The sequence below is a fragment of the Panthera tigris genome, chromosome D1 (genome assembly GCF_018350195.1).
Source record: "Panthera tigris isolate Pti1 chromosome D1, P.tigris_Pti1_mat1.1, whole genome shotgun sequence".
In the NCBI taxonomy this organism is placed as follows: domain Eukaryota; kingdom Metazoa; phylum Chordata; class Mammalia; order Carnivora; family Felidae; genus Panthera; species Panthera tigris.
The window spans coordinates 78,426,404-79,579,836 of NC_056669.1; the positions used below are offsets into that span (position 1 = coordinate 78,426,404).

Sequence of the window (1,153,433 nt, forward strand, 5' to 3'; positions counted from 1 at the left end):
TTCTGAATTCTTTTCATATGTCTCTGTATACTAAATGGTATTTTCTAGGTGCTAAGGTTCATTGGGTTTTCTCTGATTTTCTCTCCTTAGCAACCTCATTTGAGTGAAAACCAGCTATCAACAAGTACTGAGTAACCTTTAGTTTTGGAGTCACTCAAAAAGGAAGGGGCAAAGGTGAAGGGATTGTGCTGCTTACTGTGTGTGTGTGTGTGTGTGTGTGTGTGTGTGTGCGTGCACGCACGTGTGTGTGTGTGTTGGTATTTTTAGTAGATTCATGCCCAGTGAAGATCCCATAGTAGGGCTTGAACTCACACACCTAAGGTCAAGACCTGAGCTGAGATCAACAGTGTGTTGCTGACTGAGACACTCCCATGTGTGTGTGTGTGTGTGTGTGTGTGTGTGTGTGTGTGTGTGTTTTAAACAAGTCAAAAGACCCTTCTGATTTTGTTTTCTCATCAACAAAATAGGGCTTGTGCTGTGCCTGCTTCCCACAATTGTTTCATATTTTGATTAAGCATTAAGTATTTGGGAAGTTTGCCTTAAGGTACTAAGGTTACATGCTGAATAAGACAAACAAAATCCTCTGCCCTCATGAGCATATACTCGAGTTCAGTCAGTTCTAATAGACTGACAGGACACTGGGTAATAACTCAGACTATGGGCCCTAAGAAATTTTAAAGCCAAACCAAAAATTGGCTCAATGGCTCATTGGAATAGTGTTGTTATTGTTATTTATCCTCCCGAACATTTCAGAGAGATTGCAAACTAAGACTCTCTCTAGCAACACAGAATGCAGGTATTCAAAAAGAAATAGAAAAAAAAGTCTTGTCCCACACAGAGAGCCTGGTGGCTGACAGCTACTAAGGGAAGTTTACTGAACGGGGGAGGGAGGCATGTCTGTGGGCTGTATTAGAAATACCTGCCTTGGGGGGTGTCTGGGTGCCTCAGTCGGTTAAGCCACGGCCACTTGATTTCAGCTCAGGTTGTGATCTTACAGTTTGTGGCATCAAGCCCCACATCAGGCTTCACACTCACAGTGCAGAGCCTGCTTGGGATTCTCTTCCTCTCTCTCCCTGTCTCTCTCTGCCTTTGCTCTGCTCTCTCTCTCTCCTCTCTCTCTCTCTCTCTCTCTCTCATCTCTCTCTCTCTGCCTCTCAAAATAAATAAACAAACAAACAAACTTAAAAAGAGAAATCTCTGCCATGGACGTTAGGGAAAAGAATGGACCTGCTAGCCTGTTATTTCCCATCACTGCTCTAAAAAATCTGTTAATGCTTGAGATTGATGAGGCCAGTTTATTTCTGTGTTTTTCCTTTGTCTTTTGCATACATCTGTATAACCTTTCTGCATTGTTCCCTTAGCTCTTCACCCCCTGAGAGTTTTGTAACCCACCTTCCATATGCATGGGGACAAATAATATAAGAAAGACCAATTTGGAAACAAGTAACAAGGAAACAGCATCATTTAAATTCTCCTTAAGAAAAATATGATTCCCTTTAAAAGATTAATGAATAACAAAAAGATGTCCCAGAAACACATTCTTCTCTTACCATTCAAATTCAACCTTGTATTAGAATAATTAGGTAGTGGAATGAGAGATGAAAGAAAATCAGAGGCATGCATATTAGAAAGGAAGAAGTAAAACTGTGTTTTTTTGTAAATGTCATGATTGTCTACATAAAACATCCTAAGAAATCTATAAAAAGCTCTTAGAACTAGTAATGGTTTTATAAGATTATGAGATAAAAGATTTTATACTAAAGTCAATTTTCTTTCTATATACTAACTCATCACTGGTATTTGAATTATGTTTCAACTGATAATTAAAACAAAAAAATAAAACAGTACTATTAATAATAGTACCAAAAAATCCCAAATGACTGGATAGAAATCTAATTAAATATCTAAAGGATTTTTATGGTAAAAACTAAAAAATACTTACAGACAAATTAAGATGTTAAAAATGGAGAGATAGACCATGTTTATTTATGCATTGCAAGTATCAATATTAAGACATCAAATCTTCCCAAATTGATCCATAAATTCACCATAAAATTCTTTCAGAATTTTTTGTAAGTCAACAAGTTAATTTTAAAACTCATTACAAGATAAAGGAACTAGAATAGTCAAAATAACTTTGAAAAGAAAAATAATGTTAGAGGATTTGTACTGTTTGTTTCCAAGTCTTGCTATAGAGCTACAGTAATCAAGACAGTGTGGACATCATGCAAACACAGCCATAGAGAACAATGAAACAGAAGAGAAAGTCCAGAAATAGACCCACACACATAAATTGCCATAATGGTCATGTAATTTTGAGAAAATAAACAAAATTGCTAAGCAAAGTGTTACAAATGTAGCTTCAGTCAATTGATTGATCATAATCAACTTTCATCTCTCTGTACATTACTGGCCAGTTCCTGGCCATTAATTATCATATGTACTCCTTTGGAATAAACTTCTACCAATCATCTTTACTAAAATGATTAGCATTGCTGAGCCTTTCACATCAGTGACACATGGTGACATCCATTTCCAGCTTTGTGTCAGCTGTGTAACACTGCCTGGCCTAGAAAGAACTACACTTGTGACCTTTCCGATTATTGAGCTGGATAGAGTACCATGAAAGCAAAATTACACAGCCAGGAATCTAATCATGAAAGCACTCTTGCCAGAATAGATAGGTGTTTCATCAAGCAATTTCCAAGCCTCTCTAATGTGGTAAAAAAGAGTTACTAATGTAGAACAAGCAAGACAAATAACAAAGAAGGAACAGTGTTAAAGCCTCATTAATACCGTGAAAGACTCTTAGCTGCTCAGACAGCTTTGCGATGATTAGCTCACACTTCTCTACTTAAACTTCTTCACATTTCCTATCAATGCAACAGTCAAAAGTTTCCTTCCTTACATTAAGTGGATCATTTGCATGAGTGTCCTGGGTCTGGAGAGACACAGAGCCTTGGGATTGCTAGGGGCAAGAGAGCTCCGTAATGGCAGAAATGTCAAACATCTGACATCTACCACCTGAGGATTTGACTGTGATTGTTCAGATTTCCAGGGCTAATGTGCCATGCTCTTCAGCTCAATCACGTAAATGCATTTTAAGGGTATGCAATGTTCTTGGAGTATAGTTTTATGTTGGCAGATTTTAGTTCTTGCCTCAGGTCTGCCATTGAGCATCCATATAAACTTTAGTGGGCGATTTCATCTTTCGAGTCTCAGTTCCCTTTTCTTTAATACAATGCCTTTGACATTTATTTACAATAAAAAATATATGAAGACAATAGGCTTTAAAAGTAACCTGTAGGGGCGCCAGAGTGGCTCAGTCAGTTAAGCTTCTGACTCTTGGTTTTGGCTCAGGTCATGATCTCATGGTCATGAGATGGATCCCAGCCTCAGGCTCTGTGCTGACTGCAGGGAGCCTGTTTAGGCTTCTGTCTCTCCTTTCTCTCTGCCCCTCCCTCTGCTCTCTCTCATTCTCTCTTTCAAAATAAATAAATAAACTTTAAAAAAAGTAACCTATAGACATTTAATCATATGAAATGTATTATTATTCCTAAAAGAGTTTCGTGAGAGTTCTTAGGGAAACCAAGTTGAGAAACAGAGGAAAGGACACAGGGATCGATATTTTTGTTGCTCGAGAACAGAATACAGTTCAGGGGCAAATGTCCCCAGAAAATACAATATGACTCAGGGCAAATGGACTTTTGGTAGCTTCTCTATTAAATGAGAATTATATGCACATACATACACAGAACCAGAGGAAGGGTTGCTGGCATCTGCTGCAGGGAAGCCCCTGTGGGCTTAGTCCATGGATTGGTGGAGAATGAGCTCATGTTGAAAAAACAGAGAGGTACACCTCCCTTGTACGTATAGTGACCGTTTTCTCCTCAGATTTAACAGTCAGATAAATATGAATGGGAGATAAATATGTAAAGTGTTAGAGGCTTTCTTCTTCATACTTCCTAAAGAACGCAAGTTTCAATTTTTCGTTTCAACCAAGGTACAGATACAAGAAGAAAGAATCAAATGCCCTAAGCCCTGACCAAGGCTGTAGAACTTTGACTGTGATTTTAATGACATAAAAGTGATCAACCGTGTCAGTAAACAGAATTTCACAGAATACGATTAATTTTCTTTGAGGAGAAAAAAACTGACAAAAATTATAAACACAAACTCTAACAAAAGACAATTTAAATTTTTGTCTGTGATACTCTCTCTCTAGGAATCAGATTTCCTCATGAATTCAAAGAGTAACAAACTAGGTTAGTCTGAAAAAAAAGTTTTTAGTCTCAGAATCAAAAGTCAGAGAATAGAGAATGAATACTATAAAAGGAAAAGAAAGTAAACAAAGATGGAAGGAGTGTGCAGAGAGAAAGGAAGAAAGGAAGAAAGAATGAAGGCAATTGATCTAGAGAACCAATAAGCACTTTTTCCATTTTGTTTTATTTATTTTATTATTTTTAATTTTAATTCCACTGTCATTAATATATAGTGTTATATTAGTTTCAGGCGTACAACATATTGATTCAACAATTCCATATATTACCTAGTTTTCATCAAAATAAGTGTAAAATGCAAACATCTAGGAGGTTAAAGGAGTCAAAAATAAAGAGGAGAATGAGATATATTCAAAACTAACCACGATTCAAGATGGAACTAAGAATATGGAATCTAATTCAATTTTCACTAGGGTTAGTGGAAGCCAAAGTGATTATATGGAAGAAAATAAGTGAGACTTTCAAAAACAGATTACTTTCCTCCTGAGATAAAATCAGAAGCAAGAAGATATTGAAAGTTTGGCTCTTAAAGCTGTAACTAAGGAGTTAATAAGAATAATTGAGAAGTCTGGAACAGAAATATTCTATCGTCACATACAACCATGAGAAATTTGAAGGGGATGATTAGATGACACATATCAACCTTTATCAGATGAAATTCAAGGTCATAGTTGTTTCTGCTGGTGTGACAATTGCATGACGACCATCCCCAGCACATTGTATCAGATTGAATCTCTTCAGAAAAGATAAGCCATATGGAAGAACGTCTTGGGGAGGAATGGGAATATGGATGGAGGCACTTCCTGAGTGGAATTATCTGCTTAGGAATGTGGAGGTGAGCCAGATGTGTTGGAACATATGAACCCTCATTTACTTCATTTTTCTTGCTTTAGAGGATATCTGTAAATCCAAATATAGAGAAATACATAATCAGAACAAATAGCTTGGCCTTAAGGCAAACAAACAAAATGTAAAATAAACAATGGTCCACTACTCTGATCTAATCAACGGTGATAACACGGCACAAAAACAGCAAAGAAAGGCAACATAAAAAATAGTCTAAAATGTTGCAGACTTAGGAAAGATGACTAGATGTGGGGGTGCAAAACAGAGAGAAGTGAAAAATGAGGACCATAGCTGCAGGAAAATTCATGGTATAAAGCAATATACTTTTGATGACCTTGTGCAGCTAAAATGTAAGAACCTATTTCAGCTAATTCCTTTATAAAAGAACATACAGGATGTGGAAGAGGAATTTATAGGCTTCAAAGTTCGCCCAATGACAATGATAGTACATAGGGCTAAAAGTCTTATGGTATAATAACACATAATATATTAATTACATATAATATGATAATGTAAAAACAAAGGTGAAAGGCTAAGAATGTGGTGAATGCAAAGCTAAGAAATGAATTTGAAAAAATTTCCTTTCCAAATATATGTATTAATATATCAACACAATCAGGTGGAGTTGAAGTTATTAGAGAGAGCCCTCATTTAATTCATGATTAAATTGATTACCAGAGACACAAAGTTAAAATAGCCAAAGCAGTGCTCTAATCTTGTAGCAATTTATAGGTTCAGATAAATCACTTCTAATATGGCATTCTTGAAATGCCATATCCAGTAGAAAACATTGCTTTTTAAATGTATGCTTGAGGTGGTCTTTCATGAAAGGCAAACATTACAAAAAAATTTAATCCAGGGGTTTGAATTACAACTGGTTCCAGATTTTAACTTTGAGGACTCGGCTGATCCCAGAGCCTGAATCTTCACTACAGACACTTCAGCACATGGTGATGGGCACCAACTGAGGGTGGGTCACCCAACCCAGAGTATTTATGGTGCAAGGAAGAGAGCCTGTGCAATTGGATTAAAAGATACCAAAGCAGAGGCTAACAGTATGGTGGTTAGATCAGAGGCAACTGTATAAAGTAGAGACACCTAATAGGTGACACCTTTGGGGGTATAATGGCATCTCGAGAAGGAGATGCTACAGAAGACTCTTAAACTCAGGCTACCCCACATGTAGATTTGGGTCTAGAATTTATGCACATGGATGCTCTCTTTCAAAAAACAAAAACAAAAACAAAAACAAAAACAAAAACAAAACCAGAAAAATTAATTAACTTTTCTTTGATAGTTAAAGTTGCAGAAGCTTAATAGATACAAATGTAATTTCTCTTTAAGACACTGGACTCAAATAATTCCAGGGAAATGAGATTACAGAAAAGTATCATTACACCCCTAAAAAAAAAATAAGCCAAGGGAGATGGTTAGCAAAACTTTTTAAAAATACATACAATCAGACCCGCAAAATGGATGACCTCTCCCCTCTCATATATAAAAGTTAAATAAATTTAATAGAGCTAAGAAGTAAATAGACAGAGGTATTATAAAATAATCTGAGGCCATTGAAATTAAGGTGACATAATGGAAAAAGAACAAACAGTATAAATTAATAAAGCATATTATTAATTAGGACTCTAAACATTAGTACTGAAATTTAATAAAAAGATTAAATTAGCTGAACATAAGGAGGAGACATATAGACTATCAAGTGAAATATCTAACATATCACAAGAAATAACTCAGAATAAATTTCACAGACACAAAAATAAGAAAATATTTGAAATGAGGAATGAACAATATGGAGTATAGAGTGAGAAAATTCAAAATGAATCTAAGGAGAGAATTAAAAGTAGAAATGAAAGAAAACATACAAAGGGATATACAAAGAGAGAAAATGGCTGAAGATTTCCTAGAGTTAGTGAAATCTACCAGTTATTACATTTAGGAAGCCAATAAATTCCAAGCAGAATTAAAAAAAGAGAAAAGATATTGACATTTAGAGACTTCACAACATAATTAAAGAACAGCAAAGTTAAAGAGAGAGATGTATAAGCAGAGAATTACTAGGAGCAGTCAAAGGTACTGGGGAGAGCTATTCAAGATCAGCAATAGAACACAATAATAGAAACCAATAATAGAATACCAATATAGAGTAGAATCATATATTCAAAGCCTTGAGGAAAAACAACTGTCATTCAGGAATTTCATGTCTACATTTTCTCTAAAGTACAAGAATTACATAAGCATTTTCAACCAAAGAAAATCAGAGAGCCCACTGTCAACAAGCTATTCTTTACTAAAAATACTTCTAAGGATAGTATTCAGAAGGAAGAAAATGACCCAGGAAGAAAGGTTTTAGGTGAAATCTTGACAATAATATTTACTTGGGAAGCAGATTGCATCTGTGACATATTGCATTTTTTTATGTTTATTTTATTTTTGAGAAAGAGAAAGAGAGAGCAGGGGAGGGGCAGAGAGAAAGGGAGACAGAGGATCTGAAGCAGGCTCCATGCCAACAGCAGAGAGCCTGATGTGGGGCTTGAACTCATGAATCGCGAGATCATAACCTGAGCCCAAGGTGGACAGGTAACTGACTGAGCCACCCAGGTGCTTCCATGTTTTTTTTTAAAGGCCCAGAATAATTATGATTTCCTATGTTCTTCTAAAATTTTGAGATGATACGTTTTCCTCCTCCTTTTTAACTTGGGCAAGCCTTGTGATTGCTTCAATAAATAGAATGTGGTAAAGTTATTTTTAATGTCTTTTGATAACTAGGTTGTAAAGGTTGATGTGGTTTCTATCTAGCTCTGCAGAGATCATATGGAAAGATCGCAAAAAGAAAGAAATGCGCAAGCAGTCCCAATTATTCCTGTCCTCAACTGTTTTGAGTTTTCTAGTAAGGCGATTAATGTGTAACAGAGATTTCAGAAGACGCCAGCCCCAGCCACTATCTGACTACAACTTCCCCAAAGAATCTGAGTAAGAACCACCCACCTAACATAGCAAATCCCCTAAATCATGACAGATAATCACTAAATAGGTGGTTATTTGGAGTCACTAAGATTTGTGCTGGTACACCACACCACAATAATAACTGGAAGCTGTTTCAGCACCTGAAAGAGGAGAGATGCTAAAACACATGGAATTGGCTTTCAAGCCAGGTATTGGGAGAAAAAAAATAAAACTGCCTTAGAGAAACTTAGCAAAAGCCTGATGGGTCTCGAGGAGGCTGTCAATAAGAACCTAAAAGTGAGGACAGTGATCTCAGGACCTGTGGGAAATGGGCACTTGTCCTGTGGTGACAGAAAGCTTAACAATACTATCACCTGCAGTGACATGGAAAATAGAAAAGTACCAATTAAACCAGAGGATCTAGAGAAAGAGGTTTCTAAGCACACTGCTGAAGGTGCTGATTGCCTTCTGATTGACTATTAAAATATGAGAAGAGGGATAACCAGTGAGATAACTGGTAGATAGAAAGGCACCAGGATCTGCATGGACCTAAAATAAAATTGATTCTTATTCCTTTTTTTTTTCTTCCAAGTTTTTATTTAAATTCAAATTAGTTTACATGTAGTGTAGTATTGGTTTCAGGAGTAGAATTTAGTGATTCATCACTTACATGTAACACCCAATGCTCACCACTAGTGCCCTCCTTAATGCCCATCACCCATTTACGCATCCCCCACCCCCCACCCCTCCAGCAGCAACCCTCAGTTTGTTCGCTATAGTCAAGAGTCTCTTATGAAAACCGATTCTTACTCTGATTATCATACTCTCAATGTTAAAATTGAGAAATCGCTTCTGGGAAGACATAAAATCCAGGGTGCTGTCAAGGAGAATGGTTTAAATACAGAACTCCAGTTATGGAATGAGTAAGTTACAGTAATAAAAGGCACAGCGTAAGGAACACAGTCAATGATATTGTAATAGCATTACATGGTGAGTGATGATGGCTACACTTGTGGTGAGCATAGCATAATGTATAAAGTTGTGAAATCACTAAATTGCATACCTGAAACTAATGTAACATTGTGTGTCAACTATACTTAAATTTTAAAAAAGGGTATATGACAAGATATGATTTACAAGCTTTTGTTGACACCTCAGAAAGATTTAAGGAGGTGGCATAAACAGAATTCCATTCAAGGATCTTAACAGCATGTCTTACAGATATTTTCTGTTAAGCAATAGAATTTCTCTTTCTTTCTTTCTTTTGTTCTTTCTTTCTTTCTTTCTGAAGAGAGAGCATGAGTGGGAGAAAGAGCAGAGAAAAAAGAGGGAGAGAGAGAGAGAGAGAGAGAGAATCTCAAATGGGGCCCAGGCCTAGTGTAGAGTCTGACTCTGGGCTCAATCTCATGACTACGGACTATGAGATCAGGACCTGAGCCAAAATTAAGAGTTGGACGCTTAATCAACTGAGCCATACAGGTACCCCTAAGCAATAGAATTTCTAAAAGTCTTAAGATTGTTGTCACTTAACAACCTTGTAGGAAATCCAAGACAGAAAAGGCATATTTTGAAGAGATTTTGTCTATTAAAATGACAATAGCTTTTGTCTATTAAAATGAACCATAATAAGAATTATAGGAACTACCAATGCTTTAAAAAGAATTATGTTGGCAGAACACCATCAACTAGATCTAAATGGATAGAGACTGTACAAAATCAGCAAAGGTCTTTGGATCCTAGAATTATCATTGACAAAACTGACTCAATTTTAAATATTGTTATTTACCATGGCAAACAAAGGATGGCTTAGAAGAACTAAGAACCCAGAGGTTGAAGTTAAAAGTCATTGCAAATAGTTCCCAAATAGTCAGACTTACTCCTAATGAAAGAAATTCCAAAATGATGCATTTTGGAACTACTATGGATCAATGACTTCTGGTACCTTGTATTTTTCACTATTTTGAGTGGAATGGTCTATAATTCCTATCATGACTGTCCCACTATTGTATGTTGGTTGTGTATGTGGGGGTGGGGCAGTGCAGATTAATTATTTCTTTAGTTTACACAGGTCTTTATATCAATTAGCTGACTTAAAGTTATTGCAACAGAAGAGTCTCATCTACTTATAAACTTTACATATATTATGAGATCCTGGACCTCAAGCCTAAATCTGATGTAGTTAAGAGATGAGATATCATAGGGAAAGGCTGATTTCATTGTGCTTGTGAGGGGGATGCAAATTGTTTTGACCAGAAGATGAATTGCAGTGTATTACATTTTCCAAATTAGCTATGGCAATATATTCAGTCTCATGTGGTCTTCCTATCTACTCACCATCAATATGAAGAACCTACTTCTTCTCTTGAAGTTGAATGGAGCTTTGTGACTGACTGAACGAATACAATGTGGCAGAGTTGACATTGCTTGATTTCCAACACTACATTATAAAAGATAGTATGGTTTGGCCTGATGTTCTCTCTTCAGGGACAGATGTCTTTGGAGCCTAAGACATCATGAAGGAAATCTGGATCCCTTGATGTTGACATGATAGGGAGGACACGTGGAGTCATCACATGGAGATCAAAATAGAGTTCCTTCAGCAACAAGCTCTTTAAGTGTTCCCTTCTAAGGCATTAGATATGTAATCCAATGAACGTTCAAATGATTCTAGACCCAGCCTGTCTGAAATAGTATGTGTATCCGAGACTGCAATGACAGAACAACACAAAGAGAAAACAAACAAAAACCCTACCTGACTAAGTGATAATAACATATTAAGGTTTTTTAAGCCACTTAGTCTTTTAATGACTATTAACCAACAATAGATAACTAGAACAGAGTTAAAGTACAAACCGCTCTCTGGTTTAAAAATAAAATGAAAATATGAATTATCCACATACTTTTGTTAAGTCAAATAGATGGGGTAAAGTTCATATGTTAACATTTAAAAACATCAAAATAAAATGTATATGTAGGGTACATATATTTATTGATGGCAAAATCACAAATAAAAACAAGAAAATCATGAACACCAAATCAAAGAGAGTGGTTACCTTTTGGGAAGGTGGATACAGTCAGAGGAAGGCTTACAGAGGACATTAAAAGCATGATGGTGTTGGGGCTCCTGGGTGGCTTAGTCAGTTAAGTGTCTGATTTCAGCTCAGGTCATGATCTTGCCTTTTATGAGTTCGAGCCCCATGTTGGGCTCTGTGCTGACAGCTTGGAGCCTGGAGCCTGCTTTGGATTCTGTATCTTCCTCTCTCTCTCTCTGCTGCCCCCCACTCCTACTCACACTCTGTATCTCTCTCTCTCTGTCTCTCTGTCTCTGTCTCTCTCTCAAATAAGTAAACATTAAAAAACAAAAAGTATGATGGTGTTCAATTCATGAAGCTTGTTGAAGGGCACAGGCTTTTTAAACACTTTAAAAAATGTTTTATGTACTTTTTTGGGGGATCACATGATTCTACAATTAATATGTAAAGATATTAGAAATCTCCAGCAAAATAAAAATCTCAGTAAAAAAAATAAAATAATTGTGATGTACCACCTGGCTCTTTTCATCAGAGTAGGTTGGCCGTTGGTACAAGAGAGATCAATTCTCGTATATCATGGCAGGTAGTCAACAAATATTTAAATGTCCAAAGTTAATCATTTCAGAAATAACATTGTTATCATAGATCTACCAGAGGAAATAGTTAAGAACTGCAAAAAGGTGGCTGTTTTAGGAAATACAAATGGGATGGGGTAGTGAGATGTTGGGCAGGAATTTTCATAAACTTTTTTGCATATTTGAATCTTTAATATCCATTAAACTATGCTTAAAATACTATAAAAGTAAATGTTAACTTTACCAGTTAGTGTAAGTTCTAGCACAGAAAATTCTAAAATTTTAGAAAAATAAGATTGTTGCAAATGCTATTCTACAAGAGAGGAGACACTACGTGGTTTACCTAAACTCTGTAAACATACGGTATAAAAATTAGTCTCTAGTTGAAAGTTTTCTTTCAATTTTAATTTTAGAAGTTGAAATTCCAAAAGGTTGAAATTGTAAATCTATCAAAGACTAATTGTCTCATATCTTAGCTGAGCTGACCCAATAACTTTTATATTTGTTCTGATGATTTTTTTGAATACTTTTTACTGTCTGATACATTATGCCTATATATGTATATACACACACACACACACACACACATACACTAATTGCCCATCAAAAACAATAATGTGATTCTAAGTTACAGTGTGTTTTGAGGTTTGGAAACATCATTTTCATGGGATAACTATCGTGGGGGTTAATGATTTGCTTCTTTTTCCCCCAATTTTTCTTTTGATGAACACATGTCTCATCTTGATACTTTGGGCTCATTTAAAAAGTGAGAGCCACCTCAATGCACAATAAAAATTCCTAGACTAGAGCATATCATTTATGAGAGAGTTGCTTAAAATCTCTCTTGAAAATATTAAGATATTTCCCCCCTGTGTTGATTGAAAGTATTATATGAAATGTCTCCCTTATTCTATTCATATTGTATATAATATTAATGGATTTTCAGATCTCAAACATCCTTGAGATAAATCTCACTTGGTCCTAGTAAGACAGATGTAATATTGCTGTCTTTGAGATAAAGACAAAAGGTGACTAGCCATGGGATGTGGGCATCTTTTGGAAGATGGTAAAGTTGAGTAAATGGACTCTTTCCTTGAGCACACAAAAAGGAACTCAGCCCTGCTGGCATATGGATTTTATCCAGTGGGAATCATGCCAGACTGATACACAGAACTGTAAGATAATAAAAATGTGTTATTTTAAACCTCTAAGTTTGTGGTAATTTGTTACAGAAGCAGTAAAAAACTAAGACAACACTCCTAGCTGAACTATTTCCCAGGCAATGACAATGATATAAAATTATAACACCCCTATATAAGGGGAAATGAAATGATAGAACGTGCTATGACTGTGTGTAGCTTTTGCTCATGGCATTGCAGGCAAGTTCTCATTGAGAAATTGATTATGGTCTTTAAGCATAATCACCTTGAAAAGCATGATGGGGAACACAATGCTGTATATACCTTTTTATTTTCTGTGTGTACTCACTCAACATTAAATCTGTATTCCCAGTCTAAATACGAATCAAATTCAAACTTATCCTCAGCAATTTATAGAGTACTACAATTTAGGCATTTTAAACATGAGTTAGTATGACCCTACGTCAGCATTTATCTTACTTCTTTTTAAGCCTGTTACAATATTATTAAAAACTATTAGAAGAGGAGGTGCCAAATTTAAAGGATACATATTGTAGGGTACATTTCCAGATAATGTATTATTACAACCGAGTAAATCATACTAGTATGCTCGAATTTAAAAATGTTACCGAGCTCTTACTATTTGCTAACCTTGAGAGAACGAAGATGAATAAGATAAAGTCCTAGCCATTAGATAAATCATAGTCTCTCCTAGCAGGTGAGAGAAATATAGTCTAAATGCAATGCATTATGATAGTGTGTATAAAGCACATGCACATAGGCTGGGAATAACAAAGGGGGAGTGTAAACGGCAAGATGAAAAATGATAGGAACTGAAACAGGCAAAGTAGTCAAGTTATGAGACAAGGTTATGAATGGCCTTACAACCTGTACCACTAGGCTTGGACTTCACCTCTAAACCATATTTTTCAAATGTTATTAATTTGTATGCTATTTTTAGGATGTGTTTTCCACACATCAACTGAGGAAAAAGCTCTTATTCCATGATCTCTCTGTAGTATATATATATATATATATATATATATATATATATATATATATATATATATAAATGGATCCAGTTCTGTCTCATTATCTAAAACATAAAGTATAGGCTCAGGGACACCTGGGTGGCTCAGTCAGTTAAGTCACCAACTCTTGATTTCAACTCAGGTAATGCTCTCACCGTTCCTGAGATTGAGTCCCATGTTGGCCTCTGTGCTGAGCATAGAACCTATTCGGGATTTTCTCTCTCCCTCTCTCTCCGTCCCTCCCCTGCTTGTGTGTACTCGTGCACTCTCTTTCTCTAAAAAATAAAAGTAAAAATAAATAAATAAATAAATAAACAAACAAATGAATAATAAATAGATTATAGCTTCATGTATCATATACATTTATATCACACATGTCACATGTGTATATACATAAAGTAGGACTCTTATTGAGTGAAAGTTTTTACATGCTTTTATGTGTATAAATTACAATATAGACATTATTACTCTGGTTCTGTTTTGCCATTTTTCTAGATTATCATATTTTAAAAATATTATTGTATACAATATATCTAATATCTCCAAAAGTATTTTATGAAGATGGAAAAAGTGTTAGACTTAAGCCCTACTTCTTATTCTTCCCACTTACTACACTGCTTCCTAAACCCTCTGGTGAAGTAGTGAGGACTATGTAGGGCCTGAGGGTTGGGGTAACTGAAAGCCTGGGGTTGACCTTTCCTGAGCAAAGATAGCAGACAAAGACTGCCCTGAGATTACAGCTGGATGAAGGAGACAGAGTGGCCTAGACACAGAAGGCTAATAACCTATCCAGACAGAGGAGGAAGCCAATCAAATGCCTGTGTATAAGGCACAGATTGGAAAGTCCATGGTCAGGAGGAACATTCCTTTTAGGTGAATGAGAGTTCCATCACCCATAAATCCCCTTGTTCTGGCCCCTGAGAATGTTTGTAAAATTGTCTCACTGGAATTGAATACAAAAGGAGCCTAGTCAATATTCAGGATCATGGAAATAATTTACCAATGACCAGGTCAAAGTGGCCAATTGACCTGGAAATACTAGAGGACCATGGGAGAAACATCAGTGAGGGTGGTAAGGCTGGAAAACAGAAGCAGAAATAGGAAAGCTATCTGGGAAGATGTCGGGTAAGGACTTCTCAGGAGACTGAGAGCTGACCAAAGCACCAGACAATCAACAAAGTGGTACATGCTTAGCTTCAACAATGAACAGACATAACAACTTCATAAACATAACAGCTATAAATAGATCGGAGCACAGGGTAAATATAGATCCCATGGTAGAAAGCCCTGTAACTGGTTAAAAGTATGGATATAATCTGGATTCAAATTCTTATTTTTCCACTGTGGGATCACCCATCTTACATTGTTTAACCTCTCAAATCTCAAAATCTCATCTATTAAACTAAACCAGCATGTTAATAACATAGGTTGCAAATACAGCTGTGCAGATTCAATGAATTTGTACACTCACAGCAATTAGCAGAATGTTTGTGACATGGCAAATCCTGGATAAATGTTAAGGATGACAACTGATGATGATGATTAGAAACAACAGTCACAATGGCAGGGGAAGGGGTTAATTGACTTGGGGAAAGCGTGAAATATCAGAGTAATAATTATATCTAGTATATAATGAGTGTCTTCTAGATCTCAGGTATCATTCTAAGTCCTTTATGTTTTTTAATTCATTTAATCCATACAACGCCTCTGTAGTAACTGCTACTGTCTTTTCTATTTTACCAGTGACAGATGGAGGGTACAGGACAGTTGGAGTAGCCAAAACGAGAGAGCAAATAGTGGAGTTGGATTTCACATGCAAATGGCCTGTTTACTCTCCATGATGGTGAGTTGGCTTCATAGAAACCGTGTTGAGCAGAAACTTAAAGAAAAAATTCTAACAATTATCACTAAAGAAACTTGAGTATGATGACACCTGAGGAAAACAGGGATTTGAAACAGTTTCTAAAGAGAAGAGTCACTGGGGAGCCTAGATGTCTCAGTCAGTTAAGCATCTAACTTTGACTCAGGTCATGAGCTCACGGTTTGTGAGTTCCAGCCCTGTGCTGACAGCTGGAGCCTGAAGCCTGCTTCAGATTCTGTGTCTCCCTTTCTCTCTGCCCCTCCCCAGCTCATGCTTTCTCTCTCTCTATCCCTCTCTCAATCTCTCTCTCTCTCTCTCTCAAATAAATAAATGTTTTAAAAAAACATTTAAAAAAAGAGAAGAGTCACTGTAGAAATCTGGGCAAAGTTTTCAAAATCCAAACTTTGCCAACAGCAAAAAAAGAAAACTAGAAAAAAAAAACCAAAGAAATCCCAGAAGTTTCAAAAATTTCTCAACAATACCCAAAGGATCCATCTAACCACACTATACTGATTAAATAATTTATTATGCTGAAACACAGAAAATGACTGTACTAAAATGGAAATTAAATGAAAATTATTTTTTAAAAAATTCATTTTTAAGGAAATAAAATGAAGAAATCTTAGCTTTATCAAAAATCCAATATGTGTGTGCATTTTCATACATCGTTCTCAGAAAGCACAGCAATATCAAAATTACGGCAGAGGGTTAATTTTAGCAACAGCCTCTTCACAAAGGAAAACAAATGAATTGGATCTCCAGAGAACATTTCCTCTCACTTTCCATGAAGTGAATTTCAAGACTTGAAAAAACTTGTAAAAATTATGAGAGAGGCTTTAATTCGAACATTCATACCAAGAAATCTTAAATCACTGTATTTCTCTACATATCATCATTCTGAAAGTAATATTGCTTTAGTACTCTAGATTTACATTGGTTTTTAGAAATAAAACCCTATTGAAATAAAACTATATGAGAGTCTCCAGTGTAAAAAACAGCTCTAAGCAGGGCTCTCCTAGACAGTTAAAGTAGTGGTGTGGATCCCAAATCTGGCCCTCTTACATTTTCTTCTCAACCAGGAAGTCATAGAAAGGAAAAACATAGATGGATTTTCTGAAACAATCCAGCCCCAATTAAAATAAATACAGTGAATTTAGATATTCTAACATGGAAAACTGTCTCCAGCATATCAAGTCAAAATGCATTTTGCAGAGCAATATGTATAATATGATCTTTAAAAAAATAAAAATCGCAAATGGAAGGGTGTGCGTGTATGTGTGAGTGTGTCTAGAAAAATGTCTGATAGAACATTTATTACAATGTTAACAGTGGTTACCTCAGGGAAGTAAGCTACAGAATTTCAATGGCACACTTTTGTGTTGTTTCGACTGTTTACAATGGAAATGTATTATTTTATAATAAACACACAGTTTTAAAAGAAAACAGTGCTCCATGCTTTCACATTGATGACTTAAACATAGAGATTTACTTGTACTCTTGTTTAATATAAGTCAAATTCAAATAACCCAGCAGCAAGCTCTTGAAGTCCAAGTGGGGAATGTTATGTAAATCTCAGGCATATTTTTCGCCGGCCAAAATACCCTGCTCCTTTGAAAAAAAAAATTTTTTAACGTTTATTTATTTTTGAGACAGAGAGAGACAGAGCATGAATGGGGGAGGGTCAGAGAGAGGGAGACACAGAATCTGAAACAGGCTCCAGTCTCTGAGCTGTCAGCACACAGCCCCACGCGGGGCTCGAACTCACAGACCCCGAGATCATGACCGGAGCCAAAGTCGGATGCTCAACTGACTGAGCCACCCAGGCACCCCTATCCTGCTATTTTGAATGGTAGTGTTCAAAATCTAGGTTCAGCGCTCTTTGACCCCAAAGATGAGACGTTTAGTGAAGATAACAATTCTTGAGATCAATCATCATCTCTCTGCTCATGGTTAGAGTAGCATCCTCAAGAATTATATGAATTAATAGAGAACATATTCAAGTAAGGGTAGGAACATTCTTTAAACTGTGTTTTAAATGATAATTTCACTTTATAATTATCAGCTTATTAGAACTCAGGGTAAGAAATATAGGATCTGACAAAAAATTCCCTTTATTTCTGGAGGTTCACTCCTAGCTTCAAGCCACAGAATATAGTAGAGTAACTTAAAAAAGTGTTTGAGTACAGTCATCTTGCACTTAGAAAATCATGATATTTTACTTAGGTCACAGATAGAATGCTAAATTTTTCCTTGAAATATCTCTTAATTTACTTATGAACTTGCATCCCCTTTCTAGTCAGGTATAAATGATATCCTAGCAAAAGTAATATAAAGTAGGATGGAGGTGTCACAGCTGAATATTAAGATAGCTTTGGTATGGGGCACCTGGGTGGCTCAGTCAGGTAAGTGGCTGATTTTGCCTCAGGTCATGATCTTCTGGTATATGAGTTGGAGCCCCGCGTCAGGCTTTGTGCTGACAGCTCAGAGCCTGGAGCCTCATTCGGATTCTGTGTCTCCCTCTCTCTCTACCCCTCCCTGTCTTGCACTCTGTCTCTCTCTGAAAAAACAAATAAACATTTTTTTAAAAAAAAAGACAGCTGTGATATAAATCTGTGAAGGTAAAACAAATGGGCTGATACTTATTCAGAAATTCAAGTATTCATTTCTCATTATTTACCAACTAGATGTAATACACTTTGCTAGTTATTAAATTTACCTATGGTTCATGTCCAAATCTAAAAATAACCTGCCTTTTACTTTTGTCTTTGGTATCTAAACTTGAGGCCTGACATTTAGTATCTGATACAATAGCTTTTATTTGTTGTTGTTATACATAATTAAATTCAATAAAATTTATTCGAGTTAAATGCATACATTGTGGCTACAGGCCTCCAGTATCCCAAAACATAAAGATTCAAAAATATATTTAAAGTACAAATGAGAAGTCCTAAATAAGCAAGTGTGGTCACCAGATCTCAGAAAATCAGACAATGATACTGATGATGCCTATGCTGGTTAACTCTCTCCTACTCAAAATTACCAGAAGTAATTAGTCACACCTTTAACAAGGCTTCTACTTTGTTTCCCAGTCTCTAAAATTAGGTAATTATTTGAAGCCCAGTAACTGGGCTTATGAATTCATGCTTATGAACTCATAAGACTTCCTCTGTATCCAAAACCAATTCAAATTCTGTTTGCATGGCTGTACCTACCATAATTCCACTTGAAAAATTCATAGATATCATGATAGATTTGGGATTTGGAGGATGAAGGGAGAAGTTGGTAACTTTTCCATCAACATAAGAAGAAAGAATGAAGAAGGCAAATGATGAGGTTACACATTCCCAGACTTAGCCTAAGGGACCAGCTCCAAAACACACTGAAAAGGAAGGTCATGACTGGAAAGGCTAACAAACCTGAATGAATAAAAAGGTTTTTGAGACTCACTACAAGTTATGCTACCAATTCCAAATGGCTTTACCCTACAGAGTTACATTTCTACCTGACAATTTAGAGCAGAGACAGCAGTCTTTGGCATGGCTGATGAGTGGACACGAGTGGGGAAATATGAGCTGATATTTTTCTTGGCCTGGGTGATTCTGACTTCATAGATCTCCCTGGCATAACCAAAAAAGACTAAGGATTTTGGGACGGTGGGAAGGCTGAGGCCCAGCCTGAGTGGCTGAGAGCCAAATGCTAATGTGCTCTAATCCTGACAACAGGTTGGAGATGCAGATCATGAACATTTACATTACCCACAAGCTCCTGCTTTCCCTGTAGACTAGTTACTCCCTACGTCTTAGCTCATCTATCACACAGTGTTCAATTCCTGCTCATGCCTTCTGCACATTTATTTTGAGCAAAAATATCCCTCAGGGAAAATGGAATTTAGAGAGATTATTGAAAAAAAGATAAGTAAATTTTATCCCTTAATAGGTTTGAGGGTTTTTTTTTAAATAATTTGGGCTTTGCAATAAGGGAAAATATAGTGTCCTTGGGGTCTAGACAGACACAACTGTTTAGACCATTCCTAATAAACATCATTCTGCAGAATTTTGCAGTTTTAATAGATTGTAGCCAGATAATATCCAAATATTACAAGGGAAAGGACCATAATGAACATACAAGTAGTCTCCCAGTCCATTTATTTAGAGATTCTGTTTATTTTTATTGAAAAAGATATGTAAGTAGTCAATGAAAACAATATGGGATAAAATATATACACAAAGAAATAAGAATAAATCTTATCCTGAGAATAAAAACAGATTATCTCACCATTCTGTGAATTTGCTACATTTGGAACACTCAGATCTGCTACTATGCAACCTCTCCTGATGATTCACTCATGTATTTAAAAAAGAAAGGAAAATTGGGTGGTTATATTTCAATCATGCACCACTGTAGGAAGAACGAACAGATATTCTCCTATATGTGTGGACTTTATAATCCAAAAACAGAGCTAAACTTAAAAAATTTTTTGAACATTTATTCATTTTAGAGAGACAGAGCACGAGTAGGGGAGGGGCAGAGAGAGACACACAGAACCCAAAGCAGGCTCCAGGTTCTGAGCTGTCAGCACAGAGCCCAACACGGTCAAGCTGTGAGATCAAGACCTGAGCTGAAGTCAGATGCTTAACCAACTGAGCCACCCAGGTGCCCCAGAAACTTTAAAGAAATAACCACCCTTGAATTGTAAAATTAGAACTGTATTTGAAAAAGGTAAAATGCATAGCTCTATATTATAGTGGGGAAATTTGATTTCTTTAAAGAAATAGAGAAAGGGAAATAGAAGGAATGTAATAGTTGAGCTGAAATATGAAGGTATTGATTACTAACAGTTGAAGAAGAGAAAAGGAAATCATGCCTGGCAGAGGATCTGAATATTCAATTCCCTTATAGGTGTAATGAGCAAAACACCTGTGGATGCAACCAAGACAGCTGACAAAGAGAAGATTAGGGTGTGTCAGTGGAGACAATGATTCTAGAATCATTCTCCAGCCACTGATTGAGACTCTGATAGCTGGTCTTGCAAAGAAGTACAGAATATCAATATAGCTCTTTGAGACTCCTGGACACATTGTGACTTTGACAGCTTCAGTAATGCTTTTATAAACTGTCTTAATTTTACTCACAGCAAAATCTGCTTTATATTACAAACAGCAAAATAATCCAAGGAAGGAAGATGTGAAAAACATTGCCAACTTTATAAGAACTATATAAACAATGGATCTTCATTAGATTTCAGGAATTTGAGGCCATCTTCCTATATTTTTACTAGAATGATGATTAATTTTCTTACTCAGCTTGTAAACTTGCAAGCAGTGTGAGAAAGGTGACAATCAGGGCTGGTGCATCACCCGCACTGATTACATGCCATGATGGTCACCTCCACAGTAAACTGGGAAACTTTGTTTGGTGGTTACTCTCAATGCCACCAAACATGCTGTCTTGGTGAACATCTTTATGATATTGAAGCCCATATGGTACCCAGGCGAACTTTTGCTCAGAGCTTCATGCTGCATATTTCCAGATTTAACTTCAATCTGAACATATAATGGCATGGGTGACCTGGACTATTAGTCCCCTGGGAGGAAGGGCTTCCTCTGTTCATTCACTGCAGCATCCTTAGCCACTAGGACAAGGCCAGTACACAGTGGTTCTTAAATGACATTTGTGGGATGAATGACTAGCTTCCTTCAAAGAAACTTTGGTTATGTCAGTGCCATGGGAAACTGCCATATAGGAGAAGTGACATCTTTAGTGTAAATCTGCCTTTTATATGTTATTATATAAAAATGAATATAAATAGATGGGATGATATTGTGATCCTACACTCTACTTTGAAGACAAATTTTGTCTAAAGGGAAAACTAATTGAGGCTTCTCTTCCATTTACTTACTGATTTTACTCATAATTCTGTTTTTAACATTTCCCCCTACGTTGAAATTAGTTATGTCTATCCTTTCACAAATGTCCGTTATCACTGTAGAGTTTAGTTGATACGATTACCATATAAGAACTAACATAATACACCAACATAAATCATATACATAGAGCAAATGAGAGGTTTTATTGTTATATAAATGTCCCATGGTTTTTCCTACCATTGATGACCCTTACCTTTTTTATCACCTCTCTATAACATAAGCTGATTTGGAAATTTTTTTACCTACCTGTCAATGACTGATTTAGTTTTGTGTGCATGTAAGCAGATTTAAAGCCTCGAGCTAAAGGCATGTGACTCCTAACTTTGAAAATGGATTTCAAGCTTCTTTCAATCAAAGAAAAGGTATGTACAGCTTAGAAACTGTTGGCATACAAGTATCTAGATCTTCATATCTCTACATAGACCTGGTCTTGAATTGGAAAAAAAAAGAAAGAAAAGAAAGGAAACAAAGAATAACAATCATCTTCTGTAGTTAGGACAATCCTTTATTATGTTGTATTAAAGGCACTCAACAGAGAATGGCAGAGATACATGGACCTTTATAATTCAAATGTGGAAACTGAGGGACAAAAAGAAGGGACTTAACATAAAGTTTCATATCTAATGAGTAACAGCAAACAAAAAAGACTAGAACAGTTGTCTCTGGCACAGCCCTTGGAATTTTTCAGTATTCTTACAAAATCGAGTCTTAAATCTCAGGCTATCTTAAAACATGAAATATGAATTCAGTGGCAAGAAGTATGAATCTAAAAAATAATTCAGCACTACATGATCAGAGAGGCATGGAATAGATATAGATCCAAATAAAATAAAAATCAGTATTAATAAAAATTCACATTTTAAACCTTCTCTCTGTGAAGAAATAACCATGTTTCATTATAATTATTAGTATGTCATTGCAAAAAAGGTGTCATTTATGATTCTTATAATCATATCTGTAATTTTATATGGCTCATAAAAATGTGACATCCATGAAATAGAATATCAATTGTAAGATGCCTTTTATTTGCTTTACATTTTTGGAGAATCAATTCAATTAGCTTTCATGATTAGATCCAAATATTGAACCTGCAAGTTATAGCTCAATGTGTAATGGGTGACTTAATGGATATCTTAATAACTTAAACAAAATATGCCATTGACATGAAATATATTAGTAAGTAAATAGGTGATTATTTAAGTGAGTAAAAACAATAACAGAAAAGAGAGAAGAAATTAGATTATCAAGCTAGGGAGGTTTATTTTCAATATCTCTGTTCCATCTATCCCAAATTTCAAAGACCACTTTATTATCCTTTCTAGCTCCCCAGCTACCCTGGGCTCGAATATCGTCCTTAAATTCATCCTATATGATATAGCAATGAACCAAACGCATTTAATGTATTTTTTATTAACTTACAAGAGTTTTAGCAGCGTCCTGAAATACCCATATTGTGTGCTCAAATTTTTTAAGAGGATAGTGTTTAATCAAAACAAATATATATTGGTAGAATCTCAATTTTGTGCCAGGTTTTTGGAAGGGGGAAAGGAACTAAGAATTTTGAGCATTACAGTATATATGAATGACAATCTACAAGGTAATTTATGTCTAAAATTTTATTTAAATCTCAATTCTGTAATGTAGGTGTTAATTTTAATTTTAATAATTTTCAAACTGAAACTTTTTTCGAGATAAATAGAACTTAGTAAAATTTTCATGTTTATCTTACTAGGAAATGATTTTTTTTAATTTTTCAATGTTTATTTATTTTTGAGAGAGAGAAAGAGACAGAATGTGAGTGCAGGAGGGACAGAGAGAGGGGGAGACACAGAATCCAAAGCAGGCTCCAGTCTCTGAGCTGTCTTCACAGAGTCCCACACGGGACATGAACTCACAAACTTAGAGACCATGACCTGAGCCGAAGTCGGACGCTTAACCAACTGAGTCACCCAGGTGCCCCGGCAGGGAAATGATTTTGGACTGCTTGCATTGTTAGCATTTTACTTAGGATTTGCACTTCTAAATTCTTAATGACAGAGTTCTTATTTTGTGATTTCGTTGTCAGATTTCATGCCAGTATTTGTGTCTCTCAATAAATTTACATCAGTTTTCATAACTTGCCTAGGCTAAAATTTAACTGAAACTTTAGGAAACAATTTTCTTTATTCATTACATAGGCAATTATGCCTTACCATGATGGAACCGAAAGGTACAACATTTGAGAATTCAAAGAGTAATAAATTTTAGAAAATACAAACTAATCTATAGTGACAGAAAGGAGATCAGTTGTTGCCTAGGACCAAGGTGAGGAGGCAGAGAGGGATAGGGAGTGGAGATTATAAAGGTATTTGAGAAGGGGTGCCTGGGTGGTTCAGTCCTTAAGCATCCACTCTTGATTTCAGCTCAGGTCACGATGCCCAGGTTCGTGATTTCAAGCCCTGTTCCAGGCTCTGAGCTGACAGTGCGGGACCCTCTTGGGATTCTCTCTCCCATTATCTCTGCCCATCCCCTGTTCATTTTCTCTTTCTGAATGAATGAATGAATAAATAAATAAATAAATAAATAAATAAATAGATGTATATAGACACACACACACACACACACACACACACTAAAAGGTATTTGAGGAAACTTGGGAATCTGGATTATGTTCATTATCTTGTTTGGCTTAATGGGTTCACTGGTAAATACATATGTCAAAATGTATTAGATTGTGTACTTTAAATACTTGTAGTGTTTTTTTTTGTGTGTCAAGAACTCCTCAATAAAGGTGTTACAAAGAGAGAATTCAAAGAGCAGACATAAGGGAATTAGAGTTGTACTAATTCCATTTCTACTGCTTTGTTTGATGAGCTTTAAATTTTGTTTACCATAGCAATTAGCAATACAGTTGTAAAATTGATAAAAATGTGAGCAATGTTTAAAAAGGGCTTTACTCAACATAATACATATTGTAGTAGAAAACGAAAGTCCCATATTCTTGACTAAATGTGAAGAAATCAGATGTAGATATACTGAACGATACTTTAATTTTATTGCGATGTACAGAAAACTATTACAAAAGCCAACTTATTAGTAAAGTTCATGTAGGAAAAATATTGCTCCTCTAGAAAAATATCTGAATTTTAAAGCCCAGAGCCCTCTCTTTTCTCATTGAAATAGTTGTATTTAACAGCATATTTTAAAAATAAAATTCGATATCTTAGAGATAGAATTGTACCACTATAGCATATTGCTGTGATTTTTGCTTAGCTTTTGAATAGTTTATATACAGCATGTGAATTATATTCACTTTAAAAGTTTGACAGAAAACAGAATTAACGTCTCCTGGGTTTATAATTGATCATTATTGGAGATAATACTTTGATAAAGTTTTCAAACAATTCCATATTGCTTTTCCTGCAAATCATTTTATTTCTTCCTTTGGTGATTTTTTTTCCAGAAAATTCTGATTAAGATTTTTGTATGTATTTGCACAAAGATGTATATATTATTCTCATATCATTCATTGCCTCTGAATCTGGTTTTTATTTTTTCTTATTTTGAATATTATTTCTACTTCCTCCTATTCAGATCAAGAATGAAGTCACCATTAACATCCTTACTTCTGTTAGTCTCATTGATGGGTTTCTTGTATCATACTCATATAGACATTTTCAGATTAGTAATAGTAAAAACACTATTTTTTGTTAAACAGTAAAATGCTTTTTATTTTTGACATGATTTTTAAAACTCTGAGCCTTGTTTCTTTTCAAATCTATTTTTATTTTCTATGTTATATTCTGACTCAACATCCATATTTATTTAGTCTTCTTCTAGTCCAAAGATGGTGACATATTCAGGCTTATTATAGGTTCTTCAAGAGAATTTATAAATGGAATAATTTGTTATGTTTTATTGTTTCTCAAGTTTCTACTTAAATTCCAGTTAGTATACAGTGTAATATTAGTTTCAAATGTAGAATTTAATGATTCATCACTTACGTAACAACAGCTAGTGCTCATCACAAGTGCCCTCCTTAATACCCATCACCCATCTAAACCATTTCCCATCTATCTCTCTCCATTAACCCTCAGTTTGTCCTCGGTAGTTGAGTCTTTTATGATTTGCCTCCCTCTTTTTTTCCCTTTCTGCTATCTTCATGTTTTGTTTCTTAAATTGTATTTGTGAGTGAAAGTCATATCATATTTGTCTTTCTCTGACTTATTTTGCTTAGCATAAGATTCCCTAGCTCCATGCACATCATTACAAATGGCAAGATTTCATTCTTTTTATGGATGAGTAATTTCCATTACACACACACACACACACACACACACACACACACACTATATTTAATTTCACTAAGTCAAAACCATTCCCAGGAAATTCTTAGGATCTCACATGAATGCTCAAGCAAAATTGAAATAAACTTATGTGTTATGCCCTTTTCTAATTACAAAGTTTTGAAATCGAAAAAATGCATTTTTCTATCCTTCCTCTACCCATTTCCTTTCAATGGATCCTCTTATTTTACAGAAAGTAAAATGATACATGGTATCATATTGTCCTAAACTCAAATGACTCCCCTTCTGCCAGTCAACTTCTTGACTACTTCTTATCCATGAGCTGTTCATATACGCATGCTCATATCCATAGAAATATGAATAGATTTTATATATTTTAAAAAATATTTATATATGATATTTTTAATCCAAATTTACTCTCTCAACTTGGGTTATATATTATACACAGAGTATCCATTATATAAAAAAAAAACAAGCCTACGATATCTGAAATTTAAAAATTATATACAAATAGAAAAGAGGAAATATAGTTAAACATTTTTCAGACACATAGACCACAAGCATTTATTAATATGATACAATTAGTTTTGGTAGAGTAAAAAGGGAACAAAATTCAGATATAAATGTAACTTACTGAAAAACCCACACACTCATACTGAAAAATCAATATGGAAGTTCTATTTGCATAATTTATTTTCCAATCATAAGACTTACTATATTGCTGAGAATATTGTTTTAAAAATAAAAATCATTTTATGCCATATTTTTATATTATACAAATATAGACATTAAACTCAATTTGATAACAACATTGCCACCAAATCTGACATTTATTTGCTGACTTAGACTCAATATTAAATGGGAAAATAATGGTTTTATTGTTTATTGTCTTTGAGGTAACATGATTATCTTGAATTCTGAAGAAATCTAGTATTCCTAAGAAAAGTGCTGACCAGCTTTCAAACTACTCAATAAGTACTTATTCTGTACTAAACAGTTTTCTAAGTGCTTGATAAATTCTTGCTTGTTAAATTATTTCAGTTATCATTCATATGAGAGATAGGTATTATCAATGTGTTTCATAGATATCAAAGATCATATCTTTCATATTTTAATATCTCTAAAATCAGGATTTATCTCACAAGTAATGATATCTTACAAGCAATGATAGCTTGAAATTGATGTTGGCTGGGGGTTAGCTGTGATATGGTTGTTGATACCTAAGCATTAATAACCATCAAGAGTAGCAATATCAAAATTTGTAGATAGGATGTCAAGAGTTTGGAAGAATATCCAAGAGCCACTACTGAACCATTATTTTAACCTTGAGGGACCAAACCATTGTGGAAAGGGGAGGTAGTGTACCAAACATATTTATAAACATTGCTAAAACTGAAGCAAAAAATAGGCTGGGTTTACCTAATTTCAAAGTCAGTTTAAGAGCTCAGTACCATTTTTTTACAAAATATTTTATCAATTATCTTGAGATGCTATATCACCAATGCTATTTATGGCACAAAAGATGGCACTGTATGGAAAAACAAGGAGATTAATCACTCCGAGCTGAAAATTGAATTGGGATCATTAAAGTCTGAATGTGAAAATATTTAGAAAAGTCTTAATATTTTTCTTATGTTTTCCTTATTACATACAATAGTGTTATATTAATAAAATCTCTAATAAAGATTAAAAGAATTATTCTAATCAGTATAAAATAAAAATTACTAAAAATTAAGTTGAATTGGCAGATCTTTTTTTTCTTAAAGGTATATCAAAGAATGAAGTACCTTTTATAATCAAAGTTATTTCAAAATAAATAAAATATTATATTCCTGTTTTATTGATGGGAAGCTAATGTTTAGTGAGGCTAAAACCCCTTGGAAATTCTGAGATCCGAGCACGAATAGAGAATAATATAAACAAACTGTAAAAACCTAATTCTTGATCCATACCATAACATAATAAAGCTAACTTAGCATGAATATTTAGTTACCATAGCAGACAAATTAAAGCACCTGAGGTTTGCTCCTGGGGAAGGGATTTCTGATTCAGTTACACTGAAGCAGGAGGTAAAAGAAAAGATCAAAACCCTGGTCTAGAAGTGCATGCCCTGACCTTTGACCTTGGACATTAATCTCAACCTGTGGCTTTGGAAAAGTGCATGAAACTACCTCCAAATCATTTCCTGCCCTATGTTACCCCATTCCTTGTCGGCTGAAAAATGCGTACTAGATAGCCTGTATAAATGAACAAACTGACTCCACTTTGAAATACAAAATCTCATATTTAAGAAAGTTTTCAATTCCAATTATTTTCGAAGAATGCAATTCATCTTCACTGAGCCTTCACATTTTATAATCTACCTGTCAAGAACCCCTTATCTCTGATTCTCTCCCTTTAGCTCAAGCCTCAGCTCAAAAAATGTTTCTTCTTTCTTGAAGCTTTCCTTGGCATGCCCCTACTCACCTTGATAGGGTTATGTTCTCCTCTGTGTGTTTATAGAATACTAATGTAATGGTCATACAGATGTTGTATTTAAGCATGCTTTGCCCCTATGCTAATCCTGTGTACCTAGCATTTAGACCCTCTGTAAGTTAGCAGATAATGTTAACTGAAAATGAAATATTAAAGATAATTTGATCTCATAAACTTACTCTGAATTATTTTCCATTGTTGATCAAATTATCTAATACAAAACATAATACAAATTTTGAAACAAATTAGGAAAAATAAATCCTTGATGAAGCACTACAGAAGAGATTTTGTCTTATCTTTCCTAAAGAAAACATGCAGGGATTTAGCAGGGAGATCTGGACATGGGTTCATCCACTGGAGCAATTCCTGGTCTAAAATGAAAAGGTTTTTCATTTCTTTAAAAATATTAGACCAAGACTGCAACTCAGTCACCTTGGTTAACTTATCTTAGCAGAGGTGCCTGAGGGTCTACAATCCACTTGAGATTCTTACTGTAGCTTCATTAAAAATATACTAGAGAGCCAAGAGTGATAAAAATGTTTCATTTTCTTCATTTGCTATATAATAAATGTTTATTGGACAGATTGAGGTATTTCCTTCAGGAGAAAAGTGATGGAAGCAATCATTTGGCTTACTATAGTCCTTCCAATGGATTTCTGGTATTTGGCTCCATATTTTGTGGTGTTCTTTGTAAACAGTTTGTAAGAAATAGTGAGATGTTCCACTAAATAAAAAAAAAAAAAAATAGAGTTGACCTCTGAGATTTAAGCTAATCAAATCTGCAGACAATGGGATAAGATAGACAGTTTGCTAAAACCACTGGAACTACTGTCCAGATTGTAGGAATTGGATGGGAAATTGAAGGAAACATAGTATTGGAGCACCTGGGTGGCTCAGTTAAGCATCTGACTCTTGATTTCAGCTCAGGTCATGATGTCATAGTTAATGAGTTCCAGCCCCACATCGGATTCTGTGCTGAGAATGCAGAGCCTGCTTGGGAGTGTCTTTCCCTCTCTCTCCACCCCTCCCCTACTTGTGTGTTCTCTCTCTCTCAAATAAATAAATTAATTAAAAAAAACAACAACATAGTCTCAGAAGAAGGAAGTGACCAACTTAGAAAATTAAGTTTAGACTATCCCTGATCCCTAAATCTTTTCTAATCATTTACTCAACACAGCTATATCTTGCTATTTTGGCTTCCCAAAGGCTCCAATAAAATGTATGTGAGTGTGTGGGTGGAGAGGAGCCTTGTCATCTTTCTCCAATACAAGAATAAAGATCATCAGAGCCTTGCTAAGTCCTTCAAGTTAAAGTCCAGTATGAGGACTCCTTGAGCTGACATTTTGTGGGTCCAAACACCTCCTCTAACTTAACCAGTGCCGTCCTGCTTTACCAACATCAGTTGTTTCTTTGCTTTTCATCCTAAAAATGTATGTGATTGCATCCTGTATATTTGCCTCTTTTTCTTTCAAGGTACAAAAATCAGTATCTACACGCAGTGATTACAATGATCTTCCCTCCTAAAATCCATGGTAATCATGTGATATTACTAATGGGCTGAAATTTACCTTCTAACTGTGTTTCAAAGTATAATTTACCTCATTCCCCTTATGATCTGAGAGATTATATCTAACATGTTACAAATTGCCACATCATTCAATAAATTCACTTAACAGAACCATTGGGCGCCTAGGTGGCTCAGTCAGTTGAGTGTCCTGACTCCTGATTTCGGCTGTGGTCATGTCTCACGGTTCATGGGGCTCTGCACTAAGAGCACAGAGCCTGCTTGGGATTCCCTCTTTTCTCTCTCTCTCTGCCCCTCTCCTCACTCTCCCTCTTTCTCTCTCCCAGAATGAATAAATAAATAAACTTTAAGAAAAGTTAAACAGTTCACTGAACAGAATCATAGAACCAAGAGTCAAATGGGACAATATAGTTACCTAATTTAACCTTCTCCCTGAATATTTAATCTTGTATAAATTTCTTTAAACTGTAAAGTGAGGCCTGGATCTTGAGGCACTGGTTACTGAGACACTGATCTAACCTATTGCATCAAAACCTCTGGCTGTAAAAATGTGTATATCTAAAGCTTCCAACACCTGTTACCAGGTCATGGCATAAGTTATACAGAATGTTAAATGTTTTTCTGCAAATATACTTCCCCAGGCTGAACTTTACGCTAGTTTCTTAATTTGTTCCTTAAATAGTTTTGACACATCTCCAGACTAGCCGATTTCTTTTGAATACATTTCATTTCATCTATATGGTTCTTATAAAGAGCAGTTCTCTAATGATTGTATTATCTCAAAGATATTCTGATAACAGGTACAAAGAAAAGTGGTATCTATTTTTTAAAAAAATTGTTAATGAAATAAGCTCTATGCCCAACATGGGGCTTGAACTCATGACCCTGAGATCAAGAGTAGCATGCTCTACCAACTGAGACAGCCAGGCACTACCTCCACCCCTCACCCTGAGTGGTACCTATTTTTATGTAACACTCCCACTATCTATGCTGGCCTGGTTAGGGTGAGTGAGCAAGACTGGCACACTGTATCATTGACATATATTGCATTTATAGCCAGTTGAAACCCCTGAACACGATTCCTACTGTGAATTATGTGAGCCCTGTCTTCTGCATCCTATTGATACATGGCACTTAGATTGAGTGAGGGACCTTGTCTTTCCCCATCCAGTTTACTTAACCATAATGTGATAAGAGAAATTATATTTCTGACTATTCTGAAAATTACCCATAGTGTCTTTTGAGCTGTGTTAATTACCTTTGGTCTTAAGAGACCATCCAAATGTAATCCACTGAGACAATTCTAATTAAGGAGTATTTTTATGCTATTTGAGTTGTAGTCCTTGTGATCTCTGGGTTAGAGTACTACAATGACCAATTTTGGAATAATTCCTTGAAAAAGCTTAGTCTAGCAGTGGCCCTATTCTCAGGCTCTGCTCCTTAATGGAAATCTAACACTGGTGAAATCTTTCAGATCCTTGTTCCTGGTCACTGTGATCACCATGTTCTTCCCTTATGTCTAGAGGTTTAATTTCTCTGCAGAGGAAATTCAGTTCGGAGTCTATTTTTCAGGGGTTCCGCAATTTATCTTGACTTATTTGGCCTTCTAAGATAACTATGGACAATTAGAGTTGCATGATCATACGAATTCAAGGATCAGATGGATGACTTCTTGGTAGGTTTTGTGGTCTCTGCATGGTGCTTGTTATTTGGAGCAAAGAGAGGCAGTGTGACAGAAAGATTAAGTGCTCAGAGTCTGGAGGTAAACTGACCGGGATTTCAAATTCTAGTTGTGTCAGTTATTAACTTTCTGACCTTGGGGAATTTACTAAACTCACTGTGCCTTGGTATCTTTACCTTTGAAATGGTTTAGAAATCTCACTGTGTCCCAGTTTGCTCATCCACAATGCACAATGTGGCTAACGTTCACATTGTAGACTACGGATAGGTTTGTTTGGCAAAATAAATGAAAAAACATCCAAAAAGTGCTTAAAATTGCTTGTCACATCATGTGAATATATATATTTTTTGTTTTATCCCTGCTGTTCTATTTTTAGTATGGAGGCAAAACCTATCTTCTTTTAATTGTTCCATGTGTGACTGTGTATGCACAGACACACAAAAAGGAACGTGTTAAGTTGTGAATGGAAGCAAAGATGTCACTTGTGCAAATCAACAGAATTTTACAGCATGTTTGGGGATCTGAAAACACATATATACATATGCACAATATCGTGTATGGCTTTGGATAAAAAAAAAGAGGAAAATATAACTCCGCAACTTATTCTAAAACATTTTTGGATGTTTATCTTTAAAACAATGAGATATATATACATTTTTTTTTCCAGAAAGCAAGATCATTGTTCCTGTAATATAATCATACTGGGAAGAAAGTGTGGGCTTCATGATTTAAAAACTGAGGCAAGAATTCACTAGACAAATGTGAACGGGTAAGGAAGTCTCTGTTCAAGGGTGTTACATTGGAGGAGACAGACCAGACATGCTGACCTCATCTTCCCTGAAACAAAGAGTAGAAGTATTTCTAAGAGTTGGGGTATGAGCATTGCAGGCCATGTATGTTCACAAATTGACTTTAACCAAAGGAAAATTAAACTCTCTAGTATCTTCATGACAGGTGGTATAGTCTCACAACTTGGAGCAAGGCACCCACCCAAATTGGGCTCCTACCCTTCCATAGAGACTGGGAGATAGGGAGGAAACACTATCTTCCTGGATGATTACATTTCATTGTGATAACTTCCAGGGCCTTGAGAAAAATAGACCTGGGTTGTAAATGACAAAAGACCATAAAACAAAAATTTATATATCAAAGGCGCAAAGAAAGAATTTACAATGAAAGGTTTTTCTGAAGTAAATGCTTCAAGAAAAGGGAAATTAGAGGCCTAGAGACAGGAAGAAGCCTGCCCAAAGTTTCATCATGCTGAGGGAAATATTAAGGCACTCTTTTTCAACATTTAACTTGTAAATTGGATATAAATACACCAACAACAGGATCATCTTGGGAAAATTACTTAACCTTACTTACCTCAGCACTCTCATCTCTGAAATGGAGATTTTACTACCTGATGCACTGGATTAATTGTGAAGGTTTAAGGAAACACTGTAGGTAAAACACATAATGCATTGCCTAGAAGATTGTTACTCAACATAGCAGTTGCTATTTTATTACTGTCATTGTTTTTATTACAGAATACAATTGTATTTACTCCATACAACATCGACCTATCACTCTGAAATGTAACACTACAGGTATTTTTAAACAAAATTAAAAAAAATTTCAACCTAGTGTTTTGGCATTAAAAGCAACACAGCTATTATCTTCTTGCTAGTTAATTGCTGACACAGTTGAGGTTCCGTTCTGAAAAAACTTTTGAACTGCTTCAATAACATTAAAATCTGACATTATAAACATACTTCTCGCATTTAAATATGCTTTTTCATTCTAATGAATAATTTTATGTTTTAATACATCATTGCTATTTTCCCTATAATTATATGTTTTAGCACTGGGAAACATAGAATATCAAATCATAAAAATGTTAAGGAAAACTAGAAGTTTCTATATCACCATCTGCTGCTTGCAAGGTTCATAGTTCCAAAGTTAATAGTTAAATTCATTAAACAAAAAACAATTCATGAAAATGTGATGTTAAATTAATGGTCCCCATCTTATGAGGTAACTAGGTGAGTAAAATATGTTCTCTTTTTTAAGAATAGTTAGTACTAGCTTTTTGCTGTAAGTAACATCTTTCAAGAAGCCAGCTGGTAAGTGGGAAAAGTAATTGAATTATAAAAGTATAAAATTTAAACACAGAATTGGATCCAATGTGTGTGGCCCCAATGTACATATGATTGCACAATAAGGAGTTTTACAATATTTTTAAGTGAACAATTCATTGGAAGGAATCAATCAGGAAATATAATAGGAATCATCCAAACTATATAGATCTGCCTGTTTCCCAAGTCTAGAACTAGGACCAATTTTTCCCAGAGTATAGATCTATATGGACAAGCAAAAAAATCTTACTATGTCCAATTAGAAATCTTTATTCTTTGAAAATATTTTATATGCTCATTTTTACAGACCCTTCAAGAGATATCATTTCTCAGTATGTCAAATAGGATCAAAATATTCTCATATTGAATAGGTCATTGATGCCTACTCGTTTGATTCAAGGATTTGGTACTTAAGATTTGTCAAACATCAGTCCACTTGAGTGAATATTTTCTAAGTAGTTTCCAAGTACCCACTAGACTTTAAAGATGATCCCAATGAGCCAACAAATATATTCTGAGCACCTTATTTTCATTTAGAAGAATTTATTAATTGACTTAGGAGGAGTATGAAAGAAATTGTATACTTAGTGTGATAGGTAGATCAACAGCCTTCAAGTATGTCCATACCCTAATCTCCTGAACATGTGAATACAGTACTGTAAATTAAAAAAGGAATTTTCCAGATGTAATTAAGGATCTTGAAATGGGAAGATAATTCTTATCTGAGTGAGCTCAGTGTAATCATAAGGGTCCTTATAATGGGGAAGTCATGTAAGTCAGAATCAGAGAAAGACATGACAATGGAAGCAGAAGACAGAGTGATACAGAGAGTCGTGAGCCAAGGAATGAAGCTGGCCTCTAGAAGGTGGAAAAGACAAGGAAAGACATTTCCATTTAGAGCATCCAGAAGGAATAAAGTCCTGCTGACACCTTGACTTTAACCCAGTGACACTTTGACAGTTTTATAACTGAAAGATAATAAATTTTCATTGTTTCAAGCTGATAAGTTTGTGGTAATTTGCTACAGCAACAATAGGATGATAATACACGTTGTATTATCACCTATGTTTATATTTAATCATATAGATAGAAATCACAACCTAAAAGAATGTATAAAATTAATTTTAATGTAAAGGGAAAAAGAAAAGAATGTGTGTGATCAGAGGTCAGCAAGGTCTTTTGTAACATACAGCATAAATGAGACAGATTTTGAGTTGGAATTTCAAAAATTAAAATTAAAAATATATAAACATAATACCTCTTCATTTCACTGAATTTCACTAAACCATTCTACCTTCCATGCTATTTCATTTCCTACTAGACTGCTGGCATCCCAGATTGCATCTTTCAGGTACTAATAAACATTCTTATCATACATTTGTTCTCAGCATCTTCTTGGGTGCCTTCTGTCCAAAAAGCCACTGGAATTCTGAGTTATACTGCTACCATAGCTGCTGATACACTGCAGGACAACCCTGATGCCATTGCTAAGTATGTTGGTTCCCAGGACTACCTAAACTAAAGCAAGCAAACAAACAAACAAGACTCAAGTAGTAAAAGTGAAGTTGTCTTCTACTGAGACCTCATCATCCCAGGGCCATATAGATACTACAAAACATCTGTTTCCTAACTTCTGAACATTGCCAGTTGTCAAAAACTGAGTGAAAATATCTCATTCAACTTTTGGCCTTGATCTATATCTGTGCATGGTTAGGTTGGGAGTTTTTGGAGCCAGAAAGAGGAGGACCTATCTAACTCAGATACTATGTTGTTCAGCCCATTCTAACACAGCTCAAAATTCAACCCCCAAAATCAAGAAAAACTCAATTCATTTTTGAACCAATATTTTTCATGTACATTAAATCCTTGAGTCTCCCATTTCTAATTATGTTAGATATCCTTGCAGAAAATCAATATTTTCTGAGAAGAAAAAAAAATGCTGAATGCAAAAGAAAGCAATACAAAAGTATTGTGGCAGCAGGGACTCTTTAAAGGAAACAGGGACTTTTGAGACCATCAGAACTTGAGCCTAGAAGATCATAGAGATTATGGAGAAAAGGAAACTGGGAGAATGGATAATGAAATTCTGAAAGTTCAGGATTTGGCTGTTCTTAGGAAGAGGAGAGATAATAAAATTTCAGTGGGTGGATTTCAGCTAAGAAGCAGAGAAGTTAGCACAGCTTTGGGTTGTCTCACAGGCTGAAGAAGGACAAATTAGAGTGTGAAGCTATAAAGAGAGCAAATCTGAAGGGCCAAGATTCCCAAGAGAGTAGTGCAAGTAAATAGGCTGAACACTGTATTATCTTCCATTTGAGGCATTTGCTGATGTGTTACGCTGCATCCGGGCAAGGGGCCAAGACATTCTACAAAAGGCCACTAAAAACCAGAGGAAACTTCAATATTAGAGATGGAAGAAGTGAGATGGAGTATCCATCAAGAAAGAAAGTCCCTAGTAAATAAAATGAGTTCTAAGCTGGAGAGGGCAAAAGGAGACAATCACTGACTTTATAATAACTGTGGCCAAAAACAGCTTGTTTTGGTTTTGTTTCTTAATTGGAGTAAAGTGACTTGACTTCACTTATGTAGATGACCAGAGAACAGAATATACCTGAAAGAATAAAGTATCATACAGACCACCACAATTTTTATGAACATTTTCCATGCATAACAAGTTGAACCAAGAGAGAAAAACAAAAACAATACACACCCAGATGAAGTAGCTATCAGTTTTCAAAAATAAACATTAAAACATCTATCGTTACATGTTGCAAGAAAATAGATGACACAGATGAGGATATTTCCAAAGAAGAGCAGTTATGGTTTTGAATAATTGAAATTTTTAAAAACTGAATATCATAGTTGAAATAAAAGACTTAAAATGGGTGAGTTTAACATAAACTAGATGCAGCAGAGGAAAGGATCAGAAAACCATGGCCAGGCAAATACACAAAATGAGAAATGGGAAAAATTCAAACAGGTCTATGATCTTGTGGCAAAAGGTTTGACCAAGTGGAATTATAGTGCCATAGAGGAATGGAAAATTGAAGAAGCAACATTTGAAAAGATATTGAACAGTTTTCCCAAGAATATGTAATAATTTAAGCTAGGTATTTATAAAGCCACAACAAGCTCAAACAATGTAAAATAAACTAAATCTGGAGCCTGCTTCGGATTCTGTGTCTCCCTCTCTCTCTGACCCTCCCCTGTTCATGCTCTGTCTCTCTCTGTCTCAAAAATAAATAAACATTAAAAAAAATTAAAAAAAATAAATTAATACATCCAGCAATAACAGCTACTAAAGTCAGAGTTCTGTCTGCTTTAACACCCAGTACTTCCATTTCTATGTGTTACATATGTACAACATATGAAATACACACAGTTGTTTTTTTTTTAATTTTTTAATGTTTATTTTGTTTTTGAGAGAGAGAGAGAGAGAGACAGTGTGAGCAGGGGAAGGGCAGAGAGAGAAGGAGAGACAGAATTTGAAGCAGGCTCCAGGTTCCCAGTGTCAGCACAGAGCTTAACACAGGGCTCAAACCGACCAATTGTGAGATCATGGCCTGAGCCAAAATTGGACGCTTCACCAACTGAGCCACCCAGGTGCCCCAACACTCAGTTGTTAAGAGGAGTAGAACTTATTATTAGCCCAAACCATAAACTAACCAAATTCAAGGGATGTGTATTTCACCATTGGTTGAGAGCCAACAGTCTAGAGGTGTAATCTTGTTTCAGCTTTATCAAGGTATAACTGACAAAACCATAAAATATTTAAAGTATATATCAAAAAATGGCAAGTAAAGACAAGTTTATTTCTGACCCAAGTTGCAAAGATAAAAACATAAGAAGCTTCTCCTTCATGTGTCTAACAGGTCCATGAATTTAGCAGGACATCTACCCTGATACCCAAGGCCACAGTAACCAATGGGCATTGATAAGCAAGGTGGACAGCTATACACAGGTCATTTAGGAAGCTGAAAACAGAGGCACAGGAAGCAAAGGACTTTATTTTCATTTATAAGAGAGACTGGAACATGGAAAATAAAATTACCTATTTCCCTGAAATGAATTCTCAAAAGGCCAGTGTAGTTGTCACAAACGGAAAGATATGTAAAAAGAGAAGCATGAGGACAGGTGATATGTGAAAATATAGAATTAAATTAAGATGTTGACAAGATGGTATTCTTGCCTGTGGGGGAATTTTTCCCAGAGAAAACCATGCCAAGAGAATAATTAATTTAGTAAACATTTATAAAATTGATTCAATTCATATTCCTGTTCTTTCAGAACAGATGACATCAGGAAGGTCAATAGGTTACTACAAAAATTCTAAAACCGGGAAGACCAAGAAGAGAATGGTAGGCCTTACCCTAGAAGAATTCATGCAATCTCCATTAAAAAGTATATTTCAGTATGCACATGCATTTGAGAAATGTTTGTTGGCCTTGTCTACTGTAATAAATGAAACAGAATCTCTGTCTTCATGGAGCTTGATTTATAAATAAAGCTTATAAATAAGTAATAATAATAATAAATAAAGCTTACTTTCTGGGGCACCCAAGTGGCTCAGTCACTTCAGAGTCTTACTTTCTTTTAGGTCATGATCTTGAGGTTCGTGAATTCGAGCCCCACACTGGGCTCTGTGCTGACAGCTTGGAGCCTGGAGCCTGCTTCAGATTCTGTGTCTCCCTCTCTCTCTGTCCCTCCCCCACTCACACACTCTCTTTTTCTCTGTCTCTCAAAAATAAAACAAACATTAAAAAATTCTATAATAATACTTTTTTATGAATATAATTTATTGCCAAATTGGCTTACATACAACACCCAGTGCTCATCCCAACATGTACCCTCCTCAGTGCCCATCACCCATTTTCCCCTCTCCCCACCACACATTTCATATATATATATATATATATATATATATATATATATACACATATATGTATGTAATATATACATATTACATACACATAATATACATAATATTATGTATTATGTACATATTACATATACATATGTATATGGCAAATATTGCACTGAAGGCACATAAAGAACCTCTCAAAATTATACATGTCTTAGAGATCAAGGGAGCCTTCTTATAGAAGGTAGCTTGGTAATATTTACATGCAGGGGTTTAACAAAGAGTCCTAGAATGATAGAGTGTTTTTTATATTAATACTAATGATAATAATTGCCATCCAGTGCTATTTGTCATAGGCATCATGCAAGGAACATTTCACTCATTATTTCTTTATATCTTATATTATTAATGAGGAAATAAAGTATCAATATGGCCATAGCACTTCACATTTGCTGTAGAATATAACATAATCAAAGGACTAATATCCCATCATGTTCACAGTTACTCAAGGGAAGGGGATTACAGAGGGCCATGGGTTATTGGGAATCAGCTTAATATTCTGCCTAGCACACCACTCAAATCCTTTTGGCGTTAAAGTCACACACTATCTTTCCTATCATCGCTATGCTGAGGTTTATAAATCTGTCAGGATGTTTCCTTTGGTGGCACAAGGATCAGAAAGCTAAGAAGCAAGGGTCCCAGTTGTCTCCTAGAGTGATATTCTGCAAATGATCCTCTATTGGTAATGTAGTATATTATACTTACCATCCCTATTCCAGAACCATGTTTCTAGGCTCTGCTGTCTCTCTGGTCTCTAGCTGAAAATTTCATCAGCAGTTAGTTCTTGGAATGCTTTTATACATTAGTAGTGAAGACAATTTGGGGGAGTTTCTTATTGATATGGCTAAAGTTACATTGCTTTCAAATAGTATTTCACTAAGCTTGTCATTGGTTGTAGTTCTTTTCACCCATAAAAACAAATGAAAAAAAGCACAAACAGAATAGAAGAAAAGTAATCACTGCACATTAATGTGAAAATTCCAAAGATCCCTTGAACATACATACACCTCTTCTCTGTAAAGGTCAATTTTTGTTGCAAAACAGGATGCAACTTGAAGGGTGAAAAAGAAAAAAAAAATACACATACTTAACTCCAACCATGACAAAATTTGGTATTTTAAAAAATTCAACATTTCTAAAATTCTATAAGGAAATTAGTCTAAGGAAATAATCTGTTTTCTAAATAAGGACCGAGAGAGAGAGAGAGAGAGGTCCCTTTTCATGAATGAAATGTTATTTTCTAGTTTCATCCCAGGCACCAATCAGTAACATGAGTTGCTCTTGGGCTTCAAAGTAGAAAATAATCAGCTGCACATATGTTCAGAAAACAAACAAAACAAAACAAAACAAACAAAACAAAACCAAACCAACAGCACTCTTCAGGTTAATTTAAAGTCCTAGTAATATGGCAAGAAACATGTCCTTTGAAATGTATACAAAAACAATGCCTTATACTAGAACTTTTCATTTTTTTGAGTTAGAAACCATCAGACTCATGAGGTCTTCTAGTCCATTATTTCCATCATTTGAACGTGTTGTGGCACCTGGATGAGCATGAACTGATATTCGTACTCTCCAAAGATAGATCCCTTCATATACAGGAACTATGCACATTAAATATCCCAGTGTTATTTGAGAGTTACTTCCTCATACACAATTAGTGCAGCTGTCACATATAAAATGTATATGTAAATGCACATGTATGTAGTTCTAGGACCCACTTAATTTAGAGGAAAAAGCAATTTTGTAAGTATTTTTGAATGTTAAAAATCTCTGCAACATTATAAATTAGTGAATTAATCAATGTCTAAGCATATGGAATGGAAATTTACCTATGAAGTTGATGTAAAACTTTGACATTGAACTGTTTTATACTTCCCAAACTGGTCATTTTAAATGGTTTAAACTAATATAACACCTTATTATAGCATCAAGCTAATATTATTAATAGTATTTGCTACTTTTACTTCATCTTGAATAAAGGAAAATCTATTTCTCTTTGTGCATCCTGTGATTATTTATTAGGAAAAAATTAGCTTAACTTTCGTATAGAATGATTTGAAACACTGGTGTAAAATACGCAAAAGTGAATATTTATCTACCTTTCCAGTTGTATCTCCTGCCACTCTGTTTACACCTACTCTGAATTCATAGGAGACTTTCTGTCTTTCTTTAGCAACTCTGGCTAAAGCACATCCATGGTTTATTTCACTCTTGTAGTTTTCTCTGTGTCTAGTGCCCTTCCCCTATAACCTTTCCATGAGAGGCACAAGAGAGGTCGCCTAGAATTTCATCTCCTATTTGAAGCCTTCCTAGAATTGTTCACTCAGATCCCACACACAATGAGACTTGGTTTAACTGTGATTGAATATATATGTTATTTGTACCAATAGAGTGCAAGTTGCTTGAGGTGAGAGATCACATCCATTTGTTTGTTTGTGATTTGCAGTCAGTGTAAGGTCTGTATGCACACAAAATGTGTTCATTGAATTGAAGATTGCTACTAAATGCAGTGCATTCCAAACACTGGAAGTACTGTAGCAAATCTCCCAAAGGCATTTTCTTATACATGGAATGTTCAGTTATCTACTGGTGTTTTCTAATTGCCTTACCACACATTTCCTACTACATTACCAGGAGTCCTGCTGAGATAGTACTGCCAGCAGCTACATATCTTGCCAATTTGTGTCAGAAAATGTTGAAATGTTGCCTTTTCAGTGATGATCTAAACAGTAGGGGCTCTGAACAGTTACCATGGCAACAGAGACCAGGGAAAGTAAAAAGGGACTGACAAATTCCATTGGAGGGATGAGAGGGCTGGATCTCCCAACAAAGATGAACTGACAAAGTCCCCAAGGCCAAATACTTCTCTCTTCCAGTTTTGAATCCTCAGGGTCTTTGTAATCAGAAGACTATCCTGACTCTGCCCCAAAAGATGAGGCCAACCCTCAGCTCTAGCTGACTCAACCTGTGCTGACTCAATGTGTGACACATGTGGCTCCTTCCCAGACTACTTCCCTTGCTCCAGAAGATGAGATACTAAGACTTTGAATCATTTAAAATTTACTCTGAAATCAGTGACCTTTTTCACCAACTGCAAGGTGCTTTCAATTCCTCTTGAATTAATAAACAATTCAGGTAGCCAAGGTGACAAGATTTGAACCTATACTTCGTAGGAATTTCAATTCTAATACTTCCAAGATCAATAACAGTTCAGATCTCCTCATGTAGAACTGAACTGGAGTTCTCTGTCAGAATGCTTACAATATGGTGAAAAGAGGCACGACAATATTGGATCCCTGAGAAAATGCTTAAGGAAACTTAAAGATAGGAGTAAATATATTATTTTTTATTACATTATTATATTTCCCTGAAAGCTTGTTCTTCTCTTTACAAGATAACAACAACAAAGACATTTTATAAATGCTTGTCATGACTTCTGTTTTAGGTTTTTGAACTGGAGTTAATTCCAAAGGTTCAGTTATTTTGTGATAACATTGATCTGTACATTTATGATAGGTAAATTTTTGTGTACCCAGGGTATAAAATTTTTAGAGGCACTTGGGTAGCTCAGTCAGTTGAGTGTCTGACTTCGGTTCAGGTCATGATCTCACAGTTTGTGGTATCGAGCCCTGTGTTGAGTTCTGTGCTGACACTGGGAACCTGGAGCCTCATTCAGATTCTGTGTCTCCCTCTCTCTTTGCCCTTCCCCCGCTTGCACTCTGTCTCTACCTCAAACAAAAATAAATAAACATTTAAAAAAATAAGCAAAATAAAAAGAAATTAAAAAATAAAAATTTTAAAGGTAATATGTCATTTTAGGTATCAGTACATTTTTATATAGGTATAGACATGTAAATAGGTCATTTATGCTGACAAGGAATGCATATTATCTATAATAAATAGAAAGTAAGTTTGGTAATAAATATAAAATAATACATTCTTGAAAATAATATGTCATAATATCATATCATATATTCACCTGTATATACTCTTATCTACAAGGAAACACAGGAGCATTTAACAGTCACTTCTTGGAGTGGAATTGAAAGAATTCAGGTAGAAGAGGTCTTTATCTATTAAATTAATTAGATTAAGGGTGGATCTGAAATTATTACAAAATAAGCCCATGTTATTTTCTATGAAACATACATTTTTAAAGCAAAATTCTAAAACAAATTACATTGCACATCTTCTCTGTTCGATGTTTATGTAATTATTTTCTGTTCTTATTTTCATTATTTCTTTCATTCTTATATGTTGAGTTTGCTGTTGCCTTTTCTCGCTTTTTAGATGGCTACTTAGATCATTGATTTTTAGTCTTCTTTTATAAAGGAGGCATTTATAGCCATATGAATTTTAGTAAAGGATGGTGACAGCTGCATTATATAATTGTTTGTTTGCTTTGTTTTGTACATTTTACTTAAGCTTGTATACCAAAAAGTTCAGAAATCATCACGTTAGGGTCAAATATCTTTATCATAGTGAACACATCCATGTAGACAGCACCAATAGGAGGAAACATTATAAATAGGACACCAGAAGTCTCTGTGCTTCTTTTAGCAACATTTGCTCATGCCAAGGGCAATGCTATCATAATTTTTAAGTACTTGTATTAGTTTTGCCTAATGAAATTTTTTTACAAATAGAGTAATACAGCATGACCTGTTCATGTCTGCCTACTTTTGCTTAATATTATAGTTGTAAGTCCTCCATTTTGTTCTATGTATTTGAAGTTCATTCATTCTTGTTGATGTGTAGTATATCATTGCATGAATATGCCACAGTTTTTCATTCATTCTTTTCTAGATAAGCATTTGAGTATTTCCAGTTTGGACTATTACAAACAATTCTTCTGAGAGCATCTGTGTGTGTGTGTGTGTGCACATTTAAGACCATATGTATACATACATTTAGTGAATATATGTAGAAGTGGATCATACAGAGTTCGTAGACACTAAGAAACAACTTTTCAAAATATCTGTACCAATTTATAGTTCTACAATTAATTTAGGAGAGTTCCAGTTATTCTATATCCTTATCGAAATTTGGTAGCATTTTTAAATTTTTCGATTTTACCATTTTAGTAAGTGTATAGTGATATTCAGTTGTAACTTTAAATTGCATATTCCAAAGGCTAATGTGCTTGAGCAACATTTTCTATTTTTATTACACTTTCATATACCCTATTTTGTGAAATGCCAATTCATGTTTCTTGTACCTTTTCCTTTTAGTTTTTGCTATTTTCTTTTTTTTTTTGTAGGAATTTTTAATGGATTTGAATATAAATCCCTTGTTCAGTATGTGCATTGGAAATTTTTATTCTATTATGCAACTTGATTATAACTCACTTAATGATGCCATTTGATGTTCTGAAGTTTTTTATCTTAAAACTGTACAAGTTATTTTTTTCATTTATGGTTAGTTCTATTAGAAGCTTCTTTCAAAAAAAAAAAATATCCACTCCAAGGATATTCTACTAGGCAATTTTCTAAACTTTGCTGTATTACTTTTTGATAAACAATTCTGGGAGTAGTTTTGTGAATTGTGTAAAATAGTAGTGCACATATATTTTTTTCCTCTGTGAATGTCCAATCCTTCCATTTATGCAAAAATCGTCCTTTCCTCACTGCACTATCACCTAGACATCAAACAGGGGAGCATATGTGAATGGAAACATTTTCAGTGATTCTAAATGCTTCCACCAGATACTTATTCTACACCATCTTTATTACTGGATATTTATAATGTGTCTTATATCTGGAGTGTAGAGCTAACAAATTTTGTTTAACTCAGAATGTTGTCTGAACATTACCCTTTGCATTTACATATAAATTCCTGAAGTCAATTTGTTAATTGCCACAAAAACTAACAAACAAATCTGTTGGGATCTTAATTGAGATTGCTTGCAATCTCTAGATCAACTTAAAGGGTATTGCTATCATTTTAAAAATTAAGTCTTTCAACTCACAGTGGTATATTGCTTCATCTATTAAATCTTCCTTTAATTTTTCTCATTTTTTGGACTTTTTAGTATTAATGCCTTGTTCATTTTTTGTTAAATTAGTTTTCGGTTAATTGCTGAAGTTACTGTTACCATATGATAACTTTTACATTTTTTTCAGCCTATTCTTTTCCTCACGTAAAAACAAAATTAGTTATTAAAAAGAGAACTTGAGGGGCACCTGGGTGGCTCAGTTGGTTGAGTGGCTATCTTTGGCTCAGGTCATGATCTCGCTGCCCATGAGTTCGAGCCCCGCATGGGGCTCTGTGCTGACAGCTCAGAGCCTGGAGCCTGCTTTGGATTCTGTGTCTCTGCCTCTCTCTGCCCTCTCCCCTGCTCACGCTCTGTGTCTCTCTGTCTCTCAGTAATAAATAAACGTTAAAAAAATTAAGAAAAAAAAAGAGAACTTGTAACAAGTGATCTTGATAAGTAAACTTATTCATTTAAATATTTCTTTTCAGAATAATCTCCAACATTTATAACTTTATTATATGGGAATTTCTTTTACTATTTTTATTCCAGTTCTTATTCTTTGTATTTTTTTCTCCCTGTTTTAACACTGACTTAACAGAGCGGGAGCTAGAGGGCATTTGTGTTTTGCTTCCAGTTTTAGAGAGTATATTGAATACTTCCATTTATTTCACTGAGTTTTTATTTAGTTTTGTGTGTGAATTTGTGTGTGTGTGTAAAAGAAAGATGTTTGCCTTAATTCCAATTTTGCTGAATTTTATCATAAGAATTTTTTTCGCATGCTTGGTCCATATTTATTGCAATAATCATACAATTTTTTTTCAATTGTGGTGAATTATATTGTTTGATTTTTTTAATTATAAATTGTCCTTGCTTACCTAAAATAAATCCTGTTTGTTAATAATGTTCATTTCTATCATTATATTAGATTTGCTATTGTTTTATTAAGGAATTTTTCATCTACATTCAAGAGAAAATTTTATTTTGTCTCAGATTTTCTTTACTTGCTGTATCTTTTCAAAGCTTTAGAAGCAAGTTTTTATTGGTCTTATAAAAAAGAGTTGGGAATTTCTGCCTCTTTTGCATGTTCTAGAATGGTTTATTAAAGAGTTGCATTCCTCTGTTAAAATATTTGGAAAAAATAACTGGTAAAACCATCTGATCTGTCTTTATGGAAAAGTTTTTCAATGATGATTTAATTTACTCAGTTAACACCAGATTCTTCAGATTTTTTTTCTGATGTCATCTTTGTAAAGCATTTATCAAGAAATCAATTTGCTTTCTCCAAATTGTCAAATAATGCATGATAAAATAAAATGTTCGTAATACCTATTTAACTTTACTTCTATACATGTTTTCTTCCACTTATGATGGAGTTACATCCCAATAAAGCTGATGTAAGTTGAAAATATAAGTAAGTCAGAAATGCATTTAACACATCTAACCTACTGAATATCTTAAGTTTAGCCTAGCCTAACTTTAACATTCTCAGAACACTTACATTATCTTACAGCTGGGCAAAACCATCTAACACAAAATCTATTTTGTAATAAAGTGTTGAATATATCAAGAGAATGGTTGTATGAGTATGGAACAGTTATATCAGTTGTTATCCTTGTGATGGTGGGGCTGACTAGGAGCTGTGGTCACTGCCTCTGCCCAGAATCAAGACAGAGGATCTTATCATATCTTCAGTTTGGGAAAAGATCAAAATTCAAAATTCAAAATATGATTTATACCAAATGAGTATCACTTTTAAACTATCACCAAGTTGAAATATTATAAGTTGAGCCACTGTAAGTCAAGGACCATTTACATATTTTTTAATGATTCTATAATTTTAATTTTTGCTACTGATATTTTTTCTTTTATTACTGTTAATTGCTCTTTCAAGTACTTGATTTTTATATTTTTTTCAAAGAATCCATTAATTTTTGCTGATTTTCTGTTATTTCTTTAACATCTTATTGATTTTTTGTTGTTGTTCCTTCTAATTTATTTCATTTTTACTTGCTGATTTTCCTAGCCTTGGATATAAGGATTTAAGTAATTTCTTTTCTTTTTTTAAGTTTTTATTTATATTCCAGTTAGTCAACATACAGTGTAATATTAGTTCCAGGTGTAGAATTTAGTGCTTTGTCACTTACATACACTCTTTTTCCCTTTATACTGTATCCCTAAGTCTATGCATTAAGTCTATACATTACCTGAGTCACACATTTTTATCTGTACTTAATTACATTCATTTAAAATATTTGCTAATATCTTCTTTGACACACGTTCTTTATAAATATGTAGCTTAATTCCCGTTTAGTTGATATTTTTCTATTTATTATTTTTATTGATTTTTATTTAGCTTAGATCCATTGTGGTTAGAGATTTACCAAGAATATCCCCAAATGTTAAAATTTATTGAACTTTTCTTTATGGTATGTGTCTGGCCAATTTGGTGAATATTCAATATAAACTTCATACTATGGTTATTTGTCATTTACTGTTTACACTATTTTTATATGATAATTAGGTTAAATCTGTTACTTAGATTTTTTAAGCATTTAACCTTATAGAAATTTTGTTTGTTTTTTTCTCCCAGTTTATTAGATGTTTGCTAAAAATATGTCAACATTATTATGAGCCTATTTTCCTTTTTCTGCACTTAATTTTTTCTTTATATGTGTTATTTAGAGTATAGACTTAGAATTATGACGTCTTTTTCTTAAATTAAATTCCTTAATAATTATGAAATCCCTTTTATCTCTAAGGATATTTTCTGCATTAAAATCTACTTTATGTGATATTAATGAGTACCAAATTGCTTTTGATTTTCTATACAGCATTTTTTTTTAAAAGTTCTCATCCTTGGATTTAAAGTGTAACTCGTTTAGGCAGTATATAAGAGGAATTTGTACTTTTATTCAGTCCCCAAATGGAGTCATTTACTTGGAGTATAATATATATTTACATTTATTATCATCATTGATATGGTTCTGTTTTCTTTTACCTTCCTGTTATTCATTCCCGTATGTGTGATTCAGTTTTATGTTCCATTTTTCCCCTTCTCTTTTGAATTAATCATGCATTTATATCTTTGTAAACTCTATTAAATTATCATTTACACATTGTTTAATTCTTCTTTAAATTATTACTCAGAGGGTTGTAACATCAACCATTATCTTATTACAGTCCAATAAAAACAGTATTTACATTTTCCCAATTCTACTAGAGCCCTAAATCTATTAAATTATATCCACAATATGTATCTTTTATTTCCATGATTTCAGTTCTACATAGGGTTAACCTCATTAGACCAGTATAAATATTGTTCATTTTTATTTATTTAAGTTATTCATTTTTTGTAATGTTTATTTTTGAGAGGGAGAGAGAGAGCGAGCGCAAGCAGGGGAGAGGCAGAGATAGAGGGAGACACAGAATCCAAAGCAGGCTCCAGGCTCTGAGCTCAGCACAGAGCCCAAGGTGGGTCTTGAATCTACGAACAATGAGATTATGACCTGAGCCAAAGTGAAACGCTTAACCAACTGAGCCACCCAGGTGCCCTTAAGTTATTCATTTTTAATCAACACTTATTTATATTTGCCCACTTATTTGCTCTTTTTAGTCTGCTTCATTTTCTCCTACACATCCATGTTTCCACTGCTATCTCTTGACTATAATCTGCAATATTCCTTTCTTTACATGTCAGCCTGCTTGCTTCCAATTTCTGTCTTCTATTTCTTGTCTTTATTTTTAAGGATTTTCTTTCTGAGTATATATTACTAGGTTGGTTGCTATTTGTTCTTAGTACACTAATGCCATACCATTGCCACTAGTTTCCATTGTTTCTATTAAGAGGTCAACAAATATTTCTTTCTTTGATAGTAATGTATTTTTTTTCTTCCCTGTATATTTTCAAGATTTTCACTTTGTGTCACTTTTTAGCAGTTTTACTACTATGTATAGAAGAGAGTTGGTTATGTGCATGTGTCTGTGCCTGTCTGTATGTAAAGTTATACTGCTCTTCTTTGCTGCCCCTTTTGAGTCTGCGTATTCATGTCTTCCACTCATTTTTGAAAACCGCTCATTGTATTTTCATGTACTGCTTTTCCTCCATTTTCTCTCTCTTTTCTCCATGGAACTTGAATTGCCTGTATGCTAACACATTTGACTGTGTTGCATATGTCTCTCATACTTTTAAAATTTTTTAGTTTTCTTTTATGTTCCAAGTTGAGTGTTTATATCTGTATTTCTATATCCAGTTCATTGGTAGGTTTGTCTTTATTGCTTTATTTTCCTTTTACAGTTAGTCATATTTTATTATCTCAATCATATGATTTATCTAAATCATAAAAATTATCTATTAATGTTTAGAAAGATTCAGTCAGCAGCCAGTTTATCCCTATTTTACCTGATGATTCTTTCAAGGCTAAGGTTTCTTGTCTCTCAGTCCTATACTCTTGGGTTCCCAAATCTCAGCTATTCTTGGGTTCCCAAGTTAGCTCTTCAGCTTCCCAGCCAATGCAATTTTAAATTTTATAAATATCTCTAGGAGAGACTATATTTATCTTAAAGCAAGACCTCACCCCATGAATATCTTTTTCCCCCTAAACATTGAAGATGTTTATATATATATATAAAATATATAAAATATATATATATATATATAAACATATATATATATATATATATATATATATATATATATATATGTTTTTGGCTTAGTTTTCCAGCCCTGTATCCAATCCCAGAGCTAAGAATTAGCTTCAAATTTGAGACCACTGAAAGGTTCATGTGTTACTCTAGCCCTGAGTTTCTGCAAAATGCATTACTGGATTATCTTTCTGTCTTTGGAAAGTATCTTGTCTGGAACAAGCTTGATTTTAACCGACAGGCAGAAGCAGACAATGTCACAAGTAGAGCAAAAGTAGCTGGTCATCCTCAACTCATCACAATTCTTTTTTTTTTATGTTTACTTATTTATTTTGCATGAGCAGAGAAGGGGGAAAGATTGGGAGAAAGAGGGAATCCCAAGCAGGGTCCATGTTGTCAGCACAGAGCCGGACAGAGGGCTCGATCTCACAAATCGTGAGATCATGACCTGAGCCAAAAGCAAGAGTGGGTCACTTAACCAACTGAGCCACCCAGGCACCCCCCAACACAGTTTTTTTTCTCTGAATTTTAGCTCATGCAGGCCTTATTGCCTCCAAAGTCCCTTCCCTCAATGCCTTTAAAAGTATGGTTTTGTTATTTATTTGGCTAGGTGTGACAGGAGCATTACTCTGCTGCAAACTGCTGCATCTTACCTGGAAATGTTTCTGTGGAGTTGTTTGAGCAAATTGTAGATAAAAACTATATAGTTTATTTGGTATCTGTGTACATAACTTCTAGATAGGGTTTAATTTTCTTCTGGCAGGCAGCTTGGTTAGGAGTAGATTACCTTAATCTTCTCAGAAATTAGGTGCTTCAAATTTATTTTCAGTGACAACTGGTTTATCTCCAGTCTAGTTTATCTCCTTGGATAGAGTCTTTTGGAGTCTAGTAGAAAATTCTGGGTGTTTACAGAGCCTCTAATGTGACAGGAGCTCAACTCTAATTTTTATTCTACCAATCTCCTGATATGATGAGGGTAGTTTGGACTCTCAGATGTTCAGCCTCAGATTTCTGCTTAACTTCTCAGCTCAATACCCATTCCCACCTCCAACAATCCACCTACTCCTCCCCCTGGCAAATTCGAAAACTACTTCAATAGGAAAAGTGTTTCCAAATGTCTGGTTCATTTTGCTTAGGTTATTTTCTCTCTCAGAATTATAACTTAATAAGTCTTTGCTGTGGTATGCTCTCAAATATAATTTTTGTCTTTTTTTTTTACCCCAGCTTGGCTAGTTGTTCTCAGTGAATGGATTGGTCCACAACAAATTATGGTGCTGCTTCCAAATTAATTATCATGTATTTTAATTCTATTTCTACTTTTAACCACACAAGACGTTATAAGTATAGTCACCATGTATTTTTGGCCTATTCTACATATTTATTTTTTTTCTTTTTCCCCATTCCTTCTTTTAATCTCTTTTATTTGTTTCCTTAATAAACTTCTAAAATTCCCTTTAGTATAGCTATGCTGTTGACCTATTCTCTGCAAATAAAAGAGAACACATTTATAATTCTCTTCAATTATTCATAATAACCTATGGGAAAAAAATAGGTGCTGCTCGACCTAACATAACATGAAATTATATTTTTAATCAATAAAGCAACGTACTAAACTTTTATTCATGGATAATGTCAGATATTTATAATTATTAATTTATAGAATTGTTACATTTTAGGGTAATGAAATAAATTTATAATTCATTTGATTAACGGGACTTCTAGGGGCCTGTGAAACTGACTATATGATTTCTTTGACCCAAATAGGAAAAAAAATTAAAAGACATAAACCCAAAAAGAAATTGACTTACTTGAAAAGAAAAACACTGCATTCTGAGCATGGTGGATTTTACTATATATATATATATATATATATATATATATATATATATATATATATATATATATTCTTTTTTTATGAAATTTATTTTGAAGCCTAGCTCCATTATTCATGAGAAAGAAATCACTTCAAAATTTGCCCCACAAGGAGGAGTTCTGACCCTTCTCATTAACCTTCTTTTTCCTCTCCCCCAATCTCAGCCTTCACACATTTCAACAGATCTCTGATGTTATTGATGCATCTTAGTCCTCAAATTGAAATGTCATAATCCACTTAAAATTCTCCTCGATTCACATCAAACTCAGTCATCATCCCTGTGCAACAGAACTCTAAAAGAGTTAAAAATAGAATTTTGTAGTGCTCTATGCATTTTTAAAACAATCTAGTAAGTACAAGAAATATATAATACTTATACAGGACATAAAAATAAATTAAAATCAGTTGTCAAAAGTCCTCTTTAACCTAGTAATTTTCTGGAAACTTTCGTGGTTGCTATAGATATAATTTAATTGGCACTCTGTGCCTTCACAAAACAAGAGGAGATTTTTCGAGTCATGTGCATAACTAATTTCCTTCTAAATCAAGCATAATTTCCTTACATTAATGGTAGCGAAATAAGCCTGAATTTCCAGGTTATTTGTGACTGACTTTATAAGAGAATCTTATTTTCTTATTTCTTATTTCTTATTTCTAAACCACAGAACACAGAAGAAAAAGGTATTCCAAATGACTTTGGATCAAGCTGAGTCTTATGGACAAATAATTATCACTACTTAGTGGGCCGTCGACTCTGCAGGGCTGCCATGCATTTCATTTCAATGACCATGCAATTTTGGCATCAAAATGTATTTATCAATTAGTAAAGGATGAATAGTTTTTGATAATCTTTGATTTGTCAATGACATGAGAGAGGTGACTTAAAAAATGTAACACATGTAACAAAAGTCACTTAAAAGAGAAATAAGTATATATCTGATAAAAACAATTTAGCGCTGGCGGTGTCAGCATGCTTCTTTACTCCTTAAAAATGTTACATAAGACATGAATAGACACTTTTCCAAAGAAGACATCCAGATGGCTAACAGACACATGGAAAGATGCTCAGCGTTACTCATCATAAGAGAGATGCAAATCAAAACCACAATAGGTAACATCTCACACCTGTCAGAATGGCAAAAATTAACAACTCAAGAAACAACAGATGTTGATGGGGATGAGGAGAAATAGAGTCCCACTACTGGTGAGACTGCAAACTGGTGCAGCCACTCTGGAGAACAGTATGGAAGTTCCTCAAAAAATTAAAAATAGAACTACCCTACTACCCAGCAATTGCACAACTAGGTATTTAACCAAAAGATACAAAAATGCTGATTCAAAGGGGCACATGATCCCCAATGTTTATAGCGGCACTATCAACATTGCCAAATTATGGATAGAGCCCAAATGTTCATCAACTGATAAATGCATAAGATGTGTGTGTGTGTGTGTGTGTGTGTGTGTGTGTGTACACTCTGGAACCAAAACTACACTGTATGTTAACTAAATGGAATTTAAGTAAATACATTAAAAAATATTACATAGCTGTGGTAGAATGGGGATGAATTGCAAGGCCACAATTTGTACTGGAAAGCCACTGTAGGGTGGAGCAGGCCCTAGAGGACCACACCCACTTGGAGTATTGAAAGGAACTTTTGACAGCATGGGAGATAAAAGACTAGACATAAGGCAGACCCAAACCAGCTTAATCCTGAAAAAAGAACACAGAGTGAAATCATAGATAATTGTCAGCAGTCAGTACATAAGAAGACAGTAATCTGGAAATATGAGACAGAAATAAAATCTCAGGGGAAAATATAAGGGACATGGTATTGGCAGGACTGGAAAACATTACTAGTTCTAGAAAACCAAGTACTAGACCATGTTTGATAAGATGTATCTCAGACACAAGGTGATAAAAAGGAAACCTCAGTCTGAGACCTGGAATAAGAAGTTCAAGACTGGAGTAGCCACAAGACTGATTTAAAGTTGAGAGTGAAGATTTTCTGAGCTTTCCGGGGAGAGTCCATAGGGCATTCTTCTGTATTCTCATCATAAACTGAAGGGAAACTTTCACAGTGTCCAAAGCCCTTGATATCTTGCAAATGAAGGAGGAAGATATCCTCAAATTCCTTACAGCAGGAACTCACTCATGTTGCACCAACCTGACTTGCGAATGGAACAGTACATCTACAAAAGGATAAGTGCTGGTATTACATCATAAATCTGAAGAGAACCTGGGAGAATCTTCTGGCAGCTCATGCTATTGTTGCCATATAAAACCCAGATGATATCAGCATCATATCATCCAGGAGTACTGACCAGCGAGCTGTGATGAAGTTTGCTGTTGCTATTGGAGCCACTCCTATTGTTGGCTGTTTGATTCCTGGAACCTTCACTAATCAGATTCAGGCAGCCTTCCAGGAGCCAAGACTTCTGGTGGTTACTGATCCCGGGGCTGACTACCAGCCTCTCACAGAGGCATCTTATGTTAACCTGTCTACCATCATTCTGTGTAACACAGACTCTCCTCTGCATTATGTGGACGTTGCTAAACCTTGCAACAACAAGGGAGCTCACACAGTGTATCTGATGTGGTGATTGCTGGCCCAGAATTTCTGAGCAGCATGGCACCATTTCCCGTGAACACCCATGGGAGGTCATGATTGATCTGTACTTCTATAGAGATCCTGAAGAGACCAAAAAGGAAGGGCAGGTGAAAAGGCTGTGACCAGGGAGGAACTTCAGAGTGAATAGACTGCTCCAGCTCCTGAGTTCACTGCTACTCAACCTGAAGTCTCAGACTGGTCTGAACGCATGCGGGTGCCCTCTGTGCCTATTCAGGAGTTCCCTACTAAAGACTGAAGTGCTCAGCCTGTCACTGAAGACTGGTCCACGGTTCCCACTGCTCAGGTCACTGAATGGGTAGAAACAACCTTAAGCTACTCTTCCACAAAGGCAAACAAAATGGAAATAAGTTTGATGGGAAACAAATGGTTGCTTACCAAAAAAAAAAAAAAAAAAAAAAAGACCATAAAAATAAAACAAAAACATAAGATCACATGATGGAAGAAATCCTAATTTTCCAAGAATATCACTTTAATCACCTTAGATTCTTTTCATAAATGAAGAAATATCAATGAGCAGAACTAGTTTTAACAAATTAGAATAAGGGATAGTTATGTTTTTAATTATCTTGGTTTTTGCTTTTATTTTTAGGCATATAAATTTAGATGGGTTACTGATATAGAGAGATTATAAGGAGGACACATTATTCTCTAAGGACTTGAACAGACTGTGAAAATACATTCAAGAGTATATTGCAACAGAACAAAGAAAAGCGTAGACTTTTATCTCATATTCCAAAGACACAAATGAATAAAATATCAGGAAGAGAATGATTGGCAGGAAGAATTTTTTGCTAGGGAGGCATGAGTCTGAACTCTATTTATAAAAATCTAAATGTAGAGCTGTTTTCAAAAGCAGTCATAGTGCCTGAGGCACAAAAGAGTTAAATATTTCAGTAACTGGAAGAGCTTTTATCCATAATCACACATACCTACTCACTTACCTGTCTGGTATATTGATTGTTTTTAAATGGACATGGACAGGCAATTTTCCAAGGAACAAATGGAAGTGACCAATGCGCGCACACACACACACACACACACACTTTAACCTGTTCAGCAATTACATTATATTGAAATATTATTTTTTCATCTATGGAGATAACAGACTAAATGAATGGCAATATAAAATTGTAAGATGTGCACACCGAGGCATATTCTTGACAGTAGATATATAAATTGCTACAATCCCAAAGAAATCAAGTTGACAATTAAAGAACTGTCAGATGTTGCTGTTTTTTACTCAGCAATTCCTCAAAAAAAAAAAAAATAGATATACTGGCAAATATAAATTCATACAGATACTTACTGCAGCATATTTTAAACTGAAAAATACATACATATATACATATGTACCCCCAAATAGTATTGGAGAAATATTTAAGTTAATCATGATATACTCATCTAAAGTAACAGGGTATCTGTTTTATGTAGGCCTAGCATTCTTTAGCATCTTAGGAATTTACGGATGTCGACAAAATGGCACCTATTGTCAAAGGATGCAAAATAAAGTTAATTACTGGCAAAATAAATAGCAAAAGAATACCTAAAATTGAATGAATCAGGTCTGAACTGGACTGAAACAAGAGAAAAAGAGATGTTTCGGCTATACTGTGTATATATCCTAGGATAGATAGATGATAGATGGATAGGTAGATAGATAGATAGACAGATCGATAGATCTAGCAAAGAAGAAAAAAAGGCCAAGTTTTTGCCTCATTAAATTTATACTCTAGTGGGGGAGAGAAACAAGTAAACAAATAAATATATAATGCAATTTCAATTGCGTCAAGCATGAAAGATAATAAAGCATAGTAATAATTACAGCAGATTTTCTAGTTTTATATTTAAAAAATCAGACCTGGAATGTGTCAGTGACATTTGAGGAGGGATCTGAGTTAAGCTGGATAACCATGTAAAGGAAGGAGACCAAGGGAGTATCAAGCATCAAATTCTGAGGAAGAGATTTTCTTCTGGGAAGAACAGGAAACAGGAATGGCAGGACCAGTGATGGAGGTAAGATGCCTACAAAAGTAGATCTAGGAGGTAGCATGGACCAGGATGGTATGAAAGGATTCAGTGAATAATTTCCCTAGCCAATTAAAAGGAAAAATAAAAGGAGCAGTGGACACAGGAGTCATACAGATGGGGGATATTTGCACTAGTAAATGGTAGATTAGTAGAAATACTAAGCCTTGTAGCAAAAAGGGCTTGATAACTTCACCTTAGTGCTAAATTCGTACTAACTAGCCCATAGTTGGTGCAGGCCTCTGTTACCACACGGCAAAGAGCCAAATAAAATGCATTTTACCTGCAGTCAGGTAGAACTCAGCAGGAGGAAGAGAAAAGAAGACTTTCAAACTGCAAATTCACCAATCAGGGGGTAGGTAAGTCATTGCTTCCTGAATGGGAAAAAATAAGGGGAAAAATTAAGTCCCTTCCCTGGGCATGGAGAGAGAAGCAAGCAATATTACTTCATCAAATCCAGAGAGTCATGATGGTTGGTGGCTAAATGTTCTAACTGCAAAGTTTTTTAGTCCATAACAATAAAATTAAAAAACAAAAACAAAAACAAAAAATACCCTGGCTTACTCAGAGCTCTTGCATTTTCCTGACAGGTAGTGTCCACTTCTGATGGTAAAGATTAGCATTTATGAAAGTTTTCCTCAGCACAATCTGCCATGAACTACAGAGTTTGGAAGAGGAACTGCTCTTTAATTTTCATTCTTGTTGCAATGTGTATTTAAGATGAAAAACTAATATGATGTAGTTAGAAATAAAATAGTTTTCCAGGCACCTGGGTGGCTTCACCAGTTGGTTAAGCATCCAACTCAATTTCAGCTCAAGTCATGATCTCAGGGTTCATGATATTGAGCCCCACATGGGGCTCCATGCTGATATCGTGGAGCCTGCTTGGGATTCTCTCTCTCTCTTTCCCTCTCTCTCTGCCCCTCACCCTGCTTGCATGCAAGCTCTCTCAAAATAAATAAATAAAACTTTAAAAAAAGAAAGAAAGAAAATAGGTTTCAAGGAAGTTTGGGTTTAAAATTCAAGTTTGCTGGTCACTAGATTCAGGTTTACACAAATTATATAATTTGATATAATTTGATGTCATAGATCCTGTGTTTTTTCATTTGAAAAGTCAGAATGTTACTATCTATCTCATAGAGCTGCTGTTGAAATGGAAAGCCAAGTATTGTAAAGGAGCTTGGAAGATTTCTTTAACCTCTTTCTGCACCTATATTTAAAAACAAAACAAATAATTTCCAGATATTTTATATAAAAATCTATTGAGTGTACACACAAAGATAGGGGAAACACAAATTTAATTTTGTCTTTGAGTTTCCAAATGTCATGTTTTCCATCCTGAGGAAATGTCTTTAAAGGTGGAGCCAGAAGCCTTACAACACACCAGTGAGAGACGCTCCAATTTCCATGATTTATCATGAGCAGGGAAAACAAGTCCATGATCAAATTAATCCTAGTGGAAAGAAAAAACTCAGAGCAGAAATAATTTCCCAAAATAATTGACTATCAAGGAAAGAGTGAGACCGTCAAGGGGGTGATGTGGAATGAGAGTGAATACTCGACTGGCTTTCCATCTAGTATTGCAGGTACAATCTGAACTTGACATAGTGATTAACACCAGGCACTATCAGCTCAGGGAAATATGCAAAAGGAAACATCTAGCACTAATGAAATGGAGGGTAATTTTATGTTTTTTTTTCCAGGACAATTTTTTAAATGAGCCACTTACCATTAATGAGCCACTTACTCAGCAAGAAAAGTTGGAGTTTAAATTAGACTTATATTTGCACTGGAACTCACTGCTGTGCATAACTTCAGCTGCATTAATGCTAAACCTTAACTGTGCACAGAGGAATATGGCTTCTTTCTGTATTTTTCTTATAAACATAGCATCTAGAAAACATTTTCTAAAAACCCTATGCAAGATAGATAAATGACTATATAAATATATATTAGATATTTTGCAAACACTCATAAGGGAAATCATTAATATCTTCTTTCAATTATTTCTATTATCTATCATCTATCTGTCTATTTATCTATCTATCTATCTATCATGTATCCTCTTTCTATCTATCTATCCTCTTTACTTATACATACATACACATCTACAAAATGATTACTATTTATTACTTAATGATTTGGGGCTAATCCTGTAAGGACTAGATAGAAAACCTAATCAATAAAAGTCACTCAATTCTTTCATTTAATTAAATTTATTTGAAATCTTCTTTGTCAGGCATTAATATTTACATTTGCTTTCTTTTGGTTTGCATTTACACTTATCCTGTACATTTTTTCCAGCCTTAAAATTATTTTCAGTAAAATATATTATAAGAGTTTATCACTCTTGTATATTGTACCCTCCATTTCATTGGTAACCAGCGGTGACAATATTGCCCCTCTGTCTTCTGCCTTCTCTACTTGGGGGTAGCCTAAGCTCTAGATCACTCAGCCCTTATTTATCCATAGGATGAATACAATTGGTTCTATCTTTAAGAATCATTGAACACTTTCTCAATCATTCATCAATCTATTCCCCTTTGTAGTCATTTCCCTTTATCGTCATTTCCAATGTTCTTATGCGTGAGGTTAAGCCTTTTATCCTAAAGTAGAAGCCTCTCAATCTTTTTATTTCAGTGCTGTTATATCTGGCATATCTCTCATAAAGTGCATATTTTTAAATTGTAGATTTATCCCATTTTACTTCATGTCATAACAGATTGGCTGATGTTGTTTTATTCTACATTTTATAGTTTTTACTACTGCATTTTCTATGTATGTTTATATGTATATATACGCTATTAGACATGTATAATTTTCTTTAGTTTTTTGATCTATATGATCAATACCTTATAACTATTTTAAGTGCTTGTAATGGTATATATTTAAATAAGTATAACCTCTGACTTTAATTCAGAACATTCAGAAATAATATATCTTTTCTTATTCAAGATGGAAAATAAATAATATTTTTCATTTTCTCTACCTTATTACCCACCTCCACTTCAGTTTTAACTGATATGCAATAAAATTTTTAATTCTAGTAGGTTAAAGTTAAATTTTTATCTTTTACTTATGTATAATTTTTTATTTAGATTACTTGATTATTTAAATATAATTGACTAGGTTTTATTTCTTTTTTTTTTACTTTTTTTAATGCTTATTATTTATTTTTGAGAGAGATAGAGAGACAGAATGCAAGCAGGAGAGGGGCAGAGAAAGGGGGAGACACAGAATCCGAAGCAGGCTCCAGGCTCTGAGCTGTCAACACAGAGCCCACTGTGGGGCTCGAACCCATGAAACGTGAGATCATGACCTGAGCTGAAGTCTTACGCTTACCCAACTGAGCCACCCAGGTGCCCCAACTAGGTTTTCTTTTTAAAAATGTTTCCTCACACTTAAGATTTTATTCTAATTTATCTTTTATTAAAGTAAGATTTTCAGGAAAAATTAGTTGGACAGTGAAATTCATGAGACTTTGGATATTAAAAAATTATTTTTGTATTTGTTGCATAACAATGAATATATGTAACACTACAGAACTGTATTCTTCAAAATGATTAAGATTGTAAAATTTGTGTTATATGAACTATACCACAATTAAAAAAACTTTTGTGGCTTTAAATGTAGATAATATCTTGGGAGTTATATTTAGAACTCTAGTGTCACAAACTCTTTTTCCCCCCCTCAACATTTTATATATATGACTGATATATATATATATATATATATATATATATATATGAATGGTAAAATGCTCATGTAATTTTTTTCACACCCACAAAAGCCTTGGGTAGGTATACCACCTATAAGATTGTGAAAGCATGAAGACAAATATATATTGTATAAATATATATTATATTTATATATTTATATAATATATTTATATATTATATAAATATATATTTTTATATAAATACATATTATATATATTGTATATATAAATGTATTTTCTCCTTTGAAGGAGAAATAGTGGCTTGCCCACTTCTATCAATGTTTATTGTATTTTTTAAAACTTAAATTTGTTACTTTCACAATGTTTATCTTTGTTTCACTTATCATTGGATTAGCTCTGTCAACCTATAGACTAATACATATATCAGTACAATTTTCTTCTGGTATATCTAAGAGTATTGTTTCTGTCTCTTTTTTGTCTATGTTTTGGTTCTCTATTTCTAGCCATATATATCAATATGTGTCCTTCTCTAACAATATTATTTTTGGTCTCTTTTTGAATTTTGGATGATTTCTCTAACCTGCTGTCAACATCATTAGTTTCATTTTCTTTAGTTTTTACTGTACTTTTTAGTTTCTAATGTCATTTTAAGCTCTGTGATGATACAATTTTTTTCTACCATATATCTTTCAATTTCCTTTGCCCTCAGATTATAATTTTATCAATCATCTTTTGTTTCATAATGCACATGGTCAAACATTTAAATAATTTGAGAATATCAGAACAACTTATGTTCCCTTAGGAGGACATATATATAAAATTTTCACATACAAAGCTTTGTTTTTAATATTTACATTATTTTTGTTTCTGAATTTGTTTTCTTAATATTTGTCTTCATGATTTCACAATCTTATAGGTGGTATATCTACCCAAGGCTTTTGTGGGTGTGAAAAAAATTACATGAGCATTTTACCTATTCATGCACGAAAAATTCCCTTGTTGGAATTTAAATTGAGACAGTGAATGATAAATGGATATCCATCCTTTTCTTTTTTCTTTTTTTTCAACAGTGGCAGTCTTATGAGATATAAGTGGGATTGTTGGGGTTCTTAGCATTTGTAGTCAGAAAACTTGGCTTTTAATATGTTTGTTTTATGTCTCTCTTGCCCTCTTTGTTTAACTGTCTTATAACAGTAATCTGAAATCCATCTAGCTCTGTGGAATTCAAAGAGTGAACTGAGCTAATTGGGGTTTACCCATTCTAAACTGCTTAACAGATTAATAATAAGACATACCTAATGGAAATAAATTAAGTTAAAGACCCACAGACTACATAAAAGGTTTTTGTTTTTTGTTTTTCGTTTTTTTAATTTGTCAAGCCAAATGCAATTTCTTTCAAGTTTTTCATGACGTTTTGAATAACATGTTCAACATGTTCAACACGATGTTTCCTGTTTTGATCAGGAAGTGAGCTCTTAACTTGTGTACTAGCTTCCCTACCCTCCAAAATGCACTAGTCCCAATTAGGGAAAGTACTTCTATATAAGAATGATGTCATAACAATTGTAAAGTGGGATTTAAAAATGATATTGAATTATAATGTAATTTTCTTTCTTACCCAGGAAGTCAAGGCTTGTAATGCTCTTTATTTGAAAGAGAGAAAAGTGTTCTACATATAGTGATCTACATCAACCACATGAAGTGTCAACGTCTCTAGCCTTTGTTTCCCAAAAATAGAATACTAGGATTTTCAAAATGTCTTCCCACTTGCTAGCCATTATTCTAAATAAAAGAAAATATGTAAGGAATATTTGGTGCTCCCCAACTGGACTATATCCCTCAGGTATCACTTGAAGCTTACGTGATACAGTCATCACCATGACTACCAGTAGGTTAAATAGTGTCCCATCCCTTCCCAAAAATACTGTCTATCTAGAACCTCAGAATGTGACCTTATTTGGAAATAGTGTCTTTGTAGATGTAATTAAGGTAAAGATCTATGTGAGATTATACTGAATTAGGATGGACTTTAAACCCAGTGAGCATGTCTTGATAAGATATAGAAAAGAACACCCAGAGAAATAGGGGAGAAAGCAATGTGAACATCTCTATGAAGACTTAGGCAAAGATTAGAGTCTAAGGCAAGAAACACCTTGAACTATCAGAAGCTTAAAGAGGCAAGGAAGGATTCTCTCTTAGAGCCTTCTGACGGAGTGTGACTCTACTGATGCCTTGATTTTTGGACTTCTGACCTCAGAGTTATGAGAGCATAAATGCCTGTTGTTTTCAGCCAACAAGCTTGTGATAAGTTGCCTGACATCCCTAGGAAACTAAGACAATTCACTGATTTAAAATGTGCTGTTTTGGTCATTTCTATTTCTTTCCGAGAAGAGTTTGTAAGCTCATTCTTATGCTACCACCCTTCTCAAAAATTCTATTTTAATTTTAAAAAGTATTTAACTAAAGGTTCTGTTTTCAGGTCATATAATCAATGACAAAACTCATAAGTTGCTTTAACTAATGTAGATTTGCATAAAGTTTAATTAGTTTTGTTCTTTGTGTGGGGTTTGATAGAAGGATATTATCTAAGTTAATGATTTTTTTAATTTAAATGTTTAATTATTATTTTTGAGAAAGAGACAGAGCACAAGCAGGGGAGGGACAGAGAGAGAGGGAGACACAGAATCTTGAAACATGCTCCAGGCTCTGAGTTGTCAGCACAGAGCCCGATGCGGGGCTCGAACTCATGAACAACGAAATCATGACCTGAGCTGAAGTTAGATGTTTAACCAACGTTAGCTACCCAGGCGCACCAACTAAGTTAATGACTCTAATTTCTGTTTATAATTATAAACACACTTCTATCTATCAACAAAAGTAGTCTGCTCAAATGATGATTTTTCAACTCTGTTTAGAGGTCTTAAGACAGATATGGTGCTAAGATGGATATTGTACAATTTTAAAAATAAAATACCAAAAGTCATTTTGATAGGATACCAGAAAAAGGATTTCTTCTCCCCTATTTGATAATCCCTGGTCTATAATTAACTTCAGTTCTTTACTGATTGAACCATCCTTGGATGGTTCATATATGTGTGCGTGTGTGTGTGTGTGTGTGTGTGTGTGTTTTAATCAGAGAAGAACAAGGTGTGTGTATATGTGTGTGTGTGGATGGGTGGGTGGGTGTGTGTGTTTTAATCAGAGAAGACAAAACTCAGGAAGACCAAATACACATATGCAAACTTTGGAAAGTGACTCAGCCTCCTTATGTGTTGACTTTCTGATATAATGAAATGATTAGGAAGTAAAATCTTAAAAACAAAACAAAGAATTAGCATAAAGTTAATAAAAAAGGTTTTCTAGTGGTCAGAATTTTTTGATAATGGAAAGAATAGGGGCACCTGGGTGGCTCAGTTGGTTGAACATCTGACTTCGGCTCAGGTCATGATCTCGTGGTTCATGAGTTCGAGACCTGCATCAAGCTCACTGCTGTCAGCACAGAGCCCGCTTTGGATCATCTGTCTCCCCCTCTTTCTGCCCCTTCCCTGCTTGTGCTCTCTCAAAAATAAGAAAACATTTTTAAAAATGGAAAGAACAGGGAGTTGCAATAGGAAATCTGGTACTGGATAAACTCACTCCAACAGTGAGCTACTAGAATTCCATTCTGCGACTTAAAACAAGCCAAATGTACATCCTGGTAAGAGTTTAAAGATATGCTTGACTGTAACCTCAATAAATAAAAGAAAATAATAGAAGCAGAGACTAAGATGTATATAGTGCTTGGGGTATAGAAAATCTTGAATGGGAGATTAAAGAGTCCTGATTTATCTCTGAACAAGGGGGATGTGGAGTAATAGGAGAAGTATTTCTTAAAATTTCTGCATAATTACACAAAGTACATTTCATAAAAATAAACATGATGATGGAAATAAAACATAGTTTGAAACAAACCCCAAGTTTCTTATATTTAAAAGTTTTGGGGCTTTTTGTTTTTTGTTTTTTGTTTTTTTTTACATATTTGTTTTTATCAGAAAGATACATTCCCTCTCTAAAATTTTGTTATAGAACATTCTCACAGGAACTGAAAGAAGTGCAGATAAAGTTAAGAAAAACATCAGGGTTAAGAAAGAGAGACACAGAAGGAGAATAATAAACAGGCAAACTAAAATACATAGAAATGCAATCAAATGCACTAAGAAAAATTTCCATAGGAACTCAGTAGAATCTCATTTTCTTGATTCGCATATTCTATTGCTAAATCCTTTGAAGCATCAAGGAATAAGAATTTCTATTTCTCAGGGAGGTTAGAAATTTCCTTAGAAGTCTACAGAAACTCCCACGAGCACAGAATATAGCAATAAAGTACTGTATATGGCGGAATATGATGGCCCAGTTTGTGAGTTTACAACTATTAGTTTTAATTCATAACTTAATGAGAAAACTTGCTCACACAGTATAGGATAATTGCTGGGAGAAATACAGGGACTTAGACTCAATTTTCTATGCATGTTGAAGCTGATTTTGGCTGGGCTATAAGACTTTTTACCTGGAGGTTAGAGGATTGTGGAACATTCTGGCATAACCAGGCCTCATTTGGCTTTCTTATGCAGCATTGTCCTATTTCAGCCTCAGCTGGTCAAGACTAAGTTTGCAATTTATTTTATTTTATTTTTCAAATATCACCTGGCACTTTTCCTTCTTTCATTTTGAAATCAAGGAGTTTTTTCACACAGAATGGAAAAAACATAGAATAATCCTTCTGTGTTATGGCTTCTTGGTGTTTTAACACAGCCTAGTTAAGCAGCTGGGACTAGGGGTAAAGACAAGACTTCCTGGAAGATTGCAAAGGTTGAGAATATATCAGAGAAAATAGGCAGCACACGTGCCTTTGATACTCTGAAGAATAATTTATAAATTAATTAAATCAACTCTCCAAAGATTTTGTTTGTTTATTCAACATTACTAGGTGCCAAGAACTATGTTATTTAGATGCTAGAAATAAGAATTGTACAGCCTAACTGCACAGAGTTAATAGCTGACAAAAAAGTGCAAAAATGGAAATAAACATCAAAATATTAAAATAATATTAAAAATATTAAAACTCTAAATATTAAAATGGTAATGATAATATCACAAAAGGAAGGTCACTTCCACTAAGGGTTGGGATCATAGAAGGATTCAGTGATGTTCGAAAAAAAACTGGTGAGTCTTTGAAGAAGGACATTGAAATAGAGGGAAAGACATTCTGGAGAGTAAAAAAAACATGCATTAAGGCACACAGGTAGGAATTACCAGACTGGACGAATAACAATGAAGAAAGTCAGATTAGCTGGAGAGTAGGAACCATAGTAACAGAAAATATTATCTCAACTTGAAGCCTGGATTAAGTCATGAAATTGTGTCAAAAGTATTTCATTACAACTCCAGTGAACTTTTAAAAGGAAACTCACACACCAGCTCAAGATTTGCTTCTCTACAGAAGTAAGCCTAAGAGCTCTATAGCCTACATTCCTAGTGTCCATGTCTGAGTGCTTAGTTCTTTCACAGATGCTATTTGGCTCTTTTGCATTCAGTATTGTTCATGTCACTCAACCTCATTTCCTCACTGAGCATCTGAGATCCTTGAGGATAAGGATATCTTCTTTTGTTAACATTCATATATTGATCATGACACTTATTACAAAATAGTTAGTAACTCCCTAATAATGGGATTTGAACAACTAAGCTAGTTTCCTTCAGTAAGGAATGTATTCCTTACATGTATTCAAATGTGCTGGTTAAAGATAATAAAATTTTACATTGTATTTTGATGTAATTTTTTTATCTTTAAATGCTTCCTGAAAGGCATATCTTGCAGAGATCCTTTTTACAATTTTATAGAAAATATTATAATATAAATCCATATCAATGGTTGGTTCATTCCCTAATTTTGGAGCTCTAGACATTTCGCCAATCAACTTAACTGATGTGCCCAGATTTTTTATCTTCTCAAAATTGAGCTTTAATAATGGTAGCAGAAATACATGACTAAAATGTCAATATTAAGGTTTGATAAAACATAAGAAAACTGAAGTGACCAGGGAATCTGAGATCTGAAAAGTTTAACACTCTCAGTGTAAAGATAACCCAAGAGAATGTCTGTTTCCTATGCAAGACTCCTTTTTGAAATTACTTCCAGCATTACATGTCAGCCAAAGTGAGTCTCCTCATGTTATTGGTGGTTGGAAAAAGCACAGTTGTAACCATGATAAATTACAACCACAGCATTCTTTTACTAAAAAAAATGAAAAACAAAAACGAAAAACAGAAACACTTGGTCCTTCTGTGAGACAGACTACTGGTTTATTGCCAGTTATTTAAAAAAAAAATTTTTTAATGTTTATTTCTGAGACAGAGGAGAGAGAGAGAGAGAGAGAGAGGGAGGGAGGGAGAGAGAGAGAGAGAGAATGAGTGGGGAAGGGGCAGAGAGAGAGGGAAACGCAGAATCCAAAGCAGGCTCCAGGCTCTGAGCTGTCAGCACAGAGCCTGACGGCGGGGGGCGGGGGGGGGGGGGCTCAAACTCACAAACCGCGAGATCATGACCTGAGCCAAAGTCCGAGGCTCAACTGACTGAGCCACCCAGGCACCCTGCTAGTCATTTTTTATGTCTAAAATTTTAATTTCTTGAAATGTGCTTCTAATTTCTTAAAATGTCATTCTAATCTAGAAGAGATGATCTGTTATTTATATGTACATTTCCCAAAAATACTGCCCAAAGAACTGATAGTAAGTAGCAGAGATTTGCAGATAGATTATTTTGGATTTAAATCTTAGTCCTATCCATATGATCTTGGTAATATTACATAGTGTCTGTGAGCTTTAGTTTCTCCACCTAATACCTATCTGAGGCTCTTGTGAGAATTAAGTAAGATTATATAAGTAAAAAACCTGCTAAACTTTTAGCTAACCATTTTATTGAATAAGATGGCACAACATAGTTTTAATAATTTCACCCTTATTTACGTGAATATATCAAAAGCCTTTTTTACTGTAAAAAGGATACATATATATATATATAAATTTTTACTAATTTGTGAGAAAGAGAGAGAGTGTAAGTTGGGGGGGGGTGGTGGTGGTGTGTGAGGGGCAGGGAAAGAAGGAGACAGGATCGGAAGCAGGCTCCAGGCTCTGAACTGTCAGCACAGAGCTGGACGTTGGGCTCGAACCCATGAACTCCAAGATCATGACCTGAGCCGAAGTGGACACTTAACCCACTGAGCCACCCAAGCACCCCAAGGATATACATTTTTAATGCCAGAATTTGTTATATGATATTGCACAGACAACACACAGCCTGGTTATAAACCCCAAATAAAGTTTTAGAGTTATCTTGGGACTTGAAAAACTCCAATTTTGTGCCTGTCATGTAATTTCTATTTCTCCATTCAAAGGAATCAGGCACATAACGTATTTAAAGCTTTGCATTTTTGGTCCTTTATTCTAAATTTTTTTTAATGTTTATTTTTTGAGAGACAGAGACAGAGAATGAGCGGGGCAGGGGACAGAGAGAGAGAGACTGAGAATCACAGATTCTGAAGCAGGCTCCAGGCTCTAAGCTGTCAGCACAGAGCCCGACGTAGGGCTTGAACTCATGAACTGTGAGGTCATGACCTGAGCCCAAGACAGATTCTCAAACAACTGAGCCACCCAGGTGCCTCTGGATATATTAACTTTTAATTTCAGTAAATATCCAAGCATGGGTAGAAGATAGGTGTATATTTAACTTTATAAGAGACTTTCAAGTGGTTTTCCATGTAACTATTCCATTTTACATATCCAGCAACACATTATGAGAGCCTTCAGTTGCTTTTTATGCATGCCAAAATTTGTTGCTCTTTATCTTTTAAAATTCAACTCTTCTAGAGCATGTGAAATGATATTCTATTGTGATTTCTATTGTGATACAAATAAAATTTGCATTTTATTGATTAACTTAAGTAAATTTTTATGCACTTTTTGGCCATGGACATTATTTTATCTAGTAAAATGATTATCCATGTACTCTGTACATGTTTTTAACTGGTTATTGGCCTTTTGTTAATTTTTGAGTCAGGGTTCCCTATATATCCTAAATTTTAGTCATCTATCAGATATATTTTGATGTCTAATAAATTGCATTACCTAGATCTTTTGTATTTCTGGTTTTATTGTCTGTATTTCTTTTTTTTTTTTTTTCAGGTTATTGTCTTACCTTACCTATTTGTGTATTTGTTATTTATATTGGGTAATATATCATTTATATGATAAGGAAAGATAAAATGGAACTTTCGATGATGCTCTTCCTTTAGAGATGATTTACTTCTGATTCTGGAAGGCAGATATTCTTGGGAAATTACCTTAATTTAATAATATGCTTAGGCTGGGCACCAGTATACACATCTGACTCTCTTTTTCTGACCTAGCCTCAGAAGTCACAGAAGGTCATATCTATTGATTCAAACAAGCCATAAAGTCACCCAGATGCATAGCAGAGATCTCAGTTCTCAACTTAGTAGCAAAGTTCTATAAAACCACATGAGGCAGATGATATTGTTGGAACTTGTAAGCTATCACAGCACATCCTCTGGCCTCAACAAATTTTGTCCATTCCATATGCAAAATATACTCATCACCTCGCAAAGCACATGGCAGTGGGACAGACATAAGAAGATTTCAATAGGTAATTCCAAAGAAGAGAAAAATAAGAAGGCATATCATAAACTGATGCATACCATTTCTATATCCCAAATCTACATATATTGCCAGTTCCAATTATAGACCATTCCAACTCCCAATGAATTGTTTTCTATAGCTCTTGGCCTCACCTTGTAGACTCTAGTTGGTTTCCCTACAGGCCATCCGTCATGTAAGGAGTGAATTTGGGGCCCATGGGGGGGGTCAGTCTGTTAAGAATCCAACTCTGATTTCAGCTCAGGTCAAGATCTCAGTTTGTGAGATGGAGCCTTGCACTGAGCTCTGTGCAGAGAGCACAGAACCTGCTTGGGATTCTCTCTCTCCCTCTTTCTCTGTCCTTCCCCTGCTCTCTCTCTCTCAAAATAAATAAATTTAAAAAAATTAAAAAAAAAGAAGTGGCTTCAAAAAATAAATAAATATAATTTGTAAAAAATAAAAAGAAGCAGCTTCTCTGGAAAAACTTCTGCCAACTTCCACTCATAAAATATTTGGAGTTCAAAGGGCCCATTTCATTTGACCCTCTGTCTCATTCAGTTCAAGCTGTTATGATTTCTTTCCAACTGTTTTTTGTGTCGGGTATAATTTATTCCATTAGACAAAAGCTGTGCCTACAAATGTATTTGAGAGAAATCCATTACCCTAGGGTCCTAATAAAGTTGTTGTGGGATGGTTTCCTTAAATATATTAGAATCCTTACTGTTTAACAGACAAGATCTATAAGGCACAAATTTAAGATTCTTAGAAGGCCACTTGCCTCTCTGAAATGTTTTATGTGTCATTGCCTTAGATATTCTGAATTCTTAATAAAGGATACTATAGTCCAACCCTGGACTGGTTCTTAAATCTCAGATACTTTCTTACTTCAAAAGTGCTTTTCTGGCTGAAAAGATGGTGTGCGTGCCTTGTATATTCTTCAGGCCCATTCAAAAACCAGGTATTTTATTATTTTGTTTATCTCCCTCCTCTATCATTGTATAAGAGGTAGCCAGGCAATACCTTCACATTTGCATGGAAATCTCCTTATATAAGTCAAGTGTCATCAAGTTATGATTTTTAGGCTGAATCCAGTCCACTGTTAGCCAGATTTGGCCATGTCTATTTATTTTTATATTGTCTATGATTTATTTTATAATACAATACTTAAGTAGACGTGGCAGAGAAGATACGGCACTTAAAACCTTAAATATTTACTATCTCATCCTTTACAGAAAAGAAAAAAAAAATGCCAATCTTTAATTGAGGTCATAGTTTCTTAGATACATTTTCTATTTTCAGGGTTACCACAAGTGGTACTTTCATTGAACTTTTGCCACTATGTCACAAGTGTTTCCTTCCCTCCAGCTTCCAGCAACATTTTTCAGACTCTTCATTAAACCTGATTGTCAGCCATCTCCAGGCCTATCATGTTTTAGGAATAGTCTTTTCAACATCCTTCCTGCTTCTATCTACTGTTCCATCCCAAAGTCAATGAGACATGTGTCCGGAGTTCTGTTATCCACTCCCAGTACCAAATTTCATCCCAGTCATCTGTGTTGCATAAGTATTTACACCACCACTTAGTAACGTAAAGCAACAACAATTATTTCAACTCCCCTGATTTTTCTAAATCAGAAATTCAGGAACAGGAATGGCTGGCTGGGTTATTCTGCCTTTGGGGTCCCTCTCGTGGTAGCACGAGTCAGGCCAGGGGATGTGGCCTCATATATTTCTAGGGCTTCTCCTTCTAGCCTCTTCACATGGACAGGACTAGATCTTCTCAGACCCTGGGAGTCTCAAGGCATCTGAAATGTATACTTAAGGCTGAGGGCTTCTAGAATAACTATTGTGGTAAATGAGTTAGAAGTGGTCTTAGTTTTTTTCCTAGCTAGCTCAGAAATCACACATCATGACTTCTACTATACTCTGTTGGTTACAAACAAATCACAAAGTTGCCAGATTCAAAGGGAGAAAAAGTAAATACCACCTCTTAATGGGGAGTGGCAAGATGGGAGGTGTTATTGTAGCTCCATTTGGCTAGTAAATCTACCATATTTGGTATGCCCATCAATTCTAAAAAGAAAATAAGTATTTTCATCTAAAAACAAAGTCCCCTAACCCCTCTAATTTTACATTTAAAGTTGTTTTTTTTGTTTTGTTTTGTTTTGTTTTGTGGTTTTTTTTTTTTGGCACAAAGAGTGCCTACTTTATTAAGTTGCAAAGTATAAGTATTGTCTAATATTATTTACTGGTATAATATTAGATTTGCTTTCAAGGCTTACATCCCACTATTAAAGTTCTCAAAATTGGAATATCAGACCCCAATTTGGGGCACAAAAAGAAAGTAGCAGATTATGTGGAATCTCTCACATTAAATTACAGCTTTTACATCCCTGGTGGCAAAACATGACTTTTTTGGGAAAGGCTAATCTATTTGATGAAAACAATTGTAGAACTACAAATGTATTGGTGTTAAATGATGGAAACGCCAGCCTGAGAACTTAGATCAGCTAAATTAATAGCATCAATGGTGATGGCTATCACCACTTGCTTACCTTGAAATCCCATATATCATAACAAAAAGGTATATAATAAACATTAAAGTGACATATGCATGTAAATTATTTAATATAGTACCAAGGATATAAAAATCCATTAAATACATGTTGGCTAGGGTTATGATTATTAGTATGATAATGTTAGATGCAGTATCAGTAATAACACTAATAGCGGATGTAATAATTCCATGCCACTTGAGTAGATTAATATACAGTCAATCTAAATAAAGTCAGCTAATTTTAGATCATACTACCACAAACATCAATTATAGCTTATGAAATGTTAATTTTTAGAAAATGTTTTGAACATTTTAATGTGTCCCACTAAAAATAAATCCTAAACAAAAATAAAAACAAACAAAAGAAACTGCAGAACTTTTCCATTTTGACTTGTAGTTATAATTTTTTGCATACCCTTTGTTTTATGCACACAAATACACACATACATTCAATGTGTAATGAATTGTTTTGGGTATGACATTCTTTTGGGGACCTTCATGACCGATGAAGGCTATGTTAAAAATTTTGTAATCACAGAATACTACTATTTTTCACAATATCTAGGATAAAGATTTACACTGAAATTTTATTTATCCAGGAACACAATCTGGTACAGTTTTATGTTTCTTTTTTTATTGTCAATATGTATGGTTTAATTCAAGCTATATTAAATGTCTTTATTAATAATCTTTATTGTCTGCACACAACATAGATTTTAATATCTCCATAGAGCAAAGATTTTTAGTGCTCTTAAACAGAAAGTCTATTGGAATTTTCTGAATGAACTCAATTGTTGAAGTTTCAAAGTATGTGTGTATTTCACAAGAAAAATTATAGCTGAAAATGGAATATTTTTATAGTTTTCCAACAAAAGAACTAAATGATTTAAATTTGCATTTCTAAGAGGCAATCCACTGATCATTTCTCTAAAGTAAGATAGAAATCTGTGTAGAACACTTTTTAAAAAGCACTAAAGGGCTAACTACAGAGAATTAAATCAAATCATGTCTTAAAATAAAATCCATACTAGTAGCTAAAGAAATTTACAGGAGTTATTAAATTTAAAAAACCTGTGGGAAAGAGACAACAAAATCAAGATAAAACTAATTAAAATGATCTCACCGTGCATCCAGCTCCTATAAAGCTAAGCCAAGTTTGTAATTATAATGCAAAGCTCTATTATCAAAAGTGATTTCTCCTTAAATGTTCTGAGTAGATGTCATTTAAAAGTCATCAAAGCAGAGAATTTTCAACTAGATTCCCCAATAATAATAATAGCAACAATAATTAAAATAAATCTAATAAAAATGATAGGGTGAGATTTCTTCGGGTAAACTTATTTTTGATTTTAATTTGTTTCAGGTTGTTTTTTTTTTAATTCCAGTTAGTTAACATATAGTGTAATTTTGGTTTCAGGAGTAGAATTTAGTGACTCATCGCTTACATGTAAGAATGAAACTGGACCACCTTCTTACACCATACACAAAAACAAATTCAAAATAGATGAAAGACTAAGTGTGAGACAGGAAAGTATCAGAATCCTAGAGGGGAACACACACAGCCACCTCTTTGACATCAGCCATTGCCACTTCTTACTAGACACATCTCTGGAGGCAGGTGAATTTATTTTTGTTTGTTTTTTTGCTTATTTATTGATTTGACAAATGTGTGAAAGCTAAATGTCTGCCAAGGTTAGAAAGGCAGCAACTATTTACTCATATCACCTACAGCCATAATTGTAACAGACTTTTAGACATACAGATATGAAAGACCAATCCGTAGAGTTTTATGATAAACCTCTTTAATTGCAAACCTCTTTAAATTGTATCTTTTTTTTGCAAGCCTATTTTGGTTTATCTAATAAATTTTTGTTGCACTTCTACTCTGGACCAAGTACTGTGCCAGACTCTTGTGCTAAAATCGAATATAGTTCAACCTCTCGGAAAGCTCATAATTCAAGGACTTAGGACATGTTTTCCAAATTTTTATGGGCACTAGACAGAACTATAATAACATGGCTTTCATCCAGAGTGTAGGCCAAATACACAGCCAGAAGTTGGGAAGGTGTATAAAAGCTGTCACGTTGTTTAATTACAATTGTAATTTCTACAGTATTTTAAAAAATAGACTTTTAATTGAAGCACCAACTTCCTGTTTGGAAGCACAGTAAGATTATTACTCCCAAACACATTGGTACTTAGTGCACAGAGAAAGCAGAATAATGCTCAATGCCTTTTTTCTCTGGAAACATCTGCCTGCACATTTGTAGTTCTTATAGACTCCTTTTTTTACTCCTCTCTCTTTCCATTATAGATTATCTTCAGGGAATGTTAATTAAAGGAATGAAATTTCATTACAAATCCACACTGTTCTTACTTATTCTGATGAGAGCATTGTCAGGCTAAGGGGTCTCTGGCCAATTGCACAGGGCTGCTAATATAGTGTGCATGAATGTTGTTTTGCCACAAATAATGTGAAGTGTGGCATTCACCCAAAAATTCTTTCCAGTAAATATATTATGGTGAGGTCGGAGCCCCCCAGTTCACCAATTATGGGGACAATTGACACAATATAAAGGCTCTCTCAAAAGTAGAGTTTTTTTTTTTTTACCACTACTGATATTTTTTTAAATGTCTATTTATTTTTGAGAGAGAGTGAGAGAGAGAGAGAGGGAGAGAGAGGAGAGAAAGAGAGACTGCAAGTGAGGCAATGGCAGAGAGAGAGAGAGAGAGAGAGAGAGAGACATACGAAGTGAGATCTGCACTGACAACACAGAGCCAGATGCACGGCTCCAACTCATGAATTGCGAGATCATGACCTGAGCTGAAATTGGACACTTAACGGATTGAGACATCCAGGTCCCCCTCCACTACTAAGATTTTTAGCATATTTTTGGAATGAAGAGACTTACTTGCATGTAAATTATACTTTCTGATTCTGTGCTTCAGAGTGTTTTGAGAGACACAAGTATTAACAAGCATTTCTCTGAAACTGTAGCCTTTTTTTAGTTAAAAAAAATTAAGCATCTTCTTAGATAACATTTTTTCTTTATGTCACTTTTGTCATACAATATAGATATCTGTAGTGATAGCAAAATTTCAAGTTATTCACTTGATTGTAAAAATAACTCCATTTTTTTATCAGACCTTCTGTCTGCAGGACAACTGCCATAGCAGGTAAAATAAGACTTCAAATTATTTTGTCTGTATACTAAAGCTCATTCCAGTGCATTTCAGAAAGTTCCCGTTTTTCTTATTCCTGTTGAGATTTTAAATGAAAAAAAAAATCTCTGAAATGAATACTCTCTTAATGAATACATCTGTTTGCCATTCAGAGCATGAAATGCATCCCTAATAGTTGATGGTGGCACTTACTTACTCCAGATAGCCAAGGGGTGTGAAGAACCATGAGCCATAGGAAAGAAAAGTCAGATAGTGTTGACGAAACTACTAGATACACCTAGTAGAGCTCAAGAAGGTCAAGTATTGAGCTGTAGTTCTCTTGGTACTGATTCCTTTTGATGAACAAAATTAGTACTTCACTTTTATACGCAAGGTCCTCATTTTTATGCAAATGAATTGGTACCATCTGCTCTGTTTACTCCTAAACACATGAGAACAGGTTTTACTCTGTCACATAATGTGCTAGGGGATAACACAGAGCTGCTCTAACAACTAGACTGGTCAATAATAACCTAAAACATGTATTTGAATACTTTGTTTCTCACATACACACACAGAACTCAATTTGAATCATGGCATCATTGGATATATAAAGGATAAATGCCTTTTTATTTTATTTTTTTCATTAAAAAAGTGTTAATGTTTATTTGTTTTTGAGAGAGACACAGAGCATGAGCAGGGGAGGGGCAGAGAGAGAGGGAGACACAGAACCCGAAGCAGGCTCTGAGCTGTCAGCACAAAGTCCAAAGCGGGGTTTGAACCCAAGAACTGTGAGATCGTGAACTGAGCCAGAGTTGGACGCTTAACCCACTGAGCCACCTACACGCCCCATTAAATGCCCTTTTTAGATCATTAGACTGTGATTCCCTGAGTGATGGTTGGAATGGCTGAAAAGCAAGAGAGTCAATACGTGGGGAGCCCCCACACAGCAGGAGTGATGAAAGAAGACAGACCTGGGTTAGTAGTCTCTGGAAATATCATGTGATGCCCAAAACACAAGAAAGGGAACAGTGATCGTGATGATTTTGAACAACCAACAACATCCTAGCATTGTGAACACACAAGGAACACACAAGGAACACACAAAGCTCCTGGAAAGAATTATAAAAGGGCCTCTGTTGGACAGCTGGAGTGAAGAGAGAGAAGAAATCTGTGCCAAGGTAAGCACCAGGAGCAGAAATTTCAAAACTACCAGAAGGTAAGGGTAAACCCTTGAATGAGAATGAAAACACATAATGTCAGGAAGAGAATTTAAGCAGGAAGAATGGCATGATTCGCAAAAACAGCAAGGGGACAAATGGAAACACAATGACATTCTTCTCAAGCCTTCTTACTTGAAGTTAAGGAGTTAAATTACCTTGAGCAGTGACAGTGAGATTCAGTGGCCTCTAAATAAAATTGTCCATGGTTTTTAGCTGACCAGAAACCACATTGGGCCAGATAAAATGAGGAAGCTGTGTTGATTTCTCATGTAAATTAAATTTGTGCTCATTCATTTATTCAATATATCTTTTTGAAAGCCTACCAATATATCACTGAGATTCCAGTATTTGCATAGCACATCAGCCAGAATTATCATGATTAATGCAACCTTGAATGTACAGCCTCACCTCCTCATCTTCAATGTGGAACATCTAACTTTCCTTTCCTATAACACAGTTGCACTGAGAGTTCAAGTATTAAACCACAGGTTGAGTTGCAGTTAAAGGACCAAACCCTAATCACTTGAAACCTATCTTTCATTGGAGAAAAATAATTCAGTCATCAAATCACGATGGTAGAAATCATCACCCCCCAAAATTCATTAATTCCTAAATATTAATCATATGGCTTTCAATTGCACAGAATAGAATATATCTTACCATTCGATAGATGACAGAAAACTAAGTTGTTATGGCTTTGCAGAGGGCTGTAACAATTAAAATGTAATTTTTAAAAACTTACAGTGAAAGAAGAATGAAGTTTAATGTGCATAATTTAAACTAGCCCAAGCTTTGTGACACCAAATGCAATGACTTGTAAATATTTAGCTGGAGATGTGACAACGCTACAATATGGTAAAATTAGATTTATGAAGTTTTTCCTACTATGTGGATATAAAACAAAAGGTGCCTAATTACTTAGCTCATTAAAAGTCTCATAAACCATATTAACTAGTGTACAAAGAGATCAACGGCATATGAGCAAGTGCAGGTAAAATAAAATGAAGAGCTGTGCTAACAATTCTTTGCAATGAGACTAAATGAGTGTACAGTGAAGGTGAAGTTAGGGAAACAAATACTCATGGGCATTTGCATGGAAAAAAATATATATGGGATTGGTTATCTAGTTGAGAGAAATTTGATTCTTGGGATACAGAACACAGTTGGGTAAGGAAGGGTGCAGATGGCTGTGAAAACAGGTGACCAGCACAATTGGCGTCTTCGAATAGAGTTCTATGCACGACACCGCCATGCATTAAGTAAAGAAAGGATGAAAAGAAACTGAGAATCACTCTAATGCTGTGTTCCTATGATTCAATAAAATAAATCTTCATCAAATAATAAACTAATATCATTTTCTCAGGATGTATTATTGCATCCGGGTTAACATGTGTACCCTAAATTTATAACATCTCCTCTATTCTATCTATAATGAAGATAATCTGAAAAAAAGGCATATTATCAGACATTTAAAAGATATAATTTCTTACTTGACTTTTCCAGATAAATACATTTTGCATTTTTCTGCCCTTACTCAAATTTGCGAGTATCTTTTAAAAGGATATGCAGATATATAGGATATCAACTGTCAGAAATTAACACTCATTGAATATTTTGGTCTTTGTAAAGTAGAGGTTTTGTTCATCAGGCTGATGGCAAAAGATGATGCTTCATTAAAGAGAGGAATATGTCAGGATACTAAAAGGGCACTAAATTTTTATCTGGTTCTTTGGGACTTTGAATCCAATAGTCTTTTTTAATTATCTTCCAAAGAGAAATAAGAGATTTCAATAAAGTTACAGGCCTAGAATATTCTGAGTCTCTACTTTTTTTAGAAGACCTTTTTTCAAAAACTGTGAGGCACCTAGGTGACTCAGTTGGTTAGGCATCTGACTTTTGATTTCAGTTGAGGTCATGATTTCATAGATCTTAGGTTCAAGCTCTGCACTGGGCTACAAGCTGACAGTGCAGAGCCTGCTTGAGATTATCTCTCTTCCTCTCCTCTCTGCCCCTCCCTGCTTTCTCTCTCAAAAAAATAAACTTTAAAAATAAACAAAAAGACACAAAAAACAAAAACTATGCAAACAGAGTTTCTTGGGGAGCTTTCTGGGTGATATTTACCACATACAGAAAACAGAAACCCATCTTTCAAGTGTAGCCCATCTCTGATTTTTTCCCTCTTTAACTACATTATCATCGTTGTGAATATCTAAGTCACTACACTTCCCAATTTTTATAAATTATTCAAGAAAAATGTAGTCATTGACCAGGTAGAAACATAATTACTTAGCTATGCAAATAACGGGGTATTGATAAAAAAATAAAATGAGTTGTTTTTTAAGGTCCATGGTAACATGGTGGAAGTTCAGGATTTGATCCCAAAAGAAGGGCTTGTCTTGATCTACCATAATCTTCATGTTTTGTTTTGTTTTTTTAATGCTTTAATAGTAGCATTGGTAAAATCACGTTTTCTCTTGCTAGATAAATTCTGACATATCAATACCATAAATATGTTTTGAATCTTATTGTAACATCCTTCATGTTTGAGTTTTCTTCTTTAATTTATTAACTGCTTTATAACTATGATTACCCTTCCCCCTCTGTGTGTGCTTCTAGAAGCTTCCCTATTTATCTATGACACACCCAGTTCTATAAATTATTCCATAGGCTTTTTTTTTAAAAGAACATCATATAAAATATTTTTTGTATTTAGCTCAAAGTATGTTTCATTTTCTCCAGTAAACGTGTCCTTTCATATGTGGAAATAAATTTGCTTATAAACTATACCATTTTGGCCAAGGAAAATTATTCATTTAAAAGATTTCTATTTCCATGTCTCATTAGAAAAGAAGTGGACGTTTTAAACAAGAAACACTGAAAGATATTCCCAAAAGGAATAAATTCACATACTAGAACTGCATTCACACCTATTCAGAATGACTAAATGTTATTTTAATAAGCAAACCTGAAATCTTTGATTCAGAAGTGTGGTTACTATGGTTAATTCATTTTCCAAATGGCTGTTTTGATGAATTATGGATGTGCATTTTCACACCTGCACTACAGAAAAAATCTCTTACTAGCATCTTTCAACAAAATACATATGCACAGGGCAGTCACCAGTAGACAAGGTCAGAAATTTAGCAGGATCGTATAACAGCCTAATGCCTTATGGGTCTATTCTGCCTGAGTGGATAAACACAGTGTAAAGGTCACAGATTTTAGATTGTGAGGCATAGAATATTTGGTCTTGAAACATTTACAAGTTTGACCTTTCAGTGAAGTGTGTTTCCACATGGCTATACCATTAAAAACTCAAAATATATTTTCATCCATTTTCTAATTGCTAATAATCCTTAAATTCCTAATATACTATCATCCAAAAAGGTCAGTATTACTTTATAAGGTCTGTAGCCCCACCCAATGTAGTGAGAAAATGTCCCTTCCTGAATTTTTTAGCACTCCTTGTTTGTACAAACTGTTAATGCAACATTGGTCAAATAGGTTAAATTAGCAGGTAATATCAACAATACCTATTTGTTTCTCAGATTCTATATGTTACCAGAAGTCCTATAATGTCCAGTTTTGTTTTTGTTTTTTTTTTTTATGATGCCAGAAGTCTCCATCTTGTTATTACTTCTGAGTCCAGAGTAAACATTAAGAGAAACTAGTCACAGAGATTGAACAGGGTATTTAGTTCACGGTCCTGGGATGGAATAAAACAGTATGGGTTCAGAGAGAATGTGCTCATGGTTGACATATGAGGTGAAATATCTGATCTGGAGATGTATATCTGTGTAAAATGAGACAAGTCAAAAAAAATGGGAAGAGAAGAGAAGTCACTAAGATCAGATGTCAAGAAGATCATGAATTGATAAGAAAATGAAATAGAAGATGAATTATGGCAAGAAGCTGAAAGCTTTTTCACATGGTTTCATGATACAGATTGAGTCTGTATGTTCAGGAACCACCATATGGCCACTCACACTTGCCTAGGGGAGTTCAGAGAGACCTCCTATTCATAAGTCCCTGGGGTCTCTCTTCAATGCCCTTTGTATACCTGGTGCCTTCTTTGTAGTTGATCCATAAGAAATTCCATTTAAACACAATATTTTCTTGCCATGAGAAAACCCTATTTCTTCATAGACCCGTCACTGTCTTAAGAAATAACCTTGAAACTCCAAAAGCTCCCTGAACTATTAAGAGAAAAGTGTAATATACTCTTTAGGTGTTTACTTCACTTTTATTATCATTCATTAGATATGTACCCCTCTCTATCCAGGTGACACTCCTCTATTATTGTCTACCACTTAGACATGCTACCTCACCTCTTCAGATCTCCCCATTTAAGCAATTCTTGTGCTCAGTAGAATAATGTCTACCACACAGTAAGCCCTGGCATATAAGAAGTTTGCCCAAATGGCAATTCTTTCTTCTCCTTTCCATATGGCACTTCCTGTTAAGTTGACAGGAAAATAAGAAAAAAAAATTCTTTTAAAGAATTAGAAAGGAAATACAGAGAAAGATATATGAAAAAGAGAATTATAAAAAAATAAAGAATAAGATGTAAACAAAATATCGGTGTGAAAGAATATGATATTGTGAAAAAGGAAACATGGATACTGAAGAATAATTGATAAAAAAATACATAAAGTTAATTTACTTCTCCTAAAACTGAAATAAAGAAAAGCATAATATCTAAGCTTTTCTTGCCTAAAGAGTCTTTGGGGGAAATTATTTGATTCATGATACATTTTATATATTGATTCATGATATATTTCACATGCGAAAAAAAGCCTCAGCTTAAGATGTGCTCTTCCAAAACACAGTAGATACATCTGAGGAAACCTGAGTGTGAACACACAAAAGCACAGAGGGGAGACAGGACAAAGTTTAAGACCAGAAAAGTATTAAGGAACCAACTCCATGATTAAAATCAACTCTAATATTCATGATCTTGCAATGGCAGAAAAGACCTGTAAGACACGTTTTCAAGGAGATACACATGCAAAAATCTATGGAATTGGATAGGGATAGAATCTTTGAATCTAGCTCCTTTCATCAAAGTAAAGATGCCTTTCATAGCATCCAGAGGAAATCTACAACTTAGCCTTTGCAGGTTTCCAAATCCAAGGTCTAGTCCCAGTGACACATGTTCCTTCTTAATCTACTGCTAATCATAAATCACTAATTCAACATTTTTCTTGAAAATTCTTGCTAGAACCGTTAGCTGCCAGTTCCCTCCGTAATAACGGACCTTCAGTTTCCAAATCCTACTCATCTCACCACAGCACAGAAATATGCATAGTAGGGAAGTCTTATTAAAGGCTCATTAATAAAATAGTACCTTCCCTGGAATATCGCTTAGAAGGAGAAATTGCTTTCCCTCAAAACCCAGAAAACAGAAGTAGGAAGTGTGTCTGTGAAGAAGACTGAAATGGTAATGAGGAGGAGATAGTGAATACGATAGAAGTGATTCCTCCAGGACACACAAGGAGAATCTTAATGAGAGAATGGAATTCTTTCAATGTGCCAAATGTTAGGAAAAGTCATCCTACTTGTGTGCAGTTGAGCCAAGATATTTAATATTTTTATTTTATTAATGTTTTTTTTTTTTTTTCGAGAGAAAGAGAGACAGACAGACAGAGACAGAGAGCAAGCAGGGGAGGGTCAGAGGGAGGGGGGACACAGAATCTGAAGCAGGCTCCAGGCACTGAGCTGTCACCACAGAGCCTGACCCAGGGCTCAAACTCATGAACTGCAAGGTCATGACTTGAGCCAAAGTCGGACACTTAGCCGACGGAGCCACCCAGGTGCCCCAAGCCAAGATATTTATAATTGAGATATCTAGTAGTTTAATAATAAATGGAATATCCAACAAAAAATACTTTTCTCAAAGTCCCTGAAAATACAGCTTTTAATAATGCTGCAGATTAAGTCTAAATCTGCTCCACGTTGCTATCATTTGCTTGGATAACAAGATTTCTTCTTTTGCTCACAGCAGAATTCGAGAGGGTCTAAAGTACTATGTGATGCTTAAGGCCAGGCTTGGAGTTACCATTCCCTTCTGTCTATACTTGAAGTCATGTGACGAAGCCTAATAGAGCATGAACTGAAAAAGAAGTAAAGAATTGCACAATAATGCCATCGTCTACAATAACCTGTTATGTATGAGACATTATTGTAAGCATTGACAACACTCGAACAAATAGCATGAAGATCCTTCCTTCTTGGAGCTTGCATCCTTTTGGAAGATACAGATAATAAATATGAAAGGCATCAATGGGCACATTAAAAGTATTTTAAGGCATGTTAAGTGTGTAGAAGCAATAGATTAAGTGAATTGCCCAAAGGCCAACTTTGGCCTTCTCTCTGTTTTTTTTGTAAATAAAGTTTTATTGGAACACAGTCTGCCTGAATGTTTATGCTAGTACAGATAATCATTGGCTAATTGCTGGTAAGACTCTAACTTCTGCCTCTTGATGAAGATTATAATCAGCATCAAAAACAGGATTAGATGTTTTTAACAAAACACTCCGTGTCATTTCTTTCAGGAACAAAGTTTGAGGCTTTGTCAGCAGAAAGACAACTGTACAGCCTTATTTTAGGTTCACATTTCATATTGGAATAACCAAAATAAGAATTACATTTCTCATGTTATTTGTCAAAGGAGAAAAAAATAAAAAAAGAGCTTGATCCTACTGAGAAATTGATTGATTTTCTTACTTGGTTTTCACCTGTATAACATGTTGACAATTACCTTTTACTGACAGCTGAGAAAAGGTTAAACTTACAACATTTGACCCAGGAGCCATTTACCCAAAGGTTAGCATTTGAACACATCTCCAAGCAAGGTCTTAGATAACTGTATTTACCCTTCAAACACAATTCATAGGCTCTAGTCTTTTGCTATCTTTTGTAACTAAACAGAACTCTTCTTCCCTTCTATAGTTATGTCATGTAAAATAATCAACAGTTTTGTTTTTTTTTAACATAGGAACTCAAAATGTTTGAATTTCCTTAGGTATTTTCAATTCTTTTTTTTTTTTTATTTTTTTTTTAACGTTTATTTATTTTTGAGACAGAGAGAGACAGAGCATGAACGGGGGAGGAGCAGAGAGAGAGGGAGACACAGAATCGGGACCAGGCTCCAGGCTCTGGGCCATCAGCCCAGAGCCCGACGTGGGGCTCGAACTCACGGACCGCGAGATCATGACCTGAGCCGAAGTCGGACGCTTAACCGACTGAGCCGCCCAGGCGCCCCTTCAATTCTTTTTTACTGAAGCATTTCTTTTCATGCCTTTAAATTGACAAAAAAAAAAAAAAAAAAAAAAAAAAAAAGTAGGGCACCTGGGTGGCTCAGTTTGATTTTGGCTCAGGTCATAATCTCGTGGTTCCTGAGTTTGAGCTCCGCATCAGGCTCTGCGCTGACAGTGTGGAGCCTGCTTGGGATTCTCTCTCTCTCCTCTCTCTTTGCCCTTCCCCTACTCATGAACTCTCTCTCTCTTTCAAAATAAATAAATAAACTTTAAAAAAGTAAAATCAATTGCAAAAAAGAAAGAAAAAAGAAAAAATGATAATTAGTGCTTTTTCCCTATTTTTGTCCTTTTTTTCTTGCCCTGGGAACTGGGTGTTTTCCCAAATAAGTTAGTAAATGTTAAAGACTGAGTAAAGTGAATCATGCTGTCTGTCACTTAACAAAAGACAACCAGAAACTGAAATACAGATGTAGGACAATTGTCACTATCTCATTTCTATACCCTTTACTACAAATGCGGCAACTCTCTCACAGTAGACCACAGACCCATGGTATCTCTCTGATTCCCACTCTAGGAAATGCAAAGTAATTTGCTGACTTCTTATGCCCTGACTCTCTGCTCCTTCAGATCAGGTATTGACATTATATTGCTCCAGATTTGATGTGAATAGTAACTAAATAAAGCAAATCTAGCAATTATCCACCTACTCAGATGGCAAACATGGGGCCCAAACATAAGAGGAAATTAATGAACGGTTGCAAAGAAAACCAGTAAGAACATTTAGAAACCCAGTCAACAGCTCTATGATTCACTCTTCCCGAGTGGCCAAATGAATGGATCAGAGATACTGCTCCACACTATAATTTCTCTTAAATTTTTTAAACATTTATTTATTTTTGAGAGACAGAAAGAGACAGTGCAAGCGGGGAGGGAGAGAGACAGAGGGAGACACAGAATCCGAAGCAGGCTCCAGGCTCCAAGCTGTCAGCACAGAGCCTGAGGCGGTGCTGGAGCTCACAAACCATGAGATCATGACCAGAGCCGAAGTAGGAGGCGTAACCAACTGAGCCACCCAGATGCCCCTACACACTAATTTCCGATGTTAACGTTTACGGAAAAAAAAATGAGAAAATTAAGTGGGTCTATCAAGCCTAAAATGATTGAGGAAATTCAGAGAAATCAGGTATAACAACCATTATACTGTATTATACTACACCAATAAGTAAACTCCAAATTTTAGGGGTTTAAAAAAATAAAGGTTTATATTTCTCTCAAGCTACATGTCATTCCAAAGCATGTTGGGCTCTGATCCACCCCCTTATCATTTAGAGACTGAAGCTTGTCGGGGAGGCTCCAGCTCTGGAATACCATCAGTCTTCATGGAAGAGAAAAGGGAATATGGCATATTGCATTCCTGCTTCTAAAGATGTTTGTCCTGAAGTGATACTTATCACTTCTCATCTTTCATTGCTCAAAGAAAGTCATGTGTCTAACTATAAAGGGACAGATGATTCCATTTTACTATGGATCTAGAAAGATAAGATGAGAAATACTAATAAACAATACTAATGACTATCACACCATAAAGAATACCAAAGCACTGAGATATTTCCCAACTATTTTATCTCAGACATTATTCATGTCCTGTCATTCATAAAGATAAACTATTTATTGAGATAAAAGTAATTCAAACCCAAAGCTAACATTTTCTCAAGTGTCTGGGTATTTAGGAAAATGATGTTCAGCCTCTACCAGACCATTTCTTTTGAACATGTAGTCAAAATAAAGCTTATCTTCTATAGCTTCCAGGTCCCTTGGCATATAGTGCAGGATCCCACTATTTCCAAAGAGTCACTTTAGTCCATAGATGGATGCCAAGTTTTAGTTATTAAACAGAGAGGCATAAGATAGGGAGGTCTTATGCTGTCATCATGCTGACATCACTCAAAGCAAGCTGAGGTGACATTTTATAACATGAGCATACGCAGGAGATTGGGCTAACCAAATATGATAAAATCATTTCTAAAATATCCTTAATGTAATTTCTTTTTTTTTTCTTTTTTTTTTTACATTTATTTATTTTTGAGAAACAGAGTGAGACAAAGCGTGAACAGGGAGGGGCAGAGAGAGTAGGAGACACAGAATCTGAAGCAGGCTCCAGGCTCTGATCAAGCGGTCAGCACAGAGCCTGATGCGGGACTTGAACCCACGAACTGTGAGATCATGACCTGATCCGAAGTCGGACACTCAACCGACTGAGCCACCCAGGCACCCCTGTAATTTCTTTTTTTTTTATCTAAGTTTTACATATTCATAGTTTTTAAATTATCTTTTTTATGAATAAAGCAATCATTCACCTTATCCTCTTCACATTTTTGTGTGTATAAAAATATTCTTTTACTTCTTTCAAATTATTACTTTAGTATTTACCTCCATGTCTCTAAATTACAGATTTGTATAGATGACTTTGAAATTTTCCATTTAAGGCATTATTATTTTCCACTATTTCTTCCTATGGGAAGATGAGGATTAAATTTCTCTCTCTATTTTTTCTACCTCTGGCCAACGAATACACACACACACACACACACACACTCAGTGAATTGGCGTGCACACACAACTATACAATTCCCATTAAACTATTTTTCCAATAAAGTTACACCATGATTTTAGATTGAAATTCAATGTTTATATAAAGTTGACCAAAGACTTTTTATAGTTAAATTATGTAGCAAACTGGTTTTCTTCAAATGTTTTTGTTATTCTAAAACTAAAAATTCACTTTTTAATTTTTTCCTTATGTTCTATAGAAATAACAGTAACTGATTCAAATCCAAACTCTTAAATTCTCTAAATATTTTCTTGGCATATTGAGACACATCAAGTGCACTATCAGTTTTATCTTTCTGGATAATTCTTCCCTAGAGATTTCTGAGTTGCTCTAATGTAGACTGGTATCCACCTTACCTGATTCACAGCTGTTATCCTTAAATCCTATTACCAGCATTCTGAAATTTCTTTTTATTCTTTCCTGAATTGCACACCATTTCCTATTTCCCTTGAATTCTTCATTCATAGTTTCAATAGGCAATATTCTCCAGTATCTTCCTGTTTTTAAATGTTTATTTAATTATTTGAGAAAGAGAGAGAGAGAGAGAGAGAGAGAATCCCAAGCAGGCTCCACGCTGTCAGCACAGAGCCCAATGTGTGGCTCAGGCTCCACACAAACTGTGGAGATCTGATCTTCAAAACAGATCTCACAAACTGTGCTATCATGACCTGGGCCGAAATCAAGAGTTGGATGCTTAACAGACTGAAGTATCCCTCTCCAGTACCTTTCTATGGAAAATGGTAGAATGGCAAAATTTTGAGAGCATTTAGATATGAAGATGCCATTTTTCTATATTTAAATGATAGTTTGGCTAGAAATAAAATTATAAGTTTGAAACAATTTTCTCTCATAATTTTGACAATAATGTTCCAATATATTTTTGCTTTCAATGTTGCTGTTGAGAAGTCCAAAACCATTCTAATGTGTCTTTTGTTGCCTGGTTATTTGGTTCTTACTTATTTTGGTTTCATTACTAATTTACTTTTGGGGGGCATGTAGGATCTTTCAAACTAGAAATTAAAGTCATTGGGTGGCTCAGTAGGTTAAGCATTCAACTGTTGATTTCAGTTCAGGTCGTGATCTCATGGTTCATGAGTTCAAGTCCTTCATCAGGGCTTGGGATTCTCTTTCTCTTTGCCCCTCCCCTTCTTGTGCATGCTCTTTCTCTCTCTCAAATAAATAAACTTCAAAAAGTAAAGTTCTTCAGTGTGCAATTATTTTTTAAAAATTTTACTAATTATTTCCATGTCTGTTTTTTTTCTAGAATACCTATTATGTGAATATTAGTCATCCTAAAATATATTTTTAATTATCTTAATTATTTTGTACAATTTTATATCTTTGTCCTCCAGTATGTTTTTTGTTGTTGTCTATTTTTCATTATCTCTATTTTTGTGGATTTATGTCATTTCAAAAAAATTGCTTTCACTGTATAGTGAAAATATGGGAAAAATTACAGTGAGATATAGAATTTTAATCCAGTATTTTTACCCAGAAACCACCAAGTAAGTTTTCAAAACCAAAAAGTTAAGCTTTGTATTCAGCAGTTGTTTCTTTCTAATAGCACTCAGTGAGTAATTTTATAACCACTTTTTAAAACCTCTTTATCTACTTTTTTTAAAAGAACACAACATGAGATCTACTTTCTTAATAAATATGAAGATACATACACAATACAGTATTGTTATCTGTAGGTACAACGTAGTACATCAGATTTAAAGAACATATTCATTTTGCATAATAGAAATTTTATATATGATGAGTAGCAACTCCCCATTTCCTGTTCACCTCAGTCCCTGGAAACCACTATTCTACAGTTTGCTTCAACAAGACTGACTATTTTCGCTATCTTATAGAAGTGAAGTCATTCCATATTTGTTCTTACATGACTGGCTTAGTTTTTTGAATGGTTTTATTTTTTCATAATTAAATTTAACTCCTTAGCAATGCCTACAGCTGATTCATATTTGTTTATTGTATGTAAAAGTCTTTTAAGTGTTTGGAGAAAGCAAAGATGTACATTCAAAATCATACTTGTTCAAATAGCTAATCTTAACATCATTTCTTGTGACTTTTTTTCGTTTAGAGAGAGAGAAAGAGAGTGCACAAGGGTGGAGGATGGGGAGAGGGGCAGAAGGAGAGAGAGAGAGAATCACATGCAGGTTCCACACTCAGTGCAGAGCCTGATGCAGGGCTTTATCCCACGACTGTCAGATCATGACCTGAGCCGAAATCAAGAGTTGGCTGCTCAACCAACTGAGCCACGCAGCCCCCTTGTGACTGTTTCTTATACATCACAGCTTCTAGGGACTTTATTCTGTCCTAGACTAACTACTGATTGATAGCCTTCCACTAATAGTTTGCCGGCAACTACAAAAATCAATAATCTCAATGTGATTGACATATGGAAAACATTAAAATGATGAACTATTTTTGTAAATTATTGTTTTATCGTATAGATCTCCACTTTCCAAAAGGTTAGTTACTTAGTTCCTGAGTTTTATGCAATATAATTTTTACAGTTGTGTCATATCTAATAATTCTTTCATTTAGTTATAATCAAATTATTTTTAATGTTTATTTATTTAGAGAGGGGGGAGGGGCAGATAGGAATGGGGAGAGTGAATCCCAAACAGGCTCTGTGCTGTCAGCGTGGAGCTTGACATGGGGCTCGAACTCACGAACTGTGAGATCATGACCTGAACTGAAATCAAGAGTCAGACACTTAACTGGCAGAGCCATCCAGGTACCCCTCAAATTTTTCAATATCAGATGTATATTGCAATATGAAAATTTAATAAGCTTGCTTTCAAAACCTGAAATAAACATGAATAAAGCACATACTAATATAGTTAGCACTAAGCATGGTGCATAATTAGGTATTTTGAATAACTTGTTTTTTAAGGCCTTCTTTCTCTCATTCAACTGAAAAAACGACAACAGCCTTGCTTCAAGCAGGGCAGCCTATGTGGCAGAAGAGCCCCAACCTGGGGTAGGCCAGCCTGAAGTGCAGCTGTGTGAAACAGAACTGTTCTCAGGGGGCAAGGCCCATTTGCACCAAGGCTCCAGGCTGATCTTTAATCTGAGATGCGATGTCACAAGTAGTGACAGGTACTTTAGATCAAGAAATGTCACCAAGCAACAAACTCCTCATGTGCTTATGCGAGTAGAATGGACACTTAGCCCTATAAAGGCCAAAATAACTCACAAATATTTTGTCACATTTTATCAAAATTCTGTGGTGGTGGAGAACTCTCTTAGCACTGAAATAGAAGGGTAGAATGAAAATTAGGAATGACAAACCATTCGAAATTCTAGAAAGACATATACCAACACAAGATGAAAGCAATCAGAGTAGATTTGTACATATGTTTATTATCAAATAAAGGGAGGGAATATACCATGAGAAATAAAGACTCCGAGGGAATGAGATTGCTGCGTGTTTCTATATGCAGGACACACAAAAAGGAATAAATAAGCTGGTGGAGGATAAGAGAATAGAACAGTTGGAGCCATTTATGTCTTAGAAACAATTTTGTGCACCTTGACACTCCTTTATAACGTCCCTGCTCCGTCCTCATAGATGCACCAGTCTATTTGCAACATGCAGCCCTCAAAGTCAAGTTTTTACCAATAATTATGGTCAAGTCATAACAATCATGACAAATCATAATAATCATATAGCCCCAGTATGAAGAAATTGTATACTCTTGATATTAATAAGCTATAATGTCACATCTAATACCTCTAACACCAAGTCCTTAAAAAACAAATTCCAAATGTTTATAACATTGGGTTATAAGTTTTTGTTAATTTGTTTATTTTTACTTTATCAAGAGATATTGAACATACTGTTTGTCTTGGCCATATATGGAGATTTCCAAAAGAACATTCATTTATTTACAAAACAATGACAAAAACAAAATATGTTTTTTGTAGGTGGTTGTTGTAATGTTTAGAAAATAAGTATACTCAACACATAGAGGACTAGGAAATCATAGGCTAGAATAATAATACCTGAGTGTAAGAATGTAGGATGAGATAAAAGATTCATAATACATGGATGGGTGAATTGTCTATTATTACAAAAAAACCATTCTATTGTGATATAAAGATTTCTAGTTTATTGCAGTCAGATTTCCTCAATGGATATTATCAGAAAATAACTAAGATGTATCATATCTATTTTAAATGTTCTATAAATCATTGAATTACATTGTCATTAAAATATGTTAAAATAAAATTAAGAAAATTTTATCAGCAAGTAAACAAAGGAAAGTTAAGGGTTATTTTTCTCCCTGAATTCTTTTCATTGTGGTCTTCTCTTAAAAATCTCCAAGACACGGGACATTGTGTGGATTATAGATCTAAATGTGAAAGGTAAAACAGTAAAGAATTTACAAACTTCAAACAATAACAAAGGAGCTCTTCATGATCTTAATGTAGGCAATTATTTTATGTGTGTGTGTGTGATGTTAATTTTATTTAATTTTATTTTTTTAATATAACTTATTGTCAAATTAGCTTCCATACAACACCCAGTGCTCATCCCAACAAGTGCCCTCCTCAATACCATCACTCACTTTCCCCTCTCCCGCACCCCTCATCAACCCTCAGTTTGGGAAGATGGCAATGTAGGAGGACACTGGGCTCACCAAGTCCTGCTGATCGCTTAGATTCCACCCACATCTTCCTAAATAACCCATAAAACCACCAGAAGACTATCAGAATGGACTCTCTGGAGCCAAGTGTAGAAAAAAGGCCCACAGAAGCGGGTAGGAAGGGAGGAGAGGTGGTGCTTGCTACACGGACTGGCAGGAGGGAACCTGGGTGGTGGAGGAGCAGCCCGTGGGGCAAGGCAGAGCCTCTGAAGTCTGGCTTGCAAAAGTGGAGGGGCCGGACTCCATGAGTTCTGACAGCCAGAGGGACTTAACATCTGGAATGTTAAAAGTCAACAACTCTGCTCTGGGAGAGCAGGGAGGGCAAGAGGACGCTGGGAGGGAGAGTTGTTGAGCCCCAGAAGGACAGAGTTCAGCTCGACAGGGGGAACAAAGGTGCTGGGAAGCGCCATCTCCCTCTCCCATCTCCCAGGTGAAATTCCAAAGGGAACCAGTTCCCATCACTGAACTTGTTTGCACCGTGCAAACACCGAACACTGTGCTTCTGTGGATCCATCCCTGATGGACCTGCCTCCCTCTTGGTGCTGCAGGGTCCCTCCCACAGGGGACCATGGACAGCAAAGCTAGCTAAGCCTGCCCTTCCCACCCCTGTACACCTTGTGGATCCACCCAGTCTAATAACACCCTTGGCCAGGTCCCATCGAAGTAGCACCACAAGCCTGGCAGTGTGCAAGCAGCCCAGATAGGGACCACACCACTCCACAGTGAGTCCTGCCCCTGGGAGAGGGGAAGATAAAGTACATACCAGTCTGACTGTGGCCCCAGTGGTGGCCTGGGGACAGACATCAGGTCTGACTGCAGCCCCGCCCACCAACACAAGTTAAAATGGACACCACAGGGGAAGTGCCCTGCAGTTTGGAGCTACACACAGGGACTACCCAAAATGGTGAAACGGAAGAATTCTCCTCAAAAGAAACTCCAGGAAGTAGTGACAGCTAATGAACTGATCAACACTGATTTAAGCAATAAAACGAACAAGAATTTAGAATAATAGTCATAAAATTAATTGCTGGGCTTGAGAAAAGCCTAGAGGACAGCAGAGAATCTATTGCTACAGAGATCAAGGGACTAAAAAATAGTCATAAAGAATTAAAAAATACTATAAATGAGGTGCAAAATAAAATGGAGGTGGCCATAGCACTGATTGAAGAGGCAGAGGAGAGAATAGGTGAATTAGAAGATAAAATTATGGAAAAAGAGAAAGCTGAGAAAAAGAGAGATAAAAACATCCAGGAGTATGAGGGGAGAATTAGAGAACTAAGTGATGCAATCAAATGGAACAATATCCATATCACAGGAATTCCAGAAGAAGAAGAGAGAGAGAAAGGGGCTGAAGGTGTACTTGAACAAATCATAGCTGAGAATTTCCCTGATCTGGGGAAGGAAAAAGGCATTGAAATCCAAGAGGCACAGAGAACTCCCTTCAGACATAACTTGAATCAATCTTCTGCACAACATATCATAGTGAAACTGGCAAAATACAAGGATAAAGAGAGAATTCTGAAAACAGCTAGGGATAAACAGGCCCTAACTTACAAAGGTATACACATAAGAATAGTAGCAGACCTATCTACTGAAACTTGACAGGCCAGAAAGGAATGGCAGGAAATCTTCAATGTGATGAACAGAAAAATTATGCAGCCAAGAATCCATTATCCAGCAAGTCTGTCATTCAGAATAGAAGAGAGATAAAGGTTTTTCCCAAACAAACAAAAACTGAAGGAATTCATCACCACTAAACCAGCCCTACAAGAGATCCTAAAGGGGACTCTGTGAGTGAAATGTTGCAAGGATCACAAAGTACCAGGGACATCACTATAAGCATGAAACCTACAGACATCACAATGACTCTAAACCCATATCTTTCAATAATAACACTGAATGTAAGTGGACTACATGCTCCAACCAAAAGACATAGGGTGTCTGAATGGATAAAAAAAAAAAACAAGACCCATCTATTTGCTGTCTACAAGAGACTCATTTTAGACCTGAGGACACCTTCAGATTGAAAGTAAGAGGATGGAGAACTATCTATCATGCTACTGGAAGTCAAAAGAAAGCTAGACTTTAAATTAAAGGCTGTAACAAGAGATGAAGAAGGGCATTATATAATAATTACAGGGTCTATCCATCAGGAAGAGCTAACAATTATAAATGTCTATGCGCCAAATACCGGAGCCCCCAAATATATAAAATAATCACAAACATAAGCAACCTTATTGATAAGAATGTGGTAATTTCAGGGGACTTTAATACCCCACTTACAACACTGGATAGATCATCTAGACATAAAATCAATAAAGAAACAAGGGCCCTGAATGACATTGGATCAGATGGACTTGACAGATATATTTAGAACTCTGCATCCCAAAGCAACAGAATATACTTTCTTCTCAAGTGCACATGGAACATTCTCCAAGATAGATCACATACTGGGTCACAAAACAGCCCTTCCTAAGTATAAAAGAATTGAAATTATACCATGCATACTTTCAGACCACAATGCTATGAAGCTTGAAATCAACCACAGGAAAAAGTCTGGAAAACCTCCAAAAGCATGGAGGTTAAAGAACACCCTATTAAAGAATGAATGGGTCAACCAGGCAATTAGAAAATAAATTAAAAAATAAATGGAAACAAATGAAAATGAAAATGCAACAATCCAAACACTTTGGGATGCAGCAAAGGCAGTCCTGAGAGGAAAATACATTGCAATCCAGGCCTATCTCAAGAAGCAAGAAAAATCCCAAATATAAAATCTAACACCACACCTAAAGGAAATAGAAGAAGAACAGCAAAGACACCCCAAACCCAGCAGAAGAAGAGAAATAATAAAGATCAGAGCAGAAATAAACAATATAGAATCTAAAAAAAAAACCTGTAGAGCAGATCAATGAAACCAAGAGTTGGTTTTTTGAAAAAATAAACAAAATTGATAAACCTCTAGCCAGGCTTCTCAAAAAGAAAAGGGAGATGACCCAAATAGATAAAATCATGAATGAAAATGGAATTATTACAACCAATCCCTCAGAAATACAAACAATTATCAGGCAATACTATGAAAAATTATATGCCAACAAACTGGACAACCTGGAAGAAATGGACAAATTCCTAAGTACCCACCCACTTACAAAACTCAAACGGGAAGAAATTGAAAATTTGAACAGACCCATAACCAGCGGATAAATTGAATCAGTTATCAAAAATCTCCCAACAAATAAGAGTCCAGGACCAGATGGCTTCCCTGGGGAATTCTACCAGACATTTAAAGCAGAGATAATACCTATCCTTCTCAAGCTGTTCCAAAAAAATAGAAAGGGAAGGAAAACTTCCAGACTCATTCTATGAAGCCAGCATTACTTTGATTCTCAAGCCAGACAGAGACCCAGGAAAAAAAGAGAACTACAGGCCAATATCCCTGATGAATATGGATGCAAAAATTCTCAATAAGATACTAACAAATTGAATTCAACAGCATATAAAAAGAATTATTCACCATGATCAAGTGGGATTCATTCCTGGGTTGCAGGGCTGGTTCAGCATTTGCAAATCAACCAATGTGATACATCACATTAATAAAAGAGAAGATAAGAACCATAGGATTCTGTCAATCGATACAGAAAAAAGCATTTGACAAAATTCAGCATCCTTTCTTAATAAAAACCCTCGAGAAAGTCGGGATAGAAAGAACATACTTAAACATCATAAAAGCCATTTATGAAAAGCCCACAGCTAATATCATCCTCAGTGGGGAAAAACTGAGAGCTTTCTCCCTGAGATCAGGAACACAACAGGGATGTCCACTCTCACGGTTGTTGTTTAACATAGTGTTGGAAGTGTTAGCATCAGCAATCAGACAACAAAAGGAAATCAAAGGCATCAATATTGGCAAAGATGAAGTCAAGCTTTCACTTTTTTCAGATGACATGACATGATATTATACATATAAAACCCAATAGATTCCACCAAAAGTCTGCTAGAACTGATACATGAATTCATCAAAGTCGCAGGATACAAAATTAATGTACAGAAATCAGTTGCATTCTTATACACTAATAATGAAGCAACAGAAAGACATTTAAAGAAACTGATCCCATTCACAATGGCAACAAGAAGCATAAAATACCTAGGAATAAACCTAATCAAAGATGTAAAAGATCTATATGCTGAGAACTATAGAAAGCTTATGAAGGAAACTGAAGAAGATATAAAGAAATGGAAAAAATATTCCGTGTTCATGGATTGGAAGAATAAACATTGTTAAAATGTCAATACTACCCAAAGCTATCTACACATTCAACAAAATCCCAATCAAAATTGCACCAGCATTCTTCTCGAAGCTAGAACAAGCAATCCTAAAATTTGTATGGAACCCCAAAAGACCCCAAATAGCCAAAGTAATATTGAAGAAGACCAAAGCGGCAGGCATCAGAATCCCAGACTTTGGCCTCTACTACAAAGCTGTAATCATCAAGACAGCATGGTGTTGGCACAAAAACAGACACATAGACTAAATGAATAGAATAGAGACTTCAGAACTGGACCCACAAACGTATGGCCAACTAATCTTTGACAAAGCAGGAAAGAATATCCAATGGAAAAATGTCTCTTTAACAAATGGTGCTGGGAGAACTGGACATCAACATACAGAAGGATGAAACTAGACCACTTGCTTACACCATTCACAAAAATAAACTCAAAATGGATGAAGGACCTGAATGTGAGACAGGAAACCATCAAAACTCTAGAGAAGAAAGCAGGATAAAACTTCTCTGACCTCAGCCACAGCAATTTCTTACTTGATACATCTCTAAAGGCAAGGGAATGAAAAGCAAAAATGAACTGTTGGGACCTCATGAAGATAAAAGGCTACTGCACAGCAAAGGAAACAATCAACAAAACTAAAAGGCAACCGATGGAATGGGAAAAGATATTTGCAAATGACATATTGGACAAAGGGCTAGTATCCAAAAATCTATAAAGAACTCACCAAATTCCACACCTGAAAAACAAATAACCCAGTGAAGAAATGGGCAGAAGACATGAATAGACACTTCTCTAAAGAAGACATCCAGATGGCCAACAGGCACATGAAAAGATGCTCAACGTCACTCCTCATCAGGGAAATACAAATCAAAACCACACTGAGATACCACCTCATGCCAGTCAGAGTGGCCAAAATGAACAAATCAGGAGACTATAGATGCTGGAGAGGATGTGGAGAAACGGGAACCCTCTTGCACTGTTGGTGGGAATGCAAACTGGTGCAGCCACTCTGGAAAACAGTGTGAAGGTTCCTCAAAAAATTAAAAATAGATCTACCCTATGACCCAGCAATAGCACTGCTAGGAATTTACCCAAGGGATACAGGAGTGCTGATGCCTAGGGGCATTTGTACCCCAATGTTTCAACAATAGCCAAATTATGGAAAGAGCCTAAATGTCCATCAACTGATGAATGGATAAAGAACTTGTAGTTTATATACACAAAGTAGTACTACTTGGCAATGAGAAAGAATGAAATATGGCCTTTTGTAGCAATGTGAATGGAACTGGAGAGTGTTATGCTAAGTGAAATAAGTCATACAGAGAAAGACAGATACCATATGTTTTCACTCTTATGCTGATCTCGAGAAGCTTAACAGAAGACCATGGGAAAAAAAGTTACAGAGAAGGAAGGAGGCAAACCATAAGAGACTCTTAAATACTGAGAACAAACAGGGTGGATGGGGGGTAGGGGAGAGGGGAAAGTGCGTGATGTGCATTGAGGAGGGCACCTGTTGGGATGAGTACTGGGTGTTGTATGGAAACCAATTTGACAATAAATTTCGTATTAAAAAAAATAAAAATGAAAATGAAAAAAAATAAACAGGTAAGAGAGGCAGGCAGCTGACACCTCATCAGCAATTTTGTAACCCATGATAAAAGTCATGGATTCTATTTTAAAGGAGTTGGAAGCATTATGTAATTATAGGTGGTAGAGTGAGGTCGTCTGAATTATGAGGGTTTCTACTTTGTTAATTGAAGGAAGGGAGTGAGTTGAGGAGAAATGTAGATGATTTGCGAAAAAAAGATGCAAAGTGCTATTTAGAAATGAACATGCTCAAGCAATAATGGGGTCTAGTTGAGATCTGTATGGACAGAATTGAACCACTGTTATTTCATGTAGACTGAATCAGCCTGTAAAGAGTAACAGGCTTTATCCCTCTCTGCTGCCTCTTCTTTTCTATATCAATGGCTTGTTCTACTTCACATTAAAATTTATTAATGCATTCAAATATAAAAAAACTCAGTTTGTTCTCTGTATTTGAGAGTCTCTTATGGTTTGCTTCCCTCCCTTTGTTTGTAACTTTTTTTCCCCTTTCCCTCCCCCCATGGTCTTCTGTTAAGTTTCTCAAGATCCACAGATAAGTGAAAACGTGCTATTTGTCTTTCTCTGACTTATTTCACTTAGCATAATACCCTCCAGTTCCATCTACGTTGCTGCAAATGGCAGGATTTCATTCTTTCTCATTGTATAGGCAAATATTTCTTAACCATACAATCAAGTGATATAAAATTATTGACAAAGTATACTAAATTAAAATCAAGTACTTTTGTTTACCAAAAGATATTACTATAAGGTGAAAGTCAAATGACATATAGGCAGAAGATTTTTGGAACACATTTAAATGAAAAAGGCCCTGTATCCAGATCCAGAATATATAAAGAACACTTATAAATTGGTAAGAAAAAGGTAGTTAATGTAATTAGAAAAAAAAATTATCAATAGGCATGACCAGGCATTTGCAAAAGAGAATCAAAGGTCAATAAAAAGTTAAAAAGATGAATAATAGCAAAGAAATGTAATAAAAACAAAAAGGGATACCTTTAAATGTCAGTCAAAAAAACTAAAATTAAAAGCTAACAACTACAAATTTTGGTAATGTTTTCATGAGTTTTGGTGAAGTAGGAATCTTATAAACTTCTGATGAGATTATAAGTTCTTCAAGCATTATCTACCAGACAGGAACATACAAGTTCTTTGTCCCATTTACCCTTATCCCTTTTACTGGGTCACTGATAGAGATAGTACGTCTAGCATTCAGCTAGAGATTGTTCAGAACACAACAATTAAGCTACGTGAACGGCAGGTTCAGACCTCCATTTTCGTTAGCCCTTTTGCCCCAAAAGTTATCCCTCAGCTAATACTTGAGGGATAATGGGAGGTTTCCTTATGACCAGTTGAGAGAAGAGGGTCACAGTGCTGAGACTGTTTCACAGATTGATCAGCTCAACATGTGAAAGTTCAAATAGATGGCTGCTGCCCTAAAAACATGCTTAGGTTGATCCTGCAAAACAAAGGTGTAAGGAAGTTCTCCAAATGTACAGAACTTTAGGCAATATAAAGAGAAGTGGCCCAAGAAAAGCATGTACAGAGACTTATGATAAGTGGAAAACAGTTTAGCAGGTTAAAAGGTTATTCAGCCTCTCCATGGCTTGACCACAGTGGAGCTTGGCAAAGTGAGCTATGAATAGAGTACCCTTGATGTCAGAGATGAAGGCTACACATGAGTCTAACTACATGGAATCCCTCTCACCAAAGATAATTTAACTGTTGCTGCTGCTGGATAGCTGACAAGTCAACTGTGGAGATCAATGTGGAGGCACCAATAGGGAGTCATTTCTTAGAAGATTATCAGCTACCTACTGCAAGTTGATTTCTTCAGACTCCTTACATCTCACAAAGGTCAGTCATAATCCTGACCAGAATTGACACATATATCAGAAGTTGGTTTGCCTTTCTCGTCTTCAGGGCCTCATCGAAAACCACCATTTCACTTTCAAGAGTATCTGATTCACCTTCGTTGAATCCTGTGTAATATCATTATAGAAAAGGACTCTTTATGGAAAAGAAAGTACCAACCCTAACCATGGGATTCACTGGTCTTTCCACATACCACACCAACAACTAGGTGCTGGTCTATTACAGTAATGGGATAGCCTTATAAAGATGCAAGTGAAACACTAGCTTGACAATAACACCATCAAGAATAAGACAGTATTTTATTTATATTCTCTAAACTACCAGCCCTTAGAGGGCATTTGGACTCAATAGATAGAATTCATCATGAAGGAACCAAGGAGTGAAAGTAGTAGTGGCATGGCTTCCCATCACTTCCAGTGACTCAGGGAATGTGTGTGTGTGTGTTTGCATGTGCATGCACGTGTACACGTGTGTGCACTTTCTTAGCTAGAAAACTCTGGTTCTCATGAAGGAATTCTTCCACCAGAGGAAATAGTAAGATTTCAATTAAACTTAAGGTTATGGGGGCGCCTGGGTGGCTCAGTCAGTTAAGCGTCCGACTTCGGCTCAGGTCACGATCTCACGGTATGTGAGTTTGAGCCCCACGTCGGGCTCTGTGCTGACTGCTCAGAGCCTGGAGCCTGTTTCAGATTCTGTGTCTCCCTCTCTCTCTCTCTGACCCTCCCCCGTTCATGCTCTGTCTCTCTCTGTCTGAAAAATAAATAAATGTTAAAAAAAATTTAAAAAAATAAATAAACTTAAGGTTATGGATATTGCATAGTCACTAGAGAGAGAGAGAGAGAGAAGAAATTACCAATATAAAACAACAACAATTACCAATGACAAGGGTAATTAACCTTGATAATCATGAGATAAGACTGCTGCTATAGTGGAGGTGAGGAGGAATGTTTGTACCTGGGATCCACCAGGGCACCTCTTTTTACTCCCATGCCCAGTTTTAACTGTTAGTTGACAAGTATAGCAACATGATGTAATAAATGTATGGAAACTAAGGTCTCTAACACTTCAGAGATGAAGGGCTGGGTCACTCTCCCAGGCAAGCCCCATAGACCAGAAGTGCTAGCCGAGGGAGTGGCAAAGAGGAGTTAGGATCTTTAAGGAAGGAAGGAGAAAATAAGCAATAGTCAGAACCTTGGAAGCAACTAATGTACGGAGCTTGTGATTCATACCACTAACCTTTTTCTTGTAAAATTTTTGAGCAACTGTGATAAATCAGAATCAGATACTGTAATGGATGAAATGAATGTAAGGTGAGATTCATATGCAAAGGTGCACTGTGGTTAGTGTAGTTAATGCTTCCATCTACATCTCATCCCCAGTTAGTGTGAGTGTTGGTTCCTGTCAGTTCATAACCCCTCCTTACTTTGGAGAATTGCTCTCAACTGACAGCAGACGCCTCTGTAGAGAGGTATTCCCGTGATGCCCTGTCTTCTTCACTACAATCAGTTCAAGGAACAGCTCACAAATAGTGATCAATGGATATATAACAAAATGCCAGCTCCCTGGCTTTGAGGGGAAAACTACTCTGCTGTATGATTTATGCTTCTGATCCTCATATGGATGAGACCAATTAAGACTTCACTTTACCTGAGGTGACATTCTAAGTTGGCTTTTCCCCATCGCTATTCTGCTTCCCTCACTTTTCTGTAGATTCTTCTGAAAAGCATTCCTTCAAGAAATCAGATATATCTGAATATTTGTTCTAGTATCTGCTTTTTGAAAACACAACATGAAATATTCTTTGAACCAACAATATGTTTTCTAGGATATGCCTATAAAAAATACATGCATATTGCACCATATAACATGTACATGAATGTTAATAACAGTATTGCTCATAAAATCCCCAAAATGGAAATAACCCAGAAGTCCATCAGCTCTTTAATGGAAATGTATACTCTTCTATTTTCATCCTATTGCCATATATTTGAATATAGTGTGTGGCAGATTGTATTTTCCAAAGACAGCTGCAAAAATCTCTCCCATTTCAAATGTCCTTCTTAAAATATGACCTTAGCCTTCTTCCCATCTAGTAGTGCTTTCTGTAAGTTCTTCCCTTAGGCTGTTTTTTTCTTTATTGTTGGCCTTAACAATAGAATATGGATGAAGTGATGCTATGAGATTTCTGAGGCTAGATCATCAAAATGTCATGATTTCATCTTGATTTCTCTGGATACCCACTCTTGGAATTAAGCCATCCTGCCACACTGAAGTCCAACTAGACTATACAGAGAGATGGCATGTGATGTTTCAGCCAACTTCCCAGTGGCAGTCCTAGTGGACAACCAGAATCAACTGCTGGACATGTGTTAAGAAGCCTCCAGATGGCTCCAGCCCCCGTCACTGAATCATCCCCAGCCTTTAAGGATTCCCTGTTGAGCCATCACACATTGGCAGGGCATAAATAAATTCTTTACTGTGACCAGTCCACGTTCTTGCCCCATACAGAATCAATGAGAATAAGAAAATTTTTGCTCTATGTAACTGGGGTTTTGCTTTGTTTCTGTTTTTTGTTGTTGTTGTTTTTACACAGCACTAATAAATAGAATACAGTATAGTTACATGTAGTAAAAATTGGCAATGAAAATGAGTAGAAGCATATTGTTGGGTCTCATCTACATAATATTGAGTGAAAAATACATATAATGTTCAGTGAAAAAGACACAGAATATATGCAATATAAGATTCTATTACATATATTAAGAACAGGTGAGACTAATTTATGCTATTAGAAATCAGCATAGTAGTTACCTTTGGGGAAATGAGTAGTGATTTGAGCAGACACAAGGGGGACTGCTGGGCTATTGGTACAATTCTACTTCTTGACTTAAGCAGTGACTACACAAGTATGTTCCCTTTGAAACAATTCATCAAACTGTAAGAACTAATATATTTTTAAATTTTTGTATTAATTATACCAATTAAAATAAACATTATCTTACTAAAAGCAGGAATTGAACTTCAATTTCTTAACATTTTAGATTATTTACCTATGCTATTTTAGCCTTCAATTTTGTGTATATCATTTTCTTAGGTATTTTGAGCTTCGTACATTTTTTTCCAAAATAAATATTGACTAGTACATTTTTATCTGGTTTTATATGACACATTTCTTTGATAAGTATGAAATACAGGAAGTTATTTATAAATACTAAAATATTTAATATTTGTGATTCAATAGTTACCATTTTTAAATGTTTTGGCACTCCAGTTCTAGAATTCTAAAACAGGTTTCTAAAATGTATTATTTAAAATTGGTATATCATTTATTGTGCATTTCCTGAGTCCTGAGTTAAAACCAGGCACTAATTACTTATAGATAATTAACTATTACAAAATTTGTGTCAGGGACACCTGGGTGGCTCAGTCAGTTAGACATCCAACTCTTGACCTCAGCTTAGGTAATGATCTCACAGTTTATGGGATTGAGCCCCACGTCCGGCTCTGTGCTGACAATGCGGAGCCTACTTGGGATTCTCTCTCTCCCTCTCTCTGCCCCTCCCCCACGCACACTCACATTCTCTCCCCCTCGCAAAATAAAACCACATTTAATAAAAATAAAACAAAATCAACTATTGCATTAAAAGATAAATTGTGTTTTAGGAGCTCCATGAGAGGTCTAAGAATAAAACTGTGTAGTATATATCAAGCTTAAAGCAAGGAAAAAGATGTCCATACAAATCTTTTTTTTTTTTTTTTTTTTTTAACGAGGCAAAGAACTTTATTAATCTTGTTTCAAACTTTATTCCCAGGCTTCTTCAGCTTAATTAGCTGCAAAGAATGAATTGTGTATAAGCAAAAACTGAAAAGAGCTGCAGTGTCCAGGGGGTTTGAGCTTAAAAATATTAGAGATCTAGATTTTATCAGATCCATGAACAAAATTTTTAAAAAGCAGTGATAATATAAAATAGAAGCTCCCAGTAACTTCTTCAGGTTTTATCTTCTTCAGAAATTGACTCAATTCAGTGTGCTTCATTCTTGGAAGCTTCATCAAAATTCTCCACAAGATCTGGAACTTTATCATCATCATCCTCTCCGGTAGCAAGTGGTGCCTTTCCATCCACAGATTGTTTGGGCAGAGCTTCAGCCAGCCTTCTTAAACTAGTCACACTGTCTGCACCAAGTTGGTTTAAGATACTGGGTAGCATTTCTGTCAGCTGTCATGATAGTTTCTTTCATCTTGTTGGGGCAGAAATGGGACCACGCGGGGGACTAAGGTTTGGTGCTCAGGGGGTCTCGGGTGGACCAGCTGAGATTAGGCACACACACGTGGGGACACAAGATCTGTACAAATCATTTTTTTATATCTGCAAAATTCATGAAAGTTTTCTGGTGAATGTGATGTGACCTCTGATTAAGAAAAAATAATCCCACATGGTCTCCTGTGCCTCAGAGATAGTTATCTCTATGATTGTGTGTTTTCATTTGGCAAGAATCACCTCAGACCATTATCCATGCTATTCTTTTAAACAAGCAGTCATTTCAATTATCTTTTTAGAGATACCTGTTCATTTTAAATAAAACAGCCCCTTTTGATCAGATCAACTGAGTATAAACTTGAATAGCAAGACCTGACAAGATTAGGGTCATGACACATGAAACACTAAGTAACGAAATTAGAATCTGTTGAACTGAGACTGCAGACTTTCACCAAACTAAGACCATCTAAGCAGAAGTCACAGAAGTTAACAATAGATGAATTTGAAGATAAATATTTCCCAGACATAACACAGTTGATTAAATAGAAAACACCATCTTTCTTAAAGAGTTTGTTTGTTACACAATCCAATGTCTGATCTGATTTTTATAAAATATGCTTAGATGACACTCTAAAAATATTCATGAGGCAGACCAAAGAATTAATTAATTGAAATTAAACAAGTTGATTGCAAGTAAAGATTACTGAATGTTAAGAATTTGCATGCTTATTGTAAAATAAATTTCTGGATCTTAAAATGTACTAAGGAATAATGAAGGGAAGATTATATCTTTTAATATGGTGCTTCTTGGTGATGCATTTCATTAGAAACAACATGTCTTTTCTTTGGATCAATTGTTATTGTCATAGGATATTACAGGGCCATTGAAAACACTTATTTTACTATTTTATTTGTTTGTTTGTTTGCTTGTTTGTTTATTTATTTATTTTGAGAGAGAGAGAGCATGAGTGAGGGAGGGACAGAGAGGGACACAGAGAATCCTGAGCAGGCTCTGTGCAGTCAGCCACAAACCGTGAGAGCCACAAACTGTGAGGTCATAACCTGAGCTAAAATTAAGAATCTGACACTTAACTGACTTAGCCGCCCAGGTGCCCCACTGAGTATTTTTAAACACTCTTGGATAAGTTGTTAATCGACTTCTTAGGGATTTTGAGACTTATATACCAATTTTTTTAATCTTCACGTATTACATGTTAAGATATTTTTTTTAAAGCAGGCTTTTTGAGAGCCAGTTTGGAATAATGAGAAGACTTTAAGATCTGGAATCAATCATCTTAGGTTTGAATAGTAACTCTAAATTACCATCTAAGCAAACTTAAGAAATTTATTTAATCTCTCTGAAGTGTAATTCCTTCCTCTGAAAAATGTCATGTTTAGTATTTATTCCAAAACTTTGCTGTCAATGTCAAACAATACTATGAGTTTAAATTAATTACTTATGCACTGGTTAAAAAAAAAAAACTAAAAAAAGTCTATGATATACTTACTGCACTAAATTTCTAAATATGGAGGATATTATTAAATTGGATCAAAGTCCAATTCTGTTTCTGCAGAGTAGCATTCCTATACTGGAAAATAAAAGCCATATTCTTTGATTTCCAAAACAAAAAAAAAATTGTACTATTTTATTAATATACTTCTATATTATAATAAAGATAACAAAATTAATATTAAAGGTGTGCTTCTTCAGTGTCTCAAACCTTGTATAGTGTTTAGGAACTGAAGTATCAATAACTAGGTTGTATTATTGTCTCATTTGAAAAATGTCTAACCCATCGTTGTCATAGAATCAAGGAAACTGAGCTAGAAGAGACTTAACATTGATCAATTTCAGCCATTTTTCTTTGAAAATGTTAGCATGTCAGGGCACCTGGGTGGCTTAACTCGGTTAAGTGTCCGACTTCAGCTCAGGTCATGATCCAGTGGCTCGTGGGTTTGAGCCCCGTGTCAGGCTCTGTGTTGACAGCTTGGAACCTGGAGCCTGTTTCAGATTCTGTGTCTCCTTGTCTCTCTCTGCCCTCCCCTGCTCACACTCTATTTCTCTCTCTCTCAAAAATAAGCACTTAAAAATGCTAAATAAAATGTTAGAATGTCTCCAGAAATTTAAAATAAAACATATTAATGGATATTCTTTGGACAGTCAAATTCATATGCTTCCTGTTCCTTCTGTACTAAATACAGATCATGACATTATAATTATATTATCTGTATTCAGACATGTTGGTATAGCACACTTTTCTTACAGGGTGCTTTTCTAAAAATAGGAAAGATCAATGATATTCCTCAGAATTACAAAGAAACTTAAAGGCTTTTCTAATTTCAAAGACTGGACTCTTCCCGATAAAAGACTTAGTCATCAATTATAATAGAAACAAAGTATGTTGCTGCGTCTTTTTGCTTCTTTTTTAATTTTTTCCCTTAGAGTCTGGAATTATTGATGCGGAGATATTAAGCTTCTAGGGAATAGATAAGAACAAGTCACAATATATTTTAAAATATTTTTAGCCTGGGGATGCCTGGATAGCTCAATTGTTAAGCAGTCAACTCTTGATTTTGGCTGACGTCATGATCTCATGGTTCCTGGGATCAAGCCCTGCATCAGGCTCTGTGCTGGGCGTGGAGCCTGCCTGGAATTCTCTTTCTCCTTCTCTCTCTGCCCCTCCCCAGTTTGTGTGTGTGCACCCTCTCTCTTTCCCCCTCCTTCTCTCTCTGTCTCCCTCTTTCAAAATAAATAAGCTTAAAAAATTTTAGCCTATTTATATTGGCTTAAAGAGGGGATAAAAAGACAATCTGCGATCCTCACTCTTAACATAGTACAGGAGGACAACATCTACATAAATACAGAATGTCTTAGCTTCAGAATTCCATTTTGGAACATTCACATCATGATATGGGACTGATGGCATTTAAATCTAACTCAAACCTTAAGGTTAATAATAAAAAGTTTTCCTAGATGTGAAAAAAGAAAATAAAAAAGGAAAAGGTAAACGGAGGGATATTTTACAAGGATGTTATTCTTTTTCTATATTCCAAATTCTGAAATTGGTGAAGAGATGCTTCTGTTGCTAGATTTCCCCAAAGAAAAGCAAAGCTTGTAGTTCTTATTACCATTAGGTCATAAATACACAAGATTTATTTGAAATAATTTGAAAATTGATGTGGAGGGAGAGGCATATGTGTGTGTGAACATAACAATCTAGGTTTTATTTTGAATAGCATGTGATTGGGCACCATATCTTTACATGATTAGAAATCTTCAGTTCTATGTCAGTTATCCATTTACTGCCTCTCAGCTCCACATCTACCCTTTTTGCCTTGTTTTTTGGTACTGTAACTGGATCTTGTAAGCATTTCTGCTTTGTTGGTTACCATAATATTAGGGTTTTTTTAAGTTTATTTATTTTGAGAAATAGAGAGCAAGCAGGAGAAGGACAGAGAAAGGGAGAGAGAATCCCAAGCAGCATCTCTGCTGTCAGTGCAGAGCCAGATGCGGGGCTTGAACTCATCAACCATGAGGTCATGATGTGAGCCAAAATCATGAGCCAGATGATTAACTGAATGAGCCACCCTGACACCCCACCATAATATTAGGCTTTTGAAGGGTCATTGCAAGTAGAAGGATTTTTTTTACCTGGTTTGGAGCTTTTCTGCCAGTTTCCTGGCTAGTAGTGTGCAAGAGATCACGTGGTGCACAACCCCAGAAGGTTTTAACTGCAGCAAAGCAAGTACCTTTTCTGTGAGTTTTACGTGTACCACATGAGGTGGTTTTCCAGCTGCAGCCCGTGGCCTCTCAGAGAATTTCTCTACCACCCAGTGGGCCTCAGACACAACCTATCCAATGAAGTAAATATCTTAAGCTTGGTGTAGGGTCACTCCCCTTCATAACTGGCTATTTCCTTGGAGTCTCTCATTTTGCTTTAAATGTAGTAGCTGCTCCCTATTTCAGTCATTCCCATATTTTTTAGAGTTCTCTTTGTCTCTCCTACAAATGTATGTCCTCTTTACTGGTGATAATTCTTCATGTAAAAATTCTCCCACTTAAATTATTGGTGTGCTGCCTCCTGACTCTACTCCGATAGATATATGTCCCAGAAATCTTCTGTTTTTCAAAAGCTCTTTTTCCTTATTTCACAAAGGTTAAAATCAAAGGCATGGGAATCAGATTGCCTGAGTCTGTATTCTGGTCCTGCTACTGAACTTTTTGGTGATGTTTTGGAAAAGTTATTCCACCTCGGTGAGCCTCTGATTCCTTGTCTGCAAAATGGATGTGACAGGAACACTACTTGTCTGATAGGGTTGTTGTGAGGATGAAGTAAATTAATTCATGCAAGGCAAATAGGAGACACTCAATTAATGCCAACCATTGTTATTATCACTCCTTTACTCTCTCTTCATGGAGCTATAGACACAAAAAATATAATATACACATTCTTTCATAAATTTTGTGTAGTATATAAAAAGCAAAATAGAATGTCTGACTTAAATATTCCCTTTAACAGGTAGCCTTTCCTAACCATATTTCATCTTCCTACTCCTTTGTGTTATATACGACTTTATCCTTGCAATTATCATGCTGCACTGTAAACAGTTTCTTTGAAAATCTATCTTCTAGACTAAAATGAAAGTCAGACGCTACAGCTTGCTCGTGCCTCACATCTAATAAACACTTATGGAACACTTAAGGAAGGAATGCGTTTAGTTTTTTTCTATCATTCCCTTCAATTTTCAAGACACAAAACTAACCTGAAATATAAAACTGATCCCATCACCTTCAGTCCGAGAAACTATTTTATTTCGTGTGACACAGAAGGAAAAGAGAGAAGTACAAACCTAATAGGGTCAGGCGCCAAAGGAGATTCCGGAGAGACATGATAGGTGCTTAACAGTTAAAGACCTATGAGCTCTGCTAATGCATGCTGACTAGAGTAAGCAATACCCTCTATCCCAAACCACCTCTCTTTCCTTTTCCTTAATTAGTTTGTTAATGAGCTAATGCTTCCAATGGACTGTGAAATTAAAACAATGTGCTTTCTACTGTGATCGCTAAACATTTTCACTGGACATAAAATGTGTTTCACCCTCAATGGGATTTTCTTTTCTCTATTTATAAACAAATCAAAAAGACAGCATCAAAGAGGTGCAGGTGTCTGGTGGGTAAATAAATAAACACTCCCAGCATGTGGAACAATTAAATAATCTCAAACAAAATGGCATCAGAAGCAGATGCACTCACCACAGGAACAAGGTTTTATAGGCAAAGGGAATAAGTCCAAATGAATTTGCAACAGAGGCACTCGGCTCAGTGGGCCAGCCAATTTTGCATCTGTCCCTTTGGCGATGAAGAGTGCTCTGGACACTCTCAGGACACACTTGGGACAGATCTCTTCAGGCACTTCTGAGGCAAGAATGATGGAGTTTAACGTTGCCAAGTAATCAGATAAAGCTGAAGTGGACTCACAAACGCAGACTCTCCCAGCAAAACCAGAACACAATATTCCTTAAACAGGCACCATGCTTTCTTGTCTCTGTGCCCTGTTTCTGCTTCCTGGAATCTAGTTTTCTTGCTTATAATGCCCACCCCAAATTAAACATTTTGAGGTTAAGTAATATTCATTCTAGAATCTTTAAAGGTCATTTACTTCATGAAGCATCACCTAATCACTTTAGCCCTTTGTGCATTAAAATAGCACACTTGCTTTAAAAACAACAACAGCAGCAAAACTTTCTAACAAAACTTATTGTACAACTAAGTGAGCTGTTTGGGAAAATATTTGTTGAATTTAACTTGGAGGCAGAGCATCTAAAACAATTAGAGGTGACATAAAATGAGAGAAAGAGAAATAACACCAGTTTGGGAGGGGGACAATTCATAGCATGTTTTGGTGATGAGATAATTTACATGAAGAAAGTGATGTGAACCTTAAAGGATGGAAAGGATTTCAACAGACAAAATGGTGATCACATGACCCAGATAGGAATGGACCCTGCAAGACAGAGACAGACAAGGGAAATAATACTGGATTGAGGGCATTTGAATTAAACCATTTTGATTCTAGTGTGGGGTAGGCTTGAATAAATGGAATAAGTTAAGGCTACACAAGGAGGTTAAATCAGGAGAGGGAAGAAAATTAAATATTAAGCATGAGCTTTGGACTCAGTCTATTAAATATTTTAAGACCACTAAAGGTTTCTAAGATTTGAAGACATTAATTTGATTCTGCACTTACCTTTAAAGTTTCAAAAAAAGAAAAGTTTTACATTTTCCTGGAAAATATACATAGATTTTTTAAGAAAGAAGTGGTGAAAAGAAACATTCTTATAAATGTAGTTTAATAAGCAATTGGATGGCATTGTTGAACATTAGAAAAGATGTCTAAAATAGCTAATGCAAAGCAACCATTATGCATGTGGAAAAAGTGGCATTGCTCAGACTTCCACAAAATGCACTTAAGTGTAAAGAAATCTACAATGACTCATTTGGACAGCTGGGGAGAACTTGAAAACAACAGCTAAGTCATTGAAAAAATGAACTAACCTGATTCAGAAAAACAATAACAAAGATAGAAATCTGTGTGAACATCCTACTAAAACTTTTAAAGTTTTAAAAGTTCATTTGGGGGGTGCCTGGGTGGCTCAGTCGGTTGACCAACCGACTTCAGCTCAGGTCATGAACTTGCAGTTCATGAGTTCAAGCCCATCGTCGGGCTCTGTACTGACAGCTCAGAGCCTGGAGCCTGCTTTGGATTCTGTGTCTCCCTCTCTCTCTGTTCCTCCCCTACTTGCTCTCTCTCTCTCTCAAAAAATAAGTAAATATTAGAAAAATTAAAAAATAAAAGTTCATTTGGAAAAGCAGTTTTTATAATCCCATTGTCATATGGAACTTAAACTCTGTAAGATAAGACATTATATAGACCCTAGAACAGAAGAGATAATGTCCCACAGAGGAGAAATGATTTACAGCAGTTGAATGCATTCATGTAGCATGTATTGAGTGCTTACTGTGGGAAAAGACATAAACGGGATATATTCCCTAATTTAGAGTATATTGCAATTGTAGATGACAAGAACATAAAGATAGACCTTTGAAGTTTGTGACAGCTACCCTATGGTGAGAGATCATTTAGACATGTGCTGGGTTCTTGTGAGCCCTTGAAAACACAATGTCGGAAACCTCCCCTAATCAGATTGAGGATTCAGGGAAGCCTTTCTGGAGGGAATGGTTGATATACCCAGTTTCAGAGGACAAGTGGGAACTAATGGGGTAGAGGAGATTTAAAGTCATCCCAGGCTGAGAATGGTTAAATGCACAGAAGTAGGAAGTAGTATGGTGTGAGGTACAATAATCAAGGTGTAATCTTACAGTATCACCTGAAGGGCAGGACAGCCTAGTGGTTAAGATGGTAGAATCTAGAATGAAACAAATCTGAATTCACATCTGAGCTCTATTCTCTACATTTGAAACCAAAAATCATAGCAGTGCTGTCTAGGAAATGGCAATTGAGAGCCCACTCAGGTGTTGTTTTCTGTGGAGAACCTTAAAGAAATTTGTGCCCCTGGAGAGAGCCAGCTCTCTGAAAAGATGGTTGGGAGGGGTATTCATCTCAGAGAAAGCTGCAAAGATGACTGTTTACCAGGAAACCTACTTCTAGAAAACACTTAAAGGAACTGCATTTGAGAGGGAGGCAAAAAGAAAGCCAAACAAAAATGAAAACAAAATGAATAAATAAATAAAAGATTAAAAGGATGAGTATTTAAGTGATGATCTACTTAAGAGACAATGATATTCCTCTAAATCAGTATTTCTTTTGACAGAGTAATCGGTAATAACAACAGCACTTACTTATTTATTGATTTTATCTATAATTAAATGTGTTTGGGGTGGCTGGGTGGCTCAGTCGATTACACGTCTGACTTTTGATTTTGGCTCATGATCTCACGGTTTGTGAGTTCGAGCCCTATATCAGGCTTGATGCTGATGATGCAGAGTCTGCTTGGGATTCTTTCTCTTCCCATCTCTCTACTCCTCTGCCACTCAAGCTTGTGCTCTCTCTCTCACAATAAATAAATAAAAACTTAATATTTAAAAATATACAGTAATTAATTATATTTTACATATATTATTTTTAAACAATGCATTTGAATCATTCTATAAAGACCACATTGCAACCGCATTTTACAATGCAAAGGTTTAGATTATGATACACGATACAAAATTAGTATTATTACTTTATCAGGTCATTTTGACTTCCATGTAAAATTACATTTCTTGGATATATTATTTACTATATTTACATAATTATTTGCTTTTTGCATGTTAAAAGTAGTTATGCATTTTTTTTTTTGGATTTTTCTTTAAATGTATTTATCTCCCCTTAATAATCTGCATATAGAGACAGAGGAAAGAGAGAAATGAGGCAAGGAGATAAACCAGAAGAGGTAAAAACTAAAATAAGATAGTATTTACTAATTTACTATAGAAGGAAAACAAATTTAAGACAATTCCTAACTGAGATGATGTTGCTGATACATGTGATAATGACGCAGTTTGGGTGAGATCTTATCTCCTCTTTGTTAATATGTATTATCTTTCAGTGGAACCAGTCAGGTAAGATAACTAGCTATTATTACTCTGTATGTTATATTATTCTTGCCATTTCAAAGCCTGTTGACATTTATTTTTCTTCTCCCATAGCAATCCGAATAGATTACTCAGGATAGATAATTAGATAATTTTCTCAGTAGAAGGTGGAAAAAACCCAGAATCACAGAAAGTATAAAAGCATGACAAAGGTGATACAGCCAACTAGCACCAGAAAATCAACTTCATAAGCTGATCTTCCTACTACAAACATACAGAATTATTGTATACATTTTTTTCTCCCTTCTTTACTTTTTTTTCTTGTTGTCTAGGGTTTATCAAAGAGTCTGCCCATGGGTCTCTTTAATTTAATTTTGTATTGGGGCACCTGGGTTGTTCAGTTAGTTAAGTGTCTGACTTCGGCTCAGGTCATGATCTCGTGGTTTGTGGATTCAAGTCTTGTATCAGGCTCTCTGCTGACAGATCAGAGCCCGGACCTTTTTTGGACTCTGTGTCTCCCTCTCTCTCTCTTTGCCCCCCCCCCCCCCAACTACCCACGCTTTCTCTCTCTCTCTCTCTCTCTCTCTCTCAAAAATAAAATAAACATTAACAAAATTTTTTTAAATTTAACTTTGTATTTGTTTTTTATATTATCAGTCTGTTTACTCTCAGTTAATCATCTTCTTAATATTCATAGGATGTATGCATATAAATTGTATTAGGATTGCTTTTTAGCAACAGAACCAACTTTCAAGTGTTTTTACTAGTTACATGTATAAAAATAATTTTATTGTACTTTAATTAGTGAAGAGAGGTATACCTCATGCAATCCACCGCATATAAGATATCCTTGGCTGAGTGTTTTAGCTCCTGGACAGGTATAGCATTTATTCAACTTAGGGGTATGGTTCAAAGTGTGAGTCCAAGGCTACAGCTCAGTGGAGGGGTGCTCAGCCTGAAACTCAAAGGACCTCTTAGTAATGAGATTATTTTTCATCATTAAGGGAGAAGGGCTCTCTCATTTATCGGGACATGTGTACTGGAAGACGGATGCATTGGCAAATATTTGCAGCCTGAAATCAAAGCCAGTATGGGCCATTGGTCAGGATTATTCAATTCAATTCAAAGATAAGATATTACCTTCTGGAATGCACATAAAGAAAAAGGTAAAGTAAACTATATTTTGAGATAAGGCATCTACTATGTGATGACAACTGTTTTATAGTCACAAACCAGCCTCAAAAAACTGTCCTATTTTGGTCCTGGAAATATACTCAACCTCTTTAGCATTATTTTCCTCTGTCAGCATTTGAAATGGCGTGATCATTCATTTTCTCTTTAATCAGTCTCCTCCCCAGGCTCCTCCAGAATGGTCTCTACTCTTTTTGCCAAATGATAGGGTGTATTGTGTTTTTTCTATTATGTATGGTGACCAAAGGATTGGATTTGGATGTCACCATGTACTTCCAAATGTTTACCCATCTTTGAATTATGTTTATTACAACAGTCCGTCAATAATGTGTTTAAAATATTAGCAATGATTACTACTAATCAATAGATAGTTGAACAATAATATTGAGTGATGACTGCAGTTGTCTTGTGAGCAAGGGAGCTCTTATTCCAAAATTCCAAAGGAACTTAGCTTATGTTTAAAGCAAAGAGTATGTATTTTACTATTCTACCAAGGAGCTTTCATACTGAAGAACTGACAAACTGATCACATCAAAATGTTCTGTTTAATTTCTAGCATATCTTTTCATTATTATTAGCTAGATATTTTTGCTCCTACCATCTTTGTCAATTACCCATTACTGCATATCATACCAACCCAAAACGTAGTGGTTTACAACAATAATATTTTGCTCATAAATCTACAAATTGGGCAGGTCTCAGTAGAACAGCCTTTTTTTTTTTTCTCCCTGCAACTGAATATCAGCTAAGGTAGCTTGAATGTTGAGAATGAAATCACCTTGGGGCTTGGTCACTCATATGTCTGGTAGTTAATGCTTGTTGTTGACTGAAACTTCAACTGGGATTGCAAACAAAACATCTTGACGTGTCTTTTTGATGTACCTCCTTGCCTTCAAAACAGCTTAGTATCTGGATTCTTCCTGAGACATCTCAAGAAGCCAATCATAAATTTTATTACCCTTTTTTGGGCTTAACCTTAGCAGTTAATTTTATTTTAGTCACAGGCTTACCCATGTTAAAAGGAAAAAAAGAAACACCTCAACAATCAATGGAGGAATAACAATATCACATTTTAAGAAGCATATGTAGGATAAAATATATTTTCGTGGACTTTCCTGGGAAATATATTTGCTACAGGCTGACCTCTGGCCACAATAGTTTATCACCTCTACACATGCAAAATTCCCTCATCCTTTCTCCCCCAGATATCTCACAAAGTATCATATATGATGGTATTAGACTTAGGCTGGAGGTCCAACATCTTACCATCAAAATATGTTCAAGTGCAGTTGAAGGTCTTTGAATCTTATTCCTTGATTATGGCCCCTTTATTAGATTTGTTCCCTCATTCTGTTGTTCAAAAATGATAAGGTAGCTATTGAATTTACTTCGAAATAAAATATATTCTAGTATCTGAAAGTCACATCTATGTAAATTTTATACTGTCCTCGAAACACCCATTAATTCCAAGGTATTACTACATAATTGATTCACAGCCTGAAAAACTGAACACCCTAAACTGATGTGTGTAGCAACAAAAGAAGTTTTCACAGAACTGTCTGTCTTATTGAAATTTTTATGAGATTGATTGTGCTTATTTATTGAGGGATATTCCACTATGCCGTCAATATTCTCTGTATTTCCCACTACTATCTGTGCTCATGGTTATGGGAACACTTACATAATCCAGTGATGGAGAAAAAAGAGGCTTCCATAATTCAACACTGAACTACAGTGGTGTGCCTTCCAAAACATAAAATACCACAATTTTGAGCCTTTCAGGTATCAATTGTCACTAAATATTAACATGAGTAAATTTTTTTCCAACTAACGGCAGTATAGTTTTGTAAAGCAAGCTTTTATAAGACAGTCTGCCACACAGAATAATAAAGAGTTAGGAAGATTTATTGGACGTGCAGTTTCATTTCCACACTGATCATCTCAAGATATCTTAACACACATAGGCGCTCTTCTTGCCTACACTCTGACCAAAGACCATAAGTCACAATGTAACAATATTACGGTGACAATATCAGTTATCTTCAGAAATAAGGACACATTTGAGAGGGATAGGGCACTATTAGTAATTATATTAGGGCAAAAGTTGTAAAACAGAATAATCATGAGTACACTGGGACATGTGCATAAGCAAACATGGGTGTACTTTGTGTTTGAACAACAGTTGGAATCCCAATTCTGTCCCTTATCTCATGCAATTCACTTAACCTCTTAGACTCTCAGTTTTCTTACCTAAAGAAATAGAATAATCAGACATCTCACTATTTCTATTAAATTATATAAATAAAATACTCTTAGCACTATCTGGCACAATTAGGGTCCTCAGTGAATGGCAATTAGCTTTGTTATTATTGTATTCTGATTGTCTAGAATAGTATCTGGTACATGATATATCCATAATAAATATTTGTTTGGTGAACAATAAAAAGAATTAATACATACATAAATCAATGAAATGAAGAAGTACCATTAGTATTCAGTGAAGTCATATAATACTCCTGGTGATCCGACTACATGTCATAGTAGGATTGGAAAATAGACAAATGCATGTCCTGGGACACGGTCAACCTGGATTCAGAAAAACTATAACATATGGAATTAATTGACTTTTTATACTATTTACCAGAAAATTAATCTGTATGCATCTGGAGCATAAGAACACTTGTGATTTAGGTTTCTATCCATTTAATTTAATCATGTAAGATATCTTTATTGTTTTCAGTTTTAAAACACTTTCTCAATTTCCCTGTTGTGTTATTGGAGATTGTATTAGTGAGAAAAGGAGAGGTTACACTGCATTATAAGTAACAAGCTATAAGCACAATTCTTTTAATGCATTCACAAACATTGTTATGGTTATATATTATGTAACAATCAATTGTACCCCTTGGCAAATTTCTCAACAGAAACTTTTCAGGCCAGGAGAGAATGGGATGACATTTAAAATATTGAAAGTAAATTATTGTTGGGGGAGCCTGGAGGCCTTATTTGGTTAAGCATCTGACTCTTGATTTTGGGTTAGGTCATGATCTCATGGTCATGAGATTGGGCTCTGTACTGGGCCTGGGTGTTGGGCTCTGTACTGGGCCTGGAACCTGCTTGGGATTCTCTCCCTCCCTCTCTCCTTCTGTCCCTCCCCATTCCTGTGTTCTCTCTCTCAATCTCAATCTCTCTCTCTCTCTCTCTCTTAAAAAAAAAAGAGAGAAGGAAAGAAAGAAAGAAAGAAAGAAAGAAAGAAAGAAAGAAAGAAAGAAAAGAAAAGAAAGAAAATCATTGTTACCTACAGATTCTATACCCAGAAAAACTGTCCTTCAGAAACAAATGAGGGATAAAGACATTTGGGAACAAAACTGAGGCAGTTCATTACCACCAGACCTACCTTACAAGAGACACTAAAGGAAGTTTTTAAATAGAAGTAAAATATCCATACCGCAAGTTCATTGGCTGAACACGGCCACTGTCTTTGCTCTGCAAACTATCAGCTGTCTGTCCTTCTCTTCACTAGAGCCTCACTTAGCTGCACAAATTTCAAGTGTTTTCACCAGCCTTTCTGGTCAAAGGGGGCCAGAATATACTCTCCACCCCAGGTAAGGTAATGTCACAGTCCTCCCTGCCTGAATGGAAAGAGGAGAAAGCACTCTAAGCTACTTTTAATTTCCCAGTCTCTCTAGTTGGAAGGGGCTGGGAGCTACCCTCAGCCTTGGACCTCCTGCATGCATGTAATACAGGAAGCTTCTATGCCTAGTATTGACTTTGTTTGGTGGGTGATCAACTCTGCCTGCCCACTTCTTTGACCAGCTTGAGCACTGCTAGGTTGCACACAGGCATGGTCATGAGCCCCTCTGATCAGGTAGAGCTGGAAGACATTCTTGACAGGAGGGAAGGAGTGACTCAGCACCTTACCAAGGCATGAGCAAATAGAGCTCTAGGGCCAGCAAAACTCCTTGTTTCAGGATCTTAATCAGGTTATTCTGTACCTTGCTGAGTTCCCTGATTGGAGTCTGTCAGTTTTGCAGATGAGAAAAACTGCTGTTTGGGACTACTACTTAGATACTGCAGCTATCAGCCTGGTCTGCAGAGATCTATGTACTGGTTATTACAAGTCCCCCCTTGCTTTCTCTGTTGTAGTCAGATTCCCAATGAAATCTGCCCCACAGATTCCCTTGCAATTCCCATGGTGAAATATCAAAGTAGGGGTTCCCACAAAGTGACCCACAATGCTGAAAAGGGGTACCTGGATGTATCTCCTGAGTTCTATTTCCCCACTGAAGGTACTCGAAGTTCAGGGAGACCTCTCCACATGGTGCTGCACTGGAGAAATGTGGTCAATGTGTAACTGTTTCTCTTAGCTTTCTATTGTGACCTCTCTTGGTCTCTGAGGTATAAGGGGATGCTTCAGCCTCATCCCTAAGCTCTAGGATTCTCTCAGTGGTGCCTTGTTTTCGAATAGATGTCCATTGTTCTTGTGAGGAGGAACAAATTCAGGAACAACCTATGTCACCGTTTTGGTAATCACATTCAGCCTCATTATTCTTTAATATTATCCCATAACATTTGTTTCTGTTCTTTAGAATAATATATTTACTAATTGTACAATATTCTATTATGTTTAGGTAACTAAATTAGTTTCCCAGCATCACCATAACAAATTTTACCACAAAAACTTGGTGCTTTAAGACAAGAGAAATTTATTCCTCACAGTTCTGAAAGCCAGAAGTCTGATATCAAACTTTCATAGAACTTAAAGAGCAAAGTGGAATTATTTTTTACCACTCAATTCTAAGCTTTGAAAATTTAGGTCATGGAGTTTCTAGATCATTTCTTTAGCATGTTTCTATCCATCAAGTTCATCAGAAGCTGGCCATAGGGTGAGGACTCAAATGACAGTAATTTATTGAGGGAGTGCTCTCATAAGAAGAGTGCGGGAAGCAGAAGAGAGGAGAGGAACTTAACCAGAGGTGTTATTTCAAGCAAAAGCTTGAAAACAAAAGCTATTTCAAGCAAAAACTCAGCCTCAGCTTCATCATGCTTGGGATTTCTAGGGGTCAATTCTGTCATACCCTTGGTCTCTACTGGGGACATGTGAACTAAGTTTTATTCTTCACCAGAACCTCTCCAGGTTAGTATGAACTCAGGCACTTCTAGATCTTTGTATGTATAGAAAAATGTAACTGAAGAGCAGTCCTGTGAGGACAGTCACACCTGCTATCGTCCACCTTTAACATCTTTCCAATGCACGTACATCTCCCATCTCACGTTAGGTACACTGTGTCCTGCCAAGACATTTTTGAGATGACATGTACTCATAATTCCGGGGGCAAAATTTACAGTAGGTAGTTTAGAAAGATGAGCTATCTCTGACTACTGTAGTTTATCCTGAAATTGCAACTGATACTCATTATATACTTCTATCAACTATTCTGGATTCCACTCACCCTACCGTGGCTCTTCTGGTGTCAAAGAAGTTTTCCCAGTGAGAAGCATTTCAACTCCTGAGTATATTCCCAAATTAAAGTTGTAAAGAGGAGATATATTGAAGAATGTTTGGGGTGCCTGGGTGGCTCAGTTGGTTGAGCGACCGACTTCAGCTCAGGTCATGATCTCACAGTTTGTGGGTTCGAGCCGCATGTCGGGCTCTGTACTGACAGCTCAGAGCCTGAAGCCTGCTTTGGATTCTGTGTCTCCCTCTCTCTCTACCCCTCCCCCACTCATGCTTTAGCTCTCTCTGTCTCAGAAATAAATAAACATTAAAAAAAAGAATGTTCATAGTAGCACTACTTAGTAGGGGGAAAAAAGAAGATAGCAAGAAAATATTTAAAATTAAGAGAAAAGAAAATGAAATACCTTATGCCAGTGAAAATTAATTCCTATATGCATAACGTGAATGCATTTTAGTGATCTAATGAGTGAGGAAAATATAAAGAAATGTCTTTTTTTATATAGTTCAAAAGCACAGAAAAAAATTCATTGTTTACGCATAAAATGTATACATGTGTGACTAGTACATAAACAGAATAGTGCTTTCATCTGTGGAGGAGAAAGGGACTTAGGATAGGAAAGGCCTATATAAATATGTAGTAGTAAGTAAGGGATTGAATAGTGAGTTTAGTAATACTCATTATATTAGCAAAGTAAACACATAAATGTGGGCCAAAGATAACCGTGTATCTACTACCAAGGATATCACTAATCCATCTGCACACCTGAGTTCCAATTAAAAACAAAAACTTTCCAGATTGACTGATTCAAATGTACAGCTAAGATTGAAAGCTACCACCCTAGATGATCTGCAAAAGTTTCTTTTTTTAACAAACTGTGGCAAAAAAATATAGGGAAGATATTTCATTTATGAAAGTACACGTATGGGATATTTGAGGGAATGAGCTTTTTTTAAATAAACAAATGTTTTAAACATTTATCTTGATGTATAATAAAAGTCTGAAACAAAACATACCAAATTTAAATTTGATCTCATAATATGCATTCAAATACTAATAAACTCCTTCAATAGGAGTAGAATGATTTTAACAGTCCTGTGATGCAGAAATGGCTCCACAAAGCCATATAACCCAAGTAGGTCAATTATATACTGAAGGGAACGTATATAGAAATACAAAGTTTCACTGGAAAGAGTGAAAAACCAAGGGACTTCTTAACAAACTCTAAGCCCCATTTTAATCTCCTTATTTCAACAATGCAAGAACCTGTTTGTCTATTCACATGGACACTTTGACCACTTTAACACAAAGAAGAACCATAGTATAATAATGAACCTGACATGAAGATAAATGACTCCAATTAGCTTCCTCATTAGTTTTAACTAAGATTACTTCTTTAGTCATGACTGATTTATCTCCGTTTCACTTCGCTAGAGCCTCAGGAAGTTGCCTGCCAGATTAAAGCCAGGTAAAGAGAGTTCATTTAAAATCTAGACAGTTGTCTGCTATTTTCCCTTGGATCAATCTGTGACTGGCACTCAAGAGTGGATTCACATATGTGTGCTTTTGCCATTATTCCTATAGAGCAATGATCAGCAATTTTCAAACACAACATTCACAAAAATAGTAATAAGTGTGTAATGTATGTCTATATTGCATGTGATGAAGGAAAACCTACACAATTTCAACAAGTATCTGCAGAACTCTTGAAAAATCCTGGTTTGAATTTATGTTTTTCACAGTCTCACTCTGTTTCACTTTGTCATTAAACCACAGAGAGTGGGGACTGAGAATGGGGACAGGCACATTGGTGGAATAAACTAAAAGCATTAATCACATGCTTAGGATTCTTCCTAGGTGCCTGGAGTTGGCAAACTGTGAACAAATATGAAACTATGTTCTTGGGGTGCCTGGGTGGCTCAGTTGGTTAAGCATCTAACTCTTGATTTTGGCTCAGGTCAGGATCCTATGGTTCATGGATCTCTGTACTGAAAGCACAGAACCTGCTTGGGTTTCTCTTTCTCCCTGTCCCTCTGCCCTTTCCCCGCTTACACATGTGGGCTCGCTCTCTCTCTCAAAATAAATAAACACTAAAAAAAAAAAAAAAAAAAAAAAAGCAACTGTGTTCTTTAGGTTTACAAAAAAGGCAGACCAGCCACAGAGATTTGCCTTTCCTTAGGCAAAGGAAATCTTCCTTAGGTGAAGATTAACATTTTGTGCTTTCTTGATGGAGACTTAGCCTACAGAAGGCAGTAAGTCCCTTGTGAGAAACTATGTGTGCCTGTACCCAGAGTTTACTCCAGGGAGAAATTGCCCAATTTCCCTGCGTCATACTTCCCTCAGGGTCCATGTGGTATGGGATCCATGGGCTGAAGTCCTTTCAAACACTAACATTAGAAAAGAGACGGATGCTTTCAACAGGAAATTCGACATCCTGAAAGCTCTCTTTCTATACCTAAGTGGTGGAAAAATGATTTGCTCATCTGATTATTAACTGATTATTCATTCAAAAGCCATAAAGGCAGAAACTTGTGCACCATGCACCACCTGATTTTTTTGTCAGAACTCAAGATAATTTAGCACCTGACTCAGTTCTATAGTTAAGGAAACATTAAAACAGAGCAGGAAGACCATAAAAAACAAAAACAAAAACAAAAAAACAATAACAAAAAATCCACAGATACTTAGAGCTTAACGATATAAAATCAAGGTAAAGATTTACACTAGGAAGTCACCTTTGAAATAGAACTGAGGGAAGAGTCATGTATAAAATTGGACACATCTCTAAGAAATTCTGGTTTCTTTTAAGGTAAGGGATTAGAAGAGACAATTGTGAGGTTAGAGGCACTCATTTCTACTGGAACAATATTGTATCCAGACCGTCTCATTGAAAAGTGTTCGAAGAAATAAATGTTGAGTCTCAAGCGATATTTCCAATTAAATTTGGATACTGTAGGTTTTAATCTCAATTCTATAATTATGTTCTCTTTAGCTATGAAAATTGGTTCTGAAATCCATAACATAATTTATTTTTTACTTTATTTATTCTATTATGAAATATCATTCAAAATAATGATGCTTTCGAGAATATTAAGTGATTCATATAGTTGTATGTGATGTTTATTTGTACCATGCACAATGGTAGATTTAGTAGAAAATAAAGTCTATCAAGTTCTCTTAGCTATAATTATTAATAAGAAAAGGAAGAAAGGAAGGAGAAATGAAAGGCAGAAAAGGAAGAAGGCCATATTGCTATCTTAAAGTAACATACTTCCTAATGAGAAACACAGATTTATGCATGATTAAGTATTGCACAAGGCAGAATGCAGTAAGGGGATGGCAGAAATATAGCCACAGCCTATGGAAGTAATAAAGAAAAAACAGACGATTGTGGCTTGGGAGATGAGGAAAGTTTTCACAGCATAGGAGCTTAGCACTACACAATGAGAAGTATTTCAAAGGGCAATAATAACCAAGAAGTCGTTCTAGACTAAAAAGATTCATGTTACTATAACCTAAGCCAAACTAAAAAATTAAAAAACTAAATATAATGGGATAATATATCACTTTTAACTTGGTATCAAACATGAATTACAGTTAGATTATGTTAGCATCACCTTCACTTAATTGGATATCCAGATGATGATTGTACTTAATTTCCAATAACTGAGATGAGAGAATACATTTTGCACATAGAATTCTTAGAAATAATTTGATATTACTTCACTGATTTTTTTGTGTCTGTCACTCTACTGTTACCTCTAAAATTGTTGTTTAATTTTCTCTATTAAAAAATCTTATTTGGGGCATCTGGATGGCTCAGTTGGTTAAGCATCTGACTTCAACTCAGATCATGATCTCATGGCTTGTGAGTTCAAGCCCCACGTCGGGCTCTGTGCTGACAGCTCGGAGCCTGGAGCCTACTTTGGACTTCTGTGTCTCCCTCTCTCTCTCTGCCCCTTCCCTGCTCACTCTCTGTCTCTCAAAAATAAAGACATTAAAAATATTTTTAAAAAATCTTATTCAAGTTTGCAAAACCTAAAATTTATTTCTTAGAACCCAAATTTTGTAAGGGAAATTACATCTTACTTTGAAAGTATGAAGTAATAGACAGGATGCTGGGAAGGGTATAAAAGTGACTTCAGCATGTATCCAAAAGTGTAGAGCTAAGATTTACATATTATGAAAAAAATAAAGTATTGAATTTTAAGGCACAGATATTACTGATTTACAATGAACTCTATATTTACAGGACTCAATAATAGGTAGAAAACAGATGTGTGCTAGGTATATAATTTCTTCTTCCAAGGAATATAAGACCTATACATGAAAGTGATTCAACCAAAATGACAAATTAGACACCATTCCATTATCTCCAAAGTATAATGTAGTAATTTTCAATCATTTAATCTTTTTTAAAATTTTTCTTAATGTTTATTATTGAGAGACCGAGAGAGACAGAACATGAGCATGGGAGGCAGAGAGAGAGGAAGACACAGAATCTGAAGCAGGCTCCAGGCTCTGAGCTGTTAGCACAGAGCCAGATGTGAGGCTTGAACTCACAAACCACGAGATCATGACCTAGGTGAAGTCAGATGCTTAACCGTTTGAGCCAACCAGGCGCCCCTTTAATCATTAATCATTTAATCTTTAACAAAAATACATCTAGCACAAAAGGTATAAAACTTATGTATAACAACAGTACTCCTATTTACTTCACTAAAATTAAAGCAGCAGATATATGTTCTTTTTTTTCTTTCTTTCTTTTTAAAAGCTTATTTAGTTATTTATTTTGAGAGAGAGAGAGAGAGAGAGAGAGAGAGAGAGAGAGAGAGAGAGAGAATCCAGGAGAAGGAGAGGGGCAGAGGGAGAGAGAGAATCCCAAGCAGGTTCCACACTCAGTACAGAGCCCAATGAGGGGTTGGACTCACAAAGCAAGAGATCATGACCTTAGCTGAAATCAAGAGTTGGGGGGGGGTGGGCGGTGGTGCTCAACTGACAGAACTACCTAGATGTTCCTCTTCTTTTTTTCTAAATTACACTTCCATGAATAAGATATTTACACCTACTCTGGTATTGATTATAGAATGATGTTAGGCATTTATTCTTTTTTCTTTCTTCCACATATCTGTGAATGTACACCCGCTTCTGTAGAAATATTTTGGTTAATAAGTTACAGATTATCTTCCCACAAATACTCAGACAAATGGAGGTTTAGGGGCTTCATAAAGCAAAAATTAATAATACGGGAACTAACTTTCAGACAATGGCTTACTAATCTTATTGGAAACCCAGATTTTTTTAAATCTATTTTTTATTGTTTTAATGTTTATTTATTTTTGAGAAAAGGAGAGATAGTGACAGAGCATGAGGTGGGGAGGGGCAGAAAGAGAAGGAGACACAGAATCCGAAGAAGGCTCCAGGCTCTGACCTGTCAGCACAGAGCCCAATGCGGGGCTTAGACCCACGAACCGCGAGATCATGACCTGAGCTGAAGTCAGACACTCAACCAACTGAGCCACCCAGGCACACCCTTTTTACCATTTTTAATATGTTGACTTAATCTTCAAAATGTCATGTTAATTGGTAACAACCAAGCATTCAGTATTCTCACCAAGGGAAGGGAAGCAGATCCAGAAAGCAAAGAGGAAGAGGCCTGATGACTGCTTCTGTCCTATTCTTTCCCTTCTACTTCTTCTCCTTCTCTTCCTCCTCCTTTAAGTAGTAAAGCTAGAATTTTTCCAGAAGCCACACCTAGACACTAAATATATCCTTCTGACCAAAATTTTGCCAATTGGCTATAGCTGCTTATATAGGGGACTTGGAAATCAGGTCTTTAGTTGGGCACATTACTAACTGAAACAAAGTCCATGTAGTGTAAGCAACAAAGGAAAACAGGGATACTTGGTAGGCCAAAAACATAACACCCAAGCCAACAACCTGAGTATTACCAATGACTCCATCATGCTTTCATATATGGAGAGATATACCATATTTATGGATCAAAATAGTTCATGTCATTAATATGTGAATTTTTCTCAAGATGATCTATAAATATGACCCTAACCTAATTGAAATTTCAGTAGAAGTTTTTGTAGAAGTTATCAAGCTGATTCTAAAATTTATATGGAAAATAAAGGAATTCAAATTTCCCAAAATTATAACAATACAAAGCGAAACAAACAAGGTTGGATGACTCACACTACCTCATTTTAAGAACAATCAAGTAAGTGTGAGATTAGTGAAGAATGTGGTCATAAGTCAATAAAAAAATACAAAGTTCAACAATTAAACCTCAATATATTATGAATTGATTGTTGACAAAGATGTCAAGATTGACAAGAAATAGGAATGTTTTAAATAAATGACTACTGGACAATTGGACATGAACATTCAAAAAAGGAACAATCTATTTTGTATGAATTTTAAAAATTAACTAAATATGGATGAAAAACCTAAATATAAGAGCTAAAACTCAAACTTCTAGAAGTAAACACAGAAAAAAATTTCAAGATCTTCTTAGGGAAATATTTCTTAGATATGACACACAAAAAAAAAATCTACAAAAAAAAATTGATAAATTGAACTTCACCAAAATGTATAATTTCTGCTTTTTGAAAGTTTGAAGATAAGGCATCAACTGGGAGAAAGTATTTCTAAATCACATATTTAATAAAGGATTTATTTCCAGAACACAAAACAAAGTCTCACTTCCCTTCTCCAGCTTCTATCTCACCTGCGGGAGGTCTTTGGTGTCACTTTCTAGAAGAGATAGGTACAATGGGGTCAAAATTTCATTCAGAGAACTTGGACAATTGAGAAAAGCAGAATTCATTTAACCATTAGTTTAATAAACTACAATAAGTTATAACTTAGAAGACATTTCAAGTTGCTCCTACTCACTATTCCAACCTTATTTCTCACTATCCTTCCATCAGACTACATGTGAAGAATTGCCATACTAAAATGATTTCAACAGGAATTTTAATTCCGAATGCAAAATTCACCCATAAGACAGGCTTTTCAGTACTTAAATTCTTGATAGAGCTAGGTACCAATTTAATGTTATCTGAGGATCTTCCATCTCATTTAAGCCTCTTTAGTCCTTTTGATACCAAGCACATATCACCAAATTTAGCTAATTGTTGCAACAGCATCCTGCAGACAGACGTCTGACTGATTGTCTGAAATGACTAACAGTTTGGGATATTATATATGCAATTTACTGCCAAGAATAGGTAATAAGCTCAAAGAGCTATTAAGATGCAAAGAAGGGATGGATCAAAAAAAAAAAAATCAAAAGCTGTTCACAATCACAAGTGAAAGTATAATTACCATACATTATAAGGGAAAGAGAACTAACACTGAGTAAGCACCTACTACCTATTAACCATCTTGCTATTTAATTTGTGAATATTATCTCATCCACAGAACAGCTACTTAATGTAAACAGTACTATCTTCATTTTAGGTTAAAATTTTTATTGAAATAAAATATACTATATACTGTAACATTCACCCTTTTAAAGAGTGCAATTCAATGTCTTTTAATATATTTACCAAGTTATCCAACCATCATTACTATCTAATTTCAGAATAGTTCATCTCTCCCAAAAGAAACCCCATACCTATTATAGCAGTCACACCCCATTCCTCCCTCTCTTCCCACTGCAAGCTCATGATAATCACTAATCTACTTTCTTTCCCTCTGAACTTGCCCATTCTGGACTTTTCATATAAATGGAATAACGCAGTATGTGGCCTTTTGTGATAGACCTCTTTCACTTAGCACAATGTACAGAAGGTACATTCATTTTTACGTCATGAATCAATACATAGTTCTTTTTGTGACTGAATAATATTTCCCTGTGTGGCTATAATAGTTTGTTTACTCAATCATCAGTTGATGGACATTTGGTTGTTTCCATTCTTTGGCTATTGTGAATAATGTCACTATGAACACTCATGTTCAAGTTTTTTTGTGAATATGATGGGTTTTTTTTTCTCCTGGGTATATGTGTAGGAATGGAATTAGTGGGTTATAAGCAACATTTTACAAAAGTTTTTGTTTTTGTTTTAGTCTTCCTTTAATAGGTAGATACAGATATAGATATAGCTAGATACAGATAAAAATAATATCACATTCTTTTTTACAAATGTATTTATTTTGAGAGAGAGAGAGGGAGAGAGCACAAGTGCTGGAGGGGCAAAAAGAGAAGGAAAGAGAGAATCCAAGGCAGGTTCTGTCCCGCCTGCACAGAACCTGACGCAGGGCTTGAACTCACTAACCCATGAGATCATGACCTGGGCCAAAATCAAGAGTTGGATGTTTAATTGACTGAGCCACCCAGGTGCCCAACATCACATCCTTAGGTAAATGGTAGCATTGCACACATATACTTTTTTTTTTCATTTGCTTTTTTAATTTAAAATATATTCTGAAAAACAAAATGAAAAATATATATGCTGATTATCAATACATAGATATTCCTCACTTCTTTTTACAGCCAAATGATCAGGATGTGCCATGACTAATTTAACCAGTAAACTATCCATGGACACTGGGTTGCTTTATGGTCACTTGTTATTACAAATTGAACTAGAATAAATCATGTTATGTATATTTGTTTTCATATTTTTGAATATATATTTTTAAATAAGTTTTTAGAGATGAAGTTTCTGTGTCAAAGGACAAATGCAGTTATATATTATCAAATTCCCTTCCATCAAGTTAGCTCTATTTTTATATTCCCAGTCATTATCCCCATATGGTAAAATTTTAAGAAAAAGTTTTTTTTTTAATTTATTTATTTTAAGGGGGGTGAAGAGGAGGGACAGAGAGAGAGGAAGAGAGAAAATCCCAAGCAAGCTCCACACTGTCAGCATCAAACCCGATATGGTGCTTGATCTCACAAACTGTGAGATCATGACCTGAGCTGAAATCAAAAGTTGGAGTCTTCACTGACTGAGCTACCCAGGTGCCCCACTATATGGTTAGTTTTTATAATACCTTTCACAATATATACAAATATCAAATCATTATATTATTTGAAACTAGTATAATGCTATAGGTCAACTACATTTCAACAAAAAATATTTAAAGAATAGATGTATGGAAACATTAGAAGAAATTTACAAACTTGTAAACTTCAGTTAAGTTAAAAAATTAATAGTAATCTAGAATTTAAAATATAACTAACAATTTGATTAAAGGAACAAATAGAACTGGCATCAAAAACTAGAGAATACACATTATTATTTTCAATCATACATAGTACATTATAAAAAGCAAAATTCATTTTAAGTGTCTGGAAATGTAGGTTTTAGAGAATTAAAAGAACTTAACAAAGTCACACAGTCACACAGATCATTATTAAAGGAATGATCTTGGATTTGAACCCAAATATATATGGTTCCAAAGATTCTTATGTTTCTTATAAAAGTTGTTTCACAAGAAGAGAACTATGCATTATCTGAAAAAAGTCATTTCTGAGAAAGAAAAATAATGCAACTGGAGACAGCGTTCAGAATATAATACCTTAGACCATATCTTATTTTGAAAATATATCAATTGATATACTGATTCTTCATATTTTAGTAACTTCTAATATAATTTCCTAACCCTTCTATTTTGGTAAAGAATGTGTAGCTTTTGTTTACCAAAGAAAATGCAAATTTTTTTTATTGGCATATTTGCTGTGTATACAACTCATTGTGAAACAAGCTTTTTAAGTTGTATAATAATTTGTTCTCATGGAAAAGTTTTACAGAAAACTACATGTATAAAAATTTCATTATTTTCCATAGAAAAGTTTAAATGATGTATATTGTGAAGTGTTATTCTCTAAAAGACAAGTAAACACAAACAACTGATTTCTGTCTAAACATCATTAAGAAAATGTAGGTATCTGAGACATATGAGAAAGCCTAAAAAAAACAATTTCAGCATTAGCTAAATAAACTACATAGGAATAATACAGCACACTCCTCTAAATAATGCTCAGTATATGAAACCTTTTTTTCCCAAAGTTTTAACTAAAATCTGCTAAAGTTAATGGACATTATAAAGGTTATGAATAACATAAAAAGAAAAAAAAGTATGTAGCAACTATATAGCACACTGGAAGCTGTTCTATTTTCTGCATGTGTCCCATAACCATTTTTGAAGGGTTCAGCTCTAGATATGAACTACACGAGAGAAAAACAAAGCCAAAGTCATTAATGAGCAGCCCACTTCAACATGCCAGCAATTCTTAAAGAGCACAGAGTCTGCATCTCATACTGGGCTGGAAACCCTTCACACCTCTGTTGCCCCAGACAAAAACGTGTTTTTCTGCATACAGAATAAGCTGGTAAATAAAAATCTGCCTGTAACCTAATGCACCTGTATATCAAAGCAAATTTCCCCACAAAAAATAATGGAAACTCAGATAATTCATTCTACAACCCGAAAAATATTCATATAAAAATGATTACAATACTGTAATATAATAGAAAATAATAAAGAAAATACAAAATATAAGGAAATATAAACAAATTAACCTGCACTTACTTTTGAAAACCTTCATGACTGGTATAAGGGAGACAAGAGAGGAGGGTAATCATACAAGAAAACTCTCTAACGGAATCACTAGTAACTATTGGCTCAACGAAATCTTTTTCTTTTCATGCAACTTTAACAAAAAACCTATCTAAGACCTAGAATGAAGCAAAGCATTCCTAAGCTTACTCTTGTATGGAAAAGTAAAGGAGTGCCCATAGGTGCTTTGAAATGACAGAAAACACACTAATGCCAGTGGTGGGCATCTTCCAATGTTCTGAAAAAATCACTGATTTCTGCCAAACACCGTGGCCTGAGACTGAGCATCTGAGCATGGAAGATGATCAGCCACAACCCAGAGAGAGAGAGAGAGAGAGAGAGAGAGAGAGAGAGAGGAGAACCATTGGCTCAGGTGTGATCATGTGACATTTGGCTTCACATACCTAGTGTTGCAAGACATCCCTCGTTTATCAAGTTAAAATTTATTAGAAATGTTTGCTCTTCCTGTGGAACACTCACAGAACAAGTTACTCACAATCCAGGGTTTTACTGTATACATATTCAAGGCTTTAAGTGCTACTAACACTAACTTAAGTCGATATGAAATTTATTTGCCTTGAATTCTGCTCCAGAAGTTATCTGCACTTTTTATACTGACATTTACAGTTGTGGAATGTGTATATACAGAAGCTAGAAAACTATCATGATGAACAATAGAAGTATAAATAAAATGTGGTTTAATGGCTTTTCTAGTTGTTTCTCCTTCCTGCAGACAGCTACTTTGGGTTTTACTTTTCATATATAGAAGTAATTAATTTAAAATCATTTTGAAGTATAATTGGCATATTTCTTCCTATTTACCTGTTTTATTTGCCACTTAAAAAAATCAGGGGTTCCTGGGTGGTGAAGTCTGTTAAGAGTCCAACTTTTGACCTCAGCTCAGGTCAAGATCTCATGGTTCCTGAATTCAAGCCCTGCATTGGGCTCTGCATTATTGGTGTGGAGCCTGCTTAGAATTCTGTCTCTCCTTCTCTCTGGCCCTCCCTCCCTGCTTGTTCTCTCTCTCTCTCCCTCTCTCTCTCTCTCTCTCTCTCTCAAAATAAGTAAATAAACTTAAAATCTTTTTTTTAATCTGGCCTTAAGAAAATATGAGGTTTCAACATAAATAACAATTTAAGAGTAACTGTTGCATTTGCTTCTATTTTAAGGGCTAAGTGGTGTTCCAAGTTAGAAACCACTTGACAAACTCAATCATTTATACTATATTAAAAAAATGATCACCCTTATATTTTGAAAATGGTAGGACAAGACTGTTTTTTAGATTTTATTTTTTTTCGAGTCGTTTCAGGCTCATAGCAGAATTGAGGAGAAGGTACAGAGATTTCCCACATACACCTACCCCCATACATGCACAGCCTCCCCATTATCCATATTTTCCACCAGAGTGGTAATTTCGTTATAATTGATGAACCTACATTGACATATCACAATCACCCAAAGTCCATAGTCTACATTACAATTCACTCTTGGTATTGTACATTCTATGGGTTTGAACAAATGTATGAAAACATGTATCTGTCATTATGGTATCTAAGAGAATATTTGCACTGCCCAAAAAATTCTTTATTCTTCTCTCTCCATTCCTCAATTCCTGAAAACAACTTATTTTTTTAATATAATTTATTGTCAAATTGGTTTCCATACAACACCCAATGCTCATCCCAACAAGTGCCCTCCTCCCTGCCCACCACCCACTTTCCCCTCTCCTCCACCCCCCATCTACCCTTAGTTTGTTCTCAGTCCTTAAGAGTCTCTTATGTTTTAATGTTGCCATGGTTTTTCATGACTCTTCCAAGATGTCGTATAGGAATCATATACTACGTAGCCTTTTCAGATTAGCTTCTTTCCAGATTAGCATTCAAGTTTTTCTTGCAGATTGGCATTTGTGTTTTCTCCACAGTTTTTTATGGCTTGATGGCTCCTTTCTTAGCACCGAATAACATTCCATGGTCTGAATGTACCACCGGTTGTTTATCGATTTATCTACCAAAGGACATCTTAGTTTCCAAACTTTGGCGATCATGAATAAAAACCGCTATAAACAGCCATGTGCAGGTTTTTGTTGTACATAAGTCTTCAGCTTCTTTGGCCAAATACTGAGAGGTGTAATTGTCAGATCATACGGTAAGAGTATGTTTAGTTTTGTAAAAAACCACCAAACGGTCTGCCAAAGTGGCTGTGTGGTGCCATCAGCAGAGAATGAGAGTTCCTCTTGATCCGGATCTTTGTCAGCCAGCAGTGTTATCAGTATTCTGGATTTTGGCCACTCTAATAGGTGTGAAGTGCTATCTCCTTGTTTCAGTTTGCTCTTCCCTGCTGGCATATGACAGGGAGCATCTTTTTATATGCTAATATGTCATCTGTATATCTTCTCTGTTAAAGTGACTCAGGTATTTGGCCCATTTTTAGATCTGGGCATTCATTTTCTTATTGTTGAGTTTTAAGAATTTTTGTATATTTTGGATAACATTCATCAGATGCATCTGTTGCAGATATTTATTCCCAGTATGTGGCTAGTCTTCTCATTCCTTTTCATTTGTCTTTCACAGAGCAGAATTTTTTAAAATTTTAACTAAGTCTATTATCAATTGTTTCTTCCATGGATTGTGCCTTTGATGCTGTAATCTAAAAACTAATCGCCAAACCCATGGTTATCTGAGTTCTCCTATGGGAGCTTCTACGAGTTTTATAGTTTTGTGTTTTACTTTTGGTCTGTGATACATTTTAAGGTAGTTTTTTGTTTGTTTATTTGTTTTGTTTTGTTTTTGATGAGTGTAAAGTCTCTAAATATCTAAATTCATCTTTTTTTTTTTGCATGTAGATGTCTAGTTGGCCCAGCACCAATTGTTGAAAAGCCTATCTTTGCTCCATTGTATTGCCAGAGAAAACTTTTAAAATGTTGCTAAAATGTAGTAATAGGTTTTCATCAATTCTAATCAGACTGTGTCGTCTATGGCTACTGAACTGTCAAGCCTTATTGAATAATGACAAAATTCACAGTGTTTTCAATGACTTATAAAAACTAAAATACAAATTGTGCAGGCAGCAATTATGAATTAGAGTGCTAGAATAACAACAACAACAACAACAACAACAAAAATCTGGTTTCTGGGAATATAGAACACACAGCTAAAAATAAGAAAGTTTTCTAGCTCTGGCTGTGCCACTCCTTCACTCTAGTCATTTTAATAAATGATTTAATCATCCAGAGCTTCATTTTCCTTCTCTGTAAAATGAGAGAAGAGGCTTGACCAAAGGAGTCCTAAAATCTTTCTAAGTATCCAAGTTCTCCCAGTTTGAATATGTATTCCCTTCTCTCTCTTAGTCTCTGTCCCTCATCTCTTTCCCTTCCTCCTTTTTCTCATCTTATTCTTCTTTCTCTCTTATCCATTCTTTCTTCCAGAGAGAGAGAGAGAGAGAGAGAGAGAGAGAGAGAGAGAGAGAGAGATACACTATTTCTTATGTAATACAAGGGCTATTTACGTGAAACAGTTAAATTTTGAGGAATTTTGAGCTATAATAAATTTAAAGTAAAGTTCAATCTTTTCATGTAATTGAGGTTTGTTAAGGAAGCATTTCTCTTTAGTGTTTATAAATTATTTCATTACCATAAATTACATAGAAGAACTGATGAAAGACCCAAAACAGAATCTAGTAATTTTAAACACTTAGTGTGATAACTAGATAAAAAGATACACAATGAAACATACACCAACCCTAAAATATAAAAGCAGTTGTATTAGATTAAATGAGTAGCTTGTTTAAAATATCAGTGTTGATAAACCAGTGCTGAAAATGCATTTATTTTTTCATTTCTTTTCAAAATATCAAGATTTAATATATGCATTAGTAAAAGTGAACTGGGCTAACACCTGACACCAGTGGATGTCCTGGAAGGACCCTGTTACAACTACCTTTCTTATAGACAAGCTTTGTAGCTGCCATGTAGTCACCCATTTCCTTCAATTTGTATTAAAATTAACTACTTGTGCATTATGCACTTATCTGATACCTTAGACTCTGCCATTCTAAATCCTTACCTTTTTTGTTTGGGACATCTCAAGTGTTTGTCAGTTAAGTTAGAGTGGACACACTGGGGGAAGATGGAAATAGTTGTTGTGACACCAAGACAGACATAGGATAGCAACACATATTTCCTGAAATTTGTCTGCCTCTCATTCTATATTTAACCCTGGAGTCCTAGTCATTTGGCTGCTTTTTGATGGGTCTAATTCTATGTATAATGTATTTTTGTAAGCTAGTCACTATGATTGTTAATTCATTTAGAAGAACCAACAGGCAAGAATTACCATGAAAGGGCCCGTTAAAAGAAGAGAAATTAATGGGGAGCATGTTGGTAACATAGAAAAAATCCCAGTAACTAAAGCCAATTTAATATTATTATAGGAATGTCATAGACTCTGGGTCTGGAGTTCTCTCTTGTCCAGCATGAGAGCACATGCAGGATTTAAATGCAAAAGCAGCTAATATCTGGGAGGAGACAAGAGCCCTGAATAAGGGTCTTTGTTCCGTTTTTATTAAGATCAGAAGGCTTACAAGCATGGTGGATGTGCACACAGAGACACTGAAACCGTGAACATTAACTCATGGGCGTGAAGGAAGGGTGTTTTGAAGACATGTGGTGTTAGGAGTTTGGGTCAATACAAAACAAAATCCTGGCACTGGGCAGAAGGTTGTTTACAACACACATGAGGAGCCACCTTTGTTTACCTGAGCTGGGTTAGGGGACAAGAAAGACAGAGCATGCTACCTCAGGGTCAACAAGGCACTTTTCTTTTGCTAATTAGCTCTGCTCCGGCAACTTCATGCTGCTGAGGTGTAAAGTCCTGTTTTCCTATTTTTGTCCTTCCTTCCTGTGAAAGCAGCTATTTTACTAAATTGGAGGATGCTTCCACCCTGAATACCTAATCTTGTTTACCTAATCTTGGATGTTTTTTATCTTGAGATTTCCTATTCCTATCCCTTTGTCTTATACTGGCGGCCTTTTCCCTGTTTACCTATTCTTGTTTACCCAAACTTGGATATGTTCATCCTGTGGCTTTCTAATTCTTTATGCCTTGTTAACCCATTGGTGCAAGCTCAGGGAATTCCTGAGATTATTCCCCATATGTGAATAGCAAGACAAAGCAGTGGAACTTAATAATAATTTCACAGATAGACCAAATTGAATATGGACATTCCGTACAAAATAAATGTGCCACATGAAGTCAGTAGGAAAAAAGATACACAAGTTAACAATCGGGTTTAGAATAACTAGAGAGGCTTATGGAAGATGGATAAAATTTAATCAATTTTTTAAACCATACATGAGAATAAGGGCTAAAAAAGGAAATATATCTACTATAAGAATACAAAGACTAGATTTCTTTTTTTTTAATGTTTATTTATTTTTGAGAGAAAGAGCACAAGTCAGGGAGGGGCAGAAAGAGAGGGAGACACAGAATCTGAAGCAGGCTCCAGTCTCTGATTTGTCAGCACAGAGCCCAACATGAGGTTTGAACTCACAGACCACAAGACCATGACCTGAGCCAAAGTTGGATGCTTAACTGACTGAGCCACCCAGGTGCCCACTATATATACTTTTTAAAAGTTTTATTTAATTTGAGAGAGAGAGAGAGAGAGAGAGAGAGAGAGAGAGACAATAAGCAGGGGATAAGCAGATATAAAGAAGGAGAGAGATAATCCCAAGGAGGCTCCACACTGAGCCTGACACAGGGCTGGATCTCACAGACTTTGAGCTCATGCCCTGAGCCGAAATCAAAAGTCAGCCGCTTCACCAACTGAGCCCCCCAGGTGCCATTGGTAGAGATAGAGACAGCTGCCTCTATCTCTGTCTTGGTGTCACTACAACTATCTCCACTCCCCTCGATGTGTCCACTCTACTTTAGGTGACAATCATGTGAGATGTCACGCGCAAAAAAAGGTAAGGATTTGAAAAGGCAGAGTTTAAGCTATCAGATAAGTGCATAACGCACACATAGTCAACTTTAACACAAACATAATGAACATATTCTTGCAATTTAGGATGTTTCAGTAACAGGAAAACTATTCAAGCCTTTATTTAATCAGGTTAGATCTGAGGTCTAAGGTTGTCTCTTTGACAAGTAGTTAAGGTATTCTAAGGGGTACTAGAAGGTGAGAGAAATCTCAGAATAAACATGGGGCACCTCCCTGGTATTTTCATCTCAGATTTTATTGGAGGATATTGGTGGTAATGTATTTATAATGAACATACTTAAACCATCTTTTAAGCTCAAATAAACATCTATGCTATATAACAGAATGCAAATTCTCTTAATGATTAAACTTGAGAGTTCAAAAGGAGTCTGTACTTGAGATGGGTAACTTCAGGCTGTGCCCTAAGACTCACGGGAGGGTCTGTCTCCACTTCTGTCTGCTTGCTATTAGCAGTAGTTCAACAGAAAAAATTGGAAAGCACTGCCTTCAGTTCTTATTTCCTTTCCTTCATCTTCTTCTTTCCTCATTTCCATTTCAAAGCAGACCCTTCCAGTTTTTCGATCCCCGGTCTGCTGGAGAAGGGATTTGTACCCTCAGTGGATGAACTGCTGAGATGCTGAGACTTTTAACCAAAAAGGCTGTAAGAGCAGGAGTGAGTAGAATGTAACCACTGGAGGAGACACTCCAGCAGCAAAAAAAAAAAAAAAAAAAAAAAGAGAGAGAGAGAGAGAGATAAAGATCCTTAAATATTATATTGTGACATATTTATAGAGGGTTTAACTCCAGGTAGAAAGATCATAATCCCTTGTTGACTAATTTAGTTTATAATCAACTGTGACTTCAATGTGTTCAGTGACCTGGGGGCACCTGAGTGGCTCAGTTGGTTGAGAGTCCAACTTCGGCTCAGGTCATGATCTCACAATTCATGAGTTAGAGCCCTTGTCGTGTGGGCTCTGTGCTGACAGCTCAGAGCCTGGAGCCTGCTTCAGATCTGTGTCTCCCTCTCTCTCTTCCTCTCTCTCTCTCTCTTAAAAATAAATAAACATTAAAAAAAATTAAAGTTTCAGTGGTCTGATGTTTTTCCCTTGTCCCCTCAGTGCACTTTTCTCAAATGTACTCCAAGCCATAGAAAAGAGAAAGTTTAGATCTTCCCTCCTTTCCCCCCTCCCACAGTCATATCAGAACTTCAGGAAAACGGAGATTTCTTCAAACCACAGGAGTAGCAGATCATGGGTAATTTGGTTCATGGTGTTTTGGTTTAGAACATAGCAAAGGGAATATTTCCATAAAAAGTAAATCAATAAGTAAATAGCTACCCAAATCAGGTGAGTATTCTGTAAATTCAATAGATAAGAGTAAATTCAGTAAAGTGAGCCTTCTGGAAGGTACCTTGCATATGGGTAGGCATAGATTTCACTCGATTATAACACTTCTGTTTCTACACATTCTTGCCAATCCCTTCTCAATCCAATTTTCCTCCTTGATTGAGAGTAGTGAGGGAACACTGGCTCTCTGCTCATTGTGCTAATTATAGGAAGAAAGATTAAGACCACTGTAGAGCTTTGGAGAACAGTCAGTACAGCTGGAGCTTGTTAAGTGAATTGGAGAGTGGAGGGATATGGGCTGTGGTCAGATCATGGCGAGAGAGAAGCAGATGCATCAAGCAGATGTGTAGAAAATGGAATTTACAGTATTGGTAGAAAACGTACGTTTACTAATCCCTTTTTAAGAATATTTTTTATGTGATCTTCAGCATAAGAATATATGCCAACCTCTTTTAACTGTATAATTTTCATTTAAGTAATGCAAATACAGTTGATTCAGAAGAATAGGATCTTATTCTGTATACTTTGAATCTGAATGAGAAAGCAATTCTCTTCCTAACAATCCTACATACCACTCCAACACAAGGTTCTTAACTTTTTGGAAGATGATGTGTAGATTTACGCCATACAGAGACCCAGGGGCTAAATTTCATTTTGACTCTAATACACTGAGATGGACTCTGTAGTATTCTACTGTCATTATATAAATTATTTATAATACCATTATTGTTTATATAGTTTTCCTTTAAAAGAGGTCTCAACATAGAATATTTTTATATGTATATTTTTGTGTATGTGTATATCTACACATACATATACATGTTCTATACATATATAGAAATACGACCACATTTATCAGGGAGAAAAAGCTTATTTCTTCAGATAATGGACTGTTTTTATCTTTCTAGCTCTAGATCCCGGGAAAGGGCAGTTGGTTAATATATGCTGAATAAATATATGGCTTAGAGGCATAAAATCAAACAGAACATGTAACTGCTCTGTAATTTGCACACTAACACTGTTTGCAGCGCTCACTAAATGCTTTCTCTATCTCTTACTAGTAAGAATTTTGCAACTTTTTTTCTCTGCTAATCAATATTTTTCTTATTATTACTTATTATTATCTATTATAGTGAGAGAGGGCATGCAAGCAGGGGAGAGAGGCAGAGGGAGAAAGAAATTTATATATTACTAGTAAGACTTTTGCAACTTTTTTTCCCTTCTATTCAAAGTTTTTATTATTTTTTTAAAAAGAAGACATGGTACAAAGTTATGACAATCTTCAAAGTTAAGTATACACACTATTCAAGCTGGCTTTTGTTGAACTATCAAATCACAGAAAATAATAAATACAGTATAATCCAGTGTTACTTTTCTTTAATTATTCATTAAATGGATATTTAAGTGCTTACTGTGTCACTGATCCTGTGATAGTCATGAAAGGTGAAAAGACTAATTTACTTCAGTCAATTAGTTTATGGAATAGCAGAGAGAAAAATCATGCAAACAAGCCACTTCAGCAAAATATCCTGGGGGTGGAGATGTTACCTTACTGGGACTGATTCAAATATAATATAATATAACAAATATAATATAATATAATACAATACAATATAACGGTGAAAACTGACATCTTTGTAATATTTTGTTTTTCTGTTTATGGATGTTAATAAGTCTTCTCATTTGATGAATTCTTTTTCTGAGTACTTCAGGAATGTTTTATATAACTTTTCCATTTATGTTTTTAATATTTCTTGTTAAGCTATTTATATGTATTTTATTTTTATTTCTATTTTAAACTGAGCCTTCTCTTCCATTATATCTTCTGATATATGTACAGATTAATATATGTACACATGTATATAGGCTATTGATTTTGTATACTAATTTTACTATCATCTACCGTTATGAAAGGAGATTTAACAAAAAAAATGTTCTTCCTTTCATATTATTACACCTCTGATTATCTATTCCTGTGTTGGTAAATTCTTCCAACACAATGTTTAAAATATTGTGGAAATCGTGGGTATTCTTGAATTCAGTGAGAAATTCTTAATTGCTCATTTAAGTAAGATGCTGCATTTTTGGCAGAGGTATATGCAGTTTTCTTGTTAAATAATTATCCATAAACTCCCATTTTACTAATTATCCGATGAGTGTTTAATTTTGCTAACATCTTTTCTGAATATATAGAGATGATCATATATTTTTTTTCTTTTGGGTCTATTAATTTGAAAGAATTTATTAATTGGTATATTTATATCTCAATAGGCTTGTGCTCTGGAATTAAATATACTTGGTCATGATGTATAATTAAGTTGTTGCTGGGTTGTGTTCATTAATATTTAACATTTATCAATTTATTTGATATACTTCTGATTTTCTATTTATTATGTCATTTCTTTTAGTTTAACTCTTCTGTTACTTTAATGAGATTTTGTGAGTGCCTGGGTGGCTCAGTCAGTTAAGCATCGACTCTTGATTTCAGCTCAGGTCTTGATGTCACAGTTTGTGAGAAGAAGCCCCATGTCAGTTTCTGTGTTAAGAACATGGAGACTGCTTAGGATTCTCTCTCTCCCTCTCTCTGCCCTTACCTCTCTCTCTCTCTCTCTCTCTCAAAATAAATAAGTAAACATTCTTTTTTGAAAATGAGGTTTTGGAATTCACCTCATTTACTTTCATATCCATTAACATAGGTATTTTAATGCTATAAATTTTCCTCTGACAATGTTCTAGCTTTATACCACGACTCTGATGTATTTTGTTTCCATTATCACTATCTCAAGAAATTTTGAAATTTAATTTTATATGGATTCTTTGGCTCAACAGTTAATAGCAGGCTTTTATTTTAAATTTAATTTTAAACGGTAGGGAACTTTTACATTTTGTTATGAATTTTTAGTATTATGCTTAAGGTGCAGAGAATGGTGTTTTTATTACTCTGACCCTGGCAATTCATTGGCTTTTAGTGTGTGGTCTAACACGTACTCAGTTTTTATGCCTAGCCCAATTTTATTTCGAAGGTACATCCTGTATCATCACATTTTAGGGTTTGATCTGTGTAAGTTCTTTTTTTTTTTTTTTTAACGTTTATTCATTTTTGAGACAGAGAGAGAGAGAGCATGAACAGGGGAGGAGCAGAGAGAGAGGGAGACACAGAATCCGAAACAGGCTCCAGGCTCTGAGCTGTCAGCACAGAGCCCGACACGGGGCTCGAACTCACGGACCGTGAGATCATTACCTGAGCCGAAGTCGGAGGCTTAACCGACCAAGCCACCCAGGCGCCCCAATCTGTGTAAGTTCTTAAATACCTCGTCTGTCTTTGTGAGAGGTATGTTAAAGTTGGATATGATAAGTGTGTGTGGTCCTTCTCTTATTTCTCTTCTCAATAAACTACCCTGTATCTACCTGGCTGCCCATATCAAAAAATCCAGGAATCACCCTTAATGCATCTCCTCTCCTCGTCCCCTCTCCACAAGCAGCACATCATTAGATGGGTCACCAAATATGTCTCAAATCTACATCCATATCTTCATTTCCACATTTCTACTCCAGTTCCTGCACCCATCTTATCTTTCCTGGAACATTGCCTGCCAGCTGATACTAATGGATTCCCTCTTAGTCTACTCAAAACTGGCAGTGAGAACATGCATTGCCTGCCTGAAAATCATCCATGTTAGCTGGTTATGGTCAACTTGAAAAGAAAATTCCTTCCTAGGTTGCACAAGGATGTGCCTATTCACCATCCTCATCTTGCAGTGCTTTCTGCTTCACTCAGGACACATCAGTCCATACTGGCCTTCTAGTTTCTCCAACAAGTACAGGCCTCTTCAACCTCTAGGTCTTTGCAGGTACTTGTCTCTTTAGATGAAATAATCTACACATCACTTTTTACTTGATTAATACAAGTGCTTCCTTTATGCTTCAGCTTAGACATCACTTAGACAAACATGTCTTCCCCGTTACATCTCTCTTATTCTTCCTCAATCTTACCTAAATTCTTGAATTTTTCTATCACTGAAATTATCTAATTTTGTAATTGTACTTCCTTTTTTGTGTATTCATATGATGTCCTTTTCTCTACTGGACTATAAATTCCATGAAGGCAGGAAAAGTATCTGGCCGACTTTTGCCATGTTGTATCTAGCATTGTGCTAGTCTCATGATCTTCCATCTGTAAGCTGGACGATTCAAGAAAGCCAGTGGTATAGCTAGGAGGTGTGAGACCCAGAAAGCTGATGGTGTAGGTCCTAGTCCACGTCTGAAGGCCTGAGAACCATGAGTACTGAGCGCTTAAGGAGATTGATGTCCTAGTTCTAACAGTCAGTCAGAGAGCAAACTCCACTTTCCTCTGCCTTTTTGTTTTATTCAGGCCCTAGATAGATTCAGTGATGCTCAACCACAACAGAGAGAGCCATTGGTTTTACTCAGTCAACCAATTCTAACGCTAATCTCTTCTGGAAACACCCTGACAGACACACCCACAAAAAAAAAAAAAAAAATGTTTAGCTCCCAGGGCATCTCTTGGAATAGTCAAGTTGACACATAAAATGAACCATTATAATTGCTCAATAAATAATAAACACATAAAAAATATTTTCAGTCGTTTCACAATAACATAAGCATCTTGACTATAATGCTTTTGACCTTCTAATGAGAGGTGCATTGCAACACATTGAGAATCTAGAAATGGGCTGCATTTGCTTGCTAAGCTAGACTATGCCTTGGTTGAACATCTGGTAACAAAGTAGGACAAGAATCCCTACAGATGCATAATCAACCTCAACTGTGAAAAATATCTCTAGGAAAAACAAATTTTAGCATAATTATTTATATATTAAATCACAAAGGAGAAAACTATTGATTTGGCTTAAATTTATGGCCAAGATATGTCTCCTCAGGTTTTGTTTTGTTTTGTTATATCTTATATATCTATATGAGAAACATGGAAACATGTCTAAAAACATCTATGAATGAGTTTCAAATTGTGAACTACTGAACAAACCTAAAACAGTTCTTGTCAGCTAGACTCTAACTGAAAATGTTGTATGTGTCCAATTAAAAAAATCCAAAAAGGTCATTTTAGTGAAAATATGTCTCTATATGTTCACCATGGCTCTATGTAATCAACTAAACATTACCTCGGAGAACTGAAAATTGTCAAATCACTTAAAACTTCTGAAAGACCTATCAAAATATTCTCCACTTATTTCCTTAAAATATCTGAAGAAGAAGATCCCTAGATCTATCATACAATCATTAAGCTTCAAACAGATCTCATCTTGAACATTCAAGGTCTCCCTAAGCAATTGATTAATAATATTGTGTATAAGTTAGCCATGAAAATGACATGCCCAAGACCTAAATGAAAAGAAGCAGTTCCAGACAATATAGGACAGAAATATGCTTTTCCTCATTAGTTTTTTTCTTATATGGATACGTGTTTGAGCATCTTGGTTTCTTTCAGACTTCTGTCTTACATCTTTTTAATAAGCATGGTAAGTTTTTCCAGGTTTGGTAACCTTCTTATGAGAGTGTAACACTAAATTTTCTGTTATGATTTATGTTATATATGCAGATAAGGAAATAGAAAAGAGAAAGGGAATGAAAAGTCATTAAAATTAAATATTATCAGGATGCCTGGGTGGCTCAGTCAGTTAAGCATCCAACTTTGGCTCAGGTCATGATCTCATGGTTCCTGAGTTCAAACCCTGCGTCAGATTCTGTGCTGATAACTCAGAGCCTGGAGACTGTCTTGGATTCTGTGACTCCCTCTCTCTCTGCCCCTCCCCGACTAGTGCTCTGTCATCTCTGTCTCTCAAAAATAAATAAATATTAAAAAAATTTTTTTAAAAATTTTTCATTATACTGTTAATAGGCCAAAGCCTTTTTCCTTGGCCAAAGGCTTGTTATTTATTTTTTTTAACCAGCTCATAGATTCATTGATCTTTTCCATTGAGTTTTCTTCTGTTCTGTTTTATTTATTTCTGCTCTAATCCTTGTCATATCCTTTTTAGTGATAATTTTGGGCTTAGTTTTGTTCTATTTTCTATTGTCTTGAGATATGAAGTCAGGTTGTTTACTTGAGAAATTTCATTTTTCTTTCTTTCTTTTTTAATGTTTATTCATTTTTGAGAGAGGGAGAGAGAGAGAGAGAGAGAGAGAGAGAGAGAGAGAGAGACACGGAGACACAGAATGTGAAGCAGGCTCCAGGCTCTGAGCTGTCAGTGCAGAGCCTGAAGTAGGGCTTGAATGCAAGAACAATGAGATCATTACATGAGCCAAAGTTGGACACTCAATAGACTGAGCCACCCAGGCGCCCCTCATTTTTCTTAATGTTGGCATATATAGCTATAAATTTCCCTCTTAGAACTGCTGTAGCTGGACTGAAATAAAATCAGAAATGAAAGAGGGGACATTACAACTGATAGATACCACAAAAGCACAAAATATTGTTGAGAATTGTTACCATGAAAGAATGTTGAATTTTGTAAAAATCTGTTTTTCTGAATTTATTGAAATATCACATGGCTTTGTCCTTCATTTTATTCCCAAGGTATATCACATTTATTGATCTGTATATGCTGTACTATCCCGTATCACAGGGATAAATTCCATTTGTTCATGGTGTATGATGATTTTACTGTGTTGCTTAATTGGGTTGCAAATATTTTGTTGAGATTTTTCATCAAAGATATTGACCTGTAGTTTTCTTTTCTTGTGGTATCCTCATCTGGCTTTAATATAAAAGTAAGACTAGCCTTAAAAAATGAGTCTGGAATGCTCTGCTCTTCAACTTTTATTGTGAGAGTTAGAAAAAGATTAGTTAAGTTTTTAAATGTTTGCATAAAATCACCAGTGAAACCATTTGCTTTTTGGCTTTCTTTGTTGGGAAGTATTTGATAATTAATTCAATCCCCTTACTCATTATCAGTCTGTTCAGATTTTATATTTACATATGAGTCTTGATTAAGTTGTATGTTTCTGGAAATTTATCATATTTAATCTGAATTCCTACATCTTTATTGGTTTAAAGAAAGATGGATCACAAAAGAAAAATAAAAGGAAAATTGTTTAAAGGAAAACTAAAATGAAAATACAGTGAAACCTTGGGTTGCGAATAACTTAGTGCATAAGCGTTCTGCAAGAAGAGCAAACATTTCTAATAAATTTCAAGTTGATAAACAATGTCTTGCAATAAGAGTAGCAGGTATTGCCAAATGCCACATGATCATAACCGTGCCAGTGCTCACTTTCAGCAGCAATGTACTAAAACTGGAACGATACAGAGAAGGTTAGCCCCTGTGCAAGGATGACACACAAATTCATGAAGCTTCCATGTTAAAAAAAAAAAAAAGAATTAAGCCAATGGTTCTCTCTCTCTCTCTCTCTCTCTCTCTCTCTCTCTCTCTCTCTGGGGGATTGTGGGTGATCATCTCCCATGCTCAGATGCTCAATCTCAGGCCACAGTCTGGCAGAATCAGTGACTTGGAAGGTGCCCACAACTGGCACTGGTGTATTTTTTGTCACTTCAAAGCACCTATGGACAGTCCTTTGTTTTCCATACAAGAGTAAGCTTAGGAATGTTTGCTTCATTCTAGGTCAGGCTGTCTGCAGATATAGACCCTTTCCTCTGCTACCTTATTGCCAGGTACATTGAATACAGTATATGACAAGAGTTTAGTAATACTGCACTGCAGTCCACATCCATGCAAACGTATACAATGGCCCCCATGCAGAAAAGGTTGAAAAGAAAGGCAGTAAGAAGGAGAGGATTAGGATGGAAGTTAAGAAGGAAATTACTAAGGGGCGCCTGGGTGGCTCAGTTGGTTGAGCATCTGTCTTCGGCTCAGGTCATGATCTCACAGCTTGTGAGTTCGAGCCCCTGAGAGCTCGGAGCCTGGAGCCTGCTTCAGATTCTGTGTCTCTCTCTCTGCCCCTCCCTGGCTCATGCTTGCTCTTTCTCTCTCTCTCTCTCTCTCTCAAATAAATAACCTTAAAAAAATTTTAAAAAGAAGGAAATTGTGGAGAAGTATGAAGTAGGTATGCGCATGACTGAAATTGCAAGGCTTTATAAGAAGTCTACATTTGCATCTGGTCTGAAGAGGAGGAGGAGAAAAAGGCAGAGGAAGCCCTCACTTCAAATGAGATTAGGGAGATGTGTAAAATGTGGGAGACAGTGCAAAATTTTATAGAAAAGCACCACCCAAATAAGACTGTAGTGGTGCAAGCGATGAATCTGTTTAATGACAATGCAATGTCACATTTCTGTGAAATAATCAAAAGGAGGCAAAAGCAAGTGTCACTGGACAGATTCCAAAAGAAAAAGATTCCATTGAACCAGTAGATAGCAATGATTCTGTTAGCAATAGTGAATGTTGCCCTGCATAATAACCCTCCCCTCTCTTGTCTCCCTCATACCAGCCACAAAGGTTTTCAAAGGCAAGTGAAGGTTAATTTGTTTTTCTCTTTATATTTTGTATTTTCTTTATTATTTTGTATTATATTACAGTACTATAATCATTTTTATATGAAAATTTGGGGGTTATGGAACAAATCATCTCAATTTCCATTATTTCTTGTGGGGAGGTTCACTTTGATATACAAGTGCTTTGGATTACAAGCATGTTTCTGGAATGAATTATGCTCACAAACCAAGATTTTACTGTACTATAATCTTAAAATATGAATATTTTTAAAAAAATCCATATATGAGTCAGGTTATATTGTTGATATAAAGAAGTACTGGGATACCAGGAGTGAATAAGGACTTCAGTCTCTGCGTTGACACTTAATAGTGTGTTACCTGGGATATATCACTTATCCTGAGATTCTGTTTTTCACACACAGAATGGCAGGAAGGACTATATCACTCTTTTTCTTTGAGTATTAGGTGAGATAATCAATATGAAAATATATAGCATTATGAAATGTGATGCAAATATGTAACACCTCAAAGTATTATTTTTATTGTCATCAGATGCTATTTATCAAGATAATTTTATTTTGGATTCTAATAGCCATATTAATATATTATTTTATCTCTCCATGATATACTTGAGAGATTGTTAGTAATCACTTAAATCAATATTAAATATCCACTTTGCAATTTTAAAAGAAAACTTGGAGATAATAGCTTAACTTTTATCATTTTAAACAATTTCTATTAATGATAGTCATAATCAATAATGTCATAATGACAGCCCTACTAGTCATCCACATATATGAGGTGAAGGACTTAAAAATGCTAAGTAACTATTCACAGTATTCTTCTTCTGCACCACTTACTAAATATAAGGGAAGTGGGGGAAACAAAAGCAGACAATTCTACTGAAGCTTCTTTTTTAGAATTGAATTTGCTAACATTGAAATCACAGCCGTTGAACATGTTTTAAGTTTGTGTTAAAGTGAGAAAAGCATGTTGTATTTCCCCATCAGTCTTCAGTAGATTGAGAACAAGCTCTAGGCAAACGGCTGGACAGCTCTGTTCTTCTTTTGGTCTCCTTGAACTGACTCCTCCTTTCCTTCCCTTCTCCGGGTCAGACAGTACAGGTTTTCTATTACATGCTGTTTGCATCCATGCCCAGAAGCATGTCATATACTCAGGGCATTTTCCAAAATACTTTACCTGCATTCCCATCAGAATATCATGATCCTAACTTCTCCTTCTGGACTGTGCTATTCAATATTCTCTTTGTCATTTGGCTTACAGTTTCCTTTCCTGTGATCTCTGACACATTGCAACAGATTTCCTGCCTCAGCTGAGAATGTGCCTTTCCTTTACTTATAAATCTTCAACTACATCATTGACCAAAAGAATAAACTCCAGGGGCACCTGGGTGGCTCAGTTGCTTAAGCATTGGACTGCAGCTCAGGTCATGATCTCCCAGTTCGTGGGTTCAAGCCCCACGTCAGGCTCTGTGTTGACAGCTCAGAGCAGAGCCTGGAGCCTGCTTCAAATCCCGTGTCTCCCTCTCTTTCCCCCCTCCCCACTCATGCTCTGTCTCTCTGTCTCTCAAAAATAAATAAACATTAAAAAATAATAGAAAAAGAATAAACTTCAAACTGCCTAGGCCAGAATTTTAGGTTTTTTATAAGCTCTCCTCAGGAAAACTTTCTTCTCCTATAATTCAATATAGTAGACCCTTGATATTACTCACATATATTTTAATTCAATCATTTTAACATCATTCATTGTGCTAAGCAATCTAATTCAGCGAAAAAAAAAAAAGAGTCAAAGACAGTGAACCCACATTTTCTAATATTCTGATGTCAGCTAGTTAAATAAGCGTAAATACAAATTATCTTAGTGAGAATGCTTAAATAGCATAACTATATTTATATACAGATACTTGCTAGTTGCTATGTTTCTTCTTCAATCCAGTATCTCACATGTACCCACTAGATTCACAGAGCATGTGATTCATACTGAAATTCCAACAAATCACTAATCCTTACTTGTGATAACTTGCGGTATTATTTTAAAAGACAAAATTATGGGGCGCCTGGGTGGCTCAGTCGGTTAAGCGGCTGACTTCGGCTCAGGTCATGATCTTGCGGTCCGTGAGTTCGAGCCCCACGTCGGGCTCTGTGCTGACAGCTCAGAGCCTGGAGCCTGTTTCAGATTCTGTGTCTCCCTCTCTCTGACCCTCCCCCGTTCATGCTCTGTCTCTCTCTGTCTCAAAAATAAATAAACGTTAAAAAAAAAAAAAAAAAAAAAGACAAAATTAAAATAATACCGGGTTTTCCATGAATTACATTCACTATAATTGTCTCTCAGAATTTAAAAATTGTATTACCAATACTATTCTCAAGAGCTTTGTTTCATATTTATGTAACATCTTTCTCATTGTTACATGATACTTGTATTTATAACTATCTTATTTCAATCCCTTCCTCATTTACTATTGCCTTATTGTAAGCAATTGCAAAATATAATAACTTAGAGTGGGTTTGAAACAATGTTTATTGATTTTTCTAATATACACTTAAAGATTTTGAAATTGAATAAAAAATTGTCACCCATATACAAAACCGAGTCATTTCATAATGTGACTATATCAGTTGGCTAGGACTATTGCAACAAAGTGCCATTAAGTAGGCAGCTTTAACAAAAGAAATGTATTTTCTCACAGTTCTGAGGGCTAACAGTCTAAGGTCAATGTTTGGCAGGGTTGGTTTTTTCTAAGGGCTGGGGAGGAAGGTCTGTTTTAGGACTCTTCTTGACTTGCAGATGGCCATCTTCTGTGTTTTCATGTTTTCTTCCCTCTGGACATGTGTGTGTCCAAACTTCCTCTTCTTCTAGGGACACAGGTCACACAGAATTCAGGCCCATACCTGAATGATTCCATTTAACTTGATTACCTCTTAAAGACCTTATCTCCAAATACAGTCACATTATGGGGTTCAGGGGATTAGAACTTCAATATGTGGATTTTTTGAGAGATACAATTAAGTCTATACTAATGCCTGTTAGAATATTTTCCTATATGTGATCTTATCTTTTTCTTCATTTTGCCTTTTTAGAACATTTAGAATGTCCACTAATACCTTTTATAATCTTTTCCTAATCCTCCTACTTTTTTTTTTTAATTTATGTATTTATTTTGAGAGAGAAAGCACACAAGTGAACGGGGAGAGGCAGAGAGAGAGGGAGAAAGAGAAGTTTAGGTAGGCTCTGGGATGTCAGGGGACCCTGATGCAGGGCTGGAGCTCACATGAGACTACAACCTGAGCCAAAACCAAGAGTCAGACACATAACCAACTGAGTCACCCAGGTGTCCCGAATCCCCCTATTTCTTTCCCCACCACCCAATTTAAGGCATTCCTTCCTTCTCTAAATCCTTATAGAATATTAGTTGCATCTCCTCTTAGGGTTATTTGACAATAAAAGAGATGAATTGCTATAACACAAAGGAAAACATTTTGAAGGGAAATTTTGTATAACAAAGAAAATTATGTTCTTTATCCTTCATAGAACAGTGATCAGGGGTGCCTAGATGGATCAGTCAGTTGAGCATCCCACTTCGGCTCAGGTCATGATCTCACAGTCTGTGGGTTCGAGCCCCGCATCGAGCTTTGTCCTGACAGCCCGGAGCCTGGAGCCTGCTTTGGATTCTGTGTCTCCCTCTCTCTCTGCCCCTCCCTCACTCACACTATGTCTCTCTCTTTCAAAAATAAATAAACATTAAAAAAAAATAGTGATTAAAAAATAATGTTCCTAACAAACCATTGAGGGTAAGGGAAATAAAAAGAAGAAAAAAATGTAAGGGAATGGTAAGGAAAGAATAAGGAAAAGGAGACTTTAGAGGCATTTTCTTCCTCATTTTCTTTTGATGCCAGACAAATTTTCAGTACTAAACATCATACCCCAAACATACCAAGAATTAGAGTTGATAGAAGGAAAGGAAAAGTGGCTTCCACTATGCTGCAGACAGTGCCATGTTTTCACCCGAAAGGTCTTTCATTAACTCTCAAATTCACTGAGTTAACTACTACTTTTATATCAAAGGTAACAAGATGTAGTTCAGAAGGAAACAAACAGGAAATGAAAGAAAGAGGATGAGAGCAATCAAAGAGGTCAATCAGAAACAGGTCAATTAAAAAACTACAATTTTAAATTGTAATAACCATTTTTTAGTCCCAAATTATCACTATCACTTTATTTTACTTAATAATTAAACTCAAGTTCACTTATTTCTAGGCAAAAGCTGACAAAATAAACATATTCTATGTACATGAACTTAACTATAGATGCAATCAAAGTAACATTTAGCTAAACTAAGTGACTTTCTTTTATCAGATGTCAATAATGAAAGTAAAGTTGTGTTTCTTCTACCAAACTTCATTTGCAGTAAATTTTCTAGCATTAATATTTCAGCATTGCCATAAGTTAAGTTATGGAAATTAAAACAAAATTCTTTAATGTCCTATACAACTGAGCTCTTTCTTAAGTTCTATGACAATGAATTATCATGAGGAGCTACTAATTTACTAGACACTAAATTAGATGCATACAAAATCCTGCTACATTCCAGATTATCTTCCTCTAGGAAATATATGTTAGTAAATAACTGCTAAGAAAAAAAACATTAAGTTACATGTATAAATAAATACCAGTTTTTTGAAATCTAATGTTTACTTTTAATTCTTTCTTTATGCATGAATAAGTTATAATAGTGAATGCCATTCAAATGAGGAATTGCCTTATTTTTCCTGTACTTCTCAGAGAAAAAGTATGGAAACGTCTCTCCCTGGATCTACAGACAATGGGAAAGAAGAGGCTTTTCATCTTCCTCTCATGGATAAGAAATCAACACACAGACTATTCTATGAATTAATCCATTTCAGTAGTTACTAAATTAGTTTTTTGGTATTTTTATCATCTTAGTAGCCTCAAAGAAAAGGTAAAATGAAAAGCTGAAGATATTATTTTCTTAAAAAAATTTTTCCTCTCTTAGATCTTGGTGTGTTGTAAGTTCTGTTTTATTGTGTAAGGATATCCTCTGAGATGCTGTTTCTGTTCAAGACTCACTGGTGGATACAGAACATGCATCAGTGACTTATAAACTAGCAATAAGGCCACCTGGGTGGCTCAGTCGCTTGAGCACCCAACTCTTTGTTTGGCTCAGGTCATCATCCCAGGGTTGTGGGATTGAGCCCCACATTGGGCTCTGTGCAGAGTGTGGAGTTTGCTTAAGATTCTCTCTCTCTTTCCCTCTGCCACTCCCTCTGCTCTCTCTCTCTCTCTCAAATAAATAATAATAATAATAATAATAATAATAATAATAACAAATAAATTAAAAAGTAGCAAAAATGGGGAGGTTATAATTAGATTTTTAAAATGACATGTGTGGGTTTCAATCTAGTAGATGAAAATACAGAATATAGTTTTTACGACTTTGGATATGGTCAGATCTAATTTGGAAAAAAAATGAGTGAAAAAGTATTTCTAGAATAAAATATTAAGGATGAAGTAGTCTTCAAAAGTTTCTTCTTCTACTTCCCTTTTCAATGCTATGGATGTGGGTGTTTGCAATATCGTATAAAGGAGAGGTAGACATGGCAGGTCAACAGATGGGACGTCATTTTAATTTGAAATTGGCAAAATCTTTATGAAATCCCCTCTCCAGTCCTGAGACAATACTTAATTCTCATGGTGTGGGGTATGCCATACAGTCACTATAATTACCTATTTTATTGAGCAAAGGATTCTTCCTAATTTATTTTGCCATATGTCCCTAGACACAGAAGTAAACAGATCCCAGCAGTCATGACACCTACTACTATGAAGTTTCAAATGTGTGTTGCTATTTAAAAACAGATGAAAGAGTATAAAATATCTTATAATGCTATATATGTACACTACCAGAGACATGTCTTAATGTCAGTTGTATACTTTTATATAAAAATAAACCCCCAGAATCAAACAATAATAGCATCAATAATACCTAACATTGAAGATATAAACTCTAATAAAACAGAGTTCACAGATACCATGTTAAGTACTTTGAAAATGCACGATTCCATTCAGGAATTCTCTTCTACCTAATGTCTTTCCTGACTCCTCCAGTCATCCACCAACACCCAATACAAAAAAAAAACTCTTCTTTTTGCCTCTATTTATAGTACTTCTGTTATAACCTCACAGTCAGTTTGCTGAATCAAATTTTTTCACGTTTTCCAACCAGCTGCCTCCCTAAATAAAAGAAAGTATGGATTTTCTCTCTGTGCACCCAGAAGTAAGCATGGTGCCAGGTCAATGGTGGAATCTCAGTAAATGTTAATTTTGTTTGATCAAATAATTTGAGTGTAGAAAAACTCTACAAAATTAATTTCTAGTTTTGAAACAATTTTATTAGCAGCCCATCTCTGTACTTAAACTAACATACCCTGTGACTACTCTGGATATTTGTTGACCCAGAATAACCAAGTATCATTATTGATGCAATAGAGATACTGCAGGCAACTTTGGTGATGCCTTACCATTTCAAGCTTTCATTTATCTTAAAATTGACATTCAAAGGACTCATCTCACCCTTGATGAAACCTTTGTTTGTATTATACGAGCTTCCTCTTTGTTTACCTAATGTTGCTGTTACAATTGCTTCTAACTAATCACTGTTTAAGCCTTGGTTAAAAACAATAATTATCATTGTGTGTTAACTCTTATGGGTCCGAGGTTAACCAAGATTAGCTAGGCAGCTCTCCATCAAATTTTTTTATGAGTTAGTAGTGAGTTGATGACTGGAGTAATTTCAAGAGCTTCTTCATCCACACAGCTACCAGTTGCTAGTAGACTGCCATCTGGGAAGTCAGCTGGGGCTGTCAGCCAAAACTCCTACATGTGACTTCTCTATGTAGCTTGTTTTCTCACAACATACCTACTAAGTTCCTAGAGTGAGCATGCCAAGAGAACCAGAACAAAAGGGGCATGGCCTTTTCTGACCAAGCCAGAAGACACATAGAGTCATTTATACAGGAGTCATGAGGATACCGAGATTCAAGGGGATGGAACAGAAACCCCCCACCTCTTGATGGAAAATATTGTAACCACCTCCTTGCAAACAAACGAAAAAAGAATATGAGATTGGAGATCTTACTGCAGTCAATTTAGACAAAATTTTCCCATAAATAGTGTATAGCTCTCCCAATTTGACCATATACTTCTTTATGAAAAGTTGAAATTCAAACTCAGGCCTTAAAGAGCCAGTTCTTACATTGAGAAGAGATGAAATATGATCTGGAGCTGCCATATGCCCAAGAAGTATAAAAAGCTAACCAGAAAAGCAGGAAAGAATGAATCAAAGATCCAGAGAAGAGGAGAGATGAAAAGTGTCCATGTCTGTCTGGGCAAGTGGAGAATACAAACATTTATAAACAGCATATTCACTTGTTCTAGTTCTTCATGACTTTCAATTATTCTATTTTGAGTTTTGTGATACAGCTGTATTGTTTCCAGAATCCATTCTATAAAGAAGGTTTTCTCTTACTTATCACCCAAATGGTTGCTGTTAAGACACTTTATAATGCATTTCAATAATGCTTCAAAGCATTTTAGGAGGAAATTCTTATGTTATTTTTGAGTTTGCAATATCATGAGATCTGTGCTTTTCACCAACAGAGAATATTTACTATTCACTTATTATGAGCATGAGGCTTTCTGCCCATGTAATTCATATGATTCAAAGAACCATTACCTCCTAACTCCAGAGTACTTTACAGAAAAGATGTCCCAAAAGTTAAAAGGAGAGTTGAGGGGCGCCTGGGTGGCCCAGTCGGTTGAGTGTCTGACTTTGGCTCAGGTCATGATCTCACACTCCGGGAGCTCGAGCCCTGCATCGGGCTCTGTGCTGACAGCTCGGAGCCTGGAGCCTGCTTTGGATTCTGTGTCTCCCTCTCTCTCTGCCCCTCCCCTGCTCATTCTCTGTCTCTCTCTGTCTCAAAAATAAATAAAAACATTTAAAAAATTAAAAAAAAAAAGAGAGTTGAATGTTGCCACTCAGACCCTATCATTAATGTAAACATTATACCTGTTTTCACAAATATGTTGTTTTTATTTACGAACATGTTCATATTCCAAAATACTTGAGGTGCAGTCTCACAGTCAATCATTAACTGGGGAAAAATACAAGGATATCCCAGCTTAATCATCAGTAAATACCAACTGCACATCAACTACGTATAGTGTTCAGTGTTAGGACATGAAAACACCATAAGGAAGCAAGACACATTACACTGCATTGTGGTTAAAAGACCAGAGCACATAGCTGGAGAGAAATGGTGCACAAATCGGTATATATAATTATGAAATAGAGCATTTGATACATATTCATATCAAATAAGTGACCCATTTAATATTTATAAGAATTTAGAAAAATGATATTGAAAATGTAGCAATTCAGGGGCGCCTGGGTGGCTCGGTCGGTTAAGCGGCCGACTTCAGCTCGGGTCATGATCTCGCGGTCCGTGAGTTCAAGCCCCGCGTCAGGCACTGTGCTGACAGCTCAGAGCCTGGAGCCTGTTTCAGATTCTGTGTCTCCCTCTCTCTGACCCTCCCCCATTCATGCTCTGTCTCTCTCTGTCTCAAAAATAAATAAAAACGTTAAAAAAAATTTTTTTAAATAAAAAAATAAAAAAAAAAAAGAAAATGTAGCAATTCAAACGGGTTTCAAAAATGGTAGAAATCAAGTGACGGTTTAGGTGAAAGGTAATACTTCTTAGAGAGAAAGCCAAATGGTTTTCAAAGGGCCAAGATACAAATAATAGAAGAATAGGGGGGTACCATTCTCTCATACAGCTTCAGTGAAAGTTACAACTCTGTTCTAGCACTCATTGCTAGGCTTTGATGTTGTCCAGTTTCTGACTTAACACAGCACGTAATGTAGTCTTCCCCAACATTGCAGAATTGGCACACAAATTATTATCTCCTTGGCTTCCTTCAGAAGAGAAAACAACAGGAGATAAGACTAGAGAAGGCAAGTTTTATTTTGTTTGCTTTTTGTTTTAAGTCCATGAATTCAAGTATCAGGTTTAATCCAGTAAGCAATGAAAAGGATTACATATTTTGAAGAATAATGAGAAAAAAATTAAACTTTTCAGTGGTCTCATGAAGTCATTACACATATATTGTTTTGAGTTAAAGGACCTTTAAAATAGGATGTTGTTAGTAAGAATACAAGAGGTGGATTTAAAGTACTTTTACCAACAAATATGCGACTTTGTTCATCTGCATTGGTAAGTAAAAATATATAGAAAAATTATCTCATTAGAAAAAACACTTTCTAGGGATTATTTTGTAAATCAAGTTGATAGCATAATTTTACCTCAATGTTTAATTTAATGGAATTAACTAAAACTGACCACAATAATAATGGTAATAATAATGATGGTGGTATGATAATGATAACAATAAAAGCAACCTCATAAGAAATATCTATTAACTTATGCCTATAATTTTGCAAACTCTTTGCCAAGGAAATAAGCATAAATGCTTATACAATGTACATGCTACAGAATAACTGTGAACCCCATTCTGGCTCCAAATAAGTAGTTATTGTGGAAAATGGCAAACCAACAAAATAATAAAATTTCTCCCTATCATCACAGAACCTGGCAGGAAAGTCAAAGGAAAATTTTTGAAAATCCTCTGCATGCCTACGTTGAACCTCATCTGGGATAGACAGAGTCGCATGTTTTCTACTTTCTAGGAAACAGCACTGAAGGAGGGATTAGCAAGCTTTATCAGACTGGTGAAGTTAGTCCCTCAAACATGGCATTTAAGGAACCTCAGGGATATTCTAAAGCTCAGATTTACAGAACAATTGCATTCTTTTTCAGTGAATCTATCTATCCACCCCATGCAACTGCTCAACTTTATCCTTGTTTCAGTAAAGGGAACAAAAAATAATACTCAGTTCTTAAAATATAGTTTTGGCTGCAGGTATATGGATGTTAGTGATTTCAAAGAAGATGGAAAAATTTTAAAGATAGTAGACCACACAAATCCATTATATGAAATAAACAAAGATTGTGAGAGGCAAATAAATATATTAGTAAATAAAATTATGGTCTGCCAAAAGTTTTTCAACTTTGCCTGCTTACTTCTTTTACATGAACAAGACAAAAATAAATGCCATAATATCACAGACACTTGTAATTGCTTACTTATAAAACTACCCCATTGTGTCTGCCACTTTGCAGAAAAACCCAGTTTCACTCATCATGCCAAGTGCCCAGGCCTAGGAAATGAATCATGATTGCTCTAATTCCTTTCCAAAAATATTTCTAGGTTACTATCGTAGCTAGAAAGTGACCATTGGATGGTATTTTGACCAATGAGATGCAAGGAGCTTTATAGGAACTCTCTTCCCCGTGGATAAAATAACAGAAATTTGCCCTTCTGATCTCTTTTCTTTAGACTACAAGCTCTTTTGAGTATATGATAATGCCTGGATTCCTTCAATCCATCTTTCAACTCTGAGGAAAAAGCCAGTTGATACATAAGAAGCCAATCCCTAGCTCCTGACATTAGTATCTTCCATGAAGGACCCAGACGTTCCTACCTGTACTGTACCTGTTATATAGATATACAGGTCTTTTAAGTGTAGTAAGGTTTCAATGACGTTATTCTAACAGATTCACATAAAAATTAGAAAACATAATACAACCAAAAGTAGATGAGAAGAAAAGAATAATAGTAGAGAGGGAAGGAAGGAAGGAAGGAAGGAAGGAAGGAAGGAAGGAAGGAAGAAGGGAGAGAAGACTATGCAAAAGACAAGGAAGCCAGTTGGAAGAAAATTTTACCCTCAGTAAAGAGGTAAATATCCCCAGAAAGATTTAACCCTGCAGAAAATAAATGAATAAAATTTTAAGATAAACATTATGAAGAATAAAAATTCAATTTTCAAACTTTCCTCATTTTCTATAACTTCTTGTTGATCAAACAATTGTTAAACTTTGAACTGAACACAGGCTAGAGGTTAAAATGGAAATAACAGTGAGAGGAGTAGGGTTATACCCAAAAGGTATTTGTTCATCCATAGTATCTAAAATCTTGCAAATAGAATTTGAGTGTGCTCAACCAAGGAGAATTGAATTGAATTTTGGATCAGACAAAATATATTTATACAGGTATCCTAACAAGACGTTCTGCATGAAACATTTTAACTTTGGTAGATAACTGCAGTTTTACTTGTTGGCCTAGCTAATGCAAACCTAGTTCTAATTTTGTACTATGAATACTGTAGGACAGACATCTGTTCATATAATGTAGAAGAAGCTATTTAAATAATTTGGGAGGTGGAAATGTTTTGGGTCCATCATGTTCTTATCCTCCCTCTAAAAATGACAAAAAGAAAAAAGAAAAACAGACAAGGAAAAGGAAAAGGAAAGAAAGAGAAGACTTATCTCTCATTCTGACTTGGAGGCACAATTGGTGTGTCAGAATCTTAAAGAGTTCCATGCTGTTTTACTATGTTACAGAAGCTAGTGGGAAGATCTACAATTAGAATAGGTTCCTCATTCTCAATTAGGCTGGAAGGGGCTCAGGATTCCCAAGCAGAGATAGCTACAATTTTCTACCATAAAGTAGAAATGGGCACTCATCAGAGTCAGCAAAAGAATCAGATTACTGAGATTGGTTTACCCCAAAAAACTTAGGATTTAGTTTGTTCAATAAGTTATTTCAAAAGGTAAAATAAATAGGTAAATTAATAAGAGCATATGGCTAACCATATACTTAAGCTGCCCTATAAAGCTTGGTTCTTCATTTGTCTGTCACATCCAGAATACCTGACTGAGGTGAGGCTTTGTGCCCTTTAGAGGGGGCCCTACATATCACATGGGCATAGTATGACTCTTCCTTCTAGCCTTCTTTGATGGAGTCTACAGACTAAGTCTTTCTATTCCAGAGAGACAGTAAAACCTGTATCTATAGAGAACTACGGCTAGTGGCTCTAATTTTTTATTAAGTCCAAAGAACATAGAATACTAGTATAGTCAGCTGGTCCATGAGGGAAGTTATAAGGGAACAGATCAATAAAGTTCTCAAGTCCACCTGATTTGGAATTTGGAAATGAAAAAAATATATAGATGATAGAGATAGAGATAGAGATAGAGATAGAGATAGAGATAGAGATATACAGAGATAGATAGATATAGATATAGATATACACATATAGATACATGTATATATATATATATAAAATACATATGCATATATATAATCTCCACATTTTCTGAATCAATACTATCTTCATTAGGTTTTATTTTTAAAATTCATTTTGAAGTATAATGTACATACAGGGAAGTATACATATTGTAAGTATCTAATCTGATAAATTTTAACAATCAGGACATCATAAAAATCATTGTGTCAGCAGAGCCTCAGGAGCCCCCTTTGTGCTTTCCTCTGATTACTTCTCCTTCCCTGTCATTCCACTTTTTTTACTTAGAACAGCATCAGTTAGTTTTGCCTATTTTTGCACTTTTTATAAATGGAAACATAAGAATATGTATTCTTTCGAGACTGTCTTTCTAGAACAAACAATCCTAGTTTGTATGGAGTGTGTCTTCTTTTACTGAATATTGTGTTGGTGAGGCTCACCGAGATGGTTGTATGTGTTGTAAAGTGTTAACTCCAGTTGCAGTACAGTATTCCCTTGTATGAAGATGTGACTTACCCATTCTACAATACATGAGCATTTGAGTAGTTTCCAGATCAGGGCTGTTATAAACAGGGTTGCAATGAACATTCTTGTGCTTTGCTTTTCGTAACATTTCTAGGAGTAGAATCACTGGATCATAAGGCATAAATATGTTCTGTTTTAGTAGATAGCGCCAAACTGTTTAAAATTGGTTGCACTAATTCAAACTTCCATTAGCCATTATGAAACGTCTGACCGCTCCATATGCTCTCCTACTGCATTATGTGTCAGAGCAAAGCTTTTCATTTTTGTCACCTTATGTGGTTGTATTGGGATACTGATTTATTTTAATTTGTGTTTCCTTGGTAATTAATGAAATTGCCTTTTCAGACATTTATTGTTAAAGTAACTCTTTTGCAAAGTGTCTTTTCAAATGTTTTAAATCAATTTTTAAAATTAGGTTTCTTTTCGTACATCTTGTGAATGTACACAAGACCACCACTTATTATAAAAGTACCCTTACTCATCGGGAGGATAGGCCAATGTAATCTCTGGATGTCCGTCAGCCTCCTTCTCCACCCAGCTCAGGACTTACTCAAACAGTTCATGGATAAAGTAGCCAGCTGGAAGGAATATAATATAAGCATAGTCTCAACCACATGGACTCTCTCTCTCCAAGGCTGTCATTGCTTCAAGTCTAATTTGCTCCCAAAGAATGACTAATCTGGGACATGAGTAAGGCTGTCCAAAACATTCTACTTCTACTTTGTTTTGTGTGTGCCAATCATACCATTACAAAGGCTTGCTTCTACCCTGGGATCTATCTAGGAAATGACAGATAGAATTCCCCACCTATCTCGTCATCTCTCCTCCATTTTCTCCCTCTTCTCTGTAACCCTATGGAATCTTTTATTTTAAGGGAATGGAACATCGGCAGTGATAGAAAAGTTACCTTCCCTCGTCTGTTTCTCCAAAACCTCTCTCTTACCCAAAGTTCCCTAAGACTTCAGGACTGTAAAACCAAGAAAAATTCCTCTATCTTCTCTCTGCCAAATCTCATCAATGACTTGAAGCAGTAGTCATGGAATTGACAAATTCCTGATCGAAGGAGAGGAATAATGCTATAAATATCAGGGATAATGATATATTTCAAATATGTAATGTATTCTGCCTAAGCCTCTCAGTGTTTTCTTTTATTTTAACTGAGTGAACTTGAACATTTTATTTAACCTCTCTAAGCCTAATTTCCCTCATCTAATAGAGAGAAGGCCCACAAGGGCAATGTCTCAGAATTGCTGTACTTATTCAATGGCATGCCCACAAGTGACTCAGCAGGGCATCTAACTCCTTTTAGATATTGTTCAGTAAAGGTTAGCTATGTATAAGCCATGTACTGTTATTCAACTAATTATAAAAGACAGCTAAGAAGGGAGAAAGTGTCTGAACTTTCCCTGTCGTGTTATTCAAACTCAAACTGCTACATTCGTTATACTTGGAGCAGTGCTATGGACATGGCACCAGTAATTTCAGAAAATATCCTACCAATGCCTCAAGCTTTGAAAGACCCTCAAACGTGGGGCTGTGAAAGTCAGCTATGAAACCGAAGGAACTAGCTAAACTGACAGCCTTCCCAAGGAGAAAGAGCCAGGTTAAAGCTCGCTGCCAGGAATCTGCTCCCACATTTCAAAATTCAGTGGAAGTCACAGACGAGACAGCCTCTCAGGGCCTCCTATAGCTTCCTAATATTGCAAGTGCCCCTGCTGTCCTGTCATGTCACACGCCAGTGATAAAAGCTTTCCCTTGTGCTCTTTCTCAGAAAAGCTCTATGGTCTTTGAATTTCAGATGTAAAAGGAGACAAGTGCAACAGTGCATTACAGTGGCTCGAGGACCCAAACCGTTTTTGAAATCCTGTTTAGAGTTCACGGATTATAAAATCTGAGTGCAAAGGAGGGCCAAGATTTCAAGTGTCTCTTTCGTTGTTACTGCTTATAACTTATAACCATAATCTTAATGCTGCATTGCGTGTGCACACATGTGAGGGAGGACACGTGTGGGCGGCTTTCATTTGTGGTACCTATTCATGTACCTGCTGTGACGGCTGAACATTTAAGGGGGAGACTTCCATAACTTCTGGGCTTAGAACGACCTTAAAGGACACCTATTCAAACTCCATAATGAAGAGGAGGACTGGACAACAGTGCCCCAAAATGCAAGACAAGGATTCAAACTTAGTACGAATATATTCTCACTTGCATACCGAGGCAGAAAATCCGTGGCTGTTGTCGGGACTTGCTCTTCCTTCTGCACCTTTCTCGCTCTCACCATGACATCACCCCCCCATACACACACACACACACACACACACACACACACACACACACACACACACCCCAAGTAAACCTCATTTCCCATACAGGCATCAACAATTTTGCTTCTGAAGTTTGTTTTTTTAAATGTTGCTGTCTCTGGGGCGCCTGGGTGGCTCAGTCGGTTAAGCGTCCGACTTCGGCTCAGGTCATGATCTCACGGTCTGTGAGTTCGAGCCCCGCGTCAGGCTCTGTGCCGACAGCTCAGAGCCTGGAGCCTGTTTCAGACTCTGTGTCTCCCTCTCTCTCTGCCCCTCCCCTGTTCACGCTCTGTCTCTCTCTGTCTCAAAAATAAATAAACGTTAAAAAAAAGAAAAATGTTGCTGTCTCTGAGTTGACTGTTGTTCTTCCATGTAACCGTATCTCTAAATCATTTTCTTACATTAATTGAGAACCTACAATAGGCCAGCATTGGACTGGGCTCTCAGTACATTTTGTAGAATAAATCATACTAAAAGAGGTTGTTCCTTTCTGTTAGAAGAAAACACTCACTTTTCAGAAATTCCATATGATGTAAGTTGAATATTTCTTGTAGCCTACATTGTCTTCTATGTTGCACTGTAATTACCTGAATTTATTTTTTTAAATCTTTCTAATTATGTGTCACTCTATGTGGAACAACGGAAATATTTCAAAACAAAATTTAAAAGAAGAAATGAATAATAGAAGAATATAGCGAATGTATATTCTAGGAATCAATCTATTTTTCTATGGAGCCATCTGCATTTAAACAGATACAAATATCAAAGCAGCACTTTAATATCAAAGGTAATGATGCAATCTTAAAAATTTCTGTTATGTTCACTCGTTTCTCATATAATTATTTATCATGTGCCTACTATTTTCATGGCTCCATATAGGACAACTGAGATACAAAGATGGATTATAAAGATATAATTTTTATTAATCTGTTAGCCAAAGTCAATATGCAATCAACAGATTATAATATTTGGTATAAAATCAAGAAATAACAATTTTAAAGATTGATTAATTCTATTTGACAGGGAAATATTTTTGAAGGAGATGTCTTTGGTGGGTATGTATTCTTGTCAGGCACAGAGTCAGGAAGAAAGCCTGGCATGATAAAGAAACAAAGATATGTGTTATTGTAGTAGAACTGAGGGGAGAGGAGGGTGCTGTTTTATTGCTGTTCTAAGAGATGTGGTTAAAGAAATAAGCAGGGACCATGATTTGGAAAGTCTTGTATTCACACTAGAGTGATTTTAGAATGTAAGTTATGGGAGATTGTAATAGGATGTCCAACAGTCTACTTACAAGGCTTATAATGTAGTGATGGAAAGAATCAGCTCAGAACCCACATTGCCAGGATTTGGAACCCAGCTGGGCATAAATAAGCTGTGAGACTTTGGTCAATTTATGAAAATTTTCTGTGCATCAGTTCTCACATTCATAAATGGTAATAAAAATATAATCTCTATATAAATATAGATTATATACATACACTATATCATAGAGTTGTAAGAATTTAATTCAGCAATAAATGCAAATCACTTAGAGTAGTGCCTGTTTTATAGTAAATCCCAAACAAGTGTTCACTCTTACCCTTACTGGTTTTCTTGATATATCAAAGTGCCAGCAATGTCATGAATGTGAGAAGATGAAGGGTAGAGTCAGCAAGTCAATGAACTGTAAGAATTCTATGATGAATAATTCACAAAATGTATTAACATACTTAGGAGCAATAGATTCTGAAATGATTATGTGCAAGTTGTAAGGATCTACACAAAGCAGATATGAGGACAAAATCTTAAAAGAATCTCACATATTCTAGAACCTTTCCATATGTTTCAGTTGGATGTTGAGTAAGTCCTTCTTTTGAAAAACTGTGACCACTCAAATTCTAAAAAATACTGCTAGTTTTGGCTTTTTGTGTGCTCTGCCAAAGAAAATGACTATGCTTTCTAACTGTTGAGTACTTACTTTGGGTGCCAAGACTCGCCCTTTATTAAAAAGTGGAGTAGGCAGAGTTATGGTTCTCCAAAAAAGTTTATATCCTAATCTCCAGAACTGATGAATATGTTATGATACGTAGGTGAAGGGGAGTTAAGGCTGCAGATAGAATTTAGGGTGATAATCAATGGATTTAAAGATGGATAGATTGTCCTGAATTATCCAGGTGGGCCCAGTGCGATCACAAAGGTACTTAAAGTGCAGGAGTTAGGGTGAGGGGGGAATGTGAGCACAGAAGAAAATACTAAGAGATGTGATGTTACTGGCTCTGAAGATGGAAGAAGTGGACCTTTATAAACTTGAAAAGGCCAGGAAATGGAATCTCACATAGAGCCAGAAGTAATATAACTTTACAAAACTTGATTTCAGCCTGTTAAAATCTGTGTTGGACTTCTGACCTGCAGAACACTAAGATAGTAATCTGTGTTGAATAAGCTGCTCACTTTCTGATAATTTATTATAGCAACAATTGAATACCAATAAAGCTACTATATACATATTTAATATAATGATTTATTATATAATACAACTATAATACATAAGCTATTATTTATTATATATAACTATATAGTATATAGAACTACTTATAATGTAATATATATTATATATTAATATAATTGTTCAGTATGTTATAAAATATATACTATAATTCTGTATTAGTATAATTATTGTGTGTAGGACATAATATGTATTGTTAATAATATATAAATGTATAATATGTTATAATATATTTTATATTATCTATCTAATAAATATCTGTAATAAATAATAATATGTATATTCTTATAAGCAATATCCTCAACATGGTTTTATTACTTTTTAAAAATGTTTCACTAAAAGATATTTTCATGTCTACTTTGGAAGAAATAAATTAGTTAACAATTAGTTCTCAAAATAACCTAGTGATGTAGATGATAATCATTTTATAGACTGAAATATGAAAGCCCTGTGAATTTAAATAATTGCCTAAGGTCATAGAGTTAATATATGTAGAAACCAGGAATCAAACTGGGTGAACTCACTTGAGAGCACATACTGTTTGTTTTTGTTTTTTGACTTAAAACACGAAGGAAAATTTTTATAATAAATAAATAAAATGGTAAAATATTTAAATTATAGAACATACTGAGAAACATACTGACTCCGCCAGTCAAGTTAATTAACACACCCATCACCTCACAGAGTCACTCTATTTATGGCAGGGTAGGGACGTGAAAATGTTTAAATTCTTTCTCTTAGAAAATTTAAATTATCCATTACAGTATTATCATCTATAGTCACCCATAGTATACATTAGCTCCTCAGAAATTACTAATTTTTTTTACAGAAAGTTGGTTCCCTTTACCAAACTCTAACCATTTCCCTCCTCCCCCACCCCCACCCCCCCACAGCACCTGACAACCACTATTCTCCTCTCTGCTTCTGGGAATTTGTGTGTTTTTTTTTAAGATTCCATATATAAGTGATACCGTGCAATATCTATTTTTTCTGTCTGGCTTATTTTAGTTAGCATAACACCCTCCAGTTTCATTCATGTTGTCACAAATGGAAGGACTTTCTTATTTTTTAAGACCGAGTAATTTTCTTGTGTGTGTGTGTGTGTGTGTGTGTGTGTGTGTGTGTGTGTGGATGTGGGTGTGGGTATGTGTCATACTTTCATTATTCATTCATCCACTGGGAGACACACAGATTGTTTCCATATCTTGAATATTGTGAATAATGATGTGATAAACATGAGAGTACAGATATTGATTGATACGTGATTTTGTTTCCGTGGGACATATTCTCAAAAGTGAGAATGCTGGAATATATAGGAGTCCTATTTTAATCTTTTGAGAAATCTTCATCCTTTTTTCCATAATGGCTGTACCAATTTACATTCCCAACAGTGCACAGGGGTTCCCTTTTCTATACATCCTTGCCAACACTTTATCTCTTTTTTTTCATGACAGGCATTCTAATGGGTGTGAGGTGATATCTCACTGTGGTTTGATGTTTATCTTCCTGATGATTAGCAATGTTGAATATCTTTTCATACACCAAGTAGCCATTGTGTGTCTTTGGGAAAAAGTCTATTTAAGTATCTGCCTGTTTTTGTTTTTGTTTTTGTTTTTTGTTTTGTCTATTTCTTTCATAAAGTCCTGGAAGATGGACCAGGACAGCATAAAACTGAGATTTAAATTACCTTACAACTGGATTATTTCTGAATATTAAAGACCATAAAGTTAACTGACTTTAAATAACTATATGACTAAGGTTTATGATAGGATAATGCAAGTATGAATATTTTGCATATCTTAGTTTCAATATATTATTATGAATCAATAGGGCTTTTAGTTGATTAAGTTACTAATTATATTGTTTCTTTTTTTTTCAGGTGTAGAATCTAGTGACTCATCACAACTGCCCTCCTTAATACCCATAACTCATTTAACCCGTCCTCCCACCCACCTCCCATCCAGTAACCCTCAGTTTGTTCTCCACAGCTAAGAGTCTATTTTATAGTTTTCATCCTTCCCCCCACTATGTTTATCTATTTTGCTTCTTAAATTCCACATATGACTGAAATCATATGATATTTGTCTTCCTCTGACTGGCTTATTTTGTTTAGCATAATACTCTCTAGCTCCATGCACGTCATTGCAAATGACAAGATTTCATTCTTTTTGGTGCTAAGTAATATTCCATTTTATTTATTTGTTTGTTTATTTATTTATTTACACTTTTTTTTTTATCCATTCATCAGTCAATGGACATTTGGGCTCTTTCCATAATTTGGCTACCGTTGATATTGCTGCTATAAACATCCAGGTGCATGTATCCCTATGAGTCACAATTTTTGTTTCCTTTGGGTAAATACCTAGCAATGCAATTGCTGGGTCATAGGGTAGTTCTATTACTTTAACTTTTTTTCAAATTTTTATTAAAATTCCAGTTAGTTAACATATACTGTAATATTGGTTTCAGGAGTAGAATTTAGTGATGCATCACTTGCATATAACACTGGTCCTTATCATAACAAGTGTCCCCCTTAATCTCCATCCCCCATTTAACTCACCCCCCATCCATCTCCCTCCATCAACCCTCAGTTTGTTCTCCCTCATTAAGAGTCTCTTAAGATTTGCTTCCCTCTCTCTCTTTTTTTTTTCCCTTGCCATATGTTCATTTGTTTTCTTTCTTAAATGCCACATATGAATGAAATCATATGACCTTTGTCTTTCTCTGAATGACTTATTTCACCTAGCCTAATACACTCTAGCTCTATCCATGTCATTGCAAATGGCAAGATTTCATTCTTTTAATGACTGAATACTATATATATACATATATACATATGTATATACATATACGTGTATATATATATTTATCCATGCATCAGTCAATGGACATTTGGACTTTTTTCATAGTTTTGCTATTGTTGATAATGCTGCTATAAACATTGGGGTGCGTGTGCCACTTCAAATCATTATTTTTGTATCCCTTGGGTAAATATCTATTAGTGCAATTGCTGGGTCATAGGGTAGTTTTGAGGCACCTCCATACTGTTTTCCAGAGTGGCTGCACCAGTTTGTATTCCCACCAACTGTGTAAGAGGGTTCCCCTTTCTCTGCATACACACCAACACCCATTGTGTCCTGTGTTGTTAATTTTAGCCATTCTGACAGGTATGAAGTGATATCTCAATATAGTTTTGATTTGTATTTCCCTGATGATCAGCAATGTTGAAGGTCTTTGCCTGTTTTGTAATTGGGTTATCTATTTGTTTGCTATTGACTTAAGTTCCTTGTATATTTTAGATATTAATCCTTTATCAGATGTTTAGTTTGCAAATATTTTCTCCCATTGCATAGACTGACTTTTCAATATGTTAATAGTTTATTTTGCTGTGCAAAAGCCTTTATTTTAATATAGTCCCACCTGTTAATTTTTGCTCTCATTGCATTTGCTTTAAGGTCAAATCCAAAAAATAAAAAAAAATTGGGGAGGAGCCAAGATGGCAGAACAGCATGTAAGTTTTTTGTGTGTCTCCCATCCATGAGATACAGCCAGACCAACACTAAACCACCCTGCACACCTAGAAAACTGATTTGAGGATTAACACAACAATCTGCACAACCTGAACCACAGAATTCAGCAGGTAAGTGGCATGGAGAGGTGAACTTGGGGAGCAAAAAGTCACGGGATGGTAGGTGCTTTTGCAAGCGGAGAGAGGACAGAGACTGGAGTGGGGGGGAATATGATAAAAGCACCCCTCCCCAAAAGCAGATGGAAAGTGGAAAATTGCAAAGAGGCACAGGGACTAAACTAAAAAGGGAGGAAGGAGAAAGGGGAGGGTTTAAATTCCATTAATACTGTAAACAAGGGAAGCACAAAGGCTGCAACTCTGCAGCTCCATGCCTGGCAGTGCTCTGGTGGGAAGGGCGAATCCCCAGGGGTCCGGGAGGTTCTCGGGCCACACGGGGAAAAGCGATTCCACTGCTGGAAGGAGATTTGGTAGACACTGTTGAAGTCACCTGGTCCCAGCAGACCCCAGAAAACGGTCCATTTGCTGGTGCTGGAACAAGGTCATTAAGGGCGAATCCTGGCACCAGATGTATGGTATGATTTTCCATAATCCCTGAAAAGCTGCTGCTACACTATCTTGCGAACTTTTTCTGGGGTGGGCTGGCACCTGGTCTCAGTCTTGTGGCAACGGCAGCAGCAGCGTCCAGCCAGCGTTCCTGGGTGCAGCAGACATTTGGCCATTGTTCATTTGGTCACTGCTCCATAAGACCCTCCTGCAGAGGGGCAGAATGGATCAAAGCCACACTCCTTCAGAAGTAAGGAGCTGGGAAAAACAGCCACATCTGAGACAAAACTCAGGAGAGAGGTACTTCCTGGGGCCTGGTAACAGACAGTGAAAAAGTGGGTAGTGGACAAAAGCTGAAGACAGAGGACAGGTGTGCAATTGCTGTTCCAGGAGAACTGAGTTCAGATACTAGAGACTGGGTAGCTGGATGGTGCCATTTTCACTGCTCCCACGCATGTAAATATGCACCTACGGGTGCCACAACACTCCACCCCAGTAGGCTAGCAGCGCCACCTAGTGGAGAACGGAGCCATTACACTGAGCCCCGCCCAACTGGGCCAACCTCCCTCTTCAAGAACACAAGTCTTACCTCCTAGCTTATGGACTATAAAGTGCTACACAGTCTAACTTCTAGAGGAAAATGAAGTAATTTCAGTCCTATTTCAATCTGTTCGCAGGTCCCTCTATTCAATTTTCTTTATTTTTTATTCTCTTTTACACTTCTTTTCTTTTTCTTGAATACCGAAAGAGAAAAAATTCATTTTTATTTTCAATTTTTATTAAAAATATTTACCTTAATATTTTTACTATATTGTCCACTTTTGTGTAAATTTTTTTCAAATTCTATTTTACGTCCATCATTTTTTTAGTCTACTTCAGAGTATTCACCTTTTCAAATTTTCAAACAATTTCCTTTTTTTTTGTTTTCTTTCTTCTCTTTTTCATTTCTATTCTTTTTCTTGAATGCAGAAAGAGTAACTTCATTTTTACTTTCAATTTCTATTAAAATATTTTTCTTTAATTTTTTACAATATTTTTTGCTTTTATGTAAATTTTTTCAAATTCCATTTTATTTCCATCATTTTATTTTAGTCTACTAAAGTGTATTCGTTTTTACAAATTTTCAAAAGATTTCCTTTTTTTCTCTTTTTCATTTCTTTTCTTTTTCTTGAATACCGAAAGAGAAAAAAATTATTTTTTTTAATTTTTATTAAAAATATTTTCCTTAAATTTTTTCTACTATATTCTTTATTTTAGTGTATATTTTTTCAAATTCTATTTTACTCCCATCATCTCATTTTAGTCTACTTCAGTGTATTAATTTATTCAAATTCTCAAACAATTTCCTTCCCCTCCACCTTTTTTTCTCTAATCTGTCAAACCACTTTCAACACCCAGACCAAAACACACCTAGGGTCTAACATCATTTATTCTATCTGTGTGTGTGTGTGTGTGTGTGTGTTTAATTTTTTAATTTTAATATTTTTTTAATTTTAATTTTTCTACCCATTAATTCCTTTTCTCCCTTCAAAATGACAAAACGAAGGAATTCACCCCAAAAGAAAGAGCACGAAGAAATGACAGTCAGGGGTTTAACCAACACAGATACAAGCAAGATGTCTGAACCAGAATTTAGAATCACGATAATCAGAATACTAGCTGGAGTCAAAAGTAGATTATAATCCCTTTCTACACAGATAAAATAATTAAAAAAATAATCTGAATGGAATTAAAAATGCTATTACTGAGCTTCAATCACGGATGGATGCAGTGGTGGCAAGGATGGAAGAGGCAGAATAGAGAATCAGTGATATAGAGCACAAACTTATAGAGAATAATGAAGCAGAAAAAAGAGGGAGATTAAGGCAAAAGAGCACGATTTAAGAATCAGAGAAACCAGTGACTCATTAAAAAGGAACAACATCAGAATCATAGGGGTCCCAGAACAGGGAGAGAAGTAAGGGCAGAAGGGGTATGTGAGCAAATCATAGCAGAAAACTTTCCTAACCTGGGGAAAGACACAGACATCAAAATCCAGGAAGCACAGAGAATCCCCATTAGATTCAACAAAAACTGACTATAAACAAGGCATATCACAGTCAAATTCACAAAATACTCAGGCAAGGAGAGAATCATGAAAGCAGCAAGGAAAAAAAAGTCCCTAAACTACAAGGGAAGACAGATCAGGTTTTCAGCAGACATATCCACAGAAACTTGGCAGGCCAGAAAGCAGTGGCAGGATATATTCAGTGTGCTGAATCAGAAAAATAGACAGCCAAGAATTCTTTATCCAGCAAGGCTGTCATTCAAAATAGAAGGAGAGAGAAAAAGTTTCCCAGACAAACAAAAATTAAAGGAGTTCGTGACCACTAAACCAGCCATGCAAGAAATTTTAAGGGGAACTCTCTGAGGGGAGAAAAGATGAAAATATATATATGTGCATATATATGTATACATATATGTATGTATGTATATATATGTGTGTGTGTGTGTATATATATGTGTGTGTATATATGAGTGTACATATATATAAATACCAAAAGCAAGAAAGATTAGAAAGGACCAGAGAATACCACCAGAAACTCCAACTCTAAAGCATCATGATGCAATAAATTCATATCTTTCAGTACTCACTCTAAACGTCAATAGACTCAATGCTCCAATCAAAAGACATAGGGTAACAGAATGAATAAGAAAACAAGATCCCTCTATATGCTGTTTACATGAGACCCACTTTAGACCTAAAGACACCTTCAGATTGAAAATAAGGGGATGGAGAACCATCTATCATGCTAATGGTCAAAAAAAGAAAGCTGGAGTAGCCATACTTATATCAGACAATCTAGACTTTAAAGACTGTATCAGGAGATGCAGAAGCGCATTATATCATAATCAAGGGGTCTATCCACCAATAAGACCTAACAATCATAAACATTTATGCACCAAAAGTGGAGCACCCAAATATATAAATCAATTAATCATAAACATAAAGAAACTCATCGATAGTAATACCATAATACTAGGAGACCTCAACACCCCACTCACAACAATGGACAGATCATATAATCAAAAAATTAACAAGGAAACAATGGCTTTGAATGACACACTGGACCCTATGGACTTAACAGATATATTCAGAACATTTCATACTAAAGCAGCAGAATATACATTCTTCTCCAGTGCACATGGAACATTCTCCAGAATAGACTATATACTGGGACACAGATCAGCCCTAAGTAAGTACAAAAATATCGAGATCATACCATGCATAATTTCAGACCATAATGCTATGAAACTCAAAATCAACCACAAGAAAAAAATTGGAAAGGTAACAAATGCTGGGAGACTGAAAAACATCCTACTAAAGAATGAATGGGCTAACCAAGTAGTTAAAGAGGAATTTAAAAAGTATATGGAAGTCAATTAAAATGATAACGTCACAATCCAAAACCTCTGGGACACAGCAAAGACGGTTATAAGAAGAAAGTATATAGCAATCTAGATCTTCCCAAAGAAGGAAGAAAGATCTAAGATACACAACCTAACCTTACGCCTTAGGGAGCCGGAAAAATAACAACAAATAAAACCCAAAACTAGCAGGAGACAGGAAATAATAAAGATCAGAGAAGAAATTAATGCTATTGAAACCAAAAAAATAGAACACATTAATGAAACCAGAAGCTGTTTCTTTGAAAGAATTAACAAAATTGATAAACCACTAGCCAGTTTGATCAAAAAGAAAAAGGAAAGGACCCAAATAAATAAAATCAAGAATGAAAGAGGAGAGATCACAACCAACACAGAAGAAATACAAACAATAATAAGAGAATATTATGAGCAATTATATGCCAATAAAATGGCCAATCTGGAAGAAATGGACAAATTCCTAGAAACATATACACTACCAAAACTGAAACAGGAAGAAATAGAAAATTTGAACAGACCCATAACCACTAAGATAATCATATTAGTAATCAAAAATCTGCCAAAAAACAAGAGTCCAGGGCCAGATGGCTTTCCAGGGGAATTCTACCAAACATTTGAGGAAGAGTTAACACCTATTCTCTTTAAACTGTTCCAAACAATAGAAATGGAAGGAAAACTTCCAAACTCTTTCTATGAAGCCAGTATTACCTTGTTTCCAAAACCAGACAGAGGCCCCATTAAAAAGGAGAACTATAGGCCAATCTCCCTGATGAACATGGATGCAAAAATCCTCAACAAGATATTAGCAACCAGATCCAACAATACGTTAAAAAAATTATTCACCACAACCAAGTGGGATTCATACCTGGGATACAGGGCTGGTTCAATATCCACACAACAATTAACGTGATTCATCACATCAATAAAAGAAAGGACAAGAACCATATGATCCTCTCAATAGACGCAGAGAAAGCATTTGACAAATAACAACATCCTTTCTTGATAAAAACCCTCAACAAAGTAGGGATAGAAGGAGAATACCTCAAGTCATAAAAGCCATATATGAACGACCCAACACTAATATCATCCTCAATGGGGAAAAAGTGAGAGCTTTCCCCCTAAGGTCAGGAACAAGACAGGGATGTCCACTCTCATCACTGTTATTCAACATAGTATTGGAAGTCTTAGCCTCTGCAATCAGACAACACAAAGAAATAAAAGGCATCCAAATCGGGCAGGAGAAGGTCAAACTTTCACTCTTCGCAGATGACATGATACTCTATATGGAAAACCAAAAAGATTCCACCAAAAAACTGCTAGAAGTGTTTCATGAATTCAGCAAAATTGCAGGATATAAAATCAACACACAGAAATCAGTTGCATTCCCATACACCAACAATGAAGCAACAGAAAGAGAAATCAAGGAATTGACCCATATTTACAGTTGCACAAAAAACCATAAAATACCTAGGAATAAATCTAACCAAGAGGTGAAAAACAAATACACTGAAAACTATAGAAAGCTTATGAAAGAAATTGAAGAGACACAAAAAATGGAAAAAGATTCCATGCTCCTGGATAGAAAGAACAAATATTGTAAAAATGTCGATACTACCCAAAGCAATCTACATATTCAATGCAATCCCTATCAAAATAACACTGTGAAGCATTCTTCACCGAGCTAGAACAAATAACCCTAAAATTTGTATGGAACCAGAAAAGACCCCATATAGCCACAGTATTCTTGAAAAAGAAAACCAAAGCAGGAAGCATCACAATCCCAGACTTCAAGCTATACTACAAAGCTGTAATCATTAAGACAGTAAGGTACTGGCACAGGAACGGACATTCAGATCAGTGGAACATAACAGAGAACCCAGAAATGGACTGACAAACGTGTGGCCAACTAATCTTTGACAAAGCAGGAAAGAATGTCCAATGGAATAAAGACCGTCTCTTCAGCAAGTGGTGCTGGGAAAACTGGACAGCGACATGCAGAAGAATGAACCTGGACCACTTTCTTCAACCATACACAAAAGTAAACTCAAAATTGATGAAAGACCTAAATGTAAGACAGGAAGCCATCAAAATCCTCGAGGAGAAAGCAGGCAAAAACCTCTTTAATCTTGGCTGCAGCAACTTCTTACTCAACATGTCTCTGGAGGCAAGGGAAACAAAAGCAAAAATGAACTACTGAGACCTCATCAAAATAAAAAGCTCTGCACAGCAAAGGAAACAATCAGCAAAACTAAAAGGCAACTGACAGAATGGGAGAATATATTTGAAAATGACATATGAGGTAAAGGGTTAGTATCCAAAATCTCTAAAGAACTTATCAAACTCAATACCCAAAAAACAAATCATCCAGTGAAGAAATGGGCAAAATACATGAATAGACAATTCTCCAAGGAAGACATGCAGATGGCCAACTGACACGTGAAAAAATGCTCAACATCACTCATCATCTGGGAAATACAAATCGAAACCACAATGAGATACCCCCTTACACTTGTCAGAATGGCTAACATGAACAAATAAGGCAACAACAAATGTTGGCAAGGATGCAGAGAAAGAGGATCTCTTTTGCATTCTTGGTGGGAATGCAAGCTGATGTAGCCACTCTGGAAAACAGTATGAAGGTTCCTCAAAAAAACTAAAAATAAAACTACCCTATGACCAAGCAATTGCACTACTAGACACTTATCCACGGGATACAGGTGTGCTGTTTCGAAGGGACACATGCACCCCCATGTTTATAGCAGCACTATCAACAATAGCCAAAGTATGGAAAGAGCCCAAATGTCCATAGATGAATGAATGGATAAAGAAACTGTAGTATATATATATACAATGGAGTATTACTCACCAATCAAAATGAATGAAATCTTGCCATTTGCAACTACGTGGATGGAATAGAGGGTATTATGCTAAGTGAAATTAGTCAGTCAGAGAAAGACAAATATCATATGACTTCACTCATATGAGGACTTTAAGAGGCAAAATAAATGAGCATAAGGGAAGGGAAACAAAAATAATATAAAAACAGGGAGGGGGACAAAACAGAAGAGACTCATAAATATGGAGAACAAACTGAGGGTTACTGGAGGGTTTGTAGGAGGTAGATGGGCTAAATGGGTCATGGGCACTAAGGAATCTATTTTGCACTATGTGCTAACTAATTTGGATGTAAATTTTAAAAAATAAAAAAATAAAATAAAAAAAAAACATTGCCAAGACTGATGTCAAGAAGCTTGCTTCCTATGTTTCCTTCTGGTTTTATGGTTTCAGTCTAGATCAAGTCTTTAATCTATTTTGAGTTGATTTTTGTGTATGGTATAAGACGGGCCTAATTTCATTGTCTGCTTGTGTATACTCAGTTTTCCCAACCATTTATTGAAGTGACTATCCTTTCCTCATTGTGTATTAAGGATTCCCATTGTCACCACTTCTATTCAATATAGTACTAGAAGTCCTAGCCAGAAAAATTAAGTAAGAAAAAGAAATAAAAGGTATCTAAATTGGAAAAGAATAAGTAAAACTCTGTTTGTAGATGACATATTATCTATAGAAATACCCAAAGACTCCACCAAAAAGTTGTTAAAACTAATAAATTCAAATAAAGTTGTAGGCTACAAAATCAATATACAAATGTAAGTTTCATTTCCACTCACTAAGGTTGAACTATCAGAAAGAGAATTTAAGAAAATAATCACATTTACAATAGGATCAAAACAGTAAAGTACTCAGGAATAAATTTAACCAAGGAGGTGAAAGATCTGTACACTTAAAACTATAAGACACTGATGAAAGATATGAAGATATCACAAATAAATGGAAAGGTATTTCTTATTCACAGATTAGAAGATATACTATTGTTAAAATGTACATACTACCAAAGTGATCTACTGATTCAGTGCAATCCATATCAGAAATCCAATAGTATTTTCCACAGAAATAGTAAACACAATTCTAAAATGCGTGTGGAATACAAAAGACCTTGAATAGCCAAAGTAATCATGACAAAAAATGACAAAGCTGCAAGCATCGCAGTTCCTGACTTCCATCTATATTATCAAGTATAATATTCACAGCACTATGGTATTAGCATAAAACAGACACATAGATCAGTGGAACGGAACAGAGCACTCAGAAGTAATCCCACACAAATATGGTCAATTAATGTTCAACAAAGTCACCAAGAATACATCATTTGAGAGCACATGCTCTTATTTACTAAACAATCTGCTTTTCACTATATTCCAAGAGTTGAGTTCATGGCATGTAAAGCTTAAAAAGCTTTCTAGGTAATTCTGACATTCACTCTTAATTGTGAAGTATTACTTTAATGGCAAAACTCAGTTTTCTGCTTTTTGGGAAGACTTGCACTCACAATTATCCATTTCTTTTCCTTCTTGATATAAAAAAGGGATGGAAAAATGAATTAAAAAGTCCAGTTAAATAAAAAGCCCACATTAAAGAGCATTACCTGCTCAGACTGAAAAATTAAACTAGATACCACTATAATATATCCTGCACAGTACAATGAAATGGTTCTTATATAACAGTAGTTTATATCTCACTTTTTAATCCTGAGCAATAATACTATATAGAATAGTCAGTAAAATGTGACACTTTAGCTTCGACATCTAAATGCACTAAAGCTCATACATGTATACCATGAAAATACTCTAAACACTATGGGGCAACTATCCAATGCTTTTTTAAAGTAATTTTCATATTATTTTTATCACATGTTGTCCAAAAGAACTCTAAGGTGGAGAATGGTATTTTTTCCCTATTTTATCCAAAAAGAACTTGAGTATCAGAAAGTGATAAGTAATTTACTTTGGATTCAAAATCACATGTCTTCTGGATGCGTATTTTGTCATCTGCCTTTGCTAAAAAATGCTTGTTCTCAGATTTGTGAAATTCAGGGTTACAATATTCAGCTCAACAAATCATTTCTCTTGCATATGCATTATAAATAATATTTCATAAATCAGAAGGCCATATCAATAAAGGTAAATGCTACATAAACAAGCATCTGATAGTTGTCAACCAAGATTTACCAAACTCTATGTAAGGACAACGGGCCTCAGGCACAGCAGAAGCAAATGCATTCTTGTGAAACCAGTCACCTGAATAAATTGGGACTAAGAAACTATATACAGCTGCTTACCTGAGTGCAAGGAGGTCAAATGAGCAGAGCAGATGATGCATTAAGTCTTTGCTGCCTGTGGAAGAGAAAAGTGCACATGGGAATGGTGACTTGAGTAAAATGTTTTCCCATACCTCTATTATGAGATGAATGCACAGTCTTCTTATTGAATCACATTTATTCATATTTCAATTATTCCTGGTGTCCTGAATTGGTCATGGAGGTGTCGCTCCTCCTCAGACAATGAGAAGTAAAGCATGCTCTCGATGAAGAAGGATTCTCATTCCACTTGTACTTTCCTGCCTGGTGCACATGGATTTGGTACTTGAGACTAATGTTTTCCTTCTGGGACTTCTACTCATGACCTGATAATGGAAAATGCATTTCAAAAGGGTGTCCTAAGGGGTGCCTGTGTGGCTCAGTGGTTAAGTGTCCTACTTCAGCTCAGGTCATGATCTCACCCTCCGTGAGTTCGAGCCCCGCGTCGGGCTCTGTGCTGACAGCTCAGAGCCTGGAGCCTGCTTCAGATTCTGTGTCTCCCTCTCTCTCTGCCCCTCCCCTACTCATGCTCTGTCTCTCTCTGTCTCAAAAATAAATAAAAACATTAAAAAATAGTTTTTAAAAGGGTGTCCTAAAAGCCAAAATAATACTTCAAAATCTTTGTGTCAGTTATTCATCTTCAGTCCCACAACAAGGCCTAATAATTCTGCCTCCTAAATAGTATTTCAAATATATCCAGACACCCTCCATATTTGCTGTTATTTCCCAAGTCTAGGCCATCATGTTCCTTGCCTGGTCAACACACTCCTACTATGTTTCCACCCATCTCTGCTATTTATCCTTTTAATACATCGCTACATAGTTGTTAGTGTAATCTTTTTATTTAAAAAAATTTGTTTTAACTTTATTTATTTTGAGAGAGAGAGAGTGCATGAGCAGGGGAGGGGCAGAGAGAGAGAGAGAGAGAGAGAGAGAGAGAGAGAATACCAAGCAGGCTCTGCTCTATCAATGTAGAGCCCAAAGCGGGGCTGGAACTCAAGAACTGTGAGATCATGACCTAAGCCAAAATCAAGAGTTGGATGCCTAACTGACTGAGCCACCCCGGTACCCACCTAGAGTAATCTTTTTAAAAGTTATATTGAAACCTTCAGTGTCTTTGCACTGTATTTCAAAAACATTTCAAGGTTACCTTGGCCTATATGTGAAATGACTAAACTTTTTCTAAATTAGGGCAATTTATAACCAATAAAGAACACTATTAATAATTATACCAGAAAAACAGATATAAATTAGCACTTTTCACGACAATCTGGGTCATATGATTACTCTATCTACAAAAGTCTGCATCACCTGATCTATACCTAAATCCTAAAACCAGGTGGATATTTTCCAGTCCTTAAAACAGAAAACAATTGTCTGAAGTTATTTTCTCTTTCTGGCATTTTTTTTCTCTCTTTTTTCACATTCTTTAAATATCACCTCTTTATGGCTTTCTTTTCTGAACAGCCCATCTGATATTCATCCTCAAAATCATGATCTTAGATATGCCTCTTTTACAGAATGATTCATAAGTGAATAATGTTTATTTTTCTCTCCTCTAACATAATATATTGTAACCAATTGAAGATAGAGACTATATCTCGTATCACCAGCACCTAAGTAGTATGTTTGGCACATAGCACACTGTCAGCAAACATCAGATAATAAATGAGGAGTGCTAAGTGTTGACTGGATCTCTGGGGAAGAAGGTATGACTAACACAACAAGGGTAATTATGAAATATTGTTCCTCTAAGATGGAATTTTAAAGGTGAGTCAGGCCTTATCCTAATAACACATTACTCTAACCCTTAAGCAAATCAAGCACAGAAAATGGAGTGGAGTGGTTCACCTAGCCATATGGCAACATCCCCTTTGGATGACTCTTGATTTTTAATTAATAACCACACTTAGACTAAACACATCTTAATAGAGATATTATTTTATGGGATAAAGAAGAATAAGAACTGTAAATTTAATCTTTAAATAAAGATGGAACATAGTAATAGAATATATCAAATTTCCCCTCAAATTATAATTGTACTATCAGAACCCTAGATAGCTGTTAACTCATATCTGTATAATTGCAATTAATTATTTTTATTTTCCCTTTAAATCTACTCTTTGTATCACTTACAAATTAATCTTGAATATGGGATCTCTTTCCTCAATCTTCTAGAATTAACTAGTGTCTTACAGTATATATTTTTTTACATTTTTTAAAAATGTTTATTTATTTTTGAGAGAGAGATACAGAGAGTGAGCAGGGAAGGGGCAGAGAGAGGGAGAAACAGAATCTAAAGCAGGCTCCAGGCTCTGAACTGTCAGCACAGAGCCTAACATGGGGCTTGAATTTATGGACTGAGAGATCATGACCTAAGCTGAAGTAGGGAGGTTTAACTGATTGAGCCACCCAGGCACCCCTATAGTATCATATTCTTGATTCATACATATATTGTAGCATTTATCACATCATCTCCCAATTTATCCAATTATATGAATTTCTTCCAGATGAGAGGGAGTTCTCAAAATAACAGATTTGGTCTTATTTTTATCATTGTAGGATCAAGCACACAGTCTAGTAAGTAGTGGGTTTTTCAAACATGTTGTTTGAAAACATAAACATTTTTTTTATTCTGCATTTTCTTCATTAGGGTATTTCAAATTTTCCATTACCAAAAGGCAGCTACATAAACATTTCGGCTTTACATTCAAAACCCTTTGTAATCTGGCCCCATCCTAAATAGGCACCCAATACAAGAAACCCCTATATTGCAAAGCAAAAGTCATGCAGTTCCCAAATGTAGGATGATAAGTACCACCCCAGGGAATATCAGCATCCTGATGGATTTTGCCTTGTTTCTTCTACCTTTTTGAAATTTTCAAATTTGAGAACGTGTGTGTGTGTGTGTGTGTGTGTGTGTGTGTGTGTGTGTGTAATTTAATCCTTTAAAGATAACTGATTAAAGGAAAAATAGTGTTCTAAGGAATAGGATGATTGCATGTTGCTATAATATAAGGCAATGTGTAGGATGCGTTTGAAATAGTCAGATCTTATGAATTCAACATCAAAGCCAATGCTCTGTAACTTTGAGTTTAGCCATTATCCATAGCAAAGCTTTTGATGGTTTTTTTTTTTTTTGAAGTTGTCAAGTAATAATACGTTAGGAGATAAAAGATAAGAAAATTTGGTGTAAATGAGGTTTGCTTCTTTTATTTTAAAGACATTATCAGAGCAAATGCAAACAAATATATTTCTTATGAGATTGAGACAACAGGAAAATGAGAAAAAAAGTAATTTGGTTGGTAGTAGGGATATTTCATTTTCTGTTTTCTTTTTGTATGTTTTACTTTCAAAATCATAAATATTAATAATGTAATCTTCAGCAACTTTTTACCATAGAAAAATTAACAATGAGAATAAAGATCAGTAAATACGTTTTTTCTTTACAAACACCATTATTCAATTTTTCCATGAAATTTCCTTAAAAAATACCAAAGTTTAGTGAAAAAACTCATTTCCTGCTTCTCCTAAAAGTGCTTCTACTTTCTAATAAGTATCCACAGGAATAAAGTACATATTTCAAATAACTATGGCATTGTATCATGCTAAACAAAACTATATACAATCGTGGCCACCTTACTTTATTTAAATCTATACTGGAACATTTAATACTGTAATCTCACTTAAATATCATGTATTACTGATTTAGAGTTGGGTATGATCTAGGGGGGATCAGAACCTTGAAAAATATACTAACTATAAACTTGTTAGTTTTGGAAATCTGATTGAATTTTATTCTTTTCACTTAAATGCCACCCTTTCCCCTCCAAATATTTATTTACTTAAATCAGGAGAATAGGTTGCTTTTTTTAATGTGATAAATCTCTTCTCATCATTATAAGCTCTTCCTACAGCCAAATTTGTTTACTTACCATCCTTCAGATATATATGCTTATGAATATACTTTATGAATGATAATAAAATGACTTACATAGATAAATCTTCTTGAAGGTTATTAATTCTAGGTCTTATGTAAACTATTTTGATATGTTTATCTCATTTAATTCCTCTCAACATTTATTATGAGGTAGGTATTATTTTTATTCCTATATTGTGACTAAGACGTCTGAAGAATAAATAAGCTAAATGGCCTATGGTCACACACATACATACATACATGGACACATACATACATGCATACATATATACAACAAAGAGGGGAGGGGTGCTTTGGTGGCTCAGTCCATTGAATGTCTGACTTCAGCTAAGGTCATGATCTCAAGGTTCGGTTCCTGATTTTGAGCCCGCATCAGGCTTGCTGTAGTCAGCACAGAGCCTGCTTCAGATCCTCTGTCCTCTTCTCTCTCTCTGTCCCTCCACCGCTCATGCACTCTCTCTCTCAAAAATAAGTAAAACATTAAAAAAAGGTAGGGGGTGAAAAAAGATAGTAAAAGGGATAGTTTGAAGATTATTAGAGGATAGGTTTTTATTTTATCTAAAAAGGAAGGAAGGAACAAAGGAACGAAGGAAGAAGGAAGGAAGGAAGGAAAGAAGGAAGGGAGGAAGGAGGAAAGGAAGGAGGAAAGGCAGGAGGAAAGGCAGGAGGGAAGAAAGAAAGGAGGGAGGGAAGGAAGGAAGGAAGGACAGAAACAAAGAAAGAAAGATCTTCATCTCTTGCTCACTCTACTCTATAACTGCCTAAATGTACTTTATTCATCTAATCATTTCCTACCTTCACCATGAAACATCTCTTGACCATACCAGTCCATTTTTCTCTGTATATTTTAAAAAATATTTGCCAAGAAAATGGATGGCATTACCCATTTTAAAAATGTTTCATGTGTGGAGGTCTTTATATGTATATATAAAAAATAAGCAAACACACTTGCTGAACACAGCAGGAAGCTGAAACAGTTTGATGTTCCATTCGAATCAACAACAACTAAAACATCCAGTTATTCAGGGGAGCCTGGGTGGCTCAGTCGGTTAAGCGTCCAACTTCAGCTCAGGTCATGATCTCACAGTCCATGAGTTCGAGCCCTGTGTCGGGCTCTGTGCTGACAGCTCAGAGCCCGGAGCAGGCTTTGGATTCTGTGTCTCCCTCTCTCTCTGCCCCTCCCCCACTCATGCTCTGTCTCTCTGTCTCTCTCTCTTTCTCTCTCTCTCTCTCTCAAAAGTGAATAAATGCTTAAAAATTTTTTAATCCAGTTATTTAAATCCAATGTCATTTAAAATCAATCATTTTCAACTGGAACCTAGGTCCATGATATGACCCAGTTTAAGGTTATAAGAGGATAAATTACCAGGTAAATCAATAATCTGTGCAGTTTTTCAATAAGTTGAAACTCCAGTTGAAAATTACTACTTCTAGTACTGTACTGAATAAAATCCCTCACTGACTTTCTTAAACCAGTGTTCTCCATATCCTCTGAAACACATACTACTTATTAATGACCACAACCCACTAAAGACTTGTGGCTATCCTTACCATGCCTAAACTACTAGTGTAGTTTGTTCAACAAGAGTCAACTGAATAAAAATCTATCCCCTACTGATCTTCAAACTATTCATTTTACTATATTTCTCTGCTAATGAAATCACTATACACATCCTGATTGTAAACACTCAAAACTTTAATCCATTTAAAAAATATATAAAAAATTAAAGCAAACAAAAGATTGTACAAATCATCACTATATTGTTTTTTTTTTAATGTTTTTATTTATTTTTGAGAGACAGAGAGACAGAGCATGAGCAGGGGAGGGACATAGAGAGGGAGACAGAATCTGAAGCAGGCTCCAGACTCTGAGCTGTCAGCACAGAGTCGAATGAGGGGCTCAACCTCACAGACCAAAAGATCATGTCCTGAGCCAAAGTCGGACGCTCAACCGACTGAGCCACCCAGGCACCCCATAACTGTATAGTTTAGAATTTTTGCCATCCATTACAATAAAGTTTATCATGTCTTTAAAATAATTATTTTTATATCTATTATTATTTATCATACTGATCTCTTATAGAGCTTTTAAGTTCCAGGAAAGAATGGCATGCTGACAATATTTTGCATTGTCCTTTATGAGAATTATATTCATGTTTAACTGAATTTGTCTTTGAATTTAGAACAAATCCAAAGACTCTAAAAGGAGGTATCATAAAATTTCATTAAAACAGAACATCACAGATTTTAAATGTACTTGAAAATGTAATGAATGTTTTCAGAAAGTGGGCTACATGGCATCATAGAATATTTAATGGGAAAGAACTCTGAGTTTATCCCTATAAACCCACCAGCCTTCTGGATGCATTTGTATAAGAGCTTCAGTAAACTCACTGATTAGAGAAAGTATATAGGTAAATTTATGTCAGTAGGCACTTCCAATTGTTTTTATCTGTGATCCCCCACCCCAAAAAAGGAAGAGTAAGGGGCTTTTTTCATATTACTAAGTTTATGAATTTTTGCCATCCTTTAACAGAGTTCAGTGTTGCTGTTATATTTCCCATTCTCTTTATTTCACAATATTTATTAATCAGAATTTCTCTATTCTGCTGAAAAGGATCGTCAACTTTTCTCAATAAATGTATATGCACTGAAACAACTTAAATCAGAACAAAGTGGTGTAAAACGGTAGGTTATGGAGCCAAGAGTCACAAATGTGCTTTCATTGTATGGAGGTTTGTTTGCATGAGGAATCTGCTACTTGTTTTAAATATAATGGTGCAAGGGCAATTAAGCTTTGGAGCTTGTCTACATAGTTGAATATTTTTCTGTTCACTCATCTCTCACATCTCTCATACCTGTCACATCTGAACATTTAGTAGGAATTTATTTTTAACAGAATTCTAACCTCCGCATTTATTATTCTAAAGATAAGTACCTTCGCATCGCAGGAGAAGCTGAGGCATATGGTACTTCTGCCTGCATATAATTCAACTTTCCTTTAATTAAATAGATAAAGCAAGTTTCAAAAGAATCTATATGACTGCTCATATTTGAGATTTCTCTTATGTGCATTAAACTTAACAGCACATCTAAGGGAAAATTCAGTTAATAATTTATGGTGTTTTGTATAATTATTTTAATTTAATAAAAATCAAATAAATGTTTAATTTCAAGTGATAAATTCTGATCATAAACATTGTAAAATAAGAAAAATGGCAAATATAGCAGCAACACATACTCTCTTAAAGGATAAAAAAATTCAGAAAGTTAGTAATATGGAAAAATCTTAGAGTCCTTGCTTTTTTTTCTATCACATGAAAACATAGAGTTGGAGGTAATTACTGAAATAATTTCACCTATTTGTTTTCCATTATATAAATAAGTTGAGTTATGTATTTGTGTGAGATAAAACTTCCCTTTATTCAAATCTCATTTGATACTCACAAAATTGAAGAAAAATGACTTGATCATTTTAGGTACAAAAACTAACTCAGATCTTTACAGAAAATAATAACATTTATGTAATAGAAAAATTTCCAAGTTTAATACAGCAGTATAATTTTATAAGGCTTTAATTAACCATGGTGCTATTTTATTTAGATAAAAGATTTCTAGCACTATAGCCACAAGCTATAAAAAGCTATTAAAAGAGGTTCTGAAACTAAGAAATAAAACCATTAATAATCACCTTCTTTCAAAGCCTTCAAACCCTTATCAGAGCATTAACGTTCAATAAACTATTTGGGGTAAACATTCAGAGTTTATGTGGTTTCTGTGTCACCTTATTCTCCTCAATCATTTTGTTTCCCTATGTCCTATAACCACACATTTGGGTTCCCTGGATTCACACCAAACTACTAGATCAAGACTGATATCCTTTTAACTTTTAGAGAAAACAAACAAACCCTAAGACACTATTATTCTCAGATGCATTCTCAGGAATTAGGAGTGCTTTGAGTGAAATAAAATTGTTAAATAATAATAACAAATCCAAAGAATGTAGCCAGCAATACTGAATCCTTAAAGTAATAAACGTAATCATCTGATAATATATTTTATATTTTAAATGTTTTACACTTACATTTTCATTTGCTCAGTTCAATAAGTAAAGCATTTGAGTACACACAAAGAATTTTTTTATATTTATATTTTAAATTTTATAGGCCATCCATTTTATTATCACTGAAATGAACTAATTTTCAACATCATTTAACAAACCCATTTTCCTTTTGTAAAATTCAAACATGGCTGAATATTTTGGTTTCTAAAATATAACTGAAGACTTAAATAGTTTTAATTATAACAGTATGTAAGACCTATCATTGAAACTCTATGGCTGATCGAAATTTATTTTGAATGTTTAACAGCATGTCCCACTAGCAACAGTGAGTACAAAATGAAAATGGAAAATAATCTTTCTTAACGTCTTTTCCCTTTTCACTCATAAAGGCAAATCACACTGTTATATGTGTGTGATTTCAAATGTGTATATTTATTTATATATTTTTTGGTTTCCCCAAATAGTTTACTTTCGGAATGTTAAGCAAAAAAACCATTTGGAAATTATGCAAATATTAACATAAGGGTAAACTATAATATGTTCTTTTGCTTGGACCTTTACTGAATAGAAGTATTCATTGACAATAGCTCAAGTCATCTCACGGTCTGTGAGTCCGAGCCTCGCAACAAGCTCTGTGCTGACAGCTCAGAACCTGGAACCTGCTTCAGATTCTGTCTGTCTGTCTGTCTGTCTGTTTCTCTCTCTGTCTCAAAAATAAATAAACATTTAAAAAAATAAATGTATATTCAGGGTTGGGATTTCAACATATGAGTTTGGTGGGGGAGGCACAATTTAGTCCATAACAGGTACAATGTGAGAATTTCCAGCACTAGAGAGAGGAATATTTAAAGGGTATAGTAGAGACAAATGATTCTGTGCAGCAAAGACAACCATATTTCCTTAGTGCAGCACAAATGGGACAACATATGAAGCTGTTTTAAACCAAGTTTGGGAAAAACATACTATATATTATTAACTAACTAGGATTTTAGTCTACTCTTTAATCTACAAAAATTTCAATATGAGGAACTGTAAAGTCCTAACTTTTGGATTTCACCTTTATTTAAGTAATGAGGAAAATCAACAAGATAATGTCAGAGCCGGATAGAACCATGGTATCCACACTTTTAGATTCTCTCAGCCAAATTGTGCTATGTCTAATTCTGGCACCTCTCTTTTTAAAAAGTGTTTTGAGTTTGAACACATTTGAATTTGACAAACTGTCATACAAAGAGAACCTGAAGTAACTGGGAATATTTAGCCTATAGAAAATATATACAGGATAAATTATGTTTGCCTTCAGATATTGGAAAATTTGTTTGATGAAAGCATGACACTTGTTTTGTGCAATCTAAATGGTAAAACTTAAGATCTTTTGGTGGGAGCCCCAGGGAAATTGCCAAGAAGACTGTTTTAACAATTATGTTATCTATCAAGTTAATGTTTTGCATTATAAAAATGGAACTTTGAACAGCCACTTGGAGAAAAAAAAACATGGGAAAATCAAACACTGATTAGACATTTGAACTATATAATCTTCAAAGTTTCTTTCAACTCTGAAGTCTAACATTGTACAATAAAGAAATACTTTATAGATTAATTCAATACCTATGGAAGAAATTAAAACAGACTTATTGAGATGGTCAATAGGGACAGAGATGATATTATTCAGTAACTTTTCTGCCCATAATTGAAAATTCAAAGCTGCCCAACTTGTAATCAAAACTATTGTTCCCAAATCCAAAATTCCTTTTTGAAACCTAATAAAATATTAAAAGAATATCATTTTAATCTTCCCTTCATAAGTATGGAAAATAAGACAGCATGGGTACTTAGTGTTCAGAGACTCAATAATTTGATTTAAAAGTTTTCAATAATCCAAGATACTTTTCAGTGGTCAACAACTTATAAATATGTTTTGAATTATTAAATTAGTTTCTCAAACAAAGACTTGTTTCTCTCTCAAAGAATGAGGGACACAGTTTTATGACTGAGTTGAAGAATCGAAGGCAATATGAAAAATTGCTCTTCTTATCTCAGTCATTCAACCAACACACTGTTGGTTATAACAGAATGAGGACAAAGAGCTGCCAGTACTTGACGAGACAGGTGAGAGTAGAGTTGGTTCTAACAAGATGCCATCCAGGCCTAAACCTCAGATTATCTCTGAGTAGATGATTTGCAGATATCAGTGCAGGTGAACCATTATTCATGAGGAGCCATTGCCACGGAGTACATTCTGACTTGCAAATATCCCAGGAAAAAAAAATTTGTTCCCTGAAAATTATCGTTAAACCCAGAGGTGGAAAAATGGAGATTTGTTAAGTCAATGCTACTTTCCTTTTTTTTTTTTTTAACGTTCCCAAATATATTGCATCTTTTTTTTTTTCTTTTAGATAACTGACAAAATGTTTCCCATGAAAACATGAGACAGGGTCACCTGGGTGGCTCAGTTGGTTAAGCGTCTAACTCTTGGTTTCTGCTCAGATCTTACAGTTTATGAGTCTGAGCCCCACATCGGGTTCCCCACTGACAGTGTGGAGCGTGCTTGGGATTCTCTCTCTCCCTCTCTCTCTGCCCCTCCCCTTCTCATGCTTTCTCTCAAAATAAATAGACAAACTTTAACACAAACAAACAAATGAACAAACAAACAAACATGAAATGGATTAGGGAATATTGAAATAGCCTACATTCAATTTACCCAAGCTCTTACTCAATCTATTCTAAAATACAACTCATCTTCCTATGCAATTTATTAAAGAATAAATATAAGGACTTTAGTGATAGCCATTACTGAGCTTACTCCACTGACATTTAAAAATGTTTTCAGTGATCTTTAAATGAGAACTAGAAAGAGAATGCTCTCCCAAATAGGCTATATTATTGACTTTCGTAATACTTAAAAGTAACATTAGCTTATAGACTACCAAGTGTTCAATATTCTCATAAAGTTACAAAATAACATATACTAATACTTAAATTATTGCATTTACAGATTGGGGGGGACTAATAGTTATAGTACAAGTTCAATATTTCATATCTTTATGCAAATAGCATTTTTCAAGAATACCAGTACTTTTATGTTGAAAAGGCTTATTGTAGGCATTTCCACATAATGAAAGAAATAGACTATAGGAATAATTTTGTCATGGAAAAAAAAGCCCCATATTTCTCCAATATAAGCAGTATACCTATTCAGTTATAAACATGCAACCTTCAAATTTCATGTTAAATCACTGTCTTAAAGTTAGCTTAATCACATAAATAGGAGTCTGTCTTTGTAATTTCTTGAGCTTTAAAAAAAATAGTTGAGTCATTAGGCAAAGTTTTTTTTTTTTAATTCCCTGTTATTAGAAACCAAAGAATTGTAATATACATTTCTAATTCTCAGAGGAAAATATGAAGAAGGCAAAAGCTAAATAAAATTATTTCATAGACTGCTGATTGATCAAAAAATATAAAAAGCAGATCATATATATCAATACAAAAGTATAATATAAATACGAACACATCTCTATGAATATAAGAATGGTATAATCAAATTAATAGATTTCTCTGAAGCACATGGATGTTGCTGTAATAGGACAGTAAACATTTAAGTGAACGTAGTAAATCAGAGTTGCCTCAAGACAGAGAGTGAAAATAGCCATTGTATTGTTTTTCATGGCAATGTATTGGGGAAGGATTTCTGTTTGATGATCAATGGGACACAAAACACATAAGTAATGAGATGAAAATATTTGGTACGTTAGTATGTTCAAGCAGCCTGAATTATGAACACTCTCAATGAAGATATATCTTAATGCAATGTACTTTAAGATTCAAAATCTATTTCAGGTTATTTAATAGCATTGCATTTATTTCATGTTATTTTAAAACTGTTCAGTAGGAAAATCTAAATCTGTTACCTTCTGTTTGGTCAACTGCAAATTGCATTATCCATTTACTAAAGAAAATTTACATGGTATAGTTTTTTTTTTTCCATACGTTTATTTCAATTATTCTATTACTTTACTGGTACATGTAGGAATTGCAACACTTTGCCTCTAAAGAAAGAACAAGGCCAAATGAGTAAATTATCATTCAGGGTTCATTACTGGTATAGGAAAGTAAATTTTAATAAACCAGGGAATATGATGTCAGATTTTCCTGCAAGTTTCAGCACTGGTAAATTGTAATCATTTATAGCTAATTTTCGCTAGGAAAACCCAACACATAGGTGAGAAAATTTCAAAATAAATTATTTTACTGCAGCGTTTTTATGAAAGATAGCAAATTCAAAATGATTTCTTACCCAAGTTACCAAATTTATAATAATGATATTATTATTCTATACCTATTCTAGTATTCTATCTTACGTGTTCTTCTACTAATAATGGTACGGATTTTTATCTGGTTATTATAGCTAGTTATATAATCATAATTATTATTATAACCACAGTAATAATAGTATTGAAAATATAATCTACAGAAAACTTTCACATATGTTTATTTCAGTTGATCCTCACAGAAGCCTTTCATGCAGGTAAGGAAAAGTATTTTCACCATTTCGTAGAGGAGAAACTAATGCACAAGAGTCTATGTCACCTGGCCATAGTCATTCACCTAATAAAACAATATTATGCTCATTAAAACACTTGGCCCCAGAGTTATGGCATGGGATTTGCAATTTGGGGGCTTCCATACACTTACAATTATGAGTAAAGTTGTGTTTACAAGTAACTACTATCTCAAACAATGGAAACATTAGTTAAATTTTTATTACCAACTCTATCAAGAATTGATACTTTAGCTGATATAGGTATATCTGACTGAGTTACTTTCTTTATTTCTCTAGATTCACATTCCTCTTCTAAAGATGTCCACAATAAATTTATAGATTGTACAACTTGATTAATTTTATTCTCCTAGAGTACTTTTATCAGAAAGATTATGACTGCTATTTTCACCGCTAGTAATATCAAGCCTAGGGCATTATTATTCCTATCCAGTCTTAATCTCCTTAAAGCAAATTTTTATTTGCTCATTAACATTTTACTTTCTGCTTTTCATACTGCTTCTTAACCCCTTCACTTGTGTCTGTTTTTGTGTTGTTTTCTCTCATTTTGAGTTCTCTTTGCACTGCCCCACTCTCTAATGATACTCCCCAAGTTTTATCAGTCTCCATTATGTATTCTATCTTGCTTCTTTGAATGTTTTCAACAATCTCTGTGCCGTCCCATCTTTCTGGACTCCTCCTGGCTATGATTTAATCACTTTTCTCCTTCCATTTTATACTGCTTAAAAATGGTGTGCCCACTCTCATTTTGTCAGTAATCAACCCAAAGTAATTTTGCTTTTTCTTCAGGTGTTTTATATCACTAACCACTTCCTAATTACCATATCAAATGGATAGTTTCCAGACTTTGTCTTTCTTCAATTCTTAGCTAAATTTGCCTGTCTGTACTTTTTGTTTCTGGATTTTTTTGCTCTGCCTTTTCTCAGAGATTTGTCTATGCTATAGTATTTATGAATATTGTGTTTATTCCTCTTGCTTTATTATATTGCATTCTATAAATAATTCATATATAGGGCATATTGTTGATAGATATTGGAGGTGGGTCCAGTTGAGGCTATTATAGTATTTCTACAAATATTCAGGAATACACCCTTTACTGAGAACTTACACATGACACAGTTCTGATGGGTGTATGGAATTGCTGGGTCGCGGAGTACACATACATTTAGTAAAGAGTGAAGAATATTGGTTTTTTAGTATACATGAACTTCAGTAAACATTGCAGAATAGTTTTCCAAAGTCCAAAGTGTTTGAAAGTAACTTATGCTGCTATCAGAAGGGTTTGGGAGTTCTACCTCTCCTACATCCTTGCCAACTTCTGGTGGTGTTAGTCTTTTTCATTTTAATATTCTTGGATGATTTAGTGTCACAGTTTTATTTGCATGTTTCCCATAATTAATGAAATGGTCAAACTTCTTATATGTTTACTGTACACTTGGATAATCTCTTTTGAGAAGTGCTTTTTTAACTCTTTGCCTATTTTAAAAATCGCATTACCTTTTTTTCTTGCAGATGCGTAGCATCTATTTAGGTATTGGTTTCATCTTTCATCATGTCGAATATCTTTGCTCACTCTGTGCCTTACCGTCTCACTATTTATTGGTAATTATTGATAAATAATTCTTAATAATAATAAATAATTTGTAATTTTAATATAATGTAACATTATTAATGCTTCTGGTATGGTTAGCACTTTTTTTGTCCCAAGGAATCTTTGCCTACTCGTAGCTCATAAATGTATTGTCCTGTGTTATCTTCCAAAAGCCTTATTGTTTAACTTTCACATTTAGATCCACAGCCCTTCTGAAATTGATTTTTATGTATGGTGTAAAATAGAGATCGAGATTTGTTTATATTTTTATATGGATTCCAAATGACCTAGCAGCATTTGTGCTAAAAACCATCTTTTCATTTATGCGCTGCAGTGCACCAGTGACATAAAGCAATAGATATATGTGTGGGCTTGAGTCTGCCCTTACTGTTCTGTTCCTTTGTGGACTTGTCTGTCCTCGTGCCAATTTCACACTATCTTAATTACTGTCCCTTCACAACATGCTCTGCTATCAGAAGTATAAACTCCATCTGTGTCCTTCCTGGACACAACGTCTGTAGACGTTGGCATTTCCATTAAATTTTAGAGTCATTTGCCAGTTTAAAAAAAAAAAAAACACTGATGGGATTTTATTTGGATTCATTTGTGTCTATATAAATCAATTATATGGGTTATATTTTTTTTACCTCACAATTTTTTCATTACTTTTGTATTTTGAAAGGTGTTAACTACCAGGCACCAGGAATTCCTATGTTCGGGTGTTCCAGGGTCTTTTTTTAGTCATGGGCACAAAATAGATTTTTTTTTCTCAGATGTGGAATAATGGGGGAGAATTTTTCTAGGGCATTTTCCATTCTGTCACTTTAATGAATTTATAACATTGCTTAGGAATGGCAGTCATATGTATACATGATTTTACAGATATTTAATACTTCTTCTACGTTCTCAGACTTTTCTGTGGTATATATACAATTAGTACGATTTAAAATTACTAAACTGTCATTAACTATTGTTGACTGTTTTGCCATTTCATTTTTTATTTTCATCTCCTATAAATATTTGGCTATGTTAATTATATTTTAAATTATTATGCATATTAACACCATGTCTCCATATGTATTCAATTTGAATACACCATTCAATTGTGAATACACAATTTGAATTCAAAGTGAATACACTTTGTATTGGATAAAGAGAGAAGCTATTAGAGAAGGAGCTACTGCTTTAGCAAAACTATTATTTAAAAGTTTGAAATTTCAAACAGGGCAGGATTTTTCTGTCAAGGAGAAGCTTCCTTAGGCTTCAGCTGTTTCAATGGGATCAGCCAAGGCAGAGTCCCAGTCTGAGGAGCTGATCCCATATCCATCTCTCAAGGAGATGGGCCCTGATAAATTTATACCAAAACAGAATGCCTGTTTATCCAGAACTAGATACATATTTATCCCCTACTCAACTCATACTATGGTGCTTTCAGGGGGCAGAGGTAGGCTGGATAGAAATACAGCCTTGTTAGTTCTTGGCAAAGAAATCTCCAATGGGTGGGTATTAAAGTGAAATGTCCTGACCGGCCAAAATTACTTTCATGTTATCTCTTCTTGTTCAAGAACCTACACTCTTTTACCTATTTTAAAAATTTTACAAGTAGTTCTCTTGCATCATCTTATTTTATGTTGGACATTTTTTTCATAAGCTAAAAACACAGTACAGTTCATTTTCTCATAGAATTTTCATTAAAGGAATAATGGGCAGCATTCATGAGATCTCCACAGTACCATCAACCCTCCTCACGCACCTGATGTTGACAATTCTCTGCTAATACTCAACCTGAGAAGCTGCAATAAATGCAAATCTGGACTCAGAGCTCTCAAAATCTTCACATAAAGATCACAAATAATTGATAAAATATATATTAAGACCTACTACTTTTTCAGCTACCAAAGTGGCAGAAAACCGTACAATGCTTGATATTGCCTAATGTTAATCTGAGACATGGCAAAACATGCAAAATTCTACAACGTTAAAACTTAAACTGAAAAAAAATAAAAAATTAAGCATTAAAAATTAAAAAAAACTTTTTAGAATGCAATTGGCAACATCTTTCAAAACTGAAAATGTGCTTCCACTTTGACCCATCAAGTGCGCTCGTAGGAATTTATTTTATAGATAAAATCATAAAAGTGGATACAACAATAGAAAGTTATGCAGTATTGCTCATAATAACAATACAATAATAGAGACAGTTATCCAGGATTGCTTATAATAACAGATATCTGGAAACAGCTAACCATTCATCAATGAGGAACCAGTGAAATAAATTACAGTAGATCCATACAATGGAGTATTATGAAATCATTAAAACAAATGAGCTAGATTTCTATTTGGCTATGAAAAGATAATCTCAGATAAGGAAAGAGAATCTCTGTGGAGCCAGGCAGCTTTTCAGCTATGTGGTTAACTACTACCTAAGCTAAAAAGTTTAAAATGAACAACATACAATTTCTTTCCCTATAGACACTTTGTTATGGGAATATCGTGTAGTATTTATGAGATCATGACGGGAGTAAAATAAAGCCTTCTCTTCCTGGAACTCACAAACTCAAATCTCATCACCATTACTGCTACCCAGCTCTATTTGACTTTTAATGTACTATACTTTAATTAATCCAGACAAAAATACAGAGTGACAGTGAGTAGGAAGTGTTATATAGCCAAATCCCAAGGCTACAAATTATAAAAGAACACTAAATTTTGCCTCAAGCAGTATTCTGTGGTAGAAGGCATCCTGTTCAACATCCAGAAATGAACAACTTGTTATTCTGTTAATTATGGATGATTAAAAGATCAAAACTTTTATGAACTTATTTTTGAAACAAGTATAGTAAGACAAGAAGATTGGATTATTTCTGTTTGGGGAGCTATACCTAAGATATAGTTGAAAACAACAGTTTCTGCCATGTCTTCTAGCTTTAAAATGCTGAGATGGTATTCTTGCTTAAATTTTAGTGGCATAGGTGGAGATAGATGGAGACTAGACATTTGCAAAGAAACATTAAAGAGTAAAGTCTATTATTTCTTCTATGATTAAACTTAAGTTAAGGAGACAGTGTCTTTATTATTATGTATCTTCCATTATGCCTAGCTCAGTGAGCAGCTTTTCAATAATCATTTGCTGATTGCCTATGAATCCCCTGCTGATCTTAGCATTTAATTCTCCATCTCTCCAGGCCTAGTACAATCTCATGTTAGACAAGCTCTGGAGAGTAGAAAAACAGTGTAGCATATTGTGGGCATTTACATTTATAGTGTTTTATTTAATATATTCAAGAAACATCATAATAACACAAAAATCCAAAGGAAAAAAATCAGTAAATATTCTATTTTCTTGCAAATCAACTTTTTATGTCTTTATTCCATTTCAGTCTTATATTATGTGCATCTCCAATTCTGCATAGCCATAATCACAGATTTTATATAATTTTTTATTCTTCATGAAATGTGTCTTAACTTGAAATATTTAAATGTTGGGCTGTGTACCACTGCCTGATCTTAAATATCTAGACAGAAAATAATTTAATACATGAAATTCAATATTAAATTTAAAAATAAAGTCAAAGATTACATTAAAATATAAACAATAAAGTACTAAATAAGCATTACAGTAAATTAAAAAAAGCAGGTTTTAGTTTTTCTTTAAATTCCAGTTAGTTAACAGTGTAATATTAGTTTCAGACATATAATTTAGTGATTCAACACTTACATATAACACTGAGCACTCATCACAATAAGTGCACTCCTTAATTCCCATCACCTATTCAGGGGTGCCTGAGTGGCTCAGTCAGGTAAGTGTCTGACTCTTGATTTCAGCTCAGGTCATGATCTCGTGGTTTGTGAGTTCAAGCCCCACATCGGGCTTTGCACTGACAGTGTGGAGCCTGCTTGGGATTCTCTCTCTCCCTCTCTGTCTCTCTCTGTCTTTCTCTCTCTCTTTCTCTCTCCCCCCCCTCCCCTCCTTGTGTGCTATCTCCCTCAAAATAAATAAATAAACTTAAAAATTAAAAAAAAAATTCCCATCACCTCTGGTAATCATCAGTTTGTTCTCCATAGGTAAGGGTCTGTAAAACTGTGTTCGTCATGTTTACATAAAGGGGTGCCTGGCTGGCTCAGCCAGTAAAGCATGCAGCTCTTGATCTTAGGGTTGCAAATTTGAGCCTCATGTTGGGTGTGGAGACTACTTAAAGTTCATATAATATATAATATAAAATTCTGGATTTTTCTCCTACAATTAATAAATCCCTTCAAATAGAGAATTTAATGATACATAAGCATGTTTCTTTTGGAGAAAAGGTAGATCATAGAAACAGAAAAAAATTTGTTCAAAAAATGGGCTGAAAATGAGTACAACAAAGTCCCCTCCAACTCTAGAATTTTGTTTGTTACCATCAAGCAAGGTGACCTATAAATACCAAATGCATTGTGCCAGATCTCAAGTTATTCAAAATTTCATCTAGTCTACCTGAACATAATAAAGACTATATATGCCAAGCTAACATCACACTTAATAGTGAAAGGTTGAAAGCTTTTCCTCTAAGGCCAGGAACAAGATAAGGATTCCCCATCTCATGACTTATACTTAACATAGTACAAAGCCATCAGAATTGGAAAGGATGAAGTAAAATTGTCTCTAATTACAGATTATATGATTTTATACATAGAAAATCCTAAAGACTCCCAAAAAGAATGGTTAGCTTTAATAAAAAAAATTCAGTAAATTTGCACAATACAAAGTTAACATATAAAGCCTACACACCACTATGTTTGTATTTCTACACTTTAACAAAAAAAATTATTTCAAAAAAAATAAACATTCCCATTTACAATAGTATCAAAAGCAATCAAATATTTAGGAATATATTTAACAAAGGATGTGAAAGATCGCTACACTAAAAACTATAAGACTTTAATGAAAGACATTGAAGATGATGCAAATAAATGAAAAGGTATCCTGCATCCACATATTGGAAGAATTAATATTGTTAAAATGTCCATGCTACCCAAAGCCATCTATAGATTCAACACAATCCCCATCAGAATTACAATGGTATTTTTTATAGAAGTAGAAAAAATGATCCTAACATTTATGTACAACCACAAAAGACCCTGAATAGCAATCCTGAGAAAGAAGAACAAAGTGAGAGACATCACCCTTCCTAATTTCAAGCTATATTATAAAGCTATAATAATTACAGCAGTATGGTTTTAGCATAAGAACAGGCACATAGACCAATGGAACAGAATTAAGAGCCCAGAAATAAACCAATGCATACTCAGCCAACCAATATTCAACAAAGGAACCAAGAATACTCAATGGAGAAAAGACAAACTTTTCAATAAATGACACAGTGAAAATTGGATGTTCACATGTAAAAGAATGAAACTAAACCCTTATCTTACACTACTCACAAAAATTAACTCCCAATGGATTAAAGAATTAAATGTAAGACCTGAAATAAAACTTCTAGAAAAAAAAAAAAAAACAGGAAAGAGTTTCCGTGATATGTGTCTCTTTTTTGGGACATGACACCTAAAGCACAAATCAACAATATAAGGAACAAACAAGTGGGACTCTGTCAGACTAAAAACCTTCTGCACAGCAAGTGAAACTATCAACAAAGTGCAAAGACAACCCTATAGGATGAGAAAAAATATTTGCAAACCATATATCTTATAAGGGGTTAATATCAAAGACATAAATAAATCAAACAACTCAAGAGCAAATAATAATAACAACAATAATTAATAATAATCATCATCATCATCCCAGGCAAAAGACCTGAGTAGATATTTCTTTAAAGAAGATATTTATGAGGCCAACAAGTGCACAAAAAGGTTTTCAACATCTCTGATCATTAGGGAAAGGAAATCAAAACCACAATGAGATATCCCCCCATGCCCATTAGAATGGCTCTCAAAAAGACAAGAAATAACAAAATCTAGTGAGGATATGAAGAAAAGAGAATATTTGAGCACTACTGGTAGGATTGTAAACTACTAGAGCTGCTATGGAAAACACTGGGGACATTCCTCAAAAATTAAAAACAGAACTACCATGTGATTCAGCAATTCCATTTGTGGGTATATATTCAAAATAAATGGCATCATTATACTAAAAAGATATCTTCATAACCATGTTTACTGAAGCATTATTAGTTTGTATCTTTGTGGCAGAACTAGAATTTTAAATGAAGCAATTTGACTCTATTCATATGTATGTATTACTGTGTAAATTTATACTAGTTTAAAAGTTGCTAACATGTATTAGGGACTGCAATATGGAAAGGCATAGGGAACAAACAAAAAAGATGTTTAGAATTTAAGTTTAGATCGTTTCTAGCATTAACCTTAATCATATGCATTTTTAAAAGCAATATTTGAAAAGCTTGAATTATGAAATACGGTCTGAGACACAGATTACCAGGGTTTGGATAACATAGCATGGATCTACAGAAATAAGTAAGTAATGCTTCCTAAGGATTTTGTAAATAGTTCAAGCTTACTATGTTTTACAGTTCCAAGCAGAGTTCATTCTGCTCAACATCAGTATAGCTTGTGACACTGACACTGGTTACATTTACATTCATCATCTTACCTTCTTCCACATTAGATTTCTAATCTAGTTATCACAAAACTAACACAATCAGAAAAACTTTTTCTTTTTTGTAACAAAAACTGTTGCCTATATATCAGGAATTGACCAGTATGGTGACCTCTGATCTTGCTTAGCCTGTGATTAATACATGTCAACAGTCAAATGAAGTGGGAAAAAAATATTTGTGTCATCCTTCAAACAAGAAAATGCTTTCACATTCTTCTCCATGCTTTCTCATTGAATTAAATGGACTTACTTCCTCAGTTATGTTGAAAGAGACATAACTATGAGCTTATAGAGAATTGATCATTTTTCCTTTACTCACTCATCTGATAAATATTAATGGAATACCTACTGTGTGCCCTCTTTGGGGATTTAATAGTGAATAAGACAGACAAGTCCCTTGCTTCTGGCTGCCGAAAGAGTCTTATAAGCAAGCTAAATAAACTAAAGACATACAGATGTTGATAAGTAAGTGAAGACATTAAATAAGGCATATACTAGAGAGTAGAGAATCTTTAACTGGGCTAACCAAGAAGTTCTTCCTGATGTTTGACTTTTGAGCTGCAAATTAAAGAGAACAAACAGGCTAGCAGTACAAAGATTGTCATTAATTCATCCTTAGAGTTATCAACTATCAAATATAAATGTGTATAATTATTCAGAACATAGTAATTAAAACCATATTAAATATGCTTTGCCATAAAGTTTAGGAAAGAGGCTCCAGAAGCAACTATTATTTTCTCCAGGATTAAGAGGTCCATCACAAGGCAAATCTAATTTTAACAAGGTGATAAATTTTATTTGAATTACTAGAAAAAAAAATTTTCAGAGTGAATTTATAGTTGACCCATTAAAACAGTAAAATACATTTTCTTCCTATTCTACAGATGAGAATGTAAAGCTCAGTGAATTTAAGGTGCAGTGTAAAATGGATAAAGTTACTACAATTGTTAAAATTAATTATGATAATTATAGGGTAATAATAAAAGCAATCACTGCCCTTGAATGACTATCTTTCCAAGCACTTTATTGCCTAATTGCATTCTCACACTATTTCTGCAAGTTGGTATTAATCCATTTTATAACTGATAAAACCAAGGCTCAGAGGAGCCCAAACAAGTAAGTGGAATATGGATGTGGGTAGAATGTGCACACTTTAACCCCAAATTTAATGAATTGCAACTACAATGCGAGGTGCCCTTTAAAGATAGATAGCTATGTTTTATCATAGCATTTTTGAACAAATATTAACAATAGGAATTAATTACACTGGGGAGCTTTTTCCCCCTTAGCTGATATACAGGTCAATTAATCAATTTTTAGAAAGACTGTTGTTAGTGTACATAAACCTCCCAGCACAGAACCTTGTAGGACTACCATTACTTTAAAATAAAGTAAAATCCCATGTTATGATGTATTGCTGTAGCACTCTTCCATTTACAAAATACTTTCAAAGTTAGTTTTCTCATGCAATTCTAAGAGCAACCCTATGAAGTTGTTATTACTTCTTCTTCTCGTTTATGGATGGAGTCACTCCAACTTAGTAAGACACAGTGATTTGCTTTAAGTCCCACAGACAATACATAGCAGAACTTGCTTCAAACCCTATCTCTATGGTTTATCTAGTACTCTTTCCAATATATCATGTTTCTTTTCAGAAAAATGAGCTTCTTTTGTTTAAGCCCAAAGTGTATAGGGATGGGAATAGGGCAGAAGTCAAAGATGACAATAAGTATGTATGTATGTATGTTTGGAGATCTTACAAGACAATGTATAGATGCTCTTTAAAATATCACAGGGGAAAGTTAGTACTTTTCCCAAGTAATTGCTTCCATGCCACAAAAATATCTGCTAACTTTGAAATAACTTCTACTGTCAAAGAAGACTTAATTAATCTGTGAGCCAGTTGACTTTTCCTACTCTATAGTGAAAGAAGTTAGTGCTGCAGGTTTGATCCACTATACCATATTATGATAAAAGACAAAGAAGCAAACAAAGGATTAGCAAAATTTGAAAGAAATGCAAAGTATTAATAAAGTTAGTAATTAATGAAAGAGACAAGAAATCAAGTATATATTGCTCTTCTACAAAGTTTTCAGAAATGGCCAGCTCAGGTCACCAGAGTGAAGCCCAATGATTAAAACAGTATCCAGTATTAGCAGGAAACAGCACTACATAAGTAAAGAGCTTGAACTCTGAGGTTAGGAGAAACTGGACCCAAGCCACTAAGTCGTCCAATTGCTACATGTTTGACCTCAAGCAAATAGCTCCATCTTTCTGTGTCTTGGTTCCAATACCTATAAAAACGAAATTTATACCTAACTTGTAGTTTTATCATGAAACCAATTTTTTAAAATCTCCATGATACACTGTGTAGCACATAACAAGTGTTTAATATACATTTTTAAATTTCTCTTTTCTTTCCTCTGGAGTGATCTGCAGAATATAGTAAATAAAAATGGATGAATAATACAAGGATATTTCCGAATGGAAAGAGTCTCTGCTGGAGCTAGTTTTTTTCAATGTACTTATTTGTTCTAATGTCAACATGATGAAGATACATGCAACTGAAATTACAGTCTAGAATATATAACATTATATTTATTATGAAACTCTGTTATAGGTAATTAATATGAATTTTATGCAAGACCATTCTGAGGTTAATCTGTGATAAAGTCCAACGATATTTTTGATATTTGATAGCAGACAGTTTCAAGCCACACTCCTCTTTGTTCCCCACTGCCCCATCCATGGACAAGACAATAGAGAAAATAGATCAAATACTCCCTTGCTTGGCACAAGTGGAAAAATCAAACCACACAAACCCTGGTACTCTCACCTGAGAATCCTCACCCCAACCCCACCACCTAACCATAATATAAAACAAAGATGTCACTTACTCACTTTAACTAAAGCCATCTGGGACCGGCTTAGATGCTTGTCTGCTCTCCTGAGAAAGCCCCATTATGTGACTAAAAGACCTCTCCATACCTTGTTGACATATTGTGATATATCATCAGTCTTCACACAAGACCAAATTTTGAGTATTGAGGGTTGATCATACCCTCAATGCAGGAATCACAAGATGGGATAAATTTTGTAAGGGAAGTTATCCATATTAAAATATGTGTAAGAAAAAAATAGTTGGAAACATGAGAATATATACACATTCACCTATGTATGCAATGTATGTATATATATATATATATATATATATATATACACACACACACACATACAAAACACATACATATACATATGTATGTATGTGTGTGTTTATATTTATACTTACATGCCAAGCTTGAAAGCAAAGAACACAAATTTTCTTAAGAATTCTTCAAAAGTATGATGGCTGGTAGCATACTACCTGATTAAGAGAATAGGCCCTTACTCTTGACTTAAGCTGAGATGTCTTTTGAGACATGACCCCATGACCCCATGAAACCTTGGTATGAATGAGAATAACTTGTGAATAAAGAATGAAATGAGTGATTGGAAATCCAGGACTTTGCTTTAGGTTTCAATTCACACTATACTCCGATAAGCTCTTTTAAAATCCTCATCTCTCTAGGAAACTCCACTGGGAATGCCAAGGGCAGCACCATCACCTCTGTGATCTCAAGAGTTCGTGGAATGAAATATAAAGCTCCCCACCAGGTGTACCTTCAGTGATGAGCTGAAGGAATTCATGTTGTTAAGGTAAATGGGCAAAATACCCACCCTCAGAAAATCCACTTTAGTGTGACTTAAAATAGTGTTTAGACCAAATGTCTAGTGAAATGTGACCCATTCAATAATAATGGATAAGTGGCCACCAGAACTAGAAATTATAGAATCATTTGTAAATACAAAAACTTGGAGATGATCTAGCTATCACATCAAATCAGTAGGGAAATGATCAAGTATTTTATGTGTCTTGCTGGTAAAGCTAAAATTTAGAAGGAAAAAAATTGTGACTTTCTACTCTATACCATACACAAATGCTAATTCCACAAAGATTACATATCTAAAATTCCATTCAGAAGTACACATATGTAAATTACAAAAGATATTGAATGGATGGAGATTTCCATAAGAAACTCAGAAGATAGATCAACAGGTTTGATACCCTTATGCTTACCACATTATTGCTAGACTGTAAAAAGTTACATTTTTGAAAGTAATAGAGACTTACATGCAAAAATTTTAATAAGCAAAACCCTTGAGAAAGCAATTCCACTTTTGAACAAAAATTATTCAACAGAAGTAGGGCTGACATTAATTTCTTATACATAAGCATGATTGTATTGGTTGTTTATAGGTGAGGCCAATTTTTTTGGTTTGGCATTTCTTCTATTAATAGGGTGTACATTCTTATAGTCAGTGTCCATACCCTACTGCTGGTAAATATTTTGAATATATTATGGAGGGTAGGTGTGTCAGGGTGCATGTACAGGCATGCAGGCACACGTTAGCTAGCTTTTTCCCTACATTGTGTGCTATAAAGTAAAACTAGACATAACAAGTGATTATTAATAAAGAAATTTGTAAGTAAACCATTCAACATTTACATTTGGGAGTGTTATGCATCTGTTAAAATCATTGAAGTAGATCTATTTGCATTTATATGGATATATACATACAAGGGAAATGCACGGGAATATGGAGAAAACTGTAAGAGTGAGTACTTCTGAAGACTTGGGACTGTGTAGACGGAAAACATTACTTACATAGGTCTATGTAGTTGGATGTTTAATTTATATACGTCTGTATAGCACATAATGTTTTAATATGTAAATTACATGCTCTATAATATATATGCCATTATAACTAATATTACTTCAGTAAAAATTATAATTAAACAAATCATGAGTTTGGTACTCTATCAAAAGAGAATCAAAAGGGGTATGAACTGGTTGAGAAATAACAACATATATCTCTGAGAGTGAAATGATAGGGAAGACTCTAGATTCAAATACTCTACTAAATTAACCAAGCTTAAAATTCCAGCTTCAGTTCCAGTTGTCACAAGAGATGCAATTTCTGTATTTAACTACACAAGACAACTCACTGCTCAGGAATAAATTATACAGACTCTAGCCTCAGTGCTCCGTTTAGACTACTCCTTGGTCATGAAAGTCTCCTCTCACCTCCATGCTTTTTGTGTGTATCATGCATAATGCTGACAATCTAATTACAGCTCAAATATTATCCCCTCTGTAGATTTCTCAGATATTCCTGCAAAAGTTAATCTCTGTCCACGGTGCCTCATATCACTTTTTAAAATAAGCATATACTACCTCAGATTTTAGGGTTTGGTGTGTGTGTGTGTGTGTGTGTGTGTGTGTGTGTGTGTGTGTGTTATGGGTGCCTCTCTTCTATACTTGTCTCTGACATCCTTTATCAAGACCAACGTCCAATTTGTCTTTGTATCTCCATAATATAACAAAATATATGAAAAGTAAGGAGCATTTAAAAGATTTTTTTGAACTACATTTATTTCAATTCAATAAGAATGCACTCTACAAAGTGCTCTAAATTTGATTATATACATGTACTTTAAACTCCATTCAAGAGCAAGATACTGCAAGATGTTTTTGAATTCCACATTGCAAACAGCTCTCCAGCATAGGTTATAACCTCAAAAATGCAGTAAAGTAAAAGTGAATAAAGAACATAAATAATTCACTTATAGGTCTTTGAAATTCTATAGATACAGGATTGATGTTATTTATTTGTAGTATACATATAAAATATATAATTTATATTATGCATTTAGCATAAACATTTATAGTATATATAAATATACATTCACTAAAATTATTTATTAATTGCTTTATAGTCTAAATTTTAAAATAATACAAACAAAAGGTTAATTAGCATGTGTGATAATGGTGGCTGCTGCTACACAGCTACATAAGCTGGGAAATGAATACTTGAAAGTACTAAGAAATTTCAAGCTCCATTTTCTTGATAGAGGGATCATGAGCAAGAGAAAGGAAGGACAGAGAAAGGGAGAGACTTTTAAAAACAGTTCAAAATGGATTCTATTATAATCCAAGTTTTCTTACTAAATTTCTACTATCAGAGTACACTATGTTTAATTTTTTCATTAGTGCCTAATTAATTCACATAATCATAATAAATAGGCTTAGAAATAAAGGCTCTACTATTGTGCTATCCCCATAAAATTATGGATTTAATGTTGGCCACCATTAAAGAGTTAACATGACAAAATCTTTGTAATAATATATATAATGTAAAATGTTTCATTAATAATGAATTATATGTTGAAATGATTATGATTCGAATGTGCTGGGCTACATTAAATATATCATCGAAATTAATTTCACCTCATTCTTTAACTTTTTGAATGAGGTTATGAGATCATTGAAGTTTGCATGTGTAGCTTATATTTGTGACTTATTGTATGAATCACTTGGACAGCACTGTTCTAGAAGTTCTTGCTCAACAGAACACTCTTTCTTTTTAAAGTTTATTTATTTTGAGAGAGAGAGCACAAGTTCAGGAGGAGCAGAGAGAATGAGAGAGGGGGAGGGAGAATCCCAAGCAGTCTTCACCCTGTCAGTACAAACCTGATGTGGAGCTGAAACTACTGTGAGATCATGACATGAGTCGAAGTTAGACACAGGTGCCCCAACATAACATTTCTGGGAAAACGCTCAAGCAATATGACCTCTCCTAGAGATTGATATTTATTAAAAGACTAGGGTAACCATCTCCTCCAGTCTGCTCAGGACTGAGTCTGTGATGGCAGACTTTCAGTGCTTAAAACAGGACAGTCCCAGGCATATCAGAACAGTTGATCATCTTCTACATAAAGCTTTTATCATGGTAAATTAAGTCTAGCATCTTTATCTGGAGGTTTCCACAGGTACTTAAAAATTAGAATGTCCAAAAACTGACTTGCTCACCTTTTCCAACTCCAGTCTCATGACCTCCAAACTCAGTTAATGATGTCACTATCTACTATGTCATAAATCAAGGAGAAAACAAAAAAACAAAAACAAAACCTTAAGATTACCTTTGAACTCTACATCAACATTCATATATTAACAGTCACAAAATTCTGTGAATACTTCTTAGTATGTCTTGTGAATCAATCCCATCTTTTCTATTTCTACCACCTGTGCCATATTAAATTACTTATCAATCAGCTAGTTGTGGAAAAAGATCAGGGATTTTGGGGTGAATCAAGTGTGGATATGTGGTTAAATGTTAGGTCTATTTCTTCAAATTGACAGAGAGTTGCTGCCTGTGAAACAAACTCCATAATTGCTCCAATTTTCCTAACACAGTGTTAGAAAATTTCCAGAAAATAACGTGAAACTGATCAGCACATAGATGTCAGTGCAAGTCACAAGAAGGGATTGGAGTGTTATGAAAAACACAGATATAATTAACCAGAAGAAGACCTAGAGTTCTCATCCAAGATGATGGATTGAAAATGAGGATATGCTTCTCTCTTCTAAGATACTCTTAAAGTATAAAATATTAATAATATTAATAATGAAAAAAACAGGAATGAGGCTATAGATAGAGTGATGATTCAATAAAACCCTGAAGCTGAAAAATTAATGAAGTGTTGACTGATAATGCACACTGGTCTAGAATACATGCAGAATGAACTACAGCCGCGGGGAAAGCCAGATGATCCAAAAGACCACTTGGGGTTGGCCTACTGTGGAAAACAACAGAGCAGCTATGGACAGGAGAAAGTTGTTTATTCGCTTTTTTGAATATGTGTGTTTCTTTGTTGTTTATTTTAGGCTTTTAGGTAGAGTTCCTTGGACTTATTGTACTTCTTTTAAAATGCCCCTTTGCCCAATGCCTTACAAAGAAATACTTCGTAAATACTTAATGCCCTGAACTGATTTACCAATATGTTTATCAAAGAATTTCAAGGGTGCCTGGGTGGCTTAGTCAGTTAAGCTTCTGACTACAGCTCAGGTCATGACCTCCTGATTTGTGATTTGGAGCCCTGAGCCGGGCTCGGTACTTACAGCTCAAAGCCTGGAGCCTGCTTCAGATTCTGTGTCTCCCTGTCTCTCTGACCCTGCCCCGCTTGTGCTCTCTCTCAAAAATAAAAAAATAAACATTAAAAAAAGAATTTCAAATATAAGAAATTCATTTAGGTAAAAGAGAAAGATCCATTTATTACTGAGCATAAGACAGACCTATGATTTTCAAGGTTTTGAGTGTGAATAAAAGGATGAATAAAAGAAGTATAAAAGAGTAAATGATAGATATTTTAATAGAGAGGTGTTTTTAATTCATTATTTAAAAACAGACATCTTAAAGATTTTTTTTTTTAATTTCTTACTAGTATGGCCCAAAATAACCTACTCTGAATTTGGGTGAAGAAATTTGAATTCAACAAAACACTGTCTATGTCTGTTTAGCATTTGTTGAATCTTTGCTATGACAGATTTCTACTTCTCAACTATGTTCATGGACATAGTGTACATATTGCAGACATAAATCTTTGTCCTATCCATAGATCTAAGTTTGGAAGGCCTTAAAGAAAAAGCAAACAGTTCAGAGAGGATGAAATCATCACACCTTCAGAGAAGTGAACCCTTTCTTATTTAGTTGTTTCTCCTCAAAGTTGCCCATCATTCTCCTACTTCTTTGTCCTCACCTAGCAATGTTCACTTTGTCAGTAAATTTCCACTTTTTCTGTGAGAATACAAACAACTCAGTTTCTACCTTTCAAACTTCTACCTAAAGAGAGTCCTGTTAATACTTCAGAAAGAGACCTCCAGGGTAAAGTAAATGCCAAGTACAAAGATATTGTGACTAGAGTTTCCTTACTTTGGTCAAGGAGGATCTTGGAAGCTAGGGTAGTGGACATGGAGGAATCAAGTGGAAAGTGGTAAATGATAGGAAGAAAACTAGCAGGTGGACCAAGTAATGTATGGCTATAGGCCACTGTAATTTGATGGGAGTTAAGCTTTATTCTGAGTGAGACACGAAACTATTAGAGGACTTTGAGAGGAGGAGTAACACAAGTTAACATCATCTGAAAACAATCTCAATGTTTGTTGTGTCTTAGAAGGGTAGGACAATTGAAAGTGCAGAGACCCTTAGGAAGGTACAACAGTAATCCAGGTAACAAGATGTAGTCAGGATGAGGATGGGTCTAGAGAAAGTGAGAGGGGTGCATGGCTAAGTTGGTTGGACATCTGATTCTTGATCTCAGCTCAGTTCTTGATCTTAGGGTCATGAGTTCAAGCCCTGCATTGGGCTCCATGCTGGGCATAAAACCTATTTAAATGAATGAATGAATGAATGAGAGAGAGAGAGAGAGAGAGAGAGAGAGAGAAAGGAAAGAAGCAAGGAAGGAAGGAAGGAAGGAAGGAAGGAGGAAGGAAGGAAGAAAAGGCAGTGAGATTTTCCAACATCATTTGTTGATGAATAAAATGTGGAAAATGCAGGCAAAAAAAGAAATAAATAACCTCCTATGTTTTGGGGGTAAACACTGCTAGTCTTGATAACAGCATTTATATCAATTAATTTATTTTTAACCCACTTCACTGAGATATGATTAACATTCATATGCTGTACATATTAATGTATATAACTTCATGAGTTTGAAGTATACATCCATGAAACCATCACCACAGTCTATGCAATAAACATATGCATCAGCACCAAGTTTCTTTCTATCTTCTATTATTGTTATTATTATTATTATTTGATAAGAACTCTTATAAATGATCTACCAGTTTTAATGGAGTGGAGTGGGTTCAGGAATGAATAGGAGCACATTAAGTTGACATCATGAACATGGACAACTGTTCAAAGAGTTTTGTTAGAAAGAGGAGCAGACACAGAAGGGGGCAGCCAGGCAGCAACAAAGATTCAGGGAAGGATTTTGTAAATTTATATTGTTTGTGTATAGTGATGGTAATGAATAAATACAGAGGTAAAAATTAATGATAAAGAGGAGAATAACTCTTAATACAAAATCCTCAAATAGGCAAGAAGAATAGGAACAAATACACTCAGTGAAAGGACGTTCTTATACTCATGGAAAGTGTATCCATTGAAATTCAAGAATAAAGTAGAATAGAAGGGCACCAGTTAAAGGATATTAGTAGACTTGGTGTTGGATGTGTGTGGAAGTTCTTTGCTGATTTCTTTTTTTCTCTTTGAGAGAATGATAATTGGGGAGGGGATGTGTTAGGAGTTTGAAGAGGAAAGATGTGTGAAATAAATTCCTAGAGATGGAAAGAGTGAATTCACCATAGTAGAATTACTTACCATAGTAGAATGTGTTAAACATAGTAGAATTGATGAGATCCACTGAGGGCTCATATGGTCATAAATTTAAATTGAGACCAGTTAGTACACTTGTATATGTCTCTATGCCCAATGGGAAAAGAGTAGAGAGATGAGTATTGAACTCAGCTTGGGGGTGCATTTAGGTGAGTTCTCAGAGATAGAGGCAATGGACTTAAGACAATAAGCAAATAAGTCATTGAATCTAAATCAGGAAAAGGAATAAAATAAGAATATGGAGTACATGATAGGCAGTGGAAAGGTCAATAGATAGGACGTGCCAGTTGGGCAATTTAAGTGCATGTTTTAACTTGAGCTATTAGAGTAAATAAAATGGTAAGACAGTAAACAGTCCTTGGAATATGAGATGCTTTAAGATTTTGGAAGGTATGAAAATACTGGAAAGAGAAAAATAAGGCCATGGTAGTGTTGGGAGAGAGGACTGAGAGTCACAGGAGATGGAAAGCCTAAAAGTATGAGAGAATGTGTGTGTGTGTGTGTGTGTGTGTGTGTGAGAGAGAGAGAGAGAGAGAGAGAGAGAGACAGAGAGACAGAGAGACAGAGAGACAGAGAGAGAGATTATTAGAAATTGATGGAGAATGCCACCCAAGGCATCCAGGAACAGGGTGGGTGGGGGTATCAGGTGATAGTGTCTTAGGGAGGAGAGAGTAATAATAATAGGCATATGTTATGTAAGGATCTAGATGGCACTTTCCTTGGAATGAGAGACTATAAACTTGTACTATTATGTAATGCAATGTTCCCAGAGGACAGCCATATTTCTGTCACAGTGAGAAAGTTAAGGAGACATTCAAGTAAGACATTGGAATAGAGGTGACTTTGCTGAAGTCATATTGTGTTTCAGGGGTCATAGAGGAAAGGTTTGGGGCATCAGGAGATGAGATCAGAAAAAGAATTTAAAGAGATAAATGAAGTGTAAACCATGAGTATTGAATTTTCTGGGGTTACTGAAGTTAGCACAGATATAAGAAAGAAAGAATTCACCCTGAAACTCTCTTGGAAGAGGTCAATGATCCATTCTAATTATAGCCTCCTTCCTGGAACTGGTCTCTTAGACAGATTGTGATGGCCATTTGCATAATATTGGTAGGGAGAAAGGGAAATCCTGCCAAAATTTGCAGAACTCTATTGGTTCCTTTTTTAAATCTGCCAACAGCAGTGTCAGTGCCAGGCAATTAAAGTATTTCTCAACATATCAGACCTATGAATACAGAGCACAAACTGATGGTTGCCAGAGAGAAGGAGGTTGGGGGGATGGACAAAATGGGCGAGTGGAAGTGGGAGATACAGGCTTCCAGTTATGGAATGAATAAGTCACAAGAATAAAATATACAGCATAGGGAGTGTATTCAATGATACTGTAATAGCACTGAATGGTGACAGATGGTAGCTACATTTGTGGTGAGCCTAGAAAGATGTATAGATATCTTGAATCACTAAATCATACACCTGAAACTAATGTAACGCTGTATGTTAACTATAGTCAAATTAAATTAAAAAAAATTTTTTTACATTTATTTATTTTTGAGAGACAGAGCACTAGGTGGGGGAGGGGCAGAAAGAGAGAGACAGACATACAGACAGACAGAATCCAAAGTAGGTTCCAGGCTCTGAGCTGTCAGCACAGAGCCCAAAAAAGGGCTCGAACTCACAAACCGTGAGATCATGACCTGAGCCGAAGTTGGAGGCTTAACCAACTGAGCCACCCAGGTGCTCTTCAAATTAAATTTTTTAATTGTTAAGATGATTTAAAAAATCCTCAACAGTAGAAAGTTAAAATATAGTTGCTAGATTTATTTTTTTGTGTATATTTTGAAATCTTTGGCTAAAATTTTTCAAATATTCTCCTGTTAAACACTGAGCCTCTTTGTAAACATAATCTCATGTGTTTTTAAAAATACTATGAAATACTTAAAAATAATAAATGTTCAGGTGTTTGCCTGTCCTATGAGATAATTCAATCTAGTGTTTCTTGGAGGGAACAATGTGAAACAGTTTGTTTCCTATTGTCATTAATTCTGCATCTTCCTCATTGATTTGAATCAGTGAGAAATAAATAATATTGTATCTCATCCAAAACTGGAAACTTAAATCATTTATAGCATTGTATATAATGAAAATTAAGACCAATACAGAACATATCATTTATATACTAGATCAGATGTTCTCAAAAGGTAGTCCATGGGCCACCTTCTTCATCTGAAATATCTAGGGCGTTCATTCAGCATATAGATGTGTCTACACCTCACAGCACTTCCTGAATCATGTTCTCAATGTGTGGGGTCCTAAAAGTCTAAATACAGCAGATGATAGATGATAGATACATATATACATAGATGACAGATAGATAGATAGATAGATGATAGACAGACATTTAGTGTATATATACTAAAATGCAATGATAATTATAGTTTCAAAGTGAGTAGGATTTGGAAGATGGAGAGACCACATATTTATCTTAACAGCAGTCAGGAAAGATTGCTTTAACGGTATAAATAACAAGAACTTTTAAATTTTTACTATATGCTGTGTTAAGCAATATCTTAAATTGGGTTTCATCCAGAAGCAAACACTAGACTCAAGACAAGAATTCAAGTACAAATAGTTTATTTCAACAATGAAGGAAACATCAGTTGGGGAAAACAAAGTGTGGTGATTTTGTAACTATGCTTCCCACAGTTGTATTCCCAATATGGCTTCAGCATAAAATTGGCCACAAGGTAAATGTGCACAAGACTGGGAAGGCAGACATAAAGGAGCAGCTATCACACTTAGGAGATCAGGGGAGAGTGCCAGGGATTTCTGTTGCTCCAGAGCCTTTCATTGATCTATTGGGTCATCCTGTTACTGTGTGGCAGCAGCCAGTTCTGCAGCTCCTTCCAATCCTGCAATATCACCTCTCCAGGTTTAGAAAGTCTGGGACAGCACACGTACAGTTCAGTTGCATTAACTCCAGCCTTTTCCACAGATCATCTGTGCCATTGGGGCCAGAGACAGTGCGAAACAAAGGTGGGTTCCTGTCTGTCTTCATGGACTCCAATCTGTCTTTCTTTCCCTCATTTCACATCAAGCTTTTTTTCCTGACTTTCAATCTGCTGACCTGGTCCCCCACACAGTGCAGAGGCTTTCAACCTCCACAGACTTTCTAACTACCTCTCACAATTTTATAAAATCTAATCTGTAAAATAAATCCCATATTTCATATCACTCATGATGGTCCTACCTTCTTAGCCAAACCCTAATTCATAAAACAGGGAAGAGTAGAAAACCAGTCAAGAGGGAGTTATCAAACAAGTTGCTACTGTATTTGACGAGAGCTCAATCCCACTGGAGACTCCAGGAACCAATACAGAACACAAGCCTTAGAGTTATTCCACACTAGCAGAGAAGAAGCTGAAATGTTCATCTACCTCCTTCTGTCAATAATTGATTAACAGCTGCTCTCAAGGAATAATTCTTATAATCTGGCACATCTATGAGCAAATCAGATTCAAGTGGCCAGATAAAGCCCTTCAGCAAAGAGATACAGTGCAAGTCCCAGATAAAAGTTGGGTGACCTGGACAGAAACTATGGGGGCCAACATGATGTGTGGGTCAGTGACAATTATTTATGAGAAGCTTATAAGAATTAGCTCTTTTATCCTCATAGAAACTCTACAAAGTATTCAGTATCATTTACGTTTGCCTTATGCAGTTAAAAAAAAAGAGTTCTAAACAGCTTGGCAAAGTTTTCAAAGTCACAAGGCAATAAGTGGAAGAGTTAGGATTTTTTTTTTAAGTTTAGTTCTTTTGGGAGAAAGAAAGAGTACATGTGTGCACATGAGCACACACGATTGGGGAGGGGCAGAGAGAGGAAGGGACAAAATCTCAAGATGCCTATGGCACAGAGCCTGACATGGGGCATGAACTCAAGAACTGTGAGATCATGACTTGAGCCAGGATCAAGAGTCTGGAACAACCAATGAGAAAGAATGAAATATGGCCTTTTGTAACAACGTGGATGGAACTGGAGAGTGTTATGCTAAGTCATACAGAGAAATAAGTCATACAGAGAAAGACAGATACCATATGTTTTCACTCTTATAGGGATCCTGAGAAACTTAACAGAAGACCATGGGGGAGGGGAAGGAAAAAAAAAGTGAGGGAGGGAGTCAAACCATAAGAGACTTTTAAAAACTGAGAATAAACTGAGGGTTGATGGGGGGATGGGAGGCAGGGGAGGGTGGGTGATGGGCATTGAGGAGGGCACCTGTTGGGATGAGCACTGAGTGTTGTATGGAAACCAATTTGACAATAAATTTCATATTAAAAAAAAAAAAAAGAGTCCTGCACAACCAACTGAGCCACCCTGTTTCCCTGAAGAGATAGGATTTAAACCCAAGTACAAATTATTTCAAAGTCTGTGCTTTTAAATTCAGTTTCTTCAATTATCTTTGGCAGTAGTCATGGGTCTACCCAGTTGTGGCAGAGAATGGTTTTCCCTCTAGCATGTATCACGGACTATTCGGGGTTGCTTAATTTCTCTGATCCTACATACATTATGGAATCTCATTATAATGTGGGCCTCAACTGAAGATTTTGCCTAACAAGATCCGAGTAAAAGACCTAGAAAACTCATATATAAAGTGCAGAACATGAAATTTGTTTGAAAAAAAAAAACATAACTTCTGTCTTTTCTATTTTTTTTTTTTAACCATAGGCTCCAACTGCAGTTTGGGAAGAAATTATAAGATGAAAGATGTAGACTTAAAGTCAGAAACACTTGTGTTGTTCAGCCACACTTACTGTGTAGCTCTGAGATATATAAAAGCCAGGGATCATAGGTGAAGAAAAGGTTTAACAATATAGAGAGAATTTGCAGGAGCTGTTGAAACCTAAGTTAGTTCAGCAACTGAAACAAGATATATTCATCAACTAATATAGGAGCTAAAAATAGAGATGGTCCAAGTAAATGGGTATAGAGATGTATGGGGAAGTGATGCTAAAGTAACCCCCTGGTATCTGGACCCACTTCTCACCTTGCTTCTCACCAGTTCTGCCTGACAGTCTCTGGTCCTACTTTATGAAACAGCTTGAAGATTCATCAGCCTACTACACTCTCTTTTGTCTCTGAACCCTTTCCCTGTAAAACACTTCCCTCTACAAATTACAACACACTTAATAATAAAATGTTGAATGATTTTCTCCTAATATTGGGATCAAGGAAATTATGCCTAAAATCATGCTTTCTATTTAATCATGGGCCGGAGGTTCCAGTCAGTGCAAAAAGACAAAGTAAAAAAAGAAAAATACATGTAAAACTAAATCTATTTGAAGATACTATGATTACTTTGTAGAGCATAAATATATACAGAGATAATTATTAGGTCTTATAAGAAAATTTGGCAAATGTGCCAAATGCCTGGTTAATATTTTAAAAAATTGCATCTTATACTGGCAACAAATTATTTCAAGATAAAATTAAATGAATTATGTTTTTTAAAGTGTTGAAAATATAAATTACTTAAGAAACACTTAGTGAAAGAAGTATAAGCTTTCTGCACTGAAAACTACAGAATTCTGTTGAGAGAAAGGAAAGATCTAAATAAAGGTATAATATTATCAACATGACATTTCTTCACAAGTTGATCTATAGATTCAGCTTATTTCCATTTAAACTCTCCCTGGGCTTGCTTGTAGAAATTGACAAAGTGATTCTAAAATGTCTATGGGAATGCAAAAGTTCTGGAGGAGCCAAAAAGAAAAAGAAAAAGAAAACTGGGAACTTGCACCTCATTTCAAGATTTAGTAAAGAAGTATAGAAATGAAGATATCATGGTTATGGCACAGGGATAGACCTATGAATCTATGGAGGAATAGACTCCAAAAAATAGCCCACATATACATGGTCCCCTAACAAAGGAACCAAGGAAACTTAATAGACAGAAGAGTCTTTCTCACATCTTGTCTTGAAACTATTGTCTTTCTATATGGAAAAAATGACCATCCGTCCTTATTTCACACTATATGGAAAATATAGTTGAAATTGATTATAGTTATAATTATAAAAACTAAAAGTATAAAATTTCTAGAAGAAAAAAAGGTAAAATCTTTGTGACACTGGAAAAAACAAAGATACCTTAGATGGGATACAGACACAGAGAGCATGAACTAAAAAGAAAAATTGTATACATTGGATTTTTTTAATTAAAAATTGCCCTTCTGAAAATACTTTGGGGAAACAAAAAAGATAATACAGTCTAGGAGCATATATTCACAAACCATTAATCTGACAAGGGTGTTTTACACAGAATATCTATATCTATCTATAAATTTTACCACTAAACAATAAGCAACCAAATTAATAATGGCAAAATATGTGAATAGACACTGCAAATGAAGATATATTAATGAACACTTAGCACATAAAAAGTTCTTACAAAGTAGTGGTTCTCAGGGAAATGAAAACCAAAACACATGACTAAAAATAACTATTTTTCAAAATGTGAAGGAACCAAAATTAGACACTCTTGGTGGAATTGTGAAGGGATGTCATGTCTTAAATATTTAAGATCATCTACCCTAAGTCCAGCCTTTTCTCTGGTAGCTATTTGCTAAGAGAAAAGAGAATATGTGTATAAACAAATACATGTATTAATGTTTGGTTTTTGTTTTTTTTGTGTTTTTTTTTGCAACTTTACTCACAATGGCCCCAAACTGAAAATAATTCAACTGTCCATGGAGAGGTGAATAGATACATTCAACTTGGTATATGTAATTGAATACTACTCAGCAATAGAAAGGACAGAGTACTGATACAAATAGCAACACAGAGATGAACTGCAAAGGCAAGATGCAGTGTTAAAGGAACCAGAAACCCAAAAGAATACATATTGGGTGATTCCACTTACATAAAATCTTTAAAAATGAAAAGCAAAATATGGTGACAAAACAAGGATCAGTGGTTGCTTGGAACAGGAGATAGAGGACGAGTTGCACTGCAAAGTGAAATAAGGAATCTCTTGTGGGTTATGCAATTGTTCTTGGTTGTGGTGATAGTTTCATAGTTCATCCAACTGTCAAAAGTTATCATATTATACAATTTAAATGGATGCAATTTATTATACATAATTTATATTAACATCAGGTTATTAAAAAAAGAAAACCTGCTCAATTCTCAGTCAATGCTACTTTTGTTTTCAACCCACACAATTACTCTTCCAATAGCAAAGGTATTTTGGGAGTACCTCTTTTAAAATGCTGGGGTGTCTGAGTGGCTCAGTCAGTTAACCATCTGACTTCAGCTCAGGTCACAATTTCACGGTTCATTGGTTGGAGCCCCACTTCAAGCTCTGTGCTAACAGCTCAGAGCCTGGAGCCTGCTTAGGATTCTACATCTCCCACACTCTCTGCCTCTCCCCAGTTCATGATCTGTCTTCCTCCCTCTCTTTCTCTCTCTCTCTCTCTCTCTCTCTCTCTCTCTCAAAATAAATAAACATTTTTAAAATATTTTAAAAATTTAAAAATAAATTTTAAAAATATATAAATAAATAAAATGAATCTAGGATCTGGATTATCACTCTCATGTTCATTGCAGTATTATTAACAATAGCTAAGATGTGGAAACTACCGAAATGTCCATCAATGGATGAATGGATAAAGAAAATGTGGCACATACATACAATGGAACATAATTTAGTTTAAAAAAAAAGAAAAAACTCTTGCCAACTGTGACAACAGGGATGAACCTAGAAAACATTACACTAAGTGAAAGAAACCAGGCACAGAAAGAACAATACTGCGTGATTCTACTTATATGAGATATTTAAAGTTGTAAAACTTATAGAAGCAGAAAGCATAAAGTAGAGAGAGAAATGGGGAGTTGTTTAATGAGCATCAAAATTTACTTATGCAAAATAAGTAAGTTTTAGTGATCTGTTGTACACCATTGTGCCTGCAGTTACCAATACTGTATTGTGCACTTAAATTTTTATAAGAGGAAAGAACTCATGTTAAATGTTCATACCACAAAAACCAATCAATCTCTTAAATGTCAATTTTTTTAAAAAAAAATTAAACCTCTTGTTGATAGTAAAAAGATTAATACCCAGGTGTAATTACTGTTATCTTTTTTTTTTAAAAAAAGGAAAACAAACAAAAGTCTCTCTAACACCTGCCTAAAAAATAGCCTGATTATGACGACAACAACAAAGGGTTTTATATGAATATACAGCAGTTGCACCAAAATAACACAATTAAATTTGCTGCACTGTTAATTGTTACCTATGTCATTATAATTATGCATACTACGGTCACCAAAAGTTAATAAATACTTGTTAATTGCCAAAGGCAATTTTTCACATTCTGCCTGACAGTAACCTGTATCTGTGCCAGGACAATTTTTGCAAAAGAAAAGCTTACTACAAGGAGCTGCTGAGCATGCCATTTCACTAATAATTGATTTTCTTCCCTTAATTTTCAAAACCCTTCAGATAGAAGAAACACTAACTAATCAATTCTCAGCACAGCAGGTAGAGATCTTTTCAGATGTTCAATTGTGATACAGACATCCTACTGGGTTCCATCTTAATAACTGTGTACAATGTCATATGTCTCTAAATAAACTAGTAATTTTTTCTCAGTATAAGAAAAACAATTATTGACTTTTATATTCTGCTTAAATAGTACTGATTACCTTCTAATCCATTCATCACACTTAAAGCAACCATTTCTGAATGTTTTCTTAGCTTCCTGAAAGAGTTTAAATTACAGAACTATAGATGTTTAATTCATCGCTTCATTTTTTACCATTGCATTTGATGCTCTGTTGTGCCACATCACAACTACATATGATAGTAAAGAACAGAAATAATTACACAAAATTATAGATTGTTAAATACTTTATGTGTCCATGCTTTTTCCAAAAATTTATATGCAATTATTAAACGTTTACTTTGTATATGGTATGAAGTTCAATTTAAAGAAAGTTAAGACATAGTTTCTGCTCCAAGATGGCCTTATCATCTATTAAGTTATGCTAAATAGTTCAGGTTCTCTGGTAAAGAGAAATCAAAACAGAAATATGAGTGTAAGAGATTTATTGGGGAAAACATTTTGAGGGATAAAAAGGAAAATGCATGAAAAGGCAGGGGAGCTCTCAGACCAGTATATAGGTCTGACATTTTTGGAGAAGATAGGGAAGGGAGTACAGAAGATTGAGTGGCAAGAGTCTCAGCCCAGTTTTAAGAAAGCTTGATCAGGCAAAGGAAGAGTCCATGAGTCAAAGTTGCATGTCAGAAGAATCCCACATCTTGTAGAGATGGTCCAGAATTAGTATCTCCACCAAGTTAAGTCACTGAAACAAGAATGGTCTTGACACCAATGCCATTCTGAATTTACATGGAAATCTGCAAGAGCTACCAGCCAACAGGGCATCTCACAGTGGGCCTGAACCAAATATTGTCATAACCACCAAACAGATCATTCTCTCCATGAAGTCCAGCAAGTAGCTCCTAGATTAGAGCCAGGAATAGTAGTAGTAGTAGAAGCAGCAGCTCCTAGTAGTTTCTACTAGCATCTTTTTCTGAGTAGAAAACTTAGAAAAGAGAGGGCAAAGTGTAATGGGACACATGTAGTTTCCATCACTACAGTTAGTCTTGAGTGACATCTAATACATATCCTCTCCAGTCAATGGATCTGAGATTAAAAACTGTCAGAAGATCATAACTTTGTATGGGGTTAACAGCCTCAAAGCCTCCTGATTTATCTTTTTTTCCCTTTTTCTGGTTGCAGATTGTATTAGAGTTATGTAGAGAAATAGAACAATAGGATGAATAGATAGAAAGGAGATGGATGATTGATAGATGATAGATAGATGATAGATAGATAGATAGATAGATAGATAGATAGATAGATAGATAGATGTGGCTAAGAGGGAATTTGTTATACTAATTGCCTCATGTGGTTATAGAAGATGAAAAGTTCCATAATTTACCATCTACCATCTAGAGAACCAGGGATGCAGGTAGCATAATTCAGTTCCAGTCCAAAGGCCTGTGAATCAGAGGACTGATCATGTTAGTTCTGATCTGAGTCCAAAACTCTAGGAATTTTGAGCACCAGTATCTGAGGGCAGGAGAAAATGGAAGTCTCAGCCCAAGCAGAGAGAGAGAGAGAGAGAGAGAGAGAGAGAGAGAGAAAGAGAGAGAGAGAGAGAGAGAGAGAGAGAGAGAGAGAGAAAGGGAGAGCAAATTCACTCTTCTTCCACCTTTTTGTTCTATTCTACCCTCAACAGAATGCATGATACCCTCCCACATCCAAGAGGGTCATCAGCTTTACTCTGATCACCAATTCAAATGCTTATCTATTCAGGAAACACTCTCAGAGACACATGCAAAAACACTACTTTACCAGTTATCTGGGTAGCCCTGAGCTCAGCAAATTCATGTATGAAATAAGCTATCACATAGATGTAAAGTAAGACCCTTGTTGGTTGCTTATACATTTTGTCTGTAGGAAGAATATGGTCTATTAATCATTTCCACAATTCCCTGCAAATCAAGCCCCCTTTGCTTCCTCTCTAACATTTCTGATAATTCAGGTCTTTTGACTTCTGACTGTTAAGCACTCTCATTTGACCTCTATCACATGGGGTCTCACAATCCTATTCCATATTAATGAGCCACCTCTCCTGCTTTAGCACTGAAGGACACTGGAGGGTCATCTCTGAATATTTGTGATACTGATCCCCCTCAGCAAGCATTCCCAGTGGGCTTAGTGAACAGTGTGTTCTCTGGGCCCTTCTATATTACATCCTACATTGATGGGTCTTCTGTTATATAGCATACACATTCCAGCATGACAACACCACTGTCTTTATTGCTTCTTCCAGTGTCTGCCAGGACAGTTTAGACATTACTTCACTTGCTATTTCTAGTTCTTCAGGCAATTAAGAGTCACTTTCAGGAGCAATAGTCTTTAGATCTTAGTATAACCTGGTTAGTTAGGAATATCGATATCCAAATCCTGTCTGCAGTTGTGAAAACCTAGTCTCTAAAAGAAGAGTAACTGGCCCAAGATCATGCAGTCAATCTATAGTCAGAAGTAAAATCTACACCTGTCTTTCTCCAAAGCCCATTTTTTAAAAAAATGAATAATTTTGCTCCATAATGTCTTTGTTTTTAAGTTGTTGTTTGGTTTGGGGTTTGTTTGGTTGGTTGGTTTTGGCTTTCTTTTTTTGGTTTTTATGTGTATGTTTGCCAGCACGTTTAAATTCTGTACCTTGAGAAATGCACAAAAGTCAATGGATTCTGGCTTCTTCTGATCCATGTGGCCAAACAACTTCAGAATCCACTTCTGGAATATTTTTCTGGTTCTGTTACAACATGCAAACATATTCCTAGCTAAGAAAGCTAGTCTCCAAAACCATTCTTATGGCCCATTTTCTTGCGCTATCCCTGGCTTCCCTTGTTTTACTTTGTGCCCTCTGAAAAACAGATGACAAGATAGGATTACACATGCAAGAAATGTATTGGGAGAAAGGCCCGTGATGAATAAAGGGTCGAAGGAGGGAAAAGCTTTCATACCACACTGTGGTGCTGACAGCTGTGAGAAAGGGGAGATGGATGAGGATTGGTAGGAAGAATCTCAGTCTGAAGAACAGTTCTGAGACAGTTTTGGTGAGGGCAAGGTGTCATTCCCAAGCTAAAGTTTCCCATCAGAATTATTCTTCCCCTTGCAAGAATGGACCTCTATTATTACTCATGCCACACTCAGTCAATATTTGGGAGCAGACTGTGGGAAGCATCTCCTGGTATGAATGTGATGATAAATCTAGGAGGACAGCAGTCGCAGTTGTCAGTTAGGTATGTTCCTCATAAAGAGAACTGAGTGGCATGTTTTCATGATCTCCACGTGGAGGAAGTAATTTATGTAAATAAAAACTCAAATACACCTTGTGAAGCAATAAGAACCCGAAGTGGGAAACAAATGACGTGAACTGGCAGTTTAGAAAAGTAGGCATTATTTGATGGTAGGGAAACGGTGGGGAGCATTGGTCTGAAGGAGATAAGATCTACAGAATTAGTCATGAAGTCAGTGGCATTGGAAATGTGATTTAAAGAATATAAAAGAGAGATAGGTTTGGATTTTAAAGAACAGAGTGAAAGGGCATTCGAGTCAGAAGAAACAAAGCAAAACATTAGCTTCTTTGGGAAAGAGTCGGCAATAGGATTTGAACTGTGTGGAGTTACAGAGAATATGAATGGAAGGGAAGTTGTGAGTAGGATTTGTCATTTTTGCTCCATTCTGGACTCTGAAATCACTTCCCAGAGAACCCAATCATGTTAATTTGTGAGGTTGGTCATTTTTTTAACTACTGTGAACTTAAGATAAGGAATCTGATTATTATTAAGTTCTTGCACCTGAGGCAATGCCTAACAATAATGTTCAATGAATATGTGCTGAGTTAACAACTGATTATATATTAACTGAGATAAATAGCACAGGATGACTGACTCACAAATTTGTCCTTTTTGTTGTTGGTGGTACTATTTACATTTTTTTTTCTTCTTGTAATTCAATAGTGAATCAAAGTTACCTAAGTGGAAAATATTTTAAATACATTTTCATAATTATTTATTTTTCTAATTATAATCTCAAGAACCAATGACTTATTTTAATTTTAATTCACTTTCTCCCATTACTATACTAATTTAAAAAAATTTGTATTGTGCTAATGTTTTTAAAATCATGACCTAGCTACCCCTTCACATTTGAATTAAAATGTATTATTCTTTTTCTAATTATAAACATAATACATAAATTAAATCACTATAATATCACTACTGAAAAATAATCTTAGTTAATATTTTGATACAGTTTCTTCTATTATTATTTGTCATTATTTATTATTATTCTATTTATTATTTAAAACATTTTAATTTCTATTTACTAGTATTTTATTGGCCCAAGAATAGTTTTCACAATATTTAAAAAATATAGTGTAAGAGACAGGTGCAAGACTGTTTCAAATGTTCTGGATGTAATCTAATGTCCATTGCTGCTTTGCCCTAAATAACTAGTATGGTTTCTCCTTTCTTATAAAAAGAGGTAAGATTTTATATTTTCTTTATTCATATTTGTTATGAAAGCTTGAAAACAAATACGATACCCAAATCACAGCAACTTTTTCTATTCTCTTTTTTTTTTTTTTTTTTTTAATATATGAAATTTACTGTCAAATTGGTTTCCATACAACACCCAGTGCTCATCCCAAAAGGTGCCCTCCTCAATACCCATCACCCACCCTGCCCTCCCTCCCACCCCCCATCAACCCTCAGTTTGTTCTCAGTTTTTAACAGTCTCTTATGCTTTGGCTCTCTCCCACTCTAACCTCTTTTTTTTTTTTTTTTTTTTTCTTTCCTTCCCCTCCCCCATGGGTTTCTGTTATGTTTCTCAGGATCCACATAAGAGTGAAACCATATGGTATCTGTCTTTCTCTGTATGGCTTATTTCACTTAGCATCACACTCTCCAGTTCCATCCATGTTGCTACAAAAGGCCATATTTCATTTTTTCTCATTGCCACGTAGTATTCCATTGTGTATATAAACCACAATTTCTTTATCCATTCATCAGTTGATGGACATTTAGGCTCTTTCCATAATTTGGCTATTGTTGAGAGTGCCGCTATAAACATTGGGGTACAGGTGCCCCTATGCATCAGTACTCCTGTATCCCTTGGATAAATTCCTAGCAGTGCTATTGCTGGGTCATAGGGTAGGTCTATTTTTAATTTTCTGAGGAACCTCCACACTGCTTTCCAGAGCGGCTGCACCAATTTGCATTCCCACCAACAGTGCAAGAGGGTTCCTGTTTCTCCACATCCTCTCCAGCATCTATAGTCTCCTGATTTCTTCATTTTGGCCACTCTGACTGGCGTGAGGTGGTATCTGAGTGTGGTTTTGATTTGTATTTCCCTGATAAGGAGCGACGTTGAACATCTTTTCATGTGCCTGTTGGCCATCCGGATGTCTTCTTTAGAGAAGTGTCTATTCATGTTTTCTGCCCATTTCTTCACTGGGTTATTTGTTTTTCGGGTGTGGAGTTTGATGAGCTCTTTATAGATTTTGGATACTAGCCCTTTGTCCGATGTGTCATTTGCAAATATCTTTTCCCATTCCGTTGGCTGCCTTTTAGTTTTGTTGGTTGTTTCCTTTGCTGTGCAGAAGCTTTTTATCTTCATAAGGTCCCAGTAATTCACTTTTGCTTTTAATTCCCTTGCCTTTGGGGATGTGCCGAGTAAGAGATTGCTACGGCTGAGGTCAGAGAGGTCTTTTCCTGCTTTCTCCTCTAAGGTTTTGATGGTTTCCTGTCTCACATTCAGGTCCTTTATCCATTTTGAGTTTATTTTTGTGAATGGTGTGAGAAAGTGGTCTAGTTTCAGCCTTCTGCATGTTGCTGTCCAGTTCTCCCAGCACCATTTGTTAAAGAGACTGTCTTTTTTCCATTGGATGTTCTTTCCTGCTTTGTCAAAGATGAGTTGGCCATACGTTTGTGGGTCTAGTTCTGGGGTTTCTATTCTATTCCATTGGTCTATGTGTCTGTTTTTATGCCAATACCATGCTGTCTTGATGATGACAGCTTTGTAGTAGAGGCTAAATTCTGGGATTGTGATGCCTCCTGCTTTGGTCTTCTTCTTCAAAATTACTTTGGCTATTCGGGGACTTTTGTGGTTCCATATGAATTTTAGGATTGCTTGTTCTAGTTTCGAGAAGAATGCTGGTGCAATTTTGATTGGGATTGCATTGAATGTGTAGATAGCTTTGGGTAGTATTGACATTTTGACAATATTTATTCTTCCAATCCATGAGCATGGAATGTCTTTCCATTTCTTTATATCTTCTTCAATTACCTGCATAAGCTTTCTATAGTTTTCAGCATACAGATCTTTTACATCTTTGGTTAGATTTATTCCTAGGTATTTTATGCTTCTTGGTGCAATTGTGAATGGGATCAGTTTCTTCATTTGTCTTTCTGTTGCTTCATTGTTAGTGTATAAGAATGCAACTGATTTCTGCACATTGATTTTGTATCCTGCAACTTTGCTGAATTCATGTATCAGTTCTAGCAGACTTTTGGTGGAGTCTATCGGATTTTCCATGTATAATATCATGTCATCTGCAAAAAGCGAAAGCTTGACTTCATCTTTGCCAATTTTGATGCCTTTGATTTCCTTTTGTTGTCTGATTGCTGATGCTAGAACTTCCAGCACTATGTTGAACAACAGCGGTGACAGTGGGCATCCCTGTCGTGTTCCTGATCTCAGGGAAAAAGCTCTCAGTTTTTCCCCGTTGAGGATGATGTTAGCTGTGGGCTTTTCATAAATGGCCTTTATGATCTTTAAGTATGTTCCTTCTATCCCGACTTTCTCAAGGGTTTTTATTAAGAAAGGGTGCTGGATTTTGTCAAAGGCCTTTTCTGCATCGATTGACAGGATCATATGGTTCTTCTCTTTTTTTTTGTTAATGTGATGTATCACGTTGATCGATTTGCGAATGTTGAACCAGCCCTGCATCCCAGGAATGAATCCCACTTGATCATGGTGAATAATTCTTTTTATATGCTGTTGAATTCGATTTGCTAGTATCTTATTAAGAATTTTTGCATCCATATTCATCAGGGATATTGGCCTGTAGTTCTCTTTTTTTACTGGGTCTCTGTCTGGTTTAGGAATCAAAGTAATACTGGCTTCATAGAATGAGTCTGGAAGTTTTCCTTCCCTTTCTATTTCTTGGAATAGCTTGAGAAGGATAGGTATTATCTCTGCTTTAAATGTCTGGTAGAACTCCCCTGGGAAGCCATCTGGTCCTGGACTCTTATTTGTTGGGAGATTTTTGATAACGGATTCAATTTCTTCGCTGGTTATGGGTCTGTTCAAGCTTTCTATTTCCTCCTGATTGAGTTTTGGAAGAGTGTGGGTGTTTAGAAATTTGTCCATTTCTTCCAGGTTGTCCAATTTGCTGGCATATAATTTTTCATAGTATTCCCTGATAATTGTTTGTATCTCTGAGGGATTGGTTGTAATCATTCCATTTTCATTCATGATTTTATCTATTTGGGTCATCTCCCTTTTCTTTTTGAGAAGCCTGGCTAGAGGTTTGTCAATTTTGTTTATTTTCTCAAAAAACCAACTCTTGGTTTCGTTGATCTGCTCTACAGTTTTTTTTAGATTCTATATTGTTTATTTCTGCTCTGATCTTTATTATTTCTCTTCTTCTGCTGGGTTTAGGCTGCCTTTGCTGTTCTGCTTCTATTTCCTTTAGGTGTGCTGTTAGATTTTGTATTTGGGATTTTCGTTGTTTCTTGAGATAGGCCTGGATTGCAATGTATTTTCCTCTCAGGACTGCCTTCGCTGCGTCCCAAAGCGTTTGGATTGTTGTATTTTCATTTTCGTTTGTTTCCATGTATTTTTTAATTTCTTCTCTAATTGCCTGGTTGACCCACTCATTCGTTAGTAGGGTGTTCTTTAACCTCCATGCTTTTGGAGGTTTTCCAGGCTTTTTCCTGTGGTTGATTTCAAGCTTCATAGCATTGTGGTCTGAAAGTATGCATGGTATAATTTCAATTCTTGTAAACTTATGAAGGGCTGTTTTGTGACCCAGTATATGATCTATCTTGGAGAATGTTCCATGTGCACTCGAGAAGAAAGTATATTCTGTTGCTTTGGGATGCAGAGTTCTAAATATATCTGTCAAGTCCATCTGATCCAATGTATCATTCAGGGCCCTTGTTTCTTTATTGACTGTGTGTCTAGATGATCTATCCATTTCTGTAAGTGGGGTGTTAAAGTCCCCTGCAATGACCACATTCTTATCAATAAGGTTGCTTATGTTTATGAGTAATTGTTTTATATATCTGGGGGCTCGGGTATTTGGCGCATAGACATTTATAATAGTTAGCTCTTCCTGGTGGATAGACCCTGTGATTATTATATAATGCCCTTCTTCATCTCTTGTTACAGCCTTTAATTTAAAGTCTAGTTTGTCTGATATATGGCTACTCCAGCTTTCTTTTGGCTTCCAGGAGCATGATAAATAGTTCTCCATACCCTCACTCTCAATCTAAAGGTGTCCTCAGATCTAAAATGAGTCTCTTGTAGACAGCAAATAGATGGGTCTTGTTTTTTTATCCATTCTGATACCCTATGTCTTTTAGTTGGCGCATTTAATCCATTTACATTCAGTGTTATTATAGAAAGATACGGGTTTAGAGTCATTGTGATGTCTGTATGTTTTATGCTTGTAGTGATGTCTCTGGTACTTTGTCTCACAGGATCCCCCTTAGGATCTCTTGTAGGGCTGGTTTCGTGGTGACAAATTCCTTCAGTTTTTGTTTGTTTGGGAAGACCTTTATCTCTCCTTCTATTCTAAATGACAGACTTGCTGGATAAAGGATTCTCAGCTGCATATTTTTTCTGTTTAGCACACTGTAGATATCGTGCCAAGCCTTTCTGGCCTGCCAAGTTTCAAAAGAGAGATCAGTCACGAGTCTTATAGGTCTCCCTTTATATGTGAGGGCACGTTTATCCCTTGCTGCTTTCAGAATTTTCTCTTTATCCTTGTATTTTGCCAGTTTCACTATGATATGTCGTGCAGAAGATCGATTCAAGTTACGTCTGAAGGGAGTTCTCTGTGCCTCTTGGATTTCAATGCCTTTTTCCTTCCCCAGTTCAGGGAAGTTCTCAGCTATAATTTGTTCAAGTACCCCTTCAGCACCTTTCCCTCTCTCTTCCTCCTCTGGGATACCAATTATGCGTATATTATTTTTTTTTAGTGTATCACTTAGTTCTCTAATTTTCCCCTCATACTCCTGGATTTTTTTATCTCTCTTTCTTTCAGCTTCCTCTTTCTCCATAACTTTATCTTCTAGTTCACCTATTCTCTCCTCTGCCTCTTCAAGCCAAGCCATTGTGGTTTCCATTTTGTTTTGCATTTCGTTTAAAGCGTTTTTCAACTCCTCGTGACTGTTCCTTAGTCCCTCGATCTTTATGGCAAGAGATTCTCTGCTGTCCTGTATACTGTTTTCAAGCCCAGCGATTAATTTTATGACTATTATTCTAAATTCACTTTCTGTTATATTATTTAAATCCTTTTTGATCAGTTCATTAGCTGTTGTTATTTCCTGGAGATTCTTCTGAGGGGAATTCTTCCGTTTGGTCATTTTGGAGAGTCCCTGGCGTGGTGAGGACCTGCAGTGCACTTCCCCTGTGCTGTGGTGTATAACTGGAGTTAGTGGGTGGGGCCGCAGTCCGACCCGATGTCTGCCCCCAGCCCACTGCTGGGGCCACAGTCAGACTGGTGTGTGCCTTCTCTTCCCCTCTCCTAGGGGCGGGATTCACTGTGGGGTGGCGTGGCCCGTCTGGGCTACTTGCACACTGCCAGGCTTGTGTTGCTGGGGATCTGGCGTATTAGCTGGGGTGGGTAGGCAAGGTGCACGGGGGCTGGAGGGGCAGGCTTAGCTCGCTTCTCCTTAGGTGATCCACTTCAGGAGGAGCCCTGTGGCAGCGGGAGGGAGTCAGATCCGCTGCCAGAGGTTTGGCTCCGCAGAAGCACAGAGTTGGGTGTTTGCGTGGAGCGAGCAAGTTCCCTGGCAGGAACTGGTTCCCTTTGGGATTTTGGCTGGGGGATGGGCGGGGGGAGATGGCGCTGGCGCCTTTGTTCCCCGCCAAGCTGAGCTCTGCCGTCCGGGGGCTCAGCAGCTCTCCCTCCCTTTGTCCTCCAGCCTTCCCGCTTTCCGAGCAGAGCTGTTAACTTATGACCTCCCAGACGCTAAGTCGCGCTTGCTGTCGGAACACAGTCCGTCCGGCCCCTCCGCTTTTGCCAGCCAGACTCGGGGGCTCTGCTTGGCCGGCGAGCCGCCCCTCTGCCCCGGCTCCCTCCCGCCAGTCCGTGGAGCGCGCACCGCCTCGCCGCCCTTCCTACCCTCTTCCGTGGGCCTCTGGTCTGCGCTTGACTCCTGAGACTCCCTTCTGCTAATCCTCTGGCGGTTTTCTGGGTTCTTTAGGCAGGTGTAGGTGGAATCTAAGTGATCGGCCTGACGCGCTGTGAGCCCCGCGTCCTCCTACGCCGCCATCTTCCGGAACCCCCCCTCTATTCTTTGATTTTTAAAATTTCATTAATCTTATAAAATCATTATTGCTTTTTGAAAGGTTTGAATAACATAATTTAAAGGACTCTCCTAGATTTTTAATGTTCTCACTACTCATCTGTCCAGGGTTCCTCCTAGAATAGCCTTATGATGGTATCCATAAAGTTCCAAGTGCAAAGACAAAGCAGACACTCAGTAAATACACACAGTTTTTAGAAATATTTAGCTATTTTATTCTATTGCACATAATACACTTCACTAAATGTTTCTGTTTTCAAGATTATTTTCAACTCAAAGGAACTCAGTTACAACAACTTTTATACTAACTGGAAAGCACCGGATCATCTCTGCCTTTGTATGAAATTTAATCTGATTATTACTATTTAGGAAGCCTTCAAATCTACCATTACAACAATATCATTTAAGTTGAGGACTTTAAGAGGCTCTTGGCTTTTTGTGGCTAGTCCATTGAGAGGAAAAATAATTAACATACTGTGAAGTACAATTTCCTAAAGTATTATTAAAAGAGTGCAAAGCATTTGAGGTTACAAAATCACTTTTGTGCATCAGAGGGCTCAAAATCCTGTCCAATAAATACAATAAAGAAAATTGGTGTTTTACATGTTTTTTTTTTTTTCAAAACTAAACATTTGAAGACTAGAGAATATGGAATTTTAGAATTAAAAGAGATCTTGGAAGGGGCACTGGGTGGCTCAGTTGGTCGAGCATCCGATTCTTGATTTGGGGTTCAGGTCATGATCCCAGGTCATAGGATGCAGCCCCATTTGGGCTCCACACTGAGCATGGAGCCTGCTTGAGACTCTCTCTCTCCTTCTGCCCCTCTCCCCCACTTGCACTCTCTCTCTCTAAAATTAAATTAAAAAAGAAAAAGAGATCTTGGAAATATTCTATTTGAGGTCAAGTTACATTTTTTCTTTTTTTTTTAATTTTAATTTTATTTTTAAGAGAGAGAGGCAGAGCATAAGCAGCGGAGGGGCAGGGAGAGAGGGAGACACAATCCAAAGCAGACTGCAGCCTCTGAGCTGTCAGCACAGAGGGCAACGCAGGGGCCCAACACACGAACCATGAGATCATGACCTGAACCAAAGTCGGATGCTCAACTGACTGAGCCACCCAGGAGTCCCTATTACTTATTTTTTTTAAGTGATAAATCTACTTCATTGCTAGAGGTTATATGAAGTACTATCTTAAGACCACTTTTAAGACTGATACTGGCTTCGATCATAGAAAAACTATATAATGGATAGTAAAACTATGTGTGGGAAACTGAACGGTTGGACACCTACATAGCTGTTGAAAACTTTAATTTAGTCTTTAAGACTTTAACAGAAATTGATTCTCCAGTGTCATGTACTAGTAATGCTAGTGGATGCCAAGGTAGATTTTTTGTCTCTTAATTCCCAGATCAGTGGTTTCTCCACTGTTCCATGTTTCTCCTAACTAAGCTCTATGAAACTAGCTGATACATTGCCTGCCTAAAACCTCTATATGTAATGAGAACATAAAATTTAACTATAATATAAATTATTCAGTATTAAAAGCTAAGATTTAACTATAAAAATTATTCAGTATTAAAAGCTAAGTCTTGGGGCGCCTGGGTGGCACAGTCGGTTAAGCGTCCGACTTCAGCCAGGTCACGATCTCGCGGTCCGTGAGTTCGAGTTGCGCGTCAGGCTCTGGACTGATGGCTCGGAGCCTGGAGCCTGTTTCCGATTCTGTGTCTCCCTCTCTCTCTGCCCCTCCCCCGTTCATGTTCTGTCTCTCTCTGTCCCAAAAATAAATTAAAAAAAAAAAAAACAAAAAAAAAACAAAAAAAAAAAACGTTGTAAAAGCTAAGTCTTTCATAAAAGTATTCATGAAACAATTTCATCAATTAATGATGATATAGTTAAGTTAAATACTATAGTATTACATTTTTGATGTCCCATCTATACTTAATGTTTTTGAACAGGGGGGCCTGAGTGACCCAGTTGGTTAAGCATCTGAATCTTGATTTCTGCTCAGATCATGATCTCCTGGTTCCTGAGATCAAGCCTTGAGTCAGGCTCTGCACTGACAGCATGGAGCTTACTTGGGATTCTCTCTCTCCCTTTCTCTTTACCCCTTTCCCATTTGCACCCTCTCTGTCTCTCAAAATAAATAAAAGACATTTAAAAAATAATAATTTTTTTGAACAAACCTGCAAGACATTTAAAATAATTGCTTGTTCAAAAGCTTTAGAAAATTAAATTCATTGAGAACTAATTGTCAATGTTAATTAAGTATATATAGCAGTGAATAATGAATAAATTGTTAAAAGCTTTGCTTTCTAGAAGTGTATTTCAAACTAATCAAGATATTTTAGTTATATTGTTGTTTACAGCAGATAGTGAAATACTTGACAATATTTTTTAATGAGTCACTTTAATATTAAAAATTTTGACATCTAACTTTTCTTGACTATTATTTCAAAATATTGCTTGTAATAATGAAGATTTTGAATGGAATGAACAATTAAAGAGATGTTACAGTGGTTATGGAATTTCTTATGCAACAGAAAATATTAGAAAAGCCAATGTTATTTGGGTATTTTGAAGTAGATGTATACAGAGTCATTAAACTCTCTTCCTTTAGTTCTTATATATTTACTTTAATATGATCACCTTGTATGGGAATTATTGTCACTGACAAGTTGACATTGATCTCTTTGAGGGTAAAGGTCACATCTTTGCCAAAGTTCATGGCCTGTAGTAAGATCAATTACTGATTGGAGATGGAATAAGGTATAAAAGGATAACAAAAATTACATTGGAAAAAACAGTTGCATAGGCGAGGTAAACCATATTCACATATAATTTAGGACATGAATTAGAATGGTGATAAAGAAACTTTCTCATTTTACTCTTCATCTTTATCTTGATCCTTTGTTATTTCCTATACAAGTTCTTCCAAATATTTTGTCCCATAGTTCACTCATATCGTGGATTTTTTTCAATAATGTTGTTCTCTAGGTTGCATAGTTTGGATTTTGAATACGTTAGATAATGAGAATTATCTTTTCTCCTGTAGTGCCTAATCTGCTATTAACCTCATACGTTATATTTTCATTTCTAGAATTTTCATGAGGATCTCTTCTCTGTACCTTCCATTTCTTTCCAAATCATGTTCATACTTTCTCCAATCCTCTCTTTCCCTCTTTCTTTCACACATGCAGTTTTCATCTCTTAATCTACTATTTCTATCATGTGCATAATTTTTAAAATATTTCTATTTATTATTTTTCACTATTTTAACTTTACACTGATTCTTATTAAATATATATATATGTATATGTATATATATATATACATATACATATACATATTGTTCTTGGATGCACTAAAGTTAAATGAAAACAGTTTGATGCTTTGGAAGTTCATTTCTTAACTTTGTTTGGTGGTGCTCAAACAGCCTTTAGTCAGACAAATTTGGTCCTATTCCTAAGAAGATCCCCTCCTGATACCCTCCTAAGGACCCCACCCAGTGTCCAAAGTCTGATTGGGAGGCACGGGAAACACTCCATACCCTTTCTAAGCAACTTTACCTGCTGTCCAATATAAGATACACACACACACACACACACACACACACACACACACACACACACACACACACACGTTCTTTAAGATGGGAGGGCAATTTCTTTCCTGGTTACTTCATCATAGCCCTAAATCAGGTCCCTTTTCCAATATTTTGAATGTGAAAAAGCATTTAATTTTCAGGCAAAGATTTAAAGGTTACAGATGTATTTACCTCTACTGCTTCCTAAAATGGTAACCAGAAAAATAATAAAATGTTTATAACAGAACCTATAAAACCTTACAAAAGGGAGATAAAAGTAGCAACATTTTAGCAACTGGAAGGCAGATGATTAGTACCAAACTGGAGACAAAAGAAACCTAAATTCCAAGTAGTCAGTGGAGACAGCCAAGAAACAGTTCAGGATGCACATCATAATCCCCCCAAATCTGTGAACATCAGCAGTAATCAGTACCTCTAGAGAGAAAAGTAAATATTGAACTTAAAAAAAAGAGTATTTTGACTAAATCACTAATGCACTATACCAAGAGAAAAAGAAAACAAAACCTCAAAAGGTTAGGTACTGTATCATTATATTTATATAGTAGTCTGGAAAAGGTAAGCCAAGTCTTCAGACAATCGCTTAGAAGAAAAGGTCAAGGAAAAAGTGAAGAATTGATCTCTCTGTCCTACAATTTAAGAACACATTCTGAGTTGATGTTGCTTCATTTATTAATGCCCTCTCAGAATGATTTTGTAAGTTGGTTATACATATATCTATGTTTTTCTAACCTTATTTATCCACAACTGCAAAATGAGTTATTTGAATGCATTGTTGAATCAATATACCCCAGGTCTAAGTTATTACCTTGATCTAACTCCCATAAAAAGAGATAGATTAACTGTGATGTTTCTTTAATTTCTTTATCCAGAGATATTTTAAAAGTATCCATGGAAATGTTTTCCAGAATGTTAAAAAGGTTTTGCCTTTAAACTTCTGTGTCCGTAGATTCTGGCATTCACTAAACTCTTTTAGAAAATTAAGTAGAAGTTGGGCATCCTGTAGCTCTGATATGTTTCATATTTTCCACGGTTCATCAAATATTGACATATTCTCTGAGAAACTGCATTTCCCCTTTCATTTAGTACCATGGAGGCAATGTTCATGACCTAAAACCCAAATTCCTTAAATCTAGCTTAGTACTCTCTGATGAAAACAAACAATGGGTCCATTTATTTTGTTCCCTTTCATATTCTAAAGTTTTCTCATCTTAGAAAGTGTCTTGAATTTTAATTCTAAATTTATATAATATTTTCTAATTATTGTTGGATTTTGAAGTATATTCATATGAGAGAGGATTCTGTCTGAATAATCAGTGATATCTTAATTCATCTTTTTAAAGAATCAGATCAAAGCAACACATTGAGTCATAATAGATGCTACTTTTTTCAAGAAGCATTGTTAGAACTTTTATTTGAATTTATTTTAAAATTTAAGAGTAATACAAAGAATCTGCCTATACTCTTTACCCAGATGCATTAATTGATTCATTGTTTTATTATTTCTAGACTCTTTTCTCTGGACCAATTGACAGTAAATTGGAGATAATGTAACTTTTATACATAACAATTTTACTGTTTACTTCTAAAATTTACAGTTACCAAAGTAAAATATTAACAATGAAACATTTCTTCCAGATGAGATTAGCATTTAAGTAGTGGACTCAGTAGAATAGATTGCCCTCCTCAATGTGGATGAGCATCATCCAAACTGTTGAGGGTCTGAATAAAACAAATGTAAAGAAAGGAGGAATTCACTCCTTTTTTCCTTCACCACTGTTAAGTTGGGCCATGTCATCTCATCTTCTCTGGACCTAAGACTGGAATGCACATTATTGGTTCTTCTGGTTCTCCAGTTCTGTGTCTGGTACCATTGGTTCTGTTTCTCTGTGAAACCCTAATACAATATTCAAATGTTATCAATTGTCCCAATAATATCCTCTATGGATCCTTTCCTGTCCCCCAATCTAGGATCCAACTTAGGATCATGCAGTGAGGTTAGTTATGGTTTCTTATTCTCCTTTCATATATAACATTTCTGCAGTATTTTTTTATTGTTGTTTTTCATGTACTTGATATATTTGAAAGTAACAGTTATTTGATAGAATGTTCCTCAATTTAAGCTTGTCTGATGTCTCTTCATGATCAGAACATTTTGATGCATTTTTAGGCAGAATACCAAAGAAATGACACAGAGTCCTTCTCAGTACATATTAGGAAGCACGTGATGTTGTTTAGTCCCATTATTGGTGATGTCAACTTTAGTCATTTGGTTAAGTGATGTCCACAAGATTTCTTCACTCTAAAGTTATTATTTTTTTCTCTTTGTAATTAATGAGTACATTATAGAGTCTGGATAAATAAATTTCATATTCATCACTGAACTTTTAATCACTAAGTTTAACATCCATTTAAGAAAACAGATTATTACTATGATTGTTGTCAAATAGATATTTTCTAGGGTTATTAACTAAGACCTCATTCCTCTTTGCCCCTCCTCTTCTCATCCTTCCTTTCTTTTCTTTCTTTCTTTTCTTTCTTTCAGTTCTTTCTTTCTTTCTTACTGTAAACCTATGTGTTCATATTTTATTCAATGAGTTACTATCTTTATTAAAAATGATGGTAAAATTGTCCCAGATTTAGCCAGTGGGAAATCTGTGTCTATGTCCATGCTTGTCATTTTTTTGAACACTTCCTTAATTTCTAGGACAAGATATTCTGGACTCATTTTTACTTTCCCTGTCTCAGTTATGGAATCAACCATATTCCAAAGAATCTCTGGTCTCTTTAGACTTTATTTAGAAACCAACATCTATGGGGCGCCTGGGTGGCGCAGTCGGTTAAGCGTCCGACTTCAGCCAGGTCACGATCTCGCGGTCCGTGAGTTCGAGCCCCGCGTCAGGCTCTGGGCTGATGGCTCAGAGCCTGGAGCCTGTTTCCGATTCTGTGTCTCCCTCTCTCTCTGCCCCTCCCCCGTTCATGCTCTGTCTCTCTCTGTCCCAAAAATAAATAAAAAACGTTGAAAAATAAAAAAAATAAAAAAAAGAAACCAACATCTGAACCAGTAAGTATTTTTCCAAGCATTAAGTTAAATTTATTCACATTTCTTAGAGGAAAGTAACAATTTCATAGCTAAAGAAATAGAAAACTACTGGGGGTGCCTGGGTGGCTCAGTCGGTTGAGCGTCCGACTTCGGCTCAGGTCATGATCTCACAGTCTGTGAGTTTGAGCCCTGCATTGGGCTCTGTGCTGACAGCTCAGAGCCCGGAGCCTGTTTCGGATTCTGTGTCTCCCTCTCTCTCTGACCCTCCCCCGTTCATGCTCTGTCTCTCTCTGTCTCAAAAATAAATAAACGTTAAAAAAAAAATTTTTAAAGAAATAGAAAACTACAGGTAATTTTCCAGAAGTTATGAAAATAGTAAATAGCATATGGAAGTTCTTAGTCTCCATATCTTGATTTTAGTTGGCTGTCATATTAAATAACAGCTGATTCTTACTGTGATTGTATTTCACAGTAAGGTTTATCCATTCATTTAAAATACATTTTACTGGGGCACCTATCTGGCTCAGTAGGTTAAGCATCTGACTTCGGTTCAGGTCATGATCTCATGGTCCATGGGTTTGAGCCCCATGTTGGGCTCTGTGCGGACAGCTCAGCTCAGAGCCTAGAGCCTCCTTCAGATTCTGTCTCCCTCTCTCTTTACCCTCCCCTGTTCACACTCTATTTTCCTATGTCTCTCAAAAATAAATAAACATTTAATTTTTTAAAAAAAATAAGTAAATAAAATATGTTTTACTAAGCACTTATAGCTACTTCTATAAACACCAGAGATATAACAATGAATAAATTGAATAAAATCCCTGCATTCATGGAACTTATTTTCCAATAGGGGAAGGCAGTCAATAAGAAAGAAAAATGTTAATTATAGTATATTTTAGATGACTAAAACTGTTACAAAGAAAAAAAACAGGGAAGGGAATGGAGTATATCAGATGGGATGTCAAATATACCAGATGGTGCTGCAATTTTGAATAGACTGGTCCAGGAAGGCATCAGTAAGAACGTTCCACCCACATAAAGACCTGAAGCTGATAAGGGAGATATCATATGAATATTTGGGACCAGCACAATCCAGACAGAGGAAGAGTGTGTGCCAGGCACTGATGTTGAAACATGCCTTGTATAGTAGAACAGTAAGAAAATGTTTGTGGCTGAAGTGATACGGGAAAGGAAGGGAGTGGTAAGCCATGTGGTTGGTAATGCTCTTGTGCTTCCCTCAATAAAAATAGAATAAGTAGATTTTTACAGATACCAAAACAAAATTATGATTTAAAAAGCAAATGAATATTATACTTATAGCAAAAGCATATAAAAATTAAAATAAAATTTCAGAAATCAAAATGAAGTTTAAAATAAACACATATTAAGGATATGAAAATATCAAAAATTGGGCACAGAATCTCTTACATGGTGGTCACTCAGTCTTGACTTTGGTCATGAAATGTTTAAGAGAATAAGAGAGGCATATATAGGCAACATTAGGAACTGAGAAGATCAGAAATTAGCACTAAAACATAAATGAACACACAATAGAAGATTATAATTATTTGGAAAACAGCATAGGTTTTTTTTGCAAATTATTATAAAAAAAAGAATGTATCTTCATTGGAAAATTATTATAATATAAATAGATTTAAAGGAAAATAATATAAAATTTCTATTATATGCCAACATTATTTCATATATTCTTAGATACTTCTTTATTTTTATTTCTGTCTCTATCTCTATCACCTCTATCTCTATCCCTATCTATATCTCTGTTTCTATCATCTCTATCTCTATCTCTTTCTCAACTTTATAGGAGGCTAGATGTTGGAGAGAAATATGTCTTCTGTGCAATTCCTGTTTGTTGGTATAGTTGCCACACAGCTTTAAAAGTTTATGTTACCACTCAGTTCTAAGTTGTTTGAGATTTATGTAAGGTAAAACACATACATTGTCCTAAAACCTCAGGAAAATCTACAGCGATATACAAATTTGGGGACACTGAGTTGCTTAGGGAACACTGAGTAAAAGGCAAAATGTACAAGGGCTGGGTTGCAAATTCAGCACTTCCAAGAATGAGGAACCAGATGACTTTAAGAATATAAATCCAATCCAAACAGTAACTGCTGCCAATAATTCTAACAGTAAGTGCTTTCTCACATTTCTATACACTGGTGAACTTTTTTAAAAATTTTTATTCTTTACCAAATTCATTTATTCAACCTATATTAATTCATCAATCATAATTGTAGGCTCTGGGAGCACAATATCAAACAAAGCCAATTCTTTGTGCTCACAATACTTACATTATTGTAAATATTTGTGAGTGTGTTTGAGAAATCAGCAAGGGAAATTGGGGTGAGAGTAAAATAGACAATAAATAATGTTTACATGAAAAATAATAACATAAATGAAATAAATAATTGGTAGATGCAAAATGATATCCCATCATGTTAATTGTCCTCTTATTTGTGAGGATGGGTTTCAAGAACATGTATGTCTCTTACTTGTAACAGTAACTGAATAAAAATCCTATTCTTGCTGGTCTCCTTGTAAGCCCTGAGGAAGTCACATGATCTGCCTTTTTTATCAAGTCAACAATTCAAATCTTTGAGTCCTTTCAAAAGACATAAATTTCCATTCTAATCCACTAGAAATTATCTCCTCTCAGAGTTTGCTCATATACTGAGAATATTGTAATACATTCAAATCTTATTCAACAATCAAGAGTGCATTTATCTTTCCTGTATCACCTGAAAGACTTCCACCCCCTTACTACAATTTGTTTCTCCTTGCTGCTTCAATGATATCTCTAATTTCTTGCCTATTGACATGAACTTCCTTTTATACAAATTGCTTTTAATTAAACTCTCTAGTTTTTATGGTTGAGATCTTTTATCAATTATATTAAATCATGAATTTTATCTGTACATGGGATTACATCCCCAAAGCATATCCTTTCTATATTAGGGAGCTCATGAAGCTAATAAAATAATTGGAAACCTATTTATTGTGGCTTCATCTATGCTTGTTTACCCCTTTTTTTTCTCATCATTGACTACTCTTGCATATGAACTTAAATTATTGTTAAAGAATTTTTAATGGATTTTTGTCCCTAGAAGTTTGCTTCCTGGTTTTCCATATTTCATTTGCTGTGTGAAGCAGTTTTGCATTTTAGATTGTCTCCAGATTAACAAAACAGAACTGTGATTCTTGAATGTCATTAGCAATAGAAAAGAGAGTCCATTAACTAGCATTTATTAAATGTTCACTATGGTCCAGATATTGCTATAGAAACATTACAGGATCCATCTCATGTAGTTCTTATGTTAATTCATTGTTTCTTTTCTATAGTGAGTTTAAAGAACAGCAATTATTGTAAAACATTTTATAAGGGTGGAAATTCTGACTCATGGCTTTGCTATTCCCCTGCTGTACTTCCTTTAGTTGGGGTGATATTTTTTTATTATTATGAAATAAGTAATGCATTTTCATAAAGGTAGTCAAGGTTTATTGTTTTTGTTAGGAGATTTCTGTTTATGCAGAAACAATCATAACTGCAGCCTCAGACACTTAAGGTACATGTTTGTGTCCTGTTTATGCTACTAGTGTATCAAGATTTAGTGGAGGGGTTCTGCTTATCATAGTCACTTGAGGATTAAGGCTAATGGAAGCCTGTCTTTGTACTTCCAAAAACACCTCATTGTGGAAAAAGAACTTGGTGAATCATAATCTAGCTCATGAAGTTTCTTCCTGGAAGGGAAATATACCAATTCCATCCATATTTCATTGTTTACTGATGAGGGAGCATTGGGAAAGTTGAGGGCAAAGTACAAGCTAACACTACCCCCCTCCTCCAGGTGGGATATGTGTGATATTCCTCGGACACTCCTGGCTACCCAAAAACAAAGGAGAGGGGTTTAAGTGCTTGCCATGGTGATGTGGGAAACCAAAGCAAATGAAAAATTAAATTCCCTTACTGCCTATAGCCCATTGACAAGTCCTTGAAACAGTCACAGTGACCTCCTTCTCAGAGTTCAGCTGCCTCAATGATGACACTTTGCTAGGGGCAAAGGGGAATCTTGGCCTAACCCTCCAGGAACCTATAAGTCTACTTTAACATATAAAAATTCCTTTGGAAACTTTCTTTATATCAACTCCCCAAAGATATATGCTGGCAATCATACTCCAAGCTTATGGCCCCCTGATACACTTTTGAAGGGTCTCATGACTGAGGTTTTAGTAAATGGTAATAAATGACATTTTCCTAACAGCACATAGCTTCTCAAGGTTCTGGAAACCTTGCTTCCAAAACTCCTTAGAGACTTACTCTATCCCTAACCCCCTCACAACCTGAAGATATATATAATTAGTTCCCAGTTACAACCCTAATGCAGCTCTTTCTGCCCAAGGCTCCTGTCCCTGTGCTTTGATAAAATCACCTTTTGCTCCCTTTTTTATTTCTTGATTCACACCAGTTTCCTTTCTGTTCTTAGCAGAAATTTTATTTATGAAAAGAAATCCCTCTCTTTCTTCTCTCCCCCCTTACCGCAGACAAAGAAAATTGCATACCAAAGGCCCTCAGGTTAAAAAAAAAAAGAATTTGGCTCATTTGAGTAACTAAGAAAAGGGAAGTGTGTCTGGGGCATAGTAAATAAGAGAAAGCATTGACATCTATGTAACTGTTTCTAATGCAATGCCTTTTCTCTTCCCCATAGGCAAATTCATATACTCTGAAATAGAGTTCAAATTATTTTCTTTCCAATCATGTGCCCTGTCCTCTCTGGCCCAACATGCCCTTCTTTGAATCTGATTTTTCTGTGATTTCCTCATTCTGAAAGGTTCACTCAGAGAGGCTCATACTTTCACTTACCAATTGTCTTAACTACATCTGGCTTCGCACTCCTGCTGTCCCAGAGGGTTTCATCATGTATCACATTTTAATATATTGCCTTTGACATCTGGCACATGCAGTTCTTTGCAAACAGTGGGTTTCCAACGAATAAACTGGCCAAATGTGTGAACTATTACAAGTAACAAGTCAGGCATACACAATATGCCTTTGATTATTTTCTTAACAAATATTTGTGAGTACCATCTCTGTGTTCGGCAATATGTTGAGCAGTGGGAATGCAATGATAGTGTCTGCTGTGAACAAGTCAATGATCAACACTACCATTGTAAGTGACCAGTGAAAGAAATTGTAAATGTGCTTGCCTGTCTAAGAGCAGAAAAATAGAGGGAGAGAGGAACAGTAACAGACATGGCTGGCCAGTGTTCAGTGGTGGTGGGAATGCTAATACATGACCAGCAACATAGAGATAAGAGTCAAGTGAATGGGCTCAGTTCTGTGGCCCTTTCCAGTTCTCTTGGAGGCAGGTCTGAATTTAGTAGTCAAGAAGTGAGTCTTGACTGTGAGTACTCTTACTCACAGAGTAAGAGGCTGGAGGATAAAAATGAAGTAAGAACAGGTTCATTGTCTCATCACTGGGAGGTAAGGTCATATAAGAACACAAGGGCCCACCCGTGATCCTTCTTCTGACACATTATCTTTGATACATATTATGTTCTAGGAACAAGGGATACACTGGGGAACAGACAGGATTATATATGTCATCAACAAAAAGTTTGCATCATAGTTTCCAAGATGTGCCAAAGTTGTAAGTTTCACATTCTATTAGTTATTGTGTGATTGGTCTTGCATGGGGCCTAGCCAACACTCACTGCAGAGGACTAAGAATACATAAATCCCAAAGAAGGGAATGACTGCTCCTAATGGTTTCTGAGTACCATGATTTGGCAACTGCTTCCTTCTTGAGAGATAGTATAACACTGACTTAGAGGAAAGCAGAATACAGAATGGAAGGAGAAAGAGGTCACTCACTGAGTTGCTTCCTCTTCAGTGAAAGACTTCAACTGCCATCCACCTGATGTCACATTGGTTGAACTCTGGGATTCAAGATTGCCATTTGTGGATGTTCTTGTGACCTGAGAGTAATTACAGTGGCTATAGAATAGTTTTTCTGCCCCTTGAGAGAACTATGACTCACATGCAGGCTTTTGTAATCTCACATAACAGAAGAGAATTGTATCTCAGAAAGGTTAAGGTGGAATGTTGTTAGTGTTGCACTCGCTTAACCTATTCACCTCCAGAAATGCCATAGCCAGTGTGTGAGTCCTTAAACAAATCTGAACTTTCTCACTGCATGTGAGATGCCTCAGACTTAACATTTTAATAAAGTAAAAACAGTGCATGATTTTCCTTTCCCTGAGTCCATAAGTGGAAACAGTCAATCTGGGTCATTATATTTAGTGTATTAAAGCAAATGTTTTTATAGTATGCCTACTCTTCCCTCCATTCAAGCTAGGTTCTCAAAACTATTTTAAAAATTACAAATACAGGGAAATTGACCTTCAGTTAGGTACAACTCAGTGAACTTAAATGTGAATATGGCATGGAAGAAAAAACTATATATGTATATGTATATACACACACACACACACACACACACTATATATATATATATATATATATATATATATATATATATATATATATACACTATATATATAGTAACCGTATTAAATAACTAAAATCACCTGATAATGAATTCAGGAATCAGCATCCCACCTCTATTCTTTCATAGCCAGTTTTATCTAGGTCATTTTAAGAATATCTGATTCTATGCTATCTGGGTTCAAATTCAGATCCTGTTTTAATAATTTCTTTGTTCTTGTGAGAGGTGAGATGATTCATTTTCAGAAATACCAAATAAAAGCTGTCTAGTTAACAGTAGGTTTACAACCTATCGGAAATATGTACGAACCCCCTCCCCACCATCCACAATGGAGTCCCAAACCCTTAGATACTTCACCTTGCTGATTCTTATTGCCCTCTCCATTTACAAGCTTATTTTTCATGGGCTTTGCAATGAGCAGGAGCCAAAGAACAGAAGTCTCTTCCTGACTTCAAGGAATCTATATTTGTTCCAATCAGACTACTTTTTGCCTTACATGGGCATAGGCAGCTTTTGAGTAAGGTTGTAACCTCTATAGTATTCAGCCAATGAGGAATCAGGGGAGGGACTTCACGCTAGGAGACAAATTGCCTGCTGTAACCGCCCAGAGTGTGCCTGTCCATCACACACCTGCTCCTGCAAGAACACTGATTAAAGCCTCCCTTCACTGTGCTCTCTGATCTCCCAATCTCCTCTGATTGGGTCAGTGGGCTTATTTCTCACAGTGCTTTTGAGTTTTATCCCCTGGTAGACATCATGTAGGCTCTGGCAGCTGTTCCTCACTCATTTATTCAAAAATTATTGTGTCTTCCATTCTGCGGGTACTTGATATATGTTAATGAAGAAAACAGAAATCCTTACTCCCATGAGGCTCACAGTGTTGACATTTATGTTCATTAGCACTTTTACATTTTATTTTCTTTATTTACTCTTCTATCCAGTATGACACTTGTTCCTACATTTTCCTGTATTATCCTCTGATTCTTGCTGTCTGTTAATAGTATATAGGAAATACTGACCTGGACACGTAGATACCTCCTTTTATCTATATTTTCACATCAATCTATTGCTTTATCTAGTCCTCTAAATAACTGGCCATCTGTGCATAGCACAAAATAATAATATGATACTTCTGAACACAATTATCATCAACAAAACTGAAAATCTTTGTCCGTATTTACAAACTCACTTTTTGAAAAGTTATTAGAAAACTATCCGTTATTAAAAAATTTCTTTTTGAATGCTAAAGCAATTCTAATTGTTAAAATGATACCATAATGACCCTTTTTCAATAAAATAAAAGGTATTGGCCATTCTCATAAACATTATCCCATTTGATTCCAAATTAAAAAGATAACAGAACCTTTATTAAAAGCCTGTGTTCTAGTTTTCACTGAAGTATTATATTCAATCTATAATTAGCAAGCAGCAAGGTAATGATAATAATAAATATAAAAAGATGGGTGCCTGGGTTGCTAAGTTGGTTAATCATCAGACTTCAGCTCTGGTCATGATCTTGTGGTCTATGAGTTCTAGCCCCAGGCTCTGTGCTAACAGCTCATATCCTGGATCCTACTTTGGATTCTGTGTCTCCCTCTCTCTGCCCCTCCCCTGTTCATGGTCTGTTTTTTGTCTCTCTCTGTCTCAAAAAATAAACATTAAAAAATAATAATAAATATAAAAAGAAATGGAGGAATATAGAATATAGAACTCTTGGTAAGTTAAAAAATAATAAAAATTATAATTCTAGTTTTAGCTGCAGAAAAAATCAATTTCTTGAAGAACTATAATGCAAAATATTTTTAATGTTAGAATGTTTTGTTTTTTCCAAAAAATTTCATGAGCTCTTATGTTTAAACACCATGAATTAGGAGCGCCTTGGTAGCTCAGTTGGGTGAGTGTCCAGCTCTTTATTTTGGCTTGGGCTAGGGTCATAATCTCATGGTTGTGGGATTGAGCACTGCCTCCAGCTTCACACTGAGTGTGGAAACTGCTTGGGATTCTCTCTCTCTCTCTTTCTCTTTCTCTCTCTGCCTCTCCCCCATTCCCCCCCTCTCAAAATTAAATAAATAAAAAAAACCACAAATAATAAACAACCACCATGAATTAAATATCTTTTGCGAACCTGTTCTTTATGTGCAGTTGAATTGCCACACTTCCAAAGTTCATGACACATATATATAAGTAGGAATGAGAGAGCAGAGTGCATTTTGTGTGACTATTAGTATTTATTAAGTGCAGTTACGGAAGTTACCAAAAAGATGTGCATTTAAGAGAGGATGGCTTCTTTCCCTCTTGGGTGAAGAAGGAAATGAAGGAAAGCCATAATGAGGGAAAATTTCAGAATGACAGAGCAGGGAATGTAGAGGGGCTCAGAAGGAAATAGAACAAATTTCCTGATGGAAGATGCAGTGATTTAGAGAGAAAGGCAACATTTGATAATCAATTAATATAAAAGAAGAAGTCAAAATGAAGTTAGAGCCATATAATCAGGGTAAAGCAGAAAAGTAACAGGAATCTGACAGACTGACTTTTAAGCTTTCCTTTTCTCTCCTGTCCAATGCCTGAGTGTGTTTAATAGATTGCCTAAATCCAATGAGAATGAAAAGCTCATTCTGAACATTTTAACATTATTTATAGTATCGAATATAGATTTAAAATTATGTCACATATATGTATACATATCCATACATACATGTGCACAATACTAATTTAGTACTTCCTTAGTATTGTCAACCAAAGAGTGCTCGCAAAATGGTCTGGTATTACCTACATCTATTTGGAAGAAGGGAAATTCAACAATACAACATGCCTAAATTGTGAAACCTACTAAATATAGATGACATCTAATTTTTTTATCATTTATTATTCTCCACTAGAAAATACATTGTCCAAACTAAACTCAAATGCCTTTGTTACTGTGAGTTGAAGATTATCAAGTAACACATTTAGAATACTCCATAATTAATAGTTGGTGCTATTTAAATTTACTTACTGGGAATTGATTTCATCCATCAGGCTAGAGTTAACAAACATGAATTTATGTGTAATTCAGGCAAATTTTAAATTTTGGAGTATTTTCTAATTTACACCCTATGTTATTTAAGTGAAATTCACTTAATTACTGTGAGGTTCAGTTTCCTCTTCTATATAACAATCACCTCCTTCACAAAATTTGATTGGGCTCAAATATGTTAATTTCTATCTTATTAATATTAAAACTGGATAAACATATTTTCAGTAATGTTACATTTACTATATTTCAGAGATATTCTATATTTTTATGTCACCTTCCTATTCAATATGATAAATTCCTACTAAAAACACATAACTTCTCTTAAAAACTCTAGTCAAAAAGTGATGGTAAATAGTTCACTAAGGATATTTGTGTATACTCAAAATCTCCATATAACATTTAAAATAACTAACTTACTTGCAATGATTCATCTTTTTTTGTTTGTTTTAAGTAAATTCTTATCTATGTAAGTGATAAATAATACAAAGCTTCCAAACTGGGTATGATATGGCATTTAGGTAAGCCACAGATGAGTTTAGTGTGCCATGAAATATCAATGTTTAAAAAAATGTTTTATAGTAATACAACATTCAAACTATTTTTTAATGTTTATTCACCTCGAGAGAGACAGTGTGCACGAGTGCGGTAGGGGCAGAAAGCGAGGGAGAGAGAGAGAATGCCAAGCAGGTTCAGTGTTCTCAGTGTGGAGCCATGGGGATCTACTCACGAACCATGAGATCATGATCTGAGCCAAAATCAAGAGTTGGACACTTAACCAATTGAGCCACTCAGGCTCCCCAACATTCAAAATCATTTTAACAACCAACTAGGAATTTTGCAACAATTGTAAAAAATATTTGGTCAATATTAATACAGCTCAGCACCTCAGCCTGACCTTTGCCTTGAAACACCAAGAAAGTGCAGTTATTACTTTAGATATAAGTTAGATAGCAAAGTTCTTTATTTTTACTGTGTATGTAAAGGCCTAGTGTTTAATTAATAATTCTGGTTTCACAGTATCTTTGTAAAAAGTGTATTCTAATTTACATCTTTATTAATAGCATTAGTAGTAGTATTTGGTATTGCTTGATTCCATATAGAATATAATTGACTACAGTGTTAGTGGCTGATTTTTGGCTTTCAGTATTAACAACTGCTCAAATTATTGCTCATGATGGAAATGTTGTCATGAATTACTGCTTGCTTTTCCAAAATACTAGTTTTTATTTTTAAAAAATAAATAAATAAAAATTATTTAATTTAATAATTCATAAAAGGGGCTATTATACCTCCAGGAAATTATTACTTTTTTGAATTTTAGATATACATCAGCATAAAATATATATTACTTTAAAATAATTTTAGCCATTGAATTAAGTTAAAATTAATATAAACTATTTCATATACTGCACACCAGCTTAATGATGGCTAATATAAGGATTTTCTCAAATTTAATTCATACTCCTTATAATATTTCTCTTCCTTAGCCTAAGGATCTTATGTACATGGAAAACTTATGAAATAGAGGAATGATACTAACCAGACCGTGTACCTGACCAAAAAACAAACAAAAAACAAAAAACAAAACACTAAGGTAGGGAAGCTGAGGGGACTCCAGTTTAGAAAGTTTCCATTTCTGCCAGGCATGTTTACTCCTGTTCTAGATTTTACCTTACATCTGAATGAGAACCAAAGAAGTTCTTTTCCCACTTCAAGGGGGAAAAAAAGTTAACCATTCTTTGAGTTTTGTCAGAGGCCCTGAGCATCTGATAACACCTAAGAAAAGCTGAATCCCACACCTGTTCAGGACATTAGCTTCAAACAAGCCTCAGCTCATGCTGGCATCAGTATCCATATCTTCAATGATTTATAAAATATACCTAGTATTCACCTGTCACTAGCATTGATTGGACCCTACCCCTGGCTTCCTGAAGGAACATGAATCCTGGACCTCTTTCCCAATATATACCCCTAAATATAAGCCCCAAATGATGACAAGACTCATTCTCCTTTTCTTTCGTATCCTCCCAGAACCTGCTGGTCTGTTCCACTCTGTCTGTTATACTCTATCACTCACACTACTCAGTCAACTCTGTTTCACTTCCTCTGGCATGTGATTTGATTTCTATCCTGCACGAAGCCAACTACCCTCACCCATGCTCCTATGGGGACCCTCTTCTGGGCACTCAGACCCAGCCTGCTTGCATCAAAACCAAAAAAAAAAAAAAAGGTTGAGCTCATTTCAGCTTTTTTTTATAAGTACAAATTAAGAAACAATATGTTTCCATGAGATTATTACAACATTTTCATATCAAGCTGAAGAAGCTGTTTAGAAAATACTGCAATCAAAAGCTAAATCCAAAATGTTTCACATAACTACAAAATTACTTATTTTCCCAGCTGACTTGCAATTTTTAAAGCTACATTTTACACCACTAGCACAAAGAAATAAACGTTTGCTATTGAAACAAACTCATAACATGAAGTGACAACATGTCAAGTGGCATAAAAACAACACAAAGTCAGATGATTGCTAGACTTCAAAAAGTCTGTATTGCACATTGAATTTACAGTCAGTCCATATGCATGGTTAATAGTACTAAATGGAATTCTTGAAGAGAAAATTTTGAATTAAATGTATTTATTTGGCAAAAACATGCCAAAACATTCTTCAAAGCAATGAACGAAAACTAAACAATGAGATACTATGGAAATTTGCCTAGTGAGTACCATGAAGGGGAAGCTGTAATGGACAAGAGGATGCACATTTAAATTTTTTTAATGTTTTTATTTATTTTTGAGACAGAGAGAGACAAAGCATGAGCAGGGGAGGGACAGAGAGAGAGGGAGACACAGAATCCAAAGCCGGCTCCAGGTTCTGAGCTGTCAGCTCAGAGCCCGACGCGGGGCTCGAACTCACGGACTGTGAAATCATGACCTGGGCTGAAGTCTGATGCTTAACCAACTGAGCCACCCAGGTGTCCCAATTTACATCTTAATTTAGAAAACAATGAGATGCAGTTAGGTATTGTTTTAGTCAGACTTCAAGCTGTTTTACAAAGCTGTAATCAAGACAGTATGGTTCTGGCACAAGAACAGACACTCAGATCAGTGGAACAGAATAGAGAACCCAGAAATGGACCCACAAACGTATGGCCAAACTAATCTTTGACAAAGCAGGAAAGAATATCCATGGAATAAAGACAGTCTCTTCAGCAAGTGGTGCTGGGAAAACTGGTTGGAACATGCAGAAAAATGCACCTGGGCCACTTTGTTACACCATACACAAAAATAAACTCAAAATGGATGAAAGACCTAAATGTAAGACAGGAAGCCATCAAAATCCTTGAGGAGAAAGCAGGCGAAAACCTCTTTGACTTTGGCCACAGCAACTTCTTACTCAACACATCTCCGGAAGCAAGGGAAACAAAAGCAAAAATGAACTATTGACACCTCATGAAAATAAAAGCTTCTGCAGAGCGAGGGAAACAATCAGCAAATCTAAAAGGCAATCAATGGAATAGGAGAAGATATTTACAAACAACATATCACATAAAGGGTTAGTATCCAAAATCTCTAAAGAACTTATCAAACTCAACACCCAAAAAACAAATAATCCAGTGAAGAAATGGGCAAAAGACATGAATAGACACTTCTCCAAAAAAGACATCCAGATGGCCAACTGACACATGAAAGAGTGCTCAACATCAGTCATCATCAGGGAAATACACATCAAAACCACAAAGAGAAGTCATCTCACACCTGTCAGAATGGCTAAAATAAACAACTCAGACAAGGACAGATGTTAGCGAGGATGTGGAGAAAGAGGATCTCTTTTGCATTGTTGGTGGCAATGCAAGCTGGTGCAGCCACTCTGGAAAACAGTATGGAGGTTCCTCAAAAAATAGAACTATTCTATGACCCAGCAATTACACTACTAGGTATTTATCCAAGGGATACAGGTATGCTGTTTCGAAGGGACACATGCACCCCAATGTTTATAGCAGCATTATCAACAATAGCCAAAGAATGGAAAGAGCCTAAATGTCCATTGATGGATGAATGGATTAAAAAAATTGGTATATATATACAATGGAGTATTACTCAGCAATCAAAAAGAATCAAATCTTGCCATTTGCAACTACATGGATGGAACTAGAAGGTATTATGCCAAGCGAAATTAGTCAGAGAAAGACAAATATGACTTCACTCATATGAAGGCTTTAAGATACAAAACAGATGAACATAAGGGACGGGAAGCAAAAATAATATAAAAACGGGGATAAAACGTAAGAGACTCTTAAATATGGAGAACAAGCAGAGGGTTACTGGAGAGGTTGTGGGAGGGGGGATGGGCTAAATGGGTAAGGAGCATTATGAATCTACTCCTGAAATTATTGTTGCACTATATGCTAACTTGGATGTGAATTTAAAAAATATTTTTTTTTTAAAAGTATAGTTTTAGTCATAGAGAAGATCTCATATGTAACTTATCTGGTAGATTTGAATAATTAAATCAGTAAATATCTCAAATTACTCAATCTAGTAACATCAAAGTTGCTAGACTCACCTCTTTTTATCTTTGATGTAACAAGATGGGCTCAGTATAAGCAATTTTCTGTTTCATATACAAGTATTGATTATATAAAGGAAGGGTATTATCAAAGTTTACATGCTATATCTATTTATCTACTGATAAACAGTTTGTTTTCCATATCTTGGTTACTGTGAATAATGCTGCAATGAACATGGAAGTATACATAACCCCTCCAAAATCCTAATTTCAGTTCTTTTGGTTATATTCAAAGCAGCATATGCATAAAATGGAATGTTATTTAGCCTTTAAACAGGGGGAAATATTGCTATATGGGAAAGCATGGATGAATCTGGAGGACATTATAATGAGTGAAAGAAGTCAGTCATGAAAAGAAAAATCCTGCATGATTCCACTTATATGAGGTTTCTAAAATAATCAAACTCACAGAAGCAGAGAGTAGAATGGTGTTTTTCATGTCTAGAAGAGGGAGAAGTTGGAAGTTGCTGTTCAAATAGACATAAAGTTTCAGTTATGCAAGATGAATAAGTTCTAGAGATCTGTGGTACAACCACAAATGTGCAGTTAAAATAATTAAGAGGGTAGATGCTGTGTTAAGTGTAGTTACTACAAGAAAACAACAAAGGAACCAGAGTAAACTTTCAAAGGTGATGAATATGTTTGTTACCTTGATTGTGGCTATGGTTTCACAGGTACATCCATCCATCCAAACTCTTCAAATAATATATATGTGTTTAATATATATTAAATGTGTCGATTTTTATGAACCATTTATATCTCAGTAAATCTACATTAAGACAATTTTTAAAAGATTAGGTACTCAAAATCTGAGAGTGACTTCCATTTTTTAAGATTTGTTAAAGGATAGTCATTGCCCTTAAAAATAGATTACCAGGGTGACATTTTTAAAAAAAAATATTTTTTAATGTTTACTTATTTTTGAGAGAGAGAGTGAGACAGAGTATGAGTAGGGGAGGGCCAGAGAGAGGGAGACACAGAATCAGAAGCAGGCTCCAGTCTCTGAGCTGTCAGCACAGAGCCCAACATGGGGCTCAAACTCACGGACCGTGAGATCATGACCTGAGCTGAAGTCTGACGCCCAACCGACTGAGCCACCCAGGCACCCCTCCAGAGTGACATTTTTAAAAAAAAATTTTTTTTTAACGTTTTATTTATTTTTGAGACAGAGAGAGACACAGCATGAACGGGGGAGGGGCAGAGAGAGAGGGAGACACAGAATCGGAAGCAGGCTCCAGGCTCTGAGCCATCAGCCCAGAGCCCGACGCGGGGCTCGAACTCACGGACCGTGAGATCGTGACCTGAGCCGAAGTCGGAAGCCCAACCGACTGAGCCACCCAGGCGCCCCCAGAGTGACATTTTTTAATACATGAATTAACTTAATTGTAAATTGACAAGACCATGAATAGAGACTAATGTGTGTTGATGAAATACATGGAATCAGAGGCAAGGGAATCTAACTTTGGAGAATTTAGACTTATTTTTTTTAACCTTTTTTAACATTTCTTTATTATTGAGAGACAGAGAGACACAGAGCAGGGGAGGGACAGAGAGAGGGGGAGACACAGAATCTGAAGCAGCCTTCAGGCTCTGAGCTGTCAGCACAAAGCCCGACGCAGGGCTCAAACTCACAAACTGCCAGATCATGACCTGAGCCGAAGTTGGTTGCCTAACCAATTGAGCCACCCAGGCGCCCCTAGACTTAAATTTTTAAAAATCCAGATTAGTAGATCAACCAGTGTGTATTCTTTAAGAAACAATCATCATTACATTTAAATTGTTGATATCAAAAAGTCTAAATGATTTTGAAATTTATTTTCACAAGAAATTTCAACATACTAATTTTTTTAATGAAAGATTACATTTTAAGAAAAACTATACTCTGACATGGAAGCAAGCTCTAGTGTGTCTTTTTAAAAATGAATTTGGGGCACCTAGGTGGCTCTAGTGTGTCTTTTAAAAAATGGATTTGGGGTGCCTAGGTGGCTCAGTCAGTTGAGTGTCTGACTCTTGATTTTGGCTCAGGTCATGATCCCAGGGTTGTGGGATGAGCCCTGTGTGGGGATCTGTACTAAGCGTGGAGCTAGCTTAAGATTCTCTCTCTCTCTCTCTCTCTCTCTCTCTCTCTCCTCCTCCTCCTCCTCCTCCTCCTCCTCCTCTCCCTTGCTCATGTTCTCTATCTCTCTAAAATAAAAAATAAAAGATTTTATTTGGGAGCTTTCTATAAAATAATGTTTAATATCCTCTGTAATCTCTATTTTTATCATAATTATGTAATTTAAAAAAACATGATAAATTTTATGACCAGGTTTCTTATAAATGTCCCCAAATTCCTTCCATTTCAGTTAAATTCCCCCTGCAAATAATCCTTTCCATGGGGGTAATGAGCCAAAAACTTTGGGAAATGCCAAAATAGTGTAGAGTGTTTTTGAATTGCCTTGGAATGAGAATTAAATATGGCATCCTAATTTTATTAATTCTGATGAGATTATACGTCAAAATATGTATGGAGGGTGTCATGAAATTTTTAAAAAATCATATGAAAAAAAATCATTTGGAGAAACAAAGAGTACTAATGAAAACAAGACAAAACAAATTTTGGGTTTGCCCTGAGCAAAGTGAATAGCTTTATTTATAGAAATCTGATGTATCATAGGCCCTGTAGACTTAGTGGAGTCTGAATTCATACATACTGAAATTTAAATAAAAGTAAAATCCTTTTCATTAAAGTTCAAGACACATAAGCCTGCAAATATCTTCTTACCAGGCTTGAAAAAATAGATTCTGATACTGAAAAAGGTTGTTACTAATAATTTTTCCAGAAAGACAGAAATAAACTGAGACTGTCATAAGTAAACCAAGAAATAAGGTCACCCTGGCATAAATCACAATGATAAAAACAGCTAATTTACATCATGCCATGCAAGACTGTTGCGTAGTACAATTCTGAGAGGCACCAGTCACAAACCATGTTGTGTTCCAACAGGCACCTATGACAAATATTTCAACTTGAATGGTGCCCCATGGACTTGTGCAAAGTGGTGAACCCCATCCTCAATCTAAGCCAGGCACACTTCTGATGACTTTAGGTTATATTAGTTATTTTGCTTTTAAAACAATAGTAGGGATGAGGAAATAAAGATGGAGAGACTGAATAACCCGCTAGAGGCAGACAGGTGATTAGTGGTGGAACTCTGATGTGAACCTAGACAGTGTGACACTCAATAGCTAAACTATATTTGCTTCCTATTAATATTTTTCTTCAGTGTATTTTCTTTAGCAATAGGCACAATGACCTGAAGGTATAAAAATTTGGGATGTATAATGCCTTCCAAGAGTTGGGTTGTTTTAAATAATTTCCACTGCATGAGTAGAAAATATGCATACAAAATACACATAAGTGAATTGGGAACATTTCACAAAGTTTAGCTTGACATAATTGGTGAGTTAGAGCTTCACCTATGAAAATTTTACTTGGAAATGCGAAGAGAAATGAAGAAATCATACCGTATATATTTTCTTAAAATTGTATTCTTCCGTTTATCATTCATGCTTTATATTTCCAGGCCCCATGAAGATGAAAAGGAATAATCATGGGAAAATATTCACATCTTTTCCCTTCCTGACAGAGTCAATTGGGTAGACAATACTTTGAATTCTCCTCATGATCTAAATGTTCTCCCAATAAAATACTTACCTGAAGGAAGGATGTTAAATCAATCTTGATTTAAATCTCTAACCATATGAAGTAGAGATTGTTTATTATTCCTGAGCCCATAAAATTTTAAATCCATATTCCACATAATTTATTTATTATACTTCTTTTCATCCTCAGATATAAATATGAAAATTACCGCACGGTTTAAGAGTAGAAAGAGAGAGAAAAAAAAGATGAACTGGAGAGACAAGAGGGTCTTCTGCAGAAGAGAGCAAATACATGAAATAAGAGTAAGAACTGAAAAAGAGAAGTGAATGTAATAAATAATAATAATAATAAATAGCATTATGATGTTTCATTTCATCTTTATATAGCTCCTAATTACTCTAAATTAGAATATCAGTAATGCAAAATTGATGCCAAAGTTGTGAACTTTAAGAGTGGTAATAATCTTGGATATTCTTCTGATATGTTCACTTTCCAAACCATCTTCATATTATTAAGACTTCAAGATTATAAGGAAACTAAAATTTTATCCACTAGACATACCTCCTTTGAGTAAGGAACTTTGATAATTTAGAGACTTTCTGTGATCAATTAAAATAAATACATTCTTGTTTCTGTCTGTAAATAAACCCTTTCATATACAAATCAAATCAAATAATGAACAAGTTAGTGTTTTTATTTGTCCATTATCACATCATGCCAAAATGACTAGGTATGTTTTCCCTAACTTAGAGTATATTTAGAATGGTCTGGCTTAGGATACAGATTAGATAGAGTAACAGAAAACCAATTCGGGTCCCTGGAGAAGCATCCAAGGACTTAGAGGTATTGGCAGCCACACGAAGGAATGTATGGGGAAGGGCACAGGCCTTAGAAACATGTCAAAGGCATATGCCATTTCAATCTAAGCAACCCTGGAGAAGATAACAAATGAGACAGGTTCATGATATTGCTTACTACAAATGATCTGACATAGTATTGATATGTCATGAGTAAAGAAAAGAGCAGTGATTCCAAATATGAATGCCAAAATAATTATCACTGGATTGATGCTTGAACTAGCAGGCACCATTTCTGAAGTCAATTTTCTTTTTATTTGGTAGCACTGTGTTGTGGCAACCAAGATGAGTGGTATAAAGATGGTTAATGTTTCCTCAACAAAGCCAAAGGAGCCTCCCAACCTGCCCATAAAGTTCTGTTGGAGGGCAGTGCTGTGCACCTTACACCACAAGTACACAATCTTTTCAGGAAACCCCTAAGAATATGCTGGACATGAAATTTAGCAGAACTTGTGCTATTATGGGGAATTGTATTTCTTTCTTCAAAATACATTGCCACTTTCGAATAGTGAAATTGCCGTTGCAAGAATGGGGAAAAGTCAGACACAAAAATAGGAGAAAGAATGCTGAAAGCACATTCTACCCAAAGAGCCAAAAAAATTCAAATATTAGCTTTCTCTCCAAGGGAAATGGAGCAATAGGATCCAATTTACATGCTATCAGTGTTTTCTTTAAGTCTCTATTTTGTTTGCAAAGATTTTGTGGATTTTAAAAAATTTACAGTCATTATGTCATACTAAGGTAAGTTTTTCTAATATTCCTTATGTGTACTAAATATGCCAAATAACATATGGATCTTAGTATCTTGAGAAAAAAATACATAGGTAGATATTTAAATATGATAGACTTCCTCCTGAACATTGGTATAAAATTAGAGAAACACTCAATTTTAAGAAATAAAATTTGATAACTGATTGGATCTAGAAATAAAATGTTAAAAAAATAAAGTCAAAATCCTAGAAGTTCTGGTCCCACAAGGATAAACATCATTGTCAGATCTTACAGCTCTCTCCAGATAATTATATTTCAAGAGGAACATTATTATCAGTAATAGTATTTTATACCAGGGTTTAATGAATATAAATGATATTCTAAATAACCCTAATTAGTGTTTTGAAAGCATAGAATGAATAATTTTAGGTGAACTTTTTCCAAGTTATATTTTCAAGTTAGGTACCTTGACATATATTTCTGTGAATTTTACTGTAGGTATTGAACATTTACTACACCAAACGTTCATAAATATCCCTGTATACCCAAGCTGCTTCTTTTAGATAAATCATTCAATTTTTGAACACTCTATTGTATCTCAGGATAGTTACACATCCATCCCTATGAATTTCCAGCTTTGAAGATTAACATCCCATGTGAGAAGCTAACAGATGGGACCCTACTTTCAGATTAATCATTTTACTCAAACTCCCCATGGCCTGTATTGTGACAAGGATCAAAACTGCATCCGAGGTCTAATAGAATATGTTTGGGAAAGTAGGGAAAAGAGAAGAAACATATTTTTATCAGTGTTTTTCTGACAGAGAGAGGAGAGTCAGAAGCACTCCTGCTGCAACAATAATATATGTTGTTTAAGGTAAAGCCTGTTCCTACAAACAAGTTCATTAAATACTTTCTTTTTCTTAACTCAGCTGAAGGAGGGACAAAAATAGGTATACTATGGGTTGTGGAAAGATGACTGACAACAATAAAGCCACCTGCAAAAGACATGAGGAATGAGGTCGCCAGTGTCAAACTAAATATTAATTAGTAGAAATGTTTGATATCTTATACTTCAGATAAAAACAAATAAAATTTGAATATTTTCATTATGCTTCCTTATATATCGTCATGTATACCTTTAGTTTAAACTGAAATCCATTAAATTACACAAAGGAAATAGTAATTATTCAGGCATTAGCAGATTCTTATATTTAACTATTTAGTATCCTCATTATTCCAACTTGGAAGTCTAAAGAAGACTGACATAAGATAATGTTAATGAATTAATTTTATTTTTATAGATGAATAATTCTAAGTGTCAGGATAATTTCATGATTTCAGATGGCTTTGGTTTGTCTTCTACAGCCATATTGCATTTTTTGTTCAATCACTTATACGTAAATGTGCATGACATTTGAGAGGCAGTGGAAAGTATAAATACTAGAGCTGCATCTATGGTCTAAAGGTTCACTTCACAGCATTTGGTTTCATATTCTTCATGGCTTTCCTGCTCAACTCTGTAGGATTTCAGGGGTTTATTCTTTGTATTTATAATGCCTGTCATCTTGTGAGTAATTTACATGTATTTTTTTCATTGACAAATAATACAATGAAGTGAAGAAGTTAGATGATCATTGGGATCATTCTCAGCACGAATATCCCATAATACAAAATAGTTCTTTTCATGTAAAAAACAAACTCAAAGTTTATTGCCTTACTGATGCTAGGAGAATAACATCTGGCATATATTTTTTAAAAAACATTATAAAAGAAATGAGAGTTTTAAGGATTACACATCTCAGTAGAAACATTTACAAAAATCAAATGTATAAAAAAATCAAAATTCTATAAAGTCTTGTATTTTAGCAGAGAATTCACAGAAGAAAATGTTATATTACAATTTTATTAACAAATCCAAAAAACTAAAATGAGAAAAATATCAGATGTCACATTTTAAAAATCCATCCATTTCCCTGTGAGGATTTTATCAAGATTGAGTAAACCTTTTTGTGAAAATCTAATTGCTTTCCAAAATTAAATTTTTAAAATTTTTATCTAGGGGAATGCGATAAAATTATATATCTATTTTCAAGATGAAACCTTTGGCTCTTTTATTTAATTTTTTTTCATTTGTATTGTTCTGACTTAAAAGAAAAGAAAAATATAAGAACACACTATAAATTTGTTTTTCTATACCTAAACTTACGAGAAATAGGTCACTTACAATTAATTTAATCCCAATCCACTTTTTTTTTTTTTTTTTTTTAAGAGGAACTATAGAGCAAGCATGTAACTAATAATGAACATTATCTCCTTTGGTGTCCTGAGTAGACTCATAGGGAGATCAGAAGCCAGTCTCTGTGAATGGCAGGCTTATTATATAATATGAAGAGTAAATATTTTTGCAAACAGCATGTTAAATTTTTTTCTTAACATGAGTAATCAGATATATAGGTAGATAGATAATAGATAAATACAGAGAGGGAGAGAGATAAAGTAAATAGCTTCTTTTTTATATACATATCTGTCTCTCTTTCTGGAGCATATTTATACATATAACTAAATGTATACTATTTGTATACATACAAATATATGTATATGAGATTCCCCTGTTCAACCCGCTTTCTGAGATTTCAAAGGAAGTTATTAGAATGGAATTTCAAAGTGGAAAGCACTGTACAAATTTGGAAGCTAAAATTGAAATAGTTCAATATTTAGCAACATCTCATGATTTTGAGATGCCTTACCTCTCTTCTCTAATTGGTTTACTCCCAATTATTGTTATGCTCATAATTCATCCCACCCTATAAATCCTGGTAGTTTGTTTTTATGCTGTAAAGCATGTAGATGTAATGCTTTATATATTTCAATATGACCTACAATTATAATGTCAATGAACATCATAAATCATAAAATAGCAGAATCAACTGTGGTTAGTAGGGGGAAAAAAGTTTCCTTGGCTACAGCTCAGATATTTTGATTCTATGATTGCAGAAGGAAGTCCTAAATGTGTCTGAAACAGGTACCCAAAGAAATATTACAAGATAATTTATCTGGGGTGCTGGGTGGCTCATTTGATTGAGCATGCAACTTCGGCTCAGGTTATGATCTCGTGGTGGAGCCTCATGTTGGGCTCTGTGTTGACAGCTCAGAGCCTGGAGCCTGCTTTGAATTCTGTGTCTTGCTCTCTCTCTCTTTCAAAAATAAACACTAAATTTTTTTTTTAAAAAGGAAGATAATTTTTCTGATATAAAGGAAGATAATTTTTTTTAATGAAAAAGTTTACCAATTTATGCTTATACTTATTTTAAAATGAAATATTTCTGGGCATATTTAGATATATTCTAAGTAAAAAAATATTTTTTAAAAAATCTAAAAGATAATTTGGCAAGTATCAACATCTTTTTTATTAAATGTTTATTTTAACACAGAGTGTGCACATGTATATGAGCAGGGTAGGGGCTGAGAGACAGAATCCCAAGCAGGCTTTGTGCTAATGACCCAGGGCTAGATCCCACGACCATGAGATCGGGACCTGAGCAGAAATCAAGAGTCGGAAACCCAGCTGACTGAGCCACCCAAGCACCCTGGCAAGTATCAATATCTTAAAATCATGTATTTCCAATGATTCGTGAATCTATCTCCTATCAGGTATCTTATTTATTGTATTAAAATTGGGGAAAAAAGGAATAAAGAAACACATACTTATATATGAACACAAAATATTGTGAACATCTGATTTTTCTTTTAACATATAAGAAATAAAATAGCCCTCTTTTTCATTCCTTTTTTCAATGGAGTTTTTAGTGTCTAATATTTACTAGTTGTTAGGCTTGTCACATTTAACACTATCATGAACATGTCAAAAATTCTGCCCTAGAGAATCTGGCCATTTCTAGTGGGGTGTGGGGAGGAATACTCAAATAATGATTCTAATTAAATAAATCGGAATAAAGACCCCTTTCCCCAACCCTCCAAAACTCAAGAACAGGGATGAACAACTTGATGTGCATAAAATAATTGTGGATAACATAGATAAAACATAAAATTAGGGTAAAATATTTTATTTATTTATTTATTTATTTATTTATTTATTTATTTAGAGAGACAGAGAGAATGAACGGGGGCAGGGCAGAGAGAGGGAAAGAGAGAATTCCAAGAAGGATCCACTCTGTCAGTATGGAGCCTGATGCAGGGCTCGAACCCAAGAAACCATGCGATCATGACCTTAGCCAAAACCAAGAGTCAGATGCTTAACCAACTAAACCACCCAGGCCTCTGGGGTAAACTATGTATGATATCATTTTTATAACGATTTAATTTTTAAGAAAATATTTTGAAAAGAAGCATCCTTTTAATATTTAAATCAGTGGGGCAGAAGACAAAAAGATCTCCAGATTATAAGATTTTGGAATGTCAGTACAGGAGATGAATAGGTAAAATGTTAAAAGGTTTGCCTTTTCCAGGAATAGAAACAACAAATAAAAACTTAAAAAAAAAATGTTTGTTAAAAATAAAAGTTAATCACTCATAAAATGAAAATAGGAACAGAATTATAAATGTGAAAACAAAGGAATGACTATAATTAAATTAGAAATGGTAGAGAACAGGCATGCCTGCATGGCTTCTGATTCTTAAGCGCCTGACTCTTGATTTCAACTCAGATCAGGATCTCAGAGTGCTGAGACTGAGCCCTGTGTCCAACTCTGCTCTGGGGGTGGAGTCTGCTTGGGATGTTCTTTCCCTCTCCCTCTTTCTCTCCCCCTCCCCTGTGTGCTCTCTCTCACTCTCTCTCTCTCTCTCTCAAAAAAATAATAAAGAAAAGAAATGGTAGAGAGCAAAACAAAAAGGGAGAGAAAAGCATAAGTAGGAAATACAAATTATGAACACAAGACAAATATCAGATACATGTGTGTTCACAAGAAATTCCTTGCTAAACAAATCAAAGATACATAACCCAGAGACCTTAGAGGCATCCTTAATAACACCCTTTTCAGCCACTGCAATCCAATGTATCATCAATCTCTGAATATTTTCTTCACCTAAATACTTAACACACACATGTATTTCTCTGAATACCTATTCCTACAACTCTACAGTATTGCCCACACTGCTGAAAAGCCTTCCTAACTGGCTTCTATCAAAGAGGATCAGACATTTATGAGCACAGGTTTCCATGCAGAAATGACCCTCTAATTCTTTTCAAGTTTTATCACAGAAAGTCTATAATATACTTAATATGAAACTAAATTTGGACTTCTGAATTATAGAAGGCTGCTTCATCTTGCTTTCAATTTAAAAGATATGGACTTTAACAAATTTAAAGAACAATCTTGTGATCAAAGAAAGTCCTGTCAATGGTTGGCCTTTGCACACAAATGAGGGCTTTTCTGTGGAATTCAATTATTACACACAGGAAAGATAAGCAAGAGGTAAAAGCAAGAGTGTAGAACCATAGTCTTCTAACATAATTTCTTGTGTACTTTGTTACTTAATACTCCTTTTTCCCACTGAGTGTTTTATACATATCTCAGTTTTTAGGAGAAAGATTTCCAATTTTTAGGACAATTTTTTTCCCTGGTAACAGGTACTACCAACCATAGCAGTCCTAAATCTCACATGTAACTAACTCTTTGATACAGTCTAGCTTTATTCCTCTACAGTATGAAATCCAAGACTTGTATTATGAGGTTTGTTATGTACTTTTGTTAGTAATATATTTTTATTTAATTCATATGTATATGACTATATTTATATGTATGCTTCACAATAGTTTCAATAGAAATTCCTGATCTACTAATTTGAATTCACGTCTTACATTCAAAGAATTCTTTGAAATAACAAATTGAACTAATTAAGTTGCTGGCTAGTGTGAAGAAAATAGAATAGTTCCTATGCAGCAAAACAAGTTCCATAGCAGTATTAAATACGGTCTAATTTATTTCATTTTTTTAAAAAATCATTATTATCACATTTATCATTGATACTTTTCAGGGGTTAAACACATGATGGACAGTATGGTTGGAAAGAAAGTCTGGTGTCATCTGAGTAATTTCCATACTTCCAGACTCATCCCATCTACCTTGGTTATGTAACTTCACCAATTGGATCTCTTCTACCAAATGCTGAAAATTTTAGGTTAAAAAAGGGCAATTTAGGTATTTTTTTTCCTAATTATCTAGTTAGTGTTATATTTTTGCCATGGAAATTTTTCTCCGAAGTCACCATATCCCCTCTCCATTATAAACAAATGGCCTGGTTTGAGAGTTCCTCACAAATACCTACTCAATAAAAATATACAGAAGTGGATTTTTTTTCACTAAGAATAAAAATGAGTGTGAGGACAATAAATAATGCACACATTATATAAATGGACAAAATTGTTGTAATTTCTGCCCAAATTCTTTTGGGGAAAGCCCTGCAAGAATCATGTTTGTACCATTTCTGGTCTTTCACTACTATCATGAATTCATCAGTTCATTGGGTTCTAGGTTGAAAACAAACGAATGAGCAAAGTTGCTCCAACAGAGCAAAACACATTTAACAACGTGCTTTTTATTTCTGAGCCAGCCAACTCTCTCCTCTTGTCCTGAGATGATGGGCATTAAAGTAGTAGGAAATGCACAATGGCAGAAAATTACACCCTTGTCTTCCCCCTGAGAAATCATGTCTTATTCCAAACTCTTCAGGTAGAGAATTGGCAATAGGTCAGGGATAAAAATTTACTACCTCTATGACCTGAACGTAATGGCAATATTTCAGTCTTCCTCTATTCTCTGTAATTGGATCACAATCAATACTTACCTAATAGACATAGCCATAAAACTGAATCATCTAATACTACAACAGCTCTGTATATTTCTCAATATTTATTTTGTGCCATTTCTCCAGGGTTGAAGATTTAAAAAAAAAATGACTTGTGGCAAAGAAGTAATCATAACCACAATGTTATTTAAATGTAATAACACTCACATGAATAATTATGAAATTGCGGTTTCAAGAAATAGAATGATCAGCCAAATAACCTACAGACATAAGAAATAAATGTGCCATGCTTTCAACTCATACTTTAAGATCTTAATAAAACTTTGATCCGATATTTAGAATTTTTCAAAAAAGTCTTGTAAAAATACCACCTAATGCCTGAAGATAAAACATTGATATGTTTTTTTAAGTACTCAAGTATTCTTTCTAAATCTGTTTTTGGAGGCCTAAAGACACAAGAGTTGGAAGTAATCTTTGCCTCAGATTCGCCCCAAACAAGACTCTCAGAGGGAGAAGACCCAGCAACCTTGCTCTTAAAGGTGAGGTTGCCTAGCAACTCCTATCCACCAGGCGGAAGCTGTCTAAATGCATCAGTTCCAAAAGCAGCTACTCTGCGGATCAATTACTAAGACAGAAAATAAAGACAAAAATGAAAACGTTAGCAAAGTGCCCCATGGAGTAAAAGAGTAATCAGATTCTGAAAGGCACAACTCTTGTAAAATACCTCTCCTTATATCTTTTTGTTGCAGAAACACGCGTGCACAAAGACCTTGAAAGAGAAAACTTTATCATTACAAAACTCCTAAGTTTCATTGGGCTAAAAGCAAGACCCTGAGATCTTTTTATACTGTATCTTGGCGACCTCCGAAGGGACCAAACAAAAACTGTTTTGGTTTGTTTCTTTTAAAATGCGGCTTTTGTTCATTACCAGAGCTTGGAGGAAATGATTTCTGTAATCATTAGGGTGTGGTTTTAAGTGATACTTATATCTCTAGGGAGACACCATTTAGTTTGTAAACTACATACCACTTGATCCTTTGACTCTTAAAAGTTTTACATTTCTCATTGGAGCTACTAACCAGGAGGCATGACAGATTAAGGAAATGTAACTAAAGTAAAAACTAACCACAGCCCAAGTCCAAATGCAGACTTCATCTATAAAATGAGAGTTTAGAAGAAGTGTTTTCCAGTTTCTTCCCAGCCATTTTCCACTCTTTCAGACACTATAGTGCCTCATTTCCCATTCTCTAGTAGTACATGCTAATTATACCACTAATGTTCACACTAAAAGATGGTCTCCATTTAAAGCCCCCACAATTCTTTTTAAACATTCAGTGCTGATTTAAATTGTTATAATCACAGTGCTACATGAATATCAAAAATATATTAGATACACGCATTGGTTTCCTAGGGCTGCAATTACCACAAACTTGCTGGCTTAAAATTCAAAAAGAAATCTATTCTATCATGGTGCCAAAGACCAAAGGTCTAAAATCAAGGAGTTAGCAGTGTTGGTTCCCTTTGAAATCTCTGAAAGATAGTACATTCCACACCTCTTTCCTAACTGCTGGTGGTTCCTTGGCTTGTAGAGGCATCTCTTCAATCTCTACCTCCATCTTCGCATGGCTTCCCACTTTGTGTCTGTTTCAAACATCGCTCTTCTTTCCCCTATTAGAATTTCAGTCATTGGAGTTAAAGCCCACCCTAAATCCAGGATGATCCCTTCTCAAGATCCTTAAATACCTCTGCAAAGACCTCATTTTTCAAATATCATATTCATAGATATCAGGAGTTAGGACGTGGACATATCTTTTTGGGAGTAGACAACCCAACCTTCTCAAGTATAATTTCCTAAGTCTTAATACAAACATAACTATGAGGCAATAAATAAACTTCATGTTGATAATTTGGTGTGCTGAATAACCTTGTCTTACTTTAATATATATATTTTAAAAAACACAGTCTCTCATCCTGTTGTACAGATAATATCTTTCTATTAGAACTTCAACACAAAATAAAGAATGCTATTTCTAATAATTATGTTTTAGGAAGTGCTATCTCATACTTAAAAATTTCCAAGAGAACCATCCTTAAATATTAGTTTCAATGAGAAGCTTGCTAACATTCTAAAGCTAACCTTTCTTATGAAGATGAGGTTAGCCTTGAGACATAAGAAACTCTCCAATGTGAATGAGTAATAAAAAAATGTCTATATTATTACAACCAATGTTACATTTGATGGAATAAGGCAAGTGGTAAACACAACTATAATATCTGCATCTTTTATATACTTTAACTTTATTAAATCATTTCATTTGCTTTATAAATTCATGTGGTAGATGGTATTATTATCTTTGTTTTGGAGGAAACTAAGGTATATAGAAGTCATATAACACTTGCTCAACATTGCAAAGCCTATAATTGGTTTGAGTGATATAGAGCAAGATGATTTCTTTTTATTTTATTTTTTTTTTAAATTTCATGTAGTTTTTTTTTTTTAACGTTTATTTATTTTTGAGACAGAGAGAGACAGAACATGAACGGGGGAGGGGCAGAGAGAGAGGGAGACACAGAATCGGAAGTAGGCTCCAGGCTCTGAGCCATCAGCCCAGAGCCCGACGCGGGGCTCGAACTCACGGACCGCGAGATCATGACCTAAGCTGAAGTCGGACGCTTAACCGACTGAGCCACCCAGGCGCCCCGATTTCTTTTTATTTTGAAAGTGGGTATGCATATACTAGTGTGCTATTTTAGCTGCTATAAAATCACTACCAATTATGATATATCTTGGTATGAAAGTGATCATAAATGAAACGTAACGTCCAATTCTCCTATATAAGCCATGTTAGAAATATCTAGATTATCTTTTTATTACTTAGTGAGTTATTGTGAACATGAAATTCCAGAATTAAAAATATATTTTTATAATTAAATAGGAATTAGAAACAAAATTCATTTGTGGATCATGTCAGGGATCTACTGGTCTACTTTTGTGACTTCCAAAATTTAGTCCATGGTTTAATGGGTAATCCAAGATGTTTTCATCCATCTTTAGCAAATTATAATATGAGGGTACAGTGTTATACTTATTTGGTTGGTTTTTGGAAGAAAAAATAAATCTGTACTGTGTTTAATTACATTAATTAGCAGATCATTACAAGTTGGTAAATACAAAGAGAAGTTTTAAGATGAAATATTAAGATCTAACGCTTAATAGTATTATTTAAATGTAGTATGTAATTTACATGTTATAGTTCATGAAATCTTCAGAACTACTTCTAAGATAGGTTCTAACTTCATGTATCTTACACATGAGGAAATAAAGGTGTGAGAAGTTTTGCATTTTCCCTCAAGATTAAACAGCAAGTAAATGACAAAACCAGGTCATAAATTCAGATAATCCACCTCCTGAGTTGGCACTCTTACTCAACATACTCTATTGCCTCATTGCACAGCCACTTAAATGAGTTGAGTGTACAGTCACCCTGATAAGGATTATATTTCCAATCTTCCCTTGCATCTTTCTTGTGGCCACAAGACTGAATTCTGGTCAATATATGTCAACTTTTTAATTTTATCTTTCTTCTTCTACGTTGCTGCCTAGAATGTGGTAGCCATCAACCTGGATTATGAGAATGAGAAGAACACCCCAGGAATGATAGAGCAGAACCTCCATACTGACTTGGACTTCATACACAAGATATTTATACAAGAGATCAATTTCCTTTTTTGTAAGTTTGTTTGTTTATTTATTTTGAGAGAGAGAAAGAGAGAGAGAGAGAGACAGAGAGAGAGAGAGACAGAGAGAGAGAAGGGGAGGGGCAGAGAGAGGGAGAAACAGAATCCCAAGCAGGCTCTATGCTATCAGGGCAGAGCCTAACGCAGGGCTCTATTTCAGGAACGATGAGATCATGACCTGAGCCGAAATCAAGAGTCGGATGCTTAACTGACTGAGCCACCCAGGCACCCCAAAAGAGATAAATTTCTGTATTGCTTAAACTCTATTAATTTGGCTCTTTGGTTTTTGCAGTCTAAATCAATCTTACTTGACAAAGTTAGCCACATTATCACTTATTTGGCAAATGAGGAAGCCCATGATAACAGACTTGTAAAGTATCCTCAGCTGATAGATATGCTGCTAAAATTGAAATGCAGCTGAATTACTGAGATAACAAGTATATGTGGTTCTCTATATTTCCCCATTCTATAGGAATAAAAATGGAAATGTGAAGAATAAAGAAAAGTATGGTTTCTACTCTATGTAGTACCTTTATATAGGTTAACATTTTCATTTTCCTGAATTATCCAATAAATATGTAACTTATTTGGTCTACTATACTACATCTAGCATTATTTAGAAAACCATATATTTTGTATTTTATTTTTTTATATCTACCTCTCATTCTGAATAAATTTGAGTTCTCCAATTTAAAACAAAAGTATTTTTTGTATTGGTGAAAATATTTAACACTTTCTTGTAAGCACAATGTTTAAGATTTAATAGTAACAGGGAATAAATACACTTAAATACATTTTACTCATTACTCAAATTTGGAAGAATCTAATGCTATAGAAATGGGATTTTTGATGTAATAATTTAAATATTAATATTCTTTTTTATATGAAAATATAAATTCAGAATCTTTTTTAGCAAATCCTACAAAATGTCTCCTATTTATTTTTACTATCAAAACTGCTGTCGGGGCACCTGGGTAGCTCATTCGGTTAAGCGTCCAACTATTGATTTTGACTCAGGTCATGATCTCACCATTCGTGAGAGGGAGCCCCATGTTGGGCTCTGAGCTGACAGTGTAGAGCCTACTTAGGATTCAATCTCCCTCAAAACAAAATAAATAAACTTTAAAAAAACTGCTATAAAATATTACATCCTTCTCACTCATTTATATATTCTTATAGGTATCTTGTAATAGTTCTTAGAGAACAGAAACTGGATTCATTGGTGTCTTTAAATCAAAGCCAGTTCTTTGTACTTGAACTACTTTCTGACGTAGAACATTAAGTTGCCATTACTACATGAATTTTAAAAATAATAATAAAACAAACAGGAACCTCTCTAGAGAGTTTCTGTTGCTGTTGACACCATTATAGTACACTGATTAAGAGCATTAATTGCATTCAATCGATCTGGGGATAAGTCCAACTTTTCTACTTCTGTGGCCTTGGCTAAAGTAAATATTGATAATAGTGCAATTTACCATATAAGGTTGCACTGTGTTTATTAAATGAGAAAATGCTTTAGCCCATTTCCTAGAACCTCATAAGCTCCTGGGAAGATGATGACCAAAGAATCTAAATACAAAGGTACAGGAAACAGGGAATCCAAACTAGGGAAAACCAAAAGGAAAGTCCGAGGAATGGCTCACCCAGGTGATTTAGTCGGTTAAGCATCCGACTTCAGCTCAGGTCATGATCTCACAGTCCATGGGTTCAAGCCCTGCTTCAGGGTCTGTGCTGATGGCTCAGAGCCTGGAGGCTACTTTGAATTCTGTCTCTTCCTCTCTGTTCCTCCCCTGCTCACTCTCTGTTTCTCTGTCTCTCTCTCTGAAATAAATAAATATAAGAAAGAAAGAAAAAGAAAGAAAGAAAGAAAGAAAGAAAGAAAGAAAGAAAGAAAGAAAGCAAGCAAGCAAGCAAGCAATCCAGTCAGTCCCAGGAACATGAAGGAAGGAAAATCCAAGCTTATTAGCTCTGCAGGTAATATCATGAGCCACACACCCAGGCAGAATTTATGCCAGAAGACTCTGGGAGAGAAGTCTTCTTGTAATGATGTTAGTAGAATAACTGTTGCTGTGAAAGTATTTCTATGATGTTTCCATTGCCAAGGAGGAGTTTGGAGAGGCTAAATAATACATCCATGGAAAGCAAGGGGGCTAAGGGTGAGGATCATATTCTGCTCTTGGGTGGGAATAACACAGAGAGGGAAGCAATCTTTCAGATGCAGAACTCACAAAAGGGAAGAAGCCTTCACAGTGAGCTTGCCTAAGGGAAGCTTTATAAAATGCACCCAGAACTTTCGAGGTGTAGATGGTAAGGTACGGCCTTGGTAGAGAAAAGTGGGATAGGCATTCAGGCAGATAAGACAGCATGTGCATAGGCAGAGGAGAGACAGGTGGGAAAGTATGAGAGAAAGGTTAGTGTTTTATGAAAAGAGAAGGAAGCAAGTGACTGGGAATAAGAATTATGTGATAGGTTGATTCCTGATTTTAAAATACTTTGTTCTGGAATAAAACCTTGGCCTTGAAACCTGTAATAAATGGGATGCTTTTAAGCTAGAAAAAGTTACCGGGTAAACAGGTGTTTTATAATGACACTAACCTTTTTGAGAGTGTTGAAATTGCATTGGGCCATAAAGCATCACGAGTAGTAAAATCAACAAAATTTAAGAACAAAAACAAAAATTTTGCTTTAGTTTCTAGGCCTGCCATGGAAAATTACCACAAACTTGATGGCTTAAAAAAGAAATTACTTTTCACAATGTTGGAGCCAGATGTCTGAAATCCAGGTGCCCATAGGGTCATGTTCCCTATAAAGGATCAAGGAACAAATCCTTACAGAGCAATCTTTGGTATTCTTTGGCATCACTCTAATCTCTGCCTAGGTCTTCACATGGCCTTCTCTGTGTCTAGATCAGTGTCTTTTCTCTTCTTATGAGATCACTAGTCATATTGAATTTAGGACCCACCCTAATCTAGTGTGACTTCATCTTAACTTGATTACATATGCGGAGACCCTATTTCCAAATAAGGTCACACTGTAAGGTTCCATGTAGAGGAACATTTTGGCAGGCACTGTTTAACTCACCACAGTCTACCCTCTGTTACCCTCAAAGGTCAAATCCATCCCACATGCAAAATATATTCCTCCCAACCCACAATCCCCAAAAGTCTTACCTCATTCCAGCATTAACTCAAAATTTCAAAATCTCATTTAAATACCATCAACTCAAAAAGTACCAAGGCTCATTATCCAAGTCATCTAAATCAGGTATGCTTATCAAATTTCATTTTGATTTGGTGAGAAACCTAATTTTCTGATTACCACTATCACTGTAATCACACAAAAACTAAGAAAACTACTACTACTTAACTGCAAGAAAATAGATTTTTGGAGATTTATCCACATGTTTTGTGTAAAAAAAGGATGAACACAAATGAGTATTTATTATATGATTCCATTTACATGAAGTTCAGAACTGGTCACATTTATCTATGCTGATAGAAGTCGGGATAGTGACAACTTTGAGGGGGGTAGATATTAAATGGAAGGGGTAAGAGGTGTAAAGGAAACTTCAGGAAGGAAATTTTCTGTATTTTGAGTTGGTTAAGAGTTACAAAGGCATATACATATTTAAAATTATATCAACCTGTACATTTAAGATCTGCATAGTCTATGAAATTTATAATTATAAATTTATAATTAAGTCAAAAATTTTTAAAGTACAAAAGAGTATTTTTATTTTTCCATATGAAAATTCTTGAATGCTTTACATAGACTCAATAAATAAGAGACACTTAAACATTTGTTAAGAATAGAAGAGGCAAATACAAAAGACTGGGAGAAAGTCAATAATCTAGAAAAATGTCTCTTTCATGTGATGGTTCATTTTAATATAACATCAACCAGACATCAAATAAAACCAAGTTAAAAACAGACACTGTTTATTGGCATTACATATACATTTATATTTTAAGTTAATATATTTTAATCTAAACACATAGGTGCCTTTAAAGTTTTATTTCCTACTTATCTGAATTTTCATTAACCCACATACTTTTGGCAGCATTAGTATTAAAATAAAAGGGCCTTCAGTGTATATACTAGCATTATATTTTTCATCTACTATATGGATGAGGAAAATTAATCTCAAAAGTCTAGTATCACTTATGATTAAGTGACAGGAAGTAAATATAACATTAGAGTCTTAAACTCTTTTCTTTAACAACTTCATTGAGGTAAAATTGATATATAAAGAACTGCACATATTTAATGTGTTTAATAATAGGTTTGGACATATACAAATGCCCATTTGTATATGAATTTGCCCATACAAATTCTATGCTTTATTGCTTTTGGAAACTGAATTGCTAAGTAAATAGTTCAGACAAAAGGTGTTGCAGGTTCTATCTAGGAAAATCGGGGTTGAGATACAGAGTAGAATTTCTATGTCAATTCAACTTAAATATCAAAGAGAATGGAATATAAACCATTTCATCAAATATGATTAATGTGGTAAACCTAGCTTTAAAAAAGCACTATTTGTTAAATGAGTTATAAAATGATACCTTTGTGCAAAGAATCCACTTTAACTTAAAAAAAAAAAGCAAATGCAAATATGCAAAACAAACAAAAAAACGTAAGAGTATACCAAGATGATGAAATCAATTCTAGTTGAGAAAATGCCTGGATACCAGAGTACGTTCTTCAGGTTCTCACGACTACAGAGTATGCAAGTTGCCAGCACACAGCGTAGCATGCCACCCTTGACCACAGGAATGAAAGCAAAGTTTTAAGTAATTGAAGAAAATCAGTATGAAATTGTGTCTAACAATATATATGCCTGTCTGTAACAAGTGATATCGGCAGACAGCATTCATAAAAATGAGAAAACGTTGTATGAGTCTTCCTTTACACTCTCTCAGCTTACTTATTTTACAAGTCAGAGATTGCTCTCTCTCTCTCTCTCTCTCTCTCAATATATTCCATAGGATCTCTACACATTACTTCTTGCAAGATTTATAAAGTGAAAAAAGTAAACTCCAAATGTTCACATGGTGTCAAGGACTATTTGAGAGCTTTCTAAAGAATCTTTCCCATTTACAATGTCACATAGTCATGGCTGGCACTTTGTTTACTGTGAATGCAATATCCTGAGTCATGTAATAAACACGAATTCAGGATAATAGGGTTTTAAAGGATCATACAGAAGTATAGTTTGATATTATCCAGTTAAAATTCTGAAACAAGAATTCATTTTTGTTTTCATTGTTCCACAGAAACTGTGTATTCTCAAACGTTTTTCTATTTTGATTTATTCTCTTTACGGGACTCTGTGGCAGCATGGACTGTGCTGCTAGATAGTATATTTGATTCTCTTTCCTTTTCAGTTTGCTTTACTAGCTGAAGTTAATATTACTTTTGTCAATTTCCCCTTGAATTCAGTTATCCTCTAAGGACCTACCCTCAAGTACAAATTACTGGGTAATCCCCTCAGGATGAGGGCTGTGATGCACTTATTTTTGATAACTGTAATGGAAATAGAAAACGTCTACAGCTCTGTTCTCAAACTTCAGTGTACATCAGAAAGCCTAAAGAGAGTGAGTGTTGATTTAGGTTCTTCCAAAACCCCATCTGTATTCCCTGTTTTCTTGAATCATCTCTGGCACAGCTTGGGTTAGTGAGGGTCCTCTAAAAAGCTAATGTTAAAATGAAATTAGACGTACAAGAGAGGAATTGGAGAAAATGCATGACAGGGAGGAAGGAGAGAGAATCAGAAAAGGTGGAGAAAGCATTCAGACCAGGAGGTGAGTGTGACCCCAGTGAGGGACAGGGGAAAGGAAAGAGTATTAGATGGAACAAGTCTCAGACTGCAGCACAATTCTAAGAATGCTTTGTCAAGCATAACACAATGAGCCAAAGTGACCTGGTAAAGGAGTTCAGCATCTTGCAAGCATACCTCCTTCAGTACATCTACTCCATTCAGTCATTGGCTGGGAGCAGCCTTTGTGCAAAGATGGGGGCAGTTCCAAAAGGGCTGCTGATGGCCATCAGTTAATCTTGCTCCCTTCAGCAGCAGATCTGAGGAAATCTGAGTGCCACATTTTCACGGCCAACACAACTTGTCAAAACACAGATTTCTGGACTCCACCCTGAAGAATTTCTGATTTAGTAAGTTTGGGGGTGGGTCTAAGAATTTACATTTCTAACAAGTTGTGTATGCTACTGACCTCACAACCACATTATTGAAATGCTCAACTATATATAGCAGCATCTGTAAGTTTTCTTTCCTCTTTGAATATGGTGGAGTGGAGAGATAATTTATGTGTTGAAATTAACTCTTTTGACACAAAAAGTTTCTGCAGTTTTATTTAGTAATATATTGAATAGTTTGGTGAGTGTTTGGAAAAATGCATACATGCTGCTGGTGAAACTGCTTTAAAAGCACTTTGCTGGTTTGAAAGAAAACCCCTGGGACTCTTTTATTGCTTTGTCTTATTACCTCAGCAAAGAAAACTTAACTTTTCTTTGTTACATTTTAATAGTTAATAGCCTATATATTGAAACAATACATTGAAAATTCATAATGCATACAGGGACCAAGGTTATAGGGTGAGAGTGAGGTTGGGGAAAAGAGATTCATTTAATTCCCCAAATCTACTAAAGATGCAGACACAAATCCCAATGCATTGTATAATGAACAGGTGAAAAAAAAAAGACTCAAAGATTTCTCTTGCACCAGGAACATGTAAATTTCTCCTCAGTATTTCCTTATGTAAAATCAAAGATTAGACAAAAAATCATAGGGAGTAATTTAGACACTCAGATATATCTAGGACTTTGGCAATAAGGAAAATTATTTTTCTCAGCAACTTGGGGGACAGAAAAAATGAGATCTAACAAATGGGACAAGGATGAGAAGGAAATGAAGCTGAAAATCAGTGAAACCTATGGTTTATGAGGCAATATAGGTACTCAGTGGTCCTCAACAGATAATCAGGTATCTTTTATTGCTGAAAATAAAGAAAATATTCAGGTTGAGAATGGCCTCCATCCCCTGTAGCAGCAGGGCAACCAATTACCAGGTCCCGTGGAGAGACAAATACTAAGATTCCTTGATCTGAGAATTAGCATAAAGGAGAAGGGATCAATGCCCCAGCAACATATATTCAACCTTACTTATAATCAAATGAGACAGTCAACAATTAGCATAGCTAATAGCAGGAACAGAAACTCACCTATAGACATTGACTTAAAAGTCGATTTCACTGGAAGCAAGTATATAAGCAAACACTGAGAACATCCTACAATTAATAACACAGTCCTAAAACTGGAAGAGAATATCATAGAAAAGAACAAAGCAAGTGCAAGTCATATTGAAAGAAGAAATGAAGCATTCATCAGAAATTCATTCTCTATTCACACAGTTTAAGAAATCTCACCAACTTGTTTGCTTTGAGTGAATGAAATTTCAAAAATGTGTTCAGGGGCGCCTGGGTGGCTCAGTCGGTTGAGCGGCCGACTTCGGCTCAGGTCATGATCTCGCGGTCCGTGAGTTCGAGCCCTGCGTCGGGCTCTGGGCTGATGGCTCAGAGCCTGGAGCCTGTTTCTGATTCTGTGTCTCCCTCTCTCTCTGCCCCTCCCCCGTTCATGCTCTGTCTCTCTCTGTCTCAAAAATAAATAAACGTTAAAAAAAATTAAAAAAATGTGTTCAAAACAAATTGCATATCTCTTGCTAGCCATAATATATAAGTACGGATAGAAAATAAGACTTTTCACTATGAATCGTAGATACAACCAGTGTGTGCTTTGTTTCTTTGTTTCTTTGTTTCATAACTTCTAAGTGAAGAAACTTCTGCATTATGGTTTTACTTCTGTAAGTTTATATCCAAGATCATTCACTTAAAAAAAAGGAATATTTTATATCCAGAGATATATACAAGATAAATTCAACCTAACTCCTACCATACATTTTCTAATGCCTGAGATGTATGTATGTATGTGTGTATGTATGTTTGTATAAATAAAGAAATGTATGTGTTGCTTGCAAAATTTAATGTTAATGAAATTAGTTCTGAGAGTGATGTAGTGTAATTGTATAGTTACATAGAGTTTCCTTAAGCCTAGTTAAACTGTACAGTCCTATACAATTTCTACATTATTTTTTAGTTCTTTCTCTGCAGGAATTGGTAAAAATATTAGTTACAGCACCTGAAGAATGAGTCTCCCATTACTTTCTCTTTTTTAATTTTTAAACTTTTATTTATTTTTGAGAGAGAGAGAGAAAGCTGATCTCCAATGTGATGGTATTTGGAGGTGAGACCTGTGAGATGTGTTTAGATCATGAGAAAGAAACCTTCATGTATGTGATCAGTGCTCATAAAAGAGACCTTCTGTCATGTGAGTTTACAGTGAGGCAATGGCCACTGAGGACCCAGGAAGTGGCCCTCATCAAATCTGCTGGTGTCTTGTTCTTGATCTTCCTAGCCTCAAGATATATGAGAAACACATTTCTGTTGTTTATACACCACCCAGTCTATGGTACTTTTGTTATAACAGCTCAAACAGAATGAAACGAGTACACTGAGACTACAATGTAGGGCAGAGGGTAGGAAGCACTTTCAATGCTGTAAAAGATTTTCTTTTTTAGAGCATTTTCGACTTACACAAAGATTGCTCAGGAAATATTACACTGGAAATAGCAGTGCTTTGGAGGAAGTCATATTGTGTGTGCTTCAACACAGGCTTCATAAGAAATTGTAATGAACATTCACTAAGCACTACAAACAAACTATCTAACTCTTTCTGGTAGATGAAAATATCCAAGATCACATTTTTCTGTTTTAACATTGAGGATCTAGACCTCCTCTAGAACTTTATGCATTTTTGAAGTCATTAGAATCCTATGAGCAAACAATTATCAGTAAGGATCCACTGAAGGAATATGATGTAATCAGTGAAAGAATAACCATGGGTTGGACACTGATGCCATTTTGGAAATACCATCTCACATATATTTAGTAAAATGAACATAATACAAGATTACCTATTATGAAATGTCAGACTGAATTGATTTGAATATGGCTATTTAAGATATTAATATCAATATTTGGTTAGCAATCACACCAGGGCCCTCATATATTATTTTACTTCAAAGATGCATCCTGTATATTCAGAGACCTGTATTTTACATAGTGAAAAAAATTTTGATGAAAATATTTGGGAACATAATTGACAACAGTGTTTTAATAAAGAAAAATGGTTATGAGGCCAGCATTACCTTGATTCCAAAACCAGGCAAAGACCCCACAAAAAAGGAGAACCACAGACCAATTTCCCTGATGAAGATGGATGCAAAAATTCTCAACAAGATACTAGCAAACTGGATCCAACAGTATATTAAAAGAATTATTCACCACAATCAAGTGGGATTTATACCTGGGATGCAGGGCTGATTCAATATCCACAAAGCAATCAATGTGATACTTTAATAAAATAAAAGATAAGAACTACATGATCTTCTCAATAGATGCTAAAAAAGCATTTGACAAAATACATCCAGACTTTCTTGATAAAAACCCTCAAGAAAGTAGGCATAGAAGGAAAATACCTCAAGATCATTAAGGCCATATATGAAAGACCCACCACTAATATCATCCTCAAGGAGGAAAAACTAAGAGATCCCTAAGGTCAGGAACATGACAGGGATGTCACTCTCACCACTGTTATTCAACATATTTATTTAATTTATTTATTTAATAAATAATATTTATTTTAATATTTATTATTTAATAAATATTTAATAAACAAAATATTTAATATCTATTTTTAATAAATATTTATTTAATAAATTTATTTAATATTTATTTATATTTGAAGAAGAGAAAGACACAGCATTGGTGGGGCGGGGCAGAGAGAGAGGACGATATAGAATCTGAAGCAGGGCCAGGCTCTGATCTGTCAGCACAGAGCCTAATGTGGGGCTTGAACTCACAAACTGTGAAATCATGACCCAAGCCAAAGTCAGACACTTAACTGACTGAGCAACACAGGCACCCAAGATAAAAAGCTTCTGCACAGCAAAGGAAATAATCAGCAAAACTAAAAGGTAAGTGATGGAATGGTAGAAGATATAACAGATAAGGGGTTAGTATTCAAAATCTATAAAGAACTTATCAAACTCAACAGCCAAAAACCAAATCATCCAGTGAAGATATGGGCAGAAGACATGAATAGACACTATTCCATAGAAGACATGCAGATGGCTTACAGACACATTAAAAGATGCTTAATATCACTCATCATCAGGGAAATACAAATCAAAATCACAATGAGATGCCACCTCACACCTGTCAGAATGGCTAAAATAAACAACTCAGGCAACAACAGATTTCGGCGAGGATGCAGAGAAACAGGAACTCTTTTGCGCTGCTGATGTGAATGCAAACTGATGCAACCACTCTGGAAAACAGTATGTAGGCTCTTCAAAAAATTAAAAATAGAACTAGCCTCTGACCCAGCAATTGTTCTAGTAGGTATTTATCCAAAGGATACAAAAATGTTGATTTGAAGAGGCACTTGCATGACAATGTTTATAGTAGCACTATCAACAATAGCCAAAGTATGGAAAGAGCCCAAATGTCCTTCAACTGATGAGTGGATAAATAAGATGTGGTGTGTATACACACACACACACACACACACACACACACACACACACACACACACACTGGAATATTACTTAGCAATCAAAGAGACTAAAATCTTGCCATTGACAACAACATGGATGGAACTAGAGGGTGTTATGCTAAGTGGAATAAGTCAGAAAAAGACAAATATACGATTTCACTCATATGTGGGATTTAAGAAACAAAACAGATGAACATAGGGGAAGGGAAGAAAAAATAATATAAAAACAGAGGGAGACAAACCATAAGAGACTCTTAAGAACAGATGACAAACTGAGGGTTGCTGGTGGGGTGTTGGGTGGGTTGGGCTAAATGGGCAATGGGCATTAAGGAGGGCACTTGTTGGGATGAGAACTGGGTGTTATATGTTATTGATTAATTATTAAATTCTGTTCTTAAAATCATTATTGTACTGTATGTTAACAAACTTGGATTTAAATACAATAAAAAAGAAAAAAAGAAAAAAATGGTGTAGAACATCTATACAAATTTACAATATCAAGGAAATTACATTCCTTCATTTCTATATGGTATGCAAACATACCTAAATATTACCTCATGTTTGCATATGGTTTTCAAGACATAAATTGAACAAATTCATAACTAGCCAATTAAATTATTTTTCCAGTTTTATTGAGGTTTAATTGACAGATGAAATTATATTTAACGTGCATAATGTGATGATTTCATATATGTGCACATTATATAAACACAATCAAGTTAACTAATGCATCCACCTCCTCATATAGTTAGCTGTCTTTCTCTTTGTTTGTTTGTTTGTTTGTTTGGTAAGAATACTAAAGATCTAATCTTTTATCAAATTTTAATCGTGTAATACAGTATTATCAATCATAGTGACCGTGCTGTACCTTAGAACCTCAAAAGTCATTCATCTTATAGCTGAAACCTGTACCTTTTGACCAATCTCCCCCTCTTACTTCCATATACACATGCATGCACACACACACACCCACAACCACAATTCTACTCTGTATGAGTTCAACTTTTTTTTTTCTTTGTTAAGAATTCACGATTCCACATAAATGTTATATCATGCAGTATTCCATGCAATATTCCATGCAATATTCATCTTTTCATCTTTCTGTCTCTGGTTTATTTCACTTAGCATAATGCTTTCTAAGTTCATCCATGTTGTCATAAACAGAGGGATTTCCTTCTTTTTAAAGATTGAATACTCCATTATACATATATACAGCACATTTTCTTTATCCACTCTTCCACTGATGGACACTTAAGTTGTTTCCATATGTTGACTATTGTGAACATGCTGAAATGAACATGGGAATACAGATAGTCTCTTCGAGATAGTGATTTTGTTTCTTTTGCATACATAGCCAAAAGTGAGATTGCTGTATCATATAGTAGTTCTATTTTTAATTTGAGGAACTTCTGTGCGATGATCCATAGTGGCTATACTAATTCTCACTCTCACCAACGGTGTACAAGGATTCCCATGTTACCATGTCCAGTATTTTACTTCTTGCCTTTTTGAAGTTAGCCATCCTAAAAAGTATGAGGTGATATCTCATTGCAGTTTTTATTTGCCTTTCCATGATGATTAATGATGTTGAGCATCTTCTCATAAACCTGATGGTGATTTGTATGTCTTCTTGGGGAAATGTCTATTGATTTCCCTTGCCCATTTTCAATTTGATTATTTGTTTCAATGGCTAAAGAGCTGTATGAGGGCTTCATATATTTAAAATATTAACCCTTTATCAGAAATGTGGTTTGCAAATATTTTCCTCCATTCTATAGGTTGCCCTTTAATTTTGTTGATGATTTCCTTTGTTGTGCAAAAGTTCTTAGGTTGATGTGGCCCCACTTATTAATTTTTGCTTTTGTTGCCTTTGCTTTTTCTGTCAAATTCAAAAAGTCATTGCCAAGACTGATGTCAAGGATCTCACCTTCTAAGTTTTCTGCCACTAATTTTTCAGTTTTAGGTCTGGTGTTCAAGTCTCTAATCCATTTTGATTGATGTTTCTGAAAGATAGGGGTCTAATTTCATTGTATGTTGCTATCCAATTTTTCCAGCACCATTTATTGAAGAGCCTATTCTTTCCCCATTGTATTTTTAAAACCTTTATTGAAAATTAATTGACTAAGTATGTGTGGGCATAACCAGTTAATTTAAAAACAACCTTTTAATTGTTTAACTTTGTCCCCAAAATGTACCTTTTATTTGCCCACCTACATAAAAGTTGAAATTAGCATCAATCGTATTATGAATGTCTCATTCAATGAGTGATAATAAATAAATTACATTTAAGTCATATGAAGTGCAATAATTTTGGTATGACCACACAGTTAAATTAGAAAAACAAACATACAATATAAATAAAATACATATATATATATATATTTTATACATATATATATACATTTATGTATTTATAATTATTTGCTGCATTTTCGTATCTCCCTTAACAACTTATAGATATTACTATAAATTAACCCATACGTCTTTAATTCACTATTCTCAATGATGAAAGAATATTGCATGAACTGAATGAGTGTTATTCAGTTATTTTTCTACTGTTGCATCTATACTTTTAACTGTTTTTTCCATATTGTGATTTTTTCAAACCCAAATGTCATTATATTTAACTGTGTCCCACCCCAATCCAAAAAAAACTTTTAAAGAACACAGAGCTCCATATGTTTTGCCTCTACTTTCCTCTCTGCCTCATAGACTCCCACATATCCTTTCACACTTTGAATTACAAATACACATACAGACCCACACAGACCCATACAGACTACACACATGCATGCATGCACACACACACACACACACACACACACACACACCCTTCATTTGTTATCACCTTCTTCAGAATTTAGCTCAATAATTACTTCTTTAGGAATCTTTTCTTTGATATTTCTGGGTAGGTTTTTAACCTAGTTAAGTGCCCAGAGCACCATGCATTAGTCTGTCACACTTATTGTTGTAATATTATATTAGTGACTTGGGTAGCTTTCAACCTCTTTGTTTAAAAATAATTTCCATAAATACAGGGATTTTTTTGATTTTTGATTTTATATTTTTTGTCATGTCCTTAAATCTCTAGTGTTTCATATAAAGTACTGAGTATAATAGCTCTTAATATACTTCATGAATGAATGAAAAAATGTATAGTAAATATATATAGGAAGTACATAAAATAAAAGCAAAACTATAAATGAGAATTAAAATATGATATTGAAAGTATAAATTGATATTTGAAAAAGAAATAGAATAAATATAAGTAGTTTTCAATATTTTAAACATTTGCAATTACTAAATATAAATTGAATTTTGAAGTATCTTAATAGAAAATAAAAGGAAAGACAGAATAAAACATGAAAATTCTTTAGATTAAATAACTTGAAATTTCTTACACAGTACTTAAATCCAAAAAAGAATATTTTCATCTAGGGATTAATATAAAGTAATAATTTTCTAGTACACTTGTTTTTCTTTTCCTCCGTTTGTAATTAATATTCTTGGGAATACTGAGAATAATTATATTGTGAACATTTACGCAGCCTTGCTTCATACTTGATACTTAACATTATATGATTTTTGTATGTTTATTTACTTTTAAGAGAGAGAGAGTGTGTGTGAGTGGGAGAGGGACAGAGAGAGGAGACCCAGAATCCAAAGCAGGCTCCAGGCTCCAAGCTGTTAGCATAGAGCCCAATGAAGGCAAACCCACGAACCATAAGATCATGACCTGAGCTTAAGTCAGAAGCTTAACTGAGCTACCCAGGCGCCCCTTCTCTAAGCATTTTATATATATTACATCATAAGCTCTTTACATACTTTAGCTGACAAGTATATTATTATTACCATTTTAATGAGGATGATATTAAGGCACATAGAGATTGAGAATTCTGGCCAACTTCCTAGAGCTAAGGAAGGCAGGATGTTTCATCTTGCAGTTAATGATATTTAAATAAAAAATCAATAATAATAAACAGATAACATAAAAATATTCCGAGATGATCCTTGTATGCTTTGAATTTTACTTTTAATCTCTTTGCACGTTTATTTTCCCTCTAAGTAGTTCAAGACACTTTTAATTGTCTATTGCTTAGTAATAGACCCACAAAAAACTTCAAGGCGTAAGTAGTGTTATTTATTTCTCATAATTCTGTGGAATGACTATGATTAGCTGAGTGGTTCCCCTGTTGCATGTGACATCATACGGAGTTATTAATTCAGATTCATTCAGCTGATACATCTACTACATTGAACTCAGCCTCCTCACAGCATACATTCAGGGTAGTTGAACTTCCAGGACAGCTGATTTCCAAAGGGAGAAAGTGAAAGTTGCCAATACTATTAAGGAGTGGGATGGGGCCAGTGGTCTCTTTTACAAACTCTATTAGACAAAACATGTCACAAGGCCAGCCAAGATTCAAGGAAAGACAGAAGAGACTACCACTTGATAAGAGGACACATGCCTACTTGTAGGGAGGGAAAGAATTATTGGTGACCATTTTTAAAAACTCTAGCACAGACTCACATCAATGTTTTATTATTCTTTTCTTTTTCAAATATTCATTTTCCTGCCATTTTGTGGCAGTGCTGCAAATAAGAGAATGTGAAAAAGAATGTAAGAGGAAAGAATAGAAGTACAGTAAAACCTTAGTTTGTGAGCATAATTCGTTCCAGAAACATGCTTGTAATCCAAAGCACTTGCATATCAAAGCAGATTTCCCCATAAGAAATAATGGAAACTCAGACAATTCATTCCACAACCTCAAAATATTCATATAAAAATGATTATAATACTGTAATATAATACAGAATAATAAAGAAAATACAAAATATAAAGAAAAATAAACAGATTAACCCATACTTACCTTTGAAAGCCTTCATGGCTGGTGTGAGGGAGACAAGAGAGAGAAGGGTTATTGTGCAGGAGGATTTTCACTATCACTAATGGAATATTGCTATCTATTGGCTCAGTGGAGTCTTTTTCTTTTCATGCAACTTTAACAAGGAACCTATCCAACAACACTTGCTTTTGCCTCCTTTTGAGGATTTTGCAGAAATGTGACATTGCATTGACGGTCACTCACAATCCCGCAGAGAGAGAGAGAAAGAGAGAGAAGAACCATTGGCTAGTTGTGATCATGTGATGTTCAACATTACATACTAGTAGAATTGCAAGACAGTGCTCATTTATCAAGTTAAAATTTATTAGAAATGTGTGCTCATCTTGTGGAACACTCACAGAACAAGTTACTCACAATCCAAGGTTTTACTGTATAAGAAAGGCTATATAACCCAAACATTAGTATTTTATTTTGGAATTTGAACAAGCTCTGAAAAAAACTAATTTTTCTTTAGGCTATACAAGGGTGAGGAAGATCAAGATGCTTGAAGAATGGACCAGGGCCAAACAAGAGGGATGTGTTTTTGGAGAACTGTTGATAAGTCAATAAGTCTGAAAAAGAAACAAAACAATACAAGGCACTTAATGACGGTATTCAGTGCCAGAATATAAAGGAAAGGAAGGGACAGAATGTGGACAACTTTAAATGACAGGCTGAGTATCTAAACTTGACATTTTTGCCCAGAGCCAGCCCAGGGCTTACTCTTTTAAAGTCAGTAGAGACAACATTAGTAAGAGAGAATTGAGAAGTTATTTTGACCCACTCAGAGATGTCCAAATCTTGTCAAGTGTTGATCTGTTTTTGAACACATATTTTCCTGGTCTTGAGATATGATGACAAATGCTTTGTACAAGTATGATCTTGATAGTGTCAAACAAAGTATTCCAGTGTGTAATGTTTTAGACAAGTGTCATTCTCAGAAAAAGAATTTAAAAGATCCTTCTTAGAATTACAAAGTGAAAGAGAATGATGAAGACAAAAAAAAAAGGATCTTCCAATTAAAATAATATATTTGAAAACTCCACCTAATAAATGTTTTAGTATCATTAATTCACATAAATTATTTGGAGCCTGATTTCTACTACATGAACTCAGGATGCATCAGTATGATTCTATTCTCCATACACACAGTCTATCCATGCCTGAATAATGGCAGCAATACACATAGCATCAAAACCAGAGGAAATGAAAGAAGAAGGCTTGATTAAATTATTTGACCCAATTTTATACTTTTTGATTGAAGTTATGATCAGTGAATAAGGAACAACAGAAAAGGAGGAAGTACCTTGAAGATTTTGAAATATAAATCGAGCTATTATTTAACAACTACTTATCACATACTATGCACTAGATACTCTTCTCAACACTTTATAAAGATTAGCTCCTAGAACCCTCATAACAACCTTTTGAAGTAGGTATTATTATTATCTTCATTTTTAAATGAGATACATAAAAGTTATAATCTTATGGAACTTTGCATACTGTAGTTAATAGCAGGACCAGAGGGACAAGTTCTTTCCATTACTGTATACATTCTTCAATATTTCTTCTCAGTTCATTTCCCAGAAGGCATCAAACGTGTCACCATTCACATATTCACCAAGATTCTTAGTGGTAGAGATATAAAATCAAACTAAAACCCAAGTCTCTGCCTTCTATGAATTAATATTTTTATTGGAGAAGAAAAGAAAGAAATAAGAATATACATAAATAAGAACATCTCACAACAGGATAAATAAGCCCCATGAAGGAAATAAACCAGATATATCTAATGGGTGATCCTTGGGAGTAAAACTTTTATTACTATCAATTTGCAAGGAAAAGCCTTTGATGAAGCAACATTTGAACTGATTCCTAAATAATGAGAAGACGCCAGCCGAGTGAAGAGTCAGGGCAAGGGGTTGCAGGAACAGCCAAAAACAAGTATGTCGACCCTCAGGTAGGAATGAGCTTGGTTTGCTCAAGGAACAGGAGAGTGTAGTTAAAGCATAAGGAATGAGGAAGAGAGATTAAAGAAGAGTGTTGTAGACACACACAGGCAACAGAGTAAGGGAGACCATATTTTATTATTAAAAAATCTGCAAGGAAGAAAAATTACCAGAAGAAAGAGTTACTAATGTTATTTTACTTGCTTAGTAATGAGAGTGACACATTAGAGTCATTAAAACTAAAGAACTGCATTCAACTCTTCTCTGAATTCTATTTTTAATGACAGCTATTAGCATGTTCAGAAGTATTTCTACATTTAATAGAAGACTACTTATATTAGTGGACAGGAAAATATGGATTTCTTTGACATGTTTCACTTCATTATGGAGGTGGTATGTATAGAGTTTTGCTCCCCAGTGAGAAGACTCAGGTTCTTTATATTAGATAATTTAGATTTAAGAAAATATAAACTTCCTTCCTTTAATTGCACAGTTTCTATAATTTCCATTATGGTAAGTTTTTTTATAGAAAAATAGATATAATTCTGAGCCTTACTTTTTAATCCATTGTTTTCTGAATTTAAACCAGTAGATACCAAAACGTTCCTTTATTTTGGCAATAGGACTACCATCTATTTTTTACCTCTTTTAATTATATGTAGTGATCATTAGCTCTAATTTGAGTTTGACAGTTTTACTGAAAAAAATAAAAATAGTTTAATTCATTTTACAGTTCTATTTTATTGATTTATTTTATTAGCCTATTATTTTACATATAATTATTAAATTATTGCAGTTATAAATAATTTTCCCTTTTCCTGAAAATAGTATCTACTCCAGGTAAATGAGGGAATTGAATACAGGTACATGTTTAGAGTTATTGGAAGAGTTTTTGGAATTTTTGAAAGAGGGATGTGAAACCAACAGTGCTTGAGAAAGACAGCTTCTGGGGACCTACTGTGGGGGCAACAACTATAATGGACTGACAAGCATGAGTTCTAACAGCAGCTGCCCAGAAAGGACCAGAACATAAGGGACATACAACTACTGCCAGACACACTACCAGTAATGACAAGAGAAGGAAAGACATCCATGCTTTTCTTCTGCCCTCCCTCTAAATCTTCCACCAAGCCTCTCAAGTGACCGAACCTAACAGGAAATCAGGTGGCAAGAACACCTGAGAAGTACAGTATACAGAGATGTAGCTCCGGGTTCGATGTCTGTTATGAATTGGGGCTGATGAGGCTAAAAGGTGTGGAACAAGTCTATGAACAAATAACCAGATGACTGGAACATAAAAATCAACTAAAATTCCAGGAACAAAAGATAAGTGCTGTTCACACTCAGATTTTTTAGATTGATGCCTTTTATGGATTTTCTTTTACTTTCCATTGCTGTTTAGCTGTTTCACTATGCAAACACACACACACACACACACATACACAATTCTTGGCACAGTTTGGTGAGTCAGCTCAAGAAATTTACGTATGGATTTTTAAAAAATTATTAAAATAGATCTGTTTTTTTTTTTAAAGTCTACAGCTGGTTCCTGGGTAGCTCAGTAAGTTGAGCGTCTGACTCTTGATTTCGGCTCAGGTCATGATCCCAAAGTTCGTGGGTTTGAGCCCCCTGTCAGTCTCTATGCTGACAGTATGGAGCCTGCTTGGGATGCTCTTTTCCTCTCTCTCTGTCCTTCCCCTGCTTGCACTCTCTCTCTCAGAACAGATAAATAAACTTTAAAAAGTCCCTGTGTTCTAAGTCACTGGTCAGGATCCAGAAGCAAATGAAGGGTTTAAGACTGAATATTAGTTTGATTCAAATGTGTTAAGGTAAACAAATAGCAACATGTGCCAATTTTGTTCATCATGGCATGTATTTCTGGAACTGTCTTAAATATGGTTTCACCCTTTTCTGATTAGGGATACTTCAAGTAAGGTCATGGACCTAATGTCCCCATGAACAAATCACATAACTTTGTTGAGGGGAATATGTGTGGTGTTTCCTAGTACAAGCTAAAATGCCCAGTGTCTAGCTACAGCCCTCAGACACCTGAACCTTTTCTGAGAACCCAGGACAGAAGGGAAGGAGGGAAATCTCTACCTTTCCGGATGCTTCATGCTGCAGCGCTGTCTCTATACAAACAGCCTCTGATCAGAAAACAGGTATTAATGGGCTAAGGCTTAACGCTGCTTGTCCATGATTCAGAAATCAAAAGCAACTAATTACACATGAAAAATAAAACGCAATAAATAAGTAAGTAAAACTACCTTAGACCACGCATGGTGCACACTGCCAAGGAAACACTCATGTGGTTACTAAAGCAAAGGTTAAACTCCCCTGTGCTAACTGTATCAGAAACTTTAATTTCCATCTGTTCTTTGTAAAAATTTCATTGTTTACTTCTTTAAAGTATCTTGCCTATGCACCAACTGTCAAGTTGTTTGTGATTGTAACACCAAAATTGCCGGGGCCTTTACCACCTCCCCCCACAATTGAAAGTACCCCGTCAAGTGTGTAATGAAGTTAGAAATAGAGTTCTGCATGTCCATCTTCACCAGCAAACTCACTAGGCAAGAAAGTCACTTCTAATAGAGAGGAAAAGTATGAAGGAAACGAAGAGAAAAGCCAAGAGTGTTATGTTAATTGATGCCCAGATCCATGGCAGAATACAGAAAGAAAAACTCCTACCTAGCAAATTCAAGGAAAGAAGAAGCAAAACAATTTTTTTTTTAATTTACACTCTGTCTATAGTATGGTTTCTCAGCTTCAACATTGCTAATACTTTGGGCCAGATAGCTATTTGTTGCTGCAGCCATACTGGGTATGACAGAAAGTTAGGCAGCATCGCTGACCTCCACCTATTCAATGACAGTAGCTCCCCTCACTCATAACAACCACAAATGTCTCAAGATATTGAGAAATACCCCCTGAGGGCAAAAGAGATACTGGTGGAAAACCACAGGTATATAGGATGAAATATTATAAGGGCATCACAGCAACAGTTAAGAAAATTTTCTGTTTTATTGTTTTTTATTTTTTCAATATTTACTTATTTTGAGAGGGACAGAGAGAGAGAGAGAGAGAAAGAGAGAGAGAGCATGCACACATGGGAAGGGCAGAGAGAGGGAGCAAGAGAATCCCAAGCAGGATCTGTACTATCAGCACAGAGCCAAACGCGGGGCTCTACCTCATGAGCCATGAGATCATGACCTGAGCCAAAATCAAGAGTCTAACACTTAACCAACCGAGCCATCCAGGTGCCCCAAGAAAATTTTCTAATGTGAGAAAATATTCAATACACCAAACACAAAGAGTAGGAAATACTCAGTAACTCCCAAACATAATTTTGACTTTATTTTCATTACAGCATTTATCATTGATCAATGATCATTTGTAAGTAGAATGTTAGACTCACAGGAACTGGGTTTTCATTTATCTTGGGCAATAGCTGTATCCCCAGAACATAGGAAAGTACCTGAAACATAGCATGTGTTCAATAGATCTTCAAGTTCTTAAATCAATATATATAATTTCTTAATTTTGGTTAAATTTTAATTAGAAAGAAATGAAGTAGGTATTAGGACAGATCTATGGGGGTGATATATACACATGTATCACTTTATTGAGGTATAGTTGTCATAAAAAAAGCAGTATATATTTAATATATACAACTTGATGAGTTTGGAAATAAGTATCCACCTGTAGAATTATTACCACAATCTATGCCATAAACATCCATCACCTCCAAGAGTTTTGTCTCACCCTCTTTATTTACTATTAAGTACATCTTTATTTAAAAAAACTACTTCTTGGGGCACGTGGGTGGCTCAGTCGGTTGAGTTTCCGACTTCGGCTCAGGTCATGATCTTGCGGTCTGAGTTCTAGCCCCGCATCAGGCTCTGTGCTGACAGCTCAGAGCCTGGAGCCTGCTTTGGATTCTGTGTCTCCCTCTCTCTCTGCCCCTCCCCCGCTCATGCTCTGTCTCTCTCTCTCTCTCAAAAACTAAATAAAAACATTTAAAAAAATTTTTTTAAACTACTTCTCTGTATTTGGACAGATGAAACAAAGAGAAAATGGGAGGAAAAAATCCAAGAATAAAGTCTCAGAATAATGGAAGAACGTTTTCCAAAGGAAAGACACAAATCTATCACAGGTTCATTGAATGCAAAGCATGATGAACTAAATCTCCACACCCAGCCACATTCTCTCTCTCACACACACACACACACACACACACACACCCTAAAAGTATTTTTTTTTCTTATTTATTTATTTATTTATTTATTTTTGAAGGAGAGAGAGAGACAGAGCATGATCGGGGGAGAAGCAGAGAGAGGGAGACACAGAATTCGAAGCAGGCTCCACGCACTATGCTGTCAGCACAGAGCCTGATGCGGGGCTGGAACCCACAAACCGGGAGATCGTGACCTGAGCTAAAGTCGGACACTCAACCGACTGAGCCACCCAGGCGCCCCCACCCTAAAAGTTTTAAGATGAGAAAACAAACAAAAGAAAATAGGTTAACTCAAAAGAATAAGAGCCAGAATGATCAGATTTTTCATTAACAGCACCACATATCAGATAACAAAATACTCTGGCTTTTCCATTTTGAGAGATAATCACTTGCACTTAGAACTTGATACCTATATGTGCTAATACCTATATGATCTCACAACATGCAAGGCTTTTTTTGAAAACTGCATGTACTGCCTGGTTTAATCTTGGGAGTAAGATAGCATTAATAATCCTGCATTTTGGATGAGGACTTAGAAGCACCGAGGGGGTAAGTAACTTTTCTGAGGTCAGGAGAAGCAGTGCTCGAATGTAAGTAGCAGCCTCTGGCTTCAAATTTCTTTTTTTTTAACTTTTTAAAAAATATATTTATTTATGAGGGAGAGAGAGAGAGAGAGAGAGACAGCATGAGTGGGGAAGGGGCAGAGAGAGAGAGGCAGACACAGAATCCGAAACAGGCTCCAGGCTCTGAGCTGTCAGCACAGAGCCCAACGCGGGGCTCGAACCACAAACCATGAGATCATGACCTGAGCTAAAGTTGCATGCTTAACCAACTGAGCCACCCACGCGCCCCTCTGGCTTCATATTTCTTAATGCTAATCACTTTTCTATTCTACTCTGTGGTATCCACTTTGAGTGGGATTGTAAAATAAGAACAGGTTAATAATTCAAGGGCTCAAATTTTTTCCATCTTATACATATTTTCTGAGGGAAAGAAAAAGTAGATGAGGAAGTAATATCATGAAATGAAAAATAATCCAAGAAAGAGGAAAATGTTAGCTACAAAAAATAATGTTAACAAAGGAGTATGTTTGGAAAAGTCATCATAATAACAGCTGTGGAACTTGAATAGACCATATTGAAGCTGAAGGTGAGAGTGCCACAGGACGAGTGACTTAAAAAAGAGAGTAGGTACCATGTAACATATAGTCTGATTAAGAGAATAAATAATCTTAGATAGATGACAAAGATACTTGCTATTATAAAAGAAGGGGGAAAAAATAAAAAGAAACTTCAGGAAGAATAAAATAAATCCAAACAAGTGACAAACATTAAGAATATCTGGATTCAATTATTAAGAACACTAAAATTTATTGTGATTCTTAACCACTGATGAAGCTTAAAGAAAGGTAACTAATTAATGCTTCACCATTGAAATCCCCTTGGAGCGGTTTAGTTTGGTAACGTAGATTAATATTTCTCATTTCCTCTGAAAGATCCAGTAGCAGTACTTAGATCTACAGTGAGCCTGAATAATATAATTACAACAATGTAAATATTATCCGTTGACTTTTTTCAACCTGTAGATTTAACATATATATAAATAAGCAATGATTTAGTTATGGTTATAAGGCAATATACATGTTGTAAAGCTTAAGAATGCAAAAGCAGGGGCACTTGGATGGCTCAGTTGGTTGAGCACCCAGCTTCAGCCCAGGTCCAATCTCCTGGTTTGTGAGTTTGAGCCCTGTGTCAGGGGTTTAAGGGTTTTAAGTTTTATTAAAAAAGCAATTTTGAATAACTCTCCTAAAGTTATAAACATAAACAATAAGAAAAAAATGTCAATTAAAAATTGACAAAAGAGTGAGAGGTTCTCTCCCTCTCTCTCTGCCCCTCCCCTATTCATGCTTTTATTTTCTCTCTCAAATAAACTTAAAAAAAAATTTTTTTTAAGAATGCAAAAGCAAAGTTATAACTGATAGCAATTATGAAATAGAAGGAAGAGGGGAGGTAGAGGAAATTGTAGGGATGCTAATATCCTCATTTAATATAAAATTAGGTATATATAGGGACACCTGGGTGGCTTAGTGGGTTGAGTGTCCAACTCTTGATTTAGGCTCAGGTCATGATCCCAGGTTGTGGGACCAAGCCTTGCATGGGACTCCACACTGAGTATGGAGCCTGTTTGGGATTCTCTCTCTCTCTCTCTCTCTCTCTCTCTCTCTCTCTGTCCCTCCCTCACTCTCTCTAAAATAAAAAAAAAATGATCTACATATAAATATTATATATATGTGTGTACACACACGTAGTGGGTATGAAGTGAGATGTTATTTAAGTTTGATTAGAGAAACAATTTTGAATGACTCTCCTAAAGTTATAAGCATAACCAATAAGAAAAAAAATAATGTCAACTAAAAATTGACAAAAGAGTGGCTACGATAAGTGACCTTACTATTTATCTTTCATCAAAATGAATGTATAGATACTGATTTTGGCAAATCAAAAAATAGGAACATAATTATATTAGAGTTATCAAGTTGGCCACAAAAGAAAATTAAAAAGAAAAAAATCATTTAAAATGTCTAGCTTCAGGGCCTCCTACTGAAGTTTGCATGTAAAAAGTTAGAAAAAGATAGTTTAGTATTTAAATTATTTTGTTTAAAATATACGTTACGTGTGTTTCTATATACGTGCACATATGTATATATGCATATAGCATTTAAATATGTTTTACTATTTCATGTACTGTTGCAGGTAAAAATCTTCCTACCTGGGTGCCTGGGTGGCTCAGTCACTTAAGCATCTGACCTCAGCTTAGGTCATGATCTCGCTGTTTGTGAGTTTGAGCTCTTACTCAGGCTCTGTGCTGACAGCCTCAAAGCCTGGACCCTGCTTCAGATTCTGTGTTTCCTTCTCTCTCTGTCCCTCCCCTGTTCACGTCCTGTCTCTCTCTCTCTCAAAAATAAATAAACATTTTTTTTTTAAATCCTCCCACCAAAATTACCTCCTACTGCTGTTTTCAGGGTAAGAATGCAGGGCTGATTCTGATATCCTTCTGACAAAACTTGGCCACAAAGCATAGACAATTACAATTATCTAAGAAACTAAAATTCAATACTCAAAACATGTGTTAGGATTAAAGTTTACACACCAACATCCCTTTCTTATAATAGCAACTTTGTTGAGTATAGTCTAATCCACTGATTAAGCAACACATGTATTATAAAACACTTCAATCTTTTCCAGAAGACAGAAAATTATGATTAATATTTGCAATCCATGCTTATATACTCATAAGGAGCTGATATTTGGCTCAAAAACTTTAAGGTAGTCTCATTTCTAAAGTCCTACATATTCAGCACCAATTATTTTCACTAGATACATTAACCTTCTACCAATCCTCAAATGATTATTTTTTGCAAATATGCTTTTGTGTAATTATGCATTAAAAAGGCTGCAAGTTTTCCCAGGTCTCTACAGCCCAAGGCTGTTATACATCCCACCCTGAATTCCCAAGTTGAAGAGCTGATTATATTTGGCCTATTTGATTTTTGAAGGAATTGCATTTTATATGTAGCCCACTTGCTTTTGACATGTTAAATTTTGAGTTTTGAAATATACAACTCATATTTCTAGTTATCATTTCTTAAAATTTAATGATAACCAGTCTATTAAAGCATTACTATTAATAGAATACAGACATTGAATTTTTAACATCATAAAGACACTACACTAAAGCTTCATTATTATATTCTGGGTTAGGAAATCATATACTCAGTAAGGAGCATCTTTAGATTTCACAGGTGTTCACTGCAGATGCTGATAAATAGATGCATCTGGAATGCCTAGCAACTTGCCACCCACCACAATGAGCGAAAATGAAGCAAAAAGGAAAAAAGAACACTATTGGTCATTGCCTGGAAAAAATAACATAAATTGATCATTTCAATGTTGCATGGCTTCATCTAAGCATGGGAGGATCAAAAGCATTTTTAAATACCTGAAATGACTTATCAACTGCTGAGAAATTACAGCTTGGAGTTAAAGGAGCACAGCATAATCAAAGTACCGTACAACCATATCTTGGTGAAAAACTGCAAATTAAATTTGCCTTGCAAAGAATTGGTCAAAATTATTAAGTCATCAAATTATCACATTTCTTCCTTGCATAGATTTGCACTGAATAGCCCCATGCTGATTCTATCATTACTTTCTTTTTATTTTCCCCTATCAATAATAATATCTTAGAATACATAATACAGGAAATCCTTAACAAAGCAAGCAAGGACACAGGGAAGGGCCACAGAGTGAGTTAAATTTATTTTGATTGTTTTATGTACACATTCAGATGACATCTGAGAGTAACATAGAAATAAATATATGTATAAGGATCAATGAAAATGACTCTCCATTTTTAAAAGGCAAAGATAAGCATACCATTTCCCCTTCTTTCTTTTCTTTAAAGTTGCCTTGGAGGCATACTGAATCCAAGCTCATACTCTAATCTTGGAATAGAGATTAATCTCTCTAGGGATTAACCCCATCACCAGTTTTTACTATGTAGAGATACCTCCAAATTCAGGCCAAATCACCTCTACATACATAAGGACATAACCTCTGGAATTAGCTTAGGGGTCACTTATGAGATAAATGGGAGACGGTCAAAAGGTACAGTCATTTGTCTATTAGGAAGATAAAAGAAATTACTGTTCTTTCTGTTGTTTTGTTATATACAACATGTGGGATTTTGTTCTAACTTCATAATCACTTTCATGCTTCCTTACATACACATAACTCTGTTAATGTTTACTTACAATAGTTTTTGTTCTCGCCTCTCTTCTGCATTGATACTAAGGAATCTTTTTGTAGGCAGGATTGTTACATTTCTCCAATATAGGTTAAGGTGACATGACACAGAATCCCCTACTGGTAAATTTTAAAAGTTAGATGTAAAGTCAGGGCAGGAAAATAAATTGCCAAAAATACTCAAGAAGGAGACAACTCATAATCATATATACTGGTCAGACCCTCAGCTATAAAAACATTCTCAAATACTTCAATGAGGTGACAATACAAACAGTTGGATCTTCAATTAGAAATTCAAAATATTGCATTCTTTAAGAGACTTTACCAGGCTGATTTATAATCTATCTTCCTAGTCTTTAGGGAAGTTTTATCCAGAACTACACTACACTATACACATAGATGAATTAAAATTATTTATTCCTCTGTCTCTTCTATATAATTCTAAACTGTGAAACCTAAACCTTTCTACCCTCACACTCTCCCTAGACACTGAGAATCAGAATAATGTTTACTTGTCTATATTAACATGATATTTCTCTTCCACTATCTTCATTATTATTTCTTTATTCTTCCTGGATGCAAACAGTTTGAACATTCATTGTGGGAACTTCCCAGAAGACCCACCGCCTCTTCAATGGTAAGCATCAATACACAGCTTGGTTCCTGCAATTCTTTGAATTTCCTCAAAATTTTCACTTTGCTGTTTTCATCAGTTCTGGACTATTGACTCACAATCCATTCTCGATCCCAATAAAGTCTTCACTTTGGAAGACCTACTTTAAGTCAAACTTCCAGTTCTAATAACTTCTGACCTCAGGCTTTCTTCCCTCTCCCCATGGGAAATATCACAAAGTTTTGTGAAGTAGTGTTCCTAGTTATTGCTGTGAATAATATACTCAGCATTGTCTTATTAATAAGTCTTGCTGCTAGTATATAGAGAATTCAATGCTGACAGTCCTCAAAGACAGTAAGGGTGTTTTCATAGTTTATTTGTCAATAAAGTGCCAAATGATTTCCAAGTAACTATGATGTGTGTCATTTACTTGTGGTTTGTTTGAGGTGCCATAAATCAATATATCTCTATCTCTCTATAACTATCCTTATCTCTCTATCTCTATCTCTTTACTTAAGTATCTACATATATGTATTATATGTAGAGAATATTTTATACATATTCTTATATTCTCTCTCTCTCCTTCCTGTTTCTCTGTGTTTTAAATATAGAGGGATTATATAAAGAGATACACACACACACACACACACATATATATATACATTAAGAGATGGGAGAATATATATATATTTATATATATAGAGAGACTATATATATATATATATATATATACTCTCTCTCTATATATATATATAGTAAGAGATGGAGAGATAATATATATATATATAAAAAAAAAGAGTATCCTTGGACACACATTTACATGAATTGTAAGAGTTCTTTCCAATATAGAAAGACAGAACTGATTCTGACTACCTCAGAATTTTAAAATTTCCAAATGGCAAGTAACTTAAATTTTATAAATTTCATTTCACACATGTTTTCTCATCTGTAATGGAGGTGTCTCATAGGACTGTTGAGATGAAATGAATAAATATATGCGAGTACTTTAGAAAGGTCTCATATTAATGCAAGTGATATGTAAGTATCATCTACTATATGCCTTTTCATGATACTATCTGTTTACTTTGTGATCTTTAGCAGGTCCTTTACTATTGACTTTGGCTTAATTATGATGTTTGGAAGTGTCAAGAACTAGAACTCAAGGGGTGCCTGGGTGGCTCAGTTGGTTAAGCGTCTGACTTCAGCTCAGGTCATGATCTCACAGTTTGTGGGTTCAGGCCCTGTGTCAGGCTCTGTGCTGACAGCTCAGAACCTGGAGCCTGCTTCATATTCTGTGTCTCCCTCTCTCTCTCCCCCTCCCCTACTTGTGCTCTGTCTCTCTCTTTCAAAAATAAATAAACATTATTTTTTTTAATAATAAGAAAGAAGAACTAGAACTCAAATTATGTTAATACTAAGTCATACCCACAGGATAGTTTTAAATTGTTTTTACTTTTTACTAAATTTCTGATTCAAATATTTCTCCTATAATTTCTTTGGTATCTTCTTGTAGTCTTGCCCACTCATCATTTTTATTTCATCAGCATTAACAAATAAGCACAGACATTATGCACAGAGATTAATTAAGTATAATCTAAGGGCGTTTTTCAAGTATATCATTTCTTCTTGGTTATTTTCACTCTTTTTCAATATTACATATATTTTTAAGATTTAATGCAATCCCTATCATAACACCAACAGCATTTTTTCTCAGAACTGGAAGAAATAATACTAAAATTTGTATGGAACCACAAAAGATATCTCAAATAGCCAAAGGAGTCTTGAAAAGAAGAACAAAACTAGAGGTATCACAATTCCAGATTTCAAGATACCAAACTGTAGTAATCAAAACAGTATGGTATTGGCACAAAAAGAGACACATATATTAATCGAACAGAATAGAGAGCCTACAAATTAACTCAAAATTATATAATTAAGTAATCTTTGGCAAAGGAAGAATATGCAATGGGAAAAAGACTCTCTTGAACAAGTGGTATTGGGAAAACTTTTCAGCTACATGCAAAAGAATAAAACTAGACCACTTTCTTACACTATACACAAAATATATTCAACGTGCATTAAAGACCTAAATGTAAAACTTGAAACCAATAAAAATCCTTGAAGAGAGCACAGGCAATAATTCCTCTGACATCAACCATAGCAACATCTTTCCAGATGTCTCCTGAGACAAGGAAAACAAAAGGAAAAATAAACTATTGGGACAATATAGAAACAAAAAGCTTCTACACAACAAAGGAAACAATCAACAAACTAAAAGACAACCTGGGGGGGGGGGCGGAGGGGAGGGGGGCACCTGGGTGGCTCAGTAGTTGAGCATTAGACTCTTGATTTCAGCTCAGGTCATGATCCCAGGGTGCTGGGATTGAGCCCTGCACTGGTCTCTGCACTAAGTGTGAAACCTGCTTAAGAATATCTCTCTCCTCTCTCTCTCTCTCTCTCTCTCTCTCTCCCCCTCTCCCTCTCCCTCTCCCTCTCCCTCTCCCTCTCCCTCTCCCCCTTCTCTCTCTCTGCCTCCCCCCAAAAATAAAAAAAGTCTTAAAATATAAAAATGAAAAACAACGTACAGAATAGGAGAAGATATTTGCAAATAACATATCCAGCAAAGCATTACTACTCCATATATATGAAGAACTTACACAACTCAATGCCAAAAAACAAATAATACAATTAAAAAATGGGCAGACAACATGAAGAGACATTGCTCCAAAGAAGACATAGAAATGGCCAACAGACACATGAAAAGATGCTCAACATCACTCATCATCAGGGAAATGCAAATTAACACCACAGTAAGATATCATCTCATATCTGTCAGCACGACTAAAATAAAAAACTCATGAAACAGCAAGTTTTGGCAAGAATGTGGAGAAAAAGGAACTCTCTTGCACTGTTGGTGGGAATGCAAACCAGTGCAGCCACTGTGGAGTATGGAGTTACCTCAAAAAGATGAAAATAGAAGAACACTATGATCCACTAATCACAATCACACTACTGGATATTTATCCAGAGAATACAAAAACACTAAATTGAAAAGGTATATGTACCATATGTGTATTACACCATTTATAGTCAAATTATGGAAGCAACCCAAGTGTCTATGAGTAGAAGAATGGATAAAGAAGTGGCGGTATATATTTATAATGGAATATTACCCAACCGTAAAAAGGAATGAAATAATTCCAATTGCAACAGTATGGATGGATGGATGGATACAGAAGGTATAATGTCAAGTGAAATAAGTCAGTCAGAGAAAGACAAATACCGTATGATTTCACCGATGTGTGGAATTTAAGAAACAAAACAAAGAACAAAAAAAGAGACAAACCAAAAAAGACTGTTAACTATAAAGAAAAAAAAAACTGATGGTTACTGGGGGGGGGGGGGAATCGGTGAAATAAACGAATGGGATTAAGAATACATTTGTCATGATGATCGCTAAGTAATGCATAGAATTGCCGAATCACTATATAGTACACCTGAAACTAATATAACACTGTATGTTATGCTAATCATAGAATTAAAATTTAAAAACAGAAGGAGAGAGACTAATTTGAGATATCTGGCCATAGCACCAAGCTAAACCTTAAAAAAAAATAATAGTGAAGCTTTGGAATAAGCAAAAATATTACTGAATATTCTTTCATTGAAATGCTGGAGCTTCCTGGTATTATCTAAATAGGAACATGCATATGAATTATCGTTTACTAAGCTATCTTCTAAATCTGTAAAAACTATAACACATATACAACTGAAAACAAGCAAACTACTCTTTTTTAGAATCATATATGTAAATTTGATGGAGATTTAATAGATACTCCTTAGCCAAAGAAAAGCCAGTTTTGTGTCATTTGCAAATTCAATACTTTTTTTTCTTTGTTTTTAAGTTTTATTTATTTATTTTGAGAGAGAGAGACAGAGAGAGTGAGCACGGGTGGGGCAGAGAGAGAGGTAGAGAGAGAATCCCAAGACAGGCTCTGTCCACACTGTCAGTGTGGAGCCTGATGCGGGGCTAAAAACTCACAAACCATGAGATCATGACCTGAGCAGAAACCAAGGGTCAGACACTCAACCAACTGAGACTCCAAGGTGCCCGTCAATATTCTTGATCTACAAATATACCTGTTATTTAGATTTTACTAAGAATCATTCCTTACATTTTACTAGTTGTTGCACTGAATTAATGAGTTAAATAAAAACTTTAATACAGGTTTATTATATATCTGTATGTCTTCTTTTCAAAAATTGTTTTTAATGATATGATTTAAGTCAGCATGATTTTTTTTTAATGTTTATTTATTTTTGAGATAGAGAGAGAGAGAGAGAGAGAGAGAGAATGAACAGGGAAGGAACAGAGAGAGAGAGAGACACAGTATCCGAAGCAGGTTCCAGGCTCTGAGATGTCAGCACAGAGCCTGATGCAGGGCTCGAACCCTCGAACCGTGAGGTCATGACCTGAGCCAAAGTTGGATGCTTAACTGACTGAGCCACCTAGGCACCCCATAAGTTAGCATTATTAATAAAAGAGTTTTCAAATTTTTTATTCTTTTGTTGTCTAAACATTTCAGGAAACAAAATTTTAGGTTCTTAAGTTAGGCTTGATAATTTAAAAAATGATATCATTAAAGAATGATTTTCAAAAATGATCTGATTTTTACTCTCAGGGCAGATAACCATTCAGAAGAAATTTTATTCTGAAATTAACATAATGCAACTCTGATGAATCATTGACAGCAATAAGAAGTCAACGTAAGTAATTAAGTTGGTCAATATTTCTGTTGAGGAAAAGCTAAGTCCAAGACAAAATTAACAAACAATGTTTATTCATAGACTGTGACAAGGGACTTTATTGTCATCACTTTTGTTTTAGCAGGGTTTCAGTGTTGGTAATTTGGAGTAAAAACAGAAAGGGTGAGTCTGATTGACAAGCAGTTCTATGAAGGTGGGATTATTGGAAGTGAAGAGACTTTTACTTGGTCTTCAGGTATAGTGGAAGCTGATGGTTGGCTTCAAGGGGGAGAGCAAGCAGTTTGGGAGAGTTTAAAAGAAGAAAACATTTATTATCACAGACTGAGAGGTTTCTCTGGGTTGGCCATATCGTGGGACAAATGGGCATCTATATGGGAGACCCCAGATAATGTCATAATGGTCCTGAGGGGCAGCAAGGGCTGTTGCCATAGGAAGCAATTTCTCTGTCCGCATCGGACTTTTGTCTTCTCTAAAGCCATGTTTCCTATTGCTTATGCAATTCAGTGAACTGTTAAATATGCTATCTCCTATGTTATTGCTTTGCTTTGTACCTTAGTATTTACATTTTAATAAATTTTTGCCCTGCATCTTCCCAACCAGATATGCTCTTTAAATGAGGTCATGGGGTTTTCTACATTTTTATCATCAAGCGTAGAGATTGAAGCTTAGTTGCTCATGAAGTTTTAAAAGTCCCTTCAGTGTATGCTTGTGTGTGGAGCTCAATCATTAAATATTTTAAAAATAAACCATATAGGGGTTGCCTGGGTAACTCAGTCAATTAAGCATCCAACTTTTGATTTCAGTTCAGGTCTTGATCCCAGGGGTAATGAGTTCAAGACCCCGTGCTGGACCCTGTGCTGGCCATGAAGCCTTCCTAAGAAATAAAAAAATAAAATAAAATAAGATAAATAAATAAATAAACCATACAAAAATTCTTTGCTTTATTATGTTGCTTTTGTATGATTTATTCCAACATTTCAAATGTAATTGTTAGTCCACCCATACTGATGCTGTTAAAGTAATTTTGTTTAGTTGTAACTTGGAATTAACTAATTTACAAAGCAAAACATTATGTTAATTCCTAGGTGTGGTAGAACCTGCCTTACAATAATGCCTGGGTCTCTCTGAACAAATGCCGTGTTTCTACAACAAAATCTTTGAAATCCCTTAAGATTCTGATATGAAAGGTAAAATGAAAAGACAAAATTTTATGCATAATAACTACTGATTAAAAGCCCAAGTTTATAACACACCTTGTATTTTTTGTCATGGGAGGAAAGAATTTTAACAATTCATTAAATTAAAGCAACTATAAATTTTGAAAAATTCTGTACATACAAAAGTGAAAACAAACTTGCCCAAAGTAATCCATGGAGAAAAGATCTGCATAAAAATGTAACCATGAACTTTTAAAGTATACATTTAAAATCCACATATTCAAAAGGAAAAAGGACACGGCAGGAAACGGATGAGGATAAGGCAGATCACATCCACCAAGACACAAATGTGTAAAGATATTGACAAAAAAGTTTGCATGATACAAATGCTTGTCTCTTCATAAAGACATGTTACTTCACCTAGAAACATGCATGCAATTATTGCATGCCTCGGACAGCCCATTAACATCAGTAGGAGGAAATGATCCAGAGAAATATGACCTGTACATTCCAAAGGTTGAACCGGAAATAACAGTGAACTGTGAATATTTATTTAATGCCTGCTCATTGTTAAACAATATGTTTGTGGACTTGTAATTATTGGTTTAGAGTTGGAGGCAGGGATACCTATAAATCTTTCATACTGGAATGTAAATATTTACATTAACGTTTGCCTCAGAGACCACAGTATCTGTAGGTCATCAATATAAAAAGAAACACTCAGAGATCCTCCACACATGCACTCTCAAAAAGAAGCCATACTGTGGCCTACAGTCTAGACATTTAATATTCCAAAATGAAAGGCACAAAGGAAGAGGAAGATACAGGCTCTATCATGACAACATGGAGAAGACTAATATTCTGAGAAGGCACATGGGTTAATTATTTGCTAGAAACCTGTGCTTGACAAAACATTATGACCAGCAACAGATTTTCCTAAAACATAAAACTTGTCAGCCTAGGGAATATAGTATGTAAGGCGAATCATTTTCTAATTATGTAATAATAATAACTGATTATGTACATGATACATAATAATATCTGAATATGTATGAGAAAGAGAGAGAGAGAGAAAATGAGACAGAAAAATCAAGGTTGAGATTTACAGGAAAAAAATCTTTAAAATAAATCTATTTGGTGATAATTGTTGGTAGGAAAGATTCTTAGAACTGAGAAGCCATGGTTTTATATATATATATATTATAATATATATATATATAATATATATATGTGTTATATATATATATTATAATATATATATGTGTGTGTGTGTATATGTGTATATATACACATGCACATACATACAAATACATACGCATATGTACACACACGTACATACAAATATATACACACATATAAATATAATCAAGACTTCTGAATTGCAACTACAAACAAGTGAGTTTGACACTGTAACTTAAAGGTTAAAAAAATGTTTATTTACTTTTGACAGAGAGAGAGAGAGAGAAAGAGAGCACAAGCAGGGAAGGAGCAGAGAGAGAGGGACAAAGGATCTGAAGCAGGCGCCACGCTGACAAGAGAGTCCGATGCAAGGCTCGAACTCACTTCATGACCTGAGTTGAACTGACTGAGCCACCTCACCACCCCTGGTTTTTATTAATATACTTCTCCCTGGTTTTTATTAATTTAATAAATTAAATTAATATAATTTAATATGAACCATTAAACAGATGGTTCATAATATTATGCAAATATGTATAAAACATACTAGATCTATCCAGAATATAAATCATCAATAATTATCCACCTTTCAATCTCTTTCCAACTCTTTCTTTTTTATTATTATTCTTGGCTTAGTTATTATCTAATACTAAAATAAAACATAATTATTTTGAAGATATCAATTAAATTTAATAAATAAGTATGTTTAGTTTGGTATTTGTGAGTCAAAATCATGGTAGATTCAATAATTAACTTGTTAAAATAGTATTCCTGACTGAAAACTTGAGAAAAAAGTTTGTTAAAGGTTTTCATCTAGGTATTGAGAAATTTAATATAGTATCTGAAACTTGAAATTCTGAATTTCTGCCCATTATTCAGGAGCATAAACATCTCCATAATTTTGACTAATGCCTGCCAGTGAGGATTGATATGAAATTTTATGATTATTCAAATACCTATGTTATGCAGAAAACTCAAATAATAAGGAGGCACACACTGGTCTATTGGAGTCCTTTTATTTAGGGGATAACTTAAGTTATGTTCCACCTTTTTCTCTTCATTTGAGAGGAGTGCATAGTAATCTAGTGCAGATAGTATCCATAGAGAAATCAACCCTTGTTTTGTGGGACATGATTACGGAAGCACTATCCCCTGCCATTGTGTGATTATACCCAAGATAGAACAGGAGCCAACTTATCATGGAAAAACTGACTCCACCCCCATTCTATCAGCTTGGCATTCACAATTAAAAATAGAGTCAGCACCTCTTAAAATAATCAGGAGACAGCAAACCAAGCCTGTATTTGACCAAGAATGGTTGCCTTAGCCTGTCTTCATGGACTTTTCTTTTTTTGTTTTAATTTTTTAAAAATGTGTATTCATTTTTGAGAGAGAAAGAGAGACAGAGCGTGAGCAGGGGAGGGGCAGAGAGAGAGAAGGAGACACATAATCAATCTGACACAGGCTCCAGGCTCTGAGCTGTCAGCACAGAGCCCGATGTGGGGCTGGAACTCACAATACGTGAGACGATGACCTGAGCCAAAGTCAGATGCTTAATGGACTGAGCCACCCAGGCACCCTGATTTCAAGGACCTTTCTAAGAAGACAACTTTTTTTCTGGGAAGCCAGTCTTCAAAGATTATTCTTGGGTAATTTAAATTTACTTCTCAACTCATGAATATCAATAACAATGATCCATATAATATTTTTCACTCATTCATAATATTTTGGAGTACTCTTGGCATAGAGTTAAATTAAGTGTTTCAATTAATGTAAAACCATATTTGGGTACCTTAATTCAGTGGTTGGTAGCAGCAGCTAGAAAAATAACGCTTCTCCTTATGGAAAAATAATAGTATTTCACACTAAGTTATAAAAGTTACCTCATAAAATTTAAGAACGAGGGGAGTCTTTCAATATTTGCTTCATAATCTTTGCAATAGTCCCTCTTTATTATAAATATTCCAGCCACAGTGAAGACCACAACTAGATGTTCTGTGTTCCATCCTTCAGGGTTGTGTGACTGACTTAATAATTACTGGATCTTTTTAGTTATTTGTCCACATCCTCATTCATCCCTTAATCCCTAATAGCATACAGAACTAGAAGGAAAGTTGGGGAAAATATTTATTGTCTCTTATTGTAATTGTAATTATCTTCCCTCTTTACCTGATGTCTGCCCTACTGTTGCTTAGATAGAAAATAACTTCAAGACTTTCTAAGCAGCATGGACACTGTAAGTCTTCCTGATACTTCTTGCAATGCCTCTCATTGCCATGTACACTCTGAGCCAGCTCTGAGTGAAAGTGTGAACAGGACAAGACTTGGGGCCAGGAAGAATTAAAGCAGAGTTCTGTAATTCATAAGATATAGGACATTGAACATATCTTTTCACCATTTTGAACGACAGGTTTCTTATGTACAAGTAAGGGTAGGAAGATCTACCTCTTGGGATTCTGTGTGAATTACATAAAATATAAGACATCTGGAAATTTTTGAGCAAGGTGCCTGACAGTGGTCGAATACCTAAGAGAGACCACAATTTTGTTTGTTTTTTCTTGAATAACATTTTTGTACTTTTTCCAAAGGTCATTTGTATTTAACACTGAGTACTCCTGAAAGAAGATACTTTAAGCTTTCATCACCGAAAGCATCATAATGTTCCTCAAATTTTAAGTACATATTTTGAACTTACAGATTTTGTTTCCTATTTACACAATAATATTGCCATTTGCCATGAAGAAAAAGAAAAAAACACTAATTAGTCTATCCTACTGTATGACAGGTGCTGTGAAAATATGTCCTGATTTATATTTTTATTTGATATTTATTGCAATCTTTAGTCTGGGTGGTAAATTCTCATTTTTACATGTGGAAGAAAACTGTAGCTCAAAAATATGGTGGATTTTACACAACATAGTAACTAAAGTAGCTGTAATTAAAATTTGTACTTCGAAAGTCATGAATTCTGACATAGGATTGTGCCACAGTTGAAAATGATCACTTATAACTATTTGCTAATCAAATGCTGCACTATTAAAATTTTCTTCATACTGGTGCCAATAATTTGCATACTCAAAAAGAAGGCAGTGGCTCGGATTTAATCATATCTAATTCTACCACATATTGTACAGCATGTTTGTCTACAACAAATGCATATTTTTATATTTTTAAATATAAGAGAGAGAGAAAAGAAACAGAGAGAGAGAGAGAGAAACAGAGCTCATGAGCAGGGGATAGGGGAGAGAGAGAGAGAGAGAGAGAGAGAGAGAGAGAGAGAGAGAGAGAGAGAGAGAGAATCCCAAGCAGGGTCCATGGGGTTCGAACTCGCAAACTGTGAGATCAGGACCTGAGCCAAAGTCAAGAGCTGGACTCAACCAACTGAGCCCCATAGGCACCCAACAAGTACATATTGTAGAGAAGGGACAATTGTTGCAAAGGTGTTTAAGAGATTCTTTAAAAAAAAAAGGGGGGGGGGAATTCTTGCCAAGAAAGGAAAAGAAACTTTGTTTCATTTTCTGCAATCCAAGTCAAATCTATCCCCTTCAGTATTATCCCCTGAGAATTCTCTCCCTCCACTGCAGGGTCTAAAAGCCTAGTTAACTATATTCCCTAGAATCTTTCAGGCACCCTTCCAAGTTATCGTGCACCAATTACAGGCAGATTCATGAGAAAGCTTAGAAAGCAGAAGTGCTATGTTTCCTGTAGCAATGCCAGGTAGCCGTGGGCTTTCTCAGACATGTGAATTTACACCTGCTCATGGATTCTACCAATGGATCTCACCTTCTTCAGTGTTTCGGGCCACTGTGAACCTTTTTTGAGCAGTTTCCTGACATATAGTAGAAACAACTTATAGATTCTATTCCCAAGTCTGTGAGCTAGTGGTAAGATGCCTTGATCGCTTCCCCAGCCCTGCCAGTTGTCTTGTAAGCAGCTTGTTTCCTGTGTGCAAACATTCATTGCCTAAACATTCTAGGGTGGCTTCTGTTTTCATGACTGAACTCTGGCTGATAGAGGAGACAAGAAAAGTGGCAAAGTACCGATTTTTCCTGATTAGTTTCCACTTAGAGATATCACCGTGCTTCCAAATATAGGAAGAAACTTCAAGTCTAGAGCTAAGATACACCTAAGACCATTTTTATTTATTAATGGGCATTACCAACTGAGAAATATTCCCTTTCTGCATCCTGAAGTAGATGTGACTCTCTCTACTTGTTAGGTAGAATTATAAACTTTAAACCACCCACAATGTCATTGTATCAACAACACAAAGCATAAATGGTACACTCTAAGAATCTCCCTCAATTCCTAAATGATCTTGCCTTCAAGGTGTGAAATGTACTTTGCTTTCAACTATGTTACCTTTCTAAATGCTGTATTGGAAACAAAAACAAAACAAAGCAAAACAAAAAACCACACACATACCTTTTAATACCTCTATCTACTGCCATTTTCTTCTCAAACCTTGATTCCCTATTTTCAATTAATTATCAATGTTTGACCAGCTAATATGATAAAACATGTAATTAAGGAGCACAATTATCTAAGTCTTTATCAGATGATTTCTCAAAGTGTCAATGGGACACATTTGTACTAAGATTCATAAAGTGAAGAAGTGAACCATTTTTTTTTTTCAAATTTCCAAACGGGTCCTTTTCCAATAATAAAATGTGACGTATTAAGTTGATTGAGGTGAATAATTTTTTGCTATTTATTTCTTAAATGGAACCAAATCTTTGATTGCCCTAATAAATAATTCTCAGATATCAAAACTTAAAGATTTTATCATTTATTTAGTTGTTATTATAGTTACTACTAGAATCATTATTCCAGGGGGGTCAGTGTTATTAAATGATTATTTACAAGGGTTACTGTCATCATTTTCAAGCTTTAAAGATCTTTTTTATAAAATAATATGCAAATGTTATCATCCAATTCAATAGCTCACTTTCTTTAAGTTAATGAATTTAATTCTGATTAAATATTGGAGAGATTTGTTCTCTTTTTTCCTCACTTTGAGTGGGAGAAAAAAACAAGTCTAGAACTAGAAAAAATAAAGGTGGACATCTAAGAACTTGTATATACCTCAAAAGAATAAGTCACTTTGCTACTAAAGGAACTGATGAAAATTGTACTCGGGAGCCAAATAAGCTCTGACAGTTAATGGAACTAATTTACCAGTGAAATGATGAGGGAAATGAATTACTTCAGGGATGTAGGAAGTTAGAAATATTGGTGTCATGGAGGTGAACATCTAAAATTGCTCTATTTTCATATTAGAAAAAGCAATTCAAAAAATATCATTTCCTTAAAGTTTGAAAAATCATGTTCAATTCCCAGCATAGGACATATGGTGATGGGACAAGAGCATAATCTACTAGAACCCCCCATTATATATTCAAGTACGTAGGCATCTTGGGCTCATTAAGTTATATTAGTCCAAAATTAAAAAAAATAATAATAATGAATAACACTCTAAGTGTAAGGAAATCAGCAGATATGTCTGATTTGAGACTTTATTCATTGACCCCATCCATTATTTCTTAAAATACCTTTTTAATAGGGTTGTAAAATGACAAACAATACTAAATAATAAGTTTATACTGAGGACAGAGCCACATTTTTAAGATCACAACCCATCAAGAGGGTATAAATTGAACCAAAATATCTTTCTTTTCCCTTCATTTCTTCATGCCCATAAAAATTGTGGTTTTCAGTTATCAGAACAGGGATGTTGATAATTCTAAGAAATATATGTTGTGAGGTTATTTTGGAAACTATAATTTAAGGAATATTGAGAAATGGAATTTTGTTAAAGACATAGAAGAACTCATACGATATTCTAGAAAAATAAAAATAAATAAAGGACATGCTAATAATACGCAGTAATTTCGGGAATGATGTAATATGTTTTGTAGATTATTATTATTATTTTGCCAATAGGGTATTTTTCTCTAATGTATGTGAAAATTTCCCAAAGGAAAACCTGTCTATGCACAATTCCACATTTAATATGAAGTTGATTAGGTCTGATCTCCCCAAACAATAACATATATCAACAAAATAAAGAGCAAGAACTTGGGGCACCTGGGTGGCTCAGTCAGTCAAGCATCCAACTTCAGGTCAAGTCATAGGTTCAGGCCCCACATCAGATTCTGTGCTGATTCTGTGCTCAGAGCCTAGAGCCTGCTTCAGAATCTGTCTCTCTCTCTCTCTGTGCCCCTCCCCCACTCATGCTTTGTCTCTGTCTCTGAAAACTGAATAAACCTTAAAAACAAATTTTAAAAAAGAGCAGGAACTTGATTTTATTAATATATTTTTTAAAATATCCTTTATTTTTAATTTAAAATTTTAAATAATCATAATTTTAAATTCTTTAACTTTTTTTCTTTAAGCAAGTACAGATTATCTGACAAATCCGTGGCTCTTTTCTGAATGATTATTCTTATTTACATTTAAGAATCTCCCCCAAAAAACTTTTTAAATTTGTTTTGTATTTTATAGCATGTAAGGCATTGCTTAGCACACAGATACTCTAACTCTATGCAAGTTGGCATTCCAAACAACTTTCCAGAACCAATAAAGTGTTTTGTGAAAATATGTGTTTGGAAAACAGTGAGTCTCCATCACAAAAATTCGCGCAAATAGTAGCAAATGATCTCTCTGAGGCACGGAGATAAATGGAATGGCAATTTGAGTTGCTGAGATAAATCCCAATCCTGGCAGTGCACTGGAGTTATCCAGTGAGCGTTTAAAAATAAATATAAAGCCTCAACTCAGATCTAATAAGCCTTAATGTATAGGGAACAGGTTCCAGGCATATGTACTGTTAACATACTCCATTAGTGATTTTGATCTACCTGGTATATAATCAATATTGGAGAACCACAAAACTGAAGTTCCTTAAAGACACGTACATAACAAAAACATTTATTCAGGTAAATAAGCTATAGAGAATGAATCATATTTGAGATGCATCTATCACTTAGTTACAGAATGCTGAATTGATAAGATTAACACAAAATTTAGTTTCTCCATTCCAATTTATTTACCTGGCAAGTGAGTTGACTTACAGACCTAAGGGAAAACAAGCTCTATATGTTTACTCTTGAAATTAGATTTTTATTCCTACATTCAGTAGATGTTTATTAAGTACCTTCTAGAGACCAGGCATTATTCTCTTAAACCCTTGACATTCTAGGGTCATTATTTTTTAAATTCTGAACCCTACTCCTCAGATCTCCTGCATGTATATCTTTCCTTGGCACTAAGCCTATAAAAGGGTTGATACTTCAAATAATCCATCTGCCCTCAAAATTCTATTTTCAATGATGTAACATACGTGGGGAGGAGTACAACCTATACACAAGCAAGTGCCCTGACTCTAAGGACATGTGACCTACGACTTAATCACTGAGCAGCAGACCACCACACAAAGACAGTCGTAGTTGTTCTCAGCTTTGATTCAGTATTATATCTACCCCACTTTAATGAATCTGTGAAAATCATTTCCAGATTCTTTGCAGTTAAGGATATTTATGAGCCTGCCAAACCCAGAGTTGCCAAATGGAGTAGACAGCACTGCTGATGGCTTGGTACAGCTTCCAGAGGTAGGGGGGAAATCTGAGGATGTGGGTAATAGGACATGAATATAAGATGCTCCTTTGTAAAATATGGGAAATAACTTTTCATCTATCTCTGTCCCAACATATTTCTTATACAACCTGCATCATATATATATATATATGCACCATATATATTTATATATATAAATTTTACTAAGAACTCACCTAATGGGGCTTGCATTTATGATAATGTAGCTATACCAAGATTCCAGTTGTTATTTACACTACTAACAACTTACAAAATACTTAACAAACATCAAAATTACTTATCTGAACTTGGTTGAGTCAATAATATTGAAGAGAGGGTCTTTGTTTTTGCCAACAATTTTTTTCACTTCTGCAGTAAGAATCCCACACTGATAGTAAATAGGCTTCAACTCACATGTCAATGTAAAATAATTGGTAGCAGCTACATAAAGTGACCCATTTTCAACAGAAAATATAACCTTGGAGTTGGTATATGCATGTTTTGTACCAATGAATGGGAATGGGGACCACTTGGAATGTATTCATGCCAACCAACCTTGCACTACCCCACTGTATTATAATTATCTTCTTCCATCTTATTGCTCTGCCAATATAAGCTTTTTTGCTGATCAGCAATTATAAATTGTGTTCATCTTTATATCACCACTTACTTACATAGTGCCTGGCCCAATAACTTTTTGCTGAATAGTTGTTCTTTACTAGTTTGAGGGCAGTAACACAAAGACTTGAGACACCAAATGATAGTCACATTTCTGTTCTTTCACCAAGTAAGCTCAAGTTTCTGTGTGTGGGTTGACTGAAATACCCCTCCCAATGACTGTAGTGTCCAGTTGAGTTTAACCTTCTGAGTAAAGAAATCAAATAGATGAAAATAGAGACATGAAAATACTTGGAAGTACAATGAGAAACTCTATTAATCACAGGTGTGTTAAGTTTTGGTATTATTCAGTGATTTGGATGATTATATAATATCATAGAGAGTACATGATACCTGTAAGATCTCACTTGCTTCTAAACAGCTTTCTTCTTTTTAGGCATTTACTTGTTAATCAAACATTTACTAGCAATCTTGTTATAAAAGGAGAATATGGAGAAATGTAAATCAGGCCATGTCATATTCTATATGATTAAGAATAGAATATCCACAAAGAGATAAGAAAATACAATGGAAAAGTAAAGCAAGATTCATCCAATAAGTGGCTCAATCCCTAAACCTGTAAACAGTCATTTTTATCATCCTACATTCCCATCTAACCAATCATTCAATCAACTTTACCTGCCAGATTACTCTCTGATCCATTCAACTGTCTGTATTTCAACTGCTGTTATCCATTTCCCTACCATGTACAGTAACTTTATTAAGAATTCCCTCATCAGGTCTATAACACTTCCTGTGAAAGTCATGTTTCTTAAACAGCCCAATCTATCCAGTTATGATAAAAATCCTTGCTAGCCATTTATTTATATTAGGAAAAATTTCCCTCAAGAAATGACTTTTGCCTTATAGCCCCTGCCTCCTGATCTGCTTTATCCTTTGCAAATCTTCCTTTTCTTCCCTAAGCTTCAACATCCTTGTCTTTGTAGTGATTATAATCACAACAGGCTATTTTTAAGTTCAGAAACATTGTCATTTTTTTTCTTCATACTCACCATAGAAGTTGAGACAATACGTAATGAATGACATGTATCTGGGAAAGGTTTAGTAAAATTTAAGAATATTGAGAGGACTAAAAATAAGACCATGGGAATGTTGGGGAATGAATGTTAACTTTGAGTTTATTGTATCTCAGGCATTACCTCATTTACCTTTTCTGACACTTTTATAAGGAGGGATAATCATGCAGACATTGAAACCGTTCTTCAAAGAAGTTCTTCAAATTCATCCAAAATCACAATATCAGTAAGTGGCAAAGCTGAAATTTCAACCCAGATCTCTATGACTCTTTCTACCATCTCATGCAACATAGGGTATTTTAATTTCATCCTAAAGGCAAAGGGAGACTTTGTAAGACATTTAGGCATGGAATAATATGATAGAAATATTATAAATTTTAGTTTGGCAACAATGTACATCAGTTAATTAAAGAAAGAACAAACCAAATGTCATTAAAGTAGTAAAGAAATAATGTAGTGATCTAGAAGGATGTAGACCAGCGTAGAATGAGAAAAAAGAAAAGAAAGGGATAACGTCTGCCATGCATTAAACTGCAGTGTAAAGTATATTTTGGGCGAACATATTTTGCCCAAGCAAAATTAAAATACATATATGCATAGTTAAGTGTCCAACTTCAGCTCAGGTCGTGATCTCACAGTTCATGAGTTTGAGCCCTGAGTCCGGCTCTGTGCTGACAGCTCAGAGCCTGGAGCCTGCTTTGGATTCTGTGTCTCCCTCTCTCTCTGGCCCTGTGCTGCTCGTTTTCTCTCTCTCTCTCTCTCAAAAGTAAATAAAAACAAATATTAAAAATTTTTTAAAAAGAATAAAACATTTACAAAAAAAAGGGGGTGTGCCTGGGTGGTTCAGTCGGTTGAGCGTCCGACTTTGGCTCAGGTTATGATCTCACAGTCTGTGACTTTGAGCCCCATGTTGGGCTCTGTGCTGACAACTCAGAGCCTGGAGCCTGCTTCAGATTCTGTGTCTCCCTCTCTCTCTGCCCCTCCCCCGTTCATGCTCTGTCTCTCTCTCTGTAAAAAATAAATAAACATTTAAAAAAATTTTTAAATACATATATACATGTATGTATTAACTACATATATATGAATAACCCGTGAAAGGAGAAGGGTAGAGGCACACTCCAAGGTATTAGAAAAAAAATGTATAGTGCTGTCAGCCGAGGTTAGGAAAAGTATTGCAAAAAGAAGCCAGTTTCTGACCATGCTGTGATAACATATATAGGTAACTGTAGTAACAGAAAACTAAGATTTGTTGTTTCTTACTTCATTAGTTGAGAACAACCCTCCAGCAAATTAAATGGAAATGCAAAAGTAAAAAGTAGAAAGTATGGGGGCACCTGGGTGGCTCAGTTGGTTGAGCATCCGAGTTAAACTCAGGTTATAATCTTGCAGTTCATGGGTTTGAGCCCCACATTGGGCTCACTGCTGTCAGCTCAAAGCCCACTTTGGATCCTCTGTCTCCCTCTCTCTGTCCTTCCTCTGCTTACACTCTCTCAAAAATAAATAAAATATATTTTAAAAAGTAGAAAGCATTGGGGCGCCTGGATGCCTCAGTCAGTTAAGCGTCTGACTTCGGCCCAGTTCGTGAGTTCAAGCCCCACATCAGGCTCTGTGCTGCTGACTCAGAACCTGGAGCCTGCTTTGGATTCTGTCTCCCAATGTCTCTGCCCTTCCCCACTCATGCTCTGTCTCTCTCTCCTTTAAAAATAAACGTTAAAAAAATTTTTTTTAATTAAAAAAAAAAGTAGGAAGTATGATTATTTCATCAAGATGTTTGAAAAGTAACCTTGAAGTTCACTGCCAAGATGCATTCATTATGGAATCAAAAATAGTCAAGTAAAAGGTTTATAAATCCTGATCTGATTGTGGGACACATCTGAAGATCTATTTATAACCCAGTCATCCTTTCTTGAGTTTAAGCATCTTTTAAATGGGAAAGTGTTCATTAATAGGCTGATGGTATAGTATAGGTAGTTTTAATAAGAAAGAAAAAAAAAAAAAGTTAGGTAACATGGTGCAATCTGACAGCTATAAATAAAATTTTACAAAAATAACAGCAAAGGGGCACCTGGCTAGCTCAGTCAGTGGAGTATGCAACTCTTGATCTTGGGGTTGTAAATTCAAGCCCCACATTGCTTGTAGAGATTACGTGTAAATAAAATCTTTTAAAAAAAGTAACAGCAAAGAGGGAACACAGTGATCAATATGTTCAAGCAAGGACTGAAAGGACAGAAAAAAATACTTTGTATGATGTCTTTGGAAGGGTAGACTCCAAGTTATAATTCATTATGTTATGGCATCTGTGAATTTTAAGATAAAAGTCATGACTCAATTTTATACTACTAGAACTCATTCATACAAAGCCTTCAGTTCCTAGAAGGATTGGTACTGATATCAGGTAAATGGTTATGCAAACACTAATTTCTTGGGATTGAAAAAATATACATTTTTGTATACAAAAGCAGAAAAATATATACAATGAAAATTAATTGCAGGATTTTTTCCAAGAACAGAATATTAGGAATAATCTAAATGCCAATAATTGAGAGTCTAGCTAAATATATTGTATTCCTTGAGTAAAATTTAGGCAATACAAAAACTGAAGGAAAAATTTTATATTTGCCTATAAGGTATACTATCCAATATGGTAGTCACCAGTCATATATGGCCGTTTAAATTTAAATCTATGGCAAAAAAAAATTCTATTGGACAATATTGGTTTAAAAGACAATAGGTGGGAAAATAAAAATATTATTTATATAATGAGATTTTGCACTTACTTTTTATTATTTTAACTTGCATAACCCTGTTGCTTTTATAATTTATAATTTAAGTTCACAGTAACATGATGAAATTCTTAACATAAATTATATATAAAATGATGTTTATTTTGGATAGGAGTCTAGCTCCATTTTTAGTTCTTTGAGTGTCATTTTGTCTGGCTCTACTGTCTATTGAATTTATGTATTCCTGGTAGCCGAATTACTGGCACACAGAAGTCACTGACAAACAGTCTAATCGATAATTCGGTGAAGAGTGGGGATTTGGGGGACAAATTGCCTGGTTTTAAAGTCCATTTTGCCACTTACAGCTAGATAACTCTGGAAAGGTTTCTTTTGTATTGAATGCACTGGTTTCCTCATCTATAAACGGTGTTAAAAGTTAACAATATTTACCTGTGCTATGAGGACTGAATAAGTTAATACATGTGAAATATTTAGATAAAAGTGTTTAGAGCAGAGTAAGTGCTCAGGACAAGTTAATTACTATGAAGAAGAGAATAGAAATTGATTTCTTCTGAAATTGGAGCAGGTACTGTATCTGATCCATTGCCCCTCTCTAGGACAGTGTCTCATGCCTAATCTATGATCCAATATTTATTTGTTGACTAACTATGGACTAAAGACCCCATTTTATAAATGCATTTAACATTATGTATATTCAGTCTTTACACTAAACAATGCCTCTATAATGATCTATTAGTCCCTATCCTGAAGGACTTGAGTCTGCTGGGAAAGGGGACAAATACAAAATAAAAGTGCACAGTAATGAATTATTTGTTACAGGAAGGCACAAGCAGTTGTGAGAGGTCAAAATAACAAACTAGCTCGGCTCAGGAAAGGGAGGGTTAGAGAAAGTTTCCCAGAGAAAGAGATTCTGCTTTAGTGTTTAGAGTCAGTGGAGAAATGGTCTTGCCATTCAGAAACAGCAAACACAAAAACACTGACCAGCACAATAGAAGAGCAAGCAGGCGTGGTCAGGAGTCAGAAAAATCTTTTGTGGACTTTGGCTACAGGACTGCTCCAAAGGATGCCCCTTTGAGCCCTGTGAGCAAAAGACCCACATTCTCCCTTAACATAGAGGGGAAACCATCCTGCACACCTAGAAAACTGATATGAGGATTAAACACAACAATCTGCACAAACTGAACCACAGAACTCAGCAGGTACGCAGCACAGAGAGGTGAACTGGGAGAAAGAAGCTGTGGAGGGCAGGGAGCTGTTTTTGCTTACAGAGAGAGGACAGAGATGGGGGGAGAGTACAGGAAAAGCACCCCCCCCAAAAGTAGCTGGAAAGAAAGTGGAAAGTGGAAACAGCCACAGGGACTGAACTAAGAAGGGAGACAGGAGAAAGGAGAGGGTTTAAATTCCACTAAGACTCTATAAACAAGGGGAATTCAGAGACTGAAACTCCACACCTCGATACCGGGTGGTGCTCTGGTGGGAAGGGAGAATCCACAGGAGCAGAGTGAAATCTGGGGGGTCCTCAGTCCACACAGTGAGAGGCAGTTCCACTGCTGGGAAGATATTTGGTAAAGGCTTTGTGGCTACCCCACAGGCAAAGGTCCAACAGACCACAGAGAACAACCACATTCGCTGGTGCTGGAGCAAGATCATTAAAAGGGAAGCCTGGTGCCAGATGTGTGTTGTGACTTACGATACTCCCTGAAACGATGCTGCTACATGATCACATGAATTTTTTCTGGGGCGGGCTGGCACCCAGCTGCAGTCTCTGGGCATCAGCAGCAGCACGGTCCCTGGAATGTTCCTGGTGTGGCCAGCACCCGATCATTGCTCGGTGAGACCCTCCCACAGACAGTCAAAATGGGTCAAAGGTGTAGTGCCTCAGAAGTGAGGGGTTGGGAAACACAGCTGAATCTGAGATAAAACTCAGCAGGGAGGTGCCACCTGGAAACCTGACAGCTTGGTCAAAGACAGTGTAAAAGCGGGAAATGGATGGAAACTGGAGACAAAGGACAGATGCACGATTGATGATCATGGAGAACAAAGTTCTAATACTAGAGACTGGGTAGCTGGGAGATACCATTTTCACGACCCCCCCCCCCACCGTGAAAGTGCATACACACAACAAGCACCACAACAATCCACCCCAGTAAGCTAAGCACCGCCATCTAGTGGAGAACAAATCCATTAAACTAAGCCCAGCCCAACTGGGCCAACCTTGCTCTTCAGGACATCCTAAGTCTCACTGGGGCACTGGGTGGCTCAGTCAGTTAAGCATCCAACTTCGGTATCAGATGATCTCGCAGTTTGTGAGTTCAATCCCTGCTTTGGGCTCTGTGCTGACAGTTCAGAGCCTAGAGCCTGCTTAGGATTCTGTGTCTCATTCTCTCTCTGCCCCTCCCCCACTTGTGCTCTGTCTCTCTCTGTCTCTCAAAAACAAATAAATGTAAAAAAAAAATTTTAAATATATTAAAAAAAAAATAAGTCTCTCCGCATGCTTAGTTTATGGACTATAACCCCGCATTGGGTTCTGTGCTGACAGCTCAGAGTCTGGAGCCCACTTTGGATTCTCTGTCTCCCTCTCTCTGCTGTTACCCTGCTCACGCATTCTTTCTCTCCTTGAAAATAAATAAACGTTAAAAAAAATTTTTTTTAATGCTTTGTAGTTTGACTTCTAGGGCAAAACAATGTAATTTCATGCACCAAAAACCATAAAATACCTAGGAATAAATCTAACCAAAGAGGTGAAAAATCTATACGCTGAAAACTATAGAAAGCTTATGAAAGAAATTGAAGAAGACACCAAAAAATGGGAGAAGATTCCATGCTCCTGGACAGAAAGAACAAATATTGTTAAAATGTCGATACCACCCAAAGCAACTACATATTCAATGCAATCCCTATCAAAGTAACACCAGCATTCTTCACAGAGCTAGAACAAATAATCCTAAAATTTTTATGGAACCACAAAAACCCTGAATAGCCAAAGCAATCTTGAAAGAGAAAACCAAAGCAGGAGGCATCACAATCCCGGACTTCAAGCTATACTACAAAGCTGTAATCATCAAGACAGTATGGCACTGGCACAAGAACAGACACTCAGATCAATGGAACAGTATAGAGAACCCAGAAATGGACCCACAAATGTATGGTCAACTAGTCTTTGACAAAGCAGGAAAGAATATCCAATGGAATAAAGACAGTGTCTTCAGCAAGTGGTGCTGGGAAAACCGGACAGTGACATGCAGAAGAATGAACCTGGACCACTTTCTTATACCATACACGAAAATAAACTCAAAATGGATGAAAGATCTCAGTGTAAGACAAGAAGCCATCAAAATCCTTGAGGAGAAAGCAGGCAAAAACATCTTTGATCTTGGCCGCAGCAACTTCTTACTCAGCACGTCTGCAGAGGCAAGGGAAACAAAAGCAAAAATGAACTACTGGGACTTCATCAAAATAAAAAGCTTCTGCACAGGGAAGGAAACAATCAGCAAAACTAAAAGGCAAGTGACAGAATGGGAGAAGATATTTGCAAATGACATATGAGGTAAAGGGTTAATATCCAAAATCTCTAAAGAACTTATCAAACTCAACACCCCAAAAACAAATAATTCAGTGAAGAAATGGGCAAAAGGCATGAATAGACACTTCTCCGAAGAAGACATCCAGATGGCCAACTGACACATGAAAAAATGCTCAACAACACACATCATCAGTTTCCTCCATGAGTGTACCTTTCTTTCTAGAAGAACTTTTAAAGGGAAAAAAACACATAAGTTATGATTAAAAATTTGGCACAAAAATGAATATTCATTTAGAATTACAAAACAAATAAAAACATATTACTATTTATAAAGATCTGGCAAAAATCAAATTATAAAATGCCCCAAAATAAGGTAATTGGAGTATATAATTAGCTGAATATCTTACTTCTATAATATTGTTTTGCTTACATTTTGTTATATACTCTAAGGCTACCTCATCCATGGCAACAATCCTGTAGTAAGGTTTTCTATAGAAAGAAAAGGGAGACAATTCAGGCTTCCATCCAAGGTAGTCCATTGAAATGTAAATTTAAGTTTGCTTATTTATTTACTTATTTATTTATTGAGAGCATGCAAGCACATAAGAGACAGAGAGAGAGGGAGAGAGAGAATCCCAAGCAGGTTCCACCCTGTCAGCACAGAGAAAGATACAGAGTTTGATCTCTTTCTCCAATTGTGAGATCATGACCAGAGCTGAAATCAAGAGTCAGACACTTAACCAACTGAGCCACCCAGGTGCCCTGAAAGGTAATTTTTTTATAATGGTTTAGAAAAGTTGCTTCACAACCCTTTATTGAAAGCTTTCCTCTCTAATTTTCTCTGTAGTTCTTACTCAGGTTTTTTTTTGTGGCCCAGGGGAAAGCCTTTTAGAAATTCTAGTCTTTTCATCTCACTTGGCATGATCCCCATTCAGCTAAGCCAAGGCTCTGCTGCTTTCCTCATCCTTCAGGAGCTTCTAGAGCACTGGAAGGGTGGAGCTGAGGTGAGAGGACGAAAAAAAATACTATAAAGTCCTGGCCTTAGTAGCTTCCAAATGGGGAGTAGTAGAGCAATGCCTAGTGTGAGCGCATTTTTGTCATATTATAGTACAAATACAGGGTCTAGAAAATTCATGAGATCCAGCAAGACAGGTCTTTATTTAAGGAAGAAGGAGCCTTGGTAGAAAGGGTTGTAATGATGATAATACTGGCAGCCCACTAGCGTCACCAAAGCAACAGAATATGGAGAGAAAGTGAGGAGGACTCCAAGCTGAGATAATGTTCTATGTCCCTAACATAGGAGTTGGCTAACTTTTTTTCTGTAAAGGGCCAGACAGTAAATATATTTGGCTTCGTGTACCTATGGTCCCTGTTGCAACTACTCAACTCTGCCAGCAAGCAAGCAGCCATAGACAATACATAAATGAATGGACGTGGCTGTGGTCCAATACAACTTAATTTTCAAAAATAAGCAGTTGATGGGATTTGGCCTATGGGCCACAATTTGCTGACCCCCTGCTTTAGCCTATCATTAGAATTTGAAGACTTGGCAGGGGCCACAGCCAAAAAAAAAAAAAAAAAAAAGTCCTCCAATATGTTTTGGAGCTAAAAATACAGAGGACTACTTCTCATGTATGATATGATTCTTTTTAAAAGAGTTGACAAGCTTATTAACAGAATCCAACTGAATCAGTTACACATGCAATAGCCAAATGCAAATTTACAGAGGACAGAAGTCATGTATTTTGAAAGAATTCCGTAGACAACAAATGCTATAGAAAAAGACAAGATATCATTTCATATTAGGTGCTCAGGGAAGACTCCATGGAAATTGGGCTTTAAAAATCTCTTAAATCACAAATAGAATTTAGTAAATGTGGAAAGCAGAAAAGCATTTCAAGTATGAAAAAGATGTGAGTAAAGATATGAAGGCTGGAATCTAGGGTACCAAATACCATTACTCCGGGGAACCATAAAAATTAGCTATTGGATGTAGCCACTATTTATGAGGAAACAGTCTTCTAAACTACAGTTATACATGAAATAGAGTCTATTAAACTTTTATCTGCAGGCCAAGTAGAAATACAAAGAGAATGATTCTCTTTCCCTGATGATCTATTCCACAGACACTATAATTTACAGAAGCAGAAGAAATAAATACAAAGCAAAGCTTCCTTGTAATAAATCCACCTGGACTATGTTGGCTGTGAAAGTTATCACTTTTTTTTAAATTAATTAATTTATTTATTTTTGTAGTACATGGGATTTATAGCCTCAATCCTCTAGGACATCCTGCAAAATAGAGACAATTCAGCACCTCCCTTGAGGGACTTGCAATGATAATGAAGTAGAAAAAAATAGTAAGTTTTGCCTCGTGGATGCCTAGCTAGATTGCAAATAAAAACCCAGAGCTGCATTAGCTCTGTTATCTGCATTTTCAAGCTGTTCACAAATAGGGGCTGAATGATATAGATTTGCACTCAGTGCAATTGTATTGAAATAGGAATACAGCTAGCTATCTGAATATGTAGTGACTATGCTCTCCCAAAACACAATTTTCCACTAGAAAACATAACAAAACAAAAAAAATTAAGAACAGCTTTTTTGGACAAGAAATAGCAGAGTAAGTGCCAACATACACTTTATTCTACAAACACTCAAATTCCATTACATCATCCACAGCTTTCCTGGCAAGCCTTATTTTCTTCCCCATTCATTTTAAGTCTATGAATGCTTAAATAGGAAATGTGATCTATCTCAAAGGAAGAGAACCTGCATGGCTCCTATTAAGAATCCAACATCATCTCCCTCGGGGCTAAATTTTAAATATAGAACTACTCCCTGGCTCAAATTAATCTGTGTGAATCAAACTATGGTTTAACCCTCTCCTCCACTTGTCTTACTCTGACTGCCCAGTCTTAGAGAAAGGAGAACTAGAAAAGAGAACATTCTACATTTTCATAAAATAACCCATTTAAAGTATTTACTTTTCAACCAAAAATATAAATTTCAGTACCTAGTATTACGTTAACTTTCTTGATATAAATCATTATATCCTTTATTAAATATACATCTTAAAAGAGTATTTTTCATAAATTAAGCTTTCTTCTTATAAAAATTATAGCTAAGTATTAGTTGCACATACTATATGCCAGATTTTGCTATTGTTTTATATGTCTTAAGTTATTTAATTGGCATAACAACATAAGCCATATATTATTGTGTATTGTATATTATTGTATTCTGTTATTTATTTATTTATTTATTTATTTATTTATTTATATAGCAAAAGAGAGCACAAGTGGGGAGAGAAGCAGAGGGAGAGAGAGAGAATCTTAAGCAGGTACCATGCTCAGGGCAGAACCCAATACAAGGCTCAATTCCATGACCCTGGGTTCATGACCTGAGCCTAAATCAAGAATCAGATGCTCAATCAACTGAACTACCCAGGCATCCCATATTCTGCAATTTATTAAACTGAAGCACAGAGTTTTATCAGTTCAAACCCAATCCATCTGACACCAGAGTCTATGTTCTTGAACACTAATTTATTGCCTCTATAATAGTATATAAGAGCATGTTTGCTAAAAGCACAGCAAGTGTTAATTAAATCAAATATTTAAGTATGTTAGACATTTATACAGGAGACTCAGTTCTTTATAGGAAAATGATTTTTATGAACTTAAAAAAACAGTTAACAAGACGCTCTATCTGCTTCTCTAAGGAAAACTAGTATTTATCCAATTAATTCTTACAAAATGCTAACTATATGAAGATTATCCTGTATTAGGGATCTTGATCTTTTGATTGCTGGAGGATAGAGGCCCAGGGTCATGTAAGAGACCCTATCAAAATGCTAAAAGAGTGGCAGGACCTTCTTGGAATTTCATATAAATTTTTGAGTAGATACATATGTTTGTTGTTTAAGCTGAAGTTTCATGGTTTTCAATGAATTTTCAAAGGATCAGTGACAATCCAAAATTAATCCCCACTGTCCAAAAATAAGTTCACTTTTGGACTTAGCCAATTAGGACTCTTAGCGTAAGTAAGAAGAGTCCTCTGCCTACACGTCACCTGAAGAATTCATTAACACCTGCAGTTCACATGGGATATTAGATTCAAACTCTACTGTGTTCCCAGAGTCCCTGTGTTGTGTTCCCCAAGTTCAGGTTGTATAAATTAGGATTCTAGAGATTGGTTATGACTACCTCCCTAACTCTTTCTATCCTGAAGATCTAATTAGCTTGGCAACTACATTGGAAGGAATGATGGAATAACAGGAAAACTACAGAGTTAGCACTGAGGACAGTGATCCTCCTCACCTTTCAATAAACATTTTTTTCATGGCCAAATCTCCTACTAGATGTTTAATGTTGATGAAAAACAGGAGTTTTGATAGCTGCTCTTTTATCTTGTTAAATGAATTTTTCTGCTCCCCACCCCATCCTTAGGCATAGAAGCAGCAATTTTAAAACACAACAAAGTTAATATTTTTGAGTTTTTCTTTTTCAGATACCAATTATCCCACCATTCACCATCATTCTCATGTTTAAGTGGTGTATGAGTTAGAGTGTAGGTGAATAAATCCCTCAAAAGAGAGAAAGAAAGAAAGAAAGAAAGAAAGAAAGAAAGAAAGAAAGAAAGAAAGAAAGAAAAAGAAAGAAAGAAGAAAAGACAAGATGCAGGTGTTTCATTGAGAAGCAATTGGGCAACTCTGTATGAAAACCAGTCTGCCTAGATTCAACTTCTAGGTCCATGTCCTTTCAGCTCTCCTCTCATTTCCTTCCTCTTGCTTTTTGTTGTTGTTGTTGTTGTTGTTGTTGTTGTTGTTGTTTGCTTGTTTGTTTTAAATGTTAAAGTGGACTAGGATTTCAGGAGTAGTGGTGGAGAGCAGTTTAGCCTAAAGATATGCAAATCTCTTTTGAGGCAAGTCTATTACTCCCATTGTTCAGAGTGTCTCATTAGCAGGATTAAAGTTCCAATTTAGCAGAGTTATTTGGAGCACTTGAAGTATATGGAACATTTCACATGACAAATGGTTGTGTGCACTTCATTTAGTAATTTGTTGATTTTAATTATATCTATCCTGACATACATGAAGAAATGAAACCTTTTGAAAAAGATTGACAATATCAAGTGACGCTTTTCCTTGCAAGGGAAACTATTTCTATTTATGTCAAACCTAATTTTATAGCTATGTGAAAAAGTGACAATGCATATAAACCAATCACTTCTCAAAAGCCTTTAGTATCTCACTTTCCAAGAAAATATCCAAGTTAATACAATTAGCATATAAGGCCCCAGGACCCATGATTTGGAAAATATCCTTTCAGCTTTCTTTTAACCACATCATCAACCAAAGGATAAAGAGTCTGTGTGGTCAAGGGAATGTGCCTGATGAATTGTATGGGGTATCTCTTTGTGGGATATGTGGTAGAATTTACTGGCCAAAGTGTTCACATGCATGAGTGACAGGCCTTTTATGGTATAGAGTGGGGCCAGGTGTAGCAAAAAGGGGGGAAAAAGGCAGGCCTACCAAGGGACAGCTCACCTTTTACTGGACCATTTGGTGAAGAAGTTCAGTAATTTTGAGATTTCTGAATTACAGCCTGTCTTGTGAGACCATTACAAAGGTATATATGACATGTACTTAACAGCTTAATTTATAACTTCTGAAATTTAGACACATGGTATATGGGCATCCATATGTATTCTTTACCTGGATATGATTTGAACGCAGGTCTACTAACTGATCTAAACTTTGACTTTCTCTCTAGCCCCATCTTTTTTAAACCCTGCTACCTCCATTGCAATGGGATTTGGAAACATTATGTACTATTCATACCTTTCTGTTTTATATCTTGGTACTTGGACATTTTCTTTTGTGTGTGATTTTCTTCATTGACTCTGTGCTCCAAACTCCACCCTACTTTGTCTGATAAGCAGATTATTTCAAAAGATAGATCAAACATCATCTTTCTGGTGAGTCCTTGGCTAATGTCCCAGTTCTCCTACTCTCCCAGTTCTCCCTATCCCAGGTGATTCTTCTCCCACTTCTCCCTACCCACTCACAATACATCTCTTCCCCTATAAAGGCCTATTCCTACTGCTACTTATTAAAGATGGTAACCTTTTTCTAAGATTTCTGTATAACATCTCAGAATAGTTTTTGTTCTGCATTCCCAGCTTGATGAATATTGCTACTTTATGTATTAAACACAATTCATATATATCAGTAATTGTTAGGACACAGTATTAAAATACCAATACACAGTCACGAAAAAAGATAGAAAGGACTCAATGGAAGGTTTGCTGTTAGAGTCTGTGAACTGAGCCCAATGCCTAATAATTTCTTGCTATACTTATTTCAATTGATATTGATGTAGATTAAACACTACATGGTTTTATGTAACCATGTTCTTCTATAACGTTTTTAATAATGCAAGAGATAAACCACAAAGCAAAAACACAAAATGGGGGTTGAGCTGGGAATATACAATCTAAATGCAATACAGTAATACATATTCCAAAGCTACTAAGGATAATGTTCAAAACCTTACATATAGGAGCATTGTTTACATTATTTTCAAAAGTTATATAATTTCTTTAGAAAACCTCCAAGTTTATTTCTTCATACTCAGCCATTATACCATATGCATGCTTAGATAGATCGATATAGATAAAATATACCCTCAGCTATATATGGTATTCTGGGAACAAATAATGCTGCAAGGAAAAAAAAAAAAACAACTAAAAAGTGTCAGTCTGTTTTCCGTATAATCAAAGATAAGAGCATCTAACACCCAAGTTTTTAAGTGATATACCATTGTATGCACTTTGAAATCCTCTCTAAATGGTAAACCTACATTGTATAAAGTTCTTCTCAATTGCATAAATATAATCCAATCACAGAAACATACTAAATATTTTGGGCTATTTCTTTAGTTTTGTTTGTTTGTTTGTTTCACTGACACAAAAGGAAAATGAGAAAATAGGCAATTATACTTTACACAATCATATTGTAAATTTAGGGAATGTAAAGGGACCTAAAAGGAAAGTAGGGTTGCTATACTTTACTCAAAGTGGTAAATGGTGACATTTGTAGATTCTGTTAATGTACATATCTAGGTCACCTGCTAAAAAAATCAATACAAAGCAATATATTCATTAATCAAAATAGAATTCTAAAAAATGTTCAAGGAATCTACAGAGAGGCCAGGAAAAAAAAAAAAAACAACAACAATGCAATGAAAAACAAAGGGCCAAACATAAAACGTAATAAAATGTCAGATTTAATCTTCAACATATCAATAACTATATATAAATGGTATAAAAAGAGTAGTACAAGGCAGAGACTCATAGCAAGGATAACATGACCCAGCTCTCTGCCATCTATAGGAACTAACTTTGAATTTAAACACATAGGCTTGTTTAAAGTAGAAAGATTGAAAAAAAGATACATCATTCAAACAATCAAAAAAGGGTAGCTAAATTAATATTACAGTTTATAGACTTCAGACATGGAAAATTGGTAGGGACGGGGCCCCTGGGTGGCTCAGTTGGTTAAGCTTCCAACACTTGCTTTCAACTCAGGTCATGATCTCGTGGTTTGTGAGTTCAAGCCCCACATCAGGCTCTGAGTTGATGGTGTGGAGCATCCTTGGGATTCTCTCTCTCCCTCTCTCTCTCTCTCTCTCTTTCAAAATAAATAAATAAACTTAAAAAAAAAATAAAGGAAAATTGGTAGGGATAAAAAGGGACACTACATAATGATGAAAGAAACAGTACATAAGAATATATAGCAACTATAAACGAATATACACCAAAAACAGTTCCAAAATAATGAAGCAGATATTTATAGATATGAAAGAAGTAGACAAATCCACATTTATTGGATTCATTTGGATCCTCTTTCAGTAACTGGTAGGACAACCAGATGGAAGAATGAAAATATTAAAAAAAAAAAAAAAACTATATAGCACCATCAAACAACAGGATCCAACCGATATTTATAGAAGACTCCAACTAACCACTGCAGAACACACATTCATTTGAAGCACATATGAGAAATTCATCAAAACTAATTCCAAAAAGCCTTAATAAATTGAAAAGAATTAAAATAACAAAGGGTATGTTTTCTGATAATAGTATCTGTATAGGAAACAGTTAACACGGTAGTACTGAGTTGCTCAAATCTTGCACATTTTCACAGAGCACTGGCTTTTTATGACTGGCCTTTATCTAGCTCTTGGGAATGGAACAATTGAAGTATTCTCATGGTAGTGTTTTGCATGCCCAGGGCCTTGAACCATACTGTATCACACTAAACAGTTTGTACATTTTGATTTGTGGTGAATGACTTTTCTTCTTCTGAGAGTTCAGTAACTTCTTAAGGTTCAGTAACTATTTCAGTATTATGCGCCTACATGACTGAAATCCAATAAAATCCTAGACTCCTAGGCTCAGATGAACTTCCCTAGTAGAAAACACCTGTCAAATGTTACCACATTTATTGCTGGATGAGGTAAGCAGGTTTAGTGTGGCCTGGGAGAAAACTCCAGGAAACATGTGCCTCAATTCCTCCAGATTTTGCTCCATAGCTATTTCTCTTTGCTGATTTGTCTTTGTATTCCTCTGCAGATAAATTGTAACCATGAGTATAAGGACTTCTGAGTCCTATGAGCTCCTCTAGTGAATCACCAAATTGAGAAGTAGTCATGGGAACAACCCTCAATACAGTGTTAAACTTGAAATCAGTAACAGAAGAACAACAATAAAATCACCAAACACTAGGAAATTAAACAATTCACAGCTAAGTAATGCATGGGTTGAAGATAAAATTTACAAGAATGTTTTTAATATATAAAACTAAAGTGAAAATGGAAGCTAACATATCAAAATGTGTTGAATTAGATAAAGCAGTGCTGAGAGGGAAACTGATAAATAAAAATTCTCACATCAGAAAGACATACTGTCTCAGATCAATAACCTATGTTTTTATCTTAAGAAGCTAGAAATAGGAAGAGAAAAACAAACTCAAAACAAATGTGTGGAAGGAAATGATAAATATAATAACAGCAATAAATGAAATTAAATAGAAATACAATAGAGAAAAGTAATGAAAAAAATTTTAGTACTTTCATTTTAAAAATTAATGATTGATAAACCTCTAGCATGTGTGACTAATATAAAATATATACAACATAAAACATCAATATCAGTAAGAAAATAGGGATATCACAACAGCTCTTGTAGCCATTACAGGGATAACAAGGGTATACCATAAATAATTTTACACAGATAAATCCAAAAAGAAAAATGGATCAATTCCTCAAAACTCATAAACTGCCAAAACTCATCCAAGATGAAAAAAATAGCCTCAATAATCCTATATCTAATAAATAAATTAAATTTGTAGTTAAATAGCTTCTGAAAAATAAATCTGGAGGTCTAGATAGTCACTGGAAAATTTCATCAAACATATGAAAAAGGTTTAATAACAATTTTACAGAATCTCTCGCAGGAAATAGAAGAAAAGGGGACATTTCCAATGAATCCAGTATTAAGTTGATACCAAAACTAGACAGACAGTAGAAAAATCAACAAGTCAAAATTACAGACCAATATATCTAACAAACTTAGATGCAAAAACCTTTCACAATATATTAACAAACATTTCAGCATTGTATTTTTAAAAAATTCACCATGACTAAAAAATTCATCAGTGATGCAAGGTTAGTTCAATATTCAAAATCAATCAATGTAGTCAACCTTATCAAATGGTTAAAAAAAAATCATATGATTTATTAATACAGAAAGAAAGCATTCGATAAAGCTCAACACCCATTCAAGATAAAAACTGTCAGTAGAAATAGTGGAAAACTTCCTTAACTTCATAAAGATCAACTACAAAATCCTATATCTAGCTTCATACTTAATAGTCAAAGACTAAAAGTCTTTCCCTCCAATATCAGATTCAAGGCAAGAATGTTGTCTTTTACCACTCTTATTCATAATATTATCAGATGGTCTAGCCACTGTAGCAAGGCAAGAAAAGAAAATGAACGCCATACAGATTGAAAAGGAACAAATAAAACTGCTTTTATTTGTAGACAGCATAACTGACTACATAGAACAACCACAAAATCTGTAATAAAAAACAAAACAATCTCCTCAAACAACAACAACAAAAAAATCCCTTCGGTAAGGTCACAAGATTTAGGGTTAACACACAAAATTTAACTGTATTCCTGGGGCACCTGGTGGCTCAGTTGTTTAAGCTTCTGACTTGATTGCAGCTCAGGTCATGATCTCACAGTTTGTGAGTTTGGGCCCCGCATCAGGCTCTGCACTGACAGCACAGAGCCTGCTTAGGATTCTCTTTCCCTTTTTCTTTCTGCTCCTCCCAACCCGCTCACTCTCTCAAAATAAATAAGTAAACATTTTAAAAAATTAACTATATTCCTATATACAGAAAGCAAACAAGAGGACATTTTTGTTTAAATTAAAAACTGAATATCAAGTATTGGAACACATGGATGGCTCAGTGGGTTAAGTGTCTGACTTTGGCTCAGGTCATGATCTCATGGTTGGTGAGTTGGAGACCACATAGGGATCTGAGCTGACAGCTTAGAACCTGGAGCCTGCTTCAGATTCTGTGTCTCCCTCTCTCTCTTCCCATCCCCTCCCCCCCATTTCAAAAATAAATAAACATTAAAACAATGCACATCTAAAAAAAATAAATAAACACAATAGCAAATATAATTGCTCCAATCACTTTTCCTGATGATAAAGATGATTATATAACTGCAGTAATCAGAAATCAAGAGAGTAGCACTGACACAGACAGACAAATAGAAAAATGGAACTGAGTATCAAAACCAGAAATAGATCCACACAGATATACCCACCATACAAATATGCCCAATTAATCAAGTAACTTTTGATAAAGGAAAAATAGAAGAACCTTAATGTAATATCACACCTTATTTAAAATTAGCAAAATTAACTGAAAGTAGATCACAGTCTTAAATGTACAATGTGAAATGATAAAATTTCTAGAAATATGATATGGGAGAAAAATTGTACAACCTAAGCATATTAGGCTTGACAGCAAAAACACAGTCCATAATAGGAAAATTTCATAAATTGAGCTCGATATATATTACAAACTTTTGATACATTAAAGGCTTATTAAAATTATGGAAAGGTAAATTTTAAAACTAGAATTTGTTTTCAAATGACATATTTATTAAAGTTCTTTTATCTAGAATATGTATAGGACTGGCAAATGCCAACATTTAGAAAAAAGTTTGAAAATGAACAAAACATAAATATATTCTCATATATATCAACCAAGAGGATGTAAAGAAAATACAGTAAAACCTTGGTTTGCAAGTATAATTCATTCCAGAAACATCCTTGTAATCCAAAGCACTTGTATATCAAAGCGATTTTCACCAACCTTTGGCTTAGTTGTGATCACGTGACGTTCAGTGTCACATACTACTATTGTAAGACATTGCTTGTTTATCAAGTTAAAATTTATTAGAAATGTGTGCTCATTTTACAGAACAGCTGCAGAACAAGTTACTAACAATCCAAGGTTTTACTCTGTGTTCAAGATCGTTAGCCCATAGAGAATCGAAAATTAAAACCACAATGAGGTGTCCTCATACACATATCAGAAAAGCGTACATTAAAAACAGCTGAAAACACAACATGCTGTCAAGAATGTGGATAGAATGGGTCACTCATACATTGCCTGTGGGAGTGGAATAAAAAATCTTGAAGGGATATATTCTTTATGATTCCATTTATTTAAATTTATGAAATCTCATAATTATAGAAGTGGAGAAAGGATTAACATTGTTAGGGGTTGGGTATGAGGAGCAGAGAGTGGGTTGGGAGAGCAAGAGTCTAATGCTGATGGGTCAGTTGAGTATTAGATGGTGTGGTGTTTGCAGAAAGCTACACATATGGTAAAATTGAATTTAGCCATACACGCATACCCTTGACAAATGAGTGAGTGCATTACCTGTGAGGTAGTATTTATTCCATTATGCATATAAAAATACTAAGCCTTAAATTAAATTACTTAATAAAGTTTTTTGATAAGTGAGAACACCAGAATTTTATCTCAGATTTTTCACATTCCAAAACCAATGTCCTAATCACTACAAAGCACTGTTTTCAGGCAATTTTATTTTCTTCTATATCGTTTTATCTATATAGGCTTTTTATTTGTCACTTTCTTAAGGAACCTCTGCTGATATGAGCACAGAAGTTAGGATCAATGGTGGGCTTAGGAAGGAAATGTAGGTTTTCATGAAGCCCAGTATTTGGAACCAAGTGGATCATGTCCTGAAGAGAGAAAAAAAAAAAAAAAAAAAAAAGAGAGAGAGAGAGGGAGAGAGAAAACAAAGCAACACCCTGGCTTATGGATGTGCAAACCCCTATAGTATAAATACAGCAACTGTGACCAATATCAAGTGCTAATATGACATCAGTGAATGTGGGGCTGGGAAGAACTATGTGTTAACACATCATTGCATGTTATTTTCACCACTCAGAAACAACAGATATAAACAGCCTGAAAGAGCACACATAATTGTAATACAGAGTGAAATAATGAGGAAGGATGTCTTTTCAGTATTTACTATCTTTTAATACATTTTTGTTAAATTGTAGGTTGGTGCAAATTAATATTTAATAACAGCTATTTTCAAAAACTGGCTCTCAAAATGCCTGAAAATTGACCAGTTTGCTATTGTGAATCAACACAAGCCGGTTCCACTATGCACAACTATATAATCTCATTGTATTTCTACAGTTCTAATTCTCAAACATTTACACTAACATAACCCTAGTTGGTACACATGGGGTCTATAATTGAAACCCAAAGAAGCCTGCTTTAATGGGGAATATCTGGAGGCGTGATACTAAAATCACTTGAAGCCTATTCTCTCTCTCTTTCTCTCTTCCCAATTATGCTGATTTTAAACACTCATTTCATAATACTGATGCTGATACTTCTTTTAATAAATTTTATTTTAAAAGGCAATATTTTAAATGATTCATATTCTCATGGGTACACTTTGTTGTTGTTGTTTATTCACAGGTGTATTGAGAAGTTCACTTCCAGTTTGCCTAAAGGTCATCAATGGAGTAATAAGACCATCTGAGGGTTTTGCACTAAAAACACAGTATTTTCGCCCACTATAAAATTTCCTTAGCAGGACTAGTTGAACTATTCCCTCATGAGAAAAAGAAAACTGTGGAAAATTCATTAATGTCTTTATTCTATTTATTCAGGATGGATTCCACAATAATTCATGTAGCCACTTTTATTTAAAAAAAAAAATCACAAAGATTTCTCGGGTTTCAACATCAGGAATATTTACTTTTTGTTGTTGTTTGTTTAACACTGAAACCACTGAAAACATTTTCCTTTTACTCTGGCAAAAACAAACAAATGAAAAAAAAACATAAACTACATTTATTTTGCCCTGATAAAGCAAACACTGCATCCTTGTCTACCCCAAGAATTATACAAGATGTCATAGCAAGTATTTGAAGTGTTCATTCTACCCTTGATTCATCTTCTTTTTCTACATTAATAAGTATTGCTTATTTATTGTAAATTTATCCTATTATATAGAATAAATCCAAGTAAATCTTTATAAATCATTTTTTAATTGAGGCAGAATTCCACAGAATGCTTTTGCTACAGCTTAGCCATATAGAAATTGTTCCACAGACAGTTTTCAACTTGGGTGTACCTAGCCAGAGGGAAAAAGGATAAATAACGTTTTCCATAATTAAGTTGAATCTTTGAGGAAAATATTACCTTAATCTAAAACAATACTGATACTTTTAGAAAATAGCTTTTCTGCTGCCAACAGAGTTATATTAGTCATTCTATTCTTCAGATTTCAGTAAAAGTTTTAAAATGTGTAAAAGATATTATGACAATGTAAAATTAATGGCAGAAGCATTTTTGTCAAATTCCATATTTGCATTTTTAATTATTACACATCTGCTTATATTTTACCTAAATCCTGAAATGGATTTATTTTTTCTCTGTATCTTTTTGGTTTGGTGTTATTAATAATGATTGTGGAACATTTGCTTTACTTACTTCAAAAGACTGCTGTATCAAAGAACATTGGGTATCATTAAAGAACCTTGAAAAAGCTATAAAAATCTATCAAGCATTATTTCTCTTCTTAGGTCATTAAAGCTGGTTAGCTTCTCCAGCAGGTCATAAAAGAAAGCCATGAATGATTCCCAGTGATTTGTAAATTCTCTTCCTACTTCATGCCTGACCATCACCCTGACACTCAAAACTTATCTTCCCAATGCCAAATTCCTGACTACAAACACCCAATTCCCTTTCTGCTACAGACACACATCAAATTATTTGTTCTGAAAAACCCTTTATGAAGTGTTGTTCTTGTTTGTTCTCTTTCTTTTTTTATACATTCTGGGAAGGCAAATGGTATTAATATTCATTTAATCAGGCTCTAGAATATTTTTCCAATTGTTTGAGTAAGAAGTTCCTCACTCTGATGCTAACAGCTGCATTCATTGGCCCAGCAGTCTCCAATAAAAGTGGGACAAAGGAGAAATATTCTAATGTCAGGAATTATGCATTTACCAACTTCATAAGAAACTAGAATTAGTACATTCATTACATTCATCCCATCTCTGCCATCATTAGGTCATGTGCTCATTATTTTGTCATCAATTTTACTGAGAAAATGTGAGATACAACAAAATGTACACATTCAAGTATACTAAATGTGTTTAGACAGATATATACACACAAGTATTCACATCCCAAATAGAGACTATTTCCATCACCTCAAAATGTTCCCTCCTTCCCCTTTGCTGTCCATCTCCCACCCACTAAATCAGACAATTACTGATCTGATTTCTATCACTAGTGTCCCCTGTTCTAGAACTTCGTATGAGTAGGTACACTTCTTTTCCTCAGAACAATATTTATGTTCAACAAAATGTTTTTGAAATGAAATCATGTTGTTACATGTTGTGATACCTTCATGTTTTTATAAAGAGCATACAGCATTCCATTGTATGAACGTGCCTCAGTTTATGTATCCATTCATCTAATGAGGGAGATGTATTTTCTTTCCATATTAGAGGATTACAAACAAAGCTGTAATATATTTTGTAAAAATATTTTTTGACCCTATGTTTTCATTTCTTTTAGATAAATTAGAACTGCAGGGTCTTGTGGTTAGTGTATGGTTAACTCCAAAAGAAACAAACTTTTTCCCAAAGAGGTCGTATGATGTTGCACACTCATAAACAATGTATTAGAAATTCTAATTTATCTATATTCTTGCTAACCTTTTGTACTGTAGTTTAATTTGCATTTCCCCAGTGACTAATGATCTTATTATGTATTTTTGTATCTTCTTTTGTAAAATGCACATTCAAATCTTTTGTTATGCTTATTTTGTATTGGTACATTTATCTTTTTTGATTCACTGTGTTGTAAACTTTATGTATTCTGGATACAAATAATTTGTAAAGTGTATATAATGCCAGTACTTTCTATCGATTTTCATTTTCTTAACAATTACATTTGAAGATAATTTTTTTTATTTTTTTTTATTTTTTTTTCAATATATGAAATTTATTGTCAAATTGGTTTCCATATAACATTTGAAGATAATTTTTAATGAAACAGTTGTCAATCATCTTTCTTATGTGATTATTAATTTTGTCTGATAATAAATATTTCTATGCTGATAAATATCTACCCCAAAATCATAAAATTTTCCCATGTTTTTTTCTAGGAATTTAAAATTTTTACCTTTGTATTATACATATGATGGATTTGGAATTATCTTTTGTATATGGTGAAAGATAGGGTTCAAGTTTTATTTCTTCTATATAAATACCTATTTTCTATATTAACATCTATATTAGCAACTTTATTAACACTATTTGTTAAAAAGACTCTTTTTCTGATGTAACTACCTTGGCATTATGCAGTGAATAATTAAGGATGCCCAAAGAAAGGTCTGGCCTTGCCCAGCTTCTGGAGAGTAACTTCTAAAACCATGGACGGTCCTACCTGTTAAGAATGTCTTTGTTTACCTGGGCATCTATGACCATGCCAGATAGTCTACATTAACAATGAGTTTTAGAGTGGAGGGCCATGTGACATCATGTGGTATCATCTATACCTCTGTAGGTACTAATGAATAAGGTTAGTCACACAAGTGGTTCATCATGCATAATTCACTGAGCTCTAATAAAATTCTTGGACTCCAAGGTTTACGAAAGCTTGTGTTTGACAATAGTCCATTACTGGAGAAGTGCTGTCTGTGTGACTACTGAAGAGGGCAATCTGAAGCTCACACCTGGACCTCTACTAGACACTACCCTGTGTGCCTTTTCCCATTGTTGATTTTAATCTGTATCTTTTCATTATAATAAAACATAATCCTGAATATAACAGCTTTGCTGAATTCTGCGAGTCCTTCTAGCAAATTATGAAACCTGAGGATAGTCTTGGGGATCTCTCAAACCATAGGTACCTTTTTTGAAAACTAATCGATCATATATGTGGTCAATTGGACTTTATTTTTTCAATGTATATTTGTCTACTTTTAGTTCTCTTTCTTAATTACTGTAAATTTATATAATTACTTGACATAATTAACTATAAATCTTACATGTTTCCTTTCTAAAAAAAAAAAATGTTGGCTATTCCAAGTACTTTGCATTTCTGTGTAAATTTTAGAATGAGTCTTTCATTTTATACTAGTAACTCTCCTGGTATGCTGAATGGGATCATGTTAAGTCTAAGAGAAATTAAGAAAGAATTAACATCTTAAAAATATTGAACTTTTGGGGCATCTAGGTGGCTCAGTTGGTTGAGTGTACAACTCTTGGTTTAGGCTCAGGTCATGATCCCAGGGATGTGGGCTCCAATCTGAGGTTGGGAGCCCAAGTTGGGCTCTATGCTGAGTGTGGAACATGCTGAAAGATCCTCTCTCTCCCTCTGCCCCTCTCCCCTGCTCATGTTCTCTATCTCTAAAATAAAAATATATATTATATATATATTGACTTTCCTAATCATGAACCTAGATATCTGTTCATTTATTTAATCCCCTCTATTTTCTCTCATTACTGTAGTCTTATCTCTCAATTTCTTATAAATATTTGTCTTTTTACAGCATCTATTCCCCAGCATAAGAGTCACCATGAGTGCTTTAGAGCTAAGTATGAATATCATGCTTCTGTTGCCAGAGCAATAGAAGATCTCAGTCCTCAGGCTTAGGAGAGCCTCTATTTAAATCTGAAATAATTTCTCAATATCAACAGTGATGCTAACCTCCCAGTAACTAAAAAATATTAAATATTAGAAAGAGGAAGAAGATGGGTGCCTGGGTTGCTCAGTCGTTAAGCGTCCGACTTTTGGTTTCAGCTCATACCATGATCTCCTGGTTTCATGAGTTCAAACCCTGCGTCAGGCTCTGCGCTGGAATCACAAAGCTTGTTTGGGATTCTCTCTCTATCTCCATCTCTCTCTGCCCCTCCCCAATTTGCACTATGTCTCTCTAAAAATAAATAAATAGGGGTGCCTGGGTGGCTTAGTCGGTTGGGCACTGACTTCCGCTCAGGTCATGCTCTCACAGCCTGTGAGTTTGAGCCCTGTGTCAGGCTCCATGCTGACAGCTCAGAGCCTGGAGTCTGCTTCAGACTCTGTATCCCTCTCTTGCTCTGCCCTTCCCTCACTCATGCACTCTCTCTCTCTCAAGAAAGAGAAAAAAAAAACATTAAAATAAACTTAAAAAAATTAAAAATTTAAAAAAAGAAAGAAGAAGGAAGGGAAGAAGAAAGGGAAGAAAACAATGAAGGAAGAAAATGTGTTTTCTCTGCTAGACTGTATCCCATACAGTATCCTACTCCATGCATCTACATACATTAGAAGCATTCTATAATGATTAAATAAAATCTGAAGTAAAATCACTAGTTACCTTACCACTTTTATCTGCCTTTTATTTGCCATAAACTAGATTTTTAATATATTCAATATTTAAAAGATAAAAGAATTCTATAGTCACAACTTTGATTTATGTAACATTTTAGTGTGGGTTGTAGCAACTCATATAACCTCAAAGCTATGTAGATAGAAAACACATAGGGGTGCCTGGGTGGCTCAGTTGAGCATCCAACTTCAGCTCAAGTCATGATCTCAGTTTGTGGATTCGAGCCCCAGAGCTAAGAGCCTGCTTCAGATCCTCTGCCCCCCCCCACCCCTCCCATGTTCCTGCTCTCTCTCTCTATCTCAAAAAAAAAAAAAAATATATATATATATATATATAAAGAAATATATAGAAATATGCATGTGCGCATATATATATATGTATATAGAAAACATAGAAAACATGTATAAAGAAAACATATAGAAAACAATTTCAAACACAACTTATAGAGTTTTTAAAACATTACATGGCTTTCCAGGTTTTATTTGAATACTGGACAAAAAGCAAGATTTGACTGCCAAAAACACATGTACCTACCTGAAGAGACAATTTATACTAACACTTACAGAAAATTTTGTCAAGGATTCATCAAGTATTTTCAATTGATTTTTTTTAAATGAAAATAATGTGGAGGTGCCTGGTTGGCTTAGTCAGTAGAACATGTGACTCTCGATCCCAGGGTCATCCCTTAATTAAAGGGTGCTTGGCTGGCTTAGTTGGTAGGCATGCAACTCTTGATCTCAAAGGGGTTGGGAGTTTACTAAAATAAATAAATAAATAATGTTTTAAAATGAAAATGATATATACTTTAAAATCTTTTTAAATTGTTGATTTTTTTAACTTCATAACACATTTTTCTTTTACTCTGCAGCAAAAATTATGTATCTTTCTAATTTTCAGGGTATTTTCAATGTATAAAGGCAAATTCTGTTAACTGTAAATTAACAGCCACCTGACATACTCAGATCCTGTTCCAAAAGTATGAAATTTCATTAATATAAGGCTAGTTTAAAAAAAAAATCTCAAAGTCTACATAGTAAATTCCAAATCAATATCAAATTTATGTTCTTTGCTGTGCTCTTAACTTCTTTATAGGTGAATAGATAAATCTGTTTATGCAAAATACAGCAAACAGAAGACTGTAGAGAAAAATGGAGAAGTTATTATCATTCCTCCTTTAAGTATCTATTGTTTTGCATAACAGCAGCATGAGGGAAAAGATGATGTGATGTGGTTTTACATGTGTGTGTGTTATTTTGACACATTTCTGGTACCGTACTTATAAATGGTAAAATTAAATGTAAAAATTTTTGTGTCATGGCAAAATGTCCCATTGAGAGCATCCATCGCAGAAGGGTCACTAAAAAGCCATATAGACAAAATTATTTGGCCAATTGAAGTCAATTGCTTTCTTTCATCAACCACCTAAAACTGATACAACTGTTACATTAATGGATTAACTGCTGTCACATGTATGGAGGCTTATTTATAGGCCAGACTACATGGATCCCTACTTATGAAGGTAGCTTTAGCTACTGTTGTTACAACTGCCAGCAAGACAACCAAATCTAAGTTCCTAATACAATATTATCCTTCAAGAAAATCAATTGGCCACTTTATAGTAAATTGACTTCAGGTGACACTTTACACCCTGGAAGAGGCTACAATTCATTCTGACAGAGACAGACACAAAATCCAAGTATGGCTTTATCTTTTCTGCCTTTCTGTTATGGTATCAACCAGCACCACCATCTGAGGGCTTAGAGAATATCTGATCCATAAGCATGAGATACCATATAGCATCATATTAAACCAAGGCACCCACAACAAAAAGTAAGTAATATGCAAGAGTAGGTATATAATCATATGACTTACTGATCATATCACCTATCCTATAACCTAGAGTCTGCCAACATTAAAGGTTTATCAAAATGCCTGTTGAAGGCAAAGCAGAAGTACCAGTTTAGAATAAACTCGTGGATAGAATGCTGAATCCTTAAAGATTCAGTAAACAACTTAAGCCAACAAATTTTATGCAGTGCTGTGTCTCCAACAGATATAATATACAACATAGGAACCAAAATGGAAACAGGAGTGGCCCCCCCTTAACTTAAATCCCAGTAACTTATTTGGGGAATGTGTGGTTTCTCTTCCTGTAGCTCTGCATTCTGTAAGTTTCAAGCTTCTATTTCTCAAAAGGGAAATACTTCTTCCAGGGGAAAAACAAGAGACCCACTGAACTATAAACTGTAGTTATGGCTCCAATACCTCAGGGCTCTTTGGCCAGGAAATCATCAGGGGGAAAAAAAAAGAGTTTTTCTCTCACTGGGGAGTTGGGCCACTAATACACACTACAGGCTGAGAAAAATATGTAGTGAGACCCAGGTGACCCATCAGATGTCTCTTGGTATCCCCTTGTTCATTTTTATGGTAAATGACAAGAGAAGCAAGTGTGTCATGATAAAGTTATGGTGATATGGAATTTGGATCCCTAATGGATGACTCCGGAACATGACAAAACATAAGCCACAAAACCATTGGAGGTGCTATTCTCATTTCACGTACAATGGAGGGAGATGATGCATATCATTTGCGTCCCCAATACTAGCCACAGTGAAAGAGCCTGCACTTCGTCTCTCTAACTTTTATCCTGTAAGTTTTTTCCAGGAAAGGAGGCCCACTGGAATACTGGAAGAGCTGTGTCCAGAAATTAATTAAAGTACTCGCATCCATGAAATACAGCCAGATGAACACTAAACCATCCTGCACACCTAGAAAACTGCTTTGAGGATTCACACAACAATCTGCACAACCTAAACCACAGAACTCAGCAGGTATGCGGCACAGAGAGATGAACCGGGGGAGAGAGAAGCTGCAGAGGGCAGGGAGCTGATTTTCTTGCAGAGAGAGGACAGAGACAGGGGAGAGTATGGGAAAAGCACTCCCCCCTGCAAAAGCAGCTGGAGAGAAAGTGGAAGAGTGGAAACAGCCGCAGGGAGATGCCATCTGGTGTCAGATGTGTGTTATGACTTACCATACTCCCTGAAACGCTGCTGCTACACGACGGCGTGAACATTTTCTGGGGACGGGCTGGCATCCAGCCACAGTCTCTGGGCCTTGGCAGCAGCACGGTCCCTCAAACATTCCTGGGTGTGGCCGGAACCCGGCCATTGCTCGATGAGACTCTCCCCCAGAAGGTCTGAGAGGCACAAAGCCACAGTCCCTCAAAAGTGAGGGGCCTGGGAAACACAGCCGCATCTGAGATAAAAGTCAGGAGGAAGGTGCCGCCTGGCAACCTGACGGCTTGGCCACGGACGGTATAAAAGCGGGGAATGGAAGGAAGCCGGAGACGAAGGACAGGTGCAGGAGACGAAGGACAGGTGCAGAGTTACTGATCGGGAAGAACAGACTTCAGGTAGTAGAGACTGGGAGCTGGGGGACGCCATTTTCACCCCTCTCGCACATGCGCATGCACACCTTCAGGCGCCTTAAAAATCCACCCCATTAAGCTAAGCAGCGCCATCTAGGGGAGAAGGGGGCTGTTACACTAAGCCCTGCCCAATTGAGCCAACAACACTCTTCAGGAACACAAGTCTCTCTGCCTGCTTAGTTTACAGACTACAAAGTGCTACATAGTTTGACTTCTAGGGGAAAACGATGTAATTTCTATCGTATTTCAATCTGTTTGCTGGTCTATTCAGTTTTCTTTTATTTATTTTTTTACTTTTTCATTTATTTTCTTTTTCTTGAATACAGAAAGAGAAAAAAGTTTATTTTTATTTTCAATTTTATTAAAAATATTTTCTTTAAAAATATTTTCTTTATTTTTTAGTATATTTTATACTTTATTGTAAATTTTTCAAATTCTATTTTACTTCCATCATTTCATTCTATTCTTTCATTGTATTCATTTTATCAAATTTTCAAACATTTTCCTTTTGTTTTTTCTTTTTTCTTTTCTCCCACCGCCCCCCCACCTTTTTTCTTAATCTATCAAGCTCCTTCCAACAACCAGAACAAAACACACCTAGGATCTAGCATCATTTATTTGATTTGTGTGTGTGAGTATGTTGTTTTTAATTTTTTAATTTTAATTTTTTAACTTATTAATTTCTATTTTTCCTTCAAAATGATGAAATGAAGGAATTCACCCCAAAAGAAAGAGCAGGAAGAAACAACAGCAAGGGACTTCATCAACAGAGACACAAGCAAGATGTCTGAACCAGAATTTAGAAACATGATAATAAGAATACTATCTGGGGTCAAAAATAGATTAGAATCCCTTTCTACAGAGATAAAAGAAGTAAAAGATAGTCAGGATGAAATAAAAAATGCTATAACTGAGCTACAATCTCAAATGGAGGCTACGGTGGCAAGGATAGATGAGGCAGAGAGGGAGTCAGCGATATAGAGGACAAACATATAGAGAATAATGAAGCAGAAAAAAAAAAAAGGGAGACTAAGGCAAAAGAGCACGATTTAAGAATTAGATAAATCAGTGACCCATTAAAAAGGAATAGCATCAGAATCATAGGGGTTCCAGAAGATGAAGACAGAGAAAAAGGGGTAGAAGGGTTATGTGAGCAAATCATACCGGAAAATATTCCTAACCTGGGGAAAGACACAGGCATCAAAATCCAGGAAGCACAGAGGACTCCCATTAGATTCAACAAAAACTGCCCATCAACAAGGCATATCATAGTCAAATTCACAAAATATTCAGGCAAGGAGAATCATGAAAGCAGCAAGGGAAAAATAGTCCTTAACCTACAAGGAAAGACAGATCAGGTTTGCAGCAGAACTATCCACAGAAACTTGGCAGGTCAGAAAGGAGTGGCAGGGTATATTCAGTGTGCTGAATCAAAAAAAATATGCAGCCAAGAATTCTTCAAAATAGAAGGAGAGATAAAAAGTTTCCCAGACAAACAAAAACTAAAGGAGTTCGTGACAACTAAACCAGCCCTGCAAGAAATTTTAAGGGGGACTCTCTGAAGGGAGAAAAGACAAAACAAACAAACAAACAAACAAACAAACCCAAAAGCAACAAAGACTAGAAAGGACCAGAGAACACCACCAGAAACTCCAACTCTACAAGCATCGTAATGGCAATAAATTCATACCTTTCAGTACTCACCCTAGCGTCAATGGACTCAATGCTCCAATCAAAAGACATAGGGTAACAGAATGGATAAGAAAACAAGATCCATCTATATGCTGTTTACAAGAGACCCACTTTAGACCTAAAGACACCTTCAGATTGAAAGTAAGGGGATTGAGAACCACCTATCATGCTAATGGTTGACAAAAGAAAGCCAGAGTAGCCATACTTACATCAGACCATCTACACTTAAGTAAAGACTTAAAGTAAAAATCATTTTAGACCCCCTGCCATCTTGTGATATCTGCTTGATGGGCACTACTTATCCAAACTCCTTTTTTTTTCAGAACTTCTTAATACATGCTGAAATTGTAGAGTAATAGACCTCAGCAGCTAATGATTTTAAGAGGAAAAAAGGAATGTGAGAACAAACAGCCACTATCAGTCCAGGAGATAGCTTAATCTATCAGGGATTAGATTATGAATAAATATAATTTATTTATTTAGATTAGATTATAAATAAAATAAATTAGTGGTGAAATTCCAAGTGCTGTTTCAAAAGTAAAGAACTCAGCCATAAAAAAATGAAATCTTGCCATTTGCAAAAACATGGATGGATCTAGAGAGTATAATGTTAAGTGAAATAAGCCAGTCAGAGAAAGACAAAAATGAAATAAGCCAGTCAGAGAAAGACAAATACCATATGATCACACTCATATGTAAATTTAAGAAACAAAACAATAAAAAAAGGTGGGGGGGAGGGAAGAGAATAGAGAACAAAGTAGGGGGGGATGGGTAAATTAGGTGCAGGGGATTAAGAGTATGCTTATCATTATAATCACTGAATAATATATAGAATTATTGAATCACTATATTGTACACCTGAAAAGAAAATAACACTGTATGGCAACTACACTTGAACCTAAAAAAGAGGGGAGGGCTCCTGGGTGGGTCAGTAAGTTGAGTGTCTGACTTGATTTCGGCTAAGGTCTTGATCTTATGATTTGTGAAATCGAGCCCTGCATCAGGCTTTGCGTGGGCAGCACAGGGCCTGCTTGGGATCATTTCCTTCCTCTCTCTTTCTGCCCCTCCCCACTTAGTGTAATCTCTCTAAATAAATAAATAAGTATGCAAATAAATAAATAAATTAATTTTTAAAAAGATTGTGCTGATATACATTCTTGAGTTATCTTTGCAGGATCCAAGCCCCTTTGAGCACTCATACCAAAACAACTATAGCCAGAGAATGAATGGTGCTGACCTCCTGACTTGCACAAGGTCATGATCTCCTGGTCTGTGAGTTCGAACCCCAGGTCAGGCTCTGTGCTGACAGCTCAGAGCTTGGAGCCTGCTTCTGATTCCCTCTCTCTCTCTGCCTTTCCCCTGCTCTCTTTCTCTCTCTCTCTCAAAAATAAATAAAACATTAATTTTTTTTTTTAAATAGCATAAACTGCAAGCTCTGTCAGAATCCAGAAAAAAAAAAAAACACTAGAATTTTGGTTAGAGCTGAATGAAGTGACAGAAAAAAGGTAGAGGGATCATTTCAGAAGTGAACAAAAGCTTGAGTGGAGATGAAGCCTGGGATAATCTTGATAATTTGCAGGAAACAGAGTAATGAGAACAAAAGAGCAATCTCTTCTTGTAGCTTCCCTCCTACTCGCTAGTGTTACTTGTGCTGCAGGAGAGACTGCAAGGAATTGTTGAGCCAAATCCCAGACACATGTATGGGAACTGAATGGGGGCTGGGACAAACATTTGACAAGAGAATGATACATGCTATGGATCAAGTGGAAATAACATTGGCCAGGTACCACAGAGTCAGATACAATAGTTATTGACACATTAGGACTCAGGGAGTCACTCAGGATCATCGACCAGAGAAACAAAATGATGAAAGCAATGTTTAGTGAAGTTTAACGGATGGTGCTACCCAATGGAAAGATGATCAAATGGGAGGAATAGAGCTTTAGAAAAAAATGCATGAAGGTAGGGAGGTTTGCTGTTCTAGACATGAAGGGGTTTAGTCAAAGTGGAAGCAATAGAAAAAGAACATTGTGGAAATATATTTAAGAAACAATCAATAATTTTTATATTTGACTGAATATATAAGAAGAAAGAAAAAAAATTAAAAATAACTCCATTATTATTGTCCTTAGTCAAAATAGCATAGATTTCCACTAAGAAATGGGAAAAATTGGTGATCTAACATCTGTTACATATTTATCATTTACAAGGAATTTTTTTTTTGGATCCATTATTTTATTTAATATCCATAGCAAACCTATGAGGTATCACCATTTCTCTGTTACAGGCAAAGAAACAGGTTGAGAAAGTTTGGATAATTGGGCCATTGTCTAATAGGGAAAAAAATTAGACAGGTATTCTTCAAGTCTATGTCTAGTTGTAAAGCCCATATTTTTCTGTAATATATTGCTACAAAGTACCTTTCACTACCAAAATATGATATAAAGGAATTAGGGGAAATAATAGTCAAGTCCTGCGAAGAATGTTGTCAGGGTAACAACAGGAAGGAAAACTTGTATACTGAAAATTTTCAATACAGAAACTCATGTTAAGCAAGTGAGAGTTAAAAATGTACATACACATAAAATATAAATATTAAAAGTGAAACAAATGGTCAGCTGAAATTAATCGTTCTCCTTGCTATCATAAAAAAAAATAAGGGTTTTTGAGAAATATTTTTTAGACTTAATTTTGAGGTGATATGGTCCATTTCTAAATCAGAGGTGATTTATTTGGAATAGAAGGGATGAATAAATGAATTTTTCTATACTATCACCAATCCAAATTTAGCTTGAGAACCTATATATATATATATATATATGTATGTATATATATATTTATATTTATATACACACACATATATGCATACACACACATGTACATACACACTGTTGACTGCAGGCTGGAGAATCAGGAAAACTAAGGTGTAATTCAGTCACAATCTAAAGAACTGGGAACCAGGAAGCCAATGTCATGAATCCCAGTTCGAATCCAAAGGCCAAGGAACCAAGGGCACCAGTGTCTGAGGACAGGAGTATATGGATGTCCCAGTTCAGGCAGAAAGGAAAAACTTGCACCCTTCCACTGCCTTTTTATTCTATCTAGGTTCTCAATGGATTGGATGCCCACAAACTTTTGTGAGGGCCAATTTTTTTATTCAATCTATCAATTCTTATGGAAATGTCCTCACAGACACACCCAGAAATAATGTCTTACATTTGAGCATCTTTTAGCCCAGCCAACTTGCCACATAACATTAAACACCACTCAGTGGTCACATGAAGAGACAAAAAATGCATAAACCCATATGCATATGCATAAAACTCAAGATTTCTCTCATGGTAGGAGTTTACTGCAACTAGAGACCTGGAAACTAGCTGAAAATGTTGAAATGCTATTTAAAATCTTTATGTATTTTGGGAGGGTAAGGAGGGTAAGGAGGGTAAGGAGAATATGTGGATTTACTAAGTTGTGGGGGAAGAGAGAGTATTTGTAACTTTTCAGAGATATACTCTATGTCTTACTATTCCTGTAAATATGAATAATGTTCAAGTTTTGTATTGCATATGTTGTATGGACTCACACCATTTTCTTTTACACCAGTCAAATAATCTGACAAAGAATGCTTATCTTTTTTAAAATTTTTTTTTAAAAGTTCGTTTGTTTTTGACAGAGACAGAGAGAAACAGAGCATGTGGGAGGGGCAGAGAGGGAAGGAGATACAGAACCTGAAGCAGGCTCCTGGCTCTGAGCTGTCAGCACAGAGCCTGATGCGGGGCTTGACCTCACAGACTATGTATGAGACCATCACCTGAGTCAGAGCCTGACGCTTAACCAACTGAGCCACCCAGGTGCCCCAAGAATGCTTATCTTGAATGCAGATAGGTTTTATTTGTTTTGTTTTGTCTTTTAACTCTGCTAGAAAATGGAAAATAAATAAGTAAAATACTGCATCACTTATTTAATTTGGACACATATTTTTCAAATCTTTGATTTTCTTAATTGGTTATCCTTTATTTCAAGAAAAAGTTTTCATCTATACAATTATGCAGCTAAAGTGACATTAAAGTAAAATTTCCTGTTTTTAATTTTTTTTAATGTTTATTCATTTTTGAGGGACAGAGACAGAGTGCAAGTGCAGGGAGGGGCAGAAAGAGAGGGAGATACAGAATCTGAAGCAGGCTCCAGGCTCTAAGTTGTCAGCTCAGAGCCAGATGCCAGGTTCGAACCCATGAACAATCACCTGAGCCGAAGTCAAAGGGTACTGACTGAACCACTCAGGCACCCCCAAATTTCCTGTTATACAACAAATGAAAGTGTCAAATGATCTCTGAAGGTTTTTAAAGCCAGCTTTAAACATCCTGTGACATTGGATGTAAACTTGGTTTCTTCTTTCCTGAGTCAATGGGTAAAAATAAGTAGATTCACTGAGGTGACAAAATGGTGGAGACTTGACCAGTGGTTGCTTGATCCAAACTTAAACATTTATTTGGTTGCAGCAGGGTTAGCTCATATGTTAACACACTATTTTCATTTATCAAATGACAAAATAAAGTTTTGACTTCTGTAATTAAATTTGGAACCAAATGATATTATAATAAATAACTTAAAAAATAAAAAATAAAATGAATTACTAAAATACATCTGTGAGCTTACAAAAAATTTAAAAGATAAATACATCTTGATGTCAAAACAGTTAAATTTCCCTCAGACTTGAATTGTCAATATTGAAATGTAAAATACAATAATTTGAAATAAAAGATTCTATAATTAAATAAATATTTGGCCATTAACTTAACAGCAGAATCTTTGACTCTAAGTTGTAGGAAGACATGATGGGGTGTGTATACTATACATATTAAATCATAAATACTTAAGTCAAAACAAAGAAAACTAGTCCAACTTTCATTTTATGGGAGCAGAAATCCAAGCTCAGAGAGCAGACATATCCAAACCTCTTGGTATTTCCTGACCTTTCCTTGGGATATTACATCCACTTGGAAACTTTATAGACCTGTCTGTGGTCATTCATTTCCTCCCTACTTTATGGTCTCTACCAGCCTACTTGGGTCTCTCTGCTAATGGGAAAGAGATGCCTGCTCTAAGCAGATAAATTAGAGAAGTTTCCACCATATCCATCTTTCCAGTGGTTTCTGAGAGAAGGGGCACTTTTGTGAAGAAAATGCTCCTCACATTCCTCCTATCAATTTAGTCTTTCCCTGAACACAATGTTAGCCAGCATAAACTAGTCAGAATTTCAGACTCCATTTACACCTCAACCAGATGTCTTTGTGCAATGTGCAAAAAGCACAACCACTTGAGCTTGCTTTGCCATTTTTTGTAAACACACAGTACGTAAACTTTGTTTTCATATGAGTTTAGTGTAATCAACCCAGTTATCGAGTTGCATTTCTAGCAGTGGTAGTTTTTTGTTTTTTTCCTTAGAACAAGGAAAAAACCTTATACTATTAGACTTTTCCATTCACTGTGGCATTCTTCTCATGCAATCCTCTTTTCCATTTATCAATATTTAATTAATTTTCAGATTAATCAATTAATTAATTAAAATTAATTAATTTTCTAAATCGCTGGTATAACTTTTGTTTTTCACTCTTCATTCTTATAAAGGTATCTACTTGAACTCAGGAAAACTATCAGACCATGTATAAATAGCTTTCTAAGTAAAGAAACATTTTCATATAACAATAGTTCGTTACTTTAAAATATCCTGAGATTTCTTATGTCTTTATCACCTCAAGTAAAATACAACCTATTTCTTACTCCTAAGCACAGAGCTGTATTCCATTTCCCAGCCTCCTTTGCAGTTGAATGTGGCCATGTGATAAGAGTTCTAACCAATGGAATATGAGGGAACTGACTGAACCACTTCCAGCCCTGGCTGGCCAAAACTTCCCAAATTGTAATGTCCTTTTCCCATTCACTTATGCATTAAAGACTAGCACTGCAAAAGTGTAGGCCACTTAAAGTAGTGACATTAGAAATGGAGGGAAATCACCAAGTAATTTAAGAACCCCCTCTATTTACAAGCAAAAAAAAAACTATTGATGATGTTTAAATCATTATATATTTGGGGGTTATTTTAGCACGCATTATCTTAACTAATACACAACCATTACTTTAAATTAGAAAATAAAGTAAGTATCTTGCCTTGAAAACAAGAAGAAACCTCTTAAGCAATGATAGATTCCAAGTTATATATTTATTAAATTTTGATTTGGATGAATATTTCTGTTCACATATGGATATAAATGTGTGTATGAACATATATGAATTTAATATTCTATATCTGTCACATATATGACATATATATTCTGTATCATATATATAATCTAGATAATATATATGTGCAATTTAATAAGATTTTTCAGCAAAAAGAAGAGACACAGAGAGAGAGAAAACAACATAGATTGAGATAAGGGGGTTCTACTAAAAATATAAGGGTCCCAGACAGAAGGAATGAAAGAATTGTTCGTGTGTTTTGTTCAGTTTTATCAGGCACTATATTAGGTTTGGGTGTTATATTATATTTTTGTCTTACAAAAATTTTTGTGGAAAAATTATACATAAATTTTACAAATAAGAAATGTGGTGTATGCTATTTTTCTTCCTAGGGTGATATCATATTTTATTAACTAAATTGTATTCAGGAATTCAATGAAGTCTGAAATTAGAAAGCTGCTTAAGTCTCAGGATGGCTAAAATTTAAACTAAAATAATGTTTAAATATTTTCATGAAACTCTGAAAGGTGAACTTTTCATAAAGTACTAGATTGAGATTCAAGTTAGCCCTTAGTTGTCAGGAACAGATCTTTTGTCTCAATTTGCCTCTGCTACTTGGGAGACCTTTATGTTTTAAAGTGCTGTCCATATGCCCCCTTTGACTAATGACTTTCAAAAAAAGTTGGACTTATTAGGATATCTATATATACATTTTCTAAATTAGAGACAGAGCAGTAATGGTCTTAAGAAAACAGCTGGCAGCAAGACTATTAGACTGTACAGAGTTAGAAAACATTTTAAGTGTAAAACATGTTCATATCTATATAAATGTCCAATAAATAATTTAAGACAACCTTGCTAACAATTTACAGTGTTGAGTCATTTAAATACAATCAGCAACCGTTGCACATATGAGCAATTTATTTCTATAGTATGTTTTTCTCAAAAAAAAAAGCTATTAAATGAGGATATAATATCTCTATCTCTATCCCATGAATTATGAATGATATTTTAATCTAAGATGTTCAATACTATGAGTATAGTATTTCTAAAATTACATGCCTCTTTATAAATTATCTTATAAACTTCCATTTAAAGTAAATGGGAAATACTGAAACTTTAAAGTGACAAATTGCCATCTTCTATTGTATTAAATCAGGAATCATTTCTCTTCACTTTGAAAACAAGAAATGAATATCAAATACAAGAAAGTTATTAGTTCTCAAGTTCAAATCTAAAATAACTTTCAAAAGGACACCATAGACACATTCTTTAATATATCATTTTAACATGACTTACACTATTTCGTGAAGATAAAATTGGTTTGTTAGGTATTATCACTTTCAAGGCAAAGGGAACCATCAAGAAAACAAACAGGCAACCTACTGAATGGGAGAAGATATTTTCAAATGATGTATCTGGTAAGAGCTTAATATGTAAAATATATAAAGAACTTATAAAACTCAACACATACACATACACACACACAATCCTATTAAAAAATGAGCAGAGGACTTGAATAGACATTTTTCCAAGGAAGACATACAGATGGTCAACAGACACATGAAAACATCACATCATTCCTCATAAGGGAAATACCAATCAAACCACAATGAGATATCACTTCACACAAGCCAAAATGACAGGTACCAAAAAAAAAACAAGAAATAATAACTGTTAGCAAGGATATGGAGAGAGGAAACCTTAGTGCACTGTTGGTGGGAATGTTAAGTTGATGTAACCACTGTGGAAAACAGTATGGAGGGTCCTCAAAAGACTGAAAATAGAAATACCATATTCAGTAATTTCACTACTGGGTATTTACCCAAAGAAAACAAAAACAATTTGAAAAGATACATGCACCCTTATATTTATTGCAGCATTATTTACAATAGCCAAGATATGGAAGCAATCCAAGAGTCCATCGATAGATGAATAAAAAAGATGGGGTGCCTGTGTGGCTCAGTTGGTTAAGCATCCAACTTCAGCTCAAGTCATGATTTCACAGCTTGTGGGGTCAAGCCTCGTGTCGGGCTCTGTGCTGACAGCTCAGAGCCTGGAGCCTGCTTTGGATTCTGTGTCTCCATCTCTCTCTGCCCCTCCCCTGTTCACATTCTGTCTCTCTCGCTCTCAAAAATAAACAAACATAAAAAATTTTTTAAAGAAAGATGTCATATTATATTTATAATAGAATATTATTCACTACAAAAAGAATGAGATCTTGCCATTTGCAACAAAACAAATGGATCTAGAGGGTATTATGCTAAGTAAAATAAGTAAGACAGAGAAAGGCAAATAACATATGATTTCACTTATATTTGGAATCCAAAAAACAAAACAAACAAAGAAGAAATAGACTCTTACATACAGTGAACAAACTGGAAATTGCTAGAAGAGAGGTGGAGGGGGGAATGGGTAGAGTAGGTGAAGGGGAATAAGAGGTACAAACTTCCATTTATAAAATAACTAAGTCATGGAGATGAAAAGTACAGTATACAGAATGTAGTCAATAATATTATAATAATGTTGTATGATGGCAAATGGTGACTATACTTATGGTGAGCACTGAGTAATGTATAGAATTGTCAAATCACTTAGTTGTATACCTGAAATTAACATAACATTGTGTGTCAACAATACTTCAATTTAAAAAAGTAGCTATTTGTCACTCTGCATCAAATATGACTTCAGAGAAAAACATGGGTTTATATATTTGGGTGATGCTCTCTAATACTCCTTGTATTTTCACACAAATTTGGACATATAGCAAATGCTCACATGCTAAGTCAATAGATTGGTTCTCAATGACAAGAATAATATGGACTTCTAATTTACTCATAGTAATGTTCCTGAAAATGGAAGTGAAAAATGGAATTTACAAGCAAAACCAGAGTAAAATGCAGTATCATTGGCCATCAAGGTAAAAACTCAATGTACACTCATGCTACACAACAGTAAAAATGTAAAAAGCCTAAGCTTTTTAGTCTTACAATGTATACTTTGGGCACAATGTTTTCTTTATTTTTATATTACATTATTAGTTACAATTTGTTGCACTTATTATGAGCCAAGCATTTGGCTAAGAACTGCATCCATTATCTTCTTCAATGTTTGCAACTATCTCATAAAAGATATAAGAATATGTTCAGTTGTAAAACTTTATTTTTCTAAATACTTTTAATGTTTATCTTGGTCTAGGCACTATTTAAGCACTTCATAAATATGAATTCAAGCCTTATTACAACCCTCTAAGTACATGCCATTATTACTCACATCTTGCATATGGAAACTGTGGCAAAGACAGATTAAGTAATTTGCCCAAACTTGCACAGCAATTAACTGGTGGAATAGAGGTTCGAATCTAGGCACTCTGGCTTTACACTAGAGATTAGAGTGGTTAAAACAGTTATCTAAGAGTAAACAGCTAATAATTGATAAGAAAGAGATATTAATGTGATATCTACTTATAAAATTATACATATATACCCAGGCAAGAGAGTCTTTTGCCCTGACTCCTAAACTTTTGAGGATGGGGGGGTGGGGGGAGGTGGGGGGGGCGGTGCTCCTTCAGCTGTGCTCCTTTCCATGAAGAAAGGAATACACAGGGTGGAGAGGATATACATCCTAGGAGCCCTTCCAAACCCTCTCTGAACCCTCATACTTGTACTTGAGACTTCAGTGCCCTGTACACAAGGCTCTTGGCTGCTTCCATAGCCTGCTCAAGCCTTTTCTTCAGCAACACTTCCAGTGTGTCCAACATTAGGCCCGAGAAATTACCAAGGGTAGCTTTTGACGCATTGTAAACTGAAATTAGATGTGCAGTCTGAGTGCTCGACAAGTGTGCTGTTAAGGCCAACCCTTGGTACAGGATGGAGCAGAGAATTAAGAAGAAATGGGTAGACCATTTTCTAGCCTATGCCACCATGGTTTCCAAATTTTCTAAATCAAAACCTCGATATCCAGGTCATTATGAAGGTGTATTTGTCAAGGTAGAAGGAAAGAAAGTATTTTATTTATTTTTTAACTCTTGTATCCTAGAAATATTGGTGATTATTCTTTCCAGAAAAAACACATCCTTATTCTTTATGATATTCTACATCTTCAAATCTAGTAGAAAATGTGTGGACAAAAATGGAAGAGCACACAACCTTATTATTAACGTGGTGAAGTGAAAAAGTGTTTCCCCTTTTCCCCTCAACTCTATTTTATTAATGTTTCATTTGACAAATCACTCATAAATTAATGATCTGCAGGGGAGTCCTAAATCTGAGAATGGAAATATAATGCCATGATATGAAGAATGATGAAGCAATTCTTAAATTATTTAGCTGGTAATGCATCTAAAAACAGTACACTAAAATGTAATCAACTTCATGTTTCCCAGCCTTTCATCAGCTACCACCATTTTCTCAAATTCTTTGTCAAATGTAAGTAAACACATTGATTTCAAGGTTCTTGAAACCTTTGAAAATCTTTGCAGATTTTTAATCTTGATGGTGAATTTATTGCTGTTGAAATACCCTCCATATATAATTTGCTTTCACCATACTTTATAAAAGGAAGCAAAAATTGGTTCCTTGTTTTTCCTTCAGGTTAGCTATCTCTCATACAGTGTCTTATACTGAAGAAATAGTTGATCCAAAGATGCTTTTGATTTCAAACTAAACACAAATATAAAAACTTAACATTCGATTAACTTTGGCATTAGTAGGAATACTTGAAGAACTAAAAACAAACATACTATACTAAGACTAATGCGAAAGAATAAGGAAGAAGAGACAATCATAAAAGGTCTACATTTCTTCTCAAAAGTAAAATGTTCAATTCAAAAAATAATCATTTTTTATTAAAAGTAAAAATATTTCTATTTTGAAAATTCAGCTCTGAAAATCTTAGTCATACATGAGTATAAACAATGTGCGAGACTGTACAGAGCCAATCGGTAAATGAACTTTATATGCTTCAGGAAATAGCACAGTTAATACAGAAGTTTCGAAACTTTCTGTATTCTATTTAAAAAAAAAGTTTTCTATGTGATTATTTTGAATAGCTTTTTTATTACAGGATCATTATTTTATGATGATGAAATGAAAACACTAATGATATATATAGCTAGCTCTCTTTAAAACATCCCTAATTCTATAGGAAGAAGCCAAACTGGAATGCCTAATCAGATTTCCACTTTGCCCTTAAATTCTGCTTTTTCAGCATGTCACTGTTAACGTGGTTCATTCAGTTCAGCTGTATAGTTAGAGACCAAGGCACTGCTGTGGAAGTGCCTTTGGCTTCCTAAATCTTAGTCTTTAAACTCATCCTTTTCTGGGACAATGAACATTAATTGCCATTTGGCATTGAAAATAAAAATGAAGGAGATAACCAGCAAACTGCCTCCACAGCAAGAATCTGTAGGGGAAAGGAGAAATGGAGCTTACGATTTCATGGTTTGTCCATATAGTCCCAGGAATCAGGATGTTTAGACAAATGAAAGATTATATGGATTTTTGATTTTAGGTCAAGTAACAGCAAAACAAAAACAAACAAAAAACAAAACAAAAGAAAAACCCAAACCCAAAAAACAACCAAACCAAAAACAAAATAAAACCATGCACCGTGGTCCACTAGAGACCTGCATTCTGTTACTCAAAGAAACATTTAGGCAAACAGATGGCTGTAGAATTTCAGCATAGATTTCAAAAAGTATTCTTATATGTATTGTATTATGCTGTAAACTGTGATTGCACAATGCCAGAAAAGTATAATATTGCAACAAATGTTCTATTTGTTGGATAAAACGTTTGAGTAACTTCTTCCCTCTACCCTCACACCCGGCCCTGGGCCTCCTACACACACTAAATCAAGGAATCTGAGAACTTGTGAGTCTTATCACACCAACCTCTAGCCGATGTGGCTAAATGCTAATCAAAAAACCATTTTAGAAAACTTTGTGTTCTGTGGTCAAAATCACTTTTCTTTCACTGTGAGATCTTACACTTTGTCGTAGCATTAAATACACACTGATGGCAACATTCAAAGGGCCTATTTATATACTTGGAGAGGAGGAATAGTTGACAGTGTCATGACACTTTTTCCATCATTTTTGTCAAAAAATCATTTAAGATTTTTAGCTTCGAAAAAAGCTTTGAGCCCATGTTGGGATTTGCTAAATCTGATTCTAAAGAGAAAAATGAAAGAAGAGTGAAATTCAGGCATGCTTCAAAGAGCTGTTTATTTAGAATAGAAATGGGGGGAGAATGGAAAGCAAAGCAACACATTTCAAGAACCTGCAAATCTTTTATCTTTGCTATGCCTACTTAATCTGTCCTTCGTATTTGGCTAATTCACGCTGATGATAGAATACTGATGAATGTTAATGTCTTATACATATCTGCAACAGTCAACAATTGACACAAGAGTAAATATTCTATGAGAACATAGCCGAGTAGAGATTCTATCTGTACTGCGAATGTGTATGGCGATCTAAATGCTGGATACTGGAGATGTAATAAGTGGAAGATTAACTCCTACCTTTTGAGGAGCTGATGACTTATACTTTTGTAATTGCTGTTATGATAGATAAGCAAATATGAGACACAAAATATTACCACCAAATCATGTGGGCTATGTTGTATAGGAAAAATTCAGATTAGGTTACAGTGGACTGGGCCCACTGATGTCAGGAATTTTGTAAAATTGGGCACCTGGGTGGCTCAGTTGGTTAAATGTCCAACTTTGGCTCAGGTCATGATCTCAGGGTTCATGAGTTTGAGCCCTGCATCAGGCTCATTGCTATCAGCTCAGAACCTGCTTAGGATTCTCTGTGCCCCTCTCTCTGCCTGTCCCCTGCTCATGATCTCTCTCTCTAAAATGGGTAAACATTAAAAAAAAAAAAAAGGATTTTGTATAATTATGTCCAATAAAGTTATCAATGTTACATACTTTCCACCATCAGTATGCCAACTGAGAGTATCAATACCTACTTTGGGGTTAGTTTGATATTGACATCAAGATTATAAAATTGGAAGGTAGGTTTCATTCATATATCTTATATTTCTAATTCATCGACAGTAATCCTGATACCTTCACCATTGGTTCCAGGGTTCCTGAATCTAAATGGTCCTTAATGTCTCATACTGTTGATTTTCTTTTTAAGTTTATTTTTTTTGAGAGAGAAAGGGGAGAGGGACAGAGAGACTGAGAGAGAGAGAGAGAGAGAGAGAGAGAGAGACTCCCAAACAAGCCCTGCATGGTCAACACTGAGCCCAAAGAGGGGCTCCATCTCATGAACTGTGAGATCATGACTTGAGCTGAAATCAAGAGACAGATGTTTCACCAATTGAGCCACCAGGCACCCCTCATATTGTTAATGTTAATAATAATTACCAGAATAGCATTTGTTTGTACTGTATCATACACTAATCTCAGCATTTTTCCTATATTAAACTATTACATCTGTAAAATAACCATATGAAGTAGGGAGTAAAATTATTATCTTTTCATAGATGAGATATATGTTTTGGGAGTAATCAATATTCAATTAGTTAATTAATTCAAAAACAATTTATTGAGTACTCTGTTCTAGGCATTAAAATGGGCATGAGGGTACAACCTCCCCAAAACCCCATTCTCTTCTTTCACAGAGTTTATAATCCAATAGTGGAGCAGTTACATTTCCCACAGCTATAATAAAATAGCTTCCTAATAAATGTATGTAGAGAATGTCTTTAAGGTCACAAAAGAGGGCCATCTAAAATGTCAGGAAGGGTCTTGAAACATGTCCTAATTTAGACATCCTTAATTAACAGTTATATAGAAACATGTCTGTGTGGGGAAGTGAAAGTCATTCTAGGAAAAAGGAACAGTATCCATGAATATAACTTGATTGTATGAAAACAGTCACTCTGTATGTAGTCATTTGTACTTTCGATAAATTGGGGATTTTAATCCCATGCTCTGCGAGGATGATAGAAGAGGATTCTTAACCAGTGAGAAAGCCCAGCCAAATGCCCAGCAGCCAAATTCAAGGGATTATGTGTCCTATTTAAATTCACATCGTATCTCATAATGTGATAAAAACTGTTTCTGTTTATTAAAAATATGTAAAAGTTAAGAGTGTAACTAAACTTGATGTGAGCATATAATTAGGATATTTGATGGTGGGTGGGGTGAGATCCTAAAGAAACTGGAAATGTTACATAATTTCTCAGTCATGAAGGTCTTGCAAAATACAGTTCTCCAAACTGTTAACTTTGTGGTTCAATCTAGCTCTGTGTTAAGTATATGTGATTTCCCCCTAATTGCTTCTTGCTGCTAGAATTGCTCAAATATGGCACTGCAGTTTAACAGACGAAAGATATTATCTTGAATAGCAATTTATATACCTTATTTTTATATTTTAATCACTCCATGATCCAAAATTGTCTCATACTGAGTACTCCAAGTAAGCAGGATAGCATAGCATTTAGAGAACTAACTCTTGAGCCAGGCAGACTTAGACTTCTCTGATGTTGGCAGTACAGGTAATCCCAACAAAGCCTTACTTTGCAGGAACTAATCACCAAAATCTTGCCATTTAGTTTTCTCAGGGCTGGAGGTTAGTTACCAGTTTTAATATTTTAGGGTTTTGCCAGTCATCAGTTCTTTGTAATTATTACTACAGGAAAAACATTTCAAACCTAATCTATGGAACCTTTGAAGTCTTCTCACTGAATTAGGAAACAGAAGGCAGCCCCCTTGTTTTCCTCTCTCTATAGAGACTTACAGCACAGAAACATATCTTTAAATAAATCTCCATCCCAGTATGATTTTCTATTCTCTTGATCCATTTATATTCTAGAAGTGGGTGAATGAGTTCACCAGTTATGAAACAGGTTCTCCTTTATTCTCTTTATAAAATATATATGGGGCCAGGGGATGCATTCTGTTTTATTTATCTTTTCATATCATTAAAACATTCAAAATGGCAGCAAGAAGCATGCATGCTAGTATCTTGCTATATAAGAGTTTGACACTGAATCCAATGCTATGAATTTTAATATTTCTTTTAGGAGTTATTTCATAAGTTTTCCATATAATTTTAAAACTAGAGAAATAAAAGCTTTGAGCCCATGTTAGAGTCAGATTTAGCAAATCCTAAAGAAGGAAATGAACAACAAAATGAAAATTGAACAACAGTTTTGTGACTTCCTTGTACACTGAGAGTGAACCAGACTCAGATTACTAAGTAAACACAAAGATATTTGTATTCTCTTGACATCTTCAGCATCATATAAGCTTTTAAATGCATTAAGTTGATACAACCTCTTCAGAAAAAAAGATGATAAAATACCTAGTAAAAACCGTATGAATGTGTATAATTCTTCTTCCTATAGTGTGTATTTTTGTGTGTTCAAAATGTATTATAAGCTTATCTCCAATACAATTAATTATAGAGTTAACTAGATAACAAATACACGATTAGCAAACAACACAAAGACATAACACAAAGCAATTGCATAGTGAATTGTGGAATATCAACAGAGAGTAATCCAGCATAAGTGTTTATAATTATAAAGTCCCAAAGACACAGGGAGAAGTTTTATTGATTTAAAAAGCAAAAATTCCATGTGTATGATGGTTGCAACTATGTAAATTGCACCTGCGGGTATGCATGTGACTTTTTTGATGTTATAACACATTACCAAAACTTGAGCCATGTAAAACAACAGATTTATTATTTCACAGTGCTGAAGATCAGAATTTCCACATGACTCTCATCAGCTAAGAGCAAAGTAACTGCAGGACTGCATTCTTATAGAGTCTCTGAGGAGAATAAGCTTTTAAGCTCATTCAAGTTATTGGGAGAATTAAGTTCCACATGGTATAGGACAAAGATCCTTATTTCCTTGCTGACTGTCACCTGGGGTTATTATCAATTTCTAGAGCCACCCATATCCCTTGGTTTCTATCCCTCTTCATTGATCTCCAAAGCCAGAAATCATGAGTAGTGCCTTCACATTTTGGATCACATTTTTAGCTTAATCTCTTTTCAGTTTTCTTTTCTTTCTAACTAGATGGAAGATACTCTGCTTTTAAGAGTTCATATTAGATTAGATTGAGCCTACCAGATAATCCAAAATAATCTACCTATTTAAAGCAGTAACTTTAGTTGCATCTGCAAAGTTTCTTTTGCTATATAAGATAACATAGGGTGTGGACATGTTTAGGGGTCCGTTAATCTGCCTTTCAAAATGTGGATAGTGGACAAAAGTTCATATGTAAAATGAGAATAATTACATTAAGATAGCAAAAGAGCGTTTCACTGCTTAAAATACTCTTAGTTTTCTCTACTACATTCTCAGAAATAAAAAGCAATTCATCATTTAACACTTATTAAGTTTTGACACTTCAGTTCAAGTATATATATGTGTGTGTGACTAATTCATAAATAAACTCACAAGACTGTTTCTGCATTGCAGTAATTATTATCATGGTAGCAGTTTGTTATATAATAAATCTTAAATATGCAATATACAGCTTAATAGGAGGCCAGCATTGCAAAATCTAGTCATTTTTAATAAAATTAAACTAACAAAAATTATAATATTTATAAGAAGTTCATAAGAATATGTAGCCAAGGGTATATTTTACAGCAAAACAAAATAGTTTGTGAAATTTTATCCAGCCAAAGAAATAAAAAAGAAAAGTGCTGTTTTAGGTACTTTTACTTAAACTGTTCCAGCATTCTACAAAGTAAGCAAAAGATTAATGATAATCCTGTCACAAAACTTTTTGAAGCAACAATTAGGTATGCAGAAATAGAAAGTGATGTTCAGAAATTAGCTAAGACTTTCTGGAAAGTTTTAGGAAGGAAGAAAGAAAGAAAGAATTCCCTAGAATGCAAAATGTATATAAACACTGGTGCAGACCCATGAAGTAATACCCTAAAAACTGAGCAAAAGCCCCAAATCTTATCTGGATGCTAGTCATACTGAAATTTTTGTCCTACTATTACTGGAGTCATAGAAAACAAGGACAAAAAAAAAAAAAAAACAACAGTTCATTATTATCGCTCCAGTCATCATGTTTTAATAATTTTTGTATCCCTAAAGGTTGCACCAGTCATACAAACAAAACAAACAAACAAACAAAAAATTATAGAGTATTAAAAGAAATTAGTTCACAGATAAAAGTAAATCACAGTCCCATAGTTGATTATACTGCCAGGTAAGACATCCTTGCCCCAAATCAGATTAGATAATCTAGCTTAAATACTCCTTTAGAGGAGGATGCTTAATTCAAAAGGGGTTAAGTATTGTTCTGCAGCTGTTCCATTTCTATTAGGTTTAGTCCCCTCACAAAAGAAAGAAGGAGGAAAGAAAAAAACACTGTAAACACTGGATTTAATATAGAAGAGTATGTTTATTCCACATAACTGCCTTGTAAAATAGGTATTATTCCTATCATTTCACAGATGAGGCAGTTGGGCTTAGTTGCTTAAGTTACCCAAGGCTAGTTATTTCTGGGAAAATAAACTAGGTATCTTTCTCTGATTATTTTTTCTCTCTCTCCTTCTCTCCCTCTTTCTCCTTTCTACCATTGCATTAAAAACAAAGAAACAATGGAGGATTTGAATGCATAAAACCATTTAAACTAACAGATTACAATTACCAGTTAAACATTCAGTTATTATGAGACAACTATAGCAGAAAGACATGAATGAGTTATCTGCTACAACTAAGATTCTCTTGGGTAAAGCCAAAAGTGTAACATCTCCTTAATGATTAAGGAGAGAACTATAGGATTCAAATGGTGGGAGCCACAGGAAATATGTGTCAACATTCTCTTTTTATTGAAAAGCATATTTCAAGTGTGACCAATATTTATATTTCAGGTATAAAAGAAAATAAAAGCATAGTTTTGGTTTCTGGTTAAGAGATAAAGAAATGGAAAGAAAGAATACTGCACCTACCCTTACAACAATAAAGTATGCAAAATTGCAAGCTCATGACTTTTCTTGAGTATATTGGATAGCTGAGGCAACCACCTAGCCCAAAATATAAGAAGAGACAGGTGTCTACAAAGGGAGACTGGATGCGAGCAAGTGTTTATGTGGAGCAGGTATAGCCAGACACTATCGGAAGAATTCAGTCAGCATGGTTAATGAATTAGTGGAAGATGAGACGTAGGTTGTTGAGTGTGGAATCCTCGGAGGCTGCAGATATAGGGAGACTTTGCACCTTCTTTAAAGCTCTTGTCTTCCCCACCATGTGTCCACAAAACAAGAGTGACAAGAATCCTGAAAAAAGCGTCCTTTTTGAGACAGGGTAACAGCAACTACTGTGTGAGGGAGACAAAATCTGCCTGGACAAATTTTTTCTTATGTTTGCTATGGAACAAAAGCTTCATGATGGGAAGGGACATTTAGAACGGGCATAGTTAGCTTGCATTGATGTCAGTGATTTCAGTAGTAGAAATATGTAGATTAGCATTAATGAGAGCAATTCCCTGCTATTCTAAACTCCAGAGAGTTTAGAAGTACCTGTGTTCAAGATTTCCAAGTTCATCTACCTATATTCCCAACCCCAGGTTCCAGGGTCCTACAATTTCCCTATTAGTTTCCTGATTTGGGTACACTCGATCTGCTTCATCTGAGAATCCAGATTTCTTTAACTCCTAGTCAATCTTATAATTAGGTTGTGTGCCTTATTTTCAAGTCTATGTGTCCTGAAATTGCAAGAGGTCAATGTCTTTTTAAACTATGCAGAGGAAACTCTCCAGTTCTCACATTTTGCTTTAAATTGTAGATTAATAAATCTGAGACTCTCATTTTTCTATTCAGTAAATCGATGGCATTTAGCAACAGGCACTAAGTTCCAGACTACAGAATAGTTATTCATTCTGCCATGCTTTCCAAGTTCCAAAGATTTTGGCTAGATATGCATCCCCTTCATCCTATATCTGTTCCAAATTCACTACAGGTAAACATCTTGGCAAAAAAAACTGCTACAGTCTTCCAGGAACTATCAAAACTCCATTTACCACCACTGATGGTGTCCTTATTGCCATTGGTTGGTGCATTCACCTCCAGATTCCTATCCTTAGAGTTGGCTTCCTAGAGCCATGTCTGGCACCAACTCTCTTCAATTAGACTCCCTAGAAACAGAGGCAAAGATAGAATTTCTTTTGAAAGCTATTTATTGATAGATTGCTCTCCAAGAGAGGAAATAAATAAATAAAAACCTGTAGTGAAAGAGCAAAGCAGGACAGTTGGGGGGAGGGGGTGAGCGGGGAGCTGACAAACACTACAGTCTCAGCAAATGCTTGGCTTTGGCTTCACTCATAGGGGGAGATATTTGGGAATAAACTCATCAGCAGTGTTGCCCACCCTGGTGCTAGAAGATTCCTTTTGATTTCCCTGTAGCAATCAATCACTGGCTGTGAGTTATCCAGGGAAGGGGGTAGGGGTGGGGGTAGAAAATACTCTAATCAGTGGAGGGCAATTTTCTGGAAAAGGCAGGTAGCTGTGGGCCATTACAAGCTGATGGCAACTGGGGAATGTGTATGTCAGTCAGTTTTGAGCCCAGGGTTTATGGGTGGGGCAACACAATTTCTCTGGTTAGGATAAAGGTCTTCTGATCCTCTCTCCTTCCATCTTCCACAAACTCTTTCCTCCACTCTTGTTCAGACACACAGAGCTTTCCCTTTTGCTTTCAGTATAGGCCAGTTATGCTTGAATATGTGGCATATGAATGGGGACAATGATTAAAACATTGAAATATTCACTGAGACACCAACTTAGATTAAATCTTGTGGAGTATGGAGAAGGTAAGTGCTAAAAGTGGTAGAGACACCAAATGCAATGATGGCAGTTGGAACAAGCACAGATTTAGCCTCATCCTGCCATGACAGCCACTGAGTGTTGAGAACACAGATCAGACCTCTCAGAACACTGTAACCTTCATTGACTCTTCCTGAGACTCTATGCCAGATCTCCAGCACATATACAAACAAAGCAAAACCCACAGGGGTGATTTCCCAGTGCATCTTTGAGGCATTCTCCCATGAAATTTTGGTTTCAGAATGTAACAGAGGTGAATCAGACACTGAGTGTAAAAAGAGAGATCAAATTGAATTATCCACATAGATCACGTGCCCATAGTCACCAGAAAATGGTGTTTAGTGGTCTCTGGCAGAGTCAACAAATTACAGCCCCAGGTTGAATTCAGCCCATGACCTGTTTTTTTTGTTGTTGTTGTTTGTTTTTTATTTTTTGTTTTGTTTTGTTTTTGTTTTTAATGGCCAATGTGATGAGAATGTTTTTTCATATTTTAAAAGATTTTAAAAGAGGAAAAGTAAAGTAGGATAGGGAGCAGGACTGTATGTGACCTCAAAGCATAAAATATTTACTCTCTGGTCCTTCACAGAAGTTTGCCGATGCCTATTTTATGATTCAGGTCTCTGAAAATATCTTCCACTAAAAGAAGGTAAAGCAATATTCTCTGGTACAAAAAATATTCTCTAGTAGTAGAACATAATCTCTATCCCCAATTGCTGACGGTATTTTACTTTGGCCATAGCAGTAAGGATATAGTTTTTTGAATTACTCCCCTCATGAAAACTACACTTGATATGGCCCTAAATAATCAGTAAAATACTACCAAAATGTGTTCCCCATAATTTCTGCATTATCTGAGGTTTGTCATACTTCTGTATGCATGGGAATCACTGGGAATTTTTCTTAAAATGTGGATTCCTAACTTCTATCCCAAGAAATTTCAAATTCATAATATATTGGGTAGGGCACAGGAGTCTGCTTTTCAAACATCCCCAGGTAATTGATACAGGTAGATTATAAACTGCACTTTGAGGAATACATGCATTGTGGAAAAGCATAAATTTAAAAGTCAGGCAGATTTGGATTTCAAGGCTAGTATACTGATTAAATCCACAAATACTTGGAGGACATTCATTACCTTCTATGTTTCAGCTACACTTGTCAGCTTTTGGGGATGCAGCAGTGAACAAAACAGAAAAAAAAATCTGTATTCTCATGGCACTTACATATGAGTAAGTATAAACAGATTAAAAACAAGTAAGTAAAATATACAGAGTGTCAGTGTGACGAGTGCCCTGAAAAAAAAGAAGGCAGAGAAATGAAGCAGGGACTTGGGTGTGGAGGCAGATGGGTAAGGGGTCTCAATGAGATGCATTATAGTAAAGAGACATGAAGGTAAGGGGGAAAATATAATTCAGTCTTGAGCTGCTCTGTTCCCAGGAGAGAAAACAGCTAATACTAAGCTTGAAGTTTCACATATTGAAAAATAAAAGAGTAAGGAGGCAGTATGAGGCGAGGATCACTCTAACTGCTATGTGAAGAATAAACTGTAGGGGAGAAGGGAAGGCAGCATAATACCACTCCAGTCCCCCACATATCACCTATATGGCAAAAAAAAAAAAAACAAAACAAAAACAACAAAAACAATTGAAGATGTGCTTGTTAAGGATTTTCAGATGAGGAGGTTAGCCTGTAATATCCAGGTGGGCCCAGTTAATCATTACTGTCCTTATAAGTTAAAGAGGGAGCAGGGGGTTAGAGTCAGATCTGAAGATGAAGGGAGAGTCATAGTCAAGAAATGCAGGGAAAGACACCCTGAGAAGTTGGAAAAGGTAAAACAAAAGATTCTCACCTAGAATTTGAGGAGGGAATGCATCCCTGCTGATACTGTAACTTTCTCCCCGAGACAGACCCATTTTGACATCTGACCTCCAAAAAAGTAAGATAATTTTTTTTTTTTTTGGTTTAAGCTACTGTACGTGTGGTTATTTGTTAGAGCAGTCAAAGAAGAATAACACAGGGAGTGAAGATATAAGCATGGAGATAACTAGGGACGTCACTGCAGGAATTAATTCAAAAAGTAATAACTAAGTAAAGACTAAGGTGATATTAGAAGAGACAGTATAAAAATGATTGAGGGGTGCTTGGATGGCTTAGTCATTTGAGCATCTGACTCTTGGTTTCGGCTCAGGTCCTGATCTTGTGGTTGTAAGATCGAGCCCTGCTTCAGGTTCTGCACTGAGCGTGGAGTCTGCTTGGAATTCTTTCTCTCCCTCTGCCCCTATCCCCCACTCTCTAAAATAAATAAAATTTTAAAAATGAATTATAGGTCCTGCCTTGCATTCTGAAGGGGAATCGTAATGATTCACAGAGGGATAGGGTGTTAAATATAAGAGAAAGATCAAAGTCAAGAGTAAAGTCCAGGCTTTTGGCCTCGGATGATGGAAGAAAGTGGCTGTCGTTTATTCAGATGGGGAAAATGTTGGAAGAGCAAAGGGAAGAAATGCCTGTTGGACATCCAAGTGAGTTTGTCAAATAACCCATTTCCTATTCAAGTCTAATTTTAGGAGTGAAGTCTGGGCTTGAAAGGTAAATTTGTGAGTAACCAGTTTTAAAGAACATGTGGAGCCAGGAGAGAAAACTTCAAATGGCATGAGTAAAGCTAAAAAAAAGAGATTTAAAACCTGAGCCCTGTGATTTAATGAGATTTAAAACCTCATTCCAGCTTTGGGAGATTGTAAAAGGAATAACAAGCTAGCAAAGGAAACTGAGGAACAGCAATAAACATGGTAGGAAAATGGAGCAGGTGAATGAGATAAGTCTGGCAAAAAGGGATTTGAAAGATGGGCTGAAGTTAAGGATCTTCAGATGGGGAGGTTAGCCTGTATTATCGTGGTGGGCCCAATATAACCCCCAAACCTCCTTATAAGGGCAAGAGGGGGAGCAGGCAGGTCAGAGATCTGATGATGTCTGGTGCTGGCTGTGAAGACCAAGGGGAGACTCACAATCAAGAAATCCAGGAAAAGGCCCTTTCCCAGAAGGTGAAAAAGGGAAGACAAAAGACTCACCTACAGCTTTAGGAGGGAATGTGGCCCTGCTGACACCATGATTTTCACCCAGTGAGATCCATTTCAAACACGTCTGACTTCCACAAAGGTAAGATAATAACTTTGTTGGTTAAGGTACTGCATGTGTAGTAATTTGGTACAGCAGCCAAAGGAGAATGATATAGGGAGTAAAAGTATAAGCTGGGGACAATTTAGAAGGTCATTGCAGTAATTAAGGAGCAAGAGTGGGGGAAAATGTAGGAAATATTGATGAGAAGTCAATGTTGAGTACTGAGGGATGACCATTGACTTTAGCAAATTGTGCATTATTTGGGGCCTTGATAAAAGCCCTTTTAGTGACGTGTTAGGGGAGAAAGTTGGAGTGAAGGAGTTTGAGTGGTTCTACCACTTGCTAACTTTAGAACCATGGACACCTTTCTTAACTTCTGGAAATGTTAGTTTCTCCTAAAAAATGGCATAATTATTCACGTTACAAAGGTCTTGTGAAGATTAAAGGGTGTAGTGCTTGCATAGTGTCTTTTAAAATTTCTGACACACAGAAAAATGTCAGCTATTTTCCTTCTGTTTCAATACAATATTCCAATGAAGTAAACCTATTTGTGTCTGATGTATTCTATAAAGTGAACATGAAATGTTTGTAATCCAGATAAGATGTGAACTTATGCTGTAAGACATTGATCTATTAGGTTAAGGTATCTTCCATTTCTGGATTCATGAAAAGTCTAGAGACCTCTGAAGAATTACTGTAAATTTCTAGAAGTTCATCCAGTGTTCCCACTGATCTGAACACTTAACTGCTTCTCAATTTAAAGATAATCTTATTTTCTAGAACTAAATCTGTTCACTTACAAATAATGTAAAATCCAAAAAATGATCTACACATAAGAAAAGTTTTACTCCCCTTTTTAAGACCAAACTGAGTGCTTTCCCCCAAGGTCAGGAACATGACAAGGATGTCCACTCTCACCAGTGTTATTTAACATAGTGTTGGAAGTCCTAGCCTCAGCAATCAGACAACACAAAGAATTAAAAGGCATCCAAATTGGCAAGGAGGAAGATAAGAAACAGATGAACATAAGGGAAAGGAAGGAAAAATAATATAAAAACAGGGAGGGAGGGAAACAAAACATAAGAGGCTCTTAAATACAGGGAACAAACTGAGGGTTGCTGGAGGGGTTTGGGGTGGGGGGATGGGCTAAACGGGCAAGGGGCATTAAGGAGGACACTTGTTGGGATGTTTACTGGGTGTTAAATGTGGAGGATGAATCACCGGATTCTTCTGAAATCATTGCACTATATGCTAACTAACTTGGATGTAAATTTTTTAAAAATAAAAGATGGTTTTAGATGGATATTTTTAATAGTAAAATTTTTAAATATCTACTAGAAAATATGTTGAAAAGGAATGTACCTGATTTGTCTTTAAAAAATTAAAAAACAAACAAACAAACAAAAAACGGGATCCTCTGAAAGCCTAGACTGAAGGTTTTCAATGAACCTTCCAAACACCTCCCCTACTCTAATCCCTGAACTCCCCAGGGGATATTTGACAATGTCTGTAGACATTTTGGGTTATACAACTGGACCGGGGAAGGTGTGAGAAGCATCTGGTACATTGGGGCCAGGGCTCCTGGTGAACAGGTTGTAAGGGACATCCTCCACGATCAAGAATTATCCTGCCCAAAATGTCATAGGGTGGAGATAGAGAAACCTTGATGTAGAAGGAGGTTATGTTTCTGGTCATTTGATTCAGAATCTTTATCCCTGTGACTGCTGCCTCTAGGCATGTTGTACAGAAAAATGACTTAAGAGTTTTTTCTGCCATCTCAACTGATATTTTACAAAGCCCAACATTTAGAAGGAAGTTAACTTAATCTTCTGTTTGCGCAATTGCATCAGCCTCCACCCTCTTCTATCTTGCTCTCTGTCGTGGACTGATGATCTATATCAATGAGATTCAGATTCCCTGGGAGTTTGGCCAATGGGACACCCTAATGAAGATGGGGAGAAAGAAAATATGCACTATACTTAGACCTCTTTTCTTATACCTAACTCCCTCTATGTCACATAGTCTGGGTCCTTTTCTGAAAAGTCCTGATCTTGAATTTTTTCTTCCTAGGTCCCCTAACCCATCTTATTTTAAAGGTAGGCACAGTAGAGGCACCTGGGTGGCTCAGTGGGTTAAGTGTCCAACTCTTGATTTCTTCTCAGGTCATGACCCCAGGGTCATGGGACTGAGCCATGCATTGGGCTCCAAGTGATTCTGGAGCCTGCTTGGAACTCTGTCTGTCTCCCCTGCTAATGTGCTCTCTAAAAATAAATAACAAATTTAAAAACAAAGTAGGCATAGTAACATCTCTACTGTTATAAGCTCAGGATCACTGACCTATACATTATGGTCCTTACTATGCATTTACTTCTTGTGTAAATGTCTTGAATTTGAGTGTATTATTGGTTTCCTGATAGAGATCTAATTCAGTTTCGGAGTGTGTCTGTGTCTAGGGCATAGTTGCCCCTTTATATCATGCCCACTTAAATGTTGTAACATCTCTCACAAGAAGTAAGTAACCCCCAAGGAGAAGAAATAAAAATACAACAGTTTAAACACAATAGGACATGAAAGAACATGAAGCAAGTTATACAACTTGTGAAAGATCTCAATTACCTTCTAAGATTAACATGTTACAATTGACCATTTTTATATTAACATGTTAGAATTGACCATTTTTCTTAAGTTAGAGACAAAAAGCACAAACGATACTCCCTCACTGGGAAAACCTCGTACTATCCTTATCAGATTGTACCCTCACCCTACTATATGCTTATCAGGTCTCCCCAAGGTCTTACTATCCTGCACCTAGACAACAATAGTTGCTTTCTCATTCAAGACCCAGTATCCACTATTTCTACACTAGCCCATTCAGCAACCTATTGCTGTTCTAAAATATCAAGGTGATCATTTATCTTCCCTGATAAAACTTATTTTGTTTTTTATTCGCCCAGTGAATACTGTCTAATCTTAATATGAAAAGGAAGGCCTTTGGCAATCTGACCTCAAACTTTCTTTCCAATATTCTTTTACATACATTTAAGAATTTCTTCTACCCAAGTTAGAAGGGCTAGGTTTGCTTCATACCAGTCTTAATTAGTCTACTAAGCATCCAATTCTGAATAAACAGTTATCTGCTAATGGTTCTTTTCAAGTAAAAATGGTCTTTGATTAAAAAAGTGGAGGGGGCTGGGGCACCTGGGTGGCTCAGTCATTTGAGTGTCTGACTTCAGCTCAGGTCATGATCTCATGGTTTGTGAGTTCAAGCCCCGTGTCGGGCTCTGTGCTGACAGCTCAGAGCCTGGCTCCTGCTTCAGATTCTGTGTCTTTCTCTCTCTATTCCCCTCCCCTGCTCATGCTCCGTCTCTGTCAAAAATAAATAAACACTAAAAAAAAATTTTTTTAATTGGAGGGGGTAGCAGTCTAGCTTACAACTCAAATATTTTTCCTTGAAACAGTCATACTGTGGTTACAGAAGTGTTTTATGCATACCTACTTTCTTATGGTCTTAAATATTTTAATTTATTTTGAAAAAGAGTGTGAGTGAGCAGGGGAGGGGCAGAGAGCGGGAGAGAGAATCCTAAATAGGCTCTGTGCTGTCAGCACAGAGCTCAACATCGGGGGTTGATCTCACAAACTGTGAGACCATGACCTGAGTGGAAATCAAGAGTCAGACGTTTAACTGACTGAGCCACACAGGTACCCCTCTATTGCCTCAAATATTAAAAGGAGTTAAGACTTAAGTAAAAATATTAACAGTAACTTAAGTGAAGAATACCATGACTCTTTCAGGCTGGTTCAGGCTGAAGCACCAGCAGTTTATCCATTATTTTTACATCTCATAAATCTCAGCATAGAGAGAAAGACCAATAACTAGAAAATGTAGACCATTGCTTCCCATTTCATGGGCTACACCTTGACCTAACTTTTTTGTGTTAAGATACTTGCACTTACTTTTCTTAGTAAAGTAAGTAAAGTAAAGTAAGTAAATACTTACTACTTAGTATTATTAAGAAAAGTTTTTACCAACAGACCTCTTGAAAGATTTTCAGGAAAATCAAGTTCTTATAACTGCTGCTATAAACTTTGAATTAAGTTATTGAAGATGCTTTTCCCTTTCTCTAACTCCTGGGTTGTTACCAAAAAAGGGCAAGAAATCACTAGTTGAAGACATGGAAGATAGAACCATCAACTTCATGTTCTGATTTTCCACATTTGCCCAGGGTTCATTCCTCCATGCCTGTGGAATTGGGCCAAGACACTGTTTCTCTGGAGATTTATTTCCAGCTTTCCACAGCACTTTTTACATGGCATATTAGTGTTTCTATCCTATTGATTTTAGTTATTAATTTGCATGTCTTTCTCATTTGGTAGAAAGTGTGCTTCTGAAAAGCAGGAAGCATGTTGTATTCAAACTGGCACCCTACCACCTAGGGTTGGCACAGAATACACATTCCAAAAAGGAAAAGCTCAGGGACAGTGGAAGTTTTAAGTGGTTACATTTCATTGTAATGGTTATTTACTGAAATAATAGTGGTAGGTATTTCTCTGTGGAGGTCTTATGATGTTTTCAGCATGGTCCTGGTGAGTTTTGGGGTGATGGTAGGATTCATGGGGTTTGGAGCTGACGGCCAAGAAAGAATTCTTGAAGATGTCTTTGGTGCAAAAATGGTGATTTTATTAAAGTACAAGGACAGGTCCCGTGGGCAGAAAGAGTAACACTGGAGTTGTGTAGAATGACTAGTTACATACTATGGACTTGGGGGAGGTAGTTAAAGGGAAGTTTCCAAAGAGACTTTCATATGCTAAAGACTCACAGAGTACTGGAGGCCTAGCTATGTCAAGCTAAGATTGTTTTTCCCTCTAGCAAAACATTAACATGAATACAGTAGGTAGTTCCTGGAGAAATGTTATACTGTGTACTTGTCTCAGGTATTTTGTCAATGGACTACAGAATATAAGAAAACTTAATTTTACCTGCCATTTCCTTCTTGCCTTTGTTCCCCATGTCACTATAGAGGGGGTGATGTCCGTGCCCCAGGAAACTGAGTCTACAGGTTTCTAGAGATTAGGCTATTGATAAAATTGCCTTTTTCTTGTAATTTACTAAGACATTTGTAAACTGATGGAGACTCATGTCCTGTATGACTGTGATCTCTATCAGTTAACCACTTTTGTCTTTCCTTTGTTTTTAGGCAGTCAGGAGTGCCTGAGGAATATCACACATACCCCACCTTGGGGCTGGGGGGTGGTGTGTGCTAGCTTGTACTTTGTCCTCAGCCTGTCTTATGCTCCCTCATCAGTCCTAAGTGCTTTGCATATATCATTTAATCCTTACACAATTTTTAAATTTCTACTTTTTTCCAGTTAACATACAGTGTTATATTAGTTTTAGGTGTAGAATATAGATATTTAACACTTCCATACATCATCAAGTGCTCATTATGACATTACACAAACTCTTTACATTCATAAATTATTATTCCCAGCTCCTCTCCATCTGCATATTGTTGAAACAATTGAAACAAAAATAGGGGGTTAAAAGGACAGAGGCGCCTGGGTGGCTAAGTCTGTTAAGCCTCTGACTCTTGGTTTCCGTTCAGGTCATCATCTCACAGTCCATCAGATCAGAACCACACATCGGGCTCTGTGCTGACAGCATGGAGACTGCCTTGGATTTCTCTCTCTTTCTCTCTCTCTCTCTCTCTCTCTCTCTCTCTCTCTCTGTCCCTCTCCCACTCGCACTCACTCTCTTTCTCTCTCTCTCTCTCTCAAAATAAATTTTAAAAAAATTAAAAATCTTTAAAAGGACAAGTAATATATTTCTTTTCTGTAGTCAGCCAATTAGCAAACATTGGAATCAGTAATTCAACAATACACTTACTGAATGTCAGCTACTTTATATATAAAAAACAAAGCATGCTGCTGGAGACTTGGTTGTAGACTTTTTTTTTTTTACATCATTTGTGCATATTCATCTGAGAACATGAATCAAGATCAGGTGGCTTTTACTTTACCCTGATAGGCGGCTGCTAAATATTAGACAGTTTCAGGTAGGTTTCCATGATATTTCTATGCCTCTGACTGGTTTTCATGTGAATCTTTTTTTAATTGAAATATGTCTGTATGAAAACATTTTTCTCCTGATTCTGTTAGCCTCTTCCTGAAACAGGTCTAAACTATTGTCATGTAGCCTACCTTATAGCCTATTTAGTTGAAGAGCTTTAATGCTTAATAGTCAGTAACTGTGGCTGAGGAAGAAGAAAAACCAGCCTTAAAGATTCTCCGCTGATCAATGGAGATAAAGACCTGAATGAGTGTCTCCTGTCCAGAGTCTATGCTGCTGCTATTCAGATGCAATTATCTCTTTGTAGCCAACTTCCCCATGTTAAACTTGGCATGTAAAAATAGGCCAGCACTTCCTTCCTTACTATCCCTCATAGGAAATATCATGATAGGATTCTCTAAAGCCCTGATGCAGGATACACCTTTCCAGCAGGAAGATCTTTAGGTAGGCAGACCTCTCATCAGAGGTGTATTTATAATCATGAATTAGAAGATTGAGAATAATTCCCTTAAAGTCAAAATGAATAATTCTAGTAGACTGCATCCCAAATTCCTTCTTAGGCTACAGAATACTCAGGGATTTTTGTTTGTATATAAATTTGTCTTTTCCCAAGCATCATAGCTCCTTACTATAGTACTAGGTTCCATGACAAAGTTTCTTCTCTGTACTCTGTGATCATTCCCTTATGTTGAGCTCCTTCTGAGCTCAGGCAATACCATGGTGATATTATGTGTTGTCAAGTTTCAAACTATTTGACTCTTTTTTTTTTTTAACCATAGCCCACAGTGAGATTATATATTTTACATCATGACCCATCTAAAAACATACTTTCACAATTTTTTTTCTCTTGTTAAGTATAATGTACTGTCCTATATTCTTTCTATAGGTCCACAAAATTGATTTTGTGATTCACAAATAGGTCCTGATCATCAGTTTGAAAATGATAATCTGTTCCAGGGAAGTGGCTTTCAAAGTGTGGGTAAATTAAAGAAAAACCATAATCATAAGAGAATAAGTACGTATTTACTGTAAGAAAACCAAAAGAACACCTCTAAAATTTTGCCATGCATCAGAATCACCTTTTGTTAATACAGATTACCAGGCTCTGCCTCAGAGATTTGATGTAGTAGGTAAGGTGAGCAACCCAAGAATTTGCATTTTAAACAAGTTCCTAATACTGCTGGTTTCAGCGATGCACTTTGAGGACCACTAGTGTAGAGGGAAAATCAAGGATTTCCTCCCACTGTTAATCTTATTAGATCTTTCCTCAGAGTTCTATGTATGCCCCCTCGTGGCAATCCAAGGTAAAAGTTTGGAAGATGGTGCTTCCCAAGTACTACTGAGTGATAAAGGCAGTAAAAATTAACCCTCACATTTAAGATGTCTCCAACAACCTTAGAACATTCATTGTAAACAGAAAAAAAGGGGGGCGTACTTAAAAGGGCAGAACTAAGAGCCAGATGAACGTGGGTTCAAACTACCACTTTAAATATTTCTTATTAATGTTTATTTATTTTTGAAGGAGAGAGAGAGTGTGAGTGGGGGAGAGGCAGAGAGAGGGAGACACAGAATCTGAAGCAGTCTCCAGGCTCTGAGCTGTCAGAAGAGTCTGACGCAGGACTTGAACTCATGAACTGTGAGATCATGACATGAACCAAAGTCAGATGCCCAACCGACTGAGCCACCCAGGTGACCCTCAAACTACCACTTTAAAAATGTAAAGTTGGGCAAGTTCTCTAATTCACAGCGGCTCATCCGTAAAGTGATATAGCAGTACTTTATATCTCACATAGTATTGTTGAGAATTAAGCATGTTAATACACGAAGGCTCGAGCATCCTGGTAATCTAGAGTGTGAATAACCAGCCTTTAATGTTCCAAAGTACCACACTTGAGCCCATTCATACTCCTGTCTACATTGTCAAGCCCGCCACCTAATGCATCTTTGCTCCTATATGTCCAGGAATAAGTGTGTATTCACACCATACGGCCTGAATTCAGAAATCAAATATACCCCGGTCTCTGCGTAATTCTAAAACTGCTGCTACCACTTGAAGTCGTTTGCTCTAGAATAAGCCATTGAGCTACGCAGACCCTGGCTGGTGTTAAAACCTAGAGCTGACACAGCTGATACCAAGGCATTCCAAGGGAACTTCTTACTGCTGCAGACATGTCTCCAGTATGTGGTTAAAACTGAGTCCTGTGCCCTGGGACTCTCCAGTGCCACCAATGTAGGTATTTACCCCAGGCTCCAGTGGTTATCGGAGGTAAAATTAGAACCACTTTCCTTTCAGTGCTGTGCTAGGCACAGACGTGCAATAGCAAGATAGGTCTGAGCCCTACCGTGCAGCTTTTTAGATACACTCTTTCAATAATTTTCATGTTCTACAATCCCATGAATCAAAAAAATATTCTTTAAGAACTAAAAGCCATTGGGTGGCCAGGTGGATTAGTCGGTTGAGCACCTGACTTTGGCTCAGGTCATGATCTCATGGTTCATGAATTTGAGCCCCACATCAAGCTCTTTGCTGTCAACAAGGAGACTACCTCAGATCCTCTGCCCCTCTCTCTCTGCCTCTCCCCAGCTCATGCTTGCTCTCTCTTCTCTTTCTCAAAAATAAACATGAAAAAAACCTAAAAGTCATCAAAAAAAACACAACTTGCTTTAAAAAAAGAGGCAGTGGTCAAAAAAAAGTCAAATCATTACTATCTGAAAATAAAGGAAATTAAAAGGATCAATTCCTGCCCTAAAGGAATTGATTCTATAATAGGTAAGGTAAGCCTATATTTATTTAATTTGATCTTGGGAATTACTTTTCCTCCTATTTGAAGACAAGGGGATATTTCCAGTGTAATAACTTTCTTTCTTTTTTTTTTCCCCCTGAAAGTAAACCTGTTAATAAACCAATGCTGTATTTGTAGTCGGTGGCATTTCGGAATCCAGGGCAGGAAAGTTAGAAACAATAATACAATGTGAGGGCTTTTGTAAAGGTCTGGCTGAATATTTTTAGGTTATGTATCTAAGAGAAATTTGAATGGAAATCTTAAGTGAAAAACGTCGGCACTGACTTGCACACAAACACACACGATATGCTCAAACACAAACATGGCTAGTACTATCATCACAGCTCATAATTATATCCCAAAGTGTTTTCATACGGAAGATGTCTGTTCCTCATCTCTAGGAACCAACCAAACTCAAAGCAATATTAATAAGCATAGAATCGTTCTCAAGTACTTGTAAATAGTAACATAAAAATCTCAGCAAAACAGCCATCATTTCCAACCTAAAATACTGAAAACTGTTAATAAATATAAAGCCTGGCTCTCTAGCATTTGAAAAGAATGTCTTGAAATATATACATGTGTGGAGTTTCAACACTGAATTTTGGAATTAATTGCTAAATGAAGGTTTAAAAAATGGTTATACTGGAAAGAACGCTTTACAAAGAAGCCTCTGTTTGTCTAGAAAAGGATAGCAAAAAATGAATGCTCCTGTCTGAGAAACACTGTCGTTCATGAGCAAAGGTTGGCATCTGGACCTGCTTTTAATCAGGCAGCTCTAAACACTGCAGTCAAACTGAATCCTTCTGTGTGGCTTTAAACATCCACTTTCAAACGCATAGCTTAAAATTTTTTTTTATTGTTTATTATTTTTGAGACAGAGAGAGACAGAGAGCAAGCAGGGAAGGGGCAGAGAGAGGAGGAGACACAGAATCAGAAGCAGGCTCCAGGCTCTGAGTTCTCAGGACAGAGCCCCACATAGGGCTCAAACTTACAGACCGTGAGATCATGACCTGAGCTGTAGTCGGCCGCCCAACTGACTGAGCCAACCAGATGCCCCTCAAATGCATAGTTTTAGAAATGCACAATTCTGAAATAGATGTTCAGAATTTATCTGCATGTTTTTAAAATCTGTGATAACAGCCAGGAAAACAAACTCGTCAGTAGAAGCATTTTTCTTTTACAACGTATTTTTTCCTCTCTCCTTTAGTGATGTTACACTCACATGGATATAAAAAATGATTATGAATGCTGCTCATTCTCTATCAGATTAACTCCTTCAATATAAATACGTCTCTTACACCATGCATCCGCTTATCTACAGAACTACCATAAGTGATGCAGTTCAGCATGAAATTTTAGGTGTGGCATTAAGATTTGTGACCTTGGGGGCACCTGGGTGGCTCAGCCAGTTGAGCATCTGACTCTTGCTTTCAGCTCAGTTCATGATCCCAGGGTTATGGGACTGAGCCCCAAGTCAGGCTCTGTTCTGACAGTGTAGACCTTGCTTAAGATTCTCTATCCCAGGGCGTCTGGGTGGCTCAGTTCAGGTTAAGCATCTGACTTGGGCTCATGTCATGATCTTGAGGTTCATGAGGTTGAGCTCCACATCGAGCTCTGTGCTGATAGCTCAGAGTTTGGAGCCTGCTTCAGATCTATGTCTCCCTGTCTTGCTGCCCCTCCCCTGCTCTCTCACTCTCTCTCTCTCTCTCTCTCTCTCTCTCAAAATGAATAAAACATTAAAAAAAATATATTCTCTCTCTCCCTCTGCCCCTCTTCCCTGCTTATGTGTTCTTGTGTGCTCTCTGAAATTAAAAAAAAAAAAAAAATTAAAAAAAACCCTGCTACTATTAAAAAAAAAAAAATGGCGACTTCAGGCAAATCACTTAAACAATCTAAGCCTTTTTTTTTTTTTTTTTTAAATCTAAAATAAGGATAACAAATCTATCTGGGTTGTTGAAAGTATTTAATCTATGCAAAATGCTATGGCTGGCATCTGCTCAGTAAATTATACTTTCATAGCTTTTTATAGATACCCAAAGTAGAATAAAAGTCATACAAAGGTATAAATCATGGTTTACCTAAAAACTATATACAGGGAAATATCAAGTAAAATTTATATATGCCCAAAGAAAATGTTAAAGAATGATGATTATCTCTTTACAGATGAATTCAGTAGAGGACTCATGATCACAACTCTTGAATTCACTTAAAACCTGAGATAAAATGTTGATTTGTATGGAATTTATGAGACCACACATCATATGAAGCAAGGTACACCTGTCTTTTCAAAATGCCAAGGTTCATATGGCTCAGTCCTAAAGCATCTGACTTCTGCTCAGGTCATGACCTCCCAGTTCGTGAGTTGGAGCCCTGCTTCGGGTGACCCCTACTTCTTTCTCTCTTTGCCCCTTGTGGGATTCTCTCTCTCTCTCTCTCCCTCCCTCTCTCTCTCCCTCTCTCCCTCCCTCCCTCCCTCTCCGCCTCTCACTCACTTGTGTGCGTGCTCTCTCTCTCTCAATAAATGCAAATTTTTTTCTAGTCTGTATTTCTAGGTTTTAGAACTTGTCATGTACAGTAATAAAAAGCTGTACAGTAAGAGTCTGAGGAGTGAAATCTGGGCCGAGGAATTTATAAACAATACCTAGCCATGAGAACGATATGCATATGGCACCCACATGATCATGACTGTGTCTGTGGGCCTGTGGCTGGGGAGACAGAAGGGAGGAGGCAGGACCAGAGTGCACAGACATCCTTTTAGAAATTTGCAACCTGTCAGAACTTAAACAGATTTTTAGCTGGTTGAGTCTCCAAGTTTCTTAGTTAGGAATGCTAAAAAGATAATAATAAACACAAAATGATTTTAGTCCTAGAAGTCATACAAGCTTTGAGCAAAACTGGACTTGAGGTGAGGGAAGAGTGATTTTTTAGAGTACCCAAGAGTATGTGTTGTTAATTATCTTCTGATTCTTTCTACTTGCACTTTCCCCATTTTTTCCATCTAAAAAGTTAGTGTGGTGTTGTACCAGGAAAGAGAAAGGGTAAGGAAAAGGAGGAGGGGTAGGTGGAGAGAAAGGACTACTATTTCTGAACAGCATAACTATGGCAAAGGCTAAGTAGGGAATCTCTCACAGAGAAATTAGGGCCAGCTTTTCATGGGTCATGTTAAAATTCTTAAGTCCTTTATCCTGGAGCTTGTTTTCCTGGCTGAAGTTTGATGAGACAACAGAATGTGCACGAGGGCACAGGAGATATGCCCAGTGTGTGACCCCTGCCCTGCTTCCTTGCTGCCATTGTTTGTGTGTATCACTCATGATGCTTTAGGAGCACAAAATTATGGGAGACCCAGGAGTTGAGTGAAACTCAAAGTCAGTACAGGGTAAGTAAGGTGTGATTACTACTTAAGTCAAGGGTGGCAAAACTTCAGATCCACAAGAAAGTAGCAGTGTTCTAAGAAATGGGAATGACCCAGTAGCTCTATCCTATCCTTTCTTACTCAGCCTTCCCCCACCCACCCCACGTATTAACCAATCAAGTGATATGGGAAAGAGGACATCAGAAAGGGAAAGGTGGGGCAACTGGTGGTTCATCTCCCTTTCAGTCCTTTACCCATGAATAGACTAAAGGCAGAGGGTATTGGTAGGATGTGGGTGTGTCAAGGGGATGAAGTAAGAGTTGATTGAGTTTGTGCATGCAGAAACTTTAAAACACAAGTTGTGGAATTCCAGTGAGTCTGCATACAAGTGAAATGTTCCTATTTAAAACTAGTACTTAGAATATTTCTAACATTAAAACATTTAAAGCACTTAAAAATGTAAGCAAAAACTTAAACACAAAGCAATTTCGGACTAACACTGCCCAACATGAAAGTGAATGGCAACATTCATGCTAATAATATAAAGCAGGTTTCTCTTAGAATACTATCAAATAGTAATAAAACCATCATGGTAGGTAGAGCCTGCATTGAAGAAAGAAAAAAGAAAGTTTTATGTGTTAGTACCATTAATAGCATCTGTTTTCCTACTTTGCATTTTCATTTTGCACTAGGCCCTGAAACTTTTGCAGCCACAATGTGAAGGTAAGCGAAGGCGCTTTTTCTTACATCAGCAAAGAAGGCGTGCTATGCCATAACCAGAAATACTTGTCAGAAAAGCCTCTTCTGTCCCTCAGCTGGATTAGCAAGGCTCTGGCTCTTCCTACACATGAGCTCTCAAATATGATTCTCCTGTCTACCACATAACCCCCTCTACCTCTTACTGCCATTAGTTAACCTCATAGATCTCCATATTTTACTGAAGGGGTGGTGCTTTATGAGTGTCATGGCTACTTGAGTTTCAGATCTGGAGACACACCAGTTATCCTACCTTGATAGGCTATTCATGTGGTTCAAACCATTACTGTCAGTTTCATGGGAAGCTCTAGCGTGAGTTCTTCCAGAAGGGTACTGTGACATCCTCTAGAAAATGGGGATATAAGTTCAGTGTCCGCTTAGCTCATCTGGTATTGAGGTGAAGTCAAAAAAATTAGGGCATAGATTCATTGCCTGTTTGTTGTGTGTTCTATTTAGACTTTATTCTTAGTCATAACCAAACACCTTAAATGTGTGTCCTTGGTCACAGAAGGCAATTATGGAACTAATAAGGTTTGGGGTCTTCAATGGGTTAGAATCAATATTCTACCACTTGGCAAGTTGATCATTCTCAATCTTTCTTCATTGTGAGTCATTTGTTATTTTTCTCACAAAAGACAAAAGATTGTAACTGAAGTGCTCACCAGGGAAGGGGAAAAGACAATTGGCTGCTATGTGGACATTTGGATTCTTTTGGTAATTCAGAATCTGAAGCCCTATGCTCGTTTAGGAAATGTTATGTAACAAAACCCTCCATCAAAATATAAAATGTTAGATATTCACCCTCCTGAACTCTCTAGCAATGAGGCTGTTTGAGGTAAGCTCCAATCACACACATTCAACTATAGTTTTGGCTAATATGCTGTTGAGGTTTAGGGAAAGGGCAACCTGCCCCAAGTGGGCCACTTTGTTATGAACAGTATTTTGCGTTAAAGTAATCATAACCCAGCCAGTGCAGGAGAATATGTCTTCAGGGTCCTCAACTGCCCAAACTGACATCGGAAAGGAGAGACTATAACAGGAAGAAAACTATTAACAGATAAGAAACTTATGTGCATAACAGGGCACCCTTCTTCAGAACATCTCCTTCACTTTCTTGCTAAGAGTCTTCTGTATATGCTCTTTGTATGCTCAGATCCTACCTCTCTCTCTCCTTAGCTCCTGTAAGCATCATGTTGCCTGTCTTTGGAATTTGCGCATCTGCGTGGATTCCCCATACATATGCCTATTAAATTGGACTTTTTCCTATTAATCGGTCTGAGGTCAATTCAATTCTAAGTCCTTCTAGAAGGACCATAGGGCACAGAGAGTTCTTCCTGGACAGAGGCAAAGAATCGAGGCTACTCCAGAGTTCTTTCTGCTCAGGCTGGCATCGGCAGCCCCATCTACCAGGTTAAAGAAGACTCTGTCTGAGGTGACATTTCCAAAGGCAGTGCCATCATCCAATGTTGATGGGTAAATTTTTTTTTAATTAATTTATTTCTTTTGAGAGAGAGAAAGAGAAAGAACATGAGTGGGAAAGAGGCAGGGAGAGAGAGAATTCTAAGCAGGCTCTGAGGTCTCAGCCCCAATGTGGGGCTCAAACTCCCGAACTGTGACATGATGACCTGAGTGGAGATCAAGAGTCAGACACTTAACCGACTGAGCCACCCAGGCACCCCATAATGGGCAAATTCTGATGTCCCTTTCTGGTGGCAGCAACAGTAATGTCTCTGCCAGGGCAGCACCCTAGCATAACTTACAGTATTATTCTTCTGTTACATATACCCCTGCCTTGGTTCTAAGTCTTGCCTAGAGATTCTGAGTGGCCTGCTAACCTCTGAATACGTTTTGTGCTTATGTCAGCTAGAATTGTTTTCCGTTGCTTGAACCGATAACCCTGACTGATCCAGTAGTTGGTGCATATGTTCCGATATTCTAAGAGGCCTTGACAAATGACGTAGAAATAATTCATTTCTAAGTGAACACTTCTATACTCTATTTTAGAAAGGCCAGCCAAATCTTGCTGACTATACTCCGAAGGAAAAACAATGGATATTTATTTTGAAATAACTATAAAATCTGAATATGCAAAGGTCACTGTTAAAGAAATATGTTAGTTTAAGGTGAAGAGTGCCTTTTGCTATATGTTTGTGTGAAATATATAAAAAAAAAAACCCTACAATATGGCACTGTTGTTCCCAAAAGATGGTAGCAGATCCTGGGCCAAGTTCACAGGCTTTCAGGAAAGGCTTTTGACTTGGTTCCATAAAGCACAGTACATGGAAATGTCCTATGTATAGTCTCGGTATCACACTTACTGAACAAGAAGGCTGATGTTTCTGATCTTAAAAAAGATACCGGGAAATCCTATGTTTGGAGCTTTCTGCCTGGGAACCCTCTCCTTTACCCAAGGGGATTTGTCTAGTAAGACACCTAATCAAAGAAGAAGTGAAAGGGTGCTATGACCTTAGGAACCAGAATCCACACATCTCTCTCAATTTGTGCTTTCAAAGTAGATTAACTGACTTCTTTGGTAGAAAGAAATCCATTAATTACCAGCTTTGGGCACTCTCAAGTTTTCACTTCATTTACTCACCTTCCTTATTTGATCCTTGCTCTGTGGCAGCTCTTCCTTCTGGAGATTGAGATTGTTTGGTTTGCCTCTTATGCCAAGACTCATCCTGGGCTTTATGTAAAACCTCATTTTCCCTCTGTTTCAAACTATGATATTTTTATAACTTAAAATGACCCTTGCCCTCAGGCAGTTTCTATTTTTATTCCCTGTTGGACTTTAGATTTCCTCTCCTTCTCACCTAGCTCTTTTTCTGAGCTGCTTCCTGGCATCTGTCAGCCAATATCTCCTCTCTCTCCAAGGAGCACGGAGGGAACCATATCCCACTTACCAGTGAAAAGCTTTCAGCTGCAAGAAACACAATTTCCAACTAAAGCAGGCCTAAAACAATAGACACTTCTCACTCAAGAAATCTGTAGTAGAAAGTTTCAGTCTCGGAGGAGCCAAGATGGTGGAACAACATAGAAATTTTTTGTGTGTCTTGCATCCATGAAATACAGTCAGACCAACACTAAACCATCCTACACACCTAGAAAACTGATTTGAGGATTAACACAACAATCTGCACAACCTGAACCACAGAATTCAGCAGGTACGTGGCACAGAGAGGTGAACTTGGGGAAAGAGAAGCCGGCAGCAGGCAGGGAGCCGCTTTTGCAGGTGGAAAGAGGATGGAGACTGGGGGTGGGGGAGAATACGGGAAAAGCAGCCCTCCCCAAAAGCAGCTGGAGAGATAGTGGAAAATTGGAAACAGCCGCAGGGACTAAACTAAAAAGGGAGAAAGGAGAAAGGAAAGGGTTTCAATTCCATTAAGACTGTAAACAAGGGGAGCGCAAAGGCTGCAACCCGAAGCTCCATACCTGGCGGTGCTCTGGTGGGAAGGGCGAATCCCCAGGAGCAAGCAGAGTGGGGTCCGGAAGGTTCTCGGGCCACACGGGAAAAAGCGGTTCCACTGCTGGAAGGACATTTGGTAGAGACAGTTGAAGCCACCTGGTCTCAGCAGACACCAGAGAATGGCCACATTCACTGGTTCTGGAACAAGGTCATTAAGGGTGAAGCCTGGTGCCAAATGTGTGTTGTGATTTTCCATAATCCCTGAAATGCTGCTGCTACACTGTCTCGCGAACATTTTCTGGGGTGGGCTGGCACCTGGCTGCAGTCTCAGAGTACTGGCAGCAGCAGGGCCCAGCAAGCGTTCCTGGGTGCAGCCAACATTCGGCCATTGCTCATTCGGCCATTGCTCATTCGGCCATTGCTCATTCGGCCATTGCTCAGTGAGACCCTCCCACAGAGGGGTGGAACAGGTCAAAGCCTTAGTCCTTCGGAAGTAAGGGGCCAGAGAAAACAGCTGCATCTGAGACAAAACTCAGGAGAGAAGTACTGCCTGGGGCCTGGTCATGGAGAGTGAAAAAGCAGGGAGTGGAGGAGAGCTGAAGACAGAGGACGGGTGCACAATTGCTGATCCCGGAGGACAGACTGGGTACCTGGGTGACAGCATTTTCACCGCTCCCACGCATGCACATACGCACCTACAAGCGCTTCAACAATCCACCCCAGTAGGCTAGCAGCGCCATCTAGTGGAGAACGGAGCCGTTACACTGAGCCCCGCCCACCTGGGCCAACCCCGCTCTCAAGAACACAAGTCTCACTGCCGGCTTAGTTTATGGACTATAAAGCGCTACATAGACTGACTTCTAGGGGAAAACGAAGTAATTTCAGTCCTATTTCAATCTGTTAGCAGGTCCATCTATTCAATTTTCTTTTTTTTTTCTCTTTTAGACTTCTTTTTCTTGAATACAGAAAGAAAAAAATCATTTTTATTTTCAATTTATATTAAAAATATTTTCTTTGATTTTTATTACTATATTTTTTACTTTAGTGTAAATTTTTTCAAATTCTATTTTACTTCCATCATTTTATTTTAGTCTCATTCAGTGTATTCACCTTTTCAAATTTTCAAACAATTTGCTTTTTTTTCATTTTTCTTTTTTCTTTTTCACTTCTTTTTCTTGAATGTAGAAAGAGAAAAACTTCATTTTTACTTTCAATTTGTATTAAAAATATTTTTATTTTATTTTTTACTATATTTTTTGCTTTTATGTAATTTTTTTCAATCTTTTTTACTTCCATCATTTTAGTCTACTACAGTGTATTCACTTTTCAAATTTTCAAATGATTTCCTTTTTTTCCTTCCTTTGTTTCTTTTATCTTTTTTCTATTTTTCGTTTCTTTCCTTTTTCTTAATACAGAAAAAGAAAATATTCTATTCTAAATTTTTATTAAAAATATTTTTCTTTAATATTTTTCTACTATATTCTTTACTTTTGTGTATATTTTTTCAAATTCTATTTTACCCCCCTTATCTCATTTTAGTCTACTTCAGTGTATTCTTTTTTCAAATTCTCAAATGATTTCCTTTTTTTTTCTCCCCCCCTTTTTTCTCCAATCTGTCAAATCACTTTCAACACCCAGACCAAAACACACCTAGGATCTAGTATCATCTATTCGAGATTTGTGTATGTGTGTGTGTTTAATTTTTAATTTTAATATTTTTTAATTCTAATTTTTTTATAATTTCAATTTTTCTACCTCATAAATTTCTTTTCTCCCTTCAAAATGACAAAACGAAGGAAATCACCCCAAAAGAAAGAGCACGAAGAAACAACAGCCAGGGATTTAACCAACACATACAAGCAAGATGTCTGAACCAGAACTCAGAATCACGATAATAAGAATACTAGCTGGAGTGTAAAATAGATTAGAATCCCTATCTGCAGAGATAAAAGAAGTAAAAAAATAGCCAGAAAGAAATTAAAAATTCTATAACTGAGCTGCAATCATGGATGGATGCAGCGGCGGCAAGGATGGATGAGGCAGAACAGAGAATCAGGGATATAGAGGACAAACTTCTAGAGAATAATGAAGCAGAAAAAAAGAGGGAGATTAAGGCAAAAGAGCACAATTTAAGAATTAAAGAAACCAGTAACTCATTAAAAAGGAACAACATCAGAATCATAGGGGTCCCAGAAGAGGAAGAGAGAGAAATAGGGGTAGAAGGGGTATGTGAGCAAATCACAGCAGAAAACATTCCTAACCTGGGGAAAGACACAGATATCAAAATCCAGGAAGCACAGAGGAGCCGCATTAGATTCAACAAAAACCAGCCATCAACAATGCAAATCATAGTCAAATTCACAAAATACTCAGGCAAGGAGAGAATCATGAAAGCAGCAAGGGAAAAAAGTCCCTAAATTACCAGGGAAGACAGATCAGGTTTGCAGCAGACCTATCCACAGAAACTTGGCAGGCCAGAAAGGAGTGGCAGGATATATTCAGTGTGCTGAATCAGAAAAATATGCAGCCAAGAATTCTTTATCCAGCAAGGCTGTCATTCAAAATAGAAGGAGAGATAAAAATTTTCCCAAACAAAAATTAAAGGAGTTCGTGACCACTAAACCAGCCCTGCAAGAAATTTTAAGGGGAACTCTCTGAGGGGAAAAAAGATGGGAAAAAATAGGTATATAAATACCAAAAGCAACAAAGATTAGAAAGGACCAGAGAACACCACCAGAAACTCCAACTCTACAAGCATCATAATGGCAATAAATTCATATCTTTCAGTGCTCTAAATGTCAATGGACTCAATGCTCCAATCAAAAGACATAGGGTAACAGAATGGATAAGAAAACAAGATCCATCTATATGCTGTTTACAAGAGACCCACTTTAGACCTGAAGACACCTTCAGATTGAAAATAAGGGGATGGAGAACCATCTATCATGCTAATGGTGAACAAAAGAAAGCTGGAATAGCCATACTTACATCAAACAATCTAGACTTTAAAATAAAGATTGTATCAAGAGATGCAGAAGGGCATTATATCATAATCAAGGGGTCTATCCACCAAGAAGACCTAACAATTATAAATATTTATGCACCAAATGTGGAGCACCCAAATCTATAAATCAATTAATCACAAACATAAAGAAACTCATCGATAGTAATACCATAATACTAGGAGACTTCAACACCCCACTCACAGCAATGGACAGATCATCTAATCAAAAAATCAATAAGGAAACAATGGCTTTGAATGACACACTGGACCAGATAGATTTAACAGATATATTCAGAGCATTTCATCCTAAATTGTTTTAACATTTATTTATTTTTGAGACAGAGAGAGAGAGAGAGAGAGAGAGAGAACATGAACAGGGGATGGTCATAGAAAGAGGGAGACACAGAATCTGAAACAGGCTCCAGGCTCTGAGCTGTCAGCACAGAGCCCGACGCCAGGCTCAAACCCACAGACCGCGAGATCATGACCTGAGCCGAAGCCGGACGCTTAACCGACTGAGCCACCCAGGCGCCTCTAGAGTGTTTCATCCTAAAGCAGCAGAATATACATTCTTCTCCAGTGCATATGGAACATTCTGCAGAATAGACCATATACTGGGACACAAATAGCCCTAAGTAAGCACAAAAAGATCGAGATCATACCATGCATATTTTCAGACCACAACCCTATGAAACTCAAAATCAACCAGAAGAAAAAACTTGGAAAGGTAACAAATGCTTGAAGACTCAAGAACATCCTACCAGAGAATGAATGGGCTAACCAAGCAGTTAAAGAGGAAATTAAAAAGTATATAGAAGTCAATGAAAATGATAACACCACAACCCAAAACCTCTGGGATGCAGCAAAGGCAGTCATAAGAGGAAAATATATAGCAATCCAGGCCTTCCTAAATAAGGAAGAAAGATCTCATATACACAACCTAACCTTATGCCTTAAGGAGCTGGAAAAAGAACAGCAAATAAAACCCAAAACCAGCAGAAGACAGGAAATAATAAATATCAGAGCAGAAATTAATGCTATGGAACAAACAACAACAACAGTAGAACAGCGCAATGAAACCAGAAGCTGTTTCTTTGAAAGAATTAACAAAATTGATAAACCACTAGCCAGTTTGATCAAAAAGAAAAACGAAAGGACCTAAATAAATAAAATCAAGAATAAAAGAGGAGAGATCACAATGAACACAACAGAAATAAAAACAATAATAAGAGAATAATATGAGCAATTATATGCCAATAAAATGGCCAATCTGGAAGAAATGGACAAATTCCTAGAAACATATACACTACCAAAACTGAAACAGGAAGAAATATAAAATTTGAACAGACCCATAACCAGTAAGGAAATCAAATTAGTAATCAAAAATCTCCCAAAAAACAAGAGTCCAGGGCCAGATGGCTTTCCAGAGGAATTATACCAAACACTGAAGGAAGAGTTAACACCTATTCTCTTGAAACTGTTCCAAAAAATAGAAATGGAAGGAAAACTTCCAAACTCTTTCTGTGAAGTCAGCATTATTACCTTGATTCCAAAACCAGACAGAGACCCCAGTAAAAAGAACTATAGACCAATTTCCCAGATGAACATGAAAGCAAAAATTCTCAACAAGATATTAGCCAACCAGATCCAACAATACATTAAAAAAATTATTCGCTATGACCAAGCGGGATTTATACCTAGGATGCAGGGCTGGTTCAATATCTGCAAAACAACGTGATTCATCACATCAATAAAAGAAAGGACAAGAACCATATGATCCTCTCAATAGATGCAGAGAAAGCATTTGACAAAATACAGCATCCTTTCTTGATAAAATCCCTCAAGAAAGTAGGGACAGAAGAAGCATACCTTGAGATCATAAAAGCCATATATGAACGACCCAACACTAATATCATCCTCAATGGGGAAAAACTGAGAGCTTTCCCCCTAAGGTCAGGAACAAGACAGGGATGTCCACTCTCACCAATGTTATTCAACACAGTATTGGAAGTCTTAGCCTCTGAAATCAGACAACACAAAGAAATAAAAGGCATCCAAATCGGCCAGGAGGAGGTCAAACTTTCACTCTTCCCAAATGACATGATACTCTATATGGAAAACCCAAAATATTCCACCAAAAAACTGCTAGAACTGATTCATGAATTCAGCAAAGTCACAGGATATAAAATCAACGCACAGAAATCGGTTGCATTCCTATACACCAACAATGAAGTGACAGAAAGAGAAATCAAGGAATCGATCCCATTTACAATTGCTCCAAAAGCCATAAAATACTTAGGAATAAATCTAACCAAAGAGGTGAAAAATCTATATACTGAAAACTATAGAAAGCTTATGAAATAAATTGAAGAAGACACACACACAATAAAGGAAAAATATTCCATGCTCCTACATAGGAAGAACAAATATTGTTAAAATGTCGTTACTACTAAAGCAGTATACATATTCAATGCAATCGCTATCAAAATAACACCAGCATTCTTCACAGAGCTAGAACAAACAATTCTAAAATTTGTATGGAACCACAAAAGACCCTGAATAGCCAAAGTATTCTTGAAAAAGAAAACCAAAGCAGGAGGCATCACAATTCCGGAATTCAAGCTGTATTACTAAGCTGTAATCATCAAGACAGTATGGTCCTGGCACAAAAACAGACACTCAGGTCAATGGAACAGAATACAGAACCCAGAAATGGGCCCACAAACGTATGGCCAACTAATCTTTGACAAAGCAGACAAGAATATCCAGTAGAATAAAGACAGTCTCTTCAGCAAGTGGTGCTGGGAAAACTGGATGGCAACATGCATAAAAATGAACCTGGACCACCTTCTGACACTATCCACAAAAATAAACTCAAAATGGATGAAAGACCTAAATGTAAGACAGGAAGCCTTCAAAATCCTCGAGGAGAAAGCAGGCAAAAACCTCTTTGATCTTGGCCACAGCACCTTCTTACTCAACACGTCTCCGGAGGCAAGGGAAACAAAAGCAAAAATGAACTACTGGGACTTCATCAAAATAAAAAGTTTCTGCGCAGGGAAGGAAACAATCAGCAAAACTAAAAGCCAAGTGACAGAAGGGGAGAAGATATTTGCAAATGGCAAATGAGGTAAAGGGTTAGTATCCAAAATCTATAAAGAACTTATCAAACTCAACACCCAAAAAACAAAGAATCCAGTGAAGAAATGGGCAAAAGACATGAATAAACACTTCTCTAAAGAAGACATCCAGATGGCCAACTGACACATGAAAAAATGCTCAACATTACTCATCATCAGGGAAATACAAATCAAGACCACAATGAGATACCACCTGACACCTGTCAGAATGGCTAACATTAACAATTCAGGCAACAACAGATGTTGGCAAGGATACGGAGAAAGAGGATCTCTTTTGCATTGTTGGTGGCAATGCAAGCTGGTACAGCCACTCTGGAAGACAGTATGGAGGTTCCTCAAAAAACTAAAAATAAAACTACTCAATGACCAAGCAATTGCACTACTAGGCATTTATCCACGGGATACAGGTGTGCTGTTTCGAAGGGACACATGCACCCCCATGTTTATAGCAGCATTATCAACAATAGCCAAAGTATGGAAAGAGCCCAAATGTCCATCGATGGATGAATGGTTAAAGAAGAAATAGTATAGATATATACAATGGGGTATTACCCAGCAATCAAAAGGAATGAAATTTTGCCATTTGCAACTACATGGATGGAACTGGAGGGTATTATGCTAAGTGAAATTAGTTAGGCAGAGAAAGACAAAAATCATATGAGTTCACTCATATGAGGACTTTAGGAGACAAAACCAATGAACATAAGGGAAGAGAAACAAAAATAATATGAAAACAGGGAGGGGGACAAACCAGAAGAGACTCATAAATATGGAGAACAAACTGAGGGTTATTGGAGGGGTTGTGGGAGGGGGGATGGGCTAAATGGGTAAGGGGAACTAAGGAATCTACTCCTGAAATCATTGTTGGATGATATGCTAACTAATTTGGATGTGAATTAAAAAAAATAAAAAAAAAATTAAAAAATCAAGTCCATTGGAGTAAACTAGGGAAAAAAAAGAAAGTTTCAGTCTCGGTACAGCCCCTTAATAATATGAATGACCCAGAGATATCACATCTTTCACAGTACGGAAAGACAACTGGCAGTATCTCTCTTCATGGTCCCAGTATCTGGCCCTATTTCCAGGCACTTCAGTCTCACAGGACAGCATCCCAAACAGGAAGGAAGGGGGCAGGGATTAAATGAGTTTCTCTATGTATGGCTATTCATTTTATCAGAAAGGGACAGTTTTCTCAGAATCTAAGAACTAGCTTGCGACCCCCTTGCCCTCCCTCTCCTTCATCTTACTCTGTGCCTTCCATACTAATGAATACATGGCTTCCAGCGAGGTAGAGAAAAGTAACTTCTTCAACCCAGATATTTCAGCTTAAAATCTGTTTAGGACATTAATTCAGATTTCAGTAAACAGGTTATATTTATTGTGACTAAAGCATAAATTGTAGCATTCAGTCCTGAAGGTGGAACTCCTTAGTGTCTGTGATGAATGCCTCTGCCTCTCTTTCCTTTCATCATATCTGAGGCATGATATAAGGTAGAACTGATTGCTGTGACAGAGGAGCGGAGACATCCATATGAAGGAGATGAATCACACCAGTGCATTTTTCTCCATGATTTTGGATTATGGCAGGTGAAGGAGTGAAAACTGCCTGTAGACACAGATGAGCCAAAGGCAGATGTAAACCTTGCTTTGTATGAGCCACTCTGCCCTGAAGAGCCTGTGGAGATGTGGCCCCTGATGATAATTGTTAAAAGAAGAAAGAGGGATTCAGCTGAAAACTATTCTGAGTGTATCACGGAAAACGTTGCTGACTTGCTGGGATCTCTGCTAAAATAGAAGGATTTAGAATAGACATTTAAAACAAAATTTATCACAGCACAAGTAAGTCCTCAGTCAATATCCATGGCTGTTTAACAGTTTGTTATTAATTACCTGTGCTATTGGGATGGGTTGGACCAAAACAATCTCCACATACTAGAATCTCCTTTGTAATCCTTTCCTCTTCCATCCTATTATCTGCTCCAGAAAACAATCTTGAACTTGACTCTTCAACCTTATTTTATCTTTAATAAGTACATTTGAAAAATGTCAATGTTAAATGACCCAGCGATGTTGGTAGCAATCGATTTCAGGGAGTATAACTGTGGCAGTAGTAATAAAACATAAGAATTTTTTACTGACATTTTATTCTCCTGACTGGACGAAATAGCTGATAATAATATTGATCATTTCTTTTTAACCTTGTGCTAAGGACCTTCCCTTTCATGCACTATCTTTAATTGTTATAAATACCTTGTCTCAAAAATAACTAAACTGGCTTAATTTACTCAGGGCTATGCAACTAATGAGAGGTGGAACTGGTCTTCAAATCCTATGCTTGTTTTACTTGCAATAGGTTGCTTTAGAGAAACCAGTGTGTCCCCACAACATGTATTTCACTTTAGTACAATAACAGATGTTTTCTTCTTAGGATGCTAGGCACAAGAAAACAAAAAGGACCAGAAACAGTGACTGCTCTTGTCCAAAATGCAGGGCAGAGAAAAGACTAGGAGTAAGACATTAAATGTTGCCTCCTAAGTAGGTATATAAGTCTAGATTCTGTAGAGAGAAAATAGAACTAATAGGGTGTGTAAATATAAATGTGTGTCTAATACATATACATGTGTGTACACATATGTGTGTCTATAGGAGACAGAGGCATTTATGTTAGTGAATTGATTCACACAATTCTAGGCGCTGGTGATTCTGAAATCTGCAGTGCAGGTTGAAGACCCAGGCAAGAGTTAATGTTGCATCTCTAAAGGAATTCTGCAGGCAGAATTTCTTCTAGGACCTGAGACTTTTGTTTGTTTGTTTGTTTTTCTTCTCTAAAGGCCTTCAACTGATTGGATGAGGTATTCATTATGAAGAATAATCTACTTTATTTAGTCTACTGATTTAAGTATACCTAAAATATATTCACAGCCATGTCTATACTGATATTTCACCAAAATTTGGGTACCCTGGGTACCACGGCGTATCCAAGTTGACATATGAAATTACCATGAAAACAGGGAAGTGACAACTGACAAATACTACCCAAAACATTGGGAAAATATCACCTAATATTTTATTTTGCTTCTAAATCTTAATATTGGAAACTTTCACAACACTAATCCTTATCATGTATGGTAATAATCATCTTCCCTTAGTCAAGTTAATGCACAGAAACATCTCCAGGAGTATTAATTGAATCATTTAAATGTTATTAAGCTTCTATTAAATGCCATGAAATATGCAAAGCACCAGGACAAAAAGAGAAGACCTAGTCTCTGTCCTCAAGAGGCTTACAATCTGATATGAGGGACTGGGAAACAGAATGTCTATATATTAAAAAAAAATCTTTTCACTAATAGCTTCAGTGTCAATGCCAGGGTTACTATATTTATTAAAACTGGATTAAGTCCCCCTTATCAGATAAGGTGATGAAGGTGAATTTCATGCCTCCAAGAATATGTTGTCTTGTCATGGATAATTTCCATGTACCAACAGTGGTATTTTTTTAAAGAAATTCATATCAGTAATAACGTATTGGGAATGTAGTGCATGCAGTTAAGGATAAAAGAAATATAATTAAGATGATTTATGCAAATTATTTCAATGGAAGTTATTCCACTAATTATGAATTTACATTAGAGTCTTACATGCCCAAATACCACACAGGTACTGAACAAAACTATGGAAAGAACTTTTTTCAAAAAAAAAAAAAAATTACAGTCCTTGGTTGTTCCCAGAGTCAGTTGGAAAGCAAGTACTTTTGACTTGACTTGAGGTCAAGGATCTACTTGGTTTTCTACTACATTTTGTGACCTCGAGAAAGTTATGTAAGCTGCAGAGTCCTGATTTTTCTGATAATAAGTTTTTAGAGTTGTAAAAATTAAGTGGGAATCACACATGTGAAAGTGCCAAGCAGCAGTGTGAGAGTAGAAGACACTCAGTAAGGACTATTTCCTAATTTATATTAGACTTGAAATTTAGGAGAATAGCTCATTACTTTATATTTTCATGAGACTGCCTATTATACTTTGCATCATTTATATCCTTGACTTTGGTATATAAATTGCCAAAGTGAGAGGAGATAAAACTGTCTGTTCCCCACCTGTGTTACTGCTGTTGGCACACAGGGACAGGCACACACTTGCTGGTGAAATTATATTCAATTCTACATTACAAAGTTATCATTTTTAGAGATTACTACAATGATTGCATGCTGTCCATGTTATCCAAAAGACAAAGTATGCTTGAAATCCACTGATTTGTACAGGAATAACTCATAGGCTTATAAGAGAAGCTGTTAAATAGTAGACTAACAAGGTGAAGAGAGGAAACACAGACATGAGTTGTGAGCCTGACCTTTGTTCTAGTAATTTTCTGACTATTCCAATGCTCCAGCTAACAGATTTAAGACGTGTGCGTCAATATGAGATCCAGTTGGAGAACATTGTGTCCCTCCAAAGCTGTATAATGATGGATGAACTGTTCATACTTTTTTATTCATTCTGGAAAGCAAGACTCAAATTTTGATAAATGTTTCTTAGAATACCATATAAGGATGAAGGAGTGAGAGACTAAATACCAAATTTGGGACTTCTCTGCTGAGATTACATACTTTAGACATAGATGAGCTCTATTAGCCTGAGTTTCTCTTTTTAAAGATGTAGTGACTGAAATTCAGAGAACCTGAGGTATAATTATTGTCAGAGAGAAGGCTTACTTTCTTTTCATTAACTATAAAAGCAATTAGAAAGATTATGAAAATAACTGTTTTGGGGAGTAGAAAGTTTTAGGACATAAAAATAAACCCATAGTTTTCTCAAGGTGCATTATCATGCTTTTCCATATGGTCTTTTGTCATTACACAGATTAAAAAAAAACTCCTATATTTAGGAATTAAACTTGTCTTTAATCTTCTGATACAAATGTTGGTAATATGATAAAGGTTACATTACATTTATATTTTTGAGTCACAGGATCGGAAGCTTTCTGGGCAAAAGTCAGTAAATATATCACTAAAGTAACTTAATTTTTGTCATGTGCATAGATATATACTCTTAAAATTGTTTTAATTTTATGTATATAACTTGTTGCATTTAACTACAAAATACAGAATTACATAAAAATGTAACATATAAACTACATGTCAATTATGTAAAGTAACAAATATATAAAGTAAGTTACACATAATTGGTATGTACAATAATATAAACACTTCTGAGTATACTGATTTTAAGGTTTTTTCCGTGAGATTTTTTCCTGTTTCTCTGTTTCAAATGTATTGTTTCCTCATTGTGCTTGACTCTGAGTTAGTCTCTGTGCATCAGACAAAACCTTCCCTTTCCCAGTCTGGAATGAGTGGCCTCTTATAGAAGATGAACTTTATGGTTCAACCCTGCCCTAGCTCTTGTAGTCTCTGAAACCTTTGCCATTATCCAAGAAGCCCATTTTATTTTTAAAGGTTCCCCCGCAGTTAGGTGTGTGTTAAGACCTGTCACTGCCCCAAGGGGAGGTTTTCAGTCAGCACCTAGATCCAGGCTGACTGGAAGCAAGACCTTCGGCAGCTTTAAAGTATGCAAATATATACAGTCTTATGGGACCACAAGCATAAGCCCTGCTAGCCACCGTGCCTAGGGACAGAGGTGTCCAGGAAGCAGGTGCAAAAACCCAGCCACCAGACACTGTAGAATTCCCCCACCAGGGGAAATACTGGCGCTATGGAGCAGCAGGGGGAAAGAGCGCAAACAGAGCCCCCGGCCCTCCTCCACTAGGAGAGCGCAACCGCAAGCTCCAGAGGGGTGTCCGTCCAATCAGATGCCTCGCCCTCTGGCCAGCACTAGAGAAGAGACCGCAAATGAGACTGTCTCACACGGAGTCCCCGGGCGCCTTGGCCGCTGCTTTCTCGCGCGTTCCCAGGGCGGTGAGTCCAAGCGCGAAGCCCTTTAAGGGAAGTTTCTCAGATTGCAATAGTTTTGTGCGTCTCTTGGACGTGAGCCCTGACGGTTTTCAAAGCTAGATTTTTGGGGGGATTCTTTCTCAGGTTCATGTTTTAAAAGTTAGGGATGCCCAATGTGGGGTCCAAACCCTTTGCTTCTGGCGGGGAGAAGCTCCAGGTTTTGAGTTCGTTCCTGACCGTGCGGCCGTCTCCGCGCCGAGGGTAAGGTTGACGGTGGGATTGTGTCCCAGCCTCTCCAGCTGCTTCTACGCGGGCCTTCTGCCCTTTTGCTCGATGTGGAGGGCACTCAGCCGGTGTTCAGTTTGGTTTTTAGAGGACATCTTTTCATTTGGAATTGTGGATTTGGTGTCTTTGTGTTAAAGATGTGAGTTTAGGGTCCTCATTAGTCGCCATCTTGAGCCCAAACTTTTTTTTGACTTAAATAATGATCTTCTAGTAGACTCCCTGATCCTGTCTCCTCCTCCATCCAATCTCCCCTGTTCAAGAAGTAGCCATTATCCTGAATTTGCTTCTTAAAAAAAATTTTTTTTTAAGTTCATTTATTTGGAGAGAGCGAGAGTGCGTGTGAGCAGGGGAGGGGAAGAGGCCAAGCAGGCTCCACATGGTCAGTGGTGAGTCAGACTTAGGGCTCTATCTCAGGGACTGGGAGATCATGACTTAAGCCTGAATCAATCAGACTGAGCCACCTAGGCCCTCCGTTTCTTACATTTTTTAAATATTTCTTTGCCTATTTAAAATTTACACATGTATATGCTCATTAAAACAATATTTTTAATTTTTATTGCTTTAAAATCTTAATAGAAATTGTTCCATATTGTATATATGTGTATGTTTGTTTACTCAACGTTATCCAACAATGTTTTTAAGATGCCTCATGTATGTGTTATGACAGTAAATTGAAGGTTGGCCATAGCAACTCTTATACCATATTTACAACCCAGAAAAATTATTTCGTGAGCAAGCTTTTTTTTGTTTTCTTTTTAAGTCAGAGGTATATTAAAACGTTTATTTTTTGATTGCCACTTTCTCTGTTCATGGTCTATTTTGTAGCCTGAAATTCCCAACAGTAAATGCTAATTTTGATTCAAAGATGGCATCTTTTCTCACTCAGACCCAACTGTAAAGTATCCTCATAATTTACCACCCCTCTCCACCCAGGTATTTTGAAAGGTTATGGCCAGAATTACTCATCAGTGTAACTAATAACACTAGGAAGTGTAAAATTAAAAGGGCTTGAATGTATGTGGGAACCAGGGAAGGCCAGGCTCCAGGCAGAGAATTTGAAAGATGCTATCCAGAATTGGAAATATTATATTTAGTTTCATGTAATTTTGGCCCATAATATTCTTCCAAATTTTAAAATAATTTTATTACATGCATGAAAAAGACAAAAATTGGAGCAATTTCTAAATGAAGAGATTCAAAAGAGCTTTTTCTAAAAAAATGCAGGTTTTAAAAAAATTATGCAATAATAGTCACATAAATCCTGTTTTTGTTTGCATGACACCACACTTTCGGAATCCCATTGCTATTTGTGTCCTAATTACTTCACACTCAATGTTCCAATTGCCTGTAGGTGCCTGGTACTGTTCTTACAACAGGGAACAAGCAATAATGAAGACTCTGCAGATAAAAAGGAGTCGTTGACTGCTTTTGTCAAAACTAAGCAGATAACTACCTTATCTGGGTTCCACGGGGACTAGACATCTTTACCCTTAGTTTACTGCAAAATAAAAAAAAAATACTCTAGAGTTAGTCTTCAGCCATGAAACATCCGTATGGCAAGTGAAATCATCTGGCATGCCTTAAAATTATATGCTTGAGAAATATGTTCCTGGTTTATAAGTAGAGAGTGCACTCTGTTGGGGACAGAGTGCACATTCTGCAGCAGAAGCTGGCTCCTGACACAACTTAGCCACACTCGTCTTGAGTAACTCAGCTCACACTCTGAAATTGAGTACCAACAGGTTATTAAAGAAAAAGGTTAGGATTAACTAGAATGGCATCTTTTAGATTTCCTAATTAAATTGAAGCTTTTTGTAAATCTTGTTTAAACATAACTTACTGTACACAGTGCAGGGCAAACACATGACGTTTTGAACCCTGGAACTCTGTTTTACCTTAGTTTCCTATCCAGAATTCCTATAATTTTCTTAGCTCTTCTATTTTATTAGACATTCAGGTAATCTCAAGCATGTGTTCTATCACTCTAGGCTTCCCTTTGCACTTAAAAGTGTACTACTGATAACAAATGAACTGCAGATAAAGAGATCCTCTATTGAAAGTTGGCCAGGAAGAGGTCAGTAAATGGTTGGAGGCACTAGTGATCTCTAGACTTCAATAATAAGGGTAATTCTATAACCTAAGTCCCATTCAGCAGAGCCAGAACAATCCAGATTTGGGCAGGCTAAAGTCCTTGAATCTATAGCCAATCAGGTCAGCTCTGTGCATGGGAACATGCCAAGGAGGGTAGGTCCCATTCTGAGACCAAGTGGAAGACTCCAAATAGGCCAAGAAACTCTATAAATGACCACGATTCTGGAAAAGGAGCTCAGAAAAACTTCTGCTTTGAACTACTTCTCTAAGAAATAGCCCTTTTTAAGGTCTATTTAAAAAATTTTTTTTTCTTAATGTTTTTATTTATTTTTGAGACAGAGAGACAGATCATGAGCAGGGAAGGGGCAGAGAGAGAGGGAGACACAGAATCGGAAGCAGGCTCCAGGCTCTGAGCCATCAGCACAGAGCCCGATGCGGGGCTCGAACTCACAGACTGTGAGATCATGACCCGAGCCGAAGTCGGACGCTCAACCAACTGAGCCACCCAGGCACCCCTAAGGTCTAATTTTAAATGCTACTAATAGTACTGCTATCATCAACCACTATTGCAAACATCATCCTATCATTTAAGTCCTAACATGTGCCTATCACCACAAGACCCACTCCTCTTATTCCATTTTTGCTAATCTGCAGAACTGGTTTACCAATTATGTTATAACCACCAGTTTTATAAGGGAAAAACAAACATCAGATTATTTCACTTAATTGGCTTCACATTCTGATTTTGTGGTATGTGTGTAGACTCAAATAAACACATTCTTGTGCAGACACATCTGTATTGCCTCATGTGCTGCTTAACTTCCTCCACTGTAGGCATCTATGTCCTATTTTTTATTCATGGTAGTTGTCATTTTATTGTTAAACTGTTGTCTATTTTTCCCCCCAAGAACATAAACTTGAGGGAAAAGAATATGATTTCTTGCTATATGTACAGAGACTAGAGCAATGTTTGGCACATAGTTGGCACTCAGGAAATACTTGTTGAATAAATGAACAAAATAGTATCTTGAATGATAGATAATCTGGCAAGTGACAGAGCCAGGGTATAAAGAAACTCAAGTATTCAGTGGCCAAAATTTATAGTTTCTATCTACTATGTTTCACAGCCTCTTAATGTAGCATTCTCAGATGGTATATACTATGACCTCAATTTTCTCAACAAAGGAAGAATTCTGAGTGGTTAGAACAACCCAGTCCTCCTGGTGTGAGGGAATTATCATCCTGTGCATAATTCAGTCACATTGTCTGGGTGGATTTGATTCTTGGGATGTGTGGGTTTTTTTAAATGGGTTTTATTTTTAAATTTATTTTCTTTTATTTTAGAGAGTGCATGGGGGAGAGGGTCAGACAGAGAGAATCCCAAGCAGGCTCCACACTCAGCATGAAGCACCCTGTGGGGCTCAACCCCATAATCCTAGGATCAGGACCTGAGCTGAAGTCAAGAGTCAAAGCTCAACTGACTAAACCACCCAGGCACCCCCAGGGTGTGTGCTTTTTGAGATTCCGTGGATTGTGGCCCAGACCGGACAATGCCAGACCCATCAAGTCCTATCAGGATGTCAACCACAATAATTCTTGAGCACTCCAGGGTTGAAGTTGAGTTCATCTACTTGGAAATACAACATTAAATAGAAATTTTAGGGCACCTGAGTGTCTCAGTCAGTTAAGTGTCCAACCTTGATTTCAACTCAGTGGTTCATTAAGTTATGGTTTATGGTTTAATGGTTCATGAGATTGAGCCCTGTGTCAGGTTCTGTGCTGACAGTGTCGAGCTTGCCTGGGATTTCCTCCCCTCTCTTTCTCTCTGCCCTTCTCTCCTCTGCCAACCATGCATGTGTGCACTCCCAAAAATAATGTATATACTTTTGGGAGCTTTAATTATGACATTAATATCAACTGGAATGATCATGTAGTTATAAAAATAGATAGCATAAGTATAGGCTGCATTGAAAAACTGTTTCTAGATGTCAGAATGTTTTGAATTGGCTCTAATGGAGAACCTATCTGGGGAAAAGGAGTCATTTATTTCTCTCTCAAATACTGAGTACTGACTGGGTACTTTTTAAAAATACTGGGGACAATATACAGTTACAAATGCCAGCTGTAAGAGGGAATGCTAATTAATATAAGGTCCAAATAGTATATTTCTGCCTGATCTAAAGATATAATAATCACCAGTCTATACTATGTTAATGTTGTACTTCGTGAATTTTTGGTGATTCTTATGAGAAAGTATCACATGTGTTCTTCTGTGCAGTCACTTGTTCTGTAACAATATCTGAAAGATTTACCAAAGTTCCTGCACCTCTGATTTGCTGGCCTGCAAATTCATTTATTCACAAAGTGGAACTTAAATCTGCCCATTTTCCTGACCTCAGGCTATCAATGAACAGTTAGTGCTACTTGCTCATCTTCCGCAGGTCTTTTGCTTACAGAACGGACTGTGGCATTAAGGTGAGGGTTAGCCTTGTCATCGCCAAGATCTTTCTTCTTCTCCCACCTCCTCAGCTCTTGCAAATGCATTCCCTGACATCTTGAATTTTAACATCACCATCACTATAGCTATCTGGGCTTGATCTCAATGTCATTTTTACTTCTACCTGCTCTATTCTCCATATTAAAAACGTATCAAAATTCATCTCAAGTTTTGTCCTTTATTTGCCTCCTTGGATGCTCAGTCTTTCTAGAATTGTCCTGAAGCAAGGCATCTAAGAGCCTTCATGACTGAGCTCTCACCTGACTTTTTAGTCTCCTCTGGTATTTTCCTGTAACTCTTTCAGAATATGCCCTCCCCCCCTTACCCCTGTCCCACCATACACACGCTTTTTGCTTCTTCTTCTTCTTTTTTTTAATTTTAGAGAGTACCAGTTGGGGGAGAGGGGCAAAGGGAGAGAGAGAATCTCAAACAGGCTCTGTGCTCAGAGCAGGGCCTTACATGGGACTGGACGCCACAATCCTGTGATCATGACTGGAGCCCAAATCAAGAGTTGGATGCCCAATCAAGTGAATCACCCAGTGGCCCTATGCTTCTCTTAATCTGAAATTCATTTTTTTGTCTCCAAATTTCACTCCTATTTTTCTTTGCTTAAGCTCTGATGACTTCATATTCATACCTTAAGCCTGTCACAGGTGCCACCCCTGATGGATCTTTTTCAAAATTAAGTGGATTTGTGGCAATATGTGTATTTATTAGAAGTTACCACATTTATTATAATAATTGTATTTTTCCTTGGCCTCTTTTGCAATACTGTGTTTTTCTTCACTGTGATGCCACAGTATTCGGAAGAGAGACTTGTATATATTGGGCATTCAATGTCATATGAGTGAATTACATTCTAACAAGATGCTGTGATTACTGGTTATTCTCTTCAGGTAATTAAGTTTTGTAATTTAAGTTGAAATTGATTTTAATTTGACAGCTACCACAAAAAGCAACAAAACACATGTCCTAACTTCTTATACATAGCTTTCTTTTCTATTTTTATAACTGTACTAGAGTGTTTTACTACAGAAATATGGCTTTAAACAATAATAAAACTTTCTGATTATCCTGTTGCTTGCTTAAAAGTAAACTCTCAGTGGTTACACTCTGGTCCAAGATATTATTTAAAGATTTCTGTGATAAATGCATGAAGGGAAAATTTAGTTCCAGGAAGGTGATATGAATCAGATCAATGGATAGAATCACACTATATGCTGTAAAGAATTATATGGGTTTAAATTTACATTTCAAATGTGCAAAGCAATATAAAATGGTAAATTGACAAAGCACTCCAGATAAAATACCAAAGAAACCTGGATCAATTCTGAGCTCCAAGAATATTATGAACTTTCCTTTGTGTGCATATATCTCACCAGAGAGAGATAATTGGTTTGACTCCAGAGTCCGGATACCCTGGGCGAATGGTGTTTATGTATTGAAGCTGGAGGCGGTAGCTGCTATCGCTTATACGCTTCAATCCAGTGAGCATCTGATTTTCCTTATGTAAAAATTTTATCCTGAAACTCTTCTGATTAGAACTGTTCAGTGCTTCCTAAGTAATGAATGGAAACTTCTGAGGTGGTATAGGAAGGTTTTCAAAAACTGATTGCTGTCCCCTGTCTACAATCCCATCTTGGCACCTTCCACCTCACACGGCATGCGTCAGTTATATGCTACTGCTGGGTGTCCCACAATTTTCTGTGATTGCAGGCCTCTCTTGGTTTACATGCTGTCATGCCTGCCTGCCCTTCTTTACTCAGCAAGTCAAATCTCCTATTGGAGTTCCCTTCCTGATCTTCAAGGAACCTCTTCTATTCTCCTTATTTTAAATTCCATTATAACAATTTTTCATTTCCATTTTTTAAGCACTTACCTCATGCTTCCTGCTATACTAGATGTAAGGGATAGAGTAATGAACAAATATTTACGGTCCCTGATCTCTGTATGCTTATAGATGAGTAGGGAAGTCAGTATGAAAGCAGTGATGATGATAATAGGATAAAGGAAGGTCTTCTATGAGATTATAAATGAGGGAGACCAAACCAAGTCAGGGATTAAGTCTTCTGTGTGGAAATGTTTAAGTTCAGAACTAAAGGGGGAGTGGAAATAACTCCTACAGAGACTCGGATTCATGAATAAAAATCCTATTCAATGACCTATGTATTATCTTTGTGAAGAAACTAATATTCTATAAATGTCATTTCTTAATTAGAAGTTGAAAAACTATCTTTTTAATGCTGGGAGTTTATGGTCCTGTAATAGTTGTACTTCCACTGTGCTACAGGTTGACTGTGTCCTCCTGAATTCTTCTACTGAAGCCTGATGCCCACTCTGATGGCAGTTGGAGGTGGGGCTTCTGGAAAAGGATTAGGTCATGAGGGGGTGGCCCTCATGGATGGGATTAGTGCCCCTATAAAAGAGGCCTCAGAGCGCTCCCTCACCATTTCTACCATGTGAGGATGCAACAGGCAAGATGGTTTATGAATCAGGAAGCAGAACTTGACCCAGAACCTGATGAGGCAGGCAAACCAGTCTTGGACTTACAGCTTCCAAAACTCGTATAAGCAACAGAACTTTGTTTCTCAGTTACCTAGTCTGTGGTATTTTGTTGTTCAAGCTGCTCGAATAGACTGAGACCCACTGTGTGCCACTCTCCTACCTCCAGGACATTTAGCAATCCCAGATGAACATATGATACTTCAGGATATCCTTCACTTGGGTCAGGTTTATGCTTATTACTAAAATACTTTTTAATGGTTGTTCCTCACATAGTCACTAATGAAAGAGAAACTCATTTTCAGTTATATAAGAGGCAGCTGCTTGTGGTGTCTGCCTTCTAGACACTGAAACTAAACCTAACCAGCCTGAAAGACCCATCACCCTTTTTATTCTCTGCTGGGCAGAACTTTTTTGGTGTGCTATGACCAATAACTCTATTCTGTCAATTCGTTTAGAGCAAAATGGACCAAACGTTGTTGTTGTTGTTGTTGTTGTTGTTTAATTTTTTTAATGTTTATTTACTTTTTGAGAGAGGGAGACAGAGTGTGAGCTGGGAAGGGTCAGAGAGAGAGAGGGAGATGCAGAATCTGAAGCAGTCTCCGGGCTCCAAGCTGTCAGACCAGAGCCTGACGCGGGGCTCGAACTCACAAGCTGTGAAATCATGACCCGAGCCGAAGTCGGACGCTCAACCGACTGAGCCACCCAGGCGCCCCAAACATTGTTGTTTTTAATTTTCTTTTTACTGTTTATTTATTTTTGAGAGACAGAGACAGAGCATGAGTGGGAGAGGGGCAGAGAGAGAGGGAGACACAGAATCCAAAGCAGGCTCCAGGCTCTGAGCTGTCAGCACAAGAGCCCGCCGCAGGCTCAAACTCACGAACTGTGACATCATGACCTCAGCCGAAGTTGGACTCTTAACCAGCTGAGCCACCCAGGCACCCCTGGACCAAACATCATTTTAAACAGAGAAGTTGTAGACATTAGAGAGTCTGGATCAAATATTTCAATGCCGTCAGTTTGTTCCATGTCTGCCATTCTTTTAAAGCACTAATTTAGGAGGAACTTGCAATCAACAGGGACAAAAAAGCAAACAACAAACAAACAAAAACCACCACCACCGCCAACAACAGAAAACCTACTGGCATAAATGAGCTGGAAGAGGTGTCCACTGGACAGGAGAATTTTTTACAATGTATACCAAGCAACTCCTGAAATGGCATAAAGCAACTTAAGTAATTGCTACATAGTCACAACTTTCCTTTGCTTAGCAATGGCCTTTGCTGTATTGTATTCTGCAGCTAGAGATAAAGCATGTATTCTAATAAATGCCAGGCTTTTTTTTTTTTCTTTGCTGAAAGCCTGTTCCACCTGAGGCAAACTTGAAAAAAGTTTCACTGACATCATGGCAAGCCATATTTTATCAATCTAAGATGAATTAGTTTAAAAAAATTACAATAGCTTATTCATTTTCACAAATTAAACATTCTACTTTAAAAAACGTTTAACACTTTTTTCCCTTTAATGTTACATTTTCCCTAAAAGGACCATCAGGGAAGAAAAAAACAAAAACAAAAACAGGGCTCTGACATAAACTTTGGTTGTAAAGTCTCTTGGCCCTGTGTAGGAAACCACAGTGGAGATTCTTCAGAAGAGGGTGAAGCACTGAGTTCCTTTGGGCAACACAAGAGAGGAAAGATACTTTGGGAAAGCCTAGAAGCTAGTTGCTGTTGCAGAGATCTGCAGGTTTTCGTAGTGGCAGTACTTTCAGCAGAAACCTCAATTGTGTGCCAATGTTGTGTATCCTGGCCTATGAACATGGGAATATTCCATTTTTGGTGCAATTTGTAGAAAGTAACCAGTTCTGGGAGTCCAAATGTGGTGGACTAATTTTCTGTGTCAAGCTTTATATTAAGAGGAGCAGCATAATGGGCAACAGATCAAAGGTTTTGAGTCTAAGCAGTGGAAGGAGAACTCTTGTGCTATCTCAGGCAAATCATTTACTTGTTCTAGGCCTAGGTTGTCTCCTATGTAAAATGGGAAGCATAAAATCTAAACCCCCTTGAGTTACAAAGAGAATTATATATGACATAATGAATGTTATGTCATGTGTTGGTTGTTGATAGAGTTTAAATCCCTTACCTTTTGCAAAAAGTTATGATTTTGGAAAAATGAGATCATTAGCAAATTTTAGGCATGGTTTCTGGAACAGTCTTTGAATTCAATGAAGAAGGGTATGTGAATGGACACGAATGTCTGAAACTTGGTAACAGACTCCTAAGGAGGAGGTATTTAGTAGAGAATGTTTGGAGGAAAGTATTTAAAAAATTTGTCTTTAAAGATCAACTTTAGGACTTTGAGGTGGAGAAAACAAAAACACCTTGAAGAAACCTCATCTTTGACCTGTTTGTTTTTGTTTTTGGTTTGTGGAGGAAAAGCATAACTCAAGAAGGACAGCATTTTGAATATATAAATATATACCCAAAAGAAATGACCCCCAAAAAGCTATGAACTGTGAAATTTTAATTTTTTTTCCTATTCCTTTTCCAATATTGAAAATATTGCTTTAGTTATGCAACTCTTCCATCCAAGTATTAGTTATTCTAGATTGGCCATAACCATGAAAGCAAATATATCCTGATTTGCTATGACTTTAACACATTTAATAAACTTTGAATTCAAAAATTTTAAAATCTATTTAGTATGGCGCACCTGGGTGGCTCAGTTGGTTAAATGTCTGACTTCAGCTCAGATCATGGTCTCAAGGTCTGTGAGTTCAAGCCCTGTGTCAGGTTCTGTTCTGACCACTCAGAGCCTGGAGCCTGCTTCGGATTCTGTGTCTCCCTCTCTCTCTCTCTCCGCCCCTCTCCCTCCCCCTCCCTCCCTCCCTCTCTCTCTCAAAAATAAACATTAAAAAATCTATTTAGTTTTATAAAAACATGTATTTTTCCAGTCTGCCAGAGTTGTAGTTCAGTCAGTGGTTAAATTAATTGAAATACCAATATTCTAAAATGCAGCCTTCTAAGGCAATTTGAAACAGTAGTAAATAATTGCTTTGAGCAAGTCTACTTACATGGAAAGGCACTCTATTTACAGCAAGGTCACATAGTTTACAAGTCCATGACCTGATGCCTGGACATGACACATAAGGGAATTCAGGTTTTTATAAAAATGTATAAGAGGGCCTCCTATCCTGGGGGTGTGTAATAGTCCATTATTAGTCTCTGATTCTGCTTTCTCTAATGAGTCCCTTTGTCCATTTCTCTCCATGACCTTTGACTAAAATCTATGGGAGTTTTTTTCCATCTTTTTCTCTACCTTGCCATATTTGAAGTAGATATTAAGAAATATATCCTCCTTAAAAGATGGGATGGTGTTCTAAACCTATTTATTGCTTAAAGAAGACTGGGGACTTGAGTGTCTTAAGTCTAAATGAATCTCTAGGGTTTTTAGTCTAACTAATGAGGTCTTTAGTACCTGAAAGTTAGTTTTATTTTTTCCCCTGTCTTTTTCCTTTATGATTATCCTCTTTTCTCTCATTGTTGGGGTGGGGAGAGGGTAATTTAAGACTGTGTAACATCAGGTGTATGGCTATACCTTTAATTTGATCTTTGCCCTGAGACATCTTAGCTTTCAGTTCCGGAGGCCTCCATTTTCTCTTTCATTCAGGTTCTTCTTCTTCTTCTTCCTCCTCCTCCTCCTCCTCCTCCTCCATTTTTAGAGAGTGAGAGCACGAGGCAGGGCTGGGAGTAGGGTGCAGGCAGAGAGAGAGGGAGAGTGAGAATCTCAAGCAAGCTCCACACTGTCAGCACAGAGCCTGACATGGGGTTTGCTCTCACGAACTGTGAAATCGTGACCTGAGCTAAAACCAACAGTTGGAGCCTAACCAACTGAGCTACCTAGGTGCCCCTCAGCTGAGGTCTTCTAAGTGACTTGAGTGTCCCCATGGCAGGGTGGTTAGCTTCTCCCAGAACAAGGTGTCGAAGAGACAAAGGCAGAGAGTGCTAGCATTTATTTGGTCTAGCCTTGGGATGTACACACATTATTTCTGCTGTTTGACATTGGTGACACAGAGCTACCCTTGATTTAATATGGGAGGTAGACCACACAAGTGTGAAGGATTATTTGGGGCAAGGATTACTGGGGGCCATATGGGAGGGTCACTATAACAGGACTGATTTTGATTATGGAAGAGTCCTTGACATGGCTACTGCAGACATGACCTCTGTCTGCCCAGGTGATCCTGCTTCAGAAGCATTGACTGATACTGGCTAATTTAGAGGGAATTTGAATGCCAAGTGCACGTCAGGGCTGTGGCTTATGCAGGCACCTAACGTTAGCCTCTTTACATCACTGGTGAAGACAGTATTACATTAAGGCATTGGACATACCAACTTCCTCAGTGTGGCAGGAAGAAAATGTTGGCTGGAGTTTGCCATTAAAAACCTGATATATGGAGGAAGGGAAATTAGAAGAAGGGTGAACCCTTACTGTCCACCTATAATGAAGCTGATTGCTGTGATACCTTGCTCATTTTATAGCCAAACCAAGGGAATTCTAAGCTTGTACATTTTGAGAACTTTTAAATTTATTTTAGGCCTGAGATATTAGCCTTTTCTTCCAGGAATCTGAGGTTTAATAAATAATATTGCGGTAATGTGGCAAAGTCTGTATTGTCTTGAGCTTTTGCTTAAAAGTACGGTGTTACAGTGAAGGATTAACTATGTGATACTTACAGAATCTATGCAGTGAAAATTATTTACCTGTAAAAAGGCAGGTATTTCTTCACCCTCCTCTGCTTTGAAATCTACTACGGTCAAGTAAATCCATAGGATTTGTTTATTTAAATTTAAGTCCATAAATATTATCAGGATTTATTTCATTGTGATGGTACAGAAGGGATACATTTGGTTTCATAGTTAACTACATGGCAGACGGGATATGTTTTTATTCCCAGACTGCCCTTCCTCTTCCCTAAGGAAATGAATACATATTATGAGGTACTGCGTGAACATTTTCCAAATACTGCCTTTTGAACCCTCACAGAAGTCATAAAAGATGTTCTGTGTTTGTATTGTTAAAAGAAGTAGTGATATTTTCCTTAGATCTTTTTATGTTAATTTATAATACATGTATTTAAATACTTTTCATTTAAAATGGAGCTCTTTGAAGACTTCACAGGTTTACAGTATGGAGACCAGAGGAGAACGCTACTGACCTATTTCAGTTAACTACTGCTACTTTAAATCCCCCCCTCAAATGTAATTGGTTAATAGAATATTTTTTTGTTCATGAATCTGAATTTTGGGCTAGACTCAGTGGGGACAGTTTATCAGTGTTCCATACTGCATCATTTGGGTTGATACAAATGACCTTGGAAGATCCAGTTCCAAGGTGATTCATGTATAACACTGATAAATTGGTGATGTTTCTAGGTTCCTTTCCACTTAGGCCTTTTCATGGGTTGGTTTCTTTATAGTATTTTAGTCAAGTTCCCGAGTGAATATTCCAAAATAGAGGAAGTAGAAGCTAGTAATTTCTTAAAGTGTTGGCCCAGAAACTGCCCTAGTGTCAGTTTTACCACATTCTATTGGTCAAGTAGCCACAGATTCCTGATTCTATGAGTGGGGATATAGACTTAGTTCCCATTGAGGATACTGGAGGCCTTAAAGTGCAAGAAAATGAGTATTAACTTTAAAGATTGGAATTTTGTTTATAATAATTGATTTCATGAAAGTCATAGATGCAAGTGAGTATGTAAATCCAATTTCTTGTATACTAACAATGGGTGAAGACCAGAAAGGTGTATGAAATACACCAAATGAGCACTAAAGTAATGAAGAGATATGCTCTCTTCATAGATTAGAAGACACAACATTGTAACATAATTTCTCCCCAAATCTAATAGTAATCAGAAGCCCATCAAATTTTTGTAGATATTAATAGTCTAATTCAGAACTTACTGTGAAATATAAATTGACAACAGACAAAATAAATTTGAAGAAGAAAAAAACAGGAAGATTTGCACTGTCTTCAAGGCTTTTCATAAGGCTAAAGTAATGAATACAATGTAATATTGGCAAAATAATAGGGGTGCCTGGGTGGCTCAGTTGGTTGAGTGTCTGACTTTGGTTCAGGTAATGAACTTGCAGTCTGTGAGTTCAAGCCCCGTGTCAGGCTTTGTGCTGACAGCTCAGAGCCCTGAAGCCTACTTCAGATTCTGTCTCCCTGTCTCTCTGCCCCTCCCCTGCTCATGCTCTCTGTCTCTGTCTCTCAAAAATAAATAAACGTTAAAAAAAATAATGTTGGCAAAATAATAAACGTAGATAAATGGAATAAAGTATATACATAGAACCACCAAAATCAGTTTAATTGATTTTTGACAGAAGTGCAAAAGAAATTCAGTGAAAAAGAATGGTGCTGGAAATTTTGAATATGCTTATTTGTGTTTAAAAAACCCTCCAGAGGCACCTGGGCGGCTCAGTCACTTGAGTGTCTAACTCTTGATTTTGGCTCAGATCATGATCTCATGGTTCATAAGATCAAGTCCCACACTGGGCTCTGCACTGACAGTGTGGAGCCTACTTGAGATTTTCTCTCTCCCTCTCTCTCTCTCCCCCTCCCTTGCATGTATGTTCTCTTTCTTTCTGTCTCAAAATAAACATTTAAAAAATTAAAAAAACCCTCTATCCTTATTTAGTACCCAATAAAATATCAACTTGAAATAGATCATAAATATAAAAAACATAATACATCTAAAGCAAAACAAAACATGGGAGAAACCTTTGGCTTTGGACAAAAAGCTATCAGATACAAGATCAAAATCACAATAAAAATTGATAAACTGTCAAGCATTTGCACTTTTTGGAAGTCTTAAAAATAACGGACATGCAAGAGATTGGGACAAATATAGGTAAATCAGACATCTCACAGATTTGTGTACAGGCTATACAAAGAAACCTCAAAACTCAATGACAAAGCAAGCTATCCGATAATCTGAAGGTTTGACTACATACTTTAAGGAAGCTATACAGATGGCAAGTGAACACATGAGAAGATACTACTACATATGTACTTGAATGGTTAAAAACACAAAACAAAAACTGACAAGTGTTGACAAGGATAGATAGCATCTGGAACTCTTTTATATGTTGATCCTGGGAATGAAAAGTGGTTACAGCTCTTCGAGAAAACAGTTTGGTAGTTGTGTAGTTTAACATATGCTTGCTACACTTCCAAGCAATCTCATTCTGAGGTATTTACCTAATAAAATTGAAAACTTAGGTTCCTACAAAAAACATACATGAAAGTTTATTCAATGTGTATAGCAGTTCTACTCATAACTACCAAAAATTGGAAACAACAAATGCCATTTGGTTGGTGAATGGATAAACAAAATTCAGTACATGAGTACAATGGCATGTTTGAACAATTTGAATTATTAGCAATCAAATTAATAAACTGATGCGTGCAGTGACATAGAAGGGTCTCAAGTAAGTGAAGAGCCAGATTCAAAAAGCTACACACCATGTGTGTCTTTTATTTATTTATTTATTTATTTATTTATTTATATTTAATTAATTAATTTATTCTTTATTTTACATCCAAGTTAGTTAGAATATAGTGCAATAATGATTTCAGGAGTAGATTCCAGTGGTTCATTCCCTATGTATAACACCCAGTGCTCATCCAAGCAAGTGTCTTAATACCCCTTATCCATTTAGCCCATCCCCCCACCCACTTAATTTTTTTTAGGTCTGTTTATTTTTGAGAGACAGCACAAGCAGGGGAGGGGCAGAGGGAGAGGGAGATGCAGAATCCAAAGCAGGCTCCAGGCTCTGAGATGTCAGCACAGAGCACAATGCAGGTCTTGAACTGAGAAACCACAAGATCATGACCTGAGCCGAAGTTGAAAGGTTAACCAACTGAGCAACCCAGGCGCCCCCATGTATGTCTTTTAATATGAATTTTTGGAGAGGCAAAATTTTAAGAACAAATTAGATCAGTGGCTTCCTGGTTATATGTGGAGATGAGGAACTGACTAAAGAGGGAGATCATTAGGGAATTTTCTGGGGTGATGGAACATTCTGTATCTTGTTAGTTGTGGTTACATAACTGTATATGTTTGTCTCAATTCAAAGAACTGTACATTTAAGAGTGAGTTATGCCATATGAAACTTAAAAACTGAAAAAAAGTACTGTAGGCACCTCTGGACACAGTAACACAATACCCCCAACCCACATTTGCTGAACAGGTTCCACATGCATCTGATCCAACCCAACTACAACCTAAAGATGGGTCAAGGGGAATGCCTGCCTCAGATAACACTCTTACTAAAAAATGATGGGGGAGGGGTGTGTGTAAAAAAATGGAGGAGAATGAGTAGATGTGGGTATCATATATACAAAAGATAGCTATCTGTGTTAAAACTGGCCATGAGATTTAGTGGGAAGGAGGTGACTTAAAGTCCTTGAATGTCATTATTGTCTGGGCTTACATACAGATCTTCCAAAGTTACTCAAACCTTACCTCTTCATCTTATTACACCTTCCCTATATTCAAATTGTATCCTGATTCATATATACATCACTGCTTAGACATGACACCTGTTTACTAGGTTCTTGAAAACCTACTACGTTTTAAAGGTCCAGATTTCTCCCCTGTAATCTGACATTCTGATTTTTTGTTTAAATTGATAGGGTTAGGGGCTGCATTCCAAACACAAGTCACTTCTGCCTTTATTTGACTAACTATTACTTGCTGGTGATGTAGGTTATGGCCATAGCTGTCTACTTCACGTGCTCATTTTATCCAGCCCAGCAAAACTCACTCATGGATTTTCTTCTAAATATGAACATGCATGCATTTAACCAGCCTCACTCATTTTATCATTAATCCAAACAGGTGTCCTTAGTTTTGGATGGCAGTTTTCAGGCTGGCAGTTGTCTTGAGACAAAAGTGCTTTCAGCTATAATCAGTGAGAGTGATTGGCAGGAGCCGAGATCCTGCAGATCTCTGTTCTTTAATCACAGCGGAAAGGACATTTGGGAATTTCATCACCATCCACAACAATCTCATTTGGGAGAAACTGCTTAGCATATCTTGTACTGCAGAGCAGAAGGAAAAAAATCAATAATAAGATATACTGTTAAGTCAATACAACATCAAATATCTCATTTTTATAAATTGAAACTCATCTTACTATAAATAAGACAATGTTTTCACTTTGTATACAAAAAATGAACAAACAAAATTGTTTTTAAAGCCCAGGAGATAACAATCAGAGTTTGTATATCTTTAACTTATAAGTAAAAAGAAATCCAATAGAAAATGGCTTAAACAAAGGAGGGGTTTAACTGCCCAAAGTGACTTGCAAATTTAAAAGTATGGTGACCATCAGCATTAGTTTGATCTAGGTGACTTCCAAGAACCCAGTTTTCTCCTGTTCTTTTCTGCCTTCAAGAGTCAGTTTGCCCTCTTTTATTTCCACTAATGGCTAACATCAGCTCCAGAAATAACCTGCTTCTCTGTTTATATTCAGAGATTGCAAGAATGAATATCTTCCTCAAATATCAAATGAAAACTCAAAGCTTTAAACAGGATTGAAAAGCCTAAGAGTATACTCCAGAGCCAGCTATTGTGGGTGTTAATTGACAGGATCCAGGGTTATAACTCATTACCTGAAAAACTAACAATTGTGAAGGAGATAGGCTTTTGTTAACTGAGCAGGCCCCTCCAGGTCCAGTCCCTATCAGCTAGGAGTAGGTTCAGCCCTACTATTGTTTGCTGTACGATGAGAGATGGTAAATGAGTGGAAGTTCACCATATCTAAAAGTACATATAGTAAGTGGTAGGCAAAAGTGTAGAATTAGTTGATTAAAGGCCATTCTAGGCTTGCCAGTTAGAGGCATAGGCAAAACTCTTCACCGTTCAGTTTATATAACCTCATCTTTCAAATGAACATAATAGCTTGTACAGAGTTATTATGAGACCAGGAAAAGAGAATATATGTAAAAGTTTTTCCCAACTGAAATAAGCTATTTTTGAAAGAAAAATTTTAAAGACATCTGGCTAAGTCGGTTAACTGTCCAACTCTTGGTTTTGGCTCAGGTCATGATCTCACAGTCCATGAGTTCGAGCCCTGTGTTGGGCTCTGCGCTGACAGTGCAGAGCCTGCTTGGGATTCTCCTTCTCCTCTCTCTGCCCGTCTCCTGCGTGTGCGCACACGCTCTCTCTCTCTCTCTCAAAATAAATAAACCTAAAAAAATTTTCAGTTAACATTCAGTGTAATACTAGTTTCAAGTGTACAATATAGTGATTCAACACTTCCATACAATACCCAGTGCTTGTCACAGCAGGTGCACTCCTTAATCCTTGTCACCTATTTAACCCATTCCTCCACCCACCTCCCCTCCGGTAATCATCATTTTGTTCTCTATAGTTAAGACTCTGTTTCTTGGTTTGCCTGTCTTTTTTCCCCTTTGCTCATTCGTTTCTCAGATTCCATATATGACTGTAATCATATGGTATTTGTCTTTCTCTGACTCATTTCGCTTAGCATAATACTCTCTAGCTCCATCAATATCATTCCACTGGCAAGATTGCATTCTTTTTTATGGGTGAGCAATATTCCATTGTGTGTGTGTGTGTGTGTGTGTGTGTGTACACACATATATACATGCACCACATCATCTTTATCAATTCATCAGACGGTGGATACTTATGCTGTTTCCATAATTTAGCTATTGTGGATAATGCTGCTATAAACATAGGGGTTCAGGTATCCTTTGAATTGGTATTTTTGTATTCTTTGGGTAAATATATAGTAGTGCTATTGCTAGGTTGTAGTCCTACTTTCAGCTTTTTGAAGAGCCTCTGTACTGTTTCCCAGAGTGGCTGGATGTGGAGAAAGGGGACCCCTCATGCATTCCCACCAACAGTGCAGTAGGGTCCCCCTTTCTCCACATCCTGGCCAATACCTGCTGTTTCTTTTGTTGTTGGTTTTATCCATTCTGCCAGGTATGAGGTGATATCTCCTCGTAGTTTTGATTTGCATTTCCCTGCTGATGAATAATGTTGAGCATCTTTTCATGTGGCCATTTGTTGGCTTTCTGTATGGCTTCTTTTGAAAAATGTCTGTTCATGCCTTCTGCCCATTTTTAAATTGATGATTCATTTTGGGGGTGTTGAGTCTTATACTTTATATGTTTTGGATACTAACCCTTAATCAGATATGTTATTTACAAATATCCTCTCCCATTCTGTAGGGTGCCTTTCAGATTTCTTGATTGTTTCCTTCACCATGCAGCAGCTTTTTATTTTGTGTGGAACCACAAAAGACCCTGAATAGCCAAATAAACCTTGAAAAAACAAAGCTGGAGGTACCACAATTCCAGACTTCAAGTTATATTACAAAGTGGTAGTGATCAAAACAGTATGGTACAGGCATGAAAGTAGACCCATAAATCAATAGAACAGAATAGAAAACCCAGAAATGAACCTGCAACTATATGGTCAGTTAATCTTCAACAAAGCAGGAAAGAATATCTAATGGGGAAAAGACAATGTCTTTAACAAATGGTGTTGGGAAAACTGGACAGCAACATGCAAAAGAATAAAACTAGACCACTTTCTTATACCAAAATAAAATAAATAAATTCAAAGTAGATTAAAGACCTAAATATGGGACCTGAAACCATAAAAATCCTAGAGGAAAACATAGGCAGTAACCTCTTTGTCATAGGCCACAGCAACTTCCTTCCGGATCTGTCTCCTGAGGCAAGGGAAACAAAAGCAAAAATAAATTGTTGGGACTTTTCTTAATTAGAAAGAAACCATTGTAAAGAAGCACATAGTGATCAAATAGAGAATTGCTTTAGAAAAACATTTATAGAAACTTAGTAAATGAGTCCACTTGTATTTTTATGTGTTCTATTTTATCTTTCTTTGTCTTTTTGGGAGAGGGCCAAATTTAGTCTCTAAATTCCAGATCTTGACTAAATGTTGGAGGAAAAAAATATACTAGAAAAGAAATTTATCTCCAAGGATAGGCAAATTATTTTTTTTGTAAAGAGTTTAAATAATCCTCAACTGAAGAGTCCTGTTGCCAAAAATAGATAAGGTTTATCTTCGTATATTCTGCATACATATTTGAGTTAATATATATGTAAAATAGGAGTTAATGTGTTATATATTATAAATGAATTTTATATTTAGATATGTATATATCTCTACATGTATAGAGTTAAATAATCTTTAGCAAATAGTCCTTTAATCTTGCCTTTTAGGAATTATGCATTTAATTCATCTGCCCTTTTAGAATTTCAAAGAATAAGAATAAAGTTGCACTGCATTTGAATCATATTTCAAAACAAGTAGAGAGTTTATTAGTTTGCTTATCCAAATAGGTTTTCCTGAAACCAAAACAAAGAATACATTGTATAAGAATACACTGATTATATAATAGTTAAATGCATGCTCACTTCCATTTTTCATAATTAGAATTTTTAATTCCGCAACACTGATAACTAATGATTTTGAGAATAAACTTGATGAGAAGGGGCAGTTCCTGGAAAAATTACAGAGCTTGATTAACCAGAGTAAGAGGAAGCTCCCCCCACCCTTTGGTCTAAGATGATGCCTGTGATGCTTGAAGCCATTAAATATAATAACAAAAATAAGCTTTAAGAGTTCAGAAAACAACAATGCACGAAGCTTAAGATGGCAAATATACAGAAACTTTTAGCTCAGGAAGCCCGCATTTTTGCCTTTTTAAAGTATAAAATTCTTTACCAGATCTACAATAAAGGAAACATAACTGTATTACTGAGAGCCTTTCTGTGAGGCTTGATGATAATCATTGAGACATAAAGAAAAGGTTTGAATTTCACCCCTCTTATGAGCTGTATGAATTGGGTAATTTACTACTTAATCTATCCGTATTTCTGCTTTCTCACCTAAAAATGGAAAATAAGACCTACGTCATAGGTTGTTATGAAAATTACATGATCCAACAGTCTAATTTGGGCTGTGGGCTATCATAGGTGCTTACATAAATAATAACGTGTTTTGGTTAGATTTAAAAATAATTTAGAGAATATTATTGCCCTGAACAGTCAGAATTTTAAAGAAAAAAGGAAAAAAGAGAAGGATCTTGGGATATCTATATCCCGAAACACTTTTCCTTAGAATGTATATAGGCAACCAGTTTATATTTTTTGAACTTCTGTTGCATCAGGGCTTCACACAGTTATGGAAAATTTGAAAAGTGGTAAGAAGACAAACATTTTCCCTCAAGGAGCTCACAATCTATAAGCTAGAATTTTTTTTTTGAACATTATATCTAATTTAACACCTCACTGTGATAGAATTATATTTAGGTTAGGAAAGATTAAGACTGGACTTTTGGTTATAAAATGCTTCGCACAGCATTTAAGCAGCCAGTTGATGGATATTTTTGATTGAACCACTCTGGTTGAAGATGGTCTGTTTTGTTTACAGGGGAAATCAGTATAGGAGGGCCAATGTGTTTTTCTCAACAGTTAAAAAAGTTTCATTCATCCTATTCTTTAATGAGGGTTATTTGTGATAACTTCGAATACATTTCCTATTCAAAGGGAGAGAAATGCTAAAACACAGAGGATATCTTACAACTGGTGAATTTTAGCATGATCCAAATCTCATTTGTATTATAATAAATTATTAGAGCTAATTGTGCTTTGAAGATTTCCCATGTGGTTATATAGCTCTTAATGATGCTGTTAGGAGGCATATTATGCTGATGCTATCAAATTTGAAATTGTTAGACCTACATGATAATTGTAGTGCTACACAATACCAGAGGGTTGTAGGAGGGTTGACATTTTTTCTACATCCTTAACACGGGATGCATTTCTGAGATTCATAACTGTTGAATCCTTTATTTCCCTCACTTTAAGGTATGTATGGCCTTGGACAAACACTAATCTTTCTGTGCCTTGGTTACTCACCTGTAAAATGTGGAGAATATTGCCCTGTCTTATGAAATTTTGTAGAAATCAGATGGCTCTTTGCATTAAACTAGAGTTTTCTCATCCAGTGCTTGTGTTCTTTTGACCCCTAAGAGCTCGGCAGGTTATCTTGGGGATTAGGTGGAGAGTGGCCCAGTAAGCCAGAATCTTTTTTCTTTTCCCCCTTTACCATTTGTGCCATTCCAATGTCATCAAAATATTCACCAATAGTTTCTTCCAAAAGTTTAAAAGTTCTATTATATTTGGTGCCTATAAATCCGAATATAGATATAAAGAATGTGTCAATGAATGATGTGAGAGATCCAATTTTACCTTATGTTCCATATTGTCGTGTTACTATAATCCATCTTTCTCTGCTGATTTGTAATCCCACGGCTTTCATATGCTAGTCCCCCTACAGATGGATCTTTCTCTGGGTTCCTTCTTTAGTTTCATCGGTTTGTTTGTCTGTTCTTGTCTCTGAACCACAGCATTTTAAATATTCAAGCTTGGTTAAAATTCCAAATATCAATAGCTAAGTCCATTTGTTTTTGTTCTTTAAAATTGGCTTAACTATTTTTGACTTTTATATTCCTGGAAATGGTAGGAGCAACTGGGTAAGAATTTTAATTGGAATTGCATTGAATTCTGGATCAATCTGGGGAGGACTGGCTGCTTTGCCACACTGAATTGACGCACATACGAACATTATATCTCCATTTTTTCAGACCTTATGTGTCCTGTATTCATATTTGGTAGTTTTCCCCAGTAAACTTGCTTTTAACTTTCATTGGCAAGGGCACACTTAGGGCACATTTATTTCTTAGATAATAGATAATAGCATATAGTTCAACATTATATTCTGAATTTTGCCAGAAATTACATTTTTTTACTTTTCACATTACTTTTTTATTTTACTGTTCAGTAATAACATTTGTTTTGAGATTTTGCCTGCTACTGATACCTTGCAAAATTGCTGAGATTAAATCATGACATTTTAGCTTCTATAAAATATTTTAAAGAATATCTATAAATGTAAAATAGCAAAAGTTAATTTCAAAAAAGCATGTAATAATCTGGTGTAATCTGATAGTGACCCCTGTATTCAGAGGGCAGAGAGGGACTAAAGAAAGTGGCAGGCCATTCCAGGTTGACTGCTCGAAATTTTAATAATAACAAAGGGAACAGGGGCCCCTGGGTGGCTCAGTTGGTTAAGTGTCCGACTTCTGCTCAGGCCATGATCTTGCAGCCTGTGGGTTGGAGCCCCATGTTGGGCTCTGCGTTGACAGCTCAGAGCCTGGAGTCTGCTTCAGATTCTGTGTCTTCCTCTCTCTCTGCCCCTTCCCCACTTGTGCTTGGTCTCTCTCTCTCTCTCTCTCAAAAATAAACAAACATTACAAAAATAAATAAAAATAATAACAAAGGGAAGTTACATATGAGACTTATCTTGGGCAGCAGCAAGGTGAAATGGACCCCCATGCTTGCCCTCCAAATTAAAGGTTTATGTGGAAGCCCCAGCTGGGCTCAGTTGCATATACCATGTGAGTGTTTTCAAAACCATCACCATCTCAAGGCTGTGCCCTTGGAGTATCCTCTGGGAACTGGAAAGGCCAGTGGAACCTACATTCCAAGGGCAAACAGAGCAGGTGAGGAGCCTCTGAGTGCCCAGGTTCAGCTCAAAGGTCAGTCAGTGGTCACATCTTTTTGATGATGTCCCCAATACCCTACAGTGCTTTACAATTCATGTTTTATTATTAAAGTCTGGTAAAACCAACAGATCAGGAAAATATGGACATTAAAATGATAGTTTGGGGGTGCTTAGGTGGCTTAGTCGGTTAAGCTTCTTACTCTTGATTTTGGCTCAGGTCATGATCCCAGAGTCATGGGATTGAGCCCCACACGGGGCTCCATGCTGAGCATGGAGCCTGCTTAAGATTGTCTCCCTCTCCCCTCCCTCTGCCCTTCTCCTGCTTGATGCTCTCTCTCTCTCTCTCTCTCTCTCTCTCTCTAAAACAAACAAATAAATGAAAAAACAAAGGCAAAAACAAAAAACAACAAAAACAAAAAATGCACAATAGTTTGTTATTCAAGAGGAGGCATGTTACTCTTCACATGGCCACATGGGGAAGCACCAGGGGTGGCCAGGGGGCAAAGGCAATGAGGGCAAAAGATGGACAAGAGCCTTTAATGTAATTTCAACTGGAAGGAACGGAGAGGAAGGGTAAACAGATTTAGGCCTGGCTAGTTTGCATAATGTCAGGGGGCTTGGGAGCAAAAAGGTTATCCCTAGTTGCTTGGTACTTTGCACTGAGGTCATTAAAACAGGGAGAGCAGTAGTGGAAAAATCTGATAAAGTAGGTGATTAGAGTACACCTCTGGATTGGTTGTTTTGCATATAAAAGGACCACTCATAGGTAAGTCATTTACTATGTATAGTAGTCGGCTAGCCCTTTAAGAGGCAGTCTCTGCAGAGTTTGCAAGGTCCAGATGTCTGAGCATCAGAAACACAGAAAATATAAAGGCATAGTTGACACTCTCTCTTTTCTCTACCCAGATCTTCTCCCAGGAAGCACACAGAATTAATCATCTTCTTTTCAAAGATAATCCATGTTTTCAAATATAAGTAATTGTGAATTTTTTTACACAGAGAATTACAAGTAAAACGTATTTTGTTTTCAGTTAACAATATTTTTGAATTTCTTTTCATATCAGTACATCTCATTTTTCTTTGATTCATTTTACCAGTTTTGTAAAATTCTATTAGATACATTATGATTTAGTTGACCATTCTTTTTCAGAAGGACATTTAGTATGTTTCAGTCTTGTGCTATCACAGGTAGCACTGCAGTGGATATGCTTATTCATACATAATTCTCAGGGAGGAAGACCTTACTCTGCCCTACGGTCCTTGTAGCTGGTCTTAGAATCAAATTGACATGAGACAGATTAGGAGGAGAAAATCAAATTTAATAGATGTATGTACAGGGAATCCACATAGACGTGAGATTACAAAGACAATGGGGCAACTTGAAGCTTCTGTGAGCTAAAGAGGGAGTAGGGATGGAAGACACAAAAGGGACACAAAAGGGAGAAAGATGGTAGCAAGAAGGTGAAAGGAGATTCTTGGAAAAGCAAATGTTGCCCATTATGCAGATAAGTCCCTTAGGTAATGAGGAGTCTGCATAGCTCTCTTTCTGGTACAGGCTCTCCTTTCCAATGAAAATTTAGGCAGTTATAAGATAGGCAGAGGGCTTTTACTGCATCTGGTGGGTTTTGATTCCTTTTAAATCAAAATAATCTTTGTGCCAAATTAGCAATTTCTGGGCATCTCATCCTGTACCCCTTTATAACCAACATACGTATGATTACAGAAAAAGGGAAAAACTGAAAAGGTCATGGATCTAAAAGTATATATTGATATTTTTTTTCTCGACAGATAGTACCAATTTATACCACTACCATATTTTACCATTTATACTACTACCAGTGATGGAGAAACACTGTTTCCCTCATTCTCAAGGTCTCTAAAGTATTTATCAAAGGCTTTTTACCTTTACATCATTAAGCAAAATTCAACCAAGTAAATTTGAAGATGTAATTGGCTTTAAGTGATGCATGCGTTAGGCAGCATCCCATCCAGCAAGTAGAGGGGAGCTTTAGAAGTTGTATAATATGGAAGGAGGATGGGACCAGACCTTATTAGCAAAAGAAAAAGGATTCTTTCAGACAAGGTCATCTTCCCTTAGGGGAGAGGCAGGGGTCTTATTAGGTAGATTACCTGAGCTTCCTTTGAGTGATGGGGAGCTCCTCTGACAGATTACCTCATTAGTGCTGGACCACAAAATTCCACTCCTAGAGAGTTTGAAACAGCGATTAGTCCTTGGTTTGCTGTCTGGGGCCCAAGTGACTCCACTGTGGGCCTATGGCTTTCTTTTTGACATTATAAACCATATTTTTTGTGTGTGTATGCATATATAAGCATATATAAAATGCTTATACACATATATAAATGTAGGTGATTTGATATTTAGGATTTTTGTAGTTCTGCTCAAAATATTTGCCTGTAGTATTCCTTTCTCCTGTTCTTCTAGGTTTTTTTTTTAATTTTTTTAACATTTATTTATTATTGAGAGACAGAGAGAGACAGAGCGTGAGCAGGGGAGGGGCAGAGAGAGAGGAAGACACAGAATCTGAGGCAGGTTCCAGGCTCTGAGTTGTCAGCACAGAGCCCGACACGGGGCTCTAACTCACAGACCGTGAGATCATGACCTGATCCGAAGTTGGACACTTAACTGACTGAGCCACCCAGGTGCCCCTCCTTCTATGGTTGTAATATCAATGCCTTACTAGTTTTATAAAATACTTTTGGGAATCTTTCCTCTCTTTACATTTTTTGAACATACATGTAAGGGATTATATGTTTCTTGAATATGGTAGAACTTGCTTTAAAAATTGTTGTTACTTATTTCCTTAATATTCAAGTCACGATTCATGAATCTCACCCATGATTTTTATCTAGTTTCTGTCTTGGAATTCTGCACATGGCTCAAGTTTTAATCATGTTGAAAGTAAAAGTTTAGAATTATCTTAGTAGTCCATTTATTTTATTCACAAATAAACAAAATAAATGGTGGCCCAAATTAAAGAAATGATTTGCTCAAGAGTAAGTTATAATTCTCTCAAATCCACAATCTCTCCACTGTGTTCTCTCTCTCTCTCTCTCTCTCTCTCTCTCTCTCAATGCCATTAGAGATCCCTTAGTGGCACTAAGTTCCAACTACTAAGCATAATTTCCTTGGAGTCCTTTCATTCCCCCCACCTTTTGGTTAATTTATTGGTGTCTGGGAGATAGGTGAAAGGACTAGGGTAGCCTGGTCCTGTCAGAAAGATTTCATAAGATACCAAAGAACCCAATATGTCACAAGTAAGCATATTACAACTAACACATTGGGACCGGGTTGTGACCATCCCTAGCTTGCTTTGATCACTGATCTTTTTCCATTCTACAGGGTCTCAAGAGGAGGAACACACTCACCCATAGGATGTATTCCTCACCTTTACCCATTTTGTTAAGTTTGAGTCCTTGATTGTATTTTTAAGTGAGGAAATAAAGCCTCTTCTACAGAATGACCAACATTAACATTCCTCTTCCCAAGTTGGCCCTCTCTTCAGTACAGGTGCATGAACACGATAATAACCTAATGAACAAAATTGTTACAGAGCCCCCCAAAATTGTACACAATTCCAGTAAGTTTTCCCAGTCACCAAATTTCACAAGCTGAAAATCTTTTCAGTAATAATAATAAAACAGCATTTGCACTCCTGATGTCTTAGAAACAGTATGATGCCATAAAAATGTAAATTATTTTGGTTTTGTCCTAGTTTTTATGAATAAAGAAGTGAAACTCTTAGAGGTTTACAGAAATGCCATTTGGTGAGACTGTGCATTTTTTGACCCCCAAGCTGGGCTTTCTCCTGAGTTTGCTGCAGTCGTATTGTTATTAAGCATTTTCCCATGTCTAAGAAAACAGGGTGCTTAGTTGCATTTATAATCAAACATCAACTGAGAAAATTCTTCCCCTTTCTGACAGTTCCATCACGAATATTACCTTTACAATAAGAGAAGCCAAAAGAATAGTGAGGATACATTAGATATGATTAAGTTCTAAATTTGAATACCTTCATGTCTCAAGACTCATTCCAGAGCTTGGCACTATATTTGTGGAAAGTTAATAGATACAAATTCATATTTAATGTGACATGTCATAGTTTATTTATTTTTTGATGCTGAAGTTATTTTCCTTAGATGGTGTGAATTCATTCAGTAAGCTATAAAAAACAAACATTGTCCATCCTTTGGAATTTCAAAGGACCGTGTGTTTAAACAGTGAGTTAATTATGTAAGGATGCCAGAGATCATTAATGAATGCATTTCTAGTGGGGGGATTAAAAAACTTTACGCTAGTGACAGTGAAATCCACTCGCTTGGTTTGATTTTTAAGAGCTGTGTTGAAAAAAAAACAACCAAATATTGCCTTTGTGAGGACACTCTTCTGCCTATAATCATTTTGAGATGCCACATTTCAAGGGCTGTTTTTAGGCTCCATTTAAGGGACAAGGACTTAGTACTCAAATTGGTTAATTGCACCCATTAATACTCAGCAAATATACACGGAGCTGAAAATGTTCTCTAGGACTTCCTACACTAGAAATGGCGTTGTAATTTTAGTAAGTGAGAATTAGAATCATTCTTTCTTCCCCATTTCTAGCAGCACAAAGTTTTTCTTTTGCAAAATTCACAGCTAAGAGAACCACTTGGCTCCAATTCCAGTACCAAGGGTTACCACTTCAGTGACTTTTAACAAAGAAGAATTGGCTAGACTAGATGAGTGAAAATATCTTAGGCTGTTCAGACCCAATGATCCATGAAGCCAAATGTGGTGCCACTTTGCTGTTAGATTACAAAAAAAGTCTTTTTTGTTGTTGTTGTTTCTTTCAGAAGTTGTCCTATTTGATGAATACATGTTTGTAAATTATGTAATAGTTCAAGTAAGTTAAAAACAAGTATTAAAAGATGGGTAATTTCTTACCTAATTGAACTATGCATGTATGGTAAAATAGTGTAATTTTTATTTTTAACTGAAAGGTATCTTCATAATTATCCAGTCTAAAAATTACAGAAACTGAGGCTTAGAGAGATAAAAAGGGACTTTCTCAAAGTCAGACAGCTGAAATTTACAATCCTGCTAGCAACTGCTACATCCTGTTCCCTGATCATGCAGGTGATTCACTTCCTCTGATGTTCCCCTAATGCAGCCACATACATCAAGGGTGCTCCCTGACCTCTCCCCTATTGCTTTATAGTGTAAAGCATTTCAAATGTTCTTTTAAAGGAAGTTATTATCTTAAAAAAATTTTTTAATGTTTATTTATGTTTTGCAAGAGAGAGAGAGAGAGCGGGGGAGGGGCAGAGAGGGAGACACAGAATCTGAAGCAGGTTCCAGGCTTTGAGCTGTCAGCACAGAGCCTGACACAGGGCTCGAATCTAGGGACCCCAAGATCATGACCTGAGCCAAAGTCGGATGCTTAACCTACTGAGCCATGCAGGTGCGCCAGGGAGGTTTTTCTTTTTAAAGAAGCCCTTCAAATTCTAGTGGGATATAATCCCTCTTTCTGTATCCCCATATCCCCTGTATCCCCTTACTTAACTTTCCTGGTCTAAGATCAATTCAGTCTTTGTATTGTTTGCCTTAATTCATGCCCCCCACCCCAGGCTATAAGTTTCTTGAGGACAACTATTTATTTTTGATGGTCTCTGTTATATCTAATAGAGCATCTGATATTTGAAACAGTAAATACATTTTGGGAACTTTTTATTTGTTGCTCTATTTTATTTTTTAAGTTTATTTTTGAGAGCATGCACACATGTGTGCATGGGGTCGGGGCAAGAGAGAGAGAGAGGGAGAGAGAGGGAGAGAGAGGAAGAGAGAGGATCCCAAGCAGGCTATGCAATGTCAGTGCAGAGACTGACGTGGGACTCAAACTCACAAACAGTGAGATCATGACCCGAGCTGAAATCATGAGTCAGACTCTTAATCAGCTGAGCCACCCAGGCATCTCTATAGCTATATTTTAAATCTGGTTGCTGACTTGTGACTCTGAAAGCAATTTAGCTTTTTTTATCTGCCACTATATTGCATAGTAGGAAACACCATCAGACAAATAGACAAGAAAGACTGTATTCATGACTTTATTTATTCAAGACTTTATTGTATTAAAAGAGAAATTAAACTCTTCCCTTAAAAGGTAGCATAATTATTAAATGCAGGAAAGAGCTAGTGGAAAACTAGGGTATTAGTGAGGATTTGTGTAAATGTGATTAAATCATGTGTCTGCCAAATAGCTCTTGTCCGCCTTTGTTTTTTACACTCCTACAGAGTTTGGGAGATAGGGGTGTTACCTTTTTTGATAATTACCAAAGATAGCTCCTAGGTCTTGAGAAAGACTTTCCTGGGTTGTAAAACTGCCAAGAGGCTGGAGATTTATATTGCAAAGGGGCAGAGAAAGAATTTACAATTGCAAGTTTTTTTAAATAAAGAAAAGGAGTTCTATAGTCTAAGGTGAAGATGAAACCCATCTAAAGTTTAGTCAATCTGGAAAGAACATTAAGGCTATCTAGGTCACCATCCAGTGTGTTACATTTACTGACACTATATAATTTATGATGTAAGTAATAGAAAACTCAGGTCAAAATGGCTTAATAAGGACATTTCATTTCATATAAACAAAAGTTCTAAGGAAGGTGTGGTTCCAGGATTGGTTAACCGAGCAGTTTAAGGATATCACTAAAGACTTACTTATTTTTATCTCTAATATCCTACTCTGGTATGAACCCCATGTTGCCTAAATCCTCCTTATGGTGAAATAATTAGAACTAAATTTTCAGGCACTCCTTACAATGAAACTACATGCCAGATACAGTCTCTTAATTAGCTTTTAGGGAAGATGCTTGTACATCTCATTGGCTAGAATTTGATCACATGTTCATTTCTAACCTGAATTTAGAAGGATGAATGAGAATCTCTTGATTAGGTGAGCATTACCAGGATTTACTCCTGAATTCCTTGAGAGAAGAATGGACTGAAAAAATATGTATATTGATTCTTCTTTGCAGGAAGAATGTAGAAATTAATACTGGGTAAACAATATTGGAAGACACTACAAAAATTATTAGTTAGGACTTCCAGTGATATTCACTTTTTTGAACCATTAAATAATTGGATTAGGATAATATAGAGAATGAGTTCTTATAAATAATGTTAAAATCTATGTTCTTTCTAAATTTACCAATCTTTCCAAATATATGTCCATTCTAATTTCTACATGTAATGACAGACTGGGCAATTAAGAACTAACTACTCTCCCCAGCAGCCACATGCCTTTCTGTCCCATGCCTCCTTTTTATAATTTTGCCATATGTGTGTACATCTGTATATAGTATATACAATGATTTTACAGGTGTAAAATTTTATATAAATGGAATATTATATGACAAGTATTTTTGCAGTCTGTTTTAATTATTTTCTCAGTTTAATCATGATGTTGATAAAATTTATCCATGTATATCATGTCAGTACATCTGAAATTGTTTTTCATTTATGGTACCTAAAAGGATAACATTTTTATAGTACAGATAAGTGAATTTTTCAGAACCTTTTATTAAATGTTTTTATAAACTTATTTATTTTTCAATGATATATATCCTCTCTACAGTATATAATACTCCTCATATATTCCTATATATGTATTTTTCTGAACTCCCGGTTGTGTTGAGCCAAATATTCTCAGTTCATATAGCTTTAGAGTAATTCTTGATACTTGGAAACAAAAGCCACTCCCCTTGTTCTTCTTCAGAACTATTTTAAAATTTTATGGGCCATTATTCCTCTTTAAAATTTTTAGTTTCATGTTTGTCAAACTTCAGTTAAAAAAATTCTGATTATAATTAAAATCTTATTGAAATTAAACAGGTGTCTGAAAACAATTGATGTATTAAATCACTGAGTTCTTTCCAAAATGTGGAAAGTCAAAATTGGGTCTTCTGTGATGTCTCTGATATTTTATATATTTCTCCCCAAATCTTATCTAGCTAGCTAGCTAGCTATAGTTGAGGCTTTTATATTTTACATTATTATAAAAATGTATTTTGTATTTTTGTAACTTTCTCTTTTGCTAATATAAACTGTGCAACTGATGTTTATGTTGATTTTAAATCTAGAAACTTGAAGAATTCATTACTTCTAATAAATTTTCTGTTTATCTTCTTGATTTTTCTTTTTAGGCTGTCATCAGAACTTCTCCAAATACTGATAGGCCTTTTTTATCAGTCCTTTTATCTTTTGTTCTTATATTATTGCCTTGGTTATGTCTTTGATTCAGTGTTGAGTAGAATTAGTGATATTGGGCTTTCTCTCTCTTTTTTTTTTTTTTTTAATTTTTTTTTCAACGTTTTTTATTTATTTTTGGGACAGAGAGAGACAGAGCATGAACGGGGGAGGGGCAGAGAGAGAGGGAGACACAGAATCGGAAACAGGCTCCAGGCTCCGAGCCATCAGCCCAGAGCCTGACGCGGGGCTCGAACTCACGGACCGCGAGATCGTGACCTGGCTGAAGTCGGACGCTTAACCGACTGCGCCACCCAGGCGCCCCTGGGCTTTCTCTTTTTGTTCCTAATTGCACAGTAAAAGTTTTGACTTTCGAGTTTGTGTAGTTTTTGTTAAGTATTTTTAACAAGTTAAGGTAGTTTTCAGCACCCACCAAAAAACCCTTTGTATACTGTCTTCTCTTTCCCTTCCACCCAAAAACAGTGACTGCTATCACTTTCTAAAACCATAGATCAGTAGTGACTGACTGTAAAATTTTGTAATGATTTTAAACTTTAGATGAATGCCAAGGGTACTCTTGCTTTAGGCCTCCTTTGCTCAGATTATATTTATGATATTCATGTTATTATGTGTAGTTGTAGTTCTTTCAAAGTGATGTATAATATTCAAAATGTCAAATACATTTATGCATTTCTTTGCTGATGGAAACTTGTGTTTCCAGTTTTTGCATATTATGAATAGCATAGTTCTGAATGCTTGTGCATGTGTATTGTGGAGAACACTTGCATGCACTTATGGATACATACCTGAGAATGGAATTGTTGAAACCTGAAACACGCATGTGTTCAACTGCCAAATAGTTTCCCAAAGTGGTTGCACCAAACTATACATCTATCAGCTGCATATTTTCACAAATTGAGTATCTGTCAATCATTCAGTTCAGTCATTCTGATGACCTTGTAGTAGTCTTAAGTTGTGTTTTTTAATTTGCACTTCTCTGATGACTAATGGTATTGACAAATTTGTCATATTTGTAACGTGTTTTGGAATATAAATTAGTACAACCACTATGGAAAACACTATGGAGGCTTCTAAAAAAAATAAAAAGTATATATAAACATTTTTCCAGCAAGTCCATCTCTGAGTATATACCGAAAATGAAATTAGTATCTTGAAGAAATGTCTGCATGCCCATGTTCATTGCAGCATTACTTACATTAGCAAAGACATGGAAACAACCTAAATGTTCATCAATAGATGAATGGATAAAGAAAATGTGGCATATACATATAATAGAATATTATTCAGCCTTTATAAAGAGGAATTCCTGCTATTTGCTACAACATGATGAACTTGGAAGACATGCTGAGTGAAATAAGCCAGACACAGAATAAATTCTACAGGATTCTATTTATGTAGGAATCTGAAATAGTTGAACTCGTAGAAGCAGAGAGGAGAACGGTGGTTACCAGGGGCGGGAGGAAAAGGAAATCAGGGAGGTTTTGGTCAAAGGTTTTGATCATCTAGTTCCACTGTATGAGTAAATCCTAGAGACCTGCTGTTTATAGTGTATATAAATAATAATAATGTGTACTAAAATTTGCTAAAAGGATAGGTAGATCTTATGTTAACTGTCATAAAAAGAAAGAGGAAACTTCTGGAGGGGATAAGTAAGGTATTGTATAGTGACAGTTTCACAGATGTATACTTCAAATTCATTAAAGTATGTATATTAAATATGTATAGTTTTTTTATATGTCAATCATACTGCAATAACAATTAAAAATATTTTAACTATTCTTCTGTTGTATCATCTGTATCTTTTTAATGTAGAAGATCAATATATATTCTATGTTAAGTCCTTAGAATATATATATATATATACCTCAAAGTATCTTCATCCAGTCTGTGGTTTACCTTTTATTTTTGATGGCATTTAAAGCAATGAGCATAATGTTTACATATTCCCATTTATTATGTTTCTCTCTTATTAATCAGTGCTTTTATAATTTTAAGAAATTTTGCCTACATCTGTAGTTTGAAGATAGTCTATTTTGTACTCTAAAAGTTGTTTCATTTTTTTTTAAATTCTACCTTTGACATTTAAGTTTAGATTTATAATTCCTCTACTATTGATTTTTTTTCTCTGACCTTGTATTAGTTTTCTGTGACTGATGTAACAGATTTCCACAAGTTTAGTGACTAAGGTATACAAATTGATTATCTTCTAGTTCTTTAGGTCAGAAGTTGGACTCCTGCCTCCATAAACTATAAGCAAGGTGCCATCGGGCTGCCTTCCTTTCTGGAGGCTGCAGGGGAGAAAGTTTCCTTGTTTTTACCATGCTTCTAAAGTCTGTCCTCAATTATTGGCTCATGACTTCCTTCTATCTTCAAAGTCGATAAAGGCATATTGAATGACCCTCATATTATATCACTCTGACCTCTTCTTTCTCTCCTTCCACTTTTAAAGATCTTTGTGCTTACATTAGGTCCACTCAGATACTACAGGGTAATTTATCTATTTTGAGGTTAACTGATTAGTAACCTTAATTTAATTTGCAACCTTAAGTCCCCTTTACCATTTCAGGTAATATACTCAGTTTCCAAGGATTAGGATATGAGCATTTCCAGGGGGACATTTTCTGCCTCTTATAGGCATGAAGCGGAATTTGTTTCAGTGTTTTTTTTTTTTTCTATGTTGGTATCGAATTGGCCCAAAATCACTTCTTAAAGATGTACTGCACAGAAGTATGAAAAGTCAAGTGTTTGGTTCTTTTTATGAACCTTTTCTGTTCCATTTTTCTATTCTTATGTTGACACCGTGTTGTCTTCATTCCTTCCTCTTTTTAATTTTTTTTAAGATCTCATTTTTAAGTAATCTCTACACCCACCGTGGGGCTCAAACTCACAACCCCAACATCAAAAGTCCCATGCTCTACCGACTGAGCCAGCAGGTACCCAGATTCCTTCTCTTTGTAATAACTATTGGTATGTGGTAGTTCTGTGCTTAAATTATTTTACTTCAAGATTGCCTTGGCTTATCTTGGTCTTTTGAATGATTAGAACTATCTTAGAATGAGATTATCAATTTCCAAAAATTCCTAGGATTTTCACTTGGGTTGCATTAAATTTGGAAAGCTGACATCTTTGTAATACTAGATATATTTAGATTTTCTGTACATTTCTTCAATACAATTTTATATTCAGTGCAGAGTCTTAGTTTTGTGAGATTTATTCATAGCTATTTGATGTTTTAGGATGCTATTTTAAGTTGTAACTTTATTTTTCAGAATTTTCTATTTGCTAATCCATGAAATACAATAGATTTTCCTGTTTTTACCTTTTATTCAGTGACCTTTTAACCTCAGGAATAATGAAAATTAAGCAAATGCCATAACTGGGCATATGAGAAGACCATCAATTCTGATACTTTCACCAAAATCTCTATTGAATCGTCTTCACCAGCTTCCTTTTGCCCAGGCAAAGCCTGGATTCTTAGCCTCCTGTCCTGAGGGGAAAATCAGCTTCAGAAGATCAGCTGACCTCTGTTATATGTCCCTCTGGAAATTTAGCTCTTAGTATTTCAACTTAGTATTTCAGCAGTTCTCTGATACTTTTGAACAGAAGAGTCTTGTATTTTATGACTTGTCTAGTTGTTTCTGGGCTGATCACCATCCTACTTAGAGTGGATATTGTATGATGGATTTTATCCAAATATTTATGTTAATATATTGAAAACAATGATTTTTCCTTAGAGTTTCTAATGTTAAATAATATTAACTTCACAAACCCATTTTGAGTAGTATTTTTTATTAAAATTTGATTTCTTCTACATTATTAATTCTTTTACTTATTTAATTGAAAAGTTTAGTCAATTTTTTAGCTTTTGTTTCAAATATAAATATTCACATGTAAATTGAACTATAATCACTATTTTTTACATACTCGAAAGTATGAGTACCTTAATTGTATGCAGTTAAATATTATATTTTTATGTCATAATGTTTTTACCTTCAGATTCATTTAGAAGGGTGTTTATAATCTCAAAAAATGATTACTTTAGGTATGACCTTAATATTGAATTCTAGTATAATTAAATCATGGTTAAAAACCATGACCTAAAGCATATAAACTCTTTAAAGTCTACTGAAATCTGCTTTTGATCTATTACTTTGTACATTGCTAATAATAGTCTATGTGTTTGAGAATAAATACTCTTAAAAAAAAAGAATAAATACTCTAAATTTAGGATACACATTTCTCTCTCTCCCCCCTCCCTCGCTCCCTTCCTCTCTCTCTCTCTTTCTATACACACACACACACGTATATACACACATATATATACACACACACATATATGCATATATGTGTATATATATGTATATAGACAGATATATATCATATATATGTGTGTGTATATGTATATATACATATATACACATACATATACACATACATATATGTGTGTGTGTGTTATATATATGTATATATATATATATATATATATATATATATATATATATATATATCTCCAGATCAACTTTGCAAATAATTGTTTAAATTTTTATATCCTCCTCTTTGTTACTCCTGTACATTGATTGGTTTTTCTATCTCACATATTTTCTTTTTAAAATTTGGCTTGTGGGTTTATGTTCATCATGACTTTAACTGTGGGAATTTTGCAAATGTAAGGTCTGTCCTAAACACTCGTCTTTCCTCCACTCAGGCTTTGGACCGGCTTCTGCTGGAACCCAAAGGTGTACTATCAACCTAGCCTCAGGTTTTCAGTTAAATTCTTTACGAGATTGCATTTTCTTTTTCTCTGTATCAAATTACCTTCAATATTAGAAGCTTAAAACAATAAATGTTATTATTTATTATAGCATTTTGAGATACTGTTGAAGGTCAGGATTTCAGGAGAGGCTTAGCTAGGTGGTTTTGATTCAGGATCTCTTATGAGATTACAGTCAAAACATTGGTCAGAATTCAGTCATCTGAAGACTTGAGTAAGGCTACAGGATCCACTTTCAACATGGCTCACTCATAGGCTGTTGGCAGAAGGCCTCAAATCCTTGCTTGTTATTGGCAGGATGTTTCCGTTTGTTTTCATATGAACGTCCACATAAGACTATTTTTTGTCTGTACAACATGGTAGAAGATTCCCCCACAGTGAATGACTCAAAAGAGAGAACAAGGAGGAAGCTGCGTGCATTTTATGGCAAAGTTTTAGAAGCTACAGATTGCCCTTCTGCCATATTCTATTTGTTATGAGTGAGTCATCAAGTCCCACCTTCATGCAAGAGAAGGGAATTAACTCCACCTTCTGGAGGAAGAAGTACCTGGTAATTTGTGTACATATTTTAAAATCACCACAGAAATTTTTACAGAATTTGAATAAAATGTAAATTCCACGCTGGTGGCTAACTAGACCTATTGTTTAATATTTCTAAGGGTAAAGATTTTTTCTACTTGGTTTTAAGGCTCAATTATCTTTTTCTTTTAGTAGAATTGTATTTTGTTTGCCCTTTTCATTGAGACCTTCAAGGATGAGGCTATATAAAGGGTATCAGTTCCAAATCTGCTTTACAGAAGTCTAAAGCCATTATCTCCACATGGCCATTAATCCTGAAACCATTTGGTCACCAGGATTGCCACACAGGTTTAGGCTACCCAGTGCACTTCTGCTCTGTGATATACTCTCCTTGATTTAGCTCCTGAAGATTTTCTTTGCTTTCTTGAAAGTACAATCATAAGCTTAGAAAATATGTTTATTATATATTACCCTGAATTTTTATGATTTTTCTAGTAAAAGTTGTTATAGGATAACCACTCTGCTTCCTTCCCGGAAATGAAAGTCTCTGAAGAAAGATTTATGGTGCAGACATACACTAAATCTTAATTAGAGTACTAGGTACTACTAATCCATAATAAGTTTTTGGCTCCCCCTCTGGTAGTTAACTTTCATTGACCAATTCCATCTTTCCAAGATTACCTTTATCTTCTCTCTTCTATTCTTCTACATTTGATGATGCATCTCTTTTGCTGGCTTCACACTTTCTGATGGTGTCTAATAATCAAATCCTTTTTAGCCCACCTTGTATGCACAAAATATTTCAAGTTTTCTTTTTTACCCAACCTCATTCCCTTCTAAGAAAAATTCTCTTGAAAGCTATTAACTTATCTCTTTATATAAGTCTATGAATTTTAGCTTTCTACCAACTTACTAGCTGTTACCTCACAGTAAAATATTGACAATTTTTTGTTACCATTTAGCAAAATAATTTTAACTGATCATTATCTACTGGATTATTTATTTAAGCTTTTATTTAATTATTTTTAAATGTATATTTCAGAGAGAGAGACAGACAGCCAGCCAGTAGGGGAGAGTCAGAGAGAGAGAGAGAGAGACCTAGAATCTGAAGCAGGCTCTGCACTGACAGCAGATAGCCCAATGCAGAACTTTAACCTAGGAGTGGTGAGATCATGACCTGAGCCAAAGTCAGACACTTAACCATTTGAGCCACCCAGGTGCCCCTCTACTAGATTCTTAATATTCAGAAAGCACTAAGCTAGGCGCTGGAGAGAGAAAAGGATGGAAGAGATTCACAGAGCTAAAATTATAAACATTAGAAAAACTATTGGTGACAAAATGCACTGCAATAAATAATGTGCATGAAGTGCTTTAAGGAATAATAGGAACATTTTGATTTACATTGGAATAGGAGTGGGAGAGTTAGAGAATGCTTTTGTAGAGACACTTTTTAGTTAGGGCTTGAGCAAAAAGTTCTTTAGTTGAAACTATGAGTTGGTAATGGGGAAGGAGAGTAGAGTGACAAGTGGTGCAAACAAAAAAGACAGTGGAAAAGAGGGGAAGAGTCTCAGGAAAACAGATAAGAGCAAGGAGACATGAGAGCACAAGGAACATCTGGGCAACATCAAATATTTACTGAAGTGGCTGAAATAGAGTACACAAAGGTGGAATAGGGGAATGACACAGAATGGTAGACAAGGTTGAAATTTTAAAGAGCTTTGAATAGCAGGATGTGGATTTCACAATTTATCCTGTGGGAAACAGGGGATATGAACAAAGTGGTAAGAGAATCTCAGACAAAAATGGGATTTCATGGGTGAAGTCTTAAAATATTGAAATGTTCAAGACCTTTGTTACGGATTGGCTTTCCCAGGCTCAAGTCACATATTGACCGATTATATTTGCTTCAGAACAAATGTTCTTTTTATTTTTGTGGCTGGTTGACTATTGTTGATACGTGTGAACATACTTTCAGGTTCACAAACTGCTGATACTTTGAGTCTGTTTCCTCATATATTAAACAACTGATGAGAGCAGGGTGTAGCTATTATACGTACTTGATAATGTTGTGAATCCAAGACAACAAGACATGAGAGAAAGTCAAAAGATGACACTGTAATTTTCAACTTTACAAAGTGAACTCTCATGAATTTGACTCAAAAGTTTCGTTTTGTTTTTTTAAAAATATATCCTGTGGTCACTACCACCCCTGCCATGCTTAAGATGGTTTTGTAAGAACATTGACTCATTATGGGAGTTATTTTAGGCTGAATCTCTGTATTTAAGAGAAGAAATAGTTCTACCAAAAAACTGACACTGAGACACATCAGTTAAGGTGATTTTAGTAAATACTTGTAGAAACTTCTACCAAATAAAACTCTTGTGTTTGTATTGCAGTCCTGTTTGTTTTATGAGCTATTCGCCCTCATCTTAGCTCATTAGGTGATACAAAGACACCCTGACTTTAGCTTGATTAATAAGATTTTTCTCTTTGGAAAATATAAAAGACATTAAGAGAACTGGGTGGAGACACAAAAGATCTCTAGGAAAATCTACAAACTCATGGAAAATCCAAGACTCTAGCTCTGTTTTGTTTCCCATGAATCACCCTGAGTTCTAGTTGTTCAGGATTTAATTGACTTTCATTAAATTCAAGTAACAGAAATATTCTATTAAATAATGAAAAATCTGGGAGAGTGGCTGCAAAATGGAACACATTGAGATCTCTCTTGGCAAGGTTATTAACCATTTACTAGGTTTCATGGGTTTTCTAAACTTGAGATAAAGGGTCTAAAATATGTTAAATATATATCAACCTGTGAGATAATAAATCCCTATAAGATAAACTTTAATATGGAAAATATCCTCAGTGACTTCTCTGAGGATCAGTTTTCCTCTTAACTGCATCTATCTTAATTAGCAAAGAAGAAAGCACTCAATTGATAAGAGGTAGTTTAAGGACTACTTTTCCCTAAGCCATGTAATACCCTTTTAAGCAGCCATGAATCACAGTTAATGAAGTTTTAGGTTGCTCTAGAGATCAGCTAGAAGGGATAAACAGGTCTCATTAGGATTATTTTCAAACAATGAGAACTTGAACTCTGAACCTCAGACCAACCTGGTTTCTTCTTCTCTTTGCCATTTACTAAAGCCAAACCTTTGGGTAAGACTGTTAAGACTGTGCCTTAATTTCTTCACCTTATAATGAGAGCATGGGCAAAGCACTTGGCCTGATGTGTTTCACTGTTGCACAGCACCTAGAACAGCATCTGGTGCATAAGACTTCAATAATATTGAATGAATGGACGAACTGTCTTATGTTTGGCTTTAGGTTTAAATGAAACAATGTCTTTATTGTTTCTTTATCAGTAAAGTTATCTTCAAGGGTAAGAAAACCCACAAATTGCTAAAACAAAACAAAAAAAACTGAGAAGCATTATACATGGTTAACCTATTGAAACTGTAGCGTAGATAGTATATCTGGCTACAGAGCTTTAGGGATCTTTGGGCTTTTAAAACAAAAAATGTTTTTTTTCTAAATCCGTTTTCTCTGAATTTTGTCTTTGTTGTATGAGGCGAAATTCTCCATGATTTAGGAGAGCTGGATGCCTAATCCCATGTTCATATCCTGAGAAAAGAAGGCTTTTCTTTCTCAGCTCCAATTTAAAAAAAAAAAAGTGTTGGGGAAGGCTTCTGATTGAAATGGGAGGTGCATCCCTATTATCTTAGGACAAAAATTCTTTGCAGGTAATGAAACTATAGTCATTAAAAATAACTTTAAGCAATATGGTTTTAGCATGAAACAGACTCATGGATGAATGGAATAGAATGGAGGGCCCAGAAATAATCCCATAAATGTATGGTCAGTTAATCCATGACAAGGGAGGCAAGAATATGCAATCAGGGAAAGAATAGTTTGTAATAAATAGTGTTTGGAAAACTGGACAGCTTGATGCAAAAGGATGAAACGGAATCACTGTATTACACCATACACAAAAATAAATTTAAAATGGATTATAGAAGAACACATAGGCAATGAGTTCTTTGACTATGGTCTTAGCAGTATTTCTTTGGATCAGTCTCCTTAGGCACGTAAAACAAAAGCTAAAATAAACAAGTGGGATTACATCAGACTAAAAAAAGCTTTTGCAAAAGCATAGGGAAATCAAAACAAAAAGTTAACCTACTGAGTGGGAAAAGATATTTGCAAATTATACATCTGATAAGGGGTTAATGTCCAGAGTATGTAAAGAACATATACAACTTAAGAGCAAAAGCAAAGAATCAATCACAAATACACAAAGGGCTTGAATATTTTCCCAAAGAAGACGTATAGATAGATGGCCAACAAGCACATGAGAAGATGTTCAACATTACTAATGAGGAAAATGCAAACAAAACCATGAGATATGGCCTCACACCTGTCAGATTCGCTATTATCAAAAAGACAAAATTACAAGTGTTAAGAAGGATCTGAAGAAGAGAATCCTCATCTACTGTTGGTGGGAACATAAATTGAACTAGAACTGCCATACAACCCAGCAGTTTCACTTTTGAGAGTTTACCTGAAGAAAACAAAAACAGCAATTCAAGGAAATATATGCACCCCTCTGTTCATTGCACCATTATTTACAATATCCAAGATATGGAAGCAACATAAGTGTTCACTGATAGATGAAGTTATATTTAATATTTAGATATAAGGGATTATGATAAGAGATGAAAAGGTTTTTTCCACCATTTCATGTTTAAAAAGCTAAAACTCAGCGACTAGAAAAAATAAGCTAAAAAATACTATAATGTCATATCACTGGATACTATCTGGTTATGAGATTAACAACATATTCTAATATTAAATCAATTATTGATGTTACGTGACTGGTTATGACTAAAGGTATTGATGAGAAATAAAAACGACTAGAAATACGTATATCTTAGGGAAAGCTACAGATGCTACTTCTGCTGGCCTCAGGAAAATCTGTCTTTTGAAAGTGAGGTGTGTTAGCAGGCTTACAAATCTAGCAGAAGTGTTCATCTATTTACATGGTAGATTCTTAACATCTTTTTCTTTTTTTTTTTAATTGAAGTGTAGTTGAGCCATGACATTACATTAGTCTTAGGTGTACAGCATAGTGATTCCATAAGTCTACATGTTATGCTATGCTCACCACAAGTGTAACTACCATCTGTCATGGCACACTATTACAATATGATTAATTATATCCCCTACGCTGTGTATTTTCTCCCCCTTTAATATCTCCCTTTTCAAAACCTTTTATATGCATATTTGGAGAACTATTCCTCACCCATTATGTTAAAAAATATCCTTTGGCATTAAAAAAAAATCTAGTTGCCACAATAGGGAAGACTCTAGAGATGAATTAATTGAGCAGTACTGGGAGTAGGTGAGAAATTAAGGTTTATTTTGTCAGAAGGAAGTTTCAACTATATCCATAGAACTAATACTTCCAAAGCCTATAAAATTCTCAAGATAAAATGATAAAGACCATATGCTGTGATGAAGTATTACTGAATGAGATCATCAGAGAAGATCTGGGATTTGAGAATTTATGGAGGGTGAATAAGCTGTTGAAAGACTCACTGAAAGTGGTGAGACTTTGAAAGGGAAGTGATGTGTGGTCCTGGAGTTCTATCACCTGACTTGGTGAATTCTGGAGAAAACTAAGCTATCAAATTTATTTTGAATTACTTAATTTTATGATATATCTTTCTAGTCATTGATACTCCTTGATCTACTACCCTATGTCACAAGTCACATGCATCCCTGTTTCCGTGTTTTAGCTAATTATGTTACTCTACCTGGAATGAATTTTGCTTTTCCTTTTTAAAAGGTGACTAATTCAAGACTCTGCAGGTCTCTCTGTTCTTGGTGGCTCACTAAAGAACAGAAAGTCTGTCTTCGTTACGTCACAAATTCATCCTTTGCATTTCTGTTGCATTTATTTGGTAGTTTTTTTAGTCCTCATACAGCTCATGATCATTTTACTGGTGTGTATTTTTAAAATTTTTAATTTTAAGATAATTGTAGTTTTACATGCAGTTATAATAATCCAGAGATCCTATGTACGGTTTACCTAGTCTTTCCCAAAGGTAATATCCTGAAAAACTGTAGCATAATACTAAGTCCAAAATATTGCCATTGATAGTCAAGGATCAGAATATTTCGTGACCACAAAAATCTCTCATGTTGCCTTTTGATAGTCATACCCATTTTCCTCCTACCCCCAACCCCTACTTTATCCCCAGTAGCCACGAATCTGTTTTCCATTTCTATAATTTTGACATTTCAGGAATGTTATATAAATGCAATCATGCAGATCCCAAAGGCTACATTTTTTTTCTTTTTGCCCAGCATGTTTTAGAAATTTGTCCCAAGTTGTTAAATGTATGGCTTCTTTCTTTTCATTACTGAGTTGCCTCCATGGTATAGGTCTATCATAGCTTATTTAACCATTCATTTATTGAACATCTGGATTATTGCCAACTTGGGGCTATTAAGAATAAAGTTTCTATGAATTTTTGTGCAGGGACTTTCCTGTGATCACAAGTCTTTATTTGGGATAAGTGTCCAGGAAAGTAATGTTGTATTACGTGTTAGTTGAATGTTTAGTTTTTTTGTTTGTTTGTATGCTTGTTTAATAAATTGCCAAACTGTTTTCCAAAGTGCCTCTACCATTTACATTCTCACTATCAACATTTAGATGATCTACTTGCTCTACATCCAGCTAGCATTAAATTTTTGTCATTTTTTTAAGTTTTAACAATTCTGATAGGTGTATAGTGGTATCCCGTTATGTTTTTCATTTGTATTTCCCTACTGGCTAGTAATGCTGACCATTTTCTCATGTGGTTATTTATGATCTGTATGTTGTTGTAGGTAAAATGTCTCTTGTCTTTTGTCCATTTTTTGACTATATTTTTTGAGTTTTGAATATTCAGTATTCTAAACACTAATCCTTTGTATACATTATTTGCAAATATTTTCTTGTAGTCTGTGCCTTTTCATTCTCTTAACAGGATTTTACAGAGAAATAGATGTTAAAATATTTATAAAGTCCAACTCATCAATTGTTTTCCTTTTATGTATCATACTCTTAGTGTCAAATCTGAAAACTCTTTGCCTATCCTAAATGCTGAAGATTTACTTTTATTTTTTACCAAGTTTTATAGATTACTTTGCTTTTAAAATTACTGTTTACATTTAAGGGGAGCATTCTATACCTCCTACTTATGATAAATGTCCTGGCTCCCTATTTGGTCTTCTCTGACACCATACTGGTGGGTTTTTTGGTACTTCCTAACAGGATGGTAAGGATGAAAGTCTCACTGTCCAATCAACCTTTCTTGGCATAGGCGGATGTGGGCCATCGTTTCCCCCCTCCCTGCCCCCCGCCTCCATGGTGTTTGAGTGGATTAGAGCAGTTATTGTCCAAACATTTTCTCTTTTGCTAGGCTGCCTCTTTCCTGGTCTTGGCCAGAGAGAGCATGTTTTTGTTGGGCTTTTTGTTTTTGGTGACTCTTAGCATTTCTAGGTTGTTGGCTTCTTCAGCTCTAAGTATAGGATATTTGAAGCAAAAACTCCATGACCTCATAGTCTTTTTTCCCTTGGATCACCATGTTCCAGCCCACCTTCTTCTCTCCACTTCTTATAATCTTCTTTATGTTGTTTTATATAATGTCCAGGGTTTTTAGTTGGTGGGAAGAATAGGGAGATGTATATCTAGGTCATTTTTCCAGTATCTTTCAGTGGTATTTTAAATTATTTATATATAGTCTATCTCCCAGGTAGGTCTCAGGTCTTTGAAACAGACATATTATTTTATAGTTTAGCAGGTATAGCATAGCCCCCGAGTTCATGATTGTGATGGAAATGCTGTTGGTTTGATGATCTAGCCTCGCCATTTGGCAACTGTAAGCAAAAGTGGTTTTCTGCAGTTACATCTTTGCTACCAGACACCGTTCTTCAGGACATGAACAGACACCTGATTCAGTCTATGCCATTTGAAGTCTAGTATCTGAGCAATTTCAATAAAGGCAGAGGCATATAGATAGAGGATGAGTGTAGACATTGATGGAGTGATTGAGAAAGATAAGATTGTTTCCCACTCTTTATGTAATTAAAAAACTTTAGAACTGAGCGTATTGTTCCATGTGGGCTTAGGAGGATAGTCTCTAGAGAAAAAGAGAATGAAGCCAATGCATAGAAAAGTACAGGTGAGAGACCTAGAGCACACTGCCTGGGTTGCATGTTGTGCTTAGGTTTTTATTCCAGATCCTTCGTATGCAGGCACCATTTCTACATAATTTTTCATGTCCCATGCTCCATCCTTTTCACTGAAATTAAATTTTGTTTCTTCTTTTAGTCATCAAATAATGATAATTCAATCACTTAGGAGATATTGGATGCATCTTTTTTTTTTTAACTCTGGAAATATATTCTATAGCTTCTCCCAATTTCACTTAGATTTCTTTCCTTTGTTTCCCTCTAGTTTTCTTAGTTTGTGTTGATAATATAAGAGTAGCAGCATTGCAGGTGGAGGTGTGGTAGAATATTTTAGTTTCTTTTTCCTACATTTTCCATCCTCAAGACCCACAAAACACATAATATTTATAAAATCTTGTCCTACATCTGGGAATGACTAGCAGTACATTAAAAAGCATCCATTACTTAGAAGCAATAGAAGATTGATGTTCATTCAGTTTGACAATACATATCTAATTGCCCACTTATGAGTGAAGTAACATTATAGACACTTTAGAGCTATGAAATATTGATATATAAAGGCCTCTGACTCATTCTGTTAAATTGTTGTGCCAAGTGTGTTTTTAAGGACCTTCTGAAATTTTGAGTTTATCATTAGTTACTTCATCTGGAGGAGATATGTTAAAGGTATCTATTGAAAGTTGCAAGAAAGGGTGCCTGTTTCTGTAAGCATGATGTTTCATGAACTGGTTGGAATTTCTCTTCTGATAAAAGATTTGGTGGAGAGATGCTAGCTGGCTCAGTCAGTTAAGCATTGGCCTTCTTGATTTCAGATCAGGTCATGATCTCACAGCCCATTGTGGAGCCAGCTTAGGATTCTCTGTGTCCTTCTTCCCCTTCCCCTCCCCTGCTTGTGCTCTCTCTGTCTCTCTTTCTCTCTCTAAAAAAATGGAGAGACAAAGGAAAAGATTTGGTGGAATTACCAATAATAACCTAGAAGTCCTAGGTAAGTTCTAGAATCTTTGTTAATGTGAACCTGAGATGTTTTCTTAGTAGGAAAATTAATTGAAAAGATGTACATTTAAAGCCTATTTAGAAAACTTCCTGTCTTTTATTGTTTAAAGGGGTCCTGTATCAACAACATAACCTCATCAGATCTCTAATAGATTGAATAGATTGGTGACTATGATTTGGTTTCCTTCTAGAAATAACTTCTATTTTAGGGTATGTTAACACTGGCAGAATGTTTGGAAAAGGGCTGAAACAATGTCCTTATCTAGACATGAAGATGAGGGACATAGGTAATTTTAATTCTAATCACTACAACATGACATGACTCTTCCTTAAGTTCAAAAGACAAAGGATACACATGTACAACTAATCAAATAACACTAATTTAGAGAGCAGCAACTATGTGCCCTGCATGGTGAAATTAATTCTCTATATTCATTGTCTCCCCAGTTCTCAAACTCCAGTGAAAAAAATACTGGCCATTTCACATATGAAGAATCTAAGTATTTTAAAGAAGTTAAGCTCCTTGTCCATATTCACATATACAGGAAGCAGCACAGACAGGATCTGAACTCTTACTGACAGGGAAAGGTAGGATAAAATAGGCAGAGAGGGAAAGGTTAGGACCCAAGGTCCCTGGGTGGGGAAAACACATATTTTAAAACAATGCTGAAGCGATCCCCAGGGGTGCCTGTGTGGCTCAGTTGGTTAGGTGTCTGACTTTGGCTCAGGTCATGATCTCATGGTTCGTGAATTTGAGCCCCACATCAGGCTCTGTGCTGACAGCTCAGAGCCTGGAGCCTGCTTCGGATTCTGTGTCTTCTCTCTCTGCCCCTCCCCTCCTCATGCTCCGTCTCTCTCTGACTCTCAAAAATAAATAAATAAATGTTAAAAAAAATTAAAAAAAAAAAAACAATGCTGGGAGCTAGTGACCACCAGCAAACTCCCTTCAAACTCTCTCAGGCGTAAGGTTCCTCCTAAGGTTGTAACAGACACCACCTACTACCCGTCAGGTTCTTCTCAGGAATTTGACCATCACAGTACCTAACTAAAATAGATAAACCATAAAATTTATGTTGTATGAGAGACAGTATGACCAAAGTCTGACTTCTCACACAATGGAATCCAACCGATCAGGAATGGACAGCCCAGCACCTAGAGCTATCAAGTCAATAAGGGTAGAACCTGAGAAGGAACAAGGAGGAAAGGAAACAGGGCTGACCTGAACCTTATAAAACAAAGTCTCTTCCCTATAGTTGAGGGTATTCACTTTCGAATGCCCCTCTCTGTAAAGAGAGCTTTCATACTATTCTTACTTTCTGGTCTTATACTCTAATAAACTTTTGCCTGCTACTCATTTTATTCTGTGTCCACCTCTTCATTCCTTGAAGCTGCGAGACAAAGAACCCCAGGCATTGAGGTAAAAAATCCTGAACACTATCTAACTAGAACACCTGTTGTATTAATGAAATTCCTATATTGTCTCTCCATGACTGGAGCAAAATTCTTCTATTTTTGCCCAGTCTTAGATCATTTCCATTTTCAGCAAATAATTTTAGCAGGAATTAAGTGGTGGCTCAAATGTTGTAGTGTTTCTCTTTAATGCACAGTATGCCGCTGGAATTTTCTAATTTCCTTTTGGGAAAAGAAAAAAAGGTCTGCAAATGATAAGAATGTGTCTAGTTTATTGTAGGCATTGATCAAGAATTGATTTTCCTCACAACATTTAAGCCACCATGCAATTTATTTAAGTTTTTTTTTTAATGTTTTTATTTATTTTTGAGAGAGAGTGTGAGTAAGGGAGAGGCAGAGAGAGGGAGGCAGAGGATCTGAAGCGGGCTCTGGGCTGACATCAGAGAGCCTGATGCTGGGCTTGAACTCACAGACTGTGAGATCATGATCTGAGCCAAAGTGGGACACTTACCTGACTAAGCCACCCAGGTGCCCCAAGGTACCATGCAATTTGGGTAACTGAATTTATATATACCTTCCTCACCTGATCTATAATTTTTATTCATAAATTCTGAGCTTTAAGAGATGAATTCTTTATAAGCCTTGTATTTTACATGGCTATACAAGATGTAATAAATTTAGTCTCGATTAGAATATTAAGAACACAGACTTTGCCACTTTGTTCTAGGTAAAGAGTTTTAATAAAAACAGCAAGAACACACTCCATTAAATTGAACATGCATTACATTTGCAAACAGTATAGGTGTAGCCCAGAAAAGAGCAGGAACCAGGCCCTATCCTCCAAAAGGGAAAAAATGTATAGTCTCTTTGGATGGCAAACTATTCCAAATATTACAAATAAGACCCTGGGGTGCCTGGGTGGCTCAGTCGGTTGAGTGTCCGACTTTGGCTCAGGTCATGATCTCACAGTTCGTAAATTCCAGCCCCATGTTGGGCTCTGTGCTGACAGCTCGGAGCCTGGAGCCTGTTTCGAATTCTGTGTCTCCCTCTCTGTCTTCCCCTAACCCACTCTCATTCTGTCTCTATCACTCTCTAAAATAAATAAACATTAAAACAATTTTTAAAAACAAATAAGACACTATCAGATCTCAAATATGAGATCCCATTTGATTGGGAGAAGAAGCAGGGAATGTCCATAGAAGAGACATTTGATGTGGAACTTGGATGATTTAACTTTGGCCATAGTTAGAAGATAAGAGAAAATAGGATGCCCTTGGAAGTGGGATAGATATGAGGAAAGATACAGATATAGGAGAGGCCACAGTATGAGGCATCAGGTACAAGAATCTAGAGTAAGTGACTGAGGAGAGGTTGAAGGCCAGACTAAAGCTTTTGTATTTAATTTTATGGGAAGTCTTGAGTCTTTTTGAATTTGTTTTGTTTTGTTCTGAGATGGGGTAGTCCAACATTACATGAGCAAGTAGTCACTTGTATATAGGATAGTTAAACCAACCTGGGGTGATGAAGCATTCCCTAGCCCATAAAGCATATCACTTGACTTTGATTTAGGGGGAAGAGAAAATCTGGAAGAGCCAATGACAATTGTCTAGGAAGCAGAAAATGCATATCTACCTAAAGGTTTACCAGGAATAGAAAAAGAAAAGTCTTTTCTGGAGATGCTATAAAGTTAGAGCCTTAGGTCTTGGCAAATGATTATATGGGAAGGACGGTGAAAACACATGCAGTCATGAATACTCTAGAAGACCATGAAAGGAAAATAAATGTGTAAAGCTTTTTATCCTTAGAATTGCTCCTATAATAGGGATTTATTATAATAATCTACATGGTGTCAAAGGAGTTTGGAATCTAATAGGACTCCAGAAACTGTTACACTGCCAGACTCAGAAAGACTAGACTCACAATCCAAGGCTGTGCTACAGGTCAAAATGCCTTGTGGTCCCTGCTGCACCAGGAGGTTGTTGATATTTAATTTAGGACTCAGTTATCACATGGGCACAGCTACTGTGTGTCTTGAGGCAGGCTTTTTTTTTTTTTTTTCAGTTCCTAGTATAAACCAATGATCCTCTCTCCAAATCTACATCTTGAATTCTTAAATTCCTAATTAAGAGTATAATGGACCTATTTTGTACTCCTTCATGCTTGCTGTCACTTTCACAGGCCACCGACAAAGGATCTCTTAGAATCATTTTGAGAATAGAAAAGACTCAAAACATCAACACATTAAACAAAGTAAAAGTTTATTTCATTCACCTTAAAGAGGGCTGGAGGTGGTAAAAGCCTGAAAGATGGGACAAGAAAGCAGTATCCTTCGTGATGTGGCTTTTATTTCCAAGGTAACATTATGGTTGTGGCACGTCAGCCATTATGTTCACTTTCCAGGCATCAGAAAAGGGAAGGAAAAGGAGAACCTTCATAACGAGAAGAATTTCCATGTATGTTTCATTCATTCATCTTACAGAAAGAATTTAGGCACAGTTCTTTTTTTTTCTCCCAGCACAAAAACAGTTTTTATTATAGCACAGGGACGGCATCCTTAGGCAGAAAGAGCTCCACCGGGAATGTGAGGGGCAACTGATCCTATACTTTGGAGATGGGAGAGGTAAAGACACAGGGAAATTTCCAAAAGGTTTCTCATATGCTAAAGAAGAGGCAGATGATGCTGGAGGCCTGGCTATTGTCAAATTAAGGTTTTTTTTTTTTTTTTTTCTCTAGCAAAGTGTTAACATTAAGATAGTTGGGAGGCAGTTCCTGGAGTAGTGTCCTTCTCTGCCTGTCTTAAGTATTTGTCAATGGGCTGCAAGTTGTTACAAGGAAAGGAAATTTTATTTTATCTGCATTTCCTTTGGCTTTTGTTCTCCACACCATTCCTCCCTGAACAATTTTGACCCTTAAATCTTTAAGGTTGCTGAGAGATAAAGGTCTCTTCTGTAACTTCTTCCTGCTGTATAGGGCCATGGAGGTGTCCCTACCTACGGGTCAACATTGGTCAGGTGGGGTATTTATAGATAGGACTTACCAAAGGCAGAGGCAGCTGATCCAAGGTAGACAACATATGTGAAGCTCCTTGAATAGAAAGGATCATCTGTCAGCTGGAAATTAGGGCAGTGAAGGAGTCTTGGCACTAGGCAGGGGGACACAGGAAAAAAAAACCCAAAAGGTTAATATTATGAGAAAAAGAAGCCCAATAAAAACAGCCTTTGATAGTTAATCAGAATTTTCCTCTGGTCCAGGAGTTTAACCAATCACTAAGGGAAATGAGCCATTTAAAGCACCTATTTGAGTATTTATATCTTTTAGCAATCTTGTTATATTCTTACGATATTTGGAATATATATACAACATTCTGTTCATTCTTGTGATATTTGGAATATATATACAACATCCTGTTTTTATGCTAGCACATGTTTCACATTGTGAAGCAGTTAAAATATCTAATGCCATTTTGAGAGTCATTTAAGGCCTTAAATGTATAGGACGTGGTGTTAGCCATCATATACTATTTTGCTTAGCAAGCAATCAGGTAATTAATAAGAGGCACCTTTATGGAAACAAAAGAAAAATATAAGTTAATAGTTGGAGCAAATTAGAAACCCAGTATCCTGAGTCTCAAGTGCTTAGAATCTAGGATCTACAAAGATGTGTTATTAAAACATTTTCTCTCTCTACAATCTTGTTTCCAGAGATAGCTAAATCAAGACTATTTCATTTGAAAATCAAGTCCAGTTTTCATAAACTTGGCCTAATTATTTATATAAGCTCAGTAAGAATAGTGATTGATCATCTAAATCTTTTACAATTTGCTTTGCTGGAACTTTTTATAAGGAATCTTGATTGAATTTTTAGTAGCTTCTCCAGGCCAAAATACAAGCCAAGTGCTTGCCATCAGACATACCTGCGATCCCTGTAGATTTTGGCAAATTCCTCTTCTTGAGGTCCCCAAAATAGCCTGAGTTTCCTGCACCTGCCAGGAGGTGACATTCTTTACTCATCTGATAAGGCTCCTGGGAACTGACAATTCTAAGCTGCAAAAGAAATGTAATTTTAAAAATTGTTCCTAGTTAAAAATTGGAATTGGTTTACTAGAAGGGGAAAAAAGATAATGAATATTGGGAGAAAAATACCTGGTCCAATTTTATAATAGATTGTCACTGAGTTAAATGCCCATCACTAGTCCAAGGTGCTATTGTTGATGGAAGAGTTAAATCATCTGGAGACCTGACTATGCAGCTGTCTCACTAAGGGATACAGCCAGGCATTTTACCTTAGGTGAAGACCATGAGCAACACAGACATCATGACTGGCCTGCCCAGAACAAGGAAGTTGAGTAAAGAGCAGATTTGGGGTAGAGTAAGCTTGGCAGTGACAGGGAATTGATGAGATCAATTTTGTTCTCATTAAGTTTTTATTGATGGTGGGCACAGTTGCCCATAACTTTGTTTCTGGAGGCCAAATAAAATTATTGCAAACTAGGATATAATAAATATTATAATAGTAATTTTGAGTCTTTGCAATCGTTGTGTATTTCCCAAAGGGGACAGATGGCCTCTTACAGTGTATGTAGGCACAGAATTGCTTTCACTTTCATTCTAGCCATGGGCTTTTCCTGCACTTTCACCTCTGAAATCATGCTTAATGAGAACTCTACATTTACTAGTAAATGGTATTTTGTATGGTTTCAGTCTTGTTGCTTTCCAATGCATACTTCACAAATAATTTTACAGGGATCAGGACTATGACTCATCTGTGCCCTCAAATGAACCTAAAAGGTGCTCAGTGAGAATCCAGAGCATTTTTTTTTCTTATCAAGGGGCTTCTGTTAGCCAAATAATGAAGGCAGAGTGGAATGGTGAGGTACCAGCAACCCCCATATTTTAAAACTTAGAAATGTCATTTTCAACAAATTAGTTACATAGGAGGCTGCACCCAGAAAGACACAGGAGCACTTGGGAGAAACTTCAGGATATCTTAGCAGATTTACATTTGAAGATTTTTTCGTGAAGCCTATCTTTAAATGAAAATTTTGCATTGTTTTTGGTGCATGTGCATGTGCGCACACACACACACACACTCACACACACACACACACACACACAAATATACATACTCATTGTGCCTTACAAACTCCCACTCTTTCTGAAAACCTACCCACTGCACTTGAGGTATTCCATTTATCACCAAAATTGCCAACCCTTTTGTGCTTATATTTAGGTTTATATTTATGTGTCAGATGAACATCTCTGCCTAGACTGTCCTCAATCTAGTTGTCAGTTCATCCAAATTTCACCTGATTTCTTTTTATTCAATTTTTTAAAATGTTTATTTTTCAGAGAGAGAGAGGTGTGGAGTGGGGGGCAGAGAGAGAAGAAGACTCAAAATCTGAAGCAGGCATCAGGCTCTGGGCTGCCAGCACAGAGCCTGACACCGGGCTTGAACTCAGGAGCTGTGAGATCATGACCTGAGTTGAAGTCCTACGCTTAACTGACTGAGCCACCGAGGTGCCCTTCACCTAACTTCTTATGTTCAAAGCTTGACTTTTCCATCTTGTTGAATCTGAGCTGCTGCTACTTTTATTTCTTAGTATTGTCATCTCTTATTATACCTTAGTATAACTTACGTTGTTTTTACTCATCCTATTACCGGCATTTTCAACTACACATTGGAAATAGTGTCTATTGCCAGTTTTTTTTATGGTGGATATAGTTTTTATCTCACATTTTTATTTTCAACTTTCATACAATTTATTCCTCCTTATAGCTTTCATACATGCACAAAGACAAAAGATTTGGGTTTATCCAAACATATTGTAATTTAGATTTGTTTCATGTGGTCTTCTGTGATGACGAACCACAGGGTCAGGTAGACAGATGAGTGTGTTGTTGCTTGAAATTGTTAATATCCTTCTTTTGGTGCATAGATTTGTTGTGTTTGGAGATGAAGGTTTTATTACACTTAAAGAATCATCTGAAAAGTGGTATAAATTTTCAAGAGACCTTATGGAAAAAGTTATCAAATGAGGTAAGTCTGTTGGTTGTGTGACTGCTTTTAATATAGCTCTATGAGCTGAAGAAGCAGTGGTCCTACCTCAGTTGCCTTTTTCTCACTCCTGTTTCTTTTAAATTGCACTCCCCAGCAACAACAAAATAGCACATAAGCTTTTGTCTTAGGCTTCATTTTCTGAGAACTTGAAAATTATTTTCTAAGGGTAAATAGGTAAAGGAAAGAAAAGATATAATTAGAAAAGTGTCCTCCAAATTTTCCCTTATCTGAGGTCCCTGGCCTCCTTTTCCTCATTCATAAATCATTGGGGACACAGAAAATGACTGAGCTTTATTGGATTCATCAACTGTTCTCCTCTTTGTCCTGTGGCTTGAGATTTATAATGCTATGTAACCCTAATTAAATATTGTCTCTGCTTCGTTATTTTTAATATATATGTTTTAGAGAGAGATCAAGCACAGGCAGGGGAGAGGGGCAGAGGGAGAGAGAGAGAATCTTAAGCAGGCTCCATACTCAGCATGGAGCTGGATGCGGGGCTCCATCCACTACCGTGGGATCATGACCTGAACCAAAATCAGAAGTCTCAGAAACTCAACCAACTGAGCCACCTAAGCACCCCCTCTCTGCTTCATTTTTAATCCTTTTAGTTACTTCCTTTATTCTACCTGGCAAGGACCAAATGGAATTCATTCTCAATCATGACTAACAAAGAAAAATGTTGTGTCTGTGTGTTAGTCTTCATACTGTTTATTCTGAATTTGATTTGGCGGGGGGGTCCACTCCATTGAGATAACTATGAAAGAAAAGATTTAAAGATGCAGAGCAGAAGTCTGTGCTTGCTGAAGCTGTTGGCAGACCTGGGAAGGATATATGGAGACAAGAAGGAAAAGATTGGAATTTATTTACTCAACATTTTTGTTAAGTGCATCCTATTTGCTAGGCTTTTGAGCATTTGTAACTCAATAGATGCATAAAGTCAGTACTACATACATATAATGGTAGTGGTAGCTACAAAAGTTCTGGATTAGCAATAAAAAGGCACACTGCTTTTAGGTTAAATTCTGCCATTGAATAGTGCTGTGACCTTGAGCAAATCAACTGTCCACTCAGGGACTCATTTGTCTTATCCATAAAATAAGAATGTTAAACTGAATAAAACCCACAAGTCTCTTCTCCATCTAAAATTCAGTGATACTAGCTCCTTTGTGTGACATTTTATTATTCATTTGCAAAATGAGAAGGTTTGCAGGGGTGGCTTACTTCAGTGATGGTAAAAATATGTTTTTCAAATATATTGAGTGCTATATAAATGCAAAGTAGTTGCGGGCGAGTTTAGATATGTTTAATGCGTTGCTGTTAGCTTTCATAAAACCACTACAACACTTGAGCATCTGTTATATTTCTAGTTCTATATTTATATATTATGAAGAGAAAAAGAAACTGGCTTATAAACATGTGTGTCCTAGAACAGGTCCAAAGCATTTGTTTAGTTGTCCTGAAAAAGATTGAAAAATGGAAAATTAAAACCCGCGAAGATTTTTGTTTCGCTTTTTTTTGTTGTTGTACTTATTTCTTATAATTTCACTCTTGCTGCTTCACTGTAGTCCTGTGGTGATATTAGACATCTTTTTTGCATTCTTTCCTCGCAGATGGCCTGCTTGCTGTCCAGAGGCTTCCTTTAGCTGCTGCTCCTGAAAAAGTTTGCGTCTTTCTCCCTTTATGCCTGTATTCTTGTGTAAGTTAATTGGTGCTGTTGGAGGGTCTGAGCAGACCTTGCAGCGAGTAGAAAAATGGGCTAAAAATCCATGTGAAAGTGGAATTGCAACAGTTGAAGCTCTTTTGAAGTGTCCTTGGGCTTTTTCTAAGAGTACCTGTTCTTGATAGCCTCCACTACTAGATTATTAGGTACTTTGTGTAACATTTGTGTCTCAAAGATCTTAATAGAATAAAAATAATAATAATAATAATAATAATAATAATATACAAAAGAGGTAGTTATTTGTGGTATTAAAAAATAGTACCTAGCAGATCACTTGGTTTGTTGTAGATAATTGATATATAGTTGTGCTCCATTATTCTGGATCCTTTGCCATGTCAAAATATATATATATATCACCTGTAAAGCAAAAAGCTAAATATGTACCAAATGCATACTTATTGACATGTGTATTGTCTGTTTCTTCTGCTAAGATTTCAGGAAGATGGATATGTCTTGACCATTGTTATAGTTCCAGCATCTGTGACAGTGTATAGAACAAAGTGGGTTCTGAATACATATTTGTTAAATGAATGTGTTATGGTTATTAAGATTATTTGTGTTATGGTTTTAAGATTATTACAGAAAGTATCAATAAGTTAGAATTTATGTCTCCCTGAACATAAAAAGTAACGAGGAACAAAAAGGCACTGTCAGTTCTTGTACCATCCGTGTCCCTTGCTCACTGGTATTATAATTATTAGCCATTTGAAGAGTTGCAACATGGAGAAGGATCAAACTAAATGAAAAGGGGAGGGGGAGGCAGTGTTTCCTAGTCTTCCATTGTTTTGTTTGTCTCTAAAACCCTACTGATCTATAAAAGTATTCGATTACTGAATTTTAAAGCTGGCAGGGACCATGAAATCTTCAAGCCATTATCATTTTCATCAATACTGTTAACCATTCCTTTCGGTTGAGCAATTATGTCTTGTGAAAATTTAGTCAGGGAAAGCCTGTCTTTCTTTCTGTCCTTGTAAAGTTTGTGCTATTGTGGGTATGTTCAAAAAATTCATTAAATATGCATTCACTGTGTGTCTACAAGTATTTTGGAGGGCCAGATCTCTTGCTATATGTTTCAGACAAAGAGATAAAATGAGTGATTCTTTTTTTAAATGTTTATTTAGTATTTGAGAGAGTGGGTGTGCATGCAAGTTGGTAGGGGGGCCGGGCTGAAACCAAGAGTTGCGTGCTTAACCAACTGAGCCACACAGGCACCCCAATAAATGACACTTTTATACAAAGAACTCACAGTCTTGAGAAAGGGTCAAACAAATAAACAACAATTATTACATAAAATAATATAAACAGTACTAAACCTGTATATAAAACAATGGGCAGAGGACGGGGTCTGATCATCATCAGTGGCATAGCAGATTATGTAATACACGAGCATAAGCTTGAAATATATGTTATATTTAATTATATACAGAAAGGGGAAAGAGCAATAAGTCAGAAAAACCTGAATGTTAACACAGAAAGGTGAGACAAAGCATGTGTTTTGTGATCAACAAGTAACTCTGTGGGCATAAAAGGTAGGAAGCCATAGGTCGTAAAGCTGGAGAAGTGGACAGGATTAATAGCTTGAAGCATATGGTGTGTCAGGCTGAATTTCAACCTTAAATTTCAGGTTGTGAGGACAGGTCGGGTGGTGACATGATAAAGCAGTATGAAGAATAGAGAAGAGGAAGATATGTTATTGAATTAGACTTCTAAAAGAATAAACAGATGATTTAAACACTAAAACCATAGAATACCATTTGGAATTAAATATATAAAATTTAAAGGCTACATATTGGAAATAGAATATGAACCATGGCAGATGGTAGGATAAATTGCTAAGATTCACTTTCTAGAAGGAAGATGTATTATCCCAGCTCCTGGAAGTTTTGCTGGCTGACAACCCTCAGTTGTCAACCTCTTTTAGGAACTGCCTCGAGATCTGAAGTGAGGTTCCTTGCCCAAAGTTGAGCTTCCTACCACAGATCTTCTGCATCCAAAGACTGATTGAAGTTGGAGTGCAAAGGTCAAACCCTCTTAATCCAATACTGAAAAACTCTGAAAGGTCATACCATTTTCAGTACTCCCCTACGAGCCCACTGAACCCCATCACAACTCCAGGTCTCTCTTTGCTGAACTTTCTTACTCCCCATTCACAAATGTTAATAATTAAAACTTCCTGGGGCGCCTGGGTGGCTCAGTCGGTTAAGCGTCCGACTTCGGCTCAGGTCATGATCTCGCGGTCCATGAGTTCGAGCCCCGCGTTGGGCTCTGTGCTGACCACTCAGAGCCTGGAGCCTGTTTCAGATCTGTGTCTCCCTCTCTCCCTGACCCTCCCCTGTTCATGCTCTGTCTCTCTCTGTCTCAAAAATAAAATAAACGTTAAAAAAAATAATTAAAACTTCCTTAAATCATTTTCCTGCCCACAAACTTCTATCACAGAGTCTGCTTGCCAGTTCCAAACGAGACATAAAACTTTATTTTCTGTATTTTACCTTTTGTTGTTTTTTTTTATTCCACTAAATTCAGTTTAATTCCAGAACCAAATATTTCTTTCTTTTTTTTTAAGTTTGTATTTATTTAATCTACTTTTGAGAAAGAGAGAGTGAGCACAAGCAGGAGAGGGGCAGAAAGAAAGGGGACAGAGGATCTGAAGCAGGCTGTGTACAGACAGCAGAGAGCCCCATGTGGGGCTTGAACTCATGAACCATGAGATCATGACCTGAGTTGAAGGCAGAGGTTAGTTAACTGACTGAGCCACCCAGGTGCCCTAAGAACCAAGTATTTCCATTACTGATTATAACTTCACTCAACTTTTAGAAGTACTCATATCAATTATCCAGCAAGAAAATGTAAAATGTTGATGCAATCTCATTTCTGTGTATGGTTCATAGAGTGAAAAGTGGTTTCTTACACCACACAGGAGTAGTTGTAGTTCCATATTTAGATGTTGTAGCTTCAGGGTATTTTAGTTTCATCACCTATTTTTAAAAATTCATATCTGAAGGGTCAGACCAGAAACAGTTACAAAAACCCAGAGAAGAATGGATGATAAGAGTCCTGACAGGATCTGTGGCCTTTGGTAGAAGGACTCTGTCAAACCTTGAAGAATATCACAAAGTCGGGCCATGGGAAATAAAAATTCCATACATTCTTCTTACCTCTTTGGAGAGCTTACTGATTCCTCCTTTAGTTGACTTCAACCAGAAGCAAAGGGAGAAGGGAAACTGTTGATTAGAGCACGATGAAAATATATGGAACATAGATTTGAAGGAGAAATAGAAAACATAAAGCACAAGTCACAAAAAGCTAGAGTTGTCACAAGTGATGGATCCTATTAGGAAAGATCTGTCGTAATTATGAAGGTGGTGGACAGTCGCCTAGTGTTTATACCCCATCCTTAAGATAACAACCACTCAGTGTTATAATGACACACCTAATCAATATTCAATGAATGAGTGGATTAATGATTATATTTTCTTTTATCATGTAGCTTCAGGCTTGATTTCTTATTTATGGCTCTGTAGTTAATCATGAATTTGGTTGTGGTCTATATATCTTGTAGTTATGACATCTGGCTGCAGATGGGCACTGGTTGATATATTTGTCTCTCCTGATCAGGACTGAATTCATGTGTCCTTTATCCACCTTTCCATTCAATTTCTATGACTTGTATTTGGTATTTTAAATAGATCTTTAACCTGTCTGTTTCTCTAAAAATCCTACCTGTCGCTGCCCTATTTCATACCACCATGATGTTTTTTCTGGCCTATTAATACAGACTCCATGTTTGACTACTTACTGTAAACAGTTTAACTGCACCAATCTGTTCTCCATCCTGCAATCCTAGTGATTTTCTAAAGTTAAAATTTGATCATAATATCTTCCATTTAACATCTTATGGTGGCTTCCATTAGGGTAAGATGATAGAGGACTTGTATAGCCCTCTGCAATCTGGGTTTTATTTCATTCTTGTCACTTATCTCCTCATTCTCCATTATATTCTCTGAGATCCAGCCAAGCTGAACTTGCCTGATTTCTTCAACAAAGCATATTCTCTCTTAGTTCTGCTGCATGTGGACATCCTTTTTCCTGGAACAAGCCCCCCTGGGACCTCCATTCCATCAAAGCTTCAGGGTAAACTTCTTAGTGTCTGTATAATGTCCATGTTTTCTGAGAGATTTTAAATTCCATGATGTCTCTTTCTCTGCTGTCTGACTCCCCTTTCCCAGATATTAGCACAGTACCTGGCATAGAGTATTTAGCTAAATATTTGTGGAATAAATCACATCTTCCTAGAGGGTGATCCATATTTTAAAAAAAATAATGCTTGTTTATTTTTGAAAGAGTTCAAGTGGGGGAAAGGCAGAGAAAGAGGAATACAGGAACTGAAGCAGGCTCGGCACTGTCATTGGGCAGAGCCCAATGCGGGGCTCCAACTCACTAACCATAAGATCATGACCTGAACCTAAGCTGGATGCTTAACCAACTGAGCCACTCATGCACCCGTAGAGTGTGATCCATATTATTTTTTAGAAATGTATTTAAATATGTTTTAATTCTGAGAAATTGACAACAAAATTATACATGGAAATTAATGAGCAAAATTGACTACTTATATTCTTTCATAGTAAATGTTACATAGAAGCATCAAATGCTTTAACTTATTTCCAGGTACTGGGATCTGGAAAAATGCAAGATATACCTGCAACAAAAACAACTTTAATATATTAGGAAAACACAATCTTGTGAATAATATAAGTACTATATATTTATACTGTATATTTAAAGTTCTTGACAGAACTTCTGTCATTCTATACAATCTGTATAATGGGAGATATTTTGCTTCTCCTTTCAAAAATTTATTATTTCAGCAAATTTTCATTGAGCATCAGACATTGATGCCCCAGATATTGTAGATAGTAGTGATAAAGTTATGACCAAAAGAAACAAAGTCCCTGCTTTTATGAAACTTACATATCTGAAATACAGATAAATAATGGGAGAAAAGAAATCAGAATAGATAAGATCTATTTAAGTGAAAGAAATCACCTAAGTTATGTAAAAAAGGAAATTAAGTATAAAGAATAACTAGGTAAAATGTCATTAACTAGTGAAAAAGGTAAAAATAAAATTCTAAAGTGTATGAGGGTAACAACTACCACAGCACCTGACTAAACCTATGGCTGAGGGAAAATTGAATAAGGAAGAAATAAACTTAGAGGAAGGACCTCACAAGATTGATATTAAGACCACGAAAGTGCTGGTCTACCTGCTGCCAAATTATATTCCTGCTGCCGTAGTAAAGGGGAAACTTTCCCAAGATCACCCAGAAACTGGGAGAGCAGCCCACCCCCATGGGGACTGCTAAAGAGACCATCCTGAATTTGCCACTGCAGAAAAAAAACAAAATGATGAAGAAAAATGTAGTCCTTTTATCCTCTATCCTTGCCTTCTTATTCCAGTGCCTCCCACTGACGGAATTTGACAGAGAGCCAACTGGCAAAGGAGGAATACAGGTCTCAGAGACAAGTTCCCATAGCAAAAAGTAGGCCATAAAAGGATGGGGGTGGAGTTAGAAGGCAATAAATTAATAACTAGCACAAATCCCTGATAATGTGGGATTTCCTCAGAGGTCTAAATGAAGGAACACAGCTACATTTTTCTCCGAAGAAAAAAGATTTCAGGCAGAGAAAAGAACAATTTCAGAAAACCTGGAGCTGGATCACAGTTGGTAGGTTTGATAAAGAGCAGGGAAGTCCACAATGCTGGAAGGAACATGAAGGGGTTCAGAGAGATTGCAAGGGAACAGAACAAGGATAGACCTTTCCTTTGAGTGAAGTGACATTTGACTTGAAGATTCTGATCAGTGGAAGGATGTGATCTTATTTTATTTATTTTTATTTGAGAGAGAGCATGTATACAAGTGGGGGAGGGAACAGAGAGAGAGAGAAAGGGGCGGGGAGAGAGAGAGAGAGAGAGAGAGAGAGAGAGAGAGAGAGAGAGAGAATCTTAAGCAGGCTCCATGCTTAGTGCAGAGCCTGACACAGGGCTTGATCCCATGGACCCTGGGATCATGACCTGAGCCAAAATCAAGAGTCCAGGGCTCAACCTGCTGAGCCACCCAGGCACCCTGATCTTCATTGATTTTAAAAAGATCACTTTGGCTGTCATGTTGAGAAATGACAGTGGGTGGTCATAAGGAGAACCAGAATGTAAAAAAATTCAGTGTGAGAAAGGAAGATGTCATGGACTGAGGTGGATATGGGGAGGTAATGCGAAGACATTGAATTGAGGGTGGAAGTAAAAGCTAGCAGAGGTCACTGATGAATTGTAAAGGAAATACGTGAGAGGAAGAGAAATCAAGAAAATGATGCTAAAGTGTTTTTCTTAATCATCCTTCCTGCTGGAAGAGTGGAGACGTCATGGAACTCTGATGAGAAAGCCAGGGAGGGTTGCATTTTAGGGGTGTGGAGAAATCAGGAGGTCATTTTTAGATTTATTGGTTTGTTACGCCTGTTGGACAGGCAAGTGGTAACAACGAATAGTCACTAGGGCATATCATGTGCTGAGGAACATCCAAGCTAGAGTTGTATATTTAAAGTCATTGGCTTAGCAATTGAAGACATTATGTAATCAGTGAGATTGGTTAATATCACCTAGGGATCAAGTGCACATGGATGAAACAAAAGGCTGGAGAGTGAGCTCAGGGACAGTCTGACATTTACAGGTTGGGGATATGTGGAAAAACCAACAAAGAATTTGAGGTTGGCCAGTGAAACACTGGTGTTGCAGAAGTCAAGTAAAACAAGTATTCAAGAAAAGTGATCACCGAGTGATGTATGGAATTGTTGAAACATTGTATTGCACGGCTGAAACTAACATAAAACTAACTTGAATGAAAATAAAAATATGAGAATTTTTTTTTTAAAAAAGAAAACACTAAATATAAATAAAAGGAAAAAAATGATCATTTTGTTCAAATGTAGCTCGTAGGGAAATAGGGAAGGGTAAAAAATTTACCACTGTATTAATACTCTTTTGCTGCCCATATTGCCTCCTCTCTTTAGCTACAGTTTGTACTTCCCCCAATATTTAAGTAACAACCAATTAGATGCAATTTTTCTTTTATTGATGCAACTGGATCCCAAACTCAAATTTTAAGTTTTTATTTTCCAGTTAGTTAACAGAAGTGTTATATTGCTTTCAGTTGTACAATTTCGTAATTCAACAATTCCATACATCACCCTGTGCTCATCACAAGTGCACTCTTTAATTTCCATCACCTATTTAACCCATCCCCCCACCCAAAGTCAAATTTTAATTGGTCATCTAGAAATTAGAGACTGCATTTTCCAACCTCCTTTGCTTTGTGTTGTACATAGTGATGCGTTCCTATTGCAGGATTGGTTTCTTAGAGATTTTTTCATCCATTTTTTCCTGCAGTTTTAGAAATCATGATGACTGAAGCACTCTTGGGTTGTTTGGTCATGTCATTATGATAGATAAGCATAGGTCAGAGTCTACCCTAACACTCGCTGGGTGAGGATCCACTGGTCCTCTTAAATCTTCAATCATGAAAGGCTTGTTTATCCTAGTTTGGCTTCTTTTTTATACTAGGAAGAACAGATATAATTTAATGTTATTATACGTAGCTCTTAGAGGAAATGTTATATAAACAAACTACCATCTTCTTACTTTCCTTCCTTTCGTTCATGTATTCCAGTGTTAATGTGATTTTAATATATATGAGTGATTTAAGATAAATTAGGGTAATGCTAAGGCTTAAGATAATATCTCACTGGTATTACTTTCTTTACAAACAAAACTTAATTTGCTGAAGGATTTAGGGAAAATTTGCTTCTAGCATTATCACGATTCTCTAGTACAATTTCCTTTGTGGAATATATACATTTCCTTTGGAGGAGATAGCTAATATATCAGAAAGAGTCCTGGTCTTACCTAGAATAAGAAGATCTAGTTCCATAAGAAGCTACGAGGTAACTTTAAATTCCCTTCAGCTGGAACTCCCCATAAATGCATGAAGGCCATTAAATATATCTCCAGGTGACAGGAAAGATGGCAGCTCCAGGTGATAGAAAATGTTCTGTTCTAAGCCATGACTCTGCACCAAGCACCGTTTGCATTATTTGGATTAAATTCATGGGTCCATCCTTTGACTATGACTTCCAGAACTCACTTAGGCAGACTCTTCATGAAAGAAACAAATACCGACTTTCACAATACTGTATCTTGACTCTGTTGCAATATTGTGCAGACCTCTTCTATCTTGAAAATATTGTGCTATTTATCTCAAAATGCTAGTAGGCTTTTTTTTTTTTCAAATTTGAGATCCTATTAGGATTAGGCTGTATGTAAAAATAATCTAACCACAGGGAGTGATTCTTATATGTGAGATACTATTTAATTACTTTACTCGTTTAATCCTCACAACTCTGTAAAGTGTACACTGTTATTCCCATTTTACATATAAAGTAACTGAGGTAAAGTGAGGAGACTGAGGAATTTACACAAGGTTGTAAAGCTAATACCTTTCAGAGCCAGGTTTCATAGTAGTTAGCATCAAATTCTGGGATTTTAACCCCAACTTTATATTTAAACTGTAAAATAATCTATAAATACAAAGTCTTTATATACTTGTAGCTTACACAGGTGCTTAGTCAGAACTGCCCTTTAAAACTTTGAGAGAAGGTGGAAAAATTCTGTTCCCTGACTGTAAAAGTCTGGGGAATTAATACAACACCTTAATTTTATTTGCTGTCATTAGGTGTTTTGACTGAGAAGTCATTTTATGCTGCTGGATTTCCCCAGGTAAATGACAATGAGATAATATATTTTGTTCCTGTGGCATCTTTCACCTACGAATCTTCAAGGGCTCTACAAATGTTAGCTCATTAACAATCCTATCTCTTTATCATACATTCTCTCTAGAGTAGATAGCAAATAATTGAAGCTCAGAAGTATTACATGACTTACCCGAGGTCACAGACCCAAACCTTTATAAAAAACAAAGAAAAACATGTGTGGGTTAATTTATTTTCAGTTGTCTTGCCACATTGTTGTATACCAACCAATATCCTTCCTCAGTTATAGTCTTGAAGCAGAATTTCACCCTTATTTCAGTATGTCCTAAGATAAAAAGGTTAGATCTTAGGTTGGCCATCTTGCTCTTTGGTACAGTAATAATAGGAAAAATGCTTTATATTTGTGTAGTAGTTCATAACAGTTTGGTCATTTATTGTATCACTTAATCTCTCAGATGTCCTAGGAGGGATATAAGGTAAGTATTATTCATTTATTGAATAGAAGTACTGAGACTTAGAATAATGATTACAAGCTGTATTATTTACTATATGTGGAACATTTTATAAGTTGTACCTCTTTCTATAAAAAAACTTCATATATTAGATACTAAAAATATTCTACAGGTAAAGAAACTAGAAACTGGGACTCAGAGAAGTTAAATAGTTTGTTGTTATTGCAACAGCCTGTTTTTTCAATACTGTTTAACCCCTATGCTACAGGACCTGAGGTCCCAGCTGGTCACCAGTGGTAATGTTGAGGGTAGGTATCATCACCACATCACACACACCCTTCACTATTAGCATCATTTTCAGTGTCCTAGGTTTGGATTCCTGGAATCAGATGAGACAAAGTATTGCATGGAGGTTTATTGAGAAGAACTCTCAGGGGATATACCAAAAGGAAGTAAAACGGCAGGTGGGGCAAGAGAAGAAGGTGATCTGCAATGAAGTCCCAGCAGATTCTCTGAGGAGCTTTGCTGTTTTTCACAGTTCTCCCAAATTGAGCAAGGGAGTTGAGCCTTTGACACGCTCAGTTGTCACAAGCCAAAAGACAACACTTGGAATGGGGAGTAACTTTGGGCAAGGTAGTCGTGAGCCATCTGCAACAGACATAACCATCAAAAAAGATGGATATGTAAGCCTTGAAGTGTTCAGAGCAAAGCCCCATGGTATCCACAGCAGGCAGTAATATTCATTAGGCATGTACCTGTGTCAGGTACTGCACTAAGATCTTTATATGCATGATCTCATTCCGCCTTTATGACTTTAAGAGATTAATATTATTCTCACTTTAGGGTTAAGGATATTTTTCCAAAACTACATGAGTACTACCTTTTGCACTTAACCACTGTTATGAATCTCCTGATATTCAAGAGTCTCTTGCCAAGATGAGTGAAGTTTCATGAGTTGATTAATTCCTATGAAATTTCACAGATATATATCCATTTAAAAATTGGCTGTTGGGCACATTAAATGAAATTAAGTGAAACCACAAATATGGAACTGGTTTAGCTGTTATCAGCTACCACACAAACATAAAACATTTTTTGCTATTATTGGTACATAGAATGTATTCAACAAATGGTAGTTCATATCCATATCCATCTGTCTCAGAGAGATTGGCTTTAATTGTGCCTACTTCCCCTCAGAATAATATGAAACGATGATCTCCTATCAATTTAAATAAAAAACAGTTATGCAGTGAAACCTTGGTTTGTGGATATAATTCATTCCGGAAACATGCTTGTAATCCAAGGCACTTGTATATCAAAGCGAATTTCAAGAACCATGGCTCAGTTGTGATCCTGTCATGTATGGCGTCACATACTACTTGTATTGTAAGACATTGCTCATTTATCAAGTTAAAATTTATTAGAAATGTTTGCTCATCTGGAGGAAGAGTCGCAGAACAAGTTTCTCACAATCCAAGGTTTTACCATTTTACCACAAGTGACTTTGCACTATGTGTTGCCTGAAGCTACCAGATCACCTGTCATCTCCTCTAGTACCATCCCCATACAGTACAATACTGAAATTGTCTGTGGAGTAAACCTTAACTCGATTCTTCAGTCACTCCTATTCTGCATCAAGAGCTTTCGCTGTTGCCTTGAGAAAAGGTATCTCTATGTCATGATCAGGCATTTCTGAAATCCATGGCAAAAGGGGATGTAGCATTTCCTAAATAGAAGTAGAGGATGGGGAGATGCCCGTAGACTAATTAGGTAACTTTATTTTTAAGTGCTTATATGGCATTTGGTCCATATAAGATCAGCAAAGGAAGAGAAATAAGGAATGTTGCGTTTCATCTCAGATGTGAGATGCCAGATTCCTCACCGTACACAACAAAATGCCGAAGCATAGCTGGTACTCCATTAAAAATTATTATAGAGTAATAATGGTAATTAGTACTGTAAATTTATATTCTTTGTTCTATATCAAAATCCCAGATACCTTATCAGCATACAAGTTTCCTTAGATGTCACTTCTCTCTTTGGGCTTTATTTTTCTATCCACTGCAATAGTGCTACATTTTTTTTTTATTTCCTACATACTTTGAAAATTCCAGAGTGCTGTAAAGACCAGGTTTTATTATCCAATTACATTTTTATGCAATTGTAACCGAAAACTTGTGCAATCAGTTTCTTTCAAGCAGGTACATTTTCTATTTGAATCTGATTGATTTTGCAATGAATGGCTGAGGTGTTAGCATAAATCCATGTAGTTGTTTAGGACAACCTGATTTCTATAGACACCTTGAAAATGGAATACAGTGAATGTAAACTGAAGATAAATTATCAAATGAAAGAGAGACCTGAACTAAATACAGGCTTAAATATTACATGGATTTTATAGTCACTTCCACATTCGGATGCTGAAGTGCTAAAATATAATGAAGGGAAATCTGCCTGAGATAATTCCCATGAAGCAGTGCTTGAAAATAATAGAAATCTCAATATTACTATCCACAAAACAAAAACCAAGAAAACATAACTAGAAGTTTAGAGAGACAGTATGGGAAACATAAATTTCGGGAGCTGTTTAAAGTAAATGTAATATCTTCCATAAAAGAGGTATCACCACCAGCTGCTAACAGTGGAGGGAAAACAAAATGGAATTGGCAGTTTGGGGCACCTGGGTGGCTCAGTGGATTTAAGCATCTGACTCTTGCTCTTGCCTCAGGTCATGATTTCACAGTTGGTGAGATGGAGCCCCCGGTTGGGCTCTGCACTGACAGCGCGGAGCCTGCTTGGCATTCTGTCTTTTCCTGTGTCCCTCCCCTATGTGCGCTCTCTCACGCTCTCTCAAAAACAACAAAAGGAAAATGGAATTGGCAGTAGACATAATTTTTGAATATCACGGGAGCCTCAAGGATCAAATAATATGGAAGTTCAAATGTAGTCTGGAAAGGCTTAGCTGACTGATGTGATGTTTGAGGCAGACAGATAGGCATGGATGCTCTATACACAAGAGCCCATCCTTATACCATTATTGTCACTGGAGTACAGAATATGCTCCTTAGCCAGCCTTGAAGTGTGCACCTACTTCTGAAACCAGGACATTGTGTCAGCCCCATTCAAATCACCAGGGAGAGAAGGAAGACAGAGGTATTTCATCAGAGGAAAATCAGTTTATTTACAGAATCAGGATAATGAAGGGAGAGCAAGCAAGCAAAACAGTAAGTGTCTACTAAGCCTGAATATTACCCAAAGCTTTACATATGAATGTATGTACCTTTTAAAATATAAATTATGAACTGAGAACACACTGAGGGTTGATGGGGGGTGGGAGGGAGGGGAGGGTGGGTGATGGGTATTGAGGAGGGCACCTTTTGGGATGAGCACTGGGTGTTGTATGGAAACCAATTTGACAATAAATTTCATAAAAAAATAATAAAAAATATATCAATTATGTATCTAGACATATATATTACATATATATATGAACATGAATATGTGTATTATATAAGTTATATGTAATATATATTTATTTAAATAAATTATGTGTACAACATAAATATATTTATTTATGTATCGCCTCAGAAAAAGTAGTGGAGCATGAACTATTTAGTGGTTATGATCTTTACACAAAGTCACTTTCGATTGGGTTTTATCCTAACATTGATAGGCTTTTTTTTTTTTTTTTAGAGTGAGCAAAGAAGAGGGACAGAGGGCTAGAGAGAGAATCTTAAGCAGGCTCCATGCTCATCATGGGGCCCGATGCAGGGCTCGATCCCACAACCCTGAGATCGTGACTTGAGCCAAAACCAACAGTTGGACACTTACTCGACTGGGCCACCCAGGTGCCACAACATTTTCAGCTTTGATTAAGCACACAGGCATGCTTGAGATCTGTTTTGAAGAGATACAGAATTTTGCCAGTGTGATTCAGAATGATTATGTTTCTTGGTGTGGCTCTTTGGAATAAATGTCGTAAATACAAAATGGTCCAATTTTGGAGTTTTGTGGAAAAAAAACAGGATATACTAAAGCAAGTATTTAAATATTTCTAGCAATGAGAAAGTATCAATAGTATCTTCAGTTCTATTTTATTACTGTATGTTTCCTCTGAAAAGGCTGCATTGAAATAAAACCAAAGTAGTGCATTGTAATAAATATGCAGTTTTAACTACAGGGAAAGTGGCAAAAATTACCGTATGAACATCTTTCACAGCAAAAATTTAAGTATGGAATAACAAGTCAATTAGAAAACTTGTATGTTAGTTGTATATGACAGGTATTATAGCTGTTTTAGGCACTTAATATATTTGGATAATATTAAGGAGTCAAAAAACTCAAGTAGAACTCAATGTTTACTTGGTTTACATAATGCTATATTTTTTATCAAGTGTGCAGATAAAGTAAAATAAATTAATTTGCTTAAGGAGGAATGATGATGTAGAGGAAAAAAAATATTTTTAAATAAAAGCAGAAAAGAAGCAGATTGGAAATGAAAGAGCCGGGGCTCATACCGTCCATGGTCGTGAGGGAACTATATTGACTTTGGACTGGTTCCTGGCACTCAGATATCCTGTTTGTAAAATAGATAAATTGAGTTCAGATCCAAGCCCTGATTCTTATTAACTGTATGACTGTGAACAAGTTATGTAACTTCTAAGCTCAGCTTTTATATCGATACACTGGAGATAAGAATTCCTACTCCACAGAGTTATAGTGAGGATTAAATTCCTAGTCTTAAAAAGCACTGTGTAAATATTAAAAGATTATATGGAAGTTAGTATTCCTTGCTAAAGAATATAATGTGTCCTTGGAAATGAAAATTAATAAATGAAACTTAAAAGTGTTATGCAGCTCTAAAATGCCAAAAATTTAGTAGGATTTAGCAAGTAATAAATTTTGTGCCCAAAATAATATTATAAAATTTTAAAAATCCATTTGATAATATTACAGGTTGATGTTACCTATTGGACAATCTATTGGAGCGTGAGAAATTACAGTGAAACATAGCAGTGTAAAACAAAAATACTTTATTATCTGATTATGTGTTTCTGTTGGTAAGGAGCAGCTTACATGAATAGTTCTGGAATTTGTCTTTTAATTAATTAGTAGGGCTATTTACATTGTCTAATTATTCTTGGGTGATTTTTGGTAAGATGCTTTTTCATAAGTGTGTCCATTTTTTCTAAGTTGTAAAATAGGTCAGAGTAATATAACTCATTGTCCATTTAATATCTGTAATATCTGTAATAATGGATCTTTTTATTCATAATGTTGACAGTATACATTGTTATTTTTTGTATCACTAATTTCTACTCTTATTGTTTCTTTCCACGAAATTACTTTGAGTTTAATTTGCTCTTCTTTTTCCAGTTTCTTATGGTGAACATTAGATCACTCTTTAAAAATATTTCATCTTTCTACTATTAGCATTTATCACTTTAATTGTATCACACAGTACTGATATGTTGTTTTTCATTTTTAACTGATTAAAAATCTTTATTTTTCTGTGATTTCTTCTTTGATTTCTTTCGTTAAGATATCTGGAAACTCTGGCACTGCATTTGTAATTTAATTCTATTTGGTCAGAGTATGTGTTCTGGAAACTTCAATTTTTTTTCTTCCAAGATTTTATTCAAACTCAAGTTAGTTAATATATAGTGTGGTATTGATTTCAGGAGTAGAATTTAGTGGTTCCTTACTTACATAGAACACCCAATGCTCGTCCCAACAAGTGCCCTTCTTAATGTCCATCACCCATTTAGCCCATCCACCCACCCAACACCCATCCAGCAACCCTGAGTTTGTTCTCTATAGTTAAGAGTTTCTTACAATTTGCCTCCCTCTGTTTTTTTTTTTTAATCTTGTTTTATTTTTCCTTCTCTTCCCCTATGTTAATCTGTTTAATTCCACATATGAGTGAAATCATATAGTATTTGTCTTTCTCTGATTTATTTTGCTTAGCATAATACATTCTAGTTCCATCTACATCATTGCAAATGACAAGATTTCATTCTTTCTGATGGCTGAATAATATTCCAGTGTGTGTGTGTGTGTGTGTGTGTGTGATATCACATCTTCTTTATCCTTGATCAATTGACCCAGCAATTGTACTACTGGGTATTCATCCAAAGGATACAAAATACTGAATCAAAGGGGGCACATGCACCCCAATGTTTATAGCAGCACTATGAACAATAGCCAAATTATGGAAAAAGCACAAATGTTCACTTTTTGTTTACCACATAGAGAATTATATTATGGCATGCCCTATTGTCTGTATTTTCACCTATTTGATGAGGTATTTGATGAATGTTACTTAGGTAAGGTTGGTTAATAATATTCTTCAAATATTCTCTATCCTGATATTTTATATATTTATCAGTGATGAGAATGATGTTTTGAAATTTCCATTGATACCTGTATTTGTTTTCCTCTTGAGTCTCTTTTCTTTTGAAATTTTAAGTACATACATTTAAATTTGTTGTCTATTTCTGATTTCATCTTATTATGAAATATCTTTTTATTTCTACTAATATTCTATATCATGAAATGATTTTTCTATTAGTGTAACCACTCAAGCTTTCTAATGTAAAGTGAGTTTTTTTTTGTCTTTGTATTTAAACTACATTTCTTCTAGACCATTCTTAGTCACATATTTATCCAATTGAACGATCTCTTAATTTTTAATTGGTATCTAATTGTTTACATTGACTTAATCTAATTACTGATATGGTTTGTTTTATGTCTACTAGTTTACTATTTGCTTTCTATTTCTATCATTTGAGCGACTGTTCCTCTGTTCATTCTTTCTCGCCCCATTTTGGCTTCATTGTTTTTTTTTTATCATTTTTTTTGTCTACTTTGGAACATTTGTTATAAGTATTTGAACTTGTTCTGTGGTTACTCCAGTGACTATATTACGCATTCATACTTTTCATATTGTGTTTAAAGTTAATATATCCAACTTCATGTAACAGAACAAAAGACCTTTTCAGTAGGATAATTCATTTGCCATAGCTATCTTTTGTGCTATCATTGTCATATATTATTTCTACATATTCCAGCTGTAGAATGTAATGTTACTATTTCTTTTTTAAATAAGGGAAAAAAGAGATAGCCTTTTATATATATCTAAATATGTATTATTTCTGGACCTTCTCATTCTTTCCTATAAATTTACATTTTCATATTGTATCATTTCCCTGTAGCCTGAACAATCAATCTTTTATTATCTGTGCTAGAGCAGATTCTCTGTTAAGAAATCTTTCCAGTTTTATTTATTTGGAAATAATCTTTATTTTGCCCTTATTTGTGAAGGATATTTTGCTGAATATAAAACTCTGGATTGACAGTTTTGTAGAATTTTAAAGATATTCTTCCATTGTCTCCACTCTATTGTTTGTGTTGAGAATCTGTCATTATTGAGATTCTTTGGTGTATGGTGTTCCTATTTAAGATTTATTTCTCAGGGCACCTGGGTGGCTCAGTTGGTTGAGCGTCTGACTTCAGCCTAGGTCATGATCTCTCCATTAATGAGTTCGAGCCCCACATCATGCTCTGTGCTGACAGCTCAAAGCCTGGAGCCTGTTTCAGATTCTGTGTCTCACTCTCTCTCTGCCCCTTCCCCACTCCCACTCTGTCTCTCCCTCAAAAATAAACAAACATTAAAAAAATTAAAAAAAAAATATTTACTTCTCTTTTTGGCAGTTTAACTAGGATATATCTAAATAAGGCTATTTTTGTATTCTGCATAAATTTGGTAGAATTTCTCAAATATGTGAATTTGTTTTTTCAACATATCTGTATTTTTGCCATTGCTTTTTAAAAAAAATATAATTTATGTCCTAATCTTTTTGTCTTATTCCTCTAGAACTCAAAATATGTTTGTTATACAACTTGATATGATACTACAGTTCACTAAATACCTGTTCATATATTTCTTTCATTTTTTTCTTTCTTTCAGATAGGATTATTTCTATTTATGTGTCTTTAAGTGCATTAACCATTTACTCTTTAGCATTCAGAATTATGCGTTTTTATTTCATATTGTCAGTTCTGGAATTTATATTTCCTTTTTGTAGTTTTTTTAAAATTTTTATCTTTTGAGGTTTATATATTTTGAGAGAGAGCGAGTATGTGAACAGGGGAGAGGCAGAGAGAAAGGGAGAGACAGAATCCCAAGCAGGCTTTGCACTGCCAGCACAGAGCCTAATGCAGGGCTAGATCTCACAAACAGTGAGATCATGACCTGAGCCGAAATCAAGAGTCAGATGCTTTACCCACTGAGCCATCGAGGCATCTCTCTTTTTTGTAATTTAAATTTCTCTGTAGTGATTGTCTGCTAATCTCAAAATCTGTGTTGCTGAGTTCTGTTTCCACTGATTGCTTTTATGCTTGATAATGTGTATGTTTTCATGTTTCTGCATGTTTGAAATAATTATATACTTGGCATTGTGTTGGATACACTGTAGAGATTCTGAATTGTGTCCTCTTCTTTTAATGGATGCTGAATTTTCTTCTGTAGGTAGTTAGGTAGCAGGATTTTCAGAGTTGTGACATTGAGGCTTTTCTTTCCAGGGAGCAAATTTATTAGTGCTGGCACTGCTCAGTAGGGTTCTTACCGGAAGAACTGAGCTCCAAAGGCCACATGGTGTAGTTTTTATGTATGTTTTTACTTCTTTGTCTCCCATATATGGTGACACACAAACATGCAGTCTGATTAAGTGGTCTCATGTTACAAGGTCATGAGGGATGTTGTCACGTATGCATATAGCCAGGTTGCCTTGTTTTTTTCTCCCCCCCTTAGGGAAGGGACCCTACCACACTAGTAATCATCTTTTTTTGAGTTGAATACAATGTTGATGGGAAGATGTCTTTGAAAACCATATGTCTAATGTTACATACACTAAGAAGCAGGTATGCATTAAAAATCTTGGTTTAGCAATGGTTCTAGAGTGAGAGATAGTCATAAAAGGGACTAAAATGGGTCTTAAATGTATCTGAAGAAGTTCACAGAGACAACCGTGTGTAGCAAAAGGAAGCACACTCTTAATCCCAGAAATAAGAAATGGCATTGATGTTACAAGTTAGGTGGAATTTAACTGAATGGATTGGTTGGGCAGACCAGATTCCTTTATAAATACACAGAGAAATATGAAAATACTTTTTAAAAGACTTAAAAATGTATACATTAAAAAATTGTGCTCATTAAGGAAGACTTATTCACTTTACAAGAGGATTAATTGGGGTCACAGTACCCTGGTGAATTCCCAGTGTAATTGTTTGCCAAAAGCAGATTTACAATGTATCGCCTACATTTGGATAAAGGGAAGGAGAGCGACTGTTCTGTGACTGCTTTGTCTATTTTTTTCTTCAAGCAAATAGACCGAGTCCCAGGGCAACTCACACAGTGATGCTAGCCAAGAGGAGGATGTGGCATTATTTCCAGGGCGACCACTATAGGGTAGAAGAGATCCCTGGGTCCTTCCTTCTTGAAGTCCCATTCCAGAGATCTTGCACTGACTTCTCACCATTTGCATGAACCAAGAGGATGACTTATAAAGGCGGTGGGGAATTCCATATTTAATTCATATGACTCGGTTCAAAAGTACTAGACAGTATAGGATTTGGTCTTCTTGCTTTTGCTTTTCTTGTTTGTTTGATTTTGTATGGGGCACAGACACTTGCATTATTTTTTCCCTCTTTTCTCCCTTAGGGTGTGTTTGGCAAAAAGAAATAGCCTTATTAGAGGAAATTTCATTGTAGATAGTTTTCATTAGCAACAATAAAACAGTAAGTATGGAAATAGGAAACATTTTCAGTGAACCATGTAAAACACTTTGTTTTGTCTTTAGGTCTTTAACACTCACACCTAGAGATACCTGAAAAAATTAGTGATTGGCTTAGAATATACATACATAAAAATATAATTTTTACAGTATCCTCACCTTCCTTAGTACTGAATAAAGTGAGAAATATCCCTCTGGTTCTTAATGTATTTACAGTATAGTGAGGAACAAAAACATATAATGACAAAATGATATTAAGTACCAAGGCAATCTGGCACACATCCTAGACTCAGAAGGGTAGACCTCACCAAGTTTGTGGCATCTGGTAGGCTAGGGAAAGTATTCTAGAAAAAAGTGATGGCCTTGATGAGTCTTAAATGATTAAAGTAAGGGACAGGTAAGTGAATGAGACAACACATCAGGAAAAAAGGAATGACATGAAACATTACAAAATCATATCAAGGAAAACATCTATCACTCTGTTTGGAGTACAATATGGAAGTTAAAGCACAGAGAAAAGGCATGCATTGAAAACATTATTGAATGTAGTTTCCTAGTTTTAAGGCACTAAAGACATTTGCAGCCAAGGAAGGTCATATTGGGGCAATGAATTTGAGGTAAATACATCTGAAAGAAGGGAACACACTTCAGATCAAAAATATAAACCCTAAATAGAGCCTGGTTACTTTATTTAATATAGGTTCAATATTGGGGTGGCATAAAGAAATACATATGAAGTGATAGGACTTTGTGATTGACTCTATGTAGGAGAAAGGAGGGTTAAAAGAACGACCCCCAGGGTTGTAACTCTGATGACTGAGTTGATGAAGGCATGAGGAAATATATAGAAGGCTGATCAGAGAGGAGGAACAAAAGTTTAGTGTGATTGACTTTGAAGTATCCAGAGGAAACCTAGCTAAGGGCTCAGGGAAGAAATGTATGCTGGAGATAACATTTTTAGACTCATAATCATATTGGAGATGGTAAAAGTCATAAAAAGTGCTGTTCACCTTGGGAGGAAAATACAGAATTTTAAATGTTTATTTATTTATTTTTAGAGATTTAGAGCGTGAACAGGGGAGGGGCAGAGAGAAAGAGAGAGAGGGGAGAGAGAATCCCAAGCAGGCTCTGTGCTGCTAGTGCAGAGCCTGATGGCAGACTTGATCATGAACTATGAGATCACTACCTGAGCCAAAATCAAGAGTCAGATGCTCAGCTGACTGAGCCACCCAGGCACCCCAAATAGAGAATTTTAAAAGAGGAGGATCAAAGGTGAAACTCTAGCGGATATCAGAGTTTAGTATATAGGAGTAGAAAAAGAAATACAGAAATGATGAAAACATAGTACTGTGAAGGATAATAAATAGCAGGATAATTCCACAGAGGAGATGAAATGGACTTCATGAAAATTAAAACTTTTTGCTACAAATGACACAATCAAGAAAGTGAAAAGATAACCCATGGATTGGGTTAAAACATTTGTAAATCAGTTGTCTAATAAAGGAATTGTATCCAGAATGCACAGAGCACTTAACCATTCAGAAGTCACAAATTACTCAATGAAAATAGGCAAAGAGTTTGAATAAACAAATGTCCAGAAATTGTATATGAGTGGCCAGTAGGCACATAAAATTGTGCCCAATATGATTAATCATCAGATAAATACAAATCAAAACCACAATGAGATACCACTTTACATCCCCATAAAAGGCTATAATAATAATCTGAAAATACCAAGTGTTGGCAAGGCTGTACAGATATTAACATGCATATATTGCCTGTAGGAATGAACAATGGTATAGCTATTTTCAGAAAGTTTGGCAGTTTCTCAAAAAAATTAAACAGTGTTATTATATAATCCAGCAATTCCTCTCCTAGGTGTATACACAAGGGAATTGGGAACAGATGTTCACATGGGAGCTTTCATATGAATGTTCATAGCAGCATTATGCAAATAGCCAGAACACAGAAACAATCCTAGTGATGAATGGATAAACACAATGTGGTGCATTCCTACAATGGAACATTATTAAAGGAATTAAAAGGAATGAAGTACTGATACATGCTACAACACGGATAAACCTTGAAACAGGAAAGAAACTAGTAATGTAAGACCACATATGGTAGAATTCAATTTATATGAAATGTCAAGAATTGGACACATCTGTAGAGATAGTAATTAGACTGTCAGGGGTTAGGGGAAAGTGAAAAACAAGAGGTATAGTGTGAGTGACTAGTGGGTATGGAGTTTCTTTTGGAGAGATGAAAATGTTCTGGAGTTAGATATTGGTGATTTCATAACCTTGTTGAGTATGTTAAACACTGAATTACACACTTTAGTGATGTTTTAGGTATCTGAATTAAATCTCAGTAAACCTGCTTAAAAAATAGCTACTGTATCTCCCAATCCCAGCATTTTATGGACACCAGCCTCTTGCTGTAACTGCATTGACTTTCTTGATGTCCTTTATCCAGACTTGGGTATGGTTATTGCAACAACTTCTGCTGAGCTCAGTGTTGGGACTCAGCATAGGACATGTGGTTTCAGCTAAGTGAAACTGCTGTCTGCGCTGCTGCATCTTTAAAATTCATATGCCTGTTCTCCGAAGCCATAAAATCAATTCCGGATTTGAGTTTTCCTGTGACAGTGTGGACAGAATGTCATGGGTGATGGAGACTTACAGTCTTGCAATTCCCCAAGAAGAAAAGACTTCTGCCGAACGGCAGATCTATACTTGAATTCAGAATATAATACTGCAATCCTCTAAATCTGCAGGAGTTTCCAAAATCTCACTTAGGCTCACCTTCCAAATGTGCTTTCCTGATGCTTGCATGCCCTTCTAAGTTCGATGTCTTTTTTTTTTTCCCTACTTGCAGAAAATTCACAAAGGCCAACAAACCTTGTGGTTCTTTATTGGTCTCCAATACAGAGGTACAATATAACTGCGAGACACAGTCTAAAAAGAATTCATTCTAATACTCGCCTTTCTTGGTTGACAATCTACAGTTGTCTATTGTTTTATGTTTTATGGCTAATAAAAAGTAATGCAATTTAGGCTGGGGAAGGTCTTTTCTTACATAGGTCTGTTTAAAAAAAATTCCTTCAAAAGAAAGATTATGAAGTGATACAGCCTGAATTTGAATGCTATCTACTAACCAAGTGATCTAGTGACCTTGAGCAAGTGACTTAACCATTCTGAATCTGTCACATCAACTGCTAAAGAGGAGAATAATGGAAATGACTACTACATTTGGTTCCTATAATTAGGACCACAAGATAATGAACTCAAACTTGTTATGTAAACAAATGTGTGTTCCACAAGTATGAGCGTTATTTCCTAGTATAGTTTTTTTTTATTGCTAAGTAGTCATAGGCTTTTGTTGAGTATATAACTCAAATGTTCACCTTTCAAACTAAGCAGGAAATCTATTGTTAGATAACTCTGGCAGGAGCAAACTGAAATACATCTTTTCCTTTGGAGTCAGAGTTCTGTTTTAGCAGAGTGGAGTGCAATTTTTCTTTGTAAATGACATGTTATTCACATGTGAGTTGATTTTATATATGCCTGGTTATATCTATTGTGAATCCTATTGCCCAAGGGACTGGTACCCAGCTTGCAAAAGTTATTATTCATCTATTTTAGTAGTCTGAGGTTTTAAAGCAATATGTGTCCTGTATAAATGTCTTAAACCTCAATCCCATTAAAAGCAAAAACAAAAATCAGTAAAATAGATGGTTAATTCTTTAAACTTGTATCCTCTTTAAAATAAAGCTTTTTAACAACTATTTTTTCCTACAAATCATGTTTCAAAAATTAGATTAAGGGGAGGCTTCATCTAAATTTTACTCTAAGTGTCTTGCCCCTGAAAAAATGGAATGTGAACTGAACGCTCTGGATAGGAATTGCAGTTGACCACCTGACCTTTGCCCCATGGGGTCTTTGGTGCACTCTAGCCGTTACTGAACATCAGCTTTGTGTTGATCACTGGACTACTTGTACCAGGTATAATGTTCCAGGCAACAGTAGGGTTTGCTTAAGATTTAAGACAATGAAATTCTTTGTTAAAAAGAAAAAAAAAAAAATATCCAGCCTAGATCTTACTGGTCTTCAGTTACCTCATTTCTATAATAGGGACAATATTAATTTATATTTCTCTAGGATGTCTCTGGTGAAGATCAAATGTGTTAATGTATAAAGAAGTACTTACAAACATTCAACCAAGAAATACTGTTGGAATATCAAAAATAAACCATGTTTTAAGAACCCTAGAGTGAGCATCTCAGTTGAAGTTCGCTGTTTTTTTTTTTCAGAATTGCTTTTACAGAAATATTATTTTGTATTTGTTTCTAAAATTTTTCTCATTTTCCAAAATAAAGCTTAATATCAGATGTTTATTATAGAAAATATGAAAAATATATTAAAAAAATGACAGAGTCTTCTGTCTTCTGATACCGCCACTTTGAGTTAATTACTGTTAGCATTTTGATGAATATTAGTTATGTGTCCTCACCTGAAGGAAAGGACCCCTTCAGGTGAGTGAATTTGGGCCACCAACTCTAACCCCACTGTCAGCTGCTGGTACAAGGGGACAGCTTGAAATTGGAGGAAGGTCAGAAATCTTCAAAACCACAAGCAGCAGACGTCCTAACTGTCCCGAAACCTCTTTATATTTATATCCACGTTTGCGGCCAAAGAAGCTGGCAGTGGCATTATGGGCTCAGGGTGCGTTTCTGGACACTGCTCACTTCTGCTTCTCTTCAGTCTGCATCAGGCTAATCATTATGCAATTCTAATTAGAATATTTTAAACACTCTTCAGAGCGACGTTTTTCCAAACACTGTGTAATCAGGTGAGGGACACCTGCTTGCGAGTCTGAGCGTGATGGTCTTTCCCAGTGAATTCTGTCTCACATCCTGCCGAGTACTCAGGTTCAATTACTGGAAGGTTAGATTTCTCTCCTTGCCCCCCACCCCTGCTCCGCCCTTCCCCTCCATCCCTTTCCCCGTCCTCAGGGGAAGGGGAATAAATGGTCAACCCCAGGAGGGTGTGCAGTCCGGGGAGCGGGGAGCGCAGCCCGTAGACCCGAGCGCCGGGCCATCGCTGGGAACCCCTCCCTCTCCCCGCGCCGCCTCCAGCGCGAGTGACAACGCGCCCTCCAGGCTCGGGAGCAGCCGCGTGCCGAACAATCCCGGGCAGGGCTCGCCTCGCTGGTGACATCACTGCCGAAGATACTCCCCACTCTCTCAGTGCCTGCCTTCACGAGGCGTCCGTCCGTTTGTCCGTTTCCTTCCATCCGCTGCTGGAGAGGGCTCAGCGCTGCCGGGGACAGAGCCGGGCACCGAGGAGCGACAGGACCCGGAGGAGGAGGGAGAGCAAAGGCAGCGAGGGAAGGAGGACCCCGGCAGGCGACAGCATGAAATTCAGCCCAGCGCACTACTTGCTGCCTCTCCTGCCAGCGCTGGTCCTCAGCACCAGGTGAGTCCAGGAGCGTGAGTGACCTGAGCCAACGGGCGCTGTGGGTAGGGGTAAGTTGGTCCTACCGCAGGTCACCTGTCAGGGCCAAGGACAGGCACTTCAGCTCTTTGCACCTCCCGCCTAAGTTAAAGGATATCTCTGTGGTTCCGGCTCTCAGATCCTTCCGGGAGAATAGAGCCCTTTTCTAGTTATCCTAGTCCTTAGAGAAAGTCTGTGTTCTTACCGGCAAGGGAACCAAGAGCTTTCCCTTTCAAAGAAAATATGTTTCCCTCCAGCCCTAGTAGGAGCAAACAGATAACAGGCAGTAATACCAAAATTAAGGAAATGGGGAGACAAGGAGGAAATTGTCACCAGGCAGTGTATTTATATTAGAGCTGACTTAATAGCCACAGAGTGTACTTAACCTCCTTCAAGTGTGTCTGATTTTAAGGTAGGAGAATAATCCTGGAAGATAGTAAACCTTGTACAAAAGTTCCTGGACTCATGAAATGGCCTGTTTTAAGGTCTTGAGGAAGCTTAGTGGTAGGCATTTTCATGTGGCTGTCCTGTGAACAGGTCTAATTAGCGAACACACAAGGCGATTAAAAGTTAGAAGGCACTCTCAGTGTGCTGATGCAGAGACCCTAGTCAGAAACAATTAAGTACTGTACTTCATCACTGGCCACTGATGGGACTTTAAGCCCCAGCACAGAGAAGCTATTTTTAGTGGAGGTTTAAAATGCAATGGTTGAAAAGAGTTTTGTGACTCCCCACTGTTGATCAAGTCCCAAAGTTGGTGATGGGCTTGCATTCTTCTTCCTCAAGAGAAGCACAAAGGTGGTCTGTTTCATTGCCCGGGACTGAGCCTTTATTCTGTATGCTCTTAACATCATATTGGCAGCAACCTCTTTCCCTTGGCTACTAGAAAATAAAATAACCCTCACAGCAAGAGCTTCGTTTCAAATCTATGTGAATGGAAACATTATCTGATTGTTCATCTGATGGAAAATGAAGAAGGGAAACAGGGTAATATCAAATTAAGAATGAAAAAAACCTCATTATCTATAAAAATGAGGCAGTAAAATTCTGGATTCCGTTTCTAATTTTCACATCCTCTTTCAGATTCTTGTAACCAGACTTTCCTTTTAGAATGAAGACTGTTTGATTTAGCCTTAATCACTGATGAACTTAGTCTTTCCTTGCAGACAAAGCCAGGTGACTTTCCCACAATAAAATAGAATATGAGGTGTGTGTATATATATATATATTTTCTTTTCTCTAAAGGTTGTTTGTCACTTCAGTACACAAAATGCAGATGGTTTCAAAATCACTTTGCTTCCCAGAATTACAGTAACTTGCTCCAATTACAGAACCCATTTTAATATTTGTGGTTAGCTTTAAATGACTCAGTGCAAATTGTACATCAGTTATTTTTTTTTAAGCGTCTTGCCACTTACACTGAACTCTTGTGTTGTAGTTTAATAATTGTAATTTCTAGAAAAGGGAAATTCTCAAAGTTGGACACTCAACTAGATGCCTGTCATCATATGCATAAAATAATAAATATTTAAACAATAGAAACCCTGCCCACAATGATTTTTAAAGACATTGAAAACCCCTAGTGTTCCAAAAGTACATTTGCTTTTTAAGGATGCCATAATTTAAGTGAGTCAGGAAGCTGTATAGTCTCTAGCTTCTGAAGTTTTAGTGTTGGTTACATAATACAAAGAGCCATTATCTTTCTTTTGATGGAATGGTTAATTTTTATTAGAATAAAATTTTAAAATAATCAACATTTATTACAAGAGAAATTAAAATTAGTCATTCCTAGTTTACTTTAGATATGAAACTTCTGCAGTGTTTTTTATGTAAAACGTATGTCAGGTCTTTAAATTTTCCTTCCTGCAAACTCAACAGAAAGAGCAAGCTGGGCTTAAAAAAAGTGAAACTTTGTATAACCAGTGGCGTGTCTTGTTGTGATTGTTGTGTAGAAATTTGTTTTATTGGATATTCAGATTACTTTGTGACAGCAGATTTGACAGTGACTATGGTACTATCAATATGTCATTTTGCAAGAAGAGATTATGTTTTAGTGGTTTCTATCAGCAGGCCATTCTCTTTGTAATATTTAAGGGTTCTTGTAGGCAATGTTTAACGTGCAGGTTAGAACGTAAACTAAATAGGTTTGTAAGAACAGTTGCATTAGTGGAGGTGAGTTTATTGTCCTGCTGAGAAAAATTGTAGCTCAGCCATGAGCACCTGGGGCAGTGGGCTTTCTAGCCAAAGACTTGTTAGTTTCTTAGTCAGTGGTCTTGTATGTGAAGCAGGTGGCATTTCACATGCTTAGGTTATGTTGAAAGCATTAGCACAGGATGGCAGTTGCTAGATATTCTTATATAGCCTTTGGATGTTATCACTTTTATTGTCAAATCTTTTCAAAGTGTGACGAATAAGGATCTGTGGCTCTTCATGCAAAAGAAACAAACCCATGTATTTGTTTCAACATCTCTTTCTCTGGGCAAAGCTCTTTAATACCATCCTATTATATTTCCAAGAGGCTAAAGTTCAGTTGTTTTATAGTAAAGGGATGTGCTCAGCAAAACACATGCTGCAAGTAGAGAAAGATCATTATTATATAATAGTTTCTCTCCACAAGGATGAAAACCCTAAAACGATTTCACCTTTTAAATAGGAATTTTTGGATAGCTGTTTTTGTTTGCTCTTCATCTTTACATCTTTATAACAACTTTAGATGCTAAAGCCTCAAAATGCCATAATTTTCACCATAGTGAACAACACTGATGCCCCTCAAGTAAAGTGAGTTACTTTATCCGTCCTGAAGAAAAGTTAAATGTTCGCCATGAACAACAACCAAGAATTGTCCTCTGTTTCACTGGTAAGCCCCATAGAGTTAAAAAGAGCCATTTAATTTTCTGTACATTGTCTCTCCTGTTTATAAAGTTCATGTAAATTCAAAACAGCAAGTTAATGTTATGAATAATGAAGCTAATGCAGAAACCCATTTAACCTGTGCACAAATAAATGTGGTCAAAGAAAGCAAACATATATTGGTTTAATAGCTTTAGAGTAGAATGACTGTACTTTTTAAATAGTTTCATTCTCTAGAAGTATTAAATTGCTATTCCAAGGCATCCAGCAATTCACTTCAGAAAGAGGTAGTATAGGTATTGAAGAGTAGGGTGAAAAAAATCTTTAGAAGTTCTTGGTGAAAAGGGACCCATGGAGTGCTGGGGAAGGCTTGTGCTTTAGTCTGCTGAACCTCTGTTCCTTTATGCTGTGATTCTACTCTTGATGCCTTTGGTTTATTGAGTTTTAAATGACTTAATGGGGAGAGAAACATGGCAGGGGAGAAGTGAAGGTCTACTGACTTCTGGTGGTTTTCCATCAAGCAAGAACTTTAAGCAGATGGTCGCTTATAGTCCTCACAATAGGAGTCACCTTAGAGGTCTCTCCTGGGCCCTCTGATCAGCAGTCACACCACATGTTTACTCTGGAATCTATTTTTAGATGATACTGTATATTGAAGATGCTCCAGGCTCTTATCTGCTCTATACCTAAATCTAACCTCAGAATCAAGTTGATGTATAGGACAAAGACTAGAATCACAATTAAAACACAATAAGCAGCTTAAAAAAAAAAAACAAACAACTTAAGCAAATAAATTTTTGCAGTCTTCCTTGAACCTCCCCCAAGTTGATATGAGATAATGTGGGTTTATTCTCCCAAGGCCTACACAGAGTGAGTCTTGCCACACATACCTTTATATGACCCTACGTACATTCCTTTCTGATAAGAATTACACACTTCTGTGTAATCGAATTGGAGACAGGTCTTTTCTAGGCTAAGAAAGTATTAACAAACAAATGTTTCTGACTTTTCAAATTTTAATTCTGGACCCTAGTTGCCTGTTTCCAATAGCAATTTTTAAAATTACTTACTAGGGGATTTCTTTATGGATTAAATTTATTTCCCTCATGGCTAATAAGTGACCCCTCCAACATTTATGATATGACCACAATTGTCCCAGACCAAACTCCATGTGATTCAAAAGGAGGAATATGACCTACCTACCAGGAAGCAAAAATCATTGAAACCACTGAGGGGTATGTGGTTCTAACAATACTGTGTTTTCTGAAGTGTGTGGTATGGGTGCTCACGAGCCTGTTTTGACTGACTTCTACAGGAAATCCCTTTAATGAATAGGGCTAAATCATTTAACCTCACTAAACATATTTAATACTGAGTTTTCTTCTCTGCAAAAGCAAACAAGTCCATTTGAACTTCATAACCTTCAGATGTCTTTGATGTTTTCATTATCACACATTAAAAGTGTGTCTGCAGTGTGCCAGTCATTGCATATGGCATCAGGACAATAAGATATTTAGTTCCAGATGTGTGTCCTCCTAACCCAGTCATGCACAGAAATTGTTACGGGTAAGACCAAATTGGATAAATAACAACAAGCATTTTGAAGTTCTAGATACAAATAGAGAAGAGAGTGAATAATGATAGTGGAGGAGTATCAGAAGTAACTTCCACTTTGAAGACAGTGAGGGAAGTAATATATTTTAATTTTAAAACTTGAGTATCCTGCAGCACTTGCTAACTGTGTGATGTTAGCTAAATTTCTTACCTCTCTATCTAGTTATCTCATGTAGAAAATAGGACTACTTATAGAAACTACCTGAGCAGTAAGGACTGAATGAGTTTATTTAGAAGAATTGGCCAATATTTCTTAGAACAGAGTAAGTGATCAACAGGGACTAGGCTGTGTAGGTAATACTATGTTTTAATTATTTTTAAAAACTTTTCGTATCTATGATTGATCAGGACATATCAAAATAAATGAAAACTTGGATACAAGTCAATTGAATGACAGAATATGAACAAGAGTCACAGTCCTCATTTAAAAGTAGGAAAATATTGGCAAAGAAGAGAGAAGCAGTAGCAGAAGTAATGAGGATTACCTCGTTACTAGGCTGCTTCTTTCAAAAGTGTTTTGGTGGCAAAGTGCCTGGATGGTGCAGCGCACTTTGGCAAACACCGTGAAAAACTGTAGTTTATAATTTATCGTATAGAATATGTTTTAGCACAAAAGTACATATTTAGCTACTTGTATATCTGTTTAAAATTTAGTTGTATATATAGCACATCCATCATATCAAATCAAAGCCATGAGCATCAATAAAAAGATGCTTTGAAACTACATAAGAAGGATTGATGTAAAAGGTTAAACAACTTTATTTTCTACTTTTCAATTGATTTCATAATCTGTTGACAATCTATGAAATACAGTTTCTTCTCTTAATTTTTCTAAATATATAACAGATTTTTTTCTACTGAGAACAATTTGAAAACCAGTGATACAGAAGAAACACAACTATGTCTTAAGAGTCATCACATGAGTTATTCCCTAAGCTTTTTGAAAATGACTTTAGAGACCATCTAGTTTCAACTAGTTTGCACATATTTCATCATAAAGTTTTCATAGTTTTGCCAAGAAATTCTGACCACTAAATGAAAAAAAATTTTTTTTGCCATAGATTATTGTGTGTTTGTGAATGTGTGATGTCTATTAATCTAGTGAATCCTGGAAAAGGGTATGATTTGCTGCTGTGGGGAGACAATAAGGCATAGATTATTGTTAAATCTGCATCAAAGAAAGGACACACGTTTACTGGGATGTCTACGAACTTTGCTTCATAATTATAGGAAGCAAAAAATCTTAACTATCACATTCAGATGCAACCTGAAGGTCAACCAAGTAAACAGTGTGCTCTGAGAATGCTTTCATAAACACTGGGAGGCGTCATTATACCATAGGTAGTGATTGCATTGCAATTATGTCTGACTTGTTTGGTGTTGCTTTCGAGTGTTTTAATCTCTTTGAGTGTACTTTAAAGAGTTTGTTATTGGGAAACATACTGTGAATATAATGTTGTGTTCTATTCTAAAGCCCTTCACTTTAGAGATGACAAAACTGAGGTCCAAATTGACAGACTCCTCTAAGGCTGCAGAAGGAAACCAGAACAAGGATGTAACATTGACCCCAATACCCAGTAATCAAGCTATATTTGTACAGTTGGTCCCTACAATATTATCTAGAACTATTGTAGTTATTGTGAAGTTACTCTAAAACAAATTCTCTGAGCACATATACTCATGGTAGAACAACAGGCTTTAGTCAAAGAAAATTACAGCAATGGAGAGTTGTTTGCTTGACTATATTGTTTTTTGAAGAGTGAGATGGCTTAAAAAGAGATCCAGGTCATTTTCAAAACCCAGAGTAGTCATTAATGAGTTCTCACCTTGGTACACAGTTTACTTCTCAAGCAATACACCTCTAATAGTTCCTGTTGATTTTTCCGTTCTATTGTGAAGGTGATATTGTTGATGTCTTTGGGATCTTTTCATTGAATCTAGTTCCAATAAACATAGTTCCTAGCTAGGCATTTGCTTTTATATTCCTTACCTATCAAACCTATGCTGTAACTCTGTGGTATTGTTCAATGGGAAACATACTCAACTATCCTACAATGAATAGTTCCCAGATATGTTAGCATGGAAATTTATGGTGAGCTTTAACACTCCATCTGGTGTTACCTGTCTCTACATTTTCATCATAGCCCGTGAGCAACTTATATAGCATTTTTAGGGTCAGACATACATATTTGTCTTTGGATAGGTTTCTTAACCATTCAGACTTTAATTTCTCATCTATAAAATGGAGAATAATACTGTCTGTCATTTAGGGCATTTAGGATTAAAGAAAATGTACGTAAGTGCTATTTCAGTGCGTATAGCTGTATAGCTGTGTTCCATAGTCTTTAAGAGATCCTAAGACATGTTAGCTATTAGTATCGATAGAGAGTACAATTTAGCGTGTTGATTTTATATTGGACACCTTAAGCAACCGACATTTAATTATTTTATCAAAATTCAAAATAAATTCCTTAAATGAATTGATTTGTATAGCCAAAACATGAAAAACATTTATTTCCTAAGATTTTGCTGGGGGTAGGCAGGGAGGAATTGAGCCCAGTGATTAATCCTTGGGGGAAAAATGGAACAAGAACATGCAATGACTTGCTGCCCTCCAAAATTGTCCTTGCATCTGAGCTAAGGTATTGCTAGGAGCTATTGCAGATTCTGGACCAGCCTTCATCTCCTATCCTTATAGAAGATGTGACTTCCTCCAGCCTATTCTCCAGAGGATTATTAGGGTTTCTAATTTCCTGTCCTTCCAACTAATATTCAAAATACTCTGAGCAGAAGCACTTAGTGAACAAGGTTTACAAGAAGTATTTGCCCTGTCATATGGGTTAAATCCAAAGAATGTGAACTCAAACAGACTTTGGAATAGCCCCACTAGCTACTTGACTTAATGTCAATTAACAACTCTTAGCCACATTTTCCTATCAGTAAAAAAGGTGATAATAATGCTCCTCTGATTTAAGAGTATTTAATAAGATAATGTGTATAAAGAATAGTGTCTGGAACAGAGAAATTCAATATATTTTCAGTCTTATCTGACTGAAGGGGATTACAGCAATTTTACCCTACCAGAGTGTACTTTCATTTCAGAAAGAGCGGTCCCTAATAAATACACACCTGATGCTGGTGTGTGCAAGACAGAGGTATTGGTGAAGAGATTTTAGAGTTCAACCCCATCTTCCCTTATCACAGATGATAAAACTGAATGGAAACTTTATTTTCCTTAGGAGTTCATGAGGATGATTTGAGGCCAAAGTAAAAGCCAATTCTGGATTGTCCTATAACCAATCTCTGTTAGCAACACTGATTTAAACACCTGTAACATCCTCAAGAAAAAAATAAGGAAAACCAGTATGACCTGTCCTAGCTTCTATTTGGAGTCTGAAAGCTCCAAATTATGTTGCTAATAGTTAAACATTAAATACAGTTATTAAATTATATTACCATAATATATTAATGCCTTAAAAGGAAGTTCACGTTTCAAGTTTACCTGAGGATGATGGAACCAAAGAGATCTATCTTAAACTAGGACAACATAACAGCAACAAGCCTTTCTGACAAATTGAGGGCTCTGGATTCTAATAATTCAGTGTTCTCACATGGGGTAAGGTTGCTCCTGACCTCTGCGGAATGGTGAAGGGGCTGGAATGGAAAAGGGAAACAAGAAACTTAGCATACTAAGACTCTGAATGTGGTATGCATGGACAAAGATGGTAGGAGTGAACAAGAATGTCCTCTATCATGTAAGCCTTCCTGTTTTCATTGTTTTTGTTTGTTTGTTACTGTTTTTTAAATGCTCTTCTCTAATGCTTACAGTCATTCATTGGTTGTCTTTGCAGTAAACTAAGCCATTAGCATTGGGCAGGGAAGGGGGCAAAAAAAAAAAAAGATTCTGAATTGTAAAAGAAACAAGACAATGCATGAGAAATTGAAGTGATGTGTTGGCAAGAAGCAAATATAGTTGAGGAAGCTTTATATTGTTGAGAGCATGTAGCTTTTCCCTTCAGATGCCACAAAGTGAAATGTGAGCTCATTCTACAAATAAGTTCATATGAAAATGGGGGCACACTTTTTCTGACACTACAATTTAGAAAAATATTGAAAAGCATCAAATCCTTTTTGTAGTAGTATGTGTCTTTATTTCAATTGGTAATTTTATACAACATGTAAATGACAGTTTCAGCCAATAACTAATTAATTCCCTGGCAGTGTTCTAGGTGCTTACTTTGTTACTTAACCCTTCCTTGCAACTGATTTTACTTATATACCTCTATCAGGAGGGAGGCTGAGTTTTAGACACATTAAATGATTAACCTACATTCTCCCAGCTAGAAAGTGGTTAGATTCTAACCCCTTCATTCTGAGAATTGTTTTATGAATGAACTTATAGCACTGCCATAGAATTCAATTTCTGTATAAATACACAATGAAGAAAAATAATATGTGATATATAAATAATAATGCCAAACTAAACCATTTTGACAAATAACTGTTTTCATGAAGTAGGACAGGCTACGTTAAAAATATTCTTAAAATTACACCTGAAACTGGTATGTCATGTACCCGATATACCTCAATTAGAATATATTAAAAATTAAAAGATACAAATGATCTGATAATAAGAAATCAATTCTTAAATCAGCCCAAGAAATTCATTAGTTTGAAGACCAGTCAAATTGAAGCCTTTATAATAAACACAGAAGTTTGCCAGCTAACATTCCTATTTCCACGTAGAAAACATGTCTTCAGGCACCTTAGTGGCTCAGTCAGTTGAACATCTGACTCTTGATTTCTGCTTGGGTCATCATTCCAGGTTGGTGGCATCGAGCTCCACTCTTGGGTTCAGTGCTGAATGTGGAGCCTCCTGAAGATTCTCTCTTGCTCTTGCTCTCTCCCTTACCCCCTCTAGCCCTCCCCAAGTTCTGGGGAGTTCTAACTCCCCAGAGTTCATGTACTCTGTCTCTGAAATAATAATAAAAACATGTCTTCAGATCAGTGTTTCTCAAAGTATACCCCTTAGTGTACCTAAATTAGAGTACCCTGGGATGCTTGTAAAAAGGCACCTTCCTGGTCACTGCCTAGACATACTAGATTAGATCCCCTAAGAAAAGGAGGAGGGGGCCAAGGAATTTTTGTTTCAACCTGGACCTCAGATGCTTCCCATGTACATGAGAGCTTGGAAAGCGCTGCTCCACTATTTGAGAACTATAGAGTCTCAAACACCTTGCCATCTTCAGCAGTAACACCGTGTGCACATTGCAGCTGAAATCAGGGTGATGGAAATATGGTGATACTTTGCCAAAAACCAAAAAACGAAACACAAAAAACCTGCCTATTTTTACATGGATATAAATTTAAACTTTTTTATGTTTATTCATTTTTGAGAGAAAGAGACAGAGTGTGAGCAGGGGGAGGGGCAGAGAGAGAAGGGAGACGCGGAATCCAAAGCAGGCTCCAGGCTCTGCGCTGTTAGCACAGAGCCCGATGTGGAGCTCGAAGCCACAAACCGCGAGATCATGACCTGACCTGAAGTCTGACACTTAACCATCTAAGCCACCCAGGCAGCCCTACATGTATATAAATAAGTGAATATCTTGGTATCAGTCAAGTTACATGAAAATGATTCTCTGCCTCATTAAAAAAAAAATGCAAAGGGCTGAAAAGAGCTGAGAAAATAGTCAGACTAAATGATATAAAACTGTATTACATGGATTTATCAAGGAATACACTCTATTTAGAATGTCCTGGAGAGTGAGGTAAAATCTTAGAAACTCTGAAAAGAATGAAGCTTTAACTGTATCTCCTGTCGTCCTGTGTTGATCTTTTCAAGTTCTATGACAAAGATGCACTGAAAACCAGGACCTACATATAAGGCTGTGCAAATCCTTACTGTTTTTTACTTGGTGCAGGAAATTAGAGTTTTTCAGATGAAGTAGAAGTAATATTCAGCCTGACAAAAAAGGTTTTGAACCCCCCCCACACACACACACATGCTACATTAAATGTACATATACATGTACACACATGTACATTTCTGGATTAAGCAGAATGTACAGCTATGCTAGCCGTATTGTGGCAGTTCTTTTCCACTCTACAGTTTCAGTTCTGGAATAACAAAGGAATCAAAAGATGGTATAATACGTAATAGCTCACAATCACAGAAAACCTTAAACCAAGTTAAGCCTCATAATAAATTTGTGAGGTGGTTCCTGATGTTGCCTTCAGTTTATATATGTGGAAACTAAGGCACCTAGGGGTTAGGTTACCTGCCCAAGGTTATAAGCCCATAAGTGGATTCTGAATTAAAAGGACAAATAGCACTAGAGCCCATGCTCTTAATTACTATGCTACAGCGCCTCCTAGCGTGTGATGGAAAGCACTGGAATGAGCCAGTGTCGGCTTGCATCCCTCTCATGTGTGGCTTCTGATTTATATAGTGAGAAAAGGAAAGAAAAATGTAGCGTGCTCTGAGGTATCCCCTAAGCTCACAACTAAAGTTCTAACTAAAATAATGTATGGTGTATTTTGCTCTCATCGTGAAAGAAAATAATAATATTTGTGTGATGTTGCCTTTGCTTGTGGATGTTGTTTTCCAAAGTCAAAACCATTGAACTACAATGTTCTATTGCCTGGCTCCAGATGGCACTTGAATTTTCACTGTGGAGCTGGTGGGAATCAGACTGACCTAACTGCAGCACCTTCCACCTGTGTGATCCCAGGTAGCTGTCTCAACTGCTCAGACTCATAATTTTATTTTTAACATTTATAACAGTGGTTAAAGGTTGCTTACATGTGAGAATTGTGCTACACAGTTCTCTAGGGTAACTTTACTTAATGCTTTTCCATACCTCATGAAGGCATTTGGTAGATGAGAGCATTAAGGATTAGAGAAGTTAATACCTTTAAAGTTACTAAAAGGTAGAAGTGGAATTTGAACCTGTGATTTAAAAGGCTTAAGCTTTAAGGTCTGGATTCTCAGACAAAAAGAGTTTTAACCCTGAAATTTCGTGGTGTCAGGCTTTGGGAAGTATCTCAGAAACAATGCTGTTGAGAACCTAACGCAAAAAGGGGACTTGTGTTATACACATGGATACCCGAGCTACAGGATTCAGTGCCCTGTTTGTATGCAAACCCTCACAATATCCCCATCTCATAAATAGTATCCCCTTTTGTTTTAAAGCTGTGAGAAAGCAGCAGTCTCATCATTTGAACGTTGTCTGTCTTGAAGGCTGACCTGAGAATAAGTCAGATTTTCCTTACGAGTTTAAGTGTGATGTTTCACTGGAACTACACTTCCATGGGTAGTCAGAAGATGGCACTGTGAAGTATAAAGTACAGCACAAGCATATCTCTGTTGTAGATTCAACCTCTTTATAGACTGACACATCTCAAAATTGATACCTGAAAAAATGACTTGATTTCATATCAAAATCATTAACAGATACATGTATGTATATATAAGTCTAGGTATGTATGTACCTGTATATATGCATATGTATAACATGCTTTATAATATAGTACATATTACATATAATTTTAATTATAAAACATAGGTATTTTAAAGCTTTATGAAAACATATTCTTAAAAATAGGAATTGGGAGCACACTGCTGTTAGCTTAGTTCCATTCATCATTGTAGTAATTCCTGTATATCCACTTTTCTCCTTGAGAACAGACCTGAAAATTGGAGAATGTACCCATTTCCCCTATATACTCTTTTATTCAAGTGCCCTATTAAAAGGATTCTCAAGGATCGACTTGAAGGGGAGTAGGCATCCTGTGAAGAAGATCTACCTGACACATTTATACTATTTACATTTTAACTTTCATACATGCTCATACATTTTCACATCACCCTGTGTAGCGATTAGTAACGACCCCTTTTTATGAAAATGAGGAGACCATTACTAGTGACAGTAAGAGGCCCAGACCTGTGGCTTTGGTACTACTTTTGCAGCAGCAGAGCCAGCATCTGGTGAGAACCTGCTTTCTGGTCACATGGGTCGTATCCCTACGGGATGGAGAGCACGGCAAGAGGACACACGTGGTGCTTCTTATTTATTTATTATTCTAAAATTATTTATTCATTTATTTACTTTTAATTTACATCCAAGTTAATTAGCATGTAGTACAATAATGTTTTTCAGGAGTAGATTCCAGTGATTCATCTGCTATGTATAATACCCAGTGCTTATCCCAACAAGTGTCTTCTTTAATGCTCTTTACCCATTTAGCCCATCCCCCACCCACAGCCTCTACAGCAAGCCTCAGTTCTCTGTATTTAAGAGTCTTACGTTTTGTCCCCCTCCCTGTTTTTATATTCTTTTTGCTTCCCTTCCCTTCTGTTCATCTGTTTTATATCTTAAATTCCTCATACGAGTGAAGTCATATGATACTTGTCTTTCTCTGACTGACTGACTTTGCTTTGCAAAATACCCTCTAGTTCCATCCATGTTGTTGCAGATGGCATATACTACATCTTCTTTAACCATTCATCCATCGATGGACATTTGGACTCTTTCCATACTTTAGCTATTGTTGATAGCACTGCTATAAACATTGGGGTGCATGTGCCTCTTTGAAACAGCATACCTATATCCCTTGAATATATACCTAGTAGTGCAATTGCTGAGTCATAGGGTAGTTCTATTTTTAACTTTTTGAGGAATCTCCATGCTGTTTTCTAGAGTGGCTGCACCAGTTTGCATTCCCACCAACAGTGCAAGAGAGTTCCTCTTTCTCTGCATCTTTACCAACATCTGTTGTTTCCTGAGTTATTAATTTTAGCCATTCTAACTGGTGTGAGGTGGTATCTCATTGTGGTTTTAATTTGTATTTCCCTGATGATGAGTGATGTTGAGCATTTTTTCATGTGTCTGTTAACCATCTGAATGTCTTCTTTGGAAAAGTGTCTATTCATGTCTTTTGCCCATTTCTTCACTGGACTATTTTATTTATTTATTTATTTATTTATTTATTTATTTATTTGGTGCTGAGTTTGATAAGTTCTTCATAGATTTTGGATACTAACCCTTTAACTGATAGGTCATTTGCGAATATCTTCTCCCATTCCATCGGTTGCGTTTTAGTTTTGCAGATTGTGTTTCTCCGCTGTGCAGAAGCTTTTTATCTTGATGAGGTCCCAAGAGTTCATTTTTGCTTTTCTTTCCCTTGCTTTCAGAGGTGTGTTGAGTAGTAAGTTGCCGTGGCCGAGGTCAAAGAGGTTTTTGCCTGCTTTCTCCTCTAGGATTTTTTTTTTTTGTTTGTTTATTTATTTTGAGAGAGAGAGAGACAAAGCACAAGCAGGGGAGGAGCAGAGACAGAGAGGGAGACACAGAATCTGAGGCAGGCTCCAGGCTCTGAGCTGTCAGCACAGAGCCTGACACAGGGCTCGAACTCACAAGCTGTAAGATCATGACCTGAGCTGAAGTTGGATGCTCAAACGACTGAGCCACCCAGGCGCCCCTCTCCTCTAGGATTTTGATGGCTTCCTATCCTACGTTTAGGTCTTTCATCCATTTTTAATTTATTTTTATGTATGGTATAAGAAAGTGGTCCAGGTTCATTATTCTGCATGTCGCTGTCTAGTTTTCCCAACACCATTTGCTGAAGAGACTGTCTTTATTCCATTGGATGTTCTTTTCCTGCTTTGTCAAAGATTAGTTGACCATAGGTTTGTGGGCATTTCTTTTTATAAGGGCACTAATCTCATCATGAGGGCTCCACCCTTATAAACTAATTACCTCTCCCGATTCCATCTCAGTAAGGGTTAGGGTTTCAGTATATGAATTTTGGGAGAACCCAGGCATACAGTCTATAACATGCCTGTTGGCTAGGAAGGGAAAGGACAGAGTCTGGTAGCTAAGAGTAGTCCCAGTTGTCATTTTTGGAAGATGAAGCAAAGGTGACCAGCCTAGTAGGATTAAAGAAGGTGGTACATATGTGGTATTTGATATATATATGTGTGTATATATCTATATCTATATCTATATCTATATCTATATCTATATCTATATCTAATCTATATCCACATATATATATATATATATATATATATATTATATTTTAATACATGGTTTTGGTCTTATTATCTGTGTGCCTTTCATAAATCAATGTGAGTACATCCCTGTAAACCTTACCACTTTAATGAGCTAAGATTCAGTTTCTTGGTATGTATCAGAAAACTGCAAATTACAATGCCTTATACAAAACATACATTTATTTCTCTTACATAAGATATGCATACAGGTAGGAAATTACAGGGTGGTTGATTCTCCATCATCAGCAAGCAGGTTGTATTATCCCTTGCATGGGTCTGAGGTACTTTTATCTTCATCAACTCCTTCCCCCAAGTATAAATATGTATATATAGATGTTTGTGTGTATGTGTGTGTGTATGTGTGTGTGTGTGTATAATTTATGTGTGTGTATATATATGTATACATATGTATGTTTTGTAACTGTTATAAAAATGAGTATATTAATATACTTAAATCTACAAGTTCATTTTTAATTTTTTATAGTTTTTTTTATTTCAACTCCAGTATACTGGAGTATATATAGTGTGCTATTCATCACAGTAAGTGTATTCTTTAATTCCTATCACCTATTTCACCCATCTCCACATCCACCTCCTTTCCCGTAACCATCAGTTTGTTCTCTATAGTTAAGAGTCTGTTTCTTCGTTTGTCTCTCTTTCTTTTCCTTTGCTCATTTGTTTTGTTTCTTAAATTCCACATATGAGTGAAATCATATATTTATCTTTCTCTGATTTATTTTGCTTACAATTATACTTTCTAGCTCAATCCATGTTGTTGTAAATGGCAAGATTTCATTCTTTTTTATGGCTGAATAATATCCCTTATATGTCTACCACTTCTTCTTTATCTGTTCATCAGTCGATGAATGCTTGGGCTTCTTCCATAATTTGGCTGTTGTAAATAATGCTGCTAAAAACACAGAGATACATATATCCTTTCAAATTATGTTTTTATATTCTTTTGGTAAGTACCCAGTAGTGTGATGACTGGATCATAGGATACGTCTATTTTTAACTTTTTGAGGAACCTCCTTACCGTTTTCCATAGTGGCTTCACCAGTTTGCATTCCCACCAACAGTGCAAGAGAGTTCCTTTTTCTCCATATTCTCTCCAAAACTTGTTGTCTCTTGAGTTTTTTATTTTAGCCACTCTGGAAGGTGTGAGGTGATATCTCATTGTGGTTTAGAGTTGCATTTCCCTGATGATGAGTGATATTGAGCATCTTTTCATGTGTCTGTTGGTCATCTGTATGTCTTCTTTGGAGCAATGTGTATTCATGTCTTCTCATTTTTTTTTAATGTTTATTTATTTCTGAGACAGGGACAGAGCATGAGTGGAGGAGGGGCAGGGAGAGAGAGGGAGACACAGAATCTGAAGCAGGCTCCAGGCTCTGAGCTGTCAGCACAGTTCCCGACGTTGGGCTTGAACTCACAAACCATGAGATCATGACCTGAGCTGAAGTTGATCGCTTAACCGACTGAGCCACCCAGGCGCCCCAATGTCTTCTCATTTTTAATGATAGTTTTTAGGGGTTTCCTGGTGTTGAGTTGTACAAGGTCTTTATATATTTTGGATTCTAACCCTTTATCACCTATGTCCTTTGCAAATACCTTCTCCCATTACATAGGTTGTCTTTTAGTTTTATTGATTCTTTTTCTGTGCAGCATTTTATTGCGATGTAATCCCAATAGTTTATTTTTGCTTTTATTCCCCTTGCCTCAGGAGACATTATCTAGAAAAATGTTGTTACAGTCAATGTCAGAGAAATGACTGCCTGTTCTCCCTTCTAAGATTTTTATGGTTACAGGTCTCACTTTTAGGTGTTTAATCCATTTTCAGTTTATTTTTATGTATGATATAAGAAAGTGGTTCAGTTTCATTCTTTTGCATGTAGCTGTCCGCTTTAGGCTTTTACTTTAAAATAAATTTTAAAATGTTTGTGGGTCCCTAAGAATGTTGTGGATCCTCAGCACTGGGTCCACTGTGCCTAATGGCCAAGTTGGCCCTGTCAGTAGGGACCCTGTCTCTTTCCAGCTCTCTGTTCTGCTGAAGCCCTTGCTATCATGATCCAAGAGAATTTAATAGAATAGCTGTATTCAACTAAAAGGGAAGCTGGGACTTGCAGTCTTTTTACCTGGGCTGTATGTTCAGGTAAAAATCAGGGTTTTGGTACTAAGTGACAAAAGGATAATGGAAGCTCTATTCACATTAGCTTTGTCTTTCCTTTGAACTGCTTTTCCAATTCTCTGCTAGGTAAATGCTTCCCATTACCCCCAAAAGGTTTTCTCTTTTCATTACAGTGAAATAGAAGTTAGATGTCTCCCATTAGAAATTACTTTAAAAATGGCAAATTTCCTGAATGAGAGTCATTGTTTTAGTTTATAGATAAAAGCTTCTATCAGTGGGGTATAAACTAAGAGGTGGAGACCAAAGTAGGACATAGTTGCAGCTTAAAGAGGGGTATTTTTAATTAATTATTTTGTGTGACTCCTATATATTTACCAAGAATAAAATAGTATCAGCAAATGGTTGCATCTTGCATTTAGTACCAGTTTTCTGAAGGTGACCAAGTTAAAGGCAAGGTTCACATGTATTTTATGGCCTTATACTGTAGTTTATATATCACAAGTACTTAAATATGTGCTTAAATGCTCTATCTAAATAATTAAAAGTAGATGTTTTGGTTCAGTGTTTTATTCTTAAACTTTGTCTTTTTTGTATGTGTGTTCCACCCTCAGGTGGAAAGATAATATGATCTAGGTAATTTTTTAATTTTTAAGTAAATGATGCAATTATTTTTTAGGGAATTATGTTTCGATTTTATGTTACCAGGAACTGCCATTTTTTTAAAATTTGTACCCTTGCAAAGATCCTTCCCTAAGGAAGAAAAGCTAAAGAAATTTCTCTGTACAATTTTGCCCGGTTGGAATAGGGATGACATGATTATGGTAACACAGTGACTAAAATAATGGATCTTGGATACTAGGCTGAGTAGGGAGGGAAGTGAAGCCAAGACAGTGCTGGAAATAAAGGCAGAGACCAAGGATCTAGATATCTCCATAGGCTCACTGAAGGACGTGGTGGTAGTCACAAGCTGAGAAAGCAAACAGGAAAGGTGGCCATATATCAGTAGTACAAACCTTAAGAACCTTCTTAGAATCATAACATTTCAGACCTCCGTGGGTCTTTCTACCCAGCCCTTTCTTTTTCTGAATCCATAAATTTAGGCTTCTAGAAATCAAGTAACTTACCAAAAGAGATGGAACTGTTTAATAGTGTACTCAAGACATAGGGGAAAAAATACATGTTTTTATTCGCAATCCAGCATCAGTATTTCATAAAAATTGAGAACTTTATCATAATCTTGAGCTCACCTGACCATTGTAAAGCATCCTGAAAAAAATTATAAACAAATATTTATGGTGGCTTTTGTTTCAGATGTCTATAATGTTCTGTAACACGAGTGTAAATGGTTAAAAAAAAAAAAAACTTCATTGACTTTGAATTCTTGGTTCCCTTCTAACACTTGCCACTAAGTTTAACACTAGTTTATACATAAAAAATATAACTTGGCTTGTCAAAATGGGTCTTTTACTTTCTGGTGCTAATGCTTTCTCCTATCTGGCATAGTTTTACTCTGCTCTGGTTTTCTTTATTATCTTAATAAAATAGATGGTGATTTTTTTTAAACATGATTTTCTTTCAGTTTCTGGAGACAAGCTAATACCACAAACTTCTCTTAAGAGAATGAAAATTATATTGGCTGACAAATAGCAAAACAACCAAATAACCAAAATGAAGCATGTTTGCCTGCTTTTGAATTCATAAAAGATTTGACTATATCCGAATAAAAAAACCTACACATGAAAAACAGTCTTATAGAGTTATAAGATGGCTAGTTGTAATCCTGTAGCAATCATTGGTTAAGTTTTATTTCTTAGGATCAGTATAGCAAGTAAAACAAAGTAATGGATGAGACTTGTTTGGGGGCCAACAACTATGTCTTAAAGTACTTTCAGATATTAAGAAAATAAAAATTTATCAATAGCCACTTTTAGATCCTGCTCCTTCATGACTGCCTCATTAAATTAAAAATGTACATTTTTTTTAATATACTGAGGACCTATGTAATACAAGACCCATATGGTTTTGTCTGTGGCTCTTCTCTGTTCTTTATCCCTTACGGTGACACCAAGTTGCAGGGCCAGCATTGGGACCCGGCCCTCACTCTGAAGTCTAAGTTGTATCCTGGAAGATCAGTGGATGAATCCCATTAGTACCAATCAAAAGCTAAATTCTGGCAGAAATGTGTGATTTTCTCTTTCAAGAAATCACCAGCATTTGCCTACCTGCAACCTTTCAGATGCTGAATGCACAGAGTGTTTATCCCAAAGAAGTGATGAAAAGGTGATAGTCTAGGAAAATAAGAGCTGCTAGACAGAATGCTAAGTGGAAAACCAAGTGGAATGGAATTGATTTAGTGTTTTGATGTGTGCAAGCATAGTACATTTTATAAATATCATCAGGATTCTCTGGCTGCGTTTTGTAATAAGCCCATTGGGTTGGGGGGCAGAGGGGAGGGTGCACAGGCCCTTGGAAAATAGAATGTTTTAAAGATAAATAGTGACTACAGTGCCTATAAACAGATGCCTGTGATGCATCACTAGTGTTGAGCTTGAGTTTGTGGAAGAGAATGGATTGGTGGAAGAGAAATCCTCCATTGAATACAGACACTATTTCTGGTTTGTTGTTGTTGTTGTTTCCTGGCAATAAAAAAGACATACAAGACAAACTGGCAGAAAGAGGGAGATTAGTCGTTGGTGATGATGAGTCCCTTATTCCTCATCTGTAGTGAAGCAAAGTATAGTGACATGAGAAGAAGGAATTCAGAGTAAGTGTGCTTGCTTTATAAGTAGTCTCCACGTTTCAGCGGAGCTCAGACAGTAGCTGGACAGAGCTGCAGCAGAATGAGGGAGGCGTGCAGGAGTACTGGCCACAAGCACATAACAAGATCAGGCCCTGCCTCTCTCCAGCCCAACTCCCCACTGGATGATTAGGAATTTCATTTTGTGGGGGATGATATGGTATCCTCTTTATAGGGAGCCTACTGAATTTATGCTGTTTATGTAGAGAAAATGATTAACATAATTCTGTGGTTCGGTTTTGAGGGTGTTTTTTTTTTTATTCTCTCGATGATGAGGCAATGAGATTATGACAACACAGCAGTATTATATTAAACTAATTACCGGGAGCATTTTTTAAAGAATTCTCCCTACTGGTGTTGGAATAAGCAATACTGTTGGAATAAGCCCCTCAGATGAAAACAGCCCTGTTGGAATGTGTAGCTCAGGGAAAGCCAAGTTCATAAAACCAAGGACTGGATAGGACAGTCTTAAGCTAATTAGAGATGAACATAAAAGCTCACTTTTCATATGACTTTAGGTCAGGAGTCCCAAAGAGGAGAGTGAATGAACTATTAATAAGACTAAAAGTTGTAGCAAATAATCATTGTTACTAAGACTTTTCTGCTGATTTGAGCTCTGAGTGCCTGCAAGTGAAGGATGCTGGGAGATGTTACTTGCTGTTCCCAAATTTCTGGGCAAAGACTAAAGCCAGGAAAACAGTCATAATTTTTTTTTTTTTTTTTGATAAATTCACCCAATTGACCCAGGGCCTTTCTTACAGGGGTTGCACATTCATCCAGAGATTCCCCACCCCCCACCCTGCCCTGGAGTACATTATGGAATCATATACTGTGCCCAGTAGCCCAGGATGTGTGTGGTAAGAGGATAGAAGTGGGTATTTATGCTGTAGGGGCTACATCTTCCATAATTTACTCTCCTCCTTCTGGAGAGGTTCAGTTTCTCTGAGCTATAAAGGATACTTTTGAGAACCAGCAAGAGGAATAATTTGACAACTGGTTGGTTTAATAGCAAAGAAGGTTATGCAAACTAATGTAATTAATATTTACTAATTAATGTTTACTAAGAACCTGATGAATGCCAGGAAATAACATTAAGTGCTTGGCAGCTCAGATGCATAAGAAAGACATCCTTTGGGGAATGGGAGGGACATCAAATGTCCAAACAGGAGCATAAAGATACCCACCTCTGGGAATGGAGAGGAGAGAGCTGTGGAAGATGTCGGAGAAATCAGTGTCTTTTCTTTGGGTTTCAACACCTAGAGGGACATTTTCAGGAACAGTTTTTGCTCAGGAAAATAAATTCCAGGAATATTCAAACCATGCCTTAAAAGCAGAACAGTAAAAAGGGAAAATAGACGGTCAGTTTGCCCATCTTCCATACTTAAAAAAAAAATATATCCCCTTTTTTGGTTATGGAAATCTGGATTAAAATTTGTCACGTAAATGAATCTTATGTAACTTGAATAGCCCCCAGAAAATTCTACATTAAGAGTTTATATATAACCAGTGTATTATCACTATATACAAACACATTTTTATAGTTTTCAAATATGACTACGACATTTTACTGGGTTCACAAAGAAATGAGACAGATTTGTCTGTGAGTAGGCACTACATACATAAGCATGAGATATCTTCAGCCTTGTATGAAATTGTATACACTTGATCTTAGCCAAAAGTCCGAGAAGTGATTGAAATTGTATACTAACTGTACAAGTCTTGCCTGTATGAGATGGGAGATCCTGATCTCTGAGGATATGGGTGGCCCAAAAAGTCCTCAAGTTTAAGTTTCCATGTCCATAAAAGAAGGATAGGATTAGAATGCCTCAAACAGAGGAGATAAGATAAGGAGTCCATGTCCTGGGAAGCTGACAGGATATTAATTCAGTTCAACATCCAACATTGTAGCATGTGGAAGAAGCAACATAGTGTAATGGAATTCAGAGGCTATAGAGGGTCTTCTCGGTGCCTGGTCCAGCTTCTCTCTACTAGGAGTTCCACTGTTTACCAATTATTGTTTTGGCTCCCAACGGCTAACAAATGCTTGTCTCCACAAAAATGGTCATAAGCACAATGAGATTCTTCCCCTAAACCTGAGTTTTATTCACCCTGTCATTCAGCAACACCCTCTCACATTTCTAGCTTCCCCAATAGTGTTCCTTCCCTTTCCCCTGAGTATTACGTATTTTCTCTCCTCTCTTATATATTAATTTGGCCTCATCCCTACCACTGGATAATATGCAACTTCTCCTTTCATGAAGCGGCTGACCCTGGTCTCTCACTCCAAGGTCAACAACAATGTGTCTAACATGCAGGTAAAAACAGAGTATAACCTGCCTCAAGGTAAGTTTGTGGTGCAGTTTGTGCCCCGGAGCTCTCCTAGGGACCGGGTAAAACTAGTCTCTTGCTGGAACCACTTCCGTGTGGAACATTTTTGTCCTGTTATGCTTTCTTTTCAAGTTTTGAAAATCTTTACTCATCCAGGTAAATCACTGCCAAAGGGCGCCCCTCTTAGGCTTCATTTTTAGGAAAACTGACCTGAGACAGATTGAGCTACTTGGGTTTGAATCCCAATCTCCCACATTACTAGTTATGTGACCTAGGATGAGCTATTGAAAATTCCATATGTAGATATTTCATTTGAATAGGGCAAATAACCAATCTCGAAGACTGGATGTGAAGAATAATGGATAACAGATTTAAAACACCTGGAACTTCTGTATGCTTATTGTATGCTACTTCTCTTCCATTCGTTATGGAAGTGAATGTAAAGCCTAAAGCTATTTCCATGGAAAGTGAGGTTTTCTGGAATATGAAATCCTGTGACCCCTCAAGGTGGAATAAGCCGTGTGCTGCAATTCCTGCTCCAGAGTTGTATGGTCTTCTTTTCTTTTTCTGCGTTTGGTAAGTTCTTGTTGCTATATATATGATATTTTTCTCACTTCATCCTTCCAAACACAAAATACAGTTTTTAAAAATCATGTTTTCTGTGTTCTAAATTGAAATGTGTAAATGAAGTCTTATTTGAAAAAGGCAGTTGTCTGTCCAGAGAGTTATTAGGAAAGGTTAAGAGTACTCCCTACCATCTTTTATGTTAGAACTTCAACCTATTTCTTCAATTTCGTATTTGTTTTTGTACATATCTAAGCAATGACTCCAAAAACTCAACCATTTCATTGAGGGCATCAATCATACTGCTTGCATAGCTTTAATTATTTGAGCCAATTTCTACAATTTACTTTCTTAAAAATCCATTTAAGAAGGTTGAGTGTATAAGATGGTGTGAGGTAATTAGAAGAGAGTTTAATCTTATTGAAGTCCGATTTTGTTGCTGCTCAAGGTTATTTTCATGTTGTGTCTGAAGAAAGAAAAATCTTTTATGTGTCTAGTAATTATGGTGTATAAGAATTCTTTTTAATTATATTGAAGTCTTGCCTTTTTATCACTGAGAAAATAATTTCTCTATGGTAAAATAACAATTTCCTTCATTTGGTTTCTAAAATCCTTTGTTTTGAAATGTGGGTTACTTAACTCTATTAAAGTTCTACTGATTTGGGAAGTAAAATGGAACTGTTGTAGGCAAACAGATCTTTGAGATGGAGGTACTAAAAGGCCTATAATTCATCACATTTTATTAATATATTTTTTAAATATAAAATAATTTGTACTTAGGTGTTAGATATTACCTCATTAATCTATTTTTGCCTCATTGAGTTAATTTATTACATATGATATATAGCTGAGCATACTTAGGCTCCGATAAGTTAACAAACTTGCTTCATTTAGTCAACTGTTCAATGAGGGAGCCAGAATTCAAGTCCAGGGTTGAATGTCTGAGCCTAAAGCCTAGGTTATCACTTGAGCCATAACCATTAAATAACCATTAAAGTCTTTTGATTATTTTGAAAAAAATAAATGATATACCTGTTTTCCCTTATAACATTCTGCGTTTACATCTGGACTAATACAAAATACATAGCTATGTGATGGTACATTATCTTTTCTGTAAATATTCAGGGAGAAATCTGAATTCATTTGATTTTAATGTGGGCTTTGAACACCTGTCTCTGTCTCTTTATCTGTCTCTATTTTTCCTTCCCATTTTCTCTCTCCTGATGATCAGCTCAGGTAAAGGGAGCTTCATTCTCCCCTAACCCTAACTAATTTAGTTAAATAAGAATTTGAGTAGTCAAGTAGGTTATTAGATTTAGTTGTTTAGAATAATTGAGGGGGTATTCCAGGGACAGAAGATCATAGTTTGAGAAGCAAGGGATGTGTTACCTCAAGAAAGTGTAAGATAGTACCACAAGCCCAAGTAACGGGAGTGTAGAGCCTCTTCCTTTTCCTTGAAACAAATCTAAGAGAAACTGTATAAAATTTTCAAAGGGCACATTTATTGAGTGTCCCTAATATAGTTGTGAATTTGTTAAGTTGGTGATTGAAATATCAGAAGGTGATAGTAGATCTCGATGCAAATTTATTAAGTTGCTCTCTTCTTAGTCTTTCCGCTATTTATTCCTAACTCAAAGCTAGTTGGTAAATAGAGAATGGCTTCATAAGCTAGTTTGCGCTCCCAGTCCTATCATCCTCTTGTCTGAAGTCTTGCTTTATATTTTGACTACAGTTATTGTTCAGACATTTTAAGGACTGTTAACATCACTCCTCAATCTGTTAACTTTATTCTGAATGAGTCTTGAGTTTTGGAGAGTACTGTTCATCATTGAGGAGTATAGTCTGTCATCTGGGAGAATCTATGTAGCTGGATATAGGTTTAGGGAGACAGACAAAGATTTGAATAAAAGATTCTTGAAAGGTTTGAATGAAAGATTCTTTCAAGGTGTTATTTTGTGTAGTTACAACACTTTGTGCTTAGTTCTGTTACAAACAAAATGGAAGAAAGGAAGCATGAGATTTCCAGAATTAGGATTGGATTGTGGCCATGTTAGAAGAACAGGCCTATTACTTTTCTCTATAAAACTCACCTGTGAATTGGGAAAGAGGTTTTGCCTTCATCCGGGATACAGTTTCAGTGAGTTAGTTCTGCATATCTGCTGAAATTTGTTGTCTTCTTGCATCTGTTTGTGTGTGTTTTGGGGGGGGGGGGTAGAATTTCATTTATTATGTGCAGAGTTGTCTTTCAGATTTTGGTAGAGTACAACTATTTTAATATAATTACTATATAATATACACTTTTTAAAAAAATTAAAACAACTGCATCTTTTCAAGAATGTATTTTGGCTTATTTTTCACCTGTTAGCATCATCGTCAGGAAAATTTTCATTTCAGCCAAGCTTTAGACATGAAGATGTTGACAGCACAGACCTGGGATATATCTTCACTCCTCTCTACTAACTCAACATAACAACAAGAACAAAAGCACCTTGGTGTCAGGCAGTTATAAAGGCTTTACTTTTATCTGATTTCTTTCGTTTCATTAGTTTGCTACATTTATTACCTGATCTTAGAGGCTTCATAGATGTGTGACCGTAAAGTGGCATAACAATGCGTAAAATCTGTAACAGCTAGGTTCTTTACTTTTGGAGAGTTTAAATGGGAGGATTTGGGAGATTTTACTTTCAAAAGGGGAAATCTGGTAGAAAGATAGCTGTCAAGATGCAATGGACTTATTACCAGCAGAATTAAATGAACCACACAAAGTTGCTATCTATTCTAAAACTCACTAGTGTATGACCAAAAGGAGTGGTTGAAAATGGAACTGTTATCACCGTGAAGGGAAAGCAGAATTGAAAAATGATTGAAATGAATATTTGCATCTGTGATTCCATTTGAACATTTTGAAGCACTCCCTGCTGTAGAAATCTGGTCTGATTTTTGTGGTTTTCTGCCCATGGGAAGCAGACATATAATTTAAAAAAAAATTTTAAATGTTTATTTATTTGAGAGAGAGAGAGAGAGAGAGAGAGAGAGAGAGAGAGAATATGAGTGGGGGAGGGGCAAAGAGAGAAGGAAATACAGAATCCAAAGCAGGCTCCAGGCTCTGAACTGTCAGCACAGAACCCGACATGGAGTTCAAACTCAAGAACTGTGAGATTATGACCTGAACTGAAGTCGGATGCTTAACTGACTGAGCCACCTGGCGCCTCCAGACATATAATTAAAAAAAGATAATAGGGTTGCAAGATTATTGAGCTTGCACAGATCTTTGTGTATAAATTTAAATTTCACTATTTCAATTTAATTTATATTTAAATTTCACTGATTATTCAGCAGCACTAAGTTGCTGAATAGTCATTAATGAAACTCTTATCAATGGAAAGGGGATTGAAAACACAGTATTGTTTCTTCCTCATTCTCCTGTGTTCAGTTAACCTCTTTTGGGGGGAAATGGGGGACACTGAAGCATGGACCAACATAAATTACACTTATACAAGAACTAACACCTGGGCCAGACTTGATTTAGGAAATTTGAATTTTGCGGTTAGTCATTTGTGATGCCATTGAAGGGCCCAAAACTGAATTTTTGTGAACGTTCCTCACAAATAAGTCAGCAGAGAAGATAATTCATATTAGTTAAGCCTATATGAGTTTGAAATATAATCTGAAGTTGCAGCATTGTCATTGAGGAGAAATTAAAATTCAATGGTGATAGATGCTAATGTTTTCCAATCATTGCCTTACCCCTCTGTAGGGAAATATTCCTGGATGGCCACGTTATGATCAGGTCGTAATGACAGTAGTAGCAGCTGTTATGTTTTATCGAAAAAAATTGTCATGGGTCTTAGCACTGTGCTAAGCTTTTCACATATTTTATTCTCTTACAGCTTCATAGCATAGGTTCTTTTATCACTGTCATTTTACAGATGAGGAAACAAAACCTTGGGAAAGTCCAGAATTTGCACAAACTACATATTCTGTCAATGCCATGGGTAAGATTTAGATACACATCTGTCTTTCAGCAGACAAGTGAAGAGCCCAGGCTGTCTACCGCAATCTAGGTGAGCCTTTACTTGGAAATAGAAGAAGGGCAGTCCCAAGGAATAAGTCATCTAAGGTACACTGAGACTTTATTTCACATCCTCCATTGCTAGGAGGAGCATCTATATAGTGGCTGGTTAGTCACATTACATTTCTCCTTTGGGCCAGTGGAAACTGCTTTTTTTCTTCCTTTTTTTTTTCTTAGCCTTGAGACTTAATAACTTAGTGTCTTCTTGCTTAGTAATACTCATGGGTCTATCTAGTGTTCCTGATATTTTTAAGTGTCTTTGAAGGAGTGTTATATATACCTCACCCTTTTATTCGTAACAGCCTGTCACCTATAGTAGGTACTTATTTCATCACGAGTGGCCTTCTCCAGGCCATCTCAAAGGTAACTCTGCACCTTTTCTTGAGGGCATAGCGCTGGGCTACCTCCTCCATGATGGCTTCAGGGTGGCTCTTATCATGGTGGCAACCATATCATTATCTGTTGGACTGAAACCTTACACGAGAGTGACTGTCCCCAGGAAACTTTGAGGTCTTATTTAAAAGACTAATCTAGACCGCAAATGCTTAAATAGTTGTGCTTAGAGAGTTGGCTTAATTTGAGAAAGGGAGAATCTGTCTTTAGTAGCATGCAATTATTCTTTCAGAATATACAACCTATACCCTGTACAATCAAGACCTTCTCTCAGAATATATCTTTTGTCAACCTGAATCCCAACAAAATAATACCCCTATACTTGCCATGGCTTGTTTTGAATAATTTGGGATGTGGCCCAAGATAATGACCTCTCCTTTCAAAACTTGACACTTTGTATTTCACCTAGAACTTGATAATACAGTAGTACAACAAAAATGCATCTACTTGGGCAGGAGTTATCAATTAGAAAAGAATGGCTTAGTAAGCTAACCCTTAACTAAGTAACAGAGTTACATTTTGCCAGCAGTCCTCTGAAGGATAAGCACTTGCCAGAGTGGCAGTCCTATAAATCCCAGACATCGTAGCAGATCACATGTGCAAGCCTACCTGCAGAACAAAGCTCTCTCCCTCAGACCAGGACAAAAATCCTTTGAGTATTGGTGACAAATGTGAAAAAGAGAAACTTACAACGGTACTTATAGAAAAGTTTATTCATTTATTTATTTTTAATGTTTATTTATTTTTGAGAGAGACAGAGACTGAATGCGAGTGGGTTAGAGGCAGAGATAGAGGGAGACACACAATCTGAAGCAGGCTCCAGGCTCTGAGCTGTCAGCACAGAGCCTGACACGGGGCTCAAACTCACAAGCTGTGAGATCATGGCCTGAGCCGAAGTCAGACGCTCAACCGACTGAGCCACTCAGGTGCCCCGTACTTATAGAAAGTTTAAATCATTTTGTAGTTAAAAAGTATCATAAAAAAATGGAATCTCTTGTGAAACTTTGAAAACCTTATATTAGTATGAAACAAGCTTCTTTATTATTATCGTGGATGTTAAAACTTCATGATTTTGTAAGTGGAATTTTATAAATTGCCTTTTTCATCCCTAGTTTTCTCTTAAGTGCTTGTGGGGGACACTAGTTTTCTACCAGTAGCAAAGTCTTTAGAACATAGAAGTTATCCAAATTTGGGGTACTGAGAATCAGTTTTCTGGTCAGTATTGTATGTTCACAGATGGATTGGCTAGCAATCCTGCATTGTACAATCACAGTCCAAAGAAAGAAGATATTTTTCCTCTCCCTGTAAAGTTTCCTAATAAATTGTGAAGCGTAGATTATCTTACACAAATATGCATTTAGAGTGTTACAGAAGTAACAAGGCAGAGCTGACATTTTTCTGTGGTTAGAGACTAATCAAACAAGTTGTAATCAAAGAGTCATCTCTGCCTAGATGACTCAGTCAGTTAAGCATCCTACTCTTGATCTCACTGTTCGTGAGATCGACATCTGCTTCGGGTCCTTCACTGATAGCGTGGAGCCTGCTTGGGATTCTCTCTCCCACCCCTCTCTCTGCCCCTCCTCTGCATGTGTTCTTTCTCTCTCAAAATAAATAAACTTAAAAAGAAAAAAAAGACTTCTGTCTTGAGCTTTACATCTTAAGTTGCATTATATAATTGAGTAAATTCTCCCTAAAGATTGCCGGAGTTCCAGATCCTTAAAATCTACCTTGAGTTTTATGGCGAACACAGTGCCAGTTAAGTCCAGGTGGTGGAGATACTGGTGCAGTTTATACCACAGTTAGCCCTGTGGTCAGTTCTAGAAGGAAGAGGATAATGTTGAAAGTAGACAGTGTGTTCTTAATTCCCTAGATAGGTTTCTGTGCTTAAACATCTCTGTGAATGGGCATTGCCATTTGCTATAAGCTTTTAAGAAAACAGACTGTTGTACAACAACGTAATTATACTTGAGGACACCAGAAGAATAAAAAAGCCAGGTAAACAACCTCTGTGCCAGTGGTTTTCAGCGGGGGCAGGGGAAGGAAGCATAGCATTTCTTTTTTTTTTTTTTTTCCAATATGTGAAATTTATTGTCAAATTGGTTTCCATACAACACCCAGTGCTCATCCCAAAAGGTGCCCTCCTCGATACCCACCACCCACCCTCCCCTCCCTCCCACCCCCCATCAGCCCTCAGTTTGTTCTCAGTTTTAAAAAGTCTTTTATGCCTTGGCTCCCTCCCTCTCCAACTTTTTTTTTCCTTCCCCTCCCCCATGGTCCTCTGTCAAGTTTCTCAGGATCCACATAAGAGTGAAAACATATGGTATCTGTCTTTCTCTGACTTATTTCACTTAGCATCACACTCTCCAGTTCCATCCACGTTGCTACAAAAGGCCATATTTCATTCTTTCTCATTGCCACGTAGTATTCCATTGTGTATATAAACCACAATTTCTTTATCCATTCATCAGTTGATGGACGTTTAGGCTCTTTCCATAATTTGGCTGTTGTTGAGAGTGCTGCTATAAACATTGGGTACAAGTGCCCCTATGCATCAGTACTCCTGTATCCCTTGGGTAAATTCCTAGCAGTGCTATTGCTGGGTCATAGGGTAGGTCTATTTTTAATTTTCTGAGGAACCTCCACACTGCTTTCCAGAGCGGCTGCACCAATTTGCATTCCCACCAACAGTGCAAGAGGGTTCCCGTTTCTCCACATCCTCTCCAGCATCTATAGTCTCCTGATTTGTTCATTTTGGCCACTCTGACTGGCATGAGGTGATATCTGAGTGTGGTTTTGATTTGTATTTCCCTCATGAGGAGCGACGTTGAACATCTTTTCATGTGCCTGTTGGCCATCCGGATGTCTTCTTTAGAGAAGTGTCTATTCATGTTTTCTGCCCATTTCTTCACTGGGTTATTTGTTTTTCGGGTGTGGAGTTTGGTGAGATCTTTATAGATTTTGGATACTAGCCCTTTGTCCGATATGTCATTTGCAAATATCTTTTCCCATTCCGTTGGTTGCCTTTTAGTTTTGTTGGTTGTTTCCTTTGCTGTGCAGAAGCTTTTTATCTTCATAAGGTCCTAGTAATTCATTTTTGCTTTTAATTCCCTTGCCTTTGGGGATGTGTCGAGTAAGAGATTGCTACGGCTGAGGTCAGAGAGGTCTTTCCCTGCTTTCTCCTCTAGGGTTTTGATGGTTTCCTGTCTCACATTCAGGTCCTTTATCCATTTTGAGTTTATTTTTGTGAATGGTGTGAGAAAGCGGTCTAGTTTCAACCTTCTGCATGTTGCTGTCCAGTTCTCCCAGCACCGTTTGTTAAAGAGACTGTCTTTTTTCCATTGGGTGTTCTTTCCTGCTTTGTCAAAGATTAGTTGGCCATACATTTGTGGGTCTAGTTCTGGGGTTTCTATTCTATTCCATTGGTCTATGTGTCTGTTTTTGTGCCAATACCATGCTGTCTTGATGATGACAGCTTTGTAGTAGAGGCTAAAGTCTGGGATTGTGATGCCTCCTGCTTTGGTCTTCTTCAAAATTACTTTGGCTATTCGGGGCCTTTTGTGGTTCCATATGAATTTTAGGATTGCTTGTTCTAGTTTCGAGAAGAATGCTGGTGCAATTTTGATTGGGATTGCATTGAATGTGTAGATAGCTTTGGGTAGTATTGACATTTTGACAATATTTATTCTTCCAATCCATGAGCAGGGAATGTCTTTCCATTTCTTTATATCTTCTTCAATTACCTTCATAAGCTTTCTATAGTTTTCAGCATACAGATCTTGTACATCTTTGGTTAGATTTATTCCTAGGTATTTTATGCTTCTTGGTGCAATTGTGAATGGGATCAGTTTCTTTATTTGTCTTTCTGTTGCTTCATTGTTAGTGTATAAGAATGGAACTGATTTCTGTGCATTGATTTTGTATCCTGCAACTTTGCTGAATTCATGTATCAGTTCTAGCAGACTTTTGGTGGAGTCTATCGGATTTTCCATGTATAATATCATGTCATCTGCAAAAAGCGAAAGCTTGACTTCATCTTTGCCAATTTTGATGCCTTTGATTTCCTTTTGTTGTCTGATTGCTGATGCTAGAACTTCCAGCACTATGTTAAACAACAGCGGTGAGAGTGGGCATCCCTGTCGTGTTCCTGATCTCAGGGAAAAAGCTCTCAGTTTTTCCCCATTGAGGATGATGTTAGCTGTGGGCTTTTCATAAATGGCTTTTATGATGTGTAAGTATGTTCCTTCTATCACGACTTTCTCAAGCGTTTTTATTAAGAAAGGGTGCTGGATTTTGTCAAATGCCTTTTCTGCATCGATTGACAGGATCAGATGGTTCTTCTCTTTTTTTTTTATTAATGTGATGTATCACGTTGATTGATTTGCAAATGTTGAACCAGCCCTGCATCCCAGGAATGAATACCACTTGATCATGGTGAATAATTCTTTTTATAGGAAGCATAGCATTTCAATGGGAAACTTGGTAGACTTATACGTACTTGACAAATCAATTTGTCATTGCCCACCTTTTCACAAAGTAATGCGATAACTTTCATGGAAATCCTCACATTTAGTTTAAGAAGAAGAAATATATTTGGAATTACAAGTTTTAAAACTCTAGTTCAAGTGAAGCACGTGACAATGAGGAGGCAGCTGCTTTGCAATTCAAAATCACTGGTGTCTTTCTTTTACTAGTCAGATTTCCCTTGTGAAAAGCTACATCCATTGAATACCAGTAAAGCTGTGATTTCAAGACTTCAATGTCATGAAACACGCTTCTGAAGAAATGATGTTAGAAATACAGTTTGCATGCATGTTTCCTTTGACCACTGAAGTGTAACTACCACCAAATGTAATACTGGAAATTGTTGTTTGTTTGTTTGTTTTGGAGAGGGGGGAGGGGCAGATGGAAAGGGAGAGAGAATCTTAAGCAGGTTCCATGCCTGGTGTGGAGGCCAAGGTTGGGCTCAATCTCATGACCACGAGACCATGACCTGAGCCAAAATGAAGAGTCAGACACTTAACCAACTGAGCCACCCAGGTGCCCCTGTTGTTGTTGTTTTTTAATGGAAGAAATTTGACTCTCCAGAGGAACCTCTTTTGAGTAGTTTAATATTTGGCAATAATTGACCCAAAGCTTTTCTAATAGGTACAAATAGCCGATTTTATGAGGAAGGTATATTATCTAAGGGGAGAACACTAAAGAAAGTGCCATGGGAAAAAAAAAGCTATGGGACCAATTTGTTTATGATGCTTTCACAACAAGCCTCATACTCTTTAATATCTCATAGCAGAACTTATAACACTTTGTGTCAGAAGGCAGTAAATAAATAGTAAATAGTAAATGACATAAATATTTACATGCTTTTATTAACCTATTTCTAAAAACTATTCTTTTTCTCATACTGATTTTTTTTTGAATCTCCCTGAAAGAAGAAAGAAATCTGTTTTCATTCATCTAATTATACAGTGCAAAGCTATGAATATAGCTGTGGAGCTTGTTAAATGCATCTGTAAGCAAATCTTTCATGTGTGAGCAGTTGAGTCTGGATGTCTTCTGAAGGCAGGATCTCAGTCTTAGACTTCTTCATGTTCTTCATAACTCATTGTCAAAAGCTTGGCTCATATGCTGAATAAATATGTAATTTGACAAATTGTCATGCTGTCTACACTTGAGGTGTTATTTAAATCTCACTCCCAATCCTAAAGTATTTTTATGTTGGCTTTTATAGATTCATGTAGGAAAAGGCATGAGCAAATAGGGCTGCACAATTGTCCTTTTGATAAGAAGTTCTTAGGACTTCTTAGATGGATATTTGACTTTGATACTACTCAGAAAGGCTATCATAATTTAAAACAAGATTTACATAGTAAAGATACTCTATCTTTGTGATTTAGAGGAGTCAGTAAAGGTACTTTAAAGCATATAATCTTCCTATTCCCAACTTTTACACCAAAACTTTTTATACACACATGCATAAATACACACACACACACACACACACACACACACACACACACAGACACACACACACACACACTACTGGGTCCGACTTTATTATCCTTTAACCACATAATGTCAAACTGAAGGTCTTTCCTCAATTTCGTCTCCACCAATCTGTACTTGATATATCAACAAGCATGTTATTGTCTCTAAAAAATAGTTTTTGACAACTTATTGTATAATAAAGCTTCTCTGACCTGCTTTCAATCAGCATATGCTGATACAGTGAGAATCCCTTTGGCATGGATTTTTATTATGTGTTGCCTTACAATTACTTTTCAGTTGAAGAAATCCAGGTGTTGTCCATTTTTTATGTCCCTGTAGATTATGATTAATCTGATATTTTCTCCTCAGATTTGGGGCTTGAAGAAGTAGCTCCCTTTTATTTAAAGTAACGTTTAATTTGAAAATAAAAACACTTTCATAGCATTGTAGACATTGTGGAAAATATAGAAAACATAAATAGGGGAAGAAAAAACCCTTTACTCAATACCTTTAACATTTTATGTAAATTCTCCATATACCAGGGATCATGCACAGTGAGGTTAATGTTGTTTAGTGAATAAATTAATGCATGTTAATTCACATAAAATATCAAGCATTGATTTATTAAAAAACAATTTGAAATATATTAATTCATAGACAAGAGTCTGTTTCACTGTGGATACTAGTAATGCTTCTCATTTTGTCAGGTTAGAGTATTTAGATTGCCTACTTAAGTTCTAATCAGGATCCCGGTAACCGGTATTCACAGGTAAATGAGCCATAGGAAATAACTATATTATTTTAATTCAGGTCCTACCTAATCTCTCTGGGCAGGTGAAGATTCAATGGACTTGGCTTTCATTACAAATCTGCATCATTTACTTGTAATACATTAACTCTGACCCCAATGAAAGATCTTTAATCATAGGTCTTGGAGGCAGTAGGGCATAAATCATTTGATAAAAGTGAAAATATTATTTATATTTTCTATATAATGCAAAATGAAAATTTCTTAATATATTCTTATATCAAGACTCCTTTTTTCTTTAAAAAAAAAAAGGTTAGTTGAGGTACAGGAGCAGTAAAAATTTAAATTGATATCTACTTATTTATCTCATGATAAGTCAACTTAATTTACCCTAAACAAAACGTAAGATACTGATATAAGAATCTAGTTCTCAAATTAATTTTCTTAGATATTGGAAGTGTTTCAGAAGTTGAGCTGGCCAGTTCCATCTTCTGCCAAGTGATAAAGATTTTCAAATGCTATATTTCATTACAAAAATTAATATTGTTAAAATATTTTTAAAATAAAATATAGTTGTGTAGCTTGCATGCTGCATTTCAATTCACAATACCTGTTCTCTTAGGCTGGTCAACCAAGGTGATACAATGTCACTAATGCCATAAATGCATGGCCTGATTATAAGGGTGATGTATCCTTATGAGAATTTCAGCTTTAATGAAACATGCTGACAGCCAGGGCTTTCCTTTATATGCAAGAGCTCTTTAGAAAGAGTCTATTCTATGGACTTCTGAGACATCTAGTTGAAAAAAAGTTACTTTTTTCTAATTCAGAACTTAAATCCGTTAGATAGACTTTAGGTAATGATAACCACCTTTTCCCTGAAGTCCGCTGCAAACCCATAGATAGAAATTCTATTTTTACTGAGCAAGAACAATGTTGTTTATACATTAGTCAATAACTCTTTCAAATTCCTTGGCACAGCATCCATGTAGGAGGCAATTAATAATGTAGTTACTGCAATGTAAATTGATTCACTTAATTATGAAATACTGAAAGCAACCTTTAAAAGTGGAATGGGGACAGTGTGCTAGGTCAGTGAGGAGAATATGAAAGTTCTGGTCTTCAATATTATATCATTTAAATCAATTCTTTATCAGTTTAGAGGATCAAACAAAGTTACATTTCATCCTTCTCTGATGTTCCCCTATCATGATCTCAAAATCATTGAACATTCAACCCTGAATAGTCTGCAGTTTAGAAGCCTTCTGAAAAGGGCTAGGATCATAGAACAGGTACAGTTAAAGTATCCTTGGAAAGACTTCAGCCTTCTTTCTTTGCCTTCCCTAAACTTTGTTAGTAGTCTGTATTTTTTGGGGGGGGCCTTCACTGAATAATAACCTCTGCTGTAGAGAAATGGACAAAAGTCTTACCAGTTCAGACTCCCTTTGGTGGTTTTCTGATGTGACATGCTGTTGAGGTGATGATGATTTCAGAATGATGTAAATGTAGAATTTGAAAGAACCATAGCGGGATTAAGCTTTTTCAGTCCTCAGACACACTCTGTCTCTCTTCAGTAACTCAACAATTATATTTGTTCTACTTTTATTGCTGATTTAAGGTGGCTCAAATTTATAGAGGTACAGTTGTGTTCAAGAATTGCCAAACTGTTTTCCAGGGTGGCAGTAGCATTCTGTATTCACACTGGTTTAGTAAAAGTATTAAAATTGGTGGGCAAATGAGGACAACAGAAAAAATACAGATAAAACATGTAAAAACTACAAGATTAGGCTAGGAGGCTTACTAGAAGTTGGTTATAAAATTGGTGTGAAATAATTGGTAGACAGAATATATAATATAGACATATACATGAGAGAGAGATGCTGAAATTATAGAATTCAACACTTCATAATTTAAGAATGTTCATTTTTTCTCAGGAGGGCACACCTTACCTGTCCCTGAGATCAAGAAAACTGGCTTTCAGCACTTCCCAGAGATAGTAGGGTACAACATAGTTAATAGGATTTTCTTCAAATCCTAAAAATGAACAGAGCAATGAATTGTTCATGACCTTTTTTTTACGATCCTCAAAATTAACTGCATAAATTTGAGGTAAAATTCAGCAATAACACTAGAGCACGCAAACACTTCTTGACATCAAAAACCATCCATAAAAGGAAAAATTAATTCAACAGATCAAAATTTAAAACTGTCAATCTGCAAAAGACCCTGATCTAGCAAGATCAACAAATCAAGCTAGAGATGAGGAGAAAATATCTGCAGCTCACATATCTGAAAAGGGGATAGTATCTAGAAAATAACTCTCAAAACTCATTAGTAATAAAATGAATTATCTAATGAGAAAACAGGCAAAGATATAGACAATTCATCTGTATGAAGACATACAGATGGCAAATAAGCATATGAAAGATGTTCAACATCATCATTCATCAAGTAAATGCAAGCTAAAACCACAGTGTGATCCCACTATGTACTTATCAGAATGGATAAAATAAAATGGTATATCAACATCAAAAGGTGGCAATGATGTAGAGAAACTAGATCACCTTCACACTACTGTTGTGAATGTGAAATGCTGTAGCCACCATGGAAAAACAGTTTGGCAGTTCTTTAAACCATCAGCTATCATGCTTATAACCCAGCAATTGAACTCTTGGGCATATTGAAGAGAAATGAAAACTTAAGGTCCACGCTAAAGCCTGTACAGGTTTATGTACAGCATTTTATTTGTAACAGAAAATTGTTTTCTACAATTTTGTCATTTCAAGAATGTTATATATGAATAGTATTATACAGTATGTGAACTTTAAGGATTGATGTCCTGCCAGCAATATAATTCCCTGAATATTCAACCAAGTCATCGAGTATGTCTGTAGTACTTTGTTTTATATCGTTATATTCTGTGAAAAGGACATAGCATGATTTGCATAACCATTCACTTACGGAGGACTATTTCAGTTTTTTTTTTTATTTCAATGTTTGTTTATTTTTGAGAGAGAGAGAGAGAGAGAATGAGAATGAGTGGGGGAAGGGCAGAAAAAGAGGGAGACACAGAATCCAAAGCAGGGTCCAGGCTTCCAGCTGTCAGGGCAGAGCCTGAGGTGGGGCTTGAACTCATGGACTACAAAATCATAACCTGAGCTGAAGTCGGACATTTAACTGACTGAGTCATCCAGGCGACCCATAACTGCATGTATAATTCAAAAAGAAACTTGATGGGAGAAAGTTTCATGGTGGATGTTTCACATTAGGTTTCTTTAGTCCAATCTAACTGAAGAATGTATTTAAGTATGGTTTTCCCCAGAATTGTGTCAATGTTATCCTTCCTTCCTGATCTTGAAAACAACTGGTACCAACAGAAATATTCTTCCTTTCATAGTTTTCTTTAATCCAACTTTCTGTTTTTGACCTAAGTACATTGATATAGAAAGAAACTTTGTTACTACTTATAAAAGAAAACAAATCTAACTTACCATGAGGAAAGAGGAAACCATAAAAATGAATACATAACTAAACTATTCTGTGTTTTTTTAATGTACACTTGTATTACTTAAAATCTTCACAGCTTAGTCATGTGTACTGGATTTTGGGAAACACTGCATAGCAATATTAAATTATTTTACAAATCCTTAATTTCTAGCGTTGTTTTCTACACCATCACATCTAAAAGGCATAGAGTGGGATTATCTGATATTTCTAATTACATAGTAGTTTTGACATTATTATATCTTTATGAAGATATGGCTGTAACCCAGAGTTGACTTCCAGGCAAAGGAAACCATTTGTGGAAAATGTCTCTCATTTCCGGGAACAAATTAAGTTCATAGGAATATAACTTTAGGAATATGCCATCATAGGTAGGATCTGATTGGGAGTCCTTTAATGCAATATGGAGAAATTAGGACTTAGGTTAATGCTAGTGGAACCATGAAGAGATCCTTACAAGTCTGCTGGGATACTAGGATTTTTTTCTTACTTTGATCCCATTAAAATAGTGTGCCCCGAACTAAAATAGCATATATAGTTGCAAATGCCAAAGGGCCATTTTAATATTTTTTCACTTAAAAATGTGTCTTTTTCCTCTTTCCCTCTTTCCCTCTTTCCCTCCTTCCTTGCTTCCTTTCTCTCTGTGTCTTTTTGTCATTTTTTTTTTCATAAAGGATTACCGTGGTTTTAAGGGAGATACCCATCACTGTTCATGAGTTGATCTGTGTGCCTTTGTTCTTGTGAAAGCAATCATTCTATGAAGGGTTTCCCTGCAGGGCTCCAAAGCTAACAAATCAATTAGCACCAATTAATCAGTTATATAACTCATGACACCAGGGAGAAAACAAAAACAAAAATCAAAACCACAAATGCGTATTACCACTTCCGGTACTGACAAAGCATTTCTGACTGAAATCTGATCCATTCAGATTTATGAGTGAATAAAAGAGGATGTCAAATTTTGGTTTGGAGATGCAATTTTAATCCCCTTCTCTGCCTGTTGTTTTGTTAAATATAATGTTGAGAGGCAATTTAAGAGCTGTGAATTGTTCTTTCACTGCTTATTTTTGTCTTCGTGATCTCTGATCACAAAACTGTCTTTTTTACTTGACTATGTTCCACATGACTTTGTTAAAGCATCTCATGTTTAAGGAGCATGCAGCCAGATTGTTTTAATACTTGCTAATGCTTGACAGTGCTATGGTGTATTAGAAGCAATTGATTAACAAGCGTTTTATTTCTATTTAAGGGCTTGTCTTTCTGTGCTATGACTTAACTTTGATCTTTTTAGTCTTACTAAGGTAGAAGTTTTCAGTCCTCAATGGAAATTGACCAATCCATCAGAGTTCCCTTGTCCCTTTGCTCTCCATCACAATACAGCAATATTCAGAAGGTACGTGAAGAAACCCCACTGGGTTTCTTGGTTGGGTTCTGCGTTGTTCTAAGTGGTCTTCCACATAGCCAGTACTTGAACATGGGGATGGTACTCCCAGAGGTTTTTACCCACAGCCAACCTCTATGGGAAAGGGGATTCTGATGCTGTTTATTATCTTGATTGGAATAAAAGCAAGGAAGCAGTGTTGACCCCAGTCATAACTCTCTTACCACATTTGGAATTCTGGGAGCCAAACTTTTTTTTCTTCTTTTTTCTTTGCTTTCTTTTCTTTTCTTTCTTTCTTTTTTTTTTTTTTTTTTTTTGATAGAAACATTGAAAGAAACTGGCATAATTGCCGAAGAGGCTTTGAGGAATATGTCCCAGAGATATTGCTATTCTCCTTCCTCAGTACGGCTTATCTTCCAGAAAAAAGGCAGACGTACCTTGGTATTTATACTTGGCTGAGAAAGAGCAGACAATAGTTAGAACCTCTGAGTGTCTCCATAAGAATATAGATTGCAAGGAAATAGTAGTTAAAAAATTTTTCTAATTAACTATATATTCAAAAGCATTTTCATTAAAATACTATAGTTTTTCCAAGCCTCAAGGGTAAAGAGGTAAAATCATTTTCTCTCTGACAATTAGCTGTATTATCTGAATAAGGTTTGGGGCGTTTCCAGGCTATTCCAGTGTAATGCTAACTGCAGTGTGGGGGTCTTTCTCTACTTTTGTTAAAAGGATTCTCTTCTCTCTCTCTCCCTCTGTGTGAGTGTGCATGTCTCCCTCTCTCACATACACGCATACACAATTTGTAATTTGTTGGCCTCTTCTGGAAATTTCCTTATTGTCAGTGCCTTTATTCTTCGGTTTCCACTCTTCCCTCCTATGCACAAACCCCACTTAATCCAGCCTTGAGAAAGTAAGACCTTAACACTGAGCCTGCTCTTCTTTTCTTACAAATTGGGTCACTCTACAGTCTGCTTCTGGGTCATCGCCTCATTTTCTTTGCAAATGCTTTGCTCCTCTTTAGAGCTTTAAAAATTTCTCAGAGAAGTCTTAAAAAAATCCTTCAAACACACAAAGCTCAGAATACAAATAGAGCTGAATAGGAGTGCAATTTATAATTGGTAGTGCTAGGGGATTTGGGTTTGTGACCATAGAGATCAGGGTCCTAAGAAGCAGGAAATTGCAAATTCATGGGGCTGGACTTCCGTTTCTTGTTAAATGCCTTTGTAGAGGTCTCTCCAAGTGGCTGTCACTGAAAATATGGCTCAATCTTCTCTTCATAGTAGGTGTGGGCATTTTGCTTTTCTTGAGGAAGTATAAAAGTTTCCTTTCATGAAAATCTGACGGCTCATTGAAAATGCAAAAGGAAGTAAATAATTCTTTAGAATCAAAATCATGTTTCTCAGCATGTTTCAAGGGACACTAGTTTCAGTAGACATTAATAGGCATTAAATGAACAAAATAATCCTCTTGGGAAATGCTACCAAGGCAGTTAAGCAGGTTTCTTTACTGCAGGAGTTTTCATAATCTTTTATTTATTAATGCGCACGAGCCTCTAAGGAGAGGATACATAGGCAAAAATTATCAAATTAATTTAGCTACCAAAGGACATCTCATGGAAGCAGAGTTCTTTGAAATATGTTTTAGGAAATGCCGTTATAAATGCTGATGGCAGAAATAAAAAAAAATTAAAGAGTGATTTTAACTGGAGAATCATTTCTTCTCTGGAGGATAGTTAGTGAGTGATGTGACTGAGGGCCAGCTCAGTTCCTTACCAATGCTCAACAAAGGATTCATTTCATTTGCTCCTACTCTCTGATCCTTTTCTACAGAGTGACTGTCACAAAACAGTTTGGAGATTCTTTTTATAAAGATAAACTAAAGTGTGTTGAAGACATCCATCCTTTCATACTCCCAAATAAATTACTTTACATGGCTTTTCTGGTCACCCTTTTCTGGTTGCTAAGAAACATTCAATATTTGGTAGCATGAAATTAAACTTCCAAACATTCTAACTCTCTTCTTGGTAGATTTTGTACGTAACTTCTTTCTGACCACTGGTCAGCGATACCAGTTCTCAGCCTTTTATTCCTGATCAGTCACTGTCATTTTCTTCCACTGTACCATATTCATCCTCCTGCATCACAGAACTCATTTCGGTTTGTGATCTAACAGCTCGTTGATAAAATTTTGGAGATTGTTTCATCTCTGGGACAGTAAGTTCTACAAGACAGAAACTATGTTTGTTTTGTTCATTGTGTCTTTATACACAGAACCTAGGCTAGAAATAGGTACAATGTAGCTGTTCAGTAGCTATAATGAATGGATAGATGAATGAAGGTATGCATACACGTCTTTATCTAGGGGCTCAGTTCATGAGATCAAATTGCCGAATTCAACCACAGAGCAGAAAACCCTTTATTCATTAGCCCCCCAAGTGGGGAAACATAAGTACTAATCCTTGCGTGCTAATCATAGCCCTCCTGAAAGCATGTGCCCTAAGTTCTGACACCTGAAAAAAATCTGTTAAGTAGTGATTTTTGAGGATCACATTAGAATATAAACAAACACAATATTCATCATTAGGAATATTGCTATTCTGCCAATAAATTGCCCTCTTCAAACAAAATTTAATATATTATTTAAAAAAATTTTTTAACATATATTTATTTTTGAGAGAAAGCATGAGCAGGAGAGGGACAGAGGGAGAGAGGGAGACACCGAAAGCTTCAAGCTCTGAGCTTTCAGCACAGAGCCCGATGTGGGCTTGAACTCACCAACTGCGAGATCCTGACCTGAGCTGAAGTTGGGCGCTCAACCAACTGAGCCACCCAGGAACCCCAAAAGTTAATATATTCTTGTTCAAGGTCAGGAATCCGTAAGTATAAGGCTTTTAACTATTTAATTCTAAATTACATAAAAAGTATTTTGCTCAAGCTCACTGGTAGTATTGTAGCAGTTTCCCCCCTTTAACAGGGCAAATAGTTATGATTGTTTTTTGTTTTGTTTTTTATTACTAGGTTGCAGTTTTTTCCTTCATTGAATTTCCAGATTTTAAAAAGTGAAACTAAAGCAATCATTAAGTAGTTCAGATAAAGGAGAAGCATCTTTACCTGAGTTACCTATCAGGCCCACTCTGGCCTGGCCTTGCTCCCCTCAGAACAAGTTCTGGGGCTCTAAGATACTGTTTGCAAGGTGACGCCAATTAAAAGTCGTCTCTACCATATGACTCAACTGACTATGAGAACAGTTCTTCTCATACCTATTATGTGCGCACACAGTCCACAATTAGATATCTCACTGGCATGAATGTCTTATAAAGTTACGCTCTAATACAAAATTAGACGGCAATCATTATATACAGAGAATCTGTCAAGTTATATAAATAAATCCATATGGATTTTAAATTTTAAAATTTTAGAAATTTCATCATCTTTTTGAAAGTTAACAATATTGTTTTGCATATTACTACTAACTTATTATAGACTACTAATAAATATCTTCATTTTATCTTGAAAATATAAATGATCCCCAAAGCATTCACCAAATTTAAGGGTTTTTTTTTCTGAAAAAAAAAAAAAAAAGCAAACCTTTGTTTTTACCTTAGATTACTTTTATTATGGAAATTTTGATTGAAATATCCTAAAAATCCTAAAAATATCCTAAAAATTTTCCTAAAAATTTAGGAAATATCCTAAAAATATTGGCAATCGACATACTTTAATTGTTGTTCTTTTTCTCCCCTCAATTTCCTAGTTGCAAATTTCACTACTAGTATCTTTTTCATTTAATTCAACCAAAAGTAACCTGATTCTAATACTAAGGCATCTAAACATTTTTAAGGCAATGCACCCGATTATGAATTCACCAAGAAGATTTGTGTTATTCTCCTCAGTTTGGGGATTCGGGGCAAGTTACATTCGGGGCAGAACTTCAGCATCAGAATATCTCATCTGCCAGTTTTTCTGCTTGACATTTTATAACCATTGTTAGATCTGTATTTGAATCTTGATGTAACTAGTATGTATGTGCCAAACACCAGCCTACTCATCATATGCATAGATACACACATACATGTATATATGTGAAATATACATAAAAATATATATCTTCTGTAGTATTAACAAGTACTATCTTGCTTAACATTCCCATGCCCCCATTAACTGATGGTCATAACTAATGCCCCCATTTTACCACAGTCTACAGAATACTTCTGAAAGGTCTATATTGGATCCTTGTGTCCCCTGCACCATCGTCTAGTCAAATGGTCCTCCAATTGATGGACATTGGGTGTAATTCCTAAATATAATTCACACTTGAAGGATAAATTCAATAAATAAAAAAGTAAAAATTTTTATTGCAATGTCTTCCGCCTTTCTGTAATTAGAGCCCTTCCTGTTTAAGCTACACTGAAATACTTATTTTTTTCTAAACCCATTTCTTTACTTTGCTGCCGATGCTGCTCATCCCCTAAGAACAAATGTCACGTACAACACAAACCCTTTCTTCCACTTTGATCCCTCACCCAGGTAGAAAGAAAGCACTACAATTAGTATATCCTCCTTGTGCTATATTTGTATGTATTATGCTATACTTTTATGTTTGCTTACACAGTGATTTGCTTACACAGTGTGAACTGCTTACAAGGCAGTGGCAGGTGGGGGGATGCTGGCCTAGCAAGCACTTCAAGTGTAATAACACATTTCCCATAGTTCACATATGAAAACTATAGCACACGATTCCATTCTGAAATGATCGTATTAGAGTCTTAATTATATATGTATCTTAGATCGTCTAACAATGCCTTTGGATTTTTCCACTAAGGTTATGTTAAATTCTCAGACAACCGACTTCAGCCAGGTCACGATCTCGCGGTCCGTGAGTTCGAGCCCCGCGTCAGGCTCTGGGCTGATGGCTCAGAGCCCGGAGCCTGTTTCCGATTCTGTGTCTCCCTCTCTCTCTGCCCCTCCCCCGTTCATGCTCTGTCTCTGTCTGTCCCAAAAATAAATAAAAAACGTTGAAAAAAAAATAAAAAAAAAATAAAAAAATAAAACCTTCCGTTAAGAATTACATCAGACCAAAATTGGATAAACAAAATAGGGAGACGGTTATGTTAAAATTCCCCTTGCTTAGTAAAATTAGATTCCCTGAAGGCAAGCTCTCCTACAGTCAGTTTGTTCTATATATCTAACCTGAGAAGCATTACTAATACCCTCCTCAAAAGATAAAAGTGTGTCTATAGGAGTTTTCAGTTGAAAATTCCAGAGGTCATATTGTACGTGTGTGGATACAGGAAATGTGGAATCGCTGGTTTTCTCCTGCATGTGGAATTCCGTGGGTCAGTCTCTTCCTACCTCACACCAAAGGCAGGATCTCCCCCTGGGTCTTTGCCAGGTGCTGTGTTTTAAGAAGTTTCATTCAGTCCTGCATGTGGGAGATTCGGTCTGTTTTTTGTTTTTTTTTGTTTTTTTGTTTTTTTTGTTTTTACTTCTCTGCCATCTGTCAACCATTCAGAAGTGTATGATCTTTTACATCTTTTTGATAAATAGTTATTTCCTATTCATTCAACTCTCTTATATTGCTTTGAAATTGGTATTTTCATATTCATATATATATTTGCCAAAAGAACGCTTGCCTAGTTGTTTTATCCTGAGTTTCACTTAAAATAAAACCTCTAAGGTCCTGAATCATTTTATTTGCCTTTCAAACTGTCTTCTCTGTTTCTCTGATGTGCTTTCAAAAGGATATGCCTTGAATTTAAAATATTTTGGTCTCTTGATATAAAACATATGAACATAAAATTTGTTCTTGCTGACTTCTGTTACATATTCCATTTAGTTCTTCGCTCGCAGGGCCCTTGGCATGTGTCTGTTTTATTTATTTTTATTTTTTTTTTAAATGTTTATTTTGCGAGACAGAGTAAGTGCATGCACATGGGCACGAGAGTGGAGGAGGGTCAGAGAGAGGGAGAGAGAGAGTATCCCAAGCAGGCTCTGCACAGTCAGTGCAGAGCCCAGCATAGGGCTCTATCCCACAAACTGTGAAATCATGACTTGAGCCAAAATGAAGACTAGGATGCTTAAATGACTGAGCCACCCGGACACGCCCATGTTTTATTTTTTATTTTAAAAAGTAATAATCATTTGCTTCTGTATGATTTTTGGAGTTTCCACGTAGTAGCTGTTTGTAGCAATTTATTTAAATTTTCTCATTTTTGTGTACTTATATAAAATTCAGGGGGCGCCTGGGTGGCGCAGTCGGTTAAGCGTCCGACTTCAGCCGGGTCACGATCTCGCGGTCCGTGAGTTCGAGCCCCGCGTCGGGCTCTGGGCTGATGGCTCGGAGCCTGGAGCCTGTTTCCGATTCTGTGTCTCCCTCTCTCTCTGCCCCTCCCCCGTTCATGCTCTGTCTCTCTCTGTCCCAAAAAAATAAATAAAAAATGTTGAAAAAAAAAATTTAAAATTCAGCATAATATTTGCCTTGCCACATATGAAGATTATGTGAAATAGTCAATATATAGCACATACACATTCAATGTATTTGTGTCCCCCCTCACTACCTCCTCAGTATGTACTCTGTGTCTTTCTGCTGTGTTATTTTGTAAAAATCACAAGGATTAAAAAGAATTTCACCAGGACAGCAATCATTCCTTGCACTCCTTTTAAAAATAGGAACCTGTTTAAATAAAATAGAGTGAATAAAATTTCCCTAATCCAGATCAACTCTATGGATATGAAAAGGAAATTGCTTCCCCCTATCATTTTCTGTTTGTTGAATATGTGTCTCCAAATCTTCACAATGCAGATGACTGTTGGAGTTCTGAGGTGTTTTCATCAAATTTATTTTTATTTTTTCATGTGTCAGACTGTCTTTTTCCATCTTAAGGCTGAATAACATTCCGCATTATGTTTGTGTTTATCTGTTGATAAACACTTCTTTTTTAAATTTTTTTCAAATTAAAAATGTTGCTATAAATTTGGGAATGCAAATATTTTATTTCCCGTTTTCAGTTATTTTTGGGGGGGTATATACAGAGTAGTGCAATTGCTGATCATATGATAATCCTGTTTTTCATCTTTTGAGAATGACCATACTGTTGTTCACACTGTCTACACCATTTTACTTTCCTACCAACAGTGTATAAGTTTGCACGATCTCCACATCCTTGTCAGCACATGTTATTTTGTTTATTTTGCAGTAGCCCTCCTAATGGATATGAGGTTGTTGTCTCATTAGTTTTGATTTTCATATCCCTAATGATAGGTGATATTGATCATCTTGTGCTTATTTGTCATTTGTATATTATTTTGTCATATCTAATAAATTATTGCCAAAATCAATGTCATAACACTACTTCCTGATAAGGAACACTTTTTCTGATAAGTGTTTTATAGTTTTGAAATCCAGAAGTAGGAGTTCAAATTTGTTCATATTCAGTATTGCTTTGGGTCTCTGAATATGACTGAGATTCCAAAAGCATATTAGAATAAGTTTCTCTATGCCTGAAAACATAATTATGGTTGATATTTTGGTTAGAATGACATTGGGTTTTTTTTTAAAAAAAGAATAGTATTGAGTTTGTAGATTTTATTGTATCTAATTGACATCATAATAATATTGTCTTCCAGTCCTTGAACAAGAAATGTCTTATTTATCTTTATTATTTTCAGCAATGTTTTATAGTTTTAATTATACAAATATTTTGCTTCCTCTTCAATTGTGTAGGTCAACTCCTATTATCTATAGTTTATGGTTCAGTCTTGGTATATTTTGTTTTTATTTTTTATATGTGTAGTTCTATGTCATTGTTTTCATTTGCATTTTCCTGATGACATACCAAGTTGTTTTATAATTTTATATATATATTTTTTGCTGTGTATCTTCTTTGATAAGGTGTCCGTTAAGGTCTTTGGCCCATTTTTAATTGGGTTTTGTTTTTTGTTGAATTTTAAGCATTCTTTTTATATCTTGGATGGCAATCCTTTATCAGATGAATTTTATTTCAAATATTTTGTCCCAGTCTGTGGCTTATCTTCTAATTCTCTTACATTATCTATTTATAGCTAGTTATTTTAGTTTTAATAAAGTCTAGATTATCAATTATTTCATGAATTGTGACTTTGGTGTTCTAAACTGTCAACAGTATACCCTTGGTCATTTAGATTTTTTTCTGTGTTACAGCAGTTTTATAATACTGCATTTTACAGTTAGGCCTGTGATGTATCTTTCAGTTGTTGTGAAGAGTGTAAGGTCTGTGTCTAGATTCACCTGTTGTGTGTGGATATCTAGTTGTTTTAGCAGCATTTGTTGAAAAAACTATCTTTGAAACTTTTATTGTCTTTGCTCCTTTTAAAAATCAGTCGACTATATTTATGTGAGTCTATTTTTAGTCTGTTTGGTTCTATTGATCTGTTTGTGTATTTTTTCAAAAATAATATACTGCCTTGCTTCTTGTGGCTTTATAGTAATCCTTGAATAGGAGAGTGTCAGTTCTCCAACTTTGTTATTCTACTTCAGTATTGTAATGGCTGTTGGGTTTTTGAGATACCATATGCACATTAGAAACAGTTTGTCAATATGCACAAAATAACTTGCGGGATTTTGATTGGGATTGCTAATCATCAAGTTGATTTTTGGAATAAGATTTTTTTTTATTCCATCTCTTGAACACCTCTGAAATAAAATACAAATATATATATGTACATATATATATGTATATATGTATATATATGTATATATGTATGTATTATGTATATGTATATATGTATATACATACATGCATACACATGCACACCAATCTAACAGTAGAACATAAAGGTTTTAAAAAGGAAGGGATAAAGTCTTGATATAGAAAGTAATTGAATCCTAAATATTTCTGAACTTCCTACATCTAGGAGAGATAGGGAAACCACCTATAAGTCTCTTAGCATAATTATCAAAAGAAGGGACATAATCTCTCAATAAGAAGACAAATTTTATATGTGTAAATGTAATTTATTGATAATTTATTATTAATATGAGCAATAATATTATAAGACCATCTTTAATCATTTTGAACAATGCCATGGAGAGTGTCATCTAGAAAATATTTATAATGAAGATGCAGATTGGCAGTGCAAATTATGAAAGTGCTACAAATTGAATTTCTAAAACCCCCTTTAGAGATTTCCTACAAAAAGTACATATGAGGAAGAAACTTGCTTATTTATAATGTATCTGTACAAAGATCCTTAAAATGAGTTAATGTTAACTTACACAATACTACCAATCTAAATATAATCAAACATTTGAATGACATAATGGTATACTCAATAAAAGCATGCTGTTAAGTAATTAAATGCAGGTCTACATTCTAAAATTCAGTCAGGGATTGTTAAAAGACCCTTTGCCTACATATATAAAAATTTTTCATCCCATAGTTATTTAGCTCTGATAGTCTATGTTCATTTCTTGGAATGTGTTTCTAAGACAGTCCTGCAATTATATAATGGACTGAAGCCAAGTTTTTTGAATTACAATGCATGTGCTGTATTTAAATAAAAAAAACATTAAGACAAGACCAAAAAAATTTTTTTGGTGCTATAGATGGAGTACCACTAATAAAGTGAACTTTTTAAATAGTTTTGCATCACTTCTTAAACAAAATGTGTTGAAATTTGTCAAGATATATTGTAGAAGTTAGTTTCACTCTAATCTGTGAAATTAAAATGGAAAAACTGTTAAAATTCCTTGATCCCATACACAATTGCACCAAGAACCATAAGATACCTAGGAATAAACCTAACCAAAGAGTTAAAAGATCTGTACTCTAAAAACTATAAAACACTGATAAAGAAATTGAAGAGGACACAAAGAAATGGAAAACTATTCCATGCTCATGGATTGCAAGAGACCCAAAGCAATCTACACATTTAATGCAATCTCTATCAAAATACCACCAGCATTTTTCACAGAGCTGGAACAAATAATCCTAAAAGTAGTATGGAACCACAAAAGATCCTGAATAGACAAAGCAACCTTGAAAAAGAAGAGCAAAGCTGGATGCATCACAATTCCAGACTTATGTTACAAAGCTGTAGTGACCAAAGCAGTATGGTACTGGCACAAAAACAGACACATAGATCAAGGGAACAGAATAGGAAACCCAGAAATGAATCCACAACTGTATGGTCAACTAATCTGCAACAAAGCAGAAAAGAAAATACAATGGAAAGTCTCTTCAACAAATGGTGTTGGGAAAACTGGACAGCAACATGCAGACGAATAAAACTGAGCCATTTTATTTGGCTGAATGGATGAAAGACCTAAATGTGAGACAGGAAGCCATCAAAATCCTAGAGGAGAACACAGGCAGCAACCTCTTCGACCTTGGCTATAGCAACTTCTTAGGTATGTCTCTATGTCTCTTGGGGCAAGGGAAACAAAAGCAAAAATGAACTGTTGGGATCTCATCAAGATAAAACCTTCTGCACAGCAAAAGAAGCAATCAATAAAAGGCAACCTTCAGAATGGGAGAAGATATTTGCAAAGTGGCATATCAGATAAAGGGTTAGTATCCAAAATTTGTAAAGTACTTATAAAACTCAACACCCAAAACCCCAAATAATTCAATTAAAAAATGGACAGAAGGCATGAATAGACTTTTTTCTGAAGAAGACCTGAAGGTCTGAAGAAGACCATTTTTCTGAAGATGGCTAACAGACACATGAAAAGATGCTCAACATCACTCATCATCAAGGAGATAAAAATCAAAACCATGATGAGATACCACCTCATATCTGTCAGAATGGCTAAAATTAACAACATAAGAAACAACAGATGTTGGCAAAGATGTGGAGAAAGGGGAACCCTCTTAAATCATTGGTGGGAATGCAAATTGGTGCAGCCACTCTGGGAAAACAGTATGGAGGTTCCTCAATAAGTTAAAAATAGAACTACCCTACAATCCAGCAATTGTACTACTAGGTATTTACCCAAAGGATAGAAAAATACTGATCCAAAGGGATACATGCACCCCAAAGCTTATAGCAGCATTATCAACAATAGCCAAATTATGGAAACAACGCAAATGTCCATCAGTGATCTATACACAATGAAATATTACTCTGCGATCAAAAAGAATGAAATCTTGCCATTTGCAATGATGCAGATGGAGCTAGAGAGTATAATGCTAAGTGAAATAAGTCAGAGAAAGATAAATACCATATGATTTCACCCATGTGGATTTTAAGAAACCAAACAGATGAAAATAGGGAGGAATGGGGGGAAAGAGAGGCAAACCAGAGGATAGACTCTTAACTATAGAGAACAACAGGGTTGCTGGATGGGAGATGGGTAGAGGAATGGGCTAAATGGGTGATGGGTATTAAGGAGGGCACTTGTGATGAGCACTCAATGTTGTATGTAAATGATGAATCACTAAATTTCACACCTGAAACTCTTATTACACTGTACATTAACTGACTGGAATTTAAATTAAAACTTGGAAGAGAAAAATAAATGAGCAAACAAACTTCCAGGTAGAAGGGAAAAAAAGAAAACTTTTACAAATTTCTATGAATACTGTTTACAAATACCAGTTATCATAATATTTTAATGCAAAAAACTCTGAATACTACCTGTGACAAAAACTACCAAAACAAAATGAATTTTTATCCTGAAATAAAATCTACCTTTTATTATAAATACTATATTTTACTACCTTGCTTTAATTTAAAAAAAATTTAATAGACTAAACTGTGTCTACTAAATACAGAAATTCAATATAGAGCTCCTTGTGTGGTGGTGTTTCTCACATAATTACTTATAATCAATTTGTTTTATAGTCACCTCTCTAAGAAAAGAAATAAGGGAACTGGCACTTTTCCTCTAATGCACTCAAAAAGTTACACACCCCAAAATATAAGTAGATGAAGATATAAAATTGAAATTAAATATATGAATCTATACATACTACAGTTATAATCTACCTTTTACAAATAAAAAGAATAAGGAGATCAGTTTCAAATGTCAAGGTAGCAAAAGTAAGAGTTAATAATGGACAAATGGATATCCACATGCAAAAGAATAAAGTTGGACTCTTCACATCATATTTAATAATTAAAATAGATACATAGACATAAGTATGCATGTTAAAACTATAAAATTCTAAAATGTAAAACATAGGAGAGCATCTTCGCAGCTTTAAGTTAGGCAGTGATTTCTTAGATATAATACAAAACCACAAGCAAGAGTAACTGCTAATGAATACAGGGTTTCTTTTTGAAGGTGATGCCAAAAGCCATTTGCTTTAGAGAAGGTCACCCCTTCAGACATATGAAAGGAGAGAAGTAAGTCCAGAATTAATTTTTATATGACATTTACTAAACTGATAGGCCATAACTGAACATTAAATATCAATTTGAAGAATACCCTGTTATGTGGAAGAAATGGTAATTATAGCTACTATGAAGAGTGTGTATGGGGGTGCCTGGGTTGCTCAGTTGGTTGAATGTCTGATTTCGGCTCAGGTTATGATCTCATGGTTCCTGAGTTTGAGTCCCCCATCACGCTCTGTGCTGACAGTACATAGCCTGCTTCTGATCTTCTGTCCCCCACACTCTGCCCCTCCCCCGCTCACTCTGTAAATGAATGAATGAATGAATGAATGAATGAGTGAATAAATAAATAAATAAATAAATAAATAAATGTGTATAGGGAGAGGCAGTGAGGATACACCCTCAATTTTCATAGTCAATGAAAGAATATATGGACAGAGCCCTTATTTGGGTGCTACTGATGATTATACAAGATAGTTTTGGGCAATATGATAGATTGCTACTTTAATAATGAAAAATAGTCACTGTCATTTATAAAAATAGCTAGTCCTTCATTGTTTTTAATGGCTGTGTAACTTAATTTAGCTGTCATTCATAGATTTGTGGTAAAGATAAGTGCAAAAGACTATATTTAGCAGTGAAACTGTAGGAGGTATGCCCTCAGCTAGGCTTGCCCAATATGGTTTTATTGTTTGGTTTCAGTAAAAGAGGGAATTTTTATTGCCTGTATGTCCATGACATTCTAGGAAGGTAAGGAATTACATAACTATTATATAAGTGAAGAATCATAATTGTTGGAAAAATTTGTCTACAAAAGTATGGGGGGGGAAGTTGGTGTACTTATTTTTGAATGCACATACATTTAATTGTGGATTAATGATCATAGTGGATGGATTAAATTTTTATTGAAGAAAATGGATAGGGAGACTCAGAAAATGTTTGATTTATTTAAAATATGTGGAATGAATTTATGAAAGGGGTACATTGACTTACTCTAGTTATTTTAATCTCACTGGTGTGTATTTGGGAGAACCACTTGAAATCATAGGTCACTTGCAAAAGTACTGTGCCATTTCTGAAAACCCTGAATGCACTTGAAGTAGATAATTTTGAATGAGACAAATTATATGACTAAATGTTCACAACTTTAGCCAAAGACATTTAAATGTTAATGTTGCTGTTTATGGTAGTTTTTGGTGTCTCAGTCGGAAGATTCAGTTAAAAATATAAGGAATTAAATTGCTGTTTAGAATGGAAGAATAAGAAGGGTTCACCATGCTGTAGGCTAGAAAGATTCTAACAGCTGGGGATTTGAGAACATTTATGAATCAATGTCATTGTATAGAGTGACATGTCAATTTCATTATAATGACATAGATGTGCTAGCTCTTCTGATACTAATTAGAGATAACCATGTGCTAGGAGTTTTAAAATATTTTAAAATAGAGCCTCTTACGTATGTATTAATTTTATTTATTAAAACATAAATCTAATACATAATTTGAAGAGTAATTTTGAAATTTTACTGTCTTAGCTTGAAAACTGTACCCTGGTTTATGTAATAAATCAGTGCTCACATTATGTCAAGTCTGAGTGACACAATTATAAGATACTGATTTTATTAGCTGGATGGTTATTGGAGCTGCACAATATAGAATATTGCATTCTAGAGTTGAAAGAGTATTTGGATATCTTGTAGCCAGACTTTAAGTATCTCAATGTATATTGGATAGCAATATAGCCTGATCGCTACTAGAGGCAAGGAATATATTCTGTTATTGAAAATCTCTAAATATTGGCAAATTAAATCTTTTTAATGGACTTCAGTTCCCCCTGAAAGATGTCTTTTCTAACTGGGTCTGCTTTACATTGAGGCACAAAATAAATATCTTTAGTACTTTAAACCTAAATAGAAATTGTTTTTTCTGCATTTAAATGAAACAATAAATTGAGGATCGTTATCGTTTTATTTGAGATTTTGACTGCAGTCTTTCATGAGACTATTTCAAGATTTCAGAATCAGCTTTATTGTTACTTAAGATTACAGAAAAGTTCCCTTAGAATCCAAATTTACATTTATTAGAACATTCCATTCATAATACTCATATATTGTGAAAGCGTATAATTAATTTTTTTGATAAGAGGAGAGATTAATTTTTCTATCACATATTTGGATACTAAAAAATAGAGTGTTAAATCCTTTGGTAAAAAGATAAATCCTAAACATAGGAAATTTTAAAACTGACAAAATAGTGTATGTCTACACTATGGGATATTATTTGACAATTTAAAGAATGAGGTACAGACACCTATTATATGGATGAACCTTGAAAACATTGTGCTAAGTGAAACAAACTAGTCCTATAAGAAGTATAGTGTATTGTTCAGTTATGAAAATGTCTGGAATTACCAACTCCATGAAATATAAATTAGATTATTTTTCTAGGGGCTGTGGGTTGGAAAGGGAGAAGAGGGGAAAACTACCAATGACTTTAATGTCTTGTTTTTCAAGTGTTGAAAATGTTCTATATTTAAATTGCAGTGATGTTTGCACAATTCTGTTTATAAACAACAAAAACACTGAAATGGATACTTTAAAAAGGGTGACTATTCTGTGAAATATATCAATTTAATATCAATATCAATGATAAGAAAATACTCAGGTTAAAAAATGGGCCCAGTGTCTTCACAGACACCTCACCAAAAAAGATATACAGACGGCAAATAAATATATGAAAAGATGTTCTACATCATATGTCATTAGGGGAATGCAAATTAAAACAACAGTGAGATACCACTACACATCTCTTGGAATGGTATTTGGTTATTTTTGTGTTATTGTTAGAGTGGAGTTTGGCAACAGTACCCACTGTTGAGAGGGATGTGGAGCGATAGGAACTCTCATTCCTTGCTAATGGGAATGCAGAATGGTTCAGTCACTTTGGATGACAGTTTGGTGGCTTCTTGCAAAACTGAACATACTCTTACTATACAAGCTGGCAATTGCATTCTTTCATATTAACCCAAAGAAGTGGAAACTTATGTTCCCGTAAAAACTTGCGCATGGATCTTTATAGCAGCATTATTCATAATTGCCAAAACTTGGAAGCAAGTTCTTCAGTAGGTGAATGGACAAATGGGTACATCCAGAGATAATGGAATCTTACTCACTGACAGAAAGAAACGGGCTATCAACTGATAAAGAGACATGGAGGAACACTTCATGCATATCACTAAGTGAAAAAAAAAATCTAAAAAGGCTACAGACTGTATGATTCCAACTATATGACATTCTGTTAAGGCAAAACTATGGAGATAATGCAAAAATCAGTGGTCATCAGGGCTTGGGAGCAAGGAGTGAGGGCTAAGGGCAATGTATGATACCATGATGATGGGTGCATGTCACTATACATTTATCCAAACCCATAGAATGTGCAACACCAAGGACAAACTGTAATGTAAACTGTGGACTTTGGCTGATCGTGATATGTCAGTATAGATTCATCAATTGTTTAAAAAAAAAAGTACTCCTCTAGTCAGGGGAAAGGGATATGGATAATTGGGAAGACTGTGCATATATGGGGTAAGGATGTATGAGAAATCTGTCTTTCCCTCAGTTTTGTTGTGAACCTAAAACTGTCCCCTAAACAAAGCCTAAATAAAAAATAAATTTAGAAACGTCTATTTTTACATATACTGGGAAGGCCATACCACTTATTGGCAACATCGCCCTCTGTGAGAAACAATGAAAAAAACTGCCATTTTCTCGAATGTCCTCTATCTCTCTTGGGGCTAGAAAGACCTTGAAAGAATTTCTCTCTACAGTTCTGAGAAAGAAATTCTTTGTGCGGGCTCTGCAAGGGAACTGTTATTCCTCCTGGCACATTTGCTCTGTAGTGCACAGGAGACGGGGAGTTTGAGGTTTGCTTTTCTTTGGAAACGCGATGCTCAAGTGCTGATAGCTGGGCTTTAACTTCTGTATCCAGTGTAAGGTGCCAAGAGAGACAGTGTGAAAATCGTAATTGAGAAACTGCAAATGCAGAGAACTGAAATCATGTATGTAGAAGCAGTCCTATTTTCTTATGCACTGCTGCGTTTCTTCATCATTCCATGAATTTATGTATGATATGGTTTTAAATGTATCCTGTGGAGTACAGAGTGAAACTGAAGAAAATATATGTCTTGTGTCCAGAATGAAATAATTCTGTCAAGTGTTCTTTAACATTCACACAATAAAATATTCTCAAGTATACATAGTAAGAGTTAAAGTGGTTTTCTCAAATGATACTCTGTAAGATTTGCATATAACTTTAAATCTTTAATTTTTATAACCTAATGATAAGTATTGCCTTTCAAGTGTTTTCTTTGACTTTGAATGCCTATTCTACAGTCCTTTGAAAATGAAATTTAATCTCCCGGTCTTTGTAACTACTGAAAAAATTCCCGGGATTTTTGTTACAAAATACTTTCTTAATGAGGAATTGTTAATGACAGATTAGGTGAAACCCAGGTGGTGAGTCTGTGGTTTTGTGGCATAAACCTCTAAACCCTTGCTGTTAAAGATTTTAGTTAAGGACTACTAACCAGAGTAAGGATCTAACAAGTTGGGGGTAGGGGGTTAGCGCCTGGGTGGCTCAGTCAGTTAAGCATCAGACCCTTGAAATTTTGGCTAACGTCATGATCTCACAGTTTGTGAATTCAAGTCCTGTGTTGGGCTCCATGCTGACCACATGGAGGCTGCTTGGGATTCTCTCTCTATCTCTCTGTCTCTGTCTCTCTCTCTCTCTCAAAATAAATAAACTTAAAAACAAAAAAGTATATAACAAGTATGCAGCAGACTGTATTGAAACAGGACCACTTCTCAAGTTATCCCTAAAGTTCATCTTTTTCAGGTCCTACAGTTGGGATGCAAATAATGGTAGCCCAGTTAGAAACCTGGGAGATGCAGTTTTGGTGGTGGCAGGTTAGGAAAACATAATCGTAGCCATAAATGTAGATCGACATCAATGTAAGTCAGTTTCTCAGAGAACTCATATGGTATTATAAAGGCATGGCGTACTATGTTCACAGGAAAGCAAGTGAGGTTCCTACGTGGCTGGTGAAACTCTTTGGTGTGCTGTGTGGATTTGCTTGGCAGACTGTAAGAATGATAAACCGAAAACTAAGCTTCTTCAAGTCAGTCATGCCATTTTAAACACATTGTCTTTAAGAACAGCTGAAGAAACAAAATGTATGAAGGCTAGAGTAGGGAAGGTTTTTAAGAGATACAGAAGATAGTCCCAAGTATTGACAAACAATATGTACGAGAAGGTTTTCTCCTCTGCAAAAGTGGGATAGTAAGGATACATAACTCAGGACTTTTATATGGGAAATTAATGGTATATAGTGTTACTTAGTAAATCCTCAATAAATATTACTGTTGCCGTTATACTTTTGTATATCCTTTAACTTTGCACAAAGGAAATATCCCCAGATGGCAAAATTTTCAAGTCTGATCAGTCATTTTACAAATATTGTATTCACACCACTGAAGTAATAAGACACTTTAGAGAACTAAACTCAACCTGTCTCTGCTACCTCTGCTCATCTTCATAGACTAGTTGAGTCCTTGGCGTCTAATTGATATAAAAATCAAAGAGAGTCCATTTTCAACATTTATATGAAATTGATGCACTCAGTTCAAGCTGAGTTCAAATTCAAATAGCTGGCTGAACTCATTGTCCTGAGAAAGAAATGCTATCCCACACTGGTTATTACCACCTTCCTTTCAGTCTGTGTTCATTGGTAATTCACTTATGCATTAGTGGGGTGTTCTTTAATTTCATTGTGAGTGGCTGATGGTGCTTTTTCAAAGGAAAAAGTATTTTAAGTGTAATTTCAATAGCTCCAGCTAAATTAACACTAAGAATAGATGTATTGTCAACTCATTGATTTAATAATGTATGAAGCCCATATAAGAGGAATGCTAAAATCATTACTTAGTACCTTCTCTCAAGGACCTAGTCTTGTAAGAGAAGGTAAGTTTATAAATACGTCTATGTTGAGGAAGATTTTGACATAGCATATCGGGGGTGGGGGGTGAAGGCATGCAGATTCAGAAAGGAGAAGATGAATTTATTTAATGCAAAGAAAGACTTTATGAGTAATGTGCTATATGAAGGAAACATCAAGAAATGCATGGGATTAAGGGAGTGAGAGAGGAGGGCATCCTAGAAAGATGGAAAATAATGCTATATTCTTAACTAATATTCTACCTTGGGGCACCTGGGTGGCTCAGTTAGTTAAGCGTCTGATTCTTGATTTCCAGTCAGGTCATGATCTCATAGTTCGCAGGATCGAGCCCTCTGTGGGGCTTTGCGCTGACAGCACGGATCCTGCTTGGGATTCTCTCTCCCTCTCTCTCAGCCCTTCCTCCCCCCTCTCAAAATAAATAAATAAACTTAAAAAAAATCCTCCCTTGACCATAGTTCAGGATACTTGTTTTCCAGGAAAACTAATAGTATATTAGGAATTATATTTCAATACTCACTTAGGTTGTATTTATCTCTATCCTACACATAGTTGACAAGGCCCTGAAGGATTTTGCTCCAAACCCACCTTTTGTTACTTCTTTCCTTTCTTGTACTCATATACTGTCTGACCATTTGGTACCAATTTCACTTGTTCAAATCTTCCAAGAATTTTCTATTTCTACCCTTTGCATTTGCTAATATCTCTCTCTGGTATATTCTGTATTTTCATCTAGCCCCTGCACTCTAACATTCCTGGTTAATTTTCTCTATTCATGTCTTAATTACCATTTTTCTAAAAAAAAAAAAAACTTTCCTTGATATCCCATCTAAGGAACCTTCTCTGTGCGTCCCATACTACCCTGAACTTTTCCACTGGAAGATTTATTCCACTGTGTTATAATTGTTCACTTATCTCCATTCTCCACCAGATTGTAGGTGTTATGACAATAGGACTCCCATTTTTCTTGCCTTTAGATCTCAGTACTGTTGTTGGCTGGTAATAAATAAATAATATTATTGAATCAGTGAATAGATAAGTAATATGTAGTGGAGATATCAGCATCTTGCCAAATTGTGAGTTTTAGAATGTAAGTATGTCTTATTCAAGGCTGGTTCGTCAGAGGTGGCATGATTATGGTTCTGAGCAAAGTGACTTGTGCATCTGAAACATTTTCTTGGTTATGACTGTCATTAGAACACAATAACTGGACAGAAATCTCTCTTTGATTTCAGTCAAATGGAAGCCATTGGAAAACATAAGTGCGTGAAAAATTATGAAGAAGTAATGTAAATGGAAGGGAACAAAGTTGTATTAAGTACCAAACAAAGGCATAAAATTCAAATCTTTATGGTTATTTTTTGTTTTAAAAATATTTATTTATTTTGAGAGAGAGAGGGAGTGAGGGAGGGGCAGAGAGTGAGGGAGAGAGAGAGAGAATTCCAAGCAGGCTCCACACTGTCAGCACGGAGCCTGACACTGGGCTTGATCTCATGAACTGCGAGATCATGACCTGCGCTGAGATCAAGAGTTGGATGCTTAACCAACTGAGCCACACAGATGCCCCAATCCAAATCTTGACCAAAAGAGAAATATCAAAACCTGTGAAAAAAATTGTAACTTTATTTTATTTCATTAACATCTATGTCGAATCAAGTAATGAATGATGTCCACTATTGGTAAGCGAAATTGTAGATAAATATGTTGCTCTTAACAAGATCTTTTCTATTGAATAATTAAATTGTTTTTAAACATTTGTGAAATTCCACTTACAACATTTGTAGATAGTACTAAATTAGAAATGTTTACTAATATCCTGAAACACAAGCAAAAAAAAGTTAAGACATTCCTGCAAATGAGAACATTAGTCATATATCTGGATGTTTTAAAGGAATATGGACATAATAGCAGACTTCTGAAAAGCAATGAAACTATAGCCTGTAAACAACTGGCAGGGAATAAATGTATCAGGCAAATTATTGTAGGTTAGAGTTGACCACAAATCAAATCCAAATGTATAGAGCTATAATGTACTGTAACAACTTATGATAATCAGACTTTCTTTGCAAGAATATAATTTAAGTATATAAAATAAAATATAAATATATAAATATCAGTTTTACAAAGCAAATACAAATGCACTTGATGTGGAGGGTTAAGCAGATACCAAATTAAATATGTTACATGTCATGATTCACTCTGAGAGCAAAGGAACTGAATGTGTAAAGAGAGTATCAGAGACAAGAAAGAGGCAGGGCAGCAAGTCAGATTCAACTCTAGGTCCACTTACGAAACACCTGTGTAGTTTTTGAAAAGATGATGAATGCCTTAACCATATCATTTCACATACACTGAAACTGAGGCCCAGAGTCTCAGTAGCAGAACTAGAAATTCAAATCATGCTACTCTTAACTGTTCTTAAGAATTATGTTAAGGGAACCACCAGACACAGATGAGAACCCTAAAAATGTGAGATACCTTAGTTGAGTCTTGAAAGATGTGTAGAGTTTGCCAAGTGAAGAAAGATAGGAAGAGCCACCCAGAAAGAGGAAAGAGCCTGTGAAACACTGCATTGTTTTTATGTGAAACAATTGAAAGTATATATGGCTTGAATGTAATATGAGGGGAGGAACATTCAATAGTAAGAGTAAAGATGGGATGAGAGGGAACATAGGGTAGTGGATTTGTTTTTTGTATCGAAAATGGGATAGAGAGGGTTTTAAAACACAAAGATTAACAGTGAATTATATAAAGAATTTAAAATATAGAGGTGTTTGGGTGGCTCAGTTGGTTGAGGGTCCGACTTCGGCTCAGGTCATGATCTTGCAGTTCGTGAGTTCGAGCCTCACATTGGGCTCACTGCTGTCAGCCTGTCGGCACACAGCCTGCTTCAGATCCTCTGTCCCCCTCTTTCCCTTCCCCTCCCCAGCTTATTATGCTCTGTCTCTCAAAAAATAAATAAAACATTAAAAAATATAAATAGAAAATGTTTTGTAGGAAGCCTTCTGAAACAATGAGAGACGTTGCCATTGTATATTAAATTGAGAAGGCATGCTTTATGGTATAACATGAAAGATGGTAAAGACCTCAGAATTGGAACGATAACCTCTTGGATGATAGGTCAAGAGTCTCAGTGGTAACTTAGTGATCGTTTCTAAGAGAGAGTACAGTAAAACCTTGGATTGTGAGTAACATGTCCTGCAAGTGTTCTGCAAGACAAGCAAACATTTCGAATAAATTTTAAGGTGATAAACAAGTGATATTTTGCAATACGAGTATTATGTGATACTGGATATCACATGATCACAACTGAGCCAATGGTTCTTGAAGTCTGCTTTGATATACAAGAGCTTTGGATTGCAAGCAGATTTCCGGAACAAATTATGTTTGCAACCCAAGCTTTTACTGTATATCTAATTACTAAGAGGTGGAGTCTGAGGGATACTCTAATTCTTATTTCAAGGGTAGGGCTTTGATCTCAAAATGGTTACTGGCAAGAGAAAATAAGAAATGCAGGTATAAGGGAGTTTTGAGATAGCCGTAAGCCAGCCATGGCAAGAATCCATCAACAATGACCAATAAAGAAGAACTACAATTGATGACTGGGTCAAAAGGGGTGATTACAGGGCTTAGGAAGGAGGTAAGAATCAAATAATTGAAACAAAGGTATTGCATTCATGCAGACTAGTTGCAGATACGGCTTGAACAGAAGGCCAATATTTTGACTGGAGCTGAATAAGCACCTTTGATAAAACGCTTTTCTTTGCAAAAGTGAAATGGGATGAAACTACCTGTTTCATCCTCAAGAACTGAGGAACTTCACCCATGCAGGGGACAAGGTATGTGGCAGCTAGGGACAGGGATGGGTCTGACAATTTCCTCTTCCTATCTGAAATTGGAAAGAATCATTAGAGTAGAAAGTAAGAATATAAAAGGAATGTCAAACACAATTCAAGAAATACAGTTCAAATTAAGAGTCTCCTAGTTTCTTATCATGGAATAGGACAAAAGGGACTTTTACATTCTAGGACACGGAAAACGTTTCATGAAAAATCAATTTATTAAACATATATTTATTGAACATCTATACATGGGTGCTGTTTTAACTTTAGAGAGACATAAACAGACACTAATCATGCAAAAAAAAAACCCCACAGAAAACAAAATCACAAAAAACAGACAAATAAAGAAAAACCCACCCTGATCTTACATGTTGCTGTGCCTTTAGTGCTTCTGTTGAAGTGTTGAAGTTATGGATAATTTTACTATGTTATTGGAAAGATATGTAGGACCCTGTCACATTTCATATAATTTCAGTCACTTCATGTCTCTCTTATTTCAGCGTTCCTTCTATCCCTCTTATTATCAACACAATCATATGGCAATATAGATTTTTCTAGTAGTTATTTGACCTTAACCTCAATTTCAGAGAAACCAACTTTTCTTTGTTAGCATTGGAAAATGGAAAAAGATAAGGGAAAAAATGCTTTGTGAACATAGGAGAAAAAAAAAAACTAGTGTAATTATAAAGGTAGATAGCTCCTGTTCTATAATTTTCCTATTTATTTTACTTATTTTATGTGTTTATTTCACTTATTTTATGAATTGTACATTTTATAACTACACTGTCATTAGAGCTACTACTGAGGCAGAATGATGATTAAATGGTATATATCTTAGTCTCTAAAATGAACTCTATTTTCTTCCTCAAAACAGGAAATGAAAACCTATGGAAGGTAAACTAGCAGCTCAAGTTCAGATTTCAAGTTAAACTGAAGAACAGTTTACCTTGACATTTAGTCCACTGAATTACCCTGTTTATTTGATTGCCTTTCCTTAGGTCTTGCTTTAAGATTTGAAAGTGTGTAGGGCTTCAGGTTTGAATATATAATTTTCCTTCTCGAAGACATGTATTCAAATTAAAAAAAAAAAGACTTTATGTTCTAGCTGTAAACTCTTTCAATGTACTTTGCAGTCTTTAATATGCAAATATCCTAGTTCTGAAAGTTCTTCTTCAAAGAGTAGAACCAGTATTATGTGACATCTAGCCACCAGACTTTAGTATATTAGCACAAAGTGCATCAGTAACAAGGTAAAATTTGTTTTTAGTACCACTGGAGTAGGATTTAGACCATAAAAGAAAGATGTCAAAACTGTATCATACAAATATAAAATTATGTTTCATTCAAGAGAATGAAAAACAATGTGGACAGGTCATGCAAATAATTCCTTTTTAAGGTGACGTACTCAGGCACATTTTGATATTGAATGTTTTACTCTGCTCCTGTATAAGCCTTCAGAAAGAGTAGATTTGCATGCTCCGTGCCAGAAAAGTCAGTGAAATAGGACTGTTAGACCTCACTGGCCCATCTTGCTTATCTAGAAGCTACATTTGATACAGTGTCTGAGGGACAACCAGGGCTCTGTTTTCAGGAAACAAGTAGATCAATACTTACATTTGTAACCATCAGAAAGTTTCTCAGTATATTGAATGATATTTGATCTTTTCGGCTAAAGTACCCTCTGAGGATGAGTAATAAGGGGCATGTTCTCATTTTGGTTATCATGGATAAAATTTGTTCATTTTTGTGACTTTATAAGCATGTATATGTAGGATAAATTAGATCCAGTGATCCTTATAGGATTGGCTTCCTCAAAGAACACTGCACTGATTTTAAGACTATTCAATTTAGAGATTCGAATTCTATGGTTTATTCATATAGACCATTGAATTCACAAAATAATTGTATTATGGTGTGCTCTACCTGTAAAGAATATGGTAATGAAAAAAAAAAAAAAAGGCATCCCGTACCATACAACAGGGGTTGTCACTGATATGCAAGACTGATGACCATGGAGAGGGATAGATAGAATCATCCTCTGAGCTTTGTGTGCAGACCTAGCTGATGAGAAAGCTTGCTGTATATGCTGGTTCCCTAGAACAGCAGAGTTATCAAAACAGGAAAGGACCTGAAGACAGTAGCTATTTTAAAATTGTCCCTGATGCTTAAATCCAAAAGAGATTCAAATAAACCATGCATATAGTGAAGGAAACTGAGGATATTTTACTTGACACCCTATGGGCAGATTTTAGACTTGAAGGTAAATGTCCAGAGGGTAAATAAGAAAACAAATTCTGGACTAAGAAAACCTATGATGGCCAAAAACAATAAAGCCGTTAAAATCACAGTCTTGAATAGTTTACTAAAGCAAATGGAATGGAAACTATTTTCACCTATGTAGTACAAGATAACTTTGTTGAGGGTACACTTCCAGAGTTCTCACCTGTTATCAGAATAATATTTTTAGGGGCACCTGGGTGGCTCAGTTGGTTAAGTGTCTGACTTGGGCTCAGGTCATGATCTCATGGTCTGTGAGTTTGAGCCCCGCATCAGGCTCTGTACTGACAGCTCAGAGCCTGGAGTCTGCTTTAGATTCTGTGTGTGTGTGTGTGTGTGTGTGTGTGTGTGTGTGTGTGTGTGTGTCAAAAATAAACAGTAAAAAAAAGAAGAAGATTTTTAAAGGACAAAAATCTTGCTGATCATCTAGCTGGAAGGAAAGTTTTAATTTCCAAAAATAAGCAATATTACAAATAGGTGGACAGAATAAAAACAGTGCCAACAGCAAAATAAAGCTAATAAGTATTTCTTAAAGAAATGTCAAATAACATTAGACTCTTCTCTACAATATTAAAAACTAGAAGATTTATAAATTATGGTTTTCAAGGTTAAAGTTTATTAAACAATAGTTCGTTAGTGAAGTCAGGTGATCATACTGGAAGAAAAGGAAAGATAATTCAGTTTATCAGGAGATATAGATAGCATTCATCAATATAGCACAAAACAATTGATACATAAATTATCTAAAATGTCTGGTTTCCACAGGAGTAATAAAAAATTGCAAAGCATGGAAATATATAAGAAGTGTGACCCATATGTAGAAAAATAGAGCAGATACTAATGACTGCCTTTGAGTGGGCCTATATATTAGGCCTAGAAGACAAACAAATGAGAGCAGCTATTATAAGTGTGTTCACAGAATCAAAAGTAACTACATTGAAAGGATGACACTCATCAAATGATGGATAACCAACCATATAGAAATTATTTTTTTAAGACTAGCGGAGTTATTGGAGTTGAAAATTACAATAAGCTAAATTAAAAAAATTCACTAGAGAGTCTCAACAGTAGATTTAAAAAATAATCAGCCCTCTTAAACTGTTGGTGGGAATGAAAGCTGGTACAGCCATTCTGGAAAGCAGTATGGGACTTACTCAAAAAGTTAAAAATAGACCTACCCTATGTTCCAGCAATTGCACTACCCAATGTTTACCCATAGGATACAAAAATACTAATTCAAATGGGTACATGCACCCTTATGTTTATAGCAGCACTATCTACAATAGCTAAATTATGGAAATCGCCCAAATGTCCATCGATTGATGAATGGATAAAGAGATGTGGTATATATACACAATGGAATATTACTCAGTCATAAAAAATAATGAAATGTTGACATTTATAATGACATGGATGGGACTAGAGAGTATTATGCTAATTGAAATAAGTCAGAGACAAATACCACATTATTTCACTCATATGTGGAATTTAAGAAACAAAACAAATGAACATAAAGGGGAAGAAAAAGAGAGGAAAGCCAAGAAACACTCTTAACTATAGAGAACAAACTGATATACCAGTAAGCATACCAATATGTGCATAATGAGAGTGCCAGAAAGAAGAAAAAGAAATGAGCAGAATTTTTTTCTGAAGAAATAATAACTAAAAGCCTTCCACATTTGATGAAAACATTAATTGACACATCCACAAAGTTCAAGAAATAACAAGTAGGATAAATACATATAGACCTACACCCAAATACATCATAGTCAAATTTTGAAAGCCAAAGAATCCTGAAAACAGCAAGAGAAAAATGGCTTCTCATGTATAAGTTAAACCCAATAAAATTAGTGGGGGATTTATTATCAAAAGCAATGGAGACTAAAACGTAGTGAGATAACATTCAAATTGCCAAAAGAGAAAAAAAAATCAATCTTACATGCAGCAAAACCCTTTCCAAAATGGAGACGAAATACATTCCAGGTAAAAACAAACTGAGAAAATGTGTTGCTGGAAGACTTGCCTTAAAATAAATACTCCAGGAAGTCCTTAAGAAAGTGACACTGTAGAAGAATTGTGATGCACATACTAAAAGAGAGTAGGTAAATATAAAGACCAATTAAACTGTTTATTCATTCATCTGTTTATGGATATCTGAATTATTTCCAGTTTTGACTATTTCAAATAAAACTGCTGACTTGAATACAAAAAAAAAGTAAATATAAAAGCCTGCATATATCTTCTTCCTGTTACCAACTGACTTAAAAAGAAATTGTGTAAAACAATGTCTGTGCAATTGTATTATTAGGTATATGACATATGGGAATGTTACATATTTGACAATAAGCACACAAATATGGGAGGTAGGAATAAAGCCAAATTGAAGTGAATAAATGACACCAAATGGTAAATTGAATCCACAGGTAGAAATAAAGAGAAGCAGACATTAAATAAGAAGTTTTTTAAAAAGTATAATGTGTTTTCCTTTCCTCTCTCAGCTTCTTTAAGGATTAAGATTCTACAAAGCAATAATTATAACATTGTAGTTTTGTCCTGTCATTTATGTACCGAAAAATTACTGAAGTGTAATTCAAATTGCCACTCTGAAATATCTCTATCCTACGACAGTTACAGTACTTAATGAGTAGAACATGATTGTTTTAAGTGTAATTAACTCTGTTCTGATATTTGAAACCTATTAAAGGGTGAGAAGACAAAGTCTGACAATACTTTGCCTGTACTTTGCTCATTGAATCATGGAAGATGTTGATGGCACTTGCCTCATGCAATAACATGAGAGGATCTATAAAGAAATGTATTGATACTTGATAGAATTTTCAGAAGTTTGAGTAGGAAAGCATCTTTCTTAAAAAGGCATCTTTTATATGCAAGAATAGGTTTTTGGGTAAATTCAACTCACATGTGCATCAATCATCATTCAGGCCATCCAACCTTTAGTATTTGTATGATTAAAGTGTTAACCATTTATGACAGATTATTTTATTTCTCCTGTAATAAAAGTAGGAAAAGAGCCTTCTAGTAAAATAGTTTGAATATCTTGAGTCCAGTTTTGAAATTTATTATTAATGTGGGAAATTTCTTGAAATCCTACCCTTCACTTGGACAAACTGGGCCATGTCCAGAAAAGAGTGAGTCAAATTAAAACTGTCTTAAGCAATGGCTAAAATAGATATCTCACTTTTAAAAATAGTACAGAAATTTACAGGTATACAAACATTTCACATTCACATGTCTCAGTGTATCTAAATCTCTCTTCTGTAAAGCTTTTGACTTCCACAGATGTATTTGCCTGGGGGGTTTCTAGGGCATCCAGTGTGGAAACCAATAGCTGGAGCTCTAAACTTTTCACTTACTTTTCATATATTAAAATGGCTTTAAACCTTTCCTTTTATAGATTAGAAAATTAAGGCCAGATAAGAAAAGATTTATCTGAAATCATACCCTTAAAAGAGACGTGAAGGGTAATATGGAAGGTAAAACCTATGTTCAAATGTTGAAAAGCTAACATGTGAAGGGAATAGAAGTCATTCTGTGGAGCTGCATAAGACAGCAATAGAATCAGTGGATGGAAGATACAAATTAGAGAGAAACACACTACTACCAAAAAAACATCCAGCAACATAAGCTACAGTTCAGATGGCCTGAACACAAGGAGCACTGATTTATCCAGGTATAGAGATATTGAGGAAGAGTCTGGGATTCTGCTCTTGGTGGTGGTATGGAGGATGGATGCATCTTATCAGAGGTTGGATGTGGTGTCTCTTAAGACACATTTTAACTCTAAGAGTTTGTGGTTTTTTTTATATATAAGAAAGTGACCTCCTTTATTTGGTGCTTCTCAGGCTATGGAAGATTTTGCTAAAAGGAAATTTGAGTGTCCTTGTGCAATTTGTCTAGACAGCATTTTGGGTTTTTTATCCTTCCCACCATACCCTGGTAAAGGCATATGACTCTCATAAAAAATATGTATCTTTATATTTTCCTGCCCCAATCTTGTGTTTATCACAGCAAATAAATTCAATTCAAATGCCAACTCTGCATTAGAGTTAGTAACTACCTTGGAGGTTGTGTTGTAGATAATTCTTATGGGTAGTTTGGGTTCAAAATAAGGAGTCAAATCCCTTGAGTCAGGTAATTGGTATCTCTGGTATAAATCAATAAATGAATAAGTAGTTTGGTACGTGAAAAAAGCAACATGGACATGTGATTTGATAAATTAGGGAAAAATTTAAAATTGCCTTAGGCTTATATTTGTGTTTTTTTTTTTTCTTTTCAGCTATGATTTTGAAGTTCAAGCATTTTCTAATTTCTTGATGAGTAGGAAATTTTTTTTGTATCTTCTACCGATTTTATCAGGCTTTTGAAAGTTTTATCCATTTACTGAGATAGGGAAACAATAGGCTATGATTATTAGACTATTTGCTTAGCCCCAAATTTTCCTGCCAGAATGAAATGCTTGAAATTCTTGTTTAGAAATTCTAATGAATAAATTTCATTATCCCTTTTAGAAGAGTATACTGGGTGTCCGTTTTTGCAACTCTTTCTGTACTACTGTCTGTGAAATTGTACAAGATTGTCTTTTATTTCCATGTTAACAAGTGAGGACAACTATGTGAATTTTCAGGCTTTAAATTCTGGAGACTGATGGACATATGCACGTAAAATAGCCATTGGTAGAACACATAAGAAACTAACTAATTGTGGATGTACAGGTTGGGAACCCAACAAGTAATATGATGATGATGTCAAAGTATATGGTCTCTTTGTTCAGAACAAGCGTATAGCAAGGTTTACTGTCAAACTACCCTAAATTAACTGAATTACTTCTATTAAAACATTATAAAAGTTTTAACTTTTATTCTTGTCAAATCCTTTAAAATTATAACCTGTTTCTTATGTTTGCTATTTCATACCTCACCTATCTTCTTGCCATTTTTATCATATTATATAAGCCGTAATAGTAATAAAGATTTTAAGCAATTCACTTGAATTTTTCCCAGAAAACAGAAGAGATTTTACTCTGAAGACTCCTTACAGTCCTGCTTTGCCAAATATAAATAGGGGTTCATTACAGCTCAATGCCAAATGGAAAAGGGGAACCCCATTTCTAATATGGCAATGCATAAACAATGGACAGCCACTTTTCACAGTTAATCATCACATATGTGACTCTTTTCTGTGTGCAAGGATGGTAGTATGCAAAGGCTGAAAACAAAACTGAAGGGTGAAGTCCGTAATCTGTTTGGCAGCTTGATATCTGCTCTTTATCAGGGATCTCACATGAAAATATCCTCAGTCCCTAACCATTCACAGTTTAGAATGGATGGTTCTAATGCCTCAGTTGCAATATGTTTTTATTATCTAAAGACACAAAATATGTTATGCTTTTCAAAAACTTGCACAGAAAAAAGTTTTCTTTTTCAAGCACAGGGATGCTTTTGAACTTGAGATGATTCAACTTTAGGTATCTGACACAGTTTTTAAAATCTCTTTATTGACATGATTAACATGTAAAAAGCTGTAGATATTTAAGGTATATGAACCCAATGATTGGGAAATATACAACTGATTATTAAATATACACTCATGAAACCATCACCACCATCATGGCCATACATCTATCCATCACCTCCCAGAGTTTCTTCCCACCTCTTTATGCATGTATGTACATATGTATGTATGTATATCATAAGAACACAATATAAGGTCTACCCTCATAATAAATTTTACATACTTAATACAATATTGTTAACTCCGGCCACTATGCTGTATATTAGATCTCCAGAATTTATCTTGCATAACTTAAACTAGGTACCGTTTGACCATCACCTCCCCATTCTCTCTACTCAGCACCTGGCAATCACCATTCTACTCTGCTTCCACGAGTTTGATTATTTTAGATTCCACATATAAGTGAGGTCATACAGTATTTGTTATTCTACAGACACAATTTTTATAAGTACTTAAGCTCGAGAGAATGTAATATTCTTTAGTTGGCTTTCACTTAGCATGATACCTTCTAGTTCCATTCATGGCAAGATTTCCATAATGGCAAGATTTCATTCTTCTTTATGGCTGAGTATCTTTCCGTGTGTGTGTGTGTGTGTGTGTGTGTGTGTGTAAGGATGTGTATAAATGTATATTCTATATTCATTCATCACTTCATCTTAAGTTAGGATGACCAACTGGAACTAGATTCCACTGAAGAGTAGGTCAAACTTAAAAAAAAGGAAGGAAAGGAGGGAAGAATGGATGTGAGGAAGGGAAGGAAGGAAGGAAGGGAGGGAGGGAGGGAGGGAGGGTCATCTTTCAGGGTTTTATTGTAGCCCATTAAAAAAATAATGTTTATTTTTTGAGAGAGAGAGAGACAGAGACAGAGTGTGAGCAGGGGAGGGGCAGAGAGAGAGGGAGACACAGGATCTGAAACAGGCTCCAAACTCTGAGCTGTCTGCACAGAGCCCAATGTGGGGCTTGAATTCATGAACCATGAGATCATGACCTGAGTTGAAATCAGATGCTAAACCGGCTCAGCCACCCAGGTTCCCCTTATTGTAGTCCTTTTTAATTCCTCATTTTTCTCATAGCCCATGTTGACCCTACATATTTCCTTCTAAATATCTTTGGTGATTTCTTCCTTTTCCTGTGCTTTCCTAATTGCTGTATGGAAGTTCATTATTTGAACTATATATTTTGGGTGAAATTGCTTGATGTTCATAAATAAGCTCATTTAATTTCACATCATTATCTTATTTCATTGACTTGGTCTTGATTTCTTCATTTGTAACACAAATGTAGGATTGAATGAATGTCAAGATTCACAATTCCCACGATGTATTCTGCTGTATACTAGTAATTGTCATGTATGAGTGTTTTCTTACCAGACTATGTATTAAACATTTTGCCCTTATAATCTGTTTAATCCCCAAAGTACCCAGTGAAATACATTGGATTATCCAGCATATAAAGGAGAAAATGAGATACCAAGAGAAGAAAAACTTGCATGGTTTGCTAATATAAGAGCCTGTGTTCAAGATTAGGTTTACACCAGACTTCTAATCACCACAGGACACAGACTTATTGCCTTCCATTCTTTCAACCTTTTTCTCTTCCTTCCAGAGCTGCCTCCCCCTCTTTATTTATTCCCTCTCATTTTCTGTTATTCTTTTCTCTGTCACCTCTTTCTATTTCCCTATATGCTAGGGGCTAGAGACTCAAAATTAGTTGGACAAAGCCCTGAACTCAGATTCACAAATATCCGTTTTTATCACAATGCTCTATATGTAATTTGGTATCCATTCACAATTTCTAAATGAGTCAATGGATGAAATAAATTAACCTCTACTTAACCTAAAGAATGGTCAGTATCACATTTTTCTAGTTAAACATACTGTCTAATCTCTCCAGTCCACTTTTAGTACTCTTTTGTCTGTAGTGTTACATATTTATATTACAAATGTTATATATTTAGGGGAAATAGGGAATGAGTAATCACCAGATTTGTTAAAGAGAAACCATGGATAAATATACCTAAATTGCCAAATACTTCCTTGGAAATAATTGACGATGTGAAAATCGAAAACTATGTACACTGTGAATGGAAACCAGTCATCCAAGTAAACTAAGAATAATCATTTTTTTTCTGAATGAATCATAAGAGAATTAACTTTTAGAGTGTACCTGTAAAATAGATGATAGATAGAATGACTAAAATAAGGGGAACCTGTGGAAAATGTACGGAACCAGCAAGTTTAATTCTACAAGACAGATTGACAATAGATATGAATATTCTAATAAACCTGTTAACTTCCATAGGAATTAGACATGTAATGAAATTGAATACAATTAATTTAAAAAACTTAACCATATATTAAATCGGGGGAAACCGATGGCTGTGTTTAAAGGAAAACATCCTACCAGCAATGAATAAATGATGCATCTCTTCATAGAACATTTAAGTCCATTCTTTTGGCATTTATTCCGTCTGATAGATTTTATTTAAATTGCCTCTGAATGATTAGCAACTCTGCTATTGTGAATATCTCAATTCTTTATTTGAAAACTCAGCTGCTGCCTAAAATGATGCTACTTCTATCTCTTAATAGCCTTTGAAAAATCAAAATATTGTGACATTATTCATTTATGAGGTATGAATTCTTTTATTGAACTTAGTCTTTTTAAGTGATGCTTTCATGAAAACCTTAGTGCATTTGTTTTTGACACAGTGTTCTCTCCTGTATTTTGAGGTGACTAGGAGTTTTTTACTCAAGGGACTTTGCAAGGTTGAACAATTAAAGTAAGTTTTGGAAAAAAACAATAACAAAATGCTTTTAAGATAACGTATTATGCATTCATTCCAGTATACCAGAGGCATATCATGTCTTGTAAATTTTGTATTTCATGATTAGATGTATTGTTAAAGTCACAAATGTAAAAGAGATGGTAATACCAGATTAACCCTATCTGATAATTAGGTCACCAATATCTGAATATATACTCTGATCCATCAGATGTAAAATGAAACGAGTAAAAAGTATAAAAAAAGAAATACTTGCTTTTAAGTATGACATAAAAATTACAATGTGAGGTGCCTGGCTGGCTCAGTCGGTCAAGCATCCGACTCCTGATTTTGGCTCAAGTCGTGATCTCACTGTTGTGAGTTCGAGCGCCGCACAGGGTCTCTGCACTGAAAGTGTGGAGCCTGCTTGGGATTCTTTCTCTCCCTCTTTCTCTGCATCTCCCCCACTCATGCTGTCTGTCTGTCTGTCTGTCTCTCTCTCTGAAAATAAATAAACTTAAAAGATAATAAATACAAATTTTGTGGTAGGCATTGTAATCAGTCCAATTAAATGTGTTTTCTTTAATTTTACTGCCCCCAAATATATGTGAGCTAATAAATGTTATTATACCTTCCTTATGAATGAAAACCTAGAATTCAGAGGTAGTTTGATTTATGATGATGCTTGTGGTGGTGCTGTTTTATGTCAGTTAGTAATTACATTCAGTTCCAAGAAGGAAACTTAGAAAATGGTGGCTACAATGAAAGAGAGGTTTTATTTTGCTCCTATCATGAGAACTGTGGAGAAAATCAATCCAAGCCTGGGATACTGAGCCCATGGTGTCAGCCAGGTTCTGGACTTACTTCTTTCTAAGCTCAACCATCCTTGCCATGTGCTTTTTCCCTCCTAGTACAATCTACTAAATTGTGTTTCTCCTATACTGGAAGGAAGAAGAGGAAAAATTCAAAACATAAATACTATTGTTTTAGTCCTTAATCTTAAGAAGCATTCTCAGTAACCCCAGGCAACAATTTCTACTTACCTCAGAAATACGTGATATGGGCCATAGTATACTTTTTTTGTATTCCCACTTTGCTATCATCAACAATATTAGGATGCTTTTAATTTTTTTATTTATTTTTTGAGAGAGACAGAGTGCAGGTGGGGGAAGGGCAGAGAGTGAAGGAGACAAAGAATCTGAAGCAGGCTCCAGGCTCCAAGCTGTCAGCACAGAGCCCGATGAAGGGATCAAACCCACAAACTGTGAGATCATGACCTGAGCCGAAGTTGAATGCTTACCTGACTGAGCCACCCAGGCGCCCCTCAGAATGCTTTTGATGAAAAAAGTGAGGGTATATTTTTTGGGTAACTAGAAATCTCATTCCTAGTCATTAAGAAGCAGAGCTATGACCTGAAGCCAGATTTGTGTAACTCCCAAACCAAGGCTCTTAAACTCTGTTTTATGGAATATTCTTTCATTTCCCTGGTATACATCATTATTTTAAAACTTAGTTATTAGGAGAGTGCTATGTTAATGCTATATGAAAAGCTTGATTATGTGAATTTGGAAAGTATAACATATTCATTAAGTCAGTAGAAATTGGAAAAATCTTAGAAAACTATGTAAACGTGTTGTTATGCAATGCGTATGGGAATATTTTAACCTTCTATTTCATTTTTGTTATTTTGCAGCTAGAACCTATGAATTATTTGTAATTTAGCAGATTAACCCTTTTTGAGTGAATTTTAATTTATGTATCAAGTGACCATTTTGAAACTTCAAGAATAGGAGAAATATGCTCTGTAGATATGACACAATTGCCTTCAGAAGTTGGATAGTGTTAAAAGACTAGCATAGCAATTTTATGTATTATAATCTGTATTCTTACCATTTTTGTAGAGCATAGGAGCCTATCTTTGCAAAATTGCAGAGGATAAAGTTACTATAAATGCCTACACTGTTTCTGGTTTCAAGGTTTTTTGTTGTTGTTGTTTTGATCCATTGTTGGCAAGCCCATTTATTCTACTACTGAATAATGGCTAAAGCAAATAATTATGTGATCATATGGATTTATGTTATTAGTCCTTGTTTAGAAGTCAAGTAGTTTAGATGACCTATTGATTAGTAGAGTGAGTAGCAGTTAGGGGTCACTTGGGAATGAATTGATACTTCGAACAAAATACGAAGATAAATACATTTAAAAAATCACTTGTAGGAATATTGCAGTGTAGAAAATCAATGAGTATCTGTATCCCTTTAGAAAAATTAAAATGTAACAAAATAAATGTAGAAATTGTTTTTAGATAAAAAAATTATAAGATCACATGTTTTTAATTTATTTATTTAAATTCAAGTTAGTTAACATACAGTATAGTATTGGCTTCAAGAGTAGAACCCAGTGATTCATCACTTACATCTAACACCCAGTGCTCATCCCAACAAGTGCCCTCCTACTGCCCATCATCCATTTAGCCCATCCCCCCACCCACCTACCCTCCAGGAACCCTCAGTTTGTTCTCTGTATTTAAGGTCTCATAGGATTTGCCCCCACCTCTGTTTTTATCTTATTTTTCCTTCCCTTAACCTATGTTCATCTCTTGTTTCTTAAATTCCACATATGAACGAAATCATATGATATCTTTCTCTGACTTACTTCACTTAGCATAATACCCTCCAGTTCCATCCATGTTATTGAAAATGGCAAGATTTCATTCTTTTTGATCTTTGTTAATTCATTTATATCACAAATACTCCTTGGATACATATTTTAACACTAGGCAGTAATCTTTTAGTCTGATGAAGACTGTCTTTATCATAGAAATAGCCTACGGAATAGCTACAAGGAACAATACCTTACATTATACCTAAGTTCATAATCAACTAAGTTCATATCAGCATGAAATAGGTATATAATAGATATGGATAAATTAGGAAATTAAGTTTATTAAAATTAATTGGTGACAGATGATTTAAATACCCAATTTTTAAAATGAGTTTCAAAAGAAATACAGGGTACCATAGTTGTTATTTTCTGTTAGTAAGACTTAAGATTTCCCGAGTTCCCTAATGTTTAATGGTGTTTGAATATAACCCACAGATGTTTCTGCACACATCTGCAAATCCTTTCTTCTTTATTCAGTTCTGGGAGATCAGTTAGCTTACTGAGAAGGAACTTTATATTTTATTACATTCTGGTGCTGCTTAAGGACAACCTTGTTTAAATCCTTTCTAATTGTTTCAAAAGTTGTAGATCAGGCAATTAGAAGTAAAACAGCTGTGTACCTGTTGCCTGCAATACTGGAAAGATTCATTTTCTTTCTGTATTGCCTGTCATATCAAATAAAGAGGCTGAGAGTTTATCTGTGATAAATGCACTCAATTTAATGCAATGGGACAGTCCCTTAATTTGAGCACCTAGCACAGTGTCAGCCTAAATCTCTTTCTGCTGATTTAATTAGCAAAAACTCCGTATTAATGACTTTGCAATTAAACTTTTTTAGTCCCCATTGAAAAAATATAATCCTTTCACAAAACAACAACAAAAATTTAGAATGAGCTCAATAATAAAAGTAATTTGCATTTTTTAAGCAAATGTGTTAAACAGCTGATGAATTATTCAACATTCAGTGTTGGTTCTTCAGACTTAATGAGCCTCTGTAATTTGACTTCCATACCGAATTATAAATTTTATTCTATGTTTATGAATTGAAAAGTATTCATCAGCAAAATGCATGCATCAAAGTACTATACATTGTTAATAAAAATTTTTTTTTTCTAATTAGGCAGGAAATTCTGTTCTAGCAACACAAGCAGAATTCCTTACTGTGATGACAGCAGTTTTATCACTGTTATTCATTTTACTGCCATATTTATTATGAGCAAAATATAGGTGGAAATCTCATTTTTGTTAATTTTGTGTTTTATTCCTAGATGTCCTATGTTGAATGATCACATGGAACCCAATTATAAATCTATTTCTCAAAACCTCAAGGCTGTTTACTTTATCTTATCTTGAGTGGAATAGTTCAAAGTTCTAGCAAGCTAGAATCCTATATATGTAAAGCCTAGGATCATAATATTTCTTCCAAAAGAAATAAAGCATTTCTCAGTTCTTGGGTGTATACTCTTTTCACTGACAAAATAACAGTTCGTTTAATGATGAAGAAAATTCAGTAAAACAAGGAAAAAAACCCACAAGTGAGCCTAGTGTGTGCATTTTTAAACATTTTATTGCATTTGAAACTCAATGGATATGCTAATAATCTGAAAGTAATAGCAATATCAAATATTTGCTAACCTGTATTGAGGACTTGCTCTGTACCTGGCTCTGTTTGAAGTACTTCCACACATTCCTTACAACAAACAACATTAGGAGTTAGATGCTGTTATACTGTATCTTTATGAGGAACCTGAAGGTCAGAGAGTTGAGTTACTTTCCCTGATAGACAGCAAGTCACTGGCGAAGTAGTTACTCAAGCTTCTGGCCAGGCTGATTCCATAGCCATGTTGGTAACCCCTGACAGCCCTCTCTGAACCATGCTGGACATGCTTCATGCCTCTTGTTGAGCTGCAGCCATTATTCTATTTCGAATGATTTCATTTCGGGGAATATAAGCTGTTCTACCACATAATGTTAATGAAATGGTTCGTAGAAGAATTAAGTGAGTTCTAACTTCTTCTAACTGGAATGATGCTGGTCATCTAACAGATCATCTAAGTGTAGCTCATTTGTAATAAATGATAAAAGTGCAATAAAAACCTTTTTCTTTTTCATGAATCTTTTTAAGTGTGTCTTAGGCAATTCTCTCTCTTTTTTTAAGGAGTATTTTGGCTCACTGTAATCCCTAGATATTTTTTCTGCCAAAGGACAGATTCTAGAGATGGATGGAAATAGAAACTTATTAAAATCACAGTATGTAAGAGATGTGTGTCTCACATTTTATTGTAAAATTTAGATTTAGGATTTTCTAAAATGGGCTACACTAATCCAAATCTCTTCTGCCATTTTAATCGATTTGCTGTTTTACATAAAATAAAAATTCTTAAGAATGTATCTCAAGTCATTACACAAAATAAGAACTCAACAAATACTGGTTTCTTCTTGCCCTCACTTGAAATTTTATAAATAATGTCTAGAAGCAGTGTATGTAGTTAGTACTGCGGTTCTCTATCCCATCTGTAGTTATTGTTCATCACATAGGTCCAGAAAAATGTGTGCTTGATCCCAACAGATTTTGGGGTCTAGACGGTTGGTGATTTTGAAGTTCTATTTTTTAGTCTTCTAATTGTCTTGCATGGAGAGTCATTATATAAATCTATAAATGAGGCGAATTATATCTTCAACCCTGAGAGAACAAAGGGGACTATATAAAATTAGGCCAGATACTCCAAGTGTATTTACATTTGAGACAGGGATCTAGAAGAAAGGACATAAGACCAACCATATGTAGCCATTTCTTAGATTTGACTAAGTTTGGCAATGGGTGATAACAGCATGAAGGAAAAATTATAAAGGTGGTTTATGGGTTTTTTCTGTGGCTAAATCTTAGTTAGGAACTAGCTTACACTCTTTTGCCTTATTCTCTACTGTGCCAACAGGTTCTCTTCTTTTAACACAGAGATCTAGGCTCCAAATATAAGGTGTATTCTAGGAGTGAAATTATAGCATATTGGTTAAGAGCAGAAAGACTGGGATGTGCTTGGGTTGTATGAGGAAACTATCAGGAGACTATCACATGTTTCTATGAAATACATTATTTCAGCTTTCAATATTCCAAATAACCAAGGAGAAGACTGTTTGGCACCCTATTCCCAAAACATCCAAATTCTCATTCTAGATTTTATTTGCCTAGCAAAGGAAAAGTAGACATTCTTCATCTTTCTTATCTTCAAACTTATTTAGAAGGAAACTAAAGCAGGTTGTAATTTTAGGTAGAGTGACCAGAAAAGGTCAAGGTGTGTCCTGCTTTTAAATTATTTTGAATTGTATTATTTTGTTCTTTCATTAATTCAAATACATATATATTAGGTACCTACCATATACTAATTCTGGAAGTACTGGTGATAAGCTAGTGAGCAAACTGAAGTCCTACTCTCTGGATACCAAATTCTGGACATGACTAGAAGGAGGAAATGAAACCTACCAGCTTTTTTTTTTTTTTTAATCCCACCCCTACTCATAAACTTCATAATCCCTGTTGTCTTTGTTTCAACCTAACCTCACTTCACCTCCACTTCAGTCCACCTCAGTCACTTAGTGACCTAAATTCTTTTGTGACTTCCGATAATCCTCCAGTATTTGAGATGTTAGAAAGTTGTTCCTTATATTTAACTACCAATGCCTGTGCTGAAATTGACAACGATTTATTTCTACTCACCAGAGGAGAATCCAGTTGGACACTTACATTCTGTACTTATACATCAGATCTATTGCTCTCTAAGTGGGTAAGTATAGATAAATAACTTCATATCTCATGATCAAACAGAGAGCCCTCAATGATGTTTTGTTGCTACAATGGAACATTCACAGTTGTTCTGATTTCCTAAGTTATTCAATTTAGATTATTTTCATATTAGTAATTAACATGTGTTCAAGTATTTGTGTGTGAGATGACAAACAAGGTCTGCAGTGATAGTAGTGTCCTTGGCACCTACCCAACCGCCTCCATACATTGTTGCTTAATAATTTTTTTTGCCAATTCGTGTTGTGTGCCTTAGGCAAACTGTACAATTGATAATTAGGTACCATTTTGAAAAGGGGCTAGAAGTCAGAAATAACTGATATGAAAACAACAACATCAACAACAAAAACCCAGTGGAACAGATCAAGAAATGAGGAGCTGATTCTTTGACAAGATCAACAAAATTGATAAACCTTTAGCCAGACTCAAAAAAAACAAAAAACAAAAACAAAAAAAAAAGAAAAGATTCAAAATCACATGAGAGAGGAGAAATAACAACCAACACCACAGAAATACAATTGTAAGAGAATATTAGGAAAAATTATATGCCAACAATTGGACAACAACAAAAAAATGGGAAAATCCCTAGAATCATATAACCTACCAAAACTGAAGCAGGAAGAAATAGAAAATTTGAACAGACCAATTACTAGCAAGGAAATTGAATCACTAATCAAAAAAGACTCCCAACACAGTTCAGGACCAGATGGCTTCACATGGGAATTATACCAAACATTTAAAGAAGAGTTAATACCTACTCTTCTTAAACTATTCCAAAAAACATACAAATGGAAGGGAAACTTCATAACCCATTCTATGAGGCCAGCATTACCTTGATACCAAAACCAGGTAAAGAAGAGAGCTATGGGCCAACATCTTTGATAAACATAAATGCAAAAATCCTCAACAAAATACTAGCAAACTAAACTCCAACATACATTAAAAAAAATTATTCACCCATGATCAAGTGAGCTTTATTCCCAGGAATGAAGGGTGGTTTAATTCACAAATCAATCAACATGAGATATCACATCAATAAGAGAAAGGGTAAAAACTGTATGATCATTTCAATAGGTGCAGAAAATTTGACAAAGTACAACATCCATTCATGATGACTCTAAAAAAGTGGGTTTAGAGGAAACATACCTCAACATAATAAAGGCTTTATTTGAGAAATCCACTGCAAACATTATACTCAATAGACAAAAACTGAGAGCTTTTCGCCTAGGATGTACACTCTCACCACTTTTATTCAACATAGTACTAGAAGTCCTAGCCACAGAAATCAGACAACAAAAAGAAATAAAAGGCATCCTAACTGGTAGGGAAGAAATGAACATTTCACTATTTGCAGATGACATGGTACTATATACAGAAAACCCTAAAGGCTCCACAAAACAAAACAACAACAACAACAACAAAAACCTGATGGAACTGATAAATAAATTCAGTAATGTTGTGGGATACAAAATCAATGAACAAAAATCTGTTGCATTCCTAAGTACTAAAAATGAAGCAGTGGAAAGAGAAATTAAGAAAATCCCATTTAAAATTGCACTAAAAAATAATAAGATACCTGGTAAAAAAAACTAACCAAAGAGGTGAAAGATCTGTACTGTGAAAACTATAAAACACTAAAACACTAATGAAAGTAATTGAAGACACAAAGAAATGGAAAGACATTCCATGCTCATGGATTGTAAGAACAAATATTGTCAAAATGTCTATACTACTTAAGGCAATCTACAGATTTAATTCAATCCCAATCAAAATATGAACAGTATTTTTAACAGAACTAGACCAAACAATCCTAAAATGTGTATGGAATCTCAAAAGACCCTGAAAAGCCAGAAGCGATCTTGAAAAACAAAACTGGAGGAATATTAATTCCAGACTTCAAGTTATATTACACAGCTGATGTAATCAAATAGTATGGTACTGTCATAAAAATAGACACATAGATCAATGAAATAGAAAAGAAAATCCAGAAACAAACCCACAATTACATAGTCAATCTTCAACAAAGGGAGAAAGAATATACAATTGGAAAAAGACAGTCTCTTCCACAGAGGGTGTTGGGAAAACTAGACCATTTTCTTACACCATACACAAAAACAAATTCAAAATGGTTGAAATATCTAAATGTGAGACCTGAAACTATAAATATCCTAGAAAAGAGAATAAGCAGTAATTTCTCTGACATCAGCCATAGCAACTTTTTTCTAGATATATCTCCTGAGGCAAGGGAAATAAAAGTAAAAATAAACCTTTGTAACTGTATCAAAATAAGTTTCTGTACAGCAAAGCAAACATTTAACAAAACTAAAAGGCAACCTGCTGAAGAGGAGAAGATATTTGCAAATGACATATCTGGTAAAGGCTTAGTGTCCAAAATATAAAACGAACTTCTAAAACTCAACACCCAAAAAACAATCCAATTAAAAAATGGGCAGAAGACATGAACAGACATTTCACCAAGGAAGACATAAAGATGGCCAACACACACGTGAAATGATACACCACACCATTCATCATCAGGGAAATGCAAATCAAAACTACAATGAGACATCACCTCACCCTTGTCAGAATGGCTAAAATCAAAAACACATGAAACAACAAAGTGTTAACAAGGATGTGAAGAAAAAGGAACACTCTTACACAGTTGGTGGGAATGCAAACTGGTGTAGTCACTCCGGAAAACAGTATGGATGTTCCCCCAAAAGTTAGAAGTACCCTATGATCCAGTAATTGAACTGTATATTTACCAAAAATATACAAAAACAGTCATTCAAGGGGATACATACACCCCAGTGTGTTAGCAGCATTGTTTAAAATAGCCAAATTACAGAAGCAGCCCAGATGTCCATTGATAAGTGGATAAAGGAGAAATGGTGTATATACACAATGGAATATTATTCAGCCATAAAAAAAGAATGAAATTTTGCCATTTGCAGTAACTTGGGTGGAGTGAGAGAGTATAATGCTAACTGATATAAGTCAGTCAACGAAATACAATACCGTATGATCTCACTCATATGTGGAATTTAAGAAAGAAAACAAACGAGCAAAGGAAAAATAGGGGCAAACCAAGAAAGAGAGAGACTCTTAACTATAGAGAACAAACTGATGGTTACCAGAGGAGAGGTGGGTAGGGGGATGGGTAAAATAGGTGATGCGGATTAAGGAGTGCACCTGTGGTGATGAGCACTGAATGCTGTATGGATTGTTGAATTGCTATTTTCTACATCTAAAACTAATATAACACTGTATGTTTACAGGAATTAAAATAACTTAAAAAAGTAGGGGGAGGCTAGAAGAATTGATTCTGGAATCATGTATTTAAGTCTCTTTTTAGTTTTTGGGTACAGTTTTAAGTCTGGAATTGCCTGGGTAATTATACGTGACCCTTTCCCTATGAAATTCACAATTTACTTAAAAAAGAGGTTATGAAGACACACATACGCATACACAGTCCACTTTAACAACAAAATCGACACAAAATTGCATGGTATGAGTATGGAGCATGCTTCCTGTGATTTAACGTAGTGTTTAAGTAAGAAACATAGGAAGAAAATGTCACTACTTAGTAACCTCTGATGGTTAGCTAAGAGTCCAAGCCAGGTTCTCTTGGATACACTCACTGGTAAATATACTTATCTCCATAATTCTTGAGTTTTTCTGGTTACTTCTGGTTAAATGAAAGTTTTATTTCTAGCTAAATAAATGGAATAAGAATGTCGCAAAGCGTTTTCTTTTCGAAAGGCACCACTTTCCCTTCGGATAAAAGGAATCTCAGGGTTTTGCAGTGGTTTGTTCTTGCCATTGCGATCATTAGCCAAATCCAAACACAGAAGGATTCTTGAAATTAGACTAGACTTATTCCTGAAGTGTATTATTCACAACTGTATCTCTGTTAGGTATCCTTTCAAATGGATTCTGTGGCCATATACCTTTTGGAAATACTATATTTCATATTCTCATCCTGGGAATTCAGCAGGAATGGGAGCATACTGAGTGAAGTAACAAAATCAGACTTGTGTAATCTCAGCTAAATATTTCTCAGACTTACTTGACCACGGACTCTCTTTGCTCTCCCTTCTATTTATAGTTTGAACAACACATGTTCTGAAGACCATCTTAACTCTGTCTGAGTCTGTATAGATACTAGCAGAGCTTCTGGAAGCAGCAGTTACTAGTTTGTTTTACCTAAATGTTACATAGCAGTTTTTTAACTTCCCCACTTATTATTTTCTCTAACAGTATAATGGTGAATATTCAAAAAGATTCTGGCTCCTTGAACTACCAATATTGATATTTTTTAAAAAATGGCAATTTCCCATTTAAGTTGTATATAATCACTGTTAGTCTTTCAGTATGATAAATACAGAAGATGCTAAATTGTATTTTATATCCACCATACAATTTTGAGAGTAAGCGTCGAACTTCTTGAAGGGTCTGTGTCTTGCCCTTGTATTTGACGACAAACAAAACTGTTAGGACCGCTCTCCTTCTAAATTAAATAATGGCATATGGTTATCGTCTGTTCTGAGAAGGAAACCACAAAGGTGAAAATGGCGTAAAAGCAAATACAGGCTTTGAAAAAAAGTTTGGAGGACTCAAGACTATAATTGAGAAGGCAAAGACTATTTAATGGACCGTAACTGACCCCTATCCTCACAACCACATTTAGAATTAGTGTCTAAAAAATAGTTGTTATTCAAAGAAAACCAAAAGGAGCTACGTACTTGTATGCATGTCTAATTTCATTCTCCTGAAAACTCTGTGAAATAGATGCTTTCATTCCTGTTTTACCAAGGAACTTATTTTCTCAAGGTCATAGCCAGTAATTGGCAGAGCTTGGGGATAAAAGTGGATGAGTCCTGCCTTCTTTGGTCAGCATGTTCACAGAACACTCAGATGCTCTCTCTGTATGGTCTGAACACTAAAAATTTACGAAGACAGTATAAACATAAGTGAACTTAGTGAACAATAGACAAAACATGCCAAGAAATGTCTTACTCCCTCAGATTCCTTTTAGTGTTTTTGGAATTGACTTGCATATCTGGAAACTCAGTAAGGATACCTGAGTGCTGCTGTTTCTATAAAGAAAAGGTTCCACCCCTTTCAGTGGAACCATACATCAGTACATTCAGTGGAACCATATTTGACTAGGCTTGTCCAGCTGCCATCAGCTAGAATTCAGGACTGAGGCTTCTGTGTGAATCAATAGCCAGTGTCCGGTTCAAATTGAATTTTATTGCTGTTAGTTCCTTGAGTCATTGTTTTATGTCTCACTGCATTGCTTAAACTAACAGAAAGGATTTTCCAGGTTAGCTGGGCTGTTTTTTTCCACTCTCATCTCTGTACTCTATAGGCTATTTTATTTATCACATTCCTTTTTAAATAAGTGGTATATATTCTTTTTGTTTTAATTGGGAAAGTTCACACACCTCTCTTCCTTTGTGTTCCCCGGTCTCTGCTGAAAAAAGCCTTTTTTTATGAGTGCTTTGGAATCCTTTTTAGGCTGCTGAACATGGAAGTGGCATAAGGGTAAAGGCAGAACAAGATTATGAATGTGACTCCTCTTTTTGCAGCTTCTTAAGAAGCTGCTCGTAGACCTGTTTTGTTTAATGTTGTGTTTTACGCTCATAGGAGATGGAATTATTGCAATATGATTTGAGAATACTGTTTTTAACACTACATGTTAGGTGGTTAATGGACACAAAAATTCGCCAATGCATCTTTAGCCATGTCTGGTAGGAGAGAAATGAACCACAGGAAACTTCAAGGTACATTTTGTTGTGGTTGTTGAACTGTACTCTTTACTATTTATTCTAAACTTTCTTTTCCAATTTTTTTACTATGCCTAATAGTGCAACAAAATTAGCTGCTGTCATTTCTCTTTTTTTTTCTCAAATTCCTTTTGTAGAAATGCAAAGGAGAAACTAAAACCCACAGAATCAATATCAGAAAGAAGGCAATGTTTTCAATTGTGGTTCTCTGTACTTTCTGTAGAAATAAAAAGGGAAGTCAGCAGAAGCTTACATGTTCAATCATACAATGATTGGAGCAATGAATCTAAACTTTGTCTTTCCAACCTCAAACTAAATAATTTCATATCACATTACTCTCTCACTTCTACTGGATCTTGAAGCCATTATGCTTCTGTTTTGTTTTGATTTTTAAGGTGGTCATATTTATGAAGTCCATATAGATATTTGCTTTCTCCAAACGCATCTGAGGAGTTTCATTTTATAAGTAAATTCTAAGAAAAAATATATCTTCTCAGGCATAGCAACAAAATCTTTTTTAAAGGACTCAGACCATGCCCCCCACCCTGCACCACAAGTTTTATTATCTTAGTTTAAGTTGCCTGAACTTCAAAGATGCAATAACCATTAAAATATCATAAGTTTTTATGAAATACATCTTAATCTGTTTCTATTCTTTTCTTTTTTTTAGTGTTTATCTATTTTTAGAAAGAGCATGCAAACAGGGGAGGGGCAGAGAGAGAGAAGGAGACAGAGAATCCCAAGCAGGCTCCACACTCAGCATGGAGCCCAACACGGGGCTCAACCTCACAACCATGAGATTATGACCTGAACTGAAATCAAGAGTCAGACACTTTACCAAATGAGCCACACAGGTGGTGGCCCTCTGTTTGTATTCTTAATAAAGGAAAAGTGACCTTGTTTGTGATCATTATGATTCAGTAGTCCATTTTAAATTAGAAAACTATGAATGGACCAAGCATTATGCCATTAGTGTTAAAATTCAAATGTGTAAACATTACAGAGAATAATGAATCCTCAATAGGGAACCCAATCCTGCATTCCCTATATGCTAGGATTAAATTACACATATTCTTTGGGAACTTATGATTTTCCTATTCCTTTTTCTATAATTTTATTAAATCCAGAGCAGATTCTTTCTGACTAGTTCTAATTCACTGTATCAATTTAAAGCCAAATTATATTTGTTGAATTTGAATTATCGAAAGCTTCTGTTCTTCTGTGTGTAGTGCAAATGGGAAATAAATGTGTAGCTTTATTTAACAAAATAATCCTTTAAAAGGTAAGTCGGGACGTTTCTGAAGTCATATGTCAAAACAATTTGAATTATGACTGTTTTCCTTGCAGAAAGTTAGCTAAATGGGCACAAATATGTGAGTTCTTATCCTTTCATTCTTATAATTTACTTTGTATAAATGTGAACCTATCTAGGTTCTCTGCTCAAGTCAAATATGTTTCTTCATGAGCCTGTCCTTGATAGTGTACATAGAATACTTCCTTTGTGAAAGAACCAGAGAGCCTTGTAGCAGGATGAGGATTGGGGAGGGGTGTTAATTTGGTTATTGTGCAAGAGAGAATCTGGTGATGGTTTCACTCACATATCCCATTGCAGACTTTCCTGCCTGGAATTAGATTTACCACTCTTCCAGGATGAGAAAGAGAGCACAAGTACAAAACATCTGAATGGAGGGCTTTCCTAGGCTTCTGATTTTTAGAGAAACTAAATGGTCAGCTTATTCCATGAGTATTCCCACCTATAATTCTTGACACTGGGGATGAGATTCCCTCTGTTTCAGGAAACCAGTTGTGAGATACAACAGTATAAAGGTTATAGAAAAATATTTAGAGTATTTTTGAAACTGAAAGCACTTGTGATAACTAAATATAAAGCATTTCTTAAGTACCTAGTAGGTACTTGGCACTGTGCTTAAATAGTGGGGATATAGAAATAAATATGACACAGTCTCTACCTTCAAGAGATTCTCAGCCTAGATAGCTCTGTTGTTAAGTTAACCGATGTATATGTGACCGTTGCAAAAAAGCTATGGAAACAAAGGGGAGTGAACTGCACAAATTGTATAGAAGAAGGTTTTCCAAGATGTTGCTGGGATGCTGGACATTTTATGGCTTGCTGAATTTTCCTTTTAAGAAGTACAGATGTCCACCTGGATGAGGCCAAGGTCTACTATAGAAAGAAACACAGAAAACTTGAGTGTGGTAGGATATAGGATACCTTTTGATGCTAATTTTTAATTTTTTTTTATTTTACTTACCTTTTAAGTTTATTCATTTTGAGAGAGACAGAGACAGCGTGAGCGGGGGAGGGGCAGAGAGAGAAGGAGAGAGAGAATCCCAAGCAGGTTCCACATGGTCAGCACAGAGTCTGATGTGGGGTTCAAGAAACTGTGAGATCATGACCTCAGCCAGAACCAAAAGTCGAATGCTTAACCGACTGAGCCACCCAGGTGCCACTTGATGATAACTTAAAAATTTTTTTTTTAATGTTTATTTAGTTTTGAGAGAGAGACAGAGTGTGAGCAGGGGAGGGATTAGAGAGAGGGAGACACAGAATCTGAAACAGGCTCCAGGCTCTGAGCAAGCGGTCAGCACAGAGCCTGACGCGGGGCTCGAACTCACAAACTGTGAGATCATGACCTTGGCTGAAGTCAAACGCTTAACCAACTGAGCCACCCAGGCACCGCACTTGATGTTAACTTTTTAAATGTTTTTCTTTTTCCTTGTTTTTCGTAAATTATTTACAACTTTGTACTTTCTTGTTTTCAGTTAGAATGTGGTTTTTTGTTGCAAATATTTACTTTATATTGATGAGGAAAAAATTCCCTTATTAGGTGACTCATCACTTTTCTATGAATTTGCTGAGTCATCCTTGACTCATGATCATATAGTTCATATTCACCAGAAAGTGAAACTTTAAAGGAGGAAATACCAGAGCCTCCTGTTTGTCAGTGGATTAGAAATCTTAGGACAAGCAATAGCAGAGGTCCTGAGATTGACAGTAATATATGACCTGAGTGGTAACATGTGACTTCATTTAATGAGTCCTTTAAGAAAGTTAAGAAAATTGAATGTTTTAACCAAAAAACGTTATTGAAGGCAATGTGGATAACAAAAGGAATAAAATATAGCTTTGGAGGAAGGAACTTGGCTTCCTAGTCTGTCTGTAATGACTTCAGATAAGACACATAAGTTACCAGGGAACTATCCCAGCCTGATCTCCAGATCCCAGGTTCAGGCTCACTTAAAAACAAATAAATAAATAAATGATTTTTTTGAAGACCATATTGTATTTTAAAATAAGGATACTAATAGGAGTAGTAATATAAATAACCTCTTTGTGTTGAGCATTTATGGAATTCCAAGCTCTCATTAATAACAATTTATGCTACTTTTCTCATTTTATTTTTTTATTTTTTTAAAGTTTATTTATTTGTTTAGAGAGAGAGAGTCAGGGAGGGGCAGAGAGAGAGAGAGAAATTGAGAGAGAGAGAGAGAGAGAGAGAGAATCCCAAACAGACTCTGCACTGTCAGCACAGAACCCAACACAGGGCTCAGTCCCATGAAATCATGACCTGAGCTGAAATCAGGAGTCAGATGCTCAACCTACTGAGCCACCCAGGTACCCCTGCTTTTCTAATTTTATCCACATAGTTCTGTGATGAAGTTACTACTATAGATGAAGATACTATACTCGGTGAAAAACTGAGGCCTAGAGAGGATATGTGATTTTTTTCAAAGTCGACATTTAATAAAACAAAGATCCTGGCCTCCTATCCATGCGTTTCTCACCTCCAAATACATATAACTGTATCCTAGGCACCTTGGACCTCAGCTGCAGCTGAAGTAGCAAAAATCCCTGCTTACTTTCTTGCTGGTGGGGCGTATTTCTGGACCAACTCAAACTTCAGTTATTCATTTGGCCATTTGTGTATCTCATTCTGTTCTCTCGCTTCTATAAATAAACTCTGGCCCTGCAAATCCCAGAGCTCATAATGTCATAGCCATTGGATATGCCATCTGATTGTCTTTTGTGAGTGTTCTGTAGATTTCTAGTTATTCCTGGATCTCTAATTCATCACTGTAGATACTCTGAATTTTCTGTGCCCCTCTTTTAGAGCCTGGTGTCTCTCAGGTCTTCTGTTGCCTTCAGTGACCTTCCAAAAAATACCCTGTCTTGTTTCCCTAGATAGCTTGTCCCTACTTCACAGAGCTGCTGTGAGAAGTGAGATGATACATGTGAAAATATATTTAAAAAACTTCACATCCTTAATTTCTTCCCCACTAAAATGAACAGGATTGAACTAGATACCCTCTAATGTTCCTGTGGCTCACTGATTCCATTATCAGTGATTTATTAACTTGCCATCAGGTGCAAGGTATTCTGACATCAGACTCCAAATATCTTAAGCTTATTGCAGAGCAGGCTCTAGTAGGTATTGTATACACTGAGGGGGAATTGAATACACTCAGAGGAATTAAAACAATTCTTTATGTTAGCTTATTCTTAAATTGGTGCTTATGTTACAATTTTTGTCATGGGGTCTTCCCATTTTCTTCAAATCATGTGAAATACATACATAATTGTAGGTTAACATTTAAAAAGTCAGGCCACTGCTTGAAATTATATATGACAGAGAAATTCTTCTTGCCAAGTCCGACCTTGACCTGTTGCCTCATTTATTTTCAACGTGGCTTATAATTGAATGTTCAACAAGATCCTTTTCAACTGATCTTATCCCAAACTGAACATTTTCAATTCAAACGCTGAATCTTGAGCATGAAATGACAGCAACTATGTTCATAATTGAAGTGATTGGGGTTTGAAAAAACAAAGTTGAATGCTTTCTCCTGAAGTCTGATATTCTAGTTAGGATTCTAATACTTGGGATATTTTACTTTGGTTTATGTGCATTTAAAATTATCCTATTTTATCCTTTGATTCACAAAAATGAAACTTTATCATCCTGGCATATGTACTTGACATTCAACCTTCCATCAAGAAATGTGCATGTTTCATAGGATACTATTATACTGGAATCATCTACGCCTCAAAATCAGTAATTAAACATATATAATTGTAGCAGAATATGAGACTCTTTATAATTAGTTTCTTTTCATTCTTAATATGGTAATAGAGCTACTGTGTATACACATCTATATTTTTTCACCAGGTGGTAATGTTTTATTGCACCCATCTATTATTAAAGGCACAGTTATCTTTTACTAATAATGTTAATTAACTTTACTTTTTTTATATAACCTTTACTTTGTGATAGAGATACAGTATAGTGATTAATGCTTTTTCACTAATTTATAAAGATTTATCCTTTTCCTCTTTATACCCTTTAAGATATCCACAGATATATGTGTCATCTTATTGCTAAATATAGGTGTTATTTATTTATTTATTTATTTATTTATTTATTTATTGAGAGAGAGACAGAGTGCAAGCAGGGTAGGGGCAGAGAGAGAGGGAAACACAAAATCTGAAGCAAGCTCCAGGCTCTGATCTGTCAGCACAGAGCCCGATGCGGGGCTTGAACTCACAGGCCATGAGACCATGACCCAGGCCGAAGTCAGACCCCTAACCAACTGAGCCACCCAGGCTCTCCTAAATATAGGTGTCATTATGATATTACTTCAGAAAGGTAAAGAATTCAGAGCAGGAAATACATTAACCATATCCAGGCTTTCTAAAATCAATCCTAAAATATATGCTTTTACTTCCATGAATGTCTTTGGTACTGCCTTGCTGTATTTTCAACATGAGTTATACAAGTAGAGATTTCTTTTTTTTTTTTTTTAACATTTATTTATTTTTGAGACAGAGAGAGACTAACGGGGGAGGGTCAGAGAGAGAGGGAGACACAGAATCTGAAACAGGCTCCAGGCTCTGAGCAGTCAGCACAGAGCCCGACGCGGGGCTCGAACTCACATACCGCGAGATCGTGACCTAAGACGAAGTCGGCTGCTTAACCGACTGAGCCACCCAGGCGCCCCCAAGTAGAGATTTCTAGTAACATTCCTTCCTTGGCTTATGTATAGATTGTAAATGTAATTTTTTTTTCATTCTGCAAATATTTATTAAGCACTATCTATGCTTTAAATGTATTGTTTAAATGGGAATAGAGTAGGGACTATTGCAGTCAAGGTACTTGTCCTCATTCAAGAATTATTAAGAGTCACTATTTTTGAACATTTATAATACACCTATCAGCAAATTTACAATATCCTTAATTCTTCAAAATAGCATCATTATCTTATTTTCATGCGGAGATACCAAAATGGAGAAAAAGTAATTACTTGACCAAGATCACACACCAAGTGAAGGGCAAAATCATGCTTCACACCCAACTCAACCCAAGTACAAAAATCAACTCTTGGGGAGCCTGGATGGCTCAGTTGGTTGAGTGTCCAACTCTTGATTTCGGCTCAGGTTATGATCTCGCGATTCATGAGTTCACGCCCCCCATCAGGTTCCATACTAACAGTGTGGAGCCCGCTTGGGGTTCTCTCTCCCCCGCCCTTTCCCTCTCTCTCAAATAAGTTAACTTAAAACGAAAAGAAATTTAAAAAATCAACTCTTTCCATACCTACTTCTGCTGCCTTTCTGGCTTTATTGATAGTTTTGTATATTAGTTGATTCAATTACTTTCTTCTGTAATTTCTCCAATCCAGGTATCATAGTCACAATTGCTGTTCTACATTCCTTTGGACAGATAAACAGAAATAAACTGTGGTAATGGGAAATTGCCATCAGAACAGACTCCATAGTTGACTCTGTTCAAATTCTGATGTTGCCTTTTAATTGTTCCATGAAGTTGGAATCTCTAAAATCCATGATATGGCTGCAGCTTAAGATCAATTGTGTGACCTTGAGCAAGTCCTGTAATTTCCTAGTAGTTCTGTTTTGCCCTCTGAAAAACTGTGATCATAATAGGTAACATCTGCACACCATTCGTGAAGTTGAGTGCATTCACATCCATAGGGCAGGCAACACTTTGGGAAAGACAGTTCTGGCATTCAAGAAAATAAGTAAAATGAATTTTAAACATGTTTATTGCTAAGATAGTCACTAAAATTTTTTGAATGGTTATTGCCCAGAACATATTATTTTCTAATTGAAAACAAATGCCTGCCAGTTTTCATCACAGCCCCTTTCAGCCACTGGTGATTGTTTCTGTAATATACCTGTCCTATCTCATGAGGATTAACAAAGAGCCATTGGGGAAAGTATGCAGTAAATAGTGAGAGTATTAATGAAAATGGAAAAACCCACCAAGGCATATTCTGTGTATGGTTACCTTTTAGCTGTCAGTGCTTTTCACTATGAATTTGATTGATTTGCCCCGTGCAAACATTAACTACCTTTAACTGGGATATTGTGCCAGGATCTTTAGATTCACCCTTCCTGACAACAGGCATTCCTAATGTGCCATGTCATAGCCTTTTGGTGATTCATTCAATCAGATCTACTCTTTTCATGAATGCTGCTAATTAGAATTTGTGGAGCACTTCACATTTGATTTGAGATTTTGATTTTATAACAACCTTCTAGCAGGAGTACTGTCAGCATTACAATATTTTTAAGTGCAATTGTTTAAGAGACAGAACCAAAATGGTAAGAGAAAAAGCATGTGACATACTGATTCAGGGAAGCTGTGTGTTTTATAATATTTCTCTGGGTTTATATTCCCCTCAGTTCTTATTATCTCAGCATGGCTGCCTATGTTCTACACTACCTGATCTGTATCTAGAAGACTCTCTCCAGCCTTACTCAGTACCCCTGACACGGTCTTCCAAATGCTAAACCCCAACAAGAGACAGGTTTTCAGCACAGCCTGTGTAAACCAGCTGCAGCAGTGGGAGTGTGCTGGGAGAGGACCTTCATCTGAGTGTCACTCTGTGGATTGCAAAAAAAAAAAGCACAATAGAAATGACCTTCTAAATATGCTGGCGGTGAAGGTTTTACCTAGTGTAAGGAGAGGTAGTAAAATATTCCTTTTAAAAGTCAGAGCCATATAATAACAGGGCTAGACAAAGAGAAATAAAATTACACAGAAAAGAGGCCAGTCTTTCAGTGGAATGCTTTGTACCTTTTAGAATAGAATCCATTATGGACATCTATCAGTGATACACACAAGTCAAATAATACCCATTCTTTAGTTTCCTGCTGCCTCGAATGGACTTTTACTTTTTTTTTTTTCCTGTAAAATTTGAACAATTTTAAATGTGAAACTTTGCCTTTAGAGGCTGTTTTTCTTAGTTTCAAATTTTAATGGAAAAGGTAGTGGAATAAATGGGGAATCTGATTCAGAAGGCTTGGCCTGTCCAGTATTTTAAATGGAAGTTCACATTCAGTAAGTCTCGGGGCTATTGGCACTGCTTTTCCAGCAGGACTCTCGACTTCTCCCATGCATCCTATCTGAGCTGGACTGATCAGTTTGGTTCATAAGCTAAAATCAATTTTTCTCTTTACAGACGATGCTGTATCTCAGTCTTTCATATAGCATTTTATCCTTCTCTGCCTTACATTATATTAAGACTTGCATTATAAATATAATTTATGATTATAATTTTTGGCAGTGTGTATTATTATTCCTATTGTCTTTAGTTAAGGAACAAATCGCCCTGATAATAATTTATTGTCCCTTCTCATGGTTTTGTGGGTTGAGTAAGTTCAGCCGAGTAGTTCTTCCATAGTATCTGTCATGTGGTTGTGGTCAGATGTCCTCTGACACCTGTCCACAGAAGCTTGCTCACATAGCTGCTGCTTGATGCTAGCTATTGAATGGGAGCTCAGCTGAGCCTGTGGTCTACAGTGCTACAAGTGGCTTTTCTTTTAGAATGATCAGTTTGTCCTGGTTTTTCCGAGGGCATTCCTGATTTTCACGCTGAAAGTTGCATATCCTGAGAGCTCCCGTGGTGTTGAACAAAGTGAGAAGGTTAGTCACCTACTCAGGTTAGGTTTCTTACAACTTAGAAGCTGGGTCCCAGGACAAATATCCAAAGTGTGGGTGTGTCAAGAGCTTCTTGCAGAAGCTGCAAGTGTTTTTACTGACTTTAGACACCACATATCATCACTTATGTTGAATTTTATTAGTGAAGCAAGTCGCTTAGGCCAGCCCCTTCAAAGGGAAGGGAATTAAACCCCATATTGAGGAAGTGGCAAAATAACATTGCAGTAAAGAAATTGGGAAGGAAGATATTGTTGTGGCCATCTTTGGAAACTGTAACCTTCTACAGTATATATGACCTCATCTTTGAGAGAACAGGATTCAGTTCACATTTGCCTTGTCTCTATATATCTTTCCCAGAGTACCTTGCACTTAGAGTCGCTTAATGCTTAAAAATAAGGAACATCTTTATTCTAAAGTTATTATTAATCCTTACTTGGATCCAAAATTGCATTCAATTTTGTTTAGATCTCCTCCAATTTATGCAGTTGAAAGTGACAAATTTGGATCGGGAATAAGAGAAGCCAAAAGAAAAAAAAATGTCCTAGAGAAAGTCTGTGCTTCTTATTACAAGATCAGTGCTGTGCACTGTCAAGAGTCTGTTACTGATTTCAATCTTCGGGTGGTGTTTTGATGGAGTCATGGGTAGTGTTTGGAAAGGCGGTAACTAATAGCACTGTTGGGAAACCAATGCATTATTTTACGTATCCCCAACTATAGGAATGAAAAAGAAAAACTAACAAGCAACTCCCATTTCTGCTTTCACATTTATATTCACACCTTTGGTGCCCTTAGGAAAACATGCTCTCAAGTTATGCAGGAATATAAACTTTGGTGTGCGAGTGAGACAAGTCATCACTGTAGGTAGGTAAGTAGTCCTACTTTCTCTCTTCTGTGTCCTGTATTAGATCCTATTTGTTTCCTTTCACATGAAATGTGATAAATCCCAGGCCCAATTCTGTAAACAACATTGTACTTACTTATCAGTGATTAACAATTATACCATGTATATTATGACATACATCATTTATTTAACCTAAGTAAAGAATTTGTGCATATATAATGGTGTTGAGTTAACATGGAAATTTGGCATTGCCTGTAGAGGATTCGAATATTCTTGTAGGTCCTTAAAATGTTGTGCTTCTCAAATTCTAGCAAAGGCAGTTTAATCTTTGTAAATATGTAAGGTCAATTCTATTAGATTCTCAAAAAAAGGGGCAGTCACAGTTTGTGAGCAGCTCTGATGGCTTTTATTACGTGGGCTGAAGCACAAAAGTTCAGCTCTGTTGAGTACCACCGTAGAGTGCATTTTAGAGATCCAGTGCCCTCTAATTGCTTCAAAATGTCAGGTGCTCCAAGCAGGGGCAAAGAAGCACAGGCAGTGGAAAACTAATTGGCATTGGGACATAAAGCTTTTCTGGGTCACTGATTTACATTAGGCTGAGGTCAGTAGTGAACTCAGATTCATTCTCTTCAATGGCAAACTATTATATGGGAAATCAGGCCTGGACAGATTCCAATTGCTGCTGGCCGTTGTACCACAAACCCGTGTATGATGGTTAACTACATTGGTAGTAGCAACCATTCAACTTTTAGATATTTGACTTCAATATGAAAATATCACACTTTTGAAAATGAGTCCATGCTTCACAAAAGCCAAGAGAAGGCAAAACTGTGGCTATTTATAGCCTGCTGAGGATAGCATCGAAAATTTGGGAGACCCGTAGGGAGAATGCAAGACTGTAAAACAGATTATTGTTTTGTGTATGTTAACGAAAAGATGGTAAGTGAGTTTGACAATGGAATCTAAAAGAACGCAAATTTATTACCTTTGTTTTCAAAGGTCATGCTCATGGTCAGCATAGGATTAGGCCTCATGCCTGTGCCCTCTGAAATACTTTTGGCTCCAGAAACATGGAGTAAATGTAGCAATTTTGATTATTAAAACTTCAAGATCTCATTTGCATAATACTTATGTCAGTTTTCCTAAGGAAACTTATGTGCATATCAGAGTATTACTTAAACCACTTCTTCTACATGCCAAAGTAGCTTAGTGTTATCTGTGTACTGGAGAATTTACAACTACAGCAGTAAAACCTTAAGAGATACTTGGAAATATCCCCCACCCCCTTTTTTTTTTTTTTTGTATTTCAGCTCCATATGTTTTAGCAGAAGGAATATAATCCCAAAGCATCCACTCTATATCTCTCGACACATCAATTCAATAATCTCACGTGTATCCTGCACTTTACTTTTTCTCTATATAACAAACAATATATTACTTCTACAACTATTTCAAATGATCTTACAAATAAAAACATATAAGGTAGAATAAGTTCTAAAGTCAAATTTCAAATTTTGTGGATGTCTTAAGAGAGGGAAAGATTAAGTCTGCTGGGAGATTACATAAAACTCAACAGTGTTGCATTTGAGCTGGCCTATGAGATGTTGGTAGAGATTTATACCAGCGACAGGATCAGGGAGGATATTTTCAGTTTAAGGAACAGTAGCACCATAATCAGTGATGATAGAATACAGTAAATATATTTAGGCAAATATAAAGTTTATTATTTGGAGTAAGGAGTTTATTAATAAGCTAATTAGGCATTGGCTACAGTAGCCTGGTGCCTTATTTTAGAACACCAAAAATGACTGCAAGAAAATTGAGTCAAGAATTCCTAGACAGTGGCAGTTAGCAATACGACTCCAAATCTGTGTTAATCAAAAGACATTTTTGGAGTAATCCCTGTTCCTCAGAGATTCTATAAAAATGAAAACTATTGGCTCAGGAATTATCTAGAACAGAGTGATCTCCAGGGATTAGAATGTAGGGACCCAAACTGCAGGAACAATAATTTCAGAAATGATCTGCTATTGTTCAAGATATCCCTGTTCAGAAAACATGAAACTCTGGCAATTTTTAATCTCTATTTTTGAGCTAAAATGTCAAAATGTAAGGGGGATATATCCAGTTAGTCTGTGTTATCACGCTATCTCATAAGTAAGAGGGAATGGGAACACTCTGTATAGTGGTGACTGTGGTAAAGGATTGCCATTATGATGAAATGAGTCGAGTCAAAAGCAATACATATGCAATACTTATGCAAACATAAGGTGAAGTTTAAATATTAAATATACATACCTTGTTTCTGTGCATATGTATATGTAGATGTATACAAATACTGTATCTATTTTTAAATGTTTTAATTATCAGCATTAAGTATGTATGTATATACACACAGATACACTTTCATATTATACATTTAAAATGCGTAATGCTATGCATAGAAAAATTTCTTGCATAGTAATAATGCATGTTTGCTACAGTAAAGTTTCCTTCAAAATAGCTCCATATGGTATATAACCTACTTTAATTTTCCTTAATCCAAAATTTCGGTCAGCAGGTAGCTTATATAGTCAAAAATACCAGACTTTCTGACCCTATGCTTAGTGCTTCCCATAGTATGTTGGTGCTACAGTTTTAAAGACCTTTGAGTGGGAGTAAATTTAAGTGTGCAAATGTAATCAGATTAAAAGGGAGAATGGGACATAATAAGCCTCCAAAAGCCAATAAATAATTTCTGTGACAAAAATTAGCAAAGCACCAAACTGTAGGTAAGTGTTAGGACTGTCTTTAAATTTTATAGCTAGAAGTTCACCAATAAGTAAAGCAATAAAACTGCATTTTTCTTGCAGTGTTTTTTGTTTGTTTTGTTTTGTTTTTGGTTAAACTCTTGCAGCCTTCCACTCCGCCTGTTCGTCTTACATAATATCACAATAGAGGTCAGTTTAGACTGTAAGGAATGATAGTCATTCTTTAGTCATGTGACAAACATTTATCAAGCACCTGTTTTGTGCCTTGTAGAAACAAATTTGGTAGACCAGGCCCTGGAAATGCAGAAAGGAAAATGGGAGTTTCTGCCTCCCAGAAGTAGTCTTGTGGGAGACAAGTAAATAGATGAGTGCCATTAGTAAAAATAAACTATGGAAATGTTTTTGTGCAAGGATCTGTACACTAAGCAAATAAATAAAAACGAAGTGCCTTATTTTGCCTGAAACTTTTATCTGTTGAAACTGTGCAGATACAGGAGAGTTTCCAAAAACTGGATGGAAAAGGGAAACAGTACATTACATGGCTTCCCCTAGAAGCTGCTTTATGATTTAAATCTTTATGCAAAATTTGGCATCGGATGGATGTGAAAAGTAATTACGTTGGCAGGTTAGATGGAAGTGTGGGAATAGGAAGAAACTAACATGCAAATAACTACATCTTGGTGTGTTCACAGAAGACTAAAATTCTGATTTCATATCGTCCCTGAAAATAAGCTAATCATTTCCAGAGAAACAAGGATACTGTTGAGAAATAGGACTTCCAGGCAGATTATTATACCACCTCCAAAGATAGAGCCTTGCAGTAGTCAGAAATCTGTTTGGTTTCGTGTCCGTCTCAAGTTTATCCTTATGGTGCAAGGGAAGCTGCGGCTGTTGACAGCACAGTGGGCTGTCTTTGCCTTGAGAGAAGCAACTCCACAGATGGGCTCGTTGCCAGCACCGCAAACCTGCTGACACCAGAAAGTCAGGGCAAATGAGGGATTGGTGTAGTGATTAACATGAAATCTTTGGGTCTGTTCAGATGTCCAAATGGTTGTTTTTCATTCTCCAAGCCATTCAGTTTACTTTTTTTTTTTTTTAATCTGTAATCTAGGTAGATAACAGATGGCAAGATTTCTTTGGTGTTGTATTAATTGGATTATCCACTGTGTCATTAGCTGTCAAATGCTGAACCTCCTTTTTAACTAGAAAGTGTTTTCATCAACAAAGCAATGAGGATATGAGCACCCGTTAGGTCTTGGGACATTTAAGCTTAGGTAAAGATACTAATACATGGAAAACAAATACATTTACAAAAACAATACATTTACAATACGAAAACAATACATTTACAAAACAATACTGCTTTTCCAAATTAGAAACAGTAAGATGACTGGCCATGGTACAGATTCTTGGGGTGTATCGGTGAGGCGTATCATCACCCAGGTTTTGTTTGTGTAAATCCCTACCACACCATCACCTCCCAGATATCATCTGGCCCCTCTTGATAGCTTAGTCCCCACCTTATTCAGAATCCTTCCGTCTTTGGATCACTTTAATTGTCAAAATATCCTTCCATATTTTGCCTGCAATTGTCCTGTCTTGAACTCACCCTCCACAACACTACCCATTGTCTATTCGTTGTTCTGCCTCAGAATCTTCTAATACTCAAATTCAAATGTAACAAGTGTGAGAAATTAGCCTTCATCTGTCCAGGCTAAATAGGTGCTAATCCTTTTACTTCATTCTCATCGGTTGCTTTTTTTATTAATTATCTTCTCTTCCTCTTCTGTTACCATATTCTACCGTTTTTCTTTGACCCTCCTAAAATTTAGAATTATTTGAGCATCATTATAGCTAAGATATACTGAGATATTTGTCAGTAATACAGTAATAGTCTCACTATTTTTTGACACGACTAATTTTGAGACGGACATGAAGAAAAAACAAACAAAAAAAAACCTTGTGTAGTTACAATATCCTGTAAGTCAAAATCCTTTGCCACTCATTCTCACACGTAAGTATGAATTGTATTTTGTTGTTAGAAAGAAACCTAAATTTTAACACTCGTCTTTGTTTTCAAGTAAGCTTTTGTTATACCAGTATACCTAAATGACATGTTGTTACCCTAGCACCTGGTATTTGTAATGTGACCTTCTTTGAAATGAGATCTTAATGTAACTTAAGATGAGGTCATACTGGAGTAAGGTTGGCCCTTAATCCAATGACTCATGTTCTTATAAGACGAGAATCGGAGCTAAAGGTAAAATTCACATGGGTGAGAGTATATCTCCCTGCAGACACACAGGGAAGATGACCATGTGACAAGAAGAAGCAGAGATTGGAAGAATCACTAAGGCTTGTTGGCAACCACCAGAAGCTAGCGGATAGAGCATGACCTTCCCAACACCTTGAATTTGGATTTCTAGTTTTCAAAATGGTGAAAGAACTTATTTCTGTTGTTGTTAAGCCACCCAGTTTGCAGTACTTTGTTATGAAAGGACTAGGAAACTAATATAAGGAGATTAGAGGTTTAAAATAATTTAGAAAGTTCCCCTGAAGCTTTCATTAGTGCTATATGGAAGAAAGCTCAGAGCTCAGAGAAATGTGAGTTCAGATTGCAGTTGTTCCACTGGGAAGATGTGTACTTCTCAGCAAGTTATCAACATTTCTAAATATCAGGGCTCAGGTCTGTGAGATGAAGATAATGGCCACTTAATTGCATTTTTTGCAGTGCTGAACCGGAAGTGGTTAGGAGCACTCTACAGACGGGAGCCAGAGAAAAGACTTCTATAAAGTGCAGAAGCAAAGGAAGGAAATTATTTGACTGGCCACTGCTTAAAGCCTAGTAGGCTATTTTTGTGGTTGGCTGTTCTTAAGAGTTTTGGTTTTGTAACTTTGAGGCAATTGGATTTTGGTTTGCTTACCTAGGCCACTGTGGCATTAGAGCCACCTCAGTCAAATGGCCTTCTTGCTTAATTAATTTAAAAACAGTATTGGTCTCTCTTTACCAACTCCCTTAATAGATTAATCTGTTATGTTTTAATTTAAACAAGCCTATTTCTCAGAAAGCTGAATGTGAGAAGTCATATATTATTTTTATGACAGTTTCCAAATTGTTTTGAATTTTCTCTACCCGATAAATTTTGTTACCATTTAAAAAAAAAAGTATTACTTGGGGTGCATGGATAGCTCAGTCAGGCGTCCGACGTCACTCAGGCCATGATCTCATAGGTTGGTGGGTTTGAGCTCCACATTGGGCTCTGTGCCTGCTTAGGATTATTGCTCTCTCCCCTCTCTCTGCCCCTCCCCTGCTCACACTTTCTCTCCGTCTCAAAATAAATACATAAATAAATCTTTAAAAAAATGTAAATTGTATTCACTGCATATGATGAGGAGGAATTAAATGAGTCCTGTTATTGTTAGCAAATACTAGTGACAAAAACACACTTGAAATTTCTTGAAACCCCTGTGACTTCACAGGGTATGCTAATTCTTGACCGTGACAGCAATTTAAGGTTGTTCAGACTTAGATTCTCACAAATAATCACCGGTTAAATATATGTTTCTACATATATGGGAAAAAGAGGTACATGTACTATTGACATGTGATTTCTTTTATAAAGTTAGAAGTATACCTGAATATGAATATATTGAAATGCTATGTGGGCATTTGTCTATTGGAGAATTCATATTTAGAATTCAGAAAGGAGATTTTTGTCTCTCAAGTGCTTCATGTCCAATTTTGTGTGTTGAATTTTGAAGGTGATAATTACGCTTAAATTCCCCCTAACCTAGAATCAATGTAAAAATACAAGAAGGAAATAAAAATATCAGCTTTGTTATTGAGAATCCTGAACAGAAAAGATGGCTTTGATGTATAGCCATAGCCAGGCTCTCGTACGTTTCCTCTAATCCCTAATTTGCCCACCAATATGAATGATGCCCCTTCAGATAAACCTGTCTCCATTCCTTGAGGGAGAAGTGAAGTGAGAATTAAGGAAGGTGGAAGTTCCTTACTATTTCACAAAGGGTAAAATGTATTTGTGGTGTAACGACTATCAAGGGCCACTTTTATAGGGTTATGGTATATTCACTTCCCCACATTGTATAAAAAGCTGTATATCTGGTTCCATAGGTATGAGACTGTACCTTAGGAAAGTGTAAGGGTCTGAGCTTTCCATCATGAAATCCCAAGACACAGTTTTCAGGAAGTGAGGTCGTCTCTTCCTGCCTTTCCACCCAACCCCCAATGTATGATTCTGAAAATTATTTCTGAGTGACCCAAAAAGTCTTAGCTTGGCTCTCAGTTTTTGAATGGAAGACAGTTTTCTAGGAGAATATTTGGTTCATTAGCTTACATGTCAGAGGAATATTTATCTAAGCCTTCCAGTGTTGATGTTCTTTGGGGATATTTGAATATCGCCCAAGTGAGAGCCAGAAATATGCCACAGACACTATAACATTGTGAATTCAGGAGCAGCTATGACCATGCTGCTCTTTGAAAGAACTATTTTGTAAAGTGTGTGGTGAGAGAAAAGGGAAAAATTAATTATCTAGGTATGTATAGATATGTGCAATTATAGTGTAGAATTCTTAACGTAGTCATGCATTATTCCACATCTACATTAATCTAATAAATTCACATGTGATCTGAGTCAAAAAATAATCTCTTATATGTAGATGTGGATATTTATTGCTTCAGTTATCCATAAGTGAATTTCCTTTCAGGTCCAGCTTTCATGTTTTCTATAAAACCTTCCCATGAGCCAGTAAAGGGGAAGAATACAGGAATACAGGATTTGTAAGTCACTTAAAGTATGTGGTTTCCTATTCCTTTTTTGGCATTTCTTTTAACTTGGTGATATCAGGCACATTAAAATATTACATAAGTTTTCTAGGCCTGAGTTTCACCATTTTTAAGGTGAGATTTAAAGGATGTTTAATTAATTGTGGGGATGGATTTTTGAGATCATTCTGTGTAAATTGCAATGCAAAAAAAAAAAAAAGTGAGTTCAGCTTTTCTTCCAATACAGTATTAAATAAAATGAGGGGTGTCACTCCACCTTCTGACCTTCTCCGACGTGCAACATCTCATGATATTTAGATTTTCTACTGTGTCTTACTGGTGTGGCCCTTTTTCTACTAAAGTGTGAGGTTCTTAAAAGCATACTTTATTTATCTTTTATCTTTCATTGCAGGCTGCACATACATCTGGCACGTAGCTCTCTCATTACTCTCTGAGGGACAAATTAACTCATTCAACAGATAATTACTGAAGATACAGCATTACCATGGGGAGATATGTGCTAAAACAATGCTGAACAATGTACGAGTGCTGCCCGTTATTCCTGAACTGGGAATTTCAACTAAACAAAGATAAACTAATGGTAACATTAAAATACCTTTTAGCCTTCTAGAACGCATTCGCTGTTTCCTATAGAAATACAGAAATAATGGGGCACCTGGGTGGCTCAGTCGGTTAAGCGTCGGACTTCGGCTCAGGTCATGATCTCACGGTTCGTGAGTTCAAGCCCCGCGTTGGGCTCTGTGCTGACAGCTCAGAGCCTGGAGCCTGCTTCAGATTCTGTGTCTCCCTCTGTCTCTGCCTTCCCCCCACTCACACTCTGTCTCTCACTCCTTCAAAAATAAATAAACATTAACAAAAATTAAAAAAAAAGAAATACAGAATAAGAATTATATGCTATTCTATCAGGAAAGTGAAGCTGACACAGGAGAAGAGCCTGGTCTGTGACACCCAACTGAGTGCTAATTTTAGCTCAGCCATATATCACTTGTTTGGCTTTAGCAACATATTTAAATGTGCGTTTTTGTTTTGTTTTGTTTTTGTTTTCTTTAGTTTTCCCAAAGTAATGAAGTTAATGTAGACTAGTAATGATCTGACATACTTCTCAGGTTATCTGTCTTGAATGTTAATTTGTTTGACTTTTTTCTTTAAGAAGTCCATGTGCTAAACTCGAGATACATTTTCAAACACATGCCCACTGTGATTTGGTGGAGGCCAGTCCCAGTTTGTCTATGTGCTATGTCTAATATTTAAGGAAGCTATTAACTTTTCTTTTTGGTGGGGTTGGGGTAATAATTCAAATTTTATCCTGATCAAGTTTGAGAAAACTGCCAGAAGAGGACTGGAGATATTTATTATTAAACACCCCAAAGACCAGCCTGTAAATTTAACATTAGTACAAAGCAGAAGTGAGGCCTCTCCTTTCTAAGACTTTCCTGCTGAGTTCTGACTAATAATAAAGACTTTGAAATTAGGTTTCATACAGAGTGGCATCAATATGAGAGCAATCATGCTGAGTTTTAGAAGATTATGATGTGGGTATTAATCTGAACCATTTAACTTCTTTTTTTTTAAATTTTTTTAATGTTTATATATTTATTTTGAGAGAGAGAGTGGAAGTGTGTGTGTGCACAAGTGGGGGAGGGACAGAGGGGAGAGAGAATCCCAAGCATGCTCTGTACCATCAGCACATAGCCCGATGTGGGGCTCAAGCTCCCAAACTGCGAAATCATGACCTGAGCCAAGATCAAGAGTCGGATGCCTAATCAACTGAGCCACCCACATGCCCCTATAGTAAAGAAACTTCTTTCTCTGAGCAAATACCATCCCTAATTTAGTTCAAGAGATCAAATAAAACAAACAATCATAATTATTTCTGAAAACACTGACTTTGTTAGACCAAACACTTGAGGATTTATTTTTTGGGGTATTGTAATGCCTTGAATCTGAGCTCTTAAAACTTAAAAACAAAAACAAAAACAAAATTTTAAAGTTTCACCTTAAAAAACCTTGTCAATGAATTTCTATAAAGCAATGAAGATGGTATCCTGATATCCTCTCTCCTTATGTTCTGAAATATCTTTTAAGAAGTAGAGTATGTGGGGTGCCTGGGTGGCTCCGTCGGTTAAGTGTCTGACTTCAGCTCGGGTCATGATCTCACGGTTCATGAGTTCAAGCCCCACGTCGGGCTCTGTGCCTGGAGCCTGAAGCCTGCTTCGGATTCTGTGTCTCCCCCTCTCTCTGCCCCTCTCTTTCCCATGTTCTGTCTCTCTCTGTCTCTCAAAAATAAATAAATTAAAAAAAAATTAGAATTAGAGTAGAGATTTGCTTGAAAAAAAAGAATTAGTGTAGAGATTTGCTAATGTTGAACCACCCTTGCAACCCAGGAATAAATCCCATTTGATCATGGTGTATGATCCTTTTAATGTACTGTTGGATTCAATTTGCTAGTATTTTGTTGAGAATTTTTGCATCCATCCTCCTCAGATGTTGGCCTTCAGTTCTTGTTTTAGTGGAATCTTTGTTTTTGGCATCAGGGTAATGCTGACCTCATAGAATGAGTTTGGAAGTTTTCCTTCCAGTTCTGTTTTTTGGAATAGTTTGAGAAGATTAGGTATTAACTTATATTCTTATATTCTTTAAATATTTGGTATAATTCCCCTGTCGAAGACATCTTCAGGAGATTTTTGATTACTAGTTCAATTACTTTGTTGGTTATCAGTATAACCAAGTTTTCTTGGTTTTCTATTTTGCAGGGATGGATTAAGTGGGTGAAATTAATATTACACTGTAAGTTAACTAACTGGAATTTAAATAAAAACTTGAAAAAAAAGAGTTAGAGTATAGAGTAGATATAATTATTCTATTAGAGGGATATTAGTTTTCTCAGAGTTGTAGTGAACAACTTGGTTTTCAAGTTTTCTATTTCTTCCTGTTTCAGTCTGGGTAGTTCATGTGCTTCTAGGAATTTATCATTTCAAATGATATATATTATAAAGAGTTAGTATTCAAATATGTAAAGAACTTATAAACCTCAACCCCAAAAACCAAATAACCAGTTAAAAAAGGGGCAGAAGACACGAATAGACATTTTTCCAAAGAAGACATATAGGTGACTGACACATGAAAAGATGCTCAACATCACTCATGATCAGAGAAATACAAATGAAAACTACAATGAGATACCATGCCTGTCAGAATGGCTAAAATTAATGACACAGGAAACAACAGGTATTGGCAAGAATTCAGAGAAAGAGGAACCCTCTTACACTGTTGGTGGGCGTGCAGACTGGTGCAACTGGAAAACAGTATGGAGGTTTCTCAAAAAATTAAAAATATAACTACGCTACAATCCAGCAATGGCACTATTAGCTAGGTATTTGCCCAAAGGATACAAAAATACTGATTTGAAGGGATACATGCATATTTATAGCAGCATTGTTAATAATAGCCAAATTATGAAAAGAGACCAAGTGTCTATAGACTGATGAATGGATAAAGAAGTTGTGGTGTGTACATATATACATATATATATATATATATATATATATATATATATATATATGCAATGGATATATATAGATAATGGATATATATAGATAATGCATTATAATATATATATAATGGATATATATATAAAAGAATGAAATATGACCATTTGCAATGACGTGGATGGAGCTAGAGAGTATTATGATAAACAAATTAAGTCAGAGAAAGGTAAATACTGCATGATTTCATTCATATGTGGGGTTTAAGAAACAAAACAGATGAACATATGGGGAAGGGGGGGGCAAACCAGAAAACAGACTCTAAACTGTAGAGAACAAACTGAGGGTTGCTGGAAGAGAGGTGGTTGGGGGGATGGATTAAGTGGGTGAAATTAATATTACACTGTTAACTAACTGGAATTTAAATAAAAACTTGAAAAAAAGGATTAGAGTATAGAGTAGATATAATTATTCTATTGAAGGGATATTAGTTTTCTCAGAGTTGTAATGAACATATATTTGTCTAATTTGGGGGGATATATCTATATACTCATCTATCAATTTATATCTATCATCTCTGTTTTAATTTCTCGAGTCATCAACTTGCTAGGGTACAAAATAGCAAATCAAAGGATTGACGGCCCCTATCCCCTCAACACCCACTTGCTGAGTTCACAGTATTAATTGACAATTTAGAATGATGAGAATACATTTCCACAGTATGAAAATAGAATATCATCAGACTCTATACAATTATATGATGTATGAAGTGTTTTTTAATAAAATTCAAAATTTCTGTAATGCTTAAAGAGTTTAGCAAACTATTTTGGGTTGACTTTATCATTCTCCCGGTAAAATCAAAATGCAATAAAGGAACAAAATATCATTGCATTAACTAAAATTTGTGAATACTTTCAAAGAGACACAAGAAGAATGAGAAGACTAAGATTTTTATGAATTATGGCACAAATGGATTTTCTAAGGAGCAGTTACAGGAGTTGGGATTGTATAGTTAACCAGGGAAAAAGTACCTGAAGTGAGAAGTCTCAGTAAATATACTTGCAGACACATACAAAATGCCCACCATTTTGGGGTCCTTAGAATGGCAATTAGGGAGCACATTTTAGGCAGCACTGGGAAACAAAAGCCATCAGGTTGTTTTGTTTTTTTTCATTGACGAAAGCCCATATTTTACTAAGATTTTCTTAGTTTTTCCCTAAAGTCCTTTTCCTGTTCCAAGAGAGATGATACATATATATTTTTTTAATTTGTTCATGACCTGTTTTTTTTTTCAAACTGAAATATAATTAACACACAATGTTATACCAGTTTCAAGTGTAGGATGTATTGATTCAACAATTCTATGCATTACTCAGTGTAGTCACCCTCTGTCACCAGTCACCATACAATATTACTACAATATTATTGACTGTATTTCCTATGTGGTACTTTTCATCTCTGTGACTTATTTATTTCATAACTGGAAGTTTATACCTCTTAAAGATTATTTTTTTTAAATTATTTTTGAGAATGAGAGAGAAAGCACAAGTGGCGTGGGGGCAGAGAGAGAGGGAGACACAGAATCTGAAGCAGGCACCAGGCTCTCAGCTGTCAGCACAGAGCTTGACACAGGGCTTGAATCCACAAATTGCAAGATCATGACCTGAGCCAAAGTCAGATCCGATGCTTAAAGTCAGCTGATTAACCAACTGAGCCACCCAGGTGCCTGTGGAAGTCTGTACCTCTTAATTCTCTATTTCACCCATCCCTCTTAACCACTGTCCCTCTGCCCAACCACCAGTTTGTTCTCTGTATTTAAAAGTCTGCTTTTTAGTTTGTTTCTTTGTTCAATTTTTTGGATTCCACATATAAGGGAAATCATATGGTATTTGTCTTTCTCTACAAGAGAAAGGCCTATCCATGTCATTGTAAGTGATAAGATCTCAAAAGCCGGGATTTCTAAAGATGAAAAGGGAATATTTTTATGTGTTGTTTACAAAGACTTTGATTGGTGTTGGTGTCAGAAAGAAAACTAGTCTTGGCTAAACAGGATTTGTTGCTAAGGCTGTCACTAATCAAGTCTATTACCATACCAAGTTGCAGGGGTTTGGGCAGAGTCCTTGGAATATTTGTGGTTTGGCCCAGTTCAAAAGTTCATGGTCCCTCCCATGAGGCTTGAATAAGACCCACCTCCTTAATGGCCTTCCAGCTCCATTTTCTTTTTCTTTTTTTTAATGTTTGTTTATTTTAGAGTGCAAGAAAGTGAGGGGCAAAGAGAAAGAGGGTACAGAAGATCCGAAGTGGGCTCTGTGCTGACAACAGCAAGCTAGGTGAGGGGCTTGAAGTCACAAACTATGAGATATGAACTCCTGAGCTGAAGTCCTACACTCAACCTACTGAGCTATCCAGGTGCCCCCCCTCCAGCTCCATTTTCAAACCTCTTAACATAAATTACTCCATTTTCACAACACACACACACACAATTTGTTTTTATTTTTCTGTACACTTTTGTAAAACAACACGTTATAATGATTCAAACTAATTAAAAACTATAGACTTAATCCAAAGAAGCTTTCAGTAAGATACAGTTGTCCTATAAATAATTAGGTATGGAATAGCAATTTGTTTTGGAAAGTGATAAAACATTTTTGGAGTCATGCTTTTCCAATATATGTACACGAGTCCTCTGACCAAACGCTTTAAGATATTTTGTGGTGTTTGCTGCTGTAGTAAGTCTTCCATAAGTGATGGAAGAGATTATTTAAAAATACAAGATACTGAGGGATGCCTGGGTGGCTCAGTCCATTGAGCGTCTGACTTTAGCTCAGGTCATGATCTCACAGTCTGTGAGTTCGAGCCCCGCGTCAGGCTCTGTGCTGACAGCTCAGAGCCTGGAGCCTGCTTTGGATTCTGTGTCTCTCTCTCTCTCTTCCCCTCCCACAATCATACTCTGTCTCTCTGTGTGTCAAAAATAAATAAAACATTAAAAAAATTTAAATTAAAAATACAAGATACTGTGTGCACCTTAGTGGCTCAGTAGATTAAGCATCTGACTTCGGCTCAGGTCATGATCTCATGGTTTGTGAGCTCTAGTCACTTTGGGTGACTTTGAGTCCCACTCTGGGCTCCGCACTCTCCCTCTCTCTCTGCATTTCATGAATTCCCTCTCTCTGCCTCTTGTTCACTCATGCTCTCTCTCTCTCAAAACTTAATTAATTAATTAATTAAAAAAATAAAAATACAAGATAGAGATGACTTATGGAATGATAGTCCGAGGAACCCTACAAATCCACTCCCCAGTAAAGCAACCATAACTGGTGAAGATGATGAATTATTTTTGTAAATTTCTAGAACTTGTTATAAGAGCATAGATAAAATAAAGAACCATTTTTTTTAAATTTAATGTTTATTTTTGACAGAGAGAGAGAGAGAGAAAGAGACAGAGCATGATTTGGGGAGGGGCAGAGAGTGATGGAGACATAAAATCTGAAACGGGCTTCAGGCTCCGCGCTGTCAGCACAGAGCCCGACACGGGGCTTGAACTCACGGACTGCGAAATCATGACCTGAGCTGAAGTCGGATGCTTAAACGACTGAGCCACCCAGGTGCCCCAATAAAGAATCATTTATTGAGGTATACCTACTCAATCTCACCGAGAACATTGAGAGTCGGGCATTTGGGCCACAATCTCTGAGCTCAGTGTGATGGAAGTGCTACTTGGGGTGGGTGCAGACTAGAACACGGGTCTCCTCGCCCACCCACATACTCTGAGGGGGAAGGGTGCAGGCTCCACATTGTAGCAGAATCTCTAACCCAGGCAACAGCATAGGAGAATTCCAGGACTCTTGTCCTCCACCAGACCCAACTCATAGGGTGAAGATTTACCCTAGATGTGGCAGGCTTGGATGACTGGGGCATCAGTCATCCTTGTCCTACCCACTAGTAGGGTTGAAGTTCCAAGATAAGAAGTAAGCTGAAAAAAAAAAAAAAAAAAAGGTTACTGCCCCAGCTCAGTGCCTGCTTGGGAAGAGGGTATCACCCTGAGAAGTGCGTCCCAAATTCTAGCTGTGTAGCAGTGGCACAGAGTATTTGCCAAATTTGCAGGCCATAAAAAACAGTGAACTGCTTTTATTTTGAACACTGTTGGGGGGAAGTTCAAGAATGCTCTGGGAAACAATTTAGATTATGGCATTTAAGAGGAAGATGGGGGCCTTTGAGAGCAACAAGCTAAGCTTCTAAACCAGCTAGAAATTTACCACAAAATCCTGGAAAGAGCAAGCTAAAAAGATCCCTCCCAAGGTCACCACAAAAATCAAAAACTGGCATCAAAAGATTACCCCTCCAACGGGGTCTAAATTTAACTGGATAAAACCGTTTATGCCCCAAGGAAGAATGAAAAACAGTAGAGCGATCAGTTGGCAACTAGCCAAAGCTAACAACTGGGTCTAACAACTGAGGCAGACAGTTTAACCAAGAGATTAATAAAAGAAGACAGTGTAAGAGACACTCATGTTCCCAATTTTACAGGAAAGGAAATAGAGGCTCAAAAGAGACTAATAAACATTTATCCCAATTTACCCAGTAAGTGGAAGGAATAAGATGCTGGCACCTTTCCATTTTTTTTTCTATTCTAAAATTTATAGTTCTCTCATCCGGTCTCTGACTTGTTAATGAGCCTTTTACCTTCCAGGTGGCTGTAACTGAGGGCAAGCCTTCGGCAACATAATTGTCTATAATTGATCAAAAGTCTAAGATCTTACAGGGTCATTTGTTTCTTAACTTATACAGCATAGTAAGTCTTGGTATATAGGTTGGCAGAGTACAGATTTTTAAATTTTTTTAATGTTTACTTTTGAAGGAGAGAGAAACAGAGCATGAGTGGGGGAAGAGCAGAGAGAGAAAGGGAGACACAGAATCTGAAGCACGCTCCAGGCTCTGAGCTGTCAGAACAGAGCTGTATGTGGGGCTCAAACTCACAAACTGTGAGATAATGACCCAAGCCAAAGTCAGATGCTCAACCAACTGAGCCACCCAGGCACCCCGTGAAGTACAAATTTTTGAAAGCTATCAAGATAATACTCTTTTTTTTTTTTTTAAATGTATCATTTCTCCTGTGGCTTCATGTAAATATCATGCTTTTCCTTGATGGATTCTGTTTCTGCTGAGTGGTGTTTTGATCTCCTGGATATTGATCCTCTTGGGATACTAAAACGAATGTGTAGCTATTAAAACTCAAAATCTGATGCTTGAACAGGTATTATATAATTATATAATTGTAAAAGTATTGGCAAATACACAATAACTAGTAATGTCATAATTAACTGGAAAGGATAAATTGTGGTAGAAATTTAGAGATGGTTTTGGATACTTGCTCTGTACAAGTCTGTGTGGGGCATGGTTTTAAGAAGTAGGAATATTTACCTGATGTCCCTTGTGATTCCATATATCTAACCAGCCTTATAAACATATTGCCTTTTATATCATACAGACTTGTATGATATTAAAAACACTTGCCTTTTATATCATACAGAAGACTGATGTGTTCCCTGCTCTGAGGTATTCTTTACTAAATTCTGTTTCTGGCCTAGGCAACAACTGAAAATAAAGAAAACACTAAAAATTATGCCAGAGAGAAAATAAAAGACCATGATATTTTGTAGGCCTGAGCTTACCTTTTTAGAAGCTTCAGGAATCCACATGATTGATTTGTAGAAGATGTAATTTATGAGATTTGGAGTCAAGTACAACTTGAATTTCACCTTCATCTCAAGCTGGCTATAGATACTTGGGTAATTTACTTAACCTTTATTAGCTGCCTTTGAAAAATGTAAATAATGACATTTTCCTCTCACTAATATGGTGAGTTTTAAATAAAATAATCTATTTGGTGCCTAGCAGAAATCTTAAAATCTAATTGGTGTTGTATCTATTCTGGTTTCCTTGTCTTTCCACACCCTTGTCATCCTTGATTAGAGTTCTATTTTATGGACACATCGATTCATTCCTAAAATTGAGCTCTAATAAAATGACATTTGCCCTTTTCATGGAGCACTGTTGCTGCTCAGAGCAATTTTCCTCCTTGGATTCTTTAATTATAAAGCCAGAATCCTGCCTCCTGTGTGTCACAGTAACTGTACCATGACTTCAGTGAAGATTCATCAGTCCCTTAATTATCTTCACTGATATAGTCAGAGCCTTGGGAGCAGATTGTGTGTTTTAGAGAGACCACTAGTTCAGTCATACATGGTAAGTCACATTCTCTTTGAATGACCTCTTTAGATGTAAGTGGAAATATGTAACAAATATATTGTATAACAAAAATGCTTGTAAGGTCATGTATTAACTGGTATGAATACCCACAAATCTCCCATTTAATTAGAGTGGTCACTATGTGGTGAGTCAGAATTCACTTTCATACTTCACAGAAATTTGAATTAAAAAAAAAAAAACGCAACTCATAAAAACCAAAAACCCAAACACTTAATTCAGTGTAATAAAACTGTTATCTTTAAAATTTAGTTGCCAGGGGCACCTGGGCAGCTCAGTCAGTTGTGTCTGACTTCAACTCAGGTCATGATCTCATGATTTCTGAGTTCTGAGCCCCACATGGGGCTCTTTGCTCTCAGCACAAAGCCAGCTTCTGATCCTCTATCTCCCTCTCCCTGCCCCTCCTCCACTTGCACATGTGTGCCCGCACTCTTCTCTCTCTCTAAAATAAATACATATTTTAAAAAATAAACAAAATCCAGTTGCCCAATATCAGAGGTCTCTCTCTCTCTCTCTCTCTCTCTCTCTCTCTTTAATCTGATAAATTGAATTTAGATTTATAAGGCACACCATTCCACTTTTTAAATATTTAATTTCGTTTTCCATTAAAAAAGTGAATCTGTATATTTTTTCTCATACGAAGACGATGTCAGATACCATGGTGAGCAAAATGCTGGATAAGGAGACAGGAGAGCCAGACTTTCAAGTCTTGTCCTTGACACTATTGAGATATGTGATCCTAAAGTTAGTGGCAAGGATGGGATGAGATATATATATTCCCATCCTTGGCCTATTTTTCTGTGTGTAAAATGTTGCTATTAGCTGCTGGAACAATTTGTAAAATTATCCTGAGACTCAAATAAATAAATGATGTTCCTGTATATTAGAAAGAAACATTGAATTACAAATTCCTGGCTTAATGTCAGTTATGACTCTTAATTGGTTGAATACACTTAGAAAATTACTATTCTGAGACTCATTTGTCTTCCACAAAAAGAGAGATTGAACTAAATCTCTAAGAATTGCTCTGGTTCTGGGGCACCTGGGTGGCTCAATCTGTTAGGCGAACCACTCTTGATTTTGGCTCAGGTCATGAACGCATGGTTTGTGGGATTGAGCCCCACATCGGGCTCTGTGCTGATGGTGCTGGGCCTGCTTGGGATTCTCTCTCCCTCTCTCTCTGCCCCTCCCACATGCTCTCTCTTTCTCAAAATAAATAAATGTTTAAAAAAAAGTTGCTGTGGTTCTGACTCTTGTATAATGTAACAATAGGTATAAAATTAACATAAATATATAATCAATATGCTATATATATATGTATACACACACAAAATACACATACATACAGACTTAAATATACATAAGTAGAATACATAAAATTTTACTTAACCCCCCCTTTTTTTTGAGAGTGTGAGAAGAGGAAAGGGGCAGAGGGAGAATCTTAAGCAGGCTCCATGCTCAGTGTGGAGCCCCATGCGGAGCTCTGTTCCATGACCCTGGGATCATAAGCTGAGCCGAAATCAAGAGTTGGATGCTCTACCCACTGAGCCAAGCAGATGCCCCCAAATTTTACTTAAATGTTTTAATTTTTGTTTAATTATGAGAGATGTACTTTGAATTTACTTAAATGTTTTAATTTTTGTTTAATTATGAGAGATGTTCTTTGAATTTAGTTATGAGAGATGTACTTTTAAATTCTGGTAAAGTATATATTTATTGTGAAGAGGATGAATTTATATTGCCCTATACTTCAGTAATATCTAGATTAATACCAGCATGTGAAATAAGGCCTAAGTTTGAATACAGTCTCAGCTATTTGTTATTTATGTAAAACATGGCAAGTTAATTAAGCTCCTTTAAGGTTGTTTTCTCCTGTGAGCCAATACAAATACTTCAGTTGTTGGGGGGCGGGGAGGGGGGGAGTCTGTGGAACCACACATGTGACAACTTTCTGCAGTATTTGATTTCCTAACACAGTTGTGTCTGGTTGACATGAATGGATGTCCCAGAACTCACAGTGCCTACATCTCTCCCCCTCCATGGTGCACTGCCTGTTCCTCTAAGGAGGTCCATAGAAAGATGGACCACAGAGCACCAGTTCAAGCCATTTCTTACAGAAACAGAGAATGGAATGAGCCAGAGTAAATACAACTGGTCTCCTGGGGATTAGCTACAGGGTAGTAAGCACTGTTTCCAAATGAAGAGGACTGTGAAGGCTGGAAACAGGAATCAAAGACAAAAGGAGTCAAAGACATGGATCATGAAAATATGCAGGACTTGGGAGCAAGTATAAAAGCAAAACATAAAAGTGAAGACAAGTTACCCCATCAAACCACAATACAGGCAGCTTTGTTTATCACCCGAAAGCGATAGTATTGTTTTAGAACCCCAGTGAAATCTGTTCTCATAAATCTGACAGGTAATCTGTATTGTAGCACTTTAACAATTACTTTCTGGAAACCCTAATGAGAAGAAGTCTTAAGAGTATACATTCAGGGAGTTGGGATTGTGAGGAGAACTCAGATCACATGGAGTGGTAGCCATTTTATTTTCTGCACTCAGGGCTGAGTTTTGTGTTATGGTCAGCTCTGGTGAGTATCGGGTGTATGTTAAGAGAAGTCTTATCACCTTCCTATGAAGACAGTATCTACAGAGTTCTCTGTGTACTGCCTTAAAGACAGATCAAACCCCTGAGATCTTTCTAGATGCTGCAACTGGCTTCATGTATCCAGCCTAGCATCTTTGTATTCTTAAGAGGGATATGCTGTCTTTCTTAGAGAACTCAGCTCGGCCAACATGAGTGATGGGGCTTTAAACTGGGTAGAGGCCAATGGTCTGTGCAAAATCCTCTCTCTGTAGCACTGTCATCTGTTACTAGGAAGCTGACACATGGGGAATTCAGGTTGAGCCATTATAAGACAGCAGAGTGTGACTGGGGCTGATTGAATGTTGTGTCTCTTCACAATGTGACATATTGCCCAAAGACGTATTGATTAGCTTCTGGTGTTTGGAGAGCTCAAACTCCATTTTTAGCCCTGGTCTGTTGCTCTAAGGCCAGTGAGAGGCCATCAAGAATTTGCTGTACCAGGAGCAACTAAGGGTGTTTAACAGTCCATTTCCAGGAACTTTAGGACATCTTAGAAGGCTGACTCTATGGCTTTCTGGTAAAGATTGGGAACTTTGATAAATAGAGCTGGAATAAATTATAACACTGGGAAACTTATCTAATGGAATATAGACCAGACAAAAGCATATAAGGAATTGTGGGCTGTGGAAAGAGTCCATATGATGTAGGCACATACTCATTTCTACTTAAAAAAATAATGTATCTTGGGGGCGCCTGGGTGGCTCAGTCAAGTGTCCAACTCTTAATTTTGGCCCAGACTATGATCTCATGAGTTAAAGACAGGGATCCTCTGTGTTCCTCTCTCTCTCTGCCCCTTCCCTGCTCATGGGCTCTCTCTCCCTCAAAAATAAATAAACATTTTTTAAAAGCTTGTTGGAGATAAGACCTTCTCTGGGGTACAGTATGCCACTTCCATTAAAAATTCCATAGCTGTTTACTATGCAAAGAGGTCAGCCCATTTATAGAGCAGTTGTCATGGGCAAGTAAGTATGTTAGTTCATGGGGGTATGATGATATTAAGAAGAACAATGCCTATTTAAAGAGTGCCTATTACTACATCGTCTTATTTGATCCTCATGCAAACAGTGAGGTAGGCATATTTATATCCCTATTTTACATATAAAAATTATAAGAACCTTACTCAAAATCACACAGCTCATAAATGATAGGGCCTGGGCTTGGAATCAATTCTGTCTGAGTCCAAAGTTATTATTATTTTTTTAATCAAATGATATACTCCCACTGAATGAAGAAAACATATTCCTTGAGTTCAAAGACTCACTGTAGAGGGAGACATATAAATAAATCGCTTTCCTGTTTAATCTTCTCACTGACTTCAAGTGCTCATAAGAGAAGTGCCAAAGTCCCTACTTTGACCTCTAAGTTCCTTCCTGATCTGGTCACTAACTCCTTCTGGACCCTTAGCCCATCAGTGGTCACCTCTTCTGCACTCACTCAGATCCCAGCCATACTGAAATTTCTCAGTCTCTGCAACATACCCCCACCCCCAGTCTAGCCCTTATTGTTTAGCTATTATTTGACCTGGGGATCTCAATTTAAGTATAATTTCCTGGAGAAGCCTTTCCAAAGGCACAAATTTAAATTAATTCATACTTTTGTATTCTCTCATTTCACTCTGTACTTCATCTTATGGCCACAATTTGTAATTACATGTTTATTGTGATTATTTATTACCTGCTCCCCCCACCCCCGTAGCCTTAAAATCCCATGGGGAAGGATTATGTATATTTAGTGTATAAGTATCTTATAAAAATATCCCATATTAATGAGTGTGTTACCAGGTAAGTGATTTTTTATCTCTTATATTTAAGAATGTCAACTTTAGGGGCACCTGGGTGGCTCAGTTGATTAAGTGTCCAATTCTTGGTTTTGGCTCAAGTCATGATCTCATGGTTTTGTGAGTTCAAGCCCTGCATTGGGCTCTGTGCTGGCAGCACAGCGCCTGCTTAGGATTTTCTGTTTCCTTTTCTAACCCTCCCCCACTCGTGATATCTCTGTTTCTCTCAAAATAAATAGATAAAAATAATTAAAAATTAAAAACAATTTTGTCAACTTTAAGAAACAACATGTTTGATGATAGGTTAAAATAAAGTGAAATTTCAAATATCCTTTATACCTGGTCATGTTTTGCTTTATATGAAGAAACTGTGATAAGGTAACAGTGAGAGTAAGTAAATATTTGTTGAATGAGTGAAAATAAGTTAATGAATCTATCTAGGCATCCTTAGCCTACATGGAAGCATTTGTTTATAGTGTCTTAAAAGTATTTTCAAGGACATACATTCCCACAGAATTCAACAATTCTAATTATGTTCTAGGAGCTGGTTCCACTCAGGAACTAAACTTCCATATTCAGGGCTTTCATGAATTTTAGAGTAGCTGAGAAACAGCACAATAGAAAAAGTAACTTTTGATAATATTATTGAGTTTTAGGATTCATGTATTTTTCCCCCTAATATGGATGGATACATTGAGGTTATACCTATGTAACGATATATGTATGGCTATAAGAATTAATTTGTCTTATATTTGTCTTTTGTCTTATATTTCTAAATCTTGTGAAATTAAAACATTTGTATCCTTCATCCAAAAATTTTCAACCGTTACTGTGTGCCAAGGTTGTGTTAGGAAGTGGGAATATGATACCAGTCTTCACCCTTAAGGAACTCAAAGTTTAAGGGAGGAAAAAAATTATAAAAATTATAATCTCTAAGTGCCATATAAAAATTAACACTTTTAGTCATCACAAGTATCCCAGATGGAGCTGCCACATTCATCTTCATGTTCCAAATAAGAGAATGAATGCACAGAGACCCAAGTGTTCCTTATATGTTCTGGCTGTCATAGGAGGATGACATAGCTAGGAAATAGCAAACATTTCAGGTGGTTGGAATATTAAGATAATCATAGGAGATAATATAAAAATAGTCAGACCATGTATATAGTGCCGAGAAGTTTGGACTTCCCAAAATAGGTAATTGATGACTCATTAAGGAGCATGTTAAGATTTGTGTGTTTTCAGAAAATGATGTAGTGTGAAATGTGAGCAAGAGAGGCCGTAAGAGAAAGTTATGAAATTCTCACTGAAGAAGGATGAAAGTTGAAACAGGGAATAGTTTTATGGATAGGAGAAATGAATTCAAACCAATTTAGCATAGAATTGACAGGGGTGATCATTTGGATGGCAAGGGGTTAGAAGAAAAAGAGAGAAATTAATGTTGATTACCGTTTCACACGTGGACAAATTGGTGGAGGGATGTGGTTGTTGTCAGAGATAAATACAGCAGAACAAATTTGATGGAAGTTACCTTAGTTTTGAATTGTATTTAAAATATCTGTGGAGTAGGAAAAAATAAATTTGTAGAGCTATCTAAATCTTCCTTCATTTAAAAAAATGAAATCATTATGACTTGACAAATCTGTACTCTTTATAAGTAAGGGATTATTTTGCCATGATGTATTTTCAGTAAATGTGATCTACTTTTAGTCTGTATTGTAATCACATCTACATCGAAGATCATCTCGTGCTACTAGTGTGTTCCTTCCAAAATATAGTTTGCTTTAGATCTCAACTTTGCTCACCACTGCTGCAGTGTTGTGAATGATACTAGCTTCATTCTCCTTTCAAAGGGGATTGATGGGTGAGCAATATCTCTATAAATAGGTAAAGATTTGATTCCTATCTATTCTTCTGGATAGAAACATTCCAATTGGTTAAGAATATCCTTCATCACTGAATCCATTTTTCTTTGCATAATTAATTATATTTAATTTCTTCTGTACAGATTATTCACATTTCATGGTATATTCTGTTAAGGGTAGAAAACCTGTACATTGGGCTTATTTCTTTAATTTTCTTCAGTGAGGTGTACCTGTCCCTTCCTCCAGTAGAAATCTACCCACTTCTTAAATTCTTTAACTTGATCTTTGCTTCCTATTAAGTTAGGGAAAACTAGTGATCCTAATATTTGTTAAATATGGCGCTTAACAAATAAGCTTATTTGAAGCATCTCTTTTGAAGAATTCACAGGAGGAAGTGTTAATGCCATTTCTACTCTAGAACCACATAGTGAATATTAACAGAAGAGATCTTCAGCGACCATCTCTTGCTCTCCAGGGGCCTACTTTGGAGACCTGTCTCTCTTAACGTTGTAACAGCTACTTGGATAGCAATTCTATTTGCATTCTCAATAGTGTTTCCCTGACCTTTGAATTCAAGAACAAATGGCATCGCAGATACACCTATTGGTAAAGGGGCAACTTCAGTGCGACGTAGAAGTGATGATTTCAGATTTGGCCAGGAAAGGATATTAAAATACGCACATCTACACACTCCCCTTGTTCTTTCTCCCTCTCTTTTTCTAATCTATTACAAGCTGCTAAAAGGGTAATTTTAAAACCATAAAAGCAAATTAGAAAAAAAATGACCATGACGGAATAAAAGAATTAATATATATATAGTTAAAAGCTTACCACATTTACCCTTTTACATTTATTCATTTCATTTATTCATTAATGAAAAATTTATCACTACTAAGCCCCAGTTCACATTCTTTTGGAAGAAATAAGACTTGGGTATGTTGAATTTGAAGTGCAGATGGGAGAGGAAGAAACAAAAGTCTGGAATTAGGTGAATGTACATTAGTTCGATAAATGAATCCAAATATGGGTAATCTGAACAATGAATATATCTGACTTCAGACCTGAAGTGGTTAAAAATTAAAAAAAAAAAAAAAAAGAAACAGGGAAGGAAAGGAGAGAGAAATTACAAAGATGCTAAAAGGTCACAAGACTGTCATTCAAAACACATTTCTAATTCTGACTCAGCCACTAGATATTTAGCAAATCTTTACATTTTATCTTTGTTTTCTCATGGGAGAAACTTCCAAACTGCTCCCAGTCCATATGTGAAACCTCTGTGCATCCTAAGTGCCCACTAAAAACATTTTCTCAGTAAAAGAGGTTATTCCTAATCTCCCTAGGACAGAAAATTGCCTCCTCTGTGTATGTTCTATTGACCTTTATTGTACATGTTGCTATCAGCATGTTTCTGTTGCTTCATTAAACTCTTTCTTGTCCACTGACATACCACTTGTCATGTGATGGGCCTAATAGATCATGATAAATGTTGAATAAATGTATGAATTAACTCTATCTTTGATGTCTAATTTCTTTAGCTAGATATACATCTGTCTAAACAAAAGCCAAAAAATTATACTTCATTCCTCTTTCTTCCCCTCCCCTCTCCCACCCCATCCAGTCCACTCAAGTTTCTGTAAATACTGTCTATTCTAGAAAACTTATCTTTAATCAGCTTCTTTCCATCTCTACTGTCTCTCCCACCACAATCCAATCCATCATCATCTGGACTTCTGCAATATATTTTAACCCCTTTTCTTTCTTCTACTCTTGATTCACCTACCATCTATTATATACTTGGAAATATTTAAAGCATACAATTTCATTTCCTACCATAACTACCCACCAAAAAAAAAAAAAGCAAAAAAAAAAAAGCTTATCATCATCATTAGTAGTAAAATTCAAATCCCTAAGGTCTATGAAATAGCTCCCTATGTGAATCATCCTTGGCCTATCTTTCAGATGGCATTGTCTGCTAATTTCTTCATTTATTTTAGCCAAAATGATCTTTGTATTCCTGAAATGCATGAGAATTGTTCCTGATTAAGGTCTTTGTGTTGCATTTTGCCTTTCTTGGAAAAACTCTTTTCCCTGAACTTTTATATGGTTCAGTCCTTTGTGTGAGAGAGGTTACCTGATGATTCACCTAAAAGTAGTCTCTCTTGATTGCCCTCACCTAATAGTATTACACCATCAGTCTCTTTTACTTTCTTTGTTCTTTTACTTACTATTTAAAATCACCTTGTTGATTTGATTACTTTTTTTTTTAATCTCCATACTCAATTTAAGTGTAAATTCTTGGCATCACAGAATTTATCTGCCTTGTGTATGGTTCTGTTAAAAGAATACAGAACAGTGCTGGCATGTTAAAATAATACTCAAGAATGTGTTTTGCATATATAATTAAATAATGAATGGATCTTCAAGTCCATCTTCTTGTCCAACCTTTCCAGGTTCAATAGTTAAAGTTTAAAGCTCATCACTTAGAGAAGATCTTGTAATTTTAATTTTGGAATCACAGTTCATTTCATTATTGGCTTCAAAATATATTTTATGGATTTATTTACTTATGTATTTATGTATTTATTTATTTATTTGTTTATTTTTACTTTGAGATAATTGTAGATCTATATGCAGAGATAATAAGGATTCCCATGTACCTTAACCCAGTTTCTCCAATGGTAACATCTTGCAAAACTATTGTACAATTCCATGACCAGGATACTGACATGGAGAACATCAAGTTACGGAATGGTTCCACACTCACAGTGATCCCTTGTGTTGCCCTTTTATGGTCTTTCTTTACCCACTCACATACTCCAGTCCTTCCTTCCTGGCAATCTTCTACTAATCTCTTCTCCATTTCCAAATTATTTGAGGAATGACATATAAATGAAATAACACAGTGTATAAGCTTTGGAGTTTGGCTCCCTCATCCTGCAGAACAGTTCTCTGGAGATTCATCCAAACTATTGCTTGAAATCATAGTTTATTGTTTTTGTTGCTGAGAATTTGGATGTACCATTGTTTGTTTAACCATTCGTCTGTTGAAGGATATCTGCATTTTTTCCGGGTTTAGGGCTATTACCAGTACAGATGCTTTGAACATTTGTGAACAAGCTTTTATGTGAATGTAAGTCTTCATTTCTCTGGGATACATGCCCAGGAAGGCAGTTGCTGGGTTGTATGGTAATAGCATGTTTAGTTTTCATGGGAACTGCCAAACAGATTTTGCAGACCAGTTGTACTGTTTTACCTTCTCACCAACAAGGTGTTAGTGACTCAGTTTCTCCACATCCTTTCCTTTGTTACAGTTTTGAAGAACAATTTATCCACTCTGATAGGTGTATGAGGATACCTCATCGTGCTTTTAATTTGCATTTCCTTAATCTCTTAAGGTGTTGAACATTTTTTCATGTGTTTATTTGCCATCTGTATATCTTCTTTGGTGAAATTTCCCTTTAGATACTCTGTGTGTTTTGTAGCTAGATTGTTTTTTTTTTTTTTTTATTGTGGAGTCTAGAGAGTTCTTTCTACAATATATTATAGATACTAGTCTTTTGTGATATATGTGGTTTGCAAATATTTTATCCCAGTCCATAGCTTCTCTTTTCAGTCTCTTTACAGGGTCTTAAACAAAGGTAAATTTTTAATATTTGTGAAATAGCAATTTTTCCTCTTATTGATCTCAGTTTTGGTTTCACATCTGTCTAGACCTAGATCCAGAAGATTTTCCTCTAGGTTTTTCCTCTATGATTCTTGCTTTTCCCAAAAAGGTTTGTTAAATTTTACACTTTCATCCAAAATTCATTGTGAGTTGAATTTTGAATAAAGTATGGAATTTAAAGTTGAGGAGGGTTTGTTTTGTTTTTGTTTTTGTTTTTGTTTTTGTTTTTGTTTTATCCACAGATGTCTATTTGTCTGGCATCACGTTTTGGAAAGGCTACCTTTCCACTATTGAAATTCTTTTGCACTTGTGTCTAAATTCAGTTAAGCATATTTGTTTGGGTGTATTTCTGAGTTCTTTATACTGTTGCAGTGATCTGTGTTTCTATCCCTATGTCAATACCCCACACTCTTGATGACAGTAGCTATATAATGTCTTAAAACTGGCTAGTTTACATCTTACTCTATGCTTTTCAAAATTGTTTTATGTATTATACATACTTGACCTTCCCATATGCATATCTAGATCTATAAAGCATTTAGCTAGGATTTGTATAATAATTGTGTTAAATCTCTATATCAATTTGGAGAGAATTACCATCTTTATTTTATTGTCTTCCAACCCATGAATAAGGTGAGGTAAGTCCATTTCATGTGGTGTTTTTCATTGGCATTTAAAAATTTTAAGCATAAAAGTCTTGTATGTTTGTTGCTAGACTTACACTTATGTAATTATTTTTTCCCATTTGTAAATGGTATTGTATTTTTAATTTTTGTGTTATTGTGTTCACTGCTAGCAGACAGAAATGCAGTTAATTTTTTTATACTTATACACTTCAATCTGTTAAATTCACTTATTCATTCCAGGACTTTATTTGTCCTGCGTTTTTAAAAATTTATTTATTTCTTGGGATTGTCTATGTAGACAGTCATGATATATGCAAATAGGAATTATTTTATTTCTCCCTTATCTATATGTTTTTAATTTCCTTTTGTTGCCTTATTACACTGGCTAGAGTATCTACTATTATGTTAAATTGTTAAATAAGAATGATGAGAACAGATATCTATGCTTTGTTTCCAATCTTAGAGGGAAAGAATTCAGTCTTCCACCATTAATTGTTATGATAGTTGTAGTCTGTAGTTTGTTTTTTGTTTATTTGTTTTTTAAATAAATAGTCAATATCAGGTTGAGGAGATTCTCCTCTATTTCCAGTTCTCTGAGAGTTTTACCATGAATGGGAATTAGATTTTGTTAAAGGATTTTTCTGCATAAATTGATGAAATCCTGTGATGTTTCTTGTTTAGTCTGCTAATATGTGGAACTGCATTAATTTTTAATATTTAAACAACATTGCATCTGAGGAATAAACACCATGTGATCAGGGTATATAATTTCTCTTATACATTGTTGAATTCTATTTTTTAATATATTAAATATTTCTGGTCTATAGTCATGAAGGATTTGATCAGCAATTTTTTAATACATATTTTTGGTGTTTTTTTATTATATTTGTTTTGATAACAGCAGCTTTATAAAATGCATTAAGAAATATTCCTTTCTCCTGTTTTCTATAAGATATTGTATAGAATTTGTGTCAATTCTTCTCTAAACATTTGGTAGAATTCTCCAGTGACACATTCTGGGGCTGATAATTTATTTATTAATTTATTTGTGGAGTTTTTAAAATACATATTATAAATAACTGCTGCCTTTGATAGATATAGGGCTCTTTAAATTATCTCATAGTAGATGAGGCATGGTAGTTTGTACTTTCCAAAGAGAAGAACTGTAGACAGTTCATCCACACTATCAAATTATGTTTACAGAATTGCTTGTAGCACTCTGTTTTGGTATCTGTATGGCCTATATGGATATCCCTTGTTTCATTTCAGATGTTGATAATTTGTGTCCTCTCTCATTCTCTCCAGTCTTGGTGAGATTTGTTAAGTGTGTAGATAATTTTAGAGAACCAACTTACAGTTTGTTCGGGTTTTTTTTTCATTTTCTGTATTATCTTTTGTTTTCAATTTAATGGATTCCTATTTTTCATTATTTTTTCTGTTCGCATTTATTTTACTCTGTTTCTAGATTCTTTTGGTAGGAGCTTAGATTATTATTTTGGTCCTTTTTGTCTTCTCTCACATAAGCATTTAGTGCTATAAAATTTCCTCTCAGCACTGCCTTAGCTATGACATTTAGTAATTTTGGTATGTAGTAATTTCATTTTTATTCAAATCCATGCATTTTATAATTTTGCTTGTGTCTTCACCTTGTTATTTACAAGTGTGCTGTTTAGTTTCTAAGTGTTTAGAGATTTACCTATTGTTCATTTCTAGTTTGGTTCCTTGTGGTCAAAGATTTGTGTGTATGATTTCTGTTGTGTGTGTGTGATTTGCGTGTGTATGGTTTCTGTTCTTTAAAATGGCTGAGGTATGTTTCACAGCTAATGGTGTGGTATATCTTGGTATAGGTTCCATGGGTATTTGAAAAGCAAGTATGTATTCTGCTATTGTTAGTACTGCATGAATGTTGATTAGATCCTGTTGGTTAATGGTGCTGAGTTCTTCTATATACTTGCAGATTTTCTCTCTGTAGTAATTCTATCAGTAGTTGAGACATGGATGCCCCATGTTTTATTTTAGTTTCAAAGACAACCAAGTTCCTGAAGAGCTGATGATATATATTTTTTTCAATCTTTTTACTCTCTATTAGTTATAAAAACTACATTTTTGGTCTTCTCTGTAATATATATTTTGAATTTTCTATTTCCTTGCTGATATTTTCTGTCTTCAATTGTTTCAAGTGTGTTCATAATTACTCATGGAGGCATTTTAATGATGGCTTTTTAAAAATCATTGTCGGGTAATTCGAGTATCTCTGGTGTCTCAATTTAGGCTTTTAGTGTCTTTTTCATTCAAGTTGAAAATTCTCATGGTTCTTAGTATGATGTGTGATTTTTTTTTCAATTGAAACCTGAACCTGGACATTTTGGGCATTATGTGATGAGACATAGGGTCTTATTTAAACTATTTTAGCTGGTGTCCTTTGAAGCCACTCTGGCAAGATAAGAAGACAATGCCTTATTACTGTCAGGCAGCAGGAGTACCGGTTCCCCACTAGACCTCCTTTGCCACCCTAGGAGAGAGGGGGACTTCTCATTACTGTTGGACAGATATGGGAGTTTTCACTATCTATGCAGCCTGTACTGATGTCACCTAAGGGGTGGGGTATGTGTGACCTTTCTACCACCAGGCAGTGGGAATACCTGAACTCTCTGCGAGGCCACATGTGACAGCATTACAGGTAGGAGTTGGCAGAACATCTCATTACTGCTGGTGGGGTGTAAGTCCAGGCTCCCCACAAGTCTCCATTGATGCTTTGAGTAGAGATTGTCACTTCCCACTGGGGATACAGGTCCTTCTCTGATGCTACCATGTTGCAGGGGTTGGGTTATTTCATTATCACTTGGTGAGGATGGAGGTTAGTCTACTCACTAGGCCTTTGTATGCATGATTTGTGGTGGGCCAGTTGGTTTCTGCTGTGCTTGACTGAAATGGCAAGCTTTATTGCCTATTTTTTTATGTCTTTAGGCTGTCCACTTTTTTTTTTTTTCTTGGCTGGAGACAGTAAACCTTTGTTGAAACTTTGATTTGGTCTGTGTCTTTGAAGTTTCTAGTAGCAGCTTCTTTTCCATGTCTGAGATACATAAGACAAAAAGAAGACCAAGAAACTCACCAACATTTACTTCCTTGGTTCCCAGGTTCATTAGCCAGACTGCTTTCTTCTTTCCACCTTTGAGAGTTTTTCTTTTAATGTTTTTTTTTTTTATATATATATACAATTACCAGGGATTTTAGTTGTACTTACTGGGAGAAATAGAGAAAAGTGCATCTACTTCATCTTCTTTGGAAGTGGAAACACTTGTAATCTTACACTACTGCTTGCTGAATATCCTTGGGAGATTTATGCAACAATTTCCCTCTACAAAAACTTCTCCATGAGACTTGACATCATGCTTCAACTGGGAAGTATTACTTCATTGTTGGGCATTTCTTATCTTTGCCTTTCATAGGACTCTCTTTTTTTGTAATTGTAATCACTTAGCATTTTGCATAAAGTTTCTTTTATATGCGTACATAGATCTTCTGAATTAGACAGCTCCTTGAAGAACAAGACCAGGGTTTGCTTATCTTCAGAGCACCTGGCCCACTGTCTTACACATGAAAAGCACTTGCATATTTTTCTAAAAAAATAAGCGCTGTATGTTTGCTGACATTTCATCAGATTGTGTAAAATGTTGGAATTTTCATATCCTATTCATGAAAAAAAATAGTCTGAACATTGTAGTCTGGTATTTTGAAAATAGTTTAGTAATTCTTACAAATAGTATGATTATTTTGGAGCTATATTTGCTAAAATAAGCATTGTTTCTGTTTCTATCCTTGTCTGTGTCTCATTTGGAAGGTTTGTTATTATTTTCTTTAATGCCAGGAGTGTAGATTCTAGTTTCAGACTTAATTAAATAAACACATTTTAGTTAGTGAGTCTGAAGCCAAAATTGAATTATCTGTAATTCTACAGAAAAGAGTCAACTGAAATAAAAGCTTTTAGGATGATAATTTGATTCCATCATTTGTGTGCTTTACCAACATTAGGAAATTATACTTTTCAGACTTTCACCATAAAAGTTAAAATGGGAATTCTTGCCTCTTTTTAATTCAACATATGAATGTTGTTTAATTTTAAAATTTTATGTTAAAATAAGTTTATATGCATTTTTAGTACAGGAGTATTGAATCTCATATTAGTTTCAACAAAGTGTTGCTATATCTCCCTATTTCTCAATTTTCTCCTATTTTAAGCGGTAATAATGATAATATCTGCCCTTTTTTACCCAATGACAACATTGCAACAGAAGAAAATCACTTGAAAGTAATTTGTAGGGGCGCCTGGGTGGCTCAGTCGGTTAAGCGGCCGACTTCGGCTCAGGTCATGATCTCGCGGTCCGTGAGTTCGAGCCCCACGTTGGGGTCTGTGCTGACCACTCAGAGCCTGGAGCCTGTTTCAGATTCTGTGTCTCCCTCTCTCTGACTCTCCCCCATTCATGCTCTGTCTCTCTCTGTCTCAAAAATAAATAAACATTAAAAAAATTTAAAAAAAAAGAAAATAATTTGTAAGTTATTGGATTCTGGCACAGCCTACCCCTATGTAGTGGTGTGAATTGAATAATATGAAAGTATTTTGAAAATGTCAAAACCTTAAAGTATGTTACCTTCTCTGAAGAGTGGTCCATTTTAGATGACATGGTGCCAAATATGGTAGCAGAATATTGTACCAGAATCACCAAACTTTGAAAAGTTAATTTCATCATATCTTATACATTGTTTGAGTATTTGACCCATCTGTTGATAGCAGATAAGTTCTATGGGGAATGCACACACACACACACACACACACTCAAAATGGAAGTGGGGATATTAAGTAACAACCGATTAAGTCAAGGCAAAAATCAATTAAGTCATGATTTGATTTGCCAGAATGTTTTTTAAGTTTATTTTTGAGAGAGAGAGAGACAGAATGCAAGCATGGGAGGGGCAGAGAGAGGGAGACAGAATATGAAATAGGCTCTGGGCTCCACCATGTCAGCACAGAGCCTGATGTGGGGCTCAAACCCATGAAACAGAAGATCATGGCCTGAGCCTCAGGCGGGCACTTAACCAACTGAGCCACCCAGACATATTGATTCACCAGAAATTTACCCTAATTATAGATCTGATTTTCAGTGAGTACAGAAAAGATGACCATGCTTTTCTTGCTAAATATTGAAAAATGTCCACACCAGTAGGAAGTAGCCTGCTAAATGTCCAACCCCACTGTTCACCTTTACTTCTTCCCTGGAACTCTTACACTTAGGACTCTCCAAAGGGTAACACATGTATCAGCAAGAATATCCATGATTCTGCTCCAGTGCTAAAGAAGCTATCTGACTGGTTGTTGCTTTCACTGTTTTTGGTGCCCACTCTTTCTTAACTCTTTTTGAAGACAAATGATAAGATATTGGATTTGATTTTTTGTTAGCTTAAAGTCACTGGGTCTTATTGAGGGAAGGGACAGAAATGGGCTGCACTTCCCAAGTTGACTTTTGTTTTACCTCTGGCTTTCACATCTCTCAGCTTCGATATCTGCATTTGGAGACTGACCTCCTGGGGTGCCACAATATGCTTTGACACTGGATCTGTTCTCTGGCTGACAGTGTTTTTCTTCGTTCTCACTAATCTGTATTGATCCTTTATCCAGCTACACAGTGTCTTTGCCTGGAAGTCTTACTGAGACTTCACACAGAGCTGAGTAGTACTCCTGTGTGTTCTCACAGCACATTTACTTATCCTTTTATAGAACATATCCCTCTACATGTAATGACTGCATTACTTATGTCTCTCCCTCTAGATTTCATCTTTTTTAGGGTAGGGACTATGCTTTCAAGAGCTTCCTACATGGTGTCATGAATGAATACAGAAGTAAACTCATTATATTGAAGTTTAGCTTATAACAGTTTCTGTGCTAGACTCTTATAATTTTATCTTGGTTAATTACTGTTATTAAAAGATAAGAAAATGGAGATTCTGAAAAAGATACTAACCTGATCAAGATTAGCAACATTTTCTGGATTTGAACTGGAGTCTGTTTGACTTTAAATCCATACCTTGTATAGTGATATCACATTGCATTTGTAGGAACAGGTAAATCTCTTCTCATTTAAAACAAAATCATCTGGGGGGTGCCTGGGTGGCTCAGTCAGTTGAGTGTCCAACTTTTGCTCAGGTGATGATCTCACGGTCTGTGAGTTCAAGCCCCACATCAGGTTCTGTGATGACAGCTCAGAGCCTGCCTCAGATTCCATGTCTCCATCTCTCTCTGCCCCTCCCCTGCTCATGCTCTGTCTCTGGCTCTTTCTGAAAAATAAATACATATTTAAAAAATTTAAAAATGATGTCATGATTATCTGTGTTGTCATGAATGATTTGCTTCATTTCTCTGAACCCCAGTTGTAATAATATAATGTTCTTAGTTTTTTGAAAACATCACCCTCATTACCATTGTTATTATAATTATCATTAGGCTATATTTGAGAAGTGAAATAGGTAGGTAGACTAATTATGGTAAAATGAAGATATCAAGGGATAGGTGAAGAAGAGTAGTTAATTAATGAGGAAAAGGAGGGGAGAGCAGGAGCGACGAATACTCGTGGTGAACATGAGATGCTGAGATTCAGATTTCATAGGTGGAACATTTGAGGGATATGACACCGTCCAAATGCGTCTTCCATTTGTTGAAGTTTAGGTGAAAGTTCTTGGAGAAAAGATTAAGAAACAGTAGGTCAAAAAATAACTTGTTATCCACACAGATATTAAAATAGACTAACTCCAGCACCAGAGCCCTCAAATGAAGGAGAGAAATAACCAGACCCACACATGGTGTTGATGAAAAGGTCTACAGAGTAGATTAGCTGGGTGGCATGAGACTTGAGAGCATATTTATACATGAAGATGGCGGTATAATGAGCAGCAAGCAGTGAAAGTGTTTGTAGTCCACTGGCCTTTGGGTACGTGGGGAGTAGGCAAATAAGTAGTTAAGAGACAGAGCTTGAGAATGCAAAGGTCTCCACATTCTAGCTTTCTAACCTTGAATAATTTCCGAAGAGTCTTCAGAGGCTCAGCTGTTTCTGTCATAAAGCACCAACCTCATATGGTTATTGTCCTCCTAAATGAGGCAATATCTATGAAATGCTGCATAGAGGAGTGGCTGATAGTGATTTTTCAACAAATGGCAGCTATCTGTATTATCCTCCACTTCTAAAAGCTGGACAGGAGAGTGCTTTTCACTGAAGACAATCATAATAATTATATATATATATATTATATTGATTATGATATTAATATAAATGTATTTATAATACGTAAATTATATAGAATTATATGTTATAAAATATGTAAATCATATATATTATATGATTGTATATATATATATATATATACACACACAGTAAGTCAGAAAAGAGCCTGTATTGTCTAAATTGTGTCATTCTATCATCCACAAAGAAATTGAGAGACTATCATTGCAGCATCCTCCAGTGATCAGCAGGTTTTAAAATACTGACTTACAATTAGGAGTAAACAAATTAAACTACTTCTCAACTATGAAGTCTTAAAATACATTCCCAAGTGTAATTGCATCATGAGTTACAATTGTGTTTTTTTCCCCTTTAGACATGCCATCAATAAGTCCCATTGCCTTGTCTCTGGTAGACTTTCATCAATGAGAAGATAACCTTTCAGCCAGTTACAAGGATGAAGTGGGAGACCACAATCAATGAATCACACAGACTTTGTAAATGACACAGCCTGTTTGATAATTTCCATCTAACCTGTACTGAACTTTAGCCAATTATTTGTAAAGAAAAGACCATTGTGAATTCACTGTACCAGCTAATATAATGATGAAGGGTGGTCAATATCAAAATGACTATTAAAATCGGTAGAAGATGGCATCTTGTTCCTGAACTCTGATCAACATTAAATTAATTAATAGACATGATGAAGTTAAGTACATGTTTCCACTTTATATGGTTAGAGAAATCAAGCTTTGATTCGAATTCTGAGTTGGTTGTGACAAAAGACCACAGGCAGTACCACGATGTTTCATGTGTCATATGGAATGACCTTTCTTGGGTTTCTTTATGTTAGGGATCTGCTAACTCCAGCCCACAGGCCAAATGTGGCTTGCTGCTTATTTCTGTATATAAAATTGTATTGGGATAGAAGTACATTAACTTGTTTATATATTACATTTGGCTAATTTCATGCTAAATTGAGTAGTTGTGTCAAATATGATATGGCTCCCCAAACCTAAAATATTTACTATCTGGTCCTTTACAGAACAACAATAACACAAAATTCAATTCCTGCTCCATGCAATAAGCTTTGAGGAATATTAAGGTATTCTATTTTTTACTACTTTATTAAGGCAAGAATTGGTTTACCAGTCCACATAGGTGATACATTGTTCTCTATTGCATGGATATTAAATTCTATGTTCTACATCTTAGACATACCAATGAGCATTTCACTTTACTTGAACACTGAAATTTCCTATTGTTAGGTATAATTTGTCGTCATTATTACTTTTATGTGGAAGGATTCCCAAAACATGCTTGAGTCACACAAGTCTGATTGGGAATGCCTTTAGTCTTTATTTAACGAATTAAAAGGGAAAAGTTAATAAATTTACGCTTTTCGTTAAGGAAAGACCAAAGTACATCAGCCTCTTTTAATAAAGATATGAGCACACAGGTACTACAGAGAGATGCTTCCATAGAGCAGGAAAATATGTGAGATGTTATTCTCTGAGAATTGAAATTTTAAATCCATATTTAACACCCCCAAGCAGAGAGTCAGATGCACGTTAAATGGCTCTTAGGCCAGAGGGATTTGACCATCGTCAGATGACTGAATATCAGAAAAATACGACTGTTCAAAGGAGGTTTTCCGGCCTTGGAAAAAAGAACTTCTTGACTTCCTGAGTTGAGAGTCTTCATTCAGGTTCTGTCAAGGAAGATACAGTTCTCTCTTTAGTGTTAGCCTATCTCCACAGGGTGGCAAGTATATCAGTAGAGCAAAAGTGTGGATGTAAATCTGTTTTTTAAAAAAATAGGTATGTGACTGTTATAACTGGCTTACTTTGCTCTGATCCCACACTGGCTACAAACATTCTCCTGACAATTTGCTTTGCCATGCAGAGGCAGAATACGAAAGCCAGATGTCTCTTGTAGTAGATAGTTAACAAGTGTTCTAGTTTAGACACCATTTCTGAGAGATGGCTTAACATGGATCCTCCTTGCAAAATGGAACCTCTTTGTAGTATTGGCAATTTGAGATGTTTGAGCCTGCTCAGGTGAGAGCCAGACCCTGGTTGGCTGAGGTACCCTTACAGTATTAATGCTACCCCTGAGGCCTCCTGGAGGCCAGACTGTGGCTGTTTCTTGTCAATATGCATAGCATGCCAAATGGCTCACTCCTCTCTAAATGTAATGCGGGAGACCACAACCCCTTCCCCAATAGGTGTGTGGGTACTTAACTGAATTTTATCAACTATTATTACATATTCAAAATAGGCTAATCATAATCAAAGCTAGTCAAACAAATTAGACCCTGAAATGTTTCCTGTCTGGGGTATTTTCAGTCCTTGGCCTTATGCTGAATTGGTGACAGTTCATCTATGTTGAAGAAATGTTACAGTATACTCTGGAATAAGGAGCAAGGGTATTTGGTGCACTTTTTATTTTCATGCTCTCAAATCTTGGAGCAAAGTTAATTCTTGTAAAATTGTCACACTCACACATGCACATATATACCTGCAAGAACTCGTTTCACTACCAAGAGGCTATTATGTCAAATCAAAGGAGAATACTTATCCACATATTCAGGTACTGTGATGGATATAGGAAAGATGAAGCATTTGGTAATGTTGTGAAGGAGCGTGTCATTTTCTTATCCTTTAAGAAGTATTTTTATACAAATAATTTGAAATAACTCTGGGTACACTGTCTTCTAAAACTTTAGATGTCATGAAGCTTGCATGTATGAGAAAAGATGACTGATATTTAACTAGCCTCCTCCACACTATTTCAGTTGTTCTGTTATCAGTATAGGTAGGACAAGTATACTTGATGGATGTCTGCAGGAATTCATGTAGGAATCACAGAATCCTCGTGTGAATCTGTGCTAACAGTCCTTGAAAATCCCTGTCTACTCAACAGGGCAATCCTGATATCATCTCCAACAAGCCACACTCATGCATCAAAAACAGGTGTATTCCAATATCTCACAAATCCTACCTAGCATCTGCAGAGAAGGTAAATGATTACAATGTACTAGCCTTAATCACACACAAAGAGACTTTCCAACATCTAAGGAAATGCAAAATATCACACAGAATATAAACCAAGCTTATGACATAGCCTGAAATATTCAGATACATTTACCTTTCAGACATTGTGGGATATTAGGATTCATCCAGTCTTGTTTGAGAGTACACAATTTTCAACTCTTTCAACAAAGTGGTGTACTAAAAAGTGATATGGGCTAGAATCAATAGATGGTAAAGGAGTGAAAGATTGTTAAGCTCTTATTTAGAAAGGAAAGATGGAACCTTGAAGAATGATGGGGTCCAGAAAAAAACCTGAGCTAACAAGTGTTAAATGTTACGTTGTTGTTTTTAAGTTTATATCTTTTTTTAATATATGAAATTTATCGTCAAATTGGTTTCCATACAACACCCAGTGCTCATCCCAATGCCCTCTTCAATGCCCATCACCCACCCTCCCCTCCCTCCCATCCCCCATCAACCCTCAGTTTGTTCTCAGTTTTTAAGAGTCTCCCATGCTTTGGCTCTCTCTCCCACTCTAACCTCTTTTTTTTTCCTTCCCCTCCCCCATGGGTTTCTGTTAAGCTTCTCAGGATCCACATAAAAGTGAAAACATATGGTATCTCTCCCTCTCTGTATGGCTTATTTCACTTAGCATAACACTCTCCAGTTCCATCCATGTTGCTACAAAGGGCCATATTTCTTTCTCATTGTCCCGTAGTACTCCATTGTGTATATAAACCACAATTTCTTAATCCATTCATCAGTTGATGGACATTTAGGCTCTTTCCACAATTTGGCTATTGTTGAGAGTGCTGCTATAAACATTGGGGTACAAGTGCCCCTATGCATCAGTACTCCTGTATCCCTTGGGTAAATTCCTAGCAGTGCTACTGCTGGGTCATAGGGTAGGTCTATTTTTAATTTTTTGAGGAACCTCCACACTGCTTTCCAGAGTGGCTGCACCAATCTGCATTCCCACCAACAGTACAAGAGGGTTCTCGTTTCTCCACATCCTCTCCAGCATCTATAGTCTCCTGATTTGTTCATTTTGGCCACTCTGACTGGCGTGAGGTGATATCTGAGTGTGGTTTTGATTTGTATTTCCCTCATTAGGAGCGGCGTTGAGTATCTTTTCATGTGCCTGTTGGCCATCCAGATGTGTTCTTTAGAGACGTGTCTATTCATGTTTTCTGCCCATTTCTTCACTGGATTATTTGTTTTTCGGGTGTGGAGTTTGGTGAGCTCTTTACAGATTTTGGATACTAGCCCTTTGTCCAATATGTCATTTGCAAATATCTTTTCCCATTCCATTGGTTGCCTTTTAGTTTTGTTAATTGTTTCCTTTGCTGTGCAGAAGCTTTTTATCTTCATGAGGTCTCAATAGTTCATTTTTGCTTTTAATTCCCTTGCCTTTGGGGATGTGTCAAGTAAGAAATTGCTATGGCTGAGGTCCTCTAGGGTTTTGATGGTTTCCTGTCTCACATTCAGGTCCTTTATCCATTTTGAGTTTATTTTTGTGACTGGTGTAAGAAAGTGTTCTAGTTTCATTCTTTTGCATGTTGCTTTCCAGTTCTCCCAGCACCATTTGTTATAGAGACTGTCTTTTTTCCATTGGATATTCTTTCCAGCTTTGTCAAAGATGAGTTGGCCATACTTTTGTGGGTCTAGTTCTGGGGTTTCTATTCTATTCCATTGTTCTATGTGTCTGTTTTCATGTCAATACCATGCTGGCTTGATGATTACAGCTTTGTAGTAGAGGCTAAAGTCTGGGATTGTGATGCCTCCCGCTTTTGTCTTCTTCTTCAAAATTACTTTGGCTATTCGGGGCCTTTTGTGGTTCCATATGAATTTTAGGATTGCTTGTTCTAGTTTGAGAAGAATGCTGGTGCAATTTTGATTGGGATTGCATTGAATGTATAGATAGCTTTGGGTAGTATTAACATTTTGACAATATTTATTCTTCCAACCCATGAGCACGGAATGTTTTTCCATTTCTTTATATCTTCTTCAATTTCCTTCATAAGCTTTCTATAGTTTTCAGCATACAGATCTTGTACATCTTTGGTTAGATTTATTCCTAGGTATTTTATGCTTCTTGGTGCAATTGTGAATGGGATCAGTTTCTTTATTTGTCTTTCTGTTGCTTCATTATTAGTGTATAAGAATGCAACTGATTTTTGTACATTGATTTTGTATCCTGCAACTTTGTTGAATCATGTTTCAGTTCTAGCAGACTTTTGGTGGAGTCTATTGGATTTTCCATGTATAATATCATGTCAGCTGCAAAAAGTGAAAGCTTGACTTCATCTTTGCCATTTTTGATGCCTTTGATTTCCTTTTGTTGTCTGATTGCTGATGCTAGAACTTCCAACACTATGTTAAACAACACCGGTGAGAGTGGACATCCCTGTCGTGTTCCTGATCTCAGGGGGAAAGCTCTGTTTTTCCCCATTGAGGATGATATTAGCTGTGGGCTTTTCATAAATGACTTTTATGATGTTTAAGTATGTTCCCTCTATCCTGACTTTCTCGAGGGTTTTTATTAAGAAAGGATTCTGGATTTTGTCAAAGGCCTTTTCTGCATTGATTGACAGGATCTTATGGTTCTTTTCTTTTATTAATGTGATGTATCACATTGATTGATTTGCAAATGTTGAACCAGCCCTGCATCCCAGGAGTGAATCCCACTTGATCATGGTGAATAATTCTTTTTATAAGCTGTTGAATTCGATTTGCTAGTATCTTATTGAGAATTTTTGCGTCCATATTCATCAGGGATATTGGCCTGTAGTTCTCTTTTTTTTACTGGGTCTCTGTCTGGTTTAGGAATCAAAGTAATACTGGCTTCATAGAATGAGTCTAGAAGTTTTCCTTCTCTTTCTATTTTTTGGAATAGCTTGAGAAGGATAGGTATTATCTCTGCTTTAAATGTCTGGTAGAATTCCCCAGGGAAACCATCTGGTCCTGGACTCTTATTTGTTGGGAGATTTTTGATAACTGACTCAATTTCTTCACTGGTTATGGGTCTGTTCAAGGTTTCTATTTCCTCCTGTTTGAGTTTTGGAAGTGTTTTGGTGTTTAGGAATTTGTCCATTTCTTCCAGGTTGTCCAGTTTGTTGGCATATAATTTTTCATAGTATTCCCTGATAATTGCTTGTATCTCTGAGGGATTGGTTGTAATAATTCCATTTTCATTCATGATTTTATCTATTTGGGTCATCTCCCTTTTCTTTTTGAGAAGCATGGCTAGAGGTTATCAATTTTGTTTATTTTTTCAAAAAACCAACTCTTGGTTTCACTGATCTGCTCTACAGTTTTGTTTTTTTTTTTTTAGATTCTATATTGTTTATTTCTGCTCTGATCTTTATTATTTCTCTTCTTTTGCTGGGTATGGGGTGTCTTTGCTGTTCTGCTTCTATTTCCTTTAGGTGTGCTGTTAGATTTTGTATTTGGGATTTTTCTTGTTTCTTGAGATAAGCCTGGATTACAATGTATTTTCCTCTCAGGACTGCCTTCGCTGCATCCCAAAGCATTTGGATTGTTGTATTTTCATTTTCGTTTGTTTCCATATATTTTTTAATTTCTTCTCTAATTGCCTGGTTGACCCATTCATTGTTTAGTAGGGTGTTCTTTAACCTCCATGCTTTTGGAGGTTTTCCAGACTTTTTCCTGTGGTTGATTTCAAGCTTCATAGCATTGTGGTCCGAAAGTATGCATGGTATGATCTCAATTCTTGTATACTTATGAAGGGCTGTTTTGTGACCCAGTATGTGATCTATCTTGGAGAATGTTCCATGTGCACTGAAGAAGAAAGTATATTCTGTTGCTTTGGGATGCAGAGTTCTAAATATATCTGTCAAGTCCATCTGATCCAATGTATCATTCAGGGCCCTTGTTTCTTTATTGACTGTGTGTCTAGATGATCTATCCATTGTTGTAAGTGGGGTATTAAAGTCCCCTGCAATTACCACATTCTTGTCAATAAGGTTGCTTATGTTTGTGAGTAATTGTTTTATATATTTGGGGGCTCCCGTATTTGGCGCATAGACATTTATAATTGTTAGTTCTTCTTGATGGATAGACCCTGTGATTATTATATAATGCCCTTCTTCATCTCTTGTTACAGCCTTTAATTTAAAGTCTAGTTTATCTGATATAAGTATGGCTACTCCAGCTTTCTTTTGACTTCCAGTAGCATGATAAATAGTTCTCCATCCCCTTACTTTCAATCTGAAAGTGTCCTCAGGTCTAAAATGAGTCTCTTGTAAACAGCAAATAGATGGGTCTTGTTTTTTTATCCATTCTGATACCCTATGTCTTTTGGTTGGCACATTTAGTCCATTTACATTCAGTGTTATTATAGAAAGATATGGGTTTAGAGTCATTGTGATGTCCGTAGGTTTCATGCTTGTAGCGATGTCTCTGGTACTTTGTCTCACAGGATCCCCCTTAGGATCTCTTGTAGGGCTGCTTTAGTGGTGATGAATTCCTTCAGTTTTTGTTTGGGAAGACCTTTATCTCTCCTTCTATTCTAAATGACAGATTTGCTGGATAGAGGATTCTTGGCTGCATATTTTTTCTGTTCATCACATTGAAGATTTCCTGCCATTCCTTTCTGGCCTGCCAAGTTTCAGTAGAGATATCTGTCACGAGTCTTATCGGTCTCCCTTTATATGTTAGAGCACGTTTATCCCTTGCTGCTTTAAGAATTTTCTCTTTATCCTTGTATTTTGCCAGTTTCACTATGATATGTCGTGCAGAAGATCGATTCAAGTTACATCTGAAAGGAGTTCTCTGTGCCTCTTGGATTTCAATGGCTTTTTCCTTCCCCAGATCAGGGAAGTTCTCAGCTATTATTTCTTCAAGTACACCTTCAGCACCTTTCCCTCTCTCTTCCTCCTCTGGAATACCAATTATGTGTATATTATTTCTCTTTAGTGCATCACTTAATTCTCTAATTTTCCCCTCATACTCCTGGATTTTGTCATCTCTCTTTTTCTCAGCTTCTTCTTTTTCCATAATTTTATCTTCTAGTTCACCTATTCTCTCCTCTGCCTCTTCAATCTGAGCTGTGGTCATCTCCATTTATTTTGCAGCTCATTAATAGCATTTTTAGCTCCTCCTGGCTGTTCCTTAGTCCCTTGATCTCTGTAGCAATAGATTCTCTGCTGTCCTTTATACTGTTTTCAAGCCCAGCGATTAATTTTATGACTATTATTCTAAATTCACTTTCTGTTATATTGTTTAAATCGTTTTTGATCAGTTCATTAGTTGTCGTTATTTCCTGGAGGTTTTTTTGAGGGGAATTCTTCCGTTTTGTCATTTTGGATAGTCCCTGGAGTGGCGGAACTGCGGGGCACTTCCCCTATGCTCTCTTGAATAACTTGCATTGGTGGGCGGGGCCGCAGTCAGACCTGATGTCTGCCCCCAGCCCACCGCTGAGGCCACAGTCAGACTGGTGTGTGCCTTCTCTTCCCCTCTCCTAGGGGCGGGATTCACCGTGGGGTGGCGTGGCCCGTCTGGGCTACTTGCACACTGCCGGGCTTGTGGTGCTGGGGATCTGGCGTATTAGCTGGGGTGACAGCAAAGGTGCATGGGGGTGGAAGGGGCAGGTTCAGCTGGCTTTTCCTTCGGTGATCCGCTTCGGGAGGGTCCCTGCGGCACCAGGAGGGAGTCAGACCCGCCAGAGGGATGGATCCGCAGAAGCACAGCGTTGGGTGTTTGCCTGGTGCTAGCAAGTTCCCTGACAGGAACCGGTTCCCTTTGGGATTTGGCTGGGGGATGGGCGAGAGAGATGGCTCTGGCGAGCGCCTTTGTTCCCCGCCAAGCTGCGCTCTGTCATCCAGGGCTCAACAGCTCTCCCGCCCGTTGTCCTCTAGCCCTCCCGCTCTCTGAGCAGGGCTGTTAACTTACAACCTTCCAGATGTTAAGTCCCTCTTGCTGTCACAACACAGTCCGTCCGGCCCCTCGGTTTTTGCAAGCCAGACTCCGGGGCTCTACTTTGCTGGTGGGCTGCCCCTCCGCCCTGGCTCCCTCCTGCCAGTCTGTGTAGTGCATACCGCCTCTCCGCCCTTCCTACCCTCTTCCGTGGACCTCTCATCTACGCTTGGCTCTCGGCTCCGGAGAATCCATTTTGCTAGTCTTCTGGCAGTTTTCTGGGTTATTTAGGCAGGTGTGGGTGGAATCTAAGTGATCCACAGGACGCGTTGAGCCCAGCATCCTCCTATGCCACCATCTTCCCATTAAGTTTATATCTTGAGAGAGCACGAGCGAGCACTCACAAGTAGGGGGGAGGGGCAGAAAGGAGGAGAGACAGAATTGCAAGCAGCCTCCCCACCATCAGTGCAGAACCCAATGTAGGGCTCAAACTCACAAACTGTGAGATCATGACTTGAGCCAAGATCAAGAGTTGGACAGTTAACCCACTGCACCACCCAGTTACGGGTGCCCCTGTTATGTTGTTTTCATATGAATGACTTTCTCAGTCCTAGTTGACTGTCTTGTCTCCTTCACACAAGCCACATGTGAAGTTACCTTTATGCTTATGTAGTATTTTTGCAGTTGTATTTAAACATTTTGTGCTTACATTTAAAGGCATTCAGGAGCAGAGGACATATAAAAACATTCCCTCAAAAACAATAAAATAGAGCCACCACAATGCTTTTAAACATTTAAAAATAAACTAGGATATATAGGTCACCTCAAGGCAAACTCAAATATATTAAGGTTGACTTTAGTTGTCACTTTATTCTTAGCAGAGTATACAAGTTATGCCACCCCAAAATTTAAAAATAACTTTTTGTAAGGTCATGTTTCCATTTTAATGATATAGCCACCATATTAAAAACATCAATCAATCAGAATTCAAAAATCATAAGATAATTGTGAGGAGAAAAATAGTGGGAAAATATGTGTTGTATGGTTTTCTAAGTTGTATTTTGTATATCATTACAAAAGAAATCCTTATGCATATAAATTAAAGTTTTCAATAAGATAATTTAGATCAAAATATATTTAAAAATATCAATTTACCTTTGTCAAGTTTTAAATAGAAAAATGAAAAAAATAAATAGAAAATGCATGTTGTCAGTTTTTACCTATTTTACATATTAAAGCATCACAGTTTCTATCTCAAAATGAATTAATAAATGTCCCAAAATGTAAATACTAGTATTTATACATTTATGTAGCAACAATGTGGATTTTATTTTCTCTAATAAAATGAACCATTAATTTGTTTTTGTAAATGACGTATACAGTAGTTACCATTATTCACTTTGAACAATCATTTTTGATATCTTACAAATTTTGAAGGAAACATAAAAAAATAACTGAAAAAACATTTGCATCTGTATATTAAAAGATGATAAAGTCTAAACTAGTTTTACTACAAAATTAAAGAAATTAAGATCACAGACTTGAGACAGACTACCAGGGTTTTATATAGCAAGGCTCAAAATTTACTAGAAGCATTATCTTGAACAAATTAATTTTTTGTGCTTCAAGTTATACATAAATTATTTCTATGTGGGTTATTAAAAATTTAGAACAAAGTCTAAGAAAATGAAGCCAAAATTTGGATAAAATATAAAATGGCAATAAAAACAAGGTCATTCAGAAAATGTGATGCAGAGATCCTGAAAATTGTATTTTAGACCATAAGGGTGAGAAGTAAACATTATGGTAGAGGTCATGAACTGGCAGTCCATGGTCTGCACATGCTTTGTTTGTCTGTCCCAGAACTGGTCTGCATAACTTTTTCTGTGTATGTTTACTTATTTTGAGGGAGGTGGAGGGAAAGACAGAATTCCAAGCAGCCTCCGAGCTGTCAGCACAGAGCCCCAATGGAGCTCGATCCCACAACCTCGAGATCATGACCTGAGGTAAAATCAAGAGTAGGGCCCTTAACCAACTGAGTCACCTCGGTGCTCCAGTCCACATAACTTTTTTTAAATTGAGGTAGTCACTAATGCTTTTGTATCAGAATATATACCAAGTATCAGGAATATATTTTAGATAAAGCGTTTGCTTTCTATTTTTTCAAGTTCCCATTCCCTATTATTTCCCTCATATTGGGACCAAGTATCTTTAAGTTTTCTTACTGTTTTACAGAATTCCTTTTTTCAATTAAATGCCGCTTTTCTGGATTCCTGACAGAGATCTGTTTTCCCACTCTCTATCCCAGCCCTTAGGTTCACATATTTGCATTACCCACCTGTCTGGCCCCTAGAGGCAGTTGACTTTGCAAACCAGAAGCGGTAGGGACCTGTGTCCACAAAATTAAATATGTCATTACCTTTGTTCTTACCTTATTTAAAAATCAAATAGATAAATGGAATAATGGCCTTACTTTAATTTTGAACAGTCAAGAACTTCTTACTTTGAGTCTAGTAAGGATGAACAATATGCACTGGGGATTAGATGTACACATTGTGACAGTCTCAGTAGATGAGTCATTTGATCTCTGTTACTCACCATAGTATCTTTAAACATAACAGTTATTCTTGTTACTTCAAAAATTATCAAAAGACTGAAATAACATTCTACCAATTTGACTTTTTATTTCTGTGAATAAAAAAGAATGACACTATATGTATTTTCTTAAATACCACCCAGGGGCACCTGGGTGGCTCAGTCAGTTGACCGTCCGACTTCGGCTCAGATCATGATCTTGCAGTTTGTGAGTTCAAGCTCCGTGTTGGGCTCTGTGCTAACAGCTCAGCGCCTGGAGCCTGCTTCAGATTCTGTGTCTCCCCTTGTCTCTGCCCCTCCCATGCTCATGCTCTGTCTCTCTCTGTTTCTCAATAATAAAGAAATGTTAAAAATTTAAATCTTAAAATTAAATGTTAAATAAATTAAATGTTAAATAAAATTAAAATGTTAAAAATTAAATGTTAAAAGTTTAAATACAACTAATGCTAATTTGGTTAAAGATGTCAGAATATAGAGATTTCTATCTCATTGTCTTCTCTGAATAAAAAAGAATGACACCATATGTATTTTCTTAAATACCACCCAGGGGTATTTTTGTCTTCTATAAAACAAATGAAAGGAGACTTAATAAAAGGAGAAAGTTACTCTTTAATGAAAATGGAGGGAAGAGAGACTGTCAGGCACTGTGAAACTTAGGACAAATCAAGTTGGGGTGCTAGGAAGGACATTTGAGGCACACAGACAGCACTGACCAAAAGTGGATCTCAGTGCCCTGAGGGCCACCCAGCAATCCTGTGCCTGGAATTCAAGGCCAGAGGTGCAGACAGTTATTGTAAGATTCCCCAAGGCTTGGTGACTCTGCAGAATCATTGGGAAGGGGAGGCTGGAAAAAAAAAAAAAAATAAATAAGGAAAGAAAATGGGCCAACAATCACAAGACAACCCTGTTAAATATTTGCAAACTAAAGGGATTTTTAAACTTAATTTTATGCAAAATGGATGATTTTTCCAGGAAAAAAATTTAAAAAATCAACCTAGAGAATTTTAAGAATCTAACCAAACCAGAGGGAAAAAGGAGGACTTTTAAAACTTATCCAAAAGCACTAGATGCCTCCCTTCTCTGCAGTGCTTCAGCCTTTTTGTCATGTCTTCACAATGACAGACTTTCCCCCCATGGCAGTAACTTAAGGCTGGATCATGTCATTAGTTGTCGATTCTAATTTTTTTCTAAAATGGATCCTTTTGCTTATCTGTTTTCTTGATTCTGCAGTATCCATACTCACCTTTCCTTTTTATCTTCACATCTTTGTGATCCGTTGTACTGAATTAATTTTATTAAATATTTACAGCAACACTTTATAATAAATTATAAATTTCCTTGAGTTCCATATTTTTTTAGCCTCAATTTTTTAACTCTTTTCGGCATATATGATATGTTCTCTTTATTTTGTTTCCCCTATGTTTTGTGTTTTTTTTCTAATCTGCTTTTTATTTGTTCATTTTCCTGGTTTTTGTTTTGTTTACCGTGGGTAGTTCTGGACAATCTATTAACTACCTGTTCTGCAATGTGTGTACTTTCTCAATCATTGCAGTTCCATTTTATCTGGAACCTCCTTGCCGCTGTCTCTCTATTACCGTCAGTATGTCTTTTCTTCCTACCTCAATACAACCAGAGGGAGGAATAATTCAGTTGAAGTTTTGTGAATCCTTTGTTTAAGGGAATACTTCCTCTTTTCCTGAATCCGCTGTTAAATGTCTTAATAAAAAGTTATCCATTGTGTTTGATAATTACTGCTTTATTGCACTTAGGCTACTATCCTCCCACAGGTAACAGAGGTTGGGCATTGTGCATTGTCACCTTTGATGGCTGCATTTCAAAAGGGTGGCTCCCAGGTCCTAGAAAGACTTTTCTGGATTGTGAAAGTTTTACATCTTTCTGAGAAGCTCAGAAAGAATTTACAAAGGAAAGTTTCTAAAGTAAATGCTCTAAGAGAAGGGAGGTCAAAGGGCTGGAGTCAGGAAGAACTCTACAGAAAGTTTAATGAAATTGACAGAAAAGTTAAGGCCGCCTTAGTCACTAATGACATATAAACAAATACATACATGGTATTATGAAGTACAAGAGACAGGGGAGTTGGGTGGCTGTTTTGGGGTAGTTATTGTTTTACATAAGGGAGCTTCTTATATAAATGGAGGTAATGAGCAGAGAATTGGATTAAGTTGTATATCTAACATATCTGATGATTTGGTTTGAACATGGAGATTGAAAAAATCTGAATAAGAGTTTACATGATTTATGTCTGTCCGTAAAATATGACATCCAAAAGATAAAGTATTTGCACTTATTTAGTTGAATTTGTAGTGTATTAGTCAAGTTGTGAAAAATACAACTTGTATCAAGGGTGTAAAAGCAGTGTTAGAAAATTTAAGAGTGTCAGGTCTTATTAAAGTTGTTATTGAATAATACTTAACAGTCATGGAATGTTGTGTAGATAAATATTAATAGATATGAAGATGTTATTAATAAAATGTTAGACTAACAAATTATGAACTTTTAAAGTTTTTAAATTGCTGACTTTCTGAATTTATCTTTAATGATATACAACACGATTTACAGAATGTCCTTTTTATACTGAAGTGCCTCACCTCTTCTAAGACAAGGTGGTGACACAGATTTTGCCAATGAGACAAAAAAAATCACCATTTTTCCTAATTAAAAAAAATCTGTTACTCAAGTGGTTCCGTGATTTCTCAACTTGCAGGAAGTGATGATTATTTTTAACAATCTAATGAGCTCAATTTGAAGATTCATGCTTACAGAGCTAGCCCCTTGCTTAGTACACAATTTATTAAGGGAATTGAAAGAACATATGGTCTCAAGAAGGAATTGACTTTTTAAACTCAGAGTGGATTTATGAAAAAACAAAAACAAAAAACATACACTTTCTGAAATTTTAAAAATGTCTTTGCCAGACATCTCGATATGGTTTAAATACATTTGAAAAAATATGCTCATCTTTTGGGGGCAGGAAGGGCAGAACTGAACTGGCTGAAGAACCAACGGTTCATCATCTCCCTTAAGATGGAATTTTTAAAGAAAGCGAGTAGGGCATATTTAGTGAGTGGTTCAACACTGACACACAAAGGCATTTTTTAAAGAACTTCCAGATCAGTATAGTTGGGTGCCATGTTGCTATTTCTAGTTCACTAACACCATACATGTTATTATTCACAATGATTTGTCTTTGAAAATCAGAGTTTTCTTGATGATTGAATATACAAATTAAAAAGCAGAAACAAACGTGTAACATTGCAATTATTATCTAGAATAGCCAATTTTAAAATATTGGTGAAATCAAATGGTTCTCAAATAGATTATTCATTAGCTTTATAAAAGGTAGAGTAGTTTAAGATATATGATTTTTAGTTAATAAACATACACCTTTACCTGGCATAATTGTAGTACAATTAGGTTTTTGTTACACATTCTGTATTCCATCTTGGTATCTCCTGATTTTTTTTAAGTTTCACACATTGTTAACTCCCTGCACAGTAAATTCCATGGGTTTTGACAAATTTGTAGTATCATGTGTCCACAGTTATAGTATCATTATCATACAGAATAATTTCCCTATCCTAAAAAAATCCTCTCTGCTTCACCTATTCAAATCTTCCTCAAATACACTGAAATTTCTTACATCCAATTTTATTTGAATGTATGATTCCACCTCTGTGAATGTTTGAAAACCACTTTTATGGAAAATGAGAAACCATTAAATAATTTTATGGGAGAGGAAAATATGCTCATATTTGAATTTAAATATCTTGCACAGTGGGAAGGTAGAGAGAATTTTGAACAGCTGAAGTCTAGACAAAATGTGATGACAGCCTAAATTATTAGAATTAAAAATACAGATTGAAAAAAAATTAAAGACATGGAGGAATTCAGAAATACTTCACAATTACAACCAAGATGATCTGATAAGTGATAAGTACCAAAGATAGGAAAATAGTGTTCCATAAGAATTATTGGCAGAACCAGAATTAGGAACTAGACATTTCCACTAGACCACAAAACAAAGATCTTGCCCCATGTGGCTATTACTAGGGAAGTGTTAATTTGCTTCCCAATGCAGAGTGCAGAGTTTGGTTCCCCCTTAAAACTTCTTCCTGTGTCATGCATGGGACTTACTCATGGACCTTCAGAGCCAGTGCATAATTACAACATGGGTCAAATGATCCTGAACACCTTCTGGGCATTTGTTTTGTAAGGGAAGAGGAAGCAGGTGGAATAGTTATATTATCCTTAATTTATATTTAACACACAAATTAGTAATTACTGGAAGAGACATATCTAAGATGGAATATTCTGTATACCATTTTTGCTGGAGCTTCTTGTTGGATACTTCCAGTGATACACTGTAATGAAAAGAGTATTCTTATTACATTCATATTGTAGCTGTCCTCCATTTATACAGTTGGTACCAGGTCAGCCTAAATTCTAGGACATAAAGAACAAATTATGTTTCCTCTTCCATATAATATTGTTTCCAAATATGTAGATAATATACATGTTTACCCTTCATGACTAGAAATCATTTCTATAGATTCAATAACTTCCATCCCAGGACCAACTTTTCAGGCAAAATAATTTCACCCCCTGCTATTTTCCTCCGAAAATGTGCAAACCCCTAGCCTTCCGTACTTTCTAGCCAACGCTCCCATTGTCTGGATAGAATGTTTTGGCTCCTTTTTGTGTTTCTGTAATGTTGATTGCTGGAGGCTGTGCCTGCTTACACACTACCGAGTGCAACTTTCAGATAAGGGCTGAACAGCATGATGTTGAGTCCTTCACAGTCTGCTCTGCCTAGGATCTTCAATACAACCCCCTCAGATGCTGTTTACAACTGTGCAATGAAGGGTGAAACTTCATCTGCTATCCTCCTCCTGTTCATGCTGCATCAAGCAGAATGCCACACATACTTTCCCTTTTTCCAATCCCCCCCTCTTTTTTTTGCTCAGCTTCCCGAAACCATATGGATGCAGCTAGAATGGATGGCTAAAATGATAACACGTTGATTTGCAGTGGATCATTTCTTTCATGCACATTTTTTTTTTGCCCTACATGTAGATCACAAACCAAATGAAAGAGCAATCAAATGGAAGATTCAAACAGGGATAGACCTGCAACATCAACAGTGATACCAGTGTTCAAGTCAGCCAAATCAACATGTACTAGGTCACAGGAAACTAAATCAGAACAAAGGCAGGTGGATTTCTTGACTGTGTCAGCATATAAATTTCTCCTTCGTTCTTTTTTATCAGTTTGGTTTGGGTCCCTGTTTTATTTCGTTTTTTGTCACTTCAGTGAAATTTTGCTAGAACTGAGTACAAATAAAACCACAAAAGTGAAATCCAAAGTTGCTGGCAAAGCATTAAAAAAAAAAAAAACCTGTTGAAGAAATACAGCATATGTTTATTTTCACTCGGCTGAAGACTCCGTGACTAATGGAAATCACTTCATAGACCCCTGATTCTAATGCCCATTTTGTTATCTTTCCTTGCCTGTGTCTGTCATTTTTCTAATTCTATTTTTTACTTCTAAATACCCATTCTGTTTATATATAATATTAGCTACTGTGTAGCCTACTGGCATTGTGTCCAATGGTGACTGGCATTCTTTGCTTAACACCAGATTATTTCTGCCTATTAAAAATTTGAGAGAGGGGCATCTGGGTGGCCCAGTCGTTTAAATGTCCGGCTTCAGCTAAGGTAATGATCTCACAGTTTGCTAGTTCAAGCCCTGCGTTGGGCTCTGTGCTGACAGCTCAGAGCCTGGAGCCTGCTTCAGATTCTGTGCTTCCCTCTCTCTCTGCCCCTTGCCTGCTCACTCTCTCTCTCTCTCAAAAATAAAATATTAATAAAATTTAAAAAAAGATTTTTTTGAGAGAAAAAGGAAAGAGTGAGGATAGACAGTGATACAATCAGATATTCAACAATCTCCACCTCCCTTTCCACTGGTGAAAAATATATATTAGATACTTCTTAAATATATTGCAAGGCAATTATCTCATTTGTTTAAAGGCCCCCTTCCTATCAAATTATTCATTTGCATGATCATAGGCTGTTGAACATGCAGGACTATGTTTCTTTAAAATGTAGATTGCTAGGAGTTTCTTGTGTAAACAGGGCAGTGGAATTAACTCAAGAGCATTTGACAGCAGTCGTCCTTGTGTTCAAAGGTTTCTGCCACCAGGTTCTGAATGAAAGAGAAGCATACTGTCCAATTTATCTAATTAGCAGAATACCTGCTAGTTTGATCTATTAACAATCTGTCAGTATTTTTTTCCTTAAAATAGCTTTCATGAAAATGAAGACATGTATATTACTTGACTATTTTCAATTTCAACAGTGCTAATGTTTGACACTTTGTTATGCTGTTATAGTTCATTTCTTGAGGGAGTATTAATCATTATGTAGACATCTGCAAAAAGTAAGCAAGAAACACTTACTTTGAAGATCTATATTTTGTGTGTATGGGTATCAGTTATTCTTTTCTTTTTCCAAGAAAAAAAAGCATACATAAAATCTCATTAACTTGGTCCATTAAACCTTGTGTAATCAAATGACTCATTCATTTTAGGAGGTGAAGGCTGTACTGAACAGTGATTAAAAGCAGGCTCCCTGGGGGAAACAAACGGGTTCAAACCAAACTCTGTCACTCATGAGTTGTGTGGCCTTGGGCTGGTTACACTGCTCAACTTCTGGTTCTTCATCTGTAAAATGTGAATTGTAAAAGTACCAACCTCACAGTGTTGCTGAGGTGATTATATTGATCCAGCTTTAAGAACTTAGGCTGACCTCCCTAAGAGTTCAATGGAGACTGCTCTCTGCATTTATATTCATTGAGCTCATAGTAGTAATGAAAGTGTGCATTTAAAAATGAGAAAGCAGAATTGGATATTTGACATTTGATTTTCAAAAAAAAAGTCAAATATTTACAACAACTTATTACATTAGTGTTTTAAAATATATGTTAGTGTTACTTAATTTTACATGGCAGAAAGCCCAATTATCAAGGTCTTAACAGATTGCATTTAATTTCCTCATCTAAGCAAGCAGTCAGGAGGTGTATTATTACTGGCATTGCTCAGTGATACCATCAGGGTTTTCTATCTTGGTTTCACCTTGTTAAGATCTGGACCCCTGCTCTTCTGCTTCATATCTCATGGCCGTCAGAAGACTGCTTCTGCTGAAATCACTACATCCATGTTCAAGGAAATTGAATGTGTAGGATACCAATCATTTCTGTTCCTCTTTCATCAGGAAAGCATGTGACTTCCTACAATCCCTCAAAAAGCTTTTGCTGATGTCTTATTGGCCATCTCTGTGTCCAGTGGTTTCTCCAAGGTGCATGGTAGCTGGGAAAGCAAGTATTTAGTGGAAGGTTGTGTTCCCAACACTGCTCTGTCTGTGTAAGCAGGAAAGAAGTGGAGGAGTGAGCATCAGATAAACTACATCAGTGGATGCGAGTAATCATCACAGGAAACCACTGTGCTTTCTTAGACTTCCATACTCTCATCCCATAGTTTAGCATTGTTTTAAATGGATATGAGGAAAGAGCCATTAGCTCTTAATTACTTGGGACCTTTGAGATTTTAATTCAGCTCTAGTAGAAGGGGTTATTTATTCTGCAGTTGACATTTTTTTAAGTTTATTAATTTATTTTGAGAAAGACAGACAGTGCAAGTGGGGGAGAGGCAGAGCGAGAATCCCAAACAAGCTCCATGCTGTCAGCACAGACCCATGAAGCCTCTAGATCATGACCTGAGCCAAAACCAAGGGTCAGATGCTTAACCTACTGAGCCACCCATGTGTCCCTGCAGTTGAGATTTTTATGAGGGGTGTGCAGCATGTGTGAGCTTCTTTTTTGCCTCAAGATATCAATAGTAGGTGGGAAAAATGCCACTTGAGGAATTATCTCCCATCTCATTTCATTGCGCCATTCTCCTGGGCTCATGTGACCTTCTGTTTTTCACATACACCAAGCTCATCCTCACTCAGTGAGATTTGCAGCTGCCTTGTCGGTCTGAGAATTTCTCCTTCATCCCTTACATTTACTTAATTTAGCACTTCCTTAATTACAGCACCTTATTTTACTTTTCTGCCCTCAATCACTGAGGGCTGTTTTTATTGGTAAAAAAAAAAAAAAGAAGTCAAATTTATAGAGAAAATTATGAGGACTCAATGTAGCCAGTCATAAAAGAAAAGAAAAGAAAAAGAAAATTCCAATTGAATAAAAATTCAGAAAACTAATGGTGTTTTTCCAAAGAATGTTCCTAACCAATCCATGACAATCCCAGGGAAGTTCTGGAAATTATTTTCTTTCATGGAAGAAGTAGAGTATTTTCAACTTGATGAAATAAATTGAGATGTAATTATATACTGAACATTTTACCCTTTGTGAATCGCACACACAGAAAGCCAATACTTTGGGTATATGGCTTATGCTATTATAAATTTCTCAAATTTTAATCTCCTTTTCTTGTTAATTTTTTCTCATGATTGTCTCATATTTGAGATAATTTGTTGTCCTTTTTGTAATTTCTTTAACTGTTTCAATTATTTTCCTCTTTATTTTAGTCAAATCAAACAGTTATAGGTATTTTAATATTTCCTTTTCCCCCTGAGTAACCTGGTATTCAAGAGTGATAGTACCCCTCATGCCCACCACCAGTCGTCTTATTTATTTGTGTATGTGTGTGTGTGCGCATTTTTTTAAGAGTTTATTTTAATTAAAGTTAGTTAGCATATAATGCAATATTAGTTTCGGGTGTACCATGTAGTCATTTCAGTGCTTCCATGCAGCCCCCAGTGCTCATCACAAGTGCCCTCCTTAATCCCGATCCCCTGTTCAACACACCTCCCTTCTGGTAACCATCAGTTTGTTAAGAGTCTGTTTCTTAGACACGTGGGTGGCTCAGTGGATTAAACGTCTGACTCTTGATTTCAGCTCAGGTCGTGGACCTAAAAGTTTGCGGGAGCAAGCCCTGGTTAGGGCTCTGCACTGACAGTGGGGAGCCTGCCTGGATTCTCTCTTTCTCCCTCTCTTCTGTCTCTCTCCTGCTCATGTGAGTGCATGCTTTCTGTCTCTCTCTCTCTCTCTGTCTCTCTCTCTGTCTCTCTCTCTCTCAAAATAAGTAAATAAGCATTAAAAAAGAAGACTCTTTCTTGGTTTGCCTCTCTTTTTTTTTCCCTTTGCTAATTTGTTTTGTTTCTTAAATTTCACATATGAGTGAAATCTTCGGTATTTTTCTTTCTCTGACTGACTTGTTTTGCTTAGAGGAATACTCTGTAGCTCCACACATGTCATTGTAAGTGACAAGATTTAATTATTTTTATGGCTGGATAATATATATATGTATAAAATTATACATATACATTATACATATACATATATATAATATATATGTATCTCACATCTTTATCCATACATCTATTGCTGCTTCCACAATTTGGCTAATATAAATAATGCTACTATAAACATAGAGATGCATGTATCCCTTTGAATTAGTATTTTTGTATTCTTTAAGTACCTAGTAGTGAAATTGCTGGGTCGTAGGCTAATTCTATTTTTAACTTTTTGAGGAGTCTCCATACTGTTTTCCAGAGTGGCTGTACCAGGTTGCATTTCCACCAATACTGCAAAAGGGTTTCCCTTTCTCTGCATTCTCATGAACACCTGTTGTTTCTTGTGTTGTTGGTTTTAGCCATTCTGACAGGTGTGAGGTAATATCTCATAGTTTTGATTTTCATTTCCCTGATGATGAGTGATATTGAGCATCTTTTAATATGTCTGTTGGTCACCTGAGTGTCTTCTTTAGAAAAATGTCTCTTCATGTTTTTTGCCCATTTTTAATTGGATTATTCACTTTGGGGGGTGGTGAGTTCTGTAAGTTCTGTGTATATTTTGGATACTAACTTTATCACAAATGTTATTTGCAAATATCTCCTCCCATTTTCTAGTTTGTCTTTCAGTTTCTTTGAGTGTTTCTTTTGTTGTGCAGAAGCTTTTTATTTTGTCAATAAGATACTCAAGAATAAACCTAAGCAAAGAGGTGAAAAAACTCTGAAAAGTATTAAACACTGATGAAAGAAATTGAAGATGACACAAAGAAATGGTAAGACAGGGGCGCCTGGGTGGCTCAGTCGGTTAGGCGGCCGGCTTCGGCTCAGGTCATGATCTCGCGGTCTGTGAGTTCGAGCCCTGCATCGGGCTCTGTGTTGACAGCTCAGAGCCTGGAGCCTGTTTCAGATTCTGTGTCTCCCTCTCTCTGACCCTCCCCCATTCATGCTGTGTCTCTCTCTCTGTCTCAGAAATAAATAAACATTAAAAAAATTAAAAAAAAAAAAAAAGAAATGGTAAGACATTCTGTACTCATGGATGGGAAGAACAAATACTGTTAAAATGTCTATACTATGAAAGCAATCTACACATTTAATGCAATCTCTATCAAAATGCCAAAGGATTTTCCATAGAGCTAGAACAAACAGTCCTAAAATTTGAAAGCAACCTAGAAAAAGAAAAGGCTGGAGGCATCACAATTTTGGACTTCAAGTTATATTACAATGCTGTAGTGATCAAAACAGTCTGATACTGCTACAAAAATAGGCACATAGATCAGTGTAACAGAAGAGAAAACCCAGAAATGAACCCACAACATTATGGTCCATTAATTTTCGATAAAGCAGTAAAGAATATCCAATGTGAAAAACAAATGGTGTTGGGAGAACTGGACCAAAACATGCAAAAGAATGAGACTGGACCACTTCCTTACACCGTACACAAAAATAAATTCAAGATGGATTAAAGAACTAAAGGTGAGACATGAGATATAAAAATCTAGAGGAGAACACAAGCAGTCACCTCTTTGACACTGGCCGCAGCAACTTCTTTCTAAATACATTTCCTGAGACAAGGGAAACAAAAGCAAAATTAAACTACTGGGACTTAATCAAAATAGAAACTTCTGCCCACCACCAGTCATTTTAACAAGGCAAGGTGTCTGGAAGTGTTATGCCCAGAATTCGTGATCCCCAAAGACCACTAGGGAGCCGAGTCCGATGCAAAAGCAAAAGAACCTTTATTCGAGCTAGCTCGAGCTCAATCCCCTACCTGCACCGACGCAGCGGTGAGATACCAGGGAGAGAGAGCGAGTTTCAAAAGCACAAAGGTTTTATAGGGGTCTAGGGGCAGTTGGTGAGGTAATGGCTGTGGCCTCAGCCGATTGGCTGGGGAAGGGTCAGAGTCCTGTTATGCAGGTTGCTGGGCGTGTTTTGATCAGGAAGTTTGAACGGGTGAGCAGGAGGTTACTCAAGGGGAGGAGGCGCGGTCTGAGGTTTCTGTGATTTTCCCGGAAAAGGGGTCATGTCGGGGACATAGTCACTCAAGGTGGAGAACACAGAACAAGATGGAGTCGGCCAGCGTAGGCCCGCCCTTTCAGAAGAAACTAATGATCTTGCCAAACCATCTGTCTTCATTTCCATCATTGGCCTTACGTTTTGAACCTCCTTCCTCCCCCTGTCCTGCCAATCCATTTTTTCCTCTGAGAATCCATTCTTCACCATACCAGCCTCCCTATGAACCATTCCCATGGTTTCCTTATCTTCTCTGGTAGGGCTTTTAATTCTGTAACCTAAATTCGATCTAAGTGCCAGATCAGTGTGCACCACTGATACAAAAACATTTTGCTGTTTAAATCCATATATTGTCTTTAATTCCATTTTCCCAAAGCTGGTCTTACCTTGTTTTTATAAGCCAAGACGCTTCTCCACTTTTTAAATTTCTGTGGACTGTACATATATTCATGTGCTTATCCAGCATGGAACCTGGTAGTTACAATTATTTCCTCCCTTTTATTCACTGCGGTTGCAAATTGTCTCTTGTTAATATTATCCTTTAATATAACCTACTCATGGCTAATCTATGAATGGGTAGCACCAGCAAACACATAGGTGTTTGTTTGTTTTTAGATTAAAAATCTAATTCCTCAGCCTCTTAGCTCTGAAATCCCCCATCCCTACTTTCTCTCTTTCTAATACATATTACACATTTAAAGGATTAGTTGTAAAAACTTTCAGCTGATCTGGTGTGTGTAGCCAATGGTTTCTGTCCTTACTACACATCTAATTTATGTGAACAATCTTTAGCATTCTGTGAAATTAATACAGAATCTAAAGAACACATAGATTCTGATTTATATGAACATCTGTGGTCAACTTGAGATGGATGGGAGGTTACTTCCAGAAGCTAGGGAGCAAGTGGAACTGTGAGCCCCTGGAAGTGACTGCACAATGACCAATGAGTCAGGTATAAAAGTGCCAGTCTATGATGGAGGCTATGAAGCCTAACTGAGTAATGATGCTGGGAATAGTGCAGATATTAGAAATGGAAACTATAAGGGCTGTATGAATAAAGTAGAATGACTTACTAAATTATCCTACTCTACAAAGTCAGGTGAGCAAGAAATATCCCCCAACTTATTTTTGCTAATGAATTATCCCCAGATACCTTCCAAAAAACCAAAGTGAAATTAATTTTCAGACATTATTGGAGTTTTCTTGTTCCAATAAGGGGATTTTTAGAGAATGAGCTCTCCATCCTGTCACAAGCATAGCCAGAACATCTGCTGAAATTGAGGAAAGAACAGACGTAACAATATTTTCGCATGTTCTTCCCTCTTATAAAACTTTTCAAAAAAAATAAATGTTCATTCTTCGGACGTTATTCCTTTCCAGGAAATAGAGACTTTGGCGGGATGGCCATTCTGAGGCTTCCCACTAACATAAACATGCCTGGCTAAGTAGGTGATATTTTTCTAGGGATCCCAAAGAGCTCTGGAGGAACAGTTTGGGTATTAGCTGTCTTCCTTACCTGCTCTCTAAGAGACAGTTTTCCTTGATGAGGATAATTTCTATAAGTATTGGTACAACTCTCCCTCGCTTGGAGCATCTCTTGGTTCTGGATGAGTGTGGAAGGTTTTGGTTTAATGGAGTCCACGTGAGTATTCAATTTCCAATTTCAAGTGGTCTTATGTGCAAACCACAATTCTCATCTTTGGAGATACCTTCTTTTTCATAAAGGTATTGTCACTGACGCACTAATTGGAAAAAGGTCTTAATGACTTTTAAGTCTGGACTTTTCAAGTGGTCAGAGAGTCACTATCATATTTTGGATTTTGGTAATTTCCATCTCTGTTCTGTTTGTTACTGCATCTTCAGTAATAATCAGATGCATCATCCCCTAAATCAAGAATTTCATTTCTGGAGACCCAGTGGTAGGAATACAGTTCTGATAAAAAGATCATTTTTACTAGAGGCAAAAAACCTTTCTCACAGTCTGTTTCAATATAAAATCTCAAGTCACAGGGGGTATTTGCAGGCTTGGGGTAATAGGATTATCATATTTCCTAGGCCGCTGGAAACTTGAGCCATTGTGTGTCCTCCTAAGTTTACCCAATTATCGGGAATCTATAGAGTTGAACAGATTCTTAAAAATCACCTCTATCTGTTTTCTGCATTTGTATCTTCTTGGAGATCAAAGATAAATTAATCTTTGCAGCAAGTACTGAGATTGCATTTTGCTACTTTCTTACTTCTGCTGACCATCCTATATCTGGTGAGGGCTATTAAGGCCTTCTGGAAAACAACGTGAAATGCATCCATTCACAGTCTTTCATTAGTTGCCAAATTGTACTGGTCTCACTTCTGCAAACACATTTCCATCAGGGTTATGGCCTTTTTCTCAAAATGAATTAGCTAGATGTGGTAACGTCTCCACAGAAGGCACGTGCTGCGTGCAGATTCTTACTCAGCCTCTTCGTGAAATAGAAGTGTGAGTCAAAAATACCAGGTGAACTAAGATATTTATATTTGTACTTTATTTAAATCACCTTAAATTCATCATCCGGTATTTTAGTACATTACACAAAAATACTAGTAAAGTAACTACACACATTTCCCGTATGTGGGGGATGCACGTTTGTGCACTCATACATGTGCACGTGTGCGCACACACACACACACACACACACACACACTAGAGATGAATAAGGTAAAGAGGGCTACTGTAACTGTTTCACACATATTAAAAGATTCTGAGGAGCCATCATAGAACTAGTAGGCGGGAGATCTTATATGACATAAAATTGAAGAGGCAGAAACCAGCAATGGGAGAAGCCAGATTTATGAGGCCAGAAACAATGCATCCCCAAATGATTAATGAATACCCACCAAATTTTCTCTTAGAGACTTAAGAAGTACTTGAAAGTGCTTTGCAAAGCACTGGAATTTCCATGTAAACATGTGGGATTTAGATCTAGTGAAATCTGTGTTTAACTGCCTAAGTGAGGGATTGTGTTTTCATAAGCTGAAGTCTGACTACTTTTGGATTCATATGCATGATAAACTGTCCATGGGCTTCTTAACATTGTTACCTTGGGCAAATTTCTTAACTTCTATAAGTCTCAATTCCTTATTTCTTATAAACGTAAAACTAGTGAAGTGCCCAGCACAGACTCCATAGGCCCTTAGTAACTGTCAGTTCTTTCCCTCTTTTCTCACACATCACAGCCATTTCCTTCTCCATGCCTTTGTCCTTCTCTCCTTCCTTTTAATGTCTTCCTGGCCCTTTGTGCTATCCAATTCAAAGTTTTTAAGTCCAACCCTGTTTTGTTTCATTTATCTTGTAAACTATGCTTCAGTAGCATTACTCAGCTATTACACTAATCAACTAGACCATAAACTATATTCTGAAATAATAGGCGATTATTTTCAACCTGGCACCTTTTGATACATTGTTTTTCTGTTTTCCATTAGCAGCATATTATTTCACTCTGTGGGAGCTCATTAGCTTTTTGAGAGTAGGAATTATGTCATCTGTTCCATTTGATAAAGTGCCTAGCACAGGGCCTCACATTTAGCTGGCAAGTACTTAAACACACACACACATACACACACACACACACACACACACACACACACACACCCCAAAAGGATACTTGATGGTTGTTTTCAATTTAAAAGACTATTGCCAAAGTCAGGGAGGGAGGGAGGGATCAAGTGATGTTTGCTGTTTAGTTGCTCTGTTACTGGGCCAATTTGCATATGCTATGTATTCAAGTAACACAATAACCAGGTAAAATATTTTTATTGTTCTCATTCTGAAAATGGAGAAGCTGAAAATTAAATATTTTAATTAATTTACCTAAACTCTCATAGTGTTTATAATGGCTAATTTTATGTGTCAACTTGACTAGGCCCTGTTAGCAAGATATTTGATTGAGCATTATTATAGATGTTTCTGTGAAGGTATGTTTTAGTTGAGACTGATGTTTCAATAAGTGGTATTTGAGTAAAGTAGCTTACTCTCCATAATGTGAATGGGCTGCATCCAGTGAGTTGGAGACCCGACTAGAAATAAGCTCTCTTCCCAAGCAAAAAGGGATTGTACAGACTCCAACTGCAGCTCTTCCCTGGGTTTCCAGTCTGCTGGCCTACCCTGCAGATTTTGGACTTGCCAAGCCTCCACAGTACCATAAGCTAATTCCTTAAAGAAAATTAATTTCCGGGCACCTGTGTGGCTCAGTTGGTTAAACATCAGACTTTTGAGCTCACGCTTCCTGGGTTCTAGCCCCGTGTCGAGCTCTGTGCTGACAGCTCAGAGCCTGGAGCATGCTTTGGATTCTGTGTCCCCTCTCTCTGCTTCTCCCCCCTCATGTTTTTTCTCTGTCTCTCAAAAGTAAATAAATGTTAAAAAATTAATCTCTCTAATATAGAAGTACACATACACACATCTTGTTAGTTCTAATAGAGAATTTCATATGAACAGAGGAGATTTAAACAAAAGTCTTTTAAACTACTTTATTGAGATATGACTGACATATAAAGAGTTGTACATATTTAATATATGAGTTTGGAGATAAGCCTACACCTGTGTAACCATCAACACAATCTATGCCATAAACATATCCATCACCTCTGGAAGTTTCCCTCTGGCCTTTTTATTTATTTATTGTGATAAGAACAGTTAATATAAGTCTTACCCTCTGAGCAAAATTTTAAGTATATAATATAGTCTTGTTAACTATTGACACTGTACTGAACATCTCTTTAGGACTTAATCATCTTGCATAACTGAAACTATATTTTTTGATATGAACCCAGTGTCCATGTTCATTGTATTATACCATCTGTCACAGAGATTCTTTTAAAGCATCTTACTAAGTTGGGGAAATACAAAATAATTCAAGGAGGAATATGGTAAGGTACTTAACAGTTTTAATAAGTGGATCCTAAGAGGAAAGGTAATTCAAAAGGAGAGAATTTAATGGAAGAGCTATCGTTGTGGACTGTGAAAAATAGTTAGGGTTTACACACCCCATGTAGAAGGAAGGAAATAAGACTCCATTTGTAGGAAAATAGAAAAGATCAAATATGTAGATCCATAGGTAATATTTAAGAAACTGCATATGTTCTCATGCTAAAGTGAAAGATAAATGAAGATAGTTTGCATTCGATGGAAGTGAAGCATGAATCATACTCAATATTCTAGGTGAACAGTGGCTGGAGCCTAATCTTAAAGATGCATCATGAGGGGCACCTGGGTGGCTCAGTCGGTTAAGCGTCTGACTTCGGCTCAGGTCATGAACCCCCAGTTCGTGGGTTCGAGCCCTGCGTCGGGCTCTGTGCTGACAGCTCAGAGCCTAGAGCCTGCTTCAGATTCTGTGTCTCCTTCTCTCTCTGTTCCTTCCATGGTCATGCTCTATCTCTCCCTCAAAAATAAAGATTAAAAAAAAATTAAAAAAAAAGATGCATAATGATTTAATGAAGCAGGGTTGAAGGGATTGAACTTTCATGACAGAGCTTCAAATATTTTAAAAAAATCTTCAAATTTTTTTTTACATAATATTATGTTTTAAATGTTGCTCTATGCATTTTGACCCTTGTTCTGCCTGCCTCATTTCTTGATATGTAGCAAATGATGTCATGTCACATAGTTACTAGAGGGCAAGCCACTTGATGGTAAAAGGGCAATAGTGTTAACATCTTAAAACTTTTTTTGAAAAATTTTCTATAATAGCAATATATGTCTATTGTGGAAGAGTTGGAATTGTATCAAATTAGAATTAAAAATCCAAGCCAGAAAAGGATGATAGTGGGGAGCAGATTATTTGGGGCTTTAGAGACAAGGAATTTTGATCAGAGAAGAAATAGGGTGTGACAGAGGTTCAGAAATCACTCTGGCTGCTGTTCTGAACACAGACTGTAGGTGGGTCAAGGGAAGAAGCATGGAGACCAGTTAGGAGGCTAGAATAATAGAATAGGTAAGAAAAGATGATGGTAGTTTGGACCATGGTGGTAACAGTGGTTACATGTTACTAGGTTCTGGATGTATTTTCAAATGACTTTTATGATTTTCAGGGCGTTAACTGAATATTGAATGTGAGAGGGATGGGTCAAGGGAAACTTTTTTTTTTTTTTTTTTTTGGCCTGAGTAAATTAAAGGAGTGGTATTACAGTCAGAAGGGGTGGGAGATATTGAGGGAGAAGCCGATCATTTTGAACTATGCAGGACATTGCCCATTACATATCCAAATGAAGATGGCAATAGTCACTTCCCTACGTAAGTCTGAATTCAAGGAAGAGTTTCTACATATGTTAATTTGGGAGTCTTCAGTATTGCTATGACATTTGCAGCCCATAAGATAACCGAAGTTATCTAGAGAGTGAGAGTAAACAGAGGAGAGAAGTCCTCTAACTAATACCTGGACATTGCCAGTGCCCTTGTTTGGTGTTGTATATATGAGAAGGAAATACATGAAAACTGGAAAGTAATGCATATTGAGGCAGAAGAAAAAACAAAGGTGATCGGGTTCTGGAAGCCAAGTGAAGAGAGTTTTGAGGAGAATAGAGTATTGTGTACTTAAGATTTGCTGAGGGTAGATATTAAGCATTTTTACCACGAATATACATACAAAACTATGTGAGGTGATTGATGATTTAATTATCTTGATCCTGGCATTATTTCATAATGTATTTCAAATCACCACATTTTAAACTTAAATATACACAATTAGATTTGCAAGCTATTCCTTAATAAAGCTGGGAAAAGTGCAAAAAAATTGTTTCTGGGGCACCCGGGTGGCTCAGTCGGTTGAGCGACCAGCTTTGGCTCAGGTCATGATTTCACGGTTTGTGAGTTTGAGCCCCACGTCGGGCTCTGTGCTGACAGCTCAGAGCCTGGAGCCTGCTTGATTCTGTGCCTCCCTCTCTCTCTCTGCCTCTCCCCCTCTCATGCTCTGTCTCTCTCTGTCTCAGAAATAAACATTAAAAAAATTAAAAAAAAATTAAATAATGTTTCTTTCTTTTTAAATAAGAAGTTGTTTTTTAAAGCGTTTATTTATTTTGAGAAAGAGAGAGAGAGGAGAGAGAGAGAGCGAGAGCGAGAGAGAGAGAGAGAGAGAGAGAGAGAGTCCCAAGCAGGCTCTGTGCTGTCTGCAGAGACCTGAGTCAGAATCAATAGTCGGACACTTAACTGACTGATTCACCTAGGCGTCTTTTTCTTACTATAATGGTAAACTTAGTGGAATCTTCTGACAGATGTGGGAGCTGATTTAATTAATATTCTTCAAAAAGATAATGATAGGTGGAGAAAACAAAAAAAGCAAAAAAGGCTATTTAGAAGGCCATTGCAATAGTCAAAGTGAGAGACAATTTAAGCATAATTTGGGGAAATAGTGGAATGATGATAGAAGTGGTTAAATTTGAGTTGTTTGGAGGGGAAAGCTGACAGGACAAATTGATATGTTGAATATAGATTATCAAGAAAAGTAGAAGCAAGACGACTTCTAAATTTTGCACTTTGTAAATGGTATGCTTTTAGACTTAGGATTTTTCATCTTTTTTGTTGTTGTTCCATAAATCATTTTGACGGCAGTAAAATCTAGTGGTCGAACGGTTCTCAGAAGAATGTTTTTAAATATATAGAATAAAATGTACAGGCTAAAAAGACAACTAACTCATCAAAATAGTTACAATATTGAAGTATTATAAAAATTTGTGATACTGCAACATGTGTGCTTCTTCGTTAAGTGTATTTCATAATGTGGTAGGAAGGATTCTAGGATGATCCCAAGATTCCTTTCTCCTTTGGTATAACCCCCTTCTCCATGGATATGAGTAGAATGCCTGAATATGATGAAGGTTGTTTCTGTGATCATGGTACGTGGCAAAGGTAAAGAGACTTTTGCAGATGTAATTAGGTCCACAATCAGTCCACTTGAGAAAGAAGAAGGATGATTAACCTGAGCCGGCTTGACCTAATCAGGTGAACCCTTTGAAACAAAGTCTAAGGTTGGAGACTGGAATCAGCAGAGAAACTTTTTGCTAGCCTTGAAGAAGCAAGCCACTATGTATTCTTTTTACAGACACCTGTGTGAGCTTGGAACAAGACCTTGAGCCTCAGATGAGATCACAAACTGCTTGATTTCCATCTCTCAGACCCTAAGCACAAACCCAGTTAAACTGTGCCTGGACACTTGACCCGTATAGTTTTAATGGATAGGTTCGTGCTAAGTTTGCTATAAAGCAGTAAACAGCAAGTCACGTTAAGAGGATCTAGCAATGAGTGTAATAAAGTCTGTGATTTTAATGTACTAATGAGCATAAGCTACATACGTAGGTTATCTGTCACAACCATAATGCGATATGGAAGTATCTGCTTTTCTACTTGTGATAAATTATAGGAACTGCTGTTGCTGGAATTCATAATGGAAATACTTAGTAAAAATGTATATTTTTTTCCTCAACCAAGTTCACAGGTTCCCTCAATTTTATGTGAATTGCTTTGGCAGAGGGATGGACTCAGGTGAAAAATTCTGTTTATAAAGTTTCTTTCTAAGTTAGAATGTGCCCTGAGTCTCTTTAGAAAGACTTTAGAAAGACCTATATTGTAACAGAAAATACATGCACCGTAATCTTCAGTTACCCAGAAACATTGAATTAAGCAGATGTGTCCTTTCAGTTAATGTGTTTTTTTATGTCAGTGAATGCAAATAAAGGAACAGTTTGGTAATATTTCTAAGCTCTATTCTTTTTAATTAGACTACTTTCAAAAACCATGTGGGCATCTTTTCATGAAAGACATAAATTGATTCATATGTTTGGGAGATGGGAGAGAGAGTTTTTATCAGAAATCTAGACATTTTAATATCTATATTTTTGTTTCTTTGAGTAAAGAAGTACATTTTCTGCATGAATGACAGTCACACACTGCTCAGTAATTTCACTCTATCATCAACATTGAAGTCACACCTTTCAGAGGAGATTCACTTTAGACACAACTTAATTTTAGCCAAGTTAAATGTATAGGTATGTTATAAAACAGAAATATTTCACATCATTCTTTTCACATTTTCTGAAATTTAATGCACTAACAATCCAAAGCACAATATATTATGTTTTTTCCTTTGTTTCTGTGCTCTCCCTGATCCTCAGGCAATAATAAAATTTTAACTCCCAAGAGAATTGCGGCTTGCTCTACTTTGCTTCGTTGAGATGTGATTGCTAATTGGAAGATAAATCCATTGTTGGCACGTGAAGTTGAACTGACTTTGAGGACTGTGCCAACTAGAAACACACTCAACACCTGGTGCCTTTTTGAAACAATTATCATCCTTCCTAGAGTCTGTGGGTTCTGCTCAATGGACTGCAGACGGATGCTTGGATTAGATGTCACCTTGCACAGGTGAAGCTGCCAAGTTCGCATGTACCTATGTGTTCTGCTCTGGTCTCCTGGTCGGCACAGCTGTGTGTTTCTGTGCATTGGATATGAGTGTTGCTAGAACACTAGAGGCTCAGTTTTCCTTTGTGTTGAAAATCCATCCTATTATAGATGTCCATTAGACTATTTCTTGGGGTCCTGAGATGTAGGCTCACATTTCCCTAAGATTCATTATTTGGATGTTGCATTTTAGAATAATGCTTTTACAAATGTGAAATTTAGGGTGCCTACCTGGCTCAGGCTCAGTCAGTAAAGTATATGACTCTTGATCTTGGGGTCTTGAGTTTGAGCCCCATCTTGGGCATAGAGTATCCTTAAAAAAATAAGTTAAAAAATTTTGTGATGAACAGAGAGGAAGGGAGGCAAACCGTAAGAGACTCTTAAATACAGAGGACACACTGAGGGTTGATGGAGGTTGGGGGAGAGGGGAAAGTGGGTGATGGACACTGAGGAGGGCACTTGTGGGATGAGCACTGGGTGTTGTATGTAAGCCAATTTGACAATAAGTTATATTTAAAAAAAAAAAAATGAAACAAAACAAAATTTTGTGATGAAAGTTAACCATTTGTGAACCTAAGTAAAGGACATTTATAGATTCATTATATATTTCCTTTGCCTTTTTTTTTTTAATTGGTTAAGAAACCAAAAACTGACAATAATGCTTGAAAAGAGAAGTGTGTCTGAAGTAGGCTTGTACCAGAAACGGAAGAGGAGATAGCCTCTTCCCAAGCGAAAACTTTAATCCAGGGGATACCTCTTTCTCCACTTTCCACAGTAATTTTGGCACTTTTCTCACTATCTGCAGATGCAAATTATAGTGAACTGAAGCCATGTCCACAGCCACCCAACAGAAAATTTCTAAGGCTAAGTAAGCATCAAATCAATGGTTACCAAAAAGTTCTAAAATAGTAATACTAATAAAAACATTTGACCAGAAGATGAGAAGCACTATGATCAAAACTAAATCAAACAGTACTAAAAAAAGTGTGAAGTTGCAAATGAAACTTTAGCTTTAGAGATTAGCGAAAATCTCACATTCATAAAACAAAACAGTTTACCATGAGAAATCACCAATTGTAGATCATGGAGATTTCTTATATAATTTTTTTAAGTACCTAAAGGGATAAAGGGCATACGCTTAAACATCTAGATTTTAAAATCTATTGTAAAATAGATTCCTAAATAGCAGAAGGAATTAAGTTGGAACATAGATTAATAAAATATGTAGATTAAAATCTACTAACAATTAGCAAAAAAGGAAAATGAAATTTCAATATAGCTCTAAAAAGTTTTTTAGATAAAAACAGATACTAGAGGAAATAAAATGTTCAAAGGAATAGAATTGTTTCAAAAAATTTACCAATTACGTTGAAAAATCCAGATCTTCATAGGAGATCATGCATTGATAAAAGAAAAATAACAATTATAAGACTCATTTGTAGATAACTTATAACATTTGAGAAAAATAAAATTTTACAAAATCTTAAAAATTTCTGGGGGAAAAAAAACCCAACCAAGGTTATCTTCAGAAAAGAATTGGATTATAATCATTCATCAAAATGGCAGAATCTTGTCAGAGGTAGAAAACAAAAATTGCTTTTGATTTAAAATCCTGCAACGAAATTAAGTTACGCTTGTGAGGGACAATTAAGACTTTAAATAAATGAGAAATTCACTAAAAATAAATGAATTATTTGAAAAAGAATTAGGAAAGATAAAATGTTCTAAAATTAAAAAAAATCTTGCACTTAAAGGTAATTACTTTTAACATTTGGATGTATTCCATTTCATCTTTTTCCTGTTACATATTTAGAATATTGGTTATATAAGAAATTCTTAAAAACTGAGAATAAACTGAGGTTTCATGGGGGGTGGGAGGGAGGGGAAAGTGGGTGATGGGCATTGAGGAGGGCACCTGTTGGGATGAGCACTGGGTGTTGTATGGAAACCAATTTGACAATAAATTTCATATTAAAAAAAAAAGTTTGAGCAATAGGATAAGTTTACACCAAAATTCCATTTAGAACTGGAATAAGTTTCTGGAATCAGCAAAACTTCACACCACATACTCTAAAAGTTAAATTAAAAATTGTCCAAAAAATACAATATTGCTTATTAGGTTTTATAAATAATTTCCCCTTAATATTATAATTTGTCCCATAGTAAAAGTACTTTACAAATATCTGTTTAATGTCTAAGTTGTTTCCACTAAGTAGTTATGTACCAACTCACTTATAATCTTATTGGATGTTTCTTTTTTTTTTCTTTTTTTACTATCACATATATTGTGATGATCATCTTTATAATATATTTTTTTCTATGTTTCAGGGTTTTTTTTTTTTTGGTTTTGTTTTGTTTATTTCTAAGTGTAATTTTTCTTTTTTTTCTTGCCTCCATTTTTTTCGTTGACTGAAGAAGCTATAAATAATGTCATTTTTATAGTGGCAGTAACCTACTGAGTGAAAGAGCTTTAGGATGGTAAGAGCATAAAATTAAATTAGTTTCCTTGGGATTTGATGTAAACTGAGAAAATGTTGACAGTGGAAGGTTTTTAATTTGTCTTTTCATCTACTACTTGCCTTTTTTTTTCTGATGGGGAATTTTATTTTATTTTCTTTTTTATTTTTTAATTAATCAATCAATTTATTTATTTATTTATTGTTTAACTTACATCCAAGTTAGTTAGCATATAGTGCAACAATGATTTCAGGAGTAAATTCCTTAATGCCCCTTACCCATTTAGCCAATCCTCCCTTCCCATGACCCCTCCAGCAACCCTCTGTTTGTTCTCTATATCTAAGAGTCTCCTATGTTTTGTCCCCCTCCCTGTTTTTATATTATTTTTACTTCCCTTCCCCTGTGTTCATCTGTTTTGTATCTTAAAGTCCTCATATGAATGAAGTCATATGATATTTTTCTTTCTCTGACTAATTTTGCTTAAAATAATTACCCTCCAGTTCCATCCATGTAGTTGCAAATGGCAAGATTTCATTCTTTTTGACTGTCTAGTAATAGGCCATTGTATATATATGTATATATGTGTATATATATAAAGAAGATGTGGAATAGGTATATATTGTATATATATGTATATATACGTATATATATATAAAGAAGATGTGGTGTGTATGTGTGTATATATATATGTGTGTGTGTGTATATACATATATATACACATACACATATACATATGTATATATGTATACACACACACACACACATATATATATATGTGTGTATATATATATATATATATATACACACATATATATATATACACACACACACATACACACCACATCTTCTTTATCCATTCATCCATTGATGGATATTTAGGCTCTTTCCTTACTTTGGCTATTGTCAGTAGCACTGCTATAAACATTGGGGTGCATGTGTCCCTTCAAAACAGCATACCTATATCCCTTGGAAACATACCTAGTAGTGCACTTGCTGACTCATAGGGTAGTTCTATTTTTAATTTTTTGAGGAACCTCCATACTGTTTTCCAGAGTGGCTGCACCAGTTTTCATTCCCACCAGCAGTGCAAAAGAGATCCTCTTTCTCAGCATCCTCGCCAACATCTGTTGTTGCCTGAGTTGTTAATGTTAGCCATTCTGACACAGGTGTCACGTGGTATCTCATTGTGGTGATTTGTATTTCCTGATGATGAGTGATATTGAACATTTTTTTCATGTGTCATTTGCCATCTGGATGTCTTCTTTGAAGAAGTGTCTATTCATGTCTTTTGCCCATTTCTTCACTGGACTTTTGTTTTTTGGGTGTTGATTTTGATATATTCTTTATAGATTTTGGATACTAACCCTTTAACTGATATGTCATTTGCAAATATCTTCTCCCATTCTATGGATTGCCTTTTAGTTTTGCTGATTGTTTCCTTCAGAAGCTTTTTATTTTGATGAGGTCCCAGTAGTTAATTTTTGCTTTTGTTTCCCTTGCCTCCAGAGATATGTTGAGTAAGAAGTTGCTGTGGCTGAGGTCAGAGAGGTTTTTGCCTGCTTTCTCTTCCACGATTTTCAATTTATTTTTGTGTTTGATGTAAGAAAGTGGTCCAAGTCCATTTTTCTACATGTCACTGTCCAGTTTTCCCAGCATTATTTTCTGAGGAGACTGTCTTTATTCCATTGGATATTATTTCCTGCTTTGTCAAGGATTAGTTGGCCGTACGTTTGTGGGTCCATTTCTGGGTTCTCTATTCTGTTCCATTGATCTCAGTGTCTGTTTGTGTGCCATACTGTCTTGATGATTACAGGTTTGTAATATGTCTTGAAGTCTGGGATTGTGATGCCTCCAGCTTTGGTTTTCTTTTTCAAGATTGCTTTGGCTATTTGGGGTCTTTTTTTGTTCTATACAAATTTTAGGATTGTTTGTTCTAGCTCTGTGAAGCATGTTGGTGTTATTTTGATAAGAATTGCTCTAAGTGTAATTTTTCTGATGTAGGCAGTCTGATCATTCACCATTTTAAAAATGCAAAAACTTATTTCCTAGGAGATTTGTATTAATTGCATGCACAATGGGTGTGCAGTCTCTACAGTTTCTAAACCTGAAGATCTGTAGGTGAACAAGAGCTATTTGAAAAATCAGGTGTAGGTGGATGTGGGGGTGGGTGTGAGGGTGCAGATTTAAGAGCACAAGAACAAATCAGTAGGTTATATTAAGAACTAGGACCTATAGATGGAGATGGAGAACTTCAGGGAAACAGGTCTTCCTCCTGAGTAGTGGTGGCACACTACTGGGCCACACTCTCTGTGCCTGCAAGGAACTCCTTCCTGTGCAGCCCAGAGTCAAGGAAGAATCTCCTGAGCAGTATCTGAAAGCACAGATAGAGTTTGCAGACGAAATGTTACCAAAGCCTTTATACCAGAGGGGTGGAAGTTTCTAAAGAACTTCTCAAGGACTGGAGAAGAAGGAAAGACAGTATGAGATGAGACTTCCATTGATCAGAGTACGATGCTAACATTGAAACACGAACTTAAAATGAATGCAGGTGCCGTTTTGAGGCGATTTAATTTTCCAGCACTGAATATAAAAGCCGTGAAATTAAGGGGAGATTTTATTATTGAATCTTTTTTCCTGACTGAGAGGAGAGGTCTCCCTCAGAGACAGATTCAGATTTGAATCATGGAAAGGGCATTTCCCATAGAATGAATCGTTAATGAAGTTCTTGTCCTCAAAGTTTGGAAGTCAAGACTTTTTTTAGTGTTATTACTACTACATAGGTGGTGAAGGATTGTTTTACCTAAAAAAACAAAACTAAACAAAAGCCAGTATCTTACTGAAAAATTGAGGAAGGAGGAAGGCATAGTGGAAAGAATCCATGAACTGACTTACACTTCTGTTTTTTCTGGTTTACAGTCCCATTATTTACTTACTCTATGGCTTTCTACAAGTCACTTAACCTTTTCAGATCTATCATCACTCTTGCACATTTTTTTTTGGAAATGAGATAACACAGAAGCATTCTTAATAACAGCAAAATGCTATATATACATGTTAAATAGCATTATTAATATTGACCATGAGGATCTTGTAATTATTCATCTGCATATTCAAAGTACAAAGTATTTCAGCTCCCCAAATTTAAGTGTTTTTGAATATTTAAACATTTAAATAAATGCATTTAAACATGCAATTTTAATGCATACTGTGGTAAAGGAATTAGACTATGCACTGTGTAGAATGGGGATCCAGGTAGGGAGGACACAGAGTTTGTACATTCAAAGGGATGATTTTCATAGCTAAAATTTCTGGCTTGTTGTCCAGATTACTTTTTTTCTTTTTTTAATATTTTACTTATTTTAGAGAGAAAGAGTGCACACAAGTCGGGGAAAGGGGCAGAGGGAGCTCTGAGCCACACAGCTGAGCTACTGAGCTCAGCACAGAGCATGGTGCAGGGCTCAATCCCATGGCACCGAGATCATGACCTGAGCAGAAATCAAGAGTCGAATGTTCAATCTACTGAGCCCCCTAGGTGCCTCAGGGTTTCTAAGAACACTTAACTCTGAGTAACCCAAAGGCCTGAGCAAACACACCAAGTGATAGACAGGCTTAGTCAAAATATAAAATGTACCATCTAAAGAGCCAGATGTACTCTTAGACTTACTTCAGCAATGGCTTTGAAAAGACTGCTGTTTGCATTAGCTGGACAGAATTGACCTCTTAGCAATCTGTGCACCCTAAAACTCAAATCTTCTGACTTCTTTCAGAGCAGTAAACTCTCCAGTGCAAAAGAATGGAGAAAATTCATGGGATGAATACTTTTCTCTGTGAGTTTATTAAGTAATCTTTATGGAAATGAGAACTGAAAAGCGGCAAAACTGGCAATAACTAATACGATGTCAGCATGGCAAACTGTATTGAGTACTGGAGGGGTCAAGTACATCCTGCCTTCAAAGAGTTGATAGTGCAAGTTTGATCAATTTAGTTCAGGGAAACCACTGTGGTTTTCTCAGCTTTGTAATCATTGGTTTCACTGCTGGTACTTGTCTGGAATTTTTTTGCTTGAAAATAATAGGAACTCAACTCCCAACGCGTCACCATAAAAAGGGATTTTATTGATCTCACTGCAGTCCAGAGTAAATTTTCTGGGCCTCAGGCATGGCTGGCTGTAGGAACTCAAAGAGTATCCTCAGGATTTGGTGGGTATTTCTTTAGTCTTTCCCCTGGTAGTATATATTTTTTTAAGTTTATTAATTTATTTTGAGGGGAGGAGAGACAGAGAGAAAGGGAAAGAGGAAAGCCCAAGCAGGCTCCATGCTGTCAGTGCAGAGCCTGACTCAGGGCTCCAACACATGAACTGTGACATCATGACCTGAGCTGAAATCAAGACCCTTAACTGACTGAGCCACCCAGGCGCCTCTCCCCTTATACTTTTATTCTCAAGTTGTCTCTCTCTATGTGGAGAAAAATGACATGCCCGAAGGTCCAGAAACCTATCTCTGAAAGTTAGCAACACCTGTAGCAAGAGAATATCCTGTTTTCCACCACTCCTTGAAAAACTTTGGGATATGCTCTGAAAGATTGGGCCCATGTACTCATTACTAAATGAATTTCCATAACCAAAGGTATGGAATTCTCTGACCAGCTTTCCATGTGACAGAAAGTCATACAAGAGTGATTCCCCTAAATAAATAAAGTAATATGTTTTTTCTAGGAGGGAAAATAGAGGTGGGGCAGCAAAACCACAAATGTCTATTATCCTGCAGATCCTCTGCTATTATCAATAGACAGCTTCACTGAAAAACTCAGCTTTCCTCATGAGACATGAAAAGGACAGAAATATAAATGAGAAGAATGGGGAGGGGAAAGGTTAACGTCTAACTTGGCATGGTTAGAACTTGAGTATATAGCATATTTTCCTGGAGAGTCAGGTGTTCATTATGTCCCATTTTCCAACCAGAGGTTTCAAAATGCTCAGAAAATGTAGTCAAACGAGTTTTTTCATTAAACTCTTTTCCCTTTAGGCGGAAAGGCTGGGTTCAAGTACCTAGTGAGATAGAATCTTATTGACCTGCTATTGGCAAGCAGCAAGGTGCAGCACTAAAAAGGGAAATGAGAAGAACTGAGTCTGAGACCCAGCTCTGACAGTAGCTGCTTAGTGGCCTTGAAAAATGTTCTTTTTGACTTCAGCTTTCTCATCAGGAGAACAAGGGGATCAGGTCAAATGATACTTGTGTGCAGGTTTATCCAGAAGCAAAGAAAATTAAAAACAAAACAAAACAAAAAAGGAGTTCAGTTTGTTCCACTCATGCACCAATTTTAACCCTCTTCCAAATTAGCCATTTATTATTCTTGTGCCCAATTGTTTTCAGTTGGATTCAAGTATATTTTAGCACCCAGTCCTTTTCAATCCTGTCCCTGGAGTAAAAAATTAAATCTGTCTGGACTCATACTGCTTTTCTGATTGGTATTAATAATATACTTTTATTTTATTTTTAAAATGTTTTTTAATGTTTATTTATTTTTAGAGAGAGAGATAGGGAATGAGCAGGGGAAGGGCAGAGAAAGAGGGAGACAGAGAATCCCAAGCAGACTCTGCACTGTCAGCACAGAGCTTGATGCGGGGCTGGAACTCTCGAAACAGTGAGATCATGACCTGAGCTGAAATCAGAAGCCAGGCGCTTAACCAACTGAGCCACCCAGGCACCCCAATGATTTACTTTTAAATGAGCCATACATTTTTATAGAGCTCACCTTTGGGGATTACAATCAAGCTAACATTGTTTTAAATTGTTAGAGGAAACAGCCCATGAATCTTCTTTTTTTTTTTTTTCCAGTCTGTGTTATGAAAATGGACACCCTCAGATACCGAAATGTATATAGATTTGTGAGTAGGATAGGATATTTTGGTTTATTTGAAGCAGGCACATTTTGTAGTAACAGCTAATAGCTATACCTCATTAGTTTTATTGGTATGATGGTCCTGTTCAGAGTTTGAGGAATCATGTTGTGTTAGTCCTATTAAAGGACTAGTAAAGACTATTAAAGGACTAGTAAAGGACTAGTAAAGACTATTAAAGTCCTATTAGAGGACTAGTAAAGTAACTAGTTTAATAGTTAGTAAAGAGGCACCTGGTCTCTTCCTAGGCTTCAAATAAAGATTCTTTTGACTTAAGTCATGAATCTTGAAAAATCTTGTCCTAAATAAAGAAAAAGGAGGAGAAAATGAATTTCACTTGTATACCTTACTTACTGATCATATTTCCTATCTTTTGGCCATGAACTTTTCACTTAAAATATCTAATGGTAGAATACTAATCATATAGAGAAATAACAATCGATTATGTGTTTATCTGCCTATAGTCTGAAATAATAATAATTTAAAAGACAACTAAAATGTGTTTCATTACAGCAGTTTATCTCCAGTAAATGACTATATTAAAAAGATGGTATAAATTTAATATGAAAAAGTAAAATGTAGTCTAGTTAATGTTCCTTAAGAAAGTTGCTTGATAAGGTCTTGCATTTTCATTTTCGTGGTTAAAAATAGTGTTTATACAGGCAACACTAGGCTTCAAGTTAAACCACTGGATGGAGGTTGTAACCCTGGTACCACAGAAGTCATAGAGTTTCACTGCTATTAACCTTAAGCACATTTTTTAAAAATAGCAATTATTTTATTATGTGAGGATTATTATGGTTTCAATGACCTTATAGACATCAAAAGTTAACTCTATGATGTTATCTCACCCATTTTATGTATGGGCTGAAGCTTCAAATAGTTATATATTTAAGATCAGTCATATCAGCATATGAACCCAGGCCCAGCTGCCTCCAGTGTGTGAGCCCTGAATCTATCTCACTTATCATATCAAATGCCCACCCTTCCAGTAGACTGCCTGTCAAATTGCTGCCTTAGAATTCTTCCTAGTTTTGCTGCCATTTGAAAGCATGCACACACACACACACACACACACACACACACACACACACACATGCACACATACATTTATTTATTTCAGGTTATATTTTATAAAATATAAAATATTTTATATTTGTATTGATAAATTTGTAAACCTATTTGACTTCTAGGGCTTTTAATTATGTATAGAAAACACCCTTCACTTAAAAATTAAATGTTTCCAACAGGTTTAGATTTTTATTTCATTTCATTTAAGAAAATTAACCAATCAGGTATTCCTTCTGGTTTATGTAAAATTAGTATTTATATTTTTCTCAAAAAGCCTAAGCATTTGTCACCTGACTCCTGATTAAATAATCCAGCTTCCAGATTCCTGAACTGATTTTGAGTATGCTGGCTTCTGTGTAGCTGTCTCTCTGTAATTAAGCCAGTGTCCATCTGAATTACTGAATTTTTATAATGAATTTCTGTTTTCCACGAAAGTTAGCTCTCCCTCATTATTCTTCCTTCTCAAAAATGTCCAAGGTTATTTTTTATATTTTTATCCTAAGTAATTTTTGAATAATTAAAAAATATTTTGTGAAATCCTGTCCATATGTATTTAGTATGGATTCAATTAATATTAACTTAGAGTAATTGATATAATTGACATATTTAGTACTGTGAATTTTCCATTTCAACAAAATAATATGTATTTGAATCCAAGTCCTCTTTTGTATCTGTGTAGATTTTTAATAATTTCTTTCTACAGGGGTGCCTGGGTGGCACAGTCGGTTAAGCATCCAACTTCAGCTCAGGTCATGATCTTGCAGTTCGTGAGTTCAAGCCCTGAGTTGGGCTCTGTACTGACAGCTCAGAGCCTGGAGCCTGCTTTGGAATCTGTGTCTCCCTCTCCCGCTTGTGTTCTGTCTGTCTCTCAAAAATAAGCAAATACTTAAAAAAAATACTAATAATTTCTTTCTGTAGATTTTGTCTATTTATTGTTTAACATATTCCTAGTGGCTTTAGTATATTTTCTTTACCATTGTATTTAACATTTTTCTCCTTGGATTGTAGATATTTTCCTTGTGCAACACTGTTAATTCTCATAGATATATTTTTATTGATGAATTAGGTTAGTTCTCACATCTGTTCTTATAAATAACACTGCTGTGAATATATCTGCATATGAAAATTTGATTTTGAAATCATTGATATTCAGATATAACAAAATACTACATGCTAAAGTACTAAGGATTTTTCTTTCTTGACCAAAGTAGTGTTTCATCTAGTCATCACACACACACACACACACACACACACACACATTTTTGAAGTAAATTTAAGATACTTAATACACAAGACTCTAATGTTTTCTCTTGGATGTCATTTTCAGTGTGGAGGTGATTATAATGGACACACTGGACAGATGGTATTTTATGCAGGGGGTCTAAGTAGATTCCCATTTTCTGAACATCACCCTAAACTAGTTGATATATGTGTACTGAATTTCCAGAACATTAGGGCTTACTAATGATTGTAAGACACAAAGCTAACTGATAGAGTCAATAGGCTAAATAAGTGAGGAGGAAGTAGTGAAGTAGTTTAATTTAGCTTTCAAAGCAATAGTAAGGGACATTTCTTTTTCTTTTTCTTTTTCACTTGCTCTTAGCAGGGAAAAAGGATACTCTGTTTGGCATGCATAGAACTTATTAATAGACTGACAACAAATGTGAAGGAATGGGATTTCAGCAAAATATATTCTGAAACAGTTGCATTTTTATTGAGAGTTGTCTCTCATAGTGTGTGATTTATTAAATATTATGCAATATAGCTCTATACAAATATTGAACCCACTTACACAGTGCTGACAAAAAATTACATTATTAACTATTCTGAATTGTGCAGTGAGCCCAACTTTTTCTTGCCTACTAGGCAAATATTCTACTTAAGCCTTTAGTCCCTTTAGAAGTAGTTGCACATTTACCAGGATGGCAAAATTAGTCTTCCTGAGCACAAGAAAGTACTAAATGAAAATAGAATTAAAATTACAATTTTTGTTTGTGCAATTTATTATTTTGGGGAAGCCACAATGAATTCATTAATTTTTATCTTCTGGCAAGAAGAATTATAGTTGTTATGCAGTTATTGTATACATTAGCATATCCCATTGTATTTAATTTATTATATTTAATTTAATTAAGTCAATAGCTTTAAAAGAGCTGTTTAGGATAAGGCCTCTTAAGGTTAAATGAGTTTCCAATATCACATAGCATGTAATTAAAGGGGTTATGATTAAGTGTCAGACTTCCCTCTTCAAAATTTCTGATTTACCACTTCATCAGTTATAACTTAATAAGCAAAGGGAAAAATCCTTACCAAACAATACAATGAAGGCTCATATTCTAGAGGGCATATCCAATATAAACGATCCCTTTCAATTTTAAAACCTGTTAAATATCTCTTTCATTAACCCTTTGAGCAGTAGCCTCAAGTGAAAACTGTGTATCTCAATCTTTCTTCCTGAAGGAAAGGCCACTATGGTCATGTCCAAACGTCTACCAGATACCATTTAAAAACATCTACATCTTTGCTCTCTGTGTCTATGAGACTATTTCTGTTTTTGTCTCTACAAAGACTAGTGTGGCTAAAGAAGGTATCTAGTGTGTAATCTCTACCTCAGCCTTAGTCTTTCCACTTGGTTCAAGAGGAATCCTGTCTCCCTAGAAGGGATTAGGGCTGGGAAGAGATTTCTTTTTTCTTTCTTTCTTTTTTTTTTTTTTTTAATTTACAAATTCTGTTTTCTTAGAGGTCTTGTTTCTTCAGCTGGATTATATGTCTCCCATATATTTTATTTGTGTGAACACTTCATTTTTTTTTAATCCTAAAATTAACAAACTTTCTCTTGAAACTTTTGGCCCAGGGTTCCCAAACTCGGCAATATTGACATTTTGGGTCAGCTAATCTTTTGTCATGAGGTCCTGTCCAGTGCATTTGAGGATGTTTAGCAGATGTGACACATATACCTTTACTTGTATCAACTAAAGTGTCCCTAGGCATTACTTAATGTTCCACGGGGTGAGGTGGGGGGCAAAATTGCCTCCAGGTGAGCAGCACTGTGTTAGCTCCTCCTAGAACAGAACAGAAGTTCATGGAATTTATGATTTGTTTTCCTGTTTTTTGTTGTTGAGGTATGATTTAAAGAAAAAAAACTGTCCATATTTACTATATACATCTTGATGCGTTTGAAGAGAAGTATATACCTGTGGAGCCACACCAGAAACAATGTCATGAATAAAACCATCTCCTAAAATTTTCCTATCTCCTTCTTTGTGTTTGTGTGTGATAAGAACACTTAACATAAGGCCTATCAGCTTACAAATATTTAAGTATACAGCACAGTACTTTTAATTATATGTACAGTAAATTTCTAAAATGTGTTGGTCTTGCATAACTGAAACTTTGTACCCTTACACCAATACCTCCCTGATTTCCCCTTCCCCCAGCCCCTGGCAACTACCTTCTATTTCTGCTTCCATGAGTTTATTTTAGGTTTCTTATATATTAAGTGTGATCCTACAGTATTTGTTCTATCTCTGGCGTATTTCACTTAGCATGGTGTCCTCCAAGTTCTATCATGTGGTGCAGAGGGCATGGATTTTTTTCAGCTTAGTAGTATTCCATTTTATGCATGTATCATATTTCTTTATCCATTCATCTGTTTATGGGCATGCAGGTTATTCCATGTGTTTGCTATTATAAATAATGCTGCAGTGAACCTGAGAGTGTAGGTATCTCTTCGAGCTCCTGATTTCAATTCTTCCGGGTATATACATGACGTGGGATTGCTAGGTCATATGCTGGTTCTATGCATAAATTATTTTGACGAATCTCTGTTTTCCATAATGGCTGTACCAATTTACATTCCCACCAAAATAATTCCCTTTTCTCCTTTGCCAATATCTGTTATTTCTTATTTGTTTGATACTAGTCACGCTAACAAGTATAATGTGGATTCAGTTTACATTTCCATGATTTTGAACATCTTTTCATATACAAGTGGGTCATTTTTATGTCTTCTGGAAGAAATGTCTACTCAGGTCTTTCACACATTTTTAAATGGGGTTATTATTATTATTATTTTTAGCATTGAGTTGTGGGAGTTCCTTATATATATTAAGTATTAACCTTTTATCAGATACATGGTTTTAAGTTATTTTCTTCTACTGTATAGGTTGCCTTTTAACTTGGTTGATTATTTCTCTTCTTGTGCAGAAGTTTCTATTTGATGTAGTCCTGTTTCTCTAGTATCCTATCCAAGAAATTCTTGCCAAGGCCTCTGTTCCATGATGCCTTTTCCCTATGTTTCCTTCTTGTTGTTTTACAGTTTCAGAATTCTTTTACATTTCTAGTATCCTTACCACACATTCATTCCTCAGTGTATCTCAATTTGGCTTCTAAAACTATATTGGTACTGGGCCACCTGGGTGGCTCAGTCAGTTAAGCATCCGACTCTTGATTTTGGCTCAGGTCATGATCTCACATTTCATGAGATGGAGCCCCATGCTGGGCTCTGCACTGACAGTGCGGAGCCTGCTTGGGATTCTCTCTCTCCCTCTCCATCTGCCCCTCCTTCACATGCACATGTGCACTTTCTCTCTCTCTCTCTCTCTCAAAATAAATAAACTTAAAAAGAGAAAAGACAGGGTCACCTGGGTGGCTTAGTCAGTTAAGCATTCCACTTTGGCTCAAGTCATGATCTCGCCATTCATGAGTTTAGCCCCACATCAGGCTTTGTGCTGACAGCATGGATCCTGGAGCCTGCTTCAGATTCTGTGTTTCCCTGCTCTCTACATTCCCCACCCCACCCCTTTCAAGGTCTGTTTCTCTCTCTCAAAAATAAATAAACATTAAAAAAAAGACTACCTTGGTACTGAAATTTCTCATTAACATGGCCATAAAATTTCCAACAGCTAAATTATTTGAATGCTTCAGTCTTTCTTTTGAATTCTGAAATATTTGACATTCCCAGTCACCCCTCCACTTAATAAAACTACTTTATATATAGGATCAATTTAAAAAAAAATAATCTGCTAAGAAATGAGAATTACCATTTATTATTAACTCAGTATGTATTATGTTCTGGACGTTTGTTCTACATGTTTTTTAGTCTCACAATAAATAGACTGAGAATTATTGGGCACACTTGGTACTGTTGACCATTGTCCTCTTGGAACCTACTTGGCTTTCTCTCAGTCCCAAGGACTTGCCATGTGTCCTACTCTGGTTTTCTTTTATTTCCTTTTATCAGCTAGCAAGCCTCCTTCCTCCTTTAAATGCTTTATTTCCCCTGTACTGTGGTGGCAAAATGAACCATGGTTTCCTCCTCTGCTCCCTCTTTGATGTTCCCATAGCCTGGTGTGCCAGCCTTGTCATTTGGTGAATTTCACTGGACGACCTCAGCAGGAGAACAGCAACAACAAAAGAAAAACAAAATGAAAAAAAAAGTGAAAAGGAACCCAGTTTTTAGAGTTCTAAATATTGTGGGATGTGCCTTGCAATTTATAATTCCTTCAGATACAATAAATAAATGTCCATTTCATTTCTCTCTGACTGTGGTTGAAGGACAGATTGCAGGTGACAGCTGCCATGTGGTCTCAGGGACTGTTTCTCAAGAGATTTGATTTCCTTGAGCATCTCCCTTCCTCAAAGAAAAACAATTGGATAGCATTCTTTCGTGAAAATGATGTTCATATTAATGTGCATAATTTTTGTGTTCCTGGTCCTCATTTCAATGGTAAAATGCTATGTAAATGAGAAATAATTACCATGATTATTTTTTACTAATTTAACATGTGCAAAGGGACATTTATATCCCTTCATTGTTTTATTTAGTGTATAATTAAATGAGTTCACATTTATTTTCAAATATTCCTTAACAATAAATGCTACTGCATTTGGGCATATACAGAAAAAAAAAGTATTATAAACAGAGTTAGTTTTCCTATGTCTATATCATTTAACAATTTCATATGCAAGATTCAATGAGATTTACCTTTCTTCCACTGCCACAAGAGTGGAATCAGTTAACAGGCATTTCAGATATTTTGGTCTTTCCTCTTTTCATAGAGCAAGGAAAATACAATGTTGCAATCTCAAGTTAAAAATCTAAACTGTTTTTACCTAGAAATATTGTTCATATATCATATATATTACAGCCTGAGTGGAATTTTTAGCTGGTTTCTAGGAAGTGAGCCAAGCTTTTAAAACCTACCTCCTTCTTGAGGTTAGAAACTGTGATACAGTCTCATCTTCACTGTAGACATGACCTTGATGTTTGTTTTTTTTTTATTCTGTAATCACTTTAAGAAAATTGGGTTGTAGTTCAGGTATAAGGTAAATCAATAAACCCTTTAGAGTAGGATTGGGTTATCTGAACAATAATTTTATACCATGGACCAATGCCTACGTGAAATACAGATCCTGCTTTTTCTAACAGATTTATGAAAAGAAACATGTTTGGCATTTCTGAACTCTGTACTCTGAGGTTTTCAAAATATGCTTGCTATTAAGAGAATAGAAAATATCTTAATTTTCCTGAGAATTTTTATGGCAAATCTAGGGACTATAGATGATTTTGGATTATTGTTATAAATTATGAAGTAATTTCCATAGGGTCAAATTTTTGCTCATTTGTTACAGAATTTTAACATTATGCATAGAGTGTTGCAAATGTTGAATTGTTCAATGAAAAATTGGTTCACCATAGAGGATTATCAAAATAGAACCATAATGATTGAAAACTTAATATTATCTCTTTACACAACATATAATACATGAGCTTTTGAATAAAAAACTGCTTATTAATACTGTATTAATTGTTGTTAATATGTGGTAACTATTAATGGACACAATATGAAAAAAATCCTTTTAATTTGAGCAGAGGACCTCAACATTTTTCCAAAGAAGACATACAGATGGTCAATAGACACTTGAAAAGATGCCCAACATCACTAATCATAAGGGGAATTCAAATCACAGCCACAGTGAAATATCATCTTATACCAGTCAGAATGTCCAGTATCAAAGAGATAAGAAATAATGAATGTGGTGAAGATTTGGAGAAAAGAGAACTCTCATCAAATGTTGCTGGGAATGTAAATTGTGCAGTCACTATAGAAAATAGTATGGAGGTCCCTCAATAAAATAAAAATAGAAGTACCATATGATCTAGTAGTTCTACAACTGGGCATTTACCTGAAGAAAATGAAAGTACTAATTCAAAAAGATATATGTATCTCTGTGTTTATTGCAACATTATTTACAATAGCCAAGATATGGAAGCAATACAAGTATTCATGGATAGATGAATGGAGAAAGAAGGTGTGGGATGTGTGTGTGTGTGTGTGTGTGTGTGTGATGGAATATTACTCAGCCATAAAAAGAATGAGATCTTGCCATTTGCAACAGCATAGATGGACCTAGAAAATATTATGCTAGGAGAAATAATTTATTTGTTTGTTGTATGAGTGAAATGATTATATGATCAAGTGAGATCATATAATAATCATCTTTCACTGTACTAATAAATTATTATATGATCTTACTTGTATGCAGAAACTAAAAAATCAAAAAGAGCAAAAAAAAAAAAAATAGAAACACATAAATACAACAAACTGGTCATTGCCAGAGATGGTGTCAGAGAATGAGTGAAATAGGTGAAGGGGAGTTGGTAGTACAGACTTCCAGTTATGAAATAAGATGTGAGGATGAAAAGTACAACATAGGTAATACAGTCAATAATATTGTAATAGCTTTGGTGACAGTTACTTCACTTATCATGGTAGGAATTATGCAATGTATGGAATTGTTGAATCACTATGTTATACACTTGAAATTAATATAACATTGTATATCAACTACAATTTTAGAAAAAATGCTTTCACGAAACAACTGGCTATTTTAAAGTTATTATTAGTATCTCCTAAAAATTCCAGTTTTCTTTATATATATCTCAAAGCAGACAGAAATAAAAGTAAAATCTGCTAGTAGTATTTTTTTATGTGGCAGAATTATAAGATTAACAATAAGTGAAATATTGGATCATGAAAGAGGTTTTAAAGAGAGGTACTTTTTATAGGCTGCATTTTTTCTATGAAGCCCGAATAATTTTATGATGAGTTTCTGAAAAATCACGTAAATAATATACAGGGTGTCTATTGAAGATAAACACTCTTTAAGTGGGCTTTTTGCAAAAATTTCCCTCAAGCCTCAAAGCATTAGAATATAACCCAAATACTTTTATTTATTTATTCATTTTTTGAAATATTTATTTGTTTTGAGAGAGAGAATGTGTGCTCACATGCAAAAGGGAGAGGGGCATAGAGGAAGGGGGACAGAGCATCCAAAGCAGGCTCAGCGCTGACAGCTGAGAGCCTGATGTGGGGCTCAAAGCTGAGATCATGACCTGAACTGAAGTTGGGTGCTTAACCTACTGAGCCACCCAGGCACCCCTAACCCAAACACTTTTAAGAAAAGCTATTTAGATTATCATTAATATGTAGCAGTTCAGGGATTCAAATATAGCAAATTCAAAAATGATACTTATTAACTCTAGTGAACCGGTGAGGAAAGTGAATAAAACTGGCTAATCTAGTTAGGATCAGACACATTTTATTTGATGAAGAAGGAGCACCGACACTATCCTCGTGATACCTGATGTTCCCATTTTCCTTAATAAATTCTCTTACAGTTATTGTAAAAGTTACAAGAAACTATTACAAACAGCGGACTTGAAAATTTTCACAGAGAATATAAGCAACAAGTATCAAGTATATTGTTCTACTTTTCTGCCTTCAAATATATATTAGCTGTATTCATTTTTGCCTATTTTCACTGACACCATTTTAACTTAAGCCTCCATTCTTAGCTGATTTGCACTACTTCAAGATCTTCCTTCTTCCCTGTACTATAAACTCCCTCCAATCTATTCTCCATTTACAAACCATCAAAATCTTTGAAATAAAAAATTACTCTCTAAAATCACTTCTTTTTGCACTTAGAATAATGCACCAATACTTTTCTAGGTCTCATAAATCCATTAAGATTCTTTCTTTGCCTGACCGTGTATTTAACTTGTCTTGGGCTACCTTCTCCTTTTTTCCAGCTACAGTAGACCCTTTAATGTCCTTGAACACACCAAGATTGCTTTCATCTCAGAGCCTTCACACATGCTCTTCCTTCTCTCTGGAATTCTACAGCCCCTGCTCTTTGCACAGCGGTAATACATTCTTCAAAACTTGTCATGACATTTTTCAGCAACATCTTTCCTGACCATTCAATCTAGGTAGATTTATCTGTATTCTTTTCCTTGTTTCTTGTTCATTTTCTGTACATTACCACAGATTTAAAATGTGAATTAAAACAGATACATTTTATATACACATACACATGCATAAACCTCTGTGTGTATCTATCTATCCGTCTATCTAGGGAGTGAAGGAGGGAGGAAGTAATTGGGGGGATTAGTAGATAGGTGGATTATTGTTTTTCATTTGTTTATTTGACCACTGATAACTCCATAAAGGCAAGGACCATACATACTTTATTCACTAAAATATTTCCAGTACCTAGGGTAATGTGTGGTCCATAGTAAGTATTCAGTAAATTTTTATATCATCCATGAAGTAATGAATAAAAAGAATGAATGAAAGTGTGAATATGGAAGTTCATATAGCTGAATGGTTGTGAATCACATCTTAGGAATTTTAGTCTAAAACTTTTTCTACTATGCCAGGTGGGATCTGAAACCACAGAAGAATGTCCACCTCCGATACGTGACTTTTTCTTACTTTCTCCTTTTACTGTATCCCCAGTGTGTTTATTATAATTATCCTAAAATCAGATATTTTATTAAACACTCTAATTGCGACTTGTGTTATATATTCTGAACTATTACTCAGCTACTCAGTAGTGAATTCCAAGTGTTAGACGTTATTTCCTTGTGGGGAAAATAATCTAAAGTTCTAACATAATACAGGTCCTTAGGTAGATTCTTATTTTAATATATGCTTATTAACTTTAAAATGTACCAGAAGAGAACAAGGTTGTCTCAAAGGCAGGACTTTCAGTCCCTCTGGAAAGCACAGTATATCTCCCAATGTTAATTTAAGCTTGACAAATGAGGGGTGAATTTATTTGTAAGAGAGTTCATATCATCATTGAGAAGCATTTATTCTTCCTTGAAAGGTTATTTTCTGCAAAATAAGATATAGTGCTGCATCCAGGCATCAGCCTGCTCTGCAAGGGAACAGTCCGTGGCATTTAGACTAAGTGTTATGTCCTCTAGCTAGGAAATGAGTTGTGAGAGGTATTTTTCATTTCTAACTTCTGATCATAGTAACGTTTTCAGTAAGCTTATACGGAGACAGCTGCTGCTAAGCAGGTTTATTTTCACTGGGTCATAAAATAACATATGAGTGGAAATAATTCAGTTATTGCCTTAGTTGCAGGAACTTTTTGTCATGGGAAGAGAGTGGGTCATGTCAGATGTGATGAGTCAGGCAGATGAGAATCTGTGTCTCAGATTTGACCTTTATTGCATCTGTGACCTTTAGCAAGTTATTTAACCTCTATAAGCCTGTTTACGCATATTTTATTACTTCCTCCTAAGGGTACTAAAAATTTTAATGTCACTTTAAGTATTCAACACATGGTAACTTGAAGCAACAGTAATAATAATGCACACAAGTTACATTTCATAAAACACCACAGAGCTGAGACATGGAAATAGAGAAATTTCAGTATGTATCACTGGTTATTTTATGTACTCATTATGTCAAAAATATTGACTAGCCCGTACTAGATTACAGACACTAAGTTATATATGAATTGTTGCATAAAGCCCCCGTGATGTCTTCTCTCATGGAAATATACTTTACTTTTTATTATTTTTGTTTTACCAATTTAAAAAATATATATCTAGTTTGAATGATGTTTTATATTTAAAAAGTATGGTGGGATTAATGTTGCAATGTCCCAGTCTTAACTCTTTTTAAAGTGGCACAACCTTTGGAATTGCCCTCGACCTTTAGGACACTCATGGGATATGGAGGTAACACACAGGTGTTTCTGCGATATGTCCATGTGGTGACCTGTGATTATTTATTACAACCTTTATCTACTCAGATTACAATCACTAGTTTAATTGTCTCCTTTGGCAGAATATAAGCCTTTAGCTATAGGAATTGTGACTGGTTTATTTGCTATTATATATATACATAATATGTACTTCCTGGAAACTGTTGATTGAATTAATTGATGAGTATTTTCCGTGATTATTCATGCTGTGTGAAGTACCCGTGATTAACACATGCTGGAAGTTACCACCCTATTTTGAAACACTGATGTAAAAAGGAAAAGAAAAATAAATTCTGCAAATTGAAGGATCAACATTAATAGCATTTAAAAATTACTTTCACTGCAAATGAGTAGAATGTTGAAAAGTACAGTGCAATTAGCCTGACATGTTTGCAGTAAATTGTCAGATTATCAAGGATTTTTAGGAAATCAAGACTCCTAAATAAACAAGCCCCCTCAATCAGCAAAGCTGACCGCCCGTAATACCTACTGATGTGTGACAGGGATAATGAGGTTAATTCAACTCCAAAATAATCCTTTAAGTATTCCCAGTCTTTAATTTAGTCTTTGCTCCAGAAGTTTAGAAATCTGACGAAAAGAAAATGGAGTGAAATGGAGCACTATGGGTTTCAACACTTCTCTTTGTCTGGCATGACAGCCTGCCTTCTAATAAGGAAAAACAATTGTGTAAATACTGGTTACAGAACCAAAAGAAGAAAATTTAAAAAGCTTAGATGAATTTTCTTTCATATATCATGTCTTGAATTGTTAAGAGCTGGTATAATATTAAATGAGAGGATGTTCTTGGCTTTTTCATAATTGCTGCCTTTCATAGCCATAGCGTACCTCCCTTAATTTGGATAAAAAGATATAAACATAGATCGAACCTTATTAAGTTTGCATTTTTGCTCCCTTTTAACATATAATGCATTATTCATACAGCCATTACTACATTTGCAGTAAAAGCTGGTGAATATGGGATATCCTGGAAATATGACCTGTTGTCATTAACTCAAGACTGTCTGCTTACTCAGAGAAGGACTTCTTGAACTATGAGGAAGATAAGGAAAATCAATGGAAAATAATTTGTGCTGGTAGAAAATTCTTCTTTCTGGCTAGAGAAAATTACAAATGTTTCAATATGCATTTAGATGTTTTGCATTTTCACCAAAGTAACTATTAGCTCAGGGTGATGTCTTCTTATTTCAAGAATGCAATTTATCCCTGGAAAAACGCCATCAAATCACAATGAATTAACTTTGTAGTACTTGGTAAGTGGGTGTAGATAATGTGCGGTATAAAAAACTTAAAGCAGTCCACGAATTTTGGGGAGAGTAAAGTGAAGGTTAAAGCATTTTATATTAATATAAACGTTACACATATCCAGTCTATTAATTCAAGAGGTGTTAAAAATGAGGCTGATTCTTCTGTGTAGATCATCTCTATCTGATGAAGAAAGAAATGAATAAGGCCAAAACATATTTAAGACTATAATTAGACCAGATAGGCTAAATAATTCACCAACAAGATGTACTGAGAATCTAGTATCTGTTGCATTCCTACCACGGTCTCCTATACCTGAAGTAGTAAAAGAAGGGACATTTAAATAGAAATTATAGGGGTCATAAGAGAGTGAAAGTTCTTTTAAGAATCAGGAAGCTCCAAAGAAATGCTTGTTTTCTTAGTTCTTAATTTACGTGCTTATTAATCTCTTAAGTCTTACTGTTTTATACGCAAGTAAAATACCTTAGAACTTCTCTATGAATAAATGTTTGAGAAGTCTGAGTGCCAACAGAATCTAAGAAACATGGTCTTTTGGAGCAATTAAGGAAATCACAGATTTATTCAGAATGTTCACCACTTTATTTCTACAGGACAGTAGGTGTTACAGTAGTCCAAAGTTTAAGAAGCATTTCTGGGTGTTAGAAAGAGTGTTGACTTTGGAGTCAGGCAAGCTGGGTTCATTCTCATGTTACACTATTGTTAGTTTTGCGACCTTGGACAAGTCAACTACATTTAGATTCTGAGCCATAATTCCCTTACCTGAAAAATAAAGACAATAATGTCTTTTACAAGGGTTTGGTGAATATAAGTGTATATTCTTCACCAGTGTATAAAGGTCTTTGCCAGTCATTATGATTGTGTTGAGGTCTACGATCATTGTTTGCAGAGCAAAACTTTTCCAGTTAATAACCTCAAATTTAATAACCTCCAGCTAATAACCTCAAGAAATTTAGTCCGGCAAAAGTAAAATAGAAAATTGAGAAGGCGATAAAGACCTTCCTCTACAGTCTCACTCCTTGTCTGACCTTGGGACCTCCTTTTGGTCTGCTGTTTTTCGCCTTGTAGGAAATGAAGTGGTTAAAGAAGGACCAGATAGGGAGAAGTTAGAGGAGATCTGCATTCCTACTGAGAAGCACCTTCAGGGCACTGTTAATCCTGCTAGTGACAGAGAGGCCCTGGGGCAATCTTTTAAAAAGATTTAAAAGCCTTCTGACGTGTTCGCCATCTAAGCAAATCTAGTGCTGCTACAGAAGCAGCACCAAGCAGAAGGCAACTTTAGAAAGTGTAAAAATAATGAGACTGCTTCTCTTTTGCAAGAAGGGTGTTAGCGAGGCTATGCCTTCCTTTTTGTGTGCCTGGAGAGGAGAATTTACTATGGATACTATTCTTCTCCTTGTATTTTATTTTCTCTCTCTTTTTTTTCCTTTTTTACCTTTCCCCCTTTTATTCTTGCCCCCCTCCCCACTACCAGTGGAGCGGTATGAATTGATCATCTACTGTTTGTAGGTCCTGGTGGTGCCAGGGTATGCAAAGAATGGAAATGTTAATCACCCTTGTCAGATTCCTACCAGCATCTCTTTGTAGATGGGCAGTGTATTTCCAAGGAATATTGCCTCCTGTTTTAGCACTGCTGAACTGGTCCCTTGCCTTTAACTGGTGACACTTGCTTTCTCTGTTCTCAGATACGTCTTCTTTATGTCTCCACATTGGCACCGCACATGGCCTGCCCTCCAGCAGAGCCTCTTGTACTTGGCACCATACGTAAGCTAATTCTGCTGTCTTCTTTTAATAGGTCTAACATGGTCAATCCCGGTTCATGTCAAGTTCAGGCAAAGGCAGAAGATCCAAAAGAGGACGTATTATCCCTTTATCATTACCACCATTTATAGCAGGCAGGATTCTGTCCCTAAATTCTTAATCTCAAGGGAAGCAAACATTTTTTTTTTCCTTATGTTCTACATCAAAACACTAGCCAAATCTTAGAAAGGCTGCTTCCGTAATAGCTCTGCTTTCTTCCTCTTCTCTCAATCTCCACTTCATCTTTCTCAAGCCAAAGTCTCAAAACTTCACTCCAGAATGTTTTCAATAGCCTTCTAACTGGCTTCCCAAATCAATACTTTGTCGCCCTTTTGTTACATTCTCCACCTGATTATCCACCCAATCTTTCAGAAGGTTCATTTTGTTTGCATCACTTTACTGCTCAGAAGTGTTTTTTGCTTATAATTTTTCATTGGGGGGGAGGGGTAATAAACCTGTTAATCTAGATCCCTTGATTATTCTCTTCCGATCCTGTTTCACCTGATTTCTCTTCACTCCCTTTAAACTTCAGAACTGCTTTGCCTATTGTTTCTATTTTTCCCCTGAGCCTTCCCATCTATGTGCATCTGCTTATGCTGTTCCCCCTTTCCCACAAATTTCTCCCTCCAGTTTTTTTAGGCCTAGTCTAGTGTTCATGGTTGTTGACATATCTGTGGCCTGGATGCTTGTGATTCCAGTGCACACTGAACCATTAGGGAGTTGAGAACATAGGAGCAGCACCTAGCCAACTCAGATAGGATTTGGAAGAAGAGGTATCCTGGTATATTAGGTTAATCTAAGTTCTCCAGAGAAGCAGAACGAGTAGGATAAATTTTATGTATGTGTATATATATATATATTTTTATGTATATATATATTTTTATGTATATATATATATATTTATGTATATATATTTTATGTATGTATATATGTATATATATTTTTATATATAATTTTATATACATAAATTATATATTATATATATTTATTATATATATTTATATATATTTATTATATATATTATATATATATTTATATATATAATTTTATGTATATATATATATATATTACACGTATTTCCTTATAGTGTAATATATATATATATATACATATATATATGTAGTGAAATTATTAACCATATATATATATATTTCACTATAAGGATTTGATTCACATGATTATGAAGTCTGAGGAGTCCCCAGATCTATTGTCAGCAAGCTTGAGACCCAGGAGAGCCAGTGGGATAGTCCAAGTCCAAAGGCTTGACAACCAGGAGAACCAATGATGTAAGTTCCAATCTGAGTCTGAGTTTGAAAGTAGAAGACCACTGAGCTCAAAGAGAGGCAGGGGCACCTGGGTGGCTCAGTCAGTTAAGCGTCTAACTTCAGCTCAGGTCATGATCTCGCGGTCTGTGAGTTCGAGACCTGCGTTGGGCTCTGGGCTGATGGCTCAGAGCCTGGAGCCTGCTTCCGATTCTGTGTCTCCCTCTCTCTCTGCTGCTCCCCTATTCATGCTCTGTCTCTCTCTGTCTCAAAAATAAATAAACTTAAAAAAAAAAAAAAAGTTGCTGAGGATTCAGCTCAGTTCAAAAAAAAAAAAAAAAAAGAGAGGCAGAGAGAGAATTCTCTTACCCTGACTTTTTGTTCTGTTTGGGCCTTCAGTGAGTTGGATGATATCCATCTACACTGGAGAGGGCAATTTGCTTTACTCAGTCTAGGGATTCAAATCCCTAGAGATTGTAGGGACTCATACAGAAACAACCTCACAGACACACCTAGAGTAATGTTTTTTAAATATTTTTATTTTTAAAATCTTTTCCAGCTTTATTGAGGTATGATTAACAAAAATTATGTATATTTAGGTTGTACATCTTGACGATTTAATGTATGTATGCATTGTGAGATGATTACCACAATCAAGTTAATTAATACATCCATCACCTCATATAGCTACTATTGTGTGCGTGTGTGGTGATAACAATTAAGATCACTCTCTCAGCAAAATTCAAGTATGTAATACAGTCTTATTAACTATAATTACCATGCTATACATAAACCCCCAGAACTCATCACTTTACAACTGAAAATTTGTACCCTTTGACCAACATCATCCCATTTTTCCATCCCCCATGACCTGGTAACCAACATTCTATTTCCTGGCTCTGTGAGTTCATATTTTTTAGATTCCAACATATGAGTGGAATGATACACCATTTGTCTTTCTGTGTCTGATTGTTTTTATTGAACATAATGTAAATGGTCTTCCAGGTCCATCCAAGTTGTCATAAATAACAAAATATACTTCTTGTATAAATGTCTATGTAGATATTTTGTCCTTTTTTCTAATTTTTTTCTTTGCCCTAGAGTTGTAGGAGTTTCATATTTATTTGGGATATTAACCATGTCTCAGATATTCAGTTTATAGATGAATATTTTGTAGATGGTCTTCTCATTTTGTTGACTTACCTTTGCTGTACAGAAGCTTTTTATTTTGATGTAATCAGTCACATTAGTCTGTGTTTGATTTTGCTGCATATGTTTTCAATATATCAAAAAATCTATTGCCAAGACCAGTGTCAAGGAGCTTTTCCAGAGTAATGTTTAGCCAAATGTTACCCAGTTGCCCAATCAAGTTGACACAGGAAATTAACCATCTTTCCTGATAGGAAAACAAGCTGAGGTGTGTTCTTCATCTCCAAGAGGTCTCCAGCGATATCCTTTCCCAGTTGCTCACAATGTCAAACTATTCCTTAAGTCAGCTTTTACTAGTGTCCTTCCATTCCCATTTCACTTCCTAATTCCTTAACTAGGGTTTTGTGGGATCACTCAAGTAAACTGTTAACACACACATCCCAGTTTTGGAGATAACCTAATAGTTATTCTTAAAAGTCACCCCCATTCTGTCTTCCCTGATTCTGCAGCTGAGAATGCTTTCTACCATTTTCTACTCTGTTAGAGTCATCACTTCCTTCATTTTACAAATATGTTTTTGTCTTTCTTGATAAAATTTCTTGATAAGCCAAGAGTTACGCTACCTTTAACTTTCTATTTCCCATATTCCTCTGTCATACTATGGGATATATTTAGTGAATTTTTTTTTTCCTGTGTCTATTTGTCCTACTTATTTATCTAAGTGTTTCCTATATGAGAGAGCAGTTTGATTGTTTGGGTCATCGTTTAAGGTAAATATTTCAGTAGATCCAAAATGAAAATATTAATTCACAAAATTTTTCCTTTGGGGAGATTCTCAGGATACAGTGGGATTAGAGACATCCTTGTCAAACAGCACTAGGGTCCCTATGCAAGTGAAGTTTGTGTATTGCCTCTATATTCCCCTATTCTCCAACTGTAGAGAAATGTTCCTGTGCTTATTTTCTTCCTATTCCTTTCAATGAATGGAAGAAATCACCTATTCAATTTTAGAAAACCTAATTTCCATTTGAGATGTGGACCAAGATTATCTTTTTATTATCTTTAGAATCATGACCGGGGTGCCTGGGTGGCTCAGTCGGTTAAGCGTCCGACTTTGGCTCAGGTCACGATCTCTAGGTTTGTGAGTTCAAGCCCCGCATCGGGCTCTGTGCTGACAGCTCAGAGCCTGGAGCCTGCTTCCTATTCTGTGTCTGCCCATCTCTTGGCCCCTCCCATGCTCATGCTCTGTCTCTCAATAATAAATAAATGTAAAAAAAAAAAAAAAATCATGACCATTGACTTGTTAAGGTGCCCATCAACCAGCCTTTTGGATACTACTTTTATTTAATATCTTCTTGATATTATCATTATTATTATTATTACCACCACCCCTAAACAACAAAATCATACACAAACTCCTAGATCACTAATCTATCTCTGGTTCTATGTCTCAGAGACAGTTAAGCCCCATCTGGTGATACAGTTTATTCAGATACCTGCTACCCTGAGTCCTCTTCCTCTGTTATTTGGAGTTAATCTTATTTTAGAGATCTTAAAACTTAACTCAAGCTCCCATTTCAGAAATGTATAGAATTTAGCACTACCCTGTCCTCATTAATATTTCTAGGGGTCTTAAATGCTTATGTTTTTGTTATAATACCTTGCTCAGAATTTCCTTTTTTCCTGAATTTCCATTCATACACTGTATCTATTTATTTTTCTATATTCACTTTACTATCTTAAAATACGATTCCCGAGGCACTTGGGTGGCTCAGTCGGTTAAACATCAAACTTTTTATTTCAGCTCAGGTCATGATCTCGTGGTTGTGAGATCAAACCCTGTGTTGGGCTCTGCACTGAGCATAGAGTCTTCTTGGGATTCTCTCTCTCTTTCTGTCTCTATCCTTCTGTCTCCTTCTCTCTCAAAATAAATAAATAGGCATTAAAATAAAATACCACTCCCCACAAAGGATTATATGTCTCTGAGGTTTTACTGAGGATTTTGAATTATTGTAACATCATAACACTGTATACAACATATGTTAGATATTTATTTTCATGTAATTCCCTAAACTAAATTGGATACAAAGGAATGCCTTCCTGTTTTTGTTTTTTGTTTTTCCTAGAGTTCTGCCTTCTTGACACTTTTTCTATAGCCCATCCTTACTTGAACCTTACATGTTTTTATCTCAACCCAACTTTCTAACCTTGGTTATCATTGAGAAAATTTTCTCGTTTCTTTTGAAAAGTGTCTTGCACCTAAGGCATCAATGCCCAGATGAATCCCAGGGTCATGACAAATAGGTGCTTATCATTCCAAGTGCAAAATTCAAATTCCTTAGCTCAGCATATTCTAGCATCTGCCTCCCTATCATTTCTTCTCAACTCCTAACTCTCCCCAACGTGTGCTCTCCTTACCTACACGTTGAAATATTAGCTCATTTCTGTGGGGCCACATATTCTTCCCTCTTCCCACGTGCTTTTGCATGTGATATGTCATCTAGCTATGACAGTGTATCCATTTCCTCCTCTCCCACACTGTTACATCAAACATCATCCTCCTTCTAGAATGCTTTGTAATTGCCCACCCAACACAGTCAGTTTTGGGTATCTCCCTACTCTACTTTTATAACATCCTAGTCAGGCTTCATTTTTCCCCATGAGCTGTCACAGACTGAAAGATTTTTCAGGGCAGGGATTATGGTTTGTTCACTGATGTGCCATCACTCTCCCACAATGGTGGCTTCTGACACATATGATAAATAACAAATGCTTCTTGAATGAATGAACAAATTATTGAATAAATAAATTGTGACTCTGGGCTAATGTGCTTCCTTGAGCTACTCTGAAGTATTTTTGGAGGAAAATTAAGGCAAATATTTGATTATTCCATATTTAGTTGAACTAGAATTGAGGGGTATCATACTTGATTGTCACACTCATATTTTGCTGTGTTAACTGTTGTCAAATGTAAGAAAGTATTTCCCTCTTCAACTTTCCCACTGTGTTCTGTTCTGAATGTTTAAGTACAACTGTCCACACTACATCTGCACCTGACTGGCCATTGAATCTGTTGCATGTAATGCGTGTAAATCACATCTGTTCTTTGAAACAGGACATCCACCACTTCCTAGGAGTTTGGTTTCCATGTGTATAGTTTTGTTGGCAGTAGGGATTGTGTGGTGCTTGTGAGCATAGTGACTTCCAAAAACCAGCTGTTAGGGAATGCTTTATCATTCTTGTGGAATGAGTTTCAACCTTCTCACCCGTAACTGGAGACTTTCCACATAATAGGCTCTTTCCCTTGCCCTCCCTAGAGCTGCTTGTTAAGTTAACATGGAAACTGAGGTTTGAAATGTCTCAGCATAGATTTAGCATTCACCTGTAATGCCAAAGGGACCAGATGGCTTGTGATTAATAAACTGGACTATGAGGAAGGCTTCCTGTTTCCAAGATAAAAATTAGGAAAGGAAAAAAAACGCATTGCTCTGTGAAGTTATCTGGGAAGCTAGGAAGGAAAATAAAAAAATTGCACTGTGAAGTTATCCAGGCAGCTAAATTTTGTTCATTTAAATGATGATATTTATATAGAGATAATTCCCATTCTTATTGTGGGTTTTGGGTTTCTAACATGACATTGATAACAGTGTTGTAGTTCATTTTCAAATGTCTTTGTTAGGTGAAATAAAAGTTTATCAAATCTGTGTCAGTCACCAAAAACATGCATAAGGGGAATTTTATCAGTCCCTGAATTTAAAAAGTAGAAAAAATATTGTCATAGGCAATACTCACTCTTGAGAAACAATGTACAATCTAACATTATATAGAATTTACTATATGCCAGATCATCTCCCAAACATTTTACCTATGAATTGAGTCCTCACAATAAACCTGTGAGATAGTTAACTTTATTAGCCCATTTTACAATAAACACACTGAGGCTCAGAGAGGTTGTATAGCTTGCTGTAGGTAACAGAGCTGCTCGGAAGCAGGGATGGGCTTTGACCTGGTAGCGTTTGACTATGGATCCAGTATCTATAACCACTGGGTTAAACTGCTACCAAAGACAGAATAACTTATTTACACGTTTTGCACGCTACAATGTTTTGAATTGCCTCACTTTATGTCGTCATGCAGGTGCTCTCCTAATCATGCTCAGGCATAATTTTCATTTATATGCTAGTCACAAATTCTATCTCAGACTCAGTGAAATCTGAATGTATTCCCCTCACAGCTGATATGAAGGGTTAAATATATTTGAATCAATTAGGTCAGCGCTTAATACAGAGAAGTCACTATATAATTGACAGACATCATCATTCTTCTTTTTTTAATTAAAAAAATTTTTTTTAATGTTTATGTATTTTTGAGACAGAGAGAGACAGAGCATGAACAGGGGAGGGTTAGAGAAAGGGAGACATGGAATCCGAAGCAGGCTCCAGGCTCTGAGCTGTCAGCACAGAGCCCGACACGGGGCTTGAACTCACAGACTGTGAGATCATGACCTGAGATGAAGTCGGATGCTTAACCAACTGAGCCACCCAGGCACCCCAGGGATCATCATTCTTCTTAAAGGGAGGCCTTACCCAAGTCTCATCTTTTTTTTCCTGTTGACTATTGTTTTTTCTTTTTTTTTTTTTTTTTTTTTTTCATTGAGATTTAACTTCCACACCATAAAGAATACATGTATTAAATACTGGTTAGTTTTTATACTCAAGTAACCACAACCAATATCAAGCTATAGAGTATTTCTGGCACCATAGACAGCTCCCCAAGGTCCTTTTCCAGTCACTCTTGTCAAGGGATAACCATTCTTCTGATTCTATCACTATAGCTTAGTTTTTCCTGTTCATGAACTTCTGTAAGTTGAATCTTCATTCACCTAATGAATTGCATAGTGAAGATTTAATCTCAGGAAATCTGTTTTGGAAGCACCCACTGCTACTGTGAGAAGGTCAGGGCTGACCTTTTGTTAGTCTGTGCTTATTCCATAGGTCTAACACCTGGACTTCAACTTGATACTCGAGTTTTTTGTCTTCACCTTATGCCTGCTTTTGAGAACTTGATCCTGATCATTTATGTATCTTAAAATCAGTTACTGCTCAATTCTCAGGTGATGACTGAGGTACTCTTTTGTCCCTTTATTTGCTTTTGTTGAATCTCTTAAAATCCTGTTCCCACCTCCCCTGTCACATAATATTAAGCATTCCACTCTTGACTCCAATGCCAGGGTAGATCACTAGATCATTACATATAACTGACCTCCGATTTCCTGCTATAGTTATATATTAAGAAATCTGTAGCAACACAAGAGTTATAGTGCCAGTTGTGTTATGGGTTTTTTTTCTCTCACATGTCATAATACCTTTTGGGTACATGCTCTGTTTGTTGGCCATTCATAACTTGCAGTTTTCTCTGCCAAGTCACTTCCAGATTTATTCTGTTTCCCAGCTGGGAGATCTAGTTATAGAGTCCAGCCCTTGCTTCCTTACCTTGTCCCACTATAATCAACAGGAATCCTAACTTCTTTTTTCCCCATCTCTAGCTAATTTATATATACCTGTATATATATTTTTGTTATATCTATACATATGTTTTTCTCTCTAACTCTTCAGAACTGGGTTATACTTCTGACCCCAAATTGTTCTTCTTTATGTTTTCATTCTCTTTTCTTAATGCTTCCGTTCTTACCTGATTTTTTTTTCTCTCTCCTTCTGTACCATTTTTAGACAAATTCATACTTTTTGACTCCTTTAATAATTTACTTCTCAGAGTTTTAGAAACATTAAAAAATAAATGCAGTAAGGATTTGTAGAAAACATCTGAGAAGTTCTAGGAACAGTGTAGACCTTTTTAATTACACACATATTTCCCCACTGTTAGCAAGAATGCTATGACACTGGTCTGACTCAGGAAATAAATAGGAACAGACAGCCGTTCTCTTAAATCTGGGATCAGGAATTTTCATTATGATAATAGTTTGTTTATTTTTGCTAATGTTTCAGTTCTGTAGTGCTTAGATGGTCATATTGAAATAAATTAATAATCACATTAATTATTAATATTAATTTAAATGCCTGATAACCAGTTTGTTTTTTTTTTCTAAAACACTGCTCTTCTTCAGGACCTTGTTCTAGGTCTTCAAGGTAAGAAAGCATTGAGTGAATAGACTTTGCATAAGGGCATTCATTTGCTTTTTAAAGAATGTTTTACTTCAAGAATTTGGACTTTATTTTAGTCCCACTTTACAAAGACTCTTTGTAGCTGATTTCCCATGAATCCAATGAAACTGAAGCTCTGGATTCTTCCATTGCACTAACTCCTTTCAAGGTCCTGGGAAGGTTCCCAACAGTACGTTAACACAGTCTTGGATATTGCAACATTTGCAAAAGTAAAAAAGTTTAACTTCATTTGGTTAAGACTGATTTCTTTCCACTCTGATATTCTTCAGAGTTCCTTTTTCTTGTGTATAGTGTTTTTTGGTCTAGAAGAATTTTGGTGATACATTTAACTCCAGAAGTTGAGATGAAGCTATGTTTAACATGGGTAAAATGAGATAAATGTACATGATTCAAAGTCAGTTGTGTTGCTCTATGCCATCTAAGGTGTGGAATGATAACACTTCTATCACCCACTGTACCCACCCTCCAAGTGTCCTGATAAGAAGATAGAAGGTCAGTGGTCTAGTCAAGAAGTATGCATGTTCTAAATCCTCAGGAGCTGAAATATCTCAATAGTGGAAGAAAAACAAGGTTTGAAATACAAAGAAGTGGACAATGGTAAATGGAAACTTCAGTTTATTAAGAGTGAAAATAGTAAGAAGAGGTTCCGGTTCTCACTGATATCTAATCAACACAGAGGTTCTCTTCTCTACAAACAAGAAAAAAAGATGCAGCACCCACAATTTACAATTTATTTAATACATATACTTTACTATATATATTATACTATATAATTTTGTATAATATAATATCTATCAATAATATAGTACATATATTTCTTTTTGATGAGACTCTTAGGAAATAGAATTTATCAGAATTTCTGTATATGGCAAAACCCCATAAAAGTGCAATGAATACATCAATGTGATGACACATATTCTAAGCAGTCTGGTGTTTAAGAGCATGTTGTATAGCATCTGACATCTTTTATCTTGAAATGTGCTCCCAGAATAAGTGGCATGAAAATTGCCAACCAAGCAGAGAAATGGCCTAAAGAAACAAGTGTCCTCTTAAAAAAAATTCTATGCGATCATCTACAAGTCAATTATTAACTGCAGAAGAAAGTATATCAGGTAGTTTATTAACAAGGTATTTAATCTGCTGTTTATAAATGTGGTTTTTATTGGTTTCTTTTTTAAGCTTATGAATTATTTTTTTCTTGTTCAAATTAATGTCCATATTGTCCCTTTTTTTTTTTTCTAGTGGAAACCCTGTTTCAGAACTCAGAAATCTGTATTTATTCCTAAAAACAATGGATAGGAAGGTAAAGTAGGTTTTTCCTTCTGGCATTTAAGATCTAGAATTTGGAATGTTTCAGGATTGCATGGAACACGAAGTCTTGTTATGAGAATATTTTTAAAAGAATGAGGAAAAAGGAAGCAAAGATGACCACTCTATTAGAAAGGTGGGGCTGGTGAAAGGGGACTTAATAAGTTGTTATTTGAGAACTTATCCATCTTTAGACAATTACCTGTCTGTGTTATGCCTGGCCTGGAATGTTAATTGCACTAGTGGCACTCTGTGGAGAGCCAAATGGAAGTTTTTTAATAAAAATGTCTTGTGACTTGAGATAAAGCAGGAGCATAAAGATGGCCCCAGCGGATTCTGCTGTCCCAGCTGTACCTGGATACTAAGTGCTGGGAAAAGAAAAAAAAAAAAAAAAAATCACATAAAGACGCTAAAACTACAGATAAGAAAAGTAGTAAAGGCCGTGCCAGGAATACGAGGTTCTTTCTACCATAAAATTAACTTTTTCAGTATCTATGTAGATGAGCAAGAAATGCACTCACGATGTTTTTAATACTCATTATATATATGTATACTTATATATCATATATTTTTATACATATATATATATATACATGTATATATACATGTATATATACATGTATATATTATGTATATATCCCAAACAGTTGAAAACAACTTGGTATCTTGAGGCTCCAAAACACATTTAATGTCATTATTTCATATTTAGCACAATTTCATCACTGTTCCTAGATGAAAAATCAATAATTTTTACCAAGCATACATAATGTCATTTGGCTACATTTTACCAAAAAAATTTTTTTTAACAGTATGATTTTTTTTTCTTACACTAGTACATTATTATATAGGTGAAGTTGACTCAATTTTTATTAAGTATTACCCTTCTCATTTGGGAGAACATTAAAGCATTACTTTCTAATCCATAAAACAAGGAAAATACCCTTAAGGTTAAAATCACTGGGTATTTTCCTTGAAAAGAGCTACATATGGGAGTCTATTTGATTTTCACAGCTGCTATTCCATTTTTTCATTGACATTAACTCACTTTTGAGTGACAGTTATTTTTTTTATGTTTCTCCAGGATTTTACAAAATGAGGCTAAATTATATGCTCCTCACTAAAACTGAGTAAAATTCTATTTTTATGAGTAACACTAGGTGCCATTGAAATAACTGATTAAGGATTAATAGTCTTGTACATTGTTTGACTTTTATAGTTTTATTTTACTCTCTAATTTCATTCTTCTCTATACCTCACCCTTTTATGCTTGGTAAATATCTTTTGTTAAAAAGAAAAGAAAAGTAATATGGTCTTATAGCATTGGGTGATTTATTACACCATTACACCACTAGAATGACAACATTTTTGGGGAATTTTAACATAATTGATTATAAAGGCAGTTGACTCCCCTCACCCGGGACTAAGTAATACTTCTTCAGAATTGGCAAGAGAGAGTGTCTTACTTATTTATTTACTTAAAATTTTTTTTTAATGTTTTATTTTTGACAGACAGAGAGAGACATAGCATGAGTGGGGGAGGGGCAGAGAGAGAGGGAGACACAGAATCTGAAGCAGGCTCTAGGTTCCGAGCTGTCAGTACAGAGCCCGACACGGGGCTGGAACTCATGAACTGTGAGATCATGACCTGAGCCAAAGTTGGATGCTCAACCGACTGAGCCACCCAGGACCCCCAAGATAGAGTGTTTTAAATATGAAGGCTAAGGAGAACTGATATACATTACATGGGCTTAAATTACTCTTCCACATATATTTTACCCTAAATAAAATACATGATTACTGTTGAGCATGGAAAAGAATTAAATTCTAAGTTGATTAGAAGGAAATAAACAAGGCAGCTTATTTTCATACAATGAGAATTGCATAATAGAGCATTTTTACAATGGAAACTAAATGTCTTTGCTTTTCATACAAAGGAACTACATATTTCATTTATTATTCCTTTGAACAAAATCTTTCTGCTGTATAGTATTTAAGCTACTTGTACTTTGGTAGGATCTAGAATTTATCAGAGAAAAGCAAGGACAAAGGACAAAATCACTGTACTGCATGTTTTAGAAATGTGTTGGGGGATTATATATGAATATGTTTAAAAGCTGAGTATTACCAATATAAAATAAATGATTCAGGTGAGAAATAGAGTACAATGGTGAATAAATGTAAAACTAATCATGTTTACCCTCTCTAGTTAGGAGGAAAATGCAGTAGAAAGCAATCAGTTTGGAAAAATAAAATAAAAAGATAACTAATAGCCCAAATGTATTTAGGATGAGCTGGAAGAGATATTATGGGTAGGCTTGTATAATGGTGCAAATTTTAGAGAGGGCCATTTGGCACAGCTTAAAGTGGTCATACCATACGATAGAGTAATTTTACTTATTTTTATTTCTCTTCAAAACCTTACAGTGGTTTCAGATTTCACCAACAGTAAATGGCAAACACTTTATAATATTCTGAAAGCCCTGCATTCTTTGAACTCTGGCTTTTTCTCCTCCTAGCTATCTGTTGCTCGCTGTAACAGCTCCGTGGGTCTCTTTGCTATTCCTCCACCATGTTAGGTTGGTTTCAACTTAAGGATTTTTTCTGACTTCTCTATCTGGAATGTTCTCCCCACATATATCTGTTCAACCAGTTTCTTTACCTGCTTTGACCTTTACTCACATCTTAATACTTACCTTGGCTATCCTACTCAGCACTGTATGTCCTTCCTACTCTTTCCTTTCCACAATGGCAGCCTTTTTATTATTTTTCAATGATTTATCCCAAGTGTCTAGAACTCATCTTAATATTTCTAGAATAGAAGCATTGTGTACAAAACAATGTTCCCTATTTTAGCATTGCTTAGTAATAAAAAAATAGAGATATCCTAATTTAGAGTATAAGTCATGTTTATACTCATTCTAGGAAATATCATACAAGATTTAAACTAATGTGGAGGATTTATACATTCTCACATATGATGATATCAGAAATGATATCCTGTCATTGGATTGTCTCCTTTACTATTCTGTAGTATTCGTCTTTGTCTCTTGTTACAGTCTGTTTTAAAGTCTGTTTTGGCTGACAAAAGTAAGTATTGCTATCCGAGCTCTCTTTTGTTTTTTTGCTTTTTTTAAAAAAATTTTTTATTATTTTTTTAATATGAAATTTATTGTCAAATTGGTTTCCATACAACACCCAGTGCTCATTCCAACAGGTGCCCTCCTCAATGCCCATCACCCACCCTCCCCTGCCTCTCCCCACCCCCCCATCAACCCTCAGTTTATGCTCAGTTTTTAAAAGTCTCTTATGGTTTGGCTCCCCCCCCCTCTACTTTTTTTTTTTTCCTTCCCCTCCCCCATGGTCTTCTGTTAAGTTTCTCAGGATCCACATAAGAGTGAAAACATATGGTATCTGTCTCCATTTGCACATTAAATGCTTCTCTATCCCGTCACTTTCAGTATGCATGTATCTTCAATCTGAAATGAGTCTCTTGTGGGCAACATATAAATGGGTCTTGCTTTTTTTATCCACTCTGTCACCTGATGTCTCTTGATTGGAGCATTTAGTCCATTTACATTCAAATAACTTATTATTGATTGATATATATTGGTTGCCATTTTGTTACTTGTTTTATGGTTATTTTTGTACTTTTTCTCTCATCCTTCTCTTGCTCACTTTCATGGTTTGTTGGCTTTCTTTACTGATATACTTGGATTGCTTTCTCTTTATTTTTGTATATCTAGTACTGGTTTTGATGTGTCATTACCATTAGGTTTGTATATAGCATCTTCAGCATAGAGCAGTTTATGTGAAGTTGGTGGTCACTTAAGTTTGAACTCATTCCCTCCCCCATCTCCCACATTTTAGGTATATGGGATTATATTTTATATCCTTTTATTTTATGAATCCCTTGATTTATTTTTACAGAAATACTTATTTTTTACTGCTTTTGTGTTTTTTATTTTTCAGACTCTCACTTATGGTCTTTCCTTTTCACTGAAAATATCTCCTTTAATTTTCTTGTAGGACTGGTGTAGTGGTCCCGAACTCTAGTTTTTGTTGTCTAGGAAACTCTTTATCTTTCCTTCTATTCTGAATGATAGTCTTGGTGGATAGAGTATTCCTGGATACAGATTTTTCCCTTTTAGCACTTTGAATATATCATGCCACTTCCTTCTGGCCTACAAAGTTTCTGCTGAAAAATCAGCTGATAACCTTATGTATGGGGTTTCTCTGGGATGTAATTGCTTTCTGTTCTCTTGCTGCTTTAAATTTTTTTCTTTATCACTACTTTTTGCCATTTTAATTATTGTGTGTTTTGGTTCAGACCTCTTTGGGTTGATTTTTTTGGAGGACCTCTGTGTCTCCTGAGTCTGGATACCTATTTCCTTCCCCAGATTTAGGAAGTCTTCAGCTATTATTTCTTCAAATAAATTGCCCTCTTTCACTCTCTTCTTCTGGGATGCCTATAATACAAATGTTATTACACTCGATGGAGTCACTGAGTTCCCAAAGACTATTCTCAATTTTCATAATTTATTTTCCTCTGATTTATTCAACTTGATTACTTTTCATTAGTCTGTCTTCCAGGTCATTAATTCATTTCTCTGCTTCCTCTAGCCTGCTATTTATTCCATCAAGTATATTTTTAATTTCAATTATTATGTTCTTCATCACTGCTTGGTTCTTTTTTATCTCTGTGTTAAAGGCCTCATTGATATCCTCCAATCTCTTCTCAAGTCTAGTGAGTATCTTTATGATCCTTACTTTAAGTTCTCTATCAGATAGGGGCACCTGGGTGGCTCAGTCAGTTAAGCGTCTGACTCTTGATTTCCAGTCAGGTCATGATCTCGGGGTTTGTGAGTTCGAGCCCCACATCGGGCTCCACACTGACAGTGCAGAGCCTGTTTGGGATTCTCTCTGCCCCTCCCCTGCTTGTTCTCTATCTCTCTCTCTCTCTCAAAATAAATAAGTAAACATTTAAAAATAAGTAAATTCTCTATCAGATATCTTATATCCCTTTAACTTAGGTCTCCTGCTGTGATTTTGTTCTGTTCTTTCACTTGAGAAATATTCCTCTGTGTCTTCATTCTGCCTAACTCTCTGTGTCTGTTTCTGTGTGTTAGGAAAGTCAGCTAGGTCTCTTGCTCTTGAAAGTAGTTGGTAGGGTACACACTTTTAAGAAGGTGGTGCTGGTCCTCTTGCACAAGGTGTGTGTATCATCCAGGGAGGATGGGAAATGCCATGTTGGCAAACTTTGCTCTGGTCTTCTGGGGTAGGGGACCCACAGAGCTGGGACTGAGGCAAGACTGGAGGGGGTGGGACGCAGTGTAAGCAAATTAGGTATGAATGCCAGCACCTCAGGTTGACTTGTGATTATGCTGGAGGGGTAGAGGAGGGAAAAGATGCCTGCCAGCTCCTTTGTTCCTGGAGAAATCCCTCAGCAAACTCTGAGATTAGTAACTATCTCTCTTATATGCCCCAGGTGTCTTTCAAACTGCTGTTTTAGGCTGTTTGTCGTGCTATCTCTTTAAGGGTGGGGACTTCTTCTTGCCCCTTCCAGGCTCTCCCAGAGCAGAGCCTGCTGGTTTAAATTTCTAGGACTTAAGTTCCTCTGGTTATAAGAAACCAAGAAACTTAGCCCTTCTGATTTTCAAAGCCAACTGCTGTGGGGATTCTTCTCTGTTGTGCAGGCTCCCTGGTGTGATAATATTTCTCACCTCTCCACCTCCCTCCAGCACCCACACCCAGGGGGTTTAACTCCCCACTGTGTCTGTCTTTACTGCCCTCTTCTATGTGGCCTCTTCTCTACATTTATTCGCAGACTTTGTTCTGCCAGTCTTTGGTTCATTTTCTGGATTATTTGCAATGATGCCTGTTATCTAGTTGTATCCATAGGACAAGGTGAGTTTAGGATCCTCATACTCTGCCATCTTCCCCCAGAAGTCTCAGATTTTAAGAATTTCTGTAAATATTAACAGAATCTTGTGATAGAAAAATATGAGTGGTTAATTTATATATGACCTCTTTAATAAGGTAACATATAAACTGTTATCCTAAGTACATGAGAAAATTAGCCATACATAGATGAAGAAAAGAACCTCTAGATGTATAAAAAGGAGTACAAAGGCCTTGTGATGCAGAAAAAAGCTGAGTTACCTTGATTTTTTTTTTTTTTTTTTTTTTTTTTTTTTTTTTAGGATTAGAGTTTTGTGAGCTAGGAGAAGTGTATGGATGAAATATGAGATGATTAAAGTTTGTTTAGATCATGAAAAGGACTTTGGATTTCTAAGTGGATTATGATACTAAGAACATTAACCAGGGGACAAAAAAGATTTACATTTTGAAAAAGACTTATTTTAGCTACTTGTGAAAAATTTATTGAAGGGTGAATCAGCTATGTAAGCAGAGGATCTACTTTAGGCAGATTAGAGTATGGACAGGCAAGGTAAGAGATGCATTAATATTTGAAATGCATACTGGAATTAAAATGTACAGAGATTACTGATGGATTGACTACTAAAGGTAGAAAAATAGAGACATAGAATATGACTAACTGTGTTTTGGTTGAGAATTGGAAGTGTTTTATGATTAGCTGTGCTGGGGGAAACATGGGGAAAAGTTTTATCTAGGATAGAAGTCTAAGATACAGATGGAAATGTGAGGGCAGATGGGTTATAGATATCGAGCTCAGAAGAGTACCCTTCTAGAGATAAATATTTGGGAGCTATCAAAAGAGAGATGACACCTAAAATCATGGAATGGATGAGGCCACTAATGGAGAGAATATAGATGAAAGAGACTGTCAGAATTTTGAGCACTGAGGAAACACGGCATAGATTTTTGTTGGAATAGAAGCCAAAAACAACAAAAAGATGGTGGAACTGTCAGCGAGGGAGAAAGAATGTGTCAGTCACAATTGTACCTCCTGGATTTGTACTCGCCATTTCTACTACCTAAAAAGTTATTCTACAGGTTGATGTATGGCCATTTTCTTCACCCTTTCAAGTGCTTCCTCAATTATCAACATCTTAGTCACATTTTCTTGGGTTACCTAACTTAAAATGGACCATGCCCAATACTGGCATTCCCTATACTTTTCTGCTTTATTTCTCTTCTAGCACTTACCAACATCTACCATATTATGTAGTTTATTCAACTGCTTATAAATTATCTCCCCTCATTAGACTATATTTCCCAATAAAGGGGTTTTGTTTTGTTTATTAAAAAAAAAAAAAAAACTGCTATAACTCCAGAACTTAAAGCAACATTGGATATATTGGCAGTGTCCAATAATTTGTGGAATGATGTAGAAACTATTCTATAATTTCATAGAAATTATAATAACTGATGTTGGGATTTAGTGGGAAAATTCTACTGGACTAAGGGGTCTTGATGCAAGATGGGAATGGTTTTAAGAATGAGTAGCAGTTGAAGAAATGAAGACTGTACGTGACCAGCTGTTAACATATTACAAGTTCATAGGCTGCAGTTAACCAGGCAGGCCACCAGTGGTTACTAAGTACATCTTAAAAATCCATGCACGTATTATAGGTTTCTTGGTGGACTCTTATTCCTGAAGGTTATATTGAGAGATTTGGCAGTTTAATACAGAGGACAAAAAGAAAGTGGCATGGGTTTTTTTGCAGGGACCTTCAAGCCTGAATATCCTGATTTTAGAAAGCTTTATTCAGAACAATGATAACAAATGTTACTAAAATAGACATGGTAGTGGTGTTTTCAGGCTTTGAGTAAAGAATCATTCACCAAATATTTTAAGTCTCATAACTGTGAAGCCTGGACTCCAGACACATAGATACGAGGTATGGTTTAATATATTATTTGTTTTTCTAAGTTAAATGATAGTTTAGAACAAATATAAATATAAAATGTAATCCGAATAAGCATAAATATTGATCTTAAATAACTGTCTAGCCAACCTCACAACACACACACATATACACACATACACACACATATGCGCTAACACAGAAGCACATGGGCACTGGAGGAAATCCCTATGATTTAGACACTTAAGAGAGAAAAGGGAGCCTATATGAAGCAAACAAGTTATAATTATTTTAGGAAAAGCTGCAAAAAGTTGAATGTGTATTTAACTATGCTTTGCTAAAAAAAGCAATATAAGCAACGCTCTTTATTTATGGAAAACATTTCTGTTATCCTTAAGAAGATCCCTGCTGATCTAATGACTTTTTTTTTCATCAGTTCTCTCATGACCATGAGAGAGATTTGCCTCTCTAGAGTAAAAATGGTCCTGTGGCAGTTGGCCTCTTAGAGCCTCAGAGAGCTCCCGTGAGCCCCTGCGCCTGCCAAACCACTGCACGTTCCATGGTTCCAACTGGGGTGTTTGTAAAGTAAATTATCTAAAGAGAGTGGAACAGACACCACCATGAGATACCACCTTATACCTGTCAGAATGGCTAACATTAACAACTCAGGCAGCAACAGATGTTGGCGAGGATGTGGAGAAAGAGGATCTCTTTTGCATTGTTGGTGGGAATGCAAGCTGGTGCAGCCACTCTGGAAAACTGTATGGAGATTCCTCAAAAAACTAAAAGTAGAACTACCCTACAACCCAGCAATTGCACTACTAGGCATTTATCCAAGGGATTCAGGTATGCTGTTTCAAAGGGACACATGCACCCCCATGTTTATAGCAGCACTATCGACAATAGCCAGAGTATGGAAAGAGCCCAGATGTCCATTGATGGATGAATGGATAAAGAAGAAGTGGCGTATACATACAATGGAGCATTACTTGGCAATCAAAAATAATGAAATCTTGCCATTTGCAACTACGTGGATGGAACTGGAGGGTATTATGCTAAGTGAAATTAGTTAAGCAGACATAGACAAAAATCATATGACTTTACTCATATGAGGACTTTAGGAGACAAAACAGATGAACATAAGGGAAGGGAAACAAAAATAATATAAAAACAGGGAGGGGGACAAAACAGAAGAGACTTATAAATATGGGGGACAAACTGAGGGTTATGGGAGGGGTTGTGGGAAGAGGGGATGGGCTAAATGGGTAAGGGACACTAAGGAATCTACTCCTGAAATCATTGTTGCACTATATGCTAACTAATTTGGATGTAAATTTAAAAATAAGTAAAAAATAAAATGAAAGAGAATGGAACAGCTTTTCTGTTCCTCAGGATGGGTGGAGCTCTTGCCTAGCTCCTCATTCAATCCACCAAGCAGTTTCCAGTGTGATTTCAACTGAAGAGATTATTCTTTTTTTCCTCTCCTTAAAGATACTGTTTGTGTGGTTTACCCAAAATAGGTCTCCACGGCTTCCTTCAGTGATTTGCTTTTCATGAATGGAGAGAAAAATCCTTACATCTTAGAGTCTTTTGAGGCTGCTCACAAATAGCCTTTAAATCCTGTTACTGCGCTGCCTGGGTGGTTCAGGTGGTTAAGCATCTGACTTCTGATTTCAGGTCAGGTCATGATCTCACTGTTCCTGAGTTCAGGTCCCAAGTCAAAATACATATATGCTCTGGATTCTCTCTCTTCCTCTCTCTCTGCCCCTCCCCTGCTTGTGTGCACATGCTCTCTCTCTCTCTCTCTAAAAGTAAATAAATAAACTTAAAAACAATAAAAAAAATACTATTACTATCCCCTGCTTGCTATGAATACTGACCAAGGTCAACACAATACTGATCTAATCAGCAATATTTCTATTTTAGATTCTAGCTGTATTGTCATGTGTTAAAAACACAATCTGAAATTATTATTTTCATATATTATTTTGAAAATGTTCTTACAATATGGAAAACAATATTATGAATATCATTGAATAAGATTCAAGTTCATGAATGACTACCATATTTCAACTTTGTTTTTGTCATGGCATTCATTATTTTTAACTTATTTGCCTTCATTAGAGTCATGTATATCTGTCCGTGCATTGAATAGTATATATGAGAGTTTAAGTGTTTTGTGGTATTATTATAATTATTGCTGCATACTAATATTCAAATTCATACATATGCTAATATTTCAAGCAACTACATTTCTAAAGAGAATATTATTATTATGCAGAATTTTAGTCCATTTAGTTTTATGTTGAATGAACAGAGGACAAAAAGGATCATATAATTCCCTAAATTCCCTAAGGAAAAATCATATTAGAAGTGACAGAAAAGGAATACACATAAGGCAAATATGACTTTTCTGTAGTCACAGAATCTCTACAGATATTTTAACCTTGAAAAGAAACCTTTAGGCAGAAGATGTATTACTCACATAATTTGATTATCAAATTATGAGACTTGAGCTTACGCATTTTTTGAATGAGTAGTCATATCTGTCTATCTCTCTGTCTACCCATACACATGCACTAACACAGAAATATATATGTGCTTACAGTTACTTGATCTATAAACCTTGAATGTTCTTATTGTATATCCAGGGCATTTCTGTTTCCTTCATTCATTTTCTCCTTAACAAGAATATATAAAATCAAGAAGAGTAAAGATTTGAAAACCTTAACCTTCCTGCAACTATTTTTGTTCTCTTTAAAATTTTTGTGTTTAGAATAAGTTGTTTTTGCCCTTTAAAAAAATATGAAGGAGCAACAGACATGGAAAGAGAAGAGAAAGAAATACAAAAGAAGATGTGTAGCAGTGCATTTCAAAGTCACATTTCATTTTCCCTTAATTTTTTCCCAACCCTGTTTGTCATTTAGTGGAAAATGAAACCAATCCGGATGTGAAACTAAGAGACAAGTTATGAAATCACAGAAAGAGAAGCACATTCTAAGACCTAATACTGGGAGATTAAGGATTTGATATCCATTGAAATTAGACTTTCCTTTGTATATTTATTGATAATAAACAGCTGTGCCTGTTGAGACCTAATTTAAATAGCAACTTGGTGACAACAGAATGACATGTGAATTATCCAGGCTTGAGAACAGAAAGTTGGGGAAAAAGTTGGTCATTTGGAATTATAATGCTGCAGTTGACCTCATATGGGTTGGAATGTTGCCTCTGACACTGCTCACCTAGATTAATGAATGTCTCTTCCAGCACTGGGACCATTGAAAAGTGACATTTTACATTTTCAAGCTTGGTTATTAATTTAATCTGTATAAGCAATGATTCATAATCTGTAATGGGCATGCTCATAATTTCAAATGAAAATGACACATGCAAACTGGAAATAGGACAAACCTGCTACGCAAGATTCCAGAAATGTAAAATGTGAAATATGTGCTCCTAATGCTGGTGGGGGGGGAGGGGGGAACATCCTAAAGCTGCTGATTGCCTTTTTTAGAAAGTGCTGAGTGAAGGTTTAAACTGGGCTTTGTAAGCCCCAGGGTGAGACTACCTCCTTGGCCACTGGAAAAAGTTTCGCTGTGAGCTGTGTGATAACTGGCACTTGATACTTCTTCCCCACATGAGGGGAGGGATAGTCCTATTCTAAGGTACAGAAAATTGCCTGGCAGCCAATGTCCTGTTTTAGAATCTTTTATAAAGAAGAGGATAAAGACGATAACTACCATTCTTTCTAGTATGTTGGCCGTGTTGGGGTGGGGGCTGGAGGTACTAAACTTGTTAACCCCATTATTGAATGTTGGGAGCATGTTACTTATTTTGTTATAACAGAAAGGCTAGCTATGTGGGAGTTGCCAGGGCTCCTGATCTCCTTTTTCATATGCATTTAAAAAAGAAATTGAATCTCCTTTCCATCTGTGGGAAGAGGAAAATGCAGTTCCTCTCTGTCTTTAGTAACACCTGGACTCTGAGGTCTCCAGTCTGTTCTAAGAATGTTTGCTCAGATTCCTTGCTTCCACTAAACACTGCTTGCTGCCCTTCTCTCCTCTCTCTTTCAGTGCTGCTTTCTCTTAATGTCTTGAATCTCTTGTGTGTAGTGATGAGAAGAGGGCTGAGTAAGGGGAAGCACCACTTTCTTTTAATATGTTCCAAAGTACAGCTAACATGAGATGGACCTTGAAAATTGTAATGATGGAGTGAATACCAGGCACAGCTCAGAAACCTGTATAATATTTAATACTTTATAAGCCATCCTTATTTTTGAAAGTCTCTGTCTTAACCTGCTGTGAGGTATTTTCTGTGTACCACATTTCTTTTCCTTAGTTCCTGGTTTTCCACCATTTTCTAAGTAATTTCTCTCCTTTATACCTCTTTACTTATTATTCCCTCTTCACTTCTCCCCTCTCCGCCATACTAACTCTTTCAGGGTACTTCTCTTTTCCCTTTCTGATTTTTTTTAATAAAAATAAGCTATGGGGCACCTGGGTGGCTCAACTGGTTGAGTGTCTGACTCTTGATTTTGGCTCAGGTCATTCCAGGGTCATGGGATTCAGCCCGAGTCAGGCTCCATACTGAGGATGGAACCTGCTTAATATTCTCTCTCTCTCTCTCTCTCTCTCTCTCTCTCTCTCTTCCTCTCCCCCACTTGCTCTATCTTTCTCTGTCTCTAAAATAAAAAAAAAAAAACAATAACAAAAAAGCATTTGTTGGCCTAAATGCTCCTATCAAAAGACATGGGGTATTAGAATGAATAAAAACAAGACCCATGTATATGCTGCCTACAAGAGACTCATTTTAGACCTAAAGACACTGCAATTGAAAGTGAAGAGATTGAGAAACATTTATCACATAAATGGGTGTTCAAAATAAAGCACACACTAGACTTTAAAACAAAGACTGCAACAAGAGACAAAGAAGGGCATTATATAATCATAAAGGGGACAATCTAACTAGAAAAGCTAATAATTGTGAATATTTATGCATCAATATGGGAGCACCCAAATATATAAAACAATGACAAACATAAAGGAATTAATTGGTAACAATACAATGGTAGTAGTGAACTTGGACACTCCACTTATATCAATGGATAGATCATCTAAACAGAAAATAAAAAAGGAAATGATGGCTTCAAATGACACACTGGACCAGGTGGACTTAACAGATATATTTAGAATATTCCACCCTAAAACAGAATACACATGGAACATTGTCCAGAATACATACGACTACTGCTCTGTTGATCTTTGACTGATATAAGTAATTGGTACTAGGTGTTTAAGAGCCAAACTCAGGAGTTAAACTTGGCTTGAATATTTCAGTTCTATTACCCACTAGGTGTTGACTGCAGGCAAATCATTTATCCTCTTGGAGCCTTTGCTTCATCATGGAAATCATTTGTATTTATAACTGAACCTCATTATTCACAGATTCCATATTTACAAATTCACTTATTAAAATTTATTTGTACCCCCCCCCCCACACACAAAATAAGCCATTTGTTGATTTAATGCTGTGGTCTGGGGCCCATCTTTACACATACAAATAGTTAAAGTATATTGTTAAAAAAGGAAAAAGAAAAAGAAAGAAGAAAGGGAAGAAATTGAAGTCACTTATTCATTTTCTTTCCTAATCTGCTATCCTTTACAAAAATATTCACAACAGTCTTCAAGAAAGGTTATAATATGTCTAATTTTCAAGTAGGAAAATAAGACTCTAAAGTATTAGCAAAGTGGCCCAATTCACACAAGTAGCATGTGGCGGAGCTGATATTAAAACTGGCCTGTAAAACCAGAGCTCTGTGTGTGTGCGTGCGTGTATGCATGCTGTCTGCATATAGGTGTGTACAATATTTTAAAAACCCTGTATGAAATATACCTTGCAGAACTAGAATTATTAAAAATATCAGAAAATACAGAAGAGCTTTCAAATGTTGTTAGATGAACAATTAAAAATTTTCTGAGTATTAGCATGATTTGTATCTATTTTTCAGATTTACTAAATTTCTTTATGTATCACATTTACTATCTTTCTTTTGGTCCTCATGTCCCACAAATGTCCTTTGACTATCACCATTGCAAACATGGCCTTGAAAAGCAGGCAGCTCAATTTGGGCTCAGTTGCCCAGTTTATGGGCTGCAGATGATAACAATACAGAGAGTGCAGCACAGAGGCAAAGCACACTCTTACAGACCCACCCAAGTCCAGAGCCCATCCCTGATCTCCCCCAGATCGTTTGTCATTTGGATGTTTCAAATGTACCAAATGAGGCGGTCATAGAGTATCTCTACTTACAAATTGTTGATTTAATTGTCTATTTCTAGCTTCTAGGCCATTTTTAACAGAAATGTGCAGAAGCATTGTACCTACTTGATTAAGAGAAAACAGGAGGGACGATTTAAAGATATGAGTGAATGTTCAGTTAAGGCATCAGACAAATAAAAGTGACTTTGTCTTATAACAAATAATGACAAGACACTGTCTTACCAATAGTCAAAGTCACAGTTAGTCAAAATAGTCAAAAATAGTCAAAGTTCATGAATGGTTGATTTATTTGAAAAATAAAAAATAAAAAAATAAAGCACAAATGGCCAATGGCCAATACCGCAGGAGAAATCTCAACTATATAAGAAACCAGATCCAGATTAAAAGAAGAGATGCTATTTTTTTGTGAATCACTTGTAATTTTAAATCTTTCATGTGTCTCCATCTGTAGTAGGTTGTATGGTGGTACTGAAAAGACAAATGTCAATGCCCTAACCTCCTGAACCTGTGAATATGTATTTATTTTGAAGAAAAAAAAAAAAAAAAAAGGACTTTTTTGCAGATTTAAAGATCATCCTGGGGGTCGGGTGGGTCCCAAATCCAATGACAGTTATCTTTGTAAGTGAAAGGCCCATGGAGATTTGAAACTCAGACACGTAGTGAAAAAGGTCATGGAAAGATGAAAGCACAGATAGAATCATACGGCCCCCACCTAAGGGACACTAAAGTCACCAGAAACTGGAAAAGGAATGGGAGGATTGTTCTCTAGAGCCTTTTTGCCTATTTCCTGATTTCAGACTTCTGGCCTCCACAGCTGTACTAGAATAAATTTTTCAATCACTCATGTGTAGTTAATTTGTTATGACACTTCGAGGAAACCAGTACTCTGCCTGTATCTATTTTAAGAATAATAATTCTAGGTGTTTTGTAAAAGTCCCAAAACCTATGGTAGACATTTCTATGCATAGATGGTAGGTAGGTATACAAATTTTATGGAAAGTCTTTGGCTATTTATAATCTGAGTCATTCGTTTTTAAGATCATGCTATTGGATAATATAATTCTTTTAGACTATCTCTTATGAAATAATCAGAAACTTCGCTCCTGACACCTTTCCCTTAGAAATTTTCATACAGTTGGTCTGTAGTGGGGCCCAGGAATCTATAGTTCTAATAAGCACTCTGATTGTTATCTGCCAGGTTTTAAAAACCCCAATATTATAATTTAGACTTTTTTTGTTTTTGTTTTATATAAAGTATGAGAATCTACAGGGGCACCTGCGTGGCTCAGTCACTTAAGCATCTAACTCTTGATTTTGGCTCAGGTCATGATCTCACGGTTCCTGGGATTGAGCCCCACATAAGGCTCCATGCTGACAGTGTGGAGCCTGCTTGGGATTCTTTCTCTCTGCTCCTGCCCTGCTCACATTCTTTCTCTCTCTCAAAATAAATAAATAAACTTAAAAAAAAAAAGAATCTACACTTTTATTGATTTATTATAGAAACAAAATTGAGTATTAAAGAATTGGTTAATTGTGTTTATATGTGAATTATGAAATCAAAAGCATGTATTATTTTTTCATATTTAACGTAGATTATACATTCTCTAAAATAATTGTGAATTGTATTCATAATCAGAAACCAACTCTACAGAGATCATTATGCTGTAATGTGATCAGTACTATGATGAGATACATACGATGATGGGTGGAAACAGGAAATAATAACAATAGATTTGTTTTACCTGAGTTGGGAGGCCATCCAGGATGTTTTACAAGGAGCTGACGTTTATACAGAAACTTGAAGAAGACAAGAACATTTAAACATGAGAATAAAAATAGAACAGAGAAATTGAGAGCTAAAAGTTCATGTTTTCAGAGTAACAAATTCTATAGCATGTTAATATATTTGTTATCGTAGTTGATACACAATGTTACATTAGCATCAGATGTACAACACAGTCAGTTGATGACCCTGCATGTTATGCTATGCTCACCACAAGGTGACCATCTGTCACCATACAGTATAGTCTGTTAGTATTTGTGTTAGCAGAGTATTAATAGGTTTTGCAGGGTCCTAAATAGCAGAAGACCATTTCTTCAAGAAAAGAAGCAGAGTGACCAGGTGAATGTCCTAGAAGCAAGTCCTAGTGGGAGGAGGAATGAAAGGGGAGAAGTTGAGTTTGTCATCAAGCAGGTAGAAAATAACAAGGATAGAAGGAGGTGAGAGAACAGTTATGAGAAATAGTCAGGCGATTATCACCTTTGCTAAAAAAATTTCTACCTCATATTATCCCTCCGTGCATATCATTCTCGAAAACATTAGTAGCCTGAAACAAATCAGGTCCTTCAGGACATCTTGGGTAATTGACTTAAGAAGAAGGTGCATGAGATTCACTTAAAGCAATTGTTAAGAAGCTGTATTAATTTTTGACAGTTTGAAATGCTGCTCCTCTTCGCAGGCCTGTGGAAATCACCTGCTAAGCTGTTAAAACTGATTTCTGGGTTCTACCTCACCGCGTGAGATTCTGATTCAGAAACTCTGAATGGAATTTGATAATTTTCGCTTCTACTGAATCCTTAGACAATGCGGATAGTCTGGAACTGGGAATACGTGATGAATAATCAGGATGAATTCAAGTGTACTTACCTGAAAGCCTGACAGAGACTTAGAAATAAGAACGTTTATTTATTTATTTATTTTTTTAACATTTATTTATTTTTGAGACAGAGAGAGACAGAGCATGAACGGGGGAGGGTCAGAGAGAGAGGGAGACACAGAATCTGAAACAGGCTCCAGGCTCTGAGCAGTCAGCACAGAGCCCGACGCGGGGCTCGAACGCACATACCGCGAGATCGTGACCTGAGCCGAAGTCCGCCGCTTAACCGACTGAGCCACCCAGGCGCCCCAGAAATAAGAACGTTTAATAGCATCACATAACAAAAAGTCTGCATGTTGGAGCTTGTAGGGTCAGTACTATAGCCTAAATACATCCTTAAATACCAATGTTGTTTTTATACTTCAGATTCCCCATCCAGCAAGCTGGCTTCTCATCTGTCTTTGGGAATAACGTGTCATGACCCCCCAAATGATTGTCACATCTCTAGAAGTAGGAAGGGATAAGGAGAGGCAAAGATTGTCGAGGCAGGAAAATATTTCCCTTTTTTAAATCTGTTTGTAGTAGAAAAAAAAAATCCTGAAGACCCAAGAGACATTCTTCTCTCTTATTGTCTAAATCTATCACATGACGTGGCCATCTCTTGTTGCAGAAGAGGCTGAGAAATTGTATATGTGGCATTTGTGACCTCTAATGTGGGTAGATTATGCCAGTAAGACAGAGAGAGAGAAGGAAATGACTAACGGCTAGGCAACCATACTTAGCACATTCTAGAAGGATAAAAAGAAGAGTTTATTTGCTTAGAATGAGTCTCAACATCATTCTTAGCGAAGAACATAGTTTATGAAAGGGTACAGAGTATCAGGAAATGGAACAAAATGTATTTTAACTAGAATGTAGAGTACCTAGAGGGAAACTAGTAGGGAAATGAAACTGCAGACAGGTAAGCATACTTTTTTCCTTTTTTTATGCAATTGCCTCTACATTTTTTTAGTTATCATACACCTATTCTTCCTAAGTACAAAATTGTGTTTTATCTCAAGGTACGATCGTAGGATTCTCTTTCAAAAATTTCAGTCATGATTAGGAAAACTCTCTCTAGGTGTAAGCCTCCTTTGCTGGTGGTTCCCACTGAATCCTCTGTCTTTGGTAGAGCTGATTACTGGTAGAAACGCACATGGCCTTCCACTACACCGTCTTTCTTTCTGCAGATGTAGCCTTATCTGTGGGCCTTTAAAGCACTGAGAAGGCAGGAACTAGGAATCGCAAGAATGTATAGTCTTTTCACCAGCAGTGAGTATATGGAGAGGAGCTTGTGGAGTAAATAGCTGCTGTAGTGTCTGCCTGTCTGAGCTGCCAGTTTATCAGATCCTTAGAACATGAGAAGTTTGAGTAAACATGAGCCAGGATCCATTTCTCTTGCTATATCTTTCCACCTTGGGAAGTATAGAAATTCATGTCTCTGGTGAGAGTGTTTCCTTTTGCCCCCTAGTAACCTGTGATTATCATTTTCTGGAATCAGAACCGTTTGACATTTTAATAGGTCTCTGCCAGAGTGGAAGTGAAAATCAGTGGGGTAAGGCTTCTGAAACACTGTGAATTCCTGAAAGGAAGAGATTAATATAAATGAAAGGTGGTGATTTTATTATTGTAAAGATGCCTTTGGACTTTTCCCTCTGTAGAATCACAGATATCATGCAGGCCTTACAGCTTTCTCCCCTCACCTTGCTTTAGAGTCTGACTACACACAACTTGCAGAATGGCAGGATCTGAAACCACCCAGCCTAAGAAGCTTGCAAAATCAATATAACTCCTATCAGTCAGAGATGCCAAGGACAAGATTCATTTCATGCATCAAACAGAATGCAAAGCCACGGACTCCTCTACTCCTAGTGAAATGTATTTCTATACAGATACATGAAGTTAATAAAAACTTAACACATTGATTGTGTATTGGCAGGGCTCTTTTTCTCTGTGATTAATGATCTCACATTCCATGCTCGTGCTGTAGCAACCCCTTCTGAATTTTTTTCCCACTTTTTGAAGGTAGTCTAGCTATCTATTCTGTGGTAAGGATTTCCTTAATCACAAAGGATTTTTACTACCTGAATTATTCATTAAGAGTGTATCCCACGCTCTCTTCACCATTGAACTTAATAAATGTTGTTGGCATAAATTTATCATATACTGTTGCAATTATATTTTTGTGCCTGTCATATTCTAACCTAAGAACTCAGTGAAGGCAGGAACTATGTTTTAGCTACTTCTGATTTTCAGACCTAGCTCTCAAACTGGTTAAGAACACACATGCGTGTGCATGTGCACACACACACACACACACACGCACACACACACACATGCACTGTTCTTAATTAGCTTGAATAAATAAGTAATGCTAATATTTTTGGGAAGTGGAATCAAATAAAATAACTCCAGACTCTTTAAAGGCAAGCTAGAATTGCAACTGTACTTATATGTCTAGTGATTTATTTTATTTTTTTCATTCCTGACTAGTTAGATAGCTGTTAACTTCTTTCACCATGGTCACTGAAAAGGGAAGAACTTCATTACATTTCACTGTGTATTCAAACAATCTAGGACAAAGTCTGTCTTCTCCTTGGATACATTCTCCCTATACAGCATAAACTTCTAGTCTCTGCAGATATGAACACTTTTCTGAACCTCCCATTGACAAAATATCTGTAAACCATTTTGCCCCAATTAAGTCATCACTGATTTTAAGAACCATCTTGAATTTGAAGGCAATTTTGAAAAAAAACAAATATCCCAAATGGCCCTTCCTTCTCTACAGAGAAGGAGACTTCAGCTTGTGATATGTCTGCACTGGTATCAGTGTCCGTTTCTTACAAGGAGTTCATGTGCCCTTGGAAATACTATGTAGCTTTGTTAAATTGTAAGTGCATGGAGATTATTCTTTTTCTTGTAAGTTTATTTTTGAGAGAGAGAGAGAGAGAGAGAGAGAGAGAGAAAGAGAACAGATGAAGAGGGAGAGACTGAGCCTGATGGCAGAATTGAACTCAAACCATGAGATCATGATCTGAGCCAGAATCAAGAGTTGGAAGCTTGACTGACTGAGCCACCCAGGCACCCCGAGTGTTCATATTTTCAGAAGAGTATCATTGAGGATTATAATACACAAAAGTTTAATAGCCATTCCTTGTGAGCGATTACAGTGCAGATATGCATTCAAACTCTAAAGGCAGGATGTAAGGCAAAATTACCCCTAAATTTTCCTTAGCATTGGAAAAGATTGCTTTTTTCTTTGGTGGAACATCAGATGAACTCAGTTTCTTGTATTTAGGGCTATATTGTCACTGGGAAAGGAGGAGGTTGTTTCTTTAAATAAATCATGTCCAGCATGACATGATGTTTATATTATAAGGGACATACATCCTCCTGTCACACACTTCTTCACACGCATTTACTCAATAAATGACAGGTGTAATTCTTAGCACTATGAAATTCTTTTTCTCTTATTTTAAAAATCAAGTGATTACTTTTGGGGAAATAGAATTAAAAGTTCCTCCCAATGCAGAAAACATCTCCACAGAGATAGAAGAGAAATAAAGTAATGTCTTCTTGCTGAAAAAGCATTAAAACAGAATAATGATGTGCATGGCAGGCAATCAACTGGACGTTTGCAGGACAGAAAGAAATCTTATCCATCTTGCCAAGCAGATACAACTTATTCCAGACATTTTCTCAATATAAATGAAATCAGGTCTCAAGTAACAAGATTCAACAATACCATTTTTCACATACAGTTTGTCCTAAATTAATTTGGTGTTTGGGATATCCATCTGCCTTAGCAAATTGGCTTTACCCAAAGGAAAAAATTAGCTGCTTATGCTTTATAAGAGGTAGTTTTGTAACTTGGAGGAAGTACCAGCTGAAGTTAGGCTCTGACCCCTCCCCCCCCCCCGAAACTGGGACATAGGAGTCCTATCTTTCTTTCTTTTTAATTTTTTTTAAAAGATTTTATTTTTTTTTAAGTAAAATCTACATCCAATGTAGGGCTCAAATTTATAACTTCGAGTTCAAGCATCACATGCTTCACTGACTAAGCCAGCCAGGTGCTCTGCTTTCTTGTTTTTTAAAGCTTTTATTCAAATTACAGTTAGTTAACATGCAGGGTAGTATTTGTTTCAGATGTATAATATAGTAATTCAGTACTTCCATACATCACCTGGCACTCATCACGACAAGGGCACTTCTTAATCCCCATCACCTATTGAACCCATCCTTCCACCACCACCCCTTGGATAGCCACCAGTTTGTTCTCTATAGTCAAAAGTATGGCTCTTGATTTGCCTCTCTCTCTTATTTCCTGGCTGTGTTCATTTGTTTTGTTTCCTAAATTCCACATATTAGTGGAATCGTATGGTACTTGTCTTTCTCTGACTGACTTATTTAATTTAGCATAATACTCTCTGACTCCATCAATGTTGTTACAAATGGCAAGATTTCATTATGGCTAAGTAATAATCCATTGTGTGTGTGTGTGTGTGTGTGTATACACACATAGCACATCTTTGCATTCATTTGTCAATGGATGAACACCTGGACTGTTTCCATTATTTGGCTACTGTAGATAATGCTTCTATAAATGTAGGGGTGCATGTATCCCTTTGAATTAGTATCTCTGTATTATTTGGATAAATATCAAGTAGTGTGATTGCTGGATTTCAGGGTAGTTCTATTTTCAACTTTTTGAGGGATCTCCATACTGTTTTCCACAGTGGCTGCACCAGTTTACATTCCCACCAATAGTGCAAGAGGACTCCCCTTTCTCCACATTCTTGCCAAAACCTGTTGTTTCTTGTATTGTTGATTTTAGCCATTCTGACAGGTGTGCGGTGATATCTCATTGTAGTTTTTAGTTGCATTTTCCTGATGATGAGTGATGTTGAGTATCTTTTCATGTTTCTATTGGCCATATGGATGTCTCCTTTGGAAAAAAAAATGTCTATTCATGTCTTCTGCCCATTTTTAAATTGATTTTTCATTTTGGGGGTTTTGAGTTTTATAAAAGTTCTTTATATATTTTGGATATTGACCTTTTATTGGATATGTCATTTGCAAATATGTTCTCCCATTCCATAGGTTGCCTTTTAGTTTTGTTGATTGTTTCCTTTGCTGTACAGAGGGATGCTATCTTCTTGATGATTACATTTCAGGGAAATGGTTCCCAGGTCAAATGAAAAAAATATTCCTGGATCTCAAAACTGGCAAGTGGCTTATTTACCTTATAAGAAGAACTACATATATTTCAAAGAGAGAAAGAGCTTAAAAGTTTTCTAAAGTAAATGCTCTGAGAAAGAGGGAGAGAGTCTTTTCTCCCCTTATTTTCAACAGGGAAAACTAAGCCTCCTATTTTCAACTTCTGTTTTCCCTAACACTACAAAACTCATGCTATTTTCATAAATTTTATCAAGTTGTGAAATACAATCTATTTCACAGATATGGAGACTGAAGCTAGAAAGTTATAATGATTTCCTGATGTCTGACTAGCTGGTTAGTGACAATATCTGTAAATCAAATTTTGATTTTTAAATTTTGTATCAATGTATTGGCTAAAACATGCATGATGACAATGGTTCTTTGCCTTTTTTATGCTTCCCATGTTTTCAATCCAGAAAATATTTCTCTGATAAGTGTTTTCTAACAACAGGCATCAGGAGATTCATGTAGTGCCTGCATCGCTATGAGGGGTGATGGTGGGGATGGTAATGTCTATGTCAAAATATGTGTGCTAGGATGTATTTATTTGGAAAAATGTAGGGTTTTTTAAATTATTGCTTAACACTTTTGAGGTCTTTATGGGTATGCATATACACATATAATTTTGTATAAAGTCAACACATTCTATGTTTTCCTTTTCTTTGTTTGCTTGTACCTTCCTTTTATAAACTTCCTCTCTCTGCAACCCTCCTCTACCCTCTCTTAACCTATTTCATTTCAAATTTTTATCCTTACTAACATAATCCTGTATAGGTATACTCAGACACAAACACATATTAGTACATTCACAGGCCACGATCCATTATTACCAGTGTTATATAAATGCATCATACTCTTAATTTTTACTCTTGTTCCTTAAAAGTACCTCATGGAAATCCTTTCAAGTCAATGTGCATGACTCTGATTGACATACAACTTAACCTTAAAATGATATACTATATCGTGTTGTCAAAGAAAACCAGAGCCAGACAGTAGTTAGAGCAATAAAAACAGATTTTATTCAGGGACTATTGCAGTTGGGGAAAAAGGGATCTCCATATAGAACTGGGCTCAATTCTGAATACAGCATGGACAAGTGAGGATTTACAGCGAAGCAGCAGGGTGGGATCTTTGGATGAAAAATTATGAAAAGGAAACATCAGGGGTACGGGAGGATTCTGATCAACCCAATTTGGCAGGATTCTTGCTGAAAGCAAGCTAGAGTTGTCGGATATCATCTGGAGAATGGTGGAAGGTGGGGAACTAGATCTGATATCCAAGTTGCCCAGATATTGGGGGTGGGGGTGCTGGCTAAACTGATTTAGCAAGATTCCTGCTAAAATTGGTGCTGTAGACCAGACAGACACTGAGGAACTTGACTAAAGTTTGGTCTCAGAGAGTCCTTGTCAGTGTATGTAACATAATTTACTCAGATCTCTTATCTTGTTTCCAGATATTTACCTATGATTAATGCTCCTTTAAATTTATGTTCTCAAGGGCTGGAACTTTTAATTTCTATGAATAAATTCCCAAGTGTAGGATGGTTGGGAGAAGAGTTGTGTATTTTTATTTTAAAACACTCCTGCCAGAAGGCTTGTGATACTTCAGACTTTGACTTTATTTATATGAGAGACTTTCTTCCTCAAAGGATACTTTTCTAGGCATCTTTCACTACACAGGAGTACAGAACAAATTCCGCCACACATCCACAGTGGGCTTTGGCTTCTTCTCTTAGTTTGCAATGGCAAACTTTGAAAGAAAAATACTATGCAAATATCCTGGTGGTCAAACTGGATGTTGGGTCTGATAAAAAGAAAACGGAAAGAGTGGCTTCAGATAATACAGAGGCCTTTTAGCAAAATAATCCATGACCTTTCTGTCAAGATTGAGAGGAGTTTCATGGTTCTGTTGAATTTCCTGAGGGCAGACATTGCAAGCGTTTCCCAGGATACAATGCTCCATGGTCACAGATTTAATAATAGCTTGGCCAAGCCAAGTAAAAGTCACTTTTATTCAATCTCTTTGCCTATGAATAAATAAAAATATACACTTTGGAACAGGTTTGACAACTGGAGGGAGAATAATTTTAATCTTTCTTCTTTTTGATGTGCTTTTGAGTTATTAATCCGAATATATATTCCTAAATATATCTTTCCTGGCAATTCACAGAGCAGTGAATTTCCTATAGAAAGGATTTAAAACTCTTGAGCTTGGCATTTAAGAATTTTGATCATGTGAATTTAGCAACTTCTTCGGGTTTTGCCCAATAGCTCAATGAGTACCCCATATGCAATTTAGACTGTATTACTTGCTGATTTATAATCTGTATGCACTCAGCACTTTCCTTATACGTTGTCATTACCTGTATCATTTCCTCTACTTAGAATACCTTCCCCTTTACTAAATTTAATAATCATATGCACCATTCAAGGCCCAAGACAAATATCTTTTCTTCCATGAAATTTTCCAGGATTGTTTAATCTGTACTTGATCTCTCCTAATGCCTTACTCCTATCACATTTTGTCACATGTTACCCTCATCGTGATGTGTGTTCTAGTTGACCTATATATTACATGGTACTGGATTAGGTATAATGTATTGCCTTTTTTTAAATAAAGATTCCTAATACATAGGAGGAACCAAGAAAATATTTAGCGGGTTCATTTATTAAAGAGACCACATAATGTGATGTTTTGTCATCAAAGACATCTAGGGTTGAAGACTAATCATTACTGTCTATGTGACCTTGGAGACATTACTCTGAATCTGTGCTTTCTTGCTTGCAAAATGAATATAATGTCACACTTCTGGGAGATTATGAGAATTAATGATATATGTATAATGTCTACCACAATGTCTGATATACACTTGTATGCAATAAATGTTAGAGATTATTTTGTAAGGATAGATAACATGAAACTATGGTGATGGTTGCCATAATAAATGTTTCTTTAAATGTAGGCAGAAATGCTGCAAACAGGCTGAATGGAAGTTTGCATTTCTGTAATTATTATTATTGTTGTATTTCTGTGTGAAAGTACACCTTGAGATCTCACAGAACTACTCCAGATCTTCGAATTTTAAAAGGCTTAAATCTGAAGGCATTGGACATACTCTAGAAGATTTTTTCATTTAGAACAAAGGCAAAAAAAAAAAAAAGTGAAGTTGAAACATCAAAAAAAAAAGACTCCACAATGAGCGTTACTTCTATTGTATTTGCATTTAGAGTAAACAAAAAATATTCTTTCTGACGGGGCATTGAAAGAGCATAAAGTGTGAAGAAGGGTTCCAAGAACAATAGGGACAAGGTGAAGGATACAATACTCAGTTTGTAAAAGCTTCCAACTGGCCCAGTCTAGGATTAATTAAACATCAAATTAAATAATAATTACTAGAGATACATGGTTCCAAGAACTCATTATCCTTATACAAGCTAATATACAATTATTCATTAAAAAATATGAACTCTGGTAATTAATTATAAAAGGAGGGAATGGATAGGATACATGACCTCGACATTCAGGAAAGAAAGGACCTATATAGCTCTAAGAGGAGACTACATGGCAGAAGTGCAATGAGGTAATTTTTCTATCTAGATTGACAGAGTAGGTTGAAGGCCCTCCAGGTTGATGGAAGGATTCAAGCAAAAGCTAGAAGTGAGAATTCATTCAGCCAACCTACATTTCAGAGGCACCTTTCAAAATGTGCTATGAAATAAAAACAATCTTGGCTGACGTAAATAAATCATTTATTCAAAAATTCATTGTGGTAAGGAGAATGCTTTAACCGTTAAATCTTCAAGCACCTTAGAGTAAAGGCAACAAGGCTTCTTTTCTTTTTTTTTAATGTTTATTTTTGAGAGAGGGAGAGAGACAGAGACAGAGAGAGACAGAGAAAGAGTGAGAGAGAGAGACAGAGTGTGAGTGGGAGAGGGGCAGAGAGAGAGGGAGACACAGAATCTGAAGCAGGCTCCAGGCTCTGAGCTGTCAACACAGAGCCTGATGTGGGGCTCGAACTCCCAAGCTGTGAGATCATGACCTGAGCCGAAGTCAGATGCTTAATCGACTGAGCCATCCAGGCGCCCCAAAAAGGCTTTCTTCCACAGAGAGAAGTATCCCAAGGCTAGAAAAAAGTGGCTGTGGGGAAGTGGGGTGAACAGGTGGTGTGATGAAACGTGTGAACAGGAAATCGTTTATTTATCACCAGCTGATTCTCAGGGGATTGCTGAGGCTGCGGAGAGGTGGTGTGGTGTTCCATGCCCCAGTACTTGCTGAGTTGCCAGTGCTTGTTTAAGCTCAAGGTGAGACAAGTGTCAAGGGCCTGAGGGAACAAGAGAAGCCTGATAGCACATGTGGCAAATGTCGTTTTGTCCAGATAGGTCAGTGGGGACAAACAGGTCAGCTATTCATTTATGAGACAAAGAATGGGAATTTGAAGGGTCTGTCTCTGACTTTGTCGCAAGTAACCAAGGGGGTCATCGGCTAGTCTTACTTAAATCATATAGGAAAGACGGCCCTTTGCAGAAAGGCCTTTCCTGGAACATAAAATGTTGGGAGGATTTCTTAACCATTGGTAATTTCCAGGCATGCAGGTCTCAGATACAGTTCAGCATTGTCACTGAACAACACTGTGCTAGGTAATAGGACTAGACAACATTCATGCAAAGATTTCAATTTTGTAGTGAGATACATACATAAGTAATATGCTATTAATACAGTATAGAAGCTGTGAAGAGAGATGGGGAATAGAGAAAACCTTGAATGAGAATGAGGTTTGAGAAGACTGGCTTGATGTGTATAGAGGTTTTGTACTGTGGAATCGAAAACGCTAAGACTGGGGAAAGTCTGATGTTTTGTGGATGGCTTGGCTATTAGAAATAATTTAACATATGATTATTTGGGGAATTTATTTTAATTTCAGTTTTAGTTAATTCATGTGAATGAAACTAGACCACAATACATTTAAAAACTTTCAAGAAATACACTGGTCGATAATTAAATACAGCACACGTAAGAGGTAAGAGATAAAACCTGAGCAAAGGAAACAGAAGGAGAATAAAGGTAGTTTCAAGCCAGAGGGCATATGGCCTAGACCTTGACGTAGCCAAAGAGCACTGATATTTTAAACTATAAGTTGATGCAAATTGAACTTTAAGGTTAGAAATCCTGATTTGAGAGCAGTGCATTAAGTGGATTGGAGAAGAAAAAAAATATCAATTAATACAGTGCTATAAATAGATAATGAGGACTTGCACTAGGACAGTAAGACTGGGTAGTTGCACATAACAGTATTCAGATATTCAAAGTTAGAGAAAAAGATGAGATTGCATCAAGCTATTGATAGTCTTTGAGAACTAAAGAAAATAGTTAGCTAAACAATGGCCCCGAAAGTTCCATTTTTAGTGAAATTGAACATATTTGTTGTCAGTGTGTAAGCCAGTGGAAAACTGAACAGAATGTCAAATCCCTTGGAAGGACTAGGAGGACCACCAGTGAGCAAGGTGGCGAGTACTCAAAGGGCTAATCTCTGAGAATGAAGTACTGAGAAGTTAACCACTGGGGCTCTGTAGCAGATTATTTAGAAGTATGACCATTATCATTCTTCTGGTGTACATACTCACTTACATTATGACTTGGATAGTTTTTCAAGAAGAAATGAAGTCTATTTCTCTGCCTCTTAATCTGTCCAGGACTTGTGACCTGCTTTGTGACCAATGCAGTGTGGCAGATGTGATATCATAATGCTTTCAGCCTAAACCTGAAAAATACTCCTTTGCGTCTGCTAATTTTCTTAGAACCCTAACCAATTGGAATGTGAATAAGCACAGGCTAACTCTCTGGATCCTGAGGAACATATGAGACATGGCTTCCATGACAAGCTGATAGTCAACCACAGAAGCAGAGCCATTTATTTGACCAGAAAACGATCAGAGAAACAAGAGTTAGCTCAGCCTAGAGCAGATGTGTCCGGATGAGCTCAGGCCAAATTTCTGACACTCAGAGTCATGAAATAAATGAATGATGATGAAATGGACAAATTCCTAAAAATAATGTATATTACTCGTATTGACATAGGGAAAATTAAGATATCTGGATAGTTGAATATCTATTTTTTTTTATTTTATTTTTTTGTTTAATTTACATCCAAGTTAGTTAGCATACAGTGCAACAATGATTTACCCATTTAGCCCATCCCCCCCTCCGACAATCCCTCCAGTAACCCTCTGTTTGTTCTCCATATTTAAGAGTCTCTTTTGTCCCCCTCCCTGTTTTTATATCATTTTTGGTTCCCTTCCCTTGTGTTCATCTGTTCTGTGTCTTAAAGTCCTCATATGAGTGAAGTCATATGGTATTTGTCTTTTTCTGACTAATTTTGCTTAGCCTAATACCCTCTAGTTCCATTCACATAGTTGCAAATGGCAAGATTTCATTCTTTTTGATTGCCGAGTAATACTCCATTGTATATATATACCACTTCTTCTTTAACCATTCATCCATCAATGGACGTTTGGGCTCTTTCCATACTTTGGCTATTGTTGATAGTGCTGCTATAAACATTGGGGTACATGTGCCCCTTCAAAACAGCATACCTGTATCCCTTGGGTAAATACTTGGTAGTACAATTGCTGGGTCGTAGGGTAGTTCTATTTTTAATTTTTTGAGGAACTTCCATACTGTTTTCCAGAGTGGCTGCACCAGTTTGCATTCCCACCAGCAGTGCAAAAGAGATCCTCTTTCTCCGCATCCTCGCCAACATCTGTTGTTGCCTGAGTTGTTAACGTTAGCCATTCTGACATGTGTGAGGTTGTATCTCATTGTGGTTTTGATTTGTATTTCCCTGATGATGAATCAAGCATGTTTTCATGTGTCGGTTGGCCAACTGGATTTCTTCTTTGGAGAAGTGTCTATTCATGTCTTTTGCCCATTTCTTCACTTGATTATTTGTTTTATGGGTGTTGAGTTTGATAAGTTCTTTATAGATTTTGGATACTAACCCTTTAACTGATATGTCATTTGCAAATATCTTCTCCCATTTTGTAGTGCCTTTTAGTTTTGCTGATTGTTTCCTTTGCTGTGCAGAAGCTTTTTATTTTGATGAGGTCTCAACAGTTCATTTTTGCTTTTGTTTCCCTTGCCTCTGGAGACTTGTTGAGTAAGAGGTTGGTGTGGCCAAGATCAAAGGGTATTTGCCTGCTTTCTCCTCCAGGATTTTGATGGCTTCCTGTCTTACATTGGTCTTTCATCCATTTTGAGTTTATTGTTGTATATGGTGTAAGAAAGTGGTCCAGGTTCATTTTTCTGCATGTCACTGTCCAGTTTTCGCAGCACCACTTGCTGAAGAGACAGTCTTTATTCCATTGGATATTCTTTCCTGCTTTGTCAAAGATTAGTTGGCCATACATTTGTGGGTCCATTCCTGGGTTCTCTGTTCTGTTCAACTGATCTGAGTGTCGGTTTTTGTGCCAGTACCATACTGTCTTGATGATTACAGCTTTGTAATACAGCTTGAAGTTTGTTGAATATCTATTAAAACATTAAATCTGTAACTAAGGACCTTCTAACAAAGGAAACTACAGACCAGATGATTTTACTTGTCAATTCTACTCATTCAGATAAGAAATATTACCAACCTTCCACAAATTCTTTCAGATAACAGGAAAAGAGAGCATACTTCCCAATTTTTTTATGAGCTAAACACTACCTAGATACAAAGCTTTACATCACTATGATGACAAAGGGCATTTATAACTAAATGAAAATGAATGTAAAAATCCTAAATAAAATATTAGCAAATTGAATCTAACATAATTATATATGATAAACAAAATGATTGATTTCAGTAATGAGAGTTTGATTTAATGTAATCATTAATCGTATGCAAAATGAATCAGTAAGCCTTAATCATATGCAAAATGAGTCAGTGTCATTTGGCACATTTTAGTGTAAAAGAAAAAAAATGTATGTGATCTTCTCAATGGATGCATTTATGAGACAAGTTTTTTCTGCTTATTTATTTATTTATTTATTCATTCGTTTATGTAAATTCAAGTTATTTAAGATACAGTGTAGTATTGGTTTCAAGGGTAGAACCCAGTGATTCATCACTTACATATAACACCCAGTGCTCATCCCAACAAGTGCCCTCCTACTGCCCATCACCCATTTAGCTCATTCCCCCATCCACCTCCCCTCCAGCAACCCTCAATTTGTTCTCTTTAAGAGTTTCTTATGGCTTGCCTCCCTCTCTGTTTTTATATTATTTTTCCTTGACTTTCTCAATGTTCATCTTTAGTGTTTCTTAAATTGCACCTATGAGTGAAGTCTTATGATATTTGTCTTTTTCTGACTGATTTATTTCACTTAGCATAATACACTCTAGTTCCATGTTTGTTGTTGCAAATGACAAGATTTCATTCTTTTTGATTGCTGAGTAGTATTCCATTGTGTGTGTATCATATATATATATATATATATATATATATATATATATATATATATTATATATACACCACATCTTCTTTATCCATTCATCAGTGGATAGACACTTGAGCTCTTCCCATGATTTGGCTATTGTTGATAGTGCTGCCCCTTCAAATCAGCATTTTTGTATCCTTTGGATAAATACCTAGTAGTACAATTGTTGGGTCATTGGGTAGTTCTATTTTTAATTTTTAAAAAATGTTTATTTATTTCTTTAGAGAAAGAGAGAGAGAGAAAGAGAGAGAGCAATAGAGAATGAGCAGGGGAGAGGCAGAGAGAGAGAGGGAAAGAGATAATCCCAAGGAGGTTCCTCACTATCAGTACACAGCCTGATGCGGGCTTGATCCCACAAACCAAAGATCATGACCTGAGGTGAAAGCAAGTCAGATGCTTACCCAGCTGAGCCACCCAGGTATGCCTCTGTTTTTAATTTTATGAGGAATCTCCATACTGTTTTCCAGAGTGGCTGCACCAGTATGTATTCCCACCAACAGTGCAAAAGTGTTCCCCTTTCTTTCTCATTGCTACATAGTACTCCATTGTGTATATAAACCACAGTTTCTTTATCCATTCATCAGTTGATGGACATTTAGACTCTTTCCATAATTTGGCCCTTTGTAGCAACATGGACGCAACTGGAGAGTGTGATGCTAAGTGAAATAAGCCATACAGAGAAAGACAGATACCATATGTTTTCACTCTTATGTGGATCCTGAGAAACTTAACAGGAACCCATGGGGGAGGGGAAGGAAAAAAAAAAGAGAGGTGGGAGAGAGCCAAAGCATAAGAGACTCTTAAAAACTGAGAACAAACTGAGGGCTGATCGGGGGTGGGGAGGGGAAGGTGGGTGATGGGTATTGAAGAGTGCATCTTTTGGGATGAGCACTGGGTGTTGTATGGAAACCAATTTGACAATAAATTTCATATATTTAAAAAAAAAGTGTTCCCCTTTCTCCTCATCCTCACCAGCATCTGTTGTCTCCTGAGTTGTTGATTTTAGCCATTCTGACAGGTGTGGGGTGGCATCTCATTGTGGTTTTGATGATGGGTGATGTTGAGCATCTTTTCATGTGGCTGTTGGCCACATGGATGTCTTCTTTGGAAAAATGTCTATTCATGTCTTCTGCCTGTTTTTAAACTGATTATTCATTTTTGGGGTTTTGAGTTTTATAATTCTTTATATATTTTGGATATTGACCCTTTATTAGATATGTCATTTGCAAATATATTCTCCCATTCCATAGGTTGCTTTTTAGTTTTGTTGACTGTTTCCTTCACTGAGACAAATTTTTACTGTGATACTGCTATATTACAAATTACTCCAAAAGCTTTATGGCTTAAAATAACAGTGTTTGAACTCATGTTGAAGAGTCGTTGGGGTGTTTCTGCTTCAGAGTTTGAATCAAATTCAGGTTTGCTCCGCACGATTTCTTTTTGAAGAAGCCTGAAGTTGCAGTAGTTATCTGGGGCAATTTCTTCATGTGGTCATTAGCAGGAGAACAAGAAACTAAGAAAAATCAGATAAACATCCTTTACAGTCTTCAGTGTGTCATGTCCATTAACATTCCATTGAAGTGTCACATGACCGAGTGAATGGTGTGGGGGTTTTTATCCTGCGTACATTTGCAATATGGAAAGGATGGGAAGAATGAAAGAGCGGTGCACAATTAATAACATATACTACAATGAAAAAAAATATATGTTTGACACAATTCAGATTCCATTAACGAATAAAATTGAACAGAGTTAGAAACCAGAAATAGAAGAAAACATGTTTACATTTGATTTTTTAAAAACTTAGAAATTGACCAAAAAGCCTATAGGAAATACCGTACTTGTGGTATTGAAATCTTTTTCCCCTGTAATCGGGAATAAGAAAAAGGTGCAATGTGGAATAAACAAAGGATTTTACATCACAAATTGTATTGAACGTTGTAGAATAGATCCTTTGTCCTTAATAACAAGGTAAGATAAAGAAATTAAATAGAAGACTTAAGGATTGAAAAAATTAAAAACTATATTTTTGCGGACAATATGGTTATACTTGTAGAAAATACAAAATATTCCACAAATAATATTTTATAATTGATAATTTTCTGAATGCAAAATCATATACCAAAATCCATATTTTAATGTACCAGCAATATACAATTATAAATGAATGTGTTCATAAGAGATAACATTTATAATCAGATAAAATTTTTTTCTAAATATTTATAGATTTAAGTGGTACAACTCCAGTGAACTACTCTGAATATAAAAGATTAATAAATTAGTCTATATTTATAATGTCAATATCTATTAATCAAAAGACGCCATTAAGAGATCAAAAATTCCAACAGCAGAATAATTATATTTTCAACACATTTAACCATGAAAGGGCTCATGTATGGAATATATAAATACAACCTACAAATAAATAATAAACAGTGGGCAAACCAATGGGAAAAAGGCAAAAGGCATGAGCAGGCATTTTATTGAAAAAATATTTATTTATTCATTTATATTTAAAGTTTATTTATTTATTTTTGGAAGAGAAAGAAAGTGTGAGTTGGGGAAGAGCAGAAAGAGAGGGAGAGAGAATCCCAAGCAGGCTCCACACTGTCATTGTGGATCCTGATGGCTTGAACCCGTGAACTGTGAAATCATGATCTGAGCCAAAGTCGACACTTAGCTGACTGATCCATCCAGGTGCCCTAAAAATAATATTTAAATCATTTTTGTAAAGTACTCACTTTGAGTCAACCAGTAAAATGCAAATTACAGCTGAAGCGAACTGCTATCGTGCAACCGGTAGGGTGACTGAAAATTGAAACTATAATACCGTAGTGTATAAGAATTTGAAACAATTGAAATTCTTCACCTCTCCTATGCTATAGCAGATTTGGAAAATTCTTTGGCAGTATTTACTGAAGTTTAAAATGCATGCCCTCTAATGAGCAATTCCTTTCTTAGATATATACTTGGCATACATTTACTTGCATGTTAAATACAAGGCATATGAAATATTCATATCCTTATTCATAACAGTTGAAAACTGGACAAAAACAAAGGTATGCATCAGCACTAGCATACATACACTGCAATATGATTATTCATTACTATACTATGTGGTGATAAAACTTAACTATTCTCCAGGGCACCTGACTCCAGAAGCTTCTGACTCTTGTTTTTGACTCAGGCATGATCCCATGGTTGTGGGATCGAGCCCCACTTCAGGCTCCATGCTGAGCCTGCAGCCTGCTTAAGATTCTCTCTCTTCCTCTGCCCCTCTCCCCTGCTCATGCTCTCTCTCTCCAAAAAAACATTTTTAAAATGAACTATTCCTCCACACAATATGGAAGAGTGTTACAAACTCCATGTTGTATAAAACCAAATAAAAGGAGACATATTCAGTAATTTCATTTGCACAGATTTCAAACATAGGCAAATACTTATGAAGTAAGAGAAGTAAGAATATTAGTTATATTTGAAGAGGAGAAAGAATGTAATAAATGAGTGAAGTCAAAGAATATCATCTGGGGTGTATTATCTATTTTTAAAATTCTTATGTATTTACTTGTGTGAGTTCATGAAATGTGCCTGGGGATTGTGGGGTTTTTTTTTCTTTTCTTTTCTGCATAAGCACCACAACTCAATTACAAAAAAAAGTCCTAAGAAAAATGGTATCATCTGAAAATTACAGCAAATAGTTGCATACATTGTAGTCACTGATGAAGCACAATGAATATAGCTATCTTAAAAACACAAGATAGAAGGTCTGCTATCATTTTTCTCTATTTAGCATTTTTTGGAGGTTTTAGCCAGTACAATTTGCAAAGAAAAAAAAAAGTTGTGACTATGGGAATAAAAGATGGTTGATACCATTCAAAGATAATACCACTGCCTAGTTGTAAAAGCCAAACAAATCAACTAAGTAACTCCAGCAAGTACTAAGTTTGTTTAATAAGGTATTTGGAATCAAGATCAACTTAGTAGCTTTAAAAGAAACTAACAACATTCATTTAGGCAGTGGAATGGAAAAATCCATCCACAATAACAACAGGTCTAACAAGAAATGAGCAAGAACTCTTTGAAGTAACTTTAAAGCATTTCTGAATCATATAAAAGTTGTTAAAAAATGTATGAGACCACCTATCTTTGGGATTGAAAGATACTCTATTGTTATCTATTTCCTTAAATATAATACAAATGCAGTTTCAATTAAATTCCCTATGGAAGTTTATTATGAAATTGACAAGATCATTCCAAAATTCACTGAGAATACACAAATACAGAAAATTTGCAATAAAACTATAAAAACAAAAGTGGGAAATCTAGAAAATAACAAAATGTAGCACACAGCTTTAATAATTAAACCATGGAATGGTGTTGCAACAAATTCATCAATACATCAGAATAGATCATAACCACTTTTAAAGAACAGCATTGGAGTGGAGAAGATCTATTTGTGCAAAAGCAATATGGAGGCCATAAATTTAGGAAAAGATTTATCTCCATGTATATTTAAAAGAAATTGGGGAGTTAGGAAATTTAAAAATCAATAACAGACTTACAAAAAATATTTTCCCCATAATAGACAGTTAAAAACCATATTGGGCAGAAATTTCTATAAGTCAATAGATTAAAAAACTGTTAAGGGTTGAGTCATACACCCCAAAATTCATACTTTGAAGTCCTAATCTACAGTACCTTTGATGTAACATCATTGGGAGATGGGTGTTTATAGAAGCTGTCAAGTTAAAATAAGGCACTAGAGTGGGCTCTAAACTAATCTGAGTGATGTCCTTATAAAAATGGAAAATTAGTCACAGAGTCACACATAGAAGACAACGTGAAGACACATAGGAAGAAGACGGCCATCTGTAAGCCAAAGAGAGAGTCTGGGACAGATCTTTCCCTCACAGTCCTCATAAGGAATCGACTCTACCAACAGCTTGATTTTTAATTTCTAGTCTCTAGAATTGTGAGACAAATTAAAATTTCTGTTGTTTGAGCTACCCTTTCTGTAGTACTTTGTGACAGCAGCCCCAGCAAGCTAATACAAAAACTAACCCAAAATATGAGTGGGTAAAAGGCATACATAGATCATTCATAAGGGCAGAAATGCAAGAACTAATGAAAGTTATGAAAATATAATTAATCTTTCCAATGAAGTGATCGAAATTTTGTCCTAGAGAAGGTACAATTTTTCACTCATGCCACTAACACATATTAAGTAAAGGAGGAAAACAATTTCCAGTTCAGGTGAATGTGTTGAGAAGAATACCAGAATACTATATTGATACTAGAAGTATAGACTAGGAAAGCAATTTACTAGTACCTATAAAAATTAACACGTCAACTTTGGAGTGAAATATTTCTATTTCTAAGAATATATGCCATAAGAATTTTCATTAAGATACATTTGTGGGTTTTTTTCCAGTGAAATATATTTGTACCCACATGTGTGGATTTCATTACTTTTTAAGAGAGAAAGAAAAATTGAAAACAACCTAAATGTCCCGTGGTAAAGTATGTTAAAATATAAGTGTGTGGATTTTAATATGTGTAGACATGGAAAGAGCTCTGAGATATACAAGCCAATTGCAGAGTACACTTCTAGGAGGATCATATAAATATTTAAAAAAATATGTATATTATGGGAAAAATAACCTGCATTGGGAGATAAACATGCACTCATGTGTAAATGCAAGAAAGTGTGAGAAATCCAGTGCTTTCATTAAGGTTACTTTTCTCCTTTTATAAGAACTTTGAATGACTGAATCTGGAGTGGTGCTATTAATTAACACTTTCGACGATATTTCCCTGTGACTAATATATAATCACAAAATTGTGATATAAAATTTTGATATAATCACAAAAATTATATCCTTTTTGTGGCTTTCAGTTTACTGACCTGAACAAAAAAAGGATTTAAATTGGTTGTCCTTTCCACATGAATTCATCTGAAGGCCAAAATGGTGATAGAATTAAAAGATTATTGTAAATACTAAAAAAGGAAATGCTATTCCTAATTTTACTTAATGGTAAATAAAAATGGCAACAATATTCAATACCAAAGACATATATGCAATAGTGAAGGAAGAAGTAATACATAATAAGTTCTACAATGGCACAGTGAATATTTAACTATGATAAATGCCTAGTCAAGTCACGGTATTCTTCCAGAGTACTGGCTAAGACATAGGACTCTGAAAGCTGACTGATCTACCACACCCTTAATAGAAATGTGTTCTGGAAAGTTACCATCCCTGTGACTCAATTCCTTCAACCCTACTGTGGGGTTCATGCTACTACTTATTTGACAGAGTTGTGCGAATTAAATGAGTCAATATGTATGATATCACATCTTATATGTAATACATTACCAATGCATGTTATCTAACACTGTGATTTATTCTGGTCACTTAAGGTAATTTTGGAGATGTGTTTACTGTCACAAACATTCAGGGGAAACAAATTGGGATATGAACTAAAGCTGAATAATTAGAAATAGTTGGAAATCTGCCTTGCCCATCATCATAGGACTTTGCTAGAGAGACGAGAGGAGACCTGGGATACTGTTCACCAGTGGAAATCTAAAGGCCGTGGGGAAATAGTGAGGTTCTTAGCAAGGGAGCATTCCAATTTCCTTCAAACAAGAATACAAAGACCACTAGAAAACAACAGTTAAAAAATGATTAAGGAAAAAAACAAAAACAAAAACAGGGGCACCTGGGTGGCTTAGTTGATTGAGCATCCAAGTCTTGATTTTGGCTCGGGTCACGATATTGAGTTTCTTGAGACTGAGCCCCGCAAAGGGCTCCGAGCTGACAGCATGGAGCCTGCTTGGGATTCTCTCTCTGCCTCTCCGCCACTACGTGCACCCTATCTCATGAGAAAAAGAAATTTACATAACCCAGTAATTGTATTAGAAACCTATTGTAGATTGTAGACCCAGTTCCTTTATAGTTCTGCAGTAAGACTGAAAATTTTAAAAACTAGAAAATTGAGCCATTTTCTTACAAGTTTGGAATTGAACTTGTCAACCTAACTTTAACTAAAAAAACTGTTTTTCCTATGACCTCTCTCTCTCAGTAAGGGCTGTGTCCAACACTTGCCAAGGCAGAAACAGGCCAGTGCCCTGCCTCTCCTTCCTCATAACACACACAGACAAAAGACATTTTAAAAAATATTATATATTATTGATTCAATTTTGCTTGTTTTGCTGAAATCAGTGCAAGCTTCTGTCTCTGCTTCCTCTAATCTTTTTTTAATTGTTTTTCATGTTTTTTTTTTTTTTTTGAGAGAGAGAGAGAGAGTGAGTGAGTTTGTATGTGGGGGGGAGGGGGCGGGTCAGGAAAAAGAGAGGGAGAGAATCCCAAGCAGGTCTCATTCTGTCAGCACAGACTAGGGGCTCTATCCCCGGACCCCGTGATCATGACCTGAGCTGAAATCAAGAGTCGGACGCTTAACCCACTGAGCCACACAGGTGCCCCTCTGCTGCTTCTAATCTAATTTAAGCCACCACAAATTTTTCTCTGGATTGTTGCTGTGGACTTCCTTTCTCCAGGTTTTTCCCTCTTCCAGTTTACTCTCCAGTTTTTAGCCAGGAAAATCTTTACGAGACATAAATCCGACCATGTCACTCCCTGTGTAATTATTTATTTTCAAATTGTGAAAACTCCTGTTACTTAAGCATCTTGCATCTGTTTTTTTCATGCTTCCCACATCCTCATTTAGCAGGAAGTCCCAACCCCTGAGTTAGGACTCCAAACCTTCTGATACTTATGCACTTTTCAAAAATTCAGTGAGCACATTTTTATTAGTATTTACATGTGCTTTCCCCTTTTCTATAGCTAATTGCTATTTATCTTAACAAGTTCATTTTATATTTTGTATTACTTTTTCCAGGAAGTCTTTCCTGGATTAGCAACTCTCCTATGTGCTCCAATTGATTATTTTAACCTCTCTCTCTCAGTTACAGTTCTGGGCTGCTCTGGCAATTATCTTTTTCTTTGTCTACATTTTCCCCATACACACACACACACACACACACACACACACACCATAGCATACATAAACATACCCTACCTGCTCATTTATGCCTTGAATAGGAACTTAGGATAGTAACTTGGTCCTTCTGAGTTCAATTCTTTTATATTTGCAAAATGAGAATTACACTACTGGCCTTCTTACAAACACCATATGAAAAAAGTAAAAGAAAATATGTGTATATATATGATATGGAGTTAAGTCTTTCTTTCATGAAAATTAACAAGTCTGTTCAAATTTTACTCTGATTACAATATTTATTGACTGATTTCATAGATATTCTGTTTTTTCCCGTTCCTCTTTAATAGCAATAGACATTCTTAGACATGTTTGCAAAGGGGTGCCTTTTCAGTGGACTTCTTTCCCTACACAGCAGGGATAAAACAAGACCCCAACATTCTGCTCTGGCTCTGTCCCCAAGCGTGTCTCCCTAATGTCAGAATCTGTTTGTGTCTTTGGGATACGTTGGTTCAAATCATATCTCTTTGCTGTTTGGAAAAATATCTGTCTTCCAAGAGGTACCTGATAAGCTATGTTATATCTATCAAAGATATACAGTATTGTTCTGGAAACTCTCTGTAGCCTGGAGAGTCCTCAATGCAAAATGAAACCTTTGTTATACAGCTCTTTGGTTTTCAGTTTTCCCCTTTTAGATGAAAGAGGACAAATAAAACATCCTAGTAATTAGGGTTTTAATTAGTCTTGATTTTGCTTTAAATGCGAGGGCTTGTGATTATTTTTAAAGTGGCCAAAGCCACATGGGAGCATTTGAGGGGCTCTCATGCGATTTTTTTCTGTTAGACAGGACTATGAAGATCTAGAAAAGCAGCTGAAAGAAGTCTTTAAGGAGCGAAGCAACATCCTCCATCAGCTGACAAAGACATCAAGAGAACTTGATGGAATTAAAGTCAACCTTCAGGTGAGATGAAAACTAAATTGCCTGGCTGCAAAGGACTTGGCCTGTCTCAGTGGATTAGCATTAAAAGACTCCTGCATTTTTTTCTTTACCAGTTTTGAATATGTTTTCTGGGCTTGACCATGGGAGTTATTTATTATCATATGAGCTTTAAAAAGAAATGCCATTTGAAATGCAGTCTGGGAATCTGTGGTTTGCAAATTCAGAAAGGAGAAAATTGTGTGCTTGGCAAGGCCATCAGTTTCTCAAGCTTCTAAGATCAATTTGCCCCCTGTGTTTTTTATATTATAAAATGATGAAAACTAATTATGACCAAGAGTTGAATGAATATAGGGATGATCTCTAAAAGAGAATTTTGAATTCCACAAAGGACAGTTCTCAAGATTCTTTAATAAACCTCATTACTAAAATGGGTAAATGCCTTAGAAAGGTGAGAGTCAGCTATGAAAATGTATGAATACTCAGTGAAATCCCAATCAAAAACCAGAGACAAGATCTGTATCTAAAAAAAATTTTTTTTCTGAAATATCTTATAATATATTTTAATATTTGCTTGAATATTGAAATTATTGAGGACATAATGCATACTAAAAGCTTTGCTGTTTTATAGAATTTAATTTTCATAATATATCTCTGAGATGTGTACTATTAATGTGATTTTTCTTGTTACACATGAGGAATTATGCTTAGAGAAGATAAGTTATTTTTGAATGTCGCAAGGGAAGCCAGAGTTTCAGTACAGGAAATCTGGCTTCAGGACTTGTCTGTTAGTTACTGCACTGAACCATGCTTCTGAACCATGTGGACTCGCTGTTATGCTTAGCTTTTTATTCCATGAAGTTGATAAGGATGATGATGGTGTCAGTTGCCACTCCAGTCCATTGAACATGGTCTCAAGGTCTTACATTAGGTATTCTTTGTATAATTTCTATTTAATTTTTACATGAACACTATGCTATGGCTGTTTTGTAAGTGGGAAAACGAGAGTTAGAGAAAGGTTAAGAAACCATGGAGGACACAGTGAGAATTAGGTGGCAGAGCAGGTGTATGAGCACAGCGCCCAAGCTCTTGTTCCTGAAGTTATGTTACAACTTGAGAACATAAAAAAAAAAAAAAAAAAAAAAAGCGCAAAACCCACCCACATTCCATTACAGAGATGAGTATCAGGGCGGTAACAGTGCTAAGATGGAAGAATACATAGAATGTTAGGAAAGCCCTGACTTGGATAAAAAGGAAACTAAGTCAATGTCTACAGGAAGCTGATACCAGAGTTACATCTTATCCTCAAGTAGAAATTCACCAGTTACATGGGGCTACAAAGAGTGTTCAGGAGGCCTGGCCCCTTCTCAGAGGCATGGAATACCTGCCACTTTGAGATTATCTCAAGCATATGGTTAGATGCCCATGTATGGTCAGGACACTCAGTGTGTCTACACCAGCAGCCTAAGTCAAGACACCCAAGTACAATCTGGAAAATTGCTTGACAACAATATATAATTTCATGGATTCATGGTTTTTAAAAGGGTAACAATCCTACCACTAAATGTCATTTTTTAAAAAGCCTTTTTCCATTTTCTGTAAGCCATTGTGCAAGATATTTTTCATTTTTTATCTTATTAAATCCTCTTAGCAACCTCTTCACAAAATTAAGGTAATATTTCACTCATAAAATGAAGAAGCAAGATTCAAATAGGCGAAGGAAGTGCCCAGTCATACATCTAATAAATGGTGATTCTAGGTTTTAAACTAATAGTGAATAACTACATAACCCATTCCACATTTTCCTCCCAGTGGAACTTCATGAAGAAAGGAGTTTTGAAAGTTGTTATAGTTTTCTCTGTAACCATAGCCCCTGGATGGAATGGTAACATAGGTCAACCAATAAGCACTACATTGATTAATTCGTACATATATCAACCTTTAGAATCCTTAAAGGAACTAAGAATATTTTCCAAGAAGTGAACCTCACTTCCTCAGATGTTGCTGGATAAATAATAACCAGGGACGCCCTAGCTTTTCTCATTATATACACTTTGCTGTATCTACCCTTTTCATTTCTGCATCTCCTGTTTTTTTGTTTGTTTGTTTGCTTCTTTTGTTTTGATTTTAAATGTCTTGAAGACAGTCATCCGCTTCATCTTGGTTTCCATCAGAATGCCCAGAATATAGCAGATGGTCAGCAAATGAATAGGCATATTTTATTGCACTGTTCATCAAGTGTTTTTCCACATCTGTTTCGCCCTTTGAGTTTTTTCCAATAAATGTCTAAAGTAGACTGTTCAAAAATCTCATCCCTGTTTTTCACCTTAAGGAAGTCAGAGGGCAGATTTTGTGACCCGCCCCAGGTCATATGACCATGATGCACTTTGAGCTATGAATCCCATGACTGGCAATGCCCTCCATCCCTTCCTCATCCTACCCTCTTTGTATGTTATATAAAGCTATTCTTTCCAAATAAGCAAAACGCCTTTTATTGGCTGCTTCCTAATTATGACCTCTGTCAGTTATTTTAGGGAAGAAGTTTCTCTTATGCAGTTCAGCCCACCACATCCATATCAGAATGCTGATCCTGCTGTATGAAAATTATCTGATTTTAGCCTTAGACTCTACAATTTGTGAAGGCAGATGTCGTCCCTCTGCACAGGACTTTGCATAATTCATGAGAGATATTTGTTAAATAGGTATTAAGTAAACAAGTATTTGCCATTCCTAAGATTGTTAATTTTCTGCCTGCCACAGCTGCTTTTCCTACAAATAATATCACTGCCCCTTTCAACATCTAATATCAAGAAAGATAGGTTACCCTGTTAAATAGTTTATTGACTATAAATAAGAAAGTTCTTAGGGAAGGCTTAATGGGCCAGATTCTATAACGAGAATAGCTCAGTGGGCTTTTCTGTTTTAAGTCACAGTCTGTGGATGCTGGATTTGCCAGAGTAAATAAACACTAATGACTGAGGTGGTACATATTGTTTCTCTTAATACCCTATCTTTTCATACCAGTTACAATTTTACATGGCCCTTGTTTTCCTGTGCATGCTGCTGCATTACTCATTAAGAATAAATAGACAAGACCAAACAGGTGCATGTTTTTTGGCTGCTTTGATCTTGCATTATGTTATTACATAGCTTATTCAGAGACGTCTTTTATGTCCCTTTGTATTTGTAGAAACTATGCCAGAGCTGGTTTAATATGCCTGCAAAGAACACAATTAAACTTCAATGGAAGAGCAAAAGATGTGTTTTCTACTTGCTTGTAAAGAGACCTAACTATTAGGAGAGCATTCTCCCCTCCATCGAACCTCTAAAGGCTGAGAGACTCAGGATATTCGCTTTCACCACTGTGTAGCACCTATACTGTGCTTGGTGTCATGAATTCTCATGGCACCTTAGAGCCATGAGGACCATCGTGGCCTCATTTGCACATTCTTGTTCCAGGGCCATAAGAGCAGTCACACCTGTGCCATAGAGACAAAAGTAAGCCTCACTGTATCACTTGAATAAGATTTCCTTTTCCCACTTTTCTTATCAGTCTTTGAAAAACGATGAGAAAACTTCCAAAACTGATGTTCAGAAGCTTCTGGAAATAGGTCAGAGACAAAGGTAAGACTGTGCTTTCCTTTAATTTTCTCAATTCTTTCTTTTTCCCCATAGTGTGAAAAACTCCACATTCAGAAATTTCACAAAAATCACTTCATTCTAAATGCATTCATTTATCTTCTTACTTGAATGTGTGAGGATCTTGTTCAAATGAAGATTTGTATGCAATAAATCTATGGTGGGGTTTGAAATTGTGCATTTTCAATAGGTTCTCTGGTGACGTATGCTATGCTGCTTGTCTGCAGATCACAGAGTGTTCATGGATCTGTGGTATTTTCCTCTATTATCCTAGTAAGACAGACCCTGATAAATCTGCCCATCAATAGACACGTCCAATAACATGTTTAATGGCATCAAAACTTGATCATAGTGTTAATGGTGGGGTGGTAAGGAGTGGGGTAATCTTATTAACAGCGTAAGTAGAATTAGTCTAATCTTATTAGTGTTGGATTGTGGTTTTTTTTTTTTTTGAAAGAAGTGTGTTGTGAATAGATTTCTATGCAGTATAATATGATTTGAAATTGCCTCTCAAAGGAAAAAAAATATTTTAAGGTAGAAACAAGCTAGCATTTGTATACATTTACTAGAGGCTCTCTTAGATGCTTTATATATATTCTCCTATTTCACCCTCATAATTACCTTATAAAGTAGATATGATTTCCCTATTTAATGGATATGAAATCATTGCTCCAAGGCTTAAATGAGTTGATGAGAGATGTATTAAGTGGAATTTGCTCTGTTGTGTCTTACCCCGTGGAGACACCCTTTCACATTAGTTCATTGATCACAAAACACAAAACTCCAAAAAAGCTTATACACACTATGAAGTCCCTTCTCATTGTCTTGTATCTTCTCCACTGTCCTTGCCTTCTGACCCAGAAACCTCTCATTGACATATATTCAGATCGAGCTGATGACACATTAAAAATTTCAGATCTACTGTCCTATGTTGACTCTTTTTATTATTTTAATGAAATTATTATTTCTTAACATGAAATTGTCTTCAAAGTCAAGTATTAAAGAGCTTGTATAAGATAATTTGATAGCATATTTCCAAAAATAGATCATTTTAAGTGATTGTACTGGTTTGAAATAAACTACCTCTAAAAACATGGTTACATTTATTAAGAATTTCAGATCATCATCTATACACTTGGTATGGTATACAAACTACCAGATGATGGGCCAAGTCTTTCAATTAAATGGCAAAACAAACCTGATATTTTGGTATTATGATTTCAATGTTTTACTCAAAATTAGAAAGCTTGTTTAAAATGTGCAACTTGTATGATGTACACAAAGTCAGAATGGAAAATTTGGTAAATTCTAACGGTAGGTAATTTCTCAAACGGATATGACATTTGATATATTAGTTTTTGTGATTACTTGCAAAGAGAGATATAAAAATCATGGTTACCTGAAGGTGAAGGAGACTGTGTATCTCATTTGAAAAGAAGAGATACTAATAAACAGTAAAAGAGAAAAAAATATCTTAGAATATAAAAATGTTAACTAATTTCAAATTTGGAAGTTTTATCTGACTCTGAAACAGTGCAATGCATTGTAGATGCCACTTGGCTATACATCCAGCTCTCAGTAACCTTTCATCCTCTGGGATGCTTGCCACCTGACACTTACGTGCACCAGTGTTCCCTAGAAGTCATTAGGACTTCATCGTCACTCACAGTTACAAAAACGAATCAATTAGAATTTCCCTCTTGGAACTGTAACTAAGAGGCATCTAATCAGTCTCTCTGTGTAGCTGAAACCAGACTGTGAGTAAGTAAACTCAGAGGCTGTAATCGTGCAGAGAGAGCAGAGAGCACCTTGCTGTTGAGACAGAGAAAGGAATGCGTGTGCACGCATGTGCATATTTTTGTGTGCACGTGCATGTGTATGAGAGAGAGCGAGCACACAAAAGTTGTGTTGGCTCTTGAGTGTTACATTTTGACAGCCTAGATGATACCCACAGAAGAGCTCCAGATCTAAACCATACCATATAAGGAGAGAGTGTGTACTTACAATGTGGAGACTTGGGGGGTTGGAGGTGTCTGAAAACTGCCTTAGAAAAAGTAATAATACATTTTATTCTCTATGGTGGTTGGTGGGTGGAGATTCTAAGAAGGCAGTTTTGGACTCTGTGTTGCAAAGCATTGTAGAGAATCGTGTTCTCTGAAAACAAAAATGATACATGGGGCAGCAGCAAGTTCTCCATCTGAGATGTTTTTACAAGTTGTAAAAAAAATGCCTTCCTGTAGTGTGATTTTGGTGTGTTTTCATATTTATAATTTGACATTGGAGGTGTATGAAACAGCTGGTCCAGGTAGGACCCTAGAGTAGCAGCGATAGTTGGGTAAAACCCTGGAGTAGCAGTGATAGTTGGTGGAGGAGGCCTGCCCATGAGCAAGTCAGGAGTCCTCTCTCATAGGAGTGTAACTTTCCAAGGCTGTGAGGCAGAGACTTGGGGCTCGCTAAAGCACAGGAGCGGTGGGAATGTGCAGAGATAAGTCTGGAAGGTGAAAGAGGAGATGGAGATATTCAGAAGGTTCAAAAGATCAACTTTACCGTTCTGTCTGATAGCTTTCTTTGATGTGAGAAAATGTGTAGAGTCCTCTACCTTCTCCAATGTTTGTTAACAGCAGAAAGTGCTTTAACCTTTTAATTTTGTTTTACTCCCTACATTACCTATAGATGTCAGTATGTGGGAATTTTTGAATATACATAGATACTCATTTTTATTTTATAAAATACATTATATAATTTTAAAATGTATGTATCATTTAAAATTCAATGATAGTTTTAATTTTTAAATATTTAAAAATGATAAAAAGTTAAAAAGTGATAACAAATATTTATTTTTTAAATATTTAAATATTTAAAAATTGATTAAAAATGATAAAAAATTTAAAAACTTTTTAAATTTAAAAATGATAAAATATAATTAATCATTGTAAAATTTTAGTATATTTTTTTTAACAGTTGGAAATATAATAGTTTGTATTTTCATTCAGTGCTTATTAATGATCTGAGTGTTAGGGATAGCATGTAGACCCTTTTTGCCCTCGTTCTTCCCTCCATCCCTCTCTCCCTCCCTCCCTCCCTTTGTTCTTTCCCTCCTCTTTTTCTGTCTCCACAGAGGTAGTGTAATGACTCCAGAGTTTGAACACATAGATTCTAGAACACAATTTCACTACCTTTCTCCGTATCAGTTTTCTGCCTGTAGTATTATGTCATAGTTTGATGTGAACCTTCTAAGAGTGAGTGCCTGATGCATTGGAAGCCCACAATATATATAGATATTTCTATTCTATTATATTATGCCACAAATGGTCTTTGTGGAAGATAGTAGAAACAATAATGGAAGCCCCAATTTTAAATGTTCATATATGAAACAATCCTGATCAATGCTACCTGTTTGAGGAAGGAATGGGAGCTGAGACTTAAATCCACTCTAAGCACCAGCATGTTACAAGCTTCCCCCAGGTGAACAGTAATTGTCTAAGGACCAACGTGACCATAACTATTTTACAACATGTTTCAGTTATATTGTACTTTGACAAACAAAGTCCAGATTGATTTTAAAAATCCTATGGACCTTAATTGATATTCCTGAAATTGAGACTGGGACCTAAGAGTTTCTAGAGTAAGAAATCTAGGAGCGTCATTAAATCCCATTGGATGAAAGAATGGTCCATAGGTGTGCAGGATGCGATGGTCAAAGAATGAGCTTAGGGACCCAGAGTACTGCTAGAGGTTATGACAGAGATCTCATATGTATTAAATGATTATTTTCTAGGCTTTGTGCTAAGCACTTTGCCTACATTGTGTCATCTAAACGTCACTACAAACCCATGAGGTAGCTCTATTAGTGTTCCCATTTTATAGATAAAGAAAATGGGTTTAAGACGGTACAATCTTGGGGTGCCTGGGTGGCGCAGTCGGTTAAGCGTCCGACTTCAGCCAGGTCACGATCTCGCGGTCTGTGAGTTCGAGCCCCGCGTCGGGCTCTGGGCTGATGGCTCGGAGCCTGGAGCCTGTTTCCGATTCTGTGTCTCCCTCTCTCTCTGCCCCTCCCCCATTCATGCTCTGTCTCTCTCTGTCCCAAAAATAAAAAAAATAAAAAAATAAAAAAATAAAAAGACGGTACAATCTTATCTCTAGTCTCTGTAGTGTACTTACACGCAAAGGTTGCAGGGGTGGGTAGTCTTTTGCCATGAGAATGGGAATTTTAAATTAGTTTGCGTCCTGCTGGTAAGGCTGGGAAAGGTTTCTGTTTGGCTGTTGCTATTGCTTTGAAGGAGTTTATTCCTGTAGCCAGAATAAAACGCACACACACACACACACACACACACACTAACCTTTATCTGCTATCAGAATTTTTTGAAGTGGTAGCTTAGGTAATAAAATGAAGGCACAGAAAGATAGTATGATTTGCCATATGAGTAAATCTTAAACCCTTGAGAGGAATGCATAATTATGGAAATGTTTATATTTTTAACAAGTGAGGCAACATCCATGCATAGTAGTGAGCTTGAGACAAATGTGTAATACATGCAAGACATGTATTTCTTTTATTATCCCCAATAAATGAGGCAAGTCCGAAATAAGTCTCTTTTCTCTTTGTTTTTATAAAAAGTCCCAGGCCTTATAAAGCATGTCTAAAGTACACTGTCTTAGAATTAATCAATTAGAAGCATCCACAGGGAGTTGTAATTTTATCCTATCTGCAAGTCTGTGGCAACTTTTTTTTTCTAACCAGCATGTTCATACCCTGGCATGCTGTCACTAAAATTAGCTTTTCAACTCTAATTATTATATTGATTTGATTTAACACATTATGCAGCTCACAGATGATTCACTCAGTGGGATTTTTATCAGACACAATAGCAAGGCGATTTTCTTTAAATACAGCTTGCTTTTAGTACTTGTATGGGAGAAAAAACTTTATTACTAGAATCCTTAGATACATCCTGTATGCTTAATTATGTCTCTATATACAGTTCTAGTTATCAGTTTCCTAACTGTATGTAGACACCAAAACCTCCTTTCATAATGTACATAGGAAATAATAGAATTGTGTTTCTCTTTTGCTCTCTATTTTCTGCTAGAGAACAAATGAAGTCTCTCCAGGAGGTCCTGCAAAATCAACTTAAAGAGACATCTGAGAAAGCAGAAAAACAACAAGCTACTGTAAGTATGTTTCTTTGTGTCCTTTGCTTTGGTGCTAGGAGATTTTTTTTTTCTTCCCCAAATCACCATGGAACAAACACTCTTGTAAAAAATAACAATACAATAAGGAAAATTCGGTCACCAAAATCATAAAAATACTTGGTCAGCATTCATTTCAAGGAAAGAGTTTTGTTGTATTTGATTGTTAGGGGTCTTCTAAATCCCAACCCTCATTTATGAATGAAAACAGAGGTCAAGAGTAGGACAAAAGTGCTGGTGTCAGCCCCATACCAATGGCTCCTGACTTGTGGCCTACAACTGACCTTGAGCTGAGTTAAGCTATATAGATCCCCACCTCTCATCCACTTAGCAGGAATCTCTCAGGGGTGGAGCCATATTCTTCCTGTTGAATCAACTCCACAGGTGATTCTGACACGCCCCTAGGCTTGAGAATCAAACTTCACTGGATTTCTACTGGATTCTGCAGAACCACCTTATGTACCATTTATGGTTAATGAACCTTTTATCTTGCTTCTAGGACCTGAGTCTATTTTAAAATATAGTATATTAATGGAAAGTTTAAGGTGCAGTTAGGCCAACAGATCAGGAAATGACTACCACTGAGAGGATAGTTTATTTCTCACAATTCCCAAGACGGATGACGTGCCATGGGACTGGTGACCACCCATGGAAGTACTTGGGTAGGTCATGAGGCAGAGGGAACTGTGGGCAAGAGTCTTTATTGTGGGTTCTGTGGGAAGGAATGGGTGAGAAGGTCACTAAGCAGCACTAGGAGGAGTCAGTGTGAATGACTTCAGCAGGCTCTGGGATGTAAGGAATTCTTACCTGTACCTGCCCCTGGGGTGATCAGGGCAGGTGTATAGTGAGTGGGCTGGCCTGTGAGAGCACGCCAATACAAAGGGGTGGCTCTGGCTATGGGCTCTGTGTTGGTTACTTTGTTTTTGAAAAGCATGTCACCAGGAGGAATTGTTCTGTGCTGGCAATTGAATAACTAACCAATATGCTTTAACCCAGAGTCAGGAAAGAGATGACCACAATCTTTTTTTTTTTTTTTTTTTTTTTAATGTTTATTTATTTTTGAGACAGAGAGAGAGCATGAATGGGGGAGGGGCAGAGAGAGAGGGAGACACAGAATCGGAAGCAGGCTCCAGGCTCTGAGCCATCAGCCCAGAGCCCGACGTGGGGCTCGAACTCACGGACCGTGAGATCGTGACCTGAGCTGAAGTCGGACGCTTAACCGACTGAGCCACCCAGGCGCCCCAAGAGATGACCACAATCTTGACAAATATGGGATTGAGATACACATATTAAAGCAACGATTATTTTATTAATGTGCATCTGATGGGATCTAGAAGACAGATTTCATAGTACCTCTTCCAAATTGTGGTCATCTCAGAAAGAATGCTTTGTGCTTATTCTCCCTCTTTGAAAATTCTAAGTTGACTAAGAATTAAACTAGTTTGTATTTTTAAGCTTTTTTGGGGGGGTGTGAATAATATTTATTTTCTCTGTTAGACTGTTGGTGTAATTGAAGGCTGGATGAAAAGGAGAGATAAAGATAATTGTTCACTCTCAAATACAGGGGAAGAACTGGATTTGCTTCTGCAAACATTGTGCTATTTTAGATTTAAGAGCTGATAATCTTATGTGCTACCCTTGATTAGATATCTAGTAACTATGCCTTTTTCCATAAAAATAGCAGGTTGTATGTTTTATGCAAAAGATGTTTCACATATACCATTTGATAAGTCCATAATAAAATCTCATGAAACTTAAAGAATAAGCTTAAATCACAAAAATATGAAAGAAGATAAATTTATGAAAAATTAAACTGAAGAAACAGTAGAGCTGTCATGATCTAATGCTATTTGAAAGTACTTTTTAAGAATATTTTTTATTATCTCTGAGCAAATAATGGAATAGCTTATCTTTCAAACTATGTTCCTCCTAAAAGTCCTAATAGACAGCAAGGAAGAATGAGCTCTCATTCTCTATAACCAGAGTAATTAAATATATTAATACTCATTGGATGCATTTCACTACTCTTGTTAATTTTTATGGATTAACTTGCCCTAAGTGAGACATAATTAGTTTAAAGGCAAAAATTAGCTTCTAGCTTTGACTCTCATTAAGAATAAAGAATTGCTATGTTCTTATATTCCTTGTTCAAAGTAAATAAATGATATTTTCTGTTTCTGAGAATTAAATTCATAACTATCTCTTGAGAATGCTTATTTTTTCCAGGGATGTTAAAACCTGCTGGGATTCTAGATCAATGGGTTCAAAATGCTAATACTTTTTGAATATTCTGAATATATTTTAGCTCTTGAATATTGAACACTGACTCCTCAAGATTCTCTGTCCTTGTTTCACATTTAAATAATTATATTCTTTATTAATAAAACTAACTTTAATTAAGAGTATAATGAAAACTGGGGCACTGGGCTGGCTCAGTCGGTAGAGCATAAGACTCTTGATCTCAGGGTCTGGAGTTTGAGCCCCACAGTGGGCATAGAGTTTACTTAAAACAAAACAAAACAAAGCAAAGCAAAACAAAACAAAACAAAACCTGGTCTAGCTACTTCTTAAGGTTGTTTTGAAGTAATGTGTGAGAAAACGCCATGTCATGTGTTTGTATGTAAAAATAAGATAATTATTTTTTTAAGTTGTTAATTATAGAAAACATATTGAATAATATCAAAATGTGAGGATTTGGGAAAAATTGAGGTCCATGAAGGAATAGGTTATTAATATAAACAAGATGGCTTAATTTTTAGATTTTTATTTTATCTTATTTTTAGTAGGCTTCATGCCCAACGTGGGCCTTGAACTCAGGACCCCAAGATCAGGAGTCTGTGCTCTACTGACTGAGCCAGTGAGGTGCCCAATATAAGTAAGAGTGCTTTTTGTAGTTCATGACTTAAAGACAAATCTGTAATATATCAGATTTTTCTAGTGCTTATAAAGTGTTTAGGCTCTAAAGTAAGCTCTAACAGTTGGCTTTTTTTTTGTAATGGGAGTGCTCACTTAAGCTTTGATTGCAGAGGCATCCACTTCAAAGATGGCTATCTGAAATAAACACAGAGGTGCCAGCCACATCACTAGATAAAGAGCAAGGCCAGGCCCTCCCCCTCCCAGACGTAAAGCTCCTAAAAACCCCCAGCTTCCTTTGTTTTGAAGATCTTGGTTGATTTCAGTAATTGACCTTTGGGGCTGCTTGTTTGTTCTTTTCCATTGTTTTAAATTTCCATTCTTATGTTTTAAATTCACCTACCCTCCACCCCAATAAAAAAGCATAACCTCAGGCCTGTGCTCTCCCTGGCTCTTTCTACCTAAGGCTTCACTGTGTGGCCCAGGTGTAACTTGTAATTTCCAAAACTTGTAAGCAATACCTTTATTTTTTTTTGTTTTTAAAATTTTCAGTTTCCTGTCTTGCAGTCATGCTAAGAACCACAAAGGCCGGTCCAGCCACAAGATTGGTTACCAATAGGCTGAGACAGTATGAAGCAGTAAAAATTGGTGCAAAAGCTGTTTATTGGGGCATACACTATTGCTCTGCATACATATCTTTCGTTTTTTAATTTTTTTTTAACGTTTATTTATTTTTGAGAGCCAGAGAGAGACAGCGTGAGCAGGGGAGATGCAGAGAATCTGAGGAATTCAGATTCTGAATCTGAGGCAGGCTCCAGGCTCTGAGCTGTCAGCACAGAGCCAGAGATGAGGCTTTGATCTCATTGACCACAGGATCATGATCTGAGCTGAAGTCAGACACTTAACCAACTGAGCCCCCCAGGCGCCCCTGCATTCATATCTAATTTTGAATGGCATTAAGTCCTCCATTGATTCCTTTGCTTTACCCACCAAATCAAATTACCTTCTTAAAGGGACAAAGAGTGTGACTTATGTATTCAAGTTGCTGTCAGTATCTTCATAGTTCAGATTTGCTCTGAAAATTATTACGACCAAGATAACGATCATGGTAGTTCTCAAGCTTCTGCTTGTTTTATATGCAGTTTGACCATTAAAAATTGGTTTAGATTTCTATTACCATTTGAAGGAATGGTACAAGAACCCCTACACAAGCCAGAAGAGAGTGTTAACATCTGTTGTAAGGGTTTACACAACAGACAAAAGCAAAATGTACAAAAACATGAACAAGACAAATACACATCAACTTCAGGGTAGTGGTTACTTCTGGAGAGAGGGAAGGAAGAAAAATTAGGTAGGACTTTAATAGTAGGTGTAATATTTTTTTTACATGATTTGAAGGAAGTTTAACTAAATATTTACATTTGTTTATTCTTAAGGTTGGGCCCATAGACATTTTACATACGACTTCTTGATCTTTTGTTTATGTCTGAAATGTGTCAGAACTGTTTTTTTTTCTTTTTTAAATCTGTATATATAGTGAAAATTCATTTTACTCCTAAACTTGATTTCTACTGATTCAGTCTATCTCTGTAGATAATGCACATTACCAGTCTCTTTTGTATTATTCCAGGGATCCTCTAAGACTGTGTTGTCCCACTATGTACATAAGACTGCTGAGCATTATAAAATGGCTGGTCCAAATTGAGATATGCTGTTAGTGTAAACCATACAGTGCATTTTAAAGATGTACTGCAAACTCTAATGTCAATTATATCATTAATCCATGACATGTCAAAATGATATCTTGAATATATTGAATTAAATAAAATATAGTAGTGAAATTAATTTTATCTGTTTCCTGTTGCTTTTTTAAATAATGTGACTATGAGGAAATAAAAAATTGGAGAAATTAAATATTTCATCCACTATCATAAAGTTACTCTTTATCATAGTGAATGCTCAATGGCTATAAAGTCTCAAATTTTAAAACTATGCTATACTGACATTGTTTTCAAAATACTCAGACAGATATGCTCAGGGAGAAAAGGTGCTATGTTTATGCAAACATGGCTTGGACAACTGACCTAAGATCACATATGCCAACAATATCATATTCGGAAGGAAACATCATGGTTTCTTTGATGTAGTATTGTAACATTCCGTGTTTTTGAGATCAGAAATATCACCATGCAATTGCTTTCTAACCTGCCACTGATGAAAATTACCTGGAGAGTGTTTTATGAGTGGAGATTTCTAGGTGCAACCCTAGAATCTGGCTTTTTGTTAATTGTTTTGTTTTGTTTTTTTAAAGGACCACATTTTTTTTTATTCAGGTTTAAATAGTTAGAGAATCACAGTTATAATATACACAGTTTCTTAATTAAAAATAATGAATCTTTTACTACATGAGAAAAGGCTTTTTTATGATCAATGGATGTATGTATGAATTGGGCAATGAAAGTTTGGTTAATGAAAATTTTAATCCTTTGTTCTTTTTCAGTATTTCTTTATAAAGAAATAATCATTGTATTATGCTTCAAAAATCATGAAAATAAATTGACAAATCCATAGAAATGAGTTTGAAATGTTCTTACATAATATTTTATTCATTTTCAGATTAATTTTTTAAAGACTGAAATGGAAAGAAAGAGCAAAATGATCCGAGATCTCCAGAATGAGGTAAGATATATTTCAGGCAAATTCTATAAATCAAAAAAAAAAAAAAAAAAAAAAAAAGACAAACCCACATATAGTTTCACCACAAGTTTTGGAGTATTGATCACATGCAAATTTGACCTTATAGTAATGCCCCCTATTTCGAATCCGAGAGACCACCAAGGAGCTGATACCGATGCAAACGCACTAGGGTTTATTTGCAAGCTTGAGCTTGGGCCCAAGTATACCAGACACAGCGGAGCAGGGACTTGGATCCCTAGGTTAAGAGGCGTAGCAGTTTTATAGGGGCCAATGGCCAATGAGATTGTAACACACACAGAAAGTTGCATAGTCATGTCAGTCCACACGCAGGTGGCCAATTGAATTACAATTTACCCTACAGTAACTGTTTGAATTAGCCTATCACTCTGGTCAGAATTGGCGCGCAAGTTTGGCGGGCAAAAGGCGGGGTTTACATTCTTTGGTGGTTAGGGGTTCCGCATTCCTATATGAGCCTGTTTCCAGTAAGGGTGTGCTCAGCGGCTTGTCTAGGGTGGGGGAGTGTCTTAAGCAATAAGTAGGTCATGTGGGGGTTATACATGAGATGGTGGGTGTAGCACAAAATAGAATTAGTCTTGCTCTGCTTGTGCAGGGGTAGGGGATTTTTGTTAAATTCCTTGGGTCCCACACTTATGTGTGAATGGAAAGGAATTGTAAGGTTAAGAATTTCAAAAAGTAGATAATCCCTACTTCTATCTGTATTTGATAATGTTATTAGTTCATGCCTCCCTATTTCATTTTCCTTCTAATTATATTTTGCTTGGACTACTATTACAAATTAATTTTCATTTCATAAATTTATCTATCCACCAAATGACATCAGAGGGGGTGAAGAAGAAGACTAGCTAGAAATTGACTTCCTGCAAGGAAGAGTTAATCTAGAATGAAAAATTTATTTAGGATAATCTTCAAGTAACATAAAGTTTAACAGAAATAGGCTGGAACAGCTTTCGCTATAGCCTTCAAAGTATAAGGACCCTATAAAATACTGTATTTTTTTTTTTCGTCTGATTCTCTGTCTTGTTATACAATCACTTTATTTTCTACAGTTCCTCCATCACATTTCTATTTCTACCTTTTCATTTCCATTTTCTTGAATACAGTTAGTTAATTAGGACTCTTAAACCATGACTAATTAATAATACATTTTCCTTGATCAGTCTCACTAATTATGGTTTAGTTTGAATCCCAAAATAATCACTCTAGATTTTCCTAATCTCTATCTTTTTTAATTCCCTTGTTCATTCATTCATCTATTCCTTCCTTTATTTTTTGAGACATTTGAACAATAGATGAGATACATTATTCACATTATTCCTAAATGGTTTCCATCTTGATATCAAGTTTAAAAAATAGACTTTACAGATGTTTTGGTATCAAGCATTTATCATCAGTACTCTGATTATGACATTAAAATGGCTTAACAGGTGTGTGAAAAATGTACAGAAGAAAGGAAAGCAAGACAGATTTTAAATGGCTTTCTGATGATTCTATTGTATTTTCATTTCTTTCTAATGAGTTTTACTTCTGAGTGTTCTTAAGAAACTTAAGATGGAAGGGAGTTGATAATGGTTTCCCTGAGGGCTAAATCTCGATTTCCTATTTATAGTGGAAAAGATCAGTAGACCAGAGTTACCCCGGAATGCTGAGTGTACTGGGTAATATCTTGTTCACTGGAACTCAGTGAGAGGGTCATATTAGTCCAATCAAACACTTCCAGGGATTATTTAAGAAAGGGGGAATGTTTAAAACAACATTAAAGTCAATATTAAAACAGGAAATAAAGAACATTTGCCTGTGCATGCACAAATACACATACGAACAACATGAACACAGTTGTATAATGGAAGGGTTATAGGTTAATTTAGATCACTAAGCTTCATCAGTTAACTTTAAATCTTAGATAATTTTTTTAAGTCTAGACTATAAGAAGAAATCAGTTTTAAAGTCAATCTATAAATTATTCGTAACAAATATATATAAAGAATGAATGAAATATTTTGTTTCTGGAGGATACCTTTATAGTATGATGTTCATTTTCTAAGTGTATAGGCTAGAATAATTCTAAAACAAGTACAACTTCACAGGAGTAATATCTACTAAATATAAGCTTTGAAATGAAATTTACTACTCACTTTCATCAGATTGAAAATCTGCAAGATGATAACTGATAAGTAGAGACAATTTTTGACTTCCCTAATGAAACCTAATGGTGAACATATATCATCAATTGAAATTTTTAAATTTGACTCCTTTCTATTAATTCCTTGAAATTTTAGGCTTATTATTTTGACAAATGATCATTATGTGTAGAGACTAAACAAAATGATTGACCCATATACGGACAGCTGCCTGGAAGATTTTTAGTTGAAAAGCAAGAAAAAAATCAAACAAGAATTAATTAAACAAAATATAAAGAGGTGAGGGAAACAATACAGGTATAAAGACATTTCTGGAAGAAGCTTGAAGTCCCCAGAGAACTTCTGAGTGAGGGTTTTGGGGAAGTTTCAGTAGAACAAGGGACTTTTGAAAATTATTAAAGAATGATCAACATTTTTTTTTTTCCCATTATGTGAAGGCAACTATTAAAAGACATTTATACATTACCACCTAGGGATTTGGGTTTTAAGACTTAATATATCCCTTGGAGGAGGAAAAATACTCAGATTTTAGAAAAAGCAAATGCTGTTTGAGGCAGAAAGTTTTAAGTTATGACCTGCTTTTCTGCTTATGTTCTCTTGCATGGGACATTCAAGTCACATCTATTCCCCCAGTGTATTTCTTTGTATGAAATTACCACAGTAGGAATTAATAAATGGTGGAAACTCCTTTTGAGATTCTTCATATATGTAAAATCATACGGTATTTGATTTTCTCTGACTGACTTATTTCAGTTAGTGTAATATACTCTAGGTCCATCTATGGTAAGGTCTCATTCCTTTTTATAGCTGAGTAGCATTCCATTGTATATGTATACACATCTTCTTTATCCATTCATCTATGGGTGTACAGTTAGGTTGCTTCCATACATTGGCTATTGTAATAATGCTACAATAAACATATGTCATAGACATTAGCGCATATATCTTTTTAAGTTAGTAGTTTTGTCTTCTTTGAGTAAGTACCAAGTACTGTAATTACTGGATCATATGGTAATTCTATTTTTGGCATTTCCATACTGTTTTCTTCAGTGATTGTAGCAATTTACATCCCCACCAAAAGTACATGAAGATTCTCTTTTCTCCACATCCTCACCAACACTTGTTATTTCTTGTCTTTTCAATACCAGCCAGCCTAACAGGTGTGAGGTGATATCTCATTGTGGTTGTGATTTGCATTTTTCTGATGATTAGTGACGTTGAGCATTTTTTAGGTATCTGTTGGCCAGCTCTATGGAGAAATGCATATTTAGGTGCCCTGCTAATTTTTTTAACCATATGGGTTTTTTTTTTTTTTTGGTGTTAAAATGTGTTAGTTCTTTGTATATTTTGGATATTAATCCCTCATTGGATATATAATTTGCAAATATCTTCTCCCATTCAGTAGGTTGCATTTTTGTTTTCTTGATGGTTTCCTTTTACTGTTCAAAAGCTTTTTTTTTTTTTTTTTTTAATTTGATGTAGTCGGTAATAGTTTATTTTTGCTTTTGTTTCCCTTGCCTGAGAAGACATATCCATAAACATCTTGCTAAGGGTGATATCAAAGAAATTACTGCCCAATTTGTGTTTGTTTGTTTGTTTTCAGATTTTTATTGTTTTAGGTGTCACATTTAGGTCTTTAATTCTTTTTAAGCTTATTTTTGTATATGGTGTAAGAGAGTGGTCCAGTTTTTTTCTCTTTTCTTTTCTTTTCTTTTCTTTTCTTTCTTTCTTTTTTTTTTTTCCCCGCATGTGGCTGTCTAGTTTCCCCAACACTATTTTTTGAAAAGACTGTCTTTTCCCCATTGTATATTCTTGACTCCTTTGTCATAGATTAATTAACCATAGAGGCATGGGTTTATTTCTGGGCCCTCTATTCTGTTTCATGGCTTTATGTGTCTATTTTCGTGTTGGTAATATACTGTTTTGATTACTATAGCCTTGTACTATATCTTGAAATTTGGGACTGTAGTACTTCTAGTTCTGTTCTTCTTTCTCAAGATTGTTTTGGCTATTCAGGGTTTTTTTGTGGTTCCATACAAATTTTAGGTTATTTTTTCTAGCTCTGTGAAAAAAGCTATTCCTATTTTGATAGGGATTGCATTAAATCTGTAGATTGTTTTGAGTATTATGGTATTTTTAACAATATTATTTTTTTTCAATCCATGAGCATGGTATATCTTTCCATTTGTTTTATAATCTTCAATTTCTTTCATCAGTATCTTATAGTTTTCTTAATATATTAAGTTAAAACTTAATATGGTTTTCTTAATGTAGGTCTATTACCTCCTTGGTTAAATTAATCCTAGATAATTTATTCTTCTTGGTGTAATTGTGAATGGGATATTTTTCTTGATTTCTCTTTCTTCTGCTTCATTATTAGTGTGTGGAAATACAACAAACTTCAATACATTGATTTTATATCCTGCAACCTTACTGAATTCATTTATCAGTTCTAGGGAGTTTTTAGGTGTAATCATTAGGATTTTCTACATATTATCATATCATCTGGAAATATGACAGTTTGACTTTTTTCTTACCAGTTTGGATGCATTTTATTTATTTTTCTTGACTGATTGTTGCAGCTAAGACTTCAGGTTCTATGTTGAATAAAAGTGGTGAGAGTAGACCTCATTGTCTTACTCCTGATATAGCAGAAGAACTCTTAGTTTTTCACCTTTGAGTATATATAATATTACCTGTGGATTTTTCATATATGGCCTTTATTATATTGTGTTTTTTTTCCCACTAAGCCTTCTTTGTTGATTTTTATCGTAAACGGGTGTTGCGCTTTGTCAAATGCTTTTTCTGCACCTATTGAGATGGTAATATGGTTTTTATCCCTAATTTAAATTTTTTTTAATGTTTATTTATTTTGAGAGAGAGAGAGAGAAAGAGAGAGAGAGAGAGAGAGAGAGAGAGAGAGAGAGAAACAGATCATGAGCAGGGAGGGGCAGAGAGAGAGGGAGACACAGAATCTGAAGCAGGCTCCAGGCTGTGAGCTGTCAGTACAGAGCCGGATGTGGGGCTCAAACCCATGAACTGTGAGATCATAACCTGAGACGAAGTTGGATGCTTAACTACTGAGCCATGAAGGGACCCCTGTTCTTCCTCTTGTTAATGTGATATATTACATTGACTTATTTGTGAATATTGAACTGCTCTTGCATCCATGGAATAAATTCCACTTTATTGAATGATCTTTTTAATGTATTTTTGAATTATTTTTGCTAATATTTTGTTGAGAATTTTTGCATCTGTTCATCAGCAACATTGTCTTATAGTTTTGTTTTTTGTAGTGTCTTTGTCTGATTTTGGTATCCGGGTAATGCTGGCTTCAGAGAATGAATTTGGAAGTTTCCCTTCCTCTATATTTTGGAATAGTTTAAGAAGAATAGGTATTAACTCTAAAAAATAAATGTTTGGTAGAATTCACCTGTGAAGCATCTGGTCCTGGACTTTTGTTTGTTGGCAGTTTTTAGATTATCTGGTTTTGATATCTCTTATGCAATCAATTTTTCTGCATGCAATCACTGATTTTTCATTTTGTATTTGGTTATTTTTATATGATTAGAGCAAATATGAAAATTTGCACCAGGAGTGCCTGGGTAGCTCAGTTAAGTGTTTGACTTTGGCTCAGGTCATGATCTCTTAGTTTGTAAGTTTGAGCCCCGCATCAGTCTCTGTGCTGATAGCTCAGAGCCTGTAGCCTGCTTGGGATTCTGTGTCCTCCTCTCTCTCTGCACCTTCCCTGCTCATGCTTTGTTTCTCTCTGTCTCTCAAAAATAAATAAATATTTTAAAAAGATATGTATGAAAACATTTGAGCCAAAAAATGAAACAAAGGAACAAAAAAGTCAGCCTGCCTTCTCTGACTTCCATATATATGATAAGTGCATTATCATGTGATAGAGATAATCTCATGGACTCCAAAGCTTAGAAGCCTCTTTGACTTTGCACTTTCAAAATATGCTGTCTTCACTATTCTTTCCAATGTTTTTTTAAAATTATTCATTTTACCCCCTAGGATAAAGTAAGTTTATCTATAATGGTCCTAGATATAAGAAAGTCTCAAAGAATGAGTAGGATCATATGTAGATATTGAAATATTGGACAAATTAGACATTATGGTATGCATCTTTGATTAATTGAAACCCCTTAATGAAATGTGTGAGTCTGATTATCTCCAGGACTTTTTAAAGGAATATATAGTTGGTAATATTTGATTTAGATTGGTATCAAAACATAGTCTGAATCTAATTAGTAGATGGAGATAAAAGGGAAGGGAGGGGAGAGAAAAAATAAAGGAAGGAGAGAAGTAGGGAGAAAGATGCCCCTCCCCCAAACCCCCAGCACTATTTTTTATGGTGGTTTGTTTTAAGACAGATTCTTATGATTATTTTCCTGAGACTCATTCAGGACGGTTCAAGGTAAGGATGAAATAAGTAATCAAACTAAAAATAATAATAACAAAATTCAAGAACCGTAAAAGTGGGCCACACTCTGCCCAGAGATGGAGATCAGAAATTTGTCAAATCTACCTTTTTTCAGTGGCAGGCTTTCCCTCTCACTATTTTTCATGGCTCCATTTTTTTTTTTCTTTCTAGTTTCTCAATTCTTTTGCTCATCTATTTATTGTATGGCTCGTAAAGTTTAACCTGACTCCGAATTACTAATATGACTCCTCTAGCTCCTACTAATAACTGATTTAATCTCTTTTTACATTTGGTTTTATTGCTGTTGTTATAAGTGACTGGGAGAAAATTCTTGCCATAGGTCAAGTCACTGACCAATCTGTAGATTTCCAAAGAATTCCAAATAGCCACGGACATATCCAGACATATGAGAAATAGAACATGTGATTTTAGATGCAGTGTGCCAGTTGCTGTTCTCAGCCTTGACAAAAATAATTCTCTGCTAAAACAAAAAGGATTTATTAACTCATACAGAGATCATACAAAATTGTTAGGAGAACTGAATACATAGCTTATAGGCTGAACGTTAGGAAATACCACAGTATACCCCAGAACTGGTTGTATTAAGGCCAGGCTGTGTCTCCCAAGACCAGGAAGCTGCCAGCCAGCTTGATGCTCCCATCCCTGCCGACTCTGGAATCACACAGCCCTATCTATATCTTGTGCATGAGGCAACGGATAACATCTATACTGTTTTCTCATGTAAATTTCTCATGTAAATTTCTGTCTACATATATATTGCAGGGATCATGTTTGATGAGCAAAGCCCAAGTCATGTCTGCCCTGGAGCTATAATGAATTTTAGAAATGGAGGGAATTGGTTTGTTTTATTTCTAATTTGTTTTCTTTAAGTTTTCTTTAGAGATATGGGTTTAACACTGTGAGTAACTTTCACATTGTCAGAACAGCGTTCTAAAATTTGGTAGCCTGTGTTATTAACAACCTTTCTTAATAAAGGTTTAGAGTACATGATAACCAGGTTTAGTATATGGCAGACCATCACTAAAGGGTTTTGAGTACTTGAGGTAAGTACCACTGACAAACCGTTCAGTTATACATATGTGTACGTTACGATATCTTGTGTGTATAAATGTCATTTTACCTATCTTTATAATGTTATTTTAATTTTGCTTTTCTCTGGATTATTTCCTCAATTAGATGATAACTTTTTGAACTTAGAATCCTACCTTCCCTAAAATATTAGATTTAACATTTTTATTGTAATTTTTTTTAATGTTTCTTTATTTTGAGAGAGAGAATGCTAGCAGGGGAGGGTCAGAGAAAGAAAGAGAGAGAGAGAGAATCCCAAGTAGGCTCTGTGCTGTCAGTGCAGAGTCTGACATAGGGTTCAAACTCAGGAATCATGAGATTATAACCTGAGCCGAAATCAAGTCAGACGCTTAACAGACTTGAGTCACCTAGGCACTCCTATAATTCACAATTTTTAACACACAAAAAACACACGGCCAAGACTCTGTGCAATGAAAATAAATTAAGACCACACTTAAGACTGTTCTTAGCACCAGTAGATTAAATGAGTTGAATAAACACTGGACATTATCTCCAAATTTGGAGATTGGAGTTGGGTTCCCTAATTTGCTATTCTCTACAATAGCGATGCTTAGAGATCCTGTAAAATATAAAGATTGATATCAGAGAATCTCTTACCATGCTGAAATTCTAAGATAACAGAAAAAAAGTATAGATACATATGTGTATTTCTCAAAGGAAAGGGTTTAGATTCTCAGAGGGAGTCCATGGCTCAGAGAAAAATAATAAAGGTCAGTAACCACTGATCTAGAGAAATATCTAGTAAGTTTTAAGAAGAAAACCCATTTTGGTTCAACTCTTATGACTGTAAATCTCTCTAAAACAAATTATTCCATCTTCTTGCCTCAGTAAACACATTCAAGTGAAGATGATGGGTTCTTTCATAATGTGACAGAGTGCTTCAGGGTCATCATTCTGCAAAAGGATTCTCATGGCTGCCTGCAGATGAATAGGTGTAAAGTTTGAGTCAAATATATACTGAGTCCAGGACATGCCTGAGATGTTTTCAAATAATTCCATTACAACCTTTCACTTTATTCCTGATGATTTACCTTGTTTTAAGTGATTAGTTCTGAACAATTGTGGTGACTGGTTATTCTGGCTAGTTTTGTTTGTACCTAGTATGTAAAGTTTAACCATCCCCATTAGGTCCTAGGGCTACTGTGATAAAGTACCACAAACTGGCTGGTTTAAAACAATAGAAGGTTACTTTCTTTACAATTCTGAAGGCTAGACGTTCTAAAATCAGTTCTAAAATCAAAGTGCGGCAGGGGCTTGCTCCTTCTGAAGATTCCAGGAAGTAATTCTTCCTTGCCTCTTTCTAGTTTCTTGTGCCTCCAGAGGAAATCCTTCCCATTTTTGGCCTGTCAAGAATCTCAGCTTCTTGCCTTCATATGACTTTCTCTATGTGTGTTCTCTTTATGGGTTCTCTCTTCTTCTCATACGAATACCAGTTACCAAATTTAGGCCCTACCATAATATAGTATAACTTGGTTTTAACTTAATTACATGTGCAAAGGCCCTCTTTTCAAATATGGTCACATTCTGAGATTGTAGGTGGATGTGAATTTGATACATTTCAAACCAGTCCACCATTTATAGCATTTTGTATATTTCAGGTTAACAGCCTAGGCATTTTTGTTTTTTTTTATAGCAAGCAAGGAGAGAACATTTTATTAGTTGCAAGTCCTGGGCAATATTTTAACAGGGAAAGAGCAAACATTTTATTACATAAAAATCTGTCTATGGAAATACTCTAATATTGTTAATTTAGATGCACATCTAAGATTTATTTATATATTCATTTCTAAGATAAACAGCTTAATTCCTAACATTGTCCCAACTTTGTGCTAGATTCCTGAAGGATATAATAAATATTATTACATTTAAATTATACAAAACAATCTCTGTCTATGAGGAATATAAAGAACAGAATTTAGTAACATAACATTTTTCAGTATAATATATAATGATACATTAATAATTACAAAACCTACACAAAAACATAATAAATATATTGAAATAAGCATTTTACAATAAAATCTTGTAAGGGGGGCAGATAAGGGTAATACTCAGGTCTGGTGGACACCGAATTCATTGAAGAGGTGACTTTTGAAAGAAATAAAAGGACTAGAATTTATGGCTATTTTATTCACAACAAAGAAAGAAAACCAAAAAAAAGTTGATATTGCAAACATTCCCTTGTAAGTGAAAGGTTATTAACTATTTATTGATTTAAAGAAAACAATTAATTTTGATGATTGTGGCTGAATTTAATTTCAGGCCAGCTTACTTATGAAGCATGTATGTATTTTTACTGTCTAAATCAATGCTGTAAGTACGTGTTATAAGAGAGCATTGGGGCAGCCAATTTTATAGAGCCAAAGCATAATACACAGAAAAATAAATCTGAAAATGTCCACTGTAAGATACAGCTACATCAGTGAGCTTTCCACTTTGAAGACACATAATTTTTTCTTAGCATTTCAGAAGTAAGCCAGAACTGCTGTTTTATGGGAGATTACTATCTAACTTATATTTTATTTTATTTACTGCTACAATCAATTAATTCTGCCTAATTCTAGTTTATTACATCAGAATATTAGCTATATGCTACATCTAAAATTGTCTACCATTTTAGAAATGATTCTCAGTTGAAATTGTGTGACATGTGCCCTCGGAGGCAAGTGGGTCACTGTTTCTCTTTTCCAGAAGGGGAATAGCCAGTGTTCTCTAATGTGCTGCTTCAAGTGAAGGAGAGAGTGTGATTTCTTAATTTCGTGTTTCTTGTAAACATTATTTATCTTTTTTATGTATCTCAGAATATTCGTTTAGTACATGAGAAAACTGCACAGAAGACATTTAGCACATATTTAGCTCTTAACATTGGAAACTTATTATCATTATAATTGCTGTCATTGAGTTCTGAGGTAAAATTAATTCATCAATAAGCAATGCTGTGTACAAATATTTCCTTATGAAATGGTTCTAAACAAACAAAAAATCCCTCCCTATTTCTCCTAAATGAAAACAATAAGGTAAGACATTACTCTACCTCTCTAACTTTTAGACAGTCTCATTCCATCTCTCCAAATGTCTCTCTCCATATGGTAGATGAGAAGACCAAGAACCATTTGATTAACATCCCACCAGTTTAGAAAACAATAGCCAAAAGAGATAGTTCTTTCAGATTGTACCAGCAAAAAAATCCCAGAGAAGATTCTGAATAATTATATGGACACTCACCATGGCCAGGGGAATGAACACTTTATTTGTCCATGAATGAGTCACATTTCTGCCCTTTAGTTAGATGGGATTAGCTCTATTACAAACTCTTATATATGATCTAGCATTTTGTATATTTCAGGTAAACCGCTTAGGCATTTAAAAAAAAAAAAAACAGGCAAGAATGGAACATTTTATTAAGTTGGATGCTTAACTGACTGAGCCACTCAGGTGCCCCTGTTTTGTTTTTTAATGTAATGACCGCTGGTTCACAGAATTGGATCAGTCATGATCTGTGGTTCTATGGTTCCTAGAAAATCTCCATCATGTGACACTGATTCTGCAAAGGCCCTTAAAAAATTAATTTAAATAAACACGAGTAAAGACTCTGACCAACATGTGAGCAAAATCTTATTAAAGTCCCTTTTAGCACCATCATCCATAGTTTTTACATGAACAAATTAAGAAATAGAGAGGTAAAAGTCCCACAGGCAGTCGTGGAGTTGGGGTTTGAAACCAGACCAACACAAGAGCTAATACTCTCAGCCTTTAACTAGAGTTTAGACTGTGAATTCAAGTTACTAAGTTCAGGGTTTCAACATTTTTGCACTAAGCCTAATTGAAGTTTGAAAAACTCTCTACCTCTTTTCAATGTAGTTTCAACCATCAAGTGAAACACTTCACCTTTTGCTCCTTCTTTTATTTCCCCCTCTTCCCCACTCCTGTGAAAAGTTTATTCACATTGATGTAGCTAACATCATACGTTTCTTTCAACCTCAGGGAAACTTAGACTTAGAGAATCATTAGCGCAGAGAAACTTTTTGTGCTCTGCACTAAAATAAAACTATTAATATTGTTGAAATAGATTAAACCTACCGTATGTGGGCCCTCAAAATGATAGTGGGGCCTTTTCCACCTTATTTCTGAATGTTGCACAAAGCAACACTAGATGGGGCAGTTAATGTGCTCCGTCATTCATTGAGACCTATGTTCCAAGAATGTTTCTAGCCCCAGGTGAGAGAAACTTCCATTTCCATTATCATTTTCCATTTTCCCTAAAAAATAGATTTCTTAACATACCATGGTCCATTTTAATAACATAAAACTGGTATCAGGAAATTACGAATGAGTTAGTTCATAGAAACATTTTTAGACATTAAGAACCTTCTAAAACTATGCATTATGCCCTATTTAAATTTAGCGATGACTTCTAATCTCTTTCTTACCCAAAACATTTTTTTTAACTAGGTGTCTTCCTCCATGCTTCTGAAACTTCAAGATACATGAGAAGCCCCTGGGGATCTTGTAAAAATGCAGATACTGATTAAGAGCAGGATCTGTATTCTGCATTTCTAACAAGTTCCCAAGAGATGCCAATACAGCCAGTGCATGTGCAATACTTTGAATAGAAAGGCACTTAATAAGTGATTCACAAATGCTACTCAGTGTTACTGAGGATCATTTGGGGAGCTTTAATAGAGAGACTCTTGAATAATGTTTAGAGATTCAGTGTCAGTGCTGGTGACCTGAGGCTTGGCCATCTGCATTTCTTCAGTGTAGGTAGAAGGGATTCTGTTTTAGATGAAGAGTTCACAGAAATGTTAGGGGATGTGTTCACTTGGTAACTCAGAAAGGTCAAGAAGGGAAATCTCAAAGATTAAGCATTGGAACCCTAAAAGTATATTCTGAGGGCATCTGTAGAGTGGGTGTTCTATAGCTATCTTGGGTCTCAGGTACTCTTATTGGCCAAGAAAGAGCAGGACTGATTAAATGGTTTGCTTTAAGCAAGAGAAAGTTCTGCACCACTAGATTTGGATGTGCTGTTAGAACCGAATGCTAGATAGACAAAGCAATCAATGGACATGGTGATATTATAGTAAGGATTTAAGGGGCGCCTGGGTGGCTCAGTCGGTTAAGCCTCCGACTTCGGCTCAGGTCATGATCTCGCGGTCCGTGAGTTCGAGCCCTGCGTCGGGCTCTGGGCTGATGGCTCAGAGCCTGGAGCCTGCTTCTGATTCTGTGTCTCCCTCTCTCTCTGCCCCTCCCCCATTCACGCTCTGTCTCTCTCTGTCCCAAAAATAAATAAAACGTTAAAAAAAAATTTAAATAATTTTATAATCACGGGAAATAAGGCATCTGCGATGTTAAGAAATAAGATCCAGATTTGGGAACCTGTGCTCGAAAGCACGTATGTCCTCAGTCTCCCGCTGTATGACTGCCTTGTTTTAAAATTTCCTTCCTCCTCCTCATCTTGTATCACCACTATCACAACTATTTAGGAACTTAGTGCCTATCATATAGTTGATATTCAGTAACCACTTGTTGACTATTGCCAGCTTTTTATACATTTTTACAATAAAAATATCTCACCAAAGAAGGAGTCAAAACTGCCACTGTCATCAGTTCTCCTGTAGCTAGCATTTTACACGTGTAATTGCACTTCTTGGTGGCAAGCAAGCCCTTTTATATACATGATTTCACTTTGCACAGTCCGGAAGTCAAGCAGAACACATTCTGAAATGGAAGAAAGAGATAAGGAAAACTAAATTCTAGAGACTGTCCACATTGCTTAATTTCAGAGAGCTAGAAGAGAGTAGAGAAGGAATTAGGCACTCCATTTTCCCTCTCCTTTTACAACGCTTTTCTCCTTCCTAGTGTTCTTCCACTCCCATGACTATTGACTTGGACATAAATGTGAAACTAACCACCTAGATAACTGTCTCTTTTAATCTTTCTGCATATCACATGCAGGCATGCATTGTCTAAGCTCACTATTCTTGCTCCAGCTGTGAGAAAATGAACCTCTTTTTTGTATTCTTCTTCATAAAGCTGTCTCTGTCATGTTGGATGTTACACCTCTCCTATTCCCTTGGATTTCTTATTTTCTAGATGACATTACATCCCCTGTAACATAACAGAGAACAGCTATTTTGGGTTTTCAAGGAAATTATACTTACCCTTTTTGTTTTCTAAACAAGTGTAACAAAATTTTATAACTTTTCTTCATAATCCAAACTTACCTGATACATGAATTTGCTATATTAATTAAAAAAAACTATTTTGATTTTTAAGAGGTAAAAAAAAGGAATTTAAGATTTTCAATGATCCATTTATATTGTATTTGAAATAAGGTTTTAATATTTTTCAGGTTCGAGGAATAAATTTTCATATCAAAATGACTGTACTAATAATGCATTTTGAATTATTTTACCATTAAAAAAGAAAAAAAAATAGTCCTTTCTTGTGTAGTAAGAGTTGGATATTTGGCCACTGAAAGGCAGTTTGCTTAGGAGAAGTTTTATTTCTTAGGCTATATACTGAAACTAGTTTTTGTGGACAATCAAAGTTTCATACATTTCAGACATTTTTAAGATTTCAGAATACATAATTTATGTATTTTACTCTTTGTGTATATATACTACTTACCCATTGCCTGTCGCTCACTGCCTCCTTTGGTCACCAATAAGTAGAATTTAAAATAAGATAGTGTGATGGAAGCAGACGTGTGTCTGCCAATGTCCATTCCCCCAGTCCTTCTTTTGGTAGTACAGCAAGTGAGTTTAGCAGGAAACGTATACCGACAGCTCCATTAACTAGCCTCTTGGCAACTGTTGCAGTTAGGGCCACGTTACTATGCCCTAGGCAACAGATAAGAATAAAACTGAATCCATGGTTATATATACAAAGAAAGAGAAAACTGTAGTTGTTTTCTCTTAGATACTTAATTCTTTCTTTTCACTGGGTGGTGTATACCTTTATTCAGTATGATGAAATGATAAGTTCTTGTTCAGTCTGGAAACTCTTTTTATGCCCCAAATTGTCCTTAGGTGTTTCATATCTTATTTGAGAGGAATTTTCCTTTTTTTTTTATGTTTTTGCTCAAATGAGACAAAGTATTGCCACCATAACTGTATATTTCTCCTTCAACTTTTGTAGAAAACTTTGCTTCATCCCTATACTCTTAGAGCTAGATTATTGCCCCCTTCCCTGTGCTCTGGCACAGTTCAGCATTTCTCATATCTTAAAAGTTATCACACTGCATTGCATTTGTCTATGGCAGGGAGGGGCACATACCTATTGTCTCTTCATCCCCAGTTTCTAATGTAGTACATGATACCGGGAAGTTTTTAATGAGCAACTAAAGAATACCTTCCCTGAGTCCTCCTGGAGTACACCTCTATTTTGGGGGAGGAGAGGTGATTATGTTTTTCCTTTCAGAACCAACATTCTGGGGGATGGAATATTAAACCTTTTATTGGTTCTTAAACTATTTGGAATTTTCATTGAAAACTGCTATTGGAGCAGCTTCTAGGCTTTCATTATGTTGCACCATTAAATACACCCCTAGACATAGAACTGAAGATTATTAATGTATCATTTCAAGTTAAGTGTCTTATGAGTCAACAGAACATAGGACAACCCTTATGTAAGCAGACATAGAACTTTGTTTTTTCAGCAATGTCAGAAGCAAGTTTTTTTTTAAGACAGTTAAGTTTCCTTAACTGGCTATAAAAAATCTATCTTTTTTGTATTATACTTTTTTCTTTTTATGTGTAAGTTTAAAATCCTTATCACTTGAATCATCATTAATATTGAAAACATCTACCAAAACATCTTACTTTTTAATTAAAGGTCTAAAGATTTCCTTCTAAAAAAGAGTGGCTATAATAAATTCTAAGGCTACATTTGCATCAGTGTCTTAGTTGTGTTGGTTCTGTTAGATTTTTTGTAAACATCCTTTTCTTCATCCTTCAGAAGCTGCTCATTGATTTTGCCACAAAACGGTAAATACTCCGCTTCCTTTCAAAAGCAAGCTGAGTGCATTGTCTGGCAACAGTGAATCAGAATCTCCATTCTGTCAGTTTTATCACAAAAAGTCTCTTTTTCTCCAAAGCCTTGGGGGTCAGACACTCTGGATATATAAAATTCCTAGTAATTCTAAGTGTCTGAATCCTCCACCTAAACAGGACGATGGTGAATTGGTAGCTATGTAGAAGTAGTTCTCGTTACACTGTATGCTCCTCACCGTAGAAAGTTAGACTCTGCACAAAAGCCCAATTTGGTGTCACTCTTATCTTTCAAAATATTCTCATTTTTTGCTACATGTATACGTTAGGCATTAATGCATGTGCATAAATAAATACGTACACATATATTTACATAAAAGCATTTAGATATTAGATAGAACTCACTTGAGATTGGCCTTTTGGGAAACTGATCCAAATCCAATTATGAATCCAAATGCGAAAATTGATCTAAATACGAATTTCGCAGCTTTGTGAAAATGTAGAACCCATTACAAATGTCTGTAGGTTCCTTGGCTCACAAATACTTTCCTCCCCACGGTCAGACACCATTCAGGCCAAATCTTTGAAAGACACCTCCTGATGACTTTGCAGACTCCTCCCATGTAAATTCATTGACTTTCTCATGTGTTCCCATCCCGGGTGGCAAAGGGCTGTCTGTTGTGGCTTCTATCATATTGCTGGCTAGTTTTCATCAAGGTGGCCCTTATCTGCCACACCTGAGGCACTGACACACTCTAAATTCCTCAGGGCAGGAAAGAAGGGAGAAAGGAAAATGGAGTTAACAGTTAACGGAGGAGGGAGGCTTGAATAAATGTATGGGTAGGTGGATTTAAGATTAATGACGTGTTAAAAAGGTGCACCGGCTTTGATTGTAAGTGTCAATATGTGCATTATTAAATAAAATGTGGGCCTTGCTTGGCAATGTTTCACTGAGTAATTTAAGTAGTCTGTGACCTGTGAAGACATTGTTATTTACTTGGAAGTATTAACGATATATCTGTAGAAGTGTCTGACATTTCATTAGAAAGTTTAATGAGCTTCTCAAGGTGATCTTGGTGGTCAGTTCAGTCCAAACATGTTATTATAATATGATCAGAATGGGGAAGAAAAGCTCAGTGAAGATAAACAAATTATTATGACTGACATTGAAAGTATTGCTAGGATTCTAAGTGATCTTTCATAACACCATTGAAGCCAGGGGAGATCTCAGGCAACATCCTACCCACCAGTCTCCTTTCACAGGTGACAAGCTGCAGGCTTTAAAAAGACCAGGCTGATTCTTTGTGTGGTTGCTTTGTTTCCAATTGGCACTACTTAGAACTCATGGAAACTATGACTTCTGGAAACCGTTCTCGAGAAGTGGTTATTTAAGTTTGTGCTTCCAAGCTTTAGGATTTTTAGCCCTTTAAGTAGAGTCAAGGGATATGGATACACTGAGCACCCCACTGTATTTATTCACTTATGTTTGTTTTGTGGGACCATTTGTCCCCCACTGGCACTTGATAAATAAGCACATTTTCTTTTCTTTTTTAAATTTTTATTTATTTTATGGGACGCCTGGGTCCCTCAGTCGGTTAGGTGTGCGACTTCGGCTCAAGTCATGATCTCACAGTCTGTGAGCTTGAGCCCTGTGTCGGGCTCTGTGCTGACAGCTCGGCCCCTGGAGCCTGCTTTGGATTCTGTCTCCCTCTCTCTCTGCCCCTCCCCTGCTCATGGTCTGTCTCTCTCTGTCTCAAAAATAAATAAAAACATTAAAAAAATTAATTATTTATTTATTTTGATGTTTATTTGATTTTGAGAGAGAGAGAGAGAGGGAGCATGAGCAGGGGAGGGGCAGAGAGAGGGAGACACAGAATCTGAAACAGGCTCCAGGCTCTGAGCTGCCAGCACAGAGTCGGACGTGGGGCTCCAACTCACGAACCGTGAGATCATAACCCGAGCCTGATGCTTAAACTGATTGAACCACCCAGACACCCCAATAATTACATTTTCTAGCCAAGTCAATACAAAACCCTTTTGTGAAGAGATTATAATGTGTATCTTAGGGCAACCTGAAAACAGGAAGCATATTATATATTTCATGATTTTTATTTCATTATTTCTGTGAGTTTATATATGTATATATTTAAAATATATTTAATATATTTTTATATATAAGACATTTTAAAGGGTAAATTTATTTTCCAACTGTAATTGCAGGCATGCATGTTCAATATAGAAACAAAAAAAAACACAACAAAGAAAATAATAAAAAAAACTTTTATTTTTTTCCTTGGAAAGAAGAGTTGGAATATGGGAGCCTATCTAACAAACAGAATCATGATCCTTCTGTAAATGAAATGTATTATGTTTTTCTTTCCAGTTGGTATTTATAAGGATTATCTCACAATACTAAAATTTTTTTTTGGTAAACATCAGATTAATGGCTGCTTACTTATAAAACTTGTCCCTCACCTAAAGAAATTATGTACCAAACTATCTAATTATCTACCTAACGATCTATGTATTTGGATAATAATTGATTTAATATTTTGAAGTCTATCTGTATCCTGGAATGTATTACATATTCACCTACATTTTATTCTGGATATGGCTGTCATGAACAAATTTTCAATAAAAAAAGGTCTATATCAGTAAATAGAATGAAGTTATTTGTACATTTCTTAGTAGGATTTGTCCACTTGGAAAATAATGATTGCCAGTGAAACATACAAGGACTGACAGCTTTTTTAAAAATCTAATTCAGCCTCAGTTAATAAACATAATTGAAGAATGAGTTGGTTAATTAAATGTTCCTGTTAACTGAAGTTACACAAGCTCTGACCTATGCTTCTTGATCCCCTGTAATGATTTTAAAAAGACCTTATTATTTCCACATCTATAATTGGGCATCCTTCTGAAACTTCAGCCAATTAAGTTCTTATAAAATTAAGCTCCTCTGACTATTTTGTATCTTCCAGAGCCTCGAGCTCAGCATTTAAGTGTCAGTAGTGTTTTTCCATGACTCCAGATATGAAGTTAAAAAGAACGGAGTTGAATGTATATTGGTTGTAAATTCAGCAACTTTGGCAGGCTTATTCATTCTTCTTTCAACTATAAAATACAGATAAACAAAATATCTGTCTCATAGACTTTCTGTGAAACTTAAATGTATGGAAAGTGCTGAGAACAGTCACTGGCTTATAACTGTCATCACTGTAATTGGTCTTATCATTGGGAATTGATAGTAAAATCGATAAAATTGCATATTGTTGTCAAGTGATTTTCATTTACATCTATTAAAAATATCAGTGTGAGCAGTGAAAGGACTGTGGAGAAAGCACTCAGTTGGTATTTCTAATTGATTTGTCTTTTGTTACTCTCAGTTTTTCATAGCTCTCCTCTGACAACCACCCTTATATGTTTTCTCTGCAAGATCCTTCTTTCTCTCACATGAATTTTCTTTGCGGTATGTTAAAAGCAGAGGGGAAGTCATATTCAGTACCTGTCCTTATAGCTAACAAAACTAGGTTCTCAATGTATCACAGTTGACTGTGATATCCTCGGGGTGTAAACCTAATCAGTATTATCGAGACTGTGTTACTGCTGACATCTTGCCTGTGTGCACACCTGCCTGTGTGCAAAGCCCTAATCACTGCAAGAGCTGGTGAGTGGACACCACCTGAGAGGAACAACCTGGGTTTATTCACTAATTTTCCTTGCTAAATGCTATTTGTGGCAATTACATAGGAACCTCAAAATAAGAATAAGATAACTAAGACTGGACAGAGAGTTCTGGAGTTTGGTTGTTTTCACAACCATTTAGAGCACCGGAGCATGTAAAAAGTGTCAATAAAAATAAGGTGAAAAGGGGGCACCCGGATGACTCAGTCAGTTAAGCATCAGACTCTCGATCTCAGCTCAGATCTTTTTTTTTAACAATTTATATTTTTTAATTTTTAATTAATTAAAAATTTTTTTGAGGTAGGGAGAGAGAGAGGGAGAGTGAGTGCGAGCAGGGGAGGGTCAGAGAGAGAATCTTAAGCAGGCTCTACTGCTCAGCTCTCAGTGCAGAGACAGACCAGGGACTTGACCTGGGGCCAGATGCAGGTCTCCATCTCACAACCATGAGATCTTAACCTGGCCGGAAATCAAGAGTTGGGTGCTTAACTGACTGAACCACCCAGGTGCCCCTCAACTCAGGTCTTGATCTCAGGGTCTTGAGTTCAAGCCCCACAGTGGGCTCTGTGCTGGGCATGACACCACTTATAAAAAGAAAAAGACGAAATGCAAGAATTAAATTTATATTTAGAATATCTGTAGCTCCATCTCCAATTCAGTTTTCCATCTTCAACTCTGAATCTTCAGAAACGTGTCTATCCCTATAATATATTAATTGTTTCATATATATATTTTAATTAAATATTCTTGTATACCAGTGCATACATGCGTAATATATGTGTGAAGCTTAGATCCCCAAAATTTATCTCTCTGTGAAAACATGCTATTTTCCCAAATTTTGGTTTTTTTTAATTGTGTTATCAGATGTAAGACTGCATATTGTTAAAATTCCAATTAAAATAAAATTTTTAATGTTTATTTTTGAGAGAGAGAGAGATAGTGTGAGCGGTAGAGGAGCAGAGAGAGAGGGAGACACAGAATCCAAAGCAGGCTCCAGGCCGTGAGCTGTCAGCACAGAGCGCAACACAGTTCTCGAACTCAGGAACTGCAAGATCATGACCTGAGCCGGAGTCAGATGCTCAACCAACTGAGCCACCGAGGCACCCCGTTAAAATTCCAATTTTTGAAGATAATTACTATTTACATATTCTCTTCATGACATGTCTACTTAGGGAATCATTTGTAGAACACATTGGCTATTCTACCAATTGACATTCCTTCTATAAACAATGAAATAGATGTCTTCAAGACTAAATACCTAAACATGGTAATTATTTTACTGACTATCAATATGTTCTTAATTCTTAGGTATGGTACCTGTTTGAGTTTTTTTGATTTGTATGTTGGTTTGGCCTTGATTGGCAGCTCCCATTGATCTCTTAACTTTTTCATTGTCCCCTAATCACTTTGTGTTCTTGGGTCTCTTCTTTTTCCATCCCACTTTGTACTACTCATTCTAATAATCACTCCCCGTAATAATCCTTCATTTCCTTCATGCCTCCCTTCTTTTGCCATATACAAATGGCTAAATCTGAAATTTAGTTAAATCTAAATCTCTCTATACCTTCCCCGGTGCAGGAGATTGTGGCTGGTGAGAATCAAACAAGCATGATGACTGATCTCGTTTTGAACTTATGATCAATAACCTTAAGTGGGTCCTTGCTGCTAAGCAATCCTGCAATCTTCTACATAGCACAGTCCATTAATTCTCCCAATGTGATGCCTATTTTATACTTCCTTCTCTCTCTTCAAACTTTAAACTCCTCTTGCTCAACCAGCTGTATCAGTTGATACACCTGTATGTTAGTCAGGGTTCCAGAAAAACAGAACCAATAAGAAGTGTGCATGTGTATGTGTTTAGGTGTGTGTGTGAGAGAGAGAGAGATTCATATATCTCATTTATATCAATACATTATCTATCTATCTATCTATCTATCTATCTATCTATCTAAGAGACATTTAAGAAATTGCCTCTCATGATTATGGAGACTTATAAGTACAAAATCTGCAGGATATTGGCAGGTTAAGACCCAGAGGAGAGTCAAAGTGACAGTTCAAGTCTCAAGGCTGTCTGCTGCAGAATTCCCTCTTCCTGGGATGTCAGTCTTTTGTCTGATTCTTCCTTCAACTGATTGGACGAGACCCCCCCACCCCCCAAATTATAGAGGCCAACATGCTTTACTCAGAGTCCATCAATTGAAATGTAAACCTTATCCAAAAACACACTCACAGAAACATCCATAAAAATGTTAGACCAAATATCTGAGCATTGCAGGCCAGCCACGTTGACATATAAAATTAACCATCATGTCATACTTCTTATTTCATCAAGAAAACAGATGCTATCTATGCTGGACATTGTTCATTTACCCTCCAGGTCTACTTTCCAGCTATTATCACACTTCTGTGTGCCCCATAAATCTGTACAATATGGACCATATCAGTTTGTCCTTTTGTCTTTTTCTTCCCATTGGGCTTGGGAATTCCTGGCAGCAGATGGAAGGAAGCTGGGGAGTGAGGCCAGTATATTTTGTATTCCACATACATGGTCAACTAGAGCTGTTAGAATTTTCAACCTAAGTTCATGGCTCCTGACAAAATGTATCTCTCTATTTTAACTTTCTTCCCTTGAATATATGTTACCACCTTCCGCTTGTCCCTTCATGCCCAAAGCAGTTATATCTTCAGTTATGCACCACCTCTCCCAGTTCTCCTTCACACTTGCTACATCTTGGCAAATAGTTCCTCAAACCTACATGAAATGATCTGATTTTGATTGTACGATCTTTTCTGAAGGAACCCTGATTAATACATTTTAAGAAGTAACCTTTTACTTGGTCCTAGCACATCTAGCCATCTATCTACATTGTTACCCATTTGCCTTTGCTGCTTATACCGGGTGAATTACTAACCCTCTTAAGTCAGTCCCTACACTTGTGCATCAGATCTAAACTCCACTTATACTCAAAAATATCTGGGAATTATCCTTTCTCTCTTCTGTATCATCAATTTCTCTATTTCATAAACAACTATGCTGTTGTATCACCCATCTTTGAAACATTAGGGCTCAACCCTGCATTGCCTTACAGTTATTACCTTATTTCTCTGCTCTTTTTTATGGCAAAACTCTTTGAAAGACTGAATATTCTCATGTGTGTCCTCATCCATATAAATTCATGCTTGACCCCACTTCTATAGACTGCTCTTTCCTTTCAAGGTCCATAGTGAACTCCATATTGCTAACTTGAAATGTTAGTAATAATTCTCCTTTTAAGTTAGCAGCTGTATTTGCAATACTTGACCACTCCCACATTCCTAAAACATTTGCTTCACTTGGATTTCATGACTCCATGTCTCTGGAATCTTTTCTCATTTTACCGTTCCTATTCATTCTCTGTTGATAATGATTTTTTGTCTTTTTAGATATTTTATTTTGGAGTACATCATATCTTAGTCTTCAAACCTCTTTTCCATTCATTCTCTAAGTGACCTTTTCTGTGTCAAGTTTGTGAATAGCACTGACAAATGTATACTTCTCATATTCATATTTTCTGCTTAGGACACTCCTTTGAACTCCCAAGTACTTGAATCTAACTACTTACTCAACATACCTATTTGTATGCTTAAATGACATCTCAGACTTAACAGGTCCGAAAGCAATGCCTCCTACTTTCTTCCTCTATGGAGGAAGTTGAGACGATGGAGGAATCTATGGAGTTATTGAGACAATTTGTGGTCATCTTTGATGCCTCCCTTATTCTCATACCTTCACATATAAAGTCCTTATTATGTTTCGAAAGAAACAATAGAATCTATTTTTCGAAAGAAAAAATAGAATCTTAGTGATCTTATGCTAAATCTGCTATTTTACAGCATTGTCAATACTGACTGAATAAGCAGGTTTAATTTAAATCAGATAAATCTGTCCTACGTTTTTGACCACCATATTTTCAGGAATCATTTTCATTATAAATTTACATTTAGCTTTAAAGCTACATGTTTCAGTGGGATACAATGGCATTTTTAGTGGATCTCTAGTGTAGTTTCTGTACAATATATATAAAAATTTGCGGGAATACTTGGTAAATAAATATATTTTAGCAATATTTGTTATGATATGTGGTAAACTGAAATCCAGAGACCAGTGTCAAAGTCTTTATTACAATCTGCCTACCCATCACCTATTTATTATTCTAAGTATAATCAATAAACAAATGCTTAAATTTTTTACTTTGAATAGTTTTTTGTCTTTCATCCTGTGCAACTTCTGTCTTAGGTGTTTTAAAAGCTTTTTTTTTTCCCCTGAAATTCACTACTAGCATGTTAAGCAGCTCTTATGTTTTATTTTTATGATCTCTTTATCATGGTAACCTCAGTAGTGTATTCAATACATATGTGTCCACTAAGTGTCCAAAGCTTTGGCTTCATGCTATAGGAGACCAAAAAGCAACTGATAAATAACCATATTTCTCAGGATCTCACAAGGTAATAGAATTAATGTAATTACCAGCAAGCTTTTTTATTGGCCATATAAAAGAGCTAAATTAGCCCACTGGTTATCTTAAGTAGAGAACTTACTAGTTGTTTTCTTTTTTAGGAAAGGGGGGGACTATTTATGAATCAACATTTTAGCCTTTTCAAAATATAATCCTATTATTTAGAGAGTCTTGAAATTATCAGAAGCATCCTTCCTGTGATCCAAATTTCAAACCACAAAAGCAGTAACTTAAGGAAGCAGAATCTTTGACATGGTAAGGATTTTGATGTGATAAGGATATGTCAAGGGTTTTTTCCTAATGCTCAAGTCCCTTTCATTGCGAGTTTCTTTTTGTTCAAATACAAAAGCAGCTTGTTTGTTTGCTCTTTTCTTTTCTTTTTTCTTTTCTTTTCTTTTTAACCTTTGAGAGCTCTGAAATGGAATCCTTTTTTGGGGGGGTGGGGATCCTTCATTTTAAAATACTTCAATCATTTTGTTGCTATATATAGAAAAGTTTATTTAGCTTTTGTAACCTGTCTATCTTACACTTCTATTTTCAAAGACATGGAACCTTATGCTAGGCTATAATATCATAAAACCACTTCTAGTATAATTTATTGGGCACTTACTCTAGTGAGGTACTGTATTAGTAGCCTTTTTACATATATTACTTCTCTCATCTTTATAGCAACCAGTAGGACAAATGTTAAAATCTCCAGCTTCATGGAAAATGTAATGAACCTCAATGAAGTTAGGATGCTGAATTTCACCCAAATTAGGAAGCAGAGACTGGATTTGAACCAAGGCTTACTTGGCTCTAAAATCCAGATATACTGTTAAGTGACATTTTCCTTTTGTCAGGTTCTGGCATTTTTCTTATGCCCTTATTTTCCCCTTTTTATCTATAATCAAAGTGCTACTGTCATTCCTATTCAGCCCCCATCCTGCTTCTACCTACAAGGTCTCAGTGGTATCCTTGAGATTGGTGCGGGCTCCAGCTGGAGATGCAGGAAGTTTCTCTTGAAGTAACTTATACAACCAGCACTTTTGATTCCTCTCTTCTATTTTCTCGATGACAAATCTTGGCTTTTTGCTGCCTGGAAGTCTGGTCCATCTTTTGGATTCATTGCCTTCTATTACCTTATTGCTGAATTCTTTTTTTTTTCTTAATTTTTTTATGTTTATTTTATTTTTGAGAAAGAGAGAGACAGAGCACAAGCAGCACAAGCAGGGGAGGGGCAGAGAGAGAGGGAGACACAGAATCTGAAACAGGCTCCAGGCTCTCAGCTGTCAGCACAGAACCTGACACGGGGCTTGAACCCACAAACCATGAGATCATGACCTGAACTGAAATTGGTGCTCAACCGACTGAGCCACCCAGGCACCCCTGATTGCTGAATTATTGTTAGATCTCAGTCTGAGTTTAGCTGAGCCGCTTAACTGTGGGTTGGTTTCCTTGTAGTAACTTCGATGCACACAGCAAAGGGTTCAGTGTCCCATTTTGCCCGAAGTCCCACACTGGACACAGTCGGATTCTCCCCTCCTCCCCTCTGTATTATTACAGACATGTAATTTCAATATTTCAACTTTTCCTAGTTTCAAAGTTCAGCTCTAAAACATTGAACTATTTTACTTTGTAGAGGTATCATCAACTGTATTTTTATTTGATTTAGCATTTCCTCTAGTGATTAATGTCTAAATGACCCCGAGTAACCCTGTGGGGCTGAATCTGCACTCTACAAGTACTTCCTTCATGTGTAAATACATTCTGTTAATGTTGCTACCTGCCGCTATCTGCAGATATGCTCTGCTCACAGATGGGCTGCAGTGAAAAGATTTGTATGTATCCTCCTGATTCTCAGTTGTAAAAGAACAAAGAAAACCCTGACCAAATCTTGCCAAAGAAAAATTGCACTAGACAAAGTGAAACAGGCATTGAAAATGGTATTCAAACCTAGTACAATAGGGGAGTGAATCAAAACAAAGTCTGAATTCAACTCCCTTGACGTAAATGGCAGAAAGGTTGTTACTCTGCAGTGAGCTAGTGGAGATGTACCAAAGGAAGTTAGGGGGAGGATGATCAATGGGATGGGTTAGTGCACACTGAATTGTTCTTGAGTTTGCAAATGTTTTTCCCTGTGATTAGGCCACCTGTGTTTGCTAATCATTGCCCATAGAAATTAAGCCCCTACCTTTCCACAGGGACTGGAAGATAGGAGTGCTATGTTCTTTGATAAACCGCATTTCAAAGAGATAGCACCCATGTATCCTTGAAGATATTCCTGGGTTGTAAAGTTGGTAAGAGCCTTTTTTCCTTTTTTTCTTTTTTCTTTTCTTTTTCTTTTCTTTTCTTTCTTTCTTTCTTTCTTTCTTTCTTTCTTTCTTTCTTTCTTTCTTTCTTTTCTCTCTTTCTTTCTCTTTTTTATTTTTGTAATTAGAGGCTTTTTAAAGATTTACGTCTTGAAAGGGCAGGGAAAGAATTTACAATTACAAGATTACTAAAATAATATCCTAAGAAAAGGGAGGTCAGGGCCCAGAGTCAGGAAGACTATATGTCCAAACTTTAGTCAGGCTGAGGAAATGTTAAGGCTGTTTAGGTCAGTCTCATTGCTTTTAAGATGTTACTCATTACTTGTAAGTCATTTCCTCTATTTCATTTACCCTCAGGTTACCTATTAAACAACTCAGAGGCAACAACAGCTGTTCTAACCTGATTTTGCTTTTTTGCTTTTTACTAGCTGTCTTGACAGATTTTATCTCCCTTTTTTCAAGTTTTTATTTAAATTCCAGTTAGTTAAAAAGGGCACCTGTGGGGCGCCTGGGTGGCTCCCTCGGTTTGAGCGTCCAACTTCAGCTCAGGTCATGATCTCACAGTTTGTGAGTTCAAGCCCCGCGTCGGGCTCTATGCTGACAGCTCGGAGCCTGGAGCCTGCTTCAGAGTCTGCACCTCCGTCTCTCTCTGACCCTCCCCTGTTCATGCTCTGTCTCTCTGTCTCAAAAATAAATAAACATTAAAAAACTAAATTAAAAAAAAAAAAGGGCACCTGGGTGGCTCAGTAAGTTAAGCATCCAACTTCAGCTCAGGTCATGATCTTATGGCTCATGGGTTTGAGCCCCGCATTGGGTTGATATCTCAGAGCCTGGAGCCTGCTTCATATTCTCTGTTTCCTCTCTCTCTGCCCTTCCCATGCTCACACTCTGTCTCTCTCAAAAATAAATAAATATGTAAAAAATTTAAGTTCCAGTTAGTTAACATACAGTGTAATATTAGCTTCCAATGTACAATATAATGAGTCAACAATTCTATACATTACTTATCATAAGTGTATTCTTTAATCTCCATCACCTATTTTACCTATCCCACCACCCAACTCCCTCTTAACCATCAGTTCTCTATAGTTAGGAGTCTGTTTCTTGGTTTGCCTCTCTCTCTCTCTTTTTTTCCTCATTTGTTTTGTTTCTTAAAATCCACACATGAGTGAAATCATATGGTATTTGTCTTTCTCTGACTGACTTCGTTTGCTTAGTATAATACTCTCTAGCTTCATCCATGTCTGCAAACATAGTCATGAGGGAATTATACTTATGTACATTTCTCCTTTTTCTTTTGTGTTCTGATCCTCATTTAGTACTATAAAATCAAAATAATATTCTTACTGAGTTTGAGAAGAAATCGAATCTGTTTTCTTTAACCCTGACCTTGTGTTTGTCATTTCAAGTAACAGGTTAAGTAAGGATAAGACCTTTTAAATGCCAAATTCTCCAGTTGATTCTAACTAGAAGGTTAAGAAATTAATCAAAGAACCTGGCCTTGTTACCTTTGTTGGATCCCATTAGCTGACTTAGAAAGAGCTTGAGAAGGAAGTGCTATTGAACCGTGGCCCAACAGAAAAGTCTTGTAGAAAAGGTTTGTAGAAAAGGAAAAAGTTATCCTCAACTCTCCTAGGACTCCTGTCTGGAAATTAAACTGATAAATACACGCTAATACGAAAAAAAAAGCATCCAGAATTATTTTATTAAAGTTTTATGTGACATGAGAAATTTTATTAGGAAATGACCCAAAGAAACAAGCCTGTGTATTTTTATGCTAGGTTTGATGAACACTGGGCAATTGTATAGAAATACCATAGTCTAAGGAATATGCAGTAATTATAGAGAACTGGGGGAAATTTGGCATCTCATGGTTAAGATCCTTTTGGCATTTTCTTGTCTTCAGAAATGAAGATGCACCTTTCCTCCAGGTATAGGGACGGTACCTCTCACATGAGGGTTTTGTGATCTGTTTCAGCTAAGAAGAGTGAAAGGAGGATCAGAATAACCTTCCTGTTCCTGCTGTTTTCTTAAACTCCTTCAGCCTAAAATAGTCAGTAGGACAAGGTGCCATTTTGGGGGGTTGTGTTTCCTAAGCCCCATCAGGTTGACCGCATACTGTGTGCTGTGATACTCCACCTGTTCTACTATAATATTCCACCTACTCCACACCTGCTATACTCAAGTACACAGATAGACTTTTTACTTTTTTTTTTTTTTAACTTGGATTCCAATAGTAGGGGATGAGTGTGTACAAATTGATATTTGTTCTTTCTTCCAATCCTGGGGTGCCCTATAGCATGTGCATTTTCAGAATGGCTGAGACTGGTACTCATGGAAGTGGAGTCAAGAGACTGACAAACCTAGTGAAGATTCAAATCCCAACCTCAGACTCCTCCTAGCTGTTGTCCTCTAATCACTGGAGCTAAGTACTCCCATATATTGTGATACATAGCCTTCATAATGAAGTAGGAGCTACGGTTGTATAAACTGGTTATAGATAAAAATCATTCAAGTGTGTTGTAATTTAGATACATGAAGTGTGCCATTTTGCTGTTGTCTCAGTTATGCTTTGCTTTTTCGTCTATAAAATACAAATCATATTCTCTGACTTACCTTTCTTGTAAGGTTCTTTCAGAGTCAAAGAAGGTGTTTTTTGCAAGTACACTTGAAGCTAAAGCATGCAAGATATCATACTATGAATAAAATACAGGAATAAATGTGGCAGTCATAACAACCTTGTTAACCAAGAAGTTAATTTCAAGATTACAGGATTTTAGAGTTTGAATAGATTTGGGGGTAGTTTGGCCATTAATAACATCTTTGATGGTTTCTTTGTTTATTTGTGTTGAAGATAACGTATGAGAAGGAAGTTAAATGTTGTTAAAACTCACCCAGTAACTAGAATTCAAATTTAGTTCTTTAACCTTCTAGCCCATTTCACTTTTTATTTTTGTGTCCATTTCACTTTTCACACTGGTCCTGCTTTACTGGGGCAGCTCATAAATATTTCTGTTTTTTTTAGCCACTAATAAGGTGCTTGTGTAGATTATATGCATGATTTAGCGATGAAACCTGGCTTTATGAAAGAGTTTATGCTATTTTGTACTATTTGTCATCACTTCTGCCAAACCAGAATCTGATCTCAGATCTTTAGTTTTTTCCCTTTCATTTCTTGGCTTTTCAGTCTGATTGTCTTTTCTTGGGAATAATTGATAGAAGGTCAGTGATACAATATTTATTTTTGAGTTCAGAAAGTTCACTAATTATTCACTAACTGTGTCTGACATCTACAGCCTTAAAAGAATATAAGAAATATGAATACAATGATAATAGCCATAACAATTAACAACTGTGAAGAGAATACATCTTGCAGAGCATCTTTATGAGTTTTGTTACATATAATTCTCCTAATATCCACGTGAAGGTGAATGTACTAAACTTGTTTCACTGTTTAAGGAACAGAGACTCTGATAATTTATAGGAATGAGTGTATATCTCACAAGTAAACCTGATCTTCTGACTGGTACCTGAGCTCTTTGCAGGATTCTGTACTATTGGTATATTGATATTTCAATGTTCTACAGGTCTATTTGTACCATGTTCTTACGTATTTTGGACTTAATCCTGACAGGAGTAGATAGCTAGGAGAAATATAGAGTGCTAGACTACAATGGGATTATATGATTTACTGCCAATCTGTCATCTCCAAGCACCCCAGAATTGCATACCGCCTCACGGGCTTGTGCACATCTGCATGATTCTGGTTGGCTACAGAGGGCACTGCCATTTAATGACTGACCTTAGTTCTGTTGATTTCATGGTTATGAACTGAACTTCTCACCATGCTGTGTACAGAGTTCTCAAGAGATTCCTTTCTGTCCATAGACCAGGGCTTTGCCTTGAGACACGGCATAAAAATATCTTGATTTTTCTCAGATGTGTCATAGCTGTGTCTTTTTAGGGCAACTTTGAATATTAGACCCAGAAAGAGTTCATTTGAAGCACAGTGTGATGAATAAACTTGGTGAATAAGCAGGAGCATAATTTTTCAGAATAAAAATTACTCTGGTGCTTTCAGGACCTTAAGCAAATGGGGCACACAAAGCAAACTGTGTTCTTCCAATATCACCTGGGGTTGTCTTTTTTAAGAACTTGGTTAGAATTTTCTGTGGTTAGCATGCTCTACCTTTCTATATTTTCTGCCACTCTTTCAAGTAATACCCATTTTTGGAAATAGGTATGACATGTTATCATTAGCCACAAACAACGTATAGTTCACTTTTCTAATTGATGTAGGTTCTTTACAAAATGTGATATCAACTACAATTATTACTTGGTTTTGAAATTGTGTGTCTGTGTATGCGTGTCATAGCAAGATATAGGACAAAAAGAGCAGAAGTGATAGTAAAAAAGTGGTCCAGAAGATATATACAGTACACCTTGGCCCTGATTGGAATGCCTAAAATTTACAGGACTGGCTTGTGATCAGGCTACTGGTGAGCTCTGCTTGAGTTCAATTTTCTTATAGCCAAATTGGACTGAACTCCTTTAGATGATAAAAATGAAGATTTCTGTAATAGCTTTTTGAGTGAAATATTTCTTCACAATTGACATAATTTAGACAGTACACAGATTACCTTTGTTTTGAGGTACATATCTAGCAAAGCTTACTTGAATGGATTATGCAGATACAGAGATAAATAAAATAAATCCTTCTCAAGAGCACTGCAAACTGCTTACCTTCATGTGTTATCCTGTACAGCAAGCCATTTTTATGTGTTGGAAACAGGGCTAGGTTTGGAGACAACAGACCCTGGTGGATAGGGGTTCAGGGTTCAAGTCGGAGCATCTGTGTTGAAATTCCAGCCCATCATTCACTAACTGGGTGACATTAGACAAGTAGTTCAACCAACCTCATCCTCAAACCCTCTTGAATAACACGAAAAAAAAAAAAATAGTACCACTCATAGGGCAGTTGTGGGAGTTAAATTAATTCGTATGTATAAAACACTTAAGAATTGAGTAGCTATGGCTATAATTAGAACTCAGGCAATGACAGATGTTGGCGAAGATGCAGAGAAAGAGGAACCGTTTTGCACTGTTGGTGGGAATGCAAACTGCTGCAGCCACTCTGGAAAACGGTATGGAGGTTCCTCAAAATATTAAAAATAGACCTATCCTACGATCCAGCAATTGCACTATGAGGTATTTATCCAAAGGTTATAGGTGTGCTGTTTCGAAGGGGCGCATGCTCCCCCATGTTTATAGCAGCACTATCAACAATAGCCAAAGTATGGAAAGAGCCCAAATGTCTATCAACAGATGGATGGGTAAAGAGGATAAGGTGTATATATATATATATATATATATATATATATATATACACAATATACACACTGAGATATTACTTGGCAATCAAAAATGTTAACATTGAAACATTGATTAAAATCTTAACATTTGCAACAATGTGGATGGAACTAGAGTGTATTATGCTAAGCATAATTAGTCAGAGAAGGACAAATATTATATGACTTCACTCATATGTGGAACTTAAGATACAAAACAGATGAACTTAAGGGAAGGGAATCAAAAATAATATAAAAATAGGAGGGGACAAAACATAGACTCTTAAATATAGAGAAGAAACTGAGGGTTGTTGGAGGGGCTGTGGGTGGGGGCGTGGGCTACATGGGTAAGGGGCATTAAGGAGGACACTTGTTGGGCTGAGTACTGGGTGTTCTGTGTAGGGGATGAATCACTGGATTCTACTTCTGCAGTCATTATTGCACCATATGCTAACTAACTTGGATGTAAATTTAAAAACATAAATAACTAAAAGAATAAATTTTAAAAAAGAATTGAATAGCTATCAGTCCTTACCATTATCACATCATGATATAAAATGATGCAAAATTCTGAATTTTCATCTTTGCTTGAAATGACTGTTTTGTGGCCTATAGCCTAACATTCATTTTTGTGTACCTTCTAGTAGCACCCTGCCCACCATACAACATAACTTCTAGCTACTAGAAGGACTCTTCTAGCTACACCATGGCCATAACTTTACAACCAAGAAGTATACATATCTCTAATTTTGGTTGTGTCTAGCCATTAACATTCTCTCACTCCTTTAGCTAGTGTTATTTTTTTTTTAACGTTTATTTATTTTTGAGACAGAGAGAGACAGAGCATGAACAGGGGAGGGGCAGAGAGAGAGAGGGAGACACAGAATCTGAAACAGGCTCCAGGCTCTGAGCTGTCAGCACAGAGCCCGACGCGGGGCTCGAACTCACGGACCGCGAGATCGTGACCTGAGCCGAAGTCGGCCGCTTAACCGACTGAGCCACCCAGGCGCCCCTAGCTAGTGTTTTAATAGTTCTTGGCAAGTCTGTTATTGGAAAGCATTATTTTAACTTCTATAAAACAGTTTATTAATGGGATATGTGAGTGTTACACTAAATACTGTGAGTAAAGGTCTACTAAAGGTGACACTAAAATTTCTGAACATGTGAGATCATAATCAGACCTGAAGATGAAACTGCATATTTTCTAAATACTGTGTCTGTAAAGGAAGCATGCTGTTTTAAATTTAAATTATATGTTTATCATGAGGAGGTGGTGTTGACATGGAGATATTTGGATGACAAGCATCTCCAACACATCATGGGCTGTCACTAATATCTGTCACATAGGAGAGACTTAATAAATGTAAATTTCTTTCCCATTCGGAAGTGTTGTAAATGTTAATTTCAATCTTTGTTAACAAAATTGTCTTTTCATTTGTCAAAAAATTATGATATCCGCAATTAAGTCTGACTTGACTCAGAATTTATATTTGTTAATCTAAGGGAGAAATTTGGAAGCCACAGTTGATGATGATGGTGTGAAAAAAGAGAACGACGATCATTGTCACCTTTAATACCTAAAGTTTGGCAACCAGTGTAGGAAGTTGCTTTTATATAAACCATCTCATTTAATCCTAAAAGCAATTTTTCAAGGAATGTACTTTCCTTCCCATTTTACACCTGAGGAACCTGGCGCTCAGGGGTTTAAGAATCTTATTCAAGGTCAGAAAGCAACAGAAATTCAAATCCAAAAGCTCTTCTGCCTGTAAATCTGGCACTCTACAATAAAAATGCTCTCCATCTATTCACTGAAGATAATTTAAGGAAAAGTGTTTTGTCATTAGCATCTTAAGTTCATATTGCCAAAATAACAACTTTTAGGATTCATCCCAGAAAACCTCCAAAATAAATTTTTCAGCCTAGAAATCTATTTATTGACAAGTTTGTCTTAAAAAACTGCTGACAAGACACTAATAAGAGCCATAGGCAAACATTTAGTGCAGTTTACCCAACTGCCCTTTTGTCCACTTATTTTTTTAGATGTTTTAAAGCCTTCATTATTTGTGAGAGAAAACAGTGAGATGTTTCAGAATGTCTGAAAGCAGAACCAGTTTTCCAAATATGATAACCCATAATAATGGGAGGAATTTTGTTTTGATTTTCCTTTGCTTTCTATTATTAAAAATGTCTCTCCTGAGACATTAAAAATGTCTCTCTGAGACTGGGTGGCCCAGTCGGTTAAGCGTCCGACTTCAGCTCAGATCATGAACACAAGGTTCGTGGGTTCGATTGAGCCCCACCTCGGGCTCTGTGCTGACAGCTCAGAGCCTGGAGCCTGCTTAGGATTCTGTGTCTCCCTGTCTCTCTGCCCCTCCCCTGCTGAAGCTCTGTGTCTCTCTCAAAAGTAAATAAATATAAAAATGTCTCTCTCTCTCCCTGTTTTTTTTTTTTTACTTTTGAGTTTTAATTAATGTTTTTGTCTCTGATGCTCTGTGAAATACATAGGTGCTTTGGTTTTTTATGTTTATTTTTTTTTAATTTGAAACACTAACATGTAATAAGCCTCATTCTTTGTAGCTGTAGCATCTTATATTTTATGTCACTTTGATTTGGGGAAGTAGCAATCAAATTTACCAACACAGGAGAGGAGCCCCTAAGTTCCCATCTGCCTTGTGGGCAACACCAATTCACAATGCACAATGGACATTCAGTGTAGAGACTTCGGATGGAAAATGAAGACTTCCCCTGCAGACTAGGCTTATAAACCATAGGCTCTGGGTCTTTCCATTCTGCTTGCCGACCATCCTCTTTCCCCCTGTGTCCCATTAGGACAGGGGAAGGGATTTTCTAGAACTTGGGGAGAGTGGGGTGAGGGAGAGAATAAGCTACATCTCTGGCTTCTGGAGTGGACCCAACATGCGTTTCGCATAAAAATACTGCCGTGCATCATGGGCAGGCATGGCCAAAGTGGCACCGCTAGTGTAAGAAGTGCACAGGTGAGGCTGACTTTGGCTGGGTGAGCTTCCTCCCTGTGTGTTTAACACTGCTGCTAAGGCATGAGGCATTTCCGAGGGACAGTTTACAAGCTGAATTGTATTGCAGCGTTGGAAACTTCACCTGCTAGAAAAAAAAAAAAAATCTGTGTCACCATTGCAAGGACTGCGTGTCATTGTCATCTTTTCCTCCTTCTGCTCTTTCTCCATCATCATTGTCATCATGGTTATTCTCAGCCTACAAATAAGTAACCCAGCTGAACCCTTTCAATATCCAGGCACTCTTCTAAGTGCTTTACGTATGCGAGCTTATTACTTAATTGTCACAACATTCATATGAGTTAGAAACCATTTTTACTTTTACACAGAGAGGAAACTGAGGGATGCATAGGGGAAAGAAACTCGTGCAATCTTTTAAATTCAGGCCAGACCACCCGACTCTGCATTGTTTCCCTGGAGAGGATCTGGCTCATAGCTCTTGAGTCTGGCAGAAGTAGGTTCAAGTATTAGCTTTGCCAAATACCAACTTTGTGACTATGGTAAGCTACTCTAGCTAATCTGGGCCTTGGCTTCCTCATCTCTAAAATGGGATAAATGATAACACATATTTCCCAGTAATCTTGTTGATATTAAATAAAATATGGGGAAATCATTTTGGCTTCTGGCAGTGGGAATTGCCATCCAGATACAAAAGTAATACTTCATTATTATTTTTTAATCAGAAAGAATTAAGCAAATTTAATGTTCCCTGAAGTTTAGACATTGAACATATCTTGCTGATTGATTGCTCCAGTAAATGAGAATTTTAATAGAGGTGCTTAATTAATTTAGCTAATTAACTAAACAGTCGTAGATATCATTAGAAATAAAACAGGGCAGGAGTCCAGATTTGATGCTTTTAATTCCATTCCAGAGCACTTCAACAGCCCTTTATTTCCTTTGTCCTAGTTCCTATATAGTGCTCTCCACCCAGTCCCATCCTTTTCTTTTTGGGTTTGAATGCTAGGAAGGAGAGGACATTTTATCTTCCTTCTCCTACCCACTCCCCATATGTACAACTGAAGCCTTGAAGGCAGTAACACTGAAAGCCTAACCCCTGATAAAACATTCTTGGCAAGTCTTTGATGGGAAATTCTTCTGGAAGATCTATGTGGCATCCTCTTCCTGCCTCACCAACGGTATTTGATTGTGTGTTGCATTATGTTATGCTGTGATGTTGCTTAGCTCTAACTTGCAACATGACAGATTCAACAATACCACCTGGGTATGTGATATTATGATGCTATCAAAATTGTTGAATGGGAGAACTGCAGGACAACAGTTCAGGCAGGAGTTACTGAATTCCCTAGGTAAGCATGTCTACAGATTTAGTGAAGGCAAGGTCAACCTTCTGTGTTATTGTCACTTATCTACCATTCAATTCAACAAACACTGGGGAAAGCTAGGGAGGTTGTGTTTTCCAGGCCATATGCTCATTCATCACCAGTCTGTTGTTCCTGCTAAGAGACTGAACAGCTCCTAATGGGACTGATTCTCTGGAACTTTCATTTACACAGGTTGGGAAAATCATGCAACTATTAATACAAGCCCAGGTCAAAAGTTTCTGAATAATAAGGATAAAAAGTAAACTCTTTTCTTTAAATTTGCTGTTCCTGAAATTCTTTCTCATGCCTTAAAAATAGCATTTTTTTCTGGGAACCTATTTTATGGTGATATATTTTTAGTGTCAAATATATAACTAAAAGCTATTGTGAATTCTATCTGCATTTACCACCAGACCAAAATGACTTGTAAAACTGCAGAATAGATTTAACCTTCCCAAGCCTTTTTTATTTCATGTTACATCATGAAATCTGTTTTTTTTTCTTTTTAAATTATACTTGGCTCCAAAATGTAAATTTTCAAAAAGGGCCTTTATTTATAAAACGATTTTCTCTGAGGTTTCATGTATAACAAGGGAATGTTGCTCCTATAGAATCAACATACAACACTTCACATCAAGGAGGTGCCAATATAAAAGAATTTCTAAAAGCAGTGGTGATTTTTAAAAATCATGACTGGCAAGGGAATATTATTTTCTTGTTCTAGAAATAGAGCTGCCTACCTCCACAGACCAGATCCTAAATGCATTTTCAGAGCCTCTTAGATACTCCATTAAAGACCCTTTTATTCAAGTCTTCTGACTGTCATATGTTCATTAATAATAATAGTTGCATATTTTAGAGATGTGTTATGTTCTGGGAAGATTATATTGAACATTTTAATGTGTTTATATTGACCATTACAATAATATTGTGGAATGTGTGTCTTTACTATTGTTGTTGTTGTTGCTGTTATAATGAATATATAATGAGGTTTAACATGTCATCCAGGGTAGCACAATTAATGAAAAAGAGACTTTTCTGGGACAATTCTTATTGCTACTACATATTGATTCCCAAAGGAGACTGAGATAGTGCTATTTTAGATATTATTAGAAGGAATTTACAAGGAATCGGGTAATAATAGCTTAGTATGGGATATATGCAAAATTTTCTTAACTTTGTTTATTGCTTTTTAAATATAAGACAGGATATGAATTAATGACAAGAACCCAGGTTTTAGGTAAATATCTACCATTTAATAAATGTTCCAAGTTTGGAAATTTACTGCTCTGAGTCCATTTCCTCACCTGCAAAATGGGTCAATAATGTCTACCCAAAATTGTTTTTATGAGTACGAAAGTATGTAAGAAGCAAAGTGTGTGGTAGAGTTTCAATAAGTGACATAATAAATGGTTTATAATGAAGCTTTTGCTATTAGTGTTCAAGGTACATTGGAAGGACTTAATGAGAAATGAGTATTTCTTAATCATTGAGCAATAACATTGAGCAAGGCATCTAGAGGTTAGAGAAAGATATCATGATACTGAAGCACACACCAAGTGCTACAGAGGAGACAAAGAAGTGGGGTGGTAACTATTGGCAAAGTGAGGGAGCATTGGATACACAGGATATTCAGATGAAGACCAAATATCTATTAAGACCCCCTAAGTTAGAAAGGTTGTAGGAAGTATACCCTATCATATTCTTACATTTATCAACATCTCTTGGTTTTGCTCTCAGAAAGACTTAGCTCAGCAAACATTTATTAAGTGACTCATATAAGCCAGGCACAGGGATAAAAGAGTCTGGAAGCTTGCAGTCTGCAAATGTCAGAAATTATCTCTGTATGTATTTTGATCTTTGAAAATTAGAACCACAAGTATGTCACGGAAATTGTTTAGCCCACTGCATTCTAAATTTAGTTTGGATTTTCTTGGGAGCCGACTCTAAGACAAAAATCCAAAACTGAACAGTCAATTTGGGAAGTAGAGTAAAAGTGGCAGGTGCTGGAGAAGTAAGACAAAACATGGAAGGTGGACAATTAAGAGTTATAGAGTTTAATCATCTTGAGAGACTTTTGGATGACATTCTAAAATCTTTGTTAGATATTGGCCAAGGCTGATTCCAAGAATCTTGATTCCATATTTCTATCTTGCAACATAAGCAAGAAGAGTGTTTCCTGGCACAAAAGCCCCCAACAAAGAAATACAGGTAGTGTGAGTTAGATGTTGGATGACTTGCACGGATTGAGACGATAGGGCCAACTTTATGATCTGTGTGTATTGCGTGGATATTAATGTATGAAAAGTATTCAATGGTCAAAAATCTTTGGGGATAAATCTAGGTTAAACTCCAGGACTCTTCTTTTTCTATCATTGATGAATGTTTAGCTTCAGCTTAGGAATGCACAAACATGCTGGAACTGGCTCTGATCAGTTGGTGAGTGTTGACTGTTAGATATTAAGGAATTTTGTGAGACCATTTTTAAGCTGTCAGTAGCTTGAAATTGGACATTGTAGGAATACTTACACCACGTATATTGGCAAATATTACAAATCAGCCTTCACCGTGCCCAGAGCTGGTTTAATAGCACACTTCCAAAATAGTGCAGATTTTTTTCAGATTTAGACCATCAACCCTTAAATTACTGCAACATTGTGTGGAATCAGTGTACTATGTGGGATTTACTAATAAAATCCAACTGCTTTATATAAAGAAAGAAGCATTAAGTTCATATTGATAGTAATGTATTCATTAAAAACAAAATTTTCATTGTTTTTGGAAAGAGATAGGGCAATGTGGACCCAAAATATGTGGTTTCCAGTTGTTTATAACTCTGTTGATGTTTTCATGCTATTTTTATCAATTTGTCTAATGGATTTTATTCCCTTAGCTTTGTTTTCTGGCACAAGATTTGGAATATAAAAGACATCCTAGACAAATTATTTAATGATCTCTGTTAAGATCTTATACAGTCCTCTATGAAATCATGTATGAGTTCCTTGTAGGGCAGAGAGAGGTTGGCTTAATAACAGAACAACAACTAAAAATAAACAAAAGACCCATTTAACTGATAATTCTGTTAAACATACTGGAGTGTAAACAGACTGATTTACTATTTCTCAAAGAGTACAGACCAGAAGGAGGAGAGAGGTGGTCTGGATGCTTCACACCAGGTCATTACCTGGTTATAGCATAGTGTGATATCAATGCCATTGCCTTTGAAAAGAGATGATGTAGCCCAATGACTACACTGTTTACTTTGAAAAAATAGAGCTGAAGTCAGAAGGGAAATAAAAGTACTATCATCGAATCCAGGTCACTCCTATATAATTGTGAAGTGTGATTTTGCAAGAGGCTTATACTTTGCATGGTCAAGTTGGTGGATTACTTGTAACACAGAACTTATGATCATAGCATTAAAAATAAAAACAATAATGGATATTTTGAAACCTTTTGGGTTTATAAAGCACTTTCACTTGTATCATCAACTCCAACTGTAAATTAATAAGTTAACTGTGGAAACAGATGGCACCAATATAGGAACTATTGTCCTATCCATGCGTCCAACTACTTTTAGTAATTTTGGGGATGTAGACAGTATAATCCAATAATGTTTAGCTCATGTCTTTGTGAAGGTCACTAATACGTTATCTTGTATTTATTTAGGCTTCTGACTAGATTTTCAGTGTACTTGGTTCTGAAGGTTGGCAAATTCCAATACTCACATAACCTTTCCTGTAGATATTATCTGATAAAATAAGGCTTAGAAAATTTAATTCTTTTTCTGCCAATCTGTAGAATTGAAGAAACAGGTTTCAAACCCAACTTCTAACTCTAAAGCCTGATGTCACGTATCCCAGGATAGATAAGATTTAGGATGCATAGCTAAAAATCTAATACCTTGGTTTAATTAAAGTTCTTATATAGAATTACTCTTAGAGTGCACTGCAGGTATAAACCTGTCTGGTTCACATGCTAATGTAAAATTTAATTGTGTTTACTGAATAAATTGGCTTCTACCATCAACACCATTCAATGTGAAGTTGAATATCTACAGTCCTTAACTCCTGATGTATCTAACAGTCAAATGTAGCAAATCCCTGCTATCAATTGTAAAATTAAGAAAAAGCTTTTCAGTTTAAATTCCATGTGTGTGTATTTCAGTATAGGGTAATCAATGTAAAGTGAAGCAGCTAATATATAGCCAACTGCTCAAATGACTTTAACACATAAGAGCATATACTTGCTCAATTAATGCTCAATGTCATGTATTATATGTAAGGAGTCTCCTTCTGTTTGAACAAGTAAATTCCCACGTGAAAAATATTCTGAGAAAGATTTATACGGAAAGAAATATTTTGATGTGGGATTTTATTTCCTTTTTGTTTTTTTAACCTTCCCCTGACCCTGTAAAATTTTTGAAAACACATGTATGAATTAAAAAATACAAAGGGCAGAACAAGTCTGATGAGACTTAAACAAACAACAACAAGGAGCACCTGGGTGGCCTGGGTGGCTCAGTCAGGTAAGCGTCCGACTCAGTTTTGGCTCAGGTCATGATCCAGTGGTCCTGAGATTGAGCCCGGAGTCAGGCTCTGTGCTAAGCCTGGAGCCTGCTCCCACTCCCTCTACCCCTCCCTTATATGTGTGTGAACACACACACACATGCACTCTTTTTCTGTCTTAAAAAAAAAAAAAGAAAGAAAAGAAAGAAAAACAACAAAAAAACCCCCATATTCTGAGTTATAGAAATGACCTCTGAAAAAAATTGTCAGTGGGCTAGAGTACTAAAAGGTGATCTTACTAAAAATATAACTTTTTTTTTATGAATTTTTCCTAGGGATACCATGTCAGTTTAGAATTACTATGGCTTAAATTAAAGATGAAGATTTTTTTGATGATTTGTAGTCATTTCATTTCATTTTGGCAAATGAACAAAGTCCTTTTGTAAAGAGAAAATACAAATCCTTAATATCTTACCTGGTCATTAGTAAGTTTTCATATTAAGAAATTATAGCATAGTTTAGCCAACAGAAAGTTAGTTATCAAAGATAGCTGTGTTCCAATGTGAGTGCTATCACTTATGAAATGTGCAATTCTAAAGCTGTTTCAATTTATTTTTGCCAAAATGCCAACTACAAATAAATAAGCAAATAAATCAGTAAATATATATTACCTTAGATAATGTTATTGACCTCAAATCATTCAAATGTGGAGGTGGAAAAGGACAGTCTTACTTTGCTTAATTGCTGAGGAAGCAAACTAGTCATGTACTAACATGTCACTGGTGATCATTAGTTAATTTCCCTTTTTAACTCTTCATTCTCTCAGGATCCTGCTCCTATTCCCATTCAGCATCTCCCCTGAACCTGCCACCTCAAATTTGCAGAATGACACAGTCGATTCTTAAGGTAGACAGAGAAGGAATAATGATGGAGAAACATGTGAAAATTAGCTTTCTTTTTCTTCTCCTTCTCCTTCTTCTTCTTCTTCTTCTTCTTCTTCTTCTTCTTCTTCTTCTTCTTCTTCTTCTTCTTTCTTCTTTTCTTTTTCCTTCTTTTCTTCTTCTTCCTTTTTCTTCTTGATGTGTGAGTGAGGGAGAGGGGCAGAAGGAGGAAGAAAGAATCCCAAGCAGGCTCCATGCTGAGCATGGAGCCAGATGCAGGGCTTGATCCCATGACCCTGGAATCATGACCTAAGCTGAAATCAAGAATCAGTTGCTCAACTGACTGAGCCACCCAGGTGCCCCCAAAATTAGCTTTCTTAAAATGATGACCTAAGTAATTTTTAAAATTTTTTCTCTATGAAAAAGGACAAAATACAGACATTTCTTTTGTTCATGTCTGTCTGTGTACACACACATATGTTTTTCCCTCTGTGAAGTAGTTGGATTTGCTTAGTGGATGACAATATAAAGATAATTTATAATACTATAATACAAGGGTGTAAATGAGAATTTGATTCACTATTTTAAAATAATTCAGTAGGATAGGTTGAATTTTTCTTATATATTTTTACAATAGGGAGAAACAGCTATTAAAGGATTATCTTCTCATGATGCTGCAAAAGCACAGTTGAGTCCAGAGATAGGGATTTCCCCACTAAGGTACTGAGAGCCAGCATTTAATCTGCATATGACTGCAGAGGAGCAGTTAAATTTACATGTAGTTATATTCTGGGGAGTTGACAGCCCTTTTTTGTGTGAGTTTGTTCTTTTTTATGAAGTTACTGGCATCCTTTTAGTTTGTAGGTTTCCAAATTTGGAACCATATTTGCAAACCTCAAGATGTCAAAGGAGATGGGGCGCCTCGGTGGCTCAGTCGGTTAAGCGGCCAACTTTGGCTCAGGTCATGATCTCGCAGTCAGTGAGTTCGAGCCCCGCGTCAGGTTCTGTGCTGACAGCTCAGAGCCTGGAGCCTGTTTCAGATTCTGTGTCTCCCTCTCTCTGACCCTCCCCCATTCATGCTCTGTCTCTCTCTGTCTCAAAAATAAATAAACATTAAAAAAAATTAAAAAAAAAAAAAGATGTCAAAGGAGAAATTTAATAAACAATGCAAACACACATGCACACAAACACAAAACACAGATCAGTTTTATTTATATATTTACTCTGATTGCTATGCATTTTTTCCTGTGCTATATGTAGCATATTAGTTGAGCTGTATAAAATTGCCATTTTTGTGGGTTAAAAAGAATAAAAAGTTAGCAATTTTATATGATTCAACCTTACAGATGAACTAGAACTGTTTTCAAGGATCAACATCAGATATGAGCCATTCTCTCTGGATGGAATTACATAGAACCTGATTAGTTTGTAAAGTTTTAGGCCATGTTATTTAATTGTAAAACTAGTATTTTTCATTTAGTTCAACAAATATTATTTAATGCTTACCATGTGCCATAACTGAGAAACACTATAGCCAATATACCTGTTCTCATAAAACTTATATTTTACTTGATGAGAGAAAAATTAAGATACATAAGATATATATATATATGCATCATAAAAGATGATACAGGCAAAAATGAAGCAGGAAAGAGGATTTTGTGTGAGAGAGTGGGGTTGCTGTTAAAGATGATGGTTTGGGGCACCTGGGTGGCTCAGTTGGTTAAGTGTCTGACTCTTGATCTCGGCTGAGGACATGATCTCACAGTTTATGAGATCAAGCCCCACGTTGAGCTGTATGCTGACAGCACACAGCCTGCTTGGGATTATCTCTCTCCCTCTCTCTTTCTGCCCTTCCAACCCCCGCCCCCCATCTGCTTACTCTCTCTCTCAAAATAAATAAACTTAAAAAAAAAAAAAAAACTTTAGAAAGACCTCGGGAAAAAAATGAAGTCCTGAAGAAAATGAAGGGCAAATGATGGGAATGTCTATAAGAAAACAACAGCCATTATGTTCTGAAGGTCTGCATAGGATGCCAAGTGCTGCTGCATGCTATGCTTAGTGTCACTGGTCTGCCACAGAACATGTTGATACAACTCCTACAGTTTCCATGGAGTCTTCTCTGTCACCTTCTCTGTGTCCTGAATCAGGAGCTCCATTTGAAACAGTTCCACCTTCTTCTACAAGTCACACTCATTGTCAAAGTTAGAGACAATGAGGAATAGACATGAGTCTCAGTTTGTCCACATGTGTTCCAGTTTGATTTTGTAGGTTTTGGTTTGTTCTTGGGAACTCTGCTTTTCCCTTGATTATCTAGTTTCCCTTCTAGTTTTCTTACTGACTGCCAGCCCCAGTGTCTTGTGATTTTAGGCTCACAATCAGATGCGGAAGTAGTAGCCTTCCATAGATTATTTCACCAGCTTCCATAATTGTGGAAGGTTTAATGCCTAAAGTAAACTCCATATTGCATATCACTTGACTGAGTTTGCTTCCTTGATTGTTAGTTATGTCACTAATTAACCTTTAATGTCTAGTAGGCCCCTTGAATGTTAGCATATACTCAGTTGACTTTGTGATTCCTTCTAAGAAAGACTTGTTATCCTCAGTCTTATCCAGCACAGTTAATGCCAACTTATCTTTTCTATTGTTCAGTCCAAAATCATGGAGTTGCCTTTGGTGGTTCTCTTTTATGTACACCCCACAATATACATTCTAGAAATTTTGTTCTACCTTTAAAATATACCTAGTATGCAGCTTTTTTTTTTTTTCTTACTTTCTATGGGACTTCACTGTGGCCTAAGCCACCATCATGTCCTGCCTGGATCAGATAAGATCCTTCATAGAAAGTGAATATAGATAAAAGAGAAGGGTTATTCAATTTTTCAAGGTCAGGCAATGGAGAGATAAGTGAAGCAAACTGGAAAGGAAGAGCCAGAAGGATGGGAAGAAATGTACTGAGTATGAGAACCTGAAAAATCACATGAAACAAAGGATCAGAAAGGTTATTCAAGGAATAGAAAGCAATCATTTTCCATTGCTCCCCATGAGTGGTGAATTATTTTATTGGGAAAGTGGGCTGTAGTGTTTTATCAAAGCTTCTCACCAGGATATAATAAAGAATGTATGGCATACCTCCACAAAACTATTAGGCAATGGTAGAATTTTATGAAATATATTTCTCATGCTATTTTATTAGGATGGATCACAGGGTGTTTGATGTAAAAATGAAATTTTATACAGTGAACATTTTTGTCCGTATTTCTATGGATATTTTGTTGATATCAAACATCACCTTGAGAGTATTATTTATTGAGAGCACAGGCCAGTGGAAAAGCTTACAAAGAATTAAGGGGGGAAAAGTGCCTGTCTTCAAAAAGCCATCTTCAGTTCCCTTTCCGCTCCTGTGCTTGTGAGCTTCGTTTACCAGTAAATAAAGACTCCAGTAACTCAAGCCACATGAAATATCAATAATCATTTGCCATTTGCTCTTACATAATGGGCTGAGTCCAGAGACTGAGCTTCTGTTTCTAGCTCTGCAGATGAGTCAGTTAACCTCTCTTTGCCCTTAAAGATAGGGATAATTGTTCCTTGGATTGTTCCTCATTGGCACACCTCATGGAGATCATGGGTATTGGTGAGATAACATCCTCAAAGCTATTTGGATATCACACACATGTAAAGTGAAATTAGATTCTGGCAAATTTCCATGGATGAGGGATGAAAGGAGTTTTTTGTTTGTTTGTTTTGTTTGTTTGTTTGTTTGTTTTGCAGGGGTGAGGGGCAGTGTTGGTGAGAGACTATAAAAGGGAGCTAAATGTTATGTTTTTGCCCAATGGAAGCATTTAGGAAAATGGCATGCATTCTTAGAGAAATTTCTAGTGCATAGGTGATGCTTTTGCTAGGCATGTGCACATCCTGAAAATGCACATGAAATCCTCAATTGTGGGCGACCTCAGGACCTGGCTCCTTGGAAAAGGAGCTGTAGTTTGCCATAGTTTGTGCTATAGGTGCCACCCAGGTAAGATGTCTATTCTAGTCCTTTCCTTCTTCACTCTCCACATTCACACGCTCTCCAAATCTTATCCTCTCTTTCCTCAGCTAATTGCCAGTTACCAACTGAGACTGCTTTATTTCAGACTGCCACTATTTTTTCATATTGACTAATGTGGTCATCTCCCCCCTGATCTCCTGACCTACAATCTTATATCTTTCTATTCCATCCTCAATATCCATGGCATTCACAGGCTTCCTTACTTGGTATCTGTTTCTTTCATTCATTTCTATGCCTGCCACTCCCCAAATAGAGCCTTCACTCCAGACATGCTGAGGTATTCAGTGCTATTTTGCATGTCTGGCTTTTGAATATTTATTACTTAAAATACCTCTTCTTCTTTCTCTGTGGGGGGCAGCAGAGTATTGTAGATAGGAGGAAAGGCTTTGTCTTGTGTTCAAATCCAGTTTCCCTTTACGTGACCTTGGGAAAAGTTCTGACTATTCTGTGCCTCTATTTGTCACCTGCAATGTTGAGATGATAATAGTATCTACCACATGGGTGGTCATGAGGATTAAGGGAGATAATTCATTTTTGTCAAGTACTTAACACAGTGCCTAGAACATCACGAGCAATGAGTAATTTTAGTTACTGTCAATTATATTTTGGCCAATTCCAATTTATACGTTGTGTAAGTCAAAATTTGCTTACTTCTTTTCTTTGGAAACTTTCCTACCATATTTATCCTCTCAATTTCAGAAGAACAGAACACTCCCTCTTTTTCCAGTCTTCTACATTATAGATAATAATACTAATTATTGAAATTATTTATGAATCTGCCTTGTTCACTGGACTGTACAAACATTTATGTATCTAACCATATTTATTGGTATAGATCCTGACACATAAGAAGCATTTCATAAACATGTATTGAAGGGTTGAGTGACAAGTGGGATCAGATGGTTTCTATCATAAAAAGCCTAGAGCCCTCTTTATGCCTAGAGAGTATGTATGTGTGTGTTCCTCAAAGTCTTTGTGGAAGAACTGGACTTCTTTCTGTCTTCTTGTTTGTTTGTTTAAAAAAAAAAACATTTATTTATTTTGAAAGAGAGAGAGTGTGTGCACGTGAGCAGGAGAGGGGCAGAGAGAGGGAGAAAGAATCCCAAGCAGGCTCTATGCTATCAGTGCCAAGTCCAACGAGGGGGGCTCGAGCTCATGAGCCATGAGATCATCACATGAGATGAAAACAAGAGTCAGATTCTCAACCAACTGAGCCACTCAGGCTCCCTGAGCTGGACTTCTTTATGATACATGCCAATATTCTATTTTCCTGTGTGCTGAAATGAATTTTCTATGGAGAATAGCTCTTTTCCCTTGTGGTCACCTCTAAAGAAAGTCCTCCTCCTCTTTCAACTGGTTTCTTCATTGCCCCACAAAGCTTAAACTGGTTTGTCAGCACAAAGTTTCAGATGGCTTGTGGTAGTTCCAGTTTAGCATGCTCAAGAGGATCCATTCTACTATGTTAGGAATTTCTCAATGTTATTAAATGATCAAATAAGAGAGCAAATTGATTGCTGTTTGTAAACTACATTTCCTGAACCAAAATTGATTTCTTAGCTTGGGAATAGGAGGTAGAATCTTTGTTATTTAAAAATGTAGTTTTACATTTAAAGTGGAAATGTATTCAGCTCTCCATAATTAGGCCCCTCTCATGGAAGTTTCCTTATAAATGGTATATCAATGGATGCGTGTTATCATTTCTGTAATTTAACTACAACCTGCTAAATTGTTGTAAATTTAATTAAAAGAACTGCAAGTAAATCACCCCTATAGTTTTACTTATTAAAATTAGTGTTGTTTTTACTGTTACTAAAGGTATTATCTATACTGACTTTGATGAATGCTGAAAGAAATTGAAAGAAAAAAATCTCAGATGATAGCCAAAAGTTTTAATCAGGAGTTTAGCTTTAGGCATTTTGAAGAATAGTGAATTAGATTTCCTAACACATTAATGCTTGCCTTTACTGAAAAGTTTTTAAAATTCATCATTAATAAGTTTTATTTGATTCAATAATGTAACTTCCCACGCTGCCGGGGACATATAAAGAAGAGTTGAGGGTAGATCGCCTCTAGAAGTTTCTTGATTCTTTTTGATCAGCCTTTAACAGCTTAAAAAAGCATCATTTCTCTTAATGTAGGGACAGATGAGTTGTTTTCATCCTTCAAACCTCTCATTCTCCACTTAGCTCAATGAAACATTTTCCTGAATGGCTGACATGTTTCTTTATCTTGTGTTTTCAAGTGTGTGATGCTCTGTGTGTTAAAATAGCTTATCAAAATGTCCTTTATGAAAAAAGGTAATGATGCTCAGTTTCCATCCCAGATGGGTAACAATTAGAGCCACAGGATAACGTCCAGATGTATTTAAAGTTTTAATCCAAAAATGCAGTATAATGGATTATACGCCACATGGGAATGCTAAAGTCTACTCAAGAGTGAGGTTCACTTTTATTGGTGTATCTCTTTTATCTCTTCTTTTCTCCTTTATAAATAAATTAATGACTTTTATGAGCCCAGTAGTTCCATTTACAAATACGGTGATTGGACCATGTTAGCTCTAAGATTTTTTTTTTTTAGCTTTAGCATTTCATATTTCTCTGATTGTGACATCAGATAAGGTAAAAATTTATATTCCATGTATGGTGGGATTAAACAGAAATGAGTGCTTTCAAGCTCTTTTAGAGCATGGCTGAGAAGACATGAAAAAAATCTAGTCATGCTAAACCAGGACAGGAACTCAAGTAAAATTTAGTGGCACCTAAAGCATTTCTGTTTTTTATACTGTAAAAAACAACTTGATCTCATTTTACACTATAGTTACATATATATTTATATATACACATACATGTGTATGATACTAAAATATTGCCAGAAAGTATATGGCAATATGTCAAAAATCTTGCCCCAAATCAAGATTGACTTTTTTTTTTCTTGTAATTGACGCTATGTAATGGAACATCTGGATTCTGAGTTTGCACCATCATTTGGTAATTTGGTAAGTAAGCCCTGTGTTAAGTGCTCTACAAACATTAGCTATCTCCCTTAATTCTCATGACAATCACCGAGGCAGGTAGTATTACTGTCTCCCCTTTCAGACAACAGGTGACATACAGACTATGTAGATGAACTTTCTGTAGTAAAGTTTTCTTTTCTTCCAGGATAGTGCATTTAAAACATTTTTTAGTACTTGTATTAATATTTTAGCTAAAGCTAAGAAAGAATCAATTGATTTTTAACATCCTATCACATGCTTTAGACATAATCCTTGCCCTCAGAGATTAAATTTGGAAGTATAATTTTTTTGACAAATAATTTGAAACAATATAGCACAGAGGTTGTTTCCTAGAAGTCAGACATCTGGATTCACATTCCATCTTTCATAAACCTGGTAAGTAACAGTCCCCTGATAATTACTTTCATCATGTACAAAATAAGAATAGTAATATTCCAATTTATGTATTATGAGTGATAAATGTTATTTTTAATAATAACAATCTACAGAGTATAATGCTAAGTGAAATAACTCAGTGGGAGAAAGACAAATACCATAATTTCACTCATATGTGGAATTTAAGAAACAAAACAAATGAACAAAGGTGTGGCAAGAGGGAGAGAGGCAAACCAAGAGACAGAGTCTAACTATAGAGAACAAACTGATGGTTAACAGAAGGGAGGTGCATGGGGGGGATGAGTTCAATACGTATGGGGATTAAGGAGTGCACTTGTGATGAGCACCGGGTGATGGATAGAAGTGTTGAATCACTATTCTGTGCATCTGAAACTAATATTACACTGTATGTTAAATAACTGGAATTTAAGTAAAAACTTAAAAAATTATAGAGATCCCCAAAGTATAATAATTGAGAAGAGAGAAGGATCTTTAAATATTTGGATTTCAGATTCCAACTCTGCCACTTATACCCAAATAGGGTTATCATATAAAGGCATATAATAAACCTAGTTTACAAATGAGAAACAGTCTTGGCTTAGATAGCCCAATGAAAATCAGAATTTACAAATACAGAGTTGGAATCTGAAACCCAGATTTCAAAAGGTTGTTCTGTCTTCAAAGTCCACATACTTTCCAGTGAACCTGCAAAGATCAGGAATACAAAATGTTGAAGAACAAAGTCAGTTCTCCCAAATCACTGAGGATATCGTGAGAATTTAGTCTGCTCAAAAAGCCATGAAGTGAGAAAGACTGATACTTTCTCAAGTATGAAGCAGAGGATGAGATCTCTGTCCTCAGTGAAGAAAGACATGGCAGTTTTGTCCAATTGTAGAGTGAAATAGAGTTTAAAAAAGTCACCGTTCAGGAAATGGAATTAGCAAGTGTATCACAATTCCTTGTACTACATATGTTTCCTCTTCCAAGTGGAGGCCTGTCATACACTGTATAATATTTTCATGTATTGTGGACACATCTTCCAACTCATTTTTGCAAATGTGTAGATAATAATATTTACTAGTGTGTTTTTTGTCCCTACTGGCAGATTACATGTGTTTACTGAATTAGTGCTTTATAAAAATGGCAGACATGGGCCACATTATGCTCAAATAAAGATATGATTAAGGCACTAGGCTAAAAAAATCCCCCAAGCTCTTTGAGTGGCAGCAACTTGGTTCTTTAACACAGCTTTAGCTCCATTCCTCTAAATAGGTTGACAAAATAGAATTAGCTGTCAGTGGGAAAATTTTCAAAAAATCTCTGCAGACAGATGCCAAGATACATGATGTGTCTTACGGGTGGTGATGATCAGGTTCTTTTTCATCAAGAAGGCAGACAACAAAAGTGATTGCCTCTTTAGGAAAATTCAGACAGGACAGTTTTATTTGCCTTTATGAGAATGATTCATTGAATTTATTAGCCAAGTTGAAAAATATCGGGCCACACTTCTATACCATAGCTAAATTATGAGTTTTTAGAAATTGGCACAGTCCTGAAAAGTCAACCCAGGAAATACACTTCTGGCTTTAATAAGTAGTAGCCTAGAGCTGGGAGGTGGAGCATAAGTGGGGTCACAGTTGTAAGATTTTACTCTAAATTATCTGTGTTAAAAATATATTTTTACCTTTAATTGAGAGAGAAAACCTGGGCTTTTAAACCTTTTTTTTTAAGTTTATTTATTTTGACAGAGAGAGAGAGAGCAAGGTAGGGGCAGAGAGAGAGGGGGAGAGAGAATCCCAAGCAGGCTCTGTGCTGTCAGTTCAGAGCCCTATGCAGGGCTCAAACTCAGGAACTGTGAGATCATGATCTGAGCCAAGAATCGGATGCTTAACTGACTGAACCAATTGGGTGCCCGAAACATGGGCCCTGAAACAATCAGTTTCTTCAAAAAGGTTTCAGAAGTTCTGTGGAAATTATATAGAAAGTTGAGGAAAAGTTTTACTTCGCCATTTATTTTATTCACTCAAAACATATTTATTGTGACCTAGCCACATATCATATCTGTGTTAGCCAATAAACTTAGGTTCTACTTATCCTTACAGTTTCAACTTAAACATCACTTTCACAGAGAAGCCTTCCTTGACCCCTGTACATGGCTTGACTCCTGTAATATATTCTCATTTATCTGTTAATACTCAATTATATATGTTACCATTATTGCGTGTGTAGTGTTTGTCTTCCCTAATTGTAAGTTTAATGAGATTAGGAGCCATATATGTCCTTTTAATTATTTTAACTCCAGGGCTCATAGTAAGAGCTCTGTATTTTTGGAAAACATTCAAGAGGCATCCATGCCAACAGTGAAAAAGTGAAATAACATTACGTTTAATACCATTTTGTTACAAAGTACAGTGGACATAGAGGACAGGCAAAACCTGGGTGTCTGGGAATTGTCAAAAGGACTTCATGGGGGAAGTGACTCAGATAAGAGTTGTTTGTTTCTGGGTAGAAAAGGTGAGGTAGGTGTAACTGGAAGTGTAAGAAAATGGTCTTCTCGTATAGCATGTTTGGGTAAGTACAGACTGGGGCAGAGGAAGTGCCTGGAAATGACTCTGGACAAGTAGTAGGATCCAGCTTTTGAAAGGCCATCCCTATCACCTATTGGATTCCCAGGTAGCGGTGTGTATACATCACATATCCTTTTGGCTTCAACAAGTGCTATCCTAGAGGTGGGAGGTGGGGCATATATATATATGTATATGTATATATGTGTGTGTGTATTTACACACACACATATATACACATACACACACACATATATAATAGGAAGACCTTGGGGAGACAAGTGGGAAAATGACAGGATTCAATTTTTGTCTCGGGAAAAATGCCCCTATAGTGGATTGTGGATGAATAGCTACTTCTGCCTTCAAATATCCAAACACTATATACCTGGAATATATGGACAGCTTAGTCGCTTATGTAACTATTGGCATATATGCCCAGAAACTCTTTTGGGAGTCTCCATTTATAATAATCCCTGAATTTTAAAACTTTTCTATTTGGGGGTTTTTATGGATTTTTTTTTTGTTTGTATTTTATCTAGAGTGCTTTGCCAATTCACCATTTTGAATTACTTTTCACATTTTATATCTTATAGAACTTCAAACATTCGTGGTATGTAATGTGATTCTGTCTGTTAATTTAATTCATATCACCTGCCTGGAAGCTAGATTTTCCCTTCTCACATTCATCAGAGACATGTTTTATTTTGTTTTGTTTTGTTTTGTTGTTGTTGTTGTTGTTGTTTTCTTTTTTCCCCTTTACAATGACTGACAAGGGAATGGGTACTTTTTTAGTAAGCAATAATATACAAAAAAATTAAGTTCTACAGTTGTTTAACATCTAGGTGTTTCTATAGTAGTATTTTTCACAAAGAAGCTCTTTTTTTTACTCTAAAACAAAATATGAGCAGAAAATATTACATATAGAAAAATAAGAGTGACAATTCCTTTCTTCCTTTGATGAGTGTTAAATAAAAATTACACATACATTTTATTGAGTGAACAGGAAAGCTGTGTGATGCAGTCATGGTAGCCGAGAGTGAGATTGGAAATAATTCCCTCATTTGACATTTATTGAGTGTTTGATAAATGCAAGGAAAGTAACAGTTTGTGTCCTCAAGGAACTTTCAACCTAGAGAGACAAAGTAGTCTATTAAAGCATGGAAACTATTGTAATAAGTGAATGCACACAGTGGCAAGAGAACAATTGACCTGTGGACTTTAGAGAAAGTTTCATCTGGAAGGTGGCATTAGAAGTATATCATGGGCATGCACAGGAGATTATTTGGCAGAGTCTGAAAAGAAACAACAGAAAATAACATGTCAGACACTATGGATAAGTGAAAATACATGATAGGTTCAATGACACATAGGGTGTCGTGTGTGTTGGCAGAGGGGGCAGGTTCAAAGTGTTCTTGGAAGGGTAATTTCATATCCATGTAGGAGAGTGCATTAGGCAGAAAAGAAATAGGAACAAGACCTGACTAAAAATGAAATGTAGGGAATTGGCAATGGGATTAGTAAAAAAAATAAGGATTTAAAAAATCATTTCCAAGATGACTTTGGTGACTGATTGGATAAGGTAATGTGGGAAAAGATGGAGACAAGAACCATCTAGAGATGGCTTAAACACATGACTGGGCAGTGTGTCATAATCCAAGACCAGAGGACATATAGTAGGATGAGCAATTCGGGGACACCTGGGTGGCTCAGCCCATTGGGCATCCACATCTTATCTCAGCTAAGGTCATGATCTCAGGGTTTGGTTTGTGAGTTTGAGCCCCAAGTCGAGGTCTGCCCTCACAGCACGGAACCTCCTTGGGATTCTGTCTCTCCCACCCTCTGCCCCTCCCCTTACTCATGTTCTCCACCTCTAAATACATACATACATACATACGTACATACATACATACATACATACATAATAAGCTTAAGATGAGGAAGTCTGATGTTATGAGAGGCATAGGATATTAAGAAGATCCTAGGGGCGCCTGGGTGGCTCAGTCGGTTGAGCGTCCGACTTCGGCTCAGGTCATGATCTCGCGGTCCGTGAGTTCGAGCCCCGTGTCGGGCTCTGTGCTGACTGCTCAGAGCCTGGAGCCTGTTTCAGATTCTGTGTCTCCCTCTCTCTCTGACCCTCCCCCGTTCATGCTCTGTCTCTCTCTGTCTCAAAAATAAATAAACGTTAAAAAAAATTAAAAAAAAAATCCTAGAAGTCACCCACACCAACCTATTTCTTCAGATCTCTTTAGATCTTTCTTCTGTGACAGAAGGAATTTTTGAAATTCAGCAATTAACATTAACTTCAGTGGAAATTCTAAGCCGAGGTAACAAATATGGACAATCAAATTTATGTCCACTTTGCAGCTCATAAATGGATTTGTAAAATAACAAATCAGTGTGTAGATGACCTTGAAATACCTTTAAAACAGTGTTGTAGGAATAATGATTGGTAAAAAAACAAAACAAAACAAAACAAAACAAAACAAAACACCAAACACTTTCTCTTTTTAAAGGAAGGTATGTCTCAAAAATCAGAAATATTTAAAAAGCAGATACAACACAGCATATAGATTGTTTTGTGTACTTGTTTTCTACTCTTGTGAGGTAGATTAGTTACCAATTATTTGGCTAGTTCATTGTCCTATTGCAGTAATTGGCATTTTTTGTGCGGAGTGGCATCCACAAATGTACACATTTGCCAACACTAAACAAGCACCTGGAACCCAGTACATTTTCAATAGCTTCTTGTAGAATGAACGAGTGTATGTATAAATATGTGTTTTACTCCAGTTTTCCAGATGCTGTCTGCAGACAATTATATCAAGAGAATTTTCAGTTCTAACCACTGACTCATTAATTCAACCTACTATTAACTATTTTATCAACTTCATTCCCACCTCATCTGACACTAAGCTGGGATCTTACCTTTATCTTTCACCTATTATGAATAACCGTATGATGTTTTTTGCAGTTGAACCTGGCTGGTTGGTGGCCTTCTATTTGCTACTGGCCTTCTTGGAAAAAAACAAAACAAAACAAAACAACAACAACAAAAACAAACCTTCCAGTACTATCCTAAAACTTTGAAGATTATCTCCTTATACATTTTCAGGTGTTTTTTTTTTTTTTTTTTTTTTTAAGCTGCCTGTAACGGTTAAAGAGCATATTTTCAGGTTTCTTGAATGGACAATATGAAAATAATTTTTAAACAATGATAGTAAATAGGGGCACCTGGGTGGCTCAGTCAGTTAACGTCCAACTCTTGATTTCAGCTCAGGTCATGATCTAATGGTTCATGAGTTCAAGCTCCACATTGGGCTCTGCTCTGACAGTGTGGAGCCTGCTTGGGATTCTCTCTTTGTCCTTCTCTCTCTGCCCCTCCCTCATGTCTCATTCTCTCACTCCCAAAATAAATAAATATATTTTTTAAAATATTATAAAAAATAATGATGATAAGTACAGGTGAGTTGAAGAGAAGTGTAGCTTATTATAGGCCTTCCAAACAATTTTCACTGCATAGCTCATATTAAAAATAATAATATTAATACCAACAATGTCAATAGAGATATTTGAATGCTTATGATTTACTATTAATAACAAAATAGAATGTAAATTCTGGAGTCACTTCTGTTTACATATTGTGAATTTTTTGTATGACTATTGACAGATTACTTAGTATCTCACCGTTGTTGTTTTTTTCTTCGAATAATTGGGATAGGATATGTCCTTTATAGGGTTATCATGAGGATTGAATGCAAAAGCATTGCATGAAGTGCTTCACACAGTGTGGAATGGAGCAGACCCTCAGTGGATATTATTTATCTGTTGAAAGATTATTTCCTCTGCTATAGAAATCTGAAGTCAAATTATGATTGTCTTTCTTTTTTGTTTCCTTCATCTGGTAATATTTAGCATTGGCCCCCATTTTTCTCTTGTCCTAATTTGAATGGAGCCTAACAAGTTTTTGTCACTGTTTTTAGCCTTCTGAGCAGCATATATGTCATACATTCTTACTTAGGTTTCTTCTTGCATATTTTTACTCATATCTTTTTCTGACATATTCTTATCACAGGAGTGGGTGTGTTTGTGTGCATGTATGTGCATATTAGGTGAAAGGCTTTCTATTTTTTCCTCTATCTATTTTTTTATTAAAAAAATTCTTTAATGTTTATTTTAGAGAGAGAGAGTGTGTGAGCAGGGGCAGGGGAGGGGCAGAGAGAAAGGGAGAAACACAGAACTTGAAGTGGGCTCCAGGCTCCATGCTGTCAGCACAGAGCCGGATGTGGGGCTTGAACTCACGAACTGTGAGATCATGACGTGAGCTGAAGTCAGACGCTTAACCGATTGAGCCACCCAGGTGCCCCTTTTCCTCTATTTTTAAAGAAGCTTTATTGAGGTGTAATTGATATACAAATAACTGCAAATACATAATGTGTACAATTTGATTAAACCATTTTCACTATAGAAGTAGCAGAGACATCCATCATCTTTTTAACTTTCCTTGTGACCTCCCTTGCTTATGGTAGCAAAAATATTTAACATATCTACCCTCTGAACTTTCTAAGTGCAGCATACAATATTGTTGACTATAGGCACTATGCTATACAGTAGATTCTTAGATTTAACTCATTGTGCATACTGAAACTGTATCCCCATTCATTGATCAACAGCTCCTCATTTCTCCCTAACCACACAGCCCCTTGTAACCACTGTTTCTAGTCTCTGCTTCCATGAGTTTGATTGCATTAAATGCCTCCTATAAGTAGACTTATCTAGTATTTTCTTTCTGTGACTGGCTAATATCACTTACCAAAATGCCCTTAAGTTTCATCCATGTTGTTGCAAATGGCAGAATTCCCTTTTTTTTTAAGTTGAATAATATCCCATTGAATGTATATAATACTGATTTCTTTTATCTATCCATTCATCTATCCATGACCAAGTTGTTTCCACAACTCGGCTATTGTGAATAGTACTGGAATGATCAATCATGGGAATGCAGATATATCTTTGAGATCCTGACTTCCAATTATCTTGTATATATATATATCCACATTGAGATTGCTGGACCATATGGTGCTTCTATTTTTAATTATGTGAAGAACATCCATACTGTCATAGCAACTACACCATTTTACATTCCCACCAGCAATGTAGAAGAGTTCCAAATTTTCCACATTCTCACCAACATTTGTTATCTTTTGTTTGTTTGTTTTTGATAACAGCCACCCTGGCTGGTGTGAGTGATATCTCATTGTGGTTTTGATTTGCATTTCCCTGATGACTAGTGATGTCGAGAATTTTTGCATATAACTATTGGTAATTTGTATATCTTATTTGGGGGAAAAAGTCTATTTAGGTCCATTGCCAAATTTTAAATTAGATTATTTGCTTCTCTGATGTTGAGTTTTTTATAGATTTTGGATATTAACCCTTTATCAGATAGATATATGGCTTGCAAGTTTTTTTCTTCCCCTTCCTTAAGTTGTTTTATTCTTTTTTCATTCTATTCATTATTTCCTTTGCTGTATAGAAGTTACAGTATCTAAAACAATATGGCACCAGTATAAAGACAGGCATATAGACCAAGGGAACAGAATAGAGATCCAAGAATGAAAACCATACACAATCAAGTGATGTTCAACAAGAGAACAAGAATACATGATGGAAAGAAAACATAGTCTCTTCAACAAATAACATTGGGAAAACTATATATCCTCCTGCAAAATAATAAAATTAGATCACTACCTACACCATACACAAAAAGAAACTCAAAATGGATTAAAGACTTAAATGTAAGACACAAAGTGTAAAGCTCCTATGAGAAATCATAGGGGAAAACATTTTGGCATTGGTCTTGAGAATGATTTCTTGCATCTGGCATGGAAAGCATAAGCAACAAAAGCAAAAATATACAGGTGGGACTACATCAAAGTAAAAGGTTTTCTTTAAATGACATTTTACTCAAGAGTATTAGTTGTAGGTATTATTACCAGAGTATCTCTTTATAGGTTTCCCATTCTTTGTGTTGGTTATTGTTCTGAGTCCCACAAGGTGGCTGATACTGCATTGTTGCTTCTCAGCTCTAATGGCTCTTATTCAACGGATGCCAATTTTCTCAAGGATTTTAGCATGTCTACCTCCATGACCCATTACTACCCAGTGATGGGTTTAAATCTAGGGTGGTACTTCTCCATATTGCTGCTTATTCATTTTGAGAAGCAAATTGGTAAACATTAAAAAAATAAATCCCTGTATTTGGGTGAGTGAGGTTTTTTAGTAGCTTTAAGATTGTTGATTTGTCCTTAATTATTATTTTCCTATATGTTGACTTTACAATTTATGTTATAAAATCCTCCTCTTCTCTATGTTCTTTAAGTGAACAAAACTTGAAATATTTGTTATTAGTTGTACAGATATGGTCACAATCATACATATATTCGTCAAGTATTTTTTTGTTTCTTTCAGTACATGTCAAGAACTCTTCTAGAGTTAGAAAAACAGTGAAGAACTAGCCAGACAGTATCCTTGTTACCTTGGGGCTTATCTTGGGGCATGGATTTCAGGTAGAAGTAAATGCTGTGAAGTTAATATAGCCAGGTTATATGATGCAGAATAATCAGTGGGACCAGTTGTCATGGTGTGTTTCTCTATGCTACAACATTTTAGCTGAGTCCTAAATAATGAGAAGGAAGCAGCCATATGACAATTTGGGTAGGACATGAGTGTTCTCAGGAAAAATTGAAAGCAAATTTAAGGGTACTGGAATTGCAACAGTCATGGTGTGTTTTAGGAATACCTTTATAACTAAAGAGAAATTAATAAAAAGGTAGTTTGAAGATGATGTGCTCAGAGAGGTGGGAAAGATTTGCATCATACAGAGTCTTACACACCATAGAAAAAAGAAATGTTTTGACTTATATTAAGTGTAAAATGAAATATTATAGAATTTTAAGTAGTCCTATAGTATAACCAGATATGCATTAACAAAATGATTATACCAATTTGTGAATAATAATTTATAGTGGGTCAGTAGCAGAAGCAATAGGTCCAACTTGGTGACCTCTGCAATATTCCAAGTGAAGAGGACAGTAACTTAGGCTATGATAGCAACAGTGAAGATGAAGGGAATTGGTCATATGCTAGATAAAAAGGCTATAGTAGTTACTGAAGGTATAGAGGTATGTTTAGATAGATATAAATCAATGATTTCTCCTAAGTTTGGGGGATGAGTAAACGAGTGGTACCATTTACTGTGATAGAGAAGACTTGGAGGTATTTTTCTTAGAGAAGACATGTAATATTTGAGAAAGTGCCCTGGAAAACAACTTAGAAGATCTGAGTTGTGGTTACTTTTTCTTTAGAAATAGTGTGCTAAGAAATAAGTCACAAAATAACACATCTTACTTTAAGTAGAGTCTACTTCCAACTCTAAAGTCTTATAATATGATGAAAATAGAATAAATTACAAACCCCTGTAGTTTTCTCCTTCAAAAGCTCTAAATATATTTTTATGTAATTATCTGATTCTTAGAAATTTTAGAAAATGCTTTTTGTGATGTTCAAGTATATGAAGTTTGTTCTTTCAAACGTTATTATGTATTCATACACAATGCCATAATGAACAACAAATCATCTTCAATTATTAACTATAAAACTAACAAAGGAAGTTGTAGTGTTTTACATTTTTATGCCAAAATAAAAATTTTGTTTTTTTTTTTGGTTAATGAAAATACAGGCTTTATATTTCATGTCAGTTTTATCCAGTGAAACGGTGTTAAATTTGATATTTGAAAGACACACCAACACATACATGTGGAATCATGTGTAAAGCAACAAACACAAACACATAGAATTCAGTGCAGAATGTTTTATTTGGAATAGTCTAAAATGTCATATAATTTTTTCGTGTATTCTAATGTGGGTTCTAATTTAAAAAATTAGAATGAAATGTTTCCATTAAATATTTCTATTAGATAAATCAAGGTATGAGAAAAGTGTATATTCCATTTACATCTTCACCTCATTAAGGGCAATAACTTAGTGGGACCATTTGTATTGTCCTAGTCCCTCAAGATCACCCTGATAGCTCCATCAACTTCCCCAAAATGATAGCCCAATCACATTGTACTCAGTTTTCCTCTTGTCCCCATCCTCCCCTCTCCTGATCTTCACTCTCCCTATTTTCTCACTCAGTCAGAAAACTGTATCCAGTCTAGTCTTGAGTGTCTGTGCAGGGTTCTGCTTCTAAAAGGCACTACACTTGACACTGTCCTTGGTACTGAAAGGTCAGCCATCAGAATGATAACACTAAAGCATAAGTAGGATCTGAAGACAAAAAGGGTAGAGTCTTTTATTTTCTCAAAGAATAAACAGAATATTTAAGAAAAAATTATATAAAAAAAAGAAAAAAATTATAAATTTTCTTCAGGTGGGGGTTCATTCCAGGTTCATGAGTTTAAAAAAATAATGATGTTTCCTTATCTACTTATTCCACAGTAATCCCATAGGCTAGCCCCCAATTTCTCTCCCTGTTCAATGGGATCAATATTATAGAAAATTCCTACACACTTTGGAGCAGATTCCACTTTCATTGTTTCTTAGAAAAATAGTTTACAGCTTACAACTTCATTATAAATTAATTACATTTAGAAAATCTCTGTAACAGTTGGCTTAAGGAGTGATTTAGGATTTTGTTTATCTGTCTTATTTTATCTTGGATTGGGTTACTAAGCTCTCAAGACTGGTGTTCTATAGTTACGTTCTCATGGATTCTGAATGTAGTTTTAGTAGTTATGTCCCTTTGAGAGTTGGGGCTGACTTAAAGGAAGAGGAAAACTAAATTGACTGTCAGTAAGTTGGAAAATCATGCTATCCCTCTGCTGTCAAAAGTCATACAGACGACACGCACTGTGATATATAGAGAGTCCTCCTCAGAGTTGTAAATTCACAGCATACTAGAAAACTTCTCCTAGGAGAGTATTAAACTTTTTTTTTCTTCTTCCCATTTTCAGTCCTCTACCAGTTTTAACACCATCTTCAACATATCGCTGGTGTCTTGACAGAAACTTTAATAATAGGACAAGACAAACCAATTTACCACTACAGTATTCACCGTCTTACTCTAAACACCTACCTGACCATAAACTGAAGGGTCTGGAGTTTCACTGAAGGTATTTCTGCAGTGAATAGACATAATTCTTTAGTAATTGAATAGTAAATAGTATTTTAATGCAGTAAGAGAAAAATCTTTTCTGAGCAGGCAACCTGGTTTAGTGTAAGATGTAAGGCAAAGAAATATAGCATTATTTTAGGTAGAACTATTGAAAACTGGGGCGTCTGGGTGGCTCACTTGGTTAAGCATCTGACTTGGGCTCAGGTCATGATGTAGCGGTTTATGAGGTTGAGCCACATGTCGGGCTCTGTGCTGACAGCTTGGAGCCTGAGGCCTAGTTAGGATTCTGTGTCTCCCTCCCTCTCTGCCCCTCCTCTGCTCATTCTTTCTCTCTCTCTCTCAAAAATAAATAAACATTAAAAAAAGAACTATTGAAAACTGATATATCTCCACTTTTGGGCCCCACAGACTTCTGATATTGATGCTTAAGTGAGTAGTCCATAATGTGCAACTCAGCATATTAAAAATATCTTGACATGAGGATATTATCTCATGAGGATAATATCTTCACAAGAGGATGTCAAAATCACATGGAATTCTCCTAATAATATTTACAATGGCATTGTTTTTTCAGTTAGGAAACTAATAAAAATCTCCAATAAGGATACAATTATACAAAAAAAAATACTTAGGTGGGTTTGATTACCTTTTAAAACAAATGATGTGGAATATTGGATGATTAATTTATGAATGTATGCCATCTAGCATATTCAAGTCAGGAACCTTGGATTTGTACTATTTAAACACCAGTGAGTATGAATATGCTAGGAACTTGTCAAAGCAGAGTAAGTCAGAACTCACAGGTTGTACTGAGAAAAACTAGGTAGATTTCTACCTTCTTGAGGTTCAAGAGTACTTAAATATTTTTTATTTTACAATTTTATTTGTAGAAAAACTAAAAAGTCACTGGGAAAGCTAAAATATTACTTTGTATATTATTTGTTTATTACCAACAATAATCAGCACAGAATTCTGGCCTACATGGTTCTTACATTCTGGCAGTGGAATCAGATCTGAGATAAATAATTCATAGCATGTTTTTCTTAAGGAACAGCACATTCAAAGATCTTAAAACAGGAGTGAGCATAACAGACAAAAGAAATTATAGCAGGACAGCTTGGCTAGCCCAGGAAGGGTTTGGGACCATGGTACAATCTGAGTCTGACAAGGGAAGTAGGAACCAGACATGCAAGGACTTGTAATGGTATCAACACTGTCTCTGATGATAGGATCTGAGTCTCTGCATTTATAACAGCAAAAAAAAAAAAAAAAAAAAATCCAGTGGTTCTTATCTATATTAATTTATTAGTCTATGTTTGAGAGACCTGGCCTATGGAGAGTCCTTAGTAACTATCTTTAAAACCCAAACCCAGGCTTTGTGGCTAACCAGTCAATGTGAGGTACAATCAGAGAAGGACAGAAATGGATTCCCACACTTTAAACTACAGGGATCCACAGGGATCCATACATGAGACGGGACCAAATGAAATGACATTTCAAGTGTGCTATTGAACCGCAACTTATAGGCTTTAATATGCTAATTATACAAATTTTAGGACAGTCAAAAAAAAAGGAAGAAAGAAAAAATTGAAAAGAATTAAAGAAAGAAAAGTTAGGATGATAGATGCGTGATGTCCTCATGATTTAACATGGAGAAGGCAAAGGGATAACACTTTAGCACAAGACCCGAATCTAATAATGACTTTTCACCTCTGCTTTTCTACCAGGTCATGTTAACTTTTTAATCTCTCCCCGTGATAGGGCATTTCGATCACAATGCATAAACCTTATGGAATGATTGATTTGTTTTTAATATTCAAGACCAATAGCAGCCTAGAGTCTGCTGTGAGTAATTTAAGGTAGTTTTTAAATGGCCTTTATAGAAGTTTACTATGTTTACTACCCCGTTGAGCATATAAAAATTCACCATTGAGAGAGATTTAGAATGGGAAAATGTAATATAATTCGGAATTAGTAATTGGAAAAAATATTGATATCCCAGTTGTTGATCTCCTGCCTTACAGATACTTTTCACAATAACCATCCCTGTGGCAGAAAAATTTATCTTCTGATATTGCCCTTCTTGCTTAGATTGATATATTTTTATAAGCTTCTGAATGTGTCATAATCTGAACAAATGAAAATGCAAAATTCAAAACTGTGATGTCTCAGTGTCAAGCCAGTGTTTGTTTTCCCTAAGCCAGAGCTGGAGGAGAGGCAGCTGCCAAAAGACCTTCAGGCTGGGCTGGAAACACTGTGGGTAGGCATCAGGGTCAAGAGAGCCATAAAGGAGTCAGTTCACTTTTAGCTTCTTTTTAATTTACCGTGTGTTGTCTGTGACTTAAGATTTGTACAGAGCAACAAATAGGAGGGAAATGGAACTCTGAGATCCTGTGGGTAGGACAGACAATGAGTGGCCCTGGGGTCCAACAGCTAATCAGAGAGGGAGAACAAGGATATTGACAGGTCCTCCTGTGTCTTTTAGAGAAGGAGGCTCTGGCATGATGAAGCCCTGTTAGTTTCCTTTTAGGAAGAGCTATCAGGTTGCTGAGAAAAAAAAAAAAAAGCTGCACTGCCAACTACTTTATTCCCTATGAAAAGAGAAGCCGAGGAAGGCAGATACAGCTAAGTAATCAGTTTCAGAGAGCAAATAAAAATTAAATGAAGGAATAAGAATGGAGAGGGGATGCAAATAAGAAAGGGGAAGGGGAAGGGCAGAGAATGTTTAGCAAGACCTTAGCACAGGGGTGGAAGTAAAGTAAATGTAAAACTCCAGGGTAGGGAAAAATATCTTAAAGGTAGGAGGTAGGAAGAAGCTCAGCTCTTCTTTTACAAAGAAACGTTTTTAAATTTCAGAGTCACTCTTTGAAAGTACTTCTAGTTGCACAAAGAGAAGTGAGGCTGGAATCTTAGCGTTAATTGATGGTAGTCATTGCTGTGACGAGGTCACTCCTGAAGCAGGTAGATACTGGAATGAACGCATATATATCAGGAGAAATATTGGTAAACTACAAACCAAATGAAAGAAGAGTATTTGACAGTTGTTAAAGTTTCTAGAGAGGAACCTGATCACCTAGAATTTTAGACAGCACGTATGTTACTTTATTGGAAGGATGCCTTTAAATAGAATTTTTTAAGTTCATTTATTTATTTTAAGAGAGAGAGAGAGAGAACAAGAGGGGAAGGGACAGAGAGAGGGAGAGACAGAATCCCAAGCAGGCTCCACGCTGCCAGTGCAGACCCGAGGCGGGGCTTGAACTCAGAAACCGTGAGATCATGACCTGAGTTAAAATCAAGAGTTGGATGCTTAACTAACTGGGTCACCCAGGCGCACTGGAGGGCCACCTTTATTTTTTTTAATTTTTTTTAGCATTTATTCATTTTTGAAAGACCGAGAGAGACAGAGCACAAATGGGAGAGGGCTAGAGAGAGGGAGACACAGAATCGGAAGCAGGCTCCAGGCTCCGAGCTGTCAGCACAGAGCCCGACACGGGGCTTGAACCCATGAACTGCGAGACCATAACCTGAGCCGAAGTCAGCCACTCAACCGACTGAGCCACCCAGGCGCCCCTAGAGGGACACCTTTAAAAAGAGAATGTCGTGATATTCTAAGTGAGCATGATTTGATCGTGTGATTTGATTAGCCTAGGGTTAACAGCGACACAAAATTCTTGGAGACATACTTGTGGATAGATGAAACTTACATATTATTTGAAGTGTTTTTCATTTTAGTGTTTCCTAGAGGAAATTAGATTTCTCATAGAAGATAGGGTAGCATTAATGTTTTAATAGATTTAAAGACTCAATAATTAACAAACCCAGTAGGAAAAAAAAAAATCTGACTTGGTCAATGATAATTAAAGCCTCTCAAATAATTTAAATATAAATTTTGAAAGGAAAAAAAATTAAAAAGAAGGTAAAGGCTGTGTATTTGGTTCTGTTGCAGAACTACTTCTAGGACATGAATGTTGATTTTTTTTTTCCTCATTTAAAACACTTTGATAGCCTTTAGGCTTTATCTCAGGGGTTACTTCCTCCTCATCAATTTCCATCATTTTGAGCCCCATTTTTCTTCCTTGTTTTTGAGTTAAGCTCCCTTTTATATCTTTACTTCACTGTCCCTGTAATTCTCCTAACCTAAAACTTCTCACACCAGATTGTAATTGACCATTTATTTGCTTATAATAGCAACTCAACTGAAGGTCAAGGCCAAGTTCACCTCACTGCTCTGGCTATAGTGAATGACACAGAGAAGACACAAGAAAATAATAAATGGCAATAGTTAATATTAATAGAAAGCTAATTATATGTCAGATATTGTTATGAAGGGTACAAAACCATTAAATTATTCCAAATGCACAACTCTAAAAAGTAGGTACTGTATTTATCCCCATTTTAGATATGAATAAACTGGAACTTTGTGACCTGTCTAAAGTCTTGCTATTTATAAGAAGTAAAGCTGCAAGTCAAACTCAAGAGGTCTGTTTCCAGACCTGTGCTCACAACTGTTGTGTTGTTACTCTCTTACATTGAGGAAATGAAGGGGCTGAGTGCCTAGCACTTACCATGTTATATTGGTATCCTTTCTCTCTGTATCATCTATGGCAGTAGAAACTCTTCAGGAGCAAAACATCTTATTCATGTGTGTTGTACCATTGTGGCATAATGCCTAATTCATGGTTTGACTTCTTAAACCCAAAAGGTAGAGCAATTATATAAACTTTATCTGGAGAGGTTTGACATAGAAAAGTGCATTGGATTCATGTGATCTGTATGGGGTCACTTCTGTAGGCATTGTTCTTGAGAAAAATTAGGATCTTAAATAAGACTGGTATCTCTGAAGATGGAGTTTTGGAAAAATGTCACAAGCTCACTTTAGGAAGCCAGAACAAGATGCACAGTACATACTCTTTAAAAGAAAGAATAGATCCCATAGTATGTATCTTTAAAAAAAGAAAATTTAGGGAATAAATGAATGATCTTAATTATTCAAGAAACTTATAATGTTAGTAATAGACTATCTCTTAAGATTAGATATAAAGAAGAGTTTAGGGGGGACGCCTGGGTGGCTCAGGCAGGTAAGCATTCAACTATTGATTTCGGCTCATGTCATGATCTCACAGTTTGTGAGTTTGAGCCCTGGTCACGGTTTAAGATGACAGTGCAGAACCTGCTTGAAATTCTCTCCCTCCCTGTGTCTCTGCCCCTCCCCCATGCTTTCTTTTTCTCTGTCTCTGTCTCTCTCTTTCTGTCTCTCTCAAAATAAACAAACTTTAAAAAAAAGAAGATTTTGGGACTAAGAGTCAAGCACAGACATGTTTGTTATGAAATTGTAGCATGTCTTTTAATGAATATAGGAATTCATTGCTATTGTGTGCACCTTTTATCTTTTAAACAAAGGAAACTAGTTGTAGTGAGAAGAGAAGGTCTTTGAAAATGCTGGGAAAAAACAAAGTAAAACCATTTCTTTTCCCTTTTTTCTGTCTGCTAAAGCAGTGTCTATCATGCATAAATCTTTCGTACAATAATGTGTGTATTGTGTGCATGCTGGCATTCAAGATTCTGGGAGGAGATCAAGAAGTGTCCAATAGAAGATCGTCTCAATGAGGAGCATGTCAGGATATTTATTGATAGATCTCTAGTGCCTACAATAGCAGAAGGCATGTATTAGATGTAAGATAAATACATGTAGAATTAATAAATGAATGCATACATAAAATATGAATGTGTCCATCCCTTAAGAGCTTTTACTTAGAATTGGATACGATACAACAGAATACTTGCTATATGTAATAGAATGAAAGAGAAATCAAATCTGTCTATGGAGTAATGAAAGCCATCTTGGAGGAAATGGACCTTGAGAAATGAATTTAAACAAAATATTAGAGGAAATTCCACACTAAAATGTTATCAGTTGACTTGGCATGGACTTATTAAATGATCATATTATCCTCTATAATAGCCTTGACCCCCAACCAGAAGAAAAATGAAATAATAAATAGCAAGTTATTTTGCCCACTCATAGGGAATGAATGTGTGCTTAACGTAATGAAACAGATGTTATAATAAATATAACAGCTATTATTTTTCTAAGTGGGGGTTCCCCATTTCAAAAAACGTGCTTTGGAAATACAAAATAGAATACTCTATATTACACTTAGTTTTCTACAATATATTGTTAAGGATCCATTATTTTTTTTCATTCAGAAACAGTGGAACATAACTTTGAAAATATGCAAAAATGGCAAATAATGCAAAGTCATTAGAATCCATGGTAACTAAAGATTGAAAAAATAGTTTGGTTTAAACAAAATTTGTATATAATTAGAAAAAAATTAGAATATGTTTGTGTCTTATAAAGTGCCTTACTGTAATTTCTAAGAGAGAAGTTTCAAAAATATTTACAATAATATTATTAGAGTTTAAATATAAATAAATAAAATAGAGTGAGTTGGTTGTACTTCAGTATCTTATATTATGACCATGGTTTAATGGAGAGAACACTCAACTTGGAAGCCAGAAATCTGGATGGATTCCAATCCCACTTTTCTGACAAACTCGTTGGGTGATTTTTGGACTAATCACTTCACCTCCTTGGCTTCATTTACCTTAACTGTAAAAAGAAGTTGAATCAGGGAATCAACCCCTGAATAATATCTTGTAATAATGTGTTGTGATCTTCTCATTATAGCCATTATTAGCAAGAGAGAAATTAATGCAATGACATAGAAAAAAACTAAAAGCATATATAGTATTTAGAATAGAAATAATAATAACTGAACCCTTTGTTGTAAACTAGCAAATTGTATCAAATTGGCAAATTGGAGAAATGGGAAACACTCAGTAATGGTAGAACAAGAGAGTATTCTGAAATGTAACATTCACCAAACCAATGGCAGTTGGTAAAATAAAAACATCACTATTATAAAATTTTGCTGAGCAAAATTGGTTTCAAGTAAGTTTTATTTAGTTTGTTGAAAATGCAGTTTGTGCATTTTCACTGTTAAGGTTGTGCATCATTGCAAGAGTTCTGCAAAGGTTGAGACTCATACTTGTGCATTTTCACTCTTAAGGTTGTGCATCATTGCAAGAGTTCTGCAAAGGTTGAGACTCATAGTCTGGTTGCCTAGTTAGACAGCCACAAGCAGAGATTCTTCTCACTGTAACACAGAAGTACCCAAACTTGAATGTCAATCGGAATCATTTGGGGGCACTTTTATTTAGAAAAAGAGAGAGTGGGAAAGAGCAGTTCATTTCTGGGCTTTAGTCCAGAACAAGTGAATCAGAATTTGCAGGTGATGGAGCTCAGATGCCAGTGTTTTTTGAAAGCTTCCTCACCCTTGATTTCATCGTGCAGACAAATAGAAGAACCACTGCAAACTCATGGCACCCCCTCATATAAGCATCTAATGAATTCAGCAACAATTAAATTTAGGGACAGATGGCACAGCTGACCACTTTCACCAATCCCAGTAGGATGGGGACAGCTATTGTGGTCGACCTCAGTTTCTTTTTGAATAGATACATAGGAAATGGTCTGGTTTACTATCTCATGAGGTGAATAAATTATTTGCATTAATAACATACATTTATGGTTCCTTAAAATGCCACCTCTTTTATACTTAGTAGAATTTTACATTTTATTAAATGTTGGAGATTTAAAGCTACAGCATACTTTCATCGTCTAATTTAAATTTTCCAGTCTGCAGATAATAAAATTAAGGATTAGAAAGTGAAAATGGCTTGCGTATGGTAACAGGGTCAAAAATTTGCAGAGCTAGATCAGGATCCAAGTTTCTTAATGCCCATTTCATTATGCATTAAATCTTGTTGCCCCTGATATTTCATATTCCTAGCACGGAAAACCCTGAAAATGTAACTGTTATGAAATTTGGCATTTGCAACATCAGAATCTTAAATTCCTTAATATAGAATGGATTTCTGCATATTTGTGGCCAAAGTAATGTGTATCTTATTGATGTGTATTAAGCTTCTAATTGAATGTTTACCTATTACAAAGTTTAGTAATTTATTTACTTTTGCCAAAAATACTTATATGAGTTATCAATCCAAAAGCTATTCATAAAAATTTCACTCTGAAGTTCTGAAGAAAGATACAAAGAAATCTTAATCAGGTCATATTGCCCTCCAGATAGGAATGCAGATGCCATGTGGCACTCTCAATATTGCAGTAGTTACTAACATGTTCTTTGCAATCAGAGTTGGGTTGAAATTCTAGGTATTCAACTTTCAAAGGGCTAGAGCTATAGTGATCATGCACCAGTTACTTAGCGTGGATTTTCTCAAAATCATATAGATGATGATGCTAACAATACGTATCTGATTTAAGCATTGATGAGGATCAGGTGAGAAACAGGGTAGCGGGCGGGGAGGGGGTGTGGTTTACCCCATTGCCAAGCATAGAGTAAGCACTCACTAACTGGCTACTTTTGTTAATATTGTCAATAATTATCAAGCCTTCAATCTTGTTTACTCCAAATAGTGTTTAGAGAAACATCAAATAGGTTGAAAATGTAGTATTTAAAAATCTGATTTCCCAATTAGTGAAGTGAAATTGTATCAAACTTGATAGAGACCAAAGAGGTTGATGTGGATTATCCCAAAGTAAGGGATAGGGGATTGGAGCCTGAGCTAAGAAAACAGGGTGGTCACATGGGAGGGAAGCAAGTACAGGAAGTTGGAACTTGTGTGGAATGAGGATTTCCCCTGTAGACAGGCAATGATAATAATAGGAGATTGCCCATATACAGGGGCATTGCTCAGATAATTAAATATGTAAGTTAAAGGGAGGCAGGTTTCTTACTGTCTGAGGTGGAAAAGAATAGAACCTGTAATGTTAAATTATAATTGGAATAGAACCATGTGTAAATATATATATGTGTGTATATATATGTATACATATATATACACACACACACCAAAGGGCCTGGGATCAGTGATACACCAAAAGCTATGAGCCCACCTAAAACCCAAATCTCATTTTCTAGATACTATTTTCAGTATAAAGAATTAAGATTCCTTGGAGAAATAACTAATTACAGGGGAAATACAAGGTGAACCTAGAACATCTCATTGTGCTGGTAAATAAAAAGTTGCTCAAATAATGAGTGCAGAATAGGAAAGCACACAGAAGCCTGTGTGAATAGGTCAGCTGGCCAAATGTGGGACAAATCAAGCATCAAAATAAATATTGATAGTATTAGGTTATAATCCATTAAAATGATAGGAAACCATGAAAACATACTAGTATGGGGAAAAGGAAAAATGGGAGATGGAGGGCAGGAGAGGAGGGAAGGGAAAGAAAGGTAGGGGATCTGAAAGACCAAGCCTTCAACCCAAAGAGACTGCAGAAATTATTGAGTCAGCAAAAGAATGCTTACCAATATGTTCATGGTGGTCACATTAATAGTGGTAGAATTCGCAGTATTTTTATTGTGTTCTTTTATATATTGTTTGCATTGTTTACAATGAGCATGAATTATTTATGTAGAAAAATATGCTATGTTTATCAAGAAAGAAAGAAAGAAAGAAAGAAAGAAAGAAAGAAAGAAAGAAAGAAAGAAAAAAAAAGAGAAAGAAAGGAAGGGAGAAGGAAGGAAAGGAAAGATGGAAGGATGGATGGATGATGGGAAGTTTGAGGATTGGGACATTTACATAGTCCTGAAATCCTTCTCCCCAAAGTATCTATTATTTACAAAAGAAAAAAGTAATTTTATAGTAGAGAAGCCTGGAATCAAAGCTAATATCACCATAAAGGAGCATATCAAATTCATGTGTCATTTTACAGGATGCAATTAGAAAAACACAGCATTATCTCTGTGATCTTTCTTTCAAAGTACTCTTTAATCTTATCAAAAGGAAATACCAGACAAGCCCAAGATAAGAGACATTCTACAAAATAACTGGTTTATAATCCTCAAAAATATTGAGGTCTTGAGAGGATTGAAGGAAACTAAAGAAACCTGAAAACCCATGCAAAATATACTTCTGGACTAGAAGGTTTTATAATGATATTATTGGGAAAATGGAAAAAAGTTGCGTGGAGTCTAAAGTTCGGTGGTAACAATGGATCAGTGCTGGGTTTTTTTTGTTTTTTGTTTTTTGTTTTTTGTTTTTTGTTTTTTTTAATTCTTGTATTAAGGTTTCTTTGAGAAGACCCTTGTTAGAAAATGAACACTAAAATATCTGTGGTCATTATGTTAGCCACTAACTCAAATGGTTAAAAAAATAAACTTTTCTTTAACTCTACTTGGGATTTTTATTACCTTCCCTGTCTTTCAATATAAAATTAATAATAATAATGACAGCGTCAACAGTAACAGAACACCCACGAGTGAAAGCTTGTGAACTGATCAAGAAGAATGGTGGGTAGAATTTAAATCCTTCCATGTCCATCCCATCTAAAATGCGTCTATGTCCTACCCTACTTTCCCTGCCCTCTGAAATTTCTGATACAGAGAAGATCTCTTATATATCATATTTATCTTTTTTTTTTTTTTTTTTGCTTTTCTTTACAGGCATAAGCATACAAATTTCTAGTTAATTGACTTACTAAACTATATTAAATAAGGGGTTTATGTCTGAATGCACAAGGTTTTTAGACATAAAGGTAGACCTAAAATGCAGAGGTTTTAGGTGTACTTGCACAAGAGGAGGTGACTCAGAATGAATATGGTGTTGGCTAAGGCTTCTGAAGAGATAGGATGGATACGCACCTTCTGACTGGTATTTATGGATTGAGACCCAAAAAGCTGTTAAAGAAGTCCATTTTTAACTAAAGACCTGTGAAATGAGGACAGAAATGTGATATTGGAACAAAATGATCAGGACTGTGGATAAAATACCAGGACGACTACTGCTCTACATTTAAAAATGATCTGTGGGAAAATAATGTCTCCAACAGGAAATCATGTAACTGGAAACACAGGATGGTTTACCTCACAGTGGATGGATTCTGGTCTTGAGGATAGAGAGAAAATTTTAAACTCCAGCTTTGGCTAAATTGCTTACATGATGAACGGCTCAGTGTCTTTATCTGTAAAATGGACTCAACTTGTGAGTCGTTGTTTTGAAGCTAAATGATTTGGAGTATGAATTGCTCTGCTTGAAATTTCTAGTCATATGTGCTTAAAATACAGCCATGCCCTCCACTGCTTCCCATGTTTAGTACAGTGCTTTCTCATCATCAGTGTTTGTGTTTGATCTTCGCAATACCCTTTTGAGTAGTAACCTAATCTCTTCCAGATAAAGAAACTACACTAGATACAGTCGCATGATATTTCTGCATAAGGGCAATAAGGATAATACCAGATAATACGTTTTGAACATATATGCATTAGGTATGATACTACTCCTCATATAATGAAATCCTATTTATTATATGTTATTATTGCCCCCATTTAACATTTGCTGTAACCAAAGCTTAGAAGAAAGTTAAGTAATTTTGCTAAGATTGCCATTGCTGGTATATTGTAGAGCAAGATAAAACTACATCTATCTGATACCATAATTCGAGGAATTATTTCATTCTATTGGCCTTCAAGTGGAAAAATGGGCATATTGTGTCATTACTGTTCATGACAAAAATCCCTATTTTGCAGTACTTAATAGTTTCATAAAATATTCATATATATTCTCATTCGTTTTATTCTTAGAAACTCATGAGGGAGATGTGGCTCAGTTTATTTTAATTTGTTTTTTGAGATAAATTGACACTCAGATAAATTAAGTCACTTGCCCAAGATTGTAGATTAGCTGAGAGATAGTTCAAGGCTTCTGCTTCTAAACATAGGGCTCTTTCCCAAGCTCTGTTCTCTTTGCATTTTGGTTATGAATGCCTTTCTTACTAAGAGTTCATATGTTGCATGTTTGAAAGTAGTACCAGGCATCTGGCTTTTGTTCCTAGGAAATAAGCTGCAAGCATTTCCATTCACTTTTATGGCTGATAATTTTGACTTATTTCCGAGATTTTTTTTAAAGAGGTAGTTTTCCTACCCAGTTATTAAATTAAGCATCTTAAACGTGTATTTATTTTCCATTTTAAATTTCATATAGCATCGTGAGATAATACATCAGGGTTTTCTTTTGTTTTAATATGTTGGGACCACGGACACTGAAAGAATGAGAGAGGATTTGGACTCTCTCCTTCAAAAAAGGTGTGTGTTCAAAAAGGGTAACTTACAGTTTTAGGGAGTTTCCATCAAGCCCATACTTGTACCTCAAATGAAGAAGCACTTACCTTTTACATCCCTACCACCACCACTGCTACCAACTTTTAGCATTTATGTCCCAGGCATGGTTCTAAAGGTGTTATACTTAATATTTCATTTTGTCCTAATGACAGCCATCTGATCTAGTTACGATTACCATTCCAATTTTATATATAAGGGAATCAAGTTGTGGCTTGTAGTCTAATGAGTATTTTTCAAAATTATCATATCTGTATTCTGTGTATAATTATCCTTCATTTTTGTGTGCATATTCTTCTAAATGGCTTATTAAAATGTTGATTCCAACTGGTCTAGAAATGATCCTCTAGAAACTCCATTTTCTGTACTTATGTGCCTTTAGGGAAAAACATCTTCATTGCAAACTTGATTTTTGATCACCAATCTGGTTTCATTGATAGTATACTCTGAAATAAGGCCCTTGCAAATGGATTAAATATCTTTGTTCTGTTTTTTATATCATTTTGTGTTAGGAAACCATCTATTTTTAGAGGAGTTAAACCTTCTAGGCTGCAGAGACTGAAATACTATGAAAAATGGTGCTAAATATAATCAAGCCAAGTTATGAATCATTAATGTCCCAAATTGCATGTGCTGCTGAATTTAGTACTGTAATATAATTCAATATTGATGAGAAAAATCTTTATGCTTTTATCTTTATGGAATCCTTTGTCACTGCTAAATGAACATCACAAATGTTCCTGAAGGCAGCCTGATGACTTATCTGATCATAGGTGTGTTACTGTTCAACAATTCCTTTCCTTTCAAAGGATATGAATTCCCCTGAAACTAACTCAAAATTGAAGACACCATACATTCCAGGGATACCTTTGTATGACAGTCAAATTATAGTGGTCTGTGTTTGTTCTTGTGTGATCTTTCATGATCCAGAGGAGGGAATCAAAGTGATAGTGACTTAGGCAGAATATAAATGGGGATAAGTCTTACTCTTATTCTTGATACTTATAACATAGCCTAGTAATATAATTAGAACATTTTGCACATAAACCATGCCTCAAATCTCTATTGATTACTTACTCAAAGATCATGGCATCTACCCCTTGTCATATGTTGTCACAGAGAAAGAAGAAAACTAATTCACTGTTCCTTTTTAATAATACTGATAAATTAATAAAGATGACAAATATTTCTTAATTTCACGTAACAGCACCTTGAATATGTGTCGGGAGAAGAAAAGAGTGATTTCTTTTTCTCAGATTATATTTAAATAGTAATCTTTTTAAAATATTTATTATTATTTTTAATTTTGAGAGAGACAGAGAAAGAGACAGTGAGAGCAAGCAGGAGAAAGGCAGAGAGACAGGGAGAGAGAGAATCCCAAGCAGGCTCCAGACTGCCAGCACGAGCCCCACTTAGGGCTTAAACCCAGTACTGTGAGACCATGACCTGAGCTGAAATTAAGAGTCAGATGCTTAGCCAACTGAGCTACCCAGGCGCCCCTAAATATCAATCTTAAGAAGCCAAGAGCCCTGGATCTCCATACTGTTAGCTTAATCAAAGAAAATAATATCCTTCAGTCTTTTAATCTTCAAATACTTATTCTGATAATGTGTACATGCCCTACCCTTAGGCTTAACACAGAGTAAGTTTCATACCGGTTCAGGACAAACGTCAGTATGCTCTCAAACAGGAGCACACCAGAAAGAGGTGTAGCTTAATGGAGGAAAGATTTGAAAGAGGCCCAGTGGTCCTCTGATGCTAAATTATCTTTTATTCAGAGCTTTGTTCAAATTATAAAGCTCTGTAAGAATCAGAAAAAATGATAATATGCAGGAGTAGGAAATTATCTTACTAATTATCTAAGTCCACAGTCCTCTTTGATGAGAAACCCTAGATGAGTTGCTTAAATCAGTGATTTTTTAGTCCTATATGATAATAGCATCAACTGTGAAGCTTGTAAAAATGACCTACACTCATGCCTCTCCCTTGAATATTCTGTTTCTGGACTCTCTCTACTCCTGAAAATTTTTTTCAGAATATTTGGAGATGGAGTTTAAGAATTGTATCTTTTTTTTTTACTTATTTAAGATCCACAGTGAATCAATATGCAAAGTAAGATTGATTCTCCCAAGTCTACACATGTATTACAAATGACAAATAAATGACAACAGAAAAAGCATATATCCAAGGACCAGATATTTAGGTCAAGTCTCATTTCATGTCCTTTTAATAAACTGAGTTATCAGTGTCATTCTATCTACAAAGAGTCATAAATTTCCTAACCAAAATGTTAGATCAGCACTAGCCAAAAGGCTCAATTTTTCTGCAGGTTGATAATAAATACCATTATACAGGTTATCTATTGGAAATGTTGTCATTGGGTTTCATATGCCATTGTCTGTTACTAGTTCCTGTGAGAACAATGTAGTATACAGTAATGACTTTGGGTCAGAAAGGGTTTTTGTATGGGGCAGATATGGTCTGTAAAAAGAATTCAAAGAAATGTGAGGCAGTAGCAGATGGAATTCTACTTCTGGCCATGTGACAGATTATATTCAGTAAAATCCTTCTGCTCAATACATTTAGATTCTCTTAAATTATAACACATATTTCTTTGAAATGCTTTTCAGTTTCTCAAGAGAGAAAATCGATTCCCAAGGGCAAATAGACAATTGAAACAAAATTTTTAAATGAACTTGAAGTCAAGAGTATCCTCGGACCAAATGCCACATACAAGGTTAACTGGCACATAGACGTTCTAGGCCTTGAGCCCAGCTGCTAAACTTAGTAAGCCCTTGAATAAAGCTGGGATAGCCAGAGGGGCTTCATCCACAGTGAAAGTGTAGACTGAGGGTGAATAAAAGGAACATCTAAGGAAATATTTCTACCTCTAAACTGTCTCTGGGTTATAAAACATGTAATGAAAGCAGTGGTAATAATAATATCTCTAAGGCTTTGCAGCACATAAAGTAAATATTAGCATCGTATAAGTAAATCCAAATATGTCATCCCGATGAATGTAAATTGGCTAAAACACCCGTTTAAAACATCTAGAATATTGTCAATTATACTTAAAAGTACAAATATATGCTATGAGTACTCAGACATTGAATATAAAAAGATAGAAGAAAATAGATATAACAGTAAAACACTGACTAATAACTAAAGTACATATATTAATATCAGACAAGACTATATTTTAAACAAAAATCATTAACAGAGAAAATCCTGTTATAAAAAATTTTTTTTAATGTTTATAATTTATTTTTGAGAGAGAGAGAGAGAGAGAGTACAAATACAGGAGGGACAAAGAGAGAGGGAGATACAGAATCTGAAGTGGACTCCAGGCTCTGAGCTGTCAGCACAGAGCCCGATGCAGAGCTCGAACTCATGAACCATGAGATCATGGCCTAAGCTGAAGTCGGACGCTTAACTGACTGAGCCACCCAGGTACCCCAAGAAAATCTTTATTTAGTATGGAAATACTCAGTTACAAGGATGATGTAATGATTCCAAACATACATGAATCAATAAAACAGCTTTATAAATTATAAAGCAAAAGCTATTAGAGTTTGAGATACAACACGTGAGTCTAGGTATCTGACAGGTCAATTAGAGAAGAAAGTCAATAAAGATATACACTATTTTAAAAACACAGTCAACAAGGTTAATTCAGTAAGCAATGACCTCTTCACCCAACAATTACAGAATACAAACTGATTTCCCCTACAAAATAAAATTGGTAACCTGCCAATCATAGTCTCTGACTCTTAAGCTACAAATCAATAACAAAAATGTATTTTTGTTTATATATAAACACTTCTAAATAACTCACTTGTCAGAGAAGAAAAAAGATGAAAATTTTAAAATATTTAAACTGAAGCATAATAAAAAAAAATAGTAGTGGTGTAACATAGCTATAAAAATAGTCCAAGGGAAAGTTATATTTAAATTCTTATATTAAAAAGATTAGCTCAGGGGCACCTGGGTGGCTCAGTCGGTTAAGCATCTGACTTTTGGCTCAGGTCATGAACTTGCAGGTTGTGAGTTCCAGCCCTGCATTAGGCTCTATGCTGACAGCTTGGAGCCTGGAGCCTGTTTCGGATTCTGTGTCTCCCTCTCTCTCTGCTCTTCCCCTGCTCGCTCTCTCCCTCTCTCTCTCTCTCTCTCACACATAAGTAAAGATTTAAAAAATTAAAATAAAATAAAAAGATTAGCTAAAATATTAATGAGCCAAGCATGCAACTTAAAAAGAAAAGAAAAATAAAGTAAACCCAAGAAAAGAAATAATAGACAAAAAAGAAATTAGTCAAAAAGAAAGCAAAATAATAATAATAATAATAATAATCACTAATAAATTACCAAATCTAATGAAATAGATTCGGAAGCTATTGGTCAAGAAAATGACTGAAAGAAGCTGTATTATAATGAAAAGGAGGATGTAGCTACAAATGCCACAAGATAGTAAAAATATGAAACAAGAGAATACTCTTGAAAGAATTGTATGACAATATATTTTAATATGCAACTATGTAGATACATATCATAACCAAAAACAGACTTAAAAAAATACAGTGAATTGACATAGCCTTTGGAAAAAACTGAACTGGTAGGGGCACCTGGCTGCCTCAGTCAATGGAGCATCTGACTCTGGATTTCAGCTCAGGTCATGATCTCCTGGTTCCTGAGATCGAGCCCTGCATCAGTTCAGCACTGACTGAGCGGAGCCTGCTTGGGATTCTCTCTTTTCCTCTCTCTGCCCTTTCCCCTCTCGCTCAAATAAATAAATAACCAAACTTTAAAAAAAAACCTGAACTGTTAGAATTATTTCCAAAGGGAAAAAATAAAAGTCTTTAGAAGTATTATCAAAACTTATTAGAACAAATTTCTTTACACCAGTATTCAGAACTTAGATAATAAGTGAATTCTTCCTAACAATTTTAGCATAATATTAACATGAGGAGCATGACAGTGTTTGAAAAGAAAATTGTAGTGAGACAGCCTAATTATAATCAAACATTTCTCTACATTGAGTAAAAATTTTTTCCACCACACATTTTACTCTTGAGGCTGTACAGCAGAAGAGGGTGTTATCGTGGTCTCTCTAAGCCAGTCCTGTCATTTGGCATCATGGCACTGTTCCTCTCGTGCAAATTCTTTTTTTTTTTTAATGTTCATTTATTTTTGAGAGAGAGAGACAGAGTGCGAGTGGGAGAAGGGCAGAGAGAGAGGGAGACACAGAATCCGAAGCAGGCTCCAGGATTTGAGCTATCAGCACAGAGCCCAAGGCGGGGCTTGAACTCACGAACCCTGAGATCACGATCTGAGCCAAAGTCGGGGGCTTAACTGACTGAGCCACCCAGGAGCTGCTTGGTGCAAAATTGTAAACAAGTTATTTTTCTTTATGTCTCATGACACAGAAACTTTCAGAATTGTTGTGAATTAAAAATAATAATAATAATATATGTAAAACACTTAGAATGTTACCTAGCATAGTATAAGCACTTGATAAACGTGAACTGTGATTATTTTACCATCTTGACCTGCATTCAGGGATGAACCCATATAAATTCCATGAAATAGTTCTTTTATAATTTAAAGTCATTTAGCATGCCCCAGGCACCCCTCCCCCACCTTCATCCTCACTCCATTCACTATGAATTCTATTTTTTTATATTTAATTTTAATTTTTATAATTTTTTAAGTTTATTTATTTATTTTGAGAGAGACAGAGACAGCCCAAGTGGGGGAGGGACACAGAGACAGGGAGACAGAGAATCCCAAGGAGGCTCTGCACTGTCATCTTGAAGCCTGATATAGGACTCAATGAAACTGACATCATGACCCAAGCTGAAACCAAGAGTCAGAAGCTCAACCAAGTGAGCCACCCAGGTGCCCCCAAATCTTCTATTTTTTAAGCTAAAACCCTAGTATATTTTCAGTTCTTCATGTAACCTTATATAAACCCAGTAATCTAAGGGTTGCCTTCATTGTGGTATAGTCTAGATCCAGTATTCTGAATCCAGCATTCATTCAAGGGATTCAGGTGGTTTTTTTTCCAGATTCCTAAAATGACATTCAGATTCTTAGGTGCAGATATGCATATGCTTTTTTCTGGAGAGAGGACTAATAGTTTTCATCACATTTACCAGAATGTCTCTCACATACAAAGTCTAGAATTGTTCCCAGAAAGAAGCACATTCTTTTGCATACCCTGTATCTAAATTAGCTTCAGTAAATACTCTAAGGATCCCTTCCTCAGTGATAATTGCTGAATACACTTTTGGGAGCCTGTCTTTAGAGAAACATCCTTTTCTGTCTTTATGAAACTGAATTTTGTCATCCAAGCCTTGTTCCTTCCCCAGAATGGAAAATATAATTATTTTCCTGCCTTCTTTTTCATGAAATATTATAACCCACTATATTGTGAGATACTCTCTCTAAAGATAAAACTATTCTTTTCAGACAGCACAGTGGTTTCTAAGGCAACCCAAGTAACTACTAAGACAAAGTTGTCTTTTCTTACCAGGGGAGAAAGTTTCTAAGAAGTTGCTATCGTTAACACCTAGAGAAAATGGAATGTAAAATAATGTCACATTGCTCTGTAGATCTGTGTTGGCTGTCTCACTAGGAGCATTTGGAAAAATAAAAAGAGCTGTTGCCAAATGCGAAAAACTTTAATGGTCCATACAAAGGTGGAAAATATTGCTACATCCTTGCCTTTTGAATGATAATAACTCTGTGAACAGTGTAATCCTTAGGACAGAAGGATGTTTCTATGCAAAGCAAGATAAGGTATAGGGTGAGTGGTGCTGATCCAGCACTATTTGAGGGGAGGGGGCAAACAAATCATAGCAACAAAAATATAAAGAATAAGCAAAATCTTCTAAGCCTCACATCTGCACCTTCCATATTTGAGGCTTCATTCTTGACTTATTTCACCTCTGTCTTGAAATGCAGTGTTGTTGGGAGATATAATACATTATAGCTGAATGCAGCCACAGTTCTGTGGCTTATTATAGTCAACTGAGATATTTTGTATCTACGTCCACTCTCAGCGCGCTAGTTGACTAGAAACTCAGTTAATAATAAATGAGCCCCAGGTGTTCTGGTCCTGTTCTGTACAGACACCTGTTACGGCTCCCTATTGCCCCACAGTTATCACCACTTTCTTTGCTTCTGCTGTTATCTCACTGCCTCTTTCTTTCCAGCTAATTATCTTCAGAAATACATAGCACAGTTGATCAATATCTACACATGCTATTATAATTCAAATAAAACAAAGTTCATGAAGGCCTGAATTAATATTGGAACAAGAGGAAATTGAGTTAAACAGAATGAATTACTCTTTGTCCTAAATCACTTTCTGTCTATGAATGCACCTTTATTTTAGAGATTAACCACATTTGATTGCACATACTACTTTTCTTGAACATCTTGTCTCCCCTACTCATCTCATTCAGCTAACATTGTACTTTGGCACAGAGTCAGCATTTAAGACTTTTTTTTAAGGTGATTTATTTATTTTGAGAAAGAGAGAGTGAGAGAGAAAGCGAGTAGGGGAGGGGCAGAGAGAGAGGGAGAGAGAGAGGGTCCCAAGCAGACTCTGTACTATCAGTGCGGAGCCCAAGGCCGGGCCTGAACTCATGAACCGTGAGATCATGACCTGAATTGAAGTCAAGAGTCGGACGCTTAACTGAGTCATCCAGGATGGATGGCCATTTTTTAAATGGAACGATAAGTGGACTTTAATTGGAAAAATTGGGAAAGAGGGTCACTTGAGGTTTAAGATGTAATAATTAAAAGAAGGCAAGGATTATATTCTACAAGTAAGTGATTTTGAAAAAAATAAACTTAATATGGATTTTAATGAATCTCCATGTTCTGAGATTTGTTTGTCACAGGCAGACAGCTGTTAAATGTGTCATGTTTGTGATAGATGTAAATGAAACGTGAGGGACTTCCCACACTGGGCATATGGGAAGTTTGTCTTCTGACTTATGATGGCTCATCATTATTCATGAAACTCCAACTTGGCATTCTTTTTTACATGGAATTACCCCATTCCTCCTGGCTAGATCATCTACAAAAATGATGTCAAATGGATCATAAACATGTATGTGAAAGCCAAAAAAGAGAAGAAAATATGAGTGAATATTTGTGACCATGGTTTAGCCAGTGGTTTCTTAGGTATAGCCCAGAAGCATAAGTGGAAAAAGAAAGACACATGAATGGGACTTCCTCAAGATTGAAAATGTGTTTGCCGTAAATGAAAAAATAGAGAAAGTGAGAAAATAACCTTCACAATGGGGAGACTATTTCAACTCATATCTAATAAAGGATTTGTATCTAGAATATATAAAGAACTCTTTCACCTCAATAATAAAAATATAAATAACACCGTTAGAAATAAGCAAAGGATACTTATTTCCTCAAAGAAACTAAGCAAATTACCAATAAGTACATTTAAAATTTGCATTAAGGAAATGCAAATCAAAACCATATTGAGGAGGAGAATGATGTCATCCTCAGGGTGGAATAAGCGTTTTCTACCATCTCTTCCAAAAAGAACACAGATTTAGAAATTTACCCATTGAGAAGAGTTCCTTGTGGAAGTTAATGAGTCCAGCTAATAAGGTGTAGCACACTATTGAGGAAAAAATATCAGAGATTGGGTACACTGAAGAGGGTGAAAGAACAGTATCCCTTTATCTGCATCACCCGCCTGCCAAGCTGGGGAGCTCAGTGCCAAGAGAGATCTTCTCAGGCCATGATTTCTCCCACCAGGGAAAGTGAAAGTGTGTGAGTGAGTGCATGCTAGGCTTCCCCAGCTTTGCAGGGGGAACTGCTAAAAAGGCCCACTTTTTTTCTAGCTCTATGCAGAACACTGAGGTGTGTTGTGTAACAGGGAAGGGGAACAGATGGGAGAGTGGGAGATAGAGCTCCAGGGGCATCAGAGAGGACTCAGATATGACTAATCACAGACTCCATCAGGGGTCCTGCCCACAAGCCCCTGGGAATGCCTCACAAAATGTTGGCTTGACTCTGCGGGCCTGGGAGAAACCACAAAATGGAGCTTTTACATTGACCTCAGGAAAGCAAACGGGAGGCTGTCAGCACTTCTAGGCCTTGCAAGATCAAGCAAAGGTGTAAAAACTTAAGAATTCTGACATAAGGGGGAATAAGAAGTATGGGACAAACATACTCATAGGAAAAGTCTGAGAGAGTTCCAGAATCCCTAGTACAGTTGGCAGAAGGTATTTCTCTACAAACCCTGTCAGTATAGAATGGAGGAGGTGACTGCTCCTTCAAATGTGAAGACAGCAATGAAAAACTTTAAGGAACACGAATAAATATATTAGGCTCCTAATATATCGTTTATCCTAATATCTTAATATATCGTTTATCCTAATATATCGTTTCAACAAACGATAAATTATCCAGACAGAAAATCAGTAAGGAAACATTGGACTTGAATTATACTTTAGACCAAATAGACTTAACAGACATTTACTGAACATTCCATCCAGCAGCCACAGAATACACATTCTTCCCAAATGCACACAGAACATTCTGTAGGATAGCTCACATATTAGCTCACAAAACAAGTCTTAGCATCTTTAAGAAGATTGAAATTGTATTAAGAATTTTTTGTGACCAAAATGGTGTGAAACTAGAAATCTATAGAAGGAGAAAAACTGAAAATTTCACAAATAAGGATAAATTAAACAGTACGCTCCTGAACAACAAGGAAAGAATCCAAAGGAAATTTTTTTTAATCCTAAGCAAAAATGGAAACAAAACATGCCAGAACTTAATGGGACGTCACTTATATGTGGAACCTAAAAAAGCTTTCCTTATAGACAGAATAGAATGGTGGTTGTCAGAGGTTTGGGGGAGGGCAGAATGGGGAGATGTTGGTCAAACGGTACAAACTTCCAGTCATAAGGTGAATAAATGCTGGTGATCTAATATACAACATGACAACTATAGTTAACCATACTGTATTATATACTTAAAAGTTGCTAAGAGAAATCTTAAATGTTCTCACCACACACACACACACACACACACACACACACACGATAATTACATGAGGTGATGGAGGTGTTAACTTAGTGTTGTTATCATTTAACAACATGTACCTTTATCAAATTACCTTAAACTCACACAACATTATTTTTCAATTATTTTCTCAATAAAGATGGAAAAAATTTTGAGAGACCACGCAAAATCATAATTATAGCTAAAATTAAAAAAAAACTAGCAATATTAACTGTGTATGTATTAGGCAGGGTTATCCAGAGAAACATAATCATATATAAAATCATACAAGCCAACTCCTATCTATCTATCTATCTACCTATCTATCTATCTGTCATCTATCTACCTACCTATCTAGAGATATATAGATATCTATATAGATCTGCCTGTTATCTATCCATATATATGTATAAAAGATTTATTATAGGTTTGGCTCAGGTGATTTTGGAGGCCTAGAATCCCCAGGATCTGTATAGGCTGCCAGTTGTTTGATTAAGGTAATGTCATCTGAAAACTGGTATTAGATGCTTACCAAAATTCCTAGAACTTGGGAAGTGCTTAGTAAATTTTAACTACTGCTTCTGTCCTGTTTTTGTTAATACTTACATTTTTCCCCTCACTTCCAAAGTAGAATAATTTAATCTACCTTAAATATGAACATTCCTTGGTCCTCTTTTCTCCTCTAACATCCTCAGAAGACTATAAGTAAAGAGCTCCTCACAATACCTGGCATATTGTCATGAGGGGCTAGTTCTCCGTAAAACTTCCCCATCAGGAAAGTGAGTTAGACATGTTTCTTGCTGAAGCCCATAGTAGCTCTCTTATTATTCTGTTGGCCATGACAACCAGCCAGGAATAAGATGTTCTAAAGGGAAGCTGTTTAAGAGTTTCTTTTAGAAGTAAAGTGACATGTGCCAAATTTAATGATCCATTTTGTGACATACATAAGCCACATTTTTCTTTCTGTGAAATCTATTTGAAGGAGGAGATGTGATAGAAAATGCTTATCAAATACTGAGTGCAAAGCACTGTGCTACGTGCAGAGAGGCATAGAGCAAAAGGGATGTCCGACGTCACTTTTACACACATAACTGTGTAGATGGGAAGCCAGATGTGTCAGTCAGCATAATAGGTCACATGATAAAATTGACAAAGTTGTTTGGAGGTCTTGGGAAATCCAGGAAGGCTTCATAGAAATGGTGATACTTTTGTTAGGTTTTGTAGGACTTCAGTCAGTGCAGATGTGTAGAATGTGAGGAGATGGCAGAAATAACAATCATAGTGCTTGAGTGCTACCCAGATTAATTAGGAAACAAGATTGTCAAAACTCTCAGGAGTTTGGTGGGAAAGTAGTCTGAGATAGGAGCTGTTAATGACTATTTGTTTCCTTTTTTGTTGTTGTTGTTAATACGTAAATATTTTTTTTTCTCATTTCCAAAGTGGAATAATCATCTACCTTCAGTATTTACTGAGTTGTTTTTTTTTTTTAATTTTTTTTTAACGTTTATTTTTGAGACAGAGAGAGACAGAGCATGAATGGGGGAGGGGCAGAGAGAGAGGAAGACACAGAATCAGAAGCAGGCTCCAGGCTCTGAGCCATCAGCCCAGAGCCCGATGCGGGGCTCGAACTCACAGACCGCGAGATCGTGACCTGAGTTGAAGTCGGACGCTTAACCGACTGAGCCACCCAGGCGCCCCTTTACTGAGAAGTTTTAATAAAAGTGTTCATATTTTTGACCTGGCCTGGTCAATTTGCCCATAGCAAATATTTGTTAAATGATGATTTTTAAAAATTTAAAATTGTTCATGACATGTCCCTTATGAAGAATATAAGGGACAATTCAAAAGAAATCTAGAAATTATACTTATCATTCCACAGGGCCAAGAGAATTACTGGAAAAGTATGGAAAAAACATTTAGTGTGAATGAGGGGGAACCTGTTAAAGGCTCAGCCAAGGGGACAATGAGGGCTGGCAGCAGGGTAGGTGGTTCTGGATAATCCCAGGGACAGATTATTGACCCACACTACACCCACTATACCTCACAGCTGATGCTGGATGGGCATGTCAGGGACACTGAGAAGGACAAATAAAGAATAAGCAAATTATTTGGGCTCTTTAGATTTTAATTCATAAAAATCATTATTTAAGGATTATTTAATCATTATGTAAGGATAGACTGTGTATCATTTTGAAAAGCTCTTCCTTCCTCCTTTTGTTGCTTCAAAGTGTTTCCCCCTTCTCACATTTGGCTTCCCTAATCAAGCTTCACATTTCAGATGACTTCTTATTCCCTGAGCCACTCCTGTCGACGTTGCAAACTCGTGTAAATTTTCTTCTGGTTCTCTCTTCTCCATGCTTATAGTTATAGCTATAGCTATATAGTTATAGCCTCCTTGCTGTCCTGAGTTAAAGGTCCAGGCTTCCTGCTTGCTCAGGTGAGATTACACATCAGTTAGGTAAGAATTAGATTATGTATGCCTTAGTGAGAATGAGAGAGAGAAAGAGAGAGACAGACCCACATACTGCAACTTTCAAAGTAAAATGTAAATATTAATTTTTGAGACACCTTCCCAGTCTCCTAGAAATGCCAATTCTCCTTCCTCTGGCATCCATAACACCTATCTGATATGAATAACTAGCATTTTCCATGTCAGTAGCCTAGCTTGTTCAGTCTATGTCTGTATTTCTCAAGGGATTGTGCATTGAAGGCAGGTGGCAGGCCTCATATCCCAGTTGCAATCAGAAAGTCTGGTATATGGCAGAATCTCTGTAAATGCTGGAATTGGGTAGAATTAAAGGCAGATTGAGGCACAATCTATCTATCTGAATATTCCCGACATATCATCTCTTTAGGGAAATTTTCTTTATAGATGTTTTTAGAATTGTTAATAGACATCAATGATAGAAGGAGACATTGGATATCCTAAGTAAAAGTAGAAAATCCCATTGAGAAGTTGCTAGTCAGAGAAGAATGAGAGAACTGTATCTCCTCTTAAAAGATAATAGCATCCTAGACTCAGTGAGTGTCATTCCTGGTGAGACAGCCAAGCAGAAGCCAGAGATAATAATCCAAATGGCATGCAATGATAAATTAAGTACAAGCAGGTGAGAGCAGCCTAAGTAGAACTATCTGACAGGTCATGTAAGCATGATCCAAGAGATACTAATCTCAGATGGGAGTGACCTGGGAACCCCTAAAAAAGGGAGGGAGAGCTTGTATTGCTGTTATAAAGAACATGATCTTGTGGTGAATAGAATATTTCCTGGTTTTTGTAATTGCCCTTGGTGAGTCCAAAGTGGCCCTGAAGGTTATGGGAGCAAACTTTGTCAATTTCTGGCTTTAGCTCTAACCAAAACCGTTTTACTGTTAGTGTCTTATTCTCCCATCTGGGGGAGTTTTCCTTTGGTTGTAGTCTTGGTGCCGCCTCCTTCCTTGGCCATCTGTTTACAGGAGCTGAGGGAGGCCAGACCCTTCTGCTATCTGTCTTCTTACACAATCCCCAGACCAAAATTTTTCTGCCAGAATTTTGAATGCTTAGAGAATATTTTGGAGGGCCCATTAATAGTAGCTGCAGTACAATCTTGGTTATTGTTTCTCATCTGACCGCCCTGCCTGTTTGCTAATAGTATCATATATATACAGATATATGATGTAAAGAGAGCCTGATGAGTCTCAGGGGAAGACTAGACATCATAATACTTATAGTGGAACTCAGGCTCCCATGAAAAGCCTTTCTGGGAAATAAAATCAAAATTGAGGTAGTGCCCAGAGGGGATAAATTATGTTTGACAGCACAATATAGATGATAGGTAGGTAGATAGAGAGATGATAGATATTATATATATATATATATATATATATATATATATATATATATGTATATATATATATATATGTATACACACACACACACACACACACATTTCCTATAAGATAAGAAGCATCTGTTTTTGTTACTTGCAAGTAACCTGTCTCTTAAAGGTGTAATTCCCTGGTTTTGGAGTAAAGACTTGAGTGAAGAAAGTTGCAATAAATCCCCCCAAAGTATTCTAAATTCTCTGTGCTTTTGATGCTGCTGGCTCAAAAATTACCCAAGAAATTGGATCTGTTTTAATATTTGTCACGGACTAGCAATTGTACAAAAGTCTTAAGGGAATTCTCTTGCTAATATATCTTATTGAAAACAAAGATTCATTTCATTGGAGTCTTTATCTTGTTCATTTTCTTGGTAAGAAAATGTCTGTTCTCTACTGGTATCTCAGGGTACAATCTAAATGTAAGAGAAACAATGAGGAGATACATTAACCATGGGTTGAAGCTCTGTTTATTCAGTTATCCATTTCTTCTGGAAAACATTTGTGTTGCTTTCATGTTTTATATTATTATAAGATATTGAATAATGAATGACATTTTACCTGGTGCTTTTTTTCCCTTATATTATCTTCAGGTTCATTCTTAACAAATGGTAACACTGGGGGTGCCTGGGTGGCTCAGTTGGTTAAGTGTTGGACTTAAGTGTTGGTTTTGGCTCAGGTCATGATCTCATGATTTATGAGTTCAAGCCCCTCGTCAGCCTCTGTGCTGACAGTGTGGAGACTGCTTGGGATTCTCTGTCTCTCTCTCTCTGCCCGTCCCCTGTTCATGCTCTCTCCTCTCAACATAAATAAATACACTTAAAAAAAAGAAAAAAGAAACAGTAACACTGAATTACAATATAATATGAATCTCAAGATAGTTAAATATATTGTCAAACTAGTTCCCAAAGGGGTTATGCAAATTTATTTTCTTTTTAGTAGTAGTTAAAAATACCCTTTCATTATAGTTTTGCTTTCCTTTTCTTACTAAGTGCTTCAGACTCTCTTTACATAAAATAAATTTGATACATAAAAATTTTATTTGTTATGAATTTAAATTATGATGCTTACTATTGATGTTGTCAACCACCATAAGTCCTTCTGTGAAAATGGTTGATTAATGACTGTAAGCCACTAATGTAATGTTCCTTTTTATTTGGTTCTAATTAGTCCCTTGAAATTTTGTCATCTGCCCTATCAATCTGCCAGCATCGATCAGTCGTCATGTATACTTGATTCCAGAAATCCCCATTCTGTAAGCTGTGCTCTTACCTGAATTTATCCCCTCTGGGCACTTCAGTCTTGATTTTAAATGCCAGAAAGTCTTTTCAAGGGAGCCTGGCTTCCACCTGACGTACCACAACCTCTAGTCGGCTCCTGCAGACTCATCAGGCTCTCTTTACATCAGTTTCAGAGATGTCCTACTTCAAAGAACAATGCTTCTCCAATTTATCGCAGAATTGCTTGTGATGGTATCACTGTTACTCTTTCACAGAACTTGCATCCCTTTGAACGCACATTAAGAATTCTTTAATAGCGTCTGGAGAAATTATTTAACTCAGAACTTTATGCAGTGAATGGGAACACTTCTTTGAGAATAACTGACCTACATTCTGGGGTGAGCTTTATGTATACTGTGCCATGGAGTTTCTTTAGGAAGTAATTTTCCCCAACTAAAATGATACACAGGTCCTCTTACAATCCTCTGTTCATTCCTAATCCTATCTTACTAAGGAAGTGATGGAAACTTGGACTTCCCATTAGTTACATCTGATTCTCATCTTCTATGGATCTCCTCCTCTACCTGTCTCTCCTCCCCTTCCACCTTCTCTTCTTTTCTTTTCTTATCCCAGGTCCCCTCTTCCCTCTCCTGTGCCTTTTTCCTCTTTGTTATTGTGAATGTCCAGGTGGTTCTGATCCCCTTTCCTGTGTTCAGACACTTATCTTTCTCTACATCTGCACTGGGCTGTCAACTTCTTACATTAGTTGTTATCATTTAGAGGCTTTCTTGGTGTTTATTTGCAATTACTGAAAATTCACCTTATATACCAGTGCTAGCCCTAACTCAGCAGCATTCTGAAGGAGGTTTGTTCCTTCTAATATGCCTTTCACAGTGTTTGCTGCTAATTATGGGTACTTGAATCCATCTGGAATGATTTCACGCAATATTTGCGGCAGACTCAGCTATTCTCCCCAATCTAAGTGCTTTGTTCCCTGCCCTGGCTGTAGTAGCTCAGTAGTGCACCTATTACACCATTTGAAGTGATGAAAACATTTGAGAAGATTAAAAAGTGTATGTAAAGTGTTAATTACTGATCAATACTTCCCAGTCCCTCTCTTCCTGCATGTTTTGATCCCAATTTTATATTCACCAAAATGGAGAAAAATTTAAGCATATGGAGCCAGTAGAAGCACATAATGGATTTTTTCAATCAACCAGCAGACCCCATATTTTAGGAGAATCCTGCCTGTACTCTGTGAGTTGTGGTTTATCCTTCAGCCTCAGTGACAGGAGAATATGTGGCATATGCAAAATTGCATTTTTTATATTTACAAAGCACTCACAGGTCCATTGCCTCCTTTTTATTCTCACACTAACATAGTGAAAAGGCAGACATAATTACAGATTGAGAAACCAAGGTTTCGAAATGCCACAGTACAGCTGTGTCCACGGTGACACCTTGTAAATGGGTGACCCAGGACTAAAACATGTCTGATAAATTCTGTTCCATGTTTTTTTTTTCCTCTTTAACACTCTATCAAATAAGAAGTGAAAAAGTCTCAGTTTTGATGGTAAGGACAGTAGTATTAGAAGACTTTCCCCCTTGTTCTTGTCTAATCAGCCAAGTACAGGTGCACACGGCATGAGCAGATGGAAATGCAATGAAGACAGATGTGATGACAGTTCATGCACAGACTCTGATGCTTTAAAACCCCAGTGCTAGTCTGAAAGCACAGCTCATAGCAGGCATAGCACAAGAAGAATCAAATGTGGGCACAAGATTTGTACAAGCTGCCTATCTCTCCAAATTTTGAAAGCAAAATGGCACTAGTGATTTTGAAATCCTGCATCTATTCGTAAGTCCTTCAAGTAGCGCATACTTTTTGACATTGTTGATTGAACGTGATTAGAAGAAAATAAAAGTAAATGCAGAATCTTTGACCATTTGTACGCTATCAGCCCAGTGTAAGATAAATCAGAATGACAGAGTAACCAAATCTTTGGTCTTCAGAATGTGAGTTGTATCTGTATTATGTGGGGAGCCTAGATTTGTGCTTTGGCCAGTTATTTAGTATGACTCCCCTCCCTCTTCCCTCAGGAAAGCCCTTTGACTTTTAGCATATTACTTTCAACATTAAAAATTGCTAAGTAGCCCCTTCTAGTTGGAGGAAATTGCAGGCAGTGAGGGTAAATGTATCAAAATGAACATCCTCATGGGTCAAAGGTGGCAAAGCTGAAGCCACCTTGGGGTCATGCTTGGGGTCATGCTCTCAACCTTTTTATTATTTGGGAGACAGTTGCAAGAAGGTGAAGACTAGCACAGGGCCTGTGCTCAGGTAAAGACCTAAGCCCACCTGTGCCTCTTAAGAGCCATGGACATTGGGCAAGTCTCTTGACCTCTCTGAGGGTCAGATAAGTTTATTTGTATGCTAAATAGGAACATTATCTTGCTAGCTACCTTACAGTGTTGCTAAGAACCATGTATAAGAGAATAACTGAAAGTTCAGCTATTTTTAGTGGTACCATATATGTTGTTTCTGTACCATTTGAGCTCTGACACCTGCCGGGGATTAAGAACTATAGAAAGACCAACCTGCAGATGTTGCAGAAGGATGTTAGCAATGGGAGAGCATAATATGAGAGAGAGAGATCCCCCCAAAATTAAAATCTAGCCATTTCTTCCCCTTACTCTGCAGTGGTTTGAAAGTTTAATGTGTATAAGACTCTTCTGGGGACAATGCAAAAGTAGGTTCTCTCATGTTACCAGAAACTCTGATTCACCAAGTCTGGGCAGGAACCAGGATTCTGATTTAATATTAAATACCTTAGGTAATTCTGAAGGTGATTTGAGTACTCCAGTGTGAGAAATCTGAAATAAACCCTTCATTTCTGGTGCTTTCTCACCAGTGTATGGGGCAGATAGTTGGTGGACTAATGCCTTCAGCCGAAGAAGGTGCTTCTCATGTGTTCTGCTAATTAACCAGGCATGTGGCTAAGGTCAGCAGTTCTCCAACAACAGCTTTCTCTCTGTTCCACTTTCATTTAAGCAAATTAACATCCAGAATAAGCATTTCCCAGCCTCCTTTATAGCTGGCTGGGGTCATGTGCCTAATTTCTGTCCACTGTTCTATAAACAGAAGAGTGTAGGCATCTTTCAGATTGTATCCATAAAGAAAAAAACATTTACTCTCCTTTTTGTCTTTCCCCCTTCCTTGATGGTGGAATGTAGATATAGAGGTGAGGACCAAACAGGCAAAGATGACACCAGGAAGGATGACACCAGGAAGTGAGAGTGAGTCTGGCTCTTCACACCTGGAAGGAATAGAGTCACAACACTGAATTTTGTGTCAGAAATGTCAGAGAAAGAAACTTCCACTTGCTTAAGATTCTGCTATTCTGAATCTCTTTCACACAGAGCTAAACCCAGTTTGTTCTAACTCATAAAAGTATCAAATGCCCACCCAGGATGAGGACAATGCAATATTATCATGTGAAATGCATAGCCTCTCACTGACAAAATAGGCATTCCAGAACCTTCCTCATAAGGCTCGTAGAAGAACCTTAAGAGATAAATATGCATGCAGGTTGCATGATGGGACTCCTACAACTCTGTAAATGAACAGTTTTATATGTATTTTTATTATTAAGGAGTAATCCATAAATCATTTGTTATGATGGTAAGCCATCAACTCTAGGATAAAGAATTCTGTGCTAAGGTTGGTGGAGTAACTTGGATAGAAAAAAATATCTACCTCCAACTCTAAGCTCTAAGAGAGACTTGAGTGAATTCCAGGTCCAGAAAACCTTGAGTGGAAAACACTCGCTGAATGTACATTTGTTAGCAGAACCCTGATGATCTGGGAGGGAACCATAACTGCAAGTCAAACAGGGGCGATGTTGAGTTCCAGGGCCCTTTCCAACATACCAAGGGGATGTCTGTGAGAGTGGATTTTAGTCAGGTTATTTGGATGGCTGACTTATTATTCATGAGGAGTGCGCAGTGCAAGGTTTGTGTTAAAGGCTTTTTGAATCATATTGCCATCACCATGAAAAATAGCCCAGTCACAGTACTGCAGCCAGAAAGATTTATGGGTGTGCTTTTACCATATTTTGAGAGGGCTGCTTAGAAATGATACTAGAGTAGCCTATGAAGGTAGCCATGTGTTAGTCAGATAATCTGAGAGAAAAGTTTCCTTGCCTTCCTTCTTTACTGTCGCACCACTCCAGACAACAATATGTCCTTTCGGATGTACCTGTGTTATGGAAAGTGCTTTGTACAAAGCCTGGCAATAATTGCTTCACAGGAGAGGATATTTCCTAAGCTGAGTTGTTATGTTATGATGCACTTTAGGGTGGGAGGCAGAGATATGGTTTTTATAACTCTGAGCCATAGAGACAGGAGAGCTGATGGAGGTCAAAACCTGGATTTGAATCTTGGCTTTGTTTCTTGTTTGCTGTCTGAGCTTAAGAGATTCACCTAATCTAAGTTATCTGACCTTACTGTTACATGGGTTTAATCATTTGGAATAATCGTACTGGAAGTTATGATATGTCAAGTCTTTAGTTAATACACTTCAATGTGTTAATGCATTCAGAGTTCAATTACTTAACTGAGATATTTTGGTTATAGTTTAAGGGAAATAAAAGTTATTCTTGAATAAAGATACTTAGAAATACAGAAAAGGAGGGGCTGGATATTAGCAAAAAAAATAGGGTTAAAGCAAATGTCTTAGCAAGAGAAGTTTATGCAATGGAAAAAGAAATAAAGCTAAATCTGACCATTTCTCTGTGGACAGGATGGGTGAGTCCTGTGTAAGGGCGGGGGCAATAGAGTGCTTTCGCATGAGTTCTTCAAAGCCAAAGGTGAGGCACTTGACTGTGTATTTGGGATAAAAATGAAGAATAACTAGAAAAAGTTGAAAGTAATTTGAGTTTTAAAATCAAATGCTTCCAACAGTCAGAAAAAGGTAAATAATATTTACCTAAAAAAATACTCTCTTTTGCTGGGACCACTCTGTTAGAAGCAGGAGTCAAACTCTAGTCATACAATGAAAATAATCACTTAAAATTCCAATGTGAATACAAACTAAAGTGGAAGAAATGGCTGCTGATGTGGATGATATCTGCAGTAAAGCAAAGTGTTCCTACAAGTATATTGGAATTTCAGTGAGCAGCTTTTTTATTTTTTAATGTTTATTCTTGAGAGAGAGAGAGAGAGAGAGAGCGCGCGAGCATGAGTGGGGGAGGGGCAGAGAGAGAGGGACACAGAGTCAGAAGCAGGCTCCAGGTTCTGAGCTTTGAGCACAGAGCCTGATGTGGGGCTCGAACCCACAAACCATGAGATCATGACCTGAGTCGAAGTCGGACACTTAACTGACTAAGCCAACCAGGTGCCCCTCAGTGGGCAGTTTTTATGAAAAGTTTATAAAGACTAAAGAAGATTAATGCAATCAGTTGTATATATTTTACTTATTTAAAATACGTATATTTGTGAAAATATGTCAATTTGAAAAATTATTAGTATTCTCTTTATTAGTGTGCTTATGTATTATTTTTGAGTAACTTTAGCAAATAATAAAAAAGGATATTTATAGCTTAATTTGTGATCTCTGTTATATAGTCCATTATTTCAATACATGTAAAGTTCTTAACTATTAAACCGTGACTGTGGGAACTTTCAAAGAGCTTTGTGGTAGAAAGCCACTTTATCAAAGTTAAGGTAGTTTTACTGTAAAGTTGTTTTGTTTATATATTTTTATTAATATCCATCTCTTTATGCAATCATATCATCAAAACATATATTTTACGTGGGAGATCCAATATACTGGGTTTAAATGCTAAATAAATGCTATTTCAGTGTATTGTAGATTGTAGATTGTCAGGTATTGTTTGGTTTTTAATAGGTTTAAACAGTGTTGTTTGTTAGTGTATTTTAATAATTTAATATTTTAAAGTACTTTAAGATTACATCAAAATTGAGTGGAAAGCACAGAGTTCCCATATACCCGATGTCCTCATAGATCCACAGTCTCTTCCACTGTCAACACCCCACACAAAAGTGATACGTTTGTTAAGACTGATGAACCTACAATGGGCATCATTATCACCCAAAGTCCATAGCTTACATTAGGATTTAGTCATGGTGTTGTATGTTCTGTGGGTTTTGACAGATGTGTAATCACCTGTATCCACCATTATAATCTCCTAGAAAGTAGTTTCATTGCCCTTAAAATCCTCTGTGCTCTGCCTATTCATCTCCTTCCCTTGACTCCCTAGCAAACAATTAATATTTTACTGCCTCCATAATTTTTTCCTTTCTCAGAATGTTGTATAGTTGGAATCTTACAGTAGGTAGCCTTTTCATATTGACTTCTTATACTTAGTGATGTGCATTTAAGTTCACTTTTGTTTTTTCATGGCTTGATAGCTTGTTTGTTTTTAGTGCTGCATAATACTCCATTTCCTGTATATACCACAGTTTATTCATTCATTCACCTACTGAAGAACACCTGGTCACTTCCAAGTTTTGGCAATTATGAATAAAACTGCTATAAGAGTCCCTGTGCAGGTTTTATGTGGAGATAAGTTTTGAACTCCTTTGAGTACATACCAAAGGCCATTATTGCCAGACCATATGGTAACATATACACAGTTTTATAAGAAACTGCCGACTGTCTTCCAAAGCGGCTGTACCATTTTGTAATCTCCCCAGCAGTAAATGAGCGTTCCTGTTGTTCCATATCCTGGAAAGCATTTGGTGTTGTCAGTATTTGGATTTTTTGTCTTTCTAATAGGTGTGTGGTGGTATCTCATTGTTATTTTAATTTTTAATTCCCTAATGACGCATGATGTGGAGCATCAATATTGTATGTTAATACCTTTCTGTACCCACCCCTTGTGGTTTAAAGGAGCACTTAGTTAATATTTAACCAGGGTTCTGGCTTTCCTGGTGAAATTTCTGACACCATTAGAGTCCAAACCTGAAATAGAGAGAGACAACTTTGCTCTGAAATCCTTTAGCATCATTCTACGAGCAGCTGCCTCCTCAATAGTATTTAGAATGTACTCTAAACACAGATGTTTCCTCCAAGATCAAAATACTCATTCACGTGCAAAAAATTCATAGTGACATAATTTCCTTTTGAAGGATAAAGTCTGGATAGCACCAGCCGTCACTCTCCTCACAGCATGCCCTGTCTCTTGGAGTGCAATTGCTGTAGCAGGATTATTAAGCTTTAAATAACTAGAAAGGGATACTGGCAAAATACGTGCTATTTAAGGTATATGAGCAGATTTTCAGACAAGACTGAGCAAACTTGTGCTTAAGAAAATGGCAGCAGCAGCTGCGTTTGACCCTAAATAAAGCACGTTGTGATTTTAACATCAAACTTTAAACATTTTATTGATCCATCTGAACTTCTTTAGGTTAATAGAAAATGCGAAGCAGTTATCGTCAATTGTTGCCAGCACCTTTAGCCAGGCTCAATCGTGGTTTGTGCAGATATCCAGAAGAATAATCTAACCCATGCTAAGGTTCTTAGTACAGCTCAATTTCTTCTATTCACTAAGTCAGGTAGAATCCAGATTACTCTGTAACAAAAAGTGTGATACTCTAGTGAACTGAATGATATTAATCATATGAAACTGTTGTGTAAGAACCAGCCTTTGAATTGATGCAGATTAGGCCCATCTATGACTATAGACCCTTGTAGTAGAAATTCTATTTTATTTTTGTATATGCCTGTGAAAAAGACACATCTACCGACTGTTTGAAAGAAAGGAAAACTTCCCATCTTCAATATTTCCCCTGATGTATATATAATAAAGCACTTGTGCTTTCTATATGTAAATACCTTGTTTTTCTTCCTTATTCCAGAGGCCACAATAACTTTTTGGGGCCTGGGGACACTTAATATAGTTTTTAACCTATAGGATGCTGGATGCCACGGGAGCATTATGCTTTTTATACATTGTAGAATATCCCATATAAAATTGTATAGTAGTTTTAGAAAAAAGCCTTTCAATTAAAACCTTTCTAGCCAGGGCTCCTGGGTGGCTCAGATAAGTGTCTGACTTCAGCTCAGGTAATGATCTCACAGTTGGTGAGGTCGAGCCCCGCATGGGGCTGTCTGCTGTCAGCACAGCCGCTTCTGATCCTCTATCCCCTGCTCTCTCTCTCTAAAATAATAATAATAATAATAATAACAATAATAAAATATATATATATGAAAACAAAAAAGCTTTCTAGCCAAACATTCTTATTTCAGAAATATGACAGCTGTTTTGTTTTTTGTTTGTTTGTTTGCCATACCCAGAATTGAGTCCAGCATTAAGGGTTATCATGACACAGCTATGGAGAGCTATGGAAATGAAAGAAACATGTAATTTGAGAATTATCAGAATATAGTTAAATGGAATCCATCCCTTATATATTTATTTATGACATAAATACAGATTTGAGTTTAATATCCAGTACAAACTTTATTATGTTCATACTCTATAAAGAAAATTATATAATTGAAGGAAAATGGCCTTAAAAAATCTTTAGAATTTTAAAACAGCCAATAACATAATATAAAATTCAAGACATAAGTATAAGCAAATATCTCAGACAATAACTCAAAGGATGGGGTGCTTGTTAGAAAATATACTTAAGGAGAGAATATACTTTAAGGACGAGAATTTGAAAGACTTATCAAATTGGTTACAGAGAAGACAATCTAGGCCATATGAACAATTACTGTATGGCATTATTAGTAATAATAATTTTTATAAATAATAACCTTAGTCACCTACTATATGCAAAATATTGTTAAATGCTTTATAGTCATTCTTTCAATGCGTATAACATATGGGGTAGGTACAATTTTTATCACCATTTAAAATTTTTGCAGAATGGTTAAGTCACCTGGAAAGACTACCTAACCTGAGAATTGTGGAAGGAGTAGTTAAGACAGCTGCTCATGCCCTTAACCACAGTGCAGTCTATATGGTTTTGTTATGTCCCTCTGTAAATGCCTTTAACATGTTGTTTGATCTAAGTCACAAGGTTCATGAACCTAAAGCACATTTTCTTGGAGTATTATAAATATTAGAAAGCCGGAGGAACAGGTAGTGGCAAAACCACACAGCTACCAGGCAAGTATTGATGAGCAGAAATAAAATTAAAGCCAAAATAATAAAAATAAATAAAACCTCCATCACAACGTGAATCTGTGCACCCAAATTCCAGAACACATAAGAAACCTAGTGGTAAGAATGCCAGTAAGTAAAATTAACAAATAAAAATCAGTGTAGATAATATTATTTTTATGGAAGAGCTTGGTAAGAATGTGTGTGTGTGTGTGTGTGTGTGTGTGTGTGTGTGTGTGTGTGTGGGTGTGGGTGTGTGTGGGTGCACGCGTGCACGCATGGTTAAGAGACACGGATAAAAGATTGACAGCCTAAATATGTGTCGAATAAAAGTTCTTGAAAAGAGAGGAGAGTATGATGTAGATGCAACAGTTAAGTCTGAATATATATTTTATAATGAAGACGATTTTTTGAAAAAAACTTTAACGTTTGTTTTTGAGACAGAGAGAGACAGAGCATGAGTGGAGGAGGGGCGGAGAGAGGGAGGCACAGAATCTGAAGTAGGCTCCAGGCTCCGAGCTGTCAGCACAGACAGTGCACTAGGGTTTACTTTTCTCCATATCCTTGCCAACATTTGTTTCCTCTTCTTGTCTTAGAAGTGAGGTGATAGATATCTCATTGTGGTTTTGCTTTGTACTTTTCTGATAGCTACTGATGTCAAAAACCTTTTCATGTACCTATTAGCCATTTGCTTGTCTTCTTTGGAAAAACTTCTATTCATTTCCTCTGCCCATTTTTTAGTCAGATTTTGTGGTTGTCATTAAGTTGTATGACTTTCTTATTCTCCCCACAGAATACTGCCTAAAATGTAACTGCTAACAAAACCTAATGGAGGGGTGCCAGGATGGCTTAGTCCACTGAGTGTCTGACTTCGGCTCAGGTCATGGTCTCACAGTTTGTGAGTTTGAGCCCCACTTTGTGCTCGCTGTTGTCAGCGTGGAGCCCACTTTTGATCCTTTGTCCCCCTGTCTCTCTTTCCTTCCCCCTCTCAAGTTCTCTCTCTCCAAAATAAATATTAAAAAAAAAAAAAGCTAATGGAGGTAAACTTTAGATTTAGATTTCAAATCCAAAATTAACTTTTCCTATTTTATCTTTCTAAAAAGTAAATCTGCTCATGTCACTTCACAAGCCCATTCAATGCCATGGCTTCAGTGGCATATGAGCCCCATGGGGCTAACCCCAATGTACCTCTTTAGTCTCGCTTTTCTACTCTTTCACCGGTACCTTATGCATGATGCCACCAGGCATCATTATAGTTCTAGTGCACATATCCTCCCCTCTCTCTTGCCTCTTCCTGTTATTTAGCTGACTCCTTTACACAGCTCAAGACAGCTCAGTGTCACTCCCTGAGTAGCTGCCTCTCCAGAGCCTATGAGTGCTACCATCAACCTCCTTCATGGATTGCCAACTCCTTGAACTGCGGGATTGTTTTAGCCCCATTCCTAGTACGTAAAAGGTTTTTATAAATGTTGACAAGAATATTAATGCTTTTTTCATAAAGTTATTTCTGGGGTGAATGACATTTCATATATTTAGCCACATTTTTTAACCCATCAGAATGAGAGCTCTCTGATAAGGGAGGGGAGTTATTAGTGACAGCAGAAAAAAGTTCCATTTGCAAGGGAATTGTCTATTTTAAAAGAAAAGTCAGCCATTTATTCTTTTTTTTTTTTTAATTTTTTTTTTAACATTTATTTATTTTTGGGACAGAGAGAGACAGAGCATGAACGGGGGAGGGGCAGAGAGAGAGGGAGACACAGAATCGGAAGCAGGCTCCAGGCTCTGAGCCATCAGCCCAGAGCCCGACGCGGGGCTCAAACTTACAAACTGCGAGATCGTGACCTGAGCTGAAGTCGGATGCTTAACCGACTGAGCCACCCAGGCGCCCCCATTTATTCTTTTATTAAAAGAAAAGTCAGTCAGTTTATTGTGGATAAACATAATAAACAATATTAACACAATAAACATTTGGATTATTATTATTTTTTTTTTTGAGAGAGAGAGAGAGAGAGAGAGCATGAGCATAAGCAGGAGAGGGGCAGAGTGAGAGTGAGAGAGAGAGAATCGTAAGCTGGCTCCACACCCAGTACAGAACCCAATGCAGGGCTTGATCTCAACAACTGTGAGATTGTGACCTGAGCCTAAATCAAGAGTTGAGGCTTAATCCATTGAGCCACCCAGGCACACCCACAACAAACTCATTTATCCAATAATCAGAGCTCATTGGCTAGAAACTTACCTGCCATCTTCTAATATGTATATATATGTTTATATTTATTTACATATATAAAATATTTATTTATATATTTATACTTTATTTGTGGTGTTGAATCCCTGAAGCTTCTGGAGTGCAGTCCTAATCATCAAAAAATATTTTCCCTCTTTTATTTTTACAAGATGAAGTGAGTTTTGTTGAAGTAATAAGAGCTAGTATTTGTTGAGTGCTATGTGACAGTCACTGTTATAAGTGTTTTACTTATATCATCTAATTTATTTTTTTTTAATTTTTTTTAACGTTTATTTATTTTTGAGACAGAGAGAGACAGAGCATGAACGGGGGAGGGTCAGAGAGAGAGGGAGACACAGAATCCGAAACAGGCTCCAGGCTCCGAGCTGTCAGCACAGAGCCCGACGCGGGGCTCGAACTCACAGACTGCGAGATCATGACCTGAGCCGAAGTCAGCCGCCTAACCGACTGAGCCACCCAGGCGCCCCTATATCATCTAATTTAATACAATCACCCATTAAATTGGTCATGATAGTTGCCTAAGTGTATGGATGAGAAAACAGGTATTATCAGTGGTTACAAGATGCATCTAGAATTACATATCTTATTAAACAGTGGAATTCAAGTACAGTTGTTCTGTCTCAAGAACCCAGCAACTGTGCTTTATTATATTCATACTATTTGAAAAGTGATCTTGCTGGTATGAGATGAGCATGAGAAGCACACAGAATATCTAATTAATCAACTCTGTAAGTTGAAATGTCATACAATTATCTCTTACCTGACATCAGAAAAAGTCATTAGCTTATGTCTCTCATGTCACAGTCCTGAAGATGCAAGAAATCTAAGAGATGACCTAGAAATTTTCCATTACTTCACATATATTGACACATATGTCTAAAGGTTAAGTGATTTATACTAGATATTAGAGCTAGTCTGGTGCTAAGCTAAGAATAAAACTCTCATGAAGCACTCTTAAATTTTCTAACAAATTAGAGCCAACATCAGTGTCACATCCTCTTCCTGAGTTAACCTCAATGAGGAAACCTATTAGCAATTGTAAAACTTCTGTTACACCTGCAACCAATTTAGAATTCAAGTTGGCAAGGCCAACACTCAACTGGAATATCTGCCATCGCTTAGATGATAGCAAAATTGTCTGGTGGTTTTATTTAAAAGTTTATAGAATGATCCTATTATTCACTTCTACTCAATTTTAAAGCTTTCTGTGAAAAAATAAATCTCTATTTTTAATTTAATTTAATTTAATTTTTAAGTGTATTTATTTATTTTTAGAGAGAGAGAGATGTGGGAGGGGCAGAGAGAGAGAGGGAGAGAGAGAGAGAATCCCAAGCAGGCTCCCCACCATCAGTGAAGAGCCCATTGTAGGGCTTGAACTCACAAAGTGCAAGTTCATGACCTGAACCAAAACCAAGAGTTGGAGGCTTAACTGCCTGACCCACACAGGCACCCTGAAAAATATAAATCTTTATTAAAGTAGCAATTCATTTATATACAGATTAAATGATAGCATTATTTCTAAACAGGATGATTCAGAAAAAATATTAATCAGAATATTTAGTTTGAAGTGTCTTTCTTGCTACATACATGATATTTTCACATAATTCTCAAGAGAATGGCTTTAAGTCTTTTTGACAAAAGATATTTCAGTTGTCTGAAGACCTACATTTACACTATGATATAAATAGGCTTTTGGTCTTTTTTGCCATTATCAGTTTGAAACTATTTCATAGACAATTTTATCTCTCTCCTTTTTGAAATTATACGTTTGTCTTCTGTGTGTCTTAGAACAAATAGAAGAGCCACATATACATTTCTTATTTTCCCTAGTTTCTCTACAGTTAAGCTTTTCTAAATGGGAGAAAAAGTTCTCCCCTTTATTGACCTCTTCACCTCTTATTCTGAAATAAGAACTCTGGAATAACAATCTTTAAATTTTAAAGAACATCAATTGTAAAATGACTTAACTTTCTTGAGGGAGGTAAACCATAAATACTAAATGAAAAGTTCACAGTGTTCTAGACTGCATCCTGATTTCAGAAACAGTGAGAGGTAAAAAAAATACATCTAAGAACTAATAAAACAAACACTCATGATTTAAATTTCAGTGCAGTATCCCATCACTTTCCTGAGATGTCCTCAATAAGGGACTCTTGTAAAATTTATTAAAATGTCACATCTGCTAATATTTTAAAAGCAAAGTATTTAGGGGCACCTGGATGGCTCAGTTAAGCCTCTGACTTCGGCTCAGGTCATGATCTCACAGTTTGTGAGTTCAAGCCCTGCGTTGGGCTCTGTGCTGACAGCTCAGAGCCTAGAGTCCACTTCAGATTCTGTATCTCCCTCTCTCTTTGCCCCTCCCCTATATTCACCCCTTTCTCTCTCTCTCTCTCTCTCAAAAATAAATTATAAACATTAAAATAATTTTTTAAAGCAAAGTATTTATGTTACATATTACCCCTAAACCATATTGTTTTCCTTAATATGGGATATAAGATTTCCAATTACAAAATGACTTACTTGAAAGAGCACCCCCATTCTCTAGCATTTTAAGAATATATTTAAACTGAAACAAATGTGGATCTCAGTCAGATACAGTGGTTTCTGAATAGTCAGTTTTTGGAAATTCTAGGAGATACTTGCCACAGTTAGAGCAGTCTCTGGTTTCATTTTGAATTTCACTGCAGGTGATTTTACTTTTGGTTTACATTTAATTGCATTTTTGAGATATTAACACATGTTTTTGGCTGCCTGGAAGCAGTGGTATCTACTTTTTTTGATCTAGAAAATAACAGTATAAATACATATACATAATTTATTATATTTGACAATCCTAAGTGGTCCCAGATTATGGCTTTTTCACCATGAAAATTCATTGAGAACTCATCATGTCACTTTGTAATTAAGTATAGTGATTTACAGTTGTCTCAATAGGTATATTCTATCTTATAATCATAGATACCTCCTCTTACTTCGGTGTTACCTTCTTTCTGAGCCTTATTCTCCAGGCTTTATTCTGCCTGAAATCTTCACAATAGATTCATGTTTTGCTTGATTTGACCATTATTGGTTTTTATTATTTACAAACAAAAATACCTCTTAATACCTAATTTCATTTGAAAGCACCATGTAAAATTTATACTCATAACAATTTTGGATTTTTTACATTTACATATAGAAAGATTATAGAGATATACTAGACTTACATGTCTTTTTGTTTTGTAGCCTAGCATATTTGGTGAGTTTGAGCTACCATGTAAACTATACTGAAAATGTGATGTGTTAAGTTACCAGCCAAAAGTTAAAACTAGATTAAACAGATCTATGTATTAAGAAAGATATTATGGGGGCACCAGGGTGGCACAGTCAATTGAGCCACCTGACTTTGGCTCAGGTAGTGATCTTGTGTCTTCATAAGTTTGAGCCCCACATTGGGCTCTCTGCTGTCAGGATAGAGCCTGCTTTGGATCCTCTGTCTCCCTTTCTCTCTGCCCCTCCCCTACTTGTGCTCTCTCTCCCTCTGTCAAAAATAAATAAACATTTAAAAGATTTAAAGATGTTATATTACTATAATATTTGAGTTTGAGATTTATCCTGTAGATAATGGGAAATGTTAAATAACATTTTTAGGCAGGGCTGATATATATACAACCTGGGTTCCCAAGAAGACTGTAGATATTTGTTTCATGCCACCCCAAATTTGTACAGCATCCAGTTGGGAGGCAGTCCCTAAATAGGTAGTAAGCAAGGTCTGCCTTCCATTTAGAAAAGGTAAAATAGAGGCACCTGGGTGGCTCATTTAGTTGAGCACTGGACTCTTGATTTCAGCTCAGGTCATGATCTCTGGGTCATGGGATTGAGCCCCGTGTCGGGTTCCACGCTGATTGTGGAGCCTGATGGAGTCCGTCTCTCTCTCTCTCTCTTCTCCCCCTCTGTCCCTGCCCCCTGCTAACTCTCTCTAAAATTAAGAATAAAATATTTAAAAAAAAATAAAAGGCAAAATAGATGGCCCACATCCTGATAAGCTATTGCATTAAGCGATAGATGTCAGCATGGTTATTTGGATGTTCTTCTTTGCTACTCTGAATCGTAAGGATATGATATGATTATGTGATCATGTAAGGTAGGGTGGACAAAAGGATTTGTTTGGTGTCAAGAGGGCAGAGGGCTGGTGCTGGTAGCATGTAATTGAAACACCCGGGAGTATCCTACCTTCACAGGTATGAAGTAGCAAGAAGGGCCAACACTATTACCAAGATTCAGTAGTTCTCTCTCCATACTCATGTGTTCTTTTTCCAATGTTAGGTGTATTCTCGTATGGGTGATGTGTTTTAACCTAGTAATGACACTCAGCCTCTTTTTCCTTGATAATTCTTGAAAATAAAAGATTTATATTAGTGTCTCATCAGTAGTGATTACGTTACTTTACCAAATCTGGACCAAGACTGTTTGGCTGGGCTTGAGCTTGATCCTTTTCCTTGATGGAGTGGTAGAGTTAGGGTCATGCCAGCTACATGGAATTAGCATGGAAAAATATTTCTAATAAGAAAAATCAGATTGTGGTTATTAGAATAACGGATAGCAGAAGTGTGATGGCAGAAGGAACAGATAGTTAAACATTTGATGACTCTGGTAATCTACTTTTCTTCATATTCCCTCAAGTTAGGCATAACCATAATTGGATCCTTGCATCTTGGGTGTAATTATATGTGTACCTTGTTTTAGATCTTGTGAAAGCATCATTAGGTTTGATAGGGATGAGATACATTAGTTAGAGGGTGGATGAAACAACACAAGTCTGCTTACCAAACTGTAAAAAACAGTGTTCTCAATGCTAGAACGGTATCAAGCCATGATGACTTCTGGAATTAAAGGAGTATGATCACTAATCACAAGTGGAAAGGTTAAATCAGTGAATTGTCTGGGAGTCAGTATTCCCTTTTCAGTGCTCTGTGCATTCCATGTTTCTGAAGAGCATGCCATCTGAGAACAATTTTACTATGGACGTTGACAAGCCTCCCTTGTGTCCTACAATTGGCCCCTTTGTGGGTGATCATGATTATTATCCCCAATTCTGAGTATATTTCAAAGAGTGAAATACTCTAATTCTTAAGCTTGAGAAATCACATGTAGCTTAATGGAAACATATTACTTTAAACACTTTATACAATTGCCCAGAATTATCAACTGTCAGTGTAGACAGTAGATGTGTAATGTAATCACTGCTCATTTTGGGGCAGTCACAAGGGTATCTGTGTGGAAAAGCAGCAGTCCCCCCTGTACAGTTCCAGGTGCATTGTCCAGGGCCATCATAAGCATTTCCAGTGAAATAATGTTCTATTCATTGCTTCATCGTCTTTGAATTGAACAGAATGAAAAGGAAGGGAGGAGGAAAGAAATAAGGGAAGAAAGAAAAAAGGAAAAAAGCTTTAAGTGAAGGTGCCAACTTGAAATAGTATAGACCACTGAATTGTAAATATATTATTAACTGCATTATCACACCTAATAGACTTACTCAGATGTGGATGGTTTGTGTTGGTACATATATCTTCATATCCAATACACTCCACCTGTCTGGTCTCAATTATACTTATATTAATTTAATTTTTATTTTACTATTACTTTTTAGTGCACAAAATTTCATTTTATCATCCACCTTCTGAGCTATTACACAGGAGCAAGTGGGGTGTGTGTGGGTGGGGAACATTGACAGCAGGGACTTCCTGAGTTGTCACAGGCTAAGTGCCATTCTCACACTGAACACAATGCCATCTACTAGATTGCAGAGATGAATGATATTGGAAAAATGTATCATTTTGTCTTGAACAGTTTGTAGGGAGGTCCTGCTGCCATGTCACAGACCAAGCCGTGTCTTTCACCTCCAGCTTATCTAAGATGCTGTGGATATCCACATGGGTGTCTCCAATGATTTTGTGCTTAAAAGAAAGCTAATATTTCCCAGAGGTCACTAACGGTGAAAGAGCTTAAAGGAAGGGTAATATTGTTTATGGAATCAGGTGGGCCCCTGTGGAAGCCAAAATCATGAGCAGATTTGGGGGGAAAAAAAAAGAATTCTCTTCCTCAAACCCAGGTTCAATAAAAGAACAGATTTCCTCTTTCTGGAGACTGAGTTTTTTTTTTTTTTTTTTCACTTGCAAGACTGGCACTGGCAGGTACTGGCAGGTCCAAGATCTGGGGGGAAATACATTTTCTTATAGTGGCTTATCTGGGATGTAGGTTGAAGGGCAATCCTGTGTTTCTGGCTGTCAGGGCAGAATTCCAGTCCTCCTACACAGCAGGTTCCTGAGGATAGACAAGGTATCAGTCATTCTGGAGGAGACTTGGGAAGGACTCATACTTCCCATTAGGTTGAGGCTGTAGAACCATGTGTCCAGTGGCTTAGGTGTGAGAATAGTCAGGCTCTGGGAAGCTGGAACTGTCTGGGGAGGGGAAATGCCATAGCTTTCCAGACTGAATAGAAAAGGTCCCCACCACGGACACTGGATACTGATCCACAGCCACAGGACCAGTCCCATTCAAGCTGTAGTTGGTGGCAGAATATGCAAAAGATACTCCTTGTGGTTTGGTCCACTGAGAAGAGAAACGCCACTGACTTGGAGGCATGTTGCTGTCATTCCTCAAGATCACATCTTCACTCTGGCTCTAGGGGCTCGATCCCTGGGGGCGTGACATGGCTAAGAGCTCTGGAAGTTAGTCTCTTCCACCATGCTGCTGATGTCCCCTTGAAAATAGATGAAAAAGGCACACCGGAAATTCCACGCAATCTTCATAGGTCCCTGCATGTTCACAGCAGTCTTCCCTCTTACTCCCATGGCGAGTGACACAGGTGGCACCTTAATTCCTGACCGTCACCTGAGACAGCAAGCCACTCCTGACTGGGCACTGGTGTCCTGTGATGGCCAGAGTTGCCTGACCCACTTTCAAGCAGCTCATTCTTAGTTTTATTTTTGTAGATAATTTAACGTTTTATTTTGAAATAAATTTTGACATAGAAAAGGGCATACTAAATCAGTACAGAATGTTCTTGTGTATCTTTACCCAAAACCTCTAATACAACATCATACAGAGTGATAATAATACAATTATTAAACCAGAAAATTAGCATCAATACAATACTATTAAACAAACTGTAGACCTTATTTAAATTTCATGTCTTTCCACTAAAAAACTATAGCCATTAAAAAGATGAAAAATCTAAGTATAAGTATGAAATCTTTAGAGCTAGTGAAGATACTTTATCTACAAAGATAATTCAGGAAATCAAAAAGGGAAAATAGGCCATTGTATGATAAAAAATTAAGATTGCATATGTCAAAAGTATAACTGTACAGGAACAAAAGGAAAACTAGGGTATGTTTTAACCTACGGTCTGAGCAACATTGCGAAGTTAGAACATCAGTATGTATCCCCTCATTATAGTTTACAAGCTTTTAAATATAGGAATAATATATATTAAATTATTTTAAAACCTCTAATCTTGTGCTTTGTGTATGATGAATACAAATATTTACAAGAAAACATTACTTGAAACAAGTTAACTCCTCATTTGTGTAAACTATTTCACAGTATTAAAATTCTAAGAAATGAGCTTTTTGGAAATGAGCTTTTTAGAATTTTAACTCTTTGCTAAAGAGAAAAATTAGACAAAGGTTTCATTCAGACTGAGGCAGCTGTATCCCCTCTCTGCACGACAGGAAAATAAAATAGGAAACAATTTGTTTCAATGTTCAAAATAAGGTGGGAATTGTAAGTGAAGAACTCTCAACTTTAATGTATTCATTCATTCAGTTATTCATTCATTCTGCATAAATTTTGTTCAGTTTGCTCACGATGCTCATCAGATCGACGTTCTTTAAAGTCATTATGCATGAGATGTACTTTAGCACTAAATGGTTTGCTCCTGCAGAGACAGTACAAAATCTGAATCCAGAGGGTTTCAACAAGATTTCTGTTCTCCTTTACCCTGCCTGTCTAAAAGTACCTCAGTTACCAGGACAAAGAAAAGCCTGAGCATAATGAGGCAGGTATAATTGAATAGCTATAAGGGTTTAGATTCAGATGGCTAAGAACACATGGCCTCTATGTCAGAAGTAACAAACATTCATCTATGAATCAAGGTCAATTATGGTAAGTTAAAAGGGTAATCGTATCTGTCCTTACTAAAGCCCAGCAGAGAGAGTACACTTATACACTTATGAGGCTTAGAAAAAGAAATGGCTTCTGAACATCCAGAAGCCCTCTAAGTATAATGCACAGTCCTCCAGAATATAAGAGGATTCAAAAACTATAGTCTTAAAAGGGAATATAGACACTGATGCATCTATGACTAGGTTATACTAGGGTCCAAGGTGACCAGCATCCAGATGACAGTAGGAAAAGAAATATTTGCTGTTTAGGGGCACTTGGGTGGCTCAGTCAGTTAAGCATCCAACTCTTCGATTTCAGCTTAGGTCATGATCTCATGGTTTGTGAGTTTGAGCCCTATGTCTGGCTGTATGCTGACCACTGACCATGCAGAGCCTGCTTGGGGATTCTCTCTCTCCTCTCTCCCCCTCTTTCTCTGTCCCTTCCCTACCTATCAGAATAAATAAATAAACATTAAAAAACACCTGCTGTTTAGAGATGTGCTCTCAGAATCTAACACCTGTTGTAGATTTGAAACTAAAATTATTTTATAACATACCATACATAAATATAATAAAACAGTATTAAATGTAAGGCCAAATAAAGTTCTACCTTTTTAAATAAACATGTTACTACTAATACATCAACATTTTAATTGAATTAAAGAAGCGTTATTTTACATTACAGATTATACTCAGTTTGTACAAATATATTACATCTCATATCATGAAGGACTTACCCATGATGAACAGAGAAATGCAGCTGACATGTTTAGGAATTATTAATGCTTTATAATTTCTCAGCAATACACTATGTTTCTTTCATCAGAATAAAAGCTTGAAGAACAAACTCTTGTCAGGAAACAAGCTGTGTGGCATCCATGCAGAAGAGGTGAGTAAATTTTCTCTTCTAGATTCAACAGAATAGAAAGTGCCAGAATATTAGTGCCAGGTTTTTCTTTTAGAACCCAGATACCTGGAGACTTTTCTTTCACTAACACAAAGGAAAACATCGGAATAGGAAAACTAAAACAGATTTTAAACCTTAGATATTTTTGGATGTTTTTGACATAGCATAACCAAGAACAAACAAACAAAAAAAATTAAGCCCGTTAGGCATTACTTCCCTACAGTGATTTTATGGATTCCTTCCTTAATTGGATTATCAGGATTTCCTTAATAGTGAATATCTGAAGGTCCTTGGATTTTTTTTTGTTTTTAACCATCTATGTGATGTCTACAAAGTTTTGCAATAACAATTAAGTGTCAGAAAGAGGATCCTGGGGTTGATCATAAATCTTAAGGAACAAATACATTCCTCAGTTCTACTTGCTAGGCAGGAAATTTGTCTCATGCGTTTCTTAGGGTGGGGTGTGGAAAGTCATTCTGGTTAATCCAGATTTAACTAAAATCAATTTCTTATACTCCTGGTCTCCCAAATCCGTCTGTGATCTAATCCCCTATTTAATGTAGTTTAACCCCTTTCCCATAGCAGTTAGAAGTAAGGCACAGAGCTGGTGAAATACCTCTATAATCTTCTAATGGTGGACTCACATTTTTTGTTCCAATGGACTTTTCCTATTATTATCACTTATAGCAGGAGGGATAGGGAAGATTACCTGATGACTCATAAGAATTGCTTTTTAGGACTCCAACTAGGAAGTAGTGATACGTGGTTCATTTTACCATATTTGCCAGACCTAGGTCATATGCCTAGCCAAACTGCAAGGAGTCTGGACAATGTCATTAGGTTGGTGGTCATTAGGTTGAGATAATTTTTTAGTAAACCAGGTGAAAATACTTCCTGATGGACGTGTAAAATTCATCACTCTAAACACTCAAGTTAGAGTCTAACATGAAATATAAGAACCCATTTATAATGTCTTTCCAATAATATTGTGCATGAAATATCAGTATAAATTTTCAATACATGGAAAAGAAAGGTTGATGCTTTATAAATGAATAATCAAACTGAATCTCTTGTAGATATGAGCCAGTGTAGTGTTTCTTTCATTACACTTTTCTATTTGAAGAGTATGCTGCTTAATTTGCTATGATTCTAGAAATATTACATGTGTAATGTGCAGTTTCTGGATAGGTAAGCAAGTAGAGCCAATTTCTGAGTAAGAACTATGTTGACTCTGTGGATTGAAACTATATTCTGAGATGGTTGACGGGTTCCCAGAGTCCCCCAGCACTCATGAAAGAGAGATGGCTCCTGGGAGACATTGCCTATAGTGTTTAGAAACAAACAAAACAAACAAACAAAAATCCAATAAACAAGCAGCAACGTCAATCTGGGTCTACCTGTTATTTTTTAGCCCCTTAGGTCATTAATGAGTCATTTTAAAAATTCATCTCAATTCCTTAAGACGATATATTATATCTACATTTTAATTTATGAATTCCTAGATGGTTCATATATTACTATTGCATAATGTTGAAATAAATTTATTCACTTGACCTATCTCTATTTATTTATGGAAAATAATTTAGACTTTAAAATTCTGGGCAAAGAGGGAGACATGTATATTTTTTTTTTCTGTCACAAAAACACTTGCAAAGAATATGGTAACAGATGTAATTATTTGTATTACCATCACCAAAACAAAATAGTAACGTCCTCTATCAGTTTAGAAGCTAAAAACGAGCTTGTCTTCTAAATCAGTGACTCTAAACTATTTATAGGTACATAAATATCCACATCCCATTGACACATAATGGCTGGTCAATGTTTTAATTTGCCAGGGCAGAATATTGAAAAGAGTGGAGGCTACTTCCAATACCATTGTCTTCATTGTTATTTCACGAAAGAAATGTTCTTGGACATGAATTGTAGAAAAGAAAAACCTCAGAGACTAGCTGAAATATTCTGTCATGGCCACCTTCTTTGTCTTCACCTTCTCCGTTTTTTTATTTTACTTACAATTGTTCTCACAAGCTTAATTTTACTGTGGACTTGTGGACTTTACAGGCACCAGAATGTCAAATTACATTTAAAATCATTAGTATAGTTTTGGGGCACCTGAGTAGCTCAGTCGGTTAAGTGTCTGACTTTGGCTCAGGTCATGATCTCACAGTTCATGGGTTCAAGCCCCATGTTGGGCTCTGTGCTGACAGATCAGAGCCTGGAGCCTGCTTTGGATTCTGTCTCCCTCTCTCTCTCTGCCTCTTCCCCACTTGCTCTCTCTCTCTCTCTCAAAAATAAATAAACATTTAAAAAATAAAATAAAACCATTAGTATAGTTTTAAAAATTACTAAAATTCCCCAATAGCCCAGTGGTTTGAAGATTATCCCTCTGACAATTCTAATTTTTCAAAATGATGCCAGGAAGCTAAAGGAAAATACAGTGTCATTGGGGTTTTAGATCAATGTGTATTATAAAATGCATGCACCCGAAATGTACTTATTCTTACTTTGTATACCTTCATCAGATCTTTTGATAGGATTTTGCTTTTTACCTCACTGAACATTAGAAGATGGCTGGAATATACAACGCAGAGAAGTGATGAGTGACCGTGATGAAAATTTCTAAGACAAATATTTCTAAATAACCTTAACTAAACTCAGGAATTCTAGCTGTTCTTGCTCAGTGCAGAACAAAGATGTGTAGGCTTTTATTATAGTTCCTGAATGAATCACTGCCTAACACAAAAATTGATGTTTTAATAATTCAAGTTATGAATAACAGTTTAAATTATATTCTGTACATTCAGTATAAATATGCATTAAAATAAACACCCAAAATGGTTAAAATTAGTCCTTTTTGACACTTTAAAAATAGAGCATTAATTATTTGGAAGGGTAGGAGTGAAACTGGGCATGGGTAGTAGTCATTTCTCATTCCCCATTGATATTGGTCAACATTAGATTGGAAAAATAAATAAAGTCTGTTGACCTAAGAGACTGTCCTGTCCTGTTGATGAGCCCCAGACAGTAGATTGGAACAGTGGGAGACAATGGCAATCAATTGTGCATTTGAAGTTGGAGAAGATCACAGAAATGATTCTTTGCTGGAATCAGTAGCACAAAATTAAGGGTAGCCATGAACAAACCTGCAAATGAAGTTAATGTAACAAAATGAAGTTAATGTAAGGAGAGGGATAAGGTGTCTGAAATACCATTATCTGGAGTTACTTAGGGAATTTTGTGCCAGGAGACCAGAGTTATAATAAATGTAGAATCCTGAAGTAGAAGTATAAATTCAGGGGACTGGGGCTTCAAGTGAAAGTTTTTATTCTTAAACCATACACCTGTAACAATGGCTCTTTATCTTCTTATGCATTATATCATGCACGTCACTTTCACTAGTCCTACCAAGTGAAAGAGGATGCCTTTCCTATGGAAATGGAAATTAGTAGCTAGTTTGTAAGCAGACAGAAATCTTTACTTCTTCTGGGTATAGAGTTTCACTGCAGAGTTGTGAATTATTAATGTGTCAAGAAGCTCATTCTTCCTGCTTCCCTTCCTCCATCCCCTTGCCCCTCTCTCCCTCATTCTCTCTCTATTTCAAATCACCACTCTCCCCACTTCACTTTTCCTCTCCCCCTTTTTCCTTGTCTTTTCTTCCTTTCCTGTATCTCATTTCATTTTATTTTATTTTTGTTCTTTCTTATCAACTTCCAGATTCAACAGATCATGAAATGTCGTTGGCTCATGATAGGGATGTCTGTGAAAACTGTTTCTAATATTAGAGCCTTGCAGTGGTGTACCACAGACAGCATTTTTAAGATTGTGCTCTAATTGATGGTGCCTCCAGCATTACCCAATAATTTAGGAATTATACACCATAACATAGCTCCCACTTGGCAAACTCTACTATCTCGCATCATTAGACATGTCCTGAACATAGTAGGAAACTAAATAGTATAGTTGCAGTTGGTTCAGTACATTCAAAGACTCATGTACATTCAATGTAGCTTTGAAAATTATAATATTTTTTTTTAATTTTTTTTAATTTTTTTTAACGTTTATTTATTTCTGAGACAGACAGAGACAGAGCATGAACAGGGGAGGAGCAGAGAGAGAGGGAGACACAGAATCTGAAACAGGCTCCAGGCTCTGAGCTGTCAGCACAGAGCCCAACGCGGGGCTCGAACTCACGGACCGTGAGATCATGACCTGAGCCGAAGTCGGACGCTTAACCGACCAAGCCACCCAGGCGCCCTGAAAAATTATAATATTTAAAAAATATGAGTGGGCTTTATTTCTTAAAAAGGACCTTCATAAAGAGGACCTTAGGGAGGTTCCAGAAGATGGCGGCGTAGGAGGACGCTGGGCTCACCGCGCGTCCTGCTGATCACTTAGATTCCACCTACACCTGCCTAAAGAACCCAGAAAACCGCCAGAGGATTAGCAGAACGGAGTCTCTGGAGCCAAGCGCAGACGAGAGGCCCACGGAAGAGGGTAGGAAGGGCGGCGAGGCGGTGCGCGCTCCACGGACTGGCGGGAGGGAGCCAGGGGCGGAGGGGCGGCTCGCCGGCCAAGCAGAGCCCCCGGGTCTGGCCGGCAAAAGCGGAGGGGCCGGCCGGACTGTGTTCCGACAGCAAGCGCGACTTAGCGTCTGGGAGGTCATAAGTTAACAGCTCTGCTCAGAAAGCGGGAAGGCTGGAGGACAAAGGGAGGGAGAGCTGCTGAGCCCCCGGACGGCAGAGCTCAGCTTGGCAGGGAACAAAGGCGCTCGCCAGCGCTATCTCCCCCGCCCATCCCCCAGCCAAAATCCCAAAGGGAACCTGTTCCTGCCAGGGAACTTGCTCCCGCAGCGCAAACACCCAACTCTGTGCTTCTGCGGAGCCAAACCTCCGCCAGCGGATCTGACTCCCTCCCGCTGCCACAGGGCCCCTCCTGAAGTGGATCACCTAAGGAGAAGCGAGCTAAGCCTGCCCCTCCAGCCCGCCCCTCGAGCCCCCGTGCACCTTGCCTACCCACCCCAGCTAATACGCCAGATCCCCAGCAACACAAGCCTGGCAGTGTGCAAGTAGCCCAGATGGGCCACGCCACCCCACAGTGAATCCCGCCCCTAGGAGAGGGGAAGAGAAGGCACACACCACTCTGACTGTGGCCCCAGCGGTGGGCTGGGGGCAGACATCAGGTCGGACTGCGGCCCCGCCCACCAACTCCAGTTATACACCACAGCACGGGGGAAGTGCCCTGCAGGTCCTCACCACTCCAAGGACTATCCAAAATGACCAAACGGAAAAATTCCCCTCAGAAGAATCTCCAGGAAATAACAACAGCTAATGAACTGATCAAAAAGGATTTAAATAATATAACAGAAAGTGAATTTAGAATAATAGTCATAAAATTAATCGCTGGGCTTGAAAACAGTATAGAGGACAGCAGAGAATCTCTTGCCACAGAGATCAAGGGACTAAGGAACAGTCACGAGGAGCTGAAAAACGCTTTAAACGAAATGCAAAACAAAATGGAAACCACGACAGCTCGGCTTGAAGAGGCAGAGGAGAGAATAGGTGAACTAGAAGATAAAGTTATGGAGAAAGAGGAAGCTGAAAGAAAGAGAGATAAAAAAATCCAGGAGTATGAGGGGAAAATTAGAGAACTAAGTGATACACTAAAAAGACATAATATACGCATAATTGGTATCCCAGAGGAGGAAGAGAGAGGGAAAGGTGCTGAAGGGGTACTTGAAGAAATTATAGCTGAGAACTTCCCTGAACTGGGGAAGGAAAAAGGCATTGAAATCCAAGAGGCACAGAGAACTCCCTTCAGACGTAACTTGAATCGATCTTCTGCACGACATATCATAGTGAAACTGGCAAAATACAAGGATAAAGAGAGAATTCTGAAAGCAGCAAGGGATAAACGTGCCCTCACATATAAAGGGAGACCTATAAGACTCGTGACTGATCTCTCCTTTGAAACTTGGCAGGCCAGAAAGGCTTGGCACGATATCTACAGTGTGCTAAACAGAAAAAATATGCAGCCGAGAATCCTTTATCCAGCAAGTCTGTCATTTAGAATAGAAGGAGAGATAAAGGTCTTCCCAAACAAACAAAAACTGAAGGAATTTGTCACCACGAAACCAGCCCTACAAGAGATCCTAAGGGGGATCCTGTGAGACAAAGTACCAGAGACATCGCTACAAGCATAAAACATACAGACATCACAATGACTCTAAACCCGTATCTTTCTATAATAACACTGAATGTAAATGGATTAAATGCGCCAACCAAAAGACATAGGGTATCAGAATGGATAAAAAAACAAGACCCATCTATTTGCTGTCTACAAGAGACTCATTTTAGATCTGAGGACACCTTTAGATTGAGAGTGAGGGGATGGAGAACTATTTATCATGCTCCTGGAAGCCAAAAGAAAGCTGGAGTAGCCATACTTATATCAGACAAACTAGACTTTAAATTAAAGGCTGTAACAAGAGATGAAGAAGGGCATTATATAATAATCACAGGGTCTATCCATCAGGAAGAGCTAACTATTATAAATGTCTATGCGCCAAATACCGGAGCCCCCAGATATATAAAACAATTACTCATAAACATAAGCAACCTTATTGATAAGAATGTGGTCATTGCAGGGGACTTTAACACCCCACTTACAGAAATGGATAGATCATCTAGACACACAGTCAATAAAGAAACAAGGGCCCTGAATGATATATTGGATCAGATGGACTTGACAGATATATTTAGAACTCTGCATCCCAAAGCAACAGAATATACTTTCTTCTCGAGTGCACATGGAACATTCTCCAAGATAGATCATATACTGGGTCACAAAACAGCCCTTCATAAGTTTACAAGAATTGAAATTATACCATGCATACTTTCAGACCACAATGCTATGAAGCTTGAAATCAACCACAGGAAAAAGTCTGGAAAACCTCCAAAAGCATGGAGGTTAAAGAACACCCTACTAACGAATGAGTGGGTCAACCAGGCAATTAGAGAAGAAATTAAAACATATATGGAAACAAACGAAAATGAAAATACAACAATCCAAACGCTTTGGGATGCAGCGAAGGCAGTCCTGAGAGGAAAATACATTGCAATCCAGGCCTATCTCAAGAAACAAGAAAAATCCCAAATACAAAATCTAACAGCACACCTAAAGGAAATAGAAGCAGAACAGCAAAGACAGCCTAAACCCAGCAGAAGAAGAGAAATAATAAAGATCAGAGCAGAAATAAACAATATAGAATCTAAAAAAACTGTAGAGCAGATCAACGAAACCAAGAGTTGGTTTTTTGAAAAAATAAACAAAATTGACAAACCTCTAGCCAGGCTTCTCAAAAAGAAAAGGGAGATGACCCAAATAGATAAAATCATGAATGAAAATGGAATTATTACAACCAATCCCTCAGAGATACAAACAATTATCAGGGAATACTATGAAAAATTATATGCCAACAAATTGGACAACCTGGAAGAAATGGACAAATTCCTAAACACCCACTCTCTTCCAAAACTCAATCAGGAGGAAATAGAAAGCTTGAACAGACCCATAACCAGCGAAGAAATTGAATCGGTTATCAAAAATCTCCCAACAAATAAGAGTCCAGGACCAGATGGCTTCCCAGGGGAGTTCTACCAGACGTTTAAAGCAGAGATAATACCTATCCTTCTCAAGCTATTCCAAGAAATAGAAAGGGAAGGAAAACTTCCAGACTCATTCTATGAAGCCAGTATTACTTTGATTCCTAAACCAGACAGAGACCCAGTAAAAAAAGAGAACTACAGGCCAATATCTCTGATGAATATGGATGCAAAAATTCTCAATAAGATACTAGCAAATCGAATTCAACAGCATATAAAAAGAATTATTCACCATGATCAGGTGGGATTCATTCCTGGGATGCAGGGCTGGTTCAACATTCGCAAATCGATCAACGTGATACATCACATTAACAAAAAAAAAGAGAAGAACCATATGATCCTGTCAATCGATGCAGAAAAGGCCTTTGACAAAATCCAGCACCCTTTCTTAATAAAAACCCTTGAGAAAGTCGGGATAGAAGGAACATACTTAAAGATCATAAAGGCCATCTATGAAAAGCCCACAGCTAACATCATCCTCAACGGGGAAAAACTGAGAGCTTTTTCCCTGAGATCAGGAACACGACAGGGATGCCCACTCTCACCGCTGTTGTTTAATATAGTGTTGGAAGTTCTAGCATCAGCAATCAGACAACAAAAGGAAATCAAAGGCATCAAAATTGGCAAAGATGAAGTCAAGCTTTCGCTTTTTGCAGATGACATGATATTATACATGGAAAATCCGATAGACTCCACCAAAAGTCTGCTAGAACTGATACATGAATTCAGCCAAGTTGCAGGATACAAAATCAATGTGCAGAAATCAGTTGCATTCTTATACACTAACAATGAAGCAACAGAAAGACAAATGAAGAAACTGATCCCATTCACAATTGCACCAAGAAGCATAAAATACCTAGGAATAAATCTAACCAAAGATGTACAAGATCTGTATGCTGAAAACTATAGAAAGCTTATGCAGGTAATTGAAGAAGATATAAAGAAATGGAAAGACATTCCCTGCTCATGGATTGGAAGAATAAATATTGTCAAAATGTCAATACTACCCAAAGCTATCTACACATTCAATGCAATCCCAATCAAAATTGCACCAGCATTCTTCTCGAAACTAGAACAAGCAATCCTAAAATTCATATGGAACCACAAAAGGCCCCGAATAGCCAAAGTAATTTTGAAGAAGAAGACCAAAGCAGGAGGCATCACAATCCCAGACTTTAGCCTCTACTACAAAGCTGTCATCATCAAGCCAGCATGGTATTGGCATAAAAACAGACACATAGACTAAATGAATACCTTAGAGGAGAAAGCAGGAAAAGACCTCTCTGACCTCAGCCGTAGCAATCTCTTACTCGGCACATCCCCAAAGGCAAGGGAATTAAAAGCAAAAGTGAATTACTGGGACCTTATGAAGATAAAAAGCTTCTGCACAGCAAAGGAAACAACCAACAAAACTAAAAGGCAACCAATGGAATGGGAAAAGATATTTGCAAATGACACATCGGACAAAGGGCTAGTATCCAAAATCTATAAAGAGCTCACCAAACTCCACACCCGAAAAACAAATAACCCAGTGAAGAAATGGGCAGAAAACATGAATAGACACTTCTCTAAAGAAGACATCCGGATGGCCAACAGGCACATGAAAAGATGTTCAACGTCGCTCCTTATCAGGGAAATACAAATCAAAACCACACTCAGATACCACCTCACGCCAGTCAGAGTGGCCAAAATGAAGAAATCAGGAGACTATAGATGCTGGAGAGGATGTGGAGAAACAGGAACCCTCTTGCACTGTTGGTGGGAATGCAAATTGGTGCAGCCGCTCTGGAAAGCAGTGTGGAGGTTCCTCAGAAAATTAAAAATAGACCTACCCTATGACCCAGCAATAGCACTGCTAGGAATTTATCCAAGGGATACAGGAGTACTGATGCATAGGGGCACTTGTACCCCAATGTTTATAGCGGCACTCTCAACAATAGCCAAATTATGGAAAGAGCCTAAATGTCCATCAACTGATGAATGGATAAAGAAATTGTGGTTTATATACACAATGGAATACTACGTGGCAATGAGAAAAAATGAAATATGGCCTTTTGTAGCAACATGGATGGAACTGGAGAGTGTAATGCTAAGTGAAATAAGCCATACAGAGAAAGACAGATACCATATGGTTTCACTCTTATGTGGATCCTGAGAAACGTAACAGAAACCCATGGGGGAGGGGAAGGAAAAAAAAAAAGGTTAGAGTGGGAGAGAGCCAAAGCATAAGAGACTGTTAAAAACTGAGAACAAACTGAGGGTTGATGGGGGGTGGGAGGGAGGGCAGGGTGGGTGATGAGTATTGAGGAGGGCACCTTTTGGGATGAGCACTTGGTGTTGTATGGAAACCAATTTGACAGTAAATTTCATATATTAAAAAATAAATAAATAAATAAATAAATAAAAATAAAAAAAAAAAAAAAAGAGGACCTTAAAGAGGATCTTGTGCTTAGTATGTACTATGGCCAGCTACTTTTGAAATTGAATTTTATTGAGATATAACTTACCTACAATTCATCCCATTTAACTTTACAGTTGGATGGATTTGATCGATGTATATCAAATCAAATACTAAACATATAGAACATTTCTATCATCTTCAAAGTTTTCTCTTGCTGTCTTATAACCTCTACCACAAACCCCCAGCCAATGTCAACTACTAGCCTGATTTCTGTCCTTCTCCTTTGGTCTTTTTTACAATATAATATAAATGGCATTATACAAAAGATAGCTTCTAGTGACTGGGTTATTTCACACAGTATAATGCTTTGGAAATCCATGCACACTGTTACATGCTTCAGTACTTAATTCAGTTTTTTTAAATTGCTCAACAGTATGCTAGTACTTCATGATTGTACCAGAAAATGTTTGCTGTGCACCAGTTAATGGGCATGTTGCTTATTTCTAGTTTTTGACTATTACGAATAAAGATACTATAAACATTTGTGTTTATGTTGTAATTTCTCTTGTACAAATACCTAGAAAGCATTGCTGTATAATGCAGTGTGCTCATGTTTAACTTTATAAAAAACCACCAAACTGTATCCCAAAGTGACTATACCATTTTACATTCCTCTTCAACTCTTTTACTATTTTTTCAGTTATCATTCTTTATTTGACGATGATAATCCATTTGTGTTTGTGTTCTCCTACTGAGGAATCAGAACTGGTCATTTTAGATACACAAAGACAAATACCTGAGGTCCTCATGTTAGAATATTTGAAATTGCATCTGTGCTGGAAAAATAGGAAGGCATGATCATCATCTGTGGCTCACCAGATATATATCCATAGGGTAGTCAACCACGTCTGCTGAGAGAAATGTTCTTGTCATAAAGGCCTTTTATATTTGGCGTAGTCCTCTCAAAAAGTGCCTTCTTCTGCAGAGCAAACAGCCTTCACCTCAGCTTCCTAGCTGCTTTCTTTACACTCTGTCACATTTGCTTGCTACCCTCCCTTTGGACATACAGCAAATTCAAACTTGGTTGTCAATTTAAATTTACCCTTATTTAATCTTAAAAAATAAGTAATTGCAACTAAACAGTGAAAACTGTAGCCTAGTTATACATAGGTATATCCAGCATCTAAAATTGAATTGTTGGACATGCTCTGGTGACTAAAATTTTGTGTGTGTGTATTCTTTTGCAGGGGGAGATGCTAGACAGAGAAACGATAAACTACTTTCTTTAAATAATGCCTTTAAAAAAATACGGTTCCTATTGTGTGCCAACTTTACTCAAATAAAAAAATTAAATGTTAAATGTCAAATAAAATTTCTACCCAAAAAAATTAAACACTATGGTTCCTTTGCACAGGCTTTGGTTTTCTCTTCCTGCCTGGACTACCTGGATGTCTGACTTCGAAAGCAGAGATTAAGCTTTTGCTTGACTGCAAACATTATTCTTGTACAGTTTAAAATCATTTTAATCTTCAAGTTTGAAAATGTAAATGAAATTAAGGCACTAATCTATGTTTCTGTTCTTGCAGTCAAAAAAAATCCAAGCCCAGCTGAAGGAGCTTCGTTATGGGAAGAAGGATTTATTATTTAAGGTGAGAATCTTTCTCCCTTCCCCCTCCACCAACCCAATAACTGAACTATAATATTATTTAGCTTACATTTAATTTCTGGATTTTTATGAGAATTATAGCTGTATTTGACTGCATTGAAGATGTTTTCATTTTCTTGCCTTCTTAATTAACGGAGATAAATGCAAATATGATTTCCTGGGTACATTCTTAATCAAAGGTAGGCGTCATTCCAAAGTATTTAAAGTCTCTTTGTAACCTTCGATTACTTTAATTCAATATTGAGGAATACTGTATTTCAAAATATTTACATTAAGGAGAGCATAGATTGAGTGAATATCCAGAGATGAGATCCACTGGTTATCTACATTCTTGACTTCCAGAGGCCCCTGCATAAATCTCTTTTTTACTAAGAGTCTTCCTATTTAATCATTGTTGATTGATTTTCATCATTGATACTTTTTTTTTTACGACTATCAAGTCACCATCTGTGTATAGATAGACATCTACCACAAACTATGGACTAGTGCCCCCCAAAGATACCCACTTGCCAATTCCTGGAAGCTGTGAATATTATACTTTATGAGAAGGGAAACTTTACAGAGGTGATTAAGTTAAGGATCTTCAGATAGGAAGGTTATTCCAAAATATCCAGGCAAGACCTAAATAGAATCATGCAAGTCCTTATCGCAGTGAAATAAGAAAGCCTAAACAAGAAGGTTGTGCGATCACAGAAGCTAGAGGAGGAAAGGCAATGTGAAAGATTTCCTTCCAATAGCCTCCAGAAAGAACCAGCCCTACCAATACCTTGATCTTAGTCCCATAAAATTTATTTCAGACTTCTGACTTTCAGAACTGTCTGTGAATAAGTTTGTGCTTTTTTAAGCCACTGAATTCAGGGTAGTTTGTTATAGCAGCAAGGTGAAACTTAAACAGATACTTTCTTTTATCTCCCTTGAGCAGGGGGAGACAAGAGGCAAGTGTTGTGCTTGTGGTACATGTGCATTTCCAAACGCAGTAGAGTGATGGAATATTAGGCTGTTAGGAGTAGGAGTAATAATTTGCTTGATAAATAATAAGTACGAATTACATTTTGTATAATATTTTAAAAAATATTTTCATTACAATGATCAGCCCGATCTATATGTGCTAGGTTTAAATTAAAGGGAGATAGTTTCTCATTTTATTTAATGATTGAAAAAAACCTACAATTTTTCCAGTGAAAACAATAAGAAATGACACATTTCCCTTCTTCAGCCCCTTTACTTTTGGTTCGGAGTCAGGGGAAGGTAGCCCTATTATGTCACCCAGTATTTATTAAAAACTCATTCCATGTGAGGCATGAATCTGGACATATCTTGCCATTGACTCTTACATGAATATGCTACTTTCCTTTTTTTTTTTACCTCATTTACAAGATATTTCCCTGCACACCAAGAAAAATCTGAATTAATTCTTATTAATGTTTATAGATCCCTGCCTCACAATACTCTGTTCATTTTATGTGATAAGTAGATAAAAGTATAAAACCCAAGGCACTTGTCTTTCATATTGAGACTCGAGCTCAGGGCATTTTAACTCTTAATTTCAGGTTGGCCTTAGCTTTTTGTAAGGTCATCAACAATAAATAAATTGTCAACAACAATAAATAATTGAAATTGGGAAAAAATAAATAAAACGTATGTGCATGTCTGTGTGTGTGTATGTGTGTGTGTGTGTGTGTGTGTGTGTTTTCATTTGAAGAGAAATTTCTGTTTCTCTGTGAATTAGTTTAACTTAATAATATCAGGACTCTAATAAAACAAATCCGAGCTCCCTGGAGCTGATAAGTTTTAGGTAGGAGGCTGACAAAATTTATGTAAAGATAGATCATGTAAGCTTTTTAAACTTTTTGAATTTAATTTCCCAAATTGAAGAAAATTTGGGAAAAGAGATTGAAGAGATCCAATAATTTTCAGTGATTTATTTCTTCATAATATGCCAGTTGTTGAATATACATTAGTAATTTATCAAATTTCAGAAAGTACCGATATCAGGATTTGTTGAAAATGTTTATGACTTGAAAATGAAACATTATTTGTAAGCCTTTGTCACTTTGAAAGAAGCGCTTGTGTATCAAATCAGGTGAATTGTGTATGACCATGAAGTTGCCTAAGTTAGAATGCCTTTAGCATATACACTCTCCAAGGTGCTGTTTATCAGCAAGAGTTTTGTTAAATAAGATAATGAGAGGTCTATAAACATGACCCTTTTTAACTTATTCAGTAACTAAACAATGTCAACAGACCGACTTTTTTTTTTTTTTTTTTTTTTGGTTTTTCCTACCGTTCCATATCTCGGTCCTCAACTTACTGACTTATTCTAAGTTTTGATCCCTCATTATATATGATAGTAGTTAAAGATTTATATGCTCCTTTGTCCAATTTTGTACAAAGTCAGAGGAGAAAAAGGAAGGGGCAAGCGCTTGTCCTTCAGTGTCATAACTTTTATAAGGGAGGAGAATTTTTTAAGATGTTTCTCCAAACATGGCCATGCAACCGTGCAAAACAAGTGAGACCTTAGTGTTTTCAGCTTCCGTTGTGAAATAGTATTCATTCATTCATCTTAATGGCATTCACTCATCTGATTTGCCTATTACTATATCAACAGTGTACATTTTAGGTCTTATATAAGCATATACTGAATGAATAAATGAATTCATACATACATATAGGCACGTGTATATACATATGTGCATACATAAATAGAGGTGTCATGGCAGTACATTGTAGAAATTCATGTATGTAGTCCCAAAGGGCATGTGACTACATGCACCTTTGAAAATGAACCCACAGAATATCTTTGGTAATATTTTGCTGAACTCAGAGATGAGTAATAGAGGATTCTATTTCAAGTAGTTTCCCTGAAAATCTGTTCAATTTTGAATAGATTTGATCGTTTTTATTAAAGACAGTCTTTGAAGAGCAATGAGTACTGCTGAAACACTTCAATTATGTTTTAAAAATAACGGCATGTGCTGACAATTGTCAGACATGTTGATAAATTCAGTGTTCTTATTAATGTTTGAGAACTGGCTTTTGATTAGGAAGGCTGCCAGAGGTAGTAAACATTCTCTACTAAAGGAAGAAGTGAGGCCCTGCTGACTGTTAGTTACCCTGACTTGAGTTACTTTTTATCCTCTCTGATTCCACTTGGAGATGATATTCTGTGGAATATCTACTTTCCATTTTGCTGCTCTATTTTACTTTTATATATACAATTGTTTAGTTTCAGAAGTATTATTTTCTCACTTAAAACCCATCACTCAAAACACACAATAGTTTGAAATATTTTATATTTCTGTTTAGTTCCTTTTATATTAGGCATAATCTGCCTTATGATTATATTAGTTAATATAGAGTTTATGTTATCTATTCTCCTTTTTTATATAATTTTAAAACATAAAACATCCTTTATTTCTTTGTAAAATCTAAATGCATAATATTTCATATGTATTCCAATAGTGACTTAACTTTAACCTTAGAAATATTTGTGCATCTGTGTATTTATATATGTGTGTGTTGTGATTTAAACTTAAACTATGATAAAAATTCTGTTGTTATTTTTAACTTGAGGTATATATTGAACATATATATAACTATAAAATAATTCACCAAAATTATTGAACAATTTTAATGTTATTGACACCTAGTACACTGTTTTTGAGTTTATAACTTTTTTTTTTACTTTTTTGAGGAATAATTGATGAATGTAATCATATATATTTAAAGTGTACAACATGATTATTTGATATTCATGAACCTTGTGGAAAGATTACCAAGATCAAGATTATTAACACATTCATCACCTCTGATAATTATTTGTGTGTGTGTATATGTGTGTGTGTGTGTATGTGTGTGTGTGTGGTGAGAATGATTTGGATCTACTGTCAGTAACTTTAAGTTACACACCATGCCGTACATTTGATCCTCAAAACTTATTTTTCTTTTCTTTTCTTTTCTTTTCTTTCTTTCTTTCTTTCTTTCTTTCTTTCTTTTTACTTATTTTTCTTTTAAATGCAAATTTCTAAGGTTTGATATCCTTCACCCCATTTCCCTTGTCTCCCTGCCCCTGGCAACCACCATTCTATCCTGTTTCTATAAAATTGGCTTGTTTTGTTTTTGTTTTATTTTGTTTTGTTTTGTTCCATATATTCCATATGTAAGTGATACCATCAATATTTGTCTTTCTCTTAGCTTATGTGGTTGGCTTATTTCACTTAGCCTAGTACCATCCAGGTCCATCTATGTTGTCACAAATGTCAAGGTTTCTTCCTTTTTTTATGGCTGAATACTGTTCAATTGAGTATACCACATTTTCCTTATCCATTTATCCACTGAAGGACATTTAAGTTAATTTTATGGCTTGGCTATTGTGAATTATTCTACAATGAACATGGCTGTGCAGGTACTCTTCATGACACTGATTTCGTTTTTTTCAGATGTATACACAGAAGTAGGATTACTGCATCATATGGTAGTTTCCTTTGTGCATACATATATTATGTATTGTGTATAAATATATAATATATTTCCTTTATAAAAATTATATATATGTTTCCTTTTTGTATATATATATGTATATATTTCCTTTGTAAAAATTACATATATATATGTATGTTCCTTTGTGTGTATATATTTAAAAATTATACATATATATAATTTTTATGCACAACATAGTGATTTGACAGTTCTATATATTACTTAGTGCTCACCATATAAAGCTGTTCATCTTTTCATCTCCAAGGCTTATTTATTTTATAACTAGAACTTTCTTTTTAATTTTTTAAGGAACCAAGATACTGTTTTCCATAATAGCTATACTAATTTACATTCCCATCAACAATGATAAGGATTCCCTTTTCTCCACATCCTTCCCAACATCTGTTATCTCTTGTCTCTTTGAAAATAACAATACTAACAGGTCTTAGGTGATATTTCATTATGGTTTTGATTTGCATTTTCCTAATGATTGGTGATGTTGAGCACCTTTTCATATATCTGTCGGTCATTTTGGATATTAAGCCCTTATCATATATATGGGGTTTGCAAATATTTTCTTCCATTTTGTAGGTTCCTTTTTCAATTTATTGATCGTTTCCTTTTAGTATAGCAGTTCTTTAGTTGGATGTATTCCTGCTGGTTTATTTTGGCTGTCGCTGTCTTTTTTATTTTTTATTTTTTTGTCTTCTTATCCAAAAAATCATTGCTAAGACCAACGTCAAGAATCATTTTCCCAGTGTTTTATGGTAGGGATTATGTGGTTGCAGGTCTTAAATTTAAGTCTTTAGTTCATGTCAAGGTAATTTTTATGACTGATAAAAAGATAGGGGACCGGTTTTATTCTTTTGCATGTGCCTGTCTAGTTTTCCCAGCATCATTTATTGAAGAGACTGTTGTCCCCTCATTGTGTGTGTGTAAAGCTATGTGTTGGGACCTAGGGAGCGGTGTTCAGAGCAGCAGGAGCACAGTCTTGGCACTGACAGGCCAGAACCGTGACCTGAGACCCAGGGGTGGGCCCTGGTCTCAGAGCTCAGAGGTGGTCCTCAACAAAGATCAGAGCCAGGACGTGGGAACTTGGAAGGCATGTTCCAAGCAGTGGCAGCTCTGGTCACATTTACGGCAAAGCACTGGGGCATCCCAATCCCAGAAAGTGAGGTTTGAGGACCCTGAGGGCATGTCTCACTGCAACAACAGCTCCAGCCATGGGGAGGAGATGTAACAGCAGGGACTCTGGAAGGCTCTACAGGGACTCTGGAAGGTTCTGTCATCTGGGATCAACACTAGAGAAGATTATGGGATCCTTGGTAGCAAAGGCTACAAACTTCCACAGTGGTAAGGCTTGCTGGGGCCTCTCCTGTTCTCCCTTTTCCTGTGCGGTGAAATCCCTCTGTGGGGATTCCTCCTGGCACTTAGCTGCTCTGGACTGGGGGTGATGGGGTGACATAGGTAAATCCTTCCTATGGTTTTCTGTGTGGCCATCCTCAGTTTTTGAGTTTCACAGAGTTTTGGCTGCTTCTTCACTGTAGCTCACAGCTTTCCTCTAAGCTATTTTCATCTGTTCGTAGTTGTTTATTTGTTGTTATTGTTGTTTTGTTCAGGAGACAATTGTTGGGACCTCCTAGCCCCCCATTTGCTGAGGTCACCTCTCTTAAGAAAATTACAACAGTTGACTCTACCATCAGTACAGTAAGAAAAAAAGAAATGTTGTGTTTAATTAAAACTTCTTTAGTTCTGAGTATTCTTATTAAAGAAACAAGAATACATAGGTAAGTAAATATATTAGTCTGCTCAGGCTGATATAAAAAAATATCATACACTGGGTGGCTTAAACAACAGAAATTTATTTTCTCGGAGTCTGGAGGCTGGAAAGTCTGAGATCAAGGTCTGGCAATGTTTGGTTTCTGGTGAGAGTGCTTTTCTTGGTTGGCAGACAGTCAGCTTTTCACTGTGTCCTCACAGGGAGAGTGACCAAGCTCTCTGGTGTCTCTCCTTATAAGGACATTAATCCCACCCAGACCAGGTCCACACCCTCATGACCTTTTTTAACCTTAATTACCCCTTCAAGTAGTTAGGACTTTAACATAGGAATTTTAGCACTGGGGGGCGGGGGGCACAATTCAGTCCACTGTTGTAGTTAAGTAAATAATACCCACAATAAAGCAGCAACAAACTTTGGTGTTTGAGAGGTTATAAAAGGAAAATTGCTATTTTAATTTACCATAAAATGATTACTGGGAGCTTGGACATTTATTTTAAAATGTAAGCCATTTAATTTCATTTCCTCACTTTTATTTTGGTAATTTCAAAACAATTTCCGTAATGCTCCCAGTTACCAAAAATTGAATTTATCAACTTCCCTAGTGAAGTAGGAAATGACAGACAATTTGAGTTTTGTTCTCAGATTCTCAAAAGGAAACATTGCTGAGTTTAACTGGAAGTTAGATCTGATCTCACTTTCATGTCCTATAAGCTGACGAATAGCTATAGTCTGGGTAGAAAGCTTCTTGCACATACATTTTGGTCATGACAGGTTTCCTTAACTGACTTTCTCCGTGTGGAGACTGACCTGTTTTTGCCTTTGCTGAAGGTTTTGTTCCACCTGTCGTTTTGCTAACATTTGGCCTTTTTAAATAAGTATAATATCAGTCCTTATTTAATATTGTGCTTATAGTATGTGTATATTTATATAAAATAAAGCATGGCATTTTGTTGATAAATATGTCCAAAATATGTTTTTAAAAGAATTTTACTGCCTCTAAGTGTGTCATTTTGTATCTATAAAACAGAAAATCTTGAGTAATAATAACAACTGGCATATACTAAACACTATGCACTTGTAAGAGATTTTGCTATGTGTTTTTTCTTTTTTTTAATTTCTTGAGAGAGAGAGAGAGAGAGCATGCACATGTATATGCAAGAGAAGGAAGGGCAAAGGGAGAGATAGGCAGAGAATCTTAAGCAGGCTCAGCACTCAGCATGGAGCCTGACTCAGGGTTCAATCTCAAAACTGTAAGATCATGACCTGAGCCAAAATCATGAGTTGGCCACTCAACCACCTGAGCCACCCTGGCTCCCCGTTATGTGTTTTATATGCATTATCTCATTTACTCCTCAAAACAATTTAGGTTTATATGATGTATTGAGGTATTGGATATGTGTGTATATGTGAATATGCATATACATTCATGTATATATACACACACACACACACACACACACACACACATATACATACATACCGTAAGGTGTGTGTGTGTGTGTGTGTGCATCTGCATATAAAGTGAGGCCTAAAAAGTTAATGGTCTTCAGTATAGTGTATAACTGAGGAAGGAGTCCCATCTATCATATATGTTCATATTCAGGGTCTATGTCAGTCTTCTTCCCCTGCCTTTTGTTGTTATTGTTTTTCTTTCTCTCACTTCCTATGGTCTCCCAGTGGGTAGCTCTTCATTTGGTTGTGTGTCTACTTTCTTCACTATATAAAATCCTGTTTGTTTTCCTACTGCTTACTAGTTGTAGCACATATTGAATATTCCGTCATGCTTTGTCCTCTGATATTTATGAACTCTTTGTCAATGTCCTGACCTTAGGTTTCAGATGGACACAATTTGGTCCCAATATCCATCCTTTTCTCCATATTCTAATATTCTAAGACATTCAATTTGTATGCATTCTATTTTTTTTATTAAAAGAATTACATTAAATTAGATTTCCACTGAGTTATACTGGTTTTGTGATTGTTTCTGTTATTTATTAAATAAAAACAATTTAATAATATCGTGTGTCCTTCAGTGTTTGAAATAAAGTGGCAAAATGATCAAATTACTGCCCTCAAAAGGACTATATGTATGTGTGTGTGTATATATATATATATATATATATATATATATATATATATGTAAAAGGTATTATATATATGTATATATATATATAAAAGAAGATAAATAATATATATATTTATATATGATTTATATTCTTTTATTTGAGTATAGTTTTCATACAATATTGCATTAGTTTCAGGTATACAACATAGTGATTCAACTTGTCTATATGTTACGCTGTCTTAACCACAAGTGTAGCTACCATCTGTCACTATACAAAGCTATTATAATACCATTGACTATATTTCCTACGCTGTGCCTTTTATTCCCATGAGTTATTCATTCGATAACTGGAAGCTTGTATCTCCCACGCCACTTCACCCATTTTTCCCACCCCCCACACCACTGCTCCCTGACAATTATCAGTTTGTTCTCTGTGTTTGTAGGTCTGATTCTGCTTTTTAGTTGTTTGTTTATTTGTCTTTTTGGATTCCATATTTGAGTGAAAGTATATAGCATTTGTCTTTCTTGGTCTGACTTATTTTACCTAGCATAATATCCTCCAGGTCTATCCACGTTGTTGCAAATGGCACGATTCCATCATTTTTATGGCTTTGTGATACTCCATTGGGTGTATATGTGTGTATATATATGCCACATCTTTCTTGTCCATTTGTATACCTATGGACACTTACGTTGCTTCCATATCTTGGCTATTATAACTTTTAAAGATCACAAGTGTTGGTAATAAAAATTGCTAGAGATTTCAGCTGTTCACTTAGATTTTTACAAACTTAATTTCACTTTATGATTTTTCACTATGGAAAGAAACAAGATAGCCTTTTCATTTAATTCCACAAAAATAGGAAACAGGATGAAAATCACTGTGCCTTATATATATTTAATGTTTGATACATTATCGCATCCTCATGACAACCCCTGTCAAACAAAGAAGTTGGGGGATCCATCTAACAATGAGGGAATTGAGACCTTCAGAGGTTTGACAATAAAGGCCACCAAAATATTTATTTAAAAAGCAAATTTGTTAACAGATTGAAACCATCGTAGTAGATTCATTCATTCATGCATTCATTTATTTAAAATTGAACTGACTTGTTTTAGAGTATCATATCAAGTATATTTGACTTGACAGAGATTTATAGTTATTACATTGATAATTATTTCATAGTATATATTTATATCATTGTATCAACATTCTGATATTTATTGCAGCAGATTTGGTGACAGACCAGATGTATCCATTCCTCTGAAACTCAGATATCAACATGGCATGTGTTCTCATTGGTATTTTCTCTAGAAATAAGATGTGCCCAACTTGATATCCCCACTGTTGTCTGCTCCTAAAAGCAGGGACATTGCCACATGAATTTCCATGTATGAATGCCGGATTATTTTCTGAAGATTTGAGTCTTCTCTAAGAGAATTTGTGAAGCAACTGCCCCATAATTTTTAAACCCCTGTGTAATTTAAGGTAATTTCTGTGCATCTGCCTCTCATTATCTTACATTTATCACATTTATGTGTTAAACCATTTTTTAATGAGCAAAAGCATTTTTGGTGCCAGTCATTTGTTACAAGTGTCAAATTATCTCCAGCTAAATGAGCTTTGGCCCTAAAATGTAGACACCATGCATAAGGGGTGAGAAGGATTACTGGTTTTACTTTCTTACTTGATTTGACAAACTGTAAGGTTTTCAAAACACATTCATTTGTGGCTTAAAATAATTTTACAAGTCAGTCGGGGCAGGTAATAATATCACCTTATCCTGAATAGAAAAACAAAGCCTAGGGATGTTAAAAGACTTGTCCGAAATCACAAAACTAGGAAGTGACAGTTTTATTCTAATCTCAGTCTTTGACTCGTCTATATTACATTGTTCCCAGTTATATTCTGTTTCTTAGGGCTATTTATAGATTATACTTTCAAGAAATATTTTCTAAAGCACTGAAAGATTTGAAGGCCAAACATGTATAGCTGTAAATATAACTTGATGACAAAAACAAACAAACAAACAAACAACGGTTGGCAACTAAAACTCAATGCATTTCCTTAAAACCATAAGCATGTTTCAGTGCAAAAGTATGCTGCTTTCAGTTTAGAATTGGCAACTGCTTGGAGCAGAAGTTTTTTTTCTGACTCCCTATATTTTTGTGATCCTCCCTACTTGTTTTTAAACAACAGAATAAGACACAAGAGGAAATTAACTGACCTTCTCCAGAACAAAACAAGTTTTCAGGCTTGTTGCCTCCATGCTAAAACACAAAGCCAACAAGCCTCATTGATTTTTTTTCATTAGTTACCTGATAATGGAATAGACACACAGATTATATATAAAAGGACACATGTTTCTTATCAGAAGTTGTAACAAATTGAAATTTGGTAAACATTAAACTTTCTCCAAAAACATTGGGATTCTTTAAATACTAAATATCACCAAAAATACAGGTTTTTCAGAAACCAAGCCCAGAGTTTTTTTTTTGTTTGTTTTGTTTTTTAACGTTTTTTTTTTTATTTATTTTTGAGACAGAGAGAGACAGAGCATGAACGGGGGAGGGCCAGAGAGAGAGGGAGACACAGAATCGGAAGCAGGCTCCAGGCTCTGAGCCATCAGCCCAGAGCCTGACGCAGGGCTCGAACTCACGGACCGCGAGATCGTGACCTGAGCTGAAGTCAGACGCCTAACCGACTGAGCCACCCAGGCGCCCCAAGCCCAGAGTTTTAAAGTGAATTATCTATGATTATACAACTTCAATCTGAGTTTCCTGACTTCATGTTCATTCATTTGTTCAAAATTATGGATTGAGCATGTGTTATCTGTCAGGCACTGAGCAAAGTTCTTTCCATTTGAATAAGATGTCTTCATGCTTTAGTGAGGGATTTGAAAACAATGGATGCATTTCAGGAAGGAATTGACTCCTTAGACTTTGCTCATAATTTTTATAGGTTTTCTTATGGCATTTTTCTTAGAGTGACGTTTGTATAAATTATCAGATAATCAAATGTTCTATCAACACCCAAAGCTTAATGGTTTAAGGACCATTGATTTACAAATTGGCCCTTACCTTCTACCATTCTAAGCTGTTAATGGGCGTAAACCGTGCTTCTTCCAAGTTTCTTTCTCTTTCTTAGTCTGTTTACTTATTCGAAAACTGAGAGGTATTATCTGCCAGGTTGATGGTTATGTTAGAAGTGATTGTTAGAAAGTGTTTATAACTTTATATAGTGTTTTCACATTTTACCATTTTAACCAAGTTCTACCGTTAATTCAGGATTTTAAAAAATGTTATCTCACATCTCCTAGGAAAACAAAATATTTTCAGTGCCTTCGGACAGCAGTTGTAAATACATTTTAAAATATGTATAGCTTTGTGTGTCTCCACCCCACACCCTGTGCCCATTCCGTCATTTGCTCATGTGTCACGGTGCTCTTTCCCACTGAGCTTGGATCTAGCCTCAAAGTCATTCTCATTCCAAGTTTTGAAGCAGATTCTAAAAGTCAGTCACAGTTGGTACTTAAGATAAACCTATTTGCCATTTGTGAAAGCGCTCTAAATAGTTTGCCTAGAGCCAGTCTTCAGTTTCTACAGAGCTGCTCTGCAAGATGCTGTCACCATTGTCTTACTGTTGCAGTAAATAATAATTGTTAAATATATTTCAAAGAGAAGTGGTCTTTATGCTAAGGAACATGAGAGAATAGGGCACAAGTGGGAATCCTTGTGTCAAAAATCAAAGTGAAGACAATATACTTTAGACCAGCCCTGGAACATTTCTCCCTTGGTCTGAGAGGGTGGGTGAGCCTTGGATCGCTGACCTTCCCTGCCTGTTCTTGTCTTATCATGTTGCATCTGTATCTTGGCTCAACAAGCTACCCTCCCACCGAGAGGGGCCACAATCTTTATTAGTTTCAGTTGGCTGCACATTTCCTTGCTTGGAGCATATGTAGAACAGTGGCACCATCATGAGACCTTTGGGGGGAATCACTCTCCTTCTGGGACTTGCCTAGTATTCTACCATTTCAGACCAAGCACATCTGCCCACTGATGCACTGATTTCTTTAGGTCCTAAGTGGTTTTATTTTCAGTATGTTTACACACACACACACACACACACACACATACACACACATATGTGTGAAACATCCTGTGTTTCTTCTGAGTACATTGAAAGTTCAACACGTTTCTGATCAGAGCTCATCTTAGGTTCGAATTTATAGATTAGAAATTACAAAGACAACAACAACAAAAAAGAGATTATGGTGTTTTGTAGAGTCAAATTTGAATACCCTACAGAAGTACTGCTCAGGGACATACAAACATTCTCAAGTAGCTTTTCATCTCTAATTAAAATATAAAATAATTAAATAATACTTGTATTCTAAACATACACTCTTTTTAAATTTTTTTTAACATTTATTCATTTTTTGAGAGAGAGACAGAGTACAAGTGGGGGAGTGGCAGAAAGCCAGGGAGACAGAAAATCTGAAGCAGGATCCAGGCTCTCAGCACAGAGCCCCATGTAGGGCTTGAACTCACTAACTGGGAGATCATGACCTGAACCAAAGTCGGACGCTTAACCGACTGAGCCACCCAGGCGCCTCATCTAAACATACATTCTTATATTTAATGTAAAATGAAAAGAAAGAACAGTGAAGAAAACATACAGTAATTTCACTTATTATACAATTTTTTAAAAATTACTTGTGCTCCATATCCTTTGCCCTAGTGGTGATGCCAAATATAATTTCAGAAGACAAGAGCAAGTTACTGTTCTTGTTTGAATACTTCTTTTGGCAGTACATTTCGATGTTCCCCTTTGTACGGGCAGGAGACATTTCAGAAATGTATTTGTGAATTTACTTGATTTATTTTATTTCATTTCATTGCTGTAACGCAGTTGCTAGGGTGTTTGTTAATGGTGCATAATAGAAGAAGCCAATTACCTTGAAAGGTAATTGCATAGAAAGCTGCAGCAGTAGACACGATTTAGAGGAATTTTAAAAAGGAGAGTTCTCCATCAGTTTCATAGTCTATCACAAGGCATGTACAGCTTCTGAAGGCACCAGCAGAATCCCTAAGTAGTGTATACAGTGGGAGTCTTTTACAACAGCAGCATCTCCCCTTCAATCATTGACACTAGTATATCTCTTAAAGAGAGATTCCAGGGGTTATCTTAGCCTCTACCACTGCCATTTAGACTTAATAAACCCCATTTTAGAAACAAGTCAGCTCAACTTACTGCAGAAGTTTTCACCAACATAAGAACCGTCACTTTAGAAGGATCCTGTAACACCTCCAATTCCAGTCCCTTGCACGATACTGGCTGATCTTCCTGACGGCATCACCTCTCCTGATAAGTGTGTAGTGATTAAGGTTCTCAACATTCTAAGGCAGATTTTTCTCTCTTACGAAATTCTGACCGTGGGAGAACCCCTTTCTCACTTCCGATTATAGTTGGTTTTTTGTTTGACAGATTGATGAGAGATCTGGATTGTTTTATTTTTTTTGTTTTGTTTTGTTTGGGGGGGTGGGCAGAAAAGAGAGGGAGAGAGAATCTTAAGCAAATGCTTAAGACTCGATCAGGACCTGAACTGAAATCAAAAGTCCTACTCATAACCGACTGAGCCACCCAGGCTCCCCCAGAGATTTGTGTTTTTAATGAATTCATTTTATTTGTAATTTTTACAATCTTTTAAATTAACACTGGGTGTTAACTGCACTCAGACAAAAAATATATCGTTGATTTTTTATATGCTTATCTTATTCCCACAGAGATGCCAGGTTCATATCTATGAAGTAACGTGTTTTCCCCACAGTCTTCTTGTGTTGGTTTCTTCATTCTTTGTCTCTGTTTGCCCTTTCTATTCTCGATGCCCCCTCTTGTAGACTCCTTCAGAAGGAGAATTTAAGTTCATAATGTAATTTTTTTCAGTCTTAGGAACATTTGTGATCTTAGGCTAGGGTAGAATTCAATATATTGCTAATAGTAAAATAAACTAGGAAGGTGAGTGAGGTATATTATTTGAGTAGTCAGTAACAATCATTTCAGTGCTCTGAAGCCATGCTACTTAGCCAGGAGCCAAAATTTACAGTTACCAACATATGCTTTTCAGTTTGTTTTTTTCCCAGTTGTATAATCTCTTCTTTTGTCAAAGTCACAACGAGCATATCCTACCATCCTGCCCCCAATCATTGCAACTCCTCCTTTAAAAAGAAATAGGAAAATTCCCTGAGGTTGGAAATATCCATGTGGGCTATAGTGAATGATATATAGAAATTCTATGAACATGTTTTGGGTAAAATCTTTTTATATCATTAGTGCTTCTTGTGACAAGTTGGGCAAACCACATAGCACAATTAAGAGGCACCAACTGAGGCCTAGGTATACAAAGACAAACACTTTTATGGAAGACTGTACTGCAGCTTTGACTGATATCTGTGTGAAAGTTCTTATTTCTATCAAGCCTAAGCATCATCTCCTGAACATTTGTCCATTTCTTCTTCCTTAGTAAATAGACATTGAGATGGTTAAAAATATATATGATTGTAGTCAGTCAGGGGATCTGGGTTCTTTTTTTTTATGCTTTTATTTTTGAGAGAGAGGAGAGAGAGAGAGAGAGAGAGAGTGAGAACGGGAGCAAGCAGGAGAGGAGCAGAGAGAGGGAGACAGAGAATTCCAAGCAAGCTCTGCACTGTCAGGCAGAGGCTGATGCGGGGTCCAAACTCACGAACCCTGAGATCGTGACCTGAGCCAAAATCTAGAGCCAGATGCTTAAACAACTGATCCACCCAGGTGTCCCAGGGGATCTGGGTTCTTTATTGGCTCTTTCACTTACCTGGAAACTGAGCTTAAGTAGTCAGCCTTACTGGATATCAATTCCTCTGTCAGTAAACTATGGGTAGGATTGATACACACATGTCAAAGTTATTTAACAGGATCAAATGAGATTATATATACAAATGAATTCTACGCAATATTTTATACATATATTATTATCCATGAATTGATTTTGGTTTTGGTTTTGGTTTTCCTCCAGAGGGAAGTTTATTTCTCAAGGTAATACCAAGTCACTTTTTCAGAGTCTAAACAATTGTACTTAGTCTCACTCAAAAATGCATCACATATTCTCAACTCAGGCCATCCTACTCAGCAGTGTCCAGGATGTATATAACTACATCCCAGGCCCCCTTTTTTTCTCTTTTAAATACAGAGCTATCTTGAAAGCCAGGGAAAGAGCAGTTCATCCCCTTCATTTTAGGCAACTGTGTTGCTTTATTTATTTATAAATTAAGGCAAAAGAATCTTCAGAACATTCTGAAGAGAAAACAGCTGACTTTTTTTTTTTTTTTTTTTTAGTTTTTATATGGCAATCAAGGACTAAGGGCATCGTAGCTTTTCAGAAATGAAATTATTGGAATATATATTTTCCTAATAAATTTTTACACAAGTTTCTTTATTAAAGAAAAGAAACCAGTGTAGAGACCAAGAACTGAATGTGATTTCTTAACATAATTGCACTTGACCAGTGTCTGGAATCAGAGATATGAAAGGTTACATTCTCTTTTTCAACTGTCTTTAATATAGTTTTCGTGGAAATAGTAGATGAGAATTGTCTTTAATCTTTGTTGTACAAGAAGACTTTGCTATAATAATTTGGTTTCGTGCTTGGTTTTATCTTGGACAAATTTGATATGCTGATATACTGTTAATTTATTCATTAGCATCTGTAAAATCTTCTAAAATAATACTAAAAATGGATTATTTTGTGTGAAATTGAGCAGGAGCAATGTTAACTCGATATTCCATGACTCCTCTTTTATGTATTAAATTTGTTTTTAGTTTAGATATATTGTGGATAACAGTGATCCCATATTTACATTTTCATTTATTTGAGCTCCTTTATTTGCATGCTGCTTGGATTTAAGTGTTATGTTAGTCTGCAAGAGTTTGTTCCCAATCAAGCACAGTCTTACAGGTTGCCTGTTCAACTCTGGTTGTTTTAATTATAGTTCCCTGCTTCACTAAATGAGGATGTTCTGTTGGTGTCTCATAAATTTTAACACAGGGATCACCTGTGTATCTTGTTAAGAGGATATTCTGGTTCAGTAGGTCTAGGATGAGGTTTGAGATTCTGCATTTCAAACAAGTTCTGAGTGACAGTGCTGACTGTGATGGTCTGTGGACCACACTTTAAATGATAAGGTCCCAGGCTTTTAATTAATCTGATGTGAAGGTGTTTTCTTTTTCTTTTTAAGTAATCTTTACACCCACTGTTGGGCTGGAACTCACAACCTCAAGATCAAGAGTCGTATGCTCTACTGACTGAGCCAGCCAGGTGCCCTTGTTTTTCTTTCATTAAATTTTAAAATTCTATGGACATTGGTGTGGTAGAAAGAACCAGCATTTGAAATCAGGTAATTAAAGTTCCCCTTGAGCGTTCAGCCTTTCATGTAATTTACCGATGTTTCTTTAGCACACGAACCTCCAGAAGAGGGTATTTGTATTGATTATTTAACATCTCATCCCAACCTTTTTGTTCCACTCATCACAGCTGACATTTTGGAGCAGGCAGAGGGAAATCGGAATTGGATGACAGGTCGTCCCGCTCTCAGTCTAGTAAGGGTGATGAGCTAGTTTACAATTAATTTTAATACAACATGGACAGTGTTTTATAAGGATTTACTGCTCTTGGGAGAGCGGGTCAATGAGTGGAGGGTCAAAGATCAGTAAACCTATTACTACCACCTTGGGACAAACTTCATGTAAGAATGACAATGGATTAGACCTTGAAGGCATTACATCAAAGCCTATACTTGGTAGGGTACCCAATAAATATTTGTAGAAATTAAGAGAAGAAGAAAGGAAGGAAAGAGTCAAATGAATCAGTAAGGTCAATTTGGACATGTGTTAGTATTAAATAAATCATCATAGGAACTTTCTGAAATGTGTGGTACATGCAGAGAGAGGCAAGAGAATAGACCAGAAAGACAAGATGGTCCAAATCAGGAATGGTATTGATGGTGATGGTAATTCTTAGAGAAAAGTGTCAATAATTTTATGAATGTTGTTTCTCTTTGTTGGTGGGGAAAGGTTCAAGTTCCTCATGGCTTGTATATGGAAACTCTGACTTGTTCTTCTCCTTCCATGGATCCTAGGAGTGCCTTGCTGGTCATTCCAGCTAGTGACACATATGCAACCCACAACTTCATAACCATGTACGTGCTTCTGACTGATCAGCTGACCCACAGATTCTGGTTCTACTTCTTTTCTGGTTTTTTTTCCTTTATTGCTTACCAACTTAAATATCTTTTGACTTCAAAGTGAATATAGGAAAAAAGGAGAAAGGAAAGGAAAGGAAGCTGATGATTTAGCATTATGCTCAGAAAACAGGTCAAAAACAAACACAAAAACCCACATTACAATCTAATACTTTCATATTTCTTTTTAATAAACAATTTAGTGAGAATAGAAACTGCATCGCTACTTAATGGGGTATACAATTTTTCTCATTTAATGTTATCTACTAGTCTGTGAAAGGAGAAGTAGACTCAAATATTCTGAGTAGTAAAAAAAATGAAAGCACTTGGATTGGTCTTGCCTATTTTAGGCATTCATTAAGCCTGTGTTTTATTCACATCTGAGTTCATTATCTTTATGCTCAACTTATGGAAAAAGCAGAATTGTGCAGCAGTTAAAAGAGACTGGATCCAGGCCTCTGTGTTTAATACCGACTGTCAATTTCAGAATGGATTTGAACAAGATAAGTAAATATATATATGTCTCTTTATTTGTCATCTAAACTGAGCTTAAGTATAGCTTCTATACCATATAGTTATTTTGAAATGTAATGAGTATGCACAAGTAAATTATCAACTTATAATAGTGTTTATAAACGTGCTAATTGCACAAGTATTGGCTATTATTGTTCAAAAACAGGAAGTGAAAATTTACTTTGTTTCTATCATAATAGTGGGTTCTAGCAGAAGCTTAATAAAACACATGCTCTTCCTACTCTTAAGTGAGTTGCATAACCTCCCTGGGCTATTTTCCCAACTGCAAAATGGAAATCATCACTACACTATAGAAATGGAATGTGAATCAGCAAATGCTGGTTGCCTTCACCTTGCCTTCTGATTTGTTTTTTTGAAGCATAGGCAAACAGAAATAGAAAGATAAACTCTTTCCCCGCTTTTTAATGTTACTCATAGGCAAGCGTGAGAGAGGATTGAGATGTAGTTGTACATCAAAAATAAATGAACATTTTAAAAAGAGAAAGTTCTATTTTTGTATTGGATTGCTTTCTAATTATTGAGTTATAATGGTTCTTTATGTGTTCTAGGTATAAGTTCTTTAAGAAATATGTATTTTGCAATTGATGTCTCCCAGTATGTGACTTGGCTTTTCATTTTTTAACCATGACTTTTAAAGAGAAAAAATGTTTCATTTTTGATGAAGTACAAGTTACGTTTCTCTGATATTACAGCTAAGAGATATTTGTCTGACCCAAGGTCATAAATGTTTTTCATTTAGATGTTTTATAATTTTTGGCCCTTATAATTAGGTCTAACATCTACTTCAGGTTGAGTTTTGTGTAAGGTATGAGTTAATGGATTTGGAAGTTTTTCTTTATTGACATTCAATTATTTCAGTTTCATTGTTAATATTAAGCATAGGAATTAATTACTGAGCTGAGAATTGACCAACTGATGGATATAGAAACACCCTGAGTAGGGCACAGATTTTTATGACACTTAATTCATGGATTCCTGCATCAGAAACCCATATAAAACTCCTTTGATTAGAGGTGTGGGTGATTCTTTGTTCTTACAGTTCAGCACAGCCGTTAAATACTCTGAATCTAGAGCAACAAGAACTGAAAAATCAATCCTGGTTTTGCCACCAACTGGAGTGATTTGGGGCCAAATTTTCAACTTCTGTTTTGTTTTGTTTAATTTTTTTAACGTTTATTTTTGAGAGAGGGAGAGACAGAGACAGAGTGCAAGCAGGAGAGGGTAGAAGGACAGGGAGACACAGAATCCGAAGCAGGCTCCAGGCTCTGAGCTGTCAGCATAGAGCCTGACGCGGGGCTCACAAACCATGGGATCATGACCTGAGCCGAAATCAGATGCTAAACTGACTGAGCCAGCCAGGTGCCCCTCGACTTCTGGGTTTTAACTTCATCTGCAAAGTTCGGGGAATTCACTTTTTTGTGCAATGCCTAGTAGAAACTCTAATGCCTTGTGAGTGGTATGTTCTATTATCCTCCTCCTTTTTTCCCTCCTCTGCCTTTTTCATTAGCTCCTTGTTTCAGGCAGGAAGGTGCATTCCCATTCTTCTCTACACTGCCCTATTGCTCTTGAGCTCAAGTGGCTGTGCTGTGGTTTACTGTAGTTACCTGTGTTTCTTCCCCCTTTTCCTATAGAACTGAAAGATCCTGTTTTGAGGGACATTCATCTAATACTGACTTCTTATACTGAGTGCCACTATTCCTGTACTACATATTTCACCTATGTGCCATAGACAAAAATAAGTAAGGTATGGTTTTTCCATTTGAAAAGTCCACAAATAATAATAGCTATTATTTTAAATGTCTAGTATTGGCTGTGCAATGTGCTAACTCACACACACATGACCACATATAATCCTCACAGCTCCTTAAGGCAGTGGTTCCCAAACTTGTATGCACTTGCATAATCATGTGGAGATATTTTTACATGTCAAAAACCCAGGTGACACCCTAGACCAATTAAATAAAATGTCTGGGGATGGGACAGAAACATAAGTAGTTTTACTATTAGCCACAGATTTCAGGTGAGGTAACTGTGGCTCTGAGACATTAAGGCACTTCAATTGTGGGACCCAAGAACCCAAACATCACTGGGAGGGGTGGCCAGTGATGTGGGTGGCAAAGAATGTCACAAAAGGGTAGAGCAACAAGCAGGACAGAAATTATTCACTCTCCAAGGGAGGAGGGTGGCCAGACATCTAGAGAAATATCAACCCCAGGTTTCTGTCAGGCTGGGCCTTTTAAGGGGGTTTGAAAGATATGAGAGGTTGCAGCTGCACCCATGGGCATGGGCATGGGGAGGGAGTCAACTGTTGTACAGATAGAGCAGGAAGTTCCAGGTTTTTGAAGGGGCTCTGTCCGTGACTCCTCTGGGTTATGGATTGTGGTCAGGCTACATACGGAGAATATGCTTTGTAGTTGGGGTCTATTTTCCGAGGATGGAGAGCACCATGACCTAGAGAAACAGAGTTAGGGCCAAGTGCAGACACTTGTGAGTTTTGTCTGTAGGTGTGGCTGGGGCTTGGGGGGAGGGGGGGCTTTGAATAGATTCCTTTCATTTCCTTCTCTCTTTATTTAAAATTACTCTTGATTAGGAACATGGGAGAAAGTCATTCTTCCATTACTACTTCCTGCTGAGTAAGGGCATAGAGCTGTCCCTACCTGGCTGCAGGAGAAATGGAAGTGAAGGAGATGTTGGTAGGGGACTATTCTGAAAGCAAGGGCTTGGTTTAAGCTTCTTAGGTCCTTAGAGAACTACCAAGAGCTAAGATGTAATCCCAGATGAAAGAGATGAGATATTTTAAGATACAGGGCCCCAAAATAAGGGCTAGTCTGATAATTGCCAATGGTCCTAGGAAAGGAGTGAGCTATAAGAACCAAGACAAGATATCTAGTTTCCGGGAAAACCAATCAGCCCCCTAGTTTTTATATTTTTCCTGATTGTCTCTAGCTGTTTTGATGATTTTATCAAGGCTGTATAAGACCTGGCCTGGCTCATTTACACAGAAGTAACATTCTTCCTGTAGTAACCCCCGCAACCCCCCCACCCCGGCAGTTAACAGGTCTAAAGCTCAACAATTTTGAAGAACTGCTCCTGCTAGGGAATTAATTTGTCTCTGCACTGCCTGGAGTGTAGAAGCCAAGTTGGCTACTTGTTGACTCAAGGAAAGAGAGAGTTCCCGCGTATGGTCAGAATGAGCTACCTGTGCCTAACTCAGTTCCCCTATGAGGAGGGTGAGGATAGACACTGGTTCAGCTCTGTGGGGGCAGGATAAAAAAGGTTTGAGTGCCTGTTACAGTCTGCATTAAGGGTATGAGGACTGGTGACTTGGGAAAGTGTAGGTCAGTAATTAGGTATATGAGGTGTAGTATCCCTTAGGGCTAAGCAGAGATAGGTCTGTGTTCCAGAGAAAGTGTGTGGGAGAGTCAGGTTCCATGTAGGGCAATATGGTGAGTTGTCCAACTTTGTTATTTTGAGGGGAATATATGGGATAAATTCCCCCTACCAAGACTGCTACCAGTGGAGTGACTTTGTAAGTGCTAAATATAGTTTTGGTAGAAAAATTAACAGGCCCTTAGTGTGGTTCCATTTCCAGTTTATGCCATCAAGGCCTTTATAGGATTGATGCTTTTGTATATTTTGGGGTTTGAAGAAGTTGAGTCCAAGATTGTTTGAAAGGGTCCCTTCCATGGGGGTTGAAGTGGTTTTGTTTGACCTGGGAGTTCCTTTAAAAGGATCCAGTTGTAATTTTTGTTTGGGTTGGAGGTCACATGAGGGGTTTGGTAGGTGTTGCTCTGCATATTCCCTGAGTAGTTTTCAAGTGATTTCAACTGTGGGAGGATAGTCTCCCAAAGGAGGGGCTCTGTTGGTAAGTCAAGGTGTAGCAGGGGAGGCTTGCCATACATAAGCTCAAATGGGCTCAGAAAGGGGAGCTTTGCGAGTAGATTTTATCCTTAGAAGTGCATAAGAGACTCTTGGATACTGAGAACAAACTGAGGGTTGATGGGGGGTGGGGGAGAGGGGAAAGTGGGTGATGGACTTTGAGGAGGGCACTTGCTGGGATGTGCACTGGGTGTTATATGGAAACCAATTTGACAATAAATTATATTTAAAAAATTGTATTTTGATTCCTCTATACATGGTTAATAAAATAAAGGGGATATTCAAAGTAAAAAAAAAAAGTGCATAAGGGAGGAGGAGTGGGCAGCCTGCATTAAACTCTATGGATAACTTGGTGAGTTGTTGTTGCTTAAGAGTTGAATGAGGACTGTGGGTGGTAAGCTGAGTGTGGTTTGTAAACTATTCCTAAGGACCTAGATAGCTGTGGAGTGATTTGAGAGGCGAACCCTGTACCATCATCACTTTGTAAAGAGGTGGGGAGCCCAAAAGGAGGAATGATCCCATTAAGAAGGACCCAAGTCACTTCTGAGGCTTTTTCTGTAAGGGTGGGGAGGGCTTCAAGCCAGTCTGAGAAAGTATCATTGAGGGTTAGTAGGTATTTGTATCCCTTGTGCTTAGACTTGTGAGTGAAGTCTAATTGCCAGTCTTGTCCCATTAAGTGTTCATAGAATTGGTGGTTTGGGATGGAAGGTGGTGGTCTAAGGTGTCCTTGTGGGTTTATTGACAAACACATGGGACAATTCTTGGTGCTGTTGGCAAGCCTGTTTTGTAAGTCTGTGAACCAGAGGAGAGATCTTAAGAGTATGTAAAGGGGCCTTGGTCCTATATGTAAACAGTTATGAATCTTATTGAAGATTTCCTTCTTTTGTTCTATAGGTAGAATGAGTTTCCCCTGAAATATTATTCATGGTCCTTTCTTGTTGGCCCCCTTGTTTATGAATGTTTTCCTTTCATTGTCTGAGTATCTGGGGGCAACTGAGGTAAGGAAATAGTTGGGTAATACTGCTGTCTCAGTAGCCAGGAAGGGTATTAAGGCAGCTCTCTTTGCTTCTTTATCTGCCATGTTATTTCTTATGGCTTCTAGAGAAGTGTGTCCTTGATGTCTTTTACAGTGTATGACTGCCACAGAGTGGGGAGTTGGGCAGCTTGCGTGAGTTGGAGGATAAGTGAAGCATGTTTGATAGAAGAGCCTTTTTTTGGTCCGGAGTCCCCTTTCTTCCCTTATGGCTGCATGTGAGTGCAGGATATGGAAAGTGTACTTAGAGTCAGTGTAAATATTGAGTCTTTTTTTCTTTGTCTAAGGTAAGAGCTCTGGTGAGAGTGAAGAGTTCTGCTTTTTGTGCTGATGCCCCTGGTGGTAGGGGTGAACTCTCTATGATTTGTATGATTGTGGTAATTGCATAGCTTGCTTTTCTTTTAACATTTGAGATAAAAATATTCCCATTTATAAACCACGAATACTCTGAGTCTGAAAGGCGAAGGTCTGTCAGATCTGTTTGGACTGCTCAGGATCTCTGGGCATGAATGTTCTACTGGCTGTGTTGTAGGGAGGAGGGTGGCAGAATTTAGGGTATTAGATTATTGAATGGTGATGTCAGAGTTCCCCAGAAGGAGTGTTTGGTATTGTGTGAGGCAGGAGCTCATGAGAAAGTATCAAGCATTGTTTTTTAGGATGTCTATAACCTGATGAGTGGAAAAGACATCTATGTGTCATTCATACATGAATTGGTTAGCCTCCTGACTTAATAGGGCATTAGCTGCTAAAGGCCTGGAGGAATGAAAGCCATCCTTTGGCTATGTTGTCTCATTGTTTTGAGAGAAAAGCCACAAATTTCAAATCCAGTCCATATTTTTGCCTCAATAATCCTACAGCTATTCCTCCCTCTCTATTGTGTATATGAGAAAATTATTTTGAAGATTGAGAAAGACCAGGGCTAGGGCTCAGAGTAGGGCTTGTTTTAAGGTTTGAAAGGCTATGAGCAAGGGAGAGTGTCAATCTAGAAGTTCATGTTCACGATCCTGAAGGGCCTCATGGAAAGGTTTGGCTATTAGGCAATAGTTGGGAGTCCATATCCTAAAGTACTCTCTGAGACCCAGGGAGGTATGAAGTTCCTTCTTGGATGATGGGGGCTGTAAATTAGAGATGAGTTGTTTGAATTGGGAGGTAATGGCCCTGTGTTCTGGTGTAAGCAAAAATCATAGAGGGAGACTCAATAACCTTTGTTGTTTAGAAAGGTGAGGAGAGTGATAGTTTCAGAAATAGAAGCAGGCAAAGAAGGACTACAGAGGAGGTCATCTATGTATTGGATAAGGATACTATTTGGGATGTAGAGGGTAGAGAGATTAGTTGCCAGAGCTTGTCCAAAGAAGTGGGGGCTATCCCTAAAACCCTATGGGAGAACAGTCCAAATTAATTGTTGGGAGTGTCGAGTGTCACAGTCAGTCCATGTGAAGGCGAGAAGGTCTTGGGGACATGGGAATAGTTAAAAATCGGTCCTTAAGATCTAAGACAATGAAGTCCATTGTGGAGGGTGGAATGGTGGAGTGAAGGGTATATGGGTTGGGAACAATGGAGTGGATAGGGACTACTGCCTCAATAATTCTGAGATCCTGAACTAGTCTATAAGAACTATCTAACTTTTTTACTGGAGGGATTAGAGTATTGTAAGGAAAGTTAGTAGGTTTCAACATATTTAAGATAAGGAATTTGGAAATGAGGTGGTTGTAAGCCTTGCAAAGCCTCATGTTTGAGTGAATATTGGGGCTTTGAAGGGAAAAAAAGGTAGGATATTTGAGGTGTATGGTGACGGGGTGAGGTGAGTAGCCTTAATTGGCTTGGAGGTGTCCCATATGGATGAGGGAACCAAATTCATAACTGGAGAGAGTGAAGTGCGAGCAGGGTGTGTAGGTTCAGTAAGGAGTCCCAGGAATTGGCATTGGAGGTATATGGGGGTACAGATGAGGGTGAGTTCTAGTTTGGTCATGATGTCCCATCTTAGGAGGGGAATGGGACAGTGTGGCAAAACAAAAAAGGAATGGCTAAAGATCTGATCTCCCAGGGCACTTGACAAGAACAGGGTGGCTTTGAGTTGAGAAAGAACTCTGTAAACTCCGACACAGAGATGGAGGAGGGAAAAGAGAGTCCTAAAAATTCAGGGAGAGTGCTGCAGGTTGCTTCCATGTCTATAAGAAATGATATGCCCTTACCTTCAACAGAGAGAATTACCTTGGGGTTGGCCATGGAGATGGCATGTACAGGAGCCATTGCCAATCCTGGGGTGTGTGAATCCATGTCCTGAAGAAGTCCCAAGGGATCGGCCACTGGGGATATGCCTGATACCCCCTGTTTGGGCCCTGAAGACAGGTTTTGGGAGGTGGGACCCACCCCTACTTTCAGGGTGAGGCAGTCACTCTTCAGTGGCTAACCTCCTTACAGGTGGCACAAGGGGTTTTAGGTGGCAGTTTTTTTATTGGGACACCGTTTATACCATTGGCCAGGCTTACCAAAGGTGTAACAAGCTCCCCAAGGGGGTTGGTTGAATGTTTGGATTGAGCCAGCAGGGTAAGACTTTTTTTGAATAACTCCACTAAGGGCAGTAGCCAGAAGCTGATAAGCCTGAGATTGTTTTTGATCTCTTTGTCTCTTTTCCTCTTTGATTTCCTCCTCTCTGTTGTTAAAAACCTTAAAGGCCAGGTCTGATAGTTCAGACTGAGGGGTTTGAGAGCCTTTATCTAGTTTTTTTGAAGTTTTTTTTTTTCCTCTAATGTGTGGGCTGATAGGAGATAAAATGCATAGCTAGCATCAATTTTCCTTCATGAGAATTAGGATCAAGGTTGGTGAATTTTTAAGAGCCTCAGTCAGGTAAGTGAGAAAAAGGGCAGAATTTTCATCTGATCTCTGGGTAAGCTCCCTTAATCTTTCATAATTGACCTGTTTAGAAGTTTCCTGTTTCTATAAGGCAGGTGACCATTTGGTTGCATTTGATCTTGTCTCCAGAGGAGGGTTGGTAATTCCAGTTAGGCTTGTCTAGGCAAACCACTTTATTGCCAGGAACATATTGTGCAGGCTATCTGTAGTTAAGTCATCAGCATATTTGGTAGTCTTGGACCAAATTCTGGTCTTTTCCTCTGGGTTAGTGTAGGTGGAGAAAATAACATGTAGGTTTCTCCACGATAAATCATAGGAAAGGGTCAGGTATTCAAATTAGTGAACCTGGAGGGAAAAGTTGAAAAAGAGCCAAGCTTAGATTCTCTATTGGAAAGATGTGGCATGGAGAAGGTAATGTGGACTCTTAAAAATGCCTTCTGCTCCAGCCACCTCCAGAAGAGGAAATTGAGTGACAGGGGGATAAGGAGGTAAAAGTGGCCAGAATGGCTCAGTCCATGGAGCATGTGACTCTTGACCTCAGGGTCATGAGTTCAAGCCCCACAATGGACATGGAGCCTACTTAAAAAAATAAATAATTTTTAAAAAAATAATTTTTAAAAAGTCCAGAATGACCGCGGGTGGGAGAAGGATTGGGACCTGGAGGCAAGGGCTGAAGGGGAGGGTAAAGGGGTGCCAATGGGTCTTGAGGGTAAGGAGGGTAAGATCAACTGTCGGTGAGTGGAAAGGCGAAGGTTGGTCAGGAGGGTCAAAGTCCAGGTGGGGAGAATTGGGGAGAGGAAGAGGGGATTTTTAAGGAGATAAAAGGAACATATGACAGGCAGAACATGTCAGAATGATGAGTGAGTTCGAAGAAAGCTTCAACATAAGGAACCTCACATAATTTACCCAGGCAATGACAATACAAACTCATTGGAGAAGAGTATTGTGGTTAAGAGTGCCATTTTATGGCCAGACTTCCTGATTATCTGATTTATATTGGGGCCAGTGTATATTACAATAAAAAATAAGATGTTTGGGCCAAATAACTCATTTCAGTTGGAGGTTTTTGAGATTTTCAAGGGGAAGTCCTTGGGAGGGATGGACAATTGTCCATCAGGAAATCTGGGAAAAGGAGAAGGAAGATTTTGATGACTGGGAACAAAGGGGAAAATGTGAAGGGAGACATCTTGACTCAGAGTCCTGAGAAGATGAAACCCTGACCGATGGGGAGCCTGAGAGAAAGAAGTGTCCCCCAAACTCAAGGGTCTGTGTAAGGTGAAGTGATCAAGGATCCCACACTGTGGAAAGACACAGAGAAGGCATCCCTTGAATGGGCAATATGTTGATTGTTGACTGAGTCCAGTACTGGGGCTTGAATCCTCCTGGGGGGAATCAGTCAACAACTGGTGAGTGTTGCCAATGCTTAAGATCTCAAAGACCCCTCCTAAAAATGAAAATTTTGACTCACCCGAAATTAGTCAACAAGAACATCTGGTTAAGATGGATCCTGGTCAGCAGACAATGGCCAGTCCATGTACAAGCCACCAAAATGTTAAGGTGGCCAGTGACATGGGCGGCAAAGAATTGCACAAAGAATAGAGCAACATGCAGGACAGAGATTATTCACTTTCCAAGGGAGGAGAGGAGGCCAGACATCTAGAGAGATGTCAGCTCTGGATTTCTGTCAGGCTGGGCCTTTTAAGGGGTTTTGCAGATGTGAGAAGGTTGCAGTTATGCCCATGATGGGCATTTGTGGGGAGGGGGTCAACTTTTAGCCAGGTAGAGAAGGAGGTTCCAGGTTTTTCAAGGGGCTCTGTCTAGGACTCATCCAGGACATGGGTTGTGGTCAGGCTAGAGAAGAATATGTTTTGTAGTTGGGGTCTATTTTCTGAGAAGGGAGGGCACTGTGACCTAGAAAAACAAAGAGTTAGGGCCAAGTGCAGATACCTGTGAGGTTTGTCTGTAAGTGTGGTTGGGGCGGTGGGCTTTGAATAGATTCCTTTCAATCACATTATATAAATTTCAATTAAATGAAAAAATCTTAATATATTTATATACATATGATTTATGCATATGTAAATTATATATACATAAAACATGCTTATACTATATGCATATATACATATATAAGGACAGATTGGAAGTATGTAAGAATTGATATAGAGAGTAAGAAAATGGGAAAACTTAATATCACTTTTGGGGATGGTTGAGGGTGTAGCATTGTGGCTGGAACATGTAAGAGACATTTTGAAGAGAAGTTGAGCTGTCAACTGAGTTTGGAAAAAAAAGTAGTTATGCAGGTAAAAAAAAAAAATTGGGGAAGTTTCCTTTGGGGGGAGATGGACCAGCATGGTCAAAGGCCTGAAGTAGGAGAAGGCGTGAGGAGTTTGCATTTGGCAAATAGTGGGAGGAGCTAGTGGTGATCCTGCAAAAACAGACCTGGAGTCAGAGCTGAAACATGTACCTAAGTGCGGTTTTACAGTGTCTTGTGTTCCAGGATCAGGGCTTTAAACATTAATATTCATTAGCTTTGCTGAGTTTAATTGAAGATTAATGTGTAGAGATGCACCTTTAATGCACATTATGTGCCCCTATCAACATTTATGCAGAGTTTTGATTTGGAGTACACTGCTGTGGAAAGCATTGAGTGCCAATTCTTCTCTTCAAATCTCTGCAGTGAAATCCTAAGTTCTCTGCAAGCTGGAAACCACATTTCAACATTAATTGCCAGATGCCACTGGCAAGGAGCACATTTCCCTGAATAGATTCCTATTTGCCAGTTCCAGAGATTAGCAATATAATTGGATGTCAAAATGTATCCTTCCTGTTTCTTCCTCCACTCCTGCCTACTGTTTTCATAATAAGAAAACCTGAAAGCAATGAAGCAGGTGATGTTGCTTGTCTAATTTTGGAACTCAGAAGCCTACAATAAGAGGCAGAGAGAGGTTTCCGGCGTAAGTGCACATTTATTTATAACCACACAATAAAATAATTGTACAATTGCCTTCTAAATATTTCTTTACATCCTCCCATTCTTTGTGTGGGTTCAGACTCTCTCCACCTCTCTTGAATCACTGGCAGTCCTCCTTGACCATCTTTTCCTCTTCCCAACTATCTCCCCCACAGTCAAAAGACTTGTCTGCTCAAGTTTTAAACTTGCCCATTATTCCACTTATAAACCCATCATTATGTGTCCAGTCCTCACAGAATTAAGTGCAACCTCCTTAGTATGGCTTGCAAGGCTCATCCCTCCTGGCCTCTGCACTCTTGTCAACATCAAATACAGAACCAGAGAAGTCATGCATTTCTTAGAGCTTTCCATTTCTTACCTCTATTTTTCTTCTGTTTGTTTTCTTTGCCTGACATGTTTGTCCAGATTTTCTTGACTTGGCTAATTCTTAACAATTTTAAAAATAGTTTTATTGAGATATACTTCACATAACATAAATCCATCCATTTAAATTGTAAAATTCAGTGGTTTTACTATATTTGCAGACTTCTGCAATCATCACCAGAATCCGATTTTAGAGCATTGTCATCACTGCAGAAAGATACTCATGTGTGTTAGCTGTCACTGTCTATTTTCCTTGTCCCCTAAACCCTTGACAACTGCTAGTCTAATTTTTGTCTCTGTGTGTTTCACATTTTTAAACATTTTATACAAATAGAATCATAACATTTGGTCTTTTGTGACTGGTTTCATTCACTTAGTGTGATGTTTTCAAGGCTCTTGTTACAGACCATCCATCAAGTGATAGGCATTAGGTGGCTTCCATCTTTTTGTAAATCATGAATAAAGCTGAGGTAAAATAGATTTGGTTCTTGCTTTTTATCCAGTCTGATAGTCTCTGCATTCTGATTGGGTTGTTTAATCCATTCGCCTTTAATGTTATTGTTTATATAGTTGGATTTAAGTATGTCATTTTCTTTTCTATGTGTCTCATGACTATTTTGTAACTCTGATGCTATTTTACTGCCTTCTTTTGTATAATTCAGTGTTTTCTTATGTAACATTTTAATTCCTTTTAATTATTTAACTATCTTTTTTTCAGCTTGGCTTTTAATATTTCTTCTAGGGCCTTCAATACACACCAAATTATCAGTATCTACTTCAGATGTGTAGTAACTTATTTCTAGTGAGGGATGTAAATCTTATACCTTTATAGTTCTATTCCCTCCACACACACCCTTTTATTTTCTGTTCTTTTTGTTGATATATTGATCATATGTGTTATCTTTTGTCCGTTAAAGAAGCTGAGAGAAGAAATTATATAATTTCAGAAAATGTTTTATTAGCCTTCTTATTTATGATTTTTTGCTTATTTTCTTTATTTCTTCCTATGAATTCAAGTTCCCAAAAGGTGTCATTTTCTTACTCCAAATTAGCTGTTTTCACCCCTCTTTGTTTGCTGTTATTCTCGTCAAATATATTTCTAATGTGGAAAACAAGATGATAAATAGTTTATATTTTAGTTTATGTATTTAGTTTATTATAGTTTATTGTACTGTATATTATAGAAATATATATTTATGTAAAAATATACATGTATGTATAAATATGCAGTTGTTTATAATTAGTTAGAAGAAGAGATGCAAACATACTTTTATAATTATTCAAGTACATTTACCAGTGCTTTTTTTTTTAATGTTTATTTGAATTACTACATGCCATCACTTGTTTCAGTCTGAAAACCTTCATCCATGTTTCTTGTAAGGCAGACCTGTTATAACAAAGTCTCTGCTTTTCTTCACCTGGGAATGTGTTTATTTTGCCTTCATTTTTGAAAGATAGGTCTACTGGATTCTTGGGTGAATTTTTTTCTCCTTCACTCTTTTGAATGTGTCCTCACATTGCCTTCTGGCCTTTCTTATGAGAAGAAAGTTGTTAGTTAAAAAAAGAAGGAGGAGGAGGAAGCGGAAGGAGAAGAAAGGAGGAAGGAGGAAGAAGAGGAGGAGGAAGAAAAAGATGTCAACGACGATGACAGTTACTAGTTTTAATAAGGTGGTCTCTCATACATGATGAGTTATTCTCTTGATGCTTTCAACATGTTCTTTTTATGTTTGCCTTTCAACAGTTCGACAGCGATAAGTCTGAGCCCGGATCTCTCTGAGTTTATAGTGTGTGGAGTTTGTTGAGCTTATTGGATGTGTTAGCTTTTTTTTTTTTTTTTTTTCAAAATTGGGGAATTTCCAGCTATTATTTTTTTTCTTCAAATATATATATTTTTTGTCTTTTAGTTCTTTCCTTTCCTTCTGATGGTTCATTTATGCATATGTCAGTGTTCTTAATTGTGTCCCATGTGTCTTTAAGGTTCTGTTTACTTCTATTCATTCTTCCTTCTGTTTTTTAACTGCATGACCTATCAGTCTATCATCACTTTTGTTGAGTCTTTCTTCCTCCAGGCGTCTATAGTGTTGAACAAATTAATAACTTTTTAAAAAATTTTTGGTTATTATATGTTCATCTCCAAATTTTTGTTTTGTTCTTTTCAGTAATTCCAATCTTTTTACTGCTGTTCTCTCTTTGATAAGATATTGTCTACATTCCTTCATTTGATAATTTAAGCATTATTTCCCTTAGTTCTTTGAGCACATGTATAGTAACTCCTTTAAATTCTTTGTATGCTAGTTCACCATCTGGACTGCCCCACAGGACACTTCTATTGCCTGTTTTTACACATGTTCTGATTTTGTTGCTTGTCTCATAATTTTATTATTAAAAAGTGGATATTTTATTTACTTTTTATTTTTTTTAATATAATTTATTACCAAGTTTGCTAACATACAGCATATAGTGCTCTTGGTTTTGGGGGTAGATTCCCATGATTCATTGCTTACAAACAACACCCAGTGCTCATCCCAACAAGTGCCCTCCTCAATGCCCATCACCCATTTTCCCCTCTCCCCTGCCCCCCCTCATCAACCCTCAGTTTGTTCTCTGTATTTGTCTCATGGTTTGCCTCCCTCCCTTTCTGTTTGTAACTTTTTTTACCCTTCCCTTTCCCCCATGGTCTTCTGTTAAGTTTCTCAAGTTCCACATATGAGAGAAAACATATGATATCTGTCTTTCTTTGACTGATTTATTTCACTTAGCATAATACCCTCAATATTGATTCCCAGTACCAGTTTGCACAGCGGCTGAACAAGTTTGCATTCCCACCAACAGTGCAAGAGTGTTCCCAAAAAACTGGACATTTTAAATAATATATTGTCCCAAATCTCAATACTGATTCCCTCCCTCTCCTGAGGTTTGGCATCGTTAGTATTTCCTTGTTTATTTACTTCTTTGTTAGTGATTTTGCTAAACTAAATCTGCAAAGCCCATTTCCTCACTCTTTGTGCAGCCTTGGGCATTCCTGTTCAGAGTTTTTCCCTTGTTTTCATCTTTTAGACTAATTAAACAGGGGACACTATGGCATAGCATAAGGGACTTGCTGCTTAAAGATTTGCACCTTTTACTGTCAGACCCGTGTATGAGTTGGAAATGTTTTCCATGATTCAGGGAATTTACAATTTGTCTCATTTTAATCCAGGGACTAGTACTTTGAAAGTTCCTTTCCACTTGCTCCAGAGAGGGCACCATTTTTGGTATGGACATAGTCTTCCAGTCTTCTAGATCATCAAAGATGAGTGATTTATTCAAAAATGTTGCTTCCTAGGAGTTGTCTAGATCAGAGTTGTTTATTCAGCTAATGTTTGCTCAAAGTTCATGCCAAAAGCCATTGTGCCATTTGAGGCTCCAGGAGCCCTTTGCTGATGAATCTGTGTGTGGCTTAGGGAGCACTTGCACTATCTCATCCCAGAAATCATCTGATTTCTCCTGAGTGGGTACAGCCTAGCACGTGCATGTAGTTTCTTGACCCTCAGGATTGTGTGTAAGTCCAGTAGGGCGCTTTCAGACTCTCGCTGGTATTCCTTGTGAAACTGGCTGTTCCATTCCTTCCCTTTTTCTAGGAGTATAATGAGGCTACCGATTCCTCTTTAAACCTCTCCACCAATATCTCCATTGTTTTCTACAGTGCCTTTAGGCATGAAATTCTTTTAGCTCCTTTCCAGAAGTCTGCGCTTTGAGGCATATCTGCAGAGCTCATTGCCCTCATGGTCTGCTCTTCCCTTGGGCAGAATCTGTGTATCACTGCACCGGGGCTGGAGGGTAGGTGCAGAGGACAAGTGCCTATTTCTTCCTGAGTGGTACCACAGGGTAGAACATCTGCCTTATGATGGGATATGGGTGGGGGGGAAGTGATCAGGCCCCAACTTGTCATACCCAGAACAATGCTTTCACCAGGCCTTGGGGGGAAGCAGAAACATGGTTTGCCGGCCCCTGACAGGGTGAAACCACAACCATAGTCTCAGAGCATAGAGAATAGGAACCCTATTCTCTTGCTTCATTTTTATGGAGTTTACATTCTGGAATCCTAGCCCAATTCTTTTGTTTTGTTTTGTTTTGTTTTGTTTTGTTTTGTTTTGTTTTGTTTTGAGAAAGCAAGCAAGCAAGGGAGGAACAGAGGGAGAGGGAGAGAAAGAATCCCAAGCAGGCTCTGTGCTGTCAGCTCAGAGCGCTATGCAGGGCTCAAACTCAAGAACTGCGAGATCATGATCTGAGCTGAAATCAAAAGTCAGACACTCAACTGATTGAGAAACCCAGGCCTCTTGCCCAAGTCTTATTCAATTTTAAAATGTGAGCTCAGGTGTTTATCTCCTCCCAGAAACATTTCCTGAACCCCCCAGGTTTGATGTATGGGGACATCCTCTCTTCCTCCTTCTAATTCTGCAAGCTCTTTCCTATCCATCAATTTCATCAGCCCTACTTAGTCTTCAAAATGCAATTAAGGTCCATACTCATTAGCACTGTCTCCTGTGTCTCCACCCTGAGGTCTGGTGAGGACCATCCTTTAATGTTCCATGAGCACCCCATATCTCTATGTTAGTGCTTACTGCATGCTTTTTAAATTACATGTTTGTTGGGGTACCTGAGTGGCTCATTTGGGTAAGACTCTGACTCTTGATTTTGGCTCACATCATGATCTCATGGCTCATGAGTTCAAGCCCTGCATCAAGCTCTGTGCTGACAGCATGGAGCCTGCTTGATTCTCTCTCTTTCTCTCTCTCTCTCTCTCTCTCTCTCTCTGCCCCCTCCCAGCTTGTGTGCACACATATGCTTTCTGTCTCTCAAACAAATAAATAAACTTAAAAAAATACCTATTTGTTTCACCTTACTATTGTCAGTGAACTTCTCAATTACACTTTATTTTCTTTGTATCTCTAGTCTCCAGGTCAGCACCAGACACACAGAAAATAATTATGGGTTAATCCAACATAGCATATGGGGGGAAAACTATGTGCCAAACACTATACAAACTATTGGATAGGTATGCAAGAACAGATGCCTGTTCTCAGGGACATATGACCTGACCTAGTAGATGAAACAGCAGAGTTACACACTGATTAAGGTGTGAGATTAAAAGAGAAAGAGAGAGGGAGAGAGAGAGAGAGAGAGAGAGAGAGAAGTACGGAGACGAATGTCCACCTAATGTTCAAAGACTTAATGTCAATGGATGTACTTGGAGTTGTGATGAGGAAGGAATAGCTGAGATGAAACAAAAAAGCAAATGCTGTTTAACTAGATAGAGAGGATCAGTGGAGTAAGAGTTCAAAATGGAGGGTCATACATATCAGCCCCCCTGTGGTCGAGTGAGCCAAGGGCCTGGATCTGAGAGTGTGCTGTGCCCGGAACACCCAGCAGAAAGAGGGTGTGGTGAGGAGTATGTTAGAATGATAGGTAGTACTCCAATGATGTAGGGCTTGTAAGGTGCATTCAGGATTTTGGCTTTTATTTCAGAAGACTGGTCAGCCAACTATAGCCGATTCTAACCCATTCCCTCTTTTTGTATGGCCTGTGTGCTAGAAGTGGGTTTTGCACTTTTAATTGATTTTTTTAATGAAAAGAATTTCAGGATGTATGACTATGTCAGGATGTGTGGACATAATTTGAAATTCAGTTACAGAGTCAAAAAAAAAGTCCCCTGGTATTGGAATACAGCTATTGTTTATGCATCGTCTGTACTACTTTTGTGCTATAGTGACAGAGTTGAGCCGTTGTAATAGAGACTCAAAGCTATCTGGCCCTTTACAGAAACAAGTCTGTCAACAGCAGTCCTAGAGTAATGGAGGGCAGTGACATGTTTTAATCAAAACTTTTAAAGGGCGCACAATCACGTAGCCATGTTTTGGTTTTAGGAGGGAAGACAACTTAGAGGAAGGCAGACTCGTTAGAAGGTGCGTCAGCCTGTGTGCTTTGTCAGGACTCAGCATCATGGGACTCAGCAGGTAGACTGCTTATGAGGGAGGAGGAAGATCTGGTCTCTTTTCTACTGAAAAACAGAAGGCCTCTCCAGGATATATTGTTTTCTCTTCATTCGCATCAGTGATTGTACTGGTTTAATTTAAGCAGCTACATTTATAAAACATTTTTTGGCGGTGACTTTTAGGTTGAACACGTTTAACATAGAACGTTGTGTAATTTTAAGGTGTACGACGTGTTAATGTGATAATTTATATATTGTAATATGATTGCCGCTGTAGCACTATTTAGTACCTCTAGTCCCATTACATAATTATCCCTTTCTTTTCTTTTTTTTAAATTTTTTTTTTAACGTTTATTTATTTTTGAGACAGAGAGAGACAGAGCATGAACGGGGGAGGGGCAGAGAGAGAGGGAGACACAGAATCGGAAGCAGGCTCCAGGCTCTGAGCCATCAGCCCAGAGCCCGACTGGGGCTCGAACTCACAGACCGCGAGATCGTGACCTGAGCTGAAGTCGGACGCTTAGCCGACTGAGCCACCCAGGCGCCCCAAATATCCCTTTCTTTTCAATGGTTGGGATAATGAAGTTTTAGTGTCTTAGTAAGTTTGCAGTACAATATCCTTGTGTATATTCATTATAATATTCATTAGATCTTTGGTTTATTTGGTACTTGTTGCATGTGTATAAGCTTAAACAACATCAGTCTTACCCTCCCCCCATGCTCCATTCCTTTGGGAAACATTTTGAGTGTAGTGATGTTGAGGTTACTCCTGTCTTTGTATTTTTATACTATTGTCAAGCATAAGTAGGGATGTATATGTTTTACTGAGGCATAGGCAGGGATCATGATAATCAGTGAAAACCATACTGTGTGCTTCCTTTGAAGAGGTGTTTCTGAATGCTGGATTTATATCAAATTTATATGTACATTTGTCAAAACACTGAAGCCTGTGTTAAGCCAGATACAATTCTGCCTTGGATGATTTGGGTGGGAGAATGGTTACTTTTTTTTTTTTTTCTCTTCATCTTAAGTGCTCTGAGCTGTTTGAATAGGTTACTGGTTTGAGGAAGTAAATGGGTGGATGCATAGTGGATAATTAGATGAACAGAGAAATGGATGAATGGGGAGATGGATAAGTGGATGGATGTGTGAGAACTGCATGAATAATAGGGTAGGGAGTGTGTAAGTGGAAGGATAAATGATGGCCAAATGAGTTGACTAGTAGCTAATTGATGAATGAAAAAAAATTAATGGATGAATGAATGAGGGAAGAGGGAACGCATAAGGATGAGGAGCAGTAAACCTTATAATACTTCTTACAATATTTAGTTTACCAAATTGCCCAGAAAAAATAATAATTTTCCCAGGTTTAGCAAAAATGTATGATTGAGAAGATTCATTCATTATCCAGGTATGAGTTACTCAGATGGTCACTGACACAGAAACACACGAAGCCCTATGGAGGCTAAGTAGGTAAAGCAAAGTGGCAGCTGCGAGACCGGCAAAATAAATATCTGACCCCCATTTTGACAGCTACAATGACAAGACATGTAACCTCTCTAACTGTGAGGATAGACCAGTGACATGTGACAAAGGCCAACAGAAATTAAGCTGTTATTTTTGGTGTCTTTGGAGAAGCAATATAGCTAGTGAATTGGGTTACAAAGACAATTTTTTACTCAAACCAAACTGACAGCTCTAACTTCTAGATAATTTTTCCAAAGACACACCAAAAAAAAAAAATCAGAACCAAAACCAACTTGTACTTCAACTTTTTGCATTTATTACCTCAGTCAGGCCTTAGAACAGCCCTTTGATGTAGTTACACTTGTTAACACTATTTTATTAAGAAGGAAATCCCACTGAGAGATTAGGTTAATTATCTTCCCCAAATTATTTGTACCGCTAAGTTTTTATGACACATTTTTTCACACAAAAAATTAATCAAGACAGTGATCGCAAAATTTCTGGTTTTCGTTCTGTGATATCTACTGGGGTTTCTTGAAATAATTTTGCCATGAAAACTTTCATTCTCATTTCTACATTTTTGTTCTTGGTCAAATGGAAGGAGCGTATTTTATGTCCCACTGCAGTTTACTACCCTTTGGGAAGCAGTGAAGTCCAGAACAATGTAATCACTGGAAGCAAAAATGTGCATTATAGTATACAATCCTAGACAAATAGTCTTAACTAGATACAAGTTTTAGAATCAGGAATAAGTCTGAATCACCAAATTTGGTAAGGTAACCTTTGGCCATATAAGAGAAGCCTCATTCAGGTTTTCTTGCCTCCTTTGCTATGTGTAACAATAGTGCTTAGTTTTATAAAAGTTTAAAAATAACATAATTAAATATTAGCACGGTTCTTGACAAATTGTGAGTATTCCATAAATTTTTACTGATGCTGTTATTCTCATCTGACAAATGAAAAAAACAGATTTGAGAAAGTAAAGGCTTTGCCAATAACTTAAAGCTGGTAAATCATAAAACAAAGACCAAACACATGCCTTTAAAGGTTATACTTCAGGACTGTTTCCAATTCCCCTTATTATAATCATTTAATGATAAATATTTGTTTTAAAAAAGTCAGTAAAATTTACGTGATTGTTGATGTCGATTTGTCTGTACTGCTGGCTTTAGTAATTATCCTAGTTAGCGCAAGTAAAATATATTTTAGCATTAAAGAAAAAAATATCATGTATGCTATTAAATATCAGAAGATCTTCAATCAGTTTATCCTATCTACTGGTACAATTTGGGAGCTAGTTTTCTATAGCATGGAAAGAAAACCTATATTCTCTTGCCACTCTGAATATAACAAAAGTAAGTCAAAATTTAAACCAGAACTTTATGCCATCCTTTATTGTAGCATATACCCTATTTAAAATAGGAAATAATTGTTACTTTATGCATCATATCCTCTGCTACAGTGCACATTCTTGGAGTCTACATTTTATGTATCTTTATAGTCCTTATAATTTGCATATTGATTAGCACATAGTAGAGAACTCCTAATTATTTGTGGAATCAACCAGAATTGATTCAAATACAGCTCATCAATGTGTTAACAATTTGACAGTTGTACTGGCAACTGAGTCTGGGCAGAATTTTAGGTCTGGTAATGAGATGACTAAATATTAAATGATGTGATAATAGCCTGATAAAAAATTAGATATCTCCCTTTAATCATAAAATAAATTATTAGTAGTAATATAAGTTATAATAATATGAATGATTGTTATCCAAATCATTATCTTTATCTTTTGTTGAACACCACCTATGTGTCCTGATCATATTCAAAAATGTTTCTAATCCTTACAAAGTCCTTTTCAGTCATATTATAATGATAATGCATTCAATCAACAATTGCGGGGGCACTAATGCTGCCTCACACCTTCCTGGGGACTTACATAATTCATCAGTGAACAAAAGCTTCCTAACTTAGCAGAGCTTACGTTTAAGCAGGTGTGATAGGCAATACTCAATAAACAGAAAACATAATCCATGTAGTATATTAAAAAGTCAAGCACTCTAAGAAAAAGAAAAAGTAGAGAGTTATAGAGGATTGAGAATTCCAGGTGGGGAGTAAGGCAGCTCACAATGTTAAGAGTCTAGAATAGGTTTGTTAAGCAGCTGACACTTAACCTAAGGATTAAGAGATGAGGCATTTGACAGAGACAAAGGTAGGCTTTGGAGTTACCAAGAACTGGTTCTGAATATATTTCTTCTACATATCCTCTACCATTTGCTAGAACTCCATAAACTTTTGCACATCTAGAAAAACAGAAAGAGCATTTACTTTGCCTGGATGTTTGACTATTAAATATAGTCAAATTGTGGAAATTGTATAGCACTTGACTAGCAGATGTTAAGCATGATGTAATATGTTAAAAAAATACAGTGTGCTAAAAAGGGTAGCTCATATTATATACGATTGCATGGGAAATGAGATATTCACATAGGTTGCAAACTCTGTTCCATCTCTGGGTGATTTGCCACCTTTCTAGGGCTTCGTGTATTCCTTAGAGTTTAGCTCACTCTCTAACTGCTAAATTCTGTGTTTTGGAGTTCCACTTTTAAATTTGAGTGAAAACAACAAAATAAGTCTGGTGAGAAATAGGTCATGGAAATACATTAAAAGTCTCTACTAAAATTTTAGCATTAAAATGAATTTAAAGGAAAAAAATTCAGATTTAGAGTGGTAGAGAATTTGACAAGCTGGTATGTAGATGTTCAGTACCTGCTGCTTTTAACAAAATTCACTTAGTGGAATGAAAATTTTGAAAGAATGTTTGGGATAAGCATCCAGAGCAGCTGCTGTACTTTGGCAGTAACACAATTAAAGCAATTGGCTTCATCCAGCCTTCGAGTGGCAGGAGGATTTGCACAAATAGAGGGGACCATGACATTTAGGCAGATTTCACATAGGAAAAAAAATACACCTATTCAAAATATTTACCACTGACTTAATCCTGACATCTACAAAATTTTATGCCAGATCTTATCTCTGTCCACTCACCGCTGTTGTCAGTAATGTTAAACCATCACTTCCTATGCCTGTTAGAAGGAAGTGTAACCATTGCCTGTCATGCCAATTAACTACCAGGAAAGAGATTTACATGATGGACTGAAAAGGCTCCCAGAAAAGCATTCTGCGGCGTGGAAAAGTAAGGACTCAAAATTTTATCTTCAAAATGTTCAATTAAGTATAGAGTTCTTGTAAACACTGGGGTTCTACAGACACAAATGAGGACAAAACAAATTAAGTTCTCTGGAGAAAGATAAGAAATCTGTTTTCTTAGTACACTTCATGGTGTCAGCTCCAAATGTACTCATTTGTTCATTCATTCATTCATCTAATACTTATTAAGCATCTCCTAGGTACCCATCACTAATCTAAGAATTATTGATTGAAGGGTTAGCAAAACAGAAGCAATTTGTGTTCTGAGACTGTTGTCCAATGAGGGAATGAGACATTAACAAACAGATAAATGGATAGATGACAACTGTAATAAGTAGGGATTGACTTAGCCAGTAAATTTTAATATAGACGTGCAGATTGTCCAAATATTAAAGTACTTCTGTACCAACTGGTACATAACTATTATCCCCTTCATGCTGGCCCTTCTTGAACCCTTCATCTTTCCTGGCATCTCTCCTAGCTGTCATTCACCCATAAATGGCTAACACCTGTTATAGCACGATGGCTCTGCCATAACATCCTGATAACCATGTACATCTACACTTAGATCACATAGGCAAGGCTAGCATGGGGTTTAACTCAAGTCTTGGGGGCATGTCCTGTGATCTTCCATGGAACATATAAAGACAGGTAGTCTTATTTGGTGATGTTACAGGAATGTTTCTCATCTGCCTCCCTATCTCATAGGAGGTTGCCTTGTAGCAATTTCCTGTTTGCCTTCCTAATGTCATTAAGGTGTGGGACTTTCCATATTACACTTCTGTTCCTCCTTTGGGTATAGCTGTGGGCTCTAAATGGCTTTGCTGTAGTTTGGAGTTGGATCCACAATGGCAGAGAGACATATGTTGCCTTTGATATGGCACCCTGGTTTGATGTCATCCAGTGATACTAGAGACATGGAGCCCCAACACCATGCTGATCTTCCTTATGTTTTCAGTGTGAGTAATAAACTGTCCAAATTTATTTGGGCTCCTGTCTCCTTCCTGGCTGAATTGATGGGGATATGGCAAGCCTGCTTAGAAGCTGCCAAAGTGCTGCTGCTTAGGGACTGCTTGACTACTTGACACCTGTCAAGCAAAGAACTCTCAGAACCTTGTTCCAGCATTCAGGGCAGAGTCAGATTTTATTGGGTTGTGTCCATATCATACCAATCATTTTCTATTTCAAGAACCACAACTGGTAAAAGTCATAGAAAAAATACAATATCTCACAAAGAATATAACGAGAATGATGAAATTATGTTTTCAGTCTATGAGAATCAGCATTTCAACTGGGCTCTAAAAAGGATGAGTAAGAATTTACCAGGGAAAACAGGGTAACAGAGAATTTTCCATGATTCTAAGTAGAAAGAGCAGGTACATGTGAAGACCCTGAGGTATGTAAGAAATCTTCTTTATTCAGTAAACTATAAAGAAGGCCATTGACACATCATATAATGCTTTGGGGTCAAAATATCTCTGTCTCTTCTGAGAGCCTAGTAAAACACTTGTAATTCCACCAGTGAAGTTAAAGTGCCTCTGATTTCAAATAGAACACCAATATAATTTTGTTTTCCGACTATGTAGAATACACATTGATAGCTCTAATGATGAATACAGAAAGGTTTAAGAAGCAATGTGATGTAAAGCAGTTGAAACTGAGCCATGAGTGAAGTTGTCTACTTTGTAGGTATACCAGGACCTGTGTTGCCCAATTTAGCTTTTAAACCATTACTGTAAAAGTAGCTTAGTGTCGTATGTTTGGAGTCAGGCATACTTGGTACCAAAACTTCACTCTAGTTCTGTGTCTATTCTCTCTGCTCCGTTTTCCAAATTAGTCAAAGATGGTAATACTATCTGCCTCCTAGGTTTAATGATAACATTTGGGAGGTAATATATGGGAATGGACATGTGCCTACCACACCATGGTAATTACAAAATGGTATTTATGATTATTAAATGGGGCTTACCACTATGTATTAGCAAAGAGAGAATAAAACAAAAATACAGATCTATATTAGATAAAAGGATATAAGTAAATACCAAAAATACCCATGAATACAATAATACAGAAGCAGAAAGTATTTTATACTTTATTTATATTCACAAAGTATATATGTGTATGTATGTATGTATTCTTTTTTCAAAGGGTAATTGCATATTTACACTTTATTTTTATTTTGAAAAATGTTTATATTTTGTTTATTTATTTATTTATTTATTTGCTTACTTACTTATTTATTTAAATTCAAGTGAGTTAACATACAGTGTAGTCTTGGCTTCAGGAGTAGAACCCAGTAATTCATCTCTTAGATATGATAGCCAGTGCTCATCCCCAAAATTGCCCTCCTTAATGCCCATCACCCATTTAACCCATCCCCCCACCTATGTCCCCTCCAGCAACCCTCAGTTTGTTCTCTATGTTTAAGAGTCTCTTATCGTTTGCCTGCCTCTGTGTTTGTATCTTATTTTTCCTTCCCTTCCCTTATGTTCATCTGTTGTATTTCTTAAATTACACATATGAGTGAAGTCATATGATACTTGTTTTACTCTGACTGAATTATTTTGCTTAGCATAATGACATGTAGTTCCAACCATATTGTTGGAGATGGTGAGATTTCATGCTTTTTCATTGCCAAGTAGTATTTAATTGTATTTTTTAAATTTTTTTTAATGTTTTTATTTATTTTTGAGACAGAGACAGAGCATGAGCAGGGGAAGGGCAGAGAGAGAGGGAGACACATAATCCGAAGCAGGCTCCAGGCTCTGAGCTGTCAGCACAGAGCCCGACGTGGGTCTTGAACTCACAGACTGTGCGATCATGACCTGAGCCAAAGTCGGATGCTTAACCAACTGAGCCACCCAGGAGCCCCATGATTGTATTTTTATGCCACATCTTCTTTATGTATTCATCAGTAGATGGACATTTGGGCTCTTTCCATAATTTGGCTATTGTTGATAGTACTGCTATTAACATTGGGGTGAATGTATACCTTTGAATCAGCACTTCAGGATCCTTTGGATAAATACCTAGTAGTGCAATTGTTGGGTCATAAGGTAGCTCTATTTTTAATTTTTTGAGGAACCTCCATACTGTTTTCCAGAGTGGCTGCATCAGTTTGCATTCCCATGAACAGTGCAAAAAGGTTCCCCTTTCTTTGCATCCTTGCCAATATCTGTTGTTTCCTGAGTTGTTAATTTTAGCCATTCTGACAGGTGTGAGGTGGTATCTCATTGTTTATTTAAACTCATAATTATTTAAAGTAACTATTAACTAATAAGATTAAGTAGCAAGCTATTTATGTAATTTGAAGGACCACTCCTCATCCAGGATTTTAAGATAGTATATATTGAACTGATGATACCTGCCGTAAAAAAGGCACAAAGTAGACAACCTCCATTTTTTCTCAAGCTATTGCAAATGAAAAATTACATATTATATTATGATCTAGAATCATTACTCCTAGAAGTTATTTTCTCTTAGAAAATTCATGATAGACAAAGATAAAATAGATTCATACTAATTTAAGGAAGGTTTTTTTTTTTTAATCTTCATGACGTAGATAAATATGACAGTAAAGAAAAATGAGATACTTCTAGATCAAATTTCAAAGCAATATGTTCAATCCAGATTTATATAGATCACAGAAACTTCCCAATGCACAGTATAAAAGGAATCATCTGATATCCACCTTTCATGAATGCAGTTTTTTTTTTAGTGATAGTCATGATGAATAAAACTTCTAGATGTTTTATAGAATGTTTTATACTTTCTATATGTGTGGTTCAGAGTCTAAGACTCATTAGTTAAGAACCAAAAAGCTAAGTAGAGTACTGGGGAAGTAGCTAGAAAGTGCTGTCATGATTCCCAAGACTAATATAAAGAACAAAAATCTGTAAGGAGATGTTTGGGTGTTAAAGATGATTTGCCCACGACTACCATCTATCTCTAATGGTAAATAGTGGATGGGTGGAAACTCATTCTCCCTCCTGGCCTGTATCTTTTTCTCCATTTTTCTTTCATATCAATTCTACATACACACTACAAGTTCCATTGTATATTTAAGACTTTTTTTTTTAGTAACATGAATGACATAGTGCATATTCTATAAAATTCATCTGGCATAAAAATAAACTTGAAAGGGGTGGTTTTCTGCTGAAAGCTTCATTTCTTCAGCTGTTTCCTCAGGCTCATTGGCTACCATTATCTGTTCTTTTGTTTAACTTTAGGTCATATATTTCATTTCTCTGAATACCTAGTAAGATTTTATTCTGTGCTGGACATTGTCATTTATACATTAGAAAGATGCTGGATTTTATATGCTTTTAAGATTGTTAATTTTTGTCGAACAATGCAGTTAAAATACTGGTATTGCCTTGATGTAGAGTTGGCTTTATACTTTGTAAGTGCAGATATGTTAACGTCCAAGATCATATCTAAGTTCTTCTCACTTGACTGAGCTAAACCTCCAAAACTCTGTCCCCACCTTGACCTCCCAGAATCTTATCTAGGTTTTGATGTAGATATAGTTCAGGTAGGCCTAAAGTAGATTTTATATTAGAGCAGGCCTCAGCAGATATTTTCTAGAATTGATCACATAACAAATACTTCACTCTTTGCAATCTATATGGTCTCCATTGCAGGTACTCAATTCTACCATGGTAGCACAAGAGTTCACAATACATAAATAAATAAAGGTGGCTGTGTTCCAATAAAATTTTATTTACAAAAACAGGCAGTGGGCCAGATTTGGCCTTTGGGTTTTAATTTGCCAACCACTGCTCTCGTGCATGGCTGTTCCTTTGTTGCCTATGGTGTGTAAATAAGGCTTATGAATATGTCTAGAATGCTAACAACCTTCTGCAAGGCTCAATCTCTGATGTGGGTTTTGTTCTGCTCATATAACAGTTATTTGTGATTAGCCTTGTGTAATATATCACCCTGTGTATGTGCAGCCCATTTCTCAGCCAAGGATTTTCAGGAACACCCCCACAAACTGATTTTTGGAAGTGCTGCCCTGGCTTGCCTCCCTCTGTCTCTGCTCCTTTTCCCAGTATACTGTAGGCATTTAATCATCCCCAAACTCTGATCTCTGCCTCCACAGCTCGGTACAACTACAGTGATCTGCTTGGGCCACAGCCCTTGCAGCTAGGTCAGGAAATTGCCCTGAGGCAAAAAGTCTGGTATAGTGACAGTTCTCACGCAGTGAGTTTTCCATATTTCCTGGTTCACAACCTGACATAGTTAGCTTATAGTTGTTTATGGACAAGGACTAGACCAAGACCAGTTACTGTAAGCAGAAGATTGGGATCTTTTATTTTTAAATAACAATATATAAATATCTAACAAGAATTTAATTAATGAAAAATCAATCTTATTTACTCACGTTAATGAAAATGCAAAGTTCATTTGATTTCATGTGTGGTTTGGTTGAGAAGTTTTCATTCACCAGATCCTATAATACATTTATTTGCTATTTTCTATGCTCTGCTTTCTTCTCTAGGGCAATTTTAGCCTCATGATGTTCTCGTTTTCTAGAAATGAGGCTATTAGAACTTAGATGTAAACATCCTTATACAATATTACCAAGAAAAATTAAAAAAAATATATATATGCTGTTTATTCACTCTGATAAAGAAGAGAGACTCCTTTCATTCCAGAAGTCACCAGCATATATCTTCTTGTCTTTGACATGCTGTTAATTAGATGCTCAGGCTGTCATAACAAAAGACTGCCATAACATAAGCCACAGACTGGGTGGCTTAAACAACAGAAATTTATTTTCTCACCATTCTGAGGGCAAGAAATGTGAGACTAAGGTGCTGGCAGACTTGTTTTCTTGTGAGGGCTCTCCCTGGCTTGCAGAGAGTGCCGTCTCACTGTGTCTTCACATGGCCTTTACTCCAGGTGAGCATGGAGAGAGATAGGTCTCTGGTGTCTCTTCTTATCAGGACATCAGTCATATGGGATTAGAGTCACCCCTTTATGACCTCATCTCACCTTTTTTACCTCTCTAAAGGGCTTGTCTCCAAATCCAACCACGTGGTGGGAGGAGATAGAGTTTCAACGTATGAATTTTAAGGAAATAAAATTCAGTCCAGAACAACTAGAAACATAACTGATTTATTTCAGAGTATTTTCAGGGACTTGAACTGGAACTCAGCAACTAGATGTGTTGGTCCAGTAAAGAATTTAGTGTGTATTAATCCAGAACAAACCATTTTCTGAAGCTTAACCACATATAATACAAAACTTTTAACCTGAGTTCTAAATAGATTTCACAAGTTTTTTTTTTTTTTAATTCTTTGCAATGAATGAAAGATGCTTAAACTAAAAAGGGACATTATAGAATTTACTTAAAAAGATTTGCTTTTTTTCATTTTACAGGCCCAACAACTTACTGATCTGGAACGAAAATTAGCTGTGGCCAAAATTGAGCTGGAGAAAGCAGCTCTTGACCGGGTAAGTTTACATCCATGAATCGTTACAACTTCAGTTTTAGCAGCAAAACTAGGGTATACCTATTGCTTCACTTGATTTATTTTTTTTTTTAATTTATTTTTTTTTAACGTTTATTTATTTTTGAGACAGAGAGAGACAGAGCATGAATGGGGGAGGGTCACAGAGAGAGGGAGACACAGAATCTGAAACAGGCTCCAGGTTCTGAGCTGTCAGCACAGAGCCCGACGCGGGGCTCGAACTCACGGACCGTGAGATCATGACCTGAGCCGAAGTCAGACGCTTAACCAACCGAGCCACCCAGGCGCCCCTTCACTTGATTTATTAATGCAGTTCCAGATGCCATGCTTGGAAGATGGTTATAGAATTCATGAGTACTTGATATTCTCCTGGGAACCCAATTCTTTCCTTGTTTTTGCTGCTACAGTAAACTGACTCAAGGTTCAGCCTTGTGAGTTCATGGCTTCATTTTCCACCTTACTGGTACATTTGTTCTATAATACTACGAATAAACATGCTTGAAAGCACCAACAAAGATGCCATGTATTAACTCTGGTTGAATGAGTTATGAAACAAATGGAAGTAGTCATTGACACTTTATTTTGGAAATTTTAAATCAGAGTTCTGGAGGTAGAGTCATGAATCAGGAAGGTAGCTGTCCTAAACAAATCTGTCCTAACCAAGATAATGAAAGTGTGGGTGACTGTCCATCTTTAGGACAGCTTTTCTTAAACATAATTCATTGCCATGACAGTTACATTTTTAAAGTTCACAAAGTTGTGCTGCCATCACCACTAATTCCAAAAGATTTTCTTCACCTCTTTTTACCCTACCTATTTCATTTTGGTTTTATTAATCTTTCATTGTGTTACGATTATGTGTTGCCAGGATAAACCACAACTCCAATATGATGCCTACCTGTGCTTTTCAGTACTCTTCATATGAGAGATACATGGAGACTAGGCCATGGCATTGTCTCCATTGGCATATGGAGAGGGAAACGTAGAGGAATAAATTGATTATATAATTCAGAATTATGGTATCTGGCAACATTTCTTAATGCCTCTCTTTTTTTCACTTTTAAATCAAGTTTATAAAATTATAGTAAGTAAATATGCCTTTATTCCATAATTCATTCAGAACAAAAGAGTAGAGTTATTTTAAAATAATCTCTTTGTTTCCTCACACCCATTTATCAAATACCCAATGCAATTTTCTGTAATACTTAGGTCATATATCTAGCACATGTTAATATAGGAAACTCTGAATCTGAGAAATCAATCATAGCATTTTAGACTTAAGGAGACAAACACCACATTATTCTCCATCAAAATCTTGGAAAGTAACAGGGCTATCCAGGAGTAATCTGCATTTTACTAGGCCTTCAACACATCCCCCTGAGATCAATTCTTGATTGGATTGGAATTATCAGCCATAATTCTGTCTAACATTGGAAAGGTAGACCCTTTCTTGTGGAAGATATCATCTGGGGAATTTTTGGTTCATTTATACACAGTATTTGACATGTAATGAAAGCATTCTAGACATGTGGAGAGGGAATACAATCTGATCAGTATACAAAAAGAAAACAAGGAAAGCATAACTGGAACTGATTCAGAGACTGAAATGAGAAAACAAAAATTTTACAAAGATGATGTGTGTGTGTCACAATAGTGGAAAGTAATCAAAACGGAAAAAAAAAGATAAAATATTTCACTAAACTCAGAATCTATAAAAATCAGGTAGGTATTCTAGAATTAGAACAATATAATGCACATAATTAAGACTTTAATGCTGTTCAGTAGAAGATTGGATGATTGGACATAATAGAACTGAAGACAAGTAAAATGTAAGGACAGTTAATGTCCAATACCTTTACTAATATAGAGAAGGTACAGATAAGTGGGAAGTAAATAGAAAGAGAATAAGAAATTTATATCAATTCAAAAAAAAAATAAAGTATTTATAACTGTTGTCCCAGAAAGAATGACAAACAGAAGCAATATTTGTAGGGATAATGACTTAAAAATTTTCCACATGGAAAATTATAGATCAGTCCAAGAGACAGATGTCACAATCCTAAATCAATCTGTAAACAGCAATATTCTTTTAAATTGTGTATAAATTTTTAAAAGTACACTTAAGACCCATGCACTTTTTTCATTATCTTCTATATTTCACTGCAATTTATTAACAAAAGGTACTTAACTTTAGAAAATTTTAAATGTGAATAAAAACAATGAGATGTCATCTCAACACCATCAAATTGGTAAAAATTAAAAAGCCTGATGGTACCAAATTCTGATAGACTAGTGGTGGGAGTATAATTATTAAATCAGTATAAATGTATGTATCCTAGAATTTGCACTATCCCTATGTGCTTGGAAACATGCATAAAGACATTGAATACAATAATGTTTGTATTAATAACAAATTGAAATAATTTAAATGTTTACTGTTAGAATTAGCATATACATTTTATATATTTTCCATACTTACATTTTCAAATAGTAATCAAAATTTAATATTAATGAATAAATATAAAGACATTTATATCAATATTGATACATCTGTAACATATACTGTTGAGTAAAAATATTCAGAATTATATATATAGTATTCAACAATTGTTCAAATACACAAATCACATTTTGTTTTGATTATATATCAGACTAATAGCTGAAGTAGAAAAATACATATCAAATTCAAGGACCCAATTGCCTTGGGGAAAGATGGAGTAAAATAACACTAAGAATGCTTTAAAATACTTCTACTAATAATTGTATAAATTCTCTAGTAATTGTATAGACACAGATAAATAGTCTTTAATTCATGTACACACATATGTATATTGTACATATTATATACATGCATCATGTTGTATATGCACTGTATATATACGTTAGATACATATAATATATGCCGTGTGTGTATGTATATTACCAATATGTATATGCATGTTTCATATGTATTTTTATAAAATTATAATAAATACCATATGTGACAAATATATATAATAAACATGATGCTTTTTAACATTTAATTCAGATTGATATTTACCTGATATTTGTTATATTGTTCTCTATATACCCCTATATTTTTCAAAATAAGTTACATTAAAAAATAAAGAAAGCATGCTATCTCCTGTCAAGAGCTTTCCATTTTGGAGATCACAGCATAGCAACCATTTTATTTTAAAAAATAAACACGTAAGATGATCATAGACTTGCTTTGAAATTATACACTGTATACATTTAGCAGTTTTCTAAGGAAAAGAGGTTGCCTTCAACTATGGGTGTTTTGATACAGGATAGAGTTGATGGAATATTTCAGGCAGATTCATTATGGAGTTCTTAAGGTATCTCCCTTCTATGCAGTAGCTGTGAAGAACCAGGCTAAAATTCTACTTCCCAGGTACTTGGGTCTCACGTAGGCATTACCACATATGGCCAAAAACAATTACATAGCTAACATAGCTAACTTTTCAAACAGGATATCCAGAAGGTATTATACTAACAAATTAGTAAGGGCATTTTGTGAATTCTAATGATATTGCTTCTTAAGGTTTAGATCTTTGATAATGAGGCTTTTGAATGAACAACTAGATATTTTAACAACTCCATTCCTTTGTGACTGTCTTATTTTGTGTTTTTCCGAGTATTTAAAATAATATTTAGTAGTTTTGAGGAAACCTGCATGGTATTTTGTAAGTGAGGTCAAGTATAATTCATGTTACCAAGATTCCAGCTTTATGAGATATTTTTTAATTTATGAAAAAAGAAGTTTATACTAATTTATGTTAATGTATGTTGACTATATCCAACTCATGCTATAAAATACTAGTTTTTAAAAAGGGAAAAAGTCTTTACAGAGTTGAGAGAATCAGAAAATCAGAATACACATGATCCTAAAATTCAACTAGACCATTAAAAAAAAAATTTTTTTTAATCCTTTCTCTGGACATCCCTGCCACAATCTCTATAACATGCTTTACGTCCTGGGAAGACACTGGATTCCTATGACCCTGAGCCAGTCCAGCCTCCTCTAAGTTTTTAACAATTCTGTTAGAATGTTCTCCCTTACGTTAAATCTTTTCCCTGGTTTGACTTCAAATAATCCACTTAGTCAGGTTTGAAATGGCTACATAGGTTTGACATGCCAGTCCTGTGACTACCATGCAGTAGGATGTATGGGAAACCGAAAACATGTATGAATCATGGTCTGGGATTCCACACCTCTCACATTTCACTGGGCACCAAAAATTAGGAAATAATTGTTTGCAGAGCTAGGAGGTCTCCGAAGCACAGAGAATGAATATTTTAAGTACTTGTGGGTTGTATAAACTGGTATGGTCACATAATACTTCATGGGCAAATTATAATTTGGCCTTAGTCACAGAACCCCAGGTTAACTTAGTTTTTGTGTTTTTTTTTCCCACCTTTGTCTTACCCATTCTATGCTTTTCTCCACCCCATCTCTATCCATTCCCCACTTAGGTGTGCCTAGCTCACACCGTGCCACAGTCTGGATTCAGCAGGAGAGGCTTGATATTGCAGTATTTATATAAAGGTCTCCAGAATCAGTCTACCTGTGTTCAAATCATAAGTCTTCCACTGAATGACCATGTTCAAATTCCTCAAACTCCTTATGCTTCACTGCAAAATGGAATAATAATAAAACTTACTTTATAAGGGTAGTGACAACACTATATGCATCCAACAAAAAAAAAAAGTACTGAGAACTTTTGGCATATGGAAAACCCTCAGTGAGCATAGTAATTATTAATATGAGTGAGTGAGATCATAGACACTGCCTCTCTGTGGTGACAGGTTTTTCTCTGTAACCTTCAGGATCTTGTCACTGTTTTTGCTACAGTAAACTAGAAATGCATTTTGTATTACTGGAGGTCGGTTTCAACAAATCTCTTGTACCATATGTATGAGGCTCATAAACTGCAGTCATAAAGGCCGGTGGAAATGCTAGCTCACTTCAAAATGGATAAAAAGTACAGTTTAATGAAATTGCTCTCCACCTCTCTCCATCATCTTTATATGAGACTTTTTTTTTTACTCTCTTCAGTTGCCTAGTGCTCAAGAATGTTATATCTGGGCTTCAAATAACCTTAAATACCTCATAAATATTATGAAAACACCTTCACACTCTAACGTGGTTCTCACGACATGTTTAATAAAAGAAGTTTCAGTTTACTATCCCAATATACACAATAATAATCTCAAGATCTAAGAATCAACCTTGGTTTTGCAAACAATTATTTATTTGGCAATATCTTATGAATTATAGTTAGCCTCAGCTACTGGCCTGTAAAAAATAAAAGCTTTATGGTATGGAAATCTATCTCTCAAACTTTCCTATTAAAAAAAGTTTCCCTTGCGTTGGACCCTCACAAAATTTTGCCCAGGAAAGCATACTCTATTACATTCATAGCAAAGATGACGCACGTTAGGCAATCTTCAGAGATTCCCAGGACTAAGTAGGAAAAGAAGAACAAGTCGTCTTGTCATATGTGTCTGATGCATAGCAGGAGTATAATAGGTCGTTATTGAGTAACTAGATAAATGAAGATACAATGTCGTAAATTAATGAACAAGCTATTTATCTCTCCACCTAGAGCAGAGAATCAAAACTGTCAAAATGGCCTTACAGGATTTATAGAGTTGATTTCATGGCAGAAATAAAAGTTAAGGTGAGAACATTTGGATTCACAGCCCTTCGTAGTCTTTGCAAAGCCAGCAGTCTATATTGCACCCAGATATCTCTGAGGACCTCACACCTTAATGTAAATGAATTAAGAGAGGCATGAATAATGTCTTGTGAATTTCTGTCTATTAGGAAGTGAGAAATTAGAGGCACAGTTGTCCTTGCAAGGTATATCTTGTTCCCAGGAAAAAAAGCGCATTTTTCTGAGAAGAGTCCTCCTATAGACACACACAAAATTGCCTTCTAAATCTCCCACCATGTTAAGATCATCTGTGTACACAATAATTTCTTATCAGCTTCACATACTATATAGCACAAGCACCAGTACTTTAATGTCCAAAATAATACTTTCTTTATACAATATACAGAATAAAATGAGAAATATTTCATATTTTCTCATGTAAAACAGCACCAGCCTATATCCTCTGGAGGGTTTGCCTTATTTATTAAATGAGCAAACATTTGTTGAGTTAGAAACTGGGATGCTTTACTGGCCATCAATGAAATTAAATTATAATGGATATAGATAAAACACTAACCATATAAACAATAAGGTAGTCTGCAATGATAACAAGGTTCCATAGGACTTAATGTAAGAAATGTGTCAGAGACTTTAAGGAAGGGGTATTCCTTGAAAGTCAGAGACTTTAAGGAAGGGGTATTCAGGGACTGTGTTTCCAAGAAGATAAGATGTGAACTGAGAGAGAAATTTTAAGTGGAAGTTTTCTCGTAGATATTTGGAAAAGCGGTTGTGTAGGCACAAGAAACAGCAAGTGTAAAGGCTCTAGGATACAAATTCGTTTGGAATCTTTGATGGGCTATAAATAAAAGGCGTTGTGACAATCAGGTTTTTCTTAAAAAGTTTGCCTTTTACTATCATGTGGCAAAACAAAGTGGGAAGAGGGGTTTGGTGCAATGAGAAGAAAAGCAGGGCGAAAACAAGACTGACCTTAGGAGGGAATAGGTTGTAAGATCCTGGGCAAAATATACTTTATACAGTTTACATCATATTTCATTAGGTGACATACTGTTAAGGTGAACTTCAAAATGAACAGTAGCCTTCAATTTCAAAACAGACTGCATCCAGTAGTATAAATGAAAATATAATGATGTTGTGGTATAGAATCATTTTCTGAGTCCTGCTCATGGAACTGGGTCAAGCCAAACCCTGCGTAGTATCCTTAACAGTCTCTCTTACGTCAGAGAAACTAACTAGGAAGATGTTTTTGTGGCAGACAGCTGAGCAAATGAGGACAGGGTGGCTCACAGCCAACTGGGGTGTCTGGCAGGAAAAATCTACAGTGTAATCAAGGAGCAGAGACAGAATCTAAGGTAGCAGGTCAAGTTCTTATGGTTCAAAAAAGAAATAAAATCAGGAGGTGAGAGGTTAGGAATCGGTTGAAACAGAAGAGCAAAGATAGTCCTACTACCATGGCCATGAAAGGTGGTGAGCTGGAGGTTGTGTCATTGTGATGTTGATTCTGTCATGTCAGGAGACCTATGCAAACAGATCAGATTATCGCACCAAGTTCGGATCATTAAAAATATAACATATATGTACCTCTCCCCCCCTGTATTGTTCTAGTGGAAATTTTATCTTGCCTGAACAGCACTTGCTGGAAATTGATGTTCTAAGCTATTAACTTGATGCAGTTTATTATATAATTTCAGCATCCAAGTTCAGCCATTACTCAGAAATTTGTTTGCTATGGTGAAGTATACCTTAGGCCTGTTATAGATCCAACTTTTATATACATAGTGTATTTAGAGGGTCCAAGTATGAATGCAGTGAATAAAATAACCATCATTCCTTCCTGCATGATCTGAGGTGATTGAAAGTCTACATTTCAGAGGCACATTAACCTTGAGTCTGGGCCCAAACCTGCTGACTCTGTCATATTAGCTCTATTTCCATTGTCTTGCTATAATATGTGAGACAGAAAACATATTTAAATTATTAAGTACTACCTGGAATATTTCACTTCTGACACAACACACGATGCCATCATCTTCTAGTCCGTATTGAGGGAAAAAAAGAGTCAGCCGAGATTATAACAAAGCACCAGTAGGGAGAGAAATTTGAACGATTATTTCATTTTTTTTTTCATTGAGATAGCTTGTCACTCTCCTTCCTTGACATAGAGAAACAACACTTTCACTTAAGTGGTTAAGTCATTTATTCAAAACACTTTCTGGCGAGCCCCTTCTAATGTGTCAAGGATCATGTTAAGTGCTAAATACACAGTTTTGAACAAAATAGTCAATTTATACGTGTGTGTGTGTGTGTGTGTGTGTATATACATGCATAAAAATTAAAAATTAGAGATAAATTATATGAAGAAGACAAATACATGATAGAATAGAAAGGAGAAAGGAAAGAAAGTAATGGGGTGGAAGAAGGACAGGAAGTTAGGGTCTCAGGCAAGCAGACAAAAGGGACCATTTTGAGGAAAAAGGTCATCATTCAACTTAGCCATGTCCTGTCCACTTAACAACACTCCTCCATCCTAGTTCTTATCAGATTTTTATGCTGTCTTAGATAACCTGTCAGGGAAATATTAATGAGAAGAAAATACACATTGGTTCTGTTTCTTATATATTTCCAAGTTGCTGCTCTTCTTGCTGCTTTGTTTTGTTTTTAATCTCTTGCTATCGCGAAATAGATGTCTTAACTGATGTTCTAGCAAGACATTGTTTCTCGTCTTCAAAAAAAATCTTGTCATGTACCACAGAAGAGTAGGAAGCTCAGAGGGAGACCTTGGGAAGGATCTACGCCATAGAACAGGAAAGAGGAGCAGACGCTACATGGAGGTGTATTCCTGGCATAGTGTATAAAAGACAGTAGATTTTTGAGCAGTATGCTACCTTACCGGGAAGACAACAGACTTCGCCATTCCACTGATCCGTGCATACACTGCATGTGCCGTCTCCACATGTGCCAGCTTGTCCAGGGATCTTGACCCCAGTAACTCATCTCTTCATCTCTCTTGCCCCAAACACCACATCTCATGTGTTGAGACGGATGGTTATGTAACATATTCCTATTTGGGCCTACATCCATACCCAAAATTATCCCTGAGTTACCATAAGAGTCCTAAAAGTTGTAGGTCTCTATTTTGGCTCCGGGTGGGGGGTCGGGGGGGGGGGTGGGTCTCTCTGTGATTTGCACTCAGCTTTATATTATTATTATTTTTTTACTCTATCAACTTTTAAAAATATTTTTAGCAGTGGAATCTGGTGGTAAGATGGGAGTTACAGATAGTTGTCTACATTAGTTCGGTCTGCCTTGTGATATAAAGCAGAAAAAAAAAAGTCTGAAAACCTTGAGCTTTCATTTCTTTAATTAAAATAGTAATAATGATACCAGTTTCACAGTTGTTAGAAAACATAAACTTATTTCTCGCATGTGAAAGAGTTTGAAATACTGTGATATCCTATGCAAATATAAGAAAGTGTAAATTTTATAATTTACAATCACATCAGAGTAACAAGGCCCACTTAACAAGGCCCATAGGAAGTAAGAGTTTTATTAGAAACAAAATTTGTTTTCTCCAATATGTGGAGAAATTGAGTGGTGCTGCAGGCTAATCCGAGAAACACAGGGGCCTACATTGCCCCTGTGAATAATTTGTAATAAAAGAGATTAATATTAATAGAAAGAAGGCAGGTTTCTAAGGACATTTTCTACTTGAAGATGACCCTAGCATACATTGCCTTGTCAGCAAACTATCATTATTGAAATCATATCCATTCAAGTAACATGTCTCTCAATTTCAGTGTTCAAAATATATCATGAGACACAGCTCCTAAAAACAGACTGTGTGTGCATTAAACAGCACGTCATAGCGGAATTTAGAAGTTAAGCAATTACATTTGAAAATTGGTAGGCATTTGCGTGGGGAATGAGTGTAGGCTAGGAGGACAGGGAGAATCAAATCAAATAAAGTCAAGGACCACCAGAACCACATGTTAACAGTTGTCATCTCTCTCGTTTTTTCCATAGGACTCACAGCTGAAAGCAATGAAAGAGACTGTCCATCTCTGCCTGTCAACTGTGTTCCGTAATCAACCGCCTCCCCCTTTGAGTCTAGCCAGGACAAATCCAACTCAGATGTCAGTTCCCCCTGGGACAATTGACAGTATGATTCCTGATGCAAGGACAAAAATCAAGGTACACTTTAGTCATGCTCTGAAAGTATAATCAAATAATACACTGTCTTTATATTTTATTCTATGTGATCAGCAGAGTGGATCCAAGTAAGGTATCAAATTTACTGAAAGATTAGGAAGTAAGTAGAAGTTAGTAACCCTTTGTAATGTCTTGGTGGTCACTTGGAGAACATTGGAAGACATCATTTTTTTCTAGAGAGTCAGTTGTTCTTTAGGCAAGATTACATAACTGTAAAATAATCATCATTATTATTCTAAAATCTAAAATGATTTTAAAATAATATTTTAAGAACATTTTATTTATAATAACTATAATCACTTAGTATTATAATTTAATACATTTCTCATTATATAATTTAATTTTATGTTACTTAATATCTTAATGATGATAATTATTTTATAATTTAAAATATCCTTTTTTAAAGGTCTATTTATTTATTTTGAGAGAGTACATGAGCAGGGGAGGGACAGAGAGAGAGGGAGAGGGAGAATCCCAAACAGACTCCCAACATGAGACTCAATCCCACAAACCATGAGATCACCTGAACTGAAATCAAGAGTCAGACGCTTGGGGTGCCTGGCTGGCTAAGTCGGCTGAGCGTCTGACTGACTCAGGTCGTCTCAAAGTCTGTGAGTTTGAGCCCCACGTCGGACTCTGAGAGTTCAGAGCCTAGAGCCTGCCTCAGATTCGTTGTCTCCCTCTCTCTCTGCCCCTCCCCTGATCACTGTCTCTCTCAAAAAATTAAATAAGCATTAAAAAAAAATTAAAAATAAAGTTGGACGCTTAACTGACTGAGCCACCCAGGCACCCAAAGAAAACATCTTATATCACATACCAGTATACACCAGAAGCTTAATATGGAAAATACTTTCTCTTGGGCATAACCATTATCATTCCAAAAGTAGATAGTTTTTAAAAAAATTAAGTCCATAGTTTTCAACGCTTCCTACACGTGAGACTCACTTGAGATACTTGTAAGAAAATCCTCACCCTTGGTACTCGCCCCAAACCCATTAAATTATTTCTGGTTGGGCTCTACTCATCAGTAGCTTCTAAAAGCTCCCCAGGAGATTTTGCGAACGATTGAGTTAAGCAGAGCTTCCTCCAACTCTGCACCACCACACTCCCTTAGACAGGGCAGAGGGGCATTTGTTGCTTTTTGTTTCAGTTGTCAGAACCTCCTATTTACAGGCTCCCTTTTAAATAAATCCTGACAATCTGGAAGAGTTATTACAGAAAGTTTAGTTTCAGGCAGTATATTTGAGAGTGCTGGTTCTTTTATCACTTGCCTTAGGACACTTACTCTTACAATGAGTATTCTAGGGGCAGCAGCTGGTGGCCAGTTGGGTAAGCGTCCGACTCTCGGTTTTGGCTCAGGTCATGATCTCACCCTTACTGACCAGGCTCAGTTACTGAGATGGGATGAGGCTCTGTCCGCGCAGAGCCTGCTTGGGATTCTCTCTCTCCCTGTCTCTCTCTCTGCTCCTCCCCTGCCCGTGCACATGTGCACATGCTCTCTCTTTCTCTCTCTCAAAATAAATAAATAAACATTAAAAGCCCAGACACACCCGAGAACCACTGATGCAATTACACAGTGATGTAGTACATTTGGAGCTTTTTTTTTTACTGCTTACTCTGATTCCTTACATTTGGATTAAAAGAGGTGTGCACAGATGGCAGATTAGAGAAATATTATTTTCTGAATCAAAAACAAGAAAAAATCTAATGTTTTTAGCTGTTATCAATGTGTGGACTGCACAGATTTAGTCTGTATAATCTCATGTTTCTCTGTCAAAAATCATTTAAAGTATGTATTTCCATTTAATCTTATTCTAGTTTTATTGTATACCTAAGGATCTCTAAAATGTTTAGGCCAATATTTTTCTTTATTTTTTCCTGCCTCTGAAAACTCTAGGTCTAAAGTGTTTATTTACTTAAACAAATTCAGGAAGAAAGTTGCATAATAGTATATTTTTTATGTTTCGGAAAAACCCTGAAGAAATTCACTGAAACTGGTTACTGGTAAAATGCCCAGCTTCTCACACAATGTTACCCACCCACCAGGAAGCCACACTCTACTTCCTTACTGTTGGTCTAAGGGAGGAGCAAAGGTTCAGCCTTATTAAATCTGATGACTTTGGGCAAAGCACTTTGTAATTCTGTGGGCACACAACACTTGTCTCCAAGTCAAAATATGTTTGTTTAGGCCCAATTAAAACTGGGCTCTCTATGACCCTGACTGTGTGAAGGAAATTACTGATTGTTACTTACCTGATTTACTATGAATAAATGTAGGTCCTGTCATTGAAATAAATAATAAATATTTATTATTTCCCTTGGCTTATCACAGAAAAAGGTAGGAAGCATTTAGATGAGCCTGGTTTCGGAATTGGTCATTTCTCAAAAAACAATAACAGAAAAACCCAATTGCTTAAGATAAAATTCAGTAAATCTAAGTTAATGTATTGTAGAGCATTCTAGTTTATGGATTGGCATTAAAAGCTTCTCTACGGTTTCTGGTTTGTCCTCATTCTTTATCTTTTCATTAGTGGTGGAGATTGTATTTTATGTATACTTGGGGCTTAATCTCTATGCAGGCACCTCAGATAACGTTTTAAAAATCCTGAATGGTATGATGTCATATGGGGTGTATATAAGAGAAACCCTTCAGTCATGGAACCTTTTCTCTATATATATTAAAAAGGAACTTAAAATTTTTTTTAATGTTTACTTATTTTTGAGATAGAGAGAGAGAGAGAGAGAGCACAAGTGGGGAGGGCAGAGAGGGAGACACAGAATATGAGGCAGGCTCCAGGCCCTGGGCTGTCAGCACAGAGTCTGATGCAGGGCTTGAGCTCCTAAATCAGGAGATCATGACCTGAGCCGAAGTCGGACACTTAGCCAACTGAGCCACCCGGGCAAAAATGGAACGTTTAAATGAGGGCATTTAACGGGTACATCTTCAGAGTTGGCTAACTGCAGCCACGGGGACATGGTGATGGTATGCCTGTATAATTGTGAGAGGCTCGCATCACTTGCCCTCTCTATGCTTCAGTTTCCTCAGTGCCTAGCAGAGTGTTGTTGTGACATGAACATTACAAATATGGGCTCCTAAATTTCTTACTTTGGCTCACGTCATGATCTCGAGGCTCGTGAGTTCTCTGCTGCCAGCACAGAGCCTGCTTCAGATCCTTTGCACCCCCCGCTTTCTCTGCCCCTCCCTTTAAATGTTTTAAATAAACATTAAAAAATAAAAATAAAAACAAATAATCCCCGTTTCCACGACTTATGACTGGTCTCATCTTCTTCCATTTGGTTTCTTAAATCTTCAACTTTTGAATGCTTTTTCCTGAAATCTGTGAAACATTTTCAAGTAAGCTATTTTCAACTCACATCTGGAAACAGACAAAATGCCCCCACCCCTCCCCCCAAAAAATGTCATTTTATTTTATTTTTCTGAAAGAAGATTGATAATTCAGTCAAAATTGTCATTGTATTATCCATGTGTGTGTATATGCATATGTGATTCATACATACATACATATATTGTAATATACACATTATTACAATAAATGTAATATACACATTATTACAATAATGTAATATACACATTATTACATTAAATATATATATTGTTCACTGTGGATTTTAAAAGCACAGATTTCATTAGGTGGGAAGTTCAATATTACACGAATCTACTAGCAAAAACCTAAAAAATAATTAGTGTGTTGATAACCTCCACTTTTTTAATTCTGGAAGATGCCTTTTATGTTTCTGCTGAGAACCCTCAGTCAGGTCAGTCAGCCTCTTTTCCTTCATTATATTCTCCATTCTCTGCTTCTCTCTAATCTGAGTGAATTTTTTCTTAACCCTCCAAGTTAAAATTACTTATCTCTATTCTCAGTGCTTTGATAGCACGGTGTTTATCCCTCACAGCTCTTGGTCATACATTGAATACAGTGATGGCTACATATTCCTCTCTCCTTAAAGGAAATGACTGTGCTTTAGCTCCATGATTTGCTCTACATTTGTCAGTGTCCAGAATGATGTTTCTACAGAATTCATTTGAAATGACACTTGCTGTGTTTCCAGCCAGTTTGGGCTGTTACCACAAAATGCCATAGACTAGGTGCCTTAAATAACAGACACTAATTTCTCACAGTTCTGGAGGCTGTGAAGCCCAAGATCAAGGTGGTCCCAGATTCAGTTCTTGATAAGGGTCCTTCTTCTCTATTGTAGACAGCTGCCTTCTAGCTAAGTGCTCAAATGGTCTTTCTTAGACGTGTGTGAATGGGAAGAGATCTCTCTCTCTCTCTCTCTCTCTCTCTCTCTCTCTCTCTTTATATTCTTTATAAGGGCACTAATCCCAGCATGAGAACCCCACCATCAGGACTTAATCTAAACCTAATTACCTTCAGAAGGACCATCTCCTAATACCATCATATTGGGGGTTAGGGCTTTAACAGGAATTTTAGAGGACACAAATACTCGATCCATAGCAGTGCTCCTCTTCTTGGATATATTCCTTATTTGGAAGTTAGAGAACATATATTATTGAGTGCTCATTATGGGCTTATTATTCAATTAAATTGTTTTCCATCTGTAAGACAGGCCTGGGATCATCATTGGGGATGCAAATTTGAAATCACACAACCCTGACCTTTTGGACTCTGAAGGCTAATTCTCTGTAAAGAGAGAGGGGAGAAAAAATGCAAGGGGTATGTGGTAGGTCAGGACTTTGTTTGTTTTTAGTATTTAGAATTCAATAGCTTTCATTAAAGATAAAAACTAAGGAGACTTGGATTCAAAAGCACATGAGATTATGTCTTTGTTATGAGATTATGTATTTTTTATGTAGAAAATGTTCCAACAGAGAGGCAAAGAGCAAAGGTTCAAGCCAGTAGCTCTGATCCGCATTTGAATAAAATAACTCTAAAGTGCAGTGGAAACAAACAAACCAGTGACACTCTATTTCATTGATCCATGCAGGAAATGACGGTGATCTGATCTAGGGTGCAGAAATGGGCACAGGGTTCCAGAGCTAATGGGGGCATAGAACTGCTATATATAAGTGGGATCCATAAAGGCAGGAAGTGAAGAACACTCAATGCTTGCATTCATTCACTGTGATGCAAAAGGCAAGAGGAGAACTCAAATTGGTTTGTTTTTCAACATGCTAAGTGTTTGAGGTCTCTCATGCAATCAAATGTCTGTATGCAGCAGACATTAAACATTTGAATCTGAAATTCAGGGAAGACATCTGAGTGCAAATAAAGGATTTAGCATTATCACCGTGGATGGCAATTAAATGTTGGAAGTAGATTAAGTTGCCTGATAAGACAGTGTGGAGTGAAAACAGATGAGAACCAAAAGGACATCAGAGAAGAGACATGACTTAAGTATGGTTTTATGTGTAGTTTAATAGTGGAATGTTTATGGTAAAAGAGCACCTCTTACTTTTCATTGGGATATCCTCTCTTTATTATATACATTTGGGCTGAGGACCGTGACATTTTCATGCCATTGTTATCAGTACAAAACAACAGAATATGCGAGCCATTTTGTATATTTAGAAATGTGAATATTCCACGGCTCATACCTGCTTTTAAAAGCTAACTGCTGGGGCGCCTGGGTGCCTCAGTTGGGTGGGCATCTGACTTCGACTCAGGTCATGATCCTGTGGTCTGTGCATCAGGCTCTGTGCTGACAGCTCAGAGCTTGGAGCCTGCTTTAGATTCTGTCTCCCTTTCTCTCTCTGCCCCTCCCCCACTCACCTTCTGTCTCTCCCTTTCTCAAAAATAAACATTAAAAAAAATTTCTTTTAAAGCCAACTGATAAATTTTCAGAATTTGACCTAATCAGCTCTTAAACCACAGCCCTTATTAAATATTAATTATATACACTTACAATTAAGTAAAATTTACTATAAGCAAACATGGTAAATACCAAAACTACCACATTATGATATTATCTCTTTTCTTGAGAATATTATGTCTTTTGGGTCCAGAGAGTGAAAATACTACAGCGCTGTGCCACTGATACCTTTCCAATTCATATCCAATAATATCAAGTTGATAGATTGAAAAATGAGTAGTATTTATGCCATTGAAGTTGACAAACACTACAAATCAGGGTTCTTCTAACCCCAGAGTTAGTAAATAACACTAACCGTGTATGTATGAGTGTGGCTTATGTGTTTGTGCGTTGAATGTTTAGGATAGGTCTACTGTGCATCATAATATACAAACAATATGTGATCAACATATTTATTTTTGTCTTCTGTTTATGTGGTAGAGCTACATGAATACTAAGTGCTCAGTAAAGGCAAAATAGTTATTTTTAAAAACTGTTTGTTCAATTAATGACATGTTCTGAAAAAAACTAACAATTTTTATGTATTTATTATACTGTTTCCCTTAATTATTTTCATTTTATTATAAAGTATTAAATGTGACTTTGTGTAATTTAGGAAATATATAAGTGTATGAGGAAGAACAGGAGGCATATTACTAAAAGGTCTACTTTTAAGTGAAATAATATGAATTTCTAATACAGCAATGCCATTGGTGTTTACAGTTGCATGATATGGAGGTTAAGAGCTAGGATTCACTTTACGTGGAGGTAATGATGTTTACCTCTGAGCATTTCTGGAAACATTAAATAAGATGAGAAAAATGTCAGACACAGACCTTGGCATGTTAGTCAAAGACAGTTCCCAGCCTCCTTCCTTCCTCTCTCCTCTCCTCTTAAGGGCTGATGTATCTGCATGCAGTACAGGAAGGTCTCGGCTTCTCTCTGCCTTTGTCCCTCTGTAGGCATGATCAGGAAGGTGTACGTGGGCCCTGCCTTCACCGTGACTCCAAGGCAGTGTGCCTCTTGGGGACTTCTGGGTCGTTCTCACCTCCCCACCACGGGGTCATCTTCCTGGTCCAAAACTCACCAGTTACCACATCAGGGCAGAGACCTTCAAAGGGAGAAAACGTTTGTGTTTCTGTCCCACGTGTTTCAGCCAAGACCCTTGACATTTCAAGGGGACTGCTGCCCGTGTAAAAGGCTGCACTTTTCATCAACATCTAAGAAATTTAATACAATAAAATACATAACATGAATACAAGGAAAATTATTATTTTTTTAATGTTTATTTCCTTTTGAGAGAGAGAGAAAGACAGAGAGAGAGAGAAAGACAGAGAGAGAGAGAAAAACAGAGCATGTGTGGGGGAGGGGCAGAGAGAGAGAGAGGGAGAATCCAAAGCCCACTCCAGCTCTGAGCTGTCAGCACAGAGCACAGCCTGGGGCTCGAACTCATCAACTGGGAGATCGTGACCTGAGCCGAAGTAGCTCAGGTAAGCTCAGGTTAGCTCAGGTTAGTCGGTAGCTCAACCAACTGAGCTACCCAGGTGCCCCGGAAAATTATTTTTTAAACAGAGAGCTAAGATTCACAAGTCATACAGACCAAGTAAAAATCTTTTTTCTGCAATATTCTAACTTTGAAACCTTGATCATATTACTTCTCTGAGACTAATCTTCAATATGTATAAAATAGAGATAGTAACATCCCCAGCCATACAGAGTTGATATGAAGATTGAATAAGAAAATTCAGTATGGCATTCAGCATATGTAGTAGTGTCTAACACTGAGAAAAAGAGTAAAGGTATGAAATAAGTATTATATCTAGAAACCAAGATAACATTTGGGGAAGATTTAAAGAAAGTTTTTGAAATGGAATATTACTTTAATTAAAACAAAACCATGTACCTTGTTTTAGTGTTCATATGTGAGTATAAGATACATCGATACATGTATCCAAATGAGTATAACTACAGTTTTTTTTAGCATAACAGTATGGATGAATTCTCACAATACACTTAATGTCAGTGATCATAATAGTAAATGCCATGAAGAAAGAAGAAAATTGAAAGGCAACAGAAATGAAAAGCAATTCAGATAAGCAATCCTGATAAAATATGAAGAAATTGTGTTACAAAAATCCATTATTTCATCCCCACCCCAGGCGGTTACCACCTTCTGTCTTTTTCTTTCCATGCAACTCACTGCCTTGGATTTAGCTGCAGTTTACATTGGTAAAGGTCACCACTGTGGTATCTACTTAATTGGACAAGGATGATTTGTTTTTTTTTTTTTGTTTTCTGTGGGTTTTTTTTTCTAGTTTGTTAGAAACGCCAAAGTCATTCTAGGGCAACAGTCAACAGTGACCCTATTCTGCAGCTTAAAGGCATCCAAGCGAAAAATGTATTCTGTTTGGTGCCTGGCAGTTTAAAGCAAAGTGGATTTGTATTTCCCTCTCTTTTGCCAAAAATCTGTTGCAGTGCAATTTCCAAGAACTCTCAAAGCAGTGCACCTGGAATCATCAGAAGACCAAAGGTTCTCAACCTAGGGTGTATTTTTAATCATTGGGAGTTTCACTAACACCTGAGTGTCAACACTCAGAATTCTTATACAATCCAGCAAAAGAGCAGACTAGTTTGGGTATTATTCAAGGCTCCCCAATTATTCTAATTTACAGCCAAGTTTAAGAACTGTTAAGATCCTTACTCTAAGAATGGGGAAGGAGTATAAGAATTAAGCCTGCACTTTGCACGCACTTCCCTGCTTCTAGAAGAGATTTCTCAACCAGTTCAGAAGTTTTACACAGATCTGTTTTCTACCAGTTGTCTGTCATTAGCTACCCATTTAGTTACCTTAACATCTACCAGTTATTGGTGGTTTTCCATGCTACAGAAATATATTTTATATCTTGTGTCTAGGTTATTGTAAGGATAAAAAGTAACATATAAGTCTAAACCATTTTTGTAAAATTCTAACATTACAACTCAGGAGTTTTGTTTGGATTTCATTTTTGGTCCTAGGAGGTCTTAATGGCTTCTTTGATTACTCCCCAAGAAGATATGGCATATATGTGGCAACAAAGTTAATTTTAAGTTAAAAATACATCATACTTTACATGTTATTATATGAATATACATGTTATATGTGCACAGAAATATTTGTAAAATTATGTTATAAATTATAAGACATACTTTATCTGGTAAATATAAAAATTTAACCAACAAGGAAGCTTTGATGTATTCTTTTCAGTGCTGTTGTGCAGGTTTGTACCCTGCAATAGTCCAAAGCCAAATCCTCATTAGCTCTCATTAATTCTTGATCCTTGATACATATACAATGAGAATATCACTTATAGAAATAAATTAGTTGAGCATCTCTATGAACTTCTTTCAAAGACATTTGTTAGAAACATGAGGATATAATTCATTTAATTCATTTAAGCTGTTGTGGCGTAAATCTCCTTAACTCACAATATTACATACACTACATACTTAGCACGTTACCAAAGTTACAAGAGAAACTGGACTACCAGGACCAAAGATATTACAGAGTGCATGAAATTCTGACAGTGAGAGCCAAGGTTTTCTTTAGAAAGGAGTGGTTTTCTTTAGAAAACCATTCTACTGAAAGATAACATGAGAAGAGAGGTAATTTAAAATGCTCAAGACTACTCCTGAAACAATACTACACTGTATGTTAACTGCTTTGAATTTAAAAAAATACATTAAAAATGAATAAATAATAAATAAAATGGAGCATTCCTCAGCAATCAAAAAGAATGAAATCTTGCCATTTTCAACTACGTGGATGGAATTAAAAGGTATTATGACAAGTGAAATTAGTCAGAGAAATATACAAATATATGACTTTACTCATATGAGGAATTTAAGACACAAAACAGATGACCATAAGGGAAGGGAAGCAAAAATAATATAAAAGCAGGGAGGGGGACAAAACATAGGAGACTCATAAATATAGAGAACAAACAGGGTTACCGGAGGGGTTGTGGGAGGGGGGGATGGGCTAAATGGGTAAGGGGGCTTAAGGAATCTACTCCTGAAATCATTGTTGCACTGTGGATGTAACTAATTTGGATGTAAATTTAAAAATTAATTAATTAATAAATTAATTTAAAAGAAAAGAGTAAATAAAATAAAATGTTAAAGACATATTAAATGCAGATTGTGGCTCCAAGTTGCCATCCAGGGTGCTGAGTATTATAGGATATAACAACTATTTCTCCAACTGGGGAATGATAATCAAGACAATCAACACCTCACATATTCAATATTCCACTATTTTCTCGCTACCAAAAATAACTAGCAAATGATTTCAACTCTTTAAAACACACACACACACACACACACACACACACAGAATGGGATGAAGCAGAATTCTCTCCTTCTTAAAAATGTTTCTAGAGCTGTTGAAATACTTATATTTATGAGATACCTGTTAAAAATATTCCTCTGGATTGTATCAGAAGAGAGACAGGGACCACTGGTAAGAGATGGGACATGGTGTTAATTGGACTCAGGTTTTTTCTCTCCTGCTTCATCAGAGGCTGAACCCTCCTTGTTTGTAGTTTCTCCACTTTCTGCCAATAAATCTTCTTCAGTTTCTTGGTTAGACATTTTCAACAGTTTTTTTTCCTTTTGTCTGCACATTTTTGTCTGAATATTTATCCTTTCCTGCTGCCTTTTCTGCCTTTCTTTCCACTTTTGCAGGAGCTTAGATGACAAGTTCCCCTGCTGATCTCCTCCCAGGCTCCTGTTTCACTGCCCCTTTGGCAAAGCCGATTTTCTAATGCATCCTGGTGGCAGCAAGGCAGGGGCCATGTGCTGGGGGCCATATTATGACCAGAAACTTCATGAAGCTGTACTGTTGGCCTCTACCACTCCTCATGTTGCCACACAATCTTCTGGTGCCCACAGTGGGAGAACTAGAAGACTGGTTCCATTTTGTATTCCTATATTTTCAATAACATTTTTAGACACTCATAAAATAGTAATAACTTTCATGGTGCCTCCAGCATGACAGAGCTTATGTTATTTCAAAGGCATTTTAGATTACCTTCTAGTTACCACTTGGCTATTCATAGGTAAGACAAGCCCCAATATACCCTCCATTGATTTTCAATGAATGCAAGGGACATTTTGTCTTAGACATTAGAAGTTATTGTCCAACTTTTCTTTTGCCCTTTTAGATGCAATAAAAATTACTAATCCCCAAAAAACTGCATCTACAAGAGATATTTCCTTATTATACTTTCAGAATAAAAGGATATCTGTAATGAGTTTAATCAGCTTGTTTCATTTTAAGTCAATAGTACTTTTCTTTTTCTCCAGGAATTTTGTATTCATTTATTTTTATATCTCCCAGCCACTAGCAATCTACTAAAAGTTTTTTAACAAAGGAAATGTGAAGAAATTACAATTTTAAGAAGATAATTCCATTACAGGCATATCTCAGACATATCGTGGGTTTGGTTCCAGAGCACTGTAATAAAGTGAGTCAAATGAATTTTTTCATTTCCCAGTGTATATAAAAGTTACGTTCATGCTATGCTGTAGACCACTAAGTGTACAATAGCATTATGTCTAAAAAATGTACATACCTTAAGTTAAAAATGCTCTATTGCTAAACAAAAATCAAAAGATAAAGAGACTTGAAAAGCATACAGAAAGAACCCATTACAAAAAATGGAATAGTGATTACCCACAATGTAATAACCATTAGGCCAACGCCCGACTTTTCAAAAGCAATGATGGAAGCCAGAAAATAGTGGAAAAATATCTTCAATAGGCTGAGATAAAACAACTGCCAATTAGTCTATACCCCTTAAGAACTAGGGGGAATAAAAATAATTTTCAGACAAATAAGAACTGAAAGACTTTACTCCCAAAAGAGCTCACAGAAGGATTTTAAAGGAAGGATTTTAAAGAAAGGATTCAGTTGCAAAAGAAATGTGCTCAAAGATATCAGTAACATGTGGGCAAAATAAAGCAACATTGATTGTAATAATTGATTACATTGATTGCAATGTAATAAAAATCCATGGTAATAATTGGCCTAAAACACCATGATAGTAGCTTATAAGTAGTGAGAGGGTGATCAGAATTAAAACATTCTAGTCTTTGAATTTTCTGGAAAAGTAAAAATATTGAACGATGGCACACTCTGACAAGTATTCACGTTAAAATATTCCGAATAACCACACATCCATAAAAATATTGCTAAAAGATGCTAGCCATCAAAAAATAATTCTAGCCATCATCTAAGCTTTCAGCAAGTCATAATCACTGACTACAGAGAACCGTAACAAATATGATAATTATGAAAAGTTTTGAAATATTGTGGGAATTACCAAAATGTGACACATTGATAGGAAGTGAGCAGACGCTATTGGAAAAATGGCACCGTTAGACTTTTTTGATGCAGGGTTGCCGCAAACCTTTAGTTTGTAAAAGAAAGATGGTATCTCCTAAGTGCAATAAAGCAACGCACAATATACAATATGTACAACAAGGTACACCTGTGGTGATGTAGACAGCATGTGGAGGAGGACAAGATGGTACCAGCAAACAAAATTGTTGGGAGATTAATAGCATTGGTGAGAGACAGTGAGAGAGTGGTGGTGGGAAGGGAGTGGAGGGGATGGATTTGAGAAGTGCCAAGGACATAAAATTTGGACAAACTTGTGAGGAATTGTGAGAAGACTAGATGATTCTTTAAAAGACATTAGTCATGAAGAGGAGGAATTTGGACAAATGTGGGGGGTGGGCTTCTTAGCAGGATGGAAGGAGATTGAGTACATTTTTAGTAAGAGAGAAAGGGAGGAATGAAGAAAGATAATGAAGACAAAACTTAGAGACGTATATTGAGGAGTCAAAATTCTAGAAGAAGTACCAAGGGATAGGAATATGATCACAAGGTGAAGAGTTGAATGTGGAGAGCACTAGGAACATAACCGACTTCTGAGATGGAAGATATGTTGGTTAAGAAGAAGGAAGTTATGGATAAATTTTGATGAGATGAAGGTCAGTTCAAAGGAGAAGCTACCCAATGGCCTTTAGTTCAGTAGTGAAAATTAAGCCCTTACTGAGTCTGGACAAGCTTCCTGTCTCTCTAGACAAATGCTTTGGAAAACCTTTTTACCCATCACCTGCAGACTAACTCCAATTTCTAAATTCCCTCTCTAGCACTCCTGTTAGTACCCTGTTTTGTTTGCCAGTCCCAGGGGAAAAACAAAACAAAACATCTCCTTAAGAGAGATGAAGTTAGGAAACATGAGACCCAGTAAAATGAAGTATTGCTTCAAAGAAAATATAGCAAAGTAAAAATAATCACTATACTCAAAGATGATACAAACTAAAATTAACTAATTCAAAAAAAAATTAGCAAATTCATTTGCTTCCAGGAAAATGTAAATTTGTTAATATAATGCACTAAAGGATTAAAATCACCTAAAATACTCTAGTTTCCAGTGTATTAAAACCAACTTCTTAAAGATAGGGGTAGGTTCTAATCCATTCTGTCTATACAATATTGTAGACATGTAGAGAGAAACTAATACTGCTTTCTTCAGTTATAAATATATGCTTCTTTCTAATGGTCCTTTATAGGCACAGGCAAGTCCCCTTAGGTGAGCACTCTGAGTATGCTAGGCTCTCTCTTTACCATCACTCTCCTGGAAGCCTGTGTTGGAGTCTGTGAGTAAATGTTAGTTACTCAGACTCATGTGTGAGAGGATAGAATTTGGAATTCAACAGACCAATTGCAAATCCTGGCCTCTGCTAATTATTCACTGCACATATGAGATATTGAGAAATTAAACTGGAGATGGTGATTATTCCTATTGAAAGAGAGCTAATGTTACAAAACAATGACCTTGATAAACTAAAATGTGTAAGTGCTGAATTTGTACCGTGATACCTGGTATAAAGTATAACTAGCGTTTAAAAGCATAGATTCTAAAGGCAAACTACCTGGATTTGAATTTGTAATTAATCAGCTGTGTAACAAAGGCAGTTTTTAAAAAACTAATTTCTTACCAATAGCATGAGGATAATGCTGTTTTCCTCAAAAGGTTGTTATGGGGGCAAACTCAATATTATTAGTTTCAGACTAATTTGTTCTGATGAAATATCATGGTGTGTCCATCCCTGGGGAAGTGTCCATCACAAAATTCTACATGGAGTTTGACAATAAGAAAATAATTTGAGCACTTATCAAAAGAATTTCCATAAAAGAGCTTCCAAAAACGATAGGAAACATAAGATCTTTATATTTGCTGAAAGTAATTATTCTTGGTACTAGATCTGATGAAAGGCCAGAGAATTATTTGTCATCTTGATCCGCCCTCAATACACTGTGAGTTGAACTTCAATGTTTCAAAGAAAATTAAAAATAGTAGCCTTGCTTTTCATCACTATATGAAGCTCCTTGATATTCAGGATTATGTGAAATTATAGACAGCGTTTTTGAATCTCCTAGAGGGCTGGTGTTAAGCTTTCCTATGACATGTTTAGTCTTCTTTGATCTCCTCTTTATGAAAGCAAGAATATTTCCTGAGGGTATATAGCTACCTAACCTAGGAAGTTACTCAAATCAAGCATACTCAAAGACCAAACTTTTCTCTATTGTAGGCTATTGCATGGGTTCTGAATGCTCAATACTAATAGTAATAATAATAATAGTGATAAATTAATTTGCATAGTTCTTTATGATGATTACTATAAGAAGTTTAATAGATTATCACAATAAATAGAGCAGATCTTACTGTAAGGATTTTACTTAAAAAGGAACTAAAACATGAACCAAGGGTTTTTTTAAACTTTTTTTTAACATTTTTATTTATTGAGAGAGAGAGAGACAGTGTGCGAGCAGAGGAGGGACAAAGAGAGAGGGAGACACAGAATCTGAAGCAGGCTTCTGGCTCTCAGCTGTCAGCACAGAGCCTGATGCAGGGCTCACATTCACAAACCAAAGTCAAATGCTTAACCAAATGAGCCACCCAGGTGCCACATGAACCCAGGTTTTTTATGCTAAATTAGGGCGTCAAATCACCCTCTGAAAATGTACACTACTTAGAAGTTTAGAGATACTCGAACAAACAGGAATGAGCATTTAAATATGTAGTGCTTTTTATGTTATCACAACACTTACATTTTATAGAGTACTTGCTCTGTAACTGACTTACACAAGTTTTGCACAAGTTTTCTTAGTTAAAATCCAGAAGAACATTTTGAGGTGGTACTGATAATATTCTGATGAATATTAGAGAAAACTAACGCATTTATAGAGACTAGTGAGCCATCCTAAGTCTCAAAAGTAGGTCATTGGCAACTGAGGTTTCGAAGTCACCTGCCTTTGGCTCTAGAGGCTGAGAGCCTGACAATCACTTTACACCTGAAGATGTGGTTCTGGTAACAACCCCTTTGCATTTAGAAAAGAAGAAAAAAGGAGTAAATAGAAAAAAAAAAAACCAGAAAACAATTCATAAAATGGCAATAGTAAGTGTGTACTTATCACTATTCACTTTAAAAGGACTATTTAGTCATGGCGTGCCTAGGTGGCTCAGTTGGTTAAGCGTCCGACTTCGGCTCAGGTCATGATCTCACGGTTCGTGGGTTCGAGCCCCACATTGGGCTCTGTGCTGGCAGCTCAAGAGCCTGGAGCCTGCTTTGGATTCTGTGTCTTCCTCTCTCTCTGCTCCTCCCTTGCTCACACTTTGTCTCTCAAAAAAAAATGTAAAAAATGTTTTTTTACATTTCATAAAAGGACTATTCAGTCAAAACACATAGAGTAGGAAAATGGATACAAAAGCAAGACCTAATTATATGCTACCTATAACTGACCAATTTCAGCCTCAAGGACACATGCAGAGTGAAAGTGAGGGATAGAAAAAGATATTCTGTGCTTTTGGAAAACAAAAGAAAGCAGAGATAGCTGTACTTACATCAAAAAAAAAAATTGACTTTAAACCAAGGACTGTAAAAAGAGACCAAAAAAGTCATTATAGGAGTATGTGGTGGCAACATAGGTTGAGTGTCTGACTTTTAATTTCGGCTCAGGTCACGATCCCAGGATTGAGGGATTGAGCCCGTGTCAAGCTCTGCACTGAGTCTGGAGCCTACTTAAGACTCTCTCTTTCTCTCATGTCTCTCTCTTTCCCTCTACCCTCTCCCCAACTCATTCATACTCTCTCAGATAATATTTTAAAAGTCATTATGTAACAATAAAGGAGCCAATTCATCAGGAGACTATATAATTAGTAAATATGTACCCAAAATAGGAACACCTAAATATATAGAATTAATATTAACAAATCTAAAGAGAGAAATAGCAGTATAATATAATGCTAGTACAGGACTTTAGTAGCCCTCTTTCAGCAATGGATTTATCACCCAAACAGAAAAGGATATATTGGACCAAACAGACATTTACAGAATATGCTATCTAACAGAGGCTACATATTCTTCTCAAGCACACATGGAACATTTTCCCAGAAAGATAACATATTAGTCCACAAAGCAACTCAATAAATTTGAGAAGATGGAAATAGTATCAAGCATTTTTCTAAACACAATTGTATGAAATTGGAAAAGAATCATAAGAAAACTGAACAACTTACAAATACGTGAAGATTAAACAATATGCTCCTGCATAATCAGTGAGTCAAAAAAGAAAAAGAGAAATTAAAAAATATTTTCAGACAAGTAAAAATGGAAACACAATATACCAAAACTTAAGGGATGCAGTAAAAGGAGTTCTAAGAGTGAAATTTAGAGTGATAAACACTTGCATAAAGAAAAAAAAAAAAAAAAAGATCTCAAACAACTTCTAACTCAAAAAACTAGCAAAAGAAAAAACTAAACCCAAAATTAGCAAAAGAAAAGAAATAACAAAGATCATAGTGGAAATAAATGAAATAGAGACTAAAAAGACAATAGAAAAGATCAATGAAACTAAGAGCTGATTTTTTTTTGAAAAGTTAAAATATGCAAAGCTTTAGCTAAACTTACCAAGAAACATAGAGAACTCAAATAAAATTACAAATGAACGAGGTGGCATTACAACTGATGCCTCACAAATAAAAGGGATCATAATACACTACTACAAATAATTATACACCAAAAATTGGACAACCTAGAAGAAATAGATACATTGCTAGTAACACACAACCTACCAAGACTGAATCATGCTGAGGTAGAAAATCTGAATAGACCAATTACTACAAAGGAGATTAAATCAGGGATCAAAAACCTCCCAGCAAGTAAAAGTTCAGAGCCAGATGCCTCATTGGTAAATTCTGCCAACCATTTAAAGAGGAATTAATACCAATTATATTCAGAGTTTTAAGGAAAAAAATGAAAGGAGGGAATATTTCCAAATTCATGCTAGGCCAGAATTCTCCTGATACAAAAGTCAGACAAGGACACTACAAGAAAAGAAAATTGTAGGCCTATATCCCTGATGCAGAAATCCCCTACAAAATATTAGCAAACAGAATTCATCAGTATATTGAAAGGATCCTATACCATGATCAAGGGAGTTTTATTCCATAGGTGTGTGATTGAACATCCACAAATCAGTCAATGGTTTAAAAATCATATGATCATCTCAATAGATGCAGAAAAAGCATTTAGCAAAATTCAGGATCCTATTATGATAAAAAATTTCCACAAACTGTGTATAGAGGAATTCGATGTGATAAAGGCCACATATGACACACCCGCAGCTAACATCATATTCAACTGTGAAAAGCTAATAGCCTTTCCTTTAGGATCCAAAAAAGACAAGGATCCACTCTCACAACTTTTATTTAACATAGTATTGGATGTCCTAGACAGAGCATTTAGCAAGAAAAAGAAATAAAAAGCATCTAAATGGGGAAGAAAGAAGTAAACTTATCTCTGTTTGTAGATGACATGATCTTATACATAGAAAACTCTAAAGACTCCAGGAAAAATTGTCAGAACTAATAAATTCAGTAAAGTTGCAGGAAGGCACTTGTAAGCCTTCAGTTTTGATCTGCCACCTCCTGTTGATTCCGAAGATATTAAATATAGAATCTACGCTGCTGAGATACATTTGGAAGATTTTTTTAAATCATTCAACAGTATTCCCTGTGGAGACAATTAATATTTGTAACATGCCCATACTACCCACATCTATCCATAGATTCAATTTACTGTCAAAATTCCGATGGCATTTTTCACAGAAGTAGAAAAAAAGCAAACCTAGAATTTGTATGAAACCACAAAAGACCCCCCAAAGCCAAAGCAATACTAAGAAAGAACAAAATTGGAGGCATCACACTCACTGATTTCAAACCATATTACAAGGCTATCGTAATCAAAAAAAGTATAGTAGTGGTATAAAAACAGATATATAGACCAGTGGAATAGAATAGAGAGCCCAGAAGAAAACAAAAACAAAAACAAAACAAAACAACAATGACAAAACAAACAAAATCAGCCATGTTTCTATTCAGGTAAACCTGAATTCAATTGTTTGTTACTTCCTAAACGATTTAATCTTTGACAAGTGCTTTGACATCTTTAAGAATCTGTTATCTCCTACAATATAATAATAATAACTTTGTAGGGTTGTAGGTAGGATTGAATGAGGTAATGTATTTAGAGCACCTTCATAAGTATTCAATTAATGTTAGCTTCTTATAAGTGGGTAGATTAAAGAATATCAGTTGAGTATATCCTTATATACAAAATTAAAGTCTCTGATACTTCTGAAATTTCCAATGATACCACTAAACGGACACATAATAGTTGACAGTTTAATTCTCAGTAGTCAACTCCTGAGGACTTGGGGCATATCTTCATTATTTGAATTCCTCTAAAGTTCACCATAATGCTTCGTAACCAATAGCAAATATTTTATGAATGAACAAACAAATTAATGAATGAGGAATCTGAGAGAGGAACTGTTCCACATCAGCCAAATTACAGTGTATTCATGAGTGGCTATATCTCTCTGAAAACTTCTTCACAACCATAACGTCATTCTATCATGGAGAATAAACATACTCTTTTTAGTGACAGCAACTGCTGTGAATTTTCATATTAAATACATGCTCTTTTCATGTTTCATCTTCAGTCATGTATGTGTATGTTGTGAATTTCAGTATCCATGATGGAAACAGCTGTGCCTTAATCTGGCCTACTATCCTGGTTAGTTACCCCCCTCAAGCCTAGACTAGAGTCAGTGAAAGTGAGCATGAGGTTCAGACCATTTGGTTTCCAATATAGTCTATAAAATATTCTAATTTTATTTTACAGCAAAATATAAAGCTGTGAATTTCCATGAATGTTTTTTTCATGGATAATGGTAAAACTACCATATTTAAGTTATCTGAGACACACCAATGCTTAGTTTTCCTAAATAACCTTATGCTTATTGTCCAGACTTTGATTAAAATGCAGAATGTGCCATGTGATCTCATGGAGTCCCTGAGAACTTTTAATTTTGCCACTGCTCATTCTCCATGGATAATTTTACCATTGGAGTCTAATCCATTCAGGAATCATTCCTGATAAAATTAAAACATATATAGGAGAACCCTTCCCATTACTTGGAGTACCACAGTATCAAAAGATGGAGTTTTGATAACAGAGTTTCCCTGAATGCTTATGTAAAGACCCAAGAGGCAACATTTCCTACTCTCTTCCTGCAGGGTTGGCCATTTGTAAAGCCAACATTCACTTTATTTTCATGGATTAGGAATTCAATTTCCTCTTATTATTAGGATGAGGGTCCTTCCATAAATGTCAACCTGCTTTGCTGAGCACTTAAGAAATCCTGATTGACATTTTCCCAGGTCTCTCACTTTTGCAAAAGATAACATCCTCCTAGTCCCTATATGTTCATGAGTCCCTAACCTGAATAATAAGATAATGTAAATAATACTGATGCTTTCATTATTACCTGCTGCTTATAATACTATGTTTTAGATGAGTGATTTAAACTCCTTCCTGCTGACCTCCCTACACAGTTGTCTAAACCTGCCATATGCATTAGACATTATAAACATTGGACCCCACCATTTTACACCTCGGGAGTTGTCCCTATCTCTCTGAAACATCAGTTCTCACTTCTTCCTCATCCTTCCTGCTGATGCTGCAAAAGCCCCAGCAGTGGCCCAGTAAAATCCCAAATGCATTTTGTCACTACTGACATAGTTAAAAACATGCCCTTGGTCACTTTCACTGGAACCACATTACAAGCAGACATTCTCTAGCTTCGCCATATGCTTAATGTTTTGATGGCATAAAACAGATAAAATGTTTAACTTTCAACTTTAAAATGTGTAAAATATATTTAATAAGACTATGTATGAATTCCTAGTTTCTTTTTTTTTTTACTTTTAGCCATTTTTAATGCTTTGAGATAAACTAATATTTTGAACATGTATATGGTATCAATACATCAATACGTATTTTATATCAATATACCAAATCATATTTATTTTCTCATAGACATAAGGCCACCATCATTTATAATATCAACTGCTTTTTAAACATATTATTTTTCTAATAAAACTTATTTTTCACATACAAATTTAGAAAATTTTGTTAATAAACATTAATAATATCAGTAGTTGACATTTGTGGAATTGTGCTCTACCCATATGAACATATTTAATCCTCACAAAACTCTAGAAGGAAGAAGTATTATTATCCTCATTCTCTTAAGACTTTATCTTTTGGAAGAATTTTAGAATTAAAACATTACAAAGATAGTACAGAGAATTCCTGAATAGCCTCCACTCAACTTCCCTTAATGTTGACATCTTCCATAAACAGGGTGCATTTAACAAAACTAAGAAAGTAGCCCTGATATATTGTTACCAAGCTACAGACCTTACCTGAACTTCACCAGTTTTTCTACTAATGTCCTTTTTTTATATTTCAGGATCCAATCCAGGGTACCACACTGCATTTTTAGTCATCATGTCTTCTTAGTCTCCTCTGGTTTGTGACAGTTTTTCAGTCCTTCTTTGTTTTTCATAACCTTGACACTGAGAGAAGTAGTGGTCAAATATTTTGTAGAATATCCATCCTTCTAAGTGGGGCTGTTTACAGATTTTTATGCTTATACTAGGGTTATGGTGGTGCTCTTTTTATCGTCATGTCAGGTACATGATATCATTGGTGATGTTAATCCTCATCACTTGGTTAAAATGGTTTCTGCAAGATATCTCCACAAAGTTAGCATTCATCCTTTTCCATACTTTATTCTTTGGAAATGAATCATTAAGGGAATGTCAATGTCTCTCTCCCTCTCTCTCTCTCTCTCTTTTTCTCTCTCTCTCTGTATGTGCATGTATGTGTGTGTGTATATGATTCATTTTACATATATATTTTACACAAACATATATATATATATAATATTTTATACACACACACACACACACACACACACATATATATATATATACACACACACACATTCCCTCCTGTGGTAGGTGAAACTTAAGTACCCTTCCCTTGAGTGTAGGCTGAACTTAATGATTCATTTCCAAAGAATAAAGTTTATATACAAATTAAATATAAATTTATATATATTTATATATATACACATATATGTGTGTGCGTGTCTGTTATATATATATATATATATATATATATATATATAATTTATAATTTTTCTGTAAAGAATATTTGTTCTTCACCCCATTTATTTATTCAGTCATTTATTTATATCAGAATGGAATTATAGATATTTATTTTAGATTTTAGGTTATAATACAGTAGTATCATTTTTTTTCCCTTCAAATAGGTTTCTTTTTTCAGAGCAGTCTCAGATTTATAGCAAAATTTAGCAGAAAGTAGAGAGAGTTCCCATATACTCTCTTGCTCCCCACCTCCCACACAGCCTCCTCCACTACTCATATCTCTCACTAGAGTGGTACATTTGTTATAGTTGATGAACCTACATGGACACATCATTATCATCCGAAGCCCATTGTTTACATTAGGTTTCTTGATGGTTTAAATTCTTTGTATTTTGAGAATTGTATAATTACATGTATCCATCATCACACAGAATGTATTCTCATTTTTCATATGAGTAAAATGATTTACAGAGATATTAATTGTTCACAAAGAGTGATACAGTTGGTTAACATTTTACGAGTAAAATAATGACATCTATTGAAATGCATTATAAATTTTATTTGAATTATTTCATATAATTTCCTTATAGATGTACACTGTAATTAATTCATGTATCTCCTTATTTCTAAGTTTTAGTATTGTCCATTTTTCCATTTTAACAACTATACACGTAACATTTAGATAAACATCTGTCTTATACTCTAAAATAATAGATTATGTAAAGTTACAAATCCTATTTGTTCATTTTTACATCTCCCTTCCTTTTTCATTCATCACTCTACTCAGTAGCATTTAATACAGTGTCTAAAACTAATAAGTAACTGATGAATGATTGTTTACTGAATGAATGATTATCTCATAAGTTATTGAGCTTGAGGTTTTGTCAGGCACACCTTTGAAACTGACATTATGGAGGCCTGATTTCTGAGGTTTCTTGAGGCCACTCTCAGAAGACAGAAATATGAATAGAAGGGCATGTTGTTGTGATTTAGTGTCACACAGTTCACCTTCTTAAACATGACTTCAAATTTCACATCCTGGAATGTGTTTTTTTAGAATATTATTTAAAGCCTCATAATAATTTCTAAGTTCCACCTGTATTAACAATCATCTGTGAACTTCATCAGGCATGTAATCAATGTTCCAGACTCTTTTGAAAATCCACGGTGTTTTCTGAAATCTAATATTTTTATGGAATGGTTCCACAGTAGCCTTACTATAATAGACACAGAAGAGAACAGCAACAAAAGACCTTTACCTTGGAAAAATTAGTCTAATACCACACACTTATTCATACAACTAAAGTCGTTTTCTGAGAAATGTTTAAAAGAAATGTCCAAAAATGAATATCTTCCATTTGTGATATTCTAATAAAATATGATTACTCATCTCCCCATTTTTAATTGACCATATTTTCCTCCAGAAAAATCCAGCTATAACCAACCTATTCAGGAACTCAATTTTCTGACGCTAAATATAAGGTTTTTCAAACAAAAGTCCATTCTGATTTTTATTTATTTTATTTTATTTTTCCCAACAAGTGCCCTCCTCAATGCCCATCACCCATTTTTCCCTCTCCCCTGTCACCCCACCCCCATCAACCCTCAGTTTGTTTTCTTATGGTTTGCCTCCCTCTCTGTTTGAAATTATTTTCTCCTCCCCTTCCCCCATGGTCTTCTGTTAAATTTCTCAAGTTCCACATATAAGTGAAAACATATGATATCTGTCTTTCTCTGACTGACTTATTTCACTTAACATAATACCCTCCAGTTCCATCCACGTTGCAAATGGCAGGATTTTATTCTTTCTCATTGCCAAGTAGTATTCCATTGTATATATAAACCACATCTTCTTTATCCATTCATCAGTTGGTGAACATTTGGGCTCTTTCAGTAATTTGGCTATTGTTGTTGGTGGGACAATTTATATTGTTGCTATAAACATTGGGGTACAAGTGCCTCTATGAATCAGCACTTCATATTTGCAAATGATATATCGAATAAAGGGTTAGTATACAAAATCTATAAGAACTTGCCAAACTCAACACCCAAAAAACAAATAATCCAGTGAAGAAATGGGAAGAAGACATAAATAAACCTTCATATTTTTGAAGTAAGCTCTATGCCCAACGTGTGGCTTGAGCTCACAACCCCAAGATCAGGAGTTGTGTGTTCTACCGACTGATCTGGTCAGGCACCACAAAATCCCATTCTTCTTGATTTGGGAGGAATCAGTCTTTATTGCAGCACTATGTATCCTTTTATGTTTCACCAATTGCATCTTCTTTTTTTTCTGTTATCATCTCTATAGAGCTGTTTTCCCTTTTTTAGTGAATATATACAAATAAATGGATTCTGCTATATGAAGTGCTGTACATGGGTTTTGATTCTAAATTTAATCACCTGCAAATAGTATTTTCCTCTCTGCTGCTCTAGTACAAAAATTACCTCTTTTTTTAAATTTTTTAAATGTTTATTTACTTTTGAGAGAGAGAGAGAGAGAGAGAGAAAGAGAATGAGCAGGTGAGGGGAAGAGAGAGAGGGAGACACAGAATTTGAAACAAGCTCCAGGTTCTGAACTATCAGCACAGAGCCTGACATGGGGCTTGAACTCACGAATCATGAGATCATGACCTGAGCCACAGTCAGATGCTTAACCAACTGAGCTACCCATATGCCCCTACAACCATTATCTCTTGAGAATATGAATACTTTGAATTCTTTGAAGCCTTGCGTATCTTTATGATATATTAGGGCCCTCTGAATAAATAATTTCTCTTGGGGTCTAATTTAATAACTTTTAAAATTATTTTGTTACTTTGACTCTACTATCTACAACTGATGAAATATGTAAGGGTCATATAATCATGTATAGCCAAAAGAATAATTCAGAAAGCTATTAAATTAAAATTGCTATAGCCATCTTATAATTATTTGGGAATATTCTGAAAACAGTAAGCAGAAGGATGAAAAATTACTGGACCCTGATGCCATGCCTGGATTACAGAATTAACCAACTTCAGAACTTCACTATATTAGGATTCCTTTATGTGAAATAATAACCCTTAGTGTTTAGGCTGTTCTTAGTGGGAGGTTATATAACTTGCAACTGAATGATTTCTAACTGATGGAGTTTTCAGTATAGTTAAAGAGAAAAATAATTAAGCATTTTAGAAATGAAAATGACATATTTCAATGAAAACAAAAAGTCTTTGGGAAGGACAGAATGTGAAAAAAAACTGTGATTTTCCAAGAGAGAATTTGAAAGGATTCATTAGTGCAGGTTATATACTCCAAGAGTGTTTCAAGGGTAAGTGGGAATTTATCAGGAAAAGGATTTGGGAGAAGTAGAACCAAGCATGAGCAGAGGAACAGTCAGGAAGGGACTGTTAACGAATAATGCAAGATCTAAAAACACTGTGCAGCTCCCCTGTGTATGCATACATGTTCACACACATGTGATTGAGAGAGGAAGGAGAAAGAGGGATTGTTTGATATATTGAGTATTGACAGTGATCACTATAACCAGGTAACAGGGAAGTATAGAAAGAAAGGTTGGAGAGCGGTTTTGAAGGAGCTTCTGTTTTCATACCCAGGAATTTTTATGTTAACATGAATGTAAAAGTGAGTCAACAGAGGAAGATCAACATGATCCATATCAGCTTTGTCTTTCATCACATTGCTCTGTCAGGATTTTGTAAGATGCGGTATAGGGAGACATAGGGCATCTGCGTGAGGTCAGTTGGGGAAGAAAGCTATAACTATATAAAATGTGGATGCCTCTGGGGGTAAAGCTAAAAGCCAAAGTTGGGAAAGAGAATCAGGCAGACATTAACGAGACATCCATGGCTACCACTCCAACTGGATCTTTCATCACTCCTCATCTTTCCTCGGGCATACTGCTTTCTTTTGGTTCCTTAAAGTTAGAGAGTTTACGTATTCCCAAGAAGAATCCCATACCTATTCTTCCCCCTCATTTGGAAGGTTCTGCCTGGCCTCTTCACCTGGGGAACTGCTCATCCTTCAGGCCTCGTTTTCAGTGCCACTTCTTCAGGAAAACTTACCCGACCCTCCAGATGGATCAGCTCACTCTATTGTGTGCAGTGCTCTCAAAGTTGTATGTAAGCAATGAATCATGGGAATCTACCCTCAAAAGCAAGAGCACACTGTAGACAATGTATGTTAGCTAACTTGACAATAAATTATATTAAAAAATTTTTAAAAATCTTTCATAGTAGTTATACAACTTGTACTTAATTAAATTTTTGTGAAATTACTTGTTTTATATGCAGTTCTTCTAGCAGACTGGCTGCTCCTTGAGCATAGAGATTGCATCTGTTTTGTAGTCTGCCACATTCTGGGCACATCTAGGTCACCCAGCAAGTAGTTTTGAAAGAATGAACAAATAAATGAATGGCATACTTCTTCCTACCCTAAAGAGCAAGGGAGTGTACAAGGAGTTTGAGTTGGGGCAAAAATAAGGGAATGTACTTTAAATCACTTGTCCTCAGTCATTTGAGATTTTGCAGACTCACTCTACTATTGTTGTAAAAGCAATGGTCTCTCTCCACAAAAAATAATACCTATAATTTAATATCAGTTGACCTCAGTTTAAGAAGTCCCATTTTATTCAGCAAAACTAAAAGGCAACTGATGGAATAGGAGAAGATATTTGCAAACGACATATCAGATAAAGGGTTGGTATCCAAAATCTATAAAGAACTTATCAAACTCAACACTCAAAAAACAAATAATCCAGTGAAGAAATGGACAAAAGACATGAATAGACACTTATCCAAAGAAGACATCCAGATGGCCAACTGACATGTGAAAAAATGCTCAACCTCACTCATCATCAGGGAAATACAAATCAAAACCACAATGAGATACAACCTCACACCTGTCGGAATGGCTAACATGAACAACTCAGGCAACAACAGATGTTGGCGAGTATGCAGAGAAAGAGGATCTCTTTGGCGTTGTTGGTGGGAATGCAAGCTGGTGCAGCCATCATGGAAAGCAGTATGCAGATTCCTCAAAAAATTTAAAAAAGAACTACCCTACGACCCAGCAATTGCACTACGAGGTGTTTATCCAAGGGATACAGGTATGCTGTTTCGAAGGGACACATGCACCCCAATGTTTATAGCAGTACTATCAACAGTAGCCAAAGTATGGAAAGAGCCCAAATGTCCATCGATAGATGAATGGATAAAGAAGATGTGGTGTATATATATATATATATACAATGGAGTATTACTCGGCAATCAAAAAGAATGAAATCTTGCCATTTGCAACTATGTGGATGGAACTAGAGGGTATTATGCTAAGCGAAAGAGTTAGAGAAAGACAAAAATCATATGACTTCACTCATATGAGGACTTTAAGATACAAAACAGATGAACATAAGGGAAGCTAAAATAATATAAAAACAGGGAGGGGGACAAAACATAAGAGACTCTTAAATACAGAGAACAAACAGAGGGTTACTGGAGGGGTGGTGGGAGGGGGGTATGGGCTAAATGGGTAAGGGGCATTAAGGAATCTACTCCTGAAATCGTTGTGCTATATGCTAACTAACTTGAATGTAAATTTAAAAAAGATAAATTAAATAAAAATGTCCTTGTTTTGCCCTAACTCTTAAAAAAAAGAAGTCCTATTTTATTTTAAGTTTATTTATTTATTTTGAGAAAGAGGCAAAGAGAGAGAGAGAGAGAGAGAGAGAGCACAAGAGGGGGAGGGGCAGAGAGAAGGAGAGACAGAATCCCAAGCAGGCTGTGCACCATCAATACAGAGCCTGATGCAGGACTTGAACTCATGAACTGTGAGATCATGCATGACCTGAAAAGAGATCAAGACTCGCCACTTAACCGACCGAACCACCCAGGCGCCCCTAAGAAGCCCAATTTTAAAGTTTATTGTTTGAAAGTCACAACATTGAATTTAGGCTGGGACTTTGAAAGTTATCTGGGCATTCTATGTTTCTAAGGAAATACTACTGAACAGTACCTTTTTAGCTTCTCTGTATTTCTATTAAAATGAGATGAAAGGGAATATATTTGAAAATTTAATAGTAAAGATTCAGACTATGCACTGGAATTGATTTATTAAAGTTTCATAACTACAAACCATTGACCTCTGGAGATGAATTGTTGTTACATTGTGAATATTGCTTACATTGTGAATATTGTCACATTGCAAAATGCTCTATTTGGGTAGTGGCATATAAACAATGTAGGCAAAACCAAAGGAAGCTTATTGACTTAAAATATCAGTTTTTTTCCCCGATTAAATTTTATAATGGTCCCATATTAGGATTCACTGTGATTAAAGAGTGAATATTTGAGTAGGCTCTATGCTTTTTCTACCTGTCGAATCTGGGCAAATTTCTTAAAGCCTGAATTGAGTTTCCTCATTTTAAATGATTAGGGGCATCTGGGTGGCTCAGTATGTCAAGCCTCTCATTCTTGGTTTCTGCTCAGGTCTTGATCTCAGGGTCTGTGAGTGCGAGCACCACATCAGGCTCTGCGCTGTCAGCACAGAGCTTGCTTGGGATTCTGTCTCTCTCCCTCTCTCTCTGCCCCTCCCCAGCTTGGGTGCAGGCGCTCTCTCTCTCTCTCTCTCTCTCTCTCTCTCTCAAAATAAGTAAACTTAAAATAAATTTATTAAAAATAATAAAAAATCATAAAAGGTAGCATGATTAGTTGCTGAGATACAAGCACATATGAACTTACACTTTTCTGGAATATGGAAGGGACTCTATAAATAGAAACTCTTATGTTATCTCTCCTACCCCAACAAAAAGAAAAAGATAAATAAGCAAACTCAGGATCTTTAAAATTATTTTAGTTATTTCAGTTTTTTAAACCAGTAAAATCTTTACTCCCACTTTAATTAACCTTACTGTTTTGAGGGGTTTTATTTATTTATTTTTTAACATTTATTTATTATTGAGAGACAGAGAGAGACAGAGCATGAGCAGGGGAGGGGCCGAGAGACTGGGAGACACAGAATGTGAAGCAGACTCCAGGCTCTGAGCTGTCAGTACAGAGCCTGACCTGGGGCTCGAACTCACAAACGGGGGGAATCATGACCTGAGTGGAAGTCGGACGCTTAACCGATGGAGCCAGCCACCCAGGCGCCCCTGTTTTGAGTTTTAATCAAACATATCCCTGAACTCTTCTAATCCATTAGCATATGGGCCACACACATCCATATATATAATATCAAACAGGTTACTGAGTTATTCTCGGATCTTAAAATTATCAGCAATACCACAGGACATAAGAAATGTATTTTCTAAGTATTCCTAGGCAATTATTAGTATAGGAGAACAAATTACTGTTAAATGATTCTTTCTGATATAAATAAGGATTTACATCCTTTTGAAATATTAATAAACATTACTGATAGAGTAATTAGTCATCCCGTTTAGTACAGCAAGTTTCATATTCAAAACACCTTGGAAACACTCATATTCTATTTCTCATAGTTGATTTGGAATAATTCTTCTCTTGAATAAATAATGAAGCTATTATTTACATTATTATGACTTCATTTTTTTTTTACTAATTTCATATTACTTGGTAATGAAGTTTAGAAATACCCATGAAGACTTCTTTCTTTTTCAATCTTCATAGCTGCTGTTGCTTTTTTAAAATATATATGAAATGTTAACTGGATTGTGTAACAAGGACTGATGTTACAAGCACCAATTCTATGAGTAATTATGTCTAACGCTTGTTGAGATATGAAAAAATTGTTTAGATACCATCTAGGTTCTTCATTACCTAGTGGACACAGTCTAAATTCCTCAGTCTGGAAGTCAGATCTATCAACTACTTGATATAACATATTTTCCACTAATGAAACTTTTTCCTTGGGGCATGTTCATGTACTATTTTTTAATTCCCACAGACTCCACTCTAGAACTGTCTTCATTTGACCTTTGCTGAAATCTGACTCCTTTTCCCAAATTCATCTTTCCTCATATCAAACTCCAATCCTGTAAGACAGGGCTTGAGTCTAATATCTAGCCTTGATTTTTCCATCATATAACTGAAAAAAATGTTTGACTAGAATTAATCTTTCTCTTACATGCAGTATTTTATAACTTTATCTTTTTTTTCTTATTATAGAAAAAGTCTATGCTATTTCATGAAAAAAACAAAGCAGAAACACATACATACATACATACAGCATAAAACAATCCCATAATAGCCCCAGCTAGGGAAAAAAAAAATGCCTCACATACTTTCTCTCACAAACTCTGTTTTGTACATATCATGCAAACTTTTATATATTTTTGCACAAAAGGTTACGACACTGTGGATACCAATTTGTGAACTATTTTTTAACAAAGTATGAACAATTTCTATGTCGACAGATCTGTTTTTTAACTGGAATAGCATTTAATTATTTTATGTTTTCATCTAAATTGTGTACATAGTAATAAACACGCATAAGTCCACCAACCAACATAAAAACAGGATTGGAGCATGATCAGAATACTGACATTAGCTGTGTATTTTTTTTAAATGTTTATTTATTTATTTTTGAGAGGGAGAGAGAAAGAGAGCACAAGCAGGGAAGGGGCAGAGAGAGGGGTGGGGGGAGAGAGAGAGAATTCCAAGCAGGCTCTGTGCTCTCAGCATGGGGCTTGAACTCATGGACCATGAGATAATGATCTGAGCTGAAGTCAGATGCTTAACTGACTGAGGCACCCAGATGCCCCAGCTGTCTATTTTAAAGCAAAAATTTTGCTGATTTAGTATAAAATGATAGCTCCCTTAAGTCTCAATTTGCATTTTCTTGATTGCTAATGAGATAGAGATATCTTGTCCTAATGTAACACAAAATTTGTTTTACCCATTATGAAGCATGACTATATCTTTTCTCTTTACTTAAGTTTTGTCTATTACTTTTTTATTTATAGGGATCCTTTATACATCTGAATAACATTCCTTTTATTTGTAAATAAGTATTCTTAATTCCTGTGTGTGCTTTTTTCTTTTTTGACTTTGTTTTTGATGTCTTTTAATAAAAAGGACTAAATTTCCATGTAGTCAAATCAAACTATCAATCTATTTTATGATTAGTCCTTATTGCTCTTTTTATTTAAAAAAAAAGTTTCCCACCCTGAAGTCATAAAACTGTTCTTCTGTATTTCTTCCAAATATTTTACAGATTGTTTTTACTGTATTACTGAATCTACATAGAATTATTCTAGTGTGATATAGATATGCAAATTAAATGTTAATATGTACCATTGATTTTCTCAATAATTACTAAAGAGTGCACATTTTTCCAGTAACTTGCAATTCACTATATTACTAGTTTCCTCATTTTTATTTCAGTAAGTTTTGCAAAGTTATATTTTTCTAGAAATTTGCCAGTTTTATATGTGGTTTATAATAGATTGGCTTTAAAGTATTTGTGGTTTTATTGCTAGGTCTTTTAAAATTTTGCTGTAAATATAGTTATACCAACTTTTTCATTCCAAATAGTTTATTTGTGCCTATCAATATTTCTTCAAAGTTGTCTATTATATTAATATTTCTTAAAGAATTATTTTTTTCTGCTTAAGTTTTCTAGTCTGGTTTTGCTTTCTAGTTCTATAATTTTTCCTCCTCTCTTTATTGTCAGCATTTTCCTCCTGTATTTGGGTAATTTTCAGACTTCTTACGAGTTTTATCCTTTTCTCTTTTTTTGATATAAGTATTTTAGAATTATACATTTTCCTACAAAGGGTTTACTTTGGCTACATCCAAAAATTTAAAATATAGCATTTTGAAGGCTACATTATGATTTCCTCTTAGATGTATGAATTATTTATAATATATTTTTTAAATTTAGAAATAGATTGTGGATTTTGTTAGATTATATGGCAAATGAGAACTAAGATTGCTGACAGAAATGAAGTTGCCAATTAGCTGATCTTAAAATAGGGAGACTAACCTGGATTATTTGTGTGTGCCCAAAGTAAAACAGGACACCTTAAAAGTGGGCAAAGAAGCAGGGCACCTGGGCGGCTCAGTCAGCTAAGCATCAGACTCCTGATTTCAACTTAGGTTGCGATCTCACCACTGGCAATATTGAACCCCATGTCACGCTCTGCACTGACAGTGTGGAAGCTATTTGGGATTCTCTCTCTTCCTCTCTCTCTGTCCCTACCCTGTGCTTGCTTGCTCTCTCTCTGTCTCTCAAAATATATAAATAAATGTTTTTTTTTAAAGTGGGCAAGAAGAGCAAAAATGGGGAGTTGTGGCTACGAAAGACATGGGTGATAAAGATCTGTGGAGTTTGAAGACAAAGGATGAGAGATACAGCTAAAGGACCTGAGTAGGCTATCACAACTGGAAAAAGAGAATTGTGTTCTTCTCTAGAGCCTCCAGAAGATAACATAGTCCTGCTGAAACCTTGATTTTAATTCATTGAGACCATGTCAAACATCTGACCAACAGAACTTTAAGATAATAAATTGCCTTGCTTTACTCCAATCAGTGTGTTGTGATTTGTTATAGCAGTACTAGGAAATTAATGCAATGGTATTGGACCAAATTTCATAACATTATGACTTTGGACAATGATTTAATCATCATCTGAGTTTTAATTTTCTTTTCTGCAAAAATAGGGATTCTGATACATCTTTTTTCTTCCTCGTAGTTTAACACGTTGACATGCAGATTTATCATAAAATTGCCATATAACTTTATTCTAATATCTCCTCTCCTGGGAATGTTATTAAGTGTCATTACATCTTTTTTTGCTCCCTTGGAACCACAGAGCAATCCCTTAGAATCCCTTATCATACCTGCCTCAGTCTTTAGAAGTTATTTGTGAAAGGAGTGACTTACGGCTGAGCCACCCAGGTGCCCTAAGAACAAGAATCTTAAGCAGGCTCCACGCTCAGCTCCAAACCGGCTTCGGGGCTCAATCCCATGACCTTGGGATCATGACCTGAGTCGCAATCAAGAGTCAGTTGCTCAACTGACTGAGCCTCCCAGGCACCGCAAACTAAATAATTTTGGTAATCGGGATAGTGCTTACTTATAGAATTTATCACAGAAAACTTCTGCTCACATTTAGACTGAAAGGAGATTTGAGCAAACTCCAAGATTTGTTTTTGTTAAGAATCCAGTCAGCTCTGTTAGTTTTTTAGGGAATGATTTGTTGACTCTTATTTAGAGATAACTCTATTATACAGAATCCCACAAGAGGGTTTGTGTTCCCTCTTAGCAATCATCTAACTTTGGTAAACCATCTGAGACTGAAGAACTAGAGAGAAATAAAAGTCTGGAAGTTTGGGCTTTCAAGTTAAAGCTGTCATTCAGGAAATACCATAAGAATGGAAATAAGAGGTAACCAAGGACAAGGATGTGTGTTTTCTGCTGTAGAGAAGCAGAACGACTTTAGTGGAATTGCAAGCACAGAACTAGAAGGGCATTAACTGAACTCTGAAAATGATATATTAGCTAATGACAAATTTTATTTGGATTGTAGCGTATTATTTTACCTTGAGGATAGACATGGAGGTGGAACAAGGAGAAGCTTTGTTCTTTCACCTTTTTTTTTTCTTTTTATAACTTCTGAATCATCTCTCTAAAAATTGTTTCAATTATCACCACATGCAGTTTTTCTGGTCACTGTCTTTGCCTCATTTTATATATGTGAGCTAAAGTTTAAAAAGGGATGGTTCTGGGAAAATTATGGGTGGATGACATTCATACCACCTTGCCTTATGACTTTCATTTATCAACAACCTATAAAAACTATCAGAAATTTTTATTAGATCAAACTTAATGAGTATACAGAAAAATAATGTATTTGGCAAATTTAATTTAATAAATATATATGGGTATTTATATTATTCAAATAGAGTGTATTTTATGTCCACTAATTTTTTTTTTTTTGAGCAATTACTTGAACCCAAGGCAAGCTTTAATGAAGTTAAAGTACAATGTAGCAACTAGACACTACAGAAAGAGTACTCTGTAAAGGCCCCCTCCTTTTCATCTATCGCACATAATACAGAAACTAGATGCTTGGGGAAAGTCATTACATAACTTGAGGTTGAAGAGAGGGCATACAGTAAATGGTTATGAATCCTGTCAACCATTATCTCTAGTAGGGAGGTATTAAGATGGAGTTGGAGATACAAAGAAATTGGAATATGACAGCTTGGGTTAATCACTAGTTCTGTCATCCCAAAGCTGTTTGATGTGGTTGACTCAGTGAACCTCTCAAAGTCTGCTTCCTTGCCTAGAAGATGGAGCTAATAATAGCTGCCTCACAGAGTTCAGGTGAGTTACAAGATGAAGAGTTCTGTGATGTTTCTATTCTTTGTCCATCTTGATGCTATTTGTGAAGAGTTGTGGAGATGAAAGAGGCATTGTCTTTGCCTTTACAAAGTTCATGATCTCATTTTTCTGTTAAGACCCTGGGAACTAAATTAGGTCAACAAAGCAATTCCAGTCTCTTCACTCATCTTCATCGTCCTCATCACAGGAAAGATAGGGGCCATGGTTTGGTCTTGAGAGGCCACTGCATGTGTAGGCTTTGGCAGAATTCATTCCTAACAGTATTAGTCTTGGTGCCCATCATTTCTGCTTCAGTTCTTCAATACCCTTCTCTTGGTCTGTAGTTGCCCATGATACAGGCCCTGTGCATTTCAATTGTGTCTTGTCTTTAAGGTACCACTGCCCCTCGTTATCTGCTGTCAGTTTTCTTCATACCATTGTTTCCTCTTTTTTCCAGTCCCCCCCCACCCCGTTTTTTCAGGTAGGAAAGTAAATATAAACACTGTTACTGAATATTGGTTAGAAATGAAATCTATCCCATTTTATCTTAAGACCATTAAGTGTTATATTAAAGTGCTTACTGCTGCGTCTGGGTGGCTCAGTCACTTGAGCGTCTGACTTCGGCTGAAGTCATGATCTCGTGGTCTGTGAGTTCGAGCCCTGCATCAGGCTCTGTGCTGACAGCTCAGAGTCTGGATCCTGCTTCATATTCTGTGTCTCCCTCTCTCTCTGCCCCTCCCCCGCTCATGCTCTGTCTCTCTCTCTCTCTGTCAAAAATAAATACACATTAAAAAAAATAAAGTGCTTACTAGTTGAAAGAAATATATTGTGATATAAATATTATATATAGTTTTATATATATGTATATGTGTATATATATATATATATATATATATACACATATACATAATTTATCATCACCATGATGATACTATTTGTGAGCCCAGAATCAAAGCTGTTTTTCCATGTCATTCACCTTCACACTCCCTGATTATTTTTCTGGAAGCTTCCACTGCTAAGGAAAGAACTTCACATATCACCTATTCCAGTTTCCTCATGTGCTATGTTAAAAAAATATGTACACACTACATAAAAATCAAGTTAGAGAAAAGCCACATGTGTAATATATATGCTATGGTTTCTCCAACAGAATATAGAAATGACTAAGATTTGCCATTTATTCTAGAATTCTTTCTTGACAAGTATACTGTCAGGGATTCTCATTTTATTTATTTAAAAAAAAACAGTTTCTCTAATAGAAATTTTCATGTTTAAGACGGGTTCTCGGTACTATCTGAAAGGTTTGGGCTTTGGGATTTTTCCTCAGAAAAGACAAGAAAACCTTGGATATACTATCGAGGACGTTTAAAATTATTTTGCCTTCTATAGAATGATGGAACATATTCAAGTGCTAGGAAAATGTGTAAGACATTTCTAAATTACTGGAAGGGGTAGTTGTTTAGTTTCCTGTAGTTACCAGAAAGATGATAGCTTAAAATAACAGAAATTTATTCTCTCACATGTTTGGAGACTAGAAGTCTGAATCTGGCAGTACTATACTCTCTCTGGGAGCTTTAGGGGAAAATGTGCTTGCTGCCTCCTTCAATTTCTGGTGACTTTGTGAACATTCTCAACTTCTGGTGCCTTTGTGAACATTCCGAGGCTCGTGACTGTATCCTTCTTGCCTCTATTCTCATCTGCCATTACCTTGTGTTCTGTGTGTCTTTATGAAATCTCCCTCTGTCTTATATGGGCACTCAGGAGGGTATTTAGGGCCCATCCGTATAATCCAGGGTGGTACAGACTGAATTGTACCCCCCTAAAACTCCCATGTTGGAGCTTTAACTATATTTGGAGAAGGCGCCCTTAAGGAAGTTATTAAGTAATTAAGGTCATAAGGTTACAGCCTTAATCTGGTAGGATTATAAGAAGAGATACCAGAGAGCTTGCTCTCTCTCTCGCTCTCTCTCTCTACCATGTGAGAACAACTTAGAAGGCATCAGTGTCCAAGTAAAGAAGAAAACCTTCACCAACAGCAAACCCTGCTAGGTATTGATCTGGGAATTTTCAGACTCAGGAACTGTGAGAAAATAAATGTTCTGTTATTTAAGCCACCCAGTCTGTGGTATTTTGTTATGGCAGCCTGATTGAACAAGACTCTGAATAATTTCCTCTTCTCGAAGACCTTAATTTCATCACATCCTTTGCCATATAAAATAACATTTACTCTTTTATCATAGGACATATCATATATATTTTTGTGGGCCCACTATTGTACACCATATAACCTACTAAGTACACAATCTGTTATTTTTTTTTCCTAAGGAAAGTTTATTTTCAACCTGTAATTCAAAAATTCACAACATTAAAGATTATGATTACAAAATAAATATAATTTCAGTGATATGTCACTATCCAGATTTCTCCTTTTACCCATTCCCCTTTGGATTTTTTCATTTTTTTATTGAGATATAATTGATGTATAACATTATATTAGTTTCAGGTATACAACATAATGATTTGATATTTGTATATATTGCAAAAGGATCATCACAATAATTTCTAGTTGAAGTCCATCACCGTACATCATTATAAAATTATTTTTTCTTAGGATGAGAACTTTGAAGATCTACTCTCTTAGCAACTTACAAATTATGCATTATAGTATTATTAACAATAGCCACCATTATGTACATTAAATCCTCATAACTTACTTATTTTATAACTGAAAATGTATACCTTTTAACCCCCTTCACCCATTTCTCCCACCACCCAGTCGCTACCTCAGGCAATCACGAGTAGGTTCTCTATATTTTTGAGCTTGTTTCTTGGTTTTTGCTTTTTTTGTTTTTAATGAGATCATAGTATTTGTCATTTTCTGTGTGACGTATTTTACTTAATATTCCCAAGGTCCAACCATGTTGTTACAAGTAACAAAATTTCATTTTATTTATGGCTGAATAATATTGTGTGTGTCTGTGTGTGTGTGTATATTTCTTTATCCATTCGTCCATAGATGGACACATGATTGTTTCTATGCCTTGGTATTGTAAATAATGCTGCAATGAACATGGGGGTGCATATATCTTTTCAAGTTAGTGTTTTTGTTTTCTTCAGAAAATACCCAAAAGTAGAATTGCTGGATCATATAATAGTTCTATTTTTAAGTTTTTTGAGAAAAATCCGTACTGTTTTTCCTAATGACTACACCAACTTACATTCCTACCAACAGTGCAAGGGAATCCCCTTTTCTCCACATCCTCACCAACAGTTGCTATTTCTTACCATTTTCATAATAGCCATTCTAAGAGGTATGAGGTGATAGCTCATTGTGCTTTTAATTTGCATTTCCCTGATGATTAGTGATGTTGAACATCTTTTCAAGTACTGTTGGCCATCTGTATGTCTTCTTTGGAAAAAAATGTCTATTCAGATATTTTCATTTTTTAATTGTATGGTTTTTTGTTTTGTTATTTATTTTTATTTGTTTATTTATTTACTATTGACTTGTATGAGCTCTTTATGTATTTTGGTTATTTATCCCTTATCAGATGTATGATTTCAAAAATATATATTTTTCCCATTCAGTGTATTGCCTTTTCATTTTGGTAATGGTTCCCTTTGCCGTGAAGAAGCTTTTTAGTTTGATGTAATCTCACTTATTTAATTTTGCTAGTGTTGCCTTTGCTTTTCATGTCCGATTATCTCCAAGACCTATGTCAAGGAGCTTACCACCTACATTTTCTTCTAGGAATTTTATAGTCTCATGTCTTAACATTCAAGATTTTAATCCATTTTGAGTTAATTTTTGTGCATGGTATAAGATAACAGTCCAGTTTCATTCTTTTGCATGTGGCTGTCTAATTTTCCCACCACCATTTATTGAAGAGATTGTCTTTTCTTCATTGTATATTCTTGGTATTTGTATCATAAATTAATTGAACATATATGTGAGGTATTTTTCTGAGCTCTCTGTTCTATTCCATTGATCCATATGTCTCTGTTTTTATACCAATACCATACGTTTTGGATTACTGTAGTTCTTTATATAGTTTGAAATTGGGAAGCCTAATGCCTTCACCTTTGTTCTTTCTCAAGATTGCTTTGGCTATATGGGGTCTTTTGTGATTCCACATGGATTTTAGGATTATTTGACCTATTTCTGTGAAAAATTTCATTAGAATTTTGTTAAGGATTGCACTGGATCTTTAGATTTCTTTGGGTAGTAGCATGGGCATTTTAACAATATTAATTCTTCCAGTTCATGAGCATGGAATATTTCTCCATGTATTTGTGCTTTCTGCAATTATTTAATTAATGTCTTACAGTTTTCAGTGCACAGGTCTTTCATCTCCTTGTTTAAGTTTATTCCTAGGAGTTTTATACTTTTTAATGCTATTGTAACAGATTATTTTCTTAATTTCTCTTTCTGATAATTTATTATTAGTATATAGAAACACAATAGATTTTTGTGTATTGCTTTTATATACTACACCTTTTTTTTTTTAATTTTTTTTTTTCAACGTTTTTTATTTATTTTTGGGACAGAGAGAGACAGAGCATGAACGGGGGAGGGGCAGAGAGAGAGGGAGACACAGAATCGGAAACAGGCTCCAGGCTCCGAGCCATCAGCCCAGAGCCTGACGCGGGGCTCGAACTCACAGACCGCGAGATCGTGACCTGGCTGAAGTCGGACGCTTAACCGACTGTGCCACCCAGGCGCCCCTATACTACACCTTTAATGGATTCATTTATTAGTTCTAACAGGTTGTTGGAGTAGTCTTTAGGGTTTTCTATATATAATATGTCATGTGTGAAAAGCAGCAAATTTACTTCTTTTTTTCCATTTGGACATCTTTATTTATTCTTTCTTGCCTACTTGCTCTGGCTAGAATTTCCAATACTATGGTGAATAAAAATGACAAGCATGGATAGTCTTGTCTTGTTCCTAATCTTAGAGGAAAAGCTTTTAGGTTTTCACCATTGACTGTATTAGCTGTGGGCCTGTCATATATGACCTTCATTGTGTTTAAGTATGTTTCCTCTATACCCATTTTGTTGAGAGTAAATGGATGTTGAATTGTAACAAATGCTTTTTCTGAATCTATTGAGAAGATTCTATGGTTTTATCTTTCATGTTGTTAATGTGATGAACCACACTGACGATTTGCAGATATTGAAGCGTCCTTCATCAATAGAATAAATCCCACTTAGTGATGGTATAGGATCTTTTTAATGTAGTTTTGAATTTGATTTGTAATATTTTGTTGAGAATTTTTGCATCTACATTTATCAGGGATATTGTCCTGCAACTTTCTTTTTCTTGCAGCGTATTTGTCTGACTTTGGTATTAGGGTGATGTTGGCCTCATGAAATGAGTTTGCAAGCATTCACTTTTCTGTTTTTAGCAAGAGTTTGAGTAGGATCTGTATTAATTATTCATTAAGTTTTTGCTAGAAATCACCACTGAAGTCATCTGGTCCTAGACTGTGGTAAATCCAGGCAATGGAATATGAATCCACACCAAAAATAAATGAGCTATTAAGCCATGAAAAGACATGGAGGAAACATAAATGCATATTACTAAATGAAAGAAGCCAATCTGAAATAGATACATAGTGTATGATTTCAACTATAGGACATTCTGGAAAAGGCAAAACTATGGAAAATATTAAAAGGACAGTGGTTTCCAGGGTTGAGGAAGGTAGGGATGAATAGGCAGAACACAGAGAATTTTTAGATCCATGAAAAATACTCTGATAATGTAATGAGGGATATATGTTATTATACATTAGTCCAAACTAAAGAGTGAACCCTAATGAAAACTATGGACACTAGATGATTATGATGTGCTGCAGGTTTATCTTTCATAACATTTGTATCACTCTGGCATGTGATGTTGATAATGGGGAGGGCTCCGCATGTGTGTGACAGGGACTATGTGAAAATATCTCTGTACCTCTCAATTTTGTTGTGAACCTAAAATTGCTCTAAAAATACAAAGTAAAAAAAAATGACAACAACCAAAAGGAAAAACATACTTCACTTTAGGTGTTCTTGACTTAATTTAGCAAGGCAATGGAGTACAGAGACCCTTCAATATTATATAAGTTTTCCAAGTCCTCAATTTATTTGTGTGCTAGTCCAGAATCTGAGTCCTCATTTTTTAACTCCAAAAACACATTATCTTCCCTGAAAGTCAGTTCCCATTCTGTATTAATTCATGAGACTCAACAAGGCTTCTTTCCACCAGGAGCATCTCACTGACATCAAAAGCCTATTTTAAGGAATGCATGTTATTATGTTTAAATGTAAGCAGTTCATCAATTAAATACTACATTTTTGTATTTAAAGCATTTTAACTTTTTATACTTTGTTACTCACACTGTTGAAGCAATGTATCATTTCCTCCAGTTGTTAAAAGTAATTAATATACACAATATACAAGTCTTTCCCTGTAGCAAAATTGAGATAACTTTAGTATCGATAAAGAAGTGGCCAAACCAGACACCCCAATTTTTTTATGTATTTTTAATTTTTAAAATATTTTTTTTTTATTTTTGAGAGAGAGAAAGAGAGTGCATGCAAGCAGGGGAGGGGTAGAGAGAGAGGGAGGGAGAGGGCCCAAAGCTGGCTCTGCACTGACAGCAGAGATCTCGATGCAGGGCTTGAACTCATGAGCTCTAAGATCATGACCTGAGCTGAAGTTGGCTGCTTAACCAACTGAGCCACCCAGGCGCCCCATGATAGCCTGATTTATTAATATGTGGAAACAAGGGTATCCCTCGCAAACGTATGGAAGAGAAAAGTTTCACTGTCATTCCTTTCCCTCAACTTTTTGTGACTTTAATAATTAATGAAGACCTTTCTATCATCTATCCAAACTAGCAAAAGCCCACAAACACAGATAGATGATTGATAGATAGATAAAACCTTTTATTTTGGATATATTCCTTGTCTCAGCCTTACCACCAAAATCTGGGAGCATTTTCACAAATGTACAGTACTTCAATGAGAAAATATTAAACATTATAATTTATTAATACACTACATATTTATATTTTTAAGAGGATATTGAACATCTACCCTAAAATGTAATCTCCATCATTGGTGGGCCTGGTATTATTCTTCTGAGCTTCTCTAGCTGGGTTAGCTTTCCATCCTGTTAGTTTCCATGCAAAACCTCTACCTAAACCCTTATGTTATGCTGTCAATTTTATTTTATTGATTTGACTCCTGTTTCATCCGGGCCTCTGTGATTACATGCAGCCAGCACTGACCCTTACCAAATTAAATAAAGGGGCTTTATTGGTAGAACCTCAGGAGCTCCTAATACCAAGGAAATGACAGTGGTAACATATCTGGGGATGGGCAGAAACAAAGGCTGCTTCAGAAGACTGGGAGTATGAACCATAAAATGGGTCTTATTGTAGAAACAACTTGGGCAAAGCACCCTATTGGAAAGAATGTACATAACCATTTATAGCCTCCTCTTAATGTAATCAATATTAAATTCTAAGAATGGAGATTTCATGACCTCACTTGGGTCATGTGCCAACATCTTGATAGATCAGGGAACTTGATATATAAAATAATTCCTTGGAAACACCATCCCATGAAAGGTAACCCCCCAGAATGAAATCAGGAGCTATTAGGAAGGTAGAAGACATGATGAACAGTTAATGAGGAGCTAATGGTAGCTCTTTGAGATCAAGAACTACGGTTTTAATGTTTGATCTCAGTTCCAAATACACCACTGTCACAGAATGGATGCACAATAAATGTTCACTCATGCTGCAAGAAGTAATTAAGATTGTCACATTTTGGAAAGATTTCTCTAAGCATCAATATCTCTATTCCTCTTGATTTAGTACCGATCTTTAATTCTTATTTTATTTTTTGTCCTAAGAAATGTATCTTAAATTAGTAATGAAAAGAACAACAGAACTTAATGAGTGCAAAATGTGTACTAGCTTCAAAGGATGCAATAATGAATAAAGCATGATATCTTCCCTTCATGGGTTCCCAACCTACGAAGAGAGACAGACGTTTAAACCAATGACTGATATGATATGAGCTGTCTTGCAGACTGGTACCAAGAAGATTGATATTATCACAATATTATAACCTAAAATCCAGAACCACCAATATCCTTAACTGTAATATACATTTTTACAAGTTCATTATATGAAACATTATTTAGACATGTAAAGGAGAGTTATATCCTTATATTTATGTTTAGGAGATAAAGCATATATACCATCTGTGTAAAAACAGAATTAAATATGTCATGGGCACTATAATCGTGACTATATAAAATACTCGTGTGGATATGGACAAAGACTGAAAGGCAACATTGAGAAGTAAAAGTAGTTATTGCTAGGATGATGGATGAGTTTTATACTTCAATTTCCTTTAATGCTGTTATGCAGTAAATAAATTTTCAAAGGTATGTTGGGACTGTTCATTCAATGATTTGATTGTTCAACAGAAACAAAATATGCTAAAATTTCTCCTTGCCTGTTAGTGGGATTTACTCTATCTTTTTGCAGTTGTGGTTTTTGCTGCGAAAGCCAGAGGAGACTCTCCTTCACTATTCGTATTTATTTATTCCCCCTGTACTTTTTAGCCTATTTCTTCAAACTGTCTGTAATCTGTAGGTTACAAAAAGTCCAGTAGGTTTTAGCTAGATTAAATGGCTCTTTTGATTCATGTTAACATTTTTAACATTGTTACTGAATAGCACCTATCTATTTAAGGGTCACACATGCTTTAAACCCTCCTTGCTACAAACCTACTTTTTCACCACGTTTCTCTATTTCTGTAGAATTTTTCAATTCTGTAGGTTCTAATCATTGCTCTCGACAAAGAGCAATCTCTTTTCGATAGCCAGTGCCCTTCAGTTTGGCATCTGTTACCATCTACTTGATCGATATCTGTCGTTTCTTTCTTGGTTTCCACACCCTATGTTCTCTTCCATTTTTGCCTTTATGCTGCTGCTGCACCATGCTCACAGAGCTCTGGCCATTTTATATGCTTGCTTTAAAATATCAAATGAACTTTCATTTGGCTACTAAACTGAAATACATACTTTGCTGCTCAATTTTGGAATTTCCTTGCTACTTGTGGCATTTTTCTTGTGCTCACTCTACTGCTACCCTATAAAGCAACAGAGCAACAGCTGAGTCTTCTTCCTACATATCTTTGCTTGTACCGTTCCCTTCACCTGGAATGTTCTCCTTCATTCTTCCCTTAATCACTCAGGGCTTGTGCCCTCTTTTATTAATCTTTGTGTAAATTCTGTGAAGACAGAAACAATACCTTTTCATCTTTCTATCCACCAAAAACATCTAACACAGAGTACTGGCTTATTCAAAGACATTTTGTTTACCTGTTTAAATTTCTTATCTTAAGTAGGGTATAGAGGGGAGATAAGGAAGATAGGGGTCTTAAATAAGGAAGAAGAGGAGAGAAAGGTGGACTAAGAGAGGGGAAATACTTGTTGTCTTCTGGATCTCTTACAGTGAAATTCAATTCCTTTAAGTATAAAGAAATAAGAATTTCATTTACTTACTTTATTTATCTGTTGTTTGTTTGCTTGTTTTTACCGTTACATGTAAAGCCCAGCATTTGGGTAACTTAATATAGGGACTATTTTAGTCAACGAAGGTGCTTTATTTTCTGTTGTTTCTCTAATGTACTACTAGTTTTGATTTTTTTGTGTTCGATATTCTACTAGTTTTATTAAATATTTTTTGTATTTTAAAATACAAAATACAAATTCTACTAGTTTTATTAAATATTTTTGTATTATTAAAGTATTACTTTTGTAAGAAAGTTCCCCTGCTAAGGAATGAAACCGCCTATGGAAAACCATGGCAGTGTTGTGCAGAGAGTAGCAAAGAGAAAATCTGAGTGGGTTCTTGGGCACTTTGATCAGACCATATCTTTGTCTTTATCTTCCTGGGTCCCCAAAGCTTAGAACCCTCTTTTCTTTTTCCTCTGTGATCCACTGAGATCACAGTTTCAGATCCAAGCCAGTTAGCATTCACTGAGTTTAGTTTTTGTCTATCCTACAATAGTACCCTTGTAGATTTATGAGCCTAACAGCATATTCAAATCAGCTTTGCCCAAGAAATGCACTTTCAGTGGAAAAATTTCAGACCAACCTATAGGGATATTTACATATATTAATTATGAATACCCTTCCCTGGGTATTTAAAAGCCTGAAAAACTGGCTTTAAAAAAATTTTAGTGTTCCTAAAGAGATGAATTTTAAAATCGTATTTAAGGTTTCCAGAGATATGAAGCAGTGCTTAATTAATTAGTAAAGCATTGACGTAAATGCAATGCTCTATACAGTGAGCTGTTATGGAGCATTTTCTTTCTTATTGAGAATATGATGTGTGTACTTATACTTCTCAGATATACTTGGAGTTAAAATATAAGAAAAGAGAGGATTCCTGCTTTTTGTGGAACAATTAACCTTAAAATAAAAACTTAATATTCAAGAAATAAATATTTCCAGTGGGAAAATCATACCATTGGACCTCACTAATACAAAATTGAACTTATTTTATTTGCTTACAATGTTTAAGGTCTGAGATATATACAGATTTCCATTTTATTCTTTTTCCTTGAGTGTGGTGTTGCCATTTTATCATATTTTATAATAGTCACATGGATCTATTTGTTGAACCTACTTCTCTCTCTCCTTTTCTCTAGCCTCAACAAACCTTTACTGGAAGCAATGAGAGCTCTCAAATTGAGACAACAAAGGAAGAAAATCTGAACACTACTGAGTGCAATCCTCTAAGTGTAAGAATAAGTTAAAGTGGTTTTCATGTATTCAACATGAAATAGACATTTTAACAGTTCTAGTTCATGCCACCATGAAGCTTTCTATTTCTATGTAATATCTACTGTCTAAATGTTGTACTTTTTTTATTATTTTTAATTTTTTTTTACATTTTATTTATTTTTGATATAGAGAGACAGAGCACAAGTGGGGGAGGGGCAGAGAGACACGGAGACACAAAATCCGAAGCAGGCTCCAGGCTCTGAGCTGTCAGCACAGAGCCCAATGCGAGGCTCGAACTCACAAACTGCAAGATCATGACCTGAGCCAAAGTCAGACGCTTAACTGACTGAGCCACCCAGGCACCCCTAAACATTGTACTTTAAAATGTGAAAAAGCAGATGTCCTTTGGATGTCAGTGAAGTGTAGGTATTCTGTTAGGAAATGTAATAGACTCTCAGGAGTACTATGTAAGTAAGGGGAAGTAAGGGGAACTAAGGGGATGACCACAGGCTCCGGAACATGCCCATTCCCATGACCACATGACAAAAAGCTGTTAAAATCTTTAAAACAAACAAAAAAACCCGAGGATGTGATTCAATAGTATTCTGCCTGTAAAACAAATGAACCCAGCATTACAAAGACATTACATTGAAGGAAGAGAGATTCCTTTTTTTTAAAGCTTATTTATTTACTCTATATATATCACAGAGTGATATATATATATACATATATATATATAGAGAGAGAGAGAGAGAGAGAGGGAGAAAGCATGAGCGGGGGAGAAGAGCAGATGGAAAGAGAAAGAGAGAGAGAGAGAGAGAGAGAGAATCTCAGGCTCCATGCTCAGCATGGAGCACGAGGTGGGGCTCAATCTCATTTACTCTGAGATCATGACATAAGCCGAAATCAAGGGTCAGATGCTTAACCAACTGAGCCACCCAAGGGCCCCAAGAAGATAGATTCTTAACCTTCAGATGATAATAGCAAATATGTAATTTTGTGCTATGGGTGTTTTTTTTACTCATAATAATGTAATGAAATTTTAATTCTGGGACTTTGGCACACTTACAGACCTATAACGCCTGGATTTGAGAAACAGCAAATGACAATTGTGTTGAGTAGATTCAAAGTTAGGCTTTAATCTAGGTGACAGAATGAAAAGTATTGCTGAAACTATTCATGATTGAAAAGAGATCCGGCTACTGAAAGGAAATAAAGCAGAAGAGACACATAAATTAACCAAGTCTATCTCTTTTTCTTCTATTGGCCGCTAATGTAAATTTAGAAAGATGAGTTTCTCAACAATTTTGCCTTCAACTCTCATATTTAAACATGTACCAATTTAGAACATAATAAAACTAATGAGAAGTTAAAATGAAATTCTTCCAAAGGAAGAAGGTAGGGAGGCTTTGGGCTGGAAGGAACCTTTTGATGAAGACAGGTCTCTAACAGTGTGAGCAAACGTGCAGAAACAAGAAACCATCGGAATAAAATTACTAGAGAATAGAGTGCAGACAGTGGTGGGATCTATGCCTAAAAAGATAATTTGGGACTTAAATGTGAGAGATCCTGGATTCCCATGCTCTAAGGAGTTTGGTTTGAATTAAGGTTGTAGTTCAGGTTTTTAGATATCTGTGTCCAATTAAGTTATGAGACCATAGGATTAATTTCAAGGAGTGTGTTTTTATTTCTTGATGTATTTTCTTAAAACTACCAAAAAAATAATTTTGCCACATAGGCATATACCAAATCATTAGACTGTACACTTAAAACTGGGTTATATCTTGGGATGCCTGAGCAGCTCAGTCGGTTGAGTGTTTGACTTCAGCTTAGGTCATGATCTCGTGGTTCATGGGTTCGAGCCCCACGTCAGGCTCTGTGCTGACAACTCAGAGCCTGGAGCCTGCTCCTGCTTGTGCTCTGTCTCTCTCTGTCTGTAGAAAATAAATAAAAATAAATGTTAAAAATAAAAAAAATACTGGGTTATATCTTAATGATATATATGAATTTTTTAAAAAAGAAGGAAAAGAATCTTGGAAGCAGCACACTTATGAGTAATGCTCAGGCTTGATCCTTCAAGGTACTGCTTTGAGCTCTTATATTAGGAGGAATTCAGTTGCCTTATTCCTGCCTCTGTACTGACATATGTGTGCCTTGAGCAAACCATTCTTGTAATGAGGTGGCCAAAGTATCTACAAGGACAAAGAACAGGGCTTCGTTAAGCCTACCAAACAAACAAGCAAAATGTTCCCACTGGAGACAAAGCTGAAAAGTTCTGCATATTGTGCCAAGGCTCCCCAAAACAACATTCTGGTCTACTTTTCTTATCAAGAGTGAGACCTACCCAAAATTATAAATTGTTTTTTGTTGTTTTTTGTTTGTTTGTTTCACTTTCCTAGTTTTATTGTCCTTTTTTTTTTTTTGTCACTGGCAATTCCTTTCCCTTCAAAAGTCTCATAAGCAGCTACTACCTGTTTACAGGTCCCAATCTGAGTCCCTTCAAAAATCTGCGTCCACCTGCACCAAGATGAATGGTCTGTCTCTAACCTGGCCTCAGTCTAGATTTTAGTCTTGGAGCTTCTACTTCCAAGAAGTTACACTTTGTAGTGCACAGAGTGTTCAATATTCACAGGCTGTAGACTCACTTACCTTTAAAGGCTGTGTGAGTAATGTAGATGAGTGAAATACACCAGATGTAAGCAGTAGGAATTAGTGGCACTGCTGTGAACATCAATTTTCAAATTTTACACCTACAGTTCTTAGCTGCCCTCACAATAGTATCACCTCAAGAGTTCTTTAAAATACTGATGCCTGGAATTGACATCCGGAAAATTAATTCAACATCTTGGTATCTGGGGTATAGACATTAGTTATATTTATTTTTTCAATTACTCCAGTGACTCTAATGTGCAATCCAGTTTTAGTATCAATGTATTTCACATGTAAGTGATCATAAACATCATGTGGAGAGCTTTTAAAAATTAAGATTCTGACAAATTCTTCAGGAAATTTTAAATGAATAGGACTAAATGTAACCTGTATTTGTTTTGTTTCGTTTTGCTTTGTTTTGTTTTGTTTTGTTTTGTTTTGTTTTGTTTTGTTTACATGGATCTGGCAACCCTCTTCCCAATCCAGGTGATTCTGAGGCAGATGGCCTATGAGCTATAATGTGCAAAACCTTGGCTTAGATAACACATAATCCCTTTAGTATGTTGTTTAATAATGGATTTTCTGCTTCTCCTGCTCTGTTATATTTACCTTCTAAAAAGGGCAATGCTTAAGTAAGGCTCTCTAATTTAAATGATGAAAGACTGTGGTGTGACTTTTGAGAGTGGGTAGGAGAGATCCATCCGCAAACCCTTCGTTTATCAGTAACCATGTACTGATGTAAGACTGTGGAACTGAGCAGGAAACTGATGTGTGATTTCATCTGTTGCTAAGGTCTCCATGAGAAATTTAGTGGACCGTCATCACCCAAGCAACAGTAACCAGAGTATGATTAATCTTACGCATGGAGAGCTCTATAGTTCCTTTCCAGGGATTCCCCAATGCTAAGAGACTTCTTCAACCTTACAGAAAGAAAGTACGGGGACCTTTGGATCTATGAAAAGTATTGTTACTCAGCTTGTCTAAAAACACCAAGAATATTCTTATTTGTGTTGAATATCATGAAATGTGTTTGCTTCCATTTTAATACTGCAATATGAAAATAACTTCAACTTGACTCTAACAAAGCTGGAGACTCAGCTTTAATGTGGGCTGCTTTAATTTAATGCCCAAATGAGGTATCCAAACATAATTTCATAGAGTAAAAGCAAAATAAATGTATCCATTTCTGGGAAAGGGGTTAAGTGTAGTTTCTGTTGTAAAATAGTTATATTAGGCAGAATTATGGCCTCCTTATTGTCTTTATTTGGCAATTAAGTATGGTATAAAAGTGATGCATATGGGTCACAAATTAACAAGGGGTAAATTTGTGATGGTTAATTTTATGTGTCAACATGCCCAGAGAGCTGGTAAAACATTATTTCTGGGGATGTCTGACAGGATGTTCCCGGAAGAGATTAGCATTGAATCAGTAGATGAAGTAAAGAGGATTGGGCAGGAATTCTCTAATCCCTTGAGGGCCCACATAGAACAAAATGATGAAAGAAGTGTGAATTATTTCTTTCTTGAGTTGGCACATGCATCTTCTGCTGCTCGCCCCCGACATCAAAGCTCTTGGATCTTGGCCCTTGCAACTCTGGGACTTAGACCAGCAGCATCCCCCTGACTTCCCCAGTGGAAGTTACATCCTCAGCTCCCCGCGTACTTGAGAGTTGGATTGATATACCACCAGTTTTCCTGATTCTCCAGCCTGCAGAGGGCATTATCATGGTGTATCTCAGCCTTCATAATCGCATGAGCCAAGCCCCATAATAAATCCCCTTATATATGGATGTGTATATCCTATTTCTTCCTCTGAAGAATACTAATACAGTTACTTTCTCATACTTATATCCTGCATATTTTGGATATATTTTGAAATAATTGGCATCTGCATCTTATGGGAGTTGTCTTTAATCAAAGATTAGTCAGTGTAACTTAAGATTTATAAAATAAAATAAAGTGGATGGTAGTTTTTAAGGTAAAATTTCATTTTAATGGCCTTATTTGGCAAAATTAATGGTTGGCAGTTTTATCCCCATATCTTTTTTTTTTTTAATTTGTTTTCTACTCTATGAAATTCAAAAATCTAGAAACTACAAATAAGGACATTTTAAAAATAATGAAAGTATGATAAAATAGGGACCTCAATGAAGCCAGTGACAGAAATAGTTGAGAAAAAGAAGTCAACAGAATATCAAAATGAGAAATCCATACGACTTTGTGATTAAGTGAAGATGCAGAAATAAAGATAAATGTCTAATACGGACCCCAATTTTGATGCTAATTAATGAGGACAATTACATTGTTGTTCTCAGATAAAGTACAGGGGGGAAAGTTTAAGCTAATTTTTGTCCATTTACTTGTAAACAGATAAGGCTCATGTTCTCTTAAAAACTAAAATGAATAAGATGCCTGGGTAGTTTAGTCAGTTAAGTGTCCGACTTCGGCTCAGGTCATGATCTCGCAGTCCGTGAGTTCGAGCCCCTCAACGGGCTCTGTGCTGACAGCTCAGAACCTGGAGGCTGTTTCGGATTCTGTGTCTCCCTCTCTCTCTGACCCTCCCCCATTCATGCTCTGTCTCTCTCTGTCTGTCTCAAAAATAAATAAAGATTAAAAAAAATTTTTTTTAACTAAAATGATTAAACATGTACATTACAGCTAATTTATTTATTACAAATTATGATAGTTTTTAAGAAACAACTTTATTGAGGTATAATTTGCATACCATACAGTCACACATTTTTAAGTGTGTATTTCAATTATTCATGAAATTTATTGAGTTGTACAGCCATTAACACAGTCCAGTATTAGAACATTTCCATCTCTCTACTAAGATCCCCATGCCTTTTGTACAGTTAATCTGTTCTCAACCTCAGCCCAGACAGACACTAACCTAGTTCTTATCTGTATAGGTTTGTCTTTTTGTAAATCATATATAAGTTCATCATATAATATGTAGTATTTTGCATGCACTTCCTTCACATAGTGTAATGATTTTGGGGCTCATACATGTTTTAATACCTATCAGTAGTTTGTTTCTTTTTATTGCTGAATAAGATCCATTGTACAATTATACTGCATTTTCTTTATCCATTCACCAGTTGATACCTTTTGGATTTTTCTACTTTTTGGCCATTATGAATAGTGATGCTACAAATATTCGCATAAACAGCGTTGTGTGGACATATGTTTTAATTTCTTTTAAGTAGATACCTAGAAATGGAATGGAATATAGTTTTTTCTTGAATTTTTAAGAAACAAATGAATTTCCAAAGTGTGTGCACTGTAAATGCAAAATGTTTGCATTTACAACCTAATCAGTAATGTATAGAGTTCCATTTACTCCACATCTTTGTCACTATATGTTATTGTCTGAATTTTTGCTTAGAAGGCAAATTCTAGTGAGTGTGAAGTCAAATTTCATTATAGATTTAATTGTTAATTCCCTAATGGTTAATAATATTGAGCACATTTTCATATACTTATTAGCAACTCATATATTTTCTTTGGTGAAATATCTACTCAAAATTTTTCCCCATATTTTGGTTGTGCTGTTTCTCTTCTTAATGTTGAGTGGTAAGATTCCTTATGTATTCTGGATATAAATCCTTTGCCAGATATATGACTTAAAAATATTTCTCTCAGTATGTTTTGTATCTCTTTGTTTTCTTTTATTTATTTATTTTAACAGAGAGAGAGAGAATGAATGCATGCAAGCAGGGGAGGAGCAGAGAGAGAGAGAGAGGGAGAGAGAGAATCCTAAGCAGGTTCCATGTTATCAGAATAAAGTCTGAAGCACGACTTGGTCTCAGAGGCTTGACCTGAGCCAAAATCAAGAGTGAGACGCTTAAGCAACTGAGCTACCCAGGCACCTCTTAACTTTTCATTTTCTTAATGGTATCTTTTAGAAAGTAATTAATAGACTTTTTTTTAGTACGGTTTTAGATTTACAGAATAATTGAGCGATAGTAAATAGAGTTCCATATAGCAACCAGCTGTATTTCTGTAATTGACTTGCTGCTTAATTCCATTACAATCTGATGGCATAGTTTGCATTTGTTCAGGTGTGTTTTATGGCCCACAATAGAGTCTACATTGGTAACTATTCCATGTGACCTTGAGAAGAATGTGTATTTCTCCTGTTTGATGAAAAATTCTATAATTGTCAGTTAGGTCCAGTTGATTTATGATGTTGTTCAGATCAACTATATTCTTACAGGTTATCTGCCTGCATGATCTATCAATTAGTGATAGAGAGGGTTGAGGTCTCCATCTATAATAATGGATAGGCCTATTTCTATCAAAATTATTTATTTTTTACTATTGACTTCTGTGAGTTCCTTATATATATTGGATATTAACCACTTATTAGGTAATTGGTTTAAAAATGTTTCTTCCCACTCCATAGGCTGCCTCTTCATTTGTTTGTTATTTTTCTGTGCAGAAGCTTTTAAGCTTGATGTTGTCCCACCTGTTAATTTTTGCTTTTGTTGCTTGTGCTTTTGATGTCATATCCATGAAATTGTTGCCGACACAAATGTCAGAGTTTTTCCCTGTTTTCTTCTAGGAGTTTTCTAGTCAGGGCTTACATTTAAATCTTTAATCTATTTCAAGTTAATTTTTGTGAGTGGTGTGAAATAAGGGCCCAGTTTTATTATCATAATATAGTTTGAAATCAGCAAGTGTGATATCGTCACCCTCGTTCTTGTTTCTCAAGATAGCTTTGGCTATTTGAGATCTTTTGTGGGTTCATTTGAATTTTAGGATGGTTTTTCCTTTTTCTGCAAAAACAGACATTGGAATCATAAAGGAAATTACAGTGTATCTATAGATAGCTGTACATAGCATGGAAATATTAGCAATATTTATTCTTCTAATCCAAGAAAACAGAGAATCTGTCCATTGATTGGTGCCTTCTTCAATTTCTTTCATTAGTGTCTTATCGTTTTAGTGTATAACTCAGTCACATCCTTGGTTAAATTTCTTCCTAATCATTTTTCGTTTTAGATGCTGTTATACAAGAGATTGTTTTCATTATTTTCTTTTTTTCCCATTTTTTTTCAAGTTTTTTATTTAAATTCCAGTTAGTTAACACACAGTGTAATATTAATTTCTGGTATAGAATTTAGTGATTCATCACTTACATACACACCCAGTGCTCATTCACAACAGATACCCTCCTCACTACCTATCACCCATTTAACCCATCCCCCTACCCACCTCCTCTCCAGTAACCCTCAGTTTGTTCTCTGTATTAAGAGTCTGCTTTCTGGTTTGCCTCTTTTTTCTCCTCCATATTCATCTGCTTTGTTTCTTAAATTCCACATATAAATTAAATCATATTGTATTTGTCTTTCTCTGACTTACTTATTTCACTTAGTATAATACTCTCCAGTTCCATCCACGTTGTTGCAAATAGCAAGATTACATTCTTTTTCATCACTCAGTAGTATTCCTTTGCATTGTATGCATATATACATACCACGTCTTCTTTATCTAGTCATCTGTCAATGGACGTTTGGGCTCCTTCCATAATTTTCCTATTGTTGATAATGCTGCTCTGAACATCGGGGTGCATGTGTCCCTTCAAATCATTATTTTTGTATCCTTTGGGTAAATACCTAATAGTACAGTTGGTGGATCATAGGGCAGTTCTATTTTTAATTTTTTGAGGAACCTTCATATTGTTTTCCAGAGTGGCTGCACTAGTTTGCATTCCCACCAACCATGTAAGAGGATTTCCCTTTCTCTGCATCCTTGCCAACATCTGTTGTTTCCTGTGTTAATTTTAGCCATTTTGACAGCTGTGAGGTAATAGCTAACTGTAGTTTAGATTTGTATTTCCCTGATGATGAGTGATGTTGAGCCTTTTTTCATGTGTGTTAGCCATCTGGATGCCTTCTTGGAAAAATGTCTATTCATGTCTTCTGCCCATTTCTTAACTGGATTATTTGTTTTTTAGATGTTGACTTTGATAAGTTCTTTTTTATTTTTTTTAAGTGTATTTATTTTGAGACAGGGGAGAGGGGTAGAGAGAGATGGAGAGAGAGAGAGAGAGCTCTAAGCTGAGAGCAGGAGCTCTAAGCTCCTAAGCAGTCTCCACACTGTCAGTACAGAGCCCCATGCAGGCCTTGAACTCAGGAACCATGACATCATCACCTGAGCCGAAGTCAGACACTTAACCAACTGAGCCACCCAGGTGCCCTGAGTTTGATAAGCTCCTAATAGATTTTGGATACTAATCCTTTATCAGATATGTCATCTGCAAATGTCTTCTCCCATTTTAAAGGTTGTCTTTTACCTTTGTTGATTGTTTCCTATGTTGTGTAGAAGCTTTTTATCTTGATGAAGTCCCAATAATTCATTTTTGTTTTGTTTCCCTTGCCTCTAGAGACATGTCTACTAGGAAGTTGCTACAGGGGTGCCTGGGTGCCTCAGTTGGTTAAGCTTCTGACTCTTGGTTTCGGCCTGGGTCATGAGGTCATGATCTCACACTTGATGAGTTCGAGCCCCACATCAGGCTTCACACTGACAGGAGCCTGCTTGGGATTCTCTCTCTCTCTCTCTCTCAATCTCTCTCTACCCTTCCCAGCTCACTCTCTCTGTCTCTCTCCCAGAAATAAATAAATCAGCTTAAAAATTTTTTTTTAAAAAGAAGAAATTTCTTCAGCTGATGTCAAAAAGATTATTGCCTGTGTTCTAGGATTTTCATGGTGTCCTGTCTCACATTTAGGCATTTCATTCATTTTGAATTTATTTTTGCATATAGTGTAAGAAAGTGGCCCACTTTCATTCTTTTTCATGTTGCTGTCCAGTTTTCCCAACACCATTTGTTGAAGAGACTTTTTTTTTATTGGATATGCTTTCTTGCTTTGTCGACGATTAGTTGACCATATAGTTGTGGGTCCATTTCTGGATTTTCTGTTCTGTTCAGCTGATCTGTGTGTCTCTTTTTGTGCCAGTACCATACTGTCTTAATCAGTACACCTTTGTAATATAACTTGAAGTCCAGAAGTGTGATAGGTTCCCTACTGCTCAAGGTCGGGCTCAGTCCCACTATCCTGGGATCATGACCTGAAGCTGAAATCAAGAGTCAGATGCTCAAATGACTGAGCCACCCAAACACCTGTTGAATAGTGTATTTTAAAACACAGAAGTTTTTAATTTCAGTAAAGTCCAGCTTATCTCTTTCTTTTCTTCATCATGATTATGATTTATCTAAAAAATATTTACCAAAGCCAAGAATATAAAGATTTTTCTACAATTTCTTATTAAAATTTTTTTTAGTTTTATCTTTCATTTAAATCCATGATCCATTTTGAGTTAATTTTTCTGCATGATGTGAAATAAGAATCTATTTTCATTATTTGCATGTTGATACCTAGTTAAGCCAGTCTTCACAACAATTTATTGTAATGAATATACTTTCCCTATTAAATTGCTTTGGCACGTTTGTCAAAAATAATTGACTACAAATCTGAATTTATTTCTTAACTTTCAGTTGTTTCATTAATCTATATGTATGTCCTTAGGCCTGTACCATACTGATTTGATTACTGTAGCTTTATGGTAAGTTTGGAATTGCAAAGTTCAAGTCCCCTTTATTGTTTATTTTCAAGATTGCTTTGACTTTTTTCAATACCTTCCATTTCCTTGTTAATATTAGGTTCAGCTTTTCAGTTATAATAAAAAAGCCTGTTGGGATTTTGACAGAATTTGCATTGAGCCTATAGATAAATTTAGGGACAATTGTAATTTTACAATATTGATTCTTTCAGCCTATCGACATTAGTTATCTCTCCATCTACTTACATCTTTTAAAATTTCCTTCAGGAATATTTTGCAGATTTTCAGTGTACAAATCTTGCCCTTCTTTTGTTTTCTTTATTCCTAATTTTTAAATTCCTTTTGATGTTATTATGGATGGGGTTGTTTTCTTAATTTCATCCAAATTCTTAATTGCTAGCATTTAGAAATGGAATTAATTTTTGTATATTTATCTTGTAACAAATTAAAGAGTTTCAAGTGACTGTGAGCTCTGACTCAAACTGTGATGACATTTGCAAAACAGCCACATGAAGTTATAATGTTGATTTCAAGTAATTATGATGCCATACCCAGAATAAGGGAGATAAATCTCTTACCTGATTTTGCTTATCAGTGTAGATTGATACAACATGTTCTATTCTAGAAAGACACTGCTAAGTTCAACAGTGACAAATGGAGTGTGTCTACTATAAAGCTTAAGGGACAAACCTCCAGAGGAAATTCAGTATGTAATGTTGATTGGTTTCATTTCTGTTTCAGTTACCTGATGTGTAACCATGACTATTTAACTCCTTGAGGCTCATTTTCCTCCTTTGACAAAGAGAGATAAATGTTGCCTGTCTCATATAACTTGTTAAAGGTTCCAGTGAGACAGCCAAACTTAACACCTGGTTTATCAAGGACACATAGCAGGTTCTCAGTAATTATCACTTTCCATTCCTTTATTCAAAGCTATACCATTCACTTAAAACCTCAATAAATATTTTTGAGTTGTATGTTTTAATTAATTTCTTTAGATAGAAAAGAGATGACGAAAGCAACAGCAAAAACTATGTGACATAAGGAGTGGTCTTATTTACTCCAGAGCAGAACTAGATGTTGCTGGTAAAAATAGCTATAAGAAGGAGAATATTTCAGTCAAATGTAAAAGTGAACTCTTAATAAAAAGTATACGAATACAGAATTAGCTACAGGAAGACATAGTATATTATATGATTGAGTAAAGAAAAACAACTATTCTGGGATATATTTGGGAATTGAAGCACAAATGTGGAGGAAAAGAATGTGAGTATCTCTTTGAATTCTAGGATTCTATGATCATCAGCAATCTCACTGAGAGCTGATGGGAGTGCATGCAATCTCTTAGTAAATAAATAGCAAAAAAGATGCATTTTGACTGCTCTTGGTACACCTGAGACTAAGCAATATAGTAGAGAAAGACTTAAAATTACATAAAACCTAGATTTGAACACCAACTTTGCTATTTCCTCACATGTCACTTTGGCAAATGGTTTTATAATTCAGATCCCTTATTTACATAATGTGGATCAGTGATTTTCAGACTTTTGCATGTCTGAATCACCAGGTCAACTGGTAAAACTGCTTGTAAAGCCCTACTCCCATAGACTATTAATCAGTAGATATGGGGCACAGCCTAGGAATGTGTAATGTTTTAATAAACCTACCTAGATTTTCTTCTTTCAATATTTCCTGATAAACATTTTGAGAAACTTGGATGTTGATTTTTTGCAGGTTTGTCATGATAATTATATATGATATTAAATTAAATGCACAGTATTCAGTAATTTCACAATGTCCTTATTCATTCTAAAAAAGTTCTTCTGCAATTTTAATATTCAAGGTCTCCATATTTCCATGGTCAAGGTCCCAAACTAGGAATTACAGACGATGCATTTTCTTTTTTTTTTTAATTTTTAAATTTATTTAAATTTAATTTTTTTCTTTAGAGATAGAGCATGAGCAGGGGAGAGGGGCAGAGGGAGAGAAAGAGAATCTTAAGCAGGTTCCAAGCCCAGTGCAGAGCCCAACACGGGGATTGATCCCATGACCCTGGAATCATGACCTGAGCCAAAATCAAGAGTTGGATGCTCAACCAGGGCACCCCAAGACCATGCATCTTCTCATATATCTCTGTGGTTTCTTTCCATTTCCTGCCCTATGCAAACCAGAAAAGGTCACCTAGGAAAATGACCTCTGGATTCCTTGGCCTTTTTTTTTTTAAGTAGCCTTAGAAAACTTGAACTAGACCACTAATCCCTTAGCAGAATATTGGTCTATCAGTTTGGTGAGGTTTAAATTATTTTGTTTAAATGATAATATTGGAGACACTTGGAGAAAGCAAAGGATGTACCTGTTCCATCCCATTCACCTGAAGTTTGCAAGTGCATCTCATATTGTTAAAGCATATCAAGAATGAAAGACATTGAACACTCACTTTTAATTTTCACTTAGGAATTAAGACTTAGTGCTAATGTAAATGTGTTTCACAATATTTCTGACTCCTATACATAGCAAACATTTAATTTTTCTTAATATGCTGAGGAAATGAAAAGCACAATGGCTTCTCTTTAGCACTGAAAGCACCAGCTCTATTTCTTTCTATTACACCTGCCTGCAAGTCCCTAAACAAAGGGAGTTTATTTAACAGCAAAGTATTGTCTAGGGAAATGAGAGGAGGAAAATATGCAGAAAATCAATCCTAGAGCTGTGAATGGAAAGATGATGCCAACTTTTTCATGCTAACACAATTCTGACAGATTTAAGAAATCCTAGTTTACCATTATAACCAATATCCATTGTGCAGTATTTGATGGTCCTGATGAGTTGTTGGCAGATGCTTGGCTAACAACACTTTATAAGCAAGTCATGCCCTGCTGTAACTGGGCTTGGAGACTACACACCATTGTCATTCTGGGCATCTGAAGAAGTTGGCTTTATATAAGGCCTTCTTTATATTGCTACTGCGGTTCCTTCAAGAAAGAATAGACACACCTCGAGATAATGCAGAATGGCAAATAATTTTATCTTCAGAAAATTTTTCTGCTTTGCACATTAAATATAAGTCTGCATGTTTTCCCTACTTTAACATCAATTTAAAGTATGCAAAATGTGGACTTAAGCATGAGTTCTTATCAGAAATTGTATAGAAACCATAATAACAATGGTTAATTTATTAATCTGATAAATAAAAATACCCAATAAACATGCTAATTTATTATAAGGATATTGACCAGACAGTGATGTACACATAAAGCTTAATCTGGTCAATACTTTCTTGACTCCTCTCATCTTCCCTGAAGGCACAGAATGGCTTTCTCTTCTTGGTTGCCATAATGCTTGGTTTATACACCTATTTTATCCTGTGTCATAGTCCATCTGCATCCTGATTATTTGTACAAAGTTCTCATTTTGCATTACATAATAAGCAATTTGAGGACAGTAACTATAAAAATATTGGTATTTCCTTCAGGACTAAGCAAAATACTCATCCTAGCAGATGCATATTATTATTTCTCCAAAACTTCTAAAGTTACGAAATTAGGGCTTTGGTTTCAAACAGTTTAATTTTTTCATATGGAGTACTAAATACAGTGCTAAAATATCATCCTGTAATAAATATAACAAATTATTTCATACAGAAAGGTGGCATCACAGAAAAATTTAGCCAAAATGCATTCATATTTTTAAGTACCTTGGTATTTAATTGCATTTTTTTTCTCCTTTATAATATTTCAAAAAACATTCTTTTTAGCCTCCAGCCTGTCCCAGAAGAATCAACTGGACTTCTGTACCTGCCAGAGATATTTTTTGTTAGTAGAATTTCAGGTTGCCCAGTGATACATTTGCATTAATTATTTTGAGTTCTTTTAATGTTTTAGAGAAAGATCACAAGAGATATAGCTAATCTCTCTTATGAAGTAGAACCAAGTGTTTAATACCAATAACAAAGTTATAGTGATCAGCAGGATCAGAGATGCAAGCTCAAAGATTTTAAATTAATTTATGGTAAATCATTTCATCTGCTATAATTCTTAAATATTATTCCTTATTTCTGAGAGAAAGAATAGAGTATAATTTAAAATAAGCAAAATGCAAAAGAAGCCATTTTCCTTCCATAGGCTTTCTAATGATTGTTAATTCAGTCATAGACCTCCTTGTGATTTTTATTAAACTAACATTTGTTAAGAAGAGCCCTGGGGTTTCAGATGGTGTGAGCCAAGGTTCAAGAAAGATCACAAGGCAAGGGAAAGTGAAATAGAGAACTTCATTAGTCACAGGTTTTGGAGGAGGTACAATACATTGGTCACTGGGGCAATGGGGAGGTCAAGGCAGGATACCAGCAGAGAGGGAGTAGCAGAAACTGAGGTACATGGTTTTTGTTTTTGTTTTTGTTTTTTAGGATTGGTAGGTAGAGTGCTTTGGGGGTCCTGAGTTAGACCTGATTGGTCAACACAAACCAAAAAGGGCAGGACTCTTGGTAAATTCTGAGGAAGGAGGAGGAGAAGCACAAAATGGAAAGGAGCTAGGAGAGACATATGCTTATCTCCAGGGCACTGGGGAGGTTATATCAGGAATTTACACTTCTTGTGACTTTGCTGGCTGTTACCTAGGATAGCACTCCTGGTCAGGGCTAGTGTCAGTTCCAAGTCCCAGCAGACCCCTCTCCACACAAAATGGACTCTAAGGCAGCAATATTATGGATATTTAGCTAAACTCTTAACAGCACCCTTTTAAAAAGGTCATCCTAAATATGACTTTATTTTCATAATTTCTAAATGGGATATTTGCATTGAAGCCAAAAATGTGCCTGTATCATAATGAAAACATTTTGAGGCAACTAAATCCCTAAGTTAAATTAATTAGATTGTGATGATTCCGTATTGAGGAGGAGAAACGCGCACACACACACACACACACACACACACACATACACACACACGAAGGATGAAAGCATCCTCCAAGGTTAAGCCTGTTTAGGAAGACTGAGTGGCTGGTTAATAAGATTTTTTTCTTGCCTTGTTAAATCATAAATAGAAAAGGATGAGACAGGAAGAACCAGAGACTAGTGGGGAGAGGTTCAGAACGGCAACAAATCCTTTGGCAATATCAAGATTGTCTAATGACCTGGGTAAGTGTGTTGATACCAACGTGGTAAAATAAAGTGACTGAATATCCATGTTCCTATTCTCATAGGATCCAAATATTTATTGGCAAAGGAGATACATTTTGATCGAAGGAAGAGGAAGCTGAGGGTGAGAAAGAAAGCATAGAAACAAAACTGATTGAGCACCTAATATGTGCAAGATACTCCATTAGGAACCATTATATATTTTTAATTTAATCTAACTCTTCCCAGGGCACCTGGGTGGCTCAGTTGGTTAAGCGTCTGACTCTTGGTTTTGGCTCAGTTCATGATCTCACGAGCCATGGGTTCGAGCCCCCCATTAGGCTCTGCGCTGGCAGTGTGCAGAGCGGAGCTTGCTTGGAATTTTCTCTCTCCGTATCTCTCTGCCCCTCCCCTGCTATTAATCTCTCTCTCTCTCTCTCTCTCTCTCTCTCTCAAAATAAATAAATACATTTTTAAAATATGTAATCTAACCCTTCCAACAACCCTCTCAGGTAGGTATTACTTTGCTAACCTTACAGATAAGGTATCGACCTCAAGAAGATGAAGTAACTTTTCCGAATCCATACAACTTATAAAGGCTAAAGGAATTCAAACCTAGGATGGGCTAACTTGTCATTCCATTCACCTAAGCTGAGTTCCCTGCCTTATCTTATTTTGCAATGATGCCAATTTTGAGTGTTTGCATTATTATCCACAATTTACAAATGAAGAAAAATTAAGGTTAAATTGGTATTTTTCAAATGTCATTCCACTGGCAAGTGTTAGCCTGTGATGAGTTTTCAACACTACGAAGATGTAGAAAATTGACATTGAGTAGAGTCAAGTAACAAAATATTAGTGTGTTTTCCATGAATCAGTCAATCTCTCTCCATCTCTCTACCTCTCCATCTTTCTCTTTCTGTCTGCCTCTCAAGAATAATTTCTTTTGATTCTGGATCCTTTATATATTTAGTATTAAAATAGCCTTGCTTCTCTGAAACATTGTTGAAATACAGGTGTGTGTTTGTTTGTTGCTTTATTTGTTCTAATGTCAAACTTTGAAGCTGACAATGCCAATGTTTATTATTGGCGTTTGACTTTATTCTTTTGTAAAATACCAAAGTCCAGGGAACTCAATGTTCATTAACTTGCCCCCATTATCGTAGATGTGGGATATGGAGTTGGGACTCAAAATTCATTTACACCTGGCTCCAAAGTCTGGTATCTCCACATTAAAATGAAAGTCCTAATCATTGTTAGGATATCCCAGAATTACAGTCTTTCCACCATGTTGTGATTGTGTGTTGTGTGATTATTTCCCACGCATGGTGATAAATAATTAGCTGGGATTGTCTCAGCTGCATAGTTTTGTTATCACTTAGCCTGCTTGTTGGCCATGATACAACATGTTGTCAGATAGCTAGCTGTCCATTGCTCAAAAGCATAGAAACAACCTGGTTACTCTGGTGGTGTCAGTGTATATGTGTATGTGAGAGATAAGTGTAATCACTTTAATAAAGATGTATTCATGGCTTATACCATTTCATAATTTACAGACCCAGCTGTGCTCTTCCCTAGGTCTCCTGGATAATAGGTGAGCTGCATATTGAAGCAGCTGAATTTGTGCATCATTTGCTCATCAGTCTTCATATTTTATCACTTGAGTTTCTGGATATAGGTATCTTGCTAATCAGATTAAATTTTACCTAACTAAGATGGAATGTTTTGAAGGCCTGTGCTAGCCTTTGATTGCTCAATTTTATGCAGTTCTCAAGATTAGTATTTAAACCTTTTTGGTCTCTTAAGGCAGCGAACAGTTACTTTGTATAATTAATCAATTATTCACCAAAGCTAGTTATATCTCTATCCATTCTTCCACAAGTAAAATTACATTTCTTAATCACATGCAAGAGGGAAAATGATGTCTGAGCTTTTCCCTTTAGTTCAAGAGAATTTGAGATTCAAATTGATAGGGAAGGAAAAGCTTAAGGTTCTAGGCACTTTTCTATCTTAAAATCATTTTTTTTAATGAACATATATATTCTCCCATAGGCAAACTGTATATAGATAAATGGTTCTTCTATAGATGGTCATAACTCATTGCAAAGTGACAGATCAGCCATGTCCCCCAAGAAAGAAGAAAAAGAAGAAAGAAAAAAAATGAGAGGGAGAGGAACAGGGAGAGGGGAAAAAAGAGGGAGAAAAAGACAGGGAGGGAGGGAAAGAAGAAGGGAGGGAGGTCAGGAGTCAGGGAGGAAGAAAAGATAAAGAGAGGAATAGTTTCAGAGATAGAAAGGCAAACAGACGGACAGATAGACGTGTGTTATATGTTATTTTGAAATCAACAAAAATGCTAAAGCACAACAAAATTGTCTGTTTTGGCCTCTCAAACTTTACTGTTGTGCTTTGACATTTGTCAACATAAAAGTTTGGTGCATTTATTTCTGTTTTACATGCACTATCTTTGTGATTTTAACTGTATAATTTTGAATTATATATTTTAAGCTTAAGTAACTTTCATATTAATAAATAGCCCACAAATGTCTTAACAACTATAAAATATTTCACCTAATTATTTTATCATTATTTAACCAACTTCTTTATATTCAATGATTATTTTGCTTTCTTTTTCGCTACTATACAAATCCCAAAGTAATACTTCTGAGTGAAAGGTTTTCTTTTTAAATGTGGATTATTTTCTTCAGAGAAAGACTATCCCAAATGAAATATACTGGATAATGAACATATTTGAAACTACTTATCTATCTTATTAAATTATTTTCCAAAATATCTGCACCAGCATTGTAAAAGAGAGGAGAGAGAGAGGGCAAGAAAGAGAGAGAGAAATCCCTTTCATCATGCTGGAGCCAACATTAAATGTATAATTTTTGTTTGTTTCCTTGTTTAAAAGAAAAAAAATCTTATTATTATAGTGATGATAATAATTTAGGGGGGTAATTAGGTTGTATCATTTTTCTTCAATGTCATTGTATTAATGCAAATGCATCTGAAAAAGCTAATGTAGAACTACTTCTCCTTCCAAACTGCATGCACCACATATATCGTTATATGAACAATTATTTGTTGAAAACATAGTATCAGGGAGTCTGCTGTGATATAACAGGTATGATTTACTGCATATCTCATATATTTCAAGTGCTTTGTTCCAGGTGGTTTACAAATTCATTTCTATCTTCATTATCATCATTGCTACTACGATATATTGAGATCTTATTAGTAAGAGGCACTGAGCTAAGTGCTTTAACTCATTCTCTTATGTAGTCTTTACACACATTTATAAAATAATAATGTTCTACATTTTATAAATATGGAAATTTGGATTAAGAAAATAATGCATAACTTATTGAAGACCACAAAGCTAGTAAGCAGTTGATCTAAGGATTTGAACATTGGTTAAGCCAGACTTCTTAGACCATGGGCTTAACCGCTACCTTATTCTGTTTAGCCATAAAATCTCTTGCATGAAATAGAACTTTTCATTTCTTTCCAAGATTTACAGTTGCACTCCTCGTTGTACCAGAAATAATTAAAAGAATTAAAAGTCAATAATTATTCTAGGTAGTGTTGGGCAAGGAGGCAAAAAAAAAAAAAATCAGCATGACAAAAAGCTCTGTCTATGTATGTGTATTTAACAATAGTAATAAGAAGAAAATCTGTGAGTCTGAGTAGGTGACAGCAGAGACTCATTCTTTTAATGCCCATTTACCTTCAGAGGCTTTGCTGTGGTTCATCAAGGTGAGTCTGAAGGCCATGCTTCTATATCACATCTTATTTGTTTAAGAAAACTGTCTCCAGCCCCTGCATCTCATCCATGTTCTTGGTCTACTATACTTTATAGGCAATGGGAAATCACAAATCTGTGCACGGGATGATATTTTTCTAAGTTGTTTGGATTTGATTCATTTTTGTGCACCGAGTTAGCATGATAGGATATATGTTAGGAAGACATTTCTGGAGACTGACCAACAGATGGATGGCAGAAAGCAAGGTTGGAGAGAGTTGGATCATTCAGTTTAATAATCTAGGAATGGAATAAAGAGATAAACCCCATGATCTCTTAAAGAAAGAGGAGGATTAGTGTCTAACATACTGAATTACTTTAATAAACAGTGGTTTACAGACTTAGCCATGGAAAGACTGGTTAGCAGCTCTCATCTGCAAGTTTCAATTTTGCAAGCTAAGATAAAGCAATGACCCGTACTGAATCCATATGGAGAAATTAAAGTCCATTAGTTATTGTTGTTCTTGTTGCTTTTCTTAGATTCTGGTCAATGAATATGAAAGGAAAAGTCTCAAGATTTACTATCTCATGAGTTGGGTTGTGATGACAAGCTCAGCATACTTTGATGATATGTAGTGTCTAAGTTTCAGGCACGAATGAACATGAACCACTTGAAAAGGGAATGTTTGTTGTTGTTGTTGTTCTTTCAGCTGCATAATTTAATTTAGTAATGGACTTATGAAATAAGTTCTGAAACTCCAGCTCCACATATTGGATTTTTTAAACCTAATTTCTGAAAAATTTAGCCAAGTTTCAACTTCCTGTCAACCTGCTGAGAGATGGGAAAGGCAGCTGCCCTCACAAATCCTGGTGGTCTCCAGAATAGTGCAAGTGAGAGAGAAGTGCTCATAAAAAATGGCATGGATTCCAAAACTTTCACTGAAGGAGGAGGGTTCTACTAGGGATGATGTTTTTAAGTATGTATTATGTGGATAGATCACTTCAGAGTCTTACTAATGAATCTCTTTAAATATCAGCACAGAGAAAGTATTAACTTGTAAACTTCTTTTAAAAAGTAGGCATATTCTTACAGGATATTTACAGTATAACTGCCTCTTCATAATTGCAAAATTGAGTATAAACATCACTATTTGGCCTGCAAGCTCTTCCATGAACCGTCCCTATTCTAGTCATCTCTTGGTAGTTACTATCTCAGCTGACCTTGACGCTGTGACCTTTGATGCTTTCTCCCACCCGACACCTACTTTAACTTCCCCTTCATCCCGCTGACTCTGCCATAAACAACTTTATCCATTCCTCAAGGATGATTTCCTTGTTCACTTCCTTCATGAAAAAATCCCTAGTCATCCTAACTAACCAAGAGTCATCTTTTCTTTTCTTTTCTGGATAATACATCTCATTGATTCATCAGGCCCCCATGTGTATCTACTACCTACTAAGTTATCTTTGTTGAATGTTTCAAAACTATGGGGAACTATTTTGTTGTCAAAAATTGTGTCATTAGCCACAACTGTAAAATGTAATATGACCATTCAAATATAAGATGTTGTAAAGTTAAATAATAAAGTGAAAAAAAGGTGGTATAGAATCTTGGAAAGATCCCAAATTTACGGGAAAGTGGACATGGGTTTTACTTGCAACAATACTTTTATGGCCTTGAGAACCTTTATCTAACTGTTGATATCCTCATGTGTAAATATGAGGGGTTGAGATGAAGGGGACAAAAGAGATTAGATGTTAAAACATTAAGGGAACAGGGCTATCAAACAGAGAATTTTAAGACAGTCAAAGCGCCAGCAGTATTAATAGCCACAAAGAGATCAGGAGGAAGAATTGGGAAAGAGATTGTTATTACATTTTAAAAAGGCATCTATATATTGTGTTCACGTAATTATTTTAAAATTATCACCCCCAAAGAGAGTTTTTATTTATAATTTAACTACTGCCTACCTTCAAAAAGTATGGAACCAATACATTACCTACAATTAAATGATCAAAACAAAGGTGAAGAGCCACACTAATAAGATACTTTAGGCTCCCATGATATGACATACAGGTCCCCTGTCATAATATCTGTATTAGTTTTCAATTATAAATGATCAGTTATCATAGAGTAAATGGCCTCAAGAAACACAAGTTAATTGTCCTTCATTTTCCATGGATCAGAGAAGTCTGGCAAGTTTTAAGTAGATCCTGCTTATGGTCTCACAAGAGTAAAATTAAGGGGTCGGCCAGTAGCATCCTCAAGCCTGTTTTACTGGATAAATCTTCAAATATATCAACATAATTTTGCAGAACCTTGAAACTTCTAGGTTCTCATCTTTTTTCCTCCCAACAAAAGAACATGGCGTTAATTTTATTATTTTTTATCTATAGTGTCAAAAAAAAAGTATTGGTGCTAAATGTTTTTGCATCCCTCCAAATCCAAACGTGTATCTCCATTTCCTTTTCTGTCCCCCTTTCCTCTTCTTCTTCATCATGGGACTTACATGACCTGATTTGGCCCCATACTTCATATTTGTAATGTCAGTGGCAACTCGTCATAATTGTTGGTTTATAATCATTAATGATGCTAATACTAATATGAAAAATAGTAGAAGAGGGGAGAATGTTTATTTGTCAATATTTATACTGAGTATTTCTGTGCTTTCTCATTTTATCCTCAAAATAATTCTGTGAAGAAGTGACTCCGTTGAACTGAGACCCAAAGATAAGTAATTTATCAAATCACTTTATCAGGATCACCAATGAATAAACATCAGGGGTAAAATTCAAACCAAATTCTACTTTACTCCAAAGCAGTATAACCATTAGGAAAAATTGCCTTTATAATACAATATTGTAAATGTTTCCTTTTTTTTTTCTTTCTTTTTTTTTCTTTTTTTATTTTGTTGTCTTCCTAACTACAATTGTTTGGAACTTTTGGCAACCTGGGTGATGTTGGCAACAAATGTAAGAGAGCTCCATGAAGAAACTTCCCCTTTATGTTTTCACCAAGTGAATGCCTGCTTTATCATAGGTTATACAGTTGATAAGATGCTTATTAAGGCATGATATAACCTGCAAGTTATAATTATGCTGTCTCTCTGAGAAACACTAAGAATTTTATGAACTTCATCTCATGAAACTTCTACAATGCCTGTGAGGCACAGACCAAAATAATTTTAAAGGTAGTGTTCATTGTAAGATCAAAGTATCAAAAAAGGTTCAAGCTATCTTTAAGCCACATAACATTTTCTTTAATGTTGAAATTTAATAAGTTTTCATTGTTCAGATGATCAAAGGCTTGTCTGAAATAGTCAGCCATGCTTGCATTAATGAAAGAGTAGACTCTGCTGAAAATCCTATAGTATGAAGCTTCCTCATGACAATGACCTCAAGTGAAGGGCCACACAAGACAGGGTTTTAAGGTCAAATAGATTTGGGGAACAGTTATATTATATATCCTTCTAAGAGATTTGTAATGCCTTTGTACTTTATAAAGAAGTAGGCTTCGAATTTAACTGTGCATTGGAATTGTTGGAGTGCTGACTGAAAATGCAAACCCCATTGCCATAAGACCCAGTTATCACCCAGGAGTGTCATGTTTTAACCATCACCTTATGTAATGATGTGGACAGTTCGTGCAAGACCAGAACTTTAAGAAGTTGCATGTTAAAGGCTTTGAGAAGAACTACTTTAAATACAACTGGTTAATTTTCAAAGAAACTTTTCCCCTGAACGTGCATGACCCACAAACACCATTGTTCCTAAAACATACTTTGGGGTACCTTATACTTTGCAGGAAACTTTCTGCATTCATCATGTTTTTTGAGCTTGACTTTATACAACTATTTGTTAATTTTTCAAAGGCTGAATGCAAGCATGATCAAAACACAAGCTGGTTGTATTATCACAACAAAAATAGAATAATTATAATATTCTAGGGAAATGTTAGATTCCAGGTCCTATTCAAACCCATAGAACATAAAAAGAAATGCATTTCTTAGTGTGCAAGATTCCTCTGTGCATCTGCTTAAAATTCTTTGGAATAACGTAGTCAAGGTTTTGACCACTGATTTCTCCTATTATTATTTTTATCTTACCTTTCGACTCTAATAGGCTTATATAGAAGAAGGGGCAATGTGTAACCATTTTGGGGCTTCAATCAAATATATCTAAATCTGATCATATGAAAAAATCAGGAATTTATTAAAATTCTGAAGTACTAAAATATTTTCATAGCCAATGTTTGTGTTATTCAATTATTATTTACTCAGAGATTTCATATTGACCACTTGTTATCTGCTGGCATGAAGCTGAGATCTAGAGCTGATAAATGTAGTCTCTGTCTTCAAGGAAATAAAGAGCCAGGCATGCTTATACATCTAAAAACAATCTTAAGTGATATAATTTTTATAGACATTGTGCCTTTAAAGCAGGAAAGTATGACTGAGTCTATCTCATGGTGGAAATGACATTCTAGGAAGGGAATGAGTAGCTGGTTGTCAAGATGTCACAGTGGAGACTTTTATGAAGGTGGGATGACACACGTATGGACATGGAATGGTAAAAAAACATGGTGTGTATTCAAATAAAAGCAATATAGTGCAAGAATAGCAAGCATAGAAAAATAACATTACTCTAAAATCCAAATTGGAGTAAGTCTCCTTTGGAACCTCTTTATTTATCATCTACTTGTAGAATTTATAGGATGTTAGTATGAGGCCCTCTTAGATCTCCTCCCCCTATTAGATCCCAAGGAAACAAACTGAGTTGTTTATGTTCAGAGCTACCGGTGGCCAGGGACTATTAAACTCCTAGGCTCTGTTGTACACATAGAAAGGATTACAGGCAATCACCCCGCCCCCCAAAAAGAAGCATATACTTACAATAAATGATTTTTGTAGTTACTTTTAAAAAGTGTTTACTCCCTCTCTCTGACCCTCCCCCATTCATGCTCTGTCTCTCTCTGTCTCAAAAATAAATAAACGTTAAAAAATTAAAAAAAAAAAAAGGGGGGGCGCCTGGGTGGCTCAGTAGGTTAAGCGGCCGACTTCGGCTCAGGTCATGATCTCGCGGTCCGTGAGTTCGAGCCCCGCATCGGGCTCTGTGCTGACAGCTCAGAGCCTGGAGCCTGTTTCAGATTCTGTGTCTCCCTCTCTCTGACCCTCCCCGTTCATGATCTGTCTCTCTCTGTCTCAAAAATAAATAAACGTTAAAAAAATTTTTTTTTAAAAAGTGTTTAAAATAAAGAGAAAGAAAAAAGGGAGGAAGGAAGAATGAGAGATAGTATGGAAAGAGAAGAGAAGCAGACAAGGAAGGAGAGAAGAAAGGGATGGAGAGAATGATAGAGCATGGGAGAGAGAAGGAAGAGAAGTTCAATATTTTAACAGTTAAAACGGAAATGAAGCCCAATTGGAATACACTGCCAGCAACTCTTCTTCAAAACTGTTGAGGCTAACAAGTAAGATGAGAATTCCTGGTTAGTAAAATCTAAGATCTTATCTTCCAAAATATAATCTTTTTTAAGGTAGTGAGGATTTTTTTCTACACAGATTGATGATTATATTGTTCAAATTGCTTCCTAGCTTGCAATATTGATGTTCCTGCAGGCATATGGACGACTGACATATTTAATGCCTTAGGGTCTAGATGCTTCACAGATATAGTAGTTTATAATTCTTTACTTCCATTTAAGTGCTTTTACAAAGAATTTTCCATTGGAATGGAATTTTGTTGTAGTAGCTGACTGTCCTAAGCACCACTGAGATTCCCGAACCAACTGTGAATACTTGATCTCTCCTTGGGATCCCACTCAGGTTGCAATGAGTTTATTTTGTCCCTAGCTCGCCCTTCCAACCTGCATCAAAGGGAAAGAAGTTTTACACAGGGAAGAATTCAAGGGAATTTTTCTATCCCTTTCTTCATTTAACTTAACTTCACTGATCTATTTTCATTTGCAGCTTTTACAAGAGGGCAGGACCTGTTCAATGAAGCACAAAGACAATCCCCCAACCAATGCTACAGTAGAGCCAGTGACTACCCCACAGGTATTTTATTTGTTTCCTTGTTTTGATTATGTCAGAAAGAACTTGAATCCTTTGATTCCCATGGTTTTCTCTGTGTCTATAGCTGAAACAGGGGTGTTGTATTGACTAATACAAGATACCTCCTTCACCTAGTGTCTTTGGACACTGTGCCTGCAACTAAGATTTTGGCTTGATCATCTCAGAACCTCAGAAGAACAAGGGTGAAAGAGGTACACCCCACCACACACACACAACCAAGAAACATACCAAAAATATACAGAGAACAAAAAACATGCATCTGTTCCTTATGGAACAAAAAAAGATAAGAAGAGGATTTGGGGAAGCAGATGAGGGAGAAAGAAATACATATCCCCAACAAAAACAAACAGCAAGCACAGTTCAGGAACTTAATTATGAACTTCTTTCTGTACTGTTCTTTATATGACCAAAAATATTATATCATAGTAATTTGTAGGGTTCATTTCACTTAATACAACATTTCCTAACTTATGGGTTAATCAGAGTTGAATGGTTTGGCCAAAGTTTTCTCAAAATAGTTTTTGAAATACCTTGCAACTTGTTGACAGTATTTTTTGTACTTCCATGAATTAGAAATATGGACATATTTACGCTTATTTCATTGGGTCTAGCATTCACTTGTCTGTAGGATATTTGTTGAGATAAAAAATTTATATTACTATTCTGTTAAGATTTTAATTTTCCCTTAAATGTATATTTATCGCGACTATCCTAAATGTCTTTTCTGTATTGTTTGACAGAAATTGCAAATCCTTCCTTGTACTGAATGTGAGGTGAAGAAAAATCCAGAAAAACAATTGACCAACTTTGAAGGGAGGGCAACTAGAGAAGAAAAAATACTGTAAATACCAAGAAACTGTGTTAAAAACATCCATTTATGATTGTCTTCATACTCTTTTTCAACCACAGGCTTGATGGAAATACTAAGTTTTTAAAGCATGCAACTTTTTCACAATTTTATGTAACTTTATATAGTCTAAAAATTTTCCAAAAGATTCCAGGCCAATGATGATCCTTGAGCAATAACCTAATTAAAATGGATATCCACAGTCTTAAATAGTCATTGTCATCAGTAAATTGCCCAGTATAGACTGCTCAGTTTTGATCTCAAATGCAGTATGACATTTAATTCTTCTGGTTCATTGGCTATCTAGTAGTTTTATCATCTAGTTTTGAAATTAATTAGAGGATGATAAAATGTTGTGGATCCTTGGCATTCTTAGAATCCAAATCGCAACCATATCATAAAAACTTGCCCACATTGGCCAATGGGAGTCACTTTCTTTAAGGTTGGAATCGGTGTCAACCTGAACCTATTGTTTGTATGAGGGTGTTATTGCTATACTTCTTGTTATTTTGAACCATGTCTAAATAATGTCAAGACAATTCTTTCAGATTTTTAGTCAGCTAATAAAATTTACAAAATGTGTTTGGTATGATGTAGACAAAACATCTGGATGAATATCTAAATTTCTGACATAATTGATGAGATTTTTTTTTTTGGCATTCTATAGACACATCCCTATGGTTGTCTGCTGGAATTACTCCAAGTTAGGAATTGAGTTCTTTGAAATGCTTGGCAAGATTTTTTTTCAATGAAATTGGGTAGTGGAATGTGGGATGCCAAGAGGGTTGAAAAACATAAATATGCAAGCAGATAATATACATTTTAAAATGGGGATTTGATGAAAGCAAAACAGCCATATAGAACCAATAAACCCAGATTTATATATTTTGAAAACAAAAGTATTACTAAGACAAGTCAATGGCTGTGATCACCTTTGAAGTTGGGTCTCTGCATAGGAATACCACTAATTAAAGAAATGCACTCCCGAATAATCTGAATGTAGCTCAGAAGCAGCAGGAATTGATACCTAAATCCTATTTGATTGATAGGATTGAAATAGCATCAAACTTAAAGACTCAAGTTAATGGGTTAAATGATCCAGTTAAGTTGTCTGCACTGAATATATTCACTTCTGCTGGATAGATCCCATTTTGCAAATACACAAAGTATATAAAACCACTGGTTTTATAGAAAGGATCTGCCAAACCACAATTAATATATTTGGAGCACTGTGTCCTGGCATGCTATCTTAGAAGATATTGTTAATTTAAGAAAGAGAAGGAAGGAAAGAAGAAAGAAAGAAAGAAAGAAAGAAAGAAAGAAAGAAAGAAAGAAAGAAAAGAAAGAAAAGAATAGAAAAGAAAGAGAAAAAGAAAAAGAAGAAAGAAAGGGAGGAAAGGAGGAAGGGAGAGAGAGAAGATCGAAGGGAATTTATAATCAATAGATGGACTTAAATTCTGATATATAATGGCACACCTTTGATCATAATGACATATTCCAAGAAATTAGGTAATTTGGAAAAATGGCAAACTATCATAAATAGTATAAGTATTACTGTGATATGATCATGTAGCAGTTATACTTGTGGAGTAATTCAGTGTCATTCATCAGTATTATTTTTTTAGATTATGGGCTACCCAAGAAGAAAAGAGAGTGTACTTTATAGATGGTCCATTAGAGGTTTCAGATGAAGAGACCAGGATAGAAGACAAAAATCAAGGTCTAAAGTTCCTACTGACTCCTCAGCTCTAAAACTCACTTAATTCTGTGAGATGGAATATTGTTAATTTCCAAGTTCTGTTGCTTATAATTTCCCCATTGTGCCTAGAATCCCTAACCATCCCCAAAGGTTTATAGAAGGAAAGAAGATAATTTAGTTTTCATTTAGGTTCACTTCCCCACCCCCACTCTGTGCTCCAATTTCTCTCCTGGACTCTATAGACCCTGTGGAAAATTAATCACCATTTTACCTTAGCACATGTTTTGAGGCATCTTTGGAACTAATGAAAAGAGAATCAAACTGATATGTTCTGGGATTTTTAGAACATGCTAAAAAGATGAGAAATTGGCTTAATATGAATCAACTTTGAACAGCCTCATTTGTAAAATTTTCCTATGCTCTAGAACTCTACTCTAGTGTGTCACAATAATCAATCTGTTTCTCTCAATTTTTGGCATGATCAAGTGGGCTTTACATGAGCATAACGTATAGATATTTTTCTTTAAGAATAGATAGCATTATGCATCCTGCAGAGTTTACTGGGGTATATTCATTGCATTATTTGTTTCAAAACAAAAAAGAATTGCAGCAGAAGTGCTTTATAAATATTTAGAAATATTCTGGGAGTTCCTTTTGATAGTCAAGCATGGAATTTCTTTTTTCGTAGTATGTGTGATTTTAACGAACACATTTTATTTCTCTCAATTCTTTAATTGCTTTAAAATAGCATCAGAAGGGCTTAAAATGCTTTACTTATGTGTGTGGCTTTGTCCATAAAAGCTGCCATTACTTATTATTTCTTTTAGTTAGCAGCTACACAAATTGATGTTGTTCTTGAGGAGTTAATATTCCTAGCCTAACTACCCTCATGGGGAAGAACATATTAACCTAAATGCTGAATTCAGATACTATAACTGTGTCTGTAATGGTAAACAGTGAAAGATAACTTAACCTTTGCAGAGTATAAATGGACTCCTACTGAGAAATTAACATCCTTTCCAATGGAATAATTTGTTTCAATATAGGTACTAACAAAACTAACAGAAACATATTTCTCTAGCTATTTTAAAATACTAGTCAATGCTATATATGCAAAGTTAGGAATTTGTTTCGGACTTTGTGTCTCCTTTTATATGCATTAACTATGTAAATTGGGCGAGTGCCTAAAATGTGTAAGACCTAACTGAATGCTGATTATGTCTATCCAATGCCAACATGCTCAGAAACAAAGTGAATAATTCAGTAACTCATCTAGATGTGGTTTTCTGTGTGATCTTAAATCTCTGACTACTGAATATACTAGATGGCTAAACTTTTTTATTCCCTTTATTCTTTAAGCAGATATTTAGCATTATAGTGTTATTTCAGACACAATTCTATTTCATAAAATATACTGGATTACAGGTCTAAGACAGTTATAAGAAAAGCACACCTTTACTGTTTGAGATTACAGTGTGGATAGCTGGATTAAAACAATTATTTGTGAACTTTGCTATAATGGAATCTTATTTTTATAGCTCAGGTACTAGAATTAGCACTAATTGCAAGCAGAGGCTGAAATTATTATTGGCACCATAGAAAAAAGTGAGCTGGCCAGACCTGGAGAGTTATGAAAACATATACTTGTTTACTTAGGGGACATTTTCGTAGTCATATGTACAGTCTTAAATTTCCCCAAACTATTTGTTGGATTATGTTACATAATATTAATGGTCAATGATGAAGAATAAAAGTTACTGAAAGATGGCCTATTTTTGCTCAATAAAGATTTGTTACCAAGACTGCAATGTATATCCTCCTACATAAGCTAATCGAAAAAGCAAATATTAACATTAAAAATAGTACTTGCTTCTGTGTATCAAGAGCTAAGGACCTTTGTGAAATGTCACCCTGAGAGTACCTTCAAACTCTCTTTGCCAATGCCCCAGAAATCCTTCATTTCATTTAGAAGTGTTTTGTTTTGTTTTGTTTCGTTTAATAGAGTTTCCTGATGACAAAGATTTTTGTCCTTTTGTTTGCAAATGAGTTTCAAGCGCTTAGAACTGGCTTCCTCATAGAAGATGCTCAAATATTTGTTGAATGAATTAATTCAGAACCTGAAGCAGCAAGGGAAGAAAAAGGAAGCAGAAGGAAGCATATTCTCCTGTGATAATAGGGAATCATAAGATGTAGTCTTTTAGGAAGAGAAAATAAATACAATGTTTTAGTTTTGGTTTTTTTTTGTTTTGTTTTGTTTTCAGGCTATTTGTCCTTGCTTTTTTCTCTGAAAGATATATCTATGGGTCCGTGGCTGTGACTTCTAGCAAAGTAGATGTGGCATTTCTGGATGAATTTTGGAATACTGCTCGATGTGATAGACACAATTCACCTGGCATAGGTGCGTCTTTAATTGGAATCTACCTTTGACATTCGCCTGGACGGAGGCAGGGCCACTTAATTTCTTTTAGTATTAGTTTCTAACCTCTTGGGCCTTAAATTGTTGGACTTAAATCAGAGATTTTCTTCTGCATTCTGCTGCCTTCATTCTCCTGGTCCTAAAGCAGACACAGCTCCAGGACTGTGAGGATGGGGGCTCTGGCCTCCATAAACCCTCACTTTCAACTAGAGTACCTATTCTTTTATATAATGTATTTGTTGGGCTTCCACATTCTCAATATACTTTTAATGAAGAAAGGGAGCCCAAGGCTAATGTGATTTGAAAAACCCTGAATAAAATAATCTCTGTGATCCCTTCTCCCCATTTGTTCCTTCAGTCAGCCAGCCATTCAGTTACTCAAAAAATATTTGAGATTCTAAAATGTTCCTATTCCTTTTTTTTTGGTTAAAAAAAAGCAATGGCAAGACAAAGTAATAATTATGAATTCTAATATTGCACATAATAGGTGCCAACCACTGTTTTTTAGATCTTTTGAAAAAAAAATGATTAAATATTCTAGGCTTCTTTGAGACCAATACTACAGTTATCTTTATTTCACAGAGGAAATTGAAGTAGAAAAATGTTAATTGCATTGCCCAAGATGTCAGGGGAAGAAGGAGAGGTTGCATATAGACCTGGCAGTGAGTTGCTGGAATCCCATGTGCTTCACCCCATTACCACATTGCGTCTCCTCAAAGGCCAGAGTCCTGCCTTCTTGGAACTTACGGTTTAGAAGAAGAGACATCACTAATGAAGGAAACACACAGATAAATGCATGACTGTCTAGGACAGGAACATTGTTCCTTTTTCCCCTTCAAGTTTTTTCATCTGGTTTAAGAATTAAATTGACACGAGACAGATGAACAGGAATAAAAAAATAAATAAAAACACCAAAATTTTATTACGTGTGCATAATGAAATTGAATCCTAGAGAAATCGCCAAGCAGGCAGTTTTTATACTTTCTTAGACAAAGAGACAATAAATCTGTGAGAAATTGACAGGACAAGGAAAACTTAATTTTGAAAGCTGCAGTTAATAGGAATTTTAAACAGAATTAGGACTGGGGTAGTAAATTAGTAGAAAATAACAAGGGATGTTTATACAGCCTTTATGGGTCTGAATTTATTATCTCTGATGATGAGGATTGTCTTTACCTCCTGGTACAAGGAGGGTAACTTTCACATGAGAGATTTATATCTCATTTTCTGGAGACAGAGTGGGGGAGGGTCATAGGATGCATTTTGCATTGCTATTTCTTAAGAACTTTCATTTAAAATCATCAGTATGCCAAAGTGGCACATTTTGGGGTAGCCAGCACTTGGCCCCTAAAATTGCTATGAAAACAAAACAAAACAAGACAGGGTCCTCTTGACTGCATGCCACAAGGCAGGGAGCAGCATGTGAACGTATCTTGTATGTGTGAAGTCTCCACCGAGAGAATTCTATTAAACAGTTTAATGAATATATAATATTTTGCGTGGATGTCCAAAGCTTCAAACGTAATTTTTTTTGTTGTTCCTAGATACTAGCTAACAATATTTTAAAGAGGATATTTGAGTTGAAATAACTAGAGAGTTGTGAGTGTTTTTCAAAAAACAAAAGCATCCTATGGGAAAATTGCCATTGCTTTCTATTCCCTGAAGTCTAGGACATAGGAGTCTTTTAGGTATAGATGACAATGAAATGTGGATTTCTTCCATGAAAAACTTCCAAACAGGTTTCTTCTGTTTTCTGTCACAAAAATAGAAATTTTATTTCTCAGCCTTATACTTGAGGTAGTGCCTCCCTGCACGCCCCCTCAGAAGAGCCATACATTTGCTAGCACAATGATTGACCCACGGTGTCTGTATGGTACTTCTCTAGTGCCGTGATGCCATTTGCATCAGAAGTAATTGTGGTGTGTATGTTTTCCCCCTTTCCCCACTCCTAAATTCCTTAATTCCTTTGAGAACACCATTTCACTTCATGTCGTAGGGAAACTGACATCCTGGGAAGGTCATAAATGCAATATATTTGTTCCTAGAAAATCAGACTCTATTTGGGGCTCCAGGAAGAAGCAGTTAACCTGTGCACTTGATTAACTGATGAATGAACATACATTCACAGGCAATATTTCTACCGAGGGTGAGAAGAAAAAAGAGTAATCTGTACTGGGTCATGCCCTTTTTCTGACCCTGGCTTATATTTACCACTTTTTCATGATTAAGTGCCCATTGAAATTAAGTCAAGAGATGGATATTCAGCAGAAAGTCCCAGCTGGAATTTAGAAGATGCAGTAGAATTGAGCAGAAGACGAACACTCCTGATACTGATGTTAAATTAGCATCGTGTTCAAAATGATAAGTTGGTGCTTTTTACCCTGCAAATTTCTGTTTTACTTCTTTATACTTCTTCAGTCTTGATCCCAAAGTTTAAAGATTTGGGGGCTGGAAATCCCCAAAGCTGCTCCTCAAGTCTTTCCTTGGAATAATGTGTCAAGTATGTAAATCTTAATGTCCGCTTGGCAGAAAGTTCACAACTTTTTAAATGGTCATGTTTCCAACATGAGTAAAATAAGATGCTGACAATTTGCTTATGAAAGCCACTGGGAATGACTTCAGGTGATTCTGACTCCATGAAAAAAGAACAACACAATATGGATAAGAGGAACAGGTAGTGAAGAGCGCGTTTTAAATCTATTCTTTAAGTCCCTGACATAGATCCTTCTTAAGTAGATGTGGCATAAATAAAATTGAATATATTTACTGCATGTGTTTCTGGTCATTTATTACACAGCAAATAAATAAATAGTTTAATGCATATTAGAACAATTAATGTTTGCAAATTTGAAAAAGTTATGAGATAAAGAATAAACATCTTCTGAATCAGTGGAAGTGAGGACCAGCTAGATGTGTTGAAAAAAGTAAATTAGACCATTATTAAGTTGACGTAATGACTCTTACCAGCCTTGGCAAAGAATGTACACGGGGCGCCTGGGTGGCTCAGTCAGTTAAACGTCCAACTTTGGCTCAGGTCATAATCTCGAGGTTCCTGAGTTCGAGTCCCAAACTGGGCTATGCTGACAGCTCAGAGCCTGGAGCCTTCTTTAGATTCTGTGTCCCTCTCTCTCTCTGCCCCATCCCTGCTTGTTCTCTGTCTCTTTCAAAAATGAATAAAACATTTAAGAAAATGCACCTTCTCATTTTATCCTCCTGGTTGTATATTAAGCAGCCTGTTTATGTGTTTTATGTGTTTATGCATTTCCACCTTGATATGATTAAAGAGATAAGAAGGTAGGGGAAATATGAACCCTAAAAGAACTCTCGTCTTTCTTCCCATAATGGAGACACAGACTAGTTGTTTGAATGAAGGCATGGAACAAATCTTCCTTCCCTACAGTGCTAATCCTACTGTCTGCCATTTCCTCTTTCATTTTACTTTATTTGGTGGGAGGTGTCAGGGTATGCATTTAAAGGTCGCTTTGTTTTTGTTTCTGTTTTTGTTTTTTTGTATTGGAATTCACAAATTCAGAGATTTCTAGGGTACATTGGTTTTATCTATGGACATACCATCTAGTAACTTAATCCTAACAATTATTCATGTATCTTCTCATATAGTGTATGTGTGCTGTATGTTTTTATGCATGCTCCTGTTTGCAATATACATTGCAAGCATCATTGTAGTGATAGCCATACACATCTATGCTTACTGGCATTTTTTAACATCATTATTGGTAGTTGCATAAATTTAGTATATGAATTCCTTCATATGTTTACTTCTCTATCCACGTATGTATGTGTCTGTATTCATGTGTTCGTGGATATAAATTCAGCAAAATACACATATACCAGTCAGATGCCTTTTTTTCTGCCCTAATTTCATTCCTATTTACATCTTTCATGTCGTTTTAACACAGGGATTGTCTTTTTTTTCTTTCCAAGTTTTTATTTAAATTCCAGTTAGATGACATACATCTTGTTTCAGATTAACACAAGAATTTTAAAAGCATAATAGATAACTGTGTATGTGTAGTTAAGTAACCATCTAATACAGTTGCAATGAATACAATATGCTAATTTAGGCTGTACAAATGGACACAACAAATTAGCATCTCAAATCAGCCATTAGATACAGTCATCCCCATCCCTCTTATACACAGGTGTGGCTCATATACTTCACATCTATTGCTTTGTGTAAGGTTTGACCTAGACTAGGGAATTATATTTGCTAGATGTTCTAAAAGGGGGAATTCTTTTCAGCATGGTTTTGTATGCATGGAGACTCAAAGGAAATTTAACACCTATCCTTATGGTAACCAAAGTATGTTTTATTTGGAGAAAGTGAGGTGAGTAATCACACTATCCACTTTGACTATACTAGAGCAAAGGTACACAGAGAAATAAGAAAGAAGTCAAGGAAAGTTCATTTCTCTCAAATGATAATGAGAGAATGTCCTAAATGACAGGGAATTGTTGTAGGAATTTCCAGGAATTGTTGTAGAAATCACAACACATTTGAAAATATAAGAAAATTATATTTTCTGTTCATAAGAAAATACTTTGCTGAAGTTTTTTTTTTCCTTTTAAAATAAAGTTACACAGTTACTTTGTTCTCTAAGTGTTTAATTTGAAATTTGGGTTAAGTACAGTTAAGTGCATGGCTATATTTTGCAGAATGAAATACTAATTAGTCCATACTGCAGCTTCCAGGGGTTAATTGGCTTTTACTTAAGTTCTGGTATGCTTTGTATAATTTTCTTTTCTTGGACAAATCTGAAGACAGATTTGTCTGATTGACTTATACTGCACAATTCTAGGAACTCCCACTTCACCAGCTGACCTGGTGGGTAATTATTTTCTTTGACACATCAGAGAATGTAATGTTTTCTATTATTCCCTTAGATAGTCACAAACAATTCAAACTCACTGGTTTTCTCTAAAGGTTGACCTATGTGCTCTGTTTAGGCCAAGGGTTAGGCAGACATGATGTTGGTGGTAGATTTTTAAAAGAAATCTTCTGAAACCTTCCTGAGATTGGGTCTCAATTTTGTGTCTTGGAACACACTACTTCCAGGTCAACTTTTCTAAAAGTTACTTTGCTGCATACATGTGGGGAATAAGGTTAAGAATTCTCTGAGCTTGCACCAGTGGGTTAACAAGGTTCAGGGTGGAAAGCTGTCACAGGGCGAAAGCACCCGGCATAGGACAAAGCATAGAGAGGAAAGCCGCTTCCACAGGACAAAAGCATCTGAGAACAAGTAGAGGTGGAAAGCTGCCGCAGCAGGGCGAAAGTGCCTGGGATTCGTCGTTAAGTAAAGCAAAGCATAGACCCAAACGCCGCTACAGTGTGAAAGTGCCCAGAGACACTTGCTAATTAGCAAGAAAAATGCCTTGTTAACCCTCAGGTAGCAGGCTCTATCTGTCTTAGCCCCTGCACAAGTTAAGATAAACAGACATAGTGCCTGGTGCTTGCAGTAAACAGCCGTCTGCTCGGAGCCGGGACTTTGATTTGTATTGACCCTAACTCCTAACATGCACACCTTCGAAACCCCTTTCTCTCACACACATGAGTTAATGATCACTGTTTTATTGTCTCTTTCTAAACGTCCATCATGTATGTAAGCCTTCTGATTCTAATAAATACAGAGCAAGGACCCTTACTCAGAGCTCTTGTCTCCTCCTGGACATTAGCCTCTCTCGTATTCAGTTCTGTGCCCACTCTCTTGCTGGACAAGAGAGAACTCCAGACTCAAAGTCTGTGACGCATACATGTATCTAAACCTTTAGTGCACACATTACTACACTAGAACTGGTATGACATGATTATAAGAGAAGACTTTGGAGTCAATCTTTGCATTAAATTCTTCATGCAGCTTGTTAATTATGTGACCTCAAAAAAGTAGCTAACCTCTGTGTGTTTCAGAGTCTTCACTGGTAAATTGGGAATTATGAGATGGCATAACCTGTGATAATAATAGCTGTTTCCAAAGAGTAATAATAATAGCTATTTTCATTAAATATTAAATGAGAACATAAATAGGGCAAATAATAAGCATTTTACAAATATGACTTATTCCTATTTTAAAGGTATCTACACATACCTATATTCATTCAGAGATGCCAAAAAAGAAAATTATTATGCATATGGAGCTGGATACATGTATGGTACATCTCTCTCTCTCTCACTGTGTGTGTGTGTGTGTGTGTGTGTGTGTGTGTGCATGTGCGTGTGTCTTGTTTCCAAAGAAACTCTCCTAATTGTGCCTGTCTGAAGAAAAAGACTGGATTTGTCCAGATAGCGCAAGGTGAATGAGTCAAGATATGATCTTTCTTTTAAAATTTGTGGGTAATATGGCATCAGTCGCCTCTCCATTTATTCACATAATATCACCACACAACTTTTCTTTTCAAGCCATCTAATTTCTGTCTCCTATTGAGAGTCTAAAATACTAATTAAGGGACTCTGTTTATTTGCTTCCTAAAATTTTTATAAGCATATAATTATTTTCTTTACCCATCTGGTGTGAGTTATTTCTTAGATTGTTTTTTTTTATTATTTATCTTAATAGGTAATGAATAACATCTGAAGGAAAATGAGAAGAAATTTACCCTAACTCACAACCATAATAATTTTAGTAAGATGTATATATCATTGCTTATAATCCAGGGAAACATGAAGAAGTTCTTTTTAAAAATTAAATAAGTAGGTATATGAATAGAATATTTACATGTTCCAATGATACTTTTCTGTAGAAGAAGAAAAATATATGCATTCCAGATTGTCTTTTGCTTTCCAGGTTTTAAACTTGCAGAAACCCAGTACTAGTTTTGCTGGGGCCTTAAAAAAACCAATAAAACATTAATCAAAACCAAGCCTCATTTCAGATTTTATGGTAGAAATGATTCTACGCACATTCATTACTTTTTTGAAATTAGATTTTTATTCTCATTTGGGAAATAGAAGCATCCACTTTCCTTTTCAATCTTTCTTCATTCCCACTTCAAAGCTTCAAAGCCTAGTGGACTTCTTTATACCCTCCCTTTTTCCAATTCTCTCTTTTATTAAAGGAAAGTATGTGAACAGACTTCTTCCTGATGTACCCTGAAATTTCTTTTGAGGGAGTAAATGAGATAAGGTCTCTGTGGACCTAAAAGCCCCTTGAAAAGTTTAGAATTCTTACAACCACTCATTAAATACGAAGTTTTTATACTTCTAAACTACTCAGGCACTTTTCTAAATTGTCATTCCATATCACCCTTGACCCCATGATCTATTCACCGCATAGTGTCCTTACTGATTCTTTAAAAAGAAATGGGACGCCTGGGTGGCTCAGGCGGTGAAGCGTCCAACTCTCAGTTTCAGCTCAGGTCATGATCATGGTTTCATGAGTTGGAGGCCCGCGTCGCGCTCTGCACTGACAGTGCGGAGCCTGCTTGAGATTCTCTCTCTCCCTCTCTCTCTCTGCCCCTTCCCCACTCACACTGTCTCTGTCTCTCAAAATAAATAAAATTCTAAACATATTTTTAAAAGGTTACATCATGACATTCCTCTCCTTAAAACTATCCAGTTGTTTTCAGGATCACTGAGAATTCTGTTTTAAAAAACTTGACACTCATCATGGCTTATGAGGCCCTGCATCTTCATTTCCCATCACCCTCCCCATGGCTCACTTGGCATTTCTACCAGCCTCTTTGCTGTGCATTGAACTTGCCATGTATTTAGTAACTGCCAATTTCTCCGACTGGGATGTTGTTTTTCTAAATATTTATTCAGCGTACTCGATTCAATTACTCAATTATTTCTGTATAAGAAGGATTATCCTTGATTTTCCTACCAAAAATAAGGACCACTGATGTCACTACCCTGCTGCCATTGCTGTCTATCCCCTAGTCTTGCTGTCCCCTCTGCATAAATTGCACCACTGTATGACATTGTATTACATATGTACTTGGATATATGTTTTGTCAGTGCCTACTTCTAAAATGTTATCTCCAGGAAAGTAGGGCTTCGTCTGTTTTCTCCATTGCCTTATCCCCAGAATCTGACACAAGTAGGTGTTCAATGGACTCTTTATCAAAGAGCTTTAAAGCTTTCTCGTGAGGGGCAGTGAGCTGAGACTCACTCTAAAGATTGGAAGAAAAAGAAAATCCTTAGTCTGGTCCATAGATTGTGACTTGAAGCATGTTCAGCTTTATTGGCCTTGCATAAGTCACTCAAGATAGTAGAAGAGTGGTTTAGGTGTTTATATTTTATGGAGCTATAAGTTCTGGCGCTTACCCTCCTCCACCCAAATTTCCCTAAAAAGCACTAAAAAGTAAGCACTAAAAAATGAACACAAATAAAAAGCTTGACTCTAAACTTAATATAGAGAGAGAATGGATGTAGCATTTCCAATAGAAAAAAAGGATTTGAAGCAAAGAGAGGTGAGTTGTAGCAAAATTTTGTTATTATAGAAGATCATCTTATCATCTTATCAGATCATCTTATCATCTTCAATAGGATTATTTAATCTTAGCAGATTAAAATGCTTTAGGTGACTTGCTCAAGGCACATGAAACCAGAACCCAGAAAGTCAGTATTTCCATACCCACCTAGCACCTGATGGACCCCTGCACCCAACCTGAACATTAGCATTGCACAAGCCTGGTCCTGGTCCATACCCTAGATTTACTGAAACAGATTTTCTTGTGCTGGAGCTGAGGACTCTGAATTTTTATTTGTACTCAAGACGAACCTTCGTGAACTGAAGTTTAAAGCACTGAAGTATGCATGACATGCCGCCTATATAATTTCTATTCCTTAAATTCCAGAGTTGGCCCACTTTCCTGTTTTGACATTGGCCTGGCTATACAAATCTGCCCTCTTCTAAGGTTTTTTTTTTTTTTTTTTCCTTTCACTACACTTACAAACTCTTTATGATAGAAAATATGCCCCACCGCCTTTCAAATACTGCAGCTTTTCAGCCAGGGGTGAAGCAAAGTTGCTAGTCTCCCCATTTCTGGTCTCCTTCTGATACAGCAACGAGCATGCCAGATGAGGTCACCCAGTTGGCAAGGCAATGGCTTTGTTCCACCTTCCTGCTTGGATGTATTAAAATATTGAACATGATCACTGACAGCTGATAATGCTAATAATTATTTCAATAGCAATTATCTAATTGACTGCCATGGAGGAGGACTGTAATGGGATTTCCGTAGCAACAGTCCCTTTGGAAGCAACCGATTTCATTATTTTTATGGAATTGAAAACTGTTTCGAACTGTGATTTTATTTCCCCCTTCAGGATAAGGAGTTTTTGTAGTTGGCAATAGATGTTAGCTATTGCAGGGAACTACAGATTTTAGAGGAGGAACAAAAGCTGAAGACCTAACCAGGAAAAGAGGATTAGAGAGAGAAATAACTTGTAGGAGCTAGAAGTTTGCCTTCACCATTGTCAGTAAAGTAACAAATTAGTCATTACTGATGACTGTGAGAGGAATTATAATGTGACAATTTCCAGCAAGTTTGCTGGTGGGTAGGTCATTAAGGAACCTGAACTTAGACCATTTCTTGAATATATTATAATGCTGGCCTCAGGCCCTTCCACACCTTCAAAGAAGATTAAGAAGTGCAGCTTGCCTTGAGTCCAGTGAAGAAGTTATTTTGTATCCCTCAAGAGGCAGCAGAAATTCCAAAATTTTTATTTTTTCTTGAGTGACCTTTGAGTTAAGTTACTAGCCTAAATCTTTAATAAAGAGCTGGGATCGAGGGGAATACAATGCAAATCAAACATGTCACTCTAGTGGCACCTGGGTGGTTCAGTCCTTAAGCATCCGACTTCAGCTAAGGGCATGATCTCATGGCTCGTGAGTTCGAGACCCATGTCGGGGTCTGTGCTGACAGCTCGGAGCCTGGAGCCTGCTTCAGATTCTGTGTCTCCCTCTATCTCTCCTCCTTCCCCACTTGTGCTCTGTGTCTCTCAAAAATAAATAGAATGTTGGGGTGCTTGGGTGGCTCAGTTGGTTAAGTGTCCAACTTCGGCTCAGGTCATGATCACACAGCTCATGAGTTCGAGTCCCACGTCGGGCTCTGTGCTGCCAGCTCTGAACCTGGAACCTGGGGCCTGCTTTGGATTCTGTGCCTCCCTAGCTCTCTGCGCCTCCCCCACTCATATTCTCTCTCTCTCTCTTTCTCTCTCAAAAATACATAAATATGAAATATATATATGCCACTCTTAATTCTCAAGTGTCCATTACTTAAAGTGCAAACTTCTCACCAAGAACCACAAAGCCCTACAGGGTCTGGCCTCTGGTTATTTCAAACTTGACCATATCCCTTGCCACCTGCTCACTGCTTCTCTCACTGCTCTCTGGCAAAATGGCTGACAAAATGCCTACATATACTAGGAAAACCTGGCCAGTGCTCCTAATCGTAATAGCAAACAAATACTCACATGGTTCTTATAATGTTCCAGTAGTTCTAACCAATCATATGTATGTTCACCACAACCAGTGAGGTAAGTTGTATCAACTTCCCATTTTATGCCTGAAGACACTGAAGTACAGAGAATTTAAATAACTCATCCAAGATCATGTACCTAAGAAGTTAGCAAAGTTGGGTTTGAACCCAGGCAGTCTGATTTCAGAGTTGCTCTTCTTAACCACTGTGCCTCTCTACAAACCAGACCACAACTCTCCCTTGCTTTATGTACTCCAATGTATGGCCATCACACTTCAAATAAAATCCAGTGTAGGGTTCTTTGAGTTCCAGTTCCTGTCCTATCTCTTTAAGCCTGTCCTCCCCCATAAAACCAGCTACATAATATGCAGGGCCCAAGGCAGAGTGAAAATATGGAACAACTGTTAAAAAATTATGAATGGTTTCATGACAGTGACAGGAGAGCTAGAAGTAAAGGAGAGTGACACAGGGGCAGAAAGAACTTTTGAGAAAGCAGTGGCATAAAGCCTTTTCAAATTCCACTTAAAAATAATTAATCTTGGCATCTAATAACCTCAGTGAACTCTCTTGAATTTAAAGTCAAAGAAATCCAGAACTTAACACTTCATAAACTGTGGAAAGCCAAAGATAAAGAGATAAAAGTGACTCAGCACATTCAAAGAATTTTCAATAGCATTAACAACATATTTTTCATCAAAACCAGTGCACTCAGAAGGCTATGGATTACATATTCAATGCACTGAAAGGAAAGTCTGTCAACCAAGAATTTCATATCCAGCCCAAAATGGCTATACGGGGATTAATTAAAAGATTAGCATATAAATAACACTGGGAAACTTGTTGCTAGCAAACCTGCCCTACAAGGAAAAAAAAAAAAATCTACAAGAAGACATTTAAACTGAAATGGAAAGGCAGTAGACAGTAACTCAAATCCACATAAAGAAATAAAATGCACACAAAATGTAAAAGATAATATAAATACATTTTTCTGGTAATTCTTTATTTTCTCCTGTATTACTTAAAATACAATTGCATGGAATAATAATTAGAAGTCTGTGTTGATGGGAAATCAGTGAATAATTTGTATGACAGGTATAATTTGTATGACAACAGTAGCTCAAAGGAAGAGGGAGGCAATGGAAAAATATAGGAGAAGTCTGTTATATTATTGACATAAAATTTTTATTAGTCTCATCTAGATTATTATAAAATAAAATGTTAACTGCAGCATCCAGATAAACCACTAAGAAAAATAAGTAAAAAAAAAAAAAAAAGGAAAAAAAATGAGAACTGAATTAAAATGGTACACTAGAAAAAATCTAACATGAAAAAATGCACTCAGAGAGGGAGAAACAAAAGAACCTGAGACATATGGAAAACAATTAGCAAAATTACACATAAATCCTACTTTATAAGTAATGACCCTAAATATAAATGGAGTAAACACTCCAAAAGGCAAGGGACGTCTGGGTGGCTCAGTTGGTTCAGCCACAGACTTCAGCTCAGGTAATTATCTCACAGTTTGTGAGTTCCAGCCCCTCGAAGGGCTGTATGCTGACAGCTTGGAGCCTGGAGCCTGCTTTGGATTCTGTGTCTCCTTTTCTTTCTGCCTCTCCCCTGCTCATGCTCTGTCTCTCAAAAATAAATAAATGTTAAAAAATAAACTCCAAAATGCAAAATTAGCAGATTGTATAAAATAAATCTTGACCTGCGGTACTTGGGTGGCTCAGTCGGTTAAGTGTCTGGCTTCGGGAGCATCATGATCTCGAGGTTTGTGGGTTTGAGCCCTGCAGCGGGCTCTCTGCTGACAGCTCAGAGCCTGGTGCCTGCTTTTTAGATCCTGTGTCTCCCTCTCGCTCTGCCCTTCACCTGTTTGCTCTCTCTCTCTTTCAAATAAACATTAAAAATTGTTTTTAAATAAAAAATAAATAAACCGTGACCCAACTATATGTATTGGAGATGAACTTTAGATTAAAGGACAGTTTCTATAATCATCAAGACAGCATGGTATTAGCACAAAAACAGACACATAGACCAATGGAATAGAATAGAGACTCCAGAACTAGACCACAAAAGTATGGCCAACTAATCTTTGACAAAGCAGGAAAGAGTATCCACTGGAAAAAAAGACAGTCTGTTTAACAAATGGTGCTGGGAGAACTGGACAGCAACATGCAGAAGGATGAAGCTAGACCACTTTCTTACACCATTCACAAAAATAAACTCAAAATGGATGAAGGACCTGAATGTGAGACAAGAAACCATCAAAACCCTAGAGGAGAAAGCAGGAAAAAAACCTCTCTGACCTCAGCCGCAGCAATTTCTTACTTGACACATCCCCACAGGCAAGGAAATTAAAAGCAAAAATGAACTATTGGGACCTCATGAAGATAAAAAGCTTCTACACTGCAAAGGAAACCATCAACAAAACTAAAAGGCAACCAATGGAATGGGAAAAGATATTTGCAAATGACATATTGGACAAAGGGCTAGTATCCAAAATCTACAAAGAACTCACCAAACTCCACACCCGAAAAACAAATAATCCAGTGAAGAAATGGGCAGAAAACATGAATAGACACTTCTCTAAAGAAGACACCCAGATGGCCAACAGGCACATGAAAAGATGCTCAACGTTGCTCCTCATCAGGGAAATGCAAATCAAAACCACACTGAGATATCACCTCATGCCAGTCAGAGTGGCTAAAATGAACAAATCAGGAGACTATAGATGATGGAGAGGATATGGAGAAACGGGAACCCTCTTGCACTATTGGTGGGAATGCAAACTGGTGCAGCCACTCTGGAAAACAGTGTGGAGATTCCTCAAAAAATTAAAAATAGATCTACCCTATGACCCAGCAATAGCACTGTTAAGAATTTACCCAAAGGATACAGGAATGCTGATGCATAGGGGCACTTGTACCCCAATGTTTATAGCAGCACTCTCAACAATAGCCAAATTATGGAAAGAGCCTAAATGTCCATCAACAGATGAATGGATAAAGAAGTTGTGGTTTATATAACAATGGAATACTACTTGGCCATGAGAAAGAATGAAATATGGCCATTTGTAGCAACGTGGATGGAACTGGAGAGTGTTATGTTAAGTGAAATAAGTCATGCAGAGAAAGACAGATACCATATGTTTTCACTCTCAATTGGATCCTGAGAAACTTAACAGAAGACCATGGGGGAGGGGAAGGGGAAAAAAAAAGTTAGAGAGGGAGGGAGCCAAACCATAAGAGACTCTTAAAAACTGAGAATAAACTGAGGGCTGATGGGGGGTGGGAGGGAGAGGAAAGTGGGTGATGGGCATTGAGGAGGGCACCTGTTGGGACGAGCACTGGGTGTTGTATGGAGACCAATTTGACAATAAAGTTCATATTAAAAAAATAAATTTAAAAAATTAAAAAATTAAAAATAATTAAACTGTGACCCAACTATATGTATTGGAGATGAATTTTAGTTTAAAAGACAGTTTGCAAGTAATATGATGGAAAAGATAATATCATGCAAAACACAAACATGAGAAATATGAAGTTGCTATACTAATATCAGACAAAATAGACTGTAAAAGAAAAAAAAGGGGGCGCCTGGGTGGTTTAGTCAGTTAAGCGTCTGACTTCAGCTCAGGTCATGACCTCATGGTTCGTGAGTTTGAGGGCCACATCCAACTCGGTGCTGACACCTCAGAGCCTGAACCCTGCTTCAGATTCTGTGTCCCCCTCTTTCTCTGCCTCACCCACCCCTGCTTGTCCTCTGTCTCTCTCTATCTTTCAAAAATGAATAAACGTTAAAAAATTATTTAAAAAAATAAAATAATAAGGACTTTTTATTATTTTTTTTTTAATTTTTATTCTTGACAGAGAGACAGAGACAGAGCAGGAGCTGGGGTAGGGCAGAGTGAGAGAGGGACACAGTATCTGAAGCAGGCTCCAGGTTCTGAGCGGTCAGCACTGAGCCCAACGTGGGGCTCGAACTCACAAACTGTTGATCATGACCTGAGCCGAAGTCAGACACTTAACCAACTGAGTCACCCAGGTGCCCCACAAAAAATAAGGACATTTTAGAATGATAAGATGGCTAAGCCATCAGAAAAATACAATAGTTATAAACATACATGCATCTAACATCAAAGCTCCAAGATACATAGAGCAAAAAAGGACATACATGAAGGGAGGCATAGTTAGTTGAAAATCACTGGACTTGTCAAAACCACCATGAGATACCACCTCATGCCCATTAGGATGGCTATTATAAAAAAAAGAAAAAACTGAAAAGTTTTGACAATGATGCTGAGAAATTGGAATCACTTCGACTGTTGGCGGGAATGTTAAATGCTGTAGGTGCCGTGGAAAACGGTTTGGTGGGCCCTCAAAAAGCTAAAGGTAGAATTCAAATGATACAGAAATTCCACTTCTGCATATACCCAAGATATATGAAAATAGGATCTCAAAGGGATATTTGTACATTCATGTTCATAGCAGCATTATTAACAGTAGCTAAAAGGTAGAAGCAATTCAGGTGTTCATTGACAATATTGACAATAAAACAATATGACGATATACAATAAAATGTTATATTCATCCCCTAAAAAGAGAGAAATTCTGACATAATCCAACATGGTGTGAACCTTGAAAACATTATGTTAAGCATAGTAAGCCACACATACAAGGACAAATAATGTGTAATTCCATTATTCCTAGCAATACTTTGTATAAGCTTTGAACAGAGCTTACCAGGTTTTAGACGGAAGAAAGAATGGGGAATTATTGTTTAATGGTCAGAGTTTCAGTTTTGCAAAATGAAAACGAGTTCCATAGATTGATGGTAGTGATGGTTGCACAATATAAATATATCACTGAGCTGTTCATTTAAAAATGGTAAAGATGGTAAATTTTATGTATATTATACCACGATAAAAAATTTAAAGGAAAATGCAATAGAAGATTTATGTCATTAAAAATAATAGCCATTGGAGACCTCAGTACATTTTCAAAAATTAATAGTATAACTGGAAAGAACATCAACAAGACAATAGAAGATTTGAACAGCACTATAAAACAAATCGATTTAACAGGTATCTATATAGCACTTGACTACCAGCAAAATATACATTTCTCTCAAGTGCACATGAATCATTCTCCAAGATAGACTGCATGCTAAGCCATAAAATAAGAATAAATAAATTTAAAATGGGTAGGATTACACAAAGTTCATTAACCATCATAGAATAATATAATAAAGAAATAGCAAAGGAGGCGTCTGGGTGGCTCAGTCAGTTGAGGGCCCAACTTCGGCTCAGGTCATGATCTTGTGTCCATGGGTTCAAGCACCACATTGGGCCCTAGGCTGACAGCTCAAAGCCTGGAGCTTGCTTTGGATTCTGGGTCTCCCTCTCTCTCTGCCCACTTCCTGCTAATGCTGTCTCTCTCTGTCTCTCAAAAAATAAAATAAAATAATGTAAAACATTTAAAAAAAAAAGAAATAGCAAAAAAACTTAGTGAGTTCATAAATATGTAAACAATTAAACAACACACTCTTAAATAGCCTGTAGGTCAAGGAAAAAAAAATAAGGAAAATTAGAAAATATGTTAAGATGAATTAAGATGAAAAAACAACATAGTAAAACTAATGGGATCCAGCTAAAAGGATACATAGAGATAAATGAAATAAATCAGTCATAGAAAGACAAACACCATATAATTGATTTCACTCATGTGTAGAATTTAAGAAACAAAATAGATGAGCATAGGGAAAAAAATAGAGAGAGAGACAAATCAAGAAACAGACTCTTAGCTTTGGAGAACAAACTGATGGTTACCAGAGGGGAAGCGGATGGGGGGATGGGTTAAATAGGTGATTAGGATTAAGGAGCGCACTTGTGATGAGCACTGGGTGTTGTATGAAAGTATTGAATCACTATGTTGTACAGCGAAACTAATATCACACTGTATGTTAGCTAATGGGAATTTAAATAAACACTAAAAAAGTGTGTACATGTAAATGCCTATATTAAAAAAGAAAAAAAAATTCAAATGAAAAATGTATCTCCTACTGGTTCTCCTTCTCTGAAGAACTCTGAGAAACTCTGAGAGGTACAGATTTGGTATGAGAAGTGGTTCTACAGGAATGAAATATTAATGATGAGTTTTCTGAACTTGTTCTGGAGTATCTGGAATTAGTTCTCTAGTCTAATTATATTCAAGGCATAAATGGCTCTATTTTTAATGGTAAAGAAAGTACTGGTGGTTCATTTCATGATGGGTCAATAGAAATACACAAAGTACCACCACTGGATACTCTTAATCAAAAACTCATAAAACTCATATTCTGATTGGCTGTGTATTCAATATCTTAGAACACGTATGTCAATTTAATGGGTATAATGAGATTTCTGGTTGCTCTTAATTGCACTGGAGAAAGTGGGAAGATAAAATAATGAGTTCAGGGATTCAAATTCCCAGCTTGAATTCCTTACAAATAACCTGAAAGTGTCTATAACTTCCCTGAAAGAAATCCTTATCTTCTATAGCCACAGAGCTGACAGTTCTAAAAACCCAACCCAGAGTCTCATCTTGCAAGCAGCTGCATTATAACACAAATTGAATCTCCAACTTCACAGGACGTCTGAAATTAAAGTGAGGACAATCACTGGGGAAGAATGGAATCCTGATAGTTCCAGAGTTGAGCCAGTTTATAGACCTTTAATCCCTTGAATGAAGGGAGGTCAGGTCCCCTTCAGGAAGGACCCTGCCAAATTTTACACTGTTAATCTTTCTCCACACCTTCCCCAAAGAGACCTATGGCCTTTTATTAAGTGACTGTGTGTTGGGAAAAAAAAAAGAGATAATCAGATTTTTAAAAGATTACTAGATACAGGCTCTGAAGTGTAGCTAAATCCAGGAGATCCAAGATGTCACTCAAGTTTATCTCAATATAGGTCCAGTGTGTTCAGAAATCCCTCATGTGGTTATTTTTTTAGTGCCAGAATGCATAATTAGAATAGACAGACTTAGCAATTGAAGAATTTCCACCTAGGTTCTCTAACCTGCAGTGTAAGTGCTATTGCATTAGGAAAGGCCATGTGTAAGCCATTAGAAATGCCTCTACCTAAGTAAGTAGTAAATAGTAAACTAAAAGCAATACTACATACCTGGAAGGACTATTGAGATTAATGTCACTATCAATGACTTGAAGGGTGCATTCCCATTACATCCTCATTCAAATCTGCCAATTTGTCCAGTTTAGAAAGCAGATGTATCATGGAGATTGACAGTGGGTTATTGTAAACTTTACTAGGTATAAACTCTAATTTCATCTGCCCTTCCAAATGTGGTTTCACAGCTTGAGTAAATTAATATTTTTCCTTGTACCTGATATGCAGCTATAGAGTTGTCAAGTTCTTTTTTCTCAACACTTGCTGGTAAAGACCATCAAAACCAGTTTCCTTTTAGTTGGCAAGGCTGGCCATACAGCTTCACTGTTTTACCACAGAGGTATATCAGCTTTTCGGCCCTATATCGTAACTGATTCCACAGGAAACTTAATTGCTGGCCATCCAGAAGACGTCATACTGGCCCATGTAGGTTGACATTATGTAGTGATTAAGAAGTACCAACTCTCTAGACTTGGTGGTAAAACATTTACCTGTTAGAGACTGAGAAATAAATTCAATAAAAATTCATGGGCCTTCTACCCTCATGGAATTTCTAGGAGTCCAGTGGTGTATACTGGGCATCCCTTCCAAGGTGAAAAAGAAGTTATTGCATCTAGCAGCATTTAAAAATAAAACCGAAGCACAACAACTAGTGGGGCCCTTTAGCTTACAGAGGCAAAACATTTTGTCATCTGGGTGTGCTAACTCTGGCCCATTTACAAGCGACCCCCAAAAAATGCTAGTTTTGAATGAAGATCAGAGCAAAGGAAGGTTTGCTATAGCAGGTTCACTGTTCTGTCACTTGAGCCATATATGATCTAGCTGACATAATGGAGCATGAAGTGTCGATGACACTTTTGGGGGGGCAGCGGTCTACAGATTATGTATTAGGGGTGGAGAGAGAGCAGTCTTTCCACTTTGAATGCCCCCCCCCCCCCGCCCCCAGAGCCTTAGAAGACTCAAGTAAGGCGACTGTAGGCGGTGGTTCCCCCGGGGAACCACACTGGCTCCAGCTGACATTTTTGCCCCTGGCCTCTGCCCCTCAGCCCAGAGGCTGCCCCGGAGCCTGTGAGAGCCTGCTTGCTGGAAGTCACAGTAGGAACCTTTGTCTCCAGGCTGAGCAGAAGGCTGGCCCAGGGGCCCGGGGTTCCTCCCAGTTCTCTGCGCATAGCCCCTGAGGGGCAGGCTGGAGTGGGTGTGGACAGTGGGGGCCCACAGAGCTTGGGGTCGGTCCCACAGTCACAGCCAGCCTAGCAAGCACACGGGGCTGAGAAGGAGCCTTGCAGGAGAGCAGACCCCATCCCAGGGAAGGTGACGCCCGAGTCAGGAGAGGGTGCGCAGAAAAAGGCAGCAACCAGGCAGGCACCAAATCTCTTTTATTGGGAGGGGGGCCACTGGGGGCGGGCCCGGGGCCCTCTCACTGCACAGCTTGTTCATTGGCGCTGCTTCCTGAGTCCTGCGGCTTCATTACATCGGGGCAGCTCGGGTGGACTGGAGAAGGGCTCGATGTGCAGGGCCTCCAAAGCTTCATCTGCCCGGAAGGCCAGCCCCACGGTGGCTGGGGCCTGCGGCCGTGCCATCTGACTGGTGAAGCCGCACTCTCCCAGTGTCTGGCCATCATCCAGAAGTTAGTCATCCTTGTACAGCGGCTGCTCGTCGGACGGCCACTTGGAGATGCCCTTGACAATGCGCTTCAGCTCGAACAAGGTGCTCGACTCCTTGGCGTACGCGAAGATGGTGGTCTTGTGGGGCCTGATCATGAGGAACACGTCCTGCCAGGTCCTGGCTTGGGCTGCGATGCTGAGAACTCCCTCTATAGGCCTCCTGACTAAATGAGGTTTACTTTTACTTTTGGAAACTTTGGCAGAGCTCTATAGGTGAATCATGGAATTTTCTGGGACATTCCTGTAGGGCAGTCTTGAAGAGAAATTCATCCAGTGATCAGAACTTTGGCCAATGTATCTGGTGATTCTTTTTACATAGGGGAAAAAAAAAAGGTTTGAGTTATACTGATTCACGAGTGGTAGCCAATCGTTGGACTGGACGTTCAAGTGCTTGGAAGGAACATAAGCAGAAGCTTGGTGAAAAGGAGATTTGTGGAAGAGGCACATTTGCAGACCTCAAATGTGACTAGGATATTAGGAAACTGTATTTCAAAAATAATTAATGCATAGCAAGAAAGATTACATTGTAAGAAACTATTATATAGCATATAGAAAACAAGTTTAATGGTGAAATCAAATTTATAGCACAATTAAATATTACTTCAATATCTGCCTTGAAAAACTATATGTATCTGAGTCAGTTTCCCACACCTTTTTTCTTCTTTAGTAGGTTTGAATTTTTCAGATAAGAGAGTTTCATTTATTATACAAAAAGTAATTAAATGAAACACCTAAGTAAGTAACTATTTTGCACACAGCAATACTACAAGAATAAAATTTCATTTGCCCACAACCAAACAGATTTTTTCTGCAGTTCTCTAACTCTAATACCTCTAGAATGACTGCATCCCTGGCTTGAGTGATAACTTCTGCATCAAAAGTCACATATCGGTTCACGCAGAGATGTGAGATCTATCACACAGAAAGAAAAGTGAAATGATATTACAATGCAGGAACTCTGGATGACCTCAGATGTCTCTGTTAGCAAACTTCATTGGTAAGAAAAATAAGCAGTGACAATAAAAATTGTCTATTTTTTAGTGTATGATTGTGGGACAGAGACAGAAAATAGAAAGTAATAACAAATCATTATTTTAAACCTAACCATTAATTACCCACTTCCATATTACAATACTATCAAAGAACACTCCCAAATCCTAGGGAATCTTCTGTATCTTTGCAGAGATTTTTCCACACTTGGTTGTGTTTTGATATCAGTATGTGGTGTATGTGATATCAGCCTTCCATTAATTAATCATTCATGTAATACGTTTCTTGCAACTTTCTTGTGCCTTGTTCTGATCACATCTAGTTTGGGAGGAGAAAGAAGAGGTAACATAGGTTAATATAGGGAACAATGAAGGAGGAGGTATCCCACAGAAGCTGGTATCTTAAAATGTAGTAACTATCAGGCCCTCATCAAGGCAGGAAGGGAATATCCAAAACAGAGTGTGGGGATCAATATCCCAAGGTCTCTCCTCCTACATCCACTATTATTCTTCCAGATTCTCCCGTTAGTCAACCTGGAAGGCAGAAGGCAAGAAAGCACAGATGATGCAGCCCACAGAATTCAGTTTTCTGGACCACAGAAGAGGTGAATTTGAGAGGCTAAGAGAAAAATTACCAGGTGTACTCACAACTGCAAAGAAAAGATCTTTCCCCTCCCCCGCCGTTCCCGAAACCAGCCAGGGCGCGCCCGGTGGTAGTCTGACATAAAGGCGGGAACCAATCAAGTTCTGCTGAATGGTTTGAAATAAAGGCGGGAACCAATCAAGTTCTGCTGAGCCTTCAAATTTAAATGTCAACCTATAACAACTCTGTAACCTCAAAAAAATCCCTAACTTGTTTGTGCCTGTCTATAAAAGAAGCTGTAAGATCCTTGCTCGGGGCCTCTTGTGTCACCGCCCACGAGTGCGCGGAGGACCGGGTTCGAACCTGCAGTAAACGACCCCTGCCACTTGGCTTTGACTCTGGACTCTGGTGGTTTGTTTTCGGGGGGTCTCTCGAATCGGGGCATATCAAATTAATATGGACGGCAACAGAGAATACCAACACGGCCAACTCTTTGTTCCACTTAGCATCTATTCTTGTCTGTGCTAAGAACTTACACCTTGAATTTATACCTTGAACCCAGCCACAATATTCATGGAAGGATGACTTCAATTCAGATATACTTACAACTGGAATTTAAATTGTAAAGCAACCCACTACCAGAACTCTTCAAGTAAGACAGCAAATAAAAGCATTAAAACCAAATCTACAATTATAGTTGGGAGATTTTAAAACTCCTTTTACAGTAAAAGACAAATATCGTGGGGAGAAAATAAGCAAGGTTAACTTTAAAAAGGACCTATTTCTAAAAGCTGCTTCTAGAATCTAAGGCTCTACCTTAAGAAACTTAAAGAAGGACAAAAGAAATGCAAATCAGAAGACAAAGGCAATTGAAGACAGTAAGCAAGATAGCAGACATCAATGAATGTGAAAGCAGAAAGAAACAAAACAGAAGATAACTGAAAAGAGAAAGTCAGTTTATTGTGAAGATAAAATAAAAATGATAAACATCTAGGAAAACTAACAAATATAAAGGAGAGGAGACACAAATTATTTATGAGTACTGAAAGAAGGGATATTCCTACAGATTCTTAGGACATATATAGGATAATATAGAAAACTATAAAGAACTCTGCATACACAAATTTGACAACTTATACAAATGTACCTAAGCCAAGCCTCAAAAACTATAAAATATCAAAATTCACTGAAGAAGAAATATATAGTGTTAATATTCATATAACTCTTAAAAATGAATTCATATTTAATCCTTCAGATTAAAAACAAGACCCATTGGTTTCACTGGAAAACTTTATCACACATTTAAAGGCAAATAACACTAATTCTAAACAATTTCTTCAAGAAAATTGAAGAATGAAAAATAAAAACTTCCAGTTTCATTTTACGAGTTCAGAATAACATATCAAAACTAGATAAAGACAGCACAAAAAAGAAAACTACAAACCACTATCCCTTGTTACTATAGCTACAAAAACTTCAACAATATATAAACAGCAGCAACAACAACAACAACAACAACAACAACATACCTAGCCATATATGAAGAGAAAAATATACTATGATCAACTAAAATTTACCCTAGAAATGCAATGGTAATTGAACGTGTGAAAATTTGGTCAATGAAAACTTGTGTAATAATAGTGCGAAAAAGAAGGAAAAAATATACAATCCTTTTGATACTGAAAAGGCATTTCATAAAACACAATATTTATTTATGATAAAAATTCTCAGCAGCTAAGAATACAAAGAAACCATTGCTTCCTAGAGAAAGGTCGTCAACAAAAACCTGCAGCTAACATCATATTTCATAATTAAAGAGTGACTGCCTTACCCATAAAATTGGGAGGAAGGCAAAAATATCCATTTCACTCCCATTTAACATCATACTGGAAGTCTAAATCGATGCAATAACACAAGAAAAAGAAATGCAAGTTAAATTGATCGGAAATGAATTTATTTTCTATTTACAGATATTATGGCTGTATATCTAGACAATTTCAACCAATCAAAAAACAAAAACTCCTAAAATTAATGTGTGTTAAGGAAGAATATAGATACAATGTTAACACACACACAAAAATTCAATTGTATTTCTTCATACTGGTGATGTAAATGGAAACCAAAATTTTAAAATAACAGTTAAGATATCTGAAAAAAGTAATATTGGGTAAAATCAAAGAAAATACACAAATAAGGTCTGTATGCTGAAAAATATGAATACCAGTGAAAGAAATTAAACAGTGCATAAGAAAATGGAGAGACATATTGTGCTCAGTTGGAAGTCTAAACATGATAAAGATGTGAATTCTCTTAAAATTGACTTATAGATCAAAAATCTTGTCTCACCACAATTGCCATGTGTGGATGAAGGAGTGTCTGTTGACCAACAGCAGCCAGAAATCCGATTCCCTTCAAAATGTATAGGGATATAAACTTCACCTGTCTTCCTGGAAACTTCAGGACAGAGCTCACCACTGCTTACAAAAATACTGTGACGCAATAAAAGTTTCTTTCTTTGACAAGTGTATATTTACATCTCCTAACAGTCTTTGATTCAATTCAAATTTTTTGAATTCCAAGTAAAGTTGTAAAGTTGTGTTTCACTGTCTTTTTAGCTCTCTATACATCCAGTTGACATGATCTAACCTGCCTTCTGTATTTTCTTTACAATACCCATTTTCTTTATTATATTTATTGCCAAGAGTAGTCTATTTCTAAAAATGTTCAGAGTATATATGATTATGAAGCACTGTACTAACAGTTTATAAGAATAAAATATTTTATAACTTCACCCAAGTAGTCCATGTTACATTATATAACCCTCTAAAAGGAAGAGAAGTTTTATAGAGATCATATATATATATGTATATATAAATTTATTATAGCTATTTATACTATAATAACTATATATACTATATATATAAATAAGATTGAATTGTGCTAGTGCATAGGAATCATTTAACATGATTTATTACTCATATTACTCATACTGTTACATATAACTCATACACAGAAGAGTTGCTGTAAAATATATATACACACATATTATATGTACTATATATACTGTACACACTATATACTATATGTACTATATATACTATGTGTACTATATGTACAGATATACTATATGTACTATACAAAGACAGAGAGAGAGAAAGAGAAATAATAGCAAGCATTATTTGTACAATTCACATTACAATTATGTTGCATTACTGATAGAATTTTACTTTTATATCTTATACTGCAATATTCTTATGTTTCATCAGAAAATTGAAATACAAAAAATAACTCACTTGTCCAATGCTATGATACCTGGAAATAATAGAACTGTAATGTAAACATCTTATTCCAATTTTCATGTCAGTTTTAATGGAACTCATAATTTCTCAATTATAGAAACATTGTTGGCTTTTATCTCACTAAGTTACATACATAATACAACTTTATATCTAAATGAAAATTTATTTAAATACAAAGTTTGATTCTACTTGTAAAGTGATTTGAAGATATAATGAGGAACCTTGGGGTTAACAAATTTTGTTTTGTTGTGAATGAGAGTCATGTCAGAATGAGAGACTTTAATCATGATAATTCCCCAAAGACAAACCTGAAATTGGTTTATACTAATGTGGGATGTGTTATAAATGTCATTCTAGATGTGAGCCAATGGAGAGACAGGTAATGATTCAAAACTATAATTTAAAATCTATTTTAAAACTAATTGAAACAAACTATAGTTACCCCTTGGGGGAAATTTTTTGTACAACTCATTCTTTTGAAAATTGCATTTGAGAAAGTGGTATGTGTGGGACATTACATTATCCATTTTTAAAATGGAAGTTGTAAAAAATGAGTATTACTTAGGATAAAAAGACATTAAGAGAAATTTATTCTGCAAAGTAATTTCAACCTGCATTTCTATGCTATTTAAGAGCAACTTGCTGGTTGAGTCACAGTCTATGCTAGATTAAAGAACTTAAGGCAAACAAGGTACATTCACATAGAATCATGACAATGATTTACATCTGTAAAGTGAGCTTGAATTTATTTATTTATTGCATTGATTGTAGGCAGTTAAGCTGTCTTATCGCACATATATTTCCTAATTCACTGACAGAATCACCCAGAGAAATAAGTGTAGATAAATTACTAGTCAGTGATAAATGAAAGTGTATCCTGGGACAATTCTGACACTTACCCAAATGCTTTGAATTTCCAGAGAAGCAAGGCTTATATGCAGCTACCTCTCTGATGACTCATATCTAGGAGCTAAGGATTAGCCAAACAATAACATGTCATAGAAACCCTGGGAGTGAATCCATGAGGAGGACACTACTCTGTTCATACAAGCAAAGTAGACAGAGTTTATTCTACGCCCTGTCAGTTAGGAAAAAAAAAAAAAAAAAAAAAAAAAAAAAAAAAAAAAAAAGAAGACCCTAACTCAGGAGCTGATTTCCTAAAGTTATGCTATGATACACCAATGATAATTATGGGAAATCATATTAAATGATCTCTATGCTCTAGGTGCAGTGCAATTCTAACACCCCATGAAAGGGATTCTTAAAAGACTAGCTGAAGTATTTGATTCCCTTTAACCAACTAGACACAATGATAAATATTTTCTCTTCATGTGACTAAGGATTCCCTTATAAATCACTCTCTTGTAACCAACCATCTGTGTACTCCTTCCTATAAAATTATAAGGCAAAACCACCTCACCAAGATATTCTAATCTTTGGATATCTAGCCTCACCCTATGGCAATAGCCTTGATGAAATTAGCTCCCATACTTATTTGTTTTTTGTCTTTGACATACCTAATGGCCCTTTACATTTGATATGAATCACAATTTTATCTACAGTTCTACAAACTATCTCATTTGATTCTTATAGATACTCTTTTTAAAGTCACAGAAACTATGGCTCAAAAAGTTGTATAACTATGAAAAGTATTTCTTATTCCCCACAATTGTACACATATATTTTTGTTTCTGATATGTGCCTGAGAGGGCTCCCTAACCTTATGTATAAGTGGTTCATTTCTATAAAGGAAGACTGTTAACTCCAAAGCTAACTATGCATAAAGAAGGAAGAGACCTCTTCATCTTTGAGTGATTCCAGAGTTGTAACAAGAACCGTAGGTTTCAGAACCGTGAAGGATTCTTTAGTCATTTTGTTGCTTACCAAAAACTATCAGTATTACTTATAAGATAATGTTTAGGAATGATTATAGCTTAGATAGCCTATAATTCTGGCTAATTGGCTTGAGTAAACTTAAATTTTATGCTTAGCAATATAAGTAATGGGAATTTAATAGTGTTAGCTTTGTTCTGCATAAAGAAATAAGTATAAAATGAGGAAGATGGAAGTGAAGCTTAGCCCATGCAATGGGACACCCTCCGTGCCATGCAGGTCAGACAGGGCCACACCCCATGTGCTTCTCTTGAAAGTGACCACGTTGTAATTGTTGTTAACTAGGTAAAATGAACATCAGTCAAATACAACTTAATTTCTTGTTGGAGAGTAAAGACATTTCACAACATATTCTCCTCAGTAGTTTGGGCATCTTGTAAAATCCTAATTGAAAATCTTCCTCAGGACGCATAGAATGCAGGCTATGGAATCAGGTGAGTTCCTTAAATATAAAGTGTTAGGTAAGTGCCTAGGTAGCTCAGTTGGTTAAGCCCCCAACTCTTGATTTCGGCTCAGATCATGATATCACAGTTTGTGAGATCAAGCCCCACATCGGGCTCTGCACTTACAGCAAGGAGCCTGCTTGAGACTCTCTCTCTCCTTCTCTCTCTGGGCCCCTACCTCTCTCCCTCAAAAAAAAAGAGATATATCTTTTAAGACAGATGTTAATTCAATTTTTAAAATATATATTTCCCTGACATTAAATATAGGGTTCACCAAAGATCAGTGGTCTAAATCTCATTTTATGAAGATATGATATGTGCCAATGGTCTAATGTAGTCAGAAGGTTGAAGAATGATTTATCCTTATCATTTTCATTACTTTCTTTTTTCCATTTTTTAATTAAAAATTTTTTATTCCAACTTTATTTTATTCACTTTTAATCACTCATTTTAAATACCAACATGTGATATAGTTAAAATATATTAATTATTCAACATGCCAGAGCATAACAAACATATTTTCACACAATAACTCATTCACCTGTCCTTCTTTTCATTCATGCAACAAATACTTAATGTTTTCTACAGGGGGCTCCTGGGTGACTCAGTCTGTTGAGTGTCTGATTTGGGCTCAGGTCATGATCTTATGGTTCACGGGCTCAAGCCCCATGTCAGGCTTTGTGCTGACAACACTGGACCTGCTTTGGATTCTCTGTCTCCCTCTCTCTGTCTCTCTCTTTCTCTCTGTCTCTGTGTCAAAAAGAAATAAACATTCAGAAAATTTTTAAAAAGATTAAGTCTTTCTACGTGTAAGATAATGTTCTAAGCACAATCTAGAAACAAAAATAATAGACACAACACTCTGACCTCCAAGACCTCATGAAGCTTACAATCTTTGGTGAAAGTAAGGGAGCAGGGATGGACAGACAATAGACAAATACACAAGTAGCAACACATATAGTCTCCCAAATTGTGGAGACATAGAGAAAATACAACAGGAAATGAGAATAGAAATTATGGACGTGGGTGGACTGCAGGTGAATGCAATAATACAGGGCTATACAGGCCATTTATTAAGATTTTGTCTTACTCTGAGTGAAATGGAAAATCATTGGATGTTTTATAGCAAAGAATTTTGAACAAAGAATTTTAAGCAAAAAAATTACAAAGAACTACATTTAAAAATAATTACTTGGTCAGTCTTGAGAATACAGAGAAGCAAGGGCTAAAGTAAAAAGTCTATTAAGGAAGCTGTTAGAAAATCTAGATGAAGATTATATTGAATCACTGAAGGAAGTAGTAAGACCTTCAACAAGTTTTGGTCTCCATTTAAATGTATATTTCCAGTTTCCACAAAGAATCAATGTTCGAAATGAAACTATCAGATAAGAAAATTTGTTGTTTTTTTTTTAAATATTGTGAATGGTTTTAAATAATCAAAAACACTTTTCCAATGAAATGTTATCTTTCAAAGTAGTAGATATTAGAAAGTAGATTGTATATTTCTCTAAAATAGTTATGGATCCTTTTGGCATTTGATTTTATATTCAATAAATAACAGTGGTATGTTAAAAGAAGAAAAAGAATCATAAAAGCCAACTAGTTCAATACTACTGCCTTTGATATCAGGACACTTGGTTACAGGTGACAAACTTCAACTCAAAATAATTTATGCAACCAGGGAAAAGTATTAATTCATGTGATTGAGAATTTCCAGTGGTCAAAAAGATATACCTGGCCTCCAGTACTTTTATATGAAGAATTTAGTGAAATTCTCGTTTATTCTTTTTCTGTACATGTCATTCCACATTTTCCCCCTTTTCTATTAGCTTCATGTTTTTGGCATAACTTCCTAGAATTGTAGCAAAGTTGTTCTGTAGAACTTCCTCAAAAAGGCTTAGTCTTTAGCTATCACTCTTTTGTCTTTTCTCATGACCCTAGCCCTAAGCAATTACCTACTTTATGTGTCTATAGTATTACTGATTCATTTAAGTGGACTCATACAATCCATAGTCTTTGAGGGCTGGCTTTCTTTCACTTATCATAAAATTTTCAAAGTTCATACATGTTATAATACATGTAGTATATTTCAGTACTTCTTTCTTTTTAGGGGCACATAATATCTATTGCATGGCTATATTGTATTTTGTTCATCCATTCATCAGTTAGTGGGCAATTCATTTGTTCCCATCTTTTGACTCTCATGTGTAATGTTGCTATCAATATCATGTGCATGTTTTTGTGCAGTCATATGTTTTTATTTCTCTTAAATATTTACCTAAAAGTAGAATTGCTATGTTGCATGATCCTCAGTGTTTATTTGAGGAAGTGCCAGACTATTCTCCAAAGTTTCTGGCATTATTTTGTTTCCACCAACAATGTATAAGTGTTCCAACATTTCCACATCCTTGCCAACAGTGGCCAATATGTGGCTCTTCCATTATAGCCACCCTAGTGCTGTGAAGCGCTATCTCCCTGTGGTTTTGATTTGCATATACACAATGACTAATGATGTTGAGCATCTTTTTGTGTGTTTGTTAGTAATCTTTATATCTTCATTCAAGAAATGCCTATTCAGATCCTTTGGCCATTTCCAAAGATTGGATTATTTGTAGTATTGTTATTGAGTTTGAAGAGGTCTTTGAATATTCTAGATATAAGTCCCTTATCAGTTCTGTAATATTTTCACCCATTCTCTGGGTTACCTTTTTATTTTCTAATATTGTCCTTTGAAGCATACATATATCTAATTTATATTTTATATTTATATAGCCATTAAAGATTTCTTATGAGGATTATTTGCATGATGTTTTTCTAACTCTTCTTTGAATCTATATTTAAGTTTTTCTTTACTAGAAAACATACACTTTAATTTTGCTTTTTTATCCAGGTTGTATATAAGGTATATTTAGACCATTTACAGTTAATATAAATGTTGATATAGATTTGTTTAACTCTTAGTCTTATTTGTTGTTTTCTAATTGTTTCAGTTATTCCTTGTTCCATTTTCCCTATTTTATGCCTTGTTTTAAAATAATTATATTAAAATTTTAACTCCCATTTTATCTCCACTGTTATATTTTTTGTGCTATATTTTACACTGCTGCTCTAGAATTTGAAACATATATTTTTATCATATCAGTTTATTTTTTTAAATATCATAGTGTTTAATGTATATTGTAGAAAACTAACTATAGTGTAATTAATCCCATTTGTCCCTTCCAACCTTAGAACTATATTTATCAAACATTAAAATTATATATATATATATATGCCCCCAAATATATTTATATTAATTTTCTTTGAATAGGATTTTGAAGACTTTTAAAGAAAGATGAAGAAATTGTATATTTATATTTTATATGTATTTTCCCGTATCTAGTACTGTTTGTTTCTTTACATACCACAAAGTTGCCAACTGGCTTATTTTCTTCAGTCTGAGGTGCTTCGTTTAATATGTCTCAAAGTGCAAGTTTTCTCAAGACATTCTTGAGGTAGTTTTTGGTCTGCAATGGGTCTTTATTTCCCCTTCATTATAAATGCTGCTTTCATTGGATAAAGAATTCAACACTGACAGATTGTTTTTAGAAAGTTAAAGATATATCATTTTCTTCATCTCTGCATTGTTTCTGATAAGTAAGCAGCAATTCTTAAAATTTCTTTCTTTGCAAATAATTTGTCTCTTTTTCTGGCTGATCATATGATTTTCTTTTTATGACTGTATTTCACCCATTTGAATATGAACTGCCTTGATATTTTTATTTTTGCTTATCTTGCTTCACTTTTATTGAGCATTTTTGGATTTATGGATTTATAGTTTTCATGAATGTTGAACTATATTTCTTCAAATATCTTTGTGGCCTACCTTCACTTATTTCCTTCTGTGATTCCAGGTACACATGTATGAGAATGCTTGATATTATCTCACAAATATATCTTTTTTTATTCTCATTTTTCTAACGTCAGGTTCACTAATCTTTTGGTCTGTGGGATCCTAAGTATTGGTAAACTCATCCAGTGATTTTTAAAAGTATTTTTTAGCAGTTCTATTTCCTGCATTTTTATATCTTCCATTTCTCTCTTGGTATGTTCATTTATCTCTTTACATTCCTGACCATCCTTATACTAGCTTGGTTAAAGTATGTGGGACGACTGCACCCTACAATTAAGATGTGACAATTCTGGAGTTTGAACCACCACTCCAGCTGGTCAGAATTTGAACATCTCCCAGTGCTCGGTGAATGCTAAGAATTGGTCATCTGGTAGAATCCCAGTAGTTATTTAACTGGCCTTGTGTGATCTTAGTCTGCAAATGCATAGCTGTTATTTAGCTGTAAAGGGAACATAGTTTTCTTTTACTCTTCTGATTTCTTGACTGGAACCCTTATAAAAAAGGACAGATAAACAAGAGGAAAACAAACACAAGCTTATTAGTAGTACATGAATACATAGGCGATACCTATGGAAAAATGAGGAAAAATTTGGGAAGCAAGAGTAAACTTTGTTATGCACACTTAAGTCTGTACCTTCTCCGTTGATAAGGCCCTACAGTATCTCTGGTAATTAGCCTTTACTCTTCCTGGTAGAAAGGGAAAGAGGGATAGTTGGTAAATTGGTACCCTGCTTTTAGGCAAATATGGGGAGCACAGGGAACTTTTCTTGTATCTGCCTGTTATCAAATGCCTTCAGCTTAAAACAGTCCTCAAGCCAAACTGGTGTATTGTGAGGTGGAATATTCTGCCACCTTTAGAGCCAAAACTTAAGTGGACATCCATGAAAATTTCTGGAACTTTCTCTCTACAGCTTTCTCTTCCCTGATATTTTTCTCTATAAATCCTAGCTTTCTCCAACTCTGATATCTGTCCTATTATTTCAGAAAGACCTTCATGCTCTAGTTAGCTCTCATCTACCTCCTCTTAAGCCATAGAGTGCCTCCATACAGAAAGATATGACAATAATAGAAGTCGTCTCATTTGTTAGTTCAAAGATTTCAGTCAATACTGTCTATGGTCCCATATCTAAAAATGGAAATTTCATATATTTTGTCTAATTATTTCACTGTTCATGATGGCAGCCCATGTCCTATATTTGTTACTTTTTCACAATTAGCTTTTTAATTTTTTTTAATCTTTTTAATATTTATTTATTTTTGAGAGAGACAGAGACAGAATGCGAGTGGGTTAGGGGCAGAGAGAGAGAGGGAGATACAGAATCTGAAGCAGGCTCCAGGCTCCAAGCTGTCAGCACAGAGCCCAACGTGGGGCTCGAACTCACAAGCTGTGAGATCATGAATGACCTGAGCCAAAGCTGGATGCTTAACCAACAGAGCCACCCAGGCACCCCAAGCTTTTTATTTTTTTAAATGTGCATTGGGCATGGTTGATTTATACCATACAGATCTTGCAATCTTTTTTCTTCCTCAGAAAAGGGTCAGTTTTATTATAGTATGCAGTTCATTTGCTGGTCGATCACCTTGAATTGTAGAATATAAAGGAACATTTCTGAAAGTCTAGAATGTTACCCAAGTCCTTCTACATGCAAAGGATTCAATTTCAAAATATTGTTTGACTCATTGGATCTTATCAGGGCCTGGTTTTATTGTCTAATTCCTTGAAAACATTGCTTTATCCATTTTTAAAAAATTTAATGCTAGTATGATTAACATACATTGTTATATTAGTTTCAGGTGTACTATCTAGTGATTCAACAATTCTATACATTACTCAGTGCTCATCATGATAAGTGTACTCTTAATCCCTATCACCTATTTCAACCATCCCCCCCCACCACCTCCCCTCTGATAACCATCGGTTTGTTCTCTATAGTTAAGTTTTTTGGTTTGTCTCTTTTTTTCTTTGTTTTGTTTCTTAATTTCCACATATGAGTGAAATCATATGGTATTTAAATGTCTTTCCTTGACTGACTTATTTCACTTAGCATTGCACCCTCGAGATCCATCCACGTTATTGCAAATGGCAAGATTTCATTCTTTTTTATAACTAAGTAATATTCTATTATACATGTATGTGTATACATACACACATCACTTCTTCTGTATCCAGTCATTGATCCTTGGACACTTGGACTGCTTCTACAATTTGGTTATTGTAAATAATGCTGTAATAAACATACAAGTGCATATATCTTTTCAAGTAGTTTTTTTTCATATTTTTTAGATAAATGTCCAGTAGTGCAATTCCTGGATCATATGGTGATTCTATTTTTAAGGAACCTCCATACTGTTTTTCACGGTGACTGCACCACTTTGCATTCCCACCAACAGTGCATGAGGGTTCCTTTTTCTACATCCTCACCAACACTTGTTGGGAAGGGAGGGAAATGGCACCTGCCAGCTCTTTTGTTCTTGGAGAAGTCTTCCAAAGATCCCTCCAGCCCCTCCAGCACATGTTCTGAGATTAGTAAATAAATCTCCTTCCATATATCCCAGGTGTTTTTAAACTGCTGCTTCTATGGTGTAGGTTATTTGGGGTTCTTTGTTGTGCTTTCTTTTTAAGGGTAGGGACTCTACCCTCCTAATTCTCCCAGAACTGAGCCAGCTAATTTTTAAAGTTCTGGGTGTTAGGCTCCACTAATTGTTAGGTCCCTCTGGCTTTCACAGTCAAATGTTACGGGGATTTGTCTTCTCCATGTAGGTCCCCCATGCCTGGAGTACCTGGCATGGGGCTCTGCTCTTCTCCCTTCTCCAAGCCTGCTAAATCCCTCCCTCCCAGGACAGTGCTGTGAGTCCATTTGGCTCCCTACCATACCTCCACCCTTCATACCCTTCTTCATGTGGTCTCTTCTCTATTTTTAGTTGTGAAGTCTGTTCTTTCAGTCTTTGAGGCATTTTCTGCATTATTTACATGATGTAGGTATTATCCAGTTATATCCATGGGAAGAGGTGAGCTTAGGATTCTCCACCTCTGTTCACTTCCCCAGAAATCCCTCATTATCTATTTAATACATTTTTGTGGGCACTTAAAGTGGGCCAGCACTTCCAAAATCAGCTATTCCATTATAGATGGAATAGAAATCAAGCCATAGAATTTGGTGATGCCTTGTTATGCATCATTATTTTAGGAAGAGTTTACTAATCTAGTGCCCCTCCTATACGCTACCACAGTATAATGTGCTTTGCATACCATATCCTCAATAAACCTATGTAGCAATGGCCTTTTGTTATTTTATGATCCCCTACTAGACTGTACACTCTAAGAGAGAAGGGGTCCTGTTTAAATTGTTTTCTGTTATAACTTTGGCAGTTAGCACTATTCTGGGCACAAAAATAGATGCATAAAAATCTAGTTTGGTGTTGATTGACAGATTAAAAGATTTCAGAAAATTTAGGCAGAAAATTGTAACTGGAATTTTACAAATGATTCTCCCCGAATAGCACAGAATATCTTAAATATAAGAGTATTAAGAAGGTCAATGCTGAGAGTTAACCCTACTGTTCAACTTTATGAATAAAAAGGTTTTACCTCTCTCAGCCTTAGGCTCTATCTCATTTCCATAAATCAAAATAGCATTGTTAACATTTGCCACCTTTAATTTCAAACTTCACTTTTACACCAGTTATTTAAAATATGTAAAATGAGTTCTGACCCATGCTATACAGTTTAAATAGTCACTGACTAAAGTGTGGATGAGGGCACCCTGAAAATGTTTGAAAAGCATTATTATAAGGCATCATTATAACTAGAAATATTTTTATTTTGTGTGATATGACAGTCCAAAGATTCTGATGCCCAGCTGAGAAAATTAGTTAATCTGTCAAAGGCTTTTTTTTATGTATACAACCAAACAACTGGATGGGATGACATATAAGGTTGTTTTTGGCTCTGAAATGCTATGACTATTAAGACAACCTAATTTATTACAGGAACAAGTAGTTTGACCTATGGCAAAAAAAAAACACAAAAAACAAAAAAAACCTTCTTCTTTATTAGGAAAGATTTTAAGGTAGTACTTTTTGCACTTGGCCTAAACACTTTTTCCTTGGTAAGATCTTATCCAAGCCTTCCTTCAGAGCAGAAAGCATTTTCTAATTCAATGCTTTTTTTTAATTTTTTAAAAAAGTAATTGTATTACTCCTAAGAGATCAGTGTGGGTGCCAACTAATTCATCTTAAATAAAAATTGCATTATGTCAATTGTTGTTAAAGAATGTGAAAATCTTGTGAAAAATCTATTTGCCCCATGGCCCTATCATCCACACACATCACGCACCATTAATAATTACATGTCACCAGCACAATATTTATATTTGGCAAATCTAACACTTAGTGAGGATTACTATTGCTAGCAAAATAGCATATTTTTCTTAACAAAAAGCTGTGGGGGTGCCTGGCTGGCTCAATGGGTAGAGCATGTGACTCTTGATCTTGGAGCTGTGATTCAAGACCTATGTTGGGTGTAGAGATTACTTAAAAATAAAATTGTAAAAAAATAGTTGTGAAAATTACTCTTTTTCTTTTTTTAAATGACTCTTTACATAATCTAAAATATCCTATACATATCTGATGTACATGTTAGTGGTAGGTCCCTTGTAATAAGCAACGTATCAGTGGCTTATTTGGCTTTTTTGATATTCAGTGTACTCTTCTAATTCTTCCATGAGAGTAAATAACATTATCCATGGAAACTACCTCAAAATGGGAAAGAAGTATTTGGTGTAGATCTAGACAGCGATTGTTGATGAGATCTTGAGGTTACCTAGGTTAGAAGGAGAGAGAAAATAAAATAAACAATTCTACTATAGAGATATATGTTCTAATGATTTTTAAAGACACACATGAGAATAATAATTTAATAGACAAATATTGCATTATGTAACAAGTTCTAACCCTTTTAAAAGATATATTTAGTCAGTGGTTTTTTTTTTTTGTCCAAAATTGTGCACCTTACTATTTTGATTTTTATTTCTTTTCCTATAAATATCTACATACACTCATGTCTATTAAGTTAATGTTTGAATCCATAACCTAATAGTATGTATTATAATGTTGTTTTCATACTATCTTTTGTCTCTAAGAACTAAGCAAACCCCCAAAATGATATTTTTTCATTTTAAAACAACTCAAGCTTATAAGAAAAATTGCAAACACCATACACTTCTGGCTGACCTTCATCCTATTTCTCAAATATTAACATCTCACATAAACATAGAATAAAGGCCAACAACCCAGAGTCTCACATCTTGAGTGCAGTGTAGTTTTTGTGTCTCTTTTGTCTCCTTTCATCCTGGAAAATGTGACCATCTTCTTTTGTCTAAATGACTATTTTGAAAAGTAGTGGTCCATTATGTCCTAGAACACCATTCAATTTGGGTTTGTCTGTTGTTTATTCATGTTTAAAAATACGGTTTTTGTGGGGCACCTAGGTGGCTCAGTTGGTCCTATTTTGGCTCAGTCATGATCTCGTGATTCAAGAGTTCAAGCCCCACATTAGGCTCTCTGCTATCAGAGTGGAGTCCCCGCTTTGGAGTCTTTATCTCCCTCTCTCTGTCCCTTACGTGCTCTTCCTCTCTCTCTCTCTCTCTCTCTCAAATATAGAAATATTAAAAATTAAAAAAATAAAGCTATTTAAAGTTTTTTTTTTTAATACCACATGACTGATATTGTGTGCCTTATGTTTGCATCCTATCAGGAGATACATAATGTCAACATGTGTAACTACAGATGTTGTTGCCTTCCATCAGTTGGTTGAGGTGGCGGCTCCAGGGTTTTGAATTGCAAATTTAGCTAATTTCCATTTATGGTTTAAAATTATTCCACTGGATGACACTTTAAGAATATGTGATTATCCTGTTCCTTGTAATAATTGGGGGATAAATTAATCTGGTGTACCTTAAATGGTGAATATTTTTATCATTACTTCTACCTTTATTAATTAGAAGCCTATGAAAATGAACTGCTCTTTCTCATTTAATATTATTCACTTAATTATTTATATCAGTCTGGAATTGAAGATATTTATTTTTTCTATAGATCGTAATCCGTTATTATCATTGTTATTAACATCCTTTCATTGTGATAAGACCACTTAACATGAAATGTACCCACTTACATTGTTAAGTTTACAATCCAGTATTGTTAAAAAGTAGGCACAACATGGGATGCCTGGCTGGCTCACTTGGTAGAGCATGAGACTCTGGATCTCAGGGTTGTGAGTTCAAGCCCCATGTTGGGCATGCAACCTACTGAAGATAAAAAAAAATAAGCATTGTACATAGGTTTCTAGAATATATTCATCTTATATAACATCTTGGTTTTACCTGACAAACCACAAATCAGGCCAGTTCCCTTCCTGGGGGCATTTCTAAACAGAATATATACACTAGAATAATGTTTCCAGATTGCAAGTGTGAAGAACCAGAGTAATTTAAAAAATCTAACAAGTATCATATTTGTCTACATTTACTCCCTACTCATGGGCATCACCTTAATTCAACCACCATGATTTTTAAAGTTATCTTCCATTTAACTATTATGCTATCCTATTGCTCTCAGAATTAGATAATCAGAGTAACAGTTAACTTCTGTTACTCTCCCTGTATTAAACATGCCTTTTAGCAAAAATGTATTAAATTGGGGTATTTCTTAACTAATTTATTTTTTTCTGAGACATGTGAAACCAAACATCTTTTGTATCAGCTTGAATAATAGTGAATACAAATGCTTGAAGAGAAATCTAATTATACTTCTATGGAAGTACAGGAAGGGAAAAAATCAAATTACAGATGTGAACTGACAAGTAATTAAAATAAACAAATAAACACATTAATAAGCTGAGATACCCTAGGTTTTAAAAAAAAACTCAGGGGGTGAGAATTAACTAAATTACTCTCTCAACTGCTAGTGTTTGACATTAAAGTGAGTACTATCTGACTGGGCATCTTTGTTTGTGGCTACTTGTACATCAACTCTGTTTCTGAGTTAAATTTATTATTATACCTTTATTTTCAAGTGTAGGATTCTAGGACTCCTATAATTGCTTTACTGACCATATTCTTGAGTCCCCAACCTGAGGCTGTTTGCCTAAACACAGAACTGACAATTTGCATGCTAATTTGCAGGCAAAAAGCCAAACCAAGCTTTTAAAACACAAGACAAAACAAACAGAAAAACAATAGTTGTCCCTTGGAGGAAACAGATTGATAACTGATGTGTATCCCAAAACCAAATTTAATCAGAGTTGCCATCCATAGAGCTGAGTTTTACAACGTTTTTCTCCCGCTAATCTGAATTCAAAAGGAAGAGACAAATGGAATTTTTACCCTTGCCTCTCAAGTGGGCGCCACAGAGATCCAGAAGAGTTGACCTTGGTCAGAATTCCTAACCTTCACTGGTTCCTGCTAGCTTTCCCAAATTTTCATCTACCTGCTTCAGAGTGAATGGGGTGTCCAGCCAACCCCTCATGGTTTCACCAGAAACTGTAGGAGAGGAAAAAATATCTTTTTACTCTTTCAAATTGTTGACTGGGAGTCCATAATAAAAGAGAAAAACCATATACATTTATTTAATATAAGTTTTATATGACACAGGAGCCTTCAAAGAAAATGAAGACCTAAGGACACAGTTAAATTTCAGTGTTTTTGTGCTTGGTTTGATGAAGAGTGGATCATCATGGAAAGATATGTAGGACAATGATGAGCTAGGTGTAACTGGGGCAAGGCTTGTTCATTTCGATTCCTCCCTGTATCCCTTCATCTTCATAGAAAGATGCTCCTGTCTTTAAGGTATAGGGAGGTCACCTCTCATATAATGATTTTTTTTATGACTTGTTTCAAGAGAATATCAGAAAAACCTTCCTAGCTTTTATGACCTACCACATGGAAAGGTCAGAAAGCCACTTTTGCACATGGCAGTTCTCAAATTCCTTTAGCTTGAAATTTCTATATGTCAAGGAGCCATGTTTTAGAGTAGTATGTTCTGAACTCTATCATAGGGAACACCTCTCAACAGAAAATAAGATGATCCTTACACTCAAGATTCATTGACAGCCTAGGGTTACAATTGTGTTTAATGAGCTTGTTCTTGCTTTTCTTTCCTTGCTTTGTTGGTTTCTTACTTATTAGAGTAGTTACTATACTAATTATGGCCATTTTAGTTTGCTATCTTAATTATACTTCTGAGTATAATGAACTGGAAAAATGCTAATGTCTTCCCATTTTTCATGCCAGAAATTTGAGGTCCAAGGACAAAGCTGAAATAAATGTCCAACTGCTACATAAACTGAGTATAGGTCAAGGAACCCAAAACAAAACCAAAGTGACTCTTAGAATTAACTCTGCAGATAAATCTTTATTTGTATAGTGAAGGTAGATATGGTCTACCCACAAACAGGATTGGAAAGTGTGTGTGTGTGTGTGTGTGTGTGTGTGTTCTTGGTGAGGGGGTCTTGTCAAAGGATATAACATATATGCATATATGAGGTCCAGAGAAATGTTTGCTTTCCTGTTTAAAGAAGAAGGGGATACGGGCTTCTGGATGACTCAGTGGGTTAAGTGTCCAACTTGCTGTTGGCTCAGGTCACAATCTCATGGTTTATGGGTTGAAGGTCCACATTGGGCTCAGTGTGGGGAGTGAATCCTGCTTTGGATTATATCCCTCTCCCTCTTGCTCTCTCTCTCTCTCTCTCTCTGCCCCATCCCCATTTGTGTTATCTCTCTCAAGATAAATAAACTTAAAAAAAAAAAGAAAAAGACGGGAATCTATTCTGAAGATTTTTGTTTGGCTTGAAATCTCTGTGGGTTCCCTTGACTAAGAATAATGTGGCTGAGTGAAGTCTTAAGCTGTTCCTAGGAGGCTCTGGGAGAACTGGTTGAAAGATCCTTTGAACCCTCCAAACTCTTAATATAAATCCAAACACCACACAAAATCTGTCTTTCTGAGACATTATTCCTCTGTTTTCCATAAAATTGCTGGTGATTATATTGGTCTAAAGAGCTTGCTTCAGGAAAATAACTATATAAAAACTCTGGAATTCCATGGCACCTAACAATTATTTGTTAAAAACTTAGTAGGAACCTCAGAAGATATATGGAAAAGTTAGAGACATTTTGCAAGTGAATTTACAATTACATAATCAACAAAAACCATAATAATATAGTCCTTAGCACTTGAGATTCCATTTTTATATTTTCTCATCTTTTGTTCCTGAAACATGAGAACACCATTTATTTTCTCATCTTTTTCAGTAATTTACAGAATGTGTTCTAAATTCATCACTGTTTTCATGCAAGTTGAAAATAAGTGTGAATGAGCCATTCAGTGCACACATGTCACAGGTTCTTGATTCTAAAAATGACAATTAAAACCAGGCACTAGAGGGTTTTTTTTCTTTCAAATAGATCTAAATAAACCTTCAAAAATTATGTTATATTTGTATTTCTTTAGTGAATGTTTAAATTTACAAGTTACAAACAAGCATGAAGGCAGTGTGATACAGACAAAATGATATTGAATGGGGATTCAGAAATGGATTGAGGAACTATCTCTACGACTTACTTATTTTGGATTACTTAACCTTTCTGGGTGTCATTCCTCTTAAAATGATAACACTACATTTTGCACAGGGTTATTGTAACAATCAATGATAGTGCATATGAAAGCATATGAGAAAACTTTTTAGTGCTATAGCAAGGTAAGAAAAAAGTCTTCATTTTATTTCCAGTGTATTCTTTGGGAAAGCAGTAACATATTTTCTAAGGTTTTTATGCACAATAGGTGAGAAAGAATTAGCAGACCTGCAATTGACTATCTTCGTTTATGGGAAATGCTCAAGAAAGAAAAATAAACCAGCCAATTCTTCTTGTAAATGCTCATAGCAGACCTCTTGGCAAAGACATAAATGGTATGTATGTACCATCAGAAGGGTCCAAAACTATGAAATGTCTGGTTCAATTAAAATTGCTTATGGCTGGGGCACCTGAGTGTCTCAGTCAGTTAAACACCCCACTTCGGCTCAGGTCATACATGATCTCATGGTTTGTGAGTTCGAGCCCCACCTACAGCTCTGTGCTGACAACTCAGAGCCTGGAGCCTGCTTCGGATTCTGTGTCTCCTTCTCTCTCTGCCCCTCCCTCACTCATGTTCTGTCTCTCTCTGTCTCTCAAAAATAAATGTTAAGAAAAATAAAATAAATGAATAAATAAAATTGTTTATGGCTAAATAAAAACAAACAAAAACTAAGCCATGTAATCTGGGACATGCATGATATTAAAATATCAGAATAAAAATGGGTATATTTCATGACCAAAATGTTTTTCTTCTAGTGTGAGATAGACACACACACACACACACACACACAAACACACACACAAACTTACAGAGTAAGATCTTTTAAATCTTGTGAGTCTGATTCATATGGTAATTTAGTTACTTCTGCTCTCACAAGATTTTTAAAAAGTTGTTTTTAAAATCATTATCATCAGCTCATTTGCTCAAGCTAGAATCCTGGGAATCATCATTGATATTTTTTTTTCACATTTTCACTATAATATTTAGTCAGTAGTCATATGCTAGCAATTATACTTGTAATTTTGTCTTGAATGCATTTATTTCCTTGCTATCATGTAAAGGTAAGGTACCATCGTCTCATTTACAGTTGATGGGATGACCTCCTAACTTGTCTATCTCCACTGCTCTCTCCCATCCACTTTATTTTTTTTAAGTTTGCTTATTTACTTTAGAGAAAGAGAGCATGCACACATGTGAGCAGGAGAGCAGCAGAGAAAGAGAGAGAGGGAGAGGGAGAGAGAGAAAGAATCCCAAACAGGCTACACACCATCAACACAGAGCCTGACAAGGGGCTTGACCTGAGTCAAGAGTCGGATGCTTAATCGACTGAACGACCCAGGCACCCCTCCAATCCACATTCAACACCACAAACAAAAATTAAGCCCTGGAATCCTCTGCTCAAATCCTATCCATGGCTTCCCTTGGCTTTCCTTCTAAGGGCCAAAATCTTTACCACTTCTCCTGATACGGCCACTAGCACTATACTCTCGGGAGCTCAATCGCATCAATCCTAACATCACTCTTCCATCCCCTCAAGCTTCCTCTCACCCTTGCACCTCTGTCTGGAACATTTTCCCCAGCTAACTCATATCTTATGTTAAATTTCACTCTCTACTGCGAGATTCCCCTGAATCCAGTAACTTTATTGTATAATCTTATAGCTTTCTCTTTATCAGAGACCTTACTAAAGCCGCATGTAATTAGCTGGTGACTTGTGAAACATTTAATTTCATCAGTTCCCTTAGTAGTGCAAGCTCTGCGGGGCTAGGATGTTATCCTCCTGTTAGTTGCTACACCTCCAGGGCATAACAAAGACATTAACACAGGGACATCCTCAGAAAGGTTTACTGAGTGAATGTAACAGCTCAATTCCAGGTGATGAAAGAACAATTATTAGTTTCTATGTTTTTCTAGATATTTAGGACAGAATTATTCCTGGCTCGTTCCTCATTGTTATTTTGATTAAAAAAGTGCTATAGTACAATTCTACCTTCATGGTGAAGGAGTGAATATAGCAGTCTTTCAAGGTGCATAAGCTTCCAATAAACAGGCAAATCCCCCAGGGAATTTAGTAAAGGAATTTGTTGAGAATGAAGACTATGAAGTATTTTATTTTCTTGAAAAAGAAATATGAAACATTCAGAGGACTATGGTGGATGACTCTCTTAGGAATTAAATGAACACAACATTGTGGATGGATGTGTAGCAGGATTTTCGCAGAAGTCGACTCTGAGGCCTTTCTTTTCAACTTTATTCATGCCGGCACCACTCATCTGGGTACCTACCCAAAGAACTGAGCCCCAAACGCCACATGGCGTAATTTTTAAATATATTTTCTACTTCTCTGTCTCCCATGTAAGGTAACACACAAACGTGCAGACTGATTAAGTGGTCTCATGTTGCAAGGTCATGAGGGATGTTGTCACCTTTGCGCATAGCCAGGTTATCTTGAGTTTGCTTTCTGTTTTTTCTCTCCTTAGGGAGGGACCCTACCACAGATGTAGACTCAACACATACTTTCAAATGTTCATGAGCCTGAACTTGTCATGTAGAACAAATCTATTTGTTAAACAAATCTCAATAATACCCCTATTACAACTCTGTCTGGATCTTCAATCCAGAACTCTATTTTGAATTCTTACTTGCTACTCTGCATAGTTTTATAATCTGTGCGTTTGTGCTAATATTATAATCTGTGGGTTTGTGCTAATATAATCTGTAGGTTTGTGCTAATATTGTGAAATATTTATTCAAAGACAAAGGAAAGATATCTGAAGAAAATGACAAGAAAAGCAGTCAGTTTCTAGCCAAAGAAGTAAACATCTGCTTGTTCTCAAAAATGCTCTGGTTTTTAACAAGCTCCAAAGTGTGGAAAACCCTTGTAAACAAGACAAAAGAGCTTTTTCACCAGTTTTAGCTTCCATTTCACCACCAGGAAGGATTGATGGGTTCCTGAGTTTGGTCTATCACTTATGCAAAGGTCTTAGTAGATTGGTACCCATCATTAGTTTGCTTTATTAAGTCATCCAGGAAATGTTTGGTTTTATGGACTCATATAATCTTTCTTATTAATTATATATGGCCTTTTTCTCTTTTATGGGTATATCATTAAGTATGTAATATTTAAGAGCTTTTATGTGTCACAGAAAACTAATTATGATAGGATTGCAATTATATTACTTTCATTCATGTGCAAATAAGCAATAAGTAACATATTAGGTGAATAGACATATGTGCATTAGTGTCCAGGTATTATTAGATAGTGATTTCATCTTAAATATTTAATCACTGAAACGTCTAATCACTTTGGTTTTGAAAATCACTTGTTAATTACAACAATATACCTTACTTTCCTAAGTAAAACACATTAATAGGAGGTCTTTCTTGACTGCTTGATGCAGGCTCATCATAAACTTCCATATATGCTATATCAAATGGTGGTGTTCACAATGTCAAATGAAGAGGTCCCAAATGTGTCACCGTGACATAAGGATTGTTCTGATCTGAAGACAGCTGAGAATCTACAAATGCAGGGAGAGGCTTTCTCTGATATCCCCTTATCCACCTAAAAACAGATCTTCCCCCAAGAAAACCTCGATTATCATAAATCTCCAGAAGAATTTCATCCACCCAGGGAGACTGACTCATCTTAGGAGAAGAGAGAAGTGGGTGCCACACTCAGACAGACATGGACACACACTATCGTATATTCCATTTGTTCTTCTAAGGACTCACTTATCTTTGCTTAAATTCATTTATTCTCCCTTTTCCCCCATTTCTTTGCCTTCTTAAAATGTCCTATCAGTTCTCAAAACTCACCATTTCTTTGGTTATTCAACTCTTTTTGTGATGTCCCTGTGCATGCAAAATTAAAAATTTATAAATTTGGGACACCTGGGCGGCTCAGTCGGTCAGCTCAGTTCATGATCTCAGGGTTCGTGAGTTTGAGTCCCACATCAGACTTGCTGCACATCACAGAGTCTGCTTCAGATCCTCTGTCCTCCTCTCTGTCCCTGCCCCTCCCCCACTCATGCTTGCTCTCTCTCAAAAATAAACATTAAAAAAATAATGTAAAATTTTATAAATTTTTATGCTTTTACCCCTGTTATTTTGTCTGTAGTCAGTTTAGTTCACAGGTCCCAGGTACTGAACCTAAGAGGTCAAGGAAAATTTTTCCTCTCCTACACCAGCATTACTGGCCATCTCTACATGGCCCAGACTGCTTTACTAGTTTCATTTAAGGTCCTTGTTGATTTCTTAGATGTTTCTTTTTTGTTTCCTTCCTCCTTTCTTTTTTTTCCTCCTTCCCTTCCTTCCTTCTTTCCTCGCATCCTTCTATTCTTCAGTTCTCTTTCTCTGTCTCATCCTCTGTCCCTGTGTCCCTGTGTCTGTTTCTTTCCCATTAAGTTCTATTTGGTCTGCCATAGTAAGTTTTACTTCTCGCCATTAATAGTATAATTGCCTCTATTCTAATCTTCCATGGGAGGAGAAACTAAATGGCCATATGTTTTATAATTATTTCCAGAAGCAGACTGAACAGGTTTCACCCGAACACTCTTAAACTCTTCTGTAAGTAATGTACATAGATTTAATATTCTTTTGTAATATTTATTTTTGAGGGAGAGAGAGAGAGAGAGAGAATGAGCAGGGAAAGGGCAGAGAGAGGGAGACAGAGAATCCAAAGGAAACTCCAAGCTCTGAGCTGTCAGCACAGAACCTGACATGGGGCTCGAACCCACAAACTGTGAGATCATGACATGGAGCTGAAGTCAGATGCTTAACCATCTGAGCCACACAGAGACCTGTGTGCATGACTTTTAGCATATAGCCCTCATAATGTCGATCTTACTTCCTCAAAAGAGATTTTCCTTTCCATCTAAATTTGATCTGTTGTAGATAATTTATGTAGCTACAAATATTTTCTAGGTAAATAAGGCATTGTTATGAAATACACATGTGCATTTTGAAGAAACTATTGTCATTTTATGGAATTATAAATACATGTACATCTATGCACATACATATTCATATATATTGTATATGTATATGTGTGTGTAGCAAATTGCACATTTAAACAAATTAGTCCATCAGTTTCTTCTGGTGTTTCTATTTGAATCTAATCACCTGTATATTCTTAGTCTAATTTTCTAATATTGATTCACAGTTTATGAGAGGTTTTTTTGTATCTGTTGAATTATAATCAATTTGACTATCAAGGAAACAAATATCCTATCAACTTTACCCTAAAAATAAATTATTTTACTGATAGCATGTTGCTCAGCTTATATAAAGTGTTTTTCAATTAGAAAAGACTTTTGTACGGGCACCTGGGTAACTCAGTCGGTTAAGTCTGCCTCTCGATTTCGGCTCATGTCATGATCTCATGGTTCGTGAGTTCAAGCCCCACATCAGGCTCTGTGCTGGCAATGCAAAGCCTGCCTGGGATTCTTTCTCTCTCTGCCAATCTCTTTGCCCCTCCCTTGCTCGAGAACTCTCTCTCTCTCTCTCTCAAAATAAATAAATAAGCATTTTTTAAAAATTAAGAAAAGAAGAAAAGACTTGTATATACTAGTTTCTAGACAATGGAAACAATAGTACCAAAGACTCAGGTAAGAAACATATACATATTTTTTGGAATTGTAAGTAGCTCAGTAAAACTCAAAATTCTCCCTTTCTCTCTCTCTCTCTCGTAAATAAATGTGTGCAGATTGTCATTGTTTTATCTGCCTATCTAGTTATTTTTCTTGGAATAACTCTGTTATTATTGTTACTGCTATGTACCTGTATAAAGGCTGTTAGTCACATAGAGGACATTTGTGAGTAAAAATGACCTTCATTATGTGGCACAATGGAGCGAATGAGTATCCATGGAGATTATGTAGCTAATTCCCCACTCTAAATATTTTCATATTGTGAAGACATTTGGTTTTTGTTTGTTCCCTTTTTATGCGTTTAATACATTTATTTGTTAGCCCTCTTCTTTGTTAGTTATTTTAAAGAGGTTATTATCTGATGTATACTCTTAGTACTTAAGAAAAAAAAAAAAACATCACATACATCCCAGAGATTGCTATTCAAACCTTCCCTCTATCATTAACTAGAATCTGTGAGAGGTCAGTCAATTCCTTCAAACTCACTGGGCCTCACTGTCCTCATTTGTATAAATTGAGGGTTTGAGTCAAATGACTCCCATGACTGCCTGAATCAAAGTGATCATTACCTCGGTTTCTTTGCAGCCCAAACTGATATTCAGTTAAAAAGTTTCTCTGCTACCAGTCTCTGTACTTTTAAAACAGTGGAATTTAGAAAGATTTGTGACTGCTTTGTATATCTCCCTCTTGATGTCTGTATTAGCCTCTTTGAGTATTAATAAAAATGTGAACACATGTTGAGATAGCTTTCTAATTAGATTTGTTGATACAGTGATTTCAATTATAACATTCTTGAAAAATAGAAAAGGAAAATGATCATTTATTTAAATCATTGAATTTACCATACATTTTACCTATATTTTAATTAAGCAAGCTAGGTGGTTTTGTTCTCAGTTTACAAATGAGAAAAATGATTTTAAAGAGTTGTTAGGTTTATATTATGCTCTTTTTATCGCATAAATTTGTTTTTAAGAATTGTTGGATGGGGCGCCTGGATAGTTCAGTCAGTTAAGTATCTGACTTCGACTCAAGTCATGATCTCAGGTTTCTTGGGTTTGAGACCACATCAGTCAGTTCAGAGCCTGTTTGGGATTCTTTCTCTCCCTCTCTCTTTCTGCCCCTCCCCCACTTGCTCTCTCTCTCTCTCTCTCTCTCTCTCTCAAAATAAATAAATAAATAACTTAAAAGAAAAGAATTGTTAGATGCCTAAGATACGAAGTATTTGAATACATATATGACTTCAACCCAGATCTGGAGGGAGACCAAGTCTATACTGTTTCATAGTCTTTCTGTATTATGAATCAGGGTCAATTATATATCCTTTGAACTCTTAACTGTATCTGATTCAGGGGATGCCTTCTATCCTATCCGTCTCCCTCTTTTGCCCCTAAGTTCTCTATTTTCCATCTTTTATTACACTTTTTTATCTTCCAGAACACTTTCACTAACTTTGTGATATCCGGTAGAAAAGCAAAAGCTTTGTTGGCCTTGTATCACATCAGTCACTAAAATGTAATGAAATGTGAAACAGCAGAGTGCTTAAGTGCACACACTATGGAATGGACATGTTTGTGTTTGAACACAGTTTCTAAGGCTTTATTAGGTTTGCAATCTGTGCAAGTTATGTAGAGTTCTGTGCTTTAATTTCCTTGCTGGTAGAGTATGGGTATTAAGAATAGTGTTTAGGGATGCCTGGTGGCTCAGTCGGTTAGGCATCTTACTCTTGATTGCTACTTAGGTGATGATCTCATGGTCATGAAATCCCACCATGGCTCCATGCTGAACATGGAGACTGCTTTGGATTCTTTCTCTCCCCCCTAAGCCTCTCCCTTGCTTGTGCATTCTCTCTCTGTCCCTAAAATAAATTAAAAAAGAAAAAAGAATAGTGTTTACTTCAAGGATTGATTGGATGAAGTGGACTAATTTCATGAGAAGAAAGTATTAAATATGGAAAATTAAGTAATAATCCTACACATTCTCCTTACATTGGAAGCCTATACTAATGGAGCCTTTAAGCTATTCCATTTATTTTCAGCTTCCTGTACTCGTATTAATAACAATTCGTGCATTTGGGGGGCTTATGTAACTTCCAAATTCTTTTTCCTGTTTTTTTCAACCTCATAACTCTATACCATAGCATTAGTTCAGATTCTGATCTCAGCATCTTTGACCCCAAATTATAATCAAACCTATACTTGCATTGCTTCACTTTCTAGCATTGGTCTAAGTTCTTGATGCCTGAACTGTACCCAATATCTTAGTAGCCCAGTTGTGATTGCTTTGAAGGAAAAGCCTGAGCCATTTCCCTTATTCCAAACAACTTTATCATATTGACCACAATTCTGAAAAATGAGGCTTGTGAACTTACATTTGGCTGAGAGGTAGAAGGAAGGAAAGGTGCAGGACATAGATTATTTCTCCGTAAAGATGGACTGACCCTTTGTTCAGAATGTGGAGGATGGAGGTACAATCTGCTGGGTTGATGGGAGTTCATCCACAAGATGGTGCACATTGCTTATCTTTGTTTATAGATTTTCTACCTTGAACAAAAATGTTAGATATTATATTTTCACAGAAAGGATAGAATAATAGCTTTTGTTTGACAGATTATATGTCATGTGTTATGATCTGTCATACTTTGTATTTCAAACTCTATTATGTTTTGGACCTTTATTGTGTGTGTGTGTGTGTGTGTGTGTGTGTGTGTGTGTGTTGTGTGTATGTATTATTTCAACAATATAAGAATTGACCCATATTACATAATCATTACTAAATAATGTAGACCTAGAAAATTCTGGAGGCTGGGAGGGGGTAGATAGATTCTACAAGAAGGGAGTACTGTTGTTTTTTTGTGAGTATTTTACCAAAAGTGGAAGAATAAGGATGTATTGACTATTTCAAAACAATAAGGATGTAGCGACTATTCTGAAACACCAGCAAAGAAACATGCGTGCATTTGTGTATTCTTCATCTTTTTTTTAATGTTTATTTATTTCTGAGACAGAGAAACAGAGCATGAGTGGGGGAGAGACGGAGAGAGAGGGAGACACAGAATCCCAAGCAGGCTTCAGGCTCTGAGCTGTCAGCACAGAGCCCCAGGCGGGGCTCGCACTCATGAACCTTGAGATCATGACCTAAGCCGAAGTCGGTCGCTCAACCGACTGAGCCACCCAGGCGCCCCTCTTCATCTTTTTAATTAGATAGTTATTTATAAATGCAATGTGTGTGCCTTTTGGTTCCTTTGTAATTTTCTCAAGCTTTGTGAACTTGTGCTTCACGGTTATCATTCAGATGTGACTGATAACTTAGATTAGACTAGCAATAGCTACAGCTAAAAATGGGAAAGAAATACAGGTGCCATAGGAACCAATTACAAAAAGGATATAAAACAACAGAAACAGCAGCCACAGAAATGGAGCCAGATGCTCATGCATTTAGAGTTTGCTTGAACTTTATTTTATGCGTTCCACTTCACTAGGTGGAGTGTTGCTGCACATGTCCAGCGTTATATCTTTGTAGATCAGACGTCACCTAGATAGGGAGGTCAAGTCACATGATAATTTAATGGACTATAAAAAGCTTTACATGTTTTCTGAGACCATATAAACCAGAAACTGTTTTTCACAGAATAGATATAGAGAGAGAATAGAATAGTATTGTTCCCAAATCCTAGAGACTTGTGCTATGATCACTCCTATAGGGCCCCTCCAAAGCCTTCATGTAGCATCCCTATTCAATATATAGACTTCAAAAATACTCATTATCTTCAAAGTTCATATGGCCCATGTAGCAGAATTGCTTGCCCAGCAGCCAAGATCCATTAATAAGACTTTGTGCATTGAGTCCCACTTTTGGGTTCCTTAGCAAATGAATTGAAATAGCATGCCCAAAAGGGGCATATGGTCCTCTAAAATTCAAAGGGGCTCGCTAAGGATTATGTTACCCTGCACTTAGAAGAGATATATCTATAATAGAATAAATATATCCGTATATAAGTATATATGTATATATAACTGTATATATATTATATATATCATATATATAAACTTTATCAATGTGAAAGGCCATTAAATTTCTCCATATTTATTTCCTACCCTTAAGTACACATATATCTTATGAATATATGTGTACTTTTTTTTTTAATTTAAGTTTATTTATTTTTGAGAGAGAGAAACAGAGAGAGGAGTGGGGGAGGGGCAGAGAGAGAGGGAGAGAATCTACAGTGGCTACACACTGTCAGCACAGAGCCTGATGTGGGGCTCGAACTCACAAATGGTGAGATCATGACCTGAGCTGAAACCAATAGTTAGACACTTAATCAACTGAGCCACCCAGGCGCCTCTTATCAAGGTATTTAAGCTTGTTATTACTCCTGCTCATCAATGCAATCGCCATGACATCACCAATATAAAGGATACACATGATGTATGAAATAGAGAAGAGATCAATGCCCCTGTGGCTAGATTATGAAATGATAGATACAGCTCTGAGGTAAGAGAATGAAGCTGTGTTATTGGATCTGCTAGCTGTATGCAAACTGTTTCTTGTGTCCTTACTAATAGGCACAGAAGAAAAAAACACATTCACCAGATCAATACTTGAATATGAGGTGCCAGGATGTGTTGATTTGCTCCAGCAAAGAAATTGCAACTGGAGCAGCAGTTGAAATTGAAGTCACCACCCGATTAGGTTTACAATGACCTACTCTCTTTCTCCAAGATCCATTTGTTGCTGGCACAGAAAAATAAGCAAGGGAAATTGAAACGTGAGTAGAATCACCAACCTTGCATAATTCAAGTTTACAATGGTGAAACTAATCAATCCCTCTAGAAAAGCAAATCTAGGGGCTTCTACATTTCCTTTTCTTTCATAGTAGCTTATTCCACAGGTCAGGTAAGGAAAGTAGGGTTTCTGCTATTTTCTGGACATATCTGTTTCAACTATGCATATCAGAATTAAGAAAATAAGTATAGCCTGGGGTTGGGGTCTCACTGCATCCACTATGACTTGGGCCTGAGGTGGTTCTGTTTATCACAAGATTCCAACAACACCTTGTGCTGACTGGTGGACCTCAGCAGCACTTTTGATCTCAGGAATTAGTGTTAGTTCACAGTGTCCAATTATCTCTGAATTCTAGTTAATGGTCCTTTCCTAAAGCATAACCACCATGATATCTGATGAAGATTCATTGGGGAAAGACTAACAAAAGATTTACAGAATACGTTTCTTGGTAGGGCAGTACTCTTTCCTCAACAATTGCTCAACCTTCCTTTCTTTCTAAGTGTTATGATTTGTAAACTGATTCAAACCTAGAAAATGGTACAGGAGCCAGAAGTCTCTACCCTGATCATTTTTTAAAAATTTTTTAAGAATGTTTATTTATTTTGAGAGAGAGACATAAACAGTGAGAGAGAGAGAGAGAGAGAGACGCTAAGCATACACGCATGCTAGCAGGGGAGGGGCAGAGAGAGGAAGAGAGAGAATCTTAAGCAGGTTCCACACTGCACAGAGCCGGACTTGGGCTCAATTCCATGAACCGTGAAATCATGACCTGGACCAAAATCAAGAATCAGATGCTTAACTGACTGTGCCAAGCCACCAAGGTGCCTCTCTACCTTGATCTTTTAAGTAGGACTTCTGTTCATTGAACTTTGGACTTTCAAGTAAAAATTTAATATGCTGCTCATCTATTTCAGTTCCAGGGATACCATGATATGTTAGCCAGAATTAAAGATCTCTTTAGGTTTCTGCCACCCAGTAACCGTTACACAACCTGTCTCCAGCAGTTAAGTGTAGGTCACTTTCCTCCTACAACTCCAATACTTATCAGCTCCATTAAATTCTGGTAATTCGTTTGATAACAACAATTTCCACTATCACTACTGGCCTGTAGAAACTAGCCATTGCAGAACTCATCAAGAATATTGGTGTTCCACTTACAATGTATGCTTTTACGCCTTAAGAGCTTATCCTCCTCCAGAGACAAAGTTAGGGGTTGAGTAAGCAGATGCCATATGATATACCCGCCCTGGTATTGCAATCTCTAAGTGCTTTGGGATGCTCTTCTCTAGAGCAGGACTATTTAATAAAATCTCCTGTAATGATGGGAATAGTCTGTATATGTGTTATTGAATATGGCAGCCACTAGCTCTATTTGGCTGTTTAACTCTTGCAATATGGTTAGAACAACTATGAAATGGAACTTTAATTTTACTAATTCTAATTAACCTTAATTTGTTTATTTTCTTTTATTTCTTTTAAAATTTTATTCACATTAAATAATTGTGCTTCCCAATATGAAACTAAAATAGCAATAAATCCCATTAGTATATATGATTTATGTGTGTTTATTTTGAAAACAATGTTATAGAATTTATTTTTTGTTAAGACCCTGTAATTTGCTCTTTGTGATAGAGGTATACGAAGTGCTGGTCTAAGTTCAATCTGTTTTGATGCCTTAATTTTTTTGCTGCCACAGTATTTATTCATTTTTTATTACTTTATCCAATTTTTGATATTTATTCACTTCTATTTTATTTTCTAAAATCGCGATCACCTGTAATATTGTAGCATAATATTATTTTAATAAGCAAATGTATATAATGCTATCACATTGGAAAGCACAACTTCATAGTACAGAAAGGAAGTTCTGGCATCTCAACTTTTTTGGGCATAAGTTATATCTGAGTCCATGTTTCAGGCAGCCAACCAAGCAGACTCTCAGCTGCTTGAGCAAATACACTGATGTCAGACTCTCTGATTACTGCACTCCTCTCAATAATATATGTTTGACCCAAAATTAGGTTCATCCTGACTTAGCAACCTTAGAATCCATTATGCCTTTTAATCTTGTCAAATCAAGGAACCAATTCCAGATTTCTAGCATTTAGGTTCTATTTTCCAGGGACTACTTCTGGTGGTAACCACTGTTTTAGTCAAGCTCCAGTCAGAGAAGCAGAGTTACAGCATCACTGTATTATGTAGTAAGAGATTTACTTTTAGCAATTAGACCTTAAAGTTATTTGAAAAACTCTGGACAGGAGAGCTGGAGGTTCAGAAAAAGAGTAATTAACCTGACTGCCTTAAGCACTCGCTTAGATGGATGCATTGGAGCTTACCAGGAAATGTGAGGAGCCAAGCACATTCAGTCACTGAAATACAACCATGAAGGGTAGGTAGCCTTTGGATTTGTCTATGGGAAGCTGTTGACTGGTTAGTTATCACCTCTGAGGGTTTGCAGGCAAGTGTCTGGTGGTGGAATGAGAGTCACTATTTGTCAGCCAGGCAAACAATTGAAAATACGAGGAGGACATGAGCAGAAGAGAGAAAAGATGGGGCGGGGTGCCTGGGTGGCCCAGTTGGTTAAGCGGCCTACTTTAGCTCAGGTCATTACCTCAAGGTTCACGAATTCAATCCCACTGTTGTTATTGCAAAGCCTGCTTCGGATCGTCTGTCCTCCTGTCTCTCTGCCCCTTCCCCTTTCATGCTCTCTCTCTCAAAAATAAATAAACATTAAAAAATTTTTATGAAGAGAGAAAGGATGAACTAAGACTTCCTGGGTCCTCTCCAACTGCCTATCACCATATCTGATGGTGAAAACCTAAGATTAATGATGACTGCTTCATTTACATCTTTCAAAAATCATTGGAGCTTCTCTCCTGGTCAACTCTAACCTGAGAACATACTCGTGGTTCAGAGAAATGCAATTTCCATCTTTGTTGACATTAGTTAAAACCAACGCACTTCCCAATTTGAATATATATTTCATGGATTAACAATAATATATCCAAAACAATATCCATCTCAGAGTTTTAATGAATAATTGATCATAATTGACGAGATTGAGGAGGGAAAGTTAGTGTATGATGTTAAAAACTACCAACTATATTTTTCTTTAATAACACTGATATGCCATAACTCTGTGCTCCCTACTGTGAAATAGTCTCTGCATTGACGTTGCTGCAATGCTTACTGCTATTCTGATCATATTCACTAGTCTGCAAAAGCTTTATAAATTCCTGATTTATAGGAATCACATTCTATAAGTGTATTTTCACTTTATAAGGTCTCCTCTGATAATAACTGATGAGACGCAAATATATGCACCTAATTAGAGCCAATGACATTCTTTCTTCTGGGAGACTGGAGTTAGGGTGAAGAGAGACTGTGTCCTTCTAAAGTGAATTGCAAACTCAGGATAAGTAAAATATCATGATCTACCCAGAGAAGCAAAGTGAATCATTCTGTCCGGGAATGAGAAAAACAGATAAAACTCATTTGCTGTGTGATGTGGAATATGAAGAAAAAGAAATATTCCTCAACACTTTTTAGTTACTAGTTTTATTTTCTTTCTGAGGTTCATTTCTTTCCTAGCTTTAATGTAAAACAACTGTCCCACCACACTGCCATGAACTCACTTGCTATGCTTAGGCTAACTTGGGATAGTTTCTATTAAAAATGCCCTAACTAATATGGTCTCCATATTTAAATTCCTCCATGGAATATTATAACATCGGCAATAATCAGGAAATCATTCATCAACTCATTTTTACTCACAGTAGAGTACTGTCTAATATAGTTCAGCAATGCCAATTTCTCAAAATTGCCAGTGTATTACAGCTTCATGAACATAGTTCAGAAATGCTATCATATGTACAAAGAAAAGCAGGATTAAATATTCCATATCAGTGAATCAGTGAAATGCAGTGGTGAAAAGAGCAAAAGCTAGAGCTAGACGGCCTCGAGTCAAATCGTGGTTCTTCTTATGAGCTGTGACCTTGGACAACTTATCTTCATTACTCATTTCTCTTATATGTCAAATGAAGATTTTATAAGAGTATCTACCTGATAGGGTTGTTGTGATCCTTATTTGAGGTAATACATATAATATATAAAGCATATGGTAAACATTTAATATGTGTTAAATAATGTTATTAATAGCTATCATGTAACCCTATATCTTCAATATGAACACATTTTCCCTCATTTTGAGAGAATAATTTTATAATAAAACTGTATCTACATGGTGTTTCAGGATCATTATTTTATAGAGACAGGATGGCATTTCTCAAGTTGAACAAAAGCTACTTTTTTACATTCTTTGTGCTGACTTCCAGTAACTTACAACAAAGATAAGATTACAAATCTCCTCCTGGATCTTGAGTCCCAATTATGTTGAAACAAAAGCCTTTGAAAATAGGAGGATAAAAATGGCAATTTTCCAATTTGTTCATTGGACAAACCATGTTCCTTAGGTGTCTTATCACATATTAAAATGATGTTTGAGTTTTTTGTTTTGACAAGGAAAGAGTAGTGGAAATACAGAAGGATGGGCAGCAGCTCTGAAAGAAAGGAGGAAATAGAGAAAGAAAGAAAGAAAGAAAGAAAGAAAGAAAGAAAGAAAGAAAGAAAGAAAGAAAGAAAGAAAGAAAGAAAGAAAGAAAGAAAGAAAGAAAGAAAGAAAGAAAGAAGGAAAATTTTATTTCCAAGAATATGTCAGAGTAAGTGTCAAAAGAAGACTATCTAAAATTAGGAAACTAGGGTATAACTTTCAGGAAGTTGCATCTAAGGCACCTAAGAGCAAGGAAGAGGAACAGTGGAAACCGTCTTCGCCCAGGCAGCTCCTACTGCGGAAAGGCCATCAGGACATGAGCTTATGCGGCCTGGCCGGTATCCTGGACATGCCCTCTGTGCAAATAACCACCAAGAGGCTGATCAGTTGTCCTCACCCACCCTGCAAGACGACGACGGCACTTCCCCATCACAACACACAATTGGACGCCAATAGGATAATCATCCCTAACAACATAGTTAGCTATTTATATTGTTTGTAAAGTAATATCTGTATTATATCTCAGGTCATTTGATAATCATTGCTTTCAATCTTCTCCAGTCTAGAAATCAGTGATGCTTCTAAAATCAGTGATATGCAATATTTTTGTCCATTCTTACCATAGATTGCTCATAAACTAGTATACAAGTATGAGGGTGTCTGTAAATAGTTCTAAGTTAAGACTGAATCACTCAATGGAAGGCTTGTTTGTTTGCTGTATTTGTATCTCTTCATGTGTATCTATAAAACTTAAACTTTCATTGTGGCTTTCTTAATACCTCCATCTACACACTTAATCCTCTTCTCTCTAAATACGGTAAAATGTATCAGATGACAGGAAAACAAGAAAAGGCAGCTGAGAGCTATGTATTTTTAACAATTCCCACTTTCAGAAACCCTCTGAACACTAATGTGATTTTCATCTCCTTAGACAATTTTGTAGGACTCCTCCCTATGGATAGGAGATATCAGATACTAGCACCAGTTTCCACAACTCAAAGGGGCTTTATAGACTACATTAGAAATAACACAACTACTCAGCCAGAGAAAAGAATGAAATCTTGTCATTTGCAATGATGTGGATGGATCTAGAGAGTATAATACTAAGCAAAATAAGTCAGTCGGAGAAAGACAAATACCATATGATTTCACTCAGATGTGGAATTTTAGGAAACTAAACAGGTGAACATAGGGTGGGGGGAAAAGAGAGGAAAATCAAGAAACATGCTCCTAACTATAAAGAACAAACTGATGATTACCAGAGTATGGGTTAAATGGGTGATGGGTGTTAAGGAGGACTGTTGTGATGAGCACTGATGTTGTATATCAGTGTTGAATAACTAAATTCTACACCTGAAATTAATATTACACTGTATGTTAATGAATTAAAAAATAGTTTTTTAAAGAAAGAAGTAACACAACAGAGCATGATGTGTGGGTCTGAATTGCCACAAATCCTGGAACCCAGGATCTTAATTCCCATTCTGCACCTGTTGCCACTGCCTTACATTTATGACTTCTCAATAACTAACCAAATTTGTTCACTTGTGATGATATACTCACAATGATAAAAATTAAGGAAAAAATTAGTTGAATCTATGTTGCTGATAAATCAGCATTTACACTGATGAGCTCACCACTGCTTAATTCTGATTCCAAATTTGGGTAAATAAATGCTCTCTACCCACACAGTAGATTGCTAATTTGAGCCTCTGATTTGGTTGAAATCTGTGCAAGATTCTGTGGCTTGACATCAGTTTGCCCTCCATTTGTCATTGCTTCTGAGGAGGCTCAAACCAGAGCCTAACTTATTCCGTCGACAAACTAGGAGAATCGAGCTCAGGAAAATCCTCTCAGATCTGCACTTGGGTTAGTTCACTAGCATCATAAATTAGTCACATGAGGGATTGTCAGTAGTTACCCTGCTTACATATGCTTTGACCCAACACTTCTTCCCTACTGTCTTTATTATCACTGTAACTGCCCAGTATTCCCTGGGAACAATAGTTTGGCAAAATTTGTCAGGATAAAAACTTTGTGGAGTAGGTGAGTGCTGAATTTGGGGAGGATATTAAGATTTGCTAATTAAGTATTAAGAGTAGTGTGTGTGGCGCTATCCTAGATAATAGATAGTATAGATATTATAGAGAAAGTTATAACTTTTTCATGTTTAACGTTATCTCCCTATTATAGATGAAAAATAAATATCTTTATATTAATTTGCATTTGATTCAACTTAATATTAGGTCAAGGCAATCACAAGCAATGGGTAGAGATATAAAATAGCAGTACGTCTAACAACATATTATTTTATTTCACCATGATAAAAAAAAGTTACAGATAACCAGGTCTGTTATGATGAATTTACCACCATTCTTCTCCCTTGTACATCCTGTATATGCAGCTACCATCTTTTGGTTCAAGAGGGCTGCACAAGCTCCAGCCATTGCTTCCATGTTATAGCAGACAGGAGTGAAAAGTCACAAAGGACACACCCGTTCTTATTAGTGTGGTTAGGTGGTCATAACCAAATATCACAGACTGAGTGGCTCAATAAAAACTATTTTTCTCACAGTTGTGGAGGCTAGAAGTGTAATATCAAGGCGATGGCAGGTTGGTTTGATCCTGAGGTCTCTCTTTCTGCCTTGTAGATGACCCTCTTATTTCTTTGTCTTCGGATAGTTTTTCCTCCATGTGTATCTCCTCTACTTACAAGAACAGAAGCCATATTGAAATAGGACCAACTGTAAAAACTTTGTTTTATCTTTATTAACTCTTTAAAGACCTTTTCTTCAAGTATGGTTACATTTTGAGATATGAGGGATAAGCACTTCAACATATGAATTTTGGGGGCATGTGATTCAGCCTTAATTCCTTCCCTTTAATGATATTTCTCTATAGTTGCACATACTAGTGATATTTGCATTTTATTGACTAGAACATACTCAAATGACTATATATGTGAGACTATGTGACTAAATTAAGCATCCAGATTTCTATTAGTGAGAAAGGAAATGTAAGCAGTTGTTACACAATGCATAGGCATCTCAATCACATATATTATTTTAAAAAAATCACAGCTGAAACAGAACTAAAGACATGATCACTGCTTACATACTTTACATGACTAAGAGAATTATTTGGTTACACACAAAAAAGGAGAAAGAGGAGAAGAAGGGAAGGAGGAAGAAGAAGGAGACAACTAGTCAGGAAAAAACAAGGGAATGCTCAAAGAAAAAAATGAAGATCCTTGCATCAGAGAAGTATATCAGAGCAAGATCAGAAGTCTAGACAGATGGACATAATTAATGAGAGCATCTTCAAGGTGTGACGAGTGGAATGGATCGGATCCCCCAGTTTTCAATCCAATTTCAACCTTGAAAGTTCAAATTCCTAGGTTCAAGACTCTGACTGTGTGGACTGTGACACATCTGAGTGAAGGGCTGGTTGGGGATATTGAGAGAAAACAATACAACTGAATGCAATGGTGGGTTGGGGAGGGGAAGGTGGGTGGGTAGAACAAAATCAATGTGCCAATGATGCTCTTACCAGAGAGACATGAAATAGGTGCTGAACAGGACAAGAAACAAACAAACAAAACCCTACTACTCAAAGCTAGAGATTCCAAAATATACGGCTCCTAAAAACAAGAAGATAATCTAAATATTAAATCCCAATGCATAGAAGGTCATAAGCATTAAAAATGAGAAATGCCAGTAAAAGGAGCTTAAGCCCTGTGATTGCGAATAATAAATAGGAATTAAATGCAACAAAATTATAATTATATTAAAAGTACTTAGAATTAAATTACTTTTATAAAAATGCAAACACATAAGGCATTAATTAAATATCCAAAATTAAAACATTGTTAGAAAATAATGTATATGAGTGTAGTCTTGAGGCAAAGAGGGTAGTCCAAAAAGAGACCTAAGCCTCATACAAGAGAAATAAATGATAGCATAAAAATTGCAAAAGCTTATGTAGTCAACAAACCATGTACTCTCATCTCATTAGAGTCTTCTGTGACAGCTTGTATTTTTTAAGAGGAGAATAAAAGCTAGCAGAAAAAAACACATGAAATCAGAATCAGCCTATGTCTGATCCTATAGAAAATTCTAAAGTTCGTATTTCTGAAGCCCTTCAGTATAGATCTCCAACTTCTATTTGATACCAGTGCCAAATCAAGTAACATATAGCTGTCTTTAAGGGCCTGCTAAGAGGAGGATTTACTGTTAGCATAAGGGATTAGAGATAGTTCCAAGCAAGCTATTCTGCCCCGTGCGTGTCTCCCTTTTAATAAGTGTCTTTGTTAGCTGGTCTTAAACAGTAGAAGTAGGGATTAGGCACGTTGTACAATGGATGCTATATTCAGGAAAGTGAAGTCATTACAAAGTAATGCCAAATCTGAAACATTTCCAGAGAGCATTCTTTTTTTATAAAGTGGAGACTCTTTAAAATAAAATTGATATTTAAGTGTGTCATTGCTATCTTTGATCCCAGCGCAAATAACCTAAAAACATGAATTGTGCTACTCCTGACTAATTCCGGTGGCATATGGTTTGCCTGGTTTCCATGTTCTGCTTTTTGAATTTTTTTAAAAAATTTCAAATTAAAATTCCTGCTATAATCATATATACCAATACATACATATACATATGTATGTAAATATGCATATGTATGCACAGTGATATGTATATACAAATATATACACACATATATACCTGTATACATATGCATATAAACACACACACGTGTTATTACATGTAGATGATATGCAAATACATATGCATCTCTGCATATGTATTTTTATTTATATATAAACATATATGTACATATATACATTATATATAACATAAATACATAACTATATATTACAAATTACAAATTTCTATATATATATAATTTACGAGGGAAAGAGTGTCTTATTTATTTTTCAAAATATCTACCTTTTTCCCACTTGTTTCTGTGAGAAATATTTTCCCAGCCGTAAATGCTTAAATCTTTTTTGATTCGGAATCTGTTTTTGAGAGACCATTTTGTACTTCTGATTCACAGGCCTTCTCCAAAATTGATCTTCTACAGTGGTTTTGTGACAGGCTTCTTCTGAAGCAGGCAAAGAAATAGATGAGATAACGCAACCTTATTTATTTACGAGGATTGTGTTTTCATTGATTGACATCTGAACCCAGAGGAAATATTGTTTCATTTTCCACCAACAGGGTGAATCAAGATTAACTGTCACCTACATTCTCCCAAGTCAAGAATTCTTTTTATCATTCCAAAAACAATAGAATGGTTTCCATTAGCCTGAGCACGAAGCCTGAAGCTTAGTTCCTTACTCCAATTTATCATGATTTGTATATAATTGAGAGGAAACCAATCAATGTACTCTGTATTTTTGCTGTTAATTAGTAAACATTCTGGAAACTTCTGTCAGAATTAGAATGTCTCTTAGACTTTTTAAAAATTTTTTCCCTTTAGCTTTTTGGAAATGATGTTACAACTTTTTTTCTTTGAAGGTAACTGGAATTCTTTGCTTGGATACTAGCACTCACAGTTGAACATTGTACTACAAAGCTAAAAACTTTTTCCCCACTATTATTTGAATCGTTATAATGGGAGAAAGAAGAATAATTGGTTGTTGTGTCTATTCTGTGACAGATTTTGAAAACTATTTTGAAGTGTTTACTCTTTTATTCTTTAACATTCCTTATATGAAGGTAAAATAACCAAAATCAATCATGTAGAGAAAAAACAACCCTCATTTCCTTGACGGAATGAAAGATTTAATTATGGTCAAACTAAATAGTGTTCCAAATTTTTCATATTTAAGGGGAAGATACTCAGACAGTCTCATTTATAAGAGTTATACAACTCAGCTGCTTTCTAGCCAGGTGGTCAGAGTTTCAATTGGTCTTTATCATAACTTGGCCATAAAAGAAAAAAAAAAATCCTAACTGAAGACTTTGGATGTCAAAAATGTTCGAGCATTTCAGCTGCCACATGCAATTTGCTGAAATCCATATAACAATTCAGCATGTCTCTAATGCAAGTATCTCAGGAAAAGTTTTTACTTCCAACAATATTACGGAAGACAACAGAGGACTAACAGAGAATGAAAGAATACCACGAAAAGGCTGCAAGCAAAAGGCCTGTATTAACCTTTTGTGTGTGTGTCATAAATATCATTACGAGAGGCAGAAATTAGGCAGCGCGTTTGTGTTAACACACACTGCGTTTGGGATTTCCTTGTCTTTAGAGAAGGCAATTCATTTTCCCTCACTGACGCCTCAAAAGATTTTTCTTTTTTGTCAGGGTGAAGAAGATAATTCCTAACCAAGCAGCAGCTTTACTTATAGCATACTTAGCAATAAAGTCTAATAAATTCTCAGGCCTCAAATACAATTTAAATCACCTATTTCGAGGTACCAATTAAATGTGTTTAATTGTTCTACATGCTTGCTACTCAAAGTGTGAGCAATATACTAGAAGCATCGGCATCGCCTAGACAGTTCTTAGGAACGTAAGATCACACTTCCGCCTTCACAGACTTTTTCACAATCTTCATTTAACAAGACCCCTCGGTGATGCATGTGCATATAAGTCTAAGAAACCCTGCTTGACGATATTTCTTCCAAATGCTTATCCAGATCCAACATCTTCATTTACTGGGTAATCAGAACCTCAGGTACCCTCTTTCACTATTGGATAACTCCAATGATTATGGAGATCTTCCTTACATTGAAGCAAAACTCTGCTTCTCTGTAATATACAGCCAGTTGGTCCAAATTCTTAAAGGGCCAATCACAATAAGGTTTATTTCTCTTTCAGGATAGTCTGTTAGATACTTAAATTTATGCCTTGTTCATTTCCTTACTCTTTTCCAATTCCTTTACTCAGTGCTCACATTACAAAGTAGTTATTTCCCCAGCCATGTTGGATGCTCTATATGAATGCATCTTGATGAGTTGGGAATCAACATATTATCTCTCAATTTAAAAAGCAATACTGTGATCAATGCAGAGTTGAGCAAATGTTGTCTCCTGCATTCTGCACATTCTATTAATGAAAATTACGTAATATATCCACATACACTATATAGGTCACAATAAATACTATATACTATATTCTTAGACCACTTCAGAAAATATACTGTAAACATTTTATATTGTTTTTTAAGTAATTGTGCATGTCATATCTTTTTTTTTAAACACTAAGCAAACCCCATTAGATTATGTTGTTGGGAACTTCTTGTTTTTAATTTTTTTTAATGTTTATTTATTTATTTATTTATTTTTTACATTTATTTTTGAGAAACAGAGTGAGACAAAGCGTGAACGGGGGAGGGGCAGAGAGTAGGAGACACAGAATCTGAAGCAGGCTCCAGGTTCTGAGCTGTCAGCACAGAGCCCTACGCGGGGCTCAAACTCACAAACTGCGAGATCATGACCTGAGCCAAAGTTGGACACTTAACCGACTGAGCCACCCAGGCACCCCAGGAACTTCTTGGAAAGGACACAGCTCTTACCTTTCAGTCTTACTACCTGCTATAATCTCTAGTACATGTTAGCTTTAAAATATTGATTTCCTTTTTTTTTTTTTTTTTTGTCTAACTTTGATGTATAGAGGTAAAATCACATGCATAGTGAACACTGGCATGAATGGAGATTCTGAGTCGTGGACCAGCTTTATCTCACTGGTTATTTGACTTTGAATGAGTTTAAGCCTGTCTGGGCTTTGTATTTCTCTGTTGTGAGTGAAGGTACTAGAATCCACTAACTTTCAATCATTTTTTTAAAATATGGATTGTTTTTCTTCTTCAAAGGAAACCTTATGTGGGCCTTACTTGGAACAGAAATCTCATGAAAAGCTAAACTATTCAAGTTAAAGAGGGGGATTGAAGATCCTCCTGGAAAATGGGAAGGAATGTACTCTAAGCTAATATGTATTTCAGTATCTCAAGTAAATATTATTTATGAAAAGCAAAAGCTATAATATATGTTATAGACTCAGGATTAAGCTTTACTTTTCTACGAAGAATGACTTACATTAGTTTGGATACCTCTTGTATTTTGAATATCCTCTTATATTCTCTTATTTCAGATCTTTCAATAGTTCACTTATTTCTGTCTCTATTTTTTTTAAGTTTATTTATTCATTTTAAGAGAGAGGGAGAAGAGAATCCTGAGCAGATTCTATGCTGTCAGTGCAGAGCCCAAGACAGGGCTCAGTCCCACAAACCATGAGACCATGACCTGGGCCAAAATTAAGATCCAGACGCACGCCAATAATTCACTAATGTCTGAATGTTTAGAAAGTTGAAATGTGAAACAGAACTCTTTCATAAACATCTTTTTTATTTTAGTAGAAATAAACATGAAATTTACTCTCAAATTTTTAAATATGCAGTACAGTACTGTGAAATATATACACATTGTTGTACAGCAAACCTCTAGAATCTTTTTTCCCACATGTCTGTAACTCTATACCCATGAGGCAAAAACTCTGCATTTCCACCTTTCATTTCCTAGCACCTGGCATCCATCATTCTAATTTTGTGCTTTTATGTTCAACCACTTTTACGTACTGCATATAAGTAGAATCATGGAGTATTTTTCCTTCTGCTACTGTCTTATTTCATTTATCATAATGTCCTCAAAGCTTATTCATGTGTAGCATGACAGGATTTCCTTTTTTTTTTTTTAAAGCTGACTAATATTCCACTGCGTGTCTCTACCGTACTTCTTTATCCATATTCTCCAATGGACATTTAAGTTGTTTGCATTTCTTGGCTGTTGTGAATAATGCTGCAAAACATATAAGAATGCAAATCATTTCTAGATTTTGTTTTCAATTATTTTGGATAAACACTCAGAAGTAGGATTGCTGGATAATATGATAGTTCTATTTTTTTTTAAATTTTTTTGAAGGGGAAGCTCTATACTGTTTTCCATAGCAACCACACCACTTTGCATTCCCACTAATAGTGCACAAAGTTCCAATGTCTATACATTCTTACTAACATTTAAAAATTTTTTCTTTGTGTATGTCTGTGTTTGATAATGGCCAGTGTGATAATTCATTGTGTGGGGTCATATTTCATTGTGTATCACTAATCACTGATGATTAGTGATATGAGCATGTTTTTATATACTTGTTGACCATTTGTATATCTTCTTTAGAAAAATGTCTACTCAATTTCTTTGTCCATTTAAAAAATTGGGTTGTTTCTTAATATTGAGTTGCATGAGTTCTTCATATATTTTGAATACTAACCCAGTATAATATAAATGGCTTGCAAAATTTTTCTTATTCCATAGGTTCCCCCTTTACTCTGTTGATTATTTCCTTTGATGTGTAGAAAAACTTCAGCTTGAGGCACTCCCACTTGCCTATTTCTGTTTTGGTTGAATGCGCTTTTGGTACCATACCCAAGAAGTTATTGCCATGATCAGTGTCATGAAGATTTCTCTCCATGCTTTCTGCTAAGAATTTATAATTTTAGGTCTTACATTTAAGTTCTGAAGCCATTTTGAGTTGCTTTCTTTTTTGTACGGTGATAAATAAGGTTCTCATTTCATTCTTTTGCCCGTGAATATCCAGTTTTCCCAGCACCAGTTTTTGAAGAGACTATTTTTTCCCCATTTTGTGTTGTTGGCACTCTTGTGAAGATTATATGACTTTTTATGTGCAGGGATTTATTTCTGGGCCTTCTACTCTGTTCTATTGGTCCATGATGTTAGTTTTTATGCTAGTACAATATTCATTTGATAACTGTGGCTTTGTAATATGTCTTGAAGTCAGGAAGTATGAGGCCTTTGGTTTTTCTCTTTTTTCAAAATGTGGTTTTGACTATTTGAGGTCCTTTGTAGCTCCATATGAATGCTAAGATTGTTTTTCTATTTCTTCAAAATGCTATTGGGATTTGGCTAGGGATTGCACTGAATCTGTAGATTGCTTTGGGTGGGGTGAATATTTTAACAATATTAAATCTTCCAATCCATGAACAAGAAATGTCTTTCCATTTGTTTGTGTTTTCCTTAATTCTTGAAGCAATGCTTTGTAGTTTTCAGCGTACAGGTCTTTTGCCTCCTTTAAGTTTATTCTCAAGTATTTTATCCTTTTTGTTGCTTTTACAAATGGGATCATTTTCTTAATTTCCTCCCAGAGGGTTCTGATCTGATCTGTATCTGATCATGGTTCTCTGATTTAACCATTTTTTCCTATTAACTGCTCATCCTAGTGTGATTGGACAAAATCCTCCTGGGGTGTATTACATATAAAGCATCTTTACAATTCATGACTGCAATCACTGTCAATACAGCTCTCTCATCCATTATACTACAAAGTCAGAGGAGAAAAGAAGCTGATGTTACTTGTTTTGGGTTGTAGTCACTTATTTCTTAAGGATGTCATAAAAATCAAATGTATTGGGATATTTCAATCCTGGAAACTAGTAGAAACATTTTCAAATGAATGTTATTTTCTTGTGATTTAAATTTGGTTAACACATAACTTTAATAGTGTTTTGAGTTTTCCAGAGTGTGTCTTGTTTTGCAAAGTTTCTTATTGATGCCTCCCTTGGAGATGCAAAGACAGCAATTTGCATCCCCCAAACAAAAAGGCCATTTAATGTAACTAGACCCATGAATATTAGAAGAAAATGTAACTAATCCCTTAAAAAAAGAACGTAAAGAATATCTAATTCATCTTCATTCTATTTCCCAATCAACAGGGCCAGTGAAGTAGGAAAATGGTTTCAAAAATAAGTTCATGTCATGTAACCTATTTATAATTTTAGAAACCCTGAAAATAATTTTTATGAAATCCAAAAGTAGCCTTTAAGACTTCTGATATACTTTGATATACCTTATTGATACACCTCATGATTTTTTTTTCTTTCTGGCCACTGATTGAAATCTGATTTCTTCAGGAAATTGTTATGTAGTTGAGACCTAAGAACAGTTGAAAAACAGTTCAGGATAAAAGTATGCTTTTTCACAGCTAGGGTTTTATTTTTTTATGTTTATTTATTTTTGAGAGAGAGAGAGAGAGAGAGAATAGGAGGGTCAGAGAGAAAGAATCTGAAGTGGGCTCCCCACTGTCAGCATGCAGCCCAATATGGGGCCTGATCTCACAAACCAGATCATGACTTTGGCTGAAGTCAGACACTCAACTGACTGAGCCACCCAGGCTCCCCACAGCTGGATTTTATTATGGATTTATATGTATTGCAAATTCAAATAATACCATGTTTCATTTCATCATCTGTTTCAGAAAGAACCAGTCTGACTCTGGGTCTCTGTAGAATTTATCATATTTCCTCCTTATGAGAAGTAATGTAATACATTTGAACTGCAGACGATTTTGCATAATACTTAGTACGTTTCTGCCCCTTATGAGCACACACCAAGCACCCAAAATGAAAATATTCAGACTTGAAAAACTGACTGGCTCTTTAATTTTTGTGGCTGGGATGAAAACAATGTGGTGTGTGTATGTGTGTGTGCGTGTGTGTGTGTGTGTGTGTGTGTGCACGCATGCTTGATTTTCATAATGGTTGATGAAGCATGGATATATGTCTATATACTTCTGCTACCTGGGAAGAAACAGTCATTTTATGAGATGATATCAGACTGCTATTTTTAAAATTAAGTCAACATTTCTACAGTGGTTCTTGCCTTTAGCAAAAAAAGATCATTAAATTTTTGTGAATAATTAATGGCTAATGTATGCTTTTATGTATGTATGTATTTTTTGCTTTGCTTTCTCTCTGTACTTAATTCTCAACCAAATGTCATTAAAGGAATATGATTTCTGATACTTCTCTTTTTACAAAGGTAGAAAATTCTCTATGTTCTCTTAATGATAATTATTTAGGTATTATATATTGTTGAGTTTCTAAAGGAAATTCTTCATAACACATCTTCCAACTATCCTGAAAGGGAGCCGCCCCAGGTGCATGGTGTCTCTTGTGATGGTGAGACACTTTAGATCCAGCGTCAGCACATGAATTGCTCTAAGTTCTTCAATGCCTGAGATGGAAACACAAGCAAGGTTAATTTATTTGCTTATGCCTGACCTCCCTCATCACAAGATAATTTTGTCTTAAAATGTTCTGATATATAAAATATAAACACAAGACAAAAATATAAGCAATCTAGTTAGCTATCCACCTCTTCGGTAAAGCTTGAAAGAACTTCTTGCCATTAAAGAATGGGCATGGCTGGAGGATTATCTAAAATTGGCAACACTAACATTTTCTCTCCCTTTCTTTTTTTTATTGCAAAGCAGGCATTTGGTACAAATGAGACAGTATAGGGAAAACAAGAGACTTAATTTCTGTAAAGCTGCAGATCTCAGGCAAGGGTTAAAAGTTTCCATATATTTAGAGACAAATACCTTCTTTTGGGACAGAGAACAAAGCAGAGATAACAGCCAACAGGGAGTAATGGTTGTCTGGCAAAATTAGAAGTAACAATTTAAAGCCTGTTTGCACAAGTATTTCTATTTTCCAGGAGCCCTAAAAGAATATCAACCATGAAGAAAGGGATCCTGTGATTGTCTTGTGCCCACTGGAAAGTAAAGACCACAAAATAATGACCAGGGCACTGAAGGATGCTTCCCCACTCCCAGCCTCTCACCCTTTGGAAAAGTGCTTTTTTAAGCCTGGCACGCTACCCCATCAGAGAACGACATTCCTCTTTCTTGTCAGCTCCCCGTTGACAAGCTATCTCTAATAAACTCTGCCTGCTTCCTTTCTCTCAAATTCAGTGGTCTTTTCTATGACATTGAGACTTTAGAACCTGGTCTTTGGAGTCTGGTAACTCAAAAGCATTTAATTTTTTAGGGAAGTTTTCCTAAAGAATCATGGATGTTCTTTATATGTTTTTTAGACCTAGACTACTTTCCCCCTGAGAACGAGTACTACCCTTGAGATGCTATAAAAAATTTATTTCCAAATTTTGAAGGGCTGTGGGACAAATTTTGGATTACAATGAATTTATCACAATGATGTCACTGGAAGTGAACAACTCTTCTCTACACTTCAGCTTTTCTTTGTATTTTAATCATTAGGGGCCACATTTAGTTATTGCCTTGTATCATCTTGACCCAAGCTTCAATATAGGTGTGCACATGGTAGCTGCTTAGAAAGTATTTCATTTGACTGTATCGGAACTGCTTTCTAGAGAAATTCTTGGTAGCCTTCCTTGGATGAAATATTTGTTAACGTCTAAGTCTCATTGACATTGTGTACATCTCCTGTGTCAGTATGGCTTGGATATATGCTGTCTTTCTTCTTAGACTGACAATAAGAATAGGAAAATTCAAGTTTTGTAATAAGACCCAGACCTGAATATTTGTCTTACCATATATCAGCAGTAGATCTTTCAAAAGTCACTGTCCTGAGCTTCCTTCACCTCATCATCAAAATGGAGATGGTACTCCTCATCTTGGAGATTTACTATAAAGATTAAATAATATAGTGATAATAACATGTATGAGCTCCTTATAGTACACATTAGAACCTCACAACATCTCAGTGTAGTGAATATTGTTTTGTCCCCAATTTATAATAAGGAAATTGAGAGAATATTTAAATTATCCACGATCACACAGCAGTTATTGACAGACTTGCGCTTTGAATCAGGCAGATTGGTTCTGGATCCTGTGTTTTTACTCCCTATGCTAAGAAAAATGCCTGGCATAGAGCTCGTGGCCATTAAATATTTGATGCTCTCTTTTCCACTGACTCCATCCACTCACATGCCAGACAATACATTAATTTTAGGATGCATATTTAAGTTCTTTTCACTGCATTTTAATAATCCATGGTCCTTTCTTGCTAGTTGGATGCTGAAGAGGTTCAGCATTCTGGCTATGGTATAAATTCCCTCCTTCAGTATCTTCCATCAAATTCTTATCTTCTACAGGAGACTCCCTGGGTAATTTTAGATGTTTTCCTCCTTATTTGAGTATTTTAAGAATTTATACTTTTAATTTAGGTCTTTTTGGTTTCAAAGAATTTTTTTTTCTCTTGGCTTCTATAATAATATATTCTTCCAGTTTTATTCCTATCTCTCTGACTATATTTTCCATCTTTCTTGTTGATTCTTCCTCTTCTGTGCTGCCTCCCTAAATGTTGGCATTCTCCCTCCTGGATTGGACCCTAACTTCTCTACACATTTATTAACATTATAATGGGAAAGCCTAGATTTATCCTGATTAAAAAAAAACACATTAAAATTAGAATTGGGACTCCAGATATTGAAGGACATGGTGTAGATTTATAGATTCACTACTAGCTCTCTCCTTTATGTGGTACACGCCTTCTCATTCATTGTACCTTTCGTTCTCAATGTTGTCTACATATTCACCTTTCTATGGTGACTAGATGCCTCCACCTATTCTATTTTCTTGTTTCTGTACTTTTGTATTGCTTCCACTGCAAAACAATCTATTCTGTTACCTCGTCAAATTTCTAAGACAGTAAATACTTTTTGGCGACACATGACATTCTCTATGATCTGGCAGCTGCTTCCATCTCTAACCTCATTGGGAGCTATGTAATGCTATGCTCACTGTAGCCTGTCACATCACCTTACTTTCCGTTAATCAAATGCCCCAGACTTGTGTCCCTCTTATCACCTTTGTATCTGCTGTTTCTTGTGTCTGGAATAGCCTTCTGCTTTTATTTTTCATGACCAACACTTTTATCCAAAAATATACCTTTGGAACACTTGATCTGGTAAATCGATCTAAAGTCATTTCATATTCCTTTGTTTTGTTTACTGTACTTACTTATCTACATACTTAATTTTCTTTCCAATATATATTTCCTTTGGCTACCACTAGAATTCAAAGTTCATGGAAAGAAAGACTGGGTTTGTTCTTTCATGACTGTATTCCTAGCACTTCCTGCAATGTCTGACAAAGTTATTTCATTTCTATATGAATTTAGAGCTATTTCAATAAGATGTTAAATTGAACACATCTCTAAATTGCCACAAGACAATCATTTTAGTAAGACTAAAAGTATTATTTGGTCTTAGAATCCTTCCATTTAATGGGCCCTCCTGGGTAGCTTTGTTGGTTGAGCATCTGACTTAGCTCAAGTCATGATCTTGCGGTTCATGAGTTTGAGTCCTGAGTCGGGCTCTGTGCTGACAAATCAGGACCTGGAGCCTGCTTCGGATTCTGTTTTCTTCTTTCTGCCTCTCCCTGCTTGTGCTTTCTCTTTCTCAAAAATAAACAAACATTTAAAAAAAATCCTTCCATTTAAAAGAAACTGTTGTGATCTGGGAAGATAGGGAAATATCCTGCCCATAGTTTTCATCAAGAGGATCATCTGTCAGCATTTGCAAGATTGACTTCAAATGCAGATAGCCATCTTGCCCAAGGTCATGCCCTTCACAAGGCAGCCCACATTCATCGATCAAGTTGTGGTATTAAGCACACTATGGTGATAGAACAATTTCCCCCATATATAGAGACTAGGTGGTAGCACTTAGTCACAGATGCCAGATGATTTCAATTGTTACAATGGCCAACATAGAGTGGTAGCCAAGGGGGGCTCAACCCAGAGATTATGACCAAGGTTAAATGGACACGGAATTCTGAAGCAAAAATTGATAAATAGACATCAAGTTTCCTCCTCCAATTGTACCTGCAGAAGAAATCAAGGATTAATGACAGGTAGCCTAATAGTGGTCAGCTCAATAAAAATGATATCAGTGTAATTTCTTTTCCAGTATTCAGACCTGAGATGGTTTTTATACCCATAATCTGATGACAGAAGTGATGTCTTTTTGCGTAGGAGGTAGGAACTGGCAACACCACAGCAAGTGTATGCAATGCTTCTCCCAGTTCTTCCCCAAAGGGACCTAGGCCATTTTTCAGTCCATTGCACAATGGGGAAAGGGAAATACTTAGGTATTTTCAGGATCTTTGAACACAGGGTATGAATTGAATTTGAAACCAAGAGACCAGTGTGTCATGATGGCCTCTCCATTAAAATGGGATGACATGGGAGTCAGGTCACAAATGGCATCCTAGAAAAGCTGTGGCTTGCAATGAGCTTACTAGGTTTGTAAGTCCAATCGGTCATTGATTGATTCTAGGATCCAATCGATCCTAGAATGTGTCATTGGGTTTAACATATTTGGTAGATAATGAAACCAAAACATTGGATTCTCTTTCTGTGGGATCACAATTATCCTAAAAGGGAAGACCAAGTAGAAGTCTCAGAAATTAACACTTTCTCCCCCACCCCACATACACTACAACCAAGATAGGAAATCACATGCAAAATTGCATCTCTGGGAACATGACAGAGATTTGTATTGCTGTTCAAGATCCGAAAGATCCAGGTGTGGTGGCCCCGTCATGTCTTCTCTTAATTTCCCAGTCAGGCTCCTGCAGAAACCAGAGTAATACTGGAAGATAAATGTAGAATATTCCAAGTTCAATCAAATAGTAGCTCCACTTGCAACATCCTTACAAGATATAGTATCTCTGCTAGGACATACTAACATGAGTTCAAGTTTATGGTATATAGTCATTGATATGGAAAATTATTTTTTTTTCTATCCAAATAAATAATGAGAAACAGAATGTTTTCTCATGAAATGGACAGCAATATACATTTACTTTTCCTCTTGGCTATCATGATTCTCTTACCCTCTCTCACAAGATACTTTGAAAGTTGAGAGTAGTTTGGATATTCAGCAACATATCACATTAATTCATTACATTGTTAATACTATGTTCATCTGACCAGATAAGCAGAATATTACTACTGAGCTGAAGGCCTTAATGAGACTCAAGTACTCATGAAGTTAGGAAATAAACCCTACTAATATTTTTTTTTTAAGCCCGAAGCTCAGATGCTTGTCAAGACATCCATACAAATGAGACATTTAAGTATCATTTGTAGTATTGTATTTTGCAACTTCTACCAAAAAGAAGGAAACCAGTGTCTCAAGAGTGTTTTTCAGGTTGTGTGGGAAACATATTCTACATGCTGGGATATGATTCTGGCCCTTATGCTGTGTGAAATATAAGGTTACCAGCTTTGAGTGTGGCTAAGAATATGAAAATAATCTGTGGTATGTCCAGCATGAGGCGTGAGCAACCCTCCTAGCAATGTACTAGTAATCGTAGTACTTGTACTGATAATACAAGCTGGCAGGTGTCATATGGATTAGAATTAATGTGCAAAGGATAATGTACCTTGTGGAAAATAGCTCCTGACATACTATAACACCCTTATAGAGACATAACTCTAGATCTTGGCCATGTGTCCAGAACTATCCATCGTAAGCTACATCATCTTAGACTTACCATATCATAAGTTTTTGTAGCTGGGCAACAAACCACTGTGTGATAGAAGTGATACATTTATGACTGAGCATGAATGAGACCAGAGGATTCCAACAAATGACATGAGCAGGTTAGCCCAGAACCCCATGGGGCTCACTGCTTCTTTATCAATGTGCTTCATAAATCTATGCCTATAATTTATGTGAGATCCACCTGGAGGGGAAAAAAGCCTGAGCTCATTTTATGGATAAGTCAACTCTCTATACATGAGTGAAAATATATGTACACAATGAGTGGCCTTGAAAGACTGTAGTAAAGAAAATTCAGCCCAAAAGTCAGTACATCTATCTACCTTATGTGGAAAGAGAACCGACCCAAGTTTAGAGTCCAAGCCCACTCATAAGATTGGCAAATGGCTTGCCTGGCTGGTCAGGGGGCTAAGCAAAAAGACTCGTAAGTCATGGACCAGAAAGTATAGAGAATTGGCATGTGGACAGATATATGGATATAAGCATAAAGTGTAAAGATATTTGTGTCATATGGTAACTCCCATCAGAGACAATCTACCATTAATGAGGCATAAAATATCCTAGTAGACACAGTTGTCTGACTGAGAGACATCAACCATACTATCAGTGGCCAATCCATTAACAGCACAATAGCAAAATGGACCATTTCGACAAAATGGTAGAGATTACAGTTATACATTAGCCTAACAGCATAGAGTGTTACTACCAAGTCTAATTTAGTTATTCATATTGTCAAATACCTAACCAGCCAGCCCACAGAGGCCAGTGTTGAAACTCTGATATGGAACTTTTCTTTGATGTGACTAATTAGTCTCTTGGTATCAAGTTGATCACATAGGTCCTCTACCAGTTATGAATGATCAAAAGTTTTGTTTTTGTCTTCTTCCAGGAGTAGATATAATTGCTCATGGGCTTTTAGGCAGCACTAATATCTGAGGGTTTATTGAGTGTTTGATCCACTAGCCTGAGATCCCATACAATACTACATCAGGCCAGGCGGGCATTTTGAAGCAAAGGAGATATGTGAGAATGCCCAGGATCATGGAATCCATTGGTCATATCACAGCACATGTTGCATCACCCAAAATCAGTTGACCAGATAAAACATTGCAATAGTCTATTATAGTCTTAGCTGAACCACTTAGCTCAGAGGCAGTACTTTATAAGTATGGGTTGACACTGCACAGGTTGCACATATATATTAAATCAAAGACCTTTATATATCATTATTTCTGCAATAGGGAGAATATATAGATCCTGGAACCAATAGGTTTAAGAAGTAGTGCCCCACGTTCCAAAATTCTCGATGAGCCATTTGGGAATACTGTACTTCCCATCCCTGCAACGTTAGTTTCTGTAATGCTACATGTTCCATTCCTTAATGGGAGAAGAATTTTTCTACATGATATAACAAGTATTCACTTGAATTACAAGGTGTGGCTGTTACCTTGACATTTTGTATCAAAGGAGTAACAGGCCAGAAGAGGAATTATTTTTTAGCAAGAAGAATTGATCACAATACTCAGGAGGAGGCAGGGCTGCAATTTTACAATAAGGCAAGAAGGAATACATGTGAGACTCAGCTCTCTTTTGGTTCCTGTATGTCAAATTTGACCATAAATGAACAGATGCAATCACCCCAGGCTAGGAAAGACATGGTGAATAGGGCTTTAGTTCTCTCAGGGATAAGAAACTGGAGGTAATAGTTGACTTTGCAAAGAATAGGATAGAGAATAAAAGATGGAGGGAGAAGACGAATGTCAATTAAAGCACCAAGAACGAGTCTAGTGAGAGGTATAGCAGTACTTATAGAATTTTTCTATTTTCCCTCAGGAAGAGAGGCCCTCCAGAACACTGGAGAGTCGGCTATTCAAATGTACAGAGAGAAGTGGATCTCAATGGCACAAAGAGTATACTGACCTTAATCCCTCTTCAAGAAAGTATTTGTCCAGTGGTGGGGATGGTAAGAAGCAGACAATCTAAGTGTCAGTTCCTCAGGATCATTCTCATCAGGAGAGAGTCACTTCATTTGACATCATGTACTTTTCAGGGCAACTTGTCTATAGTGATTGAGAGACAGAAGCATAAAATCCCAGCAATTTTAGACTGATTCAGGGTAAGCCTAACAGGCAATATTCACTCCAGAGAGCCTTACTTGGTTGACTGAGTCTGTATCACAGTTCAACTTCTTCTGTTTGATCCTGTTTCCATACTCTTTGTAGGATAAGCATGTACTAAACATCTTATACCTAATCTCCATCTAATTATTAGACTCTGGAGCACACAACATAGAACATATTGCTATGTCTTTTAAATAAACTGGATGTCTAGTCTTCTGCTAAAATAATAGAAACATACATATCCCCCATAGAGCAGCGATTACTAAACTTGGGACCATGGCTGCGTGGAGGGTCAGGAAATGTATGGGTTTAAGTGGTGCTATGTGTATATACTGCTACCTCTTTTTCAGGGAGAGAATGCATGCATATTCACAAGAGAGAATCCATCTAATTGCCAACATGGTATACAACTAAGAAGTTTGACTCACTGCCATGTATGATGAAAGCAGTTATTATTTTTCTTTTTATAATCTTGGCCATCTAACTGCATCAGAATTGACAAGACAGTAGTTTAAACGTTGAACAGTTGCTCTATGTGTGTTCATATCAATTAATAATATAGTTATGAATACCACATGCAAATGTGAAGTTGAGGATGAAATGGTCACGGCAGGGAGGCAAAAGCAGAAAGGAAACATGAGTAAGCCTTCTTCAGGAATGTCCACTATAGATGCTTCATGCATGAATATTATTTACATTATTTTTATACAACGGAATACTTATTTTTTTTAATGAATGAAGAAAATTCCGTACAATATTTTGTAGTGTGGCCATGAAGCATTTTGGAAGCATTTTCTGGCTTTAAATTAACACTGAATTTGCTTTCATATGTCTGAGAATACCAGAGGCTAATTTCTTTGTAATTTTATTAACAAGTTACAGAAAAGTATGCAAATTTTATTCATTATATAATTAAAGCTATCCCAAAATATCTCAGAATCTGACAGTCACCTTAATGCCCTGTGGCTTCCTGGACTCAGTAATTATTCAGCTTTGACTGCTCCAGTTGTGATGACTTTGAAACAGCATTCCAGCAAAAGGTCACGTGCACACATATGCATCAGATGTTTTGTATTACCACTTTTAAGATTTAAATAAGCTTATTCAGAATCTCCATTTAAAAATAATTACAACCAAAAAAATAATAATTACAACTTTAAAACTATTGTGTGTGTATATACATATCTTTGTATATAAGGATTACAATTTATGTAAGGCTTACAGTATCTTTGTCCAGTCCACTGTTTTTCCTAAAGAAAGTAATAGTCATTCTATATGAACATTAATTTTTTAACAGCATATAAAGAATTTTAATTTAGAATGTGTTTCAGTGATGCAACACTGTGATAACATGCATTAAAAGAAGCAAACAAACCAAAATATTAATGATTAAAGAAATGTGTCTTCTAATTATTCTAATCATTTTCTATTCTTTCACTTCTCTGTAATATTAACCCTATAAATAAGAAGGAAGTCAAGAGCATTGACATAATACTTAGATATAACCCAAACATAATTGACCATGATTGAGGGAAATTCAGACCTCTAAAAACAGGGAAAATTCTCTAGAGAGAGATGTCCTGGCAGGTGTTTATCTTCTGCCTTTATCATCACAAAGAGTCAAGTGAAAACAATTCAGAAAAGTCAAACCTAGTGGTAATAAAATAATCCATCAATAGGAAGTTATTCTCGCTAAAGAAACAGTGAGCTTGAAGGGCTGATAGGAGACTCCCATAGTGTGGTGTGGACTGCCTTCACATGATGTGTCACATACAGGCTTGCCTGGGGAACCACTGGTTGTAGCAGGGAACAGGACAACTTGTAAGGCAAGTAAAAGCAATGCATGTCTTTCTGTACTGAGACGCCCTCATTTAATCTCTGTAGCATTTTCAGCTGGAGATAGCAGGAAGGAGGCAGCACTAGAAGGTAATGATTCCCAAGTGTAAGCGTCATTTAACAATGGGGAGCCTGAAGCTCTTTGAGCAGATTGGCTGACCCAGTGTGGTATTTTATGTTCCAACCAGGCAAGGCAAAGGCAAAGCCAAGACAACAGTCCAGCTCCCTGGCTTCTCAGTCTTGATCTCTCTCCAAGATCAACAACCAAAATGCACTCCTTACGTTTTCGGTTTAAAAAATCTATTTCATGCTGTGAAAAGTTTACTTCTACACTATCTCCTGTGCAATATTAGATTATTAGATGCTTTCACATTTTCATTTAATTATTATGACTTCCTAATGAGATAAGTGTTGTCCCCATTTGACAGATAAGAAACAAACAACCAAAAATGAGATCCACCAAGGTCAGGAAGGTAACAAATGCAGGCGTAGATAAAATGACTCAGAATTCTCTGTTCTTGAATATAAAAATCTGCCACTTTGCTTTCATTTAGATTTCACAAATTTAGGGATACTATTTAAAATTGTTTTATATCCCTGGTGTAGTCAACGCTTTCAATATTATAAAATGTTCTCTTTATCTTTAGTAATGAAGGTCTATTTTATCTTACATTAATATAGTACATACAATATATAAACATTTGCATGATATATAATTTTTATTCTTTCTTTCTCAGCCTTTCTTTATCCTTGTATTTTAGCTGGAAGCATCTCTTTTTTTTTTTTTTTAATTTTTTTTAATGTTTATTTATTTTTGACAGAGAGAGACAGAGCATGAGCAGGGGAGGGGCAGAGAGAGAGGGAGACACAGAATCGAAAGCAGGCTCCAGGCTCTGAGCTGCCAGCACAGAGCCTGATGCGGGGCTCGAACTCACAGACCGCGAGATCATGACCTGAGCCGAAGTCCGACGCTCAACTGACTGAGCCACCCAGGTGCCCCACATCTCTTTTAATCTATACAGTGTTCGACCCAGCAATTGCACTCGGTATTTATCCAAAGGATACAAAAATATGGATTCAAAGGGATACATGCACCCCGATGTTTATAGCAGCACTATCAACAATAGCCAAATTATGGAAAGAGCCCAAATGTCCATCCACTGATCGACGGATAAAGAAGATGTGGTGTGTATAGACGATGGTATATTATTCAGCCATCAAAAAGAATGAAATCTTGTCATTTGCAACAACGTGGATAGAGACAGTGTATTGTGCTCAGTGAAATAAGTTAGAGAAGGACAAATACCATATGATTTCACTCGTATGTGGAATTTAAAAAACAAAGGAAAAAAAGAGAGGGAGGCAAACTATAAAAGGTTCTTAAGTACAGATAACTGAGGGTTGATGGAGGGGAGGTGGGTGGGGGCATGGGCTAGATAGGTGATGGACATTAAGGAGGGTACATGTGATGAGCACTGGGTGTTATATATAAATAATGAATCACTGAATTCTCCTGAAACCAATATTACGCTATCTGTTAGCTTACGAGAATTTAAATAAAAACTTGAGGGGTGCCTGGGTGGGTTAGTTGGTTAAATGTTGGACTTTGGCTCAGGTCATGATCTCATGACTTCTGAATTCAAGCCCCACATTGGGCTCTGTGCTGACAACTCAGAGCCCAGAGCCTGCTTCAGATACTGTGTCTGTCTCTCCTTCTCCACTCACGCTCTGCCTCTCCTTCTCTTGTAAAAATAAATAAAACAATAAAACAATAAAAAATAAATAAAAACTTGAAGCAAAAAAGCAAAACAAAACAAAACCTTTTCAGGGAGTCAGTCGGTGAAGCGGCCGACTTCGGCTCAGGTCATGATTTCGCTGTTTGTGGGTTCGAGCCCCGCGTCGGGCTCTGTGCTGACAGCGTGGAGCCTAGAGCCTGCTTCGGATTCTGTGTCTCCCTCTCTCTCTGCCCCTTCCCTGCTCCTGCTCTCTCTCTCTCTCTCAAAAATAAATAAACATTAAAAAATTTTTTTTCAAAACAAAACCTTTCACTCTCTGGTACAGTAATAATAATAATAACAATCGGTATGGTGTTTTTTAATGCATCTAACAGTCTTCACTTTTCATAAGAGAATTTAGATGATTTAAATTTAATCACTGATATGTTTGGGTTTAAATCTACCATCTACCTATATGTTTTCTATTTGTCCTACCTTTCTCCCTTCACTTGCATTCTTTCTGGTTAATCACTTTACAAAATTTTGTTTTCTCTATATTCATTCATATATTATACACTCATTTATAACTTTGGCTCAGGGCTGCCTACAGTTTCAAATGTCTATCATTATCTTATGAAACTCTAATGTTAAGTGATACCTACCCCCTCTTCCTGAATAAGGAAAAGAACTTTATTTATCCAATTCCTAAAATACATGCTATTTTTGATGTAATTTTATAACATCCATTTTATTTATTTATTTATTTATTTACTATTTATTTAGGAGGAAAAACTAAATCAAAATTTTTTATTTATAACTAAACCAGTAGGAAAATAATCACAGTCTTGAAACACCAAATGCAGGCTATATTATCATTTCAACAGTTGGTAATAATATGTAAATGTAATAATAATAAATATATTATCATTTATCAACAGTTGGTAAAAAGACAACATGGTCCTTATCAAAATGATAAGGTACTAGAATTGGGGCAGGAACACTGCTTGCTGCAAAGGTCCCAGGCAAATGTGGTATTTGGTAGAGTGGGGGTTGCCCCTCTTGTGTTTTAAGTGAATCACAGCTCATCCCTGAGTTGCTTACTTTTTCTCTTTTGACCTTCCTGTCGCCAAGGGATTGTCTCAATAGTGCTCTTTGATTTCAGGGAGCTAAATAAGCAATACTGAGTTTAGGCTCTCCTTTCATTCTATTCTATGAAAACCAGGTTTTTCCAAATCCAGTGCTTAATAACTCCGTTAATTAAGAAAGTAACAGCTCCTCCTTCAATGTTCATTCCTGGATACCAGTATACGGTGCAAGCAAACCCCCCTTTCCCTTCGATGGAGAGTGTCGCTGTGAGACTGTCCTGTCGCAGATAGCCTCAGGGTCCATCATGGCAGCCAGTGAGAGGGAAGGTCTGCTTCCCATTCCCAGTGGCGATTTTGCAGGGTTTCCTAGCTAAAAGATGTGATGTGTATTTCAAGAAATGAATATCGACGTCTTGATGATAGCCAGAAACAGACATCCACAAGGAACTGTTGAAAGTCCTAAACTCCCTCTCTCAACTCTACATCTTAAATCAACTTCATGCCCTTGTATATAAAACAAAACAAAGCAAAACAAAGGCCCAGAAACCCCCTTTCTAAAAATTACCTGAATTAGTGACCTTGTAGATTCTGTTTTGCACCTCATGGAAAATGATTTGGTTGGCAACACACAGCAGCACCTCTGCTCACACTCCACCAGATCATAGGCAGGTTAGAGAAACCTACCAGCCTGTTGGTACCCGTGCACTAAGAAGAATCTAGTACCTTGGGGGGGCTCCGGCTTGATACAAGGGAGATCCTTAGAGGTAGGACAGATACGTGAAATTTAGGCTATCAAAAACTCTTCCGCCCTCCGATCCAAATTTCAGCACCAGTTTTTTTCCATTTCACTTTTTTTTTAACGTTTATTTATTTTTGAGACAGAGAGAGACAGAGCATGAACAGGGGAGGGGCAGAGAGAGAGGGAGACACAGAATCTGAAACAGGCTCCAGGCTCTGAGCTGCCAGCACAGAGCCCGACGCGGGGCTGGAACTCACGGACCGCGAGATCGTGATCTGAGCCCAAGTTGGCCGCTTAACCGACTGAGCCACCCAGGCGCCCCTCCATTTCACTTTTTAGGGTTGAAACATAAAGGAACCAGTGTCCAGAGGCAAGCGACAGACGCCTCAAATTGCTGCCATCCTTAATTTCTTCATAAATTTCACTTAAAAGACCAAAACTCCCATTTCTCTTTTTAAATCGATTCCTGCCATCCGCCCGATGGCCAATTGCAAAGACTTCTATCTCCCAATGGACAGGAGAGACTCCTCATCTTCTTGGTCATGGTCAGGATGACCTGCATGTGGTCATCCACGCACCTGGTCACACAACTCTGCAGCTGCTGTTTCACCCGAAGGTCTTTACTTCCCGCATCTATTGAAGCTTTGGCTTTGTCATTTCAGTACACGGTACACCTGGCCAGGAAGCCCTGGAACTTGTCCAACTCACTGATCACCAGTGCCTGGGCTGAAGCCAGGGACGCGTGGCAGCGCTCCATGCACTGTTGCGCCTGATGCATGGACGCCCGGCTGTTCCCACAACAGTTGGCACTGCGCCGGAACATGAGGTCTGCATCTTCCGGGTGGCTTTCTCTCCAGACTCTTCACCACGGAGTCCGCTGCCTCCTGCATCTGGAGCTGCTGCAGCTACGCCATGGCGACCTCGCGCTGAACCCCCTCCGTGCTGGCTCCCACTTGGACTCTGACCCAATCCATATTACTTAAACACTACTAGATACTACTAGTAACATTGTATATAGTCAACAGTCATTTAGATTAACCGACCCATATACTTAGGATCTCTTCCCTGTTTGTTGTTGTTTTCTGTATCTCTGAATTTACACCTGACATCATGTTCCTTCACTGGAGGAATATTATTTAGTATCTAACTTGGTGCAGGTTTGCTAATTTCAAGATATCTGTATATTTTGTTTTCTAAACATCTATTTTGTTTCTGAATGACATTTTCACTAAGTATGAAATTCTATGTAGGTAGATCTTTTCTTTAAGCATTATAAAAATACTATCAGACCCCTTGATTATGTTATAAAATCGTCTACAATTCTACCTGTTGCTCCTTTGAAAACAGCCTCCATTTATTTTCTGATTGCTTTTAAGAATAGTTTTGTCTTGTATTTACTGAAGTATCACTGTGATTTTTAATGGATTATGTGTTGGATTTATTTATTTTTTGTAATTTGCATTATTTTATTTACAATTTTTTAATATTTTTATTTATAATCTTATTCTGTGGATTCTTATTTTACATCAAATTCAGGAATTTGTCAGCATATATGTCTTGCTGTATTTATTTCCTATCCCCATGATCACTTCCCTCTTCACTAGGACTCAAATCACTTATGTTAGACCCACTCACTATATATAACACTCTGTCTTTTAATTCTTTCTAATCACTACTCATCTAATAAAGACCCAGGGGCCTGTTATTGGGGGAAAAAAATCTGCTAGAACTTTTACGCTAAATAAAAGTCCATGAATACTGTATATTTTTAGTATCTATAATAACTGCTTTAATTAGCAATTTGGTATATAATATTTCAAGTTCCCATTTATGTGATTATGTGTAATTCTCAAAATATACGTGGGATTTCTGTCTATATAAGTGTGTTTAGGGAATACTGAATAATTTCTTGGTTCAGCAAGTCTCTCTAAGTGGCTTTCCTTTAATACTTGTAAAATAGTTTCTTAATAAAATCACAAGTTGATACAGCATCTTTTATACTACTTTTAGGATTCAATTTAATTTCAAAACTTATTTTTCTATGGATATGAAACTAATGCCAATAGCTAAAATGATCTATTGCTCTCTCATACCACACAATGAATTATCTAGAATGTTTTATATATGATATATATTTAAATGAATATTGGTAATTGAAAGCCATTCTTTAAAAGTATAAAGAATTTGTAGGTTATTTTCTTGAATAAAGAGAGAGAAATTAGTTGCTGTGGCATGAGTTGAAAATCTATACCTCTGAGGGAAATTTAATGTGTTTTTTTACATTTATTTATTTTTGAGAGACAGAGAGAGATACAGAGCATGAGTTGGGGAGGGGCAGAGACAGAAAGGGTCACAGAATCTGAAGCAGGGTCCAGGCTCTGAGCTGTCAGCACAGAGCCCAAGGACACGGGGCTCAAACTCACAAACCATGAGATCATGACCTGAGCTGAAGTCAGACACTTAACCAACTGAGCCACCCAGGCACCCCTGAGGGAAATTTAATTAAAACATTCCCTGGTTCTACTGCTCCTAAGCCCTTTACCCTCCACTGGCCCTTAATATGCACTTTGCCATATAGCCCATTTTCACCAGCCAGCATCTAATATCTGTAGTACAGATGTTGAGTGCTTATGTAAAGACTGGGTTATGCCTTACGCAGGGAGGATAGAAGCAGGCTTTAAGCCTTTCATCATGAGTGGATAATAACTAAGTTTCCTTGTGTTTATGAGATTCTGTAATTCAGTCAATCTGTAAAATCTGCTGAGTCAGGATGTTAAGGTCCATGGGGAATTTGGAATCTTTTTTCAGTAATAGACTCCCAGCTTTATACGTACCACTAGTTTACTAATTTGTGTTTATTGATTGCCTCTGCATGTCCTGGGCTCTTACCCAGATGGTTGGGGATAATTCATGATCAATTAAGATTAAAACGAGCAAATATGGAAAGGGGTTACTTATAAAATCAAATAAAACTCTACGTAAATTGTGTTTGAAGCTTGTTTCCAGAGATTTAAAGGTCTACAAATGCCAGTGTTGAAGTTTTTATTAAATACTATTTTTAAGATGTGGATTTCTTCGTAGGTCAATAAAACTCTCAGTTTTCAAGAGTTTCTTTCTCAGCTTTTAGTTTTCTTCATTTTGTATAGAACATCATAGAACTAAAGGATTTTAAGAGCAGTTTGATTAAACGATTAAATTCTCTGATGAAAAAGAAATATCTAGAGAGGCAGAATGGGATGTATAACAAACTCAAAATTAGGTCATGGGATTTTGGATTTTGCCTTCTATAGTCTTTAAAACCTGGACTCTAACAATCAAATCTTTCCAAAGACGGACAGATTTAAACTTTTTAAAAATAGCGATTTGGACCATTATTAAATCTCTCAAGCATAGTTTTTGGGCAGAAGCTATGTGTTCATTTTTCAGAGATGTGACACAAGTTTTAAGTGTTTAATGAAGTAGATAGGGTTTGGGTTCAATTTAAATGATCTGTATAGTCCCAACCAAGGGTGAAAAGTTTTAACTCAGTAATTACCTAAAATCTCATGTACTTCTCATAATGCTAATTCTGAATTGATAAACATGAAGATCACTTTTTTAAGACATGGGGATTTGAGCCCCTTGTATTAAGTTTCTACCTTTATAATATTTGCCATTCGTTTACTAGTTAGCATTTTAATTACCTTTTGTGTGTATCAGAATCCTACCTAGATCTATGATAATTACTGGTGATTACCTAAGCTTAGAGAAAAGCAAATATGGAGAATGTGATCTCTGGAAAGATATAGTTGTATCACTAACTATATTTGGAAAAATTCCCGTAGATGGGGAAGTTTGCACATAACAGCGTTTAAGCCTTTGACATATTTGTTCGGGTGTGCATAATTCAAGGACTGAAAAATAAATTCCACAGTTCTGTAGAGGTAGGAGTTTTTCTCTGTTTTACTTAGATTTTTTACATTTAAATTTTATTAGTGCATTCAATATTTTTCATTGAATGCCTCCTCTCTGCCGTAAAATAAATTTAAAACTGTCTATGTTCTTATAGGTGACGTACTAATCAGTTTCACTGATCAAAATGGGAAGGGATGTTAAGTTTTCTAACCATTCTCCAGGCACCTGGGTGGCTCAGTTGGTTAAGCATCTGACTCTTGGTTTCGGTTTGGGTCATGATCTCACAGTTTGTGAGATAAAGCCCTGCATTGGGCTCTGCACTGATAGTGTGGAGCTTACTTGGGATTCTCTCTCTCTGCCTTGCTCTTTGCTCCTCTCCTGTTCTCGCTCGCTCAAAATAATTAAACTTAACTCTTTAACCATTTTCATTTATTTTGAGATAAATAAAGGTCTCTGTAGGCATTGATACAGTGTATAGTACAATTCATGCACCCAGAATTCTTGGAAGGTTCTGACGATGTTGGGTGTGCTTCATTGACTTAACTTATTTTGCCCGTTCTTTCTCTTCAAAAATTCCCTTCATTCTCTGCATTTACTTTGTTAATATTCCCTCCTTTGATTTGTTCTTGAAATATTTTTTTAAATGTAGCTTTTAGTCACCTGTCAGGTATCAACAAAAATGTTACTTTTTCTTGTAATTAACTCCTCACCTTCTGTGTCATGCATACATTTTATTTATTTATTTATTTATTTATTTATTTATTTATTTATTTATTTTGGTGATCAGAGAAAGAACATGTTTGGAGAAATTAATAAGTCAAATAGACTTTCTATGAGGCCAGGAAGAAACTAAAATCTTTGTCTTCTTATAAATAAAGTTGATGTAAAATGGGATAATCCAATTAAGCAAATTTTGTTTCAAAATGTCAAATTTAACATCTGCCAGATCATAAGACACACCTGGACAACTCTTTTGTCTTAAAAATAAACAAACAGACAAAAAAATAGACAAAATACTTATAATCTGAAGGGTTAACTGAGATAAGAATACCCCCAATGCTAATACCCCTAAAGCCTCACAAAGGTTACAGATTATTTATAAATTTTACAAAAAGTGTTAATGATGCTTTATAAGTTAAAAGACAGAAAAGGGAAAAAAGAAAAAATATTTTTAGGTAAAAAGCTATAATTATCAAAATATTGGTTTCATTTTCATTGTTCTAAATAGTGTGAAGTATCCAAATATACATATGAATTAAATACAGTTCCTACTCTCAAGAAGAATATAATATGATAGATTAAACCGAGTAAATGACTATAGCTGATATCATGACACTAATCATTTAATACTCAGTTTGTGACAGATAATTACATTCTCACATAAGAATCAGAATAACTCTGTAAAGTAAGTGCTATTGTGCTCTATACATGTACACAGTACATATACATATATACATGTACTGAATATACACAGTATTCACTTCCCCCCTCCTTATGAATGAATGTTCTATGCTAATGTCAAACATGCTCCCTAATCTTGCAGCCTCTCTTGAAGTGAAATCTGACTGAAAATCTGCTAGTGGGAGTTAGTTGGAGTCTTGAAATTTTTGTTTTCTGATAAGGGGGCAGAGCCTTAGCTGGTACCTCGAATGCTGATGTGAAATATGGAGCTGCAGCAGCCATTTTATGACTAAGAAAGAACAAACCTGAGGAAAAGCTCCCTTTCACTACAGATTACAGAGAAGAAGCAGTGGAAGAGGTTGTATTCCTCCTTGCAATACGGAATAGTTGAACCAACAATTGTAAGGATTTCTGGTGAGAAAAATACACCAATATTTGTTTAAGTAGCTGTTTAGTTAAGTTTTGTTACTTGTACCTAAACACATTTCTAACAAATAAAATTTTATCTCATTGGTAGTATGTAGTTTACAGAGGCTATGTGACCCTAAGCGAAGAGCTTGAGAACTGAGTTGACTCCAGAATTCAGGTTCCTTCACTGTACGTATTAAGCTAGAAGAAAATAAAGGAAAAAAGTATTATGTCAAGTAGAGCAGACCAAGGAATGATCTTCAGAGACAATATGGTATGTGGACCATCTTCTAGTAGAATGACAATGCTCATTTTTAGAATGTTTTTGGTATATGAAGGTATTTAGTTAGGGCACAATCTTCATCATCCAGCAAGATTTAGAAAAAAAATCATTAATATTTGAAAAAACACATTAGAAATAATAAAAAATGTGCATAGTATATCTCTCTTAATTTGCCAAAAGTAAGCTATATTTCTTAGTGACTATCTAAATATTTTTTAAAACTTGGATACAAATTTTACTCTTTTTTATGAAGGCAACTAGACATTTATGTGAGCAGCACTTCTAATTCACTTTTGGGGTGCTTCAGTAATGTACATTATTATGCAGAAAATATATATGGATTCTTCAGAGAGCAAGCCCTGGTTGAAGCTTTACCTTGGTGAACTGCTGATTGTGTTCTATGATGACCATTTTTTTAGCCTGTTCATATTATTTGACATTTAAAAACAGATGGGCAAATATTGGTGATGCAAGTAGAACACAATGTTCAAACCATAAAGAAATAGGGGTGTCCAGATGGCTCAGTCAGTTGAGCATCTGACTCTTGATTTTAGTTCAGGTCATGATCCCAGGGTCATGGGATTGAGTCCCAAGACTGGCTCTGCACTGAGCGTTGAGCCTGCTTGGGATTCTCTCTCTTTCCTTCTCTTTCCTCCCCCCTCCCAAATTAAAAAACAAAACAAACAAACAAACAAAAACCCAAAACACCCACACATATAAAATGGACTATGTGGCCCCAGAGGCCATTCTTACCTTGAATCTGTATAGTTCTGTGATATTTCTTTGAGCTTAAATGAGCTCTGCTGATGCAGCTACTGAAAAACTTTGAGATAATTTGTCAGAGGTTTATGAAAATAACCACCTACTTTTTACTTTTGTCCTCTTTCATTAAGGCTGTTTTTTTCTTTTCTTTTTTGCGTTTCTATGTGGTAGTCTGTGATCTTTAGAATATCTTCCCTTTTGTAATATTCAAAGGTGTTATTTTAGTTTATTACCCTTCTCCCTATATCTTCTTGTGACTATTTCATATACTAAAGAATTTGAGACTTCCAAAGAAATATATTCAATAAAATAGGTGAAAACAAATTTAAAGTATAAAATTAGGAACTGGAGAATCATGAATGACAGGAAGGGAATAAAATGTAGTTATATAAGCCTGAATTTCAAAGAAGTTCTTAAAATGAGCTACAAAAACAGTTTCTATAGATTATACCATTATACCATCCCATCCACTCCTCTCTTCGCCCCTCCCAAAACACACATGGGCTGCCCAGTTACAGAAATCCCCATGTATTCATAGTTTCAACCAGTGCTTGGACACTGACATATCACAGTTAATTTGCCAATTATAATTAGGAGGCTATTTCAGTTTAATGATTTAGGGTCACGGGTGATATCCTTCTTGGAAATATTTAAGCTGATTAAAATTTATTATTAAGTTGTTTATATATTATTTTAATGTTTATTTATCTTTGAGAGGCAGAGAGAGACAGAGCGTGAGTAGGGAGGGACAGAGAAAGAGAGAGGGAGACACAGAATCTTGAAACAGGCTCCGGGCTCTGAGCTGTCAGCACAGAGCCCGACATGGGGTTCGAATCCAAGAACCGCAAGATCATGACCTGAGCTGAAGTCAAATGCTTAACCAACTGAGCCACTCAGGCTCCCCAGGTTGTATATGTTTCATACAACATCTATCCTCTATCTACCTTATATGATAGTCTGCAAAGGGTTCAAAATCTGCCTGATTATGAAGAAAACCGCCTCTATTTTCATCTGGGCTAGATACTTCTTTTTTCAGATAATGCCAAGAGTGTATTTTTGAATTACTCACAATTCTTGTTCTTCACAATCTACACAGAGATAATTTTTTTTTCATGTAAGTAAAAACTTTTAATGATCAAAACAAGTAAAGTATATACATTTCAAATATATATGTATGTGTATATACACATATATATGCACATATATTTAAATGATTTTAATAATTAATTAGCACATCCATCACAGTTTCTTTTTATTTATTTATTTATTTTTATTTTGGTGAAAATACTTAAACTCAAGTTTTAAGTACTCAAGTACACAACACTATGTATGACTATGGTCACCTCTGTTACACATGAGAGCATCAGAACTTGTCTATCTTATAACTGAAAGCTTGTACCCTTTCCCAATCTCTTCCTATTTCTCCACTCTCCTGTCTCTGTCAACCATAATCCTACTCTCTATTTTGATTAGTTGGATCTTTTTTTTTTTTAGATTCCATACATAAGTGATGCCATGCAGTATTTGTCTTTTTCTGGTCTGGCTTATTACAGAGATCTATTGCTATTTTCTTCATTAAAATTTTGAAAACAGCAGTGTAATTCCTCCATTCTTTCTTTTTTTAAAATTTGTTTTATTGTGGGTCCTTTGCACTTCACCACACATTTTATACTCAGTTGGTAAAGTTCCAAATCAAACCCTGTTGAGATTTTAACTGAGTTTGTCTTGGGTGATGATCTGTGAATTTATAGTTTTAATCAGGTTTGGAAACATTTTCAACAAATATTTCATAAAATGTTTTCTTCCATCCTCCTTTGTTTCCCCCCTATTTTGGAGACTCCAATTTCATGCTTATTAGGTTCCTCAGCAATATCCTATTGGACACCTGGGTGGCTCATTTGGTTAAGTGCCAGACGTAGGCTCATTTCATGATCTCATCATTCATGAGTTTGAGCCCCACATCGAGCTTTCTGTTGTCAGTGTGGAGTCACTTCAGATCCTCTGTCCCCCTCTCTCTCTGCTACTCCCCACTCATGTTTTTTTTTCCTCTCTCTCTCTCAAAAATAAGTACACATAAAAAAATCCTACAGTACAGGAATATTTTGTTTATGGTTATAAAAAACATACCTCTTTTTAAAATTTGAAGTATTTTCTATTGCTGTTTCTTTGTATGCACTACAAATATTCTATTCTGTGTCTAATCTATTGTCATGACATTCCATGTATATTTCGTAAAACTCAGGTATTCCATTTTTTGTCTCCAGAAATTTAATGAAAACTGTTTTTTAATACTTCTCCTGTCTGTCTCTTTATCACACTCTTGCTGTCTTCTACCTTCTTGAACATATTGATTATAATTATATGAACTGTTTTGAAATTATTTCTATTAATTCTACCATCTGTTAAGTCTCTGATTCTATTGATTTTTTCCCCATTATGGCTTATATTTTCCTGATTTTTTGCATGTCATAATTTTTTTCATTGTATGTCAAACAAATTGTTTTGATTATATGTCAAATATAAACCTTATCCTCTTTGATACTATATAACTTTTTTATACCATTAAATATTCTTAAATCTTCCTCTTGGGTATATTTAAATTAAATATACATGTTATAATTAACACCAACACCACAGTGTAGTATTTATCAAAGGTGCAATAAAGAGGGAAAATATTTATTGGTTAGAAGAGTTTATTATAAGAAAGCATTCAAAAACTATAGAGACTCACAAACATAACAGAAGAAGGTTTAGAAAATGTATCAGAGAGAGTTGCAAATGAGAAATTGCCAATGGCCAGGATGGTCTCTGGGGGACTTAAGAGAGGAATATATAATAATTGATCTTATGTTCTTTGTTGTTGTCTGTTGTGCTACATATGACTTAATAATTACAAAATCCACCCTATTATAGCAGTACCTAAAACCCTCAATAAAATTAACAGTTTACACATTCTTTGATGTAATGACATTTAGGGTCATTAAAAGAAAATATACATTTTGGGTTATGTCCAGTTAGAGACAATAGTATATCCACAGGTGTCAAGATAGAATGATTTCTAATATTCAAATAAGAGGAAATTGAACATAGATTTAACCATTTTGTGAGGTGTCCATTTCCCATAATGTGGGAGTCATTCTCAAGGGCTTTATAGCAAAGGAAATGGTAATCCACAATGGCTTGAGAACTTGTGGTCGTGAAACCTAGAGATGTTAATATTACAATTTTAAAGATTAGGAGAATATCTATGAAAAAACTTGGCAGAAACTATGATAAACTGCACATACAATTTCATAGTATAATCTTTGGGAATCAGAAAATATGGCTTTAATTTTTGCTTCTGATACCAACTCTCTGAATGATTTAGATAAATTGTTTAATCTCCAGATCTGCAAAGCAGTATGTCTAACTTCCCATCCTACTCTAAAATATGAGAACTATAAAAACCACAAAATCATTACCAACCATGGTGTAGGAGAGCCCTGAAAAATAAATAATCATTAGCTCTTCTTTTTTCATTGAATTATAAATTTGTGTACAGGCCTGATCTAGGTTTTCCTGGAGCCAGCAGAAGAGCAGTAACATCCTTAAAATGATTCAGATTAAACAGAAGTTGTTATCATGTATTAAGCACCTACTACGTACTGTTACACGGTAAGTTTTTGCTCAATTAATTGCTAATACGATACCATACAGTAGTCTTTGTGAACACATCTGACATATGAGAAAAAAATGAGCTCTGTGAAAGCTTATACTCAAACAGGATAGTTGTTTAGTGTATGTCATAGGAAATGTCATACACATAAGCTTCATAGTTTCATCCAGGAATTGCAAGGAAAACAAACAAAACAAAATAAAGGAAAACTAGTATGGCCCAAACAGTCATTTGATACTCTCTTAACTCTGTTAAGCAGAAGAACTTCTGTTCCCAGGAGCTGTTTTTCACATATCGCATGGCAACATTTGCATTCCCTAGGAACAGCTTGAAATGAGGCGACAGCAACTCTTAAGAGAATTGCCTGCATGTTTTGCTAAATTCTTAAATGTAATGCTACTTGGGTTTTCAGATGTCCTGGGAATATTTCCAACTGTTTCTCCATATTTCTACTTGGTTCAATCAATACCCTATTAGGCACAATGGTTTTCTAGAACTCAGCCATGAAATTTTATGACTAGGTTTTCCATCCTCTTGCATCATTAAAAGACAAAGAGTCTCTTTGCACAATTTGCTAGAAAACTTCAGACAAAAAGTTCCTTTGATTATAGTGAATTAAGGCCATAGTCGTAGTCATTGTCTGATATTAACTTTAATGAAAAGCAATCTTCACCATTACTATAGATCATCAGGGATCTCTTATAGGTTTAGTTGAACTTGTTCAAAGAGAGGTTCTTGGCAGTATTATATAAATTTTAGTATGGTCAATTTGCCTGAATGACATCTAGGAGGCCACATGAAATATTATTAAAAGCAGCTTAGTGTGAGATTTATGGAAAATTGTTCTTGGTTTTGTGAAAAAATAATCCATTGTATTTTATGTGGTTCAGAGAGGTAGGGAGATAGCTAATGTTTTGATTTCAAAATAATATCTCTACCATACTAAGAGTTATACATTGTCTAAGAAAGAGTAATGTCATATGCAATATTTCCTTATTGAGAATTTAAACTGAACTTCCCAATAAGGGGCTTGAAGAAATTTACAAATGGACAGATCCAGTAGGACTTATAAAATAAAAAATAAATAAAATGCACAGAGATTATGAAAGAGTTGTTATCTCTGAAAACTAGGCCCATATGGCTACTGTATTTGAGCATTGACTTTACCTCAGAGTCTTTTCCAAGTCTAAGTTAAATAAGGAATACACACATAGATACACACAGAAAGAATACACACACAGACACACATGTTTATACAAGAATTTTACTATGTATTATAAATTTCATGTTATGCATACATAAGTTACTCGTGATATATATATATATATATATATATATGTATATATATGTATATATATTTAACTTTCTCATCAAAATTATAATATTGGAATGTATTTCTTGTTTACTATGTTAATATTTGTTGAGCCTAGATTATTACCTGCTCATTTTAATGCTCACAATAAATCTGTGAACTTTATGCGCTTCTTTTCCCTATTTTATAGGCAAGGAAAATATAGCCTTAAAGAGGTTAAAGTGTCCAAAGTCCCACAACTTGTTGTATGTCAGAAATAGGTTACAAATTCAAATGTGTCTGATTCAATAACCTGAATATTACTTTTTCCATAAGGCTAAGAACCTCAGGTCCCTGTTGGTTAATCATAATATGGATCTATGTTGGATTTCTGAATTACATGATGGGCTATATTTATAATTTTATTGCTATTACTGTCTTTTTGGGAAAGAGGGGTTTAGAAAGCTAATGGTGTAAATTTTAAATATTTCAAATATTTAAGTCTTGCCTTGACTATATAAATTTGCAATGATGCATTTTTTTTTAATGTTTATTTATTTTTGAGACAGAGAGAGACAGAGCATGAATGGGGGAGGGGCAGAGAGAGAGGGAGACACAGAATCGGAAGCAGGCTCCAGGCTCTGAGCCATCAGCCCAGAGCCTGACGCGGGGCTCGAACTCACGAACTGAGAGATCGTGACCTGAGCTGAAGTCGGACGCTCAACCGACTGAGCCACCCAGGTGCCGCTGCAATGATGCATTTAATACCAATGCCTACACATGAACGTTAAATAAAATGAATAGATCACTGTGAGCCTCAGTTTCGAAGTATCTGAAGCAAGGACCATAATAACTAATTACACATGTGTTGGGAATGTTTAAATGTAAATTTACTAATACAATCACTCACATACTCGTGTTCAATACTATTCCTCTTTGCAATTTCTCCCACTGTTACATGAGTAAAGATATTCCTGTGTGAACACATACCACAACTGACTAATTTTCCTTGACCTTATTGGTAGTGTTGATTCTCTCCATAATTAATTTATAATAAATGAATGTTGTGTTGGATCGTCTTATATCAACTTTTGCAGGTTGCAGGTTAGAGAAAACTAGTTGAACTAGTTAAATACAAAGAGAAATCTATTAGAAGGATATTGAGGTGTCTTTCAGAACCCAAGAAGAGTTGAATTTACTTAGTAATCACATTTCAAAGTAGAAAATAGTCAGGTAGAGGTGCCTGGTTGTCTCAACTGCTTAAGTGTCCGACTTCAGCTCAGGCTATAATCTCATGGTTTGTGAGTTTGAGCCCTGCATTGGGCTCACTTTCAGTGCGAGACCCCCCTTCAAATCCTCTGTCTCCCTTTCTCTCTGCCCCTCCGCTGCTCATCTGCAGGCTCCCTCTCTCTCTCTCTCTCTCTCTCAAAAATAAATAAACATTTAAAAGAATAAAAATCTAGATGAGGGACATAATTACCTCTCCCACTCCCTCCCCAAATTCCAAAACATGCACACATTGTGTACAGCCTTAATATAGTAAACTAAAACCTTTTATAAATGACCCATTAATTTTTCTTGGTCCCAACTTTGTATTTGCTTTGAGAAAACATGTATGTCTACACACGTGATAATTATGCATATATAATTATATTTTATGATTTTTATGTAACATTACAAAAGTTTCCCCCCTCCATGGTTCCTCTTTGTCTTTATAGTACATACATATTAAGTGACTATGTAAATATCAGTGATATTAATATACTGTTTCAATATGACTTTGCATTTCAGTTATATCAGCCTTGATTCATCAATGAGCATTTTTTAAATGTTTATTTTGAGAGAGAGATAAAGAGCTAGCAGGGGAGGGGCAGAGAGAGAGGGAGATGCAGAATCCCAAATCAGCTCCACACTGTTAGTGTTGAGCCCCATGAGGGGATCCAACTCAAGAACTGTGAGATCATGACCTGAGCCAAAATCAAGAGTAGGAGGCTTAACTGACTGAGCCAACCAAACACCCCAAAAAGCATTTTTCATGACATAATATATTATGTTTGTTGAGTTATAGCCTCAGAATAGATTCCTGGGGTCAGATCACAAGGTCTTTACACACGTATGTTTGTGTAAGTACTTAATATCTTATCTTGCTACTTTTAAGAAGTTTATATCAATTTGAGTACTAATGATTCTATATCTATGCTTCAGTATTACTGAAACTTTGTTAGCAATGCATATTTTAATTGATTTTTCTAATAATAGTAACTCAGGGTAACTTCAATAAACATTTCTTTTATGATTTCCAAGGATAAGCGTTTTCCCATATGTATGTTTACTCTTGCTTTTCTTCATGTGTCAATTGTCGTTTCCTATTCATTTAACTTTGAAAAGTACACTCCCAAATGTATACGTTCAAATTTAGGTGTTTTCTTCTTTGGTAGTTATGAATTGCTGGGAAGGCTAAAAGAGAAAAAAATGTATCATTCGGCATTTCCATTTGCAACATTGTTACATCCATTAGGATGAATGACACATTGTGTCAGAGTGAGTGAAATTTGATAGATGACTGGGAAGGTTGGAGAACAAAACTCCTTAGACCATGTTTATAGCTTCAATGCTGCCAGATGCTCTTTTCCTAAAGCTGCCTTATTGACTGAATTTGAAATAGCTAACAGGCAAAACAAAATTAAAGAGAAAAAGCATGATAAATGAGCACTTGGAAGGCAAAGTCAAGGATATAAACAGGTAACCTTTCCCTTGAAACCATGTTTTAAAAGACAGACTATAATTCTTCTGAACTATATAATGTAAATAACATGGAAGTTGGCTCTAAAGTATAATTGATTGCACTGTTTACAGGAAAACATAAATCAAGAGACATGCAAAACAAGGGTGGGACATATCAAAAGAAACAGAATATGGAATTATGGCAAAAGAATGATGAAGAGAGATCCTGAGCTGTTAAGAAAATTACAAGCCATTCATTTTTATTTCCATTGTTTTCTAGATAGTGATGGTTAAAGCTATTAACACCAGGATGGGAATATGACAAATAGCATGCCTGGGCTTGGAGTTCTCCGGAGTAGACAATTCTACAGTATAATTTTTATTTGGCCATAATTAAACACCCTGTTTCTTTTGTTTATAATAGAAGGCGGTGAGTAAATGCTGAAGAAAGGTTCTGAAAGAGTGCAGAATTCCCTCACAACTGTCTCTCCAACTGTGGCTGATAAAACACTCCTTGTGTTTGATTTCTGCACTGAGGCTGATTCACAATACTCAGGACCTCAGGGCCATCGGCACTAGTGCCGTTTTGCCATCTATCCAACACGGGTAAGCAAAGATGTCTCTTGTCACCAGCCCTTCAAAACAGAACCTTCAATACATTTTTGTATGGCTGGGAAAAATAGTTCTAGTATGAGTCAGTGGGTGTCCTGGAAATTTTTCCTGTGATAACTTTTTGAAGCAGAACAGAGACTGTTATTTTGGGAATTCAGTTGTCCTTCCAGATGATCTAGACATGTAGCGGGCCCCAGTCAGGCAGAACCACGTTCACGCTCCAAATCTACCGCTATCTCAGGTGGTGTGGATCCTGACAAATGACTTAATCTTTTTGGGTCTCATTTTTTCCCACATGTAATATTTAGATAAAATGGTGTGTGACATCACTGGGAGGATTACAAAGAATTCTATTTTAGGCAATCTTCTGATAAAAAAGCAAAACACAACAAACAAAAAACACTGCCCCTGGGAGGAAAGTGGCCCTACAAATGATGTGTCTTCTTTCCTTGTATTTATATTTTAGCTGATGGTACTTCAGCTGACCTACATTTAGTGTCCAAGGAATCTCATTTGGTCTCACCATTTATCTGTGTTTTCTGGAAAATTGCATAAATATTTGGAAGGCCGGTTAATGATTTTAACAGTTTGGAAAGATTTGGAAACAATTAATCTTAGAAATAAGCCTGTTTGTTGGAGGTCAAACATGGCTAAACATAATGCAGAGACTAGCAGTTTTGATTGATGATAGATAGATTGATAGATATAATATCTATATAAAGTATATAGAGATAGACATTTTATATGTATAAGTGTGTATATTCTCACATAAACATACTCAGAAAGTGAATTTACCACATACATATATAATAGTACAATCTGACTTCCTCTTTGTAATACTGATTTATGAAAAATTTCCAATTTTGTTTTTTAGAAATTCCTTAAACACAACTTTTTTAATGGCTATAGAATATATAATTTTTGAATGCATCATATTTTTAATAATTCCTTTATTAAAAGACATTTTGATTTCCTCTGGATTTCGTGATTAACATTGGGAGGATGATATTTGCAATAATCTTTAGTAAGTTGCATGTCTTTCTCTAGGATAGATTTATAGAATTATTATCTTTAAATTTGTTAAATTAACAGGAAAGCATTACCAACTCACCTTATAGTACACTATATATTTTTTTTAACTTTTTTTAATGTTTATTTATTTTTGAGAGAGAGTGAGAGACACAGTGTGAGCGGGGGCGGGGCAGAGAGAAAGGGAGACACAGAATCCGAAGCAGGCTCCAGGCTCTGAGCTGTTAGCACAGAGCCTGATGTGGGGCTTGAACTCACGAACCATGAGATCATGACCTGAGCCGAAGTTGGATGCTCAACCTACTGAGCCACCCAGGCGCCCCAGTACACTATATTTTAAATGCAGCCGCCATAGAAACATCCATAAAAGGTAAATATCATTTTTTAAACTTTTCAGCTTAAATCCTTCAATGGGTTTCCATTACTCTCAGAATAAAACATACCATTGTTTTTCTCATTGAGATGTACAATTTACATATAACATTGCACTAGTTTTAGGTGTGCAGCATAATGATTTGATGTATAAATTGCAAAATGATTACCAAAATAAGTTTAGTTAACATCCACTGCATAGTTACAAACTTTTTTTCTTGTGATGAGAGCTTTTACGATCTCTCTCAGCAACTTTCAAATATACAGTACAGTATCGTTTATGACAGTCACTATACCTTACACAAAATGCAGAATCTTAAATGTAATCCAGGGTTCTGTATGACTTGGCTTCTGTTCACCTCCCTAACCTTATCCCAAACCACACTCCCACCTCCTCACCTTCCTTCAGCCATGCTTGTCTTCATTTGGTTTCTCAACAAATCAGGGCATTTCTCACCTCAAGTCCAGGGGGCCCGCTCTTGCCTGGATATTGCATTCTTGATCACTTCCTTCATATCTCAATTTAAATATCACTTCTATGGGAGATTTTCCTAGATCACCTTCTCTAAAAGTCACTTTCCCCAGCTGCTTTCCATTGCATCAGTGAGTTTATGTATTTATTTATTTTATCGCTCTGATCCTAGTAGAAGGAAAGCCCACTGAGGGGAGGAACAGGGATCTAAGCACAATGTGAAATATATTGTAAGTGCTCACTATTTGACAAATAGCCATTGCTTGCAAAGGATTGTTACAAATTAGCTGTCAAATATGCTGCAACTATTTCCTCATCATTTTCTTTTATTTATATATTTTTGTGAGATAATATTTTGCATATTTATATAGTCAAATATTATATTCATTTATTATTTTTATTTTAATCTTTGTGCTTGCAAAATCTTGGGCTATCTGAGATGAGTTCCTAATGATATCTTCTTCCACATGTTTATGACTTCAATTTTTACATAAAACTGCTTTTGTATTTCTAAAATTTATTTTGGTTTATAGTGCATGGTAATGACTTATCTTCTATAAGTATCAATATTTGGAATACTCTTATCACCATTGATACATGATCCGTACATTCTCCATTGGTCAGAAATGTGTGGTAGACAGAGTAACGTTCCCTCCCAAAGTGTCTGTGTCTTTACCTTTAAAACCTATGAATAGCCTATTGCCTGGCACAAGGGGCTTTCCTCGTGTGATTTAGTTAAGGGTTTTGACATGAGGAAATCTTGAATTATCTAGATGGGCTCAATATGATCACAAGGGTCCTTATAAGTCAGAGGCAGAAGGGTCAGGGCTCAGAAGCATACGTGATAACAGAAGTCAGAGAGAGATTGGAAGATGGCAGGCTGCCGCTGACTTTGAAACAGAGGATGGGGCCACAAGCAGAGAAATGTAGGGGACTTTTTTTTTTTAGAGGGAGAAAGACAGAAAGAAAGGCAGAGAGAGAGAAATCGAGGAGGGGATGGGCAGAGAGAGAGAGAGAGAGAGAGAGAATTTTAAGGAGGATCCATGCCCAGAATGGAGCCTCAACAGGGGTCATGAGTTCACGACTTGAGCCAAAATCAAGTGTCAGACACTTAACCGACTGAGCCCCCCAGGCGCCCCAATGTAGGCAACTTTTAAAACCAGAAAAGGCAAGGAAACAGATTCTGTCCTGGAGCAAGCAATGCAGCCACACTGACACCTTTATTTTAGCCCTGTTAGACTCAGTTCAGACTTCTGATCTCATGACAGTTTTCACCGTGTGTTGTTTTATGTCCCTAAGTTTGTTATATTTTGTTACATCCTTAAAAATATAATACAAAATGCTTATTTGAATATCTTCTGTTCTAATATGTCGTAAAAGTGTAATACCTGTATCAATCTGTGTTCCAAAGACTTGCCATGATACTCATGATACTATCTATCTATCATGTATCTTTCACCTATCTTTCATCTATCATCTATGTATCTATCAATCTATATATCTATCTCTATTATCTATCTTATCTCTATATATATCATGTATATATCATCTATCATCTATCTTCTTTCCTTGGAACAAATACATGTACAAGGTCTTTTCCAAACTTGAATTTTTTTGGTAATTTCTTAGATAAACACTTTATTTTAGTTACTGTAAATATAAAAGAGTGAGATACATGTAAAAGCATATATAGGTTATACACACATATACATATACATGAATATAAATAAGAATTTTGCTAACAAAAGTCCAACTTTATTTGGGATGACCTTGTGCTATTCATCTTTGTTAATAGTTGTAACCACATGATCACATTATGGACTATGGGATGGAAAGAGTTCTCATGATCACTACAGTTTTCTTGAAAAACTGGGACAGATTCTGGCAGCAGTATTCCTCTTCTTCATGTCCTCATCAGGAATAGAGATGGGATTTCTCAAGTGAAGAGTCAGTCAGTTTGTGCTTGAAACAGAGACACTAGAAAATCTGCTTAACTTACTATAGTTTGAGTTCAGCTGAAGCCAATTCTAACAGATGAAATTCAAATTGCTCCCCTACCCTAATGATTCTCTTAACTTTCAATCTTTTTTTAAAAGTAATTAAAAAAAATTTTTTTATTAAAGAATAATTTTTCTGTGTCAACTTTCAAAACAAATCATTTTTTTTTTGCTTGCAAAAACATTCCACTGGCATTTTGTTTGGAATTATAGTAAACCAAACAATAAAATGTGAGAGAGTGAACATGTTAATGGTGTTCAGTCTCGCTACCTAACATGGCACATGGCATACTTTTTCATTTACTCATATATTTTGTTTTTCTCTCTCAGGAAAGTAATTTTATTTCTTCTCGTGAGATTTCTCAGATTTTGGCTTACCAACTCTCTAATGACTTTGATTTTTATTGAACCAAATGGAAAAGATGGAATCAGTAGGATCATTTAAGAAATGTTGTGCACCAAGGAAACCAAAATGAATAATCAGCAATTTATTCATATTAGTGAGGGAAATCATTGTCATCAGAAATTAAACTAACATTAAAAATAGGTATGTTTTCTATGTATACATAGTAACCAAATAATGATGTGAAAGACCATTGCATGCCCTATGCACAATAATCACACAACTATAAAAACTCAACATATTCAGAAAAAAAAAGAAAGAAAGGAAAAGTAGATTACCTACAAAAATATAGCCAATTGTCTCCCTGGGTTAAGTTCAAATATAATATTTGTCTTTCTCTGTCTGATTTGTTTCATTTAACATCATACCCTCAGAGTTCATCCATGTTGTTGCAAAAGGCAGGGTTTCCTTCTTATTGAAGTCTGAATAATATTTGTGTGTGTGTGTGTGTGTGTGTGTGTGTGTGTGTTTAGGGTTATACATTCAAAACCAGAAATGTGTCTTTCCTGGGAAGAGGAAGCTTCTCTGGTATGGACTGATTGGAAAACGTCTTTGGAGAGCTTACTCATGTTTAAGAATTCCTGCTGACATTTCTTTGCCATATATTACCAGTCTATGAGGCCTCCTGATGATTCTGATTCGAGATCAGCCATTGAACAGGACAACGAAGCTATGTGGAAGTGTCAGTCAGCAGGGAACATGTCTATTACCTGACTCATTTCTTTGATAGTACGGGGCCAATTTTTGAACAATGAGATGGATAACTCGTGTTTTGCGAGGGACTGTAATGAAAAGAGGCTTGGATGAAAATAGAGTAAAATTTAATTTAATGATAAATATAAAATACTAATGTTTTCTATCATTTCCAACTAATTACTAGGGCTGCGAAAGGTTTGCACAATAGTCAGGAAGTGAATATTTGAGTCTGGAATATCCTATTGTACTTTGATATAAGAATAATGTAGTCCTTTGGGTGTTGAGTTTGATAAGTTCTTTATAGATTTTGGATACTAACCCTTTATAAGATATGTCAACTGCAAATATCTTCTCCCATTCCATTGGTTGCCTTTTATTTTTGCTGATTGTTTCCTTTGCTGTGCAGAAGCTTTTTATCTTACTGAGATCCCAGTCACTCATTTTTGCTTTTATTTCCCTCACCTCTGGAGACATGTTGAGTAAGAAGTTGCTGCGGCCAAGGTCAAAGAAGTTGCTGCCTGTTTTCTCCTGTAGGATTTTGATGGTTTCCTGTCTCACATACAGGTCTTCCATCCATTTTGAATTTTTGTGTATGATGTAGAAAGTGGTCCAGTTACATTCTTCTGCATGTTGCTGTCCAGTTTTCCCAGCACCATTTGCTAGAGACTTTTTCCCAATAGATACTCTTTCCTGCTTTGTTGACGATACATAGGCCATAGATTTGTGGGCCCATTTCTGGGTTCTTTATTCAGTTCCATTGACCTGTGTATCTATTTTTGTGCCAGTACCATACTGTCTTGAAGATTACAGCTTTGTAACACAGCTTGAAATCCGGAATTGTGATGCCTTCAGCTTTGGTTTCCTTTTTCTACATTACTTTGGGTACTTAGAATATTTTCTGGCTCTATACAAATTTTAGAATTGTTTGTTATAGCGCTGTGAAGAATACTGGTGTTATTTTGATAGGGGTTGCATTGAATGCATAGATTGTCTTAAGGAGTATAGACATTTTCACAATATTTGTTCTTCTCATCCATAAGCATGGAATGATTTTCTATATTTTTGTATCTTCTTCAATTTCTTTCATAGGCTTTCTATATATAGTTTTCAGAATAGAGATTTTACCTCTTTGTTTAGGTTTGTTCTTAGGTATTTTATGGGTTTTTGTGCAATTGTAAATGGGATTGAATCCTTGATTTCTCTTTCTGCTGCTTCATTATTGGTGCATAGAAATCTAACTGATTTCTGTATGTTGATTTTATATCTTGGGGCTTTGTAGAATTCATGTAACAGCTCTAGTATTTTTTGGTGGAATCTCTCAGGTTTTCAATGTGGAGAATCACATCATCTGCAAAGAGTAAAAGTTTGACTTCTTCTTTGACAATTTGTATGCCTTTTATTCCTTTTTGTTGTCTGATTGCTGAGGCTAGGACTTCCAGTATTATTCTGAACAATAGTGATGAGAGTAGACATCCCTGTCATTTTCCTTATCTTAGGGGGAAAGCTCTCAGTTTTTCCCCATTGAGGATGATATTAGCTGTGGGCTTTTCATATATGGCTTTTATGATGTTGAGGATATTGGCCTGTGATTCTTTTTAGAATTCCTTGATTTTGGAATCAAGGTAATGCTGTCTTCCTAGAATGAGTTTGGAAGCTTTCCTTCCATTTCTATTTTTTGGAACAGTTTGAGAAGAATACTTATTAACTCTTCTTTAAGTCTGGTAGAATTCCCCTGGGAAGGCATCTGGCCCAGGACTCTTATTTGTTGGAAAGTTTTTATAATTGATTCAATTTCTTTGCTAGTTATGCATCTGTTCAAATTTTCTATTTCTTCTTGTTTGAGTTTTGGTAGTGTGTGAGTGTCTGGGAATTTGTCAATTTCTTCCAGATTGTTCAGTTTGTTGGCTTATAATTTTGCATAGTATTCTCTTATAATTGTTTCCATTTCTGTGTTGTTGGTTGTGATCTCTCCTCCTTTATTCATGATTTTATCTATTTGGGTCCTCTCTCCTTTCTTTTGGAGAAGTCTGGCTAGGGGTTTATCAATTTTGCTTATTCTTTTAAAAAACCAGCTCTTAGTTTCATTGACTGGTTCTACTGTTTTTGTTTGTTTGTTTGTTTTGGATTCTATATCATTTATTTCTGCTCTAATCTTTATTATATCCCTTCTTCTGCTAGCTTTTGGCTTTATTTGCTGCTCCTTTTCCAGTTCTTTTAGATGTAAGGTTAGGTTGTGTATTTGGGACCTTTCTTGCTTCTCAAGATAGGCCTGAATTGCAATATACTTTTCTCTTAGGACTACCTTTGCTGCATCCCAAAGGTTTTGGGCTATCGTGTATTCATTTTCATTTGCTACCATGTATTTTTAAATTTCTTCTTTAATTTCCTGGTTAACCCATTCATTATTTAGTAGGATGTCTTTCAACCTCCAAGTATTTGGGGACTTTCTAAATTCTTTTCTGTGGTTGATTTCAAGTTTCATAGTGTTGTGATATGAAAATATGTATGGTATGATCTTGATCTTTTTGTATCTGTTGAGGGCCGATTTGTGACCCAGTGTGTGACCTATTCTGGAAAATGTTCCATGTGCACTTGAGAAGAATGTGTATATTCAATCCAGTGAAGAAATGTGCAGAAGACATGAATAGACATTTTTCCAAAGACATCCAGATGGCTAACAGACACATGAAAAGATGCTCAACGTTACTCATCATCAGGGAAATACAAATGAAAACCACAACGAGATACAACCTCACATCTGTCAGAATGGCTAAAATTAACAGCTCAGGAAACAACAGATGTTGGCAAGGATATGGAGAAACGGAAACCCTTTGCAATGTTGTTGGGAATGCAAACTGGGGCAGCCACTCTAGAAAACAGTATGGAAGTTTCTCAAAAAATTAAAAATAGAACTGCCCTATGACCCAGCAATTGCACTACTAAGCATTTATCCAAAGCATCCAAAAATGCTGATTTAATGGGGTACATGCACCCCAATGTTTATAGCAGTGCTATCAACAATAGCCAAATTATGGGAAGAGCCCAAATGTCCTCAACTGATGAATATATAAAGAAGAGGTGGTACATATATACAAGGGAGTACTACTCAGTGATGAAAAAGAATAAAATCTTGTTATTTGCAACAACATGGATAAAACTAGAGTGTATTTTGCTAAGCAAAATAAGTCAGAGAAAGACAAATATATGATTTCCCTCATATGTGGAATTTGGGAAATGTAACAGATGAACACATGGGAAGGGAAGGAAAAATAAGATAAAAACAGAGAGGGAGAAAAATCATAAGATACTTTTAAACATAGAGAACAAACTGAGGGTTGCTGGATTGCAGGTGGGTGAGGGATGGGCTCAATGGGCGATAGGCATTAAGGAGGTCACTTCTTAGGATGAGCACTGAGTATCTTATGTAAGAGATGAATTACTGGGCTCTACTCCTGAAACCAAGATGACACTGTATCTTAACAAACTTGAATTTAAAATATGAAAAATAAAATAAAATAATAAAATAAAATAATGTGGTCCTGTTATTTTACTTTTTTAAGCTTTAAATGTGTTCAAGATATGAACATGCAGTCTCCCAAATGTCTTAGCCTCTCAATAACCAATGCTGTGGCTGGACCAGCCTTGAGATTCTTAATATGATTGCAAGGCACCCTTCAAAAATAATCACCAAGAAACTTTGACAAACAAAATTTATAGGACCTACAAGTCCTATAAATTACATGGTATACCTGGGGCCACACAGTGAGGTCGCAGGTAGAAAGAGAGAGGAAGAGAACATTGACCTGTGTTCTGCTTTTATATTGGGGTCTAGAGTAGGGGTATAGGGTTTTGGGGCTCACTTTTTATTAGTGAATTTAAAATATAAAATTGGGAATTTAAAGCACAGGAAGAGGACAAAAAAAAAGTGGTCCAAATGGTCAATTTTCAAAATCAACCAAGATCCTTAAAGCCAAGGATCCTGCTGTGGGAGGAGGGAGTAGAGTTGCCTGACCTAGTCCTGGCTGGCAATGTGTTTATTCAAAATAGCCATCTTTGAAGTAAACATTTCTTTGAAGTGGATGCCTCTTTGAAGTAGATGCTTCTGCAATCAAAGTTTAAATCAGGAACTTGCCTTACAAAGAGAGAGAACAGCCAACCTTGAAGGCTTACACTATACCAAATTAAAGTGACTTCATAAAGTGACTTCCCCATAAAAGTGGGAACTCAAACAGCATCATAAAGAACCATACTGCAAAGGCTTGGACTTCACACAATATGCATTTTATTTTAGCAGTGGCTCACAGCATGCTCTGTGTAATTACACTGTGATATAACTTACTACTTATATTGACTGCCTTTCATCCTTCTCTATATCAAGAAACAGGCTGTCTGAATAAAATGCATGTCTTTGCATCAGTTTGTAAAGCAGTTGGCATCAGTGTGTTGAAACAATGACAATGTTTCAATCAAGCTCAAATAGAGTATATTCTTTAGACAGCTTTTATTGACTTTTTCAATTTTTTTTTTCAGGGTGAGGATAGTAAGCCTTAAAATAATAACACACATTTTAAAATTCAAATAAAAATTTTGTGATTTTTTTTATTCAGAGTGATCTCTTGTATTTTTAGAGTACCTTATAGCTTTCTAACACATATGCATTATCTTGATTCTAATTCTAGCAAAAACTTTATACGGAAGGAAGAACTGACCTCCTGATACCATTCTTAAATGTAAAAAAACCCCTGATAATTAGAAAATTTACATAACTTGTCCAAGATCATGCACTAAGAACCAAACCTGGAGCTAATAGCCAGATCCTGAAATGGTGTCCTGGAAAGTACTTTAATCCTAAGAGAGCATCTCCTACAAATAAATAAAAGTGAGACAATTCAATAGAAAAAGGACAAAGATCTTCATCAGACATCACAAAACATAATACTGAAGTGGTCAATAAACATAAGAAGAGGTTTATGACATCATTACTTGATCATCAGAAAAACGCAAAATACAATCGCAAAGAAATACCATTACTTATCCACTAGAGTATTCAAAAATAAAAAAAAATGATAAGGATATATAGCAGGTAGAAAATCATATATTGCTGGCCTTATTTGCAAAAATAAATATACTATCTTATGGCCCCAAAATTCCATTTCAAAATGTAAGGTCAAAGTAAACTCATAGCAGTATATATATATATATATATATATATATATATATAATTATATTATTATATTTTATAGTATATATTGTAGTTACTTATTATATCTCATAGTATATATTATAATTATCTTTAGTATACCTTATCATATCTTATATGTAGATATTATATATCTGTCTATAGGGAGTAGATATATTTTTAATGTATATTTGGGAAGAAGTGTTTAGGATCTTGGGGGTGTCCATATTAATATGTCCATCCATATTAATGTGAATGATAGTTATATGGGTGTCTACAAATACAAAAGTATGATGAGAAGTACACTTAATATTTGTACACTTTATTGCATATATGTTACTACCTCAGTAGTTCTAAACTATGAATTGACAGCAGGTAATGATCAATGAGATATTTTAGGACAAATTTTAACACTAATGCCAGAGAGCCTTCTTGCTCAACTATAGACCCTAAAAGTCAAAACTAGAAAGAGACAAGAATGCTTAACTCATGCTTTAACTGAAACTCATCGTTCTTATTTCTTGTTGCACTTTCTTCAGACATTGATGAAGGTGTTTTGCAATGACTGGAACATTCCAGCTGCCAGGCCCGAAAAACCCTGATAGCAATGGAATGCCTAGACGATCACATTCTCTTCTGTGCCCATAATCGTATGCTGAACACATACCCACCCCTACCCATGATCACAGGCTCCCTCCCTGTTCTCTTGCACATGCCCCCCTGAACCTCTTCCTATAAAACCCTAGGAGTCCATCTGGCCAGCAGAGAGATCAGTTAAGGCTTGAGGCTGTCAGCTTCCTTGGCTGCCAGTACCCAAAACAAATCTCTCCCTTTCTCTTTTCCAAACCCTTGTCTCTTGAATTATTGGCTTCTCTTGTGATGAGTTTGAGTTTGTTCTCCAACAGTATTGGCAAACCCTCATTGCCGGGAGGTATACTTTCGATTTATCCTCCCCTTTGGGATTCCTGGGATGGAGCAGTTGACCATGGCAGTGGGGCAGGGCTCACCCGTTCCTTTCCTGAGTTAGCGGCTGTGACAGATGGGTAGCAGCAGCACAATAATTAAAAAAAAAACAACAAAAGAAACAAAACTACAAAAAAATCAGCAAGATTTTCTCTTAACAAAATGGAGCATTGTAATTTATATCATTAAAGAGAAATAAGGAATTATATCCAGTAAAATCATGAGAAATTATCAACACAATTAAAAGGAATATCCATAAAGTATTATTTAGATATTAATAATGAATACATAAAAATAAAATCAACAGTAATGTAAGAAAGTAGTCTTCCAGAAATTTAATGATGAAGAAAATAGTTGGATTTTTTTTTTTTAATTTAAGAAATTAATCCAAAAGCAGTAGCTTCTGACTACTGTATGTATTCTGGAAAATAGTTAGATTTTTTTTTAATATACGAAATCGTTCCAAAAGCACTAACTTCTGACTACTATGTGTATTCTGGACAGGTTAAAAAAATGGAGAGGAACAAGTTACAAGAGAATTAAAAGAGATAATATATAAGAAAATATCCAATTTAGCAAATTAAAAATTTTTTGCTATTTTATTCCCAGTACCTAAAAGGAAGATTGACAAATAATTAGCACTTAAAAATATTTAATGAATAAAGGGCTTTTCCAGGTCTTATTTACACCTTTAAATAGAAAGCTCCCAGCAATTTCCCAACTCAAAGAATGGTAAAAAGACATTTTTTAAAATGTTTATCTATTTATTTTAGAGGGGGGGAAGGAAAGAGAGAGACAGAGACAGAGAATCTGAAGTAGGCTCGTGCTGTTAGCACAGAGCTAGACGCAGGTCTCCACCAAGGGCTCAAACTCACGAACCAAACTCACACACCGTGAGATGATGAGCTGAGCCAAAGTCAGATGCTTAACTGACTGATGTGCCCCCAAAAGACTTTTTAAAGCAAATCATTACAAACATTCTGAACACTAAAAATAAACAGCCTCAGTTGCTAGAAGGGTCCAGAGAAAAAAATCAGCTTAAAAATCAAAGAATACAGGTGTTTGACCTACTCAATTACTATGGTGGTAAATATTTCATACAACTTTCACTCCCACCACCACAGCCCAGTCCTCCATTGCATGGTATCCTAGTAATGGCTGCCATGTACAAATAGTGAACCATTCGTCTTACATTGTCATGGCCCACTGTGGCAGAGTTGTCCAAATACGATAAATTACAGAGCTAGTAACAGGAGTGAACAGGAGTAACAGGGAGTGAACAGGAGATTAGGTTCATTGTGAGAAGTGATATCTCACACTGTCCTAAATATTGGAAATTTACTCTGTGGATTTGGAATGGGTGCCTTAAGTAAACGAAAGTGACAAATTATTATGAGAAATAAATAACATTGACAGCATCTCTAAACAGAAGACTATTCCTCGAACGTACATGGATGTGATGATTTACAGCAGTCTCATGATGGGGCAGTATCATTAGGATTTCATGCACCACCACCAGCTCCTTAAAGAATAGTGTCTGATAACCCATCTGGTTATCTTCTCCCTCATTAGAGATAGCACATTGACCGTTTTAGAACACAGAATTAAAATTGATTAATGAGACTTCCAGTTTGGGCCCAACATGTAAGAAGCTTAGATATTGTTGCTCCATTCTAGCAACAAGTGAAACACTGAACAAACAGAAAAACCAACAACTCTTCTTAAATCTGTAAAATAAGTGAGGTCACAGGGCAAAACAAGTATACCATGTGTTTTCCAAGACATTTCCAAGGCAAGTGTAAAGATAATTCTCTTGTATGAATTTCAACCTATGGAGATGTTTGAGTCATGAGAAATTTGGAAGTACAGACAGATGCCATAGTTAATATTAAATGAAGAGGACAATTGTATCATTTTTGAGAAAGAAAAAAGCATATCCACTGACATTTGCAAATTATGCTGTAGCTCACTGGTAGGCCATGACAATCTTCCATTAGACATAAACAATCTCGGAGAATACCAACTTCCAATGAGGTTGCTCTGAAAATGTGATAAAATGTGGCAAAGCAAAGTCATTTTCTAATTTTAAGCACAAATAAAAACAAGGCATCTGTGCCACTTGCTGCTTACCTAATACTGCACATCCCTCTCTCTTGGCTAAAATGAGTAGCTATTACATCTTTATCAATGACAGCTTTATTATCCCTCTTATCTGTCATCCCTATAAATAAGATTTATTGAGATATTTTATCCTACAACTTCCATCACTTTCTGAGAGCATCCAATCTAAAGCAAACTCCACTTCCTTAGACCTCCCTCAAATCCCCCAGCTGAATACCATACAATAGATTCTTTCTAATGGTCTCTTTTAGGGGCACCCAGTGGTTTCCCCAAGGTATGTGTTCACCTTCACTGCAACTTGTTCAACTATAGGTGTGTTCCTGGTGGTCTAGCCTGGACGATATTGACATTTCCATGAAGAGACATAGATTATATAACTTTCAATAAAATCCTTTGTGCCTCTAAGTAAATCTGTGAGGTCTGGAAATGTTTGCTGTATTTCCTTTCTTACAATTTTCCTTTTATTTCAAAAAAATGGGAAAATATTATCATTTAAAATGTCTAAATAGTGCCATAGTGCCAAACATGTCAAATGATTGGCAAAATTAATTTGTGAAATGAGACTTCTTTACTGGTGACTCATAACGGCAGATTAGATCTATATAGCTGACAGATAAACCCGTTCTGAATGAAAAATTTAAGTAACACTGTTCATCTATTATATGCTTAGAAATTGACTTAGTGATTACTCTGAGAATCTTCATAAAGTATGTGACATTGATAAATAAAGTTAGTGAACAGTGATGCAAAAGTGAACTGATTATTCAAAGGCCAAAAAGGTAACAGGTGATAAAGGTGCAATTTATGTAGAATGATCCAGAATCAAATTAATTAAATCTGTCTCTTGTTATATTTCTACATGGATAAATAAAGTAACATTTTCTGAACAGCTAATATTAAGTCATCAATTATTCTATTCTTTATGAACTCCATTAACAGTTAAATAATATATTTTTTCAGTTGAAAATGGTTGCTTTCAGTGGTCAAATATTTGACTCCTTAAACAGTGCATTCCTTAATGCTATGCACATTGGCATTTTAGGGGTGAGATAACAGAAAAATGAATTTTTTAATCTTTACTCCCATATTTTCCAGGGTCTTTTTAAATTGTTTCACTGTTTTTTGCAGTTTGTACTATTGTTTTCTAAAGCAACTATAGGTTATTATAAAAGAGCTGATAACTGGAAAAGATCAAGGTAGCAATTTAAAAAATATATCCATTAAAAACAGAAAGAAATTTCCCTTTAGCAGAATGTGAAGCTCAGAACACTGTATAATGAAGTTCTCTAAGGAACGGCCCTCTGTAACTTGCAACTATTGACTTGGAACACTTACTAAACAATGGACTATATAAAGCAATGTGTGCAGTTAATTCTCCCAAAAAGTTTTGGGGACGTATAGTAATATCCCTCTTCCACAAGTGGAAAATAAGAAGGCTAAACTTAACTTTATCAAGCTGAAGAAGCAAATGAATATTGGTACAGATTTCAACTTTGGTTTACATAGAATAATTAATGAGTCTTTTGAAAATCAGAAAATCTCATTAAGTGGAATTAGAATGTCTTCTGCTCCTCCCACTTACCCCTCACCCCACACCACTGTTCTTACTTTATAATTACATGAAATCTAAAATTTTCAAATTGAAATTCAAGGATCTATACATTCTGATCCAGTGGGCCATCCACTGTCCTCTGCCTTAGCCATGCAAAGTCTTCAGCTCTATCTGAGGTTATAAATTCACTCCATGTGGCATATGAATATTCATTTTGGCCTCTAAACCCCAAATTCAAGTTGAAGTTCCTTCTTCCTGAGGACACCTTCTTAGATCACTCTAACCGAGAATGAGAAAATTTTCTCTGGAATTATCTGGTATTTATTTTCTATGAATGTACCGATTCATTATAATTCCATTATTGTATTTTGATAAAAATTTGAATATGTAATATCTATATGATACAACTAATTAAGAGGGAAAAAAGAAACAGATCTTTTTCTTGCTGGGGGGGTGGTCATTTCTATTGAATAACTTATTTTAAAAATCTAGCCAATAAAAGATAAATTCAGATTATTTAGGTATTAAATAAGCTCTTTCTGGCTATTCCAGCCACTTTGGGGTAAATACCAGCTAAATCAAATTCCACACTCTTTTGCAGGGCCCCTTTCTTTGTTTTCTCAATGATTTTCTCTCTTCTTACTCCTTCTTAGGATAGTATAGAAGCATAGAGAGGATATAAATCTTCACGGAGATGGAAGGAAAGATCTCTGGTCCAGAAGCTGGTCATTGCAAACTTGATGGCTTTCACTGTAACGTGTTTGGTTGCAAGATCTTGAGATATAATTGCCAAGTGTTTGTTAATGCCACCTCTCTCTTGGGGCACTGTGTGGTTTTCACTGGATTAAGTTTACAATTCCTCTATTTTATACATAGTTATGAGACTCTTAGGCTCTTTGACTTCATCCAGCACCAGATCGCTATTATATGTCTCCTCATCACTTCTACCTACCCCCAGTGCAGTTACCTCAGGAGGAGTACTCCTTATGTCATGCATAGGCTATAGGAATTTTGGTACTACCTTATGACCATTTTTCTAGATTTTTTTTCTTTAAAAATGTTCCTTCTATGAATGGTAAGTAATGCATGAAAGTGGGGCATCGAGTTGCTTCTGTTTATTTCTATATATGTAGGAATTACTTTGGAGTCTCAATAATCTCATCTTCATCTTTAACCGAGGCCAAAGTAATCAGAATCCTGGGCCCACTCTCAGAAACCTTCTCACTCAAATGTCTTCCCTTGTTCCCATGGTAACTTCCTGTTTCCTCTCAGTAATGAAACCTTCCCTTGTATCAATTCTGTTTTCCCTACATTAGGGCTTATGGTAAATTTCTACGAATTAAATAACTCTTTATATGCAAAATAGAGCTTTTGCAAATTAGGAATCATTTGTCTCAATAATAATGAGATTTCAAGGCAAATGTACACTAAACGCTGGAAGTATATTTTCTAATTTGAAACTTAAACATTGACTGATTATTTCTATTTACCATATTCCTTTGGTCTCTAGCTAAGTAGGGGAAATGTTTTATACAATTACGGAGAAGAGAAGCACATTAATATATTTACAAATATATAATCTGAATTAAAGATTTTATAGTGTGTATAACTTTTCCCCGTGGTGCTTCCTTCTTCCTATCTTCATTTTCCAAACGGCTGTCGTGAATCGTTTATGTCTTGGAAATTGTGTTGGACATCGGATTTAAAATGTCTTATAGTCAGGTCTACTAGGTACAGAACTACTTTTATATATATCTGACATGCGCCCAGAACCTAGAGCCGGGGTATTTACATGTATCTACACAGTAATTATGTTTTGCCTAACCTATTCTAATGTCCCTGCCACTAACTTTTCTGAATTTATTTAATCCCTAAACTGTAATCTATTCTCCACAGAGAAGCCAGAGCAATTATTAATATATAAAGAACAAAACATGTCAGTCCATAGTTTCAAAGCCTTTGGTGGCTTCTCATTACCTTTAGAATTAAAACTAAGATTCTTACTATTGTCTATAAGGTTTTTCATGAACTAGTTCTTACCCATTATGCTATAATATTTTTAAGTGGGTAAATACATAACATTCTTTTTTCCTGACCTAAGATTTGGAATAATTAAGAGACAGACAAGAGCCAAGAATAAGGCAATAAAATATCCTCTTATTAGTAGTAATATTAAGATTGGTTTATATATATGGCACATATAAATTCTCCAGTGATCTTGGAAATATTCATCTCAAAATTAGATGGCAGACCTAACCATGGGAGATTGGATCTTTGAAATTTATAACAAGGAGAAGTACAGTAATACGTGCACTTCTTGAGGACGAGTTGACTTCCAAAATAGACAGGAAGGGGCTGGTTCACGTAAGCTTATTTCCCACTCTCAAACCTCACAATTAGATAATTTAGTCCACTTGCATGTCATAAAAACAAAGAGAGGCTTGGGGCCCCTGGGTGAATCAGTTGGTTAAGTGGCTGACTTTGGCTCAGGTCATGATCTCGTGGTTCATGAGTTCAGGCCCCGCGTCGGGCTCTGTGCTGACAGCTCAGAGCCTGGAGCCTGCTTCAGATTCTGTGTCTCCCTCTCCGCCCCTCCCCTGCTTGTGCTCTATCTCTCTCTCTCAAAAATAAATACACATTAAAAATATATTTTAAAAAAGAAAGGCCAGAAGTGTTATCTAATAGATGTTCTCTTTCAAGAAGAAAAGTATCCACTCAATACTTTATAGAAATGTCTACGCCACTCTACTTTCATTCTCTAGCTATGCTGACTTTTAAATTTCTTGATTGTTTCTACAGCAGGAGTTGCATATGTTTCCTCTACTTGGACCTGTTCAGCTTTCATTGAGCTCTGACTCACCTTCATCTCTAGGTGGATCTCCCTCTAATTAGTCTAATAACACATTGCATTTTTCATGAGATTTTTATGATTTGAATTCATATATACATACATATATATATATACACACACATATATATACACATATATATGTTTAAGATTTTAATTTTTTATATTTTTATTTAACTTATTTTTTAAATTTACATCCAAGTTAGTTATATATTTTTATATTTTTTGATTAATACAGATATCTTTCCATATACACTTTAGGTTATATGAGGTCTTATATTGTAATCTTGCTAACCTAGTTATTCCTTGATGTGTTATCATAGTGCTTGGCATACTGCAGATGTACAATAAGTATTTGCCGAGTAGATGAATAACTGTATGAATAATTTCAGAATTAGTTTGAAGTCTGCTGAAGTGCTGTCATTGTTCTTAGATTAATACCAAATGACATATTTCTAGATATGAATCCCTAAAAGCCAAAGTCCATCAGAAGCACAAATATTATAAATTTGAGTAATATTTTTCTAGGCTCTGGAAGTCTGGGGAAATATGGTTAGAGTTCACAATGATTGCAACACAGTTGCATCAAGGCTCTGTTTCTACTAGTTGGATAACTCCTACCCCAACCCATCTCCCAGTACCAGCCCAGTCACATGGAACGTAGGCACGCTTATAGAAAAAGACGTTCCTGACATTTTTCTCCAAACAGAAATCTTTCTCCATATCTCAACATGTAATTTTTCTCTCTTAACTGTACCCATCCCTCTATCAACTTTAGTGGCAATAGGTGTTTTGGGGTCCACTTGGAGAATGTACCAATAAATATGTAAGCTTATCATCCCTTGGTTTCTATCCAGTAGTTAAGGGGCTAAAATGCCAGTTCTTTAATCATAGTAAATGCATAATTACAGCCAATCTATCCAAGAAATGTTGGAGTATATTGACATCCAGAGGTGTTTTAGGTGGTTAGATATACAATATACAGTTATTTCTTAGAAACTGTTGGACAGAAATACTTTTCTCTCCACTTCTCAGACCATCTCTTCTAAATTATCTCAAAACATTTCCGATTTTTAATTCACTTAACTTTTGATTACTAAACAGTGATCTAACTAAATATTTTTTTTATTTTCATAGAAACCTAACTTTGACCTCCAATTTGCAACTGTCTTCATTCTTTATCAAATTTAGAAGGATGACGGTAGCTGAAGAAAGAAGTGGAAAATGTACTTGCCTTGATGTAGTTACAACTGTATGTTTTCATGTGGGTAAACATATGAGCCATGGCCTAAGACAGTGTCTAGTACATAGTAGATTGTGAAATAAATATTGGATAAATGACTGCAAGACCACTGAATTGGAAGGCACGTCATCAGGATCAAGATTAGGAGGGTATTCCCTCGCTGCATTGGGGTGCTCCTTACACTTGAAATCAAAAGACTTGGCTCTAGTTGGTGCTCCAGCCTAGATTCCCTTTGTCTCTCTCATTACGTTCACTTTCATTTGTTTGTTTATTTATGTATTAGCTTCTTCCATATAAGCAAATATCATATGGTGATCTCATTCTTTTTTTTTTCTCATGAAAATAAACCTAAATACCAAGGGAAAGCATTCTTTTTTAAGTACAGCCATTTAACTCTAATACATTAGCTACAGGAGCAATGAACAAGAAAAAGAGAATGTTTACCCCTTAAGACTGACATCAATATCCAGTCTTCCATGTGTCCTTTGTATTACCTTCGAGACAGAATGGATGGAGAGAAATTGTTGAGCTCCCCAGAAAAATTCAAAGATGTGGTCAACAAGGACTTTAAAGACTCAGGGCATGCCAAACTCACTATAATGACCAACAACACTGTATCTTGCTGACCACTCTTGACAACTTCCCATCTTTTGTTTTTCTTCAGTTTCACTCTCTTCTTGGTGTTGTTTGCACACAGGAGGCATTAACCCCCTTCCAGGGTTTTTGCTCTGCCTGTGAAGCCTTCCCTTGAATACTTATACAAAGCCTCCCCCAAGGCTTTCCTCTTAGTCTTTACTTGGCCAGTACATTCAGGGATAAGCCGAGGATTGGTTTGAAAGTTTAACTCTAAATACCTCTGCTTCAATATTTACTCCTATTTATCATGGGGAATAGAATGAGAACAGAATGAATTTAGAAAGATAATGGATCCTTGAGCTGATGTTGATCATATCATTAGAAAAATCTTCAGGAGAATTCAAAGACTCCGAAGGAAACTTTTTTTCCCTTTCTCTCTTTGTGTAAAAATAAAGAAAAACAGATTAGGCTGTCAGGCAAATGCATGAACTCCATTTAAGGGGCTGAAGTTTTCATCATTTTGTCAGGCCAGCTGCGTCTTCATACCCAAGGTAGATTCACACCCAGTAATGATAGAAATGCTGCCATAGAAATTCAAGGAAAAACTCTGATGAATGAATGATAGAGAGGGCTTGTTCACAAATAGTAATGCAATTAATGTTAAGAAATGAATTAAGAAAAAGCTTGTGAAAGATCAGAGGTGACAAAGAATAGAGGTGACAGTAATCCTCCAGTAATTTGTTTCCATTAATAAACAACATGGAGAAAGTTCCTTAGATAGAACTCTCAGAGGATAAACAAAACCTACTAACTCCTAACCCAAGTTTGTTAGTTGTGAATGAATCAATTCTCTCGATATATATGGGGGAGAAGGGTGGAGAGGGAATTCAGGCCAAATGTTGGGAATTAACAACAATAAAGACTTTATTTGGAGAAAAAATAATTCAAGATTGTGGCAAAGCTGGCATAAATGTCTTTTCTCAAGAAAAATAAGAGATCAGGTATTCTCAAACACAAATAGCTTGCATAAATCACAGGATCGTTAAGCCTGATTTTAATCGAGTGAGAACAATTGGCAACTTTATGCCTTGGGTTATGATACGTTGTAAGCATATCATACATTCTCACTTTCAAGTACGGAAATTGGTACCCAGTACATATAATGTGCACTGCATCCTTTTCTCTCTGAAGAATGTAGAGTTATTCACAGAAGGATTGTTAATATCATTGACAGGCCCAGATGTCTCTGCTTGTAGCACAAAAGAGAAAATTTGGGAGAGAAACAGTCACCTTTACCTACCCCAGCTAACAAATCTTATTTTGCAGAGCTGTTCTTAAACCTTGATATTATCTGCTACAACTGTGTATGTGAAGGATGACTCTGTCCTTTTGGCTTTCATGTTCCAAAATCTTATTCTGTCTGTGCAGTTAAAACATCTGTGCCCTTTGTTTTTAATCAACAATGAAGAATTCATTTGGGTTCACTGCAGTGCCTAGTGATTCATATGGTTTTCCATTTAAAGATTGGGAGATGGATATACTTTGAACCCCCCAATGGTACTAGATGATTCTGACCTTAATTGAATAAATCTTCAGTGGTGGATAAGGGTTATTATGATTCAGAGCCCATCATTTAAGCTGCAACCCTCATCTACAACTATCACAGAAAATTTTCCAAATAATCACATACTTTCCTTGTGAGAAGCCGCAAAGCCCCTTTGAAGACTTTCATCTATACAATAAATTCTAGATTAGATTGTGAACCAGTTATTTTATCAATCTTGTGCTCACAATTGAAACAGCCTTAGGAAGAATAGTAAAAGAGATGCACAGAGAACAAACAAAAAGAAAGGAGAAAAACTGAGATTAGTGGATGTGAATGGCAGGATTTTGTAGATGGTTGATCTTGTAAGGTTCTTTGAAAGATATAAAAGAAGCTGATGAAAACAAATTCAGGCAATGACTATGTACTCATACTCTCAAGAGAAGACCAAGACCTGTTTAAAAGAGGCTGAGTAAATTCATTTATTCATTCATTCATCCAACAAATTTCTACTGTGCAATTGAGTCATATACCTAAAAGATAATAAATCTTACTACTATAATTCCTAACCTCATGGAATTTAGTTTAGTGGTAAAACATGGATATTAATAATTCCACAAATAATAACGTAAATGCAATTGTAACAGAATGATTCAGACCAAAGCATTTCCAGAATGTTATGTTGCTTTCTGAGATAAAGTCATCCTGGATGGAGCTGACATAATATATGTTTAGGATGCCGATTGGAATAGCTACCCTGTATCTTTCTGGTACAACTGTGCTGACAGACTAATTTGCTATCGTCAGGGAGGAAGACCTTCCTCTGTCCTATGGTCCTTGTAGCTGGACAGAATCAAAATGACATGAGACAGATTAACAGGAGAAAATCAAATCTAACAGGTGTATGGGTGGGGAATCCACACAGACATGGGATTCCAAAGGTAATGAGGAAACATGAAGCTTATATGAGCTAAGGAGAGGGGTAGGGGCCTGAGGACACAAAGGAGAGGAAGACCATTAGCAAGAAGGAGATGTTTGGAAAAACAAGGTTGCCTTATTATGCAGATACATTCCTTAGGTAAAGAGGAGTCTCTGTTAATAAGTCTCTTCCTGGTGCAGCCTCTCCTTTCCAATGTAAATTTAGGCAGAGAGTTTTTCCTGCATCTGCTTGAGTTTTGATTAGTTTTAACTGAAAACAATCTTTACCCCAAAGTGGCCCATCTTGGGGCAACCTACCTTGGGCCCCTACACTATGAATTTTTATCTTGAATGTTCACATTTCCTCTTATCTCTTTGGAACTTCAGAAGGGAACAGTTGAGAGCTATCTCAAAAAAAAAAAAAAAAGGAAAAAAAGCATTATATTCAAGAAATAGAACTAAATTGTATACTTAGTTCATAGTCTTCACCATGGCTAGTATAGTCCTGGTCATTTTATGATATTCTCGAAAATTTAGCATTAATGAAGTCTTCCACAGACTTATACTGAGGTAGTTAGCTGGATGATCCAATGTTTAAATGTATTCAATTACAATTATTCTGAGAATCAGGGATTTATCACAAAATTAAATCATATTATGCATGGAAAGAGAAGGATTAGATAAATTGGTAAAGCATAAAATAGTAACTATTCTGATTTAAAGGTGATATTCAACCAGAGATAGAATTAAAGCAATGAGGAAGTTTCTAGGTCATTTTGGAATCCCACACCTAAGGAAGCATACATTTTGAAATGAAAATGTGTTACTCATGAAACGGAGCCCTATCTATAGAGGCCCTTATTTGGAAATCCTCATAGGCAAGTCATAGGATGTCTGGAATATTCAACTAGTATAACATTTTTAGTAATACTCAAATTTGTCTAAAGGATCCTGTAACTGCTAGAGCAGGAGATCTGAGCCAAGACTGAATTGCTCTTTTCTTTATTGCCAGACAGCTGTAGACAGGTGACCTGCTTTGCATTTATAAACAACTATTTGCGACTACAGTGCCATTTAGTGAGTAGTTTTCTCTTAGGAAATTATGATACAAAAAAAATTATTATGTTATGTTTTAATAACATTGACTAAAAGCAATAATATATAGCAAAAAGATAAAGGATGGCCTAAATATTAGAAATCATTCCTTTTTATCCTTATGTGTAAGATAGAGACAAAATCTGCCCTGCTTGAGTTCCATGTTGGTTCACTTTTGTAATGCCTCCTCTTACTCTAAAAATGTTAACAATCTTTACTGGGTGCTTCCTATGTGACAGGTCATTTCTTTTTTTAAAATTTTGAAATTTTTTTTAACTTGTTCTATTTTTTTTTAATTTACACCCAAATTAGTTAGCATATAGTGCAAAAATGATTTCAGGAGTAGGTTCCTTAGTGCCCCTTACCCATTTAGCCCATCTCCCCTCCCACAACCCCTCCAGTGACCCTCAGTTTGTTCTCCATATTTATGAGTCTCGTCTGTTTTGTTCCCCTCCCTGTTTTTTATATTATTTTTGTTTCCCTTCCCTTATATTCATCTGTTTTGTCTCTTAAAGTCTTCATATGAGTGAAGTCATATGATTTTTGTCTTTCTCTGACTGACTAATTTCACTTAGCATAATACCCTCCAGTTCCATCCATGTAGTTGCAAATGGCAAGATTTCATTCTTTTTGATTGCTGAGTAATATTCCATTATGTATATACACCACATCTTCTTTATCCATTCATCCATTGATGGACATTTGGGCTCTTTCCATACTTTGGCTATTGTCGATGGTGCTGCTGTAAACATGGAGGTGCATGTGTCCCTTTGAAACAGCACACCTGTTTCCCGTGGATAAATGCCTATAGTGCAATTGCTGGGTTTAGGGTAGTTCTATTTTTAGTTTTTTTGAGGAACCTCCATACTGTTTTCCAGAGTGGCTGCATCAGCTTGCATTCCCACCAACAATGCAAAAGAGATCCTCTTTCTCCACATCCTTGCCAACATCTGTTGTTGCCTGAGTTGTTAATGTTAGCCATTCTGACAGGTGTAAGGTGGTATCTCATGGTGGTTTTGATTTGTATTTCCCTGATGATGAGTGATGTTGAGCATTTTTTCATGTGTTGGTTGGCCATTTGGTTGTCTTTGGAGAATTGTCTATTCATGTCTTTTGCCCATTCATTCACTGGATTATTTGTTTTTTGGGTGTTGAGTTTGATAAGTTCTTTATAGATTTTGGATACTAACCCTTTATCTGATATGTCCCTTGCAAATATCTTCTCCCATTCTGTCAGTTGCCTTTTAATTTTGCTGATTGTTTCCTTCGCTGTGCAAAAGCTTTTTATTTTGATGAGGTCCAGTAGTTCATTTTTGCTTTTGTTTCCCTTGCCTCTGGAGATGTGTTGAGTAAGAAGTTGCTGTGGCCAAGATCAAAGAGGTTTTGGCTTGCTTTCTTCTCGAGGATTTTGATGGCTTCCTGTCTTACATTGAGGTCTTTCATCCATTTTGAGTTTATTTTTGTGTATGGTATAAGAAAGTCGTCCAGGTTCATTGTTCTGCATGTCGCTATCCAGTTTTCCCAGCACCACTTGCTGAAAAGACTGTCTTTATTCCATTGGATATTCTTTCCTGCTTTGTCAAAGATTAGTTGGCCATACATTTGTGGGTACATTTCTGGGCTCTCTATTCTGTTCCACTGATCTGAGTGTCTGTTCTTATGCCAATACCATACTGTCTTGATGATCACAGCTTTGTAGTATAGCTTGAAGTCCGGGATTGTGATGCCTCCTGCTTTGGTTTTCTTTTTCAAGATTGCTTTGGCTATTCGGGGTCTTTTCTGGTTCCATACAAATTTTAGGATTATTTGTTCTAGCTCTGTGAAGAATGCTGGTGTTATTTTGATAGGGATTGCATTGAATATGAAAATTGCTTTGTGTAGTATCGACATTTTAACAATATTTGTTCTTCCTATCCAGGAGCATGGAATCTTTTTCAAATTTTTTGTGTCTTCTTCAATTCATAAGCTTTCTATAGTTTTCAGCATATAGATTTTTCTCCTCTTTGGTTAGATTTATTCCTAGGTATTTTACGGTTTTTTTGTGCAACTGTAAATGGAATCGATTCCTTGATTTCTCTTTCTGTTGCTTCATTGTTGGTGTATAGGAATGCAACCGATTTATGTGCATTAATTTTATATCCTGCAACTTTGCTGAATTCACGAATCAATTCTAGAAATTTTTTGGTGGAATCTTTAGGATTTTCCATATAGAGTATCATGTCATCTGCGAAGAGTGAAAGTTTGACCTCCTTCTGGATGATTTGGATGCCTTTTATTTCTTGGTGTTGTCTGATTGCAAAGGCTAAGACTTCCAATACTATGTTGAATAACAGAGGTGAGAGTGGACACCCCTGTCTTGTTCCTGACCTTAGGGGGAAATCTCTCAGTTTTTCCCCATTGAGGATATTAGCATTGGGTCTTTCGTATATGCCTTTTATGATCTCGAGGTATGCTCCTTCTATCCCTACTTTCTTGAGGTTTTTATCAAGAAAGGATGCTGTATTTTGTCAAATGCTTTCTCTGCATCTATTGAGAGGATCATATGGTTCTTGTCCTTTCTTTTATTGATGTGATGAATCACGTTAATTGTTTTGTGGATATTGAACCAGCCCTGCATCTCAAGTATAAATCCCACTTGGTCGTGGTGAATAATTTTTTAATGTATTGTGTGTCAGTTCATTTTTAAGTGCTTTCCACATACTGACCCATTAAATACTTACAACAGTTCCTAGGGAGCATATGCTACTACTGTCTCCATTTTATAGATGAGTGACTGCATCCCAGGGAGGTATTTGAGGAAGGCGGTACAACTAGTACGACGCTAATGCAAGTTTATGCACTTGTACCTTCTGGTTCAGGAGTCTCTTAGCTATCCTACGTGTCTTCATATATCCATGAATTTGCCACGGTTTCCTCCTTGCTGGAGAGATTTCCCCTGCAACTTCTCCTAAGTAGAACCTAATTTAAAAACAATTGAATTTCAAGTTTCCATTCAAATATACTCTTCTCAAAGATTCATGTTTTTCTGACTGCTAGCTGGATAAGAAGCACTTGTGGGTACTGCTAAAGAACTCCATTTAACAGAACTCATCACACTATGTTTAACCTCTTTGTTTTCCCTATTAACTTGAGATCCTTAAGAGCAGACGTATGTGTCCCTAATAAATGTTTATCAAATCTATCTATGAGCCTACAAGAATCATGTGACATAATCTGGTAAATCTTCTTTGAAAACAGTAAGTGGCATGTCAATATCATAGGTTATTATTCCTGATAATCACAATAAATGGATCCTGTGGCATTAAGGTATCTCAGAAAGGGTTTTTCCCCTATATACATAATATAGAGAAATAAAAGTAAAGAAAAAATGGTTCAAAAATGGCAAGCACTGATTTATGTCCACTGTCATAAGAAACCACAGTCAAGTCTTCTAGATATAAAAGCATATGAGCCTAGTACTCCTAGATTTTATATCTGGAAGGCTTGACAGTGGTTTCTTATCATGGCTTGCCTAAGAATAATAGGAAGGGTCATGGAGAATCATGATTTAACTCTTTTTTATTCTATTGAACTCAAGAATGCAATAGGTGACACTCAATTTTGATGTATTTATATTAATAAGAATACATGACATAAAATACTGGTAGGATAGAAAATAGGCATCAAATGAAGAAATTTTCATGGCAAAGAGTATCATGAAATATATGGCAGAAATGAAAGAACAGCTATAGTCCATTGTAGATTAATAATACTTACATTTCTAAAAAAAATAACTGATGGCCAATTCAGTACTTGAATCTATGCTGTTATTTCAATCAACATATTTCTATGGGGGTTCTAAGTATATTGATATCACAAATGCTAAAACATCTAAAAATAGCCTTTCATGGGCCCCTGTGTAGTTCAGTCAATTAAGCATCTGACTCAATTTTGACTCAGCTCACAATTTCATGGTTCAAGGCCACCTTGGGCTCTGTGCTGACAGTGCAGAGCCTGCTTGGAATTCTCTTTCTCCCTTTCTTTCTGCCATTGCCCTTCTCGTTCTTGCTCTCTCTCTCTCTCTCTCTCAAAACAAATAAATAAACATTTTAAAAAATCTTAAAAAAATAGCTTCTCAGTTTTAAAAGTCATATGCTATATTTAGCTTTAATAATAAAAATAAAGGCTACCGTTTATTGCACCAAAACTTGTAATATTATCTCATATAATCTCCAACATCCCCTAACCATTTCATTTTAGCAAGTGAGACCACTAGGATTCAAGCTCAGATTTATAAATTCAAAAGAGCCTTGGAATTTTACATTATATCTACCTTCTTTCTTAACTATAATCAGTTATTTCATTTTTCACTGATTACAAATTGCATATATTATAAAACATGGTTAATTTTATAGGGTTTCTTAATCAATTATACTTATTTGGATACACTAATGCAATCACTATAGTGGTTACCTGAGACAAGGTTAATCATCTCAGCAGGTGATTAAATCTGTAGTTATTTTAGTCTTGATTCTCGTTGGTAATCTTGCATCATTAAAAAGTCCAATAGCGATAGAACATTAACTATTCACCATGAGATATGAAATCTTGTTGTTTTTTTTTATCAATTGCTTTAATACATATTAGGCAAAAATGAAAGTACAGAGTTGAAATAGACTGTGGAGGATAGCATGAATCTTTGCAACAACATAAACATCCACTTCTAACAGGTGATTTACAGTTTTAAAAAAATTACCACTTGCGCTAAAAATTGCTTGGTGCACATGGTGAAAATCATCCCGGTCACTGAGTGGAATGAATTGGTTAATAGGCCTACAGCTATGAATGGTATGGTTTAATTAAAGGGCCATGTATTCATGTGTGGCATTGAGAAAGCTGAAATATGTAAAATGAAACTTTTATTATTTATTTGCTGTCACATGTATCAACTCAGATATCGAAGGAATACAATTTTTCTCATTTTTACAGGGGAGAAAATAGGTTCAGAGGATTTAATGCCCTGAAGAAAGTAACAGAGAATGAATATGAGCCTTAAAATTTCTAATGCCTGTCAAGCCAAGAAGAGACAATAAATTATCCATGATAGCGACATTGCATGTCTCAAATTGCCAGGCACCATTCTAACTGCTGGAGATACAGAAGTGAACAAGACAAATTTCTTGAATTCACAGAGCTTATATTTTAGTGAGAAAGGTAGGAAATAAAGCACGACAACACATAAATAACGATTGTACTTCTAAAAGTGATGGCTACAAAATAAGTAAAGCAGCAAAACAGAATGGAGTGTGATGAGGAAAGTGCTTGCAGTTTAGATACTTAGGTCCTAAGTTTCACGGGTGAAATGTGAGCGCTACTTGAATGATGCCAAGAAGCAAATTTATTCAATGGGTTGCAGCAGGTCTTTTAGGTCAAGACTCTGTGTTGGAAACGAGCTTACGATGTTCTAGAAATTGCAAGACCAGTGTGGCTGGGCCAGAATGAGCAAGGAGGAGAGAAATAGCATAGAAAGTCAGAGAAAGAGACAGCTGTGTGATCACACCTGGCTTTGCAGGGACTTCAGATGGTGTGAGCACGGGGTTGGCATGATATGATCTTAGTATTAAAAGCATTGCTTCTGATATAGTGTGAAGGATAGACCTAGGTCGCCATCAATAGCAACAGGCGGATGAGAAGTGATTGGATTTAGAATACTTTTAAGGCAGAAGCAACAAGTCCAACAAGTGCCGCTGATGAAATGGAAAGAGGGAGAGAGAGAAAGAAAGGAATCAAGGTTTCTAGACTGATCAACTCAGTGATTGATATTACCATAACATAAGATACGAAAAGTTGAACAATTCTTTTTTCTTTATTTTGTTTGAGCCAGGAGGTTCTAATTTATAAATTTTGCTTCATATAGTTCATAGGTTTTATGTACTTTTACATATTCACATGTAATCAATTGTAGTATGCTAGCATAAAGATGTTAAGAACCAAAGTCTTCACTTGGTTAAATTTGTTAAGGAAATAAGAAATATTGCACATCCCGGGATTGTAGACAGTGGGAAGCCATGGCAACAAGGCAATAACTCACAAAAAGCACCCACTGAACCTACTGGTTTTCTAATAAAGTGCTTTAGGCACATAGCATTCTGTCTTCTGTTTGGTAGTCAGGGCCAATCACTCAGACTAGTAGAAGGACCGCTTTTTCTGCAACTTGGGTGAGCAGGATATATACGGAACATCACGTGACCATGGCTATGGAAGTATTCCTGTTTAGAGTGCTAGATCTGCCAAGTTCAGCCAGCTCAAGCTTTAACAATCAGAAGCAAATCCCTTAGGCGAGTTATTAGGTGAATGGTGGCAGTGACCACTCTCATTTGTACTTCTTGACTTCTGGACATGTGTATTGTTGCTACCAGAAAGACCATGCCATATATTGTCTGTGTGTTTAAAGCATATGCCTCATCCCACCAGACAGGGCTCCTCTCTTGCATAGTGTTTTCTCCCAGTTGGTACGATAGTGAAGATTTTAGAAACCTATTTCACAGCTCCATCAAGCCAGCTCCTTCTGAGTGGTAAGGCACGAATAAAGACTGTTAAGGCAGCTCCACATGCTGAATCAACTCATTAATTCTCAGTCAAGTACATCTATGTTGATAAACTCACCTTATCAAATTGGTTTGGTTTAGCTTTCCTTTCGCTAGATTGAGTTTTGTCCTCTTCATTCCAGCACGCTTAGAGTTCACTCTCACATGTGTCCCAAACATCCTTAATATTTAAATTACCAAAGTCTTGTCATTCTTCCCTCATTAGTCTAGGCCCTGTCAGATAAGGCCTTCTATTTATGACCTTAGCTAGGCTGGATCCAGCCCTCTTTAAGGGATGAAGAGAATAATAGAATAATTAGGCATGAATAGAAGTGTGTCTTTTCTGGAAAAGAAGGTTCACGGGGGTTTGGCATCAGAGTTCCCAATTTTGTCTTCATTTACCCAAATGCCCCATCTCATGTCTCAGCCTCCAGCTCCTTCCCCACCATTGCTGCACTTTTAATAAGAGAACTTGCATTTGTGAGCACTTAATTGTTTTTTGCAATCCTAAAAAGCTTTACATTCAGGACTTTGGTACTGCTAGGTCGTGTCTGCTCTGTACCTACATGAAATAAGGAATTTTTAAAAAACTGCTATAAACACTTTCCGATTTTCTTCTTGTGCCTTAAGTTGGGCATTAAACATTTTACTTTGTACTTTCCTTTGTATATATATATTTCTACTTTTTCTGGAAGCCACAGGCTATACCACATTTCTCTTCAATTACCCTTGTCATAACAGCGGCCAGATGCCACGGTCATCTCATTTTCCAACAACTTGTCCTCTATTCCCACCATTTATCATCCATTCCTAGATAAAAATGTGAGTAATCATGATGCCAACACAAGCCATGGGTTATCAATAACTTAATCCATATATCAAGAAAGATACACATGAGTTCATCAAATATATGACCAACCGCATTTGAGATTCCTGTTTTTAGGATCTATTTTCCCAGGTCAATTCCTGGTACCAATTACTACCAGGTAATTGATTGATTAGGATCCCAGACAAAAAATAGATGCACTCTCAAAAACAGTAGAGTATAATGAAGACACTGTTTACAAGCGCAAACAGGGTTACACAATCTAAGAAGGATGGGGAAGCTCTTTGGAGCTAACAGCAGTGGGAAGCGGCCACCAACACTACATCTGAATGGGCAAAGGTGGAGGTGAACGGAGTTATTGTGAGGAAGCTCTGGTCAGAGATAAGGACCAGCCTTCAGGAGCCGTGACCCTCAAGAAAGGAACTCACTTCCTGCCAACCCAGAGCCCAGAAAGGACAGAATCAGGATCTAAATCTCTCTCTCGTCTCCAACCTTCTAATCTCTTGTTGTTGCCTCCCCCCAGCTAAAACCCAAACACAGGGCAAGTGCAAGACATCCCAGGGATATGTTCCATAAAATTACACTGCATCAAATCAGAAAAAGGTGGAGAAGAATGGAAAAAGGATCTAAAATGGCATAGAGCCTATGTGCAGCACTCTCATTTTTCTCTCCCATGCATATAATTGTACACTCGGCAGTATCGATCAAAAAGATGTGGCATCTATGAATTTAATGCCCCGAAGCTTCAGATGTATTGAATGAAACACACTACTCCTCATTTGTTCTCAGTCTCTGAAACTTAAAGTTTAGGTGTCTCAGCCTAGATATTGCTTAACTGATCTGCAATATTGCATATATTCCTCATGAGCTCTTTTGCAGAGTGATAAACAAGCTTTGGAATCATTTGAAAGTAACTATGTTTTGTTCTTTCTTTCTTGAAAAGCAAATTGGCCAGTTGGGAACTAAAATTACATCAAATCACTGAAATGCCATGGCTATGATAACTACTGCACAGGCAACAAATTAGAAATGTCAGAGAGAACACTCTGCACGGTCTCTTATTATATCAGATGCCTTGGTTTCTTGAGGACATAAAGGCATCATGATGGAAAAAAAAAAGAGTTTGAAAGATAAAAAACCTAACTAAACACATTTTAAAATATAGACCTTGATAACTTGGTGAGAAAATTTTCATAATTCTCCAAAGACAATATTTATAAACAGCCTATAATTAGTAATATTAGTATCAGTCAATCTATAATTATGGATTTATCATCGACTACATATCTAGCACTGTTCTAATACATATTTTAACACACAAAAACTACTATCTACCTCACTTAAAGAGGAAATTTAATTGACTATGAAAATAAGGAGGAAAAGTGTTCACTTCTGAACCAGTCAGATTTTCTGTTTGTAAACAACACTTTCTATGCTGACTAGTTTAAGTATAAAAGGACTTTATTAGAGGATGTCAAATAGCTCACCATAGTTCTGAGAGGTCAAGGTTCAGGCTGTGACATGTGCACTCATGGAAATCCCTCAAACTAAACAGGGAAATGTTGCAGCAAAGACCCTCTTTAGCCAGTCAGCGTGCATCATCTGGCACGGGGCTCAGGCATGTGTTTCCATGCTCTGCCCAAAACTGAATGTCTTCATCATCAACCCCACCAGATAAATGAATTCATGAAACCCACTTTACATTGTTTTTCCAAGTAAACAAGGTGCTTCTTTTTTTATTTTTATTTTTTTCTTTGTTTTTTTTTTAATATGAACTTTATTGTCATTCCATAAAAGGAAATAATTTCCTGCCTGGTTTGCTACCTTTCAGATCTATGTGAATGATCTATTCTTAATTTAGATCGACCCCATGTATTACTCTCCTTATGTCAAATACTGTATAAATTCTCATGTAATCCTCATGACCCTTCCATACTTTATTGTCACCATTTTACAAAAACAGTAATGACATGAAGTCACCTGCCACAGTCATTCAAGTTAGTCCATTATTAGGCAGAAAACATGAACAGACATTTCTCCAAAGATGACGTTCAGATGGCCAACAGACAGGTGAAAAGATACTCATCATCAGGGAAATATAAATCAAAAGTACAATGAGATATCACCTCATACAAGTCAGAATGGCTAAAATAAAAAAAACATAAGAAACATCAAGTATTGGTGAAGATGTGGTGAAATAGGAACCCTTGTGCCTTATTGATGGGAATGCAAACTGGTTCAGCCATTGTGGAAAACAGTATGGAGTTTCTTCAAAAAGTTAGAAATAGAACTACCCTATGATCCAGTAATCACACTACTGAGTATTTAGTTAAAAATACAAAAGCACTAACTCAAAAGGATACATGCAATCCTATGTGTATAGCAGCATTACTTACCATTGCCAAATTAGGGACACTGCCCACGTGTCCACTGATAGATGAATGGTATATATATATATATATATATATAGACATTCCATTGTATATATGGAATGGCATTCACCAATAAAATTCTCTTTGAGACTGCCTGTTCCCACCAAAGTCTTCCCTCTAGTCTATGTAAAATTTTGCCTTATAAAAATTATGATGCTGTATATGATTTAAACTGCTGCTGTTTCTTAAACACGACATTCCTTGGGTTTGGGTACGAGTTTTCTTAAAAAATTCTTTATTTCAGCTGAAGAGTACAAACTCAGCTTCCTGAAACAAGTATGATTTAGGCAGATCAAGAGATACATTTCCTACAATACATATGCTTCACAAGATTTGTGTTCTGCGTTAACTTTGAGGTTACAGATTATTTATTTATATTCTCTAAGGATTAGATGAAATTTTGTAGTTGAGATGAACTATCATGACAACAAGAAAAATGATCATTCATCGTTTCACTTAAATGCAACCTTTGCTTCACCTGGCTGGTCTCCAACAGTGCTCTTTATGTCTATAGTAATCCAAATGTAAAGATGCCCTGCATTTTCTCTTTAACTTATTGAACAGACAAATAATCAATTGGCTTGAGTCATTAAGGTATTTATTCCTCTCAAGATTCATTTCAGTTACAACTATGAGCTAGACTTTATTACAATTAAAACTTTTTTTTAATTTGTTTTACAAATATTTTATTTTTGACAGAATGAGAGTGCAAGACTGGGAAGGGGCAGAAAGGGAAGGTGACAAAGGATCCAAAGTGGGCTCTGCACTGACAGCAGTGAGCCCAACGCAGGGCTCGAACATACAAACCATGGGATCATGACCTGAGCCGAAGTCAGACGTTCAACCGATTGAACCACCCAGACTTTCCTACAAATTTTATGAGTTTCAGATTTATAATTTTTTATTGATATCCAAACTTTTGGGGAGAAAATGAAAACAGAAAGAATATGGAATTTGTTAATACATTCAACTCAATTCAGCAAACAATTCTTAATGAAATTTCTAAAAGCAAGGAGATACAAATATTGTCATTGGTTTTCCCAAATACACCATGTGCTGGTGCTCTGGGATTCTCACCTTGCCACCTCTAACCGCATCATTGTCACTTTACCAGCTTCTGCCTTGAGGCTCTGAGTTGCCCTAAGCCTTATCACATATCCTTCCAGTAATGCCTCGAGTGCATCCAAGATGAGTCAAGTTTCTTCAAAGATTCAAAATAAGGATAGCTACTTTTAGCAGAGGACTTGTTAAAATTATTTATTGTGTTATCTAGGAGAGGTTTGGGTTTTTTGTGTAGTCTGGATCTTGTGTACTTAAGAGTGTGTTTTTAAGAAAAAAATGCAAAATGATAGAAATGAAGTTTTTCTTTTCTTTCATATCCGTGGCATAGTCTCTGCTTGTTTCAACCCTTCAATCAATTGCTTGAAAGATAATTTTCAAGCAATTTGACCACTGGGCACACCACTGAACCACTTTTCTTCATAAAATGTTCTATATTAAAGTTTTGGAAGTAATTTGTGTCATGAATATTCAATGACAATTCTTACAGTATCCAATGACTAAAAATAATCACTCTGTTGAACGTCTACCCAGTGCCTATGCCACGCGTGGTTCCAATCAATGCTTATGACAATGACTGACGTATATGATATTTTCCTTATTTTACACATTAGAAAAAGAAGAGTTATTTAATTTGCTCCAAATTATAGAGCTAATAACATAAGTAGGGATTTGGATTTGCATAAGGTAACCTAGCTACTAGTACAATAAAAACAGCCTTCAGAAATGAGTATTTATTGAACATCTCCCAAGACGGCACTCTAGACTTTATGGGTGTTAAAGAGAAAACTGATTTTGGATTGGAATGCACTTTAGTCTGCTAAAATATCGGTGAAATATCAGAGCACCAGCAGGGTAATCTCTCCATTGAAGTTACTCACTGAATCACATTCTGAAATTATGTTCAGATATTAGAAATTGAAAAGAGTATCCTAAATTCAACAAGTTATCATTGCTTTCAACAGTTTCTTTTTAGCCTGTAGCCTGGATCATGAGAACAGATTCCTAAAAGCTTTTCTGTTTTCAGATTTGACCTTCTATATTAAATATTTCAAACTTCATCCTGATGTGTAAAATAGAAAACAAATTACATTCTACCCTGCTCAGAATCATCCAATGGCTTCCTGTTATACTCAATGATATGGCTTCTTGACTCTCACCTCACTCTGTACCACTCTTTTTCTCTTTCATTATGAAACAGCCACACTACCTTTTCTGAAACTCAAAATAAGCAAATTCCAGTCTTCTCTCTGGTCTATTTTACTTGACTGGAATTCTGCTCGCTGGGAGAATCACAGAGCTTATTCCATTATTGTATTTATGTCTCTTCCAGGCACATATTTTTCTGCCATAAACCAGCAGTATGGGCAGATAGAATTCAGGAACTCCCTAATTCTTTTTCTGCTTTTGAGATTGCCCCTTCTTTCTGGCAACTCTGATTGCTGTGACTCAGTACTCTCCTAAAAAGCCAGGAAGACTACTCTTTTCCTCCAGCTTCCGGGTCCGCAGGCTAAAAGTCACAAAAATGGAAACTTAATCCAGATAACTCCTCTTAGTGTATGTGCTTGCCGCAAGAATCTGCATGCCTCTCATTACTCTCCATTCCTTTCTGGTATGTGCTTTAAGTATTCTTTCTACATTTTCTACCTGTTATCTGTGGAGATATTGATCTAGTAGGATCTTAGCCATACTAGCTGTGAAAGAGGACCTATCTAACTTAAATATAAATTTTTCACTTTGACTAATATTCTACAAGTATAATGACTAAAGAACCCATCCTTTCATCATCTGCATCTTCTTCCATCATTTAAAAACTGACTTTATAAATTTTGTTTATTTTAAATGTTGCCTGAGGTGATGGGAAGCATCTAAATTGAAATTTCCAGTATGAGGTTGAAGGTACAGAACTAACAATCAAGGAGATGGGCAAAACTGGGCCTGAAAAGAAAGTGATGGTATAAGCTGGGGCATAGATTTCGTAGAGAATGTGGAGAGAGAAAAAGATCAATAAAAGTGTAAAATCTAGTGGTTAAAATAGTGGTTATGTCTGCTACTCCATAGTACTGTCATTTGGGCAGGTTACTTAATCTCTTTAAATTTTAATTCCTGTGTGTGAAATGAAGTTTATAGAACTTAGGGGTATTTTATATGTAAATTTTTACCTTTTCATTTGGAGTTAGCTTTTATTTATATAATGCTTATTTATTCTACAAAGTATTGTTAAGCTATTCTATGGCCTATTCTATGTCATTCCCAGTGACACTATTTTATTTTATTTTATTTTATTTTATTTTTAATGTTTATTTATTTTTGAAGGAAGAAAGAGACAGAGTGTGAGTGGGGAAGGGGCAGAGAGAGAGAGGGAGACACAGAATCCGAAGCAGGTTCCAGGTTCTGAGCTGTCGGCACAGAGCCTGACATGGGGCTCGAACCCACAAACCTCAAGATCATGATCTGAGCTGAAGTCAGACGCTTAATCTGCTGAGCCACCCAGGTGCTCCTCAGTGATACTACTTTATTTATTTATTTATTAAAAAAATTTTTTTTAATGTTTATTTTTGAGAAGAGAAAGAGCATGAGCAGAGGAGGGGTAGAGAGAAAGGGAAAGACAGGATCCAAAGCAGGCTCCAGGCTCTGAGCTGTTAGCACAGAGCCTGATGTGGGGATCGAACTCACAACGAGTGAGATCATGACCTGAGCTGAAGTCAGATGCTTAACTCACCAAGCCACCCAGGTGCCCTGATACTATTTTAAATAGATGAAAAGAAATGTCTACCCACATGAAACTCAAATGGTGGAAGACACTGTCACAGTAGAGTGAAACACATGCCTTACTGAGAGCCGCAGTATGATGAGCCATGAAAGCAGAGAGTGGAGTCATCTAACCTAGATTTGGGAAATCTGGGTAGGCTTTTCAGAGGAAGTGTCACTAAAACTAAGATTGAAGGGTCAGTTAGGTGGGTGAAAAGGGAAGTCAGCAAAGGATGAGTGTTACAAGATTTGTAAGAAACTGTAGTATATGATTTTACAGAGCCACCACACATAAATCTTTTGGTCATTTCCATTAAATATTGACCCTGAGAAATGTAATAATTATTTGCCAGAGCAAATACTATCTAATACATTCCCATAATTATACCACATGGAAATAGAATACTGGGAAGACAGCTTTTTCCTTCTTCTCTTTTTTTAAATCTAAATATAACACATTCAGAGGCTAACATAATTTTATACATATTTTTGGTATATGTATATATATATATATATATACACACACACACATACATTTCAATAAAAGCTAAATAGCTTTGAAAAAAATGAAAGCTTCCTGAACATTTTTGTTGATTTTGTTGTTTGTAATTATTTTCCAATAAGTATTTTCCAATTAGTATTCTAATGAAGTGATTGTTAACAGGAAAATAGCAAAACATTCTGATCTTCATCTGTTAAAACTTATCAACATGGGTTATAGCCACAGTCTTTACATGCTAAAGGCAATAAATGAGCAAGAAAATTTTAAAAGTTCCACAAGTTCTAAGATATATTGCAATGTTTTCCCTAGTCAATAAAAGAAGTAGAGAGGAAAGAACAAAAATTTAGGAGTCAGATCACCTGAGTTCTGGTCCTAACATTCAACTCAATTAGTCATGATATCTTTGATTCCTCTTCAGATAAAATTCAGATATGATATTGCCCAGGGCTTTCCTCAACAAAATTCTCAGGAGCCCTAGCTTTGCCATATTCTTCTGACTTCATGTATCTGCTGTATTTTGAGAAAATTTCTGGGAACTTCCAAACATCTTTACCGCTTACATCTCATTGACAAGAACTTGGCACTTGTCCATACCTCTCAGCAAGGAAGGTTGGGCAATGCAGTCTATGCAAGTGTGTCGTGTTCCCAAACAATAATCCGTGTTTCTATTATTCCGAAAGTAAATATTGATTATTCAGTTACATCTAGTGTTTTTCTCCACAGAATAATCAATAATAATATTAATAAGAATAGAACAGAAAAATATTTAAAATAGACGTAATTTGTATTTATTTTTTAAGTTTATTCATTTTTTTTTTAGGTAATCTCTACACCCAGTGTGGGGCTCGAACTCATGATCCCGAGTTGAAGAGTCACGCTCCTCCAACGTGAGCCAGACAGGCACCCTCATAATTTATACTTATAAACTATTCCAAGTGGTCAGTTCAATTTTTTTTGTGTGAGAAATCAGTTTTATTACTTCAATGACTAAGTAGGCCTCTCTTGCCTTATCCCCCCAACTCTTAAAATTTCTTTCCAGGAAGTAATGGTCTCAGGTAGGGCAGTTGAGCTAGTGTTTGTGAAGTTTTTGCATACATTGGCATTGAAAAAAACATTTTACTATTTTCAGTCCATTTACTAAAAGCATGTGATACTTTGCACTATTCAATATTCATTAATTTTCCCCTCCCATGATGGGCAGAATTTACTTGTTCACTTCATTGATGTTGACTTTAGTTTGTGATTTGTTTTGGCCATGATAGCATTAGAGGAACCGTCAGAAAGAGAGACCCAAAATGGACTTAGCTTTAGTATTCTAATCTGCCATGAAAGTGAGACAGAGCAGGGACTGTACTCAGGTCCCCTAACCTAATGTCCAGCATTCCTTGATAACTGAGACCTCATGCCTCTTGAGTACCATATCTTGTGGAATGCGGAGGCAGAAAGTTTACCAAAGGAGGGATTCGACTACAGAGGCAAGCAAAGACTGAACCAAACCAGTCTGTGCTAAGGTGGACCCTTGGCTGGGCTTTCACTGACTTTTTCCCCATGATGATATTAAAAATCATGCCCAAGGTAGAGATTTAACATGCTAGTTACACATGCAATGCATAAAGAAGTACGTCTTTTAATTGCCCAGGTGCTAATAAATCCCTGCCTCTACATACTTGAACATCACCCTTTATCCTCCCCAACCTTTTTAATTTTCCCAACCTCTCTTCTCAGGGAGTCAGCCTGAGGATTCTTTCCTTTGTACTCTCTCCCTCTGTGCTCCAGCATAAACCTCATAAAGCCTTGCCTGAAACTCCCACTTTGATGCCAGACAGACCAATGCCCCAAGAGGGAGGACCTCAGGCCCTCACCAAGAAGGTTCTTGGCTTTGTGTAAGAAATAATTCAAGAGTGAGCTATTTAGAGAAAGGAGCAAAAATTTATTAAGTATATAGATGTAAGAAAGGAGCTTCTACACAGACAAAGTCGTAGTCTCTCCTCCCAAGTGAGGAGGAGGACCCCACTTTGCCTTTAAAGAAGGATTTTATACGTTTTTGGAAAATTAGCTAACTGTATAAGGAGGGGCTTACTCTTTAACTTTGGGTTTGTCACATATAATAGGTGGTTTTTCCTTTGTCTTAGGGTTATGGCATTACCCATAGGGGCCAATGTAAAGAATATCTAGGCTATGTGTCTCTCCCCCGCAAAGTTTTATTTAAATTCTAGTTAACATGTATAGTAAAATTGGTTTCAGGTGTAGAATTTAGTGATTCACCACTTCCATATAACACCCAGTGCTCATCACAGCAAGTGGCCTCCTTAATAGTCATCTCCCATTTAGCCCATCCCCTGCCTACTTCCTTCCATCAATCTTCAGTTTATTCTCTATGGTTAAAAGTCTCCTGGGACACCTGGGTGTCTCAGTCAGTTAAGGGTCTGACTCTTGGTTTCAGCTCAGGTCATGGTCTCACATTTCATGAGTTCAAGCCCCACATATGGCTCTGTTCTGACACTGCAGAGCCTGCTTGGGATTCTCTCTCTCTCCCTCTCTTTCTGCCCCTCCCTCTCTTGCTCTCTCTCTCCCTCTAGAAATGAATAAATAAACTTAAGAGTCTTATGGTTTGCTTCCCTCTCTCTTGTTTTTTCTCCTCTCCCTATGTTCATGTGTTTTGTTTCTTAAATTACACATGTGAGTGAAATCATAGGTTGTTTTTCTTTCTCTGACTTATTTCTCTCAGCATAATACTCTCTAACGATATCCACATCATTGCAAATGGCAAGATCTCATTCTTTTTATGGTTGAGTAATATTCTATTGTATGTATATACTACATCTTTATCCATTCATCAGTGGATGGATATTTGGGTTCTTTCCATTGTTTGGCTATTGTTGATAGTGCTGCCATAAACATTGAGGTGCATGTACCCCTTTGAATCAGTATTTTTGTATCCTTTGGGGAAATACCTACTAGAGTAATTGCTGGGTTGTAGGGTAGTTCTATTTTTAACTTTTTGAGGAAACTTCATACTGTTTTCCAGCATCAGCCTATGTGCCTTTTACTGCCAGAGGGTCTTGTGGTCTTCCATATGTCAGATCTTGTGACTCTTTTTATGACTCACTGACTTTTAGGTTAAGGATTAGCCTAAAACCAAAATCGTTTTACTTTTGTCAACCTATCTCCCTAATCTTTTTCTCCTTCTTCCTTAGTTTGGCTTCTTGTCAGTGTCTATTGTTGGAAAGCCCAAGGACCCCAGTTTAGTAACAAGAAGAACATGGCTTAGCTGCTTTCTGCCATGTTCCCAGCATGAAAAATAATTTAAAAGACCTAAACTCAACCTACAGCCTAAAACAGAACCACAGTCTCAATCACATTTCACTAGCTCGGAGATCCATGAGCAAGAGATAAATACATATTGTGGTCATGAGATTTCTGGGTTTGTTTGTTGCGTAGAAAAGCTGACAGATACACACTGTTACCTCTATCTCATTCAACTTAATAGATTTTCATTTTGATTCATACTGCCATTTAAGAGTTAGCAAGCAATTCTATCTTTGGGACTTATTTCATCAAAATTCTTCTATCCGGATGAGACATTTCTGTTTGTGCTTTATCTTCTAGATTAGTCAATATCTAGTGAGATTGTAACTGGCAAGGCTGTAATGGACATTGAATTCCTGAAGGCCTTTTAATCAAAATGAGACCACAGGCAAGTTCAATAAGATTACTTTTGTCATTCAATGTGCTAAAGATCTAAGTAAGATCCCCCAAATAACTCCTCAAGGAAACTTCTGGTTTGGATGAAGTTGTCCCAGATTGCTGGTCAGCTGATACTTTGCAGGGTAACTTTGCTATTGATGAGATGATCTGTCTATCCAAAAGACATCAATCAGTATTTCAGCATACCCATATACAGAATGCCAAAACAAATTACTATTACTCTGTTTAGTTTGTTATTAATCAATTCCTTTCCTTCAATATTTAATTGATCTATGAGTGTAACTTAATTAATTCTGAAGAGCTAGAAGTACAAAATAACTAATAGCATCTCCTTTTATTGGATTGCTGCTGTTTTCTTTATGCAACTAAATTATTATAGTATTGTTAACCATTGGTATGCCCTGAAATTATTTCCCAATGTAATCATAATTCTAGAACATGACTGCTTGTAAGTCTTCCAGATTAATTTCTATGTATATATAAAACACAAATGATTAATTGCTTACCAATAAATTGTATTTACCTGCACTTTAAGGAAACTGAAAGATTCAGTTGGAGGTACATAAAACTGAGAACACAAAATTTGAGCAGGTTTCAGAGCCAAATTGTTTACAGAAATAGACAATTCATTTATTATTTTTTTCTTCCTATAAGGGCAAATATTAGTTTCAAGATACAAATAGACAGTTTCTTTTCAAGACATTCTAAAATCTTATTTTGCCCCGTAGAGCATTTTTCTAGTGGTAAAAACTTAATGTCGTCTCTTAGGTCATTTACTTCACTTACTTCAGGAAAGCAACTGAATTAGACAAACACTGAAGAAAATCTGGAAGGTATTTTCACATATTTAATCTTTATTCTCTATTACCTTATCTAAACATATCTTACAAAATATAAGTTAATAAATATCAAGTTGGAAACTCTTGCTGACCTCATCTCATATCCTTTGGCACTAATGGCCTCATTTTATCCATTGTTTATACTATTACATGTGTTGAGATCCAACTAAGTCCCAGTATCGTGATAGATTGAGGAGTAGCTCTCTGCTCTCAAGGTCTTTGATAGACCTTGACAGATTGAGGAATAGCTCTCTACTCTCAAGGTCTTTGAAGTCCAGCAGAGGAAGTCCCAGAAAAACTAGCAATTCCAAAATACTGGGGAAACTTTTATAAAGACAAAGGCTGATACAGTGATTTTGAAAGAAGAATAATCATCTTTGCCTAAAAAAGTCTAATAGAACTTCTCTGAGGCTCAGGGACATGAACTGACCATGATTTTGTGAGCAAAGAAGGAGAAAGTATCACTGTGCAGACAGAAGTATGTTCAGTGTTGTGAATTTTTAGAAGAGTTTTTAGAAGATGAGAGCATTTAGGTGGATCACAGTGCAGTGCATAAAACTAAGAATCTGCCTGGACATAAATAATGCAAGTTGATGTGTGCTCTATGTCAGCTAAAGGTCTTGGATAACCAACTTTGCATCTGAAAAGTGCTAAGTAAAGAAATGAGGGGTACCTAGGTGGCTCAGTCGGTTAAGCGTCCAGCTTAGGCTCAGGTCATGATCTTGTTCCTGAGGTGAGCCCTGCGTTGGGCTCTGTGTGGACAGCTCAGAGTCTGGAGCCTGCTTCTGATGGGTTCTGTGTCTCTGTCTCTCTCTGCCTCTCCCTCATGCTCCATCTCTCTCTGTATCTCTGTCTCTCTCTCTAAAAAATAAATAAACATTAAAAAATTAAAAATAATATTAAGGTGGCTAAAAGCCAAAAGTCATCTTTATTTGTAATGTTCTAATTTTTAAAAAAGAAAGACAATGCCTTTGAATACTGCTCATAATATTTTTCAAGTCCTGATTAAAATGAACAATGTTAGAAACAAATACATCAAAATGTTTAAGACAGTTGATTCTGAAATTAGGAATGTGGGTAATTTGTAGAGCCTTCTTTGAGGCATGTGTTTTCAATTCTTGAATATTAAAGACAAAAACCAAAACAGAAGTCATCATGAGATTAGACATTTGGATGATGAATTAATGCCAGTAGAAAGAGAAACATAAAAGCAATACTCTGAGTGAGAAGTGTCGGGATTCCGAATGAAGACAGTAGACCTTGAGGATACCTAGTCTAACAGCTCACTTCTGTATTATTCAAGCAAGAAGAGGAGGGAGAGGAAGAGGAAGAGAAGGGGGAAGGGCAAAAGCAAGAGAAGGAGAAACAGTGGCCTTTTATAAATGATTCCCTTCCATCACAGTGAGTCCATTTTTTTTCTTATGAAAGTAGAGACACGTTTGCCTTGAGATTTGTAGTTTTTTTTTGTTACTGTTATAATAAGAAAAAGATTACAAACCCCAAATGGATCAAATATGATAATCACAATTATTTTTCTGGATTCTTGCAATGAAGCTCTTAAATTGGCAAAGAAAAGTTGATGTTTAGAAGGGTTAAAGCTAAGTACGAAGAGGAATCAACCCACTCTTTTAAGACACATGATAAAGATAAAGATGTTGCTGGCCTTATTTAAGCTTGAAAAGAAAGAGGAAAGGGTTCTAAAGATATGTTTGTGTCTCATATTTATTCAACCTTAAGCATTACAATTTATATCTCTATCATCTGAGATGAACTCGGTGAAAATTCACGGGGTGTAAATCCTTTGGTATGTGACTTAATTTCAAATATTTGAAAAGAGCTATGACTCAGTCTTTCAATTTTCAGTCTCTTCTCAACTTGTCCATTTTGTGGGAGCTGAGAAAATCTGGTAGACCAAAACATTCACCTAGTTTTTTTATCCAGATCAAAATGAAGAGGAAGCAAAGTCCCGAATATGAGAGTGCAGAGGGTTTAGAGGGGCAGGAAAAATAGGTGAAGAAGACTAAGAGGTACAGATTTCTAGTTATAAAATATATGAGTCAGGGGGATGTAATAATATAGCACAGGGAAGAGAATCAACAATATTACAATAACCTTGTATTGTGACAGATGGTAGGTAACTAGACTTATGGGGATCATTCTGTAATGTATAAAAGCATCAAATCACTCTGGTATACACCTGAAATGAATAAGATTTGCATGTCAATTATGCTTCAATTTTTAAAAAAGGGAAGCAGATGGAGTAAGTCCAAATCATAGTTTTTAATAACAATAGTAAAAATACCAGAGGATTATTATTAAGCATCGAGTCCAAGCATCTAAGGATAAAAAAGAAGAGGACTCAGGAGCTAAGGAGGCTTAAAAGTGAGAGCTCAAAACAGGGTGAGGTGATTGGATTCATCATAAAGGTATATTTTAAATAAAACACAAAAGGGGGAGGTCTGTTTTTGTTGTTGTTCTTATTTTTGTTTTTCAGTGGGTGAGAAGTATATGGGAAACTAATGCCATCCTGATTTTTTAAACAAGGAAACTGAGGCTCAGAGTGGCATCCTTCGCTTCACATGTCCATCCTTTGAGGAATCATGGCTTTTGTCCAAAGTAAATTTTGCTGACTTCCATGTTCAGAACTTAGGACAATACATATAAACCCTGAGAAATGTTAAAACCTTTTGAAATGTGGGTTTTAGGGTGATTCGATTTTATCTTTTTTTTTTTTTGAGAAAGCCTGCTGGTGTAGTATATAAGTAGAAAAAGTGGCTGTATCTCATCTCCTGTCTAAATAAATCTCAATTTTCTCTTATACCATGTGTCTTGACTCCTCAAAAACCTCACTGCCCTTTGTTACTCACTATCAGTTTGCCAATGACTTAGATTCAAGAGTTTTGAACCTTGAAAAGCTGCCAGAGACCATCCATCTTATATATTTGCAGCCTATGATTATTAGATGGTGATAGGTATAGAGACTCACTCATGTTTTTCTTAGGAATTTCATATACTTGGATGAATTCCATGGCAAAATATTGTAAAGATTACTTAAAAGTTCAAAATTCCAGATGAATTGAAGATGAAATAGAGAGAACGAGCAAAATTAACTTACAATGGTGAAAGGCATATTCATGTTTCAAAGTTGAGTAATCTGATTCTAAAACCAAGAACATTACATTTTTTTTTACATTTATTTATTTTGGAGAAACAGAGTGAGACAAAGCATGAGCGGGGGAGGGGCAGAGAGAGAAGGAGACATAGTATCTGAAGCAGGCTCCAGGCTCTGAGCGAGTGGTCAGCACAGAGCCTGATGTGGGGCTCGAACCCACGAACTGCGAGATCATGACCTGAGCCAAGCTGGGGGCTCAACCGACTGAGCCACCCAGGTGCCCCTAGAACCAAGTACATTAAATGGTTCTATGGAATACTGGCTTAGGAATAATTTATTTCCACAGAAAAAATGACATGCAAAATTTATTGAATTTCTTCTAAAAAGTAGAAATATGATGGGATTGAAAGGAATAAGAATTTTGCATGTCTTCCATATGCCAGAAATTACTTGTGATTTTTAAAGTCATTAAGTGATTTAAAATTTTAATTTTATTTAATCTCTATAATGACCATGGTAGAAAATTATCAGTCACATTTTATAGATGAAGAATTGAGGCTCCTAGTGTCGCTGCTCAGAGTCACGCAGGTAGAAAATAGAAGTCATGCAAATAGGCACTGGTAAAAATCAGATGTAAACCAAAGTGGGCATGGCTTTGAAACTAAAATCTTCCTAATCCTAGAAATGCTATTCATCAATGAAAATCTTGCCAGGTAACTGTCATATCACTGACATCAATCTATACACTATGAGTGATGCAAATACGAATAAGCCTCAATCCATTAGTCAACGGGTTTACAATCTAATCAGAAAGCGCAATCCAGTTATAATTATACTGAATATAAAATACAAATTTAACTGAACCCTCACATGATTGAGAGATCTCATCAACGTGAGCTGAAATCATTGATTAGGGCTTTATGGTAGATTTGCAAAGAAGTGAGAGATTAGGAACATTCACAATTAAAAATAATACATGTATGGAATTAACTCTAGCACAGGAACAGAGTGCTACAACAACCTAGAGAAAAATGTAAGATCGATTTTCCAGGTAATCATTTAGAACACAGTTATATTATTTGTAATATACCTTAGTTTCTACACCTGCAAAATAGAGATAGTGATAGTTCACAGGGTTGTTGTCAGGATTACATAGGAAAATATATGGGAAAGCAAACAGGGAACTGTTATTCTAAAATTCAAAAGTCACCAGAGGGCATTTTCACACTTATGAGAATGTGGAATTCTAGCCACATTTAGAGTAAATAGTTATCACAAACTGTCAAAAGTTTTATAAAAACACTAAAGAAACATACACTTAAATTTTAAAATTCTTCTTTGAGTTTTTGTGATTCATCAATTATTGAGATGTTTGCTTTTTATAGATCACTGATGTTCAAGGGAAAACGTAGCTCTTATATAAGATTCTGAAAGAAGACATCATCCAAACTCTACCTCAAAGATACTCAAAAGTACAACAAAAAGAGCAGGGTAGGCAGAAGAATGAAACTGGACCACTTTCTTACAGCATATACAAAAATATATTCAAAATAGATTAAAGACATAAATGTGAGACCTCAAACCATAAAAATCCTAGATGAGAACACAGACAGCAACTTATTTAACATTGGCCATAGCAACTTCTTTCTAGATATGTCTCTTGATGCAAGGGAAACAAAGGCAAAAATAAACTATTGGGACTACATCAAAACAAGGAACTTCAGTCCAGTGAAGGAAACAATCAACAAAACTAAAAGACAACCTACAGAAGGGAAAAGATATTTGCAAATGACATATCTGATAAAGGGTCAGTATCCAAAATATCTAAAGAAATTTAAAAACTCAACACCTAAAAAAACAAATAATTCAATTAAAAAATGGGCAGAAGACATGAACAGACATTTCTCCAAAGAAGACATACAGATGGCCAATAGCGACATGAAAAGATGCCCACTATCACATATCATCAGGGAAATGCAAATCAAAACTACAATGAGATATCCCCTCACACTTGGCAAAATGGCTAGAGTCAACAACACAAGAAACAACAGGTGTTGGCAAGGATGTGGAGAAAGGGGAACTCTCTTGCACTGTTGGTGGGGATGCAAACTGGTAAGGCCACTGTGGAAAACAGTATGGAGGTCAGGTCTCTCAAAAAGTTAAAAGTAGAACTACATTGCAATCCAGCAATTGCAAAGAATTGCAAAGAATACAAAAACACTAATTCACAAGGATACATGCACCCCTATGCTTATAGCAGCATTGTTTACAATAGCCAAGATAAGGAGGCAGTCCAAATGTCCGTCGATTGATGAATGGATAAAGAAGATGTGGTCTATGTATATATGTGTATATATCAATAGGTTGATAGACGCATCAATATCTTTATACACACACATATTCCTTTAATTTTTAAATAAAGCCTTTGAGATATGTGTCCCTATTTTCTAGATGAGAAAAGTTAGGCACAGAGAGGTTGAAATATTAAATTACCTGGCCAATGTGGAACCAGAATGTAAACTTGACAGTGTGGCTACAGCCAATGTCCTAGCACTACACACTAGTGTAACACAATTCACAGAGTACAGGTGCAGTAGAATGTCTCATAATCCCTGCGACAGTAAACCTTTCTTTCTATACAAAATAATGACTGGGACTGAAAATAAACAATGTCCGTGATTTCTGTGGTCGCTTTGGTAAAGAACAAATAAAAACTTTATATAGAGAGTAAGACAGACTAAGATTAAGATCTAGGCTTACCACTTATTGATTTTGTGACATTAGGGTGATTTGCTGAACAACAACAGCTAACATTTATTGAGAATTTACCATTTGCAGAATTCCACATCAGAAGCCTTATGCCTGTCATATTATATAATCCTTATGAGAAAAATCTGAGGTTACAGTAGTGGTATCTTCATTTTGCCATTGGGAAAACTGAGAGGCAAAAAGTGTAAGAACTTCCCACAATCACCCTAGGGAGTGACAAGGTCAAGATTGTTCCAGACACTCGGCTTTTAGCTACTGTGACACACTTTCTCCCTTTGGGTGTGAACTTCATTTCTCTCTTCTGTTAAAAGAGGGTAAGAGCCTCTACATATGTGATTATTATAATGATCAGTGGATGGATTTGAGGCATTGTGTTCTATAGTGAGGCATGAAAAGTCCTGGAGGTTAAAAGCTCTATGGAGGGATCCTTATTGTAGCCTCTCACCAGTTCTGCTTCACTGTTCATTTCTTGAATTGGAAACAGTAACGAAGTGTCCATTGTCAACAGTGCAGAGAAAGAACCTGGTATGGCAGGAATGCTCTGCATAGAACATTGCTATGGGACTTCATGGCTTCTGTCCAGACTTACTAGAAACCAAGTTGAAGACTAGCTACGCTATTGAGAAATTAACCAACTGAAAAATACACATTATTCTGTCTTCTATATTTGTCTCTATATTTAAAAGGCTGCACTTTAGTCTTAAATAATTCAATTAAGAACCAACTAGGCACCAGGGAATTTATTTAGTACATGCTCAATAACACACAATACTGACACATTGCTGAAACATCCTGAGGTGTCAACAGCCTAGTCTTTAGAAAAGAATAACATTTAATTACACCAAAATGTAATAATACATGTATGTATTAACACACATGCATATAATAACATATAAAAGCATATTAATAAATAAGATGATTTATGTTCAAGTTGTATGAAAGTATGAGAAACAATCAACAGTTTTTGTATTTATTCACGGGGCACCTGGGTGGCTCAGTCAGTTGAGTGTCTGACTCTTGATTTCAGTTCAGCTCATGATCTTACTGTTTGTGGGTTTGAGCCCTGCACTCGGCTTCGTGCTGACAGTGTGGAGCCTGCTTGAGATGCTCTCTCCCTCTCTCTCTGCCCTTCCCATGAGCACTCTGTGTCCTTCAAAATTAAAACAAAACAAAACACAACACAACAAAACAAAACTAAAACTAAAACTAAAAAAAAGGTTTATACTTATTCATAAACTCCTTGCAAACCCTATGGGAACTACAAGAAAATCAGTAAAGTTTATGGAGTAAGAGCATGCATTTTATAATTCCAGAAAGTGGAGATATGAATCATAGCCCTGACATTTATTAACTCTGTGACCTTATGTGAATTACTTAATCTTCTAAACTTTATACTTTCCACTTGGAAATTGGTTTAGTAAAGATCTATTTTGTAGAGTTGTGAGAATAAATTGTAACAACATCTATCAGTCATTTATTGTGCATTGGTGGGTGCACAATAAATAGCACATTATGTTAATGGAAGCCCTTAGGTATGTAGATTCTAGTAAGGTCATAAGTGTTCAAAAAAGTAAAACAATAACAGAGCTATATTAACTGATTTGACCTAAATTTGAATTAATAAAAGGATAGCTGAAGAATACATTGTGAAAGAGTAAGTCCTTTTTGTAAATGCACTTAGTATCTGATATTGTTTCATCCCAAGTATCTGCTAGAATGCATCCAATATCACTGTTGTGACCCTGTGAGAGTGAATAGATAAGAATACCTTGTTTGAAGAAATGTATATAATAACTTACAGATACGTCTACCCTTTTAAATTTAAAAACAGTTACTAGAAAGAATTTTAGTTTGGGCTCAAATTTTCAATTAGAAAAATGTACGTAAATAAAATATTACTCAATAATTTCTTTAACCCAGCTAAACGCTGTATTTTTTTTTTTTTTATTGTTGGGACAGAGAGAGACAGAGCATGAACGGGGGAGGGGCAGAGAGAGAGGGAGACACAGAATCGGAAACAGGCTCCAGGCTCCGAGCCATCAGCCCAGAGCCTGACGCGGGGCTCGAACTCACGGACCGCGAGATCGTGACCTGGCTGAAGTCGGACGCTTAACCGACTGCGCCACCCAGGCGCCCCTAAACGCTGTATTTTTTTAGAAGACAGGAGACTAATCAGCTAAGAATATTCATAGTGATTTTGATAACCTTTAAATTTTATAAAGTTGCCACACACAAGAGATGAAATCAAGCTGTATTATTACTATTTTACATATATTTTTAAGAATGCTATTTACTAGCTACAAATATTAGTTTTACTACAAAGCCATCTGTTATAGAGGCTAAGAACATGAGCTCTAGCCACTCTAAGGCTATGAGAAAGGTTAAGTACATGGGCTCTATAATGGGGAGGATAATTGTACCCATCTCTTGGATTTACTGTTCTGGTGTATACTAAACATTCAAAATGATAGCTGCCGGAAACCTCAAATCATCGTTGACACTTCTGTTTTCTTTTTTTCCATACTCCACAGTGATTCCATTAGCACATCTATCTTGCCAACTACAGTTTCAAAATACATCACATCGCTGAACCCATCTCACCACAACCACTGCTAACACCATGTCTAAGTCCACCATTATCTCTCATGTCCATTACTGCATTAGCATGTTAATTAGTCTCCCTGCTGCTGCTCTTAGCAGTAAAGCCTATTTCCACACAGTCATGATAATGGCAATTTAATTCATAAATCAGATTATGTGACTTCCGTACTCATACTAATTCCCCTCCCAACAAACTTATATGAACAATCCAAAGTTTTCATGTACAACGATCCTATATGGTCTTCGCCTTGCTCAGTCCCTTCCAGGCTCACTGACCCTCACACTTGTCCAGCACATTCCCTCTTCATAGAACTTGCCTGGAGACTTCTTCCCTCACATCCTCATTCCTTCACCTCTTCAAGTCTTTATTCAGGAAATACTTTCCAAGAGCACTTTGCCTCCACTTTACATGCTTGCTTTTTACCCAGTTTTGTTTTTCTTTAAAGGGCTTATTGCTACTGGTGTTTCACTATGTATTCTTCTGCTATCTGTCTTCCTCACCAGCATATACATTCTGTAAAGCTAGAATGTTTATTTTGCTTAATTTTTTTTTTTTAACATTTATTCACTTTTGAAAGAGAGAGACAGAGCATGAGTTGGGGGTGGGGTGCGGTAGAGCAACACAGCATCTGAAGCAGGTTCCAGGCTGTGCTGTCAGCACAGAGCCTTACACGGGGCTCGAACCCAGGAACCATGACATCATGACCAGAGCTGAAGTCAGACGCTTAATGGACTGAGCCACCCAGGCATCCCTAGAATGTTTACTTTAACAGCTAATGTCTTACCTGTGCCTGGTGAAGTGCCTGGCAAATAAGGGACCATAAACATGTGTTGAGTGAATGGGTGGTGGTAAGCTAGATAATATGAGAGGTATTTTGAATATATTATCCACTCTTCAAAACATTCTTCCTGTTTTCACACCTTAAAAAAACTGAGTCAAGAAGGTCAGATTAATTCCCCCGAGGCACACAACACTTCACTGTGTGTCAGGATATACTTTCAAATCTTAAGGATTTCAGAGTGTTCACTATTTCCATCGTGCTATACTTTTCATTTGATATTTATGAATCAGAAGTCAGGCAAATGGTGCTTGTTTTTCTGCAGCAAGCCATTATCATGAACCTGTAAGTCAGTGTAAGTTCTCCATTAAGCACCAATTTTGTAAGGACCTCATCTTCAGGCCATGAAAATCAAACCAAGGTACGGTTTGGTTTTGATAAGACACTTCTGCTATCTTATTTATTCTACCCAAGTATTTAATATGAATATCCATTTAAACATTGTTTCTAGTGTTTAGGGTTTTTGTTTTTTTGTTTGTTTGTTGTTTTTTTTTTTTTTTTAGAGAGAGACAGAGACAGAGCACGAGCAGGGGAGGGGCAGATAGAGAAACACACAGGATCTGAAGCAGCTCCAGACTCAAAGCTGTCAGAGCAGAGTCCAATGCGGGGCTCTAACTCACAAACTGAGACATAATGACCTGAACCAAAGTCGGACGTTTAACCAACTGAACCACCCAGGTACTCCTATTCATTTTTTAAAAAGTGTGCAAATTTTGAATATTATATTTCAAATGTAGGATTTCATATTTCTCCATAACCTTAGGGACCTTGGGTCTGACTCAGGTTTAGAGCTCAGGTTTAGAGCTCTTCTTAGAATGGAATTATGAGTTGGCTGTAATACACTTTCTTGGAACATTGACATTTTGCCCCACTTAGTGCAAAGCTACTGTTTTCTTCTGCTTTAGTCCTTTAGTCCTTGTAATTATATTTCACAAAGTCTTTCAATTGTTCTCAAATAAAATTATGACATAGTCTTATGATTTTTCTTATCAATAGCTGATTGCTTGGCACCAAAACTCATTTTTAGAAACACACAAACCCTCATTACTCCTTCATTGAGTGGACACCTTTTATTTAGGAAAACATTTTGGTAATTTGAGAAATGCAGGTGTGGATTGATAACCAAATGATATCTTCCATGAGAGATAGTTGTAAAGCTAATGTAAATGCTTCACAGGATTGGTGACCCCAAATAAATATTTTTCTGCTATATTTTGTTACATGTTGAAACTAGTGATAAGCTGGCTAGCTGAAATGTTTCCATTGGAACTATAATTTTCAACTCCTTTGTGTGTATGATTTCTTTTCATAAATTAATTTCTGAAATCTGCTTTGAGAAGATCAGGAAGCAGAATCACAATATTATGGGAACATGCATCACCTACATGCTCTGTGTGTTTTAATAAGGAAGGATGTCTGTATTCTAAGTAAGTAAACATTAAATTTGGAAAAGATATGTGAAGATGGAGAATCAATTTGATTGATTATGGAATCTTGAGCAATTGCACTTTAATATGTGAATATTACATGTGCGAAAAACGGTACAGAGCAAGTTCTGAAAAATTTACTAGAAGGGATAAAATTACTAATCTTTAGATTTGGAACCAAAACCATTCTGGCTAAAGAAGGAGTAGAATTACTATAATTAAAGTGAATACTGATCCACAAAATATCTTTTCAGACTTGTCTCTGATTATATTTCACACAGTCTTTCATAAATATACCAAATTTCACTGACCTCTGGATTCAGGCTGGACACAGCTTTGAACTCCTTTAGTAATTGATTGTGGGAAATCAGTCATAACAGCCAATTTCTACAAATTATTTCATAGGATAAAATTAGAATTTTAGATGATTTAAGATCCCTTCAAACTCAAAACTGAATTATTTGGAGCTAACCAGGATCAAGAATATGGAATTTAGTATCAGAGAATTTTTTTTAACGTTCATTTATTTATCTATGTTGAGAGAGAGAGAGAGAGAGAGAGAGAGAGAGAGAGAATCCCAAGCAGGCTCCATGATGTCAATGCAGAGCCTGATGTGGGACTCAATCTCATGAACCATTAGATCATGACCTGAGCCAAAATCAATAGTTGGACGCTTAACCAATTGACGCACCCAGGCACCCCTGTATCAGAGTATTTTAAAGAACTGAAAGAACTGAATATATTTGATTAAAAGTGTCCGAAATTAGTATTATGTAGGGAGCTGTTGAAACTGTAGCCTCAGTCCCAGAATTCCTGGTGTAGTAAGTGTGAGATGGTGCTAGGGAAAGTGCAACTTTTCGCATTCCCTCGACAAACCTGTTGATCGACTGCATTTGGAAACCATGATTCTAAGCTCCATTTGCTAGTTCTGAAGATACAGAAGTTCAGAAGACTGACCTATTGTCTCAGTCTTTTAAGACAGTTTTGTGTGAGTCGTTAGCAGGTAAAAATGCACTGGTGTGAAAGAAAGAGAAGATTTGCTTGCTTAAATATTTATGTGTTTCCATGAATTTTGTAGAAGGTGAAACTCTAATGCTGATGTTGGCAGGGTGGAGGGGGGCGGGTAAGGAGTTACCACATTCTGGATGTAAAAATAATCAGAGGTTGAATGAAGATTTCAGTGAGAGCCAAAACAAAACATAAGGTGACAATATGTAAAGAGAGAATATGAAGTACTTTAAAACATGTCGACCAGCATTGTGGTTACTAAGTTTTGAGGCATGTGTTTTAACAATTTAATGCTTTATAGGTAGTAAATAGTATTTTCAACAGGTTGTGTGCTATGTAGTTTCTTTAAAAAAATTTTAATGTTTATTTTTGAGAGAGAAACAGAGCACGTGTAGGGGAGGAGCAGAGAGAGAAGGAGACACAAAATCTGAAGTAGGCTCCAAGCTCTGAGCTGTCAGCACAGAGCCCAACGTGGGGCTTGAACTCATGAACAGTGACATCATGACCTGACCCGAAGTCTGATGCTTAACTGAGTCACCCACACATCCCTGGGGAATGTAGTTTTAATGTATAATATTTTCATTAATTAGATTTAGTAACCATAGAAAATTCATCTGGTCCAGGTGACTTGATGAGGTGGAAAATGAGATGAACCAGTTTAGATCATTTAGTTTGAGTTTAAACAAAATAGCATCTCTCAGAAAATAAACAGCTGGAAAACATAGTTTCAGGTTTAGAAGAACATAGATTGCCCAGAGAATTTGTTTCACAAGCTTGAATGTAGATTTTTAAGACTTTGAAACTCATTGGGATTTACCCACATTTAACTTGTAGATTGCTCCTTTCTTCCTATATAAATTCGTAAATGCAATGAGATGAGACAGGGAGTGAGCTCCCCAAATCCACAGGCAAAAATACAAATTAAAAAATGGACAATGTGGGATGCTTACCTGCACATCAGACAGGGTTTAGGCTGCAAGTTCCAGAATACTGCTCATATGTCCCATTAAATATATTTGCATTCGGAAGCAATCACAAAAGAAAATGTACCAAACAGAAGTTTAGCAGCAGTAAATAAATACAGTTCCCAGGAAGCAGGAATTCTCAAATCCTCATGAAAACAGAACTTGAATTTCCCCAGTGGTTGAGATCATACAGAATATAACAAATTCCTCGTTTATCCCGTTACATTTTTTCCAACAAATTTCCAAATATTTTAACATAGTTTAAGGTTTAAATAAAGTCCAAATGGATAATAGATTTCATAATGTTCAAACTATGGTTGAATCAACTTACTCTGTTAATAAACTTAAAAAGGGAAACAATGTGTAAATTTTAACTTTCTCCAAAATACTGGGGCATTTAACCTTCTTTTCATAAAGGCGGGATGTGAGGTTCAGAAAAGTCAAACGAGAAGCTGCTGGTGACACAGCCAGTTGTTTACAAATCTGAGACTGAAATTTAACTCACCTGTCTAGAGATCAATTTTTACAGATTAACTGTGAGTCTGTCCCGAGAGTGTTGTTTAAGAGAAAGGTGAGTTAATATAGGAAAAGCATTTGTGGGTTAGGTGCAAGGATCCACTTAGTAATAAAAACGAAGGCTCATATTTCAGGTGGCCATATACCCCAGTTTGTCAGTATTAGTTCTGATTGATGTTTAGTGTCCCCACGTCCTATGTGGTTTTGCATTTTTGTTCTGAGTTTTTGTGTTTTTTTTTTCATTTCTTAACAAACTCTTATCATTAATAGTTGCCTTACAATGGAATGGGCTTGGGAGAACTTCATTGCGCACCTGCAACTTTTGCCAAGGTCTCGTCTAACGGTGTGAGACCATGTGCAGTGAACAGAATTCTCACTATCAACACAAAGTTAAAACTGGAAGAAAATCATCAACAACACGCCTTTTCTTTACCAAACATTTCTAGATCAAAATAACATAAAGCATCACTTTCAAGGAAGTTGTCTTCTGATAAGACAAAGTACATTCTGATAGAAAAACAAAAACAAAACTAGGTATACATAACTCCATTCCAAGTTTGGGGTTGAGTTTGTGGGGTGCTGTGTTTTATGAGCCTGTACCTGGAAGCTACTTGGTGGATAAGTGAGAAAGCCTGCAGGAGGCATCAGTCAGTGAGCCAGGGTCAAGAGGAAAATGTAGGAGACGATGGCATCCGTTTGTAAAATATGTGTGGCACAAAAAGCTCAGTGAGCCTGCCATAGAGCAGGTAGAGTAGTCTACAACCTTGCCACTCAGCATGCTGTTCTCAGACTACAGTCCCCCTCCACTTTTCCAGAAATGCAGAATTCACATTAGATATGGCCAGCTTTTTGTATGTTAATCTTACCTCAATAAAGTGGTTAAAAAAGAAATGGAAAGCAGAATTGCAGGCCTCATACCAGACTTGATGCATTGTATGTTCATTAAAATCTGAAAAGTGCTATTGTAAACATTTTTGCTGGAGAATTTGTGACTTACTGCATGGAAAATGGACAATTACATTTAAAAAATTTTTATGCTTCTTAATTTGCAATTAACCCACTTGACAGCAATTAGCAGAAAATTGTTCACATTTAACAAAAAATCAATAAATGATGTCTCCATTTCTCAAGAAAGTTGATAATAAAAAAAGTGTAACTATCACAAAATATCCATGTAGGTTGAACATCTACTGTAGGGGTCATAATGGCATCGCTAACCACACGCAACTGTAGGCAAAAATCTGTTGAAGAGTCATGGATATTTATTTCAAAAGTTCTTAGTGGAGAACCTGGGTGGCTCAGTCAGTTAAGCAACTGACTCTTAATTTCAGCTCAGGTCATGATCTCGAGGGTCATGGGATCGAGCCCTATGCGGGGCTCCGCACAAAGAGTGGAGCCTTCTTGGGATACTCTCTCCCCTTCTCCCTCTGCACCTCCCCTGTGCTCTCTCTCTCTCTCTCTCAAAAACAGTTATTAGTTATTTTCAGAAAACCATGCCCAAAGATGATAATTTAAAAAGAAAACTCAATAAGGTACTGTAACATATCACTTCATAAAGCAGCATTTTCATTTAAGCTTTTCATTTGTTAAAAGTTATTTTACTCATGTTATTCCGAATATGTGCTACCTATGTGTGTATGGTCTGTAAGCATACATTTATGAAAATATAGTCAGAGTTGTTGATATGATGGGTTCATTAGCACAGGAATTTTGTAAACTGTTAAATGATGGTTATTTTGTATCAGTATCATCAATATTTCAAACAAAAATGTAAGATTTATTAATTCCAATAATTTAATTTTTTATTTACATCTATTTATTTATTTATGTTTTTATTGTTTACTTAAGGTCCATGCCTAGCGTGGAGCCCAATGCAAGGCTTGAACTCATGACCCTGAGATCAAGACCTGGGCTGAGATCAAGAGTCAGATGCTTAACTTACTCACCTGCCCCGGTGTCCTAATAATTTAATTTTTAAAAATCCAATACATAATATACTGCTTTGAAAAGTTCATTTTGTAAAAGATGAAGCGTTCAATATTATTGTGAATTCTATCTCATATATGTTTAAAAGCTCAAAGTTAAAAAAAATTGCAGTGATAAAAATAAGTGAATTTCAATACCACAGAGGGTCAGTTAAAGGTAACGCTCTAATAAATGAACAGGAGAGAAATACCCTTGAATTTAGTTATGGAGGACAGGCAATCTAAAATTTTGTTCAAACCAAAAGAGATCATCTGCTTTATAGATAGAAGCAATCTCATATGTCAGACATGCAGCATATAAGTGTGAATTCTTCATTTTTTATAACTGAACTATAAATTTCAGGGCCAAATTTGATGTTACAAAAGTTACCATGGCGGTTTGTAATTTTTCTTTTGCAGCCCAACATCAGTATGATTTTAGAAACTTTTTAATCTTTAAGAACTACTATTTATGTCAATCTAAGTGCCTGGCAATACTTTTGAGATTACTTTTTAAGTAAAATCTCTTTAATTTAGTTGTACTTTCTTCAAAATCAGCTGAAAATCTTTAACCAAATAGAAATGATGGAACACCAAAAACTTTATATTTGAAGCTTTAATAATTTTCAGTCCCTGAAAAATATTTTGTAAACAAAAATTGATTAAATTATAATTCCTTCAAAATTAAAGAAAGAACTGAACAAATTAAATGGTGGTAAATACAGAGTACAAGATCTAAGTTTGAAATTCCACAATGCATGTTGAAATGTTTTACCTTGGAAAATAGGATTTTGAGGAGACTAAGTTCTAATTGGTTAATTTGCTTTCTGGACTGATATTGAACGGAGAATGAAGGCCTGCAATTTTGTAGCACCTGAATTTTATAAAACATTTAGAGTATCCTAAATATAATGGAAATACAGATTATTTGTTGAAGAATATATTCTGAAGGGGATACAAAATGGTAGAACTTGTAAAAATATTGGGGCTATTTACACATTTTAGTCTAAAATGTTTCAGGGGCGCCTGGGTGGCTCAGTCGGTAAAAGTGTCTGACTTTGGTTCAGGTCGTTATCTCACAGTTTGTGGGTTCAAGCCCCGCTTCATTCTCTGTACTGACAACTAAGAGCCTGGAGACTGCTTCAGATTCTGTCTCCCTCTCTCTCTGTCCCTCCCCTGCTCAGGCTCTGTCTCTCTCTCTCTGTCTCTCTCTCTCTGTCTCTCAAAAATAAAATAAACATGAAAAAAATTTTTTTTAATAAAATGTTTCATTAAAAATGTCTTGTTAGAAGAATTTGCTGTGAGTTATCACTTCCATTAGTACTCTTGCAAAGAGCATATTCTAGGTAAAATATTCATCCAAGGAATGAATAATGTTCTATATATAGTAATGATGGATTAGTTTGCCACAGACTTTTTCCAAAGACCAATTGCAAAGCTGGAACAATACACAAAAACTATTTTGAGGTTTGGTTTTTAGTTTTTTGTTTTTGTTTTTGTGTTTTTTGTTTTTTGGTTTTTGTTTTTGTTTTTTTTTGTTTGTTTGTTTTTCTTTTTGGCATTTGAGAACTTTCAAGACAGCTTTGTTTAAGAAGAAGCTGGAGCATAGAAGAAAAGAGAAGTTCTTTGAGGTAAAACCATTATTTCGTGTTGGTTTTGTTAACTTGCAGCCATTTGTTACTTTGTAAATTCTGTGGGGCTGAGAACCTATGAAATTAATCAGAAAAGGATAATTGAAATATTTGAACCTGACCATGAGCTGCTCCTTTCATGAGCCTGGTGGAAATAAAATTTAGAATTCAGAGCAACCAAGGAAACAGTATCAAAGACACTGACTGAATGGAAGAAAAGCACACAGAGGTAAGCCAGATATTTTGTGCCACTTTTCCCAAAGGACACTGTCTCTCTCTATATATATATCTCTATGTATCTATATCTATATCTATATCTATATCTATATCTATATCTATCTATATCATCTATATCTATATCATCTATATACATATAATATAGAAAGATAATTAAATATATATATATACACACACAGAGAAAATTTAAAATTAATTAATTAATTAATTAATTTATTTATTTATTTTGAGAGAGAGAGAGCACTGGAGGGCAGAGAGAGAGAATCTCAAGCAAGCTCCACACCACCAGCACAGAGCCCGATGTTGTGCTCAAACCCATGAACCACGAGATCATGACCTTAGCCAAAACCAAGAGTCACCCAGGAACCCCTCAAAAGACACTTTCAGTAAAGGTCTATGAAGCAGATCTGAAAGTTGCAACCCACAAAGCCAAAGCAAGAAGTTATCTCTCTGAACTTGAGTTGTTAACAATTAGAGCTTATACATTATGATGAAGAAAGGTTCATGGTTAATAATCCATATTTCCAGTTAAGAACCTGGGATGACTATATTCTGGAAATAAATGAGAACCAGATATAGACCACAAAGACTGTAGCATGTTTTAATAAAGATATATTTTAGTATGAATTAAGGTAATAAGTCCCTAGTCTAACTCTCTGTCAAAAAGCACAAATAAATCCATTTAGAGGGGCCGATAAGGATAACTTCATCTTCAAATGTCTTTTTAGATCAATAAGAATTATGAGACAGCTTTCCAGGAAACAAGAAAAAAATCAAAAGTCAAAAAATCAAACAAACAAAACAGATAACAGAAACAAAAGCAAAAGTGATCCAAATAATGGAATTATCAAACTTATTTCCAAATAACTGTTATTCATATATTCAAGAAAACAAATGAAAACATTAAAATTTTAACCAGAAAACTGAAATCTAGAATAAAATAATAAAAAATTGTGGAACTTCAAAACAAATAAAACAGATTAAGTCTCCAATGAATAACTATAGATTAAACAACAGAAATAAAGATAAGCCTGCTTATAAAGACCTGCTGCTGAAACTTCTTTTAATTTTTTTAAATGTTTATTTATTTTTGAGAGAGAGAGAGAGAGAAGTAGAGGAAGAGAGAGAGAGGGAGACACAGAATCCAAAGCAGGCTCCAGGCTCTGAGCTATCAGCACAGAGCCCTACCTGGGGCTTGAAACCACAAACTATGAGATCATGACCTGAGCCGAAGTCTGCTGTTCAAACCAACTGAGCCTCCCAGGTGCTCCTGCTGCTGGAACTTCTTAATATTATTTTATAACAAAATGTGATATATTTATATAATGGGACATATTTGACCATAAAAATGAATGTAGGACTGATACATGCTACCACATGAAGGCATTTCGAAAACAGTATGCCAAGTCAAAGGCCAGTCACAAAGATCACATATCATATGATTACGTTTATGCGTAATGTAGTGGATAGGCAAATCTATAGCAACAGAAAGTAGACTAGAATTGTTTAGGGCTGGAAGGGATGGGTGGATAGGGGACTGAAACATTCTTTCTCTTCTAGAAGAGTTGAATGAACTCAGACCCTGAGATATGTAAGTTATAGCATTAAAATAAAAACTTGTTAGGTTGTGAAGGAGCAATGTTATGTCAGTTGTAAAACTGGAACTTGATAAGGCTGAACGTGATTTTAAGGCAAATTAGACTTAACCTTTTTTAGTGAACTCTGGTTATTATGGTCAATTGGGGCCTCAATGATCTAATTCTTGCCTTACTGGTAAAGTTGCTTTTAGATTGATTTTTATTTTATTTTTTAATTCGTTTTATTGGGATGTAATTTACATAAAATAAAATTTACTCATTTGAAAAGTACAGCTTGGGGCGCCTGGGTGGCTCCGACCGTTAAGCGTCTCACTCTTGATCTTGAGTCAGGTAATCATCTCATAGTTCCTGGGATCCAGTCGCACATCAGGCTCTGTGCGGACATGGTGGAGCCTTTGGGATTCTCTCTCTCGCTCTCCCTCTCCACTGTTCTCACTCTGTCTTTCAAAATAAGTAAATAAACTTAAAAAAAAAAGTACAGCTTGATGAATTTGATTAAATATAAACACCCAACAAACTCTAAAACAATGTGAATATAGAACATTCCACCTTAAGATGTTACCGCGTGCCTAATCGAAATCATTTATAACCCATTTCTATTTCCAGGCAACCTACTTTCAGGTTTGTCTATTTTAAGTTATCACATAATAATTCATAATGAACGTACTCGAATTATGCCTGGCCTTTTTTCTTTTTATTTATTTATTTATTTATTTATTTATTTATTTATCAATATATGAAGTTTATTGTCAAATTGGTTTCCATACAACACCCAGTGCTCATCCCAAAAGGTGCCCTCCTCAATACCCATCACCCATCCTCCCCTCCCTCCCACCCCCCATCAACCCTCAGTTTGTTCTCAGTTTTTAAGAGTCTCTTATGCTTTGGCTCTCTTCCACTTTAACCTCTTTTTTGCCTGGCCTTTTTTCAATCAGCACAATGTTTAGGAGATTCATTGTTTTTTATTATAGAATAATACTATACAACATGTGGACCTGACCCAACTTATTTTTCCATGCATCTGTTAATGGACATTTGGGTAATTTTCAGGTCTTCTCAGATTCTATCTACTATGAAGATGGCTATTATAAATATTTTTATGTGGACACATATATTAATTTGTTTTGTATTAATACCTAAAATGAAATAAGAGAATTATATGGAAAATGTGTATTTAACTTTCAAGGAAGCTATCAAATTGTTCTTTAGAGTGTTTGTACAGTTTTATACTCCCTCCAGCAATATATGAGATTTGAGTGTTTAGAGGCATTATGACATTAGTATGCATTTTCCTGGTGACTACCAATGATGACCATTTTTTCATACACTTATTGGACATTCATACATATTCTTTGCAAAGTCTCTCTTCAAATATTTTGTTCAATATTTGTTTTTCTTTGTCCTTTTATTCAGCTGGTTTTGTTCTTTATATACTGTGGATATAAGGCCCTACAGGCACACTTGCGTATATACTTCCTCCAAATTTATGGCTTGCCATTTTGTTTATTAATGATGTCTATTGAGGAAGAGAAGGTATTTTTGAAATCATATTTTCATTGATTTATTTTTTCCTTCTGTGGTTATTGCTTCTTGCATCATAGCTAAAAAATGTTGGCCTATTTTTGGAAAAAAAAATTCCTCAATGAATTATCATGATTTTTGTTTAAAATCAATTATCCTGAACAATAAAAATGTCCAAGATTATTCTGGATTTGTTTTGATACATCGGTGTATGTTTCTATCATTATTGCAATATCATACTGTTATGATTACTGTTTTTTTAATAATAGTTCTTAAAATCAGATAGTATAGTCCTCCAGTATCATTCTTTTTGTTCAAAATTGTTCTGACTATTCTAGTTCCTTTGCATTTCCACTTGAATGTTAAAATCAGTTTGCCAATTTGTCACCCCTCCCTTGACCCCCTCAAATAATTCTTGGTCTGTTGCCTGGGTTGAGGAATCAGTCTATATAGTTCATTTAGGAATGAATTGATATTATGAAACATTTTGTGTTTCAAATTCAGGAACATAATACATTTCTCCATTTATTTAGGAATTTGGCATTGTAAACAACATTTTTATTTTAATTTGTTGATTGATTTGCCAGCATTTAAAATTGCAACTGATGTTTATTTAGTTAGTTTTTATATTGACTTTGTTTTCTGTGACTTTGCTAAATATAGGTAGTAGGATAAATAGGCTTTTTTTTTTTTTAATTTGCAGATTCCTTAGAATATTCTACAAAGAAGAGCAAGTGCTCGGCAAATTAAGCCAAACAATCTTTAAACTAATTTTTATTTGATTTCAGTCTGGATATATTTTATTTATTTTTGTTCCTATATTGAACTGCATAGGACATCCAATATAATGATTAAAAATACATCATGAGAGATAATTTTCTGGCTTTTCCTTATCATTTAGGAAATTTAATTATTATTAATTTTTTTAGATATCCATTCTCAGTGTGAGGAAGTTTGTTTTCATTTGTAATTTGCTAATCATATTTTTTTCATGAATTGGTATTAAATTTTATCAAATGGTGTTTGTTTCTATACCTCCTGAGAAAGTTATATTATTTTTCTCCTTTAATCTTTTAATATGATGAATTCCATTAATTGCTCTTCAAATTTTAAAATAATATTGCATTTCAGGAATAAATGTGATCTCTTCATGCTATGGTATGCTTTTTGTATATTTCTAGATCCATTTGCTAATTTTTTAAAGAAATGTTTGGCCTATATTCATGAGGGATATTGACCTGTAGTTTTCTTCTAATAACTTTGTCCAAGTTTTGAGCTAAGGTAAACAATAACTACATGACATAGGGGGGGAATTATTCAATTGATTCTATTTTCTGAAAGAATATAGAATTTTGTACTTTATATATAAGACATTTTATAAATTTACTATTAAAGTCATCTTGGTTTGGAAATTGTTTTATGCAAAAGTTTCAAATTGTGAGTTCAGTGTGTGTAATAGATATAAGTCAATTTATATATTCTATTACTTCTTTTAATGGTTTTGGAATTTCTCTCACTCAAAAAGTATCTTCCACTTGTTTAATTTGTCAAATTTGTCATAATATTCCCTTATCATTAAGATTTTTAAGATCTATAGTGATATCTCTTTCCCTTTTAAAATTATAAAGAAATGTACATTAGGTTGTTTGACATTTTCCCTCAGATCTTATGGCTCTTTATTTTTTTAAAGTCATGTTATGCTTAAATATGGATAGTTTCTTCCCAAATGTTTTGATGTCACTATTTCTTCTGCAATACCTGTTCCTCAGCTAAACTCATGCAGCTAAATTTTCATTTAAGGAATTATGGTTTTCAGCTTTGGAGTTTCACCTTTTTATATGTATTTTATTTAACTCTCATTTTTTCCATTTTCTCATGGCATCTTTGAGAATTTTATTACTTTTATGTCAATGCCCTTGCATGGAAGTTCCATCATCTCTGTCACCCAGACTTATTTTTATTTATGTTTTCTCACAGATATTGTTATGTTTTCATATTTCTTCACATGTCTAATAGTAGTTGATTGGATATTAAGTATTACAAATTTTACATATTGATTTTTATATTTCAATTAAATTTAAAAATTACATGCTGCTAATTAGAACGATTCAAATTACATCAAGAGTCAAATGCAGATAAATTTCTGGTTATGTAGAGGAACACATATTCATTTATCACAGGAAGACTATGGATAGAAATTTCACAGAGTGGTTACCCAATGGCAATACTAAAAGTTTTCAATATCAGTTAGATCCATTCAGTTTTCCCCTGAAATTTCCTGTTGGGGTTTCCTGTGTATTATTGTAGCATTTTATCAATAGTGATCCACAGGTAACTATGAACAAGGGAATATATTTTATAAAAACAGTGTCAGTACCCAAAATACTTGAAAAATGTTTCAATCACCATCTCTTCCTTTAGAGTCACAATGCACTATTTCATATTGTAGATTGTGAGTAGTGTTGCTTTAAAGAAGCAACTTGATGAATTATTCTCTCAAAGTAGCAAATTTTATACTTCCTTATGAACACAAATAAATGTTGAACATTCAAAACATAACTTTATATTCTTCAGTAGAAGCCAGGACCGGGAATGTGATTTCTTTACTAACGCTGAGGAAAATTTAATACACAAAGGCAAGTTGAATTATCGATGAGAATTTCATATAACTCTTTGAAATGAAAGAGTTCCCTTAGCACAGTGGCATTTATCTCTAACACTGCAGTTAATGAAACTGAACAAGTTGTGTATAGAAAAATCTTTGTTAACAATGGAGAAGGAAACATTTTTTTCAATGAGCAGGCATTGATTGAACATCTTGTACAACAGGCTATGTGTGAAAATAAAAAAGAAAAATATTAGCAAGACCAGGACTTTTCACTTAGAAGTATAAGATCCAATAAACTTCATCACAGCATGGGTCATTTTTTTTCCCCACACCTGTGTCCTGTGTACCTACCACACTATTAACTGTCTGTAACCTGGCTGATGGAAATGTAACAACTATTGAACATCCATCATGTTCCAGAAATCAAAAAATCTTATTTGATTCTCACAAAAACACAATAAAACATACTTTATTTGTGTTTTACTGTTGGATACTAAACAAGAGGTTAAGTAACTAGTCCAAATTTAAGCAGAAGGTAAAAAGGGCAGGACCAGGAATCTAACTCCAAAGCCCAATAGATTAGTCAGCTCAGGCTGCCGTAACAAAATACTAAAGACTGTGTGGCTTAAACAGCAGAGATTTATTTTCTCACAGTTCTGAAGGCTAGAAGTCCCAGATCAAGAAGGAAGAGAATGGGTTTCTGGTAAAGGCTCTGTTCCTGGCTTGCAGATGAATGCTTTCTTGCTGTGTGTTCATATGGTATTTTCGTGGCGTATGTGTGAAAAACAAAAACAGATCTCTCCTTATTTTCTTATGAGGACACTGGTCATATTGGATTAGAACCCCACCCTTATAACCTCATGTGACCTTAACTGCCTCCTAAAAGGCCTATCTCCAGTATAATCACATTGAGGGTTAGGACTTCAACATTGGAATTTGGAGAGAATACAATTCAGTCGTTAGCACCAACCTTACTATTTCTTAAGTTTTATCATTTTCTTACTCTAAAAAACATCAAGGATCAAAAGCCTAAATTTACATTATCTACAACATTGAGGCTGAAATGGTGTAGTTTCCATTTTCCCTTTTAATCAATTAATTTCATATCTTACTCTCCTTCGGTCACTTTCAAAGGAAAGACCTACATTTCAGAAGATTCTTCAAAAAACTCAGAGGATTTAGTTTCTCTACAGACATTTAAATATGCTTAGTTGTTAAGCAAAGACCCTAATAATTTCTAATATCTGTAATTTTAGGTAAAAATTGACTTGGCTGGAAATAGAAAATAAAAACACGTCCATGCTTTTTTGTTTTGTCTTGTTTTGTTTTGTTTAGACTCTCTGAAGGTTCATATTGCTGTTGGCTAAGTGAGAAACTTCCATGATATATCCCTGGATACCGTGTCTTTAGCAATCTGCCCCTGAGGAATGGTACTTGAGACAAAACACAAAGGCTAATTATTTTATTGTGTCTTCCACTAGTTACTTTTCTGCTCAAAATAAATAATTGAAGTTTCATCTTTATTTAAACCAAGTGTTGTTCTAAAAATAAGCTTAGATAATTAAGCTTTCTGGGAAGTATGACACTTCCAGGGTCTCAGAGGCATAAAAGTCCTTGGGGATGCTCTGGACACATCTGCTACTCCACTCACCTCTCCCACGGTATGCATTATTATAATCTATTCCAGACTTGGTTTGCTCATTTTCAAAATAAAAACTATTCCACGAGGTAGTTACACAGGTATTTGTTTCTCTATTCAATATGTATTACTGAACACTGAGGATAAAAACTAGGTAACTCTTCCCCCTGCCCAGTTGCTCTCATACAATTTGGTGTACAAATTAGGATGATTTTACTATTGCACTGTCTTCATTACCATAACTACAATTCCAGGAAACTCTTTATCAGGCAATTGTCTTCATTGATCATAATAAAAATTTCCCCCAAATTAGGATAAAACCTAAAAGTGATCCAACACTTCTTCAGGAGAGAACCTTACCAGATAAGGCATTTTTGAAACTACCACCCTGATGGCACCCCTGATGTACCAATCCTAGTCTGTTGAGAAACAAAAAAGCAGCTCCTAATATATCTAAGATCTGTCCTGGTTCTATCAGCTAGATCTTGATGTTCTCTTACTGAACATAAGCAACTTCGTAGAACAATTTCAGACAAGGCCATTCTGTGACTATAATAGATCAGGACAAAAGAGGACCAACTTGTAATGAGTCTGTAAAGAGGCAAAAACTGTTACTTTACCAATTACAATTTTAACCTCAATCTGGTCTTCCCTCTTTCTAGATAAGGTTGTTAAGATTATCATATAATTATCCCCACTTCCTGAAAGTATGCAATTCCATGCAGAACTGCTATTCTTTGGATCCTCCCCTCAAATCACCTAACACAAGCCCACATCCTATAATTAATCATTCCTAACGTCTTCTTACTGAGTGAGAGGCTCCCTTGTTCTGAGTGGTGTGCATTTTGCCTCTCTGCAACAAGTAATTAACCCAACCTGTGCAATTACACAAGTTGTTGTTCTTTGTCTGGAAGACTTTGTCATTGTTATATCATGATTCTTACTCAACCTTAATCTAACTCCACTCCCCCCGAAACCCCTCACATTCCAACTATAGCCCCCTACATTGAAAGGCCTGCCTTAAACCAAACTTTAAATTCTCAATTAATTCAGATCTTACCTTTCCACCTCAGAGACACTAACAAAGCTCTGCTGAGATAGTATTCTCCTGTAAGCAATAAATCTATTTTTGTCAAAAATATATATGTAATATATATTAATATAATATAATATTTAATATAATTATTAAATAATATAATTAAATATATAAAACATGTTTAAATATATATAAAATAATTAAATAATATAATACAATAAATATTATATATACACACACAGACACACACACACACACACACACACACACACATATATATATATGTTATGTAGCTGACATTTGACCCCATTCTGAAATAGGCATTCTTCTAGACTGATAAGACAACTGATACAATGTAATTGAAGTAGATTAAAGTCTCCATGGGGTGCCTGGGTGGCTCAGTCAGGTAAACATCAGACTTGACTTCAGTTCAGGTGCTGATCTCAAGGTTCATGAGCTCAAACCCTGTGTCTGGCTCTGCACTGAGAGCATGGAACCTGTTGGGATTCTCTCTCTCCCTCTCTTTCCTTTTCTCTGACTCGCACATGGCACAAGCTCTCTCTCTTTCTCTCTCAAAATAAATAAATAAACATTTAAAACAATAATGTCCTCTCAACATTTTCTTCTACAATTTCTGGTGTGTGATTATGTCTCGGGGAAATATGCTGTTATTTAATTTATTTATAATTTATCATGTTTATGAAGACACAACTCAAATTTTTAGAATTGACTTCCTTCCACATGGCAGTCTGTGTGATCTAAATTGTTCATGTTGTGTACATTTTTCAAACTTCACACTTGCTTCCAGTTACACTTAAAATGTAATCTCATTCCTTACTTTGGCCTATAAGATTCTAAACGATATGGCCCCTCCGTATCTATCAACTCATCTCCTAACACTTTCTCCTCTGAGTTCAGCACAATTGACATTCTTTCCCCCTCTAATGCATATTAAACTTAGCCCTGCCTTAGACTCTGGCACTCATTACCTCCTCGGCATAGAATCTCCTGCCCAAAAACCTTGCATGGATTTTCAACATTCAGGGATTATTCAGTGGACATCTTGGTTCCATATAGTACCAAAAAGCAAACCTCATCTTGTGCATTTTGTTCCATTACCATATCTTGCCGCTTATTTCAGTTTGTAAAAAATCTCAAGCACAACAATGAAAACTACAAAGCTATAACATCAGGTTTTGTATAGTCGCAAATTAAGGTAATATGGTGGCTGAGTTTAATTTACTAAACCATGAACCCAAGAAGTGTTGATCAAAGACCAAAGTTAACAGCTCCATTTATGTCATCTGCTTTAAATCTTTATTTCTTTGTATGTACATAAAGAAACATATATATAAAACATTTCATATTTTGCTTGTTTATTTTTTGCTGGGATTAGCTTAAATATCACCATAAAATTTATCTTAGGCCATTTCCGATTTGGGGTTAAGAAATTAATAAGTGAATATGATGACATAACTGGAAATTAGGTTTGGCAAGTTATTATTGTTATTGCTATTGTTGTCGTTGTTGTTGTTGCTGTTACTGTTATTACTATTCACTGCAAAAATGCAGTTTTATGTTATGACTCTAATATCTTATGTTTGTGAATGACCAATTTGAACTTTGGGATTATATTAACTGACTTGTGGTTATACTGGGTTGTCATGTGGTGTAACGTAAGAGTGTAATAGAGATAATGACTAGAAAATGCTGCCTTTTCTTTTCACACAATCATTAATATAATAGTTTGGGTGCCGACATCTTGAAGGGCAGTGATTACTACATTAGATGGTGAATATAAATGATCTCACCGAGGAAATCATCAAAATAATCAAAACAGCATTCCCTGAGCTTTGTGTCTATTAGTAGTCTGTGTATTTTAAAAGTGGAAGCTATTGGGTGTCATTTCATTGTGTATATTCTAAAAAGCGATAATGAAGACCAATATTTGATGACCACATTTTTGTTTTAAGTATGCTTTGGAGCTAGGGCATGCTTTGTATGGGACACTAGATGACTATTTTGCTGAATCAACTATAACAAAACTTTTTCATGAGGAAAATAACATGATGAAAACTACTTTTAGGAGAGTTGGAATTTCACTGGTTTTTAACCATGGTAGACAAAAATCTACTTCCAAGATGATTGTGTGTGACTTAATGCTCCTAAGTAAAGACACAAGTGTGATGAATACTTGAGTTAAAAGTGAACAAACATTTAAATGTCAATATCATAGTATCATTGACTAAATTGTTGTGTTTAAAAATTTTTTAACATATATTCATTCTTGAGAAACAGTGAGAGACACAGCAAAAGAAGGAGAGGGGCAAAGAGAGAGGGAGACACAGAATCAGAAGCAGGCTCCAGGCTCTGAGCTGTCAGCACAGAGTCGGATGCGGGGCTAGAAATAACAAACCGTGAGATCATGACCTGAGTGGAAATCAGACATTTAACTAAGCCACCCAGATGCCCCTAAATTGTTGTGTTTTTAATTCTGTATCAGAGCTTTATTATTTTTCTTAGTACTTTTCTTTGCCATTTAACTTATCTGCATTAAAATTGTTTAGATTTGTGGATTTACAGAAAAAATATATCAAAATATATCAGTGAAGCTATTAGTGAACACAAAGCAAGAGATGAAGAATTCCTTGACTTCCTGACTTGCCAGAAAGGAAGACTGAGGATAAGTGAAAAGGGATTTAGATATTTGTGTGAGCATTGCCACTAGGTTGTAGAGTGAACACTGAAATACCCTAATGTGTAATATAAGACATTGGGTTTGCAACAGTTCTAATATTATATGCAAATTATATACGTGGCCAATAGTCATGATACTGTTACTTGGATATGTTTACATTGTGAATATTTATTTGGTCATACACTAATGATTTGTGTTTCTTTTTTTTTAAATTTTTTTAACATTTATTCATTTTTGAGAGACAGAGAGAGACAGAGCATGAGCAGAGAAGGGGTGGAGAGAGGGAGACACAGAATCTGAAGCAGGCTCCAGGCTCCACGCTGTCAGCACAAAGCCCGACGCGGGGCTCGAACTCACGGACCGTGAGATCATGACCTGAGCTGAAGTCGGACGCTCAACTGACTGAGCCACCCAGGCGCCCCTAATGATTTGTGTTTCAATTAAAACAATAAAAATAGTGGAATGCCTGGGTGGCTCAGTTGGTTGGGCATCGGAGTCTTGGTTTCGACTCAGGTCATGATCTTAGGGTTCATGAGTTCAAAGCTACTAGCACAGAGCCTGCTTTGGATTCTCACTCTCTATCTGCCCCTTCCCCCACCCCTCTCAAAAATAAATAAATAAACATTAAAAAATAAAAAATAAAATAATAAAAATAGTAATGGCTAATATGCATAAGCCTGTAATGATCTAGATGCTCTTTTAAGCACAGTATCAGTGTAAAACCTCTGATGGGTAGGAACTATATTATCTTCCTTTTATGGATGAAAGCTGAGGCAAAGAAATATTCATTTGTTCAAGGTTACTCAGCTGGTAAGTTATCAGCATGGTATTGAAAACCAAGAGTCAATTCTGTTAACTGAAACATTATATTCTTTTGTTTGTCTAATATATGTTTATGGTTTAGCCTATCATGGTACATTACACCTTATCTGGTATAGTAGTGAATAAAATAAACGAGGCCGCTGCCTTTGTGTGGCTTACAAAGAAACCGAAAAGGAAGTATAATACAAAAGGAAGCAGAGGTAGACCTTGCTAGGCACCAATATCCAGGTCTTCCTACTTCCTGGCACCTGGATGATAACACTGTCTGGTATTTTGAAGTTAGGGCTAATACGTAACTGGTTCTGGCCAAGAAATAGGAGCAAAAGGGACATGTTTCACATGTATTCTTAGGCAAGGAATAATTTAAGGAATTCTAAAGGCTCCTGCTTTTCCTGCCAACATAACCTAAAGGATTTTTGGTTAGAGACTGGCAGACATATGATGTCTGATTCTGCATCACCCTGGATCTCTGAGTGGTTCTGGAACATCACTTTACTCAAACCCCCTCAAGCTACAATGAATAGATGGTCAGAGTGAGAAACAAACTTTGGTTGTACAGATACTTGGATTTGATGATTATTTATCGTCACATTCTGTAGTGAATACTGACAAAACGATAGGCATCAAACAAGTGATGACTATTATTAATGTGGTTAGTGGTTAGCATTTGTTCTCCCGAAGAAGTGACCTGTAAATGACACCTGAATTATAAACGAGAGTTAGCTTGGCAAATGGGATAATAAGTACAAACTACTACTCCAAGCAAAGAAGAATAAATCATGGGTAAATCATAGACACAAGAGTAGAGTAAAATAAAAATAAGGTTGGGACTTTAAAATACCACTCTACTAGTAATGTGACAAATAAACTGGAGAAAGCAAAAATGCATGCAATATTTAAATTAAGAGATTATAGCTGTAGTCAGGTAAGCAGTGACGGAGACAGTGTAGATGTGCCAGCAGTGAACACAGAAAAAAGTGGACAAATTTAATAAATATTTGGGATTTGGTTACCAGTGGAATGGGGAGGTTGTTATTGAGGGAGAGTGTTCAAAGGTAAAGCTCAGCTTCCTACTTTGACCAACTATTTTTTTTCTTTTAGTAAAACTGACTAAAGAAATGAACACTGTAGAAAAAGACGCTTCACAAGATGAGATAGGCAAGTGCCTTCAGATGTTGAGTCTGTTAAATTCAAGATGCCTCATGATATCCAAATGGAGATGTCAAGTATTTATGCTTTGTTTTGTTTTGTTTTTAAGAGGGAAGAGGCTTGAATATGCTTCAACTCCAGCGGAAATGAATCTAACGATGGATTTTTTTGAAGAAAAAAAAGACCTAATAAATGGACAGAGAGAAACTATGATTGCTGATATAGTGGGAATAAAAATGTACAGCTCAAACTCTGTTACATCTCCAAACTTCTCTGGCAGGTAATGAGACATCTCCACAATTAGATTACTCTATAATCATCAGGGAGGTTTTGACATTAAGTATCTTCTTTGAATATTACTCATTAAAGTAACCATCTTTTCCGTCCAAAACACATATCAGAATTCTTCTACTGGTCTTGAACCAAAATAAAATTCTTTTCTAATCATCTTTGAATCCAGCTCATCTCTATGATTTCAAGTATTTCAGCATACCAAGGTATCTTTTCTAAACTTCCATCACAATATTTTTATGCAGTTAGGCATAAATTCTTTGAGTTGATATCCAAGGTACACATGCTTATTTAACATAAAAATGATTCAACAAGAAAACAAAACAAAGCAACCTAATTGCTCTGCCATATGTTGCTGTGGAAATGTAGGCTAGAGTAACTGGTATTTATAAACAAACAAACAAAAAAATTTGGTGCTAGAAGATGAACTGCTCTTGGTCTGGGACGACTATTTTTCTGATATGGGGTAAGATATTTTTTAATATTTCTGAATTCTTTTATCTTTTCCCATTAGATATAGATGAAGGCAATATCTGATATGGGTTTCAGGCAGAGTGAGAATCAACTAAATAATGCATGCAAAATTATAAAAATTACACATATAAACTATAAAGTGCTTTATAAATGTCAGCTATTAGTGGTTTTAATTGGTCTACCAAAATGCATTTCCTGAAGCTAAAGGATGTTGAGAGGTAAAAGGGAGGAGAGTGTCCAAAATGAAGACAGCTTCTGGCTTCAAAAATATGCGACGTTGGTAAAAGACAAGGAGGTATAGGTCTCTAACTGACCCTGAGATGTGGGCTGTGCGAGGTGGAGGAGGGCCTGGGAGAGGAACAGTAATTCTCACTCTTAAGTCAAAACCTTGTCATACATTTGTTCCCAGTTACGCCCTAGTTGATCTTAGTCTTTGACAAACTGCAGGTAGAAATGAGTGGAGTTCTAACTTAACATTTAATATATTCCAGATTCAAAGTCACACAGTGGTCTAATACAATGCGCTTTTCCTTCATCATTATTCTCCTTATGGTGATTTTCCTTTTAACCAGTTGAAACTCATCAGGAGAAATGAAAGGAGCAAACCTACACTTACTGGGAATTAAATGTACCAGCAAATGTGTTAAGTGTTGGAGATCAAACATTACTTAATAAAGAGTCCTGTCCTCCTGTAATTTGATCTGTTCAAGAAAACAAAGATATATACAAATAAACAAAGGAATTGGCTCCTTACCCTAACCCTGTGACTGCTCATACTTTGCTAATAAGCAAAATGAGGTTCATAAAACCGAACACGTTGCAGTCAGACAATTAGAAAGAAAAAGATAAAACTTCAGGCTAAAGGAATAGTAAAAAAAAAAAAAAAAATTGGACTTTGTTGGTGCAGTGTATCTTTATGGTTCGAGGTAATCAGTGTTTATTATCTGCGCTTCTGTGATTCTTCAATGTTTCTTTAAACATATTTGGCAAACCTTTGTTGAGGTCACTTATTCCTTTTTTTAATATATTTTTTAACGTTTATTTATTTTTGAGACAGAAGGAGACAGAGCATGAACGGAGGAGGGTCAGAGAGAGAGGGGGACACAGAATCCAAAGCAGGCTCCAGGCTCTGAGCTGTCAGCACAGAGCCGGACACAGGGCTGGAACCCACAAACCAGGAGATCATGACTTGAGCCAAAGTTGGATGCTTAACCGACTGAGCAACCCAGGCACCCCGAAATTTTGATATTTTTGAATAATTTATTATCTTTCTCAAGAATAAGTGCTTGTCTCTGTCTCTCTCTGTCTCAAAAAATAAATAAACATTACAAATTTTTTGTAAAAAAATCAAAATTTCGAATGCAAAAACTTGACAACCTGCAGAATATAATTTTATATCCTTTGCAGAAGGTAATTTTATATCCTTTGTTTCATTTACCTTTAAAAGTGTAGTCTGGAAAGAGTAATATACTGTTAACAGAATATAAGATTCAGAAACAAACATAAATGTCAGTTTTGCTAATATGACTGAAGGACATACATTACATTCTGAAAGTAATTAGAACATTTTTATTTTAAGTTTTTACAAAATTTTAGATATAGGAATTTTGTTCATATAAGTGCAGAAAGCAGGTAAGATACCATGAATTTTAGAGTTGGTTTAAAAAATTTTAAGGTCTGTTTTGGTGCACCTGGGTGTCTCAGTGGGTTAAGTGTTTGACTTCAGCTCAGGTCATGATCTCAGTGGGTTCGTGAGTTCCAACACTGCATCGGGCTCTGTGCTGACAGCTCAGAGCCTGGAGCCTGCTTCAGATTCTGTCTCCCTCTGTCTCTGCCCCTCTCTGCTTCCACTCTGTCTGTCTCTCTCTCAAAAATAAAATAAAACATTAAGAACATTTTAAAAATAAATAAAATTTTTAAGGTCTGTTTCAACTCAAAGCTTGGATCCAGGTCGCTAATGTCAGGTGCGCATTCTGTTACTTATATAAAGGAGGTAAAAATTCAACTTTAGGATAGAGTTTCACAATGCAAAATAACTGTGTCTCAGATTGGCTTCCAGAATGTAATAACAGTGAATGTATATTTGTCTCAACAACTACATACTGTGGAAAAGTTCAGCACACTCGTATAATATGAACAGCATGTGAAAATTTTTTTTGATCCATAGTGAAAAGTTCACGGAGAGAAATAAACCAACATTTTATTTTGCACAAATGTGAGAGGATGGAATCTCATCAAGGATGATGTGAAAACATGGGGTGCCTGGGTGGCTCAGTCGGTTAAGCGTCCGACTTCGGCTCAGGTCACGATCTCACTGTCCGTGAGTTCGAGCCCTGTGTCGGGCTCTGTGCTGAGAGCTCAGAGCCTGGAGCCTGTTTCAGATTCTGTGTCTCCCTCTCTCTCTGACCCTCCCCCGTTCCTGCTCTGTCTCTCCCTGTCTCAAAAATAAATAAAACGTTAAAAAATTAAAAAAAAAAAAAAAGGATGATGTGAAAACAACCTCAGGCATAAACATCTTTATATAATCAATTGAAAACACAAAAATAGAAAAAAATATTTTGGATGAAATTGAAAAGCAGGTGCAATCAAAACTATAATCTCAAAAAGGAGTTTCCCAGCAAAGCAAAAATGATCCCTTGTAAGAAAAAAGGCTCAGAAGCAGAGCCAAGTGCACAGAAGAGATTCTTTGATGACCAAATTACTGCTAGTCTGTAATGAATGTATATCCCAAAACATAAAACACGATAAATTAAATCCATAATTTGATAAAATATACATGATAGGAAATATACATGACAGAAAGTAATATCAAAGTATCATAATTGATATTTTTAAATAAAGTAACAGGATGATTGAAACGGAAAGTACATAATTATATAGTGGAAGAATTTCAAAATAAAATGGAGAACTTCCCAAACACAAATGAATTGCTGAATTCAGAAATTGAAAGTCTTCCCTGCATTTCATAGAAAAAATACTGTAGACTAATAAAAAGCATTTAGCATTTTTGGTATCATCTAGTCCTTATTTTTCTTCCACCGCAATGTATTTGAATCATAAATTGTTTGAACATTTCAAAAATGTAACCCTATGTTTACTTATCTAATTATCTTTTCATTATTTAAAAATTATTTTCTGTTATTTTTATTGAGTCCAAAAAATAGGTATTATTTAGTCAGTGCTTAAAAGTGGATGCAGAATTTCTTTAGCTTAATAGATGATCAGCATATATAACTGTTCTATGAATGCTTTAATTAAATGCATGAATTCTGTAATGTTAGATTTGTTATCTCTGTATCATGAGATCAAGTTTACTAATAAGTTGTTCCCCAAAATATCCTATAATCTTCCTTATTTTTTTTCTGTTCTTAGTCTATTGACTAGTAAATCAGGAACATTAAAATTATTTTTGAGATGGATTTTTGAATTATTCTGCTTAATTCTGTTCTTATTTGCTTTCTATATTTGGAGGCCATACTAAGAGATCCATATATGTTTAGAACTTTATATCTTCCTGGTGAAATAAAATCCATTATATATATGGTCTCTTTAACTCTAATGAAGCTATAATGTTTATTTCATTTGACGAGGACAATAATACTAACCGCAAAAATAATAATAGCCTACAGATTTTGAATATCTACCAAGTGACAAACATTTTTTAGTTGCTTTATCTGTATTGTCTTACTTAATCCTCACAATAAAATAATGAATAGACACTATTATTATCAAAATCCTCCAAAGTAGATGATGAAGGTAAGTAACTTGACCATTTTGACAAAATTCACAAGAGCAAACATCCTAAATCAATGCAGTTTGGCTCCAAACTCCATGCTCTCAAACACACATCAGCTTCCTAATGATTAGTGTTGCTAGAAATACTTCTTTCCATTCTTTAATTCACAAACTTACTTTGTGAACATTTTAAGTATCCCTTGCAAATATACAGCTGGATTTATTTTTATCCACTGTAAACTTTCTTTTTCTTTTTTTTTTTTTTAACGTTTATTTATTTTTGAGACAGAGAGAGACAGAGCATGAACGGGGGAGGGTCACAGAGAGAAGGAGACACAGAATCCGAAACAGGCTCCAGGCTCTGAGCTGTCAGCACAGAGCCTGACGCGGGGCTCGAACCCACGGACCGTGAGATCATGACCTGAGCCGAAGTCGGACGCTTAACCGACTGAGCCACCCAGGTGCCCTTAAACTTTCTATCTTTTAGGTGGGACTTTATTCATTTCAAATGTATTGTCCTATTTCTACTTATTTCTACCATCTAACTTTATTTTACATTTGTTCTGCTTTTCCAATACATCTTCTGTCCTCCTTTCTTTCATTCTTTTTTAAAAATTGAGGTAGGGGCGCCTAGGTGGCTCAGTCAGTTAAGCATCTGACTTAGGCTCAGGTCATGATCTCGTGGTTCGTGGGTTTGAGCCCTGCATTGGGCTCTGTGCTGACAGCTCAGGGCCTGGAGTCCGCTTCAGATTCTGTGTTTCTCTCTTTCTCTGTCCCTCCCCAACTCATGCTCTGTCTCTCAAAAAATGAATAAAAGTTTAAAAAAAATTGAGGTATACCATATGTAAAGTGCATCAATATTAAATGCACATCCTGCTGAGTTTTGATGTGTCTATACAATTGTATAATTACCAGCTAAGTCAAGACACAGGGTGATGGTTAATTTTAAGTGCCAACTTGACAGGTCCACATGGTCACCAAATATTTGGTTAAACATTATACTGAGCATGTCTGTGAAGGTGTTTCTGGGTGAGATTAACACTTGAATTCATAGACTGAGTAAAACAGATTGCCCTTCCCAATGTAGGTGACCCTCATTGAATCTGTTAAAGCCTCAAACAGAGCAAAAAGGCTGAGAAAGGGAGAACTTTCTCCCTCGTTTTCTCTGCCTCTCTCAGAGCTAAGACATTGGTCTTCTACTGCCTTTGGACACAGAATGGAGATTATACCATTGACTTTTCCACTTCTTGGACTTTGGCCTCAGACTGGAAGATATATATCATCACCTCTCTTGGGTCTTTATTTTTATTTATTTTTTTGTTTATTTATTTGTTTATTTATATTAATTCATTAATTTTTTTTTTTTTTTGAGAGAGAACAACCAAGGAAGAGACAGAGGGAAAGGGAGAGAGAAAACCCTGAGCAGGCCCCCTGCGCAGCACGAAACCCAACACAGGGCTCCATCTCAGGACCATGAGTGTGATCATGACCTGAGCCAGAATTAAAAGTCCAGTGTTCAACTGACTTAGTCACCCAGGCTCTCCTTCTGGGTCTTTAGCATGCTGATCGAAGAATCTTAGAATTTCTCAGCCTCCATAATCATGTAAGCCAATTCCTTATAATAAATCTCTCTGTCCGTGTGTGTGTGTATTTCCACATGTGTACGCTCACGTGTCCTATCAGTACTATTTCTCGGAAAACTCTAATGCGTGTTGTCTTTTAAAGTTTTTATTTTGTATTTTCTTTTTAGTTCTTCAAAAGTCGTGGAATTCTATTTTTATTTTATTAGTGATATTCCTCAATTTTTAATGTCAATACATAACTTAATATCTAAAATTTGCCTGTATCTATAACAATCTTAAAACATTTTAACTTCAACTGTCCCCTGACATCTTAATTAGTTACCTTTCAACATCTTAATTCTATTCCAGGGATGATTTTATTACTTATATTTGTCATCATCATCATCCTGATCCACATCATCATTGTCATCTAAATTTTTGTTTCTGTTCAGTGTAACACAATTTGCTAAGATTCAAACCCACCTCTGTCTGATACGAGAAAGGGAACTATTTTATTTTATTTTATTTTATTTTATTTTATTTTATTTTATTTTATTATGTATTTATTTTGAGAGAGACAGTGTGTGTGAGCAGGGGGAGGGGCAGAGAGAAAGAGAGAAAGAATCCCAGCAGGCTCCATCTTGAAAGCATAGGTTTGACTCGGGGCTCCAGTGTCATGAACCATGAAATGACGACCTGAGCCGAAATCAAGATTTGAGTGCTTACCTGACTGACCCAGCCAGGTGCCCCTAGAATAATTTTCTTAACATCTAACTTGGTCTATATTCCCAAGTAAATACTCTTATGCACTGTTTTAATCTTTAGTTTTGCCACATTATAAAAAGCATCGTTCAGCGTGCCTGAGTGGCACAGTCGGTTAAGTGTCAGACTTTGGCTCAGGTCATGACCTCATGGTTCGTGAGTTCGAGCCCTCAGTGGGCTCTGTGCTGACAGCTCAGAGCCTGAAACCTGCTTTCAATTATGTGCCTCCCTCTTCTCTGCCCCTTTCTCGCTCATGCTCTCTCTTTGTCTCTCTCTCTCAAAATAAATAAATAAATAAATAAATAAACACTAAAACAAATTTTTTTAAAGTGTCATTCAGGGGCGCCTGGGTGCCTCAGTCGGTTAAACACTGACTTTGGTTCAGGTCACCATCTCACGGTTCCTGAGTTTGAGCCCCGTGTTGGGCTCTGAGTGACAGCTCAGAGCCCGGAGGCTGCTTTGGATTCTGTGTCTCTGTATCTCTCTGTCCCACCCTCTCTCACACTCTGCCTCTCTCTGTGTCTCAAAAATAAACAAAAACATTAAAGAAAAAATATCAATCAAATTAATCCCTCTGTTTTGGTGGCAAACGGAATCTTACTTTATTTTAAGATAGAAGATTGTCCCCAAGGAGGAGACACGGGCATGCATAAGGATCTTCAGCATGCATACCCTTCTACAGATGAAAATAATGCTATTATATTTTTGCTATAAAGTTCTTTCCCTTCACAGATTATGAAGAGAAATGTGTAGAAAGATAGATTAATCAAAATATTCTCAATCAAAACCATGTGACTAAAGGTTAGTAAATGACTTACTCTCCTTTAAGGAATAGTTGTACTATTTTTTTTTTTTTGGCATTAATAAGCATTGTATGTAAGGAAATTTACCTAAGAGTTGAACAGTTTAATAAACATATAAAAAAGGAATATTTTGTGCAAACACATGTAAAGTTTAGCTTTAAAAGGGTAAATATCTATGAAATAAATCATTCCTAAGGTTATTGATCTTTGGGTTTTCTTTGTTACCATTAATAGTTTAATTATTTTTTTAAAGCCTCTTAATTATCACTTTTGAAAAAGTAAAGAATTGCTGCAATATCAGTAGGGGAACTTCTGTAGCTATGGCTTCATTTATATTGTTTATAAATATTTGTCTGAATTATAAATTCTAAAGGAAGTGTTAAAATGTCTAGATTCATATACCTCTACTCAACACCCTGAACTAAAAAAAAAAAAAATCTTCCAACTATTTTCATGATTTTCTTATCTTTATAAATAATTGTAAAAATAAATAAGAATAAATATTTACTTTGCAGTTACTTTGGGTCAGCCATAGTTCTAACTCATTTAACTTTTACAACGATCTGATTTGGATGCTGCCTATAGAGATAAGAACTGAAATAGTTAACACACTGAGGCATAGTTAATAGCATTAATAAAGTTTTAAATGTACAATGGAAACAAGTTTGTTTTGTTAAAGAACAAAATTCACCTGAGTATGTTTTAAAGATCTTATTGGCTTTATTCAACGTTTCCTGAATTGGGCGGCATCCCATCGAGCAGATAGAAAGGAGCGCCAAGGAACTTTATAAAACGAAAGCCTTTTATCACCATAAGGGGATGGGAACAAGGAAGGTACACTAGGCAAAAGCGTAGGTTAGTTATTGCAAGGTCACCTCCCTTTAGGTGATGACAGCAGTCTATCAGGCAGACGAACTAACTAGTGCTGATCAGGCAATTCTTAAATGACTGGTTTCAGATTCCACTTCTGAGAGAGACTAAACTCTCACCGTCTTAGCTTGGTGACATGCGGCTTGGCATAAGTGACTCCTTTTGAGCCTGTTGTCTTGTTTTTAATAACTCCTTCCTTCAGCCTAACTGAGAGATGTGGTCAAAGTTAAGGCATTTTCACTGCTGCCAGCCAGTGCTATGGAGCTCTTGCAGTTTTGTTCTGAAGCTCTGTGCATAGTCACAGGTCGTGACATTGGGATCACATTCTTTGCATTGGTCCTTCCCTTGTTTCTTTTCTGATGTCCTGTTCTTACTGTTTTAATCATTTCCAGAAGGTTGTTATAAACATTAAATTAGTTACTTGATAAAAATTTGCCTGATACACTGCAAAGTACTAGTCACACATGGTTCGTTGTTAATAATAATTCTAAAAGTATTAATGAGACTAGCTACATCAGTAGCTTCTCAACAGTTAACACAAAAAATATCTAATTTTATAAACAGACTTTTTGTACTGCTTTATTTTAATCACAGAAGAGCTTCAATTTTCCTGCCAATTGTTGGTTGTTTTGATATTTTACGATGCAGCTATTATAGTCTTGACAAGGTCGCAAGCTCACTTGGAAGTTCAGATGTGAAATGTCTGTGACAAGAAAATAGCTTTACACTGCTCCTCAGGATGGATGACTTTGAGCCAAAAGTTGTCTTTGGGGTCCAAACAAAAGACTTCTTCAACTGAACTGACCCGTCCAGGAGTTTCTTATGCTCAAATAGCTGCTGTTTATAAAAGTGTCTATAACCTACCCGACCTTGCCCATTAGTGACATTCAGACTTCTACACATTTGATAAGAATAGCACCAAGTCACCAGGGAATAAATGCTCTTTAAGTGCAGCCATTGTGTCTGTACTTCTCAACCATTGAACTCCCAGGTGTATGCACATTCTACTTTAACCGGTCGCGTCCAGGGTGCCACTTTACTCTAAATGGCTTGCTAGTTAGTCAGAGAAAGCAGATACGTGGTTCTGCTCACCAAAACCCACTGCAATCGCAATCAGGTACTATTATCCAATTTGTCTTGAGATAGGCAGGTGGGCCAGTGGTCAATTTTAAGTGCTGTATAAAGGTCAAGTTTATTTCTTTTTCAAGATGTACCTTTTCCTAAAGAGTCTGCAGTGGTTCTTGGGAATAAATAATTTTTTTTTAGCTTGAATTAGTAATTATTATACCTCCTCACCCTACAGGTTAGTCAGATCTGATTATCTATAAGGATATGTGACATAGCTAACATACTGACTCTGGTGATAAGACTGATTTGTTTTAGGGAAAGTAGATTTAATATTTATACCACTGCAAGTCACTGAGACAGGATGATACTATTTGTTATTCAATATGATCTATCAGTTACTAATAAGTCCTTAACTTGGTTAAGACTGATCAAGTTTTACTAATAATTGTAATGTGAATGATATTAGCTTATGTTTCTAATTTGATGGTAAAATTTTGAATATTCACTAATCAGTATGTTTAAGTGAATTTATAAAATAGTATCTAAGTCAAGAACTAGTAATTTTTTTCAGACTGAAAATAATGAATTATTTCATGTTGTTTGATATTTTTTCAAGTTCACTGTGTTAGTTTGGGTCTTCTGCGAAGTGGACACCAAGGTAGAATTTAGAAGTACAGGAGATTTCCAGGGCGCCTGTGTGGCTCAGTAGGTTAAATGTCCAAATTCAGCTCAGGTCATGATCTCGGTTTATGGGTTCAAGCCCCGTATCCAGCTCTGCACTGACAGCTCAGAGCTTGGAGCCTGCTTCAGATTCTGTGTCTCCCTCTCTTTTTCTGCCCCCTCCCCCACTTGTGTGCTCTTTCTCTCTCTCTCAAAAATAAATAAATAAACATTAAAAAAAAAAAAGAAGTACAAGAGATTTATTGGAGGTACTACCTGTGAGAGGTAGAAGAGGAAGCAGGAGGAGACAGAGAAAGATCTCAGAAAGCAATGCAGACCCAATAACTGTGAAAGAAATTAGGAAGGAAGACCAGTTAGGACAATCCTCACAGCATAGTGCAGCTCACAGAAAGTTGCAGCCATTGCAATGGGGAACTCTATTGTAAATATTGCCCATTGATGAGCCTCACTTTGGGCAAAAAGGCCAGAATCTACCCTTCTTCCAGGCACACTTGTGGTAGACAGAATAATGACCTCCAAATCTACTTACATCCTAATTCTCCAAAGTTGTCATTAACATTGTAAAGAGAAATTAAACTTGGAAATGGAATTAGGCTCCTTCCTAATCAGTTAAGTTTATTATTTTTTTAAGTTTATCTATTTACTTTGAGAGAGACAGAGAGGGAGAGAGAGAACATGAGTGGGGGCGGGTCAGAGAGAGGGAGACAGAGAATCCCAAACAGGCTCCATGCTGACAGCATAGGCTTTATCCCAAGAACCATGAGATCATGAGGAGCTGAAATCAAGAGTCAGATGCTTAACCAACTGAGCCACCCAGATGCCCCTCTTTCCTAATCAGTTAACTTCAAAATAGGGAGAATATCCTGGATTATTCAAGTGTTCACAATGTAATCACCTTGTCTTGAGAGGTAGAGGCTATAGGGGGGAAAAAAAGAAGAAAAAAAACTATAATTGTTGAGTATTCAAATATTGTCAACAGATTGGAACATAGAAATCCTATAGGCTCTTGTTCAGAATTAATTATGGGAATTTTAAACAGTAGGTTTATATATATTGTCTCGTTTCTAATTTCTCCCTCATTTTTCCTTTGTCTTCCTATAAGACATTTCATAAACACAAGTGAAATGGAACTTATGTACTATTTTGTTTACATGGGAAATTTTATTCTCAATTCAGATAAATGCCTCCAAGTGTGATGTAATAAAGGCTCTGACTCCATTTTTTGATGTTTGAAGTCCCCATCTGCCCCCTTTCCTCTTATCCCACGTATAAGGAAGCCAAAAAAGAAAGCTCAAACACTCCCTTCTTGGCACCAGTATGGAATTCAAACCATACAAGTGTCACGATGTAAGCCAAAGGGAATTTTACCCAGTCTTACCCCAATAACAAAAAACACCAAAGCCACAATTCCCTCCTGCTGTCTAGTCTATCTAGAACCGATGTGAATGGCTTGTCTTATAAACCTTTTTGTATCCTCTTGATGTGTATGGGATCTTACCCTCATTATCAGAACCACTTCTGGGGGGGGGGGCGGGAACTGAGCCCATCATCTGCAGGGTGGCCATACCATATGTGAATATACCAACATTAATATCTAAATGTTCAAAGTCTTAAGACAGTCTCCACTATCAACCATACATTCTCCACTTATCATAAGACCAACTGAAACACAGAGGAAAGAGAGAAACCTAGAAACAATAATGTTAGTTTTATCAGCATTTATTTTGGGGTTTGATTATAAAACTGATAATGCTACTACTTTCCCTGTGATAGTTAATTCCTAAGTTACAGATATTTGGCCAAAGTCATAAGAATTGCCACTGGGAGGTCTTTCAAGTTCATTGTGCTTCATAAACAAACACAAAAGCTGAGTTCATCTTTTAATCAGCCCTTCAATGAGTTCATACTTTATTAAAATAACTTTGAATAAGGTTTAGAATAAGAAAAGCACTGGGAAGAATAAAAAAATGAAGAGGTAGTTTCCTGTTTCCCAGGAAGAAGAAATCACATAAGGCAATAATGGTCCTAGAGTGGGTAGAGTGGTTCAGGTGCAAAACAATTCAAAGTGACCTGGGTTTGAATACAGCTCCATTGTTTACCAGTAGAGGAAATTTGGGTAGTTTTCTTAACCATTCTATGCTTCAGTTTTCTTTATTTACAAAATAAGGGTCATAATTTTACCTGTCCCCCAGGGCTGAATTGCTGCTGTGCTGGAACTAACTTGTACTCATTCATCAAAGCATTTTGTTAAATATTCACGAAATTTTCAAGCTGGTCATTAAACCCCTGGTAGTTGAAATCGATCACGCTGGGAGCATTTTCACCCTGGAAAATGACAAATACTACAAACCACCATGAGAGAAGCTGTTTACCAGCACAACACTGGTTGTAGTGATGGCTATGTATATTGTGAAGCATTTGTACTTGTCTGTACAGTAATTGTTCAATATTATAATGCTCAACGCATATGTGTTTAGTTATTTTCCAGAAAGAAATTGAATAATAACTGAAGCATATAAAGTTAGCAAAAGACATGCACAGGATATATAGACCCAGGACAGAATTAACAGCACATGGGGGTAGTGAAAAGAAGAAACTTAGTAGAGTATATTGTGGAGTATAATAAACACAATATCAATCTTCATTGAGACATTATCAGTGAGACTGTAGTGTTTGGAATCCTTTGATGGCCTACTGTGTCTGTTTTGGTGATTTGTACTTTTTTGAGAATTTGTGTTTCCATTTAGTTAAGCTTGTTGAGTATATTGGCTTTAAGTTGTAAATATTATTCCCTTATAATTTTTTTTTATTATCTGTACCACTTGCAGTGGTAACACCCCTTGGTATTGGTAATTTGTGTTCTTTCACACATTTTGTTCTTCAAAATAGAAGGTGTTTATCAATATATATTTTTTCACCCTATCAGCTTTTGGGCTTTGTTAACTTTCTCCATTGTTTTCTTTCTATTTTATTGATTTCTTATGTGTATTATTTTCTTCTATCTACTTACATTTGGTTTATTATACTGTTCTTAAAATTTTGAATGCAGAATTACATTCACTAGTGATTTTTAATTTAATCCTAGTTAGATGAGAAGATATACTCTGTATGATTTCAAAGATTTTACATTTAATGAGACTAGTTTATGGACTAGCATATGGTTTATAGGTTTATAGGTAAACATTCCATATACACTTGAAAATAATGTGTACTCTATGGTTGCTGGGTGAATATAAAGTCTCATGATTATCATGCAGTCCAAGGTGTTTGTCTTTACGGATATTTCGCCTACTCCTTCTTTATTGTTATTTTAATAGCTGTGGAGAGACAGATGTAAGATATCTATTATTAGGAAACTGTCTTTCCATATGAAATCTAATATTTTTTGCTTTATGTTTTAAGGCTTTTTTATTAGACACCAATACGTTTTTGGTTTTTATGCCTCCCAGATGAATTGGTCTTCTTCTCATTATTAAATGGCTATCTTTTTCTCTCAGTTGAATTTACCTGATATTAGCATTCCACTCTAGCCTTAAATTATTGATATTTGCTTGGTATAACCTATTCATCCATATATTTTTAAATGACCTATATTATTAAAATTGTAGTACATATCTTTTAGATAGCATTGAAGTTAATGCTTGCTTTTAAAACATTTATATTAGTCATCTCTGCCATTAACTAAAGTATTTTGTCCAATAACATTTACTGTAATTATTTGTGATGGCTACTTTAATGTGTCACCTTGGCTGGGCTATGGTGCCCAGTTAGTTAGTTCATCAAACACTAATCTATGTGTTGTGGTGAATATATTTTTAATTGTGTTTAACATCCATAATCAGTTGATTTTAAGTAAATGAGTTAGTATGAACAATATGGGTGGCTCATCCAATCATTTGAAGGTCTTAAGAACAAAAACTAAGGTTTCTAATAGAAGAAGAAACCCTGCCTAAAATTGCAGCATTAATTCCTACCTTGGTAGGAATGAGTCTGACCTACGGATTTTGGACTTGCCAGACCCCACAACCTCATGAAGCAATTCTTTTTTTTTTAAATTTTTTTTTAACATTTATTTTTGAGACAGAGAGAGACAGAGCATGAATGGGGGAGGGGCAGAGAGAGAGGGAGACACAGAATCGGAAGCAGGCTCCAGGCTCTGAGCCATCAGCCCAGAGCCGATGCGGGGCTCGAACTCACAGACCGCGAGATCATGACCTGAGCTGAAGTCGGATGCTTAACTGACTGAGCCACCCAGGCGCCCCTCATGAAGCAATTCTTAAAAAAACAAACAAGCAAAGAAACAAAACACATTTTATCTATGGCTAGATCAGTACCAGTGTGGAGGTATGGAGATAAATACAGATATAGCTATAGGTAGCTATATGTAAAATATATTTGGTTCTGTTTCTCTGGAAAACACGGACTGATACTTTATTCATGATACTAATTCCTTTTAAATTGTCCTTCAGTTCTATGTTCTCTATGTTGTTTTGGATTTCTTAAATAATTTCTAGAATTTGATTACATTAATCTATTTGATATTTGGCTACAACTTTTTGCAAAATTGTTTACTAGTTGCCCTGGGGATTAAAATTTATATCAAAATTAATATTCACACCCTATTTAGAATTAATAATCTATCACTTCATATAAGCTATAGAAACTTTGCCTGCAAATAGGCCCATTTGCCCTCATACCATGTTATACAGTAGTTTTCATGTGGAGTATATCTACTGCATTATATCCCTCACAAGTTGGCAGTATAATTTGAAATTCATAAGTATTTTAAAGATATTAAGATGAAAAGTGATATTTTATATTTACCCAAATACATATATCATTTACAATATTCTTAATTCCTCAGTGAAAATCTATAGCTCCAACTCTTACGATTTTTCTTAAGCCTTAAAAATACCCATAATCATTACTTGGAGTGCAGACTTTCTGTCAGTGAGTTTTCTTAGTGCTCTTTTACCTGAAAAGTTCTTTACTTTATCTTTGTTCTTAGATGATATTTTCACTTGGTAAAGAATTCTCAACTTAGTGTTGTTTCAGGCATTTCAAAGTTCTTTCCACAGTCTTCTGGCTCCTCTAATGAGAAGTGAATGTTCATTTGAATTGTTACATTTCTATGTAATTTGTCATTTTTCGTGGTTGTCTCAAGATTTTCTTTCTGTCTTTAATTTTCAACAGTTTGACTATGATGTATGTAGGCATTGTTTCCTTCATATTTATCCTTCTTATTGTTTGTTGGTCTTATAGAATCTAAGTAATCTCCATATTGGGGAAATTTTGTGCAATAATGTTGTGAAACATTTTACTTTTTTCTATAATCTCATGTCTCTCCTTCTGGCATTCCACTTATAGATATGTGAGAACTTTTCATACTGTCTCATAGGTCCCTGAGGTTCTATTCATTATCTTCAATGGTTTTATCTTGATTTACCTTTCCTGCAGAGAAAATGGCTATCATTTTCAATAGGAGAAGCAGTGTGTGACATAGAAGGCACAGAAACACAAAGGAAGATTGTGTGTACAGTGCACAAAAAATAAACAATCCCCTATGCCTGTGCATAGGCTGTGAACATACAGTCTACAATATTTTTGTGACAGTGGCCCCAGTGGACTAAGACAAGCCACTTATGCTGAAAATGTCACCATAAAAGGAAACAGAAGGTTGGGCAACTTATATTTTTCTTGTTAATCTTTCCTTACTCATCAGGAAACAGAAGGTAGATTGTGTTAACCATAATATGTGCAAATCAAAATTAAATTAAAAAAAAACTTGGGATAGTCAGCGTTTCCAGTGTTATAATATGAATGAAATACATATGCATGTATACACTACAAAATAAAAATTGTACAATTTCCTATTTCACCAAAAATGAACCTTAATGTAAGCTATGGTTTTAACAGTGATAATGATGTATCAGTGTAGGTTCATTGATTATAACAAAGGGACTACTGTGGTGTGGGAGGTTATAAAGGAGGAGGATGTACGTAGAGGAAGCATGAGTACATGGAAAATGAGAAATCTCTATACCACCTGCTCAATTTTATGGTGAGCCTAAAACTTGTCTAAAGTATAATGTATTTTAAACAAAAGCAAAGCAAAAAGAAACACAATTTTTTCTAAAATGAAAGTTGCTGCTGTAATATTTCTGTAATAGTGTCATTGCCAAATAATATTGAATATCTATCTCTATATCTTTCTGTTCTTCCTTGGGAATTAAGTTTAATATTGACAAATACAATGAAATAAAACCAATCTGTAGAGGATATTTTTGTGGATGATATCAAGAAGTTATTTCTTCCCTGTTTTTTAAAAGCTCTAAAGCTCCATTTATTCATTCTATGCTATAAAAATCAGAGGTGACAAATCTTTGATTGTATAGTTCCGTTTGTGATTTCCACATTCCCGTGGCAGACATCTCTTTTTAATCATGGCAGTTGATTTCTCCAAGATTTCAGATTTCTTTTCAGCACAGCAATGCAGACAGACAGACCCAATTATGTTTGATCAATAAGTTGAAACCTGGTTGACATCTCTGCAAAAAGTGGTGAATCCTTTTAACATGATTTTAATTCCTTTATCCTCTTGCTTAAGGAATGGAATTTAGGTTAGTTTTGCTGGTATGTCATTCCAGGAGGAAGGGGAAAACACCCAATGGTTTTAAAACAAAACAAAATCCCATAAAAGTCTATTTGGGTTAAACACAGATAAGGTCTTTGCTGATGAATACACAAGTTTTCTCTCTACTAAGTCAGTCATAATGCATCCTAATACACTAAGCTCCCAGGTATTTAGTCTTGACCATAAGACTAAGACTTTGCAGGGAGACCTGGGTGGCTCAGTCAGTTTAGCATCTGTCTTCAGCTCAGGTCATGATCTTACAGTCCCTGGGTTTGAGCCCCACAGTGGGTTCTGTGCTGACAACTCAGAGCCTGAGCCTGCTTCAGATTCTGTTTCTCCCTCTCTCTGCACCTCCCCTGCTCACACTCTGTCTTTCTGTATCTCTCAAAAATAAATAAATCTTAAAAAAAAAAAGACTAAGACTTTGGAGTTTGCATTTTGCTTAGCAGAAAAGGGGTACTTTTATATAACTTGATGGAGTTAATTAAATCTGACTCAAAGATAAAAGTTGGCAGAATTTTGAAATATTTTTCATATTTCAATCATTTTTTTCAGATGATTAATGAATTATAACTATTAAAAATAGTGTCCTATAACTAACAAAGTTATAATACTCAATGGTCACAGAACTTGAAAAATAAAATATGTTAGCATTTTCATCCATCCATCATCATCAACATCTAACATTCATTTACTATTTACTATGTTCCAGGCATTTTGCTATGTGCTCTACATATACATTTCATTTGATCCACATGATAAACCTATGGGCTAGTTATTATTAATCTCCTTTACAGATGAAACTGTTTGCCCACCATCATAGAATATAAATGAAGTTACTAGAGCTTGAATTCAGGCAATCTACCTCCAAAACCTTAGGGACCTCTTAATATCAAATTCTATATACAGAAAGAGAATATATAGCCTCTATTTCAAGGAATGAATCTAACATTTCTCAAGCTCTTTAAAGTGTTCACAGTACATTCATGTTCTCTTTATATTTTATCTTCATAACAATCCTAAGAGATAGTTATGATGACAATCCTAACTTTGCAGAAGAAGAAGCTGAGATTCAGGGAGAATAAGTGATATACACACAATCCCAAACTAGTAAGCGGTAAAGTTTTTACTTGAAAACATAATGCTTCACTATAAAGCTCACCTCTAACATTGTTTTGAATTTAAGTATAAGCCTATGAAAGTTCAAGACTCAAAATCATTGCTTAGGATAGAAACATAGGTAGTAAACTATTGATTAAAGATATTTATACTTTAAATCTCATGCAAAGAACTCAAGCCATTGAATAGTATTTACGTGGGAAGAAGGCACCTATGTGCACTATTGTCACAAGGTTTGAGCTGGCATCTTAAAGTAGTTTAAAGATGTAAGGCAAATGGAGGCATTTTGGGCAGAAAAACTTTTCTCTGGAGAAAGAAAACCATCAATCACACTACTAAGTACCAGTTAGCAGAACAAACTTTGCATAGGTTTCATGGTAAGGCTTAATATCAACCAAATATCTGCCCTACTGACCTTTTATGGTATCTCAATTCTACTGCCAGAAAATTTCCCCTTGAATTAGGATATTCTGTTTTCAAGACAGGCATACCAGAGTACTAACACCATGCAGACTACTTCTCCTATGTGTATGAGGAGGAGAGTGAACATGGCATCATTGAGCATGCTAGACTTTTGGAGTGAAACGCAAGAAGTGGTTTCTAGAATAAGCATTTAAAAAAAAGATGTTATGGGGTGCCTGGGTGGCTCAGTAGGATAAGTGTCTGACTCTTGATTTCAGCTCAGGTCAATCATTTCAGAGTCCTGACTGAGCCCTGAGATGGGCATAATGCTGGGTGTGTAGCCTGCTTGAGATTCTCTCCTTCTGTCTCTATCTTACTCTCTCTCCTTCTGCCCCTCCCCCCCCACTCAAGGTCACTTGCTCTCTCTCTAAAATAAATAAATAAATAAATAAATAAACAAATAAATAAATATATGAAAAAGGATATTAGGCCTCAAATACAAGTTTCTCCCAACTACAGATGTTATCCTGGGCAAATTTTAAAGGTGGAAATAAGATAACCGTATATAAATGTACTTTAGCAAAAGATAAGACTGCTGATGTTTACTTCACAGCTACTCCTGCAAGGCAGGAAACATGCCTGATTCAAACACAGTGAATGAAAAGCATGAGAGGATGAGAGAGACCCTTGTCATAATCATGGAATCATGTGTCTAGTGATAGATACATGCATTTATCTTTGTACTTCTCTTTATTCGACCTAACATGTTTTATCTTCTCTAAAAGGTAAGTTTCTCAAGTATATTTTGGGGCTGATTGTTATTGCTGTCTCATAGAGTTGTGTAGATTACCTGAATGGACATGGGGCTTGGTATATAGTAAACATTTAATAACTGTTACTTGCTAAACCCAAAGTTCTATACCATTATCTCAGTGTTTCAGGGACAATGAAACAATTAGATCCTCTGTAGTAATTAGGCTCCTACTTCATGTTCTGTATCACATTAGCTGTCAACTCTCTAGTAAACCCAGATTCTTCCAGTTGAAAAATCTAGAGAAAGAAATCAAGTGTCCAATATTGATATGAAAAAATTCTCATTTATCTGAGTAAAAATGGTAAGATGAAAACCTAGAACTAACAGGACAACAATGCTTACTAAGGAACAAATATACATTTATTTTACCATTTCTCCAACATTTATGGAGACAGATCTTCTAGCTTATAGACAAGATTGTCATAGATCCCTGTTTTTCTAGGTATTCTCAAATTCAAGGAGCTCACTTTTCCTCTATGATGGAAACTGAGTAATTCTATACATAAAATGTATGTCTTTCTATGTACTCATAAAATGTTTTGTTTAACAGATTTCCCAAATTAAATTATAAGTGTGATCTGTTGGTCCCAACATCACAGAGAATAATTTGGCTTTATCTAGCAGATTGAAGACATATATCTTCTCTGTCAACATCCATCACTATTCTGGTTAAAGTACTCAGAAATATTTTAATGAATACTTTGCCACTTTGTGATGGTTTAAGCTTAGTGTAATGGATTCAAAGTCATTTGTTCCGGTGTGGACATGTGATTTAATTTGGGCCAACTAGAGTTAGATTTAGTAGTTCCACTCAAAATATTGATGTAGAGGAGCACCTTGGTGTCTCAGTCGGTTAAACGTCTGACTTCAGCTCAGGTCATGATCTCACCATTCATGGACTTGAGCCTCTGTGTTGGGTTCTGTGCTGACAGGTCAGAGCCTGGAGCCTGCTTTGGATTCTGTGTCTTCCTGTCTCTCGAACCCCTCCCCCGCTCACGCTCTGTTTCTCTCTGTCTCAGAAATAAACATTATAAAAATTCAAAACAGTGATATGGAAAAGTTCTCGTTTATCTGAGTAAAAATGGTATGATGAAAACCTAGAACTAACAGGGACAAAAATGGCTATTCTGTAGGCATATCCTTCTTGAGAATAAAGCCAACATAAAAGAGAGAAAGGAAGCAGACTCAAGAGAAGGAGATCACATTCTGATTATGGAATTTAGGCCCTTTAAGCTAATTGCAAACAAATTAGTCTATGATGTCATAGAGGATTTACAATCCTCTTAAATAGTTGCTCATCAATTACTTATTAGACCTTTACTATGCCAGCCATTCCTGTGGGTGTTATAATTATGGAGGGCATTGAATATCATTACATGACCTGATTTATATTTTGAAGAAATCATTTATATTGTACTTGGGAGAATAGGCTGTGGATGGAAGAAGGGCCATCTTCGTGGGCATGAGAGGCATGCAATTGGATAAAGCTTCACTTTCAGATGTCTCCACATTTAGTTTAATATTCTACTTTTGTTGTCTTGAAATTTTTGATAATTTTATTTTTGACTTTGTTGTGTAAGTTAAATCTGATGAGACAATAGACCATGCACAAGAGCAGAGGAGGTATGCACAATGTGCATGTCTTTTGTCCTTGCCACCTCGTTAACATACAGCAGGTGTGATGCCCCAAAAGTGGAGAGACCACAAAAGAAAGGGAAAAAGCTTTATATTTTAGAACATTTTTAAAAACACAACTTTCTTTTTTTCTTTTTGAACAAAAGGACTCACATTTTAATTTTGCTTTGGGATTTGCAAATTACGAAGCTTGTATAGGGTGTCAGTTTAGAAGGCAGAAATCACTATAACAGTGACATTATTAACCTCATATTCAGCCTAAGAAGCAAAGTGAACAAATAAAGAGGACTTCAAAGGAGAATAACCTCAGGAACAGAAAGAAAGCCAGTGTAGCTGGGTTGATAAATCCATTGATAGTGAGATATACCATGGATTCAAAACCCAGCCAGTATCTAGGTCATATAAATTCTTGTGAGAAGAGTGTGTATTTAAATTTTTAAAAACTATGATGTGAGCTATGGGAAAGCTTTAAGCAGTGAAGCAGGGGCAATAGAATTAGATCTAAAGATTTTAAGTGGTTTTCTCTTTGTTGCATGAAGATCTTAAAGAAAGAAGAGAGTGGAAATAGTCAACCAGATGGTGAAACCATTTTAAGTCCCCTCTTTAATGCTCTATAGAATTTTTATTATTATGTAATTAACATGATTAAAACTTAATAAAACACTATATTAGTAAATGTTAATAATTAGTCACTTGAATTATTTTGTATACTTATTACTGATGTTAATGGATTTATATAAATTTATTCTTTTTTTATGTCTTCGGAACTCTACTAAGCTTTTTACGTGAACATGTATTTTGTTTCATATCTTTTTTAATCTATTTAACTGAACTTACCTCATCTATGATTTTTTTTTTAAGTGGATGAACATAGTTCCCAGTAAATACGTGTTAAATGAATAAATGAGTATCAGGGCAGATATGATGAATTGAAAGGAACTACAATATATAGAAGTTTATGGAATATACAACACATCAAAAAGTTTAAATGATTTAGAGATTAGCGAAACAGCCAGGAAAAAATGTGGATTAGGATGCCAGAAATATAAGGCTGGACCTAGAGAGTGGATAAAGTTCCAGACATGGATCTCTGACTCATTCAAAAAGAAGCAAAACGGAGAGAATAAATCTGTACCAGAAAAGTCAAGAAATCCAAAGAGAGGAGAACTTTGGTTAAATTTTAATAAGCTCATTTAGACTGTATTCAGGTTCAGTGTTTATTTAGTAAAGTTCATAAAGTATCTTCTATAAGTGTGTTCCAAATGTTAACAATATCATTCTGAGTCACTTGCATATGAGATATAAAAGAAGATGATGACAAAGTCCATATCTCTAATTATAGATGAGAAAATGGAGGCTCAGAGTGGTGGCTAATTTGCCCAGGGTTATGAGAGACAGAAGCAGAATTTCACTCCACATTGTGCAGATTCCAAAAAAGCCAGATGGCTTGGTGCTCTAATCATTGTCCACAGTGGGATCACTTCTGTGAGATGTTTCTTCCTCCCATAACTGAAGGACACACCATGTTTCATGGTGGCCACGCATGCATGGAGAGCTCTGATACGTGTTTCAGGAAAGAAACCTGTTTCATTTTGCCTGATGTGGTCCTCCCCCATTTTGCCTGGTCACGGACGCCCTTTCTTTCTGCAGAACATCTGTTGTACTTCCAACAGTCGCAGTGTATAGCGTTCACTGGCATTTTTAGGAAATGGGATTTTCTACTCTGGCACAGATATTTCACAAGGGGGTCACTGTGACCAGCCTTCTTGAGTAATAAGCATTCATTTTTATAGAGAAAGAGAAAAATGAGGTCACATTTGATACTGAGTCATTCTTATTTGAGAACTGACTTTTCTGAATAGGCCAAAACATACTTAACCACGTCCTATATTGTGCCTGGCATAAAATAAAATAATTTCAGGGGCATGTCTCACCATGTACAGTGGTACATGTGACTCTTTAATGCTATTGTGTTTAGTGCATTTAATGTGTATAGTGTTTAATGCATTTAATAGTACAATGTACAGTGTATTTCATTCACTATGCCCAGAGCTATTTCAGTGTACAAGAAGTGGAGCCCCGAAGGCTTCTTGGGTTGAGAGGGTGTCATCTGCTCAGTTTTCCAATGGAGGATTCTGACCTACTATTATCATTTTGGAGATGAAGAACCACAAAAGCAGAGAACTGAGGGACTTGTCTGGAATTACGGAAACAAACTAATTCTTCCTGTCTGCCTGCATCCTGATAACAAAACCCAGGTACATTTCTAAATTAATCCTTCTTTAATGTATTTAATCATCAGCAAAACAGAGATGGGTACATTTGTTAACTTCATTTTACAGATGGGAAAACTGAGAGGAATATTAAGTTGCCTAAAATCATGTAGCTGTTAAGTGGGTGACCAGTATTATAATTCAGAGAATCTGGCTCCCAAACCCATGCTTTTAACCACTATGCTCTAAGACCATTATTTCATCTATCACCTTCTTGTCTTTTTGTATTGAAACTAAAAAAAACTAGTATACAAATCTGTTTGGCTTAAAATAACTAAGATTGCCCATGGTCATTTCTGGCAGTATTAAAATGGTATGCATTTCTGTTTGCCTCCAAGAAGTCTAAATGTATAAACAGAATAGAAAATTTTCCAAACAGAAATACTGTGGTGGTTTCCTCATGCTGACATGTGAGAGCTGATAGTCTCAAAATATCACTTTGAGAGCCTCTGCAAAATCCCCAGCCATCAGGTAAATAGTATACTTGTTATATTGATTTATTTTGTGAACCTTATATTTCTAGAAAGGTAACAGGTATTTCTAAAAGATTTATTAGTTTGTAGAAAAAAAGGCATATTAGGTCAAAGACCTAATCAAAATTTTTATTTAAACAAATTTCTCTT

The 1,153,433-nt window shown here is 36.0% G+C and overlaps 1 protein-coding gene, 1 long non-coding RNA gene, 1 other non-coding gene and 5 pseudogenes across 5 annotated transcripts; 5 read left to right on the forward strand and 3 right to left on the reverse strand.

Moving 5' to 3' along the window:
- The first annotated feature begins 8,345 nt into the window (after positions 1 to 8,345).
- LOC102964122 lies at positions 8,346 to 54,403 on the forward strand (annotated as a pseudogene).
- Positions 54,404 to 142,055: 87,652 nt separating this feature from the next.
- LOC122231564 lies at positions 142,056 to 142,156 on the forward strand (annotated as a pseudogene).
- A 321,842-nt stretch (positions 142,157 to 463,998) lies between these two features.
- On the forward strand, positions 463,999 to 959,097 carry LUZP2 (leucine zipper protein 2). 3 transcript variants are annotated; one of them, XM_042958956.1, is made up of 12 exons: positions 463,999 to 464,246; positions 697,690 to 697,803; positions 701,333 to 701,403; positions 706,509 to 706,590; positions 712,078 to 712,140; positions 820,276 to 820,338; positions 832,008 to 832,070; positions 878,359 to 878,433; positions 888,152 to 888,319; positions 932,832 to 932,924; positions 957,941 to 958,027; positions 958,786 to 959,097. In XM_042958956.1, the coding sequence occupies exons 4-12, from the start codon at positions 706,516 to 706,518 to the stop codon at positions 958,888 to 958,890; spliced, it is 792 nt and encodes a 263-aa protein (XP_042814890.1). In that variant the 5' UTR covers positions 463,999 to 464,246; positions 697,690 to 697,803; positions 701,333 to 701,403; positions 706,509 to 706,515; the 3' UTR covers positions 958,891 to 959,097. The 3 variants fall into 3 exon arrangements, with proteins under 3 accessions (XP_042814890.1, XP_042814888.1, XP_042814889.1); XM_042958954.1 differs by having other exon boundaries at positions 464,085 to 464,246; positions 697,686 to 697,803; XM_042958955.1 differs by lacking the exons at positions 932,832 to 932,924; positions 957,941 to 958,027; positions 958,786 to 959,097 and adding an exon at positions 920,043 to 920,306 and having other exon boundaries at positions 464,085 to 464,246; positions 697,686 to 697,803.
- On the forward strand, positions 541,332 to 593,305 carry LOC122231291. Its single transcript, XR_006208478.1, has 6 exons — positions 541,332 to 541,377; positions 541,803 to 541,866; positions 557,446 to 557,514; positions 564,973 to 565,045; positions 565,443 to 565,631; positions 593,027 to 593,305. It is a non-coding gene; the product is annotated as an uncharacterized LOC122231291 (long non-coding RNA).
- On the reverse strand, positions 898,691 to 914,174 carry LOC107181195 (annotated as a pseudogene).
- A 22,926-nt stretch (positions 959,098 to 982,023) lies between the features above and the next one.
- Positions 982,024 to 1,042,392, reverse strand: LOC102964699 (annotated as a pseudogene).
- Positions 999,596 to 999,668, forward strand: TRNAQ-CUG. The gene has a single exon. It is a non-coding gene; the product is annotated as a tRNA-Gln (tRNA).
- An 889-nt stretch (positions 1,042,393 to 1,043,281) lies between the features above and the next one.
- On the reverse strand, positions 1,043,282 to 1,043,741 carry LOC102964998 (annotated as a pseudogene).
- Positions 1,043,742 to 1,153,433: the final 109,692 nt, after the last annotated feature.

Bases quoted from the DNA above. Each gene is read 5' to 3' on its own strand.
- LUZP2 (XM_042958954.1), top strand. From the start codon at position 464,185: ATGAAATTCAGCCCAGCGCACTACTTGCTGCCTCTCCTGCCAGCGCTG. The intron at 706,591-712,077 runs GTAAGTATGTTT...ATTCATTTTCAG, and splicing joins CAGAAAAACAACAAGCTACT to ATTAATTTTTTAAAGACTGA. The intron at 712,141-820,275 runs GTAAGATATATT...TTCTTTCATCAG, and splicing joins TCCGAGATCTCCAGAATGAG to AATAAAAGCTTGAAGAACAA.